Source organism: Elgaria multicarinata, chromosome 9 (genome assembly GCF_023053635.1).
Source record: "Elgaria multicarinata webbii isolate HBS135686 ecotype San Diego chromosome 9, rElgMul1.1.pri, whole genome shotgun sequence".
Taxonomy (NCBI): domain Eukaryota; kingdom Metazoa; phylum Chordata; class Lepidosauria; order Squamata; family Anguidae; genus Elgaria; species Elgaria multicarinata.
The window spans coordinates 13183224-14336656 of NC_086179.1; the positions used below are offsets into that span (position 1 = coordinate 13183224).

Below are 1153433 nucleotides of genomic sequence, written 5' to 3' on the forward strand. Positions count from 1 at the left end.
AAAATGGCTTGCAAAATATGTCTGTGAGGCAAAACTGTGTATAAAACGGCCTTCTGTTTCTGGCACTGGTTGTTGGAACCATGTTTGCCATGCTGGTTCCAGGTTTTTGAAGGTCCTTGGGCAAGGCTCCCTCAATGGGCCCCCTTTCCTGGTGAGTCTGCCTTCTCACCACCATTGTCACCAGCTGTCCTTCTCTTTGCGGCAGGGTCTTGCTATTTACTGTTTTACTCTGTACAGCACCATGTACATTGATGGTGCTATATAAATAAATAAATAATAATAATAATCTTTCTCTTCATGGCTCCCGCTTGCTTGCTTGGTAGGCAGAGAGCCAGTGAGCATATAGACGGTGGCATCTCCTGACTCTCCTTCTCACCATTTCTGTTGCCGGGATCAGAGTGAGAAGGAGGTGAAGAAGAGGAGCAGGTCCAGGGCGCTCTTGTTAGTCATCCCCTGCTGGGATGTGGGCCCTTGGCTGGGCCCAGCCACACCTGCCCTTGATGCTAGCCCTGCATGTTTGAATACCTGTTCCCTTACTTGTATATCCCGGCTCTCCTAGCTTTTCTTTAGATCTCCCTGTGTTTCGCTTCCACTTCTGGTCTTGACCCTGAATGGATCTCTGGAATTCTGTCCTAGCACCACTGCTGCAGGATAATATGGTTATGTATGATGATCAGGAGCACTAACGTGCTGTTGATACCCAGTGTGGCGTTACCCCACAATTTAGTATCTTGTATATGTCTAGTTTAGTATGTCTGGTAAATATGGAATGATAGAACTGAGTGGGTGAGGTTTATGATGTACCGTATTTCTTTGATTCTAAGACGCACTTTCCCCCCTAAATAAATAGCTCTGAAAATGGAGTGCATCTTAGAATTGATGGCATCTTAGAATCGATGGTGTCTTAGAATCGATGGCATCTTAGAATCGATGGCATCTTAGAATCGAAGGCATCTTAGAATCGAAGGCGTCTTAGAATCGATGGCATCTTAGAATCGATGGCATCTTAGAATCGATGGCGTCTTAGGATCGATGGCGTCTTAGAATCGAAGACGTCTTAGGATCGATGGCATCTTAGAATCGAAGGCGTCTTAGAATCGATGGCATCTTAGAATCGATGGCATCTTAGAATCGAAGGCGTCTTAGGATCGATGGCATCTTAGAATCGAAGGCGTCTTAGAATCGATGGCATCTTAGAATCAATGGCGTCTTAGGATCGATGGCGTCTTAGAATCGAAGCAATATGGTAAGAGGAAAAGAGGAAGCTCCTTGAGCCATGCGAGTGAGGAGGAGCTGGTTGGGTAAGCGCCTGGTTTTTTGTTAGTCAAATTTATTCATAAGTCCCATTGATTTCCATGGGACTTACTCGCGTGTCGTCGTCCCCTGGTGCACAGACAAGTAAAGAGCAGGACTGGAGAGTTAAGCGTTTTAGCTCCTTAATTGCGTCTTCTCCTCTCTCTCCCCGCCTGAAAATATTGTTTACTCTTTGTTTCAACGCCCCCCTTCTTCCCGCGCAAACGGCGGTTTCTTCTCTCACAGAGGGAAAAAAGAAAAGGACACAACCATTAGAAAAAAGTGTGGAGGGGGGGAGGTTGGCTGGGCGGTGAGGGAAGTAGTTCTTCGATTCTAAGATGCCCTTTCCCCCCAAATAAACATCTCTAAAAATGGGATGCGTCTTAGAATCGATGGCGTCTTAGAATCAAAGAAATACGGTAATAGGTGTGTGAGGGGGGGGGAAAGGAGTATATAAAGAGAGTGTTGGGAGTTTATGAGGGGTGTGAATTTGAGGAGTAAGTGAGAAAGAGTTGTTTGTTGAAGAGTTTAGATTCTAGGGACTTTGGATTGGTGTGAAAAGAGTGAGGTGATTGGTGTGTAGAGAGTTTATAATAGGCAGGATTGAAAGTATTATACTTTTATTTAAATCTTTTAAATAATAAACTTATTATTATTTTGTTAGCTACCAAATACCACGTGTCAGCTTGGCATTATTTGCCTGCCTTATAGTTATTAAACACCCACACCAGATCATACCCACAGAATATTTAGAGAGAGCCTATATTAAACCTGTTTCCCTCATAGCTAGGGTAAAGGTTTTATTTAATCCTCTCTCGGGTTCAGGGCCGGCGCGAGGACTAGGCAGGTCAGCCGTTTGCCTAGAGCGCCGACCCTGAGGTGGCGTGGGCAGGCTCGTCCTGCGAAGGGGAAGCAGGGCGGAGGCGGCCCACTTGCGGAGGCATCCCCATCCAACTGGGCTGCCTCCTTCCCCAGCTCCGCCACCACCGCCTGAGACTCCCACAGGCCCTGCACTCTGCTCTGCTCTGCGCAGGTATGGGAGGCTACCACCGTACCCCCTCCCCTCCCTCCAGGAGGTGTGGGTGCTACACTCCTCTGGGAGGGCGCAACTCCTGGCCCTGACTCCTGCCTGCAGTGGGAGCTGGGAAGGGGGGATCGGGCGGGCAGGGCCCAGCAGCGCCCCCTTCTCTGCGCCCTCTATGTGGCGCGGTGCAGCGGGAAGGGTGGGGATTTGGGGCATCTAACCCCCCATTGTAGGAAGCATCATCATCAGCCCTTGGGGTCTGGGGGAGGGGGCCAAGGCCTTCCTAGCTTGGCTGCTGGCTGGCGGCGCCTTTTTCTTGCCTCTTGGCAGGACAAGAGAGAGAACGGAGAGAAAGGGAGTTGACAGCGCAGAGCACCTGACGGCTTTCTGCGTCCGTCCCTCGGACCTTTTGTCTGTCTGTGCCCCATACTCCTCCTCTCTGCCTTCTCCATGCCAAAGGCTTGACTGAGCCTTTGGCATGGAATTGCCTCCCACACCGCCGGATTTACAATTTTATCCTGGTTGTGCTTTTTATACTGTATTTTGTATTTGTGCTTTTAACCTGTTGGTTGTTTTATTATGGTTTTAATTTTTGTGAACCGCCCAGAGAGCTTCAGCTTTTGGGTGGTATAAAAATGTAATAAAGAAATAAAGAAATAAATACAATGGAAAGGCGATGGCGGCTTTGAGCTGTTTCATGGGCTGCATGCAGCTCCTGCTTTGGACCAGGAAAACTGCAGCAGCGGCGGCGGCGGCAGCAACAGCTACCGCTGCCCCAGAAAGGAGGGGGGCAAATTTCGCCCTCTTGCCTCCTCCAATATGTCCACGTGCAGGCATGGAAGGGGCTAAGTAAGCGGTGCTTCTGCACCCCTCCAGGGGCCTTTAGTCTCCATGCGAGATGGTGGGTGCCCCCCCCCGTTGGATTTGCAAAGGATAATCAAAAATTGATTACTTATTCTTGCAATTTAAAATAAATTTAGCAGTTTCAAGTTTTGTGCTTTTTATTTTTTCTACAAAACATCTGTTCTTAAAAATCGAAGTTGGCAATTTGGAGGGGGGTGGGCGGTGCAAATAGCTCACCTTGCCTAGGGTGCAAAATAGTCTGGCGTTGGCCCTGCTCAGGTTTTCAAGTGGTGGTGCTTGGCCTGAGAAGGGTTTATGCGACAGGCCTAGTGAAAAGGTCTGTTCCGTCGCACCCAGCTCTGACGCTCCTTTTCGCCGAGTCCTAGGAAAACTATGGACATCTTTAACCTGTGTTTGGAGTCAAAGATGGAATGGATGCGAACAAGCAAACCGAAACTTAATCCAGATAAGGAAAAGGTTGCTTGATGGGTCCGTTGGCCGGCCCAGGAATAGAAACACAGCCTATATTAAACAGGCTGAGAGTGTGTTCTGGCAGCTTTGGATGTTATGCTAGCTGCCCCCAATTCCTGGAAAAGAATGACTTAGCCAAAGTTAATCCATGCCTCAGTCATATCCAGACTGGACTGCTCTATTATGCTGTACACATGGCTGCCTTTGAAAAGTATGAGGAAACCGGAACTAGTGCAAAATATATCTGCCAGGTAATTAACTGGAGCTGGCTGCTTGGAACATATTATACCAATTTTACAGCCAATACATTATCTCTCATCTATGTACATTTACGTACATCACTTGTCTCTTTGTATGGGCCTGGTTTTGAAGCAATAGATACTAGTGTTATGCTGAAAAATTATTCCACATTTTTTCAACAATTCTCATTCGATTTGATAAAAAAATGCTTTTTTTATATAGTGATTTTAATTTTTTTTAAACATTACCAACACAGACATCACATATAATACATACAAACAAAGGTATACATAAAACAACTACACTTACAATAAAAACATGTAAGCCTATGCGGCAGGGTCTTGCTATTTACTGTGTATAATCTGTACAGCACCATGTACATTGATGGTGCTATATAAATAAATAAATAATAATAATAATAATAATAATAATAATAATGTACATTTTTTAGCCCTCTTCATGCCAAAAATGCCAACTAATTTCTTAATTACCATTTATATGTCAATCAAATTCAACTCTTTCTTATTATTTATCTGAATCTCATACATTGGATTCACAGAATTGTACTTAATTTCTCTCTAATCCCTCCTTTCCTCTCTTTCCCCATCTTAATAGTAAAATCCACAAATACATCATTTTTCTCTTTCTCTTTCAGATGTTCTATCAAAGATTTCCATTCCAGCATAAACATAGTTGTTGACCTTTTTCTCATTATCGCTGTAAGTTTTGCCATCTCTGCGAGATCCAACATCTTCAATATCCATTGGTATTGCTTCACTCTTCCAGTTTTGTGCATATAACAATCTTGCTGCCATTGTCATATACAAAAATAAAGTTCCCCCTGCTCTTTTAGTTGTTTGTCCATTAGTCCAAGTAAGAAAGCTTTCAGTTTCATTTCTATGTTTGTCTTTAATATTTTTTGAATTAAGGAATGTATTTGAGTCCAAAATGTCCTAGCTTTTTTACAAGTCCACCAAAGATGATAAAAAGTTCCTTCTTTTTTACATTTCCAACAAGTTCTTGAGGCACCTTTAAACATTTTAGCTAATTTTACAGGTGACATATACCATCTGTACATCATCTTATAAAAATTCTCTTTAACTCTTTCACAAAATGTAAATTTTAAACCCTTTCTCCACACACTTTCCCACACTTCCATTAAAACGTTACGTCCAAAGTTTTGCGCCCATTTTATCATACAGTCTTTTACTTGCTCATCTTCTGCCTCATATCTTAACAACAATTTATACATCTTTGCAATAACATGTTCATCGTTTGTACGTAATGACATTTCAAATTCAGATTTTGTTTGTTCAAACCCGTTTGTTCAAACCCAATTTCAAAAACTGCTTTTGAAAAGAAATTCAGTGGTGAACTGCAGAAATAGATGGAATGATCACAAATCTTGTACACTAACCTGTTCAAAGGATGCTCAGGGATACTTCTCTTGGCTGCCGCAGTGATTCTTACCATCTCATCTGTGGCTGCTTAAATCAATCCCAAGCCTTAGGCTACAATTACGAAATGCTAACTCATAAACTATCTCATATATATGGGCAACTGAAATATTCAAGGAGAAAGAGCAACTCCCCTATGAGGGAAGGTTACAACAGCTGTGATTGTTTAGCTTGGAAAAAAAGCGAGTAAGGGAAGATATGATAGAGGTGTACAAAATTATGTATGGTGTGGAGAATGTGGATAGGGAGACATTTTTCTCCCTCTCTCAAAATACTAGAACCCAATGGGGTCATCCCATGAAGCTGATTAGTGGGAGATTCAGGACAGATAAAAGGAAGGACTTCTTCACATGATGCATAGCTACACTAAGTAGTGATGGCCACCAATTTCAGTGGCTTTAAAAAGGGGTAAGACAAATTCCTGGAGAAGAAGGCTAGCAATGGCTACTAGTCCTGAAGTTTCTATGCTAGCACTAGTAATCAGAGGCAGTAGGTTTATGTATACAAGGTGCTGCAGAACATGGGCAGGATGGTGCTTTGCACTCGTGTCTTGCTTGTGAGTTTCCCATGGGCAGCTGGTTGGTCACTGTGTAGACCAAGGGCGTTGCTAGATGAGGCCTTAGAGTGCTTTGAGACCCGGTTTCCCTTCTGTGCATCCAGATGACGCACAGGGGAATCCGGGCCCAGGCCGCACTGAGGCCTCCTCTAACGAGCCATAAGCGAAGTCGCTTATGGCACACCTTTTTCGCAGCCCCAGCCTCAGGCCAGGGTTGCGGAAGGTCTAGGAAGGTCCGTGGCTTTTTGCGGCTACCATGGACTTGGCACAGCGCTCATACGAGTGCTGTGCCCATCGCGCCAGGGAGGGGTTGATCCCGGGGGGGGAGATGGGGAAGGGAAGGCCGGACCGGCAGGAGAGGGGGATGGCGGAGGCCGACACACGGGAGACGGCGAGGAGATGGTGGAGGGTGATGACGGGGACGGCGATGGAGGGCAGATGGGGGGCTTAAGTAAAAAAAACCCTTACCTTCTCCAGCGGCTTCGGGCCCCGCGTGGCCCCTTTAAAAAAAATGGCTGACGCTGCAGGGCTTCTGTCGTCCCTACGCGTCGGCCGTCTAGGAGGCTGGGTGGCGCGCGTCTGTTGGACTAGATGGATCCTAGACACGATGCAGCATGTCGCTTCTTGTGTTCTTACATTGCGATAAGGTTTCATCTAGCTAGTTAATGTGAAAATACCATTACCAAATTAAGGTATGCTCCATGGCACTCACTCTGAGGGAGGTGCATGGAAATGCCCCTTATTCATTCCCCAATATTCTATGTATCTCGGATAATGCATGTACCAAAAATTCAGGTTTCTAACTTCCATTAAAATGCCCGAACGCTTTCTAGATCCCTGCGTGTGAGTCGAGCTAGACTAAGGCCACAGCTAGACCTAAGGTTTATCCTGGGATCATCCAGGGTTCGCCCCTGCCTGAGCACTGGCTCCCCTGGGTGTCACCTAGATGAACAGGTTTGACCCCTGGACGATCCAGGGATAAACCTGAGGTCTAGCTATGGCCTAAAACATCATTTCTTTGGGTGCTTTTCCTTTGTCCTGTCCATGTGCTTTAATAGTTTCCAAGCAGCTTTGCAGTTTTCCAAAACTCCCGTCTCACAGGCAAGCCAGCCAGAATAGAGCTGCTCAGAGCAGAAAAGGAGCGTTTTTGTCTCCCAAATAGTGTAATTGATTTAGCAGCAGTTTAAAAACAATGTTGAATATTGTCAAAGATGTTCCTCTCTGCTGCTAAATCAAGTTCCTTGAGATGGATTACATGCTGTCCGCATACTATCTTAAAAAAATCTCAAGGGCTGCTTCTTCTTCAGCAATTTATGTTTGCTTTGTTAAAGAATTGCATATCAAGCCTCTCTGGAGTTCGAAGAGAAACAGAGATGAATAACATGCAAACGCCATTGAACAATTCATGACATTGTAGAGTGGAGTCGATGGGCCCTTTATATACATGCTGCCTTATAGGACAATCATAATTTTGTAATAACTCCAATATTTAAATCATATTTATAATAACACTACTAAATGTAACACCCCCCTCATAAAGTTATCGGGGCATTTTACAGGATGCATAAAGCATGGTGGGAAATAGGAAATTCTAACGAAACAAATTCACCTACCACAGGATGCAGGAAGCTACCTAATGAGGCTGATATACCAATCCTAAATTGACAGTTTAACAGTTTTAAGTAGTAACTGTAGTAAGTCAAAGATGCTTAAGGATATCTCTCACTATAAAACCCCTCCTTTTAACTAAATAGTTGGGTGAGTTAGTACTTATTTTCAGTTTATGGATTCAGTGAGAGACTGGGACATTTTGAGATCCATAATTTAGAACACATTCCAGTAAACTATTTAAGGAGGTCAGATGGAGAATAAATTCCCAGCCTTCTTTCCCCTCTTTTGTAGTTTTCATCACTAAAAGGACAAATAATCAGATCATCAAACCAATTAATGTGGAAAGGGCATGCATTTTAATCCAGATTACAACTCGCTCCTAAACATTTACTGTAAGGTTGAGTAAACTAAGCATATTCAACTGGTTATGTGTCAAGCTAAATACAGTCTATGAGCTATATATTGTGGCCTGCCAAAATCATGATACCTGCCTCCTGTTTTTGCAGTCATGGGCAGCAGCAAATGAGAACATTTATATATGGCTGGTACATAGGGCTGTCAACTGACTGGAATAAAATCCAACCTAGCCTGTTCTTTGGACTGCCTCCAGGGATTTGGAGCCCTCATTGAGGTAGTCTCCTGGACTTTCTCCTACCTGGGCATCTGGCCACCACCACCACAAAACATGGTAGCCACCAGAATCAGAATTTCCACTTTGTCAAATCTTTCCACTGCACAATGGCCCATGGCTAGCCTGCTCTAACGCTGTTAACAAGCATCCTGATTAGCAGAAATTTGCAGGTGGTTTTTGTGGTGTGGAGACCAACTGGGACCAGGAAGACCACTTAGCCATGACTTTCTTCCCTGGACAATTTAGTGGTGACACAGAGGCCTGGTTCAGTCAACATGCTAAACCATGCTGCTTAACCACAAAATGGTTAAGGGAATCCCTTAACCATTTTGTGGTTAAGCAGCATGGTTCAGCGTGTCCCTTAACCATTTTGTGGTTAAGCAGCATGGTTTAGCGTGTTGTCTGAACCAGGCTACAGATGCTGCCAAAAGCGGCATCTCCATATTGAGCGTTCACTTCACTCTGTCCCATAACGTATAAGAGCACATACCCATGTTATCATGTTGTGCATATCTCTGACTTGTTCACCTCATTGGCTGCTGCTCGTAGGGGTGGGAAAACACACAACGTATCAGGGTTGGAAAAATATTTCTTTATTTATTACATTTATAAATAAATGTAATAAATCAACTACATGATACAGTGGCCTGGTTCAGAGGACACTCTGGCCTTTCTGGTTAGCTTTTGTGGTTAACGCTAACCACATGCAGGATGCTTGCAGACAACACTTTTAACCCTTTTGTGGTTAAGTTTTCCTAAACCACGTGCTAACCACAAAGTGGTTAGTGGAGCACCTGATTCCTCCAACTGATCCACCCTGTATCCCAGCAGCCCTAGCGCTAAGAGCCCTGGCAGTTACGGACGTCATTTGAGAGTAGGCACCAATGAAACGTATGTATCGCCTCGTTTAGTGAGCGGTTCCTTTGCTTTCTGCATCGCCATGCCTGCTATAACTCTACAGTCATCACAGGGGAGGCAGAAGCCTCCCAGGATGGCTGCACTAGCTGCATCATCAGGCAGTGCCGCCACAGTAATCAGAACCTAAGGGGTGTAATGGTTAGGGTGACCCTATGAAAAGGAGGACAGGGCTCCTGTATCTTTAACAGTTGCATAGAAAAGGGAATTTCAGCAGGTGTCATTTGTATATATGGAGAACCTGATGAACCGCCCAGAGAGCTTCGGCTATTGGGCGGTATAGAAATGTAATAAATAAATAAATAAATAAATAAATAAATAAATTCCCTCTTCATCACAATAGTTAAAGCTGCAGGTGCCCTGCCCTCTTTTAGATCTGGTCACTCTAATATAGCTCCTGCAGCTTTAACTGTTGTGATGAAGAAGGAATTTCACCAGATTCTCCATATATACAAATGACACCTGCTGAAATTCCCTTTTCTATGCAACTGTTAAAGATACAGGAGCCCTGTCCTCCTTTTCATATTGTCACCTTAATCTATATATAACACACACATGGGGATATCAGTAACCAGGAAAGCCATGCCTTTTTTTGGTAGGGTGACCATATGAAAAGGAGGACAGGGCTTCTGTATCTTTAACAGTTGCATAGAAAAGGGAATTTCAGCAGGTGTCATTTGTATATATGGGGAACCTGGGGAAATTTCCTCTTCATCACAACAGTTAAAGCTGCAGGTGCCCTTCCCTCTTTTAAATCTGGTCACTCTAGTATAGCTCCTTCACTTTAACTGTGGTGATGAAGAGGGAATTTCACCAGGTTCTTCATATATACAAATGACACCTGCTGAAATTCCCTTTTCTATGCAACTGTTAAAGATACAGGAGCCCTGTCCTCCTTTTCATATGGTCACCCTAGTAATGGTGCTTCAACGAGGTAGGAGAAATGGATGCTTCATATGGGGAAATTGCAAGTGGGGATTTTAAAAGCTCTGCTGTAAGCATGCTCTGCTAAGAAGAACAAAAATCGCTCCAAAAAACTGAAATGGCAGCCTCAGCAAGCGTATCAATCAGCAGTCCAGAGCAGCCATAGAATCTGCTGGCTAGAGCGTCCCCACTTAGTTAGGCAAATCTGTACTGGAAGCTCTATGCCTTAACCCCTTAAATCCTTAACCACAGCCCCTTAACTACAGACATGTGTCAGACGACACTTTTAGCCATGGTTAGTGCTGCTAACCATGCTGCACAATGTGGTTAGTGAGCCTAACCACAATGTGATTAACGGGACAGATGGTTAGGGAAAACGTGTGTCAGACAACACTGTAAACCATGGTTAAACATTCTGTTAACCATTTTGTGGTTAAGCAGCATGGTTTAGCATGTCGTCTGAATGGGGTCAATGTGTAGGAATACATACCCTGTGTCATATTCCTACACATTATGGGGAACAGAAGGAGAACTCAACAGAAGGAGAACGCTTACACTGCATACTCATACTTCTGGCAGCCTATATCCTTGGGTTCCTGAACTTTAGTTAAAGCCTAGGGGAAGACATCATGAGGTAATTTTCCCCATAGGGCTTTTGGGGGGAATCAGGAAATGCAGATAACCTGGAAGGTTGCAAAGCAATGGAGAGATGTATGAAAGAAAGAAGAAAAACAGTCTGCACTATTGGTCATCTCACATTTTCTCCACTATTTTTTGTGGTGTCCCCCTTCACTTCCTGACTGTTAGAGCAGTACGACAATGGAATCAGTTACCTGGGGAGGTTGTGGGCTCTCCCACACTAGAGGCCTTCAAGAGGCAGCTGGACAACCTTCTGTCAGGGATGCTTTAGGGTGGATTCCTGCATTGAGCAGGGGGTTGGACTCGATGGTCTTGTAGGCCGCTTCCAACTCTGCTATTCTATGATTCTATGATTCTATGATTCACCACCCCCACCCCATGGAGGCTGGTGACTCCGACGTCAATGGGGCCATGAATCCGCTCTGGGTTTCAGTCAGAACCAGTCAGGATGCTTCACACCTTGGATAGCATATTTAGAGTTCTGAATGCTTCCCTCCTTACATACAAGACCATGGAAAGGCACTAGGTGTCAGACATGGTGGATAGAGACGTCTGCGAAATTTGTTTCTGGTCGATTTGATCAGGATTTACCCAGCTTGCACCTAGCAGACTGAACACAGATTTCGACATTATCTGTCGTTGAAGCCTATACCTTGCAATGTGATTTGTGGACCCCAAAAATGTGTTCTGCCAAGCTTCAGTTTTGCTGATTCGCGGATCCCTAAGGGCGCTCAATAATGACCAGGCTGCCCAGACATTTGCTGCTGTTGCCACTTGCCCTTGAAGCACAGAAAACAAAAACCCTGCGGAAAGATGAAAGAAGCTGTGTTATCACCCCAGCTGAGGGTCACCTCCACCTCTGAGAAACTGTTTGAGAAGATCTCCCCCCCCCTTGAGAAATTTGGTGTCATTGTCCCTCAATATTTCTGCCCACAAATAGGGTGGAAATTTTTTGAGAGGCCATTTGCATGGAGCTCTAGTTCTAGCTCCATTAAATAGAGTTAAAAATTATGCTTTGGTTATTAATGCTGAGTTCTACCTCCTATTAAATATGCTTAGAATTAAATTTGGATTTTGCTGGTTCATAGGCTACCAACCCTAAATATTAATTGCAAGGTGTAATATCTTCTACTTTTGTTGGGCTGAGGTCCATGCAAATCTTTAGGGAGATATATATATATATATATATATATATATATATATATATATATATGTTGTTTATTCGTTCAGTCGCTTCTGACTCTTCGTGACTTCATGGACCAGCCCACGCCAGAGCTTTCTGTCGGCTGTCGCCACCCCTAGCTCCCCCAAGGTCAAGTCTGTCACCTCCAGAAATATATATATATATGCTTATTTTAAAGAAAAAGATTTTGCAATGTATTGTCTTTTCGTCTTTCACCAAACGAGGTGATGCTCAGGTTAAGAAAACAGGCTTAAACTGGTGGGAAGGAACCTATTGCTGTACTCTCAGCTATACCTTATTGTCTGGGATTGCAACTGGGGATACATCAATAGCTGCCTGTTGGATAATTAGGCAAACAGATGGGGGACTCAACCAAGTTGGGAGTTAGGGAGCAGGGAAAAGCTGATGGTGGAGAAACAGGAATTATTTTTTGACCAATAAAGATATGCAGATCCAAGCCGGTTCTGGCTATTCCTTTATGGCCATCATTTTTCATCACAGCAAACCAGTTTACTCTTGAGAAATAGCCAAGAGAATGACGACACCTCTGGGTCCCGAGTCCTGCTCGTTTGGAAAAGCGCCCACCGGTGGCCTCTTCATCATGCGTTGGGTTATTAAATAGGGTTGCCAGAGGACCCTTATTTCAAGGGAATGCTGCTTACTTCAGAGTACCCATTTTCCATAGGGTTGCTTTTTATTACAGAACATAACTCAGCTAATAATGATGATCCTATAGATTTGGCTTCATATACCTTGTGCGTGAAAGTGTGCTCCAGAGTGAAAATCCCTGTCTGGTTGGTAGGACCATAACTAAGCATCCTTTCACCTCTTGGGGAAGTCTCTTAACCTTACACTACTTCTTTTGGAATGGGCTCTAGGCGATCTGCCATCTCTCTGTAGTGAGGGCCAAACCTACCCCTGTTCTCTTTGGAAACAGTTCTTTAATAGCTTAATTTCTCAAATGCCCACTGGGCATTCAGTCAAACAATCCAAACTTTGAATTGGGTCCAGAGTGGGGGCCACAGGATCTAGTGCAGCCTTTCCCAACCTGGTTCCCTCCAGATGTTTTGAACCGCAACTCCCAGAATTCCTGACTGTTCGCCATGCTGCCTGGGGATGACGGTGTTACAAATTAAGAGCATAAGAACATAAGAAGTGTCCTGATGCTGGATCAGACCAAGGGTCCATCTAGTCCAGCACTCTGTTCATGCAGTGGCCAACCAGCCATCGGCCAGGGATGAACAAGCAGGACATGGTGCAACAGCACCCTCCCGCCCATGTTCCCTAGCTAGTAGTGCAAACAGGCATACTGCCTTGAACACTGGAGATAGCACACAACCATCAGGGCTAGTAGCCTTTGATAGCCTTTGCCTCCAGGAATTTATCCAACCCCCCCTTTAAAGCCATCCAGATTGGTGGCCATCACCACATCTTGTGGTAGTGAGTTCCATAATTTAACTATGTGCTGTATGAAGAAGTACTTCCTTTTATTTGTCCTGGATCTCCCAACAATACGTTTCATGGGATGACCCTATTGGGTTCTAGTATTTTGAGAGAGGGAGAAAAATGTCTCCCTATCCACATTCTCCACACCAGGCATCATTTTGTACACCTCTATCATGTCTCCCATTAGCCTCCTCTTATCCAAGCTAAACAATTCCAGTTGATGTAGCCTTCCCTCGTAGGGGAGATGCTCCAGCCCCTTCATCATTTTAGTTGCCCTTTTCTGCACTTTTTCCAGCTCTATAATATATCTTTTTTAGGTGTGGTGACCAGAACTGTACACAGTATTCCAAGTGTGGTCGCACCATAGATTTGTATAAGGGCAGTATGATATTGGCCGTTTTATTCTCAATTCCTTTTCTTATAATGCCTAACATGGAGTTTGCCCAGTATCCCCAGCACTTGGTGCATATAGGCTTACTGCCTCGGATACTGGAGGTTTCACCAAGAATGCAGTCAATTTCCCCATCAAGTACTTGCCTCCTTCCCAATGAAATTACTATGCTCTTTGCATGCCAGAGTAAGGTGGCATCATTGGGTGCTTTGCCTCCAATAACCAAGGCTCCCTGTTTTCCTTCCTCTTCACCCAAGATCAAGGGTTGCTAGTTCTCGCTAGTTTTTGTCTGCAGGAAAAGGCTTCAGCCCAGGAAAAGTTCTTAGTACAAATTGTAGCCTCCAGCTCCTCTTTTCCCCTCTCTTTCTTTCTGTGTGCACATGTATGCTTCAGGTCTTGGGAAGGCTCCTTCTCATGGTCTTGAAAACTACTCTTAGGCCTAGAGTGCAGCTTCACCAAGAATCCAGCTAATTTCCCCATCAAGGCACACCTTGGGGAAGGCTGGAGCATCCCCAGTTAGTGTAAGTGTTAACCATTCCACTTGCTCAGCTAATTCTCCCATTGTCAGCTTGTGCATTTGAATCTCTATAAGCCTCAATAAATGTGCCATTGTGGTATTATGCTCTTTGAGCATGTCTGAGTGTGGCTCTCTTTGGGAGAGAATCACTTCCTTAGACATAGAAGCTCTATTTGCCAATGTCTAAAGATCCCTTATAAGCAGGTCTTGTGGGACCATACACAAGTTCATGCATGGGTCTAACAGGAGCACATCATATAACAATGGGAAGCAGCCCAAAACATCTGGAAGGCACCAGGTTGGCAAGGGCTGATCTAGTGTGTGGTGATGAACTCAATATCACATGTAAAGACCCTGGAACATTAAGCTCTATTGCAGGGAAGCTGTAGGCAGCATGTAAGAGTTCCACGTGCTTGAGCAATAGGCTGCTCAAACAGAGGAGGAGGACAGAGACAGTTGATATATGAGGCCAAGAAATTAGAGCTTTCTGGTCAGAGCCCTACTCATGAGAAGGTGCTTTCTTCTGAGGAGCCCTTCCTAGCAAATGCTCATTCCTTCTCACAGGAGCCCTGTTGCATGTTCCTAGGGCCAGAGGGTTGCAGCCTTCTTCCCTGCTTCCCTGTTGCCATCTTCCCTGAGGGCCCAGGTGCCTTCTGCTATGGTGACAGTGACTGTTCTGGATTCTGGGAGCTCTAGCTCTTTCTCTGAGAAAGATTCCTCCAGTGGGGTCATGTCAATTATAACGTGAAAAGATATGGAATGATGAGTTGTGGCAGTCACCTCATAATCACATACAAATCCCAAGGGGAGTGGTTGGAGCCCTATTGCGATGTCCAAGACCTCCTCCCATTTCTCCTGAACCTCCCCATGCTCCCCAGTTTTTGCCAGAGATATCAGGACAGTTGTCACGCCAACCCTCTGTCCTCCCATAATGCAATGCAATACTCAGATGAGCCAGGCCAACATTCATGCAGCAAGGTCCAACACTCCCATAATGGTGAGTGTCCACTGACAAAAGCTACCATCGTCCTTTCCCAAATGGAATAAATAAGCACATATTTCTGGCAAAACCCCAAGGTCACTGCAGCCAATCCGAAAGATCGTTTCACGTTGGGTTATCACAGACAATGAGTGTCAATTATTATGTTCCATCCCGCATGTGCCCATCCTGGGTAAAGTTCTTGTAACTATGGCTGCTGGACCTCTTGTCTGTCAATTCATGTTTGTTGTCAACAGGAGGCTACATTCTGCAGGATTATCTGCAGCACTTCTGTGACAAGAATGTGCTCATGTCAGTGATGAGGAAAAGAATGTGACACAACGGATGTCTCTTTTTCCAGGGTGGCTTATGCCAACATCAGTTTCTCCACCTAAGGGGTGGAATATCTTTTCTGCTTGATGTGGTCTTCACTTCAACAAATTTCAAGAAGGTAGAAATCATATTTTTGGGAGGCTGCTAGCTACAAGGGCAGAGTTTTGAGGAAGCCTGTCTACTTCTTGTCTGCTTTCCAGCTTTTCTGGGGCTCTTGTCATCTCATATTCCTTTTCCTTGGATTTGCCTCTGTTCTTATCACCCTCTGTTGTTGTTGTTGTTGTTGTTGTTGTAGTTGATGATGATAAATTGCTTAATGCTGGGCCTGAATCTTGGTGCTGCTATTGGATTTTGTCAAGTCTGGGCCATGGGCAGAAGTCTGAGGTGAGCCAAGAACTGAAAACTATGAGCTCTGGGGCAATAAGCCAGTAGTTTGTTTGTCTATACCGCCCAGAGAGCTCCGGCTATTGGGCAGTATAGAAATGTAATTACTAAATAAATAAATAAATAAATAAATAAATAAATAAATAGTTGCAATCAAAGTCCAAACCAAAGAACAAATCAGGAAGGAGGAGCAAACCAGAAGTCAGGACTGAAGAATAACAAGAATACAGGAACACACCAGGGCATAGAAAGTTCTTGATGTTTGAGCAAATCTCAGCTGGAACATAAGAGCCCTGCTGGATCAGACCAAGGGTCCATCTAGTCCAGCATTCTGTTCACACAGTGGCCCGCAGGAAACCCACAAGCAGGACATGAGCATAAGAACACCTTCCTGCTTACCATGTCTGAATCTAGAGATAATATATAACCATCATGACTAATGGAGGGGAAATAAATTTGGTCCCCAAAATCTAGTTGGGTTGGGGTTTGAATTTTATGCTTCCAAGTCCCACTGAAACGGCTTCCCACAATCTTGCACAATGAGGTTTGAGCTCTACCGTTTTGTCTGAGGCCTTAGGTAGATGGGGCTTTATCCCAGGGTGATCCCCAGGATCGTCCCTGTGCATCCACATGACGCACAGGGGATCCTGGGATCAGGGAGGGATGATCCCTCCCTTGCTCCGGGATATAGCCCTCCCCTTTGGGCCTGGTTTTTCCATGGTCTTGGGCTGAGCCCGAGTCTGTGGAACATTTGGCTGGGTATCGTGGTTTGTCCCAGCTCCTCGTGGTTCCTCATGAGGAGTCGGGACCCACACATGGGGCACAGAGCTCCTCAGGAGGACTTACCTTTTGCACATGAGCACTCATGTGCTGCTGCCTCTTTAAAAAAAAACCAAAATGGCGGGTGCGACGTCTCACCCTCTGACGTCATTGCACGCTGTGGGTGAACAGAGGGGGAGATTTGTGATAAAAATATTGCAGGATCTTCGCCCCTCCATCCCGCTAGACTGCTAGGTCTAGCTGAGGCCTGAGAAAGCACAGTTCCACAGTAAGCTTAAGTTAAAAGGTGGTATGCATTGTTGATAGCAGAAAAGGAATTTCACACATAGGGATGGATGGACTCACCCAGGCCCACGCTTGGAGGGTGCTCGCGGAGAAGCCACTGTCATCCTTCCCAGTTTGCTGGGCCGCACATGCCCCTGGAGGGTTTGGTGAGCAGTCTGGAGGTGCCCCACAGCCACCCACTCCTCAAAGCGAGCCACCATTTTAACGCAAAATGCCGGCCTCCTAGTTTTTGTATTTTTAATGTACTGCAAAATGGCATTACTAGAAAAGGCAATGGTGGTGAAAATATGTACAAAGAAGAACCCTAAAGGCAAGCACCATAGAAACAAATTCAACACATTGAATTAGTCATTCAAACAATTATTCTACTCCAAGTAATTTTTTACTAAAGTAACCTCTTTACAATACAATGCTACTACCACTTGTATAACATTTCATTACATATCCATGATATTCAACACCTGTGTAGCATTTCCTCATATAACATTTGCATTTAGTATCCAGACCCATCAACATTCAAACACATTTAACACTTGAGGTCATATTAAGCCATTGAGGTCCATTTCTGCAATATTAAAGGCATGGAGGGCCCCTTTGCACCTCTAATGTTGTGGAAATGCCACACAAGTACTAAAAGCACTAAAATGGTTCTTAAAATGCTGAAAAGACCATAGTGTGGGTGCCAGGTGAGACTTTCTGGGAAGAACATTCCACAAAAGAGCTATCCAAGGGCTGTGAATCTGTGCTGGGTTTCAGTCAGTACCTGTCAGAACTCTAAAGGGGCTATCCAAGGTGTTGAACCCCAACCCCCAAATTGGTTCAGGACTCTGGAGAGCTCCTTTAGAGTTCTGACAGGTTCCGACTGAAACCCAGAGCACTGACATCAGAGCCACCAGCCTCCACTGAGCACCACATAAATTTGGGGGGATGGGTGGGGCAGAGGGAACACATACCACTTCTTCTGGGTGAAAACAGTGAAAGGAGAAGACGCCTGTTAATGGCTGGAGGCAGAGGGCGCGATAAGCGCGGCAGATGCCATGTGCCAATTTGAACAGGATCCATATTGAGCCTATAACATTTTAACATTGTGAAGTGGGATATATAATGAGGTGTAAAATTTCGAAAGCACTGGGGTTGATGTGCGGAGCAAAAGCCGGATAGGAGCATCATACTACCAAGGCCTCCTGGCCATTCTGCTCCTCTTATTGCTGCCAGTGTTAAAAACCCGGGTGTCATAAAAGTGGCATCATTTATTTTTGTTTGTTTGCGCCAATTCGGCATAAATAAAGCAATTGGATGGCTATCAGCAGAGCTATTTGATAGAATTCAAAGCAGATAAACAATGAATAGAAAAGCAATTGGGTCATTAGAATTTATATATATATATATATATATATATATATATATATATATATATACACACACACACACACACACATACATACACACACATACAAAAATAATTCTCTCTATTATCCAGTTTTGGTTTAAATGGATCTGGCCTCCTGCCTCCATTTTAGCTGGCAGAAAAGAGGCATTTTATCTGCACCATCTAATGTGCTCTGCATTCAACCAGAATGGCTAGTGAAAAACAAGGCATTGTTGTTACCCAAAGAAGAAGTCAGATCAGGGCAGGAACATTAGGCCAAAACAATCTGAAGGGTGAACTACAAACCAACGAAAACAGAAATAGGAATTTTGAGTGGAGATTCTCCAGGGTTTAAACTCTAGCCATAGTCACATGTTATTTTATACATCTACACAGCGAGAGTTTAGGAATAGTAGCAAAGCATGGATGAATCAGACTATTTCTGGCCTGGGACACCTTTGCTTGCATTCAGCCATAAATCCGTTCTGGCTCATTTCTCCATTCATTTGTAGTCTTATAAAAATCTGCACAAAAAACTGAATTTAAATACAGAGTTTAACCATCTCTCTCTCTCTCAAAATATGCATTTATGAATGTATTTTCTGCGATTTGAGCCAAGAACTTTGTCAGAACATTTAGACTATGTACAACATATTCCATCATCCAATGTACAATGTAGTCCGTGAGGAAATCTACTGCCAGAAGGGAGGTGATGGCTCAAGTGAGATTACAAGGAGCAAGGCTAGGAGCTCATGCTGACCAGAAACAGGGGCATTGGTGAGTACTCTGGACAGAGCTGGTGGTGCTGATCCAGAGAAGACCTGTGGCCAAGTTTGCTGATGACACCAAATTATTTAAAGTTCTTAAAACACAAGGGGATTGTGAAGAGCTCCAAAGGGATCTCTCCAAGCTGGGAGGGTGGACATCCAAATGGCAGATGCGGTTCAATGTAAGCAAGTGTAAGGTGATGCACGTTGGGGGGAAACCCCCCCCAACTTCAAGTATAACCTAACGGGATCTGAGCTGGCGGTGACTGAACAAGAGAAATATCTTGGGATTGTAGTGGACAGCTCAGTGAAAATGGCCACCCAGTGTGCGGCCGCTGTAAAGAAGGCTAACTCCATGTTAGGCATTATAAGAAAAGGAATTGAGAATAAAACGGCCAATATCATACTGCCCTTATACAAATCTATGGTGCGACCACACTTAGAGTACTGTGTACAGTTCTGGTCACCACACCTAAAAAAGATATATTATAGAGCTGGAAAAAGTGCAGAAAAGGGCAACTAAAATGATGAAGGGGCTGGAGCATCTCCCCTACGAGGGAAGGTTACAATAGCTGGGATTGTTTAGCGTGGAGGAAAGGAGGCTAAGGGGAGACATGATAGAGGTGTACAAATTTATGCGTGGTGTGAATAAAGTGGATAGGGAGACATTTTTCTCCCTCTCTCAAAATACTAGAACCCAATAGGGTCATCCCATGAAACTTATTGTTGGGAGATCCACGACAAATAAAAGGAAGGACTTCTTCACACAGCACATAGTTAAATTATGGAACTCACTACCACAAGATGTAGTGATGGTCACCAGTAAGGATGGCTTTAAAGGGGGGGTTGGATAAATTCCTGGAGGCAAAGGATATCAATGGCTACTAGCCCTGATGATTGTGTGCTATTACTCCAGTGTTCTCCCCCTGAGCATTTGAAAACACCCCCCCACCCCTCTCTGTGGGTTTCCTAACTTGCGTTTGTGTTTTTATTTAAATTTGTTTTATGAGAATTTTAACTTTTTCTAAGCCCCCCCCCCCCGGGAAGTTGTTGAAGGGAGGCACGTAAGTCTTTTAAAGAAAAAAGTAAGATAAATAAACATCTAATCCCCCTCTCCCCACAAGCTAACAACATGCAGGGTCATCTTTTCTTGAGTTCAACTATTCATCTTTTCTTTTCTTTTAATGTAATAGAATTCTAGGTACATGGAAAGAACAACAGATGGGAGAGATGTAAGATATCAAAACAAGAACCCATCTCCACTTTGAACGGGAATCAAGGCAGCTCCTTTCCACGACAGGCTTTCTATTCAGGCTACGTGCATTCCATCCGCTGTGTTCTGTGTATATTGCCTTGACATCATTTTGCCTTTATGCACATAGTATGGAAATGCCGTTCACAGCATATAGACTTCCATCGACAGCTTTTTGCCTTTCCTCCAATCACAGCATTATCTCTGCAGACATTCGTCAACATTGTTTTGCTGTTATTTCCTCTTTCTCCCAGATTTCCAGCAATATTGTTTGGCATTTCGTCACATTATTATAGAGCTCAAGGTGAATCTGGGGGAAAAAAAATGGTGGGTGGTTTCTTTTGTGTGTGTAATTTATATATGGTAAAGATGGCTCTAAATTCCCAATACCAGAATGACACATCCTTTACATGACCATTCTGTATTGGAAAATTTTGGACCCAAATGCACATGAGATTCCTAAAGCATGTGTGTAATTTATCATTATTGCTATAGCACAGACTATCAGTATCTAAGGACCAGGCCCCAAATCCAGCTATTTGGGGGTGGATCAATCTATCCATCAACGGGTCCCCCAAAGACCACACCCTCCCCCCCCTATTTCCTCTACCCTGACCACGGATCACATACCTGTATTTGATACACACCAAAGATCTGGGGGACTTTTTTTTCTTATTACACAAATGGTAAAGGTTCACTTCGTTTCTAATTCAAAATAATTCTTATAGAAGGATCACTTTGGGGGCCATTTAAACATTTATTTAAACCGACAATGTCCTACAATGACTTTGTAAATATTAGCACACATCAGAAGTAAGCAACCTAGCATCCTCCAGGTATTTCAAACGACAGCTCCTTAAATTCCTTACTATTGGCTATGCTGGCTGGGGTTGATGGGAATTGTAGTCCAAAACATCTGACGGGTCCGTGTATGAGTGTATATGGTTTCCATTGTGATTGTGACTGGGGAGTCCAGCCCACCCCACCCTGTGTGCTATGATCAAAATAACAGTCCCCATTCTTACAACTTGAATTAATTCATGAAAAAATTTAAACACACACACCTAATTTTTGTGAACCACCCAGAGAGCTTCAGCTATTGGGCAGTATAGAAATGCAATAAATAAATAAATAAATAAATAAATAAATAAATGCTACACACACTTTGAAGTCTTAAGCTGAGGGCTAAAGCAGACATTACTTTAAATCTGTTTCTATTAAATATATCTTAGGGTGACCATATGAAAAGGAGGACAGGACTCCTGTATCTTTAACAGTTGTATTGAAAAGGGAATTTCAGCAGGTGTCATTTGTATATATGGAGAACCTGGTGAAATTTCTTCTTCATCACAACAGTTAAAGTTGCAGGTGCCCTGCCCTCTTTTAAATCTGGTCACTCTAGTATAGCTCCTGCAGCTTTAACTGCTGTGATGAAGAGGGAATTTCACCAGGTTCTCCATATATACAAATGATACCTGCTGAAATTTCCTTTTCTATGCAACTGTTAAAGATACAGGAGCCCTGTCCTCCTTTTCATACGGTCACCCTATATACTGGATGAGGGCTAACAAACTGAGACTCAATCCAGACAAGACGGAGGTACTGTTAGCGGGTGGTTCATTTGTCCGGCGAGGTGATGTTTGCCCTGTCCTGGACGGGGTTGCACTCTCCCTAAAGGATCGGGTCCGTAGTTTGGGGGTGCTCTTCGATCCAGAACTGTCACTTGAGGCACAGGTGAACTCAGTGGCAAAGAGCACCTTTTATCAGCTTAGGCTGATATACCAACTGCGCCCTTATCTGGACAGTGATAGCCTAGCTACAGTTATCCATGCTCTGATAACCTCTCGTTTGGATTACTGCAATGCGTTATACGTGGGGCTGCCTTTGAAAACGGTCCGGAAGCTTCAGCTGGTACAAAACAGGGCAGCCCGTTTACTAACAGGGACTGGCTGGCGAGATCACATTACGCCAGTCCTTTTACAACTTCATTGGCTGCCAGTCCAGGTCCGGGCCCGATTCAAAGTGCTGGTATTGACATTTAAAGCCCTAAACGGTTTGGGGCCAGGTTATTTGAAGGAACACCTCCTCCCATATGTACCTACCCGGACCTTAAGATCATCTACAGGGGCCCTTCTCTGTGAGCCCCTGCCAAAGGAAGTGAGGCAGGTGGCTACTAGGAGGAGGGCTTTCTCCGCTGTGGCACCCCGGTTGTGGAATGAGCTCCCCAGAGAGGTCCGCCTGGCGCCTACACTGTACTCCTTTCGTCGCCAGCTGAAGACCTTTTTATTCACTCAGTATTTTAACACTTAATTTTAACTTAAATTTAATTTATACTGTTTTAACTCTGTATTTTAACCTTATATCAATTTTGCTGCGTGGTTTTATCCTGGTTGTGCTTTTTATATTGTATTTTGTATTTGTATTTTTAACTTGTTGGTTGTTTTATGATGATTTTAATTTTTGTGAACCGCCCAGAGAGCTTCGGCTATTGGGCGGTATAAAAATGTAATAAATAAATAAATAAATAAATAAATATATCTTTCCCCCTCGTTTTTTGTCTAGAGTAAAAAGCTTCCCTAGGCTAGGGTCCTGATCCAGCTCACTCTCCAACCTATTCTAAATTAGACTAAAAATGGGGTGGTGGTGAGGGAATAGCATAGTAATGTCCTGATGGTTATGTGCTAACTCTATGCACCAGTTGCTGGGGAACATGGGTGGGAGGGTGCTTTTGTACCATGTCCTGCTTTGTTGGTCGACAGCTGGATGGCCACTGTGTGAACAGAGTGCTGGACTAGATGGACTCTCGTTCTGATCCAGCATGGCCCTTCTTCTTCTTCTTCTTCTTCTTCTTCTTCTTCTTCTTCTTCTTCTTCTTCTTCTTCTTCTTCTTCTTCCTCCTCTTCCTCTTCCTCCTCCTCCTCCTCCTCCTCCTTTATTTATTTATAGCCCACCTTTTCTCCAATGCTGGGCCTTCTTATGTTCTTGTTTACTAGAACTTTTGGCCCTGGGTGGGTCTAGATCCAGATTCTTCAGTCCAAGTCCAACTTTCTACCCACTATATAGCAGAAAATGTTCATTTCTATATTGCAATGTTCTAAGGCTGGGGTAGGCTACTTTTTTTGTGCCCATAAGCACATCTGGTCATTTGAGGAACTCTTCCGGACACCACCCCAAAATGGATGTACTGCAGCCACCTGCCATCTTCAATTCCTAAGAATGTATTTGATGTGCCTCAGAGACATTCCAGGTAAAAGAAGATGGGAGCAGCTAGAGACCCTCACTTTTCTTTGAAGGGATCCCAGCTCCCATTAAGAAGTGTTGTTATTTAAAGAAATAAAAATGAAAAGTATGAGTACGGTACCTCAGCGGGGGCCATGAAAAGTTTCCAAGGGCACACTGGTGCCCATGGGTGCCATGTTACCTATCCCTTTTCTAGGGACTCAGAAGTGTCATTTGCTCCCAAAACTGACCTTCTGTTAGAATGATCACAATAATAAAATTGGCACCATCTCTTAGTAAGTGTGAGAAATTCATAGAGGATTTTGTAAAGTCACCAGACCATCCTTCCCTGTATTAAAAATGTTAGGAGTAAAACTAGAATGGCCTTTAATGCAAGCTGTGTTTACTAATAAGAGCTAATAAAGTCCCAGAATGTTACTTCCCATTGGACTAATGGGCACTGCATTATACTTTATTAATGATACTATATATTTTTACAGTGTGTGTGTGTGTGTGTGTGTGTGTTGTCTATCGCCGAGTTAGAATATGCAGCATACAAAAATATGAGGATTTGCGACTCTATTAGAGTAGGAAAAGGCTATAAAAGCAGGAATTTAACTGGAAAGAAAAAAATAGCAGGAGGGGTATTTTTAATGAAATGGGTTTCCGGGTGTAATTGAATCATGCTTTAACTACATTTATACTCAGGCTGCAGTTTGAAAGAGATAGCGTCTATTTGCCAAAGCTTTAGAAAATTTAAATAAAGAAATTTTTAATTTTAACAAAACAAGCCGAGCCCCAGAAAGTTTTGCTGGAAGGATTTTTAAAAAACACACAAAGCCATACACCCCAGAGTGCAGGACGCGAAATAATAGGCTCAAGTTACAAGAAGCCAGATTCCGGATAGACATCAGGAAAAACTTCCTGACTGTTAGAGCAGTCCAACAATGGAACCAATGACCTAGGGAGGTTGTGGGCTCTCCCACACTAGAGGCATTCAAGAGACAGCTGGATAACCATCTGTCAGGGGTGCTTTAGGGTGGATTCCTGCATTGAGCAGGGGGCTGGACTCGATGGCCTTATACGCCCCTTCCAACTCTACTATTCTATGATTCTATGACCCCAAATCTATTTACAAGAAGGTATTTAACTTTGACTAGTTGGATCAGAATACGGAGAACGGGCACTCAAACACACATCCACCGAAAGCAAGACAGTACAGACCGATGACATCCATGGTCAGCTACCCATTTATTTATTTATTAGATTTTTATACCGCCCAATAGCCGAAGCTCTCTGGGCGGTTCACAAAAATTAAAACCATAATAAAACAACCAACAGTCTAATGAACATTCTGATGAAGACGTGAATGTGCATCCCGATGTACATTCCGTTGGATGTGTACCGTAGCGTCCAACCATCCAGATGGTACCAACCATCCGTTGGATGGTTGTTCAGGGTTCCTAGTCTAGCAAAACGTGGTATCTGCTCAGAAGCCTGATTCTGCATGCAGTTTTCAAAACCCAAATTCCATCAGATTTTTTTAAGCACGCACAAATTGACACCCCATTCACTCTTCTGTGGGCTTTATTTATTTATTTATTTACATATTTATACTGCCCCAAAGCCAAGTCTCTCTGCAGTTTACAATTAAAACCTTAATATACAAAAATCAAGATTTAAAACTTTAAAACTTTTCAAAATGTTATATAAAACCAGAATAAGTTATAGTCCAGGGAAAGCTTGTCTAAAAAGATATGTTTTCAGGAGATGTTTGAAGAATTACATTTTCCATCTCCTGAACCACGTGGTGGTGGTGGTGCGGAAGAGGGCGGGTGACGCTACAGAGAAGGCCCCGCCATTGAGGTTCTGCCTGATGACATTCTGTTTGTCTTGGGATGATGAGCAGGACCTTCTCAGATGATCGTAAATGCCATCTGGGTGTATATAAGGGGAGGTGGTCTGCTAGGTATCATGGTCCCAAGTTGCCATACGTGTAATCTTCCCCCAAGCCTTTGAAACAAGGCAAGAGCCGCACTACTGCTTTAAAATGGTTTATAACAGTAGTGACAACTCTTGAGGTGCAGGACACGCTCCCCTACACAGTTTTCAAACCATTTTTTTTTCATGACCTGCTTGGTGTAGATCTGGCTAAGGTGGGCTATAGAGCCAAATAGTCAAAAATCAGCACAATTCTATATATGTCTATTTAGAAGTAAGTTGCATTGAGTTTGATGGTGTAATGTGAATAGGAACTAAAGAAATGGTTTTATAGGCAGAATCACTTCTGGGTATGACCAGCAGAGAAAGGAAGAGAAGGAGTTTCTAACTACTTTCAGTTTTGAATAGAGTTGGGTAGCAGCACACTGGTAAGTAAGATTTGTTCCTTCAAATTCAGTCTCTGTGGTTCGTTTTATGATTTTGCAAATACTACTGATGGAACTTACTCCCAGATAAATTCGGGCCACATTTACAAAATATCTGCAAAGGGAAAACTGGACAGGCCTTAATCTACGCCAGCAACTAGCGAGATGTTATATTGGGTGAAACATTCTATGACTGATGAGTGGTGTTTGCATGATCGCCACCCCCCAGGCCTACCTCTTTTGCGGAGGGGAGGCCTACCCATGTCACTCCTCCCCCGGACTGCAAAACACAGAGTGGAGTGAGGTGAGTTATTCCCCCATTGGGGCCACAAAACCCTCAGCGGAAGGCCTCAGGCATCACCTGTCACCAAACAACAGTGCCACAGAATCATTACCGTCCCTGTCCTCTAAGCATGCCCGCCCCTACCAGCCGTGGGAGGACGACAAGCCTATTGTGATTCCAAAGAGGCTGGGGGGCTGGGCTCAGCCACCTAATATTGGCTCAGCCACCCCACCCCCAGCCAGTGGTACCACCTGACTACCGCCAGTGGTGATTGGGAACGTCTCTCCTTCCGCCCTACCCACAACAGCCTCCCCATGGCCACGTGGGCGGGATGCTGGATAAGGGCATATATGGCTCATAGTGATATAGGCCACAGCTAGACCTAAGGTTTATCCTGGGATCATCCAGGGTTCGCTCCTGCCTGAGTACTGGATAACCTGTGTGTCACCTAGATGAACAGGTTTCACCCCTGGATCGTCCAGGGATAATCCTTAGGTCTAGCTATGGCCATAATCTACTTTTTATTCCACCTTCATAATGATTTGACACCAGGTGTAGATCTGGCCATGATGGTTGTCCTGTTTGAGTTTTTCTCTCCCAGAAATATTAGCAGCCTTCCTAGCTGCAGCAGAGGGAGAGGTCCACTCTGTTGTCTTGGCTGGAGCCAATTCACCTCCCAGAAATGCCTTCATCTGTTTATTTATTTATTTATTTCACTTATATACCGCTCCCATAGCCAGGGCTCTCTGGGCGGTTTACAGACATTCTAAAATTAAGATAAAAACGAGTATACAAAATTAAAAATTCTAAAACACAGAACGTACACACATAAAGCATTAAAAACCGTTAAAAAACTAAACATGTGGGTGATTAAGATGTGCCGCCATATGCCTGGGCAAAGAGGAAAGTCTTAACCTGGCGCCGGAAAGATAGCAGCGTTGGTGCCAGGCGAGCCTCGTCAGGGAGATCATTTCATAGATCTGTTCCAATGGGATTGAAAAAACATGAAATTAAAAACAGTATGAACAGGGGAAGAAACAAGTAAACAAACACTGTGCCTCTCACCTTTCTGTCCTGGCGGTGTGATCGGTGGCCATTTATGAATCACCAATAAAAAAAAGAAGAGGACAAATGAGAACAAATGATTTGCATAGCATTTGCATATGGTAATTTATATGTACATATGCAAATTAATACATCCAAGACCAGTGTGATATGGTTAGTAAAATCCACTCCAGACAGCAGTTGGGCTGCCAGGTTTTGCACTAGCTGTTGTTTGTATTGGGTGCAGTTACAAAATTAACTGATTTATCAATATGTGGATAAGTGAAAAAGTCCTACTTGGACCTCCAAAGTCACCAGATAATCCTACCCAGATCCCAACTGGGTGGGGTGGGGTGGGGGATGGATACCAGAAAAGAATCAAGAATCTGTCAGGGATGCTGTAAGGTGGATTCCTGCATTGAGCAGGGGGTTGGACTTGATGGCCTTATAGGCCCCTTCCAACTCTAGTATTCTGTGATTCTATGATTCTAGGCCAAGTCCAGATGGAGCAGGCTTGAATAGCCCTTTAATCACTGCCCCTTTCAACATCAGCATGTTTGCACTGAGTATGTCCCACCACTTCCCATGCTCCACATGGAACTCTTTTCCCGTCCAGAGCCCATTGAGATTAAGCAGCAGAATAGCTTTCCTAACATCACTTGGGGACTTAAAACTTGGGATGTATAAAGGTGGTTCATTGTTTTTGAGAAAAGCCTGCTCTGCGGACATTTTCAACCCAGAGTCTAGCCGTACACAATTGGCACGTTCATTAGGCCACCAGCACATACACAGAGTACAGTTTGAAAGTGAAGGCAATTAATTTTAGTTGTTGATTTAAACTTCTGTTCAGAGATACTTCATTCCCCAATTCTCCCTCCTATAAATAGATTAAGGGTTAGAGGAAAGTCAAGTTCTGCGCATTTGTCCTCCATCGAGATGGATTTCCCATGACTGCTGATCTATCAGCTCCCCGCTTAACACAATTTGCTACTGAAATTAATTTAGTTTTCTCCATCTCATTGGTCCATAGCCAAGATGGAAAAACCTCTGGTTTCCTCTTAAAAAGGCAACAACAAAAACTGTTCATATTTCTTTTGATAAAAACTGTTCAAATTCACATTTTCTGAAAATGAATGTTGAAGAAAGTGCATTTTGGACATGTGGTTGAAACTGCCTGGGCTACAAAAACGCCTTGTGATGGTAAAGGCCTTCGCTGCTGTGGGAAAAGAGTAAAAGTCACACAGGGTGACAGAGGATAACACAGTGGTTGAGAAATAATTACGATTGTAATTAGCAGTAGAAATACAATACATCTCACCAGGGTGAGAAAGACTGTGACCCTGATGTCGAATGACTTCAAGGACTCTGCTCTTCCTTCTTGTACTTCTTTGTCTTTAAACCAGACATAGACTTATGGTGGGCACTTATGAATGAGCTAAAAAAGAGGAAAGGCATCACCAAAAAAGAGGACACACAGGGCAGCATCCAAATGTGTCATTCTGTTAGCGCAAATGACGTTGCGCTAGCAGAAACTAGGTTCTAAACGATGTGCGAGAGAAGAATCGAATTGAAATTACATTTGTGTACTAAAATTACATTTGTGTACGTTTGTGTACTGTGCTTGCGCAATCCATTGCACAACCTGTTTTGAAATCAGTTGCGCATTACGCCTGTGCAATCCGTTGTACAATCGGCTTTGCAACTGGATGTGCATTACACTTGTGCAACCTGTTGAACATTATGCTTGTGCAACCTCCATAATGCATGACCATTTGTGCAATGGAAATATTCAGCAGAGCTCCCCTACTGCTATTTGACTTTGTGGAATGGCAGCATTGGATACTACCCCGATTGGCAAAGTTTTTGCATATGCTGATTTATAGGTATAGATGCAAATTTAGCCATGGTTGTTATAATTTCTACTGGAATACAGTACATCTCATGGCAGTGGGGGAGACTGTGACCAGGCGATGTCTGTGCTTTGCTTAAACTGCTGTCCAGGTGCCGTTGAAGGAAGCCAGTGTGTTGTAGTGGCTAAAGTGTTGGATTGGGAGTTGGGAGAACTGGATTCTAGTCCCCAATCGGCCATGGAAACCCACAGGGTGTCTTTGGGCCAGTCACAGACTCTCAACCCAACCCACCTCACAGGGTTGTTGTTGTGAGGATAAAGTGGAGAGGAGGATTATGTATGCCTCCTTGTGCTCCTTGTAGGGAAAAAGGCGGGATATAAATGCAATAATAAATAAATAAAAATAATAAATAAATGTATTTATTTTATTTATTTATTTTATTAATTACATTTCTATACTGCCCAATAGCCGGAGCTCTCTGGGCGGTTCACAAAAATTAAAAACATTCAAAGTATAAAACAACAGTATAAAACTAATATAAAATACAATATAAAATACAATATAAAATACAAATAAAATAAACTTCAAGGCACCCCGACCTTGTAGTGTCATCCTGGCAACACTCCATGAATTAAGCCAGATTTTCCCAACCTACCACCTTCTTAATATGTTAGACTACTACAACTCCCACCATCCCCAGCCAGCAGGGCTAATAGCCATGATCCATTACATTTCAAGGTTGTTAGGTTGGGGGAGGCTGAATTAGGTCAAGCCCTCTCAGTTGTAGTGCTGTGCTGAATCCTTCCACCTATTTTTGGGAATTTTCCTCTCCCTGTGAAAGAGGCATTGGTTTTTCTGCCTCTTTTACAGGGAGGGGGAGAATTTCAAAAGAATTTCCCCCTTGAGGAAGGAGACAGGGTCTCCACATACCTTTTATAAGTATAGCCACTTGTTGAGGGGGCTTCTTTCTATTATTTTTTTTAAAAAAATCTCTCCTGGCACTTAGAGAAGCACAGCATTTTTTCCTGAATGCCTATTGGTGGTCATGTAACCTTACCCGCTCCAGTAGGCATTCAGGAAGAACTCCTGGGCTTCTGCAAGTGCTGGGGGTATTTTTTTAAAAAAGAAGTAAAATAGAAAGAAGATCCCTTAACAACTGGCTACACTTAAAAAGGTATGTGGCAACCCTGCTCCCTCCCCAAGGAGAAGATTCTCTGAACTCCTCGCCTCTCCCAGCCTCCTTCAGCAGAGTTTTTGTCCCACCCCCATGAAATGCCAAAATGGAAGAATCCGATTTTTCAGCACAGCACTACTCCTGTTTTAAGATGACATTTTCAGTGTTCACATAGTGAAATCATTTTCCTTTTCCTTCTGCTGAAGGACCGGTTTTGTGGTAAGTTGAATGATGGAGAGTTATTAGTCTGCATTTCTTCATCCTCTTAGCTACTGGCAAATGTGGTGGATTCCATGTGGGTTTCCAGGTACTTCCCCCTTTGGCTAACTTCCAGAGATAATTGTGGCAGTAAGACAATAATTCAACCTAATGGGTCTCCATCTAGGCCGAGGGCTACTTAGTTCCACACCTTCAGAAAGCTGCACAACATTAAGCCATGCAGGTTTTTATCCCCATGCGCTGCTTTGACTTCTGCACATTTTTCATCTGTAATTGAAAGTACTACCTTTCTAGGGGAGGACCATAATCAGGGCTGCGCCACAACTACATACAGGGTTCCCCCACAAATACTTTCAACACCGTCAAAAAACTATGGGAAATCATTTCCAATGGGTATTTCATGTGGGGTCTCCAATGTTTTGATTTGGTATGAGGCACTTCCTTGTTTCCAAGTAGTATTTGTTGCATATGTTCCAAGTCAAGCCTCTAGGGGACTTCTGCAGTGAAATATACAGAGATAGCAGAAGCCCCCTAGAGGCTTGACGTGGAACACACAACAGCATTTTCCATGTGAAGATGGTGGTATTAAGGCAAAGATACACTATTGCTGTAATCCCGCTATCCATGTCACAAGGACATGGAAGTGATGGGCTTCCCTTACTGTTTATCTCCAGCATCTGCTGTATAAAGGAAAACTGGCTCTCTATGTAATTATTATCTCCATGTTGCAAATCCAGTTGTATACGCTACGGCTATGATTGAGAGACAGAGATGAACTTGCATAAGGCCTCCTAGTTTGTACATACTAGCTGCCCTGAAATAGTAACCGGGGACTTCCCATTTCCCAGCTCATGCTCTTATCTGCTATTCTGCCAGCTCTCGATGTATTCCACAGCTTGGCATGGTCTAATGGTACAAAAGACCTGGTGACCCCAGGGTTTAAAACCTGTGGGTCTTTCTCTCCAAGGAAACTCACCTGGCACACCCATTACTGCCTTTTGGCTGACAGACAAAGGTCTTTTCATTTTCCTGGTATTTTACAACCTGTGGAGTTTCACCACCTGATCTTATTGCTACTTTTATTCTGTTTATGCCTTGTTGTTTTTGTCCTTGTAGGTGTTATTGGATCTGCACTATACTTATGTTTTTTAAAAAAATATTATAAATTGCTCTGTGAATGATTGGACTGAAGGGCAGTATAGACAATTTAAGCGATAATCCTACAGATTCCTGGGAAAGGGTCCTTCTCTGCTCGTTGGAAGGGGAAGACCACTCTTGGATACCTTCTGATAGTGTGGAACAAAGGTCCACTACTCTTGTTCTTCCGCTGTGAGTGTTCCGACAGCAAAGAAAGTAGAAAAGAAAAGGGGGCATTCTGGGGGTGTGCCAGCATAGATCCAAATTATCCTCCTTCCCAGACACATCCACAGATCAGGGGGACACATATGCCAGAGCTGGAACCAATGGAAGGGAAAATGGAAAAGGTCAAAGCAGCAAGAGCGGGTGCCCTACACACACACACACACACACACACACATGATAGACACACCTTCTGTCTTTCTGATGTGAGCCTGGAAGAACTTTGGGCAGTTCTTCTCCCATGATCACCCTGCCCATTCATGAGGAAAGGAGGACATTAATAACTTCATCCCACGTACTTGTTTCCTTCTAATTATCCGCTACAGTGCTAAGCTGTTGCCGTTGTTGTTGTTGTTGTTAGCTAAATCACACCCCGGGCGGCAGTGCTCCTAAGATCCTTTGCATACCAGGAAATCGGTTTAAGGGGGGAAATGTAAAAAATCATAAAAAATCAATGGATGACCCAATCTGATTCAAATTTGGTATGCTGAAAGCTCTCCTTAATATCCATTACTGTGCTGATTTTGATGTCTTTATCTTTAAAACTTACGCAGATGTAAGCATTTGTTTAATTTTTCTTTAAACATATCAAATCCTACTCCTGCGCCCCCAGTGGCCGCTTGGAAAACAACAAATGATTCGCTCCAAAACTAGTAGCAAAATAGGTCGATTCTTTTGCCTTTATAGCACAATTAAAGCGGGATGCATGGGAATACTTCACAGTCAAAGTAGATTATAAACTGGAAAACTTCAGAGTACTTCAAAATAAAAGCAGATTATAAGCTGGAAAACTTTGGAGCCCTTTGCACGCAATTTGCAGTATAACGCTGGTGTGATAAAGCTCTAAAACACACACATCTGGCTCTAAAGCTTAACTTACCTGGTTTTTATTTCGCTCCACCGGGGCTCTCTCACTCGTCTCTTTCTTGATTAAGATGTAGAAATTATGTAGCACCAATGATATTGGTGTAAACCTGGCAAGATTCTAGGGGTGGGCACACTCACCTGCCCTCGCCTTGGGGGGGGGAATTGCCCCACCGCCCACCCTGCTTGCTGAGGCACATGGAGCTCTTCTAAGGCTCAGCTTGGCCCAGTTTGTGTGGGCAGCCACCCGCCCGTGTACCAAAATCAAGCACTTTCCCCTCTTGCATCAGTGGCATGGTGGAGAAGTGCGCAATTTACAGAGGCTCCCAAAAACGCGCAATTCCCCTGTTGCATCAGTGGGGATGTGTGCGATTTCAGCGGGCGGGCGGCTACCAAGCACTCTCTAGAGCCTCACAAATGCTCAGGTGGGGTGGGGGTCTGGGCTCTTTCCATGAGTGCCTCACTGGATCCAGGGGACAGACGCGGGGTGTGTGTGTTTCCACAGGACTCCCGGACCTAGTCGGCACACTTGCGGCATCCCTATTAGGGAGCAATTTATAGATCAGCTTCTTACGCAGTGCCATGTTACACTACCATCAGCTGTTTATTGTAGCTAGGCAGAGTGGTGGCAACGGATATTTAAAAAGTTCTACCAGGTGGTAATCCTTTAGAACAACAAACGTTTTCCGATGCCAGCTTTTGGGATGGAAACGGAGTTAATTGTTATCATCTCTTCAGTCACGCTTGTATCTGTATGTACATGTTTGTCTCTGCTTTGTTTATCAGAAGCCTTAAATCCCATTCCCCTTGTTTGTAAATATTCCCCACAATGCGTCTGTTTTTATGTATTCATGTGTATCTGCTGTTTTATTTTGGGTAGCGATGTGTTTTATAGCAATATTTTAATAAAAATCTGTGAAACAGGAGGGGAAAGGAAAGCACAAAATAAACAAGCAAACATCCGTTGGGTGGCTCTGAAGGGTGAAAATATATAAGGGGAATTCCTCTTCAGATGATGTGGAAGGCATGAAATGTAAAGAAGGCAAGGGGGGAAATGCATCTCTGTCTTTGAGCCGATCTACATTAAGCAGGATATGACATGTTGAAAAAGGTTTGGAAACTATGGCTGTAGCTAGACCTAAGGTTTATCCCAGGATTGTTCTGGGGTCAAACCTGTTCATCTAAGTGCCAGACAGGGCATCCAGCGCTCAGGCAGGGACGAAACTGGGATGATCCTGGGATAAACCTTAGGTCTAGCTACGGCCTATATGGAGCGTGTCCTGGGCCCCAACAGTTGTCACTACTGTTATAAACCGTTTCAAAGCAGTAATGTAGATCCTGCCCTAGCTTCTTTAGGGAAAATAAGAAGACCCCTAAATCTCATAGAATAATAGAATAGTAGAGTTGGAAGTGGCCTATAAGGCCATCTAGTCCAACCCCCTGCTCAATGCAGGAATCCACCATAAAGCATCCCTGACAGGTAGTTGTCCAGCTGGAGTTTAGACAGGAGTGCTAAACCTCAGGCCCAGGGCCGAATCTGTATGTGTTTTTGTACACATTGCTCTTAATATACACAACTTTTTATAAAAACATTCTCCTAATTTACATATGTATTTACTTTTCCTAATATATGCATTTTTACAAGTGATTTCCCCTAAAATAATGCATTTTGTGTGCACTTTCCCCAATGTACACATGTTTGTGTGCACTTTCCTTTGTTATACACATTTTTGTGCACATTGTTTATGTTGTGAACTGCATCACAAACTTCAGAAAAAATGTGAATATCGCTAACTGTTAGCAAAAGTGGTTGAGTAAGGCTGATTGAATTCAGAAATTGAAAGGCTTGGCAAAATTTATTGAGTCATAAAGAGATGGTCCCCTGGCTTGGCAGTGAGAAATAGGAAAGCAGTAGGAAAAACAGGCCAGGCTTCTGATGGAATGAAACCACCACTACCACAGAACATAATGAACATGCTAGTCTTTCTATACAAAAGAAATCCAGACTAATAGGAAACATACTTGGCTCCATCTTGCTGCTTGGCAAATACACTTAACTGCTTTTTAAACCTTACACATAAATTAACCCTTACCCTGCACCTTTGTTTGATGTTGATCCTTGCCATCACTATTGCAACTCTGGCCTTAGCTAGACCTAAGGTTTATCCTGGGATCATCCCAGGGTCGTCCCTGCCTGCTCCCGGGATCCCCTGTGTGTCATTTACATGAACAGGAATGACCCCGGGACAATCCCGCGATAAACCTTAGGTCTAGCTAAGGCCAGTAACTGTGTTCTGGTTCTAGGAATGGAGAATTAAAATGTGAACTGAACCAATTCTTCACCGTTTCCTACCTGGATAAACCTTGGTCTGATTCAAAGAGGCAACTGTTCTTATTAAACTGAAGCCATCTTACAGCTGTCATCTTAAGACGATGTTAAGTCAAGAGATTGGAGACTCAATACCAAATCTTTTCCCCAAGACATACTTGATAAGCAGCTCTGTGTGCTTCTGTATTCTATCAGTAATTTCTTTCTTCGAAAACAGCTACAGTGATTGGGATTTCTGGGCAGACTGTGTTACACACCCGACCCATGTAAATAAACAATAGGCTGGTGTTTCCCCCTCCATAACTAATATTATCTCAGGGTGGTGGATCAAAGCTGTGATGCAGGGGGAAGCATTAGATCCCCTCTATGGTACAGCTCCAATCAAAATTGCTCCCCCCCATTGGGCCTTTTAGAAGAAAAAAAATGTAACATCGAATTTGACCCTTTGAAACAAGTTACTAAATGCACATGAAGGATTGCTAACTTTTGATGTTGTGATGTACACTGGATAGGGCTAAGGGGCAGAGACACGGCAGAAGGAGCCACGTGGATCAGGGCCATGATTAAATACTCAGGATGAGAGAACAAGGGATGCTTGAGCTTGCTAAAATTTGCAGAACTCCACTTCAAAGCCCAGTTCGCCTTTCCCCAGTTTTCATTTGCGAGCTGTTTTCCTTTTCACTTGAACAGGAAAAATGCACATTTCGAATGGGAAAAGTGAGCGTTTTCCTGCAGCTTTTTCAAAAGCGCACCCTTTCCCCCATTGAATAAAGTGCACCCTTTTCAAACACAATAACAGAGTCATAGAATAGTAGAGTTGGAAGGGGCCTATAAGGCCATCGAGTCCAACCCCCTGCTCAATGTGGGATTAAGAATCACAAGTTCAGGGATGAGATTCTTAAGATTCGCAAACAGAAATGAAATTTTCGTACATCCCTACAAAGCACAGCCTAACAGGTCATGGCTGGAGAAAAGGTAAATTTGGCAGGTCAGTGTCAAAGCTGATCCAAAACACAAGCCAAGAGTCCAAACAAGCCAAGAAAGACTGTTTTTTGGGGGGGCAGTCATACTCTCATTCAGAAAAGGAAGCGCTTATATCCCTTCTTGTTGAGAAGAACCAATGCCCAGCAGGGGTAGGCGGAGGTATTTCCGTACTGGGGCTCATCTTCACTGTACAGAACCTCTTCCAGTCCAAGGGCGAAATTCCATTTCAGAGAAGCTTTCAGGAGCCACATTCCAGTGGTGGGTGGGGCCAAAGGCAAAAAGGGGGTGGGGCACAAACAACCCAAAGCTCAGACTTTTAGCTTAAAGCTCTTACTGCCAGTAACTCAGCCTTAGGAGAGGGATGTTGCCCTGTCAGAATGGGAGGAAAACTGCACAAAAGCTAAGAAACCAAGGAATGATCAGTAGTTTGGAGAAAGGGGCGGGGCCAGGAAAAGGGGCGGGGCCAACTGGGGAACACTGGAGAACTGGTTTTAGCCCCCAGGCCTGAGGTTGTGCAGCCCTGGTTTAGTGTCTGTGTCAGCTCTAGATTCTGGGAGGCCGTTGGGCAAGATGTCATTCAGGGGTTGTCATTCAAGATGTCATTCAGATGTCTCAGAATGGGCCTCCCAGCTCACCAGCTCAGCTTCAATGGGCACCTGTCATGGCCCTACTCACTCCCATGTTCCCCTAACCACGTCCTCCTTCTCCCTGTCTGTTCAGTTGCCCTTTTTAAATATGCCAGGAGCGACAAGAGCAAGGAGAAGGAGCAGGAACCTCCGTTCGCCTCACCCTCTCCTTAGGGCAATGATGTGGACTGAGATCAGAAGGCAGTGGTGGCGTTGGTGAGCTGGGAGTGGTAGCTTATTGAAATTGAAAGGGATTCTTCATGAGAGAGCCGCATCCTCCCAATGTAGAGAATTCCAGTTTTCTACGAGAGAGGGGGGGGGAGCGAGAGAGAAAGGGGGAGCGAGAGAGAACGACTAGTTGGATTGCAGCAGAAAGATCAATGCCACTTTTGAAAATCTGAGATTTGGCTTTCAAAAATGCAAAGGCCTTGATCCTTTTAAATTGCTCTGCAGGGCAATCGTCTCCTTGATCTTGGAGCGCTCCAACCTTAGATGCTCCGAGACAGTCAAGCTCACGTAGGCAGGGCGGAAGTGAGGGAGGAGCTGCACCTTTTGCTCCTTTCCTTCCTCCACAGCTGGATTCTGTCTTCCTTTTACCAATCCCCTCCCATTAAAACCAAGGGCTGGCACAGATGCCAAGGGCCCACACCCCACCGGGGGACCCCTGACAAGTGGCCCCTGTGGTTGCTCCTTCTCTGTTGCAACCTGCTCGCTCACCTGCCTGTAGTTGTGTTCAGACAACTGTGGGGGTGAGGAGAAGTCACAGTAATACAGCAGTAGCCGACATCCTGTTCCTGGGTGTATTTCTTCAGGACCCTGCATAGATATTTGCATGCAGAGAGCAAGTGTGGTGTAGTGGTTAAGGTGTTGGACTGGGAGTTGGGAGATGTTACTCCACTGCTGAAATCTCTTCATTGGCTTCCAATTCACTTCAGAATCCAATATAAACTTCTCCTGTTGACCTACAAAGCTTTTCGCTGTCTAGCTCCTTCCTATCTCTCCTCTCTCATCTCACACTATTGCCCCACTCGTGCTCTTCGCTCCTCTGATGTCATGTTTCTCGCCTGCCCAAGGGTCTCTCCTTCCCTTGCTCGGCTTCGTCCATTTTCTTCTGCTGCCCCTTATGCCTGGAACGCTCTTCCAGAACATTTGAGAACTACAAGTTCAACCGCAGTTTTTAAAGCTCAGCTAAAAACTTTTCTTTTTCCTAAAGCTTTTAAAACTTGATTTTGTTCTGACTTTATACTGTTAGTTTTACCCTACCCAGTGCCTGTTTACCCTACCCTGTGCCTGTTTGCATTCTCTTCCCCTCCTTATTGTTTTATTATGATTTTATTAGAATGTAAGCCTATGCGGCAGGGTCTTGCTATTTACTGATTTACTCTGTACAGCACCATGTACATTGATGGTGCTATATAAATAAAATAATAATAATAATAATAATAATAATAATAATAATAATAATAATCTGAGTTCTAGGCCCCACTTGGCCATGGAAACCCACTGGGTGACTTTGGGCCAGTCACAGACTCTCAGCCCAACCTACTTCACAGGGTTGTTGTTGTAGGGATAAAATGGAGAGGAAGAGGATTATGTATACTACCTTGGGTTCCTTGGAAGAAAAAAGCTGGGATATAAATGTAATAAATAAATATGTATGGACAATATTCAAAAGAAATCCGGTGGGTGAGATTGGCGCATTGGCAGCAGGAAGTGATGATAGAGGAATATTGTTGGGAGTTGAAAAGGCAGAGTTTGGTGGGCAGGCACAGTTGGGGACCTCCCAGCAGAGGGCCCTGACAAGAGCCCCCTGGGGTTGCACCTCCTCTTCACCATTGTATAGGGTGACCATATGGAAAGGAGGACTGGGCTCATAATAATAATAATAATAATAATAATAATAATAATAATAATATCTTTAACAGTTGTATTGAAAAAGGAATTTCAGCAGGTGCCATTTGGATGCATGCAGTACCTGCTGAAATCCCCTCTTCATCAAACAGTTAAACCTGCAGGAGCCCTGCCCTCTTTTGTATCTGGTCACTCTAGTATAGCTCCTGCAACTTTGTTGTGATGAAGAGGGAATTTCACTGGGTGCTGCATGCATACAAATGACACCTGCTGAAATTCCCTTTTCAATACAACTGTTGAAGATACAGGAGTGCTGTCCTCCTTTCCATATGGCCACTCTACCATTACAACCGGCTTGCTCACCTGCCTCTTGTTATGGCTCAGAGAACAGTCCTGGTGACAAGGAGCATCAGTAGATGCCACCACCTGCTTCCTCCCTGGCTCTTTGCCTTCAAGCAATTATGTGGTAGCAATATGAGGAAGAGGAGGGGGAGGCAGAGGAAGAGCAATAGCGGTTGGTGGCAATGAGAGTGGGGGGTTGTCCATTAAGGGGGTCTTGCCCAATTCCGAATGTACTTATGTTTCCATTTTACGACAGAAGACATAGTGGTAGTTGGGGTGGTTTCTGGCCAGGTTTATTTTTAATTCCACTCCCCACTCCCCAATTTGTCTTCCGGTTCATTACTTTCTCCACTGCATTCCTGTGGAGCTAAATGCTTGCCCATACAGGAGCCCTGTCCTCCTTTTCATATGGTCGCCCTAGATTTTGATTGGGATGCTAGTGTGAGGGGTAGGGGAAGTTTTGAGATCTGGATCAGAGGCCCTGCACCTACTCTAGAGTAAAAATGAACACAAGACACCCTCTAGACACAGACGTAAAGCCCTGTCTGATTTGGTCCGCAGTGGTGTTGTCAGGGCCGGTGCCAGACTATTTTGCGCCCTAGGCAAGGTGAGCTACTTTCACACACACACACACACACACACACACACACACACACAATGCCAACTTTGATTTTTAAGAACATATGTTTCCTGGAAAAAATAAGAAGCACAAAACTTGAAACTGCTAAATTTATTTTAAAGTGCAAGAAATACGTCATGCCAATTATAGCGAACAAATTGGAAAGGAACGTTTATGGGTCTAAAATGCATTATTTAATAGGAATATCACCTCCAAATCATCCCCCCCCAACTCACACACACATGCGCACACACACACACTCAGCATCACTCACTCCAAACAAACACACGCATGAACACATGCAATCACTCAAAGACCCCATGCACCCCATTCACCCATACATTCTCTCTCTCTCGCTCTCTCTCTCTCTCTCTTCCGGGCGCATTCTGGAAGTCCAAACGTGGAGCTGCCCCACCCCCACCCCAGCATCTCTGGCTTCTCTTTGGCTGGGCAGGCGCAGGGCACCATCTCGCCCGCCCAGGCCCAGCTGAATCCTCGGGCCGGGCCGGCTCACAGCCAACGCGCGTGAATGCTGCGCTGTGCCCGGCGCCCCTCTTAGCTTGGCGCTCTAGGCGGCCGCCTGAGTGGCCTCTATGGTAGCACCGGCCCTGGGTATCGTATAGATTTGCTCATAGTATTGGGTCATTAGGGTGGTGTTCTCTCTTATACACATCCTCAGTGCAACCGGAATACGAAGAGTTTGGTGCCAACTTCTGTTGCCATGTGTTTGGACAGCAGAGTCGCCACTAAATGCTTTTGGCCTCGCTTGTTTGAACCGGCGCTGATGTGATTTATACCCAACAGAACAAGGTGGACCCTCCCATCTGCTTTCGCGGAGGCATAACATGACAGTGCCGTCTCCGCAAAGTCCTTCTGACTAGTCGAGCTTAATCATGCTTCCCAATAAGGTCCCATTTATACGTTCTTCATTATTAATAAAGCCGAGCAATTTTCGGCTAGCCTGAAAGATGATTTATACTCACATGCTAAGCAAGCCTATCAATTTAATAATATCGGAGCCTTATAACATGCCTTGTAACAGCTTGTCGCACCATCATCTGTTAAGCATTTCCCCTTAATGCATTTCATACTGGGCCTTGTAATAATTTGCTAGAGGATGCAGCTGCGTCTATTAAGCTCTCTCTTTCTCTCTATCCACCCCCAACACACATCCATATGAATAGCACATTTTCTAAAATGGCAGCAGAAATTAAATGATTTCTGGATAGTCGAACTAGAAACAGAGCCTGCTGTCCCTGTCTCACGGCTTGAGGAGAAATACAGCTCTAAGTTAATGGAACTTCTGATAGGTTTCCAGTTTTAGAATGCCTGGAAGAGGCAGGACCAATGTAGCAGGCCCGGCGTCAAGGGTAGTCGTGGTGGGACACCTGCCAAGAGTCCACACTCCAGTGGGGGCCCATTGACAAGCGCCCCCTGGATTTCCTTCTTCTGATGTCTTCCGGCTGGACATCAGGAAAAACTTCCTGACTGTTAGAGCAGTACAAAGCTTTTCACTGTCTAGCTCCTTCCTATCTTTCCTCTCTCATCTCACACTATTGCCCCACTCGTGCTCTTCGCTCCTCTGATGCCATGTTTCTCACCTGCCCAAGGGTCTCTACTTCCCTTGCTCGGCTTCGTCCATTTTCTTCTGCTGCCTCTTATGCCTGGAACGCTCTTCCAGAACATTTGAGAACTACAAGTTCAATTGCAGCTTTTAAAGTTCAACTAAAAACTTTTCTTTTTCCTAAAGCTTTTAAAACTTGATTTTGTTCTGACTTTATACTGCTAGTTTTACCCTACCCTGTGCCTGTTTGGTGCATTCTCTTCCCCTCCTTATTGTTTTATTATGATTTTATTAGAATGTAAGCCTATGCGGCAGGGTCTTGCTATTTACCGTTTTACTCTGTACAGCACCATGTACATTGATGGTGCTATATAAAATAATAATAATAATAATAATAATAATAATAATAATAATAATAATAATACGACAATAGAACCAGTTACCTAGGGAGGTTGTGGGCTCTCCCACACTAGAGGCCTTCAAGAGGCAGCTGGACAACCATCTGTCAGGGATGCTTTAGGGTGGATTCCTGCATTGAGCGAGGGGTTGGACTCGATGGCCTTGTAGGCCCCTTCCAACTCTACTATTCTATGATTCTATGATTCTTTTCAGCATCTCAGCCTGCTTGTTCGCCTGCCTCTTGCTTTGGCCCAGGCAATGGTATTGCCAAGAAGGAGCATCAGTAGATGCCACTGTCTAGTTCTTCTATGGCTCTCTGCCAGTCAATGAAGCACATGGAAGCATTGATGGGAAGGAGGATGAGGAGCAATAGCAGCAGGTGACCAAGATGGTGGGAAGGTAGAGTCACTGAAGGAGGAGGGGCATTTATTTATTTATTTATTTATTTATTACATTTTTATACTGCCCAATAGCTGAAGCTCTCTGGGGTGACTTGCCCAAGGGACCTCAGAAATCTGGAGCCTGCACTGCAATGCAGGATATCTTGATGCCCCCAATCACTGGAACCAAAAATGTGAAGCCTTAAGGTGTCAATCATATCACTACTATTTTGGGCAATACATGGAAGGTGGGAGAGATTTACTTGTTATACCATAAATATACTCCACCAGGAAAAGCCAAATTCTAGCACTTGTAGAAATGGTGCAAATGGGGATTTAAAAATAAATTCCATTATGATAGGGTATTCTGCAATGTTGCATAACTTATTATTGTTTTCTTAGTCATCTGTGGGACTTGGAGATTCACAGGATGATGATGACTCATCCCCACCTTCCGAGACACCTTTTTCAGCCATCCCTAAACTTGTGGGATTTCTGCAGGAATTGCCCACATAGGGCAAGTCAACACCAGGCAATGTTCTGGGGATAGTCCTGGGATCATCCCTGTGCATCCACATGATGCACAGTGGATCCCGGGAGCAGGGAGGGATGATTCCTCCATTTCCCTGGGATAAAGCCTACCCTTTTTTCTCACCTTTTTCTGTGGTCCAGGGATGGTCCCGAGGACCGCGGATGGTATAGCTGGCTATCCTGGCTTCTTCCCTCTTCCCCGCAAGTAGCGTTGGTCATTGGAGGGAAGGAGCCAGGCTCAGGAGAGTCCAGGGCCATCGGGGGTGGGGGGGTGCAGGGGTGGGACTTTTGTCTTTTCAAAAAACATATTTTTGCAGTGGAGCACAGGTGCACTCCAGATCCTGTCTTTTTTTTTTTAAAAAAAAAAGGTGGGTGCGATGTCCTCCTTCCCTCCTGGACATTGTGCGCCACGTGTGAACGCAAGGGGAGGATCGCACGATCAGCATATTGCGAGATCCTCCCCACTCGTCCTGCATCGCCAGGAGGTGTAGACATGCCCATAGTTTCTAGCACATCTTCATAATGTGATTCATGTTTGTTTTGTTTTAAATGCAAGTTGAGATTCTCAGGAGGTTGAAACAATAAAGAATAACATGGCAAATTAAAGACTAACTCATTGTGGCATAAGTTTATTCATGAGATTCGGAATGGGTGAGAAATTCATCTGGTTCACACAGAAATGCGAACTTACTAAATCAACATGTCATGAACCTAAACATGATTTCCATACATTCCTGAAGTTTGTCCTGCAGTTCACAAAACACGTGTTCAAAAAATGCATATTTGTTTCAAAAGGATGTTCAGAAAAGTGAGTAAATTAGGAGAAAGGTGTGCAAAAGGCTCTGTTCATTGAAGAAAATGTGTCCGTTTGGACAAGCGCGTACAAAAAATGTTGATTTTTAAAGAGTGCACAAAAATATGCACATGTTTGCATGGACGGAACCACCCCACCCCACCCCGCCCAAAATCACAATCAGGACACACTCGGCCCTGGGAAAATGAGAGCCTGTGTGGTTTTGAGCTTGACTGAATTGCCCATTCCTATGTCAGATGTATTAAGAGTTATGATGATTTACGCAGATGGTTGAGAGGAGCAGCAGTGGTGTGAGTTCTCAGTCCACCTGAGGCAGGAGAAAATCCACTGCTGTGGCCCACCTTCCCAGAGCCAAGGTGACCACTAAAAGCAGCCAGAATGAGGAGGCCCTTCCTCAGAGGGGGTCTTTCCTCAGCGGGGGTCCTTCCTCAGAGCCAGGCATTGACAGGACTGGTGTCCCAGGAGTTTGCCTGCGCCATCCTCTGTTAGCTCTGGCTAAGCAGTGGCTGCTCTGGAGATGGTTGGTTACTCTGGAAGAAGGGCAACCTGAGAGCCAGTGTGGTGTAGTGGCTAAGGTGTTGGATTGGGAGTTGGGAGATCTGAGTTCTAGTCCCCACTCGGTCTGGGGTCACCAACTGGGTGACTTTGGGCCAGTCACAGACTCTCAGCCCAACCTACCTCACAGGGTTGTGGTTGTGAGGATAAAGTGGAGTGGAGGAGGAGGATTATGTATGCCACCTCGGGTTCCTTGGAGGGAGAAGGTGGGATATAAACGAAACGAATAAATGAAATAAATAAACAAACCTGAGAGATCACCTGCAGCCTAGGTGATCTCCTGGGACACCACTCCAGCCAAGCAAGCCCAAACCCTATCAGAGCCACATATTTGGTTCTGGGGAGCTGTCCAGACAGCCCATCCACCCTCTGTTTCACTCTGAGAGTGTTCTTCAAGCAAGCAGTGGGTGGGATCCTCTGGAGCAGCTGCCCATACTCTGCTGTGCTTTGAAAGCCCTCTCAGAGTGGACAGAGGTCAGGCGGCCACTCCAGAGAGCTCCACCAGCTGCTCTCCTACTGCAGCAGAGAAGCAGGGTTGAAGGTGGGACTCTCCAGGGTGCCCACTCTCTAAGTATGCTGCAGTGGGGAGCCCTCCTGGCTGGTGGGGGGAGTGTGCAATTTGCTCCTCCCCCCAGTCTACCACCTGAGATAGGGGATTTACCCCACCTCATAGGAGGGCTGGCTCTGGGAGTGGAATTGCAAACAGTGAGGTCAGAGGGAAAATAAATACAGAGAGTACAGACAATGACGGTTACCTTTTTAACCGTGACCATTCACAAAACCTTGCAGGGCGATGGGTCAGACATCCTTGCATTGGTGAGCTGATTAACACATATAGTGTTAACAAACCTTTGCCCTTGTTCAACCCACAGAAGACTGAGTCAAACAACTTGATGAATTGTAGTTCAGCTGTTTTATAGTACAATTTGTCTTTGTTTATGAAGGTCCACTTTGACTTCAGTATTCTGGGAGGTTAATGCTCCCCGTCTTTTTTTTTTTTTAATGTTGCTATTTGTGATGTCAGATTCATCTCCATTTATCCTTTTGTGTAGAGACTAGCTTCCTTGTCCTATCTAGAATTAAATAGGACGTAGCTGGCAAACAGTGGTATTTATCATGTTCAAAGATGAGTAGGTGTATGAATCCCTGATGTTGTGCATGGCACGAATAATGTCAAGACGTACTTGCCTTCTACATAGCTGTTAAAGTCTGTCAGAAAAAAGAAGTGGTAATCCTAATTAACCACTAACATGGTTAGATACAGACGAATTTGAAACCACACTTTGGGGAGCTAAATATTCACAGCCCTGGGTCTGGATGAAGAACTTTGCAAAGTTTGATAAATTCTTCTCAAAACAACTGTAACAAAATTCTTACCCATCCTTAACCAAAGGGGACAAGTTGAATTCTGTGTTTCTGCACAATTGGATCTTATTCAGACAACCCTTAAGCCACAAGATGTAGTGATGGCTGCCAATTTGGATAGCTTCAAAAGGGGGTTGGATAAATTCCTGCAGGAGAAGGCTATCAATGGCTACTAGTCCTGATGGCTATGTGCTACCTCCAGTATCTGAGGCAGTAAGCCTGTGTGCACCAGGTTCTGGGGAACATGGGCGGGAGGGTGCTGATTCACTATCTCCTTCTTTGTTGGTCCCTGGCTGACTGCTGGTTGGCCCCTGTGTGAACAGAGTGCTGGACTAGATGAAACCTAGGCCTGATCCAGCAGGGCTCTTCTTATGTTCTTATCAGGGACTGTTCTAGTGTATTTTCGCAGTCATAAGGACTAGAAACCTGATTTATTTTTTAACGCAGGCTGGCTGAACTCAGGTAGAAGAACGGCAGTATACACACGGCTTGCAGGTAGGATGGTACCATGATTACAATAAACCTCTGGACATCTTGCTCATTTTGCCCCATGGATGTAATGAATGCCCCAACTATTCATAACTTGCCCTGGTGAAAAGGTGACAACCTCAGGTCTCGTGTAACATGAAGTTGTCTTCCTTTGCTATTTGCTTTGCTTCCTTTCCCCCTTTATCTTTGCTACAGTCCTCCTGCACCTATGATTTTAAACTCACTAAAAGAAAAAAAAAAAGGAGGGGAAAAGTGGCACCCTGCAATGTTTTTGCAGATTAAATTCTTAATTATAAATTTCCTTGCTTTTGTGAGTTTGCCTCAGATCCTTAACATTTTTAATGTCATTTTTATGTGGATTTCCATGCTATTTTAATTCATTAGTCACGGGCTATCATTTTTCGATGTAATTACTGTAATTTCATCAAGTGACATAATTACAGTAAATACTTGAAGTAATTGCCATTCATATGGAAGAAAAAAGAGAGGGATCTGGAGGTGTAATAATGTCATCTAATAAACTATTTACGATGTGGGAAGATAAATGACGATGACATGTTTAGGGCATGTAATGTGACATAACCGAGTTCCGTTGGCATGCCGAGGGAGGCTGTAAATGACATCAGTGCAACAAGGAATGACATCATATGCCGGAAATTAGGAAAGAAAGTTGGATGGACTGGCAAGTTAACCATTTAAGGCATTTCAAGGACTCTGGGTTTACATACAAAACCGCCCCCATTCAGTGGCCCCTTACCAGAGATTGCGCTCCGGTGTCCATACAGAACTCTTCTGTGCAATGGAGGGGGCACTTGCTGTGTGCATGTGCAAGTAGCGATGTGTGCAACTTAACCCTCCATGGATGTGAATGGGAAACCACGCTCCTGATCAGGGGGATTTGGCAGTCACCCTAGAAAGGCTGACTTCTCATATTAGAAGCAGCTACAGAAGTCTGAAAAATCTGCCAAATGAGTTCAGGGTTTTATGAATCTGACCTGTGGATTCCATAGCAGAACGACTTTTCCCTTGTCGGGCGGATTCCACAGACTTGCAGACCATTTTTCTAACTTTCAGGAATTTTGCGCAAAATTCATTGTAGAAAAAAATGCACGAACTTTTTTTTTTTAAAAAAAGCTTGCCAAACAGCTGCATTTCCCCACAGGATAAAGCATGAAAATGCATATTTCGGGGAAATTCGTACACTTTGGGGGGAATTTGTGCATTTTTGCAAGTGCGAATTTGCACAAATTTTAAAAACAAAAGATTCTGTCAATGGGTGTACAATGGAATGAAAGGATCCTGACAATCCATGAAACCCAGGCAGAACAGATTGTGCACAATCCATACTTCCCTAGAAGCAGCATGCCTTCGACATCTTCCAATGTGAAGAAAGGTGGTTTTCTGTCCATTGCAGGTCTTGATGAACAGAAATGTAACACATTCCACATACTTTCACTCAGTGCTCATAGCAGCTTGAGTATAATTGCCTTGCAGCCTTGCAGGATTGTATGAGCTGATGGCATGAATCAATACGTAGTACCCTTAATTGGTCAAATCAATTGAGCAGAATTTGTTTCAGTTGATTGGGTTTTTCAAGGACCGTCCAGAAGATCAATTTCAAAAGGCATTGCCTCTTGTTGACCTGGACTCTTCTTGACCATGTGGAAATCCATTCAAGTATCTCAGCACCAATTCTGAAAGCTGAGCATTGGTTAAAACTTCATCTAAATGATGAGAGGTTGGCCTTGGTGGAGGGAGTTCAGGGATCAATTTACTTGAACTGAAGCAACCTGAATTCAGGACCAACATGGTTGAATGGACAGGGATTTAAACCCAAGCTTTTAAGAGCAAAGCACTCAAAGCCCTGGGCCTGGATGGACAAACCTGTCAATTTCAGTTTCCCCAACATTTGGACTGAAAAGTTAGCAGTCATGGAAGAGGAGAGGCCCTCCTATGGATCATTAAGTAGTTAAAGAACAAAACAGAGAGTAGGAATAAATGATAAATTCTCCCAATGAAGGGACTGAGCAGTGGGTAACCACAAGAATGTGTATTGGGAACAATGTTTTTCAAACTATTCATAAATGGCCTGGAATTAGGAGTGAGCACTGAAGTGATCCAGATCCAGATCCAGATGATGCACAGGGGATCCTGGGCTCAGGCAAGGATCAACCCTCCCTGGCCCCGGAATGTAGCCTACGCCTTCAAGCCCGCTTTTTCCCACTGTCTCGGGCTGAGCCCAAGACCATGAGCGTGTGGCCCGTTTTCACGATTACTTGCGTGGAGCCGGGAGCTGCACCCATCGGGGCTAAGGTGGGGGGAGTGGGGAAACCCAATTTTTTAAAATAAAAAAACCCCTTACCTTGGCGCACGAGTGTTTGTGCACTTCGTTCCTTTAAACAATTAAAAAATGGCGGGTGCGATGGCTCTCCTCCAGAGGTTGCTGCACCTGATGTGTAAACAAGGGCAGGATCTCACGTTATTCACAACGCGAGATCACCCCTTCTCCATCCTGGAATATGCGGTAGGTCTAGCAAAGGCCTAAGTTTCCTAATGATACCAAATTATTTAGGGTGGTTAAAACAAACCAAAACAACAACAACAACAACAACAACAACAACAACAACAACAACAATGAAGAGCTCCACAAGGATGTGTCCAAACTGGGAGACTGGGCATCAAAATGGCAAATGCAATCTAATATAAGCAAGTGTAAAACAATGCACATTGGAGCAAAAAATCCCAATGATGGCATCTGAGCTGACCAAGAGGTCTTGGAGTTGTGGTGGACAGCCCAATGAAAATGTCAATGTATTGTGCAGCTGCTGTGAAAAAACTTCCAATATCATACTGCCTGTATTCAATTCTATGGAGCAACTGCCCTTGGAATACTGTGTACAGTTCTGGTCACCTCCCCCCAAAAGGACACTGTAGAGTTGGAAAAAGTGCAGAAAAGGACAACTAAAATGATCAAGGGTCTGGAGCAGTTCCTCTACGAGGAAAGGTTAAAACATCTGGGTCTGTTTAGCTGAGAAACTAGGCAAGGAAGGGGAAATATGATAGACGTGTACAAAGTTCTCCGTGGTGTTGTGGAAATGTTTCGCACCTTCTCATAATGTTAGAACCCAATGGGGTCATTCCATGAAGCTGATTGGTGGGACATTCAGGACAGACCAAAGGAAATACTTCTTCACACTGCTTATAGCTAAACTATGGAATTTCCTAGCACAAGATGGAGTGATGGCCACCAATTTGGATGGCATTAAAAGGGGATTGGACAATTTCATGGAGGAGAAGGCTATCAGTGGCTACTAGTACTGATGGCTAGGTGCTCCCTCCAGTATCAGAGCCAGTGTGCACCAGTTGCTGGAGAACATGAGCAGCTGGTTTGCCACTGTGTGAACAGAATGCTGGTCTAGATGGATCTTTGGTCTGATTCACCACAGCTTTTCTTATGTTGATATAAATCTGCCAGTTTTCAATACTCACTCTTTTTTTCCTTCCTTCCTCCTCTCTACTTGGTAGTTAGATTTTTCTTTTATTCAAACAGCAGCAAGCTAGGGTTTGGGGTGGATTTTTGTTTTTTGTTTTCCTGCAAAATAATAGATAATACGAAAAGACTTGCCAGAGTGACAGGCTAAATCAGCCTCCATGAGCTAAACGAATCCATGGGAAACGGCATCCCTTTCCAAAGATGGCGATTGTATTGCTCAGATGGTCAGAAAAGGACCCCATGCCAAAGGAATGACAGAGAGTTACACTAATTCGAAGTGATTAAATCAAGAGAGATGAGGCTATTGCCGGCTAGTTTCAGCGGCCTAAATCTGATTGACAGATCGCACTATTAGGCTGAATGAAGAGATTTTGCGCAGACTTCTCTCCCATCAAGAGTGATTGCTAGGGGTGACTCTGGTGAGATACGACAAAGATGCATGCCAGAGCCTTTAGAATTCAGTGGGGTTTGCCAGCCATCTTGTGCTTGAAGGGTTGTCGAACGGCAGCGGGCAATTAAACATTTTTGACATAAAATTGAAAGGTTTGGAGGAATGGCAAAAATGCTCAGCTTTTCATCTCAATTTGCGATGATGAGAGAGAGAGAGAGAGAGAGAGAGAGAGAGAGAGAGAGAGAGAGAACCAATGTAGCCATTACTAGGGCTCAATCAGTGGCATGGATGTGTCCCAAGCATTTTTGAAAAGGGGGTCAGTTTTCCATGGAAAATGCTTTCCATCTGCCATCCTTGCCAAAGCAGAGATTTCATGATCTCCAAATGTTGAAAAACTACCATAATCATCATCACCCAGAATGCGAAGCAAATTTATGGGTTTAGAACCATGTTCATTAATATATCTATATCTCCAAGAGGAAAAAATATCTTTCTCCATATTTGAATTCAAACAACATATAGGCTCGAGAGTCCACTCATTCTTGAAAAACAAAGGCAGCTGTGTTGGATATCAGGAAAAAAACCCATATAGGTCAATATTGTTATTTGTCCTACTAAAATGTCACAAAACTGTGAGCAAGCTTTTGAGTGCTTGAGATGAAGAGTTTTCGTGACCCTGAAAGTTTGAAAACTATTTTGAGACATTTTGGTTGGCCTAAAAAAGATATCGCCATGATACAAATTTGGGATTCGCTCAACATTAAACATAGGTAAACTTTCATCATGTAGCCATTTTTACTCTTGAGTGATTCCAAAATCTGTATTATGGCAATACTTTTATTAAGATAAACTTGATGCATGGCCTTCTCCGTTCTACCCAGATAGCCTACCCACTCCCCATCTTCTTGATTCATGGCTTCTAGTTAAAGCAGATTACTGATTTCTTGGTCTTATTTTTGATCACCCAAGTGACCGAGTGGGTGTTTTATCCCACTCAAGGCTTGCCCAAGTTCTAATTTGAGAGAGACACAGGGCTGATCTACACCAAGCAGGATATTCCACTATGAAAGCAGTATGAAAGCGGTATATAAAATGCAGGAGCCACACTACTGCTTTATAGCGGTATTGAAGTGCACTGCAGGATCTACACTACTGCTTTATAGTGGTGCTGAAGTGCACTGACAACTGTTGGGGCCCATGACACATCTACACCAAGCAGGATGTAGCACTGTGAAAGTGCTATGAAAGCAATATCTGGTATGTGTCAATGGGCCCCAACAGTCGTCAGTGCACTACAGTACCACTATAAAGCAGTAGTGTGGCTCCAGCATTTTATATACTGCTTTCATACCGCTTTGATAGTGGAATATCCTGCTTGGTGTAGATGGGCATGGTAATAGACTGGATGAGGGCTAACAAACTGAGACTCAATCCAAACAAAGTGGAGGTACTGTTAGCGGGTGGTTCATCTGTCCGGCGAGGTGATGTTTGCCCTGTCCTGGACGGGGTTGCACTCTCCCTAAAGGATCGGGTCCATAGTTTGGGGGTGCTCCTGGATCCAGAACTGTCACTGGAGGCACAGGTGAACTCAGTGGCAAAGAGCACCTTTTATCAGCTTAGGTTGATATACCAGCTATGCCCTTATCTGGACAGAGATAGCCTAGCTACAGTTATCCATGCTCTGATAACCTCTCGTTTGGATTACTGCAATGCGTTATACGTGGGGCTGCCTTTGAAAACGGTCCGGAAGCTTCAGCTGGTACAAAACAGAGCAGCCCGTTTACTAACAGGGACTGGCCACGAGACCACATTACGCCAGTCCTTTTACAACTTCATTGGCTGCCAGTCCAGGTCTGGGCCCGATTCAAAGTGCTGGTATTGACATTTAAAGCCCTAAACAGGCTTTAAATGGGGCTAGGTTATTTGAAGGAACGCCTCCTCCCATATGTACCTGCCCGGACCTTAAGATCATCTACAGGGGCCCTTCTCCATGAGCCCCTGCCAAAGGAAGTGAGGCAGGTGGCTACTAGGAGGAGGGCTTTTTCCGCTGTGGCACCCCAGCTGTGGAATGAGCTCCCCAGAGAGGTCCGCCTGGCACCTACACTGTACTCCTTTCGTTGCCAGCTGAAGACCTTTTTATTCTCTCAGTATTTTAACACTTAATTTTACCTTAAATTTAAATTTTCCTGTTTTAACTCTGTATTTTAATCTTATATAAATTTTGCTGCGTTGTTTTATCCTGGTTGTGCTTTTTATACTGTATTTTGTATTTGTGCTTTTAACCTGTTGTTTGTTTTATTTTGGTTTTTATTTTTATGAACCCCCCAGAGAGCTTCGGCTATTGGGTGGTATAAAAATGTAATAAATAAATAAATAAATAGTTAGCCTTCCCCTTCAAGTACTACAGCATACGGTGGCTACCAATATGTCACCCAAAGAGAGGAAATTCACCAACAAAAAAAGAGAACAAAATAGGACACTGGTTTTCTTTATAGATATAGATGCTAGAGGTGTGCTCCGCTCCGATTAGAATTGGAGAATCAGAAGCGAATTGGCCTGCTCCGCCTTGCCCAGAGGCGGAGTAGAAGCGGACCAGGGACCCGAAGAAGCACGGCGAAGAGAAGCGCCCATACGTGGAGCGCTTCTCTTTTCGCGGCACGATCCGATCGTCATTTTGAAAAAATTCGCCCATAGGATTGCATTGTGGAAAAGAATAGGTGATAACTGTGTTGTTTTTTAAGCTATCTTTCTGAAACTTCTTGTGCTTAGAGAGTCGTGGCTGGGGGTCATTTTGAGCCTACTCTCAGCTCTCTGCGTGCTGCGGTTCGCTTGCTAGAATTTTTTTGAAAAAATCAGGTAAAAACAGCGGGAGAGGTACCTTTTTGAAGGGCTGAGGGGCAGAGTCAACTCCCAGTCATGATCCCAAAGTTGGAAGAGGGGATAGGCAAAATGGGTAACTTGGGATTCTGGGAACTTCTCTTTCTTAGTCTGAACGGACTTTTCCCAGTGTTTTTTTAAAACAGTAGCCCCACCAAATGCACAAACACAACCTGAAATCATATACTAAGCAAATAAATAAGAGATAGGAAATACAGCACTGCTACCCACCCTAACCTTGGGGAACAACTGAATAGATGTGGTGCAAGGGGATGAGGTCCCCTAGGGCATGTGGACGTGCCGTGTGCTGAAGCTAATGCCTGTCATGAGTTGAAGTAACATGTAGCTTCTTGGCATAGAAGCAGCTGAGCTAATGCCTTTCATGAGTTGAAATGAAAGGTGACTTCTTAATCCCCCTCCCCTTGGGCACGTGCAAAGGGATGAGCTCCCCTAGGGCATGTGGACGTGCCCTGTGCACTCTCCTGTCCTTGGAGGGCCATCAGAGCCCTCCAAAGGTAAATCACTGGAGAGAATGCCTATCATGAGTTGAAGTGATCGTTTGCTTCTTAAAGACTGGTACCTAGACAGGACCAGTCAAATTGGCAGATGATTCCCCCTCCCCTTGGGCACGTCCACTCCCCTCTTACTGGTAAAAGACAGATATAGCCTTTTTTAAAAAAATCTTCTTGTTGTTTATTCAGCAACACTGCTGCTTTTAATTCCACCCCTCCTTTGTTTATTTATTTATTTATTTATTCCATTTTATATACATTACTGGCTTTGAAACTATCCTTGGCTCACTTCCTTATGCCCCCAGAAATTTCTGCTGCCTGCCTGCCTTCCCTCCCTCCTCCCCTGCCCGCCTCGCAGGGATAGTTTGTGTGTGTCTTGCTTTGACTCGGGAGAAGTCCTTCCTGTGCTCACTTAGACTTTTGGAAGTTCCAAATCAATTTTTCAAGTGTGGAAGAAGATTTATATTTAGGTTTATCTCTACTCACCAATTCATGTCATGTTGGGATTTCCTTTGAAATGGGCCCATTGAGCTGTCTGCAGCTTTAAATCCCTGAGATACTGGGGTGTCCGATTTTCATAAATTCCCCAAAAATCAGGGGATGATGGGATTGGCTTAAGTCTTGGCATGCATGAGTATCCCTGGATAATCTATCATGGTGGCGAGTTTGAGGTTTCTAACATGAAAATTGACAGAGATATCGAAAGGGGTGTGAATTGGGGTGAGTTAAAAGGTTAGAGCCCTGCCAAAAATCAGGGGATGATGGGATTGGCTTGAGTCTTGCCATGAATGTGGCTCTAGATGGCATCTGTGGGCGTGCCCACTTCAATTTTTTTTATCTGTCAAAATGTCGGAGAACAGCCCATGTCTGAAAATGGGGTGTCCGATTTTCATAAATTCCCCCAAAATCAGGGGATGATAGGACTGGCTTTAGCCTTGGCATGCGTATGTATACGTCCATGAGGTGTCATGGTGCCAAATGTGAGGTTTCTAACTTTAACAGAAAAATAGTTGTATACTTTTTTTGTATTTCAATGCAAGCCTATGGGGGGAAAAGCGGAGCTCCGATCCGGATCCGGAGCTCCGCAGTGGAGTGGAGCAGACTATAGGCAGAGCGGGGCGGAACGAAGTGGCCCGATCCACAAATTGCGGATCTGGAAGAGAAGCGGATCGGGGGGTCCGTGCACACCCCTAATAGATGCAGCTTTAGAAATAATGACTACGATTCAAACAGAAATATGTCTCAGTAGTGTGGAAGAATGAGATCAGGTGACTTTTGTGCCTAGTTGGTCTGTGTGAAGATTTGAGGCCTACAGAGGCAAAGTAAAAAGGTCAGGCCTTAGAGGCCTGGGATTTTTCTTTTGGAAAGGGGTATCCCTGAGAGGAGTGGTTTCATTTCTCAGATTAAGATTCATTTCCCTGGTTAAGTTTCCTTTCTCCAGTTAAGTTTCATTTCTTCAAGACTGAAACAGTACTTTCTGTTTTGGGGAAAGAGGGTATAAAAAGAGAGGAGAAAGCTATCTAGAGAGAAAGTAGGAAAAGAGGAGATCATGAGCAAGAAGCAGCTGGAAAAGCCTAAATGCAGCTAGGGTAAAAGAACATGCATTTTGCAACTTTTATTTACTTTTAATGGCTTTGTATCACTCAGCTCTATTGACTAAATATCTTTACTTGTAATTTTGTTGTTGGAATATTCTAGTAAACTATTGTGTTAAACCTATAGTGTCTGGAGTGTCACTTACCCCATGTCTACAGCCTAAATTCCATGCTACTGGGAAGGAAAAGGTAAAGGAAGGAAGCTGGGACTCTTAAGGAGGCAAAACATCCTGAAGAAGTGGCTCAGGGGGTCCAGGTCACAGAAGGAACCATGACAATCTGCTATCTAGGTGCTGTTGATGGGCAACTTCAGGTTCACTGCTGTATTATTTTTCTATTTAACTCATAGTAATAATTTCTCATTGTGCATCTATACATTTAAATTAGTATATGAACATTTCCTGCAAATATTCTCTGTTTTGGTGAGACGTGTTGTCTTTCTTTCTTTTTATTTTGCAATGCTTAAATTACCACCCTGCTTGAGTAGTACTACCTTGCATTTTTTAAAAATTTAACAAACTTAAAGCATCATCACATGGGGAAAAATCGCATTTCCTAACCGTCATTTCTCCACACTTCCTCATTCTTCCTGGAGGGGAAAGAAGAAGTAAACAAAAACCACATGGTCCATTCAGAGGCTGTTTTTATCACGCCGCTTTTCCTGCACATAGGAGGAGATCACGGCACATTCCATTTTTTTTTTTTAAAAAAAAAGTCAGATTAAAAGGAGTCTATTTTGTAATGGAAAAAATGAGTGGAAGGAGCGGGAGTTATGCGGGAGGTGGATGTTGTCACCTAAAGGATGTGCGCACATCTGTAAGTGGGCAGTAGTGAGCGTGCGATATAACACTTGTCTGATGAACCTCTTAGCAGCAGTGAGCAAAGCCCCTCCTTCGGCAGAATGATAAAAAATGGCTGCCGACAGAACACAACACAACTCACACACACCAGTTTAGGAAGCCTGAAAGTATCATAAACTTCTTCTTTTTCTAATGTTCAGTTTCAATAAGCTTAGGGAGCCTCAGCGAATTGCTGTATTGTGTTTCCATCTTAGCCAAATAAAGCGTTTGAAAAGGAAACTTGAATTCACAGACTGATTGCTCTTGTCAGTCTTATTGACAAACTGACTTGTGATTTGATCAAACTGAATGCAGGAAGCGTACGCATGGCCCCTCCCCCACCCACCCCAAAATAGCAGGTACCTGGAGAAGAATGCAGGAAGTCCATCATTGGCGTCCCTCAACCGTCACTTAAACATCGATATGCCTGGAAGAAAAGAGAAGTTTGACATCTGTTTTGATCCTGCTGTCAAGATTGTCTTTTATTGTCTGCCAGGAAGTTGCCTGTATAATTTGCTCCTCCCTGATATGATAATACAGACTGCCCTCTCGTATTCACTCGAAAGAATGTAGGTTATCTACTCAACCCTCCTCCTACACAGAATGTCTCATTCCAACGGAAGAGTTAACAAAGCCTCAGTGAGAATGCGGAACATTCACACTTCATTTTGACACTGAATCCTTTTCTATCAAACTCTGAAAGCTGATGAAATACAGCTCCCTCGAAGAGTTAGAAACTTCACGTGAAAAAAAAAAGTTCTTTTATTTTCATCTGTGGGAGTTGTGTTTTCTCTCTCTCTCCCTCTCCCTCCCTCTCTCTTAATAAAGACTCCTTTTTACAAGAAGTTGAAAGGAGGGGGGGGGAAACTTTGCCTATATATTTTCTTGATGATTTCATCCTAAACATGTTTTGTTGTTTATTCGTTCAGTCGCTTCTGATTCTTCGTGACTTCATGGACCAGCCCACACCAGAGCTTTCTGTCGGCTGTCACCACCCCTAGCTCCCCCAAGGTCAAGTCTGTCACCTCCAGAATCCTATAATATTCAGTGGGACGTACTCCACGGTAGACATAGGATTTCAGTCCTGTATAGATAGGCAAATGGATGACTGTTGGTATATGTCTTGTTTGTAGCCTCTTTACACAATGGGGCTGTTCACACAACATGCTAACCCACATCCAGTGTTTGATGGTGGTTTTTTTTGTTAAACCATGGGTTGTTTGATGAACCGTGAATTGCCATGTTGTCTGAACCCAAGATATTTTCCGCAGGGTGACTTGTTAAACACCCTGAACAACCAAACAACAAATCATGTATTCTCAAAGTGGCTTGTTTGGGAAAAATAAGCCACACTGTGGGATTAATGAGCCATCCTGCAGAAAATGTCCTGGGTTCAGACAACATGTTAACCCATGGTTCAGCAAACAATCTACAACAACCCACATTCAGCCACTGAGGCCTAATCCACACCAAGCAGGATATTGCACTATGAAAGTGGTATATAAAAGGCAGGAGCCACACCGAGCAGGATATACCAGTATGGAAGCGGTATATGGTATATGTCAATGGGCCCCAACAGTTGTCAGTGCACTTCAGTACCGCTATAAAGCAGTAGTGTGGCTCCTGCCTTTCATATACTGCTTTCATGCCACTTTCATAGTGCAATATCCTGCTTGGTGTAGATTAGGCCTGAGTGTGGGTTAGCATGTTGTGCGAACCCAGTCAATGATACACTAAAGGCTGGTAGATATAGGCCTTAGCTAGACCTAAGGATTATCCCAGGCAAATGGAGGGGTTGTCCCTGCCTGCTCCCGGTATCCCCTGTGAGTCATTTGGATGTACAGGGATGATTCTGGGATGATCCCGGGATATAGGCCTGGTCTAGCCATGGCCACAGACACCCCCGCTCGTGCTCTTCGCTCCTCTGATGCCATGTTTCTCGCCTGCCCAAGGGCCTCTACTTCCCTTGCTCGGCTCCGTCCATTTTCTTCTGCTGCCCCTTACGCCTGGAACGCTCTTCCAGAACATTTGAGAACTACAAGTTCAATCACAGCTTTTAAAGCTCAACTAAAAACTTTTCTTTTTCCTAAAGCTTTTAAAACTTGATGTTGTCCAGACTTTATACTGTTAGTTTTACCCTACCCTGTGCCTGCTTACCCTACCCTGTGCCTGTCTGCATTCTCTTCCCCTCCTTATTGTTTTACTATGATTTTATTAGATTGTAAGCCTATGTGGCAGAGTCTTGCTATTTACTGTTTTACTCTGTACAGCACCATGTACATTGATGGTGCTATATAAATAAATAAATAAATAAATAATAAATAATAATAATAATAATAATAATAATAATAATAATAATAATAATAATCCTATCCCTGCTTTCCAGCTGTAGAGCAGACATGCAGGACCTGTGGCCCTCCAGATGTCGTTGGGCTCCAGGTCCCATGAACCCCAATTAGCTTAGCCAATGCTCAGAGATATTGGGAGTTGTAGTCACAGTTGCCCAGCCCTTTTGTGGAATTACTAACTTGATGTCTGTACAAACTGATAGGTTGGCCATAGTTTAACAAGCCTATGGATGCTTAATCCAGACGAGACAGAGATCCTGTTGATCACCTTCTACCCTTTTTAATTCGAGATGCCAGAGATTGAATTTGGGAGCTTTAAGCAAGCACCCTGCCACTGAGGTATGTTCCATCCTGGTCTTAACTCTTTTGAGTGGAAAGTTATGCTCACATTGGTATTGAATAGAAAGTGTTAAACCTAGAAACATACTGTGATGGCCATATAAGCTGGTGCAAGACAGGCCATCATAGAGAAAACTAATACAGCTGGCAGCACATTGAGAAGCATCTTTATCACTGTGTTAGTGTTGTGGAGTTCAGAGGAAGAGGAGGAGGCTGTCATTGGCTACCAGTCATGACGGCTATCAGATGAGAAGCTTCCAAATACCAGTTAGGGATGGATGAATCTGTCAGATTCAATTTCTCTCAGTTTTTCATGTTTTCCAATCTTAATTTCAGTTCATCCTGAACTGTGATTTTTTTTTAAAAAAAATAGAGTTTGCATAAAATTACATGCAGTTTTGTGTACATTTCTCCTAATAACTGCATTTTGTACACAATTTCCCACAATGCACACATTCTTGCAAGTTATCTTGCTAATATAACACATTCTGAATTTTATTTTCATTAGTAAATGCATTTTTCTGTACACTTTCCCTTAATATCCACCTTTAAAAAAAGAAAAAGAAAAAAAGGGAGAATTCCATTGCAAAATTCAGAGATATGCAAATGTAGGATAACTGAGTTTTGATTGGAAAGTGTAAAACTAGGTAGGTTCTTCTCCATCTCTAACATTGCTGTGGAACAAAACTGAGAGAGGATTCTTGTCTTACCGTGCGTACGGATTGGCCACGGCAGGGGGTTAGATCCAGCAGGGGTTTTCTTATTTATTTATTTATTTATTTATTTATTTATTTATTTATTTATTACATTTTTATACCGCCCAATAGCCGAAGCTCTCTGGGCGGTTCACAAAAATTAAAACCATTAAGAACATAATAAAACATCCAACAATCTAAAAATTCAAATACAAAATACAATATAAAAAGCACAACCAGGATAAAACCACATAGCAGAAATTGATATAGGATTAAAATTCAGAATTAAAACAGCAACGTTTAAATTTAGGTGTATAAAATACTGAGAAAATAAAAAGGTCTTCAGCTGGCGAGGAAAAGAATACAGTGTAGGCGCCAGGCGGACCTCTCTGGGGAGCTCGTTCCACAGCCGGGGTGCCACTGCGGAGAAAGCCATCCTCCTAGTAGCCACCTGCCTCACTTCCTTTGGCAGGGGCTCATGGAGAAAGGCCCCTGTAGATGATCTTAAGGTCCGGCAGGTACATATTATCTTAACAGTTCTTAACAATGCAATCTGATGCATGCCTACTCAGAAAACAGTCCAATGGAGTCCAATGGAGCTGGCTCCCAGGCAAGTGAGTATAAGATTGCTGCTTAAGAGCATTTTGGTATCCATGAAATTTGTGAAGGTCCATTTTTGTTAACAAACAAATCCCAAAGTTCCTCAGACTTGCCTAGTTGGGTTGGAACATTTAAGTTAGAGGGTTTTTTTTTAAGTCCATAATATTAAAAGAGAGAGAGAGTAATATCCAGCAGAGCTACAGTGTGTTGAATCCAAGGATCACTCAGGCTTCATAAATATTACTAAATTTAGTGTGCATGTGTAACCCTTATGGAGTGGACGATTGAGTCCCTTGGCAGGGCTCTCACTCACAGGGAGGGCTAGAGAAGAAACCTCTAAAAGAAAGGGAAAACAGTTTTGCTGAAAGCTGAATATTAGAAGGATTTCTTATACAAGCTATCAGAGTATTAGCCCTGCAATAATATAATTAGTACAAATATCAAACATACCGGTACCAAAAAAAAAAAAAAAAAAAAAAGATTCCCCACCCCCTTAAAATGCTACTGTACACAAATCCTTCTAATATTCAGCTTTCAGCAAAACTGTTTTCCCTTTCTTTTAGAGGATTCTTCTCTAGCCCTCCCTGTGAGTGAGAGCCCTGCCCAAGGGACTCAATCATCCACTCCATAAGGGTTACACATGCACACTAAACTGTTTTGTTACTGCTTGGGGATTGCCCTGTGAAATGGAAGTTGAGAAAGCGCCTACAAAAGGGACTTTAGGCTTTAGGGTGGATTCCTGCATTGAGCAGGGGGTTGGACTCGATGGCCTTGTAGGCCCCTTCCAACTCTGCTATTCTATGATTCTATGACTTCCAGAGTACTTGGTACCTGGAGATGCAGAACCATGAGCTACAAGCAAGAGATCCATGTTGTTGTTGTTGTTGTTGTTTGCACATAGAAGGACAGATTGTGGCATATTTCTGCGATTGAATGTTTACTAAAGACATGTTTTGTTCAAGTTATAAATATTTTTTCTTTGCAAGTTTGTTCTAATTAAACCCCATAGAACCCACACGAGTAGAAGTTATATATGTATCAGTACGTGCGTGTGTGCGGGCATGCATGCATGCAGGTGCTGGGATCTGTGGACAGTGCTCAGGCCCTGGACTGACTTCACCCACCCACTCCTGGACAGGAAGGAATATAAAAAGTCTTCCTGTTGCAGGTGAGACTTGCTCGAGAAAAAAAGTCTTCCTTAGCTCTGGTGTATTCATGCATCCTTGGTTGTTCTTTGGTCCTGACTTCTGGCTTGCTCCTTGATCCTGATACCTGTTGGTTTATTTCTGGGTTGTGATTTACTCTTTGATCCTCAGTACAGGTTTTCCCCATGGCTCCTGGCTCATGGGTGCCCATGGCCTGGTGCTGTCAGTGTGTGTATGTATTTGCCAGCCCAATGCTGGGCCAAGCCATTTTGCTGCCTGAAGACATTTTGCTGTGCAAATGGATTCCGCCCCCACCCTCAATACTAGGGCCAATTCTTTTAAAAGTCTTCTTGAACCATTCAGATACCAGTTTCTGCCTTCATCTCCCTACCTCTCCTGGTGCTGCCTGAGTTTGTTTCATACTACCTCGTAGCAGGGCCAGTGCTGAGGATACCACTTCATTTATCTGATGCATTGGCTCTAGTCTACAAAAGATTATTTTGCTATTATTTATTTATTTAAAAATGCTAACCCACCCTTCATCCTGATGGATTACAGGGTGGTGTACACCATCAATCCATTACTCTCAAAGACACAGGCTGTAGCTAGACCTAAGGTTTATCCCAGGATCATCCCAGGTTCGTCCCTGCCTGAGAGCTGGATGCCCTGTGTAGCACTTAGATGAACAGGTTTGACTCCAGGACAATCCTGGGATAAACCTTAGGTCTAGCTACGGCCACAGACTCTTTTTCTTTTGTTATGTTCCTTCTTATCACTCCTCTCTAAAATGCTTTTCTTTTGAATTTCTCCCTGGCTTTTGGAGTTCCAAATTTCTGATTTTTCTTCTGAAGTGGAATGAACAATTAGGGATTGTCCTATTCTTCCCACCACCCCACCTTTATCTTCTGAATTTTACAGACTGCTATAGATGTACTATGTCGTGTTTCTCAAAACCTCCTGCCTTCCTGGGAGACAATAAGGAGGCCTTCTAAGTAATCTACAAAGCTTTATTCAAGCAATAAACATCTCTTCCCACCTGAAGAGAGTCTAATCTCTAGGAACTTTCTCTTAGGCAAAACTATGCAAACTAAGCGAGACAATTGCCCTTTCAAGAAGAATGGAAAACCCTTCCCCAAAACGAGTGAACTTCAGAGAGACTAGTTCTGAGGCAGCTTCTGACAGGATGCCAGCCAGGCTGACTTTTTCTTGCCTTCTTTTAGCTCCACCCATTTTAGTCTGCAGTGTACTCTAGGATCGGCTAACCTGTCCATGCTCTCTCCTTTGGAAGAATGTTGGCTTCTCACTGACTGTGTATTACTTGCACTTGAGGAGATAAGCTCTGGAGAGGGTTCACTCCCAGCTGGTGAAGAGCCCGTGAGAGCTTTCTCCCCCACTGGTACAGGCTGGCCTGTTTCTGGCGCCGACTCCTCTACTTCAGAGTCTCATTCTGATTGATTACCTGAAACATCTTCTTCCAACCCAGGAGGAGCAGGGTTGAGTTCCTTCAAATCATCTGCATCCTTCCCCCACCCCATGAATACATTACTGAATATGCATTAATAAAACACTGCAAAAAAGCAGCGACTGTCCGTATGGTTGAACTGAGATTGTTTTAATATGGTGTTTTACTGGGCACAGGAATATATGGAGGCATCACTTGACACCACACAGAAAGAAACGTGGTGAAACCATACATAGGATCCACATCAAGATTGCTTTTTTGCAGCATGGTATCAGTGCACCGCACAAAAAGTATCTTGATTCAATCATAAGATCATGTCATTTTTGGCAGTGTTGTTGGTGCATATTTGTATGTCACTAGAACACCACAAACAGAATAATCTTGATTCTACTGCATGTATAATCCTATCAAGATTGCTTTTCTTTTTCTTTTTGCAGTTTCTCTTTTAATCATTAACATAAAAAGTAAAAATGAGGCAAATAAACCAAAGAAACTGAGAGACGCATCAAAGCGTGAATGCACCAGTTCCGCAATACATTTTTCAAATTTGTATTGCTGAACTGGAATTAAAGAGGAACAGGACCCAGCACTAGAGATGAGTAAAGGTGCAACATCATTGAGGCTCTGCAACGTCCACCTCAGAGCTGGGCCAGTTGCATTCCTGTTCCCAAATATGAGTTTTTGTTTGTTTGAACAGAAAAAGTGTGTGGTTGCATGTGCACTGTTTTAATAGCCTCACCCAAATGCAAACTTTTCTCCTAGTCACTAAATCATGAAAATGTGTATTCCCGTTGCTTTTTTTTAATGTGGATTTTTAAAGATGCAAAGTGTTTCATTTTCAGGAAGCCTGGTGTGTTTCGGCCTGTCCTTTGTCCCAAGGCCTTCCTCGGGGGGTTGTTAAAAGGAGGTGTCTGCAGAATTCCTTTTGCATTGCTGCTGTTTTTATCTGGTTGAGCTTGTATATTGTATTTTATATTATGGTTTTATACTGTTGTTTTATACTTTGAATGTTTTTAATTTTTGTGAACTGCCCAGAGAGCTCCGGCTATTGGGCGGTATAGAAATGTAATTCATTAATTAATAAATAAATAAATAGCAAAAATATTGTCTCCTGCGATAATCTATAGTGACTGGTCAGTCGAAGGACAGGCCGAAACACGTCAGGCTTCCTGAAAATGAACCTTTTGCATCCTGAGAATGTGTTTCTCTTCTTTTTGACTTGCTTTTGATGCTTGCTGTCTTCTGGTTTTGGATTTTTAAAGGCCACATTTTTCTAATGAATACATTTTGAAAATGTGATCTCAGGCTTTGCCCCCACCCCACCCAATACACTCATGCTCAGGGGTGCGAATTGGGCACGTTTCAGTGAAAAATCTCAAATCTAAACAAAATGCTTTTACATCTCCGAACAATAAATAAAAAAAAAAAATGGAAGAGGAAGGATGTCTCCATCTTCCCTACAGCTGGTTGTCAGATGTTTGGCACTTGGGATAACTGGATGCCATGTTTTGGCATGAAGAATACAGCCTCTGTGGTGTAGTGGCTAAGGTGTTGACCTGGGAGTCAGGAGAGCCTCGTTCTAGTCCTCACTCGGCCATGGAAACCCACTGGGTGACTTTGGGCCGGTCACAGACTCTCAGCCCAGCCTACCTCACAGGGTTGTTGTGAGGAGAGGAGGAGTATGTACGCTGCCTTGGGTTCCTTGGAGAAAAAAAGGTGGGATATAAATGTAATAAATAAATGAATAAATAAATAAACAAGAATTAACATGAAGAAAAAGAAACACAGTCTGGGTAAAGAACACATTTGCTGTTTTTTATTGGTGCCTTGCAGGGCAAATAATACTGAAAAGGGGCAATGAACAAAAAATAAAAAGAACCAAACTCCACCCACCCTGTCCCTCAAACCAAGATTCTGGCAACTCACATATTCATTTTTTTAAGAGTACATCAACTCCTTTTTTTATTTATTGTGGTGTGAATGATAACATAAAACCAAAACATGAAAATATACAACTTATATTACACTATGTGTTATGAACAAAATATAAATCTATAACTCTATGTTATATTTACATAATTATTTTCTTTTCTTTCTTTTCTTTTTTTTAATTAAATTTCAAGTGAGATGGTAGGTTGTACGCATACTTTGTTTTAAGCTCCAAGCATTTGATTGTCTCTTTCCTGCATTTATTTTTTCTCTTTTCCACTTAAAATTATAATAATAAAAAGTTTGGAGAAATAAGTGCTTCAAAACCCAACGGAGCTATGGAAATACATTCACCCCGATCAACAAGTCCTGCCCATGAGCTGAGACAGGCTTATATTCTCGCTGATCTGCCCTACTGCCACCGCAAAAAGAAGAAAGGAAAAAAGATGTGCGTGTAAATGCTCATGCACCTTCTATGCGCTGCCAAACTGGTGATTGGCGCTGTCAGTTGTGGTTAAGGGTGTGGAGGGAAAGTGCCAGATGTACAGGGCAATCCTGTTCATGTGTCGTCAGAAGAAAGTTCCATTCAGTTCAGTGAGACTTACCCCTAGGTAAGCACGCATAGAATTCAGAGCTGGGCCAAGACATTTTGCTGCCTGAAGCGAAGAACAAAAATGGCGCCCCCTCCAATTCCATGTACAAAAACTTTTCATCAAGACTGAACATCTGTCTTCAGCACCGACAAGAGACAGCACCCTCTGTCACAACTGAAGACAGCTTGCTAGCCTAGGAGGTGTAGAGAAAGCCACATGGCACAGAATTTTCTCCTCCAGCACCTTGCTACAGCCGCTTAGCATTTTCCACCCCAGGCAAGTGGCTCACTTTGCCTAATGGTAGGGCCGGCCCTGACGGTATTGAAGCCTCCACCTGGGGTCCTCCATCCCTGCTACCTGCTCACTGCCTAACAGGTGCTGAGTATTGTCAGTTGACTCCATGAGTGCAGCATTAAACAGCAGCTTACTTTTCTACTCTTGGTTCTCTGGGGTGGGGCATTGATCTCTCATTAAACACATCATACAGCTACCTATCTTTCAATGGAAGGACAAGGGTCATGCACCCATGTCTCCTATCTGTCCTGTGAGCCCAGCAGCAGGCACCGTGCTGCCAATTACCTGGATCAGGGTATTTGAATTTCCCCACACATCCCTTGGACCAGCCATCGGTTACATTAATTGGGTGGGGGACAGAAACCAATCAGTAGGAAAAACGTCAGTTTTGGAAATAAAGTCAAGAGGAAAGTGAACATACATAGAAACGAAGCTGAACATACATGCACATACACACATCTCTGAGGGCAGACTGCCCGAGATGCTCGCCATTTTGCCACACAATGTAGCCATAGACCTGTAGTGGGAATCGGAGAATGCCACCACATGGGTGGAACAGTGCCTATCCATCCTCTCTTCCAGTGGTGTCCTTTAAAATTACCTCCAGCTCAAGAACATGGTGGCTGGCTGCTCCCTTATGTCATGCCAAGGAAACCCAATCACACCCACAAGGAGATGGCAGGTTGAAGTCCCCCTAGCTTGCTTAGAATGATTAAAAGCACCCTAGCTTAACCTCTTGACCTCCAGATGTCTTGGACTACACATCTGGAGGACAATAGGTTGGGCTAGGCTGGCCTAAAGGCCAGTTCCCATCGCATAGCCTGTTTTGTCTAAACCCAAGACATCCTGACTTTCCCAGTGCACACCCAGGATAATGTGAGCTAGCTGACTGTGGGTATAGCTGGCAGAAATTCTCAAGAGTCCCAATCCTTAGGTAGGGTTGGGGGGGGGGGAGGGAAACGCTGACACTATCCAGGCGCTTGCATTTGTCCATACCTGGGATTTGCACCATCATCCAAATCATGCACTACGTTTCTCCGTGCAGGCCTAAGGTTGGGGGTGAAGCCTATATGCTGAGACTACTACCAAGCTAAAATTAAACCTGGTTAAGTTCGGTTGAAATTAAGGAATGTTGATCTCTCCTTTTCCTTCTCTGTTGTGCTGCCATTGCAATGAAAGTAGTCCTTGAGAAAACTACATTTCCCGACAGCAACTGGGGCCTTTTTTCCAGCACGTCACAGAGCGAATGAAGGAGAGATCAGTTCTATGTCTTTTCCTCCGTCCTGCAGCTGAAATGTTATCACTGCTGCCCTGGGAAGGCAAGTCATGTTTACAGGGGAGGCAGGGAGGGGTTATAGGTGTAGGAGCGAAATCTCTTCTTCAGCTCAGATTTTACTCTGAGCCAGAGAACTCAGGAACTTCGTAATGCTCACTTCTTCTTTCAGGGACCTTGTCACGGTCACCTTTTCTTGGAGGCAAGTATTAAGTGCTTCTAAAACACCCAGGCCTGAACCTGGCAAGCTTCAACAATGCCTTTAATTGAAATCAACAGGACAAGTGATTTGGAACTCACTGAAGCGCCATTGATTTCAAAATGAGTTCACATTTAGTTGGAAACAGGACCAAACAGTATGGCAAAATGATGCTACATTCCATACATTGCATGGCAGGCTCTCCTAGTCTGGTGCCCTCTAGATATTTTGGACAACATCTCCCAGCATTCCTGACCATTGGCCAAGTTGGCCAGGGCTGATGGGAATTGAAGTCCAAAATACCTGGAGAGCCATAGGGTGGGGAAGGGAGGGTTTCAAATATGGAGTTAATTGGAGAGGGGGGGTGCCTGTCCTCATGACTGAATTATGGCTTTTCAGTGGGCCTTAGGGTCAAAATGCATGATTATTTTAATACGGGGAAGTGTGATATAGGTTTTTTTTCTTCTCTAGATGGGGGTAAAGGCTTCAGTAAAATCTTGTCCAGTACCCTTGTCTTTCCTATATGACCATGCTATAAAGCTGAAATGAATGCGGGGTTGAATGAGTGTGTGTGTGTGTATTGGGGAGGGGATTTGAAGGCAGATGCTTTCTGCCCCAAATTATATTTTTCTAATCTGATTTCCCCCCACGCCTAAGATTCCCAAGATACGAACCTTATGAAAAATACAGATGTGTAAAATGGTTCAATCTAGAAAGACTAAAGGGAAGTCAATCACACAGCCTTAACTAAGTTAGCACCCGCCAGATGTTTTGGACTGCGACTTCTGGAATTCCTGATCATTAGCCATGTTGGATGGAGCTGATGGGACTCGAACATCCAAAACATCTGGAGAGCACCAGGTTGGGGAAGGCTGCAGTCACAAGACTTAAAAAAAATAGTAATAGCAAAGTCCAGTGGAAGTTAAGCCTTTGAAAGCGCTGTTGATTTCAATAGGGACTAGAAGCACATGTTTAACACTCTCTTAGAGAAATCAATGGTATTTCAAAATGGCTAATCGTCGTTGGATCATTCTGATAACTTAAAAAACACACACACTCAAAAGCAGAATATGGGAGGAAAAGAAAATAACATGTCTGAAATTCAAAAGTCCAGATCTGAGTTCTAAAATATTGCCAAATTTTAAATGTTAGCAAAAATGTTGTTGAACCTCTGCAGTCAATCAAGTGCCCAAAATATTGTGGTTTTTCAGAAAATCAGACTCTGGCTATATGTTGGGGCAGGCAAAGAATTTACCATACAGCTGGAGGGGTGATGGTGGAACTTCCAAACACATTCAACTCAAGCTTCACCTCACCACCTAAAATGATCATGGTCATCAGATCTTGGATGACTCTCAGAAGTGGTGAGATATGGTTTTAAACTCAATGGAACTTCAAAGAGAGCTAACTTTTTTCTGGGTTGGGTCCAAAATTTGGTGGATCAAAACCTGAGTGGTGGTAGGTGAAAGAGACATATGGAGGTGTGTGTATGTGTGTGGGGGGGGAGCGAGCAAGTGTGAGAGAGCAAGAGAGCAAAACCTAATATTAGGGTGACCATATGAAAAGGAGGACAGGGCTCCTGTATCTTTAACAGTTGTATTGAAAAGGGAATTTCAGCAGGTGTCATTTGTATATATGGAGAACCTGGTGAAATTTCCTCTTCATCACAACAGTTAAAGCTGCAGGTGCCCTGCCCTCATTTAAATCTGGTAGCTCTAGTATAGCTCCTGCACTTTAATTGTTGTGATGAAGAGGGAATTTCACCAGGTTCTCCATATATACAAATGACACCTGCTGAAATTCCCTTTTCTATGCAACTGTTAAAGATACAGGAGCCCTGTCCTCCTTTTCATAGGGTCACCCTACTAATATAGTATTGGCCCACTAGGTACTTTAAGCTAGTATTACAACCATTCTGTGTGTTATGAATTGGGAATACATTTGAATCCAGGCTTAGTGAATAGACTCAATCAGAAAGGAGAAACTAAACATTTCACCCTTATTAAACCGTGTCTTTAAATAGATGCTATTGTGTGGTTGCCATTAATTCTAGGGGATAAGTTTTTGCTAAGAGAAGCTTACGTTTGTAATTATTTTCAACTTTAGAAGAAACGTGATGTCAGAGTCTTCTTCAGGGACAATAAGTGTTCATCTCGTTTGGATTATGTTACAAAAAAAGACTTTGAAAATGTGTTGTAAGAAGGTTAAAGACAATTTCTTTTGTTAAAAAAATAAGTAATGGAAGGAGTCTGCTGCCAAAACCCAATCTCTGAAACATTGTCACTGAAGAAAGAATCTCCCCCCCCCCATCCATTCATTAATAAGAGGATTTGGTTACTCAATTAATTAAATAGTGTAATAATAACAGTTAGTATCCCTTTTGGGATTAATACAGCAGAACAGTTAAATACAGATGTTAAAAGCACTTAGCAATCCTATTTTGCCAATACAAAGCATGAACAACTTCGGGGAGGGCTGCTGGTGGAGAGAACATAGTATATAATATTTCACTGAAAGGAGAAACTGTGGGTTTGAAATATTTTCTACGTTTTTACCAGTTGTGATATTTATTCGGCAATAAAATTATACGGCAGCATGGAGTAGAAAAATACCTCACTGCAATGGCCCTGATCAACTAATGTTAACCATAACTAATCCTATGCACACTTACTTGGGAGTAATGCCCAATGAACTTCATGGGTCTTACCTCTGAGTAGACCTGCATGGGGTTGCCCCATTAAAATTAGCAGGAGTTAAGTTAGTCACAACGTACCTCGTTCCACTGGTTCCGATGGGATGTTCAGTGAAACCTTACACATGTTTACTCAGGCCATGGCTAGACCGGGCCTATATCCTGAGATTCTCCCGGGATCATCCCCTGTGCATCCAAATGACACACAGGGGATCCCGGGAGCAGGCAGGGACGACCCCTTCATTTGCCTGGGATAATCCTTAGGTCTAGCCAAGGCCTCAGTTGTAAGTGTTGCTATGCTCCATGGGCTCCTTCCCAGGTAAGCGGCATAGGATTGTGGCCTCAGTCATGATTAACTTCAGGTGAGTTAGGACCACTGGAATAAAAATAGAGTGCCAATAAAACCATCATTTACAAAACTCTCAGCTGAAGAAGAAAAAGTAGATGTGAAAATAATAGGGACAGGAATCCAAAAGCTTACAGAGGAACTTAAATAATCAAGAACAGAGCACAATTTAACCAAAGTGAAGCCATTTTATATTTGGTTGAATTTCATGGAGGAACATCTGACATTGGTTAACTCTCCCCCTGCAGTCAACATGTTCAACATTGGTGAAATCATGCCCAGGATTTCATATACCAGGAATGGTCGACTAGTGGCCCTCCAGAAGTGGCCAATGGTAAAGGATGATGGGAATTCTTGGCCAAAACATCTGGAGGGCCACAAGTTGACCACCCCTGCCATCCACTGATCTCAGAGCCAAGCTATTGGACTTCAACCTTGCCACTTTCAGATTAAATCTCCATACCTGTCCAAGTCTATTACTTTCCTATTTAGATGAGCCAATGTCAAGGGGATTCCACCCACACAAAAGCTGACATGAGATTGAAGGTGGGAATGGTGACATGGATCAATCTCTCCTGTTTATAAATATGGGGCATACTCTGGTATGGGGAAGAGGTGCTTGGCGAAGTGCAAGGGTATCTCTGAAAATAAGGGAATGTTTAACATTTACTTCAGCTCAACTTCTTATGGCTATCATGTTAGACAGTTTGAGTCCAAACCTTAACTAGACTCTTAGGCATACCGTGAAGAGGAGTATTGCAGAAAGACTTTCCTCCCAATTAAAAAAGGATGTTTTTCTCCCATCAGCTCGTTAGGAATGGGGATCAATTCTATTCCAGTTTCTTACAGATGTGGTACTCATCCACACAACACTTTTCAAGAGCTTTGGGCCCTTGAAAAGTGCCCAGAAAAAACTTGCATGCAAGCATACGCACACTGGATTCAAATTAGGACAGTCAACTGCATAACTGAAGTCAAAGCATTTCCCCCCCAGTAGAGTGATCTGTTCTACATTATGGAGTATACTTTTTGAAGCTTGCCTCGATGGAACCACATGCAATGAATTGACACATATCCGTAAGTGCTCGCATCACAGGCACATCCCCAATCACATATTCTCATAAGTAGTGTGTTTATGATTTGCTCCAACCATGCCTGTCCTGGTGGAACTAACCTGGAGCTAAAACAAAGTATTCATGTTGACCAAAGTTACGTCATTAACCCAGACTGTCTTTATAAGATGGTGGAAATCAAGCCAGCATATGTGAGGTTGAACCCACAAAAGTCAGAAATATTTTGTTCACAAAGACAGGGAACAATCTGGTTTAGATTTTTTTTTTCGTTTTAGAAAAAGAGCAAAATGTTCAGTTTTCACATTGTACATTTGTCATAATGATATTTATATTTATATATATATTTATAAAAGTTTGTTTTATTTTTAACCAGAGTGCTTTGAATGGCTCTAGAGTGTCATTAAATAACCCAAACTGAGTGAGGAGAGTGTCTGTTGTTAATTAAAATTGAACTCAATGCTCTCATAATTCACCTCATCACAAGAAATGTCCACACTCGATGGGACATTGAGCCCCAAATAAATCTTTTAAAAGATTTTCTTTAAAAACAAGAGAGAGAGAGAGAGAGAGAGAGAGAGAGGGAGGGAGGGAGGGAGGGAGGATGGTGGAATTACAGCTGTTTTCCTATGTATATATTAAAAAGATTGAAATACCATTTTTAAATACCTTAACAGCTGTCGTCGTTTGTGGTAACTGCCAAATCAAAAATAACAACATAATATAGAAAAGAGAGGGAAATAAATTATGCATAATTTACTATGTGGGAATAGCTGACTATTATTATTCTTAGAATTATAATAAGTACCATTACAACACTAGCATGAAGAGGCAGTTCAACTGAAAAAAAGAATACGCGCACAGTCATCAAATACAGCCAATAACCGATACAAAACAAGACGTCTCTGACATCGAAGATATGATGTACTACTCTGAATATGAACCCAGAGCAAGTCTTTTGAGAGAGAGAGAGAGAGAGAGAGAGAGAGAGAGAGAGAGAGAGAGAGAGGGAGGGAGGGAGGGAGGGAGGGAGGGAGGGAGGGAGAGGGGGAGACAGAAAGGATTGTTGAGAGGTGAAAATCATAAGAGAAAAGGGACTCTAAATAATATCTCACATCTGAGCTGTTGCTCGATTTGCTAGAGGATTGCAAAGTGTGATTTACAGTTGCAGTAGCATTTTGTTTTCGCAATCAACGAAGGGATAATGCTTCAAAGGGTTATTTGGAATGGATAGAGACTGACCAATTCTTAATGATTTGGTTTTTACGCTTTCAAGTTTCCTCTGTCCTACTTCTTCCAATATCCGCTCTTGAACTTTTCAGGAATATGTTCTGCATCATTCCTAATGTCTGAAGTTCCATAGTTGCCACTGTCTTGTCATTTCTGGGCCAGTTCAGCCGTTGTGCTATCCACATCCAATATTAGCCAAGATGGCAGTAATGATTTTTGATAACAATGCCGCCATCTTGGAAACATTTTGATGGGCCTGAATGCACTTGTTGGTAACATTCATTTTTAAGAAGGCTGCACTGTTGTAAGATACAGCTTGTCCCCACCATGGATGGATGTAGGCAAGCACATTATATCTCCTGAATATGGGCCGATATTTTCAAGATTGCAATGTCCCTGAGACTTCCATTTTGCTCTGGCACCACCCATTCCACCAGTCTTTGTACAATGCCTTTCAAAGCAGTCAGTTCACACACATTCAAATGTGAGTCAGCAAGCATTGATTAATGACCTGATGAGCAATCAAGTGATGTACCCGTGTGTATGACTGGCCAATCGACTTAGAGAGATGGAAGGAACCTCTATGGTCAACAAACCCAATCCCACATAATGGGACAGGATCCAATGGCTGAATAATCCCAGACATATTCATGCAAACTGTCCTGGGGGTGGGGGAGGGATTAATGGAGGCATTCCACTTCCTTTGCTTTCTTCTTTTTACTTTTAATACTTTCTTGCTAATTTGGCAATTAGCTAAATCTACAACTTAATCCCAAGAGTGGACACACAAGCTAGAAAAGTTTTAGGGTGGGGGTATTCAGATTGCTTGGCCAGTTCATGGTCCTAACCATTTGAATTTAAGGTGCTGATGCAGAAGTGTAGGTTGATGACACTTCTTTGGAAAAGCAGCCATTATCTATACATGTGTAGCTGCAAAGCATTTTACAGAATGCATAAATAGTTTGATATGAGGTGCGCTGGAGGCAGACATTGGTAGACTTGGAGACACCATCCAAAAAGCTGTCTCCATGTTAAACCCTAGAATTCTGCCTCAAGGTGACCCAGATTCTGCAAGTATCATGACTAATGCACATTTCTTGCTTTTCTCTTTCCCCACATTATTTTTTTAAACTGCCCTCCATCATTCACAGCACAAAATTATGCAAGTTTACTCAGAACTCAATCAATGGGACTTACTCCCTAGTAAGTGTGTTTAGGATCGCAGCCTCACTCTACTTTGTCTGGCCATGGGGTGGTCAAAGCAGCTATGCAGGCCAAGTGAACCCCTGACCTATTGCCCATCAGTAATATTATTCATCAACCTCTCTAAGCTTCTGAGATCCCACTAGGTGTTGCCCACACATATTCACAACTACCTTTGCAAGTGTAAGAGCTCTACTGGGCTTGATTTGTTTTGGGTTTTTTAAAAGCAAATAAATACTTAGATTCCCAAGAAGCTCCGTTTCGATTCTGCACTGTACCATGACCACACTTTACATATGCACAGTGTACATAGCTCACCCTGTGTAGCTATCTGCAGTAGTAAACTGCTGAGAATTAGATAAATAGTGGCACATAGAACATCAGAATAAACCTCTCCCATCTGATTGACCTATGAATCCACATGTTAACATATGTTAACATGCATGCCACTCTGAGAACTGTTGCTGAAGTTCATTTTTTTTAAAAAAAGGTAGGAATATCAAACCAAAACCCAGCAGGAGCAAATTCACTCCAAAAGAGACACGTCAAGCCTCTAGGGTTGCTCTGGAATAGGTTGCAGACTTCAGCCTGGCAGTCTGGATCCCAACCTGCTTATGCCAAAGTTCTTGCATTTAGCCGACATTGATTTGGTTCAACATTCTAGTCTTAAACAACATGGCAGTAAAGCCCATGGATTTCAACAGGCCTTATGGCAGGAAGTCAAAGCTCATACAGGTCTAGTGTACCCATGACAGCAGGGCTCTGTTTCATTCACTTCAACATAGGGGAATGGCCAATGGAATGGGATTGTGTCCACCAAATATTCTCTGATATTGGAATGAATGGGGTGGTGCTAGGCGCTGGAAGCCTTGCATGTACCTTGGAGGCCCTTGGTTGGGATGTACATGTCAAGAGGATTGAGGAATTCACTTAAATACAAATACTTTGACTTATTTGGCTTGTGAGTCAAAAGTAAACTGTCTCAGCTGTTGGAATCTTCCTGCAATACCCAAACAACACCCAAAGGTACTAGAGTAATGTCACATTTTGCAACGCATGGCTAGCATAGGAATCGATATTCAAAGGCCCAGTTTGGACATTAGGACCTGTTTTAGGTAGCATACTTCACACCATGGGTCTGAGGAAATGGGAGCAGCGTCTGCCCCCCAGCATCATGTGAATGACAACTGGTGGAAAATCTCTTGCCTTGCTCAATGTTCGTGATTTCTGCCCACACTCTGCTTTTTGGAAGGAGAAGGATCACACATATTGGATGAATTACTCATACATGGTTTTCACAGCTCCTTTTTCATGGGGTTTGGTGGCCATGCTCAGCCCCCACCACATGGCAGATGTTACTGGGGGGGGGGGGCTGAAAAAACTGAACACATCGTAAAGGCCATCCTCTTTTTATCCCAATGCTTGTATTAGTAAATTAACCTTCCAGAATCCTCAATGCTACACTTTATCTGTAAGTGCTGGAAATCTACTATAGTAATTTGAAGTATTGATGCCATATAGACTCAGTCATTTGGGAATATCATCCAGTAACTTATTTTTCCTCTAACAATTGTCCAACATTTCTCTTGCTAGTACCATAAACACACACAATGCACACACAACCCAAGATCTGTAACAAACAAACAAATCCCTCTTATGTTTCTCTCTCTCTCTTTCTCTCTCTTTCTCTCTCTCTGTTTCACCTGAGAACAGCACCTACAGTTTCCTTTAAAGTTTTTTTTTTTAAAAAAAAAAATTAATTAAAGAAATCTAACCTCACCAGCTGCTGGTAATCAGATTCTTCAAGGGATTGTCTAAGACACAACACTGCCCTAACTTAAGACTGAAGATGATATGAAAGGAATAAAGAAAAGACAACCAACTGGGAAAACATGAAATGGAAGTTGTTCAGCATGTGGGTACAAATTTGGCACTTGCTCAAAGACTACGTCTGGTGTGCAATTGGTGAAAGGAGGCCCTATCTGGAAGGAATGGGGCTGATTGGTTGGGGTGGTGGCAACAGAAATATGGTATGTCCAGTTGCAGCCCATGCGGCAGGGTTTGCTCAGTTCAGGGCCATCGAGGTGGAGCAAAGACCAGGGTGGGAGAAGGACACGCTTCCCAGGTGATTCAGTCAAGTGGCAATTGATGATTGGAAGGACCCATCTAAAAATGGTTCTTGACCAATAAGGAAGGGAGGCCAGATGTAGAGCCCAGTATTTTGGGGGACTTTTTTCAGGGATGAGACTCCATAGCTCAGTGGTAGAGCATATACGTAGATGTTCACAGAATGACCCAAGTTCAATCCTTGGCATCACCCAATCTCAGACCCTTGGCTGAGAGACTGGAGAGCAACTACCTGTCCTGTGGGACAGCATGGTGCTAAGCGGACTACGGGGCAAACCTGGCAGAAGACAGCTTCATAAGTTCACAAAGCGTGGGCTACAAAAATGTGCAACTCTGCAAAAGTTGAATGCAGCCTGCGCAGCGCTAAGGTAAACCACCCCAGGGTTCTGACAGCTCCTCCATATTGATGTTCCTAAGTAGGATGCCCCTGCGATCTCTCCTGTGGCACTGAGCAGCCTCAGCAATGTTTTAGACCAGATCTACACCAAGCAGGATATTGCACTGTGAAAGCGGTATATAAAAGGCAGGAGACACACTACTGCTTTGTAGCGGTATTGAAGTGCACTGCCAACTATTGGGGCCCATTGACACATACCATATACCGCTTTCATAGTGCTATATCCTGCTTGGTGCGGATTAGGCCTTAGAATGCATAATGCCGCATGGGCCAAAACTGGTTGGGTCTCCGCATTCCAGCCAGACACAGAAGCGCCTTGAACTCTAACTCTGGAAAGGAGGAAGGAAAAAAAAGTTGGAAAAGTTGGAAGGGGTAGTATAAAGAATTTTATCATCTCCCCCCCACACCCCAGACAGGTGCATTACCCCCACCCCACCCCTAACCCCCAATCTTATTTTTTTTTCTCTTTAAACTGTAGCACAAAACAACAGAACACATTCACAAGCCACTTGTTGGCACTGTGTACCTGAGTGAGAATTTTCTAGAACATTGTAGAACAAACAGCCATAAAGTTTATTTGAAAAATAATAATAATAATAAAAGGTTGAACGGGTAAGACTTCAGTGCTTGGGTATAGCAGCTGAATTACTGGCATTATGTTACCCATAGCTTATTTTCGTCCATTATTTTATTCTTTTTGTCATCGTGAGTTGTCTTCTTTGTCATGGTTTCTTCCTTTGAGCCTTGTGTCTCTCTTAAAATTTTTGTTTTGCTTTGAAAAAGTTTTGTCGGTTTGCTTTTAAAAAGTTTTCGATGCAGGCTGATGTCTGCTCACCAGCTGACGTCCCAACTAGTTAAGACTAAGAGTTTTAAGTAACAGTCAGTGTATGAGGATAAAGTTTGTGTGCTTGGCCACTGGGTAAAGAACCAGATGGGGCTTTCCACTGAAGTCCTCCAAGGTCAACACCGGGAATGTGGACAACCCCTTATCAGTTGGCTTGTCCTGCAATGTGGTTTTCACTGTCACTGCCGTAGTCCACATCGGGGTCGTCATCCTCTTCCTCGTACTCGTCGTACATTTCGCCATTGATGTCCTCGGGCTGCATTTCCTCCTTGATGTGAGAGGTCTCCTCGCTTTTGATGCCGTAAGTGCTCTGGATAACTGGCATCCCAGGCTCTGGGCTGCTAGACACGCTCGAGTGCTCCGAGGGCAGATGCGGGGAGGGCATTCCTGCCATGGCAATGGCCCCTGGGTAGACTACGCCGGCCGTCGCAATAGGGATCTGTGCTTGCTGTCTGTTTGGCAGTAAAGGGGGAAAAAATACAGCATGAAAAGGAGATAAGCCTCATAGGCGTGCACAACACATTTCATTAGGGTGTGCACCCCGGGATTTTTATTTCAAAGCTGAACATTTATTGAATACTCAGTCATAAAGGACATTATTTATTAAGCACTGTAGACACACTGCGGCCTACTCCGCATTCAGCTTGCCTGGCCGTGGGAGGGCTGTTGCAGGTGGGGCTTTGTGACGACACTGGCTGGAGGAGGGACTTAGGAGGTGGTATTGGCTTTCAGGACCCCTCCTCCTGGCCTCTTTGAAGTGTGGTGCCTGGCAGAGAAGCTTCTGGCAGAGTGATTCCTTTTCACTCCTGCTGCTGGGAGGAATGGCGCACTGTCCATGGGCAGCGGCAGCAGAGCAGCCAGAGGGCAGCTGGAGAACCGTTTCTGCTGTGTCTGGATCCTCCCCTGGTTCCCTACTCAATGCCCCCCCCCTCAATTCAGTGCTTATTGCTTGAGACATTAGGCACACCTCTTGTGCACGCCTATGATAAGCATTTATTTATTTATTTATTTATTATTTAAAGTGCTTTTTTAAAAAAAAATCCCAATCCTTGGCCAAAAATGCTCCTGAAGTGGCTTACACGTAGTTACTGTATTTCTTTGATTGTAAGGCGCCATCGATTGCAAGACGCACACTAATTTCAGTACCACCAACAGAAAAAAAAGCTTTGATTCTAAGAATAATAATCGCACCCGCGATTCTAAGACGCACCCCGTTTTTAGAGATGTTTATATGGAGGGAAAAAAGTGCGTCTTAGAATCGAAGAAATACGGTAGTAAAACAAAACAATCTGTGCCCACTGGCTTACCATCTAAAAAGACATGACACACGAGGAAAAACTTATGGGCAAGAGTGTTTATTGGATTTTGCAACCTCTTAGCAGAAGAACCACGCTGGATCAGACCACGGGTCCATCCAGTCCAGCACTCTTTTCACACCGTGGCCAACCAGCTGTGCACCCAGAATCCACAAAGAGGACATGCGTGCAACGGCACCCTCCCTCCCATGTTCCTCAGCAACTGGTGTACATACTGCCTCTGATAGTGGAGGTAGCATAGAGCCATCAGGATTAGTAGCCAATGACAGCCTTATCCTCCTTGAATTTATCTAATCTCCTTTTAAAGCCACCCAAATTGGTGGCCATCACCACATCTTGTGGTAGTGAATTCCATAGTTTAACTATGAAGAAATCTCCCACCAATCAGCTTCATAGAATGACCCCCGGGTTCTAGTATTATGAGAGAGGAAGAAAAGTGTCTCCTTATCCACTTTCTCCACACCATGTATAATTTTGTACACCTCTATCATGTCTCCCCTTCTTAGCCTTTCTAAACAATCCCAATTGTCATTACCTTCCCTCATTAGGGAAGTTGCCCCTTTCTTTCCCTACCACTGTCCTGACAAAAATTGCCTCTCTAAAGCTACTATTTACAGTTCAAGGGATGCCTCCATTTACAATTATATAGACCTCAGGGAGCAGGACAGGGAAACACATCAGTGCAGGACCTTAGAAGGTTGCTGCCTGTCAGCCAGTGAAGGCTGGAGGCTTGAATTTCAGTGGAGCAGTGAATCCACTCTGGGTTTCAGCCAGACCCAGTTAGAACTCTAAAAGAGATATCCATGTCAGTGGGGTGGTGAATCAGCTCCGGGTTTCAGTCAGAACTATAAAGTATTTGAGACAGTAAGCGTATATACACCAGTTGCTGGGGAACATGGGTGGTAGAGTCCTGTTGCACCTGTGTCCTGCTTGTGGGTCCCTGGTTGACAGCTGGTTGGCCACTGTGGGAACAGAGTGCTGGACTAGATGGATTCTTGGTCTGATCCAGCAGGGCTCTTCTTATGTTCTAAAGGAACTACCCAAGTTTGAAAGCTCCTTTAGAGTTCTGTCTGGTTCTGACTGAAACCCAGAGCAGATTCACCGCCCCACTGACATCAGAGCCACCAACCTCTGGTGCAGTCCCTATAGCCAATACTGGGCTAAACAGCCCACAGGTTTGCTTGAATATATAAGGTAGCTGCACATATACATGTCCATCCAACCTCAGCGATGACATCCATACTGCTCTGGTAATGTCAAAATCAAATCTAAGGCAGCTTCCTCAATCTTACACTCTCTCTAACGTTAATAGATGGGGACGACTCTTGCTATCACTTTCCTAGGCATGCATAAAGTGGGTAGAAGTACCACTCCAAGCATCTGCTTAAAACCCTCCTTTTCAGAAAATGGGAAGCTTGGAAATACAGCCCATGCGAATGTACTAAAGCGCCGAGTTATTTTAGGCCCTCTAAATTCCTTCTCCAAATCTTGGAACTCCGGCTGTGTTTATATCCCCGGGAAGCTCCAGGGTCCCTGCAAACTGAGAGGTTTAGCGCTGATGCTCCTTTTGTTGTCTTGCAGCATGGACTAATTCAATTGCGATAATATTGTGCAGAACATGCTCCACATTGTAATGTCATCAAAGGTGTGTCCATCTGCAAGGAAAAGCCTTGCTACAGGAGACAAGAGGGGGAATCCGTGGAGGGGAGCAGGCTTAATTGAGAGCGAAACCTTGCCATGGTCCTTTACGCTGTGGGTATAATAAGCCCCGGAATGATCCCAAAAGGCTCTGGGGCAGGGTAGGCTCTGAATTCCTTGCCACATTTCCAAATCTCTTGCTAGTCCTTCAAGCATTATAACAAGACAAACAGACCTATCTGGAGACAAGGGACTGATTATCAGTTACCCCTTTCCTCCAGTCCTATCAGAAGAAAACACAGGGCTGATCATCTGTTCAGGAGGAAGGTGCAACAATCTCTGAATCAGGGCCACTTTATCCGTCCATAGGTTGACGACTTTGCCTGTGTATAGATGATTTCTCTCTCTGCAAATGCCTTCCTGCTTTCCACTACTGTTCCACTCATCCTGATTCAACATGGGGAGCTTTGCTGACTGTTGAGGTGTCATAAGAGGGAGCATCACTGCGGGGTGAAAAAGGCCTCTTGGTTTTGCTTTCGTGATTCCTAACTACAGCTGCTGTTCGTCACCTGGCTCTCACTGAGTAGGGCTCAACAGAGTTCCGCAGCAGGTAGGACTTTACATTTGCGAGCCAAATTGTGGGCTTTTCTCCTAATTCAGGCAACTCTTTTGCACTTTTTTTGGGTGTGTGTGTTTCAAGCTGTGCAAATTGCTCTGAAATGGGTGCAAATTGGGACATAATTTGCACCAGTTGCTCAGAAATTGGCAGAAATTGCTCAGAAATTGTCGCAAATTGTGGAACCTGCAAAACATGTGCAAAATGCCTAGAAAATCTGTAAAGTGGCCCAACTCATTGCAGACTAAACTGGGCGCCGCAGTAAGCATTGGAACAAAGTTCAGGGGGCTGGAACCAAGGAAAACCTGCCAAACTCTACCCCCCAGATGGATTTCTTTGACATACCTATCACTGAGGTGGTAAAGCTGTGTTTGGATTGTACCACTTCAGAGTGAAAGTGGGGGCTCACATGATTGAAGCCTTCTCCATATATATATATATATATATATATATATATATATATATATATATACACACACACACACACACACACACACACACACACACACATAAAAAGGGCTTCTGTGTCATGAAAAAGATTAGGCAGGAATCCTTGATGTTAAGTTTTATAAATGGAGGAGGGGATTTTCATATGGAACCCCTAAAGTCTGAAGTGAGACTGCCCAGGTACAGCTTTATCATGTCTGAGAACAACTCTAGTCTGATGTGGAATTGACTAGACCAGCAGCTTTCTGGTCTAGTCTATTTCACTCCAAAAGGAACATCTTTCTTTCTCTTTCTTTCTTTAATTTTTAAAGGGCTCCAGGGATGTACACATGTATGGATTGGTGCAAATAATTTCCACTAGGAATGGGCTGGATGGAAGGTGTGTGTGTGTGTGTGTGTGTGTGTGTGTGTGTGTGTGTGAGTGTGTGTGTGTGTGTGTAAGTATGTATTATATGCATCATGGGCTTTATCAAATAGGGACCCGCAACAGCCACACCAACATGTACTGAGGATTATTACAGCAGGATTGGTGCAAGATTAAGGCCTTCCTATTTGCCCAGGTATTTTAGATGAAATTTCATTTTTTGTAGTTATTGGTTGTTTTTATTACATTTTAATCTATACATTTGTATTGTATTGTATTATTGCATTTATATCCCGCCCTTTTTCCTCCAAGGAACCCAAGGCGGCGTACATAATCCTCCTCCTCTCCATTTTATCCTCACAATGACAACCCTGTGAGGTGGGTTGGGCTGAGAGTCTATGGCCATAGCTAGACCTAAGGTTTATCCCTGGATCATCGAGGGGTCAAACCTGTTCATCTAGGTGACACACAGGGGATCCAGTGCTCAGGCAGGGGTGAACCCTGGATGATCCCAGGATAAACCTTAGGTCTAGCTATGGCCTGTGACTGGCCCAAAGTCACCCAGTGGGTTTCCATGGCCGAGTGGGGACCAGAACCCGGATCTCCCGACTCCCAGTCCGACACTTTAGCCACTATACCACACCGGCTCTCTCACTGGCTCTTTGTGTGAATAGTTTTATGCAGACTTTTGTACACTGCCTTGGAATCCAAGATTAAGAAAAACCTTACTTAAATACACGCTTCAGGGGCCTTGTTTAAGCTTCCCAGAGAGCACTGTATGCTGCAGATAACAGCAGCTCTGTGATACCACCTCTAGGATTTTGAAAAGCTATCTGTAGTCCCATCCTTGCCATGTTTACCCAGAAGCCCCCATTTCCCCCGATTAGGATCATGGCCTTGCACCTTGATCCTTTGCAAAGCAAGGCATGTCAAAGCGCACTGAAATCAATCCCTTCCAATTGCCCCTAACTTAGCGCAGGATCGACATAGCCTTCGTTGCACACCTTGACAAATCTTTTGTCCTTCAGCGACCCCCAAAGCTGCTCCCTTTAGATGTCCCGTGGTTGTCTCACTTGGGGTGCACGTTGCTGTAACCCCATAGACAAAACTACCTCTGTTTCAACACAGACGCCCCCCAACTTAGATAGAACTTGGCGAGCTCAATAGGGAAGTTGAATAACATTTCAAATCTTGCAAGATTAATCCCCCCCCCAAACACTGTCAAGCATCAGTATTGGCGAGATAAGTGGAATTTTGGAGCCTTTGTCCTTGCCTATTCTTTTCTCCAAAAGGTCCTCCCCTCCCTCTCTTTTTAATCTCCCGATGCCAAGGGTTGGCTCTCTTCCCCATGTTTGTTTCAGCGCTTACCAGTGGGATCACTGGACTTGCCAACACCACAGGGTTAAGCGGCTCAGATTTCTGGGCTGAGCCGCTTATTATTACAATGCACACTGTAGCTGTTTAAAAAACTGCCTGGTGACACTTAGCAGTAGCTGGACAGATTCATCTCCGTTCATCGTTACTGACATCCATTAACCAGACTCAAGCAGCCGGCTCTCGTTCCAAAAACGTTGGGCACCGTCCAGCCGCAGTAAAGCACTTTTAAGTCTCCTTGATTTCAACAGGCGAGATGTAAACCTGTACTTAGCTCTCGTACTGAATAAAATAAATAAATGGGACTCCAAAGTGCTTAACTTGGGATGGGTCAGGCATTGATGCAGTTATCAAGGTAGAAAGCCGTAATGCCCTGTAAGCCGGCAGCCATCGCAAAATCCTGTGGCAGCCAATTCCCTACATTCGTGGTGCATTATGCGAGGAAGGACTTTCTCTTTCTTTCCAGTAGGTTCAGGACAGACCAAAGAAAAGTCCTCTTTACAGAAGGCATCATTCGATTTCCAGTGTTCAGGTGAGAGCGCTGCTGCTTATGCAGCCTAAACAGAGCCGGCCTTGTGTGCAAGCGGTGTCGGCAGGCTTGGGGGAACCCCAACGTTTGCAGAAGTGCAAAAAATATTTAGAACACAGGGAAAAAAAACCCCACTCTCTCTCGGTATGTGTGTGCATGTATTTTAAAACAGTCTGAGGAGGACAGAGTAGGCTCAGTGACCATGGAATGCTGAGCATTTGGTTGGCAGGGTGGGGAGCACAAAATCAGGTGGGAAGGGGGCGTGGAATGAAATGGAGCTCCATAGAACAGTGAGCAGGAGCAGTCCACATGCTCTACTTGAAATTATGTAATGGAATTCGTTGCCACCAGATGCGGGGATGACCACTGGCCGCTAGATGACTTTAAAAGGGGACTAGACACATCCATGGAAGACAGTTCTATAAGTCATAGAATCTTAGAATAGCAGAGCTGGAAGAGGCCTTTAAGGCCACTGAGACCAACCTCCTGCTCAATCCACCCAAACAGATGGTTGTCCAGCCGCCTCTTGAAGGCCTCTAGTGCGGGAAAGCCCATGACTTCCCTTTGCCACCATGGCTATCTGGCATCTCTAGGTTCAGAGGCAATACGCCACTGAATTACGGGTTGTTGGTAATCAACAGGAGGGCAGGGCTGTTGTTTCCATGCCTTGCTTTCCATCCCATGGGACTTAATAGGAACCCTTGGGAACCAAGCTTGCCAATAATTAGAAGTGGCAAACGCCGTTTTCTGAGTTTTGCCGTGACGTGCCAAAAGTCAACTTATGGGCATGGTGCTGGATACGCCCAACCCTACCAGATGAATTGGCTGGTGGTCTCAGCTTTCCCCATAGATTCCATGGGGCAAGTAGTTGGGCGGGTAGACCCTAGAGTGGTGGGGGGTGGGGAAGAGATGCAAGAGGCATCCAGGTGGATCTTCTTAACTTGGCCCCTTTAGTTCCGCCCCCTTGCGTCAGGAAAACCCTAGGTTCCTGTCAATGCCTCATAAGGTATTTTGCTTGCGAGGCCAAACTACTCATTGTCCTTCCCACTGAGGTAAACGTAATACGCCGTGACGGGCCCATACCCAACATTGAAATACTGCCTCATCTCTTGACGACGATTGCGCATGATTGCCTTATATTCGCCAATCCGCAGCTTCTTCCCGTCCACTAAACAGGTGCGCTTCGGCCTGGGCTTGTACTTGTAGTCCGGGTACTTCTCCAGGTGCTGCTTGCTGAGGCGGGCCTGCTCCTCGTAGTATGGCTGCTTTTCAAGGTTCGTCATAGCTTTCCAGCGAGAACCTGTCAGGGCAAAAAGGAAAAGGATAACTGTCCATCTCTGAGACCGTTCAAAAGTGGAAACCGTCGTCAAAGGGATTTGGAATATTTGGGAAGGGGCTGTGGGGACATTGGGGGGGGGCAGCTGTAAGCTCATTTGGCAATTGGAGGAATGGTGCTGGGCACCAGCACAAAATGGCTACCATGGAGGTGTGCCAAAAGACAAATAACCTGACTCCCAAAGCTGAGTACAATGCAGATGTGGGGTCAAGGCCCCAACGCACTGAATAATGCCTTTGCTCCCAGCTGGCTCCCTTAGTGCCAAGTGCTTCCCTGACACCCCACTGTCCTGTCACAGCTCTCCCTACCTGCCTGCCACTCTCTTTACCCACCCACCCAGCTTACCAGACAAAAGTGAGAGCTTCGGCTATTGGGCAGTATAGAAATGCAATCAATCAATCAATCACTCAATCAGTGACAAGAGTCCCTTTTGCTTTTTTTCCCTTCTTGGTGGCTGAGCACAACGCAGAGGAGAACATCCTGCAGCTGCCTGCCTTCTTCATTTCCTAAGAGTGGCCATGTGTGGCCCAGAGGCATTCATGGGAAATGAAGCTGGAAGTAAATGGAGGCCCCCACTTTGAGTAAGAAAATGGATTAATTAAAAAACAAAATAGAAAGCGCTGGGGACAAAAAAAGAAAAAGAAAAAGAAAAGGTGTCTGGAGGCACGCAAGTCCCCACGGTCCCCATGCCTACCCCTTGATCTAGCGGTACCCTGATATTTTAATTTTCATCAACATAGGGGAAAAGGTAGATGGTCACCTGCATTGCTCTTATGGTACCTCCAAAGGACACTGGCAGGGCCATAGCTAGGCTTAATCTGCCCCGGGCAGGCTCCTAGTTGCTCAGTTGCTAGAGTCAGCTTGAGTGTTTGCCCAGCATTTACTCTACCTGGAGCGTTTGCCTGGCACATCCTCTCTGCCACATTGAGGTCTTTAAAAGGAGTGATATGGGGATGAGCAGCCCACAGGAGGCTTGTGATCCCCTCTAGGTGTATGATTCTATGATATCAGGGGGAGGCAGCACACTTGTGCAATGTGCTCAGTGCCACAACTGGTGTTAGAGGAACAATATGGGCTGAAGCGCTTACACAATGCCCTGACTGCCGTGTGGATAACTCTGGAGGTGCCAGCAACCACGCCAACCAAGGGATGTGTAGATGGAGCCTCAGAAGGTGTAACTGCATTAGCCCCTGGCTTCTCCCCTCTCTTTCTTTTTGTTGTCTTGTGTCCTCACACACCCCAGTCTAAATTTAGATTGTAAGCTCCTATTTTGTTTAAGTTATCTTGTAAAGGGCCATGTGCACTGATGTTGTTTAAGAATAATAGCTCCTTCTCCCTTGCTTCCCCTTAGGCCTGGAACTTCCTCCCAGAACACCTGCACGATGCCACAATTCTTACTTCCTTCACATCCCTCCTTAAATCTGATCTTTACCATGAAGCATTTCACATAATCTTGTAAACCTCCAAACCCTACAATAACTAAGCACAAATAAATGCAATTGATGGAAATAAATGCATAATCCTCCTCTTTCAGCTCATACCTCCGTTGCTCACCTCTTCCTCTGATGTCTCCTCTTTGAGCAAGGATCTGTCCTCCTCTACTTGGTAAAGGAGAAGAGGGCAGAATGTGGATCTGGATCTACCAGTAAATGTCTGGTTGATCTGCAGTAGATTTCTGATTCCCATTTTTTTTAACAATAACAACAACATGACTTCCTGCTGCTGCCCTGAATTATAGTGCTGAAATGAAGTTTGGAGTAACCAGAAGTATGGAAGAACTTTAATTCTAAGTGTATATCTTTCATACCAGGCTCTGTTTGGTGACTCTTGGGATTCTAGTTTAATAAAAGAAAACAAAACAAAAATGAAGTAGTTTGTGAAAGTTCTGTGTCTGACCATGAAAAGGACCATGCACAGTGATGAAATAATAATAATAATAATAATAATAATAATAATAATAATAATAATAATACCATCTAACTGCCAAAGGAAGTGAGGCAGGTGGCTACTAGGAGGAGGGCTTTCTCCGCTGTGGCACCCCGGTTGTGGAATGAGCTCCCCAGAGAGGTCCGCCTGGCGCCTACACAGTACTCCTTTCGTCGCCAACTGAAGACCTTTTTATTCACTCAGTATTTTAACACTTAATTTTAATTTAAATTTAAATTTTCCTGTTTTAACTCTGTATTTTAATCTTATATCAGTTTTGCTGCGTGGTTTTTATCCTGGTTGTGCTTTTTATACTGTATTTTGTATTTGTGCTTTTAACCTGTTGGTTGTTTTATCACGGTTTTAATTTTTGTGAACCGCCCAGAGAGCTTTGGCTATTGGGCGGTATAAAAATGTAATAAATAAATAAATAAATAAATAAATAAAATTAAAAGAGTAATCCAAGGTCCTTACAATTATTTAAAATTATCTGCATGAAAGTATACACACATTCACACAAACACATGTAAGGATGCATCCAATATTAGTCTAATTTGTCCTATTCATTTCAAAGGTTTACTCTAAGTAGGATTAACATTGGATACAACCCATGCACGCTGTATCAACCGATATGTTGCGTTGGTCTCAAGAAATGAATGTGACACAAGTGATTAAAGTTATGCCTCTTAAGGGAAAAGCCTTTCTTGCTGCGTGAGCAAACAAGACCAAGGCAATGCTTTGCAAATATTTGGGGAAAGAAAAATATTACAACTAGAGGAACACTATTCATTGGTTGTCCAGATTGCTTTGCCGAGAGGAGCAGGGCGGGGGGATTTTTGTTCTTTAAAAATAAATAAAAAAAATACCCAAGATGCTCATAAATCTGGGTTGGGAGATTTGTGGGGAAAGAAAAGAAATGATCCAATGGGATATTACTCAGTCAAGTCTTGTAGGGCTCAGTCTCTTTGGGAAAATTGAGATGTGCCTGGCTGTGAAAACAAACACCGGATGGAAATTATTCCATTCCTCTGTTCCAACTGGAAAGTGTCGCAAAGACATTGTGGCGGCTGATCAAACTATAACTTGGGAGACATTGTGTTGTCCTTCCTACTCACTGCATTTAGCTCATGGTATTACTACTACTATGCCTAGATCATCACACCCCCTGGATGGCTTTTAATATACAAAAAGCTTAAATTTCCTCCCTTTAACAACACATTCCTTGTTCGCCCTCACTCCAAGAAAAATACCCCCAAAAAATCAACTAGCTTTTTTTTTATAGTCTCATTATCATATTATTAACAACCCGTTTTTCCACTTGTCATGCTAGGTGGGTGTAATGTGCCGTTCTCTTCTGAGAGGGTGAAATGCAGATCTGGGAATCCAACAGGAATCCAACGAGTGGAAGGCAGTGTGGCAGAAAGAGTCACATGTACTCCTCTCCAGCAGGTTATGAGGAAATCTAAGGACATAACAAGAAAGCCCAGCCCAGCAATATTACAGGGCAAGAGACGTGGTGGTGGTGGTGTGACAAATTTAGGCCTAATCTACACCAAGCAGGATATTGCACTACGGAAGTGGTATGAAAGCGGTATATAAGAGAGATGAGCCACACTACTGCTTTATCGCAGAGTGGATACAAATCATGGGATTTTTTAAAAAAGAAATCAGATTGTTTTATTTAAATCGGATTTTTTTTATTTAAATCGGATTTTTTTTTAATAAAATGCTTTTTGAGGAAGAATCCATCTAAAGATAGTTTTCTATTTAAGATACATTATAGTCCAAAGGTTATTCATCCTGAAATAAGGATTAGTTTTTAATTATGTAGCATGAGGCTGTATATTCATGCAATGTTTAATTTTTTTGGTAAACCAATTCCATTAATCCATTCACAATGTCATGCTCTTCCAGAGGTTTCTGTAAGATTACTGGGCAATTTTCCTATCTAGAAGATATTATCACAGATGCTTGGTTTTACAGTTCTCAAAACTGTGAATTTGTGTCTACAGAGATCACAATCCCTTTGTTCCTTCGCAAATCTATGTACACAGAATCAACCCCTTAACTCTTAAGTGCTAAGTTTCAAAAAAATTGAATGAATAGAGTGCACTTTGGGAAGGGGAAGTCACATGATTAAATTGAGTCTTTCTGAGTAGTGATTTAAATCAAACCCACCCTGCTTTATGGTGGTATTGAAATGAACTGACAACTGTTGGGGCCCATTGACACATACCATATACCACTTTCATAGAATCACAGAATAGTAGAGTTGGAAGGGGCCTATAAGGTCATCAAGTCCAACCCCCTGCTCAATGCAGGAATCCAACTTAAAGCATCCCTGTCAGAAGGCTGTCCAGCTACACCTTGAAGGCCTCTAGTGTGGGAGAGCCCACCACCTCCCTAGGTAACTGATTCCATTGTCGTACTGCTCTAACAGTCAGGAAGTTTTTCCTGATATCCAGCAGATTAGGCCTAAATCCCTGCATCCAGAGACCCGGAATAATGTGCTCCTCCCTTAATGGATGGCAGTGACCGCCTCTCTAGTCATATGCTTCTTCTGCCATCCACATGCTAGCAATGGCTGACTAGCAGTTGAGCGTGTTCTGGCCACAATTAATCCATCGTGACAAGCAATTCACAAACAGATTTCTGTAATGATTTCTGTGGCACATTCCAATGCACTAAGTTCTTATTCATTCCTATCTCAAGGTAGACCAGCCCAGGAAATAGTGACTTGCCTGTGGCAAAGCAGGGATGGGGAACTGGCCATTTCAGTGTCTCTTCCTCAAAACACACTTCGTCTTTTTTCTATGTAGCTTTTGACTTTATTGATTTATTTATTTACAATATTTATATACTGCTCCCCATTCAAAAGTTCGGAGCAGTGTACAAGATAAAAATAAAGTAAAAACAGAATAAAACACCTTAACACAGATTTTTTTAAAAGAAGCAAAATACAAAGTGAACCATGGCTGGTCATTAAGGAAAGGCTTCCTGGAACAATGATGTTTTCAGGAGGTGCCGAAAGGAATACAAAGTTGGTGCCTCCAGAGGCAATTAATTAATCAATTAGGAGCAAACTAATCATGATGTTAATTGTGTGTACGCAAGTAATGTGCATGGTGTGTGTGTGTGTGTTGTCATGTAGATGGTAGCCATGCAGAAGCTTGAACAGCCTTGGGACTGTAGAGTTCAGGAAATTTCCAATGCTGCTCTGTGCCTTTCAATGAAAGCCTCCATTGGGGCGAATGGGAGGTTTCCTTGCAAGGTAAATCACAGCTTAGCGGAGGTCATTCTTGTCAGGTTCGTGGCAGGGAGAGAAAGAGTTAAATCCATCCCATGCCCGGGGGTGATGGAGCTGCTCAGGCTTTTCCACACTGCTGCTGTCTACATCACATAAAAGTGCATGCGGATTACATCCACACAATGAACATCACAACAAATTGGGCCCTAATACATGTAGACACCGGGCTATATCTACACCAAGCTATATATTCCACTATGAAAGCGGTATATAAAAGGCAGGAGCCACACTACTGCTTTATAGTGGTATTGAAGTGCACTGACAACTGTTGGAGCACACTGACAAATACCATATACCGCTTTCATACCACTTTCATATTGTTATATCCTGCTTGGTGTAGATGTGTCATGGGTCCCACCAGTTGTCAGTGCACTTCAGTACCGCTATAAAGCAGTAGTGTGGCTCCTGCCTTTTATATACCGCTTTCATACCACTTTCATAGTGGAATATCCTGCTTGGTGTAGATCATCCCACCATCTTTCTTCATCATGTAACTCAAGGTAGAGTGCATGGAGTTCCCAGGTGGTCCTCCATTCAGGCACTGACTAGACCCAGACTTGCTTAGCTTTAGTGAAGTGGCTGCATCATGTGACTCCAGGCTGCATCCAGGAATCTCACCTTCTAATCCCCATCCTCCACTGACCCAAAGCCTAACTAAGGCCACAGCTAGACCTAAGGTTTATCCTGGGATCATCCAGGGTTCGCCCCTGCCTGAGCACTGGATCCCCTGTGTGTCAACTAGATGAACAGGTTTGACCCCTGGATGATCCAGGGATAAACCTTAGGTCTAGCTTTGGCCTATGAGTAATTGAAACAAAGGGCTCATCTACACCAAGCAGGATATTCCACTATGAAAGTGGTATGAAAGCAGTATATAAAAGGCAGGAGCTACACAACTGCTTTATTGAAGTGTATTGAAGTGCACTGACAACTGTTGGGCCCATTGACACATGCCATATACCGCTTTCATAGTGCTATATCCTGCTTGGTGTAGATGTGTCATGGGCCCAAACAGTTCAGTGCACTTCAATACTGCTATAAAGCAGTCGTGTGGCTCCTGCCTTTTATATGCTGCTTTCATAACATTTTCATAGTGGAATATCCTGCCTGGTGTAGATGAGCCCAAAGTCTATAAGGACTTGGGATGAGTGAGAAATTGGTTCAGTTCATATTTCAATGTGAATTTACCAGATTTGCACTTCCCAAAAGCTACTCACGAACCGGAATGCAGATAGATGTCAAAATATGTACTTTTCTGCAGGTTGCAATGCAGTTCACACACAAGTGTGTGTGTGTGTGTATGTATGCATGAGTATATTTTTTGGGGGAAACTGCACAAAATGCATTTATATTTGAAACAGTACGTAAGAAAAGTGTGCATATTTAGGGGGAAATGAGCAAAGCCCTCTGCTTTATTTGATGGAAATACCGCTTGCAAAAATGTGCAAATTTGGAAAAGTGTGCACTTAAAATGCATGATTTTTTTTTTAAAAAAAAAAACCCTCAAGCAAAAATATGTACAAATTTTCATGTGGATATATCACACCCAAATGTGTAAACAGGAGAGAACAAATGAAGTCATGGAAAAAGGAGAACCTAAGTGCAATCAAGCTTGAACCTGATAAAGATGTACCACCACGAGGGGATCTACACAGAGTACTGAAGGCGCACGCAAGCGCCTTCAGTGTGACCCGAAAGCGCGTGTGTAGATCCTGCTGGAAGAGGCGGAGGATGAGGCGGAGGAAGAGGCGGAGGAGGAGGCGTCCTTGCCGCTGCCGCCCACCTCCCTGCTGGCCCGGAGGACGGGCTGGGGCTGGGGCTGGCCTGGGCAGGGAAGGATGAGCCTGGTCCGCGGCGGGAGGGGGTCTCGCCCCCCACCCCCGTGGCTGGGACGAGGCCGGCGGGGAGGTGGGTGGCGACGGCGGCAAGGACGCGGCCGGATTCCCCAGCCTCCTCCTCCTCCTCCTCTTCCTCCACCTCCTCCAGCAGGATCTACACACATGCTTTCGGGTCGCACTGAGGGCGCTTGCGTGCGCCTTCAGTACATTGTGCAGATCCCCTCCACATCAGCTCAGGTTCATCCCTTGTTACCTGCGGCTCATACTTTGTTGCAAGTTAGACTGTAGGTTCCTTGGGCCAAGGACCTTTTTATTTATTTTCTTCTAAAGCACCACATATATCAGTGCTATAGAAAATAATACTAAACAATGACAATAATGCTGGTAGTTATGGTGTTATCAGTGTACCACATTTCTCCCACAGGAAGAGAAACTTACTATACACACTCCCCAGGTATCAAAAGCCCCCTGTTTCAAGTTCACCCCCCCTTCCTACAGATGTCTCCGAGTACGGAATACCTCGCTTTTTAAATTAACTTCAATAGATACAAAGAAAATCTCGACGAGTACAAGTGGAAACACTGGAGACTTAAGCACCTTTTAAAGACAACAACATGGTTTCTTCACCCGCTGTTTTTCTATTTCTTTCTTTTTGTTAAAAAGGATTCTGATACACGTGTTTACGTATCAATGAATAGATAGGTGACAAAAGTGTGTGTAGATGACTTTTCTAACAAATCCATGCATTGGTACATATTATTCCTTAAAAAAAAAAAATTCTGACAGTATAATATCACAGTGTCATAACCTAGTATGTTGAAAATGGGAGTGCCGAAAAGGATGTTCATATTGTACTCTCATGCACACACTCACAGAACCTGGTTGAGCAACAACCTCATCTAACCTACACTCAGTGACACTTCAGGCATCCAGAGTCCAATGCCAGGAAGAAAATGAGGTGGGGGAGATTGATGGTGAGTTAGAACAATTGTGGCTTTCTTGCAAAGGGATTTGAATACCTGGTTGATGTGCGATCTTCTACTCACTCTCGTTCCCCAAGTTAATAGAGCTCCATGCCGAGATCAAAAACTGGCCTTTGACAACCCAGAAGGGACCTTTGCAACATTTTCGTCAGGAAAGAGGAGAGCGTCTCACCCCTCTTTATTGCAGAGGAGGAAGAGATCCCTCCCCCCTTGTCCTCTGATGTTTCAAAGAAAAACGATCTCCCTCGCTTGCTTTCAAATCTCACTGTTCTCACAGTGCAAGGAGTTTGAGAGCTGAGCAGGACTGTCATCTCCACGAGAATCTGGAACGGATTTGCACGTTATACTCCACCTACTGTATATTTAATCAGAAAAAGATGCCCTCGATATGCTAGCTGCATTCCCCCCCCTCCCCAACACACACATACCGGCCCAGTCTAACACTAAACCGTAAAAGGTGATTCCTTATGTTAAAAATTTCAGCTGAAATGGCTTATTAAAACCAGATTTGGAGGGTATTATAAAATGCTTAGAAGCCCTTTAAAATGTCAACGCGGATCCCCTAGAGAATGAGTAAAATGTCAGCCCGGCTCAAGCGCCTATTTTAAGCGGAATGAATTAGCAGTGTGCTGTTGGAGTTTGTTATCCCAAAACAATCAGTTAAGATGGGGAAACTTCAAACTTCCTTTGTACTTTCCGTATGAAAAGTAGTGGGATTGAGAGCGGCGGAGTGGTGGGGGGGAGGCGTTCACAGTGATCTGACCAATTTCTGAAGATGATTACTTAAAGGTAAGTTTAATCAGGACCACTCTTAAATCCAGGGACTGGACCAAAGTGTTTGCCTCCCAACTCATATGCCTAATCTCACAGCCGTGACCGGCTTTAAATCCTTTCCACTGGCGTATAGAAGTTTTATCGTCCCTGGAACAAATGTACACTCCTTATCTCACTTTCTTCTGACTAATCTAATCAATTCAGGCGCCCTGTTAAAACCATCCTACCTGCCATCTATAACCAGCAAGCTAGTATGTGGGCCTCCGTGAGTCGGTTCAACGGGAAATCAATAGCATTGGCTAATCTTGCTCCTAAGGGCATCTCTGCAGTGGTCGAATTTCGCAGGTCAGATTGAGCCAATCTGTACACTACGCGGAACGGAATGGGGGAATACTGGATGGCATTACTTCTGATTGTGGGAAGGATGTCCTGTATTTGAATGACTCCTCATGCAGGAAACAAAACAAAACAAATCCTCCCAGAACAACAGTAAACTAAATTCAGGGAGGCTAAGGCTATCAATGGCTGCTGGTCATGATGGTTATATGCGACCTCCAAGATCAGAGATATCTGAATACCACCTGCTGGAGAGCATGAGTGGGAAAATGCTTTGAGTTCATGTCCTGTTTGTCAGTTTTCTTTAGAGGTCTGCTTGGCCACTGTGGGAAACAGTATGGATGGACGAACCTACCTGCGTCCGAACCGTCAGATGCTCACCCCCACCCTCACCGTCCACCCTGCTACCAACTGTCTCTGCAGAGGCCACTAGTGAGGGAGGAAGTAGCAGCCAGGCACCTCTCCACCGGGCCTGGGTCCAGCTCCAGCTGAGAGCCCCCCTCCCTCCTGCTACCAACTGTCTCTGCAGAGGCCACCAGTGAGGGAGGAAGTAGCAGCCAGGCACCTCTCCACCGGGCCTGGGTCCAGCTCCAGCTGAGAGCCCCCTCCCTCCTGCTACCAACTGTCTCTGCAGAGGCCACCAGTGAGGGAGGAAGCAGCAGCTAGGCACCTCTCCATCAGGCCTGGGTCCAGCTCCAGCTGAGAGCCCCCTCCCTCCTGCTACCAACTGTCTCTGCAGAGGCCACCAGTGAGGGAGGAAGCAGCAGCCAGGCACCTCTCCATCGTGCCTGGGTCCAGCTCCAGCTGAGAGCCCCCTCCCTCCTGCTACCAACTGTCTCTGCAGAGGCCACCAGTGAGGGAGGAAGCAGCAGCCAGGCACCTCTCCATCGGGCCTGGGTCCAGCTCCAGCTGATAGCCCCCCTCCCTCCTGCTAACAACTGTCACTGCAGAGGCCACCAGTGAGGGAGGAAGCAGCAGCCAGGCACCTCTCCATCGTGCCTGGGTCCAGCTCCAGCTGAGAGCCCCCTCCCTCCTGCTGCCAACTGTCTCTGCAGAGGCCACCAGTGAGGGAGGAAGCAGCAGCCAGGCACTTCTCCATCATGCCTGGGTCCAGCTCCAGCTGAGAGCCCCTCCCTCCTGCTACCAACTGTCTCTGCAGAGGCCACCAATGAGGGAGGAAGCAGCAGCCAGGCACCTCTCCATCGTGCCTGGGTCCAGCTCCAGCTGAGAGCCCCCTCCCTCCTGCTGCCAACTGTCAACTGTAACTGCTGAACTTTGCAATTAAGATTGTAGTGCCTGAATTTGCTTTCCTTTTCCCCCTCCTCCTCCCTCCCAATCCCCTTTCCTTTTGTGTCATGTCTTTTAGATTGTAAGCCTGTGGGCAGGGACTGTCAAGAAATACTTTTGTAAGCCGCCGTGAGAGCCTTTTTTGGCTGAATGGCAGCATAAAAATGCTTAAATAAATAAATAAATAAATTCATTTGAGGCTTGGCGAGGCCCAATGAGTGCTCGGCAGTCATCTGCCCTCATTTGTGCCCTTATTCTTGCATAAATGGGGCCTTTATGGCTGCCATTTATGTAGGGTGACCATATGGAGAGGAGGACAGGGCTCCTGTATCTTTAACAGTTGCATAGAAAAGGAAATTTCAGCAGATGTCATTTGCATATATGGAGAACCTGACGAAATTCCCTCTTCATCACAACAGTTAAAGCTGCAGGAGCTATGCTAGAGTGACCAGATTTAAAAGAGGGCAGGGCACCTGCAGCTTTAAGTGTTGTGATGAAGAGGAAATTTCACCAGGTTCCCCATATATACAAATGACACCTGATGAAATTTCCTTTTCAATACAACTGTTAAAGATACAGGATCCCTGTCCTCCTTTTCATATGGTCACCCTAATTTATGCAATGGGAAAACCATGCAATTTCCCAGAGCCACGCAATTTCTCAGACCACAATACCTGATGGAACACCTCTCCCAACATGAACCTACCTGTACACTGCACTCTACATCTAAGGTCCCCTTCCGAGTGCCTACTCCGAGGGAAACTCGGAGGATGGCAATAAGGGAGAGGGCCTTTACAGTGGTGGCCCCCCAATTATGGAATGATCTCCCCGACGAGGCTCGCCTGGTGCCAACATTGTTATCTTTTCGGCGCCAGGTTAAGACCTTTGTCTTGTCCCAGGCATTTAACAGCATTTAACGACATGTACGGAGTTTGTTTGTTTTTAACGGATCCCAGAATAGCTGTTTTTATAAACATACTATTGTTTTTATGCTTTTTATGTTTTTAAACTTTGTATGTTTGTTTTTAATGTTCACTGTTTTTAACTTTTGTAAACCACCCAGAGAGCTTCGGCTTTGGGGCAGTATATAAATATGCAATAAAATAAATAAATAAATAAATTCTACACCTGACTATGGGTGGAGGTGAGGGAGTCCGTTGGACTCCCAGACTCAGTTGGATGACTGAGACATCCCTAGGAAACAATAATAATAATAATGACTAGATGGACTAGATAGCCTTTGGTCTGATCCAGTAGGGTTCTTGTATTTTTTTGTAATTTGTAGCAAGGCCTGTGTGGAACTGGATAATCTGACTTATGTGGAACTGGATGACCAGTCAAGATATCACTGCTCAAAAATAGAGGCGCTTTAGGATTTCAATTGTTAGGAATTCAGATGCACACTGATCTAGCTCTCCCGGACTAATGTGCAGACTGGGATTTTTTCATTCATTCATAATCTTATTTCATTTCCATACTGCCCAGTAGCCAAAGCTCTCTGGATGATTTACAAAAATTACAACACAATAAAAAGAGAATGTAAAACCTTTAACATATTTTTTAAAAAAACGAAACAGCTTGAAACAGCTACAAACAATTAACACTATAATACAAAGACCAGATTAAAAAACCTAACATCGAAAAGTTTAACCTGGTGCCAAAAAAGGTGACAATGTTGGTACCAGGTGGACGTCAAGGGGAAGAGCATTCCTTAATTATCCTTAGGATTTTGCACTTCTCCAAGTTTTGCGATCTGCTTCCTGAATATAAATATGTTTAGAAAAACACATAGCGATGCATACTTTGTGAAAATATAAAAATATGTCTTTAAATACAAAATGAGATGACACAGACTTATGAATGAACACATGTGAAACCTACATCCACCAGAAATAACATGATCCATCCATCCCTACACATAACCAACAGTCCTGATAGATATTGACTGCTCCTGTTTTATTTCCTTACCTAGTATTTTGCTGATGTTGGAATTGTGCATATCAGGGAAGGCCTGTAGGATCTTCCTTCGTTCGTCTTTCGCCCACACCATGAAGGCATTCATTGGGCGCTTGATGTGCGGCTCGTTGCTCCCACGCCCTCTGGATTCCCGGTAAATCCGAGATTCTGAGACCCCTGCACTTCCTGTTGGGATAAGAAGGGAGTAAAAGTAAGGAACAAAGCTACTGTCTCAGCAATTGAAACATGACTTTAAGTCAGATGCAGGACAGCTTCTCCTTGCAGCAATCAGAGAAGAATCACGACTAGAGACCCCGCAAACCCCATTTATTCTTACCGTGACCCTAAGCCTTTTAGGACTTCATTAATAGAAATATGCAATCTTGCCTAGTAAAAGTTTCTTCCCTTATCATTTGAATTCAATTGAAAGAACCCTAGCTCTCATTCTGCTAATTAACTTAAGTTCCCTATTTGGGGAAATGTCAATGCCTTTTCTATTTGCAAGCTACCTCGAAGTGTCTACCCTTTCAGACATTGCCACTGAAAGTACACTCAGCAGGAAGCCACAGCCATTCCTGGCTCCCTAGTGAGTATATGTATGCATATGATTTACATGCCATGTGTGCAAACATAAGGTTTTCTTCACCTGTTGTTTACACCTTACATTTTCAAGGGTATCTTTAAAACACCCTGGGTTGGATCCAGATTTTGTTGTGTGCAACTGGGCTGGTGGAAGCAGACTTCCCAGCCTCCTGCTCACTGCAGCAGCTTCTCCAGCCCCCTGAAAATGCTACAGAGAGGATCAGGAGAGCTGTTGAATGAGTTGAGGTGCTGTGCGGGGAGGAGGGAAAGGGGGGAAGCTCTGAAATTTAGGGCTCATCTACACCAAGCAGATATTCCACTATGAAAGTGGTATGAAAGCAGTAAATAAAATGGCTACTAGAAGGAGGGTTTACTACAAGGAGGGCCTTCTCTGCTGTGGCACCCCGGCTGTGGAACGAGCTCCCCAGAGAGGTCCGCCTGGCGCCTACACTGTACTGCTTTCGTCGCCAGCTGAAGACCTTTTTATTCTCTCAGTATTTTAACACTTAATTTTAACTTAAATTTAAATTTTACTGTTCTAACTCTGTATTTTAATCTCATATCAATTTTGCTGTGTGGTTTTATCCTGGTTGTGCTTTTTATACTGTATTTTGTATTTGTGCTTTTAACCTGTTGGTTGTTTTATTATGGTTTTAATTTTTGTGAACCGCCCAGAGAGCTTCGGCTGTGGGGCGGTATAAAAATGTAATAAATAAATAAATAAATAAATGCAGTAGCCACACTACTGCTTTTTGGTGGTATTGCAGTGCACTGACAACTGTTGGGGCCCATTGACACATACCATATACTGCTTTCATACCACTTTCATAGTGTTATGTCCTGCTTGGTGTAGCTGTGTCCTGGGCCCCAACAGTTGTCAGTGCACTTCATTACCACTATAAGGCAGTAGTGTAGATCCTGCACTGCACTTCAATACCACTATAAAGCAGTAGTGTGGCTCCTGCCTTTTATATACCCCATTCATACTGCTTTCATAGTGGAATATCCTGCTTGGTGTAGATGAGGCCTAAGGATGAGGCATCTTCCGTGAGCAGAGCCCTTCTATGACTACAGGGCAGATCCTAGAGATAACCCCCTAAGTAGACATCTAGAAAAAAAATGTAATGTGTACATCAGACCTAACAAGGAAATAAACACTTGACCACCCATCTTTCCATGCACTGACAACTCTGTAATGTAATTTTCATACCGCCCAGAGAGCTTCGGCTATTGGGCAGTATAAAAATCTAATAAATAAATAAATAAATAAATAAAGATAGAAAATAGCATAAAAGCTCCATCCAATCCAATGAAGCTCCTACAGTCCCAGTGTGCTCCTGCCCCATGGCCACTCAGCTCTGCAAGACACCAGTTCTCCATCTGATCTCAGTTATCCCAAATCCATTTCTGTTTGCTCCTTTCTTCTGCTCTTTCCAGAGTGAAAGATGCTTCTTGGCCGGGCCCGGCCTTAGCGGCGGCGTTTACAGCGGTAAGAAAATATACTCGCTTTGACACCGCAGAAGGTATAACTTCACCAGCTTTGTTTAATGGGCGTTGCCTCTCCATGTTGAAGTACCCAAGATGACAGTGCTCATTCTCCACCAGTGGTGGCTGAACAGGCACAGCTGGAAATAAGGCAAGTTTGCTTCACTACTGACCGTCAGAGTCTCCGCTCATGTTGAAATCCATCATAGCGTGGCTAAACTTCCCGTCTTCGTTCTGTTTGACTGCCAATTGTTGAGTCAGGTTCTCCAGTGTCGTTTTGTCCTGGGTGGGGAAAGAAGAGAGGGCACAAAGCAGTCTTTTTATTAACGTGCAATGAAACCGCAGAGTTCATAGGTAATTTGCAAGGTTCCCAAGGGGAAGAGGATTAGCAAATAAGAAAGAAGGCTGTGGATTTGGAAAAGCAAATTAAAGGGGGGGAAATAACACAATCATTTTTGGGGAGCTGTTATGAGAAGGAAGTATTATCACTGAACATTCACCCTTCCCATTTTAAAATACAGCTTATTAGATGATGATGAGTAAACCTCAAAAGCTCGTGAAATTCAGATTGGTTTGACACACAGGAGAGTGCCCAACTAGAATGTCTCTTGAACAGCTCTAATGGTTCTGATAAAATTCATTGTATTGAAGGGGAATTCAGTTTAGTTTCTTACTCATCAACCCACAGGGCCACTGAAGACGTTAATTTGTCTGATGTCTCAATTGGTTACTTGTGTTTGTAAAACCTGTAATACATAACAGTGCAATCTACAGACGATAAAGAGCTTGACAGGCCTATTTCTGTCATTAGTTTTTCCCTATTCTTGGCTAAGATACAAATAAGGCAATTGAGAAAATGGCTAAATGCTAAGGCTGGGCTGAAATTCTTACTCTCTCCATAGGCTGTGGACACAACCCTTTCTTTTCAGTGATTTTTCAAGGCCACCCTGAAAAACGGGTGAGGTTTTCACCACCACTCTCCATTGGTTTGATCATGCCCACTGCTCCTGAGTGCATTCCCCACCCCACCTCCGGTTTACCCACAAGAAGCAAGGATTAAGATGAGAAGCATTATTCTGACTTTAACGTGATTTCATGATGACACAATGACACTGAAGAGATTTGCCTACAGCAGCCTTCCTCAACCTGAGGTGCTCCAGATGTGTTGGACTACAACTCCCAGAATGCCCCAGCAGCTGGCTGGGGCATTCCGGGAGATGCAGTCCAACACATCTGGAGCGCCCCAGGTTGAGGAAGGCTGGCCTACAGGATTGTATTTGAAGCCAAATGAGTGTGGACAATTCCTCCTGATGTTTTATGGGTAAAAGAAAAAAAAATAAAGGAGGAAAATGCTACTAAGTAGAAGCACAATTGGCACCAGGCCCACAAACAGGTAGTGAAAAATGGCAGAAAAGGTGTGTGGTGTGTGTTTGAGATACCTTTTGCCATCTGAGTGTTCCCCTTCATTTCAGTTCCGCACTGGTAAAGACACAGGCTGGGATATAAAGAGTGGCGCAGAGCGGTAAAGCAGCAGTTTCTGCAGCTGAAACTCTCCCCACGGCCTGAGTTCGATCCCAGCGGAAGCTGGTTTCAGGCAGCCGGCTCAGGTCGACTCAGCCTTCCATCCTCCCGAGTTCGGTAAAATGAGTACCCAGCTAACTGGGGGAAAGGTAATAACGGCTGGGGAAGGCAACAGCAAACTACCCTGCTATAAGGCCTGCCAAGAAAATGTCAATGAAAGCTGGCATCCCTCCAACAGTCAGTAACGACTCAGCTCTTGCACGAGAAGTTCTTTTCTTTTTTCCTTGGCCAGCATGGAAAAACCCACTTACTAGAATAAGTTCATTTAGTGGAATATCATACGTGGCTGGTGGTCTGTGTTAGCCTTAGAGAGTCATATGCTGTGTGAGCCTGTCTTAGTCACACTCAAATGTTTCTGTATGCCCACCACATAATCCCCAAGACTGGAATAAGAACATAAGATAATAATAATAATAATAATAATAATAATAATAATAATAATAATAGTAGTAGTAGTAGTAGTAGTATGAGCCCTGTTGGATCAGGCCAAGGGTTCATCTAGTCCAGCATTCTGTTCACACAGTGGCCAGCCAGCTGTCAACAGGAAACCCACAAGTGCAATAACGCCCTCCCACCCATGTTCCCCTGCAACTAGTGTACATAGGTATACTGCATCTGATACTGGAGGAAGCATAAAGCCATCAGGACTAATAGCCATGGATAGCCTTCTCCTCCAGTAATTTGTTCAATCGCCCTTTAAAGCCATCCAAATTGGTGGCCATCACTATGTCTTGTGGTAGCAAATTTCATAGTTTAACCATATACTCTTTGAAGAAGGACTTATTTTTATTTGTCCCGAATCCCTCACCATTCAGCTTCATGGGATGAGTATTATGAGAGAGAGAGAGAGAGAGAGAGAGAGAAAAAGAGAGAGAGAGAGAGAGGTCTCCTTACCCACTTTCTCTGTACCATGCATTATTTGACACCCCTCTATTATGTCTCCCCTTACATTCCTCCCCCCACACCCACACCAACAACTACTCCTTGGCGTACATCAGAGACGGCTCTCAGAGTTCCCTTGAGTTTTGGGAATGGGATGTGTGGTGGTGGTGGGGAGTCTCAGACATCCCATTCTGTGCTCAGAGCTCTGGCAAGTGTCCCCTGCATGTTTACAAACACGGATCTCCTACGGCTCTCTCCTAGGTTTGAAAACGCTCGGCTGCGATGATTAATGTCGTGCATTTGGCTCTGAGAAGTTTGCATCCACTGTGAGGCCTTGAAGAAGGCTTGGCAGGACCTCTTCCTTCCTCCGAGCAAGATACACGTGTTCATCACAGCTGCAAAAGGCTTTCAGACCCGGGAGCGCCGCAGTTCCGCCCACAGGTAACATGGAAAGCGCAAGCGGCCCTCCCGTTTCCAGGAGTTGCACAGTTCAACTTGTCTGCCTCCCTCTGCAGAAGACCGAAGCGATAAGAGAGGGGAGGGAAACAGAGACTCTGTTTCAGTGACAAGGCGACCCCTAACCTCCCACGACTAAAACATGCAGTATAATAAAATAATTCAATTAGTCACCATCAAAAGGAAAGTTGAGATAATTCTCAGAGGCTGTCACTCCAAAACCGAGCGATGTCAAAACAGTCAGCAAAGCTTTTGTTATGTCCCTATGAGCCTTGACTTAAGTGAACCCTCAGTCAATCTTGGCGTGGAGGGAAGGGAGAGGGGTGGCGGGTGGGAGTCGGCGGCGGGGCGGGGGAGGTGAAATGCGAGTCGCAGAAAGCTTTAATTATAACGGAGCAGCCTCCAAGGCCGAGACGGCCCAGCTGTTCCACTTAACCAATCGCTGCCGCGGAAGCAAGGAGCAAAATAACACGGTTAAAGAACCCCGAAGCACACACACCACACGCGCAAGAGGAAAAGCAAGGGACACTTGTCGGAGCAAAACAGGGTATTTGAGTTTCAACGAAAGGACCCAATAATCCATAAATTAAATGACTTAAATCCGAGAGGGGGAAACTATGCAAGGATAAGTTCTACTGGGACGCCATCAGAGGTTAGAGGGGAAGAAACAGGAAAGTTTTGAGAACTAATTAAGAAATGGTATTTTGACTCAGCGATGTGTGTTTCGAGCGGAGGATCGCCGAAGCATTTCTGGGATGCTGTATTAAGTCCAGCACTATGGTTATGGACGTTAGTAAAAAAAGACGGAAGGAGTGACCCCCCCATCAAGCTACTGGAATCCAAAGGGCCATCTGTTATGTAATGCACTGCACGGACATGCGGAGATAACAGGGCCTGAACCTGGGATCTTCGGCATGCAAAGCATGTACTCAGCCACTGAGCCGTAATCCCATGAATAGTAATAATCATAATAGCCATATGGGGCAAGGAACATACAGGCTGTCCACACTAAGGATGTGCAAATCAGCAAAATGCGAGCTTGCTGAAGTTCTTCAAATTCCACCTCAAAATTTTGTTCCGACCAGAGTCTGTGGCTCAGTTCAGACAACACATTTCTCAGTGGTGGTTCTAGAACTCCACTGTGGAGTTTCTACACCACTGTTGAGAAATGTGTTGTCTGACAGGATAACTCCACCCCACAGTGGAGGTTTCTTGGAAAACACTCCACTGTGAATATCCACGCTCTGCAGAGGAGAGTCCCTGCAGAACCGTTGTGTTGCGTGTTGCGTGGCAGGCTCCGTTGAGTTTTCTGTTTTTCTGGCAAGAGCAGCGAAAAGAGGGAGTGCCACTCTAGGAGAGCCGCTGGGATTGCTGTTGTTTCTTGCAGCAATGGCTGCTGGGATACCATTGGGAGGACTGAGGGAGGAGAGAGGTGGAGGGACTGTCAATCAAACGTCGCGATGGATTTTACTCAGCTCCACGGTAGCCCACAGTCACACAACGGTGGACTTAGAACATGTTTTGTGGGGAGTACCTCCTAAAAACGTAACCATTGAGTGGAGTTTTCACACTGCATTGACAAACGTGTTGTCTGAACTGAGCCTGTAACAAATCACAAGCTTTGTTTTTCTTTTCCCATGAAAATCCCTGTGTATGTTCATGTGTAGCTTTCCAAATGGACACACCGACTGTGCATATCTTTGCAACGTGCACATTCTTCTCCTACAGGTTAAAGCATATTTCTGAGCATTTTTCAAAAAATACACGTATTTTTAATGTGCATTTTTCTAGGGCTGTTGTGGGAGTCCACGGTGTGTGTGTGTGTGGAGTCCAACAGACACCCCCCCCGCCCAATCAGCTGGACCCCTGCTACAAGCCACCTCCACTTACCAGACCCATTTGCTAGGTGCTTGCGCAGCCTGTGAGCACACAGCAGCCACCCATCCCTTTAGCGAGCCGTTATTTTAAATACATTTTGCATAAAAATGGTGGCTCAGGGATTTCCAAGAATCTAATGTTAATGTAAATGGATTCCATAAAGGAGACACTTGTGCCACATTATAGGTATAAATGGTCCATTTAAGCCACTGAAATTTCAGTTCTGTGTTGAGAATAGGCCTCCAAATGCCACCCCACCATTATCCTATCACCCCACCCTCCTTATTTGTTAAAGCATAACTCCTTGTATCCATCTTCACTTGCTCTGTCACTGCTATATGAATCCTGTGGGAATTAGAACACAAGACCAGCCATGTAGGATCAGACCAAGGTCCATCTAATCCAGCATTCTCTTCATACAGGGCCAATCAGTTGCCCACAAGAACAGCACCCTCCTGCCCATGTACCCCAGCAACTGGTGTACATAGTAATATTGCCTCGATATTGGAGGTAGCAAATAATCCATCAGGACTAGTAGGCGTTGATAGCATTCTGCTCCATGAATTTGTCAAACCCTCTTTTGAAGCCATCCAAATTGGTGGCCGTCACTACATCTTGTGGTAGCAAATTCCATAGTTTATGCACTGTTGATCTGTAGTATTTAATGTTTCTTTTAGCTGTAGAACACTCTCCAGACAGCATACAAAGAGTAACCTTTATTGAGTAAGTCATGATACATACTAACTGCCCTCCAATACCAGGTAAATGCTTTTATACAAATCATTGTAACACTCCATGTGTCCCCGTCAAGTGAGGGATGGCGCATGGTTTGGGGGAGAGGGCCTGTTTGAGAAAAGGAGACACTTGCCTAACACCACTATTTTGCTGCTCTTATGGCAGACCATTTAATTTCCCCCAGCCTTTTAATCAGTTTTCGCTATAAGCTGTTTTCCCTCTCTGCCACTTGTGCTCTATTTATACTTTTATTGCTGTTGTTAACTGCATTGAATTTTAAGTTGTACTTTTTTTCCTTGTTGATAATCACTCTGAAAACTCTGTTATGGGGTGGCCTTTAAATACTGTCATTCATTCATTCATTCATTCATCGATGGTCCTATCACTATCTATTTCCAGCGCAGTGTTTCCCTTTGGGAGAGGTTTGATAAGTACTCAGCGTTACACGGAACACCTAGCTCAGCTAAGGATTTCAGTGCTCTTTCAACCAAATGCATCAAGAAGCCATGCAATGAATGGCACTGGGGCAAAGTACATTACAAAACCAACACCTAATCTGTTTACCTTAGAAGAAGAAGAAGAAGAAGAAGAAGAAGAAGAAGAAGAAGAAGAAGAAGAAGAAGAAGAAGAAGTGGTGGGTGGCAATATCCTATCAGCTGGATTATGCGCTTTCTGAGATGGTATTTCAATTTATGTTCACGCCATCAATCAGTCAAAGGAAATGGATATTCCTTCCCATCCCTGCCCACTCACAAATTAACTGCAGCATGCGGATAGTGGGACAACCCACCTTCATCTTGCAAAATCCATTTAACGATGCCAAATGGGAAAGCGCAATGGTTTCGGGTTCGCACATCAAAATGCATCCATTAATCATGGCTGGCTTGATGGAACGTAGAAAGTTTTGAAATGTTTTTTACACCTGTTAACTGTTGATGATGTCGCACGGGTCTCACCACTCTGATCATACCCACTGGCAGGGCAGACAGCATGTGTCTGTGGCACATGGGACTGTGAGTTCCGGCACGCATCCAATGTAGAGCCAAATCCATGCATTTTGTACTAACTAGTGCTGTGCCGAAAATTTCTTTCACATTTTTTTGGGACAGTTCTCATTCAATCTGATAAAAAAAAAATTGCTTTGGAACAGAATGTTCAAAGGAGAACATTAACCCCCCCCCCCCAAAACAAGACACCATGGGTAGGGTTTAAGGTTCTTGTGCTTACCTTACTTATGAGATGTTCAAGGAGTGTCTGTGAGTGTCCTTTCTTTCATTGTACAGTCATCTGTTCAGCAGCTGGCAGCCTCCCTGGTTTCCCATACTTCAGTTAAAGCCCACGGAAGGACATCATGGGATAGCTACTGTCCCATGGGACATGTTCTGATCAGGAAGCATGGGCAACCAGCGAGGATGCAGAGTGATGGGAGGGGGAGGGATGTGTAATAGAAAGCAAGCAAGTACACGCTCAGCACTCTAGGTCCCCTCACAATGATAAGGTAAGCTCAAAAACACCACCAAAAGAAGTTCAAAAGTGAGCTGACAAAGAGGCAGAGAAGCAGAAGCCTCTTTCATGGGGAAGAAAACCTTTGGGAAATTGGAGGACAGATTTTGGCACAGCGCTAGCACTAATGTGAATAGCAGTGTGCTGAACTCCAAAGAGCGTCGAGTGGGTGGGTGGGTGGATCTCTAGCCTCATTGAAACACGTCCCTCAACATGCTGCAGAGTTTTCTCAGGCCAAATTCACCTTGAAATGTCACTTTGGGCAACATTTGGTGACAACTCTAGTCCTAGGTCTTAACAACGGTGTTGAGAGTTTTTCCACCAGCCCCAGACTCCCAACAAGATATCCTGTACTGGTGTGGGGCAAATGATACGTACAACAGAGTTTGAGGGACAATCTTCGTTAAGGTATTCTGTGGGCCCTATCCTAGATAAAAGTGGGGAAACACCTCGAGATCCTAGTCCCTGAAGGGAGGAGCTTGCCTAGAGGGAGGTGTCCAGAGCAGGTGAGTTGGCAGTGGCTTCATCCATGGTCCCTTTGCGAGGGGAGAGGTCTGCCTAGGTTTCTCCACCTTCCTTTGCATTCCTTCGGAAACTGAAGAAAAGACAGCCAGCATCTTGATGCTGCGGTATCTCCTTCTGCTTGGGATCATGGGAATTGAACTTCAATTCCCATCACCCTTGGTAGATATTGCCACTGGTTTGGGGCTGATGAGAGTTGTAGTTTAGCATCAAGACATTGAGCGTGTCTCCTTCAGTTTTCAAAGGATTGCAGGGAAATCAGGAGACCCATCTGGGCTGCTATCAATGGAGCCACCACCACCGATTACACCAGGGGTGCATAAACTCAGGCCTGAGAGCAGGTGGGCAAATCTGCCCTTCCTGGGTCCCAATCCAGCGCTCTTGGGTTCCCGAGATGGCCCTGTGTTCTTTTCCTGGCCCAACTCCTTTCTTCTGACCATGGATTGTTTTGTAGCTCCTGACTTCTGTATATTTCCCTTGCCCCATTCTACAAGGTTGATATGCCTCTCTTAAGGCTTAGTTACGGGCAGTGAGAGCTTTAAGATACAATATTATTGGGGTATTTTGGCCTCACGTCTTTGGCTTCTAGCTCCATCCATCAATGGAATGCTGCCCCCAAGACCTTCTCTTAAATGGAATTCAACTCTCAGGCTGAAAGATGTTCAATATTCAATCATGTACACCCCCCACCCCACCCCGGGAACTAGGACAGGCTGGTGGGTGATGAGGGGATTGAGCTCCTTCAGACCATCCAGCTGAGTAGGCCAGTGATAGTTGGATGTTCGACTGGGCCACTCATTCATTTTTGGGTTAAGTAGCCTTCTGTTCATATATTCCTAGGCAGAAGAAGATAGCACTGCAGTACCTTCTCCAATAGCATAAATCAAAGACATATGGCTGAAATCATACCAGGTTTTAAGAAATAATGGAGGGGAATGAATCTCAAAGGAGTCCAGAGTGGTGCCATCAAGGGCCAAAATGAGACATGAAAGTCCGTCCCATTGATATCTAATGTTGTGGAGGGGAATCTATCTGTATTTTTTTTTAGTGCTGGGCCGAATCCTGTCCCGTATTTTCAGGAACTTTCTCTCTCCCTGAGAAAGAGGGACCTTCTTTCTATTTTTCAGTTTTTCAAAACAACAACACCTCCTTCCCTCGGCATTTGGAGGAGCCTAGCAGTTCTTAGTGACCTCTGCCTCTCCAGTAAGCATTCCTGGGCTCCTGAAAATGCCAGAGGTATTTTTTTAAAAAAGAAAAAAGACCCCTCAACAACTGGCTACATTTAAAAAGGTATGTGGAAACCCTGTCCCTCTCCACAAGGAGAAAATTCTCTGAAATTCTCACCTCACCCGGCCACTTTCTCCCAAGTTTTCATCCCCCCTTATCCCCATAAAATGCCAAAAATGGAATGGTTGAAATTTCGGCACAGCACAATTCCCCCCGCCTCCAACAAAATGTGCATCTGGGTGAGGAGAACCGAGGCAATGTTTTAATTATGAGCTACCCAACAAGGAAGGAAAAGGCAGGGCGTGGTGATGGAATGGGCATGACACGGAGAAGAAAAAGAGTAAGCATTACTAGGGAGCTACAGTTACACAATCTGCTGTGAAAAGCTGCTTGGCTCTGCCACAATCTGCCACAATAGGTTAGTAACAGATTGACAAATGACTGGGGCTGGGTTTCAGCCTTGTCCCCCTTCGTTTGAGGAACATGAGGAGTGAGCACACATGTAGGGCCAGCTCCTGGCTTGAAGGAGTCCTAGGCAAAGTGCTCTTGGTGGGCTTTTTCTTCTGTTGGTGGGCCCCAGCACCTGGTGGCATTCAGGAGCACTCCAGGTAGTGCCAGACCACTGGGGCCAGCCACCTCGATTTTAATTTCTCACAGTTCCCCAAAGGGATACTATGTCAGGGAAATTGTGATACTGGAAAAGTAAGTCTAGGGATGTCCGTCGTTGGGAAATCCATTCCCTTTTGGCCTTGCTGAATTTCCATGGTGCCCCTGAAACAGCTTGCTTTCGTGAGCTGAGCTGCCAGATTTTCCTGAACTTTGGGGACTATTTCCAGAGGGTAGGGTGGGGATGAAATTTGTGCAAAGTACAGCTGAGATGTACGTAATTTGTGCAAACTGCAGTCATAATTTGTGCAATTTATGGCTGCAAGAAAGGCAAATGCTATTTTGAGCTGCATTAATAGAACTATAGCTTCCAAATCACGTGAGGTACTGGTTCCTCTCTATTCGGCCCTGGTTAGGCCTCATCTAGAGTATTGCATCCAGTTCTGGGCTCCACAATTCAAGAAGGACACAGACAAGCTGGAGCGTGTTCAGAGGAGGGCAACCAGGATGATCAGGGGTCTGGAGAGCTGAAAGAACTGGGCATGTTTAGCCTGGAGAAGAGAAGATTGAGGGGAGACATGATAGCACTCTTCAAATACTTAAAAGGTTGTCACACAGAGGAGGGCCAGGATCTCTTCTCGATCCTCTCAGAGTGCAGGACACAGAATAACGGGCTCAAGTACAGGAAGTCAGATTCTGGCTGGACATCAGGAAAAACTTCCTGACTGTTAGAGCAGTATGACAATGGAATCAGTTACCTAGGGAGGTTGTGGGCTCTCCCACACTAGAGGCCTTCAAGAGGCAGCTGGACAACCATCTGTCAGGGATGCTTTAGGGTGGATTCCTGCATTGAGCAGGGGGTTGGACTCGATGGCCTTGTAGGCCCCTTCCAACTCTGTTATTCTATGATTCTATGTAACTTTAAAAATATAGAAACCCACTAACTTGTTTGACTCACAGCAGACTGAGGTGGGCCAGTTAGCGGAAAGTCAAATGAAGTTCGGGGTGCTGAGCTGATGAAATCCCACTGAGATCCAACTCAGGGACATATTCCTCTGAGATTCCCAAGGGAGTCTCCACTAGGGATGAGTGAGAATCCCATTTCAGCTCGGTTTCGATAAGAATTTACCAAAATTTGCAAACTTCTCTATCTGGACGGGTGAACAAATGACTTTTTGCGATCACTGGCATTCCCCAAATGCCCCTTTGAAGCTCGCCTCACCTGGTTTCCAATGCTTGATTTGCACTGTTTTTTGTTTGCTTGTTTATTTCATTTGAATGGGGAAAGAGCGCATTTCGAATGGGAAAAATGTACGTTGTTTTTAAAAGAGCACGCTCAAAAGTACACTCCCACCCCACCCCATATAGCAAGGCGTGAAAATGTACATTTTTGGCAAGGTTTGGGAATTTGCAAATGTTTTTGGAAGACACGTGTTCCTGCTCGCATTTGCGTTTGGGATACACTTGCATGATTTCTGAATCTAAATCAATTTTTTGTCCATTCCTAGTTTTCCAAATTTTGGGGCCCGGGGGGCGGGTAATGGTGAGAGAATTGAATTTCAAATCATTTTTAATAATAAGTTACAAAAAGTCTGGAAATCCTTCACATTTGGGAGTGAAAGAACTTTTAAAAAAATGAATGTGGGAGAAAGCAAAAATCACAGATTCACCCATACTAGTCTCCAGGCTATTAGGCTGAACCATATGGAACGTGTCTTCCAAACGATACAGCTGCCATGTGGAGCACTGCCTCACAGAAGTGGTTTTCGGCAGCCTCTGCGTGGAGGCCGTGACGTTAAATTGGCTTTTAGCTTCTTGGATTTCCATAGAATTAACTCGATGTACACACTAGTACTTCAGCCTAACTGTATGACGGATCGAGCTTCAAGTGCAGGGTTCCCCTTGCCACCCCATAATACCCTACAACAGGACTGGGCCAAGCGACAACTAGGCCGACAATGACATTCTTTCTGCTGAGGCATCCTCTTGGCTCGTGTCCTTGGCAAAATCCTAGAGAGCTGTGAACTCAGTTTGGGCTGAGTTTGCCAAAACGCTCTTCTCCAAGTGCATAATTCAAGGTTAAAATTTCATTTCAGCTATCCACCCTCAGGACTGAGCTCCTGATTCTCCCCACCCCACCCCACTGTCCCAAAGACATTTCATTCACATTTGTTTGCTCAGTGAGTAATTTTTTTCTCCACGCTTGCGGGGGATGCAAGCCAGCCCAGAGTGCCAAGAAGTGCTGGCTTAGGCACAGCTCTCTAACCTCATGTTCTGCTCTGCCTTGTGCCAAATGCAGTGAGAGATCAAGCTAAGGAGACTGGGGTGGGGGTGGGTAGTGCGGAAGGATCCAATTGGTCAGGCAAAACCTAACTTCTAAGCTGCACAACTGAAACTACACAACTAACTGTGAAACAGTTGGCATCTCACTGGTAAGGTTGAAAATGGAGGAATTCAGATTGATAACTGGAACAAGGAGGTTTGAACATATAACACCGATTCTGGCCTGCTTGCATTGGCTGCTTATATGCTTCAAGGTGCTGGTTTTAACCTATAAAGCCCTACATGGCTTGGGACCACAATACCTGACGGAACGCCTCTCCCGACATGAAGCTACCCGTACACTGCGCTCAACATCTAAGGTCCTCCTCCGAGTGCCTACTCTGAGGGATGCTCGGAGGATGGCAACAAGGGAGAGGGCCTTTTCAGAGGTGGCCCCACAATTATGAAATGATCTCCCTGACGAGGCTCGCCTGGTGCCAACATAGTTATCTTTTCGTCGCCAAGTCAAGACATTTCTCTTCTCCCAGACATTTAACAGCATTTAACAACGCTAAGGGTTTTTTTTTTAACGTACCCCAGAACTGTTGTTTTTAAATGGATACCACTGTTTTTATACTGTTGTTTTTATACTGTTGTTTTTATGTTTTTGATGGTTTAAAATTTTGTACATTTTTAAATGTTCACTGTTTTTAACTTTTGTGAACTGCCCAGAGAGCTTCAGCTATGGGGCAGTATATAAATGTAATAAATAAATAAATAAATAAATAAATAAATAAATAAATACTATGGCCTGAAACCACTTGGTGAGCTGGTCAGCTTCTCAGGAAAATATTACAGATCCTGTTTCCCCAGTTTTCTGATCAGATGCGGTGGTAGTAGTACAATACTTCTCTTTGGCAGAATGACACAGATTGCCAGCTTAGCAAATGATTCGGAAGATAAGACGAACCAAGATCCATCTAGACCAAGATCCATCTAAACCAAGATACATCTAGTCTAGCATTCTGTCACACAGTGGCCAACTAGCTGCTCATGGGAAACCCACAACTGGTGTACATAGGCATACTTGCCGGTGATAGTGGAAGTAGGGTAGGACATAGCCATCAGGATTAGTCACCATTGATAGTTTTATCCTCCAGGACTGCCACCAGGATTGAAGGGTCCTAAGGCAAAGTGCCCTCCAGTGGGACCTCCTTGGAGGTCCTGGCAGCAATGCCAGGGCTGGCGGATGGCAGGGACAGAAGCAATGTTCTGATGTATGTGCCTGGTTGGGTTGAGGGAGTGGGAGAGCTGCCATTTCCCACATGGCCTTGATGTGGCATCACTCCGGGGCATTGTGGGAATGAATGTGGTGCCTCCCCAAGACCCAGGCAGGTGCTCATCACATCAGGACATTGGAAGACCTTTTTGAAGGGGGAGACAGGAGAAAAAATAATGGGGGGGGGACACAATGAAGGCAAGTAGTCCTCACCAGTGGGTTTCCAGCAGTGCTGACATTCAGCTGAACTGCTGCCCTACAAATGTTTGTCCCCGTTCCCTAAAGTTGAGGTACTTTCCACGTCGGACACCATAACTGAGCCACGGATGGGATCCAATCAACATGTCTAGCATCTCTCATCTCTGGATGTCATATTGATAATGAATGTTACCACGGGAAACATGCCATTAAACAGAAACAGAATCCATTGTTGCAACGGGCTGCGCTGGGCTTAAATATAGTTTACAGAGCTATAAAGCTCGTGCGTGAAATGATAAAATGGAGTGAGAGTTTCAAATGTTGACTCGGTTATTGTTAACTCCCCTTCTGGCTGCCCTGTTTTATTGTCTTCTACCGTACTAATGAACAGGGAAACAGCAACAAAGACGAGCTTTAACCTTCCAATTATATAAACTCCCCGGGACCACCAAAGTAGACGAAAGATTATTTATAATGTAACTAAGATTTATCAGTCAGGGGATTTTATGCTTTTCTTGTTTGTACTAAAGTTAAAAATGAAAAAGACCCAACAATGCCTTCTCCACCCCCTTGAGCTCATCCTTGCTTACCCAAGATCCCTGATGGCTACACAGAAATAACAGAAAGAGGGATGGGAGAATTACCAAGCTTGTTTTCAGGGCCCCTTTGGGGTGGAATTGTAGGGCAGTTTAGTTTTAAAGCGTTATCCAGCCTCGCTCTTGGGCAGAACTGGATGGCATGAAAGCACCGTTGCAAAACCTTAAGCTTAGTTCAAAACCAAGATCCATTCCATGTAGAGTCAAAGACAAATCCTCCTCCCTCTGAATGTCTCCCAAGCACAGCCAACACGGATACATGGAACTTGGGTCTTATTCATGCCTGATTGCAGCTCCTTCCCGCTGTCATTTATACAACGCTATTGCATGCCAAGTGCTTTACAGACTCAAATGAGTTTTGCTTTTACAACAACCCCACGAGGTAGGTTAGCGTCATCCTCATTTTAGAGACGAGAAGGCGCTGCATCTGGGGAGACCACTGTGGTAAGGGCAAAATCTGCCCATGTGCCCCAACGTGGGATAGCCTGCCCTGCTACTTGGAAAAGGCTCTCAAAGGGAGGCAGTAAAATGTCTATGTGCAATGTACCTCCCAGGGTTATTGTAATAATATGCAAATCTTCCCTCGACACACACCTGGCCTTTTATAAATGTCAGGTAATTTATCTATTTATTCTATTATTACATTTATGTCCCGCCTTTTTTCCTCTTGCAAGGGACCGGAGGTGGGTTACATGGTCTCCTCCTCTCTATTTTATCCTCACAACAACCATGGGAGGTTGGTTAGATTGGGAGTCAGTGAGTGGCCCAAAGTCACCCAGTGTGCTTCGTGGCCAAATGGGGACAACGACCAGAACCTGGATCTCCCAAGTCCCAGTCCAACCCTCTAACCACTACACCACACTGGCTCTCACTGGTATGCTAGCTATGACGCTAGAAAAATGTGAGGCCACAAGTTAGCAGCATGTAGTTCCATGTACTTAGGACCCATTGAAATCAATGGGATCCAACGTACATCCCAAGAGGGCCATAGCTCAGTGGTATAGCCCCTGCTTTGCAGGTAGAAGGCCAAAATTTCAATCCCTGGCATCTCCAGGTAGGAATGGAAAAAGTCCTGTCTGGAGAGCTACTGTCAGCCAGTGTCAGCTATACTGGGCTAGGTGGACCAATGGTGTAAGGCAGCTTTCTATGGTGTCATCCCTCCACCCACCACCATTACCTCTTCAAGACTTAAGACGCCTAACATGTGCATCTGATCCTTCTCACTTTCTTCCTACACAGATGGAAAACACAGTGAAGTCCTTGCCATCAAGGGGTTAACATTTCAATGGGAAGGGGTAGCATGCCAGAAGGACGGAGGAAGATGAAAATCGCAGCCCACACAGGATAGGGAGTCGCTGCTTTCATGTAAACAGAAAGTCAGGACACAGGCTGCGTTTTGCTGGTAATTGTTTACTAAACAATAGGGTGACTCAGTTACTTAGCAGTGCTGCACATGTCAAAAGTGGCTCAACAGCCATTCCATCAGCTGCAACCTTCCTGAGAAAACATGAAAGAAGCTGCAAACGCCATGCTGTTCTTATTGTAATATTTCCACTATTCAGAAGGCCTGTAGCTTCTCGGCCAAGCCTGGTATATTAACGGGCACTAGATTTGTGATGTGTGTGAATGGTTGCGTTTTGTTTTTCCCCTAGAGCAGGTTAGACCTAGTTTGAGATGCCACTAGTATCAGAATGTAAGAATAGTTTGCTGGGCGGGACCAAGCCCCATCTATTCCAGCACAGTTGCCATCCAGATGTCACTGGGAGCTTGCCTGCAGGACATGGAGTTGACAGATTTCCCCTGTTGATTGTCCTCAGGTTCTGGTATTTGGAGGTACAAGATCACTTTACGTGGAGGTCTCATTAAGCTGTCAGGTGTATCCTCTGTGAATTTGTCTAATTCTTTCTGCAGAATTAACCAGCGTCCACCATTACAGCTTGTGACCGTGCCAGCTGTCAACAAGAGGTCTACAGCTTGGGTTTGTTCTGTGTTGTTTACTCAACTAGTTCTGGCCTTAAACCATGAAGACCCCAGTTCCAGTAGCAGAGGCAGTAAGCCTATGTGCACGAGTTGTTGGGGAACATGGGTGGGATGGTGCTGTTGCACTCATGTCCTGCCTGTAGGTTCCTGGTTATCAGCTGGTTGGCCTCCATGTGAACAGAATGTTGGACCAGATGGACCCTTGATCTCTTCTGATGTTCTTATGTAAGATTTGGACACCTATGGTTTTCTTCTCCCAGTGCAAAAAATAAATAAATGAATATGTGCTTAAGGGGTCCTCCAAAGTAGCAGGTTTGATAATATTGTGATCAGACAGTAATAGTATTGTGCAAGAGATTGTACCTAAAGCTTACTCTCTCTTCTTCATTACAGAGAAGCTCTTAATTGTGCACATGGTGCACAATTAAGACACTTGCAGATAATACACATGGGATGTGTGACACTGCTTCAGATCTGCACTGCAAAAATTGCACATCTAGTTGTGTGAGCTAGTGTCCCAAATTAGGGATGTATGAGAAATTCATTGCAGTTCATTTTAATTCAGTTTGCATCTTCCAGATTGAACACCAACTCGGACGTAATCTGCAGTCGAAATCCATACATTTCTGAGCTTGCAACGGGACTCACTGACTATACAAAGTGCATTTGACCACATGTGTACATTTGAAAAATGCACATGAAAAAATGCATACTTTTGAAAAATGCACACTAATAATAATAATAATAATAATAATAATAATAATAATAATAATAAATACTTCTTACCCGCCTCCCAATTTTGATTAAACTATGTTTTAATCAATGGGAGAAGAATGTGTGCACTTCAAAGATACATACAACTGATGCATAAATTACACATGGATATTAATGTGACAAGAAAAAATAATAAAGCTTTCACTCTGATATGGACTCGGGTCAGAGACTGCTCTGAGATGGGATTCATAGGAGTTCTGCAAGCTTGCACATGAGTTTGTTGATTCGCCCCAAATACATGATTCTAGCATGCGGGAAGGCAGAAAAAACATTGGAAGTGATGGATATGATCACAGTCCTAGGCCTGGCAGGTTTTTTCCTTACAAGGATGCTAGAAGTCGCTTGTCATTCAACTCCATCCAAATGATGGCAGAAGTGTCAGACTGACAGCTTGAGAAACAGGGGATGCCCACCCCTCCTATCGCTGTAGTTTGTACCAATTTCAATTCTCTTGGCCTGAATGGCATGACAATACGTTGGGGGAAAACAAACCAAACTCTACTTAAAACTGAGCACCGTCTAACACAGTTTGGTCCGAAAGAAGAAAACCATTCAGAAATGGGAAAGGGTACATCATCATAAATGTCTTGCTTGTTGTTTAGCCATAGGCCAGAAAGTCCTGTTACTACACCATGTGGTGGAGTGAACAGCAGATTCTAAGATATTGCTACAAGGTTTATCACTGCCATACGGTGCGGTTGAGGTCCTTGAGCTTTAATCTTTTCCATGCAGCAGAATGTTAAATCATTTAATTTAGTCGTGAAAATGCTGGACAAGAGGGGCTCGCGTTCCATGATTTCTGATACCGTGTGTATGCTCACAACGTCTGGCCTTTATGGCTCTTGTTGTCATACTCACATACTCTTTGCTGCCAGGGCATAAAACGGCATATACAACTCCTTTTGCATTACAATGAAAATACATATCAGAATTTGTGAGCACAAAGCATTGTTCTTGCTCTTACAGCTATTATGGTCAATTCTAACCCACCTCCTCAAAATGATTGGGACAATTGAAAAATCATGTAGTGGGAGGGAGGGGGAAGATCACGGAGTTAACTGCTTTTGCGATCTTCCCCCAGAGTCTGTACGGCCACGCGATGTCCTGGAAAGGAAGAGGTACATCGCGGGCTCCGTGTTTTTTTTTAAAAAGGAGACCCACATGTGAGGTGAAACAGTAAGTAACCCCCCACCAAACTCCGTCCAACATCCCCGCCATCCCAGGGAAGGCGAAATTGCTTCCACCCCCATGGGCACGGAGCCACCCCATGCAGCTCTGTGCCTGAGGACCCATGATTGCATGCCACACTAGCTGCAGTCCTTGGGGTTGTCCCACGACCGCAGAAAAATTGTGAAGTCTCCGGTTCCAATTATCCTGGGGAAAGTCTGTGGTCATCCCTGATTGACCCCGGGATCCCCTGTGCATCATTTGGACGCACAGGGATGACCTAGAGATGACCTCGGGATAAATGAATCATGTAGACGTGTCCCCCCATTAAATGCTGTTTCAAGCCCTTATTTACTTGCCATGTCTGCAGATGTTCAGTGCAGATCCTATTCAGTCCATTTTGTGTGAGGAAGGAGCATAGAGGGTGAACTCCCCTGCCAATATTTTGTCTATTTTCACGGCAAACTACTCATTCTCCTATTCATGTCACCACAAACAGTGTAAGGGATACAAACCTGAATTTTAAAAACTTTGTTCCCCAGTTAGAACCTTCTTTGTGACCCCCCCACAATAGTGCCTCGTACCATGTACGAATGTTACATTGAACAGTTCATGTTCTAGCTGAACTAGAAGAACCTTCCCCAACATATTGCCCTCCAGATGTTCTGGACTACAACCCCTATCATCCCCAGCCAGTATAGTGAAAGCTGGATTATTAGAACTGATAACCAATAACTTTTTCACCAGTGTGCCATTTGTTAGGGACTTATGTGGCATGTGCTTACAGTAGTACTGCAATAATGGAACGTGGGGAGGGAGGGGTGTGTGTTAGGTGGTTAAAAGTGGGAGAGGAGTTGAGCCTGGCTCTGGGAAGAGGGTGCTGTGTTGGTCAGAAGGACAGAGAAAGAACTGGATTTGGAGAGAATGACATGGGATAGAATGGCTTTGCAGAGCAGGAAGATTGGGTGTCCTGAAGCTAAAGAATGAGACAGAGAAAGATACAGATCACCAGCTGACTTTTTGTGCAGGCATTTTGTATTTTATATTCTGTAGTATTATTGACCCCAATAACTCATGTGCAACTATATTGTTTAAACAGAAAAGGGAAGGTCCAAATAGGGTTAGGGTATTTCCCCTGTCACCTTTCACTTTTGGCCATGCCCCCTTTTTTTCTTTAGCCCCACCCACCAGAGCTTCTCCAAATTTGAATATGGACCTAGGTCTGAAAGACGTTCCCTCCCCTGGTATAGGATGTTACATTTTATCTGCTGTGTCTTGCTTCTCAGTGTCTGTTTTCATTTTTAAGTATGTTAAAAAAATGATGTTGAATTTTGTGCACTGCCTTGGGCATTTTATTAAAATGGACAGCTGGGATATACATTTCTTAAACCACCCACCCACCCAACCAACCAATAGTCTTTGTCTTCATCTGTCCTGGCTTACTTTTGCATGTGTTCTCTTGCTCCTTCTATGTATTTGTATTTAAATTGTTGTTAGCTGCCTTGAGTGCTTTGGTGATGGGTTGTTTTAAATAAACAAGCAAACAAACAGATAAATAAATAAATATAGATTTTCAGAAAAACCAACGGGGGAGGGAAATCTCTCCATTTTAAAAGAAAAGAAAAGTTTGCAATGAAGTCATCTATGTTTAAAAAATGAGAGGAGAATATATATATATATATATATATATATATCCAAATTTGTCTGATAATCAATCCCGACCATGTGTGGGCACTCGTTAGCTGCAAGCGGTGGCAGTGTGACAAATATAGCAAAACCAAAAAGCAAGCTACAATGAGAGAGAGAGAGAGAGAGAGAGAGAGAGAGAGAGAGAAAATCTTTCACTGACCATCTGTGAAAACAAGGCATGTGGCCATTAAATGCAGAGGCCATAAATACGCTCAAATGCTAAGAACCAAATGGCAAAAAAAAAAGAGAAGAAGAAGAAGAAAAAGAGAGAGAGAGAGAGAGAGAGGAGGAGGAGGAGGAAAAAGAAGAAGAGGGAGTAAGCTCTAAGCTCAAAACAAATCAAAATGTTTAAAGCTTAGGAAAAAACATGCCCGATCTTGGTACTATATCAACTTGACATCTATTTTCATTAGTATTATTCTTTTTCTGTGAAGGAAAATGCTACGATGCAATGAGAGGTGGGGGAGGAACGAAACTCTCTCTGTACAGTAGCTCTTCAAATAAACTGCCCTTTTGATGTGAACAATCCCGTGAAGGACGCTGATTGGACGTACCGAATGGTTGACGTTTGGTATGATGGATGGGTGATGACATAATACCCACACGCCCTGTTGACGTGTCGTTGCAAGCTGTCTGGTCACTGTTGATAGCATGAATGTGAAGCAGATTGTGCACTTCACCACCACCCTCTACCCCCAATTCAAATCCCAAAGCCTGTTCAGACATTACTTGCTAAGGCAAAATCTCAACCCAGTAAGACCTTTGTGTATGTAGGCCACTGAAGTTGGTTCAAAGCAAAATTGTGTGGTGAGTTTGGGCGTTCCCATTAGAGGGATTCTGAGGGAAACTCAAGGAGTTTCAGTAAGACCAGCAGATTTTCTCAAGGCAGGGTTGAGACAAATTAGGGTGGGGAGGGACCATGGCTCAGTGGTAAAGCACATGCTTTGGAAGGGCGCCATTCCTGCCCTCCAGAAAATCAACATATCTGGGTTTGGATGCCTAGGTGACCCTCTTTGCAAGTGGCAAAAGTGGTGGTGGTGGTGGTAGTGGTGGGAAGGGAATTTTACTGAATATTCTCCAAGATCTGCAAAATACTTTGACAAGTCTTCCAGAAAGAAAATTCTTGGGTCTTGTTGTGCCAGGTGTGAATGCTGGAGATGAAGGACAGACCATGGTGCTGAGAACAAATCTATGCTCTAGCCAACGTACATTTTGCATTCATATTCCAGACAGACTTAAACATAAATAAATGTAATGGCTGCAAGGGAAAACGCCCATAAGATTGCACTATAAGTGAGAGCAATTGACGAAATAATGGTAAGAATGAATTAGCTGCCATCTGTTCCCATGGTACAGCAGAAGGTTCCTGCAAGTACGCCATCCCCTCTTCCCTGGCCATGGATATATGCGCCATACAATAGTTCTATTAGTGGAACAATCAAGCTGGGGCAGAACAGCCCATCGGTTAAGCTGTGGGTACTCTGCGCTAAACCAAATGAAAATTCTGTACAAGCTCAGTTGTATTCTGCAACCTGCATGCATTATGCAAATGAACACATTTTCCTATATTTTATTCTGCTTCTGGCCATCACCAGGAAGAGCATGACCAAGGCCATAGCTAGACCTAAGGTTTGTCCCTGGATCGTCCAGGGATCAAACCTGTTCATCTAGGTGACACACAGGGGATCCAGTGCTCAGGCAGGGGCGAACCCTGGATGATCCCAGGATAAACCTTAGGTCTAGCTGTGGCCATAGTTCCAAAAATAACCCAAGAGAACAGGCCGTGGAGAAAGGAAGCTCTTAATATTGTTTGACTCGCTTTCCAAAGACTTAATCACCTTCCTCGCTCAAGAAGACACCGCTCCGGCATCTTAAAGGGTTAACACAGCTTATTCCCATCCATCAGGCAGCCAGAGAGGCATCAGGGGAGCATGATGGATGCAAAATTATCACAGGGCTGCCACCCCATACACTTCCTGCCATTTGTAACCAGGGCTGGAACTGACATGCTTTTTTTCATTATTAAACATCCACATTAAGTCAACATTGGTCACTGTCATTTCAAGTCTGGCGCACTATTTAAAGGGTAGGTGGGAGTTTGGGGAGGATGAAGTACAATGTGGGGGGGGGGAGGGGGGAGGATTGAGAAGAAAAAGCGATCTGGATCTTGTTCTCTTTAAGCTCCCAGAAATCAAACTTGGCTTCTGCGCTGGTATAAATAGTTGTCGCACAGGGGATCTTTCCTTGTAACACTCCAGCCAACAAGCTGAAGTGCAAATCTTTTTAAAAAAGGGATGCAAGAAATGGAATTGTGATGCAAATGAAAAGAAGGACCAGGGTGAAGAGTGAAGAACCATTTAGGAATGAACAAGCTGAGTGGGGCATTCTGAGGCTGCATTCTATGAAGGTGGACATTCGCTCAACTTGACGCCTCCACCCAAAACACCACCCTGCGATGTAACCTTTAGGATCACTTATTCCATGGCACGATGGAATCTTCCTAAGTTTCCATGCCCCATTCCACCTCATTGGCCGCTGCAGGAGGGGAAATGGAAACATGCAATACAATGTGTTTTTTGTAACAAGTGCTCCTACACATTATGGAAGAGAAAGGGGGATTTGACACAGAGCTTGTTGAAAATAACATTAGTTCTACTGTACCAGCATGGATTTTGTGTGTGCTTGGGTACATGTGAAAGAAAATAGATGACTTGTTCAGATGATATTACCCCTGTAGCTGCATTTTGGAATAACAGGACGAATTAGGACTGCATTTACTGTGGGAGATCCTCTTTGTGTTCTATCTAAGCATTCAACAAGCTCCCAAAATTCAGAATTCTGAAAATCCCAGCTTTGAGGATATTTTTTTTTTTAAAAAAGAAGAAGATAGAGTTGAAAGTATGTGAACAATATTGGTGAAATCTCAGAAGCTGGAGGTGACAGAGGGGGAAATCAGTAGGATTATTAGTCATTGGGAGGTGGAGCTTTATCAGCCTTATCCCAGCGACTAAAAGAAACATAACGAAACATATAAATTATGGCAACAAATGATTATACAGATCACAGAATTCTGTTTACCCCAGTTTGTAATTCCGGTTTTTATGCTTGAAATTCACAGAGAGTATACATAGTCTGGACCGTATGCAGACTCCTTGAATTGCACAGAATTCTATGTAAGCTATCCCAGCTAGATAGAGGGCAAGGTGACATGTTTTTAATGGTGCCCAAGCATTCTTCCCTCTGGGTGTTAATCTGCACTCTTGGAAGCAGGCATATTTTTTTTTGAAAAAAGTTATTTTTGTTTAGATACAGCAAGTATCAAGTTATAATTAACTGGAGGTGACAATTATAAATACAACTGTGTCCCCAGGTTACCAAGAAACCAGAAAAACACAAGCCATGCACATGTTTCTCTCTTTGGCTGAAACTCTTCCAAGAAAAGTAGAGACATTTTGAAAAATATGCTTTATTGCCTCCTCAATTAAAATACGTTTCAATCCAAGCAGCATTCATTACGCATATGTATATAAAATGACAGGATTTCTCTCCCCCCGCACTCCCACCCCCAAAGTAGGGCTGGTGATTATGAGGATCCTGCTCAAGGCGAGCTAGAAAAATCTAATCGGCAGTTCTCTTGTGAAAACGAATTATATTTCTAGTTTCGTCATGTAGTATGGGAGGCATTCCAGAAATGATGTTTTTGACAGAATACCTTAGCCGTATGTTTTTTCTCTAGATAACACAATGCTGCTGAAGGCAGAGTGTTGTTGATTTCAGGTCGTTGCGAGTGTCCAGCTGGGTCCACGAGGGCAGCAGACCCCTTCGGGTCTGGCCCTCACGGACCCAACCGGACCTGCCTGGTGCGAGGGCAGTCCGGCCTCCGAGCGCCCACAAGCGCTCAGGCGTGGGTCCACCCTGGGAAAGAATGCTTTCCATAGCTTCCGGTAAGCGTGCAATTCCCCAGGCATGCTAATGCCAGCTGCCATTAGTGTGCCCGGGTGAATTGCACACTTTCCAGAGTGTCTGGACATCATGCTTTCCTGTCCCCAAATTGATCCAGTTGGGACCTTAAAGGCCCTCTTAAGGTCCCAATGGCACCATTAGCTTGGAGGGGAGGGAATGTGCAATTTCCAGACCCTCCAGAAACCACACATTTCCTCCCTTTCGTGCCAACGGCAGCTGCCATTAGTACAGGGGGAGGAGTGCAGGCACTTGCTGAAGGCTCGTGGGGCTTGTTGGGGGGTGGAGCACACGTGCAGGGGTGGGCACAAACACTCGCAGGGTGAACACGGGAAGCATCCCAAAAATTTATACTGTGAAGAGTTGTGGCACAGGGTGGAATGAACCCATTCTGCTTCAGCCCAAGTCCAGAGTGGATCACGGCCTCCTGAGGGTTTTATCGCAGCTAGACTTTTCTCCGCGTGCTCCAAAGCTTCCCGCGTATCAAAGAGGTGGTAATCATGGTTGACGGCTTTGCAGCAAATAAGAGAAGGCCTGGCAAAGCCCAGGGAAATTGTTTGGTGCAGGCTCAGGTTTCTGAGGTCTCCTTTCTGAGACCTCCGTCAACTAGAGGCCCTATAGCAGATGAGGGGAGGTTTGGACAGGTTGGACACAGTAAGCCTCCTCTCATTTGCATACCATGGGAACAGCACATGGTCAATTGCTGGGTCCATGGCTCCACAACATGAAATGTGGATGTAGTGCAGTGGTGCAGAACTTGACGGTCCCTCCGTATCTTGTTCGCCTCCAAGTCCCAGCAGCCCAAGCCATCATGGGCAATTGGGGATGACGGAAGGTGAAGTCCCCGCACTGCATGCACTTTTCATATATTTCTGGGCCTGTTCTGGAAATTAGTCCATCCCAGATTTCAGTTGAGGTGGATCTCTAACGCAGCCTTATGGGATAAGTGTCCTTCCCGACCAGTTCTACCTCACGGCCCACAGTGTCCTGGTATTGTGCATTCCAGGACCTTGTCCCTCAGCTGTGGAGTTCACTCCCCCTGCCCCTGCAGTGAACTGAGAATTTGGAAGTGTTCAAGAAGGATTTGAAAAGCTTTCTTTCTGAATAAAGGGGGTTGGCTGGTTGTTCCTGAGATTGAGCATGCTGATGGTTCTTGTGACAGCCACGACATATTTTATATGGGTTTTTAAAAGGTTTTATTGTTATATTCTTTTAAATCTTTTAATAATTCTTTTATTAGAATTATCATATTTATTCTATTTTTTTGTAAACGGATGTATTTTATTTATTTATTTATTTTATTTATTTAGAATATTTATATACCGCTCCCCATTGAAAAATTTCGGAGCGGTGTACAAGATAAAATGAAAATAAAAACAGAATAAAACACTTAAAACAAAATTTAAAAGAAGCAAAAACAGTAATCCAAGGCTGCATGTTAAAGAAAGGCTTCTTGGAATAAAGATGTTTTCAGGAGGTGCCGAAAGGAGTACAAGGTTGGCGCCTGCCTGACCTCCAGAGGCAGGGAATTCCACAGGAGGGGCGCCACCACGCTGAAGGCTCTTCCCCTGGTGGATTCCAATCGGAGGATGGATCTAGGTGGAACCACCAGAAGCAGGCCCTCGGATGACCTCAGTGACCGGGCAGGTTGGTAAGGGAGAAGGCGCTCTCTCAGGTATCCTGGTCCCAAGTTGTTTTATCTCATGTAGAACACTTTTTAAGAAATCGCTATTGCCTGTCCCCAGCCAGAGGTGATGGGAGGTGCCAGCAACCTTGGGGGAGGAATCTGACAGTCTGAACTGGGAGATAATGAAATCAGTAGTTTTTAATTATAAGTATGTCAGATGTTCCTGAGAAGTTTTGCTCATCTTGTTAAAATTTCATGTTTGCTTCCCTTGAAATTCATTGGAAATTTCTCCTGAGCAGAACCTTCTAAGTTGAAATTTCACATCAAATCTAACTTTGGCAGGTATTCTAATTTGGGGGTCTTTTGCCCTAGTTCTAAAATCTCAACAGGACACCTGGTGCTGGTGGCATGAAGGTGACACCAGACTGAAGCTGTGCCTAAACGCCCCTTCCATTCAATCTACTCCCATTTGCATTTGAAAATGGGATGATGCAAAAGCTGCCTTGGGTGGTAGCAACAGCACAGCTCTCAGAAGCCACCAGCACCAAGTGGCTGCAACCATTTCCCCAGAATCCCGTCTGATTATCACATCATTACAGAGTATCACACAGAGAACATAGGAAGAACAGAGACCATAGGAACATCTCAAGCTGCCTTATACTGAGTCAAACCATTGGTCCATCTAGCCCAATACGGTTGACACTAACTGGCAGCAGCTCCGACTAATTGGACGCTTTCCTAGCCTTAGCTGGAGATGCTGGGGGTCGAACCTGGGATGTTCTGCCTGCAAAGCAGGTGCTCTTCCACTGAGCTACAGCCCCTCTCCTAAAGACAGAGCTCGGGGCAGGGGGTGGGGGCAAGGAAGGTGACTGCCACTGTTGCTTGGTGCTGCTGCCATCACCATAAAAACAACACAGATCTTGGCCAAGTAAGGTGAAATGGGGCAAGTAGGTCTCTCCCCACATGACTACCTGCAATTCTCTAGCTGAAGGAAGATCTAGGGACCTTTGGGACCTGTTCTACCATTGACCTACAGCCATTATCTTAAGAACATAAGAAGTGCCCTGATGCTGGATCAGGCCGAGGGTCCATCTAGTCCAGCACTCTGTTCATGCAGTGGCCAACCAACCATCGGCCAGGGACCAACAAAGCAGGACATGGTGCAACAGCACCCTCCCACCCATGTTCCCCAGCAACTGGTGCACACAGCCTTACTGCCTCGAATACTGGAGATAGCACACAACCATCAGGGCTAGCAGCCATGGATAGCCTTCTCCTCCAGGAATTGATCCAACCCCCTTTTAAAGGCATCCAAATTGGTGGCCATCACTACAGCCTGTGGTAGTAAGTTCCATAATTTAACTATGCGCTGTGTTCAGAAGTCCTTCTTTTTATTTGTCCTGGGTCTCCCGCCAATCAGCTTCATGGGATGACCCATTGGGTTCTAGTATTTTGAGAGAGGGAGTAAAGTGTCTCCCTATCCACATTCTCCATACCATGCATAATGTTGCACACTCCCATGAACAGATGCAGTCTCCCCGTTTGTGTCTGAAAAGGCCTCCAAACGTGGCCTGAGGTTCTCTTTGGAGAAGCTTTGGCCCATGTTCATACTCGGACAACTGAGCCTAACATACTCGGGCCTGTAGACATCCCACTCACCCTTGCAAAGTTTTGCTGGCCTTCTTAAAAATTCTGCCAGCTTCTCTCAAAATTCCTCTGATGTTTTTGACTGAGTGGCAGACCCCGAAATTCATCTCAGACGTCTGCCGGAGGAGCGGGAGGAGGGGGGGAACTCGGTGACAGCTTCCCTTCTCTCTGAGCACAACCCTGAAAGGGGATCTCCTGACCCTGTTCCCCCTCTGAGATGAAGGAACGGAACGAGCCAGGGAGACCGGGGAGACGGAGCCCTGACAATCGGAACGCGGCAGACGAAAGTGAATGCAGATGAAGGCTGTAGCTCCTGTTACTTAATCAAAAAGGCTGAAGCGGAGTCACCCGGGCCGGCGCAAAGTCATGTGTTAGAACAACAGCTGATCTGTATTAAAGAAGATTAACTCACAGTGCCACGGCGGAGGGCCCTGGATTATTTTATGTACTTCCCCTGCCATACAAGCCGTCAGCACAATTACTGCCCTCCGAAGTGAATGACTGATCTGTAACCACAGCTAAACAGCAGGCTGCTTAGGGGCCTGGCCTGCTTCATGAAGATGAATTTCCATACCATCAAAGTGCTTTTAATGGGCTCCCTGATCCCAGCCACAAGGCCCCGCTTTGCAAGCACAGAGAGGTTGGGATGAAGGCTTCCTGTCCAAAAGGATTTGGTCGGTTGTCACTTGACAATTCCCAGCTAGCACAGGGGAGGGGAGGGAGGGGGTGGGTGGGGGGAGACAGTAGAGGAGAGATAGGTAGACTTGTCTCTGGTTTGGAGGATTAAAAGAGAGAGGGAGAGGGGGGGAGAGAGAGAGAGAGAGGGAGAAGAGTACAGATGCTTTCTGAATGCAACCAACTGCTGTATCCACAGCTGAATTCAATGCGCTTAACAAATAACGGCAATTTAGCTATGCTTGCAAGGAATAGCTTGAGTCACTTTGCATTAGCATCTGGCTGAGTGTTAAAGTCATTTCTACATGGGGAGCAGAGAAAAAGGAATTTCTGCTCCGAGCATCCTTTCAAGAATGCTTAAATATTTGAATATAAATTCCTTTGTGCTTGTGATCACTTCGTCTTATATCTGACACTCCACTTTCTCCCCATGCGGCACGGTTCTCTCCCTCCCCACTTCTGTTCTGGTGCTCTTCAATCTGTAACACCATCAATATCCTCTCCAGCCCCCTCCCCTCCCTGCCCTCCCCCCTCCCCCTCCCCCCCCACAAGCAAAGCTTCCCTTTATTCCTCTAAAACAGATCTTATGTAGTGATAGATACCTATTACGCCAAGCACTTCCCCACTCCACCCCCATCTTTGGCGATCCTCTCTGGGAAAAAATGCCTGAAATTGCAGCAATTTCTCTTGATTTTACAGTTGGGGGTTGTTCACGTCACCTGAGGGTTGGCACATGGGGAGGTCCTTGCTGAGCTTGCTGGGAGTGTAAAAAAAAAGGGGGGGAGCTATAGGAGATGGGGAAGGCTTCCTCTCAGAAAATCAAGAGGGGATTACTTCCTTCCTAAAATGAGCCACAAAAAAAGAAAGAAAGAAAGAAAGAAAGAAAGAAAGAAAGAAAGAAGGGGGGGCATGCTGGATGAGACCAAGTTCCATCTCCATCAGTTATTGCTCAATTTCTATGACAGATACCAGGGAATTTGTTTGGAATCTAAATTTCAAAGCCAGCCCTACACCCAATCCAAGATGTGCATGGGATGGTGGCTGTATATAGAGGGCCATTTATAATTTGCCCAAAAGGAGGACAAAAGAGAACATTAAGATGGGTGAAATGCCATAGGCAAACTCAGATGTATAGATGCAAATCTGTTATTTAAATAGAAATACAGTACATCTCACCATAGAGGAGAAGACCAACTAGGTGACTCGTATGGTTGCTCAGCCTGTTCTCCAGGTGTTAATTGTGGATGAGAAACATCAAGGTGCTGTTCTCCCTCCTTACAGTTCTTTAACTTTAAACGGGACGATGCCAAATAGACCTCTCCGAAATAGAGACCTGTCCTCTGTAAGTAGCAGGGCTGGCAAGCTGGGCAGTCACCTGTGATGCCAAGCTGAGGGCAGCACCACCATCACACCTGCACCAGGCCCTATAGACCTTCTAGGTAGCCCTACAAAGGTGGCCGGGGGTGGGTGCACCAAAGGAACTCCTCACCCAGGATGCTATTTATTAGTGCTGTGCCGAGAGTTGCCACAATTCCCATGTTTGGCATTTCATGTTGCGGGCAGGGGAATGAAAACCTGGACAAAAGAAGCTAAGAGAGGTGAGAATTTCAGAGAATGTTCTCCTTGGGGAGAGGGACATCTTTTAAAATGTAGCTGGTTGTTGAGGGGTCTTCCTTCTTTCTCCCCCCTCCCAACACATATGACTTTGATTGGGAAGACGCAGGTTTAAATCTTGCTCACCCCTAAAACTCTTTGGATAACTCTGTCTCTTTCTTTGTTTGAATCATTTATGTCCTAACTTTCAGTTGAAAATTTTCAAGATGGCTTACAAAACTAAACTAACACTAAAACCTGAACAAATTTATTTTAAGAAAAGCAATACTTAGAGATGGTTATAATACTAATGACAGATGCAGATAAATGCATATTTCCTCTGACTTCACACTCATAATTGATCAAGCTCCATGTAGATATATGTAGGGAAGCAGGAAAGCAATTTAGATTAGTCATCTATTCATTCTGGACAATATTATTTGACTTGTAATATATGTGGGGTGAGCTACTTGCTTTCAGGTTATTCCTAAAGTATCAGATTATTTCTGCCTATTACTCCAAAGAGCTGAGTGTAGCATTCACATTGATGGAATCAGAATCCCCGACTTTGCACAGGATTTGGTATACTGAGACTGTATTTATTTTGAATAATGGTTGACCTGCTTTTTATGGGTTTGTCTTCATACAGCACCACACAAAAATAAGTAAGGCAAGATACAAAGATATAGTAGCTACTTCAGGGAAACATACAGCTTCCTTTGAGAAAGCTGATCTCATCCACCAGCAATATATGACCTCAGTTAAAGGCCGCTGTAAAAAAGAAGGTGTTCTATTCATTTATTTGATTTGTTCCCTGCCTTTCTACCAAGAAATAAAATGGGAATTAGGCGGCTTATATTCATAAATAAAACTTGTTTTAAACAATAACAAAACAATGCATTGAAATTCAATAAAAACACAGCCATAACAGAGTAACAACAGCAACCAACAGCCAAATCCCTCTTTGACCAAAAAAGTATTTGCCTGCTGACAGAAGGACAACAGAGAGGAAGTGAACCTAGCCTCCCTCAGCAGGGAGTTCCAGAGCCTGCGAGCCACCACTGAGAAGGCCTTCCCTTGCATCACCACCAAACATGCCTCTCAAGTCTTGAAAGAAGGGCCTCTTCAGAAGATCTTAAGGACTTGGGCAGGCTTGGGTAAGAAAAATGCCTGAATTGGTAGAGATAGATCCTGTTCATGGGACCATACAGGGGATGCTGAGAGCCAGCACAGTACAGAGTTTATAGGGTGACCAACTGTCAGGAATTCCCTGGATTTGTCCTGGTTTTTGTTCTTTCCATGGTGTCAGGGGGGATTTTCTATAATTTTCAATAATGTCCTGAAATGACACATGTTCCCCTTTAAGGCTGCCATTAGCATGGCAGGACGGAATGACATGCTTTCTTGAGGCACATCCTTCCCCACCCCCTGAGCTCCAATTGAGGTCTTAAAGGGCAAAACGTGTCATTCCTGGACATTATAGAAAAGGCCCCAATTGGAGTGGGTGGTGGCGCAGAATGAAATCCTTCCCCTTCCAATCGGGGAATAACATATTTTCTGCAGGGGAATAACATGCTTTCTGCAGGACCCAGAAAGCTGCTTCTCCCCCCCACACACACACACACTAGGTATCCCCTTTTTTGGTTTCCCAAATATGGTCACCCTAGCTTAGAGTATTAAACTGGGTCTGGGGAGACCAGAATGCAAGTCCCCATTTGGCCATGAAGCTCACTGGATGACTTTGGGCCAGTCACTGGCTCTCAACCTAACCTCACAGAGTTGCTGTGAGGACAAAAGCGAGAGGAGGAGGATAATGTATGATGCCTTCAGTTCCTTGGAGGAAAAGAATGGATAGGAATGCATACATACATACATACTGCATGGCAGGGAGACTGCTATTGGCCTCTGTTGTTGCTTTAGTGCTGAGCTGATGAATATATGGGGATTGGGGGCTGTCCACATCCAATTCCCCCCACCATCTATGCATTCCCTATCCTGTTTGGTCATAGAAACATAGAATAGCAGAGTTGGAAGGGGCCTACAAGGCCATCGAGTCCAACTCCCTGCTCAATGCAGGAATCCACCCTAAAGCATCCCTGACAGGTGGTTGTCCAGCTGCCTCTTGAAGGCCTCTAGTGTGGGAGAGCCCACAACCTCCCTAGGTAACTGGTTCCATTGTTGTACTGCTCTAACAGTCAGGAAGTTCTTCCTGATGTCCAGCTGGAATCTGGCTTCCTGTCACTTGAGCCCATTATTCCGTGTCCTGCACTCTTGGATGATCGAGAAGAGAGCCTGGCCCTCCTCTCTGTGACAACCTTTCAAGTATTAATATGCAAACCTGGAACACTGAGAAAGAATCAACATTGCATGTCTGAACCCCAAAGCCTGAGTTCCTCTCAAAAGTATGTTTATTATGCAGATATATTTTATTGTAAGAGCACTCTCAGGATTCTCCCCCCACCCCATCGCCCACAACCTGGCTGACAGACCTTCATTTCCAATGTTATGAAAGTGGCAGAGAAAGGCAGCAGTAAGTCTATTCACACACTCAGCAAGGGGCAGGAAAAGCCGGTACTGTGAAAATTCACAGGGGAGTCTCAGGGGGGAAAAAGAAAGAAAATGCAAGGAAACTCAATGAAATGACAGACTATTGCTTGTTGCAGAAGACAGTAAAATTATGGCTTTGTCGGGATTTTCCTAATACTTCAGATCTGAGTTCAAATTCTTTCTTGACCATGAAACTCAGAGGCAGTCTAGGTGAGTGAGTGTGTCCTTTAGGTGATGTCTTGTTTCTGATAATCAAGGACTATTTTAAGCCAGGACTCCCTGATCTTGGCTTTCATTTAAGCTGGTGGGTTGCGTTTCCCATTGATATCTTGTTGGCCACCATAAAAAACAGGAATCCTTGATCTCATCCCAGCAACACATTTCATATGTTCTTATGTCAACTCAGCCCCTACAACCTCTGCAAGGAGCAATGCCGGCTGGGGTTAAAAAGGGAGCCAGACATAAGATCACACTTTCTAGCTGACTGTTGTCTTACATTTACAGTCCACCCTTCCTCCAAGGAGCTCCTGGTCATGTCACCCTCATTCTATCCTGACAACAACAACCCCGAGTAGTGGCTAAGTTTGGGCTGAGAAATGTAGACTGGCTGAAGGTCACCCAGTGAGCTTCATGGTACAGTGGGGATCTGAACCCTGGCTGCCCCAATCGTAGCCCAACAGTAACAGCAACAACAGAACTGGCTCTGAAGCTGAAAAGTATCGGAGACTCCAATTGTACAGCCTTCCCCTGATCCTTTGATTACAGTTAAGGAAGAGCTAAGGGCTATGTCTACACACTACCCTTGTATAGCCCAACAAGGCATCTTCACAGAAATTCTAATTTCCATTTTAGTATATCTGCCTGCGAGTAGTCAGACAGCATACGAAAAGCTAGAAAATATGAGAGCGCAGAATCATAAAAAGAGAATTGCTGAATCAGACTAAAGTCCGGCATTCTATCTAGTCAGGCATTCTGTAACCATATGCCTCTGGAGGGGACCAAAAGCAACCGGTATACATAGCCATACTGCAAAAGTACAGAACCTTCTGGGTGTCCCAATCTAGCCCAGTGGGTTTCCCAAGAAGACCGCACACCCCTGGCCCCAGCCCTTATTCCTCAACCACTACTTGTTTGGTGGCCTCCAAGTTTTCGTACAGTTTCCCCCCATTCTGAAAGACTGAAATGCTTCCCCTTGGCTAGCTTACTGGCAGTAAGAGCTTTAAGGTCTAATATGGTAGTATTTTCTTTTGTATGTTGGTCCTACCTCCTTTGCCTTTGGCTCCTCCCCTTTCACTTTCAGCCCCACTCACCATTGGAAAGCGGCTCCCAAGGACTTCTCCAAAATGGAATTCAGACCTTGGGCTGAAAGAGGTTCAACATCCTTGGTGCACTGGCTTTGATACAGGTGGTAATGCATAGCCATAATAGCCATTGAGGAGTCTTCATGCTGCCCACCTACCATTGGATGAGGGTAACATCTATCATGTCCTGAATTGCATACAACTTTAATGGAATCTGGGCAAGGTCTATACCAAGCAGGATAAAACACCTCGAAAGCAGTTTGAAAACGGTACATGGAATGTATCCTGGGCCCCAACAGTTGCCAAAACATTTACAACCCATTATAAAGCAATAGTGTAGATCCTGCCCTGGTGCAGAAGGGATGGGCGTAATACACGTGTATTACATTTTTAAGGTGTCCATCTGTATTGATGACAACATCCGCCTAAAAAGTCAATATGACCCAACTATTTTTTTTTGCAAACATGTGGTTCCTTTTTAAGTATACACTGGATGGTAAACCCAGCTTAGCTACTGCATAATGTGCAAGATGGGAATGCCTTAGAAACTCACCGATTATTACACCTAGATGTATCTAGGGTGACCATATGAAAAGAAGGACAGGGCTCCTGTATCTTTAACAATTGTATTGAAAAGGAAATTTTATCAGGTGTCACTGATGAAATTTCCTTTGATCATGTTTTTAACAATTTATATTATGTTTTAATTCAGTTTTATGTATTTTATCAAAATGGAGAGGCGGGTAAGTAATATTAATTATTATTATTATTATTATTATTATTATTATTATTAAAGAGGGCAGGGCTCTTGCAGCTTTAACTGTTGTGATGAAGAGGGAATTTCACCATACAAATGACACCTGCTGAAATTCCCTCTTCTATACAACTGTTAAAGATACAGCAGCCCTGTCCTCCTTTTTATATGGTCACCCTAACCCCAGTTCAACTAGGGCCTAGACTGTGGAGTATTTATTTATTTATTTATTACATTTATATCCCACCTTTCTTCCATTGTGGAACTCCAGGTGGCTACATGTGGTTCCTAAGTGGTCTCCCCTCCAAGCACTGACCAGACCCAGACCTGCTTAGCTTCAGCAAGGTGGCTGCTTCATGTGCCTTTAGACCACACTCTTGGTGTAATGGCTTACTCTGAAAGAGATGAATAAGGCGCAGTTTCCTCCAAAGTTTCCACACTTCAAAAAGAAAAAGCTGGAACGGAGTTGAAACATCACCACGGCAGCTGAGCTGCCAACAGGGACTCAAACGGAAATCATGGAAACTGACCTTGTCTGTCCTGCAGTTATTCAGACCGAGGTTGTTTGCTACGGCCACCTTCCCATCAAGCACCTGTTGCTCCCGCCGTAGCTGCTCCTTCATCTGCCGGGCCTCCTGGATCGCCTTGGTAACAGCATCATGATCATTTAAGTAACCTGATGACGTGATAGAGGAAAGGATATCTAGGGAAAAGGAGAGGGGAACGGATAGGGGACACAAGTAGGAGCAAGGTTACCAGGGAACATAATGAGCTATTATTATCAAAACACTTAAATGATGCCTTCCTCTAATGGATGTTGGATAACAAGCAAACCCATCAGCTGGTGGTGGCTTGAAAATTATTAGGGGCGGCTCCTCTTGATGAGTGAACTGTTGCATTTTTTATCCATTCTTCAATCAAAGTACTGAAATAAATATTACAGTCTCTGAGTGTTATTGTGAGAATGTTGAAAGTCTATATGAAGAACCACCCCTCATGATCAAACCCCCCCCCCCAACAAATCATTTATCGTTTGGCATACACACACACACACACACACACACACACAGTAAAGATCTGCCAACAGCCATGTTAGGGATTTAATTTCCTTCGTTTGGGCAGTAAGCCACTATTGTTTTTATTTTACATATAAGGCTCCAGGAGACATGGACAAAGGCCACCTTAGGAGTCCACAGGGAACCTTGCAGAGGAGAAGCCGTACATATGCAGTAGCAAAAGCAACCCCGAGACCTGCAACAACTTTAAGACTAACACAGAGATCCCTGTGATATAGGGCAAAATATAAATGTTTTAACAATTAAATAACATTTATTATGCAGTGGATAACATCCACATCATCAGATGCATTAAGTACTAACCGCAGTAGGCAGGTATGTGTGACCTCATGTCCCCAAAGGCAGGTGCACCAACACTGTCAGCACACCCAGTTTGAACTCTTGGAGACGTGAAGGAGTGTTAGGCTATCGGCCAGAGATGTGCCCCTTTAAGGCCTTCCACTTATCAAGGAGAGGGTGGAGTCTGAGAGGATGTTTTGGATGATAAGGCATAAAAGGATTCAGTCTAGTTCCAGAGCATCTCCAAGCAAGTTGTGCACTGGGAGCTTTTCTTGGTGCTGGGATGTTTAGCTTTCTTTTGCCCATGGTCTACATATGCAGCACAGAATAGCCCTCTTTAGACATTACCCTCTGTGCAGCTAGCCTTATGTCTGAAGAGGGGCAATGAGGTGATAGAATCCTGAGGTGGCAGAGTTGACGAAAAGGGCAACTAAAATTATCAAGGGGCTGGAGCATCTCCCCTACAAGGGAAGGCTGCAACAGCTGGGACTGTTTAGCTTGGAAAAAAGGAGGGTAAGGGGAGATATGATAGAGGTGCACAAAATTATGCATGGTGCGGAGAATGTGGATAAGGAGACATTTTTCTCCCTCTCCCATAATACTAGAACCTGGGGTCATCCCATGAAGCTGATTGGTGGGAGATTCAGGACAAATAAAAGGAAGTCCTTCTTCACCCAGTGCAGAGTTAAACTGTGGAATTCACTACCACAAGATGTAGTGATGGCCACCAATTTGGATGGCTTTAAAAGGGGGTGTGGATAAATTCATAGGAGAGACGATTATCAATGGCTACTAGTGCTGATGGCTATGTGCTGTCTCCAGGATCAGAGGCAGTGAGCCTATATACCCCAGTTGCTGGGGAACATGGGGGAGGTGCTGCACTCATGTCATGCTTGTGAGTTTCTTGTGGGTAGCTGATTGGCCAGTGTGTGAACAGAATGCTGTAGTAGATGGACCCTTGGTCTGATCCAGCATGGTTCTAATGATTTATTTTATTTTATTTTATTTATTACATTTATATACCACCCCATAGCCGAAGCTCTCTAGGCAGTTTACAAATCTCTGGGCGGTTTATTTATTTATTTTCAACATTTATATTCCGCCCTATATCATTAAGATCTCAGGGCGGCCCAGGGATTTGTAAACTAATGATATTCTTATGATTCTGTCATTTGAGATTGTGGAAGGGTGGGGTGTGCCACATTTTTAAGGCTCCTCCCCCCCCTTTTTTAAAAAAATCTAGAAGTAAAAAAACACACCAGTATCAGTTCTCTACGGCCATAGCTAGACCTAAGGTTTATCCCTGGATCATCCAGGGGTCAAACCTGTTCATCTAGGTGACACACAGGGGATCCAGTGCTCAGGCAGAGGCGAACCCTGGATGATCCCAGGATAAACCTTAGGTCTAGCTGTGGCCTACGTTATGCTAGTTTCTACTTGAAGAAGGGCTGCTGTTGTTAAACTGGGGAGCGCTCAAAAATAGGGTCCCTCACCTGCAATCTGAAGTGGTACAATCCATTCTACCACCTCAGGACTTTACCACCTCATTTTGTTGCACGGGCAGTTTATGTTCCTCAAAATCATTCCTGGACTACCTAAACCTGAAATAATATATACAGTCTCTTACCCCAAAGAGTTAGGAGACAGCGCACCATATCAAACTAACAGAGCAGCCCTGAGTATGTTTACTCAGATGAAAGTTCCACTGAGTTTTCAAGCAAGTTTGCACGGGATTGTGCTGTAACTAACTGGCAGTAATGTTCAGTAAAAACAAAATGGATTTCTTCGCACAAGAAGTAAATCACTGAACAAATCCACTATGGAAAGTTATGGAAAGAGGCACTTGTAAGAAAACCAACGAAGGAAGATGCATAGAGAGCTGAGCTAACAATGCATACCATAATACCTGAATAGAATTTCCATTTGCAAAGAGAGTATACCAGGTGCTGGGATAGACAACATACGAAGTTGCCTAATACTAAGTCAGACCATCCAGTACGGTCGACACTGACTGGCAGCAATGGCTCTCCAGAGTTTCAGGTGGGATTCATTCCTTGCCCTACCTGGAAAAGCCAGGGATCAAATCTGGGACCTTTTGCATGTGCTCTATGACACTGAGCTATAGCCCTTCCCCAAGGGATGGCCATCACTTTATCCATACTTTCCTTCTGAGCTTCCTAGAGTCATTTGAAGAAAATACAAGTTCAATCGCAGCTTTTAAAGCTCAGCTAAAAACTTTTCTTTTTCCTAAAGCTTTTAAAACTTGATGCTGTTCGGACTTTATACTGTTAGTTTTACCCTACCCTGTGCCTGTTTACCCTACCCTGTGCCTGTTTATCCTACCCTGTGCCTGTTTGCATTCTCTTCCCCTCCTTATTGTTCTACTATGATTTTATTAGATTGTAAGCCTATGCGGCAGGATTTTGCTATTTACTGTTTTTCTCTGTACAGCACCATGTACATTGATGGTGCTATATAAATAAATATTATTATTATTAATATTTATTTATATAGCGCCATCAATTTTCATGGTGCTGTACAGATTAATAATAATAATAATAATAATAATAATAATAATAATAAGTGCTGGAAGCATCATGCTGGGCTACACGGACCTTGTGGTGGACCACATGGACCAGCAAAAGCATTCTTACGTTGTTGGAAATCAAACAGCAAAACCCCCAAAGATAAAACTCAAAGGCAGTAGTGGCAGCAATACTAAAAACCTGGGCCAAAAGAAAAGTGCTAGCTCATTCAATTGGGTGTCAAGCGAGGAGCCTGGGGAAGAAAATTCTACTGCTGAGGTGCCACCACGGAGAAGGTCCTTTCCCTAGTAGTTGCCCACCTAACCTCTGCCTGCGGGAAATGGCCCTTTGCGCCACTTGTCACTCTTACCTATGTGTGCCAGTGGGTAGGAACTAGGTCAACCCTGTACAGCGCCCAAGACTGTGCATTCGTACTATTACTGCACCATATTAGAATAAAATGCTGGACAGTAAATTCTGGAAACATAATTGCATTTGCCTGGGCAGCGAGGGCAGGCTTATTAATTGCATTGTAGACAGGTGTGGGTGGTGGGATGGGGGAGAGAATTAAAATATCAGACGTCCCTTCCTTAAGCCTCTCAAATACCTTAATAAAGCACGTGTGATAATGCTATGCTATGAGATACAAAGGGCGAGGATAAAAATGTCGCCCTGCCACATGCGTGCATGCACACAAACGCACACTCCTCGCTGCACCTCCTGCCATTCAAAAACGCGTACGGAACTACAGTGCAGCCGACGTTACATTGATTCCCAGTTTGCTGACGCTGGGTCAGATGCTCCATTTCTTGGCTGCAGTTCACACACACACACACAGAGCCTAGCCGCAGTAGCAGCTGAAACAATTCCTTTTAAAAACATTACAAACGTTCACTCGTGTTCTTTAACTCTAAATGTTTCGCTCAGATTTCTTTTCCCCCCCCATCCTTTCCATGCTACCCTCCACCTACCCACCACACTGCTCTAAGCCTGCCGTAAAACATACTCATTAAAATCTGCGTTAAGATAGTATTTTGCAGTTTGCAAGGCTGGTAGGAATAGAGATTCCAGATCCTAGGTCTGTTTAGATGTGTGTGTGTGTGTGTGTGTGTGTGTGTGTGTGTGTGTGTGTATTGGGCGGTGGGGTGGGGTGTAATTAATATCGGCCATTTTGCGGCCATTTTGCTCCTTCTCATTTCCCTGGACATTTCCCCCATATCTTTTAAACTAGGGCATCAACAAAACATATTTTTTTTAAAAAAAAAAAAGGAAAGAAAAGAAAAAAGCTCTGAAAATTGTAATATGAAATTGCCCGGAAAAGGGGCTTCTGTTTGTGACATGAGGCTAAATCTAACCAGATCCATTGGTGAATTGTAACAGATGGAGGGGCTGTGAGACAGAAGGCTGGCTCTAATCACACGCAAAATGACCGGCTTGCCTCAACATGTTCCATGGATTCCAGCAAACTTTACACCCTAATCCATTTTTAGAACAAAAAACATCTGGGCTATAAATCCTCTAATCTGCCAAAACACGCTATTAAATCCCATGATTTGTTGAAAAACACTAAGATTAAAGAAAGGAAATATAAAATGGCTAACTGCCGCGTTAGGAAAGTGTTATTAATACTCTTTTCTTTTGTCTCAATTATGAATGTTCTGTTCCTAAAGAGCCTTGTCTAATCATGTCAGATTACACATCCTTGTTGTATTGCTTGCGCCTTCTATCTGATCAGCCGATTGCCAAAGAATGTACAACATTGTCTCCTTGCACTCCGCTTTGAAACATTACAGGAGAGAGAAGCTAGTGTCAGATTAGTTCAGACTAGCACGGCTGGAAGGTTTTGGCTGTTGCTCTTGTGTGTATGGTTGTGCGGTGTGTGTTTTTAAATGCCTTTAAAATCATTTTGAAAGAACTGGAGTTGGCAATTCTTGCTTCTTTTAGAAACTGAAACCTAGGCGTTTGGAAAGTTTCCAATTCGTGTGGGCGGAGGAGCGTCAGTGAGAGCCGTTCTACGCATTACACAGAATAAGGTTGTGGGCAAAGGGGTGGGAACATGCAGTCCTCCGGGGTTTTGTTGGACTGCAATTCCCATCATCCTAGCAAAATATGGAGGGCCGCATGTTCCTTGATCCATTCGGAGTCCATAGCCTGGCCTAAACATTCAGCAACGGGAGGTGTGAGAGCAGAGATCATACTGTACGTGAATGCCCCCTTATCTCTAAAAATAAATAAGAAATCCCTCCCTGAAAATAGAAGACAAGTACAACAGAGAGAAAAGTTTGATCTCTGCCTTTTCCCTGCTGGGCTCATTTTCTACTGGTGTTCATATTCACTCTAAGACATTCATAAATGGGACTGCTCCTGCTGCAGTTTCAGACAGGGATGTCCAGATTTTGTGTAATCTTTGTAAACCACTCAGAGAGCTTCGGCTATGGGGCAGTATATAAATGTAATAAATAAATAAAATAGAATTTAAAAAATCCGTCCTGTGTGTGTTTCAAGAATTGCGTGGTGTCATTCGTTCCAGCTCCGTTCACAGATGGATTCAAATATCCCCTCCCACTGCTATATGGGATAAAATACGTGATTTTTGTTGGTGTGGAACATTTAGTGTATTGTCCTCCATTCCATTCAACTTCTCCACCCCCGGGTATTCTCCAGAATGCTGTATCTTACAGCAGAAACTTGCGGAGGCCTCAGCTAGACCTACCGGTCTAGCGTGATGGAGGGGTGAAGATCTCGTGATACTTTTATCGCAAGATCTCCCCCTCTGTTTACATGCAGCGTGCGATGACCTCAGAGAAGAGGATGCCGCACCCGCCATTTTGTTTTTAAAGAGGAAGCAGCGCATGAGCGCTTGTGCGCAAAAGGTAAGGTTTTTTTATTTTTAAAAAATTTCCCCGCCCCCCCCCCACGATGGGCGCAGAGCTCCTGAGGAACTCTGTGCCCCGTGCGCGGGTCCCAGCTCCTCGCAAGTAACTGCAAGAAGCCGGGACCAACCGTGATGGTGGGCCACACTTTCCACGGTCTCGGGATCATCCCGAGACCATGGAAAAAGCGGGCCTAAAGTATAGGGCCATATCCTGGGGAAATGGAAGAATAATTTCTCCCTGATCCTGAGATCCCCTGTGCATCATGTGAACATCCAGGGACAATCCCGGGGATCGCCCCGGGATAATGCCCTGTCTAGTTTCCTATGAATAAATTTTCATAGGAAAATTTCCTAGAGAGTCATAGTTTCCTATGAATAAATTTTCATAAATTTCAGGAAAGTTTTTTTAAAAAAACAATCCAAAAGTCCACAGACTCTGCGCAGCCGAAGGAGGCCAGTCCATGCTGGATTCTGCCGGTTGGATTCTTAGAAATCCGAACTCATTTTAGCCCATCTCAAATTTCTCTAGCATCAAATGTTATTTCATGGTTCATGATGAGGCATCTCTGCTGTTTTAGAACAGGGGTACATTGATGGTGCTATATAAATAAATAAATAATAATAATAATAATAATAATAATAAGGGGTAAAAAGAAAAACATTGTTTATTTACATTGTTTTTAGCTGTTTGCGCTGTTTTAATTTTTCGAAGTTAAAAATGTTAGACTATTTTTATTATGTGTATTTTTATTAATTGTCGTAAACCGCTCAGAGAACTTTAGTTATGAGACAGTACAGAAATGGAATAAATAATAATAAATTATAGAGCCAGTGTGGTGTAGTGGCTAAGGTGTTGGACTGGGAGTCAGGAGATCCGGGTTCTAGTCCCCACTCCGCCATGGAAACCCACTGGGTTACTTTGGGCCAGTCACAGACTCTCAGTTCAACCTACCTCACAGGGTTGTTGTTGTGAGGATAAAATGGAAAGGAGGAGGATTATATATGCTGCCTTGGGTTCCTTGGAGGAAAAAAAGGCTGGATATAAACACAATCAATCAATCATAAATTATAAATAAAAGTGATGCAGCCTATTCTACACCCTCATTCTACTGCATTTGTCAGTTAGCCTTGAGACGTTCGGAACGAAACCACTCCAGGAGGTAGGGCATCGTATTATAAAATTCCCTCAGTCACGTAAAATGTTCCCTGCATGTCATAAATCAGCATAGCAAGGAGAGGGCTTTACAAATGTTTACTACATGGAGGGTCCCCCCCCCCCCACTAAAACCAAGTGTGGGGAGAACATTCAAAATTACGAATGCTCCTCAGCTAAAGTGATGCATAAAGAAAGCCATAACCACTTATCTCTTCTGGCAGGCCTACCCAGTTGGACGTTAAGATGCCTTCTTAATAATGTGCTGCTTTTAATAATGTATTAGTTTTAAATGTTTTAATTTGTTATCTGCATTTTACGGTGTTTGCCTTTGTCTTGTACCCCGCCTCAATCCAGAGGGAGAGGTGGGTAACAAATAAAATTATTATTATTATTATTATTATTATTATTATTATTATTATTATTAATTATTAATTATTATTCAGGCCAAAATTCAGCTGCCTCAGCATCCATGTTACCTTTGCAATGTGGAAGCCTTGGCAGTACACCCCTTTCCTGTGTTATTGAGGACAGAACAGAACAATGTGGCTCCCCGTTATTGCAGTGTAATTTTTGGGAAGGGCAAAGAAAGAGCTACAGTGTGGTTCTACAGCGTGGTTCCCCCCACCCACCCATGTTTTGGGGCTTCTTGCAGTACTGGGCTGCAGAACTTCTCATATCACTGAAGGTAATATAAAGAGGAGTTGGATAAATCCCTGGAGGAGAAGGCTATCAATGGCTACTAGTCCTGAGGGCTATATGCTACCTATCTGAGGCAGTAAGCCTATATACACCATTTGCTGGGGAACATACATGGTAGGGTACTGTTGCATTCATGCCCTGCTTGGGGTTCCTGGCTGACAGCTGGTTAGCTACTGTGTGAACTAGAGTATGAACTAGATTGCTGGACTAGATGGACCCTAGGTCAGATCCAGCATGGCTCTTATTATGTTATGTTCTTAGAAGAAGGGTCCCTCAGTCTACCTTCTGTATAAGGCGTAGAACGGCTTATAAAACCAGACAATGGAAGAGACATGTTGCATACTATCAACTTTGTATTTAAAGAACATGGTTGCTCAAGTCTTGATCCTTCATTAAAACTCATTGCTGGCGATGCTGGAACCCACCCAAAATCCTGCGCAGCATGAACACTGCAGGATGGGCAGAGAAGAAAGGGGATCTGTTTCATAGAATGATCCCAGATCGAACTTTGAGATCTTGATGGAATACTGGGAAAGGAGAACGAGGCTGCTATGCAAGGTTCAAGCCAGTTTGGTTTCACCTGTTGGACTCTTGAAATTTAAAACACACACACACACACACACACACACACACACACACACACACGTCGCAACTGGGTTCCTTATCAGAACTGAATAACTTGATCAGGAAAATCAGGTGATGCAGCTATTACTGGGCTCTACCATCGGAAGCTGCATTATACTGAGACAGACCACTGGCCCATCTAGCTCAGAATTGTCAGCGCTGACTGGCAGCCGCTCTCCAGGGTTTCAGGCATGATTCTTTTCCTGCCCTACCTGGAGAAGCCGGGGATCGAACCTCCAACCTTCTGCATGCAAAACAGGGGCTCTACCCCTGAGCTACGGCCCCTTGCCTCCTCTATCACATATCTGAATGTTCAGATCACATGTGTCAGAACGTGTGTTTGCAGTAAAAGCACCCACACCTCTCTGCACACAGAAATGCAACCTGTCACAGAAAAGGGTTCTAGCCTAGCTTTCTCCTTGCCACAGCTGAGTTTCTACAGAATAAAATAAAATAATGGAGGGCAATATTCAAATATCTGATCCTATTGGCGCAGTTTAAAATGGTATGACCCAGTGGCTCCCCTGAACATTTGTTCTGGCACTTGCACAGGTATACCAGGCAAACCACACAGTATGTTCCCCGATGAACGCAGACAGGGTGGGATTAATTTTCACGCCTGCAAACACCTTAACACCCACGGTGTCGTTATCACTGAGAAAGCTGCTCACAAGTATCCTGGTGCTGTTGATGGAAGCAGGTCTGGTTCTTATAGTCAGAATTATCCCCTCTTTCAAGAAGAGTTTGCTTAAGAACAAGCCCCCTTGCCCTCTTCCAGATTATTTGGGTGGGTTCCCCTCCCCGCTCGAAGCACTGTTATCTTTGAAGACATTTGGCACCAGGCAGTGAAAGTGGTGCTGGTGGTGAGCAAGCAGCCCTTATGTTTTCCAGGAGCTGCCAAGATACTGGTGTGCAGGAAAAATAATTAATATAGATGCCAGTAGAATGTGATTCCCTCCTCCTCCTCCTCCTCCTTTTTTTTTTTTTTTGCTTAGGTTTGGTGGCAAATCATTGACAGGAAAAGGGAACTGCGTTACACAAAATGTGTTTAGCAATGAGGATTGCCAAGTTGCAGTTTTATAATGGGGAACATAACCGAAAAAGAGGAGAGACAGTGGGTTGCTATTATTTTTAGAGCTGTGTGCAAGGGGCCTCCTGAAATTCTGCACCTTATTCTGATGACCCTACCACCACCTTGTGTTTATAAAATGGAAGGAGGAGGAGGAGGAGGAGGAGAAGGAGGATGAAGAAGAAGGAGGAGGAGGAGGAGGAGAAGGAGGATGAAGAAGGAGGAGGAGGAAGGAGAAGGAGGAGGAGGAGAAGGAGAAGGAGGATGAAGAAGGAGGAGGAGGAGGAGGAGGAGGAGGAAGAGAAGGATGATGAAGAAGAAGGAGGAGGAGAAGGAGGATGAAGAAGAAGGAGGAGGAGGAGAAGGAGAAGGAGGAGGAGGAGGAGGAGGATGAAGGAGAAGGAGGAGGAAGAGAAGGAGAAGGAGAAGGAGGATGAAGAAGGAGGAGGAGGAGGAGAAGGAGGATGAAGAAGAAGGAGGAGGAGGATGAAGAAGAAGGAGGAGGAGGAAAAGGAGAAGGAGGATGATGGAGGAGGAGGAGGAGGAGGAAGAGAAGGATGATGAAGAAGGAGGAGGAGGAGGAGAAGGAGGATGAAGAAGGAGGAGGAGGAGGAGGAGGAGGAGAAGGAGAAGGAGGATGAAGGAGGAGGAGGAGGAGGAAGAGGTGATTGGCTAGGTCGGGTGTCCCTTGGGCTTTTGGGGCACTGGACCCCAACCCCAACTGCTGCCTTGTATTACTTTGCACTCCTATTTTTTATTTGTGTGATTGATTATTGTGTCATTGTTGTTTTACTGTCCTAATCCTATATTAGCTGCCCTGGGAGACTACTGTCTAAAGAGTGGGGTATAGATCTGCTAAATAAAATAAGACACAATAAAATAGTTCCTGGTAGCTGGAATTTATTAAGGAAGTGGCTGTGAATTCAATATCATATATTTTAGCGATGTATATACGTTGCTGACATTGCAGATGGTCAATTCCGGGTGTCAGTGTGCAAGCCTGTAGGTTTCGGTGGGCGGGGAGGGGCTGCCCCCCTAAATTTTTCCTGCCACACATTTTTTAAAAAAACAAACCCACAAATAATTAAAAAAAACACTTTACATTTTTGTCTTTAAACAGCCTGCAAACCAGATGAACTGTTTTGGGCAGCCCCTCCCCCGAGAACATTTTGCTTGGCTCTGGTCCTGCCCATATGTCTGACTTTATAGGTGACAGTCCTAAGAACATAAGAAGTTACATGCTGGATCAGACCAAGGGTCCATCTAGTCCAGGACTCTGTTCACGCAGTGGTCAACCAGCCATCGGCCAGGGACCAACAAAACAGAACATGGTGCAACAGCACCCTCCCACCCATGTTCCCCAGCAACTGGTGCACACAGGCTTACCGCCTCGGATACTGGAGGTAGAACATAACCATCAGGGCTAGTAGCCTTTGATAGCCTTCTCCTCCAGGAATTTATCCAACTCCCTTTTAAAGCCATCCAAATTGGTGGCCATCACTACATTTTGAAAAGCTGTCCAGTCCATGTTTGGCTTAAATAACAACAAGAAGGGTGAGAAATCAGGGCCTTGAAGTTGCCCAACAACAGTAAGCATCTTGACAGCAGGCTGAGCAAGGCACACAGAACACCACCATCATGAGTTGTGTTGCATTTCCCTTTAAATAGATAGTAATCAATGCTAAATTTGCATGTATACATCTAAATTAACCCATGAAAAACAGTGTCCTTTTTGTCGTCTTCTCTTTTGTGTGTGTGATGCTTTCTCTCTCTCCCTTTTTTTTGGGGTGATGGTGGTGAAGGTGTACACCTACATGGTTACCCTGGGTCAATAACAGGTAGCACAGTTAGGTCTTCTACCTTCTACTGACTGCAACTCAACAGGTAATGTACAGCAAATGGTTTCCCCTCCTTATAGGAAAGGGGGGAAATATCTAGGCTGTGTTATGCTAGACAGCACGCACAGCGATACCATTCTGTAACCTCAAAAAGTCCCTTTCTATATCTGTCCCACAAAGATATACGGCCGTGAAGTCTATGTCATTAACAATAACTTAAGTATGTTATCTTTTGGTCCACAGTTTCCCATGGTTTATTAATGGTATAACACATTAATTCTCCTTACAAGAGTGACCTTTACAACTCCAGTCATCCTCACAGCTTTTATCCAATTACATTATCACTCATTACAGGTACAGCCTTTCAAAATCTACATTTCCTTGGACGGGAGGGGGAGAAACGGCAAGCATTCCAAATAGGAAAGATAGCAGAAAATGGGAAAGAAAAGATTTTATCGGGAAAATTAAGAAGAGTGTGCAGCTGTTCTGAGGTTGGTCAAATCTGCTTAGAGTGCTTTAGCCTGTTGTAGAGCAGTAAATCTGGGATGTGTTTGTAGGTTTACTCCATCAGTTCCCTGGCGCCCTTTTGTGTATGCTGGAGTTCCCAATGTCACCTATGCACATGCAACGCTCCATCCCTTTCATGAGTTTTATTTATTTATTTGTTACATTTATATACCGCCCTATAGCCAAAGCTCTCTGGGCGGTTTACAAAAGTTAAAAACAGTAAATATTAAACGTATACAATTTTTTTTTAAAAAAACCCTACAACTCCCATCATCCCCAACAATTGGTCATGCTGGCTGGGGCTGATGGGCCTTGTACTCTAAAGATGCAGAGAAGGGGAGAAGTTGAGAGCTAGCATTATACAGAACCACTTTTTATTAGGGATATTTTATTAGGGATGTTGTGGGACTGCCTCTGAAAAATCCATGGAAACTTCAAGTGGTTCAGAATGCAGCAGCTCAGTTATAATCTCATCTGCAGTGTTCAGATTCTATTACTTTTTAACTGACGACAGTTCGCTTCTGGGCCTTTAAGGCCCTAAACAGTCTAGGACCAGGATGACTTAGGAGCAGCCTGCTTCCGTAGTGAAAAAAAGTAGGGTTGCTCCAATTTAAAGTGCTTCCAATGTTCAAAAAGCACTCTATAAATTAAGGCTGAGGGGAACTGGCAACCCATAATTTGCTACCCACCATTTGTGGGTGGTGAAAACGGAGGAGGCATTTGATCTATTGCAGGGGAGGGGGGAGGCTATATAAAAATCTGGCCATAGAAAACATTTGACTTGAAAATGTGGGGGGGGGGATGAGAAAGGGTGCCCTAAATCTTAGGGCTGATGGGTGTGGGACAGTGAATCTTCCCAAACAACCAAAGAAATTGTACAGAAAAAGTAAAATATTTATATTTGCTGTTGTTCCCCGCCTCGATCAGAATGGAGAGAGGCGGATAAGAAATAAAAATTATTATTATTATTATTATTATTATTATTATTATTATTATTATTATTTAAAAGAATAAAAGGGACCACCGTCAGTGCCAAACATAAAGGGTTAGGGGCTGAAGTGTGTGGAGATGTTGACTGCCCCCTATCAGCCCTCAGTATTGGGGAACTCTTTTTCACTCCCCTGTTTTTTAACCCAGCTATTTTTCATAGAGACCTTTTGGCTCAATCCCCAAGACTCACTCTCTTTTTTAAATGAAAAGGTGAAAATTTAAGGCAGGGGCCTGCATTAATCCCTGAAGGAGCCAGGCCCTCCCAGGTTTCCTTCCCCATCAGCAGGGAAGTACGAGAAATTTGTTTCCATTTGCTTTTGAACAGGATTTACCCACTCCGCACTTTCTGGACTGAACGTGGACTTGGACGCAATCTGTGGTCGAAGCCCTTGCGTTTCCAACCTCGGACTGTGATTTTCAGGCTCCAAAAATGCGTTCGACAGCATGCATACATTTGAACACTGCACATAAAAAAATTGTGCATTTTTGAAAACTATGCAAAACTATGCTTTCATCAATGGGAGAAGAATGCATACATTCCAAAGACGTGCACAATTCTTCCTTAGATTTGTCAAAATACATGTTAAAATACACATAGATTTTCATGTGACAAGAAAACAACAATGACATAAGAACATCAGAAGAGCCCTGCTGGATCAGACCAAGGTCCATCTATTCCAGCATTCTGTTCACACAGTGGCCAACCAGCCATTGACCAGGGACCCATAAACACGACATGGTGCAACAGCACCCTCCCACCCATGCTCTCCAGTATCTGGTGTATATAGGCTTACTACCTCTAAAACTGGAAGTAGCACAAAGCTTGCAGTCTGAAACAGACTCGAGTTGGAATGAGCCTTGAGATCAAATTCGGAAATTCCATCAAGCTCGGGTTTTGCTCGTTCACACATCCCTACTCATCAGGATCTGACAACTGGGCTCCTTTGCCAACAATGAAAGGAAGAAAACTTACCTATTGTGTTGACTCTGGCTGAAGGACTCGCTAACGTTGCCGGCATGGAAGATTTAAGTGAGCTGCTCCCGCTGTTTATTCTCAGCGCCGGCATGTGAGGAGAGGTGGGCGATGTGGGAGACTTGCTGTCAGTTGTCTTGGGTTTTGCCGAGAGGTTCAGTGGCTGGGCCACGTCATCCTAAAACGGGCACAAGAAGACCAAGCAGGTGAGGCCAATGCTGCTGGCGTTATTTCTTTCACATTGTCAGAGACAAAACGGATTCCTTCAGATGTTTCATAGGGGCATTAAAAAAAATGTCAAGCAGTGTTGGGTGCAATGCCACTGTGCTTCTTTTGATGGGGGAGAGAACGCCCTATTAAGATGGTAGTTGTGCTGCTTGGTTTAGTAAGCCTACTCTAACAGCTAAGTGTATTACTCTATCACACTGAAGAACAACTAAAACTCCAAACAGACACTACTGAATTCAGTGGAGGCTGGTGGCTACGATGTCAGTGGGGTGGTGAATCTGCACTAGGTTTCAGTTAGAACTCTAATAATAATAAAAATAATAAAATTTATTTCTTACCCGCCTCTCCATTTTGATGGAGGTGGGGAACGACAGTAAACATAAAATACACAAAACTGAATTAAGGATATAATATGCATTGTTAAAATATCCCACAACATTCTAAAAACATCCTAAAATCCCCCTGGATAGGCCTGCTGGAAGAGAACAGTCTTGATGGCTTTTTTGAATGCTACTAGACTGTCAAGTTGATGAGTCTCCTCCTAAAGAAGCCATCCCCTGTGAGGAGGTCAACTGTATAATGTGTGCCTATACCTATCTACAACAGTAACCCTGATTGATCACCGAAGAAGATACTGAATACACATTAAAACTATGGGATGCCTATATTAGCTGAACTTTAGCCCTACTCAGACACTATCTGAACGGGTTATATTTGCCACATGTGCTGGGACAGGGCTGCACTGCTGAGTAGCTTTGCTCCCAGTGTGGTGTCACGACAGCTCTGCTCATAGGTGATACGCATAAGCCTGCAGTGCAAAAGCCTTCAGCAGAGAGATCTTTGTGCATTTACCTGTACGTATCCAATTCAGAACTACTCCAATCGTACAGGGTTCCGAATTGCATTGAAGCATCCACGTATAGAGCTATAGGTGCGAATGCCTCCCCCACTGCAGGTGCTGCGCTGTATCCACGGATCCCAATGGGTGGAGCTACAATGTGATGCATTTTGGGGGCGGGCCTGCTTGGCACAGCCCTGTCCCAGCTTGCATGGCGAGCATATCTGCTTGAGATAATGCCTAAATAGGGCTTCTCATATTCACTAATCTGTTCTACTGCATATATTGCAAGATCTGGATCTAATTTTCAAAGAAGATATGGCAGAACTATGGGAGTATATAATACCTAAGTCTCACATTGCTTGGGATAGTTGACAATAGTTAAGGCACAAATCTCTTCATTTTCCAAAAGAGGCCATTCATCATATAAGCGTAACATGCTGATCTTTTAGCCTTCATCTCAGAGCTCTGTTTAAAGAGCATTCCTTGAATCTGAGCACTGAAAATACACATTTCTTCAACTTCATTTGCAAAGCTTTGATCTCCCTCTCTTGAGGTGATGATATCATGAATCTGATGCTGCAAAAGGGGATTCTGAACATGGGCTGAGAACATCCCTGAACTGCGCAAGGCTTCGCCACGCATGCACTGAGATCTAGTGAGCACCACAACGTCAGGTGGGGATAGCCTCTGGCCATGCTAGGCCTCACCATCCATGTGCAGATGCCATCCTGTACTCTGTTGGAAAGGTGACACTGAAATACAGAAGTCTTCTGGATACTGCATTGTAGCCCAAAGCATGGGCAGGTTGGAATCACTTTATTCCAAAACTACCCAGAGAACACACCAGTTCAGGGTGAGGTCTTTTTTGTAGGTTTTTTTTTTTTTTAGTCCTTTGTTTTAAAATTCTTTTTTTTCTCCATATCTCCCCTCTGGCTTCTTTTAATTTGTCAATTGGCAGGAGAGGAGAGCAGTTTAAGGGACATGGATTTGTATGGATCTTCAGGATGGGGTGACCTATAGGTCCAAACACATAGCATTCATAAGGAGCACAACAGAGCCCGCTGGCCATGTAAGCACATGGCCACATGGGCAGGCAACATGAGGGGCCATTACATGGAATGCATGGTCGACGTCTGCTTCCCATCCACGCCTGCAATATGGCACAATGATGGTGAGCTGCATGGGGATATAATTATACTGAGCCACCCAGAGCTTCGGCTATTGAGCAGTATAGAAATGGGGTAAATAAATCAATAAAATACAAAATAAGAGGCACACATACATAAGAAGAGCCCTGCTGGGCCAGACCAAGGTTCTATCCAGCCCAGCGTTCTGTTCACACAGTGACCAATCATAGAATAGTAGACTTGGAAGGGGTATATAAGGCCATCGAGTCCAACCCCCTGCTCAAGGCAGGAATCCACCTTCAAGCATCCCTGACAGATGGTTGTCCAGCTGCCTCTTGAAGGCCTCTAGTGTGGGAGAGCCCACCACCTCCCTAAGTCATTGGTTCCATTGCCGTACTGCTCTTACAGTCAGGAAGTTTCTCCTGATGTCCAGCCGGAATTTGGCTTCCTGTAACTTGAGCCCATTATTCCGTGTCCTGCACTGTGGGATGATCGAGAAGAGACCCTGTCCCTCCTCTGTGTGACAACCTTTCAAGTATTTAAAGGGTGCTATCATGTCTCCCCTCAGTCCTCTCTTCTCCAGGCCCAGTTCTTTCAGTATCTCCACATAGGGCTTTGTTTCCAGACTCCTGATCATCCTCGTTGCCCTCCTCTGAACACGTTCCAGCTTGTCTGCATCCTTCTTGAAGTGTGGTGCCCAGAACTGGATACAATGTAATACAAGCAGGACATGGTGCAACAGCACCCTCCCACCCATGTTCCCCAGCAACTGGTGCACGTAAGCTTATTGCATCTGATACTGGAGGAGTAAGGATAGGCGAACTCCCCCGAGTCTTGTTTGTGCCCTGCTCACCAGAGTCTCGACAAGCCACCACATGGTCCGTGAGCACCCAGCGAGACTTCCCAGGACCACACCAGAAGAGATGGATTGGTGGTGAAGTTCATTATTATTATTATTATTATTATTATTATTATTATTATTATTATTTATTTATTTATTTATATAGCACCATCAATGTACATGGTGCTGTACAGAGTAAAACAGTAAATAGCAAGACCCTGCCGCATAGGCTTACAATCTAATAAAATCGTAGTAAAACAATAAGGAGGGGAAGAGAATGCAAACAGGTACAGGGTAGGGTAAGCAGGCACAGGGTAGGGAAAAACTAACAGTAGAAAGTAACAGTTCACCCAAGACTAGTTTGAATATTCAACCATACTGAACTCATGTAACCTGGATTCTCTTCCTAGACCATGCAGTGGTGCCAGTTCATCTAAATCAAGCAAATACCACCAGAAAAGCCTAGCAGGCAACAGACTTTAATCAATGGGAGAAGTATGTGTACAGTTTAAAGACACACAATTGATGTAAAATTCTACCTCTTCCCTCCGAAATTTAGGGCATAAAAACTTAGAGCAGGTAATTGTAGGACATTTCTCTGCCTAAAGATTGCAACCTGAGGCCCTATTCACATGCAAGGAAGGGGTGGTTTGGGGAACTATGGAGAGGGGAGGAATAAGAAAACCACTGTACAGGGGCCTGCCAAATGAGTAGGAACCATGGGGTGCCCCGTGGTTTCGCTGCTCCCTCTGTAGTAACTGCTCATACCTCCACGGCAGGATCTACACTATTCGTTACACCGTTGTTTAAGTGCATTGTTGCGTCCTCCCTTGCTACGTTACAAAATGCAACTTGAGCCCAGTCAATTGAAATACCTTTTCTTCTATCGTTTTACCCGGGCACACTCTTCTTTAGAACGTTCTTCATTATGCTCATACCGGCTCTGAAGTAAACCTCCTTCTTCCGGTGACTCTGAGCTAGACCTGCCGGGATAAGCCGGCAGGGAGGCGGGGCGACGCGTAGGGACGAGGGAAGCCCTGCAGCGTCTTAAAGGGGCCACGTGCACCCCGAAAGATAAGCGGTTTTTAAAAAAAATTAAGCCTCTGTCCCCTCTTTCACCGCCCTCCCTCCCCCTCCCCCTCATCGCGTTGTGCCAGCTCTCCCTCCCCTCGTCTAGAAAAGCCCTCACTTGTCCTAATCAGGAAGCAAAGACCATGGTCACGAGACATGACTTTGAAAGACGGCATTGAATACAACGAAAGGTTGGGGCACATTGTTAGTTTTAAAACGATTTTAACAGAAAGTGGAACGGTTTTAAAAGTCAGAAGAAACGCAACAACAACAGCATCACGTGACTGCTGACGTCATCTCTGCCAACTTGTTACGTTTCATCTAGACAAGTGTAGACGGGCTCCATGTAGTTTACCCACGTATCCTGGCTTCCTCCATGGCGAGAACGGGCTTCCAGCAGCCACTCCATTAAAAAAAGAAGAAGAAGAGAGAAAATGGCCACATAACCATAGAAATAGTTTGCGGTGGCAAGAGCACCACTAGAAGTGGCAGTCACTCTTGCTGTCAGACTCTATGGTCTGTCTTTTTTTTTTTTTAAGAGAATGGAGCAATCTAACCATGGGGATCCCATCAGATGATATGGGAACCACCATGGACTTCTGCTTACCCCACTGCAAAAAGTGGCTAGTGCACATGGGTAGTTGGACTATCATGGGGGGGGGGGACAAAAACGTCCACCACACGCCATGCTAAGCCTCCATGGATCACTTTTGGTGGCTTAGCATGATGTTTGAACAGGTATATTAGTACTGCTGTTGGGTTTAAAAGGAGCTCTGAACTTTCTTTCTTTCTTTCCTTTTCTTAAAGATGATGAGTTGTTTTAATTGGTTTTCACTGTGTATTTTTTTTAAAATCCTCTGTACATAGCCCTGGGCATTTGGGCAAGAGAAAAGGCGATTTATAAATGTTAAATACAAACAAGCCTCATTATGTCTTGCCATCTCATAAAGTATACATGAAGGAGACGTCCCCAGACATTACCATGCCGATGCAAGAGGAACATGCGTCAGCCATTCCTCTTCTCTCCTGTGCTAAATCTTGGTTGCACGAGGCCAGAGGAGTGAGCTTAACCAGCCAATGTAGTTTCGCTCATCTTGGGGTCGGTTCACACCTCGATGCTTACTGCCTGATTTCTCAGGATTTGATGGCTCAGCCTTCGACGGCTGGCAGCGGAATGTGTGAAATGATCCCACTGAACAGGGGACAGCTCGGTTCATTGCTCCATGACTTGCATGTGTGAAAATGTACATCGTGTGTGGCGTTCGGGATCTCAAACCAAGGGCTCTGGTTGAAGGGTGCAGACACCTTACCCTGGTATCACTGGGGGAGTTCTCAGAGAGAAGAACCTTTCAGCCTGATTTCTGCTACGTTGTGACACAACCCATGTAACAGGCAGAGACGGACACTACTGCCTTGTGTTGGCCGCAGCAGACTCTGAGTGCAGAGACTAGCCAAAAAGCAAAGTAATGAAACCAGCAAAGGTTTCAGTCCAATGGGTTCAGGCTAAGGAAGGAATGCTCAAGATAGTAGGCAAAGTTAGGCAGTCAGATACATTACGCAGTCCAGAAGCAGAGTCAAGAAGGAGTTCAAGGGTCACTAGCACAGATGGCCAACCACAAGGCAAGATCAGGAATACAAGGTACTGGAGCTGATAGAACAATGTTGTTTTAGCACTGGCTAGGCAGCCACTGAAGGCTTTTCATGCCAGAGTCTGCTGTGCCCCACCCAGAGCCCAGCCGCAGCACATTAGAGTGCTCTGGTCAGAGCCCTATTCATGAGGAATCACTTTCTCCTTAGGAGTCCTTCTTTGCAAGCAACCACTCCTCTTCATGGGAGCTCTACTGGCTTGTCACTTCAGGCGATTATGCTCCTGGGCCCCCCCTGGGGGGGTTGCTCCCCCCCCTGATGGGAATGGTCTTGCAGCTATCTCCCCTGAAGGCCAAGACTCCTCCTGGTCTGCTGACAGTGTCTAGGGCGACCATATGGAAAGAAGGACATGGCTCCTGTATCTTTAACAGTTATATTGAAAAGGGAATTTCAGCAGGTGTCCTTGGTATGAATGCAACACCTGGTGAAACTCCCTCTTCATCACAACAGTTAAAGCTGCAAGAGCACTGCCCTCTTTTGTATCTGGTCACCCTAGCTAGAGGGCAGGGCTCGTGCAGCTTTAACTGTTGTGATGAAGAGGGAGTTTCACCAGATGCTGCATGCATACCAAGGACACCTGGTGAAATTCCCTTTTCTATGCAACTGTTAAAGATACAGGAGCCCAGTCCTCCTTTTCATAGGGTCAGCCTATATTGGTTGATGCAGCGCCATCATATGATGGGCAGGCATGTACATTCTGTCCTGAAGTACATTCTGTCCTGAAGCTTTATGTGGGGAGAGGTTTGAGTACCTCTATTTCAAATTCTGTCGATAAATGCCATTTTCCCCCAGCCATCGCTCTGTGTAAGATGAAAGACTTCGAGGCCCGCTGGCCTTAAATCATGCCATTAACTTTATTTTTATTTCTTTTGTCAAATGTATAACACACCGACGCTGTCACAGAAAGCCTTCGAGGGGGCTGTGCGCTGGCGTGCCGCAAATGGAAGGCGCAAGTTAAGCAGAGGGACTTCGCATTGTGTTGTATCGTCTGACTGGGAGCCATGCTGAAATGACCTGGCACAAGCACAGCCGCGGCTGTTCTGCTAAAGAGGCTTTCCGTGACCTCTGGGAACACATCCATCACACATTGCAGCCTGTTTAAATGACCTTGATGGTAAGAAATTACAGCCAAAGCCAGACAGATACAAGAAGCCACAGAGGGAGGGTGGTGGTTTTTTTAAAAAAAAGGAAACGAAATAATAATGCACCCCGTCCGCTTAGGAAACAAAGCCCCAGACCTCCTCGCCCCCTCTCTCCATTCCCCCCTTTCCACAGAGATCTTCATTTCATCATAAATGCACAATACGGTGCATTTCCTGGCACATCTGGGGCCGTAGACAATTGCGCCATTGTCCTTTGCTGAACAATACTGCCAGTCACTGGCTTATCTACTGAGTCGCGAGCTTATCCCAAAAACGTCTGACCGGTAAATATATCAATAATGGATGTCCAGTGGCAACTGGCACACGCACAGGAAAGCCTTCTCCATCACTGCCTCCAGAGGCTGGAGTGGTCTCCCCCACATCCAAAAGAAAACTGTACGCATGCACTGGCGTTTTCTCTCTCTCCCCCTTGCTCTTATCCCGTAAGCAGCCCTGAAATTACCAGCCCTGAAACGAAGAAGCGGGGAGGTAGCGGCAGTTGTGAAATATGTTGTGTAAATGAATTATGCTGCTGATATTATCCTCCCTGATGGAATAATTGTATTAAATTAAGCAGGGATGTTCACATGACAGGATGGGGGAATTAGATAATTCTCCTCCACAGCACCGGCAGCTCCCCCCCCCCACGCCCCATCACACCCCACCCCCACTGCTCCACTCTGTTTGCCTCCCCCTCGCCTTTCTCAAGTGCTGATGAAGAATAATGTGTCTCTTTCTCTCAATGAGGAAATTTATGCTTCTGCAGAGACACTACAGATAGGCCAAAAATAAAATTTAAAAAACAGAGGAGGGGAAGCAGAGGCGGAAAGGTGTGCCTACGGGGAAGGTAATGACGAACACCTGTCCTTCAGAATTCACCAGCACACCACTATCCATACATTCAATCATGTCCCTCCTTATTACCCCTTTTTTCCTGAGTAGGGTGACCATATGAAAAGGAGGACAGGGCTCCTGTATCTTTAACAGTTGTGTAGAAAAGGGTGTCATTGGTACGCATGCAGCACCTGGTGAATTTCCCTCTTCATCACAACAGGTAACGCTGCAGGAGTATAGCTAGAGTGACCAGATACAAAAGAGGACAGGGCTCCTGCAGCTTTAACTGTTGTGATGAAGAGGGAATTTCACCAGGTGCTGCATGCGTACCAATGACACCTGTTGAAATCCCCTTTTATCTACAACTGTTAAAGATGCAGGAGCCCTGTCCTCTTTTCCATATGGTCACCCTATTCTTGAGCAAAAAAGCCTCCCCCAATCCTTTAAATCTTTAGGAAAATGGCTCCTCGATAGTTTTGATTGCACTTTTCTGTACTTCTTTTCCCTTGCTCAGCCTCTATGATATCTTGTTTAGCGATGGGGCGAATACTTTAAGTCTAGCCTCACTAGTTACGAACCTTGCTGCTGCAGTGTTTGAAGGGCACACGTGCATTGCCACAGGCATACCTGAAACACACAATCCTTATCCCTCAAATATGGGGCGGGCGGGCGGGGAGAGGAGGGTTTCATGACTAAAAGGGGAAAGGCATTAGAATGTCCACGTGCACATTGCATTCAAACAGTATGGCAGAGATATAGAATATATCTGCATATTTTGAGAGACGGCAATGAAGATTGGTCTAGGGGCCAATGATGCCCCCCTGAAGTTCCCCAGAAGCCACACCCCCTTTCCCATGTCACACAATGGTTCTCACTCTCCACCCACCACGGCTTGAGCACCTATGTTATTCAATGGTTTCCTGGTTTTTCGAGATTTCTTCCCCATTCCAAAAGGTCGACATGCTTCTCTCCTAAGGCTTAGTTACTGGCAGTAAGAGGCTTAAACTGAAACATGCTGGTGTTTTTAGTATTTTGACTCCACTCCTTTTGTCCTGGGCTTGGTGCCCCTTCCTTGGGCACGGCCTGCCATTGGGAAGTGGCCCCTGAAACCTTCTCCAAATTCTGCCCTCGAATTCCTTGCCAAAAGTGGTTCAACGTCCCAGTGTTAGAATGTTGGACTACGGCTAGAAAGACCAAGGTTCAAGTGCCCATGAAGCTCACTGGGTGGCCTTAGGCTAGTCACTATGGCCTTAGTTAGACCAGGCTATATCCCAGGGCAAACCCCGGTATCATCCCTGTGCATCCACATGACGCACAGAGGATCCCGGGATCAGGGAGGGATCATCCCTCCCTTGCCCCGGGATAGAGCCCTATACTTTGGGCCTGCTTTTTCTGCGGTCGCCGGCTCAGCCCGGGATTGCGGAGTGTGTGGCCTGTTTCCATGGGTTTACTTGCACGAAGCTGCGCCCATCAGGGTTAGGGTGGGGGAGCGGGGAAATGAAATGAATTTTTTCAAAAGACTTTCCTTTGCGCACGACTGTTTGTGCGCTCCTATACCTTTAAGAAAATTTTAAAAATGGCGGGTGCGACGCCTCTCTTCCTGAAGGCGTCGCGCCTTACGTGTAAACAAGGGCGAGATCTCGCTTTAATCGCAACGCGAGGTCTCCCCTCCTTTCTCCCGGACTTTCAGGTAGGTCTAGCTAAGGCCTCAGTCTCAGTCTAAACCACCTCGCAGGGTTGTTGTGGGGGTAAAACAGAAGGGTGAGGAATGTGTACAGTGTCTTGAGCTCCTTGGAGAAAATGCAAGAGATAAAAGCAATACGTAATATTCAATTGTTCAAAGGGTACGTTCTGGGGAAAAAACAAGGTCTTAGGCCATTTCTACACCTGCCTTTTTTCCCAGGGATCCTCCCGGGATCATCCCTGTGCAGGCAAATGACACACAGGGGATCCAGGGAGCAGGCAGGGACGACCCCTCCATTTGCCTGGGATAATCCTTAGGTGTAGAAAGGGCCTTAATTGGCCAGTTTTTCTTGCAATATGAATACATCTTAAACATCCTCAGTTGCTACCTGATACCATTTTTCCATCCTTCTGTAGCAGGATATTTCTGTGTCTCGCTTAGCTTTCCTGTCTTGCCTTTCCACAACTTTGCTGTGCATATAGCTGGAGATCTGGGAGCTGCAGTTCCTAAGAGTATTGAGCTGTTTGCAGTTATGCCAGCTCTAGAGATACGGCTTAATCATTCTGCTTCTTCGTAGAGTTCATCCCCTACCCTCACCCCCTTTTATAGTCTGCAGCTGGCTGTCAGACAAACAACAAATGCTACTTTTAATTTTCTGTTTCAGGTCACCTCCCCCTCCCCCTGCTCCCCTCCCTTCTCATCATCTTTTGTTTCCTTACCATGATGCCTTGCTGCTTCAATGAAAATATGGTATCCGGTTACAATGACCTGTTTGCCTGCCCAGAAACCCTCAGCTTTTATGTTCGTCTATTCCATATGCTGTTTTGCTGAGATAGCGAGTCAGCATCTTGTTTTTCCAATATATTTGGCACTGTGGTTTCTCCGTGTTGTATACACAATTTGTCAATAGAGTAAAAGGGTGACGACGGAGAACAGAGCAAAATCTTCCTTGACGGCTATAATTCCAGCGTGTTTGCACAGTGTGGCATCCAGGTAATCTCAAAACCTGGCTCTATGGAGGCCACCTGAACCCCCCACAGGGGTACAAGTGACCCACCAGGAACCATAGACACACCAGCTATTCCTCATTACAGGTAACGGTTCCTTATTTAGAATACTCATTTAGTTAATACTAAATAAGGAACTATTCATTGAAATGGGGAATTGGTGGTAAGTCTAAGGGACCCACCAACCTGATTGCAACCTAGCCGTGTCTCAATAAGCTGGTGTGGTGTAGTGATTAGACTGGGACCTGCCAGATCTGGGTTCTAGTCCCCACTTGGCTATGAAACTCACTGGGTGACTTTGGGCCAGTCACTGACTCTTACTTTAATTCAGGACTAGTAGGATACAGTAGAGAGAGGGAGGATAAAGTACAGAGAAGGAGGACTGTGTGAACTGCTTTGTGTTCCTTGCAAGAGGAAAAAAGAAATGGTGGGATAAAAGTGTAATAACAAATAAATATACCCCACCCCACCCCAATTTTGCTGTCCTCTACAATGGAAGGGTATGAACTAGAAAGTCTCAGACATTTCTGTGGCATTCCTAGCTGTCCCTGGAAACCTCCCTCCTCACTCTGAGGCTGAGCGTAGAATCTACCCATGCAATATAAGGAGGTGAAATGGTCATTTGGACTGTACCATTTCAGACAAAACAAATGAAGTGCTGTACCGCTGCTACTACTCTGCAATGGCACAGTCCAGTCCCATCAGGACTTTGCCACTGCATGTGTACCGCAGACCCAATTCAAGTGTGCTAAGGGGGAACTCCCATAGTCCAAGACACTACCGCATCGACATGCCTTAGAACAAGGTAGAACTGGAATTGTTGCCTTATAGAATCATAGAATAGTAGAGTTGGTAGGGGCCTGTAAGGCCATCGAGTCCAATCCCCTGCTCGATGCCGGAATCCACCCTAAAGAATCCCTGACAGATGGTTGTCCAGCTGCTTCTTGAAGGCCTCTAGTGTGGGAGAGCCCACAACCTCCCTAGGTAACTGGTTCCATTGTTGTACTGCTCTAACAGTCAGGAAGTTTTTCCTGATGTCCAGACGGAATTTGGCTTCCACCATCTTACCAGCATAATTTATGATGAATAAAATTACAATCTCATTCTTCATAGGAGGGTTTCTGACGATGGAGCCCTTGAAGAAGTCACGCCTTCTCTCTCGTGATTTGCTAGGGTGAGTCATGTGGTGTTGTTTACAAGCATCCATAATGGGAGCAGTCAACAAAATGCCAGCAAAAGCATGTAGAATCACCATGGACAACAGGATGATGAAGCCACGGTGTTGGCCAATGAGGCAAAGCACAAGATGGAGCAGGGGGCCATGAAGTACAGCACTGAAACAATGCAAATATGTTTGCAATTGTCCATAATCAGCCACAGCAGGAGCTGCTTTTCAACTCTCTTGAAAAAGAAAAGGAAAGTAATTTTGGCTATGCCCTAGACAAATAAACAGCAGCATTGCTCCTTTTAGAAACTCATCATCACTGACTTTGTGCTGTATTATATGGACTCTCCAGATAACAAGTAGTCCCTAATAATTAGAGCATTGTTCAACTGGGTTTCCCACACCACAGCTGCTTTGCTTCAATGCAAGGCAGCCTCCCCACCCACCCTCCCCAAATCTCCATAAATAGGTTCGGGCTAGCTGCTAAACAGGAAATGGGTGTCTTAGCTACAGATCAGCTGGGATCAACACAGCATCTGCAAATCTCTAGGGGAGGTCAGGAGCCAATGTCTTACTTTGCTTCAAACAATGCACAACATTTCAGGCGAGGTAAGTGGGAGAGACAGACAGACAGACAGACAAACTGAGAAACCACAGCCAAACTAGGGGGACATTCCCCGCTCATCAAAAATAATACTTCTTCTCAACATGCGCCCATGTTGAATGGGCAGCATTCAGAATGAATAATGGTAATTGACAGAGCTCTTTATCAACACTCATTACATTAACTCTCAATGCGACATCATTATTCCTCCACTGCAAATAAAGATGACCCAGGTGCCCAGCTCAGTGTTTTGACTTTCTTCATTGCCACAAAGGAAATAAATTGCAGAGTGAGGCAACATGAGATAATACTGGGAATGAACAGACAGAACAAGACAGGAGCAACTACGGTACATGGAATACAAATACTCAGGGATCATTGGGAACATATTTCTCAGTTTCAATGAAGGGTGGCATAGTTTGCCTCTGCGGGATCTTTTCCTCTACACTACCTGTCTTTAGAAGGCAATGACCAAAGGTTTTGTTTTTTATCATATAGATCTTATTTTATTTATTTATTTATTTATTACATTTATATACCGCCCCATAGCTGAAGCTCTCTGGGTGGTTTACAGAAGTTAAAAACTGTGAACATTAAAAAGTATACAAAATTTTAAACCATCAAAAACCATCAAAAACATAAAAACAAAAGTATAAAAACAACAGTATCCATTTAAAAACAACAGGTCTGGGGTCCATTAAAAACAAACACACTTAGTGTTGTTAAATGCTGTTAAATGCCTGGGAGATGAGAAAAGTTTTGATCTGGAGCCGAAAAGATAATAGTGTTGGTGCCAGGTGAGCCTCATTGGGGAGATAATTTCATAATTGGGGAGGCACCACCGAAAAGGCCCTCTCCTTGTTCCCATCCTCCGAGCTTCCCTCGGAGTAGGCACTCGGAGCAGGACCTTAGATGTTGAGCACAGTGTACGGGTAGGTTCATGTCGGGAGAGGCGTTCCATCAGGTATTGTGGTCCCAAGCCATGTAGGGCTTTATAGGTTAAAACTAGCACCTTGAATTGGGCTCAGAAATGTATAGGCAGCCAATGCAAGCGGGCCAGAATCAGTGTTATATGTTCAAACCTCCTTGTTCCAGTTATCAATCTGGCTGCTGCATTTTGCACAAGCTGCAACTTCCGAACCATCTTCAAAGGCTGCCCCACGTTGAGGGCATTGCAGTAATCTAATTTGGAGGTTACCAGATTAGATTACTACAATGCCCTCTGCAATGCCAACTACATGAAGTTCCTGTTCAGATGACCCACTGTGGTTAAGGATTTTGAGCTAGATGGCTCAGTGTGTTGGGTGAACAAAGATTTAGCATATATATTTATATTTATATATTTATATTGTTTTACATTTCTATACCGCCCAATAGCCGGAGCTCTCTTGTGAACCATTCTTAACTGTGATAACTACATAACCACAGCTTAAATATTCTCACTAACCATTTGCTGCAAAAGGGTTGGTGGCTGAACCAAAGGTTAGCATGCTGTCTGAACAGGCCCACAATCGAGGTTTTATTATGTTCTCTGTTAACCTAGCCCTACTCAGGGACACACTCTTAATATAAAGCAGTAAACTGAACTAATCTGCATGGTGTGTCTCTTTTTCTTCTGACAGCTTCTTTTAAACGTAATGTGGATATTTATTTCATATATATGAAAAATGCACATCCCAAGTTTCCATTAATTAATGTCTAAGGTGGCTTACATGAAATCTATGAACAAGTACGGCAAAAAAATGAAATCATAAAAAAAATAATACCACTCTAATAGAAAAGAGACAAACAGCAGCATCCCACCACATCCACAGGTCTTTAGGGTGATCCTCCCTGATGATGGGACTCAAAAAGCCTTTCAAGTTCTGTGCTGAATGTGTAAAGTTAGATTTGCCACAACATTCAGTCTTACCATAGTGCATCCCTCAAAGAGATCCTTAAGTAAGCTAGTTAGGTTTGGGGTTAGGGATGTTGCACACGCCTGACTGGGTCCTGAGTCCAGTGGCTCTTGGGCGGTATAAAAAAGCAATAAAATAAAATAAAATAATTAATAAAACATGCCCCCAAATTTGTGCAACTTAAGCTGCAATTTGCGCAAATTGCTATTTATGCATAAATTAACCTCCCCCTACAAAAAATGGCAAACTGGCTTGACTCGATGCAGATCGAGTTGGGCCAGCTTGAGGGAAAGCCAGCCAAAGGCTGGGGGGCCTGAGCTGATGAAAGCGCAGTGAGCTTCACCCCCTAGACAGATTCCTCCAAAATCCCTATTATAAATCAATAAAATGTGCTCCATGGAGATCGAATACTCTTGAGTGCGCACATCTGGCCCTTCAATTGTTCACAAAGTTTAATTCTTATCTTCACCATGGCTATAGGCAAACTATGCTCCTTCAGCCTTCAGCCTCAATTCACGCACACACACGCACCTGTGGGTGTGCAATACAGGGGCAATAATGGGAGCCGGTCTTGCTCCCCCACCCCCAAAACACTGAGCCGATGCATGCGATGTGCTCTGAGCAGTATATGAATGGCAAATCTCTTAGGAACATAGGAAACTGCCTTATACCACGTCATACTTAGCAGAGGCTGGTGGCTCTGAATTTGGTGGGGCTGGGATTCCATTCTGGGTTTGAGTGAGAACCAGCCAGAACTCTACAGGAGCAATCCAAGATGCTGAAAAACCCCTATTCCCAAAACAGCTTCAGCACTTTGGATAGTTTCTTTAGAGTTCTGACTGAAACTCAGAATGGATTCACAGCCCCACCCAAAATCAGAGCCACCAGCCTCCACTGTCTGGGCCACTTAGCTTTTGGGCCTTCTTACATTATAATGCCCTGGACATCTTTCAAGCTAAAGGGAGTGTCATTAAAAATTGGCTACTTCCTGATTTAGGAAAGGGCCCAACACACACACACACACACAATGGAGGCTCTGGATGAGGCCGGATGGCAGCCGGGTGCTGGTTGGGCCATTCGGTCGCTCGACCTGCTGGTCCATGCTGGGCCGGTGCCTGACTATTTTGTGCCCTAGGCAAGGCGAGCTACTTGCACACACACACACACACACACATACACACACACACACACCCAAAAAATGCCAACTTCAATTTTTAAGAACAGATGTTTTGTAGAAAAAATAAATGGCACAAAACTTGAAACTGCTAAATTTATTTTAAATTGCAAGAATAAGTAATAATCAATTTTAGATTATCTTTCACAAATACAAAAGAAAATATTTTGGCACTCAAATCATTTTGACCTAAAGGGCGCTCGGTATAATGCATACCTCCGCCATTGGCAACACAACATGAAAACCTTTTACTTCACACACCTTTAAGAATATATACTATTCAAGGTTACTGTTAAGGTTAACAGTATTGTTAGTGTTGAAAACAATAAACTGGTTATGAACTAACAGCGAACTATTATATTTTCCTTTTACTATGTTTTTTTTCTAAAAACAGCTAATTTGTATAAAACTGTGACCCTTAAAGGGCAGTATTGCGCCCCTCTGAGGCCTGCGCCCGAGTTGGCTGCTTAGTAGACCTAATGGTAGTGCCGGCCCTGGGTCCATGAATGCGTGGCAGGCACCTGACTGGGTGCAGGAGGGCAGAAGCGGCGGAACCTGTAGGGCTCCCGGATCTGGTCCGGGGCCCGCTGCATCCCTATTTAACACGAACTTAAGGAAGTGCCAGGGACCAGAGATGGGAAAGTATGTCCTAAAAATACTATGAAGCAGCCCGGGCGGTGGGGGGGAACCAAGCAAGGAACTGAGAAGCACCGCAGCACCGCACATTGCTACATTTTAAATGAACAACAAGAAAACAGAAGCAGTGCTGATCAAAGTCTACCACCTCTTTCCGCTGTGGATGACACCTACACTGGAAGCATCCCACCACCTCAACCCCACTCCTACAGAAAGGAATTAATTTCAAAAAGACGGCAGACCAAAGCGCATCGATATCAAAACAAATGAGCCAGACCCCTCATCCTGCTGCGGTCGTATAAAAGAGAAGTAAAAAGAAGAAGATGCACAAAGCCCTGAATTCCAGAGGTATAGAAATAAAAGAGAGGGAGGGGGGGTCAAAAGAGCTTTAAAGAAATAAAAATTCAAGCAGCTTCGACAACCTACAGAGGACAGAAAGATTCCTTTTCAAAACCCACCTGGACTTCTTCTCGAATTGTGCCTCCACCCCCTATGTTGTCTCTATGAACTTTTGTATCAGTGCCATGGCTTTTTGTGCATCTGGGATGAAACATACAGGTTTTGAATTCCTCACATGCCCCCAACCCACTCAGGTTGAAGCCAATTTACAACCTGATCCTGGGCATCTTTATACCTATTGTGTTCAATGGAATTCACTTCCTAGTAAGTAATTGCAGACTTAGGCCCTTTCTACACCTCCCGGCCTTCTGGGAGGGAAGGGGGAAGGATCTCAAGATATTCTGCTCTTGAGATACTCCCCCTGGATCCATACATGCACGCAGCATCCTGGGAGGAAGGAGGGATGTCGCGGCCACCATTTAAAAAATAAGCCAGTCTTAAAAACTCTTCACTGGCTGCCAATTAGTTTCCGGGTGAAGTATAATGTCTTGGTTATCACATTTAAAGCCCTACATGGTTTGGGTCCAGGCTACCTGTAGATCACCTTCTCCCGTACAATCCGCCCCACACACTCAGGTCCTCTGGGAAGAATCTACTTCAGTCAGCAAAGACTAGGCTGACAACCGTTACCCAGAGGACCTTCTCTTCTGCTGCTCCCGGACTGTGGAATGGCCTGACGGAGGAGACCTGTCAGCTTGACAGTCTTTTAGCTATCAAGACTGATCTCTTCCGGCAGGCCTATCCAGTGGAATTTTAGGATACTTTTAGTATGCTTTTAGGATGTTTTTTTAAACAATGTATACTATGTTTTTAATTAGTATTTTATGTATTTTATGCTTGCTGTTGTTCCCCACCTTGATCCAATCAGAGAGGCAGGTAAGAAATTTATTATTATTATTATTATTATTATTATTATTATTATTATTATTATTATTATTATTAAATAAGGGAGATGAGTGCAATTGCACTCCAAACAAAAATGTGATTTTTTTTAACCCCCCCGACCATGCTCCCCCCAATGGGCACAGAGCTCTGTGCCCTGTGCCTGTTTCCCGCCTCCTCACATTTACTCACAAGGAGGCGGGACAAAGCAGGAGCAGGCACCCAAACATCTCCCATGGTCCCAGGACCGAAGAAAAACTGGGAAATCCCCATTTTCCATGTGTTTCCCTGGGGTCGTCCCCCGGGTCATCCCCGGGGATCCCCTGTGCATCATTTGGACACACAAGGATGACTCCGAGGTGACCCCAGGGGAAAAATGATGCAGAAAGGGCCTTAGTCTCAGTGGATATGTCATATAGCCATTTATATATATATATATATATATATATATATATATATATATATATAAAATGAATTTCCATTCTTTAGTGTGTATGGAGGGGGAAAGCAAATTTGGATGTTAGCTTCAAAAATGTGTTCTCAAACGCACACTTTCCCCTTCAAATAAAAAGAAAAACAGAGTGTAATAATAAAAAAATGAGAGCAAGGTAGAAGAAGGAGGAGGACTGAGCAGAACTTTGAGAACTTTGACAAGCTTGAAACGTATTGATTCTCATAAATACACATAATCTTTCTTTGTCTTTTTAAAGTTATTTATTCCCCAAAGACAGGATTTGTCTCTAAAAGCTATGGCACCATGTGCTTACGGTCCATCTATTCTTTTCAGAAATAAAACAAATGTTGACTCAAGAACATTTCCAAATTCATTGCCATCACTCAACAGGACACCTCCACCTCCCAGAAACTAAGGTGGTGGTGGTGGGAATGCAGTATGTGGAAAGCAGAAGCGAAGAAAAGAGAGAGAAGCCTTTAATTTTCCTCATGGCTTGGCCAAAGGGTCCCCAGTCCAGCCTTGGCCCACTTCAAGTAGGTTCAATTGCGTCAAAACTAGCCCTCAGCTATTTATTTTTGGACGATTTACAGCTGACACCTACGGATTGCCTTTTATTGTAATGATAACCCCCGATGCAAATATGAAGACTGTCATTGTTTTACTGGCAATATCCTAAGAGTAGGAAATGTGTTTAGAAGAAGAAAAGAAAAAGAAAAAAACCCATGCACCACATATCCATAAAGTTGTCTGACTCGTGATATTCAGTCCCACTTAAGGACAATTTGATGCCACATAAAAGAATGTAAGAACGTAAGAAGAGCCATGCTGGATTAGATTAAGGATCCATCTAGTCTGGCATTCCGTTCACACAGTGGCCAACAACCTACTGACCAGGGACCAACAAAGAGGACATGATGCAACAACTTTCACACATGTTCCCCAGCAACTGGTGCACACAGGAGCCCTTTTGTATCTTGTCACTCTGGGCAGGGCTCCTGCAGCTTTAACTGTTGCATACAAATGACACCTGCATACAAATGACACCTGCTAAAATCCCCTTTTCTATGCAACTATTAAAGATACAGGAGCCCTGTCCTCCTTTCCATATGGCCACCCTAACCATGATGAATGCTTCCCTACCCAGAGGTGTGTTTGTTTTACTCTACAAAACAATTAACTCTTGTTTTTCTTCTCTCTTTTTTTGGGAAAAGATATCCATTGCTCTTTGCTGCCTTTTCTCAATCTTTTTTTTAAAAGAAAGACTGATTGAAATTTGTTGAGAAACACAGTTATTCCTCCCCCCAAACTGACAAACACTGTTCCATGTAAATTTGCGACTTTTTATGGACAGAAATTCTTAAAGGCGAAGAATCTATAAACCCTAGCTGACTCTCTCTCTTTCTTTCTAGAGAGAGAGAGAGAGAGAGAGAGAGAGAGAGAAAGAGAGAGAAATAGAAAACCACATGTGAGCGCGTGCACACACACACACACACACACACACACACACACACACACACACACACAGAGCCATGCTGGCTCAGGGATGGTGGGATGGATGAATTCCCCTGAGTCCTGTTTCTCCCTTCTCCATGGACTCCTGCAGGTTGGTCGACCCCCAGGGTGCCTGTGGGATGAGCTACTAGATAGTCTGCAAGTGCCCAGCAAGAGTTCACTGCTTTTTTTTTTTTTTGGTCCACGAGCTGCGATTTGCGCAAATTTGCAGTTTGGAATATTTGTGGAAATCGTGAGTCGTGCAAAATCACAGCCATAAATAGCACCATTTGCATAAAATTGCAGGCATAAAGGACCATTTAAAGCTGCAATTTTGTGCAAATTATGCTGTTTCCTGCTCCAATTCTGTGCCAATTGCAGTTTCTGTAAATATTCCAAAATGCAAATTTGCACAAATCGTGATTTGCGCAGATACTTAGGTTATTCTGTTCCAATTGTCTTACAAGCTTACCCACGAGAGAGTAAGAACAGTAATTGGTAGCTTTCCCTTTTAACTTGATTACTGATCTTTTATTTGTTACGTGCATTCTTTCTTTATGTTGCCTGTATTTTTTAATTTGATTTCAACATAAAACGCTATGCAAACTGTAAGAGAGAGAGAGAGAGAGAGAGAGAGAGGGAGGGAGGGAGGGAGGGAGAAAGATAAGAACATAAGAAGAGCCCTGCTGGATCAGACCAAGGGTCCATCTCGTCCAGCACTCTGTTCACACAGTGGCCAAGCAGCTGTTGGCCAGGGACCCACGAAGCAGGACATGGTGCAACACCACCCTCCCACCCATGTTCCCCAGCAACTGGTGCACACAGGCTTACTGCCTTGAATACTGGAGATACCACACAAGCATCAGGGCTAGTAGACAGGCAGACAGACAAAAAGGAAAGACAAAAGAAAATAAATGGCCACAGATATTCAATTTATCTCTAGAATCGGTGGTGTCTGGTGGAAAGTTGAACAGAAGTCGTCATTTTTTACGTTATTTTACATAACGCACAATGCGTTTATGATGCCGCTTTGCACAATCCATCCCACTTTTGACGTTTTTCTTTCTTTCTTTCTGTGTAAAATAAGGAGCGTGGGGGAGGGGGGGCTTCACAGATACTTTTGGGAGCCTTTTGTGCTAAATTCCCCATGGATATGTCACGTTGAGTCTTATCTGTCACTACCATTCCAGTGGTGTCATGTTTGCACGGAATCATGTGAGGCAACAGGATTGACAGATGCGTGATGCGGCTCGTCGTTTTGAAGCATGTCAGCTGGAAGGCTGTACAAACCCATTTGTTACATATCTGTTCTCTCCTCTCCTCACTTCTAGCCAGAACTGTGCTGCCAAAATCATTCTCCGACCTCATTGCCTGAGCAACTCCCTTCCTCATAGCCCAAAACTGGCTTCTCGACTCGTCTTGCATCCACGACAAACTCCTTGTCCCTCTCGTTTGAGACCTTCTCTGGCCTTGCCTCTTCAATTTTCTGCTCTCGTTACAGCAGGGCCGAGATTCCCATCTAGGATTCCCAATTACATCATCCACAGGCAGTGGAAGCTGATGGCTCCGATTTCGGTGGGGCTGTGAATCCACTCGGGGATTTAGTCAGAACCAGCCAGAACGCTAAGAGAGACATCGAAGATGCTGAACTTCCTTTGGGGATAGGGTGCAGCACTTTGGATAGCTCCTTGAGAGTTCTGGCTGGTTCTGAATGAAACCCAGAAATATGAAAAGTCATTAAAGGTCCTGCAATACCCTAAACATTTTATGCAACATGGTACCTATTTTTGTGGTATGTTGATCATACATCCCAGATCCAAGCCCTTTCAAATCATTACAAGATTTTGCAGATCTACTAAAGAGAAAATAATTTCAGCTTGAAGGTTTTGCAGTTCTGTACTGTATGCATCCTAACGGAATTGGACTGTTTTTGATTGTTTCCTTTAACGTTTTTTTCAGGCCATGTTTTGCCCATGTTCCTTACACTGAACAAAAAAGATATAAAATGATTTTTTTAAAACAAACAAAGCAAAACAGATTTGCTATTTTTTTTAATACTTGCATCCATCTGCATTCATACTTGGAACTGTTAGAGAAAATCCAAAAATTAGGAGCCCACACTTGCAGGCAAAATAGAGGTGGCACAAATTGCTTCACATTTCTTTTGACCCCAGCTTCATTTCCACTCTACAAAGAATTAAAATTGCTGGCAGAGGACAAACAACAACAACACCATCAGTTTTGTTTCAGATTTCATGCTACCCTACAGTTACACTTTTATGATCCAGTTAGGAATTTCTGGCCAGCTGGATGCAGCAACACTATTTGCTATCCTAATGGCTATAAAAAATTGTGAGGGTTTGGCTTGTTGTCCAATATATATGCTATAAAATGATATTCTTCCTCTGCTTGCTTCATGCACAAAATAGATCTTTGATGCCCAATGTCTGTCTGTCTGTCTGTCTCTCTTTCATTCTGATATCCAGAAACCCTGCAGAAATAGAAATGGGATTGGAATAAAGGAATCTTCCTCAACCAGCTGTCCTCCAGATGTGTTGTACTACAACTCCCATCCTCTCCAGACAGAAACACAGCATTGGCTGGAGAGGATGTGAGTTGTAGTCCAACATATCTGGAGGGCAACAGGTTGTGGAAGGCTGGAATAGTTTGCTTTACTCACACATAGGCCATAGCTAGACGGGTTGATGTGCGTCCACATAACGCACAGTGGATCCCGGGAGCAGGGAGGGAAGATCCCTCCCTTTCTCTGGGATATCACCCTATTCTTTCAGCCCACTTTTTCTGCGGTCTCAGGATGATCCCGAGACTGTGGAACATGGGGGCGGGGATCGCAGTTTGTCCCGGCTCCTCGCAGTTACTTGCAAAGAGCCAGGAACCACGCACGGGGCACAGAGCTCCTCAGTGGGTGGGGTGGAGTGAGCGGGGAAAATTGTTAATTTTTAAAAAAACCTCACCTTTTGCACACGAGCGCTTGTGCGCTCGTCTCCTTTAAGAAAAAAATGGCAGGCACAACTTCCTGTTCTTCCAAGGCTGTCGCACGCCACCTGTAAACAGAGGGGGAGATCTCACGATAAAAAATATCGCGAGATACTCACCCTTCCATCGCGCTAGAGCCGTAGGTCTAGTTGAGGCGATACCCACTGAAAATGTCTGCCAGTATTAAAAAAAATCGCTGCCTCCTTTGCCATATTATAGTGGGCAGCACTTGAATGTGGTTTTTTTAACAGAAAAAAAGCAACTACCATTCCTGAAGGAGGCTTGTTGTAAATATAAGGTCACCGTGTGCCATTCCGTGCAACCCTAGTTTTAAACAAGAAGTATTAGGGGATTTTTTTTTTTTTACATTATATATGTGCTGGGTGGCATAATGCAGCACAAGGGGAAAGCAACAAGGAGGCTTAGGATCCACTATGGATCCAGTCAGTCTTTATTGAAATCATATAAGAAATACAGACAGACAGAAAAAAACAAAGTAATTTATAAATAATTTATTCTTTTTAGTCTCTCAATCTTTCTCATACGCAAGATATATCTGCAGTATTTTGAAAGAACCTCTTGCAAAATCCCTGACTATCCTTTATTTGAAAGCAGATCCAAAGGTTTAAATCAGAGCTAGAGAGTGCAACCCTATGTATATGTGGTCATAGACCCCTGACCAGGATGATCAGGGGTCTGGAAACAAAGCCCTATGAAGAGAGACTGAAAGAAGTGGGCATGTTTAGCCTGGAGAAGAGAAGATGGAGGGGAGACATGATAGCACTCTTCAAATACTTAAAAGGTTGTCACACAGAGGAGGGCCAGGATCTCTTCTCGATCCTCCCAGAGTGCAGGACACGGAATAATGGGCTCAAATTAAAGGAAGCCAGATTTCAGCTGGACATCAGGAAAAACCTCCTGACTGTTAGAGCAGTACGACAACGGAATCAGTTACCTAGGGAGGTTGTGGGCTCTCCCACACTAGAGGCCTTCAAGAGGCAGCTGGACAACCATCTGTCAGGGATGCTTTAGGGTGGATTCCTGCATTGAGCAGGGGGTTGGACTCGATGGCCTTGTAGGCCCTTTCCAACTCTGCTATTCTATGATTCTATATCTACAGAGAAATAAATCCCAAGCAAAGCGCTAAAGAATGCACTAAATCATTTGGAGAAACCGAGGCCATAGTTAGACGGGGCTCGTGCTCATGCGCTGTTGCCTCTTTAAAAAAATTTTTTTAAATGGCGGACACGATGCCTCTCCCGCTGAGGTCGTCAAGCACCACGTGTGAACAGAGGGGGATCTCGCAATAAAAACATCGTGAGATCTTTACCCCTCCGTAGCGCAATAACAGGTAGGTCTAGCTAAGGACCAAGTGGCAGGTGGAACATTTTACAAAGTAATAACAGGTAGGTCTAGCTAAGGACCAAGTGGCAGGTGGAACATTTCACAAAGCAATTTTTTCTTAAATCAACTGGACCAATTTCATGGATTTTTATTTTTTTATATCAAATCACTCTGTCCATCCAGCCCTACTCCAGTCCATCAGCCATGACATAGGCATATAAATTTGGCTATGAACCCTGCCTCTCCCTGTAAGGTTCCAGAAGGTTTCAACTGGAGAATCTGGCCGCAGGGGCTAGCTTGTGGATGGACAAAAGATCTTGCCTGAGAATTAAGAGCATAAGCACATAAGAAGAGCAATGCTGGATCAGGCCAAGGGTTCTCACAATGGCCAGCCCACAAGCAGGGTACCTGGGCAACAGGACCCTCACACCCATATTCTCCAGCAACTGGTGTACATAGCCATAGTGCCTCTGATAATGGATGAAGCATATAGTCATCAGGACTAGTAGCCCTTGATAGCCTTCTCCTCCAGGTATTTATCTAACTTCCTTTTTAAGCCATCCACATTGGTGGTCATCACTATGTCCTGTGGAAACAAATTCAACCATGTTCTCTGTGAAGAAGTCCTTCCTTTTATCTGTCCTGAAACTCCCATCAATCAGTGTTATGGGATGACCCCGGGCTCTATTATTATGAGAAAATGAGAAAAAAATGTCTCCACATGATACTTTCTTCACATCATGCATAATTTTGTACACCTCTCTCATGTCTCCCCTTACTCGCCTTTTTTCACAGCTAAACATGCTGCTCCATAATGCTACTCCAATAGTAGCAGGAAAAAGTACTGCAGCTGATAAGAGCAAATAAATCAGATGTCACGGGGAGCCAATTAGGAGCCTACTTCCCTGTATAACAACTGACCCAGGCTTGAGTCCCCAATTTGAGCAACATTTTGCTGAAAGTAGCAACACAAATTCCTGGTGTAGCTACTGACCATGTGCCTGACTTGGACAATGTCATAACTACATAAGAAGAGCCAAGATGGATCAGATCATAGAATCATAGAATAGTAGAGTTGGAAGGGGCCTACAAGGCCATTGAGTCCAACCCCCTGCTCAATGCAGGAATCGACCCTAAATCATCCCTGACAGATGGTTGTCCAGCTGCCTCTTGAATGACTCTAGTGTGGGAGAGCCCACAACCTCCCTAGGTAACAAAGTCCATCTGATCCAGTATTCTGTCCCCACAGTGGCCAAACAGCTGTCTGTAGGAAACCAGCAAGTAGATCAAGAGTACAACAGCACCCTCCCAGTCATGTTCCCCAGCAACTGGTGTACATAGGCTCATTGCCTCTGAAACTGGAGGCAGCATATAGCCATCAGGACTAGTAGCCATTGATTGCCTTGCCCTCCTTGAAACTGTCTAATCACTTTTAAAACTGGTGGCCATCGCTACATCTTGTGGTACCAAATTCCATAGTTTAACTATGTGCTGTGTGAAGACGTACTTCCTTTTATCCATCCTAAATCTCCCACCATTCAATTCCATGGGATGACCACGTTGGGTTCTAGGATTATGAGAAAAGGAGGAAAATGCCTCCCTATCCACTTTCTTATGTCATGTACCTCTAGCCCCTTTGCACTCACATTTACCACCTTTGAACCACACCTGGCCTTGACAACTCCACACTAAACACTCCTACCCCTCCAAAATCTTAAAACGGTGTGCCTGTAAAGCTATCACTTCGGTCTTTTAAAGTACAAGTTCCTCTCTGCAGAACAATAATCCATCATTGCAAATCTTTCTTTCTTGCTCGTTTTCAATATCCAAAGAACAGAACCCATTCTGGGCTGATTCCGTCTCTAGTTAAAAGACCGATATCTCTTTTACCATCCACAGCTGAGTCTGGTGATTAGGGAAGTTGAGATAATGAGAGAATAAAGTCCTGCTTTTTGCTTAAAGATAATTTCAAACCAATGTTTGAGAGGCTATTACACTAAAAAACACACACACACACACCCCAAAAAAAGAGAGAAGACTTTGCGTGTCCAGCTGGTTAGCGTTGTTTACAGCTTGCTTGAATCACAATTTCTTTTCCTCTTCGCGGCTCCCAGGTGCTACTGCTGAGCAAATAGTAACATCGCTACCCAGGAGCAGTTGAAAAGAACAAAAAAAAATTGATTTGGACAATCTGAGCGATGTCGCCATTGATTGGGACAAAGTGTGACTTGGGCAAAAGACTGGGGTCATAATAAGGTTAAAAGGAAAGCAGGCGGGAATTGGTGCCCTTGATACATTTCACACTGAATTGGCCCTTGTTTTTTGCAGAGGCTTCAGACAATGCGCCGTGTTTTGTCAAGGATCAAGAGATATTTAGCTCACATCGCAAGCTGTGCTGAAAATTCAGGGGAGACTAGAAGCCCCTTGAGAGAGAGAACTAGAAAGGGCTTAATCGTGACATGTTACAGGTAGATAAATGCTGCCTACATTTATGCGAAGTTAAAATATAAAGAGGGAAGATTTCGCGCCGTACAGGAGAGCGCAACGGGTACATTTTCTCTTTGCTCTGTGTTACATGGCATGACTCAAAACCTATTGATGTCAATGGGAGGTAACGCACAGAGCTAAAAGTGTACTCCTCCTTCCTAAGAATTCATCTTTCGCCACTGGAGAATGAACAACGGTTGGCACTGTGCGCGCAACGACTTCATTCTCTGCTGGTTATCAGTGTGCTTCCAGGCACAATTCAAGATGACGTTGTTGACTTTTGAAGCCCTTAAATGCCATGGAGGCGGGTGGCTCTGATATCAGTGGGGTGGTGAATCTGCTCTGGGTTTCACTCAGAACCAGTCAGAACTCTAAAGGATCTCTTGAAGGTGTGACATCAGAGCCACAAGCCTCTACTGCTGAAATGGCTAGGGGCCTGTGTGCTTGGAGAAATGCCTTCTCTCATAGGAACCAGCCTGATATTTTGGAAGGCCCTGAACTGGGAAACACCGCTGTCTGAGATTACATGAAGGAAGGGAGGGCCTTTTCAGTGGTGTTGCACAATCTATAGAATACTGTGTCCTCAGACATAAGAACATACAAACATAAGAAGAGCTATGCTGGATCAGACCAAGACTCCAGCTAGTCCAGCACTCTGTTCACAGAGTGGCCAACCAGCTGTTGACCACAAGCAGGACACAGTGCAACAGCACCCTCCCACCCACGTTCCCCAGCAACGGGTGTATATAGGCTTACTGCCTCGGATACTGGAGACAGCACATAGCCATTAGGACTAGTAGCCTCTGATAGCCTTCTCCTCCAGGAATTCATCCAACTTCCTTTTAAAGCCATCCAAATTGGTGGCCATCACCATATCCTGTGGTAGTGAATTTCATAGTTTAACTCTGCACTGTGTGAAGAAGTCCTTCCTTTTATCTGTCCTGGATCTCCCACCAATTAGCTTCATGGGATGATCCTGGGTTCTAGTATTATGGCAGAGGGAGAAAAATGTCTCTAGATCCACATTCCCCACCCCATGCATAATTTTGTACACCTCTATCAGGTCTCTCCTTAGCCACCTTTTTTCCAAGCTAAACAATCCCAGCTGTTATAACCTTCCCTCATAGGGTTTGTATAAGTTCTAAATGTAAATGCCCTCCACCAATGTTGGATGATGATGATGATGATGATGATGATGACGCAGCATTTATATCCCACCTTTTATCCTCAAGGGAACTCAAGGTGGCAGATATATTTCCTCCTTTCCATTTTATCCTCACAACAACAATCCAGTTATGTAGGTTTGGCTGAGAGTCTGTGACTGGCCCAAAGTTACTTAGTAAGCTTCCATTGTAGGGCCTAAAACCCAGATCTCCTGGCTCCCAGTCCAATATTCCGACTACAGCACTACACCACACCCCTACACTTACACACACCTTTATGGCCTGCAACATGTGACCACAACATGGCCCACCGGAGGTCTCCATCCAGCCCGTCAACTCACATCACAGGTGCCAATGGAGGCTTTAAAATGCCTAACGGCACTGTGTGCTTTCTCAGTGTTTGCCCCCAATGCGCTTTCTCATGACCAATTCAGCCCTTGGGCTAAAAAAAGGCTTGCCACCCCCGACTTACAGCATATTCCTAAGCACGTTTACTCAGGAGTATGAACCTACCCATTTACTATGCTCATAATCTAAGGCCCTCATAATCTAAGGCCCTCTTCCAGGAACCTCCTCTGAGGGCCTTCTTGGTGGTGACTCCCCAATTGAAGGCTCGTCTGTTGCTAACAGTGTTATCTTTCCTTCACCTTCCTATACTCTCAGGGATTTGGCAGCATATGATAAGGCTTTTAATTGGGTCATGGGATTTATCATTGTTGTTTAAAATTGCTATATATGTTTGAGTGCACATGTATGTGTGCCCTGTCTGTTTATATTTTGGCATGTAAACCATTTTTATATTGAATTAATTTTTTAAGGTTTTTAATCTTGGTAAATTATCCAGAAAGCTTCAGCTGTTGGGTGGTACAGAAATGTAATGAATGAAATTAAATGAATGAATTAGTCAAGTCCTGCTGAATTCAATTGGATTTATGAGTTGTGAACTTAGGAATGAAGATTCATTTCTTGTCGAGGTGGGGGGGCAGATTATATCATAGAATCACAGAATAGTAGAGTTGGAAGGGGCCTATAAGGCCATTGAGTCCAACCCCCAGCTCAATGCAGGAATCCACCCTAAAGCATCCCTGACAGATGGTTGTCCAGCTGCCTCTTGAAGGCCTCTAGTGTGGGAGAGACCACAACCTCCCTAGGTAACTGATTCCACCTTCGCACTGCTCTAACAGTCAGGAAGTTTTTCCTGATGTCCAGCCGGAATCTGGCTTCCTTTAACTTGAGCCCATTATTCCGTGTCCTGCACTCTGGGATGATTGAGAAGAATCCTGGCTCTCCTTTGTGTGACAACCTTTTAAGTATTTGAAGACAGCTATCATGTCTCCCCTCAATCTTCTCTTCTCCAGGCTAAACATGCCCAGTTGTTTCAGTCTCTCATAGGGCTTTGTTTCCAGACCCCTGATCATCCTGGTTGCCCTCCTCTGAACACGCTCCAGCTTGTCTACATCCTTCTTAAAGTGTGGTGCCCAGAACTGGACGCAATACTCTAGATGAGGCCTAACCAGGGCTGAATAGAGAGGAACCAGTACCTCACGTGATTTGGAAGCTATACTTCTATTAATGCAGCCCAAAATAGCATTTGCCTTTCTTGCAGCCATATCGCAATGTTGGCTCATATTCAGTTTGTGATCTACAACAATTCCAAGATCTTTCTCGTTTGTAGTATTGCTGAGCCAAGTATCCCCCATCTTGTAACTGTGCATTTGGTTTCTATTTCCTAGATGTATTTATTTATATTTATTTATTTATTACATTTTTATACCGCCCAATAGCCGAAGCTCTCTGGGTGGTTCACAAAAATTAAACCACAGTAAAACACCCAACAGTTTAAAACACGATTACGAAATACAGTATAAAAAGCGCAACCAGGATAAAACCACACAGCAAAGTTGATATAAGATTAAAATACAGAGTTAAAACAGTAAAATTTAAATTTAAGTTAAAATTAAGTGTTATAATACTGAGTGAATAAAAAGGTCTTCAGCTGGCGACGAAAGCAGTACAGTGTAGGCGCCAGGCTGACCTCTCTGGGGAGCTCGTTCCACAACCGGGGTGCCACAGCGGAGAAAGCCCTCCTCCTAGTAGCCACCTGCCTCACTTTCTTTGGCAGGGGCTCACAGAGAAGGGCCCCTGTAGATGATCTTAAGGTCCGGGTAGGTACATATGGGAGGAGGCGTTCCTTCAGATAACCTGGCCCCAAACCGTTTAGGGCTTTAAATGTCAATACCAGCACTTTGTATTGGGCCCGGACCTGGACTGGCAGCCAATGAAGTTGTAAAAGGACTGGCGTAATGTGATCTCACCGGCCAGTCCCTGTTAATAACCTTGCTGCCCTGTTTTGCACCAGTTGAAGTTTCCGGACCGTTTTCAAAGGCAGCCCCACGTATAACGCATTGCAGTAATCCAAGCGAGAGGTTATCAGAGCATGGATAACTGTAGCTAACTGTAGAACTTGGCATTTATTCCTATTAAATTTCATTCTGTTGTTTTCAGCCCAGCACTCCAGCCTATCAAGATCACTTTGAAGTTTGTTTCTTATGATAAACTACAGTGGAGAATTGAGTGGCCCCCATGAACACAATGTTTAGAACGTACCTGTTCTATCTGGTGTCCTGAGTGCTGTGATTCAAGGTGAGGGAAAGTTAAGCTGGATGCTACAAAACAAGAACAACCAGCACAAGCACAGCAACAGTGGGAGTTGCCAAGTAGTCCTGCCCAGTCCAGTGTTCAAACAACTGGTGAGGACCACTGATAAACAGTTTGCCAACATGGCGACTGCCAAGGTCTTAAGAGGTTCCAGCAATGCGCTCAGGTCTTACATAGATTTAGAGGCTGATGCTCAGCAGTTTCTCACCGATGATTCTCAGTCCTTTTTAGACCAGCAAGTGTTCCATCTGCTCCTGAGGCTGACTTTGAACAATTCTTGCAGGAAAGCAATGGAGTAGTACTTCTTGAAGGCTTTGGAAGAAAGTTGCCCTTCTTTTTTCCTTCGAGAGCCATTTGCCCACCCCTTGCTACGGCCTCAGGTGAAACTTCCACCATCTCTCGGAAGACTTGGACATTTTTTCTCCACGCTGCGCCAGCGTAAAGAGACTGCAGATGGGGATTCAGTGAAACCACGGCTTCTTGGAGGTCATTTGAGGGGTGAGGGTGAAACCCTAAACTCTTCCCAGATGGAAATTTGGCTAATGGTCGTTTTAGGAAAACTCCATCTCAAAGAAACACAAAGATTTCCAGACAAATTTACGATAAAGCAGAAAAGAGGGCTTTAAAACTCCAGATTGGTCTTTGGTGGAGAACAACTGAAATAAACCAGTGACCTGAAGTGCACTTTAATGCTGTAAAATCCTATATTGCGCACATTACTTTTCACACACATATATTTTCTTCCCTAGTTTGTGGGCAAGGGAATCCCCTTGTGCATCAACGTTCTTAGAGAGGAGGAAAGAAAACTCAGTATGTGAAAATGCTGTGACGGATTTCAAAACTTTATTGAATTAGGTTTTTCACAGCATGACAAGCGACACAATTTACCTGATTCAAAAATCCAGCATCAATTCTTTCACCCTCATGAAATTCCTTACCGCCCTCAGGAGCAGGCTGAGGCTATCATTGGCTACATCCGAACCTATATTTTCCAGTTTAGGGTCCCTGAGGTCTCTGACATATTAATTTTGTGTTTGCAGGGAATTCTTTCGTATGGAGGAGCCACCACCCATAATCTGAAGTGGTACAGCCAACGCTAGAGATGGACAGGCCTGCCCGTTTCGCTTTCTCTCATTTTCTCATTTTTCCCCCCAATTTTAAATTCTGTCTCAAACATTAAACATTTCTCCAGTTTTAAATTTGGCTAATCCAAATCTTTCCAATTTAAAACAACAACACAAAAAAACACATTTGCATGAAAACTGATCAGCTTTTTTCTGCGCGTTTCTCCAAATACAGTTTTTTGTATGCATTTTTGCTTAATATAGATATTTTGCAAGTATGTTTCCCTAATATAATGCATTTTTCAAGGCGATTTCTAGGGATGTGCTCCGCTTCTAATCGGACCGTAGAAGCAGGAGCGGAGCGGGGGGCTTCGCCTGCCCTTAAGGCGGAGGCGAAGAGGATTGGGGGGCCGGCGGAGCGTGGCGAAGAGGATCGAGGTGAAGGCGGATCCTTCGCCTTGATCCGGAGCTCCGCCGGAAAGGTAAGTGGGGTTTACCGGGCCCTGCCGCTGTCCCCTCGCCCTCCTCTCCCTTAACTGCCTCCGTCCGCGGTCCGTCAGCGTCTTCAATTGAGCCCGTGGTTCCAGCAGGAAGTCTGGGCCGCTTGCGGCCCAGACTTCCTGGTGGAACCGCGGGCTCAATTGAAGACCGCGACGGACCGCGGACGGAGGCAGGTAAGGTCCCCCTCTCCCTTGGTCCCTTACCGGGCTCTGCCGCCGTCGCCGCATGGGCGGCGATGGCGGCAGGGCCCGGTAACCCTCCCTATGGGGGGGGAACAGAGCTCCGATCCGGATCCGGAGCTCCGAGCGGAACGGAGTGGGCACAGGCGGAGTGGGGGCGGGGCGGAGCGGCCCGATCCGAAAATGGCGGATCTGAAAGTGAAGCGGAGTGGGGGGTCCGTGCACACCCCTAGCGATTTCCCTAATATGTGCATTTTCGTATGCCTTGTTTTGATTGGAGAACTCCAATGCAAAAATCAGAGAAATGTGAATTCTCCAAGGCGTGAAAGTGCAAATAACTGACTATCAGTTTGCATAGAGATTCGAAAGTGCAAAAAAAAAAAAAGAGGAAGTTTGCATTAAAATATGATCTGAATGAATTTATCCCCCCATCCCTAGAAGACACAGGTTTCCTACCTCAGTGAGAAATTAGGCCTGAAAGGATGAGATCAAGAAGGGTAGATTTTCCTGACCACATCCCTCTTACCTGGGTCCATAGACCCAGTCATGCACAGAACCATTTCTGCAAGCTGATTTTACTGCCCCTCTTTCGTCTCTGCAGCTGTGCCCCCAACGCCCTTCTGCCACAGCTACCATTTTCTTCTGGGCCCTTTAAGAAGGCTTCTTTTAATTACCACGGGAGACCCCAGAAAAGGTTCCTTTTAGATCACTTTGTATAAAAAATACATGTTGCTGTGCTTCAGTTCAAAGCTCAGGATGACACTCACCCAACTCCACAGGCAGATCAGCTGACCTTTCTCCAATTTGCTTCTCTTCCCCCCCCCACATGTACCCCCTTTCTTTCTGCCCCTTCCCATCTCGCTGTGTTGTGGAGGACAGACAAAGTGATATGTCTGTCATACGCCATTACCATTAGAAGAGAATCTTGTTCTTTTATTACAACTGAACTCTGCCGGATTTCTCAGCAGGAATGCTAAGTGAAATCAATGTCTGGGATTTCCAGCATGAGCTTGGAGGTCACAACCACTCTATCATTTCTCAGCATTATCCCTTCCCTTCACCCCCACCTCTTCCCTGTCTGAGCCTCCAACTGGCACACAGCAGATTGAAAACAGCATGATTCAGAGGAACCATGCTGCACAATTTTACAGTCTTTGGAGGGCCCCTTCATTCATATATATATATATATATATATATATATATATATATATCCCCCCCTACTGGACCACTCCCCCCATTTCAATTTGCGGATAAATTCTGTTTGTGTCCTCTGACAGAACTGTAAGCCAAAGGCACAGTGATACCTAAGAAAAGTACCCCCCCCCCCCAAAAAAAAAAGTAGAGAAGGAAAGGAGAATACACAACAGAATTCTGGTAGCTGTCAGTGGAATTTTCCTTCTTTTTAGTTTTGTTTTACAGACAAGTAGGCTTTTGAGCTCTTGCGAATGCTACTAAGTAAATGCTATACCTCCTGGTAGGCATTCTGTTAACGCTGGATTGGACCAAAAAATAAGGGGCTAACAAAACATGGCATTTGTCATGTGGTTAGGCGTGGTCGTGTGGTTAGCCCCGACATGAAAGTTTTTAAATAAATAAATAAATAAATAGCTGTGGGGCAGAGGAGTAAGCTGGATAAGGGTCATGGTGTGTATGGGGGGAGTATTTAACATTTTCCCCCCACCCTGCTCCTGACTGGAATGCCTCTCCCCCCATTGCTAGGTATTCATAATGAAAGAAAAGTTCCCAGATTGTCATCAGGAACACAATGACATTGTTCAGATGACACTCTAAGCCCTGGTGGTTTAGCATTTTGTGCTAAACATTATGACTTAGGGTGTCATGTGAACCACTCCTAACCATGGAGGCTACGTAGCCATGGTTTAAACATGCTCACTAGCTATTTGCTGCAAAGGGGTTAGCAGCCTAAACACGGCTTACTATGTTGTTTGAACAGGCTCAATGGGGTAAAGGTTTAATGCTCCTTCCTGTACACCACTGTGCAGACCTGGCTGCCTCCCCACAATCCTGGAGATATATGTATATAGTTTAAAAAAATGTGTGACAATGTCATGTCTCATTTGACTCTACATTGTGGGATGTGAGGGGAGGGGGTGGAATCCCTTTAAATCAGCTGTTGGACATGCAGGAAACCCCTTGTAAACTACACACTGGGGAAAAGTACTCTCCTGTTATTCATACAAATAATAAAACATCAAGGTGTGTGTGTGATTCTAGATGAAAATAACTGACAGCTTTTGTGCTGCCTCCTGAAATAAATAAGGAACTGTGTAAATTAATTTACAGAGAAATGGTGAAACTACAGTATATACAATTTCACACAGGTGTCTTCCCCCCACACCACCACTGAGATGACCCTGTACAAATGAACAGATGAAAGTTCCTTATACTGAGTTAAAACCGTTATAGTCCAGCACACTGTTTATGCACAGAGCAGAGAAAGCGGACAAGAGATACCTTCTTTACCCTTTCTTGTAACACTAGAAATCAGTGTCGTCCAATTGAAAGTGACTGGAATTACATCCAAGATGAAAGAGAACCCTACTTCACACAACGTGGACTTAATTTAAGGAACTCACTGCCACAAGGCGTGGTGTAGGCCAACACCTTAGGTGGCTTCGACAGGGGATTTGACAAACACATTTGGCCAGGCAAGCGATTTTGGTCCCTGATGGTGAAAATCTCACAAGTGTTTCTGTGCCATGGTGGCAGTAAAACTACAGCCATAATAAATAAAATACACAATACAGCAGGTACTAATGTCTCCCACTGATCTACAGCTATGGTGCATATCACCATTAAAGGGTCTAGTACAGCGATGAGTAACTGATGCTTTGCACTGACCTCATTCCTGCCCCGAGTGCACTCTGTCCATCCCCAACCATCTCCAGCCCAGACCAGGGAATCTACACGTCGTACTGAAGGCACTTGCGTGCGCCTCCAGTGCACCATCAAAACGATGGTGTAGACGGCGAAAGAAGAGACGCAGGAAGAGATGAGGAGGAGGCGGCTGGGGAACTGGCCGCGTCCTTGCTGCCGCTGCCGCCACCTCCCCGCCGGCCTCCTGCTGCCGGGGTAAGAGCCACCCGGGTCGGAGAGCTAAGCTTCCGCTTCCGCCGAGCTCTCTGACCTGGGTGGCTCTTACCCCAGCAGCAGAAGGCCGGCGGGGAGGCGGCAGCGGCGGCAAGGACGCAGCCGGTTCCCCAGCCACCTCCTCCTCCGTCTCTTCTTGCGTCTCTTCTTTCGCCGTCTACACCATTGTTTTGATGGCGCACTGGAGGCGCACGCAAGCGCCTTCAGTACTACGTGTAGATTCCCAGCTGGGAGCATGGGAAGCTCTACTCCTTGAGTGGCTTCCCAGGCTAGAAACATCCTTCCCAGATAGCCCAACACAAAAGGAAAACAAAACAAAACAAAACCATGCGGGAGATTTCTGTGATACACAAGTCTCTCTTGGGTATCCTCTCACCTTGCGCTGACAGGGTAACGGCCAGGAATGGGGATGGGCAGACCCTTCTCAGATAAAGCACACAGCAGTACAGGTATGTCACGGATGGGGTGGGAATGCTAGTTCCTGAGTCATTTGGCTGAAGAGATTCCATCCACCCACTAACTGAAAACGTTCAGCAGCCCTGGTCTGGCAGGCACACAAACAGTCCTGTGAAAACTTTTTAATGTCAATTTTAAACTTGATCTGTTAACACAACCATGTCCGGCTCTTCCTCAGTCACTGATTGTCCTAGGATCATATAGGCGATTGAACGTTCAATGATGCTCTTTATTTGCCTGGCTATTTTTAATCTGGGCCTCTTTGCCGTTAGGCTAAAAAACACTGAGACACTACTGTCAGCTCAAGGAATCCACTGTGACGTGATTAAAGAATGTGGACAGGAGGCTGCAGGACTCTGAATGAAGGGAAGATCGTGTCTTTCATCAAGCCTCTTGTCATGCCTCAACTGAGAGTGTGTCATTCTTCGTCCCCAAGAATAGCTGCATGGAAGCCAGCCTCGGCCCTTGGAATAGAATGAGCGTTTGAGCACAGGTGTGGTGAAAGAGGAGCGGACAATGGGGCATCCTAAAATGAGGGGTGCCGGGATTTGGATCTGTCTGGATATTGTAATTTCACATTTGAGGACTAGCTGTGGTTACCCACTCTGCACATGAAGTGGAGAACTTGCCTTCCTATGCGTATCAACATCCTTTCCTTGCTCTATCAAAGCACAATGAGAATCCCAGAGCCCATGCTCCATCAATGGTCTGTTCTTTCCAAGGGAAAACCACTTAACACACTGAGAACAATGACACTAGAGATCCAACATTACACCACCATTTCACGTTCTGCCTATTTCTATTAGTAGTCAGAAAAATATTGGCATCTCCATCCTTTCGAAATTGAAGACCACAATGGTTCACAAAACTGAAGGAACTGTGCATTTTTTTAGCCTGACAGAGGACCAGAACAGCACTCTTCAAATACCTGTAGGGCTGTCCCATCGAAGACAGCAAAGATTTGTTCTCTGCTCTCCCAGGGGGCAGGGCTAGATCTAATAGGCTTAAGTTACAGGAGGACAGATTTTGGTTGAACATTAAGAGATATATCTTGATGTCAATAGCACTTGAGCGATGGAGCCAATTACCTAGAAAGGTGGTGGGCATTCCCTTGCTGGAGACATTAGAAGGATGGACAGCAATCTGTTCAGGATGCTCTAACTCTGGATTTCTTACATAAAGAAGGTGGTGACACTAGATGACCAACAAGACCATCCAACTCTATGATTTTAGGGGGTCCATATACAATTAGCTGCTAGGCACAACACCAGGTGCTTTCTTGACTTGCAGTAATTGCTGGTACTCTAATAAGCACCATACAGAACACAGAAGTGGCACCAAAAGGTGCTTACAATAATCCTTTATTAGTTTCAGAAGAGCCTGCAGTATACTACAACCATATACACAGCATGCAGAAATCATATTAACAAACGGCATATACGAGAAAACCAGGCAGGCAAATCTTAAAGCAGTACCTTGCTTTTGGGTGGAGGGCTGGTTGTGCTCTTGTCGGTATGGATGCTGGTAGGTGATACAGCTGCACCGATGTTGCTTTGGGGGATGCCGGGTATTTTTCCACCTGGGGATACTTGCATCGCAGCGAGTTGGGCAGCATACAACTGCTGTAATTTTTTAAAAAGAGAGAGACAGAAATTCTGGTAAAGATAAAGAGCCCATTAGGTACAGAAGCAGGACATGTCTACACCATGCCTATATCCTGGGGTAGTCCTTGGATCCTCCCTGTGTGTACCGGGGGTAACCCAGGATGAGCAAGGATATCAGAAGCCACAGAAAACCACAAGTGCACTCCTCTCGTCATTTTTTTTTTTAAAAAAAGGTGGCCACGACATCCTTCTGGGACATTGCACGGCCATCTAGACACCCGGGGAGGATCGTGGAAGCCGGTAAGTCCGCGATCCTCCCCCTACATCCTTGTGGTGTAGACATGCTCGCAGCCTTAGTAGAAGAAGCCCCCGTGGGCCAACATTAGCCCCTCTAAAGATGTACTTCCAGAGAGAGCTGTGCCAATGACGGCAAGTGCTAAGAGGGAGTGGCTGTAGCTCAGATGAGGAAGAGGGCATAGCTCAGTGGTAGAGTACATGTTTTGCATGTAGAAAAATCAGCCCATGCAGGAGAAACACATAGCACCGATACACATGCTAATTCCCAGTTGCTTGGAGCATGTGTAAGTGAAGGTCATGGCGAGGCTGTACAATGGCTGACATATGAACGTACAAACGTGGGGGGATTTAGGAGTGATGTGCATTAGGCCATTATTTCAAGGACAAAGAAGTCAATGAAAGAAAGGCACCTCTGCTGAAGATGCTCCCCACTGTAATGCTAAGTATTACCAGGCCGGATACGATAACAAACAGAGCAAGGACAAACATGCAGCAACACCATGGCCAACGTTGCAATCAGGCATTGTTGTTCTTGGGTGATCTTCTCTTAACATTGACTGTTTACATTAGCAGAGCAATGAAGGTTGGAGGGCACACCAGACTGTGGAATGCTAAACAACGCAAGTGATTTCTGAGTCTGAGTCTGAAAGAGCATTTCAAGGTGATTAGTTGGGAAACATCCACAGATTTCAAAGATGCAAGAAGATATTGTGTGTGCATGTTTCTATGCTTATCGCCCTCTTTGACTAATTCAAGGAGTTTGAGAGTCTTTCAGTCCAAATGCTCTTGGCTCAATTTCCTAAACAGGCTGAAATCCATGTTCCTGGCAGCAAAAGGTCATGAAGACTCACACACTGCAATGGACCCAATCTAAATAGCCAGTATGCCCTGTTTTTTTTTATTGACCCCCCCCCCACAAAGTACTAATAACCAGTAACAAATAGAAGTACACCATAATGTGAGTCCATTTCTTTAAAGACTTTCTGATCTCTCAGGATCTTTGTTCGGTACAAGCAAGGCCAGATCAACACCAAGCAAACTATGACACTTTGAAAATGGTTTGAAAGCTGTATATGGAGGGTGTCCTGAGCCCCAACAGTAATCACTACTGTTATAAACTGTTTTAAAGCAGTAGTGTAGATCCTGTCCAAGATTATCTGATAAAGTTACCAATCATCCTAATAGATCATACCATATATATCCCTCCCAATCCCCTTTCCTTTTGTGTCATGTCTTTTAGATTGTAAGCCTGTGGGCAGGGACTGTCAAGAAATACTTTTGTAAGCCGCCGTGAGAGCCTTTTTTGGCTGAATGGCGGCATAAAAATCCTTAAATAAATAAATAAATAAATAAAATATAGTTCCATGTGTCTTAGGAGGTTGGCGTGCATTCTTCTCAGCATTACTGAAAATAGTAATCCAGAACACTTGAGAACTACAAACTCAATCACAGCTTTTAAAACTCAGCTAAAAACTTTTCTTTTCCCTATAGCTTTTAGATATTGAGTTTGTTCTGACTCTATACTGTTGCTTCACCCTACCTGGTGCCTGTTTACACTTCCCTGTGCCTGTTTGCATTCTCTTTCCCGCCTTATTGTTTACTACAACTATGCAGCAGGGTCTTGCTATTTACTGTGTAATCTGTACAGCACCATGTACATTGATGGTGCTATATAAATAAATAATAATAATAATAATAATAATAATAATAATAATAATAGATACCATATTCCATAAAAATGTCAGTTCTACTTGGCCTCTTTGTACCTGAAGAGGTTTAGTAAATTTCTCCATTAGTGCAAGGTCCTAATTTTTCTGTTTCCACATGATAAGAGAATGCTCATTTGCTGATTTCTAGTTAGCGGCTATGACCATCCTGGCTGCTGCCCAGGAAAACAAAAAACCAACCACAGGAGCGATTTATGTCTTATTTGTGTATTAGAGTCCATATAAGGATTTAGTGGTATGAGTTCTGCAGATAGTATTACATCTTGTTGTGTCATCCCACTGGTGAAAGCAAAGACCTGGACCCAAAACCTTTGCATCAGTTATGCCCAGTTATGATGGTGGGGCCTGAGGAGAGAGGATTATGTTCTAGGGGGTGGCCATTTTTTAAAATGGAATCCCCATAGGAAACATTCATAAGAACATAAGAACATAAGAAGAGCCATGCTGGCTCAGGCCAAGGGGCCGTCTAGTCCAGCACTCTGTTCATACAGTGGCCCACCAGCTGTCAACCAGGGACCAACGAAGTAGGAGATGATGGGCAAGGCTAGACAAGGGGGGTGGAGGGTGACGATCTTGCGATTTTATGATCGCGAGATTGTCGCCCTTGTCTACATGTGGCGTGCGACATCGTGGGTGCCATTTTGGATTTTTTTTTAAAGGAAAAGGAGCACACGAGCGCTCGAATGACAGGTAAGGTTGTTTTTTTAAAAAAAACCCTCACCCCCCCACCCCTGTTCCCGGCTCCTCACGTTTACTTGTGAGGAGCCAGGACTTATCAGCGACAGCAGGCCACACATCCTGAGACTGCAGAAAAACCAGAATTAATCTGTAGGGCGATATCCCCGGCCAAGGGAGGGATCTTTCCTCCCTGCTCCTGGGATGCCCTGTGCGTCATGTGGATCCTGGAATATCGCCCTGTCTAGCCAGGCCTGATGCGACAGCACCCTCCCCCCCATGTTCCCCAGCAACTGCTGTACATTATTATTATTATTATTATTATTATTATTATTATTATTATTATTATTTATATAGCACCATCAATGTACATATGCTTACTGCCTCTGATACTGGAGGTAGAACATAGGCATCAGAACTAGTAGCCATCGATAGCCTTCTCCTCCAGGAATTTATTCAACCCCCTTTTGAAGCCATCCAAATTGGTGGCCATCACTACATCTCATGGTAGCGGATTCCATAGTTTAACTATTCCGTTCATTTCTTTCCATTCCATCGTTATACCTTGCTCTTCCTTTGAAGAGCTCAGAGGAGGTCACATATGATCCCCAACTTGTCTATGGTCCAGACAAATTATATGGTCAGAAATATTTAGCTTCAGAAGTAGAAGCATGATATGCTACCATGTGCCTTCACACCCTGCATGGGATCCAGCCCTAAATCCCCAGGTTGAAAGGCTCAGGATGTTTCATTCCTTAAACAGCAACCCAGATAAAAGTAACTTGGACTAGAATCAAGGGAGATCTACCCTGGCCATACCTTTATACAATATAGGACCATACACAGGAAACTGATTTAAAGTGAGTCAGAGCATTGGTCCACCTGGCCCAGTATTGTTGATACTGTCTGTACTGACTGGCAGCAGTTTTCTGGGATTTCAGGCAGAATTTCCCCAGCTTGAAGGACAGAACCTAGGACCTTCTTCAAGAAAGACTTATTTATTTATTTATTAAACTTATATACCGCCCCATAGCTGAAGCTCTCTGGGTGGTTTACAAAGGTTAAAAACAGTGGACATTGAAAAAAAAAGCATACAAAATTTAAAACCATCAAAAAATTTAAAAACAACAGTATAAAACAGTATCCATTTTAAACAACAACAATTCTGGGGTCCATTAAAAAACAAACAAACTTAGCATATGTTGTGAAATGCTGTTAAATGCTTGGGAGAAGAGAAAGTTCTTAACCTGGCGCCGAAAAGATAACAATGTTGGCGCCAGGCGAGCCTCATCAGGGAGATCATTCCATAATTGGGGGGGGGGGGCACCACTGAAAAGGCCCTCTCCCTTGTTTTCATCCTCCGAGATTCCCTCGGAGTAGGCACTCGGAGAAGGACCTTAGATGTTGAGCACAGAGAACGGGTAGGTTCATGTCGGGAGAGGCGTTCCATCAGGTATTGCGGTCCCAGCCATGTAAGACTTTATAGGTTAAAACCAGAACCTTGAATTGGGCTCAGAAACATATAGGCAGCCAACGCAAGTGGACCAGAATCGGTGTTATATGTTCGAACCTTCTGGTTCCAGTTATCAATCTGGCCACTGCATTTTGCACAAGCTGCAGTTTCCGAACCATCTTCAAAGGCTGCCCCATGTAGAGGGTGTTGTAGTAATCTAATTTGGAAGTTACCAAAGTATGGACAACTGAAGCTAGGTTATCCCTGTCCAGATAGGGGCGTAGCTGGGCCACCAAACGGAGTTGGTAGAAGGCACTCCATGCCACCGAGGCCACCTGGGCCTCAAGTGACAGAGATGGTTCTAGGAGAACCCTCAAGCCATGAACCTGCTCCCTCAGGGGGAGTGCAGCCCCATCCAGAACAGGTTGAACACCCTCCATCTGGCTTTAACAGTCAGGCACAGTCCTCCCTTTAAATAAATTGATGGTGTGTCCACACTTTCAATACAGTGTACAGTTCTGATCACTGATCCTCAAGAAGGATATTTATGCAGAGCTGGAGAAGGTTCAGAAAAGGGCAGCTAAAATGATCAAGGGAATGGAACAACTCCTTTATTAGGAAATATCATGTTCAGAGCTTTCTTGCTTAGAAAAAAAAAAAGAGGTGAGTAAGGTGGAACATAAAAGACATATATAAAATGTGGAGTAGGTGGATAGAAATACAATTTTCTCCCACTCTCATAATACTAGAACCTGGAGTCCCCCAATTATGGAATGATCTCCCCGATGAAGCTCGCCTGGCGCCAACGTTGTTATCTTTTCAGCGCCTGGTCAAGACTTTTCTCTTCTCCCAGGCATTTAACAGCATTTAACAACATATGCTAAGTTTGTTTGTTTGTTTGTTAATGGACCCCAGAACTATTGTTGTTTAAATTGATACTGTTGTTTTATACTGTTGTTTTTATATTTTTAATGGTTTTAAATTTTGTATACTTTTTTAACGTTCACTGTTTTTAACTTTTGTAAACCGCCCAGAGAGCTTCAGCTGTGGGGCGGTATATAAATTAAATAAATAAATAAATAAATATGAATTGGGGTGGTGGGAGAATCAGGACAAACACATATATTTGTGTTTGACACAGTGCATAGTTAAAGTATGTGATTTGCTTCTACAAGGGAGGTTGTGGGCTCTCCCACACTAGAGGCATGATAGCACTCTTCAAATACTTAAAAGGTTGTCACACAGAGGAGGGCCAGGATCTCTTCTCGATCCTCCCAGAGTGCAGGACACGGAATAATGGGCTCAAGTTACAGGAAGCCAGATTCCAGCTGGACATCAGGAAAAACTTCCTGACTGTTACAGCAGTACAACAATGGAATCAGTTGCCTGGTGAGGTTGTGGCCTCTCCCACACTAGAGGCCTTCAAGAGGCAGCTGGACAACCATCTGTCAGGGATGCTTTAGGGTGGATTCCTGCATTGAGCAGGGTATTGGACTCGATGGCCTTGTAGGCCCCTTCCAACTCTACTATTCTATGATTCTATGATAAGTTCTAGTGATAGCCACCAACTTGGATGGCTTTAAAAGAGGATTAGTCAATTTCATGAAGGATACAACCTGTCAATGGCTACCACTTTTAATGGCTATATGTTACCTCCAAATTCAGAGGGAGTATGCTTCTCAATGCCAGTTGCTAGGGAATATGACTAGAAGGGTGCTACTACATTATGAAATAGTCAGACTCTTCATTTTAAAAAAAAAGTTTTCCCCTAGCAGTCACATGAAACAAATGACACAAATTAAATTGGCTCCAAATCCCCTTATTTAGATACTCCAAATTCTATTATGAAAGGTACCCATGACATGGTGAATTACACTCATGTCCTCTTTGGGCACTGTGTGAAGAAGTCCTTCCTTTTATCTGTCTCCCACCAATCAACTTCATGGGATGACCTTGGGTTTTAGGGTTATGAAATACTAGATTTCTTGCCGCAGAGGCTCCTTTTCCTTCCTCGGCACCTCCACATTGCTGACTTCGCACCTACCACCTTTTCTTCTTCCCGACTTCCTACCAAACTGCCTCCACTCTTCCGCCTTCCTTCCACTCTTTTGCCCAAAGTATCTGACTGCCCTTGGCCTGACACTATCTGTTCTGCTTCCCTCCATTCCTCAAAGTATATAGCGAGTGTCCCTGGATGAATTACATATGTGCAATGCTCAATCTCACATGTAGGAGCATGTAAAGTGGTGTCTGAGGGCTGAGTTCAGCTCCCTAGCACCCCACTGCACAAGCATTGCCTACACATCCAACAAAAATGATTCTGCTGAATCCTTACTTCAAATATTTTGGCAGCCAAACCAAATGTCTGGCTTCCATGTACGCACAAATCTGGCAACTGTCCCAGAGGTCACAAAACAGGGCATGCTGTTTCTTTTAAAAACAACAATAATAAATGGTCAGTTGGCAATCAACTCCCACGGCCTAAGGCCACCTTGGATGAAATAGTCCCATGATGTGACATTGCATGGATAGACTTGCCTGGGTTTTATTCCTCTCTTGTTTAGTCAATGACATCCTTCGTACAGACCTGCCATGCCTTGTAACGGAGAATGAAATGTACAATATGCAGGATGGGGCGCAGCATGTTAATATTTTTAGACAAGATTGAACTTTGACATTATTGAATCTGTCTGTTCAAATCTAATCATTTCAGGGCAGGACAACGTCTGGCTCAAGACCAGGGAAAAGGACACTGCAATGACCGCATGCTGTGCATCAAGATGGTTAACTGACAACATTTTAGAGAATGAAAAGTTATGGCACCCTCCAGCAATCAAACAAAGGACCGTGTCTACTCAAAGGTCTATAATTGAGAGCTCCAAAATTTGGATTAATTCTATGCTCTAGGGATGCTGCCAACAGTCTCTATGGCAGAGCAGTGCAATGAAACACAATCTGTATTTTGCCATCTTCCCATAAGTGTACATTCACCATGTCTTGGGTGCCTTTCATAATGGCGAAGGCAGAATTTGGAGTATCTAAATAAGGGGATTTGGAGCCAATTTAATTTGTGTCATTTGTTTCATGCGACTGCTAGGGGGGAAATGTTTTTTTTTTTTTAAAAAATTAAGAGCTTGACTATTTCATAATGTAGTAGGACATTCTGCTAAAATACATTGGAAAATCAACTGCTGAACCAAGCCTTCATGATGTTTTCAGTGGCCATCTCAACTCTTGGAAGACTTGGATCTGGTTTACAAATTAGTTGGGAGAGGTGTGGTTACCATCTTCTCTGTGGCTGCTCCCATTTTGGGGATGCATACCTACTCCCAATACAGTAAGTGTGGATGATGTGGTCACATAAAACCTTTACCTGCCTGTTTGAGTCTATAGGTCATATGACATCAGTATTCACAGGTACGACCTGTGCCTGAACTGTGGTTTATATGTCAATTGATATTCAATATGGTCACAATCACAGGCTGTTTCATCCCTGGGAGAAGGTAAACATGTTGTACACCACGACTCCGCAGAAAATTGATTATAGTTCACTGGTGAGCCACTGCCCAATTTATGGTGGGGGCATCTAGTGTTTGCTGGTCGCTGGGATTCTCTGTCTAGCTTTCTTTGCAGGGCACATTTTATATTCTTAAACTAGAGTTCAGACACAGGATCACTTCACCCTGGTTAGTTATGTCTTAACTGTTAAGCGATACTGAATATTTGCTCTGTTTTGGTTAATTGCACATTAGTTGGACCATCAAATTTCTAGTGAGAAAATATATATATATGCAAAGCTGAAGACAGCCTATCCTTTCCTAGTCACTGAAAGTTTTCTATTCTACTTACAAACTAATGTGCATACGATATGCTTTTTAAAAATATGGAAGCCAGGACCACTGATTTGTAAGAAGACCAACTGACATGAGTGACTCAATATTATTTTCTAGCACTATACTCCATATCATAAGAACATAAGAAGGGCCCCGCTTGATGAGACCACAGCCCTATCTAGTCCAGCGTACTGGTCCCAGAATGACCAACCAGATGGCCATGGAAAGCCCACAAGCAAGGCTTGAAAGCAGTAACACCCACTGTAATAAGACTATTTTTGCCTTAGAGTAGATCTTTTTCCCTAGTTAGACACAACTCTGCTGTCTGTTTAGCTAGGGTGACCATATGGAAAGGAGGATGGGACTCCTGTATCTTTAACAGTTGCATAGAAAAGGGAATTTCAGCAGGTGTCATTTGTATGCCTGAAGCACCTGGTGAAATTCCTGCTTCATCACAACAGTGAAAGCTGCAGGAGCTGTACTAGAGTGACGCCATACAAATGAGGGCAGGGCTGGTGCAGCCTTAACTGTTGTAATGAAGGAGGGAATTTCAGCAGGTGCTGCATGCATACAAATGACACCTGCTGAAATTCCCTTTTCCTATACAACTGTTAAAGATACAAGAGTCCTGTCCTCCTTTTCATATGGTCAACCTAGTTTAGCACTCATTATGTTACACCCCTCATTTGAATTCCTCACTTGTATTTAAAATGGTGTGCCTTATAGCCACCATTAGATGCTGGAGTCTATGCGATGGCAGCCCAGGCTCTTAGTGTCCAGGATTCTTTCGCCTTCTCCATTTTTGCCATTTTACGAGGCCTTCTAAACCATACAATATCACTTTCCCCAGCTGTGGCACATATCCTCAAGTGAGGATTGGCTCAAAGGTTTGCATCTCATTGGCTATCAGCCCTAGATCAGTGTCCAAGACTTGAAGAATTTGGGAGTTTTCCAGATTTTCAGTCCTAAATACTGATTTATCGGGCCAGACTGGCACAATATTAGCAGGAGATGGGACATTGGACAGAATAGTTTTGTGTTAGGTGGGTCTGGAAGTGTTCTGTAGGGAGGTCCTGGGAATGCTTTTTTATTTTCTTGCCGGGTAGAAATGATGATCATAGCTTAGATTTAAAAAGGAATTCCCATCTTGTTCAAAATGAGACTTGTGGCTTCATAACAATTTAGGATGGAATCCTATACATCCCTTTGTGGGAGTAAGTCATCTTGCACACAGTGAGGTCTTGTTATGAGCAGACATGTATAAGACCACACTATTTAATTACTACACTTGTATCTCAACATTCTACCAAGGAATTAATGGTGACAAACACAGAGTTATTCCATCTTATCCTCAGGGCAACCCTTTGAAGTAGGTTAGCCCAAAAAGTAGTGAAGTGTAAAGGGGTTGAATCTAGTCCTTCAAGTGCAATGCCAAACACTACCTACAGCATCTCATGGGCTTCACATGCTTGGGGGAAGAACTCAGGGAATGGAAATAGATTAGTGGAAGATTTTAATACTTTTGGTTTTTTTAAAAAAAATAAAATAAAATAATCAGACGCAACACTTTGCTCACTCCTGAACACTTGATTACTTGAACGATATGGGCTAATCCAATTTATTTATTTAAAACATTTATATCCCACCCTATATCATTAAGATCTCAGAGCAGCATACAGATAAAAGCATACAGTATAAAACAATAAATACGCACAGTTAAAAACAAATTAAACCATGAACCAAGTTAAAACAATATATAATTTAAAAGCAGTAAAAGCAGTTAAAACAGTTAAAACAATGTGCCATCTTAGTGAGTTTAACCATGAAAGGCTTTGTTAAAAAGACATGTTTTTACTTGGTGTCAAAATGAAATCAGTGCTGGCACCAATCGGGCCTCCAAGGGGAGGGCATTCCACAGTCAGGGTGCCACAATAGAGAAAGCCCTCTCCCTTGTCCCATCATAGCGTATATGTTGCGTTGGTGAGATGCAGAGAAGGGCTCCTCCAACAGATCTCAGGTCTCGGGCAGGCATATATAAGGGGAAGCGCTCTCTCAAGTATCGAGGTTCCAAGCCATTTAAGGCTTTAAACATCAATGGGACACTTGGACTTGAGGATTCCCCCTCTCCCCTAGTTCAAGGGCTTCGACTAGGTGCCTTCCACAGGCATCCTCATACACCACATCTATAATTCCAGAACTATTCTTGGAATGTTGATCTTGTGTTCTTAAGTTCTTAAGGAAATGCTGTCAGTCCTGAGCCAACACCTTTAAAGCATCTATAATCCTCATCTGCATATTAAACAGCAAAATTCTGCTAAACTCTCCAAAAGATTGTGAAACAGCTCATAGCTCGATGGCACTGCAGTACATCAGAAGTTCAGCTCTGAGGTTAGACTGCCTTTGAAATCTTTCCCCTGGGGCATTGTTATTATATGTTAACAATGCTCATTACAGCTTGGAGGCCACACTAAAAATGAATTCTCATTCTATTAATAAAGAAAACAAGAATGTGGCATAATAGCTATTTTTAAATTATTTGTGGAAAAATAATATTAGCAATTTTAGCATTAAATAGATGTATGTGTTTCGTGCCACAACCCTATTATTAAAATCACTTTAAGAGCCAATGGGTTTTGGATTTGTAGTGGGGGACAAAGAGGAAAATAAAATCAAGTTAAAATTAAACACAGCAATGGAAACCGAGTTATTTGAGGGACTAAATTTGATCTTGGGTGTAAGAAGGTTGGTTTCCAATGGATGTTCTGTAGGGAGCCCATGGATGAATTAGAGTCGTTGCATTTAAATATCGGAATCTATGAATTGTGCCAACATTCATATTCCACATCATTCATAGACCCATCATTAAAAATGCACACACGAATGGCCCTTGTTCTGATTTGCCGGTATGCATCACCAGACTGCAAAGTTTTGATTTGTTTACAACACTGCAAAGAGATTACATGAAACTGGACTCTCCCTGCGTCAAGTGCATTAATGTAATCTTCTCCCATTTGGTTGATTTTGTACAGAAAGCTACTGGATTAGTTGCACCACCAGAAACACTCATTTCCCAAAAGAAATGAAGACATTCGTCAAAAATAGCATAGAAGTGGGCATGATCCACGAGGGTCCTGTATAGAGTAGACCTTGCAGAACAGAAGCTCTGCACCTGTTTCTCCCCCCCTCCTCCTATAAGTCTAGTTAAGTACAAACCCATGATGTCATGCAACCACACTGTGAGTGTCTCCGTTTCCAGTAACAGTAGGGTGACCATATAAAAAGGAAGACAGGTCTCCTGTATCTTTAACAGTTGTATTGCAAAGGGAAGTTCAGCACGTGTCATTTATATACATGGGGAACCTGGTGAAATTTCCGCTTCACCACACTGCAGGTGCCCTGCCCCCTTTTAAATCTGGTCACTCTAGTATAGCTCCTGCAGTTTTAACTGTGGTGATGAAGACGGAATTTCATCAGGTTCCGCATATATACAAATGACACCTGCTGAAATTCCCTTTCCTATTCAACTGTTAAAGATAAAGGAGCCCTGTCCTCCTTTTCATATGGCCACCCTAAGTAACAGCAGCCCATGAATGGGAGCGAGGGAAGGGAAATGGGCGGTATGATGACGCCAAGCCACGCCCTTTTACTTAAAAGTCTTGCACTTACTTTGCACCGTAGCCCTCCTCTCCCTGCAGCAACCCCCTCAAATGCCCTCCACACTGTATATAGGCTCTAAAAAGCCTCCAGTTGTCACCAATGGATGATATATATATATATATATATATATATATATATATATATATATATATACATACACACACACACACACACACACACACACACACACACACACACACCCCTTCACTTGCAGTGCGGAGAGGGAGAAAAGGAAGCCCCTCATCTATGATCCCCAACGGGGGATAAGGGCAGGGACCAGAGGTTCCCATCGCTACCTTACAGGCAAGAAAGCATGAGAGGCTACTCTTTTCATTCACCACAGGTCTCTTGAAATGTTTCATTCTGCCCAGAGAGCTGGTTCTGATAGTATTTACTTCCATGCTGGGATATCGACAGAACCATCAGTGTTGCAAATATTAAGTTACAATACAAAACTATGCAGATCTCTCAATATACTCCTAAACACACTCCTTCCTTCCTTCCTTCCTTCCTTCCTTCCCAGAATGCTTACATGCTTGCCCCTCTTCCTCCAAGATGTCTACTTAAAGCCCGCCTTTTCAGTGAAGTTATCGTAAACTTCATCCTTGATCAATATAAAGCTTAAGTACATGGACCACCATGTACTCACCATCGTCCCATAAGACCTTTGCCTCTCCCTTGCTTCTATTGTCCACTTGCATTGCTGGAATGCATTGTATATATTTCATCAAAGCATCTCACACAAGAACTTAGGACAGGTTCCTGATCCAAGATTTCAATCAACGTATCGACAGTGGAGGGAACAGGAGAGAATGGAGGAGGCAACATGGCATGTATGACAGCTAATATTTAACTTTAATATTATTTATATACTTGCCACCTTTCTTCCATCATGGATCCCAAGGTGGCCTACAAAGGATTCTCAAGTAGTTGCCTATCCAGACACTGGCTTGACCTAGACCTGCATAGAATCCACCCTGAGATCTTAGTGATATAGCGTGAGGTATAAATATTTTAAATAAAAATAAAAATAAATAAATAGCAGAGTTGGAAGGGGCCTACAAGGCCATCGAGTCCAAGCCCCTGCACAATGCAGGAATCCAACCCAAAGCATCCCTGACAAATGGTTGTCCAGCTGCCTCTTGAATGCCTCTAGTGTGGGAGAGCCCACAACCTCCCTAGGTAACTGGTTCCATTGTCGTACTGGTCTAAAAGTCAGGACGTTTATCCTGATGTCCAGCTGGAATCTGGCTTCCTATAACTTTTGCCCGTTATTCTGTGTCCTGCACTCTGGGAGGATCGAGAAGAGATCCTGGCCCTCCTCTGTGTGACAACTTTTTAAGTATTTGAAGAGTGCTATCATGTCTCCCCTCAATCTTCTCTTCTCCAGGCTAAACATGCCCAGTTCTTTCAGTCTCTCTTCATAGGGCTTTGTTTCCAGACCCCATAGCTTCCCCTGGGACAGTTGCGATTGTTCACTGATTCATGCATTCACTCTATAGCCTACGGAAGCAGTTATCATGATAACTATAGCCAGCCATCCCCAACCCCAACATCTGGAGGACACTGGTTTGGCGAATACGGCTTTATCCCCTTTCAGATATTTTGTTCATGCACGGAAATCAACATTGAGCAGGGAATGGGGCCATGCCGACTACCCCCCCACCCCCCAACATCAACTTCATGCATCATGCTGGATTTGTCCCTGATGTCCACATGAACATTGACATGTGAAGGATAGAAGCCTACACAGATATGGTTCCATGAGCATAGGATTCCATGCATGACCATGCACGATTACAGTCTGTGGGGAAGCTACATGCATAGAACTCTTTACACTCCCTGGTTGCACACTGAGCCAAATGTATGAAGCACGCTGAGCCAAATGTCTGAAAGGGTCTTTTGAGGCGGTTGAGTGTATCAGGGGCTAGCATGGAATGTGGAATCTGAATCTAAAGCCCAGACCATGTGGCTCCAACTCCCTTCGGCACTGACTACAAGATCTTCTTTTGGTGTTGTTCACATGCAGGAACTTATCACTAGGCACTTCCTATCATCAGCATATAAAAATTTCCTTCTGCGATAATAATAATAATGCAGCACTGTGAAGTTAGCAGACCAGATTGCGTCTCCCTTTGCAAATTAAGAATAGCGAACTGGAAGGCTGCCCAAATAAGTCACATATTTGCACATAACAATGTTCACGCCATGTGACAGTAATTGAAATGGAGTGAAAGGACTTGAAAGCCATCCAGAAAGGAAATTTGATAGGGTCATCCGGGTAAACACTGTTGGCTGATACATTCCATATGAATGTGTTGTCCGATGTAAGCAACGTAAATGTTCCAGGCGAATAAAGATATCTACCGTCACCTTATATATAAGCCTTATCTGGTGGCCTGAAGTTGTGATACAGTTGAGCCCAGTTGCATTTTCTAAAGAAACAGCGAAGAAGGGGAAGACACACATAAGCATGTATCATTCATGGAGGTGGGGGTGAAAGTGCAGATCTGAACCGGGAAACAGCTGTTTTGCATAATAATAGGTTACAGGAAGACCCAATGAAATTAAAATGCAGCGGCTTCTGGATCCAGAGAACGGGAATCCTTTCAACAGAGATATTAACAGGTATCAGCTAAACAGCACAGGGTACTCCTAAGTATCCAGCTTGAACTGAATGATGAGGTGGTCTGAAGCACTTCTATTGTTAAGCTGAGCAAGGCCCGGATCAAGGCTGGTTCCGTGTTTAGGGGAGCCCTGGGCAAAGGTCCCACTGGTGCCCCCCAATCTCTGTTGCTGGGCCTTGTCTGGCTTACCTGGCAGCTAGCCTCATTGCCATTTTGATTTTCTACAATGCCTGGAAGCTACGCTACATCAGCGGCATTGTGGGAAGCACCCATGATGCTGTGCGTGGAATAAAAACAGATATCAGCAGTGCATCTTGCCGTGGCGCTTGGGCACCTGCCCAAGAAGTCCAGGTCCTAATGGCAGCCCTAGCCTGGATGGTAACCATATATAAACTGCTCTGAGTCCCTTGGAGGCAGAATAGGGATACAAATGTGATAACCGTTCATACATTTGAAAGTGGCCTGTACTGTTGCCCAAGTTTTATGGCCCATGATTAGAAAAACACACGGCGGATGCATCTATCAATGGCTACTCGTCATGATGACTACATGTACCACCTCCTGGTTCAGAGGCTGTAGGCTGCTGACTACCAATTGCAGAGAAGCAACAGGAGCTTCTCTTGTGGGCTTCCTGGAGGCAACTACCTGGCCACTGTGAGAAACAGGATGCTGGACTAGATGGAGCCCAGAACTGCGTCCAGTTCTGGGCTCCACAATTCAAGAAGGATGCAGACAAGCTGGAGCGTGTTCACAGGAGGGCAACCAGGATGATCAGGGGTCTGGAAACAAAGCCCTATGAAGAGAGACTGAAAGAACTGGGCATGTTTAGCCTGGAGAAGAGAAGATTGAGGGGAGACATGATAGCACTCTTCAAATACTTGAAAGGTTGTCACACAGAGGAGGGCCAGGATCTCTTCCCGATCCTCCCAGAGTGCAGGACACGGAATAACGGGCTCAAGTTAAAGGAAGCCAGATTCCAGCTGGACATCAGGAAAAACTTCCTGACTGTTAGAGCAGTACGACAATGGAATCAGTTGCCTGGTGAGGTTGTGGGCTCTCCCACACTAGAGGCCTTCAAGAGGCAGCTGGACAACCATCTGTCAGTGATGCTTTAGGGTGGATTCCTGCATTGAGCAGGGGGTTGGACTCGATGGCCTTGTAGGCCCCTTCTAACTCTGCTATTCTATGATTCTATGATTCTATGACAACTGGTCTGATCCAGCAGGGCTCGTCTTGTTATGTTCTTAGGTGTTCACAAAGAGAGAGAAAAGGCCTTCTTATGGAGTGCTCAGGTCTCTGCATAATGGTGCAGAATTCCACATTCTTCCCTGACACCCAACAGACCTTGCCTTGTGCATATCTTTACTGGATGCAGGAGCATTTCAAATTGGCAACTCCCATTTTCAACCCAAAGAGGTATAGCCCATCCTTCTGAATTAGGGTGTTAGTGTTACATTCTGCTGCACATACAGATCTGGTAGGCTGAATCCTTCCCGGGAGGGGAGAACAAGATTCAGATGCTTCTAGGTCCCAATGCACAACCAATGGCATCATCAAATAAACCTCAGAGCCTAGAAGCCTCCAAAGCAGGTCCTAATACAGAATTAATCCCAGAAATCTGATAAATGCTTAGATGTTCAGAGGATGTTCATGTGGTTTCCCTTTGTTTATTTTGGATCAGACTGGGGAGAGTTTACTTAACTAAACTCTTTTGTGATGGTGGCTATTAACTGTTCCGATTTTAGGATGGGAAATGGGGCTATGCAGATACTGGCTTCTCTGGGGCCATGTTGTGAGTGTAAACAGGGATGATTAACCAGACTTCCAAATAAATGGTTGTAGAACCAGAAGTTTCTCACACATCCATCTTGGGTTATAAAAACGCAGAAATGAAGACCAAGGCCCTTTCTACACCTAAGGATTATCCCAGGAAAATGGCGGGATCGTCCTTGTCTGCACTCGGGATCCCCTGTGTGTCATTTGCATGCACGGGGACGATCCCTGGAAAAAAGGTAGGTGTAGAAACGGCCAGTGTTTCAGTTGGCCTGCCATTTCTGTCCCACATGCCACTCCACAATAAAATCCTGAAAGGGTGCAAGGCTATGCAAGTTTAGACAGAAAAAAGGCCCACAGCTCCTGCTATGCAGGCTTGGATATCTTGAGAGCAGCAGGCCTTTTTTCTGTCTAAACTTTTATAGGATTGCGCCTTAGAGAAACTTATTGTGCAGCAGAAAGGGGCTGTGATATCTAGCTGCCACGTTCCATTAAGCACTCCACGCTGAGACAAAAGGCAGCAAACAACTCCCCCCCCCCCACACACCCAGAACCATTCCTGGAAATGAGGACAGCCTACGGCCTGACTTTGAGGGAAGACATCCATATTTACTGCAACAACTTAAATGTCCTCCTCTCTCTCCCGATCACACCATCTCCCCTCCAAATTCAGATACTCTTTTAGTGTGTGTGTGTGTGTATGTGTGTGTGTGTCTGCTGTGTGTCCTGTCCATCCGTCCCCCCCTCACCCCGCCACTGCCTTGTGTGTGTCAGTGAGGTCTCCTGGCTAATCCACAAGGCACACTTGTCAACTTGTTTCATCTCTGCCTGAACTGGGAGAGGGTAGCTGCTTTTTTAGTATGCGCTCCTCTGCCGAACGCCGTGTGCCGAGAAATGAGTGTCTGTCATTGTCACCATCACTGTCGCCTGTGCCTTTACCCAGGTCAGTCAACTGACAGTAATGGAGAACTGATAACAGAATGGCAGTTCACAGAGCAAATTAAGCTTTTCAAACCAGCGGAGGAGATGCCGGCCAGTCCTCGGCTGACCAGCGAACAGGTTAATTTTCAACTGTGAAGCGGATGATTACTTTTTCTTTGGCATCAGTCTAAATTGTCCCTAAACTTTAAAAATAAATAAATAAGGTGAGATCCATTTTCTTATCTAGCATTTGCAATTAGCACTAAAGTACCAGTTTGGGGCTATAATAGCCCCCAAATGACAAACCTGGATTTTGTTACAAGAGAAGGATTTTACATTTGATTCCCATCCCAACTCTAGAACACACACCTTTCTCTCCCTGTGAGACAACTGCACACACAATAGGGTCTGATCCCATGCAGAGAAAACTATTGCAAAGAGTTGTGAAAGGAAATTAGTGCACATCTCTTGCCTCTCGATGTATATTGAACGATACAGGCAAGGGACCAGCGTAAGTGATGCTGTGATCCCATGACCCATGTGGGGCATGTTCTCCTGCCTCTCTTCTCACAGAGAGGGCAGCGATCGGGTCACACACTCTTTCCCTGACTAGCAAACCCTACATCTAAATGTGTCACAACATTGAAACGCGTGGTAACTTCACCCTACGCGCTAGCCAGTTTTCCATCCATCAAGTTGCAATTATCGCTTTTTCTGTGAAAAGGCATTGACCTCTCAGATTGGCAAGCGGCATGAAGCGTCTGGATTGGCCAGGCCTGGCATAACTACAAGAAGCCTGGACTTCTGCCCTTACCAGGTTGGTGGAGCAATACTTTTGCTTCACTGCCCTTTGGCTCATGATTAGCTGTGGAAAACTCTCATAAAGACGGACCTCTGTCCTTGCCACCAGCTCCAGCTCAAGTCCCCATCTTCCATTCCAGCAATATCCACATTGATAGCACTCTTCAAATACTCGAAAGGTTGTCACACAGAGGATGGCCAGGATCTCTTCTCGATCATCCCAAAGTGCAGGACACAGAATAACGGGCTCAAATTACAGGAAACCGGATTCCGGCTGGACATCAGGAAAAACTTCCTGACTGTTAGAGCAGTACGACAATGAAATCAGTTACCTAGGGAGGTTGTGGGCTCTCCCACACTAGAGGCATTCAAGAGGCAGCTGGACAACCATCTGTCAGATATACCTTAGGGTGGATTCCTGCATTGAGCAGGGGGTTGGACTCAATGTCCTAATAGGCCCCTTCCAACTCTACTATTCTATGATTCTATGATACCATTAAATAGCAAAGCCAAACTACAAATGCAGTTCTTAAATTGCTAGCCCTAGGACTGGAGAACAGAAGGGAGGCACATTCTGACTTCCGCCATCGGCCAGAAGATCTAGGGCCCCTGGGAGGCTGGACCTCCTTGCTTCCCAGGAATAGCATTAACGCCAGGGGAGATCAACCTGGTCCATCAATCACCCATGGAAGGAGCAGCTGCAGAAAGTTTACTTCCGCCACTCCCTGGCAGAAAGAACATTCCCCTCTTCCAACAGCCCATTGCCCTTGGTCTGTAGGAGCAAAGAACAACCTGCCCCATCCATCACCCTAAGAAACAAGAGCCACCGGCTGCTATTCACTGCAAGAACATCAGCAAGGGATGGTCAGCCCTAGCCCCCAACTGGATATAAATTCCTGTGCATAGCTGTGCATATAAATGCCTGTGCATAGCTTACTATTGTGTTCTGGTTTGGGAGAAATGATCTCCCTTCTCACTCAGCTCCCGTTCCTTCCCACTCCCCCTTCAACTTTTTAGTTTGTAAACCTCATCACAGGGCCTGCCTCTCCTTTTTTATTGATGTGAGCTACTTTGGGAGACAATCACTGTCCGAGAAGCAGGATTTTTAAAAGCAGCAAATGAAGAAATCAATCAATCAATAACTTTATACATAACAATGGATGGTCTTGAGTCACCTCCGTTCATGCATACAGGGTCCTTGCTGAAACATCAGCTACCCACCCTCATTCACTGCGCCATGATTGCTGCACCACTCCCACCGATGAATTGTCTGTTGAGCCCTGCGGGGTTGCCTGCCCCCTTAGTGAGCTGCCATTTTGCATAAAAATGGTGGCTCAGGGTTTTCTGGAAATGGAACGTTGTGTAAGTGGTGGCCGTAAAGGGAAACGTGAGCCACCATTTCTACTCAAAATGGTGTCTGGCTGAGGAGTTGAGCGACTGATGGGCACTTGTGGACTGCACAGCAAACAGGTCCAGGAAGCATGTGGTGGCTAGAGTGGCCAAATGGAAAGGAGGACAGGGCTCCTGTATCTTTAATAGTTGCATAGAAAAGGGAATTTCAGCAGGTGTCATTTGTATGCATTCAGCACTGGGTGAAATTCCCTCTTCATCACAACAGTTAAAGCTGCAGGAGCCCTGCCTTCTTTTGTACCTGGTCACTCTAGTAAAGCTCCTGCAGCTTTAACTGTTGTGGTGAAGAGAGAGTTTCACCAGGTGCTGCATGCATATAAATGACACCTGCTGAAATTCCCTTTTCTATGCAACTGTTAAAGATACAGGAGCCCAGTCCTCCTTTTCATAGGGTCACCCTAGTGGTGGCTCAGTGAACAGTGCTGGGAGGATGAATGGGGGCAGGGGGTGCCCACCAGATTCCCCTCCCCTCTTGGACTCCTGCAACATTTATACATACTATTTAAACATACTAGCTTGAATTTCTATTCATGAAAAAGGACCATCTAAAATCAGCCCAAACTGTGCTGCATTCAAATTTGTCAGGCAAAAAGACTCTGCTATTAACAGATCTAACAGAGACAACCAGAGCATTAAAAAAAAAAAGAAATAGGGAAGGAAATGTTTTGCATTTCCTTAGTTATTACAACTTCACTCCCAAATCATTATAAACTGAAATTACTGTCCATATGTATGAGAGTTTTCAATTGCTAACAATGAGATTAATTAAGAAAGACCCTAATCCACACGTTAAAAATTAATCATCTACAAATTCACACTTAACAGGAGGGGAGAAAGAACAATTTTTAATATGGTAATCTTTTTCATTTCATATCTTTCTTGCATTGAAAGGAGCTGGAAAACTGATTATTTACCATAAATGTGTGTGTGCATGTGCACACCCACACCCACCATATCCAAGCTTCTGATTGATTATATGACTGAGATGCTGGAAGACTAGAGATGGGCAAATGTTGTCCCATCTTCAAGAAGGGGGAAAAGGTACATCAAGGAAAGTACAGACCACAAACCAGCTTGTCAACAATATTGGGCAAAATACAAAAAGATGATTAAGCATCTAGAAAATCATGCAATGATTACTAGGAATCAATATTGGTTTGTCAGGAATACAGTAAGTCATGCCAGACCAAACATATCTCACTTTTTGATAGAGTAGCTAATTTGGTAGATCATGGGAATGCTGTGTACATAGTATATCTTCGTTTCAGCAAAGCATTTGACAAGGTTTCTCATGATATCCTAGTTGACAAAATGGTAAAATGTGGGTTGGACAATACTACAATTAAGTGGATCTACATCTGGTTGAGCATACATACTCAGTGAGTGCTAATTAATGCCTCAGCATCTTCTTGGTGGGAGGTCTCAAGTGGAGCGCCACAGGGCTCCGTCCTAGGCCCTGTGCTTTTCAACATTTTTATAAATTGACTTAGATAAGGATGTAGAGGAGTTCCTTATCAAATCTGCAGATGACACAAAGTTCAAAGGGAAAGCCAGCACCATAGAAGACAGGATCAAGATTCAAAAGGATCTAGACAGGCTGGAACACCGAGCTGAAACTATCAAAATGAGATTCAACAGACCTAAATGTGAAGTCTTGCACTTAGGTAGAAAAAAAAAATCAAAGACGCAAACATTGGAATGGGGGAGACGTGGCTTAGCAGCAGGACCTAGGTGTCTTAGTGGATCACAAGCTGAATATGAGCCAGCAGTGTGCTGCAGGAACTACGAAAGTGAATGAGGTCTTGGGGAGAGTCTAACACAGCCATTTATTGCAGGATTGTATTGCAGTTACCACTAATGGGCATATGCCATTCACCTGCTCCCACGGTGATCTCAGATCCACCTCTCAGTCAGGAATATCCCTGACTGCTTTAGTCACATTTTTTTCTGTCTCTCTCGCTTCCATTTCAAAGAATGTTTGTGGTGTGCTCCCCCCCGTTTGCGAAGTCATTGCTGTTCACAAGTTTCCAGGCTCAGCGAACAGTCAATCAGCTGTAAGGGGCATGAAATAGATATTGGAGGAGTGCGTGAGTGGACCTGTCTGCCATTGCTACATGTTTTGGATGGGTATCGGCATGTTTTACCAATGAGTGTTTTTTTAAAAAATACGAACATATCTCTGCGCAGGAGCGCATATTCAAAAGAGTTCCTATGTCCCCCATGTGTTGCTGCGCATCTGCGTTCATGCACACGCCTCATGAGTCATTAAAAAAATCTCTCTGCCCCACAGCCACAATATCTGCCCAGCACTGCCCACTTCTGCCAATCCACATGCGCAAGCAACGTAATGGAGCACATGTGCTCCTGGCAACAGCACTCCTGAAGTTGTGGTACACATCAGTGCCCCGTGAGCGCCGATTATGGAAGCAGGGAACGTTTGGAAGCATCCCTCTTCCATGCCGAAATGCCTGCCGGTGTAGATTAGCCCTTGGGCTGCATTAACAGAAGCATGGTGACCAGACAACAGGAAGTAATAGGACTGCTCTATTCTGCACTTCTCAGGCGTCATTTGGAGTACTGTGTCCAGTTCTGAGTGTCCCATTTTAAGGACATTGGCAAGTTGGAGTGTGACTAGAGAAGAGGAACCATGATGGCGAGGGGTCTGGAAGCCAAGTCTTATAAGGAACCGTTGAAAGAGCTGGTTATGTTTAGCCCGGAGAAGTGAACTTTAAGAGGAGACATGGCAGTGGACTTCAAATATCTGAAAGGCTGTCATGCAGGAGATTGAACAGACTCGTTCTCTGTTGGGCTGGACTAGAACTAATGGATAGAAATGGCAGGGAAGATTTTGGCTTAACATTAGGAGAAATGTCCCAACAATGAGAGTTGTTCAGCAGTGGAACAGAATGCCTCAGGAGGTGGTGGGTTCTCCTTTACTGGAGGCTGGCTGGCCATCTGTCAGGGATGCTGTAGCTGCACCCTGCATTGCAGAACTTGCATTGAACAGGGGGTTAGACTAGAGGATCTCCGAGGTCCCTTCCAACTCTATGATGTTATGATCTATGAAAAGGGAAGAGGGGAAATTTCCAAAAAATAAAACCTTGAAAATTCGTTTATAGTTACATCAACATGAGCTACTTTCCCATCAGCTCTTTGGGTAAGATAAGAAAGCTACCGAGGAAGGGATGCATTGAAGGGGATGTTAATGAAGAATGCCAAACAAAGGGAACTTGGTGTAATGGAGTAGTTAAGCAGAATGTCCAAATTTGAGTGAAATTTCATGGCAATCATAAATAATATGCATGGCAATAATGACCATCTACCTGTTCTCTAAAGCATTAGGTAAGAATCGTAATAGCAATAATGAAAGAGTCCTGTGGTGGCTTAGCGTCATGTATTGTCATAGCCAAGAGCTCCAACAGATGAGCATTTTATTGCACGCTCATTACTGGGCACTCACGGATTTTCGTGGGTCCCTCTCATGATGCTGTTTGCCTCTGCGTGCCTCCCGCTCCTTCTAGCCTCCTTCACATAACAAAAAAAACACCCCAGTAAGTTCGACTTACTATTAAAGATGGAAGTTGCCGCTACCTCCTGCTGTGTGCAGGAGAAGCAGCGCAATCAAAATGGCTGAATGAATGGGCCAAGTTCATGTTGTTTACTTCCTCTTTCAAAAGTGGAAGTAATGAGGGACAAATGTGCGGGTGGAGAAGCGATGGTAAGCAAATGCGATTTCCCCCGATGTGATGATGCTCCAAGACCTTACATTCACGGCTCCCAAGTGGATTTATGAGCCCCTGAACAAACATAAGATGGGCTCTTAGGTCACATACACAGATACCAATACCCAAACCAACCTGTTTCAGACCTCACTGCAGCTGCCTGGGAAACACAAAGGCACACACAGTACACCTCCTAGCCCAGAAACCAACTGCATGGGACAAGCAATGGCCGTGATCAGAAGACACCTTAAACCATGACTTTAACCACGGTGAGTAAGGCTTTTTTGCTTTATTTACCGTAGTTAAAGCAATGGTTTATGGTGTCTTCTGAACATGGCCAGTGTGGTGTTCTGGCTAGGTTGTTAGAGTTGGTCTTAAAGAGAGCTGGGTTGATTGCAATGTCATTTCACTCAAATTTGGACATTCCTATACATTTTCAAATAAGGCCAAAAGAATGTCAAGAAAACTAGACATGTTTAAGAAGGCATTTTTCCTCCACAAATCCCTTGTTTAGAATCTAGATAGATAGAAGATAGATAGATGCCTTTACTAGCAAACTTAAGTGGTTGAGTGCTGACAGGACTGGAGCCAAAATGGGGGCACTGAGAAACAAGAGGGGGGGTATCAACATGGTGGGAAGAACCAGAGGTTCATAGAAGTATGGAAAAGTCCTTTAATGAAACTGAAGGGGGAGAGCAGCCCAGTGGGACTGAGCCTGCACCGTAGCTACATAAAATTCGGGTCGGGTCATGGTCAGCCTCAGCAGTACTCATTGCCTCCGCAGGAGTGCGTGAGAAGAGCACTGCACTCTGTGTACGCTGGTGCATCACACTGATGAGTGGACTCACCGTCTTTTAACCACGAAGGCACAACTGTTTCAAGTTGAGTGACCCTGAATCTGTGCGCCTTGCTTAAGAGCATAAGATGTTCCCTGTGTTCAGCATTTGTTGAAGGAATCCCAGCAACTTGTAGGCACTGGGTGGCCCTCCAGAAACTTGTGAGTGGTCTACTGGTGAGCTGTAGACCACTTTCTCTCTTCCTTTTCTGCGGGAGTAGGCCATGGCCATCACTCAGGGGTCATGGATGGGCCCAAGTTGAATTAGTGGCCAAATGTTAATTGAGGGCATCCATTTTAAAAAGGTGTGTGTCTTAAAAAGGCATCTGATGAAATGGAGAATAGTTCGCCAAAGCTCATGCCAGAATAAATTTGTTAGTTTATAAGGTGCCACAAGATTCTTTGTTTTTTGATTCGTAAAGCTAACCCTTCAGGGATAGAGTTCTTCTGAGAGTGTAAGGGTTGTCTGTTTTTGTTTGTATTTTGCTTTTTATAGTTTAAAATTGTGCATTTTTTTAATGTTCACTGTTTTTAACTTTTGTAAACTGGCCAGAGAGCTTCCGCTATGGGGCGGTATATAAATGTAAATAATAATAATAATAATAATAATAATAATAATAATAATAATAATAATAATAATGGAAAAGCAGGGGTTGGGCTGTTTGGAGCCTTGAATGAGAGCACTCCTTTTAGGCACGAGGATACATGGCAATACTTCGTTGCAGGTTCCACTCTTTAGAGTGTAATGTTGTGCTTGCCATGTCTAGGATGAAATTGGCTTTCTGCAAGCGGCCACTATTCTTGACACTTCCTCACTATGCGCAACACAGCAGATCATCACCACAACATTTTGCGCTGGTGTCTGAAAAGTCACAGGTGTCTCCTATTGTTTGCAGAAGACCATGTGGGCCGATAACACGATGGGGAGAGGGAGAGGAACGGCCGCTGCTTGCTTTGTTTCCCGTAAGCCTGCTGCACACAGCATTCCCATGCAAGATGTTGAAACAGCTGACTCCCCATCTGACGCTCAGTCTGCTTCAATGCATCTTTATGCACTGTTCTGGACAGCTTCAAAAAATAAAATAAAGATTCTTATTTTTTCCCCAGGTTATCAGTCAATAAATAATTTCATTGGGGGAGGGAGGGGAATGGAGCAGCCAGTGTAATCCACAGCCTAACCTTCTCCTGGCATGCTAGTTTTCCATGTGCAGCACATTTTGTGGTTGTTATGGAGGAGCATAGGGCTGTGGGACACACCCTCTCTCTCACACACACTCCAGGCGCACTTCAGATGGAAAATAGCCCTATATATCATATTCTTCAGCAGTGGAGACTAGTGGTTCTGTGATCAGTGGGGCAGTGAATCCACTCCAGATTTCAGTCACAACCAGTCAGAGCTCTAAAGGACCTATCCAAGGTACTGAATCGAAATCCCAAAACAGTTTTAGCACTTGGGATAGTTCCTTTAGAGTTCTGACTGGTTCTGACTGAAACCCAGAGCAGATTCAGAATCCGACTGACACAGGAGCCAGGAAACTCCACTCTTTTGAACAAAACTCTTTATATCCTAGAATCATAGAATAGTAGAGTTGGAAGGGGCCTACAAGGCCATCAAGTCCAACCCCCTGCTCAATGCAGGAATCCACCCTAAAGCATCCCTGACAGATGGTTGTCCAGCTGCCTCTTGAAGAGCATATATAAACCCATACTAGTATACTAGTATAAAGAGTATATAAAGAATATAAAGAGTATATAAACCCATACTCTTTATATCCATCTCTGGGTGGTGCCCACCCCATTGAAAGTAATGTGGGTGGTATCCAGGGAGAGAGCCTTTTTGGTCATGGCCACCGGCCTGTGGGGTCTTGCCTGGCATTCATTCTTAGCGCCAGACAAACATCTTTTTATTTCCCCAGACTTTCCAACATTGCTAACCTTCAACGTTTTCTTAATTATTTTAAGCTGCTTTGAGTTTTAATTGATTGGAGTTCTATACTGTGTTTTGTACAGAACTAGGCTGCTGTTTTATTATTGTTTTTGATGGAACGCTTATCAAATTTAATTAAGAAGCGAAGGCCCAGTAGAGGCAAAGTTTAGCATTTCTAAGTCACATCGGTTCAAATTGGAGTACTTGTCCCCCGAGAACAGCAAGGGTAGAAGCTGTCTTTGCGAAGACACCCAAGGAAGGAGCCAAAACGGGGAGTCCTGCAGTATCGACTTTAAAATAAGTCTGCAAGGATATTCTCTGCTATCCTTCACTTGCAGGATATCAAAGGCCTTGCAGGTTGCCTTATTCCCTCCCCTGCTGACCAGCCTCCGTCCACACTAGCTTCTCTTCCAAATTCTGATGATTCCGTATTAGCTCAGCTGTCAGTCTTTTCCACTGGGGAAAGATCGATGGGACCCACCAACCCCAACCTCGGTGACCTTTGAATGTGACAAGATTTTTGGTCAGGCCTACTAAATGGAAGCCATGGTGTATAGAGGACTGCCTCGGGGTGAAACTTCCAGTGAATTTATTATCTCCCAATGCCCTTTGGACTGCTTCCCACCATCAAACACCATGGCAGCCCTTGGAACAGGAAGAAATACATTAACTGGAATCTGATCGTTTTAAAAGGTTACAGATGCCCAAATATAATTTAATTTCATACTTGCCCTTTGAGGGTTTGGTGTATATTTTCATTTTATGACTGCAAATGATAAAGCTCTTAAGATTCCAGGCAATAAAAGAGGGAGGAGGTTGGAAGTATTTTAAGGGCTGGAACTATGCTCTCTTCATAATCTATGAATGAAGTGATGAATCAGCTATTGTTTCTCTTGCTTTTTTTTTTTTAATTGAACATTTGTCTGTGTTTGCAATTGCCCATCTTCTGTGACATGTCCACGAGCACTCAAAGGACTACTTTAGGTGTTCCCAATGGCTTGGATGCAGCCAATGGAATTTGGAATTTTTCTAGGGATATCCCTGCTGACTCCTACCATATCACAAACTTCTCTGCTTACCACACTCTTGGATCCAGAACTGTCACTTGAGGCACAGGTGAGCTCAGTGGCAAAGAGCACCTTTTATCAGCTTAGGTTGATATCCCAACTGCGCCCTTATTTGGACAGAGATAGCCTAGCTACAGTTATCCATGCTCTGATAAACCTCTCGTTTGGATTACTGCAATGTGTTATACATGGTGCTGCCTTTGAAAATGATCCAGAAACTTCCACTGGTCTAAATTAGGGCAGTGAGACTATTAACGGGGACTGACCAATGTGATCATATTATGCCAGTCCTTTTACAACTTCATTGGCTGCCAGTCCAGGTCCGGGCCTGATTCAAAGTGTTGATACGAACATTCAAAGCCCTAAATGGCTTGGGGCTAGGTTATTTGAAGGAACGCCTCCTCCCATATGTACCTGCCCGGACCTTAAGATCATCCACAGGGGTCCTTCTCCTTGAGCCCCTGCCAAAGGAAGTGAGGCACGTGACTACTAGGAGGAGGGCTTTCTCCGTTGTGGCAGCCTGGCTGTGGAATGAGCTCCCCAGAGAGGTCTTCCTTACATCCCCAGTTGAAGACCTTTTTATTCTCTCAGTATTTTAACAACTAATTTTAACTTACATTTAAATTTTACATTTTTAATTCTGTATTTTAATATTATATCAACTTCTGCTGCGTGGTTTTTATCCTGGTTGTGATTTTTATACTGTATTTTGTATTTGTGCTTTTAACCTGTTGGTTGTTTTATTATGTTCCTCATGGTTTTAATTTTTGTGAACTGCCCAGAGAGCTTCGGCTATTGGGCGGTATAAAAATGTAATAAATAAATAAATAAATTTTGAAAGTCCCTCATTTTCCAAAGTGGTTTTCCATGTGCTATTATTATTATTATTATTTATATAGCACCATCAATGTACATGGTGCTGTGTGGTGGAGTGTTTAATAAACACAAGCCCCTTGAAGTCACTGAACTAGGTACATGGTTCTTTAATTAAACCACTCTTAAATGGCATCTCTTGAGACATCAAAAGCGGGAACGGAATGGAGTAACTGGAACCCTGAGCAGGAGTATTCCACCCCTCTATTTTTTGTTGCTGGTCCCACTTGTAACATCTAAAAGATTTTAATGCATCATCTGAAACTGTTTTCCCAATTACGAATTGATCACATTAAGGATTCCTGGCTTATCCAACACTGGCTTACAGTTCTGCTCTGCCTGAGAGCAACAAATTAGGATCCCAGGTTTGGACAGCGTGGTAAGCTATCCCTTCCTGGTTTGTTTAACCCACTCACACAACGTGAGGAGTGAAACGAGAGTGAATGGGCTGTGTGCACCAGCACACTGCCCCTCAGATTAAGCCAGGATAAGCCAGGAATCCTGGTTTATCATTATGTGTGGATGTGGCCATTAGAATCCAAGAAATAAACATTCAAACTACAAAATGATAGATTAAACTGAAACAACGAAGGTTGATGATTAACTGATATGCAGCAGCATTAAGAGACATATGATAAAATATATCTGTACATGCAAAGAATCTTCAACAATCTGTAAGTAATTCCAATATCTGTTTCACACTTTGTAAGAAATGTTCTTAAAATATATGCTACATAAATGCTGCCAGTGCAATTTTGCCAGTGATGGAAATGTTAAACAAGCTTTGGAATTCCCCCCTCCCCCATACCTATATATGTACAGTTAAATCACACTTTCTGTGTGGTTTGGTTTAGAGGGTGTTGCTTCATGGGTCTGACCCATGAAAAGTGTTTGCCACAATTAATCTGATAAATCTCCATGGTGCCACAAAACCCATTTTCTCTTTTTGGCAGCCGCAACAGATTAACATGGCATTGAAATATAAGGAACTTGTTCAGGAACATGATACGTCCAGTAACAGAGCATGGAAGCTATTGAATTGATACTAAGCACTTTTAACACCTTGATTTAGATTGAGGGGATTAAGGGCACTCTCCACTTTCTTTCACAAAACCAAAGCAATTTAGATTGCAATTTTATGCTGCCTTACTTGGGAGTAAGTCTCTTTGACCTCAAAGGCCCTGCTCTGCATCCCACCACCAAATGAGATCACATTGATGGGGATACAGGACAGGGCTTCTTCCGTGGTGGCCCTCCATCTGTGCAACTCCCTTCCCAGGGGGATGACATTCGCTCCTTCATTGCATGGATTTTGGCAAGCAGCAACAACATTTTTATTCAGTTTAGCTTTCTGTGACTGTTTATGAGTTGGAAAACTCAGATCTTAAGCGTTTATGTTCTACTGGGTGAAATGTTTTAAATGTTGTAGTGTGATTTGGACTAAAAGGTGGCATACACATATTTTTCATAAATGATCATAAACATAAAATAATAAATAATTTGGAGTAGACATTGACAGAATTGCATTGTTAGGAAATTTAATTATAGCTGGATCATGTCCCATGCTTTCAAGTGATTCCCCAATTTTGTTTCCTAAGAGGCTTTGGGCTCCAAATTCCATCTTTTTAGGCATTCCCAATTTCTTCAGCTGTCCTCTCTAGTGTCAACATAGCAGGAAGGGTGAGAAAAAAATGAAATGAAAAGAAAAGGAGTAAAGATAGGAGAAGACAGATGAGAAAAGGTTATTTTAGCCTCAACTGTGGCTAAAATTAAAACTTGGAAAGTGCTTGCTTTTGAAAGCATAGGGCCAGATGCTCATCTCCCTGAGCAGGTGTGCAAGGGGGAATGAACCCCCCCCCTTTGCCATGGAACACCTGCTTAGAAGCAATGTTAGAGACTCAGTGCTTAAGCTCACGGAGCTGAGGTTCAGAGAAGACTTACAGTGCAATCCGGCATATAGTGTTACTAAGGCTCACCTGAGTGAGGCAAGGCAGGCTGTGTTTACTTCTTTGAGTGTTCCTGTTTGAATGCTTGCTGTGACATCCCTAACCTTGGCTATTAGAGGACTCAGGAAACACTAGGCCAGAAGCTTCAAATGGTGCAAAGAAAAGCCCATGCCATTTTTTCCCTAGGATTCCGGAAGAAGGAAACAGTTGAGCACTACATTCTTCCACGATCCCACACACTTTGGCCTGCCTCTCAAAATAAATCCAGACTTGGAGATTCCCTTAGAGGGAGTGGATGCTATAACTGATTACCAAAGCAGATGTGAAAAAACTATGGCATATATCTGTATCTGTGTATGCAGCACACACTGATAGAAAGACAGAAAGATAGACAGACTCTCCATGGTTTAAGATTTGCAAGATCAAAACCCTGAAGACATTGGATCCAAACTTCATCATGCAAACAGTGGACCTACTGAAGTCATGAATAAGTTAAATCCCATTGATTTCAATGGGACTACTCTAAGCATGACTACATCCGCATCCAACAGAACAGAGGTCCATGGAGGTCATGACTGGTTATCTGACAAGGCCTTCTTCACTACTCAAGATTATGGAGATATTGGTCAAACCACATACAATGCTGCAGCTCAGGCTGGTCCTAAGGACCGAAGTTCAGGGCCCTGCAGCCTAGGACACCTACCCTCCCCACCCAATGACCACCCAAAGAGCAGCAGGTGATGGGTGCAATGGCAATTAGGCCCAGCATGGTTACATAGAATCATAGAATAGCAGAGTTGGAAGGGGCCTACAAGGCCATCGAGTCCAACCCCCTGCTCAATGCAGGAATCCACCCTAAAGCATCCCCGACAGATGGTTGTCCAGCTGCCTCTTGAAGGCCTCTAGTGTGGGAGAGCCCACAACCTCCCTAGGTAACTGATTCCATTGTCGTACTGCTCTAACAGTCAGGAAGTTTTTCCGATGTCCAGCTGGAATCTGGCTTCCTTTAACTTGAGCCCATTATTCCGTGTCCTACACTCTGGGAGGATGGTCAGTTTTGTTATTTATTTATTTATTTATTTATTACATTTATTACATTTTTATACCACCCAATAGCTGAAGCTCTCTGGGCGGTTCACATTTTGACCTTTTCTACAACAAAGTGGTGCCTATCCCCAAGTAAATATTTTTTGGAATCAGGGCAGGAGAAGCAAACTCCATTTTATTCCTGTAGCCATGATGCCACCACAATTTACGTGAGTTTAAAGTGCAAAACGGCACATGCCCAGTGTATTTCCTCTTCTTTTAATCAGGGTTCATTGACAAGTTTGGGTTGTGTGCTTCCCCCCACCCACCGCAAGGTTTCAAGAATATAAAAGCAGTTGTAAAGCATAAAATGACAGTGGAGGGAAGGGGAGAAGGTCAGTGTTACTTGTGTAATCCGCAACTGAAGAAAAACAACTTGGCATTCTAAAAGTTACCTAAAGTAACGTTTCCGCTCATATTTACCTACCTGGCTATTAAGATCCATCATCTGAGGCCTTCCTCCAAGTACCCTCACCAAAGAGGATAAAAGAGAGAGGGACTTTTCAGTGATGGGACCCCATTTGTGGAATGCTGTCCCCAGAGCGGCTCACCTGGCACCCACGGTATGGTCTTTCTGGTCTTTTTATTCCCCCGGGCATTTTAAGAACTGTTTTTAGTGATTTTGGTAATCTAGTCTGCTGCTTGGTTTAATGTGGTTTTATGATGTTGTAGTGGTTTTATTCTTTGCTGTTGGTTTTATCATCTTCAGTGCAGGTTTTTGTTTTTGTTTTAATGTGTACTGTATGCTTTCGATGTATTTATATACCACACAGACATCTTTGGTTATTGGGAGGTTTAAGGTATAGTAAGGAAGCAAAATAAATAAAGGGGAGTCCCATAGCACCATTAAGTCCATGGTCTTAAACAGGGGTGGGCAAAAGACAGCCCACAGGCTGTATGTGGTCCCTCCAGGTGAGTTTTGCATCCCCACCCAGTCACCTGCCTCCACAGTGCCTCCCCCACTAGAATCCTATCGATTCCATTGGGAAGCAAAGTCAGTGCTCCCTATAAATCCTGCTTCCCAGTTCCGCAGAGAAACAGGGTGTGTGGGGAAATAACGCCTTGATTCTCTGTAGAATTGCACTCCTCAGCTCTTTAGCAGGCTAAAGGGGAGCACAATTCTGCTTCGAAACAAGTCTCATGTTCCCCATATGCCCTAGGAACACAGCCACACCGGCACTTCCATTTGTGGCTGCAGCTGCAGCGGGGGGGGGGGGGGAGTCCAGTGGTTTGGGGGGGGGAGTCCAATGTGGTCCTCTAACCCTCCAAAGTTGTCTCCCCAATCTAATCTATGTAGCTGCACCACTGACCCCATAGAACAAACAGCAGTTAGGTAAGTCTCTCTCCCCACAAGCTACATATATAAGCCCAATGTCATCAATACATCAAATAAGCTGCTCTTCTTGATTTTCCTCCATGGTTGAAAGCCTTCCTCCTGCAACGGGACATCCGAAGAATGCCAAAACTGGCACAATCCAGATGGACAGTATCTACTGCCAGTTGCCGCAACTACTGACGATATCAGCCACTTAAGGAATATTCATCTAAAATTAATGTCTTATAAATAATCAAGGAGCGTTCTGTCTGCTTAACCTCAAAGAGAAAAGAAAAGTGCTTTTCTCTCTCTCTCTCTCTCTCTCTCTCTCTCTCTCTCTCTCTCTCTCCTTTCTTACACGATGAAAGAAATTAAAGATGGCCTGACCTCTCCAACGATGCTTGCCAGGCAGTTTACGTGCTCTTGCTTGCACAACTGCTTTTCGCCTTCTCATCTCCCAGAGTTGTTCCAAATGGGTGCTGAGTCAGAGCTGGCATCAGGGCCAGGCCAAGGCTATGGGAGGCATTATTCAAATGCCAACCTGGGACAGAGGCTTCCCTTCCTGGGGTCTCTGCTGTCCACTGCTGGAGCTGGGAACCAGAGCTGGGGTGTGACGTGCAAGAGGCAGACGTTGCTGCTCAGTTGGCCAAGCCAGGGCAGAAGGCCTCATTCCTGGGATGTACATTAGGCCTGGCCAACCTAGTGAGTTCATATTGCTTGCCAACCATAGGGGCTAAAGTTGTATGTTTCTATTTCTTCCTGTGTCTAAAAAGGGCTCTGAGCCTGAGTTTCTACTTCCAGCCCAGGGTTGTCATGTGTCCTGTTCGGTAGAGGACACTTCTCTTTTTGAAGGTCTGTCAGAGAAGATGTCCTCTACTTGAAGGGCTGTCCAGTCCATGTCCAGTTTAAATGACCACAAGAAGGGGAAGCAGGGGCCCTGAAGTTACCCATCAGTGGTTAACACCTGATCAGAAGACTGGGCCAAACATACAAGTCAGCTGGTTAAAGCTGTCTCCACTATGGTGAGCTGTGTTATTATTTAAACTCTAGTAATAATTTGTAAATCTGAACCAATACGTATGCAGCAGCATATGCATTTTTTATGCAGATCTGTGTCCTCTTTTATCCTCTTTTTAGTGTCCCTATTCCAACCCCAGAATTACTTACCTTTCTGATGCTAGGACCAAACCATAATGATGATGATAATAATAATAATAATAATAATAATAATAATAATAATAATAATAATAATAAAAAATTTATTTCTTACCCGCCTCTCCCTTTGGATCGAGGCAGGGAACAACATTAGTACAGAATCAATACATCTTAAAAATTCTTGATTTTACATTGATCTGGATAGGCCTGCCGGAAAAGGCTAGTCTTTAAAGCTGCCTTAAAATCACACACAGAGTTAATTTTACGAAACTCCTCCGGCAGGCCATTCCACAATCTGGGGGCGACAGAAGAAAAGGTCCTCTGGGAAATGATGTAATTGAAGTAAATGACCCAATGCCATCTTTCTGTCCCATTCATAGGAGGCAGAATAGGGGGGGGGGATGATTTTTCAGTGGAGGGGAAACTGAATTTCAAGGATGGGGATGAATGTACCCCCACCCCCACACTCACCCACCTTGTGCTATCTTTGGTGGCATCTGGCTGCCATATCCTAGAATCATAGAATAGCAGAGTTGGAAGGGGCCTACAAGGCCATCGAGTCCAACTCCTCTGCTCAATGCAGGAATCCACCTTAAAGCATCCCTGACAGATGCTTGTCCAGCTGCTTCTTGAATGCCTCTAGTGTGTGCTGTTTTGGAGAATTCTAGGGGGAAGTGGCGACCCCAGCTGCCTTTACACCCCACCCCCACCCCAAAATACCTTGGAATTCAGGACATTTGCAAGGCATGGAGTGTGAATTTTGAAACTTTCAGCTAAGCATTAGCTGGTGTACCAGGTAGAAAGGCTACTTTGAATGACTCCCTGTGGCAGCTTAGGGTCTGAGGACTGCATTGAGGTAGACCTGGGTTCTGGATATCCAACAGATAAAGACTAGTTTAGCTGCAACTGTACTAAATCCTTCTATCTGCCTAACCATTGAGCTTCCTGCTAAAACACTCTGCAGGCTTGTCATTTGACTAGGAAAAAAGAAAAGAAAAGAAACAACGACCAGGCTGGTTTTGTTTTTGTTGAATGGACTTCAACCGCAGATTGCATTTGGGTCCACCCTCTGTTCCGGGAGGTGCAAACTGGGTAAGTTCTGGTTAAAAATGAACCGAAACAAATTTCTCATACATTCCGAGCTCCCCTGGCCCTCCACACAGATTCTTTGAATGCATGGGATGGGATTTGTCTGAACCATGAGTAAGACCATTGGTCTGTCTAGCCCACTATTATCATTCTGGCTGGCAGCAGCTACTCCAGGATTCAGACAGCAACCCTTTCCAGCCCTGATACCTGAATTCTTTTTCAATGGCAGATGCAAGAACTGAACATGAGGATGTCTATCCAAGCACGTGTTCTTCCTTCTTCTCCACCAAGGTGGCCTACTCCAGGATCTACACCCTAGTTCTGTCCAGCCATCAGTTTCTTCAAAATCTGAAGTTAGCAACCAATCCAGCTCCAGCTGTTGGAGGACTCATGGGCAAGAACACCATCAGTGGTCCACCCTTGTCACCAGCTCCTTCCTCTTTCTCATCATTGCTAGCACAGCGGCATCTACTGCTCCTCCTTCTCACCACCATTGTTCTCTGAGCCAGAGCGAGAGGCTGGTGAATAGCAGTTTGCAGTTGTGAAGAGGAGGGGAAAGTCCAGGGGGCTCTTGTCAATGGGCCTCTGCTGGGGTGTGGGCCCTCAGCAGGTGCCCGAGCATGCCTACCCTAGATGGTAGCCCTGTTGGCAATCCTAGCAATTAGACTGCTTGGGAGAGAGATTGTTCAAAACAATAAGGGAAATGGGACAAACATCATCTTGGAAAGAATTAGTCTGCAAGACCAGAAGATGGAAAGGGCTATGCTTGGAGGCTATTTCAGCATGGAACGAGAGTCATCACATTCAAGCTGAAGGCTTGTCAATATGAAAACAGCACAGAAGAACAGCTTTTTGCTTGGGCTGTGCCTATTGTCCAAATGTCAAAGAGCTCCTGGGAAGCCCAGAGGTGGCAATAGCTGTGTAAGCAGCTCCTCACCGGTTCTTCCTAAAGGGGATTTTTGGGGAGGCAGTGGAGCGGGGGTGGGGGTGGGTGGCAGCAAGGGTAAGAAATGACCAGGTCCTAAGATTCCCACCTGCCGGGATTCGGTAAAGACGGTGGAGAAACGGAATGGTCTTGGGGCCTATTTGCATACGTTCTTTAGCATTCCAAATGTCTCTTGATGTAATTGAATTGTTGTTTCTGCCTCTATTAATACATATGCAAATGAGCCAACGCTGCAGCTGTGCTGTATTAATCATATGTGTGTTTCTGTCTGTCTGCCCTGCAGGCTCAGGGTCAGAAAGAGGAGGGGGAAAGAGAGGGAACACAGGCTCTTTAACCTACAAGGAAGCTCACTCATGCAGACAGAGGGCTGCTAGCACACAGCAGGCCAGACCTAAGGCAGGGACGAAGCCACGAGGTTCCTCCTGTTCCCCTTCCAAGTATGTGTACAGACTGTTGGAGTTGACAGAAAGAGCCATTTGTTTAACCACCATTTCCCACTTCTGTTTTAGGCTCAAGTGCGGCGTGTGAAGTCCTTCTTCACCCAGCGCATAGTCAAATTACGGAATCTGCTACCGCAAGATGTAGTGAGGGCCATCAATTTGAATGGATTTAAAAGGCGGTTAGACAAATTCCTGGAGGAGAAGGCTATCAATGGCTTCTAGTCCTGATAGCTACATGCTACCTCCCATAGCAGAGGCAGCATAGAATCATAGAATAGTAGAGTTGGAAGGGGCCTATAAGGCCATCGAGTCCAACCAGCATGCTTACGTACACCAGCTGCTGAGGAACATGGGCAGGAGGGTGTTGTTGCACTTATGTCTCCCTTATGGGTTTCCCAATTACAGCTGGTTGGCCGCTGTGTGAATAGCATGCTGGACTAGATGGACCCTTGGTCTGATCCAGCAGGGCTCTTATGTTCTTAAGTACAGACAGCCAAGTACAAAATATGTGCGGACCCTCGTCAAGTTCAGGGGAAGACATGTGTAAAATTCAGCACATATCATGAGCAGAATTGACAATCAGGAAGAAACAAAAGGAAAACATTGCTGTTTCAGACCAAGGGTCAATATAGTTCAGTATTATGGGTAGCATCCAATGTTGGTCCTATGTAGATTGACCTGTTAAAATGAATGAGACTTAAGTTAGTCATAATTTTCATTTCTACTCTACATAGGGCTAGCACTGGATACTACCCTATGTATCCAATAATGGACAGCCATATGAGTTTTAAAAAGGGATATTGTGGTTGTGGAGGAAAGCCCAATGAAAATGTTGTCCCAATGTGTGGCTGCTGTGGAAAAGGCTGATTCCACCCTGGGGACCATTGAGAGAGGAATTGAAAACAGAACTCCCACCATCATACTGTCCTCATACACATTTATGGTGTGATCACACTCGAAATACTGGGTATAGTTCTGGTCACCACACCTCAAAAAGGAGCTGCAAACGATGCAGAAAGGGGCAACCCAAATGATCAAAGGGCCGGAGCAACTCCCCTAAGAGAAAAGGTTACCATGTTTGGGGCTTTTTATCTTAGGAAAAAAGATGAGTAAGGGGGACAAATGATGGAAGTGTATAAAATGATGCTTGGTATGGAGAAAGTGGATAGGTAGAGGGTTCCCCTCCCTTTCATAAGTCTGGAACCCGGTCGTTTTGTCCACCACTAGGTATAACATTTAAAAGTACCTTACCCCATGTGCCATCCCACTGATGTGCACAGTATGCCCCCCCAGGACCAGTGTTGTTAAGGACGTAGCACTTCACAAACAAGCGTTTTCTCTGTGAATTATTGATCTTCATGTAGTTCTCTACAAAACCTTGGTCAGTTTGCACCACCTTTCAATTGTTTACCTGCATGTCCCTGTTTGCCCCATGGCAGCCCAGCTCCTCCGTTTGATCAGGAACAAAAAGACCTAAAGATGTGTATGCTCCTAGCGTACAAAATCCCCAGGCAACAGTTCCAATATTACTGACATCTATGAATCCTCACATATTACTGCCAAGGTCTTAAAGCTGAGACTATGAGTGAGACTATGAGTGAGTCATGTCACTTCCCCACCCCGACTCTCATTTACTGGATTCAAACATTATGCAGCCTTCCCCCTGAATGGTCAAGTAGCCAGAAGTGCCTTTTACCAGTTTTGACAAGTTTACCACCTGTGACTTGAGAAGCCAGGTGTGTCCTCAGTCTCATCCTTGCCCCTGCCAATTCCAACGTAGTGATCACATTTCTATGTAGGAAAACTGTCTACCATCACATCCATTGAGTGTGCATGTTTTATTTCACCACTGTACTTGTGGTTTTGTCCCCTCCTCCCACCCCGGATATAGAAATGCTTTCCACATAGTACGCAAAGTGGCTGTAAGACACTGTTTTAATTCTCCCCACTCCCTCATATTTCTGTTTTTAAGAAATGTACTAAACCTACTTGTAAAAAGGATGGCCCCGTTCAGACAACACGCTGAACCATGCTGCTTAACCACAAAATGGTTAACGGAATGCATTAAGGTTAATGCATTAACCATTTTGTGGTTAAGCAGCATGGTTTAGCGTGTTGTCTGAACGGGGCTGATTTTTTTAAAAAACTATCAACTATGATTTTTTTGGGTTTTTTTTTTTTAAAAAAAGCCACAATGAAAAGACGTGTGTGGGATGGGGGAGGGGAGAGACATTTGTTACATTTATGTTTGGTCTATCATTCTTTCATGTAATCTATCACTGTCACAAGCTCACAGCAGGTGTTTTCTATCATAAGGACTAGCAACATCCCTTTCTTAGAAGAGAGAGATCCGGTGATTTGATGCCTTTATTTGGCAGCTGACTAGAACTCATGCGTCTGTTGAGAAGGTCTCTCTCTCTCTCTCTCTCTCTCTCTCTCTCTCTCTCTCTCTCTCTCTCTCTCTCTCTCTCTCTGTGTGTGTGTGTGTGTGTGTGTCCGTGTCCATGGCTAGACCAGGCCTATATCCTGGGATTGTCCTGAGATCATCCCTGTGCATCCAAATGACACACAGGGGATCCCGGGAGCAGGCAGGGATGACCCCTCCATTTGCCTGGGATAATCCTTAGGTCTAGCTAAGGCCTGTGTGTGTTTATGTATATACAGATAGACGCTGCTGCTCCCCAACTTGTGTCCAATTGTTTGATTTGTAATCAGGTTCAGTAACTTTGTGATGTGCTGAAGCTCATGGGTTCTTGGGCAAAAGTTGTGAATCCCAAACAGGAAGGAACAGCACTCACAAAAACTCCTACAAGCACTGAAGAGGAAAATGCCACAGATTTTTTTTTTAATTCAGAATGGCTGGGTGTGTACTCTGTTCAGTGAGCTGAGTCAGAAAATGGCCACCATCTCTCTTTTCTCACGAACCTCGTTTGGCTACTTCAAATCAGAGAAAGCTCTTGATAGCTCACAGGTTTCTTTCACTCCTAAAGAACTTTTGTGAATTCACTGTGACAAGTCACATAAAGATGCAGCCAACAGGATCACTCCCATCTCCCCATATATGTTTATGCCCCAATGGTGATGATGATAGTTGTCCAGTGATCACTGATCCACAGAAATCTAGCCAGGAGCACATGACCCTTTCAAACATGTATGAAGTGAACCATTGCACATAACTGCATCCCTCCGTACGAACAAATGGGAATTCCTGGACATTATCAGAGGACAGAGTCTTGTGCTTGCAGCTGCAGTGACAAGAGGTGACAACAGCCAATTTTAAGCATTAATAGTGCTTTATTTAACAACACCTAAAAGTGGAGCATGCCAGGAGAATTCCCCCCCCCCCCCCCCAGCACTAGGTCTAAATCCTCAGCTGCTGTTTATGGGCATTGATCCATTAGCACCAATGGAAGTGTATCTATTCCCTACAGCTGGGGAACTGGCCCTTGATCTCCACCAATCTCTTATAAAATGGGCATTTTGGCTACCCCTTGGGCAGAACAGGTGGTGAGTATCTTGCAGCCAATGCACCTAAATATAGCATCAGCAATAAATGGGGAGTGCAGTGCCCAATCTAGGTTAATATTATACATTTGAGACCAATTTTAGGGCTAGCCAATAGGAAATATTCCTACTATGCTGCCTTATTAGCTCACTGTCATTATCATCTTCAGCATTTGTGATGTCCATCAAGAAATGTGCATATTAATATTAAAGGAATCTAGCGAGCTAATGGCTGATGGATGCCTGCCATGTTTTGGCAATGCTAATCTGAAACACGGCAGTATGAGTATTTAGCTCGTATTTTCAGTTTATTTTGCCCAGATGTTTGTTCTCAGACTGGAAACCCGTTTTTTTGTTTTGTTTTGTTTTTCCCCCACATACAAGTGGGCTGTGTTGGCTGTCTAATGTAGGGATTAAACAGTGTATTAATTATTGGTCCTCCTGCAAATTAAGACATTTGCAGAAAGCAGGTAAAAAGCAGCAGAAAATAAAAAATGGAGAACAAACTGTCAGCTGCAGCTAACGAAGAACCAAGCGTTAACCGATATTTAAAGTTGTGTTCTAGCTAGTGAAGACAAGGCGCAAACCCACAATAAGAGGATGTTTTTAATGCTGCAGGAGATGCTGTGGGATTCATTCATGTGCAAAGGAAGTCATGGAATCCAACTATCGGTGTATGTGAAAGGTGCATTTGCTTGGCCTGGTGCTGACTGCACGTTGTGACATAGCAAGCTGCCATATACTGAGTCATGATGGATCAAATACTGGAGAGCCTCCAGACCATGGCCCAGATCTACCCATCAGGCTTCCTCAACCAGCTTCTTAAGGCCCCTCCCCCTCCCTGAAGCCCCTCCTCTCCTGAGGAATGAGGGTAGGTGGCTCCATCCCATGCTGCTGCCTCAAAGTGAGCACATGGAAGTGATGGTTTCCAAAGGCTTCCATTGGCCCTTGCCTTTCTTGATGGGAAAGGGAAGGGAAGAGGGAAGCCTGCTCCATCACTCCCCATGATCTCCATCCCTGTTCGTCAGGAAACAGCTGAGCAGCAGCAAAGAGGGAATCTCTTTGCCAGTGAGATAAGTTATACGGGATCGGCAAAGCAGGGCGCGCTGTCCCTGCTTTGCTGGATAACCCAAGGGAAATAACACTTCTGAAATGCTACCTTATCAAGACACTGATCATCCCAGAGAGATTTAGGATGTGTCAGCTGGCTGTACAACCAGTGTTAAGGGTGCATCATCCCTGGATCATCCCTGTGCATCCAAATTACGCACAGGGGATCCCGGGATCAGGGAGGGATGATCCCTCTATTTCCTCGGGATAACTGAGACTTCAGTTATCCTGGTTTTACCCACAGTCCCTGGATGATCCCGAGGACCACGGGTGGTGTGGGCACCCATCCCGGCTTCTTCCCTCCTCCCTGCGAGTAGCGGGGGTTAGCAGAGGGAAGGAGCCGGGACGGGTGGGGGGGAGTCAAGGGCCATTGGGGTAGGGTGGGGAGCTGTTGTTGTTATACTTACTGTTGCGCTAGAGCGCAAGTGCACTCCGGCTCCTGTTGTTGTTGTTGTTTTAAAAAAATGGCTGGCGCAATGTCCGTCCTCCCATCCGGGATGTTGTGCTTCTGTTTAGACACACAGGGATGGTCCCAGAGGCAGGTAAGTCCGGTATCACCCCTCTCCCTCCCTCTAGACCTTAGGTGTAGAAAGGGCCTAGGAAATGTGGTAGCAGAGAGTAGAAGTATGTATTCTAACTGTAATTCATACATGTAGGTCATCTGCACTGTTGCTCCACTGCAAGGTGGTTACCAGAAAGGCTAATTTACTGAGGAGGAAGAGTGGGCCTGAGGAGGGTTGCTTCATCCTTTTCACTACAACTCCTCTTCCCCAAGCAGGCGGGAAAATGCAGGTCTGGAAACCTGGCTGAAGCAGAAGCAGTTTGGGGAGGAGAGAAATAGTTGGTAGATTAAGCAACCTTCCCTTCACTGACCAACATCTTCCCCTCCAGGCACTGATTTTCAGCAGAGAAGCAGTAGCTGGAATCAACATACACGATTAGCAGAAAGGCCATGTGGTTCTGCCCACAGTGAATTCTTTCTTCCCTTTCTTGCAACTCCTGAGATGCTTCACATGAGCAGGAACCCACAAGCAAGCATCTTTCTTATCAACTTTGCCCATGGCATGGAAAGTTCTGTGTTGACTTTAGACTCCCAACAGGAGAGGCAGAGTACACCCGCCATACAGCTTGATGAACAACCTGCATTCATGTGTTCTATGGGTCCCTGGTAGGGACAGATGGACCCATCCAATTCCTGTGAAAGCTTTCCAGCCATATCTATGATACTCCTCTCAAAAGGCCCTGGATATTTCACTCAGGCAAGATCTACATTTCCCCCCAAATGTCACTTCCGGCAAAATTCTGTGGCAATTCCACCCAATCTACCATTTCCCTGCTGATGTGAGTTAGGGCAAACAGCACCTAAGAAAAGCCCTGCCAGAGACACAGACCTTCAAGTTCCATAGTCACAAAGAAAGTCGAACAAGGCCCTCCTTTCCTCCACACAAAAGGAAGTTCAAACGTAGATGGTATGAATGCCAACTCCTCTAACGTAGCCAGTTACATTCGGCAGAGAGTATCCACTGCTACAAAAACAGGGAGGCCAGTTTAATGTACCTGCTCATTCAGTCATTAGCCTCTCGGCAGGCAATGCCAAGGAGAGCAACCAATTAGTGCTAACTGTGACAGGTAGGACAGCACAGTGGGGGATTCCCGGAGAGAAGAAGGAGAGGAAGGGCTTCAAAACACATGTCCTCTCAAAGCGGGTTTGGCAGGGGTCTTTCAACACAGACAGCGCGTGTCGGCCTCTGCACAGAAGCGACAATGTTGTCATTTCTCCTTTTCATCCCCTTTCCCGCAAAAACCTGCGTCGCAACTGTTGTCGGTGCACAAAGATTTAGAAAAGATTAAAGAGCAACACCAGGGGGAAAAAATAAAATAAAGTCAGAGTGAAAAGGGGGAAGGTAGAAACAATTCTTTATAGAGTTCCAAGAGACAACTGAGAGGAGAATGTAATTGAAATCTATAAAGTCACGAGCTGACTGGGGACAGGAAATAGATTGTCTGTTTACTCTTTTGCAGCCCAGTGCGGGGAAATGCAACATGGACTGAAAACCCCCACAGTTGAGTGAATGTCTCTTGTACGAAGTCCAAAGGGGGAAAATGTCGTTATCTCCAACACCACTAGTACCACCACCACGTTTCCTTCTCAGTCATACCATAGCGTGGGCATGGCTCATGGCAGGAAGGACCGACTTTTGTTTTCTCAGGGGACGCTCCCTTCACAAGATAGTGATCTAATCCAACGTCACCCAATGTTAACTCCATGGATCAGTCGGGATTTTAACCTGTCGGCCTCTCTGTTCAGTTGCCACAGTATAGCCTCTGCTGCAGGGCCATTGCATATAAAATCCAAAAACAAGAGGTAACATTAAAACTGGAGTGACGCTGGATGTCTCTGTTACATATTTTTCTTATGAAAGTGCCAGGAAACTTTTCACCGTATCTTGATTCAAATTTGGCAGGGCCATGAAGGCCTAGATCAAATCACTTTGGTGGATAGATTTGGCCATTGGGTTGCCAGTTGGCCATCTCTATGCTAAGTCCTGGGCTCCATCTGGGGTCTTCCCAGTTGGAGGAACTGGATTGCTCATGACCCACTTATTTCAATAGGACTTTACTGGGCTTGACTTGATCTGGATTGTTTCTTGAGGCTGCCTCCTACATGACTCTAGGTTCCATTCCTAACCCCTTCTTGAGCTTCCTGGCACAGAAACCAGGATCCTTTTAGTACTTTCCAGTTCAGTCTCTCTAAACCCAACGGTTATCAACTACCCACCCTTTAGGTAACTTTTACTTCATCAATTGTCCATTGAGAAAACTTTGCACACTTGCCACGGAACATCTTCACACTTAGAAGACATGTATGCTGCCCTTTGTTGTTGATTTCAGGGCCATTTACATCATTTTAAGGTGATGAAATACTGCACACATTTGGAAAAATCAAACCGAATAAACAATAGTTAAAACAGCACTCAGGACAGCCATGGATCACAACAGCATATCATAATACACAAGGGGTACTAGCTTAAAAGGCCTGGGAGAATTAAATCAACAACCCTCTTTTCCTCAAACCAAAAATAGAATAACACCTATGTCAGACGTTCTCAGTCAAAGTGGTTAATGGGTGAACAGGTTGTTCCACGTTTCTCCTCTGTGCATGTGCCCCATGACTTGCTGGGCTCTGTCACGTGACCCTCCAGCACCCACTAGACCACCCCCCTAGATCCATCCGGGTACTCATGCACAGCAGTTGTCTCTATTTCATATGTGGGACATTCATGCTGCTCTCTGTAAAATCAATAGTATTGGCAAAAATGCCCGTGTTTCCTCTTTTCCCACTAACCACTACAACCCTTTCCATTTTATCAGAGTTCCTAGTCCCTTGGATGACAAAGCCAAGTCCTGAAAACAGCCATTCCTTCTTCTTCTTTTTAATCACTGACTGCTTTTTTCTCTTTCAGAAAATAATTACAGAAACCAACCCTTTTCCGGTCTCCAAACCTTTGACCATTGCTAGTAATATAAGCCTCATTGGTGCTCCTCTTTTTGCTTCTGTCTGTCTTTTTGGCCTTTGTGTTGGATGTGGCTATTTGTAGCCATTTTATGAGGATTGTAGTTATCCCCAAGAAATCATTCTAGGGGGAGGCCAGGCGTACACAGCATTGCTTTCATGTCCCCAATAACTCCCATACTGCCCATGGCATTTGTATCCCATACAATCAGAGGCTAAACCACAGTGTCGCTTTTCATATAAAGGCACAATAGGGGCGAATATATTAACCTCTGCAAGCTTACACACTGGCCGTGCTTTCTCTGGCACTCAGCTGACTCAACTACAGAAGAGATCCATCTTAATTGTCTCCCGTCCACTCCCCAGCTCATTAAGAGAGTGACTTATTATGGTGTTACTATGTCATGCCCAGCTCACAGCAAGCAATGGGATTCTCACTCTCACTCACATTAAATGGGCTACCCCATCTATTGCACTGAAAGGGCTTCTGTTCCAGGTACTACGATAGTAGGGAAAATCTACCAACCGGCTGCAAGGAGGGCAGGTTCAATTCACATAACCATTTTTTTTAACATGGTGATATTTGCAAGGTTGAATTGGTCTTGTGAAACTTCTGATGTAGTGAAATCATGATTTAGCATACCTGGGTCTGCTCATCTTTTGTTAATTTCTCGAAATGTTTTCCAGGATGAAGAGAACTGTGATTAGGAAATGCATGAGCACCTTTCTTAACTCACTATCCATCTCAGTATCTCTAGAAGGGAATTCACGATCCATCTCAGTATCTCTAGAAGTAGACATGCAGGTTCTCCAATAAAGTTAAGAAAGGTGTGCATACAGAGGACTCAGTTAACCCTGCAGGCTCTTTGCTTGGTGGAATGGAGGGGCTCCCTTCACCAGTGCCTCTGGCTAAATGTATGAACTAAATGAGGTAGCAATATCTATACCATGTATTTCATGCCAAGTATCTGGTAATCAAAGGCACATTATTCTGCCTTTAATATGGAGGCTCCATCCCTGGCTATCATGGGGCATGTCTAGACGTATGGAGGGGAGGGGGAGGATGTTGCGATATGGTGATCATAAGATCCTCCCACTTAGTCCACACACGGCACACGATGTCCCGGGAGGAAGAGGACGTCGCGCCCACCATTCTGTTTTTTGTTTTAATCGAAAAAAAGCACATGAGCGCTCCTGTGCTAAAGGTAGGGTTTTGTTTTTTTTAAAAAAATATCCTGTTCCCCCACCCCATCCCCGGCTCTTTGTGTTTACTTGCAAGGAGCCGGGAAGAAACCAGGACGGACGCCCACACGTCCCGTGGTCTTTGGACGATCCCAAGACCATGGAAAAGGTCGGGATTAAAACCGTCCCGTTTATCTCGGGGAAAGGGAGGGATCATCCCTCCCTGCCCCGGGATCCCCTGTGGGTCATGTGGACGCACAGGGATGATCCCGGGGCGATCCCCGGGAACGAGTCGTGTAAACATTGCCCATGGTCTTCTCTTGGTCCTGGACATGGTTTGAAGGCATATGATGAAGCCACTTTGCTGAAGCTAAGGAAGTTTGGATCTGGTTGTTGCCTGGGCAAGAGACCACCTGGGAATTCCATGTATATCACCTTGAGGTCCATCATGGAAGGCAGGCAGGATATCTAACAAATAAATAAGGAGCACTGCATAGACCTACTGTATCTTTCATAACTTTGACCAGTCTCTCATGAAGCCATGGAAGTCACCTCACTTGGTGGCAGTAGGTTTCATGAGCTAATTATGCCTCATGGGAAGTGGTACATCTTTTTGCCCTGTCCTGCCCATCAGCTTCACTGAATGGCTCTGAGTTCTAGTATTTTGTGAGGGAGTTAATAATTTCTCTCTATTCTCTCCACCCACCAAAACGTTGCAATTGCTCTGAGGCTAAAGTCTTTATTTGGAATCATGGGAGGAAAAGAAGGATTTGTGTGTGTGTGTGTGTGTGTGTGTGTGTTGTTCATAACAACAACAACAACAACAACAACAATATATTTGCCCACTAAGACAGAAGCATCACAATCAATATTGGCTTGGAAACAACCTTTTCAAAATCCTCCCTATTCCAGGTGAAAATAAAGCCACTTTCAGACTTAGATTTGTAAATGAAAAGAGGGGTGCTGCTCCCATCCCCACCCCACAAAGGACAGGGGATGGGTGGGAGAAGAAAGGCTATTGTAGATTTCGTGGGGTTCGAATGGGAGAGAAAACTGTTTTCCATATTTATTTAACCTTTGCCTCTTCTGGCATTGTATCCAGACTTACCTGCAGTTGAAGTGGGCCTAAGCCGGGGGTTGCTGCGGCAGCAGCTGCCATGGTTGTTGGGATCAGCTGAACAGGGTAAGGGTCACCTAAGTAAGAGAATAATAGAGGCGTCAGCACCTTTTATCTACTCTCCACCTGCAAATTAAACTCCTGCATTCACTCTTTCCAAAAGCCTTCTTTTGTGTGCCTTGCTGAGGCCTAATGAAAAGCTCTATTGTGAAGCCTTTTTACTAACACTCTTCACAATTCTGGCTGAGAGAGGAATGTGAATAAAAGGCACAAGCAATTAAGGCGGAAACCTCATCCTTTTTCATGATGTATTTAGGGAAATGGGGAAAGGGGGGGAGTGCACATTGATCAGAGGGCTGAGCTTCAAGGGGGGGGGACCTAACACAACCCACAACTATGAAGGAGAAAGAGAAGAGGGAAAAAAGGGAAAACAGTGCAACCTTGATAAGATCACTGCATTGGATGGGGACAAATGTCCAGGGTTGTCCAGGGTAGGCACTTAACCAAACAGAGCTCACTTTCAGGAAAGCTGGAGACATTTAATGCATAGTTTCCACCATTTCACACATGTAAGTAGGGACACACACTTGTACACTTGTGTCCTATACCCACAAGATGGCTTTTAGGCCAGATCTACACCAAGCACTTTGAAAACGGTTTGAAAACAGTATATAGAAAGTGTCCAGAGCCCCAACAGTTGTCAATACCATTATAAACTGTTATAAAGCAGTAGTGTGGATCCTGACCCAAATTCACATCAAAGATCGGTACCTAAGTCCTCCACACCACCAACTTTTTCTGCCGTATCATGTATTCATTTCATCTACAATAGGCTATCCTGCACTGGTTAGTGAAAAAGTGTGTTAGTAAAACCACCCATGACATTTGCTTTTTTTTAAAAAAAATCTATTTAAGAACGTTTACATTCACAGTGGAAGTTGTACTTCATTACAGCTGCCGCCATGATTAGCTCCTACAGTTGACAGGGCCTTTTTCGGAAGTGGCCCCACGTTCATGGCCAGCAGAGATACATAGGGTTCTAGAGTTCAGCCCATTTAGATGGGTGAACAACACTTCTGTTTTTAAAGAAGGGTTGACCTGACTGTGTGCTGATTTGATATGCATTTTTTTTGTCTGTTGTCTTCTGAAAAAAGTCTGTTAGTACACGGCACATAACAATTTGGTTAACCCCCCCCCCACACACACACATCTTACAAATGTTAAATTTCACAGTGGTTAGGAATATTTGGTTAGGAATACATAGATCAGTCTATTTTGAATCTGAGGAAATTTTTCATTTTTTCATTCATAATTCTGTTCCCTCATGCTTATGCATTAATATGCTCTTTTTTAAAAGAAAGAAAGAAATCCATATGAAAATATGTCTTTTACTCAATACATAAATTAAATTTTAAATCCATTTCTAAATACACATTTTTGAATCACTATTGTATTTCATCTCAAAGTACCTATTTTTAAATGTATGTTATCATACCTAAAGTATACTTTTTAAACACATTGTGGTATATTTTTTTGAGCTGAGAACTACATGGTAAGATTTAGTGAAGTACAATACCTACAACATAATTATGTCCCCATCGAAACATTACTTGAGGGGATTAGCATTAGAATTTGCAAAGAATATCTCCCACAAACATCCTTATACTTGGAAACAGGGCTACCTGGATCAGGTATTAAATTGGTTTCTAGAGTTTACAGTCCGTTTTTGCAATGATGTTGCTGAGTTTTGGAATACGCGAGGGTGGATAAGAAATGGCCCCCTGCTTTTACGATCTAAACCAAACTCCCATTGAATTTCAGCTGAGGTCATACATCTTCACAGGCGTGTTTGATGGGAACATGGGAGAGGGCCTTCTCGGTGGCTGCTCCAGTGCTCTGGAACTCTCTTCCCGGGGAAGCTAGGCTGGCTCCCTCCTTGATGGACTTTCGGAAGCGGGCTAAAACTTGTTTGTTCCAGCAGGCCTTTGGAGAATAATCTGGACCTCCATCTATGTTAATGTCTTATAATTTTGTTGTGTATTTTAAACGTTTATGTTTTTTCTTTTCCCCAATGTATGTTTTAAACTTTGTAAGGCCGCCTTGAGGCCCAGCATTGGGCAAAAGGTGGGATACTACTACTACTACTACTACTACTACTACTAATAATAATAATAATAATAATAGTAATACATAAATTAGCTGCATGCTCAGGTTCATGGCCCTCTTTTCTTACCCCAGACTTTACCTTCCAGCAGAACTGGGAGGTAGGAAAAGTGGAGGACTATTCCTTGGGACTTCATGAGCCCCAAACATTATACCAAGAAGTTCTGTGTGCAAATATCCAAAGGCATTGTAGCTTGCCAAGGCTTCCTAGTCTTTAGAAAGGATTCTGATCTGAAGGACTCTTCTGCCAGACATTCTCAGAAGAAATGTTTCAGTACATTTGCGTGCCTGTATGTGTGGTGGAGCAAACAAGTGGGGTGGAGTACCTCGGATAATATTTGTGGAAGTGGTGGTGGTGAGGTTACATTTTAAGCAGCAAGAGAATAGTGGTTAGAATCTTCTCGTTATAAAACTTTGTTCCCTTTTAAAGAGTTCCTGCAGCTTTCCCCCTCTATTCAGCCAGCCAGTGTGGGATAGTGGGGTAGAGTGTGGGACAGGAAATAGGGAGACCCAGGTTCTAGTCCCCATTTGGTCATGAAGCTCATTGGGTGCTTTGGAGCCAGTCGCTGACTCTCAGCCTAACCGACCTCACTGAGAGCTCCATCAGATGAGCGTTTTATTGCACACTGACTACTGGGAACTCACGGATTTTCACGGGTCCCTCTCACAATGTCGTCTGCCTCCTGCACACCTCCCTCCCCTTCTAGCCTTTTTCGTGTGACAAAAAAAACCACCCCGTAAGTCCGACTTACTTTTAAAGATGGAAGTCGCTGCTATCTCCAGCTGTGCGCAGGAGAAGCAGAGGGATCAAAACGGCCCGCTGAATGGGCCATGTGCACGTTGTTTACTTCCTGTTTCGAAAGAGGAAGTAATGACGGACAAACGTGCGGGCGGAGAAGCGATGGTAAGCAAACAGGATTTTCCCCTGTGTGATGATGCTCTGGGGTGTTTTTTTGTGGTGCAAAGAAGGGGCGGAAGGCAGGTGGTATTGTGAGAGGGACCGGTGAAAATCCATGAGTGCCCAGTAAAATGCTCATCTGATGGAGCATTGAGCTTTTATGTGGATAAAAATGGAGGGGAGAAGGACCGTGTAAGCCACCTTGGGTTTCTTGCAAAAGTTAAAAATGCAGAGGCCACCAGTGAGGGAGGAAGCAGCAGCAGCCAGGCACCTCTCCATCATGCCTGGGTCCAGCTCCTGCTGAGAGCCCCTTCCCTCCTGATACTAACTGTCACTACAGAGGCCACCAGTGAGGGAGGAAGCAGCAGCAGCCAGGCACCTCTCCATCGTGCCTGGGTCCAGCTCCAGCTCAGAGCCCCCTCCCTCTTCCTACCAACTGTCACTGCTGAACTTTGCAACTAAGATTGTAGTGCGTGAATTTGCTTTCCTTTCCCTCCTCCTCCTCCCTCCCGATCCCCTTTCCTTTTGTGTCATGTCCTTTAGATTGTAAGCCTGTGGGCAGGGACTGTCAAGAAATACTTTTGTAAGCTGCCGTGAGAGCCTTTTTTGGCTGAATGGCGGGATAAAAATGCTTAAATAAATAAATAAATAAAATAAACAAAATAAATAAACAAATAAAAAGGCAGAGTATAAATGTCATAATAAATAAATAATAAATCTGGGGCCATCTTGCCCCACAATGCACCAGAAGAAGGACACTATGTCATGACCTAATGTCGTAGGGTGACCAGATACAAAAGAGGGCAGGGCTCCTGCAGCTTTAAATGTTGTGATGAAGAGGGGATTTCACCAGGTGCTGCATGCATACAAATGACACCTGCTGAAATTCCCTTTCCCACACAACTGTTAAAGATACAGGAGCTCCTTTTCATATGGTCACCCTCCATAAGAAGGGCCCAGATGGACTTTTACACAGCCGCACCCCTGCTGTGGGATTCCCTTGCTGTTTGGTTGGGCACCCTCTTCGTTGGCCTTCAGGTGGCTGGTCATTGATCTGCCAAGCTTTCAGTAATGAAAGCTTGCTTTTAGAGAGGTCTTCTATTTTATTGTAATGTTTGCATTTTGATCTGCCCTATTACCATTTTTTGTGATGTTTGCGTTTTTATAGTTTTATGGTAAATTGCCTCAAATACTCATGAACAGAGGAGCGATTCAAAAAAACATGAAATAAATATATACATACATTTCAGAGATCTCTTGGTGGGTGGGGAGACACACATGTTTTCTCTGAAAAAGCTCAGAAAGTAAGAGCTCAGCTTGCCCGTAGGCAAATGGTCCCATGCCCATGATATGCATGTCAAAGGCACAAATCCCTTTGCTTTATTTTAGAAAGTGACTGCTTGTCCTCTCTTGATAACATTGCTATAATTACTGTGCAATATAAAAAGGGGGATTTTCACAACAAATGCTCTTAAAATACACTAGCTCTGCCCCAACCCCACTCTCCTGCCGCACAATTTAACGTTGAATATATACAAGAAAAAGCCTTGGATCTTACTGAATCGTGCTCCCCTTCTTATCGTGAAATGCTGACCCCAGTATCCCCTCCCGTTCTTGCACAGAAAGCAAAGGAACAAATTGTTAACATCTAGGGTTGTAGTTAGCACAGATGTGCTATGCCTTTAGATATTCCTGGCCTCTCTACATGACAAAATGCTTAAAAAGCTTTCCACGCCATTAATAAAGATCATTGGAGCATTTGTGCATGGCCCAATGATGTGCTAACAGAAATTACTGGCCCAGGAAAGGCTTAGGAAACAAGACATACAACGGTACACATTCATTAGAAAGGCGCAAGGCAAGGTCATGGTACATTTGATTAAATGGGAGCAGTGAGTCTCCTTTCTAAGATTCTGTTATGGTTGTTTTCTTGCTAATAGAGGGAAAGTATTTTTTTAAAAAGGCTACATCAGAAGAACATATTGCATTGTTGTTAGTTATCAGGGTAAGTTCACCATGGTCTTGTGCTGAAAGAAGCATGGCATATTCCCCCCCACCCCATTTATTATGCATTTTAATATATATCACAATAATTTAATTCCCTTGTAAACCACTTAGAGTTATATTTGGCTGCCTCAAGTGCCTTTTTTGTGGTCGAAAGGCAGTGTACAGATCAAATCAAATCAGTCTGAGCAGTATATCAATCAATCAATTAAATGAATGAATGAATGAATAAAAAAAGACCATTTTTATTGTACTTTTGTTTTTATATTAGACATTTCAGTTCTCCTACGCTCTGGACTGCTTCACAAATGCATGTTCATCATCTAAGGATAAAAGACAGCATCAAGAGGTGACTTGCAGGTGTGGATGGGCGATGATAGATAGGAGCCCCACAGGTAAAATTGCATATCACCTCTTGTCCAATGCTTTTCAAAGAAGGCCCAAGGGTTATTTTGGTGTGTGTGTGTGTGTGTGTGTGTGTGTGTGTGTGTGTGTGTGTGTGTGTGTGTGATCCATCCAGTGCCAGCTCCAAGATTGGGGGGGGGTGCTCTTTGACAAGACACCTTCAGGAGACTACTACCTAGAGTGGGTCTACCTCCTCCTCACTGCCATCACAGCTGTCCATGAGCCAAATGGAATAAATAAATAAATAAATTGTACTCTCCCTTTGGGCCCAATCCAAAAAGAGGGAGAAGGTAAGGTGAGAAGAAGGGCTTTGTCTTCCTTGCTGTCTCTGCTCACTAGGGATGGGCAGGTGCGGAACTGGCAAGCTTAATCTCACTGAGGTTCTAGCCCTTCCACCGCCAGGCTTGTGATATCCCAATTCCATACGGGGTTGTTCCTTCTCTGCACAAACATTTCCACATGTATTTTTGTGCACATTTTTTCCAGACGTATGCATTTTCATGTGCGCCTATTCCAAATGTGTGCATTCTTTTGTACGTGTGCGCCTGTGCACCAAAGCAGGGGTGTGCAACTTGTGATCCTGCAGACGTTTTGGCCCACAACTACAATCAACCCTAGCCAGCAAAACCAATGGGAAAATATGAATGGGAGTTAAAAAGGCAGAGTTTGGTGGGCTGTTAGAAAGATGCTCTTGACATGATTGTAGAGCCGGGTGCTTCTCCTCTTCACCATTGCAACCTACTGGCTCACCTGCCTCTTGCTATGGTCCAGAGAATGGTAGCAGTAAGGAAGAGGAGCAGTAGATGCCCCTGCCTACTTGCTCTCCAGCTCTCTGCCTGTCAAGCAAGCAAGTGGCAGGAAGGATATGAAAGAGGGTGAGAAGAAACAGTATGTGGTGACAACAGTAGTGAGAACTTAGGCTCAGTGAGGAAGGCGGTCCATTGAAGGAGTCTTGTCCAAGGGCCCCAAAAAACCTGGAGCCACCACTGTCCTGGAGCCTTCATGGACTAGGTCATGAGTTGTCTGTGACTAGAAGCATCTAGAGGTCAATGGAACAACTGCTCTTGTGGACTAGGATCTTGACTATTATCATCTCCTGAGCCCCTCTACAGTTCTTTCTGCACTCTCCCTTTAAAAGAAAGAGCCTGGAACCTGGCCCATGCTATCCACGGCCAATGACCTAAAAAGACTGCCACAAACACTCCACCTTTCCCCAATGTGCAGTACTTTTGGTGATTGTGTGTGTGTGTTTAAGGATAAGATGCTTGAAGAAGTAATCTTTTCTGACAAGCATCCTACAAATGGTAATATCTATATCAAAACAAAGGGTGGGAAAACATGAAAAATGATATATATGTAAAACAAGTGTGCCTGAACCCATCCCTTGCACGTTGCATCATGCAGTGTTTCTGTCCTTGTCTCAGTAACGTTCCTCTTGTGTGTTTCATACCAGGAAAAGGGCTTTTTCTGCTGTGGCACCCAACTGTGGAATGAGCTCCCTAGAGAGGTTCACCTGGCATCTACATTGTCCTCTTTTTGGCGCCAGGTGAAGACCTTTTTATTTCCCCAGCATTTTACCATCCAAGTCTTTTAACTCTGCTGTTTTAAATCTATATTTTAAATCTCTGCGTTGCTGCTCAGATTATATTTTATGCTGTATCTTACAGTTTTCATTTTTGTGAACCACCCAGACAGCTTCAGCTATTGGGCGGTATAAAAATGGAATGAAATGAAATGAATAGTTTCCAGTTTCCCACCTCCAGTTGTGTTTCCTTAAGCTAGGGTGACCCTATGAAAAGGAGGACAGGGCTCCCGTATCTTTAACTGTTGCATAGAAAAGGGAATTTCAGCAGGGGTCATTTGTATATATGGACAACCTGGTGAAATTCCCTCTTCATCACAACAGTTAAAGTGCAGGAGCTATACTAGAGTGACCAGATTTAAAAGAGGGCAGGGCACTTGCAGCTTTAACTGTTGTGATGAAGAGGAAATTTCACCAGGCTCCCCATATATACAAATGAAACCTGCTGAAATTCCCTTTTCAATACAACTGTTAAAGATACAGGAGCCCTGTCCTCCTTTTCATATGGCCACCCTGCTTAAGCTGAGCCTACCCAGACCTGGTATTACAGGACCTTCTGCTTTTATGACTAGCTCCTGAACACGCACTCAAGGCTGACCACGTCCTAGTTAGCTTTGCTACTTTTGTCAACTACATTTTTAAAAAGAAGTCCACATCAATATTTTGTCTTCTCCCCCTCCCCCTCAGGGCTTGGCAATTGTAAACGACCTGGACATCAGCTGACAGCACTTAAATCAGAAATTAGCTAGGAGTGCTTTCAAAGCCAGCCCTATGGACCTTGTGTACAAGAAACACTATAATACAGCTCACATGATACCCCCATTAAACAATGAAACATGTGATGAACTAAAAAACAGAGATACATCAGCAAATCTGCCTGGGGAAGTTTATGGTATTTAAATCCTAAACATTAATTTTATTGTCCTGTATGAGAAACCAATTAACTCGGAGTTTCATAATTTTTTTTATTGGATGTAGGGGATATTGTTCAGAAAACCGTCAAATGGTAAATTCAGCATATTTTAACTTTATTAGCCTTGGCTTCTTCACTCTCGTACCCGTTTGTGCCAAATTTAAAGAGTAATTAGATATTTCATCAATAACTGTGTTTGGGCTTTTTGTAAATTTGATTTTTTTTTTAAAAAAAATGGCTTTTATCTGCAATGAGTTGATACATAAGAAATACACAATGTACCTACTGTCTAGTCAATTTTTTCCTTCCCCCAAATTGGAATTAGCTGAAACATGGATGAAAAAGCATCCTATCCATAAAGCCCAGGCTGATGGTATCTGACTCAGCATATAATGAGCACGGGCAGTAAATGCTTAATTCTTCCATTGAAATCAATGGGTCTTAAAACAGCTTAGTGAAGGCTAGAATGTGGCCAAAATTATTTGTGGCCATTCCTCCCACCCCCCAATAAGGGAGTATCAATTGACAACAGAATGGGCAAATACTCCTCAAAAAAAGGAGGAATTGGGAATTCACTTATATCTTGCCAGTATATCTTTAACAAATCTAGGACATACTCCTGAATTCGCCATCTATACACCAAATTCAGAAAAGTCACAAGGAGTGAGTTTTTAAGTAAAGTTTGGGCCAAAATGTAGAAGAGAGGGTTTGAAATTTATTTATTCATTTATTTATTACAGTTTTATACTGCCCAATAGCTCAAGCTCTAGTTAAGAGAACAATAGGAATAGGGCCTTTTTGGTGGTGGCCCCCAGACTATGGAACAATCTCCCTGACGAGGCTCGCCTGGCGCCAACGCTGCTATCTTTCCGCGCCAGGTTAAAACTTTCTTCTTTCCCCAGGCATATGGCGGCACATCTTAATCACCCACATGTTTAGTTTTTTTAAACGGTTTTTAATGCTTTATGTGTGTATGTTCTGTGTTTTAAAATTTTAAATTTTGTATACTTGTTTTTATCTCAATTTTAGAATTTCTGTAAACCACCCAGAGAACTCTGGCTATGGGGGAGGTATATAAGTGTAATAAATAAATAAATAAAATAAATAAATAGGTCATTACTAGATGATTTCCAGGCCAAGCTCATAATGGAATACTCCAGGGGCAGCATTGTCTGCCCCTGGTAGCCCACTCCTCTTCTGGACTCACTTCTCTTTTCCCAAAACGTAGATCTAATCTACACCAAGCAGGATATTGCACTATGAAAGTGGTATATAAAAGACAGGAGCCATACTACTGTTTTATGGCAGTATTGAAGTGCACTGACAACTGTGGGGCCCATTGACACATACCGCTTTCATACCACTATATCCTGCTTGGTGTGGCTCCTGCCTTTTATATACTGCTTTCATACCACTTTCATAGAGCAATATTCTGCTTGGCGTAGATTAGGACATAGGCATAGATTAGGACATAGATTAGGACAAATAGTGTGGGGTGTGTGTGTGATGGCCCAGGGGCGTTGGTGCAGAGAATGTCCATGAATGCGTAGGCCTCATCTTTAAGGCCCAATCACTTTTGGATTCTTCTGAAGTTCTACAAGCATAAATTAAGCACCCTTCTACACAATGGGAGATTGGGAAATTCAGTGGCAATGTATTCTTAGAAACATGTCCCCTACTTCCAGGAAGCATAAGAATGGGAGTTCTCAGTGCTTCCTGGCTTGATCTGTTAAGTGGAGAGGCATTAGGAAGACCATTTCCCAGTGTCCCCAGTGCTAAAGATCTCTTCTGATCATGCACAGAAAGAACCCAGGACCAACAGGGCTATTTAAACACATGGCCTTCCATAAGAGGCCTATTTGCACACCATTATCCTCACCAGGTAACATTTTAGGAAAGAGAGAGACCAGGAGAGAAGATTGGGAGCACGTTCAGCACAGTTTAGCCTTTCAAAGCTTTCTTTAAAAAAGAAAAGATTTAGGAAGAATCTAGACTTCTCCTTAGAACTATTTCTTAGAAGAACGCTCAGAAAAAAATAAAGCTAATTATAAAGTGATTTGGATGTGGTGTTCACCCAGACTTCTTTTTTGGCTACTGCCCTTCCACAGCAGAGATCCAAGAGCATTCTATTTGAACTAGCTTTTGGTGGCATCTTCTAGGAATTCCAAATAAATAAATCTATCTTTCACCCAAGGACTTGCAGAGCCAATGTAAAGAAAAATAATATTTTAAAATGGCTCTGTCCTTGCATAACCACTGCTATATCAGAAAGCACTTGGGACATCCAACACCCTGAAGGTACAGTGCACCCTTTGGTTTAGAAAACAAAAGACAGTAATCAATCCTGCCGCTGTGCAGGATCTGTTGTGCAAGCTGGGCCCTTTGCTAGTGCAACAGAAAACTAGTGCAACAAGAAAAGTAACCCCAGAAATACTTCTTACTGCATCAGGGCAGGTAAGCAGAGCTTTCTTCTGCTTGTTGCCTGTTGCTTTTTTAACCACTGGGTCCCACCACCCTGCAAGCAGGTTTGGATACAGGCCCAGGTACTTTACGGTTCCCTCCATCACATCCCAATCTCCTTTAGTAACCGAGGACACTTTCAAAACCTGTCTGTGAAATTGTTGATGGGAGACAGCAGTTAAAGGGGGGGGGCAGCTTAGTACAGTAGCCAAGTAAGCCTCATTCAAGAAACGAAGGGCGCAATTCTATGGGGATGGCAATAAGCTTCTGAACCTCAGAGGCTTATGGCCATCCAATGACTCCACTGCTCCTCCCGCTCTGCAGTTCAGCTGTGGCATCGGGGAGGCTGGGGAGGCCAGAGAATTCCTCGTAAGTTCCCTCCACTGCCCATGGGAACACCCACTTTATTTTCCCTGTGAAGTCAGTTTTCTGACTCGGAGAGGCAGCTGGAGTAGTTCATTGAATCATAGAATAGTAGAGTTGGAAGGGGTCTATATGGCCATCAAGTCCAACCCCCTGCTCAATGCAGGAATCCACCTTAAAGCATCCCTGACAGTTGGCTGTCCAGCTGCCTCTTGAAGGCCTCTAGTGTGGGAGAGCCTTCAACCTCCCTAGGTCATTGGTTCCATTGCCGTACTGCTCTAACAGTCAGGAAGTTTTTCCTGATGTCCTGATGGTTATCTCCACACTGGCTGCCAGGGGGGGAGAGAGGGTTGTAGGAGCTCAGACTCCTGGGTCCAAGGTTGTCTAGGGGCCATAGCATTGCTCTCCGCATAACACTTCTGAAACTCAACCCTTAGGTCCAAATAGACCTCCCAGGACTGAATTTGATATGTCTGGAGCTCCACATATGCAGCGAGGCATCTGAGGCTCCCCGTGCCTTTGATGGTTGCCCACCAGAGAGAAATTTAGCAAAGACAGCTTAATTGTTGGATGAAGCAGGACCTCTAGGAACATCTCCCCATCATTCAGCTAATAAAGGCATCCCTCAAGCGTAGGCAAGACCTGGTTCAGTTTTCCTTTTCAGTTCCAAGGCGACAAAAATGTGTGATGTCATGTCAGTCTCATCGATGTGATGTGCCACACAGCTGCCAGGCCGTTAATACACTTGCAGATGAAAAGCAAACACACATACACAGCGTCACACTATGTTAAACATGGGATTAATTGAATCTGCCAGATATGTTTAATGGGATGCATTCCTGACCTTTTCTAGGCCTACAAATATAGCCACAATGATATTCAGCACAGCTTTAAGTTACTCGTTCAGTGACGTGCATCACCGTGTCTCCTGTTTGGGGAAGAAAAACCATGAGAACACTAGATATCCACACTATGGGAAGTGTGGCTTTGGGGTGAGCTACAAGAACTTTGATTTCTCGGTTGAAACCAATGTACAGAAAGGGAGAACTGATCACTGTGGTCAGTTACATATGTATCCATAAAAGGTTGCAACCAGAACAAGCTACTTAAGTGTTTGGGGACAAAGGGACTCAAACTGCACCCTGACAGTGAATGCAGACATTGATTGACCAAGTTAGAACTTTACTATGACGTGCTTATAGCTACTGCATAAGGTGGTTTAACCACTTACTTCCTTCCTAATGTGTTAAAATTCTCCTCTATCCTTGGCAAGGAAATACCTGGGCCCAATCTACACCAAGCAGGATACTGCACTACGAAAGCAGTATATAAAAAGGCAGGAGCCATACTACCGCTTTATAGCGGTATTGAAGTGCACTGACAACTGTTGGGGCCCATTGACACAGACCATATGCTGCTTTCAAAGTGCTATATCCTGCTTGGTGTAGATTAGGCCCTGGTCAACAGCTGGTTGACCACTATTTGAACAGAATGCTGGACTAGATGGGACACTTCTTGTGTTCATATAGTTACATATCCTCCATAGAAGGATATCACTTGGTAAATGACTGTCCCTATTTACACTCTGCAAGCACTGTGGGAGACTAGACTACTGCATGATAAGTCAAAGCTGCACCAAAAATCATCAAACCCTTGTGAAATGTCTTGCACAGACATTTTAGAAACACCAAGAGAGAGAGAGAGGCCTCATCTACACCTTGAGGCCTTCTGGGACCAGGGGGAGGGGAGGATCCTGGGCTTATCTGCTTCCAGGATCGTCCCCTGTGTCTAAATGCCAGCGCCTGATGTGGCATTTGTTTTCCCCGCATTGCGGTCACAATTCGAGGAAAATGAAAGTTTTTTAAAAAGACTCAGTGCCCCAACATGCCAAGAGCCACCCTGCGGATAGTGAAAATGCTGCCCCCACCTCTGATGGGCACAGAGCCCCCCCCGCTCCGTGCCTGTTTGAAGAGCCCCACTACTCATGGGGAGGAGGGAGGATCCGGGAGCGCTTGGCACACCACCCACAGTCCTTGGGGTTGACCTGGGACTGTGGGAAAAACTGGGGAAACCACAGTCCCCGTTATCCCAGGACAACTGAGAGGTCATCCCCGGTTGACCCCGGGATCCCCTATGCATCATTTGGACACACAGGGACAACCTCAAGCTGACCCTGGAATAACTGGCAGGTGTAGATTAGGCCAGAGAGAGAGGCAAAAGCCTAAGCTTTTTCAGTACACCTAGTGTAAATTCACCTATTCGTGTACTTTGCCCTCACTTATCCTCATTCTCGATTGCCGTCACTTGCCTGAATAGTAATGTAGCACAGTGGCTCCATTCCGTTAACAGTGTGATCCCTTATTCTGTGGAATAACCCATGTAACAAATATAGCAAGGAAGAAGAGGCAGCCAGTAAGAAAAACAAGGGCACTGCTGCAGGAGCAAAAGTCATGTAAAGCAATGGCATAAAATGGTATTCACTATGCTCTTTGGGCGGTGGGGGGTGGGGTGGGGAGGGGGTTAAAATCCTGCCTCCTTGAAGTATTTTGGTTTTTACCCCCAAAATCCAAAACGTAAGGATATTTAAAGCAGTTCTCATTTCTATTAAAGGGCCTTTTTCGGGGGTGCCCTCAGGCTATGGAACTCCCTGCCAAAGGATATTCAGTTGGCCCCCTTTCTGCAGTCCTTCCACCAGCAGGCAATACATTTTCATTTGTAGAATCATAGAATATTAGAGTTGGAAGGGGGCCTATAAGGCCATCGAGTCCAACCCCCTGCTCAATGCAGGAATCCTCCTTAAAACATCCCTAACTGATGGCTGTCCAGCTGCCTCTTGAAGGCCTCTGGTGTGGGAGAGCCCACAACCTCCTCAGGTCATGGGTTCCATTGTCGTACTGCTCTAACAATCAGGACGTTTTTCCTGAAGTCCAGCCGGAATCTGGCTTCCTGTAACTTCCAAGCAGGCCTTTGGTATGGAAGTTGGTCTGTTGGGAAAGGTGCTGTTCTTATTCTTTCATTCTTGTGGTTTTATTTTTAAATGAGTTTTTAATGTACTTGTTTTTTATTTTTGTTTTAACATTTTGGTTCTTCTTCTTAGCCTCGTTGAGAGCCATTTTCTTGGTGGAAAGGCAGCCTATAAATAAAATCAATAATTACGATGTCCCCAGGTGATCTCTTTCATTTACCTTTCAGCCCAGAGACATATATGGAATTACCGTAAAACTCTACATACTACATTTATGAAGTTCAGTTTTCTTTAAGAAAAGGGGGAGAAAAATCAACCTTGAAAATTAACACTTCGGAATAGACTTATCACCAGCTTAGCCCTTTTGCTGTGGAAATGAATTCATCCACTCCTTTGGTGAATACTGTGCTAACAAAAAACAATTGACGAATTCATGAGTTGGTCAATGATACACTGATGCGAACATAATAAAGCCAAACAGAAGAACCAAAGACAGAAGCTCCCAGAACAAGGGAGCCTCAGATAGCTAGATAGGAAACTGATGTCAGAAGAGTTAGATAAGCGGAAATGAATGAAACCAGTTTTATGAAATTCATGATGAAGATAAATCTGTTTGCTGAAATGAAGGCAGTTCAGATCTCTTCCTTCTCCTGTTATTTTTTTTTTTAAAAAATAACCCATGTCTTGGTGACAGGATTTCAGAAGAATACACTATATGAAGCTTAAACCAAATTGCCCAAACACACACACACACACACACACACACACACACTCCTTTGAAAGCAAAGCCTTCAAGGATTAATCTGCAGTTTTCAACCTTAGACTGTTATAAAGATACTCATGCTTTGTGTTAGCCCATAAATTGAGAGGCATATGCTACCCTTGATCTATGCACAGAACTCCCGTTGAGATTAATGGGACTTGCATGTTGTTTGGAAGTTGCTTGCAAAAAGGGCAAATTAAACCTCTTCATTAAGTAGGGGAACAGGCTGTTTTAGAAGGAAATCTTATTTCCCCTACAACAGTTTTTTTCTTCTTCAGGGGTGGGAGGGGAAAAGAATCATTTCAAACAACGGCTGCTTTAGTGGCAGGCGTGTGTTTCAAAGTTATCTGATCTACATGTTTGGGTTTTACTCTTATATGGAAGGTGTGTGTATGCATGTGTATATTTATATACATATTACATTTGTATACCGCCCCATAGCCAAAGCTCTCTGGGCGGTTTACATAATATTATGGGTGATTTACATAGTGTGTGTAGTTAGTGGTGGCCAAAATTGTGGACACTTTTTGAAATTTTCATGTTTTGCAACTTCGTATGCTTATAGAAAATGTTCTGTTTCACGAAATTCAAACGTTTATATATCAATTGAAAGACCTGATTCACATAGTACAACCCTGCTTCTTTTCCTGGGTGTCCAATCCACTCTTTTCTTTGATGCCATTGCTCTATTTATGATGTATGCACGCACATTTTTAATTTGAGAAATACTTCAAATATTCACACAATCTCCTATTGCACTTCAGTTACACAAGAAACAGCAAAACTGACTTTCCCCAACTTGAAACATGATGTATCGCAGCTACTGCCATGTGACTGGTCCCCAGAACGAGGACTGTGATTGGCCAGGAGGGTTTGCAATTCCAATCCGCTTCTTCACTCAATTACACCTATTTGTTTTTAGACTAAAGTAAGCATAGCTTTTTTTTGTACTGCAGATATTTGCATTCTTTTTTTGTGTTAAATTCAGCATTAAATTCTCTTTCAATTGATATATAAACATTTGAATTTCGTGAAACAGTACATTTTCTGTAAGCATGCAAAGTTGCAAAGTTGCAAAACATGAAAATTTCAAAAAGTGTCCACAATTTTGGCCACCGCTGTACACACACACACACACTATTGATATACCTGTCCAGATCTACAATAGATTCCAGAGCACTGAAGAGGAAAAAAATTGTAAAAATATTAAAAGATTAAAATTGTTCATTTTAAAACAGAATGTCAATATAAACCATGGCTGGAATGCTTCCTGGAACAGAGCTATTTTCAGGAGGAAGCAGCACAGTTTTGGGTTTGCTTGACCTCCAGGGGCAGGGAGTTCCACAGAAAAGGACCCACCACCCTAAAGTCTCTTCTCCTCGTGGGCTCTAGTTGGGACAGTGGTAGGGTGACCATATTTTGGAAACCAAAAAGGAGGACAACATGGTCGCCCCCAAGGGGGCGTGTCCAGTACCAAGGGGGCGTGCCCACCTGAACATAGCCTTGGTCACATGTCTGATTTTACAGCACACATTTAAGACAAATCTGTTCTACATAACATCTTAATGTTAAAATCACTGAAAAAAACAACAAGTGAGAGATTCAATGTATCTGAAATTAACTTCACTCACTCCTACTTTTGTAGGTTTTGCTGTACTTTGAAGCTTTTGCTGTACTCTGTGTGTTACATTCTCCCCTTCCCTCAAATATCTTTTCTGACTGTATCTTCACTCATTGCAAGCTGCTGTTGTTGTTAACAGGGTTTGCTACTGGCCCCAGATCTGTTTCAAATTTGGTATGGCTCAAGCTCTACCTAAAAGCTATCATGGTGCCAACTTTCAGCTCTTTATCTTTAAAAATGACAGCTTAAAAATAATAATTTTAAAACCTCATTTTTTAAAAAAAATCCTAAAAAATCAATGGATGAACAGATCTGTTTCAAATTTGGTGTGGCTAAAGCTCTACCTAAATCCTATCATGGTACAAGGTTTCATATCTTTATCTTTAAAAATGACGATTTTAAAAATAATAATTTTAAAACCTAAATTTTTTAAAAAATCCTAAAATATTAATGGATGAACGGATCTGTTTCAAATTTGGTGTGGCTAAAGCTCTACCTAAATCCTATCATGGTACAAAGTTTCATCTCTTTAACTTTAAAAATGACGATTTTAAAAAAATAATAATTTTAAAACCTCAATTTTAAAAAAAATTCCTAAAAAATCAATGGATGAACGGATCTGTTTCAAATTTGGTACAACTAAAGCGCTTCCTAAGAGCTACCATTGTGCCAAGTTTCATGTCTTTATCTTAAAAAATGACAGAGTTATAAGCATTTTTGTTAATTCCCATTAGAGCTGCTCTTTGAAAAAAAAATCCGGATTTCCCCTCCCCCACCCGGATTTGCCATCAAAAACCTGGACAAATCTGGGCAAATCCGGTCATATGGTCACCCTAGACAGTGGTCCATGTGGAAGCACCAGGAGCATGCCCTCGGACAACCTCAGACTGGTGAGGGAGAAGGCACTCTCTCAGGCACATATATACAGCCATACATACACATATAGAAGAAATAAAAGAAATTGTATTCACAAAGGCTTCCTTTATGTGTATTCTGGTGGAGGTGAAGCTTTTTCTCATTCTCATACACAACCCTGGCATTTGGCCATCCAGGTGGGGCAACCCACCAGGCCAGGTACGGTAACCTTCTGCCCCTCCTCTTGGGGCATCTGGCATCCCATCTTTCCCCAGGCAGTTATGTTCAGACTCATCACACCACAAGCATGTCTTTAGCCTGAATCACATGCTCCAGGCGAATCACAGCAAGAGGAATCACCATGTAAAAAGAGCCTAGAAAAGAGTGGGCCAAGGGGAGGAGAAGTGTGACGGAGTTCTGCGTTGATATCTCTGACATGGAATATCGTTGCACATGACACTGTCCCCAGAGGGGTTGTGCATCATTGTTCCAAGAAGGGCTACAGCCCCTGGCCCCTGTAAATGGATAGGCCTTTAAACCAACCAACCAAACATGGAATCATTTACTAGAGTCTAGGGCTGCTAATCAGCTTAATTGGTCACCTCTAGATTCACAAGAGTGAATGAGGATTCTTAGGAACATACCACTTCTCTTGTGTACATGGTGCTGCAAACCAGGAAATCCCTGGATCTAATCTCTCTTCTATGATAAACACAGCTCACTGGCCTCAGGCAAGCTGCTCTTTCAGCCCCACCACCCCATCTGCAATCACTCCTTCGCATAACAAACTCAGCTGACAGGTCTGTAGGCAAAATTGACCTACTAGTAAGCAAGAAGCGAGCCCTGAGGTTTGCAGAAGCACAATTTTTGTTCAGGGAAAAAACACACCAACGGGGCAACAACACGCCCCCCCTCTCCACTCCCAACGAAGAAACCAGCCCAATGCAGTCTGAGTATCTCAATGGCCATGGGATACTGAATTTCTGTTACTCTGAGCAGGAACATTCCCTTCTCATGTTTTGTTAGAGGTCCCTCTTGTAGGGATAATATTACTGCTCTCCTTTATAAGGTCATTGCAAAGATTATTGAGTGAAAGTATGTGAAATGTTGTTGTTGATGTTGATAGCGATGTCAGAAAATTCTGGTTGGGGTGGTGGAGCTTGAACTTTTCTCAGCCTGGCCCCCTGGACTCTGTTTTGTCTTCCGCTAGTTGGCCTGACTCGGTCCAGAGGAAGTTGGGCCTGCTGGCAGATTTTCCTCTCTCTCTCTCTCTCTCTCTCTCTCTCTCTCTCTCTCTCTCTCTCTCTCTTTTTAAAAAATGCCAAAATCGACATTTGCACTAATTGTGGCTGAAATTTGTGCAAATGTCTGCTTCCGCAAAAATTAAAAATAAACTATAAAAAGTACCTGGAATTTGGGGGAAATGCACGGCTCAGCCTGCAAATGCAAGCCAAATGTGGCATGCCACAGAAGTCTGGCAGTCCCCCCCAAAATCGTCATTGGTTGGGTTTCCCAGTGATGGACATCCCTAGGTGATAATAATAAGAAGCAAGTCATCGTGTCCCAGAACCTACAGTTGTGTAACTTTCACACCTTACTGTGCTCAGAGAGAAATTGGATCATTTTGCACTGATCTACAGACCGATGTGTGCAGTGATGTATGTGCTTCTCCATCGCTTCTGATGAAGGGAAAACATCCATGTATAGAAAGGAAAATGAACCTTGGATGTCTTTCCTCCATTGGAAAGAATGCAAGAAGCTACTGCAGGAGTGGCAGGTTACATCTGTCAGCCCCATCTCTGACCTCATTTAACGTCTCACTTGTAAACAGACCTACATACACATTTGTTGCAACTTGCATAGGCTCTGAGTGTGACATCTGTACCTTGCAAAAAAGGAGAGTGCAAGGAAATATATGGTTGTATCTGGCTGGATCCCTTGTACAAACAGGACTTTGAATGCACAGAAGTTTGGGGTGAGGGCAATTCCAATGTCCCCCCCCCCCCCCGCACATTCATTTCTACACCTGAGGTGAGATTTGAACCAGAAGCTTCATGGCCACTTGGCTACACCAACTCTTGCCCAGTCCGGTTGGAAAGTGAGTCCTCCACTGACACTCCAGCAGGGGGAAATATCAACTAGACTTACTGCAGCCTGCCTTGTAGCTGAAACCGGGAGGAAGGAGGAATCCTTGCTGAGCTGCTGCTGCTAGAGTTCGCTGGTCTGGAGGGAATACTGGAATCATTAATGGCGGCAGCTGACCTTGAACCTGCTGGACAGGAGAAGGCAAAAATCAAACTAGGTATCATGGTTTCTTCTTAACAGTGTGCTGGTAAAGGAATGTGGAGGGAAAGTGCCTTGGACAAGACTACAGTGCAGTTCTGTGTTACCCTTCCATCCAGAGTCCAGTATATGCATTGTTTGTATACACAGAATTTCTACACACACACACTTATCCATTTCACTGCAAGGGAACACGTATATGTTTTTCTCTGGATGGAGATGCCTCTCTATTGCAATGAATAATGAAGCTAAGGATGTCCATGGCTGCAGAATCTGGGACTTGGTTTGGCTTAATGGAGTTCCGTAGTTTGTACATCTTGCTTTGCCCCTGCGAGCCCAGCTGCAGGCTGTTCCTCAAACTCCACCAACTTTTTTTGGTGAAGGTTTGGAAGGTTCTGCAATTTGTGTGAATGTCTGAGCCATTTGTGCAAATTACTGCCAAATTTGCACAAATTACTGCCAAATTTGTACAAATTAGTGCTGAATTTGTGCAACTTCTGTTGTAATTTGCACAAATGGCTCAGACATTCACACAAAATTCAAGACATGCACACCCCATGCACAAAAATGCCTGGAAAAATCCGCAAACTGGTCCCGTCTCACTGCAGATCAAGACAGGCGCCACAGAGGCAACTGAAATGAAGTCCAGAGGGCGAGCCTAGGAAAACTCACTGAACTCCACCCCTCTAAGGGATTTCTCCAACCTCCCTAGAAAAAGCTCTTGACTAACAATCCTATGAGATCTGGTTCAGAGCTAGAGTTTTCACGTAATTTTACTGTGCACAACCACACGCATCAAGTCAAACACAGCCCACCAGCCAGGTAGGGCGGCCCAACAGGACCTTGGCCTGAAAAGGTTCTAGAGAGGAGCAAGTTCTCCCTGGCTCATGTCAGACTGGCTCAGAAACAAGTCAAGTGGCTTAATCAGGAAATACCTCACTTTATTTCTGCAGCAATCTGAACCTGGAAATAAGCCCCTTCCCTCATGAGCCACCATACTCTCTAGCCCCCTCTGTTGGCAGCAGCAAGCCATGGCAGGGAAAGGAGGCCGATCTCTCTGCCCTGCCCATCTCCTCCAATGCCTGGCAAGTGGCCGTGGGCTGTGCCAGGCCTTCACTGGCCTCTGGAAAGTGCAGTTTCCCGAAGGGCTACTGACATTGCAGCTGGTTACATTGAACATCATTGATCAGGAGAGTTACACATTCCCAAATTAATCAATTAATGACTAGTATTCCCACAGGTGCACATATATACAATAAACATTGACAAGACTAAGATTGTGCAGAACTGTACTTAATCACTTTAGATGCCTAATCAGCATTTTCTCCTTCCTGACCAAATAATAATAATAATAATAATAATAATAATAATAATAATCCCCAATACATTTTTAATGGATCATACGTGTTAAAAACAAACCAGTTTTACACACTCATGTAAATCTTTCTTAATTAGATCAGTTGTGCTTGCAAGATGCACTTTTTCTTGAGGACTAGAATTTGGTTTGCCCCAAACATTTCAGCATCTGGAGCATCAAGAAATTACGGAAGCAGACCAACGAACCAGTGCATTCGATACAATCAGAACCACAATCTTATTTGAGCCATGTATGGAGTGGCTGTACTGAAGGACAATATACAGTAACTCTCCCGTCCTGGACCATAGAATCATAGAATCATAGAATAGTAGAGTTGGAAGGGGCCTATAAGGCCATCGAGTCCAACCCCCTGCTCAATGCAGGAATCCACCCTAAAGCATCCCTGACAGATGGTTGTCCAGCTGCCTCTTGAATGCCTCTTGTGTGGGAGAGCCCACAACCGCCCTAGGTAACTGGTTCCATTGTCGTATGGCTCTAATAATCAGGACCATGCTGCCTAGGTACCCGATTTCCAAGGCCCCCAATTGCCACATGTGCACAACCCACAACTAGAGCACTGACTGACTTATTTATTTATTTATTTATTTATTTCACTTATATACCGCTCCCATAGCCAGGACTCTCTGGGCGGTTTACAGAAATTGTGGACCCTCCTTCCACCGATACCTTCTGGATCCCCCTCTTCTTCAGGCCCTGGGTGCATAGGCCACACTTGAGGAAGGACATGTAGCATCATGTGTAGGATCCTGGGGAGGTGGTCAATGTCCCACAAGCATAGAACAGTGATGACTGGACGTCTACAGAGTATGATATCTGGGAGAGAAACACTGTAACAGACTCCAAGGGAGCTTGTCCATGCGCTGTTCCCCAGGCACAGAGAAGCAGGCTTTCCTTCTCAGCTTCCTAACCATGGTAACCATGGGTCTGACTTTTCAAAGGACAGTCCTCTGTCTGAAGGACTATCATCTAATTGAAGGACTGTTGGAGGATTGTCCTCTATTTGAAGAGCTGACTGGTCTGACTCTGTTTTAATGGTAAAGCACCACATCCACAGAGAGGAGGAAGCTTGCAGTGGATCATCTACAGTTAGCACCTGGAAAGCAGGCTGAGCTAGCCACACATGTCACCTAGGGATGGCATGGGAGTTGGGTCTTGAAACCTGGAGAGAAATCCCTGGACACCAGTCCACGGAACCCAGTGCTTGCCCAACTCGGTGCATTCCATGCCAAGCAAGTGCGCGGATGCCCACTCACTCAGCAAGCTGCCATTTTCAGTAGTAACGGGAGCTCGTTCTTCTCCGTAAACATCCTATTTGTGCAGATGGTGGCCTTAAAGGGGAAATGTACACAACGTAACAGGCATTAACACCGAGTACCCATGGTCTGTCCAGCACTTCATCCTGTGCCACTCACTGGGGTCAGGTACGTGGCGGGGTTCATTGATCAGCGTGCAGGGTGGGCATGGGGTTGTCTGTCCATCTCTAACGCAATCTGGTCACAGTCTTCCTCATTACGGTGAGATGAATTGCATTTTTAAAATATTGTATAATTATATCTGTATGCTGCCCTGAGATCCTAGTTATATAGGGTGGGATACAAATGTTTTAAATAAATAAATATTTTTTTATTCAAATAATGATAAATATTTCTAAATCTGCATCTATACGTATAAATCCGCACATGTAAATTTTATGCGGATCTGTGCCCTCTATTGTCCTTTTTTTAAAAAAACAAACAAAAACAGATTTATTTATTTATTACATTTCTATACCGCCCAATAGCCGGAGCTCTCTGGGCAGTTCACAAAAATGCATAAACGGCCATCTCTTCTCCTAACACTGTTGCCGTCTGCTTTTCCACTTTATATCTTTGCTATTCTTCTAACCCAGTGAACTAACCCTATACTCCCAGTTCCCCATTTACAGTGCAATCCTATGGATTCCTGCTAAGAAGTAGTGAGACTTATTCCTGGGCAAGTGTGTACAGGATTGGCATCTTAATAACCTCAAAAATAGAGAAAAAGATCCCATTTCTCTGCCTCAATGTGATCGTCCATGCTTTTCTTTTACTTTTACTTTTTTAAATGACAAAGAAACTCCATTCTCCTTTTAGAACAAAAATGAACAGCCGAGTGGAATTTTTGCATCGTATTCTTCGGCAGAGAGCCACGGAACTTTAAAAAAAAAAAAAAGGGTTCCAAGGATGAAAGTGACTTTGCCAAGCAAAGAAGCTTCAAAACAGAACTCAAAACACTAATAGAGAGACAGATGGTTCCACTGAAGGTTTTGCTGCCAAAAAAAAAAAAATTATATACAAAAAATATATATAAAAAATCGGAGTGATGTTATTGAAGCTGACTGGAAAGTTCTCTGATGACTGCAAATACTCTTGTCCCATTTCAAGTGTTAACTCTGCCTCCGGGGCTCGTATAAACTAAAGCAACACACACACACACACACACACACACTTTCTAGCAAAGTGTCTGCCAAGCCCACAAGGTAGCAAAAGTCTGCACTTGATTTCAAGTGACTTCTAGATATGCTCGTAAATGCATTGTACTAAAGCGTCTCTATTTGGGAATGGAGCCACCAAGAAAACACGCTTTTTTAAAAAGAAGAAGAAGAAGAAGAAGAAGAAGAAGAAGAAGAAGAAGAAGAAGAAGAAGAAGAAGAAGAAAAAAAAGAAAGCATTGTCACATTTTCTTGTACATGTTTTCTATCTCCTGTACAAATACAAAGAGGATATATAGATATAGATAGATAGATAGATAGATAGATAGATAGATAGATAGATAGATATACACACATACACACACACACACAAATAAACAAATGAACTTTAGGCGTTCTATGACAAAACTCAGCTGAGTAATGGAGGTAAGAAAAGCAGAAAGGCGAGAATGGCTTTGCACGGAGACCAGAATAACTCAGACAAAACAATGTAATTGTTATTCCAAGTTGGAATGTAGGCAAGGGGGAAGCTTTAATACCTGTACTCCGTCTCCTTTCCAAAGTAAATAAGTGCTCAGGTAATTTCATTGTTATCAAAATATTACAGAAGGATGAAATCTGGACAGAATGCACACAATGGCTGTCGTCCCCCCCCCACACAAAAAAATGCTGTATTGATTTTTAACTGCCATGGGGGTGGGGGGCTTCTGGCAAGGTTTGTTTACCAAGACTTGTTGCTAAGTTACAGATGTGACACCCCCTCCACTTCAGCTATGATGACATTTAAAAACAAAACAAACACCTAGAACAAAACAAAAAAGGGTTTTATAAGGAATTATATACTGACCATGATTTCTTTTCTTTGCCCCATCCATGCACCCCTGCAATACCCCTCCTTCCCAGTAACTTGTTGAGCCTGGATTTAAGAGTTTTTAGGGCTGCTAAGAACTTTTAATCAGGACTAGTTGCAGACCTTGCCATATGTTCTGTTTGTGGAACAGATCTGTGTACAAAGATATAAATAGGGTCTGTATTTGAGGATTTTTATGGTCAATATAATTTCTTGGGGCAAAGCTGTAGAAGTTCCCAGAGACACATGCAAGCAGGTACCCTTGTTCAGGGATCGGAGGAGGAGGAGGAGGAGGAGGAGGAGGCAGCGGCTACAGCTCCCCCTAAGGTTGCCTGGGGGCTGACACACACACACACACACACACACACACACACACACACACACACACTCACACTCAGGCACACTGGATGGACGATTGAACAAAACCAAGAACATCTTGTAGCCAAGGGTAATCGATAAAAAGGACGGAAAGGCGCACCTCCAGAACCCAGCAAAAATGATTGCAGCATCATGCTTGCCCTGTCTTAAGAGCAGAGATTATCTATGGAGTGAGGACCAAAGCCAAATGGATGCCCCCCCATCCAATCCCAAAGACAACATATTTTAGTTTAAAACTCTAACTGCAAGTAACTAAGCCTTACAAAAGGCATTTCAACCTTACACAATGAGTGGAGGGTGGTGGACTGGTCAAAAGTCAAGATTGGTGGTTGATGGAAAGGGGGCAGGGCTTGTGGGAGGGCCCCCAGGCCTGAGGTGCTGCTCCCCACCCTGAAACAGTGAGCTCCTAATTGTGCTATCTATATAAATAAAAATGTAAATGTTCGTTCGAAACAGACGTTATATCTCCGAAAGTTCTTCACCGATTGCTTTGAAATTTTGACACAACGTTGCATTCGAATACGCGAGCATTGTTATGTAACTATGTTCTATATGGGGTCAAAAGTTTGTCTTAAAATCGAAGAAATAGGCCTCAAAACCAGTCCTGCTGATCATTGTGACATCACCAACCAGTAGGCCAATCCACTGCCTCTGCCATCTCTCCTATTTGCATGTTCTCTCCTATTTGCTCTTATAGGTCATTGTGACATCGCCAACCAGTAGGCCAATCCACTGCCTCTGCCATCTCTCCTATTTGCATGTTCTCTCCTATTTGCTCTTATAGGTCATTGTGACATCGCCAACCAGTAGGCCAATCCACTGCCTCTGCCTCCTCTCCTATTTGCATGTTCTCTCCTATTTGCTCTTATAGGTCATTGTGACATCGCCAACCAGTAGGCCAATCCTATCCTATTGTGCTATTCTATAATATTCAAGCTTCTGACCTTTCAGTACAGCTGTGATCCCCATTTAATTTTTATTGAATATTAGACCCTCTTGATTTCCCCAACTTAAAAAGACCTCTTCACATAGCACGTAGTTAAACTTTGGAATTCTCTAACACAAGATGTAATGATGGATGGCCACCAATTTGGATGGCTTTAAAAGGGAGTTGGAAAAAGTCCTGGAGGAGAAGGCTATCAAATGGCTACTAGTCCTGATGGTTATATGCTACCTCCAGTATCTGAGGCAGTCAGCCTATATACACCAGTTGCTAGGGAACATGGGTGGGAGGATGCTGTTGCACCTGTGTCTTGCTTATGGGTCCCTGGTTGACAGTTCATTGGCCACTGTGTGAACAGAGTGCTGGACTAGACGGACCCTTGGTCTGATCCAGCAGGGCTCTTCTTAGGTTTTTATGTTCACTTCTGGGGTTTCTACACACAGGTTTAATCCCTGTCCATAACAGTCAAGTCACCAGTGTCAAAGGTGGGTCCTCCTCTAATTGCAACAGCATCCCCAGTGCGACATTTTACTTTTCACCATAAGAGCAAATGGGGACCGTTTACTTATGTCAGGGTTGCAGAATCTCTTTCAGCCCAATGCTGTCCAGCCCTCTCTTTCGGCCCTAGTACCATTTCAGAGAAGCTTTCGCGGGGTGCATTCCAGGAGTGGGAGGGGCCGAAGGCAAAAGGGGACAGGATCAAAATAATAATTAAAAAGTAAATACCAGCATATTTTCATATAAAGCCCTTACCGCTAGTAACTAAGGCTTATGAGAGACATGATCTTTCTGATTTTGGGGGTGGGTGGGAAAGGGTTCCAGTCATTTCCAGATTCATCTGAGTGAGCAGGGAATAGCTCACCCATTTCTAGAATAAAGAAGAGACTGCACTGAACTAAAGTACCCCCAGCCCTGGATGACGTCACATATTATGGGACAGGTTTTGTTTCCTCTCCCTGGACTGTATTTCTCTCCCATGCTTGAGTGTGACAGAATCGTGAACGCTGGCTTACACGTCGGGCCTTGCTAGACCCAGCCGGATAAGCCGGCAGGGAGGCGTGGTGACGGCGCGCTAACTTTAGCGTGCGCCACCCCGCCTCCTAGATGGCCGACGCGCAGGGACTATGGAAGCCCTGCAGCGTCGGCCATTTTTTTTTGTTAAAGGGGCCACGTGCGCCCCGAAGACTCCGGAGAAGGTAAGTGGGTTTTTTTTCTAAAATTATCCGTCCCTCGGCCCCATCCCATCCCTGGTTGTCTGTCCCTCCCCCCATCCCATCCCCGGTTGTCTGTCCCTCCCCCCATCCCATCCCCGGTTGTCTGTCCCTCGGCCCCATCCCATCCCCGGTTGTCTGTCCCTCCCCCCATCCCATCCCCGGTTGTCTGTCCCTCGGCCCCATCCCAGTTGTCCGTCCCTCCCCCCATCCCATCCCTGGTTGTCTGTCCCTCGGCCCCATCCCAGTTGTCCGTCCCTCCCCCCATCCCATCCCCGGTTGTCTGTCCCTCGGCCCCATCCCAGTTGTCCGTCCCTCCCCCCATCCCATCCCTGGTTGTCTGTCCCTCGGCCCCATCCCATCCCCGGTTGTCTGTCCCTCCCCCCATCCCATCCCCGGTTGTCTGTCCCTCGGCCCCATCCCATTCCCGGTTGTCTGTCCTTCCCCCCATCCCATCCCTGGTTGTCTGTCCCTCGGCCCCATCCCCGGTTGTCCGTCCCTCCCCATCCCATCCCAGGTTGTCTGTCCCTCGGCCCCATCCCATCCCCGATGTCCGGCTTCCCCCCCTCTCCTGCTGGTCCGGCCTTCCCCCATCTCCCCTCCCCCGGGATCCCCCCGGCCCGATGGGCACAGCGCTCAGCGCTGTGCCCAGTCTGTGGCTTTCCCCGGCTACTTGTGAGTAAGCGAGTAGCCGCAAAAAGCCACGGACCTTGCTAGACGTTCCGCAGCCCCAGCCTCAGGCTGGGGCTGCGGAAAAGGAGCGCCATAAGCGACTTCGCTTATGGCGCGTTAGGGGAGGCTTCAGCGCGGCCTGGGCCCAGATTCCCCTGTGCGTCATGTGGACACACAGCAGGGAAACTGGGCCTCAAAGTGCGCTAAGGCCTCGTCTAGCAAGGCCCGTCATCTGTTGCTTCTTCTCCAAGATTCCTGGCTCCCTGCCCCTGACCAGGAGAAGAGAGACAGTGCTGCCGTCTTCCTGGTTCCCTCCAGTGCCTGCCATACGTTCGTCACTCTCCCAGGCATGGCCATTTCCTGCTTCCTTCACCTCACTTAGCAGTTGGCTTTTCCCTCATGCTGAGGCCTTCTTTGGGCCCAAGAGAATTGGCTGAGAGTAGCAACCAACTGCGTTACTGGTGCTAAAACAGGGCTGGAGCTCTCTGTTTAACATGGGCAAGGAACTGTGGTTGTTGTTTTTGTTGAGAGACACATTCCCTTCAGCGTGATCTCTTGGGGAACGGCACCAGCCGTTCACCAAGTGCCCCCCCTTCTCTCTCTCTTTCTCTGGCAATAGCTAGATGGGGCAATATCCCGGGGATCACCCCGGGATCGTCCCTGTGCGTCCACATGACGCACAGGCGATCCCAGGAACAGGGAGAGATGATACCTCCCTTTCCCTGGGATATTGACCTACACTTGTAGCCTGCTCGGGCTGATCCCAAGACCGCAGAACATGTGGGCGGGTGACACGGTTTGTCCCGGCTCCTCGCGGTTACTCGTGATGAGCCAGGAATGGCGCACGGGGTGCAGAGCTCCACACAAGCCCTGCGCCCATCAGGTGTGGAGGGGAGAGTGGGGGGGGAAAATTTTTTTAAAGAAAATTTTAAGAAAATAATAAAAAAATATAGTTTAAGAAAATAAAAACAAAATGGCGTATTGTTCCTCCGAGACCATCACACGCAACTCACCGTGATCCCAAGAGACTGTTGGCCTTACCATGGGTTGCTCTCCCCCTCCTTCCCCCTTGACCTTCCTCCACCTGGCTCCGGCAGGTATCCCAGCAGACCTTGCGGCAGAACTCATCTTGTCTGCCCATCTTGCTCCCCTCCTCTCTCCCATCCCATTTCATTCCCACAACAGAATGAAATTTAATAGGGATAAATGCCAAGTTCTACATCAGTTACCTAGGGAGGTTGTGGGCTCTCCCACACTAGGGGCATTCAAGAGGCAGCTGGACAACCATTTGTCAGGGATGCTTTAGGGTGGATTCCTGCATTGAGCAGGGGGTTGGACTAGATGGCCTTGTAGGCCCTTCCAACTCTGCTATTCTATGATTCTATGATTTAGGAAATAGAAACCGAATGCACAGTTACAAGATGGGGGATACTTGGCTCAGCAATACTACAAACGAGAAGGATCTTGGAATTGTTGTAGATCAGAAGCTGAATATGAGCCAACAGTGCGATATGGCTGCAAGAAAGGTAAATGCTATTTTGGGCTACATTAATAGAAGTATAGCTTCCAAATCACGTGAAGTACTGGTTCCTCTCTAGTCGGCCCTGGTTAGGCCTCATCTAGAGTATTGGGTCCAGTTCTAGGCTCCACAATTCAAGAAGGATGCAGACAAGCTGGAATGTGTTCAGAGGAGGGCAACCAGGATGATCAGGGGTCTAGAAACAAAGCCCTATGAAGAGAGACTGAAAGAACCAGGCATGTTTAGCCTGGAGAAGAGAAGATTGACGGGAGACATGATAGCACTCTTTAAACACTTAAAAGGTTGTTTTAAGAGGAGGGCCAGGATCTCTTCTCGATCCTCCCAAAGTGCAGGACACGGAATAATGGGCTCAAGTTAAAGAAAGCCAGATTCCGGCCTGACATCAGGAAAAACTTCCTGCTAGAGCAGTACGGCAATGGAATCAGTTACCTAGGGAGGTTGTGGGCTCTCCCACACTAGAGGCCTTCAAGAGGCAGCTGGACAACCATCCGTCAGGTATGCATTAGGGTAGATTCCTGCATTGAGCAGGGGCTTGGACTCAATGGCCTTATAGGTCCCTTCCAACTCTACTCTTCTATGATTCCCCTGTGCCTTGACCTTTGTGCTAGACTTTGCACTTCTTGAATGTTTAGACATGCTCCTTGGCTCAAAAGAAAGGATGACAATCCATTTCGAGACGCATATTTAGAGAGGACATGTGTTTAGAAACGTGTATTTAAACACAAATGCTCCCACAATGTTTTTTAAATGTGCAGATTAATGGTACTGGGACGGAATTGATTTATGGGCATACAGGCAAAACTGACTTGTACGATCCCTAGCAGCAAAAGCTAAGAGCCCAGAAGAGTTGGCAGGGTCTTCTGGGCAGTGTGTGTGTCTTGGCAGTGGGCCTCCAGCTGGGAATGGACCCACACAGGTGCCTGACCATTCCAGCTCCTGATGCCTCCTTTCTGTAGATGCAAAGGGCCTTATTACTTTAAAAGAAAGATGAACTCTCTTTCACATTGTTTAATGTAGAATCATATAACAGGAATTTGCTCCCCAATCTTGAAACAGCAAAAGAGTAACTGTGCGCTGTCTCTCCTTCAGGGGAGTTGGGGGGAGAGAGAAATCTATGATCTTTTTATTAATAACTGATGTTTCCGCACAGCATATGATGGAACATACAGCTTCCAGATGCTTGTTTAATGCAGCGGCTGATAAGCTGCAGCCCTTTGCGGAACACCGCAGTGGTAAGTGACTCAATGAAACATTTGTCAGTGAAAGGAAAACAGGTGTGAGATTGCTTGATGGTGGGCGCTTTTGCTTTTCAATGAATGTGTCAGATAATTTCTCGAGCTGGAAAGGCAGCCTAATGCTCCGCAAAACATTGTTTCAGTTCTTAAGAGGATGGGAAGGATTTGGCGTTGATGTGATAAATGTATTATTTACATAGGAGAAATAGATTTATATGAAAACTGCTGAAATCAGGAAGCTCTCTCACATCTGTGGAGGGAAATAAAATAGTTTTGTTTTTAAACTGCCTTGTTTATTTATTTATTTATTTATTTACATTTATATACCGCCCCAGAGCCGAAGCTCTCTGGGCCTTTTACTCTGGGTGAATCTTGTTAGATTCACAAATACCCTAATACCCATCAGTTTCAAAGTTTGGCTTAATTTCTTCCTATAGAAGAAAGATTGAGATAAGAACACACAAGATTTGTCATAGAATCATAGAATAGTAGAGTTGGAAGGCACCTACAAGGCCATCGAGTCCAACCCCCTGCTCAATGCAGGAATCCACCCTAAAGCATCCCTAACAGATGGTTGTCCAGCTGCCTCTTGAAGGCCTCTAGTGTGGGAGAGCCCACAACCTCCCTAGGTAACTGGTTCCGTTGTCGTACTGCTCTAACAGTCAGGAAGTTTTTCCTAATGTCCAGCTGGAATCTAGCTTCCTGTAACTTGAGCCCGTTATTCCGTGTCTGGGAGGATCGAGAAGAGATCCTGTCCCTCCTCTGTGTGACAACCTTTCAAGTAATATTTCTACTCGAGGTTAAATTTTCAAAATGAAAGCTAAACATCACAACCCCTCCATAGGAACCAGTTGATCCGATAGGTGGCTGACACTTTGGTGTTCAAGGGTCCCCAACAGGACACCCTTATAAGGAGAAGCATACCTACCAGCAGCACAATCTTATGTATATCTACTCAAAACTCCCACTGAGTTCAATTGATCCCAGGTAAGTGAGTATAGGGTTACAGCCTTATTTATTCATATTAAAATTTATATCCCACCTTTCTAGGCAAAATGCCCACTCAAGATGGCTTACAATATGTTTAGAGAAATGATGTAACAAAACAAAACATAATCTAAAACACAACGAACAACTATAAAAACAGCAGAAACAGAAGAGCCAAAAGCCAACCTGAGGGAAATTAACTGACAGTGCAATCCTATACATGGCTACTCAGAAGGAAACCCCATTACATTACATGGGATTTACTTCCAGGTAGGAGGATGCCTTAACCCAAGTTAGGCCATTGATCCTTCTAGCTAAGAGTGCAATCCTATGCATTTTGAGACAGAAAAATGTCCTACAATTCCCAGCATGGCTGGCTGAAGGGATGCTGGGTATTGTAGAACATTTTTTTTCTGAGTCTACACATTCATCAGACATTTATCTAGGGTGCATCTATATAGACATGCACTGGATTGCACTGTACAAAATGTCTGCTGAATTGAAATCACTCAGTTTTCAAGGGCTGCTTAAATAGCAGGTAATGATGGAGCCAAGTCTCCCTGGGGAGAGCATTCCATAATTGGAGGTTGGGAGGGGGGGCATGACAGAAAAGCTCCTTTCCCTCGTCTCCATCAACCAAACTTGTGTTTGACGGAACAAGAATGGCTTTGAAACTAAGCAAAGTTCTTGAGCAAGTTCCTATGGGATAAGGCAATTCTCCCGGGTCATGCAGAGCTTGAAAGGCTAATTTGTCTTGAACTGGGTCTGCAAATACTGCAATAATAACAATAATAACAACAACAATAATAATAATACCACCACCCCCCTTGGAATTGAATCTAACTTGCTCCTTCATCCACTCACCACACCTGCTCATCCCAGTGATTTAATTGATACAGACAGTTTGCACAACAGAATGATACAAACTTTACCCTGCAAATTATAATTTCATGTTTCTTGCTTTGCACCTTTCATTTAGCTTTTGGTTGATTTTCCACTTAAACAACAAATCTTATTCTTTCCTTACTTCTGGCCAATAACATTATTAGATTGTTTGGAAAGGGTCCTAATATTGTTGTTCTGTTTGGGTTTTTTAAAAAATAAATGTTTTTTTTTGTTTGTTTAAGTTTGTTTTTCTCTTCTTTCAATTTTTTTTTTTGACAAGTAGTTATCTTGTTAAGATAGCAATGTTTGCTTTAATTAATGTGTAGGCGGGCAGGCAAGAACGAGAGGTTATCTAATAGTATTCAGTGGGCAGCAATTCAAAGCTAGCACAGTTTTTGCATGATGTATTGGCAAAAATGCAAAGAAAAGTCTAAGGCAAGTCAGTCACTTTAAGTGATATCTATCCATCTATTGAGAAAAAAGGGGCTTTAGTTTGGAGGCAGAGCAGATTTTTTTTTAATGAAATATAGATACTTGTAGTTCTGTACTTGGGTGAAGAGCCAAAGAGCCACACAACTAGGCTGAAGTTCCCAAGTGAGATTTGGTTTTGGGTGTCTTAAAAAGTAAACCCTCCAACGCGCGCACACACAAGACCCAAATGGCAAACTGCTTTTGAAAGTGATGGAATTTCAAAAACAGTTTATGATATGGGAGCTTGATGCTTCAAAAAAAAAAAAGTCACACCCAACATTACCAACATAGGGGGGAAAAAGAGCTTTCAACATGGAGGCAGACACCTCTGGGAGTGATTGAAAACAGCCCCTTTGCATAGGGTGACTATATGAAAAGGAGGACAGGGCTTCTGTATCTTTAACAGTTGTGTAGAAAGGGAATTTCAGCAGGTGCCATTTTTATGCATGCAGCACCTGGTGAAATTCCCTCGTCATCACAACAGTTAAAGCTGCTCTAGCCATACTAGAGTGACCAGATAGAAAAGAGGGCAGGGCTCCTAAATCTTTAACTGTTGTGATGAAGAGGGAATTTTACCAGGTGCTGCATGCATAAAAATGGCACCTGCTGAAATTCCCTTTTCTACACAACTGTTAAAGATAGAGGAGCCCTGTCCTCCTATTCATATGGTCACCCTATGCAAAAGGGCTGTTTTCAATCACTCCCAGAGGCGTCTGCCTCCATCTTGGAAGCTCATTTTGTTTCTATGTTGGTAATTTCAACCTCTTCAGACCTAGGCTCCACTTTTAATCCTAGAATGCAACATGGGACCCACTGATGCTTTTGTTTGAAATAAGAACAGTAGGGCCCACATGGATCAAATACATATCCAACTAGTCCAGTAGCCTGCTTACCACATTGACCAGCTGGATACCCCTCTGAAGCCCACAAAGATGGCATGAAGACAATAGCCCTTGCCTACTGTTGGCCCTAAGAAATGATATTCAGCGGCATATGGGTTCCGAACACGGACTACATATGTCAAATGTCCTCCTTCCCTCTCTAGACTGGACCAGCCTGTGGTGCCCTCCAAATGTTTTGGGCTACAACTTCCATCATGCATGATGATTGGCCACTATGGCTGGGTTGATGGGAGTTGTTGCCCAAAAAAACTGGAGGGCACCATGTTAGGGAAGGCTCCGCTAGAGTGACCACATGTAAAGATGTCAGGGCTCCTCTCTCATTCATAGCTGTAGGGAAGAAGGAATTTTGTGAGGGTATAAAAAGCTGCACCTCCAGAAATGTTCTCTCCAACACCCTTCTGACAGGTAAAGGAGTTTTGTCCTCCTCTGCATCTAGTGGGCTTCTCTTCTTCTGTCTCTTACCCTCCTTCCCTTTTTAAATTTCCCTGTCTTACTCCTTCTCTTATAAAAGCTCACAATAATGACACAAATTACAAGAGTAGCACCATGGGCTTCCCTCTCCTGTTGAATGCTAAATTGTTGGATTGGGTCCATTGGGTTAATATATTTATTATGTATTAACCTCTTGACACAACAGTTATATCTAACTGCTCCTGTTGTGTGTGTTTTTTGTTGAAATGTTATATTTACTGCTGTTTGTTTGACTCACCCATTAAATAAATGGATAGTGGTGAAGACTCACCCATTAAAGCAGCTCCTATGAATTTTTTTAAAGCTTTGCAGCAGAGTGGAGAAAATTCCCCAATCCACATGTTCTGCAAAGTTCTGCAAAATCTGCAAGTTGAAACGGCAAAGCTGACCCACAGCACCACCCTTTGTGCAGGGTGCATATGGGGTTCAGTGACCGAGTCTCTCCATAATAAACATTTTGAGCCTTTTGTCACTGCTTTACTACCAGGAGAGGGTAGCAAACATGGGAATTCTTTTGTACCAAAGTGCAAAAGTTTGAGTCCGGCATGATCAGATGCATTCAAAAGAACATAAGAAGAGACATGATACATCAGAGCAAGGGTTCATCTAGTCCAACATTCTGTTTACACAGGTCATGGCTAGAAGAGGGGGTGAAAGGGCGACGATCTCACGATTTTACGATCGTGAGATCGTCGTCCTGGTTTACACGGAGTGCGCGACATTGCGGCCAGCTTTTTTTTTTTTAAAGGAGCTGGAGCACACAAGTGCTCATGCGCAGAAGGTCAGTTTTTTAAAAAAATAAAATTTATTTATTTATTTATTACATTTGTATACCGCCCCATAGCCAAAGCTCTCTGGGCGGTTCACAAAAATTAAAACCATAATAAAACAACCAACAGGTTAAAAGCACAAATACAAAATACAGTATAAAAAGCACAACCAGGATAAAACCACGCAGCAAAATTGATATAAGATTAAAATACAGAGTTAGAACAGTAAAATTTAAATTTAAGTTAAAATTAAGTGTTAAAATACTGAGAGAATAAAAAGGTCTTCAGCTGGTGATGAAAATAGTACAGTGTAGGCGCCAGGCGGACCTCTCTGGGGAGCTCATTCCACAACCAGGGTGCCACAGCGGAGAAAGCCCTCCTCCTAGTAGCCATCTATCTCACTTCCTTTGGCAGGGGCTCATGGAGAAGGGCCCCTGTAGATGATCTTAAGGTCCGGGCAGGTACATATGGGAGGAGGCGTTCCTTCACATTTTCCCGTCATCCCCTACCCCACCCCCCAATGGGCACAGAGCTCCTGAGGAGCTCTGTGCCCCATGGCTGGCTTCCAACTCCTCCCAGTTACTCATGAGGAGCTGGGACAAAACACGATGCCTGCCCACATGTTCCGCGGTCCCGAGACCGCAGAAAAAGCAGGCTTAAAGGGTAGGGCGATATCCCCGGGAAAGGGAGGGATCACCCTTCCCTGCTCCCGGTATGCCCTGTGCATCATGTGAATGCACAGGGACGCTCTCGGGGCGATCCCTGGGATGTCGGCCCATCTAGTCTATCTAGCTCATTATTGTCTATTTCAGGCAGGCGCCTTTCCCAGTCTAACCTGACGGGGCTGGGAATTGGACCTGGAACCTTTTGCATGCAAATCATGTGCACTACTGCTGAGCTATGGACTGTCACCAATTCTGACTGATTCGCCCACTCCAAATAACACCTCCCTCCTCCTGATCACAATATGGGAAAGCACCTTTGAAACTCAGGGCAGTGTCAAGGTCATTTTGCATAGAGGGCTGTTACTCGGAGGAAAGGGTTTATTTGTTTTTAAAATCCCGCTGGCTGTGCCTGAGCTTTCTGAATCGTGGCAAATGTCTTCATTTTAGTAATAGCGCGATCTAGTCAAATCAGACATGGCAGAGTATAGGGTTGGCGTGCAGTGACATCAGCTTTCACAGCTTTAGTTGCTACAACAGTTTAATGTCATCCTTTCCTCAAGATGACACATTTTGTAATTATTTTTTATTGAGTATTATTGCTCAATATGATTTTAGAAAAATCCAGGCTTAACTATAATGGACAAACAGAAAGGAAAAGCAAAATCAGCGGTAATCAAATCCAAGGTGGTTTTTAATGGGAATACTATATCCCCAATACTACCAAGCCTCTAATAGCTGTCCAGGGACTTGCATAACAGGTAATCTTTTTTCTTTTTTTCAGCTCTTCAGGCTTGTATCTGATTGCCACCTCGGCTATGGTGAATGAACATTAATAGAGTTCCATTCCACAGTTTTCAGGATTGAAAAGCAAACCAGAGAACCATCTGAGGAGGGTGGCCATCAAAATGTCAATCATTCCTAGTGGCCAGTGACATCTATCTCTACTCACAGTAGGTCATGAGGATCTCAAGCATATATCTTTCAACAATAATAATAATAATAATAATAATAATAATAATAATAATAATAATAATAATTCAATTTATATCTCGTCTATATACATAATACCCTAGGTGGCATCCTTCACATTCAGTCTCCCAGTTTGTTTCCAGGAAGCATCCAAAGTGCTGGTTTTAATCTAGATATGAAGTTCTCTGAGTTCATCCTCAATTATCCTAATCCGGGTGCTCTCTCCTTCAGAGCTAAGGAGGGTGGTGAATGGCAAGAGGGCCTTTTCTGTGGTGGCACCCTGGTGTTGGATTACTATTATATATTACATTTATACCCCACCTTTTTCCTCCAAGGAGCCCAAGTTGGCATACCTAATCCTCGTCCTCCTCTCCATTTTTATCCTCACAACAACTACAACCCTGTGAGGTAGGTTGGGCTGGGAGTCTGTGACTGGCCCAAAGTCACCCAGTGAGCTTCCATGGCCAAATGGGGACTAGAACCTGGATCTCTCAGCTCCCAGTCCAACACTCTAACCACTACACCACACTGGCTCTCTCCAAAGATCTCTCCTGGTACTTACTGTGCCAACTGTTCTCCCATGCCTTTGAATAATAACTGAATTTCTCCCCCCCCCCCTTGCTTGTTTTGCTCTCGTAGAATAGGATTTTTTAGAACTTGGTTTTACTGCTTTTTTCAAAGACTGTTATTATGATGACAGTGATGGTGACGACGTTGGGTCTTTTTTATTTTAAAAAAGTGAAAAGAAGAACAATAATATTTCAAACAAACAAAATGATTCACAATAACCAGGGCATGTGAATGAGTCACCAGCCTTTCTCACTGAGAGCTGTTTTCTACTTTAAACCACCCCACTGGAGATCAGAGGAGAGGAGTTTAGTGGTCAAGCACAGACATTGTATACAGAATGTCCTAGGACCAGTTCCTGGATACGAAATTTAATCCATCCAGGTAGGGCTAGGAAAGAACACTGCCTGAAACTACAGAGAGCTGTTGCTGGTTAGGGGTAGCCAATAGATGGCTACGTGAATAATATGGCCTGGGCCAGATCTATACCAAGCAGGTTATGACACTTTGAAATGTTTTGAAAACTGTATATGGAGTGTGACCTAGGGTGACCATATTTGGGAAACCAAAAAAGAGGACACCTAGTGTGTGTGTGGGGAAGCAGCTTTCTGAGTCCTGCAGAAAGTACGTTATTCCCCCGCCACTTTAAAGAACCCGATTGGAGTGGAGGAGGGGAAAGGATTTCATTCTGCACCACCACCATCCATTCCAATTGGGGCCCTTTCTATAATGTCCACGAATGACCCACTTTCCCCTTTAAGACCTCAATTGGAGCTCAGGGTGGGGGAATGATGTGCCTGAAGAAAGCATGTCATTCCCTCCTGCCATGCTAATGGCAGCCTTAAAGGGGAAGGTGTGTCATTCCAGGACATTATTGAAAATTATAGAAAATCCCCCCTGACACCATGGAAAGAACAAAAACCAGGACAAATCTGGGGAAATCCTGACAGTTGGTCACCCTAGTGTGACCTGGGCCCCAACTATTCTCACTACTGTTATAAACTGTTTTCAAGCAGTGGTGTAGATCCTGCCCCGATACAAGGAAACTTCAACTATTTGAAAATATGGCAGCCAGGCTGGTCACCGGTACACCTAGGGGTGACCACATTACACCAGTTTTAAAATCTCTTCACTGGCTGCCAATTAGTTTCCGGGCGAAGTATAAACTGTTGGTTCTCACCTTTAAAGCCCTATATGGTTTGGGTCCAGGCTACCTGCGGGATCACCTTCTCCCGTACAATCCGCCCCGTACACTCAGGTCCTCTGGGAAAAATCTACTTCAGTCAGTCAAAATTAGGCTGACAAGTATTTACCCAGAGGACCTTCTCTTCTGCTGTTCCCAGACTGTGGAATAGCCTGCCGGAGGAGACTCGTCAACTTAAAAGTCTTTTAGCATTTAAGAAAGCTATTAAGACTGATCTCTTCAGGCAGGCCTATCCAGTGGAATTTTAGGATGCTTTTAGGATGTTTTTAGGATGTTTTAACAATGTCTATTATGTTTTAAATCAGTTTTATGTATTTATATTTACTGTTGTTCCACGCCTCAATCAAAATGGAGAGGCAGGTAAGAATTATTATTATTATTATTATTATTATTATTATTATTATTATTCTATGAAAAAATACTTATAAAGGGGCTGGAGAAAGGTATGAACACTGAGTATCTTAGGAGAAACTTGCCAGTAGGGATAGCAGGTGGCTACTAGGAGGAGGGCTTTCTCCGCTGTGGCACCCCGGTTGTGGAATGAGCTCCCCAGAGAGGTCCGCCTGGCGCCTACACTGTACTCCTTTCGTCGCCAGCTGAAGACCTTTTTATTCACTCAGTATTTTAACACTTAATTTTAACTTAAATTTAAATTTTACTGTTTTAACTCTGTATTTTAATGTTATATCAATTTTGCTGCGTGGTTTTATCCTGGTTGTGCTTTTTATACTGTATTTTGTATTTGTGCTTTTAACCTGTTGGTTGTTTTATTATGGTTTTAATTTTTGTGAACCGCCCAGAGAGCTTCGGCTATTGGGCGGTATAAAAATGTAATAAATAAATAAATAAAATAAATAAATAAATAAAGGAGGGAAATTAGTTTCATTCACACTTTAATCTTAATTTTAGAATTTCTGTAAACTGCCCAGAGAGCCCTGGCTATGGGAGCGGTATATAAGTGTAATAAATAAATAAATAAATAAATAAATATAATATAATATGAACCAACCTAATTCACACTTTTCTAACTAAAACGTGAACCAGAATGCAAATATCCTTCAATTTTCACACTTCTCCAAATTTTGCAAATGCAGCTCTCTGATTTTTTTAAAAAGGAATATACAATGTGTACACCAGGGAAAACTGCACACAAAAGTGCATACACATTTTTGGACACATGAAAATAGGTACGATTGTCTTGTGCAGACTTTTCAGCGGGGGGAAAACACATTCACAAACCGTTGAAGAAGTGACGTGAACAAGAGTGAAGCAAACGTGTTTGTTCATCCCAACTTGCCAGACCTTTGCTGTTTTGTAGCCAAATTACATGTAATTGTAATTTCTATGACATATTTTAGATGCTCAGCAAGTTGTGTGGAATATCGCAGTGGCTCTGAGTATATGAATAGGCGCTCCTACAATTAATATCTTGCTTGTGCAATGAACCTACCTAGGTAAGGCTATGGCCTCAGCTAGACCGATGGATCTAGCATGACGGAGGGGTGAGGGTTTTGCGATATTGTTATCGCGAGATCTCCCCCTCTGTTTACAAGCAGTGTGCGATGGCCTCAGAGGAACAGGATGTTGTGCCTGCCATTTTGTTTTTTATTTTCTTAAAGGAGAAGGAGAAGAGCGCATGAGCGCTCGTGCACAAAACTTTAGGATTTTTTTTTTATTTTAAACAATTTTCTCTGCCGCCACTACCTCACCCCGATGAGTGGGGGTGTGCTGTTTCTGGCTCCTCGCGAGTAACCACGAGGAGCCAGGACAAACTGCGATGCACGCCCACACATTCCATGGTCTCGGGATCAGCCCGAGACCACAGAAAAAATGGGCTACTACTGTAGGGCGATATCCCAAGGAAAGGGAGGGAACATCCCTCCCTGCTCCCGGGATCCCCTGTGCGTCATGTGGATGCACAGGGATGATCCTGGAGTGATTCCCGGGATATCGCTCCATCTAGCTATGGCCTAAGTCTCCTAGCCAGCATGGGCTGAAGGATCCAACATGAGTGGGTAAGGGAATCCATTCTGGGTTTCAGTCAGTACCAGTCAGAATTCTAAAGGAGCTATCCAAGGTTAGTTCCTGGATAGTTCCTTTAGAATTCTGATTGGATCTGACTGAAACCCAGAGTGGATTCCCTTACGCACTGATATTGGAGCCACCAGCCTCCACCATTCTTAGCATGAGTGTCCCCCATCTGCAACATGGGGATAAAAATCCTGACCTTCTCAATGGGGTTGTATGTTGATTTGTGTAATTTATTTCACACCTTTCCACTAAAAATTGTGCTCAAGGCAACTGCCAATAAAATGCAGAGAAAACAACAAAGTTATAATTTAAACATAATGGATTACAGCAAGGTCATGGGTATAATCAGTCTTTGAGTACGAAAAATAATGTTGTATATACACTCAATATCCTCCGACATGGGATTAGAAAAGTACACTGTCTCTGAAAGTTGATCTGGAATAGCTGCCCTGACAGATATACACAGGTGTTTGGACCACATTTTTAAGTAGGCACCAGCTAAGCAATGTTATGATTTTTTAAAATAATAATAATAATAATAATAATAATAATAATAAGAAGAAGAAGAAGAAGAAGAAGAAGAAGAAGAAGAAGAAGAAGAAGAAGAAGAAGAAGCAGAAGCAACTTCTGACGCCATTAAATGCAGGTGCAAATTATAGGTTTTCAGCATCTGGCTACCTCCCCCACCCCCATGAAAAACACATTATTAACCATAAAAATCCTATTTATTCATGACTGCTTTTAATTAGAAGCATAAAATTATAATGGGCCAAGTAGTGTTTGAGATCTGCCCATTATTTGTCCCTTTGTTCTGCGGGCTCTTTTATTCCTTCTCCTCTTCTAGTCGTGGCTGACAATGTCAGCAGAACAAAAGCACAAAGTCAACAATTTTTTTAAAAAAGTTTGTTTCACTGGCCTTTTTCAAGTAGTACTAGCATGCTCATGAAGAAAAGCATCTTTCTAACCCGGGGCATTGTCATATTCTTCTACTTCTTACCACGGGATTGGGGCAATCTCTTCAAACATTTGCAGCTTGCCACCTCCCTTCCTGTAGATTGCTCTGAATTTGGTTCAGTTCAGAACCACGTTTGTGAGTGGGAGTGAATTCCACTTTAGAACTCTCAGACAATATCTGATTGGTATACAGTGGAGGGGAAACCGAGGGGGGCAGGAATCTCTCTCTCTCTCTTTCTCTCTCTTTTCTCTTTTGCCTGTGAACAGTATAGGCAAAATCTGATAAAATGCAACATGATTAAAGTTAAGTCTCTTTTGATATTGATATTTTCTTCCAAAACCTGAAATAGTTCTTGGAATGTACAACCGTTCTCCTTCCCCCGCCCCTCCTTCTACTTCTTCATCATCCAGATTGCCGGTCTTTAAATACACAGCGATTGCACTTCTAGCTCCATTTCTAAGCCGCTATAGGTATTAGAGGATAATTTACATGCAATTTGCATTTTTTTTTTTTTTTTGTGCCTGTGGTTTTGGTAAGTCTTCCAAACCTAATGACTGTTCCTTTTGGCCAGCAACATAAATGCTGTAATCACACAATTATTGTGCTGGGAACAGTTTAATTCAGCATTTTGTTCTCAACCACAGAACAATTACTCAACAATTTTGGTTAACCGTACAAGCTTGCAGCCTGGAGAGGAAGCCACTTATTCACGAGAGCTATTGTCCTACACAAAGGTGCAGTTACCCTTGATTCTTATCTGCTCCAACTTCCTGCGTCAGTCCGCTCTTTAGGGGGACTTCCATGTTCTCCCTGGCTAATGAAAATGAATGACTGCAAGGCTTGCTTTATTAGCTTATTCATCTCTATCCGCAGAGCACTTTTAATTACTCATTTGCTTATCAAGAGAAAGGTTTTCCATGCACGCGTCTGAGAAGCAAGTTAAAATGTCCAAAACCAATTTAACCCTCCAACTTCAGCCTAAGTCAAGGAAATACAAAAAATCAGAGCATCTCAGTTTCCTTCCAAAGGTAAGGAAAAGAGAGAGGGCGTTTCCCAGCTGAGAAAAATTAGAGGTGCTAGTTCACAACACAGATACAGGTCTACATAGGCCCTTTCTACACCTAAGGATTATCCCAGGAAAATGGCGGGATCGTCCCTGCCTGCTCCCAGGATCCCGTGTGTGTCATTTGGACGCACAGGGACGATCCCGGGGGAAAAGGCAGGTGTAGACATGCCCATAGACGTGCAACCCTAGTTCTGCATGAACAACAAAGAGACTTGTGGGACCTTAAAATCTAACACATTTATTGTGGCATCAACTTCCATGGACTATAGTCCACTTATAGAATCATAGAATAGTAGAGTTGGAAGGGGCCTATAAGGCCATCAAGCCCTGCTCAATGCAGGAATCCACTTCATCAGATGGATGATGTGTTATCTTGAGTTACAACTGTATTTATTTTATTTTATTTTTTATTAAAACAATTGTACCCTATTATCATTGGGATCTCAGGGTGGCGTTCCGATGAAAACACTCGTGGTCAGGAGATGATGGTTATAAACAGTGGGATTAGCGGGAATTGAAATTTAAAAAGTAGAGGCCCTGATAATTACCTTAACAGTAGCCATTTGCAAAATGATTGCTGGGGGATAACACAGACACCCTTGCATTGATGAGCTGATTAACACATTTTGTGAGATAATAATCTTTTCTCTCTGTTCAAAAGCCACAGGAAGTAGAGTTGAACCACTTGATGAGTTGTAGTTCAGCTGTTTCTGGTTAAACATCAGATCATCCTGGTTTCCCCCCAAAGGTATGTTCTTAACATGTTTACTCAGAAGTAAGCCCCATTCAATCTCATGGCACTTAATAAGTGCACTTACTATTTATTTATTGAAATATTCATAATCCACTCCCTCTCCCACAATAAATGGGGGAGACATCATACAATGAAAGACACACATACATGCACACAATAAAACCAAGCCAACCAAATAACCTCAGAATTCACCCCGTCACACTCTGCTGTCACCAAAAGCCATCAATACAACAGCTATTTATTAGGCAAACAACCAAAACAGACAAACTGAAGCATACAAAATGGCATCTAAATGACACCGCTGAAGGCACCAGAAGGGTCTCCCAAGTAAAGGAGTTCCAGTTCCACAACAGATTGCAACCTTGAAGTTTCATGCTTGCTAGGAACACTGACACACTAGAACAAACGTGAGTTCATTTCATTACAGTGTATTTCCTTCATAGAAACCTGGGGATATTTCTCAAATTACGCCCCCTCCTTACACTCAAGGTTCTGTAACTTCTGAAAAAGCAGACAGAGAAACGTCTCACAGAGACATTTCCCAACTAGCTTGCAGGAAGTTCATAGAATGCCTCCTTATAGGAAACACTCCTGCCTATTCAGAAGTCACATGGATGTTAAGAACCTGTGTTGGGGAAATTCCTTAATTTACATTAATAACCTACCCATTCTGAAAGGCTTCAGATGGGATAGATAAAGCAATAATAATTTAAACATGCACACACATTATATCATATATGTGCAGTCCTGAGGTCATCATTGGCTGATGGATTGTAGTAAATGCCATAACTAACCAAGAACATATTACATGGGAACTATTAGAATGACATGTGGCTGTGTTATACTTGCATCCATTCCTGTTTTACACTGCCCCTCTATCTGTTCCCTTCCTCTTTTGTGTTCCTCTCCACTTCCCCTCCACAGTTAGGTTTTGTATGTAAGGTATGAAAGGTTTCAGTCCAGTTGGAGCCCAGAAGACATATATCTCCTTGCTTCCATGGTGTTTCGACAGAGAAGAAAACTACTGGCCTAGTCTGTACTGCACTTCAGTGCCAGAGCCAGTGTGGTGTAGTGGCTAAAGTGTTGGACTGGGAGTCGGGAGATCCGGGTTCTAATCCCCACTCGGCCATGGAAACCCACTGGGTGACTTTGGGCCAGTCACAGACTCTCAGCCCAACCTACCTCACAGGGTTGTTGTTGTGAGGATAAAATGGAGAGGAGGAGGATTATGTACGCCACCTTGGGTTCCTTGGAGGGAAAAGGCAGGATATAAATGCAATAAATAAATAAATAAATAACCGTCAATGGCCAGAGAATGGTATTACAGCTACTGGTGCAGCAGTGGTTAGGTAATACATGGGGGCAGAAGGTAACCTCTGTATCATCCCAAGCAAAGGTATTGAGCATCTTTCAGCCTTCAGGTAGAATTCCACTTTGGGGAAGTTCTTGGGGTGGTGGGCAGGGTGGGTCTGCCCACCATTCTAGTGGTGGGTGGGGCCAAAGACAGAAGGAGCAGGACCAAGAAGGCCAACATGTTTCAGCTTAAAGCTCTTACTGCTGCTAACTAATCGTCAGGAGAAGCATTTCAACCTTTCAGGATGGGGAAAAAACTGCACAACAGTCAGGGAATCCAGTGGTTGGGGAAAATGGGTAGGGGAACCCGAAGGGCCAGATTGGGACCCCCTGGTGGGAGAGATTTGGCTCGCAGGTCTGAAGTTCAAAACCCCTGCTCTAAAGCGAAAGACTGTGATGATTTCTTTATTATTTACAATATTTATATACCGCTCCCCATTCGAAATTTCAGAGTGGTGTACAAGATGAAATGAAAATAAAAACAGAATAAAACACCTTAAAATAGATTTTTAAAAGAAGCAAAATGAAAAGTGAACCACGAACCATGGCTGGTCATTAAGGAAAGGCTTCCTGGAACAATGACGTTTTTAGGAGGCACCGAAAGGAATACAAAGTTGGCGCCTGCCTGACCTCCAGAGGCAGGGAATGATTGCAGGTTGTATCTCCTGGTCTACCTCGCTTGAGCTCAACAACCATCTCGACTCTGGGCCATCAGCTCTTTCAGATTGCAAGATCCAAATATATATTTGTGTATTGTACAGGAATGGGGGTACAGGGTAATGCTGCGGATCTTGGCTTCTGAAACAGGAGATCAAGTTGAGCAGTTGTAATCAGTTCCTGCACAGCCTCTTTATAGAGGAACCAGAGTTTGGTTGGCAAATGATCCCACATTCAAACGCTGGCTGGCATCTCCAGTTACAGGATCTCAGTCGAGTTGGGAAAGACCTCTGCTTTAGAACTTGGAGTGTGTCACCAGTCAGAGTAAACCATACAAGGTTTGATGGCCCAATGGTCTGACTTCGCATATGGCAGCTTCCTTCCTTCCTTTATTTATTTATTTTATTACATTTATATACCGCCCCCCCCCCCCCAGCCGAAGCTCTCTGGGCGGTTTACGACAATTAAAAATAGTAAACATTAAAAGTATACAAAATTTTTAAAAAACATAAAAACAGTATAAAAACAACAACAGTATCCATTTAAAACAACAATTCTGGGGTCCATTAAAACAAACTTAACGTTATTAAATGCTGTTAAAATGCCTGGGAGAAGAGAAAGGTCTTGACCTGGCGCCGAAAAGATAACAACGTTGGCGCCAGGCGAGCCTTATCGGGAAGATCATTCCACAGTCGGGGGGGGGCAGCACTGAGAAGGCCCTCTCCCTTGTTGCCATCCTCCGAGCTTCCCTCGGAGTAGGCACTCGGAGGAGGACCTTAGATGTTGAGTGCAGTGTACGGGTAGGTTCATGTCGGGAGAGGCGTTCCATCAGGTATTGTGGTCCCAAGCTGTTAGATCAATGTTCTTTTCACCCAAGGACGAGATCCAAACAGCCCTTAAGCACGACTCCACCATTCCAGCGACAGAGGGTTCAAAAGCGCTTTATTGATTAGTAATCAAGGCCTGGTCTCTTCAAAGGGAGCAATCAGACAAAAAACATAGGGAATATGGTACAGTATTAAAGCTTTCAAGGGGCAGGGCCCAGTAGCAGCATTAACCAATCAGAATGTAACACCTTAAATGTAAATGTTTAAGGGCTGTTTGGATCTCGTCCTTGGGTGAAAAGAACATTGATCTAACAAAGCCATGTAGGGCTTTATAGGTTAAAACCAGCACCTTGAATTGGGCTCGGAAACATATAAGCAGCCAATGCAAGCGGGCCAGAATCGGTGTTATATGCTCAAATCTTCCTGTTCCAGCTATCAATCTGGCCGCCGCATTTTGCACAAGCTGCAGTTTCCGGACCGTCTTCAAAGGCTGCCTCATGTAGAGGGCGTTGCAGTAATCTAATTTGGAAGTTACCAAAGTATGGACAACTGAAGCTAGGTTATCCCTGTCCAGATAGGGGTGTAGCTGGGCCACCAACCGAAGTTGGTAGAAGGCACTCCGTGCCACCGAGGCCACCTGTGCCTCAAGTGACAAAGATGGTTCTAGGAGAACCCCCAAGCTACGAACCTGCTCCTTCAGGGGGAGTGCAACCCCATCCAGAACCGGTTGAACTTCCTTTCTATCTTCCTCTTGCAAGGCAGAGCTCTGCCCTGTTTGTTGATGTCGCCCAGGACACAGCAGGTCCCGTGTCCCCTAAATCACGAAAGCAAGGCAGCGAACATGGCCCAGGAATCCTCTGTGGACCACACCAGAAGACGTAGCAGACCAGTAATGATCCCTGTCACCTGGTCCCGCCTCCACCCTAACCCACAAGAAGGGGGCTGAAAAACCACAGGTAGCCCACAGCCATAAGTGGTCCGCCTCCGCTTTAAGAATTATCACATAAAGGTTCTTTTTTCTTCTTCTTCTCCTTTTCTGAAGATGACTGCATTAAACCACAATGCAGCTGCTTCACAGACATCAGCGCCGTTTCCATTCCCCCCCCTTCTAGAATGCAGGAGAGCAAACTTGCAGCAATGTTACCTAGCCCGCAAGTGGTGCCTGTGTGTGGCCGTAGTTAATGAAAAACAGCTGTGCTAGAGGCACACGATTTTGACTAAAACAATTAAAGGGGTCTTTGGCTGCCGGGCTTGGGGGTGGAGTGAGGAGGAAGCTATATTTACTTAATTGACTAACTTCCTTCCAAGCGGTGCTACTTGTTATGTGTGTAAGAGTTTTGCAGGCGATAGCTTCAGCGTCTATGAAATTACAGCTAGGACAAAGGACTACAATAAGGAGGAGGATTTAAAAATCTCCCACTTTTCCATCTGACAGCTTGATCTTGGAAAGAGAAATATTTACCTAAAAAGTCAGTCAGTTTTCCCAACCGAATGTACAACATCTCTTCTGAAACAAAGAACTGCATTGTGTGTTTTTCGGGCCTCATGTTCCCACGAACAGTAGGAAGTTCCAGGGTCAATCTACTTCTGAGTAGATCATGCAGGTGACAAAATACTTTTTGTAACCAGTTTATTTATTTCGTCATTACATTTATATCCCACCTTTCCTCCCAGGAATACAAGGCAACATACATGGTTCTTCCCCTCGCTTTCCCCTCACAACAACCCTGTAAGGTTGGTTAGGCTGGAAGTTGATTACCAGTGATCTTCCTGGATGAGTGAGGATTTTAGCTCAGGTTTTCTCAGTCCTAGTTCGATACTCTAACCACTACACCATGCTCCACAAGTTGAGCAGATGGAAGCAAACATATACGTAGGTAGCCCTAGTCCTTAAGGAACAACAATTCAGTAACTCAGTCTTCTAGGAGTTGCTTCTGCCAACAAACTTTGCCAGCACTCTCCTCATTCAGAGTGTTTTTCTCTATCCTCTGTACATAACATATTTATTTCTATCCCCATCCGCACAGGTATAGAGTGACACATTTCAATGGCATGGAGCAATCACAGTTATCAAATGCCACTAATCAGGGCCTTTTTGACAGAGAAACAAAGGGACATAGGAAGCTGCTTTAAACCAAGTTAAGAAGTTGGTCCATTTAGCTCAGCATTGTCTAGGGTGACCTCATGGAAAGGAGGACTGGGCTCCTGTATCGTTAACAGTTGTATGGAAAAGGGAATTTCAGCAGGTGTCATTTGTATGCATGTAGCACCTGGTGAAATTCCCTCTACATTAGAACAATTAAAGCTGCAGGAGCCCTGCCCTCTTTTGTATCTGGTCTCACTAGGAAGCTGCTCCTTCAGCTTTAACTGTTGTGATGAAAAGGGAATTTCATCAGGTGCTTCATGCATACAAATGACACCTGCTGTGTACTATGGAGTGGAGGTCACATATAGCCATCAGGATTAATAGCCATTGATAGGCCTCTCCTCCAGGAATTTGTCTAAGCAAGGGTGACCATATGGAAAGGAGGACAGGGTTCCTGTATCTTCAACAGTTGTTCAGAAAAGGGAATTTCAGCAGGTGTCACTTGTATGCATGCAGCACCTGGTGAAATTCCCTTTTCATCACAACAGTTAAAGCTGCAGGAGCTATATTAGAGTGACCAGATACAAAAGAGGGCAGGGCTCCTGCAGCTTTTACTGTTCCGATGAAGAGGGAATTTCACCAGGTGCTGCATGCATGCAAATGACACCTGCTGAAGTTCCCTTCTCTATGCAACTGTTAAAGATACAGGAGCCCTGCCCTCCTTTTCACATGGTCACCCTACGTTAAACCACAGTAGTTAACCACCATGGTTTAAGGTGTCTTCTGAACAGGGCCTTCCTGACAAACCTTTATCATGCCTCCCAATCACCACTAACTAGCTTTTCTCCTCTACTAAAGAGGTCGAAGCACTTTAGTACAGGGGTGAGAAAGCTGTAAGCTTCAGATGTTGTTGGATTCCAACTCCCATCATCCTTGCCCATTGCCCATGGGCGTTGGGTCTAATAAGAGTTGGTCGTCCAACAACCCTCACACCTGCTTTAGCCTCTCCTCATAGGGAAATAAGTCCAACCCCTCAATTGTTTCAGTTTTGCCATCTGGGTTCACCATTGGATGTAACTAGTGGAGGCTCTCATGACTGCATTTTCTCCACCACACAAAGATCCACCACACATAGAAAACTAGATGTCACAAGTTCTAGCTTCCCTCATCCCTCTGACATGTCCATTTTCTATGTGGAGGGAAAGTACGATGTGGAGGAATATCGAGTCAGCTGAGCTCTCGCTTGCAATCTGATGTGAAGTTGCCCTTACTCAGGCCATTTTGGCCACCTTGAGGCCCAGTATTGGGCAAAAGGCAGGATAATAACAATAACAATAATAATAATTTCTACACCAGCATGGTGTAGAGGGAGGGAGGGGGAGGATCTCGCGATATCTGGATCAAGAGTTCCTCCCCTTAGTCCACATGTGGGCGCGACATCCCAGGAGGAAGGAGAGTGTCGCACTTGGCTTTTTTTTAAAGGAGCTGAGCGCATGTCCACTCCAACTAAAACGTAAGTAACCCCCCCCCCCCGATTCCTCCCGGCCCGGATCCTTCCCGGATCCTTCCCTCTACTGCTCCCTGCAACTTGTGGGGAGGAGGGAAGAAGCCGGGATGGGTGGCCACACCTCCTGCAGTCTCAGGATCGTCCCGAGACCGTGGGAAGAATTGGATTTTCCTAGGAAGTACGTATCCCTGGGAAAAGCTGTTCTCGTCCCTCTTTCCTCCCAGGAGTCCCTGTGCGTCATTTGGAAGCAGAGGGACTCGGCCGTGACCAGGCCGCATTTTCGGGCTGGTGTAGAAACAGCCTCAGGTTTACTACTTCACTGAGAACTAGGACATAGTCTCTAACATAACAGGAAGAAACTCTAAAACAGCTGCAGCCACCACACATGATCTGGGATATCTCGAAATGCCTATTGACCATGAAAGGGAGCTTTAGGGAAACGATTTCCTTTGCCTAGTCATCACTAGAGATTTTCTCTCTCTCTCCCCCTCCCCATCCTATCCCTTTGGGAGGGGTAGAACAACAGGATTGCTTTCTTTCTCTGCTTCTTTCCTATTCTCTTTCCAATCAGAGCTTTGCTGATCATCCTTCACATTTTAGCCTCTGCCCTAGAATACTCTCTGGACAATAGTATTGGTTCCATCTGTGCTCTCCATTAAACCCTGGTAATCCTTCTAGGAACAGCTGGACATTGTGGATTCTCTACACACAGAAAAGTCTTTTTGTGGAAACTGTTGGCTACAATTACGCTGAGGCTGCGTATTCCCATTCCATGCCTGCAAAAGTCTTTTGTTAGGGCTAAAATGTACAAAGTTGTATTAATAAATGAACTAAACAATGTATTAAGACTTAAACGAGAAGCAGGGAACCTATTTAAAACAGCCACAGTGGAAATGTTTCACCTTTACATATTCAGGTTTATCTCTTGAACTATAAGAGCTATAACCTAACTTTAAAAAAATATATGTCAAGAATGTAACAGGTTTGGGGGTATACAGAAGGGCCTTAAATATCTCAGGTGCAAGTGCACACACCGTGTGAACAAGCGATTCTATGGGATTGTCTGAGAGGCAGAACAGATGGATATGGAAATTGTTGGAATCTTTCCTGACCATATTAAAAATAGAACCACAAAACACCTTTACTTACCACATATAGATAGAGCCAGGGTCATGATAAGAGTGTTGGCCAAGGCATGGGTTCAAACACCACCACCCCACAATGTGACCTTAGGCCTGTCATTATCTTTCAGTCTAACCTACCTCACAGAGTTTCAGATAGAATAAAATAAGGAGGGGGGGCATATATGGTCAGGAAAGATTCCAACAATTTCCATGTCCATCTGTTCTGCCTCTCAGACAATCCCATAGAATCGCTTGTTCACACTTGCACCTGAGATATTTAAGGCCCTTCTGTATACCCCCAAACCTGTTACATTCTTGACATATATTTTTTTTGGAGGAAGAAAGGTGAAATAATATAAATAACTCTCTCTCTCTCTCTCTCTCTCTCTCTCTCGGCTCATTCATCTTTGGCCATCCTTCTGATAAGGCAGAAAATAATCAAGACGTCTAAATGCTGCTTCAAGCATAACATATATGCCACTTGATGTCCACAGCATCAACTGATGGCTTGCATGTATGAATGAGCATTCACAGCCAGGGCTTTCATGTGACATAGTACACAGTGCACATCAGTAGAATCAGTTCACAAATTCAGCTGCTAGAGATCATGTCATGAATGTACATACATGTATGAACCAGCCCCATTTTAATCCATTTGGCCTCAGTCTGGTACTCAACATACTAAGATCCAATAAATGCACCACAATACCATGTCAGGAAAGCAAAGACCCATGAAGAGGTACTCTTGGTAGGTGACCCTAGATCAATGAAAATCCCCAAGGCAGGAAATGGATAGAACCTTAATCCTAGCAATGCTCAGGATGATTCTAAACATCTAAGACAGACTTTTAAAACATCTTTAACCTATACGTGTTGGTATCAAATTTTGCCTATACTAAAATCTGAGGTAAAAAAGCAAAAAACAAACAAGTATATCGTGAAATCTGAGGTAAGTTAAGAGTGTCCTACTCAGATGGAACATGTGTTTAGATTTCAAGAAAAATATAAGAAAAGGAGAAATCACAAATAAAACTAAAAATAGTTTTGAGCTAAAAAAAACCCCAGTGAGGGTGGTGTGGTAGCATGGCATCTGAAATTGGTGGCCATTTTTTTTTCCAAGGAAGACAAAATTTCTAAAGGGTTGGGAAGGTTTACCATTGGTGGTGGTTTACCATTGGTGGTGGTTTGCCAGTTGGTTAGCAGCAGTTTTTCAAAAATCTTATTTAAATATTAGGGAGAATGAGGTGCCCTCTCAGTGGTTACCAATCAGCAGCTACCATCGTCCCCCTGGAAGGTCCTGGCCACACCATCATTTCAGCTCATTCTGAGCATGTGGGGAATGGCTTCAACAAAACCTGGTGACCACCAGTAGGGCAATTCCGAGGGGGGGAAAAGGCCACCGAGAGAAACCCCTCTTCATTGCTAGTACAGCTGCCGCTTCATCACACTGACATTTGTGAGCCACCTGCCTCATGAATTCTTTCAAAAATCTCCCTTTCCTTAAAAAATGGCCACTCCAAATTTGCTATTCTTGAGGGTGATGAAGTGAATGTCTTTCATCTCTGCTGCAGATGGCACAGACCTAAGATATTGGGCAGTGTCTTATGCTGCTCACCACAAGTTCCATGGGGAGTTAGGCTTCTTAAAGCAACTGGAAATGAGCAGTAATAGTCATTTCTGGAATGGGGTGGGTCAGCAGAGCTTACGGAAAGGTGTTCTGCTGACTTGTCCCAATCCAGAAACAAGTGTTTCTACACATTTCTGGCCTTGGTTTAGGCAGTGCTAACTCTCCATTGGGCTAGCAGTGGGTCCCGGTGTCACAACGGAACGAACAGAAGCGCAGCGGCAGTATTGGATACTTACCCAAGGATAATAGAATATATTAGTGGTGCCATATAGATGATTATGAAAAAAGCTATTATGAAAACAAGACACACCATATTACAGATATTCCCTTGCTTTTGGGTGGGTGGGTGGGGAGGGGAGGTTGGTAACTGAACATACATTCAACTTCTTGAAAACCAAATTGTTCGGATAATAAGATGATCCCATCGTAAAAGTTTTTAATGACTTTAGTTAGGAAAAAAGAAAGAGGAAGGGAGAGAAAAAAAAAAGGTGGAACTTTGGAGCCAGCTGGTTCCATACCGAAAGCCAGGCTGCACAGCTTGAACTTAAAGCTATCTTAACATAATGAATAAGTGCCAATAATTAGCATATGTAGTGTGAACAGGTTTGCTGGCACAAGCAAGTGAAAAACTCCAAGGTAAAGTTATTATTAGGGAGTAATTAGCTCTGTGAAGTAAATGAGGGAAACAATAGCTGCCAGCACTGACAATATGGGAAACATCTGACTATCTGGAAGATAACATTGTAAAGTATTGCTCCCTGAGCTAGAATCTGTTAATAACCATATGTTAGTGTAATTAATGCAGAGTCTTCCTGACCTGTTGTCACATAAGAACAATACTTTCTTGGAAACATTCAAACATGCAGCCCTGCACGGTGAGGAATAATTTGAAACTTTACGTGCAAATACCTGCGTCTTTTCCTCCTGCGTTTTCATAAAGAAGAGTCAAGGGACCAGAAGGGCAATTTAAGATAACAATTATAAGTTATAACATTTGAGCAGGGGCTAATGGCTTTTTTTTTTTAGGCATAATTTTCTACTACTGCTGTCACAGTAATTTATTAATAATATTAATTAATAATTATAGATTTTATTATATGGTTAATGAAGCAATGTATGGATTTTGTTAAATCTGTTCTGATTATGTTTCATGGATTGTCAGACGTCTTTCATTCTATTGCCCATTCATTCATGGAATTAGAGCATTTTTAAACAGAATTTTGTTCTACTTGTGCTAATGCACATTAGTTAATGGCAATCAGTGCAAATCCCACACCCCCAAAAGTGGAAAAGAATGGTCCACAAGTCTGCAGAATTTTTGTTTAGCCTGCAGAAGAGAACATTGAGGGGAGACATGACAGCACTCTTCAAATACTTGAAAGGTTGTCACACAGAGGAGGGCCAGGATCTCTTCTCAATCATCCCAGGTGCAGGACACGGAACAATGGGCTCACGTTACAGGAAGACCGATTCCAGCTGGACATCAGGAAAAAAACTTCCTGACTGTTAGAGCAGTATGACAATGGAATCAGTTACCTAGGGCTCTCCCACACTAGAGGCCTTCAAGAGGCAGCTGGACAGCCATCTGTCAGGGATGCTTTAGGGTGGATTCTTGCATTGAGCAGGGGGTTGGACTCAATGGCCTTGTAGGCCCCTTCCAACTCTGCTATTCTATGATTCTATGTTACTCATAAAAAGTTGGTCTGCTGTTGAATCTGCAGGTTGGATTCAGAGAAATCTAAACTCATTAGAATTTCTTTCAAATTTCTCCAACATTCTTACCTCAATGCAGATTTTTTTTTTAATAATATGCAACTCAGAACAAATGGCATTTTTACAAGTTTCTTTTCACTTTGGAAATGTGATTTCCCCCCCCCCCCACACACACACACACACAAACCCCTACAGTATGGAGTGGAACAATCCCGAATTCAACCACAATATTTTGTACAAAGTGTTGATTTGGGAAGGGTCAGATGCTTTGTTGCTATTACCAAGGGCTTTAGCTTAATGAGAAAATATATGTGTTACAAGTAGATAGCTTTAGGTTTAGTCCCTGCCATCTCCTTGTAGGACTGGGAAAGACAGTGGTTGTGTTCGGACAACACAGTATTAAATGGTGGGTTAATAGTTAACTCAACGGTTGATTATAGACATGATTATAATTAACCATGGTGTAGATTAAGGCCAGCGTTGAGTTGACTATTAGTCAATGGTGTGTTTGATTGACACATCCCCCACCCTTTCTCCCCCCCTCAGTCCTCCCGCTGGTATCCCATCAGCCATTGGGAGTTCTGCCGGCTGGACTAGAGCAGCACCCGCTACTTTGATCACTCCTGCCAGGGACTCTGTAGTCACTGAAAATAACCACCTGTGTATGACAAAATAGTCAATGACATGATAACCAATGGTTCTTCAAATAGTCAACTCTGCACAGCCTTGGTTATTTGCGTTGGTTATTTCAGCCGAATAACCAATCATGGTGTGAAAATGTCCCAACAGATGGGACAATAACCCACCATTGACTATTTTACCCATCGTAGATTATTGTGTCATCTGAACCCAGTCTAACTCTTTGGAGAGCTGCTGTCATTTAGGAGAGACAATACTGAGCTAGGTAGACCTACATGAATGTATCCAGGGAAGCTGGCCAAGCTCACTTGTTTTCAGGTACAGAGTAGAATTGTTTCTATATATTTTTCCAAAAAAAATTAAAAAAAAAATGCCTATTTTAAATCATTCTTATGGCACCAGCTTTAGATCTGATTTTATCATCTTATGTATTCTAATGCTCTCAAGGCATTTTATTCTATATAGTGTAAGCTCCCTCAAGAGCTGGATTCCAAGCCAAAAGATAGGATATAACTTTTATAAATAACTAATAAATAAAGTCTTGATGAGAGAGGTTCTGAGAGGTTAATTGGAAGCAGAACGTACTAAATCTTGAGGCCATGGTTGTCCAGGAAAGGCTTAATGGAAGAGGTAGTTTAAAGGCTAAGCCAAACCTGGCTTGACGGATGGTGAGGGTGAAGTGGTTCTAGGCTAACTAAGTGACAGGGCAAAAGGCATACAGAAAAAAGTCTTATCTAGCCAATTAGTTGATTAATTAGCCAATTAAAATAAATATGGCCAGATCATTCTGAGAAGAGTGTTTAATAAAAAAAAAAAGTTTCACTGGAATATACAACATAACAATGTCATTTATTTATTTATTAAAGATGCATTGCCCGAATTAAGGGGGGGGGGGAGACCTGTTGCTTGCATGGACATTGAGTGCAGTAATGCAACACTTTCCAAAGGTGCTGAATTCATCTAGAATCCAATTTAAAATTGAAATTTTGAACTTGCACTTTATTAATGAACACATTAATTGGATGGAGTACTTAATGTATTAGAGACTCGTTTGATTTCAAATGCTAGAATGGATAAAACCAAAGCCAGTCTTTGTTCTATAGCACAGAGATGGAATGCAAACAAAATTCAGAGAGACGCACAAATGTCATAAAGGTTTAGAGAAGAGTAAAATGGCTTCACCTCCTGCTACTATCATCAAACTGTGGCGTCCTTATGATGGGATTCAGGTGACCAGTTTCCCCAGTGAAAAGTCATTATATCTGCAGCCACTTCATGGTAGGATCCACAAGGAAGTGATTCTTTCCTTATCAAAGTTTCTCATTTGTTGTGGTTCTTTATCATCTACCATACATAAACTGCCCAGAGAGCTTCGGCTATTGAGTGGTATAAAAATGAAACAAATAAATAAATAAATAAATAAATCAACTCAGCATCTCAGATCTTTAGGAGATCAGAACTAAAAAAGATCTGGAGTTCCTGAGGCTTTTGTTGAATTAATATTCTGGCTATGGGGTAGAAGCGTCACTCACAGTCAAATTCAGAGCAATAAAGCAAAAGGCAACAGGTGATCTGGTGGTGTAAACTCTACAAAGGCATACGTTTGTCTGCTTTGGTTTGTATTTTATGCTTTTTATGGTTTTAAATTTTGTATGTTTTTTTTAATGTTCACTGTTCTTTAACTTTTGTAAACCGCCCAGAGAGCTTCGGCTGTGGGGTGGTATATAAATGTAAATAATAATAATAATAATAATAATAATAATAATAATAATAAGAAGAAGAAGAAGAAGAAGAAGAAGAAGAAGAAGAAGAAGAAGTTGAGTAACAAGCTGCAAAGCAGGAGTTTCACTGAGTCCTTGGAAGACATATGACTACTAACCTGAATTTGGCTGTGTGTGGCCCAACTATATCTAACCTATCTTTACCTCATTCCCTCCCTCCCCTTTCCATTTTTTTCTTTTTCTCTCTCAAAATATGGGGGCTGTCTATACACACTGAAAGCCCCAGGGTGAATGCATGGTGGTGCTACATCAATTATACAATGCAGCAGCCACCTCACAGCCCTAGCAGCTTCTGCAGACAACTGCACTAATGTTATAAAGCCCCGAGGAAGAACGCAACCGCGTTTGAAACACGTAGGCACCTGGCACTTTAATAAACCTTTTACTAATAATATTATTGTAGAAGATTACTTGGTACCGCCCTTGCCTTTGGCTATTTTTTACTCCCCTACGGGGTTTTCCTTATTTTTGCACTTGTAGGCATGGCCAGGCAGATGGCTCCCCCTGATTGGTCCTCATCCACCTGGGCAGGGGGCCAGGGGTGGGCCCGGATGCTGGAAACCCTGCACTTTTGCTGCTGCATCAGGATTAGCTGCCTCCATCCAGCAGTGGCAAAGTGCAGGGTTTTGCTTATTGTGTCCGCAACCCACCACCACATAGGCAGACTCATGGCCCTGGTGTTGTTGGCATGATCCATCTTAGATAAGATAATAACCTAGTTAGAGAGATCATGAACCACCAGTCGAAGGCCAATTCTATACACGACTGTGGCACAAAACCCCCATGAAACTATGGCCGTAACTAGACCTAAGGTTTATCCCAGGATCATCCCGGGTTTGTCCCTGCCTGAGCGCTGGATGCCCTGTGTGGCACTTAGATGAACAGGTTTGACCTCAGGACAATCCTGGGATAAACCTTAGGTCTAGCTATGGCCTATCTCTCTCTTGGGCTATCATATCCCAAGCACCACACCAGCAAGGTAGGAAACTTGCCTGCCACATAAGCGTAATCAACACTGTTGCATACGATGAAATATTCAATCTGATTTTAATTTTTTTGAAATAAGAATCAAGAACTCACTTTTTTAAACAAACAAACAAACACTTTAACAGTTTTTTGTTTTTATAAGGCATGTGTGTTTTTAACCGTCAACTTCAAAAGCTGCAATAGGTAAAGGTTTGAGAGACGTCAACCATTTATCTTCTCACTAAACATCCATTTAAGGCTTTGTCAGCTCCAGTGATCCAGAAAGCATTTGAACCTCCTGCTACAATCCTTAGCGCTTGTTTGATCAAAGTCCCCGTGCACAGTAATCACCCCCTCCCTCTTTACTATCACCACTCCTCCCCCTTTATCTTGTTTAATGTTAGGGGAGAAGGGAATGGAATCCACAAGGAGGCTGCCTGCAATTAATCTTCTCATGGAAGAACTTGAAAGTGTGTGTGCAAAGGTACAGATAGATTTAGACAGATATATTTATAGCGATAGAGATGAGATGCATTCTTTTGTATGTGTAAAGACATTTCCCTACCTGACATCTTTACACTTTACAAGAAGAAGGCCTTATTGATAGCTCAGGTGACGGCGTAATATGGAGGAATGTTCAAAGACGCCATTGGCAAAAAGGTGGATGTAGAAAAGTCAAGCACTGGCCAAGCTACGTTTAGAGCAGAAACTAATGACATAAGTAAACACAGAGGAACAGCACAAGTTGTAAATGAGGGGAAGGGAAAGCGGTGGGGGGGCTTGATAAGTGTGAATAACTGGAAGTCAGCTTGCTTCCTGGTTGTTGCTGATATGGTCATGACAATGGGCAATGGCCGTTGTGAAGTTTGGGTACCACATAATATAGGGATCAGGAAACGTGCATGACTAACTATTCTACACAATCCCAAATCAAGGTGTGGGATGCAGACTAGGTCATTTTTTAAAAAATCAACAACTGTCTAGATATAGATCTCTTCTATATTCTAAGAGATCATTGGTCCTCCATCTAGCCCAATAAATAGGGTGAATTGGCAGCAGCGTTCAAGGTCTGGGCAGAGGCCTTACCAAGCCCAGTTGCACGAGATATTTCTTTTAACAGGACATGCCGGAGATTGATTCTAGATGCTTTACATTTAAGGCAGGTGCTCTGCCAACGAGCTACAGCCTCTTTAGATTTCATGGCTCTGGAAAAGTCTTTAGGGGAATATTCAGGACGTACTGACTGTCTGTTTCTATGATTCCCTTCCTATTTTTCTTCACGTAATTAACCTGGGGTGGGTTGCAACTTAAATAAGATATTTCTTTAAAGGAAAATTCTATGGAAATTAGAGCTGTGAACAAATGGCCTCTACAAATGCTCCACCCTCTTTGTGGATGGAGGAATTGGGGGGGGGGACACAATATCACTGAATTTCTTAAGGGGAAGGAGAAATGCTCCAACAATTTCTTACGGGTAGGGCTCACCACCGTATAAAATTAATTGAAGTGTAGGAAGCTGAGGAGGCTACAAGCTGACAGAGAAGCCAGTGTACAATTCACACTTCATCTACTCACCCATTTCATTCATTACCTTAATACCAAGAAAAAGCCAATAATCATCCAAGGCTACTGTTGACAAGATTCCAACCAAGGCCAGACAAAACACTGGAAAGGTCTTCTCTCTCTCTCTCTCTCTCTCTCTCTCTCTCTCTCTCTCTCTTCCTCTCCTTCTCCCTCCTGCCCTCTCTCTTCCTCTCCCTCTCCTAATCATTTTCTTTAATGGCCCCATGATAGAAATGGCTCTGGATATCAAAATATCTGAAAATAAGATGTTGCTGAAGAGAACTCTTGGTGGCCAAAGAGGTGAGATGGTTGCGCATATACATTACCTCCCGGCAGAGTGGGGAGGATCTTGCGATATGCTGATCACGAAATCCTCCCTCTGCATTCACAGGTGGCATGCGACATCCAGGGAGGAAGGAGGATGTCACGGCCACCATTTATTTTAAAGAAAAGGAGTTGGAGCGCACCTGTGCTCCAGTTAAAAAGTTTTTAAAAATCCCCACCACTTCTCCCCTCCCACCCCCAATGTGCCGTGTACCTGGTTCCCGGCTCTGCGCCCTGTGCCTGGTTCCCATTTACTTGTGAGGAGCCAGAACGAAACCGGGACCGCAGGAAAAATCGAGCTAAAAGCCGTCCCGGTTATCCCAGGGAAATAGACGGATCTTCCATCCCTGCCTCCGGGATCCCCTGTGCGTCACGTGGACACACAGGGATGGTCCCGGGACGATCCCAGGGATAAGGCATGGTGTAGACGTGCCCATTGTGTGAGTTCATTTGAGGCCTTAGAAGATGTCTGAGATGGTTGCTGCAATGAAGAACGTGGGGAGAAGGTAGGGCTTGATAGGAAAGATAAGGAGTTCATCTGAGCCTGGCGCCTTTTGTTGTTATCTTAGCTGGAGATTAAGGCACACAAATCACACCACTATCTGATCGCTGCTTTTATTGATGCAGGTCATGAGGGTGCATATGTAGCCCTATATGTCAATCTTCTATGAAGAGGCTGACATGAAAGCATCATTCAAGAGCATCTCTCGGACTCAGCAAGGAAAGCCTTCATGTCAAGATCCTGATAAACCCTCACCTATGTAATTTTTTATACGGCGCAACCTTGCTTTGATCACACAACGGCGAGGACAGGGCTGAACTGTTATCTCATCCCATTTGGTTTAAATTTAAATCTGATTGAGTAATTAAGCATCCGGAGGGGACTGAGAGTCTGTTGAGGGATGCAGTGCCCTATGAATACTACCTTGAGACACAGAGAGGGTTAAAATTAAAGCACTTGGCTGTTTGTATTTTAAAACCAACAAATGCATCTCAAAGCAGCTTAAGATGAAATGGCAGGACTGAATCATTTTGGGTGCCAGTCTCCACGAAACAATATTTTCTAACAATATTTGCTTTGCAGAGGGTGGATGGGGCACTAAATGTGATGTTGATCATGGGGTTGCTACTGAAAACAACAAGCCCCTGTCCAGTTCCCATTTCTCTTAGTAAGAGCAAAACATGACATGATGTCATCACATCATGCATTTCCCCACCCTCTCCCTGTGGCATCCAAAAAGGAGGAACAGGGGTGGAGGAAAAAATGCACAATGCAATCACATTGCATCATGTGTTTCCCTTATGAAGAATCCCTTCTCTCTCTCTCTGTTCTTAAAAACGTCGCAAAATGCAAATGATCTTTTGTGTCAAGAGTTGGGGTGCTTGAGGAATTTGATATTTGAGAATTCTGATCCACACCTCCTGTTTTACTACGGTGATTGGACCTAAACTGTCACACTCTGCAAATGTCCCAACAAAGTTCTAAGCTCAAAATGAGGGTGGGGGGAAAACAAGTGGACTGGATCCAGGCCCTGCGCTTCCATAGAGGCCAGTTAGGCGGCTGCCTAGAGCGCCAAGTTTGGCGCCCCCGGAAGTTGCCCTCCCACTCCCAGAGCCGCTCCATGTTCCCAGAGAACATGGAGCTGTCTGACCGCCCTCCCCAGCTTCCCGGCTTGGCTTCGGCTGGGGGCTCCCAGCCAAATCCAAGCCAGGACGCTGGGGGGAGGGAAGGAACGGCTCCACGTTCTGACTTCCGGTGCATGCTGAAAGTCAGAACGTGCAGCCGTCTGACTGCCCTCCAGCAGCTTCCCGGCTTGGCTTCGGCTGGGGGCACCCAGCCAAAGACAAGCCAGGAAGCTGGGGGGGGGGCGGCGAACGAGCGGAACTGGAGCTGCCCGCCCACCCCACCGCAGTGTCCCGCCAAGCCAGGAGGACTTCAGGCGAGGTACAGGTAACCTGTCTCCGCCTACCTGGGGTGGGGGGGATACGGTGGGGTGTGTGTGAAAGCAGCTCACCTTGCCTAGGGCGCAAAAAAGCCTGGCACCGGCCCTGACTGGATCCACAAGAGTAAGGCAACTTCTTCAAAAGGAACTGCTCTGTTTGTTGAAGCTCCATCCTCCCGATTTGGGGACATCCACCTCCCCACCAACACACCACAGCTCACCCCATTCAGCAGGGAGGCGCCATGGTTTAGAGTCAGAGCCTCTGCATTGTATTCAGAAGGTGCTAGGTTCAATCCCCGACATCTCCAGGTAGGGCTGGGAAAAATCCTGCCTGAAACCCCAGAGCGCCATTGCTGCCAGTCAATGTCAACAATACAGGGCTAGATGGACCAATAGTTTGTGACAAATATTTCCCCCAGAAGCCTTTTCATCTTGCAAGACTCCTGCACCAACTTGCATAATATTTATTTTTGCATTTATAGCCCGCCTGTTTTCCTCCAAGGAACCCAAGGCGGTGTACGTAATCCTCTCTCATCTCACACTATTGCCCCGCTCGTGCTCTTCGCTCCTCTGATGCCATGTTTCTCGCCTGCCCAAGGGCCTCTACTTCCCTTGCTCGGCTCCGTCCATTTTCTTCTGCTGCCCCTTACGCCTGGAACGCTCTTCCAGAACATTTGAGAACTACAAGTTCAATCGCAGCTTTTAAAACTCAGCTAAAAACTTTTCTTTTTTCTAAAGCTTTTAAAACTTGATTTTGTTCTGACTTTTATACTGTTAGTTTTACTCTACCCTGTGCCTGTTTGGTGCATTCTCTTCCCCTTCTTATTGTTTTATTATGATTTTATTAGAATGTAAGCCTATGCGGCAGGGTTTTGCTATTTTATTGTTTTACTCTGTACAGCACCATGTACATTGATGGTGCTATATATATAAATAATAATAATAAGGTAGGCTTGGCTTAGAGTCCGAGACTGACCCAAAGTCACCCAGAGGGTTTCCATGGCCGAGTAGGGATTAGAACCTGGATCACTTGATTCTCAGTCCAACACTTTGGCCAATATAAAACACTGGCTATCTTGCAAATATTTATCCAAAATAAAGAGTCATTTAGTCTTCCTCGTCTTTCTCATAAGCGTTAGCTGTCTTGCTACATTTTTAATAAAGAAATTAATGGATTATTAAGATATATTACTGTATTATGTTTGAATCAGTGTAATTCTAACAGAAGCATTCTAACAGATGCATTTGGGCTGACATGTTGTGACTTTTGACTAAATTTTTCACTGACCTAGGAACGTGATATGGGGAAAAACAAAATTTTCCCAGCTAAACTCAGGAAAGGCCAAAACGTACCTCAGATAAGAAAACCAGGGAAAGGATAACTGGTTACTGGATTCTTGTCCTTATGTCTGCTTATGTGTAATTATAAAGTAAATAAATGGACATAAAATATTGTGAAAAGTAAATTAAAAAAATACTTTTGATTTACAAAAATGAAAGCGCATATTTTTTTTGAAGAGAAGCAGATGTTAGAATGTAAGCCTATGCGGCAGGGTCTTGCTATTTACTGTTTTACTCTGTACAGCACCATGTACATTGATGGTGCTATATAAATAAATAAATAAATAAATAATAATAATAATAATAATAATAATCCTGTTTTGAAGAGAAATGTGGCTCAGAAAAGGGGACAATGTATGAAGTACATATATCACCCCAAATCATAGCTGGGAACTTTGGAAAAAAATAATAAGTTATTGTTAGAGACTTACTAGTTTTGTGGGAAGAAGTGTTTTGTGGGAAACTTGTTTTATGGGAAACATACATATGCAAATTGATAAGGAATCATATAAATATGAGGGGGGGGGAATACAGAGGCTTCAGAACCAAACATTGGTTCTCACCAGGATATGCCATCTGTCCTCATGAAAGACCTGTCTCATTGACTTCTCCCCTCCATTTTGCTTCAGTTCAGAAATATTACTGGCTGAGATATTTTAATCTTTGAAGGCAATGCTAAACTTAGAATGCTTTACATTGTGTTTTGCTTGTAGCCACTTTGTATTTTGTCTTACATCAATGCACTTATATCATACAATGTAAGAAACAGCTTAAGATTTTGAAGGTAAAAGATCAAAAGATATGTCTGAACTCAGAATCATCTATTTAAAATTACTGTGTGTTGATACCAGGAATTTTGTAAACGTGCAGTTCCTTGGAGACACTTTATCCCTGGGATATGGCATGGGATATGTTACCTACTGAATACAAAAACCCCATATCATAAAATCCTTAGACATACTGAAATCCATCACAGGTCAGACTCAGTGTAAGACCACTTCCTATGTTCCTTTGTACCATCTTCAGAGGGCCAGAGGGACTGCCATGGGAAGGGGATGGGTAGAAAATCCACTTCCACCAGGGCAGTTGATCCAGCTTAAATCTCGATCCATCCCTATATATTTAGAAATGTGTATTATGTGAGAAAATAGAATTAAATCACATATGTAAATATAAGTGCTTGCTCCTCTTTAAAGAACACATAGATTAGTGTGGAGGGCAACCAGGATGATCAGGGGTCTGGAAACAAAGCCCTATGAAGAGAGACTGAAAGAACTGGGCATGTTTAGCCTGGAGAAGAGAAGATTGAGGGGAGACATGAGAGCACTCTTCAGATACTTGAAAGGTTGTCACACAGAGGAGAGCCAGGATTTCTTCTCGATCCTCCCAGAGTGCAGGACACAGAATAACGGGCTCAAGTTAAAGGAAGCCAGATTCCAGCTGGACATCAGGAAAAATGTCCTGACTGTTAGAGCAGTCCGACAATGGAATCAGTTACCTAGGGAGGTTGTGGGCTCTCCCACACTAGAGGCCTTCAAGAGGCAGCTGGACAAGCATCTGTCAGGGATGCTTTAGGGTGGACTTCTGCATTGAGCAGGGGGTTGGACTCGATGGCCTTGTAGGTCCCTTCCAACTCTGCTATTTTATGATTCTATGAAACAGCCCGGAAGTAGGAACGGATGGACTCACAAGGTGCTTGCCGAGATGCTGCTGCCACCCTCCCGTACTCGCCACACTGCACAAGCCGCTGGTCAGCTCAGTGAGCACCACACAGCCGTTTGTCCCCTTACCAAAAATGGTGGCTTGGGAGTTTCCAGAAATGTAGTACTGCATAAAGGGGCCGTTTGTGCCTGTAATGTTGGGTACATGGCCCCTTTACGACCATTGTTTACACAACATTACATTTCAGCGAAATCCCAAACTTCCATTCTTTTGCAAAATGGTGTCTCACTAAAGGGATGGGCAGCTGCTGGGTACTCATCGACATGATGTAATAAATCAATAAATAAATAAAGAAAGAAGCTGACGGACCACGGATGGACGCAGGTAAGGGAGAGGAGGGGGAGTTACCGGGCCCTGCCGCTGTCACCGCATGGGCGACAGCGACAGCGGCAGGGCCCGGTAAACCCCACTTACCTTTCCGGCCGAGCTCCGGATCGAGGCGAAGGATCTGCCTTCACCTCGATCCTCTTCGGCACGCTCCGCCGGCCCCCCAATCCTCTTCGCCTCCGCCTTAAGGGCAGGCGAAGCCCCCCGCTCCACTTCTAATTCGCCGGTCCGATTAGAAGCGGAGCACATCCCTAATATAAATCAGTACATAAGAAGAGCCCTGCTGGATCAGACCAAGGATCCATCTAGTCCAGGACTCTGTTCACACAGTGGCCAACCAGCTGTCGACCAGGGACCCACAAGCAGGACATGAATGCAACAGCCCCCTCCCACCCATGTTCCCTGGCAACTGGTGCACGTAGGTTTACTGCCTCAGATACTGGAGAGAGCCCACAACCATCAGGACTAGTAGCCGCTGATAGCCTTCTCCTCCAGGAATTTATCCAACCTCCTTTTAAAGCCATCCAAATTGGTGGCCATCACAACATCTTGTGGTAGCAAATTCCATAATTTAACTATGCACTGTGTGAAGAAGTCCTTCCTTTTATTTCTCTTGAATCTCCCACCAATCAGCTTCTGTACATTTGAGAGCTTGCAATGTGATTCACAATTGCATAAGAACACAAGGAGAGCCCTGCTGGATCAGACCGAGGGTCCATGTAGTCCAGCACTCTGTTCACACAGTGGCCAAGCAGCTGTCAACCAGGGACCCACAACAGCTCCCTCCCACCCATATTCCACAGCAGCTAGTGTATACTTATTTATTTATTTATTTATTTATTTATTTATTTATTTATTTTATTACATTTATATACCGCCCCACAGCCGAAGCTCTCTGGGCGGTTTACAACAATTAAAAATGGTAAACATTAAAAGTATACAAAATTTAAAAACCATCAAAAACATAAAAACAACAGTATAAAAACAACAGTATCCATTTAAAAACAACAATTCTGGGGTCCATTAAAAACAAACTTAACATTGTTAAATGATGTTAAAATGCCTGGGGGAAGAGAAAAGTCTTGACCTGGCGCCGAAAAGATAACAATGTTGGCGCCAGGCGAGCCTCATCGGGGAGATCATGCCACAGTCGGGGGGCCACCACTGAGAAGGCCCTCTCCCTTGTTGCCATCCCCCGAGCTTCCCTCGGAGTAGGCACTCAGAGGAGGACCTTAGATGTTGAGCGCAGTGTACGGGTAGGTTCATGTCGGGAGAGGCATTCCATCAGGTATTGCAGTCCCAAGCCATGGGATAACAACATGTTATTGTTATAACAATATGTTATTGTTGTATACGGGCTTACAGTATACAACAATAACATAAATAAAATAAACACATGCAAAAATTACATTAACTGGAAATATACTGATTTGTGCATTCCTACTGAAGTGCCATTGTCAACCATGTTTGCTTTCCCACAAGGACTAGACACAGTAGCACCTCCAATCTTGAGATTTTGTAGGATTTCCACCTACTGAAATCAAAGATCCACCCTTTGCCAACCACCAAAGCGTCCCTGTCGATCATATATCAGGCAGGTGCAGGGGACGGGGGAGTGGTAGGGTAAATTCATGGACAGAAACTGGTTTCTATTTGTGGATCAGACTTGCTGGATTATGGTAAGAAACTGAATATATGGTAAAATGGTTAAACTCCTGTTTCTCCTCTACAGAGCCCCTCTTGTTTCCTAGAACCATGACATGTATTTTATTTTATTGCCTTTCAACAGCCGATCTTCACATAGGTGTTTAATTAACTCATAGTGGCAGTTTCACTGTTTAGCCTGAAGGAGGGCGAGAAGAAAAGTATCTGAACGCTATTGCACTTGCAGATCGAGAGCGTATGGTATATAAAAAAAGCAAGTTATTAATTGCAACATGGAGAGAATGATCTCACGCAGAGTTATAGGAGTCTAGATTCCCTAAGGAACTCTTTCAAAAGCGGAGATGGGAGGACCATCACAGGGATACAGGAAGCAGGAACAAGTCGTAGGCTATCTTGGAAATACTTTGGATAAATATTTGCAAGACAGTTCATTATGCAGGCTGGTGCAGGAGTCTTGCAAGATGCAAAGGCTTCTGCGGCAACTGTTCGTCACAGACTATTGGTCCATCCAGCCCTGTATTATTGACACTGAGCAGCAGTTGCTGTCCGAAGTTTCACATGGAGTCTTTCCAGACTTGTGTACAGGGGAGGATCCACATTTAAGCTTTTGGACGCCCTGACGGCGCATTTGGGCGTCCCAAAATCGATGGTGTGAATCCTACCTTCAGCGTTGCAAGAAGAGGCGGTGGAGGAGGAGGTGGCGGCGGCCCCGCGCGGGGACGGGATGAAGGGTAAACCGCGCCCGGCGCCTTCGCCGGGCAATCAGCTCCCGCCCACCTACCCGCCGGCATCCTTTTGCTGGCGAAAGAGTCACCCGGGGGCCACCCGGGTCGGAGAGCATCGGGGAAGAAGCTTCTGCCGGCTTCCGCTGAGCTCTATGACCCGGGCGGAAGCCGGCGGAAGCTTCTTCCGCGATGCTCTCCTACCCGGGCCCCGGGTGACTCTTTCGCCGGCAAAAGGATGCCAGCGGGTAGGTGGGCGGGAGCTGATTGCTCGGCGAAGGCGCGGTTTACCCTTCATCCTGTCCCCGCGCGGGGCCGCCTCCTCCTCCTCCTCCTCCGCCGTCTCTTCTTGCAACGCTGAAGGTAGGATTCACACCATCGATTTCGGGATGCCCAAATGCGCCGTCAGGGCGTCCCAAAGCTTAACTGTGGATCCTCCCCCGATGTCAGCAACTGGACCTGGAACTTTCCTCCTGTGAAGCATGTGCTCTGCCTAGGGATGTCCAGTGGGTGCAGGGAGCTCACTGAGCTTTCATCAGCTCGGACCCTGGACTTTGGCTCATTTCCCTGTGAGCTGGTCCAACTCAATCTGCATTGCGCCAGGGCAGTTTGCGGATTTTCAGGGAGGTGGGTAGTTGCGCCAACAGCAATTTGTGCAAATTTCAGCGGCGATTTGTGGGTTTTGCGCAAAACTGCGGCTTCAATTTGTGTAATTTGTGCAAAACGGCAGCTCGCTAAGGGGACGGGTGGCCCTGCGGCGCTTCCTGGGTGCTTGATGGGCTGTCGGCAGTTGGTGCGGCACAGCGTGATGACCGGGCGTGGGCAGCAGGGGTGGTTCAGCAAGTGCTTGGCAAAACTGGTCAGGGGTGAGTCTGTCTCTCCCTAGTGTACTGCAACAGAGAACATGAGGTAGGAAGTGAGGATGGAGGCTGCAGCAGTGCAGCTACTACTAAGAGGCCCAAGTGCTGAAGGGGCCCTAATGCAGCACTCACACCCTCCCTTCTGGAGCCAGGTCTGACACCAATGTTTCCACCATTTCCTTTTGTAGTTATTTGGGTTTTCTTGTTTAAGAGAAGAAGAAGCAGGGAGAGCAGAGAGAAGAAGGAGAGTTATATGGATCGTGCCTTATGTAAACAACAACAACAACACATTACTGGTGGTGGTTGTGTAGGTGAGCAAGTGCTTCTACCTTTGCTGTCTCCTTGTTATCACCCTATTCAATGAAAAATGGAAGAATGAATAAGGGAGGAAGGAAAATGGACATGACCGAGACACATCTGCTTATATTTGTTAAGGACGTGCTGAGCTTACCTAAGCAGAGGATTGAGTTATTTTCTCCCCCACTCCCCCAACGTTCTGTTCTCATGAAAGTAGGTAAGTCACTTTCTAGAACGCAATAGAAAGAGACTCAGTGAATGAGCCTCTCAGTGCTGGAGCAGATCAATCCGGATCAACAATGTGGGCTGGTCCCCCGCTGACATTTAGCAGGGCTTAACACAGCCAGCGCTGAATGAAAGCAGAACAATGGTCAAGGTGAGTCGAGGGCAGGAGATAATGAATCAAACAAGGCACTGCATGAACATGTTTCTCAGAGGAAAGGAAGAAGACATCCATGGCGAACTGAATAAAAAGGAGCAACACCCTCCCCCCGGCGACAACAGCTTTTTACAGAGAAAGAAACTTGTATTTCCAGGGAGTTCGGCAGCTGGATAAAACCCGGTCATAGCTCAGTGATAGAGCACCTCCTTTGCACGCAGAAGGTCCCAAGTTTAATCTCTGACATTTCCAGGCAGAGCTAGGAAAGAAACTGGCTGAAACAATGCAGAGCAGCTGCCAGTCAGTGTTGACAATACAGGGCTAGATGGACCAATGGTCTGACTCAATATAAGGCGGGTTCCTAAAGCATTCAGCATGGGGGTTTCCAGTAACGGATGTCTGAGAAATCCATTTGAAGGGGTTGGAGTTTGACAGGCTTTCCTAGCCTTGCCTCCCTGGATTCCAGTTTGGTTCTTGCTGTGACGGTCGACTAGACCTGCAGGGAGTCGAACCAGTTTGGGAATTTTCTGGGAATCTGGCACATTTTTTAAAAAAAAGATTCTGCAACTTGAGCAAGTTTCTGAGCGATTTGCGCAAACGATGGTCACATTTGCAGAAATCCGGCCATAATTTGAGTGAATTGCTCTGAAATTTGCAGAACGTCCAACACTCAAAGGACAAAAAAAGCTCCCGGAGTTTGGAGAACATCTAGTACCTTGGCTCACAGAAAGAAAGTGGGCTGTACAAACCCTGGGATTCCATCAAGCCAAAAGAGAACTACATTTCCCAGTGGCGGACACCCTGTCTCATTCATGCATAAAGAGGGCCTTTAAGGCTCTGATTAGCATCGAGGAAGTGGGGGGGGAAGGCAAAGCACGCTTTCTGGGGCTTCCAGAAAGTGTACAATTCTCCTGGCACACCAGTAGAATGACTGGGGAATTGTACACTTTCTGGAGGCCATGGAAAGCGTGTTTTGCCTCCCTCCCACATGCCAGTCGGAGCCTTGAAGGCCCTCTTAATGCATTGTTAAGAGGGCCTTTAAGGCCCCAACTGGCTTGGGGTGGGAAGGCAAAACACACTTTCAGGGTTCTCCAGGAAGTGTGCAATTCCTCTGGCCATGCTAATGGCTTGGGGGAATTGCACACTTTCCAGAACAACAACAGACAGACTTGCTGCACAACATCTTTCATTTGGTAGTTCTAGGAGCCCTCCAACTGGAAGCACTCGACACAAGCGTTGTTGGAGAAAATGGAACAGAGGAGGTTAGGAGGAACAAAACCCTCCTCAGATATTTTGTTCTTTGCTCCCCAGCAAAGAATAGAAGCAGAACCACAATAAGAGAACCACGGATGTTTGAGCTTGCTAAAGTTCTCCTAACTTCACTGCAAAGCTCAGTTTGGCTCACTCCCACTTTCATTTGCAAAATGTTATTTTGGGTTCATCCAAATGGGAAAGTGGACATTTCTGTGCACTTCCCCCATTCCTACTGACTAAAGTATAAAATGCACATTTTCTTTTAAATGTGCATTGAAATGTGTACATTTCAAAGTACACATTTTAATATATATATACTTTTTTTCCAAATTCAAGTTTAAAAAAATGCATGTTCAAGTTTGGGTGATTTGCGAACTCATTTGAAATTCTTGTTCTTCCCTAACTAAGGCATGGAGGATGCATAAGTACTTCAGCATGCACTAAAATGTTACATCAGCCTGGACTTGTGGCTCATTTGCCCAAAAGATTGGGTGCCAGGAAGGTAGAACATTTCACAGTGCACTTTTTGGGTTTTATGCAACACCAGCAATACTAGAACTGATACGAATAGTGGCCACACAGAGACACACAAAACCACACATTACTTATGCTCTTGGGTCACATATTGTGTAAGTGTGGTGCATTGTTGAAATGACAAAATGAGACTTTGCGATCCCTTTTTATTTTATGTACAAAAAAATTAGCAGCAACATTTCAGCTAACCTTGGGCCATTTCTACACCTGCCTTTCCCCCCGGGATCATCCCTGTACATCCAAATGACACACAGGGGATCCCGGGAGCAGGCAGGGACGGTCCCTCCATTTTCCTGGGATAATCCTTAGGTGTAGAAAGGGCCTTGGGGTGGGGGGGAAGGCATTGGGGCTTTTAAAAAAAACTCTCAATAGTAGGGTGACCATATGAAAAGGAGGACAGGGCTCCTGTATCTTTAACAGTTGCATAGAAAAGGGAATTTCAGCAGGTGTCATTTGTATATATGGAGAACTTGGTGAAATTCCCTCTTCATCACAACAGTTATAGCTGCAGGAGCCCTGTCCTCCTTTGTATCTAGTCACTCTAGTATAGCTCCTGCAGCTTTAACTGTTGTGATGAAGAGGGAATTTCACCAGGTTCCCCATATATACAAATGACACCTGCTGAAATTTCCTTTTTCTATGCAACTGTTAAAGATACAGGAGCCCTGTCCTCCTTTTCATATGGTCACCCTACTCAATAGCCCTATCCATGTGAACAGTCGGTGTAAATTGTACACATGTGCATGCATGGGAAGGGAAGCCCCACCTGAGACCTATGCACATTTAGACTTCTATGTGTAAAAGAAATCCTATATACAAATGTTTTACTAAACCTGTATAGCAAATCTGCAATAAACAAAGCCACGGTGACAAGGTTACACATGCACACTTCGTATGTACATGTGATTCGAACATGTATTGGCTTGCCACAATGACCCTGCTATCCTGTCTATGGTGTACACAGGTTGGCCGTTGCAATCAGTTCAGCGACCTGGTATGCACATTATATAACGTTAATGTTGAAGACTAAAGGAACAATGCAGGAAGAAGATCCCCAGTGTAAAGGAGTTGATTGAAATTAATGGGAATTTCGCAACAGCAGGGGTCTCTTCCTTCTGCATTACGACCTAAATGAACAATATGGAAATATTTCATCGGAAGAGTTTTCCTTGGATTTTATTGAAGATTTTTATTGAACACAGTGGGATTTACTTCTGATTAAACATACATAAGATTACACTGTAGAAATATTTTAAAGAAGTGTGTTAAAGCACAGGAGTGAAATAAAAATAAAACAGGAAATTGTAAAGAGGTAAATAAAGAATACAAAACATGCAAAATATTTTTCTTACTGGTGTTTTAAGTAACGGCACAATGTGGTTTCTTCCTCTTTTTAAAAATTGTTTTTGCTGGTTGTTTACTTTCTGTTCCTGTCACACAGATTAAGCCAAATTATCTGGTGATGTCATTCCTTGGTCTGCAAATTATTTTAATGCCACGAGTCAGGAAAACAATGTTGAGTGAAATTGCTTTTAAAAGTTAAGGAACGTTCTTTAAATCATGTTTTATACATCTGCAGTCTGCAACAAAATGTTGCAGCGCGGAATGTTCATGTTTGGCCATGCCCTTTTCTAGGTTTTATCTATTTATTTAAAGTATGTTCATGCTGCTCCTCAGCACCCCCAAGGAAGACTCCCAGAGTGGCTTACAATTAGTCAGTAAAAGGCAGTCCTGCAGGCTTACAATCTATAAAGACACTACACCTGAGGAAAAAGGGATGGGGAGGGAAAAGGAAAGAGGGAAATAAATTCTCAGCAGGGCTGGTGGAATGGCACTGTTTCACCTCTTATCTCCTGATGGGGGCAGTCCAACTAGGGCAGGCCTTAGTGTCCTTTCAGCCTGCTCCTGTCTCCCTCACTCTTTCTTCTGCCCTACAGGGCAGCTGATGTCAGTTTGTTAGCCCAAATGGAGTCTAAATGGAGCACGGTCCTGATATACTCTTGGGCCAGACAGGGCGATCCCCGGGATCATCCCTGTGCGTCCACATGACGCACAAAGGATCCCGGGAGCAGGGAGGGATGATCCCTCCCTTGCCCTAGGATCTCGCCCTACCCTTTCAGCCTGCTTTTTCCACGGTCTTGGGCTGATCCCGAGACTGCGGAATGTGTGGGCAGGCGTCGGCGTTTGTCCCGCCTCCTTGCGGTTACTCGCGAGGAGCCTGGACCCATCGGGGGTGGGGGGGGAGCAGGGAAAATTATTTTAAATAAAAAAACCTTACCTTTTGTGCACGAGCGTTCGTGTGCTTTGCTCCTTTAATAAAAAAAAAACCCCAAATGCCGGGTGCAACATCCTCTCGCTCCGAGGTCATCGCATGCCGTGTGTAAACATCCTCACCCCTCCGTTGCGCTAGACCTGGTAGGTCTAGCTGAGGCTTTGATTATGCCATTCCACTCCTCCCCCACCCACCCCAGTATCACCATCACCCATTATTCCATGCCCACTGGGCTGGGGATGGGGAGTTGGCAGGGGTTTGTCACCCCTTAGGTTGAAATTGTATATCTATCTATCTATCTATCTATCTACATCAGTGGTTCCCAAAGTGGGCAGTACCGCCCCCTTGGGGGCAGTGGGATTGCATAGGGGGGGGCGTTAAGAGGCAAGGTGGCAGCAGGGGGCGCTAAGAGGCAAGGGGGCGGCAGGGAGCCCCTCGAGGTGGTCTTTTTCGAGAAGCGCCTCTCCAGAAGGTCTTAAAACCCAGGGACATTTCTATAGGAGAAGGTAGTTTGGTCCCAAGCCATACAGGGGAAGAATCCACACATGTATTAATACCGTTTAAGAAGAGTCCTTTTAACGGTGAATTGAAATGTTTCAAAAGCACCAAAACGCTAATGAAGAGACATACCCTGCTTGGTGTGCCCTGCCATGCCGGCTACAAAACAGAGGCGTTCGCTCTCTTTTCCCTCCCTCCATCGGCAAGCCTGTGGTGGGTAAGGGGCACTGTGCATGAGTTTGTGGAATCAAGGGAGCGGTTACCTGAAAAAGTTTGGGAACCACCGATCTACACATATAACAATTATATATTGACCCTGTTCAGAAGACACACTAATCCACAATGGTTAAGCATTTTGAGCTCAACATTATGGCTTACCGCGTCGTGTGAACGATTGCTTAGCGTGTCGTGTGCACCATTCCTAAGCATGGTGGCTACATAACCACGGTTCACTAACCATTTGTTGCAAAAGGGTTAGCAACCTAACCATGGCTTAGCGTGTTGTCTGAACACACTGAGAGGACACCAAGGCCCACTGCTTCATAGCTGAAGCTCTCTGAGCGGTTTACAAAAGTGAAAATAAGCATTAAAAACACACGATACAAAGTTTAAAACCATTTACATAAAAAAAAAACCTTATAAACAGACAGCACACACACAGACAATGTATTCCTAAAACAGTTTTGAGTAATCAACCAAAGACAGTCCAGGGCCGGATTAAAGACTTATCATATGCTGTCAAATGCCTGGAAGAGGGAAAAAAAGTCTTAACTGGCAGTGAAAAGATAAGAGTGTTGGTGCCAGGTAGGCCTCATCAAGAAGATTATTCCACGAACAATATCTGCTTAAGTGAAAGTAAGCCCCATTGAAATAATTGAGGCTTACATCCAAGTAGACATGTATAAGAGTGTGCTGACAATGGGATATTTGTATTTCTGCAATATTTGGGACTCCCTCAAGCCTGCTAATATCTCTGTTATGTGTGTGGATGGTGTTGGTTTGGTGACAGAAGGAACGACTCTCTGAGACCAGAGTTGGCTATAGGTATATGAATATAATATTAGGGATGTGCATCAGGTATGTCCAAACCCCGAGCTGAATCGGGCCCTTTTGGGACATTTCTGGCTTTGTTCCAAAGGGATCAGAACTGAAGCTGGACTCTGCACAAGACATGGTTCACAATTTGTTTTTGGAAAGGCAGGCAGTGTGTCTCCAGAAACAGCGGCAGTAGCTAGACCTAAGGTTTATCCCAGGATTGTCCTGGGGTCAAACCTGTTCATCTAAGTGCCTGCCACACATGGCATCCAGCGCTCAGGCAGGGACGAACATGGGATGCCAAGTTCTACATCTTGGAAATAGAAACCAAATGCACAGTTACAAGATGGGGGATACTTGGCTCAGCAATACTACAAACGAGAAGGATCTTGGAATTGTTGTAGACTGCAAGCTGAATATGAGCCAACAGTGCGATAGGGCTGCAAGAAAGGCAAATGCTATTTTGGGCTTCATTAATGGAAGTATAGCTTCCAAATCACGTGAGGTACTGGTTCCTCTCTATGCGGCCCTGGTTAGGCCTCATCTAGAGTATTGCGTCCAGTTCTGGGCTCCACAATTCAAGAAGGACGCAGACAAGCTGGAGCGTGTTCAGAGGAGGGCAACCAGGATGATCAGGGGTCTGGAAACAAAGCCCTATGAAGAGAGACTGAAAGAACTGGGCATGTTTAGCCTGGAGAAGAGAAGATGGAGGGGCGACATGATAGCACTCTTCAAATACTTGAAAGGTTGTCACACAGAGGAGGGCCAGGATCTCTTCTCGATCCTCCCACAGTGCAGGACACGGAATAACGGGCTCAAGTTAAAGGAAGCCAGATTCCAGCTGGACATCAGGAAAAACTTCCTAACGGTTAGAGCAGTACGACAATGGAATCAGTTACCTAGGGAGGTTGTGGGCTCTCCCACACTAGAGGCCTTCAAGAGGCAGCTGGACAAGCATCTGTCAGGGATGCTTTAGGGTGAATTCCTGCATTGAGCAGGGGGTTGGACTTGATGGCCTTGTAGGCCCCTTCCAACTCTGCTGTTCTATGATTCTATGATTCTATGATCCTGGGATAAACCTTAGGTCTAGCTACGGCCAGCATCTTTTAATTGCGTTTCCCTAAACATCGATGAAGTAGGGAGGGAGTGTGATGGAATGACTGAATCATAGGGCATATTTACCAAGGGCTCTCCAAGTTCTTTGGAGGAGGGCAAGGATGGGACCATGTGATGGCAGTTCTTCCATCACAAACAGGCAGTGGAGGCTGGTGGCTCTGATGTCAGTGGGGCTGTGGATGCACTCTGGGTTTCAGTCAGAACCAGCCAGAACTCTAAAGGGCCTATCCAAGCTGCTGAGACCCACCTTGAGGCTCCAAACAAGCATGGGCTATTTTAAAATTTAGATTTTAGTTTCCAATCTTCTACAATGCAGTCTGGAAAATAGCTTCCACAACTCCCCTTTGACAACAGCCGAACCTAGAAAGTTAAACTTCAGAAAGCAATTTTCATTATTCCAGCAGCAGGAGATTTGAAGAATAACGGCACATTAGCGTGAGATTTGCATGTGAAATCATCAGAAAACCCTGAGTGTTGGCAGCGAACAGACTGGTGAGATTCCATGCCAACCATGTACAATTTATTGCCACTTCCAGGTTCTTCCTTCCATGAAATGTTAGCATATATGAAATAGGCAGAGGCTGCATATGAAACTAACACAAACGCATTCTTGAGTTTTCATCATCAAAGACTCATCAAGAGTTTCTACATGAAAATAACAATATCTAAGAGAGCAATCCCATGGCCCCTAGGCAGAGTCTGGGGTGAGTTGGCATTCTTGAATCCGAGGTCGGAGATAGCGCGTCGAGCTCGGACCTGGGAGTCTGAGCTCTCCTCACCCTCTTCCTCGCAGCTGGCATGGAGAGAACCATGCCGGTGGTCGCTCCAAGGACGCAAAAGCAAGTCAGAGGGGACATTCCGGTGGGAGGGGGGGCTCACGTCAGATCCCCAGGCCTCCCCAGGCCCAGCCTCCTTCCTTCCCACTCCCTGTCACCTCAGCTAGACAACCAGAAGAGCCCCTCTAGTGAAAATGCAGAGCGGGAGGTGAAGATCACCTCTGCGGTGCTAGAGATGCTGGGCGCTGGGAAATCCAGGCATCTTGGGACGCGACGGATTTCCCAAGAGCCCCCAGCTTGGCTTGCATTCATGAGCTGAGTTATCAAGGGCTACTAGCCCTGATGGTTGTGTGCTACCTCCAGTATCTGAGGCAGTAAGCCTGTGTGCACCAGTTGCCGGAGAACATGGTTGGGAGGGTGCTGTTATACCACGTCCTGCTTTGTTGGTCCCTGGTCAACGGCTGGTTGGCCACTGTGTGAACAGAGTGCTGGACTAGATGGACCTTTGCTCTGATCCAGCAGGGCTCTTCTTATGTCCTTATGAACCACAGGCTCCCACTGGAATTCCTGGACTCTCCTGTTATCGTGTGCAAGTCCCCTTCCTTCTCCTCGGGCACCAGCAGGGAGAAGGGTGACTTGCTCACAATGACAGACAGTGGGCAACGACAAGTGCTGGATTTACCCTTTGCCTCTTGTTGTCGCTGCTGCCTTGACTGTCCCCACTGCTGGAAACTCTTCTTTGAGAGAGAGTTGTGCAGGGCAGCCAGCGGGCCATCGTGGTGGTGGTGGCGATGGTGATGAGAGGCGGCAGGGAAGTCCAGTGCTGGTCATTGTGCGCACTTCTCCCTTGTCCATGCTGGTGCCAGAAGAAGGAGAAGGGAGACTTTCACACAGTGACTGGCAGCAAGTCCAACGCTGGTCCTCCTCCCAAGCCACCACTGCTGCCACCAAGCAACCATTTATTTATTTATTTAATTTATATCCTGCCTTTTTTCCTCCAAAGAAGCCAAGGCGGCAAACATAATCCTCCTCCTCTCCATGTTATCCTCACAACAACAACCCTGTGAGGTAGGTTGGGCTGAGAGTCTGTGGCTCACCAAACGTCACCCAGTGGGTTTCCATGACCAAGTGGGGACTAGAACCCAGATCTCCTGACTCCCAGTCCAACACCTTAGCCACTACACCACACTGGCTCTGCCTCCCTCCGCTGGCGCCTGCCACAGGCCAAGTCTTAGTTGGAAGTTTAGATGATTGAACAGAACCAAGTGACGTGCCACTTGGTTCATCCTACAAGGCCCCACGATGGAGAAGCTATAAAGAACCTTTGGAGGGGAAGGAGGGGAAAGAGGGTGAAAAGGGTTGTCCAGAGTCAAGTATGCAAAACAGGGGAGGCCAACTTGTGGCTCTCTCTGTTCCCTATAGCTTTTAAATATTGAGTTTGTTCTGACTCTATACTGTTTAGCTTCACCCTACCCAGTGCCTGTTTACACTTCCCTGCGCCTGTTTGCATTCTCTTTCCCTCCTTATTGTTTACTACAACTTTATTAGATTGTAAGCCTATGCGGCAGGGTCTTGCTATTTACTGTGTAATCTGTACAGCACCATGTACATTGATGGTGCTATATAAATAAATAAATAATAATAATAATAACAAATGTTTTTGGCCCACAACTCATCCCTCACCATCAACTATGGCGGCTAGGGCTGAATGGGATTTTAGGCCAAAATAAGCTGCCCACCCCCTGGTGGAAAACATGCCGAGCTCACTCTGAAGGCTCAGGGTTGGCTCAAGACATTTTGCTGTGTGAGGCAGGGTGGCAAATGGCACCGCCCCATGCCCAATTCAAGGGATATAGTATCCACGGTAAGTCAAGTTATTTTGGCACCCGAGTGCTAGTGTGGTGTAGTGGTCAGAGTGCTGGACTAGGACTGGGGGAATCTGGCCATGAAGCTCACTGGTTGATTTGCTGCCAGTCCCCAACTCTCATCCGAACCAACTCACGAAGTTGCTGTGAGGATAAAATGGAAGGGAGGGGCACTTTAGGCTCCTTGGAGGAAAAGGTAGGATATAGATAACGAATGATTTGTTGCCCTTTCATGATACCTAAATCATCTTCTTAGAACATGAGGACATCAGAAGAGCCCTGCTGGATCAGGCAAAGCCTCCATCTAGTCCAGCACTCTGCTAACACAGTGGCCAACCAGCCATTGACCAGGGACCCATAAACACGACATGATGCAACAGCACCCTCCCACCCATGTCCCCAGCAACTGGTGCACACAGGCTTACTTCCTCTGATACTGGAGGTAGCACCTAGCCATCAGGACTACTAGCCCTTGATAGCCTTCTCCTCCAGGAATTTATCCAACCCCCTTTTAAAGCCATCCAAATTGGGGGCCATCATTTGGCCTCCTCAGACTACCAAATGTTAGGGCTAGCCCTGTGAATCAACAAGTGCAATGTGCTACTCATTCTGAATAGTATTTTTGTTTTGTTTTTTGTATTCAGCTCTGCAGTTATTTGATAGAATGAGACAATTTATATAATGTTAGAGGCTGTGCTAAGTCAGGCAACTACATGGGCTGAGAAACAGCACAGGGCAATGCATTTGAGTTGACAGCTGAATCATAAGTCCATAATCACGGAGGGTGTGTGTGTGGTAGGGATTGAGTTTCCTACAAATTAATTGACAGTATAGAGGAATAAAAAGATTAAGTTCCTTTAGCCACACTGAGATATGTAAAATGAAGAGACTGTTGCATTGTGGGAAATCTATACAGCTGAAGCTTTCTTCCATAATCTAAGTGAAGACCAATAAGAAGTTCAAGGAAGTGTCCTTCATATAAGCATTTCGCTTGCCTTCTGAAGCTGTAAGAACCTTAGCGATAAGGACCAAACTTCTTCCCTTAATCTGTATTTCTACAGGGAAAAGATGGGGGGGGGCGGATTTGGGCAAATAAGCTCAGTATCTTAAGGTCCACTTTTCACAAGGCCTGGAGAGAATTAGATCTGAGTAGGTTTATCTCAATCAAACGTGGATAAATGCAGGGGTTTTTTTTTTCCAAAAAGAAAACCAGTAAAGTTAAATCCCTTTTTTCCCTGTGAAAAACTCTGATAAGTTTGTACATCTTTGCTGTCTCCATTTTCCAGGTATTATGTCACTGCACATTAGTACATGTCAACACACCGTGACTTTGTCCCCGACTAATGCAAAAGCTCAGAAAACATGGAGCCTGACAGATAATTTCAGAGCATTTTCTTTTCTTGTTTTACTGTTACCAGGCATTTATCCTTCCTTGGTTTTGACATTACCATTAAGAGACAGTCCCAATATGAAGAAAATCGGTCTTTCACAGTCATGAAGCTGATTTTTTTTTTTTTAGGGGAGATGGGCTTTGGGTGTCACTCACGTAGCCTTCCCGCCTAGCCAAACGTATGTATAAGCATCTTATTCTCCACCAGCATCAGCCTCCCTTCCTCACCAAAGATGGCAAATCCCTACTCCACATTAGCTGCCGATAACATGCCTGTGGGAGGTACAGCAAGGGCCATTTCTACACCTGCCTTCTTTCCAGGGATCGTCCCGGGATCATCCCTGTGCATGCAAATGACACCCAGGGGATCCCGGGAGCAGGCAGGGACGACCCCTCCATTTCCCTGGGATAATCCTTAGGTGTAGAAAGGAGCCAAGACAGAAGAGTGGAGGGACATCTGAGGCATAAAGGATGGCAGCATGAAAAACCCATTGGCTTGCTAAATGGCGGAAGCTGAGCTCTCAGTGTTGTCAGGGTGAGATGAAGGACAGGCTGACATATGCAAACCAGCTAGATATGCATGTATGAATTTATTTATTTATATCCTCACAATTGCTCCCCATAAAGGGAATCTCGTGAAGCTACCTGAGCACAGGTACCATGCGCTTCTACTTCCATGATCACAGCTAGGGTGCTCAAACATGTGAGGCCCCCTGCTTGAATGACCATGAACAGAATTAATGTGTGCGCCACTGACCCTTAGCTTTGATTCTGCTCAGAACCCTCCCCTGGCCAATGATCCTGCTTCCTTTGAGGCTACATGGTCCTGGCTGCCTTTGGCAGCCTGATATCAAGAGCACTGCACCTACACCAATGTCTGGAGTGGAGCAAAAAGGTCTTCTTGGCTCAAGACTCTTCAGCGTCAGGTTGATTTTTGCTGTGCTCCAGCTAGTTCCAGAGCGGAAGCATCTTTAGCGCTGCCCTCCATTGCTTTGAATAGGCAAAGTTAATAGGTGCAGAAATGGCTGGTGAAGGTCAGGATGCGGTCCATCACGGAAGATCCTTGCACCAAGAGAGTCTTCAGTGGTAGGTTGATATTTGCCTTGCACCAGCCATTTTCACAGCTATAGCATCTTTAGCTTTGCCTATTCAAATCAAAGGAGACTTGGATTCAGGACGCTGAAATGTTTACCCAAAGTCCCTGAAATTAGGGATGGATGGATTCACTGCCATCCAGTTTCTCCAGGCAGTGACTGCCACAACTCACCCCTCCCCACACCTGGACCCACTCAAAAAGTGGCCGCATAGTCGACAAGTGGGTCTGGTAGCCTCCCGTCCCCATAGTGAGTGGTCAATTTGCATAGAAATGGCAGCTGGGCAGTCTGTAAAAGTAATATTGTACAAATGGCGTCCATAAAGGAGTCATTTATGCAACATTACAGGCGTCAGGCATGTGGGTGCTCAGCAAACAGGTCCATGAATGCCACAGAGGTCCAGGAGGTTGGGCGGGGGAAGGCCCTCGGACTTCACTTGCACCACAGATTCTCATGATATCCCTCCTTGAAAATGTGTATTTCTTTTCTGCTTCCCGCACTCCCGTCTGCTGCTGCTCTGATGCCCTTTTTCTGGCAAGAACCTCTTTCTCCTACCCAGAATGATCCCAGCTAATCAGGGATCACACAGTGACTGGGAGGGCATCACGACATCATGTAGCCACTCAGATTCACCAAGTGCAAAGATCACTGAGGGAAAATGAAGCCAAACGAAAAGGAGAACGATGCTTTCTGAACGGGTCACATGGACGGCCCTAGCTAATCAGTGACCACATAGCGAATTGATGACATCACTGAGGGCAAAGCCCATCCAGGCCAATACGTTTTGCTTACTGTGAATACATTAATCTTACACAGCCTTCTACAGTTATTCTCAAAAATTCACCAAAGGAGAGGCATCTTTTCACACACCATTCTTGCAAAATTAATAATAATAATAATAATAATAATAATAATAATAATAATAATAATGGTTGCCTTTCTGGCTCAGTCCTACAATCAGTGGTGGAGTGGAGCCCGGACTCACAGAGATCCTGCCCCAGGATTTTTTGATTAGGAGGGATGCTAACATCATCTGGGACTTCAATGAAAAGCATGAGCTCTACCACCCGTCTACAAACCTTTGTAAGGTTTTGTTTTTATTTCAAAGATTTTAATTTAGAAATGTTTTTTTTTAAAAAAAACAACCACAAATGAGAAGTAAACCATAAGAATGGTTAAGGGAAGACATGGACTCATGGCCAGAATAAGGTCTGTAGGCAGTGGGCCCTGCTTTTAGATTTTACCTATTAAGGAACAATAGCGAGATGCGGACGAGAGAATGAAAGACTTGAGCCATAAGCCTGAATGAAGGAATCGGAGGCATTTGTGTACACACAAATTCCATGTGCAACTTGGCATCGTTACCACAAAGAAGAGTTTAATCAAAAGTCTCCAAGGAACCACCACAAAGGAAGCCCTTGTGCTGGCCAGCTTTGGTGTAGTGAAAGAAACACCTGCTACGCTCAACAAAAAGAAAGGCTGACAATCGGTTAGAGAAGAAAAACCTGCAAGAAACAATGAAAACCGGGGCAGCCTCACTCTCTCTTCCCCCCCTAAGGTGCAATCCACAACCCACTTCACTTACTCTGGAGTATTTACATTGATCGGAATAGAATTACTTAGGAGTAAATCCTTCCTTGGCTTCTAGCAAATAAACATGAGGGAAAATATAGAAGTTTAATATTTGTGGGGAAACCTTAGCAATATCGTAATGTGTCGGAAATGATACTGAGGTTACAAAACGTCGGCGCTTAGCCACTTGCAAAGGCCAAAGACGTTCTAATATTATCTCACCTTTCGCAATTTGGTGGGATTGCTGTTGTTGTTGTTGTTGTTGTTGTTGTTATTATTATTATTATTATTATTATTATTATTATTATTATTATTTTGGACCTATATTTTTTCACACGTGGTTGTAGGGAGTTTGAAAATGCAACGTGCAGCTATAAGGATTAAAAACATTTTTTAAAAAGTCAAACTTGTAATCTCAAGAGTACCTGGAATAGCTTTAGATACACAAAAGCTGTTCTAGAAATATAACCTGATATTGCACCTCATGGGCTATGTGATGATTAACTATGGTTTAAGGTATTGTACTGCCAAATATGTTGTGACGGAGGTAGCAAATCCCCCCCTCCATGATTTTAGAAAGAAATAAGGCATGAGGGGAGTGTGCACCTTGTTGATAACTAGATCTGTATTTCCGGGAGGCGTCTGGGAGCAGAATTCTATTTCCAGATAACTCTCTCTCTCTGGGCTCATCTACAAAAAGCAGGTATTCCACTATGAAAATGGCATGAAAGCGGTATATAAAAGGCAGGAGCCACACGACTGCTTTGAAGTGTTGGGGGCCATTGACACATGCCATAGACCGCTTTCATAGTGTTATGGCCTGCTTGGTGTAGATGTGTCAATGGGCCCCAACAGTTGTCAGTGCACTTCAGTACCACTATAAAGCAGTAGTGTAGATCCTGCAGTGCACTTCACAATGAAATGTCTTGCTTGGTGTAGATGAGCCCTCTCTCTCTCTTTTTCTCCCCCCCCCTTTTCTTCCAAAATCACCACTTTACTTGGCAATGCAACACATTCAGCAGGGGGCAGTGGGACAAGGCCCCCTGAAAAAAATGGCCAGGGAGGCTGCTTGTGGCCCATGACCTGTGTGTTGTGTCCCATTCCTGGTTCAACCCATCTGGACAACTGTAAGAAAGCTTGCAGATGGGTATGGAATACACATACCAACCCAGATCTTTTCTGATTGTCTGCGTTCACAAAAATCCTATCATTCATTTCCCCACCCAAAACACAGAAGCTCCGATGCTTATAATAGGTGCCTTCATGTGATCCCAGAAGCTCCCTCAATCCCACAGGTGGGCAAGTGAGGACTGTGTCAACTGAGCCAGAACAAGGTTGTCTTGATTGCCTTGAAAAGGATGCATGGAAAGAAACATAATCCTTTTCAAGGCAACAATGAGATCACTCTTTCAAGCAGCCAATGCTTTATTGTTACTATCACTGCAAAGTTTAAAGGATGTCAGACACATCTGCCAAATACACAATAAAACCCAACACGTCTAATAGGAAAAAGAAACCTCTAATCGTCACATTATTTCAATCATCCTCCACGTAGACTTCAGATCGTACCTCCCTAACTGGTAATCCAGTTACATCTCATAAATAGAGCAGCAGTGGGCACAGCCCATCTTTAGAGGGACGATGTGTAAGGGGAAACCCACAATGATGCAGTCAGCAGGGCTGATGACTCAGTAGGTGGTACCACTACATTTCCGGTGAGTCACTCCCCAGAATGTCTCCTAGCATCTTGGTTAGCAATGAGGTTTGAATTTGATGTCAAAACCGATTGCCCAAACCAACAGTTGGAAGTGAAGAAAATAAGGCATTGTATGAAGCAGGGAAGGCCAACTTCTCTATTTTCAATGGCCACTTTATTCTCTAGGCAGTAAACCATGGCCTAGAACTTTATTCTTTAACATGAACTGAATATTATTATTATTATTATTATTATTATTATTATTATTATTTATTTATTTATATAGTGCCATCAATGTACATGGTGCTGTACAGAGTAAAACAATAAAATAGCAAGACCCTGCCGCATAGGCTTACATTCTAATACAATCATAATAAAACAATAGGAAGGGGAAGAGAATGCACCAAATAGGCACAGGGGAGAGTAAAATTAACAGTATAAAAGTCAGAGCAAAATCAAGTTTTAAAAGCTTTAGGAAAAAGAAAAGTTTTTAGCTGAGCTTTAAAAGCTGCGATTGAATTTGTAGTTCTTAAATGTTCTGGAAGAGCGTTCCAGGCGTAAGGGGCAGCGGAAGAAAATAGACAAAGCCGAGCAAGGGAAGTGGAGACCCTTGGGCAGGTGAAAAACAAGGCATTAGAGGAGCGAAGAGCACGAGCGGGGCAATAGTGTGAGATGAGAGAGAAAAGATAGGAAGGAGCTAGACAGTGAAAAGCTTTGTAGGTCAACAGGAGAAGTTTATATTGGATTCTGAAGTGAATTGGAAGCCAATGAAGAGATTTCAGAAGTGGAGTAACATGGTCAGAGCGGCGAGCCAAGAAGATGATCTTTGCAGCGGAGTGCTTAGCACACATGCTGTATAAAAGATGTCAGCATCACTTTGAATGAAGATCTCTCTCTCTCTCTCTCTCTCTCTCTCTCTCTCTCTCTCTCTCTCTCTCTCTCTCTCTTTTTTTTGTCCCAGGGTGGTATGACTACATACATGGTCATATCATAACAATATTGAGTGCGGAGAGTGGTGACAACATCACTAGAGGACAGTCCTGAACCTGAATGCAAGGGAGAACCTGACCAACCCCCAGGCTGAAGAATTTGGGCAGTCCTCTCTTGTGGAATGCATTCTGGGTCACTTCTGTCCCCTATCCAAAACCATGCTTGACCACAATTTTGGGAATAGCTAGTGCCACTCTAGTCTAGAGTGACCATGTAGGACCCATACGGTTGGGCAACTTGTGGTCCTCCAAATGCGTTGGCCTAGGACTCCTACCAGCCCTACTAGCATAGCCAATGGTGAGAATTGTAGGCCAAAACATCTGGAGGACAACAAGTTGCCCACCTTGGGCTTGAGTATTGGACTTAGACTGGGACTCAGCCTCCTTAGGCCAATCTCTCTCAATCTCATCTATCTCACAGGCTTATAATGAAGACAACACAAGGATGGTGAGATGCAAAGTGTCCTGAGCAAATTGGTAGAAGGGTGCCATAATAACAGTTATGTGCAGGTAGCTTCTGTCTTTTCCCATGCAGGGCAGGCCTTAGGGGTGGGTGAGCCGAGGACACTGAAATGAAGGGGAGCACAAAGCTGAGTTGAAGGGGGATGCAAAGCATAGCTGAGGGGACACCAAGCTGAGCCACGGGGGGCACCAAGTAGATCTGAAGAGGGTGACAACCTCACACTTGCACCAGGCCCTGCAAAGGTGACCAGGGACACCAAAGGAACTTTTCACCGGTGCTGCTATTTAATCTAAGCCTGGTCCTGGTCATACAGCAGTTTTGCCTCATATCTACTGAACAGGTGAGCAAACAGCTGTATAGCATGGGAGAACCACAGGCAGGCTGATGGTTCTGCCTGTTCCAGGAGTGCCACAAAGCCTTGCCGTCTATGTCTTCATACACCCATGTCAAAGAATAAACACAGGAAGCTGTATTCTACTAGGCCGCACTATTTGCCCATCCAGCTCAGTGTCATCTACTCTGACCAGCAGCAGCTCCCCAGGGTCTCAGGCAGAGGTCTTTCACATCACCTTCTACTTGATCCTTCGAATTAGAAATGCCACAGATCGAATGGGAGGCCTTCTGCTTGCCAAACATGGGCTCTACCACGAAGCAAACCACCCCATGATCTAGAACAGTGTGGGTTCTCTTTTGGCCCCAATGGCAACATGTGTTCAAGGCTGGAGCCTGCACACTTCCCCCCATTCACCTACAACTCAGCCGTCAGGGATGGGGAGTTTTAAACTGCCCAGAGAGCTTCGGCAATTGCGCGGTATTAAAATGCAATAAATAAATTTTCTAGCCATAGGATCTCTGGGCTGCGAGGAGGATAAAGCCTTCCCAACCCCAGAGATCCCTTCCAAGATGACTACAACAACAACTATCTTGGCAGTGACAGGATCACTGGGGGTATGGAAGAGGTGTTAACCTCCCAGTGATCATGACCAAATCGGTGCTTCCCTTCTATCAGCAGCAGGGAAAGAGGAGTCTTGGCAGTGTCTGGACTGCAAAAGTGTGGGGAGGTTAAAGCCTCTACCCCATCCCCACCCCCAGTGAGACCCTCCAAGATTTAAATTTTCCCACCACTATATGCAGAATAGAAACAGCATTCTCTGCAGGGTAAGGGAGGTGAAAGCTTTTCACCCAGCACTCATCTCTGGGATCACCAAGGAAAGGAACTCTCGTGCAAGCACTGAGTCATTACTGACTCTTGGAGGGATGCCAGCTTTCGCTGACGTTTTCTTGGCAGGCCTTATAGCGGGGTGGTTTGCCATTGCCTTCCCCGGCCGTTATTACCTTTCCCCCAGCTAAGTGGGTACTCATTTTACCGACCTCGGGAGGATGGAAGGCTGAGTCGACCCGAGCCAGCTGCCTGAAACCAGCTTCCGCTGGGATTGAACTCAGGCCGTGGGGAGAGTTTCAGCTGCAGAAACTGCTGCTTTACCGCTCTGCGCCACACGAGGCTCTTGGGATCACCAAGGAGGCGGCTAAAGTCTCTTCCAACCCCAGCGATGCCCTCTGAAAACAATGTTTTCCCCACCACTATTAGCAGCAGAGAAACAGTGATCCCAGCTGCATCAGGATTGCCGGTGTGTGTATATGTGTGTGTGTGTGTGTGGGTGTGTGGGTGTGTGGTGGAGGAGGAGATAAAGCTTCTTTCCCCACCCAGGGCCATGGAAATTGCTGACCTGGTGTTGAAAATAGCTGCACCAAAACAACCATATTTCCCCCCCACCTGATCGGCTGGCGGCAAGAAAAGCAGGGTGGGGCTCCTCCTGGTTTGGCAGGCTGCAAAGAGAGCAGTGGAGGGTAACATGCCTCCCGGGGGCTCACAAGGTGTCCCCCTCAGATCTTGAGTGATGAATTTTCAAAATTATATTCACAGAGGGGGCAGCTGTGACCCGACAAAGGCCCCTCCGACGCTGCAGAAATCCCGGTAATTGCGTCTAAACTCGTGACCGTTGTAATGATGTTCTCCTTTTCGGGAAACGCTGAGATGCCACACGGCGATTTGTCTGTTAAATTGAATCTTTGCCTCCAGATAGCGAGATAGATGGATACAAAGTTTATTTTGAAACGTCTCCGAGTGCCTCGTGAGCCTGACTGATGTGAGATGTTATTTTGAACATGCCAACGCATCTGAATGGCTCAGAGTCCTTTTCTTTTCGGCGCACATTCCTTGATAAGTGGCAAAGCTCCCCACTTATCAGTCACTCAAAGTGACTGCGGCTGTCAGTTGTGTACAAAGCGCAATCAGTTTGGAAGCACAGACACCGGCATTTTTCTTCTCAGCTTGAAGCAAACACGTTTTGACTGCTAGTCATTCAATTTTAAAGCATCGTCAATTAGGGGCGGACGGAGATATAAAGAAAACACATCCTAAACACCTCCACCAGCCAGCAGTAAAAAAATTTATTGTTATCTTGCCTGAATCATCTTCTTTCTCTCTCCCTCTCTCCCTCTCTCGCTCTCTTTCTTTTTTACCTTCCCTCAGCAGAAGCCGCCTTTTTTGGCTGCCAAACAAAAGTGCTCATGACTCCACATTCTCCACATGGATGAGACGGTGATCATATGGTGTACTAATGTTCCCCTTAGTAGGTCAGTTCAATGGACAAGTACACTTTTCTTTTTCCCTTTAGCATCTTTGGCTTCATGCTGTGACTTTCCATATGTACAAGCACATGGTCACACAAAAAAGCATTCTTAAAAAACACCCCTCTCTCTCTCTCTCTCACACACACACACACACATAGTATAACAGAAATATGACAGTGGTCTTCTCATGCTTATTTATCTACAGTCAATCACATCAACTACGTTGCAAACGAAAGGGTAGGTGGGTGAAGTAAATACTGTACTTTTTCATAACATTACAGAGCTGGGAATTAAAAAAAAAAAGGTATCTGGTTTAATCCCTTTGACCCAAAGGTAGAATTACCCTCGCTCTACACATAACAACTAAGCATGTGAACTTTGGGATCAGAAAGAGAAATTTCCCGACCCAATTAGGGAGGCGCGTCCCTGGGAAATCCGTTCCCCCACCCCCCGCAACTCGATGGCGTTCTGTGGCATGTACAACTTGACTTGTGTTTGCAGGCTCAACTGTGGCCTTTTCCCCAAACTCCAGGGACATTTTTTGCAACACTCCCCACCCCCCCCGGACACACAGGTTCTGCATTTTGCCCAATGTCTGAGCAATTTGCGCAAATTGCTCAGAGTTCTGCACGAGTTGCAGAAACTCTGGGGGTGGGGGAATACACAAAGTGGCCTGAGTCCCTGCAGACTGAGTGGGGCTCTGCAACGGGAACAGGAATGACATTTGTGGGAGTGAATGTAGGAACACACAGCGGACTCCAACCCACAAACTGATTTCTCTGACATTCCTACCTCGTAAACACACACACACACACACACACACAAAGGTGGAGGATGAACCCATAAGCTATGAGTGCAGTTGGACTTGTGTCCTACTTGTGGGTTTCTCAGAGGTAGCTGGCTGGCTTTTTCTAGGTTAGACAGGCCTTTGGTCTGATTGAACATGGGTCTTCTTATGTCCTTACTTGTAGCAATACTGGAGATATACAAGCAATGATGGCACTGAAAGGGTGAGATGGGATTTCAGACACCCATTTGCACTCCCCTGGATCTCTAACGCTACCACTTTGAGGAGGAAACTGCAGGTGGTTCAAGTCAGGAAACAAAGGCCGTTTCTACACCAGCCCGAAAATGCGGGCTGGTCACGGCCGAGTCCTTGTGCGTCCAAATGATGCACAGGGACTCCAGGGGCAGGGGGGGATGAGCACGGGTTTTCCCAGGGATAAATAATCCCTGGGAAAATCCAATTCTTCCCGCAGTCTCGGGATCCTAATGATATAGGGTGGGATACAAATGTTTTAAATAAATAAATAAATAAATAATAGAAGTAAGGAGCCAGGCCAGGAAGAATCAGGGGTGGGGGGAGAGCGGGGTCTGAACTGGCTCCCCCCCCACTTACCTTTTGTTGGAGCCTGTGACTTTTTAAAAAAACATGGCCGCCTCCACTCCCACGACGTCCCTCCTCCCATCCCGGACATCGTGCTGGCCATTTGGACACGGGGGACAATCCCAGAAGGAGGTAATTCCGGGATCGCCCCCCTCCCTCCCTCTACACTGGGCTGGTGTAGAAATGGCCAAAGTCTACTGCTTGAGGAAATCAGGTGATTCCAGAGAGCCTATCTTGGCCCACTGCTTCTAAGGAAGCTCCACAGCCTGATGACAAATGCTGATATGGATCGATTACAGAAGAATATTTATTTCTTTTGTTGTTACATCTTTTTGTTGCATACGTGAGCTCAGAGCATGCTGCGTATAGTTCCCAGCTGGTCTCCTACCCAGGCGATACTCTGGATCAGGCCCATTAAGTGTCACCGCTAAACCTGTCAGCATCTGTGGAGGCTGCCAGCTGTGCTGTCAGTGGGGCCGGGAATCTGCACCGGGTTTCAGTCAGAACCACTCAGAACTCTAAAGCACTGTGGAGAGCTCCTTTAGAGTTTTTACTGCTCCTGATTGAAACTCAGAGCGGATTCACCGCCCCACTGACATCGGAGCCACCAGCCTGCACTGACATCTGAGGGGTTTTTGAAAACCCTCACTCCTCAAATGTAAAAGAGGCGAGGGAGTTCCGTCCCGTTGCTTGATTGTGAATCCGCCCCACTGTGCAAAATTCTAACCAAACTTTTGAAAGTTCTGCAGTTTGGACCAGTTCTAAATTAAAATGCAAAACCAGGGAGGAATTTTTACTCCCCCGCTTTTTTTTTTTAATCTGCCCGAAATGCAGGCTGAACTTTGACCCAGTTCTAAATTAATAGTAGATCGGTCTGCTACTTATGGAAAGGAAATGAGCTCCAGAGACTCCCGTGAAAAACAATTGTTTAGCTTGTTAGCCCTGTTGTTTGAGAAAAGGTTGGAAAGTCATGGGAAAGTGTTCCGATGAGGCTCCTTCCTGGGCCTGTCCCTGAGCATCTGGCATGTCGGTGTTTTTAAGTCCCATGGAAGCAGGCGGTTGCTCCTGACACAGGGCAATAAATTGGGACAAATCATCCCTTACAATACTGAAACCCCAGTGGGCAATGCTGGGTAATGGCCGAGTTCACCTCTCATGAATCCATGAGAGGTATATGAATCCATGAGAGGTATAATCCATGCAGTATATGAATGACCCAACTATGGGCTGTTTCTGCTGATGCCTCATTAGTTCTGGAGATACATAAGCTTCTTTCCAGCCTGCTCCAGTAATGTAGGAATCCTCAGCTCATGTGAGAGAAGTCAATGATGTGATGAATTCTACACCATTCTCAGCTCCGCTCCTGGGAGGGGCAACAAGACAGTGAGAAACCTCCCCACATTTTCATTCAGGGGCCAGTAGAGCAAAACTCACTGGTGCTCCACCTTGCCTGACACCCATCTCATTTATGTTTCCAGAATGCTTGGAAAAATGTTACAGGGCTCCTGTATCTTTAACAGTTGTATTGGAAGGGGAATTTCAGCAGGTGTCGTCTGAATGCATGCAGCACCTGGTGAGAATCCCACTTCATCACAACAGTTAAAGCTGCAGGAGCTATACTAGAGTGACCAGATACAAAAGAAAACAGGGCTCCTGCAGCTTTGACTGTTGTGATGAAGAGGGAATTTCACCAGGTGCTGCATGCATACAAACAACACCTGCTGAAATTCCCTTTCCAATACAACTGTTAAAAGTACGGGAGCCCTGTCCTCCTTTCCGTATGGTCACCCCACTGTCCACTTCATCCTAAAATTGGCTGTGAGGTCCATGGATTTCCACTCCATACGGCTAAATCTAGTACCTTCTATTGGAATAATTTCCATAGGAGTAGCCATGTTAGTCATATACATGTTAAAAGTCCTACAATGCCCAGCCAGCTAACAAGGCTGCAGGAGCCTTGCCCTCTTTAGCTAGAGTGACCAGATACAAAAGAGAGCACGGCTCCTGCAGCTTTAACTGTTGTGATAAAAAGGGAATTTCACCAGGTGCTGCATACATACAAAGGACACCTGCTGAAATACCCTTTTCTCAACAACTGTTAAAAATACAGCAGCCCTGTCCTCCTTTCCATATGGTCACCCTATCCTATACATCATTATACAGAATTGTTTTATGGGTACTTTTTTTTTTGCCCTCTCTCCACTGGCAGCCACCATGTTTTTAAACTCAATGAGTCTTACTTCTGAGTAGATTAATTTATTTGTGTAAGATTGATTGACTGATTGATTAATTACTGCCCAACACTGTCCAATAACTGAAGCTCTCTGTATTGTTGTGCTTGGGGAGAGGAGGCATAAATCATACTGGATTAAAAAAAAAAGAATTATGATATTTTTGGTGAAATATATCAATGAAAGCTTCCCCCTCCCTGTGCAATAATTCATCAAGAATTACTGTGACTTTAGCAGGCTTTACAGAAAATTGGCTCTGGTAACTGGAATCTTTTGTCATTGAACAAAATAAGTTGTATCTGTTCCTGGTTCTGGATCATTCAAATGCAAGATGAATTAATACTAAGTCTGCTCTTCTAGAATCACTTCCACACCATTGGTCATCCTTCTAGCTTGGAAGCAGTAATAAAAATGAGCAAGAATAGACAGGTATAGAGAACCAGCAACCTCATCTGGCATCCAAAAAAATAGAGCGACTAATTCTGCACAGGCCTGCACTAAAACTTCACCTGTTTTGATTATTCGGTGTAAAGCAGTTGCTTTCAGGAACAGAAATATTTCCTGAAAATACCCTACACTGGGAGTACGTTCACCTCATTGGTCCTGTCTGCTCCCACAGGGCCTGTTCAGAAGACACTTTAAACCATGGCTTTAACCATATTGAATAAGGCCTTTTGCTTTATTCAACATGGTTAAAGCCAAGGTTTAAGGTGTCTTAGAATCATAGAATAGTAGAGTTGGAAGGGGGCTATAAGGCCATTGAGTCCAACCCCCTGCTCAACGCAGGAATCCACCCAGAAATTGTATTAGCTATATTTGGCTAACCCTAAAATTATTTTCTCTGTATAAAAAATGTGGTACGCTTGAATCAGTGATTCTAAATATGTTCCTCCCCTCCACAAAAAAAGGGGGAAGCAACGTTTATTTTAACAAAACATTATCAGAAAGGTTAAGATGAAAGCAACAGTGTTAATATCTGCTACTTGCTTCAGTTCAAGTACAAATCAGACCTTACAGACTTTGTCTCAGTCCAGAGACTGAGCATGCACTACCTGGAAGAGGAATCATGCAAATCATGCTGATCCACTGTTCAGAAAAGGAAGCAGGGGGCTGAATTAAGACCCCATTGCTATCTGATCTCCACTGAAGTGCTATTGCTGATTGCCTGACTAGGGATATGTATGTACATGCTGTTAGATCACTGCTCTTGGTTCTAATCATCAGTGACATTCCTTTTTGTAGGCATACTTTATTCTAACATGAAAACTTCTACATAAACAGGCCAACTTCCACTCCTGTATAAGGACATATTTGCATGTATGCATTTTCTAGATCCCTCCCTCTACATGAATTCTTGCATTTTCATTTGGTTAAAAGCAAACTCTTTTGCAAGCAGCTGTTCAAGGAAGATGCTAAAACTAAGGGCACATCTACACCAAGCAGGATATAGCATTATGAAAGTGGTATGAAAGCAGTATATGGTATGTGTCATGGGCCCCAACAGTTATCAGTGCAGATTAATACCACTAAAAAGCAGTAGTGGGGCTCCTGCATTTTATATACTGCTTTCATAGTGGAATATCTGCTTTGTGTAGATGAGCCCTAAGTCTCCATCCTTTTTCTACTACATAAAAGGGGGTTAGAATAATAACAGGACATCCCTAACAAACAAACAAACATGGTGGGAATGAATTAATTCTTACCATCTTAGAAGCGCTTAAAAGGCTGGGGCCACACCTGAAAGACTCCCCTCTGGTTTCATGAGGGCTAGGAACACATTTTCTGAAAGCCACCTAGAATTCTCAGGATGCCATCTCTGCAACAGATCTAGATTTCATTGCAGACAATGGGTTGAATCCAGAAAAGGATTTCTGAGCAGACTATGAGCTCCCTTGCAATGCAGGCAGTCAGATGGATACAGTGGTAAATCATCGCTACCTTCAGTCAAATTGATTTCAATAGGTCTACAGTAAGTACAGCAAAGTCTGGATCCAATTTAGTAGAAACAGGCACACACCAATGCATACAGACACAACCACAGATTTCAAATCAATGTCTGCCTATACAAAGGCACATTTGTCTATCTATGAACACCCACAATTCGTAGAAATTGGAGGTGGTAGAAAAGGCATGAGGAAACAGGGAAATAATTAAAATAGTGGATAGATTCACAATCTCTGACCTGGATCTGCTGCTGCAGAAGGTTGATTTTGTGTTGCTGCTGCAGGAGTTGCTGTTGTTGTCTTGCAATCTGTGGGGGGATCAATGTGCAAAGAACATAATTTAACAGGGGTTTAAGCACACAGATTCTCCTCTTAAAATTGGGAAAACAGGGAAGTGAAGGGAGGAGGTGTTCAGGAATCATTGGCCAGGGTGGGTGGGGAGCAAGCAGTGAGAAATCTTCACGGACAGCCTAAGAACAGATGAAGACGTGTAGTGTTGGTGCAAAGACTGGTGGGGGGTGTATGAAAAAGGAGGTAGAAAGGAATGAAGACAGCAGCCCAATCTACACCAAGCAGGATATTGCGCTATGAAAGCGGTATATAAAAGGCAGGAGCTTTAAAGTCAGGACTGCTTTATAGTGGTATTGAAGTGCACTGACAACTGTGGGGGCCCATGGACACATGCCATATACCGCTTTCATACCACTATATCCTGCTTGGTGCAGTTCCTGCCTTTTATATATCGCTTTCATACCGCTTTCATAGTGCAATATCCTACTTGGTGTAGATTAGGCCTATGTGGGCCAAGGTGGGAGAAAGATGGAATTTTACAAATTTATTTGAAATAACTGGCCCAAACTTTGTCTTTAAGCCATTGGTTGTTGTTGTTCATGTTCATCACAACACGGCAACTTTGAAATAATGGATGGCCGAATCTACCCCAAGCAGGATATTGCGCAATGAAAGTGGAATAAAAGCAGTTTATAACAGGCAGGAGCCACACTACTGCTTTATAGCGGTACTGAAGTGCACTGACAACTGTTGGGACCCATAAGACACATACCATACACTGCTTTCATACCGCTATATCCTGCTTGGTGTGGCTCCTGCCTTTTAGATACCGCTTTCATACTGCTTTCACAGTGCAATATCCTGCTTAGTGTAGATTAGGCCTAAGGATGTTGCGCATTTGAACCACTCCACAAATGGGCCAAACTATGCAGTGTTTAAATCTGAAATGGTGGTGGTGGTAGGCCAGGTCACCATGCCTTCTGCTATGCCCTCTTACCTACTGATTTTACAAAGGCGATAGGAGGGGCACAATTTGACTAACAGTGAGGGCGAGAAGGTAGGAGGTTGGGACTTGTCGATTTCCCCCATAATTTGAGCAGCCTAACGATGAGAAACCCTTGAAATCATACATACCGTGCTCCCCCCTGCTCACTAAAACTAATACATGCATCTATACGAGAGTGACCATATGAAAAGGAGGACAGGGCTCCTGTATCTTTAACAGTTGTATAGAAAAAGGAGTTTCAGCAGGTGTCATTTGTATATATGGAAAACCTGGTGAAAACCTCTTCAACACAACAGTTAAAGCTGCAGGAGCTATACTAGAGTGACCAGATTTAAAAGAGGGCAGCTTTAACTGTTGTGATGAAGAGGGAATTTCACCCAGGTTCCCCATATATACAAATGACACCTGCTGAAATTTCCTTTTCAATACAACTGTTAAAGATACAGGAGCCCTGTCCTCCTTTTCATAGGGTCACCCTTGTGATATGTGGATGTAGCAGCTAGTCTCCAGGTCCTCATCGAAGGCCTGGGCAGAGCCTCTGTTTCTTCCAGTTAGTGTTGTGGGCCTTGCTGAGGGAGTTTGGTGTGTCACTGTTCTAGGAAGTTTTAGTAATAAAGGAATCCAGCAAGGAAAAGACTCTGAAGTTATTGCCTAGTAGTCTAAGGGCAAGTGGCAGGCTGAGCAAGTAAGCTCACCCGTATGGTCCCTATGCCTGAGAGATACTACAACCCTAATCTATACGTTTTATTCAGCGCTTTGTACAATGCCCTCCACCCCCCACAAAAAGTTCCAGGATGAGATGCTGAAACATTTCAGGCCTCCTGAAGTACGCTGATGCTAAAGGCGTGCTACTGTCCCACTCCCACACCGAAGAAGAGCAGGACTAGATCAAAAGGCCCGTCTGATCATCACCGCTCACCTGTTCTTGTTGCTGCTTGGCTAGCTCCATTTGCTGGCGCTGCTTCTCCATCTGTGAGGCCGCCAACTTCTTCTGCTCGTCATGAGCGGCTAGCAGCTGCTCCCGCAAACTGGTCAGCTGATTGATCATACCCATAAGCTGCCTCTCTTTCTCGGCTAGGCTCTCTGGAGTCCCTGAGCATCATACGGTGACAAAAGGTAAAGGGAGAAAGGAGAGAGAGAGAGAGAGAGGAAGAGTGAAAAATGAGAAATGGGTACAGTTCCAACTGAACAGTCCCTGTAAACCAGAGCAAAAAAGGAAAAAGGGAAGCATATTGCAGCACAGTGCCCTAAAACAACTTAATTATTTACTTACTTACTTACTCACACAAAGTTTTTTTCCCCTCCCACCTTTGGTATATATCCAAAGGTTCTGATTTTGAGATATATGCACATAGCAACTGGCTCCCCACATGATGCAGAGAATCAGCCGGAATTGGGCCACTCTACAGAATGTTTGGGCTACTTTGAAAGTGCTGAGGGCCTGGTTGGGATCAATGGGGACCCCCGAAGATGGAGCTGGGTCCTTGGGTTGGAGGGCGAGGGTTCAGCAAGACGCTTTCTGGTGTCACCCCACTTGGCGTTATGGAGCAAAGGGACAAAAGGTGGCCCAATCGTACTGGGGCCAAGAGAGAGAAAACAGGGGTTGGCAACTATTGCTGTGTGCTGGAAGACCCAGGGGTTAGCGCTGGGCTTACCTGGGATACTGGGAGCTGGGAACTTGCCCAAAGATGCCAACCCCCAATAACAGTCTTCCTTGAAGTCAAAACCTCCTTTGCTCCTCCATGTTCTTGGACATGCAGAGCTATCTGTAATTTGCACTCTCTGTGGGGATCAGAATACCTGTAGGGAATCTTCCCCTTCCAATCCTATGAGGGCAGGAATATGAGATGGGGGAATATGTACTGAGTTACGCCAGCCCATTGACATGGATCGTGAAGAGGGAAAATCAGTATAAGGTTCATGCACTGTGGTAAGATGCACTAAACAACATGGCTGGAGGATGGGAAACTCATTACAGGGATACCTGGGTGAATAAACCAGCTGCCATTTTGGCACAGCTTGGCAGGAGAACATCTCTCTCCAGTATCAGAGGCAGTATATGCTGGGGAACATGGATGTTGTTGTTTTGCTATTGCACCCATGTGCTTCTTGTGGGTTTCCTGTTCACAGCTGGTGGGCCGCTGTGTGGACAGAATATTGGACTAGATGGACCCTTGGTCTGATCCAGCAGGGCTCTTCTTATGTTCCTAAAACTTGCAGAGGACTAGTGCATCACTAAACCAGCTGTTTGGATCCTGGCAACTGAAGGACTGCCTTCACCCATATGATCTTGCTTGAGCCATCCTATTGGCTTCAGAGGCCCTGCTCTTGGGCCACCTCCATCGGAGGTACAACTGGCAGGTACCAGGGGCTTTTCGATGGTGACTCCACTGTTTTGGCATTCCTTCTCAGAGAGATCCAGCAGGTCACTTTTCCTGCCTGCCTTCCTGCCCACTGTCAAGACATTTTGATTTATTTATTATTTATTTATTTATTTAAAACATTTATATCCCGCCCTATATCATTAAGATCTCAGAGCGGCGTACAGATAAAAGCATACAGTATGAAGCAATAAATATGCACAGTTAAAAACAAATTAAATTTAAATAAATTATTTAGACAGGAATCGAACTTCATCTTTTCTCCCCTTGCCTCTTTGTTTTCTCTTGAGCATCACTTTTTAGCAACTGCAGGACCGTTGTTTTAATTAATGTGCCATTAACCATTTCTGCTTTTGATTCGTTGTATTCTGCTTTGAATATATGTGGACCATGTGGAAAAGCAGTCTATAACGGTATCAAATAAGTAAATACATGAATAAATCTTAAAATGCTCCGCTTTCAGGACAGACCACGTACACGGAACACCACTCCTAAATGAGCAATGTCCTTCTGACAACATCGATCAGGTTCTCCAAATTTAAAAAAGAAAAGAAAAGGAAAAAGAAACTCTGGCAGGAAGCTTATAGCCAACGATCAGTCAGGCATGGGGAAGATCTATGGGTAATAATAGCTCCTTTAATCATCCTTCCTTGCCAAGATGGGAGAGTTCCCTATAATATATTTGTTAAAGCTTTTCTAGGTTGGAATTCAATGCCTCCTCTTACTATCCTGGGAACAAATTCTCTACAGTATCATCATTGCCGCTGTCTATCATCCAAATCATGCAACATTGGGTTTAGACATCCTTTGCTAATTTCTGCCATCTTCTTCGCAGTGACATCTTTTTGATGCTGCTCCCACTGGTCGCTGGCCTTTCAAATGCAACCCAGTCAGCCAGGTATGAAGGCCAAGGTTGGATATGTTTGTATTTGAACAGACACAGGGACCAGGGAGTGTGGGAGGATGAGGAGAAGGAGGAAGCAGCAATAGATTAGTGGGTCGCGCAGCAGGTATGTAGGGAAGCAACCATGTTCAATGGGTGCTAGTTCACATGCATACTCCAGAAATACCTTGAACAAGGTATCTCCAAAGAAATATTTCTACCCTGCCTTTTGGTCAAGTAGGCTCCCAGGGCTGGTGCCAGACATTTTTGCGCCCTAGGCAAGGTGAGCTATTTTCAAACCCCACCCCACCCCAAAAATGCCAACTTTGATTTTTAAGAACATATGTTTCCTAGAAAAAATAAGAAGCACAAAACTTGAAACTGTTAAATTTATTTTAAAGTGCAAGAAATACGTCATGCCAATTATAGCGAACAAACTGGAAAGGAAAGTCTATGGGTCTAAAATGCATTATTTAATAGGAATATCACCTACAAATCATCCCACCCAACTCACACACGCGTGCACACACACACACTCAGCATCACTCACTCCAAACAAACACACGCATGAACACATGCATTCACTCAAAGACTCCATTCACCCATACATTCTCTCTCTCTCTTTCTCTCTCTCTCTCTCTCCCGGGCGCGTTCCGGAAGTCTGAACATGGAGTTGCCCCACCTCAGCATCCCTGGCTTCACTTTGGCTGGGCGGGCGCGGGGTGCCATCTCGCCCGCCCATTCCCAGCTGAATCCTTGGGCCGGGCCGGCTCACAGCCAACGCGTGTTAGTGCTGCGCTGTGCCCAGCGCCCCACTTAGCTTGGTGCTCTAGGCAGCCGCCTGAGTGGCCTCTATGGTAGCACCGGCCCTGTAGGCTCCCCAAGGCAAGCAATGCAACAGCAACAATAAAGCAAACATAACACTAAAACAAGCTCAAATAGGGTGACCCTATGAAAAGGAGGACACAGCTCCTGTATCTTTAACAGTTGCATAGAAAAGGGAATTTCAGCAGGTGTCATTTGCATATATGGAGAATCTGGTGAAATTCCCTCTTCAGCACAACAGTTAAAGCTGCAGGAGCTATACTGGAGTGACCATTTTAAAAGAGGGCAGGGCACCTACAGCTTTAACTGGTGTGATGAAAAGGAAATTTCCCCAGATTCCCCATATATACAAATGACACCTGCTGAAATTCCCTTTTCAATACAACTGTTAAAGATACAGGAGCCCTGTCCTCCTTTTCATATGGTCACCTTAAGCTCAAACCACCAATCTAGAATCAGGAAAAAAATGCATACGGTTCTCAACAGCCAAACAAAAGCAACTGCCCCAAACCCTTTTTCAAAATCATCCCGAAGGGTTGTTAGAAGGAACAGTTCTTTGCTGCTTAATGAAAACTGAGCAGAAAGGAGGCCAAATGGATCTCTCAGGGGAGAGTATTCCAAGGTGCTCCAACTGAGAAAATCCGATGACGTGGGACCACCTGCTGTACTTCTGACAGTGGAAGGACACGGAGCAGAGCATCCAAGATGGATCTGGGAGCACAGGAAGCTCCGTCAGAGAGTAGAAGGTCTTTAAGACATGAAAATCAATGGATTTCAGACTGTATTGCCAAGTGATCACCACTAGACAAATAACCCTCTTTCCTGCCCCAGAAAATCTCCTGATTGAACTAGGGTGATAAATCTAATTTGCGTCCCCCTCCATTTCCTGTAATACCTGTGCTATCTATAAAAGATACAAAATAGTAACATGATGCCATTTTCTTTTTTTTTCTTTTGCCAAAAAAAGAAAAGAAAAAGAAAATGTCGCTGTAAAAATATGGTAATGGAACATGTAGTTCCACCTCTCCCCGGAGATTTGAAAGAAGAAGACAGCATTAGTTGGCAAAACTTTCTTGTCAAAGAAACAGGACTGGTCCAATCTTTGCAAAAGGAGGGCAAGACGTTTGCGGGGAACCTCAAGAGAAATGAGAAAATGATTGCCCACAGCACACTGTGTAAAAGAAGGCAATTGTCTAGGGGACACATGCCAACTGAACATGCAATATATAAAGTTTGCTTGCTAGAATACAGTGGCCTCATTCAGAAGACACCTTAAACCATGGCTTTAACCATGGCGGTTAAGCCAGAAAGCCAAGCTGTGTTCAGAAGACATCTTAAACCATGGCTTTAACCACAGAGAATAAAGAAATAGGCTTTATTCACCATAGTTTAGAGTGACCATATTTGGGAAACCAAAAAAGAGGACACCTAGTGTGTGTGTGTGGGGAAGCAGCTTTCTGAGTCCTGCAGAAAGTACGTCATTCCCCCGCCACCTTAAAGAACCCGATTGGAGTGGAGGAGGGGAAAGGATTTCATTCTGCACCACCACCACCCTCTCCAATTGGGGCCTTTTCTATAATGTCCACGAATGACCCACTTTCCCCTTTAAGACCTCAATTGGAGCTCGGGGTGGGGGAATGATGTGCCTGAAGAAAGCGTCATTCCCTCCTGCCATGCTAATGGCAGCCTTAAAGGGAAGGTGTGTCATTCCAGGACATTATTGAAAATGATAGAAAATCCCCCCTGACACCATGGAAAGAACAAAAACCAGGACAAATCCGGGGAAATCCTGACAGTTGGTCACCCTACCATAGTTAAAGCTGTGGTTTAAGGTGTCTTCTGAACATAGCCCGACTTTCTGGCTTAACCATTGTGGTTAAAGCCATGGTTTGAGGTGTCTTCTGAACAAGGCCCATATGTTTGGACTAGTCCTGTTTTTTTTAACAATAAATCCCTAAGCCTTAGGAGAGTCTTTCACCTTTTCAGAGTGGAGAAAAATGCACAAAAACTAGAAAACCAGAAAACAAGTCAGTGATTGGGGAAAACAGGAGGGGCCAGGGAAGAGGTGTGTGGCCATTTGGAGAAGCCTAGAAGGCCAGATTGGGACCTGGGGCAGGCTGGATTTGGCCACCGGTCTTGAGGTTCCCCACCCCGGTAAGCTGCCCTCCTGCACACAAGGAAGGTGGGATTTATTTATTTATTTATTTATTGCATTTTTATACCACCCAATACCCGAAGCTACCTGTGCAGTTCACAAAAATTAAAACCATTCTAAGTATAAAACAAACAGTCTAAAACACAACCAGGATAAAAACACAACCAGGTTTAATTTCTTAAAAACAAATAAGCCAATGCATCAGACTTGCACATGTCTATATCTCATCCCATGAAAAGATGCTTTGGAGCTATCGCTCATCAGGCATTCCCACAGCATGACAAATGCTACGACCTGGAAATCATGGAATTTTGCACATGGAAGCCACTTCTGTGTCAGAAATTCATCTCGCCTTCTACAAGCTGCCCACATGATGTCTCAATTTGGTGAAGCCCGCTAAAAATGTGCTCAGTTCAATGAAACCATAGTACATAAAACAGCAAAAAACCAAAAAAACGTTTCTGCCAAGCTCCATTTGTGAGAGAGAACAGCAATGTGTGATAAAACATTAAGAGTTAGAGAGGAAACCCCTCTTATTTACAGTTTTCACTTCAAACTCCGTCAGAGAACAAGGCATTTTAGTGCAATAAAGAGGTTGCCACCTGGACATGCAATTTGTCAGAAGTGTCTGGTACAAGTATTCACATCCAAAGAGTTGTTTCACAAAAAGGAATTAGCGGATTCCGCCCGCCCCCCGAAACACACACAAACCAAAAAGAAAGGGAAAAAAGTACAGCTGCAATTCTCCTAAAGGGCAATTCCTCAATTGCAAGATCAGCTTGACAGAAGCATTTTACACTATTGGTTATCATGTAATAAAAAGAGTTTGATTTTATATAAGTGCTTGGGCAAGCAGATAAGTAACACTACATAGAACATCTCTATTTGCAGAGCAAGGAAATGTGAAATTCAAGCCATATGTCAAGATAACAATTGCTGATAGACCCGTGGCAATTCACTTCACAGCTTTGCAGGAGAGGTTCCCCCACCCCCACCCCCAAACAATCAACCAATTCCTTTCTTAGCATGTCATAGTCATGTGCTCTTGGAGAATATGTGTGCGCCACAATATCAGCCCAGAATTGGCATTTCAACGGTGTGATCTGGAATCAGTTTTGACCTTGGGACAATATTTGTAGTTTCTTTAACCTATCTGGAACATTAAGGGGAAAAGACAAGATATTCTGTGGGGGTGAGGGAATGAAATCACAAAATTGGTTTAGTCAGAGCGGACCTAAAAAGAGTAATCATCAGTTCCTCTGATAACAAAACTAGGGTGGTTGTGCACCTATCAATTTGGAAGCGAAAAGAGGCCACCTAAAAATAAGAGTGGTTTCTGCTTACTCAGGGAACTCCCTGGGTATGAAGAGGTATATATATATATATCATAGAATCATAGAATTGTGGAGCTGGAAGGGACCACAAGGACCATCTAGTCCAACCCTCTGCAATGTGCAGGGAAACCAATTAGACCCTCCATGAGAGGTGGCTGTCCAGCCTCTTCTTAAACCCCCCTAGAGGTGGCTAACCCACAACCTCCGTAGGTAGACTGTTGCGGTGAGTGGAGGCAAGAAATAAAGAGACGACTCCAAGTATTGGATTTAAACTGGGCCACATTTTATTAAGTGTACATTTTACTCTGTACAGCACCATGTACATTGATGGTTCTATATAAATAAATTAATAATAATAATAATAATAATAATAATAATAATAATAATAAGTGATCTGCAGGGGGTGGGAGTTCCTATCCTAAGAGGGCATCGTTAATCCGGCCTCTTGACAGGCCTGTTCCTCATTTGGGCGAGCCATTTGCCACCTGTGGGTCGGCGCCTGGGACTTCGCCATCCCACGGGCTTCCCCTTATGGGGTAGGGAGACCTTCCGGTGTCGCTCCAGCACAGGCTGCCTAGGCCCTGCGTGAGAGAGGAGGGTCAGCCTCAGAGGTAACCCTTATCTCTCCTGCCAGGCTGCTAGGCTCAAAACAGGGAGCCTGAGGTGTTGCCCCTCACCTCAACGGTGCCTGCGAATGCTCACTGCCCCATAACCCCTCTCAGGACGCCCTTAACCACCGCTCTAAATCAAATGTGACCGATTTATGAACGTGAACCAATTAACCTATTTAATACTCCCAAGCTGTCCTACAGTACGGAGTAGGCGAAAAACTCTTGGCCAAATTAGGACAAGAGCAAAAAATCCTTCTCGCCCCCCCTAATGGCAACCAGCAAGCTCATACTGTCTACAGGGTGGGAGGGAGGGAGGGAGCCGCGTGACGAAAGAGGCAGTTGGGAGGGGAAACAGCAGTTTTGTTTCCTCTCATCCCCTCCCGGCCACGTGACCCAACCCGGTTGCCAGTCCGTGGCTGGCTCCAGCGTCTCCTCTTGTCCTCACCCACAACAGCGCCCCCCATGCCCAGGCTATGACGGTCATGGCAGGATGGCGTTTCCATAGACTGTTGTACAGGAGGTTTTTCCTTTTATTTATTAAAAATCTAGGTAGCTGTCACTTATACCCATTATTTTAGGTCCTAATTTCTGTGTCCTGAAAGTGCTGTGCTTGTATTTTTTGGGAAAGGACAGTCACTCAGGATAAAGCACCTGGTTTGCATGCAAAAGGTCCCAAATTCAATCCCCGCCACCTCCAGGTGGGGCTGGGAATGATCCGTCCCTGAAACCCTGGAGGGCCACTGCCAGTCAGTTCAGACAATACTGAGCTAAATAGTCAAGCTGTGCCCAAATGGCCTCATAAAATACTCCACACTATTTGTAGGCAGAAAAATTAGAATGACACTTTCACCAAGTTTCTCCAGGGGGAGGAGAAATTCTGAACAGGATCTCACAGCTAGGGCCCACCATTAGTAGGGGTTGTAGCACTCTTTCTTTCTTTCTTTCTTTCTTTCTTTCTTTCTTTCTTTCTTTCTTTCTTTCTTTCTTTCTTGGAAGTTTCTTTTGGGATTTTTGCACCACTGCTGCATTGCACTGGCAAGCTGGCCTCTCTTTTGCAACCTCCACAATGCAGGTGTGTGTGGGGTGGGGGCAGTGTTGTGCCCAGCTCCAGCATAAAGATGGAACGCTGAGCTAAAATATTCCATTTTCTGTCTCATTCTTGGGTGTTTTATAATTAATTTTTGTGCTGTTTTTGAGCTCACGTAATGACTGCAGGAGAGCAAATGGCAGCCATAAAGCAGTCCATTTACGCAAAATTAAGGCCTAAAAGAGGGCTTTACGGAAAAGGCTGAGCCACTATTTTGCAGAAAATGTTAGCTCGGCAGAGCATCGGGGTGTGCTGATTCTTTTGCAGGCACCCACTCTCCTGCTTCCGCTGAGAGTAGCCTCTGCTCTGAGACCCTATGTGTGTGTGTGTGTGGGAGATGCTGGATACCAATGGTAAAATGCATCTTGTCCTGCTTTGTTGGTCCCTGTTCGACAGCTGTGTCGACAGAGTGCTGGACTAGATGGACCCTCGGTCTGATTCAGCAGGGCTCTTCTTATGTTCTTATCATAGAGGTGTTCAAAAGTATGTACTGTATGGAGGGTGTGGACAGGGAGACATTTTTCTCCCTCTCCCATAATACTAGAAACCATGAAGTTGATTGGTGGGAGATTCAGGACAGATAAAAGGAAGCACTTCTTCACCCAGCCCATAGTTAAACTATGGAATTTGGCTACAGTAGTCATCACCAATTTGGGGTTGGATAAATTCCTACTAGCCCTGATGGTTATGTCATACCTCCAGCATTTGAGGCAGTAAGCCTATGTACACCAGTTGCTGGGAAACATGGGTGGGAAGGTGCGGTTGCACCATATCCTGCTTATGGGTCCCTGGTCAACAGCTCATTGGCCGCTGTGTGAACAGAGTGCTGGACTAGATGGACCCTCGGTCTGATCCAGCACGGCTCTTCTGATGTTCTTAAGACTGAGTTGGGCCAACTGGCTGAAGTCGGAACGGAGTCCAGGGTGGGTGCAAGCCAACGAAAGCTCATCAAGTTCCACCCCACAAAAGGATTCCCTACTGCAAACCTCATTTCAAGTTGGGTTCAGCTGGAAATGGGGCTGGGCATTTCAAGTGGGGAAGGGTCTGGCTTCCATCTCCTCCCAGCTTGAAGCCTCACACCATCTCCAGTGGGGCTGGTCCCTGCTCATCGGCCTACAGCCTAAAGAAATAAGGCGTGATATTTGTACTCAGGCTGTAGTAAGGGAGATCAGTGAAAGACTTCTTAATTTCCCTCCATGCTTTCCCCTCCCCATTCCTTTCCCCTTGCATATTATGTCTTTTTTAGATTTCAAGCCTGTGAGCAGAGACGGTCTTGTCTTACTGATTAGATGTAAGCCAGCCCAGGAACCCTTTTGGCCAAGGAGTCAGATAAAAATATATTATACAAATAAATAAATGATTATTATTTGGGGGACATTTTTCAGAGGTATCTGAAAATTCAAGACCATCCCTTTGCTTCCATGCAATTTGAAAAAAAGAGAGAGGGGGGGGAGATAAGTGAAATGCAAATCAAATCCAAGTCTGAAAGACAGAAGAAGGCTCCCAAACTGTATATCACACACACACACACAATCCAGTATGAGTAACTACCAAAATTAGACTACAATTTTAGCAGAAACAAGAAGGAAATACTCGGGCTTAATGTATTTGCAGCAAGCCCTGTGATTGGCAGGTTGTCACAGTACGAAATGCCTGAGTCTGATCATGTTGCCGACAGAAGGAAACTGAGGTTTGCTGCTTTTCTTTCCCTCTTGTCTCAAGGCTGAAGGAGAAGACGGAGACAGCCTTGATGAGCTCAAATATAATGCCTTCGAACATACCCCTCAAGTTACTCTAATTGACAGGGACGTCCCTGGTTTGAACCTAAGCTTTTAAGCTGTCCCTCCATCCCTCATTATCCTTGCAATACCCCCTGATTTTTTCACCACAGGTTCCTTTTCTTCTGCATGTGCCAGCAATGGCTCTTCAGGACTCCACAGAGGGAGAAGCCCCTGGTTCAAATCTTGCGTCTGCCGTGAATGGGCTTGGGTCAGCAGTTCGCAATCTTTTTGTTCCCCTACGGACCACTTGAAACTGGCTGAGGGTCTTGGCAGACCACTTAATAACCTCTTTTGGGTCTATAAATCAAAGCATACAGCATTGCTTCCCCGCCCCCCCCCCTTCAGTGAGTGCCAGCATCATTGTTTAAACTAGTGCCATGTAATGAAAAGCAAGGGCCCTAGACCAGGGCATTGTTAGATTGTATGATAAACTGGCCCTGGTCAAAGCAGCTTTGGATCTCCATCATCAGAAAAAAATAAGTCATGTGTGGGGCCAAGTACAGACACCCTTTACTGTTCTGCAACCTTTCTGCAGGCCGACTGAACGGAGCTCATGAACAACCAGTGATTCTCACAGGCCAGAGTTTAAGAACCTCTGCATTAGATGATTTAATCTTGTAAAACAAGCTATTATTCTCTCAATGGATTCTGATCCCATTGAAAGGACTGCCTTCCCCAGTACTATCTGCAGACTTAAGAATGATTGGGAGGGCTTTGCTTGTAGTGCCCTCGAGGAGTCTGGCCCGTCGGGCTACAACCTATGGCAGGGCCTTTTCAGTGGTGGCAACCCAGCCAAATTAAATCCCCAGGCGGTAGCAATTTGGCTATCCCACATACTGTTATTATTTAGGCAGCAGTTAAAGGTGTATTAATTTGTGCAGGCTTTGAGAGAATTGGCAAACACTCTCTTTTGTACTTTGAGTGACTGATGGTGTTGATGGTTTTATTGTATTTTATTATATATTCGTGATTTTAAAGTCATGATTTTGTTTCTGTTGTGTCCTGTGTTGTACCTAGGTTGCTAGCCAGCCTCACCACCCCTTTGTGAGGAAGGGTAGGATGTAAAGCAAATATGGGGATTATAATACTGCTGTTGAATTAATTTTCAAGGTTGTTCTCCATTATGGTGAGGTGTATTGCATTTCTACTAAACCAATAGCAATTATTTCTAAATCTTCATGTACAACTATAAATTAGCATATGCAAATTTCATGCAAATCTGGGCACTCTTTTTTGGTGCTACATTTCTGCAGTTTTGGCAATGCATAAGTGGCCACCTTACCCATTTTAAAACATACCTGTTTTTCATAAAAGGACCCTACATAATTCAGAGTCACACTATTGATCCATCTCACCCCAGTATTGTGAATTCTGACTTGCTGGGTTCATACAACACACTAACCCACACTCAGTGGTTGCATGTGGGTTGTTGTCATTGAACCATGGGTTGTTGTTGAACCATGTCTTATCAGGTTGTGTGAACACAACATGTTTTCCAGAGAGTGACTTGTTAACCGCCCTGAACATCCCAACAACAAACCATGGGTACTCAAGGTGGCTTGTTTGAAAAAAAACAACAACCCATGCTGCACGGTTAAGAAGCCAGCCTGCTGAAAATCTGCTGTGTTCGGACAACACAAGAACCAATAGTTCAATAATAACCTACGTTTCAACAACAAAAAATGCTCAACCACTGAGCGTGGGTTATTGTGTTGAGTGAACCCAGTCAGTCTTACCTGGAAATGTCAGGGGCTGAACTTGAGACTTTTGGCATGGAAACTCACCAACTCTAACAAACCCCACCAACTGTTTAGAGTTTGGTATCTCCACTGTGGTTTTGGTCCCAGGCAGGCAGTGAAAAGACAAGGTGTGTTGAGTCCCTGATGAAAGGCTGCCACAAATGGCTAGTGGAACACAAGCTCTGTAGACCTGATTACTGTCTATGTATGAGAAAAGGCACTTAATTCAGACTTTCTCTTTACCAATAAGCTTCCATGCCTCCCTGTTCTGAATGGATGGACATTATAGAGATTAGGGTGGCCATTTCTGCATCTCCAAAAAAATGGTCAAAGGAGTTCACAGTTTTCATAAATCTGCATAGGCGAATGTATGTTTACATATATGGATTTAGAAATAATCACTAGAATAGAAATGGAAATACAACACATGACCTCTTCCAAGTAGAGGAGAATCCCCTGGCAGCCCATGAAACAGAGGACTGTCCTCTATAAAGTAGGACACATGGCCATCCTAATAGACATACTGCTTGTTAGTAAAATCTTGGAGGGGGAAAAAAAACCCTGATGCTAAGAATAAAACATGGAAAAAACCCCAATGAAATGCATCTATATTTATATATTCACTGCTCATTCAACCCCCTATTGCTAGATTTCAACAACGTTATTTTGCATTTAGAGTTTGTTATTTTAGGATAAAAATTGTTTTGCTAGAGAAGACAGTTGCTAGGTTTACAGTCCTGTGGGATTAAAAATGTTCTGTTTTCCCCATCTTTCTGAATTAAAAAAATGCCTCACACCCTGATCCTAAGCTTATTTAGGGTTCCCCCACAATGGAATTTGCTGCTAAGTAAAATATGCTTATGGATGTTCAGTTGTGCTAGTTGAGGATGGGAATGCAGTGCACATTGGAAGGCAGAATCCACTGAGGAGAAAGCAGTGCTGGCAGACTTCTGCCGCTGGTTGCACATTTAGCCTCTCTTCTCCCCCCTGTGAACGCAACTTGCGCAAGGCTTTGCACATTCAGCTGCTAAGCTGGAATCCAGCTGGAATAAGACATAAGGAAGGCCTGAGATAATTTTCTGCTTCGCTGAACAACCATCCCCACTTCTGAAACCAAATCTGCAGCATCCGAAAAGCAGGGACAGTTGAGAAATTAGTTTGGTTTGCATTTCAATGTGAACGTACCAAATGAACACTTCCGAATCCTAAACATGAAGCACAACACGCTTCAGTACTGAAATTTGCACTTTGCCAAAGTTTGTAATACACTTCGCAAAAACTAAAAATAAATAAATAGCAAAATGCACGCATCTGAAAAAGCGCGTGCACAATCATGTATATATAGTTTGTTTGTTTTTTAATGCACACAAAATACAAATGTCCATACAGGCTAGTCCAATGCTGAACTGGGATGGAACAACAGATGTAGCAGTGGAGAAATGGGAATCTGAGCAAAACTGAGCTTGGCAAATTCACAGATTCCTACCCAAAAGTGAACCTGTCAACATTCGACACAAGTAGCTGGAAGTCTTAGGGACATGTCAAACTAACCTTCCAGTTGTTCTATTGTGGACTGAGCTACACAGTGTCACAGTAGGTTCTTGCGATCTCTGTAATACTGCCAGGTTTAATAGCTAGGGACTGTCTCCAACCCAAACAGAGCACTATTAAGTCCTATTGCTTTCTGCAAGAAGGTTAAACATATCCTTAATTCTCTCCCCTTGAATTAAAAATATATATATTAGGTCTCCCATTGTCAAGGCGCTTCCAGTGGCTACCACTATAAGGGACTAAACAGCTTAACACACCTGTTTACTTTTAGTAATACTGCATTGCCTGCTACTTCAGTCCCAACTATTTAATTGTTTATGGTTTTGTTTCCCTCCCCCCCCCCATGTATATTTTAAACTTTGTAAGGCTGCCTTGAGGCCCAGCATTGGACAAAAGGCGGGATACAAATAAATATAATAATAATTATAATAATAAACCAGTGATATTGTTCCTGGGCAAAGATCCCAAAGCTAAGCACTTTCAGGTCCCAGTGACTTCAGGGTTAAAGGCAGTGGAGGCTGCTGGTGTCGAGGTCAGTGAATGCACTCTGGGTTTCAGTCAGAACTCTAAAGGAGCTATCCAAGGGGCTTCTCTTGGATAGCTCCTTTAGAACTCTGGCTGAAGTTCTGACTGAAACACGGAGAGGATTCACTGCCCCACTGACATCGGAGCCACCAGCCTCCACTGGTTTATTTATTTATTTACAATGTTTATATACTGCTCCCCATTCAAAATTTTGCAGTGAAATACAAGATGAAATAAAATAAAAACAGAATAAAAACACATTAAAATATATATTTTTTTAAAAAAGCAAAATGCAAAATGAACTGTGGTTGGTCATCGAGAGAAGGCTTCCTGGAACAACAGCGCTGAAAGGAAGTTCCAGGAAGTTGCAACTTCGTGCTCCTTCAGGCATCTCCTGAAGATGCCGTTGTTCTGGGAAGTAGCTGTAAGGAAGGGGTTAAGTGTACAAAGAATTGCTGTTTTTAAGAATCTTTATTCATTGTCTATTGTCTGTTATAGAATTGCAGAAGTACCGCTTATCTCTCCACCTGGCCATGGGCGTGAGGCCATCTCCTGGCTCTGTCAAGGCGAGAGAAGTGGCCTTGGGGCAATTTGCATCTGTGAAGGGAAAAAATGGCCCATCCGGAGGGAGGGGGGAGTAGAATAGCTGAGTGGCCATAAAAGTCTACCAAACGTGGTGCCTGGTGCCTGAGCGGAAGGACACCTGGCTGGGGAAGTATATTCTGTAACAATGTTTTAGTATTGCTGGTATTGGGGTTCAGGGTGTTATTTCTGTATCAATTTTAGTAGCTAATCTGATGTGATGCTTGCCTCTTACCCTTCCAATTTCAATAAAGGATTGGGCCTAACCTTTTCAATTTGAGAGCTGTGTGCTTTATTCCAAGATCTGTGCAAAATCCAGTGGACAGCCGGTTTGGCTGAGTGTGGTTTCCTTTACAGTTGCAACTTTGTGACTGACGTCTCTCTAGCTATATCAGGACAATCTAGAACTACGGATGTCAGAGAAATGTGCAATGGATTCCAATGGATTTGGATTTCCACGAACCTGACCTGTGGATTTTGCAGCAGAGTGGCTTTTTCTGAGCTTTGGCTGTATGGTGTCCTTCTCCAGGAACAATATCAATCAGCTACTCTGAATATACACAGAAAAAACAGTTAAACCTGCTTCTGAGTCACTTCACCGTCGAGTAATGAATTGAATTGTTATTGTCTCTCTTTCAAAGAAACATTGGATAAATACTGTGTACGATTATAAACCTAGACAGATGCAATAACATTGTATTAAAATCATGACGTGAAATATGGTGGGCTCTTTGTTTGTTTTAAGAGGAGTACATTCAGGTCCATTTGCTTACACGCACACACCCGACTTTCTAAAAGACTGTACAAAATCCGAGTGAAATGCATTTATACAAAGCAACTTGAGATATGTTTTAATCTGGTCCCTTGGTAGCGCTTTGCCCAAACAGTTCTCTAATTTTGATATCTATTCCAAAAGCAGCACATTCGACACAGCCAAACAATCAATATATTAAAATAAAATAGTCGCCTCACTGAAGAATCAGGTGTTGTTCATTTTGTTTCGTTTCAGCCCAGAGTGCAGGACACGGAATAATGGGCTCAAGTTACTGAAAGCCAGATTCTGGCTGGACATCAGGAAAAACGTCCTGACTGTTACAGCAGTCCGACAATGGGACTAGTTACTAAGGGAGGTCATGGGCTCTCCCACCCTAGAGGCCTTCAAGAGGCAGCTGGAGAACCATCTGTCAGGGATGCTTTAGGGTGGATTCCTGCATTCAGCAGGGGGTTGGACTCGATGGCCTTGTAGGCCCTTTCCAACTCTACTATTCTATGATTCATTTCTTCTGCCCCATAGCAAAGTTCTCTGGATAGTTCACAATATATATATATATATATATGTTTCCCTGGATGCGGCTTCTTTACTAATCTATTTTTTTTTTAAAGTGTTTTTGTCCTCACTGGCCTCACATATCCTTATGGACAAATTCCTGGAGGGGAAAGCTGTCAATGGCTACTACTCATGATGACTATCTTCTTCCTCCAGGATTGGAGGCAGCATGTCTCTGAAAAGCAGGTGTTGAGGAGCTATAGTGGCAGAGGGTGCTGTTGCCCTTTGCTTGTGGAAAATCAGATCTTGGATTAGATAGGTGTTTGGTTTGATCCAGCAGCGCTCTTGTTATGTTCTCAGCCTTTCTGGCCCACAATCATCTAAACTTTGAGTTCGCCAAAGTTCTCCAAATTCCATCTTGACTCTCATCTTGACTCGAGTCCATATCAGATTGCAACCTTTTATTTTTCTTTTCTTTTCACTGGAAAATCCATGCATATTATAGTGCCGTTTTTTCCAAATGGACATCTTCAAAACGCATGCATCATTCTCTGATTTATTAAAATGTGGGTATGCATTTTTTTAAAACAACAACAACACAAATACACACTTTTTATTATTTGTATTTTTCAAATGGATGTGAGATTTTTTTGTGGTCTGTGAATCACACTAGAAGATTAGAAATATCAGGGTTTGACTATAATTTGTGGCTGTATCTGTGTTTGGTCTGGAAGGTGAGAACTGAGTAAATCCTGATCAAGAACGAACTGAAATGAATTTCTTATACACTCCTACCTACACTGCCATTAGATTCAAGATACTGTATACAGGTACCTGTGATGATATCATCCCATGTTGCCCCAGCCAATCAGATTAAACTGCCATGTGGGCAAATGAGGCTAAAGGCAGGGAAAGCAAAGGAGATGGAAGACAAAGAAGAAGGAGAAGGAGAAGGAGAAGAAGATGACAACAGTGTGGAGGCATTTTTGTTGAGAGCCAGAAATAGCTGGAAATGAGAGGTGTTTTTGTATATTCAGAAATATAAGGACCCAGCAGAGCAAATCATTTTGGCTCAGAAACAATCTGTTTGGTTTGTTTTGCAAGTGTAAACAGACGATTTGTTGGAGGTCTTTCTTGGGAATGGAGATAGTCCTAAAGATAGGGTGCCACCACAAAATGGGCCCTAGATCTAATAGTGTTTGTTCATAATTTAAAGACCAAGTTATTTATTTATTTATTACATTTCTATACTGCCCAATAGCTGAAGCTCTCTGGGAGGTTCACAAAAGTTATGCAAAGCAGGTCCTCTTTGAAGGACTGCAAAGCAGGAGAGAAACTGATGGGGGGGGAGGTGTAGTACCAGGGAAACATCCAGATGTTGGTCTTGCTGGAGGCTCTGCTTTTGCCCCAGGCATCACTGCCTGTTACCCCGAATTCTCCCTCTACCTCTCTGCCTCCTCCTCCATCAGGTCTTCCCCCATCTTCTTTGTTCAGATCCCAAAAAGCAATTGACTCCATCTCCAGATCGATCCTGTAGATTTACCCCAACAATTTCCTTTAGGGTTGAACTGAAATCTTTCCTATTCAGAGGTGGAAAAATTGTGTGGGGGTACGGGTGGGGATTTCATCCATTTTTCGAAGGGCACACAAAAAATTCTCTGAATGTTTCAGACCCTCTGTTAATTATGGCGGCAGCAGCAGTAGCAGCAGTGAAGGTTCCTTTTATTATATAATTCTTAAAAACAAACAAATAAACAAACAAACTTTGGGGGGGAATATCTTTCCACTCCTTTGCTTGACCTGCCTTCCCAATTTCAAAGCCAAACTTTCTATTCAAAGCAAGTTCAGCTCAGCACTAAGTCATCCAACTTCAATCTCAATCTTGCCAGGTCTCCCACCTTCAGCTCTCTGTTTCTCAGCTGCCTACGGGCCAGCATTGACACATCTGCATATAGCTGGAGAGTATCAGCTATATGCAGATGTGTCAATGACATTTTGCCAACCCTACCATTAGGCAGAGGGTGATAGTCATCTCAGGTGGCAGATGTTCAGAGATAGCAGCAATGTGTGGGTGGAGTTGGCCTAGGCATAATTTGAGAGAGGTAGACAGAGCTATGGCCTCGTGGTCTGGGTTGTGATCGCAAAGCTAGCCTGCTGCCTTCAGGTGTGGTGGAGAATGCTGTGCCTTTGCTAGTGTTGAAGAAAAGTTCAGCCCAGTCCGGTTTTGCACATAGAATCATAGAGTCGTAGAATAGTAGAGTTGGAAGGGACCTACAAGGCCATCGAGTCCAACCCCCTGCTCAATGCAGGAATCCACCCTAAAGCATCCCTGACAGAGGGCTGTCCAGCTGCCTCTTGAATGCCTCTAGTGTGGGAGAGCCCACAACCTCCCTAGGTAACTGGTTCCATTGTCGTACTGCTCTAACAGTCAAGAAATTTTTCCTGATGTCCAGCCGGAATTGGGCTTCCTTTAACTTGAGCCTGTTATTCTGTGTCCTGCACTCTAGGAGGATCAAGAAGAGATCCTGGCCCTCCTCTGTGTGACAACCTTTCAAGTATTTGAAGAGTGCTATCATGTCTCCCCCCAATCTTCTCTTCTCCAGGCTAAACATGTCCAGTTCTTTCAGTCTCTCTTCATAGGGCTTTGTTTCCAGACCCCTGATCATCCTGGTTGCCCTCCTCTGAACACGCTCCAGCTTGTCTGCGTCCTTGTTGACGTGTGGTGCCCAGAACTGGATGCAATACTCTAGATGAAGCCTAACCAGGGCCGAATAGAGAGGAACCAGTACCTCACGTGATTTGGAAGCTATACTTCTATTAACACAACCCAAAATCGCATTTGCCTTTTTTGCAGCCATATCGCACTGTTGGCTCATATTCAGCTTGTGATCTACAACAATTCCAAGATCCTTCTCATCTTTAATATTGCTGACCCAAGTATCCCCCATCTTGTAACTGCATTTGGTTTCTATTTCCTACATGTGGAATGGGAGGGGCGCCATCTTGTCCTTCCCCTTAGGCAGCAAAATATCTTGGGCCAAGCCTGGCTCCACCTCGGTTTTCTCCAGTGTTTGCAGAGTCCCATTCTTAAAGAATAGATCTCCTTGAGGAAGTCCCTCCATTCACACCCTTACCCTCCTGACACTCTGGAAACATTCTTAAGGCCCACCGACAGCAGATGTCTGCTATTAGCAATTCCAACTACATTAAAAAGAAGCCAAGAGAGAAGAAACAGCATGGGCTGAAGTAAGCACTGAATGTATCATAAGGAGTGACAAATAATCACATGTATCTCCTCTCCTTTGTCTAAGAATCCCTCTGCCCCTCCTCCTCTCCCCCACTTGAGAAACAAAGCTATCATTAAAAAGAGAGCCCAGTCGTTCTGACGCATCTGGCAAAAACATGCAACAATAAATAAATAAAATTCACAGAGCTACTAAGAGGGCCTGCTGCTTTACAAGATATCCTGGAGACTCTGTGCTGTATTAACTAAAGGTTTAAAACCAATATTTGTCCAGTTGCATAATCGCCTTACTATTCCTTCCTTCTTCTCCTCCAAAGCGAAATGGGCCAATCTCTAGCTTTCTTGTCTCCTGTTTCCTGATTACAAGATCCCAAGTGTCACACAGTGGATTACCCTTCATAACTGGAACGATGCCCCCCCCCTTCCTTGTCTTCCAACTTGTCGAGTGTTACTTAAATGGAATTATCCACACAATCCATATACGGACGCTGCCTATCCCACTTATCTCAAGATTCTGTATGTCACCTCACAGATTATCCTTTTTAATCCATACATTGAATCTACATAACATATGTCTTTAATTCACGGGCGCTGATGAGCTATAGTATCACTGAATGGATTATTTCTCTTAATCCAGTATTGGCAGTTGTAAGAGCGTTCTCTGAAGAGAACCCCCTGCCCCATCTTGGTGACACATGCGTGCGGGGCTTTAGTTTTCAGCAAACAGAGTCCTGTCATATGTCAGACACAGTTTGACATAAGTACCTGTTATTGATGTCCTCTATGCTCCATGACACTGAGCTACGTCTTTCCAATAAACGTCTATTTCAGGCTGACGGGGGATTTAATAAACTAAGATTAGGCCCATGGAGGCCACAATTTCTGCTTTCAGTTGTGTTCCTTAAAATCTTGAGTTACTACAGTGACATTATCCAAGTCAAAACCGATTAGAAGTGAGTGAGACTTATGGCAAATCTTGCCCTAGTGACATGAAGCCTCCCACTTCATTGCTTTCTAGGACTTTGAAGCAAAGGTTCATTTAGGACACGACCTAATGGGTTAGATGCCCAAAGGATAGAGGCCTCCAAGATTGGAGGTCACTGTCCATCTTGTGCCCTGCTGGCAGGGCGAACATGTGCCCTGCGGTGGCACCCCGGTTATGGAATACCCTCCCATTGGAGGCCTGACTGGCACCGATGCCACCTTCATTTCGGTGCCAAGTTAAAATATAGCTTTTTATCAAAGCACTTGAAGGCTAAATTCTCCAAGGTTGCAAACAGTTTTAATTCTTTTAATTGTTCTTTTAAACTTTTCTACTGGTTTTAGTTTGCTAATGATTTAATACATTTTAGCTGTGCAAATTTATTGTTTTATATTGTTCTGATTATATATATATGCCATCCTGAGATCCCAGTGATATAGGGTGGGATACATTTTTAATAAATAAATAAATAAATAAATAAATAAATAAAACATTTGTCCTCTTTTACAGAGGACAGTCCTCCATTTCAAGGGCTATGTTAAGGACTGTCCTCTATTTTGAAGGTGTCCTCTATCTGAAGGGCTGCCCAGTCCAAGTTTGGCTTAAAGGCAAAGAGCCTTCAGAAGGAAGAGGTGGGCCTTGAAGGTGACCATTAAAAGCACCTGGATAGCCAGCTGAGCAAGGCACACCTGGTCACACTCTTCCACACTATGGTGAGATGTACTGTTTATCTCTTTAAATTAGAATAATAATTTCTAAACGTGCATCTATACCTACAAATTAGCATATACAAATAGGTGTTCTCTTTTGTCCTCTTTTTTGATGATTCAGGAGCAATGGAGGCTTTTAATTCAGAGATCCGATGGTAGAACTCCTGCATACACTGTTTATTTAAATGCATTTATTTATTTATTTATTTATTTAAAATGCCCACCCCACTTTTCCTCCACTGGGAGAACTGAAAGCGGCAAACAAGATAGAAACAGAAAATAATCTGGGCCGTAACAAGGTTTGCAAGTGATTTTTTTGGCTTGATGGGAGGGCTTTGGTGGGAGTGAAATTCCTACAAACGGCCACCAGGATCCCACTGACCTCATTCATGCCTTTTCACTGCACCAAATGGCTGTTGTTTTTGTACCATATCCCCTCCCCGGTTTTCTCCTTCCTAGGAACAGTAACATGTGGTGGACTACTCTTTCAAGAAAGAAGACTGGATTGCAAAAAAGAAAAGAAACGTTGCTGAAGCAGCAAGTCATTAAGGGAAGTGAAGAGGCTAATTTTGGAACATGGCTACTTTAATGCCAGCTACTCAGCATGGGAAGATGAGCACAATGCCTATTGTTGATGGGTGTTTGTATCACTGTCACATTCAGGGATAGGGTTGAAACGCGTTGGGTTCACATTGTAATACAAACTGACTTAATTTGTACTTCCTGAGCTAATATGTGAACGAGAATGCAATTATCCTTCAGTTTTCATACTTCTCTGAATTTTGCAGTGCAGTTTGATTATCAAAGAGTGTGCACAAAAATGTACACATTAGGGGAAATGGCATACATTAGGGGAGATGGTGTACATAAAGGCACATATCAGGGGAAATTGCATGCAAAAATGTGTACGTTAGGGTCATTGCCATGCAAAGATGCTCATATTAGGAGAAATGATGATGAAAATGTGCGTGGATGCTCATTCAGACATCCCGTCCGCCAGCCCCGCCCCCAATTGCAATCTGATGCTGAAACAGGATAGAACACACTTGTGTTTCAAGCGATTCAAAAGTTGTAGGAAGTGAAGCAGACAGCTATGTCCATTCCCTAGCCACATGGCCATGTTAGGAATGTTTGTCCCTCTCCCATGCTCCCCAAGGATTGCTAAAAAGGGGGACACTGTTTTCCCAAGGCTGTCAATGTTTGTGAAAATTGCCTTACTCCCCATTTCATCTCAGCTCCCTAAAAGCAATAACATGCAGCCAACAAAATATAAATGGCAGACAACCATGTCCAACAGCCTTTTGAAAGAGATGCTCAAACAATGGCCATGGCTAGACGGGGTGATATCCTGCAGATCGCTCCGGGATCATCCCTGTGCATCCACATGACACACAGGGGATCCTGGGGGCAGGGAGGGATGATCCCTCCCTTTCCTTGGGATATTGACATATCCCATTTTTCCCGTGGTCCCGGGCTTGTCCTGAGACCGCGGGATGTGTGGGCAGTTGTCCCGGTTTGTCCCCGCTCCTTGCGAGTAACTGGGCTGGGGTGGGGAGAGCAGGAGGTTTTTTAAAAAATAAAAATACCTTCTTCGCTGGAGCGCTCCTGTGCTCAGTTCCAATTAAAACAAAAAAAACAAAATGGTGGGCGCGATGTCCTATGTTCTCCTGGGACATCGAGAGCCATGTGTAGACTGAGGGGGAGGATGTCGCGATCATCATATCGCAAGATCATCCCCCTCCAGCCCTCTGGTCTAGCTATGCCCTTGACTCAACCACTGCACCGTGTTGGGGAACGGGGTGTGAGACAGTTCTGCTGCCACTATTTTAGAGTCAGCCCTGAAATATTGTGAATTTGGATGTTAATGGATTTGCATGGATATTGCCTGCTAAAGAAAGATCACTGTTAAACCCATTGCTCACCCCCACAGACACACACTTTCCTACACATTGCTGCTTCTGTTCCACAGGAATATAGAATACTGGCAGTAGTCCACTTGGCAATTGAGGACACAACACAGCAGCATGATAGGTTTGTGTGCCCATTATTACTGGCACAGCCCAAACCTGAAACAGCTTCATTGATTTTCCAAAGCTGGGTAGCAAAACGTGAGACAGTGCTCTCAGGATTGGCCACACGTATGTAGAGGCAGTGACGTGGTAATGCACAAGACACACAAAGTACATTCCGATGCCCTAGTAGCTCTGAAATATCAGGGCTGCACTAACCAAGTTGGAAAAGGTTCGGACGGATTCTCACTTTATCAATCTGAGAAATTCACCACATACGATGTTTACTGTGATTTTTCCTCTCCCCGTTCGACTCTTTCACGCACAAATCCAGAGCAGTTGTTCGTAGAAAGGCCAGATTTTTCATTTGCTTTCGCCGTAGTTCGTATTTCGTTACTTTTTTAAGCAATTAAGATTGCAATCCTTATTGAACATTTCATGCAATCTTTAATGCACAAGAGTTATAGCAGGATTTACTGTTTGGATAAACCTGCATGGGGATTGAGCTGCATGACGTTTAGTGCAGTAGCAACTATAATAATAATAATAATAATAATAATAATAATAACAACAACAACAACAACAACAACAACAACAACAACAACAACTGTAATGCATTTCAGATTTTGGTGTGTGTTGTTGTTTTAAGTAATAAAATATAATTCACTGATAAAGACAAAAAGCCAGGCAACTGGCTTATTAGTATTAGTATATTATTAATTAATAGTATTCTCTAATAGTTCTGCACAAGTGAGAAACCATTCGTACAACATGTTTTTCCCCATTCCAGCCATAGTATCCCCTTGCAAATGTCTTGGTGCCAACCAGTGTACTATGTGCCAGTAGTCTTAGGAGCAGAAACAAATTCAGAATTTATTTTCCAGGAATACTTGGCAGCCTCCACATAACATTTTTTTTCATAGGAATCGCATCAAAGAAACAAGGGAAAAAAACAATTCATTTTGTTGTCGCATTCACAGGTGGACACCAATTTTCCCCCATAACTCGCCTGGGCAAGTTTTTACGTCATCATGTGGATGACGTCATGTGGATGATGTCATCATGTGGATGACGTCATGTGGATTACGTCACCACATGGATGCTAGGAATATGAATGGTAACTGCAGTCCTTGCTGCCACAAGACTGGGAGCAGTTGCCAATGAAAATAGCACAGATAGGGGCGTTAGTCTCCCCCAACCTGCACACCAAAGGTTCTGCTCTGGCATCAAGGCAATGCTTATCAGTGACCCAACCACAGACAAGTCTTCAGATGCACTTGACGTACATATAGTGTCACTATCTGATCCCCCTAATATCGCTGGGTTAAGCCATTTTTGTGAACATATGCTGTTCTTGGGAACTGAAAAATACCCAAAAGAAAATGAGTACAGCCAATTTCTCAGTGAGCACGCAGGGAGTTCAAATGCTTTTACCAGTGGAGAGCATACCACCTGTTATTTTGATGTGTCACATGAACACCTGGAAAGTGCCCTGGACAGATTTCCCCAGAAGTGAACACTGCTGTGGCACCCCGGCTGTGGAATGAGCTCCCTAAGGAGGTTCGCCTGGCACCTACACTACTATATCCTTTCAGACACCAGGTGAAGACTTTTTATTCTCTCAGCATTTTAACAGTCTATACATTTAATTTTAACTTGGCTGTTTTAAATTTGCATTTTAAGTTTGTATTTCTGCACCGCTGCTGATTTTATCCTGGTTGTTCTTTTATATTGTATTGTATATCATGTTTTTATACTGTTCGTTTTATATTTTGAATGGTTTTAATTTTTGTGACCCGCCCAGGGAGCTTCAGCTATTGGGCGGTAGAAAAATGCAATAACTAAATAAATACTCTGAGAAATTCAAGCTCACTTTCAATATATACCTCTATACACACAGTGTTTTCTATGTAACCCTGAAGCTGGGAAAGCATTTTTAAAACACTCTTTAAATCTGCCTTCCTTCCTTCCAAGCCCTTGAGCCACAACTTAGGGGTGAGCAAATATGCAGGGTGAGCAAGAGATCACAGCTGTGACCACCCCACAAGGATGACAGTGGTGTGAAAGCATTCCCAACAGTGGCGGTGCTGGGGCATTCCTTTCTTATTACAATAATTTAGTAATTCAACTATTTCTATATGACCTTTTAGTCAAAGACACTCAAGGTGGTACAGAATATAAAATTTAAAATGTCTCAACCCACGGAATGTAAAAGTTTGAAAAGAGACTGACACAGTTAAGTACAAGGGCAGTAATCAACTCATAAACAGCTATGGAAAGCTAAAGCCAAATAAACATGTACTTCTTTACACAGCGCACAGTTAAGTTGTGGAATTTGCTGCCACAAGATGTAGAGATGGTCATCAATTTGGATGGCTTTAAAAGGGGGTTGGATAAATTCCTGTGGAAGAAGAGTATCAATGGCTTCGAGTCCTGATTGCAATGTGCCACCTCTAGTATCAGAGGCAGTAAGCCTACATTCACCGGCTGCTGGGGAACATGGGCGGGAGTGTGTAGTTGAACCCATGACCTACTTGTGGGTTCCTGGTCTCCAGCTGGCCACTGTGTGAACAGAATGCTGGATTAGATGGACCCTGGGTCTGATCCAGCTTAGCTCCTCTTATGTTTTCACTGCTTGTGGAAATGCAAACAACGAGTGAGACAATGCAATTCCCTCGGGAAAGGACTTCCACAGATGGGATCCCACCACAGAATAGGTCCTGACCCAAGTTCCCACCAATCTAATCTCATTTAGTGGTGGGACATAGAGCCAGGCCTCAAGTGGTGATCGTAAAGTATGGGCAGGCTCTTCTCACAGCAGCAGCATTGCAAACACCAACAGAAAGACTTCTTCTCTCAGTCTAACCTAACCACCACTGATAAGAACTTGAGGGCAAGGGGAGATGTTTTCTCTAGGTATACCTATGATAGAAAGGACTTCTCCCTCCTATCATTAATGAGGGCTGTTTTGATTATATGCCTGTGCATAAGACAAAGGCTTGTTCTCATGGCGGGGCTCTTTGAAAATGTGGGTAAAGGAGAACCAGTGAAAGGTGACAATGAGGAGACTCCCATCCTAAATTTTGGGGTGGGTCGGTGGGGTGTCAATGAGAAGCCCTAGCAGAGGCCTCTCGATCTTGGCTCCTTTTCTTTCTGTCTCGCTCTTGTAACTACTTGGAGGTAGATTAGGGGGCAGGTGGGAGGGTGGGGGAGTGAGCTAGGGTTTTTTTTTTCCCTGTGTGTTTTTTTAATGGTGGGGGGTATGTACACACACCCATCTCTACAAAAGGCTTTTGAACTCTAGCACTGGGCACATTCCAGGGCAAAGAAATAGCAAGGCACAAGGTGTCTGGTGCCTGTTTTTCCAATGCGGCCACTGCCAAGACAAATACATCAAGGAATTAATTAAAACTTAAGAGCTGGAAAACCCTTACTAATAACCTCACATCCAAGGAGAAAAGCAGGGCCTTCTTTCCAACGCAGGTTCGAGCCCGTGCCAGCGCGGCACACACCCTCCGTGTTGTTTCAACAAATACAGCTGCAGCACAGCTCCAGCTCTTGTTCTTTAGCCCTTTGCTCTCGGTGGTGGCATAATTGCCACATGCCAGGGCGCTGGACAGCTGGCCTGGCTCCCTCCCCACTCTTCTCAAAAAGAACACGCAGGCCAAAACCATGTATCCCCCTGAAATGCTATTGCTGGGCTGGGTGGAAGGCAGATTTCTAGTTGTTTTAGAATTCAACTCCCAGAAGCCCCTGCCAGCATGGACAACGGTCAGGAATACTGGGGATTGAAGTACAAAACATCAGGAGATCTACTTTCTGCCCAGTCTTGCTCTGTTGTCCTCCCCTGGTTGGATACTGTCGTTTTTATACTGTTGTTTTTATGTTTCTGATGGTTTTTAAATTTTGTATACTTTTTAATGTTTACTGTTTTAACTTTTGTGAACCGCCCAGAGAGCTTCGGCTATGGGGCGGTATATAAATGTAATAAATAAATATAAATAAATAATTTTCTGCCACCTTCAATGAACAGTAATTCTGACTGCCATGCTAGTCATTTGGGAGGGTCAGTATCAATTCCAGGGTGGGGTTTTTTTGTGGGGGGGCTCTTGGGCAAGACATCTTCAGCAGCAACCCTCAGCTCTCTGCTGTCACCTCTCCCTTTGAGCCCAATCCACATAGTCACACACTGGGAGAGTGGAGGCCGCTGTTCCTTGCTCTTGTCAGTGTTCACTCACTAAGAAGAGACAAATTCCACAGGCTCCATGGGTGGGCAGTGTGTGCTATGCTAGGTAACACATCACCAAAAAAAAAAGAGGGCAAAAGAGGACATAGATTTGCATATGCTAACTGATATATGTAGATGAACATTTAGAAATGCTTGCTGTCATTTAATGGCAAGTATGCTTTAAAGTAGATACCTGCAAATGAGCAGGGGGTTGGACTCGATGGCCTTGTAGGCCCCTTCCAAATCTACTATTCTATGATTCTATGAAATAGAAATACAACACATCTCACCATAGTGGGAAAGACCCTGGTGTTGAGATGCAAACTGTTTATGGGCAACTTCATGGCCCCTGCCATTCCTTCTTACAATTCCTGATCCTGAAACCCGACTGAGTCCTTCAAAAGGAAGACACCTTTCAATATTTATTTATTTATTCATTACATTTTTATACTGCCCAATAGCCGAAGCTCTCTGGGCGGTTCACAAAAATAGAGAGCTGTCCTCTGTAAACTAGGACCCGGGGCCACCTCCACCCCATCACCTGTTGGGCCAATGATACTGATCTCTGACAAAAAATTATTTCTGGATCAAAACATCTGTTTTCTACTTTCACAGATTGCCAGCAGATCTGATTCATAAACAGGAGGAAGAATGTCTTAGGTTTGCAATTTTGCACTTTCGAACCAATAAATGAACTAAAACTCAGTTATCCTCTGAAATTCATGTTTCTCTGAATTTTGCAACTGAATTCACTAATAATAATAATAATAATAATAATAATCTTAAAAATGCATACAAAATGAACTGAATTTATAAACAATTGTCATATAATCAGGAGAAAAGTGCACAAAGCATGCATACAGATTTCTATGCAAACTTTAAAAGAAAATCTCAAAGTTCATGACAAATTGAATTTAACACTGGTGGGGGGAACCCTCAAAGTTTGGGATAAACCAAATTTAAGAATGGAAAAATAAGGAACCAAGAAAAACCAAAATGCACAGTTTCATCTATCCTAACACTCAGCCACCCTGACAGGATTTATAGCTTCCCTTCAATGCATCTGATTTCGGTCTTTTTAATAAGTAACTCAAGTTGTGCAACGATACAGGATTGAAACACAAAACACAAAGGGGGAAATAACATTATGCCTGTCAAGCGCCTCTTCTTTAACATTACAACGCCAGGCAGTGGATCCTCCTTTGAGGCTGAGGTTTTGCCTTCCCGACATCCCCCAGGCAAGTCCAGAAGCCCAAAGAAATTGCTTTCATGTTAGCAGCTCACAGCAGCAACCACTGTCAAGCTTAACCCAGGAAGAGAAACAGCCAGAGAAGAGGAATGGAGAGAAACTATTGCCCTGCAACAAAACGAGATCACAGGGACTCTGAATAGATGCCCATCTCTTCAGCAACTGATACAATCCACTTGCCAATAGCCAGCACCTGCAACATCTCTCTCTCTTTTTTTTTTAAAAAAAATCACCCTCTAACATCTAAGCATGCAAAAGAGCGTGTCATTGGAAAACTGCCTTCCAATTTGCTGGATGAAAGCAATTCTGTGTTTTATTTCTACATGATGAGTGATCACGGCTGGTTCTAGGATTGATGGATCCCTGGGCAAAGTGCCCCCTAGTGGACTCCCTTGTTGATCCGTGGGTCCTGTGAGGTTTATCTGGCAATAGCAGCAGTCCTCTGAGTAACACTGGGCAACTAGATCGAGCCACCACTGAAATTTGCCACAATGCTCCTGATGTGCCCTCAACGGTGGGAAATATCGATGATGGCTAGAGCCATCCATCCATTATCACTTGGAGCACTTGGCCAAATTTCTTTCTTTTTAAAACAGGCACAAGGCAGGCATTAGCAGTGGTCCCACCAAGGTGGGCAAGGGCCCTGGGACCCTGTCAATTGCTCAAGGATGCCAGGTTCTGACACCAACTCTGGCTACCAACAGCCTGTTCTCAGTGCAATTGGCATATTTAGGCAACTGGAGGAGGAAAATGAGCTTGGTGTATCATATATATATATATATATATATATATATATATTCATTCTATCTATCTATAATATCTATAATATAGATATATAATATTGCGGAAAGTCATAAATATGTTTCCAGATTCCAGGGATACCCCCAAAATGGCATAGAACTATATGTGCTTCATTAAAAGATAAGTTTACATGGTACAAAAAATATACATTGGAATGTCTAATTGCTAAATTCCTCACCATCGTATCCATGATCTGATTAACACTTTTGGCTCTGACCTAGAAACCCATGTGTGCTGTGAAGTTACACAAGGAGCTCCCTGAGAGTGGGTTTATCCATTCAGTTCAGTGAAAGGCATACTTTAATACATACATCTCTTTATACACATGGGTCAGACTTGTATATTGGGGAGCCCATAGGGACAGGAAAGCACAATGTTTGTACTGAAATTGTAATGCCCATAAGTTATCAGAGGATTGAGGCAACTCGTATTTTGCCCCGTATGGAATATTTCTGCCCAAGAATCTCAATGTCATATCATAAGGAGAGCTTCACACTGTTATAGTCCAGAAGATACACCTCAGAGCAAAACGTATCAGTTGTCACGTCTGCCCTCACTCTGACTTGGCTTCAGTAAGTACATCATCAGAGTAAAGGCAGAAGGTGGAACTAATGTTTCCTGCCTGGAGATGAAGAAGAATAGTTTTTTAAAAAGAAAAGAAAAGAAAGAAAAACAAAACAAAACGGTACCTAGCAGCAGGAAGTGTGATTAAAAGAGTGACTGCCACATTAAAAAAAAGAAAACTAAAAGCAAAAAAAGGTAAGCGTGGGTGGCGTGGTTTCAGAAAAACTTTCACCGCACCACCAACTCAAACCAAAATTATTCTGTATAGAAGTAACCTTCAAGAGTCAAACTTCATAAACATTAGTATATCACAAGTGGGGCCTGCAACAAAAGGTTGCAGTATGAAGGGCTCCGATTCAGCAGGGGTTTGGAGTCCATGACCTTGTAGGCCTCTTCCAACTCTACTAGTCCATGGTTCTATGATTCTATGATTCAGGGTTCCAGTCACTCAGCTTAACCCTTTTCTCTTCTTTTTCAGAATATACCATTCCATTCTCCCGCCTCTCTCATTTTCTGTTTCCCATATACTCTATGAGCAGAGAGTATGTTCAGTCCTCACATTTTGAATCTCCCCACTTTTGGGGGGATTTCCCCCTACTTCTGCAAATCTTGGGGTTCTCAGAAGCCTTTTGATACCACCCACTTGGGCATAAATGATGCTGTTTGGGCTACATATGGATTACACTCAGAAAAGGAGCTTGCTGTTAGTATATAGGATATCTGTGGAGTTTATGTTATTAAGGTTCTATAGATAATGGCATCAGCGGTGTACAGTCAATGGAACAGAAGCATTCTGAAATAAGTTCTATTTACAAAACAGCTTCTATTTGGGGAAAGATGCTTCGTTGCCATTTTGATAGGCATCACAGTCTCTAGAAGTGGTAAAATATGATGCGTCTCTAAAGAACACCAGGTTCAAGATGCCAGCATTCCTGACTAGAGGGGGAGTGAGTAAATCCAACCATTTCTATACTAACCTCAAATAAAAAGGCATGGACCACTTCACACACGTATGTTTATTGCTCTCTGAGTTTAGCATCAAGCGATGACTCACTTATGTGAATGAGCAACCACAGAAAAACCACAGATAGAACAGTCAGATTTCAGCCAATATCAAGCAAGACTTTCCAGCAGATTCCGTTCACAGGAGACCCAGTTGAGGCTGGATCATTCCCAATACAGACGTATAAGATGAGCATGCAATGGGGCGCAGTAACGGCATTCTGCCTTTGGTCCACCGCAGCACACGCAGGATGGTAAATTGGAGCGTAGGTGGTGTCTTAACTCCTACACAAGTATCTCTTGCTAATGCAGCAGAATCAGTTATCCAAAAACGCTGACACTGTAACAGAGCTACTCATATTTTAGAAGGAGTCAAACTGAAGTATAAAGTGAAGGGCAGGAGGAGAATGAGAAAGAATTGAAGGCACATACCTATGTGGGCAGGTCAATTTCCGTGCCATACTCTATCCTTATCTAATTCTAATTCATACATGCACACACATTGGGAGGCCATCATTTGATAAAACTGAATAATCTGGGGGGAAATGAATGATGTTTCTACCAAGTGGCAAGCCCCATTTGTTTCTTTTCATTGTGGGCTCATCTACACCAAGCAGGATATTCCACTATGAAAGCGGTATATAAAAGGCAGGAGCCACACTACTGCTTTATAGCAGTATTGAAGTGCACTGCAGGATCTACACTACTGGATTATAGAGGTACTGAAGTGCACTGACAAGTGTTGGGGCCCAGGACACATCTACACCAAGCAGGATATAGCACTATGAAAGTGGTATGAAAGTGGTATATGGTACATATCATGGGCCCCAACAGTTGTCAGTGCACTTCAATATTGCTATAAAGTAGTAGTGTAGCTCCTGCCTTTTATTTCCCGCTTTCATAGTGGAATACCCTGCTGGTGTAGATGACCCCAGAGAGCGCGGAGCAAAATGGAGCCAACCATTCTCCATTTTTCTTACCTTGATTTTAATTCTGACGGATGGATTCCTAAGAATCTGTGATAGTTAGTAGATGTTTCATTAATGGGAACTAAAGACAGGAGAGTTACGGATGGGTGAACATGTGATGCTTGAGCTCATTGCAATTCTTTGATTTATTTATTTTTTGGAAGCTCATTTGGACTTGTTACATTCCTGAATATGAGAGTCTTTTTTTTATGAATCCGACCTGCAGATTCTACAGTGGACTGGTTTTTCCCCTTTCAGGAGGATTTCTGTGGACTTGTGGGGCCATTTTTCTAACTTTCGGGAATTTTGCACAAACTTCGTTGTAGAAAAATATGCAAAAGAAAACAAACAAAACAGCCCAAAGTGTGCATTTACCCCCTAAACCAAATTGTGAAAATGTGCATTTGGGGGGAATTTGAACATGTGTGTGTGGGGAGGTGCATTTTCAGATGTGCGCATTTGCAAAGAAAAAATCTGATCCCGTCGGTGGGTGGATGACAGAATGAAAGGCGCCTGATAATCTGCAAACACAGAGACAGTATGGCTTTTACACAATCCGTGCATCCCTACCTGCTGCCAACCCGTGCAGACAATACTGAGCTAAATGGCCTGAATCCATAGAAGGCAGCTTCCTATGTTCCTCGTAAACAAAAGAAAACCATCATGCATCTGTAGTGTTCTCTCGTTCAGAGGAACGTCAAACCTGCAGCTTTGCCCTTGGAGGGTGTCATCAGTCTGGGCAGTAGAGAAAACAGAAGCATCAAGGGGGAGGCAGTCTTACATCCAGTGTGCACAGGGTGTGCAGCCACTCCCACAGGGTCCTATTCTAAGCTCCCATCTCCAGCCAGTCGGTGCTGCTCCTCTGAGCACACTATAACTTTCCCATTCAAATGCAGCCAAGGCCCTTCTGGATCTAGCATTCTGTTTAGGGCTCTTTCCCAGGCACCTAGGCCACAGCTAGACCTAAGGTTTATCCTAGGGTGACCATATTTGGGAAACCAAAAAAGAGGACACCTAGTGTGTGTGTGGGGAAGCAGCTTTCTGAGTCCTGCAGAAAGTATGTTATTCCCCCTCCACCTTAAAGAACCCGATTGGAGTGGAGGAGGGGAAAGGATTTCATTCTGCACCACCACCATCCACTCCAATTGGGGCCTTTTCTATAATGTCCACGAATGACCCACTTTCCCCTTTAAGACCTCAATTGGAGCTCGGGGTAGGGGAATGATGTGCCTCAAGAAAGCATGTCATTCCTTCCTGCCATGCTAATGGCAGCCTTAAAGGGGAAGGTGTGTCATTCCAGGACATTATTGAAAATGATAGAAAATCCCCCCTGACACCATGGAAAGAACAAAAACCAGGACAAATCCGGGGAAATCCTGACAGTTGGTCACCCTAGTTTATCCTGGGATCATCCAGGGTTCGCCCCTGCTTGAGCATTGGATCCCCTGTGTGTCATCTAGATGAACAGGTTTGACTCCTGGACGATCCAGGGATAAACCTTAGGTCTAGCTATGGCCCCACTCTCCTGCTTCTGCTGACAGTAGCCTGCCCTCCAGGACCCTGTTTAGTAATGATCTTCAGGAGTAAGATGCAGGTAGTCTCAGCTGCAACATAAAGGCCCCACCAAGTTTTAGCATGCTCTGAAGAGCATCATTGGTTCCAAAGCCATCATTCCCCTCTCCGGTGAAGAAGTGCAAAATGGAAAGAGCAAAAGATTGCGAGCTATGTTCATGCTAATTGAAATCACATTTATTGTTTTTTTTAATTATTTTTTATTTTTTCCCCACATCTCTTCGATCGATAGAAAATAAGGTTTACCTTTTATTTCTCCAAAGTTCCCTGATCCCATGGCAAGAAGCTTGTCTTTCCAATCTTTTGATAGCAGCTTTTCAATACTGGGGGTTTCTGAATGAAGAAGGGGGGGGAAAGGAGAGAGGGAGAGAAACACACACAGAGAGAAATGTAAGCGAATCAACATGACTGACGGCACAATAGAACTCATTAAAAGTCTATCTGCTAAAAATAAGAGCTACCCCATCATGGACCCCAGTTCATAATGACTTCATCAACAAACTGATAAGAAGGGAGAGTGTGAAAAAAGAATGTGTTTTGTCACCTGCTGTTTCAAAATCATTAGCTTTTTCCTCTTACGGAACAAAGCCATTCCATATGACAATGGGCACATTGAAACCTGGTGCGTATTGTTTTTCAATTTAGAGAACAAGTTTCTGCTCATAATGGATGCTTGTCAATTTCAGGGTGTTAGTCTGCAGTCAGAAATATATATATAATTATGTTGATAAAATGCAGAGTGGGGGAGAAAAAATAAAATAAAATAAAAGGCGAAGAATTAGCTCCTAAATCTGCTACATGTAATTATATCCCTCGGTGTGTTTACAATTACAGGCACTTTACAATGTGTTTAAACATAGTGTGGTGGTGAGCACGCTGGGGCAAGAATTCCCCCCCCCCTTCCAGTAACACAGGCATTGCAAACAAATAATGATAAAAATAATGGGAAAAGTTTGGGATGATAAATGCTTTGCAGAGATTGCAAAATCTTGGGAGAAGTGCGAAGGGAGCTGTACTGCCAGGTATAAGAACAGCAGATGAACTCTGCTATATCAGGTCAAGGGTCGGTCTACTCTTCCAGCATCCTGCTTCTCACAGTGGCCAATCAAATGCTTCCAGGAAGTCCTCAAGGAGGATGTGAGGGAAAGTTGCTTCCCCTCCTGCAGCTCCTTTGCAACCAGAATCCAGAACCATTTGTTCTCTTTGAACCTGGAGATTCCATATAGCCAACATGGTGAATAGACCTATCGTCCATGAATATAGCTAATTTGGGAGTTTCCAACATGGTGGCTGTGGGCACCAATATGCCCATGGCAGGGTGGATTTGATTTAAATCACGATTTAAATCACTACTCAGAAAGACTTGATTTAATCGTAGAATCATAGAATAGCAGAGTTGGAAGGGGCCTACAAGGCCATCGAGTCCAACACCCTGCTCAATGCTGGAATCCACCCTAAAGCATACTTGACAGATGGTTGTCCAGCTGCCTCTTGAAAGCCTCTAGTGTGGGAGAGCCCACAACCTCCCTAGGTAACTGATTCCATTGTCGTACTGCTCTAACAGTCAGGAAGTTTTTCCTGATGTCCAGCTGGAATCTGGCTTCCTTTAACTTGAGTCCATTATTCCGTATCCTGCACTCTGGGAGGATTGAGAAGAGATCCTGGCTCTCCTCTGTGTAACAACCTTTTAAGTATTTGAAGAGTGCTATTATGTCTCCCCTCAATCTTCTCTTCTCCAGGCTAAACATGTTACTCCCCCCACTCAAAAGAAGGTGCACTCTTCCTCGCTATATTTTACACAACTCAGAGTTACCAAAGACTCATTCTTGCTGGTATAATCTTAATATTTACAACCAGATGAAGGTTTCATTTTTAAACTAACAACTTTTCAGATTAGTTTTAATCTTAGCTTCTTGTGCAGATCTATTCCACTCCCAACAATCTATTCATTGAATTTTTTTTGAAACTTAGCACTTAAGAGGTAAGGGGTTGATTCTGTGTACATAGATTTGCAAAGGAACAATGGGATTGTGATCTCTGCAGACACAAATTCACAGTTTTGAGGACTGTAAAACCAAGCATCTGTGATAATATCTTCTAGATAGGAAAATTGCCCAATAATCTTACAGAAACCCCTGGAAGAGCATGACATTGTGAATGGATTAACGGAATTCATTTACTAAAAAATTTAAACATTGCATAAATATACAGCCTCATGTTACATAATTAAAAACTAATCCTTATTTCATGATGAATAACCTTTGGACTATAATGTATCTTAAATAGAAAACTATCTTTAGATAGATTTTTTCTCAGAAAACATTTTATTAAAAAAAATCCAATTTAAATAAAAAAATCCAATTTAAATAATACAAAAATCTGATTTTTTAATTTATTTATTTTTAAATAAAATCATTGATTTTTATCCACCCAGGCCCATGGACACCTCTATTGGTGGTCACCAGACTCTGCGCCCCTCATTTAAGTTTTTTTTTAAAAAAATTATTTATTTATTTATTTATATTTATATACCGCCCCATAGCTGAAGCTCTCTGGGTGGTTTACAAAAGTTAAAAACAATGAATATTAAAAACAAATATACAAAAATTTAAAAGCATAAAACCAGCAATATCCATTTAAAACAGCTATTCTGGAGTCAGTTAAAAAACTCAGCATATGCTGTGAAATGCCTGGGAGAAGAGAAAAGTCTTGACTGAAAAGATAACAATGTTGACACCAGGCGAGCCTCATTGGGGAGATCATTCCATAATTGGGGGGCCACCACTGAAAAGGCCCTCTCCCTTGTTGCCATCCTCCAAGCTTCCCTCAGAGTAGGCACTCGGAGGAGGACCTTAGATGTTGAGCACATTGTACGGGTAAGTTCATGTCAGGAGAGGCGTTCCGTCAGGTATTGTGGTCCCAAGCTGTGTAAGGCTTTATAAGTTGAAACCAGCACCTTGAATTGGGCTCTGAAACGTACAGGCAGCCAATGCAAGTGGGCCAGAATTGGTCTTATATGTTCGATCCTTCTGGTTCCAGTTATCAGTCTGGCCACTGCATTTTGCATAAGCTGCAGCTTCCAGTCTTCAAGGGCATCCCCACATAGAGTACATTGCAGTAATCTAATTTGAAGGTTACCAGAGCATGGATGACTGAAGCCAAGTTATCCCTGTCCAGCATTTGATGGGAAGGCTGACATGCTCCAAAGCAAAGGGTTTCCCTCCAGTGCCATCTTTGCTTGGGTTCAAAAGACTGGTTTTGCATTTTAAGACTCTGGCTCCAGCTCAGCCTCGTACGTACTTTCTTAGGCAAGATACTTCTGGGAAAGGAGTGTTTTGTGACTGGCCACACCTACTATGGCAGCCATTTTGTGAATGAGCAAGTGTGGCAGCCATTTTGTGAGTGCATCCACAACATGCTCTATACGTTCCAAATGTGCCCATCGACCCAAATAGCTTGGTGATCCCTAAGTCTATTTACAAGCCATCTAAGCAAATGTTCATCACCACATCTTGCAGCAGTAAACCCAATAAACTAAGCATACATTTCACAGGTAGAAGAAGAGCCCTGCCGGAGCAGACCAAAGGTCCATCCGGTCCAGGATTCCTGATTCCCACAGCCTCAGGGAAACCTAGAAGCAGTACACGGGGATCCATTATTTGTTTATTTCAGGATTTTCAGGGAAGAGAGAGAGAAAGAGAGGGTGGTTGTGGATGAGTTCAATATTTATAACTCTTACATTCTGACCTTGTTTTTTGTGCAGATTTTTTTAATGCATAAGTAAAATACAAATGCTAATACAACCCAGGGGACATTAAACTCGGTTCCAAACAATGTAATTGTATATTCTTGTCAGCATTTAGAAGGGTGCACAATTACAATAGCTTTCAATCCTGCGATTAGGGCTGCATTCAGTTCGAAAATGGAGTGTACTAAAAGATAAGTGCTCCAGTATGTTCCATCTAAATAACAATAGCCACACTTACTATCTGGATCTAAGACAGAGAACTGCTATTCTCCACTTTTGTGCTTATGTGTATTTGCTCTGGCATTTGTTTACCCCCTACTAGGAACTGAAAGAGAGTACATGTTAACTTTTCAAAGGGACCGTCTGGCCTAGAGACCATACCGTTATTAGCAACTGGTTAATTTCCTCTGCAGAAATAAAAATGCATTACAAGGAGCTTTCATTACCTTGACTGGATGAAGCTTTTGCATGCCCCCTCCCACTCTACTCCAGGCCTGCTAAATGCATTCAGGAGTCAGGGACACAATGAGTCAGTGTAAAAAAATATATATATGCAGGCAACCTGTAGCCCCCAAAGTTCATTTCTGTGCCCACCTCTCCTTTGCCATAGCGGATGGAACAAGGCATCACCTAAGCAGATGAGATAGTTGCTTGAATGCATGAAGCTACTGGGTTGGACCAGGGCCAGGCCCTAGAAATTTAAGCCCAAGAATCCACTGGATTGGTGTCTAGGGATGGATGGACTTACTCGACTCCACGCTGGGAGGAGACCCGAGTCACTGCTGCAGCCCGCCCATGTGAGCCAGGCCACACAAGTCCATGGGGAGCTCAGTGACCTGTCTACTCATGCTCTATCAGTTCTTGCAAGGAGAGCATAAAGAGGGGGGGGGGCATTTCCATAAAGGCCTATTTACATAAAATTGGCTTTTATGGAAAAGCCCCCCCCCCTTTGTGCTCTCCTTGCAAGGAAGGAGCATGAGGTGCTGCACAACCGTGTATGGGGAGCCGAAGGAGTGGGACATTTTGGCCAATGTATTTGTTAACATTTCAAATATTAAATGCTTTTGTAAACCGCCCAAAGAGCTTCGGCTACGGGGCGGTATATAAATATAATAAGTAAATAAATGTTGTCACATACTTTATTCTGATACATTTATATCTTGCCTTTCCTCCAAGGAGCCCAAGGTGGCATACATGGTCCTTCTATTCTTCAATTTAGCCTTACAACAACCCTGTGAGGTAGCATCATGGCAGGGGGCAGGTCTAGAATCTGGGTCTCCCCAATCACAGTCCAACTCTGGACATATCACACCATGCCTATATCCTGGGGTCATCTCCAGGTCGTCCCCGTGCATCCACATGATGCATAGGGGATCCCGGGGGCAACCTGGGATGACCAGGGGCTTTCCCCGGGATATCTGGGACCACGGATTTCCTGATATTTCCATGGTCCTGGGACCATCCCAAGGAGCACGGGTGGCGTGGCCACTGCTCCTGGGTTGTGCTTTCTTCTCCGTGAGCAGCGGGGTTCTGGAAATGGGCACGGAGCTGCACAGGGACAGTCCGTGCCCATCAGGGTGGGAGGGGGGAGCAGTTGCAAGATTGTTGTTTTTTTAAAACAAACAAACAAACTTGCATTCACTGAAGTGCAATTGCATTTTGTCTCCATTCCAGGGGGGAAATATGGCGGCCGCGACGTCTCTCTTCCCTTCTGGATGTCGCACAGCCATCAAGTAAGCAGGTAAGTCCGTGATCCTCCCCCCTTCCTCCCTCTACACCCTCAGGTGTAGACATGCCCACTCTAATGACTGCTAGCTTTCATTAGTTCAGTAGTAGACCCCAAGTTGTACGTGATCTACCCTGGCATTCCCAGCTAAGAAGGATCTCTCAGGTAATGCCTCTGCTTTGGTCCACGGAGAACTGCCATCTGTCAGAGTAGACAAACAGGGCTAGATGAGCCAAATAGTCTGACTCAGGCCATAGCTACACCTAAGGTTTATCCCTGGATCGTCCAGGGGTCAAACCTGTTCATCTAGGTGACACACTGGGGAACCAGTTCTCAGGCAGGGGGGAACCCTGGACGATCCCAGGATAAACCTTAGGTCTAGCTGTGGCCTCAGTCTATGGTAGCTTCATATGAACTAGCTACTTGTGTAGGTGGTTTCGAGGATTACTAAAACTATGGGCAGATATGGTGGGTTTTTTGAGGAAGAGGTCCTAAGTGAAATCATTCCATGCTCCCAAGAACTGGAGTTCACCCAGTGCCTATACATATCCCATTGTGATGCTTAAACTTACAGTGTGACAGACTGTAGAGGTATTTTCAGCAACTTAAAATGCAAGCAACAACTATCTGCATATATATTATGGGAGGTCAGCTGTGATTCCAGTCCTGCATGCTGCTGTTTCTATGATCCAATGAAGTATATGCCCTGTTCTTCAATCCCCTTCATGTTGTAGAAGAAGAAGAAGCTCAAGGCTCCTTCAGTAGCCACTTAATGCTTGTTAGATCCGTGTTGTGACCCCCTACAACCCCCAGATTCTACTCAAATTCCAATTCAGTGCTTTGGGAAATGGCCTGGTTCTGCTTGGACTGGTTTGGAGGCCATCTGACTCAGAGGCCATCTGACACACATCGCTAACACACATGGTTAACTTGGACAAAAATTTCACTGTGTTTGGTGATAGAAGAGTTGTGAAAATCAGGCCCCCCTCGTGCATCACCTACACCATATATCATGCTGTCCAATAACTATACAAACCAGGCCACAGTTATTTTTAGGCTGTTGATTCCCCATCTTTGTTAGCAGGATTGCATTGACTCAATGTTCAACCCTCCACGTCTACACGTAGCCACTATATGAGTATCATTGGAAGAACGATAGCACAATTGGCAACCCAGAGTGAATTCAGATGTCCTATCTATGAGATGAAAACCAATTTAGAGGGAAAGTCTTGCCACTATTGTCAGTGCTTGGAAAAAAGATACCACTGATAAGAACCAATCAGTGATTTACATTTCACAAGACTAGACAGTCACATAAGAATCGCTGCCTGAAAACTATGTCTGTCTGTCTCTCTGTGTATTCCACTTCTGATGGAAATACTTTGGTTTGTGACAACTCTCTGACTCAGTAACTAGGGATGTACAGAATTGGTAAAATCCATTCCGTCCCCATTTCAAGAATTGTCAGGGGCCTTTCATTCCATCATCTGCTCATTGACGGAGTCAGATTTCCCCCCCCTTCAAATTCCCGGATGTGCACAAATTCACATTTCCACACTTTCGCAAGTGCGAAAATGTGCAAATCCCCCTCAAATGTACAGTTTCACGCTTTGGACTGTGGAAGAAATGCACATTTTCAGCAAGTGTTTTTGTATTTCATATATATTTTTGATAACTAAATTTGTGCACAATTACGGAAAGTTAAAAAAAACCCACGCAGACTGCAAGCTAGTGGAATCCGTGCAACTCAGGAAAAGCTGGAATCCACAGGTCAGATTCATAGAAATCTGAACAGATTTGATTCCATTGCAAATTTCTCCAACTTCCAGACCAATAACACCCTTAGACTATGTCAATTTATCTCTAAACAATTATTTATTGATTGATTTCCCATCTTTGCCCTAAATCATCCTTTTCCAATCTGGTACCCTCTGGATTTTGTTGGGTCACAAGTCCCAGTGTCCTGCCGCCAGCATGTCCATTGAGAGGTAAGCTTTGTCTAGGGTGACCATATGGAAAAAGGGATTTCAACAGGTGTCATTTTTATGCATGTAGCACCTGGTGAAATTCCTTCTTCATCACAACAGTTAAAGCTGCAAGAGTCCTGTCTACCGTGACCAGACAGGGTTTCTGAAGCTTTAACTGTTGTGACGAAGAGGGAATTTCACCAGGTGCTGCATGCATACAAATGACACCTGCTGAAATTCCCTTTTCTCTACAACTGTTAAAGTTATAGGAGCCCTGTCTAGCTTTTCATAGGATCACCCTAGTTTTGTCCCAACACAACTGGATGATACCAGGTTGGGGAAGGCTACATGAAATAGTGCTCAAGGTGGCTAACAATAGGAACCTATGAAACAAAATATAAAAGTCATTATTAAAACATCAAACAGATCGATTAAAAACACAGATGAGAAATAAACAGCGCCCAGCAGTTAAGATCTATGTCAGCAAACAAGTCCATTTAAAAGTCAAAAGCATATCTCAATAATAATAATAATTTTAAAAAATGTTTTTAAACATACCAAAGATGGAGCTAGCTTGTCTCTCTTTGCAGAAACTAGGAGCAGCCACCAAGAAGACCCTGTGTTGCATTCCTGACAACCATGGCCTAATCTACACCAAGCAGGATATTGCACTATGAAAGCGGTATATAAAAGGCAGGAGCCACACTACTGCTTTATAGTGGTACTGAAGTGCACTGACAACTGTTGGGTCCCATTGACATATACTATATGCCACTTTCACACTGCGATATCCTGCTTGGTGTGGCTCCTGCCTTTTATACCGCTTTCATAGTGCAATATCCTGCTTGGTATATGTTTCAGATAGCAGCGGGACAGAAAGAGACTTAGGCCATAGCTAGACCTAAGGTTTATCCCTGGATCGTCCAGGGGTCAAACCTGTTCATCTAGGTGACACACAGGGGATCCAGTGCTCAGGCAGGGGCGAACCCTGGATAAACCTTAGGTCTAGCTGTGGCCTTACTTAGGCTTTAGCTAGACCTAAGGATTATCCCAGGCAAATGGAGGGGTCATCCCTGCCTGCTCCCTGGATCCCCTGTGTGTCATTTTGATGCACAGGGATGATCCTGGGATATAGGCCTGGTCTAGCCACGGCCTCTCTGGGAGCAACTGCTTATAGTTTGCAGAATTCTAAAGCTGGTAGTGGCAATGTCTATCTTTGCATATGGCTCTCAACACATAGTTGCACTTACTCATTTACCTAGTTGCTATCTGTTTACAAGCCCCTTTCAGAATCACTTAGGCCTCCTTCCTCCCTCCCCCATGATCTCTGTGACAGGAAACTATACCACAATCCCAAGGAACACATTGTAAATAAGAGGACAATAGTGACAAAAGACAGAGATAAAGGAGATAATCTAGTCATGAATTTATGGCATGGACGGCTGAACTAATTAGTCCCTATTGCAGAACTTTTAGCAACGGCTTCCTAATACTAATCCATTTGGGCTTAAGTGGAGAGTAAATGGTCCTGTATTTTCCTGGGTTAGTTGGGGTGCTTTTAACATTAATTTAGAACGAGATACGTAGAATCTCTGTAGAACTAAGGTCATACACAGGGAAAAAAGACAGCACTATAGCAGACTAAAAGCTCAGTTTGAATTAATGCTCCTTCATACAGCTTCTGCAAAAAACAAAAAACAAAACAAAAAAACTTTCTGCTTTTAGTTTTGCAATCCAAAATTGTGTACCAGTATATATATATATATATATATATATATATATATTGGATTCACATGCATTCAGCAGCTCTGTTATTGTGCATATATTTATCAGCATCTGGTTTGCTGCTTCATGGGAATATGATGAAGAACAGGAGTGCTTAACCTTAGGTTTGCAAGCCAAATCTGACTCACCAGGAGTCGTAATCCTGCCCTCTGAAGTTCCCCAGACGGCCATCCACGTTTCCTCTGACCACCAAATATTTCGTGGTCTCCTGGCTTTTGCTCAGCCTGGCTTTTACTAGCCGTGATGGTTGTGTGATCTCCAGTATTAAGGCAGTAAGCCTGGGTGCACCAGTTGCTGGGGAACATGGGTGGGAGGGTGCCATTGCACCATATCCTGCTTTGTTGGTCCCTGGCCAATGTCTGGTTGGCCACTGTGTGAACAGAATGCTGGACTAGATGGACCCTTCGAATTTTGGTCTGAATCCATTTTAAGGAGTTAATCTCTACCCACTGTGGTGCATTGTAATATTGGCTATGGATGTGGGAGATCCAGCTTTAAATATCTACCTCAAAACATGCTGGATATCCTTGGTTAAACCCCTGATCTGCTTTGGGGCCGTCCTTACATTAGTGCCCTCATTGTAAACACATTTACCAGGACACAAGTGGTTAAACTGGCATGGAGTCCAAAGTTTGCTTAGCACCAGGCATAACTTTAATATAAAATCTGCAACACTTTGTATATTGAAAATTACTACAGAAATTATTAATAATCACGTAAGTGGAGGGCACTGTATTTTGCCATAAATAGGCCTGAATCCACCTGTTAGCTATTTACAAAGTTAAGAAATTACTAACAGATGACAGCTTTCTGCATTAGACATGAAGGAAATAAACTGGAAAAGAACTAGAAGGAGACATAACTCTGCGATAGAGTGCATGCTTCACATGCAAAAGGTCCCTGGTTCGAACGTCAGCATCTCCAGATAGGGCTGTAGAAACCCTGGATCAGAAAACCTGAACAGACACTACTTGTCAGTATATTCATGAGCCTTCCCCAGCCTGGTGCCCTCCAGATGTTGTGGACTACAGCTCCCAGAATTCCTGACTATTGGCCATGCTGGCTGGGTCTGATGGGTGTTGAAGTCCAAAACATCTGGTGGGCACCAGGTTGGAAACGGCTGGTATAGTGACTTTGTCCGATCAATGATATGTGTTAGTTTAAGACAGCTTCCTGTGTTCTTAGGCCACAGCTAGACCTAAGGTTTATCCTGGGATCATCCAGGGTTTGCCCCTGCCTGAGCACTGGATCCCCTGTGTGTCACCTAGATGAACAGGTTTGACCCCTGGACGATCCAGGGATAAACCTTAGGTCTAGCTATGGCCTTAGTTAAGTTGTCATTAATAAATCCCATAGCACCATTAACGTGATCCATATTTTACAGATTTAATTAAAAGGATCAATGCCTTGGTTGACAATTCGGTCATACTTAGAGTAGATCCACTGAACTCAGCTGCATAAGTTCATCATAACTAACTTCACTCCTACTGATTTCAATTAGTCTTCTCGAAGTGCGACTAAATCTGGAGCCAACCCTATGTATTTTTGATTTAAATTATTTATATCTAGCCTTTCTGTCCCCAAAACAATGCAAAAGAGAATACAACTAACAATCTGTTTAAAATCAACAATAAACATTAAAACACCATGAAACAAAAAGATATGTATGGCACAGCGAAAAAGCATCATGAGCCAGCAGAATTCAAAACTGTGGTGAAGTGTACCATCCTATTTGCCCAATCCAAATCCTCTATGAAGCAGCCATGTTTTACTATAGGGATGGGCAGAAGATTGATTTGCAGTCAATTGCAAGTGTTTCTGACTTGCAATATTTTAACAGCAGCAACAAAAAACAAGTGTGTGTGTGTGTGTGTGTGTGTGTGTGTGTGTGTGTGTGTGTGTTGGGAGTTCTATTTAGTTCTGGTACTCAGAACAAATTCCTGGTCTCAGAATTTTTTTTACCTAACTCTGGTTGGTGGATCTTAGGATTCTAGCAAAACAACAACATGGGTCCTGCAAGCCTGAAATCTGCATGATGGAAGGCTGATAATAACGGAACCAGGCAGGCCTCCTTTCAGAGGGCATTACTGAAATGCAATGCAGGACCGGCCTTACCATTAGGCAAGTTGAAACAGCTACCTCAGGCGGCAGATACTGGGAGGAGACAACTGTGTGTCTCATGGCCCTGCCCTATGTTCCCTAAGCTAGCTTGCTTCCTTCAGGTTCACTGGAAGATGCTGTTCCATCACCACTGTTGAAGAAACAGGCCTAATCTACACCAAGCAGGATATTGCAGTATTAAAGCAGCATATAAAAGGCAGGAGCCACACGACTGCTTTATAGCAGTATTGAAGTGCACTCGCAACTGTTGGGACCCATTGACATATGACATATACTGCTTTCATACCACTATATACTGCTTGGTGTGGCTCCTGCATTTTATATACCGCTTTCATAGTGCAATATCCCGCTTGGTGTCGATTAGGCCAACATCTAGTCAGCTTTTGTACATAAAAATGGGGGTGGGTGCCATCTTGTTCTTCACCTCAGGCAGCAAAATGTTTTGGGCCAGCCCTGCTGCAATGCAATGACTGAAAAAGCCCTACCTGTGTGTCAACTCACCATACCTCCAATGGGAGGGTATGGTGATAGACTTGGACAAAAGTTTACCTGTGTTGATCTAAGTTTTCGGTACATATATACAGGTGATGATTCCCCATGCCTTACTAACAAATACACTCAACATTAATATTTCCCTACTGGAGGTGACAGACTTGACCTTGGGGGAGCTAGGGGTGGCAACGGCTGACAGAAAGCTCTGGCGTGGGCTGGTCCATGAAGTCACGAAGAGTCGGAAACAACTGAACGAATAAATAACAAACTGAATACTTCAACTTTTTTTTACTTTTTTTCTTTTTTTAAAAAAAATCCAGACCTGAATAGGTCACATAAACACTGCAATTTTCTTCCCCCTCCCTTTTTGCTGTTCCTTAAAAATAAAATAAAAACCCTTGAGTAGTAAGTAAACAGGCCAGAATACCATGGTATTTGCAGTAGAAGACTGCCAGTCATTAAAAGCTAACAAACCTTTGCAAAGCAGGAATGCAGCAATAGAAATCCCTTGTGAACTAACAATAGGGTAGAGAACCTCCAGGCACCAAAGGCAGAGCATTTCACTTCTGAGTCTATTGTCAGCAAAGTCCGTGACAAAGCTTTCCCCTGCAGCTAGACAAAATATTCACCCTGGTGCGCTCCTAAAGGAACAGAGGACTTCTGTGTAACTTGCAGGGTTAAAGCAACAGTAGCTTGGTTTGGAGTGTCAACGGGGCAGGCCGGGGTTTGTCTTGATAGGTGTAACAGAACATCAACAGCTACAACAACTTCTCTATTGGAACGGCCTGAGCAAATTCAAAATTCCTAGGGTGTGTGTGTGTGTGTGTGTTACAAATGAGTCACAACATTCCTTACTCATTCATTACTCCAACATTGCTATCCGTTCGATGCTAGGTGAAGAATGCCCTTTACTCCCGGGCATACTGATGGCATTTATGCCAGCCATCAAAACAGGCCTAGGAGTTTATTCTCTGCTTATGCGTTATTCATATTTTAAAAGTTTTTAAATGTTTTAATATTGTAGCGTGTTTAGTTATGTTTTTAGTTTTTGTGTATTTCTATCTGTTTTAACTGCACATGTTTTAATTTGTAAAGCCACCTTGAGTCCCAGTATTGGGGAAAAGGCAGGAAATGATAATAACGATAACAACAGCTACAAAAACAACAACAACTCTTTTTTCACTGTCTACATTGTTGTAAAATTTGGATATTTAAATTTTTATGCTGTATTTTCTAGTTTAATTAATTGTTGTGAAACGCCCAGAGAGCTTCAGCTATTGGGCAGAATAGAAATGTTGTTGTTGTTGTTCTGAAGCTGGGCAATACATATTAGGGTGACCATATTTTGGAAACCAAAAAGGAGGACAACATGGTGGGCCCCCAAGGAGGCGTGTCCAGCCCCAAGGGGGCGTGCCCACCCGAACATAGCCTTGGTCACATGTCTGATTTTACAGCACACATTTAAGACAAATCTGTTCTACATAACATCTTAATGTTAAAATCACTGAAATAAAAAACAAGTGAGAGATTCAGTGTATCTGAAATTAACTTCACTCACTCCTACTTCACTCACTCACAACCTACTTTTGTAGGTTTTGCTGTACTTTGAAGCTTTTGCTATGCTTTGTGTGATACAGTCTCCCCTTCCCTCAAATATCTTTTCTGACTGTATTTTCACTCATTGCAAGCTGCTGTTGTTGTTAACAGGGTTTGCTACTGGCCGGCTGGATGGCTGGGTTTTTTTAATTTCAATTTTTTAAAAAAGCTTGTGTATAATTGTCACAAGTTTCTCTACTCTAACATTAGGGTGGGTATTGTGGCAGTTTACCTAAAGACTGGAGATCCCCTTAATGCCAAGGGCTGAAACTGCTCAATATGCAACACCCCAAAGAGGAGGTTTGACAACCTGAGTTTGAAGGATATGGCTCCAGCAGTTTTAAAACACAATGATTTTAAAACTTTGAACTTTTAAAAAAATCCTAAAAAAATAATGGATGAACAGATCTGATTCAAACTTGGAATGGCTAAATCTCTCCTTAAGAGCTATCATGGTGCCAACTTTCACCCCTTTATCTTTTAAAAATGTCATTTTTAAAAAATAATTTTAAAACCTCAAACTTTAAAAAAAATCCTAAAGCTCAATGGATGGACAGATCTGTTTCAAACTTGGCATAGATAAAATCCGTGTTAAGAGCAATCATGGTGCCAAGTTTCATCTCTTTATCTTTACTTTTTTAAAAAAAAAAAATTAAATCCTCAAATTTTAAAAAATTCCTAAAAATCAATGGATGAACAGATCTGATTCAAATTTGGTATGGCTAAAGCTCTACCTAAAAGCTATCATGGTGCCAACTTTCAGCTCTTTATCTTTAAAAATGACGGTTTAAAAAATAATAATTTAAAAACTTAATTTAAAAAAAAATCCTAAAAAATCAATGGATGAACAGATCTGTTTCAAATTTGGTGTGGCTAAAGCTCTACCTAAATCCTATCATGGTGCGAAGTTTCATCTCTTTATCTTTAAAAATGACGATTTTAAAAATAATAATTTTAAAACCTCAATTTTAAAAAAAAATATCCTAAAAAATCAATGAATGAACGGATCTGTTTCAAGTTTGGTATGACTAAAGCCCATCCTAAGAGCTACAATTGTGCCAAGTTTCATGTCTTTATCTTAAAAAAATGATGGAGTTATAAGCATTTTTGTTAATACCCATTAGAGCTGCTCTTTGGAAAAATCCGGATTTCCCCTCCCCCTCCCGGATTTGTCACCAAAACCCGGACAAATCTGGGCAAAACCTGTCATATGATCACCCTATGTTACATATATTAGGACTAACCACAATGCCAGAAAAGAGAGTGCCAGTTTCCTCACCACCACCCACCTTTCGTGCAGACTTTTTGTTGCTTTGTGCAGACTTTTCCCCATTCTATAAGGATGGAATGCCTCTCTGAGGGCTTAGTTAAGTTAAAATATGCTGGCATTTTGGCCCCACCCCTTTGAGACTTTGGCTCCACCCTTTTTTGTCTTTGATGCTGTCGAACACTGGAACGTACCCCGGCACGCCCACCTGCCCAAAGGCCTTCTCCAAAGTAGACTTTTATCCATAGGCTGAAAAAGGTTCTGCAGCCCCGTTAGAAGTGAACACCAAGGCCCTTTACATATCAACATGAAGCAAAGGATAGGACTCTAAACAGAGGAGAGGCAAGGAACAATGAGGCAGGAATGAGAGGAAATGCCGTCACTTCTATTTAGGCTTCAGTTTAGCAGAGGCATGAAGGAGCCACCTCAAGCAGCAAATGCTGGGGGTGGAGGAGTGTGTTGGAAGATGGCGCTGCCTGTGCCATGCAGCCTACCTGATGCTTGGCCTGTTGTCCTCAGGGGTGGTGGAGGACGCTGGCCAATTACTACTCTTGAAGTAAGATTAAACAGGCAGGCCAGTCACCTTCTGCATGCAGAATGGAGGGGGGTACCATCTTCTCCTTTATCTCATCCAGGAACAGAAAACCTTGGCGCTGCTGACCCTGGCTGAGGGTGACAACCAAGAGATTTAAGGCACAGGAATCTGTGCTTTGAGGAGGAGGGATCTGAAGCAAAACAGAAGAATGGCACAAGCAATGAAGGCTAGTGGTTCTGTTGTCAGTGGGGAGGAATCTGCTCCAGGTTTCAGTCAGAACTCTAAAGATGCTCCACACGTTTGGTAGCTCCTTTGGTTCTGACTGAAACCCGGTACAGACTCACCATCCTTCTAACCTCAGAGCCACCAGCCTCCACTGGGCCTACCCCTTGCCCTGGGCCATGTTGCCTCCTGTCAGCATTTTCCACCGAATCTCCCCATTCCTTGGGAGGAAAAAAGAAGGGCATGGGACATTGGGACAAGGGTCGTGCCAAGAAAGAGAAGTCTCACCTTATTTACCTCACAAGATGGAATCTCCAGTTGCTGTTATTCCAAGACATATACCATTTTGTCTAATCAGGGACCTGTTCTCCCTTGGTGTTCATCCCCCTCAGACATCCATTCATCCTTCTCTCTCTCTCTCTCTCTCTTTCTCTCTCCCTTTCTCCCTCCCTCCCTCTCTTTGACAGCTGTCTTCCCATCATCCCAACAGGTGCTATTAGGCCCTGAACAAAGGCTAAGGCTTTTAAGCCACTGACTGTTGACAAGTGAAAAGGAAACAACAAATGGCCCGGCGCTGCTCTTCTCCCCGGGTCACTCAGCCAACGGTAATCGCTATTATTTTTATTTATTAGTTCTGCGGCACTGTCCTCTAACCTGCCTTCGCCCGCCTCCCCCCTCCCTCCATTCCGTGACAGCCAGGAGCATTTTAACTTTTAATAAAAAGGGGAGAGCGCGCACAGCTCCTGAGCAAGCTCTTTCGGTAAAGTGCCTGGCTAATGAATGTTGTCCATTTAGATGTGGATAATTTATGATGTCAGCAAAGTGTGGGAGGGGAGGGGAGGGGAGTTGGAACCAGGACCTAGGCATTAGTGGCACGGCGAGCACTGGGAGAACAAAGTGGGGAAGAGAAAGAGAGTGAAAAGAACGGTAGGAGAGAGAGAGAGAGAGAGATTAGGGCAATTTTGAAAGATAATGCAAGAATTGACAATGAAGGTATTCTATCCGCAGCGGACAAACTTTCTACTGTTCCATATCAGGGTGTTTGCAAAGGAATCCATGAGAAATGTTCTAGCTTAGGGTGCACATGTAAATATCCTTAACTTTGACTGCATCGTGCCCTAAAGATATATACAAATTTTATTCATGGCTATCCTTATTATTATTATTATTATTTATTTATTTATATAGCACCATTAATGTACATGGTGCTGTACAGAGTAAAACAATAAAATAGCAAAACCCTGCCGCATAGGCTTACATTCTAATAAAATCATAATAAAGCAATAAGAAGGGGAAGAGAATGCACCAAACAGGCAGTATAAAAGTCAGAACAATTCAAGTTTTAAAAGCTTTAGGAAAAAGAAAAGTTTTTAGCTGAGCTTTAAAAGCTGCGATTGAACTTGTAGTTCTCAAATGTTCTGGAAGAGCGTTCCAGGCGTAAGGGGCAGCCGAAGAAAATGGACGAAGCCGAGCAAGGGAAGTGGAGACCCTTGGGCAGGTGAGAAACATGGCGTCAGAGGAGCGAAGAGCACGAGTGGGGCAATAGTGTGAGATGAGAGAGGAAAGATAGGAAGGAGCTAGACAGTGAAAAGCTTTGTAGGTCAACAGGAGAAGTTTATATTGGATTCTGAAGTGAATTGGAAGCCAATGAAGAGATTTCAGAAGTGGAGTAACATGGTCAGAGCGGCGAGCCAAAAAGATGATCTTAGCAGCAGAGTGGTGAACGGAAACCAACGGACTGATGTGAGAAGAAGGAAGGCCAGTGAGAAGAAGGTTGCAGTAGTCCAACCGAGAAATAGCCGAACACATATTATCACACATTATTACATAAAAAAATTAAAATGAGCCGAACTCTGTACAGCAATTACTCTCATCAGCACACATCTTCTACAGTAAACACATCCTAATTTCTCATTGTACTCTGTATATCTATGGTATATCTATTGTTTACAATCATCCACCTGAACGTGTTCCTTCCTAATTTTTGCAGCTCTTACTGCAAAATAGGCCAAATTCAGTAGGATCGATATATAAATATAGATAAATAAAGATATATAGATATAGATATCGGAAGCAGAATAAATTTATTGGAAATAATAAAAATCTGTGTGTGTTTAATATGTATAATCTAACCCACAGTTCTGCTAGTTGCCCCCTGCTGATAACTTGGACTGCAATTCCCACAGTTCCCATAAAGGCTGGGAATTATGGGAGCTGCAGTCCAACACTTCTGTAGGGCACCACGCTGGGGAAGGCTGATCTTACCCGCCCTCTTGTTCGGCTTTGGCCATTTTCTCTAGCTGACACCTATGCCTTGAATTCTCTTCCAGAGCATTTGTGGACCACAAGTTCAATTATGGTCTTTAAAGCTGAACTGAAAACTTTCTTCTTTTCCCCCCAAAGCTTTTAGACCTTTAGTTTGATCTTACTGTTTTATAATGTCATTTTTGCTGTCCCCTTTGCCTGTTTGACACATTCCCTTCCCTTTGTTGTGATTTTATCAGAATGTAAGCCTAAGTGGCATGGCGTTGCTGATTTGTTGTTTTACCACGTGCATTGATGGCGCTATATAAATCATCGTCATCATCATCACCATCTAATCTCATCACAGATTCGGGCTTCTTTCAGGACACACACCAGAGAGCACAAGAGAGCTGCTTCTCTATGGTGTTATCCCACATGTCTATCTGATGTGAATGTATCACACTATCATCTGGGTGGGCTCACGTTGCATGGATCTTTACCTCTTCATTAGCCAATGCCCTCCCAGAAGGGAGAAGGAAAGAACCATGCCATGAGCTCCTCCCATGCAGTGTAGCATTATTATCTCTCTTTTCTCACCCCTGGTAATTTTTCTAGATGGACATGGCGGCCTTTGCCAAGTCATGCTGTCTTTTTCTCATTCAGGAATTTCCTGACTATTGAACCTGTTTTAAGTATGACTGCTTTCTGGATGTTGGCGTGCATGCATTTTGGTAGTCCCAGTTTATGAAGGTTTTCTCTATAGATTTTTGATGCAATGCCAATGACTGATGTGACTAATGGAATAATTGTGAGCTTTACCTGTTTCCATACTTCTTTAACTTCCAAAGCCAGTGGTGTACATTTTTCTCTTTCCCTCTTCTTTCTCTAGAGCATTTTTGTCATTATATATTGCTATGTTGATGAGGTGAGTGTGTTTTTCTTTTTTGTCTATAACTGTTATGTCTGGTCAGTTGCAAGGTATTGTCTTGTCCATATGAATTGTTCTGTCCCAGTATATTTTATGATCTGCTACTTTCCATGAGAAAGTAGCTCAGCTGACATGTGGTTTGATGTCTGCATGGCATGTGGGGAGGGGAACTAATGTTTTTCTCATAAAGACAGCAATATAAAAAGCTGCCTTATACAGAGTCAGTGGCCATGGCTAGACCAGGCCTATATCCCGGGATTGTCCCGGGATCATCCCTGTGCATCCAAATGAACCGTCCAGAGAGCTCCGGCTATTGGGCAGTATAGAAATGTAATAAATAAATAAATAAATAACACACAGTGGATCCCGGGAGCAGGCAGGGACGACCCCTCCATTTGCCTGGGATAATCCTTAGGTCTAGCTAAGGCCAGTGTGAAGGGTAGGCTCAGTTGGGTACCTGCGAAGGGGCCACAACCTAGCAAGGGCCCACAGACAAGGCCCCCCTGGAGTTTCTCCCCCTCTTCACCATTGCAACTTACTTGTCTACCTGCCTCTATCTCTGGCCCAGACAACAGTGGTGAGGAGAAGTAGGAGCAGTAGATGCCACTTCCTACATATTCACTGGTTCTCTGCCCTTCAAGAAAGGAAGCGGCAGCAATGATGACTAAGAAGTTGAAGAGCAACAGTAGCTGCTGACAATGGTAGTGAGAAGGTCGACTCAGTGACAGAGGGGATCCATTGAAGGTATCTTCAGCCTTCGAAAACCTGGAGCCAGCACAAAGTCAGCCCACTGGTTGACCTAGCTCCATACTACTGCTCTCCAAAGTTTCATAGAGCTGTTTTGCCCAACCCTATCTGGAGATGAACTTGCTGCCTTCTGAATCTAAAGCCTATACTCTAACACCGAGCTACAACTTCTTCCCCTCAAGGAGGCCAGGGGATCAGGTGACAGACGGTGTCATCGGCTCCTTGCTGAACCCTTGAGAAGCTCGCGGAGCACCACAAATAGGGGCAGTGGCTCATTGAGCACCAAACACATTCAGAACCAGACAAGTTCGTCCATCCCTATTTTTTTAATGCAGATCCATAAAACGATACATTTTGGCACTATAGAACTCATGTTATTGGAGAAGCTATACTCAATTGTGTATTACTGTACTTGTTGGCAGTTAAATGTAATAATAACATTATTGAAACAATACAAAGTGGGTTAGTGGATTGATTATAAAGTTGATTTTATTAGAGGATTTTGGTGGTGGTGGTGGTGTGTGTTTTAAAGCCAAGAACAGAAGGTTAAAATCATAATCAAGGAATACACACCAGGATGAAATGCTTTCTAGCCTTCTTGAAAATATGACAGAATGTTTTGCCGCTGGAAGTGAGAATTAAACCACACGCGCCTGATGCTAAACAACTCCACATCCTGAACTCCTCTTGCATAACATATGTGAAAACAAAATCGCAATCTTTATTGTGCCAGATGCCGGAAGAGATGAACAATTAAAACAACAACACGTCCTCCATAAATCAGACCTAGTGAAGAGCAAGGTAGTTTTCACAGTAAATCAGGATGTGTGTGTGTGTGTTTTAAATGTAGATGGTATTTGCCTGAAATCATAATGTCAAATTAAGTAGAAATTATTAAAGCAAATGTCAGCTTTGAATTTGCTGGAGTGGAAAAAAAAAATCTTGCAAGATTCACTCATGAGCTTCTCCACAAAGTACAGTGTTCCATCTGCTTTGGCAACTTCTTCCATTCATTTGTGCCTGTTGCCGCTCATAGATTATTATAATATATATATATAATTTCCGGTGTAGATAAATACTGAACATATAGTGGCCGTCTTCTTTGAGACAGCATGATAAGTAAGGAAATAACAACAACAACAGGTACAAGCAAGGCAACCCCAAATCCTTTGTGGCAAGTTGTCTCTGAGCAAATGAACAGAAGTAATTAGAAGCATTGCGTATAAATGTAGGATTTATGCTACAAGGAGTGTGAGAGAGAAGGAAAGGGGAGGGTTGATTTACATGTTGCATTTTCATGAAAAGGTTTGTGACTCACTCTCTCTCACACACACACACACACACACACACACACTCTCTCTCTCTCTCTCTCTCACACACACACACACACACACACACACACACACACACACACAATTTCCAGTTGCCAAGACATTTTGCCAGCCCTATTGAAAGCTGTTGGGCTTCGCTCAACATTCCCCTGAAGTTTCGTCTTAAAACGGACGGCAGAATTTGCTTTGCACTCTCTTGGTGAGAAATTTTACCAGCCGCATGCTATTGAAACTATTTTGTCTTCCCCTAGAACTACTCTGAGATATTTGGACTGGGCAGGATTCTTTAAAATCTGCCAAGATTGTTTGGTTTTGGCAAAATGCAAGGGGTTTAATGCCATCGTGTTTGCCGAATTTTTCGGTCAATCTAGTGTGTTTGCCCAATTTTTTCACATCTATGTCTGTCTCAGGAATGGCACTACCTAGATAACATTCACATGACACAACTTGGGTGCAAATGATCCTCATACATCATGGGTGAGCAATACATGGGCCACATGTGACCCTCATTGCTGATTTTGTGGGGGCCCCCCACTGCATTCCCCTCTTGCTGCCACCGCTGCAGCCACCACCACCAAAGTCATGCTGCTGGCAAAAATTGCGCCAAAACTCATGTGGTTTTGCAGGGAAATAAGGTGTGCAGGGAGCATAATTCTACTTGGAAATAACGGGTAAAGTCTATCATAAGTCTTACTTAGAGCAGACCCATTGAAATGAATGAGACTTAAATTAGTCATGCCTTTGGGTAAAACCCAACGTAACTTCTACTTAAAGTAGACCCATTGACATGAATGAGGCTTAAGTACAATTCATTTCAATGAGTCTACTCTAAGTAGAACTTATGTAGGATTTTACGCAAAGTGTGTACTCTCCAGAAATCGCGTTTCCCTTCAAAATCACCAGTTTCGCCTGGCACAGCAGTCAATTCAGCAGTGGTGAGAGTGGGGTGCACTAACCCTAATGCTTGGAAGCTGCCCACCCCATCATACATAGGGATGTCTGGTGCAGGGAAATCCAACTTCAACTTGGGTAGGGTGACCATACAAAAAAGAGGACAAGGCGCCTGTATCTTTAACAGTTGTATAGAAAAAGGAATTTCAGCAGGTGTCATTTGTATACATGCAGCACCTGGTGAAATTCCCTCTTCATCACAACAGTTAAAACAGTTAACTGCTTTAACAGTTAAAGCTTTAGGAGCCCTGCCTACCATGACAGATACAAAAGAGGGCAGGGTTAGGGCTGAGGTTACACTATAGATTTTTATAAAGGGAATATAATCTTGGCAGTTTTATTTTTGATTCCTTTCCAAATTATGCCTTGGAATACATGGAATTTGCCTTTTTCACAGCAGCCATACACTGGGCCAACATTTTCATTGAACTGTCAACCACAACCCCAAGATCTCTTTCTAGTTTCATCAGTGTTACCACTATCTGAGATCACATCAGTGTATACATGAAGTTGTGCATCACTTTACGCTTGCTTACATAGAACTGCTTTTGCCATTTTGATGCCATTCTCCCACTATGGAGAGATTCTTTTGGAGTTCTTTGCAATCACTTTGTTTTAAGAACCTTAAATATTTTAGTGTCATCAGCAAATCTGACCATCTCACTGCTCTTTTCTAATTCCAGATCGTATTATTAGTATTACTATTGTTATTATTATTAGTAGTAGTAGTAGTAGTAGTAGTAGTTAACGTGACCATATTAAAAGGAGGACAAGGCTCCTGTACCTGTAACAGTTGTATTAGAAAGGGATTTTCAGCAGGTGTCATTTGTATGCATGCAGCACCTGGTGAATTCCCTTTTCAATACAACTGTTGAAGATACAGGAGCCCTGTCCCCCTCTTCATATGGGCACCCTAAACTTGGGGCTCAACAGATTTCCCCTGAGCCCTCTGGCTTGGCTTGTGCTAGAAACCTGAGCCATGGACTCCCTTCAGGAACTTGCAGGTGCTGTGAACAAATGGCTTCTTTTTCCTCTCAGGTCCTGAGAAGGAAAATGAGTAATTTGTGCACAGTGACCCTCCCCTGGCTCCTTTTGCTTCTCAGGTCACAGGAAGGGAGAAGTAGACACCCGCATACAGTGTGGCAATGACAGATGTCCATGGCTTGACCTGTGTTGAGTAGGATGACCATATGGAAAGGAGGACAGGGCTCCTGTATCTTCAACAGTTGTATAGAAAAGGGAATTTCAGCAGTTGTCATTTGTATGCATGCAGCACCTGGTGAAATTCCCTTTTCGTCATAAGAGTTAAACCTGCAGGAGCCCTGCCCTCTTTTCTATCTGGTCACTCTCAGTATCTTTCTGGGGGGGAAATGACAGCATCTCATCGGGGCAAGTTCACCTCAAACCTGAAATTAATTTCCTACTCCTCCAAAAACAATGACCAAAATGCTTGTCTACACTCATTTGAATGGGAAGATCTGAACACAGGACTCCTTAGTTTCCAGTTCAATCTCTGAGCCATTGTGCTCCTATTGATGTGGATCTGTATAAAGGAAAGTATATAGCAGAAAGCGCCTCAGAGAGACAAGCAGAGAGTAGGAGGAGAAAAAGCCAAGGAAGTGAAAGGATAAAGAACAGAGCTTATCACTACACTTGAAACCCTGTTTCATGTAAAGTCTTCTCAAAGGTCTATTCAAATATCAACTGCTGCTCATTGATATTCTTGTGAATTATGATCAGCAAAGAATCCAGACTTCACACACAGGACTATCTACAAGAGGTGAGCATAACCTGTGTGGCCCAGAGGTTTCATTCAGCTGCCTCCCGGGGCTTAAGTCCAGCCCCCAAAGGAGCCCAGATACCCCTGCCACTGCTGCCAAATGTCTTCCTCCAGAGATCCTTGTGTAGAGCAGTGTCCTAGCAGTGAGGAAAGAGCAATCAGTATCAGGATCACTGGGATATGTGTGCATGCGTGTGTTTACGTGTGCACGTGTAGCCTCCAATGCAGCAGCATCACGTGATCCCAGGATCCAAAAAGATTGTGGAACCCTGATCTACAAGCCACATGGATGGATGATCCATTTGGACAAGATACTTGAACTTGAACTTAGAGTCAGGGATGTGAAAACCAAGAATATTTGAGCTCACCAAAGCCCTCTGAATGTCCCTTTGCAGCTTGGTTTGGCTTATTCATGTGCCGCGTGTTTTTCGGTTCATTTGAATGGGGGAAAGACCACATTCCTGTAAGTGGTTTTCAAAAGCGTGCACTTCCCCATTGATGAAAGTATGGAAATGTGTGTGTGTGTGTACATTTAAAAAAAGCACATTTCAAACTGCACTTTTAAAAAATCAAACACCAAAACATTTTTCAAATGTGATTGCAAGTTTGAGAATTTGTGAACATTACTACTACTACTATTATTTATTGCATTAATATCCTGTCTTTTTCCCCTCCAAGGAACCTAAGATGGCATATATAACCCCCTCCTCTCCATTTTATCCTTATAACAACAATCCTGTGAGATAGGTTGAGCTGAGAGTCTGTGGCCGTTTCTACACCTGCCTTTTCCCCCCGGGATCATCCCTGTGCATCCAAATGGCATACAGGGGATCCCAGGAGCAGGCAGGAACAATCCCTCCATTTGCCTGGGATAATCCTTAGGTGAAGAAAGGGCCTGTGACTGACCCAAAGTCACCCAGTAGACTTCCATGGCCGAGTGGGGACTAGAACCTGGATCTCCCGACTCCCAGTCCAACACTTTAGCCACTACACCACACTGGCTCTTTGAAACAATGTGGTCCAGTTTGCATTCAAAGTTGTGAATGGGGCAAGTTTAGATCATAACTTTCCCTTGCCCTCTCTTCCCATCCTCTGAATAGCCATAAAGGACGAAACAAAGACACCTGGAAGAGCTTATTTAGCTATAAGGACACATTTTTGGATTGCACTGGAATTGGAGAGCTCAGGAGGGTGAGGAGGGAGAAGTAGTGAAAGGAATTGTGTGTTTGTGTCAGGAATCCACCCCCCCCCATTCTTCACTCCAACCCCAAGGAGCAGCTTGTGCTCTGATAGCACCAGTGGCAGAGATTTTAGAAACCAGCCCAGGTCCCAGGTTCATGACTGGGCCGGAGCCACAGTTCATCAAAGAAGGTGCCCTTGACAGAAACACCTGCACTGGGGCTTCCACAGTCCATAAGAACATAACAAGAGCCATGATGGATCAGACCAAGGGTCTAACTAGTCCAGCACTCTGGTTGTGAAATCAAAGCTGGTTGTGTTTTAAAATTGCATTTTATATTATGCTTTTATATTGTTTGTTTATATTTGGAATGGTTTTTATGGTTTTAACTTTTGTAACCTGCCCGGAGATTGCACAGTATAAAACTTCGATAAATAAGTTGAATGACATCAGGGTTTGGCCATAACCCCAGTGTTATTTGGTTCCCAAATGACATCAGGGAACCAAATCATCCAGCTTCTGCAAGGAACCCAGCTTTGCTGCTCCTCGGCTTTCAACCTGACTATTCTTTAAGATGTACAGATGAGGCCCACCAGGTTGCTCCATCACCTGTACGTGCACATTTGCTGGCAACTAGAAGGTGGGTCTTTTTAACTGTAGCGTCCCACCTGTGTAATTCCGTCCCTCCGTTGCCAACCCTGATGGTGTTAAAATCCGCCTGTTAAAGACGTATTTGTTTAGCCAAGTATTTGTGATTTTAATGGGTAGCATAGTGGGACCTTTTGTTTTTATTGTGTATTTTTATTTCAATTTCATCATTGTATTAAGCAATTTAACACTTCACCATGGGATTTATTAATGAAGAGTGGTATATAAATACTTTTAAATAATGAACAAACAAAAAACCATGATGTACACAGTCCCCCTCCACAATTTTATCCTCAGAAACAATCCTGTTAGGTATGTGAAGTGGATACATAGTGACAGGCTCAAAATTACCCTGTTTGTGTATTTATTCATTCATTTGTTATTAGTCACCCAATAATATGGATTTTCTGAGCAATGCATAATTCAACTATTTAAACCTGTTAAGAGAGAGAGAGAGAGTCCACAAAGTACAATCACAATATATACTATCTATGTCAAATAACAATAGCAAAGCCAAAACCAGGACAGAGAAAATAACCTGATCGCAGATAGGCAAAATGCACCCAAAATACCATAAAAAGCAAAGTCTACTCATTTAGCTTCGTGGTGGAGTGAGGATTTGAACCAGGGTTTCCCACACACACAAGTCCAACAGTGCACCAAACTGTAATGCACTGGATAGAAAGCCGGGGTAATTTTATTCGATTCGTTCACTGCTATGAAACCTCCATATGGATTTGTTTAGGGATCTAAGTAAAAAATATTAAGTAATTAAGAGCAGTGGCAGTGGAGAGAGAGAATGGTTTACCAGCCTTCCTCAACCCGGGGCGCTCCAGATGTGTTGGACTGCATCTCCCAGAATGCCCCAGCCAGCTGGCTGGGGCATTCTGGGAGTTGTAGTCCAACACATCTGGAGCGCCCCGGGTTGAGGAAGGCTGGTTTAAACTTTTATCACAATACAGCTCAGCTATTTTTAAACATTGATCACAATATAGGAATATAAGTTTCCCCCTTCCCCAGGATGAGACACATGGGTAAATGCATCTTCGAAAGACCTGAGAATGCAGTGAGATTACACAGCTCAGCTTAAAAAAAGAAAAGAATACCGAGGAGAAGTGGCGTGTGTGGAGGAGAATTCTTTGACTCATTAGAATCACATTCAGATAGTTCTCAATGGGACTAGTATGGAATTCCTTAAGCCCTGCGAGCCTTGGAGCTCCATTAAATTAATGAGGCATCTTAAACAGCCCTCCCCCACCCCACTCCCTGCCCGCCCGGTCCTCTCTCGAGCCGGACGTCTACAAGTCACTAAATTGGAAAGCTTGACCTAAGGGAGACAACAGTACATAACTCTGGAATACAACATTGCATTGTAATGTAAAGAAATAGATACAGATATATGGACAGGCATACTGGTTGATGGTGCTGTTTTTCCAATTGGTATTTTGCAGCATTAAGGCAGAATTTTTTTACCATGACTGCTTATCCCAATCTCTCGGCAGCTTAAGGTTGCTAGGCTAATAATAATAATAATAATAATAATAATAATAATAATAATAACACTCAAAGGTGTTACAGCCATATAGAACAGTTAAGATGCAATTCTATATTCCAGATCTGCTGCCTGAGGGGCATAAGGCGTCAGCCCAGTTTTCCCATGATATACATGCAGTTTTACCACTAGTGTGATATTTACGCCATTGGAATTTTCCTGGTACTCTGGTGTAAAACTTCCCTGGGATAACTGTAGCAGATCTGTAGATCATGGGTAATGGGAATATAATATTGCTCTGCCCATGTCTTTCACGGAAGAATTTTTAAAGAAGTAAAATAGAAATGAGATGGCAGAATGCACCTTCCCTTAAAGACTTCTAATGAAGTTTCATGCCTTTCCCTCCCCCTGTCTATTGCAAATTCAATATTCTTTCCATGTTTAGTTCATCATTACCAGCCCAGTGCCAAGAGATTCATGTTTATTCTAAAACAACGTGGTCTTCCACCATCTCCAACCCCACTTTCTCCCCCGCCATCATCATCATCATCATCGGCAAGGTGATGGGACAAGACGGAAAGAAAAGAAAAACGTCTGCCGTGACATCACGGTGAAATGTTTCCACTGTGGTTTATGGCAGGAGCTACGCAGATTACTTCAAGAAGTTGCCCTCGTAAATAACCACAAAGCAATCGCTGAATTATCCAGGCTGTAACTCAGGCAAAAAAAGGTGCTCAATCCATTTATATTACATGAACCCAGTGCACCATTCTTAATTGAATTGCAGCCATTCATTTAATCAGCTGCTTGGCTGTATTTTCAGCAGTGGGATGGCAAAAAAGGATTGCTCCTGTCCAGTGTCCAGTCCTTGTAAGCCGAAGTACTGTAGCTCTGTACACACAGGTGTGTCATTAGTCAACTACCAGGAAACAGTCAGATGTGAAAAGCTAATGCAGACTTTTGACTAGATACAAAATCTAGTCAAAGGGCAACTTTCATCTCTGCAATAATGTTCCAGATGTCTGTGAGCATACAAATGTGCCACCTCCTCTAGAATTGCTTAATGGGGATGGCCAGGAGAGTAATTGTCAGAAAGATGGAAGAGATGAAAACCATCTTACCCAACAGCCTGTTACACATGATGCAGTATATCCCAACCTTCTAATAGGGTAGGAGATGTATCTCAACATCCTAAATGTTGAGATACATCTGTATGTATTTTGTGTGCATTTCTCCTACTACATGCATTTTTGTACATACTTTTGCCTAATCTACACCTTTTTGTTCTTTTGCAAATCATTTTCCTAACAGAATGTGTTTTTAACATTTGCATGTATACTTTCCCCTAATTGATGCAGTTTTGGATTGCAAAACCCTCTTGCAAAATTCAGAGAAGTGCAAATTCCAATGGATAAAAGAGTTTCCCATTCACATATTCGCTTGGAAGTGCAAAATTAGATAAGATTGCATTAAAATACAAACCAAACAATTATATCCCCCATTGCTCACTTATAACAGGAAGTCTTCTGCTCAGGGTTCCTGCAGGGCCCATGCAGCTTTAGCTGTTGTGATGAAGAGGGAATTTCACCAGGTGCTGCATGCCTACAAATGACGCCTGCTGAAATTCCCCTTTTCTATGCAACTGTTAAAGATACAGGAGCCCTGTCCACCCTAGGTTAACCCCTCCCTACATATTGCAATCCTGATGAAAATCACCCAGACCACCTGCACATGGTGGCTCTTAACAATGCGAAAACAACCATGGCACGTTAAGTGATGTGTTGAGAGTCACATCTAGTTTGATAGAGTTCATACATGCATGTTCATCTCTCAGTTACAGCAACATCAAGCAGTTACTTGCATGATCAGAAACAGCCACCAAAATGTATCTATCTCCAAATCAGAGACCCGAAAAGAAAGAAATATGCCACCATATGCTAAGCTTCATACTATTCCCTTCACTCAGAACTTTAAGGTATAACCTTCCATTTTCTCTTCAGCTCTATTTAGACCACGTCTCACACTCCGAAGCAAAATTTCTTATTTTATTTCTTTTTATTTAATAAAGTTTTAGAGCACCTTTAAGGAAGTGTTTGCTTGACAAGGAACCTTGGTCAGTTCCCACCCTCTAACAGGTGTACCTGCACAATACACATTATGCAGTTTGTGGCATTCACACTTTACAGGACACACTTGAATATGTAACACCCAACAAACTGCTTGCCATTCCTCCCAAACAATCTATGGGATTGATTGTGTGAACTGGTCTTCAGGCTTATGTATTAGAGTTTTGCATTCTATGGTTTGTATGCTATATTCATCTAAATGAAGTCCCATTCATTTCAATGGACAGCTTCTAAGAATGCTGGATACAACCCTGTGTATGCAAGACTCCTGGGTAAAGCCAGTGTGGACCCAGTGTGGTGTAGTGGCTAAAGTGTTGGACTGGGAGTTGGGAGATCTGGGTTCTAGACCCACTCGGCCATGACAACTCACTGGGTAACTTTGGGCCAGTCACAGACTCTCAGGCCAGCCCACCTCACAGGGTTGTTGTTGTGAGGATAAAATGAGGAGGAGGAGAATTATGTACACCGCCTTGGGTTCCTGGGAGGAAAAAAGGCGGGATATAATAAATAAATAAATAAATAAATAAATAAATAAATAAATAAATATAAAGTGACGTTTGAGTTGAACTTGGAGGTTCTGCCGAAGTGAGTTGCATGCAGCAGTTTTGAGGGAATTGGAAAGAAAATGTTGAAAAGAATAGTAAAAGTGGTCAGGAGTGAGGACGTGCATGTTTCTGGAGTTGTCAAATTTCACCTAAGCACAAGCTTAACTGTGACGATCATCCTGAGGTAAACCATTTCTTTCTGATCTACACAAAGGCACCCAAATTTTATATTACACCATTAACAGCAACAACAACAACAAATAGTTGTTTAAATTAAACAGTATTATTTAAACAGTATTAAATTAACAGAATGTTGTCAAAAGAATCTCAATGGTGGGTCTTCTCTTTAGCAGCACTCACCCTCTGGAAAACCCTCCCTCGTGCGGTTCGGGAGGCAGAAAATGTAACATCCTTCAAATGCCTCCTGAAAACATATCTTTTTAGCCGAGTTTTCCCCGGACTATAACTTATTCTGGTTTTATATGTCATTTTAATTTTTTTAAAGTTTTAAATCTTTACTTTTATACATAATGGTTCCAATTGTAAACTGTCCAGAGAGCCTCAGCCGTTGGGCAGTATAAATATGTAATAAATAAAAAAAAATATGATTTGCATCCCTTAAAACATCACATCGCAATCAAATCTAGGCACTTCTAGAACAGTTCGAAGGAGCTCGAAAAGAATCACAACATTTCTCAGAGGGGACGTCGCCCATCCTTAGCCCCGTGTCTGCAAAAACATAACTTTGGGGTTGGCCCTGGGAGAACCACCTCGGCCGAAAGCATAAATTAGAAGCCATTCATTGCTACTCCTGACAGAATCCATTCACTACGCCGAGGTTCGAGAGAGAGGAAGCCCTAGAACAATAGCCTTAGTCTGGGAGAACAATTTGTGTTTTCAAGAGAGCTCTCGGTCTCTCCCTTGCGGCTTCCACCGTGCGCTGGGACATCATGGCGCTTTTTCTTATCATTCACTGTAACTTTTCATATCACGCCCAGCTCTCCTTTCTCCTTGGACGACTACCGTCTTTCTCAATACCTCCACAGTGTAAGAGAAAAGCTACACTAAGCTTCTCTCTTCCCACCCCTCTCCCCCCACCCTCCTATTTTCTTATATTTGTGTAGCTGTTAGACATTTTGCAAAGGAGGGGAGTACCAGCCAGGCTTTGACAACAAAAGAGCTACTGTCACTCCGCCAGTCCCAGACATGGTGGAAACCAGCCCACAGGAAAAGGCCTGGCTCCAGCGTTAGGCCCCGGCCGAGCACAGTCACCGCATTCACTCAAATTGGCAACAGGTCTCAGTGTTCCTGGCTTTGAGCTGTGAACAAGGGTCGGGATTGAATAACCAATTATACAACCGCTGACTGAGTTTATCCAAGGTTTGCAAACTGCTATAATAGCCCAGTATTCAACTGGCTGTTTTATCCTTTTCCAGATATAGTGTCATATCTCCCCTTGTGCTCCATTTACATGTCATTTTATTACATACATCCATTAAAAAAGGTTAATACAATGTCACAGTGAGTGCCTAAATGATGCTATTCAGCATCCATACCCCTAGCTGGTGCAATTCGTACAGGCACCTCTCTCTCTCTCTTTCTCTCTCTCTCTTTCACACACACACACACACACACACACACACACACCCCGCATGTACATATCTACACACATTCTTTAGCATGGCAATGTGAACTGTGTTCCTAATGAGAAAGTGAGGAGCCATACAAACTCCTGCAGATAAAAAATGGATTCAGGAGAGTCAAAATAAATTAGCAACTCAAATTCATAAACATGTGCAGGTAGCCAGAATTCAAAGGGCAAAGGTTGGAAGCCCCAAAAGCTAAGTCTTACATTCTGAATGCATGCTCAGTGGGAACGGCCAGTAGAATGCAGATTTGGCCATGCCAGTGGAGATCAAGGACTCCCTCCGCAAAAAAAGGCTGGTGGCAACCATTGCAACCCTCAAGGACGATTTTAAGATTATCATAGTTCTGAAAGTGGAAAAATGATGTAACCGAAGGATCAATGAGATTTTTTTCCAAGTTTTGAAATGTTAAATAGCAGGGAATTCCACAGCCAGAGTGCAGGGCACGGAATAATGGGCTCAAGTTACAGGAAGCCAGATTCCTGCTGGACATCAGGGAAAACTTCCTGACTGTTAGAGCAGTACGACAATGGAATCAATGATGTAGGGAGGTCATGGGCTCTCCCACATTAGAGGCCTTCAAGAGGCAGCTGGACAACCATCTGTCAGGGATGCTTTAAGGTGGATTCCTGCATTAAATAGGGGGTTGGACTCAATGGCCTTCTAGGCCCCTTCCAACTCTACTATTCTATGATTCTATGAGTGGCTACTACAAAAAAGCCCCCTTTGCATTGCCATAAAATGTGCCTCTAAAGGTGTCAAGAGACAGGCCTTTCCTGAAGATCTTAAGACCTGGCAGGAACATACGGGAGAAGGAGGTCTTTCAGGTAGCCTGGTCCCAAGCCATATATATATATATATATATATATATATATATATATATATAATTGCATTTTTATATCCCACCTTTTTTCCTCCAAGGAACCCAAGGCGGCATACATAATCTTCTTCCTCCTCCTCTCCATTTTATCCTCACAACAACCCTGTGAGGTAGGTTGGGCTGAGAGTTTGACTGGCTCAGAGTCACCCAGTGGGTTTCCATGGCTGAGTGGGCACTAGAACCCAGATCTCCCGACTCCCCGTCTGACGCTTCAGCCACTACACCACACTGACTTGAATTATTCCTGGAAACAGACCAGTAGCACGTGAAGTTGTTGTTATGTGCTCCCAATAACCGGTCCTGGTCAAAAGTCTGGTTGAGGCATATTGGACCAGCTGAAGTTTCTGAACAGTTTTTGAAGGCAACCCTATATTGAGTGTGTTGCAGTGGTCCAAATGGTAGTCCGGAAACTTGCCCGTTCCTCTCCAGTTCTAGATAGGCAGTAAAAGCAGGTGCCCCACACATGGTGGGCTGGTATACCAGGCTGTTGGGGTGCATTCGGCTTGGTGTGTGTTCCTTACACGGATTCCAGAGGTAGGCAATGTGTGCTCTCCAGGTGGATGTCCACTCCCATAAGCCCTAACCAGCATGGCCAATGGTCAGGTCATGCTCCAAAACATCAGGAGGGTTGCCTACATGAAATCCAACTCATAATTTTGTGACAAATCTCAAGCTGTGCGATCTAGGAAGCATTCACCTCTACTCCCAACCTCATGGAACTATCGGAAGAATGAAGCCTATGTGTTGGTCTACAAAGTCAACGGTGCCCCTCTTCTCCCCAGTGAGCAGAGGCAGTGTTTATACGACAGATATGTAAAGCTTCACATTCCAGAATTACTTCTCATCCCTCCTTAGATCATTAAGCTCCCTCGTTCTTTCTGCACAAACAAAATGTGTGCCGATAAAACTGCATTGCTTTCTTCTGATGTTAAGGGATAGGATTAATGGAGAATCTTAAACATGTGAGGAAGCTGATGTCTCAGTACAATTTAGGCAGTGGGCTAGTACCATTTACCTTCTGTCATGCCCTAACCAAACTTCAAAGTGGAAATGGCAGGAAAATATTGAAGGGAGAAAGTGGAAAGAACATGAGAAATATCTAGACTCTAACTCCGGCACGCTAAGACAACCACACCACAGCGAAAGGAAAAACGGCCTACTGAAACCTCCTACTTCTGTGAACTATTTTTTCAATCTCCTTACTATCTAGAGGTAGAGGTGGGCAGACTTGTCAGATGCGCGCCCAGTCGCCACCGCCATCTGCCGCCCACCCTCACCGCGTGTGCCCAACTGGGTCTAGGGGTGGTGGACATGGGAGAGTCCATTGTATTCAAAGACTCAGTTGGGCACTCATGACATCCCTACCTAGAGCTCCTAAAAAACTTACTCAAAGCCATCTCTTTAGTTGCTTCCCTCATTGTCACCACCATAAGAGGAGGACTCTGCATGGTCCATCTTCATACTGGCAATTAGTAACAGCAAGTAAACATCTCATACTTTAGGGAGACTATATGACCAGATTTGTCCAGATTTGTCTGGGTTTTTGATGACAAATCCAGGAGAAGAAATCCACATTTTTCAAAAGAGCAGCACTAATGGGAATTAACAAAAATGCTTATAACTCTGTCATTTTTTAAGATAAAGACATGAAACTTGGCACAATGGTAGCTCTTAGGAAGGGCTTTAGTCATACCAAACTTGAAACAGATCTGTTCATCCATTGATTTTTTAGGATTTTTCAAATAATTGAGGTTTTAAAATTATTATTTTTTAAATCGTCATTTTTAAAGATAAAGGGATGAAACTTTGCACCATGATAGGATTTAGGTAGAGCTTTAGCCACAACAAATTTGAATCAGATCTGTTCATCCATTGATTTTTTAGGATTTTTTTAAATTGAGGTTTTTAAATTATTATTTTAAACCATCATTTTTAAAGATAAAGAGCTGAAAGTTGGCACCATGATAGCTTTTAGGTAGAGCTTTAGCCATACCAAAGTTGAAACAGATCTGTTCATCCATTGATTTTTAGGAATTTTTTAAAATTTGAGGATTTAATTTTTTTTTTAAAAAAAATATTTTTAAAGATAAAGAGATGAAACTTGGCACCATGATTGCTCTTAACACAGATTTTATCTATGCCAAGTTTGAAACAGATCTGTCCATCCATTGAGCTTTAGGATTTTTTTAAAAAAGTTTGAGGTTTTAAAATTATTTTTTAAAAATGACATTTTTAAAAGATAAAGGACTGAAAGCTGGCACCATGATAGCTCTTAAGGAGAGATTTAGCCATGCCAGGTTTGAATCAGATCTGTTCATCCATTATTTTTTTAGGATTTTTTTAAAAGTTCAAAGTTTTAAAATCATTGTGTTTTAAAACTGCTGGAGCCATATCCTTCAAACTCAGGTTGTCAAACCTCCTCTTTGGGGTTTTGCATATTGAGCAGTTTCAGCCCTTGGCATTAAGGGGATCTCCAGTCTTTAGGTAAACTGCCACAGCACCCACCCTAATGTTAGAGTAGAGAAACTTGTAACAATTATACACAAGCTTTTTTTTAAAAAAAAATGAAATTAAAAAAAAGCCAGCCATCTGGCCGGCCAATAGCAAACCCTGTTAACAACAACAGCAGCTTGCAATGAGTGAAGATACAGTCAGAAAAGATATTTGAGGGAAGGGAAGACTGTATCACACAAAGCATAGCAAAAGCTTCAAAGTACAGCAAAACCTACAAAAGTAGGAGTGAGCGAAGTTAATTTCAGATACATTGAATCTCTCACTTGTTCTTTATTTCAGTGATTTTAACATTAAGATGCTATGTAGAACAGATTTGTCTTAAATGTGTGCTGTAAAATCAGACATGTGACCAAGGCTATGTTCGGATGGGCACGCCCCCTTGGGGCTGGACACGTCCCCTTGTTGTCCTCCTTTTTGGTTTCCAAAATATGGTCACCCTATCATACTTCATTATGCAAAAACAACCAATCAGACTGGGGGGCAAAACATGGTGACACATGATGTTATGCTGTACTGCGTGGTTCCAAACTACAGCTCCCAAGATGCACCTTGGGGCAGGGGGAGAAAGGAAATGAGTTTTACAGTTTATCCTTGTGGATAAGCAGTTCTGCCCAGTCATTCCGTGGACAATTCTGCCACACTCTAGGAGTGCAATTTCACATCGTGTGGAACTGCATGGGAATAAACTTCATCAATAAAAATTGCTTTGGGAGGAGGGGTGCTTAACCCTTTCCCCACCTTCTGCATCTTTGCTAGGAATCTTCCCCACCCCCAGCTCCCCAATGAAGTCCATTTCTGGGACCAATTCCAAGTCCTGATTTTAGCTTGACGTTTCCCCCAGTCCCATATTTACCTGCTCAGATCCTAACATTGTCTTCAGAGGCCTTTCTCAGAGAATCCCTGCCAAATGAGTGGATGGCTACAAGAGAAGGGGCTTTTCGGCGGTGGCATCGCAATTGTGGAATACTACTTCCAGAGAGGCTCAATTAATGCCTACTTTATGGCCTTTTGATGCCAGGTGAAGACCTTTAAAAAATCAGGGCTGTGCAGCCAGCCCCCGATCCGCCTCGGAAGCCGATCGGGAGCCCCTGAAGCAGCTCCAATCTTCCTCGGATCTGGTTCGGAACGGTCCGAATCCCCCATTCGCTTCAGATTCGGGGTTCAGATCCGAGGCAGTGCACAGCCCTAAAAACAACAACAACAAAAACCTAACCTTAGACATTTGGTTCTGCTCTGTTAATGCTTTCCTGCTAAGGGGTTTATTTATTTAGTTTGTATTCTGGTTGGTTTTATTTTGTTTGATTTTTAAAAATTGTTTTTAATATAATTTTTTTCACTTTTATTAATAACAAGGCCAGAGGCTATTGTTAATTAGCCGGATAACCAGATAAACAAACAACAGCCTCTCCCCTTCGTCGGGGTTTCCAAACTCATGAAAACACAGGGTGCACAGTTTTAGAAATAAATAAAAAGGCTGCTTCACTCATAACAGGAGAGATATGTGAGAGGCCTGTTCAGTGACAAACCAGAAGTCTGGAGTTAGCTAGAACGAGATGGGGATATGGAATGGGAACAGTCCCTTCTTTGTGAAGGTGGTGGCTGCCAAGCAGAGAATATGGTTAAGTGAAGGTAGAGATGAACATTTATGTTCACAAAGCATATGAACATGCCCCATTCGCTACCCCAAATGTGAACATGAGAAAGAGGTTCCCGTTCTCTGAAAATGTTCACACATTCCCGTATGTGTAGTCATGCTAAAAAAAAAAAAAGTGCATGCATTTAAAATGCACATTTTAAGTGTGCAGGTTGTTTTTGTTTTTTAAGTGCATATTTTCACACTTTGCTCTAGGGGAGAAAAGGGCATGTTTTTGATTTGTGTGTGTGTGTGTGTTTTCAATGTATTTTCCCCATTTGAAATGCATGTTTTTCCTGTCCAAGCGAAGTGGGGTGGGGGGGGGGAGAGAAAAGAAAAAGTGTGGAAAAGAGAAGAGACAAGCTTCAAATTGATGTTCAGAGAATCTGGTGACCACAAACATTGCATGTTCAGCCATCTTTAGGAGAAGGACCCTTTAGCTTCAAAATTAGGGAAGTAGAAGTCGGGCTTCAAAAATAATAATGCATGAAGGAATTAATAAAATGAATGCCTTCAATCTGGGATACTGGGACAACAGATTATTATTATTATTATTATTATTATTATTATTATTATTATTTTGTATTTGTGCTTTTAACATGTTGGTTGTTTTATTATGGTTTTAATTTTTGTGAACCGCCCAGAGAGCTTCGGCTATTGGGCGGTATAAAAATGTAATAAATAAATAAATAAATAAATAAATAAATAAATATTATTATTATTTCTTACCCGCCCCTCCCTCTGGATCAAGGCAGGGAACAGCATTAAATACAAAAATTCCATAAAATGTATAAAACTGATTAAAAACATATAAAACTGATGCAATATTAAGAATCAGTCATCTTAAAATTAACCTGGGCAGCAGAACTAGGGATGTTGTCAGTGCCCGATTCAGTCTGGGAATCCGCCCTATCAGACTTAGTTGGGCACCCGCCATAGGTTTGTGGACCCAGTTGTGAGACCATGATGAGCGCTTGTCAGCCATCTGGAAATTGCACATTCTCTGTGGCTAGCACTAACCACAAGCCATGCTGTCACACACAATGCTTCAAGCCACGGTTAGAGCCACTGTGGTGTAGTGGCTAAAGTGTCGGACTGGAAGTTGGGAGATCTGAGTTCTAGTCCTGATTCAGCCATGGAAACCCACTGGGTCACTTTGGGCCAATCACAGGCTCTTAGCCCAACCCACCAAACAGGGTTGTTGTTGGGAGGATAAAACAGAGAGGAGGAGGAGGAGGAGGATTATGTATGCCGCCTTGGGTTCTTTGGAGGAAAAAAGGCGGATGATGACGATGATGATTACATTTATATCCCACCCTATATCACAAGGATCTCAGGGAGGCATACCGATAAAACCGTACATGTAGGGCTATGCACCCCCTACCCGAACCGCTTCAGGACCAGATTCCGGATTGGGCCCAAACCACTTCGGGTCGATCCGAACCTCCCCAGATCTGCTCTGGAACCAGATCCAGAGCGAGATCCGGAGGTTCGGGTCGATATTCAGCCCCCCTTTTGCCCCCCTTTCCCCATTTACTTGCCTCTGTGGTGGACAGTGGAGGCAGGTAAGTGGGGAAGGGGGGACAAAACGGGGGCCGAATCAGCCCCCCTCCCCCTTACCTGGCTCCACCGTCTGCTGCCGTATGGACCGTGGCGGCAGCGGGCGGAGGAGCTAGGTAAGTGGGGGGTGGGGGAGGGGGGCTTACTTGGCTCCGCCGCCCGCCGCCGCATGGACTGTGGCAGCGTCAGCACCAGATAAGCCTCCCCCACTTACCTGGCTCTGTCACAGTATGGATGGTGGCTTCAACTGCAGCCCAGGCCTCAGGCCGGAAACAGGCTGTTTCTGGCCTTAGGCCTGGGCTGCAGTTGAAGCTGCCGACCGAACCGTGATGAAGCCAGGTAAGTGGGGGGGAGGGGGCTTATCTGGCGCTGCCACAGTCCATGCGGTGGCGGGCAGCGGAGCCAGGTAAGCCCCCCCCCTTACCTGGCTCTGCCACCATTGCTGCACGGACCGCAGCAATGGCGGACAGGGGAGCCAGGTAATCTCCCCTCCCCACTTACCTTGCTCCAAAGCTTCGGAAAGGTCCAAATCGCTTTGGACCGTTCCAAACCACTTCAAGTCGATCCGGACCTCCCTCGATTCGCTCCAGAACCGGGCTTCAGAGGTCCGGATTGGCCTGCTCCACTTCGGATCCGGGGATCCATAATGGAGCAGAGCACACCCCTATAAAATAAAACAATAAATATACGATTCTAAAACAAATTAAACCATTAATGCGTTAAAACCAGTATGAAATTTTAAAACAGTAAAATTGAATTAAAATAAGACAGTGTGGAGGCTGGTGGATTTAGCACTCAAAGGCGGGATATATATGCAATAATAATAATAATAATAATAATAATAATAATAATAATAATAATAATAATATAACCCTGCTGGGCCTGACTGTGGTTAGTTAGTGAGCCAGGTTTAGCAAAACGCATTGCACAAGACACCTTAAACCCTGCTGCTTAACCAAAAGACTTAACCAGCAGGGTTTAAGATGTCTTCTGAACAGGCCATTTATCTGAGCAGCATTTCTCATTCTGTAGAACATTCCCTCTGATCTAGTCATCTGGAGAGGGGGGAAAAACAGGTCTGGATGTTCCGTGACCACCTGGAATGGATTCTTGCCATGCCGCTTTAGGATTAAAGGGATTGTGAGATTAAAGAAAGAGGTGTCTGAATGGAACAAATCCTTATGATCACTCTATAAATGTACCACTCATCATTATGCTTTTAGCATCGGTGTGGTATTGTTGCCCTCCAGGCAAGACCCTTAGGAAAAGGTAGACATTGGAGAGTATGTATCATAAGGGGCAAAAATGCTTTGGGAAAACACACATACAACGTATTCCTCTCCCACCCTCAAACCTGACAGGTCCAGAAGAGAAGACAAAACAGTAAACAAAGAAATCCTCTAAAAAGCATGTGGCAAATTGAATATATATATATATATATATATATATATATATATATATATATATTTCTCCAATTTTCTTATGATGGGTATCCCTGATATTTATGACGCTCATCATTTGCGTCACTTTGATTGCACAGAGAATCTGATTTGAATGAATGGGCTGGGTTTCCCCTCTCTCTATTCTGTCTTCTCTCATGTTACGTCCTCCAAATGCTTTTGTCTGGTCACTCAGTTTGAAGCAGGATAGGAGGGGTTGAGCTGATTCTACTCACCCTCATTACGGAACTTTCTGTAACTGCTTTATTTTTCAAGGCAAGAGTTAACGGGCTAATGACCAGTACTGCTCTCTCCTTCGGCATCTTTGTTTCTTTACAAAGAAGTGAGATCAAAAAGAAAAAAGCTCTGTGATGGATCTCTCCAATCCAAATCAGCCCCCAATATGTAATAGGGAGATAACAATACTAGACTACCTTAAAGGGTTGCTGCAATTCATTCAGGGAAAAGCGCTAACTGAACTCGAAGCACATTCTCTTTCTAAAAGACCTCAAACAATCTGTCTCAAAAAGTTGCTGCAATCACATTCTGCAACCCAGAAACACGCTCTCTCTCTTCCTCTCCTGATACTTTTTGGTCCATGCTGAGGAAAACCGTTCTAATCTTTCCTGATTCAAGGTGTTAAACTGATGGGCAATCTTGCCGTTACACAAGCAAACACACCATCCACGGCCCGCCACCTTCTGTTCACGGCTACACTGATTTAATAGCCTTATTTATTTATTTCCATCCCTGTTGGCGACCCGATTTCTCACCCCATTGCTTCCGCCATTCCTCAGCTAGATGTTATAAACCTTAAAGGATTTGGGAAGGGTTCGCCCAGTGGTGTCCTGTATGGAGCAAGAACCTCAGAAGGGAAGCCGCCTTACCTCAACAAACCATTATCAGCTCATCTTCTGCCTTTATACTTTTTTGTCTTTTTTTTTTTTTTGCTATTACCTCATGGGATTAACTTTTATCTCTAATCTCTGCTCTGGCCAACTGTCAGGGAGCCTAAAAGCCTCCCAGCTTTTAATCTGTGTGTAATAATACTGCTGTTACTAACAGATAGCTGTGAAACAACATGGAAGGATGGGCAATCCACACAAGACGGAAGAGGGCTGGCACGTCAGGAACAGCTGCACCTGCTCCTTACCTGACAGGAGGAAGGCAGAAGCGGCGGCCAGCTTTTCACATTTCTCTCTCCTATCCCATTCATATATACAAACAGCAAACTCATTTTCCGAGTGTGAATTCTCATGTAGCAATAAATAGCACCAACCATGCGCAAGGAAGGCAGATCTGCAGGTTCAGGGAAACCTCAAACTTTGCAGAAGTACACCCCCCCCCATACAAAATAATCAGAAAGAAAATCCTGAGGGGATAGGAATCTACCCCCCAAAGACTAATGAAGACTACTTCACTTTTAACTCAGTTGCCTTTGAACAGCAGTAGGAAGGGGGCATTAGTATATGCGATATGACTCGAGTTGGCATTATTCAAGCCAGCTTGGCAAGTGACATTTGGCAATCCATGAGTTATATGAGTGTCTGGGTGTACAAGGATCAGGCAGTAGCTGATGGAAAAGCCTTGCTCCCCCAGAGACCCAAGAGAGCCACTGTTAGTCAGGGTGACAGAAGAACCTGTGATTTCTGAGCTCGCCAAATATCTCTGAAATTTCAAGCTTGTTTCACCTCACTCGATCTAGTTTTCGGCTTGTTTGGATGGGGAAAGTATGCATTTTAAACAGAGGTAATGAAAAACAAATCTTCTGCTCACACTTGGGGATTGTGAATGTGATGTTATCAGATGACTTGTGAACATAAACAAAACTCTTATACATCCCTCTAAGGCAAGTAGGCTAGATGGACAAAATAAGTTTGACCTGATCCATCTGGAGGAAAAACTTCCTGACTGTTAGAGCAGTATGGCGATGGAACCAATTCCCTAGGGAAGTCATGGGCTCTCCCACACTAGAGGCTTTCAAGAGGCAGATGGACAGCCCTCTGTCAGGGATGCTTTAAGGTGGATTCCTGCACTGAGCCTCCACTTGAGATCACCTAAAATTATGAGGCAAAACATTGAGAATAAAGGCGTGGCTCATATTTACTAGCCTTCCCTCCAGGATGTCAAATGATCTGAGGACACAATTTGATAGAGCTGAAGTGCATATGGATGGGGTGGGGGAAAGGAAGGCCAGAAGGAAGGAATACATGTATACCCATCAGATCTCATATCTATGGACTAGGGCTACCGATGGAGTTGGATCCAGATGAACCTAGCCATGCTTTAGTTTCAATGAAATCAATATAGGTTATGATATGACTAAAACATGAATCACTTAGTCTAGATCCAAACCATAGAAAATAGATTTCAGAAAATGAAATGAAGGAATAGCAAAATATAGCCATGGCTCATATCAAGGGTGAGGAGTATGGGAGAGTTTCTGCCCACCAAGAAATGCTTACCCCTCTCCCCTCCAGCCATGTCTCCTGGCTGGATTGGTGTGAGAAGTGAGGCAGTGAGGACCCCTCCCTTGGCCTGCCTGGGACTAAGTGTCCTTTGGCTCCTCCTCCTCTTTTAACTTGCCTCTATTAGCTGCCATTTGACTGAGCTTCAGAAGCCGGAAATGCTGTACTATCCAGTTTCAGGGATGCTATTTTTCCTGTGCGCGGCAGAGACGCGGCGATCTTTCCCTCTTGTCTTGCCAGCAGGCCGTGACTCACAACTTCTGCTCAAAGTGATTTATAAATGGAATCTTGGAGCCTAAAGGCACCAAGAATCCTCCTCCAGAATTTATTTCTCTCAGGCACAATTCGTAGGTTACCTCAGCGATGTGGAAACTGCTGCAGTGTCACATCTTCCCACGTTGCTCCATCACATGAAAATAGGGATGTACGTACGAGCAAATCTTGAGTTCAAGGGTCGCCAAATCCTACCGTAAAGTTAATCGCATTCCATGTCTTTAAAGAGTGTGTTCCTTAGTGTGTTTTTTGTGTGAAAATCCATGCCTATTTTTGTCTGTATTTTCCAAAAAGTACACCTCAATTGTGCACATCTTTGAAGTATGTACATTCTTCTCCCATTGATCAAAGTGTGTTTGTGCACATTTCCCAAAAGTATGCATTCTCGTACATTTGTCAAGTATGTACAAGTTGTCAAAAATATCATTGAGGTGGATGGATCTTGAATTATATTGCAAGCTCAGAGATGTACGAATTTTGAGCACAGAATGTATTTCAATCCACGTTCGGCCTGGAAGGTGTGAACTGGGTAAATCCTGATAAAAAATGAGCTGAAGTGAATTTCTCATGCACCCCTACAAGAGAAATGTCCCAAAGGCTGATGCTTGTATAGAAATGAGCCACAGTGTGGTCTCTTTTGTGTGATCCAGGTTTCATCAGTCTTTGTACATTATCATGTATCGGATCGCTAATGGCAAACAGCTTGCGACCAAGGCTATAGCTAGACAGGGTGATATCCCGGGGATCATCCTGGGATCGTCCCTGTGCATCCACATGATGCACAGGGGATCCTGGGAGCAGGGAGGGATGATCCCTCCCTTTCCTTGGGATATCGCCCTACAGTAGTAGGAATGTCCCTGTATGTCCAAATTAGTGCCCATCCCGGCTTCTTCCCTCTTCCCTGTGAGTAGTGGGGGTCAGCAGAGGGAAGGGGCCAGGCCGGGGGGGGGGGAGTCCAGGGAAATTGGAGGCGGAGGAGGGAGCAGGGTTGGGGCTTTTATTTTTAAATTACTTTTGCACTGGAGTGTGACTGGTTGTTGTTGTTGTTTTAAAAAATGCAGGCGTGATGAGTGCAACGGGACGTTGCACTTCCGTTTGGATGCTCTGGGACAATCCTGGAAGCAGGTACGTCTGGGATTGTCCTCCTCCCTCCCTGAAGGTCCTTCAGTGTAGAAAGGGCCCTGGCCCTAGTCCCAGTCCCTCTCTCTGTCTCTGGGCATGTCTACACCATGCCTATATCCCAGGGTCATCCCTGGATCATTCCTGTGCATCCAAATGACACACAGGGGATCCTGGTGGCAACCTGGGATGGCCATGGACTTTCCTTGGGATATTGGGAACCATGGAAAACCCAAGTTTCCATGGTCCTGGGACCATCCCGAGGAGTGTGGGCCTTGTGGCTGGTGATCCTGGGTCATCCCTTACTCCCCATGAGTAGCGGGGCTCTTAAAATGGGCACAGAACGATCAGGGGGCAGTCAGTGCTCATTGGGGGGGAATGGGTCAGGGTTTTTTTTACTCACTGTTGCAGAGGTGTGAAGTTGGGGGAGGATTGTAGAAGCAGGTAACTCCGCGATCCTTCCCCTCCCTCCCTTCCTCCCTATATAAGGTGTATACATGCCATGTGTGTGTGTTTGTGTGTTTTGAGAAAAAAATATATTTAGAAAAATACATATTTAGAAATGCCTATTTTGAGAGGATCTATATATTTAAATACATATATAAATGCAAATGTTTATGCAGAAGGTTTCTTTTTGAAAGAAATTTGTACATCAATACTGCAATGGGATGGAACAGACTTTCAAATGAACACTTGTGAACGTGATATGGTCAAGAAATAGACGGATCTGTCCATCCATAGGAGCACATGCATGCACTGACCTAGCAATGGGGAATTGCCAGTTCATACCAACTGTGCACTGCCTATACATTGCCTATATACTTTTATGTGAATGTGCATGGTCACTTGTGTTTCTGCACGTTCTTCACTGATCTCACATAAACCTCATCATACACACACTTACGTATATGCATACATACATATACACACAGTCACATTATTTGCAGTTATGTATGACAAATTCTTTTCATTTCATTTTTGACCACCATTTACTGACTTTGTGTCTCCTGGAACCAAACATTTCGGAGCAGGCGATGCAAGTCCCAACAACAACGCTAAAAATGTGTACATTTGAAGAAAACAAATGCATACTTTTGAAATATGACTCGAAAGATGCTTTAATCGGTTTCACGGTTGAATTTGGTGGATCTCAACAAGCTTGTGTTTTGCTGATTTCCACATTTGTAAACCGCCCAGAGAGCTTCGGCTATGGGGCGGTATATAAATGCAATAAAATAAATAAATCCCTACGCATTTGTTTTTATACAATGCATATTTTATATACTCACACAAAATTTAGTTCCACTGAAACCCATATGGGTTTTAATCCTGGTTGTCTTTCTTATCAGCATCTGGCTCTTTATCAAGAGTCCTTTACATGGGTATGCTAGTGTAAGATCTCTTTCTGCAAAGGACAATTAACACCTCAAAAAGTTTTGTAAGGAACATTACAATGGAATCATCATTCACCCAGAGCTCTGAAGTATACTTACAATGATTCCATACTACGAAAATCTTTTCCCAGTGCTGAAAATCATAGGTTAATTTAGCTACAGAGACCATAAACTTTCCAAAAACCCAAGGAAGAAAATCATATTTACAAATATGCCAGCTTCAATTTCAAGGTCTACAAGAAGATTGCAGGGTGGGGATATAATAAAACGTGAAATCGCTTTCCCTCTTCCCATTCTTTGAACACATCCAACAAATCAAATCTGAGATCCAAACAGCGCCATGGATAAGATATGTATGAGAATGAAAATAAGAAGATAAAACTACATCCACAGAGGCCCAGATAAAAATCATCTAATGTATTACCACAGTTTGGAGCGATGTTAATAACAATCTTAAAAAGTGTTTAGATTACACATTACCCTCTGTCCCCATCAGGCTCCACCTACATGTCATGGCTGAAGGAGAAAATATATATGAGGCATTACATCTCTGTCATCTGCTGTGCGGGTGGGGGAGTGTGGCTGAAATCCTATACCCACATACCATGGAGTAAGCCTTATTGAACTCAATGGATTTTTTTTCCTGAGTAGACATGTACAGGATCAAACTGTGTTTTGTGCAGTAAGATCCCTGCAGTGGTGATTATATAGCTGGACAGCCATTTGTCAGGTATGCTTTAAGGTAGGTTCCTGCAATGAGCAGGGGGTTGGACTCGATGGTCTTGTAGGCTCCTTCCAACTCTACTATTCTATGATTCTATGATTCTATATCAGTTGAGAAGGACACAACTCACATTTCTATCCTACCCACCCCCAACCACTATTGCATTGATTAAACTGTTTCTACACAAGGGATCAACAAGTATTTATTTATTGCATTTTTATATCGCCCAATAGCCGAAGCTCTATTTTGTTCCTGTTCACAAACAAGGTGAACATGCCCCATTCATAACCCTGAACTCAAGGACAAATGCAATTTCACAATTTCCTGAACTTGTGCCCAAAAATGTGCATTTGTGTGAATCTCTCCAAATCCATATTTTCATGCTTTAGCCTCTTGGGGAAAATGCACATTTCTGGACAGGAAAAATTGTATTTTTTAAAAAAAAATGATTTTCCCAATTGGAGAAAATTGCGCACTATAAAATGTGCATTTTTACCAATTGAAAAAATGCACATTTTTCAAGATCAGGAAAAAACCATCCACACCTACGTTCATGTTTGGAGATGCAAATGAGACAAAATGAACTCCGAGGAAGGATTTGGAGAACCTCCATAAATTTGAATATTACACGTTTGCCCATCCCATTTCTAATTCCTGATACGTTAGAACAAGAAGAAAACTATTGGCCAACTGATTAAAAAATAAACAACCCCCCACCCCAGTTTTGTATGTGAAGTTTATTTCTGGCTACAGAACAATTGTTACTTTCTTGTCTGCACTTGCTGCTCGTCATGCGGGGCTGGGGCTGGGCTGCAGGGCCCTAGACTTTGGCCCCAAATAGGGATGGGTGAATGGCCAGGGAAGCACCAGCCAGGTGTTCTCTCACCCAGCCCTGCTGCTGTCTGCCCCTATGAGCTGGGCTGTGCGAGCCTCTTCTGAACACTCGTGAAGCCTTTGCAAGTGCTCAGCAGCTGCCCGCAGCCGCTACCAAAATTGCTAATTTCCTCCTTCCACACTAATGGTGGCTGCCATTGCTGCAAAAGGGGGAAATGCGCAATTTTTGGAGCCTTTGGAAATTACGCACTTCCCCTTCCATGCCAATGGCAGCCGCCATTAACGCGGAGAGGGGATGTGTGCAATTTCAGCAGCAGCAGGTGGCTGCAGAGTGCTTACTGAGGCCTTGTGAGCACCCAGCAGAGGTCCACGCTTGCTGCTGGGGCACCCGACTTGGGTTAGGGAATGCCGGACCTAGAAGGAGGGTCTGCTGCCCTCATGGACCCAGTCAGTTGCTCAGGACAACCCAAACCCCCAAGGTCCATCCCTAACTACACTACTGGATCTATAGGCTAATTCAGTGCTGGGAAGAAGGCAGATCTGGTTCTACTGGTAAATGACAGGAATTTGCAGTAGATCGGCATGAATTTCTAACACTAACTGATTTCACAATAGCAGTAACAAAATTACTCCCTTTTCCTTCTTTGCCCTATTGGTGCAAGAGCCAGGATGGGGAGTGGAAAAGGCTTGGGAGTAACCAAGACTTGATTTTTTAAATGGTTATTGTTGTTATTATTATTGCCCTAATATCCCACATTTTTTTCCTCTTCATAGGAACCCGAGGTAGCTTAGATTATCCTCTTCTCTCTCGGATATAACTCTCTGTTCAACTCAGTTATCTGAGCCTGAAATCTCATGCTACCCACAAGGATCCATGGCTGGAGTGGGATTCAGGACCTTTCATGCAGGACCCTGGGAAGTTCCTGTGCATATTTGAGGTTCCAGGATGATCAGGGGTCTGGAAACAAAGCCCTATGAAGAGAGACTGAAAGAACTGGGCATATTTAGCCTGGAGAAGAGAAGATTGAGGGGAGACATGATAGCACTCTTCAAATACTTAAAAGGTTGTCACACAAAGGAGGGCCAGGATCTCTTCTCGATCCTCCCAGAGTGCAGGACACGGAATAATGGGCTCAAGTTAAAGGAAGCCAGATTCCGGCTGGACATCAGAAAAAACTTCCTGACTGTTAGAGCAGTATGACAATGGAATCAGTTACCTAGGGAGGTGGTGGGCTCTCCCACGCTAGAGGCCTTCAAGAGGCAGCTGGACAGGGATGCTTTAAGGTGGATTCCTGCATTGAGCGTGGGGTTGGACTTGATGGCCTTGTAGGCCCCTTCCAACTCTGCTATTCTATGATTCCAAGTCACTACAACAATTTCACTTTCCCCATGTCCCCACATCTATGGACAAGAATGAAATATAAAATATAGGACAAAGTTTGGGGGGGGGAGGGAGGGAAGAAAGAGAGTCTGCTTTTTCTAAATAATAAGCATGTCAAGATTTCTCACTTTTCCTATTTATAATATTTTCAGCAAAGATAAAAATACCAGAACATAGTTGTAAGGGTGGTGTTTTTTTTTCCTTTTGTCACCTCTCATGAAAACTTGGTTAATTAGTATCGCATTGAGTGATGGCCTTAGTGTACATGTGACAATATTCGCCCACACAACAGCTCACTGTGCCACATTAGAACTTAATTAGAAATGGGCCTGTGAATGCCAAGTCCTCACACTGATCCAGGCATCTTCAGATTTATTGGATGATGATTTGCTTGGGGGAAGCTGTGTAAGATGGAGGAGGATATTATGAAGGAGAGAGAAGAATTAACAGCCATCGTTCGCAACTGGGTTTCAGAACCCAGATACTTTAAAAACAAACAAAAAAAAACATGATTTCTGGGGTTGGAGCATCACATGGGGAAGCTACTTCAAACTACATCTCCCTGCCATGTGTTGAAATGCTTCCAAGCACTCACTGTGTGACTCACCTCTATCACATTGAGTATCTCCCCATTCCCCTGGTTGATGCTCCCAGTTCCCATTGGGTGAGGACAGGGGAAATGCTCCATATTGAAAGGGTATTCCCCTTAAAGGAAGCCCCCAAATAATTTCAAATTTATTTATTTTTATTTATTTATTTATTACATTTATATACTGCCCCACAGCCGAAGATCTCTGGGCAGTTCACAAAAGTTAAAACAGTAAACATTAAAAAGTATACAAAATTTAAAAACCATACATAAAAACAACAGTATAAAAACAAGAGTATCCATTTAAAAAACAACAGTTCTGGGGTCCATTAAAAAACAAACTTAGTGTTGTTAAATGCTGTTAAATGCCTGGGAGAAGAGAAAAGTCTTGACCTGGCACCTGAAAGATAACAGGAACTCACATCTTGCAGAGGGGAGTCACTATTCGAGCCCAATTCAAGGTGCTGGTCTTAACCTATAAAGCCCTACATGGCTTGGGACCACAATACCTGATGGAACGCCTCTCCCGACATGAACCTACCCGTACACTGCACCCAACATCTAAGGTCCTCCTCCGAGTGCCTACTCCGAGGGAAGCTCGGAGGATGGCAACAAGGGAGAGGGCCTTTTCAGTGGTGGCCCCCCGACTGTGGAATGATCTTCCCAATGAGGCTCGCCTGGCACCAACATTGTTATCTTTTCGGCGCCAGGTCAAGACTTTTCTCTTCTCCCAGGCATTTTAACAGCATTTAACAATGTTAAGTTTGTTTCTAATGGACCCCAGAATTGTTGTTTTTAAATGGATACTGTTGTTTTTATACTGTTTTTATGTTTTTTTTAATTTTTGTTTACTTTTAATGTTTACTATTTTTAATTGTTGTAAACCGCCCAGAGAGCTTCGGCTGTGGGGCGGTATATAAATGTAATAAAATAAATATGGAGAATTCCTATAGATATTATAGGCTGGGTTGAGGTCACTACGACGGGGAGACCCAGGGCCGGTTCTACCATAGAGGCCACTCAGGTGGCCGCCTAGTGCGCCAAGCTAAGAGGGGCGCCGGGCACAGTACAGCACTCACGCGCATTGGCTGTGAGCCAGCCCAGCCTGAGGATTCAGCTGGGCCTGGGCGGGCGAGATGGCGCCCCGCACCCGCCCAGCCAAAGCGAAGCCAGGGATTCGGGGGGGGGGGGGCAGCTCCACGTTCGGGCTTCCAGAACGCGCCCAGAAGAGAGAGAGAGAATGTATGGGTAAATGGGGTCTTTGAGTGAATGCATGTGTTCATGCATGTATTTGTTTGGAGTGAGTGATGCTGAGTGTGTGTGTGTGTGTGTGTGTGTGTGTGTGTGTGAGTTGGGGGGGATGATTTGGAGGTGATATTCCTATTAAATAATGCATTTCAGACCCATAGATGTTCCTTTCCAATTTTTTCGTTATAATGGCATGACGTATTTCTTGCACTTTAAAATAAATTTAGCAGTTTCAAGTTTTGTGCTTCTTATTTTTTCCAAGAAACATATGTTCTTAAAAATCAAAGTTGGCATTTTGTGTGTGTGTGTGTGTGTGTGTGTGTGTGTGTGAGAAAGTAGCTCACCTTGCCTAGGGCGCAAAATAGTCTGGCACCAGCCCTGGGGAGACCCTTTGGAAGCCTGGCCTTCTAAAGGTAGCTTTCACACACAGAGAGCTTTTTTTTTTCTTCCACAGAGGGAGCATTAAAATCTGAGATCCTCCATCTATAGGGATGTATGAAAATTTCATTTTTTTTTTGCTTGCAAAACATGTGAGCATGCCCCGTTTGAAGCACTGAATGTGAGCATGTGGCTGAAAACATTTGTAAATTGTCAAACATATGCATCTTGTTCCTGATTCTCAGTTTGATTTGCACCAATTTCCTAATTTGCGCAAATTTTCTCAGTAGACTGAATCAGCCATGCCATAGTCTAGGGAGGAAAAGGGCACATATTTTAAATAATTGCAGAAGTCTCAGGAGATTGGCACAAATTTCAGGAGATTGGTGCAAATGTTGGAAGATTGGCACAAATCCCCGTTCGATTGTCGCTTGATTTGTGCAACTTTCCCATTGCCCAAACTGAGCAGTGACGGCAAACATGACTGGGAATCCAGCACGAGATGAGACAATGTTCAGAGAAGCCTAGCAATCTCAAACATCGCTAGTGTGTACATCCTTAATCTAAAGTTAGAACACAGGAACAGAGAAGACTAACTCATACCAAGTCACACCATTTCTCCTTCCAGCTCAGTATTGTCTACAGTGACTGGAAGCAACTTTCCCCACCATAAGTGGAGATTCCAAGAATTGAACCTTCTGTATCCAAAGCATGTGCATGTTTAGCCTAGAGAAGAGAAGATTGAGGGGAGACATGATAGCACTTTCAAATACTTAAAGGGTTGTCACACAGAGGAGGGCCAGGATCTCTTCTCGATCCTCCCAGAGTGCAGGACACGGAATAACAGGCACAAGTTACAGGAAGTCAGATTCCAGCTGGACATCAGGAAAAACTTCCTGACTGTTAGAGCAGTACGACAATGGAACCAGTTACCTAGGGAGGTTGTGGGTTCTCCCACACTAGAGGCATTCAAGAGGCAGCTGGACAACCCTCTGTCAGGTATGCTTTAGGGTGGATTCTTGCATTGAGCTGGTGGTTGGACTTGATGGCCTTTTAGGTACCTTCCAACTTTACTATTCTATGATTCTATCATTCTACATCCCACAATATTTGTACTAGATAGGCAAAATAACAAGTATGCCCTAATATTACAAAGTATTGGGGGTGGGGGGAGTTTCAACAATAATTGAAATGACAAGGAATCCTTTGCTGGTTGACCCAATGGCTCAGCTGTTCTCTACATTAAAGAATTAAAGAACTGGATACAGCACAAAGCTTGGAATCTGACTGCGAAGCTTTGGTATTAGATAATCCCATGATTACCAAGTACTGAAAATCTCAACAGGTCAACGTGGAAAGTGTTTCCTGAAATTAGAAACAAAACTGAAACAAACCTACCGCCATATATCAAGTGGCTGGATGGCACGTCCCCCTTTTCTGAAATACAAAATGGTCCCCCTGGAGAAATGGGCCACAATCCAATTAAGTGTGCTTAAGGTTTATAATGTACTTAACTCTGCATTGCATTGTGGCAATGGTGTATAAGATACAGAAAACACTACTTTGGAGTCATGGCAGGACAGCAAGGGTGCGGGGGGGGGGGATGTAATTCAATAGTCTGTAGCTGTCTTGCAAGCAGCCACATGAAAAGGAAACTTGGAAACCCCAAAGTGCTACCTAGCGGAATCCAAAGCTCCACCAGATCCTTTTAACTACTACTCATTTCAGCCAAAATTATTTGAAAGCCACAATTAATCCATGCTGTTTACAAGTTACTCAAATCACACACAGCCATTTTGCCCAAACTGCTTTTGTGTCAGCACTTGCCTGGTTAAGGACTGGCATTCATTTCATAGGTTTATATCTTGCTAGTGGGGAAAAATACCTTTGAAAGGCAAATCCACAAGAATTCTGAGAGCCAATCCTATTGATGACACTAGGATACAATTCTGCAACTATTTACACAGGTTTGGAACCAAGAAAGGCAATGGGCTTCAGCACATATAACTGGTGTGGGAAGATGATCTTCCATATCCTCCAAAATGTCATGGGTTAAAAGAAAGAGATATTTGTAATGCCCCTATTCTCGTACTAAGGGTAATTTTGAGAACACCGCCCACTTCTCTATCACACATTCTTGGAACATTTTCACTGCCTGCTGCATTAGTTTACTCTGTGATAGCCTCATCCTCTTAAAATGTAAGAAGTCCTCTGAATTCAGGGAAAACACATAGCTCAGCCCACAAATGCAAGTTAAAGCTGCAGGAGCCCTGCCCTCTTTTTTATCTGGTCACTCTAGTATAGCTAGTGCAGCTTTAACAGTTGTGATGAAGAGGGAATTTCACCAGGTTCTCCATATATACAAATGACACCTGCTGAAATTCCTTTTTCTATGCAACTATTGAAGATAGAGTAGCCCTGTCCTCCTTTTCACATGGTCATAGAATTATAGAATAATAGAGTTGGAAGGGGCCTACAAGGCCATCGAGTCCAACCCCCTGCTCAATGCAGGAATCAAAAGTCTAGGCACCACTTTTCTACTCAACACAGGCAGATTTCCCATCTTCCCACTACCCTGTCTTCAATACGTATGTAGAAAGCTGCATTACATAGGGTGACCATCTGAAAAGGAGGGCAGGGCTCCTGTATCTTTAACAGTTGGATTGAAAAGGAAATTTCAGCAGGTGTCATTTGTATATATGGGGAACCTGGTGAAATTTCCTCTTCATCACAACAGTTAAAGCTGCAGGTGCCCTGCCCTCTTTTATATCTGGTCACTCTAGTATAGCAAAAAAGCCGAGTAACGAATTCTATAACAGCCCTGAGGAAGAGCGCAGTTGCGTTCGAAACGTGTAGGCACTTTGGCACTGTAAATAAACTTTTGCAAATATTTGTTTTTGAAGATTGCTTGGTTCTACCCTTGCCTTTGGCTTTTTTTACTCCCCCACGGGGTTTTCCTTGCTTTTGCACTTGTCACTCTAGTATAGCTCCTGCACCTTTAACTGTTATGATGAAGAGGGAATTTCGCCAGGTGCTGCATGCATACAAATGACACCTGCTGAAATTCCCCTTTTCTATCCAACTGTTAAAGACACATGCGCCCTGCCCTCCTTTTCATAGCGTCATCCTACATTACACCAAGTCAGATCAACCATCTACCTAGCTCAGTATTGTCTACAGTGATTGGCAGCAGCTTTCTGAGGTTTTCCTAATCCTATTCGGAGAAGCCGGGGATTGAACCGGAGACCTTCTGCATGGAAAGCAGCTGCTCTGCCCCTGAGCTGTGGCACTTCCCCTTGCGCTGAGGTTTTCTAGTTGTCTCCTTCCTCACTCAAATTTTATTTATTTATTAAATTTATTACGACACTTGTATCCCGCCCTATATCACTAGGATCTCAGCTGAATAGAATTTCACCCTATTCATTCATAACATTACATTTGTAGGTCACCCTATTTTAAATCCATCCAAATTGGTGGTCATCACTACATCTTGTGGTAGTGAGTTCCATAATTGAACTATACACAGTGAAGACCCTGGGAGTTTCTCTGAAATGGAATTCAGCCCCCGGACTGAAAATTCTTCGGCACCCCTGCTCCTAATGGTTGTCCCATTTCCACTGAAAGTGTTTTGCAGAGAGAAAGCATTTCCCTATTGCTAGGTTAAGTTTCCTTAAAAAATCAGAAAGCAACAAAGCTATACAAGCAAGGTCCATGGAACTGCTCTCATATACCTTCACAGCAACAATTTGTATAACTATGGTTACTACTGTATGGCTATTGTATCTCCTATGGCATGTCTACACCACAAGGGTATAGGGAGAGGATCATGGACTTACCTCCTTCTGTGATCCTCCCTAGGTGTCTAGATGGCTGTGCAATGTCCCGGAAGGATGTCACGGCCGCCATTTTTTAAAAAACCACAACAACGAGAGGAGCACACTCTCACTCCAGCGCCAAACTGACCCTGCTCCCCACCCCCAAAGTTCATGGACTGCCGCCATGCAGCTCTGTGCCCATTTTGCAGTCCCTGCTACTCACGGGGATGACAGGACAATCCAGGAGCAGTGGCCACATGGCCACGCTCTGCGTGATGGTCCTGCAACTGTGGAAAAGTTGGGTTTTCCATGGTTCCTGATATCCCGGAGTAAGTCCTTGCTAGTCCTGGGTTGCCCCCAGTATTCCTTGTGCATCATGTGGATGCACAGAGGTTATCCAAGGACTACCCCGGGATAAAGGCATGGTGTAGACATGCCCATAGACTCTGGGACCGAAATGGCAATGAATGTCTTTCTCCCTAACAAAGGAAATGAGTTTCATATGAGAGCTAACTTAATCAGACATAACAAGGCATTCTAGTTAGGTTTAAGAGGCCTATAAAGGAAAAAGAGAGAGAAATGAATCAAATTACCAGTTTAAGAGAGGAATTCCATCACTCCCAAATGGTTAAAGCTACAAGACTACAAGCAAATCTATTTAAAAGAAAGTTTCACTGAAATCCACAGGACTTGCTTCAAAGGGGACATATATTAAGGACAGAGATGCTCATTAGCCAACACCAAAGGGAAAGAATGGGATGATGATGATGCATTCTGTAAGGGAAGACTTTGAGACCTTCTGGAGGTCTGGAGACTCTGACCTGAAACAGGCATAATTAACGTGCCAGTCTTAAAGATAAGGATTAGGCGAAGGAAGTGAATTCCTTTCCTCAGCCATTTCACCTGGAATGCTAAGCTACCCCCTCACCCTCACAAGGATCCCAAAGATGATTGCAATCTTAAAATATCCCACCCACTTTTGTGGGGGACAAATTGCCCTGCAGGCATGGAGGTGAATATTCAACTCACCTTGAAGCAAGTCATGAATACTGTAGTTTTTGTTGTGTTTTGAAAGTAAAAATACGAAAAGCAGCAGTAAAATTGGGGGGGGGGGGCAGTTAAAAGCTAGAATCTCTTATTTTGTTTTGATAACACCAGCTCACAGATTGCTGAACTGCCTCTCAGCATGCACTGAGTCAGGCAAGCTTGAGGCACCCCACATTTTTTGTGTGCAAATCCACATTTGCGCAACATCGTGGGTGGGACCATTGATGGAAATCATGATTTGTGCTAAATTGCAGCGGTAAATCATGCAATTTGTGCAAAAATGTAGGTGTAAATGGCCCAAATTTTTGCACAAATTGTTCTATTTACAGCTGCAAATTTGTGCAAATCACGATTTCTGTCAATATTCCCACTTGTGGTTTTACACAAAACCGCAGCTTGTGGATAACAAAAAAAGTGATGACCTCTCACTGAGTGCCCATGGACCATTTGGTGGCTTGCCTTGTACACACACCAGGGTTGGGTAACCAGCGGGAGTCTGGTATACAGAGCCTGAACAGGACATGGAGGAGTTTGCCCATCCCTAAGATAAGTTGTAAAAACTTGGCTCTGAGTCTACTTTGCATTTTGTCCCAGTCTTTATTTTGGCAGGGTTATTTAAAAATAAAGAGAGAGAGAAAGAGAGAGAGAGAGCTAGCTTGGCCTGCTTCACACGTAACGAGAAACCACCATGGGCGAATTTCTGTAGGGTTTTTTCCTTGCCGTGGCCACTGCCATTTTAAATCTTTGAGCCATGTCAGAGGCACCCCATAGCTTGTTGTTATGTGTGAACCCAGTAAGAAGCCACCTGCAAGCCTAAAACAGCCCATGGGTTCTGGGATGGTTGTCAACCACCTCAACAACCAATCTTCCCCAGGTTCACATGTAACAACAAGTAAAATGGGGGTTACCACATGAGAAGCCCTGCAGGGAAGTTCAGCCATGGTGGCTTCTCATTACATGCAAACCAGAGACAGAGAGAGAGGGAGAGAGATTACACCTGCTTCTGTAATAGAAATTTAAAAAACCCCGGGGGCTAAAACTGCATTCTATTTAAGCATGCCTCTCCTCCACTCTCTATCTCATATTAACTAGGGATGTTGGAGAAATTGGTTTAGGGGTACACGTTGATGAATTTTCCTAGGGCCAACCCTCCCCCAACTTCCTTTCAGCAGCCACTGCAGTGAGTCAAGCAGTCTGTGGATTTTCCAGTGTTTTCGAAGGTTCTGAAATATGGGCAGATTTCTGGGGATTTTATTTTGCAAATTAAGGCCAAATTTGTGTAACTTGCACAAATTGCAAATCTCCCCCACCTCAAAAGCAATGCAGAAAGAAGTTCCTAAAATTCAGGGAACAGCCTGCAGCTTGGCACACAGACAAAAAGCATGCCATACATGCCAATGAACTCTGTCTAACACTGGGCTGTTGGAGAGTAGCTGTGAGCTCTGTTAGTCTGCAACCTTCAGGGTCAGTGAAGGATACTGCCTCATTATCAGTGTTGGATGGATCCATCTGCCAGACCAGTTGGGTTTTGTAGATGGAGTGGGAAGAGGTGCCATCTTGTCCTTTGCCTCAGGCAGCAAGAGTTCTAGGGCCACCACTGTGCTGTGGGTTAAGGAGTAATTTGAATATTACCCCTGGCATACCTCCAGCCTCACCCACTGTATGCTCCAGGGGGTGATGATGATTTTAAGCTTATAAACTCACTTAAGAGGGCGGTTACCTCAAACTCAGTGACAACACTGCATCAAACTGGCAATTTCCCCCAAGGGTGTATGTAAGTAGTGATTTGAATATATCTTCTCGCCTAGTTCCAGGTCACTTGATTTTGAGGTTAACTGGCATTTCGAAAAAGAACCCACTTGATAAGGTAGAGGAAGACTGGAGATACTGCAGAACCAGAATGAATATGGTCCCTGCCTTGGAAAACTTATAGTGTTACGGTTGACAGGTGGGAGAGAATACAGGAAGGGAAGGGAAGGGAATAACACAGGGCTCTTCCTGCTAATATCGAAGATTTGTGAGACAGGGTTGTACTGTAGCTAGAGTATAGCTACTGGCTAGAATCCAGGTCAAATCCTCATTCAGCTATGCAGCTCATGGGGTGATCTTGGGCCAGTCACTACCTCACAGGATTGTTGTGAGGAAAAGGTGATAGGGACCAGGTATGTATTCTTCCAAAGAGGACATGTGAGATGTAATAAATACATCTCACATGTCATATTATACAGGGTATAATAAATTTAGAACTTTAAACATTGATTTCAGTAGGACAAAATGAAGGGGAAATAATTAGAAGGCAATATTTCAGGGGCACACAGACACCATTAACCTTTCTTCTATCCTGTCAGCTCTCTTAACTCATTTCATTCACTTTTTAAATAAAATAAAATAAATACAAACACATACAATCATAGACAGTGTAAAACATGACTTCTTTTAGTTTCAAACCTGGACTGAAGATGCTGGGTTTCTTATGCCAAAGGCATAGTAAATAGAAATTCATTTAAAAATATTTAGGAATGGATATTCCCCTTTAAACACACACACACAGAGTTACTGTAGCGCTTACACAGAGATCCACAATGCAGCCTCAGTAAACTTGGCAACCTGTAAAAGTGCCCAGTCGAAAATTACTAACAGCTGGAGATGACAGTTGTTTTAACAGCTGAGCTGACAGGATTAATTTAAATGCACTGAAATCAAAAGTAGATAACACCTGTTTAGTCTTCCAGGGCCATTCGGCAAGGTAGGCCAAAGGGGGTGGAGGGAGAGTAACGGAGCCAGAATATTCTGTACATGTGTGTGCATTTTCGAAGGACAGGAGAACTTCAGGAAGGGGGGAGGATGCCATAGATCCTGAAAATAAGAGGAGCTAGGGAAGAGAGGCTGCAGAATAACAAAGCCACCTACCTCTATCGGCTTTGAACATCTGGTTCTCATTGTGGCCCTCCTTTCCTCATTCCACCTTGTCCAAGGTCTTTGACCCAAACCCAAGAATGGCTAGAGATCAATGGATTTCAAAGCTACGTTTCCTCACGAAAGCATTCGCTTCAATCCTCTTGGGTTAATTAATGTATTCTCTTTGAGCTTTACTGTGTTCAAGGTCTCCACTCCCTCACTTGTCTCTCTCTCTCCCCCCCCCCCCGCCCCCATCCCCAGAGCCAAAAGAAAGTAAAATAAGTAGTGACCCACAATCTGTAGTTTGGGCAAAAAGGTAAAAACCTTGCATATTTCACTCCATCATGAAAAAGAATTCCCCACAGAAGACTTTTATCTCTCAGGACAAATTTCTGTCGATGATGTCGCCACGATCTTTACCACGTTCATTAAAACATGAAGGTAAGTCCAAACTTTATTTGGTGTTTACTTTTAGGAACGGGAAGGTGGGATAGAAAACATTAATAGGAAGAATGGTAATGAAAAAGAAGGTTTTTACTTGCAGCAAGGGTGTACAATGAATTACTTCTCTATTGATTAAGGAGGAAAAAAACCAGTCTTGCTCTTTCAGATTTCAGACAGGGGATGAGATTCATAACAGAGAACAAAGGCCAATCTTAAATATTGAAAAAAAAATGTATTGAATCAAAAAAATCATATTGTGTTTTTTTTTTAAAAAAAAGAGAGTCAAAAGCAGTTTATTTTAAGAGCCTTTGTTATTAACTCATAATGACTGTACCGATCTTATCAACACAGGTCTGGTCACCCTCTTTTTCTATGTTTTAAGCAAAGGGATTGTTCTTTTGGCAGGTATACCTCATGCTAAGCTCACTAAATTGTTCATAACAATAGTCACTCAGTGGGTACTTAGAGAGTTGGCCAGAGATAAAGGTCTTCCTGAGAGATAATCACACATGGTATGAAACACGGTATGTGTGAATGTATGAGACACTACTGCCCACCCCCATATCTTCAGGCTCCCAAAATGATGCTCGTACACTTGAGTTACCTATATGTTTTAAAAGCCCTGTGGTGGCGCTGCGCCAGTTATAAGATGAAGCAGCCACCTCATGGCCACTGCAGGGCTTTCCTGCGAAGCTGAGCACTGGAAAAGTCAGGGACTTATCCTGACTTTTCCTGCTGGAGCAAGGTCACTGGCTTTTCCACCATCTGACCTTGCTCCAGCGTCATGCTGGGTGTGTTCTCTGGCAGAAGGCGACCTCCAATTGGTCACTGGAAGCCGGGGTGAGGGGCAGGGGCTGGATCTGCTGAGCCAAATGGCCAACAGAAAGCCCATGCTTGCCTCGTCCTGTGAAGATTACTCACTGCCATCCCACAGTAGCAATACCGTGGGGTTTGGCAGCAGAGCGTTGCTGTGAAGGAAGGGTCTTGTTCAGCTGGATTGATGTGTTTTGGGAGATACATTGTTCACCTCTCTCTCTCTCTCTCTCTCTCTCTCTCTCTCTCTCTCTCTCTCTCTCACACACACACACACACACGCACACACACACACACACACACACACACACACACCATGGCTGTATTTAGGATGAAAGCAAGAACTACTGCACATTATACATATTTATGGAATGTGCTGCCACATCTCTTTCAACCCCAGGGCCAAAGTCCATTTCAGAAAAGCTTTAGCAGGGAGGCACATTCTTGTGTGTGTGGGGGGGGGGGGGGGGCTAATGGCAGACATGAGTTGGGGTCATCCCTGTTCATGTAAATGACATACAGGGGATCCCGGGAGCAGGCAGGGACGATCCCAGGATAAACCTTAGGTCTAGCTAAGGCCTCTAGGAGATGTCCAAGGTGCTTCACAGCAGAGCTACCAGCCTCCACTGTGATGGTGATATGCAATCTCCAAATTCAGAGGCAGTGTGAGTATAAGTTGGTGGGTAACAACGATGGGAGAAGCCTGTTTTTCAGTAGCGTCCTACTTGTGGGCTTTTGAGAGGCATCTGGTACAAAGCAGGAGACTGGTGTAGGCAGACCTTTGGACTGATCCAGCAGGGCTCTCCCTATGCTTTTATGTCTTCCAGGTCTTGGTGTGTGTGTGTATTTGTGTGTCTTTGGGGGTCTTACTGTGGCAGGAAATGTAGTTTTAGTCTTCCCACCCCAAAAGCCACAAGCCCTTTGCATCTGGTCTCCTGCCTATGACTTTTTCTTTCTTTTGTGGGGTATTGTTGTTGAAGGGTAAATGCTAGATATGTTGGTGGTAGCCGTGGTTCTCTCTCCACCCTAGTAGTTAGCTGCATCTTGATTTCAGAAACATAAAATCTGCATGTTTCTAAAACATTTACATTTATTTCAATTTCTTGTTTTAATAAATTTGGGAAGGGAACCTCCTAGATCTAGAAGACTTGTGGCATATTGGAATTTGAATGCTTATTTTATTTATTTATTTAAAACATTTGTATCCTGCCCTATATCATTAAGTTCTCAGGGCAGAGTACAAGTGACTGCTTTTTATGTTGTAGCATTTATGCCTCAACCCTCTCAATTATGACAGGGATAACTTGGTTTTAGCCATCTGTGCTCTGGTAATCTCCAGGGTAGATTACTGCAATCCACTCTATGTGGGGCTGCCCTTGAAGACTGTTCAGAAGCTGCAGTTTGTACAAAATGTGGCTGCCAGATTAATAACTGGGACCAGAAGGACTGAGCATATAAAACCAATTCTGGCCTGCTTGCAATGGCTGCTGTATGCTTCTGAGCCTGATTCAAGGTGCTGGTTTTAACCTATAAGGCCTTACATGGTTCAGGACTGCTAAACCTGATGGAACAGCTCTTCTGACACGAACCTACCCAGACACTATGATCAACATCTGGGACCTTCCTCTGAGTGCCTCCTCTCAGGAAGGCTGAGAAGGTGGCAGCAAGGGAGAGGGCTTTCTCGGTGGTGGCCTCATGACTATGGAATGAGCTCCCTACTGAGGCTCGCCTGGCACCAACACTGTCATCTTTTCTGCGCCAGATTAAGATTGCTTTCTACACCCAGGCATTTAGTGGCATTTCATGGCATATAACAGGACACTTATTGAACACATCTGTTATTGAAACTGAAATGAAATTGTTTTTAGCTATTTAAGTCTTTGAAATTTTGTATCTGAAAAAAACAATAGGCCATGTTTTATTGTAATGTTGCAGTTTTGTATTTTTTAATGACTTTTTGTGAACTGCCCAGGGAGTGCTGTTGCACTCATGCCCTGCTTGTGGGTCCCTGGCAGACAGCTGGTTGGCAACTGTGTGAACAGAGTACTGGACTAGGTGGACCCTTGGTCTGATCCAGCAGGGCTCTTTGTACGTTCTTGTGGCTATTGGGCGGCACAGAAACTAAATAAATAAATAAATGATTTAAGGGACGGATTTAGGTGGCCTTCAGCTAAGTACTTCTGGTTCCATTCTCCTTGGAGCCTAGGAAGCTGCCTTATACAAGACCAGAATAGTTGTCTCTCTTGCTCACGTGGAGGATGCATTGCTAGATTTTAGAGAGTTGGTGCAGGAGTGCGCAAAAGGCTGCAAAACTGAACTGTCTGGGTCACCCACCCTTGACATCTGGCACATCTACTTTGGAGATCAAAGGTCAAAGGCCAATGCAGGTCACTTCAAGCAAAGCAGAAGGTGAGCAATGCGCCCCATATGCCCCATAAATGCGGTAGTTTGTACTGCCATGGTTAAAGCAGCACATCCAACCATCTTTCCAGAGCTACCTTATACTGAATGAGCCATTTAGTTCATCTAGCCCAGTACATTCTACAACAGCCTTCCCCAACCCTTCCAGAAGTCTATGGGCTCATCTACGCCAAGCGAGATATTCCATTATGAAAGCGGTATATAAAAGGCAGGAGCCACACTACTGTTTTACGGTGGTATTGAAGTGCACTGCAGGATCTACACTACTGCTTTATGGTGGTACTGAAGTGCACTGACAATTGTTGGAGCCCAGGACACATCTACACCAAGCAGGATATAACACTATGAAAGTGGTATGAAAGCAGTCTAGGGTATGTGTCAATGGCGTTATCAGTGCACTACAATACCGCTATAAAGCAGTCGTGTGGCTCCTGCCTCTTATATACCACTTCCATACCACTTTCATAGTGGAATGTCCTACTTGGTGTAGATGAGCCCTAGGACTACATCTCCTAACATCCTTGACCATTGGCCATGCTGGCTGGGTGACCCCTGAGTGACCCCACCTCCTCCCCACTTGCCAGCACTGCCCATTTGCTTTCCTGCTCTCTCTCTAGGTTCAAGCGGCACTACAACCCAGGCAGGGAGGGGAGGGCAAGTGGTGGCTACTTCTGCTTCTCCTTGCTCTTCATACACTTGGGGCACGGCTAGATGGGGCGATATCCTGGGGATTGCCCCAGGATCATCCCTGTGCATCCACATAACACACAGGGGATTCCAGGGGCAGTGAGGGATGATCCTTCTCTTGTCCCGGGATAGCCGGACGGCTTTAATCCCAGCTTTTCCCGCAGTCTCGGGATTGTCTGTGGGACGTGTGGGCAGCCGTCACGGTTTGTTCTTGGCTCCTCGTAAGTAAAAGCAAGGAGCCAGGAACTGGACATGGGGCATGGAGTTCTTCAGGAGCTCCTTGCCCATCAGGGGTGGGGGTGGGGAGCAAGAGGGATTTTGGTTTTTTTGGGGTTTTTTTTTTAAAAAAAACCCTTTTAAAGGAGCGCTCCTGCACTTATCTTCAACTAAAAAAAATATGGCAGCCGCAATGTCCTATGTCTTCCCAGGATGTCGTGCATGAGGATCTCACAATCACCATATTGTGAGATCCTCCCCCTCCACATCCCTGATGTAGACATGCCCTTGGAGAGAGCAGGAGAATGTGTAAGAATAGCCTGAAGGAGGAAGACCAGGGGGCTTGTAAGGGTCAGCAGCCATGGACACCTGGCCTCATCGGATGCCCAATGATGCCATCCCCAATAAAAGACCTGACAAGACCTGAAAGATCTCACCAGCAAACACTTCCTGCAATGTCCGAAGAACCAAGGTGTTCCTTTGACATCTCAGAAGCGGTCATGCCTGTGATCAGGGTACTCCCGGTTCACAGATGATATGGCTTGTTGATATCTCCTGTGAATGAAGAATGTGGCTGAATGTAACATATCAACTGGAGCACATTTATTGCAATTTATTGCAAGTCACAGGGAAAAGTGCACCCCTAATTGTAGCAGTGGGGGCTGTAGCAGCCCCCCAAAGTTGTTACACAACAGTTATTTGGATCCCTGTCTGTGTTAGATGTAAAGATGTCTCAAAGCCCCACTTAACTGGAGAAGCCACTGTTGAAGCTTTATTAATTGTATTTATCTATTATATTTATATCCCACATTTTTTCCTCCTTAAGGAACCCAAGACAGCATATATAATCCTCTTCCTCTCCATTTTTTAACCTCACAACAACAACCCTGTGAGGTAGGTTGGGCTGAGAGTCTGTGACTGGCTCAAAATCACCCAGTGAGTTTCCATGGCTGAGTGGGGACTAGAACCCGGATCTCCCAACTCCCAGTCCAACACTCTAGCCACTACACCACAATGGCTCTTAAGGCTAAACAAACATGGACCAACTCAGTCTTTGGATGTGAGCCCTCCATTCTGAAAATTGCTTTGAGCTTTCTGAAGAAGAAACAGGATATAAGTATAGCTGTAGGTTTGTTTGTTTTTCTTAATTAAAAATTAAAATAAAAGGAAACTGAACTTCTCCAACACTTAGCCATTTGGTGATTCCTGAGACTCACCTAGCAAAATCACCTGTTCTCTGTCCACTGAATCACAACAAGCAATAACTTTAAAAATAAAATAAAAATCATTGACTTTGGTGATAGCTTGTTGACTTATTCCCCCCCCCCCATGCAAACTTTTTGTATGTTCAGAAGGACAGGGGGAGACATAAAAACCTGGTTTGATATAAACAGCAGAGTAGTTGCATCTGAAGTGTGATTAATTTCTGTGTTCTCCTAGCTTCCACGGTCCAAATTAAAAAAAACAAAAATAAAAAACCTCCTTGCCTATAAGGCATGAACAGATGGCTACTGTATGCTAGAAAAGCCATTCCCTATTCTGCACAATAGGTGACTAAGTATTTGCACATGACGGGGCTCACATTTTGCTTAACTAAGGGCAAAATCCAGACCAAGTTGAGCACTTTGAGGTCCCATTTGGTTTAATTGGGAGTGTTAAACGCTTTAGCATAGACAAATCAATGGGATCTCAGCACGTAACTTTGGCTGGATCACATCCTATGGCTACAACTTTTTGCATATCCAGGCTGTTTGGAAACCCATTTATTCCCAAGGAGTTCAAGCACCTTAACTGCATGTTTTAAGCTACCACACAAGGCTGATGAAGATTATTGGCTTCTAGAGAGATTTTCCTTTCACCCTTTTCTTTTTGATTTTACTGCAGGGATGGTATTATTTACTGTGTTTTTTATGCCACTATCAATAGCTGGCCGCAGAGAACAAATATGTAGCGGAATCAATGCCTTGTCATGCGTATCTTCTGACATAAAGGTTTCAGGGTTTTTTTTGTTTTTTCTTACAGATATTAAATGTTGCAGAATGGCCTGAGCTATTGAAGTAGCAATCTGTAACTGTAATCTATTTAATGCAGCTTCTAATTGCAGTTCCAGAAATACAAAGATTGATATTCAATTGGCCTCATTTGCTCTTCCATGTTGCTACTACAGCCGTGATCGAAAGTGGAGCAAGTCCTTTGGCTCAACAGCTTTTCTTTGTAATCTCTCTCCTAGGAATGTTAGGTTCTTGATAGGATAATTCTTTGCATGTTTACTCAGAAGTAAGCCTATTGAAGCCTGATCTGTACATGCAGGTGAATGAATTTGAAGACTGCGGCGATAGAGTGGATTCCCCCCTCCCCTACAGATTGCAAGAAGGGTGCCATTTTTAAAATGCTTCTCTGGTAAAAGAAACAATAACAAAATCCCTGCTGTTAGAAAACTAGTACATCTGGGAACTGCAGAATGATCTAAGTCAAATCCTATATATTTACCGCTCTCCCCAAGATATACAGGGCGGTGGCCCCACGGCCAATCTGAGTTCCCTTACATATTATAAATACAGGTAGGCGTTTGCTAGGGCTCACTATAATGCTCTCCCTTCCAAGTTCACAGAAGGCAGATATCAAGGAATCCCAGTCCCCCAAAGGTTATGCCCATGTGATTCAGGTGAGATAGAGACATCCTCTCATGTGCTTTTACACTGCTTGTTCTACTCAGAGGCCTGGCCAGGGTTAATCCATCCTCTACAGGACTTCCCAGGTAACACTGAAGAATTCTATACCAAGTTTCTCCTTGCCAATAGAAACCCCTCAGTTACTTATAAGGTTGCTAAATTCTGCCACTTGGCTATGAGGACACATCATAACCTATTAACCTCGAAGGACTGTTAAATCTCTGGGAGATGGGAACTAAGGATCTGTACTACTTTGTATGGTTGTTTTTGCTGAATTAATGTTGTGTTGGTCTCGGACCATAATAAAGTGATTGATTGATTGATCTGGGATAAAGGTTCTAACCCAGAATACTCCATTCTGTGCTACTTTTCTATTTGCAGGGAGGTTTCTTTACAGGGCAGCATTCAAAAATGGCATCCTCCAGCAGCAGTCTGAAGTGGAAGACCATTCTTCCCCAGTTCCTTGCCATCATGCAGAAACCATCCAGGCTTGACTTTTTGAAGTACTTATGTCCAGGAAAGTGTGCATAGCAGTGGAGCACCTTCCACTGGTGATCCCTAATCCATTATTATTATTATTATTATTATTATTATTATTATTATTATTATTTTGTAATGGTTTGATTTTAATGATGTATATTTGTATTGCGAACTGATTTGAAGGCCCTTGTGCCAGAAGAGCGGACAATCCATCTAAATATAAGATTTTCAGCAGTTGAGATATCAAGACTGGCCAATGGGATCACATGTCCTGCCTTGCATATCTCTCCATTTCCAGATTGAATACCCCCTTCCTCTTTGACTGCAGCTGAGGGAGTCATCAGCACTGTCCTTAACAGCATCTACCGCAAGGCTTTAAAACCAATATTAAACTATGAATCCCAATGCCACTCAGAGAATTCTTAGCGCCTTTCTCCCACAAATCATCCAGTGTCATTTTTGATGGTTTCCAGAATACAGATTTGGCCCTTGCTTGGATTAGATCCCAGTACTTTCATTTAAATTGGGCTCTGCTCAATTTGGGGTAGGGCTGTGCCATATATTTGTCTACAAAACTGTTCAAGGCAAAAGTGTGGGTTTGGATGCTTGTAAATGCGCGCATGCACACAGACACTCCCCCATCACAAAGACAAATCACAGTGAGGGCAGGATGTCGCAGGCACCTGGCTGTGTTCAAGAGTCCAATGGCCTCTCCTGGGTCCAGCCCCCTCGGACCCAGTCAGGTACCCACAGTAGTTTGTGGACCCACGGGTCAATCACCTGTGTAGCTGGTGAGTGTCCGGCAGCCATTATGCCCCATTCTGTAGCCTCCATTGTGCGTGATGGAGGTTCCAGAAATTACATAATTCCCCCACTGTGTAAATGGCAGCCATAAATAGCGGCCATACAGACCCCATTTATGTTCTGTTTGAGCCTTTACTCTTGTGTAAATGGGGCCTTTATGCCACCATTTATGCAGCGGAGGGAATTACATAATTTCCAGAGGATTCTTTCGGAACTGCCAAAGACGCTTGTGTGGCATGACAGCAGTGGCAAGACAACCATCCCACAAGTCGGACCCATTCCTAGTAAAAATCCACCAAATGAGTCAACTTGGGTTGATTTCACTGTGTGAGAAAACTCCACATGAATGAAATCAAAGAGCTCCTAGAACCTACAACTGCGAGAAACACACGCCACCACCAGTGCCCCCAAAATAATAACTACAATCCTCCAATTCTATATATATTGTGTTATAAAGAGCTGAACGTCATTGAACTGCATTTGAAACCCCCTTTTCTGTGATAACTTATCCTTTCTTTATTTAACTCTTCTTCTTTTTAAGCTGCTCTTTCAAAGTTCTTAGTCAATCGAGCTCACAGCAATAATTGTGGCTCAATTTTGCCTAATGATAGATTCCTCTCCATGGATAAAATAAGAGGCAGTTCATTCCCTGCATTTTTTTTTTAAAAAAAATCTTTACACAACTCAGAGGCTCAAAGAAGATAATTACAAACAATGCCTGGAGAATGGATCAGTTAATGTTAATTTATACAACAAACTAATTACTACCAAATGGTAAGAAAAAATAATAATAAAAAAATCACATGTGGAAGTCGCTCTCTCCCACGCACACAACTAAACTAGCAGCCATCTGTCTCGGCTTTGGAGTGCTCGGTGACAACCAAGGGTGGAATTGGATACTGAAGCTTTCGTCTTCTGACATAAATTCGTATGTACTTAAAAACAGTTTCCATGCAGCCAGTGTGGGCACTAGAGGAATATTTTGGGTGTGCATATGTGTTTTTAAAGCTGCTAACACCTGGTAATGCCGAAAAGTCTCTCTCTGTCTTAAGAGTGTTTCAAGCATCTCTTTGCCATCAATTTTAATTGTCCCCTCTGGCCATTTCAACACAATGTTCTCGAAAAATAAAATAAAGGTTCTTCCCGTTCCTCACCACCTTTTTTTGTGTTTGATTCAGTGCAACTTCATTCATTCTCATCCTCTCCCTCTGGCCTAATCTACACCAAGCTGGATATTGCACTATGAAAGGCGGTATATAGAATCATAGAATAGCAGAGTTGGAAGGGGCCTACAAGGCCATCGAGTCCAACCTCCTGCTCAATGCAGGAATCCACCCTAAAGCATCCCCGACAGAAGCTTGTCCAGCTGCCTCTTGAAGGCCTCTAGTGTGGGAGAGCCCACAACCTCCCTAGGTAACTGATTCCATTGTCGTACTGCTCTAACAGTCAGGAAGTTTTTCCTGATGTCCAGCTGGAATCTGGCTTCCTTTAACTTGAGCCCATTATTCCGTGTCCTGCACTCTGGGAGGATCGAGAAGAGATCCTGGCCCTCCTCTGTGTGACAACCTTTTAAGTATTTGAAGAGTGGTATCATGTCTCCCCTCCATCTTCTCTTCTCCAGGCTAAACATGCCCAGTTCTTTCAGTCTCTCTTCATAGGGCTTTGTTTCCAGACCCCTGATCAGGAGCCACGCCAAGCAGGATATAGTGGGTTCACAGCAGTATATGGCATGTGTCAATGAGCCTCAACCATGTTCAGTGCACTTCAGTACCGCTACCAAGCAGTAGTGTGGCTCCTGCCTTTTATGTACCGCTTTCATACCGCTTTCATAGTGCAATATCCTGCTTGGTGTTGATGAGGCATATCACTCTCTCTCTCTCTCTCTCTCTCTCTCTCTCTCTCTCTCCCTTCCTTCCTTTCTGAAATACTGTGAAAGATTTATAAAAGGTTCCCCTCTCCCAGCCCAATTGGTCCAATTGTATAAATTTGGCTAAATGCTGAATGAGATTCTGGGTTGAGATCCTGGCTTTCTCTTGAAAAGGTGAAGAGCCAAGAGTGACCAGCACTCAGCTCAAAAGAAAAGCTGAACCCCAACACAGAATGTTACCCTATCTCCATAAGTATCCCATATATTACAATTTTTAATAATTATTTATTACATTTCTATACCGCCCAATAGCTGAAGCTCTCTGGGCGGTTCACAAAAATTAAAACTATGAAGAGCATAATAAAACAACCAAAAATCTAAAAACACAAATACAAAATACAATATAAAGAGCACAACCAGGATAAAACCACACAGCAGGAATTGATGTAGGTTAAAATATGGAATTAAAACAGCATTAAAAGTTTAAATTTAAGTTAAATGAGGTGTTAAAATACTGAGAAAATAAAAAGGTCTTCAGCTGGTGATGAAAGGAGTACAGTGTAGGCGCCAGGTGAACCTCTCTGGGGAGCTCGTTCCACAGCTAAGGTGTGGAATGAGCAGAAAAAGCCCTCCTCCTAGTAGCCACCTAGGATGGTGAAATTAGGGATGGTGGGATTTCTGTAATTTTGTGTGTGTGTGTGAAAAAAATATTTGCGCTAATTGAGGCTGTAAGTTGTAGAATTTGTGCAAATTACAGTCATATATTGCATAATTTCCACTCATTATGGCTGCAATTTGTGCAAATTATGCAATTTATCATAGAATTGTGGAGTTGGAAAGGACGGCAAGTATCATCTAGTCTAACCCTCTGCAATGTGTAGGGAAACCATTAGACCATCCATGAGAGGTGGCTCCCCAGCCTCTTCTTAAAAACCACCAGAGATGGAGAACCCGTAACCTCTGTAGGCCATAACTCATGCAAATTATGTAGATTTGCAAAATGTGCAGCCGTAATGTGCACAAATATATATATATATATATATATATATATATATATATACACACACACACACACACACACACACACACACACACACACACATACATATACATATATGAGTAGGAGGTCCCTAGAACTCAGGGAAACTGCACGGCTCAGCTCACAAAAGGAAGCTGAGTTTGGTGCACCCTGAAGGTCCAACAAACCCCCAAAGGCTGAATTTCAGAGTGATGAATATCCTTAAATGCACAAATAGACAGATGTCGCTTGGCTGTAAGGATGAGTTACCTTTTATTAAGGCCATAGTGTCAGGCATTAGGATACCACCATTCCTAACCACACCATGGTTTTTAAAGTTATACCTGGTGAACTCAAGGCAGCATACAAGCCCCTCCCCAACCCCACCAGTTCATTCTCACAACAACTCTGTGAGGTAAGGACTGGCCCAACATTGCCTAGAAAGCTTCATGACTGAGCAGGGATTTGAAGCTGGGTCTTCCCCAGTCCTACTTGGCACATGAGGGAGTTCCTCTCCCTATATCTGCCTGCCTGACACTTGAGATCTGTTGGAGGAGCGGATATACGCTACGTTGGGACATGGGAGAGGACTTGCAATGCTCTCCCCCTGGAGGCCCGACTGGCACCGGCACCGGCTTCATTTCGGTGCCAGGTTAAGACATGCCTTTTTAACAAAGCCTTTGATGGCTAAATCCACCAGCCTGCACACTGTCTTGTATTCCCCTCCCCCCCATTGCATTCTTGAGTAAAGGCCCGTTTTACTCAAGAATAAAGGTACAAATGATCAGTTCATGTCTATACCCTTGCGTAAATGGAACCTTTATGGCTTCCATTTAGGCAGTGCAGGAAATCCACAATTTCCAGAGCCTCCATTGTGTGCAACAATGGAGGCTTTGGACAAGGGCGGACAGCTGCCAAGCACACATTGGGCCTTGTGGGTGCTTGGAGCATGGGACTGTGAATACGCTGCAGGCACCCAACTGGGTCCATGGTGTGTGTGGACATGGGGGAGTTCATCAGACTCAGCTGGGTGCTTGGAACATCCTTATATGTCTTTAACAGCAGCTTGACAAGCAGAGATCAACCAACTGAAGCTTTCCTGTCAGTCATTTCCATGTCTGTAAAAGTAACATCTGCGTCATTCCACTGGGTTCAGGTTGCAATTCAAGACACAGGAGCACTGACAAATTGAGAGAGAGGGGGGGGGCAATCTTACAAATAACTAAGATCTCTCCACTCCCCCAGTTCTTTCCCCTCATTGAAAGGATTTACAGCTTCATTTCGAAAAGACAAAAGCTCCCATACCTAAGTCTTTATTTATAAGTTTTGTTGAAGTAGAGACTTGACTTTTGAAGTGGAAACTGGAAATGGGAACCCTGATATTTTGAATGTTAATTTTTCTCTGATGAGCTTTCAGAAAAAAACAAAGGCAAGAATCTTTCCTCCACTCGACAGACTCAACTGCAATATTCTCCTCTCCCCATGAGCTCTGGACTCCTACGGTCATCAAAGAGATCACAACACAGAGGAAGGAGCAGACAATCAGAATTTAGAGCCATTGTGCAGCTATAAGAGGAGAATTTAGCCTGAAGATCATACATCAACAATCCTTTGTATGTCCTGGGGCTGGACAAAATTCTTTTCTTGAGTCCATGTCATATTTAGAATTATATTTGTTTTTTATCTAATAAGTCTATATAATATTACACTTATACACATACAGAGAGAGAATTATATTGTGTTCCAGGAGCAGAAATGCCCATGTCAGAAGATTATCTCGAGTCAGGAAATCAATGCTTTCCCATACCATAACATGAGCAAATATTTACAGAGATAAAAAGGTTGGATTGCATTTAGTTTGGTATGTATCTGAATCAACAATGTGCAAATGCCAGCCCACTCACTGTTTCCCTCTGTTAAGTGCCACTGGAACTACAACCTCAGCTCTTTCTGTGATTATTTACAGTGGCTCAGAACATCTTCCTGGGCAATCAATGGTTGTCAAGTTCTGGACTGGTCCTCCCCTCCCCGGGATTGGTCACTGGGCTCTTCTAAGCAGGAAGAACCATAGAAAAAGAAGTGCACAGAGAAGAGTGGCTAAAATTCACCCTATCAAGACTATGAGAAAAAACTGAAATGGGAGGAGTTAGGAAGGAAATTACACCTAGAGTTATCCAGCAACTGCCTATGGACAGGATCTTTTCTCGATCATCCCAGAGTGCAGGACACGGAATAACGGGCTCAAGTTACAGGAAGTCAGATTCTGGCTGGACATCAGGAAAAACTTCCTGACTGTTAGAGCAGTACGACAATGGAACCAGTTACTTAGGGAAGTGGTGGGCTGTTCTTCCACCGTAGAGGCCTTCAAGAGGCAGCTGGACAACCATCTGTCAAGTATGCTGTAGGGTGGATTCCTGCATTGAGCAGGGGGTTGGACTCGATGGCCTTGTAGGCCCCTTCCAACTCTACTATTCTATGATTCTATGATTCTAAGAGCATTGCTGGATAGCACCAAAAGCCCATCTAGTCCAGCATTCTTTTCTTAGTAGCCAAACAGATGCCTGTAGAAATCCACAAGCAGGTCATGAGAGCAACAGCCCTCTCCACACGTGGTTCCCCAATAAATGTTGTACAGAATAGTGAATGTGATACTGGAGATAATATATGACCAGTAGTCATTGGCCCTTTCTACACCTAAGCACCTAACTTTTGTGAACCGCCCAGAGAGCTTCAGCTATTGGGCGGTATAAAAATGTAATAAATAAATAAATAAATAAATAAGCATTATCCCAGGAAAATGGAGGGATCGTCCCTGCCTGCTCCTGGGATCCCCTGTGTGTCATTTGGATGCACAAGGATGATCCCTGGGGGAAAAGGCAGGTGTAGAAACGGCCATTGATAGCCTCCATGAGTGTTTCTAACCTTTCAACAACCCTCCATGTTGGTGGCCATCACTACATATTGTGGTATCAAATTCCAAAGCTTAACCATCTACTGCTTGTAGAAATACTTCCTTTTGCCTGTCTTGGATTTCCCACCATTCAACTTCATTGGATGATTCTGGTTTCTAGTATTAGGGGTGAGGGAGAAATACCTCCACCTCACCATTCCACATCATACATAGGTTTATATACCTTTATCATTTGTCTCCGCCCCATACCTGCCTTTCCTTTAAGCCTAAAAGCTCCAAGCATTCTAACAATTCCTCGTAGGGGAGTTGTTCCAGCTGCTTGATCATTTCAACTGGGCATTTGCCAGAATCCCCAAGGGCAGATGGGGACCCAGCACCATCCTGTCATTTCCACTTGTGCAAAAAATCCAAGAGGATCAGATTTAGCCTAAGATATTTCTCAGATTGAATACCCTACTTCTTCCTGGTTCTGTGCCCATAAGGCTCACAAGGTCCTAGAGTCAACAGGAACCCATGATTTCGGTCTAGCAGAAGTCATGAACCCATGACTTATGAACTGCACTTAAAGGCTGAAGAACAGAGCTCACACTGAGGGTGAACTGAAAGTTGTTGTTGTCGTTGTCTGTAATCAGACTGTCTGCTTGTTAGATCTGCACTGTAGACTCATGTCTTGAGCTATAGATTACGTTTTCCATATCCTTTCCAAACTTGGGTATAGTCTAGGTTAGGGTGACCATATGGAAAGGAGGACAGGGCTCCTGTATCTTTAATGGTTGTGTAGAAAAGGGGATTTCAGCAGGTGTCATTTGTAGGCATGCAGCACCTGGTGAAATGCCCTCTTCATCTCAACAGTTAAAGCTGCAGGAGCCCTGTCCTCTTTTGCATCTGGTCACTCTACAAAAGAGGGTGCTGTCTCTTTTACTTATGACCTGAGTTGGTTCACTATATAACTCACCTGGATTTAATCTACTCCTTGTTGTCCAATCAACCATAATCATGAGTAACAGCTGAATTCCATCATCTTGCCAATATCCCATTTTTAAATATTTGAATGGGTATTGTCTTGTTCACCAGTTTTTTCTTCAAGTCTGACTAATGCTAACTAAAATGGAACTTGTATCTGATGTCAAATGCATCTGTATTTTTAGAAACATATTTCTCCACCTCCTTCTGCCCCTAACATGACTCCTGTGCTCTAAGCCTCCCTCTCTGCGTTCACTTCTGCATCTCTGTCTTTCCCTAGACTGCTCAAAAGCTCCCAGGGTCTATGACCTGATGCAAATGGGCTACTTGCATCCCCTCGTTTATGGACTAACTCTTCACCTTTGCATAATCTCTGCCTAAACAAACGTGTTTACATAATCCAGTAATTTACAAAAGCAGATATTGTTCAGTACAATATTACCTTTCATGTATGAAAGGAGGTTAAAAGATTTGATGATCTTCTAAAATTAACCACTGAATAACCCACAGGAAAGTTTCTAAAGCATGAGATAAGAGTCCTATACAAAGCCAGACCATTGCTTCATCTTGCGCAGAATGGTGTGGTCTGACTAGCATGAGTTCTTCAAGGTCACAGGCAGGGGTCAGTATCTGGTACCCAAGATACTGTTTCTTGCAGATGCTGGTTGGAATCCAAGACTTTCTGAACATGGGTTCTACCACCACTGCTACACCTCCCAGAGTCCAGAACAAACAGATCTAGGCTGGCCCTACCATTAGGCAGAGTGAGGCAACCACCTCAGGCGGCAGTTGATGAAGGAGGGAGGAAATAGAGCTGCATGTGTCGCACAGCCTATCCTACACTGTATAAACTAATCTGCTGCCCTCAGGTAGGGTTGTTATGAGCTGGATCCTTGAGGGCAACGTAAACCCCCTGCTGTACATGGCCCTCATAGACCAGTTGGATGCTCTTGGAGCGAGCGCAGACCCATGCCTGAGTACTCACGAGCCCCAGCCCTGGTTGCTGACATTGCGCACTTCCCCGCCCCTGCGCATTAATGGCAGCTGCCATTGGTGTGAAAAGGGGAAGTGTATGATTTCTCAAGGCTCTGGAAATTGCACTTTCCCCCCTTCCATGCTAATGGCGGCCACCATTGGCACATAAAGGGGAAGTGCATAATTCTGGCAGTGGCTGCAGGTGACGGTTGAGCACTTGGGGAGTCCTCACAAGCCACGTGAGCACTTGGCGGAGGCTGGCGGGGCTGGACGGCAACAGAGGTGGGCCGAGCGCCTGTGGAGCACCACTCCAGTGATTCCGCCCATCCTGACCCTCAGGTGTGGTGAGGCTGCCCCATTGCCAATGCCAAAGCAAGGTTCGACCGCTGCTCCAGTTGGCTTCTGTCCGTGGCCTGGAGAACCGTCTCCTCGGGCCGAGAAATGTCTCGGGCCAGCCTTGAACAAGGGCAGTTTCAAAAGCGAAAGATCCTGAAACCTCTTGAAATAACGCCTCTTGAAAAGCGTTCATTTGACGCTGGCTTTCTCCTGGGAGAAAAAGGAGCCCAGCTATGAGCCCCTTCATCATGCATTTGCCCCGAGTTCTCTGCGGAAAGACCTTGCAAGGGGGGAAGGGGAGATGCATGAAGGCTTTTTAATGCATCCCCACATGTATTCGGAGAGATGCGCTTCCCTTTACTATAGCAAGCACCAGTGGAAAGCTCCTCACAGAAGATGGCTCCCCTCTCGTTATGCAAAGAACTCCGATGTGATTGCTTTAAGCAGGGAAACGGCGGGATCGTGCAGCTTCGGAGCGGGGGAGGCAGTATAAAAAGCAGGGTCATTATGCATCTCAAGCACCAAAAATGCCCAGCTTGTGGGGACGACCGGCCCAACCAGCAGCCCTGGAGCCTGTCACTGACATCCCACTTCCTCCCCCTCGCTTGCCCTGTGTAGCCTGAAGCAGATCTCACAGCCAAAAGTCTGCCTCTAATTTTAGTTCCTACTTCTGGCATATGTCACGTCCTAGATCACCGTGAGCCTCGAATTAATTCGCTAAGACTCAGTATTAAAGCTCGAGAACTGGCAGCTTTATTGGAGGCAACTGGCTTGGCAGGAAACCCTACCTGGAATTGTTTGAAGATCTTCGTGGCCCAATCTGGTTTAAAAATAATATACATGGGGAAATTGCTCACTCGAAGTGTGCTTGGGCTTGCTTGGGACAATCAGGCATCCACAGTGCATTCGCTTCCCAGATGTTGCTGCAGCGGTTGCTGTACAATGCTACAGTGGAGGCTGGTGGCTCTGATGTCAGTGGGTTCTGACATCTGGGTTTCAGTCAGAACCAGCCAGAACTCTGAAGGAGCTGTCCGAGGTGCTGCACCCAGAATGAAATCACAACCACCAGCCTCCACTGTAATATAATGTTATCCTATACCAATTGGAAGTTGAATACAAAGATGTCTGAATCTAGCATGGAACAGTGAGAGCTCCAACTGGCCTGGAAGCGTTTATAAGAACCAGGGAGTATTGCCTGAACAAGTCCGATCTGTTGGTCTAGCAAAGCTGCTTTTCCTGCAGAACCTTCCTTTGACCAGAGCTGACTGGGGGTGCACAGGTTGAATCCCTGTTGGACATCCCTCAGGCAGCCAGTTCAAGAGCTGCTGCAGCCTCAATTCCTGACACTATAGCAATCAATCCCACAGTACAACACCCTACTGCTGATCTCCAAGGGAAAACCCATGGGTAAGATCCAGATTGAATCATATCCACTGAAACCAGTGGGGCTACAGTTTCAGGAATTCTGGGAGTTGTAGTCCAAGACATCTGGAGAGCCTCAGGTTGGGGAAGGCTGGCTTAAATTATGTGTGAATGCCTGAATTCACATCATTGTTCAACCATGAAACTCAATGGGCCTGTTCAAACAACACACTAAGCCATGGTTAGGCCACTAACCCTTTTGCAGCAAATGGTTAATGAGCATGTAATAACCATGATTACGTAGCCAACATGGTTAGGATTGTTTCACACGACATACTAAGCCATAATGTTTAGCTCAAATTGCTTAACCACAGTGGCTTAACGTGTCTCCTGAACAGGATCAATGTCTGCTGATGGGTCATTCAAAGGGCTACAGTAAGAGTGAAATGTCATAATTCAATGTACACTGGCCCAAGCTCCCTGGAGGATAGGCAAGGTACAAGGGCAAGAAACAAATTCCTCCCCCTTTCCGCCCTGTCATTTTCACACACCCAATGGCTGAAGGTTTTCTAAAGAGTCGCTAAAACGATTTCTAGTTTCTCAACTATATGAGCAGTGAGGGCGAGGGGAGGGGAAATAGGACTGGTGAATCCAGTCTTCCTGATTGAAACTAGTCCTTCTTGATCTTCTGTGCTAGGTCTTCCCCATTAGGTAGATACTGCAAGTTTTGTCTTGTAATGACAGAACTGTCTCCTCCTTTGAAAGGGACTCGTGGTATTTTCCCCACCTGTTAACAAACACAGCTAAGAATTTGTCTTTGCCAACATCTGCTGTAGGAATGAACTCAGCTTTTTGTTGTTGCTAATGCTTTAATTCTTTTTGTAGGATGAGTGGTTGTGTGGTTTGTGTGTGTGTGTGTGCGTGTGTGTGTGTTTTAAAATCATTATTTCATAACTGTCTATATTTGGAGATGCTGGTAGAATGTAACTCCTCCAACATCTGGTTCCTGTTTCAACAAGGGGAAAAAAAGATATCAGGAGCTTGATTCACAGAATCTCTACGTCACGTCTAGCTAATACTGCAGCTTCATTGCTGGAAGATCATCAATAGACATGTTTAGCTGCACCACCTGCAAAAGAACAACCCAAGAGAGCAGTCTTCCAGAGAACAACCAAAGAACATCCTAAAATTTAGGGTGGGAGGGTAGTTTACACTATGGATGTAAGAGAAATTAGTTTCAGTTCATTTTTGATCAGGATTTACCCAATTCACAACTTCTGAACCAAACTCCGACTCAGACACAATCTGCAGGATGTGTGCATTCGAAAAATGTGCATGAAATAATGCCTACTTTTGAAAAATGGACACAAGTTCTCTTTAATTAATGGGAGAAGGTTGTGACCACTTCCAAGATGCTCAGAATTGATGCATACCTTGGAAAAACGCACACAGGAATGTACACATGAGAAAAGAACTCCTGCCCTCTGACAATCTTATACGGACTTCAGTGGGAACAATCTTTGAGAAGGAATTGGGAATTTTTTGGTGAGCTCACGTTTTGCTGATTCACATATCCCTAGCATCGAGGGTTTAAAAATCTCATTGCAGTGTAGAAGTAGGGATGGACAAATGAGGGACATTTGAGATTCTCCAAGCATTGGCTCACTACTCATCTCACGCCTGATTCTTGGGCCATGGCTAGACCTATCAGGTCTAGCATGACGGAGGGGTATGATCTTGCGATAACCGTAACACGAGATCTCCCCCTCTGTCTACACATGGCGCAAGACATCTCAGGAGGAAGGGGATGTTGCGCCCGCCATTTTGTTTTTTATCAGAGAAGGAGCGCATGAGCGGTCGAGCACAAACAGTACGTTTTTAAAAAATAATAATTAATTTCCCTGTTCCCCCCCTCCACCCCCAATGGGCACAGAGTCATGGAGAAAGGGGGGGGGAAGGGCCTGCCGATATCCCAGGGCAAGGGAGGGATCATCCCTCCCAGCTTCCGGGATGCCCTGTGCATCATGTGAACGCACAGGGATGATCCCGGGGCGATCCCCGGGATATTGGCTGGTCTAGCTATGCCCTTGTACACATTTGTGATCACTGCTCACTCTGAGCAAACAGGAAAATGGCAACAACCAAGCAGTGATCAAATTTGTGCAACTTTTCCCTTAAGAAACTTCCACAATTTAGGAAACTTATGCAATTTGATTACGAACATACATGTGGCCGTTACAAACATTTTCGGAAGACAGGTCTTCACACTTGCATTCTAAGTTGTGAACAGGGCATGCCTGCATGTTTTGCGAGTAAAAGCGAAATTCTACATCCCTATGCAGGAGGGAGGAGGGCATATGCTAGAAAGGAACCTATCAGACCAGGGCATATCAGTCTATGGACTGGATGCTCCTCATCCTTGTCCTAAACCATTCCACAATAACATTGTTTATCTCAATGTGCATTGGATGTGGTTAGTAATGTGGATCTTAAAAGATCCTAGATGAGATCAATTGTCTCCCAAAGCTCCTTAGTCCAATCTGAATCCTTCTTTAACAATATGCATTGGATGGATTCCCAGATGATAGCTTTTGCTATCTCCGGCATGCCTTTCTCTTGATGTCCTTGAGCCATACTTTCGATGCTGCTACCAGGGGGGTTTATTTGTACACTGGGTCAAATAATAAATTTGCAATCTTTCTCACCGAAGAGTGATGTCTATCGTGTAGCACATTGCAATTCAGGAACAGCCTGACAGAAAACCTGATGGACGGCCTTTCGGATGTGGACTCCATCTTCTCCGTCATGATTAGCAATAAGAAAACCATGGGTCACACAAAAGCCTATGATCATCCTACCCAACACTCCTTTGGTGGTAGTTAAAGTCTGTTACTTTGGCTCTATAACGGCATCTAACCTGTCATTTGAGAAGGAACTGAACACTTGCATTGGGAAAACAGCCATCACTTTTGGCAGACATAACAAAGCATAACAAAATGGCAAAGAGTGACATCACCAGCACCAGATGTAAAAAAGAAGAAGAAGAGAAGATTGTAAAGGATGCTCAGGAAAGGTAGCCCAAAATATTAGGCAGTTAGATATGCAGGAGAAACTCAGTAGCCATGCCTACCTAAAAGTATATTAGCTTCACACTAACTCCTTCTGCCTAGAAGAATATCAGCGAAGCAGTTCTATTCCATATGGCTCTACTTAGAATTAAGCTTCACTAAGTTCAATGGGACTTACTGCCAGGGAAGTGGGTATGGATTACAGCCTAAGGGTCACTTATCAAACTAGTGATCTCCAATATTCAGTGACTGTATGGTTTCAGGCAGGATTATTTCCTAGCCCTCCCTGAAGAAGTTGAGAACTGAACTGGAGACCTTCTGCATACTATGCATGTGCTGTACCACTGAGCTATGGCCCCTCCTAGTGAAGTTGGAGGCTCAATCATGCACTCACTCCTCCATCATCATGCACAATGTGTTCATGGCACTTAAAGAATGTTCAGTGTTGCACCTAAATTATCACAGGGCTTATAAACATGCCCACAGAATGATATGGCAGAATTTTCACATGGTAGAATGTCATTTCATAGAATCATAGAATAGAGTTGGAAGGGGCCTACAAGGCCATCGAGTCCAACCCCCTGCTCAATGCAGGAATTCACTTTAAAGCATCCCTGACAGGTGGTTGTTCAGCTGCATCTGTGTGGATGAGCACACTACCTCCCTAGGTCATTGTCGTACTGCTCTAACAGTAAGGAAGTTTTTCCTGATGTCCAGCCAGAATATGGCTTCTGGTAACTTGAGCCCATTAGTCTAAGTCCTGCACTCTGGGACGATCAAGAAGAGATCCTGGCCCTCCTCTGTGTAACAACCTTTCAAGTACTTGAAGAGTGCTATCATGTCTCCCCTCAGTCTTCAAACTGCTTTGATCGCTCCCCTGCATAAAAAGCATCCCTACAAGAAGAAAAGCAGCACATCAGTAGCAAAGTTTCTAGTCCAGCCCTATTCCTGTTGTGCTAGCTTTCTACTTGCAAGGAGTCGTTAGGTAGGGGACTATTCAGAAAGGTGATCTGCCACCTCCAGTCTGAAGTGGCACAATCCATTTTAACATCTATCAGAACTCTACTACCACATTCTCTGCTGAGTGGGTAGAACAAGCCTACCAACAGCCTTGTAGGGTAGGACACGGCTGACATGGGGTATGATCCAATCCTAACTATCAAGATGCTGGGCTACTAGGGATGCACTGGTAACACTGTTATAAGGCCTGAGGGGCTGTGAGAAGACATCCTCAATCTCATGAATTTAGTCCCTAGTGCCAAGGCCAGTCTTCCTAGAGGTCTTATGAAATCAATGCTGGCTCAGGCACAGGATGCAAGATGGATGCATATCTAAGGAAACCCAGACTATAAGAGATCCAGAGTCCACCCAAGACAGAGAGACAAGGACACTTGTCTATGTGATTCGTAAACACACTTTGCATTGCTATTGTCTGGTTGAGCTTTTATATTGTATTTTATGGTTTTATACTGTTGTTTTATACTTTGAATGGTTTTAATTTTTGTGAACCGGTCAGAGAGCTCCGGCTATTGGGCGATATAGAAATAAAATAAATAAATAAATTGGCATCAACAAGTAGGAAGTCAACATCAAATTCTTTGTGATGTTGCAACCATGACAGGAAAACGCTTCTACCGGTCCGGATCAATCATGATCTGGCTTCCAAATCGCGTGAGGTACTGGTTCCTCTCTAGTCGGCCCTGGTTAGGCCTCATCTAGAGTATTGCGTCCAGTTCTGGCCTCCATAATTCAAGAAGGACGCAGACAAGCTGGAGCGTGTTCAGAGGAGGGCAACCAGGATGATCAGGGGTCTAGAAACAAAGCCCTATGAAGAGAGACTGAAAGAACTGGGCATGTTTAGCGTGGAGGAGAGAAAATTGAGGGAGACATGATAGCACTCTTCAAATACTTAAAAGGTTGTCACACAGAGGAGGGCCAGGATCTCTTCTCGATCCTCCCAGAGTGCAGGACGCGGAATAACGGGCTCAAGTTACAGGAAGCCAGATTCCAGCAGGACATCAGGAAAAACTTCCTGACTGTTAGAGCAGTACGACAATGGAATCAGTTACCTTGGGAGGTTGTGAGCTCTCCCACACTAGAGGCATTCAAGAGGCATGCTTTAGGGTGGATTCCTGCATTGAGCAGGGGGTTGGACTTGATGGCCTTATAGGCCCCTTCCAACTCTGCTATTCTATGATTCTATGAACGGAGGAGCCATATTGTTCACCACGCACAAAAAGGGGTTAGGGATGGGGGAGAAATGTGTTCACTTCACATTTTAAGGCAAATGCATCTGATTTAATACTTTAACAACAATACGTGAGCCAAACCTCAGTTATCCTTTGAAATTCGCATTTCTCTGAATTATGCAACGGAGTTCTCGAACCAAAAAAAGGGGCCATAAAGGGGGAATGGGGCACACAAAAATGCATACGTTAGTGCAATTAACGTTCAAAAATGCATTATGTTAGGGAAGTGACTTACAAAGAATGTGTATATTAGGCAAAACTGCATACAAAATGCATGAATTCCAAGAAATGTACATACACACTTTCATGTGAACTTTAAAAAAAATCCAAAAAACCCCACAAACCAACCCTAAGTCCATGACAAACCAAACTTAAGCTAGGGGAAATGAGAAACAACGAGATACCCATAGGGCTGAATTCACCCATCCCTACAAAGGTTACAAATGTGTGACCTCAAACATGACAGCATTTGTCAACAGCTGGGCAGTGTAGTTTTCCTGACACCATGTTATCCCTACCTTAAGATCACCAGTTGTTAATATTACTAACTAGCCCGTAGTTACTTAAGGAGCATTCTCTGAGATGATTTTGCTAAAATCTCGCTTAGGTGGTGTCGAAGAACCCATTCAGTTGTTCTGCTACCAAAATGGTTGCTGTTCCTCCTTCAATCAGCCCCCATGAATTTCAGAGGACCTGTGAATTCTTTCAACAGCAAGAATTGCTGCTATATCATTGCTACTAGCAATTATGCAGGTGATGTACTTTCCAAGGAGGTCAGCAACTGCTAACCATGGGCACGTCTACACCATAGGGTGTAGAGGGAGGTACGGGGAAGGATTACAGACTTACCTGCTTTCATGATCCTCCCTCAGCATCCTGATGGCCACACAACATCTTGGAAGGAAAGAGGACATTGTGGCGGCCATTTTTTTCCAGCAACAGGAGAAGGAGCACAATTGCACTCCTCTTAGAAAAGTGAATTAAAAACAAAACAAAGCCCTGAACCTGCTCCCCACCCCCACCCTCGATAGGCACAGACTGACCCCGTGCAGCTCCGTACCCATTTTAAGAGCCCCGTTACCCACAGGGAAGAAGGGACAACCTGGGAGCAGTAGCCACATGGCCCGCGCCCCTCGGGATGGTCCCGGGACAGCAGAAAAATAAGATTTCCTGTGGTTTTCAATATCCCAGGAAAGTCTCAAGTCATCCCGGGTTGCCCCCAGGATCCCCTGTGCATCATTTGGACACATAGGGACAATCCAGAGATGACTCCGGGATTTAGGGTTGCCCCGGGATATAGCAACAACCCTTGGGATATAGGAGAGATTTCTTTTTCATCAGGATTTACCCAGTTTGCACCTTCCAGACTGGACATGGACTTAAATGCAATTTTCGAACAAAGTCCATACATTTCTGAGTGTGCAATGTGATTCATACTCCCCCAAAGGCATTTGGCAGCATGCATACATTTGAAAAGTGTGCATGAAAAATGTGTAGAAAAACACTTTAATTGACAGGAGAAGATGCGTGCATTTGGGAACATACGGACAAAATACGCATGATTCATTTTGCAGAAAACACACACAAAGCAATGATTGCAATGTGATATGGAGACAAGACGGAACACGCTTGAAGCTGGAGAACTTCAACAAACTGAAGTTTTGCTTGTAAACACATTCCTAATCTCTGGATAAAGAATGTCTGAAGTCTATATGGGTGATATAGGTTTCAGACTTTTTTTGTCCAATCCTGGAGCTACAGCAAGCAAACCAGCATGATAACATCTAAAAGCAGGGAGGTCAAATTTACTTTAGAAAATGACCATTCCCCTCGGCAGAGAGTCAGGGTCGTTTTCCTTGTATTGCAGCCATATGGTAGCGTAAATTGGCCCCCAAGGAAGCAAATCACCAGAAAGCAGATTAGTCTTAAAAGTGGCAGGTACCATATTGCTTCTTTGATAGTGTCAATCTAACTCCGGAGGGAGAGAGTTTATCAAGACCCATTTGGCTAAATCTCTGCACCCACATTTATTTATTTATTTATTTATTTATTTATTGCATTTCTATACCGCCCAATAGCCGAAGCTCCCTGGGTGGTTCACGAAAACTAAAACCGTTCAAAGTATAAAACAAACAGTATAAAAACATGATATAAAAATACACATTAAAACTGATTATAAACATACCATACATGATTAAAACATCTTTAAAACATCCCAATTAGCAATAATCGCGCCTCGGATTAACCTCATTGGCTACGATACTGCCACTGCGAAAAGCCATTCCGCCATCCTACAGCAAAATCCAGCCAGAATTTGTTCCTCAATGCTCATAACGCCAGAATTCTGTGGTCATGCACTGAAACACCCTCAAGGAGGGTTCGAGTCCGGCAAAAGAAATCACTTCCTCACACAATGCACAATCCACTTGCGAAATTTGCAACTAAAATAATGTGGCGACGGCAACTAGCAGAGATTGCTTTAGGAGAGGGTTAGAGGGTAGCGACTACACTGTGGCTGGTGAATTCCAACATATACAGCCTTCCACCTCCCCACCAAATGGGGGGAGAATGTCTCTCCCCTGTCCCTGATGCACAGTTCCTTTCTCTCCCCCAACCTCTATCGTATTTCTTTGCACTTGCCTCCTGCCTGTCCTGGATATGCCCCCTGCATGCCCCCTTTCTCTTGACTACCTTTACACTACTTCTCCCTTGGTGCATGCGTGAGTGTGTGTGTGTGTGTGTGTGTGTGTCTGTCTCTGGCTTCCTCCTCCTTCTCTTCCTCCTTCTTAGGCCAAACTATGCACTCTTTCTGGTGAGGAAGTGATGCCTGTCAATGGCCATAAGTCCTGCTAGCTTAATGGAACTCCCATACTCAGAAGCAGTGTACCTCTGAGTATCAGAGACTGTGGATAAATAACAGGGGAAAGACCTGGCTTGCACGCCCTGCTTGCAGGCTTCCCAGAGGCATCTGGTTGGCCACCACTGGAAGCAGGATGCTGGCAGAGGGAGACCATTGAACACAGCTATCCCTAGGTTCTGAAGAATCGCAAGAGCTGCCATCTCAGCTACTTTGAGATATGTGTTGGCAGAACCCATACTGGCTTTGTTCTCTTCAGAATTAACCATTTCCCCCTGCCCCCCCCCCCCAAACAAGGAATAGGGTTGGGTTTCATTCCCCCTTGCTTGTACAGACAGCGGCGCAACCACTCCTGTTTACACGGCACTGCGCCCAACCTTGCTCCTTGTCACTCAAAGTTCCATTCCTAAGTTAGAAAAGACAGAAGGTGGGGGAAGGCGGCAAGATAGAATTGTTGCACCGATTTAAGAAAAAATGGTTCCGGAAGGAAAGGGGTGGGGAAAAGGTGGGGGGGGTGGGAACGCATGAGATTAGAGGGTAACAAAACTAGAGAGAGGAAGATAAATAGAACCCCAAAGAAAAATCTCTTTTGTTCATGTAAAAGGCTTTCTGCTCTCCAATCCTCCACATGACTAATGCCACACTGTGGTGGATAAAACCTCTCAGGCACATTATACAAACAAAGCATAACTCGGCCACAGCAAACAAAGGCCTGAGTAACAGTGATTGAATTCATCTTAAAACAACTAATCAATTCTTCCCTATTAATGCCCTAAATACCAGCGTAGGAGCACTGTCCCCTTGTAATAAACAGCCATGTGTTCAATTACCGTCTGTTTTCCCCAACTACCGCTCTCTTCAGTAATTACGGCACGCAATGCATTCTACACTGACATTATATTAATGCGCTGGGAGGGGAGACCTTAAATACGAATTAAATCAAGGCTAAACATTTCAGAAAGCCATGCACGGTGTCGCACAAGCGCTAACAGCACATTATTTAGAAGGAGGCACGGAGGATTCCCCCCTTCTTCTTCTTTTTCTTCTTCTTCGTCTTCTCCTCTCTGATCTAGCAGGCACCGCTTTCCTTCTCTGATTAAATAAATCAAACTGGTGAGGGCAGGGAGGAAGGAATTGGGGGGGGGGGGCAGGCCAAAAAGCTGGTATGAAGATAGAATAAAGCAAGACACAACCTCAGCGGCGGTGCAGCAACTGCCCTAGGAGCATCGCACAATTAATCTTCTCCATTAGATCCCTCAATGCTGTTTTATCTGACAAAAGGGACACTTATTTATTTATTTTATTACATTTATATACCGCCCCACAGTCGAAGCTCTCTGGGCGGTTTACAACAATCAAAAATGGTAAACATTAAAAGTATACAAAATTTAAAAACCATCAAAAACATAAAAAAGTATAAAAACAACAGTATCCATTTAAAAAAAAAAACAATTCTGGGGTCCATTAAAAACAAACTTAACATTGTTAAACGCTGTTAAAATGCCTGGGAGAAGAGAAAAGTCTTGACCTGGCACCGAAAAGGTAACAATGTTGGCGCCAGGTGAGCCTCATCGGGGAGATCATTCCACAGTCGGGGGGCAACCACTGAAAAGGCCCTCTCCCTTGTTGCCATCCTCCGAGCTTCCATTGGAGTAGGCACTTGGAGGAGGACCTTAGATGTTGAATGCAGTGTATGGGTAGGTTCACGTCGGGAGAGGCGTTCCATCAGGTATTGTGGTCCCAAGCCATGTAGGGCTTTATAGGTTAAAACCAGCACCTTGAATTGGGCTCAGAAACATTTATTTATCTATTTATTTATTTATTACATTTTTATACTGCCCAATAGCCAAAGCTCCCTTGTATAGGCAGCCAACATATAGGCAGCCAATGCAAGCGGGCCAGAATCGGTGTTATATGCTCAAACTTCCCTGTTCCAGCTATCAATCTGGCCGCTGCATTTTGCACAAGCTGCAGCTTCCGGACCGTCTTCAAAGGCTGCCCCATGTAGAGGGCATTGCAGTAATCTAATTTGGAAGTTACCAGAGCATGGACAACTGAAGCTAGGTTATCCCTGTCCAGATAGGGGCATAGCTGGGCCACCAACCGGAGTTGGTAGAAAGCACTCCGTGCCACCGAGGCCACCTGAGCCTCAAGTGACAAAGATGGTTCTAGGAGAACCCCCAAGCTACAAACCTGCTCCTTCAGGGGGAGTGCAACCCCATCCAGAACCGGTTGAACGCCCCCCATCCGATCAGAGGAACCACCCACCAGCAGCATCTCAGTCTTGTCTGGATTGCGTTTCAGTTTATTAGCCCTCATCCAGTCCATTGTCGCAGCTAAGCACCGGTTCAGCACATCCACAGCCACACCTGATGAAGTTGAAAAGTAGCAGTGGAGCTGCGTGTCCTCAGCGTACTGATGACAGCGCACTCCAAAACTCCGGATGGCCGCACCCAACGGTTTTATGTACATGTTAAGCAGCATGGGGGACAAGACCGACCCCTGCGGAACCCCATACTGGAGAGTCCACGGGGCCGAGCAATGTCCTCCCACTTGTCAATGGCATTTCATAAATATGTGCACATGTCAAATCAGCTCTGATGAATGACAGGGATAACAATGGGAGACGGGAGGAGGGGAGGAGAGGCCTTCCGCGAGAGGCAGGTAGCGACAAAAGGGAAACGGCAAACAGAAAACTTTTGTGGGTTGTTGTTGTTGTTGTTCCAGGACAAAAGCAGAAGGATGGAAGTTCATGAAAAGGTCCCTCTCGCTCTGAGGAACATGCACAGTCTCTTTCTCTCTCTCTCCCCCCCCCCAACCAAATATTGAATAGCACCTAGTAAACAAACCAAACAATAGGTATGATGAAAGCTGTGTTGACTTGCAAAGGTTTCCCCCTGCACACATTCTTCTCCTTCCCCGTTTCACCCCCTTTCCCTCAGTCCCTTTCTTTTCCTTTCATAGGAATCCCTGGTGCAAAGTTTGCGTTGTGATGTTAAAAAATGTCACGCGATACTGACACAGACGTGCTGATTTACAGGCTCTGAACTGGTCACTTGCTAATCCAAAACAGTGACCGGAAGAAGCTACGAAATCCACAGTTAGGGGATACCTTTTTGAGCAAACCAAATTTCACAAAATCGCAAAGAAGCTTCTGAATTCTCTAGAAGCCTTAAATCAAGCTGGATGTTATTGTGGGGGCAGAAAGAGCAAAAATGAATTTGTAGCAAACACTGAGTCAATGTTGTAGCCATTTGACCTGTATTTAGACCCATTTTCAAGGTGGAAATCGCAAACAGATTGAATTTGTCTTTGCTAGTTGCTGCAGGCATCAGGATACACCTGGGATTCTGGGATGAAGAAGCAATGTTGACCCCCGTTTTTGGAAACATAAAACCTGCTTGTTACCCAGATCGGTCTCTATCAGTCATGTCTAACCCTACTGCCCCTATTTTGGGAGAAGATATTTCAGGTAATCAGTCAGAATCAGATTCAGAACTAGAAGATGCAGCGCCAGACACCAGCCAGCCTGTACCAGTGGGGGAGGAAGCTCTCATGGGTGATTCCCCAGCTGGGAGTCAGCCCTCTCCAGAGCTTATCTCCTCAAGGCCAAATCCTACAAACTCAGTGGGAAGTGAGCCTTCTTCCGGAGGAGAGCGTCCTGGCAAGCCAGCTGATGCTGGGGTCCACCAGAAGCTCAAACGTACGGGGCGGAAAGAAGGCGTGAGAAAGTCTGTTCGATTACGCCAGAACCTGCCTCCGCACCAGGCTCTCTGAAGTTATGGGCAATTGAGAAATGGCTTCCTGTTTCTTCTTGAGCAGACAATTGTCTTGCTTATTTTGCATAGTTTTGCCTAGAGGGACGTTTCCAAGAGGTTAGGCTCTATTCTGGTAGAAGAGATGTTTGTTGCATAATAAAAGCTTTGTGGATTACTTGGCAAACCTTGTCATTTGCCTCCCATCAAAAGAAGGAGTTTTCTGAGAACCACGACACTATCCTTAAGTTAAGACAGGTTCCAGATTAGGTGGAGAACAGAAGTAAATTTGAGAGTTTGACTAAGTGACAACAATAACAGAAACAAGTTCATTTAAGCCAAACTGTGTAATATTACTTACATAGAAGTTGGGGAGAATGGAATCCTCAAATGAAGACCTTTTTATTTCCCCAATATATTAACATGTTATCATCTTAATCTTTTACCTTTGCTGTTTTAAATCTGTATTTTAAATCTATATATTAAATCTCTGCATTGCTGCTTAGTTTTATTCTCACTGTACTTTTATATTGTACTTTTTATATTGTGTTTTTTTTATATTGATGGTGCTATATAATTAAATAATAATAATAATAATAATAATAATAATAATAATAATAATATTGTGGTTTAAGTTTTATACTTTAGGGTTTTTATTTTTGTGAACCACTTAGGCCATAGCTAGACCTAAGGTTTATCCCTGGATCGTCCAGGGGTCAAACCTGTTCATCTAGGTGACACACAGGGCATCCAGTGCTCAGGCAGGGGCGAACCCTGGATGATCCCAGGATAAACCTTAGGTCTAGCTGTGGCCCCAGAGATCTTTAGCTATTGGGCGGTATAGAAATGCAATAAATAAATAAATAAATAAATAAATAAATAAATAAATAGTTCCTCTTCAGGAGAGCTTCCAAACAAGGCTCTTTTTTGGCCATTGCAAATGCCTCCTTTATGGAATTCTCTTTTACATGTCCAGACAATGTCACCTTCAATTTGCAGCTCTTTGATGTTTTCCCACCAATTCCCCCCCTTTACATACTATCTTCTCTTCCATGAAAGAAGAAAAATCAGAATAGCTGCCCTCTATCTAGAACCCCCCCAAGTGGTAGAAAATCAGAGGTTTGGTGGTCCCCAATAAAGGTATTGTCCAGCTGTGGATTTCCCTTTTTGCTTATGAACCAAGATGGCTGCCTTTTGCTTTTTATGTCCTCTGGAATGATCCTGAGAACCACCAGAGTGTGGTGGTTAAAGCAGCCTTCCCCAACATGGTGGTCCCAAGATGTGTTGGCCTGCACCTCCCACCATGGGAGATCTGGGAAAGCTTGGGAAAGGCAGGCCTAGAGGGTCAATGTAGTAGGGGTGATCATCGAGGGTCAAAGTCCCACTGAGACATGAAAGTCACTTGGTGACCTTGAGCTTGTCACTGTCTCAGCCTAATCTTCATCATGGGGTTGATGTGGGATTAAAAAGGGGTGAGGGGGAAGAACCATGTATGAAAGACCGCAAGACTCTTACCTCTGACCAATTACCCTCTACAGTCCGGAAACTTCAGCTGATACAAAACAGGGCAACAAGATTGTTAACTGGAAACGGCCAATGAGAACACATTACTCCAGTACTTTTCCAAATTCACTGGCTGCCAGTTGAGGTCTGAGCCCGATTCAAAGTGCTAATATTAACATTTAAGGCCCTAATCAGCTTGGAGCCAGGTTATCTGAAGGAACATCTCCTCCCTTAAGTACCTGTTCAGACCCTAAGATCATCTTCAGGGCTTCTTCTCCGCGAACCCATGCCCAAGGAAGTGAGGCGGGTGACTAGCAGGATGAAGGCCTTCTCTAATGTGGCACCCTGGCTGTTGAATGGACTCCTTACAGAGGTGAGCCTGGCACCTGCATTATACTCGTTTTGATGCCAGGTGAAGACCTTTATATTCTCCCAGTATTTTAACAGTTTACTATCTTAGTCTTTTATCTTTGCTGTTTTAAATCTGTATTTTAAACATGCATTTTGAATCTCTTCATTGCTGCTTGGTTTTATTTCTGGTTGTACTTTTATGCTGTATTCTTATATTGTATGTTTATACTGTGGTTGAAGTTTTAACATTTCAACTGCATTTCCTGATCTTAATTTTTGTGAACTGCCCAGAGAGCTTTGGCTATTGGGTGGTATTGAAATGCAATAAATAAATAAATAAATAAATAAATAAGGGAATTACCTTGCAGGGCTTCTCTTGAATGGTAATAAGCCTTCCCTGACACTGGCTACCATTTTCCTTTCCGCAGTCTACCTTTTTGCCCATGTATGTGGGAGGGTGGCGGGAGCTGGATAGTGGAAAGGCCAAGGTTCAATTCTTTTTTTCCAATTGGGCTCAGCTTGAAATCTACTCGAAATGGGGCCAGATTTCTCAAGTGTGTGGGTGGGTGTGTCACATGTTGAGCTTTTGCCATGGAATTCTTGCACCATCCCTAGGCAGACATTCAGCCCCAAGTCATAGAGTGCCTAACATGCAAACGATAAGAATCCCATGCCTGTGACCATGCCTGTGAAAATCAGCCCTGTGGGGTTCATAAAACAAGCATGCGATGAGCCTAGTCTCAGCATTTGCATGAGTAAAAATCATCTGGCGTAAGAATGTGTGAATCTATCCCTTTTGGTTTCTCTCCATTTCTCAGTTTTTCCAATCTTAAGTTCAGTTCATCCCAAATATTGACTTTTATTTTTAAATTTGCAGGATAATTTGCATTCATTTTTGTGTGCCTTTTTCTAAATATATTCATTTTTGGTGCAATTTGCCCAATATCATCATCATCTTCTTCTTCTTCTTCTTCTTCTTCTTCTTCTTCTTCTTCTTCTTCTTCTTCTTCTTCTTCTTCTTCTTCCAAGTTATTTTCCAAAAATAACACACTTTGGACATTATTTTCACTGATGTGTGCATTTTCATGTGCGCTTTCCCCTAATATACACATTTTTGGTATGCACTTTTTGACTGAGAACTCCGTTGCAAAATTTGGAAACGCGTGAACTTTGAAGGCCAACTGAGTTTGGGTTTGCGTATCGGTTCAACGGTGCAAAATGAGGTACGTTACCATTAAAATGTAAACCAAACGAATTTCTTCCCCATTTCTATTTATGCGTTTTGAGCAGCCCAGTTGGAACAAGCTTGGTGACAGGGCATCTTAATCAGCTTCAAATAAACCAGTCCAAATGCTCCTTGCAGCTCTCAGCCCCCACTTATTGCTCCTCTCATTTCTTTGGCTGCAATTTCCCATCGCTTATTCCCTCCTCAAACAGGGCAGTTAGGAAAGAATCGGGGGAGCTCTCGGCATTCTGGGCACAGGTGGCATGGAAAACTTTCAAGTGAGCCCTCCGCTTGCTGTAGAGCCGTCCGTGCCTCCTCCGTAAGCATCTCCTATTAGGGAGAAAAGAGACCAAGCACCCACTAGAGCTAAGCTAAGCAGGCCTATTTAATTAGGGCAAGCGCTTGATATCCACTTCTTCATGTTGAAAACACACAGCCACACAGGCCTAGGAGGTCTGATTAATTTTAATATGCACGGTCATGACAATTGCCTTGGGTGGAACGTCGAGAAACAAGAGGCCGCGTGTGTGTGTGTTTTGGGTGGTGGTGGGTGAAGGGGGGGAATCTTTCCTGCTTGCTGAAAGATAGGCCTCGGATGAACACGAACCAGATTAGAGGGTTACTATTCACCAAGGGTCTCAACCTTTAAATAGGCAGGACAAAATGCCTGTGAAACAGGTGGCTGGCTCTTCACTCCTGCATAAACGGCATCCCCTAAAAGCTCCAGAGGGGGCAGAAGGAGCTGGCACCATCTGTGGCGTATATTTGGATATTAACATGCTGGGTCAGAGGCGCCTCAGAAGACAACCTGAAAATGAGGCTGACAAAGCTACTGGCTTCTGTGGGAAGGCACGCAATGTGAAGCAAGCCAATGCAGGAAACCTCGCCCCCAGCAGGTTGAGGCTGGGAACTTGGGAAGGTGCTTGGTTGGCATTGGGCATTTGGGAGGAAAGAGCAGAGGGATCTGTCAGATGTTTCTGAAAGAACCTGAGGATCTGAGGGACTAGAAAACAGTATTGCCTCTGAATAGGAGGCTCCATGCAGCATTGCAACAGCCTTAAACTACCCTGCCCTCCAAGACAAACGGTATTATCTAGATTACAGGATACTATAAACCCAAAACTAAGAAGATGAAAGTCCGCCCTAGTCCTACATTCTCTTCTAACAACGGTCAACCTGACACCCATGGCAAGTCCCCAAGCAGGACACAAGCAAAGGGTGAACAGAGTTCTACATACAAAAGGTGACTTCCTGACTGTTAGAGCAGTACGACAATGGAACCAGTTACCTAGGGAGGTTGTGGGCTCTCCCACGCTAGAGGCCTTCAAGAGGCAGCTGGACAACCATCTGTCAGGGATGCTTTAGGGTGGATTCCTGCACTGAGCAGGGGGTTGGACTTGATGGCCTTATAGGCCCCTTCCAACTTTACTATTCTATGATTATGTGATTCTATGACTCCAGAAGGGTTCCCCAACTGCATTTACCTGTGTAGGGGGGGTTGCAGTGATGAGAAGATGGACATCATCCTTAGTTGCACTGAGCCCAATAGCGGATGAGTCAAAATGTCATAATGAGAAGCTTGGGGTCAGCTGGGCCCATCCAGAAGATGTTGGGCTACTATTAGGAACAGGAACCATGTTGAAAAACAGTGGAGGCCCTCTATAGGGCTATATAAGAATAAGGGACAGCTGGGGTAGTTTTTGAGCAATGAACAGTAATAGGTTACCAGTCTTTCAATACACCCCCACTCAATTTATTTTGCCTGTAATTAAATATGGGCACAATCTTATGCATGTTTAGGTAGAAAAAAGTTCTACAACTCCCAGCATTCCCCAGCCACTTTAGCTAAGTGAGGAACTGGGAGTTGTGGCCACGTTTTAACCTGGTGGCCACCTCTTCTTTATCAAAGGCAACAGATAGCAAGAAAAATGTCAACAAACAAAACAACCAAATCACCAGGGGCAATTTTTAATACAAATCTGACAATCTCACAAATGCCCTTGTCAGAGAGGAAAACTTTGCAACCACTTCTGAAAGCCATCAGAGATATGCTGTGGTATCCACCTTTTGGAGGCTGTTCTATAACCCTGAAACCTAGTTCCCACTGTGTTACTATGCTTGTCGTTCAGTAGGCAGTCCGTGCAACAAAAGAAAATCTTAACAGGTAAGAGGGCACATATGGGGAGAGTTGGTCTGGTATTAACATTTAAAGCCCTAAACGGCTTGGGACCAGGCTATCTGAAGGAACGCCTCCTCCCATATGTACCTGCCCGGACCCTAAGGTCATCCTCAGGGGTCCTTCTCCGCGAGCCCCTGCCAAAGGAAGTGAGGCAGGTGGCTACCAGGAGGAGGGCCTTCTCTGCTGCGGCACCCCAGCTGTGAAACGAGCTCCCCAGAGAGGTTTGCTTGGCACCTACATTATATGCCTTTAGACGCCAGGTGAAGACCTTTCTATTTTCCCAGCATTTTAACAGTCTATAAATAAATTTTAACTCTGTGTTTTAAATTTGTAATTTTGCTTTGCTGCTGTTTTTATCTGGTTGAGCTTTTATATTGTATTTTATATTACGGTTTTATACTGTTGTTTTATACTTTGAATGGTTTTAATTTTTGTGAACCGCCCAGAGAGCTCCGGCTATTGGGTGGTATAGAAATGTAATAAATAAATAAATAAATAAATAAATAAATAAATAAAACTACCAAGCCATAAAGGGGACCTTCAGGTATTGAATATGTGTATTAATAACTGGGGTTGTCCAAGTCCTGCTTCTTTATTTTCAAGGAGTTTTCTGATTCCCTTCACTAAGTGTCAGATTTATATGGAAACTCCACAGAGGGGGATTCCACACGTCGTACTGAGGGCGCTTCCATGCGCCCCCAGTGTGCCCCCAAAGCGATCGTGTAGCTTGCCTGGGAAGAGACGAGGAAGAGGCATCCTTGCCGCCGCCACCCACCTACCTCCTCGCCGGCTGGGTCGGAGAGCTCAGCGGAAGAAGGCGGGGTGGACCCCACCTTCTTCCGCCGAGCTCTCCGACCCGGCCGGCAAGGAGGTAGGTGGGCGGCGGCGGTGGCGGTGGCAAGGACGCCTCTTCCTCGTCTCTTCGAACAGGCAAGCTACACGATCGCTTTGGGGGCGCACTGGGGGCGCATGGAAGCACCCTCAGTACGACGTGTGGAATCCCCCAGAGTGTGTCACGGATCTCTGGTTTTAGGAACTACATTGAAATCAAACCCAAACGAATATCATTTCCATTGCTTTCAATGAGGTCCAAATTCAGATACACATTGTAATCCCTGACCTCCTGGCTAGTTTGCAGAGGAATTTGTGCACTGATCATTTCATTTTCCTGGACAGAATGTAAACAGGATAGAATCGAACAGAAGAAGGGTTCAGGACATTTGTCTACAACAGCATAACTAATATATCTACACTAGATATCATTGAATAATGGAATAGTAGAGTTGGAAGGGGCCAACTCCCTGCTCCATGCAGGAATCCACCTTAAAGCATACCTGAGAAATCAAACCTGCGGGACAACTAGATCTCTAATTTACATTGTGATATTATAATAAATAAGGCTGTGAGATTTAATCTGATAGATCAATTAATGTACCTTTTGGAACTATGAAATTTTCCATGGTTAATCAGGAAGAAGACTTTTTCTAAAAATAAATAAATCTATTATTTTTAACAGACGCACTTAGAAAACCTGTGGATAGCCACCACTGTCTCAGAAGAGGCTTGCCTCTTCTAAAATGATGCCTCCCATAACAAATGTGTTCATCATTTTAAAAAAGGGGTGGGGTGGGGGAGAAGCCATGTATATTTTTTGCTTCAGAAGTAATCGATTGGAACCAGACTGCGTTAGTTGAACTTGGGCGCCACTGACATTAATGTGAAAAAAGTTAGTCATGACTTAAGTTTCTTTGATTCCAGTGGGATTTAGGCAATGCTAACTCAGTCTGCCTCTTCCAACCCATTGCTTTTACTTAGATGTAAATTTAATTGATGAATCCATGAATAACCTAAACTCCTGTGATCATCTGGCCAACGTCCCTTTAACTGAGCAACAGCCCTAATAATCAACAGCTGGAAGATAAGAAACCGCTTTCATTCTATCACACAGAGGATAAGAGAGGGAGGAAAACAGCAGCTCTCCAGCAAAAAGCAAAGTTTTACTACAAACTCTCTCACTTGACCCCATTGGTTTCTTCTGCATTTTCAGACGTAGGATCAACATCTCAGATGTCTTTTATCAACCAAAACGCAAAACCGACAAAGCTCCCAACCTTTGAGGATGTAAAGCAAGAGAGATTTGGAAAGGATTCTAAGCAACAGCGAAAGTACGGGGAAGGGGGGGGGAGTGGGTGCGAGAAAACCACCATCAAGCGAAATCAACTTTTTGCTATCAGTATTAAATTATTAGGAGGTGGGGAGGGAGAACTCCTGAAGGTGACAAATGAGCAAACCACTTTGAAGGAGGGAGGGCTGGCAGGGCTTCAAACTCCGCGCCGTCTATTATAACGTTGAAATTCCCGATAACAAAGATTTCCGCCACCGCAGCATTTAAGGGCTTCCTTTCACACAGCCGCGCTTCACTTCCCGCTTCTTCTTTTTCCTTCTCCACCGCCTGCCCACCCCCCCCACCCCCGGCCCTGCTTTTTAATCATCAGTTGCGTGCTTGTGCCTCTCCATATGGCGGCGCTTTTTGAAAAAGGTGCGCCGAGGTGACGTGCCGGCTTGCTCTACAAGGAGAGACAGTAGGCTTTGCTGTTGTTGGTGGTTTTTTTTTTCTGTCCTGGGGATAAGCTGCACAGAGGGACATGTTGCAATGGCACTCTGCAAGCCTCCTTCCCGGCTTGTGGGGGGTGGGGGGGACCAGACTTGAAAGCCCTCGACTGCAAAGTACCCTTGTTTGCCCTTCAGTAGAAAACGCATTACAAAGCCCCTTTAGTGTAGACTTTGTCAAAGCGGACAGTGCGGTACCAAACAAACGAGACTCAAAACCTTAGCCAATTAGAGTATCCTGAGGCTTTTCCGCAGGTTCTGATCACTTTATTTTTCTCCCTCCCCATTTTTCCTTCTTCTCCACCTCATCAGATGTGTTTTTTTAAAGAAAAGAAAAGAAAAGAAAGAAAGAAAGAAAGAAAGAAAGAAAGAAAGAAAGAAGAGAGCCTGCTATTTCAAAGGGTCTTCTCTTGTTGTGTCCATTAATGATCTCCTTTAGAACATTGATGGCTTATGGAAGAGGTAGACCTCTTGATTCCCTAACAAGAGCTGGTGATTAAAAAGTTTGATAGTATTAGGGGATATGTGCAGTCCACGTTTCAACGGAGAGTGTCCCAATCCAATGTGGTGCTTTATTATGTAAGGTTCTCTTCCCTGCCCCACAGCAGATATGAGAACTTCTGCAAATGTTCTGATTTGCAACCCAAACCTAAAGAGAAATACACTATCTGGAGATGAATAAGGCGAAGATGGTGTGTTCGGGACCTTAAACACGACTTTCTCTCTCTCCATAAAATAATTATACACTCACAGCTTGGTATAACAGAGAAGCAGAATGTTTGCCACACTTTTGAGAGCCGTATCATCTTTTGTCTGAATAAAGCCTGTGCTTCGGTAGGGTTCCTTTCTTCATGTTATGCTTGCAAGCAACTTAATAAGCAAGGGAGGGATGGAACAGAATCAAAAGGGGAATTTGAACCTAATATACCAGCTGCCTCTTCAGGAGAGTGCTTGACCCTACAAGGTTGGAATCCATATCTTGGGACCCCAACACAGAGACCCATTTAGGGAATGAGGCCCTAGGTCAGTAGTAGGGTTTGTTTGTTTATTACATCATTACTCGTTTTTATATTGCATAAGGAACACAGGAAGCTGCATTATACTGAGACAGATCATTGGTTCATCTAGCCCAGTATTGTTAACACTGACTGGCAGCAGCGCTTCAGGATTTCAGGAAGGATTCTTTCCTTGTCCTACTTGGAGAAGCCAGGGATTGAACCTGGGACCTTCTGCATGCAAAGCATGTGTTCTATCACACTCAGCTATGGCGTCTCCTTATTACAAGGAGCCTAAGGTGGCTCATATAGTCCTCCTCTCCAATTTATCCTCACAACAATCCAGTGAGGTAGGTTAGGCTGAGAGTCAACGATTGGCCCAGAGTCACCCAGTGAGCTTCATGGCCAAGTGGAGGCTAGAATCCAGACGTCCTGAGTCCCAGTCCAACATTTTAACCACCACAGCCCACTGGCATTGTATGTAAAGATCTCAGGGTCAATTCCTGGTATCTCCAGGTAGGGCTGGGAAAAGCCCCTGTATGACATCCTGGGGAGCCAGCATTGCTGACAACTGGCCATGCTGCCTAGGGCTGATGGGCATTGAAGCCCTAAACATCTGGAGAGCACCAAGTTCGGGGAGGCTGGTGCATACTGAGCTATATAGACCAGTGTTCTGACTTGGGTGTAAGGGACTTTCGCTGCTCCTGTGCTCCCTCAGCCAAGAAGTAATAATAATAATTTAAAAATCCTCTAATTTAGCTCACAGAACAACCTTCTAAGTGGCCGAGAGTTCCATAGAAACATCCTAGTTCATGTCAGCACCCCATCCCTTGATATTCTGCTGTAGAACTGCTGACAGCAACCCTAGGCCACCTCTGGGCCATCGGGCGACACCCACTAGATCAGGGATAGGGACTGTGTGGCCCTCTAGACACTGTTGGACTGCAACTACCATCAGCCCTAGCCAGCATAGCCAATGCTGAGGGATGATGGGATGTGCAGTGCCACAACATCTGGAGGGGCGTGTGCTCCCCATCCCTGCTCTAGCGCATGGGTCAGCATACTGCTTCTAACAAGTGCTACTGCTAAAAGCCCACTGCAGCAACCTCTGATGAAGCTTCTTCTCATCACGTGTTTCGTGCTGGGCTATAAGCAGCTGTTGAATAGGAACCAGGAGTTGGGAGCCAGGAATCAGGGGTCAGAGCTAGGATGGCAAAACTAGAAAATCAAGGCCAGGGCATACGCCACAAAACAGAACAAGCTGAGAGCCAGCGTCAGAAAACACCGTTGTTGCCCAGTCAAAGTCCTGACCTGAACAGGAAGCCACTGTAAGATTTCTTATTGCGGAGAGCCAATCGTCAACCTCGAAAGCCAAATCAGTATCGGAGAACCCATCACTGCCCATGGAGTGGTTCCAGCCTGTAGTGTTGGTGCCTCAACCTATGGGGCAGCCATGCACAGAGCCATGGGATCTTGGTTCTAGTCCTAGCAGCTCCTGGTATTCTGTCTCCTGTTTGGTGAAGAGAAGCAGAGGCAGAAGGATGAGCTGCAATGGCCAAATCAGGTCACACCTGCCAAACTTTGGGTTAAGCCATGGTGCCAAAAATGCAGGTGTGGTTTCTAGGCTTGGGTGTAGACTTGACTTTGTTAATACCTGCTAGGAGTGTTGTGCCACAACGTGCTCACCAAATGGCACAGTGCTGCTCGGCCCTCCTAAACTCAGGCCTGCATAATGGCAAATATGTAAAAGAGCCAGTGGGGTGTAGTGGCTAAAGTGTTGGACTGGGAGCCGGGAGATCCAGGTTCTAGTCCCCACTCGGTCATGGAAGCCAACTGGGTGACTTTGGGCCAGTCACAGACTCTCAGCCCAACCTACTTCACAGGGTTGTGGTTGTGAGGATAAAATGGAGAGGAGGAGGAGGAGGATTACGTACGCCGCCTTGGGTTCCTTGGAGGAAAAAAGGAGGGATATAAATGAAATAAATAAATTGTGAAAAATCAGCACATTTACCAGATACAGATTGACCCAGCAGAGCCCCCCGGTACCCCCAATTTGTACTGTATTGGACTACCTTGCACCACTGAAAGGTATGGCTTAGGTTGCTGATGTACAGAAAGCTGAACCCCAAATAATATAGTGATGGACCAGGGGTGGAAGCATCTGTCAAGTATTAGTATTGGGCAAAAGGCGGGATACAAATAAATATAATAATAATAATGATAATAATAATAATAATAATAATAATAACTTCAATTCTGCTCAGTTTCTCATTTTTGCAACTTTAAGTTCATTCCACCCTATTTCTGAATCATTTTGTGATTCCCTCTCTGAAAAAGACCACAAAAAGTACATATCCTTGTGTGTTGTTTTCAAAATGTGTACACTGCTTCCCAAAATAAAGCGATTTAATGTGTTTTCCAAATACACATTCTTCTCCCATTGATTAATTCATACTTGTGTGCTTTCCTCAAAACCACACATTTTTCATGCACATTTTTCAAATGTACTCATGCTGTCCAACACATTTTTTGGGGGGTCCACAAATCACATTGTGAACTGGGTAAATCTAGATTAAAAAATGAACTGAATCTACTTTCTCACACACCTCTGTGGGAAAACAAGCTATTTTTCAGTTTATTGAAAATCTCTGAAAATCTCTTTGAAGGTCATTTTGGTTTGATTCCATTTCTTTTTTTTACCTTTTTTGGGGAGTGGGGGGAGGGCATTTGAATGAGAAAAGTGTGCATTTTGAATGGGAAAATTGCACATTCTCTCTCTCTCTCTGTGTGTAAGTGTGCACTATCTCCCCACTGACCAAAGTGTAAAATGTGCAATTGTTTTGAAAAATGTGCATTTTAAAGTATGCATTTAAAACAAAACAAAACAAAAAACATTATTCAAACACAGTCACAAATTTGATGATTTGCAAATATTTTGCAAAAAAAAGAAGAAGAAAAATACTCCTGTTTGTGTTTGGGTCTATGAACATGGTTTGTGAACATAAACAAAATTTCTGTACATCTCTAGAATCACAGAGAAAGTTGTTAGCTAGGGTCAAGGCCAGTGACACAAACAAAAACGAACGTCTATATCTATGGACATTAATTAATTCACGATAACATTAATTAATTAAATCACAATAACATCTTGTGAATGCCTCCCTAAAATAGATGTAAGACACCAAATATTAGTATCATACTGTGAAGCCCCTACTACAATGGTAAAAGTCCTTTTTAGTGATAGCTTGAGGAACAGTTACACACACCACACACACCACACACCAGACCAACTCCAAGCAGAGAATAATACTCAGAGAGTTAAAAGCAAACAAACACCTGACTTAATCCTACAGCTAGGAAATATACTAATAACGAGTATATGATTTATTTTACAAAGCTCTAAAAAAGAAATATTTGCAAAAGTTAAACTGGGAATTTAAAGCATTCCCACTGAACAAATTTCACTCTACCGGTAAAAAGATCAGAGGCCACACAGTAAAATCCTCCTCTCCAACTGAACTAATAGTCTAATGAAAAATTAGCAAAGCAAATATCACCAAGTGGCTATTTGAGGCCCTTGCTTCTATGAATGTGTGCCACACTCAATGTTTTCAGCATCCTTCTAGGGCTGGAGAGGATACAGAAGGCCTATTCCATCCTCCAATATCCTAAGAAAACAGTGGGAGAGAAAACAGGCTTGTATCTCATCCCGCTAATGACTTTAGCTGCAAGAGAAATGCCACGGTCAACAGGCACCCCTCAGCGAAAGGGCTGCAGGTCTGTCACAGCCTATAAGATTTCTCCAAACCCACTCCATTATCTTCATTATTGTCCACCAGAAATAGAAGGGGATTGACTCGTCTTCTCCTGAAACCTAAGCCAGAAAGGAGAGGATGTTTCATGTACAATAACGTTGGGCGACTTCGGTAATAGATTTATGCCTTTGGGGGTATGAATGCTAAAGTAGCATTGATGTACAATGCATCAGTGATAAGTCAAACTCCCCAGATTCTATATCCACAAAAATACTTGGCTGAAATGGCTCAGATTTGTACCATCTACTTGCATTAAGTAGAAACCAAACAATGAAAGATAAAGATAAAGTGCAGTGGGGTGGGGGAAGCAGCAATGGATATGGGGGCTTAAATCTCATGAGAAATCACAAAATAGCAAGAAAACAGTCGAGAAGCATGAAGGGGGAATGCAAGAAAACATTTTAAAATGGGCAAAAAATTGAAATGTGACTTTCCAAAGGGAAGATTTTATTCTATCCTCAGGGCTGCCCGGAAAAGGCTAGGGGTGGGAAAAAATTCCACAGGCTCCTGAGCATATCATTGCCCCAGTCCTGGCCCTGCCACGTTACTCCCAGAGCCTCACACATGCATGGGTCCACATGACAAACAGGGGATCCTGGGATAAGGGAGGGATGATCCCTCCTTTGCCCTGGGATCTTGCCCTCCCCTTTAGTCCTGGAACGTGTGGCCAGGCGCCGTGGTTTGTCCTGGCTCCTTGCAATTCGTTGTGAGGAGCTGGGACCCATGCACGAGGCACAGAGCTCCTCAGGAGCACTGCACCTTATGGGGGTGGGGTGGGGTGAGCGGGTAAAGTATTTTTTTAAAAAAACCTTCCTTTTAGCGCACAAGCATTTGTGCGCTGCTGGCCCTTTAACCCCCCCCCCAAAATGGCGGGCGTGGCGCCTCTCCATCTGAGGTTATCGCACGCCATGTGTGAACTGAGGGGGAGATCTTGTGATGAAAAAATCGCGAGATCTTCACCCCTCCATCCCGCTAGACCGCTAGGTCTAGCTAAGGACAAAGAAGCCCCATTCAAGCAATCCTTCAAACTATAGTTTGGAATATCATGAATGCTCTATTTCCCTCTCCCATATCGCACGTGGGGCTTAATCCATTAGTTCCTGTTTTAATTAAGCCACACTTTGCCAATATAGCCAAAAATTATACTTCAATTGATCCCACTAAACCAGGATGGCACATTGGGATCAAACAGCAGCTCACAACCCTGGTTTGAAAAGATCACTCAAGCCATAGTTTGCTGTTTTGGAGGTGATGAATTAAGTAATGAATTCAGTCCCAAATGAGAGAGCAAGAGGAAGGGTGTGAAAACAGTGCATATTCATGATGCTTCAAATCATGGTCTCGAGGGTTGTTTGAATACAGCCATGGATTCCATGTATGTGTAAAACCAAACTGTGTTTTGCCATTATGGGCATAAGGATGTCTAAATTTAGTTCTTGAATTTCAACAAATCCTAGTTTCTTGTTGCATATGAACAAGACAAGCTATGCTGTGTGCACACCGTAGTTTGCCATTAAATCACTATCCTGAATCACAGTTTGATCTGGTTTAAGGGGAAACTGCGGCTGGTTTAAACCATACTTTGCTATGTTGCGATGCAACAGCAAACTAAAGGTTTATCAAGAATCTGGAAGCTTGGAAGTCATGATGCACAACAGGAAGAGGTGATATGTGAGCCAGAGCCTCTTCCTTGCCTTGGCATCAGTCAGCATCCGAGGTGTCAAGGACCGGGGCTCACAGGGATGCAGGGTGGTATCACTTCTTTATTAGCAGGGATGATGGCTTCACCTGCCATCACCCTCTGACTTCATTTTTCCTTCTAAGTTAGCTGGAATCTTCACAGTAGCTGCAAATAAAATTGAATTTTCCCAGCAACAATATTCTGCTCCCTGTTGTAATGCAAACTTGGTCTTGAATGGACAGTCAAGTCCCATTAGCTTTACAAAGGATCTCCTCCTAGTGGAGATGAAAACTCCTGGAACTGGTTCATTGATATGGTTCAACACAGCTGTCTGAATTATTTCGACTCTCTTTGGGGCCTTTCCCAATAACTGGCCCGATTCGTTCTGCAGTGAATTGCAGTTAGCAGATTTTCCTTGTTCTTTAATTTGCACAGATTACGGCCACCATTTGTGCAAATCTCTATTTCTGCAAATTGTAGCACAATAACAACAAAATATCTGCAAAAAAAAATCCACAGAGTTGGGGAGAACCCACAACTCGGCTTCCAAATGCAAGCCAAGTCAGATAGATAGATGTCCGCAGAGCCCAAAACGGGCCGGATTTCCAAGACATAGACATCCCTAGTATGGCGATTGTCAAGAGCATATAATGCCAACCCATAACATTTTTCTCACCATGTGGAAGTGTATGGATTAGTGTTTCTTCTGTATATGTACGTAATGCTGGAACACATCCTCTCAACATACCTCTTTGCTTGGTAAACTACCACGTTCTTAATTGAGTACAACTTTGCGGATATATTCTGAGCTTTGAAATATTGAAAATTATAGTATTTGGTAGTCGAGACACATTGGAAAATATATATATATATCCCAATGTATAAGCAACTAAATATGTGGTTTCTGGCATGGCAAAGAAATTTAAATTTTAATGTACAGGTTCAGGACAGAACGAGATGTGATGCAGATCATAGGGTTGCTACAGAAAATGGCAATCCCAGGTTTTCTTCCCTGCTTTCATAATGTTTAGTTAGGGAAACGTGACAGGGATATTTTGCATTTTGCCTCCCACAACTCCATATTATTGGCTGTTGCTAGAACACACAGGGAAGCATCCAACTTTGTCTATTTCTGGTCTATGTCACTTTCATATATATTCACCCCTAAGGCTGGTCCACCTTTTTTTTTTTTTTGGCAGTAATCTGTGATTACTATTTTTTTTAAAAAAAAATGCACAGAAATATATATATATATATATATATATATATATATATATGAAAAAAATTACGGTTGGGGCATGCTAGGAGTAGCAAAAAAACCCACCTCTCTAAACAAGCATTAGATTGTGCTGTGAATGTACATTCTTTTCAACTGTGCATGCCTAACTACACAATGCTATGTGTGTCTACTCAGAAGTAAGTCCTATTCACTTCAGTGGGACTTTTTTCCCCAAGTGAGTGGATATAAGCTTGCAGCCTACATATTTTATCTCAAAATCCACATTTTAAAGTGTAAACCCTTTCTCCAGGATTTGGTTGAGCCCAGCAGTGGTTAGTGGATGGCCTTAGCTAGACCTAAGGATTATCCCAGGCAAATGTAGGGGTCGTCCCTGCCTGCTCCCGGGATGTAGGCCTGGTCTAGCCATGGCCTATGTCTATTGGAAACCATGTGACCTCACCTCTTGCAATAGTAAGCACTCCTGAGCTCCTGGAAATGTCAAGGGTGTTTTAAAAAAAAAGAAGGAAAGATAGAAACCCTCTCAACAACTGGCTATATTTAAAAAGTTATGCAGAAAACTGGTTCCCTCCCCAAGGAGAAAATTCTCCAAAATTCTCACCTCTCCCAGCCTCTTTCACCTGAGTTTTCATTCCCCACCCCCACCCCATGAAATGCCAGAAATGGAATGGTCTAAATTTCCGGCACAGCAGTACTTTTCATGCTGCTCAATTGCTCCTGCTGCAAGCAGGAGTTGCTAAACAAACCATGGACCTTCCATCTGCAATTTGTTTATTGTTATGTGGGAACCAGGAACTCTGGCTTGTCTCTACAATGACAAGTTCTGGCTTGTCTCTCCATCCTCATGGTTTGTTGTTGTTTACGACTCTGGCTTGTTGGGGGAGAGACAAACCAGAGTTGCTAGTTCTCATGTAATGATAAACAAAACTTAGACGGGAAGGCTATGGCTTGTTTATCTGTTCCTGCTTGCAGTGGGAGCAAACAGGCAGCAGAAACCTAGCTTATCATTATGTGTGAACCAGGCTAATGTCTGTGCATACTCTGTGATGCAGTTTGTACATCATGGTGACCCAGACTTTGTTTAAATGCTCCCCTTCAGTGGGAGCAAGCAAGCCTGCAGACTCTTGGCTGGCCACTCCCACTAAGCTAAACAATTCTCAGTCTCTACATCTAGGAAATAGAAACCAAATGCACAGTTACAAGATGAGGGATACTTGGCTCAGCAATACTACAAACGAAAAGGATCTTGGAATTGTTGTAGATCGCAAGCTGAATATGAGCCAACAGTGCGATATGGCTGCAAGAAAGGCAAATGCTATTTTGGGCTGCATTAATAGAAGTATAGCTTCCAAGTCACTTGAGGTAGTGGTCCCTCTCTATTCAGCCCTCACCTAGAGTATTGCGTCCAGTTCTGGGCTCCACAATTCAAGAAGGACGCAGACAATCTGGTAACCAGGTTGATCAGGAGTTTGGAAACAAAGCCCTATGAAGAGAGACTGAAATAACTGGACATGTTTAGCCTGGAGAAGAGAAGATTGAGGGGAGACATGATAGCACTCTTCAAATACTTAAAAGGTTGTCACACAGAGGAGAGCAAGGATCTCTTCTCAATCCTCCCAGAGTGCAGGACAGAGAATAACGGGCTCAAGTTAGCCAGATTCCAGCTGGACATCAGGAAAAACTTCCTGACTTTTAGAGCAGTACGACAATAAAATCAGTGACCTAGGGAGGTTGTGGGCTCTCCCACACTAGAGGCCTTCAAGAGGCAGCTGGACAACCATCTGTCAGGGATGTTTTAGGGTGGATTCCTGCATTGAGCAGGGGGTTGGACTCGATGGCCTTGTAGGTCCCTTCCAACTCTGCTATTCTACGATTCTATGATTCTATGTCCAAATGCAGAATTGTGGGTTGTTGGGGGGAAAAACAACCCAGACTTGAAACAGAAGAACAAACCATGGGTGACAAGTCTGGGTTGTTCCTCCCTCAGCATGCTCGTTTGCTCCCACTTGTTCATGACTATCCAGGGTTTAAACAATCTATGGGTAGTCATGATGAACAAACTGGGTCTGTTGAACCAGAGTGCTCTCATTTGACGATCTGCCGTTTGGCTACGCAGGAAGGCTATTTGGAGCCAGATCTTTCTGTGATGCCCTTATTTATTTATTTATTTATTTATTCATTACATTTTTATACCGCCCAATAGCCGAAGCTCTCTGGGCGGTTCACAAGCGGTATACAAGCTGGATGGTAATAGGTTGATGCAATTCAGGACTGAATCTTTTCTTTAGCCGCTGGGTTTTTATTTTTTTTTAATTAACATTGAGAAATAGTGTCATTTTTCAGGAACAATTACTTCGCTTTTTGAGGGGAGGGATTTTTTGAGTTCAAGAAAAGGGAAACCTCAGGAGCCATTGCAAAGAAGTTATTTTCAGGGAGTTCCCTCCACCCACCCCACCCCCACCTTTCTAAGACACCATTTTCAAAGTAACAACTGTTTTCTCCTTCCATCACATACAAGGGTGAATTTTTAATTAGCCATTTTCTAAGAGGGGGGAAAATCACTCTGCGAAAAAGGAGCGGAAGGCATTTTATAATGCTAATACGCCCCCTCTTTTTCCATGTTTTAATTGTCTCATTTCCCTCCCCCCTTCTGAGCAGGTGCACCAGTAAGGTCTTCTTTTATAACAGGCCTCACTTTTCCAAGTTCCCAACTTTCATTATTAGTTTTTCTTTTAAATTTGGGGGGAGGATGAAAGTAGGATAAAATCCACATAATTTTCTATTCATTTTTTTTTTTTTGTCTACTCGATGGGGAAAGAGCCGAAGCATGAATATGGCACCCTCATAATGATTTAACTAGAGCTTAATGAAATTTTCATCACAACCTGCTGTTCATTTTAATGGCCTTTGAAAGACAATAGAACAATGGCTGGTGGGAAGAAAAGATTTTCTGCTGCATACATTTGTTTAAAAGCCCCAACGTTCTGTGGTTCCCTCTCTTCTCCCCCCCCCGCCCCGACTACACACCTCTTCCCTCATCTCCTCACAAAGCTGTAGGTCTTTTGTTTGTGCTATACGTTTTCATTTTAGCGGAGCTGAGATAATGCATAAGCTCTGTTACCATTCTTATGTCTAAGTGTAACCTTTGCTTAATGGAGTCTTTGGCGCATACATGGCCTCCCACTCAACACTGTATTTTCACAACCTGCTACCCCTCCACCCCCATCATCTCTTCTAGAGACACAACATGGGCCTCATCTCCAGAAGACCCTTCCGAGTCAAAGCTATGAATTATTATTATTATTTATTTATTTATTTATATAGCACCATCAATGTACATGGTGCTGTACATAGTAAAGGAATAAAACAGCAACACCCTGCCTCATAGGCTTACATTCTAATGAAATCATAATAAAACAATAAGAAAGGGAAGAGAATGCACCAGATAGGCGCAGGGGACAATAAAACTAACTGTGTGAAAGTAAGAACAAAGTCAAGTTCTAAAAGCTGTAGAAAAAAGAAAAGTTTTCAATGGAGCTTTAAAAACAGTAATGGAACTCGTGATCCGCAAATGCTCTGGAAGGGAATTCCAGGCAGGGCCGGTGCCAGACTATTTTGTGGCCCAGGCAAGGCGAGCTACTTGCAACCCCACAAAAAAATTGCCAACTTCGATTCAGCTGTTCAAGAATAGTTTCTGAACTATTATATTTTCCTTTTATTATGCTTTTTTTTTCTTAAAACAGCTAATTTGTATAAAACTGTGACCCTTAAAGGGCAGTACTGCACCCCTCTGGGGTTTGTGCCCTGCCTAGGTGGCCTAATGGTAGCGCCAGCCCTGACTCCAGGCATAAGGGGCAGTGAAAGAAAATGGATGAAGCTGAGCAAGAGAAGTAGAGACCCTTGGGTGGTTAAGAAACATGGCATTCAATGAGCAAAGAGGGTGAGCGGGGCAATAGTGTGAGATGAGAGAAGAAAGATAGGAAGGAGCTAGACTGTGACAAGCTTTGAAAGTCAACAGGAGGAGCTTATATTGGATTCTGAGGTGAATCGGAAGCCAATGAAGAGATTTCAGAAGTGGAGTAACATGATCGGAGTGATGAGCCAAGAAGATGATCTTAGCGGCAGAGTGGTGAACAGAAACCAACGAACTGATGTGAGAAGAAGGAAGTCCAGTCAGAAGAAGGTTACAACAGTCCAGCTGAGAAATAACCAATGCATGAACAAGAGTCTTGGCAGGAGAGCCAGACAAAAACGATCGGATCCTGGTGATATTATATAAGGAAAAAAAATGACAGGACTTAGCTACTGCCTCAATATGAGGAGTAAAGGAGAGTGAGGAGTCAAATAAGTCTTAATGTTGGGGCTAGGGTATATGTGCAAATGCAAACAAGTATGTCCCAATGGTTTACATATGTCTCCTTTATTGGGGAGTGGGGAGAGCAGAGAACAAGGAAGAGAGTGAGGATAAATGGCCAATCAACAAAGCAGTTATTTTCCAGCAGACTCTCATTGTGGACCTCATTCAATGGCAGCAGGCTAATTTACAATCGTATCACACATGAGTGTCGGTACAAGGACAGGAGCACTTTATTTGCAGGTCCCTGTCAACTAGCTGATCCACAAACTTTGGCATGCTTCAAATTTTGCTCTCAAATGGGAAAAGGAGAACATAGGCATTCCGTAACAGAGGCTCGGCTTATTTCTAAAACTGAGGCCGTTGCTAGACGAGGACTTAGCCCGGTGTGAGGCCCGGGCTCCCTGCTGTGCATCCAGATGACGCACAGGGGATCCCGGGGTCAGGCCGGGCTAAGTCCTCCCTTGACCCGGGATAAGCGGATCTGCTTATGGCTCGGCTTTTCCGCAGGCCCGGGCTGAGGCCGGGGCTGCGGAAAGTCTAGCGACTTCCGTGGCTTTTCCCGGCTGCTCGCATACTTGCGAGTAGCCGGGAGAAGCCACGCACTGGGCACAGCATTCCATAGGAGCGCTGTGCCTATTGGGCCGGGTGGGGGAATCACGGGTGGGGGAGATGGGGGCCGGGAGAAAGAGCGGACCAGGCAGGAGAGATGGGGGGGAGAAGAATGGGGATGGGCATGGCGGACGGGGACAGGGCATGGCGAGCGGGGGGAGGATGGGCAAGCGAGTGGACAGGGGGGCATCAGACATTGTGTGGGGGGGAAATCAGGGGCAGCGGGAGTGGGGAATCTTTTTTTTTTTTTAAAAAAAACTACTTACTTTTCCGTTGGTGTGCTCCTGCGCACATGGCCCTTTAAGAGGGGGAAAAAACTGGAGCACGTGACGGGGCTTTCCCTTACCCCGTCACGTGTTTATGTCTAGCTAGGGGCAATGGCACACGCTAGCTGCAGCGCGGCCTCGCCCTGACTCCCCACCGGATTATCTGGTAGGTCTAGCAAGGCCCTGAGTTTACCAAGCAATGGCCAAACAACCTCACTAGCAAGCTGGCCCACAAATGAAAAGCAAAAAGCTCCTGGGCATTTGAGGTGTTTAACAAAGCAGCCACCAGATTTGGCGGAAATGGCGGAAATAGAGCTCTGGCTATTGGGCGGTATAGAAATGTAATAAATAAATAAATGTATTGCCTAGGTTATTTTCTGCCCTCTGCTGGTGTAGTGTAGCATCTAAAAGAACAAACTCTGTGCACCAGCTTTCAGACTCTGGATCAAATTGGATCCACTTGGGCTCATCATACTCATCACCATCATTTACTGGGTACTATCCAATGCTTCCACTGCATCTTTGCTAGTTCTTTGGCACCCGCTGGCCCTAGTGCTCGTGCAACAGGAACTCGCACTTCTGAAAGCAACCCCAGAAAATAGCAGAAATACTTGTTTCTAGAACAAGACAGGTCAGCGGAGCTTACCTGCCCCATTCTGGAAATGAGTCTTTCCATGAATTTTGGTTGCCTTACAAAGAACTAGTTTCTTGTTGTGCTCTTGGTGGGTCCTGCTAGCATGTGGATACTGCCCATTATTATTAATAAAAAAAGACTAGCATGTGTTATAGTATGGCAAATATGAGAAACTTGGTAAATAACAATGATACAGATGGTAAATCATATATAACCTTTAATGGACCATATAAAGATCATGAGGATCTCAGCATTCTTCCACTCAGCATTCTTCCACTAAGCTGGAAACATATTTGGATCCAAGCCATTACATTCTATATCCAACAAGAGGAAAGAAGCAGCTACCGAAAGGAGGAAAATCATAGAATCATAGAATAGAAGAGTTGGAAGGGGCCTATAAGGCCATCGAGTCCAACCCCTGCTCAATGCAGGAATTATTATTATTATTATTTATTTATATAGCACCATCAATGTACATGGTGCTATACAGAGTGAAACAATAAAATAGCAAAACCCTGCCGCATAGGCTTACATTCTAATAACATCATAATAAAACAATAAGAAGGGGAAGAGAATGCACCAAACAGGCACAGGGTAGAGTAAAACCCTGACAGATGGTTGTCCAGCTGCCTCTTGAAGGCCTCTAGTGTGGGAGAGCCCACAACCTCCCTAGGTAACTGATTCCATTGTTGTACTGCTCTAACAGTCAGGAAGTTTTTCCTGATGTCCAGCTGGAATCTGGCTTCCTTTAACTTGAGCCCATTATTCCGTGTCCTGCACTCTTGGAGGATGGAGAAGAGATCCTGGCCCTCCTCTGTGTGACAACCTTTTAAGTATTTGAAGAGTGCTATCATGTCTCCCCTCAATCTTCTCTTCTCCAGGCTAAACATGCCCAGTTCTTTCAGTCTCTCTTCATATGGCTTTGTTTCCAGACCCCTGATCTGGAAACAATGCCTCCTGTAGATCATGGTTTCGAACAGGACTGAAAGCAGGTAATATTTCTATCCCATGTCCCAAATAATTACTTTCACCCTGGCATATTATATCATGGCTGGACATGAAAGCCAGGGCCAAGTTGACCTGGCACTATGAACATTGAATTTGCTGCATACTAACTTGTAGTTAAAAGACATGGCTAGAGGGCAAATCGTGTAAGTAAATATTTTGAACAGGATATTATGAAAACCCATGTTACTCTGATACCTCACTCCAGCTGTGGCACTTTTGATGACACGATGGATCCCACCTTCAAAATCTATATATCCTTGCTCACACCAGAACAGAAATCCAGCTTTTCATAAAACAGTTTGTATGACATGCTCCCAGATATGATGGCAGTCAATGTAGAAGTTTACATGTTCACCTTCCCATCATGTTCATGCAGATAGCTAGGACTCCATCATGATCACTTGACCTCCCCTGTCTCCAGTACTGGCTAAATTGTTATTCCTGATATTTATTCCCCATCCATTTCAACAACTTTAATAGCCCAAGAAGATGTGGGCAGGAAGCAATCTCCACTGCTCCTGTCACCATGGAGATCAGTTTCCTCCTAACAAATTTAGATGGTCCAAACAGTTGACAAATACAGTTGGATTCCAGCCAAACCCTACAAGGAACAAAGCTGGACTGGTTTTAACAATGGTGTGAAAATTCTGAAGTAGTCCAGGTTCTATTTTTGTTTAATTCACAATCCATCATCCATTGTAAATGGAACTACAGTTTCTCTGAACTCGTTTTCTCACAACTGCCATGCACTCAGACATTGGTTCCTCTGAAAACTTTTGGATTATTTTCAATATATCAATGTGTAGAAAATCAAGAATAAGGAAAGGACTACATGAACAATACCAAAACAGCATCTTCCTATTCAAATGCAGAGAGGTCATCAAAATATTGCAAAGCAACCAGCAGCAGGCCACAGGGTATATCAGATTCCCTGACCATTGATTGGCCCATGTTGGCTGGGGCTAGTGAGAGTTGAAGTCCAAAACTTTAGAAGGGCACCTGGTTGGAGAATCCTGTAATAGACTATAGACTTCTTTGCACACGAGTATGAGTTACCAAGAGCCTCAGGCGCAAATGCCCCCTTCTTCTTCTAGCATGGCGTACGAGGATTGTTTACAATTTTTAGATTATTTGTATGTATTTACTTTAAATGGTTTTTAGGGTGCCTTTAAGGGTAGAATGCTTAATCACAGTTTGGAACGACGTCCAGAACAAGACAAATTATGGTTAATCTGAACAATGGTTGGTCTGTTGAAACAAGCCAACTTTAAACCATGGATTATGAAGCTGGTTCATTTCAACAAACAGTAGTTAAGATTAACCACAGTTTAGGATAATCTACATTAATTGTGGTTAATCTAAAATGGAAGGAGAAGCTTCCAACCTTCTCTTAGCCGTGCCAAAGGTGAAAAGGGGAGGGAAAGCACATGAGCTGGAGGGTCACTGCAGCTCATCCTTGTAACATTAAAACATAATTTAGGTCAGCCTCCCCAAAGCCCCCTCCCCAATGTTTGGAATTTCATCTCCCATCAGCACCAGCCAGCAGGGCCAATGGTCAGGAATTCTGGGAGTTGTGGTCCAAAATATCTGGAAGTCATCAGATTGGGTAAGGCTGGTTTAGATTATGTGTAAATACAGACAATGCATGAGGTTGGGGGAAATGAGGCGATTGCTTCAATGCTTACAGCAGCTGAGTTTACCTCAAACTTGAGGCACCTCAGAAATAACGGGAAATGTCCACCTTTCATTATGGCCTTACCTTCTGGTTCATTCTTGATAAGCTCCTCCATTTTTCGCTGTTTTAGAGTGTCCACAACATCCGCTAGGCTGCCTTTACGCCTTTCGGGCGTTCCAAGGGCTGTGTTGGAGAAAGACTCTCCACCTTGACGCCCACCTTCTTCTGCCTTTGAGGGTGAGGTAGATGAGTTGTGTGGGGCAAATGAAGACATCACTTTATTGCCATCAACTTCCTGAAAGGGAAACGAGACCAGATGAAACACCTCTCTTTGAAAAAGAAAGAAAGAAAGAAAGAAAGGCATCATGTGCACGTACGCAAAGAAAAGCAAGATGAATAAATAAAAATGAAAATGAAAAATAGCCATCCTTTGCTCCCAAGAGTCCATTTTTCTTTGTTCCGCTGTCAAAACCTTTATTTAGGGGGTGTGGGTGGAGGGTGAAAGAAGGGGGGGGGGGAGAAAAATAGCTTCAAAAACACAGAGAACAAAGCCTTTTCCGTCAAGGATAAACTAAGATTACAGACCGAAGTGAGAAAAGGTTAGAAACATTACATATATTTTCCTCCAAATGAGAACTGTTAACGTTCACAGGTTTTCCAATAACAATGGTATGGATTACCTTTAATTGTTTGCTCCTTTTCAACTTTTTATGTCCAATCTTGGAGGACTTCCTGTGTGTTTTTTTCTTTTTGCCTAAGAACCATTGATTTCCTGTATCCTCTTTTTTGAAAAAATGTGCTTAATATTAGGATAAGTAGTTGCTCTTGAAACGAAAGAATAACCAGATAGTAAATGCTCCATACCACATTGGTGTCAACCCCCAACTTACATATTAAGTAACTACCTTCTCCCTAAGGATAAGATCATTGTGATGTTTCTAATTTATTCGTTGCCCCACTCTCTGCTTCCATCTCCCTTTTACTTTTCTTTTTTTAAAAGACTCTTTTAAAGACGAGGCTTCCGGCACAAAGGTGGTCCTAATGATGCTTGCAAACGGCGAACCCAATGACACACGGACACACTTTCCTCCTGCAAAGGTGAGATCTAGCTCTCATTAAAGTCACCAAGGATATTCTCACCTATTTTAATGGATTTGACTCTTAATAGCCACATTCTGGTCTGTCCTGATTAGACGAGACTTCTTCACACCATCTGATATTTCAAACATATTCCCCTCCCTCCCTAACCTTTTGGCGTTTTATTTGCTCCCACCCCCCCACGCCCCCTTTGGAAATTCTCTTTTTATGTCTTGATGTTTATGTATCTTGAACTGTCTCTTCTATTGCTGCTCTATAATTGTGTTGACCGTCTTCACATAGATCTGAGCCAGCAAAGTCTTGCCTACACAATACGTTTGCAATATTAGATTGTAAGCCTATGCGGCAGGGTCTTGCGATTTACTGTTTTACTCTGTACAGCACCATGTACATTGATGGTGCTATATAAATAAATAAATAAATATAATAATAATAATAATAATAATAATAATAATAATAATAATAATAATTTTAAGTTGCCACAAGGATCATGGCAACTTTTAAAACTCACACGACAGTGTCCTCTTTTAGGTACAACACTTTCTGGTTGATTTTAAAGGCGGATTTATACATTATGGCCTCCCCTTTCCACACATGGCAGTATCACCACACAACAACCCTGCTGGATTATATCAAACGTCCATCTAATCTAGCATCTGCTTCTGATAATTGCCAGTCAAATTCTTCTAGGTAGGGCACAATCAGAGCAGAAAAGACCCCCCTTCCCTTTTCCAGTTGGTGAAGAGAAAGTGGATAGGGAGACATGTTTTCTCCTACTCTCGTTATATTAGAACCTGGGATCATCCCACCTTCACCCAGCACATAAACTATGGGATTTGCTGCCACAAGGTGAAGTGATGGCCAGCAATTTGGATGGCTTTAAAAGGGGGTTAGACAAGGTTCTGGAGGAGAAGGCTATCAATGGGTACTAGTTCTGATGGTTAAATGATACCTCCAGTATCAGAGGTAGTAAGCCTAAGTGCACCAATTGCTGGGGAACATGGGTGGGAGGGTGCTGTTGCATTCATGTTCTGTTTGTGTGTTTCCTGTGAGCAGCTGGTTGGGCATGGTGTGATCAGAAAGCTGGACTACATAGACCCTTGGTCTGATCCAGCAAGGCTCTTCTTGTATTATTACATCCTGTTGCTTGTCCACAGCATCTGGTATGTAGAGGGGCACCATCTCTGAACATGAGGCTTTTAAATCTGTTGGACACTCACCTGAAGTGACTCCTTACCTATACCTATAAACAGGGATGGGTGAATCTGTCAATCCCAACTTCACTCAATTTCACTTGGGTTCTTATTTTTACCCACTGCTAGATTCATTCTGTTTTACTTTCACATCAGGTAGCTATTTTTTATTTTATTATCTTCCACATGGAATATTTTCAGGTGCATTTTTTCAAAATATATGCATTTTGTTTGCATTTCTCCCCACACATATGTATTTTCATACACTCTTTTTCAAATGCATGTCTTTTTAAAAAAAAACAAAACAAAACAGTTCTTCCTATTGAATCACATTTCCCCAAATATACACACTTTTTGTATGCCGCTACCATCCCTGGTTCGTGAACTGTATGGCCAGCTTCAGAAATGTATGGATTTCAACGGCCAGTTGCATTCCGGTTTGTGTTCAGGTTCAAGAAGTGCTTTTTTTTAAAAAAAAGTTGAAATGTAAATAGAATGAACTTTTTGCCCATTTTCCAATTTATAAGGCTGCATAAAGTGGATTTTTACTTGGAAGTTGGGTTTTTGCTGGGGTAGATCAGCAAGCCTAAACTGTAGACTGACCTAACTGATTCAGAAAGTTATGTCCAAACACAGACTCCCTCCCTGGGGATGAAACAACTATGCAATCCCTTAACCAGCCCAACAGACAAATTTGCAGAATTTCAGCACATGATCATGAGGGTAATTTTAATAAAACTAGGGACATCAAAATGGGAAAATAGACCCTCCAATGAGGCTGCTCAAGATTTTCTGACCCTTAGCCACTACACCAGTGTGGTGTAGTGGCTAAAGTGTTGGACTGGGAATCGGGAGATCCGGGTTCTAGTCCCCAGTTGGTCATGGAAACCCACTGGGCAACTTTGGGCCAGTCACGGACTCTCAGCCCAACCCACCTCAAGGGGCTGTTATTATTGTGAGGATAAAAATGGAGAGAAGAATTTTGCCTTGGGTTCCTTGGAGGAAAAAAGGTGGGATATACTGTAAATGCAACATATATAATTTAGAGGAGCAGCATAAAAAAAAAAAGACCACATCAGTCTTTATATTTGTTTGACTGTAGTCAATTTACGCCATGTCATTTTCCCATTGTGATTATGTAGGAACGTAAATCCCATGAGTTGTAAAGCTTTCTGTTCTTGAAAACAAAAAGCCAATGCATCCCAAAAGCGAGAAATCAGATTGGAGTAAAGAATTCTGCTTTTCCCAGAAGTCCAGAATTTAGAAATTTGTAAAGGAGGAAATCGGTCAAAAACCTAAAGTTCCTGTTGCAGTTATGACTTCAGTGAGTGATCTTTTACAAGTCAGGTCACTGTTCTTAGCCACAGTTCCTAATCTGCAAAATAGCATTTATGACAAACTGGACTGAAAGACTTTTGGAATTGGATATGATTAAGATTTTGATGTGATTTCATTAATTTCCATATATCCTGGTGTACAAGTTTTCAGGTTACAAAGTATCACAGGTGAGCAGAGTACTGCACTATACATCCATAGAATCATAGAATCATAGAATCATAGAACAGCAGAGTTAGAAGGGCCCCATAAGGCCATCAAGTCCAACCCTCTGCTCAGTGCAGGAATCCCTTAAAGCATCCCTGACAGATGGTTGTCCAGCTGCCTTTTGAAGACCTCTAGGGTGGGAGAGCCCACAACCTCCCTAGGCAATGGGTTCCATTGTCATACTGCTCTAACAGTCAGGAAGTTTTTCTTCCTGATGTCCAGCCAGAAATAGGATTATGGTATAGCCCTTTTTGGACCAGAGCACTTCAGCATTCATATAGGGAGAGTCACAGCATCTCCACCATATGAAATAACACCCCCCCCCCAAAAAAAAACCCACACATGGAAAGCTAGCATATCAGAGCCAAAGCACACATCACTTTAAAGGCATAACAAGTAGTGAGGTATGTGGATCAGGACCCTAATGGGATGGGGGCTTTAATCCCTTCTTCCCCCATTGTGGCCCAAATCTGAATCAGTTCACCCCCAGCCACCCCACACACATACCACAATTTCTATTGCTGAAGAGTGATCCGTTTGCTTTTGAGGGCAGACCTTTTTCCCTTCACATGCTAGCTTTCTAAAGGATAGACACTTGACATAAGGAAGCATTCAAATATGCAATCTTACACCTGTAGTCTGAGGTCTGGGAAAAACTGTACCATGTGATATTTCTGAAAATGTCTTTGCAATTTTGCCACACTACCAGTAGATTTGCTGTAAACTTTTTTATATACACATACACATACATACATGTGCTTACATCAAACTAAAGGGGAGCATATTCGCTAGTTTGCACCTTTTAGTCAAGTGCTTGACAGAAAACTGATGCCAAAGCTCAAATGACAGGTATATAGGATGAATACCTGAAAAGCAGGGACCTTTTCTTCCCATTCTCTGAGCACAAATTAGGATTATTTAACACATTAGCTTCTCTTTGACACTACATGCAGCCAACCTTTGGACTCACAGTCAGGGTAGTTAAATATCACAATAAGACAAATGTTCTCAACTCTCAAACTCTGTGCTTGTCATTAGACCAGGGGCTCTGATCCTGGTCTGGGGTCTGCACATGGGAATCAGGGTGGTTTCAGTTAGTCTGGATAAATCATTCAAAGCAACGAACTCACTGAACTATTCTTTCAAAGCTTTCTAAGAGAGACAGATCTCTCTCCAAAGAGACACCAGTCTCAATCCAAGCATGTGTTTCTAGGAAGCGTTTGACAAAGATACAATTAAAAGGCAAAGTACATCAGATTTGGGGTGGGGGAGATAAAGCACCCTGAACTACAGTTGCAATTTGGGCAGGAGCAATTATGATAAAGGTGGGATTGCTTCTTATAATACTTCAGAAATGCGGAAACCTGGTAAATGGCAGTCACTAGCCCCTTGGCAAATGAGCTGGTTCTATCTTGGCTTCCCCACCCTCACCCCGTTTCAGGAATATTCACTCTTTACCAGGAATCCATTCACCTGTTCAAGTTTGATTCAACTTCAGCCTCTGGCTATGTTAATCCTTCTAACAGTTTTATGAGGTTAACAGCTGTCTCCATGAATGGAGACCTGAGGATGTTCTTTTACACTGCGAATCCCTTGCTAATACGTGCTGCTACAACGACAGGCAACGCAAGGAAAAAACTTTCTTTTAACAACAACAACAAGCAAGCAAGCAAGCAAGCAAGAAACCCCCAGATGCTTGTGATCTCATTTGCCACAATACCTGATACTGATTCTCCTTTTCTCACTTCAAAGAGCAGCAGAGAAGTCCCTTGGAACCTGTAGTTGAGGTACTATCACTTCCCTTTCCACCCACCTTCTGCCCCCCACCCCAAGAATAAATAAATTAAACATATATATTGTGTGTTCTGAATACATCCAGAGCTAATCGCAGCAAACGTTGCTATTCTAAGTGCCAAAGAGGTTTCCCACCAGTGACAGAACATCCCTCTTCCAAGGTTTAATGATAAAACAGGCTTCTGCCCTTTCGCGATGAGGTCAATAATCTTCCTTTGTTAATCTTGATGAAGCTTTGCTTAATCTAGCCCCCTTGTCACCTTTGTGATTGACAGGTAAAGTCACGTCACCGGACAATGGACTTTATTCTCATCCTGAACATTCTCTCTCTCTCTCTCTCTCTCTCTCTGTTTTTCTAGGTTAGCTAGCAGTCCCATTTCTTTCCTAAACAGTGAAATCATTTCGTAAGAAATCTTTATTCTAACTGTGCTAAAAAGGTCGGCCATATTTATCTTTGGAAGATAATTGGTTCCTCCATGCTCCAGGAAGTAGAGTTAAAACACAATTTCTCAGGAACACATTGGATATCACTCACAATGAGTTCTGTCGTATTCCCCCCCCCCACATTATTTTATCATATCATACAACTTCATATCATACATTGCGTCACAGCAACAGTCATTCTTCAATCACCATTCAAGAGCCAAAAAGTAAGACAAGAACAGGCAGACAAGAACAATGGATAAAATGTAAAACTCTTTAAAATAAAAAAGGGATGATGGTGATTTTTGCTACCATCATTCTCTGTGGCAGAACGGTGCCCTATTTCTCCTCAAGAAGACTGCTGTGGATAGGCAGCGCTGATGTCACCCTGGCATCATTCAGCTCATGCCTGATGAACTGTATCTTGTTCCCTTTTATGCAGAAAGGTAGGGCTGTGCATGGACCCCCTGATCCACTTCAGAGTCCGATCTGGACCTTCTGAATCAGGCCCGATCTGCCTTGGACTGATCCAGACCTCCGCCGATCCGCCTCAGAGCCGGAGCTGAGATTCGGACCTCCGAATCGCAATGCAGATGCATTTCTCCATAGAGTTCCATTGGGAGAAATAAACATCTATAACTTTTTCATTTTTCAAGATAGCAACATGAAATTATCTGAGCTTATAGATGGGTTTGTGGTCGTCATCTGTGGAAATTTTGAGAACAATCTGTTCACAGGGTTTGAATCGATTTGGAAGGGTACAATCCACTCCGGACCGATCCGGAGACCCCCCAAACTGCCTTGGATCGGTGATTCACAGGTCCAAATTACCCCGATCTGCTTTGGATTCGGGGTTTGGAACCAAGGCGGTACACAGCCCTACAGAAAGGCAGGTAGGAGGTTGGTTCCCACCCAGTGGCAGCTCCAGGTTTTTGAGGGCCTTTGGGCAAGACAGCCTCAGTGGGGCCCATCCCTCAATGAGTCTACCTTCTCTCACCCCCCCACCATTTTCACCAGTTCCAATTGCTCTGCATCCTCTTTTTCATCATTGCTACCACTTGCTTGCTTGACAGGCAAAAAACCAAGTGAGCAAGTAGGCAGTGACACCTACTGCTCCTCCTTCTCACCACCATCGTTGTCTGGGGCAGGGCAAGAGGGAGATGAACAAGCAGGCTGCAATGGTGAGAAGGAGCAAATCCACGGGGTCTTGCTAGTGGGCCCCAACTGGGGTGTGGGCCATCATGAGTTCTGGCAGGTAGCCTGTGGCTCAGCTCACAAACACCAACTGAGCTGGAAGCTCCGGGGAAATCCACTGGGCCCCAAGAGGGCTGGTATTCATTGTGCCAGACATCCCTATTGTGGACTAAGACCAGAAAAGTGAACAATGGCCCCTCCAGCATTGTGGACAACTCTGACCATCTATCCTAAATAGGAATGGCCAAGTTCATCCATTTCAGTTTCTCTCAGTTTCTCATTTTTCTAATCTTAAGTTTTGCCTGTCTTCAACTAGGAGAACAGTTTCAGTTCAGTTTGCATGGACATTCATCTCCGTTTTGTGTGCATTTCTCCTAATACTTGTTTTTTTATGCAATTTGCCCAATATGCATTTTTGATCCTAGCAATTTTCCTAATATAATGCATTTCTGAACGTTATTTTCACTAATACACACATTTAATGTGCATATTACTTTAATATAGACATTGTTTTTACTCGAGAAGTCCATTGCAAAATTTGGAGAATTGCAAATCTGAAAGGATAACTGAATATCAGTTTGCGGAATGGTCTAAAATTAAGTAAATTCACCTTAAAAGGTGAACCAAAAGAATTTCCCCCATCCTTAATCCCAAACTATGGGCTAGTCAGACACCTCTCAGTTCCTGCATCCCAGAGGCTTGAGAGTTTCTCCACAGTCTTCAGCTTTGGGGGTTGGCAGAGAGATTGCATGCTTCCCCTGTTCTCAGGAATGGAACCTACATTTGGATGAATTGTAGAGGGTCTGGTGTGTCAGCCAGCTGCTGAAGGACATTGATCCATGCTATGAGACATCCACATTCAAGATGCAGGTAGGTCAGTGTCCAATATTTGTAAAGAGCAGAGGAAGAGAGTGCGAGAAAGAGGGAGTTTGGGGAAGCCACAACAAGAAGTAGCTTGCTACTGTCACCATAGGAACATAGTGAAAGCTGTCAGAAGAAGACTCATCCAAGCCAAAATAAGCCAAAGCATAAGAAGAAGTATAAGAGAAGATTGTTCCAGAAATCGGTTCTCTGGTACAGGGTTAAAAGAATATATGTTGCCATTTCATCTATGATCCTCAAGATGATGAAGGCAGCCTTTTAAGTCTTTTGGAGTTTCGTTAATTTATATCAACATGGGATTTAACTCACAGTCTAATTCTTGACTATGGGTGATGTCTCAAGTGTTTGTATTTCCATGGCGAAGATTGTAGACTTGAATAGACAGATTGTCTCATAGACATTTCCTTTCCCATTCATGATCACATCACACCTCCCAGCTTATGTCAACCACAGTAATGGTTTATTTAGGAAAAGAAATATTAGTTCACATAACACTTGGCTCTTACTCAAGTTGTGCATGATTTTTGTCTTGTTGAACATAGGCTGGAGACAGATGGGAGTTTTCCAGAGAACTTAGGTGTTATGATGGAGCCATCACTGACTGTGGTGTGTCCACTCATTCCCCCGCCCTGTTCCCTAGTGCCCATTGATCATTTTTGCCAATCAAACTGGTTTTGCAGCATTTCCCAAACCAACAAAACCATGCCCAATGGTGGTTCTTTTATACCACCTTCAATTCTCCAAATTGTCAAGCAACAGAGTTAAGTCCATTGTGTAATGTGGCTACAGTTCTCCTAATTTCCTCAGTCCTCATGTTTGTGTGCCCTGTCGTACAATATACAAAACTTGCAGGAAAACTCTGAAATTCAAACCTGACATCATCCAGCATCATCAAATGTTGTGTCTCCTAGATGCAAACTGGAAGCAACAAGAAAATGAATGAAGGTTGCTAACTTCCTCTCCAAAGACCACCAGCAAACACTTTACAGACCACAAATTATAGACTGAGAGTCATCACTGACTTTAGTAAAAGCTTTCTCCTCCCTTTGCTGTCATCCCCCCACATCACTCTCCCACCAACAGACTGAGCCCTGAATTGTTCGTTGACCTGAGCTAATCCAATGGCCTGTATTTGGGTAATTACAAGCCAGAAAGCTATGAACATAACTGCCCATCTGAGGACAGTAATGAATGGATAAGCAAGTTTGCGGATGCAATTTTGGAGGTCTCCACTGGAGAAAAAAAAAAAACTTAGAATGGGTTTTCCAGCTAAAGATTGTGTTTAATGATCTGTTCTGTTGTTTTTCCAAACTTGAATTGTTTCATCTATTGTTTAGTTAGCTGTCTTTGGGCCACAGCTTAAATCCCATTGTGGATGCACAGAGGTGGATGCACATGGCAAGAGGTGGGTGTATATGGCAAGACGGCCCTCCTACTTGTAGTTGACCACCACATGGTGCCTGCATTGAGCAGAGGTTTGGACTTGAAGGCCTTATAGGCCCCTTCCAACTCTACTATTCTATGATTCTATGACCTCCAATGTTCACAATGTCATTGGAGGTATTTCTTGGGATCCATTTCTGAAAGAGATAAGGATCAGTTCGAAATGAAGGGGGAGTGATTCTTTACCATGCAGAAAGTTTCAGGTTTGATCCCTGGAAACTCTAGGAAGGCGTGGAATGGAAGTCTACCTAAAACCCTGGAGAAGTCGCTGCCAGTCAGTGTCAACAGTACTGGTTAGACAGTAACTTAGTATAAGACATCTCCTTATGATCCAACTAAAAATAAAAAGCGTTATGCATCAGAACTATTGCTTTGACCCATATGCAGATTTAAATTGAAGTGCAGTAAAAACTTTATCCTATTTACTCAGAGCTGTGTCCCACATCTTCCCAATGGAGCTCACTCAGTACTAAGTATGTTTAGGATTGTAGCCTAAAGCTCACAAGACTAACCAATAGTTTTATTTTATTTTTATTTTTTTCAGTCTGGTTGCAGTCCTAATAAAGAGGAATGGAACAGAAAATAAGTGCAGTTCTAGACAAGTTATTATCACTGAGACATTTATTCTATTCTACTGCAAGAGCTAATATATATTGGAAGTGGCCTATAAGGCCATTGAGTCCAACCCCCTACTTAATGCAGGAATCCACCTCAAAGCATCGCTGACAGATGGTTGTCCAGCTGCCTCTTAAAGGCCTCTAGTGTGAGAGAGGCCACCACCTCCTTAGGTAACTGGCTCCACTGTCGTACTGCTCTAACAGTCAGGAAGTTTTTCCTGATGTCCAGCTGGAATCTGGCTTCCTGTAACTTGAGCCCATGATTCTGTGTCCTGCACTCTGGGATGACCAAGATGAGATCCTGGCCCTGGTCTGTATGACAATTTTTCAAGTATTTGAAGAGTGCTATCATGTCTCCCCTCAATCTTCTCTTCTCCAGGCTAAACATGCCCAGTTCTTTCAGTCTCTCCTCATAGGGCTTTGTTTCCAGACCTTTGATCATCCTCATTGCAGTCTACTGAACCCCTTTCAGCTTGTCTACATCCAAATGCACAAAGCAAACACTAAAGCTATAGCAATGTCTATAAGAACATAAGAAGAGTCCTGCTGGATCGGGCCAAGGGTCCATCTAGTTCAGCACTCTGTTCACACAGTGGCTAATCAGCTGTCAAAGCAGGACACGCAGGACAAGGGTGCAACAGCACCCTCCCGCCCATGTCCCCCAGTGACTGCTGTATATAGGCCTCTGATACTGGAAATGCTTTAGGTAAAAGCCAATTACTCCTCCTACTCCACCCGCGATCTCTCTTGTGTGTGTCTCTCCATCACCCAACTTCCCACCCCATCTTACAACCACCTCTTTTTACTGGCAAGGGGGTACAGGGAGCCATTCATTAAACAAGCCTTCCTTTAGTTTTTTTCACCCTATTGGCCATTCAGTCTCACCAGCAGACGGCTTCCTCATGTGATAACATTACATTCCTCTAAAAAAAGAAGAACAGGAAAAAGGGGGTACAAAAATAAGGGCTCTAACCACGCCTTTAGCTTTGGGGAGAGACAGCGCCAGTGGTCTGTTTGGGTCCCTAGGGTTAAGGAAGAGTCTCACCATCCAATGAAAGCAGGGCCCAGTGCTCTAGAGACTAAATAAAACGATGAGAAAACTATTTATCTCCCCTCCACATGCTGAATTTTCCTTGACTTAATTTGATGCCATTACTCTCTTAATGTTCCCTTTCACCACCCGCGTCCAACCTCTTCTCCCTCCTTGGTGTCTGTGCGAGTTGACATCCTTTCAGGCAGTTATCCTGCCACATTTAGCCCTTCTGGATACATATTTAGCTCTCTCAATCTTTCCCCACTAATGAGTTCCTGAAGCCCTTTCATCATTTCCCTTGCTCGCATCTGAAATCCCTCCAATTTGTTGACATCTTTTGAGGTGCCTGGAATTGAACACAATATTTTACATGTAATCTGACCAGAAGCCATGAAGAGTGGGACAATTACCTCCTTGTTACCTCCTTTTCTCCCTTCCATGTCTCAGAGGAAGCTCGGATCTAATTTGCTCTGTCACACCTAAACCTTTTTTTTCCACTATTACTCCTTTTCCAAGTGATTTCCTCCCCTTGATTATCTGGGTTTCGCATTATTTTCTTTCCCTATCTGCATTAAACTGTAATTTTACAAGCACAGCCTCATTTCATAATTCCCACTGATAACATATTTTTAACCTCTCTTCCTATTATTTCTCTCTCTTGACTGGTGATGAATTTGAAATGTAACTAATCTCTTTTGTACTCATTTCTTTAAAAAAAACGAAAGGAAAACACACACACACACACCAGCATTTGCCCATACAATGGCCAGAGTATCTATTCTAAACATTTTTTTTTAAAAAAAAGACCCACTCCTTCTCCATAGAAAATTTTATTCTTACCCCAAAGCATCAGTTGAGAGAAATTGTTGTCATTTAATGAATGTGCAGTCCAGAGCTGAAATCCTATAGAATGCTTCTACCCACTTACAGATGGAAGAAAAAGTCTATTTCTGCTCCGTATCACTTTTGCATATGTTCACTCATAAACCCTTTTCATCGTGTTTCTGCATTAATCTGCACCTCTTTAAATTATTCTTTTTTAAAATAAACATTCACATTTAAAACACTTATGTATTTTAAATGCATTTTTACTCCAAATAAACCCTTTTTTTTAATCTTTTAAATGATTTAATTCTATGGATGGTATAACCGTATTTTTTTTTTAAAAAAAAAACTTTTGTATATTTCTGTTTATATGTTTTCACTATATATGTTTTAATTTTGTAAAGCTGCCTTGAGTCCCAGCTGGGAATAATAATAATAATAATAATAATAATAATAATAATAATAATAATAATAATAATTTAACTGAGAATTGTATCAGAACATCTGGAGAGTGAGAAAGTCAGTGGGCAATTAGGTGGAATGGAGCAACCTGGAAGAGGGCATGGCTGGCTGGCTGGCTGGCAGGGCCCCTGAATAGGAGCCATCCATGTTGCAACATTTTGTTGCAGGCCCACTTGTTTATTATTATAGTAGGCATGACACCAAAATGTTGGAATAAAGCCTTGCAGAAACAACCAAGCCAAATTCAAAAAGGCCTGTACAGGCATCCTTGTCCCAACGAGCGCATGAAAGCACGTTGCTGTGACAGGGATGTATCGTTTGACTAATAGAGCTTGGCTTTAAACAATCTGGTGTTTCTAGACTTCAGATCTATAAAGAGCAAATCTGAGGGTCTGATCCAGCCAGGTATCGCTGTGCCTAACAGCACTGAACTGATACGCATCGAGGGTTCTACAAAAACCCCTCTGAAATCCATTCATTATACTTAGCAACATCAAACAGAGAAAAATAATTAAAAAGCCCCCATTGAGCACCTAGAGACCTTGAGCACAGACAGGGGGTGAACACAAAGGCAGGGTATTTGGTTACAAGAGTCGTACTTCATCTTTTTAATTATTTTTTTTTATGGCAGATTTGGTGGCTTGTCAGGGATTTACACCCCCCCTTCCTATCTTTCATTTTTAATGACTATGCACTGAACATGCATGATGTGTGCCCAGGTAAAGAATCGTATAAGTGGACTTAAAGAATATTAACCGATTGAGAGATGTGTCCAAGTGTGGATGCTCATATAATAATAATAATAATAATAATAATAATAATAATAATAATAATGCCAGAATAAATTAAATTGTCCAGAGGAACAGTGTAAACAATGTGCTAATAACAGTATAACTAGGTTACGTGCAGACAAATTAGTCTCTTTCCAGTGGGATCCTTCATCGGGGTCAGCAGGGCTGGGCTCCTGTTGAGGACCCACAACCTAGCAGGGACACACTGACAAGAGCTCTCCGGACTTCACCTCTTCACCATCACCACTTGCTTGTTCACCTACCTCTCATTCTGGCTCAGGGCATGTCTAGACGTGTCGATATCCCGGAGATCACCCCAGGATCATCCCTGTACATCCACATGACGCACAGGGGATTCCGGGAGCAGGCAGGGATGATTCCTCCCTTTCCCTGGGATATTGGCATACCCTTTAATCCCAGTTTTTCCCATGGTCTCAGGCTTGTCCCAAGACCGCTGGACGTGCAGCCGGCTGACCCGGTTTGTCCCAGCTCCTCGCGAGTAACTTCTGGGATCTTCAATGAAAGGGGTTTTTATGGTGGGAGAAACTGGAACAGTTAGAGACAAAAAAGTTAATTATGGATCTGCACTGGTATTCGCCTCCCCTCTACTCCCTCCATACAACCCAGTGATCCTGCATCAGCCAATATGGAAGACCAAGATAGCAGCCTCCGACATGAAGGAGGCCAAATAGGCGCATGGCCAGCTTTCAGATAACGGTAGGCCTTTTACAGAAAAAGAAGAGGAACTACTTAGAAACATGTGCTCCCGTTTTTAAGGAGTTGCACACTGCACCGCCACATCCTGATCATTCATTAAAAGAGGCAGGCATGGAGGCGGGGGGCATTTTTAATTGTACAGTTTCTGCATGCATGTTCTAGTCTCCCTATGTCTCTGCACAGACTATAGCCAAGTTGAGCTAACCAACTGTTTCACCAACCCATGAGAAGCAGAGCCCAAGACATATGCCTGTCTGCTTGCAATCATCATAGAATCATAGAATCATAGAATAGCAGAGTTAGAAGGGGCCTACAAGGCCATCGAGTCCAACCCCCTGCTCAATGCAGGTATCCACCCTAAAGCATCCCTGACAGATGGTTGTCCAGCTGCCTCTTGAAAGCCTCTAGTGTGGGAGAGCCCACAACCTCCCTAGGTAACTGGTTCCATTGTCATACTGCTCTAACAATCAGGAAGTTTTTCCTGATGTCCAGCTGGAATCTGGCTTCCTTTAACTTGAGCCCGTTATTCCGTGTCCTGCATTCTGGGAGGATCGAGAAGAGATCCTGGCCTTCCTCTGTGTGACAACCTTTTAAGTATTTGAAGAGTGCTATCATGTCTCCCCTAAGTCTTCTCTTCTCCAGGCTAAACATGCCCAGTTCTTTCAGTCTCTCTTCATAGGGCTTTGTTTCCAGACCCCTGATCATCCTGGTTGCCCTCCTCTGAACACGCTCCAGGGGCTCTTCCACACGTCATTCTCGGGGTGCTTCCATCCACCCCCAGTGCATCCCAAGAACGAGCGGGTAACTTGCCTGGTGAAGAGACGAGGAAGACATGTCCTCGCCGCCGCTGCCGCCGCCACCCAGCTTCCTCCGCGCCGGACAGGACGAATAGCTCGGTGGAAGAAGGCCAGGTCTGGCGCGAAGGAAGCTGGGTGGCGCTGGCGCCGGCGAGGACGTGTCTTCCTCGTCTCTTCACCAGGCAAGTTACACGCTCGTTCTCAGGGTGCACTGGGGACGGATGGAAACGCCCCGAGAACGATGTGTGGAAGAGCCCCAGCTTGTCTGCATCCTTCTTGAATTGTGGAGCCCAGACGCAATACTCTAGATGAGGCCTAACCAGGGCCGAATAGAGAGGAACCACTACCTCAAGCGACTTGGAAGCTATACTTCTATTAATGCAGCCCAAAATAGCATTTGCCTTTCTTGCAGCCATATCGCACTGTTGGCTCATATTCAGCTTGCGATCTACAACAATTCCAAGATCCTTCTCGTTTGTAGTATTGCTGAGCCAAGTATCCCCCATCTTGTAATCTTCAGTGGTCACTCAGCTACTTCATCATATAAAAGGCCACCAGGCAGGACACGGTGGCAAGTCTATACACACACACACACACACACACACACACACACACACACCAGTTACTGGCTTCTGTCTCTTTGTCACATAATAGTGTGATACTGAAACAAAGTCCAGGATGGAGCTATGCAAATAGAGAGAAAAGGTAGGAGGAGCTCAGTTATCAGTGGATGTGACAGATCCTCAGCCCACTCAGTATCCTGTCTCTTGTGGGTCTGTTCCTTGATTCCTGCTGCATCTGGCATTTTCTTTTTCTCTCATCTAAAGTGTAGGGAGGTGGGTGAGAGGGGAAGAGGCACAACTTAATTTTCAGAGCCGAGATTTAAGCCTGCAAACAGAGGCAATTAAAGACGTGTATGTGTGAGATCCGTCTTTGACGTGAGCATATTTGGCTTGACCCTATCCATATGGCCCTATAAGGGCAGATTTGCCATAATTGTTCTGACAATATCCACCCGTTAAGTGTTGAGGTCAATTGGTCATGAAGAATGAGCTCCATGCTCCTGACATGAGAGTAAATAAAGAGACGTGACACCCCATTAACCTTCAAAATGACAGTTATTTATCAAAACATAAAATGGATTCCCCTGCAAGGAGGGGGGCGTAAGGATCTTAGAATGGGAAGCAGGTTAAGGGCCGTTAAACAAAGTGTTTCTTCTCAGCAAGCTGGGATCACATTAAGCTTCCTAAAAATTGTCTCAGTTCTAGTACATGTCCTTAAAACAGCCGTTGCCAACCAGGAGTCCACCAGATGTGTTGTACTACAGAGTCCATCATCCACAACCAACATGACACCTAAACAACATTGCCCAAGTGAAGCCCCCCAGAACTATTTACCATGCGGAAACAGGGCTCAAATTAATCCAGAACACATTTAAAGGGATGTTCCGATGCCTGCATTTCTGCTGCTCTTTCCTGCAAAAAAGGAGAGCAATCTCACACACCCTTATGGGCTCCGGCCAGTAACTCTGTGAATAGTATTAGCCTAATAAACTACTATGGATTGTATATGCCCAGACTCAGACCCCCACCCCCCAAAAAACCCGTAGGTCCAAAATGAAAAAGAAGTATACAACATTAGCCCCTGTAACTAGCTCCCCTGTGAAGTATGGGATGCTCTGCATCAATCCTGATTGCCCCAAAGATAAATTGGGATTTTCAAGTATCCATATTGATCACTTGAAAAGGCTTGAGGGGTGTTTCAAGTATCCAGATAGACCCCCTCCTCTACATTCCTCCTACAACAGGGCAAGACCAGGGCAGCCACCTGAACTGCAACCAACATTGCTCTCCAACGCTCAACCAGGTAACCCCTTCTAAGCATAAAGGTGATTCTCAGTGAGCAGTTAATGTAGCCACACGTTTTAGATACGAATCGTCATTCCACCAATAATAAACACCTGTACAGGGATATCAGAGGAATCTATCCAGAGAAGGAAGTTCATCAAGCTGTAGTTAGACTTCAGCTCACTTTTCCACTGCTTTGAGGCAGGCCAGCTTGCAGATTTCTGTTTTTTTAAATTACAGCAGTAATTTGTGATGATGATGATGATGATGATGATGATGATGATAATGATGATGATTTATTACATTTATATACCGCCCCATAGCCGAGCTCTCTGGGCGGTTTACAAAAGTTACACAATTTTTGAGCATAATTTGCACAAACTACAGTACGGTCGAAATGTGTGCCATTTGCCCAAACTATGGCTGAAATTTGCACAAATTGGTTTTTATAAGGGGGGGGGGGAAATGAAAAAAAAGTTTTCAGATTTTGGGAGCAAATCCCTGGCTTGACTTGCAAATGCAAGCAACGTCGTGGGAAGCAAAATAATCCATTGGGACCCCAAAGGGCTGGATTTACGACAGACGTCCCTACACCTGTATGACTAGTAGTTTTTAAGCCAAGAGGTTGGACTGGTGGATGGCCTGCATTGGCAGTAGGGATTTACTGGAATTTGATGCATGTTTGCAAATCATGCGACCGCATCCCATTCTCAATATCAAATGCAAATGTGCGCAGAAGAGTATGTTCTCCCAAAATGTTCACCAATTACTGAACTTGTGTAGTCATTTTTTTTGGAGGGGGGGGGCGTGGAGAATCACATTTTTTTAAAAAAAAAACAAAAAACCATGTATTTTCACACTTTACTGTATGGGGTGCGTGGGTAAAAACTAAAAGTGCACATTTTCCTTGTTTGAAATGTGTACTTTTCCTGTTCCAATGAAATGGGGGTGGGGGCACATTCAAATTAAGGAAATGAGGCAATACAAGCTTCAAATTGGTGTTTTGAGAATCTGGGGAGATCATTTCTTCCCTATTGGCAGTGACAGGTCCAGTGGAGGCTGGTGGCTCCAATGTCAGTGGGGCAGTGAATCCACTCTAGGTTTCAGTCTGAACAAGCCAGAACTATAAAGCAGCTAGCCAAGTTCTGACTGGTTCTGACCGAAACCCAGAGCAGATTCACCACCCCACTGAATTTGGAGTCACCAGCCTCCACTGAGTTGGACTAGATCATTTTCCACCTCTATGATTTTATGAAAAATCAAATCAGGCAGAAAATGGAATTTTACTAACAATTAGGTAGGGGGAGATTTTTTTTTTAATTTGGAGGGAGCAATGCTGATTTATTTATTTATTTATTTATTTATTTATTTGGAAAAGACATTTCATGAGACTCAGATGATACCTTGCTTAATTTCAAGCAAGATAGCTTGAAATTAAGCAGGAGGCAGTTAAAAAAAATACCTTTCCTCCTCTCTCATAGATTCCTTTTTTATATATTTTAAAAGAGAGATTCTTGGCTTATATATATATGGGGGGAAGCCATCTGGAACTCCTCTGCCAAAAGATTGATATTTTAAACATCTCTTTATTTCTTATTTTAAAAAAAAGGTGTGTGTGCGTGCATGCTTGCATAAAAGACAGTTACTAAGTAAATGCAGCGCCTGACTGTTTTAGTAACAAAATATAAGGCCATGACTGGGAATAGCTAAACTATCAGGGCAAACTATCCCACAATTTCTTGTCTATGTGTCTCTATTCTTGTATATCAAGACTTAAATTCACTTCTAAGAATAAGATCTGTTTACTTTAAAATTTATATCCCACCGTATAGCATGGGAATAGATCCACAATGTAGCTTATCGAAAAAGAAAAACAGAAAAACATACATACACACGCATGTGCGCGCGCACACACACACACACACGCACACACACTTTATAAAATGACCTAAACACAAAATTGCACAAAGCAATTCATTAAGACCAATCTTTAGCAGCAACAACTCCAGCATCAGCCAAGAGCTGCAAAATTCTGCCTAACAGGGTTGCCAGCTCTAGAAAACAAAATTCCGGGTAACTGCCAACATATCTTGGCAGGGCCTGGGGGTGGAGACAGTGATCTGGGGGGTAGTGCTGGGCTAAACATTCTCAAAGAGAACTTAAGCTGAATTGTGAAAGAAGGGATGAACCTACTTTCACCCTTTCACATTTGGTGAAACTGGGTTACTGGTGCTCGTATGGGCCTCTCTTCAGTGGGCAACCACTGATTTTAATTCCTAGTAATTTCCTGTTTAATGGCACCCACAAGTAGGGGCTGCTATTTCCTCCTAGAACGCTACTCAGAATGACACCAAATCATAATATGTTGAATCCAACCCTTGCATGACCGGAAGTCATTTAGCTAAAGAGACCTGTGAGGAGGACCTATGACAGGAGAGAGACAGGGGGGAATATCCATGTTTATATGCCTTGATCTCTCTGTAGCATTCAATACCATTGATCTTGCGGTCCTTCTGGAGTGGCTGTCCAAATTGGGACTTGGGGAGGGTGTGTGTGTCACCACTTTGCAGTGGTTCTGCTCCTACCTGGATGGCCATTTCCAGAATGTGGTGCTTGGGGTGTCTTGCAAGGCTCCATGGCACTTCCGGTGTGGAGTTCTGCAGAGTCTGATTCTATTTGCCATGTTGTTTAACATCTAAATGAAACCACTGTGCGGAGTCATCCAGTGTTTTGGGGCGTGTTGTCATCGCTGCGCTGATGACACGCAACTCTGCTTCTCCTCTTCATCTCAGGTAAGGGGGACAGTGGATTGGCTGAATCGGTGTCTGGCCATATTAATGGACTAGGTGAGAACCCATAAAGTGAGGCTCAATCCAGACAAGTCTGAGGCTCTGCTGGTGGGTGATTCCTCTGTTCAGATGGGAGAACTGCAGCCAGTTCTGAATGGGGACATACTACCCCTGAAGGAACAGTGTGCAATTTACTTCCAGCCTAGTAATCCTGTATAAACATGAAAAAACTGATTTGCTTTGTCTTAGAGATAAGGGAGAATTTCCTTTCAGTTTAGCTGTGATAAGAATTTACTAAAATTTGCAAAGTTAAGAAAAAGAACTTTAGATGATAAAAATTGGAATGTGGGAGAGAGAGAGAGAAAGTGACTGTTGCATCTCTCCAGGCCCAGGGCTTTGAGTGCTCAGCTTTTACAAGCCTGGGTTTGCGCCCCTGTGTACTTAACCCTATTTATGGGGTTGAATTAGGGCTGCCCCCTCTTTTTCCTGACAGGATCCTCTCCCGTAACAGCTATAGGGGAGGCAGGTACAGTATGGTCCTTTCCACAGGGGGAATATATCTATTGAATTTGGCTGCTGCAGATGAGTGAGAGGTTTGTTTCAGTTCCTTTTGAATATGTTCAACATCGACAAAGTTCTTCATATTCAGAAAGAACTTTGTCACTGCTTGTGAAAGAGCAGGGTATAACTGTCTCCATTGTGTATTCGAAACTTAAACACTACTCAAGTCAGTCCCGACATCACTAACTGTCGATCTCACACTTCTCATTACAGAACAGTCTGATTTCATGTAAGAAGTAATACTTCTCCATTATAACTAAGTTTCTTTTATTTTTGTTGCAATTATTCATCATCGTCGTCGTCGTCGATGGCAGTTTTTCTAGCTGGACATGACAGGCTTTGCCAAGTCATGCTGTCTTTTACTGATTCAGGAATTTCCTGACTATGGAGCATGTTTTAAGTATGACTGCTTAATGGATGTTGGTGTGGATATATTTTCGTAGGCCCAGTTTCTCAAGGTTTTCTGTATAGTTTTTTGATGTGATGCCATTAATAATGGAATAATTGTGACCTTTTCCTAATGCCATAGTTCTTTAACTTCCATGGCCAATGGGTGTATATTTCTCTCTTTTCCTCTTCCTTGCCTACAACATTTTTGTAGTCGTCGTCATCATCATCATCATCATCATCATCATATTATTATTATTATTGCATTATCTACTGCCTCAGTATTTGTTGTTGTTACTGCGTCATCTCCCACATTTTTTTTCATTTTCCACATGAGAATTGATCTATCATGTTTTTGTGTGCCATAACTCCAGAAAAAAGAGAGTTTATGAATAAATAAAATCTTCATCACAAGAAAAGGAATTAAAGCATTTAAAATAAAGAATAAAGCATTTAGAAGACAGTGAAAGTAGAAAGAGAGACAGAGAGAGCGCCACACGTAATTAGCATATTTTAATTACATATAATTGATTTGGCCACCGACATATTGTACTTGTTCTACCATGCTCCCTATTCCCTCAAAGTGGCTTCACAACAGAGCTACCCATGTGTGAAATGCCAAAGGGATTTCTCAGGGACTATTCTTTCGCCAGGTCAGCCTTCTGATTGGTGGGGTCACATGCAGCGAGAGGAAAACTTCCATCTAGGACAGGACAGGCAATCCATTGCCTGATATTCCTACATGTTTAAGAAGACCAGCGAAGGAGGTTCTTCTCCTTTTCCTACCTCTGAGAGCATGTCAGGTTGGTGGGTACCAGGGAAAGGGACTTTTCTGCATTCCCTAGAATGCATTATCATTATCAACTAAGCAATGCATTACTGCTAAATCCCATCACTACAAGCTTACAGGAGGTCCTGAAAATTCATTTATTTTCCATGGCCTTTTCTTGAGTTGAGTTTTTATTTTTTTAAGTGTTACGTTTATATCTTGCCTTTCCTCCAAAGAGCCCAAGGTGGCATACCTGACCCTCCTCCTCCTCTCCATTTTATCCTCACAACAACCCTGTGAGGTAGGTTAGGCTGAGAGTCAGTAGCTGACCACACAGGCTTTTCAGGACTACAGATGGTTTTGACTGCAATGTGTGTTATTTGGTTTCATTACTTTTGGGGTGGATGATGACGATGATGATGATTGTCACTAGTCCTTATTTATTCTCAAGTTTATTGATAAATTGTTTTTCTCTTGTCAGCCACCTTGAGAGGATTGTATCTGAAAGTGACCTAAATAGATTTTAAATAAAAATAAAAATGCATGTATTGGCTGAGTGTGAGAAAACAAAGGGAGGGACCATTTATCAGTGATGGGAATACATAGATATTTCTGGTCCATGTTAGTTTCACATGTGTTCATTTGTAAGCCCGTTCCATCTGGTTTCTGCACCAATCTGCAATTTACTTACTTTTAAGAACTTATGAAAATCCACGTCATTTGGGGAAGTATTTCCCCCCACAAAATACATATTTTCATAAAATAGACATTTCTGCATGCATTTCTATCCTAAAATGTGCATTTTTGTACACATTTATTCTAAAAGACACATTTTTAATGCATTTTGGCCCACTTCTTGGGCAAAGAACTGTACTTCACAATTTGGATCAGTGGGGAATCAGAAACTGTGTTCCGATCCATAGCTCCGATGTCACTGGGGTGGTGAATCTGTTTCAGGTTTCAGTCAGAACCAGTTGAAACGCTAAAGGAGCTCCCCAAGCTCCCCAGCCTCAGCTGCCAATAAGTGTGAATCACGTCAGTTCTTTTTTAAGAAAAATGCAGGCCAAACAAAATCCTTGGACATCCCTACTCAGTGAATCAGCACATTCTTTGCATGTAGAAAATCCTAGGTTCCAACTCTGGTGTCTCCTGTTAAAAGGATATCAGGTGGTAAAACTGGGAAACAGACTTTTGCCAGGGAGATGTTGGAGAGGAAGTGCTACCCAGAATTGGCAATATTAAAATGAGAAAGGTGATGACCAGGGATAGTGCCCTGTCCCCACCAGTAGCACCCAAACTTGTGACATTCCAATCTGGCTCCATTCCAAACACTGGATCAGGATGTACACCTATAATTACACACACACACACAAATAAATAAAAAGAGAAATCCCCTTGGGGTGGTGGAGTTCGACAGCGTTTCCTAGATTCCACCACCACCGCCCGAATTTTGTTTCGGTTCTGGGCATTTTGTGCTTTAAAAAGAAAAAGTTCTTAAATCTGTGCACATTTCTGAGCAATGTCGCAAAACTACAGCTGAATTTGTGCAAATTATGGCTGGAATTGCGGAAATCCAGCCAAATGTGCCCCAACTGCTCAGAGATTTGTGCAAATTGCAGAACTTTCCAAAAATGTGCAAAATCCTTCCTGGCTACAGCTTGCAGCTTGGCTCACAGACACAAAGCGAGTCATACAAATCATGGAAGTCCGTCAAGTCGAAAAACAACTGGATTTTCCATCAATAGACATCCCTAGCAATTGCCCAAAATATGCAGCAATCAGGGTCAAAGTAGATAAGAAAAAGCAAGGATGATTTGTATTAGGACCATAGTGCTGGCTAAAGAAAGGGGTTAACATTTCACCACACTGGACTGTTTCCCCAGTGCAAGTCATCCCACCCCCACCCCCCAAGGCCATTGCCAGACTATTTTGCGCCCTAGGCAAAATAGTGTGTGAGCTACTTTCACACACACACACACACACACACACAAAATGCCAACTTTGATTTTTAAGAACATATGTTTCCTAGAAAAAATAAGAAGCACAAAACTTGAAACTGCTAAATTTATTTTAAAGTGCAAGAAATACGTCATGCCAATTATAGCGAACAAATTGGAAAGGAACGTCTATGGGTCTAAAATGCATTATTTAATAGGAATATCACCTCCAAATCATCCCCCCCAACTCACACACACACACACACACACACACTCACCATCACTCACTCCAAACAAACATGTGCATGAACACACGCATTCACTCAAAGACCCCATTCACCCATACATTCTCTCTCTCTCTCTCTCTCTCTCTCTCTCTTCTGTGTGCGTTCCAGAAGTCCGAACATGGAGCTGCCCCACCCCCACCCCAGCATCCCTGGCTTCGCTCCAGCTGGGAGGGTGCGGGGCGCCATCTCACCCGCCCAGGCCCAGTTGAATCCTCGGGCCGGGCTGGCTCACAGCCAATGCGCGTGAGTGCTGTGCTGTACCCGGCACCCCTCTTAGCTTGGCGCTCTAGGTGGCTGCCTGAGTGGCCTCTATGGTAGCACCGGCCCTGCCCCCCCATTTTGTTTGCCCTGTTACAGAAAACACAGGCCCTTTCTAAGAGTGTAGAGGGATGTAGGGGAGATGATCCCAGACTTAACCGGCTTCTGGGATCATCACATTGCATCCAAACGGCAGAATGATCCTGAGACCACGGGTTTATTTATCCCTGGGAAAACCCATGCTCGTCTCTTCTGCCCCCAGGAGTCCCTGTGCATCATTTGGATGCATAGGGATTCGGACGTGACCAGCTGGTGTATGCGGCTGGTGTAAAAATGGCCACAGAGAACCCAGCCCAATTGATCAGTATTTAAAATGTCACAGTAAGGAGTACAAAAAGAAAGAATATGAAAGAAAGTGAGAGAAAGAAAGAACTACTGTAGATCCTTGTTTCTTGTTTTCAGATGCACAGGGTACATCGTTTCCATAAACAATGGCCAGGCAAAAGCTTACTATCCTGCCCCAACACACTTATTAATAAAACAAAGCCCAATTAGCACATTATTGTCCACCTCTCTTGTTCATTGGGCTCCCCTTTCTCCTCTGGAATACTACAACAACCCTACCCCCCTCCAAAAAAGCACTCTGTATCTCTGAAGAGGAGGAGGAAAGAAGAAGAGAGAATCAGAGAGAGAGAGAGAGAGAGAGAGAGAGAAAGAAAGAGAGAGAGAGAGAGAGAGAGAGAGTCTTAAATACTATCATTCCTCTAGGCAGCAATTTCCACAGATGAAGAGGTCACCACTGTTTAACAGTGCGCTGCCACGTTAATTTAGTATGACAAGATAAAGCAGTAATCTCTGCTCGAAGAGGCTGTAAACCGCCTGCTATCCAGGGACATGCTCCAGTCGATTTGTACTGTATATCACTTTATACAATTGCCGTGACAAAGCCCCCTGAGTTCTCTCATGTAAATCTCTCCCTCTCTCTCCTTCTCAACTTCCCTGCCAGTCAGACAGCAGCGGATTGGCGTTATTATAAGCTATGCAAACTTAGTGTCTTACGCATGCCAATGGGCCCCCAAATGCTTCCACCCCCACCCCGCCAGAGAAGATGTTTTAGGACTTTGATAATCCATTGATCCTGCTTCCATATCGGCTTGTATTTTTCAATCTGTCATGTTAAGTTGTCAGAAGGGGCGATTATACCGATGTTTCATGTTTCGAGATTTGCGTTCCCGGCAACGATACTTTTCAAAAGCCTTTCTTGCGAGGGTTCTGCCGAAAGATTATCCCTAAGAAAGCTGATGCGAATATTATTACTGGCATAAACCTGGTAATAAAAACCGTAAAGTGTTTTAGGTAAAGACATTTTAGAGATATCCAGGGTTATAAACATAAGAGTTTAAAGCTGGATAGAATTCTGAGTGTTGTGGGTCTTTTTTTAAAAAAAGAACTGTCATCTGTGTAAGCTTTTCAGCATAAAGTAAAAATAAATAAATGTGGAAATGTTTCTGCCCTGTATAAAATAATAAAAATAATGGCAGAATCACAGAATAGGACATGAAAGATCACGGAAAAGAGAAGAAGATGTATCAAGCACCAATACAAAATTATTACATTTTCAGTAAGATCATTACGTATACTAAACATATTTACTCAAGCAAGTCTCACGGAGTTCCACAATTCAAGAAGGACACAGACAAGCTGGAGCGTGTTCAGAGGAGGGCAACCAGGATGATCAGGGGTCTAGAAACAAAGCCCTATGAAGAGAGACTGAAAGAACTGGCCATGTTTAGCCTGGAGAAGAGAAGATTGAGGGGAGACATGATAGCACTCTTCAAATACTTAAAAGGTTGTAACACGGAGGAGGGCCAGGATCTCTTCTCGATCCTCCCAGAGTGCAGGACATGGAATAATGGGCTCAAGTTACAGGAAGCCAAATTCCATCTGGACATCAGGAAAAACTTCCTGACTGTTAGAGCAGTATGACAATGGAACCAGTTACCTAGAAGGTTGTAGGCTCTCCCACACTAGAGGCCTTCAAGAGGCAGCCGGACAGCCATCTGTCAGGGATGCTTTAGGGTAGACTCCTGCACTGAGCAGGGGGGTTGGACTCGATGGCCTTATAGGCCCCTTCCAACTATACTATTCTGTGATTCTATGAGCTGAAGAGGACTCTTAAGGATGCCTCCATAGATTTGCAACCACACCATTTATATTGTGTTCAAACACTTCATAGATATCATATACAGTGGAACTGCTATCATGAAAAGTATAGGGCTGCCACAGAAAATGGCAGCTCCGTGTCAAAGGCTTCCCCTCCATAACGTGTAGTAAAACTGGCCACATACAATTACATTGTGTGTGTTTCTTACTTTTCTCTATATCTTTGGCTGCTGCAGGTGTGTTTTTTGACACTGGACTTCCATTTTCAGCTGCAGTCCTGAAACTTTCTCAAATATATATATTGTGTGAGATTCCTGGTCCAGCTAGCCCAGTATTGCCTATACTGACTGGCAGCATCTTTTCAGGGGCCCACGCAGAGAAAGGTCTTCTGCAGCACCAGCTCTCTGATTCTTTCTTGTTTAAACTGGAGACAAGAAGGATCGAACCCGGGACCTTCTGTATGCAAAGCATGTGCGCTGTCGCTGAGTTAAGCCTCCCTCTCCTTTATTTTATTTTATTAAAAAGGTTTTTATTCCACCCTATATCATTGGATCTCAGGGTGGCATATGGGTAAAATCAATTTATCGTAGAACAATAAATAATTGGCACATCTAAAATGCATCAAACCAATAACAAGCAAATAACAGTAAAAAAAATTAATAATAAAACAAATAAACTATGTGCAACTTTAAGCAAATTTAGCCCTCAAAGGCTTTGATAAAAAGCCACGTTTTAACTTGCCACTAAAACGAAGCCAGCATCTGCACCAGTCGGGGAGGGCATTCCACAGTCGGGGTGCCACAACAGAGAAAGCCCTCTCCCATGTCCCATCATAATGTATGTTTTGTACTGGTGGGATGCAGGGGAGGGCTCCTCCAACAGATCTCAAATCTTGGGCAGGCGTATAAAGGGAGAGGCACTCCCTCAAGTATCAAAGTCCCGCACCATTCAGATGGTTAAATGTCATTGCAAAAACCCTGAATTCCGACCGGGCAGCAAGTAAAATTCCTTTAAGTCTGGTATGATATGGCGTTTACATGTTGCATTTTGCACTCGCTGAAACTTCGGAGGCCTTAGCTAGACCTACCGGTTAGACCGCAACGGAGGAGGGAAGTTCTTGCATTGTGTTTAACGCGAGATCCCTCCTCTGTTTACACACAATGCGCGACGACATCAGAAGGAGAGGCGTCGTGCCCGCCATTTTTTTATTAAAGGGCCAGCAGCGCATGAACGCTCGTGCGCATAAGGTAAGTGGTTTTTTCAATTTAAATTACTTTCCCCGCTCCCCCCACCCTACCCTCGATGGACGCAGTTCCCAGCTCCTCACAAGGAATCGCGTGGAGCCAGGTCAACCTGTGCTACTGGCCACACGTTCCACGGTCTCGGGCTCAGCCCAGGACCGCGGAAAAACCGGGGCCAAAGGGGAGGGCGAGATCCCGGGGCAAGGGAGGGCTCATCCCTCCCTGATCCCAGGATCCCCTGTGTGTCATGTGGATGCACAGAGATGATCCTGGGGATCACCCCAGGATAAAGCCCTGTCTAGCTATGGCCTGAGTCATTTTCAAGGATAGCCCCACATAGAGTGCATTGCACATTGCAGTAGTCTAATTGGGAAGTTACCAGTGCATGAACTACCGTGGCTAGGTTGTCCTGTCTGGGTAAGGCTGTAGCTCTTTAAAATGTGTAATTCCAACTTCAGTACTCCTTATAAAAAACACTGTAAGTATGGTCAGTATTATTATTTCCAGATAGCAGATGAAGGTTGCTGGTAGAGAGATAGTAGGTTGAGAGGAGGCCTAAAACAAAGACTTCACCAATCACTCTCACAACTTCATTTACCAGTAGGAAGCCTACATTAAAAACTTAGATATTACTGGTGAGTCAACTCTCACCATAATAGTTGGTAGGTAAGATATGCTGTAGTGCATTTATTCCAGGTTGAAATTAGGGGATACGTTTGTTTCACTTTTGCCTAATCTAAACTAAGCAGGATATTGCACTATGAAAGTTGTATGAAAGCATTATAAAAGAGGCAGGAGCCACACCACTGCTTTATAGCAGTATTGAAGTGCACTGACAACTATTGGGGCCCATTGTCACATGCCATATACCACGTTCATACCGCTATATTCTGCTTGGTGTGGCTCCTGCCTTTTATATATCGCTTTCATACTGCTTTCATAGTGAAATATCCTGTTTGGTGTAGATTAGGCCTTTGTTTTTGATGAGAATTTACCCAATTCACACCTCTCAGAACCAAACACCTCTCAGAACCAAACACTGCCCCAAACACAACCTGTGGTCAAAGTTGGTGCATTCCCAAGCTCACTTTCTGATTCGCACAACAAAAATGCTCGCAATGTGATTCGTGGACGAAAAAGGGGGGGGAAAAGAAAGGGAAGAAAAAATCATTTGACAGCAAGTACACATTTTTAAAATGTGCATGAAAAAAGGTGCACACATTTGAGGGGCAAACAAAGGCGTGTGAAAATGCACACACATTTTTGTGTAAGGAGGGAACCCCAAAGGGCGCAATCTGATATGGACGTGAGAATGAGCTTCAAGGTGGAAATCAGAGAACCTGATTTGCAGAGCCGTAGTTTAAACTCAACTTGTTCTCCATGCCCTCTCGCATTTGCATCTTTTCCCTACAGCCCATGGCTGGTGATAAAACACGCAAAGCAACATGCCAAAAGGTAAACCATTGAAAAGTCATGCTGGGCCAAGACGTGAAGCAGATATGCCAGCAGACAGCCGGCATGTTTGGATTAAACACTGAGGAGGGAGTAAGCTGGAATTAAAGCAAGAGTACTGATTGTGTGACTTAAGTATGACAGCTTCATTTAGAGCCCACCCTTTGTACCGGATATATATATATATATATATATATATATATATATATATATATATATATATATATTGCGTCCAGCATATATTGGATATGCAGACATACATATATAGATTACACATCTGATGTAGATTTCAGAGTCGCGTGCGAGAAAACCTGCAGTTTGCTTCCAAGTAAATGTTTCTAGCAGCGGTATTGCAGTGAGATACCATTTAGGATGAAAGGAAGGTAGTGATCACTTTGTGGAATTGTGTTTGAGGCACTGGTACTGCTGGAAAGATCCCCTGTGCCCAGCAGTGGGGTACCAGTGCCATGCACACATTCAGAATTAGGGCACAAAACCTTGCGAAACGAGTTCATTCCATATCACAACACACATACACGCTTGCCAAGGTCTTTCATTTCTGTTTTCTTCTCTTTTTCTTTTTATGTTGCTATTTCTTTATTTTTAAAAAAGGAAGGGAGGGAGAAACTGAGATCTTAGCTAGACCTAAGGTTTATCCCGGGATCGTCCCGGGGTCATCTCTGTTCATGTAAGTGACATACAGGGGATCCCGGGAGCAGGCAGGGATGACCCTGGGACGATCCTGGGATAAACCTTAGGTCTAGCTAAGGCCTGAGAGTAAATAAGTCATTAAAACTTCCTATCTCCTACAGAATGAGAAATTGACATTGGGGCAATTTAGGGAGTTATTCAAGGAGAAATTCAGAGAGGCTATAATCATCACTAACCCTCCGCCCGTGCCCCAGCTGAACCTGCAAAGGGGTGAACCTGCAAACGGGCTGAACTTGCAAAGAGGAAGTGTTTGATTTAAAAGCACAGAAGCTGTGAAAAGCTTTCCTTGACCCTACTGGACAAGCTGGTGCTGCAATTGAATGTTATTGCCTCCCTTCCAATAAATAAATAAATGAATGAATCCACAACAATCAGCTCTGGAGAAAGAAAAACACACACAGTGGAACTGGCCATCCAAAGGCCATGAGAATGCTCCAAAATGGTGACAAAGGATGGCAATTCCAGAGTAAAAAGGTCTGTGCGGAAGTAACCCTGGGTGTTGGCTTCAATCCAAGCTCTTCCATTTACCTGGGTTGTAGATCAGGCTGTAAGGGAGGGGAGGGGCTCTTCTTCATCCTTGTCGTGCATAATACATCTTCATTATATTTCAAAAGATACAATTAATTATTAACAGGATTGATGATGTTGAATAATCAAAAGGATATCATGTCGCCGGAGTAATAGAAACAATTATTGGAGGCAAAGCTTTTTAATTGGCCCTTGTTCCAAATTATCGGCAAGCGTTCACGGCGACTTTTGCCTACATCCTATCTGCAGCTTGCAAACAGATAATCCTGTTTCCAGAGCTCTTTCTCCCCTTAGGGCTGGCTTGAGTTGTGTGTGTGTTTGTGTGTGTGTGTGTGTGTGTGTGTGTGTGTGTGTGTGTGTGTGTGTTTTCCACAGCCCAGGGAAGGGAGGCTGAAGCAAGCTCTCCTCCCCCAGATAATGATAGCATTGTTTGGAGATCTGTGGCAAAGTCATCCTCACTTAATTTAGACACAAACTCTAGTCAATTGCTTTATCTTGTGATGTTAGCTTCACAGGGTTCACGGAGGTTGTTAGCCTTACTTAACATGAGGGGATGCCTCATCTGCTCACATGTACGCAGCACTTTATTGGCAACTGGAAAGATGCAGCTCTGAACCACGCGGCTATGTTGATGCACGAGGGAGAAAAGAGAGAGCGAACGATATCTGAAAACTCTTAATTAGCTGCATGAAGCTGCCCTGTGGTTGTTTTCTCTTCCTCTCCCAAAGAGCTCCTTGTTAGCATAGGAAAGGGGGGCAGTCAGTTAAATTGGCCCCAAATGTGATGATGGCCCTCTGTATCCTGGGCATTTGGTTGCAGGATCTGTGCCCAACCAATGCGTCAGGATTTTGAGATCTCACCCTTTTATTCCAGAAGGGAAATAACCCTCGCTATGTGACTCACCGTTATTAATGTCAGTTAAAAAAGGCCACTCAAGAGGAAGATAAGCCCATCAGGGAATTCTCAGTGGAAATTTCCCCTTGGTCAAGGTCCATCACCAGGAAAACTACATCTTTTTCGGCTCGACGGATATCTGCTCCATGTATGACTTGCTTTGTGTCTGTGAGCCAAACTGCAGGCTGTTCCCCCAAATTCTGGGAACATTTATGCACATTTGTGTGTGTGTGTGTGGGGGGGAGCTTCTGCAGTTTGCATGAATTTCTGAGCAATTTGCACAAATGACTGCTCGGTTTGTGCAAAGTAAGGCAAACTTTGCGCAAATTTTGCAAATTCAGTTGTGATTTGCGCAAAGTGCTCAGAAATTTGTGCAGATTGCTGAACCTTTAAAATAATGTGCAGAATTACCAGAAAATCAGCAAACTGGTCCAACTCACTGCAGAACGAATCGGACGCCACAAGGTTCTGCAGTAAGAATCGAAACAAAGTCGGGGCGAGCCTAGGAAAACCCATGGAACTCCACCCCACAAACAGATTTCTCTGACCTCCCTAGGTCAAATTTATGTAGTTTGCTGAAGGAGGCCACAGCTGCACTGCTTTCATGAAGAATTACTGCAAGTTAAGAGTTTGTCCACCCTAGCCCTGCTCAGAATACAACATGTACTGAATCAAAACAGAAATTAGAGATCTTCATTTTGATGGAGAACTTCAAGGTCCAACTATTTCTTCTGATGGTTCTTTATCTTTTAACCAGGCCTTGGATTAAACAGCCCTTCAGATGGAAACTGCCTTTAAAGCATAGAATCATAGAATAGCAGAGTTGGAAGGGGCCTACAAGGCCATCGAGTCCAACCGCCCACTGGCATCCCTTCAAATGGAAGCTTTTCCTCGGAGGTCATGGGCATCCCAGCTGCGGGGTGTTGACCCCGCGGAGAGATAATTCCAGGAGTCTGTCAACTTCATTTTATTTTTACATAGGTCTCTACAGTGTTTACTTGTGAAGATGTAAGGGAACATATATATGTGCTTTCTATACAATGTATCAGTAGGATGTAATACAATTAAATGGCTTTAAAAAAATTAGGCTACCTATGGCCTTTGCTAGACCTACCTTTAAATCTGTGTGGGACGAGGGGTGAGTCCGTAGTATCAAGTATCGCGGGCTGTCGTCCCAGTCTAAACGTCAGACGTGACGGGCTAAAGGAAAGCCCTGTCACATCTGCCATTTTTTTTCTTAAAGGGCACAGGAGTGCACAATCGACCAAAGTAAGTGGTTGTGTTTTTTTTTGTGTGTTTTTTTTAAAAGGTTTCCCCGCTCTCCCCACCCTGCCCCCGATCTCCCCCTCTGGCCGTGATCCCTCACCCTGCCCCAATGGGCATAGCACTCCTGAAGAGCAGTGTGTCCCGTCCACCGCTTTTTCCGGCATCTCGTGAGTAATTGTGGTAGCTGGGGAAAGGGGCGGAACGGTCTACACGCTCACGGTCTCGGGCTCAGCCTGAGGCCGCAGGAAATACCGGGCTACAACTAGAGCCCGTTACCCCAGGGCAAGGGAAGGTTGACCCCTGTCTGAGGCCGGGATCCCCTGTGTGTCATCTGGATGCACAGTGGTGAGCCCAGAGTTCACCCCGGGCTAACCCGTGGTCTAGCAAAGGCCATAGTGCGCTGGCTGTTCTACAATGATTCCCCACCAGGTGTAGGTCCCATCCCCACAACATTTTTGGCTGTGGAGCAGGTATGATGGTTGTGCTGCTGAAAATGGCAGCCCCATGTCAGCCCGCCCCCACCCACCCACCCCACCCACATTTCCTCATAACATTTAGGCATATTCACCCAGGCCAGATCTACACTAAGCAGGGTATAACACTTTGAAAACGTTTTGAAGACTGTATAGGCAGTGTGTCCAGGGCCTCAACAATTGTCATTACTGTTATAAACTGTTTTAAAGCAGTAGTGTAGATCCTGCCCCAGTTATCCCAATTATTCCCTGACCAGGGCAGCCAATGTTGGGGAGCAGGGAGGAGAGAACTCACAATGTGATGAAAGGACATTGGCGAGTGTGCCTGAAGGCTACTCAAAGACGGGGAGAGTGCTTGATAGCACTGCCATTATCAGTGGCAACTTTGGATTGGGCATGATATCTACAGGGACCGATTCCATTTTGGAGAAGCTCTATCATTCCAATGTGGGTGGAGCCAAAGGCAAACCAAAGGCCAAAAGAGCAGGGACAAAATATATTAAAAAACCACAAACGTATTTTAGCTTAAATCTCTTGCTGACAGTAACTGGGGGCCAGACTGCACATTATGCTAATCACATAGCATATAGCTGAGCTTAGTTGTTCTATTTATTCATGTGTAGCTGTGTGGCTCTGATTCAGATTGGGCCCACCACACTCTGTTAGGGGAGGAATAAACTGTTCCCCCCCGTCCCCCCCTCCCAATGTTCCACCCCATGGGAGGAGGGAATGACAAAAGTAATCCATTTTTACTATTTTTAACCACCACCACCCAAGTTGGAATTTTGTAGGGAAAATATTTGAAGCAAAAGTTTAATCTTACCCTCCCAATGTGTGGAGGTCCTGATCTGCGTTACGGCTGCACACACTTACTTGAGAGTAAAAACAGAGATAAGCCTCAGCCACACGCTACATGGTTCATATATTGTATTTTATTTTTTTGCTCTAAGCCTTAGAAGAGGTATTTCAATCTTTTAATATGGTGGTGGGTGGTGGATTGAACATACGTTCATAGAATCATAGAATCACAGAATAGTAGACTTGTCAGGGGCCTATGAGGCCATCGAGTCCAACCCCCTGCTCAATGCAGGAACCCACCTTAAAGCATCCCTGACAGATGGTTGTCCAGCTGCCTCTTGAAGGCCTCTAGCGTGGGAGAGCCCACAACCTCCCTAGGTAACTGGTTCCATTGTCAAACTGCTCTAACAGTCAGGAAGTTTTTCCTGATGTCCAGATGGAATTTGGCTTCCTGTAACGTGAGCCCATTATTCTGTGTCCTGTACTCTGGGATGATCGAGAAGAGATCCTGGCCCTCCTCTGTGTGACAACCTTTTAAGTATTTGAAGAGTGCTATCACGTCTCCCCTCAAATCTTTTTCTCTAGGCTAAACATGCCCAGTTCTTTCAGTCTCTCTTCATAAGGCTTTGTTTCCAGACCCATGGGAAAGAATTAAACATTTGATGGTCAGTGGCAGGGGGTGGGGAATTGGAAAGATGGTGTGGCCATCAGGGGAACCCCACAGGGCTAAGTTGGAACCCCAGAGTGGGGGTGAGCCTGAGATTCTTCACCTTGATCTTTTTACGCCAGTCCTTTTACAACTTCATTGGCTGCCAGTCCAGGTCCGGGCCCAATTCAAAGTGCTGGTATTGACATTCAAAGCCCTGGGTGGCTTGGGGCCAGGTTATTTGAAGGAACGCCTCCTCCCATATGTACCTGCCCGGACATTAAGATCATCTACAGGGGCCCTTCTCCGTGAGCCCCTGCCAAAGCAAGTGAGGCAGGTGGCTCCTAGGAGGAGGGCTTTCTCCACTGTGGCACCCCGGTTTTGGAATGAGCTCCCCAGAGAGGTCCACCTGGCGCCTACACTGTACTCCTTTCATCGCCAGCTGAAGATCTCTTTATTCTCTCAGTATTTTAACACTTAATTTTAACTTAAATTTAAATTTTACTGTTTTAACTCTGTTTTTTAATTTTATATCAATTTTGCTGCATGGTTTTTATCCTGGTTGTGCTTTTTATACTGTATTTTGTATTTGTGCTTTTAACCTGTTGGTTGTTTTATTATGGTTTTAATTTTTGTGAACCACCCAGAGAGCTTCGGCTATTGGGCGGTATAAAAATGTAATAAATAAATAAATAAATACATTGATCTAGTTGGACTACTGGACTCATTGTCTCGAAGACCTGTGGTCACATCCACAATGTGGGCAAGAAGCAACATACACTCACTGTTCTGCATATTCTCACTGACTTTCAAGGGTCAGGAAAAAGAAAGCCCGACCACAAATTAGGTGATTAAACTGCCCCAACGGACGTCAAGGTGCACATTTCCACCTCGTTGGTTTGTACACAGTTTTTCAATTGCCCCAAGTGAACCGGGCGTTTGCTCTTGTTGACACGAGAGGTTCGAACACAAATATTTTCTGCCATGAAGTCATTCAATTGTTCCCCCGCTCCTCCCAGGTGTGCGCCTGTATGGCTGAAAACAATAGAAAAGATATGGTTCCCAGCACATTTATAAAACAAGCTGTTTGCTTTGCAGGTGATTATTTTCTGCTTAACTAATTCCCAATGACTCCCTTTAGAAACCCCGGAGCTGCACACAGAGTTGCTCCTCACAACACGCTGCCAACCGACCCCACCCTTGCTCACCAACACAGTTGTCCTTGTGGGCAAGAACATTTCAGTTACCCATAACATGGCATTGAAAGAACTTGTTGCGGCTAGTCTAAGACATTGCATGGTATTGTTTTGAGATCATCATGATATGTCCCCAACATATCACATCGTGATCTTCTCCAGTAATAGGGTGGAGAAGATCACAAATTCACAAGAGTTCAGTGATTTGGTGACACATTTCCAGGGCCAGACCAAGGTGGTGGACAGCTTTACCCACCTCTAAACGTGGAAGGCACGTTCTCCACTTTAACGAAGGTCAGTGGCTTGAACAGGATGTTGGAACCTTACAAAAGGGAAGATGAAATATACTCCGTAGGGTTGACCTTGAGGCTGCCACCTAATCAAATGGGAACTGTGGGCTTGTGGGAACCAAAGGAATTAGGAGTATGATTGGCTCAGGGATGGGAGGGTCATTCTATTTCTGGTCTGTGTCACTTTGGCATGGATGCCTCCTCATGAAACTGTTCCTTCCTGCACATGAATCCACACCAACATTTGCATTAAAATATGCATTTTTAATGTATTTCCTATCAAAACGTACATTTTAAAAGTCAATCTTGCTCCATCTACAACTCGGATAGTTCGCCCTTCTCAACCCCAACCGTGGCTTACCTCTTCCCTCCGCTACCTTCGCTCTTGTTCCCGGGCAGCTGAACGCCTATGGCGTAAGACCAGGGACCGGGCAGACTTTGTCCATTACAAATTTGTACTCTCCTCTTTCTCTTCTGCCATCTCACTGGCCAAACAGCAGTACTACTCAACGCTGATCCAGTCAAATGCTAGGCATCCTCAGCGGCTCTTTGCGTCCTTCAATTCTCTTCTGAAGCCTAATCCGCCATCTCTTCCCGCCTCTCTGTCTGCTAATAACTTTGCCTCTTTTTTCAATGCTAAAATCCAAACTATCCGCTCTGATCTGGCCAGCTCTGCTCCTCTTCCAGTTCCTGTTCCTCATCTGTCAGCTCCTCCTGCAAATTTCTCTGCGTTTCCTTCGGTCTCTGCGGATGAACTGTCTACAATACTGCGCTCTTCGAAGCCTTCCACTTGTTCTCGTGATCCGATTCCTTCTCGCGTCTTTATTAATCTTATTCCTGCTATCCTCCCTTCCTTGCTACATATTATTAATCTTTCTCTGTCCTCTGGTTCATTTCCTTCTGCTTTTAAACATGCTACAGTCTCTCCCATTCTCAAGAAACCTACTCTTGATAGGCTATCTCTGTCTAACTACCGACCTGTCTCTTTGTTGCCGTTTGTTTCAAAGATCCTGGAGCGTGTGGTCTACTCTCGCTGTCTTGACTTTCTTTCTAGTAACTCTGCTTTGGATCCATTTCAATCTGGATTCCGTCCTCTGCATTCCACCGAAACAGCCCTTACTAAGATCACCAATGATCTCCTTACTGCCAAGTCTAAAGGCCATTATTCCGTTCTTATTCTCCTTGATCTAACTGCAGCCTTTGACACGGTTGATCATGATCTTCTCTTAGATTCCCTTCATGACCTTGGATTTTGTGGCTCTGTCTATAACTGGTTTGCCTCCTATCTAGCGGGTCGCTCTTTCAGCGTGTTGACTAATGGCAGCTCGTCTTCCTCCTTTCCCCTTTCAGTAGGGGTTCCGCAAGGCTCGGTGCTTGGCCCGTTGTTGTTTTCCTTATACATGTTGCCCTTGGGCAAGCTTATTCAATCTCATGGCCTCCAATATCATCTGTACGCCGATGATACACAACTATATCTGTCATCTCCGGAACTTTCTCCTGATGTTCACGATCGTATCTCGGCATGTCTTTCAGATATCTCAGCTTGGCTGCTTCATCGTCGCTTGAAGCTTAACATGGCAAAGACTGAATTGCTTGTTTTTCCTCCTAAACCTTCTCCTCATCTCTCATTCTCTCTTACTGTCAATGATGTTACGCTTACTCCGGTCAAGGAAGCTCGTAGCCTTGGCTTTATCTTCGACTCCTCGCTCTCCTTTATTCCTCATATTGAGGCAGTAGCTAAATCTTGTCGATTTTTCCTGTATAATATTGCCAGGATTCGATCATTTTTGTCTGTCTCTTCTGCCAAGACGCTTGTTCATGCACTGGTTATTTCACGGTTGGACTACTGCAACCTTCTTCTCTCTGGCCTTCCTTCTTCTCACATCAGTCCGTTGGTTTCTGTTCACCACTCTGCCGCAAAGATCATCTTCTTGGCTCGCCGCTCCGACCATGTTACTCTGCTTCTGAAATCTCTTCATTGGCTTCCAATTCACTTCAGAATCCAATATAAACTTCTCCTGTTAACCTTCAAAGCTTTTCACGGTCTAGCTCCTTCCTATCTCTCCTCTCTCATCTCACACTATTGCCCTGCTCGTGCTCTTCGCTCCTCTGATGCCATGTTTCTCGCCTGCCCAAGGGCCTCTACTTCCCTTGCTCGGCTTCGTCCATTTTCGTCTGCTGCCCCTTACGCCTGGAACGCTCTTCCAGAACATTTGAGAACTACAAGTTCAACCGCAGCTTTTAAAGCTCAGCTAAAAACTTTTCTTTTTCCTAAAGCTTTTAAAACTTGATGTTGTGCAGACTTCTACTGTTACTTTCTACTGTTAGTTTTTCCCTACCCTGTGCCTGCTTACCCTTCCCTGTACCTGTTTGCATTCTCTTCCCCTCCTTATTGTTTTACTATGATTTTATTAGGTTGTAAGCCTATGCGGCAGGGTCTTGCTATTTACTGTTTTACTCTGTACAGCACCATGTACATTGATGGTGCTATATAAATAAATAATAATAATAATAATAATAATTTGGATACTTGATTTAACCTACGACGGAGTCAGAACATTTGGGAAGGTCAAAAACCAGTGGATACTAAAGGGCAAACTACACGTCATGTTTAATACATAGCTTGCAGCTACATCTCCAGCTTCCCCCCACCATGAATTACAGGCATAATGTGGGGACAGTCCTTATCAAGACCACAGCACATAAGGAGGGGAGATTTATCCTTCCCCTCCCTAACCATGGATTCGGATGGATCACTGCCTCCCCATAATGTGGCTTGGAACATTTTACAAAGCAGAGTTGTAGCTGCAGTCTACGTATTAAATGCCATGTGCCATTTGTCCCATGTTCTGATCTGCACATTCATCTGGAAGATGAAGATTGGGCAGTTCCTATTGCAATTTTCATAGAGCAAATCCCTCAAGCATCTCTACAGTGGCCCCTGCAATTGGCAGGCTGTATGGATTGCTATTATTATTATTATTATTATTATTATTATTATTATTATTTCAATTTATATTCCGCCTATCTACAAAATACCCTAGGTGGTTATTTTTTACTCGAACTTGGCCTGGTCAATGTTTCAGATTTCACTAGCTTCAGGTTCTAGGGGCCCCTCGGGAAAGATGTTCACAGTGGTTCACTGCCTGAGTGGGTCCACCTCCTCCTCGCTTTTGTCCCCGCCCCTCATTCACTTGCCCTCTCCCTCTTGACACAGTCTGTACAACTGCCCACAGGTCAATGAAGGATGCTGTTCTGCCTCCTCGCTCTGGTCACTGCATGCTTGAAGAGGGCACGTGAACAAGCACTGACAAGCACGCCCCGAAAATGCAGACTTTTCCACCATAGGTTGACACATGAACATGTGCTGTGGTGTGCGTGTGTATATGTGTTTTCAGAACCACGCACTTGCATAAGTGTGCACTTTCAAATGTGAACGCAAGTTCGGGAAATTGAAATAAAATTCCCCACCATCACACTCTGTGGCGTTACACCCCACAAGTCAATTCCAAATGTATGTCTGCAGTTTGTAAGTCTGTGGTTTGTAGAATGTTGGCCTGAGTGGGCGGAGTTAGAATGTCTTGGGAGGGGGGAGGAGTGATATATAAGGGAAGGACTGGGGGGATTGAGAGTTCTTGTTCTTGTTCTTTTCAGAGGTTCTTTTGGAGAGAACCTTTTCAGGGAGACTTATTAGGTACTCTTAGAGTCTGTAGTGCTCTCTGTGTTTATGGTACTTAAATTCTTGGAAATTTGAGAGTCAGTGTAGTGAGTGGTGTCTTTAGAGTGTGGTGTGCACATAGTGGAAGTATATTAATCAATACTGAGAATAAAGAGAGTTCAAGAGTGATTGTGTGAGAAAAAGGAAAGCGCGAATGTGAGAGTGACCGGATTGTATGGAAGGTTTCAAAAAGGTTTTTAAATGTTGTTATTTGAAACAAAGCTTATGAACTTTTAAAAATAAATTTTGATTGTTTGTTTTAAAACTACCACAAAAATCCCACGTGTGTGTTTGGCATTTATCATCTTAAGTTTACACATATAACACCCACTCTGACAATCATTCACCTAAGCCGATATAACTCACAGCGCATTATTATATATATTAAAATCCTTCTCCATTTTAAACCCCTTTCTCCACAAAGTTTGGAGGAAGGTGGGCTTTATCCCTTGCCTCAGGCGTATCAAGCGGTGGTGCTTGGCTTGAGCAGGGAGTAGCCTCGGCCGGGTCTGGTGTTCAGAGCCTGTGTCGCCCCATAAGAAGTGGTGGCAGACATGAGGTCTGGTGTTCAGAGCCTGTGTCGTGGCACACTCCTGTTCGCATTCGAGGTTCTGAATGGGTAATAGTTGCCTGATTTGCAAACAGGAATGAAATTATTTTACATCCCTACAGAAAAGAGCAATAAAAAATGATCAATTTCAGTATATTAAGAAAATCAAGGTCAAAACAAAGCACGTAGCAGTGGCGTCTTCTTTCTCTTATTTTTACTCCAGAGTAAGCGGAGGGAGCCCGGCATGAACTGGGACCCTAGAAGCAGGGGGTAGGAAGTCTTTCACTATGCAAAATCGTGCACTTACCCCTGTTGCATCAACTGCGACCACCATTGGCACAGGAAGGGCTTGATTTCAGTGCACATGTGGGCAACTGCCAAGTCCTCACCGGACCAAGCTGAGCCTCACAGGAGGCTTAAGCGGCCTGGCAGCAGCGAGGCAAATACAGGTGGATTCGCCCACCCCTACCCCTTCACCTTCTGGCTGCTTTTGTGAACAGCTCAAGAATATGACTACTGCATAGTTTTTAGTAGAAGGGAAAGACATGCAGTGATGGAGTATATTCCTTGCATGCAAAACGTTGGACATCTGGCATCTCAAATGAAAAGGACCTCTGGTACAAGGGCCGGGAAAGGCTCTCAGAAAGTCACTGCCAGCTGGAATAGAGACAGTATTGTACAATGGTTAGAGTGTCAGAGTAGGACTGGGGGGGGTGTTCCAGTTTGAAAGCTGCACTTAGCCATAAAGTTCACAGTTTGATCTTGGGTCCTTTCACTTTCTCTCTTAGTCTAACCTACCAGACAGGGTTGTTGAGAGGATTTCAGCGCCACGGGATACGCATGCAAGAAACGGGGGCGAGCCAGCCTCATGCCAAAATGAAATTACAGTACAAGCTCTGAAGGTGTGCAACATTTTTTTTCCCCAGCTCTTGCTCAGTGCCTTGTTTATTCAGGCAGCCCCGGGGGTAATTTTGTAAGACAATGAAAGTGCTTATACTGAAAGGTAGAACTATCAAACCCCCGTTTGCAAGCCTGAAATTATATGTATGGAAACAGCTTTCAAGTGCTACTTTAGCGATGACATTTAGTGCAACAATGTTTGCAACAATGTAATTCCATCATAAGATAAATATCAATTTAGCGTGTGGGGGGGGGGAAGTAGACATTGAAACAAGACAATTGCAAACTTTTAACGCCATTATTCGCTCCATTTTGATGGAACTGGCCTTGTTCATGAACCCGGCCCGCCTCTAACAGAAACAACGGTGTAAAGCCGAAAATGTGAGACTGTGTGTGCGCGCCGAGTGTACGCAGAAGTGCATAATTAAGCCGCGTCCTAACTACGCCTCCTTGCCATGCTGCGCATATGGCATCTAAGCAAAGCTATATCTGAATCTTTGCAAATCTATTCACCGTGCTATTTAAGCAGAGCACATTCCACATCGTTCAAAAGTAATTACACTTTTGTCTAGAGTGTAGGAGACGGCTTTCCCCAAACAATGAAAATTCTCATTATTAGAGCTGGCACAATAACTGCACTGGTGTTCACAACAGTCTGCATTGTCCCATCACAATTAGAGAAGAAGAAGGCGGGGGAGGGGAGGACTATCCTAAACTAGATGCACAAAAGGTACACTGGAAATTTACATTCCTCCCCCACAACTGCTCTGTATTTAAAAAATAAAAAATAAAAATGTGTTGTCCATGCGGAGAGCCAATGCAGCGGAGAGGCTAAAACACTGAGCACAATAACAAGGCCTGACCCTCTCTCAATTTCGACCTTGCCCTGCTATGAACTAACTTCATGGATTAGGGGCGGGTGGATTTATTACCCCTTCTACTTCCAGGGTTGTAGTTACAGATGGACATTTGTTCAGAGGAGGGCAACCAGGATGATCAGGGGTCTGGAAACAAAACCCTATGAAGAGAGACTGAAAGAACTGGGCTTGTTTAGCCTGGAGAAGAGAAGACTGAGGGGAGACATGGTAGCACTCTTCAAGTACTTGAAAGGTTGTCACACAGAGGGGGGCCAGGATCTCTTCTCGATCCTCCCAGAGTGCAGAACATGGAATAATGGGCTCAAGTTACAGGAAACCAGATTCCGGCTGGGCAACAGGAAAAGCTTCCTGACTGTTAGAGCAGTACGACAATGGAACCAGTTACCTAGAGAGTTCATGGGCTCTCCTACACTAGAGCTATTCAAGAGGCAGCTGGACAACCATCTGTTGGGTATGCTTTAGGGCGGATGCCTGCACTGAGCACAGGATTGGACTCGATGGCCTTATAGGCCCCTTCCAACTCTACTATTCTATGATTCTATGATTTCATTTTTTCTCAGTTCCCCAGTCTTATTTATCCACTAGACTTCTATACTGACCAATTGGCAAATGTCCTTGGGGCAGTTTAAAACCATCAAACCAAACCAACAAAAGAGCAAAAACCTCCAAAAATACAACAAGAGAAATATCAAAATAATAAATATTAAACATAAAACAAAACAACAAAAATCTACATTAAGGAGGCAACAGTAAACTTAATAAATCCAAACAACAGTTTAAAGATTCAATGCCTGTTGGGAGAGAGAGTTCTGTATGCCGCCCTGAGATCCTAATGATATAGGGCGGGATACAAATGTTTTAATTAATACATAAATACATCTTAACCTGGCATCTAAATGCATTCAGTAAAACCATCAGGTATATCTCCCTGGGAAGGGTATTCCACAGATGGGGGCCACTACAAAGAAGGCTCTTTGCCTGGTAGCCATCAATCACACCCTTCTGGGTTGTGTCACCGAAAGAAGACGACCTTAGTGATTGGGCAGGAACAAATGGGACAAGACACTTGTTCAGGTAGACTGGTCTTAAGCCAAAGACTGGTCCAGATCTTCAGTTCATTCCACCTTGGTTCTGCAACACTTCACAACTATTTTTTTCTTTTAAAGGCTGCATGAAAATCCAAATGCCACCTTAATTCTTTGCAAGCAGCTTGGCTTTAAATAATGCTCTCTCTTTTTTTGCACATTTATTTCCATTAATAGATGGATCTTTGTGTGCACTTTCCTCTTATATACAGTATATGCAATTTTGAATGCAATTCTCTTTTGGGGAGCTGCACTGCAAATACAGAAGGATAGTTGTGCTCCAGTTCACATCTAGACTTGGAAAGTGCAAATTTGTCATGTTCTTAATCCAGAAGCGAATTGAAAACAAACAAACAAACAAAAAACCTCCTTCATCCCTAATCATCTTCTTCTTCTTCTTCTTCTTCTTCTTCTTCTTCTTCTTCTTCTTCTTCTTCTTCTTATTATTATTATTATTATTATTATTATTATTATTATTATTATTATTAATCTTCCAAGAAGCTCATGGTGGTCACATGGCTCTTGCTTTGACCATTTTATCTTCACAATAATCCTTTAAAGCATTTTGGGGACCAGAGTATCCTAAGGAGTACTTTCCCACATATATTTCTCCCGCATGCACCATTCATCATATGAGGCTTTGCTTCAGATTCCTCCGCTATCTGAGGACTGGTGGGAGGCAACAAGGAGCAGGGTTTTTTTGGTGGTGGCACCCCCTCCCATGGAAAATCCTCCCAGTTGACATTTCTCAAGACCCGGCACTTTTTGATTTTATATATGTCTACTCAGACATAAAGCCCCATTGACCCACTCTCCAGTAAGGGTGCATAAGATTACACCCAGATCACCTTGAGTCCAACATACAGGGAAACATATAAAGCTAAACAAGACAGAACTAAGAGAGGGGGGGGGGGGACTTAAACAGAGAGAGAGACTTGAGATACTTTAAAAACAAAAGCCCACCCCATTCATTTATTCACAGGATTATCAGCATGGTTTGGTTCTTTGGCACTAAGGATGTATGAGAAATTTGTTTCAGTTCGGTTTTGATCAGGATTTGCCCAGGTCTCACCTTCCGGACCGAACAAGGGCTCAGACACAACCTGCTGTCTGTGTATTTCAGAGCTTGCAATGTGATTCACAACAGCATAAGGACATAAAAACATAAGACGTGCCATGGGTCCATCCACCGAGGGTCCATCTAATCCAGCACTTTGTTCACACAGTGGCCAACCAACTGTCAGCCAAGGACCAACAAAGCAGGCCATGGTGCAACAGCACCCTCCTACCCATGTTCCCAAGGAACTGGTGCATATAGGCTTACTACCTCGGATACTGGTGGTAGCACACAACCATCAGGGCTAGTAGCCCTTGATAGCCTTCTCCTCCAGGAATTTATCCAACCCCTTTTAAAATCATCCAACTAGTGGCCATCACTACATCTTGTGGTAGTGAATGCCATAGTTTTTAACTCTGCACTGTGTGAAAAAGTGCTTCCTTTTATTTGTCCTGAATCTCCCACCAATCAGCTTCATGGGAGGACTCCTTTGGCTTCAAGTATTATGGGAGGAGACAAATATCAGCTTAGGTTGATATACCAACTACACCCTTATCTGGACAGACATAGCCTAGCTACAGTTATCCATGCTCTGATAACCTCTCGTTTGGATTACTGCAATGCGTTATACGTGGAGCTGCCTTTGAAAACGGTCGGAAGCTTCAGCTGGTACAAAAGAGGGCAGCCCGTTTACTAACAGGGATTGGCCGGCGAGATCACATTACGCCAGTCCTTTTACAACTTCATTGGCTGCCAGTCCAGGTCCGGGCTCGATTCAAAGTGCTGATATTGACATTCAAAGTCCTAAACAGTTTGAGGCCAGGTTATTTGAAGGAACACCTCCTCCCATATGTACCTGCCCGGACCTTAAGATCATCTACAGGGGCCCTTCTCCATGAGCCCCTGCCAAAGGAAGTGAGGCAGGTGGCTACTAGGAGGAGGGCTTTCTCCGCTGTGGCACCCCGGTTGTGGAATGAGCTCCCCAGAGAGGTCCTACACAGTACTGCTTTCATCGCCAACTGAAGACCTTTTTATTCTCTCAGTATTTTAACACTTAATTTTAACTTAAATTTAAATTTTACTGTTCTAACTCTGTATTTTAATCTTATATCAACTTATATCCTGGTTGTGCTTTTTATACTGTATTTGTGCTTTTAACCTGTTGGTTGTTTTATTACGGTTTTCATTTTTGTGAACCGCCCAGAGAGCTTTGGCTATTGGGCGGTATAAAAATGTAATAAATAAATAAATAAATAGCTCCCCATCCACATTCTACACACAATGCATAATTTTGTACACCTCTATCATGTCTCCTCTTAGCTCCATTTTTCCAAGCTGTTGTAACCTTTCCTCATAGGGGAGATGCTCCAGCCCCTTAATCATTTTAGTTGCCCTTTTCTGTACTTTTTGACCAAAACACAGTATTCTAAGTGTGGTCACACCATAGATTTGTATAAAGGCAGTATGATAGTGGCAGTTTTATTCTCATTTCCTTTTCTAATAATGCCCAGCATCTGTACATTTGAAAACTGTGCATGGAAAAATGCTTACTTTGGGCAGGGGATGGGGAGAGACCTCACAAATATACTTTAATCCAGGGGAGAAAAATGTGTTCGTTTCCAAGATGGGTGCAATTGATGCATATATTTGGGAAAGCACACACAAAAATGCACGTGGATTTTCATGCAGAATCCCTCCTACCAAAGCTCACAATCATGATAATTATTCGAGTTGGAACGAGCTTTGAGATGGAATTTGGAGAACTTCAGTGAGCTCATTTTTTTTTTTACTGATCTCCAAATCCCTAGCTGACACAAGCAAGAAAATGGGGCACAGACATAGTCCAAGACCATAGCTGGACCTAAGGTTTATCCCTGGATCGTCCAGGGGTCAAACCTGTTCATCTAGGTGACACACAGGGGATCCAGTGCTCAGGCAGGGGCGAACCCTGGATGATCCCAGGATAAACCTTAGGTCTAGCTGTGGCCCAAGACACCCTGTTTACAACAGAAGCCTGCAGTTGAGATATATGACTCCCTGGAATGGGATGGCATACAACATCCCCCCAAATAGTTAAGGTAAGTTTATCAATTAGCTAGCAGTTGATGAGCTAGTAAATGGGTAAGCTCAGGATTGGATTGGGAAGAGCGTGGAAGACACCAGCAAGTGCCCCCACAAAAAGTAGTTTGCTCCCCCCCAAAACCCCATCTCTCTCTCCCTCTCCCTCTCCCTCTCTCCCTCCCTCCCTTTCATTCAGAAATCTTAATATTGGAAACAAATCATGCCCCCCATTCAGAAATGCACCTTACCCCCTCTGCCCCCATTCTATTTTTGGTGAGCCACAGCTTGGGGTGGGGTGGGGTGGGGTTTCAATAGCAGCTGGCAATAGGTATCGTTGCTCATAGAACACAAGCTAGTAAAGTAGATATTAGGATATTGCTTACTCTTTCATTCTGTTTCATTCTTTGTATGCCCTTCGTTATAAAATAAATTAAATTCACACAGAGATTCTCTCTCTCTCTCTCTCTCTCTCTCTCTCTCTCTCTCTCACACACACACACACACACACACACACACACACTCAGAGAGAGAGAGGAGAGAGAGACTCGTAGCCGCCTGGCAGGCTATTCTTCTCAAAAGGTACTTCACCCAAGAAAGAAGATTATCAGCTCTCCATATTTGCTCTGAAGTGGCAAACAGCGTGGTTTAACCCTTTGCTTTGTGTGCAGAAAACAGGGGGAAGCCCCATATTGTGAAATGTTCCAATTTTTTTCCCCTTGCCAGAATTGTGCGTGTCCCCCCCCTCCACAACAAAAACTCCTGAAATAAGCCACACAGTTTGATATTTTAAAAAGAAAGTCCCAAAATATTGGGTGCTTCTGCAAAGATAGTGGGGTGCTTCTGCACATACGTTTGGTGCCTTAAGCTGCCCTCCCCAAGCATGGCCAATGCTCAGGTATTATGGCAGTTGTAATCTCAAAAGATCTGGAGGACACCAGGTTGTGCACCTATGGCTCAGTAACACTACTCCCATTAAAATCGGACTTTGCCCACACACACATACACACACACACTGCACACACATAATTCCCCATGGCTTGAATTATTACGGCCCCGTCTCACCTGCCTGCCATGAAGGGCATTTGGATAGTTAGTATGAGAAGTTTTTTTCAGTGCTGCCCCCACACCTCAGGAATCAGCTTCCATCAGGGGTTTGTAGGGAACGTTGAAACAATTCGCCCAGGGTGTGGAGTCCGATGGATTCCCCCATGCCCATCCTTTTGGACCTCACCCACCAATCCACGGGGTGCCTGCGAACCCACTCGTCAAGTGCCCAGCAGATCTTCAAGAGCCTGGCAGCTGCCCAACCTTCTAGTGAGCCATCGTTGTTGCGCAACAGTGGCCTGGTTCGGACAACACGCTAAACCAAGCTGCTTAACCACAAAATGGTTCATGGAATTCATTAAGGTCAATGCATTCCATTAACCATTTTGTGGTTAAGCAGTATGGTTTAGCGTGTTGTCTGAACGGGGCCAGTGGTGGCTTGCTAGGAACAAGGCTGGGCGCCACCGCTTTGTCAGACACTCACCATCCATCCCTACTCCCCTTCCTTGCAGGTCGTCAGGAAGCCTCCAAAGAACCACTTCTTTCCACTGGACTTTCCATAATCTGTTATTGGGTGTTTTTATTATTACCATTGTTCATTATACTATTTTATTGAATACGAATTGCTTTTCTATTCGTCTTATGCATATTTTGTGTTATCTTTTCATCTTGTATGCCAACTGGCAAGGGTTCTCTACCTTTAAAGTTGGCCTAAAAATCATTATAAATAATAATAATAAAAGTTTATTATTTTTAAGAAGTAAACTGTCTAAAGCCACAGGGTCTGGATGCTATTGGCAGGAGACAGGGTTGCCTATTTTTGAAGCAGCTTTGACAACAGTTAGATCTGCAGGAATTAAGTGATGGTGGTGGTTTGTCCGATGCCATGAAAAGCTTCTTCTCTAGCCCAGAGTGTGTCTGTTTGTTTCTGGTCCACTGCATCTCAATAACCACTCTTCTAAGTGAGGTTAGCCGACTCAACACATTCTTTTTATGGCTTTCTCGAAAGGATGGCATCTATTGCTGTCACCTGAGATACAGCAGCTGGTTTGGTGTAGTGCATCGTATATTAGACTGGAACTGGGGAGATCCATATTCTAGTCACTGGGTGACTTTGGGCCAGTCACTGACTCTCAGCCTAAGCTACCCCACAGGGTTGTGGTGAGGATAAAACAGAGAGCAAGAGGACCACGCAAGACTCCTTGGGTTCCTCGGAAGAGGAAAAACAGTGGGATACCAATATAATAAATATCAACAGCTGAGGATTTTGACTACATTCAGCAGTATATAAATGCCACAAATAAATAAATAAATAATACAATAATACAATAAATAAATTGCACCATCTTTCCAAAAAACTGTGGGAAAGGAACACAACACCTCAAGATCTAGATTCATAGGGGAGTAGAGGAGGATAGATGGAAAGGAAAGTGTGGGAACTCTTGGTTGGGCCACCAGCATTGTATTTCTCCAAAGAATCAATTTGTTCATTGCCGTTTTGAAGGTACAAAATGTTGCCTCGTAATTTATTTAATTTATTTATTTGCTGCATTTCTATAATGCCCAATAGTCAAAGCTCTCTGGGCGGTTCACAAAGCCCTTTCCAAGATTCTCTGGGTCTTTAAGAACCCAGCTATGCCCTTCTCAAAATACTCCATCCCATCCTTCTACACCACCCCAGTTTCCTGTTCCCCCAACAGTCAGTCAGCATTCTGCCTCCACTGTCCATGCTGTTTTGGGGTCCCCCCCCCGGCTTAGGTTGGTTCTTCCTCACCCAACCACCTGAAGACGATTTGAGGTTAAGATTCCCCTCCAAGCTTGCTAATACCTGTGTGAAGATGCTGCTGTTTGAGCTACCTTCCCCAATCTGAGAATAAGTTCACAATTCGTATTTATCATATGGTAGGAGAAACGCAAGAATCAGCTGTACCTTTGCACACCTTCAGAAAAACCCCACCTGCAAGTCACGAATATGCCAATTGGGTTCAGATTTGTGTGCCCCCCTCAGTTTATTTTGGATGTGCCTGTGGGTGAGTGCCTCTGAGTGTTAGCAATTCACACATTCTATGCATTTTAGTAGTCATGCCAAGGCGCAAGTGATTTTTGCCACCCTGTGTGTGTGTGTGTAGGTTTCTTTTTAATGTTGATTGACTGATTTGAGGGTTTATTAATCTGATTTTCAACAGAATGGGATGGAACCAGAGTAAATTGGAGGCCTGACAAGGTGGTGTGTTTTGGTCCTTGATGGAACGATTTGCTGTCGGAAGAAGGGGTGCCAGAAGGAAAGCGGCCCATTTAGGTTAAAGTTTTCCCATTATTGTGATGTGTTCCGTACATGTGATGGCAAAACTGCACGCGGTACAAAAGGAGAGGTCTTTAGATGCCGAGCTATTGTGGAGGGAAAGGGAAAGCACAATAGAGCCTGGAGGAGACCTACCATTGTGTTTTGCTGAAAGGTGGGAGTCCTAGGGCCGCAAGGCTCTTGCGTCAGCAGAGAAACTGGCTGAAATTCCTCAGAATGAGGCTTGTTGGGAAAACTCACATGCAAAGGAAGGTGAAAGGGTGGGAGCCTGTCACTCTCCTCTTCTTCCACTTTCTGTCTGCCTGTCACCATGGCTACCTCTCCATCTGCTTCCCCATACGGAGAGGCTGGTCGCTTGGAAGACATCCTACAAGGAACAAAAGAGGAGAAAATAATGAAACCTCCACATAAATCCTTAATGCCGTCATTGTGTGGTTAGGGCCCATTGTAACAGAAATGCCTTTTTTGTGCTGGCGGAGAGCAGGAAACCATCCAAATACCACTGCAAAGCGTACACAATCACGAACAATGGCCAAGCAGGTAGCAACAGAACAGGGACTGTTTGTTGTGAGAATAATACACTAATATAGCCCTCGCTTGTATGCTGGCTCCTTAAACACATTCACAAGGGGTGGGTGGGGGGAATTACCTAAGAGCACAACATAATGAAATGCAATTCCGTTTCATTTTTATATATGGGCTCGGAGGGGAGAGAAAAGTAGTCTTTTTTCTCTCTTTTTTTTTTTTTTTTTTTAAAAAAAACACTTTGGAAGAGCGTACAAAATACAGAACATTTGTCCGGTGTACACAGCGACTGCCTTGTTGCTTCCCCACCCTCTGGGTGGGTGGGAGAATCGGCACTTTTTTTTTTGGTGTGGATGTGAAAGGAAAACATAATACCGTGAAGCTCAAACTTTTGTCCTGCTGAAAGCTGGCAACAGCATCGCTTGCCATTCTATGTGCAGACAAACACACACACTCACACACACACATGAATGCCTATGTGGGTGCCGGGGGAGGATGTCAGTTTTGGCCTGGAGCTCATAAATCAATGTCCATCGGTTGTAGCATCAAGTATAGCATTAAGCAGCATGCGAGGGAGACTGGAGCAGGCAGGCACCATTGGGGCCTGCTTCAGTTGGACCCCCCCCAGGGCTAACTGACATCTTCACCCTGTGGGGAAGAAGATGTGAGGGAGACTGGAGCAGGCAAGCACCATTGGGGCCTGCTTCAGTTGGAAACCCCCCCCCCCCAGGGCTAACTGACATCTTCACCCTGTGGGGAAGAAGATGTGAGGGAGACTGGAGCAGGCAAGCACCATCGGGGCCTGCTTCAGTTGGAAACCCCCCCCCCCACAGGGCTAACATCTTCACCTTGTGGGGAAGAAGGAGCTGTTGGTTTGCCCCTCCATTGGGAGATGAGAGGACGGAGCAGGGCCTTCCCACCAGCCTAAACAGTCTCCTTAATTTCTTTTTATTTTCTCCCTCTTCCCTCCCCATCCACTTTTCCTTGTGTGTCACGTCTTTTTTAAGAATGTAAGCCTGAGGGTAGGGACTGTCTTCTTTATTGATACATTGTAAGCTGCTCCGAGAGCCTTTTGGCTAAGGTGCGGGATAAAAATACTCTAAATAAATAAATAAATAAATATTGCAGCTATCCATATCACCCTATGTCAGCTTAAACATGTCACGTTTCAGTGGAGAGGGGTCACTGTCACCCATTCAGTTGGGACACCTCAACGAGTTGAGCAACCAAGTGATGTGCAAGCCCTTTGACCCAAACCTATCTACGGGCATGTCTACACCAGCCATTTATCCCGGGATCATCGTGGGATCTTCCCTGTGCATGCAAATAACACACAGCGGATCCCGGGAGCAGGCAGGGATGATCCCTCCATTTTCCTGGGATAATCCTTAGGTGTAGAAAGGGCCAATGTCAGCAACGGTAAAATGGTGGTATGAATGGGTTACCAGACTTGTGTCCAAGTGGCTAAACAGGGTGGCTGTGTGGCCAAAATGTGTTTAAAAGAGTTATAGCCCACCTTTGTACTGTTTACCCCCTTGATTACAAACATGAATTGAAACAATATGAAGATCCAATGATAATGAAACAAATTAAACCAACAAGCCACCAAATGAAAGAATGCAGCATACAAATAAATAAATAAAATAAAGTAGCTAAGGGTAAACACATCTTCATTTGTCTTTAAAGATGAAGGTGGGCAGGACAGAATAAGCCAGGTGTCTGAAAGGTAATAGGGACGCCACCAGGTGAATGTGCTTAGAGTAAGAGTTCTACCATTGCAGCATCACCAGAGAGAAGGCCTTGTGCGCATCCGAATCTCAGAGGGTGGGGGGCATTTGAAGAAGAGGCTTTAATGATGTTATTAGCTGATGATCTTAGCTGATTAGTGTACACATTTTCCTACTGTATGCATTTTTATACAATTTTCTCCTTATTTATGCATTTATGGGGACACATTTTCATATGTATAAATTAGGAGCTATGCATATCCAAAAATGCATGCAGAAATGCCTATGAATTTTCCTGCAGAGTTTTTAGCAAAATAAAAATAAAAATTGCAAACTGATGCAGAAATGCAATGGAAGGAACCTTTGCTTCAAAAGCTTTGGAAGTTGTAGAAACTGAAACAGAGAGATTCATCCATCCTGAGTTAAACTCCTTGACAGTTAATATCATAGTAATATCAACTGGCTTCAATGAAGAAAGACTTCAGAGCAAGTGATCCAAGGGCCGTGAAAATAACTATTCCTGATTGTTGTACATTACATTCCAAAGTTTGCTGCATATAAGGTTGCTACAAATAGGTATCAATTATTGGGGAAATAAGAAAAATGAAATAAAATATATCATTCAAAACAACTTTTTTTTCCATTTTAAAAGTGTAATCTTAATAGATTGGTATCTTCCTGAAGCACCCAGGAAGTGGGGGAGCTGGAGGAGATTTGTAGCATGTCCATACAATTTGGCACTATTATTATTATTATTATTATTATTATTATTATTATTATTATTATTTATTTATTTATTTATTACACTTATATACTGCCCCCATAGTCAGGGCTTTCTGGGCGGTTTACAGAAATTCTAAAATTAAGATAAAAATGAGTATACAAAATTTAAAATTCTAAAACACAGAACATATATACATAAAGCATTAAAAACTGTTAAAAAACTAAACATGTGGGTGATTAAGATGTGCCGCCATATGCCTGGGCAAAGAGGAAGTCTTAACCTGGCACCGGAAACATAGCAGTGTTGGTGCCAGGTGAGCCTCGTCAGGAAGATCGTTCCATAGTCTGGGGACCACCACCGAAAAGACTCTGTCCCTCGTTGCCACGCTCCGAGCCTCTCTCGGAGTAGGCACCCGGAGGAACATGTAATAGAACTCAGTTAGGCCCCAAAACAAACAGCGTCTTTGGAGCCTTTGGTAAGAGTTTATTTCGTTCCCAGTTGTTTGATATGGAGCTGTTCTCTCCCAAGCTGAGTTGTTACATGCAGGGGTGGGCAACCAGGGGCCCTCCAGATGTTGTTGGACTGCAATCCCCATCAACCCTCATCCTTTGCTATGCTGGATAGGCCTGATGGGAGTTGCCCACTCCTGATCTACAGCATAATATCCAATGCAACAAAAGCACTAACAGAAATGATGTTTTCCTGGAAAAAACGACTTCTATTATTTATTTATTATTGCATTGCTATCTCGCCTTTTTTCCTCCAAGGAACCCAAGGCAGCATACATACTCCTCCACCTCCACTCCATTTGGATCCTCACAACAACAACCCTGCGAGGTAGGTTGGGCTGAGAGTCTGTGACTGGCCCAAAGTCACCCAGTGGGTTTCCATGGCCGAGTGGGGACTAGAACCCGGATCTCCCGATTCCCAGTCCAACACTTTAGCCACTACACCACACTGGCACACTTCCAGCACAACAGTGAGAATGTTAGCTGGCATGACAAGTTTCCCAAGGGATTCCGTCATGCCAGCTCATGCTATCAGCATTTTCCGGGGAATCCCATGGCACCTGCTAATGCTACTGGCATTGTGTTAGAGGTCTTTTACACTAGTGCAATGTAATTTATCTTAGTTCATTGTGTACTGGCCACTGTCTAAAAATGAGAAAGTGTGTCAAAATGGCAAGCCTTTCCTTTTGGGAGAAAGGGAAGGGAAGAAATTATTATTATTATTATTATTATTATTATTATTATTATTATTATTATTATTATTATTATTATTATTTCCATATAGTGCAGTCTTTCCCAACCTGGTGCCCCCAGATTTGTTTAATATTCAGTTAGTTAGTTAGTTCTATACCTCCCAATACTGAAGCTCTCTGTATGGTTCTAAATATTATAAAAAACACAACACAATACAAGATCATAAACACATAATATAAAATCTCTAACATACTGCATATAAAACAATTTAGGGAGCAATCCTATGGCCCTTGACCAGTGTCTGGAGAGCCATAGAATACTTTGGTATCTATGATCCACAAGGTCAGTTTCAGTTCTCTGACCTTAGAGCCAGGAATCTGAGCTCCCCACTCCCTCACAACCAGTGCAGAGGGAACCGTGTTGGCTGCCACTCCAAGAGGAAAGGTAAAGGGGGCATTCTCATTGGCAGGGAGGTGACTGGGGAGGCTGGCTTACAAGGAAACCTCCAGCCTCCCCAGCCTCCTCCCTGTCCCCTTCTTCGATGTCTCAGCTAGATGGGTGAAAACACTCATCTAGCTGAAATGCAGAGCTGGAGAAGCACGGAGGCAAAGATCTCCATCACCAGGCCTCGTGCTCTGCACTGCATGACCATAGGCCCATAGGAGTGTGCCGTTACACTGCTGAAACATTTACAATAAGATACTGGATCTGATTCATAAAAGCAAGAGACATAAATGCTCCATCATATGCCATCAAATGCCTGGGAGTAGAGAACAGTCTTAACCTGGTGCCAACAAGAGGACAGCGTTGGCGCCAGGTGGACCTCAGTGGGAAGAGCATTCCATAATCAAGGGGGACACCACGGAGAAGGCTCCTTCCCTTGTTGCCACCTTCAGAGCCTCCCATGTGTTTGACTGCAACTCGCAGCATTCCTATGCTGGTTGGGAATGCAGGGTGTTGCTGTCCAATATATCTGGAGGGCTCCAGGATGGGGAAGGATTACATTGTGCAATGAATGTACTTGGTGTTTATGGAATAATCCTGTCTAAATGTAAGGTCCCTGCCCAAAGAGCTTACAGACTGGGTGATAGAGAAGGAGACAAAGACAGAGGAAGAAGAGAATAAAAGGGAGGCATATGAACCAATGCAGTTACAAGAACTTGGGCTGTGTTTGGGATGGGATAAAACTAAGCAGTTAAGCCAAAAGCTTTACAGAGAAAGTGGTTTTTGAGGATGGATTTAAACAGAAATCCTTCCAATGCAGGTGTTCTGGGAGAGAGTTCCAATAATACCAGGCAGAAAGGGAGAATGGGCAAAGGGTATTGTTTTCTCCCACAAATTCCCCTGGCTGTCTGCCTCCTTAGTAACAAACATACCCAATCAGCCGATTAAGTGAAAGTTCATTGTCCAGCAGCTAAATGTGAAATGTGTTAATAAAACTGGACATGGGGGAGAGCAGAATTTCCACTGCATATTAAAGTTTGGGTTTTAAAAAAGCTGATTTCAAAGTCATTATCAACAAATGACCCTTAATGTATGCTTTCTGGTGATATGTCCACTTTTTGAAGTTTCACCTTTTAACTGGTGCTGCCAGGTTTATTCTGTTTCAGTGATAAAGGATTCCCCCAACTTGGTGCACTCTAGATGTGTTGGGCTACAACTTCCAGCATTCCCAAAGGGGATAATGGGAGTTGCAGTCCAACACATCCAGAGGACACCAGGCTGGGGGAAGTTGAAATACATTAATCAGCCTGTGCTTTTGCAGGACCCAATCTTAATTGAGGTGGGAAAATTGTAATTGACGGAATGGAGAGTTAAAGGCACTATTTTAGTCTATATTGGACTCATCTACACCAAGCAGGATATTCCACTATGAAAGTGGTATGAAAGCGGTATATAAAAGGCAGGAGCCACACGACTGCTTTATAGTGGTATTGAGGTGCACTGATAACTGTTGGGGCCCACTGACACATACCACATACCACTTTCATACAGCATTCATTGTGCTACATCCTGCTTGGTGTGGATGTGTCATGGGCCCCAACAGTTGTCAGTGCACTTCAGTACCACTATAAAGCAGTAGTGTAGATCCTGCAGTGCACTTCGATACCGCTATAAAGCAATAGTGTGGCTCCTGCCTTTTATATACCACTTTCATACTGCTTTCATAGTGAAATATCCTGCATGGTGTAGATGAGCCCCTAGTATAATAAGGAATGGGGGGGGTGGAATCTATTAAAATATGCCCTTTCCTCATAACAATGAATGGTAGCTTTTGCTTTTTCAGTTGTAAATTATCTGATATTTGCTTTAATATCTCAAAAAGGCATGTTTTGGTGACATGCAAATTTATTTAAATTTAATTAAATAAATAACCAATCATTTAAAAGGCAGATCAGTTAAACAAGCTGGTAGACAACTTTCCTTTCAGTCATTTCACCAATTCATCTCCACACACCCACGCATAACAAAAATCACATCTTTTGCCTTTTTCATCCCTTCGTTCCAATCTATCACAAGGAATGCAAACATGCAGGAAAACAACAAGCCAGGGCTGGACCAGGAAGGACAAGATAGCGCCCCCTCTCATCCCACCAACCAAAACTGACTGGACTAGTTTAATCTTTCTGGAAATGAGACAGTATCTTCTACCACCCCTGAAGAGAGCAGGCTGGTTTAGGGAGCAAGGAAGGCCATATGGCCCACCATTCTGTCCCACACCACCATGTTGCCACCTCTCAACATCTGCTGCCTGAGGCAACCAACTCGCTCTGCCTAATGGTAGGGCTGGCCCTGCAACGAAATCTTTGTGAAGCCTTCAGACCTATACTGCAGTGTGACTGCCATTGAAGCATAGATATAACAAGGCATCCATGACAATGAAGTATGAATAGTACTGATTCAACACAATAAAGACCTGGTTCTTAAGTAGGGGGATGCATAATTAGAAATGCAACATTTTTAATCAATTATCGAAAAGTCTTCTGTAGTAGCCACAGACATCATAGCCACAGTGTTAGAAAATCTTCTTGGTCAGGAAGTGAGTAGAAACAACAACTACAACAACCCCAAAACAAACAAACAAACAACAACCAGTCATTGTTCAGCATGGATGAGCAGTGTTTAGCTTGTGGAAGGAGAGTGCTGCCAGCACTGTGAAGCATCTTTGTGGACTGTACACTATGGATGCAATCCAGTGTTCCAAAAATCAGTTGCAGCCTGGGATTACACCCTGCTGGTTACACTTTACTGTATCTGGTAATTTACTAGGGCCACAGCTAGACCTAAGGTTTATCCTGGGATCATCCAGGGTTCGCCCCTGCCTGAGCACTGGATCCCCTGTGTGTCACCTAGATGAACAGGTTTGACCCCTGGACGATCCAGGGATAAACCTTAGGTCTAGCTATGGCCTAAGTGGCTATTGAAGGATAGGGTAAAAATACTGATCATACATATATACGTATGTGAAGGTTTGAGGCCTACAAAGGCAAAGTAATAGAGTCAAGGCTTAGATTCCTGGAGTTTTTCTGTCGGGAGAAAGTATCCCTGAGACAAATAGTTTCATTTCTCCAGTTAAGATTCATTTCTTCAAGACTGAAACAGCAGTTTCAGTTTTTGAGGGGAGAGGAAATAAAAGGAGAGAGAGAGCCAAAGACCCAGGAAAGGACAAGAGCATGAGGAAGAAACAGTGCAGAAAACCCTAAATGCAGCTAGGGTAAAGGACTTGCATTTTGCAACTTTTTAAAATGCCTTTGTACAATGCATTTCTATTGACTAAATACACTTTATTGTAACTCGCTCATTTTAATGGCTTTGTAAACTGTTGTGTTAAACCTAAAGTGTCTGATGTGCCAATCACCCATGTCTACAGCCTAAACCCCACATTACTGGGAAGGGGGAGGTAAAAAGGAGGAAGGTGGGATTCTTGAGGAGTGCAAAAGCAAGGAAAACCCCGTGGGGGAGTTAAAAGAAGCAAAAGGCAAAGGTAGAACCAGGCAATCTTCAAAACGGAATATTTACAAAAGTTTATTTACAATGCCAAGGTGCCGCCTACTCGTTTCGAACGCAAACTGCGCTCGAAACGCATAGGCGGCACCTTGGCACTGTAAATAAACTTTTGCAAATATTCCGTTTTGAAGATTGCCTGGTTCTACCTTTGCCTTTGGATTCTTAAGGAGGCAGAATTCTTTAAGGAGTTGCTCAGGGTAAAAAAATTGCTCAGGATATAGAAAAAATCCTGACAACGTACAGAAATGTTTTGAGAATCCAACCTCCCACACTGTAAGTTAGCAAAGAAATAACTGAATTCTTCTAGTAGCATAACATGGATACTTTATTACAAGTTAAAACAAATTCACCCAGAGGTAAATGCCTCCAGAACAGTTACATGAACATGCCCTCCAATTTTAACAAAGTCATATTCATCCTACTCTGTTCCAATCATACCACCAGCCTCACTTGAATCATACCTAAGTATCTTTAAAGCATTTTGCTTTTTGTGTGTGTGCAAATTTTGATATGAACTGACTTGATCCCACTGCCTGGACTAAAATTTGTATCAGAACCCATCCATCAGACATTGTGTTTCTACAAATGTATCAAAATTTATTTAGAGGCAGGGACGCTGAGATAATATGTTTAGGAATGCGAGTTGTGAGCCAAAAGTACTATTTAAATACTTCGTCAAATGTACAAAGAGCTTTGGCTATGGGGCGGTATATAAATGTAATAAATAAATAAATAAATAAATAAATGTGAATGTTTGTGCTGATATTTTAAATTGCATATTAATGCAGAAATAGGGTGGAACGAAAATAGGAATAATGTCAACTGAAAGTGATCCTTGATGGAAGATAGACTGATCTGTTTCACCCACACCCAAAAATTGGGAAGGAGGAAAGGATCAAAGAAAAGCTTGAAACTTCATGATCTGTATATCATTTCACCACAAGTATTTCCCTTTCCTGCCCCTTTTTGTCATGCCCCCTATTAAATGCTTTCTCTTAGAGGTAGGCAAATTTGGAGACATAGTCAACTCTTCATCCTCCTTCTTCTAGGCCAGTCTGATCGCCAAGAAAATTCATCACCATTGACAAAATCCTTTGCCTCATGGCAAAGAGCGCCTTTTGTCAGCTTAGGCTGATATACCAACTGCGCCCTTATCTGGACGGAGATAGCCTAGCTATAGTTATCCATGCTCTGATAACCTCTCATTTACTGCAATGCGTTATACATGGGGCTGCCTTTGAAAACGGTCCGGAAACTTCAGCTGGTACAAAACAGGGCAGCCCATTTACTAACAGGGACTGGCCGGCAAGACCACATCACGCCAGTCCTTTTCCAGCTTCATTGGCTTCCAGTCCAGGTCCGGGCCCGATTCAAAGTGCTGGTATTGACATTTAAAGCCCTAAACGGCTTGGGGCCAGGCTATCTGAAGGAACGCCTCCTCCCATATGTACCTGTCCGGACCCTAAGGTCATTCTCTGGGGTCGTTCTCTGCGAGCCCCTGCCAAAGGAAGTGAGGCAGGTGGCTACCAGGAGGAGGGCCTCTCTGCTGTGGCACCCCAGCTGTGGAATGAGCTCCCTAAGGAGGTTCGCTTGGCACCGACATTACATGCCTTTAGACACCATGGAATCACAGAATAGCAGAGTTGGAAGGGGCCTATAAGGCCATTGAGTCCAACCCCCTGCTCAATGCAGGAATCCACCCTAAAGCATCCCTGACAGATGGTTGTCCAGCTGCCTCTTGAATGCCTCTAGTGTGGGAGACCTTTTTATTCTCCCAGCATTTTAACAGTCTGTAAATAAATTTTAACTTGGTGTTTTAAATTTGTAATTTTGCATTGCTGCTGTTTTTATCTGGTTGAGCTTTTATATTGTATTTTATATTATGGTTTTATACTGTTGTTTTATACTTTGAATGGTTTTAATTTTTGTGAACCGCCCAGAGAGCTCCAGCTATTGGGTGGTATTGAAACGCAATAAATAAATAAATTAAATAAATAAATAAATATCACCTTTTGTCCACTACCTATATCTCCTGATGTCTGCCACTTTGTCATACTGCCTCTCAAAGCAGCCAGAATAACAAAAAACACCCACCCCCTCAAAAGAAATTCAAATATTTGTTTTTAAATTCTGTCTGGATTTTAACACTGAATTTCCAGAAGACAAATCGAAACATGATGATCTTGGTGTACTCGTTCCCCTCTAAATTGCCTCTTCCTATTGTATAGAATACTTAAGTCCCAAAAGGCAAATATAGTACAATTTTATTTATCTTTTTTTTAAAAAAATCTTATTCATGCCAACCTTCCTTAACATGGTGTCTTCCATATGTTTTAGACTACAACTCCCATCATCCCCAGCCAATATGGCCAATGGTAACAAGTATGGGGTTGTAGCCCAAAACAAATTGAGGGCAACTAGTTGTGGAAGGCTACAATAGACTTATTAAGCTATAGTATTCTATAGCTAAGTCTGGTCCAACTTTAGGTCTCTAGTGTGGCCATCTCTTTTGTGTCTGATCACTCTGCAAAAGTGGGCAGGGCTCCTGCAGTGTTGTGATGAGGAGGGAATTTCACCAGGTGCTGCATGCATACAAATGACATCTGATGAAATTCCCTTTTCTATGCAACTGTTAAAGATACAGGCGCCCTGTCCGCCTCTCCATGTGGTCACCCTGTCTTAAAGCATGAGCAAGGCTAGAGACTGGGAGGGAAGAGGAAAAGGCAAGGCAAAGGGTTAGTGGGGAATGTAAGAGCAAGTCTAGAGAAGGAAAGGAAGTAGACTGCCCTCGTATTTTTCCAAGATTTCTCTTAAATTATTTTTTTGAAGGGGACGGAGTGGGGAGAGCTTCATGGGCACCGTTGGAGGTCCCCATGGATGCCATGGCACCCATGGGTGCTGCAGCAGGGGGCTGCTGTAATCAATGGGAGAAGATTGCATATTTTGAGATGCACTCTCTCAAGTACACACCGAAGTACTTCAACGTTTTCACATGAATAGAAAATGTGATATGGACACAAGTTGGCTCGAGCTTCCATGTGGAACTCAGAGACCCTCAACAAGCCCAGCTTTTACTGATTTCTACTTCCCTGGTTAATCATCTGGCTGGCCACATGGCATGTCCGCTGGGTCACCTTTGGCTCGGTAGGCCACACGTTACGCAAGCCTTGATAGAAACGGTTGCAAACGACCAAGAAATGTTCCTCAGAAAGACGGCCTGAAATGAATAGGAACCACTATGCATGCATACAGATCTCATACACCGCAATTGGGGTTTGCAGAGTAGAATGTCCCGGGGGAGCCTGCCCTTTTGTAAATCCTTGCGCCTTTTGAACACCATTCCCTTTGATGACTTCCTGCTGGTTTCGACTTGGTCCATTCACTTTGGGATTATCTGAACTGCGACTTCTCATCTCAAAGCAACTGCACAAAGCACCCCATATTCAGAAGGGTGTTGTCAACTCACACACAGCCAACTTCAATCCCAACTCAACTGCTTATACCATAAAATTATGAAACCCTAATCTTGTTACATTCAGCAAAATGCTCCAGAAATATTTCAAGAGATCCACAAAGGCGCTTGCAAGGGAGAGAAAAAAATTAGCTTATCCGTGTCTTTAAAAGTGACAAACACCGATGTGTCAGGAGAAAAAGATATGGGGCTATAAATCGGAACTTGTTGGGGAATTAATTAAGGGATTCATCAATCATTAGGCAGCTAACACCACATCTATATGTATATACAGCTAAAATCCCATCAACTGACACAACCTTACAGCAATCCACAGGTTCACAACTCCCAAAGTCCCTCTCTTCTGACTATTTATAAATGACTTTGTATAATCTAGCATTAAGACCTGTAATTATAAAACAGCATTAAAAACAGGCCTGCATAGTTATGGATAATTATAGTTGGTACACTTCGGAGCAGAAAAATCCCAACAGAAATAGAAAGCATTTTCATTCAAACACTGGCTTTGCATTTTTGACAGTTCCAAGTCCACAAGATATAACAAAATGGTTTAAACTGTATGGGAGTATGCTTTTCATAACACACACACACACACACAAACACACACACTGTACTAGACCCTTTTTTTCTTCCTCAATTTAAGAGAAAAATTGTTTATGAGGCATAACAAGAGCCAAACAACCAGCTCTGGGCACAGGGTGAAAAATGGTGGTTCCTAAGTTTCCACCAACTGTTCGAAGCACAGTCTTTCTAATGAGTCATTAGCCAGGTCCCATCTATATACATGACCACACACAGCGAGAGAGAGAGAGATTTTCCAATACCTCTAATAATATTAGAACTTGGAGTGACCCAGTGTCACTGTTTTAGAACATCTCCTTGGTATATTGTACTTACGTATATTCTAGGTCGAGGAAACTGTTTATTTAAAATGGTTATGCACTATTTCCGGAAGAAACTCATTACACTCACAGCCCCCCAAAAGAGGGACACGGAGAACGTGGGGCCATAAATTAAAATTTTACATTGGGGATCACAGCAAAACCTAAGAGCCATGTGGGACGCAGTTGAGGATGAAGTGATGTTGACCCTTTCTGCTGGCTGCATATTTAAGGATAAACCAAATCCTGTCCTGGGTGCCAGAAGGATCTTACTGTTTCTGCCCAGCCCACCACTTCCAGCTTGAGTGAGGCCATTCCAACTCATGGGTCAAGGGCAAATGATTGGCACAGGAGGGGTCCCCACTGTGGCCAACTCCTCCCCTAACCCTGGAGCTGGCACTGAATTCAGTACACACACACACTATTGGATCAGTGCAGAGGAAATTAAAACATCTGCACCAATGAGGTGAACAGTTAAAAAAAATCCTACTCAGATTTTGAACAGGTGACCAGTACACCTGTTCACTTAACATGGAAGCAGCACAATTTGGGGAGAGGACTTAGATTGTGCAGGTCCAGTCCATCCAGTCCATGTCAATACTTGAGTCTGCATGTGTTCTCCCTACCCTGGAAGTTATGCAATGCCTCCCACACCTATTCAGGCCAGGGATTCACAGACTCATTTGTGTCTGTGCTCAGTGGATGCTCAAAGAGCCACCACTGCAGCTGCCCTCCCATGTAAGCTGGGATGTGGGAGCCCCTGAAGGTCTCGGGGAGATGTCCCATCGGCCACACTGGCAGCTGGCCATCCTCCACGCGAGCCACCATTTTAACGCCATATATTTGTATATCTACTGTTGTGCACAATGTTGGCCCTAACGGGTCATTTCTGCAAACGTGAGAGCCCTCTAATGTATGTGGTTCAGGATCTTCCACATTAGCTGTTTAATTCTTTACTGACACAAAGTATTAGAGAGAGAAATACCTTGCTGATCTGTTAAAAACAATGGTACTAGTTGGACAGTTTGTCAAAAGATAGGTTTTCTTTTTCTTTTTCTTTTTGACAAGGATTTCAAGCTATTGAGAAGAGTTGCTCCTGACTTACAAGCTCTAGCCAGGCACATGCCAAATTTTATAAGGCAAATGTAAAAAACTGTGTTGGAAAAGCTTGATTGTTTTAAGTATTCCAACTTCATAGTTACAAGCAGAGGGGCCACCAGGTTTGAGCTACTGGGGAAGGGGTGCCTTTCATGTAGGGATGGGTAAATGGGAGATGCTCAAGATCAGAGAATTCTCCGAACATCATTTTGCTACTCGTCTCATGCCCAATTCCTGTTCGTGATCACTGTTCGCTTAACGCGAATGAGAGATTTATGTAAGTTGGGAAGCAATCGATAAAAAAAGATTAAAACAATGAAAAACCAAAAACATTAAAATACAACAATAAGACAATGAAAAAGCACCCAACACACCCAACACGCCTACTTGAATAAATATATCTGTCCAATAGAAGGTTAGCACAGAGGGAGTCAACCTAGCCTACTACTACAACTGGAGAGCAGCCACCGAGAAGACCCTGGATCACATCAACCACCAACATAGCTCTGAAGCTGGTGGTACTTAAAGAAGGCTTGCATGAGAGAAGGCTTGTATGGCATCCAAGTTGGCATGGATATTATCAATTTTATCTGCAAAGTATTATGCAAATTGCTGACGACAGTCTATTGAGGGGTCCACCTCGTCTTCTCATGGGACAGAGTGTCACAGGCTTTTGGCCACCCCCAAAAAAAGCTCTGTTGACTCTGTGCAAACACAATGGTGGTGGTGAAGTACAATGGAGTTTTACATCTAGGATTTAAACTTGTAATGATTGATTTACTGATTATTCTTATTTTGTGGGAATAACTGTCAATTGTTAACTAGGATGTTTTTGTTGTTTTAAAATTGATTCCTGATACCGTTATTTCATTCTGCTTCTTATTTTATGCCAATTTCCCTCTATTTCGTACTGGGATGACCTAATACTATAAACAATAAATCTGCACTTAATTGAGGATTCCTGTTCCTCTGTGCTGGCTTCAGCTGGCATGGAAGGGGCGTCTTTGTGGCCATGGTGGCAGGCAGGAGAGATACTGCAGCATGTTGCATGGATTGGATGCATTTATTTATTTATTTATTTATTTATTTATTTATTTATTATACTTATATACCGCTCCCATAGCCAGGGCTCTCTGGGCGGTTTACAAGGGCTCTCTGGGCGGTTTGCATGGGATGGATTCCTGCATTGAGCAGGGGGTTGGACTCGATGGCATTTTGGGCCCCTTCCAACTCTACTATTCTATGATTGTATGATTCTATGACACGTGTCCAACGTAAGTTGGAAGGAGGTGGGGCCAAGCTGGCTTTATAAGCTTCCCCACACTTGGCACCAAGTTCCTTCACCTCTTTGCGGTCCCCACCATGCCTGCCTCTGTTCAGTGGAGACTCTGCCTTTTGGGACTGAGTAGACATTTTGGGTTAGTCACCAGATTGGCTAGGATGACCGTGGGTGGGTGGGTGGTGCCTACTTTGCACTGAAATTAGTTGGGATTACATGCTTTGGTTTGGTTAATTGGTCACATTTACTGTGGCAGGTAACTGTAGGAAAAGCCAAGTAATGGATAGGTTAGGTGAGTACCCAGAGGCACCTTCAAGGCTTGCCGCTCAGTGCTCTGAAACCCATGAGCAAGATATGGTTCACTTTGGGGGGAGTGTCTCAGCTCACTCACTCAGAGATATGCAGCCTTGGGCAGGAGTGAAACAAGAAGGCCTCCCTTCTCACTGAGAAGGTGAGGTACTGGGGAAGGGGGAACCATGCCCACCCTCCTTGATGCCAGGGTGGGCTTACACAAAACCTAGTTGTGTAGCAAACACTAGTTGCTTGAAGAATTACTTAGATCCCACACTGACACTCCCTTGCAGATGCTGATGTTGAATAAATGTGGCCCCAGTTCAATAGCTGTGTCTCACCTCTTTCTTGCCACCTGTGTCCACAATGAGATTTCAGACAGACCAAAATTATGTACTTCTTCATGCATCCCATAATTAATTTGGGGACTGCATTGCCTCATAATGTGGTGATGGTGACTGGCTCAGATTGACAAACTCACAGAGGACGTAGATCTCATAGATACTGAAAAGAGGTATCACAACCAACTTGAATATAGGAGAAGATTAGAGTGGAGTCATACGACTCCAATGTTGTGGGAAGGAGGCTCACTTGGATGGAAAAGACAGGACTTCTATCTTTAATTCCAGTCACACAGAGTTGGTTCAATGCTGAAAGCATTGCATGTGTTATCTTTGATGGCTCATTCCATACATGCAAGTAATTGCTTGACGTTAAAGAATGGATATATATGTGAACCAGCCCACACAAACATGGAACTGGATAGAAAGTGATAGATCAGTGGTGGTAAAGTAGACTTAGGCCTTAGCTAGACCTAAGGTTTATCCCGGGAGCGTCCTTGCCTGCTCCCGGGATATCTGGTGTGTCATTTAAATGAACAGGGATGACACTGGGACATCAATCCCGGGATAAACCTTAGGTCTAGCTAAGGCCTCAGATCAATTTAAAGGTGATTGTAGCATCCATGACAATTTATGAGATTACCCAGAGATAGTAATAAACTGTGATGCGCAGAAGATCAAGGACTGGACAACCATCTGTCAGGGATGCTTTAGGGTGGATTCCTGCATTGAGCAGGGGGTTGGACTCGATGGCCTTATAGGCCCCTTCCAACTCTGCTATTCTATGATTGAGCCTGAGTGGACATCAGGAACTGGGCTGTGACTCCAACCTCTATATAAAATATAATTATGGAGATGTCTAGAGAAGAAATAGCCATTACTCCCTACCTTCTGGGGTGAACTTTCTCCCCAGTCATTCAGATTATCTGTGATGTGTTTCTTTTATTTAAAGATAAATAAATAAATAAAAAAACCTGACTTGCAAATATATATTTTAAAAAAACTAACTGTGAGACTAAATAAATAAAAAAATTGTCTCAGCTGTCAATCATTCTGGGACATAATAATCTGTTAATTATTAGTTTCTAGGAGCACATCAATCACCCACCTTTTTCATATGCATGCATGTTATAAAAAAAAGGGAGGAAGGAAAAATAACAGGCAAAGGGAAACAATGGAATGGTTAAGACGTTGTGAGTGAGCAAACTCGTAGCCAACAAGCAGCCCAACAGCGGACACCTGAAACATGCCTTCATGCCATTTAGGTTTGAGCAAATGTGTTTAGTGCTCAAGGCCCAGCAAAAGGAAAAGAGAGTGAATTATGTTGCGGATCACTCTGAGTATTGACAGGCATTGCCAAAACACTGCTTAGAAGAAGCTGAAGTGCACGGTCCCACATGTCAGGGAAAGAGGAATATGAATCGATATTAACAGATGCTCCACACGTGCAACGTTTGAAAGCAAAGGGAGATGTGGGTGGATGATCAGTGTCAGGGCCAGGGCAGGGTGATGGGCCATACCTGAACAACTGGCCCTTTCTGGTTGTGAAAGTTTGGTTTGTCTTGGCCAAGAGCACTGTTTGCTAGGATCGCTAATTACCTCCAGACCCAGAGAACCTTAGTTTTAACCCCAAAGGGAGTTCAAATCTTATTGTTAATACTGTAATAAGGGGGAAATCTGCATGTAAAGTAAGATCTCCATTTATGCAATTAAACAATGCTGTGGACAAAAGTGGCCACCAAGTAAACAGTCATTGGATATTTATTGGCCAGGAGAAGAAAATGTCACCCGCTCCCCAAATGGGAGATCATTAAAAGAATGAGTTCTCGAAAGGACAGGAGATTGCCTCTTCAATGCAATCTACAATTCAAAGTCAGACAGTTGTTAGACCTAAAACAAATTTGCTTCTAAAAATGCTACATAAAATTCTCCATTATGTAGTTTGATGCTGCATATTCTTCAGGCACTCCTTATAAATACTTGCCAAATACTCGTCACATATCTGAAAAGTCTATGTGACATCCAATGATATTTAATTTCAATATTTGATATGATGACGGCTCACGTTTGACAGTATTTGATAGGTGACACGCTATGGCATTTAATATTTTACAGGCATTGGTAGCCAATATGCTATGGTATTTGGCATGGTTTGAAGTCACATTATGCAGTAACTACCAGTTCTCTGCCTTGAGCAAGTGAAAGAGGGGGATATACATGTAATCCCCCTCTTTCACTTACAATAATAAATTCCATGTTTGACGGTTGGCACTCTAAACCATGACAGCTGACACAAAACAGCATTAAAACGTTATAGTTTATTTGTAATACTATTATGAATGTGATAACATTTGATAGATGACATGCAATGGCATTTAGTATTTGCTGGCTTATAGCTTATGATAATTCACGTAATGACTGGCCATACTATCAAGAGCAGTCAAAGAAGTCCAAAGCACACAGTATTCATGCTTTGAAGTAAACGTTTGCATTCAAGATGCAAACTGGGATGTTGAATTCAAACTTCTATTTTAACACCTGAGGGGCACATTTGGGAATTCTGGCATATTTTAAATGTTTACCTCATCTCTAGAAGCACTGCGACTATTCACCCCGTAGCTTCACAGTTGAGCCATTGCAACGCAGAAAGAGTTGTACAAGAGCTTCGGTGTGGGCATTGCCCAAAATTGGCCGGCACTCTACTAATTTGGGCAAGCATTTTGACGCTGGGCAACGAACGAGGGACTCTGGGCCATAAAGTATTTCCCGTGTGGCCCATGTGCTGGGAAAGTGACCCCTCCAGTTCCTGCCAGCTACATCAAGACTTACAAAGCAAAAGGGCACACCAGCACCTACAACTGTAGCTGCAGCCCGAGGGAACATTCCAGCATAAGGATGCCATGTCAACCACAATGGGTATCTATCAGCACAAATGTGGAAACAGCAGGACACGACCATTGTTGATGTTCTGAGGAAGCTGAGCCTGATCAGTGACTTCTCTCATGCAAGAGGCCTCTGCTTGACTGGGCTTGAATTAAATCTGCAAGCTCATTTGTTTGTTGAGAAACTCCTCTAATTCAGCCCCTTTCTCATTTTTAACGGACTACTACTACTAATCCCACTGTAGCAACTTCGTGGGACGATTCGGTTCCTTTGCAGGTTATTATGGTTTCCACTAACAAGGCCCCCTTCAACCAATTTTACATCCAGGGTTTGTTTCATATCTATTTATTAATATTTCTCCCTCAGAAAGAAATATTTATCATCACATTTATAACCCACCTTTCCCCTCTGACAAGGAACCCAAGGCAGCGCACACAGTCTTCCTCCACTCCTCTGTCTGGGGCATGCTGGGAGTTGTCGGGCATTGATCTGTCTAAACATGCATAGGATTGCACCCTCAGCGGTTTAAATTCTGGTAACATTCTGGGCATGGCTAGACGATGGGGGGTTGAGGGGAATGATCTCACGATTTAATGATCGCGATATCATTCCCCTCAATCCACATGTGGCAGGAGGAAGAGGACGTCGTGCCCATTATTTTTTAAAGGCACAGGAGCTGGAGGTTAGATTTGTATATATATAAAAGCCCTGACCCCACTCCCCCTCCACCCCTGATGGGCACGGAGCGCTTGCAGAGCTCTGTGCCTGGGTCCCGGGTGCTCACGTTTACTCTCGAGGAGCTGGGACAAAACCGCGATGGCAGGCCACACATCCCACCGTCTCGGGATCATCTCAAGACATGGGAAAAACTGGGATGGAAGGGTAGGGCCATATCCTGGGGAAAGAGAGGAATCATCCCTCCCTGCTCCTGGGATCCCCTGTGTGTCATGTGGATGCACAGGGATAGTCCCGGGGCGATCCCCGGGATATTGCCGCATCTAGACATGCCCTCTGGCCTAGCTTTTAATGGGCAGGATCTACACTACTGCTTTATAATGGTTTATAATGGCATTGACAAGTGTTCAGGCCCAGGACACATTCCATATACCGTTTTCAAACTGTTTTCAAAGTGTTGTATCCTGCTCGGTGTAGATCTGGCCATAATTTAAATCAGGATGTGTACAGTTCACTCACTTGCTCCCAGACAACCTAGCTCTCAGCTAGTAACACCACAGACCATCAGAGATCACAAACTGAGTGCCCAGGTCTTGGCCATCGATCTCCAGATTTCTCACCATGCAAGGGAAACACAAGATCCCAATTGCCCAAAAAATGACTCTTAAATCATTTCATATCACAAATACTTGTTTGGAGACTACATGGGACACCCGTTAGATTGTAAACATGGCTGCCATGTTGTGCATTAGAGGACAGTCCTTTACAGTAAGGGACATCTGGCAACTTATCTACCACTGATGTTACTTTGAAATACAATGGGGTCATAGCAGGCATCAGGCGGAAAGAACAAGGTAGGGGAGGAACCTCCTGTTTTATGTTATTGTTCTGTAGAAATGAAACACATTTTAGATCTCTCCTTTCAAACATCAAAGCCTCGTGTGGCGCAGAGCGGAAAAGCAGCAGTTTCTGCAGCTGAAACTCTCCCCACGGCCTGAGTTCGATCCCAGCAGAAGCTGGTTCTCAGGCAGCCGGCTCAGGTCGACTCAGCCTTCCATCCTCCCGAGGTCGGTAAAATGAGTACCCAGTTAGCTGGGGGAAAGGTAATAACGGCCGGGGAAGGCAACGGCAAACCACCCCGCTATAAGGCCTGCCAAGAAAACGTCAGCGAAAGCTGGCGTCCCTCCAAGAGTCAGTAATGACTCAGTGCCTGCACGAGAGGTTCCTTTCCTTTCCTTTCCTTTTTCAAACATCAAACTCTACTTGCCTTAGTTGAAGGAATATTTAACATTTCAATGCCCAATCATTTTCTAATAATTTTCTAAACATTTATGAACAAATATACTATATTGAACCATTGTGTAAGTTCCTTGTTTAAGGGGGGAACTGGGTGGTGGAGGTTGGGTGGACTTTTGATTGAGCTTGACTTTGGGGGAAAGTAATTAATTCCTAAATGCAACAATTTATTCCGCCACTCCCCGTATTAACAAACACACCCATAAATGTTTATAGCTGTAAGCTGCAGTGGGGCTGACTTGTAGCTCAAGTGCAGCAAAAAAAACTTTTCACCATGGAGAAGTTCGCCCCTCCCTGACTACTTGCACGATGCTCTATGCTTATTGCATGCTGCAACCAACTCCTCAGACAACACAGCAATAATTTCAGCTCCTGTTAACAATCACAGCAATAGTTTCTACCAAACAGAAGCTTTGATTTGGGTGCAATGAGCCGTTGTTTTTTTCCTACCACGGATGCCAGCCAGCTAGAACAGGCAGCTGCCTTAGCTTCCTTTTTTATTTTCAGAATACATCAATATCATCACTTTGGGCCGGATCTACACTACTGAGCAGCCCGCTTACTAACAGAGACTGGCCGGTGAGATCATATCATGCCAGTCCTAATACAACTTCATTGGCTGCCAGTCCAGGTCTGGGCCCGATTCAAAGTGCTGGTATTAACATTCAAAGCCCTAAACGGTTTGGGGCCAGGTTATTTGAAGGAACGCCTCCCCCCATATGTGCCTGCCCGGACCTTAAGATCATCCACAGGGGTCCTTCTCCGTGAGCCGCTGCTGAAGGAAGTGAGGCAGGTGGCTACTAGGAGGAGGGCTTTCTCTGCTGTGGCACCCCAGTTGTGGAACAAGCTCCCCAGAGAGGTTCGCTTGGCGCCTACAGTGTTTTCCTTCTGTCGCCAGCTGAAGACCTTTTTATTTTCTCAGTATTTTAACACTTGATTTAACTTAAATTTAAACTCTGCTGTTTTAATCTCATATATTAACCTATATCACATTTTGCTGTGTGGTTTTATCCTGGCTGTGCTTTTTATACCGTATTTTGTATTTGTGTTTTTAAATTGTTTTTAGGTTCTTCATGGTTTTAAGTTTTGTGAACCACCCAGAGAGCTTCGGCTATTGGGCGGCATAAAAATGTAATAAATAAATAAAATACTGCTTTAAAGCGCTTTATAAGAGTTTTGACAACTGTATATGGAATGTGTCCTGGGCCCCCAAAGTGGATGCAGTTCCACTTTTACCAAATGCTTCCACCCCTTCCACACACATCCCACCAAAGCTACCACAACACAGGGGTGGGCAGATGAGGGGGCAGTCGGGCCAGTTGGCATGGGCCTACGATTTTGAGGGGGTCTACTCTGAGTCCCCCAGGTAGAGGCAAAGGGAGACCCTTTGGTAAAGATTTGTTAATTTATTAACATTGACAAGGCAAAGTTGCTTGATTTTTCTGTGGCTGATGATGAATTTGCCCAAAGAAAAGCATGTAAAGCATTTCTGAACGTGAAGAAGTGACGTCTTATATCCATCTTGTATAAAAGTGCTTGCCATTACCTTTTTTATAAATCATTCTTGTATTTAGAACTGATTAAAAAATACTTAATGGGCAGTTTGAAATGGGGCCTACATTTCCCATCTGTCCCAGGCCTATTACCAGCTTTGCCCGGCCCTGCAACAACACCAACCATGCAACAGGATTTTATATTCTTTTTTTTTAAAAGTGATGCCTTTTTCTTCCCTAAACAGAGGTTCTTTGTAGGCAGAAATAATGATAATTTTAAAAAAAGAAAAGAAAAAAGGAACCATTGCATTTAAATATCCAGAAGCCGTTCTTGAAGTTTGGACCCAACCACAAATAAATCCCTATGTGTAATTTGACAAAATTCAAGTCCAGAATAGATGTTTCAACTATAGCATGTTGGTGTGTGGGGTGTGTGAGTGAGTGGTGTTTGTGTGTGTGTGTGTAGTGTAATCATCAGCACAAACGTATAACAACACACACAAATTCCGTCCTGTCATCTTATGCTGTATTACTCAACACTGTTTCACATTTAGGCACGTTTTAAAGGTGTCGATATGCTTATTTTAGAGAAAGAGAGCAGAGTGACATATTTTAGTGCATATTTTAGTAATGTGTACATCCCTACATATGCCACGGGCACAACATTTGTGTATGCATTTACATGCATCTATTTTGGAGAATTAAATACAAAGAAGGCGAAATATCAACTCCAGAAAACATCAATATTCAAACACAAGAGAGGATACATCATTTGGTCTCAGTATCCTATTATATGGTTGTGCGTATGTGTGGATAATAGATAGTTAGAAAGAGAAATAGGAACCCCATTTAATTGAAGAAAACTTTGGCTGCAATCCTATGCATTGAAAATCCACATTTTCCACCGTAGGTTAAAAGCTGCAAAATGTGAATTTTCAGGATATGTGTGCATTTCTGCAAGTCTGCAAATGTGTGTATGTACATTTTCAGAAAGGTGAACTTTCAAAGTGTAAAAATGTCCCCAGAATTGTATTCCTGCTTGCATTCATGTTTGGGGTTGCAGTCAGAATACGTACGGGTGATTTGCAAACAGGAACGGAATTCTTGTACATCCCTATTTAGAACAACACAAATGGTAACAAATTGTTTTATTTATTTATATTTATTTGTCAATTGCTTTATGATAAAATTCTCTAAGTAATGTAGCAGTATGTTACCATTTAACTACTGCTATGACCCCCCTTCCTTTTTTTGGGGGGTCAGATCTACACCAAGCAGGATATGACACATTGAAAACTGTTTGAAAACTGTATGTGGAACGTGTCCTGGGCCCCAACAGTTGTCACTACTGTTATAAACTGTTTTAAAGCAGTAGCATAGATCCTGCCTGAGACTGCTGGTAATGTAGAATAGTGTACAAAGGGCTGAGCTGTAACCAAGAAAATTCCCTTTACAAATCTTGCCTTATCCATTAACTTACCCGTTGATCTTAGTCAAGCAAGTTTTTCTTTGAGTCTCAGTTCCCCTGACTGACTGCAATTTGGGAATGTAGCATACCTTACGGGGCTTTTGTACAGATTACTGAGATAATATATAAGAAGCACATTAAACAACCAGAAAATGCAATAAGAAGAAGAAGAAGAAGAAGAAGAAGAAGAAGAAGAAGAAGAAGAAGAAGAAGAAGAAGAAGAAGAAGAAGAAGGCATTAGAAGAAGGGAAATAAAAATAGTAGAAAGCCAGTGAATTTCCTTTCCCCCTATCAGTAATCTTGTTGCCTGTTCTTCCTTTTTGTTATTCAAAATAAAGTCCCATGCTTAAAAGGGGGGATATTTTAGAACAGTAAAACAATGCTGCCCCCCCCCCCATGAATGACTACATAGGAGTGACCGAATAGCAAGGAGGAATAACTACAAACAGAAAAGAGTTAGACACTTTGCGAAATGTATCGGTGCAATTCTAAAGACAGGGAAAGTATTTTTTTAAAAAAAAGTTAAATAGTTGGATAAGTTGCTCAAACCTACGTTCACATATGTGCATTCTGGAATGCAAAATATCAACAGTTTTCCTCCACTGGTCCTGCCTGGGGTTAAGATTATTTACACAAAGCTGCATCTGCTTTCTAACAACGGGCATATTACGTGTAAAAGGAGCCAGAGGCCTTCATTTTATCCTATGCAATATTGCTTGGATTCCCACGCTGACTCTTACTTCTGGGCTGTTTCTGAGCCACGAGAAAAGTTAGCATTGGACAACTATTACTGCTGGAATATTACTGCACTGTCGTTACAGGCAGCTTGACACACCACTACTACATTAGGGCCAGCGAGTTAACACTGTCTCATAGCAGATATCAGCCATTTCTACACCTGCCCTTTTCCCTGGAATTGTCCCGGGATCATCCCTGTGCATCCAAATGACACACAGGCCCTTTCTACACCTAAGGATTATCCCAAGAAAATGGAGGGGTCGTCCCTGCCTGCTCCCGGGATCCCCTGTGTGTCATTTGCATGCACAGGGATGATCCTGGGACGATCCTGGGGAAAAATGCAGGTATAGAAATGGCTACAAGGGATCCCGGGAGCAGGCAAGGTTGATCCCTCCATTTTCCTGGGATAATCCTTGGGTGTAGAAGGGGCCCTGATCTCATTTACACCTCCAGGCAACGTGCCCCCCCCCCGAACCACTGATACTTCTCTCGGGTTTTTAAAAATTATTTAGGCACCCACCCACCCCGTGTTAAAAAAAATAAGCTTTAAAAAATCCAAGGCGGCCCATGAAAGGAGAAAGCAAAATAGACAATACAATGATAATTCAAAATGGTACACTATTAGATAGCCAGTTCCAATCAGACTGTCCAATGGTCAGGAGTGCTGGGAACTGTAGTCCAAAACATCTGAATAGCACCAGTCTGGGGAAGACAGCTATGAAACAATACCCATGATATTAAACCATCTAAATAAAGACACGAGAAGAAGAATATATTCAATCATTATTAGCTTGATGGGATAAAAAAGAAGTTCAAAGCCAGCATAAAGATAGGGTGGAAAGAATTCTTGCCAGATTTCCCTACGGGGGGAGTTCAACGATTGTGGCACCGCCATGGAGAGGACCTTGTCCCTAAAACCCATTAATCTGATCTTAAGGAATGGCAGGTCCTTTCACCGCTCCTTCTGCAGCATCACTTTCCCCAAGCTACGACTCAGGATAAGGGAGAAATTCATTCAGTTCACCTTTTATTGTGAACTTACCTAATTTTGCACTTTCAAACCACTGTGCAAACTCAAACTCAGTTGTACTTTGAAATTCACATATATATTTTTCAAAATTTCGCAATGGAGCTCTCCAGTTAAAAGGAATGCATACAAAAATGTGTATATTAGAGGGAACAATGTTCAAATATCCATTATGTTAGGAAAACAGCCTACAAAAATGTATATATTAAGCAAAAATGCAAACAACATGTGCATGTTTCGAGAAACATGCTTGGGATTAATAGAATGTAAGGTTTCTTACAATTCAGACAAACTGAATTGAAGATTGGAAAAATGAGAACCTGAGAGAACCCAAAATGTATTTGATTGATTAATTAATTAATTAATTGCATTTATATCCCACCTTTTTTCCCTCCAAGGAACCCAAGGCGGTGTGCATAATATTCCTCGTCTCCATTTTATCCTCACAACAACAGTCCTGTGAGGTGGGTTGGGCTCCGAGTCTGTGACTGGTCCAAACCCACCCTTTCAGTCTCCATGGCCGAGTGGGGACTAGAACCCGGACCTCCCGACTCCCAGTCCAACACTTTAGCCACTACACCACACTGGCAAACGGCCAGATCCGTCTAACCTTAGAGACAACTCAGCCAACCATTCTCCCATCTCTTCCATTTCTAGTCTGTCTATATTCTGTGGGGCCCATTTATTCTATCTCTTCCTTAATATTCCTTCACTTCCCAGGTCCCCCTTTTTAGCAAGCAATTGGTACAAGGGATGTGGAGTAGGGGATTGGAGGGTTGTAGCGCCTAAAAGAATGAACTACAGACCAGGAAACCCCTGATTTAAATCTCACCTCTTCTATGAACTCGTTACAGAGCTTTGGGTAAGTCATTTTGCTGGAGAGTCCCCCATCTGTAATACGGGGGGCAATAATACTCATCACTGCTGTAGGGTTCTTGTAAGGATTAAAAGATCATTCATGGGAAGGGCTTGGAGCATTCCAAAATGCTATACAAATGCTATTATAATGGTTATCATGGCTCTACGGCACACATGTGCTCTAGTAGTTCCTGAATTAATTTCTAGTTGTTTTCTTGATCTAATGAAGAGTAGATAAGCAGCTTTTGAGCCCTGGTACCTCGTCAATCACAGGTATTACTGGTGTCTTGGGGAAATGGTAACTAAAACCAAATTGGGCTTTCTTTTTCATTTTCATGTCTTCCCAATCACATAATAGGATAATAAAGTATATAGGGTGGACTCCCATTTGGGTATCTCTGCCACCATGAGTCTAGTATCATACAAGCAACAGATAGTATAGGGGAAAGTTTCCATGGTGGGATTTGTATTGCATCTGGATGGACTCCCAGTATTGTCCCTCAGTTGACAGAAGGCTTCCATTAGCAGAATGGGGAGAGGCTGATACCGCCCCCCTGCCCCCCCCCCCCCGCGCCTGCACCTAGCAATGCCAGAGAAATCTGCAAAAGAGCCAAATGAGTTTGGATTTGTGTGAATCCAACCCATGGATTCTGTAGTGGACTGGCTTCCCCCCCCCCCATACGGTGGAGTCCAAAGACTTGCAGACCATTTTTCTAAGCTTTGGGAATTTTGCGCAAATTTTACTGAAGAAAAATACACATTAAAAAAAAAGAGCAAAAAAATGTGCATTTCTCCCATAGGCTAAAGCATGAGAACATGCATTTGGATGAAGGGGAGGGGGGAGATTTCCACATTTGCAAATCTGCACAAATTTGGAAACTGGGGGGGAAAAAGTCTGATTCCGTCGAGGGGCGGATGAAAGCACCTGACAATTTGCACAACACAGACAGAGTTTCCCACACTCTGTATATCCCAACCTACACCACTCTAAAATCTGTTCTGTAGAGTAGGGGAACCCTTTGGGGCAGGGTTTTTTGGGGGGGAGGGGGGCTGCAGGAGGAAGGGATGACATGAAACAGAAGCCTTAGAAAGAAATAAAGGAAAAAGAAGAAACTGCCTTATACTGGTGGTGCAACTACTGGTGCATCTGGTCCTGTACTGTCTATACTGGTTGGCAGTGAATCTCCAGAATTTCTTGCAGGGCTCTTTCTCAGCCCCACCTGGAGATGATAGGAATGGAACCTGGAACCTTGTGCCTGGAAGGGATGTTCTCTCTACCAATGAGCTACAACCCTTCCTCCTAATACACGCAAGCACACACAGACACACATTTTACTCTTAAACTACAAAACCTCATAAATCATGAACATCCACGATGGGAAACCTGAGTTGTGTGTATGGGGGTGTAGGCGTGCCAGTGAGTTAATGAGAGTGAGAAAGCAAAGCAAAGGAAAAGAAAAAAAGGGAAAGAAAGAAGTTTGGACAACTTTATTCTCTAAAGGAAAGGAACTGCAGTTGTTACCAAGTTGTTGGAAGTGACTTCATCAAAAACAAGCAAATTGCCCATCATATAAATCTCACACAAAATGTCCACAGATAGAGATATAAATTTCTAACCTATAAACCATTTTTTCCCCCCAGCTGAGAAACCCTCCTCGCCACTTACCTCAAGCTCTCAGTGAAATTCTCTCCCTCTGGTAAAAACAACAACACAGACCAGTACACATTGTAAGGAAAGCTTGTTGCGTGTAAGTCGTAGGGCGTAAAGGAAGGGGTTAAATGTGTGGGTGGGTGGGTGTGACCACATCTATTTCTCACTCCAGGGAAAGCCCCGCCAGCACTCACTGCAATAGGTACTTTGTCTACCTTCACGTCTGTTGTTCTACAGCAATTCCCATAAAGTTCCACAAAGACCCAGCTGTATAAACCACGGCTGTCAAAGGAGGAATGGATAAACCAGGGAGGGGCGTCTAGCATGTTGACCACTGACTGAGCATAGTAGGATAAAGGAGCCTTGATGGAGAGAAATAATCACCCATTGCTGTTTGTTTATTTTAACTCTTCTACCGCAGCCTGGAAACTCCCCCCTTTTTTTTTCGCTCGCTCGCTTCTCCCAACCCCACTGCTTTAGTGTTCCCCCACTGAGAGACCTTTGTGATCTAAAAAGCAGCTGCACCCCCCCTGTTCCTTAACACTGGCGATTTTATAGAGAGATCCATAACATGTCTTAAAATAACCGCTTGGCACCTTTCAGAGCATCACACTGTCCACCGTTTGAAATCCAAAACATCTCTCTCTCTCTCTCTCTCTCTCTTTTTTAAAAAATAAATCCAGCAGGCAGGAGACAAACAGTGAGTGCCAGTCCAACCAGACCACCAGTGTTTCCCCCACTGACAGAAGACGTCTGCAATGTTGGAGACCTGGCTCCTACATGTGTGTACGTTGTTTCTCTTCTGGTTAAAGAATAGCCGGATTGGCTGCTGAAGTTACAGGGGGGCTCCGTCGAAAGGCAGTGGGCGATGTGGAAGTTGGGTTTGTGGTGTTAGGTCTGCAATGGCCCTCCAGGTCCCAATCCAGCCCTCTACAATTCTTTAGATGGCCATCGCCCCCTCCCCTGGTCCTACCCCCTCTATTTCCCACAATCACTTATCATTCAGTGGTTCCTCATTTTTTGTGCAGTTTTCTCCCCCTCCCACCGCACATTCTGAAATATTGAAACTCCTCTCCTAAGGCAGTAAGATTGTTAAGCTACAATCTGCTGGTTGTGTATGTGTATGTGTGTGTGTGTGTGTGTGTGTGTGTGTGTCACGTTTCCCCTTTGGTCTGCCCCCTTTCTTTTGGCCCTGTCCACTGACTGAACGTGACCCCATTTCTCTTTGCCCGAAATTGCAGTTTGTTGTGGTACAAACATCAAGACAGCAGTGTGTAATGAAGGTAGAGGTCTTATACCAAGTAGCCGTTCTGCGTAAGTCCAGGATCGACAGTCACTTGCCTCAGGCAGTCGACGTCGAGGCAGTGAGTACCGAATGGGGTGTTACAAGGCAATTGAGTTGTAAGCCCTCCAACTCGTAGGGCAGTTTAATAGCATTCACAATCCACACTACAAATGTTTGTGACAATAGTGATTGTCCTCATTTAATGACAACGTAACAGGAAAATGGTATTTTTAGTACAGGCATTGGTAACCTCAAGATTGGATTACTGCAATGCACTCTATGTGGGGTTGCCCTTAAAGCTGCTCCGGAAGCTGGAGATAGTTTAAGGTTCATGTACTTGTGTACAAAGCCCTAAACAACTTGGGACCAGGATACCTGAGAGAGCACCTTCTCCCCTACCAACCTGCCTGGTCACTGAGGTCATCTGAGGGTCTGCTCCTGGTGGTTCCACATAGATCCATCCTCCAATTGGAGTCCACCAGGGGAAGAGCCTTCAGCATGGTGGCCCCCCTCCTGTGGAATTCCCTGCCTCTGGAGGTCAGGCAGGCTCCATCCTTGTACTCCTTTCGGCACCTCCTGAAAACATCTTTATTCCAGGAAGGCTTTCCTTAATATGCAGAATCTCTGTTTTTGCTTCTTTTAAATTTTGTTTTGTTTTATTCTGTTTTTTATTTTCATTTTATCTTGTACACCGCTCTGAAATTTTTCAATGGGGAGCGGTATATACTCTAAATAAATAAATAAATAATTAAATAAATCTATGCATTATTTTATTTATTTATTTATTGCATTTATATCCTGCCTTTTTTTTCCTCCAAGGAACCCAAACCAACATACATAATCCTCCTCCTCTCCGTTTTTATCCTCACAACAACAACCCTGCGAGGTGGGTTGGGCTGAGTATCTGTGACTGGCCCAAAGTCACTCAGGTGAGCTTCCATGACTGAGTGGGGACTAGAACCTGAACCTCCCGACTCCCAGTATAGCAGTCTAACCACTACACTGTACTGGCTCTAGCTCACACAAGTCCATGTGTTGGGAAATGGGTGAATGTTTCAGGTTTGCATACACGCTGCCCCCCCACCCACCCACACACACAGCATGGAGAGTGTCACATGTAACCCAGGGCATACAGATATATACTCAATCCATGTACTCCATCAACTCTTTTTTGGTGATCAATAGATTTCTCATACATGGTGTACGCATGATTGGATGTTTGTCACACATCTACATGCAGTGGAGGTGAACTAGGCCATAGTTTCAGCAGCCTTGATTTTTGCAACTTGTCCAAAGCCCAGTGGCTCAGAAGTCCATTCCTCATGCTGTACTTGTCGCTGATTCAGGGCAAATTCAACTGGCCAATTTGAAGCCTGAGGCTGCAAACTGGCTTCTATGTAGAGAAGGCTTACCTGGCAATAGTGACATATTCCTGCATCAAGGTTAGTTTCGGAGCTATTTGCGTCTGAAAACTTGAGTTGACAAAGAATGTGGAAACCATGCTTTTGACTGGTGAATTATCAGGACTGCCCTGAATTGCAACAGCTTCACAGACTTCAAGACCCAATTCAAAGTGCTGCTTATTTAACTTTGCTGTTTAAAATTTGTGTTTTAAATTTGTATTTCTGCACGGCTGCTGATTTTATCCCAGTTGTGCTTTTATATTGTACTTTATAGCATGTTTTTTATACTGTTTGTTTTATACTTCGAAGGGTTTTAATTTTTGTGAACCGCCCAAGGAGCTTCAGCTATTGGGTGGTATAAAAATGCAATAAATAAATAAATGAATAAATAATTTACACTTGTAATGTTACGTGAATGGCCCCTTTATGGACGCTATTTACACAATAGTGCATTTATGGAGAAAAACACGCAAAATGGCAGCTCACCGAGGCGTCCAGTGGCCACTGGTTGCTTGCCAGTCACCTGCCGACTATGCAGTGGCTCATCCAGGAGTCAAACAGGGGTGGGTGACTGGTAGGGTTTGGCAAGGGATGTGCTTGGTCATTGTTCCCAGTTCAAATCTCAGCACTGCCCTGCTGTATAAGATCAAAGTTCCACCTAGTCCATCACTCTCTCCTCAACAAATGGCCAATTGCCAGATGTTCCTGGCAGCTGACAAGAAACGGATGGTGGAGAATGGAAACCCCTGTGGTTTATTCCTAGGGTGAGATTTTCAGGAGTTTACTGCACCTCTGGATATGTTGGGTTCAGCTTCCTTATCACTGGCAGTAGCTATTCATAGATCTATTCTCCACGTATTTTTCTAATGCAGCTTTCCTCAACCCAGTGCCCTCCAAATGTCTTGGAATTCAATGCCCATCAGCCCCAGGCAGCATGGCCAAGGGTCAGGAAGTCCTGGAGTCGTTGTCCAAAACTTCTGGAAGGTACCAGACAGGGCAAAGCGGGCAGAGGCCACAGCTAGACCTAAGGTTTATCCTGGGATCATCCAGGGTTCGCCCCTGCCTGAGCACTGGATGCCCTGTGTGGCACTTAGATGAACAGGTTTGACCCCAGGACAATCCTGGGATAAACCTTAGGTCTAGCTATGGCCCAAATGATTTTTTAAAAATCATTGTGATGTAGTGACTATCACTTAATCTCATTGGCGTTCTCTGTTCTGGTACCCCAGCTGTAGAACACCCTCCCCTTGGAGGCCCGACTGCTGCCGGTACTGGTTTCATTTTGGTGCCAAGTTAAGACATGGCTTTTTAACAAAGCCTTTGATGGCTAAATTCACTAAGCTGGCACATAGTTTTAATTGTTTTAATTGCTTTTTGCTGCTTTTACATTCTATACTGGTTTTAGATTGATTAATGGTTTCATTTGTTTTTAGCTGTGTATATTTATTATTTTATACTGTTTGTATAATTTTATCTGTACGCTGCCCTGAGATCCTTGTGATATAGGTCTGGATGCAAACGTTTTAATAAATAAATAAAAATTAATTTAAAAATAGAAATTAATTTCCTAGTCTGATTACGCATTGACTGAAGAAATACTTCCTTTTTGTTTCTTCCTGACCAGATTGTCCCTCCACTGGCCCAGAACCCAATTTAGTGCTTCATAACATCCAATCTGTTTTGGAGCATTTGCTGACAGCTAAACTGGGATCTGGACTTCCCTTCATCTACCTTAATTTGGGCTAACAAAATGAAAGTTGCTATGGATGGAAAAGAAGGAGTTGTATCAATGGACTTTTCCTCAATCTTAGATGCACATCAACCTGAAGATTTGATAGGTGGGGCAGGAGTTCGACCAGGGCACATGATTATGTGGTTGTGCATTTTGTTCATCATCACCAGAAGTCCCAGATCCTGAATTTTCAATAGACTCCCGTCATCCTCATTCTACCAAGCTGGAAGAACATAGCTCTTTCCACCACTACTGACATACCCAAGGAGGGAGAGGAATGGCTAGAAATATATCAGGGAATGGATACAGCAGATAATTCGGGGACCAGATCAAGAGCCCACTTGCTCAAGGGAATTATTTCTAGGGCTGTGCTTCACTCCGTTATGGATCCACAGATCCGAAGCGGAGCGAGCCAGTCTGGAACTCCAAAGCCTGTTTCCTGAGCGGATCGGGGGAGGTCCAGATAGGCGCAGAGAGGATTGGACCGTTCCGAAGCGATTCGGACCGTTCCAAAGCTCCAGACCCCCTCCAGGGAGGGGGGCTTACCTGGCACCGCCTCTGCTGCCGTAGTCTGTGCAGCGACGGTGGTGGAACCAGGTAAGGGGGCAGGAGTCCGGGCGGTGGCATCAACTGAGCCCCAGGCCATGGCTTGCTTCTGGCTTGAGGCCTAAGCCTCAGTTGAAGCCGCTGCCCGGACCGCGATAGAGTCAGGTAAGTGGGGGGAGGGGGGCTTACCTGGCTCCATCTTGGTCCAGGCAGCGGCTTCAACTGCGGCCTGAGGCCTGGGCCGCAGTTGAAGCCACCACCTGGACCATGACGGACGATGGAGCCAGGTAAGTGGGGGGGCTTACCTAGCTCCGCCATCCGCCGCCACCACGGTGGAGGTAGTTAAGGGGGAGGGGGCTTATTCGGGGGCCATTTTGTCCCTCCTTCCCCACTTACCTGCCTCCGCCATCCACCAGGGAGGCAAGTAAGTGGGGAAGAGGGGCAAAATTGGGCCCAAATATTGATTCGGACCTCTGGATCTTGATCCGGTTCTGGAGCAGAAAGGGGGAGGTCCAAATCGACCCAAACCAGTTCGGGCCCAATCTGGAAGGTACGAATCAGGATCCAAATGAGTTCAGGGAGGGGGTGCACAGCCCTAACTATTTCTCCGCTTGCTGAAATAAAACAGCTCTCACCCTCTCATCACCAGGCAAGCCTGGGAAAGAGCCCAGTCTGAAACCCTGCCAGTCAATATGGATGATACTGAGCTAGGTGAACCCATGATCTGACTTGGCATAAGGCAGCTTCCTCTGTACCCACCTCTCTGGGTCCCATGCCCAGGATTTCCTATGCCATTCTCCTGCCACTCACACAGGGAACCATGCCCCTGATGTGGGGAGACCAGGTGGTCATGCAGCACTGCAGTCCTGCATTATCAAGGGGAGGGAGCATCTCCCCTGCAAGGGAAGGCTACTACAGCTGGAATGATTTAGCTTCAAAAAATGGCAAGTAAAGGTAGATAGGATAGAGGTGTACAAAATTACGTATGGTGTGGAGAAAGTGGATAGGGAGACACTTTCTCCCTCTCTCATAATACTAGCACCCAGGGACATCCCATGAAGCTGATTAGTGGGAGATCCAGGGCAGATAAAAAGAAGGAGTCCCCCCCACACACACACACAGCACATGGTTAAATTATGGAATTTGCTACCACAACTTGTAGTGATGGCCACCAATTGAATGGCTTTAAATAGGGGGCATACAAATTCCTAGAGGAGACTACCTCAATATCTACTAGTCCTGAAAGCTATATGCTATCCCTAGTATCAGAGGCAGTATGCCTATGTATACCAGTTTATGTGGAATATTGGGGGCAGGGTGCTGTTGAATTCATACCCTGCCTTTGGGTTACCTGTGGGCAGCTGGTTGGCCGCTGTGGCCATAGCTAGACCTAAGGTTTATCCCAGGATCATCCCGGGTTCGTCCCTGCCTGAGCGCTGGATGCCCTGTGTGGCACTTAGATGAACAGGTTTGACCCCAGGGCAATCCTGGGATAAACCTGAGGTCTAGCTATGGCCTATGTGAATAGAATGCTGGACTAGATGGGCCCTTGGTCTTCTCCAGCAGGGCTCTTATCTTATGAGTCCAAGAACCTATAAAAAAAACTGCAGCAATGCCTTCAGAGGGATTGCAAATTTCAGTTCCTTTCCAGCACATATCTAGCACCAAGCTGGGAAGCTCCCCTGCTTGGAAATACATCACAGGTCATGGCTTGTCTGGTGAGCTGCTTTCTTGCCTGCCTGCACAGAGTGGCTGTCACTGGGCTGTCACTGGGCAAAGATCCATCAGTTGGTCACTCCTCCATCCTTGAACGTAACCAACTGAGCCTTGCCATGAAGTCCTCTGCTTGCCAAAGGGGCTAACTTCTCTGAGATTTGGTTGAACCATCTGTCCTTGAGGTCTTGTCACTGGTGGTAACTTGTTCCCCTTCAAAAGTAAATGCTGCTCTTCCAATTATACAAGCTCTGACAATGATCTCCAACAGCGGATTACTGGTGGTATTGCAAAACGTGGGCAGACGTGGAAGAATCAGGATCGGATCGCCTCATAATGCCATCACTTAGCGTTGGCACTATTTTCACTTACTCAGCCGAAATACCTATTCTGTTTTTTTGTTTTTTTTTAACACACATCCAGCACTGTGTTAGGGCTGACGCTCAGGACCAACGCCAGTGTAAGCAACTGTTAATCACATTGTCTTCCATCTGCTTCTGGTGCACGAGGCAGACTGCTGGCATGTGCGGAACACATCAATGTTTAGCACATTGCTGCACGCCAAGAACAGGTGAAAGTCTTCCATTCTTCTTTTTCCATTTTTACTTCCAGCCAATCAACAACATTCCATGGCTATTCAGCTTATTTATTTACTCCTCATAGGCCTGTTTGAATGGGGTTGTCCCTTAAGTTTTGGGTGTTTTTTTTAAGAGGGTTTTTTTGTAGGGAGGGCACTTCTCCAAATTTTGGGGTTCTCTCAAACCTGTTGATAGTGTTGGGGCTCACTGCTTGAGTCTGCTATTAGAAGTAGTGATACTTTGGTTGTGGGGAGAGATGACTTAATCAAGTATGATTCGGAGATTGAATGGATAGGACCCTTGTAGATATGAACCGTTGTTAAGCTCAGAATTCACAGGTTATTTGGGGGCAAATAATAATAATCTCTCAGCCTCAGATTCCTCTATGTAAAATGGTAACAACTGTGACCTCACTCACCATATTTTGTGTGCCTAGGCATGTATATGTATGTGTGTGTAAACAAGCAAACCAAAGACTTTACAATAAGTTGCCACTTAACATCCCTATTTAACTTATTAGTAATAATAGGAAAAGACAGCAATATTTTTTAAAACCACATGTGGCCTAGCAAATATAGGAGCATATATCTGGAGAACATCATAAGGAGGTGTTATATTTTTTTTTTAGACACCCATCTGTCACCATAAACCGAACATACTCATGGCAGGGCAGTTTTCAACATAGATAATTCTCGCTAAGACTCTTTCCCCCCTATTATGTCCAGTAACAATGTTGCTTAATGGCAATAGAGTTGCTTTAGCTGATATAAAATGGACCCCAGAATGACTGTATAGCTCCAGTGTCAATGAAGGGTACCAATGAATGACAGGAAAACAAGTACCTACAATAAGTTATACTGTTAGTTTTACCCTACCCTGTGCCTGTTTGCCTTCTCTTCCCCTCCTTATTGTTTTACTATGATTTTATTAGATTGTAAGCCTATGCGGCAGAGTCTTGCTATTTACTGTTTTACTCTGTACAGCACCATGTACATTGATGGTGCTATATAAATAAATAAATAATAATAATAATAATAATAATAATAATAATAATAATAAGGGCAGGTGGGAGAAAAACATAATAACTTTGGACCTTAATGCCTATCTAGGGGAAGCTGTACAGATTCTACAGTCCTGTGAATGTCTACCATGCAACTGCAACATTTGGTTTGGGGTGCACATCACAAGAATCTCAGCATACTGCTTTCTTTTGGATTAAACTAAGTTTCTAGTCCCTAAGGCCAAAGTTGTATTTCCAAATGGGTAGATATTCCCTGTTGAAATTTGAAGACCCAGAGGGGGGTGGTCAGCAAGTATCTGCTAAATACCATTCTGTGCATAACATCAACCTGACCCATGTTGACCCATGAACTTAACTCATCCTGGCCATCTTCTCTTCTTGCCAGCTGTGGCTCAGCATCCTAAAGCAAGCAAGCAATTTTTTAAAAAAAAATTGCATTCCAAATTTTACCTAAAGGAAAATTCCAAACCAATCCAGGCAAAATCTCACAGGAAGTCAGAAGAGGCTAGCAAAATATCTCGGAGTGAGGTGGGATTTGCTCACGTCTACAATCAGAAAATCCATTCTAATTTTCAAGAAGAGTTCAAGGTCAAAAAGAAGAAGACAAACCCCATGGAGATGGAACTCCTTTCTTGTTACCATTTTCCTGAAAATGGACAGTTGGCGAATCAGAATTGCAGACTCCGTGTGGCCAGAAGACTTGCAGGAGTGCACCAAGAGTGAATCCCCACATGCTCCTATCCCCATCGTAATGGCTGCAGTTAGCTTTGTAACCTGGATGGTGAGCAATCACAGTGCACTTCCTCTTGTCAATTCGGGCAATCATTCAACAAATAGGAGCCAAACTGAGAGATGACATCTCTATCATCATTTGGCTGTCTTCCATAGCAGAATGGCTGTCATCTAAACGGAGCAAAGGAATAAAACCTGAGATAATCTAGCAAAGGCTTTTGACTTGGTTCCGATTGTGCGTCGGTGCTACGAAGCTATTCACACAAACAGTCTACACATGTGACACAGAAACCATCAGTTTATCAAACACTTCATGACGTAGAGAAGGTGGATAGGGATTTCTTTTTCTGCCTTATCTCTTAATAAAAGAACCCACGAAGGGATGAATCTATCAGTTTGTCTTTCTCCTGCATTCAAGTATTTTAAATCTTAAGTTCTCCTCATCTCAAATACGAAGAAATTTGCAAATATTGGCAACTTATTATAAAAAATGACCTGAAATGAAATCCTTATCCATCTGTGCTGGCTAAATTCTATAGGTACATGGAGAGGACCATGATGTACCTGGCTGCCATATAGGCCTTAGCTAGATGGGGCTTTATCCTGGGGTGAACCCCGGGATCATCCCTGTGCGTCCACATGACGCACAGGGGATCTCGGGAACAGGGAGGGATGATCCTTCTCTTGCCCCAGGATAGAGCCTTACACTTTGGGCCTGGTTTGTCCACGGTCCCGAGACCACGGAACGTGTGGCCCGTTGCTGCGGGTTGACCGGCTCCGTGCGATTCCTCACGCAGAGCCGGGAGGAGCGCTGCACCCATCAGAAGTAAGGTAGGGGGAGCGGGGAAATCAAATTATTTTTTAAAAAACCACTTACCTTTCGGTGCTCGATCATTCGTGCGCTCCTGCTGCTTTTTAAAAAAATGATGGGTGCGATGCGTCTCCTCCTGAGGTCGTCGCACCTCATGTGTAAACGGAGGAGAGATCTCGCGTTAAACAAAACACGAGATCTTCCCTTCTCTGTCATGTGATAAAAGGTAGGTCTAGCTAAGGCCATAGCTGTTAACGATGAGGAGTTTGTCAGAAAAAGGAGGTTGTAACCCTAATTGAGCACTAACACGGCTGAATACGAAGAGATTCAAGCCCAGACTTTAAATTTTAAGACCTTAGTCAAGTTAGAGGAATCTTTCAATTTTGGTTTCCCCCCTAATCATTCAAAATAATAATAATGCTCAAGTTCATTCTGTCTGGGCTATGAAGAAATGTGTGTACTTCGGTAAATTCTTGTCAAAAACAAACTGAAACATAATTGTAACCCATCCCTATGCTCATGATCATCCAAAGAAGCTGACTGGCAGGAGATTCAAGTTAAAGTACTTCTTCACCCAACATGTAATTAATCTATGCCACTTGCTGCCACAACTTGCGTTGGTGTGTGCTAGCATCGTTGGTTTTTAAAGGGGATTAGACACATTCCCAGAGGTTAACTCAATCCATGGAGAATATGTCAATCCATGGCTACTAATGATGGCCATGTGGAACCTTCATGATTAGACACAGCAACAGGGAATACCACCTGTTGACGGGCAACAGGAAGAAGAAAAAAACCATGATTGCCTTCATGCCCTGCTTTTAGGCGTTCCTGAGGCATCTAAGCAGCCACTGTAGGAAGCAGAATGATGTCAGCTCCATATCTCTTGGACTACAGCTTCCTATCACCCTCAACCAACATGCCCAATAGTCATAACTGAAAACATCAGGAGGGCACTATGTTGTCTACCCCTTGATTAAATTGACCTATGGTCTCTTTTACCAGGGTTCTCATACTTGTGAAAGATTGTAGCTCATCTTCTATGGAAAGAAAGAGAAAAATGCAGATTTTCCTTGTCTTGCAAGCAGAGCCCTGAGATTGTGTGAGCTGGTGGCTCACACATTATATTAACCCCCATGCAAGAAGACCTCAAGTGATCCACCATGCATTCAGAAAAGAACAGCTTTCAGTTGACAAAATGCTAAACAGACAAATGAACCCAGCCAGTCTTTCCCAATGTAGTGCCTTTCTGATGTTTTCAGCTTCAACTTCCATCAGCCCCAGCCACCACAGCCAATGGTCAGGAATGCTGGGAGTTGTGGTCCAAAACATCTGGAGGGAATCATCTTGGGAATGCTGAACCACCCTTTCTGTGCTTCACTTCCTGTACCCGTTGGACTACAAAGCTCTAGCCCAGGTTTTTGAGAGATGCTTTTTATGTCTCCGCCTTTAATTATATATTGGTGGTACATAAATCTTAACAATGGTTCAAGAAATGGAATTCCTTCAGTTTGTGTTTTAGACAAATAGAAACTGGATTGGCCAAGTGAAATAATAGTTGACAATACAGTTCAAGACTAAACCAGAATAAATGGCTTGTGTAAGTTCCAGTTATCCCACCACTACCATAAATCAGTTTCAATATGGAGAAAATACAATTAAGGAGGGAAGGAAACTGAACTTGCTCAACAATTCATTGGGCTTGTATTATGTGGGCAATGAAGACACATTTGGGCTAGAAAGACAGCATATTAATTTGATAATAAAAATAACGTACAAGTAAAATACTACATCTGATGGTGGGTAGCACATTAGATTCAGGTTTCCTTGCCCGGAAAGGAGGTCTTCATGACCTTATATGAATACTATTTTTCTGGAGTTTTTTTTAGAAAGAAGTTTTATCAAGGCTATGCCTAGATATATATTTTTGGAAACAGCATTTCCTCATTTATGGAAGGAGATTGATCCACTGCATTTGTTGGGTCTCTTCATTGGACAAAGGTCTGCTCGCCAGTTGTGCATCATGTCTCTGACTTAGACCGGACAGCATAACCTCTCTGAGTCTGGAGTTTTAAATTATGCTTTTAAGAGTTGGCAGAGTAAACTGGGGTGAAAGTTATGGAAAGGAGTTTGAAGCAGGGGACACTCTGCCCTCCCCTTTCTGTTACACCTCTGTTTAAATCCCCTCTTTGTTCAACATGCCATGCGGCCTTACCTACCGGCTCGAGAAATGCCCGGGCCAGTGAAATGCGGCATTGAAGAAAGTGACGGAAAGTTGGATTGGAAAACAGTTCTCTGCCAAACCTTTCTTTGGGAAACTAATCTGACAGTGTGAAAGGAGGCTATTATGTACCAAACTTAAACCTACCTCAGTTACCGATGACTCTGGTGGGTTGTTAAAAGCAGTGGCCTCTGGTTCGGCTTAAGACACATTTCACTGAAAATGCTACCTCTTGAGGTACAAATCACTCAATCCTGACGGCATAAGCCCAGCATTGCATATAGCCACATTTTCTTTTCTTTCTTTTCTCTCCCTCATCCCCAACTCTGGTTTCTAGATTCCCCCCCACCCCCAGTGTATCAATACAACCATTTCTGAATGGCAAAAATCCCCCCACTAAATTTATACCATAATCTAAAGTCTTAAATATTTAGGAGGATTCCCTAGTGGAGTGCTTTCAGCATTGCCGTGCAATTCTGGTTGTGTAAATCTATCTGCGAGGCAGACAGAAATATGGAGATTTATAGCTGGGGGTCTCTGCAGACCACTTTAGGATGACAGCTTCAAGATTATAGGAATCCTTTTATTAAAGAGACTCCAGGAAAAAAAATGGAAGGTGTGTGCATGTCTGGAGAGAGTTAAGTGGAAGGGTAGAAAAGCCATTCAATCGGGAAATCACCACAGTCCTCTCTCCTTCCTCACCACACACTTTGGTCTCTGTGCAGAATTATTCTTCCCCAATAGTTTCATGTTATGTACATTATTTCCCTTGATGCATGTATGCATCACCGTCAGACTTTCCCCAAACTTCTTTTCTTTCTTTCTGAAGAGCAAATGCATTGTGCAGACGGGCAAGTGGCAGAAAGAGGCAAATTAGGACCAGTTCCAAAGATCAAGAAAGCACCAAGTTGGGTTTCGTAGTTGACATTTTAAGAGTATACCATCAAAACACCTTTCCTTGCTACCATGGGGTTAAGCATCATCCTTCAATGGTACCAGGCATTGGCTTTCTTTTGTGGCATTCATACCAACCCTCACCATCCCTTCCAGCAAACTTCATCAACAGCATCTGCCACATGGCACACAAAGACAGACTAGATAGCAATTTGATCTGCTCTAGCAAGGCTCTTCCTATACCTGAATTACAGCATCCTACAGCTACTCCAGACTAAAACAACGACAACACCTCAAGGAAAATGTTCACAAGACAGTCCAGAAAGACCACTTTGGAGTTCAACAAACACATTTGTCAAGAAATCTCAAACAAACCAGAATACAAACTCTTGATGAAAGTTGGCTTCTGGATCCAGGCTTGTTTGGAAGCTATTAACATAATTTGCCGTTCGTCCATAATGGAAAACTATGGTTAACAGAAGCTTCTTGGCTTGTTTTTCCATTCATGTGAAGGGAAAAGGAAAATGGCTGCATGTGGGTGCTTGAACCTCGTGCACAACTCAGTTTATTAAGCTGACATTTAATTGTCTGAATGTGGTCATTGACACCCCACCCCCTTTGCTTAGGAAAATTAAAATCTAAGCCAGCTGAAAGTCATTTTTAACACCCACAGAATCCAAAACCATTTCTAAAATAAAGACAACCTTACTAATTTCTAAACTTATTTCTAAAAGAAAATACAACCTTACTAAAGCTTTTATGGGTAAAAAGCTCCCAATGCAACCATTAATTATTAGCTCTTTTTGATGGTAGTTTTCCACAGTGACAACTTCCAAAGGGGCAACCGCATTAGTTGAAGGAAAAATAATCGTCTTGACTAACAAATTTATTGCGTCATAACCTTACGTGGACCAGATGCGTCTGATCGAGAGGGCTATGGCCTACAGAAGCATTCGCCTCAATAAATCTGATAGTCCTTAAGGTGCCGCAAGACATTTTGCTGTTACTGACAGCAGTGCAGGCTTAATTTATTCTGCACCACATCAATTCTTGTTAGTGTTGCAAGCCTGCGTTGTAAATCAGCCAACGGTGGTGATGGGGATTCCGTGCTACAAGTTTACACCTGCCTTTTCAATAGCTGGAGTTGACTTCGCAATTAAGCAAAGTGCCTCTCCTCCTCGTTACTGTATGCACTGCAACTGTCAGTGGGGACTAAATGATGCTGCTCCTATCATTATGCCCAAGCTGAAAAGCACAGTCACTGCTCCATATTCCCATGCATTAAAGAAGGGATCAGGGACACGGAAGCCTTTGAAAAGAATACTCTGCCTAACTTCTGCAATCCAGAGGGACACACCAATACTACACACATATCAAGTGGTATACAACTGTTATGTGGGAAGGGGTCAAAGCTGAGTAGCAGATTAATACTTTATTAATAAGTTGTTCATGAGCAAGGTGCTGTTAAACCAGTAAAGGTCTAGGAGGAGATGGAAGGCATGGTGTCACCCACCTCTTCCTGACTCAGCACTCACGGCTGAGTCTGCTTCCTCATTGTCTGATGATGGACCTTTCCCTTCTCCTGAGTAGACCCTGGGCAAAAGGGTGTTTTTAAGTCCAGGCAGACACTCTAACACTGGGCGCAAACACTCAGATACGTCCCGCGGGCGCAAACACTCAGATACGTCCCGCGGGCGGGTTTGAAAGCAGCTTGGCATCATCAATATCCTTTAATATGCTTCACATAATGAGACATGACAAACAAACACCACTTCCCTTTATGTACTAATAACATTCTTTTATTACAGCAGCCTCCCCCAACCTGATAACCTCCAGATGTTTTGGACTATTCTTCTGGCATTCGTAACCATTAGCCATGCTGGCAAGGGCTGATGGGAGTCGAAGTCCAAAACACACTAGAGGCATTCAAGAGGCAGTTGGACAACCATCTGTCAGGGATGATTTAGGGTGGATTCCTGCATTGGGCAGGGGGTTGGACTCGATGGCCTTGTAGGCCCCTTCCAACTCTGCTATTCTATGATTCTATGATCTGGAGAACACCAGGCTCGGGAAGGCTCTGATTATGCGAGAGGAGGTTTTGTTTTGTTTTATATGGAGAAACATTAAAAATTATGACCTTCCCATCCACAGTCCGAAATGGTGCTTTCCAGAATTTTGCCATCTACATCACCTCATTCTGCTTAATGTGGAGACTAGCTCTTAGTGAGCCGTATTTATAAAATGCTCATTATAATTAATGGACTCACACACTTGCTTTGAGAAGAAACAAATTAAATTAGGAAAGGTGCTTTGTGATTAGAGGAGGTTAAGAAGAACCAGGTGGAATCAGCACCAGGTCTCCTTCTAGACCATCTTAGGACTGTGTGTTCCACCCAGGCTAGGCCAAGACATGTTGCTGCCTGAGGAAGAAGACCATAGAATGCCACCTCATGTACCCCGAAGTCAATGAATTTAGTACCAAAGTCTGGCTAAGACATACCAGCATCTCAGACTAGGGTTGCAACAAGCGTCTGATTGGATCTGGGAACCTGGCGGATCACCCCACGTCCACCTCCACTGGGTCCAGTTGGGCACACCTTTCGTGGACACTCCCCTTAGCGCTCATGAGGCACCAGCAAATGCTCTGCAGCCACCTGCATGCCGGGCCAAGCCGAGCCTCAGAAGACACTCCTGCAGCCTGGCGAGTTGGGCCAGTTGGCAGCAGCGATGGGGTGACGCCCCCTGACCCTGGCACGGGTGAGTTTGTACACCCCTACCTCAGGCAGAAAATCCTACAACCCCCTCTCCTAGGCCGTAAAACAACAATAAACAATTGGTTGCCCTTTTATGAAAGCCAAATTCAGCCACCTCACTCCGCCTCATGAAAGATATGCTCCCCTCTGTAGAGTAACCATGTAGTAACTTCCACATGTTAACTTCTGTTCCTCAGATCATTTGCATGTCTATGGCTGTTTTGCTGGGAAAGCCTATCTGCCAATACTGCCAAAATTGAGGTTCCACAAATTAAAAATGAGACATACGTGTTATAGGGATATTCAAGACAACTTGGATTCTCTGACTAATGTCCCGCCACTCATCCTATGCCCGATTTCCATTTGTATTTGCAAGCACTGCTGTGCGTGAACAGAAAACTTGCACAAATCAACCAGCAATCGAACAGGAGATTTGCAATAATCTCCACAAATTTGTGCAAATTTCTGCAATAGTCTGAAGTGGGGCTGACTGGGGCCATAGCTAGACCTAAGGTTTATCCCTGGATCGTCCAGGGGTCAAACCTGTTCATCTAGGTGACACACAGGGGATCCAGTGCTCAAGCAGGGGCGAACCCTGGATGATCCCAGGATAAACCTTAGGTCTAGCTGTGGCCTCAGTCTACTGAGAAAATTTGCACAAATCGAACGAGGAATTGGGAACGAGACGAATGGGAGCACATATTCGACAATTTGCGACTATATTTGGCAAGCATACAGTTATGTTTACTTTTAAGACTTTGAACTGGACACACTTGCATATTTTGTGAGCCAAAATGAAATTCTCATACATCCCTAAGAAACATTGCCAGGGAAATTGCTTTCACACTAACTGAACCACTGGGATCAACAATGACTTTAGAAGAGGTCCTCAAATAATAATAATAATAATAATAATAATAATAATAATAATAATAATAATAATTTCCTTGTCTTCAAACAAATAAAAGATAAGGAAGATTTTTTAGGTATGTATCCATCTGTTACCTTCCTCCTTTATTAGTAAGAAACTATTCGTACATAATAGCTGTTCTAATCACTAAAGACAGGATAGTTCTTAATCAAAATGAATAACTAAAATAAGTTAACTCACTTATAACCCCAATCTAGCATGCTCGTAGCTCTCTTGACACAGTGAAGTTTCAACATTGTTTTCAATACTTTTTTTTTATTTTATTTTTTATTTTATTTTTTATTTTAAGTATTTTTATGCCGCCATTCAGCCAAAAAAGGCTCTCACGGCGGCTTACAAAAGTATTTCTTGACAGTCCCTGCCCACAGGCTTACAATCTAAAAGACATGACACAAAAGGAAAGGGGATTGGTAGGGAGGAGGAGGAGGGGGAAAAGGAAAGCAAATTCAGGCACTATAATCTTAGTTGGAAAAGTTCAGCAGTTACAGTTGGTAGCAGGAGGGAGGGGGCTCTCAGCTGGAGCTGGACCCAGGCACGGTGGAGAAATGCCTGGTTGCTGCTTCCTCCCTCATGGTGGCCTCTGCAGTGGCAGTTGGTAGCAGGAGGGAGGGGGCTCTCAGCTGGAGCTGGACCCAGGCACGGTGGAGAAATGCCTGGCTGCTGCTTCCTCCCTCATGGTGGCCTCTGCAGTGGCAGTTGGTAGCAGGAGGGAGGGGGCTCTCAGCTGGAGCTGGACCCAGGCACGGTGGAGAAATGCCTGGCTGCTGCTTCCTCCCTCATGGTGGCCTCTGCAGTCCTTTTTTTGTCTTTAAATGTGGGGTGTGCTTTTGTTCAAAGTTCCAGTCAGTCAGCCATGCTCGTTCCCAAGACATTCCAATCCATCTGCACCTATCCACAACACATTTTTTCCCCAGTCCACCTCCATCAGTTAGCATTCTGTGCCCATGGAGTCTGCTTAGTCCTCACTGGGCTGTTTTAGGGGATTCTTCTTCTTCTTCTTCTTCTTCTTCTTCTTCTTCTTCTTCTTCTTCTTCTTCTTCTTCTTCTTCTTCTTCTTCTTCTTCAGAAGTTTTGTACCTTTGAAAACTTTGGACTTCCCCCAACCCTGCTGACATCCTGCTCTTGTGTTTGGACATGACATTTTGAATGTTCACTCAAGGGTAGTATCCAACTGTATCCTACCATAAACTTACTTAATGCTAGCCAAGCTCTGCCGAATATTTCTGTTGCACAAGCAATTTCACACTGTGCTTGCGCAAGCGGTTGTGCAAGTGTATTGACAGCCACTTGCACAACCAGTTGCACAGCTGTGCTTGCACAGATGTAACTTCATTGGATGCTCCCCTTGCACAAAGCTCAGAACCTAGTTTCTGTTAACGCAATGGCAGTAGAACAGCACAGTTGGATACTACCCTTGGAAAATGAGTCCATTATCAGTGTACATGCTAAAGCAAAATTGAAAGAAGTACTGTCATGTTACCATTGCATCCCTATTCATTTCTGCTGCATGAAGAAGGTAATAGCTGACTTGCAGAATCAGGCCAAAGGCCTTGCTTATCAGCATTCTTCCTAAAAGTAGCCAGACAGCGGTGTCTGGAAGCAAACATTCAAGGTGTGGTGGGTATGGCCATCTCTTGCAATTTTTTCAAGCATGTGGAAATTAGGAATATTTAGAGTTCAGGGTCAGCGCATGGTGTGGAAAGTGGGTCAAACATGAAACTAAGGGTTTCCAAGCATCATCATCATCATCATCATCATCATCATTTATTACATTTATATACCGCCCCATAGCCAAAGCTATGGGTCTTCTTTGGTTAAGGGAGGGAAACTTGGACATGGGAACATGTGTGGCTTGCAAGAGCCATTGTATGTATGTTAAAAACTCTTTAAGGGTTAGATAAGCCATGCATGTGTGAAACAATATAGGTAGATAGCAGATCTAGATTATATATAAACTGGTATTAACTTTCAAAGCCCTAAACCTTCCTCCCATATGTACATGCCCAGAACCTAAGATCATCTTCAGGGGTCCTTCTCTGTGAGCCCCTGCCAAAGGAAGTGAGGCAGGTGGCTACAGGGAGGAGGGCCTTCTCTGCTGTGGCACCCCGGCTGCGGAATGAACTCCCTAGAGAGGTTCGCCTGGCACCTCTGTTATATTCTTTTCAGTGCCAGGTGAAGCCCTTTTTATTTTCCCAGTATTTTCACATTTTATCGTTTTAGTATTTTAACTTTGCTGTTTTAAATCTGTATTTTAGATTTGTATTTTATATCTCTGCATTGCTACTTGATTTTATTCTGGTTAAACTTTCATATTGTACTTTCATATTGTGTTTTTATATTGTGGTTTAAGTTTTATACTTTAGGTTGTACTTTTTGGTTTTAATTTTTGTGAAACGCCCAGTAGAGAAATGCAATAAATAAATAAATAAATAAATAAATAAATAAATGTATTATTAATATGGAGCCATAGCAAGAGAAAGTGCAATAAATATGTAACTCCCTTTCCCTTAATCCTGAATTCTTTAGGCTCATTTTGCCCTTATTCACAGGAAGGTAATGGATTAAGCAGAACATTACTTACTGTTACAGCTACTCATAGTAAGAAGGGATTAATTAGGACTTTCCTGCTCTTGCCATTTCTAAAGATGTTAAGTTCATCCAGAAAAAGAAATGTGACTTTACTCAGATCAACAGCTTCAAAACGGCATGGCTTAGAATTCCCCTCCCAAAGAACTGTTTCCTTCAATATCTTTGGCTTTTGTGGGACAAAATCTAACCACATACAGGTACAGATTTCACACTGTGTATTCTTAACTTCTTCCATCCATGGTACAGAATAATGTTAGAGGTATTGTAATATGATACAATCAAGGCCTGAAGCATTTTTCAGTAGCATAATGACAAAATCCTTGGCTTAGACACAGTCTAAAACTGGGGTCTCCAACATGGTACCCATTGGAACTGATGCACTTATAAACACCCTGCCTGCTCCTCCTGATTTTAATTTTATTTCTTAAGATTTTTAAAATTATGTATGAGAATTGTAATGTAGGTTTCCTTCAAATTTTGCACTTTCCAAATTTTGTGATGCAGTCTTCAGCCCAAACAACACACCAACATGCATTTAAAATGGTGTTTCATAGAGATACAATACATTTCTATATGCATATTTTGTGAGGAAAATACATTCAAGAATGAATGCTTAAATGCAAATTGAAATGCATATTTTCCTGTGGATGTGTTTTTAAAGTGGATTAATGTGGAACTGGGACCAAACAGATTTATGAATGAATATGTGTACAAACCTGAAAGAGATGGATCTGAACATCTCTACAGGACAGGCAAGGTTTCCTGAAAGACAACTTTGCACACATTGAAGATCTTCTAATGAAAAACACAAGCTCTCTCTCTCTCTCTCTCTCTCGCTCTCTCTGTGTGTGTGTGTGTGTGTGTTCCAGGTTGCACTCTTACTTTGCACTTACTTTGCACAACAGTCCTGCCAACAGACCTGTCCAGTGCTCTGAAAGATTAATGGATGCCCTGGATTATAGCCAATGTTACCCTAGCATATGTCCCATTCATTTTAATGGGTTGACTCTAAGTCCTGTAAGTCTAATACTGGATACAACCACCTAAAACAAACCTCAGAATCCTCTTCTACTTACAGACAATCAGAGACTCCTCATTGGCCAGTTGATGTGAACTTCAAAAGTATTTTCCCCCACCTTTTTTTTAATTGAAAGTCACTCAATAAGTCACTCTCTATATCAGATTACCCTAAACTGGGGGGCTGTTGTGAGGGAGGAAATGGTGGGGGAGAAACCTTGTATGCTTGTAACCTTGGAGAGAAAAGAAGGGCAGGTGAAAATATTAAATGCCTGGGAGAAGAGAAAAGTCTTGACATGGCACTGAAAAGATAACTATGTTGGCACCACATCAGCCTTGTCAGGGAGATAGTTCCATAATTGGGTGGCCACCACTACAGTTCCATACATCCCTTGTTTGTATTGAAAGAGTCGGGGAAATATATCCTTTCATTACTCTTGAATCTTAAGACCTTAAGAAGACTGAGGGTCCATCTAGTCCAGCGTTCTGTTCACACAGTGACCAACCAGCTGTTGACCAGGAAACCACAAGGACAGGAGTGCAATATCCTCCTCCCACCCATGTTCCCCAGCAACTGGTGTATATAGATTTACTGTCTCTGCTACTGAAGGTAGCACATAGACATCAGGACTTGTAGCCAGTGATAGCCTTCTCCTCCAGGAATATACTCAAACCTCTTTTAAAGATATCCACATTGGTGGCCATCACCACTTGTGGAAGCGAATTCCATAGTTTGACTGTGCACTGTGTGAAGAAGGACTTCCGTTTATCTGTCCTGAATTGCCCACAAAACAGCTTCATGGGATGACCCCAGGTTCAGGTATTTTGAGAGATGTATGCTATGATCTTTGCCTGGCTGCATTTAGGAAAAGCATGACCAAATATCCAGTTTACCTGTAATTAGATATCCACAGATTCTGGAATATATTATATATCTTCAGTTGATTTGTGGCCAACACTCACACATGGTAATCTAAACCACAAGAGACACGGTCTGCATTTTGCAACTGAAGCTGCTCTCCAGGAAAAGAAGAAGAAAAACCGAGTCTCGCAAGATCACACTTCCAGTCCTCCATATGTCTAGTTTGGATAACTTCTGCTTTTTTAAAAATATCACTTTTTAACAACTGCAGGCTTGCCAGTGCTCACAACTTTAACACACACTCCTGTCAATTCTAGGTTGGCCTTGGATGGCACAAGACAACCAAACGCAAACGCCTCTCAACTTTCCAAACTCCTAACTCCCCACAATTATAAATGAAAACTGAGAGGTGTGATCCAACCTTTCCTTAAAATGGTTGGTGGTTGGGAGATGTATCTTGAATGCATTCAGAAGCAAAAAAGAAAGACAGAAAAAGGAGGCTGCAGTATATTATTTTTTAATGTTTCATTTGGTATAGAGATCATTTATTGTAACTCATGATTGCTGGTTCTTTCACCTCTCTCTCTCTCCCCCCCCCTCCTATTTTCCCTGTTCCTTCCACCATTGCTCCAGTGTCAGAAACAGTGAGCATGGAAGATCCGGGCAAGGTCATCTTTTTAAAAGCTCAAGCAAATGCAATGGGAGATAGAAGGAGAGAGGGAGGGGAGAGAAGTCTCTCCTTTGCTTCTTGTCATGGCTATCACCACCACTCCTACCCAGTAAGGGAGTGTTGGCACTTAAGCAGTAGCAAGGACAACATAGAGTTTCCTCTTCTGAGTGCTTGGAGTTTGACAGTTCTGAAGAAGAAGGCTAGATCTAGGGCATAGATAGACCAGCCGATATCCAGGGGATCGCCCCAGGATCTTCTCGATCATCCAAGAGTGCAGGACACAGAATAACGGGCTCAAGATACAGGAAGTCAGATTCCGGCTGGACATCAGGAAAAACTTCCTGACTGTTAGAGCAGTAAGACAATGGAACCAGTTACCTAGGGCGGTTGTGGGCTCTCCCACACTAGAGGCATTCAAGAGGCAGCTGGACAGCCATCTGTCAAGTATGCTGTAGGGTGGATTCTTGCATTGAGCAGGGGGTTGGACTCGATGGCCTTGTAGGCCCCTTCCCCCTTCCTGCACAAGGATGATCATGATTCTATGATCATCCTTGTGCATTCACATGATGCACAAGGGATCCCGGGAGCAGGGAGGGATGATCCCTCCCTTTCCCCGGGATATTGGCATAGCCTTTCCACCCGCTTTTTCCGTGGAACATATGGGAGGGTGTTGTGGGTTGTCCAGGCTCCTCGTGAGTAACCGCGAACAGCCGGGAGCCAGGCACGGGGTACAGAGCTCCTCAGGAGCTCTGTGCTCATTGGGGGTGGGGTGGAGGGAGCAGGAAAATTATTTTTTAAAAAAACTTCACCTTTTGCGCACAAGTGCTCGTGCGTTCATCTCCTTTAAAAACAAAACACAAAATGGTGGGTGCAACATCCTCTTCCTCCTAGGATGTCACGCGCTGTGTGTATACAGAGGGAGAGATCTCACGATAACCATATCGCGAGATCCTCCCTCCTCCATCACGCTAGACCAGTAGGTCTAGCCATGGCCTTACACCAGTGCTTTATAGCGGTACTGAAGTGCACTGATAGCTGTTAAGGCACAATCCATAATCCATATACCACTTTCATCATGTCATATCCTGCTTTTTATTCCATGTTTCTAATGATTTGAAACAAGGCGTTGATCTGGCCGTAGTTTAGCGGTTTGAGAGCTCCCATCCAGTTTGGACTCTGGTCCTCCAAACTTCCTGGGTTCAAATTCTCACACCTCCCCAAATGAAAATCTTCTGATCTGAAGCATGAGCGAATGTCCCCTGTTCCTTTCATTAAAGTTCCATGGGTTGGTTCTTCCTCATCCTATACTCCATTTGCTTTAACGTAGCAATTAGTAAAATTAACACGAGAATTGGCATATTCTCGGTTCCCTCCACCCCTTTTAGGTTGGTGATGCATACAAGCACATACACACATTGATTAAAACTCCACCCAATAAGGAATATCAATGCAGCCATATGATCCTATCAGGATTCTACTTTCACTGTGATTTAATCTGTGTATGTATGGGTTTGTATGTATTGATAACCTGGAAGTAGTAGAGGAGGATTTAACCAATCTGCAATTTTAAGAAATCAAATTCACTTTATTTTTAACCTTTCTTTCACAAAATATGAATTGTTGCACGCATCTGATGCCAAAATAGGCAATTCTGTATGCGTTTTACACTAACAATATACATTTTTCTAGTCATATGAATTTTAATATGCATGTTGTTAAATACTTTCAGCCAAGAACTTTATTGCACAATTCAGAGAAGTATGAAAACCAAAGGATAATTATGTTCCGATCGGCGTGTTCATCCAGGAAGTATGATTCGCGTTGGTTAAAAATGCGGCCTGAACGAAATCTTTTACATGCCTACCATCACCACACTTTTGTGGCACCACACCTATGTCAGAGTGTCCTCTATTCATCTCTCTCTCTCTCTCTCTCTTTCTCTCTTCTTGTTTTTTTCCCCTCTCCCCCTTTTCTTAAAAAATGGTAACTCTCAAAAGCCAACATTTAATGGAATTTAGTCAGCACAATGTAGCGGCCTGTTTCAGGAGATTGATGCATTTAGACATTTCGTGGTGGGTGTGTATATGGCATGAGGGAGAGATGGCTGTTTGTTCCCACTTCATCAATGGTGTTAGGCAGCTAAGACTTAGCAGTGTAAATCAAATCAAATAGCCCAAGGACCTGGCTAGAACCTCAAGTCTTTACTAAAGAGAGAGAGAGGGGACAATTGGCAGGTTGTTTCAATGGTACACTCCCTAACTCCACATTCCCATGTTTCCCTTCATCCTCCCCACATTGACGACACCAGCAGCCTTCTCAAGTTTAACCTGTCATGTGCTTGCTTTGAAATCCCACTCAAGCCACAGTGGCCTGGAGGCCTCTACAAAGAGAGTATAAGACTAATATTACCTATAATGCACGGAGTGCGTGGAGATTACATAGGGGCAAAATGTTGACAATGATTAAATATACCTTCCTCTCAAGTAGTTTACAAGAACTGCATGCTCAAAGCAATTTAGATTGATTGCTTTGTTTGTTTGTTTGTTTTTGGAGATGCAGGTTCCAAATCTTCAGATTTTCTCTCCTCAGACAGAACGGCCGATTCCTATGCATTTATTTTACTAGCAGGCAAAAAAGTTATTTCATGCTCATGAAGAAAATACCATTCATCCTATGGAACATAAAGAATCATTCTGCCAATGATACCAGCTCAGTTGTTAGGGGAAGGCAATGCAAGGTGTTGGATGAATAATCTTGCACTCCTGCACTCAAACTCCCACCCCATCCTATCCCATTTGAATCAACATATACCGTATTTCTTCAATTGTAAGACACCATCGATTGTAAGATGCACACTAATTTCAGTACCTCCAACAGAAAAAAAAACCCTAAGAAACACCCGCGATTCTAAGACGCACCCCGTTTTTAGAGATGTTTATATGGGGGAAAAAGTGTGTCTTAGAATCAAAGAAATAGGGTACTTAATAGAAATATAGCTTCCAAATCACGTGAGGTACTGGTTCCTCTCTATTTGGCCCTGGTTAGGCCTCATCTTGAGTATTGTGTCCAGTTCTGGGCACCACACTTCAAGAAGGATGCAGACAAGCTGGAGCGTGTTCAGAGGAGGGCAACCAGGATGATCAGGGGTCTGGAAACAAAGCCCTATGAAGAGAGACTGAAAGAACTGGGCATGTTTAGCCTGGAGAAGAGAAGATTGAGGGGAGACATGATAGCACTCTTCAAATACTTAAAAGGTTGTCACACAGAGGAGGGCCAGGATCTCTTCTTGATCTTCCCAGAGTGCAGGACACAGGATAACGGACTCAAGTTACAGGAAGTCAGATTCCGGCTGGACATCAGGAAAACTTCCTGACTGTTAGAGCAGTACAACAATGGAACTAGTTACCTAGGAAGGTTGTGGGCTCTCCCACACTAGAGGCATTCAAGAGGCATGCTTTAGGGTGGATTCCTGCATTGAGCAGGGGTTTGGACTCGATGGTCTTATAGCCCCCTTTCCAACTCTACTATTCTATGATTCTATGAACATTTATCTGGCATCAGAATTTTCATAAATCAGGGCTATAAATGTGATGTAATGGCCTCCGGACATTACAAATGAATCCGAAATCAATTTCATTTGATTTTTGTGGGAAGGAAGAAACTCAACAAGTGTCCTGACAGAAAAAAGGTTATATTAGTTCATAGAATCATAGAATAGTAGAGTTGGAAGGTGCCTATAAGGCCATCAAGTCTAACCCCCTGCTCAATGCAGGAATCTACCCTAAAGCATACCTCACAGATGTTTGTCCAGTTAGGGATGTAACCAGGATCTAGGTGGATTCCTGCATTGAGCAGGGGGTTTAGGGTGACCATATGAAAAGGAGGACAGGGCTCCTGCATCTTTAACAGTTGCACCGAAAAGGGAATTTCAGCAGGTGCCATTTGTATATATGGAGAACCTGGTGAAATTTCCTTTTCATCACCACAGTTAAAGCTGCAGGAGCTATACTTGAGTGAGCAGATTTAAAAGAGGGAAGCTTTAACAGTTGTGATGAAGAGGGAATTTCACCAGGTTCCCCATATATACAAATGACACCTCCTGAAATTCCCTTTTCAATACAACTGTTAAAGATACAGGAGCCCTGTCCTCCTTTTCATATGGTCACCCTAAGGGGGTTGGACTCAATGACCTTATAGGCCCCTTCCAACTCTACTATTCTATGATTCTATGGTCAGAAAGGCTTAAATCATCTAGAAAACATAAAACTAAGAAGATGTGGCCCTGTTTAGAGACCAGATGGGAGGTGAATGGGAGCTTGACTTTAGCCACTTAGCTTTCCAATGGAAGAGCGGGATATAAGCTAAACAAACAAACAAACAAACAGGTAAACAAACGAACTGTGGCAGTACCCCAAGACTGATAGCATTTTTCATCCAGTACAGCCTTCAGTTCAACTTCCACTTTTACAAAGAACGTGTCACTAGTTTACATGATCTCTGTTTAATCTACCTTGCCTTCCAAAGTTCAGGTCACCAAGACTACGAGCCAAACACAGCAGGAGTTTTGTGATCGATCTCCTGAGTTCACAAAGCAAAGCAAAACTTTAAAGTAGCCTGGGTGGCTCTGATTTTGATAGAACAACAGCGCTGGGGTCTTTAACTTCCTCTCCCATTTCATGTTCCCTGTCGATATCCTTTCTACGGCTGAAAACTATTAGACTAGTGGGAAGGAAGACAGGTATCTGTATCCTGCCTGTCTTTCTTTCCCCACCTAGCAGAGCTAATAGGAAGGTTTATCCAGCAAGGATCCAACAGTGTCCGGGCACTAGGGCTCTTGATGGTGCAGTACCAGAAACAAATGCTTGCCCAATATCAATAACGCATGCAAGCGTTGCTGATGTTGCACAAGTATTGGTGGTTTCTGCTAGTCCAACAGCAGTAGTGCTAGCGGCCTGGAAGATATAATAGGGGAAAGCACCCTCACTGGTTGTTGTTTTTGTTTATTCGTTCAGTCGCTTCCGACTCTTTGTGACTTCATGGACCAGCCCACGCCAGAGCTTTCTGTCGGCTGTCGCCACCCCCAGCTCCCCCAAGGTCAAGTCTGTCACCTCCAGAATATCCTCCATCCATCTTGCCCTTGGTCGGCACCTCTTCCTTTTGCCTTCCACTTTCCCTAGCATCAGCCTCTTCTCCAGGGTATCCTGTCTTCTCATTATGTGGCCAAAGTACTTCAGTTTTGCCTTTACTACCATTCCCTCAAGTGAGCAGTCTGGCTTTATTTCCTGGAGTATGGACTGGTTTGATCTTCTTGCAGTCCACGGCACTCTCAGAATTTTCCTCCAACACCACAGTTCAAAAGCATCTCTCTTCCTTCGCTCAGCTTTCCTTATGGTCCAGCTCTCGCAGCCATAGGTTACTACGGGGAATACCTTTGCTTTAACTATGCGGACCTTTGTTGTCAGTGTGGTGTCTCTGCTCTGACCCTCACTGGTGCTTCCCCATTAAAAATAAATCCATCCCATCCCAAAACATAAAGCTGCATTAGTGCTTTAAAAAACACTGGGAGATCTTCTCTGACATTACATTGGTATTGGCTCTACATTTAAGTCCACAATATAAATAAAATAAACAGAAAGAAGTCACAGAATGGGCTTAATTTTTTTTTTTTAATGAAACCCCAAAGGTCCAGAATTGCTTCTAGCTCTTGCTAGGGATTGAACCTGCGACCATCTCCATGCAAACCGTGTCCTCTTCTGGTGATGATAGGAAGCTGCCTTCTTCTGAGTCAGACCATTGGTTCATCTAGCCCAGTGGTGTCAACACTGACTAGCAGCGGCTCCCCAATGTTTTAGGCAGGATTTTATTTTTCAGTCCTGCCTGGAGATGCTGGGAATTGAATCTGGTCAAAGGCCAATTAACACTGCCATTTCTGACTCATTTTTGACACAGCGAACCCAATGGAAAATGAGCGAGCCCACGGAAGGAGGTGACAGAGGTTTGACTCGTTTAGCGAAAGCATTGAAACAATCATAAAACTGGTTCATAAAACAATCATAAAACTGGTTCATAAAACCAGAGTGACTTCATTAGGGGAGAAGGAGAGAGAGAGAGAGAAAGAAAATGACAGTATGAACTAGTAATGATTCACAAGTAGGGCTGGTCCTACCATTAGGCAAAGTGAGGCAGCTGCCTCAAATGTCATATGTTTTGGGTATAGAAGTGCTGGGAAAAGGAAAGGAACCTCTCATGCAAACACCTGAGTCATTGCTGACTCCCAGAGGGACGCCTGCTTTCGCTGACGTTTTCTTGGCAGACTTTGTAGCGGGGTGATTTGCCATTGCCTTCCCCAGTCACAGTTACCTTTCCCCCAGCTAGCTGGGTACTCATTTTCCGACCTTGGAAGGATGGAAGGCTGAGTCAACCTGAGCCAGCTGCCTGAGAACCAGCTTCCGCTGGGATCGAACTCAGGCCATGGGGAGAGTTTCGGCTGCAGTAACTGATGCTTACCACTCTGCACCACACGAGAAGTGCTAGTGAGGTATCAAAAGCAGGGAGTGGGTGTACCTGCCTTGCCTACCTAAGCTAGGCTGTTGATAACACTGAAGTAACATTGATAGCACTGAAGTAACAATGATAGTACTGATGTAACTGCCAGCCCAATTGGCTTCTGTACATGGAAGGAGGAGGAATGATATGTTGTCCTTTACCTCAGGCAGCAAAATGTCTCGGGTAGTCTCAGGCACAAGTCATCAGGTTCCCAGTTCATTCAACCTCAATCATTGCCTCCCCATCATTGAACCTTAAACCAGACTGTAGCCTTAGCTAGACCTACCTTTTATCACACGCCGGAGGAGGGAAGATCTCGTGTTGTGTTTAACGCAGGATCCCTCCTCTGTTTACACGTGAGGCGCGACGACCTCAGGGAGACACGCATTGCACCCTCCATTTTTTTTAAAGCAGCAGGAGCGCACGAGCACTTGAGCACCGAAAGGTAAGTGTTTTTTTAAAAATAATTTAATTTCCCCGCTCGCCCCACCCTATTCCTGAGGAGCGCTGCGCCCCGTGCGCGGCTCCTGGCTCCATGCGAGGAATCGTGCGGAGCCGCGGCAACGGGCCACATGTTCCACAGTCTCTTGTGCTGCCCGAGACTACAGAAAAACTGGGCCCAAAGTGTAGGGCTCTATCCCAGGGCAAGGGAGGGATCATCCCTCCCTGATCCCGGGATCCCCTGTGCGTCATGTGGACGCACAGGGACAATCCCGGGGTTTGCCCCAGGATAAAGCCCCATCTAGCTAAGAACTGAGACATGTTCCACATTTTTCATGGCCATCATGTTAGTGATAGCTGCACCACACTTAAACATATAAAAACATGATGGACAGACCCATATTCTCTAACAGGTGATAGGCCACAGTCAGTCTATGGGCCGTATCTGGTCCACAGGTAGGGTGGCCCCTTATGCATTGCCAAAAATGAGAAAATTCATCACACAAAAATGTAGTCAAAAGAGGACACAAATTTATATAAATTTTGCACATGATAATCTGTATGTATAGATGCAAAGATGAAATGATTATAATTTAATTAGAAATACAGTAAATCTCACCATGATGCAGAAGATTGTGACTGGTTGACCTATGTGCCTACTTTTCCAGGTGTGAACCGTTGTTGCGCAACTGGTCTTATGGTTCATTATCTTTAAAGTGGAACTGGACGGGGCAGCCCTTCAGAGAGAGGATATTCCTCTGTCAAAGAGGACACATGGCCACACTCCCACAGGGGCTGCCCAACTGGCACCCAACAAGGAGTCCTCTCCTTATGTGCATCAGCTGCTTGCTCCTGCACATGAGCCAAGACAAGTCAATCCTGAGAGTACCCCTGAAGTGCCCGGTAAGAGGAAGGCTCTGCCAAAACCTTTGTCAAGCTTTTCCCCTGTATCGCAGCTTACATAGGTGTGAATCACAGGATGGAATCACTCTTGCCAACCTTTCTGCCCTCACTCAATCAACCACAGAGTCCCTGTCAAAATGGAGATGCTGAGCAGGGAACTAAGCACATGGTGGGCATGCAGAAGGAGCTTCAGCCAATCAGCTCTTCCTGAAACATGTCCCTGAGAGTTTAGAAACATGGATTATTGGTTCTCATCTACCTCATTACTGCCTGCAGACAGTGGTCCAACCTTTGACCTGTCTGACCTGATGAAGATGGGATGGAGAGATGGAGCTGGGTGTATTTCACATACTGATGGCTCGTTGCCCCAGATCTCTGAATGATCTCCCCAAGTGGGTCCATATAGATATTAAAGAGCAAGGGAGACAACAAAAGAAGCAACCTGGACTAAGATTCTTATTTCTCCTAAACTAGAGCTAATAGGCTAAAGCCATCAAATCAATTCCTTGGGCCCGTTTAGTCAAGCCACAGTGGAACATGATTCCCGCAGAAAAGTCCAAAGGATCCCATTCTTTGGGCTTCTCTAAATGAGCTATTTCCTGCCTTCCCCTCTGGCATGACTACAAGCAAGAGTTCAGGAGCGTTTGCTTCCATCTGAGATTCACCACAGCTTGCCTTGTCATCCAAAGCCAACCATCTGTGGTTTACTTTAACTACAGTTTGTTGAAACAAATCAACTTCAAACAATAGTGTAAGAAGCTGGGTTATTCGCAACAAACCATAGTTAAGCTTAATCACAATTTAAGGGTCAGACGTTCCACTAAATGCCGTTAACCTAATACAAAAGCTTCCCAACTCCTGTGCTGGTGCCAGTGCACCAGTCCAAAGCTCTGCCGAAGCTCAACCTCATAACACTGAAACATAGATGAGTATAATGTGCTAAGCGAGCAGATGAACTTACTAAGTGGAACCCCAGAGCAACAGCAAACACAATTGTCAGAAAAGTCTGAAGCAGCTCGTGGTATTTGTGTCGAATGGATGTCTACCATCAATCTTTTGTTCCCCTCGTTATGATATTAAAGGAGGACAGCTGTCCTGATTTAAAGCTGTATATTTAGCTCAAATGGAAAAGTGTTAAAATCTCAGCGTGTCTTTGGTCCATTAACTTCCATCCTGATTTAACACGCTCCATAGTGCTTGGGCAACAGACATCGCTATACAACTTATTCCTAAGCAAACAGTGTTTTGTTTCCATAAACCATCTGGGGTGGTAAGGGCCACTTGCCTGGAGTAGCTTAATACACTTGGCCATTTTTGAGACAGAGAACTAAGAAACTGTTCTTCATTGCAGGGGGGGAAATGCCCATTTTTGGCGGGGGGGAAGGAGACCGCCATCGAAGGAGGAAGAGGATTTTGGCCCTGGTAGTTGTTTTCATTATTCAGTTGAAGAAAATTCATTGGCTATCCAAGGTTTTATTAACACACACACATATACACACACACATTTCCCCCCTAAAGGTACCAACAAAAGTGATACCATTCATAAACTTGGACAGTGCTCCCTTTCATATACACAGAGCCTCTATGAGGTGCTCAAACCAAGCACTGAGAAAATGGATGGAATCTAGTTTGTATAAATTGTGAAAGTGTGCATGTGCCTTGCAAAACAGGCTCCTTGTATTCAGACAAGGCGCCTAAATTTTAGCCTTCAAACACAGGCATTGAGGCAATCATTTAGCATTTGAAGCTAAATGATGAAGGCATTCACAGCTCCCAGAAAAATATTCCACTAATCTCCCCCAGATGTATAATTAAGGTAGAAAAAGTAAATTGCAAATAGCGAAATGTGCTTCATAAAAGACCCGGTTCGCACATGACACAGCCACAAACCCAGCTTACTTGTACAATTGTGTACTTGTACAATTGTGTGTGTGTGTTTCATTAATTTATATTATAATTCATTTTTCAAACTCTCACAGTTGTGCTCATTCATCTCAACAATAGATATTCCTGTTCTGGTAGTTTCATGTTTTGTCTGCTTTTAAACATACACACAGTACGCATCGTAGAGGATGATCAGGTGAAGAGGGAGAGGGTTCTGTAGCCCTTACCCCTTAGGGCATTTTTCAACTGGGAATTGGAGCTTTTATAAAAAGCAGAAGGAAAGATATCGGTACCCTTATCTTTTCTCTTAAAAGATGCCACAATTGGCTCCGTGGTATTAAAAAAAAGGGGGGTTGTCCAAAAGAATAATCGAACTGATGTAACATGTACTTTTGCACTATTTTATAAGGTGGCACTTAGGGTAACAAAGCTAAATTCCAATTTGGGGAAATATTTCCATCTGTCAGCCAAAGCTTATATGGTCTATGAGCCAAATCCTGGCTCTGTAGCTGGAGTAGCACCACTGGAGGCCAAGGTATTCCTCTTCAATACCACCATACTGCCTTGGCACCCAGCCATCAATCCTCTCCTCATGATAAAAGGATTCATACCGAAGCATTCAGCGAGTTGTAGGTTGGCCTGCTGTCCTACTTTACAGAGGGCAGTTCTCTGTTTTGTACAGCTGGAAGAGAACAAACCTCTCTTTGAAAGTGCCCTCTGTTTGACAGACAGTCCAGTCCAACTCTGGTTTAAAGTCAAAGTACCATAAGAAGGGGCCTTGAAGTTGTCCATCAGCAGCAAACATCTGTACAGCAAACTGAGCAGTTACACAGGTCACCTAATCTGTCTTTTCCACTATGGTGAGATGTCTTGTATTTCTATTTAAATAACAGTTATTTCTAATTTTGCACTGATACGTATTATTTTATTTGTTTGTTTATATAAGCTACTTCTATACTAGTTGACATCCCAAGATTTCCAAGTGGTTTACATAAAAACACATGCAATACAATGTAAAAACAGTATAAAACAATGAATACATTTAAAACACTAAACAAAAGCAGTGAAACAGTACAGTGTCATGATCGATTACAAGCCAAGGAAAGGCTGAGTGAACAACTGCATTTTTAAGAGACATTTGAAGCATGCAAAAGTTTCTGCCTCTTGAACCACATGTAGCAGAGTGTCCCAGAGGATGGGTTCCACCACAGGGAAGGCCTGCTTATGTGCCATTGCCTGACAACACACTGTTGGTCATGGAACAACCAATAAGGCCTCTTCAGAAGATCTCAGGGGTTGATTTTGGTGTATATAGGGGTAGGCAGTTATGAAAATTGGAGTTCTCTTTGGTCCTCTTTCTTGGTGATGTGTTTCCTGTTGTTTGGCAAAGTGTAAAAGGTCACTTTATCAGCAAACCATTTTTTTCCTCTTGGTTCTTGCTAAGCATATTTCACACTCCAGGGGCCTACAGTGCAGTTTCATGGCCAACTCTAACCACTACATTACACTTCTTATATATGGCTCCCTCTTCCACTTCCATATTAGTGATTTTTAATGGAAACAATTTCTCTATAATTAAAGAGATGGGTTTCATCGGCCGGGGGGGGGGGGAGTACATCGGACTGCAAGAAACCACTCTGATCTTGCACATTTTTTTTTATTCTCAATGCGAAAAATGTATTCAATTTTATTTATGAAATTATATGTTGCCTTTTTTACATGGGCAAAGCACTCCAAGTTACTTACAAGCCAAGATAAATGGCAATAATAGCTACAATGAAAATAAGATATCAAACACACACAAAAACTGCTAAAAGAAAAGACTAAGAGCTCAAAGTAATCACAGACCATTATATGCACCCTTGCTGGTGAAGAAAGTGCTAAAACACACACAAGGAAATCTTCACTTGGGCGGGGGGAACAGTAATAGGGGTAGCTTGATGGATTTCTCTGGGCAGGAAATTCCAGGTGAGGATCCTAAAAGAGTTCTCCTCCCCACAATGACTTTTCTTCTTTAAAAAAAGAGGTGGGGCAGGGTGGGGGAGGGTGAATAACAAAAGTTCTCCAGTTCATCTAAGCTCTAGATTCTAGGGGACAGGGGAAAATGTACAGAACCAGAATCCATATTGGTGAAATACCTTTATTAGGCCAGCCAAAAGACCACCCCAAAAATGTGTTTGATCGTTTTGTTTAACTTTTTCAGGCTAAGCATGTCCAACTGGGAGACAGAGATGAAGTCGTTGCTCTTGTTGTATTTTAATGTGCAAGCTTTCAAGATCATCAGAACCCTTCATCAGTCAAGATGTTAAAACCGGTTTGGCAACAAACCAGGAGATAGTTGAATTTAAACAAAAATAAGAAGGGCAGGGCAACAGCGGTAAAAATACATGCCTAATGCCTGTGGTGGGTACTCTGTGTCACCTCTGCCCTCCCTGATCATCTGGCCTCATCAAGGAGAGGAAGAGGAGCAGTTAAAGAACTACACTGGAGCCAGAACGGATGAGTGTGGCCACTGCTATCTGGCTGACTTCACTTCTGCACTGCCTTCCCCCATCCCCGCCAATGTCTTTCCAAAGAACTGTCTGTTGTTATTGGGCATGAACTGGTACTCTGATGATGATGGGGACAGAAGCTGATGCAGGCTAAAACCAAGCTTCTTGGCAGAAAGTCTTGGTGAACACCTCTCACTGGTCACCATGAATGACTGCTGCATGTCGAGTGGCCATTTCCACATTGCAGGGAAAAAGACGAAACGCTCTCCCCTCCTCCCCCCCCCCCGAAAAAAAGAAGAGGACACAGATTTGCATAAAATTTGCTCACGTTCATATATGCACATTTAGAAATAATCATAATTTAAATAGAAAAATAATACATCTCACCATAGTCAGACCAGTTTGTAGACTCCCCCACCACCACCAATTGGCACAAATTACGGCTGGATTTTGTGCAAATCTGCGGGATTTGCATAATTTGCACCCGCAATTTGCGCACATCTCTATTTGCGCATGTTATGGCCTTACACAAAAACACACACAAAGAGTTCCCAGAGTTTGGGGAAAACACGCAGCTCGGGCCCCAAATGCAAACCTAGACAGGCACACAGGAGAACTCCATCAAGCCAAAGAAGAACTAGATTTCCCAGCTTTGACCATCCCCTGGCTGGATGTTCCCCTTATCAGGACTTCAACCAAATGCCCTCTTCCGACACTGTGTTTCAGCATGCACTGCTAGAAATGGAGAAGGGGGGAGATGTAGCAGTTACTAAAACTTACTGTTGAAATCCAACACACACACTCATGAACTGCAGCCTAGAGAAGGAGAAACTTCTATCTTTATCTCACTGACTGTGGATAGTCATTGCCAGTATTGATTGGCAGGGAGCACTACTTCTCCTGAGGTCACTCTAAGGCACAGCTGGGCCATCCCTGGAAGAATTCAGGGCTAGGGTTACTTGTGGGTTTCATTAAGGATCTGCCACCACCTCCCTTCCCGAATTCAAACACTGCGATGTCGTGTTGCACTCAGGGCAGGACTCTGGGGAAGAAGTCCACAGCCCCATTCAGCAGGAGATGAAGTGCAGCTCCTGCTGAACTCCTGCTGAAGTGCAGCAGGCCTGGCACAACACATCTTGAAAGAAGTGAATTAATACCCGCCACCATCAAAACACCCGCCACCCTCTGTGTGACGCAGAGTGGTAAGCGGCAGTTACTGCAGCCGAAACTCTCCCCACGGCCTGAGTTTGATCCCAGCGGAAGCTGGTTCTCAGGCAGCCGGCTCAGGTCGACTCAGCCTTCCATTCTTCCCAGGTCAGTAAAATGAGTACCCAGCTAGCTGGGGGAAAGGTAACTGCGACTGGGGAAGGCAACGGCAAACCACCCCGCTACAAAGTCTGCCAAGAAAAAGTCAGCGAAAGCAGGCGTCCATCTAGGAGTCAGCAATGTCTCAAGTGCTTTGCATGAGAGGTTCCTTTCCTTTCCACCATCAAAATACCCGCCACCCTCTGTGGCTCTGATATCAATGGGGTTGTGAATCCACTCCTGGTTTGACTCAGAACTCTAAAGGAGCTACCTAAGGTCCAAATGTAACATCTCTTTGGTCCCATTAACATATTCTGCAGCAGACTCACATCAGCTAACTCTGAACCCCTTAACTCCCCTACCTCTCCTAGGGGAGGGGGTTGTGTGCACTCTCACCAGCTCTCGTGCTCCTTTCATCCCAAAAGATGAGGCAGCTGCTACTTCCCCCAGCCTATCCTCAGCACATCACCCCCCTTGTTTACCATTGTTCAACCTTCCCATTTATAATAATAGAATTCCATTGCGAGCCTATGCATGTCTACGGAGTTCATGAGTTCAATGGGACTTACTCCCACGTAAATATGTGTAGGATTGCAGCCTTCAGGGCACAGGTGACGCTGGGGTTTGCCCTCCCCTTTCCTCCACGGATCCAGGAGAACTGTTCAGAAACTTGCTGCCTTATTTGGGTCACTCATCTACAAACTCTGAATACATGATACATTTTTTAATTATTATTTTTTAAAAACTTCTGGAATTGGAAATCAGATATTCATGCCATCACTAGCGGAGATGCCCTGAGTATATCACTCCAGGCATTCTGCTTAAGACTAGCTTCTCAGCTCTGCCTTAAGTCCAAATGTATTTGTCACATGCTTGGAGCATTGGCAACAGCAGAGGCTATATTTTCACCTCTATCAAGGCAGCAGGAGGGGGGAAAGGAGTATCAGAAGCTGTAAATATCCCCGAGCCTATCATTATTAATGATATTCCAAAGCCCCCTACTTTACATATTTAAGTAATTTAAGTATTATATTTCATCCTGCCAGAGCGAGACCTTTAGAGATTGTAATTGGACTACTGCTAGAAATCTGTAATTTGCAGTTCCTAGAAACTTAAAATGGAGACTATGGCAAAGGGCAGTCTACAAGATAAAAGATGCAGAACTGGATGCCAGGAGATGGAGGTTCATTCCCAGCTGCAAACTCTGAAGAGTTTATTCCTCAGTTTCCCCATGCGTAATTGGGGTGCTGTTTTTTGTTTTGTTTTTAAGCACCCAGAAAAATAACTCAAGGCCCCAACTAAAAGATTAGTTGATCAGTCATTTTCTAACTTTGTAGTTTCCTTTTTTTAAAAAAAACAAGGAAGGATAAAGAAACTAGTGAACAGTTAAACGTTCAGAAATGTTTCATTTCCTCTGAATTTAACTTCAGAACTCAAGCATATTAACAGCATGCACATTTGGGCTAAATAAAAATAAAATGTCAGAGCCCAAACTCTTTAGACTCACAATAATTATAATCGTTGCCACAATAAATCAAGTCCAAATTATGCACAGAAGAGTCGTAATACACATATAAGAACTCAGCTTTGCCCTCTTTGTTGCGTATGCCACCTCACGCCTACACATGTTTTAATGCTGTTCAAAATTATGTAATATGCTTACAATTACATAATAACAGAAAAGCAGAAAAAGGAAGGCGTAGAAACACCTTGGGCCAAATTGGAGCCATCTCCAGAGCTATATATAAACTCTTTCCATTGTGTGAAGAACAGAACTAAAGAAACAATTATTGTCAGTAAAACTAGCCAGATTCTAACTAAATGTGTGGAGGGTGAAATGGGGGGGAGGAATATTTATTTATCTATATTTATTAAAACATTTATATCCCACCCTATATAACAAGGATTTCAGGGCAGCATACAGATAAAAATCATACATACAGAATAGAATAAATATACAATTCTAAAACAAATTAAACCATTAATACGTTAAAACCACTATGAAATTTTAAAACAGTAAAATCCAATTAAAACAAGACAGTGTGCAGGCTGGTGGATTTAGCCATCATATGCTTTGCTATATGATCCATGTGTGTGTGTACACACATACACATGTGTGTCTTCTATATTCACCACAAAGCTGTGATAATTTTTTTTTTAAAAAAAAACAACATTCGAAAAGTTAAACAGGTGTGAAGTATCCCATATGGCCAGAGAGGCAATCAGCTGGTGGGGGAACAAATAAAATAAATAGCAATCATGTTTAATACAGTATGTTTGCACTCTTTCTCTTATTGATTATCTTTCTATTTCAATGCTTTTCTAAAGTAAAACAATCCACAGACCAATGAACAGTTCAAACCAATGAACAGAAGAAAACCTCACAATGCACAAGCCCTTATGATGCCTAATCAAAGCTCAGAATCTAAGAATAGATGTCAAGCAGTTTACAGCAGTCCACAGAATCAGCTTGAACCTGGTAAAGGATCAGTGGATAGCAAAGCTCTTGTTGATTTCACTGGTGGCCATAAAAGAAATTAAAGTTGCAATGTGCTAGCTGTGGAGTCTACAGTAGTCATACTGAAGCCTGCTGCCGAAATTTAGGTAGCCAAAGAAATACAACTTAACTCCTTTTTGCATTACAAAGCCACCTTAAAATATATATTTTTAAAAATCTATTAAGAGGTTCAGTCGGGTGCACATTTTTTAAAAGCATTATTTTGATCCTTTTCTCCAACAACTTCGAAAGCAGAAACCTGCTATGATGTGGGATATGAAATATATATAATGGCCAACATTGTTGCAAAATAAACTTGCCTACTACATCATTTTTCCATGCTGCATAAAGATGGGGAGAAAAGTGCCTGTGGTTGGAGCAAGAGGATACTTATAATTTTTGACCCCCTACATTCTTCTGCCCCTATTTTAGCCTCATAGACCTGTAGGTGATCTGAAACTGGCAGCCATTTCATTTAACCCCCAGCTGAGATATTCCCACAAATTAACCCTTCCAGAGATTAACCTATATTATTCAAATTATAATGTGACAGAAGCGGACAGCAGAAATGGACAACTTGAGCAAATAGCTCCCTCAGCTATTGTTAAGTTGTTTTGGACTACAACATCCATCAGCCCTGGCCATTGACCATGCTTGACTGGGGCTGACACATCCAAAAAGCATAAGGTTGGTGACGGCTGAGTTAACCCTTACGCTTGAACCTGTCCCTGAAGGTCATCAACTGAACACTACATTGTATTGGTTCAGGGCTGGTTCAGTTGTGAAGACGCTCCACATGTGAGGGCTCAGGCATATGCAAGGCTCTGCCGGGCTTGTAGCATTCACATGGAGGCACCATTTGAGAAACCCAGCATACCCAGCTTCAAGAAAGGACCAACACAATTGCGCAACTGCTCCTCACATTGGTTACATAGACAACTCATAGCTGTAGGAGCTGGTACTCAGAAACAGTGCCTTTGTACAAGGAGGACATGGGAAGCTGAATTATACTGAGTCGGACGATTAGTTCATCTAACCCAGTATTGTTTACACTTGACTGGCAGGAGCTCTCTGGGGTTTCAGACAGGATTTTTTTCCAGCCTTACCTGGAGATGCCAAGGATTTAACCATGGCCCTTTTGCATCCCACATATGTGCTCCACCTCTGAGTTATGCTCCTCTACCAGAGTTGCCAGGCAATGAGATGGGAGGAAAGGAGTCCTCAGATTCCCAAAATGTTCATGTGCACATCTGGAGCTATATAGGGATGCGGGAGACATTTCTTCCGTAAAGGTTTTCTTATGGATTTACTCGATTCACACACGTACACACCAGACTGGAAGGTGGATGCAAACACAACTTCTGAACAGAAATCCATACATTTCCATGCTTGGGATACATGCTGCAGGGAGGGAAAATGAGTTTGACAAAATGTGCATTTTTGAAAAATGTTTCAAATGTTTTGGCCAGCGCTCCTCTCAGCTCTAGACAGCATAGCCAATGGTAATGAGAGTAGTAGGCCAAAATACCAGGAGGGCCACAAATTGCCCACCCCTACAAATCAATGGGTGCATGCATCCAGAAATGTAAATACATTTAAAACTGTGCAAAAAAGTGTGCACATTAGTGCATATGCTACAAAAATGCATACGAGTTTCTGCACTTTTTAAAAAACCACATACACACAGAGAGAGAATAATTGCCAGGTCACACAGAAGTGGGACGGAACAGGCAGCACCTCAAAAAAGCAGACAATCTCAGTGAGACCAAGACTGATAGATACATCCACACGTAGAGCTGAAGCCTAACCCCGCACGCCTTCGGAAAGCACCAGAACTCTTCCCAGCCAGAGCAGATTTTAACTGCAAGATACGTATGTGTGTGTTTGTGTTTAATTAAATGTGCTGTTTTTACTTTAAAAACAGCAACACCATTGTTAACTGTCTTGGGAAGAAGCAGGAGATAGAACATGCCACATGATAGATCCCTATCTGGGGCATTGCTAATCAAAGAAGAGTTTATTTCATCATTCCAGATGTCTCAGTTTAATGAGCCAAGCCACATACAACACGCATAGAGGAAATATAACACACACACACACACACACACACACACACACACAGAGGCAGAGGGTGGCCCACAGATGGGAAGAACTTCTGGAACCCCAAATATGATAATTACTCAGACCTTGAGCATGCCACATAACTCTGAAAGATAAATGCCTTGACACTTTAATGGAAATCCAACCCACTTGATTCTGCAGCTCAAGCTTAGGTGGAAATCCAACATAAGCTCTAATTAGAGTAGACCCATTGAAATGAATTGGAGTTCAGTTTGGCAGGACTAACTTAAATCCCATTCATTTCAATGGGTCTACTCCAAATAGGACTTAAGTGTTATGGCTTTGATCCCTGGCATCTTGAGTTTAAAGGCGTAGGCAGCAAGACAATGTGAAAAAGCCAAGTTTGCCGGACACCCAGGAGAGCTGAAGCCCGTCATTGCAGAACTGTCTTCCCCAATGGAAGCCCCTCCAGACATGTTGGATTACAACTCCCATCGGCCCAAGCTAGCACAGCTAATGGCCAGGGAGAATGGGAGTTGCCATCCAAAACTTCTGAAGAACACCGCATTGTGGAAGACTGGAGTCGATAATGACCTTAATCTGCACTTTTCAAACTATTGCACAGGTTGGAACTTTGCTCACCGACAGATTTTGCACTTCTCTGAATTTTGCGCTGCTGTCCTCGGCGGTTTAAACACATCGAGAAGATGCAGCTTGAAATGTACAACTTGAGAGAAAATATGCATTTAAATGCATGTGGGAATATGTTTTCTGAGATTTTTTATTTTTTGCCAATCCGTGCCGAAACGGAACAGAACGGTGGGTAAAAGCATGCAACAGTGACACAGATAGGAAACAGAAAGGTCCGTGCATCCTAGCTCTGAGCTGGTATAAGACTCCTTTCTGTGTAAAGTATAGAAATCTCCGATCTCTCGGAGGGGAAATCAAAAAGGATTCTTCTGAAACAGTTCATAAAACACACACTTGAAGCATGCATCCCATTTACATTGCTGACCTGAAGCCAGCCACTTTTTAGTCACCCTGCTCCTGATGCCCTACTGACAATTAGCCCCAATTTACCAGTAGCCATATTTTCGCTGCCCTCCGGCAAGACTGAGAGGCCCTTTTCACTGCTTGTGATAGCAGGACGGCATACAATCACACTAACCTTTCCTTATCCCCATTGCTGCTTGCAGCCCCGCCGGGTGCTGAAGCGGTTACATGGAGCAACGAAAAAGCTCACACATCCTGCTTTACCCTTGATAGTTTAACTCTTAGCTGAGGAAACAAATGTTCCGACAATTATATTAGAGATGATGATCCTACAGCCTCGAAAATCCCGCTAAAGCCTAGTTATGTCAAACCGCTTGGACGTCGTCCCATTGGAATCAACAGCTTGAAACTGCCATCAGCTTACAGTACAGTGAGATTATCTGGCATTTTATCTTGCACTATAAAAGGTGCAAAGTGCTTTACAACAAGAGCATAAGAAAAGCCTAGCTGGATCAGACCAAGGGGCGACCCGGTCCAGCATTTCTGTTGCCAACCGTGGCCAGACGGATTTTCTGCAAAGGCCGCAAGCAGACACAAAGACATGAACCCTTTCCTCTTTTCTGTCCCAAGAATCTGAGATTCAGAGGTTCACAGATTCTATTTAGCTATCATAGCAAATAACTCTATATCCTCCAAAAATGTGTCCCTTTGAAAAGCAATTGAGGCCACTTGCTAACATCAGTACCTGGATTCTGGTGGCAGTGAATAATTACACTAGCATCGCCTTGTGAAGTTTGAACGTAGTAAATCTGCAATATGAAATGACTTGATTTGCACCTTGTGGGCTGGCATCCTGATCGCACACAGCTGCCCACTTCTCTAAATGTAGTGATACAATTCCTGACTTCTTAAACACATCAAAGCACACATTTAAATAGATATAGCTTCGGCTATTGGGAGGTATAAAAATGTAATAAATAAATAAATAAATAAATAAATAATATTGTCACCAAAAATACACATTGAAATAAGTATTAGCTATGTATTTAAAGTGGATCATTTAGAAAAAAATTACAGCTCAATATGGACAAAAAACATAATTATGGCTGGAAATATGTGAAATTCACAGGATGACCACAGAAGTAAGACTGAAAAAAAAAAATCTATGGCAGAGGAAAAACTTGAACCCGAAGCCAGAAAGTCTACCTACTATAGTAGAAAGAGATGCATTTAAATGCATATTTTTGATAGAATACTCATTTAGATAAGTATTAAAATAGATATTTAAGAGAAACTCTTATAAGAAAATCACAGATTCATATGGAAATGTAACAGAATTATGGGTGAAACTCACACAGACCAGAAAGAGGTAATTTTGCCCATCATTACCAAGGTGTGTTCTTTACTTGAGACTGAAAAAAAGAGAAATTTTGGCCAAAGACCATAGAATTTATCTATAGCAGAGGTAGGATCTGAACACAACTCCCAATTCTGAAGCAGACAGACTACCTACTATATTAGACTGTTTTTGAAGAACCTGAATTTGAACTGTAAATCAAGCTGTTCTCCATTCAAATGCACAGAGAAGCTTTATCACCCCAAATAGACCAAACACTCTAAGAATTCTGTTAGGCAATAGAAGGCAACTGCCTTCTTGTTCAGGACACTTTGCAAGTGTCCAGAATTAAAAGATTGCTGTTAAAGATAGAATAAAAAGCACATACACACACCAAAAAATTAACTGAACGGCTGTAGTAAAAAATACAGGGCTATATAGCATTTCACAATAACATGAAGAGTTAAATCACCTTAAAATACACACCAACAAAAGAACACCCACAACTCATAGACAGAAAGTATATGGTTGTGTTTATATATTTAAAACCCGGCATACCCCAAAAATTTGAAAATGCAAGACACTGTCAAGAAAAGAGTAAAGAATATATATAAATGTGGTGGTTGGTGGTGGTGGGCAGGGAAGAAGCATGGACGATTCCTATATATCTGTAACAATAACCAAATATTAAAAAAAACAAGCAACTTTACTAACTCATGTTTGAAAGATCTACGAAAATCAATTTGATCCTCCAAATGACCGTTGTGGTGGTGGTCACCACCACAACGGTGTTGGGAGCCAAATGAAGAGTTCACACTATTACAACGCCGTGGATCGATGCTACTGTATTGACAAAAGGACAAGTCCCTGTTCACAAAGTTGCTTTACAACATAGAATCAACGGGCGACATGGAATGATTCAACAATGCTATATACCAGAGGCCATAAGTCCATCTGCACCAGTCCATGCCTCTACGTCCCTAAATTAAATAATAACATTTTCTACTGGGACTCCATACATCTGTGGTGGCACTTCAGAAAGATTAAGGATCTTTTGCGGTATGCTTGTTAACATAATTGAGGAAGCCTTGGGTTCAATCCTTTGATCTCCCTCTTAAATTATGTGAAAGACTGAGTTCCTTAAATAAAACACACCTAGTCCCTTAAATAATTCACCAGGTGAATTATTTAATATAATTGTATCAGCAAAGTCAGAGTTTGCCAGACACAAAACATTTCAATTAAAGAAGAATGGCTTTTGGAGGGGGGAAAAATCTAGGATGAAATAAAGCTGATATTTGTATTTCGGATGCCAGGATGTGAAAGGTTAGTGGACACCTTTAGCAAACTATCTCCCAGAGCAATTAGGACCTTTACTAAACTATTCCTCCCAAGAGAAAACCAAACCAACAAGGTTTCATAATCAGTTTGAATGTAGCTTAAACTGAGTTTATTAAGGTGATTTCTAATTTATTATAACACAGGGAACTAACCAACCAAAGTTAATGACCCAGCAATTTCAGGTGTGTGTGTGTCGGGGGGGGGGGGGGGGGGGAGGGATTAAGTATGTGATTAACTCTCACACTGAAATCAACTGGACTTAAAAGTATTCATTTCAGCTGGAGTGTGTGCCCTTCATATTGGGTATCACAAATGTTTTATAGACTTCTTTGTGACGCTTTAGAGTTGACCTTTGGCATGCAATAATGAATGAAAACGAATTCTGACAACAATTAAAAATATAACGTTCTATGCTTTCATTCATTTCGTGAACCTAGCGATGTGAGGGCTTAACCCTAGAAATGACTTATAATTACCTCGCGTAACTAAATAAATCACGGGATTGAGACTGATGGAATCGCAGGATGGACTTGCTCCACTTTTCCCGGTAGAAGCTGCTGCGATCGCTCTGTCAGCACACCATCACAGTTACACATATCTATCAGACGGGAAGCCAATAATCTCTCTCTCTCTCTCTCTCGAGCAGGTGCAATGCTGATTTCCAAGGTGTAAAATTACTAGCCGTTGCTAATGCAATGTACTTGCACCATTCTTTGGACTTTTGCAATTATTATACCCACCCGCCCCTACAAATTAGCTGACAAGTATGGAAGCCAAAGGACATGGTAGCGAGAAAGGTCAAGCACACTCAAATAACAAACAAAGAGACAAAAAACTGTCAACAAGTTTTGCAACCAAATCCCAATAGATTAAGCTTTGATGCTTCTGGCAGTCGGAGTTTCGTTCATTTCGTTACGTGTTAATCCACTGGCCCCAAAGAAGCACACTTCCATGTAATTGCCCCCATGTTAATGTCATGATTTACCCACCCACCGACTTTATGGACTTTTAAATTTAGCCTGGCCTTTGCAAAAAAAAACCTCAGTATTGAAAATCTTTTTTTTAAATAATTAAAAAAATCAGCCTCTTTCTCTCTCATCTATTCCTCTGTGAACAAATTTATGGTGCAACAAGAATGTGCCGTTTTGGACACAAGCAGCAAGGGCTGCCCAACCTGGCAAAGGTTTGGAACAGAATATTGCTGGGGTGAGACGGTTATTTGCCGGAATGGAAGTTACTGTCTACACTGCTCTCAAATAACCCCCTAGTGGTTGCATTTGATTAAGCATTGCCTGCTCTCCAGTGGAGAAGCAAGTCAGACGAAACAGGGTTTGCAACAGGCAGAGTCAGCAGAGGAAAAGATAAAAATTGGCCTAAAAATGAACTAAACTCTGAACTGATCTTAAGGCTTTGTAAGAAGCCAACGTCTCACTCAAATCACTCAGACGCACCGACATTCAACAGCAATCATTTCCTCTTCTTTTTTAAATATCTAGCAAGAATTCACACAAAAATTTGCAGCTTGTTGTATTATTTGGTACAGCTTGGTCCTCAACCCACTTAATCCAGAGTATTCGAAAAGGAGCTAATTTAGACCATGTTAATTAAAGAGCACAGTTTCAGAGAAAGGGGGTGGGGAGGAGTTTAACCAAGTTCCTCTATATACTAATTGATCCAAGCTGATTTTATTTACCTTTGCAAGAACGTGTTTTTAAACGCATGTCCGTTTATCCTCAATCTGAATATCGGAAATGTAGGCTTGTTCCGAACAGACTTGATCAAATCGATTTTATATACAGATTCAACTTTTTAAAAGGAAACCCTTCGCACGAGTGTCAATGCAGTAGAACTATTGGCAACGTTCTGCTACAATCATAATGTCATCAAAAGGTACAGGACGTCAGCATAACCTGTATTTTGGGGAAGAGGTTCCTTCGGAGCTTTATAATTATGATCGAGGGGGAGCAGGGTGGGACAAGAAAATATCAACTTCATAAAAGGGTGTGGGGCTTTCAATGATTCAAAATAAGTAATGTGAAAATCGCCCAAACTGATATTTTCCCATCAAGGATTTACTTTTTTTCATCTGTTGGTACATGCACATTTCCCAGCTAAATAAATGCAGCCTGATCAAAAGCAAAATATAGATTTCCCAGGGAGCCAAGAGAAACTTATTCAATCCCTATCAAAAAGCACCATGGCTAAAACAACGAGACAGGTTGTCACATTTTTAATAAGGCTCTGACACAGATATGGCTGCTAGTTAAAAGCTCCCCAAGAAGCTGTAAATACCTCATGCATTCATTATGCTTAATGTCTCTGGACAACAGGGCGAAAGAAGGAAACAACCTCTCAGCTTTTCAAGGTAGCAAGCGCACCCGCCGTACTCACCAGCAAACGTTTTAAAGTCGCATGGCTTGATGCGGGGAGAGCACAGGCCCCCTACCTACCCCTCTCCCTGTCACTCTCAAATTAACCCCTTGAGTTCCAGTGACAAGCAAGCCACCCGGAATCTGGTCGTGTTAAATTCCACATTTTGTGCAAGCGCCACAAGGCTACTGCCATGGGATGAATGACTCCTCCTCTCCCTTGCAGAGCCGTTTTTCAGCCCTGCTTTGCAACAGACAAATTTATTGAAGTCTTCCTTCAAATCTGCACAGGCGGCGAAGCTAAAAACAAAACAAAAAACCCCTGCCACACAACTTGTAGCCAACACGTTTCCTAGAGATCCTAAAAACCAAGTGTGCTAAATCACTTCCAAAATAGTGCCAAACAAACACACTGAAAACTCATTAATCCTTCTGCCTAAGCGCAGAGAGACGTCAGCAAGCTGAATTTTGTTTGGCCCAAATTGATGTTTGTAGTGATTCCCCAGGTCATGGATACAAAGCAATGCTCCGGTCTAGAATACAGGAGAGGCGACAGCATGGAGATTAAATCACACCGAGTGTCAGTACCATTTCATATTTGAGCTTTTTAAGAACATACCTACAGTACAGCCAGATGTGATGGACTCCAGATGTGACAGACTACAACTGCCAGTATCCCCAGCCAGTAAGGTCAATGTCTGAGCTGGCTGGGGATGATGGGAGTTATAGTCCAACACATCTGGAGGGCACCAGGTTGAGGCTAGCTCAGCTGCTAGAGTCCATTTCCTTTAGAAGACCATTGAAGCAAACACTCTGACCTGTCTCACTGATGGAAGGGGGTCATTTTTTCCACGTTCACAAGGTAAGCAGGGTGGAATGGGGTGGGGGGGAGAGAACTGAGATTCTCTCTTTCTTTCCTGAGAAACTTTAGGTAGCACAAAATTGCAATATAAGAGAATGATCTTATCATCTAGTGGCTTTTAAAAAGCCCCCCAAATAAATGCAGTAGAAGGCAGAGATTGCAAGAGCAGTACAATTCACAATATAATTGTCACCACCTTCCTTGTCTATTGTTGTTTGAATATTCCCCATATATTTTTTTAGAGAAAGTGAATCAAATATTAACTTTGTTTCACATGAAGCACCTCTTTCTTTCCTCGCTCATCTGTGTGTGTGTGTTGTTGTTGTTGTTTTTACTAAGAGAACAATCCACCCTCTACCTTGATGCCATATGAATTCATGTACACAGCTCTGCCTTCTGATACCTACAGCATCTATTCTGTGGGTCAGCAGAGAGGGGGAAAGTATCAATCTGGTCTAGTTACTACAGATTTAAAAATACCCCCCACACCAGGAACATTGTGAAGCAGCCCATTGATCTATTTTTCATTTATAAGATTTTATGGAGATATTCAAAGATCACATCAGGCTTTTCTGAGATCTTAATTGTTCTTGTAAATTTCACAGCAAAGTTTGTAATGCTGGAGTTACAGGTACCTCCCATCAAATGTGTGCAAAAGACAAAACTTCATTCTGATTTGCTTTCCATACCTGATGAGTATAGGCCATATCTCTGTTTGGGGGGGGGGAGAAAAAAATTAAAAGCACAATCCTATGCAAATTTACTCAGAAGTAAGTCCCACTATATTCAATAACCCTGACTCCATTGTAAGTGTGTTTAGAATTCTAATCTAAATCTTTTTTTCTGTTGTTGTTTTTGTTGTTTTAAAAATGAGCATCCTAGCATGAAATCTGACCATTTTAAGTACCTCACCGAACCATACCATAATAATTCCGGAGAAATGGGAAGCTAGCTACAATCTTTCGGAATCTTTTAATTTCAAAGCCTGGCACCTAAAATTGGAGCTGTCTGGAGCTTCTTTCTATTATTTGATAGAGCCCACCTTGATTTAAAAACAACCAAAAAAGAAATTAATAACTCCTCTAGACATGCTGAACCTGTCCTGAGTTGAAATCAACAAACTGTACATGCTAATTCACAGAGTCTCACAGATGTTAATACTGCTACTGATTCATTCCTGCTTTTCCACCGGATGCTGTGGACAGTTTTCCAGGCTTCTGTATTACCAAAGTTAAAAGCGAGGGGTGGGAGAGGAAATGGGCACAGACAGACACCAAAACAAAAGCAGGCAGGCAGAATCAGTTCCATTTCTATGCAAGCCATTCGCTTCCCCATAAAGTTAAGGTGAAGTTCTGAAAGTTTTAGAATAAATCAAAGTGATAGAAAAAAGCAATGAGACATATCTCTTCCTGCAAATAAAAAAAAAATACATGTAAAGAACTTGGTGACTGAGAACTGAACCACCACTAAAATTCCCTAGAATATAATTCTATGACTCCTTGTAGTCCGCTGCGCACTCTCTATAAAATGGGCCTTCTACACACTAGCAACAGTGCAATTTGGGTCTGACAGGTGGTAGCCCTGTAATTTCAGCAAAATGCACACAAAAAGATTAGGCTTGCGTAGGGGAAAGATTGCAGCAGCATCTACCTATCTATGCAATATGGATTTCCATGTGAATCGTACATGTTCTGGTGTAAATAAAATCCACAACCTGTACAGTTTTCCGTGTGTGTGTGTAACTACAGTCAAACACAGAGAATGTAAACAAATGGTAATGATTAACAGAGATATTGGTTTGTATTACCAACTAAAACCACAGATGGAAAATGGTAAATAAAAAGAATTAGACGACAAGGTTTCTTCTTCTTCTTTTTCATTTAATCATTTCTATCTATATACCTTGATAACCACATGTCTGTAAAAGCCAGTAACATATGGAATGTTTAACCAGACCCTTTTCTTCTTTAAATATACATAATAATCGTAAAATTCAGAACACACACCGCATCAGACAAATATAAAAAGAGGGCAATCTAGCTTATCAGCTCAAAACGTTTGTTTCAAAATGAAAATGAAACCTTGTTCTTTAAAAACTGCACAAGGGGTTCAGTGCTAAGATAGAAAGTGCCGTTTACACTCTTGTCTTCCGCATCTATGCAACTCATAGGAAAAGTTTTAAAACACACACACACACACACACAAGTGCGCTTAATTATCCATTTGTATGTATGCTCTTCGGCATGGTCAAACAGTATACTTTGAAGCCTCTGGATGTTTCTTTGAAAAGAAACTAGCAATTGCCAAGTTAACTTAGGGTGTACAAAGATAAACTGTTAAGTTCTTCCAGGTACGTTCGTATCACAGTATTATGGACGGGGGGAAATGTCAGTGATTTTAAACAAAGGAGAGAAATTAATTGGATCAAATAAAACCTTGGAAGGAGTTCAGAATCTCGAGTACAAGGTGTTTTCTGTCAAGGTAGAGTTACAAAATACAGCAAGAGTTTTGTTTTGGGGTTTAAAAAAACAAACCCCCACTCTTGCTGGTTGCAATTGCCTTACATTAATACAGCTATATAACTATCAAGATACACACACACACTCACACATACATATGTTTATAGAAACACACGTGCCTAGATATTTTGTTGTCTATTCATCTGTGCATTCTTTCACTGTATTCCTGTAACTCTTCTGCCTTCTTAAGATGTTTGATGGATATCCCCCCCCCCCATGCTTTTTACTATCAAATTCAGCATTGTGATCACTGAACAGCTTGACTTAGCATATTTTTTACCAGCTGGTCTATCACCTAGCTTGCATTACATAGTCAGATGCAACCAAATGTTTATGCAGAAGGTAGCTTTCATGAAACTTGGGGAGGGGAAGCTAAGAAACATGCATCTTGGACATTTCAAAGCCTTCTTCTTTCTTTCTTTTTAAAATAAAGACCCACTTACAAAATGCAAAGTTTGACTTCCTCATTGCAGCCATAGAAGGGCTATTTGCAAGTTTAAAAATGCAGAAAAGGGGAAAATATGCAGCTGGTGAGGGGTGGATCCTGGCTCTCAAAAGGAAACTGGGCACAAGTGGTTGAGAGAAGGCTTTAAGCATATTTAGAAAAAGTCAAGATTTATATGAAATAAACAGTCCCTAGAGGAGGGCAGAAGCCCAGACCTTGGTAAGAGATAAACTTTGGCAAGGGTAGGCTGGTGGGGAAGAAGACGATAAACCAAATAAGTCGTAAATCAAAATACCAGTTTTGGACACACGGTCAAAGAAGGCAGCTCTGATAAATTCAGAACGAAGAGTTTCACTTTTTCTTCCTAAGTCTACTTTATCTCCCCTTCTGCTTTATTGTTGTTGCTATTATAATAATAATAATTATTGCTCTTGTTGTTATTATTATTAATATTATTATTATTTTGCCTGCTCAAGGACTGATGTTAACTTGCTCCCAGATTAATTACTCCTGTTAGATCAAGGAAAAACATGGGGGTGTCATGTGCTTCCTAGAAACTTTTTTTTGTGGAAGGAAGGATCACATTGGAAGTTTACAGGCATCGCTTCGCCTGCTCCCTCATTCATTCCAGGAAGCGCTTCCCTTCATAAGGCGAGAAACGCTCGTTTTAAAAGAGGAGAAGGAGAGAGAGGGAGGGGGGGGGAGAAAAATAAATAAATACCCAAGACAAAATCTGTCTAAGGCATTGTTGCTTCTCATTATGTAGCAGCTTAATTCAGAGAAGAAGCCGGGAGAGAGGGGGGGGGGGGAGAGAGAGAGAGAGAGAGAAATGAACGGGGAACAGAAAGAGATTGTGGGGTTTTTTTTGGGGGGGGTGGAAAAGAGAGAGAGAGAGATACAGTCACGTTGATGTTCATTCAAATCTCTAACAAAATCCAAAAGGCATCTCCGTCGAAGTAGGTTACAGGACTTTTGGGTGATCCCTTTCAATCTAGTTTAGGGGATGGGAAAGGAAGAGCGCGGGGGGGGGGGGGCGGTGCGGAGGAAGCAAAATAACAAACAGCAAACACCGATCAGTAGTAATCTGACATTATTGCATGCTGGGAGAGAAAGTGTCTCTTTACTACTACGGCGGTTCTTTTCTAGGTATATAATATACACAGGAATATAGCCGCGCGCAGAAGGGAAAGTTGCACTTTCTAAACCCAGCGTAGCCATGGCAAGATTTAAAAATCATCATCATCATCATAAATCATCCGCGTAAAATTTAAGAACACACGCACACACCCGAGCATGCAGGCATCTACTCCAATCGCCTAGACTCACCTTTCAAACTCCGGAGGTAAATCAGGGTCAGTTAGCATGCTGGAAAAAAGCACAATTTTTCCCTTTGTCACAGTAGCCACCTATGATCGCCTCCAACTGAACCTGTCAAGTGAATCCAAACCTCCTAAACCGATTGATTTTCTCTCTAGCTCCCTCTCTCTCTCTCCCCACTCTCTCTCTCTCTCCCTCCCTCTCTGAGCTAGGACTCCTTGACCAGTCTCTTAAAGGGGCAGCACACTTTAGCTGGAGTAAACCGTGTTTAGCTAGCTCCCCCCATAGCTGCGCCACATGGCTGTGGTCTGCCAAGCAGCGGCAGCCAACCTCGGGGCTCGCGTCCGCCTTGCCTCCACGGTCCCCCGCCTCGTCACACGCCCCCACCCCAAACAAACCCTTGCAAACTCAGCTCCTTTCATCGTCCGCTCTCTCGCCCCCCCCCCCCCCCCGCCGCAAGTCTTCATCGCCATCATCAGCACCACCACAACTGTGAGACGCGCACACCATCTCAAGATCATTCCGAAGGCTCACCCAGGGTGGTGGGAAGCAGTTTTCAGACCCCTGCCCAAATCCCGAAGATATAGCTGATATACAAAACCCAGCCTCACTTCCCCAAATGTGCTCAGGACAAGGAGGGGAGAAACCAGTGGCTGAAACTGTACATTTGTTTCTCAGATATATTACAACACAAATGCAGAATAAACAGAATACACGTGTTACATCTATTTCCCCCTCTCTTAAAAATAAATAAATAAATAAATAAATCCTGGCTGGTTTTCCTGCCTGGGAACAACCTCTCCCCTTTTCCTAACATTTTTCTGGCCAAATGTATAAATTTATTTTGTTTCTTCTAGATCACTGTACAGACACATATCACTCACCCACACATTATTTAAATATGCCAATCTAATTCTGCCAATCAAGGTCACACACACACACCCCGGTTCCAATTTATTTTTAAGGAGGGGAAATACTTGTGGCAAAGACAGTGTTCATGTATGTGTTTGTTTTTCGTGTTTGCATGTATATCAAAAAAGAGTTTGCATGAACTCATACCTGCACAACATAATCATTTCTTTAAAGTTGTATTATTAGTATTAGCATTATTAGCAAATTCTACTAGCCAGAACTCCTGGCTTTCATTAATATGATTTGGGACGGAGGCAAGCAGCACTGGAATGGTGTGTATATATCATATGTAACACGCTTCAATATTTGAAGGTCTGTATGCCTATTAGTGCAGGCAGGGAGAGAATGCACAGGTGTGGGCTTATAGCCATCCTTACAAGATGTTGTTAACTACTGTTATTTAACACACAGGCTGTACACACCCATCACTTCACCCTTTCTTTAGAAGAAGGGGGAGGAGAATGGGGAGAATCAGTGGCCAGGAGGAACTTAAACAAGGGTTGCTAAGTTAAAACTGTATGCACTTAGGAACTCATTCAGAGGAGTTAGAAAGGGGCAGAAAAATGGAACACCTAAGAATAATTTTCCAAAAGGCAACTGAATTCCAATAAACAGCTATGTGTATATGTACTTGCATTTCACATTTTCGCATATGTGTATTATTTCCCCCCCTCCCCACCTTGTCTTCGTTTTTTTTTAAAAAAAGAAGAAAGAAAAAAGACTCTCACTCAGTGCAGGGGGAAGAGAAAAAAAATACCCTACACAACAATCAAGCATTGTTCTGAGGAAAGAAAAGCAACTTTGACAGATTGAAATATACCAGAGGCCCCTTCAAGGAAACCTGTAAACAACTTGTCACTCACTCTGTCGGTTTCACTGTGTTGCCCACAAAGTGCTATGAAGCAGCCTGGCAACACCACCATCATTGCCACAAATGGGGGGTGGGAATAATCCTTAATGCCCCCCCTCCCCAGATCCCTTAAAAAGTTTCCTGAGTTCCAAACTCAGTCAAAATAAAGGGACTTCATGGAACAGGAAGCCAGACAAAGGGGTGTTTTGGGGGGGAATGGGGTGTTGAAATCCTCACTCAGCCAGCCACACCGTCACATGCATGTACAACCTCCATCATTCAGGTTGTAGGGGACTCCTACATTTTCTGCCTTGGCCTCTCTTTCCACCGGCCTGTGGATCTCTTTTCATAAAGCTTAATACAACATGGTAGTTCTGGTTGTTGTTGATATCATTTCCATATTGTCCAATAGCTGAAGCCCTCTGGGTGATTCGCAACAATTCACAAAATAAAATACAGCGCAAAAATTTCAATAGACAAAATTTAAAAACAATTTCAACAGCTAAAACTATATCATTAGAAAACTAGAAATGTTAAGACAGCTGGGATGAATGCCCCATCAAATGCCATTAAATGCCTGAGAGTAGAAGTCTTAACCTGGCACCGAAAAGACGACAATGGGCCTGTTCAGACAACACGGTAAGCCATGGTTAGGCCTTTAATGCTTTTGCAGCAAATAGTTAGTGAGCGCATTTAAACCGTGGTTATGTAGCCACCATGGTTAGAAATGGTTCACACAAAACACTAAGACATAACGTTTAGCTCAAAGTGTATAACCACTGTGGCTGAGCATATCATTTGAACAGGGTCAGTGTTGGTGCCATTTGGGCCTCAGTGGGGAGATCATTCCATAATCGGGGGGGGGACCACAGAAAAAGCCCTCTCCCTTGTTGCCATCTTCTGAGCCTCCCTTGGAGGTGGCACTAGGAAGGTCCCAGATGTTCATCATTGGGAGAGGTGCTCTTCCAGGTATTGCAGTCCTGAGGAATAAAAGGCTTTATAGGTTAAAACCAGCACCTTGAATTGGGTTCATAAAAATGTTGGTTATAACCCATAATGTCTTACACACCGCAGGACCACAATACCTGACAGCCAATGCAAGTGGGCAGAAATGGTGGATGGTAATATGTGCCCAACACATCCTCATGCCTCCATAGCCACTCACAGGGCCTTGCTAGACCTGGTCAAGAAAACCGGTGGAGAGGACAGGAGAACTCGCGTTATGAATAACGCGAGATCTCGCCCTTATTCACATGTGAGCCTTGACGAGCTCTGGAGGAGAGCTGTTGTGGCTGCCATTTTGTTTTATTTTTAAAGCGGCAGCAGCAGCGCAGGAGACAGGAACAGTAAGTGGTGTGTTTTTGTTTTTTTAAAAAAATTCTCCTTACCCCCCATCCGCGATCTCGCCCCCTAGCCCTGTTGTCCTTCCCCTGCCCACAATGTCCAATCCCCCACCCGCCACCCACCCGCGATTCCCACCATGTCCCCAGCGTAGCCCTGATGCCCGCAGCGCGCAGCCCATCCGCCGCATTTCCCGGCTACTCGGGAGTAAATCCAGTATCTGAGAAAAGCAGCAGACCTGGCTACAACTGAGACCACAGGAAAAACTGGGCCTGAAGCGGTGCCGGTTACCCCAGGCCCAGGGAGGGTTCACCCCTGCCTGAGCCCGGGGATACCCTGTACGTCATCTGGATGTACAGGGGTGAGCCCGGGGCTCGCACCGGGCTAAAGCCCCATCTAGTAAGGCCCCCAGCAGTCTATGAAGATAATCAGGTAATGGCTCTTGCTAGGGACCCCCACCCCCACCTGTAGACAATCCACCCAATAGTGTAATGAACATGGGATCTCCTAAGGGCCCAAGGCAATATCAGACTGTATGTTGCCCCACTGCACACAGCTCCCTAAAGTGTTTCACCACATGGGTCACAAACATTCACAACCAGGTTGGACAGAAGGAGAGATCTCCATTATCCAAACCTACTAGGTGGGTTTATTTAGCAACAAAAACAAAACATTGCAGCATAGTTCCCAATGGGAGTTGCAGGACGACATATCTGGACATCCCCAGGTTGGGGAAGGCTGAATGCTATTCCAGAGCTGGAATGGAATTTGCCCTCCAAAATTAAAACAGATGTAAGCCAGTGCCGCTGAGATGTTCAATTGTTTTATTAATTATTTATTGTTTTATTTCTGTTGCGCTCAATAGCCGAAGCTCTCTGCATGTACATGCATCATCACACCCTCTTGATTTTCACTCTCCTCTTTATTCTCACCCAAGAATTTGCTTTCACCTCCCACCTGGACTTTGGTCCATTTTCCACTATGGAGCCCAACTCAATCTGTATTGGGTTGAGCCAGTTCAGAGATTTTTCCCCCCCATTTTTTTAAAAAATCGCACAAGTAGAGATTTGCGCAAATTTCAGTCACAATTTGAACAATTTCTGTTATTTTGTACCCACCCCTTTTGACTGGAATGTAGCCCCCGGGAGCTTTCCTGAGAAAGAATTTGGCCCTTGGGCTGAAAAAGATTCAACACCTCTGCTGTAGAGATAGGAGCATCAGTTCCCTTAGAAACCAAGCATGACCAATGGATGAACTGGCATTTACAGACCCCATGTTTTGTAAAAACCCTATACAGACATCCAGCCAAGTGCATGAAGACATCATCATGGTAGGGCCACAAGGGTCAGCATGGTGACCATGCACTCAATGTCTTCATGTCTGTGCTGGCCCACCACCAACACTTCCTTAGAAGGAGGAGGAGGAGGAGGAGGAGGAGGAGGAGGAGGAGGAGGAGGAGGATGGTATTTAATTGTATCCTGCCTTTTTCCCAATACTGGGACTCAAGGCGGCTTTACAAAATTAAAACGTATACAACAATGAAAATGCAGGGTTCATAATCAAATGGAGGGGTCTAAGTGCATTCAGTTGAACATGCCTCGAAGTTCCCTTTGCTCAACTCAGGAAGGTCTGAAGCTCCCACCCTTCTGTTGACCTGACATGGCCCTGTTTCCTCCTACAAATGTTCATTTTAAGCCCAAAGAGGGGGCTTAACTTGATCATAGGGATGTCGGAAAAATCCATCCGGGGAGAGGTAAAGTTTGCTGCACTTTTAGCAGCTCGCCTACCTGGATTCTGGCTCGCTTACCTGAGTGCTGGCCCAATTTGAACTGTATTGCATTGGGCCAGCTTACAGATTTTGGGTGTTTCTTTTTCATAAATAGCCACTTACCTAAATTGCAGCTGCAATTTACAGAATTTATGCAAATCTCAGTTGTAATTTCTTTAGTTTGCGCAAACTGCATCTGTAATATGCTTAATTCGAATGAACTGCAGGAGCAATTTGTGCAAAATTAAGCATGTTACAGCTGCAACTTCCACGAATTAAGCAAATTAGGGCCACAATTTGCATAAATGATGACTTAAGAAGGGGAAGAAAAAAACTCTGGGGAAGTTCCTGGATCTTGGAGAAAAGCCAAGATCAGTTAACAAATGCAAACTGAGCCAGGAGCAACGGAGGAATCTGGAGGGTCCCAGAAGGTACAGATTTCCCTGCAAAGGCCATCCCTACTTGGTCATAATGGTGTGGCTCACCCACCTGTCCAGCAGGGGGCATATACACATTGGAAAGGTTTCTGCGGTCAAGCCTCTGTCACCTCACACATAAAACAGGAGAACCCTACAGAGAGCCTAGATCTTCCTTCTATCGGTGTTCTCTGGCATCAAAGAGATAGATTGGGGACCCTGCACTAGGGAAAATATCAGCTGGAGTTGCAGGGGAAGGGGGGCATTGAGCAGGCAATTGTTTGGGAAGAAAAGGGTTAAGCAGCACCTTCTGTTCTCCTCTCCTTCAAACTGAAGCCACCTGATAAAAAGAACCCTGGGGTTAGGGGTGGGGAGGATCATGCAGTTCCACCCTTAGAGTAAGCACATGACATAATGGTAACCCTATGACTACTAACAGTCCTATTAAACCATGAATCATCAAAATCAACAGAAATGTTTAAAGTCAGCAGCTTTTAAATTCTCAGCTCTAGGGTGTCAGAGACATCAGCAGCAAAATCAAGTGAGTTTGGGATTCTATGGATCTGTTCCGTGGATTCCGGGTGGGATTCACAGAAATGAATTCATAAAAATGTATTCATAAAAGTGGACCGGCTTTTCCTGAGTTGCAAGGAATCCACAGACTTGTGGATGGTTTGTTTATCGTTCCAGAATTTTACACATATTAAATCATAGAAAAATACATTTTAAATATGGACAAAATTGTCCATTTCCCCTGTAGGCTAAAGTAGGGTGACCATATTTTGGAAACCAAAAAGGAGGACAACATGGTCACCCCCATGGGGGCGTGTTCAGTACCAAGGGGGCGTGCCCACCTGAACATAGACTTGGTCACATGTCTGATTTTGCAGCACACATTTAAGACAAATCTGTTCTACATAACATCTTAATGTTAAAATCACTGAAATAAAGAACAAATGAGAGATTCAATGTATCTGAAATTAACTTCACTCACTCCTACTTTTGTAGGTTTTGCTGTACTTTGAAGCTTTTGCTATACTCTGTGTGTTACATTCTCCCCTTCCCTCAAACATCTTCTGACTGTATCTTCACTCATTGCAAGCTGCTGTTGTTGTTAACAGGGTTTGCTACTGCCCCTAGATCTGTTTCAAATTTGGTACAGCTAAAGCTCTACCTAAAAGCTTTCATGGTGCCAACTTTCAGCTCTTTATCTTTAAAAATGATAGCTTAAAAAATAATAATTTTAAAACCTCATTTTTTAAAAAAATTCCTAAAAAATCAATGGATGAACAGATCTGTTTCAAATTTGGTGTGGCTAAAGCTCTACCTAAATCCTATCATGGTACAAAGTTTCATCTCTTTATCTTTAAAAATGATGATTTTAAAAATAATAATTTTAAAACCTCAATTTAAAAAAAATTCCTAAAAAATCAATGAATGAACAGATCTGTTTCAAATTTGTTGTGGCTAAAGCTCTACCTAATTCCTATCATGGTACAAAGTTTCATCTCATTAACTTTAAAAATGACGATTTTAAAAATAATAATTTTAAAACCTCAATTTTAAAAAAAATCCTAAAAAATCAATGGATGAACAAATCTATTTCAAATTTGGTATGACTAAAGCCCTTCCTAAGAGCTACCATTGTGCCAAGTTTCATGTCTTTATCTTAAAAAATGACGGAGTTATAAGCATTTTTGTTAATTCCCATTAGAGCTGTTCTTGGGGGGGGGGAATCTGGATTTCCCCTCCCCCTCCCGGATTTGCCATCCGGTCATATGGTCACCCTAGCTAAAGTATGAAAATGCAAATTTGGGAGGGGGATTTGTGCATTGGGGGGATTTGCACATTTCCTCAAGTGTGAATTTGCACAAATGCAAATTTGCACAAATTCAAAAATTGGGAAGAAATCCAGTTCCCTCAATCATCGGACAACAGAACACAAGGTACCTGAGAATCGAAGGTGGAACAGATTTTACAATATCAGTAAATCCCTAGCCAGCACCCCAAACCATTTCAAAACACATCTGCTTTCACCACAAACCAAATGCTAGTAGCAAAGGGGCCTGGCAGATGTGACTAAGGAAAGAAGTTCATATGGCTGGGTGCCAACACAGAAAAAGCTTCCATTCTTGTAGCCATCAGCCTATCATCAAATGGACATGGCAGTTGGAACAGGGACAAGGCTGATGTAAGCACATGGTAAAGGGCGGCTGGGTTTAGAAGGGAGAAGACACTCCTTGATGTAATCTGTTCCTAGACTATTTAGGCCTTTAAAGAGAAGAATTAGTATCTTGGAAAAATCTTTGTGCTCTGAAATGGGAAGGTCTGGCTCCTAATCCCAGATCCGTGGTGGCTAGCAGTAGGTACCACCCTATGGACCCTCTCTGGGGAAGTGGTACATGTTTTGCTTTACAGCACAGGTAGGCAACATAGAATCATAGAATAGTAGAGCTGGAAGGGGCCTATAAGGCCGTTGAGTCCAACCCCCTGATCAATGCAGGAATCCACCTCAAAGCATCCCTGGCAGATGGTTGTCCAGCTGCCTCTTGAAGGCCTCTAGTGTGGGAGAGCCCACAACCTCCCTAGGTAACTGGTTCCATTGTTGTACTACTCTAACAGTCAGGAAGTTTTTCCTGATGCCCAGCCGGATTCTGGCTTCCTGTATCAAGTCCATTATTACAACTTGACCTTATGAACAACCCAGAGAGCTCCGGCTATTGGGCGTTATAGAAATGTAATTAATAAATAATAATAATAATAATAATAATAATAATAATAATAATAATAATAATAATAATGAGGTTGTGGACTACAGCTTCCAGAACTGGAATCAAGGGGAGGCATGGTTGGGCACTGCCGGGGGTCCACACCCCAGTAGTGATGGACGGACCTGTCTCTGCAGCCCCTGCTTGCTCCTCCCCAGACCCACTCATGATCCCTAGACCTTACCAGATTTCTAAATCAAATCTTACGCCGGCCATAAAGCAGCCATCCATGCAACATTACAGGCATAAATGTTGGGTAAATGGCTATGTTATGGCTGCCACTTGCATAAGATTTGATTCATGGAAAAACACTACTCACCATTTCTATGCAAAATGCTAACTTGCTGAAGGGAGTGGAGTCTGCTGGGGGCTCATGGTCAGGTCCGTAAGAGCTGGGGGCTCACATGGCTCAGCAAGCAGGAATGGCGGCATGCCAAGCAGGGTTGGGAGACCGAGTGTGGGGGAGCCCACCAGACTCCCAGCACCATGACAGGAACCCTCTTCACCATTATAACCTGCTTGTTCCCCTGCCTCTTGCTATGCCCCACGCGACAGTGGGGACACGCGAGAGGGAGGTGTGGTAGATGCCACTGCCATCATGCTCACTGGCTCTCCGCCTGGCAAGAAAGCAACGATGAGGAAGTGGAGCAATAGCTGCTGGTGACAATGGAAGTGAGAAGGTGAGGCAGGTGGCCCATTGAGGCCTTCCAAAGCCTGGAGCCCAGACTGACAACTTCCATAAGCCCCAGCCGGTATGGCTGATGGTCAGGGATTGTGGGGATTGTAGTCCAAAACCTCAGGAGGGCACTATGTTGCCTACCACTCCTTTTGCACAATCCATAGCTGAACTTTGGGATTAGTGGAGCAGGACTTGGAGCCGAGATTGGGTGGGCCTTCACTGACACCAAGCCCTGTTCTCGAAGTCTCTTCTGCCACACTGGTAAAGCCTTGTAACTTGAAAGCTGTCAGGACATGTTTACAACAAGTTCCTGTTAGGAAAACCCACGAGAGAGCAAAGAAGACGAGTAGCTCCCAAAGGATGACGTTTTGAGATTCCTTAATTCTCTTTTCTGTGTAATACTGAAGCACACACCTTCCACTCCAGAGACAACCTGCCCTACTCTTCACTCTACCTCAAGGTTAAAAGGGGGGGAAAGAGAGTCTTGCATGTAAAAAAAATGTTAACGCTTTTGCTAAGAAATTTAAATGTACATTTTGCCATTTAAAAATTATGCCATTTTTTTCTCCTTTTCAAAATCTTTGGTGGAATAAAGGTCAGAAAAATGTCGGGGTGCTTTTAGCATATGACTCTGGAATGCATCACTGAGGTATTAATTATTTCAGGGGCAAGTGTACAAAAATACATAGACTGGAGGATGATGATGATGATGATGATGATGGTGATGATGATTTTGAAATCGCTAGTGCTTTCTCCTCCTAATATGAAGAACTTAGCAAATTCGGCTAATTTCTTATAAAAAATGAACTGAAATGAAATTCTCACCCATCTGCACCAGCCAAATTCAATAGGTACAATTATTCTCAGCATGGAAAGGACCACAATCCTGCTTTTAAAGGCAGAAAAAAAGGGGGGGTTAACCCCAAATCCAGTATTGTTGGTAAAAATAGAAGCATAGGGTGACCATATGGAAAGGAAGACAGGGCTCCTGTATCTTTAACAGTTGTATAGAAAAGGCAATTTCCTCAGGTGTCATTTGTCTGCATGCAGCGCCTGGTGAAATTTCCTCTTCATCCCAACAGTTAAAGCTGCAGGAGCCCTGCCCACTTGACCAGATACAAAAGAGGGCAAGGCTCCTGCAGTTTTAACTATTGTAATGAAGAGGAAATTTCACCAGGTTCCCCTTATATACCAATGACACCTGCTGAATGACACCTGGGTGAATGAATCTTTCTGTTCTGGTTTCTCCCACACAGTTTCTATTATTATTATTATTATTATTATTATTATTATTATTATTATTATTATTAAACCTCCAGTACTTTTTATCCTGAATATGCAAATTTTGGATATATAAAAATGAAACTGAAATTGAAACAAAAATGAAACTGAAACAAAATTCTCATTCATCCTCACACTTGATTCTTTTATGCCATCAAGCAGGTAATCAATACTGACAACACTGATCACCTGTTAAGAATTAGGGAGCTCCCAGATCAATCCACCATTCCTGCCTCCACTAACGGATGAACAACACTGTCCCCAGTCCTGGTGTGCAGTTTGCACATGGCTCAGAAGCACAGCGCATTGATCCTACGCTGCAGCAATCTCTACCCACCACCACTGAACTGTGCTTGCAGCAGGGTTTCTTACTAGTTCAACTAAAATATGATGGCAGTGATTACGATGCTTTTAAGAAAAGCGAGGGTGTGGTTACTTTGAGAATCAGTCACCCTCATTTGTATTATTTTGGACCGCTAAATATAAACCCTCTAATTCAGCTATGGGGCATACATGAAAATAGGTGCTACCAGAGGTGGTGTTGGGGAGATCCTCATGCAATTGTGCTATCAGGGGATGCACACACTTAGCTCTGTTCGGAAATCCATGCTAGCAGCACAGTGCAGCTGTCCCGGAGGGAAAAGAGAGGGGGGGGTTAATGGGTCTCCCAAATTTCTCACCAAATAACTAATCAGTGAAACTCGCAGATTGTTTGGCTGGGCTATGTATGCACAGCCCCAGTTGCTAGGTGGTGGGTGCACCGTTGAATTGGGGTCAGTGCATGTGCTTCTCTTGGCACTTTTGTTTTCTGACCTGTGTTCTTGGGACCTAAGGACCTCGTGCAAGGGGGGATGCTAAATTGGCTCAGGGTGTTGGGGGCTAAGGCCCCCGCTACCTCCACTGCTAACTTCCGTTGTTTAAAAAGTGGAAAAAACTGAGAACCAGTGTGGTGAAGTGGTTAGAGTTTTTGACTGGGACTTGGAAGGACCCAGGTTCTAGTCCCCACATGGTCATGAAGCTCACTCTGTGACTTCGGGGCAGGCATTGACTCTCGGCCTGACCTACCTCACAGGATTGTTGTGAGGATGAAATGGAGGAGGACCACCTTGGGTTGCCCCAAAACTATGGAATTCACTCCCTCAAGAACTATGAGTGCCCCCCCCCCACTCTCTTGGCCTTTAGAAATGGTGTAAAGAGGCATCTTTCCAGTTTAGCCATTTAAAATGCATACTTTTTACATGTTTTAATATTTTTTACTAGTTTTAATGTTCTTGTTTTTATTGTTGCAAAGTGTTAGAACATTTTATCTCTTTTTATCTTTTATTGTTCACTGTTCCAGAATAGATTTAGATGTAGAATGGGATAGAAATGGTGCAAATAAATGAATGCATTTTTCTACTCCACCTTGATGGCTTTTTGGCAGATAAGGCAGTATATAGATATTGGTAATATATAATAATTAATATTAAAAAGGCAGGATATACAATGGGTGGGGTTTTTGCCACACACTACTAATGTTATTGTGCCCTCTTACATCCTTCATGTAAGCATATTTTGTTATGAACTGAAAAGTACTGCTTGCTGCTAACTATTTCACTCCTCAGTCTGAAGAAGAGGATTCTAACCTATGGAAGTTTATGCCGTTTTGTTTTGTTTTGAAATCCGTTCATCTGAAAAGGTGCTAATAAATTCATACTTTAAATACCATCACCTAAAACTAACATGGCTGTCCAAACATAATACAAAAAATATGATGTGATCACTACTCATTATTGCAAAATTTCCTGGGTATGTAGTAGGCTGAAAGATAGGATATAAATTTAAACTCAAAGTAAGCATAGGAATGAAGACAAGGAAGGAAGGAAGGAAGGAAGGAAGGAAGGGAGGGAGGGAGGGAGGAAGGGGAAAGGTCCTCTTTTGGCTCAGTAACTGGTTAAAGAACAGAAAGCAGACAGTAGGAAAAAATTATATTTTTTCCCAATGGAAATAATAGGGGGGGTACACAGTTCTGTATTGGGATCATTGCTTTTCATCTTGTTTGTAAATGATGTGGCATTAGAGTGAGCAGTGAAGAGGCCAAGTTTGCCGATGACTCCAAATTATTTAGGGTGGTTAAAACAAAAAGAGATTGTGAGGAGCTCCAAGAGGACCTCTCTAAATTGGCAGAATTGGCATCTCAATGCAGTTCAATGTAAGTAATTTCAAGTATAACCTGATGGGATCTGAGCTAGCGGTCATTAGGCGAGAAACATATCATGGGGACGTGGGGAAGAGCTTGATGAAAATATCAACCCAGTGTGTGGCTGTTGCAAAAAAAGGCAAACTCCATGTTAGGCATAATTAGGAAGGGACTTGAGAATAAAACTGCTAATATCATACAGGACAGGACAGGACAGGACAGGACAGGACAGGAAAGGAAAGGAAAGGAAAGGAAAGGAAAGGAAAGGAAAGGAAAGGAACCTCTCATGCAAGCACTGAGTCATTACTGACCCTTGGAGGGACGCCAGCTTTCGCTGACGTTTTCTTGGCAGGCTTTATAGCGGGGTGGTTTGCCGTTGCCTTCCCCGGCCGTTATTACCTTTCCCCCAGCTAACTGGGTACTCATTTTACCGACCTCGGGAGGATGGAAGGCTGAGTCGACCTGAGCCGGCAGCCTGAAACCAGCTTCCGCTGGTATCAAACTCAGGCCGTGGGGAGAGTTTCAGCTGCAGATGATGTGACCAGACTTAGTATATTGTGTACAGTTCTGGTCACCACACCTTAAACAAAAAGAACTAAACAAAAAACTTGTAGAGTAAAAAAAAATGCAGAAAAGGGCAACAAAAAATGATCAAAGGTCTGGAGCATCTCCCCTGTTAATATGTTTTATATTCCCTGTTGTTCCCCACCTTGATCCAAGTGGAGAGGCAGGTAAGAAATAAATTATTATTATTATTATTATTATTATTATTATTATTATTATTATGGTTACAACAGCTGGGATTTTTTAGCTGGAGAAAAGGTGAGTAAGGGGAGACATGTCAGAGTTCTACAAAATTATGCATGGTGTAAAGAATGTGGATAGGGAGACATTTTTCTCCATCTCTCCTTATGCTAGAACCCAGGGTCATAGAATCATAGAATCATAGAATAGCAGAGTTGGAAGGGGCCTACAAGGCCATCGAGTCCAACCCCCTGCTCAATGCAGGAATCCACCCTAAAGCATCCCTGACAGGTGGTTGTCCAGCTGCCTCTTGAATGCCTCTAGTGTGGGAGAGCCCACAACCTCCCTAGGTAGCTGATTCCACTGTCGCACTGCTCTAACAGTCAGGAAGTTTTTCCTGATGTCCAGCCGGAATCTGGCTTCCTTTAACTTGAGCCCGTTATTCCGTGTCCTGCACTCTGGGAGAATCGAGAAGAGATCCTGGCCCTCCTCTGTGTGACAACCTTTTAAGTATTTGAAGAGTGCTATCATGTCTCCCCTCAATCTTCTCTTCTCCAGGCTAAACATGCCCAGTTCTTTCAGTCTCTCTTCATAGGGCTTTGTTTCTAGACCTCTGATCATCCTCGTTGCCCTCTTCTGAACACGCTCCAGCTTGTCTGCGTCCTTCTTGAATTGTGGAGCCCAGAACTGGACGCAATACTCTAGATGAGGCCTAACCAGGGCCGAATAGAGAGGAACCAGTACCTCACGTGATTTGGAAGCTATACTTCTATTAATGCAGCCCAAAATAGCATTTGCCTTTCTTGCAGCCATATCGCACTGTTGGCTCATATTCATGGGTCATCCCATGAAACTCATTAGTGGTAGATTCAGGACATATAAAAGGAAGTATGTCTTCACACAGCGCATAGTTACACTATGGAATTCACAGCCACAAGATGAAGTGACGGCCACCAATTTGGATTCATTTAAAAGAGGACTGGACAAGTTCATGGAGGAGAAGGCTATCAATGGCTACCAGTCCTGATGAGTATATGCTGCCTTCAGTATCAGAGGCAATAGCCCCATGTACACCCATTGCTGGGGCACATTGGGTGGGAGGGTGCTTTAGCACTCATGTCCTGCTTGTGGGATCCTAGTTAACAGCTGGTTGTCGACTTTGTGAATGGAGTGCTGGACTAGATGGATCCTTGGTCTGATCCAGCAGGGCTCTTCTTTTGTTTGTTTATTTATTTATTTCATTTCATTTCTATATCACCCAATAGCCAGAGCTCTCTTGGTGGTTCACAAAAATTAAAAACACCCAAATTATAAAACAGTTTATACTTTTGTTCTAACTATCATTGATAGCTATCAATGGCTATCAGTCCTGAAGAGTATGTATTACCTCCAGTAGCACAGCCAGTATGCCTATGTACAACCATTGCTGGGGAACATGGGTGGGAAGGTGCTGCTGCATTTGCTTGCAGGTTTCCTGTGGGCAGCTGGTTGGCCACTGTGTAAACAGAATGCTAGACTAGATTGACCTTGGTCTGAGACAGTATGGCTCTTCTTATGTCCTGAAGGAAGGAAGGAAAGTTTTACTGAAAGCAAAATTAAGGGAGAATTACAAGGGCCCTACACAAGCAAAACACCACTAAGAATGTGAAGAGAATTTAAAAGACTTTCGATAAAAGCAGGAGCTTTTATCGAATATGTTTAGAGTAATCACTGAATTTACCTAAAGTGATAACTGAGGTAAACTTGAGTTCCAGAGTATAACCTGAGGCCACATGATGGAATTACCATACTGAAGCTAAGGTGGTTTGGTGCTGGTTGGTATCTAGATAGGAAACTACCTTAGAAACTACCTTGAGTTCTGGCTGCCAAAGTGGAATACAAATGTACTAAAAATAAATAAATCCCTAAATAAAGCACTGTGGGGAAGAAGAAGCTGTGAGGGAGACAGGAGCAGGCAAGAGGAACATCAGGGCCTTCCCCAGTTGTACTGCCTCTCCCTGAGGGCTAACTGCTATCAACTGCCCAGTGGGAAGGAAGATCAAAATACTTTAAATAGATACAAAAAGAATAGATATATTGTATCTGATGAGTGCTGCTCAAGCGAAAGTCTGTACATAGTATGAAAGTAAAAGATTTTTTCAGAAGATTAAATGAAAAGAAATTTGAGATGATCAAACAGGTTTAACTTTCCTTTTTTTTACATGGGTTTTACACATCTCTAGAAAAAAAAGTATTTCTAAAAATACTAGTCAAGAGAATGTCTAGGTAAATAGACATATAAAGCACTGAAATAAGTGTGTGGATGGCCTAATCTACACCAAGTAGGATCTTGCACTATGGAAGTGGTATGAAAGTGGTATATAAAAGGAAGAAGCCACACTATGGCTTTATAGCAGTATGGGCCCATTCACACATATTATATACCACTTTCATACCTCTATATCCTGCTTGGTGTGGCTCCTGCCTTTTATATACTGCTTTCATACCACTTTCATAGTGCAAGATCCTGCTTGGTTTAGATTAGGCCTCTCTCTCTCCCTCTCTCTCTCTCTCCCTCTCTCTCTGTGTGTGTGTGTGTGTGTGTGTGTGTGTGTGTGTGTGCATGCTGAGGGTGGTAGGGTCCTATACATAGCTACTGTATGAAGTGTCAACCTGTAATGGAAAATTATCAAAAAGGGACACAAGAAGTTCTGTGAATTGGTCTGTTGGAATAGAGAAGTCTAGAAGTAACATCTGGAACAAAGATTTACCATGTAGAGTGCTCTTGTTCAGGTTTACAGTCAGTCAGCATGCCATGACCTCCTACAGGTAAGGATGGCAGAGGAATCCATCCAGGGGGTGGAGTTTGCTGAGTTTTATGCAGCTCAACACCCCCCACCCACCCCCGCCCGGACTTTGGCTCACATCCCCGTGCCCTGGCCCAACTCGATCTCCATCAAGTTGGGGTAGCTTGCGAATTTTCTGCAGTTATTTTTTTTCTCTCATAAATAGAAAGTTGCGCAAATTGAGGTCACAATTTGCACAAATTCAGCAAATGACAGCTGGAATTTGCACAAATTACAGAAATTGCATCTGCAATTTGTACAACTTTCTATTAAAGAAGAAAACAAAACAAACAAAGCAAGATTTTTTTGGGGGGGGGGGACTTGTGGCTATGCACACAAATGCAAGCCAAGCCGGGTGCGCAGCAGGAATCTGCCAGGCCAAAAATGGGCAAATTTGCAAATGATCAATACCCCTACTACCAGATGCTCCTTTGCATCCACCTTCTCCCCAAGGTTTTCCATTTCCCCCCAATAGATACTCAGCATTTCGTGGCCACGGAGCATGCTCAGTCCTCATTGGGCTGTTTTGGTGATTTGTTTGCCCCCCCCCTTTAGGTCAGAGCCTTGTGTGGCACAGAGTGGTAAGCAGCAGTTACTGCAGCCGAAACTCTCCCCACGGCCTGAGTTCAATCCCAGCGGAAGCTGGTTCTCAGGCAGCCGACTCAGGTCGACTTAGCCTTCCATCCTTCCAAGGTCAATAAAATGAGTACCCAGCTAGCTGGGGGAAAGGTAACTGCAACTGGGGAAGGCAATGGCAAACCACCCCACTACAAAGTCTGCCAACAAAACGTCAGCGAAAACAGGCATCCGTCTAGGAGTCAGCAACGACGCAAGTGAGGTTGAGAGGTTCCTTTCCTTCCTTTCCTCTTAGGTCTCCCTAAATGTATTATTTGTATTTGTGTAAAGCCTTACTGATACCTCCTCCTTGGGTGAGGATGGTGTTATTGTGGCCACATAAAGTGGAACTACACTCCAAGAATGATTTCGCTATTTGTATAGAGCTTTTAAACATGTTTTCTTTTCTACACTGAAGCACAGCTACAGCTTTGTTTTTCAAGGTTTTTTTTACGGCTACCAGTAGGAAAAGTAAGATTGGGGGTAAAACTGAGGCATTTTCTCATGGGGATTTGTTGTGATTAGCAACGGCTCCGATTGGAAGCCTGGAAACAGTTGGCTATGCTATAGTTTGGAAGGTATATTTAGGAACCTATTTTTTTTCCCTGGAAGTGGCATGCTGAGCTGTCATTTTCATTAATAGGAATTTAGTACGTGTGTCAAGTTTGAGATGTTATTTTTTAATAATACAACTGATTTATGCTTTCTGAAATACATAAATACAAGGCGTTTATGTGGCACTGCAGAAACGAAATTGCAAGAAAGCAAAAAATGAGAGAACTGGTAAAAGGAAAGCATCATGTGATGTGTTGACTCTATTTTTTTTAATGGACTCTAATTTTGAAAATTAAATGCCATTCTTAACTATAATTGGCAACTTAAAAGATGCTAGTATTTGCTGTATGTACACTAATTTGGACAGAATAGAAACTGCTCCCTTTTCTTTGGAAACAATTCTGGCACTGTCAAAAAAAAACTATGGCCCGTGCTTGTGCCAATTTTTGCTGCAAAGCTACAAAAATAGTTCATTGAGTGGTCCCTGATTGTTTGGAAACACCCATGTGATTAATCTAGTAAGCATTGCCCTCTGTTGGTTTTTGTCTTCAACGATCTCATCATGTAGCCAAATATGACTGGCTATATGCTGTTGTGACATCATCTAATTCACGCTGTGACCATTGACTGGCTGGGAATTCTTCATGTGACTATTCCAGGGAGAAGCAATAGTAACTAGAAAGCATTTGTAACTAGAGGAACACAGCAGGATTGGTGTGTGTGAGTGTGTTAATACTCTCACAAGCAAAGTGGTTTTCAGAAATACTTTGATCCTCTACCAAACTGTTGTTTTGGCCCTGAAAACTGAAACAGAGTATTAAGTGCTGTCTAATGCATCACAGTATACAACGTATTATGCTATATAACCTCGCCTAAAAGGTCTAAAGTAGCATGATCCAGCCAAAGTTAGCACTTCTAATAAATCCCATCAACTTTCAGTTGAAGAATGAGTTGATACATACTCCACTGAAATGAGCAGGATTTAAATCTGCTTAACTCTGGCTGGATCCCATCCTTAGCAACACAATACTAAGTAGTAGCACTATAACTAGTGCTCATAGGGCTTGTTACATATAGATGGAGAACAATTGCTTTACTGAAATTAGAATCATTGTTTAACTGGCATTTTTGCTCACTCTCCATGAAATCTAAAATGGCAGTAAAATGCTGATCCTATGATAAATGGGACCCAATGTACACAGAGTGAGCACATAATTGTGCATTGTGTGACAGAAAGAGAATGCTTGCTCTGGAAAGATTTGATTCATTGCACCTACATTCATAAAACGCAGTTGCAAAGAGGATAGAAACCAATTGTTCTCCATGGAAGACTGATGGCAGGACACAAGGTAATGGGATCTTATTGCAGGAAGAAAGTGGAAGGTTAAATATCAAGAATTTTCATGAACAATTAGAATAATCAGACAATGGAGGAATATAGAACCAAGAAAGTCTATATTGCTGCTGACAGATTCTTGCCCCCCCAAACAAGTGAAATTAAAGACGATTAGTCCTGCTTCTAGAAAGAGCACAGTGCCACAGTTGATACAGTATTGGACTTGGAGCAAGGTAATGGGTTCAAATACTTGCTTAGCCAGAAAGCAATCTTTGACCTTGTGTTAAGAGGGCCTTTAAGGCCCCCAGTTGGAGCAGTGGGGGTGGGAATCCAGTCTTTCCGGACCCTCCGGAAAGTGTGCAATTTCCCCAGGCATGCTAGTGGCAGCCACCATTAGCATGCCTGGGGGAAATGCACACTTTCTGGAAGCTTCCAAAAATGCACTTTCCCAGGGTGGACTTGCACCCAAGTGCTTGTGGGTGCTCACAAGCACTCAGAGGTGGATCCACCCTTCCTATTGCATCCGTGAGGGCCTGACATGAGAGGGGGGCGCTGCCCTCACAAATCCAACCGGATGGTTGCGACAATCCTAGTAGCCCTATGTAGAAAGTATGCCTGATGCATTGGATTAACATGTGGGAGGGGCACACTGACTAAGGCTGCATCGGATGCACATAGACTAGCTACATCCCCTATCATCGACACAAATGTCTGGGGCAAGGGAACCAGAAATCAGGGACTTTGACCAGTCTGGGTTTCAGATGAGGCGGAAATCTTTGTAGTTATGTACAAGTACATGCAAAAGTTCCCTCCCTGCAGGTATTTGTACTATATGTGCGGGCATAAGGGATGTAAGAAAAATTAGGTTTTGCATGCCCCGTTCAAAGCTCTGCATGTGAGCATAAGCCCATGTCCGCAAAAATATTCACAAATTGACAAACACGTTCTTGCATTTCGTCTCTCTCCCGATTCATTTAAATTTCCTCATTTGAGCAAATTTCCTCAATAGGCTGAATCAGCTCACCACATCCTATGGGGGGGGGGGAAACTGCACAAATTAGGAAATTTGTATCAAGTTGGGGAGATCTGTGCAAATCCTCCCATTTGATCGCTGCTTGATTTGTGCAAGCTTCCTGTCTGTGCAAAGCGAGCAGTGCTTGCAAACGGGAATCGGACTCTAGCAATCCTGAACATTGCACATTCACCCATCCCCAGCTGTGGCCAGTTCGTACATGCAACCTCAGAGGCAGTGCAAGTTGATGCAGCCTCTCTCTCTGGCCGCTCATTGCTCCAATTTATGAGGGACACTTCCAAACAGGGCTTCTGTCTCCGCTTTTATTTTGGGGCTCTTTTTAAGTTACACAGAGTCTCGCTCCTTGTCGGCATGAGAACTGTTAGAACTGGTTTGTTGATATGGATCTTGGTACTATCCGTGGAGAATGCCATGCTGAGTGCCTGCACTCCATCATTTACCACTGAAGTCAGAGGTAGGCAACCTGGTGCCCTCCAGGTGTTTTGGACCACAACTCCCATAATCCCTGACCATTGGTCATGCTGGCTGATGGGAGCTGTAGTCCAAGACTACACATCCCTGGTGTAAGTGGATTGAAGACTGCATGCTTGGTCAGGTTCATTTTTTGTCTTCTATCTTTACAGAGGAAATTACATGGCCAGATGGAAAACCTGAAGGAACTCACTCAGTTTTGACATCTCCTCCTCTTTGTGTTTTGACTTTTTAAAACTATTATTTTTTCCACTCTTTTTTAGTTACACTGAGAATATTTATATCAATGCCTGTATTTTGCCTCAGGGGAGAATTCTTGGAGTATGTGGAATGTAAGAAAAAAAGAGAAAAAAAGAAAGGTGCTTGGAGGGTTGATATTTATGAAGTTGGTCCACAGTTTTCACAAAGTGGTGCTCCTTTGTAAGATGACCTTGCTCACATAACCTGGCAAGGAAAAGTGAATTGACTGCTTGTGAGTAGCTACATGACAGGGTGCCATCTCAGATATTAGTAAGGGAAGATTTAAAGGCCCATTCTGAGCTATATTTAAGATAAAATAAAATAAAAATGTTAAAACCATTTGTTGTGGTTACTTTTTATGTATTGAACAATAATTGTAGCAATGTTATCAATATCAGTTAAACAGCGGGGATAAATAAACCTGTGAATTTCAGTTTCTCTCAGCTTCTCATTTTCCCCCCCAGTCTTATGTCTGATTAGTCCCAAATGTTCAGAATTTTTCCAAACTTAAGTTCAAACTTAAGTTCATCTCAAACTTTGAGTTTTTGGTTTGTGTGTTTTAAATTGCATGAAAATGTGTATTGCCTAATATAATGCATTTTTGACAGATATTTTTACTAATAGACACCTTGGTAAATGCACTTTTCCCTAACATGCACATTGATCCATGAATGTTTAACATCAATTTACCTAATTTTGAAAATGTGAAATTAAGGAAATTCACATTAACCCAATGAATTTCTCCTCCACCCCTATCGATCCATCACCTTTTCTTTTGGAAGCAGAGGGGTCAGTGATTTTGGTCTGCAGAGTTAGTAAATAAGCACATTGAATGTTTTATAGTCATTGGAGGTGTAGAAACAGTCCACTGTCCAGTCTTCTATTCCTTCATTGTATTTATTATTAGTGTCCCAGCATCCTGAGATTCAGTAGATGGCAGCTTTTGAATGGATCTTCTCTGTGGTGGCTCCCTAATTGTAGAAATCCCACCCCAGAGAGGGCCGCCTGCTGCCAACTTAATTTATCTTCTGGCATCAAGTGAAGACCTTTTTATCCTATCAACCCTTTAAAATTTGTAGCTCCCTTCTTGCTTTCATCCCGAATGATATGTTTTAACGCTGTGCTTTAAAATTGCTCTTTTCTGTGCTGCCTTGCTATTTATCTTCTGCTTTAAAAATGTCATTGTTGCTGGGTTTTTTTTATGTTTTTTGGTTGTTTTTAAGTGGTTTTATTGTTATTAGTTGTATTGTTTTACTTTTAATTATGGTTGTCATCCTGGAGGATTTGGATGTAGGGTGATTCATGTTGTGCACACACCCCCTTTGACTCCGAGACCAATTTGGCCCCGATTCAACTTGGGGTATCTCAGTACCACCCCAGCTCACTTCAGATTCGGTACCAACCCTGTGCGACTTACCTGAACCCTCCACGTGTGCCGACAATCTGCCCGTCCTCCATGAAAGCCATTCTAGCCTACCGTAGATCTACTGTTGTAAACTTTTCCAGTTACCAGAGTTTACAACAGTAGACCTATAGAAAGTCAAGAGTGGCTCATAGAGGATGGCATCTCACTGGCATGTGGAGAGACTCCAGATAAGTCCCACAGGTGGGTGGAAGGGAGCAGCAGCTTGCTATTGGCCTGATAGCCAATACTTAAAATAGCCAATACTTCAAATACTTAAAAGGTTGTCACACAGAGGAGGGCCAGGATTTCTTCTCTATCCTCCCAGAGTGCAGGACACAGAATAATGGGCTCAAGTTACAGGAAGTCAGATTCCAGCTGGACATCAGGAAAAACTTCCTGACTGTTAGAGCAGTACGACAATGGAACCAGTTACCTAGGGAGGTTGTGGGCTCTCCCACACTAGAGGCCTTCAAGAGGCAGCTGGACAACCATCTGTCAGGGATGCTTTAGGGTGGATTCCTGGATTGAGCAGGGGGTTGGACTCGATGGCCTTGTAGGCCCCTTCCAACTCTGCTATTCTGTGATTCTATGAATCAGACTGAAGTGCTTTAAGCTGAGGCAGCCCAACCATATTCAGGCCAAGGCAGGCTGAATCGTCCTGCTTTGACTGGGATTCGGGACCGAGGCAAAGCACACCCCTAATAAATATATGGGATGTGCACCAACATAAGAGGGTGCTTCCTGACAGTGGCCCACATCATACAGACTTTGTAGAGTAGGGATCCCACCCCCACCAAGAAATTCCGTTAGACTTATCAAAAGACTTTTTAAAGTTATGTAGTCAAGGAAAGTAATGAGATTCATCTTTTGACAAAATGTTTTCAATATTTACCATCGCACTCTAATAAAATATGATGGTTTTGTGTTAAAAGTGAAAATGAAACATTTTGGATATCTTCATAACTTGGTGGACTTGTGACATTCCTCCACACCATGCAGCAATACACACTTTTGCTACTACGTGAAACTTAATCTCATTATAGTGTCTTCCTTAGCAACTGTTGGTGAAATCCTATCCATGTTTACTCAGAAGGAAGTCCCATTACATTCAATGGAGCTTCCTCTCTAGTAATTGAATTTAGGATTGCATCCTCTGTAATTCACATGGCTGAGAAGCATGTCAGTGGTGGCTGGTGTCTCCAATTTTGGTGGGGCTGTGAATCCATTCTGGGTTTTAGTCAGAAACAGCCAGAGCTCTAAAAGAGCTATCCAAGGTGATGAACCCTATCCCAAAAATGGGTTTAGCACCTTTTTTTAGCTGTTCTAGAGTTCTTGTTGGTTCTGACTAAAACCCAGAATGGATTCATAGCCCCACCAGAATGAGAGTCACCAGCCTCCACTGCCTTTGGGCATTCTCCGCCATGCTATTGTAATCTCATGGAGGGAAAGAATGGGGTGACAGTGGAGGCTGGTGGCTCCGTTGTCAGTGGGGTGGTGAATCTGCTCTGGGTTTCAGTCAGAACTCTAAAGGAGGTCAGAGGTTTAACAGGTTCTGATTGAAACCTGGACTGGTTCTGACCGAAATCAGAGCTACCAGCCTCCATTGCGGCGTGGTGCCCACTACCCGGTCCCCACAGGTTTCTAAATCATCCATAGCTCTTCAGATATTACCAGCGGGAAAGTTGGGCCAGTGGGATTCAAAAGGAGGCAGGTTGGACTTGTCCTTTTGGCCTACTGTCTTCCTTCATGTTTTCATGATCTTATGGCTAGCCATCCTTTTGCGGCTGTACATTATGGGATCATCTGCTAGTTGCACATTTTTTTTCTCTATTTAAAAGTAAATAAATCAGAACCTTTTCCTTTACTTCCCTCAAACTGCTTTGGATGATTTCACCTAAGCAGAAACCACCAAACTGAATTTGGCATTTGGTAGCTGCTCTTCTCTGGCTAGTAAACCAAGTGGGCGGAGGGTACAGAATTTCTAATGTGAACAAGCAACAAGATTAGAATACGCCCCAACCTTCAAAGCAAGCACACATCCAACTATGATTGCTCTCAAACATTTTTTTTTTTTTTTTGGTCTGCAGTAAAGGACTGCAGTCAATCCAAAAGCTGAACACAGTTTTCGTTCCAAATCTTCTCTCCATTTTCCTTCCTCTAAGACAGACGGTGCCTATTTCTGATTCTTTCAAAAGTTCAATTTCTTCCTCATTCTCACTCTTTGTTGATGCGTTTTCCTTTTGTTGTAAGTTCAGGGTTGTGTAAAAGTCATTAGTGACATCATGCCAAAGGAAGGCTGAGTCTCCTGAGCAAGTGAAGGATTTTGATTCACTGGAAACAAGAGTCAATAATTTACCTAATCATGTACAAAATGGCCCCACCCCATCCAAAATGAAACCCCGAAGCACAAGACAACATGCTCAGTGGCACAGCCTTGTCACCTGCCATTCAATTTAAGCCTGTAGCGATGGTCTCCGGACCACCTGGTAGGCCGCTTGGCTAACAGAACTGCTGGAAGCAGGGGGCCCCAGCCTAGAACATGGCACAAATCTTATTGCAAGTACACACAATGAAATTTCTTGGCCTTTAATGTCTTTAAAGCCAATTTGTAGCTCACTGGAGTCACCACTGCAATTTTGCATAGAGGAAAATATGAAGAACAACTAAACAAAACTTCGGAAGATTTCCAAAAGAACGCAAAATTGCTTTGACAAGACTAGGAGAAACTCACCCAGGGATGATCAACTCAACCAGGATGATCAGGGGTCTGGAAACAAAGCCCTATGAAGAGAGACTGAAAGAACTGGGCATGTTTTAGCCTGGAGAAGAGAAGATTGAGGGGAGGTATGATAGTAGTCTTCAAATACTTAAAAGGTTGTCACACAGAGGAGGGCCAGGATCTCTTCTCGATCCTCTCAGAGTGCAGGACACGGAATAACGGGCTCAAGTTAAAGGAAGCCAGATTCCAGCTGGACATCAGGAAAAACTAACTGACTGTTAGAGCAGTGCGACGGTGGAATCAGTTACCTAGGGAGGTTGTGGGCTCTCCCACACTAGAGGCCTTCAAGAGGCAGCTGGACAACCATCTGTCAGGCATGCTTTAAGGTGGATTCCTGCATTGAGCAGGGGGTTGGACTCGATGGCTTTATAGGCCTCTTCCAACTCTACTATTCTATGATTCCACACATCCCATAATGGGTTACCACCAGATATCACCTATTTAGAGGAAAAAAAGACAGGTTCCTCCTTAGGTGAAGCATCTGAGAAGCTTCAAGGGAAGACAATTGCATTTGGGTAAAACAAGCAACATTTCATAGGGGAGATTTCATCTAATCTCACCATTCCTCCAACATGAGGTAGGCAAGATGAGAGCTAGTGACTTGCTGAAGTCATCTAGGGATATTGAGCTGGGGCTGGAGTAGACATGATGAGACCCATAAGGGTGGCCCTGAAAACAGGTCCCACATCTCCTCCCCTCCTCCCTTTAACTTTCTATGGCCTTTTCTACACCATACTGGTGTAAAGGGAGGGGGGAGGATCTCGCAATATTCTGATCATGAGATCCTCCCCTTAGTCCACATGTGGGCTCAACTTCCCAGGAGGAAGGAGGGTGTCACACCCGCCATTAATTTTTTTTAAAAAAAAACCCGAGATGCCCTCTACTGAACCCTGGGACTCAGGATGGGCGGCCACACGTCCTGCAGTCTTGGGACAATCCTGAGACTGCGGGAAGAATCAGGTTTTCCCAGGGATTATTTATCTCTGGGAAAACCCATTCTCACCCCTCCTTCCCCCCGGGAGTCTCTGTGCATCATTTGGACACACAGGGACTCAGCCGTCACGAGCCTGGATTTTCGGGCTGGTGTAGAAATGGCCTATCTCTCTCTCAGGGCCAGTGTGGTGTAGTGGCTAAAGCGTTGGTCTGGGAGTCGGGAGATCCAGGTTCTAGTCCCCACTCGACCATGGAAACCCATTAGATGACCATGGAAACCCATTGGATGATTCTCAGCCCAACCTACCTCACAAGGTTATTGTTGTGAGGATAAAATAGAGAGGAGGAGGATTATGTACACTGCCTTGGGTTCCTTGGAGGAAAAAAGTGGGATATAAATGCTAATAATAATAATAATAATAATAATAATAATAATAATAATAATAAATCTAATTCTATAAAATATGTGATGCCAAGTCACCTGGCAGAGAGCTACTCCAACCATCAGCAGCCAAGGAAGTGATAATAGGGACGGGCAATTTCACCAAACTCTCACTCTGCGAGTGCTCGCCCCACCTCAGCTGCTGCCTATCCCTACGAGGTGGGCTGTGTGAGCCTCTGCTGAGTGCTCGCAAGGCCTCGGCAAGTGCTTGGAAGCTGCTGTCACCCCCTGCTGCAATTGGGCATTTGCCCCCTTCCACGCTAATGGCGACTGCCATTAAGGCACAAGAGGGAATTGCACAATTTCTGGAGCTTCCGGAAATCACACCTTTCCCCCCTCTCCGCCAATGGGGGCCTTAAAGGCCCCATTGACAAAAGGATAACCCTTTACCCTTGTGTTAATAGGGCCTTTAAGCCCCCCCCTCCATTGGCACAGGGGGAACATGTGATTTCCCAAGGCTCTGGAAATCACGCATTTTCCCCTTCCATACTAATGGCAGCAGTGGCTGTGGGTGGCTGCTGTGCACCTGCCCAGTGCTTGCTGAAGCCTCACAAGCATTCAGCAGTGGTCCGCTCTCAATGCTGGGGCATCCAACTGGGTCCATGAGGGCCAGACGCAGGGTGTGTGGGGGTACGACCCTTGTGGACCCGGTAAGACGCTCATGAGAAACCTAATGAGAGAGTAGGGAAAGTCAGAGCTCAGTGACATGATGAAGTACTAGATGTTCTTCGAAGGCAAGGAGTAGATTTGGGGCTGCTCTTCAGTGGCATCCCCGCGTCTCCCTCTGTAGGGGAGTTTACAAGAGCAACCTGTGGAAGGGGGAGGCCACCCAATCTATCCCTAAATTCTGCAAACACTCCGCCCTGCCCCAGGCATGTACATGATGCAAGCAGAACATAAATATGGTTGTATGGATGAGAGCTCTCTGTTCTGCTGACATCCCAGTGGGGGCAAGGTCAGTGGGCGCAGTTGTGGTAGGAGAAGGCTATCAGTGGCTACTAGCCTTGATGGTTGAGTGCTACCTCCAGTACCCGAGGCAGTAAAGCTTATGGGGTTTATGCTGAGCAAAACAAACAAACGAACAGTACCCAGCAGTGAAAATGTTCATCTCTTCCCTTCCCTCTTCCAGTCTTCTGTTCATGATCTCTGCTTCCTGAGGCTGCTTTTTATTTTAAATGAAATCAGGACAGGATTAAACACAGGGCCAGCCCTACCATTAGGCAGAAAGTGAAGTGTCCACCTCAAGCAGGAGACGCTGGGAGCCAATGGTGGCAGCCTCCAAGCCATTCTGGCTGGTCTCCCTCTGTTAGAGGGAGCTGTGTATGGCGCACATCCTCTCCTGGACCCTGTAAAGTAACCTGCTGCCTCAGGTGTGGTGGGGGAAGCTATCCCATCCACAGCGCTGAAGTCAGATTCATCTGCCATTCCAGTTGGTTTATGTACATGGGATGAGGTGGGGACACCATCTTGTTTTTTGCCTCAGGGAGCAAAATGTCTTGCGCTAGCCTGGTGAAATGGAACTTCATGTAACATATAGTTTGGCCTTTGAGCTCTCAGTAGTTCGACGTCTACTGAGGATTCCACTTGGGCTGTTTCTACACCTGCCTCCCCCCCCCCCGGGATCATCCCTGCACATCCAAATGACATGCAGGGGATCCCGGGAGTAGCCCGGGACAATCCTTCCATTTTCATGGGATAATCCTTAGGTGTAGAAAGGTCCCTGGTCTTCAAGTCAAAGCTGAAGTGCACCTTCTGGCCAGATGCAGTGATGGTGCGACAGTGAGGACAGCAATTCTCTCTCCTCACAAACAATCTGGGCGCCATGCCATGGGCCCCAATGCCAGAGTTCCTGGTTCGAAAACCCCAAGCACTTTACAGTAGCAAACCAGCATCGATCAACCCCTGGGTCTGAGAAGGTTAAAAGTAACCTAACTTGAGCAACGATTGACTAAATTTATTCCATATGTACAGCAACGTCTTTTAAGCACGTCAGCTGTGTCTCAAAGCACCAGCCTCTCAAAGACACTACAGAAGAACACAGAAAGCAAATTAGTAAGATACCAAATGAAGGGAATGGCAGGGCAGGGGGAGAGAAAGAGAAGGAAGAGGAGATTAAATTCCACTTGCTGCGCGTAAGTTGTGAACACTCTTCCCTACAAGCGTAGGGCATGTTCCACATGCTCGAGACATCTAATACTTCAAGGTAGGTTTTCTCCACACCACAAGGCAAGGCAAGGCAAGGCATGCGGTTCACTCGGTAACTCTAGATGACAATTTAATGCAGGCCAGGCGAGTTTGCAGTGCCACTAATTCTTGCAACAGCCTAAATGACGCTCTTGTTGCAGGTTGCTAATCTCGGAAGTCTTATTAAAAATGGATGATTGCATGTACTCACAAACCGTCAAGGCTTCTGGTATTGATTTACACCGTGAGCAAGGCCCGCTCCTGATGCCCTCTTGCAAGTTCTTCATCAAGAGGAAAGGGTGAAAACATAAGTGAGGGTAAAGGCGGCCAACTGACCAGCTCCCCTTTCCCTATGTCCCTCCTTTCGGAGCTGCATTTCTATGCTAGGCGTGGAGGAGCACAGGCTTAAATACAAGGCTGTAGTGAGCACGGGAAAACATTGTGTATGCAAACCTTTGGATAGAGACCCTTTATTTCAAATAGGGTTTGGATTAGGGCTGTTGGAGGAATCCAGTTGGGGTGTGTGTGTGGAACTCAATGGCTTTCAGTGGCTCCCCACCTCTGCCCTGCAGACTTCAGTTCATCTTCCACTAGCTGGCTTGACTTACTTCATCCTGCAGCAAGTCAGGCCAGCTAGCGGATTTCTGATTTATTTATTTTTTAAAATGTGCAAATTATGGCTGCAATTTGTGCAAATGATGTGAATTCTGGATGTGGTTTGTGCAAATTATGCAAATCTGCACAAATGGCAGCTGTAATTCATGCAAATAACGGCCAACGCACAAAAATCATACGCAAAATGTGCCTGGAGCTCAAGAAAAACCCACGGCTTGGAACGCAAATGCAAATTGAGTCGGGCATGTGTTGGGACTCTGGTGAGGCCCCAAAGGGTCAGATTTCCCAGCGAGAGACATCCCTGGTTTGGATGAGCGTCGCCGTGCAGATGAGCATTTGCACTCAAGGTTGAGCTGATTGAACTCTTTCAAGTGTAGGACCTCTTTCAGCCCAAGGGCCAAATTCAATCTCAGAGAGGGTCTCTGGGGGCCGCATTCCAGTGGTGGGCAAGGCAGAAGGCAAAAGGGACAGGGCCAAAATAAAAGAACAACAAAATACATCAGTGTGTTTTAGCTTAAACTGCTTCCTCCAGTAACTAAACCTTAGGAGAGGCAACATTTTAGAATGGTGGAAAAGCCAGGAAACAACTAAACAATAAGTGATTGGAGGAAAGGGGGTGAGGCCATGGGCATAGAGCATGTCCATCTGGGGAATCAGGGAGGACCACGGTGTCAGGATCAGGACTGGTCTCCCTGGTGTGTACCCTGAATCTGACTTGGAGCCTAAAGAAGAAGAAGACCAGCCAAGCTAGGAAGCAGGGGAGGAAATTCTCCAAGACTCTCCAGGATTCAAGGAGGAATCTTCCCAGGAGCTTATCAGACAAGAGGCCCAGGCTCAGAGATCATCCTCCCTGTCCCTGGGAACTCAGCCTTTGTCAGAGAGGGAGGGAGCATCGGAATTGATAGATCCCAGAGTCTTCTGCAGGGTCAAGTGTGCAGAATTGTAAGGAGGTAGGTTAGCCACTCACCAGAGGTTACAGCTTGAAGACCCTCCCTGAAGGATGGCTTCCTTATAACCCTGCCGAGCACTGCAGGAAACTGTCCATTTAGTTGATAGCCCTTGCTTGGTTAGGCTACTTAAGCTTGGAGGTTAGCTCCTAGCATTCACGCTATTTTCAGGTGTGGTTTAGTTTTTCCCTACCCTGTGCCTGCTTACCCTTCCCTGTACCTGTTGGCATTCTCTTCCCCTCCTTATTGTTTTACTATGATTTTATTAGATTGTAAGCCTATGCGGCAGGGTCTTGCTATTTACTGTTTTACTCTGTACAGCACCATGTACATTGATGGTGCTATATAAATAAATAATAATAATAATAATAATAATGGTGAGATGTCTGTTTACTGAATAAAGCTTTGTGGATTGCACAGCAGACCTCATTATTGTCTCACATCTCAGAGGGAGGACTTGGAATAGTAACACACAGTGGGACCCAGGAGGGGCAGATTTTGCTGCCAGGCTTCAGATTCTGCACCTTGGCACTAAGGAGATCAGTAGATCCTGGCTTGAGAGTGCAGTTGGCATGGGACCCTTTAGGGCCTTCCAATACCATGCCCTAATGTGAGCATCTTTCCCCCATATTGGTGGACACTTCCCCTCTCCTCCCATATAATTCCACCACAACATGAGGAAGATGAGGATGACAATGATGGTGGCAGCAGTTCTCTGAACTGCTTGCAAAATAATAATAATAATAATAATAATAATAATAATAATAATAATAATAATAATTTATTTCTTACCCGCCTCTCCACTTGGATCGAGGCGGGGAACAACAGTGAATATAAAACACATTAAAAACTGATTAAAAACATGATTAAAACATCCTTAAAACATCCTAAAAACATTCTAAAATTTCTAAAATGCCCTCAAGCACGTCACTCATTATCTCTCTGGAAGTAGATATTCATCTTTTTTAAAAGAAAGAAAAGAAAAGAAAGAGTCATCAAGATAATGATAGATGCCTCAAGTTTGACACTAACCCAACATCATCAAAGGTTACACTTGAATTGTCGTATTTTAGAAATGATGGACAGAGAGGTCCCAAAATAGCATGGCAAAGAGCACAAATATTACATAGAATCTGATACAAAAACATAACAAAACTAAGACCAGGGATCACGCGCTAGACACAAAAACAGCGACCACACACATTATGTTCAAAGAATGACATCAAAATTATCGGTATGTAAGTGATGGCTCTGTTTAATTGGTTGATCAACAATGCATTACTAAATGCATCTCATTGTCAGCGCACACTCGGAGAAAGCACATGTGCAGAGAAAGGGCATGAAGACATTTTTGCTGATTGATGGCAAGAACAGTGGTGGATGTGTGATTGTTTGGATGTTCAATCCTACAAAATGAGGGGAGCACACACTGAAGGCATCGCATGAAATTAAGGCTAACGTACGAGTGAGGCTGACAATGAAATTTCATGATGAATTTGGTAATTCCCTCTCTGGCAAAACAGCCAACCAATTTTGGGCCTCAGCTAGACCTAGTGGTCTAGTGGGACAGAGGGGTGAATATCTTGCGATATTTTTATCGGGAGATCTGCCTCTCTGTTTACACACGGTGCGCGATGACCTCAGAGGGCGAGGATGTTGTGGCCGCCATTTCTTATTTTTTCTTAAAGAGGAAGAGTGCACGAACGCTCATGCACAGAAAGGTAGGGTTTTTTTAATTTAAATTTAATTTCCCCCCTCCCCCACCCCACCCCCCAATGGGCGCAGAGCTCCTGAGAAACTCTGCGCCCCGTGCACGGGTCCCGGTTCCTTGCGAGGAACCGTGAGAAACCGGGACAACCTGTGATGCCCGCCCACACATTCTGCAGTCTTGGGATCATTCCGAGACGGTGGAAAAAGCGGGCCCAAAGGGGAGGGCGAGATCCCGGGGCAAGGGAGGGATCATCCCTCCCTGCTCCCAGGATTCCCTGTGCATCATGTGGATGCACAGGGACAATCCCAGGGATCGCCCTGGGATTTTGCCCAGGCTAGCTAAGGCCTTGAGGAAGGCAAAACAGAGTTTTAAGACAAGTAAGATTTCTTAAGCTTCGGTGCTCACTGGGACACCTAACTATGCTCACATAACACCTCTGTTAAAAGAACTGCTGTGGCTGACTATTAGCTACCAAGCTACATACAAGGTCATGTTATAAAGCCCTAAACAACCTGGAACCAGGATACCTAGCAGACCCCCTTCCCTTATATATACCCAGATGACCTTTAAGATCAGTCGAGGAGGCCTTGCTGGTCATTCCAAAATGAACAGAATGTCGCCATGCAATCCCGTGATGGTGGGTGTTCTCTGTTGCAGCACCCACCCTTTGGAAAACCTTCCCTCATATAATTTGGGAAGCAGAAAATGTGACATCTTTTAAACACCTCCTGAAAGCACACTTGTTCACCCGGGCTATCCCTGGGCTGTAAGTAAATTAATTATGCCACTCCATTTTACAGCTCCTTGATTTGTTTTTACTGTAGTTGGAAGTGTTTTCAATCCTGTGCTTTAATGTGGTGTTTTTTTTTTAAGATTGCATGTTGATATTGTGAACCACTGAAAGATATTACTATATTCAGCAGTATATCATCATCATCATCAGAGGACCTTTTCTTCTGTTCCCCCAGACTGTGGAATAGCCTGCCAGAGGAGATCCGTCAATTTAACTTTCTCTCCAAGAGAGCTAAAAGACTAGCCTCTTCTGGCAGGCCTACCCAGATGAATTCTAAACCAAGAATTTTAAGATGTCTTGATTGCTATTTTGATATTATATTAGTTTTATATGCTATTTTAATTAATTTTATGTATTCGATTTATATTATATTGTTTTACTAACGTTGTTCCCCGCTTCAATCCAAAGGGAGAGGCGGTTAAGAAATAAATAAATACATTATTATTATTATTATTATTATTATTATTATTATCATCATCATCATCATCATCATCATCATCATCATCATCAAGCTTTCTTGTAAAGCAGCAATGGTCAAAACTTATACCTTCACAGAGGCTTTTCCACATCAACTTGTCTTCCAAGGAAACCTACTGAGACACATTCTAGCAGCCACAGTAAGATCACACCAATGACACACCTGGTGTTTGGGACCTATATGTTGCCATACATCAACAGGGAATGGAACACTTCCCTGTGACTGACTCTTAAAATGGAATTTCAGTAGTGGTGGACAAGTTGGGGAAACTTGTCTGTTGTTCCTACACTTTTCATTGAACAACCCCTAAAGTTTCCTGGAACAGGTTCCCAGAGAAGTTGTGTTATGCAGTGGCTATATAAATACAGTAATAAATTAATAAAGGAAAATGAAATTTAAAAGCCACTTTAAACTTCAGTATTCTCATGATATTTTAATCATATACTCCAGAACATCTTTATTTTAATGATATTTTAAGAATTTCACAGGAGAAACACACCTGTGTGCTAATGGCTTTTTATTCATCCCTACTAACTATGAAATCCATGGTGCAGTGCAAATGCAAGCAAAACACATAGGCAAGAAAACACCTACAACTTTTACATCAAAGTAGAAAAAAATGGTAATACTAAATTAACTGTCTTGCAACCAAAACTTCCCCTGATGCAGATTATCTCCTGGCTTTTCAACAGAAATCCACTGTGCAATATTTAAGAAACTACAAGAGTAATTTATGTGGTGTGGTTACAAACATGTAGCACAGGACTGGTTATATTTAATTAATGGCATGTCATTGGAAGTTTCCTCTACAAAGTTTGGATAAAGCTGCATTTAGAATGATAATGCCTCACTGAGTTAATACTGCGAATTTCACTGGTGGTTTGGAGTCCAAAGAACATCCACTGAAATTCCAAGATTAAACGAGTAGTTTTAAGGAAGCCAAATCAAAAACATTTGCATGGGGCCTGCCATCTTGAATTGATCTATATAATAGGACCACTTTTGAGGTCCAAGGTGCTTATGCCCTTTCTTGCAGTCTGGAAAGATATTTCACAGAAGGTTGTTTGAGCTGAGCCCTATTGATGTCCAACATGAGAGGTTCAGAATTTGAAGGTCAATGGAGGAAGTTGGATTAAAAGAACATCGAACTAATAAAGTTAGTGTCAAGGTACTCAGAACATCCTTTTTTTTATCATAACCAGACTTTTCTAGAATTGGATTGCCCTCAGTTTCTAAACAGACATATCAGGCGGACTCTACTAATAATTGAAACACGTGAATTAAAGAGCCTCCCAGATTTGTGAATAAGTCAGAGGCAGGATAAAATTGTCAAGTGTTTTCAGACATAGCAAGAGGATGTGATTTGCCGCGCGGCCAGAGCTCCTACCCCCAAGAGGCAACAATCTGGAATCAGTGAAGAACATGTTTTCTTTTATGACAGCAGCAACCATTTCAATATACATCTTGGAAAATAACCCATTTGTTTTAAGTGCACCAGGCCCAAGCTAAAAGTAGTAGATTTACTCCCTTGATACAGAGTTCTTTCTTTTTTTCTCAAGCAAAACTGCCAGGAAGGTAAATACTGTCAGATCAGACAGGGTTCCAACGGCCAAATGACAGCTTCATCTCCGTATGTCAACACACCAAGTATTTCTCCTAGATACCTCTGAGGGTCAGACTCAAAGCTTCTCCCCCTGCACACTCCCAGCCTCCAGTAGCCAGAGCATACTTGATCGCCCTAAGCAGCTACTCCTGCTTACTAAATTAACACACACACACACACACACACACACACACACACACAGAAGAATTGCTCCTCAGAGAAAATGGGAGAGCGAATAGAAGCAGAATGGAATGAGGACATAAGAAGAGATTGGGAAAACAGGAAAGAAGAGTTCCACCCTCAAAGGTGAACTAAAAATAATTTTAAAGATGGTTAAAGCCAACAGTGACATTTGGAGAGAGTAGCTTCCCTTTCTTTCTACCTCAGACCACATGCATTTACTTCAGGAGCACCTATATCTCTAGTTATTCTGAGGAGGTATTAACAGAACAGCCATAACAAATGTTTAGAGTGCTGCGCTTTAGGCAATTTCATCATATATACATTTATATGATGTAGGTGCTGGTTTTAACCTATAAAGCCCTACATGGCTTGGGACCGCAATACCTGATGGAACGCCTCCCCCAACATGAACCTACCCGTACACTGCGCTCAATATCTAAGGTCCTCCTCTGAGTGCCTACTCCGAGGAAAGCTCAGAAAATGGCAACAAGAGAGAGGGCCTTCTCGGTGGTGGCCCCCCCAACTGTGGAATGATCTCCCCAACGAGGTTCGCCTGGCACCAACATTGTTATCTTTTCAGCGCCAGGTCAAGATGTTTCTCTTCTCCCAGGCATTTTAAAGGCATTTTAACAGCATTTAACAACGTTAAGTTTGTTTTTAATGAACCCCAGAATTGTTGTTTTTAAATGGATACTGTTGTTTTTATACTGTTATTTTGATGTTTCTGATGGTTTTTTAAATTTTGTATACTTCTTAATGTTTACCAGTTTTAACTGTTGTAAACCGCCCAGAGAGCTTTGGCTATGGGGCGGTATATAATATATATATATATATATATATATATATATATATATATATATATATACACACACACACACACACACACACACACACACACACAAGGGCAGGTCTTTGAATCCTGCTCTCCCCCTCCACACATACACACAAACCTGAAATGGAGTTCTTGAAAGGAAAAAAGGAGAGGCATGTTTTAATTATTTACTGCTTTTCTTTAAGCACAACCAAAGCAGTTCAGAACATGAAAACCTTAATATAGATCAGCATAAATACAGTAAAAAGTCCACTGTGTTTAAAACAACCGAATGCGTTCCTAAAGAAAATAGGGTTTTAACAGTCTATGAAATATCCCCAGAGTTATACACACCTGACTTTCTGTGGGCCAGAAATTCCACGGAGTCTATTCCATAGAGTCAGAGTCGAAAGAAAGAAAGAAAGAAAGAAAGAAAGAAAGAAAGAAAGAAAGAAAGAAAGAAAGAAAGAGGAACACTACATTTTAATAAATGGATATTTATGGAAGAAACCAGACAACTACAGAAGCAGACTAGGTAAGTTGCATTAAGTGTGCAGGTTAAAATATTTACCTCAGCTACTTGGGGATGGGTTTTTGGAGGTGCAGCTTGATAAACTTTCTTTGATTCAGCCCCTGGACTTTGGTCCATTTTCCACTGGAGAGCCTTACTTGGTCTGCAGCAAATCGGCCCATTTGTGGATTGCCTCCACACACACACACACACACCCATTTACAGAAATCACGGATGAAATTTGCACATATCTGCTTAGTCTGTACAAATTTCAGACACAATTTGTATGAATTTTAAAAATTTACACAAATTTTGGCTGAAATCTACTTGCACGGATTGTGGCTCAGCACAAAACAAAAACAAACACAAACCAGAATGTTCCCACATTTTTTTGGTCACAGGTTGGCCTAGAAATGCAATTTCTAGGCCAATTCGGTTTGGCCTAGAAATGCAAACCGAATTGGGCATATGGCAGAATTGTCAAGGCAAAAAAGGAATGTATGTGCCAGCAATGGGCATCCCTACTCAGGAATTATAGGTTGTGCCTCTCATATGGCTTTTTCTGACATGGATTCTTAAGAATATATATATATATATATATACACACACACACACACACACACACACACACACACACATACATATACATACAAAAGATGTCCTCCTTTGGAACTTGGGCCTAATCTACACCAAGCAGGATATTGTGCTATGAAAACGGTATGAAAGCAGTATATGGTCTGTGTCAATGGGCCCCAGCAGTTTTCAGTGCACTTCAATACCTCTATAAAGCAGTCGTGTGGCTCCTGCCTTTCATATACTGCTTTCATACCACTTTTATAGTGCAATATTCTGCTTGGTGTAGATTAGGCCCAGGTGATAGTCAGATGGATAGCTTAAGTCTGCAGATATAAAAGTGCAGCTGCCAGGAGCTACTATTGTATCATTACTCCACACAAACAAAGATCTAAGAGGACTTAACAAAAAGATTGAGTGGTCATTCTTATTGTATGCAAGGATGTCAGAGAAATCCGCAACTGAACCAAATGAGTTTGGATTTTAATAAATCCACAGCAGACCAGCTTTTCCCATGTCAGGCAGAGTGTGCAGACTTATAGACTGTTTTCCTAACCTCAGAAATTTTGTGCAAATTTGTCATAAAAATACACAAAAATGTTTTTAAACAATGTGTGCATTTCCCCCATCAGCTAAAGCATGAAATGGCACATTTGAAATTTGAAAAAATTAAACAAAAAATCAGATTCTGGTGATGGGTGATGACACAATGAAAGGTGCCTGACAATCATGGAATGGATTTTGCACAATCCATACATCACTAATTGTAAGTAACCAGCTACTGTAAGGACCAGGTGCATTGTCTTAGGATATTTGCATCTCAGAAGGATATTTCTGAGCTTTTTCTACACAGAGCTGTTAACAGGTTGTTGATATGCTGTATCTGTTTTTGCTTTTGTCACAGAACTGAGCCCGAACACTACACGAGTTGTCTCCTTTCTTGCTTCTCCATTACATAACTGCTAGGTGGCACTGTGGTATAGCAGAATAGTGCAAATGCACAAGAGGAAATCATGCTTTCTTTCACTTTCGTAATTAAATGCCACATTTTCCCTGCTCTAAAAAAAAAAAAAAAACTCACCGAAAGTGCTGCTTTGTCACAGAAGCTAAAATTGAAGGTCACAACATCATCTAAAGAATCTGTAAACAACCCTGAATAGGAAATAATGAGCACAGAATAAATGCTCTGTGTAGAAAAGCCCTAAATCTATATCTGTGGTGCATTTGGTGCTAGTTCTTTAATGTTACTCAGCTGCTAGAAAATATTTCATAGAATCATAAAATCATAGAAAAGCAGAGTTCGAAGGGGCCTACAAGGCCATCAAGTCCAACCCCCTGCTCAATACAGGAATCCACCCTAAAGCATCCCCGACAGATGCTTGTCCAGCTGCCTCTTGAAGGCCTCTAGTGTGGGAGAGCCCACAACCTCACCAGGCAACTGATTCCATTGTCCTACTGCTCTAACAGTCAGGAAGTTTTTCCTGATGTCCAGCTGGAATCTGGCTTCCTTTAACTTGAGCCCATTATTCCGTGTCCTGCACTCTGGGAGGATCGAGAAGAGATCCTGGCCCTCCTCTGAGTGACAACCTTTTAAGTATTTGAAGAGTGCTATTATGCCTCCCCTCAATCTTCTCTTCTCCAGGCTAAACATGCCCAGTTCTTTCAGTCTCTCTTCATAGGGCTTTGTTTCCAGACCCCTGATCATCCTGGTCGCCCTCCTCTGAACACGCTCCAGCTTGTCTGCATCCTTCTTGAATTGTGGAGCCCAGAACTGGACACAGTACTCTAGATGAGGCCTAACCAGGGCCAAATAGAGAGGAACCAGTACCCCACGTGATTTGGAAGCTATACTTCTATTAATGCAGCCCAAAATAGGGCTCTAAAGCTAGAATATTGAGGGGTTATGCAGGGAGTTCTTCAAATCTGTAAGTAAATATTTTTGGTTTTCAGGTATACCTGAAGCCAAACACGCAGAAAGAGATTGCTACGGGCCCCACTGGTGGTCTTCCTCACTGTCCTCAGGTCAGAGGTAATGGCCAGTTCATTCATGTGCAAACTGAAGAGGCAACAGTAATTCAGAATTATGCCTTAATATTTGCTCTTTTGTATCCTTATGGGGCTGTTGCAAATCTTAGCATCTGTAACTATGGGGCCTGAAGATGTGCTGCCACGCTCTTCTTGTCTCTGAAAAGCCTTCTCCACAGGGCGAGAGAGGAAACACTGTCAATCAGTTGTCAATTGCAGTAGATTGTCCCCTGAAGGAAGCACTGTACAAGGCCTGATGCTCTCTCCACGACCATCATTTGCTACGAGAGCTCTGGGCTCTTTTCAAAAAGCTCCAGCTCAGACTCCAGCCTTCTAGGGGTTTGCCTTTTTCGTTAAATCCATAGCCTCCAACCGTCAATCCTTGTTAACTCACCAACCTACCCCAGGAGCACGCATGCTTGGAGAAATGAAAGAAATCATCTTAATACATCCACCTGTAGCTAGAGGTGCTTTCATAAGGTACAATGAGATGGTGGGGGGTACTTGTGTTCATTTTTGGTCAAGAACATACACAAATCCACTGAGTTAAGTCAATAATAATAATAATAAAAAGTGAAAGCCTTCAACAGTATTATAGATACGGAGAAGCTGGAAGGATCAGAAGCCATCCGGGTTTGTTTGTTTGAGATCCAAGGGGACACGCTGTTATTTTATCGCTCTCTGTTTAGGTTCCTAGTTTGATGGACAAAATGTCTGGAACAATTGGACCACAAAGTGATATATATCCCTAAAGAACAAACCATATGCACACACACACACACACACACACACACACACACACACACACATCTGTATACCCTGCAGTATTTCCACAGTAGCGAATTGAGATCTCCTAGTGTGTTTTCCTAACAAAAATCCCAGGCCATTGTAGATGCAACCCTATATAGTATAAATGCATGCATGCACGCGTATGTGTGGGTGGATGCGGTGAGGTGGGGTTGCAAACTGAGTTGGGAAAACATACTTGTGGGAGGTTGCTTTTGTTTTTCCTTATCACAATTAACTTTTATTAATTTAGTAGCTTACAAAATTTAAAATCTCGGTGATGCTGAAGTACTGGAGAGAAAGTAACTACTGTTAGAAAAGAACCCTCCTCCTCCTCCTCCTCCTCCTTTCCATTTTATCCTCACAACAGCAACCCTATGAGGTAGGCTGGGCTGAGAGTCTGTGACGGGTCCAAAGTCACCCCGTGGGTTTCCATGGCCAAGTGGGGACTAGAACCTGGATCTCCCAACTCCCAGCCCAACACTTTAGCCAGCACACCACACTGAAGATGAAGATGATTACTGAAGGGGGATTGCACTCTGTCTGTAATACAACCAACATTACTAGTGGGACATATTCATATTGCAAATCAGGAAGGTACCTAGTTTAGTGAAAATGCTAGTCAGTCATGAACTTTACATTAATCAAATACAGAGAAATCAAATGATTTATAAGCATGCAGGAAACCACTACAATGCTTTACTATGAGCACCAATTCCATTCTGATGAGGCCTCTTTGATGCACCTAACCATTTCAATATCCCGGTATGTGAAATAAGGAATGGGTGGCAACTGGCAAGTATGAAACCCATAATGTTGCATTGGTCTGGTTTTATCACCATTTTTAGATGGTGGTCCACCAACACCTCTACTCAACATCTTTCAGAGAAAGTAAGAAGTGCTTTGATTAATCAGCCCATCTTGTCCAGTAGCACTCTCCATGAGTGGACAGCCCAATGAAACCAAGAAGAATGTGACAGGAGGTCTAAATATGGGAAGTATTTACAAGGTTTGTGGTGAGAGTATGATCAGGAACTGCCAGTGCTGAGACTTAAGCAGCTGCATAGTGAGCCAAGGCAGGCACAATACAGACTGCAATTGTCAAGGCAAAGGTCCCAGCAGGACAAGGTCCGTTTATAGTTCCAGATCAGGAGAAGCCAATGGCATGGCTGGATGGGATGAGTCACCCTGGAGCCTAAGGATACACTGCTGCACAGATCTTCTGACCATGGTGGTTCACTAGATGGAGAGCAGCGCAAAGACCCACAGGTTCTCAGTTCTATCTCTGGTAGGGTGACCATATGAAAAGGAGGACAGGGCTCCTGTATCCTTAACAGTAATGTAGAAGAGGGAATTTCAGCAGATGTCAATTGAAGAGGATGAAATTCCCTCTTCATCACAACAGTTAAAGCTACACTAGCTATAGTAGAGTGACCAGATACAAAAGAGGGCAGGGCTTCTGCAGCTTTAACTGTTGTGATGAAGAGGGAATTTCATCCTCTTCAATTGACACCTGCTGAAACTCCCTTTTCTACATTACTGTTAAAGATACAGGAGCCCTGTCCTCCTTTTCATATGGTCACCCTATCTCTAGTGGCTCCTGACAGGAACACACAGCCACACATGGTTTCATAGAGATGACTCACCCAATTTTGAGATAGACTGGAGCTCTGTGATCATGCTTTGAATTTGTGCCAATTTTAATTACGCCCATTCTAGACAAATTGTGGGTTTTAACCAACGTGAGTCCAAGTTAGAGTAGACCCGCTGAAATGAATGGGATTTAGCTTAGCCTAAAATTGGACACAACTCATTGGATACAAGTTTTTGCCCAAAATATGCTGCCCTGCCCCCCCCCCCTTCATTGACTTTGGCAGAGGCAATGGCATTAAAGAAAGCATATTCAAGATGGTGGCAAGTGGTTAATATAATGCAGTAAAAACCCTAAAGCAGCCGGTCGAGTCAAGCAAAATAAAGTATCTGATGCTTTCATATGCCCATTTCTAATTATATATATATATATATATATATATATATATATATATATATATTACCACAATCAATTTGATCCTCTGTGCTTCTATATTATCATTACCTGAAGGAAAATGGGACAGATCTACCTCTCAGAGCCGATGTTACATGTCCCAACCAGAGCTGACATAACTGTAACTCAAGCCATACCGAAGGGCATGGCATCCGAATTCTCTCGGTATGGTGTGCTGGGGCTTTAACGGCAAAACACTCATGATTAGCAGAAGTTTTGTGGCGCAAGTCCCCACGAAGAAAAATGTCACTTCGCTTTATTTCCTGTTTCCCATCCATGATGTGCGCTGACGGCTTTATCATCAAGAGGAGCGTTATGTCAGCCTGCCCGATGCTTTCTGAAGCTGTCAACAACACTTAGAGTCAAGCCCTCCAAACTTTTAAAAACTTAATCATTTTTATTCTGGATGCATAAAAGTTGAATGCAACAGACCTTCACACAGGGCATTTTATTGACTTGGCTGGCCAAAGGCGTCGTCAGGCTGTTGAAACATTTAGGTAGTACAAAGCACTTTCTCCAGAGAAAGTGTATGTTTTAAAGGCAGAAGGACACCTGAAGTGGCAAAATGTAAGGGCTTTTTTTGGGGGGGGGGGGGGTTCGAGAAAGTGTATGCAATGACCTACAATGGACTGCCAAGATACGCATCATTCAATATGTAAGAGCATTATCTTTGGATAACTTTGCACTGTTGACTATATAGGACAGACCTTAAAGATAAACCACAGGATTCTGATTTAGCCTCTTTTATTTCCTATTTCAGTATATATTTTAAAGCTTGTCAAAACTACGGTCTCTCTGGTGCCTTACTCATTATTTTCGCAAATAATTGGGATTATCATGCAAGGAAATGAGCTAAAAACACACCATGCCAGAGGCACAGGAATTCTGATGCACACACATAGAATTCTGCTCTATGCAAGAGATTTCTCCAATCGTTTCAATGGAGGAAGCGGGACCATGTGTCACAACAGAGCTATGTCATGACTGTTTGTGTCATCCCCTCCCATTAGTTAGGGATGTTCGAGAATTTTGTTTCAGTTCACAAATCTTCAGAATTTGCCCCCATTCAAAACCCCAAATGTGAACAATTTTTGTTGGTACGTTTTTGGAAAAAGCTCACACATACCCAAAATTGTGATTGCATTCAAAAAATGTGTATTTTGGGTGGGTGGGGGGAAAATGTGCATGTTAAAATGCATTTTAAAAATACATATTTTCACAGTTTAGTCAATGGGGGGGAAGTGTACACTTCTGAAAAATGTGTACGGAAGAATGCACTTTCACCATTTGAAATTTGAACTTTCTTATTTATTATTTATTTATTTATTTATTTATTTATTGTATTTATATACCGCTCCCATAGCCAGGGCTCTCTGGGCGGTTTACAGAAATTCTAAAATTAAGATTAAAAGCAGTATACAAAATTTAAAATTCTAAAACACAGAACATACACACATAAAGCATTAAAAACCGTTAAAAAACTAAACATGTGGGTGAGTAAGATGTGCCGCCATATGCCTGGGCAAAGAGGAAAGTCTTAACCTGGCACCGGAAAGATAGCAGCATTGGCGCCAGGCGAGCCTCATCAGGGAGATCATTCCATAGTCTGGGGCCACCACCGAAAAGGCCCTATCCCTCGTTGCCAGACTCCGAGCCTCTCTCGGAGTAGGCACCCGGAGGAGGACCTTAGATGTTGAACGTAGTGACTGGGTATATTCACGTCGGGAGAGGCGTACCATCAGGTATTGTGGTCCCAAGCTGTGTAAGGTTTTATAGGTCAAAACCAGCACCTTGAATTTGGCTCGGAAACATACAGGCAGCCACTGCAAGCGGACCAGAGCAGGTGTTATATGGTCGATCCTTCTGGTTCCCGAAATCAATCTGGCCGCTGCATTTTGCATGAGCTGCAGCTTCTGAACTGTCTTCAAAGGCAGCCCTATGTAGAGTGAATTGCAGTAATCTAACTTGGAGGTTATCAGAGCATGGACAACTGAAGCCAGGTTATCCCTGTCTAGATAGGAGCATAGCTGGGCCACCAACCGGAGTTTGTAGAAGGCACTCCGTGCCACTGAGATCACCTGAGCCTCAAGTGACAATGATGGGTCTAAAAGAACCCCCAAGCTACGAACCTGCTCCTTCAGGGTGAGTGCAATCCCATCCAGAACCGGTAGAACACACCCCATCCTATCAGCAGAATCACCTACTAACAGCATCTCAGTTTTGTCTGGATTGAGTTTCAGTTTACTTTCCTCTTCTGAAAAGAAAAACAGGTTGCAAACGGAAATGAGAGGCGAACCGAACTTTGAACTGGAGTTCAGACAATCTCAGCTAGCTTGAGCATCCCTGGTTCTCCCATCCCTACCATCAGTTGCTGGATGGGGACATTGGAGGAAAGGAAGACTCTGGGCTCATCTCCACCAAGCAGGATATTCCACTATGAAAGCAGTATATGAAAGGCAGGAGCCACACGACTGCTTTATAGCGGTATTGAAGTGCACTGACAACTGTTGGAGCCCATTGACACAGACCATATACTGCTTTCATACCACATTCATAGTGCTATATCCTGCTTGGTGTAGATGTGTCATGGGCCCCAACAGCTCTCGGTGCACTTCAGTACCACTATAAAGCAGTAGTGTAGATCCTGCAATGCATTTCAATACTGCTATAAAGCAGTAGTGTGGCACCTGCCTTTTATATACTGCTTTCATAGTGGAATATCCTGCTTGGTGGAGATGAGCCCTCAGTTAACCTTATGCAAACTACAGCTGGTACCATGACGCTGGATGTTCCTAAGCATCAGAACTACAGTTCCTACAATTCAGTGTGAACAGTGCAAAGTTAGTTATCCCCTGCTCCTCCTAGATTTGGGTTATCCTTACGGATCCTTTCAAGAAGGCATACCTGGCACCTACAGAACACCACATAGATAGGGGTTAGGCCATCTTTCCTTGTTATTCTTTTCAAACTCTGGATGATTGGATTTTCCATGGCAATCTACTGCAATGGGTCAGTTGGTCATCCCCACACAAGACTCATCTGGGGGTGTTTACCGATGCCAATTAGCAAGGCAGTTTTTTTGATAGGAGGCACTTGGGGGTATTTGACTTGTCACAACTTGGAAACTCTACCAGCCACAGCACAAGTACATGCCAAGGCTTATTCAAATATGCACTGGTTTGGTCACTGTCGTACCATAGACACTTTATTTTCTCCACCTCGATCATCATGTCCTCATTGAGTTTCCACTCCCTCAATTTGTCACAAAGCAGAACTCTCTGAGTCCATCATATAGCTATCAATGCCTCCCCCACCCCGCTATTGAGATTGGGGAATCTTACTTGACCCACATGATACTTTCTACTTAGGGATCATCTACACCTGCAGCCCTTTGGGGAATGGAGAGGGACAATCACAGAGTTTCCCACTTCCCTCAGGGGCCAGAGAGTTGTCCCGGAAGTAAAGATGGATGTTAAAGGGGCGCTTTAAAAACAAAAGGAGGAGAAATTTGAACAATTGTGCAGGTACGATCCTGTGTGAAGGTGAGTTCACCTTCAACAACAACAAACGTGGCACTGTAAGATGCCAAGCGCCATCCCAAAGATGGCAAAAATGCTCTCCCCCTCACCCCTGATGCCCACAGACTCCACCCGCACAGCTCTATGACTGTTTCCTGAGCCCCACTACTCATGGGGAAGAGGGAGGACCCTGGGAGGAAGAGTCATGCCACCCACGTAGCTTGGGATGGTCCCAAGATGGCGGGGAAAAAATTAGACAAAAGCAGTCCCAGATATTCCAGGAGAACTGTGTGGCCATCCCTGAGTCACCCTGGGAGCAGCTTTGTGTCATTTGGAAGTGCAGGGACGACCTCGTGACCACCCCGGGTTAAATGGCCGGTGTAGATTAAGCCTTAATGATATAGTTGGGTTTTGAGAAACTCAACATGGAGCTTCTGATTCCAGTGACGAAAGTAGATGATAGATCAAATTTTGAAGGCTAAAATGTCAATCCAAAGCATGTTATTCTCATGGGGGCTTCTTCGCAAGTGAACACATTTAGGAAGACAGCATCAGAAATATGTGTGTTCACACAAGAATATAAAGATCAAAGGGGAATTGGGAAACATGCCTAGAAAAGTGGGGTGGAAGGGTGGGGTGGAAACAATGGACAGAAATGGAGCAGACACGCAAGGAAGAAAATAATAATAATATTGTGCTTTGTAGGTTTAACTAGACTCTTCCGTTTGCCAATCCACTGACATGTGTTTTGGTCTAGTGAGGGATTAGAACACACAGCTGGTGCATATTTGGCACACAGGTGTCTCCCGCTCTGCATTTGCTAGCAAGCTAACAACAGATGGCTTTGTGCATACGTGTATGTGTGCAAGTGAGCACATAAGGGGGAAATCCTTTTGAGTAGTGTTAAAGAAAGGACTCAATATTAACTACTCCCTTTTTCACTCCTGTGCAGTCAGAATAAAATTAAAAGATGCTAAATATTTGCTGTACCAAGTTGTTGTCAGCTGCTGGAATACGCAGAGCATCCAGAATGCTTCATCAAAAGGGCCCTTGTGGCTTCCCCCCCACCCAACCAGAGCATGATTGCACATGGGTAATCCCTACCCTGAGTTCTGATGTGATTATCCAGAACATCCAATCACCATAATCTGCATAGCTACTGTAGAAGAGTCTGTGCTGTGTTTGGGACACACAACAGCTTAAGGGAATGGTGAGTTAAATTGGCTAGGAAGCTATACCTGCATCCAGATCTGGAGGGCATATTTGGTAACCCTTGAGGCCAGGCAAGGTTGTTCACTCAAGCTGGATGCTTGAGCTGGAGCTAGATTTTTTTGAACTTCAGTACTACCTGGACTGCATCAGGTGGAACATACTCCTTTGTTGACCAGAAGGCCGAGCTCTTCTATTTATACCAGGCCTTCCTCATCAATCCAGAGGTAACATGGCAGCAAGGCTGGTCACCGGTACACCTAGGGGTGACCACATTACACCAGTTTAAAAACTCTTCACTGGCTGCCAATTAGTTTCCGGGTGAAATATAAAGTGCTGGTTATCACCTTTAAAGCCCTACATGGTTTGGGTCCAGGCTACCTGCAGGATCGCCTTCTCCCATACGATCCGCCCCGCACACTCAGGTCCTCTGGGAAGAATTTACTCCAGCCAACAAAAACGAGGCTGACTACAATTACCCAGAGGACTTTTTCTTCTGCTGCTCCCAGTTTGTGGAATGGCTTGCCGGGAGAGATTCGTCAACTTAATAGTCTTCCGGAATTTAAGAAAGCCATAAAGACTGATCTCTTCCGGCAGGCCTACCCACTTGAATTTTAAATTTGCCTTTTAATGATGTGCTGCTTTTAGTGGTGTATTGGTTTTAAATGTTTTAATTAGTTGTATGATGTTTGCTTTTGTGTTGTGCTCCACCTCAATCAAGAGGGAGAGGCGGGTAACTATTATTATTATTATTATTATTATTATTATTATTATTATTATTATTATTATTATATTCTACCTTCCACCTGCAGGGGTGAATGTCTCATCATCTCACCTTCTCTTGTGCCCAAAGAGCGCTGTGAGGGCTTTGCACGTGCCAGACTTAGCTGCAGGCCATAAACATGGGAGGGATCGTGGGGTTCATTTCTCATACTGCAATTAAGCGGCAGAATACTGCCTTCACATTTGGAATCTCAGCCTTTGTGAGGAACTTACACTGAACGTAAGGAAGGAAGGAAGGTTGGTCAGCTAATGATGTAAAGGGGTGGCATTGCCAGAATCTAGACTAAACACTAAGCAAACTGCTTAGCCATTTCTGCTTGCAGCATGAATGATCAGGTGGTGCATTTTGCCTTGTTGGTCATACATGATATAATACCAAACAAAAAGTTAAGGGTATATATCCACAATAGAACAATAATGTTTAATGTACAAAAATAAAGGTTAACAATAGCATTTGCGTTAAAAGTGCAACCTCATATTGTACAAGAACAAATATCTAACAGGAAATGTTGTTGTTTATTCGTTCAGTCACTTCCGACTCTTCGTGACTTCATGGACCAGCCCACGCCAGAGCTTTCTGCCGGCCGTTGCCACCCCTAGCTCCCCCAAGGTCAAGTCTGTCACCTCCAGAATATCATCCCTCCATCTTGTCCTTGGTCGGCCCCTCTTCCTTTTGCCTTCCACTTTCCCTAGCATCAGCCTCTTCTCCAGGGTATCCTGTCTTCTCATTATGTGGCCAAAGTACTTCAGTTTTGCCTTTAATACCATTCCTTCAAGTGAGCAGTCTGGCTTTATTTCCTGGAGTATGGACTGGTTTGATCTTCTTGCAGTCCAAGGCACTCTCAGCATTTTCCTCCAACACCACAGTTCAAAAGCATCTATCTTCCTTCGCTCAGCTTTACTTATGGAAATAAGTGAAGTAAAAAGGCCTACTGATTATGACGCAGGCGGTTTGAAGAGGCTGAGGCCCTGCATTATTTTAATGGGAGTGACATCTTCTACCACATAACTGTGGGAATTATAGGGCTTTGCTAGACCTGCCGGGATAAGCCGGCAGGGAGGCGGGGCGACGGCGCGCTGACGTTACCGTGCCGCCTCGGCTTCCAGACATGGGACATGCAGGGACTTCGGGATCCCTGCAGCATCCGCCATTTTTTTTTTTTTTTAGTTTAAAGGGGCCATGTGCGGCCTGAAGACTCCGGACCAGGTAAGTCCGTTTTTTTAAAAAAAAGAAGCCCCCCCTCCCTGTCCCCGGCCTTGCCCTGGCAGCGCCGCTCGCCTGCTTGCTCAGGTGGTGGCGCCCGCTCTCTCTCTCTCTCTCTCTCTCACCTGCCCTCCCCCCTTGCCATCCCCCCTTGCCATCCTTCCCCCTGCCCCTCTCTTCCCCCCCCCCGGCCCGATGGGCACAGCGCTCGTATGAGCGCTGTGCCAGGTCCGTGGCTTTTCGCGGCTACTCGAGTAGCCGCAAAAAGCCACGGACCTTCCTAGATGTTTCGCAGCTCCGGCCTGAGGCCGGGGCTGCGAAAAAGGCGCGCCATAAGCGACTTTGTTTATGGCACGTTAGAGGAGGCCTCACTGCGGCCTGGGCCCGGATTCCCCTGTGCGTCATCTGGACGCACAGCAGGGAAACCGGGTCTCAAGGCGCGCTAAGGCCTCGTCTAGGAACGCCCATAAATTCAGCCCAATTAAGTCTCCAGGGAGCATACAGCAGTCCGCATTGGCCACTGATGAAGACCTTGTGTTGAAACGCGTTTGGCCTTTTTACTTCACGTTGTGCCTGTTAAATATTTGTTCTTGCAAATAAAAATTGCACTTTTAATGCAAATACTATTGTTAACCTTTATTTTATTTTTGTACGTTAAACATTATTGTTCTAAAATATATCTCCTTAACTTTTTGTTTGGTATTATATGGTTGTTTGTTAAGGACTTCACCTTTTCTTGTGTTTGGGTCATACACGATAAACATGAAGTCGATGCCCAAGTGAAAGTTATTACAATCCCGATGAGCATAAATTCATGGGTATTTAGTTTATGGAGTTCAGACCGGATTACTTCAAAGCCACATTTTTAGGATTTGACTGTTGACCTCTTAAGGCAGGAGTGGGCAACTTGTGGCCCTTCAGATATTTTGACCTATACCTCCTATCATCCCTAGCCAGCAAAACCAGTGGTGAGTGATCATGGGAGTTATGACTCTCCAGATGTTTTGGCCTACAAGTTGGCACCCAATGTGATGGCCACCAATTTGGATGGCTTTAAAAAGGGATTAGACAAATTCCTGGAGGAGAAGGCTATCAATGGCTACTAGTCCTGATGGTTATATGCTACCTCCCAGTATCAGAGGCAGTAAGCCTACATTCACCAGATGCTGGGTGACATGGGCGGAAGGGTGTAGTTGCACCCATGTCCTACTTGTGGGTTCCTGGTCTCCAGCTAGCCACTGTGTGAACAGAATGCTGGGCTAGATGGACTCTTGGTCTGATCCAGCAGGGCTCTTCCTGTGTTCTTATGTTCACTGTCTTAAGGTTTATCTGCACCTCTCACTGTCTATGGATATAAGCAACATACAAAAAGTAAGAAAGGAAGAACAGAAAATACACACATCAAAAATAAAAGTAAATAACATATAGCATGTAAACAAACATTAAAAAATAAAGTCATGTTATTAATATTCTGAAGAACCTAAAGTGTGCAACAGACAGCAAAAAGAAAGAAAAGGGGGAGGGCTATGGATTTTGAAAATGAAACTCTGAAACTCAGGATATAAATTTTAAAAAAGACAGAGGAACTTACCATAAAGGAAAGTTAAATTTATATTCAACACGGCTCTCACTTTTATCACAAGATGGAAAAAGCTGGGGCTGGCTGTGTGGTACCCTATGCCTTTTTTTAAAAGGCATAGTGGGGGGGGGGGGTAAGGCTGTCCAGCACCAGTACTCCCCCCCTCCCTACAATCAGGAATCATTTCTGGCTTAACTACAGGCCCCATGATCCAGCACAATGGTGCATGTGCTGTATAACAAAGACATCCATAACCTGCACTTTGCTTGGTATATCTGAGTGATCTTAGGTTCAATTCGAAAGATTCTCTGGGCTACTTGCAACATTAGTTGGCAGCTTCCCCAGAAAAACAACATTGTGTGGAAATGTCCTTTGCCTCACATTTATTGGAGGATTTGTCCATGCCTTTTGCCAACTGTCCGTTTTCATCAGCTATGCACCCAAAACTGTACATGTGCATTTTAAAAATGCAAACTTTTGTTCTTGGTTACACTCAACTATGCTCCGTCACCAAGGCAGCCCTTAAGAACTTACCGTGAAGAAGAAGAAAAACAGAAAGTCAGTGGTTGAGATCCCACAGAAAGCAAACGGTAGTAAAGGCCATTAACCTTGTTCTTCTGATTTGATCAGTGTGCTCTTGGTTGGAAGAGCTCAGATAAGTGAACCTCAGTAATGCCTATATTTTTGTGACTTTACGTCATCATTCATAGCAGTACCAGATAGGAATCCGTTATCCACAATGGCATAACACCTGGAGAAATCACCATGTTTATCGGGAGAATGTGGGATTAGTCAGTTCCTTTGGTGAACTCAGAAGCCCTTACGAGCCTTTTAGCTAGGCTTGGTCAACTTTGATTACTACCTCCACTCTTTTTCTCAGCGGAAAGCTACCTGAATAAGGACGGAGCAACAGTCGGCGTGTGCTCTCAAAAACCCACACTTACTAAATCCACTCTTTTTCTCGGTGGAAACCTACATCAGTAAGGATGGGGTGACGGTCAGTGTGCGCTCTCTACAACCCATACTTTGGAACAGCTCAAAACTTTTGATGCACAAGAGCAAACATGAGTGACACGTTCCCAATGAAAATAAAATCTTATAACCATGAGTGGCCGGGGGGTGGGGGGTGGGTTAAAAACAATCTCTGTGCATCAGCTCCTGACAGAATTCTCTCCCCCTTTGGGATGAAAAGATGTCAAAATGCAGGAAAGGTGTTCTTCTTGCCACTTCCAGGAGGTAAAAGTTGCAGCCACTTTGGGGAAGGGCGGGGGGTGTTACCTGTCCCAGCCCTGAGTCACTGAATGTCCGTGTCAGAAGTTTTAAATGACTCTTTAAATTCACTTTCTCGGGGGCCTTGCTGCTTAATAAAGACTACGGGGTGTTGAGAAGCACAGTATATTATTTCATTAAGTGCTTTTCGGGAGAAGGGGATTTAGAAGTAAAACTGCTGGCTCTGTGTGGCAAGGTCACAACCTTTGACAACTTCGGAGCTTATCTCTTTCATCTTTCCAGTCCCCTGAGACCCCAAACTTGCAGAGGAATCGAAGCCGGTAAGCTAGGGCTAGACAGAATTCGGCATTGTTATGGGGCTATGTTCCCTCTCTCTCTCTCTCTCTCTCCCTCTCTCTCTCTCCTTTTTTCCTCTCTCCCCTAAACAAAACAGATCTGAACTGAGCCAAGGAAACAAAAATGTATTGTTCCTCGCAGATGGAAGCGAGAGTCGCCTAGGTAACCAGATTAATCTCCTTTTTCTCTCCCTTCCTCTCTTGTAGTGCGGTAATCGGTGGGTTCTCTTTTCACAAAAAAGCCAGCCTCAAAGCTGGGGGCTCTAACTAGGTTCCTAATTAGCTGCAATTTACAATGAAGACAACATGATGAGATAATAGAAATTTGCAAAATAATGACATACCTCAGCAAAATATTCCTCCTCCTAAGAACCATTTTTATACAAAAACAATAAAGAGGGCCCTTCTAAAGCAAAGCTGGAAAATGGTGGTGTATTATGTGACACAGAACATTATTGTTCGCCTCTTGTTCTCCCAATCAACAGCTTATTGTTTGGCATCTTAAATAAAAATGACTCAAATACAGGCCACATAATGATCTCCATTGCGCTAATACACTGTATATACAGAGTAGTAAAAAAAAAAAATGTACCCAAGCCAAAACCAGTGGGGCTTATAAAGAAGCAGGGCCCAGAAAGGTTATTTACAATGCAATACAATGAAGGTGTGGGGTGGGGTGGGGGAGTATTATTACAGGGTCTTAATCACACGTATCTTTGTGATTCCTGTCAGGATGCAGCACGGACATCAAAAAAGGGCAGCTGTACAGGAGAGCCGCTAGTTAATGAAATATGATGGATTGCATTTCTTGTCCTGTGGTGGTTAGCTCCAATGAAGCCGCCTTCCAGGTTGTTAGCCAACAGAATTCTCTTGTGTGGCATCAAAGGGTGCCATTCAAGTAAGGAGGAGGGGAAAGACGGAGAAGGTGGCAAGTGAAATGAAGCGGGGGGGGGCGAGAATCAAAGGTAGCCAATACAAAGGGGAAGGGGAGGGTGGCCACTTAGGCATCACCGAAAAAGAGAGGATAAAAGAGGACAGCAATTTGCATAACATTTACATACGATAATGTATATGTATAGAATAGAAACACAAGGTGTCTCACCCTAGTGGGGAAGGCTGACCAGGCAACCTGGATGCCTTACTCAGACGTCTGTCCAGGAGCTGTTGATGGGCATCTTCAAGGCCTGGATTGCCCCTGCCCCCTTCTGATAGTTCTTTATCTTTAGACTGGATTTGGACTGGGCAGCCATTCAAATTGGAGCATTACCCTGTGACAGCCCTTCAAATAGAGGACTGTACTCTGTAATGTAAGACAGCTGGCCACCCTAGCTATGAATCATTGGAAGAAATATTAATGGTCATCTCTACATTATGCCCTCTGTGTGTGTGTGTGTGTGTGTGTGTGTGTGTGTGTGTCTGAGGAGTCAGAGAGAACCCATAAGGGAATAACAGGTCTGGTTTAGATAAACGTTTCTGTATATCACTTGATCCCTGTCCGTTTGTTTATGAGTGGCAGCGGAATGTGTGAATTGACTATCGACAAGCAGGTGATACGGGACTCTGTGATGCTGTATAGGTGATGGCTTTTTCATATCTAGGAATCAACACTTGTCTTTACAGGGATGAACATGCATGCGTCAACCTGTCCATAGTCAAGGGCCAAATCCACATCAGCTAAAATCACTATCAGTGGGTGCATATTTCATCACCAAAACATCTCCATCCAAATGCTACATCTGAGGGTGCTTTTTCTTGATGCTACTAGGACTGAGTAGCAGAAAGGTCCCCCCCAACCCACCCACCCCCCACAGTACTTCCTGTTGTACTTCCTGTTGTGGACACTGTGAACTATTATTGCTGTTTAGGCATGATAAACAACAACAATAAACTTCCGCTCTTTTGCCAGTTCCACTACCCTAGAACCTTTCTCCCTGGCATAGAATCAAAGAATAGCAAAGTTGGAAGGGACCTACAAGGCCATCGAGTCCAACCCCCTGCTCAATGCAGGAATCCACCCTAAAGCATCCCCGACAGATGCTTGTCCAGCTGCCTCTTGAAGGCCTCTAGTGTGGGAGAGCCCACCACCTCCCTAGGTAACTGGTTCCATTGTCGTACTGCTCTAACAGTCAGGAAGGTTTTCCTGATGTCCAGCCAGAATCCGGCTTCCTTTAACTTGAGCCCATTATTCTGTGTCCTGCACTCTGGGAGGATCGAGAAGAGATCCTGACCCTCCTCTGTGTGACAACCTTTTAAGTATTTGAAGAGTGCTATCATGTCTCCCCTCAATCTTCTCTTCTCCAGGCTAAACATGCTCAGTTCTTTCAGGCCTTAGCTAGACCTAAGGTTTATCCCTGGATCGCCCAGGGGTCAAACCTGTTCATCTAGGTGACACACAGGGGATCCAGTGCTCAGGCAGGGGCGAACCCTGGATGATCCCAGGATAAACCTTAGGTCTAGCTGTGGCCTCAGTCTCTCTTCATAGGGCTTTGTTTCCAGACCCCTGATCATCCTAGTTGCCCTCCTCTGAACACGCTCCAGCTTATCTGCGTCCTTCTTGAATTGTGGAGCCCAGAACTGGACGCAATACCCTAGATGAGGCCTAACCAGGGCCGACTAGAGAGGAACCAGTACCTCACGTGATTTGGAAGCTATACTTCTATTAATGCAGCCGAAAATAATGCTAGCTTTCTATCTGCAAGGAGTTTTAGATAGGGTACCATTCAAGAAATTATCCTTCATTTGCAGCTGTAAGTGGTGCTCTCTAAAACAGATGCATCATGTGAGTCCACTTATACCTTGGTTTTAACAATAAGGAATGGACATCACTAATGGACCCTATTTGTGAATCTCCCTATGGCATCCAGATGGTCAGAAATAATTCTAAGCAAGATAGACAATTATTCTGATCTAGCTTGTCAACATGTGTTCTTATGCTCTAGGTGAAAATAAAACTGATTTCCAGGCTCCTGGAAGCACAATGACTGGATGCAGGGAGAAACAACCCTCATTCCTTGACTCAAGAATTCTAAGAAATGCATCCCTAATCCAAACTAATAAAAAGGAATTAATTATATATTATTTACTTATTGCTGTTGGTGAGAATTATAAATACTAATAATACTAATAGTTCAATTTGTACCCCACCCTTCCTTCAAGGAGCTCAGGTCAACATACATGGTTCTGCCCCCACATATATTTTATCCTCATAACAATCCTGTGAGTTAGGCTAGGCTGAGAGACAGTGCTTGTGTGGGGATATTATTATTATTATTATTATTATTATTATTATTATTATTATTATTTATATAGCACCATCAATGTACATGGTGCTGTACAGAGTAAAACAGTAAATAGCAAGACTCTGCCGCATAGGCTTACAATCTAATAAAATCATAGTAAAACAATAAGGAGGGGAAGAGAAGGCAAACAGGCACAGGGAAGGGTAAGCAGGCACAGGGTAGGGTAAAACTAACAGTATAAGGTCTGCACAACATCAAGTTTTAAAAGCTTTAGGAAAAAGAAAAGTTTTTAGTTGAGCTTTAAAAGCTGCGATTGAACTTGAAGTTCTCAAATGTTCTGGAAGAGCGTTCCAGGCGTAAGGGGCAGCCGAAGAAAATGGACGGAGCCGAGCAAGGGAAGTAGAGGCCCTTGGGCAGGCGAGAAACATGGCATCAGAGGAGCGAAGAGCACGAGCGGGGCAATAGTGTGAGATGAGAGAGGAGAGATAGGAAGGAGCTAGACCGTGAAAAGCTTTGAAGGTTAACAGGAGAAGTTTATATTGGATTCTGAAGTGAATTGGAAACCAATGAAGAGATTTCAGAAGCGGAGTAACATGGTCAGAGCGGCGAGCCAAGAAGATGATCTTTGCGGCAGAGTGGTGAACAGAAACCAACGGACTGATGTGAGAAGATTTGAATCTGGATCTCCTTGCTCCAACATTCTAGCCCAGCCTTCAGCAACATGAAGTCTTCCACTTGTGTTGGAATGCAAGTCCCATAACTCCCAGCCAGCATCTAGCTACTATACCACACTTCAGAAGCAACAAAACCAACACTGAAGTCAGCAGGAAAAGAATATTGTCACACACCCCACCCCAGTAACTCCCAAACTGCTGTCTTTTTCCCACATTAGCTGGGCTGCATCGTAAAGGCATATTATCAGAAATTAGGATAAATGGAAGAGTTGTTTATACAGGATTCCATTCTCATGGGATTACATCAGGGGTAGACAACATGGCACCCATGGGCCCCAATCTGCCTCCTGGGCAACTTTCTTGGCACCTACCGTGTCCTTCCCTTCCCATGTGCTTTTTTTTTTTAATTAACGAATTCCTTACTGGCAGCTGGGATTGCTATGAAATAGGTTTCCGTTGGTGCAGAAAACTGGGTTCAAAGGAATTATTTTAGTGTGATGGGGCTTAGTCCCTACTTCTGCCTTGTATTCAATCTTTTGGGCAGGTTACATGTCCTTTGCCACACCTCCCATGGCAGCCATTTTGCGGTGGTGCCCAGGACAGTTTGTCAAATTGCCAAATGTACTCATGCCCCCAAAATGGTCACCTATACTTGACCAACGCTGAGGGACAACAAAGGGAATAGAAGTTTAGGAAAATAGAAATTTGGATATCCAATCATACATAGCCAGAGAATGTTCACCTCAACCTCTAAATTTAAATGTTCTCTTTTCCAGACCTGCCTGATTTCCTTCATTTCTCTGTCAAACATTGATGGGTTGTACTGTCTTCCAGACCATTTTGGAGGGAAGCAGTTGTTAATCACAAAGCCCAGCAAGTTTCACAAAAAGCAATAAATAATTAAACTGTAATTAAAACAATGTTAAAATGCATGTGTTACATTAGAATGAAACAGTAAGGAAAGGTAACAAATCAGAACACCCTTTGGTTGCAATCCTACGCATGTTTGAGAAGAAGAAATTCCCACTGAGTTGCATAGGTCTTACACGTAGGTAAGGGTGTATAGAATTGCAGCCTTACTTTGGAGAAAGCCCTCCTGAAGTCAATGTGACTTACTTCTGAGGAATCATGAAGAGGATTAGTATGTGTAAGTATGTAAAGAATAATGTAGAGCGTTCTCCATGTGTACCTACTCACATGCTTCATACAACAGTGCATGCCATGTTCTGTGTCCCTCCACCAAAGACAGAGAGCCCCAGATAGGGATTCCCAATCACTACATCTCAGTTGTGGAACACCATCCCTAGGGAATTCCATTTGGCTTAATCTCTGCCTGTTTTCCATTGTACGGCCTAAAGCCTGGCCTTTTAGATGGGTTTTTTTTTGGGGGGGGGGGGTTCTGTGACCAATTGTTGGTTGGCAGTGTTACCAGAATGCTTTCAGCTGATATATCCTATATCCTTTCATCTTAATTGTTTTTGAACTTTCCATTCTTGTTTCAGCATATTGGTTCCTAGATGCCTTTAACTAGGTATGTCTGAGTAATTTGTAACAGATACAAATATATTTATATTTCTATGAATCCAACCATCTGATTCTGCAGCAGACCTGCTTTTTTCCAAATCACACGGATGCCACAAAATTGCAGGCCATATTATTATTATTATTATTATTATTATTATTATTATTATTATTATTATCATCATCATCATCTTTTGGGGGGATTTTACACTTACGGAATTTAGACTTACATTAATGCACAGTTGTGCAAGTGGAACGGAATTCTCATACATCCCTAAAATAAATCTGATTTCGCCAATGAGTGAACAACTGAACAAAAGACACCTGACAATCCATGAAACACAGATGGAATGGATTTAACACAATGTGTATATCCCTACCTTGAACATTCGAATTTGACTGAAATTTCAGATAATGAAAGATGCTGCTCCATCTTCTCCTTGCAGTCACTGCTTGTTCACCTGCCCTCTCCAAGCATGCAATCGGTAGCCAGAATGAGGAGGGAGAGCAGGGCCAGGAGGCTATGGAAGTTGGCAGTGAGCCCCCTGCAAGGGTGTGGACTCAGCAGGTACTCAACAATGCCTACCTCTGAAATTGTCCCTGGGTGGATGGATTAGTCTATTTCTGGCCTGTGCTACTTTTGCATATGTTGACTTATTGGTCAGTTCCATCTTGGTAGCATTTTAGCAAATAAGTCCATATATAAATGTTTAATAAAATAATAACAACAGGGTGGTGTTGGGTAATCCCAACACCGAGGAGGGAGTGGGGAGTTTCCTGCAGCCATCCAGGTACTGGAGCCAGCCCCCGCCCTCTTCCTCATGGAAGGTGACCAATCACTGGTCACCTTCCACCAGGGATGGCCCCCAGATTGGCCCCGGAGTGACATCAGATGGTGGAATAACCATTCTGATTGAAAAAGTTGGTGTAAGTTCCCAACTTTTTCAATATGCAGCTTTGTGGGAAAGTCCCATGGTGGCTGCCAAGCTGCACTTGCATCGTATAACTAATGCAGCGTGGATCCGCAGCCCTCATGGGGCTTCCCCCACTTATAGACAGCCCCCTAGTCTTGTTTCCAAAAAGGAAACCAATGCATTGGGAATCCTCCATTGTTCCATTTTTATTTGTAAATTGTATTCAGAGTGCTCTGCACACAGTTTGTCATAGCTTTCAGGTTCCTTCCATTCTAGTACATCTTTCACCCTTCCATATTATGTGCTTACATGCACTTTGATTCAAATGTTACTTCTGCAAAAACAGCGAACTTCATGGATCATAGATATGATTGCATCAATGTTTGTTCTATTTTACCAATTCATAAGTACACTTAAAAAACACTGCAAAAAGCAACATTAATGTAATTTTACATATAACTAGAGTCAGTCTCTTTCCCCCGCCCATGTCCAAGATCACATGTACACATCAGTAGAACACCACATAAAAACAAGCTTGATACAATCATATGTACGATCACACCAGCATTTCTCTCTTGCCATGTTTTATCATGACACATATTTGTGCTGTAATAAAGATCAAGGGCCTTGCTAGACCTACCTTTGAATCCAGCCCTCAGGCGTGGCGAGCCCGTGCTACAATTAGCACGGGCCGTCGCACCTATCCAGATGTCAGACGCGACGGAGAAAGGAAAGCCCCGTTGCGTCTCCCATTTTTAAAAAATCTTAAAAGGGCCACATGCGCAGGAGTGCACCAACAATAAGGTAAGTGTTTTTTTAAAAAAATAAAAATAAAGGGTTCCCTGCTCCCCCCAATGTCTGATGCCCTCCTGCTTGCCAGTCCACCCCCCGTTCACCAGTCCGCCCCCTGCTCACCCGTTTGCTCTCCTTGCCTGCTTGCTCGCCCGCTCGCTAGGTCCAATGCCCCCTCTGCCACCCCCCACCCCCGGCCGCAATCTCCCCACCCTGGCTCCACACTTCCCCCCCCATCTCTCCTGCCGGGTCCGCTCTTTCCCCCCTGGTCCCCATCACTCCCCCCCACGATTTCCCCACCCCTGGCCCGATGGGCACAGCGCTCGGCTTCTCCTGGCTACTCGTGACTAAGCGATCAGCCGGGAAAAGCCGCGGAAACTGCCAGACTTTCCGCAGCCCTGTTCTCAGCCTGGGGCTGCAGAAAAACCGGCCCAAAAGTGGATCTGGTTATCCTGGGCCAAGAGAGGATTTAGCCCAGCCTGACCCCGAGATCCCCTGTGCGTCATCTGCAAGCACAGCAGGGAGCCCGGGCCTCACACTGGGCTAAACCCTCATCTAGGAAGGCCCCAAGATACAAATGAACCGAGGAATTAAAAGTGCAGGCAAAATGTACGTCCAATTCAGAAAATAATTATAGACATTCTCTTAAGCCCTGTCCAGAGGTTTGCCTGAATGCATGAGGGCTCAGACTAGGCCAGATCTACACCAAGTAGAATACAGTACTATGAAAGTGGTATGAAATTGTTATATGGAGGCAGGATCTACACTACTGCTTTACAGTGGTATTGAAGTGCACTGACAACGGTTGGAGCCCATTGACACATACCATATACCACTTTCATACCACTTTCATCGTGTTATATCCTGCTTGGTGTAGATGTGTCAGTGGGCCCCAACAGATATCAGTGCACTTCAATACCACTATAAAGCAGTAGTGTAAATCCTACCCTTGTGTCAAATCATTACGATCCCAACATTGTAGCACTATATACCTCTTGCCCATTTACACCTCGTAGGACACACAATGACATTTGTTGTGCTATTTTGGATCCCGTGGAATAAAAAACAGGAAATAACACTATGATCCTGTTCAGGCAACACATTAAGCCACAGTGTTTAAGCATTTGGAGTTAAGCATTATGGCTTAGTGTGTTGTGTGACCCATCACTTAGCATGACATGTGAACCATTCCTAACCATGATGCCTAGATAATCACAGTTTAACAACACTCACTAACCATTTGATGCAAAAGGGTTAATGGCCTAACCATGGCTTAGCATGTTGTCTGAACAGTCCCTATGTAAGTAGTATATATAATGTGTAACGTGTCCCAACAATTAAGAGTGCACTTCAATACCACTATAAAGCAGTAGTGTAGATCTAGCCTAGGTGGGAGGGTGGGGGCCCACAGCCTATCCCTCCATGTGTACCATCTCCCCACTGCCTCAGTCCCCCAACCTCCTTCTATTCAGCAGGGATGTCAAACAGGGTAGACAGTCCCTCCCTAATCACACAGGGAGTTCTACTCACATTCAAACAGAAGTGAATAGAATGTCCCTTCAGAACTTGCCACCTAACGCAACAAGCTCAGAAACAGAATGACCCGATGCACACAGAGTTATAGGGGGTTACCGAAGGACAGGGGGTGAACTGTTCCAAGCTAGTACAATTTGTACCCATCATTGCAAATTTCCCAAATAAAATATAGAAGGCTTTATCCAATGGGTTGTATGCAATGTTCGTCTAACCTAGGGTTCATTCATTTCAATGGGCAGTGCCCAGCACTGCTGGTTGGCTTATGCTATTGACATACAGCTGGACTAAGCAACTTAGCACTAGACCAATTGCATAAGCGGGTGCAACATGTTTCTCCGGAAAACCCTTTGTGCCAGTTCGAGCCATTGGTGCACAACAAGAGGTTGCATATACTAGAGTTTCATCAAAAGCAGAGATGGACTGGCTTGTTGATACTGTCCAATGGGCCTACTCTGAGTAGGACTAACATTGGATGCAACCCATAGTTGCAGTATAGTGAAGCACTGTTTCTTTTCAACTGAGTTCTCCATAACATCCATTGCTCTTTAAATATAATTCCTTTTCGTGTTCTTGATCACTTTGGAATAAATGTCTGGCTTTGATGTAGCTGTTTGCATAAGGACTCAATAATAATAATAATAACAACAACAACAACAACAACAACAACAACAACAACAACCCGCCTCTCCCTCTGGTTCCATGCAGGGTACAACACAAATGCAAACACCATAAAATACATAAAACTAATTAAAACATTTTAAACTAGTGCATTATTAAAAGCAGCACATTATTAAGAAGGCATCTTAAAATTCAACTAATAATAATAAATTACAAATAAGATGTGTCAGTGGCAGATCTGGGTGTTTTAAAACATTCTGTATTTTATTTGGGGAAATTGCAGTGATGGTTACAAATTGTACTAGTTTTGGAACAGGTCGGTTTGGGGTTTCATGTATTATCTCCTATAATACCTGTGTTTCCTACAAATTGATCTCAGCAACCGCAAGTGAGAGTGCCGTGAAATTAGAAGGATCATACAGTTGTAGAGTTGGAAGTCATCAAAATGATTTTTAGTCCAACTCCCTAGGCTGGGCTACTCATTCTCCCCTTGTCAACTCAAGTCTGTCAATAGCAGAGAGAAAACATGTACCATAGAACATCAGCCACACGAGGCGAGGCTCAAGCAAGAGAGGCATGCTCAAGGCTATGGAGAAGGCAAACAATATTCACAGTTGCTAGACAAACCAATGGGGGGGGGGATGTACTGCCACCAATAGTCATAAACTGAGCATGAGAAAAACTCACCCACATAACTTTCCCTAGTGAAATCCCACTGTTTCACACTTCTAAATGGCCCAGTATCTCATCTCTAGATGTGGCAGCTTCTGATGTCCCAAAGGAGGGACGAGGGAGTGTAAAATTATCCTTGATTCTCAGTGTTCACAACTGAGGTCCTATCCTCACAACATTATATGCATTATATACAGGATACAGGGCCAGATCATCGTCCTATAAAGCTCAGCAGTGCCCATACTGACTCGCCAAGTTTTCACGCAGAGTATTTTCTCAGTTCCATCTTAAACCTGGGATCTTTTGCTTGGAAAGCAGATGCCCTGCTACTGAGCCACGGCCCTTTCTCAGCGCTACTGGTGCGCATGTGCTGCCATGAACAGGATACCTCTTATTTTAACCCTTCACAGCAAACATTACTTTTTTTATATAGTTTATTTTATATAGTTACATTACATTAAATAAAACAACAATGCACCCATCACCAGGACCATCTACACCTTCATCCCTTTCCCCAAAATTGTAATATTTCTTGTACAGGTGTACATCCTTTCCCTCTTAACAAAACAAATTCCAAAAATCGTTTCCATATAATCTCAAATTCATTATAATTACACCTTCCTTTTTCTATTTTAATATTACATGTTAATTTATCATTGATAGCTATATCCCATAATTCTTTACACCATTCCTCAATCTGATATCGCTTTGTATCTTCCATTTCCTAGCTATTATTAATCTTGCTGCTGTTAATAAGTTCGTAATCAAATCCTTAATAGGTTGTATGCAGTTCACCCCATCTTATATTGACAACAGTGCTACGCTTGGGGGCAAACATAACTTTTTAAGACCTTGCCATCACTGGTTCCTGCACATGTCAATGCACGGCTCGTGACCGGCTAGCTACCTGCAGTATTTTCCTTCAGATGCCATGCTCCGAAGCGCTCTTGCGTGCACGCCCAGAAACACCAGCTCTTCATTAATATTTGCCCTTGTACCGTTTGAAATTCAGCAATAAAAGAAGCGACCCAAACGCAAGGAAAGGGGGCGGTGAGTGCCTGTGTCAATCGTACTGCAAACAAAGCCATGTAGCTAAACAAAGTTTAAATGTCCAAGCGTTTGTTTTCTTCCCTCTTACATCCTGTTCTGCCAACACCGCACTTCTGGGATGGAGGAAGCATGGTTTAAATCAGTGACTTGAGGCTGTCAATTTGATAAACCCTTAAGCTATTAGGGCTTAAAATCCACATTGTAACCATTCTAACATTCCCCCCACCCACCCGCTGCCCCACCCCACAGCAGCCCGAGACGAAGACAAACACACGCGTAATAAAGGAAACACTCCCCTAGCCCTGGGATCCGCGATGTTCGTTCAATGCTCTTTTTTTTTTTTTTACTTAAAAGGAAGAAGAAAACAATTAAATGAAACCTTGAAGTAATCTCATACTGCTTATTTAGCCTCTTCATCCCTCAATGTGTGGTTGGTAAGTGCTGCAATCAGAAGGCTACGGCCTGCTATCGTTTGGCCTTAATTAAAAAAGACACAAGCAGTGGAGCTGTGAATTAGAAGAAAGGAGGGGGGGGGAGAGAATGCAACCACGCACTACCCCTGATTAATTCGAGGCTCATGTTGGATTAATAACGCCAAACAAAGAACAAAAGGAAATTGTTATGCGAATTGCAGCCCTCCCAGGCCAGACAAAGGTCAAATCACAGGATTTCAATTTCATCCGGACTCGCTTAATCAACTCCCTTTGGAAGGAAGACCATATGCAGTTCTCAACGCTGCCCATTGTAGCTGCATTGTCACCGGACCTGGGAGACTGAACAGTGATAATCCCAACTATTCCCAATCTTTTGCCTTCTTCCCCCACTCCCGACAACCCTTGCATCCCTCTTTTATCTACAAAAGACAAAACCCACCCTAATTATGGGTTAATGGCCATGGGATAAGACTCGCACACAAGAGAAAGCGGCCTTTGTGGTTGCTGGTCCTTGGAATCATGTGTGTGCCCCCACCGCCCTTCTCCCTCCTCATGCAGCTGCAAGGACTGCCCCTTTTTCTGGCGGGGTGCTTCTTTCTTAGCAGAGGCAAAATACTGTCAAGATGAAGGTATTGTGTGGCTGCCTGTGACTGCCCCGGGGGCATTGCACTGCGAGGAGACAAAGTGGGAAGGACAGGTTGAGGGGAAGAATTGCTGTATTGCCTGACTCCTAATGCAAGGTCCTGATGTTCAACCTGACATTGGTACGGGTTTTTGGGGCTCAGATGCCGTGGAGACTTCTTCTCTATCCTTCCTAGGCTGATAGGGTGTAGATGGGGGGCGGGGGCGGGGGTGTCAACAATTTCCTGAACATTATTTCCTCCACAATAAACTGGTAAAACACAGCAATGGCTAGGGAAATAAAGATGCATTTGCAGGGTCATTCAGATGTTGCAGAAGTGTTTGGCCTCATCATATTTTTCTCCCCCACCTCTAACATGGAATGACCTTTCTCCAAGGGTAGGGTGACCATATGAAAAGGAGGACAGGGCTCCTGTATCTTTAACAGTGGCATAGAAAAGGGAATTTCAGCAGGTGTCATTGATATATATGGAGAACCTGGTGAAATTCCCTCTTCATCACAACAGTTAAAGCTGCAGAAGCTATACTAGAGTGACCAGATTTAAAAGAGGGCAGGGCACCTGCAGCTTTAACTGTAGTGATGAAGAGGAAATTTCACCAGGTTCCCCATATATACAAATGACACCTGCTGAAATTCCCTTTTCAATACAACTGTTAAAGATACAAGAGCCCGGTCCTCCTTTTCATATGGTCACCCTATCCAAGGGTGCATTGAAATGGGTCCAGAAATTATCTGATTGCCTTGCCTGGGGGACATCTCCCATCTAAAATCCAGACTAGCACTGGATTGTTAAGAAATGCTAAGGGCACAGTCCTATGGGATGAACCTGGTTGTTTGTAAGCCTCCAAACTCAGAGACATATGAGTATCCAATGCAGAGTGCGAGGTGATTCACGCCTCCCACTTTACATTTTTAGCTAGATGGGCGATTTCACCTGTCTAGTGGAGGCATCAAGGAGTGGGAGGGAAGGAGGCTCTTGATGGCTGGGAATACCTTGTAGCTCCACTTCCCCAGTCTCCTCCCCTTCCTGCCCCTAGGAATGCCTCCTTTTCCCCATCTCTGCACTTTGTTTTCTGAGAATGGTGAAGTAGCCGCTTCAGTTGTCTCTGCACCAGCTACAATGGGGAGGCAGAGAAGCCGGGGAGTGCTCCCAGTTCAGAGCCCTGACTGTGCCCTAAAACAATGAAAACACCACAACAGTAATCTGCTCTAAAAACACCAAAATAATAATAATAAAAAAATTCAGGAGCTAAATGCTTGTGTAAATAAAAAAAGTAATTTAACTTATATTTGAAAACCGTCACAGTGGGGGCTAATCAAACATATCCTGGAGGAAATTCCATAAATATGAGGGGTTCCCCTGATAATGCCTTGCCTCTATGTTCACTGAGGAGGATGGAGGGCAGATACCTCTGCCCTAGTCAACATTTTCAGGAAAGGAGTCCAAAAAAGCTGAGGTAAATATTGGAAAAGGGACAACATTCTAGACCTTATCAAAAGATTTAAAATTAACAAATGGTTAGGTCCAGATGATATACACCAAAGAGTTCTAAAAAAACACCCTTGAATGTGAAATTCCTGATCTCCTAACAAAAATATCACAGTATCCCTAAGATTGGCCTATATACTTGAGGACTGGAAAGTAGCCCATGTAACACCATTTTTGTAAAAGGGTCCAGGGAGGATCCAGGAAATGGTTAACTCAATGTCTGATCCAGGAAAATTGGGGAAATGCATTATTAACAATAATAATAATACTAAGCATATAGAAGGACAAGTCTTGCTGAAGAAGAATCAACATGGCTTCTGCAAATGTGAGTCCCGTTTCACTAACTTTTTAGTGTTCTTGGAGAATGTCAATATGCAAATGGATAGGGGTGATGAAGCTGTGTACTTAGATTTTCAAAAACAAAACAAAACAAAAAAAAACCTTTGATGATGTCTCTCACGAAAAGCCCCTGAGAAAATGTAGGAGTCATGGGATAAGAAGACAGGTCCATTCATGGAACAGTAACAGATGAAAGAACAGGAAGTGGAGAGTAGGAATAAATGGGCAGCTGGAAGGATATAAACAGTGGGCTCCCTCAAGGATCTGCATCAGGACAGGTGCTTATGAACTTTTTCATAAATGATCTGAAGTTAATGAAGTGACTTAGAGGGAGGGAGGGGGAGGATCATGGACTTACCTGCTTCCATGATCCTCCCACAGTGTCTTGACGGCCACGCAACATCCCGGAAGGGAAGAGGGACATCGTGGCTACTTTCTGCCCACCCCCCAGAATGGAGATGGAGCATCATGTAAGTTTTTTTTAAAAAAAAACCAAAACCTTGCAACTGCTCCCCACCCCCTCAACAATGGGAACGGACATCCCTCACACAGCTCCATGCCCGTTTCCAGAACCCCACTACTCACAGGGAAGAAGGGATGACCCAGGAGCAGCAACCACACCACCTGTGCTCCTCGGGATGGTCCCAGGACCATGGAAATATCAGGAAATCCGCAGTCCCAGATATCCCAGGTTGCCCCCGGGATCCCCTGTGCATCATGTGGATGCACATGGACAACCTGGAGATGACCCCAGGATATAGTCATGGTGTAGACATACCCCAACTTTCCAGATTATACTAATTATTCAGGGTGGTAAAAACAAAAAGGGATTTCAAAGAGATCCAATTGGATCTCTCAAAACTGGGTGACAGGGCATTAAAATGGCAAATGAGATTCATTTTGGCAGTGATTGAACAGGAAAGGAATCTTGAGCTCATGGCGATCAGCTCAAAGAAAATGCCAGCCCAGTGAGTAACAGCTGTGAAAAAGATGAATTCCAGGGAGGGATATATGAAATATTCATTTCAGTTCATTTTTGATCAGCATTTATCCAGTTTGTACCTTCTGGAATCTGTATATTTTGAAGCTTACAAGGTGATTTGCAGACCCCCAAAATTGTGTTTGACAGCATGCATACATTTGAAAAATGCAAAGGGGAAAATGTGTGCTTTTGAACCATGTGCACAAACAGGCTTTAATCAATACAAGAAGAATGCGTTCATTTTAAAGATGTACACAATTGATGCATACATTTGGAAAAATACACACAAAAATCAGCATAGATTTTCATGCTAAAAGTGTGGGGGGGGGACTCACAACTTGATACAGACTTGAGTTAGAACGAACTTCAGTATGGAATTTGGAGAATTCCATACTGGAGGGGCTGGAGCATCTCCCCTATGAGGGAAGGTTACATCAACTGGGATTGTTTAGCTAAGGGGAGACATGATAGAGGTGTACAAAATTATGCATGGTGTGGAGAATGTGGATAGGCAGACATTTTTCTCCCTCTCCCATAATACTAGAACCCAGGGTCATCCCATGCAGCTGATTGGTGGGAGATTCAGGACAAATAAAAGGAAGGACTTCTTCACATAGTGCATAGTTAAATTATGGAACTCACTACCACAAGATGTAGTGATGGCCACCAATCTGGATGGCTTTAAAAGTGGGTTGGATAAATTCCTGGAGGCAAAGGCTCTCAATGGCTACTAGCCCTGATGGTTGTATGCTATCTCCAGTATTTGAAGCAGTAAGCCTGTGTGCACCAGTTGCTGGGGAACATGGGTGGGAGGGTGTTGTTTCACCATGTCCTGCTTGTTTATCTCTGGCTGATGGCTGTGTGAACAGAGTGCTGGACCAGATGGACCCTTGGTGTGATGCAGAATGGCACTTCTTATGTTCTTATGAGAACTTGAGCAAACCTGAGTTTTGCTGATTCACACATCCCTAATTCCAAGTTAGGGATAATTAATGTGAACCACTCCCATGGCACAGAACGAAACACACACACACACAGCAAACCATCTAAGCAGTGAACCTCAAGAAGCATCAGTCAAAGCTTCTATTAGAAATTGAGCAGACCAAGTACATCTTATTTCTCAAAGTTTAGAAGAGCCAGAAATAGGTGGCTTCACACAGGAAGTCCACCATCACTGACAAGAAATCTTGCTCCTCAAGGCCACAGATATAGACAATCCCCAAATCCCCGCTCCAGCCCGATTCCTACCAAACTGGAACAATTGCCAGTGGGAATGAGAAACTGTGATCAAGTGTGGATGATGAGAGAGAATGTGACCTGTGAGCTCTCTTATATGGTCCCATTTGAGCCTCATTGGCCAGCCTGTATAAAGAGAAATATCATTTTAATTAGTTGCATGATCCCCTCTACAGCAGGGGTAGGCAGAAGGTAGATCTCCAGGTTCTTTGGACTTCAATTCCCAGCATTCCTCAACACTGACCATGCTCACAGGGGCTTATGGAAGTTGAAGTGCAAAACATCTGGAGATCTACCTTCTGCCCACTCCTGCTCTTCAGGAACAACACCCTGGAATTGGACACAGTGTGAGCTCCAGGTTTTCGAAAGCCCTTCCCTCAATGGACCCCCTTCCTTAGTGAGCCAACCTTCTCACCACCATGGTCAATAGCTGCTATTGCGCCTCCTTTTTCTCAGGACTTTCTCAGAAAATCAGAGAGGCAAAGAAGCAGGAAGCAGGTAGGCAGTGCTCCTTCTCGTCCACTCCACTGCCTAGGCCAGAGCAAGAGGCAGGTGAAGAAAGAGGTTGCAATAATGAAGAGGAGGAGCAACTCCAGGAGGGTCTTTTTAGTGGGCCGTCGGCAGGTGCTCAGCTATGCCTAACCTTGATGCCAGCCACAATTGGACATCCATGTTTTTAAATGCACATGACTTGAACCCACACTAGAGGCCTTCAAGGGGCAGCTGGACAACCATCTGTCAGGGATGCTTTGAGGTGGATTCATGCATTGAGCAGGGGGTTGGACTTGATGGCCTTGTAGGCCCCTCCAACTCCACTATTCTATGATTCTAACCTTACTCAGAAAGGGGGGAGTGTTGGGGAGCAGCCAACTTTTCACAAATCATATAAGGTAGAAAACATGCTCAGGATTATATCCGGCAGGCACTAGGGACTGAGTGAGAAAAGAGACTGCTTTAGAACCCACTTGAACAATTGTGCAAGTCTTATGTTGAAGTGGATTTGGCTTCCCAAGAAATTCCCAAAGAGTTTGCCAGAGGAAGAGCCCTCAAATTCACTCTGAATTTCACACGCAAGAGTATTTCGTCGGCAACTCTAATCAGAATAAAGCAGCTGCAGCAGGATACAGAACAGCAACCGCAGGGATGTGTTGAGCTGACTTAAAAGTTTGCATTCCCCTCTTCGACTTCTGTGCAACTTCCTGCTGGGGACCTCTCCCTTGGAAAGGTCATCCCAACATGTAGTTGGCATCTGTTGCAAACATCCATCTCACTCTCACTCTCAGTGTCTCTGGAAATATGTTATTTTAGATCAGTCTTTAAACAATGCACTCACAGGGCCAATTCAGAAGTGAAATAGTTCCAAGTCTGGAAACTTATTTGTGCCCATGAAAATATAATATGGGGGCATGTTGTAGTAGAATCTGTACGGATGCTTGGCTCATTCCCTGAGGATATAAACACAACTACCATATTTGAGGTGGGTGGTTGCCAGATGAGTGCAGAAAGATTATAATGTAGTGGATTGGGAGGGACTTCTCGGTGTATTCCCAATCCATGCTACTTTCGCATGTGTTCATTCACAACTGTGTTCCATCCCATTTCTATATTGATCTGCGATTAAAAAAAATATCTGTATGAAAATGCATGCATAAAATCTACTTGTACATTTATTTCCTCTCATAGTATACATTGGTAGATGTATTTTATTTTAAATGTGCATTTTGGTATATTTCGCGAACCAGGCCAAATTCAGAGAAGCGCAAAAGGGATACTGTGTCCCAATGTGCACATCAGTGTGTGAGGTGTAGATCCAGGTCAGAATTCACAAAGAATGAATTCTGGAAGAACTCCTAGGATTACACAGCTATGGGGTGCAAGTATAGAGATGGGCATTATGGAGGTGATGCAGGATATGAGTACAAAAGATGTGTTCGTGGTATTTTTGAATGTACGGCATTTGTTCAAACTGTTCCATCTGTATTTTGCAGATTGTCAGGCATCCTTCATTCTGACACCTGCTCATTGACGGAATCAGATGTTTTTGTATGATAATTTCATTGGCCGGAAATGTTCATTACTGCTAATGCACACATGTGCAAGTGCAAATTTGTGCAAATCTACCCCCACCCCCAAAAGTAGAATATGGTTCACAAATCTGCATGACTCAGAAAAACCTGATCTGCAAATCGGATTCATTGAAATCTGAACTCATCTGAATCCATTCAGATTTCTCCAACAACCATAGTATTTTCCATAGCATGGGATTCCCGCATTGAGCAGGAGGTTGGACTCAATGGCCTTGTAGTTCCCTTCCAGCTCTGCTATTCTATGATTCTATGATTCTAACTTTGCATGCAATGTACAATTAGCAGCATGGATTTATGAACTTTGTTGAGTATTCACCACAATGAAGAGGGCATATGCTCTTCATTGTGTGTCAGCTACACTTGATAATAAAGGAAGGAAAGCAGGAAAGGAAACATTTGATGTGAGCGGTACTAATACTAACTCTGCATTTTAATCTTATATCAATTTTGCTGCATGGTTTTATCCTGGTTGTGCTTTTTATTCTGTATTTTGTATTTATGTTTTTAACCTGTTGGTTGTTTTTTTATGGTTTTAATTTTTGCGAACTGCCCAGAAAGCTTCGGCTATTGGGCGGTATAAAAATGTAACAAATGAAATAAATAAAAATAAATAAAAAAATACAGTATGACCGACACTTCAATGAAATAAAATTAAGTGGGATGACTTCAGGAAATGTAGCAGCTGAGGATCCATCTTTGTCAGTGTGACATGAGTCGAGATCTTTGCATGTGAAATGCCCTTCCAAGGTAAAAATCTGAGAAGTACCCAGATGAAATTTAAACCTAAGAATTTTAAGATGTTCTGATTGTTATTTTAATATTGTATTGGTTTTATATGCTCTTTTAATCAGTTTTATGCATTTGATTTATATTGTATTATTGGTGATGATGATGATGCAGAGAGAGAGAGGGAGGGAGAGGGAGAGAGTATGGCCCAAGGTCATCCAGTGACCTTCATGGCTTATCAGAACTTGAACCCAGTTCCCTTGATTCAAATCTAATACCCTATCCACCAGCCCACTTTTGCTCTCTTCCATGCTGACATTGTATCTTGAATCAGGCCATCGAGATGGTTTCCGCAGGCTTGGTTTTTTTATCCCTGTCTGCTGTGCAGATCAGCAAGGGGCAAATGTGGACACAGCTTTGGTGTGTGTGTGTCGTGCATCCAACTGGTGGGACGAAGGGTGGAAGCTGTGCAGATTAGCTCAAAGGCCAGATCTAGAATTGGACTGAATTCCCAAAATCTGTGTTTTCCTCTTATGTGGAAAGCATGGAAGATCTGGAGAGAAGTGGCAGACAAGGAGTGCTTAACTAGGAAGGCATTTTGGGAGTGGCTGTAGAGGAAATGTCACGGGTGTGGGAAAAGCAAGGCACTGCCCCACAGAGCCCCTCCCCACTACTCTTGCCCTTCAAATGCCCCCTCCCACCTCTGCTTTCCACCCCACAGGGGCAAACATAAGAATGGGAATCCTGTGTTCACTGCTGAACATTTCGCTATGCCCTGATTGAAGCTACTTTTCTGGTACAATACAATAACTAGGGGATGTTAGTCTTTAAACAATGCTGAAGAGTACATTAATAATAATAATAATAATAATAATAATAATAATAATAATAATCTTTCCCCTTTTTCTGGATTACCTTTAGAACTGAAATCAAAGAGCACTAAACGAATGATAATTTGTGCACCTCCTGTGAATGATTGAAGATTGAATCAAATTTTAACTAGATTCTATTTTGTAAATCCCTCAGGATGACATAATTACAATTCAACACATACATTAATTAGCAGTACACATCTATTTCATAGAGTTTAGCAAGTTTAAAACGGCTTTCATTGTCTGCTGAGCGTATGTTCCTTCCCTGCTAAAAAGGAAATAAGCCTGATATTTGAAATCACAAAGATTAAATTGCCTTCATTAGACTGACAAATTTCCTTTAAGTTAATATCTGCTTCGTCTGAAGCCCCAAGGTCAAATCCACGGAAGGATGTTCCCAGTTAAGGAGTCAAGGAACTCTCAAATCAATGGAAAGTATATACCGGCTTGAGAGAAGAAGATTTTCCTCCTACTTTGCCTTCTTTGAATGACAACTAATTTTCACAGTCATTCTAAAGTAGGGGAGTAGAAGAATTTTATGATGGGGAAGGTTGGAAGCAGACTTCCCCAGATTAAAAACCACCTAGACATTGAGAGCTGGGCCCAACAGCCCTTGGGATTGTGTCTCAGGTCATAATGCCCTCCACGAAATGTGTCATCTGTGGGTAAAAACAGCTGGATGGAACAATGTCTGAGATCACCAGGATTTTCTTAACATCTCGTGTTGTGACCGATTTCTATTTGCCTTTGCAATCGCTGCTCACTTGGTGTGAATGGGAAACAGTAAGTCAAGCAGCGATTGGATGGGAGATTTGTGCACATTTCCCCAAATTTGGACAAATCTCCCCCACGTGTGCAAATTTCCTCCATAGGCTAAAGCGGGGCTGATTCAGTCTACTGAGGACTGTTGTGCAAATTAAGAAATTTGTGCAAATCAAACTGGGGATTGGGACCGAGACGAACACAAGCATGTGTCCGACAATTTGTAAATATTTTCAGCAGACACGTCCTCGCGCTCACATCAGAGCTTCAAATAGGGCATGTTTCCATGTCTTGTGAGCAAAAATGAAATGATAATATATCCCGATCTGCCAGTTTCCAACTTTCCCCCTTTCTATCCCTGACTTTCAAAAACTTATGAAGTTCTTTTTGGAGGGTGGGGAAGGTAATAGAAGAGGGAATATCAGCTGAGGCTAAACCCCAAGGCTTCTATTAAGCTGTTCGTTTGGTCAGGAGCTTTGGAAAGTGTCATGTTTTATTCCTCTTCATCCACTGACTGCAAGAACTACAGTTATCAGAGTGAAGCTGAGGGCTGTTTCTCCAAAGCAATTCCTCACTGGGCACTGAAGGTGTCTGAGGATGCTTGGAGTCTGCTTTGCTGACCCTGGGAAGTGTTGTTCTTTATTTCTTTTGATTCATTTACTAGGAGGAATTGTCCAATGGGCAATGGTGTTTTTGAGCATGCTCAGAGGCCTACATTGCTGCAAGTTAGCAAGTAGCTCTTGGGCCTTCTGGTCACTTAAGGATTGCCCAAACAGAGGAAATTCTCCAAAAAAAAAGAGAACAAAAGAAGATGCCAATTTGCATAATATTTTCACATTGCAAATGTATGTGTATAGGTGCAAATCTAGAAAAAAATAACTAATTTTACTAAAAATGCAATACATCTCACTATAGCCTGTGACCGTTGGTTTATTTATTATTATATTTCTATACCACCCCATAGCTGAAGCTCTCTGGGCGTTGACCTATGTCTCGGTCTGCTGTCCCACTGCTACCTGTTGATGGGCAACTTCAAGGCCCCTGATTGCTTTTCCTTCTAAGGGGTCTTCGACTTTAAGTTGGATTTGAACTGCAGACCTCTTCAAATAGGGGACACCTCCAAACAGAGGGCTTCCTCTCCAAACTCTCCAAAAGTAGAGAACTGTACACTGTAAATTAGGACACTTGGTGTCCCTGCACTCCACCTGCAATGTGTATGGCTTTCATCTAAGGTGACCAAATTCCTACCCTCCCATGTAGGCAATAAAATGTGAGGATATGAATCTAGTCTGCATATCTGAGATTGCCAAAAAAATTAATCTGTGACTTTACATTATGATGATGTGGGTGGTTTTTCACCTGTTCCATTCTTATATAATTTGGGTTTTTTTGTATTATTAATAGTAGAGTTGCCATCACATTTCATCGAAGCCAGAATTCAAGGGGAACTGAGCCGTTTCTCCGCAAGCAAAACCTCTGAGGGATTTTGAATGAAGCCATTATATTCTCGCTGACCACCAGAAAAGGGAGGGGGCAGGAGCCCTGGGGTGGTGGGGAGATCCCCAAATCTGCAAGTCATCACTGAATTTTCCCTGAAACAAAATTCAAAACAAACTGGCAGTGTCCTGCTTTGCAGAACACTTCCAAGGCATTCTGAGGTATCTAACAGACTACCAACATTTGTCACTCACAACTAATCAGAAATAATGTTGTCTCTGTATATTTTAATATTGCCTTTTGCCCATATTCATTCAATTTAAAGAAAGGTGGGATTTTGCTTTAAAACCAAATTTTTTAAAAATGTTTAAGGTGGCAAAGTTGTTATTGCTATTATTGTTGTTATTTTCATTTATACCGCATCTTTCCTACAAAGAGCTCATGTTGGCATACATGATCGTCCTCCTCTATATTTTATCTTCACAACAACCCTATGAATTGGGCTAGGCTGAGCGAGGACTAGAAGCTGGATCTCCCAAGTCTCGGTCCAGCACCCTAACCACTACACCACACTGTCTTTCCTCCTCCATCCTTCATTTGGTCAAGGCAGTGGAAACATTTTCCTGCAGACGGCACAGACACCTAATCCATATTTAGTGAGTCGACATGGCGGATCGCCACCTTGAAACAGCCAGCAGGGGCAGCACGTCGCTAGTTTCCGAGCCCCAGATAATTTTGCCCTTGTTCGGCAGAAGAATAGGTCACTGATAGCTATAAAAATATCCTTTCACTGGGACTGGGGTTTTTTGTGTGTTTCCCTAGGAAGGAACAGAAGACAAGGCATTCCATTCAGCCAACGGGGAACTGAGTGCATCAAAAAAGCAGCCAGGGTTTCCCCCTCCATTCCTGCCCTCCCCAACACAATAGCTCAGGAAACAAAAGGCAGATTATTAGGTTTAAGTATGTTAGCCTGTTCTACTCATGCCCCCTCCCTCCCTCCCTCCTGTCCAACACATCTGGCGACCATGTGTGGCAAGCGCTAATGAAGACTTTCCTAAGTGAGCTACAATTAGTTCCGACTGCTGTTTAGCTCTCCCGGGCCGTACGGAGGAAATAAAACAAAACCTTTCCTTTACTGTTACTGAAATCTCCCGGCCCTCGCTCACCCCCCACCCCCAAGCAAGCCCTAGGGATCCTCCCTCATCATCACGCTGCTGAAATTAAAACAGAAAAGTGTAAGCAAATACTTTGAGGTTCTCTTCCGCCTGGTTTTCTCCCCCTCCCCCCATTTTTTTTAAAAAAATATCAGTGTTTTATTCATTTTGATTGAGTGCAACAGGCAGGCAACAGTGTTCCTCCCAACAAAAGGGAATTGTTAAACAGATGTCCATATTCCACTCTCTTCCCCCCCACAACACCCGCCCCTTGCCTGATAATATTAGACACATAGCAGTATTATCTACTCCAGCAGAGTGAGTGAATCTCTCTCTCTCTCTCTCTCTCTCTCTGTGTGTGTTTGTGTGTGTGTATGTGTGTGTGTACGCACATGTTTGTGTGTGTAGCATGGGAAGGGGAGCCATCAAAATTATCAGCATAAACTGTACAGAGAAAGGATACAGACTGTACACAATTATGACTCTCTTGAAGGACCACACATTTTTATTTATCTTTGGCCATTTCTCCCCTCCTCAGATCAAGCTTCTGCTAGAGATGTTTGAAATTTCGACAACAAACACCATTTCTTTTACTACTTCTCTGAACTTTCAACCTGCTCGTTCCCTAAAAGCTCAGGATGGGGGCAAACAATGAGAGCGAAAAACATTTAAGGCACAATCCAGCCAAATAGGAGGTATTTAGTCTCATTTCTCGCAATGGGAGACCTGTCCATGCTCTTAAATCTCTCATATTTAAATCAACTGGATTTAAAAAAAGAAATGTTTGTCGTGTTTCTCAGAAAACTCCTGCTTTCGATGGGAGGCAAATGACAAGGCTTGCTAAGTAATCCACAAATCTTTAATTAAGCAACAAACGTCTCTTCCACCTGAAAGTCTAACCTCTTGGAAATGTCCCCCTAGGCAAAACTATGCAAACTAAGCAAGACAATTGCCAGCTCAAGAAGAACAGGAAGCCACTTCCCAAATGCCCGTAACTTCAGAGAGCCTGGTGCGGAGGCAGATTCTGGTGTAATCGAACCGACTTTCTCACGCCTTCCTTCTGCGCTGTGCATTTGAGCTTCCAGTGGACCATAGCATCAGCTAGCTTGTCGGGACGCTCACCTCCGGAAGAAACCTCACTTCCCACTGAGTGTGTAGGATTTGGCCTTGAGGAGATAAGCTCTGGAGAGGACTCTCAGCTGGGGAATCGCCTGTGAGAGCTTCCTCCCTGACTGGTACAGGCTGGCTGGTGTCTGGTGCTGCGTCTTCTAGTTCTGAATCTGATTCTGATTGATTACCTGAAACATCTTCTCCCAAAACAGGGGCACTGTCTACATGACAGAGTTTAAGGGTGCAATCCTATGGAGTTAGTTGTCAGCCTCTAAAATCAGAGGCTGACAACTATTCAATGCAAGGCAGCCAGAGCACAGCGGTGCACCCCGCTTTTTTGGCTAGATGGGCGATTTTGCCCATCTAGCCAGAGAGCTTGGCAGTGGGGGCAGGGAAGGCTGGGCAGCCTAAAGGAAGTTGCATAAAGTGGCTTCCATGGTTTCCTCCCCTACCTGCCCCCAGGACCGCCCCCTTTTTGCCCTTTCCATGCTCCATTTCTGAGTGTGGAGTCAGGGAAGAACCACACCAGCTATGAGGAGAAGAGGAGGGGAGCACAGTTTCTGGGAACCACGACAGTTTCCAGAACCCCAAAAACTGTACGGCCTCCCAGACAATATCTAGTGGCCACAGGATTGCACCCTAACTCTGATTGGATAGTCCAGCACCCTACATCCCCAGGAAGACTCGTTATGTGGGCAAACTGAGCATCAGGGATGGCTGTTTTCAGGGGAGAAGTGGCTGGATGGGTGCTTAGGCCTTCTGACATCCACTTCTTTTCTCGTCATAAACCTTAGAACTGCAGCTGTGGGGAGAGTAGCACTGGAAGTGGTGGAGTGAGGGAATTGTAGGGGTGACGTACACAGGAGCAGGCAAATGGAACAACTGACATCATGACTCTGTGGGGAACAAGAAGGTGTGAGGACACGGGAGCAGGCAAGTAAATAGGGAATGGGTAAAGCATCCCTCCTACCATCTGCCTCATCTCTTCTGAAAATGGAATCTTGCAGTGGAGAAACAACAGCCCAAATCTGAGACCCTGACTCAAATGTAGAATGTAGCTCCAGTGTGAAAGAACCCTTGATCATTCCCAGCCACTATTATCACAGTGCCATTTATTTATTTATTGGGTTTTATATCTGCCCATCCATGAGGGCAGCTCCCAAAATTTAAACACAGACAAGAAAAGAAAAACTAAGTGAAATCATCATACAGGTTAAGAGTAGTCAAAACTTGGGGCTCATCTACACCAAGCAGGATATTACACTATGAAAGCGGTGTATAAAAGGCAGGAGCCACACTACTGCTTTATAGAGGTATTGAAGTGCACTGACAACTGTTGGGGCCCATTGACACATACCAAAGACCGCTTTCATAGTGTCATATCCTGCTTGGTGTAGATGTGTCCTGGGCCCCAACAGTTGTCAGTGCACTTCAGTACCACTATAAAGCAGTCGTGTAGTTCCTGCAGTGACCTTCAATACTGCTATAAAGCAGTCATGTGGCTCCTGCCTTTTACTGTTTATACCACTTTCATACTGGAATATACTGTTTGGTGTAGATGAGCCCTTGGTTTCTCTCAGTTTTCAATTTTTCTAATCTTACATTCGGTTTATCTTATCTTATCTTATTTATTTATTTATTTATTTATCATATTTATACCCCGCTCCTCAGCCAAAAAAGGCTCTCAGAGCGGCTTACACTTAGCAAAAAAGACAGTCTTATCTTATTGTATGTAATCTGTTTTTATGCTTTTTATGGTTTTAAATTTTGTATATTTGTTTTTAATGTTCCATGTTTTAATCTTTGTAAACCACCCAGAGAGCTTCAGCTTTGGGGTGGTATATAAATGCAATTAATAATAATAATAATAATAATAATAATAATAATAATAATAATAATCTCAAATTTTGAGAATTTCTCCAATCTTCATTTTGGTTCATCCCAAACACTGAATATATATATATATATATATATAGAGAGAGAGAGAGAGAGAGAGAGAGAGAGAGAATGAAAATTCATAAGCATTATTGTACACATTTCTCCCAATACATTCATTTTTGCATGATATATACATTTTTCAATACTTTTGAAAAATATAATGCACTTTTAACGTCGTTTCTCCTAATACACACATTTTTAAGAATTATTTGATTGGAAAATACTATTACAAAATTTGGAGAAGTGCAAATTTCAAAGGATAACTGAATTTCGCTTCACATAGTACTCTGAAATTGGGTGAGTTCACATTAAAATGGAAACGGAACAAATTTCTCTCCCATCCTTAATTCACCATAAATGAATCTTAAAACATTACTTTTAAAAACTCTATAATTAAGTTAATACACCATAAGAGGCAGTGTGGTGTAGCGGTTAGTGTGTTGGACTGGGAGCTGGGAGATCTGGGTTCTGGTCCCCATTTGGCCATGGAAGCTCACTGGGTGACTTTGGGCCATACTCTCAGCCCAGCTTCCCTCACAGGGCTGTTGGGCAGGTCCAAGTCCATTTTTAAACATCCAGATGGAAAAGAGGCTAAAGGTGCAACTCCCCTGAAAATCTCAGCACATATCTTCATGCTCTGTCTTCCATTTCCTTCTGGTATCATCGGGCCTCCTTAGCATAAAAATTCATAATATATTGCCTGGAGTACATATTCTCAGCTCAACTTCAGTTTTCACAGTAAGAGACTTGACATCTTTTCTTCCTTTTATAATTCTTAGTTATACCACAATGTGACTGCTAATAGCACAACCCCCCACTCAAAAGCGTATTTCCCCTAAACAAATACTCTGGGTAATTAGCAACTAAGTGATAATATCTGAATGCATCATGTTTTGCACAAATTATGACTTATTTGTATTAAAAGAAAAAGGCATGACCCCTTCGCCTGGTATGAGAGTACAGCCAACTTGAAGAAAGGATTTGAGTTACAAAACATACCAGAAAAAATGTTGTTGTTGTTGTTGTTGTTGTTGTTGTTATTTAAAAATGACTTACAATTTTTAAATATGTAAGCATATATGTACCTTTCCTAATGATCTCCATGAGATTTGGGATAAAAGGCATTTAATCATCATCATCATCTACAATATATAAGAATATGATAGCGTAAGTATTATTACTCTAGAACTACCTGCCTGGTTTTGCTCATTTGTGTTTTAAACTGAAGCCTGAACAGTGTAGACATGCAGAAGATCCTGAAAATTCAAAGAAGTTCAAAGCTCAAGCTTCAATAGCCAAACGGTACGTTTCCATGCCCTGGCCAGGAGCCAGAGGGAACTACAGTTCCCATGTAGCTCTGCGAAACACAGGTGCGCAGGAAGAAAAATACAAAGGCAGGGACGGAGGGACTGTCTTGGGCCATAGCTAGATGGGGCAAAATCCTGTGGCAATCCCCGGGATCTTCCTTGTGCATCCATGTGACCCATGGGGGATTCTGGGATCAGGGAGGGATGATCCCTTCCTTGCCCTGGGATCTCGCCCTCCCGTTTTTTCTGCGGTCTTGCAGCTAGCACTGAGAAAATCACACTGGCTGCCTCTCTGAGGTCAGAAAAGCAACCTTGAAGGAGGAAGACAGGAGATGTTCCAGCGGGCGTGGAGAGGAGGAGACTGGACAGGCCAAGATATGAGATATCCATAGCCACCCCCAGCCTCCTTCCCTTCCCCACCAAAGCCCCCTCACTAGACAGGTTGAAAAGTAAATCATCAAAGATGGATGATGGGGAGTTGAAGATCAGCTCTGCTGCTTGTCCTGCGTTGCTGGCTTCAGCCTGGCAGGTCATAGGAATCACGGAGGCCTCTGAGTTTGGGGTCTTCCAAACAGTGAGGGCGCAGTCCCTAAGAGTGCAATCCTATGCATGTTTAGACTGAGAGGAAAAAAAGTATCACAACTTGCGGCATTCTCCAGCCAGCTGTGATTCGCTTCACTTTTGGACTATCTTTCCTGCCAATTCATCGGGGAGTAAGTTAGGAATGGGGAGAACTTTGGCTCTCACTTTAATACCAGCCAAATTAATTTGTACCTCTTGAACTAATATGCAAACCAGAATGCAATTATCCTTTGGTTTTCACACTTCCATGAATGTTGCAATGCAGTTCTTTAATCAAAAGATTCATACAGAAATGTGTACGTTAGGGAAGAGTGCTTGCAAAAAAGAAGAAGAAAAAGCACATTGGGAACAAATGCATACAAAAACACCGATGTATTTTCATGTGTACAAAAATGCACATGAAAATGCATTCAAATTATTTATTTATTTTATTCAAAACCTTTCTTGGCTGCCTTTTAGGGCAGGAGCCCCCACAAGGAGGCTTATCGTGAAGACAATACAAAAAAAGCATTCTCAAGCTGATGCAAAAGAAGGATGGAATGTGCTTGTACTTGGGGGGAAGGAGCGTTTTAGAAAGCAGAACATGGATTTGTCCACCCTTAGAGTAAACCAAATTGGCAGTGCAAAACTGGACTGCTTTGCAGCTCAAGTTACTACTGAAGTAAGAGTGTAGCTGCAAATGTACCCACTGAAAGACAAACAAGGGAAACGATTTTCAAAGTAATTATTCTTTACCACATTATGGTTATTATGATATTATTTTGCAAATTGAGTTGCATTCGGCATGAACGTGCCCTTCGCTCAGAAACAAACACACAGACGCACATCCCAGTTTTCTTCCATACACTCACACATTTTTCAGTTCACAGATTTCAAAAGTGAACAAAGTACTAACATTCGAAGGATTTAATTTCATTTCTCCCCCCCTGTCAAATACAAACTTTGCCCAAAGCTAATTTTATTTATGATGAGTATGATCAACTTACTTTCACGAGTCATTGCTGTACAAACCTGAAGGAAGAGCTGGTGCTAATGTGTGAATAATTGTTGACACAATTAAGCACCGGCTCTATGCCTGTTAAACAGCTTCCAGCAGTAAAATTCTCCAGTATTTTAAAGGGATAGTGGTTTCATTTCAAAGTACAGAGACAGAAGGAGAGAGAAAGAAAGAAAGAAAGAAAGAGAGAGAGAGAGAGAGAGAGAGAGAGATCTTTTATTGACATAGTTTTTCTGGAGTTCTGAATGGGCACATATTTGGTACTGCAATCCTGCATTGCTGAGAATTTGGGTCTCACGGTGGATAATGACCATAGATTGAGTCAGACGATTACCGTTTACAGGCTCAGTAAACAGTAAGTTCACCCTCTGACCTTCCTTCATAGAGACTGTCTGGTTCATAACCTGAGAGGGACTTCCGTCTGCTTAATGACCTCTTTGTGAATTGGTGGGATTGCTCTAAATTAGCCTACCTTCCGACCGCCTGCAAAAGGCAAGAATCAGCAACTTAGTTCGGACTGGAACATTAAGCAACATGTGTGTCGGGTGGCGGGAAAGCAGGACTGGAAATAAATCCTCTTAATTCCAATGAGAAGTCAGCAATCAAAAGTTCTAAAAAAGTTACTGGCTGTTTCATTTCTGCTCCGGTCTGTTGGGTTATATTTCAAGAGTGGACACACACCACACTCTTGTCTCATTGGTAACCGAAGGATTTTTCTTTTCCTTTCTTTACAAGCTGAACAGATGTACAATAGCGGCCCAATGCAAACCCCTCCACATTCCATGCTTATCAACGAAGAGGCTCAGCAGACTTGCTAGGTAGCTGAAAATGCACAATGTCCATGGCAGAAGGGCTATTGAAATGCCACGTTTTGTGTGAATATATGCAAGGAGGAAGGGTGAGTTTAAATATGCTCACTAACCATTTGCTACAAAAGGGTTAGTAGCCTAACCATAGCTTAGTCTGTTGTCTGAACAGGCCCAGAGTCATCACAAATTATAAATAAATTGCTAGTTACCTATAATCTCTCTTGTGGCCAGGCTCTTAAACGCCCTAGATTCTGCTTTATTCTAACAGCACACCAGCGAAACAGAACCCATAAGTGGCACCTTGCACCAATACAGCTAATGAAACAGCTCCCAAGAGTCATCATGGCATAGAGCCAGTGTGGTGTAGTGGTTAGAACGTTGAACTAGGGAGAACCAGGTTCTCGGTTGGACTACTGCAACCTTCTTCTCTCTGGCCTTCCTTCGTCTCACATCAGTCCGCTGGTCTCTGTCCACCACTCTGCCGCTAAGATCATCTTCTTGGCCCGCCGCTCTGACCAGGTCACTCCACTTCTGAAATCTCTTCATTGGCTTCCAATTCACTCCAGAATCCAATATAAACTTCTCCTGCTGACCTTCAAAGCTCTTCACGGTCTAGCTCCTGCCTATCTCTCCTCTCTCATCTCACACTATCGCCCCGCTCGTGCTCTCCGCTCCGCTGATGCCATGCTTCTCGCCTGCCCAAGGACCTCCACTTCCCTTATTCGGCTCCGTCCTTTTTCTTCTGCTGCCCCTTATGCCTGGAACGCTCTTACAGATCACTTGAGAACTACAAACTCAATCACTGCTTTTAAAACTCAGCTAAAAACTTTTCTTTTCCCTATAGCCTTCAAATATTGAGTTTGTTCTGACTCTATACTGTTAGCTTCACCCTACCCGGTGCCTGTTTACACTTCCCTGTGCCTGTTTGCATTCTCCTTCCCTCTTTATTGTTTACTACAACTTATTAGATTGTAAGCCTATGCGGCAGGGTCTTGCTATTTACTGTGTAATCTGTACAGCACCATGTACATGTACACCATGTAATAATAATAATAATAACAGTCCCCACACAGCCATTAAGCTCACTGGGTGACTTTGAGCAAGTCACTGACTCTCAGCCCAACCTACCTCACAGAGTTGTTGTGAGGATAAAATGGAGAAGAGGACGATTATTATTATTATTATTATTATTATTATTTATATAGCGCCATCAATGTACATGGTGCTGTACAGAGTAAAACAATAAAATAGCAAGACCCTGCCGCATAGGCTTACATTCTAATAAAATCATAATAAAACAATAAGAAGGGGAAGAGAATGCACCAAACAGGCACAGGGTAGAGTAAAACTAACAGTATAAAAGTCAGAACAAAATCAAGTTTTAAAAGCTTTAGGAAAAAGAAAAGTTTTTAGCTGAGCTTTAAAAGCTGCGATTGAACTTGTAGTTCTCAAATGTTCTGGAAGAGCGTTCCAGGCATAAGGGGCAGCGGAAGAAAATGGACGAAGCCGAGCAAGGGAAGGAGAGACCCTTGGGCAGGTGAGAAACATGGCATCAGAGGAGCGAACAGCATGAGCAGGGCAATAGTGTGAGATGAGAGAGGAAAGATAGGAAGGAGCTAGACAGTGAAAAGCTTTGTAGGTCAACAGGAGAAGTTTATATTGGATTCTGAAGTGAATGGACACCACTTTGGACTCAAATGTATTTGATTACTCATGTAAAATTACAGTATATGTGATAAAATAACTAAATGGTTAAGAGTGTTGGATTAGGGTTGAAGAGACCCAGGTTCAAATCCACACTCATCCTCAATGGATGACCTTGGACCAGTCACTATCCCTCTAGCCTAATGATAGAATCATAGAATAGTAGAGTTGGAAGGGGCCTACAAGGCCATCGAGTCCAACCCCCTGCTCAATGCAGGAATCTACCCTAAAGCATCCCTGACAGATGGCTGTCCAGCTACCTCTTGAAGGCCTCTAGTGTGGGAAAGCCCAAGGCCTCCCTAGGTCATTGGTTCCATTGTCGTACTGCTCTAACAGTCTGGAAATTTTTCCTGATGTCCAGCCGGAATCTGGCTTCCTGTAACTTGAGCCCATTAGTCTGTGTCCTGCACTCTGGGATGACTGAGAAGAGATCCTGGCCCTCCTCTGTGTGACAACCTTTCAAATATTTGAAGAGTGCTATCATGTCTCCACTCAATGTCAATCTAATCCATTTGCGGTGAGGGTTAAAATAGGGATAAAATAGAAAGAGGGGAACCATGATCTAATAGCAGGAAGGACGTGATTAAAATGTTCTTAAGAAATAATGCAACATGCTCATTAACTGAGTGGTGTACCTTCAGTGCACATGCACACACACACAACCGTATCTCTTTAGCATCAGGCAACTGGCACTGCCGACTTTCCCATGCTACTTGCAGCCTTCCAGTGGCCAAGATGCTGCTACACACAAGGCCCCATGCGCTCCACCTATTCATCTACAAATGCCCATTAGAGCAGAGTTGCCGGAATAAGATGCCAATGCTGGAACTATGACCCAAACACCATGATGCCAGCCTGACACCCAGCTTACTGACTCTGTATGGTTTTGTTGACAGCACAAAGGGGCCATTGGATCTGGAAAATCTGTTTTTTGCTCATTGTAATCATTATTATAACTGCCCCCAAAGTAGAAAGAGCATCTTTGATCACAGTCCAAACCCAGGACCGATGGAATCTAAAGTAATTGGCTAAGAGTGTATTGGCTCATTGGAAATATACCATCATTCTGCCAAGGAGAAGGGGAATGCTTATACATTTTGATTACTTTTATTTGATTTATATAAAATGTATACCATCTTTCCAAGAATGCACATGTATTACTCCTGACTAGGGCCAAATGCAGGCCACCTTTGAACTCACCACTGTGGGCACATGGCATCTTGTTATGCCAGTTAAGTACATAAGAAGAGCCCTGCTGGATCAGACCAAGAGTCCATCTAGTCCAGCACTCTGTTCACACAGTGGCCAACCAGCAGTTGGCCAGGGACCAACGAGGCAGGACATGGTGCAACAGCACCCTCCCACTCATGTTCCCCAGCATCTGGTGCACGCAGGCTTACTGCCTCAAATGCTGGAGATAGCACACAACCATCAGAGCTAGTAGCCATTGAGAGCCTTCGCCTCCAGGAATTTATCCAACCCACTTTTGAAGCCATCCAGATTGGTGGCCATCACTACATCTTGTGGTAGTGAGTTCCATAATTTAACTATGTGCTGTGTGAAGAAGTATTTCCTCTTATTTGTCCTGGATCTCCCACCAATCAGCTTCATGAGATGACCCCGGGTTCTAGTATTTTGAGAGAGGGAGAAAAATGTCTCCCTATCCACATTCTCCATACCATGAATAATTTTGTAAACCTCTATCGTGTCTCTCCTTAGCTTCCTTTTTTACAAGCTAAACAAGCCAAACCTTCCCTCACAGAGGAGATGTTCCAGCCCCTTAATCGTTTTAGTTGCCCTTTTCTGCACTTTTTCCAGCTCTATGATATCCTTTTTTAGGTGTGGTGACCAGAACTGTACACAGTATTCTAAGTGTGGTCGCACCGTAGATTTGTATAAAGGCAATATGATTCTAGCCATTTTATTCTCAATTCCCTTTCTAATAGCGCCTAACATGGAGTTTGCCTTCTTTACAGCAGCTGCACACTGGATTGACATTTTCATCGAGCTGTCCACCACAGTCCCAAGATCTCTTTCTTGTTTGGTCACCACCAGCTCAGATCCCATTAGGTTATACTTGGGGTTGGGTTTTTTTGCCCCAACGTGCATCACCTTATACTTGCTTACATTGAACTGCATCTGCCGTTTGGATGCCCACTCTCCCAGCTTGGAGAGATCCCTTTGGAGCTCTTCACAATCCCTTTACATTTTAACAGCCTTAAATAATTTGGTGTCGTCGGCAAACTTTGCCACTTCACTGCTCACTCCTAATTCCAGATCATTTATGAACAGGTTGAAAACAATTGGTCCCAATACCAATCCCTGTGGGACCCCACTATTTACTTCCCTCCATTGGGAGAATTGACCATTTATTCCTACTCTCTGCTTCTGTTCTCTAACCAGTTCCTGATCCATAAGAGGATCTCTTCTCTTATTCCATGACTGCTAAGTTTGTTCAGGAGTCTTTGGTGAGGGACTTTATCAAAAGCCTTTTGGAAGTCCAAGTAAACAATGTGCACTGGATCACACCTGTCTACATGTTTGTTGACACTCTCAAAGAATTCTAGTAGATTATCTCTTATGATCCTGTAGCAAATGCTGACAATACCAGGACAGCAGTAGTAAAGCCAGTGTGAAAGCCAGTGTGATGTAATGGTAAGAATACTGGACCAGGACAGACACTGTGGGTTCTATTCCCCACTTGGCCATGAAGCTCGGTGTCTTTGGGACAGTCATGGGAATGTCCAAGTACAGGGTGGAGTACAGTGGACTCCCCCCTCTCGCTTGGCCTCCTGGGCCCCATTTGCTGAGCCCCCATGTGGTCAGCGAATCCCTGGCAGCTAACCAACCCCTCAGCAAGCTGCCATTTTGCATAAAAATGGTGGATTGGGTTTTCTCAAAATGTAACGTTTCACAAATGGCATCTATAAAGGGGCCATTTATGCAACAACATCACATTTCCAGAAAACCCTGAGTCACCATTTTTATGCAAAATGGCAGCTCACTAAGGGGACGGGTGACCTCTGCAATGTTCACCAGGACAATTTTGTGAACCGCCCAGGGAGCTTTGGCTATTGGGTGGTATAAAAATGCAATAAATCAATAATTAAATAAATAAATTCAGTGGCGAGAGCAGTTCAGTGAGTGCGGGCAGGTGGGGGATGACGATTCAGCAAGCACCCAGCAAGCACAGAGAGAGGTGAGTCCGTCCATCCCAAGCCAGTCAATGTCTCTCAGCCTAACCTACCTCACAAGGTTGTTGTGAGAATAAAATGGAGAGGAGGAAGACCATGTAGGCTGCCTTCGGTCCCTTGGAAGAAATGGAACAAACAATAATACATTCTTCTCACCATTTGGCAGAACCGTATAGAGATTTTCAGACACACCATTGTTTATGGGGCGTCTTAATCAAGCATACCATCCTGTTAAGAAGAATTTAACCACACATTAAATGGGCAATGTTTTAAAAAAGTCACTTCTACCCACTCTGACAATGCTTACTAAGTGCTTTACCTTTGTAAGTGGTGGTTGAGTGTGCCGTCTAAGAGAGAGTGAGAGCGCTAGGCTTTGGTAAGGCCTGGGTTCAAACCTTGCCTCTGCCAGGAACTCCCTTAAGCAAGGCACCCTCTCTGAGCCTCTTCTCCCATCCACAATATGGCGATAATACCATACCTTACAGGCTAATAACATTATATTGTTATTATTTCCTATCTTACAGGGTTATTGTGAAGATTGTAGCTCTACAATGAGGAGCTTTGAACACTCAAAAGTACTCTTACTGAGCAGATTACATAGTTCAACACTTTCTGCCTAAGAGGAGGGGGGGGAAACCTCTTGCATGCATAATGGAATGATAGAAACACATTACAGACTTTCCTTAATCCCATCACCCACAACTTATAAATCTACCAAGTCATATTTTTTGCAAAGCCATCATGGTCACAAAACCACAACATTACCTTTGTGGTTTTTCTTTTTACCCGGGCGGATTGAATGACTAGCGAGGAGTCCCACTCTGCCCAAAGGTGCCTCTCGCCGCTTTGTTCTGATCCGTCACAGGAGACGACAGCAGCGGCATGAGCAGCCCGAGAAATGCGAGCGAGATTGACGGAAATCCCACACAGGCTACGATCTCTCTGCAGACAGCCGGGAGCTGCTTCCCTTGTCAAGCCAAGGCCCTGCTAACCCCAGGGCCTGTCCTTTTCTTCTCTGTAACAAATCACATTTTGCAACACACCCTTGCTACACCATTTGAGCGTATTGACACAATTGGGACTTCAACCCCAATTTTGCTTTGTGTTTTTCGAGCAGGGTTTACATAACTCGAGAACAAGATAAAGCACGCACAATACATTGGGGGCCCTGGCTAGTGAACAGTGAACTCCACGGGCTTTCATATCCAGCGAGCAAAGCTGCCTGTCACCATCTCCAACCTGCTAGCGACTCTAAGGGGACATGGACATCTGCAGACATCTTGCTATAGTGAAGTACAGCCTTACTGTGGGCTGGTTTGAAGCTTTCTAAACCACAGATCTAGGGATGGCGTGGGCATCCGACTGAGTCCATGAGGGCAGCAGACCTCCTGTATCTGGCCCTCAAGGACACAGTCATATGCGCTCTGCATGAGCACGGGCCTTCACCACCCTTTCTCCCTCTGCTTTTATGGCAGCTGCCATTAATTCTGAGGGGGAAAGTACATGATTTCCAGAGCCTTGGGAAATCGTGTGTGTGTCCCCCTGCACCACTGGAGGCCTGAAAGACACTATTAACACCTGAGTAAATCTTCACCCTTGGCCAGTTTTGTTTTTTGGCTAGCTTTCTATGAGAAAATTTACACAAAATTCCCAAAGGTTAGGAAAATGGTCTGGAAGTCCACAAACGCCCCCTGACAGGTAAAAAGCCAGTCTGCTGCGGAATCTGAAAATCGGATTTGTAAAAATCCAGACTCATTCGGTTTCGTTGGGGAGTTCTCCGTTAGGTCCATCCAGCTGAAGGACCACGCACGCTACCTTCCATCAAGACCTGCACCAAATGGATATAGCACCAAGACTTCCAGGGTATTCTCGCAAGTTGCGTGCCAGGCTCAGATCCTCTCGGGGCCCATATCTTCACACATGCAATGGAGTTCTCTTAGCTCAAGTTGTCAGGCTGGCCATTCAGTCTGCTTAAACAGGGAGGCCGAGACATTGCAAAAGAAAATTTGGTGGGGAATCTTGCAGAACAAATGAGTTCCCGTTTTACAATGCGATTACTTAGCAAGGTCTTTATGTCCACTACATTAAAACCAGCATTTCAGTGGTTGTGTCGGCATTGACCTAGCAGCTGATGGAGGTGATTTACAATCCCCAGCTCACTATTTTGGATTGCCAACTGTTTAACAATTGTAGCATTGATCCCTACAGTACGGGTGGCTGCCATTTTTTTTCTTGGGTGACCATATGGAAAGGAGGGCAGGGCTCCTGTAACTTTAACAGTTGTAGAGCAAAGGGGATTTCAGCAGGTGCCTTTTGTGTGTGTGCAGCATCTGGTGAAATCCCCTCCTCATCACAACAGTTAAACCTGCAGGAGCTCTGCCCACTAGACCAGATACAAAAGAGAGCAGGGCTCCTGCAGCTTTAACTGTTGTGATGAGGAGGGGATATCACCAGATGCTGCAGGCACACAAATGACACCTGCTGAAATTCCCTTTTCTCTACAACTGTTAAAGATACAAGAGCCCTGTCCTCCTTTCCATATGGTCACCCTACCCTTGCCTGAGAGCTTTAAGTCTAAGGGGCCCATAGGTTTGCAAAAGAGGTTTCAGAGGGAAATCTTGCAGAGCAAATTAGTTACAGCTTTCGAATGCAATTACTTAAAAGGGTCTTTATATGCACTACATTAAAATCAGCATTTCAATGGTTATGCCAGCCTTGACCTAGCAGTTCAGGGAGTGATTTCTCAATTACTTGGGACATATTTGCATGTGTTTTGGTTTTTTTTTTTAAATGTGGGTCACAAGCTGTCTAGGCTGTGGGAACTGACACTGGTGGTCAGTTTGCTTTTTGCTCCTATCTGGCCTCGCTGAAAGTTGCCTAAATGCCCCTTGCAACAGGGTCAATGAAATATAGGGATGGGGGTCAGATGTGATCTCAGACTTATTATTATTATTATTATTATTATTATTATTATTATTATTTATTTATTTATTTATTTATATAGCACCATCAGTGTACATGGTGCTGTACAGATTACACAGTAAATAGCAAGACCCTGCCGCATAGGCTTACAATCTAATAAAGTTGTAGTAAACAATAAGGAGGGAAAGAGAATGCAAACAGGCACAGGGAAGTGTAAACAGGCACCGGGTAGGGTGAGGCTAACAGTATAGAGTCAGAACAAACTCAATATTTAAAAGCTATAGGGAAAAGAAAAGTTTTTAGCTGAGTTTTAAAAGCTGTGATTGAGTTGGTAGTTCTCAAGTGTTCTGGAAGAGCGTTCCAGGCGTAAGGGGCAGCAGAAGAAAAAGGACGAAGCCGAGTAAGGGAAGTGGAGGTCCTTGGGCAGGCGAGAAGCATGGCATCAGGGGAGCGGAGAGGGGCAATAGTGTGAGATGAGAGAGGAGAGATAGGCAGGAGCTAGACCGTGAAAAGCTTTGAAGGTCAGCAGGAGAAGTTTATATTGGATTCTGGAGTGAATTGGAAGCCAATGAAGAGATTTCAGAAGTGGAGTGACCTGGTCAGAGCGGCGGGCCAAGAAGATGATCTTAGCGGCAGAGTGGTGGACAGAGACCAGCGGACTGATGTGAGACGAGGGAAGGCCAGAGAGAAGAAGGTTGCAGTAGTCCAACCGAGAGATAACCAGTGCGTGAATGAGAGTCTTGGCAAAAGAGACAGACAAAAATGGTCGAATCCTGGCAATATTATACAGGAAGAAACGACAGGATTTAGCTACTGCCTCGATATGAGGAACAAGAGTTTCGCTACTCAATTCTTCCGACAACAGGAATTGCTCCTCATTTTCGAGTGCACGTGCTTCAGGATTGGAGCTCTCCCCTATAATCTACCTGGCTCTTGAGGCTGACTGCCTCTGAATTTTCTCTTTTCTATTGTGGTTCCTTGGCCAGTTTTCAAATCAAACCTGCCTCCTGCTCTGGGTTTACCAGGCTTCCTAAACAACCTCCCGCAAAAGAACTTAACCCAAAGTGTTTTCAGCATCTAAATAAATCATAGCTCGTGCTCATCTTCAACACACACACACACACACACCACATTTTGCTACTTCTTTCTAAAAAGAAGGAAAAAACCAAATTCTAATTAGTTGTTGTTTGTACAGCGCTTTGAAGATGAAATGCACTACTGTGTTTGAGTATTATTATTGTAATGCCTGGGGCGTCATTTCCAATTTGCTTCTCAGAAAACTGAACATGATCCAACAGCAGCTCATGCGGGAGCCAGCGCAGGGAATCCCAATTACTACCTCGACATTGTCAGGAAGTCACTTGGGTAAACCGACGTTGAAAAATAAACAAATACCACTCCTCACCCCAAAATCTGGTTGACAACTCACTTTTAACAGGGGACATATTGAAGACCAGTGGTGCAGCTAGGTAATTGCAGATCCTGGCTGGCTGGGGAAAGCTGGGAGTTGTGGGGTTTTCCCTCCCAGTCTGAACATGCATAGGATTGCACCCTCTATGATAGGAGGCCCCTAAACTCAGAGGCTGCTGATCCAATGGAGGGTGGGAGGCTGATCCAATGGAGGGTGGAAGGGGGGCTACCTTCCCCTTCCCATCCTCCCACCTTACATATTTTGCTAGATGGTTTTTTTTAGCCCATCTAGCAATGGCATTTTGGAGGGGAAGTGAGGGAGGCTGGCAGAGGCTCACGGTAGCTTGTATTTTGGCCTCCCCAGTCTCCTCCCCTCCCCACCCACTGGACCTTTCTCCTCTTTCTGAGGTTGATTTACTGAATTTGGGGGGAAGCCAGTGGGGCTTTTTCCATGCCTGCTCTGAGGAAGCATGGGGGATGGGAGGTTCAGTTCTCTTTTTCCCCCTTCTGAAGTCAGAGCGCTATCTCCAACCTCAGGGTGGGGAAGGGGAATCCTCCGTATCCTATGACCCTTCAGACAATGTCTAGAGGCGAAAGGATTCCTCCCTTAATGTTTTATGCTCACTTTCAACAGCCATGTGTCTTACTTCAGTTGCAAAGCACACAACTACCATTTCTCAACTCACCACCCCACAACTACCATTCCATGTTTTGCAATGGCTTCTACAATCTGTGGGCCGACCCTGGTTAAATTGAAAGGCTCTGTGCATGCGCCGCTTCACATTTTACACTCGTTTTGACCACAGCAGTAGCATGAGAGCAGGAATAAAAGGGACACTGCTTCTGTTGCCCCAATGCTAAACACATTTATTTGGGAATAACCACCATTTTGTTGTAGAAAAGGAACATACATATTTCCAGTAAAAATAATATTAAAATGAGCATCTATATCCATGTACATGCCCATCTAGCTCCCTGTAACATTAAAATGTTTTCAAAAATAAGAAGAAAGGGATGCTAGGGCAAATACTGTCAACCCCCCTGGGCCACAGCATGCCCAGGTGTTCTCTTGCCTCCATGACTTGTCACTCACTGGGTGGTCATCCCCCCACCCCACTCCCAGTGAGCTGCAGGGCCCTGGATCTCAGCCCTGGGGTCCAACCCTCACTGGCTTTGCCAATTGAGTCACTCCCATGAGAAGATACACAAAGGCACAGGAGTCTTTAACCTCCACCTCTTCAACATTGGACATCAGCAGTAGCTTTGGTGGCATCTTTCCCCCATCATGCAGCTTAGACACTTCTTTCAAGGCACAGGTAGAGGGATGTAACCCCCACTGCATCCAAATAAGCAACGTCAAAAGCTTAAATACATCAGCAAAACTAAGAACAAAAAAGGGCGCCATTTTGTAAAAAAAAAATGCCTATGGCTGTTCATTTGTTTTTAATCGAGATGCACACTGAGAAATCATTGCTATAATTTAAATGGACATTTTTAATATGATTCCAATAGAAATACATTGTTTTAGTGTCTGTTTGTAGTGTTTGTATGTTATGTTTTTAATAGGGATGTGCTCCGCTTCTCCTCGAACCGGAGAAGCAGGAGAGGAGCGGGGGGGGGGCTTCGCCTACCCTTAAGGTGGAGGCGAAGCGGATTGTGGGGCCAGCAGAGTGTGGCGAAGAGGATCGAGGTGAAGGCGGATCCTTCGCCTCGATCTGGAGATCCACCAGAAAGGTAAGTGGGGTTTACCGGGCCCTGCCGCTGTCGCTGTCGCCCATGCGGCGGCAGGGCCCGGTAACCCCCCCTCCCTCCTCTCCCTTACCTGCGTCCGTCCGCGGTCCCTCAGCTTCTTCAATTGAGCCCGTGGCTCAACCAGGCCCAGACTTCCTGGTTGACCCACGGGCTCAATTGAAGAAGCCGAGGGACCGCGGATGGACGCAGGTAAGGCCCCCCTCCCCCTTGGTCTCTGCAGGTAAGGGAGAGGAGGGAGGGGGCCTTACCTGGCACCACTCCCCTCCACTGCGGAGCTCCGATTTGGAGCCGGAGCTCCGCGGCGAAGAGGAGCGGACTATGGGTGGAGTGGCGCGGAGCGGGCCGATCCGAAATTTTCAGATCGGCCTACAGGGCAGATCGGGGGGGTCCGTGCACACCCCTAGTTTTTAATGTATTGAAAACCACCCAAAGGAAGTGTTGTATTGTGTAGTTTGGAAGTATAATAAATGAATTAAGATAATATATCTCACCATAGTGGGGAAGAAGGCTGGAACCAGGTGTCCTGTGTGCCTGCTACTCAGTCTGCTCTTTTGGTGCTGTTTAGGAGCAACCAAGACCCCAGCCTGGCGTCCCAGCACAGCGTTCTTTATCTTTAAACCAGACTTGGACCAGAGAGTCCATCAAACAGTAGATTCCTTCAAAGAGAGGATCTGACAGCCCCATCAAATAGAGGACTGGCCTCAGGACACATAGCCACCTTAAGAAGCTCCCTTGAGGAGAGCAGAAGAGGTGAATGGTGGCAGAGGCTCTTACTGCTATTCAGACTCTGGGGGAGAGGTTTACCATGCCCTTTGCTCATGACTTGGCCTGCGTGGAAGAAACTAGCTAACAAAAGGGAGGTTTCCTTTCAATCAGGGGTAGGTGGAAACTCTCTAGATTCTGGATGAGGCCCCTGGGTCTCCAGTTGCCATTCCCTGTCTAAAACATAAAGGTTTCACACTTTTCTGAGGGTGGTCCCTTTTGACTCACTTGTTGTTGTGAGCACTGCCTTAAGCGCATGACTCTATTTTGCTGGAATTTCAGGCAAAAGGGTGAGCATTTCGACAACAACAGCAGCAGCAGCAGCAGCAATGACATTCCTGAATGCTTTGTGAAGCTCAGAAGCTTAGTTCTGCTTAGATCAGTCCCACTAACAGCCAAGGCATGGCTGTGGTTACTTGAAAGCAAGTCCCATTGAGCTCAAGGCAACTTAAGGTGCAATCCTATGCATATTTCAACGGGAAAAGTGCTGCAATTCCCAGCACGGATCGTTTGGGAATGCTAGGAACTGTAGGACTTTTAAAAATTTATTTATTTATTTATTTAATTATTTTTATTTATTTATTATTGCATTTATATGCCACCTTTTTTCCTCCAAGGAACCTAAGATGGAGTACATAATCCTTCTCCACTCCATGTTATCCTTACAACAACAACCCTGTGAGGTAGGTTGGGCTGAGAGTCTGTGACTGGCCCAAAGTCACCCAGTGGGTTTCCATGGCCGAATGGGGACTAGAACCCAGATCTCCCGACTCCCAGTCCAACACTTTAGCCACTACACCACACTGGCTCTCTTTTAAATGTCCAAATATGCATAAGATTGCATCTTTCATAAATGCTCCTAGGACTATTGTCTGAAACCTGTTCTAGGCAATATTTTCCCCATCATTTTTTAAAGGAAACCAGTCTGAACACAACCTTCTTCTTCTTCCTCTTGTTGTTATTGTTATTGTTGTTGTCGTCTAGCTCTACTCTTGTGATTTTAACCCCAACCTTGATTACTAGATGCTGAGCAGGTAAAGTATTGCCTGCCCCCATCTACCCACTTCTCTTCATGAAAACATGATTTTTTTTCTGATCATCACTGATGCAACAAACAAACAAACAAACAAACAAAAACAAAACAAAAACAGGAGCAAAGAAATAAAAGGTGGGGAATCTTAAGGTGACCGTATGGAAAGGAAGACAGGACTCCTGTATCTTTAACAGTTGTATTGAAAAGGGGATTTCAGCACCACCTGGCGAAATTCCCTCTTCATCCCAACAGTTAAAGCTGCAGGAGTCCTGCCTAGTGACCAAATTTAAAAGAGGGCAGGGCTCCTGCAGCTTTAACTGTTGGGATGAAGAGGGAATTTCATCGGGTGCTGCATGCATACAAATGGCACCTGCTGAAATTCCCTTTTCAATATAACCCTTAAAGATAAAGGAGCCCTGTTCTCCTTTTCATATGGTCACCCTGATTAGGGTAGCTCCTTTGCAACTGATAGCTTGGGCATTTTCAGTGTAAAATGGACCATGTGACTTTGGTACGATCCTCCTTCCAATGCAGCCAGAACTGTGTTAGCCCTTCTAGCGGCTATCTCGCACTATGTAGCTATGAGGTTTCAGTTCTTGCATGGTTTTACTTTATTATGTATTCTACATTTTGAAGTTTCCATAATTTGCTTTGAACATTGTGTGTGTGTGTGTGTGTGTGTGTGTGTGTGTGTGTGTGGAGAGGAAGGGTATAAATCTATTACTGAAATAAAGAAAAGACAACAGCAGTGAAAGCATGCAAGTATATAGATTTACAAAGTCAATACAAAATAAGGAAGAAAGATGTATCTTTAAACAATGGAACATTTCTTTTCTTTTCTATTTTTTCTTTTCGTTCCCAGCGAAATTGTGAACTTTTACTAAAACTTGGCAGAGCTACCTGGGAGCCAAATAAAATGGCTTTGTGGTGGGGGGATCACATTTGGCTTGCAGGCTACCAGTTGCCCATCCTTATCAGTGGGCCTTCCTAGACGAGGGTTTAGCCCGGTGCGAGGCCCGGGCTCCCTGCTGTGCGTGCAGACGACGCACAGGAGATCCCAGGATCAGGCCGGGCTAAACCTTCCCTTGACCCGGGATAACCGGATCTGCTTGTGGTGGAAGGTCTAGCTAGTTCTGTGGCTTTTCCTGGCTGCTCGCTTACTTGCGAGTAGCCGAGAGAAGCCGTGCACTGGGCACAGTGCTCCATAGGAGTGCTGTGCCCATAAGGCTGGGGGGGGGGGAGATCACGGACGGGGGGGGTGGAGGGGGAATTGGACATGGCGAGCGGGGGGGTGGACATGGCAAGCAGGGGTGGACAGGTGAGCAGGGGGTGGGCAGGTAATCGGGGGGTGGACATGGCGAGCGGGGGGTGGATGGGGGGCGAGCGGGGCGAGCAAGTGGACAGGGAGCAGCGGGGCAAGCGGGGGGGCATCAGACATTGTGGGGGGGAATCGGGGGCAGGGGGAGCGGGGAACCCTTTTAAAAAAAGACTTACCTTATCGTTGGTGCGCTCCTGCGCACATGGCCCCTTTAAGTTTTTTTTTTAAATGGCAGACGCAACGGGACTTTCCCTTACCCCATCGCGTCTCACGTGTAGAAAGGGGCGATGGCCTGTGTTAGCTGCAGCACGGCCTCGCTCCTTCTCCTCACTGGATTAACAGGTAGGTCTAGCAAGGCCCTTACAGTCCAAAAGGCAATCTTCAACACTGTTGTGGCATTTTAGGATGCTTTTAGTATGTTTTTAGTATTTTTTTAGGAAGTTTTAACAAGGTATACTATATTTTTAATCAATATTTTATGCATTTTATTCTTATTGTTGTTCCCCGCCTCAATCAGGATGGAGAGGCAGGAAAGAAAGAAATTTAAACTGGTACAAAACAGGGCAGCACAGTTACTAACAGGGACTGGCTGACAAGACCACATCAAGCCAGTCCTTTTCCAGCTTCATTGGCTGCCATTCCAGGTCCGGGCCCGATTCAAAGTGCTGGTATTGACATTTAAAGCCCTAAACGGCTTGGGGCCAGGTTATCTGAAGGACGCCTCCTCCCATATGTACCTGCCCGGACCTTAAGATCATCCTCAGGGGCCCTTCTCTGCGAGCTCCTGCCAAAGGAAGTGAGGCAGGTGGCTACCAGGAGCAGGGCCTTCTCTGCTGTGGCACCCCGGCTGTGGAACGAGCTCCCTAAGGAGGTTCGCTTGGCACCTACATTATATTCTTTTAGATGCCAGGTGAAGACCTTTTTTATTGTCTCAGTATTTTAACAGTCTATAAATAAATTTTAACTCTGTGTTTTAAATTTGTATTTTAAATTTGTATTTTTGCATTGCTGCTGTTTTTATCTTCGTTGTGCTTTTATATTGTATTTTATATTATGGTTTTATACTGTTGTTTTGTTTTGAATTGTCTTAATTTTGTAAACCGCCCAGAGAGCTCCGACTATTGGGCGGTATAGAAATACAATAAATACATAAATAAATAAATTATTATTATTATTATTATCCCCGCAAATATACAAGCCCTTCCACTTTACCTTATTTTTTTCAAGACAAGCTTACAAACAGCAATGCTCTTCAATGGGAGGAAAGCCAGAGGGAAAAAAATTACCCGGCACGTGTCGTGCTCTGAGTTTCCAGCCTGGCAACGCTCCTTGTGTTATGAATTTTGGGTTTCTCCTCCTGACTTCTTCCCTGTCACTACAGTAGGTTTGTTTTCATTTTGTGTTTTCAAGCATGGGTTGTGGTCATGTCTATCCCATGTGTCTGTGTGTTTTTTTTAGTGCTGCGGCGCGTTCCCTGCATCTCATCATTGCTTTTGGCTGGTCTCCTAACAGGAAATGCGAGATTTATTTTATCTGGCCTGAACTACATTGTTCTTTCCTGACTACTGGTGTTACTTCACTCTGAATAACATGACTTGGTGCTCACAGCCCGCCTAAGGTCAAACCCTGAGGGTAATAGGCGTATTTAAGAGCGGTAGGTTGCTGAGAGAAGAGAAAGCAACGGGGAACGCAAAGGAAGGAGAGAGGGGGGAAGAGGAGCCTAGATGTGATTAAAGAGCCTTCTCTAGCTGGCAGAAAGTTGCCACTTGCAATAATAGAGACAACCTTCTGGTGCTGGTAAAAACTCTTATCTTTAATAATTTCTTCAATAGGCCTATCGAAGAAATTATTAAAGATCGAGCCTATTGAAGAAATTATTAAAGGTAAGATTTTTTACCAGCACCAGAGGTTGTCTCTATGGCGTAGCTAGACCTACCGGTTAGCCTGCGACAGAGTAGGGAAGATCTCACAATGTGTTTATCTCGAGATCCCTCCTCTGTTTACATGTGACGTGCGACGACCTCAGAAGGAGAGGCATCGTGCCTGCCATTTTTTTAACTTAGAGGGGCAGCAGCGCACGAACGCTCATGCGCAAACGGTAAGTAATTTTTTAAATTTAAATTACTTTGCCCGCTCCCCCCACCCCATGCGCGGCTCCCAGCTCCTCACAAGGAATCACGCAGAGCCGGGTCAACCCACAGCGGCCGGCCACACGTTCTGCGGTCTCAGGCTCAGCCCGGCACCGTGGAAAAACTGGGGCCAAAGTGGAAGGTGAGATCCCGGGGCAAAGGAGAGATAATCCCTCCTTGATCACAGGATCCCCTGTGCATCATGTGGACGCACAGGAACGATCCCAGGGATCACCTCAGGATAAAGCCCCGTTTAGCTATGGCCTAGTTTTGCAGTTGATTCGTGGTGCTTTCCCCCCTCTTTTCTATAACAGAAAGTTGCCATGGCCAAAAAAAATAATATGACTGAGTAGTTTTGACTGCTCAATCATAGACATATTTACTCATAAGTAAGCTCCATTGAGTTCAGTGGGGTTTACTCCAAATTTATGATGCAAGAGAGTGCAGAGTGCTTGTTTTAAAAGAAGAGAGGGGAAATCTCAGAGTCTGGGACCAGCCACTGAGAAGGTCCTTTCTCATGTCCCCACCAAACATGAAATATTCCCACTGCAGCGTTTGCAAGAAATAAAAAAAATGTGTGTGTGTGGTGTGTTTGGGGGTGTGATTTTGGTGAGTTTTAAAGAGGGAATGGAAAATTTTTTTTGGGGGGGGGTCTTATTTATTTGCAAAATGTCTATACTGCTTCATATCTAAAACAGAGTCCAGAGCGGTGAACATAAGAAGTAAAAGAGTAAAATATACGAAAATTAACACACACACACACACACACACACACATCACATAAACATAAAGAGAATGCCAGTAAAAGTGGTGGCAGGTCAGTTGAGAAATGCTTCCTGGAATAGAGTTGTTTTCAGGAAGCAACACAATGTTGGCACCTGCCTGACCTCCAGAAGCAGGGAGTTCCAAAGAAAGGGGGCCACCACACAGAAGGCTCTTCTAATGGTGTACTCCGACCAGGCTACTGGTCCATGTGGAAACAACATCTTGCCATTGATTGCAGAGTGTGTGTGTGTGTGTGTGTGTGTGTGTTTTGTGTTTTTTTTAAACTTTCTGATGGTGGATGCAGGGCAATGGTTTCCATTCTCTTCCCCCCTCAAAAAACAACAACAACCCAATTCTTTGTCATGTCACTGGGAAGCCACCTCCATGGAGCTTTGCCACCACAGGCAATGGGGGAAATAAAGTTAAAAAGAAGGGAATAAAAGCTGTCCCTGAACTAGATATTGAGCCCCTTGCCATGAACTGCTGATTTTCCACAGTGCCTTATTTAAAATATCCTGATCTTTTTAAAAAACAAACAAACAAACCAGTATAAGTTTGAATATATCCAAAAATAGATCTGAAAATCTTGTTTCCCTCTTCCTCTGTGGACTATGGACATCAGAAAAAGCTTCCTCGCTGTTACCTAGGGAGGTGGTGGGCTCTCCCACACTAGAGGCCTTCAAGAGGCAGCTGGACAACCGTCTGTCAGGGATGCTTTAGGGTGGATTCCTGCATTGAGCAGGGGGTTGGACTCGATGGCCTTGTAGGCCCCTTCCAACTCTGCTATTCTATGATTCTATGAAATGGGACCCCGGGCCTTCCTTGAGCATTCGTTCATATGAACCCAGCCACTATCCTTTTGAGATTCAAATGTCCACCCTGCATTTATTTACTCTGCAACTGCCAGCCGTCATTCTCTGAGCATTGGGAAGAAAAACAGCTAGAGAGCAGCATCCTATACGGTCTGTTGTGGTTCATCATGACGGAAGCCGTGCCTGTGGAGTTTGCCCATGTTTTAGTAAGAGCCATCTGGCAACATACAAATCTGCATAGGGCCCTTGTTTGTCTTTCTTTCCTTCTCTCCCCCCGCCCCAATCTCTCTCTTTAAAAGCTCACTGTACAGCCAAAGGGATCACCAGCCTGCTAGGATGTTTGCCAGATGGTAGTCAGGTATGTTTATAGTTTAAGAGTATAATTTTTACACCAGTGCATTTGCATGCTGTTTATCTAGAGACAAGGGGTTCATCTACACCAAGCAGGTAATTCCACTATGAAAGCGGTATATAAAAGGCAGGAGCCACACGACTGCTTTAGAACAGCATTGAACTGCACTGCAGGATCTACACTACTGCTTTACGGCGGTTCTGAAGTGCTCTGACAACAGTTGGGACCCATGACACATCTACACCAAGCAGGATGTAGCACTATGAAAGCGGTATACGGTATGTGTCAACAGGCCTCAACAGTTGTCAGTGCAACTGACATAGTGGAATATCCTGCTTGGTGTAGATGAGCCCAAGGAATGTGGGTTGGAGAACAGGGCATGGGAAGAAGAAATCTCCAGGAGACCACAAGTATTTAAAACAGGATTTTAAACTTCAAGGTAGCTGGTTGACAGATATTGTTTGCCCTGTTTCATGGCAGAGTTACATCCATCACATATTTAAGTGATTCAAGTAAGTGCACCCACAGCTGGCCCAGGTTTGGAGATTGGCCTACTCACGAAACTGGATCCTGGTCCCTGTCAGAACAGGCACTCTGGGACAGGGAGGCAAAGAAATAGCAAGAAGGACTCCAAGATAGGGAGACTTAAGGAATCTGAATGTAGTAGGGTGACCATATGAAAAGGAGGAGAGGGCTCCTGTATCTTTAACAGTTGCATAGAAAAGGGAATTTCAGCAGGTGCCATTTGTATATATGGGGAATCTGGGGCAATTTCCTCTTCATCACAACAGTTAAAGCTGTAGGTGCCCTGCCCTCTTTTAAATCTGGTCACTCTAGTATAGCTCCTGCACTTTAACATTTCTAACAGTGGACAATTGATAAGTATGCCACGGCATGTGAAAAAGATCACCACCACTTCATTTTTATCCCAACCTTTCCTCCAGGGTAGCATATATGATGTTTTCCACAACAACAACAACAACAACAAAGCCCCCCAAAATCATCACAACAACCTTGTGAAGTAGGTTAGCCAGAGAGGAATCACCCATCGAGCTTCACAGTTGAGCAGGGGTTTTTGTACCCAGCTGTCCTCGGTCTAAGGGCTCATCTGCACCAAGCAGGATATTCCACTATGAAATCGGTATATAAAAGGCAGGAGCCACAGTACTGCTTTATAGCGGTAATGAAGTGCATGGACAACTGTTGGGGCTCAAGACATATCTACACCAAGCAGGATATAACACTATGAAAGTGGTATGAAAGCGGTATATGGTATGCGTCATGGGCCCAACAGTTGTCAGTGCACTTCAATACTGCTATAAAGCAGTACTGTGGCTCCTGCCTTTTATATACCGCTTTCATACCACTGTCACAGTGGAATATTGGCTTGGTGTAGATAAGCCCTAAGTTCAATATTTTATCAGTAACACAAAATTTGCTTTCCAGTAGACTAAACATATACTGCTCACTAAAAATCGTGTTAGTGCCATGACATACATTATAATAAACAAACAAAAAAGGCACTTTAAAGATTCTGTTAGTCCGTGGAAATAAACTCTATAGGGAAGGGTTTAGATGGAACCTCTACTGAGCAGGAACTTCTGATGCTAGATTGTGTTATTGATGTATAATCTTTATTGCTTGTTAGCCGAATAGGCCAAGCGCAAACAAATAAAATAGTAGCAGAATAACATATTAACATAATAACATAATAGCATATCCATACACCATCTCACCGTAATCAGAAGAATAATACAAGATAATAATATAAAACTGATAGTAGGCTCAATTGCAGTACCAGTACTGGCCCGCATGTAATCTCAGATTAGTAAAATTTGATCCTATATGGCAAACAAAAGCTTCCGTACCTCCAGCGCCCGCTGTACAAATTTGGCAGTCCTGAACGATATATAATGATCAGAGCCTAACAATAATATCTGAGTTACATTTTTAGGTGACATGTGGTTGAACCCGGGAATCAGGGACTCATGGTATTGCTTCCTCAGCTCAACATACACTGGACGCTCAACTAGAAAGTGTGTCATATCCTCAATTTTGGGGCAGCCAGCTGGACAGTCAGCTTTAGCGTGTGGATGGATCCTGTAACATGCTTTCACCTCCATTAACTGGAGTGAATTTAACCTGCACCGGGTAAATAACCATCTCAACTCATGTGAGGTAACAGAAGTTAAGTATAAAGGAACTTTTCCCGGGGCAGTAATTATACTTTTGTATATCTATTTGAATGGCTCGCTTTGATGACAGCCAATGATGATTGTATTTCACAATCATACAGTCTTCTTGAGATTGTGTTATGAATGCAGCCCTGAGAAAATGCATCCTCTTTAGTTTTTTAGAGCACTCATGTTCCATTATATGTATAGCCTTCGCTCTAAAAAAAAACCCAGCTCCGAAAACCTGTATAGAATTGGCCTTCTAACTTGTATGAACTCTGCCCAATGGCAACCCCAAAATCGGACACGCTCCGTGACGTTATTGCTTCGTTTCTCCCGTCCGGTTCCTTTCCAGTCGTGCTCCGTAGGCTAGAGGTTTTATTACAAAACGGCCGAGGCTACATTCATTTGGAAGAAAACTGCTGTGTCAGTTCTGCAAGCGGGGAAAAAAAATTAAAACCTAACACATGCGCGCGCACACACACACAGAGACGCACATGCACACCACATACAAAAATATAAAAAGGAAGAAAAAAGCCACTTGTAGTTCTGATTGCTGTTGAAGATGAGCATATGATTATGACTGGGGTGGTTGGGGGAATAGGCGAGTGCTGTGAACATATCTCATTTAAATACACGCACAGGGATTTTTGTTCTGTTTCTCCCCCCTTCACTTTAGGTAAGGTAATTATTATGAAAACTGTCAGCTGGGTTATTAATTAAACAGCCACGAAGATGACACACACCGCACAGCTCCCCCCTCCCCAAATACGTCTTGGCATAAGGGCAACCTGGAAATGTTGGCAGGAGCTGAAGAGTGGAAGAGGCTGCAGAACCTTGCCATGCTGAGGCCCTCTTGACACAGAAGGGTTTCCCTTCCCTCTGCCAACGCTTCCTTTGACGCCAGCTCGGCTCCATCCCCACTTCCAACAATGGCTCTCCTCCATCTTGGCAACCGAAGCCGTGCAGAAGAAAATATGAAATTACTCTTGGAAAAATGTGAGTGGAAGGATGAGCACTGAGCCAAGAGAGAAGAATCCAAATGTAAGCTCCCACACTGTTAAATGTCACTCGGAAATATCACGGAGAGAGAGAGAGAAAGAGAGAGAGAGAGAGAGAGAGAGGAGAGAGAGGAAGCTTTGTCCACAATGAGATAAGAGATGACAACCACACTCTTCGATAACGGGAAATACTTCAGAGGTATGTGACGTATTTGTGGCCTCCTAAAATAATAACGTATACCTCACCTTGCTTTGACACTGGGGCCTTAGCTAGACATATCTCATAGTCCGCGACGGAGGAGGGAAGATCCTACGATGTGATTATTGCGCGATCCCTCCTCTGTTTACACGTGAGGCGTGATGATCTCAGGAGGAGAGGCGTCGTGCCCACCATTTTTTTTAAGACACAGGAGCGCATGAACGGTCATGCGCAAAGGTAGGTGCTTTTTAATTTTAATTACTTTTCCCGCTCCCCCCACCCTACCACCGATGGGAGCAGCACTGCATCCCATGCACGGCTCCCGGCTCAAACCGCAGCAACAGGCCACAAGTTCTGCGCTCTTGGGCTTAGCCCAGGACCATGGAAAAAGCGGGCCCAAAGGGGAGGGCGAGATCCCGGGGCAAGGGAGGGATCATCCCTCCCTGATCCCGGGAGCCCCTGTGCATCATGTGGACGCACAGGGACAATCCCGGGGTTTGCCCTGGGATTTCGCCTGGTCTAGCTAAGGCCTTGGATTTCTTTGCTTGCTTTAAGAATAGATACTTAGGTTAATACTAATACTAGGACCTAATCTACACCAAGCAGGATATTGCACTATGAAAGTGGTATGAAAGTGGTATATAAAAGGCAGGAGCCACACTACTGCTTTGTAGTGGTATTGAAGTGCACTGACAACTGTTGGGGCCCATGGATATATACCATAGACCGCTTTCATAGTGCAATATCCTGTTTGGTGTAGATTAGGCCGAAGTCTGTGCATATCAGCAAAAACTGAGTTTGCTGAAGTTCTCAAAATTAGAGGTGTGCCGAGTGGCTTTTCAAAATTCGCCACACTCTTTATGGATAGAGAAATTGAGGGGAGAATTTCTCCAAATTTCTCCAGGGAGAGGAGAAATTCTCCAACAGTATCTCACAGGTAGGCATTACTATTGACAAGGGTTGCAGAACAGTTTCTTTCTTTCTTTTTCCCTAAGAGTTTTTGGGCTTGTTTGTTTTGCACTGCCACTACAAATGGCAACAGCATCAATTGTGTTGGCAATCTGACCCCCCCCTCCCGATTTTGCATTCTCCACAATGCCGCCCTCTACCTAGAATCACTCCAGGGCATTGAGGAGAGGAAAACCAACCCCCCCCCCCCCCAAAAAAAATCTTGAAGAAAATGTGGAGAAAATTATGAAAAGTGACCTTAATTTCTAAGGGGTAAGAAAGAAAGAAAAATCTCAGGAATTTCCTGAAGGTTTTCTTACCCCATGAAAGAAATGCCCTGCCTCATCCTCAGGGTATTTTATAGTTTGTTTTGAATGTGTGTTGGTGGTGTTTTTGATCTTACCTAATCACTGTGAGGTGGCTGAGGGGACTGTCTGTATTTTTCTTTCTATTGCACATCTCACTATTGCTCTACCGTCTCCCAGGCTGCCTGTACTTCCTGATCTGAAAAGACCCTATGGGAGGAATAAAATTATTATGTCTTCCCCTCTGTGGGAAGTGTGAACACGGCTGGGCGGGGGGTGGGGCAGTGGGGCCAGTTGGCATGGGCCTACAATTTTGAGGGGTAGAGGCAAAGGGAGACCCTTTGGTAAAGATTTGTTACAAAGTAGCTTCAGTATCCTAAAACGAATCAAGTCATATTTTTGGTCCGCAATGGTGCAAGAACGTTTGAATGGATTAGCAGTTTTTAACATTAACATTGACAAAGCAAACTTGCTTGATTTTTCTGTTGTTGTTGATGAATTTGTCCAAAGAAAAGCACATAAAGCATTTCTTAATATGAAGCAGTGATGTCTTATATACATCTTGAATAAAAGTGCTTGCCATTACCTTTTTATAAATTGTTCTAGTTCATATGTATTTAGAACTGATTAAAAATACTTAATGAGCAGTTTGAAATGGGGCCTACATTTCCCATCTGGCCTGGGCCTATTACTAGCATTGCCCGGCCCTGAGTGTGGAAAGCCAAGGAGGCTACAGGTTGCCAGAGAGACAACTGTACAATGAAAGAAAGGATACTGATACACACTCCTCAGTCATCTCATGAATAAAGAAAACACAGGAACCTTGAACCAAACCCATGAGAATTTCTCTGAAATCTCTTCTCCTTTGAATTTCATTTCGAAAGCAATTTCTTTTCTATCTAATTGAATGAGAATAATCAAAATGTTCATGGGAGAAATTTTCATTACACCACTGCTCCAAATTCCATCTGGAAATTCGGTCTGATTTGAGTCCACGTTGGAGGGTGAGTTTACTTTTTTTTTTTCCCTTTCCGCACAAAAATCCCTGTGTACTTCAATGTGCATTTTTCCAAATGTGCACATCCATTGTGAGCATCTTTGAAATGTACCCGTTCTTCTCCCATTGATTAAAATTATTATTATTATTATTTATTTATATAGCACCATCAGTGTACATGGTGCTGTACAGAGTAAAACAGTAAATAGCAAGACCCTGCCGCATAGGCTTACATTCTAATAAAATCATAGTAAAACAATAAGGAGGGGAAGAGAATGCAAACAGGTACAGGGTAGGGTAAGCAGGCACAGGGTAGGGAAAGACTAACAGTAGAAAGTAACAGTAGAAGTCTGCACAACATCAAGTTTTAAAAGCATTTATGTGCATTTTTTCTCAAAAGTATGCATTTTTTCATGTGCCTACTTAAAATGTACACATGCCGTCGAACGTCGTTTTTTAAGACTGTGAATTACACTGCAGTCTCACGAATGTACGGACTTTAACTGCAGATTGCGTCCGAGTCTGTGTTGGATCCAGAAGGTGCAAACAGAGGAAATCCTGATTGAAAACAAAATGGGGCAAATCTCTCATACATCCCTAAGTACTACTACTACTACTACTACTACTACTACTACTACAACAACAACAAAACAGCAACAATTTATATTGTGCTTTAATTGTTTTTGCCTTGCCTATTCTCACAGCACGTTTTCCACCTGTTGGATCGATGGATGCTCTGTGGCGTTAACAGCTGCAGGAATCAACAGGTGGTATTTTTCACGGAAGTGGAGATCAAGTGATGAGAAAAAGCTCCAGCTGCTGGATTTTGAGAGGAAAAACATCACCTGCTGGTTTTTGCTGGCTATGAAAGGCCACAAGCCTTCGTCTATGAAAAGGTGGCAGCCGGGAATGGGCAATGGTGCCCCCACTTACCCAGAAAAACAACAACAACTGAAAGAATGGATTTCTGAGTTGGTTCTGAAGGATGCAGCACTATCCATCAAGTCCATCTCATCAGGGCACGTCTGCACTCCAACACATGGACTCTGAGCTGAGGGCAAGTTTATAGACTTCATAGAATAGCAGAGTTGGAAGGGGCCTACAAGGCCATCGAGTCCAACCCCCTGCTCAATGCAGGAATCCACCCTAAAGCATCCCCGACAGATGCTTGTCCAGCTGCCTCTTGAAGGCCTCTAGTGTGGGAGAGCCCACAACCTCCTTAGGGAACTGATTCCATTGTCGTACTGCTCTAACAGTCAGGACGTTATTCCTGATGTCCAGCTGGAATCTGGCTTCCTTTAACTTGAGCCTGTTATTCTGTGTCCTGCACTCTGGGAGGATCGAGAAGAGATCCTGGCCCTCCTCTGTGTGACAACCTTTCAAGTATTTGAAGAGTGCTATCATGTCTCCCCTCAATCTTCTCTTCTCCAGGCTAAACATGCCCAGTTCTTTCAGTCTCTCTTCATAGGGCTTTGTTTCCAGACCCCTGATCATCCTGGTTGCCCTCAGACTAGTGTCTGCCTGAGGTTGAGAGGCCAGGTGGCACTGGTCAAGGAATTGGCAGGGTCAGGCATTTGCTCAGGCTCCCCCTTCAGCAAAGGGCCTACCGAGTCAACGAATGCCACTATTGTTGCATTCTGCTGGTATTATTTTCAAATAAGGACTGTGAGAGTGCCCAATGGGGTCTGGGAGTCCAACCTATCCCCCATGTCTGTCCCTAGACCTGAAATGAATACAGACCCCCATCCAAGTTGTTGCAAGACCCTGGTGAGTGCTCGGCAACCACCCGCCGGCATGCCAAAATTGCACGCTTCCCCTTCCTGCACCAATGGTGGCCACCATTAGCATGGTGGTGGGGAGTGCACTATGACTTGGGGCCAGGTTACCTAAAGGATCATCTCCTGTATAGCCCTGCCCAGGCCCTTAGATCACCTTCAGAGGCCCTTCTCCGGATGCCCCCAGCAAATCAGATGAGGTGGGTAGCTACTAAGCAGAGGGCCTTTTCAGTAGTGGCACACCAACTGTGGAATGCCTTTCCCAGAGAAGTGCGTTTGACGCCTCTGTTCTGCTCTCTCTGGTGTAGCTGAAGACTTTTTCTTCCCCCCGCCCCAACTTTTTTCTCCTTCAGTTTTAAAAATGGTGTTAGTCCACGTCTAGATCATTGCACTGCAGCTGGATTTTGCTCTGTTTTTACTTTAGTTTACTTATTTTAAAACTTAGGGGCTTTTAATATTATGTTTTAGTATAGTATTGTATTTTATGGTTTTAAGATTTGTTTTGTAAACTGCCCAGAGAGCTTCAGCTATAAGACAGCATAGACATGTAATAAATACATCTAATAAACTAAATAAACATTTCAGAGGCAGAGATAATTTGCAATGTGTGTGTTCCATTGCTTCCAGGTAAAGGAGAGGCACTGAAGGAGCTCTGCTCAAGACCCTCCCCACCCCATAGATACAAGCACACACTTTTTTTTTCTGGCCCCAAAGTACAGGGATTAGTTGGATTTTCACCCATTGCCATACCGGAAAAGAAGGTGGCAACTTTAGCCCAATCATTTGGCTATGTGCTATTACATCACAAATACACGCACACACATTTCTGGGAAGTTGAATATCAGAGAAGGGAGCAGAAAATCTGTTTAGTTGTGCAGAACAAAAACAACACAGGATATACAGTATGTGAGGCTTGTTGCAGCAAAGTGCTGTGCGGAGGACTTGGAAGATACCACACAAGATCTAAGGATAGGAAGGATGCAGGCTATGAGTTAGAAAAGATGCACAGACAGAAAGGTAGCTGAGTATCGATTAAAAAATGTGGCTGTTCATACTTGGCAGTTCGCACCTATTGTCATATTTTGTTTCTCTTTTAAGTCCTTGGCCTTAGCTAGGCCTACCTGTTATTGCGCGACGGAGGGGTGAAGATCTCACAATGTTTTTATCGTGAGATCCCCCCTCTGTTTACACGTGGCGTGTGATGGCTTCGGAAGGAGAGGACGTTGCACCCACCATTTTGGTTTTTTTTAAAGAAACAGAAGATGTGCACGAGCACTTGTGCGCAAAAGGTAAGGTTTTTAAAATAAAAATTCCCCGCTTCCCTCACCCACCCGCGAGAGGCGCGGGTCCCAGCTCATTGCGAGGAACCGTGACAAACCATAACGCCTGCATACATGTTCCACAGTCTTGGGCTCAGCCTGAGACTGTGGAAAAAGCAGACCTAAAGTAGAGGGTGAGACCCCGGGTCAAGAGAAGGATCATCCCTCCCTGATCACGGGATCCCCTGTGTATCATGTGGACGCACAGGGACGATCCCAGGGATAGTCCCAGGATTTCACCCTGTCTAGCTAAGGCCATTGTAACCTAGCGATCTACTGAAAGGGTAGGAATGTTTGTGCAGCCTGCTACCAGTTGATTAAACTTAGAATACCTTTTGTTTAAAAAAATGAATCTGCAAAAGTATACTGTAATTTTTGATCGACGAGCAAAGGCCATGATCAATATTTCTTATAAGCACTTCAAGTCATGTTTTCAACATTTTCTGACTTATTCCAAATCCTTCTAGGTTTAAAAAGAAAGAAAGAAAGAAAGAAAGAAAGAAAGAAAGAAAGAAAGAAAGAGAAAATTTCTTAGCTGAGGTCTTTCCAAATTAGGAAAATTTCACAAGTGCAATGGTGTAAGTGATGATAAAGCCCCACCCTTCCCACGTAGGTAGGCTGTATTGTACCGGCAGCCAAACTAATCTCACCCCGTACATTCCAGGGAGGCCTTGGAAAATGTTTGGGGGGGGGACAGTCCTGGGATTTCCATTAGCTGTGTGTGTGTGTGTGTGTGTGTGTGTGTGTCTCCCCCACATGGGCACACCCAAGTCATGGTACAATTCCAAGTCATCAGCAGGGCTGGAGTGGAGAGCATAAAAAAGCTGCAATAAAAAAGCCTCCCCGTCATCCATATTTTCAGGATTGTTTTTGCAAAGGCAGACAAACCATGCAGGGGAACGGAGGGTATTGCCATGTGCTGTCGTTTTAGTTTTTTTTCTCCTTGATCCACGCAGCCCTCGGTGCTCCAGAGTCAATGCGGCCATACAGAAAAAGTGCATTATGCTAACTGTTCCTCTGCAACGCTGCCACAGCGAAAGGTAACACGGAACACAGTACAGCTTTTATCCACCAGGATTCCCCGCAGGCTGCCTCCGTAAAAGGGTTAATGACAGATGTTTCCATTAAATCTGACCTACCTCTTAATTTCGCAGCAGCCTGACAATATCCCTGCCTTTGTACTTATTTGCATGGGCAAATAGAGCTGGTCCGTGACATGTCGGGCACAGAGAACGCACGTTCTCCCAAGATGTCAATTCATTTTAAAACAACGGGCGCAACGGTGATCTGCACTTCTGTATTTTACTTTTTACTTTTATTTTTTAAAAGACCTTTTGAAACTCCTCCTATTCACAGGGAATTCAAAAATTCTGCTACCGTCACCACTTTTAGAGTATCATACACAGTGTACATTGATTCTCATGGCAATGTTGAGAGTTGTGTTGAACCTCTGAAAAGTCTTGTAGTGATTGTGTGTTGGCCCGGGTCTTTTAGCTCTGCTGCTCAGGCTTTAACCAGAGCCAAAGCAGTTTAGTGGCTGGATGGACCCAGGCCTCGGCCTAGCTCACCTAACAGGATTGTTGTAATAATAAAGGGGGGGGGGGATTATGTATGCCACTTTATGCTCCATAGACAAAGGGTAGAAGGAAAATGTTTTAAAAAGAGACAAACAAACAAAACTTCTGCAAGCTAGGGATGGACAAATCTGACAATTTCAATTTCTTGTTTTTCCAGTCTTACATTCAGTTTATCATAAACTAGGGTGACCATATGAAAAGGAGGACAGGGCTCTTGTATCTTTAACAATTGCATAGAAAAGGGAATTTCAGCAGGTGTCATTGGTATATATGGAGAACCTGGTGAAATTCCCTCTTCATCACAACAGTTAAAGCAGCAGGAGCTAGGCTGATAGGGTGTAGATGGGGGGCGGGGGCGGGGGTGTCAACAATTTCCTGAACATTATTTCCTCCACAATAAACTGGTAAAACACAGCAATGGCTAGGGAAATAAAGATGCATTCTCAGGGTCCAGAGAGCTTCGGCTATTGGGTGGTATAAAAATGTAATAAATAATAAATAAATAAATAAATAAATTTTTCTCCCCCACCTCTAACATGGAATGACCTTTCTCCAAGGGTAGGGTGACCATATGAAAAGGAGGACAGGGCTCCTGTATCTTTAACAGTTGCACAGAAAAGGGAATTTCAGCAGGTGTCACTGGTATATATGGAGAACCTGGTGAAATTCCTTCTTTATCACAACAGTTAAAGCTGCAGGAGCTATACTAGAGTGACCAGATTTAAAAGAGGGCAGGACACCTGCAGCTTTAACTGTAGTGATGAAGAGGGAATTTCACCAGGTTCTCCATATATACATACAAATGACAACTGCTGAAATTTCCTTTTCAATACAACTGTTAAAGGTACAGGAGCCCTGTCCTCCTTTTCATACGGTCACCCTATCATAAACATTGAGTTTTCTTTAAAAAAAACCAAAAACAAATCACGTGAATTTTTTTGAGCATTTTGGGGCTCATGTCTCCTAAAAAATGCACAATTTCACCTAGTTTAAGGCATTTAATTGTTATTTTCACTCATGCACACATTTGTGTGTGCACTTACACCTAATATACACATTTTCCTATGCATTTTTTTTTTAAAAAAAAAACCTTCAAGGTTTGGAGAAGTGCAAATTTCTAATGATAAATGAGTTTTGGCTTGCATATTGGTTCAAAAGGGCATTAGCTATGTTCCCATTTAAATGTAAACTAAACAAATTTCTCCCCATCCTTGTTTTTGCATATAGTTTTGAGAGAGTTACAAAAGTTGGTCTATGTCAGTGGTTTGCACCCTTTTGGGGTCCATGGGCACCTGTAAATTTACAAATCTGTCCATGGCACCACCACAAAGCGGACAAAATGGAGATGGAAGCATCAGTCTTCAGGCACCTGCCACCTTCATTTCCTAAGAATGTCTCTGAGCTAGGGTGACCATATGGAAAAGAGGACAGGGCTCCTGTATCTTTAACAGTTGTATTGAAAAGGGAATTTCAGCAGGTGTCATTCGTATATATGGAGAACCTGGTGAAATTTCCTCTGCATCACAACAGTTAAAGTTGCAGGTGCCCTGCCCTCTTTTAAATCTGGTCACTCTAGTATAGCTCCTGCACCTTTAACTGTTGTGATGAAGAGAGAATTACACCAGGTTCTCCATATATACAAATGATACCTGCTGAAATTTCCTTTTCTATGCAACTGTTAAAGATACAGGAGCCCTGTCCTCCTTTTCATATGGTCACCCTATCTGAGCCCCAAGTGGCCCAGATGCATTCAAGGGAAAAGAAGATGAGAGGAGCTAGAAGCCCTCAATTTGCTTTAAAGCAATCCCTAACTGTCGCTGGCCCTGTTCAGACAACATGTTAAACCATGCTGCTTAACCACAAAATGGTTAACGGAATGCATTCCATTAACCATTTTGTGGTTAAGCAGCATGGTTTAGCGTGTTGTCTGAATGGGGCCAATATGAAATTTTCTTATTAAAAAAGAAAGAAAAAGGAGAGGTATGCCATGGCTGCCACATTTTCTACCCCTGGTATATATGCTACATCTGCTATTGGGAAAGCTTTTTAAGTTGTCCCATGTGGCAACTATGGTATGGCGTCGCATTCAACACAGCAATAAAAATGCCTCCAAAAAACCACAGTTACCAATATTCAGGATAGGGTGAAGATTTCACAGTTTGATAAGAACTTATCAAATTTGCACTTCCCAGTTCAACATCCATACCGGAACACAATTTTCCTTCCCTACTTTTTTTTTTCCAGAATTTTGCAAATCCTCCAAACAAAAAAATGTACACAAAAATTATTATTATTATTATTATTATTATTATTATTATTATTATTATTATTTATATAGCACCATCAATGTACATGGTGCTGTACAGAGTAAAACAGTAAATAGCAAGGCCCTGCCGCATAGGCTTACAATCTAATAAAATCATAGTAAAACAATAAGGAGGGGAAGAGAATGCCAACAGGCACAGGGTAGGGTATGCATGTCTTAGGGAAAGGCAGGTACAAAAATCCATATATTGGGGAAAATAACACATAGAAAAGCATAACGTAAGGGAAACTACTTACAAAAACTGCATATTCGCAAAAATGCTTACAAAATAATACATTGGGAGAAATGCAGATGAAAATTCATACAAATTTCATGTCACTTGCTGTAGTCGCCATACCTGCCACACTACGGCCCCAAGGAAAATCTTTCTCACACATACACACTTATTTTTAAACAAACAAATCAGGGAGAAAGATTTGCCATTGTCTCACACACTGGGAGAATGGCAGAGGATACAAAATCACGGCAGGAAACACCACCCACAATCTGAAGTGGTAAAATCCAAAATTCGACCCACTTTGTCCTCTATGATGTGTAGAAGGGTTCTAACAGCATTCCTTTGGGGAGAAGATGTTGCCATTAAACTGACTTAAATAGGATTGCTTTTGTAGTGCAATTCTTGCCTAAAGCAAAAACTAACCTCACCACGATCCCACCTAACTGAATAAAAACAACAAGCACAAACAAAAAGTCAAACTAACTTTTTCCACCCTGGACTACTAGACTTTTGTATGCTATATTACTATTGTATTATAACTCTTGTTATAATTTGTCTTAGAGGAAAGTGGGAGGGGGCACCTCTTAAGTATATGGTTATCTCGATTCAGATAATCTTTGTTGCCTTACTCAAGTGCTGAGAATCCCAGACATGTCACACAGAATCTATAAATAATACCTGCCCAGGTAGCTAAACTACTACAAGGGATCCAGAAGAAGATATGTTGTCTTTTTAAAGGGACTTGTAAACATTAGTGACCCCTAGAGGAACTGACATGAACAGATTCACCATCCACAACAGGTTAAAAAGAGAGAGAGAAAGCTCTGTGTGTGTGTGTACACATGCACACACATGGGATATTACCTGAGAGAAATATTCATAATGAAAAGAAATGTTCGTCCACAAATGAAGAGACTGGGTAAACATGTCTTCTCATAAATAGCCATGCTGCTGAAATTCGTACTTGGCTTGTTGGTTGAAATTCATCCGTGCATAATGTTCACCTTTGTAGCGAGCCTGAATTGATTTATTATGAATTCGCTATTAAGTTTGGGATTGATTGTGAACTTCAGAGCACACGCAGTAAAGGAGTACTAAGATCCCCCCATCTCTAAATTTTCATCTTCCACTTAAATACTGCAAAAATCGTGCTTGAAGCTGTTGCATAGGGTTCGCTTCCATCGTCATTGCTGCTGCAACTCTGTTTTCGAGGAGGAAGAAATTTTGCAGGCCTGTGGCAAGTAAACATCACGTGACATTCTCATGCAGGCAGGCCACATGCAAACAGCCTATTAGAAAGGGTCCACAGAACTCCCAACATGCACCTTGATAACGCTCATGCCGAAGCCTCATTTACGTGGATTGAGATTTTGCATTAAGAGAACTCTTGGCAGAGCTCACATGGATGAAATCGTTACTTCCACAGTAAATAACAAATTCACTCGAGGCCCATCAGTAGTCCTAAACCAGGCCTGGACAACTTAGGTGAACATATCCCTTCTGTTGGTTATGCCAAACCCAAAACAGCTTGGTCAAGCTCCTACATTTGCTACTTGCCTTGCACTTCAAAACTGAAGGGGGGGGTGTCAAAATGCAGATAGTTTGGATAGGAAATACCTCTATCTAAGGATGCTGCAGGCATCTGATTGTGTTAGGGAGTCTGACAGCCTCCCCTGTATCCACCCCTTCTTCATTTTTCTGCTAAAGGCAGCCACACTCTCCTGGTCCTAAAATCTGAAACCTCTACCCACCCCCGACTCAATAATTAATTAATGTTGCATTTGACACTGCTTTTGGCTAAGCGAAACTCCTTCAACACAAATAATATTCAGGGTATTTGCTGATACCATCTTCCTAGCAACTCTAAGTCCATCTGAAGTTAAATAACAATCGCATCATTAGAACAGAAATGTCGATATGACAAAGATAAATGCTTATTTCCTCTACTGATGATGTGTCCACTTCCCATGTTCGGTACTAGGTTAGTTGTAAAGATCTCCTACTCTCCCGCCCCCTCCACCCCCGCCTGCCCCTCCCGCCCCCACAAGTGCCATTACGATTCCATCAAAGTGCAAATTACTGAAGAAAGTATTCCGTTAACATTGCAAGCTGTGACTTGGCATAGAAAGGGACGTCGCTGAGCGGAGATAGCGGCGAGTATCCCGTTGCAGATTAACGTGTGCGCGGAGGGAAAAGCCCCGATTTAGACAGCCCAGCAGGGGCCCGCTCGTCATGTTACATGTTAATTTGGCAAACTGAAACTCCTTGACAATTCCTTGGTGGTTAAGGAGGAGGTAAGCAATCCTGATGCTTTGACAGAACTAACATCTCTCGCACAGGTCTACCCTGACCCCTCCCCCTCTCCTCATGTCACGATTTCATAATGTGAGCCCAGGCTCAGAATTCAAAAATGCTGGAGAGGCCTCATAGGTGCAGTAAAGAGAAACCCAAAAGCTGGGGTCCATTTGATGAGACCCCATGCCTAAACATAAGCCACAACACCAGAACACAGTTGTAGGAAACCTGGCACCCTCCAGCTCTTTTGGACTACATGTCCCATAATACCCAATAATTGCCCAGTGTGTATGGGACTTGTATTCCAAAAGATCTGGAGGGCAACATTTTTCTGCCCACTGCCATAACAGCTGGTTTAGCAGAATTGCCAAGAGTCTTCTCTGTGAATCAAGGCTCCCTACATTTGAATTTTTATGCAGGACAGACAAAAGGGCATATTTCTTCATGCAGCACCTAATTTGATGGCTCTAGCTTAGATGGCTTTAAAAGGGGATTAGACAAATCCATGGTGCATAGGTCTATCAGTGGCCATTAGCCATGATGGCTATAATCCCTGTCTTCAGAAGTCGCATTTATTTATTTATTTATTTATTTATTTATTTATTTTACAGTACTTTGATCCCACTTCACAGTGTGGGAGTGTGGGCTTCATGGAGGCATCTGGATTGTTACTATGGGGAATAGCATGAAGGGCTAGCTAGAATTTGGTCTCCTCCAACCGGGCCCTTCTTACATTAATTTATTGGAAAGGTGGGTCATTCCATTCATCCCACATGTCAACAACAGGGAGGACACCCAACAATTCATTTCTGGACCCCTCCTGGCAAGGGTAGGTAAGCTGGTGCCCTCCAAATGTTTTAGACTACAACTCCCATGAGCCTGAGTCAGCATGGCCAATGGTCAGGGATCATGGGAGTGGTAGCAGCTCTCAAATTTTCATGGCCACATACTACATAATATTCCCATCCCCCCATAATATTGGGGGAAAGTATGTTTTTCCTTGTCCCTCCCAATCCCCTTTCCTTTTGTGTCATGGTTTTTTTTAGATTGTAAGATTGTGGGCAGGGACTGTCTTAAGAAATATTTTTGAGAGCCTACTTGGCTAAAGGATGGGATAAAAGTACTATAATAAATATATAAATAAATAAATTAGTTGACAGCCCTCGCTTGAATCGATAGGACACAGGGTAACTATTCAATGGGGCAAAGAGGAGGCATTGGCTACAAAGCCAGGGGAACCTGCCCAACCAATGACTTCTTCCACTGAGGCCCTTCTCAGAGTGCCACCACTATCAGAAATCAAACAACTGACAGTGAAGGAGGGGGGCTTTTCAGTGATGGCACCCAGCTGTGGAATACACTCCCCAGAGAGGCTCACCTTGTGCCTGTGTCACATACTTTTTGCTAAGGATGTTGTGAGAATCCAGCTAGGGGCTTCAGCTCAGCAGGTTTCTGCCTGCTCACCCCTTCCCAGATCCCAGTCCACAGACCCCATCGCTTGCCTAACTCAGTGTGTGCTGAGTCAGGCAAGTGTGGGGATCACCACTTACCCACAAGCCAAGATTTTGCAGAAAACCCCAGGTAATACAACAGTTTTATGCAAACTTTTTATGGAAATTGCCATTTACACAAAATTACAGACGTAATTGGCCTAATTAGAGCATTTACGCCTGTAATTTTGCATAAGCGGGGCCGGTTAACAGCCATCATTCATGCAAAATGGCAATTTCCATAAAAAGCCTAGCCACCATTTTGTACAAAATGGCAGCCACCAGAGCAGCAGGAAGATGGGCACTGCTAGTCAGGTGCCCATGGACCATCTGCCACCTTGCATCCCTACCCTTTGCTTCTGTTTTTGATCTTGGTTTGATTTTGTGCTGTTTTTATTCATGGTTTCATGGTTTACATTGCATTTTTTTTAATGTTTGCACACCTCCCAGAGAACATGGGTCATGGGTGGTTTAAGAGTGCAATCAATCAGTCAGTCAGTCAGTGATTTCTCATCTCTGGCACAACAATTATGGAACTACTCCCTCCCCAAGGAGGCTCATCAGACACCCACTGTATTACCTTTAAGGCATCAGGAAAATACATTTTAATTCTCTTAGGCATTTTAATGGATTGTATTTTAAATTATGGAAGGTTGCTGTATTTTAAAAGCAGGATAATGGGCTCAAGTTGCAGGAAGCCAGTTTCCAGCTGGACATCAGGAAAAACATCCTGACTGTTAGAGCAGTACAACAATGGAACCAATGATCTAAGGAGGTCATGGGCTCTCCCACACTAGAGGCTTTCAAGAGGCAGCAAGACAACCATCTGTCAGGGATGCTTCAATGTAGATTCCTGCATTGAGCAGGGGGTTGCTCAATGCAGGAATCAATGGCCTTAAAGGCCCCTTCCAACTCTACTTTTCTATATATCTATGACATGAAGTGGTTCATGCCCCCCGACGCTTTAACTGAGAATTTAATTGTGTTGTTCGTTTATTGATTTTTGTGTATATCCTATTGTTGTTTTATTTTGATTTGCATTTCAAACTGCCCTCAGAGAAATATTACGAGGGGGTGGGTGTATACCAAGGCCTTAAAACAACACCCACTGTGCACTGGGAAAGACAATGGGATTCACAGTCTCAGTTCGGTTTTGATTAAAACTTACCAAATTTCTCAAAAGTTCTCCAAATTTACGACAAAGGACTAAACATGAAAGAAGTGAAGAACAAAAAGGTTTGTTTAAAAGAACTGAATGGGGGAGACACTGAAACTGACCATCCGTCCATCCCCATGGACCAGCAGGATGCCTCCCGTTGCTTCCCAAGTGATGGCGCTTTTCATCCTTTGTGTTTGAAAGATGCTTGAGGGAGTGACGTGCAACAGGTGCAAATCTAATGGGGGAAGATGGACCTGTTACCCCCACGTCGGGCGTTCAGCTTTCAAAGGCAGGATGCAAGAATGAGATATGTGAGAACCCCACTTCTTTGTCACTCTGTCAAAACTGACTCCGCAGGTAATGTTGTTTAATTAAAGCAGTGGCTGTCCGGGCTGCACAGTCTTGCTTTCTGTGATAGTTAGCAAAGACAGCACAAGAACATGAGAAGAGCCATGCTGGATCAGACCGAGGGTCCATCTACTCCAACACTCTGTTCACACAGTGGCCAACCAGCCATCGGCCAGAGATGAACAAGCAGGACACAGTGCAACAGCACCCTCTCAACCATGTTCCCCAGCAACTGGTGAGCACAGGCTTATTGCCTCGAATACTGGAGATAGCACACAACCATCAGGGCTAGTAGCCATTGACAGCCTTCACCTCCAACGCCCTTTTAAGGCCATCCAAATTGGTGGCCATCACTACATCTTGTGGTAGTGAGTTCCATAATTTAACTATGCACTGTGTGAAGAAGTCCTTCCTTTTATTTGTCCTGGATCTCCCACTAATCAGCTTCATGGGAAACACCTTCCCCTTCTCTTTCCAAAGAGGCTAAATGGCAGTTCAGGCAATAGGAGCTTATTTATTTATTATTTTATTTATTACATTTATATCCCACCTTTTTTCCTCCAAGGAACCCCAGGTGGCATACATAATCCTCCTCCTCTCCATATTATCAATCAGTATGTTTATTGCTCAATCCACAGATCATTGCAACACATACAAATTTGTCATTTTTTTCTACTATACATGATAAAAATTACATATGGTTAAAAATTACATATGGTTAAAAATTACAGCTATCAAAAATGTAACATGCATTGCTAAAAGGATAGTAAGATAGGAGCACAGCGGACATACAGAAACCTTTAATTGCTTCTCAATGACATTTCATTTATGTCTCTGAATCTTTATAACAACACACTCCAATTGTATCTAAAAACTTTGCTCTACATCTATTAGCTTTCACTGCAAATAGTGCAACTCTCCATATTATCCTCAAAACAACAACCCTGTGAGGTAGGCTGGGCTGAGAGTCTGTGACTGGCCCAAAGTCACCCAGTGGGTTTCCATGGCCGAGTGGGGACTAGAACCCGGATCTCCCGACTCCCAGTCCAACACCTTAGCCACTACAACACACTGGCGTATGGGACAGCTGAGTAGGAGAGACCATGGCAAGTGTTGGCTACATGGTGCCTGTGATGTTATATGTCTGTCGATATAACTGTATTCTTGTTATAGATCTATGGTTTGGTAAGTATCCCTAGGGTTAGAATGGTGGATTTGCAGGTGTGAGCTGACTGGCTGAAGGAGGGGATGAGGCGTGTATGTGTTATATAAACTGGGTGCAGTGCCTGTGTTAAGGGGACAGAGATATATTGTGAGGGGGTTAGATCAGAGACGGGGAATTAATATATGAGGGTTAGATCAGATTTAGGATTGGGAACTGAGAGGGGGAGGTCTGTGGTGAATATGCAAGAATTGATTGAGAGGGCATTTTTTAGTTACTGTATATGAAAGAACATATATTAATAGAGCCATTAAGAGTTACTAGTTTATTATTCAACAACTAGTTTACTGTAATTGATAAAATCATATGCCTCCTGCCTGTGGCTGTGTAAGGGGGAGACAGTGTGGTGTAGTGGCTAGAGTGTTGGACTGGGAGTTAGGAGATTCGGGTTCTAGTCGAACTCAGCCATGGAAACCCACTGGGTGACTTTGGGTCAGTCATAGACTCTCAACTCAACCTACCTCACAGGGTTGTTGTGAGGATAAAATAGAGAGAAGAATAATTATTTACACCACCTTGGGTTTCTAAGAAGGGTATAAAGGCAATAAATAAATAAATAGAACAGTATGAGATTATAAAGTAAAGTCTGTGTGTCCTCACATAGAGAGGACTGAGTAAGGATTGGGCCTGAACCTTAAAGGCCCTGGTAGCAGCAAAACCAGGCTATGTGTGAGAAGGTGGTTCCTGATTGGTGGTGAAGAAGGCCTTAGAGGAAGAGAATTCTCAATGAGATAAGGCAGGAACACCACTGTACCCTCCAGACATTTTAGATGAAAACTCCCATAATCCCTGACCATTGACCATGCTGGCTGGGATTGATAGGATGTGTAGTCCAAAACATCTGGAGGATGCTGGGTTGCTTAGCTCTGTCCTATCGCATAGGATTGGTCCTCCTATAACTCCCCCCACACCTGCTGTGTTGTGGCTTGTTCCCCAGCTGAGGCAAAACCATTCCAAGACACAAAAGTTCCAGAGAAGTTGCAAAATGTCATATTGTTCTCCTTGACTCATGGCATGCTTAGGTTGGTGATTCCAATGCTATTTGAAGTCAAATGGGGGTGAACCAGGGAACATACACTGAGAAGCAGCCCACTGCACAAGGCAAAATAATTGATGAGGATAAATATTTTTATCCCATCTTACTTCCATGATGCAACCCATAGGATTCTCCAGTGGCTCCCACCTAGGCATTGAGAAGAGCCTGGTCTGTTTAGCTCTAGCAAAGTTTCTGCGTCCTGTGCACTCAGACTAGTGTTGTGCCAAAAATTTCTCCCACATTTTTTTGTTTTTTTTTGTTTTGCCATTCTCACTCAATTTGATAGAAAAGGAATTGCTTTCCAAAAGAAATTCAATGGTGAAGAAATTTTGGAGAAATTCTCAAGGGTTGGGTTTGCCTCTCCGGTGCTTACCTTACTTAGGACGTGGCCGAGGGTTGTGTCTGAGTGTCCTGCCTTTCATTGTACAATCATCTCTCTGGCAGCCTGTAGCCTCCTCGGATTCCCATACTTCAATAAAAGCCCACGGAAGGATAGCCTGAGGTAATTCCTCCCATAGGGTCTTTCTAGATCTGGAAGCATAGGCAGCGCAGGGACATAAGCTCAAAACACCACAAAAAATCTTTGTGAAACACCTGGACAATGAGGCAAAACAGTGGAAACCTCTTTCAAGGGGGACGAAAACTTTCAGGAAACTGGAGGCCAGATTTTGGCTCAGTAGAAGCTCCACCTCTTCTTGGGAGCTAGAACACAACACACACACCCCTCTCTCACACCTGCATTTTGGTTGATGTTGTGTTGATGCTGTGTTAGCATTAAAATAATCCATATATTCTTAAAGAAAAAGAAAGAAGCTGTGTGAAAACCCCTGCCAATGCTGGCCCTACCTGTGAGAAATTGATGAGAATTTCTCCTCCCTCTAGAGGAATTTGGTGCAATCCCGACACCCCCTCAAACTCTCTGCCCACAAATAAGGTGGAGAATTTCAAGAGGCCACTTGTGCACAGCTCTAATTCAGACCATGTCCTGGGAACACCAGATTGAGCTAGGAAAACCCTTGAGCTATGTGTGATGTACTCAGGTGGTAGAGCCCATGGGCCTTGCGTGCGGATATGATGAAATCCCCAGAACCTCCACTTCACAAAGGATTTCTGGAAGCCAGGTTCCTTGAGAGCAACTGGCAGCCAGAGCAAGCAGCACTGGACAAGACTGTAGAATACGGAGCCCAGTAGAAGACAGGTTCCTATGTTCATAGACAAGATGAAGCACAGGTGGAACAGAAAAAAAGGGAACAGGATCATAGCCAGAATATTGGTGTTGGAAAGCTGTAGGGATGTGTTAGAATTTCATCCTTGTTTGTTAATCATGAAAACCCTGTCCCATTCGCAAATCATGTGAATGTGTCCCATTCACGATTCCAAAATTGAATGAGAATAGGAATGCAGTTCTCAGGACATTTCTAAACCCACACCCATGTTCAAAAGTGCACAGTTGTGCATTTGTGTAAATCCCCCCTCCCAAATCCACATTTTCATACTTTAGCCTACGGGGGAAATACACATAATCAATCAGGAAAAATGCACATTTAAAAAAAGATGGAAAAGGCGCATTTTTCCTGATTGAAAAAAGCACACATAATAATAATAATGGAGGAAGAATTCAGAGAACTGGGCTCATCCATCCCTAGAAATTGATGGGGAGGCAAGATGTCTATATAGGGCTTCCAACATGTTTTGGATCCTCCAGAACTTCTATCTATCTATCTATCTATCTATCTATCTATCTATCTATCTATTCAAAACAAGGATGGCCAGATATGTCAATTTTGGTTATGTTCAATTTCCCATTTGCCCGACCTTACATTTGTTTCATCCCAATTCTTTAACCATGGACAAATTTTATTTTTAAAATGTCTGCATGAAAATTCATATACATTTTTGTGTGTGCATCTCCTAATATACACATTTTTGCAAGCTACTTTACCTATACGAATGTATTGCTGTGCATTGTTTCCCATTTTGTGCTCCTATCTGTCTGCATTTCACCCAACACATGGAGTCTTGGGCGCACTTTCCCCTGTTGTTCCCATTTGAAAATAATTGAGTGTGGAACTATAGCAGTAAATTTGGGAAAGTGCAAATTTCAGTGCGCAACTCTGTTTTGGTACACTCATTGATTCAGCTGGCATGTGTCAGCTGGTATTGCATAGGATCTCCACTATGGCTTTATAATGGTTGTTAATGGCATTGACAACTGTTGGGGCCATTGACACATTGCATATACCGTTTTCAAAGTGCTTTCAAAGTGTTATATCCTGCTTGGTGTAGATCTAGCCCTAGTTTCTCACCTATCATCCCTAGTTTAAAATGAATGTTAACTGCCCCAAGCCTTCTAGATAGGCTTAGACATTAATACGGACAAACTGATTAGTTGAGATATATTTACTTTCATGCAGCCAGCACATGAAATGAAATTTGTAAAGAGCAATGTTAGGGAAGACCTCTGAATCCTGTGCACAAAACATTTCCTTCATAACTAGCGATCTTAAGCAGCACACCAGCAGTGTCACCCAGGTAAGCCCACAGGGCACACTTGATCTCAAGCAAAACAAATGAATTCAAGATTTCCTGCTGTTCCTGCATCGGAAACAGTGCCATTTATTCCAAAGGAGCAGACATAACGTGCAGTTTGGTAGCACAGACTTCATTTCTCTACAGTGCATTAAAAAAATCCCCACGACTTTGTAAAGAAAAAAAATCCTTTAAAACTATATGCATTAAAGAAAAGCCCCCCCCCCCCAACGCAGACAACTTAACACTTCAGGAAGTCATTGCGACTGAGGTACAACACAGCTTTTGCTGGGATGTGTGTGTAACATTGATAAAAAGTGCTTGATCAGAACATGTCCCCCACCCCCACTATCATCTGCAAAGAGAGCTTAATAAATCTATGACAATGCAGTGTGTTTCCATAGACCAGCTGACAGTACATCTGAAAACTCATCTATACATCATTTAAATCAGTGGGAATTCGTTCTAACCAGAAGAGCTCCAATGTGTGCATTAGAGATCCCAAACAGGGATTAGGGTGGTTGCTTCTTTATTCTTCCATTTGGTAGTTTGGAAAAGGGATGCATGTGCATCCAATTAGGGTGATCATGTGTCCTTCTTTATAAAGGACAGCCCTCTATTTAAAGGCTGCCAGAGGACATGCATCTATTTGAAGGTGGCGTCTTTTTGAAAGGATATCTTGTCCATACCCAATTTAAAGACAAAGAATCCTTGAAAGACAGAAAAGCAGAAGCCTTGAAGTTGCCCATCAACAGGTAGCAACTGGACAGAAGGCTGAACAGGTACCCAGGCCATCTAATTTGGAGGCCATCTGCTTCAACTCGGGTACCAAACCTGAGACACGATTCAGAATTCTGAGGCTTTGTGGTTCCCACTGACTATCATGAGAAATTTAAAAACAACAACAACACCCAGCTATCTCACTATGTTCCTGATGGAACATTCTTCTGAAAATGACAGACAGCAGCATAGATGTGGCTCTAAGTAAGAAAAAGACAACGTTTCAGAAGGGTAGGTACAGCGGTTCACCTCAAATGGTGAGGAGAGTGATTCCCCTAACCCTAACCCCATGGTTTTTTGGGGCAATTTGTATACAAATGGCACACTTCAAAGAGGTGTCTCCAGGGAAGAAACCTCAAAAGTTTCAGAAAGGGGGCTACGGAATTATGAGGACAGAAAAAAACAGTTTAAGGCGATGATGATGATGATGATGATGATGATGATGATGATGATGATGATGCCTAGTGTTGTTGGAAGAATGGCCATCACACAAACGGGAATTTTTGCCCTCCCCTAAAACAGAGTGATTGGAGAGCCTCAGGTAAAATGTGCCTTATGATTAGAAGGTGGACCTGTCAGTCACTCAACCCTTTCTCCCCTTGGCTGTTTCTACACCTGCCTTTTCCCCCAGGATCATCCTTGTGCATCCAAATGACACACAGAGGATTCCGGGAGCAGGCAGGGATGATCCCTCCATTTGCCTGGGATAATACTTAGGTGTAGACAGCCCCCTTCTCTTCATTGTTTAGAGAAACAAAAGCCAAAGATGCTCTTTTGGTAGACACTTCTGTTTTTCGAAAGCCAAATTGCAAACAAAGCCTCACGTAGAGTCCAGCTTCAGGTCCGGTCAAGTGGAGGTAAGCTCAGTTCACTCCAGGAAGCATCAGAAATGGCCCAGAGGAGGCCAATTCAGCTCAGGCTCTAGCCATATTCAAAGCACATCCCTACTGGAAATGTTCTTCATCAATTTACAATGCCGTTTAACACATGAAGCCTGCCAAGTTTTCATGTTGCTTTGTCAGGAAAATCTCCCTTGAGGACAAATAGAAGGAAAGAGGTCATCTCTCATCTCTGGAAGAGTGAGCAACACTTTCTTGGGGACCAAATAGGTCTTAATTTGAATGACCACATTCTTCCTCCTGTCACTGTATCGATGCTTATTTGAAAATCATGACAGCCTTGGTTAGGATATTCTGAAAGTAAAGGAAGGGGATAAAACTCACAGGTATGTAATACAGGGGAGGCATAAGGTAGATCAGGATCGATTGGTAGATCTCTGGATGAATTGCAGTTGATCCGCAAAGGTGTCCAACTCCCAACTGGTCAACAGTAGCCATTTTGGTGTCTATTAGATTGTTCCTTGATCTGTACTAACTGAGTTGTAGATTTGTATTTGTGTATGCAGGTCATACCAATGTATGGCCCATGAAGTTCAGTAGCTAATTGACTGTACTCCTGAGCCATCATTTTGCATCTGGTTCCAGGTATTGCATCTCAAGTTTCCAGTGAACAACAAAACAGTGTGGTGTAGTGGCTAGAGTGTCGGACTGGGAGTCGGGAGATCCGGGTTCTAGTCCCCACTCGGCCATGGAAACCCACTGGGTAACTTTGTGCCAGTCACAAACTCTCAGCCTAATCCACCTCACCTCACAGGGTTGTTGTTGTGAGGTTAAAGTGGAGAGGAGGAGGATTATGTATGCCACCTTGGGTTCCTTGCAGGAAAAAAGGCAGGATATAAATGCAATAATAAATAAATAAAATAAATAAATAAAACAAATCCCGCAAGCTTGAAGTCTGCCCTCCCCTGAACCAGTATGTTAGACAACTTGATGTTAGGAGTGTGTGTGTGTATGTGCGGTTAACATTTCACTCTCCATAACATTTATCATTTCCATTACATTATTGTGCTCAGTCTAGAAGACCATTCATCTGAGCTGTTAAATGGGCATGTTAGCATCCCAAGTTGGATGGCTACGGCAGCTGAATCTTAAAGCAGCTCAGTGGTGATTCAAGCAATGAGCTACTCAGAACAAAGGGCCAACTCTGAGCATTTTAGCAGGGCTGAGCAAACATCTTCAGGACATGGGTTGGAATGGATGAACAGGCAATTTCCCAGCAACTTCTGTATTTGTGTATTACTAAATTTGTGTATAATTCCAGAAAGTTTTAAAAAATGGTTCAGAAGGCTGCACAATCTGCTGAAAAAGCTGGTCAGCTGCAGGATCTGTGGGTCAAATTCCCACAAATCTGAAGTTGTTTGAATCCAATGCTTGTGGTCCTCCATGCTCTGCATAACAGATATCAGTCTGACTATGTCAGTATGGTATGTGAATAAGTGTTGGGTCTATGCACCCATTTTATGGACACATATATTTTTTTAAAAAAACACCACTTCTCATTCAGGAACCATTTGGACTAAGATAGTGGGCCTATTTAGACAACACGGTAAGCCATGATTAGGCTGCTAACCCCTTTGCAGCAAATTGTTAGTGAGTGTGAACTGTGGTTATGTAGACACCATGGTTAGGAATGGTTCACACAGCGCTCATGGCTCACTCAGCACGCTCAGCCATCAAGTTTAACTCAAAATGCATAACCATCATGGCTTAGCATGTTGTCTGAACAGACCCAGTAGAGACAAACCATGACAATTGCCTGTTCATCCGAGCCCTTGCTCGGCTTCGTCCATTTTCCTCTGCTGCCCCTTACGCCTGGAACGCTCTTCCGGAACATCTGAGATCCACAAGTTCAATCGCAGCTTTTAAAGCTCAGCTAAAAACTTTTCTTTTTCCTAAAGCTTTTAAAACTTGATGCTGCCTGGACTTTATACTGTTAGTTTTACCCTACCCTGTGCCTGTTTACTCTACCCAGTGCCTGTTTGCATTCTCTTCCCCTCCTTATTGCTTTACTATGATTTTATTAGAATGTAAGCCTATGCGGCAGGGTCCTGCGATTTTCTGTTTTACTCTGTACAGCACCATGTACATTGATGGTGCTATATAAATAATTAATAATAATAATAATAATAATAATAATAATAATAATACAAGCTGTTCACCAAAAGCCTACAGGTAGCCTTGATCTCCCTGCTATTTGCAAGCTGTTCCAAGTTCAGTGCATCTATTTTTTAAAACACACACACACACACACACACAAAATAATTCTGGCACATACAGAATGCTCTCAGATTCACACTTGGTATTAGCTATCCCCCTAATGATTTCTAATTTTTTTTAAAAAAAAAAATTCAATCAGATAATTATCACAAAATCCAAAAAGGGCTCTGTACACAGTGATAATACCATCTGCTTTCATGCGTGGTTTTGCTTCCGTGCCACATGACAATACAGCACATTGTTTTGGCCTTGTCACGCAATGATCTTCAAATGGCTAGAGCAGAGGGGTGGTTTACTTCTGAGAAAGAGGGCCTAAGTGGTATGGTGGAAGGCTGTCAGCACCCTCTCGTGTTGTGGAGCTGAGAAGAGGGTTGCCTGGTCTCATGGGCCTAACCGAAGTTTCAGGGTTTTAGATTTTTTTTTCCCAGTGGTTTCCGGGGGAAGGGGTTAAATCTCAGGGAACAGAACCAGAAGCAAAGGGGGAAGCTACTTTCCACAGAAGGTCATCCCATCATTCTTCTCCCAATCTCAAGTTTAAGCCACACCCTTTCCAATCATGTTCTTGACGATTTAGTGATCCTTTATGTGGGAGAGTGTGGCCAATAGCTGGGCACAGATGCAGGCATAATTATATTTTGAAAATGCCTAGAAGGAAGGCATTGATATGAATGCTGGCCTGGAGACGAACAGCTGCTTGTGATATCTTTAATAATCATAAATAGTTGGTGGTGGTTGAACCATGGGACAATAGGTGTTGCCCTGGAATTCCTGGCTCTCACCACCTCAGGTTCTAATGTGTAGTAGCCAGGCAACTCTAACCAAGGCCACAGCTAGACCTAAGGTTTATCCTGGGATCATCCAGGTTTCACCCCTGCCTGAGCACAGGATCCTCTGTGTGTCACCTAGATGAACAGGTTTGACCCCTGGACGATCCAAGGATAAACCTTAGGTCTAGCTATGGCCCAAGACTCTGAGGATGACAGACCTGCCCTGTATTTGCCAAAATTTTATTTATTTATTTATTTATTAAATTTTTATACTGCCCAATAGCTGAAGCTCTCTGGCCTGCCTGACATGACCAGCTTCCATATTCAACGGACACAGCTCCATTTTGGCAACCAAGAAAGAGTCAATATGGGATTCAAAATGGAAGGATTACCATTTTACCATTCATGTTATTAGCAACTGTGTGAATGGATTTTTTAAAAACAACAACAACACACACATAAAGTGCAGGGACAGGCCCCATCTCAATTGCAGCCCTGGTAGTTGGTAAGGGGCTTTAACACTCTACCCTTTCCCACACTATTTTCTACTTCTGGATCATACCACCACCTCCTCACACACACCTGGAATTTGGATCAATTAGTGTCAATGGGAGCTTTCTTATTCATACGAATATCTGGCATGGGGCCCAAATCAGATCAGGACCATATCAGAGCTAGGGATGTCACGGGCATCCACCTGAGTCTGTGAAGGCAGTGGATGCCCCCAAGTCCAGCCCTCAGGGACCCAAGCCAAAGTGGCTGGGGGAAATTGTGTGTTTCTCCCCACCCCCAATGGGGGCCTTAAAGGTGCTATTAATGTGTTAATAGGGCCTTTAAGGCCCCCATTAGCATGGGGGGATGTAGGAGAAACATGATTTCCTCAAGGGTAGCAAAATTGTGCACTTTCTGGAGGCTCTGTCCACACAGTGGCAAACCAGCTGACGGATCAGGGACCCACAAGCAGGACATAGTGCAACAGCACCCTCCCACCCATGTTCCCTTGCAACTGGTGTGTATAGCCTTACTTCCTCTGATACTGGAGAGAGCCATCAGGACTAGTAGCCATAGATAGCCTTCTCCTCCAGGAATTTATCCAACCCCCTTTTAAAGCCATCCAAATTGGTGGTCATCCCTACATCTTGTAGTAGCAAATTCCATAGTTTAACTATGAGCCATGTGAAGAAGTATTTCCTTTTATCTTTCCCAAATCTCCCAACATGCTTAGAACTTCCCTGCTGTCCTTCCAGCTCAATCGTGAAAGTTGGGAACATTGGGGGCAGTACACATAGGCAGTGGCCCCACATCTTGTATAATACAAGCTGATCATTGCTTTTCAGAGATAACATTTGCATGGGCTCTTGAGCAGCTGTGAATGCATTTAAGGAAGCTGGTCAGAAGGTGTGTCCTTTACTGGGATGTTCCATTCAAATTACGAATGTATAAGAAATTTGTTTCAGTATGGATTTTTATCAGGATTTGCTCAGTTCACCTCTTTCGGACTGATAGCTTCATCCTACGTACCTGTTTCCCTCGAATTATCCCCTACAGTGCTAAGCTGTTGCCGTTGTTGTTGGTGTTAGCTAAACCACACCCTGGGCAGCAGGGTTCCTAATATCCTTTGCATACCAGGAAATGGGTTTAAAGGGAAAATGTAAAAAATCATTAAAAAATTAATGGATGACCCAATCCGATTCAAATTTGGTATGCTTAAAGGTCTCCTAAATATCTATTACTGTGCCAATTTTGATGTCTTTATCTTTAAAACTTACACAGATGTAAGCATTGGTTTAATTTTTCTTTAAACATATCAAATCCTGCTCCTGTGCCCCCAGTGGCCACTCGGAAAATAACAAATGACTCGCTCAAAAACTAGTACCAAAATAGCTTGGGTCTTTTGCCTTTGATGCACAATTAAAGCAGGATGCATGGGAGTACTTCAAAATAAAAGCAGATTATAAACTGGAAAACTTCGGAGTCCTTTTCACGTAATTCGCAGTGATTGCACAGTATAACGCTGGTGTGATGAAACTATGGACTTAAAAACTGCAGACTTGATTTCCCCAAAACGGGGTTCTTCTAAAGGCATCTCCACTGCCATTTTCAGCCAGTGGGGGGAATATCATGTTTTGGCCGTAGCTAGATCTAAGGTTTATCCCAGGATTGTCCTGGGGTCAAACCTGTTCATCTAAGTGCCACACAGGGCATCCAGCGCTCAGGCAGGGACGAACCCGGGATGATCCTGGGATAAACCTTAGGTCTAGCTACGGCCTTTGACTCTGGGCAATTGTGATCCTCTGACAATGCTTTGGAGATGTAAGCCTTTCAATGTTATTGAAATAATCACAACAGTGGGCGGAGCTACTTTTCTTTTTCTTTTTCTAAACAACCTTAACATGTCCGAAGCAACTGAGGTGCTAGAAACACAGTTCTGGATCTGAACTCTACAGCTCTGCTAATAAAGACCATATTGATTCATGTCAGTGTTTACAACAAATTTTCAGCGGCACCACTGAAAATCCTAATTACAGAATCAACAAAAAATTACTGCACAATAGTTTCCACCGGGAACTCTGAGCCAATTAATTAACCACTTCTCTCCAATAATCTCATCAGCTTCCCCCGAACTCTTTCAGCCTCAGCCCCCATAGATTTAAGGATCATAGAGGTTAGCGCCACGGCATTGCTTCTCCCCATTAGAAAAACAAATGCCATACGTCTGCTAAAAACCTGAATTCATTTGATTTACTTTCTGGGGCTGTTTTTCTTTTTATTAAATATGTTTGACTGCTATTTCTAATTAAATGTCGAATTAATTTTGGCAAACTAACCGCAGATGCAGTTTATGCTCAATTTTATCAGACAGATTTATTTATAAGCTGTCAGCTTCGTGAAAAGACTTCATTTTGGAGCAGTCTTAAATTGCTAACAGTAGCTGTAAATGGGGCTACTGTTCTCTCGGAGACCAAAGAAGTGTGCTATAAACGTCCATTCCATCTGTGAGGAATCATAAAACAATCACATTCCTTTATTCCCCCTCCCCCCTTTCTTAGGCCCTTTATTAAATTAGTTCAACTCAATTAAAAATAACTTCAAAAACATTTCAGGGTCCTTTTGTTTCATGGAATACTTGGAACTCTCTGCACGAAACGTCACCCTTTTAACTAATCCCTTTTGCTAAATGGAACAGAATAGTGGTATTGTGACTTCAGACAGTGCTTTCAAGGGTCTCTACTGTACCGAATTGAGGTCACTCCAAGACAATGCCCAACACCCAATAGCCATTCAAACATTCTTCACAACTCTATCAAGTGTGCCTTTCTTTTCCCCTTCTCGCTTTTCTCTTGTGGCAAAGTCATCGGACAATGGAAAAAAAAGCCTAGAGCGCCATTTATGGGCACCATATTTGCACATGACAAAGACTATTCTTTCTGGTTTGCCAATTCACCATTTTTTTGGGTGGGGGAGAAAGAAGAATGAACCCCTGATAGATTTTCCCACCGCTACAGTGTTTAAAATGCCGCTGGAGCTTCAACAAAGTGCTCTTTGAACATGTACTTCCTGCGATTAGCTACCTAAAAAGCTAGGCGTATAAAAGCATACGGAACATATATATATATGCCATATTACAAGTGACATATGCGTGACTAACCATACAGCTTAAGAATGATATCGAGACAAACAATAAAACGGGGGCTATTGGCCCTCCTCTGGTGTTAACAATGTTATAAAACTTATTGTTTTCCTGAACAATAATGTGTAGAAATCCTTGCCATGATGTGAGCTTTGGCCCTTCTTTGGAGCTGTTAACAGTGTCAGCTACCAACCTAAAGGAAAATCAATTTAGTACACATTTGAGTTAGCTGGTGCTGGCCTTTCAGACGGAGTATTTTGACACCCTCCCCCCTCAGATGGAGAGAAGAGTGGGAAGAGAAGAGTAGGGAGGAGCAGGGTTTTCACAGACCAGGGTGAAGCTTCACCTTGTTTTAATACAATACATATTAGCTAGCCAATAAATGGCCCTAGATATTCATACCTTGCTGCCACCTAAATGGCTGGTGATCAAAGAACTTCCTGGAGCCCATCTTGTGGCCGCCCACCCGGCCCTGTTCCCAGGGGCACCCGGCAAATGGGACATGGCATCCTCCCATCCCACAAGCCACCATTTTGCACAAGAAGGGCAGCTCAGCTATTTACGTAAATCACTATTTGCATAAAATGGCAAGCATAAATTGCCCAATTTGTGCAAAATTACAGGCATAAATGTAATTAGTCTGTTGACGCCTGTCATTTTGCCTAAACAGGGCTAGTTACAGCCACCATTTCACACAAATGCTGATGTACGTGAATAGCTGAGACACCGTTCTTATGCAAAATGGCGGCTCGTGGACAAGTGGGGATCCCCTGCTTGCCCAACTCAACATGCACAGAATCAGGCAAGTGCAGGGATTTGCAGACTGGTGTCCGGGGGACTGATCCTGCAAGGAATCGATAAGCCTTGAGCCCCAACCAGCCACTCATGGCATCCCTGTGAATGGGTCTGTATGTATCAAGTTCATGATATCAGCTTCCCTTCCAGAGCTTCCAGAAGGGGGGAAAGCCCTGCCCTTCTCCATGGCCTATGAGCTATCCCACATGTGGGATCCCCTATGTGTGGAGAAGGGCTGATGCTACGTATAAGGCAGTCTTGGGCATGGTGCCCTCTCCTGCCCCATCTTCAGTGCCGCCCTTGCGCTGTTCCACCAGAGAAATTGAGATGGAGGAAGTGGCTGGAGCTACTTCACCCAGCCCTTCCCTTCTCAGCACCCATGGAATGCCACCCTCCAGCCCACACTGTACCATGTAATCTTTGCAGGCCAAGGGATGTTAGGCAGAGGAAGGGAAAGGAGGTGGCACTCAGCCTGGAGTAGAGAAGAGAAGCACTAGGTGATGTGGCTCCAGCCATTGCCACCACTTTCATTACTCTAGAATACGGATGCTGGAAAAATCCGCCATAGACCCAAATGAGGTCATATTCCTGGGAATCTGGCCTGTAGAGTCTGCAGTGGGCCAGCTCTCCCCTCCGACGCATCCTCCAGATTTTGCATGTTTCCCTCCTCTTTAAACAGGGCAAGGTAAGTGAATTTCAGCAGCTATTATTTATTTATTCATTTATTTTATTACATTTATATACCGCCCCACAGCCGAAGCTCTCTGGGCGGTTTACAAATATTAGTGTATCTTGGGAAAACTGCAGCCCTTGTTAGAGTATTTTGCACAATTTGCGGATGTAAAGTGCTTACTTATGAGTAAGTTGCAGCTGCAGAAGGCTTAAAATATGCTAATTAGGGCACAATTTACATATAACAAAGCACTTTACAGCTGCAAATGGCGTAAAATATGCTAATTATGGCTGTGATTTGCCCAAGATACACTAGTTGCAGTGGAAATGGGCATATCTTGTCCTGTTTAAAGAGAACAAAAAACAAAACAAAAAGCTGCATGAAAGTCGGAGGCTCTAGGGAAATCCAATGAGGCCCAAGAGGGCTGGATTTCCCCTGCTTTGGAGCCCCCTGGACTGGATGTTGGGGGGTTTGTGTAGCCCTCTGCTTGAATGCCTCTTGGCCCCAAGATTCACTAAGCTGGGGCCCAGAGGCATTTTAATAAAGATGGTGATGACAAACACACCCTAATACAAAGGGAGCCAAAATTAAAGTAATCACAACTTTTAATAAAACAGCAGGGATACATACTATGGCTGGCCAGTGTATAACCCAGGTATCTCAGATGGCCTTTCAACCCAAGGTATACTGTTAGTGACTGTGTGGACCATGGAGATTTCTATTTCAGTGGCTGTTGCAATAGCGTTGAGACCCAAACCATTTTGGTGGGGCACTCTGTCCCTTGCACTGCATGGCAATTTATTGTGGAAAGAGGGCAGAGCTTCTTTCAAATCCCCGTTGAGGCTTTTACAAGCATCATGATGAGTTTTATTGCTTGGCCCAGAGAAATGGAGCATGACGGTAAAGTAGTTCTACACCCCGGTCACCCATTCTCAGATTAGAGACATAAGCCTGAATCACAGGCTACACTAGTACCATTCCTTGATAGAAGAGAGAGAGAGAGAGATGTCACATCGTCAGACTTTTCTAGTTATCCATGTACATAATTTCCTTTCTCTTGTGAGTGCGCAAGAACCTTAACTGTGTGGTGGTGTATCTGAATCCATTGCTTTGTCTCATGTTTCAGGCTGTTCCAATAATGAGGGCATCTTTGCGTATGTGTCTACTAAATTTTAGGCCTCTTTGTCATGTGAAAATAGTCTAACCATTTAATGAACAAGTGAGCCAGTCAACCATAGATCTTACAAAAATGACCATCATATACACAATTAATCTAACACCTAGAAAGCTGCATATTCAGGTTTTACTAAAGAGCATGTGTCCATGTCCTTTGGGAACACTTAAATTTGGGATCCAAGTTTTGATAGAAAATGTCCTGAACACGGGAAATGATTAATGAAGCCACTCAAGGATTTTTGGAAACTTTAGCATGAGCTAAGTGTCACGAAAGCCAGTGGGCAGAACCACCCCCTTTCCAAAATGCATTGCTATGGAAGGGATTGTCTCTTCAAATTGTACTGCTACAAGTTCAAGCTAAGAGTCTTTGCTATGGATATTTTACAGAGTATGGATGTGAAATGCATTGTTGATGAGAATTCATTGTATTTCATAGGAATGCTATTCCTAATTATCTTTGTATGCTGACTGTAAGTGATCAGTAATAGATGTGATGTGTGTTGTGAGATAACTATGAGTAATGGAATGTATTCTTGGAAATGAGAGAAAACGTTCTTGTAAATGGAGCATGGTTGCCACAAGTGGGTCAGTCAAGTACTGGAACCATTAAGCTGCTTAGCTTAGTAGGGATGTATTCATCTACATATTACTGGTGTCAGTGGCAAACCTGGTTACGTTGAGAGAAATAGGAATAGTGGTATGACTACCTCTAAAACTTAAGAAGAGGTCATTGTCAACACGAGTGATGAAAGCAAGAGTTAGATCTATTGTGTATTATGGTGCTCCCGTGTTGGCTCAAAATTCATACTTTTCCAAATTTTGCAGTGGAGTTCTCGAATCCAAAAATGTGCTAAAAAATGAAAATATTGGAATAGCATTCAAAAATGCATCATGTTAGGGAAACAGTTTGTGAAAAATGTGTATGTTAGTCAAGATTATATAAAAAACTACATGCATGTGCACAAAAATGCCACTGTGGTGTAGTAGTTAGAGTGTTGCACTAGGAGTCAGGAGATCCAGGTTCTAGTCCCCACTCGGCCATGGAAGCTCACTGGGTGACTTTGGGCCATTAGGAGACTCCCAGGCCAACCTACCTCACAGGATTGTTGTTGTGAGGATAAAATGGAGAGGAGGAGGATTACGTGCGCTGCCTTGGGTTCCTTGCAAGAATAAAGTTGGGCTTTAAATGTAAATGACGATGATGATATGAATCTTCATGTGAAATTTTCTTTTCTTTTTTTATCCAAGTTCAGGATGAACCGAACATAGGTTGGAAATATGCTCAAAGTTTGGGACCAGCTGAATTTAATATTTTGGGGTGGGGAAATGAGAAACTAGGCAAAACCAGAATCAGCAAATTCATCCAATCCTAGACTGTTCCTCTCCCCCACTGCTCAGTAATGGCTCCAAGCATGTTACCCTAGTATTATTCTTCTGCCTGTCCTCACCCAGGAGTTTCTCATGCAAGCAAGATGCTTGAAACTTGCAGGGCTGCTTCAAAGTCAGGGATCCACAAATCTTACATTTGTCCCAGGAGGAAACAACATATGGAAAGATGGTCCAACAACCTCTCTGTTGCCGTTTGGTTGATAGTTTTGCTTATCTTCATCTTTTAGTACCAACTAAGGAATTTCTGGAGAAGTTTTACCTTCCCAAGAATGATGACTCCAGGGTTTCACTTTTGAACAACAACAACAAAATAAATTTATGTGATTCTCCCCTAGAGAAAATTCAAGGAATAGCTCATTTATGAATGCAAATGGGACATAAATATAAAAATGCTCATATGCATTTGCAATATTTTGGGATTTTATGAGAAGCATTTATGTTTTCTGACCCTCTGATCCATTTCCTCCTTTACAGCCACAGTGAGTCCATGTGATATGGAAAGAGAATTAAAGAAAGAGAGAGAGAGAGAGAGAGAGAGAGAGAGAGAGGGAGAAAGGAAAGTGTCATATGCTTGCAGAACAGCTGATATTTTGCTTTAGGCATCACATCTGATAGCAAATCATCAGAAGTTAGGAAACTGACATTTAGAAAGAGAATAAATTACACAATGTTAGGAAATCAAGACTAGAAACCTAAAGAGCTGGCTAGAAATAGAACATTGACTGATATAGGGCATAATCAGATAAGCGTTTTATTGCACGGTTATTGCTGGGCACTCATGGATTTTCATGGGTCTCTCTCATGAGGCGTCTGCATCCCACATGCCTCCTGCCCCCTTCTAGCCTTCTTCACATGACAAAAAAAAAAAAACACCCCAGTAAGTCTGACTTTTTTTTTGAGACAGAAATTGATGCTATCTCCTGCTGCATGCAGGAGAAGCAGCGTGATCAAAACGGCCTGCTGAATGGGCCACGTGCACATTGTTTACTTCCTGTTTTGAAAGAGGAAGTAATGAGGGACAAACGTGTGGGAGGAGAAGCGACGGTAAGGAAATGTGATTTTCCCCCCTCCCCACCATGTGATGACGCTCATATAGTAGTGAAGCAAGTCCAAGAAAATCCAGTTCTTCATTTGATGGCTGCAGCATCAGGTGGTGACTTGCATGTGTGAATATGCCATCACAGACACAACATCATAGATGGAACATTGACACCTGATATCACCTCAAATTCAGCACATGCCAGTCCACACATGCATCTGCTCGAGTCATCAAGTCCTGAGTAAAGAGAAATCAAGTAAAGAGAAATCAAGTGATGTACGTGAATGTGTGAACCATCTTTCACGGTTAAGGTTCTCAGTAAAGAAAATGCTTTTTCAATCCTCACTGCCTTATAGCATTACAAGAATTTGTGGGATATAAAGCTTGATATAAGAGCTCCCTGATAGTGAATCGAGCAATTAATCCATAAAGCCCAGTGCTTCCATCCTGAGCTGGTTCTCCTTCCTGATCCTCTTACCTGTAGATGCTGAATCTGGGCCCTTACACTTGCAATGCTTATGGTCCACCTCTGAGCCATGACCCCTTCCTTACAAGGACAGGGGCAGCAGAAGTGAATGCTCAGGGATGAGTGAAATCTCCCTAAGAAATTTCACAAGCTTTTTTTTTTTTTGCCTTCAAAATGTTTCACATGTTTTGCCTAAGGAGGAACCCCCCAAATTTGCTTTCAGTGTCACTGGAAGAGATGTCCAGTGATAACCTCCTCCCCTCTGCCTCCCCCCTCCCCATTTAGGTGTTTTGCTATTCTTTTCAAAACTCTTTTGGCTTCTCTTGAAATGGCTCTATGCAGTCTGACCCTACCTACAGGGCCACTGTGATTCTGGGCAGACAATAAAGTCCATTCAAGGCAACTCTCTATGTTCATACAGATCAGGCCATTAATCTTTCTAGCCCAGTATTGTCTATCCTGGTTCCCACTGGGTCTCCAAGGTTGCCCAGAGGAGTAGCTCACATCCATTACCTGATATCTTCTACCTCAGGGGTGGGGAACTGGTCACCATCTAGTTGTTGTTAGACCACCAACTCCCATCAGCCCAGCCAGCATGACCAGTGGACAGGCATGATGGGAGTTGCATTTCAAAAGGTTCCCCTTCTAACTGGAGATGCAACAGATTGAAATGAGGGTTCTTTGGGTTGGATCCAGGATCTGCTTTCAGTGAGAGGAAAGGAACTTCTGATTGTGGAAGGTCCTTCTGCTCAATTTTGGAGATCACTCCTCCTCCCCACCCATACCATAGTTCACCCCATTCAGCAGGGTCCCCATATTCTCTGTGTAGCCTTTTCAGAGAGCTGGAGAGGCTGCTGTGGGAAGGAGGGAGCAGGGAAGTCCATCAGCACAATTTATCCAGTATAAATCTGGATTGAACCCCTTGGATGCAAACTATTCACTGGATATGTGAACCCTAAACTCGACCACAGAGCCATGTGTTGTGTATGTTCCATGTCAAGGTCCTAGAATCTTGGCATGGAACATATACAACACCATGAATTCTCAATATAAGGCAACTTCATATGTTCATGCCCGATGGGGCTTTTTAATCTAAATCTGCCGGGTCCAGAGAGCTGTCTTCACCATGCTGAGTTAGTGCCGCTCCAGAGACAAACCCTCCAGTATTGCTGGTGTGGATTGGCAGCAAATAATCCCCACTGGGGGAGCCAGCGTGGGCTTTCCAGCAGCCATTAGGCTCACTGGGTCCACCTTCTCCCTGTCCCCATCCTGTGTCTTCCAGCAATGAATGGGAGGTCACCTTCCACCCAGGAATATCCCCCAGAGCAGCGCCAAAGCAAGAACAGATAACAGAAGAGCCACACTGACCTCGCTCAGGCAGGAAAAGTTGGGATAAGTCCCCAACTTTTCTGCTGTGGCTCTTTGGCACTTTGACCCAGGGTGGCTCCGAATCAAAGACTGTGTCATATAACCAATGCAGTGCAGAATCAGAGCCTGGGGCTTCCAAAGCGTATAGACAGCCCTCAGGTTCAATACAGTATCCACTACTCAAAGGCAAGGAGAGCCGCGTCTGCTGAAATGCCTTCCTTTTCACAAATTGACAAGGCGCATCACATCCAACCTTTCCATCTGGCAACTTTAGTCACCAGTAAATGGAATGGTTTCAAGTTCTCCAAGGACTTTCTTGATGCCTGTTTGACCATTCCGGGTTGTCATATTGTGCTGTCCTTGTCCCTCCTTGCTTGTGAATGAATATGATTCCACCTCATGACCGTGACCACATGAAAGCTTTAGTTGCTCTGAATTTAGACTCTGGTAAATTTGATCATGCTGTTCATATGCAGTTATTCAGTGTATCTGGCCTCTATTCCCATGAAGACCTATCTTCCAAAACTCATAAAATCAGAGTGGACTTGCCTTTTCATTTGGATCTGTCAATTCAGCTGAATTTGAAAACGGTACAAACTTTGCTGGGCCTACCCTCCTGTCAAACAATTCCTTTCCTTAAGCCATCTTTTCTCTGTCTGTCTGGACCATGATGAGATCAGTGTTATGGTATTTGGAGGGGAGGAGCAAGAGATGAAATAAATTCAATTAAAATTTCTGGCACCAAACATTCCCTGCGACTTTAGGTACTACAATCATAAACACATGCTCTGTTGTTTGAGTTTGTCCACTTCCAGCTGCCATTCTTCACACAAATGTTGGCAAGCCGACACACTGCTTGTGAAAGTACCATGAACGCTTCTCTCATCTAGTGCTCCAGAGATCATGTGAATCCATGTGATCCCATACCCGGGACCGTTGCCACCAACTCTCTCCTTTTCCTGTACTCCTCTCCTTCCTTTTCATTATGCAAAGGATCTTAAATGAGGTTTGTTCCAGACTATTAACCTAAGCCGGGTGACTACCAAGATAAGATTTCATCGTCAAAGAGAACAAAGGAATTGCATGGGTGTGGAAATTGCAATGACAAGGTTGTCTGGATAGATTGTGATGTAATGAAATGAAGTATCTGACAAATGCGCCCAGAAAACATAGGTTGGGCGATAAGAGCAAGCCACTTGGTTGAGCGAATGCTAACTGCATTCAGATGATGTTTGAGGGGCTTTGTTTATAGGTTCCATGGGTGAGTTCACACATTCTGTTTAAACGGTATCCATAATGTGATAGGTGATGGCCCGCTTGTGGTGGACTTTCATCCCCATTGATGGGTAACTGCCTGTTACCTTCATGCCCAACTTGTAAGCCCGTGGGCTGGCTATGGTTGTGAAATGGAATATTGAACTAGACAGACCTTTGGTACAACCCACTAGGTCTCTTTGTAAGGTTTAATGATAACAGGCCACGATCCTTGACAACCAACTGTGTGATGAGGGAAGATAGCCATAAGAACATAAGAAGAGCCCGGATGCTGGATCAGACCAAGGGTCCATCTAGTCCAGCACTCTGTTCACAGTGGCCAACCAGCCATCAGCCAGGGATGAACAAGCAGGACATGGTGCACAGGCACCATCTGAACCTTTGAAAAGGTTCACCTTTTGTGAACCGCCCAGAGAGCTTCGGCTATTGGGCGGTATAAAAATGTAATAAATAAATAAATAAATAAAATAAATAAATCTGAATAACGCAATGTATGAATGTTCCCTCAGATGGCTAACGGGCCAGAAGCTAGGATCATCATATCACATCTGTTTTGAAAGAACTTCATTGGCTCTCTGTCACATCTTGGCTCAATTCAAAGTGCTGATGGTTATTTTGTAACGTCCTGCACAGTTTAAGATCCAGCTATGTGCTGGATTGTCATCTTCTGTATCAATCTGCCCATACACTGAGATCGACATCTGAGGTTCTTCTCTGGGTGTGTTCATGCCATGTAAAAGAAGGGATGTATATATCAGCAAATCTCAAGTTCTTCAAATTCCATCCTGAACCTCTTTCTGACTCGAGTCTGTATCAGATTGTGACCTTTTTCTTTTCTCCTTTTCACATGAAAATGCATCCATATTTTTATGTGTATTTTTTCCCAAATGTATTCATCAAATGTGTGCATCTTTAAAATGTACACAGTCTTGTCGCACTGGCTGAAGCATACCTATGAGTATTTTTTGAAAGTACACATGTTTTCATGCATACTGCCGGATGCATTTTTGGGAGGCTACAAATCACATTGCAAACTTGAAAATGCACGAAGTAGGGGTGTGCTTTGCCTCAGTCCCAAACCCCAAATCTGAGGCGAAGTGGGCTGATTTGGCCCACCATGACCCAAATCCGGTTTGGGACTAGACTGGGCTGCCTCATCCTGAAGCAGCCAAATCGCTTTGGGCCAACTGAACCCAATAGCCAGCTACTGCCTCCCACCTAAAATCTCTGCTTGCACCAGCAAGCACCCATCCTCCAGGAGAGCGACTCTGGCCTGCCATAGATCTACAACATTAGATCTACGGCAAGTCAGAGCAGCTCTCCTGGAGGAAAGGCACCTCGCTGGTGAAAGCTGAGGCTTCAGGTAAGTCCTGCGGGCAGGAAGCAGTGAGTGGCAGGGGAGGAGGCAAGTGAGAGGGGAGGGGAGTCACATGGATTCCCAGTCAGCCTTGTGCTGTGGCTTCCCACAGCCGCTCAGGAAACCGCAACAGCCAATCTGCTTCAGATTCGGAATCAAATCTGACCAGGGCGGTTCTGATTATTATTATTATTATTATTATTATTATTATTATTATTATTATTTATTTATTTATTTATATAGCACCATCAATGTACATGATGCACCCCAAGTCAAATTGGGGCCTATTTGGAAGTTCCAAATTGGTCTCCGAGGTGAATCACTGTGTGTGTGTGCGTGCGTGCATGTGCGTGTGTGCGCACAGCCCTGGTATGAACTTTGACTGCAGATTACACCCAAGTCCATGTTTGGCCTGGAAGGTGTGAACTGGATAAATCCTGATAAAAAACCAAAACTGAAATGAATTTCTCATACATCCCTAAAAGAACGGCAGATGGCAACCAGGGAGAGAGACTCATCAGTGGTGAGCTTCAATGAAGCTCATCTGATGTCTACTTGCTATCACTATAGCACCAGGCAGAAGACTTTTTATTTCCCCACACTATTAATAATTGCTGATATTAAGGGTTCACCCCACCCCATTTTTTTTTAAATGGTTATGAGGTCTTGTTTGAATTTTTATTCTGTGCTGTACTGTTGTTTTACTTGTTTTGTAACATCCCGATTAAAAAACCAACCTTTCATAAGCTGCCCTAGGAATGCCAATTGGTCATTGAAAGAAAGAAAGGAAGAACCAGAAGAGGGCAATGAAGGTGACAATGGCCATTCTGACCGGAGATTTGGGAGTTGTATACCAACACATCTAAGGGGGGGGGGCAGGTTGGGAAGATTGTTTGAGCCCTTTGACTATTTTCTGAAAGGATTTTTCAATTCTATGGAATGAGGGAATAGGAGGGTACAACGGGGAGAATGGGAGAGGGACACAAGTGTCCCCAAACCCCAAGACCAAAGGTCTAGGGGCAGCGGATTCCCTATGATTTTCCCATGGAAGAAAGGTAAGGGGAGACATGATAGAGGTGTACAAAATTAGGTGACCATATGAAAAGGAGGACAGGGCTCCTGTATCTTTAACAGTAATGTAGAAAAGGGAATTGCAGCAGGTGTCAATTGAAGTGGGTGAAATTCCCTCTTCATCACAACAGTTAAAGCTACACTAGCTATAGTAGAGTGGCCAGATACAAAAGAGGGCAGGGCTTCTGCAGCTTTAACTGTTGTGATGAAGAGAGAGTTTCACCCACTTCAATTGACACCTGCTGAAATTCCCTTTTCTACATTACAGTTAAAGGTACAGGAGCCCTGTCCTCCTTTTCATATGGTCACCCTAAGTGTGGAGAATGTGGATAGGGAGAGATTGTTCTCCCTCTCTCAAATGACTAGAACCCAATGGGATCATCCCATGAAGCTGATTGCTGGGAGATTCAGGACTAATGATGGGGTGGAAATCTGCCTGGGCCCGCACATGGCCTTCCCCGGCCCCAAGGGATGTGCCTGGTGGATTTTCACCCTTTGCTGGCTGCAGGATAAAGGGAGCACAGTTCCAGGTGGAATTCACTTCCACCCTGATCTGTGTGGGCCCTTTGTCCTTTCCCCTGCTGCATTAATGGCCAATGCCATTAATATAGCCAGGGGGGCGGAGATACAAAATTTCCCCAAGGCTGGGGAAATTGTATTTCTCTCTCCCCCCACCACTGATAGGGGGACACACATGATTTCCCCAAGGCCGCCATTAAGAGTGGACGGGAAAAATACATGATTTCCCCAGCCTTGGGGGAATTGCATCCCCCCTATGCAGATCATGGCCTTAAAGGCCTTCTTTAATTAAGAGGGTGTCATGGGGGGGGGGAAGAGTTGAAGCATGCTTTCCAGAGCCTCCAGAAAGTGTGCAATTCCCCCAGCATGCTAATGGTGTGGGGGATATTGTGCACTTTCCAGAGGCACAGGAAAGTGTGCATTGCTGAGCACTCAGCTGGGCCAGCTCCAGGAACAGGGCCGTTCGAGCAGCGCTTGGCAAACTTATTGGGTGGGTGCCCCACAAGTTCTTCATTCCCTATACAGGAAAGATAAAAGTATGTCTTCACACAGTGCATAGTTCAAACTATGAAATTCACTGCCGCAACATGTAGTCATGGCCACCAATTTGGACAGCTTTAAATGTGGATTTGACAAATTCCTGGAGGAGAAGCCTATCATTGGCTATTAGTTCTGCTAGCTATGTGCTACCTCCAGTAGCAGAGAAAGTAAGCTGATATACACCAGTTGCTGGGGAACGTGGGCATGAGGGTGCTGTTGCATCCATGTCCTGCTTGTGGGTTCCTGGCCAACATCTGGTTGGCCACTGTGTAAACAGAAAGCTGGACTAGATGGACCCTTGGGGGGGATCTACACTACTGCTTTAAAGCGCTTTATAACAGTTTTGACAACTGTTGGGGCCCAGGACACACTGCATATACAGTTTTCAAAACATTTTCAAAGTGCTTTAAAGCGCTTTAAAAGCAGTAGTGTAGATCCCCCCTTGGTCTGATCCAGCTTTGTTCTTGTGTTCTTATGTTCCCAATTATTTTGGAGCCCTTGGAATCCACTCCCACCAACCCAAGAAGCTGTCAATACTGACTAAATCATTATTGCTTTTCATGGGCATGATATGTCAGGGCCAAAGGATGCTGATGCCACTGTGGTCGAAGCTGGGTATGGCTATGTTCTTTACGCCACATTCAGCTACCAAAGAACTGAAAGAGACAGTTTACTGACTAAATGGCATCGCCCTCTGGGTTTAGCCTCACTCCCTCTTCTCATTAAATCCCCAGCACACCATGACATAAAACATCCTGGATCAAATTATTTGCTGGGGGGGGGTGGGGGATCTTAGTGAACAGCCGGGAACACTGCTGCTGGCAGTGGTGCAGGGAAGCCCAGCCCTTTGAGATACGCATCCTCCAAAGAGGCTTAGTCTGGATGAGCTCCGATTAACTCAGTGCATACAGGCCCATCTTGAGCACTGTGTCCCCACCCAGCAGTCCGGTCTCACATTCCTCATTTTAATACAGCACACAGCATTCCTCTGTGAGAGCTTGTTAATGCCATAAATTAAGTCACACACTCTATTGTTTTAACAGATTTAATCCCATTAGAGCTTGACTACATTATTATAATTGTTAGAGATAAAAAAAACAGATAAAAAAACCCCTCTAAATCCTCTGTCCCCTGATTATCTGCAATTTACAAGCTGAACTGGAATTCACTATCTGTTGTCAAAAGGAATATCAAAATGTGCCTGCCGTTAGCAGAACGATGTTTTATCAGGGGTGTCTGTTCCTGTTTTATTTGCCGTTTATCTGGCACTTGAAATTGGACCTGTGAAAACGTTGCGTTTGCAGTATTGAAATGAAAAATGGCCAAAGGCATTCCAAAACTTGAGGTTGTGCCAATCCGGATCAGGTGTCTTCATATCTGCAGTGTTAAACACTTGATGACTGCAGCATCAAGGGGTGACATGCCTGGGTGAATAAGCCACCACAAGTCAAGAACCACACATAGAACTCAGATAGCACATCATAACACCGGGCGGTTCAGTGGAGTCTATTCACACTCTCCACTACAAATTACCAAGCATTCAGTAACCAATAAGGAGAAATCAGCCAATGAAACTGCATGTTTGAGCCAGCCTTTTGCTGATTGGTCCAACTGTGAGCACATAATGGGCGAAGTACAAAAAGACATGTCTAGGAGTGATTAGTGTCATAGACACAACAACCAATACCAAGTCAGGCTGTTAGTCCCTCTATCTTATTACTATGACTTGTGGCAGCAATTCAAGATCTCATTGCTCTGCTATCTGAGATCTTTTTATGTGGAGCTGCCAGAGTAGTACTGGCTCCAGGTTTATCAGGGTCCTTGGGCAAGTCATCATCAATGGAGTCCTTCTGCAGGAACAGCTGGTGGCCACTGTGACTGGTGGGGTGGAAAATGGGACATGGGAGGTGAAGCCAGGGGGTCACAAGAGGCAGGTCTGAGGGGCACAAGAGGTAAACCCAACCATACCTAGCTTGTTATCCAACTTCCTCTCTTACAAACGTCTAAGTACACTCAAGTAATGCATTGCAACTAACTAAATAGGAAAAAAGTGTTTCATTGTGGTTCAATATGGCTGGGTGCCATCAGACTTGATTCTGAACTAGGGGGAAAGGAGGCTGGCCTTCATCATCCCTTACAGCCAATCCAATCCTCCAGTTAGGCACACCACTTTTGGAACAAGGGGTCTTAGCCCAGAGCTTTCAGCTATGGGGAAAAGAGAAATGAGAAAAAGAATGCTGCAATCCCATGTGCACTTGTATGGTGGTAAGTCCCGTTGAACACAGTGACCCTCTTCAGATGACACGCTAAGCCACGGTGGTTAAGCATTTTGAGCTAAACATTATGGCTCAGAGTGTTGTGTGAACCATGACTCAGCATGTCATGTGAACCATACCTAACCATGGTGGCTACATAAGTACAGTGTAAACATGCTCACTAACCATTTGCTCCAAAAGGGTTAACGGCCTAACCATGGCTTAGTGTGTTGTCTGAACAGGCCCAGTGAGATGTACTACTGAGCAACATGCAGAGGTTTGCAAAAAATTCTAGCAGGGGTTGCACATAAGGGAGAATTTGGGTCTGATCCCAATAAGACAGTAAAGCACTCCTTTGCTCTCACATTTGTATAGTGATGGCTACCAATTTAGATGGCTTTAAAAGAGGGTTGGATGAATTGCAGGAGGAGAAGGACTCTTATGTTCTAATGTCCGGTACAGCAGCAACAACCCTCATTGCACAGAGAATCAAGTGGTTAACGTCAGAAGTGCAAAACAGTGAGGGTGAATACACACAGCCACACAAGACGATGATGGTGCTGCTGGTGGTGATATCCCCAGAAGCACACAGAAAAGCAGTCTTTAGGACCCAGGAGGAACCCATTGCAAAAGGGGACATTAGAGATGTAAGGACATCAACAACAACAACACCCTCCAAGGCTGAACCAACCCAAAAAAATCATCCCTAATGCTGGTAATCACTGCAAGTCCTCCAAAACTCCTCAGAAGTAATAGCAAAAAGAAATAGTACAAAAATCCATCTTACAACATTCTGCTCTGAAAAAGGACTGGATTACTTAGAAGTAACTATGGCCAATGAGTTCTGACCATCCAAAATTTGTCTCTTTAAAAGTTGGCCATACATCCACCGTAGGTGTTTATTCTTCTAAGACATATCATTGTGTTTTAATGCACAGACAGAGATACCCTCCATCTCAAACACACAAACAAATACACAAAAATTTAACATCCCCCTCCCAGATAGCTCTCAAAGCAGACAAAATGCCATTAATTTTGCCTGGATGGGAAACGTTTGGGGGAGGATTTAGGGTGGCCACTTATGCATTGACAAAAAAAGAGGATTTAGAAATTGCTATTATTTCAACTTCACAGAAGGCAAGGCAATTAATTTCCCATCAAGATCAACCCTTAAAAAAAACCCTTCAATTAATTTGCACCCCACCCTTTAAATCACCCCATATCATTTTCTCTTTATTTTATTTCATATATTTCTTTGTTAACTTCCAAGGCTATCATTTTCCCAAGGCAGCTTACAATCTAAAACAGTAACATTCAATTAATTTACCCCAATTAATTTGTTAAAATATTGTCGGGCTGTAATCCTAAATAAACTAATTTGGTAGTAAGGCCCAGGAGCATTATGTGTGTGTAAGCATAAGAAGAAGTACCTGCTGCTGAAATTCTTTTCACGTAAGTAAGGTTGCCATCCTATCTTATCCGGGAGTAAGCCTCACTGAATCCATGAGATTTACTTCTGAGTAAACATGTATAGAATTGGTAAGGATGCAAACCTCTTCCAAAGTAACCAAATGTCAGTTTAAACAGTATAAGGGGCAAACTGTGCTTTGGACTTCAACTACTTAAATTCTCCTCTATCTAAAACATATTCCTGCATCCAAAAAAAAAAAAAAATGCCATGGAGAGAAGCTCAGCCTAGGCTTATACCTGACATGCTACATTTCTAAGTGCAGAGAAGCTGTTCCCTTTTATCTGCATAGGCTAGGGTGACCATATGAAAAGGAGGACAGGGCTCCTGTATCTTTAACAGTAATGTAGAAAAGGGAGTTTCAGCAGGATGAAATTCCCTCTTCATCACAACAGTTAAAGCTGCAGAAGCCCTGCCCTCTTTTGTATCTGGTCACTCTACTATAGCTAGTGTAGCTTTAACTGTTGTGATGAAGAGGGAATTTCATCCTCTTCAATTGACACCTGCTGAAATTCCCTCTTCTACATTACTGTTAAGGATACAGGAGCCCTGTCCTTCTTTTCATATGGTCACCCTAGCATAGGCTATGGGGGAATAGCTTGCAGGAGAACAAGATATCTGATTTTGCCCACACTCCAATGACATTCTGTTGCTACTAATGGATGCAGATCTAAAATGTGAACTTTCTAATATTGTTGTCTATATTAGGGTGACCATATGAAAAGGAGGACAGGGCTCCTGTATCATTTTTACACACTGCTCAAGGCTCCTGCAGCTTTAACTGTTGTGATGAAGTGGGAATTTCACCAGGTCCTGCAAATATACAAATGACACCTGCTGAAATCCCCTTTTCAATACAAATGTTAAAGATATAAGATGCTTGTCTGCCTTTTCATATGGTCACCCTACCAAAAAAGGCATGGCTTTCCTGGTTACTGATATCCCCATGTGTGTGTTATATATAGATTAAGGTGACAATATGAAAAGGAGGACAGGGCTCCTGTAACTTTAACAGTTGCATAGAAAAGGGAATTTCAGCAGGTGTCATTTATTATTATTATTATTTATTTATATAGCACCATCAATGTACATGGTACTGTACAGAGTAAAACAGTAAATAGCAAGACCCTGCCGCATAGGCTTACATTTATTTATTACATTTTTATACCACCCAATAGCCGAAGCTCTCTGGGCGGTTTATATGGAGAACCTGGTGAAATTCCATCTTCATCACAACAGTTAAAGGTGCAGGAGCTATACTAGAGACCAGATTTAAAAGAGGGCAGGGCAGAATCTTTAAATCTTTAACTGTTGTGATGAAGAGGAAATTTCACCAGGTTCTCCATATATACAAATGACACCTGCTGAAATTCCCTTTTCTATGCAACTGTTAAAGATACAGGAGCCCTGTCCTCCTTTTCATATTGTCACCTTAATCTATATATAACACACACATGGGGATATCAGTAACCAGGAAAGCCATGCCTTTTTTGGTAGGGTGACCATATGAAAAGGCAGACAAGCATCTTATATCTTTAACATTTGTATTGAAAAGGGGATTTCAGCAGGTGTCATTTGTATATTTGCAGGACCTGGTGAAATTCCCACTTCATCACAACAGTTAAAGCTGCAGGAGCCTTGAGCAGTGTGTAAAAATGGTGGTTCGGGATTTTTCTGAAAATGTATCATGTGAACGGCCCCTTTACGGCTGCTATTTATGAAACATTACATTTCTGGGAAACCCGAGCTGCCATTTTTACACAAAATGTCGGCTTACTGAGGGGTTGAGTGGTGCTCGGTATCACAGTATCACAGTGCCTTTGATACTGACCATTACCCTGGACCAATCTTTAAAGATTTGTTTGCCTGTGCTCTGATCAGGACAAGGCAGTTGGGTGTAGGAGTTATCATTTTGCTGAATTCCCGGGCCAGGAAGCATGCTTCCTTGAGTTGGGGCCTGCCAGGGTGCACTTTCCCGAGAGACACCTAAAACTGTATCTTCCTGAACTGTATCTTTAAAAGGGTTGTGAATTACTCTGCAAGAAGATAATTAGGAAGGAAGCAACAAGTCAATGTTTTCAGTTTCTGAAATGAGAGTTACATATTCAGAGGTGCAAGTATCCTAAATCGTTATCACGGTGCTCTCTGGGATGCATGTGTGTCAGTGCATGTGTTTGCAGGTGGGTGGGAATAAATAAAATGCTGCAACATTGAACAAGAGGTTACACTACTAAGCTAAGTGCACAGAAAGAAAAATAATTTGCAATGGTCTGTGCTTTTGAGCAGGAGCCTGGATCCATGCGCAATAGCAAGGCCTGAACACTTAGATGAGGAACGTTAATAGCAAGCAAAGGAGAAACTTGGATGGGAGAGCAAGGATAAAGCAATAGTAAGCTGTTTGGAATTTAGATGGAACAAGGCTAAGCAACCGCCTGACACCAAATACAATAGAAGCTAGTCAAGGCTTTGAAAAAAGAACAATGCACAGTTCTGCTAGAATATGAACTAAAAACTGAGGTGGGGGGGACAATCCTATCCTAGCGATTTGTATTTGCAGAAAAATATCCGGAGTTACAATACATATTTTCAGCAAGGTCGAAATATCCATTGAATTGATACAAAAGGTTTCACACGTCTTTAAATATTTCTAACTCGAAACCCATTTGGCAGAAGTGTTCTTAGATGATCTTAATTATCAGCAAGACGCGAAGAAAGGCTGTATTGACACAGATCAAATGTCTACCTTTCCATCTCTGACACCGGGCACTGAGATTTTCTGCTTGTGGTTTTGGAAGTACCTGTTTTTCATATGCTGTTTCACAAAGCTAACTTTTTTTTCCTAGTTCATGCTATCAGTATTTATTTATTTATTTATTTATTTTGCTGACTGGGAGGAGGGAATTGAGGAAGTTCTGAAAAGTAGCCTCATCTTGCAAATCACAAAGGGAAGCACTGAAAAGAATTGCCTGCCTCTTTAATCTAAAAACGAGCCAAGATAGAAGGACAAAGCTAAGTCTGCTGAGCAAAGAAAAGAATGGAAAACAATTAGTGCGTTGATGTCAGCTTAAAGGGGGTCACAGCAAGATCAACCTTTTCAGCATCTGTTCTTTAATTTAAAGAAAGAGGGGGAGAAGTACTGTCCACTACTCATCGCTATGGCAACATTTAAATATTCTGCAACCCAGACTACCCTTCAGTACCATTGGAGATGGACGGTGCTGCAAAAAAAGGGAAGGAAACAAATTCAAGAAACAGCTTATCAAACAGTAAAGAAAGTATGAGATAAAGGTGTTCCTCACATTATAAACTGCAACCAGAAGAAAGCAAACCATCTTTTTTAGGGTGACCATATGGAAAGGAGGACAGGGTTCCTATATCTTTAATAGTTGTATAGAAAAGGGGATTTCAGCAGGTGTCATTTGTATGCATGCAGCACCTGGTGAAATTCCCTCTCCATCACAGCAGTTAAAGCTGAAGGAGCCCTGCCCATTTTTGTATCTGGTCACTCTATTATAGCTCCCACAACTTTAACTGTTGCAATGAAGAGGGCATTTCACCAGGTGCTGCATGTATACAAATGACACCTGCTGAAATTCCCTTTTCTATGCAACTGTTAAAAATACAGAAGTCCTGTCCTCATTTCCATATGGCCACCCTACCTTTAGTGTTCCTCACTACAGTGTGGTGCAGTGGTTGGAGTGTTGGACTTAAATTGGATTCAAATCCCTACTCTGCCACAAATGTCATCAGATAACTTTGGGCCAATCACAATGAGTGGAAGCACATCCAATGGAGCATTGGGATGGCTGGATCACTCTAATTCCATTCTGTATCATTTTCACAGATGCTCATTCGTAAGTCTGTCCCAACCCATTTCTACATTAATCTGTGATTTCTTTACTGGAAAAAAAATAATGCACAGATTAAGTCACAATCGTGTCAGATAAACTCTGGGTACTCGTAAGTAGGGGTGTGCACGGACCCCCCGCTCCGCTTCACTTGCAGATCCGCCATTTTCCGGATCGGGCCGCTCCGCCCCGCCCCCGCTCCGCCCACTTCCGCTCCGCTCCGCCCGGAGCTCCGGATCCGGATCCGGAGCTCCGTTTCCCCCCCCCATAGGCTTGCATTGAAAGCTAAAAAATTATACAACTTTTTTTCTGTTCAAGTTAGAAACCTCATGTTTGGCACCATGACACCTCATGGGGATATACACACGCATGCCAAGTTTCAAAGCAATCCCATCATCCCCTGATTTTTGGCGAATTTTTGAAAATCGGGCACCCCACACACAACATCCCTGCGAGGTGGGCAGGGGAGGAGGGAGGGAAGGCAGGCAGGCATGCAGCTGGCATTTCTGGGGGCATAAGGAAGTGAGCCAAGGATAAGCCAGTAATGCATATAAAATGGAATAAATCAATAAATAAACAAAGGAGGGGTGGAATTAAAAGCAGCAGTGTTGCTCAATAAACAACAAGAAGAACTTTTTTTAAAAGGCTATATCTGTCTTTTACCAGCAATAGGGGGACGTGCCCGGGGGAGGGGGAAGTAGCTGCCAGTTCAAGACACTGACAGCCACAGCTCTGAGAAGAAGTAAAACGCTCACTTCGACTCAGAACAGGCATTGCTCCACCACTGAAAAGTGACCATTCACTTCAACTCATGAGAGGCATTGCTCCACCGTTTTACTCTCTTTGGAAGGCTCTATGGCCTTCCAGTGCAGGAGAGAGTGGGGGCACGTCCACGATGAGATGCCCTAGGGGAGCTCATCCCCTTGCACCACATCGATTCAGTTGTTCCCCAAGGTTAGGGTGGGGAGCAGTGCTGTGTTTCTATCTCTTATTCTTGGCTTAGTATATGATTTCAGGTTGTGTTTGTGCATTTGGTGGGGCTACTGTGTTAAAAAACACGGGGAAAAGCCCGTTCAGATGAAGAAAGAGAAGTTTCCCAGAATCCCAAGTTACCTGTTTTGCCTATGCCCTCCTCCAACTTTGGGGTCATCATGACCGGGAGCTGACTCTGCCCCTCAGCCCTTTGAAAAAGGTATTTTTCCCGCCGATTTTTTAAAAACGTCTAGCCAGCGACCCGTATGATGCAGAAAGTTGAGAGTGGTCTCAAAATGACCCCCATCCACGACTCTCTGTGCACAAGAATTTTCAGAACGATAGCTTAAAACCCCCCCAGTTATCCCCGATTCTTTCCCTCAATGCAATCCTATGGGCGAAAAGCCGAAAACGCAGTTTGAGCCGCGCGGTTGACCCGATTTTCACAAAAACATTGCACGTGAACCACAGCACGCAGAAAGTTGAGAGTAGTCTCAAAATGACCCCCATCCACGACTCTCTGTGCACAAGAATTTTCAGAACGATAGCTTAAACCCCCCCCCCCAGTTATCCCCGATTCTTTCCCTCAATGCAATCCTATGGGCGAAAAGCCGAAACGCAGTTTGAGCCGCGCGGTTGACCCGATTTTCACAAAAATATAGCACGCGACACGGACAACGCAGAGAGGTGAGAGTGGTCTCAAAATGACCCCCATCCACGACTCTCTGAGCACAAGAATTTCCAGAGCGATAGCTTCAAAAACAACGTAGTTATGCGCGATTATTTGCCGCAATGCAATCCTATGGCGAAATGTTTTCAAGATGGCGACCGGAGCGCTCCGCCTGAACTCGGAGCTCCGAAAAATGGTCGCTTCTCTTCGCCTTGCTTCTAGGGGGTCCACGGTCCGCTCCTACTCCGCCTCTGGGTAAGGCGGAGCAGGCCAATCCGCTACTGCTTCTACGCTCCTAATCGGAGCGGAGCACATCCCTACTCGTAAGCCTCCAAACTCTGCATTTTAGCTTGATGGTGGGGTGGGTTTTTTTTTGCCCATCTAGAGGAGGTTTTGGTGAAGGGGAAAGAAGGCGGATGGAGTCAGCTGGGGATAGCTCTTATCCCCATGTCTCTGGTTTCCTCCTCTCCCAGTGCCCCAGCACACACCCTTTTACCAGGTTGTGTTTGTGAGCATGTAGCTAGGGTGATCATATGAAAAGGAGGACAGGGCTCTTGTATCTTTAACAGTGCATACAAAAGGGAATTTCAGCAGGTGTCATTTGAATATATGGAGAACCTGGTGAAATTCCCTCTTCATCAACAGTTAAAGCTGCAGGAGCCCTGCCCTCTTTTAAATCTGGTCACTCTAGTATAGCTCCTGCAGCTTTAACTGTGGTGATGAAGAGGGAATTTCACCAGGTTCTCCATATCTATGGTCCCACATAGATCCATCCTCCGTTTGGAGTCCACCAGGGGAAGAGCCTTCAGGAATTCCCTGCCTCTGGAGGTCAGGCAGGCTCCAACCTTGTACTCCTTTTGGCATCTCCTGAAAACATAATTATTCCAGGAAGCCTTTCCTTGATGTACAGCCATGAGTCACTGTATTTGCTTCTTTTAAGATCTGTTTTAAGTGTTTTATTCTGTTTTTATTTTCATTTTATCTTGTACACTGCTCCAAAATTTTCAATGGGGAGTGGTATTTAAATATTGTAAATAATAAATAAATAAATAAATAAATAAATAAATAAATACAAATGACACCTGCTGAAATTCCCTTTTCAATACAATGGTTAAAGATACAGGAGCCCAGTCCTCCTTTCCATAGGGTCACCCTAATGTAGCAGCAGCAGGTATGGTTCTTTCTGTGCAACCTGTAGGGAGGAGGGTGCAAGGAGCACAGTTTTCTTGCTCCAAGGTCAGAGGCCTGTCTTTGGCCTCAGAAGCCAGAAAACCAAGCAGTCCTATGTTCCTCAGATGCTATCTAGGGCTGATAGGATTGATCTCTTAAATACATTGTTAAAATGCATTTTTGCATGCACCTTATCCCAAAATATCATATGGAAAACTACACACTTTTTCATTAAAATAAGGTACATGTTTTGAGACAAGAGCTGTGCTGCAAAATGAGAAGTGTGCAATTTGAAGAAACTGTCTTCTGCTCTACATATGAGTCCAGAAAGTGTGAATTGGGTCAGTTCACTTCAGAACACAGGTCGAAATGCTTGAGCATCCCTAATACAGAGCTACAGCTGTTTTGAGCCCTACCTTATAGAACGCTGACCCCCATATTGCAAAAGTTTTGTTTTTGATTTAGTTCTTTTTCCTCCTCTTTTTTTTTTTTAAAGAGGGAAATTCCAGGGATTAGAATCAGAGCGGTGTCAGGTCAGGATGAAGATGTGTAACAAGGAGACAAGGGATGAAATTAAACCATGGTTTTTTTTATAAATCTCCACTATGCTTTGCTGTCCTTCAATGCCACAACTTCCTTTGATCATCAGAGATCTGGGAGCTGTGCCTGCAGTGATGGCCGGAGATGAATATATATAGTGCATCAATTTCTTTATTGTTTATAGCCAATGGCCATTACAATATATGAACCATTAAAACATTAGTCTAATTAATACAGTTAAACAGTTAAAACAAGACCTCATATATATATATATATATATATATATATATATACACACACACACACACACACACACACACACACACACACACACTGGGGTCCCCTCCCCCCCCCAAAATCATTTCCCACTTGTTCTAATAATAAGCCATGCTATTTATTCCCCGAGTTAATTGCTGCTTTTCCTGCCCCTGTCTTCCTCTGCTTCCTGCTTCCCCTGAAATTACTTTTTTTTTTTTGGCGTTGTCAGCATTATCATCATGGGAATTCTACCCATAGAAAAAGGTAGGTCTTTTGTTGTTTCTTTCTCTTCCTCGACCCCCCCCCTTGTCCCTAGGCAATTATTTATTCATTGTGCACTTTGTGTGTGTGTTTTCCATTTGTACTTGCAACGTGCCCAATATGTGAGTGTGGTTCATTAACAATAATATGTGCTCCCTAGTAGATGGTGACTTAGGTATCCCAGCATGCCCCGTGCTGAGGGCATCCGCAAAGGAGTACAAATTGGAAATATAAATAATTACCACTAAATTACGCCCTTGTAGATGAACCTGTCTGATTGGTGGGTGATGGATGCCACATTATCAGCATTATCCATTTGGCAAAAGTCAAAATTACAGTTTTAAGTTCTCACAAGCAGCAGATAAGGTGGTGAATCTGGCTCAACTGTGCAATTTTAGACTGCAGGAAGGTCTCTCATGGTGGAATACAACTCCATAAAGCAGGGGGGGAGCTCCTTACACATAGAAAACTATTATTTACCACTAAATTACCACTAAATAATTACCACTAAATTACGCCCTTGTAGATGAACCTGTCTGATTGGTGGGAGATGGATGCCACATTATCAGCATTATCCATTTGGCAAAAGTCAAAATTACAGTTTTAAGTTCTCATAAGCAGCAGATAAGGTGGTGAATCTGGCTCAACTGTGCAATTTTAGACTGCAGGAAGGTCTCTCATGGTGGAATACAACTCCACAAAGCAGGAGGGGAGCTCCTTACACATAGAAAACTATTATTCCAGGGAGGAGGCTAGGGCAGAACCTCTCTCTGGCCTAAGCTAGACCTAAGGTTTATCCAGGGATTGTCCCGGGGTCATCCCTGTTCATGTAAATGACACACAGGATATCCCGGGAGCAGGCAGAGATGACCCCGGGATGATCCCGGGATAAATCTTAGTTCTAGCTAAGGCCTCCCTCTCTCTCTTTCTCTTTCTTTCTCTTTCTTTCTTTCTCTCTCTCTCGCTCTGTGCCATCTAGGTTTCTAGGTGAATGGAATTTTAATTTATTTCTTTTTGTATGGAGGAGCATTTGAACATATGAAACCACCACCACCCTTCACAATCTGAAGTGATACAGTGGAGACACCAGTTTAATATCCTGCTACTTGGAGGAACTAGCCCAGGGCTAAATGAACATCTGAATCCAAAACACTTTAGATGCCACATGAAACTCATGACATTGAAGGCTGCTTTCCCTTTGCCCATCTCCAGCATATGGTCATCAGAAGTAGATGAAGAAGGAAGTTCCATCTAGCTGTTGTGATCATGTTACGAAGCCACCAAAAAAGAGTCCCCTCACACACAAACACACACACACAACCTTTCATAATGTATATGGAAATCTACCAGCAATGACAAGAGCATAGTGTCAGTTCAAACAAGCTGAAATGGTGTAAGTTGTCCGAAGAACTGATCTTGCTCAGTTATCCCAGATAATAAAATTGAAAGTTTATATACATCAAACAGTTTATATATGTCCATAACGTAGGGTGACCATATGAAAAGGAGGACAAGGCTCCTGTAACTTTAACAGTTGTATTGAAAAGGAAATGTATGGAGGTGTCATTTGTATATATGGGGAACGTGGTGAAATTCCCTCTTCATCACAACAGTTAAAGCTGCAGGTGCCCTGCCCTCTTTTAAAGCTGATCACTCTAGTATAGCTCCTGCACCTTTAACTGTTGTGATGAAGAGGGAATTTCATCCTCTTCAATTGACACCTGCTGAAATTCCCTTTTCTATGCAACTGTTAAAGATACAGGAGCCCTGTCCTCCTTTTCATATGGTCACCCTACCATAATGGCACTTCACATGCTTTACAGTGCATTTTTGGAGGATCCCTACTTTTGCTGATTGCCCACTGCTACTATTACGTAACTAATGCCCAGCTGCTCACATGCCTGTATCCTAGTGGTCCAACCAATGCCGCTGTGCTCTTCCAGGTAGTTAACCATTACTGTGTTTGGGAACACCAGGGAACACCAGGTTCTATCAGGTTTCACCTATAGCTTGCAGAGTTCCATTGTGACTCTCGATCCTGAAATAGAGCTGTCCACAAATAACCTCTTGAAATTCTCCACCCTATTTATAGGCCAAAAAAATTGGGGAGTCAATTCCACCAAATTTCTTCAGTGAGAGGAGAAATTCTCCAACAATTTATCACAGGTAGACATCACCACTGGCAAGGGTTGTAGCACAGCTTCCTTCTTTCTTTCTTTCTTTCTTTCTTTCTTTCTTTCTTTCTTTCTTTTGTAATAGTTATGGGTTTGGGTTTGAGGGAGGGGGGTTGTAATAGTTACGTTGCAAGTGGCAACAGCAGCAACTGTACTGGTAGCCTGGCAGCCATTTTGCATTCTCCACAATGCCCCATATATACCTAGCACTGTTCCAGGGCATTGGGTGGGGGAGGGGGGGTGAAACCACCAAAAAATAATGAAGACAATTAGGGAAAAGCCTGCAAAGTGACCTCTTATTTCTAGTGGAGTAAGAAAAGAAAAAAATCTCTTCAGAGAACTTCAGGATCTTCCAAACTAGGGTGACCATATGGAAAGGAGGACAGGGCTCCTGTATCTTTAACAGTTGTATTAAAAAGGGAATTTCAACAGGTGCCATTTGTATGCATGCAGCACCTGGTGATATTCCCTCTTCATCACAACAGTTCAAGCTGCAGAAACCCTGCCCTCTTGACCAGATACAAAAGAGGGCAGGGCTCCTGCAGATTTAACTGTTGTGATGAAGAGGGAATTTCACCAGGTGCTGCATGCATACAAATGGCACCTGCTGAAATTCCCTTTTCAATACAACTGTTACAGATACAGGAAACTTGTCTTTTTTAATATGGTCACCTTATATGGTCTGTGATCGGTTGCTTTTTGCTATGCTTCTTTTCTGTGGGTCTGCACTCCTTTTGTTACTAGAGGGCTACAGATAATTTGTGCTTCCATAAGATTAGCACAATTTGTGTTAACCTGAGCAGGCAAGTGCCTCACACCAGAGAACATGTACTTCTCTGACCTCATGGAAGGGGTCCCTTTTCTATGGACTCAGTGACTCAGGTGCCATTTCAGTTTGAGGTCCAAAGGAAAATTGAGATGTACAGGCAAGCACTACTATCATACCCTATTCATATCCATGTTTTAATGATTGACTTTAAATTTGTACCTGACCTCTCCCAGCTTAAATCTCTCTTCGGTCTTTTGCCCATTCATCCCTGCAACCTCTTTCATCTAATCCACCGATTAGTTCACATTTCTCAGCTGCTGGAATTGTAACACTTCCAAGCATCCAAATAAATCTTTTATCTTGCAAGCTGCATATGTCATATTGTGTTTGAGGCTCCCTTGCCCTCAAAGGGGATGCCTGTTGCATCATAGCATTGAATAAACTTCAAGAAACAGGTTTTATTTTATTTTTCTTTACACCCTGAAAAATGATCGCCATTGAAGTCCTGAAAATTCACACGATAAGGGTGATAAAAGAACAACTCTCCCATTAGTAAAGCAAGCTTCTTCTTAAAGACAGTCTAATTCCTGTTGAAATTCAATAGGATTTGTGCCTCTAATTCCATATAATACACTTGAATTTCCCAAACATATGCTGACAAATGTAAAAAGGGAAGACAGATAAACTATAAATGTCTGTGTGACAAAGTATCATAAGAGTTGGAGGGGATCTTGTAGATCAACTCATCTAATTCCCTGCTTGATCAGGAAACCAAAGTGAGAGAATCCCTAGTAGTTGAAAGCCTCCAGTGAGGGGGAGCCCACCATCCAGCTAGGCAATTGGTTCTATTGTCAAACTCAGGACATTTATCCTAATAGTCAGCTGAAATCTATCCTCCCCTCACTTAAGCCTATTTGATCCAGTCCTGCCCTCTAGGTAGCGGAGAAGAATCCCTTGCCCTCTCCTATGTGATGGCCCTTCAGGTATCTGAAGAGTACTACCATACCATGTCCTCTCTCAGGCCTTAGCTAGACCTAAGGTTTGTCCCAGGATTGTCCTGGGGTCATCCCTGTTCATGTAAATGACACACAGGATATCCCGGGAGCAGTTAGGGACGATCACAGGATAAACCTTAGGTCTAGCTAAGGCCTCAGTCATCTCTTCTCCAGGCTAAGCAAACCCAGTTCCTTCAATTTTGCCTCATAGGACCATCTTCATAGCTCCATCTTACCTATCTGAAGGATTGTTTCTTCACATATAAACCTACCCAGACTCTAAAACCATGTTCTGTGGTGCTTCTTTCAGAGCTCCTGCCAAAGGAAGAGAGGTAGGTGGCTACTAAGAAGAGGACCTTTTCTTCTGTGGCACCCTGGTTGTGGAATGAGCTTCCCAGAAAGGCTCTCCTGGAGTCTACATTGTGCTGTTTTCAGACCCAGATGAAGACCTTTTTATCTTCCCAGGCATTTTAATTTCTCAGTTTCTATTTTAAATATGGTACTGTGTTTTAAATCATTGTACACCTGCTAGCTTTTATTTGGTTATTTTTATATTGCAGTTCTAACCTCTTAAACTTGTATATTACATTTTATTGTCTTGTATTTTATAGTTTTAATTGTTATGAACTAGCCAGAGAGCGTTGGCTATTGGTCGGTAGGGTGTCCATATGAAATGGAGTACAGGGTCCCTGTATCTTTAACAGTTGCCTAGAAAAGGGGATTTCAGCAGGTGTAATTTGTATGCATGCAGCACCTGGTGAAATTCCCTCTTCATCACAGCAGTTAAAGCTGAAGGAGCCCTGCCTAGCATGACGTGCAGGGCTTCTAGCTCCTCTCATCTTCTTTTCCCTTGAATGCATCTGGGCCACTTGGGGCTCAGATAGGGTGACCATATGAAAAGGAGGACAGGGCTCCTGTATCTTTAACAGTTGCATAGAAAAGGAAATTTCAGCAGGTATCATTTGTATATATGGAGAACCTGGTGTAATTCTCTCTTCATCACAACATTTAAAGCTGCAAGAGCTATACTAGATGACCAAATTCAAAAGAGGGCAAGACTCCTGCAGCTTTAACTGTTGTGATGAAGAGGGCATTTCACCAGGTGCTGCTGAAATTCCCTTTTCTATGCAACTGTTAATAATACAGGAGTCCTGTCCTTTTCATATGGTCATCCTATAGAAATATAATAAAAAAGGAAATAAGTATTTATTTTATTTATTTATTACATTTTTATACCGCCCAATAGCCGAAGCTCTCTGGGCGGTTCACAAAAATTAAAACCATAATAAAACAACCAACAGGTTAAAAACACAAATACAAAATAAAGTATAAAAAGCACAACCAGGATAAAACCACGCAGCAAAAATTGATATAAGATTAAAACACAGAGTTAGAACAGTAAAATTTAAATTTAAGTTAAAATTAAGTGTTAAAATACTGAGAGAATAAAAAGGTCTTCAGCTGGCGATGAAAGGAGTACAGTGTTGGTGGCAGGCGGACCTCTCCGAGGAGCTCATTCCACAGCCGGGGTGCCACAGCGGAGAAGGCCCTCCTCCTAGTAGCCACCTGCCTCACTTCCTTTGGCAGGGGCTCACAGAGAAGTAAAATAAATGCATAGGGTCACCTTGTGCCCTTTTAAGCTCTGCTTATGAACATTATTCTGTGCGGGAGGGAGGAATGTGAGAATGGGATGTTGGGATTGTCATTCGGACAACTGGTGATGCAATTGTGCAAACTGTCAGATAGCAGGAGCAGAGGAGAGAATTGCCGGATTTCATTGAACTCTGATCATTTCATGTACTAATGATGAAAATGATCCAAAGTTCACATCGTGTTGTGTCAGTTTAAGTGTAAAACCCAGCCTGATATTGACGTGACACTGTGAGCAACGTTTCAAATGGTTACATACAGGTTTGAGGAGGCAACTTTCTCAAAGATACAACTCAGTTGGTAGGCACAAGGCAGAGGATGCTTTGGTAGTGGCCCCACATTTGTGGGATGCTCCATCAATTGGGGGATGCCCCTCCTCTCCCCCACAAGCCTTCATAACAGTGCTAAAGTTCCCTTTGTTTTCCACAGCTTTCTCCTTGAAGAGGGGTTCCCAACCATTTTCCATAAGTGGGCACATTTTGAATTTTGAAAGAGTGCCACGGGTACGCTCACAAAATGGCCACCATGGGGGGTGGCTTGCCCAGTCATAACATGGCTGCCATTGTGAGCACGGCCAGAGACAAAATGTTCGTTTTCCAGAAGGCAAACTAGTGAGACTAAAAGAAATGTAACTTGGCCAAGAACATAACACAAGGCAGTAACACTGAGCTCCACAACAGAAAACCACTCTTTTGAACCCAAATGAAAATGGGCCTGAAGAGCAGTACTTTGCTTTGCAGCATGCCAACCAATAATAATAATAATAATAATAATAATAATAATAATAATAATAATGATGTACGCCGCTTTGGGTTCCTTGCAGGAAAAAAAGCCGGGATATAAATGCAATAAATAAATAAATAAATAAATAAATAAAATAAAATAAAATAAAATAAAATAAAATAAAATAAAAATCAGGAGAGGTAAGGAGCTTGGCAGATAGTAAGAGATGAGTCTGAAGGCCCATTAGGGCCCACTGGCACCATGTTGGAGACCTCATTCCTAGAAGGATTTGACTGTGTTAACGACCGCAAGAATTCAGAAGGTTGAACAGTAAAGCCCCAAATTGTTGAAGCGAATCCAGGAGGAGATAAACGCAAATCACACACAATCCCAGCAGGAAAGGTTGTTCATGAGTCCTTCCTGATACTGGTTCCCCAACGTCTCTTGGAGTTTTTTGTTGGCGAATGGAGGGGGCATACCCCATTTTTAGTCAGCATCAGGCTCACATGGGGTATGTGTTGTCATTTGCATTTGCAACACAGTATTCAAAAGATATCAATGTCACAATTCATGATGGGCTTCAAGCATTCCAAGCAGCAGAAAATCAGAAAAGCACCTCATCCTTACAACTGAATGCATTCTTCACTTTTACTGTTTTGAATGATGGAAGACCAAGAGTAGCGCTGTAGCCCCTTTTGATTTATGAGAGGGCCTTTTTTTTTAATCCAAAGTATTCCATTAGTCTCCAATGGAGACCAGAGGGTAATGGAGACCCCTGGAACAACCATTCTCTGGTGTGCCTATTAAAGAAGGTACCTCTGATTCATTTTATATACTTTGGCAGTGTTGGCTGTCCTTGAAGTTTATTTTCTACTTCCTGACTGTTCTTCATGATCACTCAGGTGCTATGTACAGGGCAGAAGATTATGCTGACTTTGTCAACTCTTGTTAAGTCCTGTCCTGAATAAAACATTTGTAATTATTTTGGGGTGGTGGTGGCTTGGTTTGGTTTTGCAGTGAACTATGGAGAAACAGCAAATAATTGGTCTACATTTTTTGGCTTACTTATCTTTATCAAAATTTATGGTAGTCTTCTAGAATCATAGAATCATAGAATAGTAGAGTTGGAAGGGGCCTATAAGGCCATCGAGTCCAACCCCCCCCCCCGCTCAGTGCAGGAATCCACCCTAAAGCATAGGTGATGGTTGATTGCCTCAGATAGAATGTGTTGGGGTGGGTGGGTTCTTTTAATAATTTTTCTCCTTTTTCCAGTGCCCATTAGGGATGGATAGACTACCCTGTGCTCACCCAAAGTGCCACTGACCAAAACCCCATCACTTACCTGACCCCAGCAAATGGTACCGGGGTGCGTTGTGGGCACTCAGCAGTCGGGGTGCAGCCACCCACTGTCTTGGCAAGCCGCCATTTTCTGCAGAAATGGCAGCTCGTTCTTGTCTGTAAATGTCCCATTTGCACAAATGGCAGCCTTAAAGAGGCGATGAACGCACCCTTGCCAGCGTTCATTACGGGGGAAAGTATCTGGAGGGCCACAAGTTGTCCATGCTTAAATATATGCTCAAGCAGTTCTGAAGGAAATGAAAACCTATTCCATGTATGGCACACAAAAGGGTGTTGCAACAAAGTTTTCCTCCCCAGCAAAGGCAGGGCTATAGCTCTGTGGTACAGCACCTGTGTTGCATGTAAAAGGCCCCAGGTTTAGTTCCTGGCACCTTGGGTGACCATATGGAAAGGAGGACAGGGCTCCCGTATCTTTGAGAGTTGCATAGAAAAGGGGAATTTCAGCAAGTGTCATTTGTATGCATGCAGCACCTGGTGAAATGCCCCCTTCATCACAACAGTGAAAGCTGCAGGAGCCCTGCCCTCTTTTGTATCTGGTCATGCTAGGCAGGGCTCCTGCAGCTTTCACTGTTGTGATGAAGGGGGCATTTCACCAGGTGCTACATGCATACAAATGACACTTGCTGAAATTTCCTTTACTATGCAACTGTTAAAGCTATGGTCACCCTACTGACACCTCCAGGTAGGGCTTGGGAAAGTCTCCAATCTGAAACCCTTCAGAACTGCTTCCAATCAGTAGGAACAACACAGGTAATTTTTTTTAAAATCAGAATTTACCCAGTTTGTACTTCCGGACTGGTCATGGACTCAGACACAAGCTGCTATTGAAATCTATACATTTCCAAGGTTGAGGTGTGATTTTTGGACAAACAAATAAAATGCAACTGACAACATGCATACATGTGGGGTTGTTTTTTTAAAAAAAAAACTGTATGAAAAATGTGTACTTTTGAACAGTACAGACAGATTTGCTTCAATCAACGGAAGAAGAATGCATCCATTTCAAAGATGTGCACAACTGATGCACACATTTAGAAGAAGAAGAGGAGGAGGAGGAGGAGGAGGAGGAGGAGGAGGAGGAGGAGGAGGAGGAAAACACATAGAGATTTTCATGAGAAAAGAAGAGAAAATAAATATTGCAATCTGATACAGGCTTGAGTTTGAATGAGCTCCAAGATGAATGAGCCTTGTAGGCCCTTTCCAACTCTGCTATTCTATGATTCTATGATTCTATGATAAATCCGAAGAATTTTGGTGAACTGCACATCCCTATAATATTCTGATTCAGTATAAAGCACCTTCCTACATTCCAGTTTCTTTTCTTCTTGAACCACAGTGGGATTAGTCCTGATCTCCTATTCCTTTCAGCTATAAAACAGCTAACATTCAATGCTGCCATGTGTTTTTGATCTTTCCCACTGGCTAGACACTCCGGAGAAGAGCAAAAGAGCGGAGATGTCACGTCCATCCAAACATCTACTCCTCGACTCTCTTTCCTTTAGATGCAGGAAAATATTACTGTGTTTCTCCAGCGTACCCCCTAGTCTCATTCTGGGATCTCAACAGATACTTATATACTGCACCATCAACATCTTTTAAGGTAATGCTTCTTCTGATGCCATACTTCCCTTGGAAATTGGACCACTAGGTGGAGACAATTTAATGTGAACACTCCGAAAGGAATAGGGATGAATGAGATATGGCTAATTCCTCCTGGGCACTTTCATAAGCTTATGAAAGTCAGACTGAGCAGCAACCTGCAAGGCACGATCAAAGCACATACATTAATATTCTCTCTCTCTCTCTCTCTCTCTCTCTCTAAGACAGGGATCCAGGTTTTAAGAACGTACAATCAAACACCAATCTACAATTTTCATTAATGAAAATTAATTCCAGTCTGTGTACTCAGAGAGAAAGAGAGGGAGGGAGAGAGAGAGAGGGGGTGAGATGCATTTTAAAAGTTATTACAAACTTGAACATAAGTATCCCTCCTTATTTTATATATAAAAAGAAAAAGATGCAGAAACAGAAGCAGCAGATATTATCCACTAGATTAGTTTTGGCTCAGTTCTAGTTTTCTGCTAGGTATGCGACTTGTAGCTTTGTTTAAAACCATGTTTATCCTGAGCCTCTGGTGTAGAGTGAAGTATAATGAGGGGTAAACAAACCAACCAACCAATGCATCCATGACCAACCTGATGAACAGCCCACCTGCCCACTGCTTTTCTTCTTATGTGTGCACACACTTGGGCGAACCCTCCCCATAAGGAATCCTTTTCCTCACTGGTCTGGACACGTGGACGCCAAGTTTCAAGGAAATCCCATCATCCCCTGATTTTTGGGGAATTTTTGAAAATCCAACACCCATTCACACCCCTTTCCATAGCTCCGTCAATTTGCACGTTAGAAACCTCAAACTCGCCACCATGAAAGCTTATCCAGGGATACATATGCACGCCGAGACTCAAGGCAGTCCCATCATCCCCTGTTTTTTGGCGGGGCTTAAACCTGCAGACATCTCAATGGGGCCATTTCAAAGGAAATCCCAACATGCCATGAATTGGGGAGTAGAGATAAACCTATGAAATCTTCTTCCACACTTGAAAAATGGATTTGGAACTTCCAAAACTCCAAGTGAGCACAGGAAGGACTTCTCCCCTGAGTCAAAGCCAGACACACACAACATCCCTGCAAACGAAGGAGGGGTGGAATTAAAAGCAGAAGTGTTGCTGAATAAACAACAAGAAGAACTTTTTAAAAAAGGTTATATCTGCCTTTTACCAGTAATAGGGGGACGTGCCCGGGGGAGGGGGAAGCAGCTGCCAATTTGAATGGTCCTAGTAGTGACCAGTCTTTTAAGAAGCAACGCTGTCAGTTCAACTCATGAAAGACATTGCTCTACCACTAAGAAGTAAAACGCTCACTTCAACTCATGATAGGCATCGCTCCACCACTAAGAGAAGTAGAACTGTCACTTCAACTCATGATAGGCATTGCTGCACCGGGTTACTCTCTTTGGAAGGCTCTGATGGCCTTCCAAGTACAGGAGAGAGTGGGGGCACGTCCACAATGAGATGCCCTAGGGGAGCTCATCCCCTTGCACCACATCTTTTCAGTTGTTCCCCAAAGTTAGGGTGGGTAGCAGTGCTCTCTTATTATTGGCTTAGTATATGATTTCAGGTTGTGTTTGTTCATTTGGTGGGGCTACTGGGAAAAGTCCGTTCAGATTAAGAAAGAGAAGTTTCCCAGAATCCCAAGTTACCCGTTTTGCCTATCCCCTCCTCCAACTTTGGGATCATGTGATCATGACTGGGAGTTGACTCTGCCCCTCAGCAATCGAAAAGGTAATCTTTTTCCCGCCTTTACCCTACTTTTTAAAAAATTCTAGCGCACGACCCGCACCACACAGAGAGCTGAGAGTAGTCTCAAAATGACCCCCATCCACGACTCTCTGAGCACAATAATTTTCAGAATGATAGCTTAAAAAACAACCCAATTATCCCCAATTCTTTTCTGCAATGCAATCCTATGGGTGAAAACCACCGTTTGACCCGTGCTGTCCCTGTTTGTAATGTTCGTTTACCCGATTTTTTAAAAAATATAGCACGCGACCCGCACGACGCAGAGAGGTGAGAGTAGTCTCAAAATGACCCCCATCCACGACTGTCTAAGCACAAGAATTTTCAGAACGATAGCTTCAAAAACAACCCAGTTATCTATGGGCGAAATGTTTTCAAGATGGCGATCAGAGCACTCCGCGGAAAGAGAAGCGCTCCGAAAATGGTCGCTTCTCTTCACCTTGCTTCTAGGGGTCTGCGATCCGCTTCTACTCCCCCTCTGGGCAAGGCGGAGCAGGCCAATTCGCTCCTGCTTCTGCGCTTCTAATCGGAGCGGAGCACATGCCTACTACAAACTCAATCAGCACTAGTGGAAATAGTGCAAATCTTTCCATTATGCAAGTGTGAGTACCGATTGCACAACCACACAGATGAAACTTTAGTTGGATTCTCCTCCTGTGTATAGTTCAGAACCACCATTTGCACTAACAGAACCACACAGTTGGATACTGCCCTTAGGTTTTGCTCAGCCTGCAATATGGATATTATTATTGTCACGATCTCCCCACGATGCTGTTCTAATTGTAAAGATGGCTGTGATAAATGCTCATAATCCTGCTAGTGTTAAGGCACTTCTCACTGCCATTGACTTCATCAGGAGAGTGAAACACTCAAATATACAAGGGTTAAAAACATACAAAATCAGAGCCAAAGCACATGTTACTTCAAAGAAGTAGCCAGCAGCTGCATCTATCCACTCACCCACCCACCCTTTTTTTTTTTACTCTAGAAGAAGCACAGAGGAGCCTCATCCAGATTGGGAGACTAGCAGGATGTAGGAGGCCTTTCACCCATTCCCCCACTATGATCTGGATCTGAATCCCCTGCCCCCTGTGTCTGTAATTCATTTTTCCAACTGCAGATCCATTAAAGCAAAAGGATCAATATTTGTCCATAGAAGTTGCAGGCATGGGGCCCCTGATCTGGATCAGGACCACTGCCATGGGGAGAGTAAAAGCCCCTCCCATGCTAAGGTCCTGAGCTGTATCCAGCCCCCCGTGCTTACACTTGAGAGGGAGGGCAATCGAGGCTTTAAAGTAATGTTTGCTTTGCCACTAAGAAGAGTTGTGCTGGATCCGAACCAAGGTCCATCTAGTCTAGTTTCTGTTTCCCATAATGGCCAACCCCATGGGTCCTAAACCTACGGTCCTACAGCTAAGGAGGGCTGTGTTTGGTGAGAGTCTGGATGGGAGACCACCTCAGCCTTCCCATAGACCCAGCTTTGAGTTTTGTGATGGAAGAAACCAGGATATCTATTCCATAAATACTTCTAGAAAATATCTCAGTCCTTCCTCACTCTTGCTTCCCCTCCCCACCCCCAAGTAGTAGCTTGCATCACTCCTTCATGATGTGAACCTGGGTGGCCCTGTGCTGATTGCTTTGGAGACAAATCGGGGACCCTTGTGGACATAACAGAAGCTTTGGCCTACTTTGGGGGACCCTGAGGTAGGCTGACATACAGGGCCTTCTAAATCAGTCGAGCAAAGGTGATACATCTACAGCTCTATCTATATCATATATACAATATATATATATATATATATATATATATATATATATATATATATATATATATATATCACACACACACACACACACACACACACACACACACACATACATAGAGAAATGGAAAATAGTTGTTATTCTGCTTGTGTGTCACAGGCAGAGTCAATTTCTGTTTGACTGGTCCTTCACACATGCACGGTCTGTTCCTCTTTAACTCCTCGGGAGGGCAAGTTGAGACAGACTACCCTCAAAATGATGGGAAGGGTTGCTGGCCCAGCCTCCCCCAATTCCTGGAAATGGGGCACTGTGCCTGTTGCCATCTAGGCTAACATAGAATCATAGAATAGTAGAGTTGGAAGGGGCCTACAGGGCCATCGAGTCAAACCCCCTGCTCAATGCAGGAATCCACCCTAAAGCATCACCTTCTCCGAGTAAGCTCACTTGGCTGCCAGCCAGCCAGCCAGCCATACTATGGGGCTCTCACTCACTTGAAGTGTTGATCCTTGTGCTAATGACTACACACACACACACAGCACAACTGGATGACAGTGGCCACAGAGTCCCATGGCATGATCCAGCCAAAATTACTTGTTCTCCATTCACTCTGAATTCAGGTTCAGAGCTAGTCCCTTTGGTTGGGTCATGTCCTGTGGGTGCCAGGCTCCTTGGCCACCTTAGAAAAAGAGGTTCTATGATAAACCATGCAACAATGTCAATGATTTCTCATCTCAATATGTTTAACGTGTAGCACTTATCTATGCATGCTTACCACTGATCTCAATGGGGCTTGATCCCCAAGTCGGAGCAAGATACTAAGAACACAGCATAAGACAGCCTCCCCCAACCTGGTGCTCTCCAAATATGACCCCTCCAATGGGCAGGCCGGTTGGGCATGATGGGAGATGTAGTCCAACAGCTCAGGTTTTTAAGTTTCAGTCTTAAAATATTCATTGGCTTTCTAGGGATGTGCAAATCAGCAAAAGTTGAGCTCATGGAAGTTCTCTGAATTCCATCTCAAAATTTGTTCTGACTTGAGCCCATATCCAATTGTGCCCCCCCCCTTTACACATGGACATCTGTGTGTATTCCCATGCATATTTTTCCAAATGTACTCATCAATTGTGTTCATTTTTGAAAAGTAAACATTTTGAAGTGTATGCATTTTTTAAAAAATGTACACATTTTCCCCTCCCAGGATTAAAGTGTATTCATGCACACTTTTGAAATGTCCTCATTTTGAAATGTACACATTTTAAAAAATTCATGCATGTTGCCAAACTCTTTATTTTAGTTTTGGTTCGTGAATCACATTTCAGGTTCAGAAAGGTCTGGACTTCCACTGCAGATTGAGTCCGTGTGTCGGTCTGGAAGGTGCAACAAACTGAAACGAATTTCTTAGGTATCCCTAATCTATAATGGGAAAGGAGGTAAAGCCATTAATGGCAGAGGGAAGAGCTTAACTTGGGTGGGTGGGTGGGTGGAGGTCAAAAGCAGTCAGCTGTGGAACTCTGCACCAGTGGATGGGGAGCAGTGAGCACAGAGAAGGCCCGGATTGCATTCTTCCATTTCCTTTGAGAAGTAAGACACACCCAGTAGGAGGACAGCAGCAAGATCTGACCCTCTGGAGACTCTTAGGTGGTCCTGACCTCTCCCAACGCATCGCGTTGATGGAAGGTTGGGCACAATGAGGTCTCTACAGGCAGAGAGCAAGCATATGCCTCTACGCATTAAGGCACGGGAGTTTCTGTATATCAAGGAGGTTTTTAAAAATCAGATTAATTTCCACGCAATTAACGAGGCTGTTGAAAGATCTGTTTTACAGCTGCTGCCGCTGCCGGGAGATGATGACAAGAAAGGAAATGAAAAATCAAAGGAGGAAACAATTACAACAATACTCACTGCAACTATTTACTTATTTTAATAAGACTCAGGGAGGGGGGAAAAACACAACGTAATTGAGAGAGTACATTTTATTGCTGATTAAGATAATATTTAATTTAGGTTTTCTCTTAAAGATCAATTAAATCATCAATTAAGGTCTTTTCATTTCCAGCGGGAACAGAAAATTATGTGTGCTGCACTGGCAATCACACTGAATTGGAGGGTGGGGGGGGTGTCTCCAAAAGTAAGTAAGGCCTTCCACCTTCCAGTTTAAACAATTCACTTCATTGAACATTACAAAGACAAGGAGGACTTGTTATAAAATGTTGCAGTGTGGAGAACAGGGTTCCAACCATGCCCTTCTCCAGGTTACTCCATTCCATTTCGTAAGAACATAAGAAGAGCCATGCCGGATCAGACCAAGGTTTCGTCTAGTCCAGCATTCTGTTCACACAGTGGCCAACCCACAAAGCAGAATACAGTGAAACAGCACCTTCCCATCCATGTTCCCCAGCAACTGATGTACATAGGTTTACTGCCTCTCATACTGGAGGTAGCACCTAGCCATCAGGACTAGTAGCCATTGATAGCCTTCTCCTCCAGGAATGTGTCGAACCCCTTTTAAAGCCATCCAAATTGGTGGCCATTACTACATCTCGTGGAAGTGAATTCCATAGTTTAACTACACACTGTGTGAAGGAGTACCTCCCCCATCCCAGTCTCTCTATTTTCTCTCCTCCCAACTGTCAGCCATCATTCCACGGACACGAGTTTCATTATGTGAGAACTGAGTCAGAGTGAACATCATTAACCGGAGTGAACACCACTGATTGGATCTCCATCTCGTCTAGATTGAATTTCAGTTTATTGGCCATATCCAGTCCATTGCTGCACCAGGCACCGACTGAGCAAAACTGTGAAGCAGTGGGCGACTGCGAGTGATCCAGGAGCTAATTTCCAGCTCCTGAACCCCCTTTATACACACAGGATGCACTCTTGTTCCCATTACCAAATCTGACAGTATAGCAATTGCTGCCAAAACAAAGTCCAAAATTAGCCATCTTCTGTGTGTTGCCTCTGTACTTCTGGGTACGGACGCAAGCTGTTCTCAAAAGCTACACAGGCAGCAACAAAGTTATACTTTTGATGGGACACTCACAATTAATTTAGTGGGTTGCGTTTCTGAACTATAGCAGTGTTTTTAGGCAATAAAATGTATTATTTCATATATGGTGTGCGGTCAAAATTGAAACAAAAATCTTTGCTATAAAATATTCTGAGTGGGGGGAAAAAACATAAATAAGCAAAACCAGGTTTCAAAAGTAGAGTTTTATCATCAAAAGATGGTAACGGAAATTGCAAGAGGAGCCAGCGAGGAGCAGCAGCAGAACTTACGCCCAGTTATATGAAACATGTCTCTCTACCTTCTTTGGATCTTTGCCACTCAGCTGTCTATAGAGATGCAGCAAATATATGTGGATTTTGATTTCTGAAGTAGGCCAAGGGCATGCCTACACCTAAGGGTGTAGAGGGAGGAAAGGGGAGGATCATGAACTTATCTGCTTCCGTGATCCTCCTCCACTGTCTAGACGGCCATGCAACATCCCAGAAGGGAAGAGGGACGTCGTGGCCACACACGTTTTTTTTGTGTGTGTTTTTGAGAAGAAGAGCCGGTCACGTGGAAAAAGATAAGTAAGAAAAACAGAACTCAACACCCACACACACACATGCTCAACACATACACCTTGCCATCTCAGGGATGGCAAGATTACTGCCCCCCATCCCCATGGGCACGGAGCCCTCCCCACTACTCGTGGGGAAGAAGGGACAACCTGGGAGTGAAGGCCACACCTCCTGCACTCCTCGGGATGGTCCTGGGACCGGGGAAATATTGGGATATCTGCGGCCCCAGATGACCCAGAGAAAGTCCCTGGTTGTCCCAGGTTGCCCCTGGGATCCCCTGTTCATCATGAGGAAGCACAGGGACAGCCTAGAGGTGACCCTGGGATATCTGGCAGGCGTAGACATGCCCCTAGTATATTTGAGGGCTATAGATAAAGGAAGGGGATTTTCATTCTGAAAGGAGGGGAGAGGAAAGGGGTTCTGGGGTTCTGCAACGGGCTCCCTGCTTGGAATGTGGGCTTTGGTGGGCTCCTGGCCATGCTCACCCTGGCAGGGTGTGCAAATCAGCAGCATTTGAGCTTGCTGGAATTCTCCTAATCCCAGCTCAAAGTTTGTTTCAACAGGTGACCATAGCAATTGGAAGCTTCTTGTTTTTTACTTTTCACATGAAAATCTGTGCGTATTTCCTTACATGTTTCCCCCTCCCCCTTCAAATATACCCAGTGGTTGAAATGTACACATACTGTCGAATGGTTTTTCTATTATTATTATTATTATTATTATTATTATTATTATTATTATTATTATTGCCAGAGAGCTCCAGCTATTGGGCGGTATAGAAATGTAATAAATAAATAAATAAATTATTATTTTGACCCACGAATCATGTTGCAAGCATGGAAATGTATGGGCTTCAACAACAAATTGTATTGAAATCAGTGTTTGGTCTGGAAGGTGTGAACTGGGGGGGAAATCCTTATCAAAGATGAACTGAAATTAATTTCTCAAACATCTCTACCGCTGATGCCAGCTCTGGTAATGAGCATCTAGGGTGAGCAGAGGAAGTAACTCCGGAGCCATGCTTTACAAGTCAAAAATAAAATAAATAAATGCTGCATTCCATGGCTCACACCATTTATTTATTTATTTACTTTCAGGTAACAGCAGAGGATACTTACAGATCACACAATATACAAACCTCAATTAGTATATTGTGTGACATTGGCTAATTGTAATGGCTAACACACACACACACACACTCACGAACTTAGTATATATTCAAGGTCATGATTATGAACTATTAATTAACTTACCCTTAAAATATTGCTATCTATAAATTCATTTAAAACAAAGATGTAGTTCAGGCATTTGTAAATTTTACGATTCAATCCTATGGGGATGGCCGTAAGCTTCTGAATTTGGAGACTTATGTCTATCCAGTGCAGAGTGGGAGGACCATTTTTTCACTCATCTAGGTGAGACATCAGGGAGGGAAGGAGGCTGGGGAGGCTAGAGGATTCCTTGTAAAGTGGCCTGCCTAGTCCTCTCCCCCTCCCCTGGAATGTCACCTTTACCTTGTGACCTCAGACGGGCAGCCAACATGTTTCTGCCCATACTGGGGGTGAGGGCGAGGGAAGCTCAGATTCCTGGGTCCGAGATCAGAGCAATGTCTCTGACCTTGGATCCAAGAATCCAAACGATCTAGGGGCCATAAGATTGCTCTCCCCATGTATGAAGCCAATGTCCAATTATTCATGATGTCATCCCATTTTTTTATTATTATTATTATTGTTCTGTGTCCTTATACAAGATGTCAGCTTTGCCGTTGCTGAAAGATCCCAACTCTTTCCTATCCATTTTTTTATATATGGCATTTGGGGGGGAGGGGTAATTGTCAGTATTTTCTATATTCTTGACTAGCATCTCTTATCATATAACAAGTCAATTCTCTACATTCCATTCCTATCAGATCTTTTGTATATGTTAAAAGTAAAAGTAGTGGATTATTTTTAAGAAGTCCATGCTGCTCTTCTCAAATAATTCAAAGCAACTCAAAAAATTGATTTAAAAAAAACAAAACAAAATTGAGCAAAGACAGAAGGGGGTGGGGAAGAGGCTGTCAAATAAGAATAATGTAATTAGCACAATTGTTGCATAGCCGGAAATATTCTGTACCTAATACACTGGGAGGAGGTACACAGAGCAGATTTGAAATATTGAGCAGTGTTTACACAGGGATGCAAATGAGTCAAGAAGGCATACAAAATGCACATATTAGATGAAATGAGGGTCAAAATATGCATATTTTAGGAAAATTGCTGGCAAAAAAAGGTGCACGCCCCCCCCCCGAACCGCTTCATGGCCCGATCTGCAACTTTTGGATCGGGATGATCCGCTTCGGGCCGATCTGCCCCTCCCCCGCTCCGCGGAGCGAGATCCAGAGGGGCGGATCAACATTTTGCTCCCCCTTCACTTGCTTCTGTGGCAGACGGTGGAGGCAGGTTAGTGGGGAAGGGGGGGGAAAATGGGGACTGAATAAGCCCCCTCCCCCCTGCCCCCTTACCTGGATCCACCACCGTTGCTGCATGGACTGTGGCGGCGGAGACAGGTAAGTGGGGGGGAGGGGGGCCTGGCCCTCAGTTGAAGCCGGTGCTGGACCGCGACGGAGGCAGGTACACCCCCCTCCCCCCTGACCTGTCTCTGGCACCAGTGCCACATGGACTGCAGCAACGGCGCCAGGTGAGCCCCCTCCCCCCTCTTACCTGCCTTCGGAGCTCCAGATGGAGGCGAACCGCTTTGCCTCGATCCGCAGCTCCCCCGACCCAATCCGGTTCCACCTTTGGCGGAGGCGGATTGGGTTGCTCCACTCCGGATTCGCGATCCGAATCAGAGCGAAGCACAGCCCTAGTAAAAAGGCATACAAAAATGCACGTATCTGTGCACAAAAAGTGCACAGAAATTCCTGTGAATGTTCAGGTAAACATTTTTTAAAAAAATCCTCATTCAGTGTTCAAGAAGATAGAAGGAATGAGAAGCTGAGAGAAACTGAAATTGACAGTTTTGCCCATCGTACACATAGTCTGTGCAGTCCCAGAGTTCCACTAGGTGCCACTGTCACCTGCATCAATTATGGTGGCATACCAAAATTCACATGTTAGAGGAAATAATGCTCAAAAACATGCACATTTTAGAAAAAAAACTGTTTGCAACAAAGATGTATGTCATGCCAAAATCCATGTGTTAAAGAGTAATGTGCGAAAACACGCCTATGAACATCCATGAAAACTTTTAAAAGCAAATCCTAAGTGTTCATGAACGGAACTTAAGACTGTAAGAATGGGGAAATGAGAGGAACTGAAATTGGCCGATTCGTCCATCCCTACAATGCACATGTGCTGTGCAAGTCCCAGAGGTTCAATGGGCGCCACTGTCACCTAGGTAACATGCATCAACCGCAGCATCCTTCCTGGAGTTCAGCAGCACCAGCAGGGTTAGCATCTGCCTGCTGGCACCAGGCTTGGAGACATGATAGCACTCTTCAAATACTTAAAAGGCTGTCACACAGAGGAGGGCCAGGATCTCTTCTCGATCCTCCCAGAGTGCAGGACACGGAATAACGGGCTCAAGTTAAAGGAAGCCAGATTCCGGCTGGACATCAGGAAAAACGTCCTGAGTGTTAGAGCAGTACGACAATGGAATCAGTTACCTAGGGAGGTTGTGGGCTCTCCCACACTAGAGGCCTTCAAGAGGCAGCTGGACAGGCATCTGTCAGGGATGCTTTAGGGTGGATTCCTGCATTGAGCAGGGGGTTGGACTCGATGGCCTTGTAGGCCCCTTCCAACTCTGCTATTCTATGATTCTATGAAAAGCAGCAAGGGGAATTGTGGACTTCTAATTCTAGCCCTAATAGCTGCTGACACTGACCTTCCACAGGCCCCAAATCTCTCTCCGCCCCACTGCTACCAACAGAATCCAAGCTGCTCTCACTCATGGCAGGTTGTGATGCTACTCTGGGAGAGGTGGTTATCTCCTGGGTAGTATCCAATATTAGCATTATTATTATTATTGTTATTATTTGCATTTATATCACACTTTTTTCCTTCAGGGAACCCAAGGCAGCATACATCCTCCTCACCCTCTCATTTCACCAAAACAACTCTGTGAGGTAGGTTGGCCTCAGAGTCTGGGACTGGCCCAAAGTCACCCAAGGAGCCCCCATTGCCAAGTGGGGACTAGAATCCAGATCTCCTGACTCCTGGTCCCACGCTGTAGCCACTATGCCACACTGCCTCTCCTGCACTACACTGGCCCTATGCAGTGGAGGCTGGTGGCTCTGATTTTGGTCGTCCTGTGATTCCATTCTGGGTTTTAGTCAGAACCAGGCAGAAGTCTCAAGGAGCTATCCAAGGTGCTGGAGTTTAGATAGCTTCTTTAGAGTTCTGCCTGGTTCTGGCTAAAATCCAGAATGGATTCACGGCCCCACAAAAATTGGAGCCACCAGCCTCCACTTGTCCCATGTAGTGTAGACTGATGGAAATGAACGGACCTTAAGTTAGTTGTGATGAAATCTCATTCATTCCCATCAGTCTACTCTGCACAGGACGAACACTGGATATTACCCTCTGTTTGGTAACTGCGACTGGGGAAGGCAATGGCAAACCACCCCACTACAAAGCCTGCCAAGAAAACGTCAGCGAAAGCAGGCATCCCTCTAGGAGTCAGCAATGTCTCAAGTGCTTTGCACGAGAGGTTGCTTTCCTTTCCTTGGAAATTATAACAGGCACGGCGCTTTTGCTCTACCAGTCCCGTGATTGGGACCAGATCTTTCTGTGGAAACCTTTTGTAAAAAGAAAAAAGAATTAACTTGCTTCCACCTCCTATTTATTTATTTATTTATTTATTTATTTATAAATTAGATGTATAATAAAATAATTGCATCCATGTTTGTACCGTTTTCAGTTTAGGAGACTCAAAGCTTTTCCATCTTCCTCCCTTTCTCTCCCCCTGCCCTGCAATTCAGGGGAGCAGCACCCATGACAAAATCCTGTGCAGCCGCCCTTCTCTTAAAACAGCCTGAAGAATGGAGAACAAACTGGAACTTTCATCTCGTCGCAACCACAGGACATGTTGCTCTAGGGGGAAAAAAAAGGAACCGAGCGCAGGGGAACACGCTCCGCAACGCAGATGCTTTTGTTGGGTCAGGACAATCGTGTGAAGTAATTAGCACTCCGGCGCTGGGCCTTGCTGCTCTGAGGAAACGGATCACTCTCTTCGCCCGGCTCCCTAGGGAGAATCTAAAACCATCAAATAAAATTGGGTTCGGGGGGGGTGGGGGTGGCTGAGGGGGAGAGAAGAAAAAGGAAAGGAAACCTTCCAAACGAAGTATGCGGTTAGAAGGAAGAGCAGGTGGTTGCTCCCCTCTCCCCATCTGTATCTTATACTAACAAAGGACAATTGTTTTATTAATTGCACAATGGCGGAAGGGGGCTCAGAGGAACATTATCTGGTGGACGACCCTCCGGCTAGCCGTTCAAGATTGCTTCCATCTCCCCCCTCCCCTTTGCCCCCGTTACATGGAAGGAGCCAGCCCACGATGGTGTCAAATCAGGGGGAATCAGGAACTGGTTTCCTTCCACCCTCCCTCCCCTTTTAAAGAACAGCATCAATTAAACCCAAGGGAGGCGGGTGCAGTTTACTAGTTAATTAGTCCGGGGATGTGCTCCTTTCATGTGTAATTCAGAACAGGAACACCTGGAGTGAGGCACTTCAAAGCGCAAGGGAGGAGGTGGCGGGCGGGGAGGGGGGGGAGAGGCAAACAATGCAAGATAGGTCACAAAAGAAAGCAGCAGCTCAAGAACAGAAGGGAGAGAAAACTTTTTATATCTGACCTTCACCCTGCAGTAAATAAAGCAAGGCAACCTAGCCCCCTCCTCTGGCCTGAGCGAGAACAAACAGCTTGGACTCACTGGGACGAATAATAATAATAATAAAATAATAATAATAATGAGGATCTAGTGGTGGTAATTAAGTGTTTGATAACTTAATTAAAAAGAAAACAGAAGGCTGCTCTGAGATCCTAGTGATATAGGGCAGGATACAAATGTTTTAATCAAATAAATAAATAAGGGTAGAGCAATGCCATTGGCTTCTAATATGGCGCTCTGCTGGATGAGTCCACGTTGGCGAACTTTAATTTTAAAAAATAGCGACCCAAGCAGTCAGGCTAAGCCTTTGTAAAACCCGACTGTATACCCTAGAACATGTTCCCAGATATTATTGGTCTCCAATTCCCATCTGCTACAATCAGCACAGCCAATGGTATAGCGCTGAGCCAAATTTTCTCAGGAGATTCCCCCCCCCTTCTCAGAAAATGTGCAATATTGTTCTTCTTCTCACCCTCCTAAGAAATAGAAATCCGCTTGGCAGAAATGCCGCAGAATATTCTGCACCATGTGCTTGTATGTGTGCAGTGGCTGCCATTTTGCTAGGTCCCAGGCATCATAGAGGATGAAAAACGGTGGCCAGGCTACCAATTGGTGCTTTATAGGCTCCACCACAATAATTATATGAAGTGCCTATAAATGTGTGGACCGTTGTACCAAACGCCAGTTTCACTTTGGGCTCGTCCCCTGGTGCAGACTCCTTGCAATTGCTCGCATTAAACTTTCATTACAGAGAAGGAGACACTGTCTCAAGATTCTTTGACCACCACCACCCCACTGAATGATCCTAACAATGGGGGAAAGGGGTTCCAATTTCCCCCACAATAGAAAGAAAGAAGCTGTGCTTCTGTAACTGCTTATGTGAGTTCCCCACTCCGACCACCATATGAGAACTTGTTACAGAGTTTCTCCTCCCCCTGGAGAAACATCATCATCATCGACATCATTATTTATTTATTTATTTATTTATTACCCGCCTCTCCCTCTGGATCGAGGCAGGGAACAACACCAAACGCAATATAATATATAAAATTAGTAGGGGTGTGCACGGACCCCCCGCTCCACCCCGCGGGCCGATCCGAAAATTTCGGATCGGCCCTCTCCGCTCTGCGCCGCTCCGCCTATACTCCGCTCCTCTTCGCCGCAGAGCTCCGGTTCCGAATAGGAGCTCCGCAGTGGAGGGGAGTGGCGCCAGGTAAGGCTGGGAGAGGAGGGCGGGGGGTTTACCGGGCCCTGCCGCCATCGCCGCCCATGCGGCAATGGCGGCAGAGCCCGGTAAGGGACCAAGGGAGAGGGGGGCCTTACCTGCCTCCGTCCGTGGTCCGTCGCTGTCTTCAATTGAGCCCGCGGTTCAACCAGGAAGTTGAAGACGCTGACGGACCGCGGACGGAGGCAGGTAAGGGAGAGGAGGGGGGGTTACCGGGCCCTGCCGCTGTCGCCACATGGGCGACAGTGACAGGGCCCGGTAAACCCCACTTACCTTTCCGGCGGAGCTCTGGATTGAGGCGAAGGATCCGCCTTCACCTCAATCCTCTCCGCCACGCTCTGCCGGCCCCCCAATCCTCTTCGCCTCCGCCTTAACGGCAGGCGAAGTCCCCCGCTCCGCTCCTGCTTCTCCGGTCCGATTAGAAGCGGAGCACATCCCTAAAAATTAGTTAAAAGAGCATATAAAACCAACAAAATATTAAAATAACAATCACAGCATCTTAAAAATATTTGGTTTAAAATTCATCTGGGTAGGCCTGCCGGAAGAGACTAGTCTTTATGGCTGCCTTAAACTCAGAGAGAATTAAGTTGACGAATCTCCTCCAGCAGGCCATTCCACAGTCTGGTGGCGGCAGAAGGAAAGGTCCTCTGGGTAACAGTTGCAGCTGACTGGAGTAAACCCTTCCCAGAGGACCTGAGTGTACGGGGCGCATTGTATGGGAGGAGGCAATCCCACAGGTAGCCTGGACCCAAACCATGTAGGGCTTTAAAGGTAATAACCAACACTTTATACTTCACCCAGAAACTAATTGGCACCCAGTGAAGTGATTTCAAAGTTGGTGAAACTGTCTCCCCAACATCTCTCCCAATAAGCAGAGTGGAGAATTTTGAGATGCACAACTCTAGTCAAGGATGAGTTTTGGTCCAACGTCACCTGGAGGGCCATAGGTTGCTGACCTCTGATGTAAAGCTTCAGAGAGATTGCTAGAATGCAACAGTTAGGCAACTTTCCATTTACATGGTGTTCTTTATGTGAGGGAGCATGGGGCTGCCCAACTAGAGGCTCAAATGGTACAGTCCAGAAAAGACTGCATTGTCAAATAAAAAATGCACACCCAGATCATGGAGAGATGAACACAAACGATGGTTCAGCACAGCTATGCATTAAAACCGACATATAGTGTAATGCCACCTTTAAGGGGGAGATGGAAACAGAACTTTAATCAAAATAGCAGTCAATATTTTTCTTCCTTTCTGCTTTCTAAGTTTAATTTTAAGCCTTGGTCATGATCCAGCAAGGAATCCCTATGCATGCAACCTGGGTCAGAGCCCCTGCCAGCTATGGAAGAGGAAAGAGAACCATGCGCTCATTGAACGCCATCTGCTGTCCTGGCAATGGGAGACTGACTCATGTTCAGGCAGGGATCTGGATCGCAGCGCTTTGTCTTTTGGTAAATGGCCATCACAAGGCACTTGTGGAGTTTGCAAGAATCAGACCGTTGTTGTGACTGAGCAATTCAACTGAGCTGCATTGTGCTTATATGAACTTAGCTAGGTATAGTTATGGGTCCAGAACCAACTCATCACACAACTGCCCAAATCCCACAGGTGCTCAGGAAAGATGATCTTCCTGGGAAAATGTCGGACGATTAGCAGGTCTTGCCTCCCCAACTGGTGCCGGTCCCAATTTTGAGTCACACATCAAAGTTGTTAATTAGTTCAGTTCAGTAGACAATTGTTTAACCAAAGGACTCTGAGGCCATTGAGGTGCGATGGGGTCTCAAATTCACGTGAGTATAAGCAGCAATTTGAGAGACCTAACCATGGAGCACCACGGTTGCAGGGAACTATACCCTGTGATCAATGGGGGAAGACCAACCTGGTCCCAACCATCTGCCACAAAAGGAGCAGCTACAGGGAGCTTTGCTTCTCTCCTCCCCCACAACCTCACGAGCAAAAAATAACACTCGCCTCCAACCACCTGTTGGAACTGAAGGAAGCACACTCTGGCTATCATCCACTGGCCAGGGGATTAAGGGTTGCTGGGATGTGTGTTTATATGTGTGGGGTTTGGGGAGGCAGGGATGTATTATTGTCAACTTCCCTGGGAATCTTGTGATCAAAAGGTGGGGTATACATTAGGGATGTGCTCCGCTTCTCTTCGGTTCAGAGAAGCAGGAGCGAGGCGGCCTATTTCGCCTCCGGAAAAGGTGGAGGCGAAGAGAATCAGGGGGGCTGTGGATCGAGGCGAAGAGGATCGCCTCAATCCGGAGCTTCGCCTGCAGGTAAGTGGGGGGGAGGGGGACTCATCTGGCGCTGCCGGCGCCACCATCGATGCGGCAGTGGCGGCGACGGCGCCAGGTAAGGGAGCAGGGAGGAGGGACGCTTACCTGCGTCCATCGTGGGCTTCAATTGAGGCCCCAGTTGAAGGCGGAAGTGGAGGCCGAGGCCTCTTCCAGCTTCAACCGGGGCCTCAATTGAAGCCTGTGACGGATGTAGGTAAGGGGGTGGGGGGGTGGCTTATCTTGCGCCGCCGCCACTGCCACCGTCCATGTAGCGACGGCGGCGAAGCCGGATCTCGCTCCCTGGAGCAGAGCGGGAGACAGGCAGAGCGTCGCGAAGAGGATTGGGCCCGATCCGGATTTTCTGGATCAGGCCACGAAGAGGATTGGGGGTCCGTGCACACCCCTAGTATACATTTTCAAAATAAAAAAAATCGTGCAAATTGCAGCTTTAATTTGCGCATGTTAAGAACACAGGAAATCTGCTAGCTGGCCCAACACACTGCAGGCTGAAAACGAAACAGGGTGCAAGGCCAATGAAGCTCATCAGGTTCCATCCCAACCCCCAACCAGAATTCCTCTGACATCCCTAATATATGAGAAATTCATTTCAGTTCTTTTTTTTTCAAAATCAGGATTTACCCAGTTCGCACCTTCCAAACTGAACGTAGACTCGAACGCAATCTGAGATCAAAGTGTGAAAATGTCCAAGCTTGCAGTGTGATGTACAGATGGAAAGAAATTCATTCAACAACAAGCATAGATTTGGGGTGTGGGGGGGGAAATGTGCATGAAAACACACACCATCCTTTTGAGAAATGAACACAAGCACAATTTAATCAATGGAGAAGAATGTGTATATTTCAAAAATGTGGACAAGTGACGCGTACATTTGGGGAAAAAGTATACATGAAAATACACATGGATTTTCATGTGAAAATAAAATAAGGGTTGTAGTCTGGTATGGCTTCCAGTTGGAACAAGCTTAAAGATGGAATTCTGAGAACTTTAATGGGTTTGAATTTTGCTGATTCACACATTCCTACTTTGTGGTGGGAACTCAGAACAAGAGTGATCCCTTTTTTTCCAGTTAGCAAAGCAGACAGGAGAAAATAGATGAAAACATTTATTATTAAGCTACTTTTATCCTACATATTAGAGCCAACCCCTTACAAGACATCTCACAAAATAAGAAATCAGGATGAATGCATTACAGCAGCGGTCCCCAAACTTTTTGGCCCCAAAGACCGGTTTCGTGGAAGACAATTTTTCCACGGACCAGAGGGGGGGGGGTTGAGGGGATGCCTTCACATAATCAACCCCCTTTAATACCTGGTTTTTGTATTAGGAACAGGAAGTGCAGCTAGACTCTCAATGATAATTGAAAAAAGTGTGTTTTTAAGATGAAAAATATCACAGGAAACATTTTTCATTTTGTTCAAATAAAAGAAAACAAGCAGCCAGGCCGCTGCTTGCTGGTGTTATGCTCGCTGAGATATGGGCAGGACCTACCTCACAGCAGCCCGCCTGGACCTACCCCGGGGTGGAGAAGAGCTGTGGAGAGAGCCACCCCGGGGGGGTGGGACCAGGGGAGGAGGCTGGGCCCATGCCTGCAAGCAGAGGCGGCGGCCAGGGTCATGCCCGCCTGGTCCCCGAGAGGGAGGAGCAGGGCAGTGGCGGCAGCCTCCCCACCCCCACCCCCGCACCCGGAAGTCGCTCCCCCACAGTGGCTTTAAGAGCGCCCCCCACTCCAGCGTCTTGGCTTCGCTTCAGCTGGGTGGGCGCCCAGCCGAAGCGAAGCCTGGACGCTGGAGCGGGTGGGCAGCTTCGGAACGGCGCACCCGGAAGTGGGTGGGTGAAAGCAGCTCACCTGTGTGGCCCAGTTCCTAACAGGCCACGGACTGGTACCAGTCTGTGGCCCGGGGGTTGGGGACCCCTGCATCACAGTACAAACAAATCGTAAAATTTGCTAAGGAATTTGCTATCAGAAGTAGTAGTGATAGGTTTGCTTCAAAAGGGCCTTAGAGAAATTCATGGAGGAAATACTCCTGATAGCTGTATATTACCTCCGGCCTCCAGGGCAGTACGTCTCTGAATACCAGTTGCTTGAATGAGGGGTGCTATTGCACTCACATCTTTTGCTTGTGGGCTTTCTAGGGATGGATGGACTCGGCCACGTCCAGCTCTGTCGGACACTCACCAAGCTGCCGCCCACCCCTGCTTGTGGCACCGCATGATCTTCATGGCTCAGTGAGTGCCCGAAGACTCTGGGAGCCCTTCTATCCTGGTACAGAGCTTCCATAGTTGTGCACAATGGAGGCTCCAGAAATTGCAAATCTCCAAGCTTGTGTAATTGGCAACAGGAAAGGCCCCATTTACGCAAGATTGTGGGGCTTTCTAGCTGCATCTGGCTGGCTTCTGTGCAAAGATGATGTTGGAATAGGGCCTTGGTCTGATCCAGCATGGCTCATAATATGTTCTTATGCAAACCATGTGCTTGGCCCGTAGAAGAACTTACTTCCACCTGACTTGGAACATGGGGAAAGCTCCTCATTTAGAAAAGAACAGGACAATCTAGCTGAGTTCCCTGTTGCAAGAAAGGCAGCAACTCCACATTTACTCCATATTTTTGTTGGAGAGAAGCCACAGCTCAGTGGTAGAGCACCTGCTTTGCATGAAGAAGGTCCCAGGTTCAATCTCCAGCATCTTCAGGTAGGGCAGGAAAAATTCCTGCCTGAAACCTCAGAGAGCTGCTGCTAGTCCGTGTCCACTGGGCAAGATGGACCCATGGTCTGACTCAATATAAAGCTGCTCCCTGTGTTCCTCCACAGGGCAACTTGTGGCCCTGTAGATCTTTTGGCCAGCAACTCCCATCAGCCCTAGCCAGCAGAGACAATGGCAAGGGATGATGGGACTTGTAGGCCAAAACATCTGGAGGGCCACAAGTTGCCCACCCTTGCTGTACGTGTACTGAAGTGAATCAAAGGCTACAGTAAAGAGACATCGTGCTGTTCAATGGTCAGGATCTAGAAGAGGGAGAAAGGCTGATAAACCAGCAAGTCAAAAGGTCAGTGAGGAAAAGGAAGGTATAGGCACTACACTGTGAAGTAGGAAGGTATAGGCACTGCACTTGGCGTCATGTTCAAGGTTGCTGAATCCTCAACCTCAGAGGATCCCAAATAGGGATGGCTCAAGCATCCAACTGGGTCTGTGAGGGCAGCAGACCCCTGGGCCCAGTCCTCACAGATCCAGTCAGATGCACTTATGGTGAGTCCAGACCTGCCCGAGCTCTCGCAAGCCCCCTGCGGGCACTTGTGTGGGGGATCTGTTCTGACTTTCAGCCATTAATGCAGAGGGGGGAAGGTGTGTTTTCTGAAGCCTCTGGAAAGTGAGCATTTCCCCTTCCATTAGCATTTTGTGAACCGCCCAGAGAGCTCCGGCTATTGGGTGGTATAGAAATGTAATAAATAAATAAATAAATAAATAAAATTTCTGGAGCATCTGGAAATCATGCATTTTCCCTCATTGCATTAATGGTGGCCCCCATTAATGCAGCTGGAGGAAAGGGCTGGAAGCCAGGGCAGGTGGCTGCCAAGGGAGTATGACCCTCGTGAGTGCTCAGCAGGGGCTCGTGCAACCTGGTTTGTGGGGTTGGGTGGGGCTGAAGCAGTGGTAGGGCAAACACTCACGGGGTGAACACTCGCTGAGTTCAGACACACTAAATCCAAACCAGCCATCTTCCTACTTAAGGGTCAGTCTTTATCTACTCCTTGTTGGAGCAGCATGCAGTCAACCCTGTCTGGCTTCCTGATGCTTCAGGCAGCAGATGAATCTTACTCCACTGTGAATGGAACATCTTCCTCCATTGGATCTAAAGGCAGCTGGTTAGCTTAGAGGGCTCTGGGCCAGCCATGTGACCCACATGTCTCTCTCCAACACTTCCCTCCCCCTCTCCCCCCAGCATCTGCTGCCTGAAGCATCTGCCTCACTCTGCCTATTGGTAGGGCTGGCAAAACTAGTTCAGGGTCTTAGGGTTCTTCCCTGCCTAGGCAGACACTACAGCCCACCGTTCTGTGGCTTGCCACATGGGGCAGCCACACGCACATCTGAAGGTTCCTAGTTCAAATTCCGGCAGCCCCCAAAGCTTTGCCTGCCACCCCACTTGTACATGTGCCTTTGACGGTTAGTAGCACTGGGTGCAAAAAAAGGTGTCATGTTACTTTCCAAGTTATTAATTTCCAAAAGGACCCAGACAATCTCCTCGCTAGCTTCCGATGGATGGAAATAATCCTCTTCCTTCACGAAGCCCCTGTCTACTGTACATCGCATGGAAGAGATTACCCCCCCATTCCTTTAAAGAACACCCTGATAATACACAAGGCTAAAATGTCAGAAGCTATTAGAAAGTCTCAGCCACACAATATATGTCCATCTCGGCAGCTCTTCCCCCCCCCCTTTCCTCGTCTCTCCCTTCACACCACGCAAGCAACAAGACAACAGGCGTGTGAACTGCTCAGCTGCAACTGCTCCAAGTCGAATAATTACAACTTGTCAGAAAGAATTAATTTTCCCATTTCTCATAAAGATGTGTAAAAATTACCATGTTATTATACACTGACACTCTCTGGAGGCAGACACAAAATTTAATTTTGAATTCTTTCCGCATATTAAATTAAATCCATAAATAAGAGTTTAGGCATTCACTCGGAAGCATATGTTCATTGGGAGCGAAAGCCAACACGAGCCCGGCTGTAATGGCTGTTGTAATGTTTTAATAGCTCGCTTCTTCTAAGCACCAATAAATTTACATGATCATAACAGTCGTAGGCATACGAGCAGCCCATTACTGCCTGGGCAAAGGCAGCAGCGTTAACAGGATGGAAAAATGGAAAAACCAGGGTTGGGTGCCGGGAGGGAGGGGGGAGGGACTCTTAAATAAAATTAGGCAGCCGCACTTGTCAGCTGCTCCATGATTGAATTTTTAATATTGTGGTCAATTGGTCAAAACAAATAATGGGATAAAATATTTTAACGCATTTAGAACCTGCTTCTCTGGTTAGCACACAGTGAAGAAGCCGTACAATGTGTTACATGCAGGAGGTTTTGATGTTGGAGACACAGAGGGAAGAGGGAAGCGAGAAGCTTGGCTTTAGGTTGGCTGGCGTAGAAGAAGAGACACAGGCCTTTGGTGGAAATGTGGCCCAACTTGAAGGCGTTTGGAGGAGGAACACCTACAACAATTGTCGGTATAATGGGGAATTAGGAGGAGGAGCTAGAAGATGAGAGATTAGGGCCAAATTAAAACGCCTTCCCTAATTCACTTCAAGGGGTGCCCATTTTGTTAACTTACAGAAGGGTACAATTCAGCTCCCCAAAAAATGTTTGAAGGGAGGGGATGATTATCAAAGGGCAGCCAGTGGTGCAGCGAAGTCATTTCAGACCCTGGATTTAGTGGTCTTGTGGGGACTCTCATTTGATGGCCATCCTCATTACTTCAGTTAGGAAGAACACACCTAGCCTTTTTCACCACCACGGTCATTCCATGCTTTACAAGTGTTCTACATTCTTGATATATGACAGCAAGTAGACAAACAAATAACAAAAACAACAATCCTGATTGCTATAATTTATATTGTATTTTATAGTATGGTTATATACTGTTGTTTTATACTTTGAATGTTTTTAATTTTTGTGAACCACCCAGAGAGCTCCGGCTATTGGGTGGTATAGAAATGTAATAAATAAATAAATAAATAACCCTGATAATAACAATAATAAAAAAGACATTTCCTGAGCATGCGCGGTTTCACATTTTAAACTCATTTAAATCCTATCGCCATCATGACGACGTGAGTAAAACGGAGAGTTTGCTTCTGCTGCCCTGACGCTAAACACACTTGGAAAGAAGTAACATTTTGCTGTTAATGAGAATAATGTATTTTAAAAGTAAAAAGAATAAAATCTGTTAATGTGCATGTCCAGCCAGCTGCCCTCTGGCTATAAGATAGATAGAAGATAGATAGATAGATAGATAGATAGATAGATAGATAGATAGATAGATAAGATAGATTCTGCAGTAAGTAGAATCAACCCTGGTGGGTCCCAGTGTCCCAGTGCTGACCCTTGTGCTGATTTGCTGCTTCCTAGGGATGGACAGACTTACCACCATCCGGTTTCTCCATTCATGCCTGGAATGTCGCATTAATGGCCCCTTGATGGCTGCCATTGACACAACCTGACCTACCCGGAAACCCCACAGCCACCATTGTTGCACAACAATGGCAGATCACTAGAAGGACAGGCAGCTTGCTGGGTTCTCGCCTATCTGTGGGGTCCTCGCCAAGTGGGTCTGAGAGCACTCTGTGGCTCTGTGAGCAGGTCCAGAAGGCCATGTAATGGGGGGGGGGGGCGTTTCCATTGGGTAGGCCGTCATGACAGCCCTAGCTACAGCCACTTTCCAACCGTCTCTCAGCCAGTGACGCCACCACAGTCGCTATTTTCTGGCAGCACGTGATTTCTTTTTATCTTAATAACCAATAAAAATGTAATCATGGAGACTTTCCTATTTGTTCTATTATTTATTAGATTTATATCCTGTTCTCCATCCAGGAGGACCAGCTGGGTGCATTGTCCTCCCTCCCCCTATTTTATCCTCACAACAATCCTGTGAGATAGGCATGGCTGAGAGTTAGTGACTCACCCAAGGTCACCCAGTGGGTTTCCATGGCTAAGTTGGGATTTGAACCCGGGCCTCCCCAATCCGCCCTTAAGATGTCTTGGATTGCAACTCCCATGGGAGTTGCAGTCCAGCCTATTTGGAGGACACCAAGTTCGGGAAGGCCGCCCTATGCGCACATCAGGCTGGCTAATTTAGGCTGAGATTCTGTGAATGGCAGAAGGCCACTCACTTCACAGGGGAGCGGAGGTGATCCCAAGGACCCATGAAGGCCCAGGCCATCATGGTATCAAATTAACCTCACATAAAGTCAAGACACGCCATCTTGTACATGACAGTCATTGGAACAATCTATCTGGAGAAGGTCCATAGCCGAGGGGGCAGAACCTGTGCTTTGAATGCAGAAGGTTCCAATTTCAATTCGAGACCTCCCTAGACAGGTATGGAAAAGTCCCCATATGAACATAAGACTATCAGAAGAGCCCTACTGGATCAGAGCAAAGGTCCATCTAGTCCAGCACTCTGTTCACACAATGGCCAACCAGCTGTCAACCAGGGACCCACAAGCAGGACACAGTGCAGCAGCACCCTCCACCCATGTATATAGGCTTACTGCCTCTGATACTGGAGGCAGCACATAGCCATCAGTACTAAATCCATTGATAGTCTTCTCCTCCAGGAATTTATACGAAACCCTTGGAGAGCAGCTTCCAGTCAATGTACGCTTGGGCTCCCCAACGTAGCATCATTTTGCAGCTATGTGCCCACAACCCCCTCTCCTGGTGTTTGTGGGGCTCCCTCCTGCCCCTCCTGATTGTTATTTTATTTCTTAAGATTGTTGTTTTAATATTAAGACATTAAAAAACAAAAACAAATGGGAGGCTGGTGTGCTGCAAAGGCAAGGGCTGCCCTCCAGCATCATCATTATTTGGGTTCAAAGGAGTGATTTTGTGTTTTGGCACTTAGGCTCCATCTCTGCCTTGTAATTAGGTTCTTGGGTACATCATTTTCCTTCTAGTTGCCCAGTTATCATGACCCTTGTGCCACCTGCCTTATGAAGGAACAAGCCATCTGCACGACAGCCATTTTGTGAGAGCACTCTTAAGATTCCAAACGTGCCAACTGACCCAAAAAGTTTGGGGACCCCTGGTATGCATAATACTGAGCTAGATAGACCAATAACATCACTTCCGAATAAAGAACAGTATGTCCCAATCGCAACAAAAAAAGAACAGGGAGCCATGTTATGGTAGAGCACAATAGTCCCTTGTACAATAACCTGGCAACATCCAGTCACCATCAGCTTTAGAAACGCTACTCTGTCTTGGAAAAGTGACCGAAGAAGGCCTGGGAGATTAGAACCGCCATTCACCACCGCAGCGCCTGCTTTGTGAACTACGCATTGCTGCTTTCAGTTTGCCCGTCGCTACTTTAGGCATATAATTGCATAATCTCGATATACAACAAAGCTGCGGATGGGAGATATATAGATAGATAGATGATAGATAGATAGATAGATAGATAGATAGATAGATAGATAGATGCTAGGAATGGTTTCTGATGCAATGAATTCACAGGAGTCGGGCTGAAGTTTGCATCCTTTGCCAATGTGTGGCAGTAGCTTTTTAAATATGTCAGTGAGCTGCCGAAGAAAAGCTCAGGAAGGATTCAAAGGAGAGTTGGCCTTGGAGGTGAAAAAGAAATGACACCTTCAGCAGCTTTGGATCCGCTGCAGCGCTTGTTGCGGTGAACCAAAATCTTCTGCTACACAATGTGACAGGAGCTCTTCAAAGGGGGAGGGGCTTTGGCAGGAAACAAAGGACTCATCCTCCACAGGTCCCTAGTGGATATATTTTGACCCCATGGCCAAGGAGGAAGTGGTAGGCCTTAAAAGTGGAAAATATTTATTTTTTTATTTACTTATTGCATTTATATCCCACCTTTTTCCTCTAAGGAACCCAAGGCGGCATATACATAATCCTCCTCCTCTCCATTTTATCCTCACAACAACAACCGTGTGAGGTAGGTTGGGCTGAGAGTCTGTGATTGCCCAAAGTCACCCAGTGGGTTAGCCGAGTGGGGACTAGAACCCAGATCTCCCGACTCCCAGTCCAACACTTTAGTCACTACACCACACTGGCTGAGGCCTAGAATGGTGAGAAGCCTATTATTATTATTATTATTATTATTATTATTATTATTATTATTATTATATAAGCAACTCTTCTTCATAGCTAATCTCTTTTCTTTCTATTTGTGAAGTTAAAAAAGTGCGTATTTGCAGATGCAGAGAAGTGTTTCCATGAACCCATGAAGTCTTTCCCAGGCAGTTAACAACATAGGCTGAGTTTTTTTAACTGACCCCAGAACAGTTGTTTTAAAAGCTGTTTTTATGCTTTTTAAATTTTTGTATATTTGTTTTTAATGTTCACTGTTTTTAACTTTTGTAAACCACCCAGAGAGCTTCGGCTATGGGGCGGTATATAAATGAAATAAATAAATAAATAAACAAATAAATAAAAGAAACCAACACATTCTTGAACAATTGTTGCACTAACCAACCCAGTGCAACTTCAGCTTTTTCAAAAGGGCTCCGTGCATTTCAACCATGCGTGGGAACTCTGTGTGCTAGACCCATTCACAAGGTTCCTCATCCATCTAGAGCTACCTGCATATATTGCATGAACATAACTTAGACCAGTGGTAGACAAGAAACCTCAATCTCAGACACAGGATCAGGCCCTCTCTCCGCTTCTAGCTGGCCGGAGGACAATCCATCATGCTGATCCAAATTAATTTGTCCCCACCATTCTTCACCATTTACTGATCATGTACAATCACCGTTGATGGGTCTGTGCTTCATGACATGAGGTAACACATTTTTAAAAGTCATCTAAATTAATCACTGTCACCAGATCATGTGCCAGCAAATTCTGTACAGTAGGCAAGCACTGTGTCCCGAACCTATCACCAATCAGTTTCATGGGTGACCCCAAGTTCTAGGATAAAGTATCCTCTTTGTCTCTCTCTCTCTCTCCTTCCCAACTTTCTCCAAACCATTCATGATTTTATTAAAAATGATGATTTCTCTAGGGTGGCCATGTGTCCTAATTTATGGAAGACAGTCCTCTTTTCTTTCTATTTGTGAACTGAAAATTGGTTATTTGCAGATACCGAGAAGTGTTTCCATTAAGAAAACAACACATTCTGAACAGTTGTTGCACATCTGGGGGGTGAGTGGAAAAGAGATCAGTAGTGGGGGCCTGCTAGCGCAGAGTTGCAGAACCTCAGGCCCAGGGGCCCAATCCTACCCTTCTCAGTCCGAATCTGGTTCCCTAGTTGGCCTTGCCCCTTCCCATGGCCCCAAACTCCTGTCATATAATCATAGAATAGTAGAGTTGGAAGGGTCCTATAAGGCCATCGAGTCTAACCCCCTGCTCAATGCATGAATCCACCCTAAAGCATACTTGAAAGATGGTTGTCCAGCTGCCTCTTGAATGCCTCTAGTGTGGGAGAGCCCACAACCTCCTTAGGTAACTGGTTCCATTGTCGTACTACTCTAACAGTCAGGAAGTTTTTCCTGATTTCCAGCCGAAATCTGGCTTCCTTTAACTTGAGCTCATTATTCCGTGTCCTGCACTCTGAGAGGATTGAGAAGAGATCCTGGCCCTCCTCCGTGTGACAACCTTTTAAGTATTTGAAGAGTGCTATATGTGTCCTTTCCCTGGACACTGATCATTTGATGGTTTCCCAACTTTCTAAAAGGTTGAAATGCCTCTCCTAAGGATTAGTTCTGGGCTCACTGACATGGACCTCGTGGGCACCAATATGTTCGCAGACAGCTCTCTTGGCATTCGCTGGACTCCTTTCCTGGCCCTTGTGGTTTTAAAATTTTATTTCTTTTTTTAAAAAAATGAACTTTAAAACAAAAACAAAAAACTGGCATGCTGCAAAGCAAAGTGACATCCTCTATTGTCATTTGTATTTGGGTTCAAAAGAGTGGTTTTGCATTGTGGAGCTCAGTCTGCACCTCTTCCTTGAATTACTGGCCAAGTTACTTTTCTTTCAGTCTCACCACCTTCTGGGAAATGATGGTTTTGTGACATGGCAGCCATTTTATATGTCAGCAAGACACCCTACGACAGCCATTTTGTGAGACCACTCACAACATTCACAGATGTGCCCACTGATGCAGAAGGGCTGGGGACCCCTCATCTAAGAGGTGTAGATCACTCCATTTTGTACTGGGATTTACAAAGATCGAATTCCCAAATATCAATGTTCACTTTTCAGTGAGGTGGAAATGTTATTGAAGGGTTCACTTCATAGAAGACATCAAATAGGAAGGATTGTGCTTTTTCTCTCTCTCCTAATCCCTGGAAACAGTAGGAATACAAGAACAGGGTCAAATGACGTCTGGTCAAACATCTCGTCCCACATCCTGTTTCAATAGTAGCAGACCAGGCATTTCTGGGGAAAAGCACATGTAGACACTAGGCCTCCCCCGGCATTGACTGATTGATTGAATCATTAATTTATGCCCCACCCTTCAGTGAGTTTCCAAGATGGCCAACACTTTTGAAAAATAAAGTTCCCTTTTCATTACAAGTGAAATTGTGGACAGAAATTTCATCACATCTTGACTAAAATTTCATAGGAGTTTGAGAAAGGATGTATGAAAATTCCATTGTTGCTCACAAAACATGTGTGTTCTGTTTGCAATTTCACATGCGAGAACGACCGTATTTCTGTCAAAAAAAAAATTGTAAATTGCTGAACATGTCCTCACATTCAATTTATGAAAGTTTCCTAAATTCCTGCAAATTTCCCCTGTAGACTGAATCAGCCCTGCTTTAATCTATAGAGGAAATTTAGGGAATGTGGGTAAATTTAGGACATTTGTGCAAATTTAGGAAATGTGCACAAATCAGATGGGGAAGTTGCACAAATTGCATGTTGGATCACTGCTTGATTGGCACAATGTTCTCATTTGAACAGAATGAGCAGCAATTGCAAATGAGAACTGGGCAGAAGACTAGCAGCAAGACAAGTGTGCTGGCCGGCTTGAACATTGCTCGTTCACCCATCCCTCACCTTGGGGCCGTATAAAATGACTTTGGGAGCCAGATCTGGCCCATAAGTGCCCATTTCTGACTAGAGCAACACCCACTTTCGATGCAATACATTTTCAGGATATCGGAGAGGGAGGGGGATTCCACACGTTGTACTTAGGGTGCTTCCATGCGCCCCCAGTGCACACCCAAAGCGATCATATAGCTTGCCTGGAAGAGTCGAGGAAGAGGTGTCCTTTCCGCCGCCACCGCCGCCACCCACCTACCTCCTCGCCGGCCAGGTCAGAGAGCTCGGCTGAAGAAGGCGGGGTGGAGAGATTCTTCCGCTCTCCACTCCGCCTTCTTCCGCCGAGCTCTCCGACCCGGCCGGCGAGGAGGTAGGTGGGTGGCGGTGGCGGCGGCGGAAAGGACGCCTCTTCCTTGTCTCTTCGAACAGGCAAGATACACGATCGCTTTGGGGGCGCACTGGGGGCGCATGGAAGCGCCCTCAGTACGACGTGTGGAATCCCCCGTAGTCAGTCATGGCTTTGTTTTTGTTTTTTTAGCTGCCCGATCATTTTGTAGCATATATAACACAGAGAGCATGTAGGACACAGAAGTCTTGATGTGACAGCAAACTCCCGAGGCATCTGAACAGTCATTTTAAAAGACAGCTTCTTCTAACAAGCCACTCAAACAACAAAATGAACATAACATGCTCTCCAGCTAGAACAATGCCCTTCAGCTTGAGTTGGAGCTTTCTCATTGAAGACTTCTTAAATTAGAACTGCAAATAACCAGTTAGAAAGTGAGCTTTCTTGGGATTTTAATATCCCTTCCACCCTACCTGCCTTTAGATTAGGCCAACCTTCTGTCAACCCCAGCCACCATGGCCAATGATCAGGAATTCTGGGAGTTGTAGTCTCCAACACCTGGAGGGCACCAGGTTGGGGAAGGCTAATCTATATTCAAGTGGCACAAACAGGTGACTGCATCCAATAAATATGGATCTTCTTAATCAGTTTTCCCAACAGTGGGCAGGCATCTTTGTTGCAACTCCAGGGTCACTTAGGCCTAATCTACACTTGCCATTTATCCCGGGGTGCACTCGAGGTCGTCTGTGCAGGTCCAAATGACACACACCTGATCCCAGGATGAACCAGGGATGACCACTCAGTTCTCCCAGGATATTTTTCCAGTCTTGGGACAATCCCAAGGTCCGTGGGCAGTGTGGCTCTCCCTCCCGGGGTCCTCCCTCTTCCGCATGAGTAGCAAGGCTCAGGAAATGGGCAAGGAGCTATGTGGGGAGAGTCTGTGGGCATAGGGGGTGAGGGGGAGAGCATTTTTGCCATGTCTGTGATGGCTCTCAGCGCCTTCCAGTGCCAAGTTTGTTGTGTTGTTTTTGTTTTTTAAAAATCATACCTTTGTGCAGAATTGCACACATACTGTTGCACAAATGTCTCCTCTTGAAAAAAAAAAAAAAGTGCCCGGAACAGCCTTGCCTTACTTATGGGAAATCTTGCTGCCATGTGGCCCCTTAGAGACGATTCCAGAAGTGCAAAACCCCATGATCATCCCTCCCCACTCCCGGAAGGCCTCCAGGTATAGATCAGGCCTTAGTTAGCATTGCCTGCCACTATTCCAGCCTCCCCTTTCCCAGGTCTGTCTCGTATGGCGCTTTCTTCGCAACAGTGATGCATCTAGATTTCTGCTATTCCACTCAACATTGTGTATGCTGTATCAAAGGAACCTGGTATGTCCTCCCTCGATTTATTTATTTATTTATTTATTTATTGCATTTCTATGCCACCCAATAGCCAAAGATTTAGGGGAGTCAGGGTCCATATTTTCGCAGAACAATGGGGCAATCAATGTCACACATGATCTATGCACTCTGAAGAGGATGGATGCATCCAATGTGGTGGCTTGGTTTTTCAAGACATGCTTCCGTTCCACCTGGGCACAGCCTCCTGGATTCCACGAGTACCTAATTTGGGAAACCCAACGATAAAGTCTGAGAACACAGCATCCCTCTCTTTAAATGCCACTATTATCATTCTCTCCTCTCCAATTGCCTTTCACAAGGCCTTAGACGAGCGATAGGGCTTGTGCGTTTCCCCCCGAAAGGAAAATACAGACCATCTGTGATTCTAACACATCTAATACTCGGTTAAGGATCTCCCTGTCTCCACCCCAACCCACCATATCTCCCGAACCTTCATTTTATTTACAGGATGAGAGAGAGAGAGAGAGAGAGAGAGAGAGAGAGAGAGAGAATGGAAGAAAAAAGAAGAGAGGACCTATTATTAACACAGAGAAGGCAAAAACACTTTGAAACAATTTCAGCTGAGAAACCAATCAAGAGACTTTTTTTTTTTGGTCCTGTGCAATTTCACACAGGCATAAGGAAGGAGTGCTGTAATCATATCTAATTAGAGTTAAAATAATGTTTCCCTTTGAAATCTTTAATTAGCTGTGTTTTATTACATAAACATTTTTGACACAGAGCACAGTATGCGCAAAGGATTTGGGAGACGTTAAGCGGTGTAAAGTTCTCGGGCGCCCAGTGTGTGGGCGAAAACCTGAGAAGGGGTGGCTGTTCTTACCAGATGCCCGGGACTATCAGCCGATCTATGATGCACGCTGCAAAACAGCAGGCCGGCGTTTCAACCTTTGTGGCTTCCACTGAAACCTCCCATGGCGCTTTCAATTTAACAGCATCGCAAGGAGACAAAAGAAGTTCCCTACAATATGCCTCTGAGTTCAGAGACAAATCTCATTTAAACTTGCTCAGCCTCTCATAACATATTAGCTATTGTTGCCAGGCTGCATGTCCTCTGGCAAGACACATTACTGGTTTGGGAGGGGGGGTTGTGTCTCTCCTCACCCCACCCCCTTTTTGTTTTTATTATTCCTCCCCCCCCCTTTTTTATTTTTTGCCCTTCAGTTTGATAAAATAAGAGACCAGATTTACTGGCAAACATACAGCCAGCTTGTCAGAAGCTTGCAGCACAATTTAATTAACCTTATTACAAATATGGTTTTCTTGAAGATTACATCACAATCTGCTTTTCTTTCCCCCACCCCCCACCCCCCAACATTGCCTGCTGCTGATTCAACGTATTCTGAGCTTTGGAGAATATGTTCATTTTTTAAAAGAAAGGTCAAGGTGTTAAAATATCTAAAAGTTTGTGCGTGTGTGTTGGGGGGTGCGTGGGTGGGGTGGGGGGGGAGTTGTCTTGATTTATTCCATGGCTCTTTTCACACGTTTTCAATATATCAGTATTTCTTATCTCCGGTGCCGGCTGTTCTCCTGCTGCAGTCCAACTGCGAACCACAACAGTGGCATCTATATTATGGGTTAGACGAAACAGCTCCCTGAATTTGCCATCCTGTTCTTAGAGGATAAATGGGGTGGGTGGCTATTTATCCCAAAACTGGTTGAACTGGTTCAGGGCCCCGACACACCAGAAATTCTGCCACCATTTGGGGGGTCAACTGCCCCCATGAAACTGGGCTGAACTCCCAAACTGAGCAAAACTAGCCCAGGCCTAGGGATGTACAAAGATTTGGTTTTGTTTCATTTTTGACCAGATTTTGCTCTGTTGTATCTCCAAATGCTGATTATTATTATTATTATTATTATTATTATTATTATTATTATTATTATTATTATGCCTTTTCCCCAAAACTGGGACTCTAGGCAGCTTTACCAACCAAAATATGTACAGTTAAAACAAAGAGATGTACAAAAAGTAAAACAATAATTAAACAAGCTACAATATCAAAATATTTAAAACATTTTAAAACATTTAAATTATGATTGATTGATTGATTTAAAAAAAATCCAGTACCTAAGCAGTGCATTAACAGAGGTCCAGACTACTATCAATGGCTACTAGCCCTGATGGTTGTGTGCTATCTCCAGTATTCGAGGCACAATAAGCCTGTGTGCACCAGTTGCTGGGGAACATGGGTGGGAGGGTGCCGTTGCACCATGTCCTGCTTGTTCGTCCCTGGCTGATGGCTGGTCGGCTGCTGTGTGAACAGAGTGCTGGACTGGATGGACCCTTGGTCTGATCCAGCAGGGCTCTTCTTATGTTCTTACTCCCCAAAGGCCAGCCAGAACAAAAAAGTGTTTGCCTGGCTCTGGAAGCATAACAAGGAGGGAGCCAGTCTAGCTTCCCTGGGAAGGTTGCTCCAGAGCCCCGGGGCAGCCACTGAGAAGGCCCTCTCCCGCGTTCCCACCAGGCGTGCCTGTGATGGTGGTGGGACTGCGAGAAGGGCCTCCCCTGAAGATCTCAGGGCACGGGCAGGCTTGTAAGGGAGAATACGGTCTTTCAGATAACCTGGACCCAAGCCATATACAGCTTTATAGGTCATAACCAGCACTTTGAATTGTGCCCAGAAACACACTGGAAGCCAGTAGAGCTGTTTTAACAGGGGAGTTGTACGCTCCCTGTAACCAGCCCCAGTCAACACTCAGGTGCAGTTGGCAAAGCTTGCATAAAAAGCTTGTGCTCATAATTGAAAATGTATTTATTGGGGGAAAAATGTGCACTTTAAATTGTGCCTTTTGGGGGGGGGGAAATGCAGTCAAAAGTACATATCTGGTTGCATTTTTTAAAAAAGTGATGTGCACCCAAAAGTGCAAATTTCCCATTTGAAGAATAATAGCAAAAGTTCACAGACAGGAATGAGAATGAGGCACACTGAGTTTTGATGTGAAACTGGGAGAGCCTTAATGAGCTCAATTCTCATTGGTTCTCCCATCCCTACCCAGACCTAATCAAAATGATAAATTCTGCCTATTCCTCTCAAAGCAGAATCTGATGTGAATGTGGAGACACCTGCAGGAACTTCTGGCAGCACTGAAAGAATTTTGATGATATTAGCACGTAGTGGTCATCCATGCTAACAGCAATGTTTGCCTACTTAAGGTGACAGCTTCAGAAGTCCTTGCTTAAGCAAAAATTCTGGAAGAACGCTGAGGGAGCCAAAAAGAATTTTGATAAGGTTGGTCAAATTTCTCAGGGCAATTTTGTACTCCTCTGCCCATGAAGCCAGATGCAACATTTTTTGAGCAAGCAGGGGTGAACTGGAATCTTTCCCAAACCTTGCCTTTTCAGTTGTGCTCAGGTTCAGAGCAGTGAACCTTTCAGCACTGGTTAGTCCTCATCTTGAGTACTGCGTCCAGTTCTGGGCACCACACTTCAAGAAGGATGCAGACAAGCTGGAGGAGGTTCAGAGGAGGGCAACAAGGATGATCAGTGGTCTGGAAACAAAGCCCTATGAGGAGAGACTGAAAGAACTGGGCATGTTTTGCCTGGAGAAGAGAAGACTGAGGGGAGACATGGTAGCACTCTTCAAATACTTGAAAGGTTGTCATACAGAGGAGGGTCAGGATCTCTTTTCAAATCATCCCAGGGTGCAGGACACAGACTAATGGGCTCAAGTTAAAGGAAGCCAGTTTCCAGCTGAACATCAGGAAAAACTTCCTGACTGTTAAGAGTGGTACAACAATGGAACCAATGACCTAGGGAGGTTGTGGGCTCTCCCACACTAGAGGCCTTCAAGAGGCAGCTGGACAACCATCTTTCAGGGATGCTTTAAGGTGAATTACTGCATTGAGCAGGGGGTTGGACTCGATGGCCTTATAGGCCCCTTCCAAGTCTATTATTCTATGATTCCTGCTCCTGACGGTCCCTGGAGCTCATGATGACATCAAGCAAGACCTTTCCCTCTGTCAGGGGAGGGCAGGGTTGGTGGTGAATACACATTTTGGCTTCCTACCAAAATATGGACCCTTGTTTGTTTGATGATGATGATGATGATGATGATGATGATTCAAATGTATAAGATGCTAGCCACACTCCCTTGGGTAATAAATAGAGCTCTCTTTCTCTTCCTTTCAAAGCAATTGAAGATGCATACTGTATCTTTCTAAAACGTTATCAGTTTAATGGAATAAAATGGTTGACATATGAGCATTTGTGCTATGACAACTTACTATTTCAGGACAATGGCTCTGATCATTGAACCCTTTTTGGAGAATGTAAAATCCCAGCTGTCTGGGGTATAAAGGATGGCAGAGAAAGGACTTTGTCCAACACTCTGCTGCCCTTCCTGAATAGCCAACCCAGTGCAACTTTGCCTTTTTCAAAAGGGCTCAGTTCATTCAATCGTATGTGGGGACTCTGTGTGCTAGACCCATTCATGCATATGGTTCCTCATCCATCTAGAGCTACATATATATAATGAATGAAAATCTAATGACCTAGATCAGTGGTATATATGAAACCTCAGGCTCAGACACAAGATCAGGCCCTCTCTCCACTTCTAGCTCACCGGAGGAAACACCACCATGCTGATCCAAATTAATTTCTCCCCACCATTTCCACACAGTGATCATGTATGATCACCGTTGTTGGGTCTGTCCTTCATGACATGAGCTAACCCATCCTTAAAAGTCATCTAAACTAGTGGCTGTCACCAGATCATGTGGCAGCAAATTTTGTACAGTAAGCAAGCTCTGGGTCTCGAACCTATCGCCAATCAGTTTCATGGGTGACCCCAAATTCTGGGGTAAAGTCTCTCTCTCTCTCTCCTTCCCAACTCTCTCCAACCATTCATGATTTATTAAAAATCACGATGTCTCTAGGTTGGCCATGTGTCCTACTTTATGGAAGACAGTCCTCTATTTGAAGGACTGTAGTCCTCTTTTTGAAGGTGTCCCCTATTTGATGGGCTACCCAGTCCAAATCTGGTTTAAAAGAACCATCCGAAAGGTTGGTTCGGAAAGGGCCTTGACACTGCCCACTGACAGCAGCAGAGCAGCACATTGAGCAGGCACACCAATTTTCCTCACTATGGTGAGATGTATTGTGTTGTCTTTTAAATTATAGTAATTATTTCTAAATCTTGAGCTATACATATCAATTAGCATGTACAATTGTTATGAATACTAGGGGTGTGCACGGACCCCCCCAATCCGCTTCGTGGCCTGATCCAGAAAATCCAGATCGAGCCCGATCCTCTTCGTGCCACTCCGCCCGTCTCCCGCTCCGCTCCGCGGAGCGAGATCCGGCTTCGCCACTGTCACTATATGGACGGCAGCGGCGCAAGAGAAACCACCCACCCACCCCGCCCCCTTACCTTCTTCTGTCGCGGGATTCAATTGAGGCCCTGGTTGAAGCCGGAAGAGGCCTCGGCCTTCACTTCCGGCTTCAACTGGGGCCTCAATTGAAGCCCGCGATGGAAGAAGGTAAGCGTCCCTCCTCCCTTACCTGGTGCTGACGTCGCCGCCGCATGGATGGCGGCGCCGGCAGCGCCAGATCAGTCCCCTTCCCCCCCCACTTACGTTCAGGCGAAGCTCCAGATTGAGCCGATCCTCTTCGCCTCGATCTGCAGCCCCCCTGACTCTCTTCGCCTCCGCCTTTTCCGGAGGTGAATTAGGCCGCCTCACTCCTGCTTCTCTGAACCGAAGAGAAGCGGAGCACATCCCTAATGAATACCTATGCCCTTTTTGTCCACAGTGTTATTGGTACAGTTCCTCTTCTTGGGTGATGTATGATTGTACCCCTTAGGGTACAATCCTATGCATGCTTAGAAAGAAAAAAAGGTACAACAACTCCTAACATTCCCCAGCCAGCAATGTTTTTTGGTCACTAAACATGTGAGCATGCCCTGTTCAAAGCCCTGAACGTGATCATGATGGTGAGGACATGTTGCCAGACATGTGCTTGCATTTGATTTGTGTAGTTTTCCCATTTGGGTTTTGGGCAAATTTCCTAATGTGTGCAAATCCTCCCGCAGACTGAAATCCCTACTTTAGTCTAATGCCGAAAGTTGCGCAAGTTTCATGTTCAATTGCTGTCTCATTTGCGCAATTTCGCCATTCACAAATGAGAATGGGAATAGGGCATGAGACAAGTGGTGAGATGATGTTTTCATAGAATCATAGAATAGCAGAGTTGGAAGGGGCCTACAAGGCCATCAAGTCCAACCCCCTGCTCAATGCAAGAATCCACCCTAAAGCATGACAATCTTTAGGGATTTGACAATCCTTGCTCTCTCAAACTTCATTCAATCCTGCATCGCTGTACGATTGTGCCGTTAAATTTATTTTTATCCAACTGAAAAGGTAACATGTACCTTTGCTCTTAACTCATAGGGAGTTCTGACCTCTATTTCGGTATGTTTTCCAGCTCTTACAACATGTATTTTGTGATGGGGCACATTGTTCATAAGAACATAAGAAGAGCCATGTTAGATCAGAGCAAGGCTCCATCTAGTTCAGCACTCTGTTCATATAGTGGCTAACCAGCTGTCGACCAGGGACCCACAAGCAGGACATGGGTGCAACAGCACCGTCCCACCCATGTTCCCCAGCAACTGGTGTATATAGGCTTACTGCCTCTGATACTGGATCCAACATGTGTCTGCAAGCACAGATTTATTAATGGCATACCGATGCTTGGATTTTGTTTTGTTTTCAATTGCTTTCCCAGCATTCAATTTGTCTTTTTTCATGACCACAGTGAACATTGTTGTATTCATTGACCAAAAGAACTAATTCCTGAAAAGTCATCATCATTTATGACCAAATTGGCATGTATATGAAGTTAAAGGTGAAAAGGAGAATTGGGGATTTTAAAAAGAACAGTTCTACTGCAGGTCAAGAGTATTATTATTACTATTATTAATTCCTACTTCAGTAAGTGAAAAACAAAAACACACAGCATTTGGATGGCTGGATGGTTTAAAATGGTTTTGGGGTTTTTTTTTGCTGAAACTAATTAATATGGAGGTCATTGTTAAATTGTCACATTTGGAGGCTGTGAAGGCTCTCCGTGGCAACTAAGACAATCAAGTAATGAAATCCTTTCAAAACAGAGCAAAAGGCCTTGATCCACTAGGAATCCATGCACCATTATTTATCTGCATTTGAGGGGAGGGGGAATGAAGAAAATATAGGGCATATCTAGGGCAGCCCACTTATGCATCAGCCAAAAAGAGGAAATGCATCACTAAAAGAAAACGAGGATGGAAATGGACACCGATTTGCATAAAAATGGCAGAATTTATGATAACTGGTATGTATAGATGCCAATTTAAGAACAAGCAATCCGATTGGAATAGACATACAATACATCTCACCCTAGTGGGGTAGGCTGTGACCAGGCAAGATGAGTGCCTGCTTGGCCTGCTACTAACTGATAGTTAGGCTCCTAGCAGATCCAAACTCAGGGAAAATCTCTTTGGAAGAGTGGTTCGGATGCTAAGCAAACCCACTCCCACCGAAGACATGGGGGTGTCTGAGGAATCCCATCACAGGGATGCCTTGCCTGAGGTCCCCAAAAAACCCTTCAACCCCGTTCCAAGCCCCACTTTGATTCCCGATTCTCCTCCGTGGCTCTCTGGAAGTAACTTTTGTTATCTTTTGGCCTGAAGTATTGTTTCCAAATGTACTCTGGTTCTTGTAAGCCTTTTCTTTCCCCCACCCCACCTCAACACCTTCCCCACTATAAATAAACTTAACACCTATTTCAGGTGTTGTGTGTGCTTCCTTCCAAGTACTAAATTCAGAGGCTTGGTCAATTGCTACTGCTTTCTGTTTCAGACCTAGGGCTTGAAATAGAGGGTGCTGGCTTGGGAGTATACCCTGTAAGGTCTGAGAGTCCCTTGGATCAGGTAGATACAAGACGGGGGCAGCCTAGTTTGGTAATTGTTTGTTCCTACTTACACTATGGGAAGCTAGGACAACCCTTTCTCTCTGGAGCACCAGTGGCAAATCTTGTGGGAAGCTCAGAATCATTGTTGGAACACCTGCTGGCATCTAGAAGACACTTTTGCTGAGGGTGTGACTCAAGAAGAAAGACCTACTCAGGAGATGTCCCAGCTGCAGACAGTGAGGAAGCCGACCCAGCTGCAACAGAGGAACTAGAAAGCGGACTGCATGTATGTAAGTTCTTATTCTCCTCTCAGGCCTTTATTCGGTTAACATTATCTAACATTGAACCATTACCTCAGGTTCTTTGCTCACAGACACTGCTGATGGGCAGCTTCCCTTCTTATGCTTGTTTATCAGTTCCATCAGACCAGCCATGGTTGCTTTTTCTTCAGACTAGCCCTAAACTGGACAGCTGTTCAAATAGAGGACTGTCCTCTCATCACCCTTCAGATAGAGGAAGGCTTCCGTAAAGCAGAACACATGTCTGAAGGAACGCCTTCTCCCATATGTACCTGCCCGGACCCTAAGGTCATCCTCAGGGGTCCTTCTCCGTGAGCCCCTGCCAAAGGAAGTAAGGCAGGTGGCTATGAGGAGGAGGGCCTTCTCTGCTGTGGCACCCTGGCTGTGGAATTTTATTTATTTATTTATTTATTTATTTATTTATTACATTTTTATACCGCCCAATAGCCGAAGCTCTCTGGGCGGTTCACAAAAATTAAAACCACAGTAAAACACCCAACAGTTTAAAACACAATTACGAAATACAGTATAAAAAGCGCAACCAGGATAAAACCACACAGCAAAGTTGATATAGGATTAAAATACAGAGTTAAAACAGTAAAATTTAAATTTAAGTTAAAATTAAGTGTTAAAATACTGAGTGAATAAAAAAGGTCTTCAGCTGGCGACGAAAGCAGTACAGTGTAGGCGCCAAGCGGACCTCTCTGGGGAGCTCGTTCCACAACCGGGGTGCCACAGCGGAGAAAGCCCTCCTCCTAGTAGCCACCTGCCTCACTTCCTTTGGCAGGGGCTCACGGAGAAGGCCCCCTGTATTCTTTCAGACACCAGGTGAAGACCTTTTTATTCTCTCAGCATTTTAAAAGTCTATAAATTTAATTTTAACTTTGCTGTTTTAAATTTGTATTTTATATTTGTATTTCTGCACCGCTGCTGATTTTACCCTGGTTGTGCTTTTATATTGCATTTTATATCATGTTTTTGTACTGTGTGTTTATACTTTGAATGGTTTTAATTTTTGTGAACTGCCCAGGGAGCTTCGGCTATTGGCTGGATAAAAATGCAATAAATAAATAAATAATATGCATATCAGTGTATGAGCTTCCCTAGGTTAAGGTGACCACATAGAAATAAGGATAGGAATCCTGTATCTTTAACAGTTGTAAAGAAAAGGGAATTTCCACAGGTGTCATTTGTATGCATGCACCACCTGGTGAAATCCCCTCTTCATCACAACAGTTAAAGCTGCAGGAGTCCTGCCCTCTTGACCAGATACAAAACAGGGCAACTTTAACTGTTGTGATGAAGAAGGAATTTCACCGGGTGCTGCATGCATACAAAGGGCACCTGCTGAAATTCTCTTTTCAATACAATTATTAAAGATTCGGGAGCTCTGTCCTCCTTTTCATATGGTATGGTCACCCTGCCCTAGATGTGTGAACCAGGTGACCCTATAATTGCTGAGAGATAGCAGTTACAATGTGTTTCACTCCCTCCTTTCACAACCCACTGAAAGGTTGCTCTTAAAATCCGGCATTGAAGCCAATGCCTTGAAAAGGCCTACAAAGTTGTGGGTCACCAAGCCGACACACAGAGCATCACCCATGAAGAGCAATTCACCAAGGACTCAAGAAACCCCCACCCCACCCACCCTGTACATCTCCTTTATGCCACGTATTGGAAAAGAAAGGAAATATATCTCAACTAAAAGACTGGTATATTGAAATGTGGGATTTGGCATTTCTAAGCAAAATTATATATTTTTTGGGGGGGAGGGGGTTTAAGCAGGGAAGATTTGGATAAATCAATTTGAACAGGAATGGAAGCCATCTAGGAGATTTTGGAATTATAAGCAAGGTGTGATAAGTGGTAATCCATTTCCTTTATTGTAGTGTCTCACTATTGAAAGGTAATTTATGACTAGATACCTTATTGCTATAAGGTATATGATGGATCTTGCTGTTTCTTTAATGTTTCTAATAGGTTGTAGTGTGTTGAATGTCTGAAGAATAGCAATGTCTTAGTATTCACAATGATCTGTTTTATAAAGTAACCATTCAAAAATTAAATGAATATATATATATATATATATATATATATATATATATATATGAGATTCCCATCTGCTACTTTTGCACTTAACTTAATATGTAAACACTGGGACATAAGAACACAAGAAGAGGGATGGTGGATCAGGCCAAGGGCCCATCTAGTTCAGCTCTCTGTTCACACAGTGGTCAACCAGCTGTCGACCAGGGACCCACAAACAGGAAACCATGTAACAGCGCCCTCTCACCCATGTTCCTCGGCAATTAGAGTATACAGGCTTGCTGCCTCCAATACTGGAGATAGCACATAACCATCAGGGCTAATAGCCATTGATAGCCTTCTCCTCAAGGCATTTATCCAACCCCTTTTAAAGCCATCCAAATTGGTGACCATCACTACATTTTCTGGTAGTGAATTCCATAGTTTAACTATGTGCTGTGCGAAGAAGTACTTATTTTTATCTGCTCAGAAGGGCTGGATTGTTATGCTGTGTATGCCGTAGAATAAACGCCTGGGCCAGATCTACACTACTGCTTTAAAGCGCTTTATAACAGTTATAAAGCGCTGTAACTGCTCTAAAGCGCTATAAAACTGTTATAAAGCGCTTTAAAGCAGTAGTGTAGATCCAGCCCTGGTCAAATGAGGGTCTTGGGAGGGCAGAATGACTCTATATTGGGGCATCCTCCTCATTGACACACTCCTTCCACCGCTGCCCCTTGCCAAATCCTAAAATCCACCACTCCACACTGTGTGGTAGAGCAGTTCCTCTTGGTAAGTGATGCAACCCAGTTGTAATGAAGACTTTCTTGTTGATGTATTACCAAAGCATGTAATAAATTCAACAGAATTCACATACGGGAGAAATTCTACATTTTCTTTCAGAGGCAATGGAGAAGCTCCATGGTCAGCTTACATAGTTTGACTTTGGGCTGAACAAAATGTTGTTACTGCTCAAATATAAAACAGTGTCCAGGTCTCTTATCAGAACCCTCCATGGACAAAACACCTGTTTCTGCTGGCAATGAAAGTGTAATATGAGAGCCAGAAACACAGGCATTTTGTTAGGCAAAGGCTGACACACAAAAACTGCAGGAAATTGAAAACTCTGCATCAAAGATTTATTATTATTATTATTAATCCAAATCTTGGTTTGGGGGGCAGTGGATGTTTAAGTCAAAGCAGAAAGAGCAACAGGACAAGAAATGTTGACTTTCAGATGTGATTGCTGACCATCCCAGATGAATTTTACAAAAATCTGCAAAGATTTACAGATAGATATAGATCATTCTTTCTATTTCCTATGTTCAGGTGAGTTGTGCCATTGCATATGTAGCCAAAACAGCACCATCCATGCACAACAGGAAGGTATTAGGAGGTTTTTGGAAAGCCAAAGTTTTGTAAAAGTACCAAAACAAAATAAAAAATGGGGAAATGGACAAACACCCTAAATCAGGGCTGAACAGGGATGTATGAGGAATTTGTTTCAGTTTGGTTTTGTTCAGGATTTACCTGGTTGGCACCTCCTGGGCTGAACATGGGCTCAAATGCAACCTGTTGTCTTCTGCATTTTCATGATTGCAATGTGATTTGCAGATCTCCCCTTCCCCCGCTTCGCAAATGCGTTCAACAACACTTTGGGAAATGTGCATGAAACAATGTGCAGGTTTTTTTTTGGGGGGGGGGATGTGCACAAATATGCTTTAATCAATGAGAGAAGAATGGACACATTTCAAAGATGTGCACAATTTATGCAAACATTTGGAAATATGCAGAATTTACATGTGGAAAGAAAGGAACAAAGATTGCAATATGATATGGGCATGAAGCAGTATGAGCTTTGAGATGAGCTCGCGTTTTGTTGATGCACACATAACTTTCAGAAGCCATGGGATATTGACTGGCAGTTGCTGGGCCTTGGGGATAAAAAGTGGGTGGGAGTGGAATGGAATAGAGTACCCTGAAAGAGGTACTGGCTGGCTAGAACAATGAACAGGAGCACTCTATGCAGCAACAGTTTTCTTTCAGGTCCTGCTTGTATAGATATATTTCTCCACTTTTGAGATAAATACCAGTGAATGCCAACAATAACAGGTGACTAACATCTTGGATATTCCCTGTGACATTTTTAAAACTGGTCATATAAGATTAATCTATATTTCTTCTGGACTCATAAAATCAATTATATATCATCGGTCAATTCAATACAACCTCAATTTACAATCAACAGACCATTAGTAGTCGATCTCATCAGTGTGAATGGTGATATATAAATGGAGCCCAACAATAATACTTAGTGTTTTTGACAGTACTTTATAGCACTTAAAACACTTCACATCCATTATCTCAATGATTCTTTTTAACTACCCTGTTACATAGACCAGGGGTTATTATACCCACATTGTAGATGAACTTAGTAAAGGCCAGCTGCTGAGTACACGGCAGAGAACTTTCAACTCTTGACTCACTGTACTCACAGGTACAATTTGCAGTGTACCAAACTGAACACAGCCCACCACCCATCTATGGTGGTCCATCAAAGGGCTTGTCTACACCTGCCATTTATCCCAGGGTGGTAACGAGGTTGTACCTGTGCATCCAAATGATGCACAGATGATCCCGAGGTGAACCAGGGATGAGCAATCAGTTCTCCCGGGATAGCTGGGACTGCTTTTGTCCTGTTTTTTTCCACCGTCTCAGGACCATCCTGAGTTCCGTGGATGGGGTGGCTCTCCCCTCCCGGGGTCCTCCCTCTTCCCCACAAGTAGTGGGGTTCAGGAAATGGGCACTGAGCTGTGCGGGGGGGGGGAGTCTCTGGGCATCGGGGGTGAGGGGGAGAACATTTTTGCCATCAGTGCTGAGTTTGTTGTGTGTGTGTTCTTTAACAAAATTTTCTTTCATGCAGGATCGTGCCCGCACAATTGCACAAACGTCTCCTCTTTAAAAAAAATAAAATGTTGCCCTGGAGCGTCCCTCTTTACTTCTGGGATAATTCGCTGGTGTGTGGCCCGAGGGATGATCCCAGAAGTGGAAAACTCCATGATTGTCCCTCCCCACTCCGTGCCCAAGGTCTCAGTAAGTCTATGGCCAGATCTACACCAAGCAGGATATTGCACTATGAAAGCAGTATTTAAGAGGCAGGAGCCACACTACTGCTTTATAGCGGTATTGAAGTGCACTGACAACTGTTGGAGCCCATTGACACGTACCAATACACCACTTTCATGTTGCTGCTGTGTTGCTGCTTCTTTGGAACTGCAGAAAAACAGGGGTACCCTCACATTCCTGTTGCAGACCCCCCCCCCATCAACACTTCATCTCCTTGGGCAGCTCATAGGGCAGGACCCGCAACTGATGTCATTTTAAGAATCCACTAGGTCTGGAAACCACCATTTCAATTTCCCACAATGCCTTGGCATGATGCTATGTCAAGAGTATTGAGGGCAATTAAAATGGCAGCTCTTGCCCAATGCTGATGATCAGAGCACTGGTGATGACACTGCCAGGTGAACCAGAGTGGGGATAAGCAGATGGCACATTGCTAAGAGATTCCCTCATACCTGACGGACTGCATTTGATTTCTTCTTTCAGATTCTTAAACACATTTCCCCAAGACACCGTGGGCATTTACATGAGATATTTTTTGCAAACTGCCTCCCCAGATGAAGAACTGAAATGTGTTGATCTCTGGGAATGAACTTTGACGTCTATTATCTCGGATTTTATTTAACGTTTGAAACAACTTTTTATTTTATTTTTAAATGCGTTGGAAATTGTTTGACAGGGCATATTGCAGAAGTCGCATTTCTATTGAGACAGAAAATGGGGAAGACATCAGAATACACCTTTCACAAACCAATTAGAATCCCCCAGTGGGCAGCTCATGGCATGTTCCAAGATCATCATTCAAACACCTGTTCTTGCTGGCTTGGGCTGAGCATCAGGGATGCAACATGAAAAGGAACTGGTCAGCTCTATTCCTCCCTTGGTTGGTTAATATAAGAAACTGTCATACGAGAGGAGAGAAATCCATGAACAAGGCAGAACAATTGCAAACCCATCTGGGGACTCCTCTTGCCCAAACTAGTCTTCACGTGTGATGGGGAGGGTGTGTGTGGACATTTTTAACTTTGCAGTTGTGTATAGGTAGGGTGACCATATGAAAAGGAGGACAGGGCTCCTGTATCTTTAACAGTTGCACAGAAAAGGGAATTTCAGCAGGTGTCATTTGAATATATGGAGAACCTGGTGAAATTCCCACTTCATCACCACAGTTAAAGCTGCAGGAGCTATACTAGAGTGACCAGATTTAAAAGAGGGCAGGGCACCTGCAACTTTAACTGTTGTAACGAAGAGGAAATTTCACCAGGTTCCCCATATATACAAATGACACCTGCTGAAATTGCCTTTTCAATACTACTGTTAAAGATACAGGAGCCCTGTCCTCCTTTTCATATGGTCACCCTATGTATATGCTTAGTCAGTTCAGCTTTGTCCATGGGAAACATGCCTTCCAAGCCATTGCTTCTCTATCCCGAAATACATTGGGTTGGATACAATGTAAGAGTAAAGCCACTGAAATGAATGAGACTTACATTAGTCATGACTAACCTAAACCCCATTCATTTCAATAGGTCTACTCTAAGTAGGACTTCAGTTGAATTTCACCCATTGCTAGGTGTGAACGAATACCCGCGAGTCGCAACACCTAGCACTGACTGAGTCATTCAGACGGCAAATCTCCATTTTGAGACTGGATCTTTCTCAATGGTAGAACTCATGGTTACAATACCTGGCCCAGATTTGGGACTTTGTTATTTCTTCCCTCATCCCCTGTTTTTTTATGCCACTTAGCCCTGCAGCAGTGAACCTCTGGCCTGGGAGCGGGGAGTCTCCCGAAGACCCCATCCCCTTCTCTGACCCCACCCCTCTTTTCCCCCTGATCACTGGCCATGTGGTTTCTCAGCTTTCTGTGCAGTTTCCCCCCATTCTAAAAGGTTTAAATAATTCTCCTAAGGCTTAGCTAAGGAAGAGCTTTATACCACACTACGCTGATATATGTATATGTATGATATACATATTTTGAAATAAATAAATGCCCCACCCCCTTTTTTTCTTTCAGGCCAGCCATTACTAGAATGCAGCCCCAGAGAGGTTCTCTGAAATTGACTCCAGCCCTTTCTTCATGGTGCTGGGTTGGTGCCGCCTCCCTCCCCAACCCCATACTTTCCCTCTCTTGAGGCGGTGTTGGGTAATCTCGATGCAGAGGAGGGAGTGGGGGCTTTCTAGGTGGCCTTCCGTGTCCCAGAGCTGCGCCTGCCCTCTTCCTGGTGGGAGGCAACCAATCGCTGGTCACCTTCCACCAGTTTCCGCCCCAGACTGGCCGTGGAGTGACGTTACACAGAGGAAGCTCCATACTGACATCACTTCCTTTGAAAAAGTCAGGGTAAATCCCTGCTTTTTCAAAATGCACCATTATGGGAAAGCCCTATGGTGGTGTCAAATATGCCCCTACTGTTCCGGTATTGGGACTAGGTGACACAGGGAGTCCATCAGAAACAGATTCTGATTCAGAAGATGCCGAGCCAGTGGGGGAGGAAGTTCACACCGAAGAGCCTCCAGGTGCAAATGTGCCCCTCTCGGAGTCTGTGTCCTCAAGGCCAGATCCTATGCTCTCAGGAGGCAGGGAGTCAACTTCCGGGGGTGAACATTCCAAAACATTACTGGATGCTAGGAATCGCAGGAAGTTAAAACGTTCAGCGAGATTAGCACCAAAGAGACAGTCAGAGAGGTTGCGTGAGAAGGCAGCAACGCTCCCTGCTCCACCTTGAAGCTTGGGACATTTGAAAAGCCTTTTCTTTCCTTTGAATGGTCAATTGTTTTTGCTTAGTTACATAAAGTTGCCTAGGGGAAATTTTCCCATAGAAGTGCCTAGTTTGTATTACAGAAGTGTTAATTGTTTGCAATAAAGCTTTGTAGATTAGCCCAACAACTTTCCTTAGTTTTGACTCCTTAAGGACACTTGAGCAGCTACAGCCCACGACAGGTAGCTGCGATCCTACGCTTGCATCGTCTAACTGATGGGGCGCAGATCCACAGCCACCACAGGGCTTTCCCCACATGTAGAGAACCCCATAGTCTGGTTAAGAATTCTGCAAAACTCAAAAGGTTGCATATTTTTTTCTGAAAATGTCATTGGTCCTGTGTCATGCTCCTTTGGTTTCCTGTTTCTGGAGTGACCTGTCACACCCGAGGAATGAAATCTCTCACATGTTAGTAGACTGGCCAGAAATCAGCTTCCCTTTGGTCCAATCCCACCCTTCCTGCTTCAGTAATATTTGAATTGAGGAAATAGGGGGATCAGAGGAAAAATATGTGTTTGGGGCATACATCTGCCTCTCTCTGAACTGGCCCATGTAATGTATTCATGAGCCCTGACAGGTCTCTTCAGGCTTTGGCCTGACATGCAGGTTTTGATGGCCCTTCTCAGGGCTGAGATGTTTTGGGGATCCATCTAGGTCAGCATGTTTGAATCTAAGGGCTGACAGCTAGTCTGAAAATGACTACCCTTGAATCTTGCCTCTAGAAGTTTTGCAGCAGCATAACTGCTGATAACAGTATTATTTTAAAACACTGCCTTAAGCAGATTTCACTCATTCTGAAGAAGATGGAAACCCCCATCCCATGAATGTTTTCTCAGAATTCTAGGGTCGACCCCCCCCAGTGGAAAAACTCCTCCCACAAAATGAAGACCCCATACCACACTCAGAATTTATTCCTTGATTTCCCACCCCCACTTATTTTCATGGGACTTCATGATTCTAGCTCCACACCTTTACTGCCGGACCACATCATTAAGTCCTGCCTAGGTATCTTTAAAAAAAAAAAATCTAACAACTAGCAGCCCTAGGATACTACAAGAGCCCAATACATTACTATGCCCCAACCCATGTATCACAAGCTTTTGGATGCCGGAGATCTTTTTCTGTCTAAGCATGCATAGGATTACTCCCTAATAAACTCTTTTTTCATTGTTGTTATACCAGCTTTCCATCAACTCACTCACCCAAAACCTCCACTGAACTTATTTTTCGTCCATTTGGGGGTGTTTTGATCACTGTGTACACCATAAGGATTTGCTTCTCCCCAAATGGGGGAACTGGTCGCTTACTTCTCCAAGGACTGACTAACCCAGATAATGGGAATCACCACCCTCGACCTCCTACGGCTCAAGGAGTATTTTTCAGGTTCCCCCCCACCTTTTTAATGTAAGCAAATGAGCTCTGGAAATATTCACCAGTGTCAGACATGCTGTGAGCATTCCCTTAATGAGACCATAAGGATGCAAGCAGGAAGAGCTATTTCCGCAGGTCTAAGGAGGTAATAGCCAACATTCAAGGTTCTTAATTTCACCTAAGTGTAAGTTGGAGAAATGCGAAAAGCTGTAAGGACGATTCAGATGGAGGCAAAAGAAACTCAGGCCCATCAGCCATTTCAGCAAACAAGACAGCTTTCAAAAGTTGCCCAAACTGAGTGGAATAAGTACTCCCAGAGTGAACGTTTGCCATTCTAGATCCATGTCATTCAGAATCACTTTTCTCTTTAAAATATGTATCACTGTTAAACAAACATCATTATTTATCCCCATCCCCGCTGCAAGGATCCATGCTGAAAGGTTAAGGGGTTTTAAAGAAAACAAGACATCTATGTTGCAACCTTCCCAAACCATTAACCTTCCTAAGTTTGGTGAGGTTGTTCTGGATCCCAGAAGTTGTTCGAACTATCTGTAAACTTTTATTTAGGAAATTGGAATTGCTTCATACTCAACATACTCTTCAACAATTATGGGTGTCATTTGTCCTGTGGTGTTTCATCTCATCCATCCCTTTTTGATTTTGAAAAAAAAAATCAATGGGGGGAGCAATCCTTTTTCCCCTAGAAAGCATCTGGGAGGACATAAGATTGTGCATCTTCTTAGCTCCGAGCTCGTAGGCAGGGCTCCAAGCTGGGAGACAGGAAACTACATTCTCCATGCTCTCCTCCTCCCCCTAAGAGGAGCACAGAGAACCCTGCTGGCTACCTCTCCACGCTTGCAAAATTGAGCATGGAGATGGGGAAAAGGAGGCACTCCTTAAGGGGGAAGGATTGTGGGGATTTGGGTCTATGATGTATCCCCAGTCCATCTCCAGCCTCATTCCCTCTCCCTTCCCGAAGCCCCCGCTAGATGGGCAAAATCACCTGTCTAGCTAAAATGCAGAGCAGGAGGTGTAAGGCTTGTACCACATCAAGAGCATTGAATTGGATTTTTTTCCCTGTTTTGCTATTTTTCCTCCTGTCTACATTCCGAAGAAGAAGAAGAAGAAGAAGAAGAAGAAGAAGAAGAAGAAGAAGAAGAAGAAGAAGAAGAAGAAGAAGAAGAAGAAGAAGAAGAAGAAGAACCACCTAGCACTGCAGGGGTCCATTGGATGCTTTTACTCTGTTGGCTTCATTCTGCTCTAAATTGGCTTTATCATACTACTGGGTTGACTATTTCATTATGCAAACCAGCAGCACTGATTTCTTATTTCTAATGTTCTTTTTAAAAAGACAACCTATTAGGCTGCACTCCTACAGGCCCGTAGTCCCTTTGAACTGGAAATGAAATCTCACAAAAATTATATTATTGGCGAAGTTTGAATATGACATTTTATTGGAATTAGAGTACTTTTAATTGATTCACATCTTTTGATTGTTTTGATTTTGACAAATAGGAAATCTTACCGGCTGCCAATACTGACGGTCATGGTATGTCACCCCAAAACTATTGCTTGTCAGTTTCAAGTACTATAGGATGCTAATACCATTTGCATGTCAATGATCAAATATTGTCTCATACAACAGGTCACTGCATGCACATCAAATAACAAATATAACTGGATTTCAAATACTAGTTTCAAATGTTCAGTAAATATTTGGCTATACAGAGTACTGTATATCTGGGCTTCAGCTATGGTATGAAGTTATATCATGTAGCAACCTTGCTGAAGCTAAGCTCTGGATTTTGTTGGTATCTGGACAGGAGACTATCTGGGAACTTCTATAACTATCTATCTGGATATAGATAAATGAAAGATAGACAGATATGTTGTCTATGCTGGTTCCCACCCACCCACCCAAAAAAAGTTGTCTTATTTTACTATGGTTTATTGTGTGAACCCCACATTGGGATTATTTTATAATGAAAAGCAAATAAGTAAAGTCTTAAATAAATACATAATTGGGGAGAAAAGGTCGTGTATATATAATCAAAATTTACAGCGAATGTTTGTGAAGAGAATTTCTATGAACAACTATTTTCATCTGTATTAATCTCTAGCAATGTTTGTGTATATGTGTGTGTGTGTGTGTTTATTTTAATTTTCATTATGTACTTTCCATTTTCTTCTGCTTTGTTCTCCAAAATGGTCAACCATTTTCACATGTATTGTTCATTGACTGCTCATATTTGTCCCATGTGCATGATGCCTTCCCCCCACCCACCCCAACGCCAAAGAGGTTGATTAGGGCAAGATTTAAAAGCACAATCACAATGAGAACTAATCTTTTTCTCCCTCTCTTTCAGCGTACCTAGCTCTCCTCCTTCACACACACACACACACACACACACACACACACCAGTAGTACCCAGTCAACCAGCCCTGCTCTCACATGCACAAGCTTCAGGCTATAAATCTTATGAAGCCAGACAACTGACATCCTGATAAGTTGAAAGAGGTGTCCACAAACAAGATGTCTTCGAACTATTGCAGCTGACCCTGAACAAATCAGGGACCAATTCCTTTCACAGGCTACACTTCTTCCCTCCAGTCACTTAACTGACTAGATTAATGAAGCCACTCCAAAACAGACTAAGGAACATGACGCCCTCTTTGCTTTTCTCTCAATCTCTCTAGTTACTCCTCCTTTTTATTGGGTTACTCTACTAAACAAGGCTAAAATGTCTTGCCTTTAAACAGACAATTCTCTGTCTCTGTCTCTCTCTCTGTCTCTCTCTCTCTCTGTGTGTGTGTGTAGGTTGATCATATGGAAAGGAGGGCAGAGCTCCTGTATCTAACTGTTGTATAGAAAAGGCAGTTTCAGCAGGTGTCATTTGTATGCATGCAGCACCTGGAGAAATTCCCTCTTCATCACAACAGTTAAAGCTGAAGGGGCTATAGTAGAGTGACCAGATACAAAAGAGGGCAGGGCTCTTGCAGATTTAACTGTTTATACCCAACATTCTGTGTCTCCTGAAGACCACTGAGCATGCTCTGGGCTCATTGGGTTGGGGGGATTGCCTACTGTACTCTATTCTATTCCATTCTATTCTGTTCTAATGTTTTCTACTCCTGCCTACCTTGGGGTTCACTTGAGCCTGCTAATGCCTCCTTCTCATTTCTGTCTGGCCTTATTGTGGCTCCAACTTTGATTGCACTCTACATTCACTCTTAAACAAGAACGATATTTCCAGACATGAGGGGTGAAAAGGCAGCCAATCATCCCAGCCTATATTGTCTGAGTGTGAGCACTCTGGACTGTCACAATGTTACATGACTCTGACATACTTTGGGCTAGATCAGTGGTTCCCAAAGTGGGCGGTACTGCCCCCTTGGGGGGGGATTGCATAGGGGGGGCGTTAAGAGGCAAAGGGATGGCAGGGGGGCACTCGAGGTGGTCTTTCCAGAAGGTCCTAAAACCCAGGGACCGAGCAGGAAAGAGCAGCAAATTCAGCTGCTCTCCCCACACGGCTCCTGCTCAGGAAGGACTTTCTCACTCACGCAGCCGCTCTCTCCTCCTATCTCAAGCCCACAGCGGCCCCACAGGAGGCAGCAGAGCAGGAAACAGTGAATTCAGCTGCTCTGCCCACTCTTCTCCTGCCTAGGAGGGCCCAGGGCTTCTTTCCTGCTGGAGCCACCGCCACTCACTCACTCCATCAGCCAGAGCTGCTCCCTCCTACAAGCTGCTCCAGCAGACCTCTCGCGATAGTTGCTGCACAAGGCAGGAGCAGAAGCCCTGCGGCAGAGAGGAAGGAGCACACGGAGGACAGCGGGCAGCAGAGCAGCTGCCAAGGGTGGGGAGCAGGACTGCTTGTGCTGCTGCAAGGTATCACCAGGCTCCTTTCCCCCCTCAGGAGTTGCAGGTTGGGGCTATCTCCCCTCTGAGCTGCTGCCCTCCTGTCCTAATCAGCCCGGCAGCTATTGTAAGGCTTGGGGGGAGGGGGGGTTGGGGAGAGAGAAAGAGAGATGCTGTGAATCTTTGTGTGTGCTCCCACCCCCCAAAAAATCTGGACTACAAAAGGATTGGGAGAGAAAAGAAAAGGGGGAGGGAGAGAGAATTGTAATTCCCCAGGTCCTTCCTGGCTAAAGAAGATTCAGCAGCACCTTTTCCCAGAATGCTTGCTGAAACAATTCCTATCTGCCCTTGCTTATTTCAGGGTGTCCAACCCCCTTTTTTCAAGTGTTCTTTTGATAAACATGGTATGTGTGTATCTTGTGTCACCATAAAAACAGAGCTGCAGCACAATCCTAAGTATGTCTACTCAGAAGTAAGCCCCACTGAGATCAATATAACTTACTCTGAGGTAAATGTGCATAGGATTCAGCCTGAAAACGAAGAGAGGGTGAAGAAAAGACAGGAGAAAATGAATTGTAGAAATAGAATAGCAAGGTAACTGTGGGATATTTAACCATATTTAAAGACAATAACTACAGTAAAATTAGTGCCCCTCTACTTCAGTCCCAGCCAGGTTTTCCATAAGAAAGCTCTGTACCAGGTGGCAGATAGTTATTTTAAAATTTTAATTAAAATACATTATCCTTTCCTATAACAAAATGGTGCTTACTCCTAAGTAAGTGTGTTCCACTGAAGAAGGAAATCCTATTTGATTCCTGTATTCATGCTAGTGTGACATGATAAGTTAAAGGCACAATTTTATGCATGTTTAGACAGAAAAAAGTTTGTCAACTCCTAAAATCCCCTCTAAATGGGAAGCACCTGCCCCAGGCTTGCTGAGGGAGGGAGGGAAAAGGGAGCAAACACCTCTGTTTACAGCCAGCATGGCAGGGCACACCAATTGGATTTTGAATAAAGTATTCAATTAATTGCTACTGTTTTGAATTTTATTATTATCTTCCTTGGTGGGTCGTTGAAAACCACTATTCTGAATAATGATTTTTATAGTGTAGGGTAGGGGGGCGCTGGGCAGGAGTTTGTGGAACCAAGGGGGCGGTGACCTGAAAAAGTTTGGGAACCACTGGGCTAGATAAACCCTTATGAGGGCTAATCTTTTACAGTGAGAACTTTTTCTGATTTCTTTCCCCTAAGATTGTCTTCACTGCTTCTTCTCTGGGAGTCCCTGCCAAAAGAAGTGAGCCTGGTGGCTACTAAGATGAGGGCCTTTTCTGTTGTGGCACCTCAGTTGTGGAATGGGCTTCACAGAGAGACTCACCTGGCGTCTACATTGTGCTCTTTCCAGCACCAAAAGAAGTCATTCTTATATCCCTAGGCATTTTAGTCTTCCCTTCTATTGTTTTAAATCTGTTAAAGTATTTCAGATCTTTGCACTGCTGTTTTTATTTGGTTAGTTTTATTTTATACCATGGTTTTAAACTTTTATGTGGTATTTTATTGTGTTATATTTTTTGGTTTTGTAATCAACCGCTGAGAGAGCTTTGGCTAAATAAATAAGTATTATGGTGGTGGTGTTTTTTGCCATTTCTCATGAATTCTCCTTTCAAATCAAACCAAATATGCAATTCATGGTGACAACCCAATGGTTGCGTAGCTTTAAGACTGTCAATTCCACAATGCAGTGTGACAGTGAGCAAAATCTAACAGCGTGCCTATGGGCCGGCTGATTCCTTTCCACCCCACTGATTCCCTTCTGCATGCAGTGGGTCCCACCAATTCTGTTGCACAAGGGCAACCCACTGCTTATGCAAGGGAGATTTAGGGCTTCCTAGGCGAAGCTCCCCAAAAAGATGAAACACTCATTTCTGGAAGAAGGCAGGTCAGTGGCACTCCCTTGTGTGAACTCCGCCTACCAGCATTCCATCTCATTTCAGGTTGCTCCAGAAGTACTAAATTGCCATTGTGCAAGCAGTGGAGGCTGCTTGTGCAACAGAATTCACAGGGCGGAAGAGAACTGGTGTGAGTAGAAGCACCCTCTTGGATTTTGCCCAGTGATTTATATCCCTTGATCGCACATCACCGGGTAAAAATGGTAACGATGGATTACCTCTCTTGCAAAGAACCCTGCCCACTTTTACAGAACATCTCGTGGAAGGCTGCCCCATCAGACTCTGATGAACCCCAGCGATTCAGAACTAGAAATTTTATCCCAAGCCTTATTTGGTTATTCAAGAAGAGGGTGAGTGGGTTGGGAAAATGTTGGTGAAATTTTTGACACTGGTAGGGGAGCAGGGTTAGCTCTTGGTACTTAACTTAAAATTATGTGGCAGTTAAGAGGTTGGCTGCCATTAAACTTGTACTTTTAAAAAACCTTATGCACACTCATAAGCATCATGAAGTCCACCTTCGCCACACCCTTCCAGGCAACTGTGCTTCCTAGAATGCCTATAGAAGTATTATTTATTTATTTATTTATTTATTTATTTATATAGCACCATCTATGTACATGGTGCTGTACAGAGTAAAACAGTAAATAGCAAGACCCTGCCGCATAGGCTTACATTCTATTAAAATCATAGTAAAGCGATAAGGAGGGGAAGAGACTGCAAACAGGCACTGGGTAGGGTAAAACTAACAGTATAAAGTCCAAACAGCATCAAGTTTTGAAAGCTTTAGGAAAAAGAAAAGTTTTTAGCTGAGCTTTAAAAGCTGCGATTGAACTTGTGGATCTCAGATGTTCTGGAAGGCGTTCCATGCGTAGAGGGCAGCAGAAGAGAATGGATGAAGCCGAGCAAGGGAAGTAGAGACCCTTGGGCAGGCGAGAAACATGGCGTCAGAGGAGCGAAGAGCACGAGCGGGGCAATAGTGTGAAATGAGAGAGGAGAGATAGGAAGGAGCTAGACCGTGAAAAGCTTTGAAGGTCAACAGGAGAAGCTTATATTGGATTCTGAAGTGAATTGGAAGCCAGTGAAGAGATTTCAGAAGTGGAGTAACATGGTCAGAGCGGCGAGCCAAGAAGATGATCTTAGGGGCAGAGTGGTGGACAGAAACCAACGGACTGATGTGAGAAGAAGGAAGGCCAGAGAGAAGAAGGTTGCAGTAGTCCAACCGAGAAATAACCAGTAAACAACTTCATTCTCCCAAGGGCGTATCACTTAATGTGGCCAGCTGGAAGGCTGCAGAGACACCAGAAGGTCTTTTTGCCACTACAAGCATGTGCAAGGCTTTGAGAAACAAAGAAATGTTAAGGAGGAACATACCCCCTCCCCCGGCCACCCCATAAAGCTAATCTAAGTGCCAACTACCAAAGTCTCCAAACTTGTCCCAGGATGTTTTATCAAAATTAGGGTGACCATATGAAAAGGAGGACAGGGCTCTTGTACCTTTAAAACTTGTACAGAAAAGGGAATTTCAGCAGGTGTCATTTGTATGCATGCAGCACCTGGTGAAATTCCCTCTTCATCACAACAGTTCAAGCTGCAGGAGCCCTGCCCTCTTTTGTATCTGGTCACTCTAGCTTGTAAAAATGTGTATATTGTGCACAGTTGCACATAACAATACCTGTAATAGAATAAATTCAAACAACAATGCATATGAATGTTCATGAGAATTAAAAAAATTATCTCAGAATTTGAGACAAAATGAATTTAAGACTGCAAAAATAAGACACAATGAGTAGCTGAAATTGACAGATTTATCCAGTCCTATTTGAGAATTATCTCTTTCTTTCTCCCACCCCTTTCAAGCCACTGATGTGTCACAAATGACAAGAGCTGCAATCCTATGCAAGCTTACTTGTGAGTAAATCCCACTGAACTCAGTGAGGCTTACTTCTGAGTAGTAAGTGTTGTACAAACAGGAGGGCTTGCAATGCTTGTGTAGTTATTTGCGAAGCTGTTACAACCTGCAACATAAAACAAGATGCAGTATCAATGAAAGTGAAAGAGGCAAGATTATGTGTGCTGAATTAGTCATTGGATGTTAATTCTTGTGAAGTTTTTTTTTAAAAGAAAAATGATGGGGGTGGGTGGGTATGAAAATCCACTCTGAAAAGTGCATCCTTGAATGTTATGGTCAGCTCCATGAACTCCATCCTTGGAGGCTGCTTTGATTTCAAAATATGCCTTTCTGGAAACTTTGAAGCAAACTTTCATTCCCCCTAGTGCTTCCTCTAGCTACGTCTTCAAGGCTGTCTTCACATGGAAGGAGGGGAGCAACAAAATCTGTCATCTTAACATCTTCCATTTCCCCCAGAGAAGGCCCTCTATGGCTAAACCAATTGCTCAGCAGGGCAGTCAACGATGGAACATGGTGGAGTGTGTGTGTGTGTGTGTGTGTGTGTGTGTGTGTGTGTGTGTGTGTATGCTTTAAGTCAGAGTGCTACCCATAGAACTCAAATCACAAAAAAGAGCAACGGTCCTTGTTACAGTTGCGGCTGTCTTTTATAGTTTAAAGAGTGGATGTTGAGCTGCTGAGGGAGCAAAGGATTGCAAGGAGATCTGCCATAAAGCTTCAGGAAAAAAAACCACCCGTACAGTGTGACTTTGGGTGTCAATGAAAGAGCGCCATAAAGCAGCAGTTATTCATTGTACAACTGGGCTTTGTCACAGAGGCAGTCTGTACTCTTCATCATCTAATTGCATGGGATGTGCCTGCCATCAGTTTTCATGTGGCACCCTTTAGACTTCGGCATGGGAATTGCTTTTCCACAGATCCATCCCAAGGCACTGCTGTAATGTCTAACAGACACCCCCCCTCCCAACCTGGCAACCTCCGGATGGGTTGGACTACAGGATCCCTAGCCATGCAGCCTGGGGATGATGGAGTTATAGTCCAATGCACCTGAAGGACACCCTGGTCTAAAAGATCTACTTCATCTACGCAGATGAAGCTTGAAAACAATGGGCTCATCATACATTTTCACTGTTGTATTACTTGGGGGGAATCCGCACGTCGTACCAAGATCACTTCTAAGCGACCCCAGTGCGGTGTGAAAGCGATCGTGTAACTTGCCTTTGGAAGAGCCGACGAAGAGACATCTTTGCCGCTGCCGCCGCCACCCACAGACCTCCTCGCTGACCGGTGAGGAGAGCTCGGCTGAAGAAGGCGGGGTTGAGAGCGGAAGAAGCTCTCCACCCCGCCTTCTTCCCCCGAGCTCTCCGTCCCAGCCGGCGAGGAGGTCTGTGGGTGGTGGCGGCGGTGGCAGCGGGGAGGATGTCTCTTCGTCGGCTCTTCCAAAGGCAAGTTACACGATCGCCTTCACGCCGCACTGGGGTCGCTTAGAAGCGATCTCGGTACGACGTGCGGATTCCCCCTTCTTTTCATTATGAACAGGGCATCCTTCTGAACGTCTGGCTCTGTTTGTGATTTTTAACAACTTGTCTTTTGAGTGAATGCTTTTGGGCCTGGATGATTGGCTTTCATCAGAGGTCTTGAGTCCCTGTTGGTGCATGCTCAAAACGTTACCCCCTTCCTTGGTGTCAAAGTCAAACTGCCCTTCCTTCCTGATGGATGCATTATAGTCCTTACTTCGTGCCCCCATTGCTGGGATATAATGGTGAATTCTCCATCCCTGTCTTCAAATCAACACATCCTGCTGCCCTGCTCCATGATCCCTGTTTCTGCCAGGAACTATTCTGTTACTTAAAGGTCAGGATGGAGAAATGTATGTATCTTGTGAAGGTCGTCTTATGGATGGTTGGTTGGTTTTTGTTTTTAAGCCAAATGAAATTTTCACCCATTGCTACTTCGCAGCATCAAGTTGTATTTCCATGAACTGAGGAAGCTTGGAGTGGGAGAGGCAGTATCAGAGTCAGTAAGACCCGTATCAGAGGCAGTTGCTGGGGAAGATGGGCAAGAGGGTACTGTTGCACTGTGTCCTGCTTGTGCGTCCCTGGTCGACAGCTGCTTGGCCACTGTGTGAACAGAGTGTTGGACTAGATGGACCCTCGGTCTGATCCAGCAGGGCTCTTCTGATGTTCTTATGAGATGTTTGTGAGTCCAAGATGCAATGCACTCTAGCCTGGCTTTTACCTGGCACAAAGGTCAGCCAATGCCACTGGAACAGCTGCTTTCACAACTTCCTGCATTGAGCAGGGGGTTGGACTCAATGGCCTTTAGGCCCCTTCCAACTCTACTATTCTATGATTCTACGATAACACCACCATCAGCCTCCACATTCCAACAGCCAATCAGGGGCCAGGGCATTCATGCAGGTACTTCATGAAGAAACTGCTACCTGCAGTTAAGACAAGAGTCCAGAATTCTGGCAAGAGTCCAGAATTCCCAGCAGGCCCTGACGAATGGCCAAGAGGGAGGCTGGTCCTGAACACCAATGTTGGGTTTAGTATTGGGTACAGTCCTGACAACACACTTTAAATACTGCTTTGTGGGAACTAGCCCCTTCCCTATCCGCTTGGAGGATATTAGAGAAGATAGGATCTTTGTAGAAGATCTCTCAGAGATGATCTGTGAAGGGTCGATGGATAGTTCAGGAAAAATGGTTTGGGAGACAGATTTGAATGTACAAATAGGACAACAGAGCTGGGAGGGACTATGGAAACAAAGAGCGTTGAGAAATATGTCAGTGAGAATAAAAGAGAATTATTTTAAAATTATATGGAGGTGGTACCTAACCCCGGTTAGATTAAATAAGATAAATAATCAGCACTCAGCAAATTGTTGGAGAGGATGTGGGGGGAAAGGAACGTATTTACGTATGTGGTGGGAATGCAAATATGTACAAAAATTGTGGAAGATGGTGTTTTTTGGAGATTGAAGAAATTGTGGGAATGAAGATAGAACGAACACCCAAAGTTGCATTACTGTCACTATTTGAAGATTTAAAATGTAAAAAAGAAATTAAGGAATTGATAACGAATTTGCTGACTGCAGCAAGATTGATTGTAGCTAGGAACTGGAAGATTCAAGGGGATTATTGTATTGAAGAATGGTATAAAGAAGTATGGGATATAGCTATTAATGATAAATTGACTTGTAGTATTAAATGGAGAAGAGGTATAGCTAAAACAAATGATTTTGAAGGAATTTGGAAACAGTTCCTAATATTTGTGTTTTCTAAGGGAAGTGGGAAACCACCAGCAGAAGAAAGTCTGAGATTTTGGAATCAGGAATGAGATCCCAAGGTGGGGGGTGCACTTATATGTTAAGTTTGATTATGTTATATAGATACGATATTAATGTTAATCAACATTTATGTAGTATGTTGTTTTCTTTAATTGTAATGGTGTATGTTTAAGTATTGTAGAAAATAAAAATATTAAAAAAGAGAGAGAGAGATGACCTGTGAAAGGACATTCAAGAGAAGGTACAACAAGTCCAGGAGGAAACCAATGAAAGGAATGCTATGGCGTGGGGACGCCTGCAATTCTCAAGACAAAGTAGCAAGAGTGGCTAAAACACGTACACCAAGTACAGCTTGCTGGGAAGACCATTTTTCAAATGGCCTCAGATTGGGATGGCCTAGTTGAAGCTTTGAACTTATTTAATAACATTAAGCAAGAACACTTAACTATCTAAAAGAAGGATCAGCGGCATAAATCAGACATCATTTCACATATTTCAGGATCAAAGCTGTAAAGCAAAATGATTTGTGAAGACGTTTGAACAGCTCCAATATATCACAGGTCCTTTCGGAGGATACTTAGGCGTATTAGGTGCCCAAATGATGATTTCTTTGGGTGGCTGTAGCCAAAAGAAAGGAAAATGGAAACTTTTTTTCCTTCGTTTCACGAGTTGGTTTCTCCATAATTATGATTTATCTTGAATATTAAAGGAAACAGATGTACAGTCCCATGAATTTGAATTACCAAAATTAAAACCAGGAGAGGAAATGGCCAAACACAAAACATGTCTCTTCACAAGAACTTCCTGCGCCCTCCACTTTCAGGGCGGTTGTGCTAAATGAGAGGCATAGAAAACGTACATAAAGAAGAGGGTATGATATACTGTCAGATTGCCACACTGTGCAGTGTAGAAGTGTAGAAATGAGGCAATATGTGGCATAGAATCCAGCTTCCTTTCACTTTTTTCCCCCAAAGTAAGTTTCTAGCACACATGGAGGCCAACTTTATGGCTTAGAGTATTTGGACCCTGTTTACCAAATAAGATTTGTAGATTAGTGCATTTAAAGTGGGTTCACAATTATTTTGCTCTGAGTGGATTCACAACATATATAGTTATAACTTAGCTGCCAATTAGTTTCCGGTCGAAGTATAAAGTGTTGGCTATTACTTTTAAAGCCCTGCATGGGTTTGGGTCCAGGCTACCTGTGGGATCGTCTTCTCCCATACAATCTGCCCCACACACTCAGGTCCTCTGGGAAGAAGAATCTACTTCAGCCAGACAAAGTTAGGCTGACAGGTATTACCCAGAGGACCTTCTCTTCTGCTGCTCCCAGACTGTGGAATGGCCTGCCGGAGGAGACTGTCAAGTTGACAGTCTATTAGCATTTAAGAAAGCTATCAAGACTGATCTCCTCCGGGCAGGCCTATCCAGTGGAATTTTAGGATGTTTTTAGGATGTTTTAACAATGTATATTATGTTCTTAATTCAGTTTTATGTGTTTTATATTTACCGTTGTTCCTTGCCTTGATCAAAATGGAGAGGCGGATAAGAAATAATAATAATAATGATGATGATGATAATAATAATAATAATAATAATAATAATAATAATAATAAATCAAAACAATCACAGGTCAATTTCAATTACCATGGCACAGTTTTTTTTTGTTTTTAAAATGCAGCACTGCTGCCCATGCAGAATATTGTGCATTGGGTTATACAGAGGGTCTCGTCTTAGAGTTATCCATGTATTGATTGGTGTGTGTGTTTTAAAAAAAACCTACTCCACTCAAAGAGGGGAAATCCTCTCAGTGCATAAGGGTGGCCACTTACAAATGGCCAAAAAAAGAGGAAATATATCAACAAAAAAGAGGACAAGAGAGGACACCTATTTGCATAAAATGTTCAAATGCTAATTTTATGTATAGATGCACATTTAGAAATACACGGCGTTTTGTTGTTGTTGTTGTTGGACTATCCTCTAGAACTCCTTCAAACAGAGGACTGTCATCTGTAAAAGAGGATACATGACCACCCTACAAAGCAATACGTTTACAGCATAGGGACAAAATTCCATTTGTGGTGTATGTAGGCATGCACACTCCAGCGTCTGCTGGAACTGAAGCCTGTGATAGTACCTCAACTTGCAGGCCAAACTACACATGATGTTTGTCATCTAGACTGCCCTTGCTTCATTATTATTATTATTATTATTATTATTATTATTATTAGAAGAAGAAGAAGAAGAAGAAGGAGAAGAAGAATATTTCTTACCTGCCTCTCCATTTGGATCGAGGTGGGGAACAACAGTAAGCATAAAATACATAAAATACTGATTAAAAACATAGTATATATTGTTAAAACATCCACCCGGCTGTGGAATGAGCTCCCTAAGGAGGTTCGCTTGGCACCTACATTATATGCTTTTAGACACCAGGGGAAGACCTTTTTATTCTCCCAGCATTTTAACAGTCTATAAATTTTAACTTGGTGTTTTAAATTTGTAATTTTGCATTGCTGCTGTTTTTATCTTGTTGAGCTTTTATATTGTATTCTACAGTATGGTTTTATACTGTTGTTTTATACTTTGAATGGTCTTAATTTTTGTGAACCGCCCAGAGAGCTCCGGCTATTGGGCGGTATAGAAATGTAATAAATAAATAAATAAATAAATAAATGCATACTAAAAGCATACTAAAATTCCACTGGATAGGCCTGCAATAATAATTTGTTAGTTGTTGTTTTTTTGGAGGGAACCCAAATAGCCAACATGGAGTGTTCCAAACTGGATGGGTCAAAAGGGGCTTTAACCCTTTGCCCCCACCATGGTCCCTATTAAAAGTGGGCCACACTTGTGCCTGCTATTTGCAATGGGAGCAAAGCTCTGACTGGTGCCAATGGGATATTTTCTCTAATTGTGAAGAGCAGGCACCAGGGTGGGAGGCGGAATCCAGTTGGGGCTGCAGAGAAGGCAAAGTGTTAAAGCCCTCTTCCCCATACCATGGCTTGCGCCCCCCCCCTTCAGTGGCTATTTCTTTTAATTGTTTATTTAAAAAATAAACTATGCAAGAGCAAACTATGGCCTGGTTCAGACAACACGGTAAACCAAGCTGCTTAACCACAAAATGGTTAAGGGAATGCATTGCATTCCGTTATCGATTTTGTAGTTAAGCAGCCTGGTTTAGCACGTTGTCTGGACCAGGCCAGGGTCTAGTTTGTCCCTGATATCTCATTTCCAAAATGAACAATCGAGCAACTTAAACACAGCCAATCAGTGATCAACATCCTTTAATTCTACTTCTTTGTCCTTTATGAACAACTCAGGGTTTTAAATGGAGGTGGGGGAACTACAGCCTCATCTCCCCACCACCACCACCTTATACACACCAGGGTCTTTTTTTGATCTGCCCGCAAAGTCTTGTTAGGATGCTGATAATCCCAGCCTTTTTATAATTTCAAGCTTTCATGTTTCCCAAGATCAGTTAAATATTTGATGGCAATTATGCAAATCAATACAATTTATCTGCATAACTGCTCATTTTCTAGGTTTTATACTGAAAGTGGTATGGAATGTTTGCAGAACTTGCACTGAGGGTGGTGTGAGTTGGCAGAGTCTGCAGGATTCAGGGGGAAAAAACCTGTCAGGTACCATGAGGGAGGACTTGCAATTATTCCGCAAGAGTATCCCTATTCCTGGCCAATTCACGTGTTTTTACATATTGTGAGACTAATGTTCTTCAACCCGTCCTCCTTTCCCCCTGCTTCTTTCAGCACTGAACAATTGCTGATTCAACATCTCCCCCCCCCCAATGAATTCTTATTGTTGTCTATATGACTGCATCCAGTCAGGGCCACCATTTACACCATTGGCTGTCAAAAGACATCATCATTAATCCTATCATGATATCATAAAACCAAGATGACATCCTGAATGCAATCAGAACTAATTTCACATAAGGCATGTCTACACCAGGACGGTGGAGGGGGAGGATCTCACAATATGCTGATCGCGAGATCCTCCCCCTCAGTCTATATGTGGTGCGCAACATCCCAGGAGGACGGAGGACATCGCGCCTGCCATTTTATTTTATTTTTTAAATTGAGCAATCGAGCACTCCAGCAAAAAGGTGTTTTTTTAAAAAATATATATATTCCTGTTCCCCACACCCCAACCCATGCCCGGTTCCCGGGTCCTCGCGGTTACTTGCGAGTGGTGGGGACAAAACCAGGACAGCGTCCCACACCTCCCACGGTCTTGGGACGATCTCAAGACTGCAGGATAAACCAGGATTAAAGCCATCCCAGTTATCCCAGGGCAAGGGAGGGATCATCCCTCCCTGCCCCCGGGATCCCCTGTGTGTCATGTGGATGCACAGGGATGATCCCGGGGCAATCCCCGGGATAACAAGTCGGGTAGACATGCCCATAGACAATTCAGAGTGAGGGAAATGCATCCTGCCTTCACTCTGAATGTACTTTGTGATGATGCCACATAACCAATGTGATTTGGCTCAATAGGGATGTCATGAAGCTAATTTACTGTGAGAGCAGGATGTCAGAGCCCTTATGTCATGGGTTCCTGAGTCCAGCAGTCTGGCAGACTCCCCTGCATCTGTCCCCCTCCCCCGGACCCAGCTCACTGAGCCTGCTGTGCATTCACAGGCTCACTCTTCAAGCTCCCCACAGTTCGCCAACTGCCTCAGCAGCCATCCGCCCTCATCCGGAGCCTCCATTGTGCACAACAATAGAGGCTCTGGAAACTGCATATTTCCCATGTTGCATAAATGGCAGCCATTATATCACGAAATGTAAACGCTGCTTGAAATTTTTAAAGTAAAAGATACAAAGACACTGCTGATCTCAGAGTCCTCTATTTTAAAAAAAACCCTCTGTGAATACCAGGAATATTGTAAACGTACAGTTCCTAGGTGACACTTTTGTATCTGGAATAAGACATACAATAGTTAGCTGCTGATCCAAGATCTTCAGGGAGAGCAATCCCACACCACCTTGACAGCATCTGGGGGACATAAGATGGTTTAGTTTTCTGGCTCCGAGGTTGGAAACATGGTTCCAACCTCAGAGCAAGGAAACTGCTCTCCCCGAAGATCCTGCACTGAGCGGGGGGTTGGGCTCGATGGCCTTATAGGCCCCGTCCAACTCTACTATTCTATGATTCTATGATTCTAAGTGCATTCCCTGTTCCCTGCCCACTCATATTCAGCACAGAGAAAACTGCACTAGCTACCTGTCTGCACTCCGAAAAGAGTGCAGAGACAGGAAAATGAGGCATTCCCAGGGGCAGGGAGGGGAGAAGACTGGGGTGGAAGCCATACAACAAATCCTATGGCCACTCCAGCCCTCCCTCCCCCTCACCAAAGCCTCCACTACTTGGGTGAAAATGCCCATCTAGCTTAAATGGAGGGCAGAAGGCGTGACACTCCTACCGATCTGTATAGGATACTCATAAATCACCAAGTTAAGAGGCTTATGAGTACCCAGTGTGGTTCACACAGGCTTGCACCCTAAATACCCAAAACCTATATCATAACATTCCAAGACAAGGACAAATCTGTCACAGTAAGTTTTACTCCAGGAGTCTTTTTGGCTGAGGAGTGGAATAAAAGTACAACAACAACAACAACAGATCAAAAGTTCACTCAGGCCTTAGCTAGACCTAAGTTTTATCCTGGGGTCGTCCCTGCCTGCTCCCGGGATATCCTGTGTGTCATTTACATGAACAGGGATGACGATCCTGGGATAAACCTTAGGTCTAGCTAAGGCCCTAGTCAAGCATCTTCTTTCCACAGGGGCCAAACAGATGCTCCTGGAAAGCTCACAAGCAGGACTCAACTTGCATTCAAAGATAGACTGCTCCTATACATGCAAGTTTCATTTAGCTAATAGGCCCGGATCTAGACCTGTCCTCTACAAATTTATCGAAAGCCATCTACAAAGACCTGACAGCAATTCTGGGTCAAAACCACCCTGCCTAAAAAGAATGTGCAGGTAAGAATATCTTACAAAGCAAATCACTGAAAATGAAGGAGCCTGCTTCAGATGGATGCATTCATTTCCTCCCTCCATGAGCAACTCCACTCAGTGGGACTGTTGAGACCATTAGGGCCTCCATTGAAGAAAGTATCCCTATTCAATACGTTAATGGGCTTCTGTGGCATTAGAGACACATAGAGTTTGAGTGCATTTGGCTCATTATCCTCAATAATGCTTAGCCAAAAGATTTAATGTAAAATCTTTGAGGGGGTAAAAAAAAAAAATCTTTACCAGGAAAAAAAAAGCACTAGAAAGAAAGAAGAAATATGTAAGTTGGGCTGTTTCTGTGGGTCTTAATTGATTTTTAATCTGCTGATGGTAGACTATAAATAAATGCTTAAAGTACACACAAGTGCAAGTCAATAGAAACTTTTATTAGCTTGCTTTCAGGGAATTATAGCAAAGATCGAAGAACTCAGAAGCATTTTCTGGCCTACTGCTGAATAGTTTCTCTTACTTGAATGGTGCTAATAAACAACAACAACAAAACAGAAATCTGATTTGGACAGATCAAGTGGAAACTGCAACAAAATATTGCAGTATGCAATGCTCCTCCCATGGGTTCCAGGCAGCCAATGACGTTCCCTTCCAGGATACTCCATTCCGTTCCCCTTCCCTCTCCATCACTCAAGCCATAACTAGACAGGGCGATATTCTGAGGCAATCCCCGAGAACATCCATGTGCATTCACATGACGCACAGGGGATCCCGGGAGCAGGGAGGGATGACCCCTCCCTTTCCCTGGGATCTCACCCTACCCTTTGAGCCCACTTTTTCCACAGTCTCAGGCTGATCCCGAGACCGCGGAACATGTGGGCAGGCTTCGCGGTTTGTCCTGGCTCCTCGAAGTTACTCAGGGGTGGGGTGGGGGAAGCGGGGAAAATTATTTAAAATTAAAAAAACTCACCTTTTGCGCACAAACACTCATGCGCTCTGCTCCTTTAACAACAATAAAAACAAAATGGCAGGCATGACATCCTCTTCCTCTGAAGTCGTTGTGCGCCATGTGTAAACAGAGGGGGAGATCTCACGATATAAATATCGCGAGATTCTCACCCCTCTGCCGAGCTAGACCAGGTAGGTCTAGCTGAGGCCTCAGTCACCATTCTGCATCCACTGACCATGCTCAGTCCTCAATAGGCTCTTTGGGCTCTGTCCTCCCTTGCTGTACACCTTGGGGATCCCTCAAGACTGCTGCTACCTCTCTCTTGTGTGTGGGTGGCTACATAATCATCTACCCTTCAAGAATGAGTTTGCTCACTCTCACAGTACATGGGATATTATATTTCTGCATCCTGGAAGGTTTAAACAGCAAGGGCCTATAGAGCTCAGCTGGAGAGCACACAGTTTGCATGAATTGAAGAGGACATGCATTCAACCTGTCTGTTTCCCCCCCCCCTTAATATCAGAAGTGCATTGGAAGGATATGTGTGCTTGTACTCTGAATTGGGAGCTTTAACCCCTTTCCCCCAAGTCGCAGTGTATCAAAAACGGCCTCCCCACAAAATTGATATTAATTTCAGCCTGAAAGAGAAGCTTTTATTAGCACTGATGAAAGCTCCCATCCCAGGGCTAAGAGCAGCCTGGGATTTTCATCCAGACTGCTGTGGGGAAAGCTGAAGCCTCCTAGCCACATATTATGACCCCAATCCTGTTCTCCTACCACAGCTGCTCTTTCTAAAACAAAACCAGAGATTAACTACGTATACCCATGCATTTCACGTCATTTCTGTTTTTGCCCTCGTAACTCAGAGCCTGTGTCAAGTGTAGGCAGAGTTGGGACTTGCCAAGGGCCTGCCAAGGACAACAGACCTCAGAAATGGTTTTATCGCAAGATCTGTTTACACGTGGTGTACAATGACCTCAGAGGGAGAGGCTTTGCGCCCAACATTTTTTAATTTTCTTAAAGAGCCAGCAGTGCACGAAAGCTCGTGAACATGCAGTAAGTGTTTTTTTTTTAAAAAAAAAAATTACTTCCCCCGCTCCCCTGACCGCACCTCCGATGAGTGCATTGCTCCTGAGAAGCTCTGTGCCCCATGCGCTGGTCCTGGCTCCTCGTGAGGAATCGCGAGGAGCCGGGACAATCCATGGCGCCTGGCCACATGGCTCGGCTCAGCCTGAGATCATGGAAAAAATGGACCTAAAAGGGAGGGCGAGATCCCGGGGCCAGGAAGGAATCATCTCTCCCTAATCCCGGGAACCCCTGTGTGTCATGTGGAAGCACAGGGACGATCCTGGGGATCACCCCGGGATTTGGCCCCATCTAGCTACGGCCTGTAACTCCATAAATATATCAGCAATGTTGTCGTCTTCGTTTTTACAAAAATGGTTGCAATCCACAGTCTCCGACGTCTGAAGCAAACGGTTGGAATAATTAATCCAAATTTATTAATAGGATACAGGGTCTCACCATTAATTGTTTAATCCTTAGCTACATAATACTGTACCAAATTATTCCCCCCTCCTTTCCCCTCCTCACTACGAACTGAGACAAGTATAATAATTAAAATAAATTTCAGCACTGCCGTTGGGAGGAGTGCCAACATTTTTCAAGAACTTATAATTTTCCTCTCTTTTTCATGCACACACAAAAAATATAGAGTTTTGACATCTTGGCATAAAACAGTGACTAACGGTTACGTTTCCACTGAAGGCAAATCACTGTTTTAATCATGACCTTTCAGCTGCCCTTGATTGGGGTGGGGGAAGGGAGGGGGGTCGAGTGGAAATTGGCCACTTACAGGCACAATCGCTGATTGACGGCCTCATGCGGCTAAACATATTCAGAGTTGCAAATAAGAACCGCCTCCCCACCACCACCCGCACCACCAGCACCAAATGCCAGGAGCTTATCCGTCATCAAAACACGTGCTTGAAGCTAATATGGACTGTAGCAGAGATGGGAAAACATGACCTTTGTGAGAGATGATAAACACCATTCTTTTCAGAGGGTCTGTTCCGGGTCACACTTCTTCTTGTCCCAGATTACACCAAAGGCATTTGTCCCCCCCCCCCAAAAAAAACCTACACTTTATTTATTCTCCAAGTAACGCTCGGTGCTAAACTGTACTAAACTTGCCATTTGTATTCTTCCGCCGCATTGTTGTAACCATGAATCATTCTAATACAAATTAAATTTAAGTAACAGTGTAAACCGTAATGTGTGTTGCAGGATCGTATTAAATTTAATACAATGTGTATTGGCAATATCTCCCACAGGGAAACTAGGTTATTAGTCGCAAAGAGGTTTCTAAGCGGGGTATGTATGTGATATGTAATTGAGTGTTCAGCACCGTCATTGTAAAAAAAAAAAGGGAGGAAGACGTCAAATTTGTATTCATTGGCCTTGTTACAAGAACAATAAAAATTATGTAAAATAAGTTGCATGTCGAGGGCTCCAGGCAAAGTCCTCCTCTATCAGTACACAAACAAGAAGAGCGAGCTGGTGAGCGGATCGTTATTTACTAGCAAAAGGCCCATCATTATGAGAAGTTGTGTGTGTGTGTGTGTGTGTGTGTGTGTGAGAGAGAGAGAGAGAGAGAGAGAGAAGGGGGTTCTGTAGTAAAGAGATGCTGGTGAGTTTTGTCCCTACTACAATCTCATCCCCAAGTAAAGCATTTTTCACAGTAGAATATGCTTAAAGAGGAGTAAATAAGGGGTTGCATTATGAGAAGGGTGGAGGGGGACACCTTTCAGCCTGAGGGGACCATATTCCATTGGTTTGCAGGTGATTTCCCAGGCCATAGCTAGACAGGATCCCCTGTCCCACGACACACAGGGGATCCCAGGATCAGGGAGGGATGATCCCTCCTTTGCCCCGGGATGTCGCCCTCCCCTTTGAGGCAGTTTTTCCACGGTCCTGGGCTGAGCCCGAGACCGCAGAATGTGTGGCCGGGTGTCACGGTTTGTTCCGGTTCCTTGTGGTTACTTGTGAGGAGCCGGGACCAGCACACAGGGTGCAGAGCTCCTCAGGAGCACTGCGCCCATCAGGGGTGGGGTAGGGGGAGCAGGGAAAATATTTGGTTTTTTTTTAAAAGAAAACCTTTACGTTTTGCGCACGAGCGCTCGTGTGCATCTTCTCCTTTAAGAAAAAAATGGTGGGCGTGACGCCTCTCCCTCTGAGGCCATTGCACGCCCTGTGTGAACAGAGGGGAAGATCTCATGATAAAATATCGCAAGATCTTCACCCCTCCATCCCACTCGACCAGTAGGTCTAGCTAAGGCCCCAGTCTTTTCATTGGTGGGTTCCTAGCTTTTATGCAATTTTTCTCATTCTAAGAGGTTGGAATGCCTCTCCTAAGGCTTAGTTACCGGCAGTAAGAGCTTCAAGCTACAATAGGATGGTATATTTTGTATTTCGGCCCCACCTCTTTTCCTTTGGCCACACCCCTTTTTCCTTGTCCACACAACTTTTCTTTGGCCACACCGTTGCCTTCAGCCCTTCCTACTACTGGAATGTGGCCCTTATTGGTGGTTGGGGAAAAGAGGGTGTGGCAAACTGAGGCCTAAATTACACCAAGCAGGATATTGCACTATGAAAGCAGTATATGGCATGTGTCAATGGGCACCCAACAGTTGTCTGTGCACCTCAATACCACTATAAAGCAGTAGTGTAGCTCCTGCCTTTTATATACCGCTTTCATAGTGGAATATCCTGCTCGGTGAAGATTAGGCCTCTGAAACCTAGAGGGATGGATTAGAATCTCAGCAAGTCTAGATTTTCCCTCTGGGCCTGAGGTTCCCCAACCCTGCATTATGGGATGCCACTAGAGTAAAACAGAGCCATCAGGATGTCAACTGATTCAGAAGTGCTTACTGAACAATTTCAGGGCCAAGATAGACATTATTTTAAAACTGTATCTAGCACCTATGTAGTGTGTGTTTGTTGGGTGGTGGTATTTCTTTTCTTTCTCATTTGTACCAGAGTTGGTGCAGGGTAGGGCGGCTATATCACCGGATGCAACCAAGCCATAAGCTGTTGCCTTACCCCCAGCCACAGGGTACAAGTGCGCAGCCTGGCTGGACCGTTGGGAAACTTTGGCAGAGAGAGAGGGGGTGGGGGATTATTTGAATCTGGAAATGTTGGCAGGCTGGCATAAGGCAGAGAGAGGCTGAAGGCAACCCAGATGCACCTGTAGCTTGGTCCTGAGGCTGACTTGCCACGCAGAGTGTTTTAAGAGTGCATCAAAGTTGTGCAAGAGGAGAGGAGGTGGAGGTGGCAGAGGTTTTTAAAGTATTGGGCAAAAGGTGGGAAATAATAATAATAATAATAATAATAATAATAATAATAATGTAAGAGTCACCAGATATGACCAAGCAATAACCTGCAATAAGCAATATCCCAAGCCACAAGTGTGCAGCCTAGCTGGACCATTGGGAGACTTTGGGAGAGAGAGAGAGAGAGAGAGAGAGAGAGAGAGAGATATTGTTTGAGACTGGAGGCTTTGGTTTGTCTGCAATGACTTAGAATGAGAGATAACAGAGGCTGTACAGACAACCCAGAGACATCTATTGTAACTTAGCCCCATGGTGCTGGCATGAAACGCAGGGCATTAGGAAGAGGGTCTCAGAGTTGCATGTTTGTGCAGGAAATAGACAGGAGTTCAAAGTCTGGATGTGCGCAGTGGTGCCAACTCACAAGCCTTGAGAAGCTAATGTATATAAGTGAGAAGTGTGAATGGGCAAAGTAGTGTTCACTGCCACAACACCCACCCTAATGTTAGAGTAGAGAAACTTGTGACAATTATACACAAGCTTTTTTAAAAAATTGAAATTAAAAAAAGCCAGCCATCCAGCTGGCCAATAGCAAACCCTGTTAACAACAACAGCAGCTTGCAATGAGTGAAGATACAGTCAGAAAAGATATTTGAGGGAAGGGGAGAATGTAACACACAGAGTATAGCAAAAGCTTCCAAGTACAGCAAAACCTACAAAAGTAGGAGTGAGTAAAGTTAATTTCAGATACATTGAATCGCTCACTTGTTCTTTATTTCAGTGATTTTAACATTAAGATGTTATGCAGAACAGATTTGTCTTAAATGTGTGCTGTAAAATCAGACATGTGACCAAGTCTATGTTCGGGTGGGCACGCCCCCTTGGTGCTGGACATGCCCCCTTGGGGGGCAACCATGTTGTCCTCCTTTTTGGTTTCCAAAATATGGTCACCCTAGTGCAGGGGATCCAATCCCAATCAGGATCCTAGCCTGATGGGTAGAGAGACATTTAAGATCAAAATTGTACCTGGAAAGACACAGTTGCTAGAAACGGATCTGAAATATTGCCTGATTGGGCCCGCAAGGTGATAAGTGCTTGAATCTGTTGTTTCGTTTCATGTGGAATACCCCATGATCCTGCTCTGATCACTCCACAAGCAGCTATGGGGCAAAGGTGGCACTTCAAAGCTATGGGTGGGAAATGGCCTGGTACATGACAGGCACTTCAGGTCTGTGGGTTTGGGCCACATGCTGATTTCAGTTAAATGAGTCTGTTTCCACCCATGGAAATATCAACTGAACAAGCTGAGGGGGATCCCTGATATTACCCAACAGGCGCTCCAATTACTCTAACTATCTCTCGATGTACCATTGCTACATGCACATCAGATAAAATTAGCCAAGGAATAGCCCCAAATCCAAGCCTATATGTAGGAGATTCTTTATTCCTATGTGTTTTATGCTGTTGCTGTTGATGGGGATTTATATAGAACAATCAATGTATGTTTTGCATTCAGGAGTTACTTCCTAGTCCCCTCTCCAAACCGTTAGGGAAAATTAGCTGCAACAAGAGAGATAACCAAAGATAAAGCTAAGCAATAGGGCTGTGCACGGACCCCCCGATTCGCTCTGGATCCCGATCCACAACTTCCAGATCGGGTCCGCTCCGCCCTGCCCCGAGCCGCCTATGCTTTGATTCGATCCACTGTAGGGTACCGGATCCAAATCAGAGCTCCGCGGCGGCAGCAATGCCAGGTAAGGCCCCCCTCACCACTTACCTGCCTCCGTCGCAGTCCGGCAGCGGCTTCAACTGAGGCCACGGACTGCGACGGAGGCAGGTAAACCCCCTCCCCCCCTGCCCCCTTACCTGGCTCTGCCACCGTCACCACATGGACTGCGGCGGTGCCAGGTAAGCCCCCCTCCCGCCACACTTACCTTTTTTTCAGAGCTCCAGATCAAGGTGAAGGATCCGCTTTGTCTTGATCTGCTTTGTCTCGATCCACAGCTCCCCCGACCCAATCCGTCTCTGCCTTTGTTGGAGGTGAATCAGGCTGCTTCGCTATTGGTTCTAAGAAGCGAAGCGAAGCGGAGCACAGCCCTATTAAGCAGGTGTAACCCTTTGCATTGGACTCTCCACCTTTCCACCCCATTCCACGATGCAGAGCCCTGCTCTATTTAGCCCAGCCTTGTCCACCCTGACAGGCAACATCTTTCAAGTGTCTCAGGCTGTCATGCTCTCATTAGAACACTCCTCCTTGGAGGAAGAGCACTGGAAGACCAGGAACCACCACCAACAGCAATGTTCAGGATCTGCCAGTAGAACAGGAGGAGCCTGAAGTCAGAACATACTGTTTGCTTTACACTGTTTGTTTTATACTTTGAATGGTTTTAGTTTTTGTGAACTGCCCAGGAAGCTTCGGCTATTGGGAAGTATAAAAATGCATTATTTTTTAAAAAATTAATAAATAAAAAATACCCCTAGACCAGGGGTCGGCACGCAGATGCTCCAACACATGTCAGATTCAGCTAACGTGATCAATGGTCAGAGATTATGGGGTTGTAGTCCAACAACATTTGGAGGACCAAAGATTGCCCTAGGACACTAACCCTTTGAGCTGAAGGCTCTAATTTCTGAAAGGTCCAACTGATCTAGTTTTCATGTAGCAATCAAACTGTAGTACAATCTGTATCCAAATTGCTGGGATGAGAGCCGATGTATTAGAGAGGCCCAGTATTGGGCAAAAGGTGGGATACAAATATATATAATATTATAATAATGATGATGATGATGATGATGACGACGACGAACTGAAATTGACCTCAATTTCAGCCCAATGAATTCCCATTTACTCTGAATTTTGAACCGAATTTTCTCAAGTGAGACTGTTCAACTCAGCAGAAATTGTTTGATGTCACTCTTGAAAAGCCTTCTCCAGCCTGCTATCCTCCAGATGTGTTTTACTATGACCCCCATCATTCCCAGCCAGCATGGTCATTAGTGGCCCTTTTACGCCTTTAATGTTGCAAAAATGGACCTTTACGGCCACCATTTTGCACGCCGTTAAAAATACAAAAATTATGGAGCTGCCATCTTGCGTAAAAATAGCGGCTTGCATCAAGGAGAGGGTGGCTATGGAGCGCTCCCCAATTGGGCGGTGCTTGGCAAGCACGTCTGTGAGCTCCCTTTGGCTCAGTGAACGGCATCTGGAGGGCCAAGCGGAGGGAATCCATCGGACTCCGTCCCTGTGTTGGGCGCTCCCCACATTCCTATCTCCTGCCCACCTTTCCCTGCAACTGGTGTACACAGACATACTGCCTTTGAGGATAGCAGGCTGGAGAAGGCCTTTAATACTAGAGATAGCATATAACCAAGTAGGGATGTGCTCCGCTCCGATTAGGAGCGTAGAAGCAGTAGCAGATTGGCCTGCTCCGCCTTACCCAGAGGCGGAGTAGGAGCGGACCGCGGACCCCCTAGAAGCAAGGCGAAGAGAAGCGACCATTTTTCGGAGCTCCGAGTTCAGTCGGAGCGCTCCGGTCGCCATCTTGAAAACATTTCGCCATAGGATTGCATTGCGGCAAATAATCGCGCATAACTACGTTGTTTTTGAAGCTATCGTTCTGGAAATTCTTGTGCACAGAGAGTCGTGGATGGGGGTCATTTTGAGACCACTCTCACCTCTCTGCGTGCTGTGGTTCACGTGCAATATTTTTTTAAAAATCGGGGCAACCGCGGGGCTCAAACTGCGTTTCGGCTTTTCGCCCATAGGATTGCATTGAGGGAAAGAATCGGGGATAACTGGGGGGGGGTTTAAGCTATCGTTCTGAAAATTCTTGTGCACAGAGAGTCGTGGATGGGGGTCATTTTGAGACCACTCTCAACTTTCTGCGTGCTGTGGTTCACGTGCAATATTTTTTTAAAAATCGGGGCAACCGCAGGGCTCAAACGGCGTTTCGGCTTTTCGCCCATAGGATTGCATTGAGGGAAAGAATCGGGGATAACTGGGGGGGGGTTTAAGCTATCGTTCTGAAAATTCTTGTGCACAGAGAGTCGTGGATGGGGGTCATTTTGAGACCACTCTCAACTTTCTGCGTGCTGTGGTTCACGTGCAATATTTTTTTAAAAATCGGGGTTTGGGTTTTTTTTTTTTATTATTATTATTTTTTTGGAAGCGATGACAGGCACATTCAACTCCCAATCCTGATGAGAATTCATCTCCTCAGAAAGCATCCTCCTCCAATCCCAGCGTTGGAGGGGGGACTAAGGCAGACCCACCCTGAGAACTTTCTGTTTTGTGTCTCTTTGTGGGTTGGCGTTCGTGGAGGGAACACTTACTTAGCTAGTGCTCCTGCTTTGGAGATAGATTAATTTAATATAGGTTTAGTTTGGCGCGTGTGTGTGTTTGTTTGCTTCTTTCTGACTTGTAGCTTAGTTTGCCCTGTGTTTTCCCCTTACTTTGATTTAATATAAACTTTATTTTTGAATTTTGGAGTGTGTGGTTGGGTTGGTTGCCCCCCCCCTTCCCTGTATTAAAGCCTGACTGTTCTGCTTTTGTGAAAGCTTTCTTTTGAAAGCATACACACACTTTTTGTCCCATTTCCCTACATTTATATTCTTAAACATATTTTATTATATTCTTTCACATAGTCCATTAGTATATATTCTCATACATATTATATTAGTATTCATATTTTGTTCTTCTTATAGTAGTGGTTGGTTCTTTTTCCCCCTCCCCTCTCTTAAATCCTGATTGTGTTTCCTTCTATCTTCTATATACCAAATATACCAAAAAAATTGGATTCTCTTTTTCTTCTCTGTGTAACTTCGACGGAGTGGGCTGCTTTTGTCAAGTTCAACAGGCAGCCACAGATTGAGCATTTTGGGGAAAGCATACGCACACCATTTCCCTATTCTTAAACATATTATTATTATATTCTTTGACATAGTCTTAGTAGTCTATTAGTATACATTCTCATACATATTAGTAGTAGTATTCATATTTTGTTCTTCTTATAGTAGTGGTTGTCCCATTTCTTGTCCCATTTCCCTACATTTATTAGTAATATTCTAAAACATATTATTATATTCTTGTAGATATTCTTAGTAGTATATTCTCATACATATTAGTAGTAGTATATTTTATTGTTCTTGTCCCATTTCCCTACATTTAAACATATTATATTCTTCTTATACATATTCTTAGTAGTACCTTATACATAGTATTAGTAGTATTAATATTTTGTTAGTCATCATGAAAAGAGAAAGCAGGCGTGCTGAAAGCAGCAAGGCTCAGTCTGCCAGCAGGGCTTCCTCTCCTCCTGTGAAACTCAAACGGGCAACTCCTTGGCTGACTGCTCCAAAACAGAAGCAGGACAAGCAGCAGGCAGAGCCACTCTCTTCTGCAACTTGTGCCCGGCGTTCTCTTTTTGAGGGTGGGAATGGGAAAAGTGCCCGTTTGCAAGAGGCACGTGGCAGCAGTGCCATTAGAGGAGGAGGAGTATCCCCAACTCCTTCATTCTCCTTTCAGCCCACGAGCCCGCTGATGGACCTAGACGAGGTCCTCAGCACAGTGGAGGGGGGGGAGGAGGAGGAGGCGGTGGGCCTCCAGGATGTGGGGGCTGAGGAGGAGCAGCAGCAGGCCGAGGCTCTCTCCCCAGTCTCATCCCACACCCCTGTTTCTGTGGCAACACCAGAGAGCTCAGGCGGGCAATTGGTGGTGTCACCACAGAAACGAAAGACAAGCATCGTGTGGGACCACTTTGAGTTGGGAGCGGATCCCCGCTTTGCTGTCTGTCGCCACTGCAAACTCAGCCTAAGCAGGGGTTCATCGACAGGGCATTATGGAACCAGCAGCATGAAGATGCATCTTCATAGGCAGCACCAGGCGATCTTGCTGGGGAAAGAGGCGGGCAAGGCGACTGGTTCCAGGGGAAAGCCGAAGGCTGCTGCTGGCACTGCCACTCTAAGCTCTCCATCTCCCATCCCCACAAGGGTTAGGCAGGCAACCCTGCAGGACATGGGGTGGGGGAAGTATTGACCCACAAGATGGCGTTTTCCAATGCCCACCCAGGGTGCTACTGTGTTGGGGCATCTGCCGGGACTGACTCCTCCCCAATACTAGATCTATGACATGTCACTCTGCCTGCCCCTCTGCTAGCCTGTCCTCCTCGGTGACCGACTCGCTGGGATGGTTTGCGTTTGCAATGCGTGACTAACTGCAATGCTGGCTTAGAAACCAGCCATCACTTCCTTGTGCCCCCAGAAATGCCCGCAGCCTGCCTGCCTGCCTGCCCGCCTCCCCCGGGGTGCTGCTGTGGTGGGGCATCTGCCAGGACTGACTCCTCGCCTACTCTGCCTGCCTCTCTGCCCGCCTGGTGCCTGGTTTGCTCCCAATCGTCCTCCTCTGTGCCCCTCAAGGCGTAACTGCTGGCTTAGAAAGAAACAACCAGCCATCTTTGCCTCACTTTGCGCCCACTTATGGGTTGGTTTGCTATGCGTTAGTGCTCAAGCCATCCTTGCGGCACTACAATGCATGCTGCCTGCCTGCTTTCCATTGATGGTGCTATATAAATAAATAATAATAATAATAATAATTCTCCCCTTCCCGCCTTGCAGCGATGGTGTATGTGTCTTGCTTTGACTAAGGGGAGAAGTCCTTCCTGCGCTCACTTAGACTTTATCAAATTCAATAATCCCTTTTTCAAATGTGCCAGAAGATTTAGGGTTATCTCGTGGCATGTTGGGATTGCCTTGGAACTGGCCCCATTGAGCTGTCTGCAATTGCAACTTTAAATCCCTGACATACTGGAGTGTTCAAATTTCAAAAGTTCCCCTAACATCAGGGGATGATGGGATTGCCTTGAAACTTGGTGTCCATGGGGACACATGGGTAAGCTGTCATGGGACCAAAGGATAGGTTTCTAACGTGCAAATTGACGTAGTTGTAGAATGGGACTTGATTTGGGGTGAGTTAAAAAGTTTAAGCCGCGCCAAAAATCAGGGGATGATGGGATTTGCTTGCAACTTGGCGTGCATGTGGACACATGGATAAGCTCTCCTGGTGCCGAGTTTGAGGTTTCTAACATGCAAATTGACGGAGCTATCCCAAGGGGTGTGAATGGGGTGCCCGATTTTCATAAATTCCCCAAAAATCAGGGGATGATGGGATTGCCTTGAAACTTGGCGTGCATGTGGACACGTGGATAAGCTATCATGGTGCTGAGTTTGAGGTTTCTAACGTGCAAATTGACGGAGCTATCTAAAGGGGTGTGAATTAGGGTTATGGGAGGTGCGTTAGAGGGTAGAGCCGCGCCAAAAATCAGGGGATGATGGGATTTGCTTGCAACTTGGCGTGCATGTGGACACATGGATAAGCTGCCCTGGTGCCGAGTTTGAGGTTTGTAACATGCAAATTGACGGAGCTATCCCAAGGGGTGTGAATGGGGTGCCCGATTTTCAAAAATTCGCCAAAAATCAGGGGATGATGGGATTGCCTTGAAACTTGGCGTGTGTGTGTATACGCCCATGAGGTGTCATGGTGCCAAACGTGAGGTTTCTAACTTCAACGGAAAAAAAGTTGTTTACTTTTTTAGCTTTCAATGCAAGCCTATGGGGGGGCAAAAACGGAGCTCCGGATCCGATCCGGAGCTCCGGGCGGAGCGGAGCGGAAGTGGGCGGAGCGGGGGCGGGGCGGAGCGACCCGCTCCGAAAAATGGCGGATCTGCAAGTGAAGCGGAGCGGGGGGTCCGTGCACACCCCTATAACCAAGCATGGTTCGGATCCGTGCTCTGCTTGGCTACTTTTTCTTCAAAATAAAAGTGAATGATTTAAGCCGAAATGTTTAAGTAGCATGACTAACATAATGTATAATTATGCCCTTATCACAGCCTCCAGAGCAGAGGGTGCGGAGAGAAATTGGAATCATGGATAGAACATGGATAGAAACCAGAAAGGGAGAAATAAAGCCAAGTATGACTTTGGCTTGGGGTGGGGTTGGTTAAAGAGGAAGAGAACACAATCAAGAGAAATTATTCTTTCATTGGCCTCCCAGTGCATAAACTCACTCTTTAAAGTTCCCCTATGGCTGGACTTTACTACAAAATAAAATTCTTTAATGATATTTTTATTAAAGCTGAAAGGTGTTATGTTCGCACAACATGAAAACTAAAATGATGCTCTTTGGCCAACACTTTCCCCTGGCCTCATAAATCCACGCGAAGGTTTATGAAACAACCGTCATTACATTACCATAAAAAGATCAGAAAACAGAAAGGCCCTCAACAGAATTTAACACCCAAACGATGTTTAAATGTGTATTCAGGTCCTATTTAGCCTTACATTTGACATAAATGAAAATAAAACAGCCATTTTAAGCTCCTCGAAATGACAATATCGCGTTATCTAGATAAGCAACACGAAACCATTATTGAAATTCTGATAGCATTTTTGCTTTACTGGTAGAGGGGAAATTACCTGTAATACATAGTTTAAATAATTACTTTTAAACAAAAGCTTCTGTTCCAGCATTGCTTATTTATCTTCCGAGGCCAGCTCGGCAGGGCTATGTATTTTATTAAAATTGCCTTCAGACTGCTAATGGCAGGGCGTATGTTAGAACAGGAGAAGGGATGGCAGTTTGACTCCGATTCCTCATACTGGGAGCCAGTCCAGACACTTAAGAGCCAGGAGTCCGCTGTGTATTTGACTGGTGTTATCAACACTTTACTTGCTAATAATACTGGTGGCAGCCTTGCCTTCTGATGGGTCAGATTTAAGCAGGAAAGCTTATAATTGTGTTCACAATAGATGCTTTCTTTAAAAGAGAGAGAGAGAGAATGCTGAAATCTCTTCTGTTCTCATTAAACCTTATGACTTGAGAATTATACTGCCAGCTCGGGTTCAGTATGAACGCCCTTTTCCCCTCCCTCCCCTGTGGCCTGGAATGAAATGATGGCACACACAAAGTTAGCAAGGAATAGTGGTGTAATCATAGGATAGGGGTGTACAACCTAGGGACTGCATATACTCCCTGCAAGGCCTTAACTATGGGGCACTCATGACTCAATGCACAATGTCCCCCTGCCCCACCATACACCGATTTTTCCCTACATTAGAGGTTGTTCCATCTCTTTTCCTGCCACTGCTAGGAGTGAGGAAAAAGCTCTCTGTATTCAAATTGCTGGGATGAGGGCCGATGTATTAGAGAGGTTGGAGAAATCTCCTGTGGAATCAAATGAGTTTGGATTTCTATTAATGTGAACCACGGGCCTTAGCTAGACCTAGCGGTCTAGCAGGGTGGTGAGGTGAAGATCCTGTGATATTTTTATCGCGAGATCTCCCCATCAGTACACACGCGGCACGCGACAACCTCAGAGGGAGAGGCATCGCGCCCGCCATTTTCTTTCTTTTTCTTAAGGGGACAGCAGCACACGAACACTCATGTGCAAAAGGTAAGTAATTTTTTTAAAAAATAATTACTTCCCCTGCTCACCCCACCCCACCCCCAAAGGGCGCAGTGCTCCTGAGAAGCGCTGTGCCCCGTGCGCAGGTCTGGGCTCCTCGCAAGGAATCACGAGGAGCCAGGACAAACCACGGCGCCTGGCCACACATTCCGCGGTCTCGGGCTCAGCCCGAGACCTCAGAAAAACTAGGCCTAAAGGGGAGGGTGAGATCCCAGGGCAAGGGAGGGAACATCCCTCCCTGATCCCAGGATCCCCTGTGTGTCATGTGGACACACAGAGACGATCTCGGGGATTGCCCTGGAATAAAGCCCTGTCTAACTATGGCAATGGATTCCGTGGCAGACCGGCTTTTTCCCAAGTTGCATGAATTCCGCAGACTTGTGTAACGGTTTCTTTATTTTCCAGAACTTTATGCAAATTTAATCATAGAAAAATGCTCCATTTTTTTTTAAAAAAAGAAGAAAAATAGCCAAAAATGTGCATTTCTCCATTGGCTAAAGTATGGAAATGCACATTTGGGGGGAATTTATGCATTTCCTTGAACGCGAATTTGTGCAAATTTGGGAGATGGGGGAAAAAATCTGATTCCGTCCGAAAGTGGAAGATGGAATGCAAGGCACTTTGCAATCCATGAAACACAGACGGAATGAGTTTTTCAAAATCTGTATCTCCCTCCCGTGTGTCTGATGCGTGCATGTGGTCCTCTAAGCCAGCATCACCCTTGGGCCCAAAATGGTTGTGCAGGTCTGTCATAAAAGCATCGAGGGGAAACTCTTACTATTTGCAGACCCCAGCCTCAGCCAGCCATTCCCCGATCCTATGATTCCAGTTGGTTGAGGGGAAAGAGCGTGGGTCCCACCCTCTCTGTCACATCACCATCCTCGTCACCCTCTACGCATTGGGAAGGAAATACATTTGCAGTGGGAACCCTTCTCTATTATGGAGGCGCCCCGAGAGATTTAGAACTCTGATCTTCCAGGGTTCTAAATGGTGTGGGGAGGGGCTGTAGCTCAGTGTGATGGAACACCTGCTTTGCATGCAGAAGGTCACAGGTTTGATCCCTGACTCCTCCAGTAAGGGCGAGGAAAAGTATCCTGCCTGGAGAGCCGCTGCTGCCAGTCAGTGTTGACAATACTGGGCTAGATGGACCCAAGGTCTGACTCAGTATAGGGCAAATGCCTACGTTCCTATGTACATAAGTAAAGACAGCTCCATGCAGCAGAAATTCCACCCCCAACATTGTATTTTAACTTTGGTATACTTAATTGCATTTTTGACTTTTGTATACTTCTATTTATATGTTTTAATTGTATATATTTAAATTTCGTAAAGCCGCCTTGTGTCCCAGTATTGGGGAAAGGGCAGGATACAAATAATAACAACAACAACAACAACAATAACAACAACAACTCAATCAATCATCAGTTTATTGTGCTAGCCGAAGGCCATGACAAATACATCCATAGAAAAGCATACAACTATAAAAGTACACAACAGAACAACAACTCATGGAAGATGATAAAGGCATAGACACAACTGAGGGTGGGGCCAAGAGATTCACCTTCATTCCCCCCGAGTAAACATGTGTCAGATTCCGCTCTAGGGCTGCAATCCTAAGGATTAAGGGCGTGATCCTATACCTGTTCAGAGAGGAAGAAGTCCTACGATTCCCAGCATCCTCCAGCCTGCATGCATGAGATTGCGCCTTACGTCTCTTTGGTATACAGTAGAGCTTCCTTCTGAGTAAAGTCTAAAAAACACCCCCTCCTCAAAGTCTGGGCTCTCTTTTTTTAAAAAAAAAAAATCATGCACACCAAGTCCTTTCCTTGCCCACCTCTGCCCCCACCCTCATTTAATCTCTAGCCTGAAAGAGGATTCTGATGAATTCAACAGCTTACTTGCTACTTTATGATATTTCAGTTGATCCTAAAGGTATTAAAACGCTGCTGGTTTTGAATTTTACCAATGTATTTTGTGATTGTTAAGATTTAAAAAAATGCTCTGAAAATGCAGGCTGGCTTGCATTTAGATTTTGCTCATGGCCACATACAAGCCTTTGATGCTTGCTGTGAAGCTTTGCCTCTCTGCCCTCCTCTCTGACATTCTTTGGCCATTTCTACACCAGCCCGGAAATCTGGGTTGGTCACGGCTGTGTCCCTGTGCATCCAAATGATGCACAGGGACTCCCGGGAGGAAGGAGGGATGAGAAAGGGTTTTCCCAGGGATAAATAATCCCTGGGAAAACCCGATTCTTCCCACGTTCTCAGGATTGTCCTGAGACCGTGGGACGTGTGGCCACCTGTCCTGGCTTCTTCCCTTCTCCCTGTGAGTAGCGGGGATCAGTAGAGGGAAGGAACCGGGCCAGGAGGAATCAGGGGTCAGGGAGAATAGGGTCAGGGCTTTTTTTTTTTAGCTTACATTTAGTTGGAGCGCACATGCACTTATCTCCTTTTTAAAAAATGGCGGGCGCAACACCCTCCTTCCTACTGGGATGTTGTACCCGCATGTGGACTAAGAGGAGCATCTCACGATCAGAATATCATAAGATCCTCCCCACTCCCTCCCTCTACACTGGTATGGTGTAGAAAGGACCTTTGTTGCCCTCAGCCCAGATCTAAAATGGATGGAAGCTCTGCAGACTCTCATTAGAGGAGCTGATTTACCTGTGCACTCCTTTGGCTTATTTATTTACATTCATTCATTCATTCATTCATTCATTACATTTCTATACCACCCAATAACAAAAACTCTCTGGACAGGTCACAGAATGATGAGACACAATATATAGAATCCTTAGCAAACAAGAATTCAACACATTAGATCGTAAGAAGAGCCCTGCTGGACCAAACCAAGGGTCCATCTAGTACAGGATTCTGTTTCCCCAGTGGCCATCCAGCGATTGATGAGAAACCCACATGCAGGACATGAGTGCAACAGCATCCTCCTGCCCATATTCCTCAGAAACAGGTGTAAACGAGCTTAAGGCTTCTTTAAACAGTTTTAAAAGAAGCTAAAACGATTAACAATAAAACCACCAGAATCTAATTAAAAGCTAAAACACTTCATCATATGTTGTCAAATGCCGGGGAATAAAGTCTCAACTTGGCACTGAAAAGATGACAATTTTGGTGCTAGGTAGAGCTCACAGAAGGGAGCATTCCACAGCAGGGTGGAGTGGGGGAGTCACCCCTGAGAAGGCCCTCTTTTATGTTGCCATCCCCTGAACGTCTAAGGTTCATACCAGTAGAGGTGTTCAATCAGGTATTTTAGTCCTGAACCATATAAGGCTTTATAGGCCAAGACCAGCACCTCTAATTGGGCTCAGAAACATACAAGCAGTCAGTGCAAACAGGCCAGAATCAGTCTTATATGCTCAGACCTTCTGATCCCTGTTATCAATCTGGTCACTGCATTTTGCACAAGCTGCAGCTGCTGAACCTTTTAAACTTAAGAATTTTAAACCTAAGAATTTTAAGATGCCCTGATTGTTCTTTTAATATGGTTTTATAAGCTCTTTTAAATAGTTGTATGCATTTTATTATATTGATTTTATTAATGTTGTTCCCTGCCTCGATCCAAAGGGAGAGGCAGGTAAGAATTATTATTATTATTATTATTATTATTATTATTATTATTATTATTATTGGTAACCTTGAAGAACACATTGCAGTAATCTAACTTGGAGGTTACCAAAGTATAGACTACTGAGGACAGGTTATCCCTGTCCAGATAGGGGTACAGGTGGACCACCTGACCCTGAAGTGACAATGAGGACTCTAGGAGAACCCCCAAGCTATGAACCTGCTCCTTCAGGGGGAGTGCAACAGCATTCAGCAAAGGATGAACAATCTCCATCTAATTGGAAGGACCACCCACTAACAACATCTCAGTCTTGTCTTGATTGAGTTTCAATTTATCCAGTCCACTGTCATAACCAGTCACCAATCTAGTACATCCACAACCTCACCTGATGAGGATGAAAAGGAGAAACACAGCTGCATGTCATCAGAATACTGATGGCAATGCACTCCAATGCTACAGATGACCCCACTCAATGGTTTCATATAGATGTTAAATAGCACTGGGGATACAACTGAGCCCCATACAAGACAATCCACAGGGCCAAGCCAATATCTCCCAAGCATCACCTTCTGAAGCTGGCCATCCAAGTAAGGGCAAAATCACTGTGATGCAGTACATGCCACTCCCAGCCCAGACATCATCAATGGTATTGAAAGCTACCAGGAGATCAGAAAGAATCAACAAGTTCACACTCCTCCTGTATTTCTCCTGACATAGGTCAGGATGACCAAGGCTGATTTTATCCCAAAAGCCAATCCAAATCCTAAATGAAGAGGATCCAGATAATCTGTCTCATCCAAGTGCATCTGGAGCTGGTCAGCACTCCCCTGCTCAAAGACCTTGCCCAGGAAAGGAACATTTCTCACTAGCCTAAAGTTGCTAAGATCCTCAAAGTCCAAGAAGGATTTCACCAGGAACTGTCTTACTGCCATCTCTTTCAGGTGGCTTCAAGCACTCCTTCTTGCAAGGAGGCATTAATCACCTCCCTGACCAAGCTAGATGTTCCCTCCCTGCTGGATTTAATATGCTATGAGGAACAAGAATCCAATATAGAAATAGTCACACAAACTTGTCTGAGAACTTTGTCAATGACCTTGAGCTGTACCAACTGAAAGTCATCCAAGAAAACTGGAGAAGACTGGACTCTCGATACCTCAGTTCCATTTAGGTTCCAACCATCTCTTAAAATATAACTTACAAAGGAAAACATGTAATGCACAAACTTCATTATGTGGGTTTCAGATGTGGGTGGGGTGGGGGAGAAAGAATGGTCTTTCTAACATTGAGGATGTCCACATTAGGATGGGGAGTGGAAGAAGAAATAGTGGAGGATTCCTCACCCACCATGGCCAAAGAGTAAGCTGATCTCTCAAGTTGACTGGACACACACACACACACACACACATCAGAAGTTATTAAAATATGAAGGATCATCCTCTAAGCTGGCAAAGATTTGCCAGAGGGAAAAAGGACAGTAACAGCCTGACCTTAACTTCAAAGGAAAAAATAGTGTAACGTATATATAAATTTAGCTCTCTAGTCATTTGAATGGAAAGCGAGATTATTACCAATAGGGCTATAATATTCAACTTAAGGAGAAAGTTATTCCAATATTCTTTTAAAATTGGGGAAAGCTGTATGGTAACATTCCATCCTATTCTCTATGCTTCTGATAGGATGGGGTGTATAGGAGATTCTTGTGGCTGAGCAGACGATGGGTATATATATATATATATATATATATATATATATATATATATAGTGGCCACCAAATGCCAAGACTGTAGGGAATGTTTTCCTGCCAGTAGGTTTGGCCAGTTTCTCCACACATCCCTGCACCCTATTTGTAAACAGATATGGGAAAGATATTAAAAATTCCAATTCCTTCCGAAAATGAGTGATTGGAAGTGCACGCACTGGTAACTTCGAGACTTGACTTCTGCAATGCGCTCTACATAGGGCTACCTTTGTACCTAGTCTGGAAACTTCACTTAGTTCAAAATATGGCAGCCAGGTTGGTCACTGGTACATCTTGGGGTGACCACATTACACCAGACTTAAAATCTCTTCACTGGCTGCCAATCAGTTTCCGGGCAAAATATAAAGTCTTGGTTGTCACCTTTAAAGCCCTACATGGTTTGGGTCCAGGCTACCTGTGGGATCGCCTTCTCCCGTACAATCCGCCCCACACACTCAGGTCCTCTGGGAAGAATCTACTTCAGTCAGCCAAAATTAGGTTGACAGGTATTAACCAGAGGACCTTCTCTTCTGCTGCTCCCAGACTGTGGAATGGCCTGCTGGAGGAGAATCATCAACTTGACAGTCTTTTAGAATTTAAAAAAGCAATAAAGACTGATCTCTTCCGGCAGCCCTATCCAGTGGAATTTTAGGATGTTTTAACAATGTTTTTAGGATGTTTTAACAATGTATTTTATGTTTTAATTCAGTTTTATGTATTTTATATTTACTGTTGTTCCCCGCCTCGATCAAATGGAGAGGAGGGTAAGAAATATTATTATTATTATTATTATTATTATTATTATTATTATTATTGTGTTTATTTGATTGAATTGTGAGCAGTCTTAATTTCCCTTTATCTTCTCAAAAGGTCAAACAGAGGTTTTGGTTAAATGTATTTAAATTTTATAATTAACTTGTCAAAAGTGCTGCTATTGCTGCTTTTTCCTGACCTCCCAAAATGAAAGGGAATGTTCTATGGCTTGATATGCCACATGCAAAAAAAAAAAAAAAACCACCACAAACACCAATATGAAGATAATATATCTCCACAAAATATAGAGTGAGAAATGTATGAGTCCATAGGCCTCAGGAAGCTTCTGTGAGCAATGTTCACAAACATAGGAGAACATGTGACCCTGTGTCCACACACATCACCACCAGAAAACTGCATGGTCATACCTATCTCCTCCATGTAACTTGGGATGGACAAATGTATCTGCTTTGGTTTCTAGAACTGCTGCTACTTGGCCTTTTCGAAGCACAAGTTCATTCCATCCTGTTTGCAAATACTTCAGTAAAACAATCCACACGAGAATCCCTTTGCATTTTTGTAGGCTTTGCCCTCCAATGTATATAATTTTGCACACATGGGAGAACTTTATCACAAAATCCGGAGAAGCATGGAAACTGAAGAACAACTGCATTCTAGGTCCATGTCTTAGATCAAGAAGAGAAAATCAGGTTGGTTTGTATTAAAATGTCAACGTACTTGGCTGAGAGCATATGAGCAGGGCTTCCTGAGTTCCTGGCACTTGGACAATACAATAGAAGGAAGGTTTCCCTTCCTTCCCAAATCAAGAAGGAGAAGGAGAATCAAAGGCCTGGGTCAAAGAAGAGGAGGGGGGAAATTGACAGACCAGGGAAATTGACAGACACATGGAAAGGAGGACAGGGCTCCTGTATCTTTAACAGTTGCATAGATAAAGGGAATTTCAGCAGGTGTCATTTGTATATATGGAGAATCTGGTGAAATTCCCTCTTCATCACAACATATGAAGCTGCAAGAGCTATACCAGAGTAAAGAGGGCGGGGCTCCTGCAGCTTTAACGGTTGTGATGAAGAGGGAATTTCACCAGGTGCTGCATGCATACAAATGACACCTGCGGTAATTCCCTTTTCTACACAACTGTTAAAGATACAGGAGCCCTGTCCTCCTTTCCATATGGTCACCCTATGACAGACTGGTTTACCAGCAGAAATAAATGAGGAAAACATGTCTTCTTGCAAAAGAAGAAGGGGGTGGATTAACCATTATGCAAAGTATGGTACAGCATAGGCCCGGCCATATGGTAAACCCTTGGGTAAGGTTTAAAGTAGCTATGGATAAAACTATCATCCGCTCAGCGCCAGCTGGTTCTGATCCTCACAACAGCATCTTGACACAGAGTGTTCAGCTGTGGTAATCCTCTACTTTTGATGCAACAAGCATTGATACAGCTCTACTACAGATTTTTAGTACAGAAGCTAGTGCATTTTTTACAAAAAAAAATCACTGATGCATAGCCAGTGCCCATGAAATTCAAAACAGTACAGCAAGTAGACGTTGTACAGAAACAGCCTCCCTTCCTCTAACAAACAGCACATGTGAGTGCCGTTATCTTGGTGATTACCGAGGCCCTGGATCTTAAAGAGATACCGACAATCTGTTGGATTACAATTCCCAATGGCCATGTTGGCTGAAAATGATGGGAGTTGTGGTCTAACATCTGAAGGGCAAGAGGTTGGGGACAGCTGTTTCAGATTATCTTCTGGTTTAAAACTTGCAGTGGAGAGCCAGGCTAGCATTGGATCAGACGAGATTTTGTTTTAGTAATTTGGTGTTTATGGTGGGATGAAAATCCACTGGGCCCCCGGCAAATGCACCTTGAGGTTTTTTGCCACGTAGTTCCTTTATGAACAATGGCAGGGAGCTGGTCCTGTTGGGCGTGGGGAAAACTGTGCAATTTCTCTAGCCTTGGGGAATAAAGTCCTTCATTTATTTATTTATTTATTTATTTATTTAATTAATTTATATACCGCCCCATAGCCAAAGCTCTCTGGGTGGTTTACAAAAGTTAAAAACAGTGGATATTTTAAAAAAAGTATACAAAACAAGTATACAAAATTTAAAACCATCAAAAAATATAAAAACAACAGTATCCATTTTAAACAACAACAGTTCTGGGGACCATTAAAAAAAACTTAGCATATGTTGTTAAATGCTGTTAAATGCCTGAGAGAAGAGAAAGGTCTTAACCTGGCACTGAAAAGATAACAATGTTGGCGCCAGGCAAGCCTCATTGGGGAGTTCATTCCATAATTGGGGGGCCACCACTGAAAAGGCCCTCTCCCTTGTTGCCATCCTCCGAGCTTCCCTCGGAGTAGGCACTCGGAGGAGGACCTTAGATGTTGAGCCCGGTGTATGCCAATGGCCTCCCTGCCCCACCAAAGTGGGTCTTAAAGGCCCTAAGGCTTTCCAGATGTCGTCCCCCTGCACTCATTGTTAAGGGGCTCTTCCAGGCCCTGATGAGCATGCGGGAAAGCAAGAGAAGGGTTCCTTCTATTCCAATGGAAGCAATTATTAGAGTGGAAGGAAAAAAAACCTCCCAGTCTAATGCCGCCATTCGAGTAGAAGGGAAAAAGCCTTCTCCTCCCCCCTCCCCGCACCCATTGGGGCCCAAAACACTCTGATGGGTTCAGGGGAGATGGAAAAGCACACTTTCTGGGCCTCCAGATTCCCTCGGCAATACCATTACTGTGGTGGGAAGCATCTACACACTCTCTGGAGGCCTGGAAAGCATGCTTTCCTGTGTCTCTCCCTCTCCCTCACCCACTGAGACTGAAAGGACAAGAGCTAAGAAGCCGTTTTAGGCCCCGATGGAGGGAGGGAGAGCACACACCCAAGGCCTCCAGAAAGTGTGCAATTCCCCCAGCATGCTAATGGTGTGCCGTGGGAATTGCACACTTTCCGGAGGCTTCAGACATGCACAATGCTGAGGGCTTGCCAGATTGGGTTGGCCAGAAGAGGGCTGGCCAGACAGAGCAAGGCAATCACAGGAGGTGAGCTCGCAGCAAGCTCGCCATTCACGGCAGAGATGACCTTTTACAGCTTGTATTTCATGCATCTTGAGAGCCATGTTCAGGTATTCTCCTCACATGTAAGATCTACACATGAGGAGAGAGAGTGGGGATGAGCATGCGGTCTTCTCCTCCTCCTTCCTCACCATTCTAGTCTCCATCTACGGATGGTTCTCTTCACAGGAGCCCTTCCTATATCCATGGAAGCTCTCCCTGAGAATTTAGAACCTTGGAAAAATAGAATCCTAAAATCTCAGGCACAACCTCCATGAATAGAAAAAGCTCTCATCTCAGACAGCCGCTATGGGTAGAGAGGGATGAGAATTTCTAAGGAGGGGCAGGGCTAGCAAGCTCATTCTCACCCCCCGCCCCTTCCTCACATGTAAAGCATACACACAATGAGAACGCAATAGCAGTAGAAGGCAGCATTGTGTTATGGACCAGGATTCTGAATCCTGATTCTCAGAAGGTCCTGACCTCTCATCCTCAGAAGAAGTGGCTCCTGAGATAACTCTTCAGGCAGAGGACTCATTTACATAAATGCATTATGAGGCTTCCACCTTCTCAAATCCCAGTTCTCCAGGAAGATCCCAAGCACCAGAAGAGGTTGCATTACCAACCACAGATTCTGAGACTTCTAGCCATGAAGAAACCAGCATGCTACAGCCATCCTTATGTCATTGTAGGCTGCTAAAAGAGATCTGACTGCTTTAAGAAAAAAAGTCTCTATGTAGAGTTGGGGATAACCAACCTAAATGTAGCCAAACCTCTACTTAAGGCTCGCTCACAATCTGCTGCTTGTTGGAGTGACTTATAGACTGACATGCTTCTATGGTGTCCATCCTCAGCACCACTAGGAGCTCTCCATGGTGCTTGCCCATTCCCATTCCTGCCTTCCTGGGAAATGTAACTTGCCCTAATCTCTGGCAAAAACCCAGCCCAGCATGCAACTGTGGAACCCAACAATGTTAAACCCTCACCACGACAAGGGCAGAATAGAATGCATTGTCTGATCACCACTTCTCAAATTTTGTGAATGATGCACAGTGATTGCACACTAAAAGCCCAAGAGATAAATCCTGAGAAACATCCTGTGTTCATCTCAGCATTCGTTTTCTTTTTGAATTCCTGTGAATCTGCATGGGAAATAAGGTAACTTTACTACTAATTTTTGGCAATCCCAAATGTTCTGTCCATGACTCAGTTACATCACTCATATATTTATAACCACAGCAACCATCCTAAAATGGAGGCCACACTGGAGTGCAGGTGGGGGTGGGGCAACAGAAAATGGCATACAGATGAGGGAAAGAAAACAAGAAAGGGGAGGAACTAAAGAGACGATCTCATCTGGGGGAAATCGTCATCCTCTTTAATCATTTCCTTTTTTTCTTTTTTTAAGAAAGAATTCAGTCTTTGTCTTGTTGATGAAAAAGAAACACAAGCTCTTTCTGCCACATGGGTCAAAAACCCCTGGAGAGAAAGCCTTTTTTTATGTCATTAAAAATAAAGCACTGTCTCTGCTTAATACTACAATGGGGAAAAAATTAGAAGCTAAATTGCTGATGTACAGGATTATATGAGATATATATATATTCTCTGCAATTTGCACACACACACACAGAGAGAGAGAGAAAGAGAGAGAGAGTATTGTAGACAGAGTTGAGGGGTAAATCATTTTGAAACTGCTAAAATTTCAATTATCATTGGAAAATACCCTTCATGGACATTCAAAATGTTGTCCAACCCAATTTGAAAAGGTCTGCTGCTAGAGTGGATTGTCAACAGTCTGCCTCTCAATATGCCACCTTTCACAGAAAATAACCAGCCCTCTATATAACAGCCACTGGAAAATCAACAGAAAGTCTTGTTAATCAGCTATATCTACTTTTAGTTTTATCACAGAATTGAGATAGGAGCACTCCACAAAGAGTGGGTTCCCCCCTCCCCCACTTTTCTGCCTCAGAACCTCTAGGTAGCACTGTGGTATTGTGGAATAGCACAAATACACAAACGGTAAAAGCATTTTCTTTTGCTTTCACAAATAATACTGCATTTCCCTACTCTAAAAGAACCTCTCAGAAAGTGCTTTTTTAAAAAAGTGAAACTGGAGGGTCACATCAACATCTAAAGAACCCATAAACAACCGTCAGCAGGGAATGACAAGCACGCAAAAATGCCTCATGTAGAAAAGGTCTAATGCATTTTATGACACATGCTTTCATGGACTGGAATCCTATAGTATAAGCTTTCATGGACCTGAGTGAACTCTAGTCCATGAAAGCATGTGCCATAATACATTCATTCAATGCCACAAGACTCTGCTTTTGCTTCTTTCTTTCTTTTTTCTGCAATAGACTAGGTTTTTCAGGGATGATTTCACTAAATGTACTGAGTGATGTGAACAAGACAGTTCCAGTAGACACATTTCTCCTTAATTTTTTTTTAAAAATACATAATCTTCCAGTCTGTGCAATCATGATTAAATGTAAATAACTGGACCACATACAGGTTTTTTTTGGGGGGGGGCGGGGTCATCAGGCTGCCCTTGGTGAGCCCCGCCCCCAGCATCTACTGCCCTCTCTGCAGCATCCACTCCCACTTCTACCACCAGAGGTGGTACTAGTGCAGCCCCCAGCCTCCCCCTCGTGGACCCCTGAGTGGGCTTACCCAGCAATAGTGGTGGCCTGTTGCAGTGCAACCTAGCAAACCTGCTCATAAATGCTAGATGTAGGGAGTGGAACAGGCTACCAACTGTCTCTGCAGAGGCCACCAGTGAGGGAGGAAGCAGCAGCCAGGCACCTCTCCACCGTGCCTGGGTCCAGCTCCAGCTGAGAGCCCCTTCCCTCCTGCTACCAACTGTCTCTGCAGAGGCCACCATGAGGGAGGAAGCAGCAGCCAGGCACCTCTCCACCGTGCCTGGGTCCAGCTCCAGCTGAGAGCCCCCTCCCTCCTGCTGTCAACTGTCTCTGCAGAGGCCACCAGTGAGGGAGGAAGCAGCAGCCAGGCACCTCTCCACCGTGCCTGGGTCCAGCTCCAGCTGAGAGCCCCCTCCCTCCTGCTACCAACTGTCTCTGCAGAGGCCACCAGTGAGGGAGGAAGCAGCAGCCAGGCACCTCTCCATCGTGCCTGGGTCCAGCTCCAGCTGAGAGCCCCCTCCCTCCTGCTGTCACCTGTAACTGCTGAACTTTGCAACTAAGATTGTAGTGCCTGAATTTGCTTTCCTTTTCCCCCTCCTCCTCCTCCCTCCCGATCCCCTTTCCTTTTGTGTCATGTCTTTTAGATTGTAAGCCTGTGGGCAGGGACTGTCAAGAAATACTTTTGTAAGCCGCTGTGAGAGCCTTTTTTGGCTGAATGGTGGCATAAAAATCTTTAAATAAATAAAAAATAAAATAAAAATAAACATCCACCAGTCTCCCTGATCATGCTCATGGACAGGCTTACCCAACGGCTGCTCTGTAAGCCCCCTCACAAGCAAGTAAGGGGAAAACTGGTGACTGCAGGAGCCCACCACCAGAGGGCCCGAGTGGTGGTGAGCACTGGGGCTGAGGCAGCTAAGGTGTCTACACCAGTTGGCCCTTCAAGGGTGCATGAGCCCCAGAAAATCTCCCAGTATGCCAGATGCTGATGCTGGCTCTGGCAATTAAAGACCAGGGCCTAATCTACACCAAGCAGGATGTTGCACTTTGAAAGCAGTATGAAAGCGATATATAAAAGGCAGGAGCCACACCAAGCAGGATATAGCTGTATGAACGCGGTATATGGCATGTGTCCATAGGCCCCAACAGTTGTCAGTGCACTTCAATACCACTATAAAGCAGTAGTGTGGCTCCTGCCTCTTATATACCGCTTTCATACCACTTTCATAGTGGAATATCCTGCTTGGTGTAGATGAGGCCCAGGTTTGATAGATACGCTTCAAATCAAGGGGACCATGAGTGAAGCAGAACTTTCTGTGTGTATCGGTGTGCTCATAACTATGCAAAAAGACAGGTGCACAGAGATTTGAATAAGGTAGTGTATGTACTTGCCCGTACCTTACGGTCATCCAGCAAAGGGATTTTTTGTTAGTGGCCCCCATTGGTGTGTGGACAACAGGTTCAAAGGGTTCAGTTGTACACCCTAATCCGCCGCCGCCGCCATGTTGCAGTAGCAGGGCTGGTGCTAGCTGTAGGAAAGAGCAACAAATTCAGCTGCTCCCCACCCCGCTCCTCCTCCAGAAGGTCTTTTTCACCGGTGCAGCCACTGCCCACCCAACCACCCAGCTCACTTGCTCTTTCACTCACTCACTCAGCCGCTCCCTGCTCCCAGCTGCTCTGCCTGACCTCTCACAAAAGTTGCTAAACAAGGTGGGAGCAGCAGCCACACTGGGGCCAGGAAACAGCACGTGGTGGAGCCAAGGAGGGGACTGTTTCTGGAAGGAGTAAGATTGCCCAGAGCTGCGGATTGGGGCCCTCCCCCTTCAATGCTGCTGCCCTCCTCTTGTCATCAGCCCTGCAGGTACTGTAATGTTTGGGAGAAAGAGAGTGAGAGAAGCTGTATGTTTACGTGGCTTCTCTCCTCATCGCTGCCCCAACGCCCACCCCAGTCTGGCCTCCAGCAAGAGAAAAGAAAGGGGGAAGGGGGGAGAACTGCAATGCCCCCCCCAGGACCTCCTGGCTAAGGAGGGTTCATTCAGCAGCACCTTTTTCAGAATGCTAGCTAAAACAATTCCTATCTGCCCTTGCTTATTTCAGGGTGTCCAACCCCCTTTTTTCAAGCCGTTCTTTTGGTAAACATGGTAGGTGTGTATCTCGTGTCACTTTAAAACAGAGCTGCAGCACAATCCTATGTACGTCTACTCAGAAGTAAGCCCCACTGAGATCAATCAAACTTACTCTGAGCTAAATGTGCATAGGATGCAGCCTGAAAACGAAGAGAGGATGAAAAAAAGACAGGAGAAAAAGAATTGTAGAAATAGAATAGCAACGTAACTGTGGGATATTTAACCATATTTAAAGACAATAAGTGCAGTAAAATTAGTGCTCCTCTACTTCGGTCCCAATCAAATAATTACAACAGTGCAGTATAGATTATTTGTTAATTAAAAAAATACAGTTTACTTCAGTTTTCATTTATTTCGTTTGTTTGATGAATGAAAAAAGTCCTTTATTACTGTATATTCAATCAATGTTTACTTTAAAAAAAAATCCCTGGCCGAACCACCTAATGAAATGGGCTGTGCACGCCTATGGCCCCCGGTTCTAGAATGCTCTCCTAAGGGAAGGACTCACGTTGTATCTCTTTGGCACCAGACTCAAACTTCCCTGTTCTTCCAGGCTTTTGAACGCATTTAAAGTATTTTTTTTAAGTATTTAAGGTCACAATCCTATGGGTTGCACCATGGGTATTCAAAAGCTCCCGAACTCAGGGACTTACAATTATCCAATGCAGGTGCATTGAAGAACAGAGGGGATCCTCTCCTTCATGCTCCATCCGCCTTGCAGCTTCCACAATCTCCTCCACTCCCTACCCCAGAAATGCTCCATTTTTGCCCTCTCTCCACTCGGTTTCCCAAGCATGGAGAGGCAGCTGCCACAATTCACTCTATGCTGGCTGCAAGGAGGTGGGGGAGGGGCGGGCAGCACAGTTTCCTGGCTCCAAACCCAGAGCACTGTCTCTGAGCTCGGAGCCAGAAAACGGAAAAATCCTAAATCCTACCCCCCCCCCCCGCCAAGACGCTATCTAGGGGACGTAGCATTGCTCCCTAAAGCATTTTAGCATTTATTGATTTAGCCCCTGCAATGTGGTTCTACCTCTTATCCTTGATATTATGTTTTATGCTATATTTGGCATTTTTTTTCCAGTTTTATATTGCTGATCGTTTCTATTGGGATTTTATTTGTGACATTATTATTGTACTTTAAAGTGTAAAACACTTAGAAAATTTTATTTTATGAGGCATTCAATAAAAAAAATCGAATAAGTAAGTTAAAAAAATAATACCACATATGTTATTCCATTGCTTTATGAGGTAATTTTTCTCCCACACAGTAGACGATTGAGTTCCCATTTTACTTAATACGCACACCAAAACCGGTTACTTTGCGCAGATTGCTGTTTTGGTATCAGGTCATCAAAGTACCACCACACACTAAAATTACATCCAGTTAATGCTTTAAGAAGGCACGCATGCATAGACAACAGATGGAAACTTAAACTGAAGTATTGAAATGTAAGTCAATAGAGTTAAACATAAATTTCTGCTCTCTTCAAAAATCCATCGCGGTTTATCCATTTAAAAGAATTTCAGAGAAAATTTGTAGCATGAAGAAAAGTTCCTAGGAACCAGGACAATATTATCTGAACAAAAATTCGCAACCAATATGCCCCAAATCTTTGTGATTTCTCTGTGTGATGAAAGACAGCATTATATTCAAAACAGAATGAAACCATACTTTTAATTTATCCTTGCTCTGTTAATTTTTGTCAATATTTCTGTCACTCAGCCATTTTAAATTGGCTGCATTTTCTTGTCAGTGTAACAGTTTGCATTTTTCCTTGTCTTCCTTGTTAGGCAATGGACAATTTTCCATTAGTTTCCATACAAATATGCAATTCAAAATGGCCGAGTTTCCTCTCCTTTGACAGACAGCATCCTTATTTAGATTTTCCTACTAGGCCAAAGCCTAGTTTGAGTCGGAAGCACATCTCAGAACACAGCAAATCGCTTCATTGTATGAAGGACTTACCTGTTGAGTTTCCCAGCTTAACCGCACTCTCTTTACGACTCCACCACTCCTGTCTTTTATATCCCCCTTTGCTTCTGACACTGAGGGGGGCAAAAACACAGAAGGAAATATTTTAGAGCTGAATGGTCACTTGCCCGTGAAAACAAAACAAATGATCTCTCAAAAACTCTTACACCACTCTCCTACTTTATAGAAGGCAGTCCTCTATATGAAGGCATCCTCTAATTCAACAGCTGCTCAGTTCAAGTCTCATTCTCTCAAAATTTGCATCTATTCACATATATTAGCATATTCAAATGTTATGAAAATCCATATCTTCTTTTTCGGTGATGCACGTTTTTATTTATTGCATTTTTATACCGCCCAATAGCCAAAGCTATTCCCCTTCCTTCTCCCATCTCTCTCTCTCTCTCTCTCTCTCTCTCTCTCTCTCTCTCTCTCTCTCTGACCTCCTTCATTGCTCAGAGCAGTTGTGTTTGGTCTCTTGCTCTTGACAGTGTTATAGAACACAAAATAGACTGAAAGAACTCTGAAACTGTACCTGCATATTATATGCAAAATTGTATTGTGGATAAAGCTATTTTTACCTTTTTAGCCTTGTGTGCATGTGGGACTGGTAAACACTAATCCCTGGTTGATGGCTGGTTGGCCACTGTGTAGGTTGACCATATGAAAAGGAGGACAGGGCTCCTGTATCTTTAACAGTTGCATAGAAAAGGGAATTTCTGCAGGTGTCATTTGTATATATGGAGAACCTGGTGAAATTCCCTCTTCATCACAGCAGTTAAAGCTGCAGGAGCTATACTAGAGTGACCAGATTTAAAAGAGGGCAGGGCACCTGCAGCTTTAACTGTTGTGATGAAGAGGAAATTTCACCAGGTTCTCCATATATACAAATGACACCTGCATAAATTTCCTTTTCAATACAACTGTTAAAGTTACCGGAGCCCTGTCCTCCTTTTCATATGGTCACCCTACCACTGTGTGACCAGAGTGCTGGACTAGATGGACCCTTGGTCTGATCCAGCATGGTACTTCTTATGTTCTTATGTTCAGCCTTTTGTTTGTTTTTCTCTGCTAAATGCCTTTCTAACAGGAGCCAGTAATACTGAATAATCCCCATCATAGACAACGATGGAGCAAGCCAGGGCAGGCCTAAGACTTTTGGCTGCCTGAGGCAGAACAACAAATGGCACCCTCCCGTGTTACCGAAGGCTGGCCAAATAATTTTGTCACCTGAAGCAGAAAATCCCACAAGTGTCTCTCCCTGTCAGTAAAAATACAACTACTATAACCCCCAAAAATACAACTAGCACATTTATTGCCTTTTTATGACACCCCAAATCACGCTACCTCATGGTAGGGACAATCCTGGTGCACTCCCATTGGCTGTCTAATCTGGGCTTTACAACACAGCTCAATTCTTTGCAGCCTAATTACCCAGCACAGCTCACTATGCAGCAGGGAGCAAAGAAGTCCAGTCACGCCTCTTCAGCACATACAATTACCACTAATAGAATAAGTCTGTCTCACTATCACCTCATGAAGCTTTTTTGCTTGTTAGTTTCTTCTTCTTCTTCTGAAACATTGCTTTTAGTTTCATTTTTGCTTTTGTTAATGTCCAAAAGCACCTATTTGGTGTTTATTTCCAAATGGCTCCTAAAAGTTCTGGTTACGAGAAGTTATAGAAATAAACTATATCATTAAAAAGTGTGTAAAATCCTAAAAGGTTAGCTTTTAAGGCTCTAGTTTATAAGCCGGGCCCTGCATTGGGGCTGCCCCATTTCTCAGAAACAGCCTTGAGCGACTTTTGCACAGCTCCAGCTGACACATGATTATATTATCAGAAACCAAGCAGTTTTGTTTTTGTCCCATTTGCTGGGAAGGGTTCACCCTCCCAGAACATGCAAATGTTGACATAAAAATGGCAACTAATCACAATGAGGCTCAGCTTGAGTTTTATGCTTTCCATATTAGTTGTCAAATAACAAGAACATAAAAAGAGCATGTTGGTTCAGAACAAGAGTCCATCTAGGCCAGCATTCTGTTCACACAGTGGCCAACCAGCTTTAGATAGGAAATCCACAAGCCGGACATGGGTGCAACAGCACCCTCCCACCCATGTTCCCTAGCAACTGGGGTACATGGGCAATCTGCCTCTGATACTGGATAGGGTGACCAACTGTCAGGATTTTCCCGAATTTGTCCTGGTTTTTGTTCTTTCCATGGTGTCAGGGGGGATTTTCTATAATTTTCAATAATGTCCTGGAATGACACACCTTCCCCTTTAAGGCTGCCATTAGCATGGCAGGAGGGAATGACATGCTTTCTTGAGGCACATCATTCCCCCACCCCGAGCTCCAATTGAGGTCTTAAAGGGGAAAGTGGGTCATTCATGGACATTATAGAAAAGGCCCCAATTGGAGAGGGTGGTGGTGCAGAATGAAATCCTTTCCCCTCCTCCACTCCAATCGGGTTCTTTAAGGTGGCGGGGGAAGAACGTACTTTCTGCAGGACTCAGAAAGCTGCTTCCCCACACACACACTAGGTGTCCTCTTTTTTGGTTTCCCAAATATGGTCACCCTACTAGTAGGTATTGATAGCCTTCTCCTCCAGGAATTTGTCTAACACTCAAAAGGTTCATTTCTTCCTTGAGGTTACGAATACCTACTGTATTTTCTTTCTTTCTTTCTTTCTTTCTTTCTTTCTTTCTTTCTTTCTTTTTGAGCCAATCAGAGAAAGAAACATTGCAAGCCAATGTATACCGTCTCCAAGCTTTGGACCATACCACTTCAGGCAGCAGGTGGCAAGTTGCATATTTGAATGCTCCCCCATGATTTAAAAATAGGCCAGTTGTCTAGTTTGAGGGGAACCTAGGCCTAATCGATACCAAGCAGGATATTGCGCTATGAAAGCAGTATGAAAGCGGTATAGAAAAGGCAGGAGCCACACCAAGCAGGATATAGCGGTATGAAAGCAGTACGTGGTATGTGTCAATGAGCCCCAACAGTTGACAGTGCACTTCAATACCGCTATAAAACAGTAGTGTGGCTCCTGCCCTTTATATACTGCTTTCATACCACTTCCATAGTGCAATGTCCTGCTTGGTGTAGATCTGGCCCTAGATAAAGTGGCCTCCTTGGTGCCCCCCCTTTAAACTTATCAGGTTTAAAGTATATTTTGATATACTTATCGAAATATTTTTATGAGACCAGCCTACCTGTCTTTCTTCATAACAGGGATAAAAGAATGGGGCTACTTTGCTTTCTATAATGTTTCCATTACATTGTTTTGTTGAATGGATTTTGTCTCACCACTGAGGTATATCTATCCGGAAGGAGGAGGCACATTTGAACCCAGCTTCATCCCAATGTCAGGCTTTGGGTTTTGCTCTGATTCTCCTTCTGTTTCCATCCACATTTGCTCCCAAGTCTCTTCCTCTGACCTCCACCTCCTCTCTCTCCCACTCTCCCTGAATCTTATGTCCCAGGGAGAAGGGTGTGGGAACCCCATGAAACTGGCTCCCCCCACTCCAAGCCCCTTCCATCATGACCTTGAATTTATCTGGCTACAGCAGCAGAGACACAGAGAGCTCATCTACACCAAGCAGGACATTCCACTACGAAAGCAGTATGAAAGTGGTATATAAAAAGCAGGAGCCACACTACTGCTTTATAGCAATACTGAAGTCCACTGACAACTGTTGGGGCCCATGACACATGCCATATACCACTTTCATACTGCTTTCATAGTGCTATATCTTGTTTGGTGTAGATGTGTCCTGGGCCCCAACAGTTGTCAGTGCACTTCGGAACCACTGTGAAGCAGTACTGAAGATCCTGCAGAGCACTTTAATACTGCTATAAAGCAGCAGTGTGGCTCCTGCCTTTTATATACCGCTTTCATAGTGGAATATCCTGCTTGGTGCAGATGAGCCCAGAGTGGATGCAAAGCCTCAGCCACATCCGACCTTCCACACCTGCAGCTTCCATTCCAAGAAGCCTTCAAAATAGCTCTCATTGATGTAATGGGATTATAATCCCGCATATAAAATGTGAGCAATGCAACAAAAATATGCCACAAAGAATGGAACAGCACAGTGAAAACAGAATGACATGATAGCAGGAAGTAAAGAACATTCAGTAGTCCAGGCCAAACAAAAGCATGAGGAAACACCTTGTGGAACACCAACAAAGAAAAACCCACCCAAGCCTCTTTGAACAAGGAGTTCTAGAGCCTGGGTGTGATGACTGAGAAGGCCCTGTCCTGCATAACCACCAACTGCACTTCTGCTGATGGTGAGACGTGAATCTGTATATGATAGATGTATGGAAGAACCCTACACCCCCTTGGTTAGGAGTAAGGAACAACTGATATTTCTGGGATGGAGGCTCCAAAACTATCTTCAGTGGTAGCAAACCTGTTTATTTGAAGTTGGCTATGCCCAATCACAAATAAAATGGCAGGGAACATGGATTTTAGAGCAAATGTATTGTTGCAGCCTCCCCTTCCTATAGCTTCTCCCAACAAATGCTTTCCATCCCACCAAACTCATTCCTGATGCCAGAGTCCAGCTGAGAAGAAAGGTGTGGGCCTGGGTGAGGAAGGTAAGTCCCACCTGCCCCTTTTGTTCTAAAATGTTGACCCTCCTCCCATTACCGTGGTAATGCTGTTAGAGAAAGGGGAGGGGTACAGAAAGAGGCAACAATCAATATTTCCTTCTCTTCCCCCAACCATGACAATTCTGAACCATATTCAAGAAAGTTGAGGCCTTTCATCCAGGGTTCCATGTTGATAAACTGGTTTCAACAATGGGATGAAATGGCTCTCTCGGATGATTCAAGGGGGGCGGGGGTTTGGAGAAGAAGCAAAGGTGAAAGATTAGCGATTTTGAAAAAGCGAACACACTTTTCTGTCCACTCCTGAAATGTGCACACAAATCAGTGGTTGATATTCCAAGTTAGCAATAAACTGCCTTGAACTATTTATGGGAAGGTGAAATGGGCAAGGAGGAGCAATAATAGACAGGCAGGCAAACAGAACGGGTATTTCCTCTGACTGTATTTTCAACGTTGGTAGATTTTTAATCCTCCCCTCTATGAATTTCAAAGATGAGAACAAAACCACCAAATAGTTAAATTCATGGCCCTTTAAGACTACAGACCATGCACTATTCTTTTTTCAAGGATGAACAATTGAGACTTTCTTTACACTTCACTTGTAGGCACATCATGAGTTCTGTGGATGACAGTGTGAAACCAGCAGTTTCTTTACAAAAGTTCCACGCTTTAATAAACAAAGAGGAGATACATCCTCTTTCATTTTCTTAAAGAATGCTTTCCCCCCCCCCCTTCAAATCATTGTCACCATCGCTGTCATGAGTTATCACATTTTTTCCTTGACTTTGTAAAAGGCAATGGTTTTTTAAAAACCACAACAACCCACAAAAACACTTTCGACGTATTAGACTGAGGATGACACACGTTCAAAAACCAAAATAGAAGTAAGACCTAAGTTACAGCAGGGGTCTCCTGTTTCTCACACTACCATTTATTTATTTATTTTCAACCATCTCAGTCACCGCTGCAGCTAACACACAAAGACCAATGATTCACGGCACCATTTTGTTGTGGAATCCTGCCAGCATTTACTAATACTGACTTCCTTATTTGAGTGCTGATCTCGTGTAGACAAAACAACAGCATCCCCACACAAGAGGTGGATATCAGAAGGCTAGAAAGAACCCCAAAGGTTGTGAAGAGAAAACAAGAGTTGGTAATCAGCTATTGGGATGGCTGGGTGGGCAAATAACAGGAAGGAGGGAAATGGAATGGAGTAGCCTGTAAAAGGTTGTGGCTGGCTGAGTGGCTATCTGAACAGGTCTACTTCTCACTGCAACAATTTGATGCAGGTCTCATTGTAACTCCCTCTAATAGTGAACTCAGGTGGTAAGAACCCTCTGATTATAGCCAAAATGGTGACTGAGACATTCTTGAGGGAATACTGAGGGTTTTACAAATTGTAAACCAAACCACACTAAGGGAGGGGGACCCTCCCATGCTCAATGAGGACTGAGCATGCTCAGTAGCCAATGAGTATGCGCAGTATCCATGGAATATAGACTCACAGTAAGAAAAGAAAGATGGGGGGAGTTTGAAGAGGAATGGAACACCTTGCTTGGATGGAATGGCTGTCTGAACCCTGTAGAGGGTTAATCTATGCTAAAAGGCATACAGTTCATGATGGGACCCACGTTTTAGAATTTACTACTAAACAGTGGGTTTAACAGCTGCTGATATCTTAATATGCCTTAACTCTATATGGGCCGTAACTCTACAAGCAGGGCCCCATATTGTTATCCTAAGGGGTTTTCTCCCTGTTGGAAGGTCAGGTGTGCCCCAAACACAATCAGCTACATTCCCCACCATCTCAGGTTCATCATGGTACTTCTCCTCCCTTCCCTAATGAACGGATTCAGGACTCACTTAGGGTAGCCATATGTCCTCTTTTAGAGAGGACAGTCCTCTATTTAAAGGGCTGCCAGAGGACTCTCCAGTATTTGAAGGTGTCCTCTGCTTGAAGGGTTGCCCAATCCAATTCTAGTTTAAAGATGAAGGACCATAAGAGCTGTTTCCCATCTACAGAGAGCACTTGGACAAGACACTGAACAGGGAAACACGCAGGTCACATGGCAACAGTCTTTCACACAGTGGAGAGATTTACTGCATTTTTATTTCAATTATAATTATTTCTGACTTTGCATCTATACCTGTAAATTAGCATATGCAAATCTTAGGCAAATTGGTGTCCTCTTTTGCCTTCCTTTTTAGCGATGCATTTCCTCTTTTTTGATAACTCATAAGTAGCCACACCAACTCAAGGGTTGGACACTCATTTGCATGCGCACAGATATCTGATGGACTTGTTTTAGAGATCTGATGCATTTATTATCCTCCTATCTTATATTTGCCTGCCCTCTAGAGACTGGCATGATTCACAGCCCCAGCTGTAAAGAAGCTCCACTTATGCGTGAGTGTGTGAATGTGATTTGCTTGCCATGAAACAATGCAAAATGACTGGAACGAATCTTCTTGGGCCATCGAATGCCATCCAGTAACCTACGAGTGGGCAACCTCATACCCTCCAGATGTTCCAGAATATGACCGGAAACACACTGCTCATCTGATCTAAAACTGGTATTTGGAGAAATCACAGATGAAATCTAAAACAAACCTCCCTACATGTAAAATCCAGGTATGAACTATGGGTTTTGAATTGAATTTGCGAGGCTGGTTTAGAGAAACCCAATTCATTACCTTCTTAAGATACTGGGCTTTGTTGTTCTGGTTTTTTTGTTTGTTTTAACAAAGCAAGGAGTGTAACTCTGTTACTACTAAGGCCTTAGCTAGACGGGGCTTTATCCTGGGGCGAACCCTGGGATTGTCCCTGTGCATCCACAAGACGCACAGGGGATCCCAGAATCAGGGAGGGATCATCCCTCCTTTGCCCTGGGATCTCGCCCTACACTTTGGCCCCGGTTTTTCTGCGGTCTCGGGCTGAGTCCGAGACCATGGAACGTGTGGCCCGTTGCCGCGAGTTGACCTGGCTCTGTGTGATTCATCGCGCGGAGCTGAGCACTGCACCCATCAGCGGTAGGGTGGGGGAGCGGGAGCTTAAGTTTTTTTTAAAAAAAAAACCACAACACTTACCTTTTGTGCATGAGTGTTTGTGCGCTCCTTCCTCTTTAAGAAAATTTTAAAATGGCGGGTGCAACGCCTCTCCTACTGAGACGGTCGTGCGTCGTGTGTAAACGGAGGAGGGATCTCGCATTAAACACAATGCGAGATCTTCCCTCCTCCATCGCATGATAAAAGATAAGTCTAGCTAAGGCCTTAGAGATGCTGCAAGAGATGTTGGAGGAAAATTCTGAGAGTGCCTTGGACTGCAAGAAGATCAAACCAGTCCATACTCCAGGAAATAAAGCCAGACTGCTCACTTGAGGGAATGGTATTAGAGGCAAAACTGAAGTACTTTGGCCACATAATGAGAAGACAGGATACCCTGGAGAAGAGGCTGATGCTAGGGAAAGTGGAAGGCAAAAAGAAGAGGGGCCGACCAAGGGCAAGATGGATGGATGATATTCTGGAGGTGACAGACTTGACCTTGGGGGAGCTAGGGGTGGCAACGGCCAACAGAAAGCTCTGGCGTGGGCTGGTCCATGAAGTCATGAAGAGTCGGAAGTGACTGAACGAATAAACAACAACAACAACAGTAAGCAGCAGGGTTACATACAGGAAGGATTATATACAGGCCTTGGTTTAGGAGTGGGTAGTTTAACCAGGGCTGCGCTAACTTCCACCACATTCAATTTTCAATGCCAGAACTCTCAATTCCATTTTTTCCCCCACCAAGTATGCCAGTCCTACCTGAATGAAAAAAGAAGAGGGGAGTGAAAAGACATTTAATGAATAATGTTGGCTCCTGTGAAATGCACCCCTATTTCAGAGGTACTAAATGTTTACTACTCAGCTCTGTGACACTCTACGCTGAAGAGTGCAAACACTAGGCAAATCAGAGTCTTCTTTCAACTCTTCTGTTAGTGACGCATTTCCTCTTTTTTGACGATACAGAACTGGCCAATGTAAAGTCAGAACAAAATCAAGTTTTAAAAGCTTTAGGAAAAAGAAAAGTTTTTAGCTGAGCTTTAAAAGCTGTGGTTGAACTTGTAGTTCTCAAATGTTCTGGAAGAGCGTTCCAGGCATAAGGGGCAGCAGAAGAAAATGGACGGAGCCGAGCAAGGGAAGGAGAGACCCTTGGGCAGGCGAGAAACATGGCATTAGAGGAGCGAAGAGCATGAGCGGGGCAATAGTGTGAGATGAGAGAGGAAAGATAGGAAGGAGCTAGACAGTGAAAAGCTTTGTAGGTCAACAGGAGAAGTTTATATTGGATTCTGAAGTGAATTGGAAGCCAATGAAGAGATTTTAGAAGTGGAGTTACATGGTCAGAGCAGCGAGCCAAGAAGATGATCTTAGCAGCAGAGTGGTGAACAGAAACCAACGGACTGATGTGAGAAGAAGGAAGGCCAGTGAGAAGAAGGTTGCAGTAGTCCAACCGAGAAATAACCAATGCATGAACAAGAGTCTTGGCAGAAGAGACAGACACTATCACACATTGGTTAACATTTGATAGGCTATCAATGCCTTGCCAGGGGCTGGATGCCAAACTGTCCCTATGTGCTGTGCGCAGGGGGGACTTTAGGGCTTTGAAGAGTGTAACACAACAGTTCGAAGATCCGGAGGAGAAAGACGCAGCGCTGTGTGCACTCAGAACCTCCTTCAGTTGCTGCTGGCAGCCAACTTATTTTATTATTTGAACTGATTTAAGTTCAAGGGCGACAAAGATGGTGAAAGGCCTGGAGACCATGTCCTATGAGCAAATGTTGAAGGAGTTGAGTATGTTTAGCCTGGAGAGTTCTAGCCATTTCCTTGACTCCATCTAGCTCCACATGCCTCTTTCTACCCCATTCTGATTCATGCTTATCTGCCCCTTCTACGAAAACTAGTGCAAAGCCCATCTTGCCATGGGCGCTAGTAATCCTGGTCTGTTCCTGCATTCTTGCCCCTCAGTTTGCTCACCACAGAGCGGCTCTTAAATAATACAGGTGTGGCTCATGCACAGTGAGTCTCCCCTCCAAAATTTGTATGTGGCACAGACCCAGCCCCATCCCTCATCTCACCCCCCCCCCCCGATTGGCCTCCTTCCCCCCTTCCCCCTTCCCTCTGGCAGCAACAGCCTAACCACATGCCTTTGCCTGGGGCCTGCCTTGACGCAACACTGATGGCTGAGTAGGGCCATCCATCCTCCCACCAGAGGAGGGGCTATGCTGCCTGTTTGGAGTGGAGGAAATTAATTGCTATTAAAGCTTTGAACTTTATCAGACTCACAAATTTTTCTGCATGTCTACACTGCTCAAGCTTCAGTTTAAACAAAAGTGAGCAAAATCGGTCTAGTAGATCTCCAGCAATAACCCCACAGTACCATATTCGTATAAAAGATAACTCCCCCCTTTAGCTAATGCCCCCATCATCTTAAATCTACTCCCTCTATCTTCTTCATATTATTCCCATACACCCAAATTCTCTCATGCGTTCTTTCCCATGTCTTCATTCATTTGTCGTTGTCCTCTCATGCCTATTTTAGTCATTCCACCTCCTTGAGGTGGTCAGGCCTCATCTAGAGTATTGCGTCCAGTTCTGGGCTCCACAATTCAAGAAGGACGCAGACAAGCTGGAGCGTGTTCAGAGGAGGGCAACCAGGATGATCAGGGGTCTGGAAACAAAGCCCTATGAAGAGAGACTGAAAGAACTGGGCATGTTTAGCCTGGAGAAGAGAAGATTGAGGGGAGACATGATAGCACTCTTCGAATACTTAAAAGGTTGTCACACAGAGGAGGGCCAGGATCTCTTCTCGATCCTCCCAGAGTGTAGAACATGGAATAATGGGCTCAAGATAAAGGAAGCCAGATTCCAGCTGGACATCAAGAAAAACTTCCTGACTGTTAGAGCAGTACAACAATGGAATCAATGACCTAGGGAGGTTGTGGGCTCTCCCACACTAGAGGCCTTCAAGAGGCAGCTGGACACGCATCTGTCAGGGATGCTTTAGGGTGGATTCCTGCATTGAGCAGGGGGTTGGACTCGATGGCCTTGTAGGCCCCTTCCAACTCTGCTGTTCTATGATTCTTTGCAACATCAGGTCTTCTTACGACAAAACAAAGTATGCGCACACTGGTACACACATTTCTCTTCCCTATAAAGACCGGCAATTTACATCACAGATTCAAGTGTGTATGGTTCCATCTCAAAAGAAACATCCAGAAAGTTCATAGGGAAGGCCAAAAATAAAATTTAAAAATCCAATAAATCTAGTGAAATTTCTAAGAGTGTTGGTGGACTTCCACTCTGTTTTTTCAATTCCCCCCCCCTTGGAAGACAGGCCCAATCCTCCCTTTATTTAATTCAATGGCATCCCTTTGAATATAAACAGCAGCAACAGGCCCTGGCTTATTTAGCTGGTGTTAATTATAATCAGTGTTTTACTTTCTGCGTCTTTGATTGTTAAGTTAGCAAAGTGCTGTGGAGATCCCTTTGGGGATGTGAGGCACTATAGGAACGCAAGCTATTATTATTAAATAAAAATCACCTGGAGTTTAAATTATACAATAGCCACCTGATTACACTTAGCACTCCAGCTGTAATAAAAAAATAATTGCATGCAATATAAATTAAAGATGTGTTTACTCAAGTTCAACAAAGTTCAGGTGCTTTGGAATAATCACAGAGGTGTCGGGAGAGGCTTTTGATACCTCCATCAGTCAGGCTGTCTCGGTATAAAGGGAGCGAGAGCTGAAGCATGTGAGAGGAGCAGAAGCCAACAAGCCAGTCAGAGAAAGTCCACACCAAGTGAGAAGGAGAAGCCAACTCAAAGGAGAAAAGATGGGGCGCAGGGATCCAGTGCAGATCAAAAGCAGGTTTCACGGGGAAGCCGTTGCTCACATAGCAAAGATCAACTGATGTAGCACTGGGATAAGGTACAAATCAGGAAGATCCTGGCTCAAAATTTACCTAGGGACGTCTGGGAAACCTGTTTCTTGGGGGGGGGGGCTTGACAGAATTCCACAGCATGTGCAACCCACGTCTGTGAGCCAAGCTTGAGGGCTATTCCCTGAATTCTAGGAACATTTTGCTCAATTTGTGTGTGGGTGCGGGCGATGTTCCTTGCAATTTGTGCAACTTTCTCAACTATTTGTACAAATGACAGCCAAATTTGTACAAATTATGCAATTTTGGCCATAATTTGCCTCTGCCATGCATTCACTAGATGGGCTTTGAATCTCTCAGATTCTGTCTCCCCATCTCCAATATGGGGTGGGGGGAGGGTAGTAATACTCAGGCCTTAGCTAGACCTAAGGTTTATCCCAGGATTGTCCCGGGGATGTTCATGTAAATGACACACAGGATATCCGGGAGCAGGCAGGGATGATCCCAGGCTAAACCTTAGGTCTAGCTAAGGCCTGAGTGCCAGCTCCAGGTTTTGCAAGATCTTTGGACAGATGCCCTCAGTGCCCCTCCTCCGTAGTAGGTCTACTTTCTTCCCAGCATTATCACCAGCTCCTCCTCCTCACTGTTGCTATCACCTGCTTGCTTGCCAAACAGAGAGCCAATGAGCAAATAGACAGCAACATCTACTCTTCCTTCCTTCACACCATCACCATTGGCTGGACCGATGTGAGAGGAGGGTGAATAAGTAGGTTGCAATGGTGAAAAGGAAGAGTAGGTCCAGGGGGGCACCTGATAGTGGCCTCTTGCTGGAGTGGGGGCCCTCAGCAGTTGCCTGACTAGGGTGACCCTTGATGCCAGCCCTGGTAATATTGATCTTCCTTACAGGGTTATAAGGATTAATGCATGTGAAGCACTTTGAACTCTTGAAACTGCTCTCTGAATGTTAAGTATTATTATTTATAGATCATCCAGACTAAAAAAAAAAACTAAACAAAAGTGGATCTGCAGGACCCAAAGAAGCAGCAACATAAAAATTTTGAGCCACCAACCAAGGAATGTATAAGGAATTCAACTTTGGAAAAGTGACATGGACTGGAAATACAGAGACAGAGAGATCTATCCAAGTACAGAAAATAAGTACATAATTGGCCTAATCATGCACAATCTATTCCAGAAGCATAGTTCCTGTCATGCTTTAACCCAGGCCAGGTTGACTCTTCAAACAAAAACCCTAACATTACAGAACCTAAAGATCTTGTGGGATCTCCAGACCCTAGTGATGCTCCAGGCACCTCTGGGATTTGTGGGGAAGCTACACTGGGCCGTTAAACAGTGATGGATCCTGAGGAACCCCCGGACAGGTGCACTGAGGACCATTCCTCACCTGTGGCATCAGAGGAGGAGGCCAAGCATTCGCCCAGCCTAAGAATGTGCTGACCCCAGAAGGTGGAGGCACAGCCTACCACTGAGAGCCAAAGCATGTGCCTACTTGGGAGTAAAGGACTCCTTGTGAGTAGAGCACCCCTCACAGGGATGATCTCTTCCAGAAGCCTCTGATATACTGGAGACAGATTTTAGATGAGGGCCTGGAAGCTCCAGTTCATAAGTTCTCATCTGTTCTCCTGCTAGTTGTTGGAACAACACCTTCATCCCAGCTTCCACTACCTTGAAACAACTCCTGATAAGCCCCTGCTGTTGGATTGCTCTATTGCTGGTAATCAACCTTTTGCCTGCCTGTTCACTTCTCCTGCTTTGAATTACCCTTTCACTGGAGTGATGCAAGAATGCTTTGCCCCTTTGCTTGCTGACTCTGCTAAGTGGATTTGCCCCTAGTTTGCCATATGGTTGATCCCCAACCCAGCCATAACAGGACATTTCCTTAGAACCAGTCTTGCTGACAATGACTGTTCTAGTAACCGCCCATCTGCAATCTGACATAGAGAAAACTGTGACCCTAACTCTGTGTTGATTTGTGGTCATTAATGTAAAACAATAATAATGAAAATTGAACTGGGAAATTGTGCAAATTTCAGCAGGTGTAATTCGTATATATGGGGAATCTGGGGAAATTTCCTCTTTATCACAACAGTTAAAGCTGCAGGTGCCCTGCCCTCTTTTAAATCTGGTCACTCTAGTATAGCTCCTGCACCTTTAACTGTTGTGATGAAGACAGAATTTCATCAGGTTCTCCATATATTCAAATGACACCTGCTGAAATTCCCTTTTCTATGCAACTGTTAAAGATACAAGAGCCCTGTCCTCCTTTTCATATGGTCACCCTACCTAATGCTTATCAACCCCTGTTTCACATAACAGCAAATGGCCCACCAATGCTTAGGTGAGTTCTGAAAACCTATCAGAACCACAGACCACACAAGGGCAGTAAAACAGCTTCCTCGAGGTAGAAAAAGAAAGAAAACTATTCATAAATGAACATGTATTTGAGATCAAGAAACCATGGAGATGCTTGAAAAGACTAGCCCTATAGTTAGATACACGTCCCTTTCCAATGTGTCAGTGGAAGTGAACTGGATAGTTTCTGTCAGTCAAGTTATAACCCATTCTGACACCCCTTTTAGCAGAGAGCCGCTCGAAGGCTGAGCCAGGATGTCTTTGACGGTGGACAGGATCCGGGAGGGGGGAAAGGAGGAAGCCAGCGAGGGGCTATGTGAAGAGCAGTATTAGTTCCATATTGTTGTTCCACTCGAAGGACACAGTGTGTCATAACAAATTACCATTAATTTGCACCAGCAGTACAGTTAGATTAAGACCGGCAAGCGATGATGACAAATAGAACTTGCAAGATCGCCTAACGAGAGGGCAAGGCAGCGTTGCCGGAGCCGCTACTCTCAATTAGCGGACAAGGCTTTTAATGCTTCCATGCACAACCAAAGCAATTTTGATTACTCAGAGCTAAGCCTTCATTTAGAAGGATTCAGGAGCCGAAATACAGCTTTCTCCCTGCACTGCTACTTCCCCCCCCCCTCTTTAAAATGTGATTTCTTTACAGAAAACTGATATATGTGTGCGTTTGTAGAGTTGCAAAACACCTGATCCTGGATCCTCTAGCCCACAGGTCTTCAGCTGGTGGGTCATGACCCACAACGGGGACATGACTTACTCTAGAGGAAAGGTGGGTTGTACTAGCAAAGCCCTGAGCATCTTTCAGAAAGAGAAGACAAAAGGATGGTGAAAAAACAAGAGAGGGAAGGAAGAGGAGGAAATAATATGAGAGAGATGGAGAAGACGTAACTACATAATTCTAGGTAGGTAGAGTCAAACTACAAATTAGGGATAAAGATAGTCTTTGTGGGGGGGTAGGTCTACACCTAAGGGTGTAGAAGGAGGGAGGGAGGGAGGGGGAGGATCGCAGACTGACCTGCTTCCACGATCCTCCCCCAGCATCTAGACGGCCGTGTGACATCATGGAAGGGAAGAGGGATGTTGCAGCTGCCTTTCTTTTTTTTTTCCCAGAAGAGGAGCCCAGCACATGGCAAAAAAGATAAGTTTAAAAAAACCATGCCCAACCCCTGTGCCATCCCTGGGATAGCAAAATTGCTGCCCACCCCCCACCCCAGAAGGGCACAGAGCCTCCCCCCACAGCTCCGTGCCCATTTCCAGTGCCGTGCTTACTCGCGAGCAGGCAGGATCGTGCGCCACTCTTCCCGCGGTCCTCGGGATGGTCTCAGGGCCATGGGGAAAATCAGGATAACTGGGCAACCAGTTATCCCATGAAAATGGAGGGGTCATCCCTGGTTGCCCCCAGGAACCCCTGTGCATCATTTGGATGTACTGGGACAATCTAGAAACGATCTAGGGATGACCCCAGGGGAAAAGGCTGATGTAGACATGACCTGGGTCTAGAAAAGTTAAGAGCCATTTCTGTAGTTCAACCTACTGCCCTAAGGCATGAAAAAATCCTGCCTAGATTTATTCATACTGAAAAGCCTGAAGGGTGAAATTCCACGATCTCCTTTGGTGGCTTACTCTGTTCTTTCACTGGGGGCAGTTCTTATGTGTGGGTTGTTCTTACATGCCTACAAATGATGTGGGGCAATTGCTAGGTGAGAGATTCTGGGAGTTGTAGTCAAATACATCCAGAGGGCACCAGGTGTGTGTGTGTGTGTGTGTGTGTGTGTGTATATATATATATATATATATATATATATATATATATGGATTTTGTTTCTTTTTGCAAAACATTTGAATAAGCCCCCGTTTACAACCCAGAATGCAAAAGTGAACATGGACACATTTGGGGGGTTAAAGGAATATCCACATGTTTTCAGACTTGTGAACCTGTTCAAAAAATGAAAAATTTTGGGGTGGGGGGAATTGAATTTTAAAATGTGCATTATTATTATTTTTTAAAAAGGACGCATTTTCATGCTTCAATGAATGGAAGAAGTGCGCATTTTGGGGGCACACCCAATCTAAAATGTGCGTTTTCCCAGTTGGGAAAAGAAAGAAAGAAAAGACACTCACATTCAGGAATGTGAGTGAGGTGAATTCAGCTTCAATGATGAATTCAGACAACTTCAGTGAGCTCAAACATCGCAGGTTTGCCCATCCCTAGAGGGCACAAGGTTGGAGAAGGCTGCTTAAAATGATAGGTTGGGAACTATTGGTCGGCTGTGACATGCTTTTGGATGTTCTCTGAGACCATGGCGAAAATAATGGGAAATGCTTACAGATGTTTGGACAACTGATTTCATTGTTGACCAACTTATTATCCAGAGCAGCCTTGCCAAATGACAGAGCATGCACACATGTAAACAACCAGTTCCCAATCCACTTTAAAAGCCAAATTGTGATAGAAGCATACAAAAGAGTTTTGGCTTGAATGATAAGGAAAGACGGCTTTGAAGTTGCAACTAAATTGCCTTCTCTTTTCCCTCTGCCGTCGCTTGTAAAAACTCTGCAAAATTGGCCAACTGGCTTTCATTGCATAACTCTTTATGTTCAAATAGCTTTCAATTATTTTTATTATAAAGGAGGAAATTTCAAAATATGCTGATATTTAAAAATTGACCATAGGGCAAAAGTGGGAGGGCCATCATAAAAGAAGCAAAAGATGTGTTTCATAACTCTGTTCATGTTGAGCCAGAAATTTAAATAATGTGTATTCTATATAGGTGCTCCAAGCCTGAGATGTCACAGTGATACTACATGTGTCTTGTTTTGTGTTTTCTGACACACCCAAGAAATTAGATTGTTGTAGGATGTTTTGCAATCCCGTGCAAGTGGGGGGAAATGCACACAATCTTCGAATCTGACACAGAATTCTACATTTGAAGAATTTCTGCTTTTATTTTCTTTCTTTTTTTTAATTGATATTTTTAGCCTTTGTGGAAAGCCAATAAAGGTCAATTTATACCAAACGGTGAAGAAATGATGTGCTGGTTCACTCCTGACAAAATAGACGCTGACATTGTAAATGTCTGAAAACCACTGAATTTGGGCCTGTTTTCACTTCTCCCTCCCAGCCACTCTCTCTTCCCACACACATCTTCTAATTAACCTGTACAACCATAAACTCAGGCCTGGTGTCAAGGGTTGGCATTGTTGGGAAATTGCTGAGCCCCACAGAGCACTTGGGGGGCCCATTCCTGGGGGGCCCTATTGCTTATCCTCCTTGCTGCTGTTGCCTTTTCACCTGCCCTTTCTTAATTAGCAATAACCTCTGCACACCTTGGATTAAATCTAACATCAAGCAAGCAGACTTCCACCCATGCAATGAGATGATCCCTTGCTTTGCTCCCAACTGATGACTCTCATGTACCCCCCACATCTGCTACAGAGGGTCTACATAGGGGTGGTAGCTGCAGGTGAAAGGACAAAACCATTCTGCCCATGGTTTCTCTTCTGCTGGTCGACAGATAGGATTTCCCCTGATCCCCACCCACCTCTTTCTCTCTCTCTGGGATGTGCCAATTGTTCCAAGAAGGAGAGGAAAGTGAATGGGCAATGGTGCAGCAGGAAGGACAAGGAGGTGGCCCCATCCAGGTAGGACGCCCCACTGAGAGGGCTCCCCCTCACCTGGAACCAACACTGCATGAAGTCTAGAGACCTACTTATTGGAGGCAGAGTGAACATGGAGATGATCAGGAAGGTTTTGTCAGGACAGGAGTGTGCAGACAATGGAAATGCCCCCGGGAACGGAGTCACATGAAATCTATGGGCTTCACCTCGTTCATCCCTGGATCAGAGCCCTTTACATCGTAATTGCCCTCTTGATTCAGTTGATGACAACAAAACCGGAAAGTTGGATACTGAGGTTTCCATATATTTGCAAGCCGAAACACGCCCGACAATTCACCTACGCATCCTATACAATGCATAGACATGGCCCACAGCAGGCTCTCTCACATCACTAAGAAGGGCAGCGACTCCACCTAACAAATGTAACTTTAACAACAGTAAAACAACCTAATAGCTTAGCATGCCAGGGGGTTAATGTGGCGGACCATTTAACGCTGAGCTAAGTAGCCCCGGTTTGCTTCTCAATGCCAAGTGTCGAACTGAGAATTGCAATTGCAGGAGCGGTTCCTAATTCATTAGTTAAAGGGGGTCATTGCTCATGGGGGGGGGGAGAAGAGGGGGGAAATAGCAGGAAACTCAGAGAAACTCAAAGTCAGAACAAGGTTGTGCTCTTTTGGTGTGCCTTATTTAGCCACAAAGCTCCACAGGTGGGAAAGAGGCAATGTGTTTTCCTCACACTGATGCTGGTGGATCTGCAGCCCAGATAAGATGCCAGGTGGGAAAAGGGAGCATGAAAATCTTTTTTTGAATATGCATTATGCTCGTCGTTTTCTACTTAATGGGTTAGATCCAGCCTTAATCCTACTTAGAGTAGACCCATTGAGATTGGTAGGACTTGAGTTCCTTATGATGAACTTAAATGCCATTGATTTAAATGGGTCTGCTCTAAGTATGACATCTGCATACACTGTTTTTATTTTATAGTGGGTGTGTGTGGGGGGGGCATTTTGAGCCCTGCTAGAAATCCTACCCTAATCAAACTCCTCAAATTTCAGAGCTCGCAACTACACAATGGTGATTATACATCTATACATACATGTTAACTAATCCAAAAAGAAGGACACTGATGTAAATACACACAAATTAAAGCAAGGGAGTTGAGCAGAAAATATATATATTTTAGAGAAAAGTTAAAAGGGTATGGAATCATGAAGGTGAATGGGAAAACCAGAATACTGCTTTTAGAATTTTACCTTTGATAAACAGTATCAAACTGTTGCAATATTAGGTCATATGTCTTAGGGGAACCGCATCTATCACATGATATTTTTTCTCCCCTATTCTCCATGCCATTTCTAACCTGGGCGCTAATGTCACAACATGCTTGTCACTGGTTAGGCTGAGTGCTCGCTAAAAATCAATATGCAACTAAAAACAAATATATCCAAACATCTCGCTGTCTTCTGAGCACATTCTCAACCTCCTTTTCCAGTTGTCACAATGGGAAGCGAGAAACTGGGGTGGAGGGAAGGAGAGAGAGAGAGAAAGAGAGAGAGAAAGAATAGACCCCAAATGGGCTTCAGCAGAATACAACGTTTCAATTAGACCTCAGCGAAGGGGGAAGGCTTTCTTCTCGTACATTAACCTCCGAAACAAGCGATTTCTCTAATTCCTGCCATCACTCAGACTGGCCTTGAATTACCTCCTGATAGGCCTCCCATGCGCTTGCAGATGAGAGAGTGTAATGGGGATCTGTTAATTAACTAGAAGCAAAGTCACACGGTGGGGATCAAACACTGGATGCGTCCTAAAACTCCCACAGAGAAGATGAAATGCAGCGCAAACTTTAAAGACTTCCCGTCATTAGCCAAGACCTTGGCTGCTCCTGGCCCAGACCCCTCCTGTTCCCCGAGAACAATGAGGACAATGATGGCAGAAATGAAATGGTGCAGCAAGGGAACAAAAGAATTAGCTATTTACCCACAGAGAATGAAAGGGAAGCCGGGACAAGGATTGGCACGGAGGAGGGAGGGGAGGAAGACGCTTTGCTCCTCCGATGGCTCCTGTCTACTTTTAATTAATTTATGGCTGCCAGGGACCTGCACATGAAGCCTGCTCGGAAAAGCATTGTGTCGGGAGCACAGCGTTCAAGCCATCTAACATCTACTGTTTACTCCTAGGCAGAATAACAAAGCCACCAGGAGCAGGGGAGGGAAGGAGGTCAGTAGCTGAGGAGGGAGAGATGTTTTCTTTCAGAAAGGAATGGAAGGAAAAGACCCAAAGGTCACCGGGATCTGGCCCTCCTAGGGACCAATTCCTCTTTGGAAAGATGCATCCCTACTCCTTGCCACCCCGCAGCAGGGAAACAGGTCTTCGGAGGTATGGAGCCAGGTTAGGCAAAGCACCCTACATTGGTGCAGCTGTACATTATGATTTCTTTGGCATTCATCAGCTTCCTTTCTCCCATAACAATGAGACCATTTCATGCAGGCCCTGATCCATGTTTTGGACTGAGATGTGCAGCTCACCAAGCAGATGCCTATTCATGGGAGCAACTTATGGTGGCATAGCCCCAGTTCATAGTAATTGTTCGATGAGACCGGAGGGAGAGCACAAGCATGCAAACATTTACACAGGCCCATCAGGCACTGTGGGTCTTGCAGGCCAGGTACAGAATTCCCTTGTTCCTGCCCTCTTGTTCCTGGGGCTACTGATCGGAGGAAGTAACTGCAAGATACCAATATCAGAATCCTCCTCCTTTGAAATCAGGTGATCTGTGAGAGTCAATGTCAGGCAACTTGCCTACTAATAAGTTCCAGGATCTACTGTGCTCCCTCAGCCTGGGTGGTTGTTGCTAAAAGCAGCCACTGGGGTCTCCTTAGGGTGGTCACTTACACATTGCCAAAAAAACCCCAGGAAATGTATCACCAAAAAAGGGGGGACTGGGCAAAAGAGAATGTCTATTTGCATAACAGATAGATGCAAATTTAGAAATAATAACTACAAATTAAATTGAAATACAGGACATCTCACCATAGTGGAAAAGACTTGAGTAGGTGACCTGCTCAGCTGTTCAGTCTGCCATCCGTGTTCTAACCACTGATGATCAACTTAAGGCCCCAGGACTCCCTTTTTATGGTTCTTTATCTTTCAACTGGATTTGGACCAGGTAGCCCTTCAAACTGTGGCCACCTTCAAATTGTGGACTGTCCTCTGTAAAGTAGGACACCTGGCCACCCTAGTTGTCATACAATGGGATCCACAGGAGCCTCTCCAGACAAGAATGACCACACGCATATTATTCTTATCGGGGTCATTTGTTCTAGCACAATCCAATGCCAACAGCAGAAGTTCCAACCCAACTCACTGGAGGTGGGGAGTGGATCTTTGCTGGAGGGGGTCATATCCACACTGTGGGGAATAGCAGCACCCATTTTCTCCATTTTTTTACCATATCAGGGGAGATGAGTGCTCCAGCATTAGAGTGGGGCCAACACATTGGGCCAGATGAAGGCAGGTGGACCCTATTTCAGTGTGAGTGGTCGGGTGAACCTGCCCTGTGTTTCAGTCAGAACCTACCAGAACTCTGAAGGAGCCATCCAAGGTGCTGAACCCACTTTAGGAAGAAGGTTCAGCACTTTGGATAGCTCCTTTAGAGTTTTGACTGAAAACTCAGAGTGGATTCGGGTTATCTAGTGGGTGTAAATGCAGGAACACAGGGCAAGGCTTTGGCTTGAGTTAGGGAATGGCCACCGGCACTGTGGTTTGCCCGGCCAGATAGTCCGCACTCCCTCTTGCCCTGTCTAGCTTTCTCAATTTCGCTTTGTGGGCTTATGAGATAATCAACTTCCTGTGCAGCATCATATAGACACCTCCCTGGAGTATGCCACCCCCAGCGATCTCAGCCCCACACTCCAGTGGCTGGCCTAAAAGTTTCAATTTCACCCCAGCCGGTTGTTGGGGGGGGGCGTTGCCTGGCTCCAAGGAAGGAGCAATGCTATGATGGTGCTGTGATATTCATGCAGGGCTGGGTCAGAGCCAAACCAGCATAAATTAGGCCTCATTCAGATTCCACCCCCTTCTTGCCATTGCCAGCTGCTGCCCCCTGCTGCCTCCCTGAATGAGACTCCTCTTTTCAATGGCGGCAAGATGGAGAAAAGAGCAGTGGCAGGAAGAGCTAGGAGCCAAGGCTCCCTACGGAGCAAGCGAGGAGGACTCACAGCCCCAAAGCTGGCACGGTTGAGGGGTAACTGACAGCAGCATATGGCCGCTAACCAAACCAAAACCCATATCTGCCCTACAGAGCAGCCAAGTACTTTCCTACATTTCTTCCAAAAATAAAAAAATGCAGCAATGTGGGTTAAGTCTCTGTGATCATGAATGGAACATTTATCATAGAATCATAGAATAGCAGAGTTGGAAGGGGCCTACAAGGCCATCGAGTCCAACCCTCTGCTCAATACTCATTGCTTCCTAGCAGAGGATGCTCTCAATGCTGATCTGCACCGGGTAATCCAGATGTTTTCTGGGTCAGCCGGACACAACACCTCCTCGTCCTCTCTCCCACTGGTGGTTCCGGTCTGCGGCCTAGCTGAAGGTCATGATGGTTTTGATAGAGACTCATGAAAGGATGCTTAAAACCCTGATCTTGGATGCAAATCCCATTGATTTCAGCATCAAATTTCATCCCAAACAGGAATGACAATCCTTAATTGTGCATTTGTAATTTATTAGGGCAACCAAACCTGGGAAGCCCATCCAAGCATGGGAAGAGCAGAAGTCTCTTGCAGAAATACATTCCATGATAGGATACTATTGTGTGGATTAGCAGTTTTTACGACCTAGCTACACCCCAGAGCCACAATTATCTGGTTGCATTAAACTGAAATCACCTGCAAAAGATGCTTTCAAAGACTAATCTGCCAGTTAGTTACATGAAAATTAAAGCAACATTCAGGGATAGAAAAAAGAACAAATTCCCAACATACAAATTTCCAACTAGCTTTTCATCTTTGACCCCCCTCTCTCCTCTGAAATAACAAGAGCAACAGCAGCAGCAGCAGCAATAATAGATTATAGAATCATAGAATAGCAGAGTTGGAAGGGGCCTACAAGGCCATCGAGTCCAACCCCTGCTCAATGCAGGAATCCACCCTAAAGCATCCCTGACAGATGGTTGTCCAGCTGCCTCTTGAATGCCTCTAGTGTGGGAGAGCCCACAACCTCCCTAGGTAACTGATTCCATTGTCGCACTGCTCTAACAGTCAGGAAGTTCTTCCTGATGTCCAGCTGGAATCTGGCTTCCTTTAACTTGAACCCGTTATTCCGTGACTTGCACTCTGGAAGGATCGAGAAGAGATCATGGCCTTCCTCTGTGTGACAACCTTTTAAGTATTTGAAGAGTGCTATCATGTCTCCCCTCAATCTTCTCTTCTCCAGGCTAAACAGGCCCAGGTCTTTCAGTCTCGCTTCATAGGGCTTTGTTTCCAAACCCCTGATCATCCTAGTTGCCCTCCTCTGAACACGCTCCAGCTTGTCTGCGTCCTTCTTGAATTGTGGAGCCCAGAACTGGACGCAATACCCTAGATGAGGCCTAACCAGGGTTGAATAGAGAGGAACCAGTACCTCACGTGATTTGGAAGCTATACTTCTATTAATGCAGCCCAAAATAGCATTAGCCTTTCTTGCAGCCATATCGCACTGTTGGCTCATATTCAGCTCATACTCAGCTATATGATTATAGCTAATAAAGGGTACCATGAAAAGTTGGTAATATCAGGAAGTCCATTCTGCACAAATCATCATTAAAAGGTAGAATTTCATAACACATTGCCCCATTCAGAAGACACCTTAAACCATATTTTTAATCATGGCGGTTAAGCCAGAAAGCCGGGCCGTGTTCAAAAGACACCTTAAACCATGGCTTTAACCACGGTGGTTAAGCTAGAAAGCCTTATTCACTGTTGTTAAAGCCATGGTTTAAGGTGTCTTCTGAACACGGCCTGGCTTTCTGGCTTAACCAACATGGTTAAAGCCGTGGTTTAAGGTGTCTTCTGAATGGGGCCATAGCCATTTTTTCATATTGGTTCTTGCCCTGCAGGGAGGCCCCACTCATAAGCAACCAGAGCATTTCAATTGACATTTCCCATGACGGGATCCCAAAAGTGTACTTTTACCATGTGAGAGCCAACTCCACATGGCACAGAGGGCTTTTTCAACAGACTGGACATCTAAAGTGAACCTTCTGTCCAATTCAACATGGCCCCCAACCGTTTGGGAACCATGGACACATTTGGGAAACTGTTGTGGGCACCATCACAAAATGGCTTCCAGAGAGGATGTGGCTAGTCATAGAGGCCTGGTTAGTCAAAGGTGAGCTGAAGAAGAGGGGAGAATCGTGAGGCTAGAGGCTGGGAGGGAGGAGGAAATAAATAAGGCAAAGGGGTAGAGAATAGGGATGTGCTCTGCTTCTAATCGGACCAGCGAATTAGAAGCGGAGCGGGGGGCTTTGCCTGCCCTTAAGGCGGAGGCGAAGAGGATTGGGGGGGGCGGCGGAGCGTGGCGAAGAGATTCGAGGTGAAGGCGAATCCTTCGCTTCGATCCGGAGCTCCGCCAGAAAGATAAGTAGGGTTTACCGGGCCCTGCCGCTGTCGCCCATGCGGCGACAGTGGCAGGGCCCGGTAACCACCACCCCGCCCTCCTCTCCCTTACCTGCCTCCATCCGCGGTCCGTCGGCGTCTTCAATTGAGCCCGCGCGGCCCAGACTTCCTGGTTGAACCGTGGGCTCAATTGAAGACGCCGACGGACCGCGGACAGAGGCAGGTAAGGTCCCCCTCCCCCTTGGTCCCTTACCGGGCTCTGCCGCCGGCGCTGCACGGGCGGCGATGGCGGCAGGGCCTGGTAAACCTCCCGCCCTCCTCTCCCGGCCTTACCTGGCGCCACTCCCCTCCACTACGGAGCTCCGATTCGGAGCCGGAGCTCCACGGCGAAGAGGAGCGGAGTATGGGCGGAGCGGAGCGGCACAGAGTGGAGCGGGCCGACCCGAAATTTTCGGATCAGCCCGCGGGGCGGAGCGGGGGATCCGTGCACACCCCTAGTTGAGAAAGATCAAGGCTAGAGGCTGGGAAGAGGAGAAACGTCAAGGTAAAGAGATGGGGAGAGAAATACTGAAGGTCGAGGCTGGGAGGGAAGGGAAAACAGCACAAGAAATCGGGAAGAGATAGAACAAGGGTGGAAAGTAGCAGGGGAGAAACAGTGAGCTAAAGAGATGGGAATAGGTCCACAGACCTATTCTGCAGTGGCATCTTCTAGACACCTTGACATCAGTCAGAAGTGTCTACAAGCTTCACTCTGTCTGAACAATCACATTTTAATTTGTGGCATGTATAGAAATATTAACCCCACTCCATTAAGGCACACACGCGCGCGCGCACACACACACAAAGAATATGTTTCATTTCACAGGTAATTGTAGCCTTAGGCAAATGTAACTTACAGTCACTGGTGAAGAAGATTTGCTTTGGAGAATTAAAAATCATAAGTTATTTCACTACAAAAACAACACACAAAGAAGCTCAGAAGATTCAAAAGGTGTGCATTTGCCTCTTTTTAAAATAATAATAATAATAATAATAATAATAATAATAATAATAATAACTTGATGACATGAAAGCCCAATGCTTCGTATGTATTTTTTTAAAAAAACTGGAATATGATTTCCTAGGCTTCTGGGCTTCTGCTTTTGTTCCAGAAATACTGAGTTTGAAGCATGGTGGGAAAGAGAGAAAACATAGCATGTAAGTGAACTGAATTCTGTGTCTGTGCAGAAAAAAAATTAAGACAGGGCGGGGGGTGGGGGAGAGATGACCATAACCCGAGGCCGTCGGTTCCAGCCGAGTGGCTGTTTTTATGAAAGCAAAGGTGCACCACACGATCAAATCAGAGCCCTAAACCTTGTTACAAGGCCTTTTACAGCTCCAATATCTGGGTTACATGGAAACACGACGGAGGGCCTCCCTGCACGATGAAGTAAATGTCATTCCAACTGGCATCCTCTCTTCCAGGGAGTAATTTCTCTCTGCTGATAAATCGATACCGCAAAAACAAATGAGAGGAGCACAATGGGCATGTTGGGGATTACATTTTTATTCATTTCAGAGCCCCTGCAGCGGTGTATTTAAAAAGAAAATGAAGACGCACACATACATGCGCACACAGAAGTAGAGAAGGACGCACTTGAGCTTACAAAAGAGAGACGAAAGGAAAGACGAAAGGCTGCGAGATGAAATGGAAACAGATCTCAAAATCCAGCTAACGCTGCATATCTTGTTATATTTTGGAGGGAGTGGAGAGGTTAATCGCTGATATTGATTTAAATTAATCTCCAAATTAAATGTGATATTAAACTTGGAGGGGGGAGGACGTTCCATGAAGTTGGATATGTATCAAACACTTTGAAATTAAAAAAAATAACCTATTGGACATGACTGATAGCAAGTCAGGCACAGTTAAATAATTTCTGGAAATATACTGAATTCCACTGATGTTCCCATTGGATTTAGGCGCACGCCTCTTCCTTGAGAACAGGTCCAAATTAAGAACATGAAGGAGCCAGAAGAACATCAGAAGAACCATGATGGATCAGACGAAGGGTCCATCTAGTCTAGCATTCTGTTCACATAGTGGCCAACCACACGTAGGACATGACTACAATAGCACCCTCCTGCCGAGGTTTGCCAGGAACTGCTACTAATACTGGAGATAATACATAGCCATCGGGACAAGTAGCCATTGATAGCCTTATCCTCTGGAAATTTGTCTTATCCTCTTTTACAGTCACTCAAATGGGCAGCCATCATTATATCATGTGGTAGTGAATTCCATAGTTTAAATAGGCTGGGGTGGGGAAAAACCTGTTGCTTGATTACAACTTGCATCAGTGCCAACAGTGTGATGTGGCTGCAAAAAAAGCAAATGTTATTTTGGGCTGCATTAATAGAAGTATAGCTTCCAAATAGTGTGAGGTACTGGTTCCTCTCCATTCGGCCCTGGTTAGGCTTCATCTTGAGTATTGCGTCCAGTTCTGGGCACCACACTTCAAAAAAGACGCAGACAAGCTGGAGCGTGTTCACAGGAGGGCAACCAGGATGATCAGGGGTCTGGAAACAAAGCCCTATGAGGAGAGACTGAAAGAACTGGGCATGTTTAGCCTGGAGAAGAGAAGACTTAGGGGAGACATGATAGCACTCTTCAAATACTTAAAAGGTTGTCACACAGAGGAGGGCCAGGATCTCTTCTCAATCATCCCAGAGTGCAGAACACGATATAACGGGCTCAAGTTACAGGAAACCAGACTCTGCCTGGACATCAGGAAAAACTTCCTGACTGTTAGAGCAGTACAACAGTGGAACCAGTTACCTAGGGAGGTTGTGGGCTCTCCCACACTAGAGTCATTCAAGAGGCTCTGCCAGGTATGCTTTAGGGTGGATTCCTGCATTGAGCTGGGGGTTGGACTCGATGGCCTTATAGGCCCCTTCCAACTCTACTATTCTATGTTTCTTTGATCTCTGACATTGGCTATGCTGGCTGGGGCTCATGAGAACTGGAGTCCAAACTCATCTGTAAGGCTATAGTCTCCCTGTCCCTGATCTAAGTACAGGGTGCAGAAATACTTCCCTTTATCCTGAATCTCCTACCATTCAGCAACATTAGGTGACCCAGTGGATCTAGTATTAGGGAGAAAACCATCTCCCTATCCAAGAGGAGGAGAAAAGACAAAAACAAAGAAAAATGCATCACTTTCCCCAAGAGCTTTCTAAGAAAGGTCAATATTTCTAAGCAAATTATGAAGTGAGCCAAGGCAAGCTCACTCATTTCTGCAAAAGAAATGCCGAATCAATTGGATATGTGTCTTATGATAGTATCATCTGACTAACATTTGACCAGAACTGCAGTAAGTACATTACTGAAATAAAGATACAGGGCAATAGTAACATGTCCTTTATCCATCAAGACTTTTTGCTTGTAAAAAAAGAAAGAAAAAGAAATTCAATCAGATTTAGGGATATCGGAGAAATCCATTTAGGGAAGGAGTTTGACCATTTTTCCTAGGTTCAACACACCCACCCATTTGGTTCCCAACTCAGTCTACAGCAGGTTGAGTCAGTTTGTGGATTTTCCAGGAATGTTGTGCACAGGTTCTACCATTTGCACAAAATTCTGAATGATTTGCACAACATATGGCCAAAATTGTGCAGCTATGGCCATACTTTGTGCAAATTGCAGAACCTGCAAAAAAAATGCCCAAACATTTCCCAACTGGGCATGTTTAGCCTGGAGGAGAGAAGATAGAGGGGAGACATGATAGCACTCTTCAAATACTTAAAAGGCTGTCACACAGAGGAGGGCCAGGATCTCTTCTCGATCATCCCAGAGTGCAGGACACGGAATAACGGGCTCAAGTTACAGGAAGCCAGATTCCAGTTGGACATCAGGAAAAACTTCCTGACTGCTAGAGCAGTACAACAATGGGACCAGTTACCTAGGGAGGTTGTGGGCTCTCCCACACTTGAGGCATTCAAGAGGCAGCTGGACAACCATCTGTCAGGGATGCTTTAGGGTGGATTCCTGCAATGAGCAGGGGGTTGGACTCGATGGCCTTATAGGCCCCTTCCAACTCTACTATTCTATGATTTTATGATTCTATGCTACAAAGGAAGCATTAGTTTGTGAGTCCTTAATCAATGTGTCCTAGTTGAATCAGGTTGAAGGTGAAGCAATGCAGGGAGACTGGTCTGTAGAATCCAAGAGAAAGAAGCTACAGACAAAGCAGCAGGAAAAGGGATAGGAGCTGGGTTCATGGCCATGCAGAGCCTTCTGGCTTCAGGGTGCAGAAAAGGGCAAGCGAAATTATCAATGGGCTAGAACATGCCCCCTATGAAGAAAGATTGCAATGTCTGGGACAGTTTAGCTTAGCAAAAAAGGGGGTACAGAGAGACATGATTGTGGTGCACAAAATCATGTATGATGCAGAGAAAGTAGATAGGGAGTCATTTTTCTCCCTGTCACATAATACTAGAACTCAAGGTCATCCCATGAAGTTGATTGGTGGGAGAGTCAGGACAGATAAAAGGCAGTATGTCTTCACAAAGAACACAAACTATGGAATTTGCAACCACAAGTTGTAGGAGGTAGAATCACTATTATTGAAACATTAATACAATGCACCTCACCCCAGCGGAGCAGATTGTGACCAGGTGACACTTGCTCCTAGGCTTTAGAAAACTTGCAGGGGGGACACCCCACGAGTTCACTGAGCTCTGCTCGCCCAGCCCAGCTCCATGGAGCCGGGCTGCAGGAGCCTTTGCTGAGCATTCAGGAGGCTTCACAAGCCTCCCATGCCCTCATCAAATCACACTTTCTGGGTCTGCCCGAAAGTGCGCAATTTCCCCAGGGGAATTGCACACTTTCTGGTGGCCCAAAAAGCATGCTTTGCCTGCCTGCCTCCCACCCACCCCACCCATATACCAATCAGGGCCTTAAAGATCCTCTTAACTTTGCATTAAAGGGGCCTTTAAGGCCCAGATTGGCACATGGGGGAAGGCAAAGCATGCTTTCTGGGGCTTCTGGAATGTGCGCAATTCACCCACCTTTGTAGGGGAATTGCACACTTTCCAGAGGCTCCAGAAAGTGTGCTTTCCCGAGAGCTCAGGAACTCATGCAACCACCCGAGTGCTCAGCAAAGGTTCGTGTGGCCCAGCTCCTTAGAGCAGGGTCAGGAGAGAAGGGCTCAGCGAACTCACAGGGTGGGCCCCTGGGCGTTCTCTAAAGCTCAGGTGCAAGGGTCATCTGGTCACAATCTTCTCCACTATGGTGAAGAGAACTGCCCCCTGTAAAGTACGATACATAACCACCTTAGGGTTCATGTTTCTCTCCTGTGATCTCATTTATTTATTTTGGAAGTACTACAGGTAAGTAATCTTACAGATTGACAAGTGGCTACAGAGATTATTGCTAATATGTTAAACTGAATAAATGATTAATATTTATCTAAGTATGCACTTCCTTGTTCCTATACTTAATAAACAACTGAATTTTTTTTTATTAAAAACAAAAAAAATCCCCTTCTTCTTGTTCTTGCAATGTGTGTTCCCATTCTTCAATTGAAGTTATTTGTCTTTCACTGACAGCAGTTGTTACATAAGATTGCACTTTGAAAAACATCTTTATATGCAGGGTTTATCAACACACGTGTTAAAGGTTCTAGAGATATATCCATTCCAGTATTTTGTTAACTACTTTGATAATACTGGACCAATATTCTTAGCCAAAGGGCAGGCCCACTATAGAAGATGCATTCCTATATCTCTTACATTTCCAGAATAGAGGATCATAAGTCTTTGTGGTTTTATGTAGTCTTTGAGATAGTATACTCCATCTGGTCATCACTTTATAGCAATTTTCTATTAGACTGAAACTATGTGAAGAATTAATGCTATACCTCGAGATATTTCTCCAAATGCCAAAGTTTCTCAGATGACCTAATCTATCATGGAGTTTTTCTATTTGTTCTGCTTCGCAATGGTATTTCCAACTGTAGATCTTTGACACCAAGGTTGCAGTTCAACTGCATAACAACTAACCTGGGCGTGAGCTACCTTGAATGAGTTTTTCTTCTGAGTAGACATGTATATGTTTCTTTTCATGAGGAATTTGCTAATATGACATAAATTCATGAAATGGAATGAAGCTTTCTGCCTCCCCTTTTCCTGAAATGCAAAGTCGGCATCTAAACACTACTATTTCCATGCACGTGATGAGTTGGTTAGATTAACCCTTTTATTACTTATAGTAAATTGTGATGATGTCATTTTATCCCACAACCAATCACATCCTAAGAAACAGCCAGGTAAGTGTATACACGCACCCTTTCTCCATTTCATTTTCACATGTGGCTTGGTTTTCTGTTCAGGTGATTAGACTCAACTCTCTCTCTCTCTCTCTCTCTCTCTCTCTCTCTCTCTCTCTCTCTCTCTCTCCTCTTTAATTTTGTTCACTAAGTAAATGTGCACTTTACTGACTACTGCCATTGGACAGAGAGGCCATGTGAAAACAACCAATCTGGAAGGGGGCACATGATGTGCTGACGCAAGATACTATGACATGCTACACATTTCCAAACTACGGCTTAATCTACACCAAGATTAGGCTGCAGAATATTGCACTATGAAAGGGGTATGAAAGGGGTATATAAAAGGTAGGAGTCACACCAAGCAGGGTATAGCGCTATGAAAGTGGTATATGGTACATGTCAATGGGCCCCAACAGTTGTCCATGCACTTCATTACCGCTATAAAGCGATAGTGTGGCTCCTGCCTTTTATATACTGCTTTCATAGTGCAATATCCTGCCTGGTGTAGATGAGGCCTACAGCTCCCAAGTTGCACTTTGATACTGCACACGCCCAAAAGCTTCTTTACACAGCACTGGAGTTTATTTTAAGGGAGAACTTTCATCTCAGCTCACATAGGTGATTTCGTTATTAACTCCCATCACTAATTCTAGTATCTCAGTTTTCAACGCAATCACCTCATATTTACATATCTTTGGCCGTCTTGAAAAAGGGTGTGGTGGTTCAGCATGTTTTGCTACATGCAATCCCTTTGCATATACTGACTCTTAGGACTCATACTTTGTGTGCGGGCAGGTGGGTGGGTGGGTGAGGGGGCAGAAACAAAATGCATATGTGTTGTTTTGAGTGTATGTAAAGTAAAATCTGGCTTGGGCCCTGTCAAATTACTTACTATCAACAGTCTGGAGAGAAGAGGTCCTCATTTAACATAGAGCTGGGCTGAATTGCTATCAGTTTCAACTTTCATGCCAAAATTTGCATATTCAGCAAGGGGTTCTTTTTTCCAGGTATGCAAATCTCACACGAATTGAAACTGTTTCTCTATTTGTCACCCAGATCCTGGAGACAAAGCAGTATTCACAGAGGGTTGTGTAAGAAGTCCCTGAAGGCTGTGCTTTGCAATTTTTAAATCGCCAAAGGCATGGACAGGAAATACCTCAATCAGAACCAACAAAATCTACGCAAAGTTGTGGGGAAGCTTTCAAGATCTTGAAAGGAACAGAGTTGAAGGGGAGGCTGATGATTTTGAAGTCCTTGCCCCCTATCCCCACCCACAACCTGCTTTTGTCTGATGAAGAGATCTGGAGATCTTGAAAGTTTTGGTTCATCCTTGGTTCATCCTAATAAAGGTCTTCTCTGGTTGTGGATTTGGAGTTTTTTTCTTAAGGACTAGCACAGCTGAATTTGTTTGATTGTTTAAGGACCAGGTAACTGAGGAATCTCTGGCTTAGCCCACCGGGCAAGCACAGGGGAACGCCCACGCTAAGAGAAAAAGGGAGCTGTGGGCTCCTTGAGCAAGTCCCAAAGGACAAAGTTTGGGCCAGCCAACCAAAACCATCTGAGCAGAAGCTTAGCCAATTTCTCCTTTCTGAACTCTGCATGAGCCCTTCCCCCAGTTCATGCTCCTGTGACCAGGGCGCATGAAGAGCAGCACCAAAGAAGTCTCCTTGCCCAATCTCAGTGTTCGCTTTGAGACATGCGTGCCTGGTTGACTCAAACAAACACAATATCCATGTATCCCTTCATGTGAAATTAACATATCAATAAATGCATTCCTTTTAGGGGTGGGGGGTGGGCGTTTTTCGTAGATTTCATTAGACCTCAAAACCCTGAAGTGCGGAGTTACCTTTTAGGCCAACTCGCATTTAATTCTCTGCTTGCTATATTGGAGACTAAAGGGGACGTAGGGTGGGGGGAACCCTCCTCTCTCTAATTTCTCTCCCGCTTCCCTCCTCCCCATCTCTTCTTTCATGAGCTGACCAAGGAGATGAAGTCTGGGTACTTTAATTACCATTCCGAACCAACTGCCTGGCCTTTGATATGGAAATACCACTTCAACTCTGGGTCCCTGGCCGCAGCCTCGCCTGTCCCCTTCCCCTTCCAGCCTTCCCCGATGAATGTTAAGCAGTCTTGCGAACACCTGATAGCAAGAGCTAGCGAGAGCGTCGGCACAGAGTAACTTTCTGGGGCTTGTGATGTTGGCTGTCGTCTCCAGGAAGGAAGGAGTTGGGGGCTTCAGGGGTCAGATACGGATCCGTCTGACGTTAGCGACAGACTCATATCTTCTCCATTCACCACACACACACACACACTGCTGTCAGCGTTTCTTGTAGGCCTCAGCTCATGTTAAAAGAGAGAGAGAGAGAGAGGAGGCAAATGGGAGTGGGGGTGGGGGGGAACAGGCAGTTGAAGACTGGATAAGAGCTGTCATGTACGGTTACTCTGTTATTGTCATCTGCCTGCTGCATGACTCCCGGCTCTGCTATAATTATTAATTGCACTTGTCAACTGTCATTAATTCCTCTTTAGCATCCCTGTCTTGGAGTAATTAGACAGAACAGCCTCGACGTACTTATTGTTTGGAGAGGGCCCTGGAAAGAGCCCAGTGGGCTTTGTTGGGAGAGACAACTGTCACTAACACAATAGAGATACCTAGGATTTAGCCCTGTCAAAGAGAAGCAAGGAAGGGATACGCCGGCTGCGTCGTTGCGCTTCTGGATTGGTTCGGTCCTTTGCACAAACGACTGAGTCCTGACTACAGGGGCAAAGACACTTGTGGCCCTACAGATGTTTCAGCCTACAACTCCCATCATGCCTCACTGTTGGCTGTGCTGGCTGATGGGAGTTGCGGCCTTCCAAATGTTTTGGCTGACAGCTGAACCACCACTGTCTGACTGTTTCTTCTCAAAAGAGCAGTGCGAAGAACCCACGCAATGGACAACGGGATTTCGGAAAACCCATTACTGGAATAAGTTCCAGTTGACACCCACAGTGGCATGTGGTGGGAATGAGGTTCTGGAAGCCTGCATGGTAAAATGGACTGTGCCATTCCAAGCTACAGAGGGGAGAATTGAGTGTTCCCCTCCATGAATAGTAAACAGAAGCCTAGACCATTCTCCACTGTTCTAGACATCAACCTTTCTTGCTAAGGTGAGATTTATTTTCCTTTTTCTGTGTTCTTTTATTTGAAAAAGAAAAGAATGGAGGATTCAAGAATTGCACCCACAGCCGCAGTCAAAAGTGATGCAGTCCACTCTTCTACCTCAAAACTCTACCACCTCTACCAACGCTATGAGGTCTAGGCCTCAATCCCTGTCAGGAGTATGCTAGCAGGGCAGCCAATCAATTGAAAGGAAATTTTTCGGACAGAACCAATAATGGAAGGGGGGGGAAGAGAGATGGACAAAAACATTTTGTCTCAAAGAATGGTTGAAACATAGATTCGAGTCTTGTGAAGGACAGCTGGATGAAGGCACTAACTCCACACCCTTCCAGCTTTCTCACTTTCTACTAATGTGGACACCCTGTGTGATTTAGGCCATGGCTAGACCAGGCCTATATTCCGGGATTGTCCCGGGTTCATCCCTGTGTATCCAAATGACACACAGGGGATCCCAGGAGCAGGCAGGGACGACCCCTCCATTTGCCTGGGATAATCCTTAGGTCTAACCCATACACCCAAGGTTCTAAATTTTGTGAGGAGCCTACATAAGTACAGCATGGTTCCCGCTGTTGAGAAGTCATCCTCCAACTCATGTGGGGTGGTGGTGACTGAGGGTGGAACTAGAACACTTCTCTCCTGTCTACCTCAGTGGCTGAAGGATTTTGAATGCCTGAATGGGGCTACTGTTGTGCATATAAGTGCCCTTGAGGAAGATATTTTTAAAACGTGTTGGACCATTATAATTTTACGGTCGTACAGCATTGAGATTCTGTTTTCTCCTTTCTGCTCAGCACTCCCCCATAGCCACGGGATAGAGCTGGTCCTGGGAACGAAACCGAAAGCAAGACTGCATCCCTAGGAGTTCACAGTCATTTTTGCAGGATAATATTACAGAATCCACAGCAGTCAACAAATGTTGCCTGGAGGAAAAGAACTCCAGGTGAGAATTCCAGTTTTCCAGGTGGGTCAGGCAGGGTTTCATGAAGGCATCCCAGGACACAGCCAGAATTTCCAGCTACTATCAGGGACCCCACAGACAACATGTTTTTTAAAAGATGCTAATCAATTCATGGTCTATCAATGTTCCCCTGCCACAGAAACTTGCAACACAACCTCCATGTGTACAGGGGTGGAGTACTATAATTACTGGATGTTGGAAGAAACAAGAGGGGACAGGAATCATCTCCATCAAGACCTGTTCCTAAACCTCTATGTGGCAACTTGCTGGCAGCTTTAAAAGCAGACCATGACCTTGAGCAAAACAATTCTTATGTTTGTTTTATTATGTGAAGATGGTGGTCATGTGTCCTACTTTACAGAGGAGAGCCCTCTATTCAATGGACTGTCAGAAATCACTGATGGCACCCTCTATTTGGAGGGCAGACCAGTCCAAGTCTGGTTTAAAGATAAAGAGCCATATGAGGGACCAGGTAGGGCCCTTGAAATTGCCCATCCACAGTTAACACCTGAGCTGGCACACAGGTCACCTGGTCAAACTAGGGATGTCCTGAGGGCCCGACTGTGTCCAGGAAACCTACGGACTCCCCCACCCCCATGTCTGCAGCCTTGGACCCAGTCAGGCACATTTGGCGCAAGTGCGGACATGCACTTAGGTTCTCACGAGGCTGTTGCAAGTGCTTGGTAGCCACTCGTCCTAACTGCTGAAATTGTGGACTTCCCTCCTGTGTTAATGGTAGCCAGCATTAATGTAAGAGGGAAGTACGTGACTTTGGCAGCCAGGACAGGTAGTTGCCGAGTGCTCACTGGGCCCAGCTGAGCCTCAGAAAGGGCTCTTGCATGGCCCAGTGAACGGAGACGGATGGCGGCAGCAACAGAGCAAGGGTCCGCCAAGGTGGGCGAGGATGAATTTCCTCACCCTTAACTATGGGGAGATGGATACTATTTCTATTTCACTGTGAGTCATTGGCTGCATTCAGACAACACTTTAGTCAATGGTTAGGGGGGCAATCAACTCACAGGGCCTTGCTAGACCTACCTTAGAATCCGTGTGGGAGGAGGGGCCAAGCCGCGCTAGAAGTAGCGCGGCCTGTAGGCCCCGTCCACACATGAGACGCGATGGGGCCGAGGGAAGCCCCGTCGCGTGCGCCATTTCCCCCCTGCCTTAAAGAGGCCACGTGTGCAGGAGCGCACCAACGGCCAAGGTAAGGTGTTTTTTGTAAAAATAAAATAAAAAATAGGGACCTCTGCCCCCCTGCCCCCGATTCCCCCCCACACACGACTTCCCCTCAGCAGGCATCACAGGCTGGACATGGCGACAACAGGAAAAGCCGGCTGGGGACAGTGGCGGCAGCGGTGGCAGCGGGACAGGGCGGCTGGGGACATTGGCGGCGGCAGCAGAGAACACAGCAGGTGGGGACGGGGGGATCGGAGGCAAGGAGAAGTCGTGGGTGGGGAATCGGGGGCAGGGGAAGTCGTGGGGGGAATTGAGGGCAAGGGGCGGGAGCGCTGCAGCCCGTCCGCCGCTTTTCCCGGCTACTCGCGCGTAAGTGCAGTAGCCGGAAAAAGCGGTGGAACGGTCCACTCACCCGCAGTCCCGGCCTCAGCCTGACCTGAGGCCAGGACCGCGGGAAGAACCGCGCTACAAGCGGTTCCTGTTAGCACGGTGCCAGGGCGGCTCGAGTCCTGGCTGAGGCCAGGATCCCCTGTGCATCATCTGGATGCACAGGGATGAGCACAGGCCTCACACCGCGCTAACCCCTGGTCTAGCAACGGCCACAGTTTGTTTGTTTTGCGGGTAGTCCCCACGCGGCATGTTCCTACACAAATGTGGGTGCTTGGGGCTGGCACTGAGAGGGCTAATAGTCAACCCAGCATTTGACTGACACAGCCCCCACCCCTCTCCCTGCCCTCCCTCCTCCCGGTGCTATCCCAGCAGCCTCTGCAAGTTGTGCCAGCTGTAGCAGAGCAGCCAGCATGGTTTTGGCCACTCTTGCCTGGGAACTCTGTAGCCAGGTGAAAAAATTAACTCAACGGGTTGAAAAAAAAAAACATTAGCTCAGTTCAGACAACACAATAACCACTGGTTGTGTGACTAGTCAACTCTGCAGCCAGTTGTGTTTCTCCAGTGTTTGTTTGTTTTACAAAAAAGTCAAACGGGTAGTTTTTGCCCGACAGACAACCCAAATACCAACCGCTGACGGCTCATCTGAGGGTTGACGATTAAAACCACTGGTGGTTATTGCGTTGTCTGAACGCAGCCATTCTTTCTAAATTTACATTTACACAAGGTTATGCACATTTTATGTTGCTCTGTGCCCCCTTTTGTCCTCTTCTTTGGTGGTTATCCCTTCTTTCTTGGCAATGTGTAAGTGGCCACCCTAGATATGAAATATTAGCTGGCTTTTTATACTCATTTCAGCCTTGTCAATAGGTGCGAAACAGAGTGAACACTTAAACATACTTAGCAAGAAGTCATTCAGTGGAATGTCCCTCTCTAGAAACAAGTTCAAGATCAAGATGTTAAGTACTTTTTAAAGAGAATCCTGACATTTTACTGTTATCACTAACAGACTTAACATCGCCATCATCATCATCGCAAGAACAGCAAAGTCCCTTTTCCTGCTCTCTCCAATGAAGGCTACTTAAGTTTAAGTGATGATTAAATGTTCAGCTACATACATTTTTTAAAAAGTTTGGTATGGATGAGTTCTCCCCAAGACAGGTTAAGAAAAGAGTTTTAAAAAAGAAAGAGATCTTTCCCCAGAGGGATTAAAAAGCTAGTTAAATGACCATCATGGAGGTCATTATAGGAAGATGTTAAATATATAATTCAGTCACTCACACTCTAGAGGATTACTTTGATACTTTACTTCTTCTTTTTTTTACTTAAGAGAATCAGAACATTTTTGATTCCACTAAGAAAGAAGATACAGGTTAACTAAGCGGCCACTCTGCAGCCAATCAGAATTTCAGAGGGTTTTCCCCTCCCTCCAAATGTGGGACAAAATTCTTTCTCAAAAACCATTTTAGGTCATTATTCCAAGGAGTTATTAGGTTGGAAAACAGCTTCCAGGCAAATGATGCTATTCACAAACCTTTTACACCAGAAATAATGGTTGGATTATTTCTGCCTCGCAAGTAGTCTGGAGGTCTGATTTTCTTTTTATTTCGGGAGTTCCGACACAAAAGGCAACATTCCTTGCTGTTGAGTAATAATGCAGAACAGTTTAAAGGTGAAAGGGGCCCCAATGGAGAGATGGTGATTAAAGTTACAAAGGTGGAAATGAGAGCACATTGTTTTGAATTGGGAAAAAGAAGATCCCAGTTGTTTTGGGATTTTTCCTTCTTAGTAGCCATTCCCGTCCTTATACTGTTCTTATCTGCTGCCAAAGATGCTTGACTTCCTTAATTCCACTACATGTGTTAATCATACGAAGGGGTCTTGTTGCGATCAGAGCAGCTCTACCAGCACTGCCCCACACAGGCTTCCCCGCCACCATTGCTGATGACCATGTACTGAGCACGGGCATCTGCAAGAGGGAAACTTATGTGGGTACACCTGTAAACATGCAGGCTTTCCTCTACCACGTGTGCATGCTCAATGCATAAACATTGGGGCCAGGGACATGAAAGCCACATAATCTCTGGGGTGGGGTCAGTGCCGCTACCCCATGATGATATCATCATCATCATCATCATCATCATCATCATCATCATCATCTCAATTTCTACCCTGCCTATATACAGAATACCCCAGGTGGCACGACAATCCCTTCATGCAATTAAAGTGCGAAGAGGACTTCAGTATATTCAAAATCCTCTTACAACATCTTAGACCTCTTCTCCCTTTCCCCCCTATGCCACAGACGGAGAAATCTTTCACTGGAGAAATCTTGCAGCCGCCTACCAGAATCTACCAAAAGGTGGTGGACAAAATAAAGGGGGAAGAGACCCATTTGCCCCCACCTTGAGCTGCTCAGAAGGATTTCAATGGGATCGATGAAGAAATCCCAGGTAATTCACAATGAAACAGGTGTTCCCAAATGTGCAGATCGAAACAAGGCTCTCTTCCAAAAGAGAGAGGAGATGAAACTTTACGGAGAAAGAAAACAAAGACGACTGTAACAATGTAGCTAAGCAGTTCAAATCTTCTAATTTATGTAGAATGGATTATTACTTGGACAACTTGACCCCAGGCAAAAGTTCCTCAGCTGAGAAGATTTACAATCTAATTATGCAGCAAGTTCTGCTGTGACAGTTTGGGTCTTCTATTACATTACATTACATTAGCTAAAATAGCTGCTTCCTCACTCGCTTGGCGGTCCTTGCCTTCCCATCTTCTGTATCTTTGTACTGTTCCTTTGCTTTGGGTAAAAAATTTCCGATGCCTTCCTACAAACAGCAGTGGCGGGATTAAACCGCCAGTGCCTTCCACGTCCTGCAATTTGGGTACTCGTTCTCAGCCGTCTGACTTTAAAGGACCGTCAAAGTATTTTTCATAATTTTTCCAATGACCATTTTTTGCTTCCTTCCCCAACCCCAACCCCGCAAAGAAGCTGTCCACAAATAACTCCATGAAAAGCCTGAAGCTAAAATCTGTTTTGTTCCCCATGATTCACCCTTGCAAATGCATTAGCTTGCTATGGGTACAGTGGTGCTGAAATTCTCATTTCTACAAACATTGCACAGCAGCCTTCCAGAGCCTGGTGCCTTCTGGATAGCGTCAGACCACGACTCCTATCATCCCCTGCCAGCATGCCTCAATATTATGGGAATTTCAATCCAACTCATCTGGAGGACACCAAGCTTGAGAAGACTGGGTTAGAGTAATGGACTTACATATGAAACTGTCTTATTTAAGGATGCACAGCTGTACATCCTTAGTTAAGGTTCGACCAGGGAGGAAAGCATTCTACCATGATAAAAGGGTAATTGGGGGGTTGGTCGTTCTCTCATAAAAAAAAAAAAAACATTTCACCAATCTTCCTGAAATTTACATCTGCCAGAGAGAAATGTTGGTTTTACCTAACCTGAGAATTTCAAGAAGATTGGTGAAAAATTGAGGGAAGACAGGCAGTTTAAAGTAGAAAAGAAAAGAATAACTCCTTCGGCAAAAGTGTTTGTTTAAAAAAAGGGAAGTAGGTGGTCCTAAGTTGTTTGTCATCAGTTTTCCACAACCGCACAGTCACCTCTGCATATCCTATGCTCTATCCTGTCCTCATGGTTTATCTGCTTTGGGAGAAAGAAAATTTCACTGGCACTTTTGGCCTCCTTAGGGAGGATGTGGCGTTAAGGCTTGTGAGCCTTAACTCCCAATTTCCCTGCTTTTTTTGTGCTTGGTTGAAAGCTCTAGAGCCTTAACATTGTTTTGTAAACTGTAGGTCTTTTGTTTAATGAATACTGTTTCAGACCATTCAGCTGTCTAACCTGATATTGGCTATTGTGGCTGTGGTGCCTTTCCAGGGTCTCAGGAAGAGTTCTTTCTTCCCCAGCCCTGCAACCCAAGATCCTCAGCAGGGCTGGCTGGCCCTGCAAGTCTGAGCTTAATTTGACAACAGAGGGCATTGCTGAGTTTCTTCAAGTCCCTTACCCTGTGTCTGTGGTAAGAGGAAAAACCCTGTCCCCCAGATAGTTTCAGCACCTTGGGTAGCTTCTTTAGAATTCTGGCTGGTTCTGGTTGAAACTCGGAATGGATTCACAGCCTCACCAAAATCAGAGCCACCAGCTCTACTGCTTTTAGCCTCCATCTTGCCTAGCTGGAAAATGGACTAAGGACCAAAACAAGGTGTGATAGAAGCCATGCATAAAGCACCTGGCAGTTTAAGCATGCCATCCCATAGAAAGGCACTTAACACATGACCTGGCCAATTCACACATGGAATTACAATGCCAGCAGTGTCCCTGTCCAGCCAACTGATCATTGGTGTGCTAACTCTGGAGGCAAATGAGTTGACTTATCTGGAAATGCATTCTTCAATCCCAGGCCTCACATGGAGTGATTACCTTTGAGGGCCGCCATGTTTATTTTGGCCCTAATGATGCAGTGTGCGCGTGTGTGGCTGCTAAATGACAGCATTCACCAACTTCCTTAATTATGTGTCTCTGTGTTATGTATGTGCACTGTGTTTGTGTGCATCTCTCTCTCTCTCTCTCTCTCTCTCTCTCTCTCTCTCTGTGTGATATATGACAATTTAAAAAGATTTGCCACCTGTAAGTAAGTATTATTTCTACACAATAATTGTCAAGGCTGAAGGCTAGCACTCACATATATATTATTGGTTGATATCACCACTCATCCACAGAAATCAAGGTGTCAGCTCTAATTAACAACATTGGGTTCAGACAGTCAATGCATCAAAAACACAAACATGAAGTGGTTCATTCTCAAAGGCTGCTCACCTCTCGTCACACCAAAGGCCTTAAAGCCAAACCAGAAGTCAGTCATTACTCTGTGACCCTTAATTATTCAGAAAGAGTTCAGGAACTCGCAAAAATATTTTATCCTCCCTATAAAGTAGACATTTTGCTGTCTAGATTCGTGACCCCACTGATGGGTAAAAGTGATTTCTTGTTTGATAAACTCACTTAGAAGTGAAGGCTGATTAATTGCAGTTAGGCGTCAAAGGTGACTCCGAGAACTGCTGGAGATAAAAAGAAACCTTTTATACACAATGGTATATTCAAATATATACTGGCGTAAAAGACCACTCTTTTGTGATTGTCAACAAAATGGGGGCACAGTGTCCTTCAGAGCACAAGCCAAACACTGGGGATTATGTAATAGCAAAACTGATCTTCTCTTTTATGCACCGTGCATAAGGGTGCATAAAACCAGAACCAGTGTGATGTAGTGGCTAAAGTGTTGGACTGGGAATCAGGAGATCTGGGTTCTAGTCCCCACTCAGCCATGGAAACCCATTGGGTGACTTTGGGCCAGTCACAGACTCTCAGCCCAGCCTACCTCACAGGGTTGTTGTTGTGAGGATAACATGGAGCGGAGGAGGATTATGCACACTGCCTTGGGTTCCTTGGAGGAAAAAAGGTGGGATCTAAATGTAATAAATAAATAAGGGTCAATGTGCAATGCGCAGCATGAAGTGGTAGAGTCCTGAAGTGGTAGAGTCCTGAGGTGGTAGAATGCAGTCTACCACTCCTGACTGTGTGTGTGTAGGATATAATGTTTAAATTCTCTCCCAAGTAATACAGATGATTGTCTATGTAGGCCTCTGTCTGCATAGGGGAAGTCTACATATCTACACATAAGTGTGAACAGCCCAGAGAGCTTCAGCTATGGGGTGGTATAGAATAATAATAATAATAATAATAATAATAATAAGAAGAAGAAGAAGAAGAAGAAGAAGAAGAAGAAGAAGAAGAAGAAGAAGAAGAAGAAGAAGAAGAAGAAGAAATCATGTATAAGATGTTAGGTTCAGGATTATACCCTGAAATACAGTGCCATCTTCTATGCTGTCAACATTTCAGGACTATATTAAAATGGAAAACACAGTCTATAGTTGTATCTATATTGTTCAAACAAGATCACCTTTTCTATGTTCCCCTTTTGCATTTTTGCATCCTGACACCTCTGTGACGCTCACCCTCCGCAGGACATGCAATGGGTATGCTTGTGTTTGTCCACCGCAACCGTGCTGAGCAGTGGGTGTTCTCACTGTCCAGAATCTTGAAAGCAGAGAAACGGGAATACAGTTGCCAGCGAGGAAATAGCTAAAAAATAAAGCCAAACATTCTGTTAACCATTGACATATATGTATGACACATATCGCATAGTAGGGGGTGCCATCCAATTAAAGACATCTTTGCTGATTAATCATATGAGTTTAATCAATTAATCCATTTCAATTTGCTTTGCAGCAAAAACAATAGTTTGGATGCAAGGGAAAAGAAGGCCTTTTTAGACAGGGTCTTCACGTGATATAGAAGGCATCATCTTACAAAGAAATGTTGTCCTGAGAAAAGGAGGAATGTTCAAGGAAAGGTGGACTTCAGAGCTATGTGCTGGTTATGCAAGTCTTTCCCTAGTGGCTGAAGGCATTATTGCAGGCTTCCACCAAATAGACACATTTTAATTAATTAAAATAAATTAATGTGATTTAAAAACAAAATAACACTGAGAGGTACACTCCTATGGTCCCTTTAATATGCAAGCCAAGTTTCAAATGTCTAGGTTTTATGGTCCTGGCACTCTGGCACTGACGGACATTCAGTCAAAGAAAAATCTTTTATTATTTATTATTATTATTCTTTTATTATTAGCGATAGTTCTTGAACAACCATTTTTTTTAAAAAAAAAGATATATTTTTTTACTGCTGTATTTTCATTGCATGGAATTTATTTAGAACCCCTTTGGTCCTCAGAGAGGAAATCTTGCTGGTCACCGGTACACCTAGGGGTGACCACATTACACCACCTTTAAAATCTCTTTAGCTGCCAATTAGTTTCCGGGCGAAGTATAAAGTGTTGGTTATCACCTTTAAAGCCCTACATGGTTTGGGTCCAGGCTACCTGCGGGATCGCCTTCTCCCGTACAATCCGCCCCCCACATTTGGGTCCTCTGGAAAGAACTTCCTTCAGCCAGCCAAAACTAGGCTGACGGGTACCCTATTTCTTCAATTCTAAGACACACTTTTCCCCCTATATAAACATCTCTAAAAATGGGTTGCATCTTAGAATCGCGGGTGCGCCTTAGGGGTTTTTTTTCTGTTGGTGGTACTGAAATTAGTATGCGTCTTACAATCGATGGCATCTTACAATTGAAGAAATACGGTATTACCCAGAAGACCTTTTCCTCTGCTGCTCCCAGACTGTGGAATGGCCTGCCGGAAGAGACTCATCAACAACAGCCTTTTAGCATTTAAGAAAGCTATAAAGACTGATCTCTTCCTGCAGGCCTATCCAGTGGAATTTTAGGATGCTTTTAGCATGCTTTTAGTATGTTTTAGGAAGTTTTAGGAAGTTTTAACAATGTATATTGTGTTTTGATTAATATTTTATGTATTTTATACTTGTTGTTCCCCACCTCGATCAGGTGGAGAGGTGGGTTAGAAATAATTTATTATTATTATTATTATTATTATTATTATTATTATTATTATTACTTATGGGCACAATCCATGTACTTGCAGGTGCAGTGTCTGCTGTGCATGGAAGGATTGCAATGGGGCTAAATAAAGACTTGTTTTCTTCCCTCTCCTCTCTGTGCATTAAAAGAAAGGAAATGTCCCCTATTCCAAACCAACCTGCCCCCTTAATAGTATACAAGGCAGTTGAGCTCAGAGATGGCTTTGGTCCCACAAAGAGGGAAGGCTAAGCAGGGGTGACAGAGGTACACAAGATGTAGTGATGGTCACCCATTTGTATAGCCCTTAAAATGGGGTTGGATAAGTTCCTGGGGTAGAAGGCTATCAATGGCTACTAGTCCTGATGGCTAAGTGCAACCTCCAGTATCCGAGGCACTAAGACTATATGCACTATTATTTATTTATTTATTTATTCACGTATATAGCACCATCAGTGTACATGGTGCTGTACAGAGTAAAACAATAAAATAGCAAGACCCTGCCGCATAGGCTTACATTCTAATAGAATCATAATAAAACAATAAGAAGGGGAAGAGAATGAACCAAACTGGCACAGGGTAGAGTAAAACTAACAGTATAAAAGTAAGATCAAAATCAAGTTTTAAAAGCTTTCGAAAAAAGAAAAGTTTTTAGCTGAGCTTTAAAAACTGCGATTGAACTTGTAGTTCGCAGATGTTCTGGAAGAGTGTTCCAGGCGTAAGGGGCAGCGGAAGAAAATGGACGAAGCCGAGCAACGGAAGTAGAGACCCTTGGGCAGGTAAGATACATGGCATCAGAGGAGTGAAGAGTAGGGTGTGCACGGACCCCCCAATCCGCTTCGTGGCCCAATCCGGAAAATCCGGATCGGGCCCGATCCTCTTCGCGCCACTCCGCCCGTCTCCCGCTCCGCTCTGCGGAGCGAGATCCGGCTTTGCCGCCATCACTATATAGACGGCAGCGGCGGCGCAAGATAAGCCACCCATCCACCCCACCCCCTTACCTTCCTCCATCGCGGGCTTCAATTGAGGCCCCGGTTGAAGCCGGAAGAGGCCTCGGCCTTCACTTCCGGCTTCAACCGGGGCCTCAATTGAAGCCCGCGATGGAGGAAGGTAAGCGTCCCTGCTCCCTGCTCCCTTACCTGGCGCCGTAAGGAGAGAGGAAAGATAGGAAGGAGCTAGGCAGTGAAAAGCTTTGTAGGTCAACAGGAGAAGTTTATATTGGATTGTGAGGTGAATTGGAAGCCAATGAAGAGATTTCAGAAGTGGAGTAACATGGTCAGAGCGGCGAGCCAAGAAGATGATCTTAGCAGCAGAGTGGTGAACAGAAGCCAACAAACTGATGTGAGAAGAAGGAAGGCCAGTGAGAAGAAGGTTGCAGTAGTCCAACAGAGAAATAACCAATGCATGAACCAGAGTCTTGGCAGAAGAAGTTGCTGGAGAACATGGGTGGTAATACTGTTGCACCTGTGTCCTGGTTGACAGCTGGTTGGCCCCTATATGAACTAAATGGACCTTGTATGATCCAGCATATCTCTTCTTATGTTCTTCTGGTCCGTGTAGAGGTATGATGTGCTTCTTACGCAGCCCTGTATTCCACCCTAAGGCATTTTTCCATGTTCACATTGTGCATCTGCAGGGGATTGACTGTGCCATAAACATTTCATATATTCAAGTAAAAGTAAGACGAATAAATGCGAACTCTGCTCTGGATTGCCAAAATGTTTAGCCATAGGTTTCTCCTCGGTTCAATGTGTGTACGGGGGTGGGGTGGGGGGGGGACTGCAATCTATTTTTCCAACCTGAGTCATTTATCCCCTATTAGATAAAAGTATAATAGACGATAGCAAAAGGGTCAGTGGCCTTCCATTTAATGATATTGCCAGCACCAATCTGCATTTCCTCCCCCCATCAGCATCCCACAACACAGTATAAATGGCTGATCTCTTCACAATAACAGCTGATTTCTATTTATTAAGCTAAAAAGGTCACCATTTTCTACGGCTGGGCCGCCCCGCACTATTGATAATTTTATGCATAAACAAATGGCAAATTTGTGCCACATAAATATGCATTAGCAATTACTTTTTCCTCGGGCAACGCTCACCGCATGCAAATGTGTCCCTCGTAGGGCTTGGTGGCTTTTGTTTTAGCTCTTCAGCAGCCAAACAAAAGAGCAGAATAAACAGTTTTTGGTTGTGGTGGTTGTTTTTCTAAAAATGGTAATCAATAGGAAATGCTAATGCAAAGGTAAATGGCAAGAAACTTCTTTGAAAGGGGGAAAGGAACACACACACACAAAAAAAAGAAAAAGGGAAAAATGAAGGCGAAAATATTGCATAGGCACCCTCCACATATCTGAATTGGAGAAAAAGAAGAAGAAATACCAAAATGGTTAAAGGGCTCTTGAAATGGTAGCAGACAGGCTGGTGTTCGAACAGACATCAGATGGAGAAAGTAGAAAATGCACACAAGCTAAGTAAACACCAAAGAAGACAGATACATACAGGAGAGGGAGATGAAGGAAAGAGCAGGGATATATTCAGAATTTTAAAGGTAATTCATAGTTCTCTCCTGTTTCTTTATTTTGGGAATTTTCACAGATCCATTCAACCTTCTGGGTTTTATTTTTAAACATACCTACGTATAAGGAAGTCAGTCTGGAAAAGTAGTGAACTTTATACAATTTATAGACTCTAGAGCACTTAAAGACGTAAGAAGAGCTTGGCTGGATCAGTCCAAGGGTCTACCTAGTCCAGCACTCTGTTCACCGGGAACCCTCAAGCAGGACACAGGTGCCACAGCACCCTCCCACCCATGATCCCCAGCACCTGGTGTACACAGGCTTACTGTCTCGAATACTGGAGGTAGCATAGAGCCATCAGGACTAGTAGCTATTGCTAGCCTTCTCCTCCAGGAATTTATCCAATCCCATTTCAAGGGCCTTCCAAATGGGTGGCTATCATTATGGCCTCAGCTAGACCTACCGGGTCTAGCGCAGCAGAGGGATGAGGATCTCACAATATTTTTTATCGCGAGATCTCCTCATCTGTTTACACGTGGTGCGTGATGACCTCGGAGGGAGAGGACGTCATGCCCGCCATTCTGTGTGGTTTTTTTTGTTAAAGGAGCAGAGCGCATGAATGCTCGTGTGCAAAAGGTCAGTGTTTTTTTATTATTATTTTAAATAATTTCCCCCCTCCCCCCACCCCACCTCCGATGGGCACAGAGCTCCTGAGGAGCTCTGCGCCCCATGCGTGGGTCCTGGCTCCTTGCGAGTAACTGTGATGAACCGTGACAAACCGCGATGCCCACCCACACATTCTGCGGTCTCAGGATCAGCCTGAGACCATGGAAAAAGCAGGCTCAAAGAGTAGGGCAAGATCCCAGGGAAAAGGAGGGATCATCCCTCCCTGCTCCCAGGATCCCCTATGCATCATGTGGACGCACAGGGATTATCCCGGGGATCGCCCTGGGATATCGCCCCATCAAGCTATGGCCTACATCTTGTAGTAGTGAATTCCAACATCTTCACGTTCCTGGTTGCCAGTTAGACGTTTGCATCTTATCAGGGTTTCCAACTGCAGGAGCTCAGTAAGCACATTTCAGACCTTCAGACTCAACGTGAAAAAGTCTAACTGGCAGCTGGGGGCATTGGGGGTGGGGCTTACAGTAAGGATGTTCATTGCTGGGAAATCTGGTTCCTTTTTTTTTTGTTTTTACCTGACAGAGCTCCATGGCATGAACAATTCAATTTGCATTTGCAAGCCAAACTGCGGGCTTTCCCCAAAACTCTGAGAACTTTCTTTGTGTGCTTTTGTACAAATTTCAGAGCACTTTGTGCAAATGATAGCTGAATGTGTCATAGTTTTGTCATAATTTGTGCAAATTATTCAGAAAAAAATGTGCAAAATGCCTAGAAAACCGGCCAGACTTGTTGCTGACCCAGTCTGGCACTACAGCAAGAACTGGGATAAAATCCAGGGGGCAAAACCTAGGAAAACTAACCAAACTCCACACGCCGCCAAATGGATTTCATCAACATTCCCAGTTTACAGGTGCAACCACATTCCCTCTCCACCTTTGCTCTATACGCTAGCAGACAAAAGCCTGTATAGGGTTTATATAGCAGTCTTATCCCCAGGTAAACCAACCCATGTTATAGTGTTCCAAATTATTACATTTCGAGCACATGATCTTGCAACTATATTTTCTGAACTGCACAGTACATGCATCATTTTGGATCATGGGACTATGCAAATATGTTCTACATGCACAGCCCAATTTTTCACACTCTGTTCTGTTCAGATTCTCTTTATACAACAATCAGATTTTATGAGTCTGCCAAGGCAGAATATATTATAACAGCAAAGAGCAATAGCATAAGTAGACCCCCTGACAGTAAATCAAGTCAAATTAATTCTTTACTTCAGAGAGCTTTGGCTATTGGGCAGTATAAAAATGTAATAAATAAATAAATAAATAAGATTCAAAAAAGTGTCTTGTGACATCTTAAAGTCTATTGCGCCATAAGTTTTGAAGACTTCATTGTTGCTGGCAAAATTCACCCAAGGGTGGGAAATAACACAGATTTACTGGAATTCACCATAGTTTCCACTTTGTTTCAGAGAGTCCTCTATCACCAAGGATTTCACAGAGGGTTCTAACAAGGCATCCAGGTGCTGGAAGAACCTTCTGGATTCCCAAAAGGTAGCCATGTTAGGCTCTTACTGCAAAATAGCCGAAGTGTTCTGTTGCACCTTAACATCTTCAGGCTTATTGCAAGATAAGCTTTTGTAGATTACACCTCATAAATATTTCTGCCACAATAAGTCTTATTTATTAGAAGATAATCTGGCCAGAATCAAGATGTGGTTTGGGAAATTCTACAGAAAGCTACCCCCCAAAATTCAGAAAGCTGGATTTCTCTTCTGGATTTCACTTACCACTGTATTTTAATTGTGCAATTCTGTATCTTTGAGTAGAAGATATTGCTACCCTGAACAAGCTTTGAAGTCTATTCCTTCAGCCTCATGCACTGAAACGTTACCTCTTTTATTTTCTTCTGTTCTGGTTAGATCTACCTTAAATGAAACCTCATATATGCCATTACTAATTAAGACAATATATCCAAGAACTAGGAATGTTAAGTCTCTTAAATCTCTAAGTCCAATATTCTACCCTTTGGATTACACAGGCCCTTTCTACACCTAAGAGTTATCCCAGGAAAATGGAGGGATCATCCCTGCCTGCTCCTGGGATCCCCTGTGTGGCATTTGGGTGCACAGGAACGATTCCGGGATGATACTGGGGGGAAAAGGCAGATGTAGAAATGGCCATAGACTCCCAAAGTATCCATAGATCCTGATAGCAAAACATTCCAAGGGGAAACATTCTCCCCACAGGTTGTAGCTGTCCTGTGACACACACAACTGGGCATAAATGAGAAATTTTCTTCAGTTCATTCTGATCAGGACATACCCAGATCTCACCTTCCAGACTGAACACAGATGCGAACGCAATCTGCATTTAAAGTATGCACATTTCCGACTTTGCATTACGATTCGCAGACCACCACCACCACCACCACCCCCAAAAAATGTGGTCAAAAGTGTGCATACATTTCAAAAAATTGCATGGAAAAGCATGCTTTTGAGAAAAAAATGTGTGCAACTGTGCTTTAGTCAATGGGAGGAGAATGCATAAATTTCAACGATGCGCATCACTGATGTGTACATTTGAAAAAAATAAACATGAAAATATGCATGAAGAAAAAGAAAAAGAAAAACAAAGCTCGCAATCTGAAATGGACTCAACTCAGAACAAGCTTCAAGACTGAATTCAGAGAGCTTTGGCAAGCTCAGGTTTTGCTGTTTCACACATTGTTACACACAAGATAGAAGTAAGTGGGACGAGCCAAAAGTAGTCACAGTTTTTCACATTTTTTAACAGTATGGAAAAACACTAGTTTTCAGTGGAGGGGTGTTGGTACTTCTTACAAAATATTTGCCTATTCATTTACATTTTCCTCATTTACTCTCTTTCTCAAATCCGTTTAAATGCTCTCAGTGATATCATCACAGAGCCTCGGTTGATTGGCTACAGAGCATTTTGACATCATCTTGTTCACTGCTTGATCCCTGATTGGCCATGTAAGACCACAACATGCTTTCATTCACTGTTTGATCCCTGATTGGCTGGCTTCAGCCCCAAGTCTAATTCAGCAAAAACAAAGGCCATGGCTAGACCAGGCCTATATCCCGGGATTGTCCCGGGATCATCCCTGTACATCCAAATGACACACAGGGGATCCCGGGAGCAGGCAAGGACGACCCCTTCATTTGCCTGGGAAAATCCTTAGGTCTAGCTAAGGCCAAATTGGCAGCAATGTTGGGGGGGGGGATAGTGTTACAGCAGCCAGCAAAACAGTGACATAGAATGAGGTAAAATAACTTGCCCAATCAGTGTTTTTCAGGAAATCTTTCTACTCCACCCAAGTAAAAAGAGCTAATACATGCTGTTAGTCCACAGGGCATAAATTTCATTTTTGCTCATTCTACTGCAAAATGCCACACACAATGATGGTGTAGGTTAAAGAAATAAATCATAATTAGAAGCTGAGTTCCCCTCTTAACTGGGAGCTGTGATTTGTGGATGTGCACGGGCTATCAGCAAAGGGAGAAAGGCTGGTGAGGAGCGGTTGCACAACTTCAGCAGCAGCATCTCCTTCTCAGGAGGGGACTGCTGAGCCAATCAGCACTTTCATGGGGTGGGACCAAAGAGGTGGACCCAGCAGAGTGAGATCTCTCCTTTGTTCTGACTCTAATTCAACCTGAGGCTCTTAAAGGCAGACCTCCCATGCAGCTGCGGGATTGCAGTTGTGACTTCCCCACCCACCCACTCCTGGTAGTGAGATGCCTTGCAATGGCAGAAGTAGTTGCCAGTTAATGGGGCTGAGAATTTTTTTTTACCTACATACCAGTTGGCAAAGACTGCAGGTTTTCCCCCACTCCCCATTGCAAGATTAATCCCACTGTAAATAAATTGATTTGGACTATCATTAAATTCTTTGTGGATACTTCATTTTATAACAACTTATGTCAGCATCATAGGCACTGGACATGAACCATTGGTGAAGGATTGGGCTCCCACAGTGATCTCAGGGACGTGGGCCATAGCTAGACAGAGCTTTATCCTGGGGCGATCCCTGGGATCATCCCTGTGCATGCACATGATGCACAGGGGATTCCGGGATCAGGGAGGGATGATCCCTCCCTTGCCCTGGGATCTCACCCTACACTTCTAGCCTGCTTTTTCCATGGTCTTGGGCTGATCCCAAGACCACGGAACGTGTGGGCGGCCATTGTGGTTTGTTCCGTCTCCATGTGGTTACTCATGAGGAGCTGGGACACATGCATGGGGCGCAGAGCTTCTCGGGAGCTCTGTACCCATCGGGGGTGGGGTGAGGGCAGTGGGGAAATATATATATATATATATATATATATATATATATATATATATATACACCTTTTGCGCACAAGCACTAATGCGCTCCTTCCTCTTTTAAAAAAAATGTTGAGCGACGTTCTCTCCCTCTGAAGTCATCGCATGCCACGTGTAAACAGAGGGGGAGATCTCACAATAAAAATATCACAAGATTTTCATCCCTCCGTCACGCTTGACCAGTAGGTCTAGTTGAGGCCATGGCATGAAGACCAGACCAGTATGGGGGTTGTAAGCTGGCCATGTCCGGGGTGGTAGAAAGAGCTTCACATTAGCAGTCCATGCTGTGGTCTGCCCCTAACCCTGCCATCCACAACCAGTGCTCCTGACATGCATGCCGGGAAGGGGAATTGGTCAGCAGGCAAGCAGGCGAATGACAGGATTCACACCCCGGGTTCCCACCCAGCCTATTCAAGACAGTCAATAAAGTCATCATCAATTTATTATCCTAGCTATACCAGTGTATCTAATTTGCTCTCTTCCCTTCACCAAATAGACCCATTTAAATGCTGCCAACACAAATCACACAGCAGCCCAATACGGAATATAAAAAAAAGCTCTATAGTTTGAGGTTAGTAAAACTGGATTACCCAAGTATAATCTGGATAAAGCTGTTGACCACGTCTTGTGAACTACCTAAAGAGCTTCGGCTATTGGGCGGTATTAAAATGTAATAAATAAATAAATAAAATTATGGTGGCATTCATCCGAAACATTCCAGCGGGTTAATGCATCGTTCAGGTTTAATACGGTGTTTTGTTAATATATTTATTTGATCAAAATATACAAAGGTCTCTCAAGGTCAATCAGAACAAAAAATGGGCATTGGACTAATATGCTAAAGAGACTGTGTGTAAATTGTCTGAATGTCACAACTCTCACGGATGTTCCAACAGCTGATCTAACATCATTTAGCATGGTTAGAATCCTTGAAACAGGAGGGCAATTATGAGTTCATGGTCAGCAAAACTAGTACCGTATTGAAACAAAGAAGTGCAAATTGTTTGGATAATGCTTCGTTGGCACCCAACTTTGGAATGAATCACACCAGCAGGAGAAAGTGTTAAAACTAAACCTGAGTCAAAATTTCCCCAGAATTATTATTATTATTATTATTATTATTATTATTATTATTATTATTTTTGAGAACATGTCTGAGATTTTTCTTTTTCTCCCCGGTTTACAGCACTTTCTTCAAACGTCTGCCTACTCCCACAATGTCCTGGACTGATGCTCGATCTGGGACACTGTGGTGAGGCAAAATGGTGTCCAGGCTGCCAACACCATCACTGCCACCAGTAGTAGCCAAAAAACAAAAGAAGAAGAAAAAACATACCCTTGTGGGTGGGTGAGGGAGAAGAAGCGGTGTTACTGGCAGTGCCAATGGTGAACACCATCCATGGCCTCAGCTAGACCAGGGGGGTTTACGGCGACATTTTCACAATTTTATGATCACGAGATAGTCGCCCTGGTCTACATGCTGTGTGTGGCATCGCACCCACCATTTTGGGTTTTGTTGTTGTTGTTGTTAAAGTGGACGGAGCACACGGGCGCTCGTACAAAAAATGGTAAGTTTTTTTTTTCAAAAAAAAACAACAACTTCCCCCGCTTCCCCCACCCCACCCCTGATGGGCACGGAGTTCTTGAGGAGCTCTGTGTCCTGTGTGCCATTCCTGGCTCCTTGTGTTTACTCCTGAGGAGCTGGGACAAACTGTGACACCCGCCCACACATTCTGCATTCTCGGGATCAGCCCAAGACCACGGAAAAAGTGGGCTAGAAGTGTAGGGTGACATCCTGTGGAAAGGGAGGGATCAACCCTCCCTGTTCCTGGGATCCCCTGTGCATCATATGAATGCACAGGGGTGATCCCGGGATTGCCCCATCTAACTATCGCCCAAGATAAACTGTTGGAGAAATCCTCTTCCCCCTGGGGAAATTCAGTGAAATGGTCTGGCCACAAAAATTCCAGGTGCCATTTCCACACACAGAATGTAAAGACACAATCAGGGCCGGCGCTGCCATAGAGGCAGCTCAGGTGGCGGCCTAGAGTGCCAAGGTAAGGGGGGCGCTAAACGGTGCCCCCAGAAGCTGCTCTCCCACAGCAGCTCTGAGAGGGCGGCTTCCGGGCGCGCCATTCCAAAGCCGCCCGCCCGCTCCACCACCCCAGTGTCCTGGCTTCGAAGCTAGGAGCGGCTTCCGGCCAGGTGCTGGCTTCAAATCCAGGACGCTGGGGTGGGGGAGCGAGCAGGTGGCTTCGGAATGGCACACCCGGCTGGAAGCCACTCTGGGAGAGCAGCTTCTGGGTGCGCCTTTCTGAAGCCGGCCAGCCTCCCCCCACCCGCCCCACTGCAGCGTCCTGGCTTCGAAGCCAGGAGCGGCTTCCGGCCGGGCACTGGCTTCAAAGCCAGGACACTGGGGTGGGGGATTGGGTGGGTGGCTTCGGAACAGTGCGCCCTGGGAGAGCGGCTTCCGGGCGCGCCTTCCTGAAGCCGGCTGGCCACCCCCCCCCCACCCCAGCATCCTGGCTTCGCTTCGGCTGGGCAGACGAGATGGCGCCCCACGCCCAGGTACGCAGGGATGGGGGACGCTGGGGGTGGGTGGGGATGGGTTGGGGTGGGTGGGTGAAAGCAGCTCACCTGCCTAGGGCGCAAAATAATCTGGCACCGGCCCTGGACACAATCCCATGCACATTTAGATGGGAAAAAGACCTAGGACTCCCAGCGTTCCCCAGCCAGCATGGTTGGCAGGGGGATGATGGGAGCTGTAAGGCTTTTTTTTTTTTTTTTTTTTGCCATCTGAACATGCATAGGATTGTAACCTGAAGCAAGTTCACAAGCAGACCTCTCCACCAAGCAATCCGGTCTTTCATTGTGTTACTCATACAAGCAGTCAAGATTTTGCCTTCAAGAGAAAAAGGTGTACAGAGGATTTTTTTTTTTTAAATGACATTGAAATCTTGTACAGAAGCAGTTTGGGGGCAAAGCCGAATGTAAATCAGGCGGCAAGGTAGGAACACAATGTGCCGCATTGTTATCTTTTCTCTTAGCCTCTAACTTCAAGGCCATGCCGAATGTGTGGGTAATAGTTCAAAAGAAGCCTGTTTTTAGAAGTTGCTGAACAACCCACCCTACATTTCATTGCAGAATGTCTTAAAATGTCAGCCTGTCTTGGAGTGCCCCCTTTTTCTTTCTCTCTCTTTTAAAACAACCACCCACAAAAAGCCATCTTAAGAGTTAAAACTTCCAGATAAAAGTATCTTATTTCTTCCCTGATTCCAGCCTTCAGAGCGATTATCATTTGAAACAGTAATCCTACAGCAGACTGACAGAGCTGTCACTGATAGAGAGTCTAAATACAGTGTTTAGGTAGTTTTATATGCCACACACAAGGGGAGGGGGGAGGAAAAGCCTCTGACAAATAATTGATAATGCAGATGCTGGCACATTTGCATGATTGACTTCCAAGACAATTGAATCTTTCCCGGTTGGCTTGTGCAACACGATCGCTGTGCCGTGTTGCAAAGAAGTTTAACTCTCAGAGCGGAAACAAATGGCTATGCGTCTCCCCGTTCTGTCAATATTATGAACGTATCGGAATCCCCTCGGTCGTTCTCTGAGAACCTATTTGGGCATCTCTGCTTGATGCAAGTCGACGCAACAATTCTCGTAACAATGGTTTGCGGGGGAGGCAGCTGGAGCATCAACGCTGGTGCCAGCTGAGTCCCTGTGCCAGTTTGAGGCATCAATTGAAGGGTCAGAATGTGTGTCCTCTTTGAAGGTGTTTCTCGTTGTGCCAGGAGATTAAATCATAGCACTACAGGCAGAAAGGAGCAATGTGTTCTCTCACTGAGCACACAGCTAAGCTTGGAAGATGGTAAGAACCACCCATGCAGGATTAGACCAAGGCCCGTCTAGTCCAACACTCTGTCATCAGCAATGGCCAATCAGATGTCCCAGGGAAGTTCAGAAGCATGGCGAAGAATAACGCAGGTTTGCTTGGGATGGTGATCACATGGGAGAAGCAACCACACCACTCACGTAACATAGTAATCCGCTGGTGGGCATGATTAAAGAGGAAGGACTTACTAGGAAACCAGGCCAACTGGTTCTTGTGAGGGTTAGGTCCTTTTAAGAAAATGTATGCTGGAAAGAACAACTAGTAATATGCATAAAGGAGGTGTATGGGTTTAGGAGGAAAGGCTGGTCAGCTTACAAAATGGAGTTTCAGTCTGTAGCTTAAATTTCTTTGTTTGGTTGGTTTATACTCCACCTTTCCACCACCATCCCAATTGCTGCTGAAAGACCATTTGTTTTGTTCTCAGTAGATTGTAACTTTAAAGTAGTAGGCTGTGTCTCAAAGCAAGAGCTCTACCGGCTAGTCTATGACGCCTTGTACCCAGTACTCAGGTACCTCAGAAAACAAGGCAGACTAGATCCAGGACTGCAGTTCCAGCTCATAAGGTGTCATCTGACACACGTACCCCTATTTTTACAGTATCAGCTGTCTCCACAAACCAGTCAGTACATAGCAGGCTCTGTAAAACACTCAAGGCCCAGTTGTTAACCTGAACAACTTGTTGCCAAGAGTGTCCTTGTTCTCTCTGACTATGTTTGTGCCTCTCTGATCCATCCTGGCTTTGACCTTGAGTTCTGTCTCTGGCCCTTTCACCTTGGCTGCTTGTGACCGAGCCAGGTTGTGGCCTGTCCTGGTGTGGAGCCAACCCTGACACAGAAAGTAGTGAAAAGAACAACATAGCTAAGTTTTGAGTACAAGGAGATAGGACATATGCTCCACTTGTCTCTATTGTAGATTGGCCATGTGCCTCCTTTATTGAGGATAGTCCTCTGTTTGTAGAGCTGCCAGAGGACGGTCCTCTATAGGGTGATCATATGAAAAGGAGGACAGGGCTACTGTATCGTTAACAGTTGTATTGAGAAGAGAATTTCAGCAAGTGTCATTTGTATGCAAGCAGCACCTGTTGAAATTCCCTTTTTTATGCAACAGTTAAAGCTTCAGGAGTTATACTAGAGTGACCAGATACAAAAGAGACCAGGTCTTCTTCAGCTTTAGCTGTTGTGATGGAGAGGGAATTTCACCAGGTGCTCCATGCATACAAATGACACCTGCTGAAATTCTCTTCTCAATACAACTGTTAAAGATACAGGAGCCCTGTCCTCCTTTTCATATGGTCACCCTACTATTTGAAGGTGTCCTCTATCTGAAAGTATTTCCTGTCCAATTCCAGTTTAAAAACAGAGCTATAAGAACTGTTGCCTATCAACAGATTGTACCTGGATAGCAGATTAAACAGGCATGTACCCAAGACACCTGGTCAAAGTGTTCTGCCCTATGATAAGATTTATTGTATTTCTATTTCTATTCTAATAATTATTTCTAAATTTGTATAATATATATATATATATATATATATGCATGTGCATTTTATGCAAATTTGCATGCTCTTTTTGGATGAGGTGTTTTCTTTGTTTTACTATAGATAGCTATGGTCCCTGCAAAAATATCATCCCTGTTTTGCCTCTATTTTACCTCTAAACAGCTGTTTCTTGATGCTCAAGTACCACTTCTTCTGTAGTGCAATCTCATCTAGGGATATGCTCCGCTTCTCCTCGGAGCGGAGAATCAGAAGCGAATTGGCCTGATCCGCCTTGCCCAGAGGCAGAGTAGAAGCGAACCAGGGTCCTGGAGAAGCATGGCGAAGAGAAGCGGCCATAGGCGGAGTGCTTCTCTTTTCGCGGAGCAATCCGCCTGCCATTTTGGATAATTTCGCCCATAGGATTGCATTGCGGAAAAGATATGGGGTAACTGTGTTGTTTTTAAAGCTATCTTTCTGAAATTTCTTGTGCTTAGAGAGTTGTGTCTGGGGGTCATTTTGAGCCTACTCTCAGCACTCTGCATGGTGTGGTTCGCTTGCTATAATTTTCTAAAAAAATAGGGTAAAAAAAGTGGGAGAGGTACCTTTTTGAAGTGCTGAGAGGCAGATTCAACTTCCAGTCATGATCACCTGATGAAGCATCCTTCAATCCCAAAGTTGGAGGAGGGGATAGGCAAAACGGGATACCTAGTAACTTGGGATACTGGGAAACCTCTCTTTCTTAGTCTGAACGGACTTTTCCCAGTGTTTTTTAAAACAGTAGCCCCACCAAATGCACAAACACAACCTGAAATCATATACTAAGCAAATAAATAACAGATAGGAAACACAGCACTGCTACCCACCCTAACCTTGGTGAACAACTGAATAGATGTGGTGCAAGGGAATGAGGTCCCCTAGGGCATGTGGACGTGCCCAGTGCACACACACTGTGTCCTGCCCTTGGAGGGTCATCAGAGCCCTCCAAAGAGTAACCAGTGGAGACTAATGCGTTAGAGGTTAAAGCCCCCCCCCCCAAATCAGGGGATGATGGAATTTGCTTGAAACTTGCCAGGAATGTGGATGTGCCTGCTTCCAAGTTTTTATCTGTCAAAATGTTGGAGAAAAGTCCATGTCTGAAAATGGGGTGTCCGATTTTCAAAAATTCCCCAAAAATCAGGGGAGGCTTGGCTTGGCTTGGCTTGAGGCTTGTCATGCGTGTGTATACGTGCATGAGGTGTCATGGTGCCAAATTTGAGGTTTCTAACATTAACAGAAAAAAAGTTGTAGGCTTTTTTAGATTTCAATGTAAGCCTATGGGGGGGAACAGAGCTCCGATCCGGATCCGGAGCGTTTGCAGCCAACCAGAGCGGACTATAGGTAGAGCGGAGCAGAGCGGAGCAGACCCCATCCGGAAGTTGTGGATCTGGAAGAGAAGCGGATTGGGGGGTCTGTGCACACCCCTAATCTCATCCATGTTTACTCAGAAGTAAGTCCCCCTGTGTGCAATAAGGCTTGCTACCAAGTCACTATGCACAGGTTTGTAGCCAGATTCATTTCGTTGTCAAAGACTGGACTCCAGAAAAGAAAAGGAAAAAACCTCCCCAAACTTGGAACTAGTCTGGGCTCAAGCAAAACCTTGCCAACAGGATCCATAAAAAATATGTATGCTTGTATTGCTGAACCCTCATTTCATCAGCAAGGCAGAAGTCCCCCATTGTAAAACAACTCAAAATAGCATCCTGGGGTTAGAACCTAAGAAAATTACTAGTGCTACATTTCTCTCACCTCCTTGTCCCCCTGATGACTTTCGCCTGAGTCCTTAACATTAATATCAAATGTTATGTTCTGAGCTGGGAAACAGGGAAAGCTCTCTCTCTCACACACACACACCCATCCCCGGTGAAAGCTTTTAAATGCCTCATTTCCATCTCCTTAGCTTAGCCAGTACGGGAGTATTTCATAAGGAAATCTGAACACCTCCAAGCAACTGATGATGACAGTGTCCAGGATTGAATTAGCTCACCAGCCTCAATCCAAACTGGCATCAAAGCAAATTCCATTTCTGGAATATGGCCCATAATATATGCATGCAACAGGTCTGACTGAACATCACCTGCTAAACCTAGATACACTTAACACACCCCAGTGCATGTTCTGCTTTGTTCCTTTCTTTTCTTGACTGATCCTTCCATTGTGTGCATTAATAGTGTGCATTTTTTAAAAAAGTACACATTTTTTAAGTATACACACTTTTTGAAGTGTAGGCATTTTTTTGAAATGTACTTACTTTGAAATACATGCATTTTAAATGTACTCATTTTGAAATGTATGCATTTAGAAATGTACCAATTCTTCTCCCATAATTAAAGTATATTTGTAAAAAAAAATGTACGTATTTTAGGGTGACCATATTTGGGAAACCCAAAAAGAGGACACCTAGTGTGTGTGTGGGGAAGCAGCTTTCTGAGTCCTGCAGAAAGTACGTTATTCCCCCGCCACCTTAAAGAACCCGATTGGAGTGGAGGAGGGGAAAGGATTTCATTCTGCACCACCACCATCCACTCCAATGGGGGCCTTTTCTATAATGTCCACGAATGACCCACTTTCCCCTTTAAGACCTCAATTGGAGCTCGGGGTGGGGGAATGATGTGCCTCAAGAAAGCATGTCACTCCCTCCTGCCATGCTAATGGCAGCCTTAAAGGGGAAGGTGTGTCATTCCAGGACATTATTGAAAATTATAGAAAATCCCCCCTGACACCATGGAAAGAACAAAAACCAGGACAAATCCGGGGAAATCCTGACAGTTGGTCACCCTAACGTATTTTGAAATGTATGCATTTTTAACTGTATGCATGCTGTCATAAGTTAGCATATGACATTATGCATGATTGGGTGGGGGGGATTGTCCACAAATCACATTGCAATTTCATAAATGTATAGACTTCAACCACAGTCCAGAAAGTGAGAAATGGGTAAAGCCCTGATTAAAAATGAACTCCAAAATCCCTAACTGCAATATGTAACAGCCTCTTCTTTCCCTCACATTCACAGTAGAAATGCAATTATTCCGTGAGTAGCACAGAGGTGTCATTTAATCATGTGAAATATCCCCACATTATACCCACCAAATAATCCCCATCTTTGCTCTATCAGAAAACAGTGATGCAGTCTTGAAAGTCCTTCCCGAATGTTGCCACCCTGTTCTATTGCCACAAAAGTGGAGATGCAATTTCAGCTGGGTTTCAGGGTAGAGTGGTGAAATTGATTTAATTTTGGGTCGGGAACTTACATTTAGAACACCAGAGAGCAGTGACTTCTTCCCTGTTTTCTTTTTTAACTTCCTTCTTCATTATGAACATATTTTTTTATTTTTTATTTTTATTTATTTATTACATTTATATACTGCCCCCATAGCTAGAGCTCTCTGGGCAGTTTACAGAAATTCTAAAATTGAGGTAAAAACGAATATACAAAATTTAAAATTCTAAAACGCAGAACATACATACATAAAGCATTAAAAACTGTTAAAAAATAAACATGTGGGTGATTAAGATGTGCTGCCATATGCCTGGGCAAAGAGGAAAGTCTTAACCTGGCGCCAGAAAGATAGGCGAGCCTCATCAGGGAGATCGTTCCATAGTCTGGGGGCCACCACCGAAAAGGCCCTGTCCCTTGTTGCCACACTCTGAGCCTCTCGGAGTGTGGCAACTCCGAGAGGCTTGGAGAAGAGACATGCTGGATTAGACCCAGGGTCCATCTAGTCCATCATTCTGTTCACACCGTGGGCAACAAGCTGTTGACCAGGACCCCCCCTCAAACAAGACTCGAAGGCAACAGCACCTACCCACCCATGTTCCCAAGCAACTTGTGTACATAGGCATGCTGCCTCTGATACTGGAGGTAGCGCATAGCCCCCAGGATTAGTAGCCATTGATAGCCTTCTCCCCCCAGGAATGTGTCAAACCCTATTTTAAAGCCATCCAAATTGGTGGCCAGCACTACATGTTGTGGTAGCAAATTCCATAGTTTAACTATGTGTTGGGTGAAGAAGTCCTTCCTTTGATCTATCCCGGTCCCATGGCATCACTCCTCATGCTGTCCAGAGCTATTTCCCCCCACAATGTCTATGCAGAAGAATTCCTGTGTCATGACATAGCGTCCTTCCAGGAGTGTGGATGGGAGAAGTGTACTGCCTCCAATGCCCTTCTAGGGGCAATCATTACCCCCCCCCACCCATGACATGGCTCTTGACAATAGCAGGAGTGCTGCTACCATTTGCTCCAGCTACCAAAACTGCTAACCAGATGGTGGGTGCTCAACCTGTTCTGGATAGGGTTGCACTCCCCCTGAAATAGCAGGTTCATAGCTTGGGGGTCCTCCTAGAACCATCTCTGTCACTTCAGGCCCAGGTGGCCTCGGTGGTACGGAGCGCCTTCTACCAACTCCGTTTGGTGGCCCAGCTTTGTCCCTATCTGGACAGGGATAACCTGGCTTCAGTTGTCTATGCTCTGGTAACCTCTGAATTAGATTTCTTCAATGCACTGTACGTGGAGCAGCCTTTGAAGACAGTTCAGAAGCTGCAGCTTGTGCAAAATGCAGCAGCCAGATTGATAACTGGGACCAGAAGGTTTAAACATATAAGACCGACTTTGGCCTGCTTGCGTTGGCTGCCTGTATGTTTCCGAACCCAATTCAAGGTGCTGGTTTTAACCTATAAAGCCTTGCATGGCTTGGGACCACAATACCTGATGGAACGCCTTTCCTGACATGAACCTACCCGAACACTACGTTCAACATCTAAGGTCCTCCTCTGGGTGCCTACTCCGAGGGAAGCTCTGAGGGTGCCAACAACTCTTCTCTGTGGTGGCCCCCCAAGTGTGGAACAATCTCCCTGACGAGGCCCGCCTGGTGCCGACATTGTCATCTTTTCGTCGCTAGGTCAAGACTTTTCTCTTTTCCCAGGCATTTAGAAATATGTAATGAGCCTGGGTCTGTTTTTTTCGCTCATCGTTTCTAAAGTTGTTACAGTGGTTTTAATTCAAGCCTAAGTCCCGCATCTACTCAAAATTAAATTGATTTTCACCAAACTTATTCATCATTAATTCATTTCATAAATTTATGAGTTGACTTTAGGCCTAGATAGGGGCCCCACAGTTACTTACAAATAGAATTTTAAAACAATTTTAAAACTTATAAACAAACCCTTTAAAACATCATAAACAGTAAAATAAAGAGCAGGAGAAATCTTAAAAACGAAGTGTAGTGCTAATGCATTAAGAAAAACGAAATAAAATCTATGTCAAGCAAAAAAGCAAAGTTTGAAAAGCCTCTTAAGGGCCAGTCTAACTTCCTTATGAAGAGAGTTCCACAGATAGGGTGATGCCACAGAGAAGGCCCTATCCCATGTTCCCACTAATTTGGCCTATTTTGGTGGTGGGACATACAGATGGACCTGTGAAGAAGGTCTTAAACTATGGGCAGGTTAGTATGGGAAAGGGGCATTCAGTTATCCTGGTTGGTGCTCTTTTCGCCCCCCCATTTCCATTCCTCTCCGCAGTCCCATGAAACTATTGGAAATTTACCAATGAAAACTTTGGCCCAGCGCTAGAAAAAAGTCTCATCTAATCCCGGAACAGTCAGACACCTAGGGAAGCTCACAAGCATTATTATATAGTGATAAGAATTTCCATTGATATCCCGGGATGATCCTGGGATAAACCTTAGGTCTAGCTAAGGCTTGAGAGTCTGAGATATACTGCTACAAGACATGGAAGTACCACCACCACCACCCCGGTTAATATACAAAAGAGATCTCTGCTAGATAGAGCTGGAAAAAGAAACATTTAACTGACTGCTTGCTAGAATAGTGTGATATTGTTTTTCTAGTTTGTAACTCGATAAAGACTTGAGTCAAATCAGGATTTAATATCCTCTTTTCATAGCGTTGGCCTATTTGTTCTCATTACAATTAAGCACTGTTTTTTAGCTTAGCCTGCTAAAGCGTCGATGGATCTCCATGGATTACAATTGGATTTACTGAACATCCCAAGCTGTAAATAAGCATCCTGGATTATAAATGAGAGAGCAAGGTAGCAAATATGTTTTATCATTCCCTGCCATGTACACCGTTACGTTATTATGTTCATCTACTTTATTTATGAGACCGCATGAGGCTAAACTACTCCATTAAATGTACAGAGTCATTCCAAAGGTATTAAATCAGGATCAGGATTTTATACTGCTAAAATAAGTGTCTCCATATCAGGAGCACTGGTATGGTGGTAACACTGGCCGGCCTGAGTTGATCACGACTAGCACTGAGCTCAAATGAGATGCTGATTCCATGAAAAGTTTCATACAAATCAAAAAGGCCAAATTTCTTCAGGAACAAAAAGTATTTTCAGGGCATGTAGGGAAGGAAGGGGGGAGGATATTGTGATATGCTGATTGTGAGATCCTCCCTTTTGTCCACATGTGGCGTTCGATGTCCAGGGAGGAAGGAGGATGTCGCGCCTGCCATATTTTCTTTTCTTTTTTTACAGAAGATGAGCACACGTGCGCTCCAACAAAAAGGTCAGTAAAAAACAACAACAACAATTCTGCTCCCCCACATCTCCAATGGGCACAGAGTGCCTGAAGACCTCCGTGCCCCATACTCAGTTCCCGGCTCCTCACATTTACTCATGAGGAGCCAGGATGAAACCAGGACAGCTGCCCACAGCTCCCACGGTCTTGGGACAATCCTGAGACCGTGGAGAAAATCGGGCTAAAAGCCATCCCAGTTATCTTGGGGAAATGGAGGGATCTTCCCTCCCTGCTCCTGGGATCCCCTGTACATCATGTGGACACACAGGGATGATCCCGGGATGATCCCCGGGATAAGGCATGATCTAGACATGCCCTCAGTCGTTGGTGGGCGATCATTGAGACAGGGCTGGAAAACACTTCTTCAATTCTTAGAGTGAACCCTGTGCCCTCATTCTAATGTGTTTCATTTATTATTATTGACATCAACCTAGAGCTAAAACTGATAAGTTATACATGATGTCATTACTTCCATAATATGATCCATAATTGGATGGTGTCACTGAAGAGAAATGAAACATAGGCAGTTGAGGGAAGGGTTAACTGCTTTTTCAGGACAAGGATCCCTCCCTCTCTGGATGAAATCACCTCTTTTGAGCCAAAAACAAAACCTGTTAAACATTTCACAGAGACCTTCAGCTATTGGTTGGTACAGAAATGCAGTAAATAAATAAAGATTGCATTGATGGATCACACTATTGATTCCAGAGCCAGCATGAGCACAATCAATGAATGCATGGTGATACTTTTAGGGGTTCTCCAACAACATGGCATAAGATTCCAAAATCCTTTTGCAATATCACTGATGATGTGAGGGTGGAACACGCAGATCATGAGATGTTGCCTCCGTATCCTCTGTGATGTTGCAAGAGATTGCAGGGGGTCACTAATTGCATAGGGTAACACAATATCATTGGCTGGCCTTGAAAAACGGCCAGTTAAAAACGTTAAAAAGATAATGCTAAAACTGCAAACACTTGAGATTAAAGAAATGCATTGCTACCCAAAGCATAAATATAATACACTAAGTTTCAAATTCTAGTTTTATATCCCCCCCCCAAAAAAAAATTGCCTCCATTCTAATTATAACTTAGCCATGCCAGAATACCATAGCTTCCCCAGCAATGCTGGAAGGCTTACTTAATATTCCAGGCATAAAAACATAGTTACCAATGGATATTTAACTTGGAACCCTGAAGGAGAGAATTAGCTGAACCCTGAAACCTTTTGCTAGAAATTAACAATAAACAAGATATAGGAGTCAACATTCTATGATAGGACATATTTAAAGCCATTATATGTCAAAACACCCAGGATAGCAACTGCTCAGAGGGGAGAGATATAAAAAATGATGATTCCACATATATTCCACAGAGGGGAAAACATGATTACTGATGGATTGGAGGGGAAAATGATTGGAGGGTGCTCTGAGATTTATTGGAAAACTGGGGGGTGGGGGTGGGGAGGGATGAAAGGAAATGAATGAGCTGAACAGCATATAAGCAAAAGCATTATAGACCTAGGTCACTTGACTTGACAAAGAAAATACATATTTGCAAACCCCAAGGTGTCGGCAAAGAATGCCCAATCTGATTTCTCAGGTGTTGGGTATATTTTGTCAAGGTCAGCCAAGGTCCAGGGGAGGTTATACCTCAGTCCCCATAGGGTGGGGGGAAAGGGTATCAGAGGAACCCCCCAAGTGATTAAAATACTCCTGAGGGTGGTTGCAGGTGGGCTAGCCCTATCTCTATGCCAAGAAGCTCCACCCATGCTTCCAAGCTGCTAGTCATAGCTGCTGCTAGCCATATTTTTTGATGATGGCAGGAAGAGGCTCCATGTGCGCACTGAGGTATGCATAGGGTGACCATATGGAAAGGAGGACTGGGCTCCTGTATCTTTAACAGTTGTATAGAAAAGGGAATTTCAGCAGGTGTCCTTTATATGCATGCAGCACCTGGTGAAATTCCCTCTTCATCACAACTGTTAAAGCTGCAGGAGCCCAGCCCTCTTTTTTATCTGGTCGCTCTAGTGAAAGTTGTGCAAAACATCCCAAATCTACACAAATTTGTCTCCATAGACTAAAATGGAGCGATTTAAAAGTTGCCCATTTTGAGAAAGTTACTCATTTTGTGCAAGTTGCACATTTTGAGAAAGTGGTGCGTTTTTCAAGTACACATTTTGTGAACATGAATGCAAGTTTGGGAATTTGCAGATAAGTTTGAAGAAAATGCACTCCCGTTCATGTTTATGTTCGGGATTGCAAACAGGGTATTTTTGAGTGATTTGTGATTTGTTTTCTAAATTTATGTGAGTATTTGTATTCATTTTTGTGTGCATACGTGCACTTTTTCTCTCCAGAAGTTTTCCTAATATATTGCAGTTTTGAATGTTATTTTCACAAATACATGCAATTTTGTGAACACATTTCCCCTAATGCATAGAAATAAAATGATGATGATAATAATAATAATAATAATAATAATAATAATAATAATAATAATAATAATATAGACATTGTTTTTGATTAAAGAACTCCATTGCAATATTCGTAAAAGTGCAATTTTTAAAGGAAAACTGAGTTTCAGATCATGCCTTGTTTCAAAGGTGTGAAATTAGGTACAAACAGAATTAATTTCTCCCCAGTCCCTACTAGGATGCTTGCCAGTCCAAATTCTAGCCTTAACTTATGTGTTTTCTGGTTCAAGACCTAGACTCCCTAATGGAGGGAGGTTCCAAGTCTGTTGCTCCCAATCCCCAGCAGATATTTCGGGCTCATAACTCTCTCAATCCCTGACCATTGACCGTGCTGGCAGGGGCTAATGGGAGCTGTAGTCTAAAACATTTGGAGGAGACCAGGACTACTCCCTACTCTAATGCATTTTTTCTTCCCATTTCAGTCAGGCAATTTCCAAATTAAGGGGAAGAGGGCAGGATTGCACCCAAGCCCTTTCCAATTCATTTGAACTCAGGTGAGACGTTGCAGTTTCACAAAAGGATGTTCACAAAGCAATGACCTCTTTATTGAAGGGGATTGCTCAGACCACCCATGTGCTGAGGTCCATGAACTCTGGATCAACCTGCTAGACACAAGTCATTGAGATTTATTCACTAAAGAATTCTTTCTCTTAGAGATTCCCTTTCTTTCTATCTTTCTTGCCCCATTTTCTTTCTTTCTTTGGAAGCCTTCATCTCAAATTTAACCAGTTTTTCATTGCTGCCTGATTATCAATTTGCACCTCTGTAAAGGAAGGCTGAGGGTTTCCATTGTTTTGTTAATTGTCAATTTGCATCTTTGAAAGGTGTTGTATTTTTTTTCCTCCGTTTACTTGGCAGGTTAGGACTAATTCCACTTGTACATAAATGAACACACACACACACACACACACAGAGTTCCTCTGATAGTTTACTAAAAGTACATTATTTCTAATTTTGGGTTCATTGTTCACTTTTCCTCTTAGGGAAAAAAAATCTGCTCCAACTTGTCAAAGTTACTCTCATTAAAGAGTGCTGCTCTAAATACAATAATTAGGTTCTTTCCAGTAAAAATTTAGATTAACCAGTAACAAAATGATTTACTAAATACAACAACAAAGGAAGGAAATTGTAAGATCAAAATGAAACTTGTGTTTCTGTAGATACGTTTTGGCTGTAACTTTTTCAGTTGGGGTGTAGGTGTATAATATAATAGGACAGCAAGTACACAAAATAGCGTGTATACAATAAACCCCTGCATTCTGGTGCCTTCAAGATGTGTTGGATTGCAAGTCCTATCATACACAGCCGGCATGGCCAATGGCTATACAAAATACTATCGCACAAAAGGAACTCCTTCCCTATGAGATACATATGGCCTTATCACTGCTGCACTTGGTGCTTAACAATCACTAGTTGTGTTTATGTGTATGTGAGTGCAATTTGTACAGTCATGTTTTTATAATATTATGACATGTCTTGTGTGCACCCTGAAAGGTGGGTTCAAAATCATTCAAGTAAATAAATAAATAAGTAAATTAGCTGTATGTTGTACATGTCCCACAGGTCACCACAGAGAACCCTGGCACTGCCCAAAGTGGTCCTGAGCACTCAGAGGTGATGTGTGGTAGAGGGGAAAAAGCATCACTGGACAGGTGATAGACAAGAGACAGGCTCTGGTGATATTGGAAAGTATAAAATCCTTAATAGTTCTTTTTATATCAAAAGCTTAATGTTTCGGATTTTATCAAAATCCTTCTTCAGGAACTGATGCTAGACACAGGCTGCCTTAAAACGAACTGCGTTGCGCCAAAGAGTTCTCGTCATCACGAGAAAGAACTTTTTGGCACAACGTAGTTCGTTCACAGAACTCCGTTGAGAAAGAAAAGCCTCATATTTGTTAATATTCAAGAACAGGTTGTTTTACGGCAGCCTGTGCCTAACATCAGCTCCTGAAGAAGGATTTTGTTAAAATCCAAAACATCGAGCCTTTGACACAAAAAGAACTATTACAGATTTTATACTTTCCAATAGCACCAGAACCTGTCTCTTGTCTATCACCGACTCAGAGATGATGCCTTCAGATCTGCCTCTTTGGCAGTCAAAGAGCTCAGCTTCTGAGGCAGAGTGGGATGCCAAACAATCACCCAAAATGCCCGTGCCTTAAGATTCAGGCTAGGACAGTGGACAGGTGAAGGAGTGCCTGCTTGCTGAAAAGAGTTTCTCCTGAGTAAAGTACTCCTCGTGAGGGGGCATTCCTCATGAGGAAGTCTTCTTATCTAAGCCTCTGATCTGATAAAGCTGAGCCCCTGGGTGGAGCTTTAGACACTCCAGTATGACAGCTGGTGGTGGACGCCTACTAGCTGTTGGAAGAACATCTGACCTCAACCCTTGGCTTGTTTCACTGGCTTTGCCTTGGGATTGAACTGCCATGCTGCTTGATTTTGTATTTTGGACTATGTTTCCATTTGACTGTTTTCTCATGTTTTGACTTCGCCTGTGCCTGAGGCCTCTTTTCTGGAAACCACCTATCTGCTGGTAATGTTGTGCTTTGGCCAGGGCCTATATCCTGACCGAAACTGATTCTGTAATGGACAGATGCTTCTGTGCTTGACTATTTGCCCACCTACTTGTCTTGCCATTGGATTGGCAACCTGACTTGCCCAAACACTGGGGTTGACCCTGACACAGCAGGACAGGTAAGTTTACAATGAGGTCAAGAGTCATCTGTATTCAGATTTTAATCCGTATGTTTATGGCAGAAAAACTTTTGAAAAGGACCCACTACATGAGAAGGATGTGAAAGCAAATCTGTTTCCAGGTCAGAGTCAAAGGCCCTTTCTACATCTAAGGGCCTTTGAGGAGGGAGGGGGGATGATCCTGGACTTACCTGCTTCTGGGATCGTCCCTGGGCATCTAAACGGAAGCATGACAACACAGAAGGGGACATCACACCCATCACGCCCGCCATTTTTTTAAAAAAATACCACCCAGAAGCCAGAGCAAACTTGCGCTCCAGTTATTATTATTATTATTATTATTATTATTATTATTTATATAGCACCATCAATGTACATGGTGCTGTACAGAGTAAAACAGTAAATAGCAAGACCCTGCCGCATAGGCTTACATTCTAATAAAATCATAATAAAACAATAAGGAGGGGAAGAGAATGCAAACAGGCACAGGGTAGGGTAAACAGGCACTGGGTAGGGTAAAACTAACAGTATAAAGTCAGAACAAAATCAAGTTTTAAAAGCTTTAGGAAAAAGAAAAGTTTTTAGCTGAGCTTTAAAAGCTGCGGTTGAACTTGTAGTTCTCAAATGTTCTGGAAGAGTGTTCCAGGCATAAGGGGCAGCAGAAGAAAATGGACGAAGCCGAGCAAGGGAAGTAGAGACCCTTGGGCAGGCGAGAAACATGACATCAGAGGAGCGAAGAGCACGAGCGGGGCAATAGTATGAGATGAGAGAGGAGAGATAGGAAGGAGCTAGACAGTGAAAAGCTTTGTAGGTCAACAGGAGAAGTTTATATTGGATTCTGAAGTGAATTGGAAGCCAATGAAGAGATTTCAGAATTGGAGTAACATGGTCAGAGTGGCGAGCCAAGAAGATGATCTTAGCAGCAGAGTGGTGAACAGAAACCAACGGACTGATGTGAGAAGAAGGAAGGTCAGAGAGAAGAAGGTTGCAGTAGTCCAACCGTGAAATAACCAATACATGAACAAGAGTCTTGGCGGAAGAGACAGACAAAAATGATCGAATCCTGGCAATATTATACAGGAAAAATCGACAAGATTTAGCTACTGCCTCAATATGAGGAATACAAAAAAATCCCTGACCCCACTCCCCCCCACCTTTGATGTCCCTGGACACCCCTGTCTCTGCTCATTCCCTATGCTGACCTCCACTACTCGTGGGGAGGAGGGAAGAAGCCAGGATGGGTGCCCACACCACCTGCAGTCCTTGGGATTGTCCCGGGACTGCGGGTAAATCCAGGATAACTGAGGTCTTGGTTATCCTAGGGAAATGGAGGGATCGTCCCTGGCTGCTCCTAGGATCCCCTGTGCGTCATTTGGATGCACAGGGATGATCCAGGGATGACCGCGGGGACGGGGGGAGGGGGAAGGCAGGTGTGGAAAGGGCCAAAGTGTTGCTTATGACTAGGGTGACCATATGAAAAGGAGGACAGGGCTCCTGTACCTTTAACAGTTGTATTGAAAAGGGAATTTTAGCAGGTATCATTTGTATATATGGAGAACCTGGTGAAATTCCTCCTTCATCACAACAGTTAAAGGTGCAGGAGCTGTACTAGAGTGACCAGATTTAGAAGAGGGCAGGGCACCTGCAGCTTTAACTGTTGTGAGGAAGAGGAAATTTCAGCAGGTTTCCCATATATACAAATGACACCTGCTGAAATTCTCTTTTCAATACAACTGTTAAAGATACAGGAGCCCTGTCCTCCTTTCCATATGGTCACCCTACTTATGACCTTTAAATTCCTGTAATGGTTTGGGACCTGGTTACCTGACAGACCATTTCCCCCTATATGAGCTACCTGAATATTAAGATTAGGGATGCCATGAGTGCCCAACTGGGCCCAGGAATCTAGTGAACCCCCCTGCAGCTGCCCTTCCGACCACGTTAGGTGATCCCAGCACAAGCACAGACCCCCAACCTATGCGCTCACAAGGCCGGGTGAGTGCTCAGCAGGCAGCCACCCATATGCCAAAATTGCATACTTCCCCTTCCTGCATCCATAGCAGCCACCATGGATGCAACACGGGAAGTGCACAATTTTGGGAGCCACCATAAATTGCACACTCCCCTCCCCCACCCATTGACACAAGGGTAAAGGCCTGAATGCTCCAGCCATTGATGCAGGAAGGGAAATTGTGTGATTTTTGGCATGCAGGCAGGCAGCTGCTGAGCACTCGCTGGGCCTCAGAAGATCATCAATAGAGGCCTCCTGTGTGTCCCAAAGTCAAGGCTGCCTGGGATAAGGTAGATAGCCTTTTTGGTGGCAGCACCCAATCTCTGGAACTTCCTCCCCAGAGAGGTCCACACCACCTTCCCTAATAGTGTTCTCCCACAATGTTCAGTTTTCAGAAAGAAGCAGTCTAGAGAGCAGATTAAAATACAAGTGGAATGCTGAATGCCTGTTCAAAGTATCAAAAGAAGCAGGAACCCACTTTATTTTCCCTCCAGAGAATCGTTTTCCTTTTTACAGACTTCCTTCCACAGGCTAGAACTTGTTATGAGGCCCACCAGTTACATTTCTGGAAAAAGAAGTATGCTGTACAGTTCTTATAGTGAATATTTTTGTGTTTGGTGAGGAACTTATGGTTAACAACGGCAGTAGTAAAAATATATTCATCTGCCACATATAATATCTAAAAGGGTCAATCACAATGCAATCTATGTACACGGTACTTTACCAAAAAAGCAGGTTGGAGAGACAAGCATCATAACCTCAATTTCCAGTGTTCAGACTGTGAGTTGTGTTGCTTATGTAGCCAAAACTAGGGCTGTGCATGGACCCCCTGATCCGCCCCGCACCCGATCTGCCCCGCGTCGATCCGCCTATGGTCTGCTCTGCTGCAGAGCTCCGGATCCGAATTGGAGCTCTGCGGCGGCACCAGGTAAGCCCCCCTCCCCCCTTACCTGCGTCCATCGCAGTCCAGCGGCTGCTTCAACTGAGCCCAAGGACTCAAACCGGAAGACCAGGCCGCCATGGCAACAGAGGCAGGTAAGCTTCCCTCCCCTCTGCCCCCTTACCTGGCTCTGCCGCTGTTGCCACACGGACTGAGGCAGCGCCAGGTAAACCTCCACTTACCTTTTTTTCAGAGCTCCGGATCAAGGAGAAGGATCCGCTTGGTCTCGATCCTCTTCACCTCAATCCGCAGCCGCCGCCCCCACATCCTGCTTCATCTCCACCACGCTATTGCTTCTACGCTCCAAAGCGGAGCACAGCCCTAGCCAAAACACCAGTGGCCATGCACAAGATGGAGGTAGGAAAAGGACTGGGGCACCAAATGGTTTGCAGAACTACAGGGAGGGGGGAGAAAAGGTCTTTAGAGGAAAATGTAAGCTGAAGGAAGATGTAGTCAAAGTTGTGAGTGCTCGACTGCGTCTAGGAGTCCAACGGACCCACCCACACGGTGTCCGTCCTCTTGGACCCTTGCACTTTGAGTGCCTTCACGTCCTGACGAGCGCCTGGCAGCTGTCTGCCCTCATTCAGACCCTCCATTGCTGCACACAGTGGATGCTCTGGAAATCTCATATTTCATGCCTTGCATAAATGAAGGTTGTAAAGGCCCCATTTACGCAAGGTGAAAAATGTGAATGCTTCATTCACACCTTTAACCTTGTGTTAATGGTGCCTTCATGGCCGCCATTTATGCAAGGTAGAAGATAACGCTATCTCTGGAGGCTCCGTTGTGCACATTATGAGGGACTTTGTGTGGCAACGCGAGCAGGGGTGGGTGGTGGCAGCTTGTCAAGCATCCGCCCAAACTGGACACGGATGACTCCGCCCATCCCTAGGGAGATGCCCCTGAAACAGTCCAATTAGAGACTGAGCATGCTCAGTGGTCACATAACACTGGTGTGTGTGTGTGGAAAGCAAGTGGGGGAGGAAATAGAATGGAGTCTTGTGGAGAAGGGCATGGCTGGCTGAGTGGCTAGATGGTTCAAAAAGGGATCAGAAACACTCTGCTCTTCAACACTTTCTTGTAGGTCCCACTTATAGACTGTAAAAAAAGTACCTTTTTCTCCTGACCTAAATTAGTCATCTAGATATACGCTAAAGCAGTTTAAGCTGGTATCTTCACAAGCCAACACCTCCTGTAGCCAGGGTACTGGATTACTGCAGAAACTTTTTCTATGTTGTACTTTCATTGCACAAACCCACTTGGGGCTATCTGCACCACATGCGTTATCACTGAGTTGCAAAATCTTCTCCTGTGGCCATGGCAGAGCCATTGATATTTATGGGGCATTTGTTGGTTCACCACTATAGAGCAAACAACCAATTTTGTATTAAAACACCACACTGGGAGAATTTCAGGGATGTTTTTGTTTTGAAACATTAGTAGTAGTAGTAGTAGTAGTGGTAGTATCAGTATCCTGCCTTTTTCCCAATACTGGGCCTATAAAACATATACAATTAAAGTATATACAGAGAAATATGCAAAAGTTAAAAATATAATTACATTATTATTATTATCATTATTATTATTATTCCTGATGGAACGCCTCTCCTGACATGAACCTACCTGTACACTACGCTCAACATCTAAGGTCCTCCTCTGGGTGCCTCCTCCAAGGGAAGCTCGGAGGATGGCAACAAGGGAGAGGGCCTTTTCAGTGGTGGCCCCCCAATTATGGAATTATTTCCCCAATGAGACCCGCCTGGTACCAACATTGCTATCTTTTCGGTGCCAGGTCAAGACTTTTCTCTTCTCCCAGGCATTTAAAAGCATACCTTGTGTTTCTATCTGACCCCCAGAATAGTTGTTTTAAATGGATATTCCCTGTATGTTTTTTCCGGCTTTTAAACTTTGTATATCGGTTTTTAACGTTCAACGTTTTAATCTTTGTAAACTGTCCAAAGAGCTTCAGCTATGGGGCGGTATATAAATGTAATAAATAATTATAATAATAATTAATAATAATATAATTAAATGTGCTTCAATATCAAAACATTTAAACATTTAAAATACAAATAATAATTTCCTAGTGAAGCTTGTGCCCACTTATGAATCACCCCCAAATATAACATGTATCACCCCCAAATAGGACAAAGTATCAATTTGCAAAATAAAATAAAATGCATATGCTAATTTATATGTATGAATGCAAATTCAGAATGTTATTCTCATTTAAATATGAAAACAGCATATTTTATTTCTTTCTTTATTTCTTTATTTGACTTGTACCCCACTTTTCTACCAAAAATATGCAGGAGACTAGTATCAGATGACCTCTGTGCCTGTCTCAGTCTGCTGTCCAGGTGCTGTTGATGGGCAAATTCAAGGCCCAGCTCTTCCTTCAGGATGGTTCTTTTATCTTAGAATCATAGAATAGCAGAGCTGGAAGGGGCCTACAAGGCCATCGAGTCCAACCCCCTGCTCAATGCAGGAATCCACCCTAAAGCATCATCTGTCCAGCTGCCTCTTGAAGGCCTCTATATTGGACTTGGACTGGATAATCTTTCAAATGGAGGAGGCCTTCAAAACAGAGGGAGGCCTCTGAAAGCCCTTCAAGCAGAGGACTGTCCTCTGTATAAGAGGACACACGGCCACACTATCAAGAAGCCAGCTCCAGATATATCTGACCATTCCCAATTAGGATGTTTTTAACAATATGTATTATGTTTTCATTCAGTTTTATGTAATTTATTGTTGTTCCCCACCTCGATCAGAATGGAGAGGTGGGTAAGAAATAAATTATTATTATTATTATTATTATTATTATTATTAATTAATTAATTATCCCAACTTTGGATCCTACCTGCCGAGATTCTCTTTTTTGCAAAGCAGGGTCAGGGAGAAGGAAAACGGACAGATTAATGGATGTAGGATATTCTTACTTCAGATTATTTAGCTAAATATCACATGAAATCAAACAGGAAAGGTGGGGGCAAAGGCCAATAATAGGTAGAAAAAGAATTGTACTTTTTTTAAAAAAATAAATAAATAATAATCTTCCTATTTGGAGCTCATCCAGGGCCGGTGCTACCATAGAGGCCACTCAGGCGGCCACCTAGAGCGCCAAGGTAAGGGGGCGCCAAACACCGCACCTGGAAGCCACTCTCCCACAGCAGCTCTGAGAGGGCGGCTTCCGGGCGTGCCATTCCGAAGCCACTCGCCCGCCCCAGCGTCCTGGCTTTGCTTCAGCTGGGCGCCCACCCAGCCGAAGTGAAGCCACACCCACCCACCCCACACCCCAGCATCCTGGCTTCGCTTCGGCTAGGCGCCCACTCAGCCAAAGTGAAGCCACGCCCACCCCCACCCCACCCCAGCGTCTTGGCTTCGCTTCCCAGCCAAAGCAAAGCCAGGACACTGGGGCGGGCAGCTTTGGAACGGTGTGCCCAGAAGTCACTCTCCCAGAGCAGCTTCTGGCCAGGCGGGCCGTTCCAAAGCCACCCCACCCTCACCCAAACATCCTGACTTCGCTTTGGCTGGGCAGGCGCAATGGCACCCAGCGCCCAGGTACGCTGGGGTGCGGGTGGGTGAAAGCAGCTCACCTGCCTAGGGCGCAAAATAGTCTGGCACCGGCCCTGAGCAAACCTCCTCTGCCTTATAAATCTCCTCCAACTGGGGCTGTCTTAAGGCTGTGTTCAACGGAATGTATACTCCAGCCGTACTTCCAAGGGACTATCGTTGCTAGCTGTCATATTAAAATGGTATTAATGTTTTCAAATCCACTTCCTATTTTTCCTGCTGGAAACCCGGCCAAGCGCACTCTTCAACAGACACTAAAATAATTTGGATAGTTGATATGCGGTCCAAAATTCCCAGTGGAAAATTGCCAGAATTGACATCTGTGAGAAAGTGGGCAATTTTTTATTATCCGCAGAGAGCATATACTCTGTCCGATGTTTTTCTACCTCCACGCGCCTCCTTCTAGAGAAGCCGTTCTGCTGTTCTGTGTGGGCGAACCAGATGCTAGAAATTGCTTAACCCCTTCATCACTCCCAGGATCTGTGCCCGTGCAGATGGTTTCGTTGGCACGTCTATTTACCAGGCGCCTTTCAACAAGTTATTTGTGATAACAGCTCCAGTCACCTCAAATTGACACAACCACCTTGTACGTTCACAACAAAGGATATTTAATATTCTCATTTACTGGGTAGCAATCTAGTTATGCCAAGGCAGCCTCCAGAATTTGAGGACTTTCCTCATCACTTTTGTCCTGATGTCCTATATCATAGAATCATAGAATAGCAGAGTTGGAAGGGGCCTACAAGGCCATCGAGTCCAACCCCCTGCTCAATGCAGGAATCCACCCTAAAGCATCCCTGACAGATGGTTGTCCAGCTGCCTCTTGAATGCCTCTAGTGTGGGAGAGCCCACAACCTCCCTAGGTAGCTGATTCCACTGTCGCACTGCTCTAACAGTCAGGAAGTTTTTCCTGATGTCCAGCCGGAATCTGGCTTCCTTTAACTTGAACCCGTTATTCCGTGTCCTGCACTCTGGGAGAATCGAGAAGAGATCCTGGCCCTCCTCTGTGTGACAACCTTTTAAGTATTTGAAGAGTGCTATCATGTCTCCCCTCAATCTTCTCTTCTCCAGGCTAAACATGCCCAGTTCTTTCAGTCTCTCTTCATAGGGCTTTGTTTCTAGACCTCTGATCATCCTCGTCGCCCTCTTCTGAACACGCTCCAGCTTGTCTGCGTCCTTCTTGAATTGTGGAGCCCAGAACTGGACGCAATACTCTAGATGAGGCCTAACCAGGGCCGAATAGAGAGGAACCAGTACCTCACGTGATTTGGAAGCTATACTTCTATTAATGCAGCCCAAAATAGCATTTGCCTTTCTTGCAGCCATATCGCACTGTTGGCTCATATTCAGCTTGTGATCTACAACAATTCCAAGATCTTTCTCATTTGTAGTATTGCTGAGCCAAGTGTCCCCCATCTTGTAACTGTGCATTTGGTTTCTATTCCCTAAATGTAGAACTTGGCATTTATCCCTATTAAATTTAATTCTGTTGTTTTCAGCCCAGCACTCCAGCCTATCAAGATCACTTTGAAGTTTGTTTCTGTCTTCCAGGGTATTAGCTATCCCACCCAATTTGGTGTCATCTGCAAATTTGATCAGCGTTCCCTGCACCTCCTCGTCCAAATCATTAATAAAAATGTTGAAGAGCACTGGGCCCAGGACTGAGCCCTGCGGCACCCCACTCGTTGCCTCTCCCCAGTTTGAGAAGGTTCCATTGATAAGTACTCTTTGAGTCCGATTCTGTAGCCAACTGTGGATCCACCTAATAGTTGTTCCATCTAGCCCACTTTTAGCTAGTTTGTTAATCAGAATGTCATGTGGTACTTTGTCAAAAGCTTTGCTGAAGTCAAGATATATGACATCCACAGCATTCCCACAGTCCACAAGGGAGGTTATCCTATCAAAAAATGAGATCAAATTAGTCTGACAGGATTTGTTCCTGACAAATCCATGTTGGCTTCTAGTAATCACTGCATTGATTTCAAGGTGTTTACAGATTGACTTCTTTATAATCTGCTCCAGAATTTTCCCAGGGATGGATGTCAGGCTGACTGGTCTGTAGTTCCCAGGTTCCTCCTTTTTGCCCTTTTTGAAGATAGGGACAACGTTATATAAGAAAATCAATGCACGCATGTGCGCGCACACACACGTATGTAATTCTATTCTTAAGCAATGTTCTTTTCTTGGCTTGTTCTGTATAAAAACATTTTGTTTGGGTTTCTTTCCTTTCCTTTTTTAAAGTATATATATAAAGGAGATTGGATCCTATGATTCCCTCCCTCTCACAGAAAAAAGCAGATCCTAAGCAAGGAAGGGTAGTTTAGCATTCTGTTTTGTATTCTGTTTTATTTTGTTCTGTACAGCACCATGAACGTTGATGGCGCTATATTAATTAATTAATAATAATAATAATAATAATAATAATAATAATAATAGCAGGGAAGCTGTCCAGTGAGGGAATCCCAATGGAAGTGGAACACATAATGTAATGTTGCACCAGCAGCATTCAGGCAAAAACTGAGCCATTTGACAGTCAGTCCTGCTGGTGCATCCGTTCCAGGAGCTAGGGATGATGGACCTACCTCCATCCGGTTTCACCGGGCGCCTGGCAAACTATTGCTGCCTTTTATCCCTGTTTGCCAGGCTGTATGAGCCCCTGGAGGGCTTGGCGCATGGTCCAGGAGCACTCTGTGTCCACCTGTTCCTAGATGCAAACTGGCTGCCATGAGAAGGCAATTTCCACAATATTAGAGGTGTAGTGGGCCCCATAAATGTCAGAGACCTGACCTTCCAAAAAAAATGCTGGCTCACAGAGGAATGGCTGGTTGTGGGGCATTCCCAGAGCACTGTGGCTTAATGAGCATGCACATCTGAGTGCCCCATGGCTCAATGAGCATGCACATCTGAGTGCCCCATGGCTCGGCAAGTGGGGTCCAGGCCCAGGGGAGTCTGCTGGACTCCAGGACCCAGTTGGGCACCTGCACCATCCATATTGGGAGCATCAGCAGAGCCCTGATCCAGTGTATGCATTGGTTCTTGTCTCCTCCAAAGTAGGGGTGAGCAATAGGAAGCCCTGTACCACCAAATTTACATTATGTCTTTGGGTCTGGGCTTCCACTTGGGCCCACCATCATCCTCATCAGTGTAGCAGTGATAGATTATCTCAGGCTTTGACATTTGTTCATTCAGTGGGGAATTGTGCCTTCCAGTTCTTCAGCCTCACTTGATTGGGATTCTTCCAGAAAGCAGCCTTGGGCTCAACATATTTTAGATCAGTCTATGCTGGGGCTAGACCAGGGTTGGGCAAATTGTGGCCTGCCAGATGTTTCGGCCTACAACTCCCATCAGCCCTAGACAGCATGCCCTTATGTTGAGGTATTTTTTACCTCAACATTGGTTATTTTGTTGAGGTATTTTTACCTCAGCCTCCTTTTCTCAGATATTAGCGTACAGATGTTTAGGGTTGCTTTCTTTTTCTCAGAGTGGGCTTTATATTTAAAATAACTATTTTTCTTCTTGCAGCTCTGTTCTTTTATTAATGATTTGAGGATATTTTAACACTGTGATATCTCCTTGCCACAGGTTTTAAGAATTAATGCCACTTGGTTTGCTCCGACCTGGAGCAGGTGCAATCCTGCATCCATTAGAAATGAAGGCTTCACACCTGCCCTTGAAGATGATGACTTAGTGCTACTGATGTGTTTTATTCTAGGGAACAACTCCTATTCTAAGATCAACTCAATACAGTCAAAGGCTAGACTCTAACATGCCTAACTTAAGTTCCATTAATTTCAATGGGTCTACTTTAAGTAGAATTTACATTGGACACACACACCCTGGTCCCCCAGCTATGCTAGTTTCATCAGTGCATCACCTGGGATAGCGTTTCCGTCTCTACAAATACTGCTTGGAAAGGACCATTTAATCATATTTGCGAATTAACGGGATGTAGAGGCTGAATTGGGTTTAGACTGAATTCAAATATACACAGTGTGGTATAGTGGCAAAGGTGTTGGACTGGGAGTTAGGAGATTCAGGTTCTAGTCTCCATTCAGCCATGGAAGCCCACTGGGTGACTTTGGGGCAGTCACAGACTCTCAGCCCAACCTTCCTCACTGGGTTGTTGTTGTGAGGCTAATGTGGAGGGGAGGAGGATTATGTATGCTGCCTTGGGTTCCTTGAAAGAAAAAAAGGCAGGATATAAATGTAATAAATAAATAAATAAATAAAATCTGAAGGGACGTCATGCAGAAGATGGAGCAGACTGTTGCTCCAAAGGGAATGAATTGGAACCAATGGGTGGAAATTGCAGGGAAGAGGACTTCAGCTAGACATCAGAAGAAACTTCCTAATGGTGAATGCTATTTGACAGTAGCACAGTCTTCCTTGGGACTCCACTGAAGGTATTTAAGTAGAGGTTGGGCAGCTGTCTCTCAGGGATGTTGTAGTTGCATGGTACACTGCAGATCCTGCATTAAGCAGGGAGTTGAACTAGATGATCTCCAAGCAGGGCCAGCTCTACCATTAGGAAGAGTGAAGCCGTTGCCTCAGGACACAGATGCTGGGAGGAGGAGAGAAATGTGGGCCCCTAAGTTAGCCTGCTGCCTTCAGCTGTGGTGGAAGATGCTGTTCCATCATCAGCATTGAAAACAGATGTATCTGCCAGTCCAGTCCAGTCCTAAAAACACCCCTGACAATTGCAGTGTGATTGAACTTAACAATTCCCTCTGTGTTTACTCCTTCCCAGCTGCACCACTGGGCTCTGATAGACTGAGCAATACAGTTCGAGTGGTGGTAGAGCATCTAGGGATGTCCGTCACCAGGAAAACTGGCACTTTGGGAGCTCAACGGATTTTTGTGCTGCCCCTGACTTGGCTTACATTTGTGGCGCTGAGCTGCCGGTGACTTATGGAAATCCCGAAACTTTTCCCATTTGCATAAATAGCAATTTGAGCAAATTACAATCTGATCTTTGTGCAAATGACACTAATGATTTCTGCAAATTACTATTTACACACACGGAAATGTATCTGCAAACTGGTACAGAATAAGTGGGCCAGCTCATGGGAAAGGGTGAGGTGATGAAAGCTCAATGATCAATAACACCCTGGATTCATCAGCTGCAGATGTAGAGTCTGCCTTCACACCCAGTTTCCTACCCATCAGCTGTTCTGTCCCAGTTTCTGTCACCCGGCCTCACCCACCTATGAAGATTTTGGTTACCAAAGGTTAGCGGCTCTAAATTGAGGGCATAATAGACTCACTGAGGGTGGGGGAACCATTAAGGACCCTCAAACACCTGGAACAGTTACTGGTTCTCCCTCAATCCCTTAAAAATAATCATAGAACAGTAGAGTTGGAAGGGGCCTATAAAGCCATCGAGTCTAAACCCTTGCTGAATGCAGGAATACACCTTAAAGCATCCCTGACAGATGCTGCATCTTGAAGGCCTCTAGTGTGGGAGAGCCCATGAGCTCCCTAGGCCATTGGTTCCATTGTTGTACTGCTTTAACAGTCAGGAAGTTTTTCCTGATGTCCAACCCCCTGCTCAGTGCAAGAATCCATCCTAAAGCATACCTGACAGATGGTTATAAAGCTACCTCTTGAAACCCTCTAGTGTGGGAGAGCCCACAACCTCCTTAGGTAACTGGTTCCATTGTTGTACTGCTCTAACAGTCAGGAAGTTTTTCCTGATGTCCAGCCAAAATCTGGCTTCCTGTAAATTGAGCCCATTATTCCGTGTTCTGCACTCTGGGATGATCGAGACGAGATCCTGGCCCTCCTCTGTGTGACAACCTTTCAGGTACTTGAAGAGTAATCAACACACACACACCCCCAGCCCATTTCTCACTTAAGAACAGGATTGCAGCCTAAGCGTGTGTGGCGTTACACCCCACAAGTCAATTCCCAAAAGGTATGCCTGCAGTTTGTAAGTCTGTGGTTTGTAGAATGTTGGCCTGAGTGGGCGGAGTTAGAATGTCTTGGGAGGGGGGAGGAGTGATATATAAGGGAATGACTGAGGGAATTGGGATAGCTTGTTCTTGTTCTTTTCAGGAAAGCTTTTCAGGGAGACTTGTTAGGTACTCTTAGAGTCTGAAGTGCTCTCTGTATTTATGGTACTTAACTTCTGGGAAATTTGAGAGTCAGTGTAGTGAGTGGTGTCTTTAGAGTGTGGTGTGCATGTAGTGGAAGTATATAATTCGATACTGATAATAAAGAAAGTTCAAGAGTGATTGTGTGAGTGAAAGGAAAGTGCGAATGTGAGGGTGACAGGATTGTATGGATGGTTTCAAAAAGGTTTTTAAATGTTGTTATTAGAAACAAAGCTTATGAACTTTTAAAAATAATTTTTGATTGTTTATTTTAAAAACTACCACGAAAATCCCACGTGTCTGTTTGGCATTTATCATCTTGAGTTTACATCATTCAGCACCCACTCTGACAATAATTCACCTCAACAGATATAACTCACAGCGCATTATTATATATATATTAAATCCTTCTCCATTTTAAACCCCTTTCCCCACATAGTTTGGAGGAAGGTGGGCTTTATCCCTTGCCTCAGGCGTATCAAGTGGTGGTGCTTGGCTTGAGCAGGGAGTGGCCTCGGCCGGGTCTGTTGTTCAGAGCCTGTGTCGCCCCATAAGAAGTGGTGGCAGACGTGAGGTCTGGTGTTCAGAGCCTGTGTCGTGGCAGCGTGCATTAAGATTCAGCACCCACAAATATTTTCTTCCCGCTCCTTCCTTGTTGGATCTTTAAAAAAGAAAGAAAGAAATCCGTACCTTTGATTCCCTCTTCTTCTTCCCCCACCCCCTCATCACTCCCTCTCTCTTGGTGGCCATTAACTACGCTGACAGGTTGTCAGGCTGGAATAAGGAAATAAAACACTTAAACATTGTTTCCTGATGTATGCATTCATCTCTTCTGCCAAATACAGATATTGAGGAGATGCTTCACTCCTGTCAGCTGGCAAAATTATACCCCAAGCTCACGTAGCAACACAACACGTCAGACTTCCACGTTTAGCTGATCGGTCTTCCCAATCCGAACCTCATCAAAGCCCCGCTCACGGGGAAGCCTTGTGGACATGGAGTTCATAAAGCCCATCGTCACGTGGTTTTGGTGATGATTTCATTGGGGCTTGTTCTGTCTTTAAGCAGCAAAAATGCCCTTAAAATGGCATTTGTGTACTTTTTTTCCTACTCAACATTTCATAACACACCGAAAAAGCCAACCCCAAAATAAAACAGGGATAAGAAATAAACAGAACGGAACATGTGTTTGTACAAGTGAGCATCATGTGTCAGTGTTCACACCAACACCATATTTTGAAGGAAGTCCAGGCCTTGAAACAAGGACACTAACAGCACATGGGAACATAAGAACATAAGAAGAGCCCTGCTGGATCAGACCAAGGGTCCATCTAGTCCAGCACTCTGTTCACACAGTGGCCAACCAGCCATTGGCCAGGGATGAACAAGCAGGACATTATTGCAATAGCACCCTCCCACCCATGTTCCCCAGCAACTGGTGCACACAGGCTTATTGCCTCAAATACTGGAGATAGCACACAACCATCAGGGCTAGTAGCCACTGATAGCCTTTGCCTCCAGGAATTTATCCAACTCCCTTTTAAAGCCATCCAGATTGGTGGCCATCACTACATGTTGTGGTAGTGAGTTCCATAATTTAACTATGTGCTGTGTGAAGAAGTCCTTCCTTTTACATGTCCTGCATCTCCCACCAATCAGCTTCATGGGGTGACCCCGGGTTCCAGTATTTTGAGAGAGGGAGAAAAAGGTCTCCCTATCCACATTCTCCATACCATGCATAATTCTGTACACCTCTATCATGTCTCCCCTTAGCCTCCTTTTTTCCAAGTTAAACAATCCCAGTTGATGTAAGCTTCCCTTGTAGGGGAGATGCTCCAGCCCCTTCATCATTTTAGTTGCCCTTTTCTGCAATGAAATGTTGCAATGTAGAGCAGCGGAGGCTGGTGGCTACAATTTCAGCAATAATAATAATAATAATAATAATAATAATAATAATTTTTACCTGCCTCTCCCTTTGGATCACCTGTCCATATCCCATCACAAATAGTTCCTGTTCTGGAATTTACCACCACCATAGTGCTCATGCCTTTCTCCTTAGCTTAGCCCTGCCCTCGCCTTGGCTGAATCCAGGCCCACCACAGCTACATATTACACAAGTTCTGCTTTGCTGTCCATTTGTGAAACTGCTGTGACGCTCATCTCACTATGTCCCCCGTTACTTGGTTTATGCTCCTTCTTGTCAAGCACTAGGGAGCTTCCCATGTGCTCAGGCAACACTGAAAGTGCCCAAGAGGCATCAGGCAACACCAGAAGTCCTTGGAAACACCAAAGCACTTGAGAAGTTTCAGAGGTGCTCAACAATCACCAGAGGTTTGAGTCAGAACCAGCCAGATCTCTGAAGGAGCCATCCAATGTGCTGAACCCGTTTTGGTGGATAGATTGAGCACCTTGGACAGCTTCTTTAGAATTCTGGCTGGTTCTGACTGAAACCCAGAATGGTTTCGCAGACCCACCAAAACTGGAGCCTCCAGCCTCCACTGGTGTGCCGTGCTTTCGCTCAGGGTTGCAGGCACCATGTTCCTTCCCCCTACCCTCCACCCCCTTTGTTTTCTTCTCCAGACCCCTGGGAGGGATCAGGGAGAGATGATCCCTCCCTTGCCCCGGGATTTCACCCTACCCTTTAGGTCCTCTGTTTCCACAGTCATGGGATGATCCCAAGACAGCAGAAAGTGTGGCCCACCATCATGGTTTGTACCGGCTCTTTGCGGTTACTCACAAGGAGCTGGGGTGCAGAGTTCCTCAGGAACTCTGCGCCCATTGGGGGTGGGGTGGGGTGAGCAGGAAAAGTTTTTTAAAAAAACCTTAACTTTTCTGCATGAGCATTTGTGCGTTGCTTCCTCTTTAAGAAAAAGCAAACAAAATGGTGGCGCGACGTCCTCTCCCTCGTGTAAACAGAGTAAACACGTGTAAACAGAGGGGGAGATCTTGCGATAAAAATATTGCGAGATCTTCACCCTTCTGTCGTGCTAGACCAGTAGGTCTAGCTAATGCCGAAGATCAAGATGGTGATGGTGATGATGATGATGATGATGGTGAAGAAAAGATCCTTGAAAGCGAAGAATTACCCTGAACCCACCCAAATTGTACAATCAATTACTACTATTGATTTTTAATGTTCAGTGATTCAATCTTTGTAAACCTCCCAGAGCTCTTTGGCTATGGGGTGGTATATTAATAATAATAATAATAATAATAATAATAATAATAATAATAATAATAATAATAATATGTTTTTATGCACCTCCCATTTCTTTTAACAGAGTTCATGCAGGAGAAGTCCTTCCTGGATTGTGCTCTGAGCAGTTAAAAATGGAGAAAGAGAGCCTTTGGGTGTTTTATTTTGTCTTAAATACTCTCAGGTGATACTTTGCGATGGCAAAGAAAGAAAAAGAAGAAGGCTGTTGTTTAGTAATTCGCAGGCAGAAAGGGTTCAGTGTGGCTTAGAGCACTGGCGAGTATCGCCTAGTGGAGCTCCTGTCCATGGGGACGTGTTGAGACGTGGTCACTGCCTGCTGCCTCCAGTGGGTGCTGCTGTGAACAAACTTACCGGGAAAATGGCAAGGAGGAGAGATGGATGTGCGGATTGTTATAATAAGTTTTCCGGTGTGGAAATTTGCTTTATAGAAGCAATTAAGAAGTCACCACAGTCAGGCTTGAAAGCAATAATTGTCTTTCATCTTGTCACTTGGTCTTTTTTCCCTCCCCCTCACTTAACCGTTCACTATAAACTACAACAGCTCTACATGAAGTTATAATTGTTCTCTGCCCCTTGCTTTGGATGGGCTGGTAACACAGGCTATGCCGATAGGTCCTGCATTCGACCAAGGACAGATTCTTGGGAGAGGCCCCTGTCTGCTATAAAGAGGAAAGAGGACGGTGCACCATACAGCGATATCATAGAATCATAGAATCATAGAATAGCAGAGTTGGAAGGGGCCTACAAGGCCCTCAAGTCCAACCCCTTGCTCAATGCAGGAATCCACCCTTCAATGAAGGAATCCATCCTTCAGGTCTTTCCCCAGGGTTTGGGACTCCCTCCCATCTCGTGATTTATCATAACCATATCCTAAGGATTCGCAAGACTTGTAGGTTCAAATACTGGCATGGTGTAAACATTGCTCCCATGTCTTGCTGTATATAAAATCTCAGGAGTGCGCATTCCCCCCCCCCCGCCACACACACACACACACACACACACACACACATTAACACAAGCTCCTCACCAAATGTGCTGTTGGATTTAGTGTTTATTGGTGCATGTCCCAACACAAGGATAAAAATAGGTGGATCGCTTGCATGGGGTGCAGCAAGAGATGCTAGAGAGATTTGAGTTGGACTAAAATGAGTCCAGGACCTGATCTACGCCAAGCAGGATGTTGCACTATGGAAGTGGTATGAAAGGGTAATATAAAAGGCAGGAGCCATACTGCTGCTTTATAGTGGTATTGAAGTGCACTGACAACTGTTGGGGCCCATTGACACATATCATAGACTGCTTTCATACTGCTATATGAAAGCAGTATTGGTGTGGCTCCTGCCTTTTATATCACCCTTTCATACCACTTTCATAGTGCAATATCCTGCTTGGTGTAGATTAGGTCCAGATCTCGATGAAGCCAACTTGCAGAATCTGCTGCAGTCCAGCCATGTGGACTCTGTGGACTTCCAGATGATGATGATGATGATGATTTCTCAAAATTCATTTGCAGGAAAATATCCAAGTTTCTGCTGAGACATATGTCATGCAGAAAAATATACGTGGGGAAAGGTAAAATGAAATAGGGGACAATGCCCTAAACATCACGTACTGACTTAAATTATATAAATGGTTGCAAGCTTCCTTATGGAATGACTTATGTATTTTTCTGCATAGTGGAAAAACAAATTTGAATCCGTCTGTGAATGGATACCAGAATGCATGATACTGCACAATCCATGAAGCACACACAGGACAGATTTCACAAAATCCAGGCAGGCCTAGGTGGAACATACGCATTTAGGATTATATGCAGGGAGAAGCCTTCCTAAGGGTTCCAAGTACTTCACCTACACTGTATTACAAACAGCCCTTTCAGGTAGGCCAGTATGATTATACCCATCTTACACATGGGAGCCAAAAGGAAGAAACGGTTTGCCAAAGTTTACCCCAAGGATACTGAGGTCAAATCCAGTACTGAAGAAGCTCTCGTGGGGTAAGAGGATCCAAATAAAAAGGGGCTGAACCAAAACTAAAAGTTTTGTACATAAATTTGTACAGATTTCAGAACACCCCTCCCCCAGTGTGCAAAATTCCTTGAAAATCCACAAACTGTTCCAACTGGCTGCAGATACAGTCAGGTACTATAGCAGGAACCAAAACAAAGTCTGAGAGGCCAAGCCTTGTCAAACTCCATCCCCCAAATGGATTTCTCTGACATCCCTAACCCCAGGCCTGAGGTTCAACATCCCTAGTTTACCATGTGAGTATGTGCTGAAGTGAGTCTTGAACCAAGAATTTCACAGCAACTTCTTTCAACCACCACACAGTGGCCATAGCTAGACCTAAGGTTTATCCCTGGATCGTCCAGGGGTCAAACCTGTTCATCTAGGTGACACACAGGGGATCCAGTGCTCAGGCAGGGGCGAACCCTGGATGATCCCAGGATAAACCTTAGGTTTTAGGTCTAGCTGTGGCCTGAGCCTTTTGGAGCTCCTGATGTTGACCACCATTGGGCAAACCAACTTCGTAAGTGCCAGATCTCACCTTGTGAAGTCCTATTCTAACTAAATATACACCACATATATTTGGTGCCTTCAACGCGTCAATTATATAGCCTCCCCAAACTCTTGTTGGATAGGAGAGGCTGAGTCATGGTGATTGATCCTAGTTGCCCAATGAGTTTCATGGCTGGAAGGAGATTTGAACCCCAATTCCCCTGGTCCTAGTCCCAATACTCTGTCCCAGCTTCCCACAAACTGGTGTCCTTGAGATGTGTTAGACTGCAACTCCCTTCTCCATTTTGGCTGGGAATGATGGGAGTTGGACTCCAACACATTTCAAGAACCCCAGATTGGGGAAGGTTGCTCCATTCCCTATATCACATTGGCTCCGGCATCAGTTACCCTGAGATCAGATTATTCTAAAGCAAAGCATATACTGGTGTATATCCTTTTGGTGCACGTTCATCTATCAAGAGGAAGAGGATTTCTTTTTAAAAAGTGAAACATGAAGCTGCTAACCTTTCTCACAATAGCGTATGTTGAACATTTATAGAGCATTTCAATGATGCATTTTGAGGCGTAATGAGAACGAGGAAGAACACTGCACTCTCCTTGCTGTGGATAATTAAGAGGGCAAAGTATTAACTAGATTTGGGGATGGGGTGTGTGTGAGTCTGATCTTTCCAGACATAATGTGCCTGACTTCATCCAGCTTTTACTAATCATTGCATCTTAGTTATTAGATGGTATCACACCTTTCCTGGAATTTGCACCTCTGGATTACCGTCCACTGGCCTATTGCTCACTTGGGACTCAAAATCCATGTATAGAACAGGTATCATTTTGTCTTGTTGGCACTAGCTAGATATTTCACACAGTTATTAGCATTACCAGGTGTCATAAATCCCCCATTTGCATCAGGACCTACTTTGTTCTACAGGGCTGATTCTTTGTTCTTATTTTTCAGGATTCTTCCTATTGCCCATTAATAATTACATGATTAGATTCTTCTTTACCCCTGATCACACAAGCACATGCTGGGGAAACTCCTAATATAGGTTGAGATGTTCTGAAACTACAGTCAAATATTGCCAATGTCACTTGAGAATACTTGATTTATAGACCCTCCTTCCTCTCAACGGAAGCCAACAACTTCAAAGAGAACCTACACATGCTCAAAAAGTTCTCCACTTGGAGCATCCCACATGGAAACAGACAACGTCTGATCTAGTGTGGCCATACTTCTTTAGAGTGATTCATTCAACCATAATAGACTTAAAAAAACATCCCCAGGGCTCACAAAATCAGTGGCAAGGAGCTTCATTTTTCAATATCTTTGCACCACCTCACATGGCTAGAAGAAATAAATGACCAGACTAAAGAATATTTGATTTCTAACACAGCATATTCCTACCTTTCCTAGCTTTCCATCACACCTTCAAGTGTCCAAAACAGCCAGCCAGATATCGAAGAAACGAAGCAAGCTAGAATTCCTCATTTCTACTGAGAAAACTTATAATCTCAATATAATGACTCTGGTTTAATAACCTCTGGATCCTTATTGTATCAACAAGCCCATATTAGGTTAACGTCAAGAGTACCAAGCCTGAAAGAATAACGTGTATTAGGACAATGAAGACTAATAAGAATTTGTGAGTACAAATAAGGATGCATTAATCCTCTGATGATTAAAAGAAGGAATTAACTTTAGCACATATTTCTCAGTTTAATACATATATATGGCCATTATTAGCATATATTTAGCTGCCATAAGAAACAAGGCAGGGTGGGTGGGGGCAGGCTACACTTTAGCCATTTGAGATGAACATTTCAGCCTCAAAGAATGAGATGATAAATCCCCACCATTTGAGAAGTTGCACCCATCTTATTGAGCCTCTGGAAATTACATAACCCCTGCCCCCGCCGCTGTGTTAATGGCAGCCACCATTAACACAGGAAGCCAGAGTGGGCAGTAGCTGAGCACTTTTGAGCCTCACCTGTTCCTATTTGGGAGTCCCCCTCTAACTGGTGGGGTGGACTCACTCTGCTTCAGTTAGGGTCAGCCCTGGGAGGTTCATCCAAGACTTTGTATTTGTGGCTCTGTGTGTGTGTAGATGTTTCCTACAATTTACTATGATGTTCCCTTTATGACCGTTCTAGGCATAAAGTTGACTTCAACCCCCTTCAATAACCTTTAAGCCCAGCAATTCTACACCTCTCTCCAGAATAGATGAAGCTTTTCCATGTTCCAAAACACACCTCAAGACAGTCAAAGCTTCTTCAGTGCCCTTTAAGCCCTCAATCAGTCAATTTTGCTTTCTCTCAGGCCATGGCTAGACCTACCGGGTCTACCGCGATGGAGGGGGTATGATATGGCAATATGGTTATCAAGAGATCTTCCCCTCTGTCTGCACGCAGTGTGTGATGTCCCATGAGGAAGAGGACGTCATGCCCGCTATTTTGTTTGGGTTTTTTGATCAGAGAAGTAGTGCATGAGCGCTCATGCGCAAATGGTAAGTTTTGTGGGGTTTTTTTTAAAAAAAGTAAATTTCCTCATTCCCTCCACCCCACCCCCGATGGGCACAGAGCTCCCCCGAGTGTGGGTCCCGGCTCCTTGTAGTTACTCGCGAGGACACCTGCGACGCCCGACCAAACGTTCCTTGATCTTGGGATCATCCCAAGACCATGGAACAAGCAGGCTAAAGGGGTAGGGTGATATCCCGGGCCAAGGGAGAGATCATCCCTCCCTGTTCCCGGGATCCCCTGTGTGACATGTGAATGCACAGGGATGATCCTGGGGCAATCCCTGGGATATTGCCCCTTCTAGCTATACCCTCTGTTTATCATTATCCCAATCTTAAATTTGGTTCTTCTAGATTCAGGAGTTGGCAACTTGTGGCCATGCAGATGTTTTGGCCCACATGTCCCATCAGTCCTAGCCAGCATGGCCAATAGAGAGGAATCATAAGAATTGTTGGCCAAACCATCTGGAGGACCACACTTTACTCATCCTGATATAGAAGTTCGAGAATTTCTCCAGTCTTACGTTCATCCTGAACTGAACTTAAGACTGATGGAATTACTTTTGCACAAACACTCTTAAGCATTTTTTTGGATCCATTTTTGCCCAATATATATTTTTTCCAATCAGTTTTGCTAATACAATGTATTTGGATTGTTATTTTCCTTAATATACACATTCTTTTTGTGCATTTTTTGGGAAGAGAATTGTGTTCAGTTTACGGTCTGTGTGCACCTGGATTCTAGCAAACGCCCTTGGCTCAAAACCATTCTTTGGGAAAGCAGGAGGCACTAGGAGAAACAGCAGTGAGCTTTGTACAGGAGCATTCTTGAGTGTGCGATCAAACACTCAAAAAGCTCATTGGGACTTTACAAGTGCTCTGCTGGAACACTCATGAAGCTTCGAACCCTTTCAGGATTAACTGGAGGGTGAGCTCACTGTTCCATACTTTCAGTAGGTATAAAACTTGCTCAGGTATTTACAGGCTCATTTATTGATTTATTTTAGGGTACACCCCTATGGATGTATAGGCAAGAAAGAAGTCTTACAACTCTCAGCATCCTGGGGAATGCTGGGAGTTGTAGGACTTTTTTCTGTCTAAACAGGCATAGAATTGCACCCTTAATGTATTTATTACATTTCTAATCCTCTCAATAACTAGGTTCAGTTGAACCCGGACCCTTGTTGTAAGTAGTCCGAGCTTCCTGCGACCAACCTGCTTTTTACTGCTACACATTCATAGCCCCAGGCACCTTGCTACCTCCTTTGTTGCTTACAACCATAGCTCATCACAATACCATTCTCCAACAGCCATTGGGCATTCTTGTTTATTTGCTTAATTACTTAGATTACTCAATTACTTAAAAGTGTGACCTACCCATTCCAAAGGCTTTAGGCGTGTATCAATATATTTGTTTACTATTCCTATGAGGAGCCAGAGTAGGGATGGATGGACTCATCTCTGTCCATTCTCACCGGATGGTTTCTGAGTCACTACTGCCCACCCCTATGAGCCACCGGCCAGGCTGCGTGGCCACCTGTCCCCATAGAGAAGTATCATTTTGTGTAAAAATGGTGGGTTACATTTTTCTGGAAATGTAGTATTGCATAAATAGGGCCATTTACTCGCATGATAGGTGTAAATGGACTATTTACACCTGTAATGATGCAGAAATGTCCCCTTTACAACTGCCATTTATGCAACATTACATTTCTTTTTTATTTTATTTTATTTATTTATTTCAACAGCAACATCTAAACAAGCATCACACATAATACATACACAGACATTGTACATACCCACAAAACTACGTATAACAACTACAATCTTCCCTTACTCGGCTTTGTCCTTTTTCTTCTGCTGCCCCTTACGCCTGGAACGCTCTTCCAGAACACTTGAGAACTACAAACTCAATCACAGCTTTTAAAACTCAGCTAAAAACTTTTCTTTTCCCTATAGCTTTTAAATATTGAGTTTGTTCTGACTCTATACTGTTAGCTTCACCCTACCCGGTGCCTGTTTACTAGGGATGTGCTCCGCTCCGATTAGGAGCGTAGAAGCAGTAGCGGATTGGCCTGCTCCGCCTTACCCAGAGGCGGAGTAGGAGCGGACCGCGGACCCCCTAGAAGCAAGGCGAAGAGAAGCGACCATTTTTCGGAGCTCCGAGTTCAGTCGGAGCGCTCCGGTCGCCATCTTGAAAACATTTCGCCATAGGATTGCATTGCGGCAAATAATCGCGCATAACTACGTTGTTTTTGAAGCTATCGTTCTGGAAATTCTTGTGCACAGAGAGTCGTGGATGGGGGTCATTTTGAGACCACTCTCACCTCTCTGCGTGCTGTGGTTCACGTGCAATATTTTTTTAAAAATCGGGTCAACCGCGGGGCTCAAACTGCGTTTCGGCTTTTCGCCCATAGGATTGCATTGAGGGAAAGAATCGGGGATAACTGGGGGGGGGTTTAAGCTATCGTTCTGAAAATTCTTGTGCACAGAGAGTCGTGGATGGGGGTCATTTTGAAACCACTCTCAACTTTCTGCATCGTACGGGTCGCGGGCTAGAAGTTTTTTAAAAATAGGGTCAACCGCGGGGCTCCGTTTCGGCTTTTCGCCCATAGGATTGCATTGAGGGAAAGAATCGGGGATAACTGGGGGGGGGTTTAAGCTATCGTTCTGAAAATTCTTGTGCACAGAGAGTCGTGGATGGGGGTCATTTTGAGACCACTCTCAACTTTCTGCGTGCTGTGGTTCACGTGCAATATTTTTTTAAAAATCGGGGTTTGGGTTTTTTTTTTTTATTATTATTATTTTTTTGGAAGCGATGACAGGCACATTCAACTCCCAATCCTGATGAGAATTCATCTCCTCAGAAAGCATCCTCCTCCAATCCCAGCGTTGGAGGGGGGACTAAGGCAGACCCACCCTGAGAACTTTCTGTTTTGTGTCTCTTTGTGGGTTGGCGTTCGTGGAGGGAACACTTACTTAGCTAGTGCTCCTGCTTTGGAGATAGATTAATTTAATATAGGTTTAGTTTGGCGCGTGTGTGTGTTTGTTTGCTTCTTTCTGACTTGTAGCTTAGTTTGCCCTGTGTTTTCCCCTTACTTTGATTTAATATAAACTTTATTTTTGAATTTTGGAGTGTGTGGTTGGGTTGGTTGCCCCCCCCCTTCCCTGTATTAAAGCCTGACTGTTCTGCTTTTGTGAAAGCTTTCTTTTGAAAGCATACACACACTTTTTGTCCCATTTCCCTACATTTATATTCTTAAACATATTTTATTATATTCTTTCACATAGTCCATTAGTATATATTCTCATACATATTATATTAGTATTCATATTTTGTTCTTCTTATAGTAGTGGTTGGTTCTTTTTCCCCCTCCCCTCTCTTAAATCCTGATTGTGTTTCCTTCTATCTTCTATATACCAAATATACCAAAAAAATTGGATTCTCTTTTTCTTCTCTGTGTAACTTCGACGGAGTGGGCTGCTTTTGTCAAGTTCAACAGGCAGCCACAGATTGAGCATTTTGGGGAAAGCATACGCACACCATTTCCCTATTCTTAAACATATTATTATTATATTCTTTGACATAGTCTTAGTAGTCTATTAGTATACATTCTCATACATATTAGTAGTAGTATTCATATTTTGTTCTTCTTATAGTAGTGGTTGTCCCATTTCTTGTCCCATTTCCCTACATTTATTAGTAATATTCTAAAACATATTATTATATTCTTGTAGATATTCTTAGTAGTATATTCTCATACATATTAGTAGTAGTATATTTTATTGTTCTTGTCCCATTTCCCTACATTTAAACATATTATATTCTTCTTATACATATTCTTAGTAGTACCTTATACATAGTATTAGTAGTATTAATATTTTGTTAGTCATCATGAAAAGAGAAAGCAGGCGTGCTGAAAGCAGCAAGGCTCAGTCTGCCAGCAGGGCTTCCTCTCCTCCTGTGAAACTCAAACGGGCAACTCCTTGGCTGACTGCTCCAAAACAGAAGCAGGACAAGCAGCAGGCAGAGCCACTCTCTTCTGCAACTTGTGCCCGGCGTTCTCTTTTTGAGGGTGGGAATGGGAAAAGTGCCCGTTTGCAAGAGGCACGTGGCAGCAGTGCCATTAGAGGAGGAGGAGTATCCCCAACTCCTTCATTCTCCTTTCAGCCCACGAGCCCGCTGATGGACCTAGACGAGGTCCTCAGCACAGTGGAGGGGGGGGAGGAGGAGGAGGCGGTGGGCCTCCAGGATGTGGGGGCTGAGGAGGAGCAGCAGCAGGCCGAGGCTCTCTCCCCAGTCTCATCCCACACCCCTGTTTCTGTGGCAACACCAGAGAGCTCAGGCGGGCAATTGGTGGTGTCACCACAGAAACGAAAGACAAGCATCGTGTGGGACCACTTTGAGTTGGGAGCGGATCCCCGCTTTGCTGTCTGTCGCCACTGCAAACTCAGCCTAAGCAGGGGTTCATCGACAGGGCATTATGGAACCAGCAGCATGAAGATGCATCTTCATAGGCAGCACCAGGCGATCTTGCTGGGGAAAGAGGCGGGCAAGGCGACTGGTTCCAGGGGAAAGCCGAAGGCTGCTGCTGGCACTGCCACTCTAAGCTCTCCATCTCCCATCCCCACAAGGGTTAGGCAGGCAACCCTGCAGGACATGGGGTGGGGGAAGTATTGACCCACAAGATGGCGTTTTCCAATGCCCACCCAGGGTGCTACTGTGTTGGGGCATCTGCCGGGACTGACTCCTCCCCAATACTAGATCTATGACATGTCACTCTGCCTGCCCCTCTGCTAGCCTGTCCTCCTCGGTGACCGACTCGCTGGGATGGTTTGCGTTTGCAATGCGTGACTAACTGCAATGCTGGCTTAGAAACCAGCCATCACTTCCTTGTGCCCCCAGAAATGCCCGCAGCCTGCCTGCCTGCCTGCCCGCCTCCCCCGGGGTGCTGCTGTGGTGGGGCATCTGCCAGGACTGACTCCTCGCCTACTCTGCCTGCCTCTCTGCCCGCCTGGTGCCTGGTTTGCTCCCAATCGTCCTCCTCTGTGCCCCTCAAGGCGTAACTGCTGGCTTAGAAAGAAACAACCAGCCATCTTTGCCTCACTTTGCGCCCACTTATGGGTTGGTTTGCTATGCGTTAGTGCTCAAGCCATCCTTGCGGCACTACAATGCATGCTGCCTGCCTGCTTTCCATTGATGGTGCTATATAAATAAATAATAATAATAATAATAATTCTCCCCTTCCCGCCTTGCAGCGATGGTGTATGTGTCTTGCTTTGACTAAGGGGAGAAGTCCTTCCTGCGCTCACTTAGACTTTATCAAATTCAATAATCCCTTTTTCAAATGTGCCAGAAGATTTAGGGTTATCTCGTGGCATGTTGGGATTGCCTTGGAACTGGCCCCATTGAGCTGTCTGCAATTGCAACTTTAAATCCCTGACATACTGGAGTGTTCAAATTTCAAAAGTTCCCCTAACATCAGGGGATGATGGGATTGCCTTGAAACTTGGTGTCCATGGGGACACATGGGTAAGCTGTCATGGGACCAAAGGATAGGTTTCTAACGTGCAAATTGACGTAGTTGTAGAATGGGACTTGATTTGGGGTGAGTTAAAAAGTTTAAGCCGCGCCAAAAATCAGGGGATGATGGGATTTGCTTGCAACTTGGCGTGCATGTGGACACATGGATAAGCTCTCCTGGTGCCGAGTTTGAGGTTTCTAACATGCAAATTGACGGAGCTATCCCAAGGGGTGTGAATGGGGTGCCCGATTTTCATAAATTCCCCAAAAATCAGGGGATGATGGGATTGCCTTGAAACTTGGCGTGCATGTGGACACGTGGATAAGCTATCATGGTGCTGAGTTTGAGGTTTCTAACGTGCAAATTGACGTAGTTGTAGAATGGGACAATTTGGGGTGAGTTAAGCCATGCCAAAAATCAGGGGATGATGGGATTTGCTTGCAACTTGGCGTGCATGTGGACACATGGATAAGCTCTCCTGGTGCCGAGTTTGAGGTTTCTAACATGCAAATTGACGGAGCTATCCCAAGGGGTGTGAATGGGGTGCCCGATTTTCATAAATTCCCCAAAAATCAGGGGATGATGGGATTGCCTTGAAACTTGGCGTGCATGTGGACACGTGGATAAGCTATCATGGTGCTGAGTTTGAGGTTTCTAACGTGCAAATTGACGGAGCTATCTAAAGGGGTGTGAATTAGGGTTATGGGAGGTGCGTTAGAGGGTAGAGCCGCGCCAAAAATCAGGGGATGATGGGATTTGCTTGCAACTTGGCGTGCATGTGGACACATGGATAAGCTGCCCTGGTGCCGAGTTTGAGGTTTGTAACATGCAAATTGACGGAGCTATCCCAAGGGGTGTGAATGGGGTGCCCGATTTTCAAAAATTCGCCAAAAATCAGGGGATGATGGGATTGCCTTGAAACTTGGCGTGTGTGTGTATACGCCCATGAGGTGTCATGGTGCCAAACGTGAGGTTTCTAACTTCAACGGAAAAAAAGTTGTTTACTTTTTTAGCTTTCAATGCAAGCCTATGGGGGGGCAAAAACGGAGCTCCGGATCCGATCCGGAGCTCCGGGCGGAGCGGAGCGGAAGTGGGCGGAGCGGGGGCGGGGCGGAGCGACCCGCTCCGAAAAATGGCGGATCTGCAAGTGAAGCGGAGCGGGGGGTCCGTGCACACCCCTACTGTTTACACTTCCCTGTGCCTGTTTGCATTCTCTTTCCCTCCTTATTGTTTATTACAACTTTATTAGATTGTAAGCCTATGCGGCAGGGTCTTGCTATTTACTGTGTAATCTGTACAGCACCATGTACATTGATGGTGCTATATAAATAAATAAATAAATAAATAATAATAATAATAATAATAATAATAATAATAACTAAAAAACATTGAAGGGTGAGGTTAGGATATATATTTCTTTCATCCTCTCCATGCCTGAAATGCCCCTTATATTCTTAATTACCCTTCCACCTAAATTACAACCTTGAATTCACAGAATTTGTTTTCCCTTCCCCCCTCTTAACCTAAAAACCACAAACAAATCATTTTTCTCTGTCTCATTCAAAGAATCTATCAATGGTTTCCATTCCAACATAAACGTGGCTGTTGACCAAGCTCTGGCTATGGGGGCGGCATATAAGTGTAATAAATAAATAAATAAAATAAAATACATTATCGCTGTAAGTTTTGCCATTTCTGCCAGTTCTAACATCCACTCCTCCGTTGTCGGTATTACTGGGTCTTTCCAGTTCTGTTATGCAACATTACATTTCTGGAATACCCCGAACCTGCCATTTTTAAGCAAAATGGTGGCTCACTAAGTGAGCGGGCAGCTGTTGGGTGCTTGCAGACTGTGCGGTGCTTGGAAAACAGGTCTGGTAAGTTCCAGTGGCTCACTGAGCAGGGTCTTGGAGTCCAAGCAGAGTCTGGGAGTCTGCTCCCTTTTGGGCTCCTGTGACATCCCCAAGCCAGGGTTAAATAGCAATGTCATCAAGGACAACTTCAGAATATAGTTCAAAAGTGTAAGTTTGGGTGCAGGGGGTTACCTTTGAGCTCAGGAGACTGAACACAGAAAATAAATGTGCTCTCATGTTAATGGCTAAGGATTTTTGTTTGTTTGTGGTCAAGCATGGCAGTTAATGGGAAGGATCTGCAGCATCTATTAAGGGTTCATCTACACCAAGCGGGATATTCCACTATGGAAGCGGTATATAAGAGGCAGGAGCCACACTACTGCTTTATAGTGGTATTGAAGTGCACTGACAACTGTTGGGTCCCATTGACACAGACCATATACCGCTTTCACACCACTCTCATAGCGCTATATCCTGCTTGGTGTAGATGTGTCCTGGGCCCCAACAGTTGTCACTGCTCTTCAGTACTACTATAAAGCAGTAGTGTAGCTCCTGCCTTTTATATACCACTTTCATAGTGGAATATCCTGTTTGGTGTAGATGAGCCCTAAGCCGAAGCCTCTGCAGGCTGAGTGAGAAGGCTCCGCAGGCCAGATTAGACTCACGAGCCAAAAGACCCCCCAAAAGGTAGAGAAAAGCCTCATCTACACCAAGCAGGATATTGCACTATGAAAGTGGTATATAAAAGGCAGGAGCCACACCAAGCAGGATATAGCAGTGTGAAAGTGGTATATGGTATGTGTCAATGGGCAGAGGCCAACTGTCTCTGCAGAGGCCACCAGTGAGGGAGGAAGCAGCAGCCAGGCACCTCTCCATCTTGCCTGGGTCCAGCTCCAGCTGAGAGCCCCCTCCCTCCTCCTACCAACGGTCACTGCAGAGGCCACCAGTGAGGGAGGAAGCAGCAGCCAGGCACCTCTCCATTGTGCCTGGGTCCAGCTCCAGCTGAGAGCCCCCTCCCTCCTGCTACCAACTGTCTCTGCAGAGGCCACCAGTGAGGGAGGAAGCAGCAGCCGGGCACCTCTCCACCATGCCTGGGTCCAGCTCCAGCTGAGAGCCCCCTCCCTCCTCCTACCAACTGTCACTGCAGAGGCCACCAGTGAGGGAGGAAGCAGCAGCCAGGCACCTCTCCATCTTGCCTGGGTCCAGCTCCAGCTGAGAGCCCCCTCCCTCCTCCTACCAACGGTCACTGCAGAGGCCACCAGTGAGGGAGGAAGCAGCAGCCAGGCACCTCTCCATTGTGCCTGGGTCCAGCTCCAGCTGAGAGCCCCCTCCCTCCTGCTACCAACTGTCTCTGCAGAGGCCACCAGTGAGGGAGGAAGCAGCAGCCGGGCACCTCTCCACCATGCCTGGGTCCAGCTCCAGCTGAGAGCCCCCTCCCTCCTCCTACCAACTGTCACTGCAGAGGCCACCAGTGAGGGAGGAAGCAGCAGCCAGGCACCTCTCCATTGTGCCTGGGTCCAGCTCCAGCTGAGAGCCCCCTCCCTCCTGCTGCCAATTGTCAACTTTAACTGCTGAACTTTGCAACTAAGGTTGTAGTGCCTGAATTTCCTTTCCTCTCCCCCTCCTCCTCCTCCCTCCCAATCCCCTTTCCTTTTGTGTCGTGTCTTTTAGATTGTAAGCCTGTGGGTAGGGACTGTCAAGAAGTACTTTTGTAAGCCGCCGTGAGAGCCTTTTTTGGCTGAATGGCAGCATAAAAATCCTTAAATAAATAAATAAATAAATGGGCCCCAACATTTGTCAGTGCACTTCAATACCACTATTAAGCAGTAGTATGGCTCCTGCCTTTTATATACCGCTTTCATAGCGCAATATCCTGCTTGGTGTAGATGAGGCCAAAGGCAATCAAAGAGGCCCTGCTGGATCAAATGGCAAGGAGTTCTTGTTCTTGTTGTTAAAAGGACTTTTAAGAACAACAACGCAATTAAAAAATAAATGACCCGCTCAGCTTTCAGGAGCTCAGCAGGCATTAATATCGGAAAGGCTCAAGAGAGAAAGTCCCAGTCAAATCCTCTAGGGGGCTTTCCAGGAAGTTCAAGCTGCTGAAGAGGCTGCAAGGACAGAATGGAATAAAAATGGTAAAATAAAGAGCACATGTAAACTCCTCCGCTACCTCCTTACAGTAAGGAAAGCCCTGAAGCCCTGCGTGCTGAGACATTTCTTCAAAAATTTCAACAGCTCAACAAAAGAGGCAGAAAAATGACTGCGGTGGTGCCCACAGCAGTTCCTTACATTCCCAAATGAACCCATGGTCAAAAAGCATTGTCATCCCCTCTCAAAAACATCTCTGCACATCTCTGTCATGTTCCCTCTTTGTCATCTCCCCCCCCCCCAGCTAAAAAGCACTAAAAGTAAACAGTCCTTATAGTCAGATAATGTATCAGATTTTGTCTTTTTCTATTGCATTTCTGAGTGTTCAATGTCAACTGCTTTATTTATTTATTTATTTATTTATTTATTTATTAAATTTAGATACCACCGCATAGCCGAAGCTCTTTGGGTGGTTTACAAAAGTTAAAAACAGTGAACATTAAAAAGTATACAAAATTTAAAACCATCACAAATATAAAAGCAACAGTACCCATTTAAACAACAACAGTTCTGGGGGCTGTTAAAAAACAAACAAACTTAGCATATGTTGTTAAATGTTGTTAAATGCCTGGAAGAAGAGAAAAGTCTTGACCTGGTGCCGAAAAGATAACAATGTTGGCACCAGGCGAGCCTCATTAGGGAGATCACAATTGGGGGGCCACCACTGAAAAGGCCCTCTCCCTTGTTGCCATCCTCCGAGCTTCCCTCGGAGTAGGCACTTTGGGCTTTCTTAAGAGGGGAAAACAGAAGAGAAATAAATGATGGCGAGAGTTGATTAATAGCTAGTTCTCATGCAAAATGAGGTGAAAATGTCAATACAACCTGGACCTGTCCTGGACGGGGTTGCACTCTCCCTAAAGGATCGGGTCCGTAGTTTGGGGGTGCTCTTCGATCCAGAACTGTCACTTGAGGCACAGGTGAACTCAGTGGCAAAGAGCACCTTTTATCAGCTTAGGCTGATATACCAACTGCGCCCTTATCTGGACAGTGATAGCCTAGCTACAGTTATCCATGCTCTGATAACCTCTCGTTTGGATTACTGCAATGTGTTATACGTGGGGCTGCCTTTGAAAACGGTCCGGAAGCTTCAGCTGGTACAAAACAGGGCAGCCCGTTTACTAACAGGGACTGGCTGGCGAGATCACATTACGCCAGTCCTTTTACAACTTCATTGGCTGCCAGTCCAGGTCCGGGCCCAATTCAAAGTGCTGGTATTGACATTTAAAGCCCTAAACGGTTTGGGGCCAGGTTATTTGAAGGAACACCTCCTCCCATATGTACCTACCCGGACCTTAAGATCATCTGCAGGGGCCCTTCTCCGTGAGCCCCTGCCAAAGGAAGTGAGGCAGGTGGCTACTAGGAGGAGGGCTTTCTCCGCTGTGGCACCCCGGTTGTGGAATGAGCTCCCCAGAGAGGTCCGCCTGGCGCCTACACTGTACTCCTTTCGTCGCCAGCTGAAGACCTTTTTATTCACTCAGTATTTTAACACTTAATTTTAACTTAAATTTAAATTATACTGTTTTAACTCTGTATTTTAACCTTATATCAATTTTGCTGCGTGGTTTTATCCTGGTTGTGCTTTTTATATTGTATTTTGTATTTGTATTTTTAACTTGTTGGTTGTTTTATGATGGTTTTAATTTTTGTGAACCACCCAGAGAGCTTCGGCTATTGGGCGGTATAAAAATGTAATAAATAAATAAATAAATAAAAAATACAACCTGGTGATTGACAGATATTAAGAGCTGCCAAGGGTTCCCTCCCAACCATCCATGGGCACAGGAGTGCATTGTCCAAAATAGAGGTGTTGTTCAACCAAACCAGCTATAGGTCATAAAAACAATGTATATATAGCCAAGTGCCAAATTTCTAACAATAATATTTACATATTACGTTACTCCAAGAACAATCTACACTTAAGAAGTGCTTTGTGGCATATACAAAAGGAATAATCATTCATCTTTAACATTAAACAACGTCAGCGGGCACAATACAACCTTCCTGGATTCTAGCTTAAAGAACTTTTAAGAGCAACAGTGACTCGGATGAAAGCTCCTTTGTGCCCTGAGATGTACCGGGCTATGCAACACGTCATTAAACGATTATAGGTGTCTGCGTCAAGACTCTGTCAAGAAAATAACTGGGGGGAAATGATGTCCTTGAAATGATTTGGATGCTGAGAAAGTCACCAGCCTCCAGGAGGTCGCCATTTTTAAAATTTTGTTTATGATTATCTGCCTTCAATAAATGCTGCCCACAGTGTACTAGGGGGAGTGATGGTTCCCAGCTCTGCATTCTGTTCCGATGCCAAAAATAGGCTGTCAGGTAAAGAGACAATAAACCAGGCCTCCCTGGTTGACACGTTGAACTTAGAGCCACTGGACATAATGGAAACATGGAGAAGAAACATGCAGTAAAGCCCTTGTGAGATGATATCAAATGCAGATGGGGAGGTCAGATATAAACTCTACGGAGGTATAGGGCTAAAGAGGGGACATGATATGCATGGCCATGGCCTGCTCCAAGGGTTTGTGATCCTGTAAGCATGTTCAACTGAATCATAGAATAGAATCATAGAATAGTAGAGTTGGAAGGGGCCTATAAGGCCATTGAGTCCAATCCCCTGCTCAATGCAGGAATCCACCTTAAAGCATACCTGACAGATGGTTGTCCAGCTGCCTCTTGAAGGCCTCTAGTGTGGGAGAGCCCACAACCTCCCTAGGTCATTGGTTCCATTGTTGTACTGCCCTAATGGTCTGGAAGTTTTTCCTGATGTCCAGCCGGAATCTGGCTTCCTGTAACTTGAGGCCATTATTCTATGTCCTGCACTCTGAGATGATCAAGAAGAGGTCCTGGCCCTCCTCTGTGTGACAACCTTTCAAGTATTTGAAGAGTGCTATCATGTCTCCCATCAATCTTCTCTTATCCAGGCTAAACATGCCCAGTTCTTTCAGGGCCTTGCTAGACGAGGCCTTAGCACGCCTTCCAACCCGGTTTCCCTGCTGTGCGTCCAGATGACGCACAGGGGAATCCGGCAGCAGGCCGCAGTGAGGCCTGGTCTAGCGCGCCATAAGCTAAGTCGCTTATGGCGCGCTTTTTCCCCAGCTCTGGCCTCAGGCCGGGGCTGGGGGAAGTGTGGAGACTTCCGCGGCTTTTCGCGGCTCCTCGCTTACTCGCAAGGAGCCGCGAAAAGCCGCGGACCTGGCACAGCGCTCATAGGAGCGCTGTGCCCATCGGCGGGGGGGGGAAGAGAGGAGAGGGAAGGTAAGTGGCTTTTTTATTTTATTTTTTAAAACAGGGGGGGGTGAAGGATGGGAGGGTGGGTGGCACGAGGGGAGGGCAGGTGCGATCGCGCCGCTCGCCGCCTGAGCAAGCAGCCAAGCGGCGCTTGCCCGGGCAATGCCACCCCATCCCGGGCATTGCCCGGGCAAGCGCCACTTGGCTGCTTGCTCGGGGGGCGGTGGCGCGATCGCACCTGCCCTCCCCTCGTGCCACCCACCCTCCCATCCTTCACCCCCCCCCTGTTTTAAAAAATAAAATAAAAAAGCCACTTACCTTCCCGGAGTCTTCGGGCCACCCGCGGCCCCTTTAAACAAATGGCGGACGCCGCAGGGCTTGCGTCCTCCCTGCGGCTCCGCCATCTGGAAGCGTGGGGGAGGCGCGCTAATGTTAGCGCGCCTCGGCCCCGCCTCCCTGCCGGCGTAAGCCAGCAGGTCTAGGAAGGCCCTCAGTCTCTCTTCATAAGGTTTTGTTTCCAAACCCCTGATCATCCTCACTGCCCTCCTTTGAGCACACTCCATATGTGTACAAGATGTGTACAAGCTCCTGTTTAGACCTTTGTGCTTAATGTGTGTAGGTCTCTGAGATAGCTGGGCATGTGGCAACATGTGGGATTTGATCATGCAACCTCATGCATTACCTGTCCCCACTTTGAGTGTGACTGTGTTGCAACTGAATACCTCTAGAGCCGTATAGTTTTTCAATGACTGGCATCTCTAACTTAAATAAAATCACAAATGTCCAAGACTATAATCCTTAAACCCACTTACAGAGGAGTAAACCCATTGAACCCGAGTATAGGATTGTGCTATAAATCAAGGTCAGTTCCAGGAATAGGCAATTGAGTGCCAGGACTGGGGAAAGGAAACAAACTTATAAAATATGCTGATAACTATTCATATTGCTAGCTCTGTCATAGCAGCTGCCTTCTTGGGCAATTTCATCCAGGATCTGGGTGGTACATACATACCATGAAAAAGACAAGGGCAGAATTATGTATCAATTTTTCTCCAAAGCAAGGGTTGGAGGGTTACATTTCCAGTGGAGAAGTGGCAGACTATGGAAGATGTGTGTATGTGTATGTGTGTATGTGTATGTGTGTATGTGTATGTGTGTGTGTGTGTGTGTGTGTGTGTGTGTGTGTATATATATATATATATATATATATATATATATATATATATATATGCATGCTACTATTTAGTGGAATGCAGCTAACCTCTTGCACAACCTATCTTGCTTAATACACACAGCCAAAATTGTTCTGTATGAATGTTGATGTTGAATCTTCTTTGAGTACTGAAATATTTACTTAATATTTGTTATGTTTTTATATTCTATCATAATTCCTGTTAATATTTGATACATGATAGTATGCAATGGTATGTAGTATCAGGCAGAATTTGATCGAAGTGATAAATCATCCTTTTTTTATTTGACAGCGAACAGTGGAGGAGGTTTTATATGACACCTACCAAAACAGTTAAGAGATGTGAAACAAGTCTAAGGTATTTTCAGGAATTGTCAATTTCACATCTAAAGTATGCACTTAATGTGAATTCAATATTTTAATCAACAACTGATTGGCAAAATGGGAAATCAGCGCATTTTCAATATGTACAAATATTCACCTTAGAGAGTCTATTCAATACTACTGCTGACTTTTCACTCCTTACATTGCACCAATGAGTTCCACCGCTAATGAACTAGAGAGTTAGTGCTACTTAAAGTAATCCTAAACACAATTGGAAATGCTCATTTCTGGATCAGGACTGGTCAGTGGAGCTTCCTTCTGTGAGTTCTGCTGACCTGCCCGATTCCAGAAATGAGGATTTCCACTTGTTTCCAGAGCTTTTATGGACTGCTACCCCATCATGCCCTTGGCCAGTTGGATACCGCACATCATCTGGACTGAGTAGATCAAAGCCAGGAAGTAGGGTAAGCTACATTCCCTTCTACAAGATGCTGACTATCAAAGGCTAACAATGGCCCCGTTCAGAAGACACCTTAAACCACAGTTTTAACCATGATGGTTAAGCCAGAAAGCCAGGCCGTGCTCAGAAGACACCTTAAACCATGGTTTTAACCATGGTGAATAAGGTTTTCTGGCTTAACCACCATGGTTAAAGCTGTGGTTTAAGGTGTCTTCTGAATGGGGTCATAGGCTACTAGCCCTGATGGTTGTGTGCTATCTCCAGTATTTGAGGCAGTAAGCCTGTGTGCACCAGTCACTGGGGAACATGGGTGGGACAGTGCTGTTGCACCATGTCCTGCTTGTTGGTCCCTGGCTGACAGCTGGTTGGTCACTGTGTGAACAGAGTGCTGAACTAGATGAACCCTTGGTCTGATCCAGCATGGCACTTCTTACGTTCTTATAAGAGCTAACCCTGCACAGTGCTGTAGATACATATACATTCTAAACTTGAGTGAGAATGCAGCTGACCTCTTGCACAACTTATCTAGCTTAATTTAAATAGGATCTACATGCAATGATGCTTTAAGAAAAATAATAATTGCAAACACAACAGACTGAGCTTCCATTCTGCCCACCCGTCGCTACCCAACCCTGGATTGTCCTTTTAAAGGAAATTGATCAGAGCAGCATTAGCAGTCATTTTGATGTGCCGTCTAGACAGCATTAAGGCTGCTACTAAATATATCCAAACAAATGCTATTAAGGCAGCAAAGCATCAATGTCTGCCAATTGGCATTAGGGAAACCTCTGGTTAAAATGTAACTGATAGCAAACAGCCTGTTCTGCCTTTATTGTCTAGGATTGGCTAAATGCTGAGGATTATTAAACAGATACAGAAAACCTGGGAAGGCCTTGAGTTTTGCGTAAATATTCATCTTGGGTGGATTTAATGGATTACCTGTAATGTTTTACAGGTAATCCGGTAATGTTTTACAGCTGTGGACTATTCCATTGGAATAGATGTGGATGCATGAGTCTTGGGGCCTTATCGACTCTACTTACAGTTCTAGATTAAAGAACTCTAGCACTGTACATTCTATAGTTGGATCCTGAAGGTCACAAATGTATCCTGCCTGGGACATGTTACTGCCCCACACCCCAGAAGAGGCCCACGGACAAGATTCCCCCTATACATGTTCCTCTTCTTCACCAATGCACTCTGTCTCACACTCTGGCCCAGACAATGGTAGTGGTGGTGGTGGTGGAGAAAAGGAGCAGCAGTAGTAGGGTGGCCATATGGAAAGGAGGACAGGGCTCCTGTATCTTTAAGATTTGCGTAGAAAAGGGAATTTCAGCAGGTGCCATTTGTATGCATGCAGCACCGGGTGAAACTCCGCCTTCATCAAAACAGTGAAAGCTGCAGGAGCCCTGATTAGCGAGGCCAGATACAAAAGAGGGCAGGGCACCTGCAGTTTTCACTGTTGTGATGAAGAAGGGATTTCACCAGGTGCTGCATGCATACAAATGACACCTGCTGAAATTCCCTTTTCAATAAAACCATTAAAGATACAGGAGCCCTGCCCTCCTTTTCATGTAGTAAGCCTACAATGTACCGGTTGAAGTGCACAATATTCCATGAAAGCTTATGCCAGAATAAATTTGTTCCTTTTTAAGGTGCCACCAGACTCTTTATTGGCCCTATTCAGACAACACACTAAACCAGGCTGCTTAACCACAAAATGGTTAATATGCATTCCATTAACCATTTTGTGGTTAAGCAGCATGGTTTAGCACGTTGTCCGAACGGGGCCTTTGTTTCTGTAGCAGATAGAGTTCAGCCTTCCATAGTACATTCGGGGCTTCAGACGTGTTCCGTTGTTTGGGAATAGGGATATTGCAAGTATGGCCGTATTTTCTTCTGAAATGTTGGAGGGAATGATATAGTATTTATTTGGGCAAACAGTATGGCTAATGCGTGTGTGTGTGTGGGTGTGGGTGTGTAGGGGGTGAGGGGGACATAGGATCCGCATTATAACATCCACTCTGTAAAAAGCACTCCACACATTTCAAAAAAAGTTATTTGATGGACACACATACACACACACTTCTGCCTCTACAAGGGGAAACCCCAGTCTTGATTTTTTTTATTTTTTAAAAAAAATCAATATTATTTGCATAATGCATCACTCACTCCAGAGAAGTCTCGGATCTGCCATCATCCCTACACCACAACCTAGTGAAGGAGAAGTGTGGTATGATGAAAAGTCAACTCATTGCCCTATTTACATATTTCTCTCTCTCTCTCTTTTCGTCCCCCCCCCTTCCTTTTTGGTAATAGGGTGATGATGAATCTCCTTCCGCTTGACTCCTATTTTGAGCGGTGATATTTTAATCTTCCCTGTTCTTGCTGGAACTGAGGAGATGAATGTGTCGGGTGACAGAGCTCAGAGGAAACAGTATAAATAAAGCAAAGTGGAGCTCCAACATCTCAAATTTTATAGCTCTTTTTTATTGTTATTGTAGCCTAAGCATAAACAGAGTGCAGCTGTGTTATGCTTACCGATCGGCGTGTCCCCCTCTGCTCTAGCTCCCCACTGCTCTTCGAGAAATCATTCTTGCTGGTGTTACCCCCACTTCTACACACACACACACACACACACACACACACACTTGATGACAAGCACTGCTTCCAATACAGAATTAACTGCATAGTCCTCTACATGTCTACTCAGAAGTCCATTGAGTTCAATGGGGCTTACTCCCAGTTAAGTGGGTAGACGAGTGCATGCTCAGAACTGCCAGTTTCCAGCTATGAAAGCTGGTTGAAATCTACCACAAACGTCTCCCCTGCAAACCTCATTGAATTGAACGGGTGTTCATGATGAGCGTTTGCATGTCAAAATTGACCACTGCACCACTGAGCTGGGAAGGCTATGTGGTGCAGCAGGGAAGACTGTGTGGTATAGCAGGTAGAGCGCTTGACTGGGCAGGACCACTAGGGAGGCTTAGCCACAAAGCTAATTGGCTCTGCCGCTTTCTCTCAGTTTCACCCACCTCCCGGGATTGTTGTGGGGAGGTGCCCTGAGCTCTTTGGAGGAATAAACATCGCTGGGCTTGGTTGATCTACCTTATAAGATTGTTGGCGTAACTGAGTTAAAAGTATATCGCTTAAGAAAAACATTTTGAGAGAGCTATGACCGAGCAGCGTTCAATGTTCAAAGCCACCCTACTATGAACTGATCTATATGTTCAGAAGCTGCAAAGTTGCTTTATACTAACTGAGGCCATAGATAGATGGGGCAAACTCCGGGATTGTCCCAGCTCATCCACATGATGCACAGGGGATCCCAGGATCAGAGAGGGATGATCCCTCCTTTGCCCTGGGATACAGCTCTCCCCTTTGGCCCCGGTTTTTTCATGGTCCTGGGCTGAGCTGGAGACCGTGGAATGTTTTTTTTATTATTATTTTAAATCATTTTCCTGCTCCCCCCACCCCACCCCACCCCTGATGGGGACAGAGTTCCTGAGGAGCTCTGCGCCCTATGTGCAGGTCCCAGTTCCTCACGAGTAACTGCGAGGAGCAAGGACAAACCACAACGTTTCCCCACACATTCCACGGTGTCAGGATCATCCTGAGACTGTGGAAAAAGTGGGCTCAAAGGGTAGGGCGAGATCCTGAGGAAAGGGAGGGATCATCCTTCCCTGCTCCCGGGATCCCAGGTGCGTCATGTGGACACAAAGGGACGATCCCAGGGATTGCCCTGGGATATTGTCCCGTCAAGCTATGGCCTGGCAGTAGCTCTCCAGAGTCTCAGAAAAAAGATTTCCTCAGCCTTATCTGATTGAACCTGGGACCTTCTGCGTGCAAAACATGTGCTCTACTATGGAGCTTCGGACCCTCTGTGAAGAATCATGTGGGGCAGCCCGCTGGAGACAGAATCATTGCAGAATGGAGGAAAGGGAAGTGCGTGCCTGAATGCTCTCCTACTTTCCATGTCTTGCTTGTGGAAAGCTAGCACTTTTGGGATATGTGTTCTAGCTCAGCTTCCCCCCTGGCATGCTATTTTTGTACAAGTGGGGCTTTTAGAACTTCACTTCTTAATCATGCTTCTGGTATAGCTCCCTACCTATTTGCTCCTGTCTCGCTCACTACCAGCATCTCTAACTACTTGCCTGGCATGCTCCATGCACACTGCAAAAAACCAGCTGAGCCCAGAACAGAACTAGTTATGATGTGGCTTGGGAAATCCAGGTTCAGGCACTCACACTTCAAAGAAAGAAAGAATGGATATCAGTGTAGTGTAGTGGCTAAAGTATTGGACTGGGGGTCGGGAGATCTGGGTTCTAGTCCCCACTTGGCCATGGAAATCCACAGGGTGACTTTGGGCCAGTCACAGACTCTCAGCCCAACCTACCTCACAGGGTTGTTGTTGTGAGGATAAAATGGAGAGGAGGATTACGTATGGTGCCTTAGGTTCCTTGGAGGAAAAAAGGCAGACTATAAATGCAATAATAACAATAATATCAGCTATTAGGGGTAGTCAGGGGGGCAATTGTACTAGGACCTCATTGCTGGGGGAAGGGGTTAACCCTGACACTCCAATTCACCAGATTTAAGGCCACTTCTCCTCCACCACCACCACCCAATTTGTTCTGTAGGGGAAAACATACTGGTACCCAAATATTTCCCCCAGGATGGTAAACAGCAGCTTCAATGAGACAGTTTCAATGGTGCAGCAGGAAATGGTTACATCTAGGGATGTGCTCCGCTTCTAATCGGACCGGAGAAGCAGTAGCGGAGCGGGGGGCTTCGCCTGCCCTTAAGGCGGAGGCGAAGAGGATTGGGGGGCCGGCGGAGCGTGGCGAAGAGGATCGAGGTGAAGGCGGATCCTTCGCCTCGATCCGGAGCTCCGCCGGAAAGGTAAGTGGGGTTTACCGGGCCCTGCCGCTGTCACTGTCGCCCATGCGGCGACGGCAGCAGGGCCCAGTAACGCCCCCCGCCCTCCTCTCCCTTACCTGCCTCCGTCCACGGTCCGTCAGCGTCTCCAATTGAGCCCGTGGTTCCAGCAGGAAGTCTGGGCCGCACGGCCCAGACTTCCTGGTGGAACCACGGGCTCAATTGGAGACGCTGACGGACTGCGGACGGAGGCAGGTAAGGCCCCCCTCCCCCTTGGTCCCTTACCGGGCTCTGCCGCCGTCGCCGCATGGGCGGCGATGGTGGCAGGGCCCGGTAACCCCCCCTATGGGGGGGGACCGGAGCTCCGATCTGGATCCGGAGCTCCAAGCGGAGCGGAGTGGGCACAGGCGGAGTGGGGGCGGGGCAGAGCGGGCCGATCCAAAAATGGCGGATCTTAAAGTGAAGCGGAGTGGGGGGTCCGTGCACACCCCTAGTTACATCCCTCCTTTCTGATACAATGGTCCCAATCCAATTCTTCTGCATATGCAGAGCACAAATATACACCAGCTGCTTAAAATAATAATGAAGAGATGAAAAAATACACTCACAGATTGCAAGTGCCTCAATTAGTGTAACCCTGAGCATCTGGCTTGTAACTGCTTCTGGATTGAACCTCAATCCGGCTGTGGTCCAAATTCTGCCTGGACTTTCTGCACTGTGCCTAAGGCTCAGCATTACACACTAACTAGGTGCAGGGAGCACTGTACTGTTTTTGTGTGTGCACGGAATCCTTGGTTGTGATGATCAATTCACAAGCTGCATCCTTAAGGAGGCGTGTGACCTCATCCAGACTCACGAAGCTGCTGCCCTGTGATTGACTTGAATTGTGCTCCGTTCGTGCAATCTATAATTTCATAAAGGCGCTTCTGTCAAAACACACCACTGCTCAGAAATGGAAGGGTTTAAGGAAATGCATTGGTAATGTAAATAACCTCTGAAGACTATTACGAGACTGCAGAGGTTATTTACATTACACATGTAAACACCTTCAGCGGGAGGAGAAGTGGATAAACGGAAGGGCGGTTTACCCGTTCCAAAACTGAGATGGGTGAACTGTCCTGTCTCTAAAGGACCACAAACTGTCCCTGATTTTTGTCCATCATTCATTTCCACCTGTACAGTAATCTTTCTATGAGGGTCAAATAATAACTTCCTGTGCTGGATGGGTCCAACGGTCCATCCAGTAGACACCTTGTTTTCAACTGGAGATAGAGATAGCCTAGCTACAGTTATCCATGCTCTGATAACCTCTCGTTTGGATTACTGCAATGTGTTATACGTGGGGCTGCCTTTGAAAATGGTCTGGAAACTTTAGCTGGTACAAAACAGGGCAGCCCGCCTACTAACAGGGACTGGCTGGTGAGATCACATTACGCCAGTCCTTTTACAACTTCATTGGCTGCAAGTCCAGGTCTGGGCCCGATTCAAAGTGCTGATACTAACATTCAAAACCCTAAAAGGCTTGGGGCCAGGTTATTTGAAGGAACACCTCCTTCCATATGTACCTGCCCGGACCTAAAGATCATCCACAGGGGCCGTTCTCCGTGAGCCCCTGCCGAAGGAAGTGAGGCAGGTGGCTACTAGGAGGAGGGCTTTCTCCGCTGTGGCACCCCGGCTGTGGAATGAGCTCCCCAGAGAGGTCCGCCTGGCGCCTGCACTGTACTCCTTTCATCGCCAGCTGAAGACCTTTTTATTCTCTTAGTATTTTAACCACTAATTTTAACTTACATTTAAATTTTACTGTTTTAATTCTGTAATTTAATCTTATATCAACTTCTGCTGTGTGGTTTTATCCTGGTTGTGCTTTTTATACTGTATTTTGTATTTGTGTTTTTAGATTGTTGGTTGTTTTATTACGTTCTTCATGGTTTTAATTTTTGTGAACCGCCCAGAGAGCTTTGGCTATTGGGCGGTATAAAAATGTAATAAATAAATAAATAAATAAATATAAATAAATAAAGCTTAAAGGAGAGAGAGAGAGAGACCTGAGTCACCTCTCCTTCTAATAAATCATTAGCATTAGGCAGAGCAGTTGAAGGAGGGTGAGAGAATCCAAGCAAGTGCTTAACCATGCCAGGTCTCCAACTCAAGGTAGCATTTATTAAAGATTCAAAAATAAAGAGAAAGGGAGAAAGGGACATTCAAAATAACAGAGCAGTAGTGCCTCACTCAGGGGCAGGAAACTGGATTGGTCCCAGGGGGTGGATTACCTCCCGAGACCAATTGGGGGGGTGGGGCAGATGATATCAGAAGATGGGCCTCTCCCCTAAAGCCCTGATGTTATCTTCATCCATTCTCAGTGCGGAGAGAGGCACTGAGTGTTCACTCCATAACTCTCTCTGCATGCAGCTTCACCCACCTCTCACCATCCTGATGGGAGAAGGGGAGGTGAAAGCAAAGGAGGCATACACCTCAATGCATCATCTGAATGCACAGCTGCCTTTACTCCTCCTTCACCTTCCCTGATTGGCTTCTCCTTGAAGCCCTACACCACAGTCACTCCCACCCCCTCTCTCTTCTCAAAGAGGCTGGAGATTTAGGGGAAGGGCCTCACCTGGACCCCACAGGCCAAATGGGCCATTTGGATTTGGCCTACAGACTAGAGGTTCACCATCTCTAGTTTAACAGGTCCTTAACACTTAGAAATCCTCACAACACACACAAGGTGAAGACTCCTTCTGAATGCCTAGGCATGGGTCTCCTTGAAGGAGAAGTTAGTAGTGTCAAGGATAAAAATCTATTTTGGTTGTAAGGCAACTCTGTTTTATTGAGCGCAATACATCTGTATGGAGGGAGTCCTACAGACAAAGAACTTCTCCCCTAGCAGTGTGTAAAGCAGGTATATTTATACACAGTAGCATCTTAAGCAATTAGCAATTGGCAAAATTCTAAAGCAAATCAGAGACAGATCAAAGAAAACTTCTTCATTATACCTTATCAACAGATGGCCCATAACTCTTCCAGCAATGCCAGATTGACTTGGTCAGTCCTTCTTATAAAGCTAGTTTATTTGTCTTATACTATCTCAAAAGGTCTTGAGAGTTAGAAATCCGAATTAAGCATTCCCTTCCAATTAAGCAGTTCCAGGATTACAGCACATTCCGGCACCTACATCATTCCAATCCCATCATGCAGTTCACTTGCAAGAGGCCTACATACAGAGCAGGCATATCAAGGCTTGTGGCCTTGCTTTCTCAGTAGGGCAAGAATGCAAATCAAGACAGGAAAAATGTGGCATCTTGGATAGCTCCAAGCTTTTGGTTAGAACTTTCTCCTAATAGGACAATAGGAGGATGTTGCCTCAGTAAATAGCTAGAGCCAACTGAAGCTTTATGTAGGCTGACAAGACCTGTAGATTTTGAAAGGGCACTCACCTGATTCCACAGCCTGAAATTTTTGCAAGGCTGGGGAGATGAAGATAAACCAACCATTCTTTTCTGAAGTATGGCAAATTGCTAAAAGAATTTCTACATATTAGGGGTGATAGAATCAGTGAGGCTTGAGCTCATCATAGTTCTCGTTGTTGTTGTTATTATTTATTACATTTATATACCGCCCCATAGCTGAAGCTCTCTGGGTGGTTTACAAAGATTAAAAACATTGAACATTTAAAAACTAATATACAAAATTTAAAACCATAAAAAGCATAAAAACAGACTATGGCCTTAGCTAGACCTACCTATAAATCTGGGCTAGAGGAGGGGAGATCCCATGATGAAACTATCACGGGATCTCGCCCTCATTCACATGCAAGGCGCAATGAGCTCTGGAGGACAGCCGTGGTACCCACCATTTTTAAAAAAGTTTTAAAGGGCCAGCAGCGCAGGAGTGCTCCAGGGATGACAGGTAGGTTTTTTTTAAAAAAAAAAAAAATCCCCGCTCCCCCACCCCGATTTCCCCACCCTGGCCATGATCCCCCCCATCCCCCATGATCTCCGATCCCCCCATCCCCCACAATCTCCGATCCCCCCATCCCCAGCGACCTCCAATCCCCCCGATCGCCCCTAGGCCGCGATTCCCCCGATCTCTCCTAGCCTCCATTTCCCACTCCCCCGATATCCTCATGGCCTCCGTTTCCCGCCAACATGTCCCATAGGCCACAATTCCCACCCCCCATGTTCTGTAGGCCATGATTCCTGCCCCCCCCATGTCCTGTAGGCCACAATTCCCCCCATGTCCCGTAGGCTGCGATTTCCGCCCCCATGTCCCATAGGCCGCGATTCCCCCCATGTCCTGTAGGCTGCGATTCCCCCCCCCCATGTCCCTCCCATAGCCCTACATGCCAACTATCCAAGGATCAGTTAAAAAACTCAACATATGCTGTTAAATGCCTGGGAGAAGAGAAAAATCTTGACCTGGTGCTGAAAAATAGCAATGTTGGCACCAGGCAAGCCTCATCAGGGATATTGTATAATAATAATAATAATAATAATAATAATAATAATAATAATAATAATAATAATAATAATAATTTTTACCAGCTTATCCCTTTGGATTGAGGTGGGGAACAACATTAGTACAACAATACAATATAAATCAAATACATAAAATTAATTAAAAGAGCATATAAAACCAATACAATACCAAAAAACAATCAAGACATCTTAAAATTCTTGGTTGAAAATTCATCAGGGTAGGCCTGCCAGAAGAGACTAGTCTTTATAGCTGGGTAGGCCTGCTTGAAGAGGCTAGTCTTTAAGTTCAACCATGAAGCTTGGTACACCACTAGGGACATCTGTCACCAGGAAAACCAGCCTTTTGGGGGCTCACTGGACTTCCATGGCACACCCTACTCGGCTTGCATTTCCCCTGAATTCCAGGGAGTTTTTAACTTTTTTTTTTTTGTACCAGCAAATAGAGATTTGAACAAATTAGGGCCATGCTTTGCACAATTTGTGGAAATGACGCAAATCCAGACATCCAGCTGTCCTGAGCCACTGCAAGCCAAGTTGGGCCAGCTGGCAGAAGACAGAACAAAGTCTAGGTTGCCAAGCTGGTGAAAGCTTATCAGGCTCCACCCTGCAACCAGATTCCTCCAACATTCACGTCCACCACCTTTTTGTTGCTGTTTGTTTGTTTATTTATTTTTTTATTTTTTTATTACATTTCTATTCCACCCAATAGCCGGAGCTCTCTGGGCGGTTCACAAAAATTAAAAACATTCAAAGTATAAAACAACAGTATAAAACCATAATATAAAATACAATATAAAAGCTCAACCAGATAAAAACAGCAGCAATGCAAAATTACAAATTTAAAACACCAAGTTAAAATTTATTTTAAGAAAAGTGCAAATTCAAGCGCACGTTTTAAAAGCATGCACCCAAATCTGTATTTCTCCCGTTGAAAATTCCCCCATGAAAATGAGAGTTTTTATTGAAAATGCTGATTTTTAAAGGGCACATTTTTCTAATGAACCCATTTTGCAAAAGCGATTGCCAGCTCAGGAATATGCAAGCTTCACCTGCAAAATGTGCTTGCATTTGTGTTCAGGGGTGCAAATGGGTCAAGTCCTGACGATTAATGAACTGAAAGGAAATTTGTGTGCATCCAGACTACACATAACTTAGCAGTGTTAAATGGGTTTGTGAATTCAGGTTTCTTAAAACACCATCCCAAATACAAAGCAGGTAAGACTGAAAGAGGTAAAATGTTCCATCCATGACTTGTATCCACGAGTGATACAATACAAATTTATTGAGAACAAATAAAAGAGAAAGTTTTACAATGGTCCTGATGCCTCCAGGGATTCTCCTTATCTGATGATAACTCTTAAGGATCTACCAGCCTTGTTGGAAAATGGCAAAGGTAGATAACACCCAAATGGTATTTGTGCTTTTCAGTCTGTTTTAAGGTTAGTGAAAAATGTTCAGAATCTTTTTTCCAACCACTCAATCATTTTTTTTCTTTCATTTATTTATTTTAAAAGGCATCATAGTGCTTTAAAAAATATACAACGAAGACTGAAATTTTGGTCTACATACACTTATTTCATTTTCTCTCCATTTATTCACATCTTATAGGATTTGGAATTATATTGCAGAGGAGCTTAGAGCACAATTATATGCGTGTTTAGACAGAAAAACTCCCAGCATGCCCCATGTTGGCTGGAGAATCCTGAGAGATGTAAGGCGTTTTCCGTCTAAATGTGCATAAAATGGTGCCCTTATAGACCAATCCAATAACTTCATTTAAAACAGGCAAAAGGACTACCTGAGAGTTTCAGCAAATGTACAGTCAATGCAAACATGCAGACCCTAGCATGGAACAGTCCTCTAGACTTGTAGGAAAGTACCACCTTAGAATGCGCACAGCTTTGCTTTCAAACAACATCAAAAAATCACGTTAAGTATGAAAAGCTTATATATCAGGGGGAAGAGAACTCTGGAAAGGTTAGCTTTCTATATGCGGGGAGAATATTATGCAGGTGGATTCTAACTAGTGGTCTTCTTGTGTATTATGAGCTTTGAAAGGACTGTACCACATAAGCACCCAGACTCCTTAAATGGACTCATACACTTTTCCCCCCACATGTACCTTTTCAAACTCATTACATTTTCACATTCCCCGATGCTTTTGGCAAAGCAAAAATAACTTCTAAATGCTCCAACACATGGTTAGATAGTGCATCTATTTAGACTTCGAGACCACCCAATTACTAAAGTTCTTTGAGTAGAATACGGGTAAATTTCAAGCATAGCATACAAAATCACAATAAAACAATGGTAATGAAATACTGCAACAAAGGGTAAAAACCAATGCAGCACATAATAAAAGTGACAAAGGCCATAGCTAGATAGGGCTTTATCCTGGGGAAATTCCCGGGATCATCCCTGTGTGTCTACATGACACACAGGGGATCCCGGGATCAGGGAGGGATGATCCCTTCCTTGCCCTGGGATCTCACCCTACACTTTAGGCCTGCTTTTTCCACGGTCTCGGGATGATCCCAAGACCGCGGAAAGTGTGGCCCACCATCACAGTTTGTCCCAGCTCCTCGCAGTTACTCGCGAGGAGCTGGGACCTGTGCCCTTTAGTGGTGGGGTGGGGTGGGGTGAGCAGAAAAATTTAAATTAAAAAAAACTTGCCTTTTGCGCATGAGCGCTCGTGCGCTGCTTCCTCTTTAAGAAAAAACAAAACAAAATGGCGGCCACCATGACCTCTCCCTCCGAGGTCGTCGTGCGCCACGTGTAAACAGAGGGGGAGATCTCGTGATAAAAATATCACAAGATCTTCACCCCTCCATTACGCAATACCAGTTTGGTCTAACTAAGGCCAAAGTAAAAGAAGCAACAAAAATGTACAGTAGAAAGATTTAAAATCATTCAAACAGTCTGCAAAATGTTCCTTGACTAGTTACTGCTAGTTACTTATTGAAGACTAGTCAGCTGTCTTCATTCTCAATGGGAACATATTTATGTATTTATTTATATGTTATATTTTCATATCTCCCTTCAATCATATTCCCAGAGAAGAAAGAATTAATATGGATATACAACAAACAAACAATCCCTAAAAGCTACACAAAGATAAAAGCAGCATAAAATTGCCAGCTGGGTTAAAATTACAATTGAAAAGATTGGGAAAATAAAAATGGTATTTGCCTAGCATCAAAAGGACAATAAAGAAGGCACCAGGTAAACCTCTCAGGAGAGTGTTCAACAACTTGGAAACCACCACTGTGAAGACCCCCTTTCTCTCGTCAGGTGACAAGAACACCCGGAGAAGACCCTGTACTGAAGACCTTAAAGGTGTGCATAGGTACATACTGAGACAGGTGGTCATTCAAGTAAGCTAACCTTAATCCTTAGCCATGAAGGCCTTTAGAAGTCAAAACCAGCATTTTGAATTGGTCCTACGCAAAAATGGACTGAGCATCAATGCAGTTGGGATAGCACAGGCGTAATATGATTGTACAACACCCAGAAACAGTTGATAATTGACCAGCCTCATTCTACACTAATCTCAGTTTCTAAACAGTCATCAAAGGAAGCTCCACATAGAGTGAACATATGAAAAGGAGGACAGGGCTCCTGAATCTTTAACAGTTGTATAGAAAAGGAAATTTCAGCAGGTGTCATTTGTATGCATGCAGCACCTGGTGAAATCCCCTCTTCATCACAAATGTTAAAACTCCAGGAGCCCCGCCCTCTTTTGTATCTGGTCAAGAGGGCAGGGCACCTGCAGCTTTAACTGTTGTGATGAAGATGGAATTTCACCAGGTGCTGCATGCATACAAATGACAGTTGCTGAAATTCCCTTTTCAATACAAATGTTAAAGATACAGGAGCCCTGTCCTCCTTTTCATGTGGTCACCCTACACATATAGCATATTACACTAGTCTAACCTAGAGGTTGCTAGAATACAGATAACTCCAGGTAAGGTTTCAGCTGGCATACCAGGCGAAGCTAAATACATGTAACTAGATTTGCTCCTTTGCTCCTCCTTTCCTCCCTCTGTTGCCTTTCTCCCAACCTTCTAAAAAATGACTTGTATGCTTGTGGGGGCAAGGACCTGTTTGTTGCTTATATTGCACTATAAATTACCATGTGCCGTAATGGAGTCCACTCCAATTTCCCAGTGTTATTTCAAGGTGGGTAATTCAGGAAATCACCACCCTGGCTAGTGTTCGTGTGGGCGGGATGTTCTTTAAAGCAAAGCCGTGTCAGTGGAGGAACACTTCTGTATTTGATTTCACAAGAATTGCATGGAATGAAACATTCTTTCATTCAGAGACCACAGTGAGTCAATGAGCTACATCCACGAAGTGGCAAGGGTGGGGGCATTTTCCGACGTAAACCAAAACCATTTGAGTCAGGCCTTAAGCGCATGTTACTTTAAAGACATAGGTTGCAGCTACAACTTTTTTCTGTTTTACTCTAGAGTAAGTGCAGGGCCCTGATCTGGATTGGGACCCTATGGAGGGGAGTCAGGGATCTTTGGACCTCCCCCCTCCACACACAGACTGTGGTCCCAGTCTACACTGGGCCCCTCACACCTACAATTTATATTCCCAAATCATGATCAATTAAAGCAATTCCATATCTGCATGCTTTGGCCCTCAGAGCTAATTTTATCTAGTGATGGGTGAGCTTCCCCAGATTCAGTTTGGAATGGGGTCTCCCAAAATGATGGGATTTAAGCTCAGGTGGGACCCAATTAGCTTGTTGCGAGCTCTCGCTGAGTTCCAGGTCTGGATGCATCCTACTGATACCACATATGATGCCATCAGCAATACACGTTGTGCTCCTAATAGGTGAACTTCCCCAACTTGAATTAGTTATTCCCTCAGAAAGTAATAAATGCATCCATGCAATCCCAAATGAGAGTTCTCTTTTAATTCAAGATCTCTTTCTGTGTATCCAAGTTTTTGCGCATGCACAGTATTGAACTGCCTCTTGGGAATCATCGTTTGTAACCCTGTCACCTGTCATAATGTCATTGCATCACCACATTATGTACCCCTTCCTGATTGGTTGTTTCCATATGGCCTTCCTATATAATGTAGGAATTGGGTTAAGCCAATCAACTCAGCACATGTACAGAAAGGCCATAGTGTAGATGCAGACTGTGCATTCTCAAACACTCTCAATGCATTCTAAAATTAGTAATGAATTTCTCAGACAGCCATCTAAGCTTGCTACAAAGGTGGGCATTGCGAATGCACAATTTTGACCAATGAGCCAACTAATGTACAAAATTCGGTGACATCACAACTCCCAAGTGATGTCACTGGGAACACAAGAACTGGACTCCTCCCTTCTCTACTCCCACTCTCTTAAATTTCCCCCCTTATGCCAAAACTTACCTGTCAGTAGCAATGAAATGGATAAGGGATGAGCAAATCAATCAATTTCTGGTCCCTGTCACATTCATGTGTTCACCCTTAAATTTTGGTCCAATTTCTCCATTAATCTACAATTTAAAACAAAATGCATGAAATGTGCATTTAAAGACATGTTTACATATATATATATATATATATATATATATATACTTAAACATATTTTCTTTCAAAACACATATTTCTCAATGTGTTATTTTCTCTCAAGATACGTGTTTCTAAATGTAGCCATTCTTAAAACAGGCATTTTAAATGTATTTTGATATGTTTATAAAAACATGCGCATAAAATTATGCATGGCATAGAGACAGTGGATAGGGGGAAATCTCTCTTCATCGCTGTTATGTTACTAGGGTCATCCAAGGAAGGGTGGGAAATTCAGGACAGCTATAGAGACATTGCATTGAGCAGGGGGTTGGACTCGATGGCCTTATAGACGCCTTCCGATTCTACTATTCTATGATTCTATAGAGAAGTACTTCACACTGTACATTGTTAAATTGTGGAGTTTTCAATAATAATAATAATAATAATAATAATAATAATAATAATAATAATAATTGTTCCCTGCCTTTCCCTTTGGATCGAGGCGGGGCACAGCACAAATGCAATATCATACAACTAATTAAAACATTTTAAACCAATACATCACTAAAAGCAGCACACCATTAAAAGACAAATTAAAATTCAAGTGGGTAGGCCTGCCGGAAGAGATCAGTCTTTATGGCTTTCTTAAATTCCAGAAGACTATTAAGTTGACGAATCTCTCCTGGCAAGCCATTCCACAAACTGGGAGTGGCAGAAGAGAAGGTCCTCTGGGTAATAGTTGTCGTCCTTGTTTTTGTTGGCTGGAGTAAATTCTTCCCAGAGGACCTTAGTGTGCAGGGCGGATTGTACGGGAGAAGGCGATCCCACAGATAGCCTGGACCCAAACCATGTAGGGCTTTAAAGGTGATAACCAACACTTTATACTTCGCCTGGAAACTAATCGGCAGCCAGTGAAGAGATTTTAAAACTGGTGTAATGTGGTCACCCCTAGGTGTACCGGTGACCAGCCTGGCTGCCATATTTTGAACTAGTTGAAGTTTCCAGACTAGGCACAGTGGTAGCCCAATGTAGAGCGCATTGCATAAGTCGAGCCTCGAAGTTACCAGCGCGTGCACTACTGTCTTTAGGTCTTCTGACTCCAGGAAGGGGAGCAGCTGGCGTATCAGCCGAAGCTGATAGTAGGCACTCCTGGCGGTCGCATCTATCTGGGCTGTCATTTGGAGTGATGGATCCAGAAGCACCCCCAAGCTGTGGACACAGTCTTTCAGGGGGAGTGTAACCCCATCCAGAACTGGTTGACACACCTCCAAACCCAGGTTATGGCCTTTGACAGCAAGCACCTCCGTCTTGTCTGGATTCAGCTTCAGTTTGTTTTTCCTCATCCACAACAAGGTTTCGTGATGGCCACCAATTTGGATGGTTGCAAAAAAGGGACTGGAGAATAATTAATGGAGAATAAGGCCATAGGTGGATGGAGTGATATCCCGGGGATTGTCCTGGGATCCTCCCTGTGTGCCCACATGACACACAGGGGATCATGAAAGGAGGGAGGGATGATCCCTCCCTTTCCCCGGGATATCACCCTACACTTTAGTCATGGTTTTTCCACGGTTTCGGGATGATCCCTAGACTGCAGAAAGTGTGGCCCACCGTCATGGTTTGCCGTGGTTACTCGCGATAGGTATTGCAACAGCAGCCTTGTGGAGGTGCCTAAATCACAATGCCAGAGCATTGTTTAACTGTGATCAAGTAAAAATAATAGACGTGATTTCCCCTTGTATCACAGGTAATAGGAACTCACGTCATTCTCTATGTCTTCCTTTCATACCCCTCTCTTTTTTCTTTCCATTTTTGTATCAGTGGTCTCCCCACCCCCACTCCTTTGGCATTTAATCATCCATAGAAGCTTTTTATTGCTTCCTATACCACATCACAATGAACATAATCCCTTAGTTAAGTGCCAATTAATTATTTTAAAAAAACACTCATTGGGGATTAACAATCATGAAACAGATACTGTTCTATTAGTTGTTAATCCTCAATAAATCTACTTGTAATAGACAGTCGTCATTTCAAGTATGAGAGCACTGGTCTAAATTAATCTAATTTTTATATGTTAGTGAGATGATTCTTATGTGTTAAAAAAAGAAGTTTCTACAGGTTTAATGTTATGGCAGTGATTAGTAACTACGTTATAAAGGCAACTCTTGGAGAAAATCTCAGGGCACTATAGCCAACACCAAGGAATTGCTGCCATTTCAAATGTAGAGATTTCCAACATTCGTATTTAAATCAGTGTTGGAACACATAAGAATTTAAACATGGTCTTTCTGAATCAGACCAAGGGCGCCAAATGATCAAGGGGCCTGAGCAACCTCACTATGAGGAAAGGTTACAACGTTGGGGGCTTTTTAACTTTAAAAAAGGGGGGAATAAAAGGGTTAGGGTTAGAACAAGATGTAGTCGTGAATTAATACAGCACATAGTTAAACTATGGGACTTGCTAACACAAGATGTGGTGATATCCAACCACCTGGGCAGCTCTAAAAGGGGATTAGTCAAATCTGTAAACCGCCCAGAGAGCTTCGGCTATGCTCTCTCTATACTATACGGCTATATAAATTTAATAAATAAATAAATAAATAAATAAATAAATAAATAAATTTCATTGAAGATGACGCTAGCTGGGGAAGACAGCTGCAGCCTTAAAAGGTGGCTGACATATATAATAATAATAATAATAATAATAATAATAATAATAATAATGAAGAAGAAGAAGAGACAAAATGACTTTTACATACTTTTACATTACATGACTTTTAATGTATTATTAAATACATTTTTGTCTATGTATGTTGTTTCCCAAAAGAAAGAAAATTCCAAGAAATAACAGTAAGTTTTGCATGAATTACAAAGCACTGGTTATTAGGGTGACCATATTTGGGAAACCAAAAAAGAGGACACCTAGTGTGTGTGTGGGGAAGCAGCTTTCTGAGTCCTGCAGAAAGTACGTTATTCCCCCGCCACCTTAAAGAACCCAATTGGAGTGGAGGAGGGGAAAGGATTTCATTCTGTACCACCACCATCCACTCCAATTGGGGCCTTTTCTATAATGTCCACGAATGACCCACTTTCCCCTTTAAGACCTCAATTGGAGCTCGGGGTGGGGGAATGATGTGCCTCAAGAAAGCATGTCATTCCCTCCTGCCATGCTAATGGCAGCCTTAAAGAGGAAGGTGTGTCATTCCAGGACATTATTGAAAATTATAGAAAATCCCCCCTGACACCATGGAGAGAACAAAAACCAGGACAAATCCGGGGAAATCCTGACAGTTGGTCACCCTACTGGTTATGTTTGCCACTTCAATCAATTGAATGAACCGATATGTCTTTTACCAATATAGAGCAAACTACTTCAACTTGGACCTCATGTCACTTTGATATTGCTAGATAAGGAGAATGAACTCTGAATTTACTAATGAAAAATAACTTTAAAAGTATAACTAGATACCTGTGTTTAAACTGAGGTTGCAAGAAGCCCCATGATGGACTATATATTGCAGTAAATGGTACCAAATATCACCCATAATTTGACAAGTTAAAAGGTGGCAACCTTACCACTATGTATAAATGTAGATATGCTCATGGTTGCTCACTATGGAACTGGTCTGCTCATGATTGACAATAAGTAGGGATGTGTAAATCAAGGTCAGCTTGTTACAGTTTTCCAAATTCCATAGTGTAGCTTTTTCTGACTTGATTGTGAGGTTTTTTTTAAAAATCACATTAAAATCTCCACATGCTTTCTTGCATAGAAAGTGGGGTCCATCGGGCTCCCAGACCCAGGCCATAACTAGACCAGGCTATATCCCAGGGTGATACCCGGGATCGTCCCTGTGCGTCCACATGACACACAGGGGATCCCGGGATCAGGGAGGGATCTTCCCTCCCTTGCCCTGGGATAAAGCCCTACCCTTTGGTCCTGCTTTTTCCATGAGCCCGAGACCGCGGAATGTGTGGCCCATTTCCGTGGGTTTACCCGGTTCCGCGCGATTACTTGCATGGAGCCGGGAGCCACGCAAGGGGCACAGCACTCCTCAGGAGTGCTGCACCCATTGGGGGAAGGGTGGGGGGAGTGGGGAAATCAATTTTTTTTAAAAAAAAAACTCACTGTGAGTCACTTGAGCACTTGTGTGCTCCTGTCTCTTTAAAAATTAAAAAATGGTGAGCACAACGCCTCTCTTCCTGAGGTCGTCACACCTTATGTGTAAATGGGGGTGAGATCTCACGTTATTCACAATGCAAGTTCTCCCCTCCTCTCCCCCGGACTTTCAGGTAGGTCTAGCTAAGGCCTCTATGGGACGCTTACGACAACCCTACGTGAAAACGTGCAGACTTTGACAACAGATAGCATTAGAGTCCATTTTTGGTCTGGAAGATGCAAACAGGGTAAATCATGATCAAAACTAGGGGTGTGATCCGCTCCGATTAGGAGCGTAGAAGCAGTAGCGGATTGGCCTGCTCCGCCTTACCCAGAGGTGGAGTAGGAGCGGACCGCGGACCCCCTAGAAGCAAGGCGAAGAGAAGCGACCATTTTTTGGAGCTCCTAGTTCAGGCGGAGCGCTCCGGTCGCCATCTTGAAAACATTTCGCCATAGGATTGCATTGCGGCAAATAATCGCGCATAACTAGGTTGTTTTTGAAGCTATCGTTCTAGAAATTCTTGTGCTCAGAGAGTCGTGGATGGGGGTCATTTTGAGACCACTCTCACCTCTCTGCGTTGTCTGGGTCGCGTGCTATATTTTTGTGAAAATCGGGTCAACCGCGCGGCTCAAACGGCATTTTCGGCTTTTCGCCCATAGGATTGCATTGAGGGAAAGAATCGGGGATAACTGGGGGGGGGTTTAAACTATCATTCTGAAAATTCTTGTGCACAGAGAGTCGTGGATGGGGGTCATTTTGAGACTACTCTCAACTTTCTGCATCGTACGGGTCGCACGCTAGAAGTTTTTAAAAAATCGGCGGGAAAAATACCTTTTTCAAAGGGCTGAGGGGTAGAGTCAGCTCCCAGTCATGATGATCCCAAAGTTGGAGGAGGGCATAGGCAAAACAGGTAACTTGGGATTCTGGGAAACTTCTCTTTCTTCATCTGAACGGGCTTTTCCCCGTGTTTTTTAACACAGTAGCCCCACCAAATGCACAAACACAACCTGAAATCATATACTAAGCCAAGAATAAGAGATAGAAACACAGCACTGCTCCCCACCCTAACCTTGGTGAACAACTGAATAGATGTGGTGCAAGGGGATGAGCTCCCCTAGGGCATCTCATCGTGGACGTGCCCCCACTCTCTCCTGCACTGGAAGGCCATTAGAGCCTTCCAAAGAGAGTAAAACGGTGGAGCAATGCCTATCATGAGTTGAAGTGAATGCTCACTTTTCAGTGGTGGAGCAATGCCTGTTATGAGTTGAAGTGAGCGTTTTACTTCTTCTCAGAGCTGTTGGTGGCTGTCTTGAACTGGCAGCTACTTCCCCCTCCCCCGGGCACATCCCCCTATTGCTGGTAAAAGACAGATATAGCCTTTTTAAAAAAATTCTTCTTGCTGTTTATTGAGCAACACTGCTGCTTTTAATTCCACCCCTCCTTTGTTTATTTATTGATTTATTCCATTTTATATGCATTACTGGCTTATCCTTGGCTCACTTCCTTATGCCCCCAGAAATGACAGCTGCATGCCTGCCTGCCTTCCCTCCCTCCTCCCCTGCCCACCTCGCAGGGATGTTGTGTGTGGGGTGCCCGATTTTCAAAAATTCCCCAAAAATCAGGGGATGATGGGATTGCTTTGAAACTTGGCGTGCGTGTGTATATCCCCATGAGGTGTCATGGTGCCAAACATGAGGTTTCTAACTTGAACAGAAAAAAAGTTGTATAATTTTTTAGCTTTCAATGCAAGCCTATGGGGGGGGGAAACGGAGCTCCGGATCCGGATCCGGAGCTCCGAGCGGAGCGGAGCGGAAGTGGGCGGAGCGGGGGCGGAGCGGCCCGATCCGGAAAATGGCGGATCTGCAAGTGAAGCGGAGCGGGGGGTCCGTGCACACCCCTAATCAAAACCCAACTAAAACTGATTTCCCATAGATCCCTAGAGATAAGCATCTTGAATGGGCAGCAGGTTTGAGATGAATCTCACTGAATCCAGACCCTAAATACCTACGCTTGGGTGTGCAACATCATGTCCACTCCTCAGAAAGATTCAGAACTGCGTTAGAGAAATATCTGTATTTTTATTTGGGGAATATGATGAATATGATCACGATCATGATTCATAAGGCCACTTATAATATGCATTTAAGACCAATATGGATAATGAAGTGCATGCAATGCACAACAATGCTTTTGTGGAAACATCATTTGCAGATAACTGTCTCAACCATATATTTATTTATTTTATATCACCCAATAGCTGAAGCTCCCTGGGCGGTTCACAAAAATTAAGACCATGAAGAGCATAATAACAACCAACAATCTAAAAACACAAATACAAAATACAATATAAAAAGCACAACCAGGATAAAACCACACAGCAAAAATTGATATAAGTTAAAATACGGAATTAAAACAAGGTTTAAATTTAAGTTAAATTAGGCGTTAAAATACTGAGAAGATAAAAGGGTCTTCAGCTGGCGAGGGAAAGAGTACAGTGTAGGCGAACCTTTCTGGGGAGCTCGTTCCACAGTCAGGGTGCCACAGCGGAGAAAGCCCTCCTCCTAGTAGCCACCTGCCTCACTTCCTTTGGCAGGGGCTCACAGAGAAGGGCCCCTGTGGATGATCTTAATGTCCGAGCAGGTACATATGGGAGGAGGCGTTCCTTCAAATAGCCAGGCCCCAAGCCTTTTAGGACTTTGAATGTTAGTACCAGCACTTTGAATCAGGCCCGGACCTGGATTGGCAGCCAGTGAAGTTGTAAAAGGACTGGCATGATGCGGTCTCGCCGACCAGTCCCTGTTAGTAAACAGGCTGCCCTGTTTTGTACCAGCGGAAGTTTCTGGACCGTTTTCAAAGGCAGCCCCACGTATAACGCATTGCAGTAATCCAAATGAGAGGTTATCAGAGCATGGATAACTGTAGCTAGGCTATCTCTGTCCAGATAAGGGCGTAGCTGGTATATCAGCCTAAACTGATAAAAGGTGCAATCTCAGGCCGGAATACTACGAGGCAGTAATATTCCCAAGAGTTTGGTGGGGCAGGGGGAGAAAACAGCTGATGGTGTTGCATCAAAATTGGCCTTTGGGAACTTCTCTCATTATGTACAAATGCAAAATCTAGATGAGCCTCAACAAATCCTTTTCTCAACATGGAGTGCATATGTCTCAACATGCTCTCCACACCTTTTAATTTTTTCTCTGCCTTTTCTAAATGGACTCTCATCCTTAAACCAAAGAACAGTGGAAGTTGCCGTTTCTTTCTTTCTTTTATTCCCTGATTGACAGACCGGCTTTCAGAGCACAGTTGGCCCGTCAAGGTGGTGTACAAGGTTTCATGAAAAATACTGTAATAATAATTTTAAAACAATCTCTTAAAATTAATCAACTAAAACAACATTCCACCTCTGTTAATATTGAGCAGTAGCAGTTAATATATTAACAGTAATTACTAGCAGCAGCAGCAATGAATAGAAAGCAGACTGAGATAAAAAGTGATTGAGATTGTATTCAGGGTCTGGTCTTGTATGGTCTTTCTGCCTCATATTTGGAAACCCCCCCCCCATGCACACAGCTCACCCCATTCGGCATGGTCCCCTGCCTCTTTCTATAGAATTGTCCAAATTCCATCTCAAAGCTTGTTCCAACTTGAGTCTGTATAAGAGCGTAAGCTTTGTTTTTTGTTTTTTCCATGTGAAAATCTGTGCATATTTTCATGCATATTTAACAAATGCACACATCAATTGTGGGCATCTTTGAAATGTACACATTCAAGTCCCATTGATTAAAGTGAATTTGTGCACATTTTTCCAAAGTATGCATTTTTTTTTCATGCACATCTTTCAAATATATGCATGTTATCGAACAATGTGCACACTTAAAAATGGATAGCCCTGCGTGTGAGTTTGTGTTTGGTGCTGCACGTGCAAACCGGGTACATCCTGATCAAAACCAAACTGAAACTAATTTCTCATACATGCCTACACATGGCTTGCCCTTGTGATGTGATGTATACTTACCATTGCTGATCAATGGTATATGGAGGAAAGAAAAAGATCATACAATCATAGAGTTGTAAGGGGCCTATAAGGCCCTCGAGTCCAACCCCCTGCTCATTGCAGGAATCCACCTTAAAGCATCCCTGACAGATGGCTGTCCAGCTGCCTCTTGAAGGCCTCTAGTGTGGGAGAGCCCACAACCTCACCAGGCAACTGATTCCATTGTCATACTGCTCTAACAGTCAGGAAGTTTTTCCTGATGTCCAGCTGGAATCTGGCTTCCTTTAACTTGAGCCTGTTATTCCGTGTCCTGCACTCTGGGATGGACTCAACGACCCTATTCAGACACCACACTAAGCCATGGTGGTTAAGCATTTTGAGCTAAAAATTATGGCTTACCATGTCATGTGAACCATGACTTAGCATGTCAGGTGAACCATTCCTAACTATTTGTTTGTTTGTTTATTTATTTATTTATTACATTTTTATACCGCCCAATAGCTGAAGCTTTCTGGGTGGTTCACAAAAATTAAAACCATAGTAAAACAACCAACAGGTTAAAAGCACAAATATGTAACTACATACAGAAAGATATGGCTACATAACTATGGTTTAAACATGCTCACTAACCATTTGGTGCGAAAAGCTTACTAGCCTAACCATGGCTTAGCGTGTCATCTGAACAGGCCCAAAGAGTCTTTTTCCTCCTCCTTGCAGAGCCAAAGTTGTGACCGCAGTGACAAGGAAAGCAACGATGGGGTCATTCAAGGGTTAAGCCAACCAACTCAGCACATACATTGTTTAGGTACAGACTGTGCAGGCTCAGAAACTTGCAATCAATTCCAAACTTAATAGTGAATTCGTATAGCCCAGTCTTGTTAAAAAGGTGACCATTACAAATGGGCGATGTTCAACCAGAGAGCCAATTAGTTACGAAATTAATGACATCACTGGTTATCACTCACCACCAACACACACACACACACACACACACACACACACACATCCCTCCCCACCCCACATCCTCCATCAGTGCTACCTCCTCAGTAGGGAAGTGCTACAGAAAAGGCTATCTCATTGAAACTACCCATTTGCGCAGGGCAGTGGGGGAAATGAATGAGACCCATTTAATGGAAGACTAGGAACAGGGGTGAAGGGGGCTGGAGAAAGAGAATGATCAGTTACAGTTGTTTGAGAATACTCCATAATTGCAGCCACAGATTCTTCTTCTTGTGTCAGCCAAGGTGTGAAACCCGGTCAGACGCACAGCGTTCAGTTAAGTGTTGAAAATGAAAAGGTCCTCGTTTTTTTCCTCCTTTAAATGACAGCAGTTGTTACAGGAAGCAAGGTCAGCAGGGCAAAGTTGCCTCATGTTCGTAAATGCATCAGGGAGGTGCCCTCCGTGGGTCAGCCTTTCATGTGCCTCCGTTAATTCTCCATTGCCTGTTAGCCGTCCTTCACTGTCAGCCTTGCGCCTTAGCTGGGCACGCTCCCGATTCCCTGCTCTAGCCAGACACTCCATGTAAATAGTGTTTATGTTAAGGAAGTCATGTTCGGTGTGACTGGTGCACATCGAAACTGATGTTGTTGTCACTTTAGATTAAGATCCTGGTCTAGCAAAGGAGGCAATTGGAGCAGGCAGCCGAGTGGCCAAATGAAATATTCAGTTCAGTTCATTTAAAGCTGCCCTTGTCTCCCTTGTTCCAAGCTGGCACGCATGGTTAACCCTTGTTGGTGCCTGTCCTTTGCTCCCCCGGCTCCAATAATACCCTCTCGGGATGAATGTTGCAGTCAAACTGCATTGCGTGGAGATGCAAAGCATGCAAACCAACCATAGGCAGAAAAATGGCAATCCAGAGCGTGTCGAGGTTTAAGCCTCTGGATTTTGTCTGCTCAGGAAAGGGCTAGCTCTGATATTAGACACCTTACTTTGGATTGAAGCATCACGGGGTCAGAAAAGGACAAGGTGCAAACATAGGTGGAACGTGGCTATTGAAAGTCCTCAAAAGTAGATCCATTAGAACATACAAAGAGCCCTGCTGGATCAGATCAAGCGTCCATCTGGTCCAGCATTCTGTTCACACAGTGGCCAACCAGCCATTGGCCAGGGACCAACAAGCAGGACATGGTGCAACAGCACCCTCCTGCCCACGTTCCCCAGCAACTGGTGCACACAGGCTTACTGCCTCAAATACTGGAGAGAGCATCCATGGCCTTAGCTAGACCTATCGGACTAGCACGACGGAGGGGTGAAGATCTTGCGATATTTTTATTGTGAGATCTCTCCTCTGTTTACACGTGGCGCACAATGACCTCGGAGGGAGAGGTCATCGCGGCCACCATTTAGGGTTTTTTTCTTAAAGAGGAAGCAGCACATGAGCTCTTGTGCGCAAAAGGTAAAGGGTATTTATTTATTTATTTATTATTTTCCTGCTCCCCCATCCCACCCCCGGGGGTGTGCAGAGCTCCTGTGGAGCTCTGCGCCCCGTGAGTGGGTCCCAGCTCCTCGCGAGTAACTGTGAGGAGCTGGGACAAACCGTGACAGTGGGCCACACATTCTGTGGTCTCGGGATCAGCCTGAGACCATGGGAAAAGTGGGCCTAAAGTGAAGGGCGAGATCCCAGGGGAAGGGAGGGATTGTCCCTCCCTGATCCCAGGATCCCATGTGAGTCATGTGGATGCACAGGAAGCATCCCAGGGATCACCCCGGGATAAAACCCCGTCTAGCTATGGCCCATGTGTCAGATGTGCCTGACCTTTCCCAAGTGACAAAAGGCTGATTCATACAATAATGTTTTGAACTGCATAGAAGCATCCCAATGATCCAATTGGAGTACGGACTATAAAATGTGGTCTGGGCAATACCCCCCAAATTGCTGTTGCTAGAAATTAAAAAATTTAAAAGTGGATTACCAGGACCTTTTCACTTGCAGTAACGTGAAGAGCAGTTGATTTGGGATACTTTTATTTTCATGCCTTAAGGGTATGTGTGAGTATACATACATTTTGGCTTTTCAGTTTAGCCAAAAAGCAAGTAAGGTGAGACATAAACTAAGAGCTTTTGAAAATAATAATTTGCACATGGGATGAGAAAAGTGTGTTTCGTCCATAGCACAAGAACCTGGGATCATGCAGTAGTTTGATTGGTGGGAGACTCAGGATAGTCAAAAGGAAGTACTTCTTCACAGAGTGCATAGATAAGTTATGGAATTCACCGACACAAGATGTGTTGCTGGCAATTGGCGTAGAGGCAAACGGCGCACTACACAAATTGAGTAGCAAATCGAGGGGTGGCTTATTATTTACTCAAGTGTAAGCATGTGCCACCCTGATTTGGATTGGGACCACTACATACTGGGAGGAGTCAATTGAAAACAACAGGATGAAATTTAATAGAGATAAATGCCAAGTTCTACATTTAGGAAATAGAAACCAAACGCACAGTTACAAGATGGGGGATACTTGGCTCAGCAATACTACAAACGAGAAAGATCTTGGAATTGTTGAAGATCGCAAGCTGAATATGAGCCAACAGTGCGATTTGGCTGCAAGAAAGGCAAATGCTATTTTGGGCTGCATTAATAGAAGTATAGCTTCCAAATCATGTGAGGTACTGGTTCCTCTCTATTCGGCCCTGGTTAGGCCTCATCTAGAGTATTGCGTCCAGTTCTGGGCTCCGCAATTCAAGAAGGACGCAGACAAGCTGGAGCGTGTTCAGAGGAGGGCAACCAGGATGATCAGGGGTCTGGAAACAAAGCCCTATGAAGAGAGACTGAAAGAACTGGGCATGTTTAGCCTGAGAAGAGAAGATTGAGGGGAGACATGATAGCACTCTTCAAATACTTAAAAGGTTGTCACACAGAGGAGGGCCAGGATCTCTTCTCAATCCTCCCAGAGTGCAGAACACGGAATAATGGACTCAAGTTAAAGGAAGCCAGATTCCAGCTGGACATCAGGAAAAACTTCCTGACTGTTAGAGCAGTGCGACAATGGAATCAATTACCTAGGGAGGTTGTGGGCTCTCCCACACTAGAGGCCTTCAAGAGGCAGCTGGACAAGCATCTGTCCGGAAAGCTTTAGGGTGGATTCCTGCATTGAGCAAGGGGGTTGGACTCAATGGCCTTGTAAGCCCCTTCCAACTCTGCTATTCTATGATTCTATGAATCTTCCTCTACCCACACAAGCACACACACATGGGTGTGTGTCTGTAAAAAAAGAGGGGAAGTCTTTTAACCCCGCCATGAGGATTTCAAGAGAAAATTATGGACGGGGGACATTTAATCTTTCCCTCCCAGACAGTGCCTGTTGGTCCTGATCCAAATTGGGGCCTCATACACTAGCGGTGGAGTAAATAAAAAGCTAACCTTCAGCTATATATGCTGTGCAATTGACATAGCATATAGTTAGGGTGACCACATGAAAAGGAGGACAGGGCTCCTGTATCTTTAACAGTTGTATCGAAAAGGAAATTTCAGCAGGCGTCATTTGCATATATGGGGAACCTGGTGAAATTCCCTCCATCACCACAGTTAAAGCTGCAGGTGCCCTGCCCTCTTTTAAATCTGGTCACTCTGGTATAGCTCCTGCAGCTTTAACTGTTGTGGTGAAGAGGGAATTTCACCAGATTCTCCATATATACAAATAACACCTGCTGAAATTCCCTTTTCTATGCAACTGTCAAAGGTACAGGAGCCCTATCCTGCTTTTCATATGGTCACCCTAATATAGTTCAGTCCTAAACAAATTGCCAGGACGATTTATTCTAATGGAGACCTTTTTTTTTTAACAACCCCTTCCCATGGGGGGTAGAATTTCGGGAAGACAATGGGTGGGGGGAGCTTGAACCCTCCTCTACTGAAGCACCATAGTCCCAATCCAAATTGGGGCTGTGCACACTTGCAGGAGAGTAGGGTATCAATCATGCATAGTGATTAAGGCCTAATCTACACCAAGCGGGATATTGCACTATGAAAGCGGTATATAAAAGGCAGGAGCCACGCTACTGCTTTATAGTGGTATTGAAGTGCACTGACAACTATTTGGGCCCATTGACACATACCATATACCACTTTCATACCACTTTCATAGTACAATATCCTGCTTGGTGTAGATTAGGCCTAAGAGAACATGGAGGCTGGCCCTCACTCCTACACAGATGCAGCTTAGCCAAAGTCCTCCTCCAGGTTAAATGCATTATCTCGGCCAGTGAAGGCTGATGGCTGTGAATCCATTCTGGGTTTTAGTCAGAAAGACAGAACTCTAAAGGAGTGGGTTCAGTGCCTTGGATCGCTCCTTTAGAGTTCTGGCTGCTTCTGACTGAAACCCAGAGTGAATTCACGGCCCCACCAAAATGTGAGTCACCAGCCTCCACTGCTTTCAGGCATTTCAATCCTCTGTATATTTTTGCTGCTATGTTGTGTTTTCAAACAGTGCAATTTCTGTCTCATGTTTAGATAGTCTTGTTGTGATGCTTTTTGTATTAGCCTCTGCTGCTTTTAATGGATTGCTGCTTTTAATGGATTGTTTCACTCTGATGCTTTTGGTTTGATTTATACGAATTAGAATTGTATTTGTGTTTGTATCGTCTGTTGCCCAAGCTAATAAATCTTCAAAATAAATAGATAAATAAAATAAAATTGCTGCTTGAGGCAGAAAAGCAAAATGGAGGATCACTCCAAATAAGGTGCAAGCTAAGGGTTAATTTGTTAATTTGGAGTTTTTAAAGCAGATATTACGTGCAAATAGCAAGGCTTGCAAAGCTAATTAACAATTCTGAATGCATCAGAAAGCTTTGCGTGCAAACTGGGGTCACAAGGTGTGGATGGGGGGAATGCTGCCTAGCAGTCAGGTGGAGACAAATAGGTTTCCTTTCTTTGCCTGAGGTTCTTTTGTATAAAAAGACTAGCATGTTCAGTATGTTCTGTAGTGGTCATGGTTTCATTCTGTTAGATGCCTGGCCTGATTTGCTCTCTTGTTTTATACTGCTGGCTGCTTAACCAAAGGGACTATTTGTTTGTGACTCACTAAAGTTTTCCAAGCCCTTCACTTTCTGGATTTGGTCAGCTTTATTCAGCTGCTTCTGCTTAAGAGGTTGAAGGTGACTAGTTGGACTGTCAAATAGCTCAGAGCAGCACCAAGCAAGCATTACAGCCACTAGGGCACCAGTCCAGGCAGATAAGAACAGTTGCCCTCTCACAATTGTAATTTTGCAGTTATTTCCTAACCTGCATATGTGTGTCATCAATATACAGAAGGGGAAACTGTGAACAAACTGTAGGCACTGAAAGCCAACGCAAACTGCACATTTGTGGTGAGCAGTAGAATCATAGAATCATAGAATAGTAGAGTTGGAAGGGGCCTATAAGGTCATCAACTCCAACCCCCTGCTCAGTGCAGGAAGCATCCCTGACAGATGGCTTTCCAGCTGCCTCTTCAAAGCCTCTAGGGTGGGGGAGCCCATGACCTACCTAGGCAATTGGTTCCATTGTCATACTGCTCTAACAGTCAGGAAGTTTTTCCTGATGTCCAGCTGGAATCTGGCTTCCTGTAACTTGAGCTGAAAGTTGGAAATTAAAGAGCAGGACAATGGAGGGGGTGGACCATATAATGGAGGGGGTAGACCACAAAGTAGACCATATAATTCGGAAATCCCAAAACAAAGGGGGGAATCAGGTAGAGAGACAGAGACGTACAGATTTCAATCTGTGCCAGTTTCACATTAGTTTGGTCATAAGTTCATTCACATTTTTTTTATTTTTTATTTTACTTTGTAAAGTAGAAATAAAATGAAATAAAAAAATAAAAAGACATAAAAGTTTACATTTAAATTGTACACATTTCCTATATATATATATATATATATATATATATATATATATATTACTCTTCCCTCTAAAATATGCACATTTCCACCTAAAAAGTGCATTTTCCCTGCCTGCCCCATCCTTAAAATACAAATTTTTGTATGCATTTTTTCTTGAGCCAAGAACTACAGCACAAAATCCAAAGAACTGTGCAGCCCACAGGGGAACTGTGTTACAATCCAGATATTAGACCAGGAAGTGCAAATTAGATCAATAAAAATGCTGACCAATTGAAATGACCGACATCCCTAGTTAAGGAGAAGATTGGAAGTGTTCCTGCGTGTTAAGTACTTGACCACATAAGGAAACAGCTAGGAAGGGGGGGGGGAATCATATTTTCTCAGGCCACAGACCCCTACAGAATCAGAAATTGGTTTCTCCTAGCGTTGACTCAAAACCTTCAAAGTCCGTTCAGATCAAAGGAATCCAGCCTAAAATCCCCTGAATTTTGAAGAGGCTCAGATTAGAAGTTCCGGCTTGGACTCTTAATACCTTCCTCTGCTGAATTATTGCCAAAGGAAAACGAAATTCCTTAATGCTAATGGCTGTGCTCCTTCTGGAGACTGAAATAGACCGAACGCAACAAAACAAAAAAGAAATCAAAAGATACCTGGGAGCACATGAAATACTAGTACACCCATTGCTTAGAACAATTCATACTTTTGCAAATAAATTATGCCAGCATCTCTGTCTTTCTGTCTCTCTCTCTCTCTCTCGCTCACCCTCAAAGAGAAACACAATGTAGCTGCTTTGCATTAAAAGGAAGAGGGTGGATAAAAAAGATTTGAAATCTGCTCCAAATCCGGGTTTTCTTGTTATGACCTTTTTAAAATTGTGTGCCAGCCTTCGAGATGTCACACAGGTGGGCATTATCTAAAGACGCTGAGTCGCCACGGAGCATTCCATTGTTATGCATGAGCAAGCAAAGATATGAGGGGGCCGCCTGCCTCTCTCTCGCTAAGCCACTGAGCTCAAACTAAGATTATATCTTCAAAAGCTTCCCTCGACATGTTGCCTGATAGAGTCCAATAATTATACTATACACCATATAAATACACACACGCACACACGCACACACTGAAAGGGGCAGGGGTGAGCAGGGAACACAGGGGGAAAACTCATCATCTCAGCAAGGCACTTCCAAGTATCAGGTTTAGCCTGTGGTAAATGATGTTTAGCATTCATATTGTCTTGTTTCAAGTGCTGAAGACCCACCCCTATACATTCTCTCTGTAATCCTCACAACACCTTTGTGAGGTAGGCCCTGTACATGTATGTTGGAAAAGATTAGGTCAGGAGAAGAGTTTCTGAATACAGGGACACACACACACACACACACACAAACTCTGAAGGGGAAGTCAGGTTTTGAAGGGGAAACACATACACCCCAAATTCCAGCCTTTCTCCATGAGCACCCATCAGATGAACTACATTGGAAGACTATCCTTAGCTAGACCTAAGGATTATCCCAGGCAAATGGAGGGGTCGTCCCTGCCTGCTCCTGGGATCCCCTGTGTGTCATTTGTAGGGTGACCATATTTGGGAAACCAAAAAAGAGGACACCTAGTGTGTGTGGGGGGGGGGGAAGCAGCTTTCTGAGTCCTGCAGAAAGTACGTTATTCCCCTGCCACCTTAAAGAACCCGATTGGAGTGGAGGAGGGGAAAGGATTTCATTCTGCACCACCACCATCCACTCCAATTGGGGCCTTTTCTATAATGTCCACGAATGACCCACTTTCCCCTTTAAGACCTCAATTGGAGCTCAGGGTGGGGGAATGATGTGCCTCAAGAAAGCATGTCATTCCCTCCTGCCATGCTAATGGCAGCCTTAAAGAGGAAGGTGTGTCATTCCAGGACATTATTGAAAATTCTAGAAAATCCCCCCTGACACCATGGAAAGAACAAAAACCAGGACAAATCCGGGGAAATCCTGACAGTTGGTCACCCTAGTCATTTGGATGCAGAGGGATGATCCTGGGACAATCCCGGGATATCGGCCTGGTCTAGCCATGGCCTAAGAGGGGAAGAGGCTTTTCCGTGGTGGCACCCCAATGCTGGAATATGCTTCCTACACCAAATTGCCTGGGGCCTTCCCTGATGTCCTTTCAGTGTTAGTCATGTTAAGTCTTCTTTCTTTTTTAAAATTTATCCAGTCCTTTTTAGTTATTTTATTGCTCAGCTTCAATCATTTTTAATTCTGTCATGGGATTTTATATTGCCCGTTTCATTAAAAAAAAAAAGATATATATAATTTTAAAGAGTGTCTTTAATTGCTAGCCAGCCTGAGAATTTTGTTGAAGCATGGGATATAAATATCCAAAATAAATAAAAAATAAGGAAATGAGCCAATCAACGTGTGTGGCCTTCATGTGGTCACAGAACATTAGCAGCAGTGAGGTGCGCAGTCCCAGGGCTGCAGATGGCCAGAGCTGGTGGTTAGGACGGACAACGCAAGTTTCCTGCCTTGTGCTCCCCATCCGTTCAAGGCCAAAAGTGTAAGTGGAGAAAAGGAGGGAAGAACGGGCTCCAAAGGGCCCACACAGCCTCAAGTGTATCCTTCTGAGCCCAGTTCAACCTCAGAGATGTTTAAGCTCCATGATGGACCGATAGGAATGGATGAATCTGCAGTGGAAGTTCATGGCTCCAATTTCAGTAGGGCTGTAAATCTATTCTAGGTTTTAGTCAGAACCAGCCATTTATCAAAATGGAACTGAAACAAAATTCTCACCTATTTAGGGTAACCATATGAAAAGGAGGGGAGGGCTCCTGTACCTTTAACAGTAGGGTGTCCGTATGGAAAGGACAACAGGGCTCCTGTACCTTTAACAGTAGTACAGAAAAAAAAATCAGCAGGTGTTGTTTGTAGGCATGCAGCACCTGGAGAAATGCCCTCTTCATCACAGCAGTTAAAGCTGCAAGAGCCCTGCCCTCTTGACCAGATACAAAAGAAGACCTGTAATATTGCATACATGGCCCTTTTATGGCTATGCAAATGGGACATTTATGGACAACAATGAACAGCCCCTTCTGAGCGAAATGGTGGCTCACTGAGGGATGCTTGCAAGTGCTGGGGTCCAAGGATTAGTGTCCAGGGGGGCCAGCAGACAATTACTCTCCAGGCTTAGAACCCCAACTGAACTCCTGCTCCATCCCTACGAGTTGGCTGCTACCAGAGTTCCAGGGCCATGGCTACTGGCTTGGTCCTCTTACCTTCTGGCTTCCAAAGCTCCCTGAGTCACCTCACAGAAGGCACTTCGCCTTCCCTTGGATTCACGAAGGATACGTACATCACATCGGGTCAGTGTTGAGAGAAATGTCCTGTGCTGAATTCTTTTTCACATCCTATGTAGTAACTAGCTGCACCCCTGGGGTCGTGTGAAGAAGAGAATGCTTCTGTGTATAGCCAGAGACTTCTGGGTAAATGCCTTTCTGGACATACTCAAGCATTCTTCTCTATTAGTAAACAACGTGGTTTTTTTTAAGGCAGAGACTGAAAACAAAATTCCAAGGTCTTTGGTCTTTGGATAAATTCAGCCCATAAAACAAGATTCACACAGGGTTTACAGAAGTGCTGGTGTGCACATAGGCCAAATGTTGTTGTGGCAAGTGAGGGTTTTGGCGGTGGAAATTATGCAAAATGGGTTGGCTTCAGAAGGTTTTGCTTTGAGTGTTTTATCTGCGTATCTTCCCAATTCAAAGAAAAAATCACCAGCCATGAAACCACATGACACAGGAATGGAAACAGATGCTGACACAATCAAGTGAAGAACTCAAGAAAGTAACCAGAACATTACTGGATCAGACCAACAGCTTAATGAGTCCAGCATCCTGTGGCCAACCAGATGACTGTCAGAAGCCCACCGTCTGCACATCCTTGCTTCAGTGGTAGTGCAATCCCATTTAGAACAAGCTGAACAGCATTTGCCCAAGTAGATGAACCACTAACCAGCTAGGCTGACCCTATGAAAAGGAGGACAGGGCTCCTGTATCTTTAACAGTTGTGTAGCAAAAGGAAGTTCAGCAAGTGCCATTTGTATGCATGCAGCACCGGGTGAAATCCCCTCTTCACCACAACAGTTAAAGCTGCAAGAGCTATGTTAGATTGACCAGATACAAAAGAGTGCAGGGCTTCTGCAGCTTTAACTGTTGGGATGAAGAGAGAATTTCATCAGGTGCTGCATGCATACAAATGACACCTGCTGAAATTCCCTTTTCTATACAATCATTAAAGATAAAGGACCTCAGTCCTCCTTTCCATATGGTCACCCTATAACCAACATTATATCCATCTTATCTGGACTGAATCTCAGTTTATTCACCCTCATCCAGTCCATTACCACGTTGGTTCAAGATACACACAGCTCCACCTCTAGGATGAGCATATGGAAAGGAGGACAGGGCTCCTGTATCTTTAACAGTTGTCTAGCAAAGGGAATTTCAGCAGGTGTCATTTGTATGCATGCAGCACCTGCTGAAATCCCCTCTTCATCACAACAGTTACAGCTGCAGGAGCCCTGCCCTCTTTTGTATCTGGTCACTCTAGTATAGCTCCTGCAGCTTTAACTGTTGTGATGAAGAGGGTGTTTCACCCGGTGCTGCATGCATGCAAATGATACCTGCTGAAATTCCTTTTCTCTATAACTATTAAAGATACAAGAGCTCTGTCCTCCTTTTCATATGGTCACGCTGTCTACCTCAAACCATAATCTCCAGATAATTCTGCATTGTTTGCATAAATACTTCCTTTGGTCCATTATAAATTTCCCACTATTCAGCTTTATTGGATGAACCCAGGTACTCGTATGAGAAACGGAGAAAACGTCTCTCTATTCCCTTTCTCCAATTCATGCATAATTTCATCAACCTTCCCAGTCACTTGCTTTTTTTTCTAAATTAAAAAGGTCCACATGTTGCAACCCTTCCTCATAGGGGTGTTGCTGCAGCCCCTTGATCATTTTGGTTCCTCTTTGCTGCACTTTTTAGAGCTTACTTCTGTAAAGTTATAGCAGGGGTGGGCAACTGGTGGCTCTCCTGATGTTGTTGGACTGAAACTCCCATCAGCCCTAACCAGCACAGTCAATAGTGGGGGGATGATCGGCATTACAATCCAATACCATCTGGATGGGCTCAACTTGCTGACTCCCGAGTTAAAGGAAGGTACTACTATGACTTATGGGAGCTAGGGATGGTGCGAGTGTCCGAATGTGTCCGCGAGGGCAGTGGACCCCCCCCATACACACACACACACATCCAGCCCTCATGGATCCAGTCTGGCATCTCCAGGTGCAAGTACGAACTCACCCCTGAGGTGGGGCCCCCACAAGCTCTTGGGCTTGGGTTTGCCCTGGCTTCCAGGATTGCACCACACCCCCTTACATTAAGAGAGCCTTTAAGGCCCCCATTGGAGCAGGGGGGCATTAAGGCACACTTTCCATTGAGAGTCATGTCTGAACAGGGATTTGAATCTAGGGCCTCAGCTAGACCTACTGGTCTAGCGCAACGGAGGGGTGAAGATATTGCGATATTTTTGTTGCGAGATCTCCCTCTCTGTTTACATGTGGCGTGCAACGACCTCAGAGGGAGAGGACGTCATGCCCACCATTTTGTTTTTGTTTTTCAAGAGAAAGGAACGCCTGGGCACAAAAGTTAAGTGTTTTTTATTTTTTAAATTTTTCCCGCTCCATCCACCCTACCCATGATGGGTGCAATGCTCCTGAGGAGCTCTGCACCCCATGCACGGGTCCCAGCTCCTCACGAGTAACCGCAAGGAGCCAGGACAAACCATGATGCCCACCCACATGTTCTGTGGTCTCAGGATCAGCCCGAGGCCATGGAAAAAGCAGGCCTAAAGTGTAGGGCCATATCCTCACTATCCTAAAGTGTAGGACCATATCCTCCATAGCCTGGAGAAGAGAAGATTGAGGGGAGACATGATAGCACTCTTCAAATACTTAAAAGGTTGTCACACAGAGGAGGGCCAGGATCTCTTCTCGATCCTCCCAGAGTGCAGGACACGGAATAACGGGCTCAAGTTAAAGAAAGCCAGATTCCAGCTGGACATCAGGAAAAACTTCCTGACTGTTAGAGCAGTACGACAATGGAATCAGTTGCCTGGTGAGGTTGTGGCCTCTCCCACACTGGAGGCCTTCAAGAGGCAGCTGGACAAGCATCTGTCAGGGATGCTTTAGGGTGGATTCCTGCATTGAGCAGGGGGTTGGACTCGATGGCCTTGTAGGTCCCTTCCAACTCTGCTATTCTATGATTCTATGATTCTATCCCAGAGCAAGAGATGGATCATCCCTCCCTGATCCCGGGATCCCCTGTGCATCATGTGAATGCACAGGGATGATCCCGGGGATCGCCCCAGGATAAAGCCCCCTCTAGCTATGGCCTCATTCTCCCACTTTTATTCCAACACTCTAACCTCTGCACCACAGGGGCTCTCATACCTATTCACACACTGCTTCTGATAGGAAGAGAGGAATAAAGAAGTCACAGCGAGGGGAAGTCCAGAGTCTTCTCATACAGAACTGTGTGTGCCCAGGATAGGTGTGTATTTACCCATGTATTCTAGGAAGCAGGTAAAGCACACCTGTGTCTTTAAAACACACTCGGCTAAGCAGACCAAAAGTGGGGGATTCTTGCCCCATGGCTGCATTGAAAGCCAGCCATTGTAATTAAACAACAGACTTTCATTTACATAGGCTTAAATCCCTCCAAATCTCTACCTTTGCAGATCTCTTTTCCTTTGAAATATATCCCAGTATTATTATCCTTGAATACACATGAAAACACAGCACTGTGAATCTATAATAAGAGCTTCGCCAGGTTCTGCGGCATGGAATTATACGCGCACGTTTGATTAAATGTCCAAATTACTCCCACTTAAACAGTGTCGGCATATGGACAGAGAGATGAACCTAGTTAAAAATCAGCTTTTAACAGCTGACCCCAGCGGCGCGGCAACCGTACTGCAGTCTCCTCCAGGGAAACATGGGGTTGTAAGCTAACCCAGGTCCCTCAACCTCATGCCAGTGGAGGCCAAGCATGTTAGCATCTTGCAGGGTGCAAGTTCAATTGCTGTTCCGCTACAACCCCATCCGGTGGCCAATTGACAGAAGAGCAATCAACACCACCCTCTACGCAACCCATCTGCCTGGCAGAAGAAGCCTGACCAAATGGCGGAGAGCACCGAAGAGACGCAATTGGCCACAAGCAAAGAGGATGAATATGTAACTGGGAAAGAAAGGGAAGGAGGCATATTGGAGGTTATTTGTAGCACTGTGAGCATTTGGAGTTCTCCATGATGTGCAACTGGACCATCTTTCACACAGTGGCTTCCCTTCCAGTTGGGCTGGATACAGTGTAGCAAGGGGCAGTGTGCAGAAAAATTTGGTGAGCTTTCTGAATGCATGTCACCACAAATTCTTCACTCCGCCATTTTTTTCTTCCTCTTAAGACCTCCACTGTGTCCCCCCTTATTTTATTTTTTTAAAAAAGGGTAAAAAAAGAAAGTTATATATATTTAAATCCCAGCAATACTCATTGGGCTGCATCCAATTTAGTACTAGTGCTAACATAAGGACATCGGAAGAGTCCTGGTGGATCAGACCAAGGATCCATCTAGTCCAGCACTCTGTTCACACCATGGCCTACCAGCTGTCGACCAGGAACCAACAAAGCAGGATGTGCTGCAAAAGCACACTCCCACCCATGTTCCCCAGCAACTGGTGCACACAGGCTTACTGCCTCAAATACTGGAGGTAGCACCCAACCATCAGGGCTAGTAGCCCTTGATAGCCTTGTCCTCCAGGAATTCATCCAACCCCCTTTTAAACCCATCCAAATTGGTGGCTATCACTACATCTTGTGGTAGTGAATTCCATAATTTAACTATGCACTGTGTGAAGAAGTCCTTCCTTTTATTTGTCCTGAATCTCCCACCCATCAGCTTTATGGGAGTACCCCATTGGGTACTAGTATTATGGGAGAAGGAGAGAAATGTATCCCTATCCACATTCTCCACACTGTGCATCATTTTGTACACCTCTATCATGTCTCTTCTCTATCATAAGTCACGTTATGCTAGTGTAAGCAGCCTCTAGCACAAGGGCAATAGTGTTTCTTGTTTGCTCGTACAATGGGTTTCCTGGAAAACCTGCCATGGCAGCAAACACTGAAGTTGCACGATAGGTTGCTTATGCTAAGGCAACATAATTTATGTTAGTGCTACTGCCAAATTGGATACTGCCTATAGGGTTGCATGCAATGTTAATCTAACTTAAGATTCATTTCAATGGGTTTACTCTAAGGAGGACTAACATTGGATTGCATTGTTTCAGAGGCTGTAGCTAGACCTAAGGTTTATCCCTGGATCGTCCAGGGGTCAAACCTGTTCATCTAGGTGACACACAGGGGATCCAGTGCTCAGGCAGGGGCGAACCCTGGATGATCCCAGGATAAACCTTAGGTCTAGCTGTGGCCAGAAACAGCAATTCAAAAGCACATCCTTTGCTGTGGCATATAATGGTCTACCTAAGGGAAATAATTCCTGTTTTTCAGTAAACTACAATCGAATGGATTAATCAATTTTGTCATTTCCACTATTTTCCATAGTTTAGCAATTGGGTCAAATTCCCCCAACACAGCTCTAGGAAGGTATTTCGGCATGAATACATGCAAATGAACTGGAAGGGGCAATGCAACGTGGGTAGAGGACAGCCCTACTTTGGACCAAAATAAATGTGACATTAAATGTGTCACTTAAAATTGTGATTGGGAAAAAAAAACCTACTGAACTACAGAAAATAATAATAATAATAATAATAATAATAATAATAATAATAATAATTTTACCTTTCTAAATTGTTTTTAATAAAGGATCTTCAACCTGAAGCCAAGTGCCAGTGTAGCATTTAAGATAGGTAGCTAAATGGCTGTCTCTAGAACTTCCCTCACCTCCTTTTTAAAGGTAATACCTTAATTTGCATAGTAATAACCCAATTATCGTAAGATTAGGCGACAGGAATCTCATTATTGCTATTCCTACCAAACAGTCGATATTCCATTCAATATCTTTTAATCTTACCTACCTTAAAACATAATTATTCCAAATAAATGCCCATTCATCGTTAATGCAATTTCTTTAATAAGGTTGAAAAAGAAAAAAGAAAAGAAAATCTTCCTGTAATTGTTCGCTCCCCCCCCCCCACTAATATATTAGCGTTTAAACACTTATTTTCCCTTCATTTGGGCTGCTATAGAAATAGTTCAAAAGTGGCCAATTGCGGAGGGGGGGAGCATTTTCCAAGTATTACCCAAGAGAGAACCCAACTTTGACTCTCAACTGCATACCTTAAAATTAACTGTGACACCTCTTGTTCAATACATCCCACTCCTTCCTGATGCATGAGATCTCTTTCATCTCATCCCCAGGTATGAATGAAGAAGAAAACTGACAGTCAGTGGTGCTGGACTTCGAAGCTAAAGGGCAGGGTCCTGCAGCCAAGGAGGCCCCCAAATGACTAACAGGACAGCAGCAGGTGATGAGGGCATCAAGGGCATTTCTGATCACTGCTCGCTCTGCGTGAACAGGAAATTTGTACAAACTGAGCAGCGATCGAACATGAAATTTGCCCAAATTTCCCCAGATGGGCCCAAATTTCCAAATTTGCACAACTTCCCTCCATAGATTAAAGCGGGGCTAATTCAGTCTGCAGGGGAAATTTGCACAAAATCGAACTCGGAATGTTGCACAAATTGAATGCAAGCAATCTCTGGCAATTTGTGAACATTTTCAGCGGACAAGTGTTCACGTTTTCAATTGTGTATTGGGCTTCGAACAGGGCATGCTCGCATTTTTCTTGCGAGCAAAAGTAAAATTTTCTTACATCTCTAAGCTGAAGCAAACTCCATTTATTCCTGTTTTCATGCCGATGCCATGATTTAACTGAGTTTAGAATGCAAAAATTGTGCAAGCTTCCAGTATCTATTTTTAATCAGGGTGGGCAAACTGGTTCGTTATTGTTGTGTTCTAACATATTCATATTGCAGAAGCAGTTTTAAAGGATAGAATAGCAGCTGGAGGGGGGAAAAGAGAATTGTTGGTTGGGTGCATCACAACTGAAAGAATAAAGGCACCCCAACATGTTTATAGGAATGTTTACCTTTGTCCCTGCCTTCTCTTCCACACATTCCCTGAAGTTGTTTGTCTTGTACCCCACCTTCATCCAGTTGTATGCCCAGAGGAGCTCTTTTCTGACATTACTATGCATAACCCTGTGCTTCCCCCTTCTATGCATTCATAACACCCCCTGAAAAGGCACTACAATTATGGCTTGTGTGAACAAGTCCTTAATGTAACTTTAGCAGTAATGGTATTTCAGTAAAAATACTCATCCCTTCCTGGAATATATATATATATATATATATATATATATATATATATATATATATATGCTTTTGCAGTTAAAGAATGGCTTCAGTCATGAAGTGACAACTTCATAAGGGGCAACAGAACATTTAGCAGCTTTTTGACAACAGCGAAAATGCAAGGTTCTGCTTTGAATTGGTGGTTTCTTCAAACACTTCTTTGTGCGTATGACATGATTAAAAAAGAAAGGAGGAGAGAAGGAAAACTGCTTGTGCATTAAAAGGTCTTGGTAAAGCTGAATATTTTATAGCAGAACATTAACTCCAGCTATTCTGAACATCCCAGATATTTCTAAGACATGTTTTAAATATTAAACTACCTTTAGTTTGAACTAGACCCACATGGCTGGAACGTTAAAAGCATGTGTTGTTTGCACACAAAGGCCAGAAGTGTGTGTGGCTAACAGTGAAATCAAGGATGTTTCCAAATATATGAAGTGTCACTGTGTGTGTTGTATAAGTATTAGGAGTGGGATTTTTCTTTTCAAACCAATTGTTTTGGCACCTAAATTCACCAAAACCAGTGAGGGATTGTCAGGGGAAATATATATATACTGAAATATTGAAGGGGGTGTTATTTACTTTCACCTTGACCCTTATGTTTCGAAAGCATTTTCTTGCACATGCATGTGCATGCAAAGAAAGAAAGCTCTTGGTGGCCAGCTGTCAGCCACCATTAATGTCTCTGCAAAAGGAGGAGACACCTACTGGGAAATAATAATGGTGGCCCACCATCTAGTTATTGGCAACCCCAAAGAACCCTCCTCAAGAAATGGGGAGAGTTTTTAAATCTTGGTGGTTAAAGCAAAGACAAGCTTCTCTGAGATGTTCTGGATTATTTGGGGAGGCATAAATATAAAGCAGAAGTATGCTTTAAGGTGGATTCCTGCATTGAGCAGGGGGAAGGCCTCAGTGGCCTTCAACTCTACTATTCTATGATTCTATGATTCTCAAGTTGCTGCCCCATTTCTCCACACTCAAATAGGTCAGAGAATGCTGCCGAACCCTTTACATTTTCTAGATGTACATTTGAAAATGCTAAGCCTTCATGTAGTAAAAATATGTTTCAAAATCGACGTCTGCCCCCCCTTAATGTTTTAGCCTACAACTTCCATGATCCCTCATCATTAACTACAATAGCTAGGGCTGATGGGAGTTGTAGGCCAAAACATCTGGGGTACCACAAGTTGCCCAGCCCTTTTATAAGAGATAAAGAATATTTCGTGTGGATAAAATGCAGGGCCATTAACTTGACAAGAACTTACAATCACTAAAGGACTGGATACAGCCCTCTCTTATTTCATAATTTAATAGTGTTGTATATAGTTACTGAATAACTATGTACTATGGAGGGGAAATGTATGCATAGAGGGAGACAAGATCAAATCACATGCATACATTTTTTTAAAAAAAACATAAGAAGAGCCATGTTGGATCAGACCAAAGGTCCATCTAGTCCAGCATTCTGTTCACACAGTGGCCAACCAGCTGCCTGTCAGAACCCACAAGGAGAACAAGACTGTAACTCTTCCGGTCATGTTCCACTGATGCACATAGGCTTACTGCCTCCAATACTGGAAGTAGCATATAGCCATCTGGACTAGTAGCCACTGATAGCCTTTTCCTCCATGAATTTGTCTAATGCCTTTTTAAAGCCATCCAAATTGGTGGCCATCACTACATCTTGAGATAGCAAAGATGTTGTCCAGCGGTATGCCTCTGAATATCAGTTTTTGAGGAACTCAAGCAGGAGGGTGGTCTTGCTACTCATTTCTTACTGTGGACATTCAGTTGGCCACTGAGTAGGGTGACCAACTGTCAGGATTTCCCCGGATTTGTCCTGGTTTTTGTTCTTGCCATGGTGTCAGGGGGGATTTTCTAGAATTTTCAATAATGTCCTGGAATGACACACCTTCCCCTTTAAGGCTGCCATTAGCGTGGCAGGAAGGAATGACATGCTTTCTTGAGGCACATCATTCCCCCACCCCGAGCTCCAATTGAGGTCTTAAAGGGGAAAGTGGGTCATTCGTGAACATTATAGAAAAGGCCCCAATTGGAGTGGATGGTGGTGGTGCAGAATGAAATCCTTTCCCCTCCTCCACTCCAATCGGGTTCTTTAAGGTGGCAGGGGAATAACGTACTTTCTGCAGGACTCAGAAAGCTGCTTCCCCACACACACACTAGGTGTCCTCTTTTTTGGTTTCCCAAATATGGTCACTGAGGGAACATAATGTTGGACTAGATGGGACTTTAGTCAGATCCAGCATAACTTTTCTTATGTTTTTAATATATCAACAGCAGCAATAACTTTGGGTGAGTGATATTTCTACAGATATAACACTGCAACATAAAGTTGAGTTGTACCACACATTAATTTTAGGTGTGAGTGCTGTTTGAAAAACTCAAAAATCCTACGCACATCCCATAAAAACTCTAACATTTGGCGGCATAGTAAATTTCCGTCTTTCCACCAACCATTCCTATGTGAACAATATACCCTTCCCACCACCTGACTGCATTGATGCATTACAATTCTTGATCTCCTCCCTCATTGTATTAAACAACAGCATAATTTGTCTCCACCCACAGGACATCTTCAGATGACAATCCTTCACATCCTCCTCCTCCAGGTCTGTCTCACTCACACACTGAAGCCCAATTCTTATAGCAACATTAGCATGTTAGCAAAAGCAAGAACACAAAAGAATGTAATGTAGATTATTTGAACAATGTTGTTGTGATTAATGGAGCTAGCTCCTGTACCTGGAACAGAACTTTAGGGAAACACTTTTAAAAAAAGCCATCACCATCAGCAATAACAACATTAACACACAATGTTTATGGCAGTAATTCCCTAACTATGTCCCAGGGCAGGCCACAACACAACTTCTAACATAACTACAAGATGGGGGGGTAGGATTCAAAGGCACTGCCCACCACTTCCTGAGTTCTTCTCTTGTTGACCGTTGACCAATGACTGCCATTTTCTTTCCCCCAAAGTCCCTGTCATTATAGAGCATTGCTATGGGCTTTAAAAAGAAATCATGTCTGGCAGCAGCAGGAGGGTGGCTCCTGAAGTGTGTGTGTATGGGGAGGGGATCCCTCTCCATATGCCCAAAAAGCAGTACCAGAGAGGTACTGGTTCCTCTCTATTCAGCCCTGGTAAGGCCTCATCTTGAGTATTGCGTCCAGTTCTGGGCACCACACTTCAAGAAGGATGCAGGCAAGCTGGAGTGTGTACAGAAGAGGGCAACCAGGATGATCAGGAGTCTGGAAACAAAGCCTTATGAAGAGAGACTGAAAGAACTGGGCATGTTTAGCCTAGAGAAGAGAAGATTGAGGGGAGACATGATAGCACTCTTCAAATAATTGAAAAGTTGTCACACAAAGGAGGGCCAGGATCTCTTCTTGATCATCCCAGAGTGCAGGACATGGAATAATGGGCTCAAGTTACAGGAAGCCAGATTCCAGCTGGACATCAAGAAAAACTTCCTGACTGTTAGAGCAGTACGACAATGGAACCAGTTACCTAGGGAGGTTGTGGGCTCTCCCACACTAGGGGCATTCAAGCGGCAGCTGGACAGCCATCTGTCAGGGATGTTTTAAGGTGGATTCCTGCATCGAGCGGGCGGTTGGACTCGATGGCCTTATAGACTATTCTATGATTCTATGACTCTAACTTGCAATCCTATGTATATTTTGATGGGGAGTGGGAAATTCTTATAACTCTCAGCATTCCCCGGACTGCATGGCTGACTGGGGAATGCTGAGAATTGTTGGACTTTTTTTTCTGTCTAAACATGCATAGGGCTGCACATTCCATCACTTCGGATGTAGAGACCCTGCAGAACTCCAAGCTCTCTGTGGAGCTTCTGGCTCATACAAAAACAGGGTGGGAAGAGCAATGCTGGATCAGACCAAAGGCTCATCTAGTTTAAGTTTAGCATTCTGTCGCCCAGTGGTTAACCAGACGCATTCACCTTCAGCGCAGGAGAACAATAATCCTCTCCCACTGCCCACCCACCCCAGCAACTTGTATTGTGAGGCATACTGTCTCTGACACTGGAGGTAATAAATCACCATCTTGACTAGTAGCCATTGTTTGGCTGATCCTCCATGAATTTGACGAATCCCCTTTTAAAGCTGTCCAAGTTGGTGGCCATCACTACATTTTGCAGTAAACATTGGCCTTAGCTAGACCTAAGGTTTATCCCAGGATTGTCCTGGGGTCATCCCTGTTCATGTAAATGATACACAGGGGTTCCTGGGAGCAGGCAGGGATGACCCCGGGATGATCCCAGGATAAACCTTAGGTCTAGCTAAGGCCATTGATAGCATTATCCTCCATGACTTTGCCCAATCCCTCTTTGAAGCTATCCTAGTCATCGCCACATCGTTCACTGGCAAATTCTATAGTTTAATTATGCACTGTGTGAAGATGTTCTTCTATTTATCTGTCCTGTATTTCCCACCAATCAGCTTCATGGGAGGACCCCAATGGGTTCTTGTATTATAGAAGAAGTATCCACTTGCTCCACACCATGCCAAGTTTTATACATTTCTACCATGTCTCCCCTTAGCCAACTTCTTTCTAAGCTAAATGGACCTAAATGTTTTCTCATAGGGGAGTTGCTCCAGCCTCTTGATCATTTTGGTTGGCCTTCTCTCCACTTGAAGGCGCGTCATAGAAACATAGAATAGCAGAGTTGGAAGGGGCCTACAAGGCCATCGAGTCCAACCCCCTGCTCAATGCAGGAATCCACCCTAAAGCATCCCTGACAGATGGTTGTCCTTGGATGTGATATTGTTACTCTTTCATACTCTCAAAGCAAGCCTTAGGAGCTACAAGGTTTGTGTACCTTCAGTTATAACTCAGGTGGTGGGGGGAGGAGAGACATATTTCTCCTATCAGAAATTTAGGAAATATTTTATTGGGAAAGCGTGTTTGTGTGTTTGTTGGGGTGGGAGTGATGGAATAATAGCCTAATTCATTCCTCTGTTAGGGTAAGTTCTTTTATTGAGTTTTTTTGCCTGCATGTTACAGAAAAGTTCATGGTAAGTTCAGAGGAAAGGAATTTTCCAAGAAACCCCAAACACAAAGCATTCAGAGGAACGATATGGAGGGTTGACAAGATGATGATAAACAATGCAGGAGAGAGAGAGAGAGAGAGAAATAATTAAGTGTGTTGAAACATTGCATCAGCTTGTAGCATGCTGCTAGTTTTTTCATGAGGTAAAAGTATTTTGTAGGGTTTCGGTTTTGCCTCAGGGTCTCACCCAAAGCCACAGAAGAGAATGTTGCATTCAACCATTCTAGAACTTTAAGATGGACCAAAGAAGACAGAGAGAGAGAGTTCAAAAGAAAAAGAAAAGAAATTAGGGAAATATGTCCCTCTGAGATAACGTTTTCTGAACATAATGTAATACATGGAAATCCTTCTTGAAGGGCTTTATAAAGAGGTAGGAAACTTAAAACATTGGGCTTCCAGTAAACCCACAAGTCTCAACAATGTGTGAAACATTGTGGCAGAAGCAGACAATATGCCCAAAGAAGAAGCCAAGAAAGAAGACAGCAGCTAATCTTTATTCCTCCTAATTCAGAAAAAAAAAAGGTTTTAGAATGACTTGTATAAAGAGAGAAAGAGAGAGAAGGCATTATGTACAGGGATTGTGCTTACTCTTCAAGAATAAACTTAGAGCCTTTAAATGTTATTTTATTATTTTGTGTATTATTACATTTATATCCCACTTTTTTCCCCACTAAAGAACCCAACGTGCCTTACATAATTCTCCTCCTCTTCATTTTATCCTTCCGGCAACCCCATGAGGTAGGTTAGGCTAAGACTTAGGCCACAGCTAGACCTAAGGTTTATCCTGGAATCATCCAGGGTTCGCCCCTGCCTGAGCACTGGATCCCCTGTGTGTCATCTAGATGAACAGGTTTGACCCCTGGACAATCCAGGGATAAACCTTAGGTCTAGCTATTAGGGATGTGCTCCGCTTCTCCTCGAACCGGAGAAGCAGGAGCGGAGCAGGGGGCTTCGCCTACCCTTAAGGCGGAGGCAAAGAGGATTGGGGGACCCGCGGAGCGTTGCGGAGAGGATCGAGGTGAAGGCTGATACTTCGCCTCGATCCGGAGCTCCGCCAAAAAGGTAAGTGGGATTTACTTGGCCCTGCAGCAATGGCGGCAGGGCCAGGTAAACCCCCCCTCCCTCCTCTCCCTTACCTGCGTCCATCTGCGGTCCCACGGCTGCTTCAACTGAGCACGAGGCGGACTAGTTTTCCTGTTTGAGTCCTCGGGCTCAGTTGAAGCAGGCGCGGGACCGCGTATGGACCCGGGTAAGGGAGAGGAGGGAGGGGGTTTACCTGGCCCTGCTGCCGCCGCCGCCCATACAACAACAGCGGCAGAGCCAGGTAAGGGACCAAGGGGGAGGGGGGTCTTACCTGAGTCCCTCCACAATCCCGTGGCTGCCTCACTAGAGCCCGCAGCTCAACCAGGAAGTGTAGGCCACCTACAGTTCCTGGTTGAGCCGCGGGCTCTAGTGAAGCTGGGATGGGCCACGATGGACACAGGTAAGGGGGAGGAGGGAGGGGGGCCTTACCTGATGCCACTCTCCGCCACTGCGGAGCTCCGATTCGGAGCCGGAGCTCCGCAGCGGAGCGGAGTGGCCCCCAGGCGGATCGAGGCAGAGCGGGCCTGATCCGCAATTTGCGGATCTGCCGCGAAGAGGATCGGGGGGGCATGCACACCCCTACTAGCTATGGCCTCAGTGACTGGTCCAAAGTCCCCCAGTGAGTTTCATGGCCAAGTGGGGACCAGAACCTGGATCTCCCAAGTCCCAGTCTACATCACAGTGTCATGTGGGTCCTGCAATACAATGTTGGAGTGTATCCTCACTTCTTAAAAGGAGTGCTTCTGTCCTTCAGGATCAGAGAATCATAGAATAGTAGAATTGGATGGGGCCTATAAGGCCATCAAGTCCAACCCCATTCCATTGCATATCCCATCCCATTCCACCTTCACCACCCTGATCTTTTTTCTTTTCTTTTTTCCATCTGACACTCAACGTTCTGTTGCTTCTGAAATTGCTTAGTCATCATTGAGTTTGGTTGGTAGGGGCATTTTTTACATTATTATTACTATTTATATCCCGCCTTTTCCCCAGTACTGGGACTCAAGGTGGTTTACAAGATTAAAACATGTACGATTAAAACATATACATATAAATTACAAAAGTTAAAATAAAATTAAACCTACATTAAATTTTAAAAATGTTAATTTTTTTAAAAAAAAACTGTTACAGATTAAAAGTGTATGTGGGGTGGGGGGAATCCAATACATTAACACAGGTCCAGTAGGATTTTCTAAAAGATTTTTCCCCCTACTTTTGCAACCTTGGATTGCAATTCCTTGAAGTATAGTGATACCCCTGCCCCCAGTTTTGCTCCTCTAAGCCACCAGTTTTGCTCCATTTCTGTCACCACTTACCACTTCAGTTTGCTATTAGGAGGTGGGCTGGTTCCATCAGTACATGCTATAGTAATCATGAAAACAAGGCATACATTCATGGGTCCAAACAATCAGGGATACCTGGTTGAAAGCCATCATTTTTGCTGTGGCTCCCTGGCACATGTCTATTCCATGCTTTAGGTCACAGGAGGGCAAGCCAGGGCCTGTGTCTACATGCAGTCCTCAGCCTCATTCAATACAGGCCTTGGACTTCACTTTGATCAAGCACCACCCAGCTCGGTTCCTTTCGTGCTAGGCTGCCAAATGGAGAATGCCATTTTCCCCACCCAGCACTGAAGGAAAGTGAGCTGGGTGGGGAAAATGAAGGACAGATCACTCTAGGGGCATAGCTAGATGGGGCGATACCCCGGGGATCACCCCAGGATCGTCCCTGTGCATCCACATGACACACAGGGCATCCTGGGAGCAGGGAGGAATGATCCCTCCCTTGGCCTGGGATATTGCCCTACAATTCTGTTTCAATTTTTCCACAGTCTTGGGATGATCCCAATACCACTGAACGTGTGGCGGAGTATTGTGGTTTGTCAAAATGTAACCTCACGGTTATTCATGAGGAGCCAGGAGCCGGGCATGGGGTGGGGGGTGGGGTGGGGCAGGGCAGCAAGGATTTTTTTTTATAAAAAACACCCTCACATTTTGCGCATGAGCGCTCATGCGCGCCGTTTCTTTTTAAAAGAAAAACAAACAAAATGGTGGGCACAATGTCCTATTCCTCCAAGGACATCACACGCCACATGTAGACAGAGGGAGAGATCTCGCAATAACCATATCGCAAGATCCCCCCTCCTCCGTCGTACTAGACCCGGTAGGTCTAGCCATGGCCTAGGTCTGCCCTATCAGTTGTTGACTTCTTTCCCACCCAGCATGGGAGGTGGGGGTAAAGAAAGCTGCACAGAAGGTAAGTATGTGACTGGGAACAGTGCACGATTGGGGGTGGAAGATGTGGAAGAAAGGGGAAGTGTGTGGATAGGAGATGAGAAGGAGAAATGGAGAGGAGGAATTGAGCAGGGGGTTGGACTCGATGGCCTTGTAGGCCCCTTCCAACTCTGCTATTCTATTATTCTATGAAGAGGAGGAGGAGGAGGAGTCCCTTTTTGTGTTTTGTCTGAGTTTTGAAGCACCCAAGGACTATGTAAGCTACATAGATGCCAACTACTTTGGATGAGCTTATGGGTGACACAGAATGGAAAGTGACAGATATTCTCATCCCTTGGATGTTACGTTGCTCAGATAAAAAGGTCCTTCACAGGAGACTGGTGCTACAATTCTCAGAAGTTGCTCTTCGGATCCATCTACTGTTGCCTCTCCTGAAGTTGGTTAGGTCAATGATAATCTGAAAATAACCTCCTTGCGACATCAGCCAGTGTTGGCACATCATTCCTCCCCATGTCACGTGACCTCAGAAACAGGTGGCTGAACTTCTGTTCACCACAGTCCATTTTCTGCTGGGGCAAATTGATCTTTTAGGGGAAAAGGGTCTAGGGGGCAAACTGGATGTCAGACACCATGTCCAAAATGACTTTTCAAAATCTGTTCATAATGAGTTAAATGATATTCTTGGAAGGCACCCTTCAAGCCAGTGTAAGGATAAAAGAAACCAATCGTCCACAACACCAACACCTCTTTTTGATCACACTTAACGGTAATAACAACCAATATGTTATTTTCCCTCATGACACAGGGTTGAAAAGTCGGCAACCTCTAATTTGACAGGCACTGTATTATTGCTCTCTGGGAAAATTAGACAAGATGGAATATTAACGCATCTAAAAATTGACACAAACAGAAAACTAGGACTCTCATTTGGTCTTTGTCCCTCGTACAACGAAAGATGATTATATGCTGTTTGACATTCCATTTCCAGGGCAGCCAAAGAGATACAGAAGTCATACTTCATTTATACTTCAGCTGACACCACTAAAAGACCGCATTAGACTTTGAAGATACCATGCTCCCCAGAAAGAAGAAAGACTAGAATTAACCTTGTCTCCTTGATGCTCTTGTTTGCAGATTTTCTCTTTTCTTAGCAAACACAGAACAAATTTGAGACTGCTTTTTGATCATGATTACCACAATCGCAAAGGCTGCAATTCACTTTACCTCATGGGAGGGCCGGCCCTGCACAAAATGTGTGATGTTTTGCAATAATGTTCCCCAAGTTTCCACCCCCAGAAAGATATCATGCATGATTCCCCGGGAACTGATTAAGCAGATGGATAAAAACGTAAGAAGAGCCATGCCGGATCAGACCAAAGGCCTATCTAGTAGGGCTGTGCTCCGCTTCGCATCGGAGCATAGAAGCAATAGCGAGGCGGCCTGATTCACCTCTGACAAAGGCGGAGATGAAGCGGATCGGGGGGGCTGCGGATCGAGGTGAAGAGGATCGAGACCAAGTGGATCCTTCGCCTCGATCCGGAGCTCCGGAAAAAAGGTAAGTGGGGGCTTACCACAGTCCGTGCGGCGATGGTGGCAGAGCCAGGTAAGGGGGCAGAGGAAGGGGGGCTCATCTGCCTCTGTCGCAGTCTGGTGGCGGCTTCAACTGAGGCTGAGGCTCAAACCAGAAGACCAGGCCGCAACCATGGCCTGCCCTTCCGCTTTGAGCCTCGGCCTCAGGTGAAGCCGCTGCCGGAATGCAATGGACGCAGGTAAGGGGGGAGGAGGGAGGGGGCCTTACCTGGCAATGCCGACGCTGATGCAGTCCGTGCAGTGATGGCAGTGGAGCCAGGTAAGGGGGCAGGGCAGGTTTGGGGGGGGCAGTGAGCGGGGGGGGGGGAGTCCAATGGGCTCCTAGTCAGCTTTGTGCCTGGCTTTCCCAGTGGGTGCCCAGGAACTTGCAACAGCTGACATGTTTCAGGTGTCCAGATCTCACTTCAGATCTGGATCTAAAGTAGTTCAGCCAAAGCCCTAAGCTTTGTAAACTCCAACTCAGATCGGAGTTTACAAATTGGTCTCTGAAGCAAACTGGGGGGGGGGGGTGTCCATGCACAGACTTACTTATGATATTTGAATCATAGTATCATAGAATGTTAGAATAGTAGAGTTGGAAGGGGCCTATAAGGCCATTGACTCCAACCCCCTGCTCAATGCAGGAATCCATCCTAAAGCATACCTGACAGAGGGCTGTCCAGCTGCCTCTTGAAGGCCTCTAGTGTAGGAGAGGCCACGACCTCCCTAGGTAATTGGTTCCATTGTTGTACTGCTCGAACAGTCAGAAAGTTTTTCTTGATGTCCAGCCGGAATCTGGCTTCCTGTAACTTGACCCCGTTATTCCATGTCCTGCACTCTGGGAGGATTGAGAAGAGATCCTGGCCCTCTTCTGTGTGACAACCTTTCAAGTATTTGAAGAGTGCTATCATGTCTCCCCTCAGTCTTCTCTTCTCTAGGCTCAACATGCCCAGTTCTTTCAGTCTCTCCTCATAGGGCTTTGTTTCCAGGTCCCTGATCATCCTCGTTGCCCTCCTCTGAACATGCTCCAGCTTGTCTCCGTCCTTCTTGAAGCGTGGTGCCCAGAGCTGGACGTAGTACTCAAGATGAGGCCTATCCAGTGCCAAATAGAGGGGAACCAGTACCTCATGTGACTTGGAAGCTATACTTCTATTAATGTAGCCCAAAACAGCATTTCCTTTTTTTGCAGCCACATCACACTGTTGGCTCATATTCAGCTTGTGATCTACAACAATTCCAAGATCCTTCTCGTTTGTAGTATTGCTGAGCCAAGTATCCCACATCTTGTAAATGTGCATTTGGTTTCTATTTCCTAGGTGTAAAACTTGGCATTTATCCCTATTAAATTTCATTCTGTTGTTTTCAGCCCAGCACTCCAACCTATCAAGATCACTTTGAAGTTTGTTTCTGTCTTCCAGGGTATGAGCTATCCCATCCAATTTTGTATCATCTGCAAATTTGATAAGTGTTTCCTGCACCTCCTTGTCCAAATCATTATTAAAAATGTTGAAGAGCACTGGGCCCAGGACTGAGCCCTGTGGTACCCCACTCATTACCTCCCCCCACTTTGAGAAGGAACCATTGATAAGCACTCTTTGAGTCCAATGCTGTAGCCAACTGTGAATCCACCTAATAGTTGTTCCACCTAGCCCACTTTTAGCTAGTTTGTTAATCAGAATATCATGGGGCACTTTGTCAAAAGCTTTGCTGAAGTCAAGATATATTATGTCCACAGCATTCCCACAGTTCACAAGGGAGGTTACCCGATCAAAAAATGAGATTAAATGAGATTTGTCTCTTCTAGAGGAAAAATAGCAGGCTTGAATTTTACACTACTGCATACACACTGCATGTAGATCAGTGAGGGAGTGGGAGAAAGCTTGGCAGAGGTTAGAAATTTGATAGCGAGGGTCACATTTCTATTTGTCACCTTAAATGGAACTTTGAAGATATGTACTTTTTTCCCACTGAATAACTTATAAGGATGGAATATCTGTCAAACCGTCCCTACATTTTGGAAGTGTGTGGAGATTATACTTCAAAATCAAGGTCCACCAACTCCCATGAATGCCAGAGCATTTCAAAAAGGTGTGAGGGCTTCCCAGTTGCATAAGAGTACAATGTAATTGTCTACTGAGAATCATGTTAATCACTTTTAAAGTGTCTCAAGCTAATATCAGGTTTCTCAATTGGCAGTTTTCCACACCGCAGTTTCAAACCACTAAAGATATAATTGTTAGCTATTAATAAGATAATGTTTGTAAAGTGACTTGAACATAAAAGCATTTTATGGGCCTACAAGGTATTATTATAACCACATTCAATAATAAAACATGAATTGTTTCTGAGGGCTCTCAGCTTCCCGCACCCAAATGTTTGACATTTGCCTCAGTAAAGTGTGCCTTTTTAAAAAACAAAAAACAAAAAAATGGGAGAGCAATGAAAATGTAAAGAAGAGATAAAAGATGGAGAGATGGAGCGATTCCGGCTTGAGATATTTCATTCCCTTAAGTGTGATATGTTTGGGTTTCCCTCATATTTCTTCTAAGGAGGAACCCCCAAATTTGCTTTGAGTTTCTCCTTAGGCAAAAAAATTATTGCAATCCTCATTACGGCCCTATTCTGTACATCTCAGAGGAGTGGATTCATTCAGTCTTCCAATATCCCTTGGACTTTGCGCCATTCGTATTCCATCAGGAATTGCAGTTTGGGGCATGGGGTACCGGAAACAAATTATGCACTTTCACTCCCACAATAATAATTTTTAAAGTGCAAAAAACAGAGGGAAATAAAACTCCCCACCATTTGTTTTCCAGTGGGGGGAAAGCATAAAATAAGGGCTGTGGTGGTAGTGGTGGTGGTGGTGTGATATTTAATCACAATTCCAATTTTTTAAATATAAAAAAGCTTGAATTAAAATAATTACACCATTACCCAGTTCACAATCATGTGTGTGTGTGTGTGTGTGTGTGTGTGTGTGTGTGTACTTTAAATGAAAAGAGAGAGTCCCCCTTTTAATGTCATGCAAAATTCCAAAAATATACATCGAGAAGAATAAGACATTTGGAGTTCTGCTTTGCTATCTGGACTTATACTACCAATAGAGTGACGCTGTGCACAAGTGGCTCCTCAAAATTCTCCACCCCGTTTGTCATCAGAGAAACTGGAGTGAGGAGACATCAGGCATGGCTAGACGAGAGGGGTGGAGGAATACAAGTGGTGCGCGACATCCCAGAAGGATGGAGGACATCATGCCCACCATTTTGGATTATTATTTTTTTTACTCAAAGTGAGCGCTCAAGCGCGCCTATGGAAAGGCAAGTAATTTTACTCCTGCTCCCCCCACTCCACCCCAATGGGCACGGAGCTCCTGGCTCCTTGCAGCTACTCGCGAGGTGCCGGGATGAAACTGCGACAGCAGGCCACACCTCCCGTGTGGCCTGCTGGCCACATCATCCCGAGACCATGGGGAAAAAACACAATTAAAGGGTAGGGTGATATCCCGGGGAAAGGGAGGGATCATCCCTCCCTGCTCCTGGGATCCCCTGTGCATCATGTGGACGCACAGGGACGTTCCCGGGGCAATCCCGGGATATCGCCCTATGTAACATGCCCATCATTTCACCAGTTGAAGCTGGGGGCTCTGATTTCAGTGGGCTCTGAATTCACTATCACTTTGAGTCTGAACCAGCAGAACTCTAAAGGAGCGGTCCAAGGTGCTGAAACTATTATTATTATTATTATTATTATTATTATTATTTATTTATTTATATAGCACCATCAATGTACATGTATGTACATTGTACATACAATGTACATCAATGTACTATTTGGGGAGCAGTTTCGGCACCTTGGATACCTTCATTCTGGCTGATTCTGACTGAAACCCAGACCTCACTCAAGGCGAGGAGAATTTTTCCAGCACTTTCTGAGGGGCAGGAACCATGAGCAGTAGCAGTGGTATGACTTACCTTCTTCCTAAGGTTTTTTATTGCTTCTCCTTCTGCTCCATGTGGATGCATCAGTAACTATTCTAGCAACCTGGACACCATTTTGTGTCCTCCACAATCACTCAGACCTGCATCATTCTGGGACATTGTATATATGGGGCAGGGCAGGGAGGGGAATGGCAGCTGCCACAAGAATATAATCTTCTATATAAATAAAAATGAAAAAGACCGTTCGTTACTGTCGTATATCTCCGAAAGTTCTTCACCGATTGCTTTGAAATTTTGACACAGCGTTGCGTTCGAATACCCGAGCATTGTTATGTAACTATGTTCTCTATGGGGTCAAAGGTTTGTCTTAAAATCAAAGAAATAGGCCTCCTCAAAACCAGTCCTGCTGATCATTGTGACATCACCAACCAGTAGGCCAATCCGCTGCCTCTGCCTCCTCTCCTATTTGCATGTACTCTCGCAATTGGCTGAGTGAATATAGATGTCACACCTGTGACAGTTACACGTTCTGAAGAAAGGTAACTCCCAGGAGTTTCCAGTAACCTCCTCACCGTAAAAACATGCTTTTATATCTCCGAAAGTTCTTCACCTATTGCTTTGAAATTATGACACAAAGTTGCATTCGAATATGCGAGCGTTGTTATATAACTATGTTCTATATGGGGTCAAAGGTTTGTCTTAAAATCGAAGAAATAGGCCTCCTCAAAACCAGTCCTGCTGATCATTGTGACATCACCAACCAGTAGGCCAATCCGCTGCCTCTGCCTCCTCTCCTATTTGCATGTACTCTCGCAATTGGCTGAGTGAATATAGATGTCACACCTGTGACAGTTACATGTTCTGAAGAAAGGTAACTGCCAGGAGTTTCCGCTAACCTCCTCACCGTAAAAACATCCTTTTTTAAAAACCAAACAATTTGCTTTACTTCATCCAAATAATGCCTCGCAGAAGATCACACTTAGGTCATCGTACTCACAGAGCGGAAGCACTGCGACGAGAAATTGCAAATCAGACTGAGGAAGAATGAGCATCAGCAAACGAGAAAAAAAGAAAAAGAATGCCTCAAATACGTGCCAAGGAACCAGCCAAGCAACGTTCAGCCGGACTTGAGGATGCACGGTTGCGAGCACGGCAATCGCGTTCTACAGCTTCAGATCTGCTTTGTTCTCAACAGAATGAACGCGACAGGCTGAGAGCGGCTGAAAAACGTCAACGAGAAACAGCACATCAGCGTCAAACACGACTCCGTGGTAAACAATCACACGATTACAATCGCCTTGCATTCTGGTACAACCCAGCTGATGATTATAGTTTGAGGCGGCATGTTCTCATCGGCACTGTGACTGAAGTGTGTCCTTATTGCAGGGCTCTTAAATTTAATGGAGAAACAAAAGGAATGTGTTGCGCTGCTGGAAAAATTAAACTGCCTCAACTGGAGGACCACCAGAGCCATTACAAACTTTGCTTGCCGGATATACCGCAGAATCAAAGCATTTCCTATCTAACATCAGGAAATACAACTCATGCTTCCAAATGACGTCATTCGGCGCAGAAATCAGCACAGCTCCATTTATGCCAACTTTCGAAGTCAAAGGACAAATTTATCATAAAGCCGGCTCCTTCCTTCCATTTCAAGATAGTCAACATAAATTCCTACAAATGTATTTCATTGGTGATGGCAATGATGAATTGAATGCACGCTGCGGAATTTATACCGGCATAAAAAGGGCCATCGTTTCAAAACTGCAACAGCTACTTCACAAAAAAAACAATTTAGTACATTTGTTCAAAACAGCAATTGACATGATGCCATCTGATACACACAAGATTGTTATTCATGCTGACAAAACGGCTGCTGGAGAACATGTGCGAAGATTCAATGCTCCAACTATAGACGAAGTGGCAATTGTTATAGTTGGAGATCAATCTTGACAGGACCTTTCAAAGGTGAAGATGTCCTCATTCCTCGCATTCCTATGATTCCAACAGATATGCCATTTCAATTTAAGAGATTGCAATTCCCCATTCGATTGGCGTTTGCAATCACCATCAACAAAGCTCAGGGCCAATCTTTAGAATTGTGCGGTTTAGATCTAGACACAGATTGCTTCTCACATGGACAATTATATGTTGCGTATTCTAGAGTCGGCAAACCAGACAATCTCTATATCTACACAGACAATGGAACAACTAAAAATATTGTATATCCACAAGTATTGTGAAATTAAACATATTAGAAACATCCGCTTTGTCTTTTCTTTCTTTTCAATTTAACCAGACTGAGCCACAGCAACGCGTGGCAGGGTACAGCTAGTGGAGAAATATTTGCGAAGTACCTTCCACGTTCCCAAGGGTGTGAGAGAAAGCAACATATCAGAAATCTTCTCAGAAAAATTTGTTCTAAGTGATTTTGGCTCAGGGATAGAGCACACCCACTGAAGTCAATGGGAGTAAGTTAGGCATGAATGATCTAAATTACATTGATTTCAATGGGTCTGTTCTACAGTATGTATGATCAAGGCTGTGTCCAACCCCATATATACTAATAGCAAACTCAATTCCCCGAGTGTGGATCCATTGGTAGCCAAAGTAGCACCATCCACACACAAGAGGAAAGTATTAACAAGCACAGGGGAACTCCAAGGTTTGCAAAAGTAGAAGAAACCTGTTTTTTTTTGCGGGGAGGGGGAACTTCAATGCTGGGAATCAATACAGCCCAACGAGGACTGAGCATCCTCAGTGGCATAGAAAGCTGAGCAGGGATGGAGAATTTAGGAAGGCAGTGCAATAGAGTACCCTGGAAAGGTCATGGTTGGCCATTTGGAACCCAGAACCAGACCTTCTGCACGCAAATATCTGGGATGATTCCATGCATCCCTACTCCTGCTATCCCTGGGCTTTCATCCTTTCCTGCTTTTCGAGCAGATCGTGGAAGCCGCAGGATTGTCAGGACATATTTGCTGCTGCTGAGTACTACATTGAAGGGTAAACGTTTTGCAAGAGTCCCAAGGTAAAAATTGCCTCCGACGTTACAAAACTACAAATAGCTTCACAAGAGAAAGGACAGGGGGTGTGGGGGGGTGGGGGAGTAAAGTGGACCCATTCCTCTAGCCTAACCTGATTACCGTTCCGCTTAAAGTGATGAAGCTGTCTTTCTCCCTTGCACAAATATATGGAACAATGCATCTTATCTATTTACTGGGGCATCGCATCGTGTCTCCAGGCCTTGCTATCAGCTGGCTTAATTGCAAGACAGTTTTATGGGAAGCCTGGGAGAGGGGAATTCAGTGGGCAAGGCAGGCTCGAAATAGGAATGGAGAAAGTAGCCAGATAGCTTATAAACATACCAGCAAGACAGACTAATCATTTTACTTCCTATTCTCCAGCAGAATTAACGTTACCCTGGCAGCATGTTATCTGGTACATCCATCTAGGGTATTAAACAAGAAAAGCACCAAATGTCTGACTGGGAACCGTATGGTTATCATATGTTTGTGAAGTAGGATCTGCCGATTAAATGCATTCTAAATTTAATTTTCTTTGCCTGCCGTTTGCTTACTCGATAAATCCCTTTGTGAATCAGCAACAACCAGAGTGACTGCAGAGCTGCACAACGCCACTAGAAGTTCAGTCATTCATAAGAGGGCTTTTAATATATTCTGCCAGCAGGTGCAGACTGTAAGAGCATAGATTACTGAGTAATCGTTACGCTATGGCTCGGAGAAGGCCAACTTTCACAAGGTTCATGTTCTGGGGCAAATTCAGTTATCGTACAATAGTAGCAGGCTTGCTACCTCACTTCTTGACATGGTCCCATCCCGTTACCAGCCATCCCACTGTCGGAGGACATGTCCACAGAGGCAATGGACTCAAGGATCTGTGGCGACACTGGGCTCATCTACACCAAGCAGGTTATTCCACTATGAAAGAGGTATGAAAGCGGCATATGAAAGACAGGAGCCACACGACTGCTTTATAGCGGTATTGAAGTGCACTGCAGGATCTTCACTACTGCTTTATAGTGGTACTGAAGTGCACTGACAACTGTTGGGGCCCGTGACCCATCTACACCAAGCAGGATATAACACTATGAAAGTGGTATGAAGGCGGTAGATGGTATGTGTCATGGGCCCCAACAGATGTCAGTGCACTTCAGTAGTGCACTGCTATAAAGCAGTAGTGCATCTCCTGCCTTTTATATACTGCTTTAATACTGCTTTCATAGCGCAATATCCTGCTTGGTATAGATGAGCCCCTTGTTTCTAAAGAAGGGAAAACTTGCCCCACACATGAATTCACTATTTACTCAGAAATTAATGAATTTGTCCATGTGATTTCAGTTGACAGTGCTTCTTTAATATGAAATCTTGTTCTGTGTATATGAGTTTTTGCACATAGAATCATAGAATAGTAGATTTGGAACGGGCCTATAAGGTCATCAAGTCCAACTCCCCACTCAATGCAGGAATCCACCTTAAAACATCCCTGACAGATGGCTGTCCAGCTGCCTCTTGAAGGTCTCTAGTGTGGGAGAGCCCACAACCTCCCTAGATAATTGGTTCCATTACTATACTGCTCTAACAGTCAGGAAGTTTTTCCTGATGTCCAGCCGGAATCTGGCTTCCTGTAACTTGAGCCCATTATTCCGTGACCTGCACTCCGGGATGATTGAGAAGAGATCCTGGCCCTCCTCTGTTTGAAAGTATTTGAAGAGTGCTATCATGTCTGCCCTCAATCTTCTCTCCTCCGGGCTAAACATGCCCAGTTGTTTCAGTCTCTCTTAAAACACGTTCGGAATTGTGTAGCATTGCCTGACATGATGCATTAACTACCACATCATGTGCCCATTTCTTGCTTGGTTGTTTTCATATGCCTGCCAGCTGTCCGAAATAGAGGACTGCCTTCTTTAAGTAGGCCACGTGGCTACCCTAAAAGGGCTGCTGATAAGGAATCCTCCAAGGCCTAATGTGAATAGGATCCAAGGTTTAAATTATCATGAGTTAAATTAAGCCCGAGTCAAATGGAGTTGAAATTAACTTGAATCAATCCCATTTTGAATCAAGACTTGGTGGAGCTTAACCATGACTAAATGCATGGGGCGCATGACGTCAAAGCCACATTATTTCCCCAACACCACTTACATTTTGTCACTTAGGAAAAGAGAGAGAGAGAGAGAGAAAGAAATTGAAATGCTTGCCTTGTGCTAAGCAACCAGGTATGTTATCCTAATATGAACATGTGCACACATCCTCGTTGCGATGCAGTTATCTTGTCTTTTTCACAGATGGAAGCTATTAAATAGGGCACTAAAACACACACCTTATTTAAAAATTAAATAGGGCACAGATTAAGTAGGGCACAAATGAAGCATTTTGTCTGAAAAAAGCACAAAGCATGGTTCCTTCAGCGTATGTGCGAACACATATGTAGCTTCTGCTTGTCAAAGGTCCTTTATTTTAAGCCAGTACCTCATTCCAGAATACCACAGCTCTATAAGCCCAGTAATTTTAACTCCTTTCATGGTCACTCTGTGAGTTTTAAGACAGTGTAAGCATTTGAATCTTGGGCCTAATCTACACCTGGAGGCATTCCAGGAGTGGGGAGAGATAAACACAGGGTTTTGCAGTTCCGGGATCATCCCTCAGGGTCCACAAACAAGTGAGTAAGGAGTAAAGGAGGGCCATTCTGGGGTGCCATTTTTTTTTTTTTTTACAAGTGGAAACATTTGCAGAACAGCACAGGTGCAATTCTGCATGAAGGTTAGTTTCAAAACAAAACCAAAACACCACACAACGAACTCGGCACTGCAAGGTGCCGAGAGCCATCACAAACATAGCGAAAATGCTCTCCCCTTCACCCTTGATTCCCATGGACTATCCCCGCACAGCTCCTTGCCTGTTTCCTGAGCCCTGCTACTCACTGGGAAGAGGGAGGACCCCACGAGGGAGAGCTACACCACACGCGGACCTTGGGATTGTCCCGAGACCGGAGGAAAGAACAGGACAAAAGCAGTCCCAGATACCCCAGGAGAACTGAGTGGTTGTCCCCAGTTCACCCCGGCATTAGCTGTGCATCATTTGGACCTGCAGGGATGACCTTGAGTCCACCCTGGGATAAATGGCAGGTGTAGATTAGGCCTGGGTCTCCCCAGACCCAAACTCATCTTTTTTCAAAGGTAAATAACCCAAAAATGCTTTAGGCTGGGATGGAGAACCTGTATCCATTCAATGTTGTTGTTGTTGGACTCCAGTTCCCATCAGCTTCAGCCAGCTTGGCCAATGGTCTGGGAGGATGGGAGTTGGAGTCCAATTCTAACAACAACCAGGGAGACACAAATGCCACACCCTTGCTTTGGGCCTCTCCTGATACAGAAGGTTCTCTAGCTCCATGGACATTTTGGTCATTCTACAGCTCTCAAGAAAAGGTTAGGAAGAAGAAAAAAGAGATCTGGAGCAGAATTAATCATAATAATGTAATACAACAACAACCTGTGAGCATCCTAGCATCATTACTATCAGCCAGGCTGCAGATGTTACCTTGGTACACTTTATTTTAAAAAGTATTGCTGGGTTAGTTAGCTCCTTACCATGAAGGCCTTTCCCTCCCCCCTGCTCTCTCTCTCTCTCTCTCTCTCTCTCTCTCTCTCTCTCTCTCTCTCTTATATATATTTTTGGTTCTTTCCTTAGCCAATGAACTAGAATCCTGCATCCATTTGATTCCACTTTATATAAAATAGCAAATCTCCAAACAAGTAGAAAACAGCCAGTCCAGAAAAACCGCTCCCACCACAGAGCCTGTGCTAATTACCAGCCTTCGCAAATGTCGGCAGCCAGTCATTATACTCCCTGTGGATAAAGGAGACTTTGATAAAGAGCTGGCTGTCCTTTTTGAAAATAATAATAATAAAAATAAAAGATTAGCTTTTGGATATGAAGAAAAGGCTGGAGCACAAATGTCATTGTTGTTTTGACTTTTGCAGGGTGATAATGGGGCGGGGCGGGTAGGGAGTTAGGCCAGCAGGCACACAAGCAAAGCAGAAACTGCAACAGGAACTATGCAACTATTTATTTATTTATTTATTTATTTATTTATTTATTTACATTTATATACTGCCCCACCGCCGAAGCTCTCTGGGCGGTTCTTGCAAGATATTGCACAACAGAGGCTGTTTCTACACCAGCCTGAAAATCCAGCCTGGTCATGGCGGAGTCCCTGTGCATCCAAATGATGCACAGGGACTCCCGGGGGCAGGGGGGAATGAGCGCACGTTTTCCCAGGGATAAATAATCCCTGGGAAAACCCGATTCCTCCTGCGGTCTCGGGATCATCCCGGGACAGCGGGAGGTGTGGCCGCCTGTCCAGGCTTTTTCCCTCTTCCCCACGAGTAGCGGGATCAGTAAAGGGAAGGAGCCGGGCCGGGAGGAATTGGGGGGGGTGGGGGAGCGGGAGTGGGGGGGTTCCCACGTACTTTTCGTACTTTAGCTCCTGTAACTTTTTTTAAAAAATGGCCATCTCCACTCGCATGACGTCCCTCCTCGCATCCCGGACGTCAGGCTGGCCATTTGGACACGGGGGACGATCCCGGAAGGAGGTAAGTCCGGGATCACCCCCCCTCCCTCCCTCTACATAGAAAGAGCCATCACCATCCTCAGAAGCCTTTATCCCTGAGGTTTTTGGGTGTCATCCATCTTCCCAAATGGAGCCAACCCTACATATGTGTGGCTGCCTTTTTCTCACATCCGACCTTCACTACCCGGTCACTACATCCCAGAGGCTGCCTTGGTGGCACCAGGTTGTCCCTGCCTTTAGGAAAACCGGGCGCTTTCGCTGCTGCAGGTGGCATCGGGTAATCCTGACACAAGAGACAGTGCAATCTTTCTGGTGGCTGTTTGGCTCACTTCCCCGCCACCTGCCCGGCTTTCTGTGACCGAACAGAGGTCGCCTTCCACCTGAGAATGCCCCTGGCTGGACAACAGCATGGGGGGGGAGACAGCGAAAGAGTCATTATGACCTCACTTCAACAGGAAAAGTTGGGGTAAGTCCCTGATGTTGCATTCCTCACTCTCAAAATGTAGACGTGACTTCCCCAAACCGGTAGCAGCAGGCACAGCCATTTCCACTGTTTGTATCTCACTCTGCTGATTGGGCTGGTTTCATGTGGTCTTTCTGGGGCTTACTTTAAAGAGTATTCACGGCAACCCAGCAGGATAGGTTAAGTTGTGATGGAAATGGATACTGGACTAGTTAAAAACTTTTCTTTTTTCTAAAGCTTTTAAATTTGATTTTGATCTGACTTTTATACTGTTCGTTTTACTCTCCCCTGTGCCTGTTTGGTGCATTCTCTTCCCCTTCTTATTGTTTTATTATGATTCTATTAGAAAGTAAGCCTATGCGGCAGGGTTTTGCTATTTTATTGTTTTACTCTGTACAGCACCATGTACACTTATGGTGCTATATAAATAAATAAATAATTAGAGACAAACTCAGGTATTACCACTTCCGTCTGCCTCAACCAGCCTGGACAATGGTCAGGCTGGTGACTGTGGCCATAGCTAGAAGGGGCTTTATCCCGGGATCGTCCCTGTGTGTCCACATGATGTACTTGGGATCCCGGGATCAGGGAGGGATGATCCCTCCCTTTGCCCTGGGATAGAGCCCTACACTTTGGGCCCGCTTTTCCCACGGTCCCAGGCTGAGCCCGAGACCGCGGAATGTGTGGCCGGTTGCCACGGGTTGACCCGGCTCTGTGCGATTCCTTGCGCGGAGCCAGGAGCACTGCGCCCATCAGGGGTAGGGTGGGAGGAGCAGGGAAAGTAAATTAAATTTTAAAAAGGACTTACCTTTTGCACACGAGCGTTCATACGCTGCTGGTTCTTTAATAAAATTCAAAATGGTGGGCACGACGCCTCTCTTTCTGAGGTCGTTGCGCATCGCGTGTAAACCGAGGAGGGATCTCGTGTTAAACACAGCTCGAGATCTTCCCTCCTCCATCACGGGATAGCAGGTAGGTCTAGCTAAGGCTTGTGATGACAGTGGGCAGGGAATCCACTCTTGGTTTCGGTAAGAACCAGTCAAAGTTCTGATTGGAACCCGGAGCGGATTCATCACCCCACTGACATCAGAGCCACCAGCCTCCACTGCTGCCTCTATATACATAGTATAGCCCTTTACCTAATCTATAAACTGTTTTGTGTCCATATTTTATACTTGCAGGAAAGCTATTCAATGATTTATTTTTTAAAGAAAGAAAACAGATAAGGATTCTCTTTCTCTCTCTATCCATAACACTCATCTGTATTGATGTCAGAAATGAAGGGGGGAAGGGGGGGGCAAACCAACAGCTTCCAATTTGCCCTTTCACCTTTGTAACAGGGCTGGGAGTGGAGCTGAAGCTTAATCAATGCAATGGAAGTGACATTTTGCAGTCAAATCAAATTAAATGGAAATGAAAGGAAAATCTGTGGTCCAACCTAAAGGCTGTTCCCTCTTGCCACCGAGGTCATCGCCATGGCAACTAAATGCTACAAATGTGTCTGGTAAATCCTTAACAAATCTGCAGAAAGCATGTCCAATCGAATATGATAGTGTTTTTTTTGGTCACTGTACTTTGCAGCTTTCAGTATATTGGCCTTGCGCGCCTCACACCCAAAAACCAAACCAAAAAAACCTCGCAACAGCGTCTTTATGGAGAAAATTACAAGAGCGAAAATGCAGAAAGGAAGCAGCACAAGGTTGATCTTCCCTCTATTATTATTATTATTATTATTATTATTATTATTATTATTATTATTAATTTATATAGCACCATCAATGTACATGGTGCTGTACAGAGTAAAACAGTAAATAGCAAGACCCTGCCGCATAGGCTTACAATCTAATAAAATCATAGTAAAACAATAAGGAGGGGAAGAGAATGCCAACAGGCACAGGGTAGGGTAAGCAGGCACAGGGTAGGGTAAAACTAACAGTAGAAAGTAACAGTAGAAGTCTGCACAACATCAAGTTTTAAAAGCTTTAGGAAAAAGAAAAGTTTTTAGTTGAGCTTTAAAAGCTGCGGTTGAACTTTAGTTGAGCTTTAAAAACTGCGGTTGAAGATACACAGACGTTTGCAACAGTACAGCCAAGTAGCTGTGGTTGGGTAGCTCAAAGACGGAGCCCATGGTGAAGAGGATTAGGATGTGGAATGATAGATTTTCCGGCCTTGCCTTGACTTCAGGCCTGGCTTTTTCAAACTCTGCTTTCTGATGAGCTGAGTGTGCAGGTAGCTGGGCTGCACACATGTCTGCTATTGTGACACAAGAGCGATAGCTCCATTGTTTCACGCCACTGTTGGCCCATCCAATGGACCAATGAAACAGCCCTCCCTGGTGTTACTTACCACCAACCAGGGCTGGGGTGGGCAGTGGGGCCAGTTGGCATGGGCCTACGATTTTGAGGGGCCCTACTCCGAGTCCCCCTGGTAGAGGCAAAGGGGGACCCTTTGGTAAAGACATGCTTTTTGGGGGGGGTTAGCGGGAATGCTGTAATTCAGTGCTAGATCACATGTTTTCCATGCAGAATACGTTGGGTTCAATCCATGGCATTTATTGAATCAGGATCTATATAGACTGGGCCAGGAAGTAACCTAGCATTGCAACAGTTTCAGGACAGACCAACAACATAATTTGCTAAGAGGCAGTCAGGGGTCCCAACCTGTAATTCCTGTTGAATGAAAAACAAATAAACTAGTAAAAAAAAACTGTAAAAAACAACAACAGCCATTAGCTAAAACATCAGAAGCTTGGAAAATCATTCAAAAGCTTTGGAAAGAAAGAAGGAGGTGATTTATAATCAAAAACAGGTATGGTGAACATTTGGTCATGCAGATATGGCATGGCTGCAACTCCCATTTTTCCTCACCATTGGCTATGCTTGCTAGGGATGATGGTTGTTGAAGTCCAATAACATTTAAAAGATAAATAAATAGGGAGTTTCACATGACACTAGGGGTGCATGAGAATTTCATTTTGGTTTGAGCAACATGCGAGCGTACCCTGTTCAAAGTTAATAAATTCACCCATCCATACATGATGCTCACACACACACCTGTTGAAAAGTTGTGAGAGGGGCACCAGAGGGTCTTATGGGCTAGCACTGACCTTGCTACTGACACACATTGCAGCCCTGCCCACCAATACCCAATGCTTATAGTAAAAACGCTTCATTTAGCCAATGTGCTTCATGCTCACGATGTATACACATATGGCTCCTCCATGTGAGGGATGACCCTCCTCCTCTGTCATGTGAAGAAGCTCTAGGTGCATACATTACTATATATGCATAGAGTCATTTCCCATCCTGCATTGGATGTGTGGATGGCAGGGGCATGGCTGTAGGGTGGGGGTGGGGCTAAGTCATGAGGCCCCATGATCCATCCACACATTTTTTCAATTGGTGCCTTATGGATCTGCCTGGGAACAGTATTCCACAGGTGGGGTGCCACCACTAAAAAGGACCTTTCATGGTTGCCATTTACCAAACTGAATGTGGGAAGCACACAGAAGAGGGTCTTCAAATTAGAACTTTAGTACACTAGGCAGGTCTACTACATGGGAAATGCTGGGCCTTCATGTATATTATTCAGAAGACCTCAATGAAGAAATATGATAATTGGGAAAAGCTCAAACTAAACGGATCAGGAGGAAAAAGCAAGCACCAGGAGGTCAATAAGTGGCGAGAGCAAAAAGTCCATTTTTTCACGTATTGGGGGGCGGGGGCGGTGTTCTGAAGAATCTCTGTACTTCTTATACTACATTCAGCCAATTCATGCAGCAGTGGTAGGGTGACCATATGACTGGATTTGCCTGGATTTGTCTGGGTTTTTGATGCCAAATCCGGGAGGGGGAGGGGAAATCCGGATTTTCCCAAAGGGCAGCTCTAATGGGAATTAACAAAAATGCTTATAACTATGTCACTTTTTTAAGATAAAGACATGAAACTTGGCACAATGGTAGCTCTTATGTAGGGCTTTAGTCATACCAAATTTGAAACAGATCCGTTCATCCACTGATTTTTTAGAATTTTTTTAAAAATTGAGGTTTTAAAATTATTATTTTTAAAATCATTATTTTTAAAGATAAAGAGCTGAAAGTTGGCATCATGATAGCTTTTAGGTAGAGCTTTAGCCATACCAAATTTGAAACAGATCTCTTCATCTATTGATTTTTAGGAATTTCTTAAATTTTGAGGATTTATTTTTTAAAATGTTATTTTTAAAGATAAAGAGATGAAACTTGGCACCATGATTGCTCTTAACAAGGACTTTAGCTATGCCAAGTTTGAAACAGATCTGTCCATCCATTGAGTTTTAGGATTTTTAAAAAAGTTTGAGGTTTTAAAATTATTTTTTAAAAATGACATTTTTAAAGATAAAGAGCTGAAAGTTGGCACCATGATAGCTCTTAAGGAGAGATTTAGCCATGCCAAGTTTGAATCAGATCTGTTCATCCATTGTTTTTTTTAGGATTTTTTTAAGAGTTCAAAGTTTTAAAATTATTGTGTTTTAAAAGTGCTGGAGCCATATCCTTCAAACTCAGGTTGTCAAACCTCCTCTTTGGGGTGTTGCATATTGAGCAGTTTCAGCCCTTGGCATTAAGGGGATCTCCAGTCTTAAGGTAAGGAGTCCTGGGCAAGCAGGGCACCTTTCCTGTTGCAGATTTGGTGTGTAGTCGGGTACCTGGAGCTCAGCAGAGGCAAGGCATCCACAAATCAAAATGTGGGAAAGGAGAGGTCAGTCAAAGCTGCCCACAGGGCAAAACAGAATGGGCCAGAGGCCGTTTCCTCAAATTTCCACATCATGGGCGATGAAGGGTCATCTTTAGAGAAAAACTCTCACGACCAACAGTAGGGTGCCAGTCGAGAGAGAGGCTCTCTTCTTTGCGGATGCCCTGTTGCTGCAAATGTTGGAACCTGGCATATCATTGCTTTGCTTCGCTACCACTTCCCTTCCACTTCACTTTGTACACTTGTGAGCTAGGCTCTGACTGCACTGCTGGGATGCAATGCAGAACATTTGAAATGCATACCAGAGAAAAAATAGATAGATTTGTGGCTTTGGCTGGCTGGCATAACTCTTAAAGACAGAGTTAGACTGAAGCCACAACTCAGAGATGGCTGTAGCTGAGCCCTGAGAGGCTGCTGTACCACACACAGCCTTTTTAAGAGTGTCTCAGAGTCTAGTTGTAGTGTCTCAGAGTCTAGGTGCAGGCAGAGGCGGCTGGCGGTGGAGTTTTTTTAAAAAAACAAGAGTCACCAGATGCAACCAAGCCATAAGCTGTTGCCTTACCCCCAGCCACAGGGTACAAGTGTGCAGCCTGGCTGGACCGTTGGGAGACTTTGGCAGAGAGAGAGGGGGTGGGGGATTATTTGAGGCTGGAAATGTTGACAGGCTGGCATAAGGCAGAGAGAGGCTGAAGGCAACCCAGATGCACCTGTAGCTTGGCCCTGAGGCTGACTTGCCACGCAGAGTGTTTTAAGAGTGCATCAAAGTTGTGCAAAAGGAGAGGAGGTGGAGGCGGCTGGTAGCAGAGGTTTTTAAAGTATTGGGCAAAAGGCGGGAAATAATAATAATAATAATAATAATAATAATAATAATAATAATAATGTAAGAGTCACCAGATATGACCAAGCAATAACCTGCAATAAGCAATATCCCAAGCCACAAGTGTGCAGCCTAGCTGGACCATTGGGAGACTTTGAGGGAGAGGGAGAGAGATTGTTTGAGGCTGGAGGCTTTGGTTTGTCTGCAATGACTTAGAGTGAGAGATAACAGAGGCTGCACAGACAACCCAGAGACATCTATTGTAACTTAGCCCCATGGTGCTGGCATGAAACGCAGGGCATTAGGAAGAGGGTCTCAGAGTCGCATGTTTGTGCAGGAAGTAGACAGGAGTTCAAAGTCTGGATGTGCGCGGTGGTGCCAACACACAAGCCTTGAGAAGCTAATGTATATAAGTGAGAAGTGTGAATGGGCAAAGTAGTGTTCACTGCCACAACACCCACCCTAATGTTAGAGTAGAGAAACTTGTGACAATTATACACAAGCTTTTTTTAAAAAAATTGAAATTAAAAAAAGCCAGCCATCCAGCCGGCCAGTAGCAAACCCTCTTAACAACAACAGCAGCTTGCAATGAGTGAAGATACAGTCAGAAAAGTTATTTGAGGGAAGCGGAGAATGTAACACACAGAGTATAGCAAAAGCTTCCAAGTACAGCAAAACCTACAAAAGTAGGAGTGAGTGAAGTTAATTTCAGATACATTGAATCTCTCACTTGTTCTTTATTTCAGTGATTTTAACATTAAGATGTTATGTAGAACAGATTTGTCTTAAATGTGTGCTGTAAAATCAGACATGTGACCAAGGCTATGTTCAGGTGGGCACGCCCCCTTGGTACTGGGCACGCCCCCTTGGGGGTGACCATGTTGTCCTCCTTTTTGGTGTCCAAAATATGGTCACCCTAAGCAGTGGTGCTTTATCTGTTGAACTTCCGGCTCTCGGGCCTTGGTGAAAAGCTAAACACAGCATCTGCCAAGAAACGAAGGTAGCATTTCTCAAGCTCTCCCAAGCCATTCAGAGAATTGCCCTCTGTAAAAGAGAATCCAGGGTCATCTGATCATGAAGTCCACCCAATTTTGTGTCACCGAACACTCAGGAGATGATTTCATGGTGCCTGAAAATGCTTGCTCCGATCCTACAAAGGCTTCCCACGGTTGGATTCCTTATTAAGTAGACACAACACCTGACATATTCATTATTTATGGCAGGGTGGGGAATACATTATTTATAGGGCAAAATAAATGTTATGCAAAGACTTCCAAATGCTTTAATGAACTATGCCAAAACATGAGACTTCATGAAAGCAATTTGCTCACTGGAGATGTTTGCTGCTTGACTAGTGTTCATTCCTCTCTCGCCAATATAATAAAATGTGTGCCCATTTTTACTATATATAAGCTGGAGAGCTAACGTTGTCTCTGGTCAGGTCCTACATGGGCTCCTGGCTCCTGCACTGACTCTTCCCTTGGCTTTTCAGCAGCTGCTGTAGCTTAGGGTGACCATATGGAAAGGAGGACAGGGCTGCACCTGGCAAAATCCCCTCTTTATCACAATAGTTAAAGCTGCAGGACCTATACTAGAGTGACCAGATACAAAAGAGGGCAAGGATATGCAAATCAGCAAAACTCAAGCTCATCAAATTTCTCCAAATTCTGAAATCTCCATGATATCGAAGCTCATTCCAACTTGAGTCCATATCAGATTGCAAGCTTTGGTCACCCCACCACCACCCTTTTCACATGAAAATTCATCTATATTTCCATGTGTATTTTTTTTTCTAACTGTATGCATCAATTGTGCACATTTTGAAATGTATGCCTTCTTCTCCCACTGATTAAAGAGTGTTTGTGTGCTGTTGAATGCATTTTTTTTTGGGGGGGGGGCATCTGTGAATCACCCTGCAAGCTGAGAAATAAACTAACTTTGACCGCAGATTACATCTGAGTCTGGGTTGAGTCAGGAAATGCAAACTGGGTAAGTGCTGATAAAAAATAATAATTTCTCATACATCCCTAGTTTGACATCAAGAAAATGACTACATGAAACTTTGGATTGGCATCAAAGTTTGACCCTGTTTTCTAATCCTGGCTTGCACAACCCCTAGTTTGTTTGGTATGGGATAAAATGGTCAACCATGGCTTGCTATCAAACCAGGATCAGAAGTTTCTAATCACCATGTGCAAATGATGATGATGGGGATTTGGAAGCGGAAGTGGAGGATGGTTGGGGCTTAAATGTGAATAGGGCCATGATCACCTGCTATTGTCCACAGTTCTATTAAAGGCACAGCTAGCAACCTTACACCTAAATCAAATAGTGTAAAGCGAAATGCTTAGGGGTTTAGTCCAAATTCAGTCCTATTCATCTCAATGGGTCTACTCTAAGTAGGGCTAACAGAGGATACAACCCTTAGCTGTCGATATAACATCCGTACTGATTACTCAAGTCATCAAGAGAGGAGTGGCACAAGGATTTTTTAAAAATAGTGGCAACCAAAGGACAGACAACTTCCTTAGTAAGTTATATCACTTTTAATAAGTAAAAACATGACACTAGTCATTAAGAAACAAGAACCCTAAATAATGCATTCAGAACCTATAGATCTGAAACCAAACATCACAAAGCCCCATAAATCTGTTTGTTCATTAAGTAAGAAAAAATGCGGGGAGGGGGAGCCCAGATTTTGTGTTGCTATCGTGTCAGCCAGCACCAAACCGTACGCAATTTAGTGCAACTACAAAGTGAAGCCTGTAGTGTACAATGGCAAGGTTTTTGATCACGCTAATTAACAGGCATTTTGTTTAAAATAAACAGATACGACTCTAATTGCCTTTTTTACATAAGAAAGGGAAGATCTTAAAAGTGAATGCATGCCCAAAATAAAAAAAATAAAAAAGAGAGAGAGGTGGGGGAGGGATAAGATCAGAGAGATGCCTTTTCAGGCTGATCAGCAAGCTCTGTGTGAAAGGAGAGCAAATAAAGTTGGAGATGCTCTCTGGATTGTCGGAAGACATGGAGAAAAGAAAGGAAAGAACCAGGCTCCATGAAGATGGTCTTGCGGGGTCTGACCAATGGTCCCTCTAGGCCGTGATCGTGCTCAGTGGAGGCTGGTTGGTTGGATTTTGGTGGGGCAGTGAATCCGTTCTGGGTTTTACTCAGGACTCTAAAGGAGTTGTCCAAGGTGCTGAACCTATTTTGGGGGAGGATTCAGCACCTTGGATAGCTGCTTCCGGCTGAAACCCAGAATGGATTCACAGCCCCACCGAAATCCGAGTCACCAGCCTCCACTGATCTTCTTTCTCACAGCGGCCTCTGGTTTGTCCCCAGCAACTGGTCCCCAAGGAACTGAATTTCGATCCTGTGGAGTGCCCATCAGAGAACAACTCTGCCTATAGTGGACGTCACACTCAACACAAAGGCCTTATGGGGTGGGGTGAGCAAGGCACTAAGTATCAGGGGAGGCAGCCTACAGGCATGGTCCTCTTCCCCCTGCAGATGTAAACATGTGGAGGCTAACTTATGAAGAGGGTTACAGTCTGCCTGGATTTTCACCATTGTGGGTAAGAAGTGAGCTCAGACTGCAACAAGATGTTGCAGTACATCCTCACCCCATAACATGACTTGTGCTTGAAAAAGCATTATAGAAAGAGAGATGGATTCCTTCACCACCACTTACTAACAGGACTCTTAACACAAGGCTGCTGCAGGGTGTGTCCTAAGCTAGGTCTTCACTACTGCTTTTTAGTGGTATTGAAGTTCACTGATAGCTCTTGGGGCACAATCCGCATTCCATATACCACTTTCATTGTGTTATTTCCTGCTTTTTAATCCACATTCATAATGATTTGACCCAAGCTGTAGATCTGGCCCTAGTCCAAGGGCATGTCTACACCTAAGCATGTAGCGGGAGGGAGGGGGAGGATCCGTGATCCTCCCCCCAGCATCTTGACAGCAATGTGACGTCTCAGAAGGGAGGAGGGACATCACGGCCACCATTTTTTTTTAATGAAGAGGAGCCAGTTGTGCAATTGCACTCCAGCACCTGTAAGTTTTTTTAAAACAACAACAACAACCCAACCCTTTGAACTACTCCCACACACACACACACCTGATGGGCATTAACACAGCAGGGGAAATTACAAAGGAGGCATAGGTCAGGGCAGAACCGTTCTACCCTGACCTGCACCCCTACTAGTGTTGGGGTGAAAATCCACTGGGTGTGTCCTCCTGGGCCCATGAGGGCCAGAAGCAGGGGCCCAGGTGGATTTGCACCCAACACTGAAGCAAAGTGGTGACTTTCTGTGAAATAGGTTGCTGCTTGCTCTGAAAACTGTGGATTCAAAGGTCTCGGTGGGGCTCAGATCCCTTCTTTGCTTTTTACTCAGACTTTTAGGTCAGTTACTCCTCCATGACTAGCTACACCTCCTATGGCAGCCATGTTGTGGAAGCAACAGGACAGTTCGTCAAATTGCCAAACATACCCACTGGCCCAAAACAGTAGCCTTCCCCTGTAAATCATCCAGAGAGCTATGGCTATTGGGCAATATAGAAATATAATAACTGAATGAGATGAAAGTAGATGCTGTTGATGAATACATGTTAAACATAAAACAGAACAGTCACCACTGTTGAGGTGTTCTTCAACCTTTATAGTGTGTGCAAAATTGTTCCTTCCTTCCTTCTTTCATTCCATTTCTATCATCATCATCATCGAGTAGCCTAAAACTTAGATGTGTACAGGGCCCATAAGAAAACAGTGCCACACAAATAGCTTTACAATCTACTGTGGACAACCACCACAAAATAATTAGGATGTGTCCTTGCTGCTTGGAAGCTGCCAAATTTCTCGGCTTCTGAGATTCCTATGCCCTGCTGGGGTGAAGGAGTAGCACAGGTGATATTTGTCTCCTGTCCTCTGCTCTTTGACTTTTTGTTAGATGGGTTCCCATCTAGAGAGAGGGAGGGAAGAAGACTGGAAGAAGCTCAGGATAAATTGTAACTTGGCCAGGGCTGGCGCCAGACTATATTGCGCCCTAGGCAGGCACGTTCTGAAGCCTCCGCCCTGCCCACCTCAACTCGCTCGCTCCTGCCCCCCTCGCTTGCCCCCTGCCCCCCCCGCACACCCTCACTCACCCCCCTTGCTCACCCGCTCACCACTCCCCCCTCACTCGCCTGCTCACCGCTCCCCCCTCGCTCCCCCCTCGCTCCCCCGCTCCCTCCCACTCCCTGATTTGAAGCCAGGACACTGGGGTTGGGGGGCGGGGCAGAGGCTTCCAAGCGACGACCCCAGAAGTGGCTTCCTGGCATGCCATACTGAAGCCTCTGCCCCGCCCTCTCCATGCCCGCTCCTGGCTTTGAAGCCAGGATGCTGGGGTTGGGAGGCGGGGTGGAGGCTTTGAAGCAGCGCGCCTGGAAGTGGCTTCCTGGTGCACCGTGCTGAAGCCTCCGCCTCCAACCCCAGCATCCTGGGTTTGAAGGAGCCAGAACGCTGGGATTGGGTGGCGGCCAGGGCGGCAGCTTTGGAACAGCGCACCCGGAAGCCGCTCTAGGAGAGCAGCTTCCAGGTGCGCTGTTCGGCACCCTCGTTTGCTTGGCGCTCTAGGCCGCCACCTGAGTTGCCTCTATGGCAGCGCCGGGCCTGATCTTCTTCTTCTTCTTCTTCTTCTTCTTCTTCTTATTATTATTATTATTATTATTATTATTATTATTATTATTATTAATATTAATATTATCATTATTATTTATATAGCACCATCAATGTACATGGTGCTGTACAGAGTAGCAAGACCCTGCCGCATAGGCTTACATTCTAATAAAATCATAATAAAACAATAAGGAGGGGAAGAGAAAGCAAACAGGCACAGGGTAGGGTAAACAGGCACTGGGTAGGGTAAAACTAACAGTATAAAGTCAGAACAAAATTAAGTTTTAAAAGCTTTAGGAAAAAGAAAAGTTTTTAGCTGAGCTTTAAAAGCTGCTGTTGAACTTGTAATTCTCAAATGTTCTGGAAGAGCGTTCCAGGCGTAAGGGGCAGCCGAAGAAAATGGACGAAGCCGAGCAAGGGAAGTAGAGACCCTTGGGCAGGCGAGAAACATGGCATCAGAGGAGCGAAGAGCACGAGCGGGGCGATAGTGTGAGATGAGAGAGGAGAGATAGGAAGGAGCTAGACAGTGAAAAGCTTTGTAGGTCAACAGGAGAAGTTTATATTGGATTCTGAAGTGAATTGGAAGCCAGTGAAGAGATTTCAGAAGTGGAGTTACATGGTCAGAGCGGTGAGCCAAGAAGATGATCTTAGCAGCAGAGTGGTGAACAGAAACCAATGGACTGATGTGAGAAGAAGGAAGGCCAGTGAGAAGAAGGTTGCAGTAGTCCAACCGAGAAATAACCAATGCATGAACAAGAGTCTTGGCAGAAGAGACAGACAAAAATGATCGAATCCTGGCAATATTATACAGGAAAAAACGACAGGATTTAGCTACTGCCTCAATATGAGGAATAAAGGAGAGCGAGGAATCAAATATAAAGCCAAGACTACGAGCTTCCTTGACTGGAGTAAGTGTAACATCATTGACAGTAAGAGAGAATGAGAGATGAGGAGAAGGTTTAGGAGGAAAAACAAGCAATTCAGTCTTTGCCATGTTAAGTTTCATCTTGTCCTCTCTTGTCTCCTCCCCAGCCTGCCCACCAGAACATCCCTTTCCCCACTCTCCAAGGTCAATCCTCCAACCTGGAGAGGCAGTCTTTGTGGTTGATCTCTCTATCTCTCTATCTATCTATCTATTTCATTTCTGAAGCTCTCTCTATGGTTCTCTCCATGCTGACAGCAAGGGGACAAGGAAAGGGTGTCAAATCTCTTCTGAGGTTGGAGAGCTGTCTCTGACTGCCAGGGGAGGAGGAGGAATCCAAGCCATCCTATGGTCCTTAGGATGTTCACTCAGGGAATTTTAAAAAATCCTCGTAATTTAAAAAACTGGATAAAAGGAGACTACCAAAATTAAGTCCATAGCAAATTACAGTGCAATCCTCTATATGTCTACTCAGAGAAATAAGTCCATTGAGATCAATGGGTTTACTTCCAGGTAAATGGATATTGGAATGCAGCCTTGGTTAGAATCCAGTGAAATTCGTGAGTCTTCAGGCATTTTATTTAATAACAATAATTTTAAAAACAAAGAGAAGAGAATTCATTAACTCAATATCCACTGGCAAAGAATTTCATAAATAAGGAGCAATAAGAGAAAAAGCATAAAGGCGCAAAACAGATAGGGGGTTGGGGAAATGTTTTGCTTAACAAGCAACAGAGGACCAACACAGTGATTATACAAGAATCAAAGATGAAAGGTATGCAGGAGCTAGATAGAGAAGGGATATATTTAAAAGGAAATGTCATAATCTTAAACCGAAATGCAAAACAGAGAAGGTAACCGGAGCAAAGCCGTCAAAAGGAGGAAAACATGATCATATTTGTGCATGGAGAAAAATAAAACGGATGGCAGAATGCAAGGCAGAAACAAGAGACTGAAGGTGAAAATAGGGAAGACGGATTCAAAGGGCATTACAAATGAGACAAAACAAGAGAGGATGCCAAAGTGTGGGCAGAACCAGCAGAAGGTGAAGAACTATTCTTACGCCTTAAGGAAAGAACTGTTCTTAGGCCTGCGTGGCGTCCTTTTAATCTTCTGAACTGTTAGGAACATAGGAAGAAGCTTTATACTGGGTTCAACCATTAGTTCATCTAGGGCAGTACTGTCTACACTGACTGGCAGCATCTCACCAGTGTTTCAGATAGGATTTTTTCCTCCAGCCCTACCTGGAGATTCCAGGAATTGAACCAGGGACCTTTTGTATGCAACACATGCTCTGCCTTTGAGCGGCAGCCCTTCCTCTTAACATCTAGAGATGTTGGAGGAATTCATCCAAGGGATGAAGCCCACCAAGCTTTTGGTGGCTCGGCCTTCCGGACTCTGGCTTGCTTGCCTGTGAGCTGGCCTGACTTGACTTAGGCTCAGCCACTTCGCAGACATCCGCTGCCACCATCGCCCTCGCCAAACTCTTTGCACAACTCTCTTGCTTTCGCTCCCTGCTGGCACCCAAGCAGGGAGAAGGGAGACTCGTACACAGTGAGGGGAGAGTCCACAAATTCCATTGGGGAGCCTGCGCTGGACGCCCCTATTAACATCCCCCTTAGTTGGGATGCTAAGAAATGATCTGCAAAACTGATGGATGGTGAAATGGGTAGGGTGATCCAATTTCAATACATTGAAGTCAGAGTTCTTGTAGCTAGCAGTCACTTGGGCGTCAAGGTCTGCAGCCTCCATTTACCTCTGGGTTTTATAATTATTATTATTTATTTATTTATTTATTTATTTATTACCCGCCTCTCCCTCTGGATCGAGGTGGGGAAAAACATTAAATACAAAAATACCATAAAATACATAAGACTAATTAAAAACATATAAAATTGATACACTATTAAAATAATAATCGGGCATCTTAAAATTCATCTGGATAGGCCTGCTGGAAGAGATAAGTCTTTATGATGAATCTCCTCTGGCAGGCCATCCCACAGTCTGGGAGCAGCAGAAGGAAAGGTCCTCTGGGTAACAGTTGTCAGCCTAGTTTTGGCTGGCTGGAGTAAATTCTCCCTAGAGGACCTGAGTATGCGGGATGGATTGTACAGGGGAAGGCGATCCTGCAGGAAACCGGGACCCAAACCATGTAGGGCTTTAAAGGTAATAACCAACACTTTATATATCGCCTGGAAACTAATTGGCAGCCAGTGAAGTGGTTTTAAAGTAAGCGTAATATGGTCACCCCTAGGTGTACCAGTTGTTGCTCTTGAGCTTATTGAATTTGGGATTCAGCTGGTCTAACCACATTTTTTCTGCAAATCCATGAGTTCCTAAGAACGGCATGTTTAGCCTGGAGAAGAGAAGATTGAGGGGAGACATGAGAGCACTCTTCAAATACTTAAAAGGTTGTCACACAGAGGAGGGCCAGGATCTCTTCTCAATCCTTCCAGAGTGCAGGACATGGAATAACGGGCTCAAGTTAAAGGAAGCCAGATTCCAGCTGGGCATCAGGAAAAAATTCCTCACTGTTAGAGCAGTACGACAATGGAATCAGTTACTTAGGGAGGTTGTGGGCTCTCCCACACTAGAGGCATTCAAGAGGCAGCTGGACAACCATCTGTCAGGGATGCTTTAGGGTGGATTCCTGCATTGAGCAGGGGGTTGGACTCGATGGCCTTGTAGGCCCCTTCCAACTCTGTTATTCTATGATTCTATACCTCAGGGGTGGGAAACCTCAGGCTGGGAGCCAAATCTGACCCACGTAAAGAAGCAATCTGCTCCTCTGGCATTCTACAGATAGCCATGCTCCTTCTCCCTTTCCCCCAACCATGGATTGTTTGGTAGCTTCCCAATTTTGGTGCAGATTTCCCCTATTCTGAAAGTTTGAATGGCCTCTCCTACAACTTAGCTACTGGCAATATGCGGATAGTTTTGTATTTTTGGCCTCACCCCTTCAGCCTTCAGCCTTTCCGCCTTTGCCTTCAGCTCCATCCATCACTGGAATGCGGTCCCTGAGACCTTCTCTGAAACTGAATTTGGCCCTCAGGCTGAAAGGTTCCCCACCCATGTTTTATCTCACCCCTATCTCAGCAAAGGTGCAGGAACAGGTAATCAGAATGCTGACTTTGGGTTCTTTGTCACATTGAACGTAAATGGCAGGTCAATCTATCATATTTTCTCAAAACATCAGGTGTCCTTCAGGTCACTTGGACAAACGGCATTGCGTCTCTTTATTGATCTACCATTGTACCACAGTGATACCTTTCGCCTAATTTAAAACCGTGCCTTGAACTGGAAGACGACTGCGTATTCCTGAACCGTATGCTTTCATATTGTGCTGAATAAATGCATCCTGATGGCAAAGGCAGCATAATATAACTTCAAATGCTGGAGTAAAAAATAAATTAGTGCATTGGCTCGCATTGTGAGGAAAAGCCTATTTTCATATCAAAAGTATAGATGAATCGTTATTGAGCCGTGATGACCTATAATATGCAAATCAATAGTACAGACCAGAATACATAAGGAGATGCTTAACTAAACCATCTATCTTATTTGCTCTCATCTATCTGTAATCATTATGAAGGAAGAAATACCTGAGTTAGGAATATGGCTCAGCAGATGCAGAAAGTCAATAGTAACACATTTTACACTTTGCCTTTCCTTCCAGGTAATAAAAGCCATATTTATAAATTGCAGTGCTATACAGATTGCGGACTGATTGTATGGATGTACAGATTATCAGGACGCTTTCATTCTATTGTCTGTTCACTGGTGGAATCTGATTTCCCCCCTAATTTCCTGAATTTGCATGAATTTGCATTTGCACAAATTCGCACTTGCAAAAATGTGCAAATCCCCCTCCCCAAATGTGCATTTTCATGATTTAAGCTACCAGGGAAATGTGCAATTTCAGCCAGCGTTCTTTGATTTTATGCATTTTTCTATGGCTAAATTTGAGTAAAATTTTGGAAAACTGATCTACAAGGCTGTGAAATTCATGTAATTCAGGAAAAGCCAGACTTCTGCAAAATCTATGGGTTGGATTCATAGAAATTCAAAATTGTTTGATTCTCTTGCAGATTTCTCTGAATTCCCTAACTGATTGTAAGATGGAACCAAAAGCAGGTGCCTTTCACAAAAACTTTCAGCAGTCTTGAGAAGCACCCCTGTTGGTATGTCTTTCTTTTTTTCTGAGAAGTTCTATGAAAGAGGACAAGGGTATTCACCCACTGATAGGGTGACCATATGGAAAGGAGGACAGGGCTCCTGTATCTTTAACAGTTGGATAATAAAGCAAATTTCAGCAAGTGTCATTTGTATGCATGCTGCACCTGGTGAAATTCCCTCTTCATCACAACAGTTAAAGATACAGGAGCAGTGCCCCCTTTGTATCTTGTCAAGAGGGCAGGGCTACTGCAGCATTAACTATTGTGACGGAGAGGGAATTTCACCAGGTGCAACATGCATACAAATGACACCTGATGAAATTCGCTTTATTATTCAACTATTAATGTTACAGGAACCCTGTCCTCCTTTTCAGATGGTCACCCTACCCACTGAGTGTGAATTCAATGTTACCTTTATCAGCCTTGCCCTCACTCTCAACTGGCTTTGTGAAGTTCACACATAGCCAGATCTGGTTAGCCATGAAGCACTGTGACGTTATCACAACTCCTATGTGATCCTTGATTGTCTGGGATCACTATAGCCAGGAAGAAACCTTTTCTTTAAGGCACTCAAGCAGCAGCCAATCAGAAAATGAATACCAGCCGGCCAAGTGAGTAATGGGTAAGGGTTCAGACAACATTTTGCCCCTCCCCAAGCACAACTTGCATGCCTGAATACATAATGGGTCAACATTTCATGAAGCCATAGTTGGAAATTGCGTAATTCCCTTTTAGTTAATTCAGAGAAGCCTTCAAGCAAACTTACACAGCTGTCAGAGTTTGTGCCAGCACTGCCTGAATGCACACCTTCTGGAACCCCTGGCCATGGCCCCTACCATGATCCACCTGAGGAAGGGGTCTGTCCACTCCATTCCCCTTAGCAGGCTGAGTTATAGGGCTGCCCCCTCCCCTCTGCCCCACAGGATGGATTCTTTTTCATGGAGGTTAAACTTTGCACACAAAACTCTGAAAATCCAACTACATAGAATCTAGTGATATGGGTTTTCTGGAGGATAGAAAAATGAATTGGATTTTCTTTTTCCTGCAAATATTTCCCATACAAATTAGGTTAATTGCATAGGGTCATTTGAATAGGAAAACATTCAGCTTGCATCAGAAAATGTTCTGATGTCCTGGAGAGAGTGATCTAATTTAACATGTTTATTGTATTTGTATTTAGTAAACAACAGAGCTAAAAAAAAAGATTATTATTATTATTGTTGTTGTTGTTGTTGTTGTTGTTGTTGACCTGAAACATTTGAGGGGGGAATTACAACAAACTTAATGAGATTTAAATCTTATATTCTGTTTAAAATTATTATTATTATTAGTATTATTATTGGAATAACTCGCAGTAATTCAAAGACAATTGCATGCATTTCCCTTATATTCTTTAGATTTAAGTAGAAGAAAAAAACAAAGGTATTGAAAACCAAAGGTATTGAAAACTGTTGACACGCTAATTAATTTTAGCACTCTTAAGACAAGTGCATGATATGCTGACTCATCTCTTTCAGCAGAGTGCAGCACTCTTCCACTGAGGTTGTAGGGGCACCTTCAGTTTTGCTGTCACTATGTATTAGTTTCATTTCATGATGAGACATATATGTATTTCAGTGACATATACGTATACTAGGGATAATCACCTGAAAATAATAATAATTGCAGCTTTGAAACTGCCACAATTTTTGTATTTGCAATTTGGATATATTTGTTTTTACTAATGAACTTATAGAACAGAATGTTTTCCTTGGAAAAATCCCTCCCCACATCACTGGTAGCCTCCTAGAGTTCAAGGGGGGCAGGAAGTACTCTTTCCATACTGAAGAAAAGCCTATAAAAGGTAGCATCTTTTTTTTTAATCTTCATCCATACTGTGGTTGACTTCCAAACAGCAAAGAACTTATGGCGAATGTATGAAAAAGGGGACTGGGCTCCTGTATCTTTAACACTTGAACAGAAAAGGGAATTTCAGCAGGTGTCCTGCTATTATTATTATTATTATTATTATTATTATTATTATTATTATTATTATTATTACATTCAGGGTTGTGACCAGGGCACGCTCACATGCCGTGCAAGCAAACATGTTTTCTAAGCAAAAACGAGCCACAATGAACGTTGAGATGGAATTTGGAGATCCACACATTCCTCCAGGTATGGTGGAGGATGCAGTCCCATCACCAGTGTTGAGGTAAGATACAACTGCTGGTCCAGTGAGTTTCTGTACATGGAAATGGGGGAGGGGAGTAGGGAGCCATTTTTTCATATGCCTCAGGCAGCAAAGTGTCATGGGCCAGCCCTGTATGTCCCAGTGGCTTAGTCACTGGGTGGGATCTAAATTTAATCATGCTTAGAGCAGACCCACTGAAATCAATCGGACGTGAAGTTAGTCACCACTGCCTCGTTCAATCTACTCTATGCATGACTCAACCTGAACCCGACCCATGGTAATTTCCCTAACGGTGGGACAGTGGTTTCAAAACACACTCTCCCGTCCTCCCTTTGGGGCAAGACAACAGGTCAAGTCACCTGGAGGAGGTCACAGGAAGACAGCCGCCAGTCAAAGCAGTAGAAAATACTGATATAGAGGGGCTGATATTTTAAGTCAATAAATGTAAGATACGTTCCTATGTGGAACACAACATCTGTATCCCCTGCTGATGTTTATTTCTCCCTAGAGGTTTAGAAGTAAGGTTGAGGAATGGAAAGTGTCTTTCCATACTGCTTATTGTCATATGAGAAAAGGAATCAGAGGTTACATCTTAGGGAATCTGGAAGGCTATTTTACCTCTGTGCTGTAGTACCCTCCTCCCTGAGGCCAGGACCAGCCCTCTAATGCAAGCGAGTGAAGCCATCTGCTTCAGAAGGCACTACGCAGAGGGGATAGTTGAAGACAAAGGTTAGGGATGGGCATCGTCTTGCTCCTCATCTCCTGATCAATTTCCATTTGCAATTGCTGCTCACTTTACACGGATGGGAAGCGTGAACAAATCGAGCAGCGATCAAACAGCAGATTTGTGCTCATTCCCCCAAATTTGCCCAAATTTCCTCCATAAGCTGAAGCAGGGCTGATTCTGTCTACTGATGGAATTTGCGCAACTCAAACCTGGGAATTGAGAACCAGATGAACATGAGCAGGTGCTCAACAGTTTGCCAATATTTTTGGCTGAACGTGCTCATGCTGACATTCGAATAGGCATGTGCACATGTTTTGGAAACAACACGCAGCTCTTCTTCATCCTTAGCAGAGAGATGGCAACTGAATGGTGCAGCAGTAAGATGGTGATGATGATGATGATGATGATGATGATGATGATGATGAGCATTGACTCTAGCAAAGAAAGGTACCTCAGGCATCTAAATGTTTGGGCCTGAGGCCCTGCAGCCATCTGGACATTCAAAGAGGAAAAGTTTTGCTCCAAACTACCACAGGGAACAAAGTGCTAGCAGAGGCATTCTCTTAGCACTGGGATGTCCCCAGCACATATTAAAAATACCCAATGCTGATTCATTCAAGAGCTATTTTTATGTACCTTTCCCTCCATCATAAGAGATGGCTTTCATGGGTTCTAGGAGTGTGCCAAGCACTGACATCCAAGGAGGATATCATCAACTTCAAAATATATTATCTGGGGGAGGGAAAAGGTTCTACTGCATGGCTGCATAGGATCCTGGGAACTGGTCCCAGAAGGTACATAACCCTTCAAGCCAGCTATAGCACCCTACTGGTCACACAGAATCATAGTATCATAGAATAGTAGAGTTGGAAGGGGCCTATAAGGCCATTGAGTCCAACCCCCTGCTCATTGCAGGAATCTACCTTAAAGCATCCCTGACAGATGGCTGTCCAGCTGCCTCTTGAAGGCCTCTAGTGTGGGAGAGCCCACGACCTCCCTAGGCAATTGGTTCCATCGTTGTACTACTCTAACAGTCAGGAAGTTTTTCCTGATGTCCAGCCTGAATTTCTACAAGGCTGCCCAGTTGCCTCTTGAATGCCTCTAGTGTGGGAGAGCCCACGACCTGACACATTTTAGCAACTGCAGCATGCCCATTTTCCTCATTATTCTCTGCCTTTGGTCAATAAGGGTTGCCTGTATCTTAATGCACAGCTGCCTGCCACATTTTCCCTCTCTGGTTGCCCAAAGAAACCAAATGCCGCTGAAGAGGGTGAGCAGAGGATCAGCAGCAGGACAGTTTGAGGGGGGGGCTCTCCAGCTGGCTGTAGCAGCTGCCGAAGCCCATAGCTGCTACAGCCAGCTGGAGGCTTCTGAACACAGGGGAGCCAGTTTGCAATCTCCCCCGTGAACTGGCCCTGAGAAACCTGAAAGTAAGATGCACTGCAGAGAGCTACACATTAATCCTTATTGACTCAAGGCAGGTATTGACGAGAAGAGCGCATAGAGCAAATGACAGGATGTGCACTTGCAAATAACGAACCGGGTAGGCCGAAGGAAGAATGGATCGTGGGAGGTTTTTCCATCTGACAGAAGGGAGTGAGAAATAGTGAATGGGTGGTTGCCACCCAAAGTGACAATGGTACATAGGAACATAGGAAGGCGCCTTATGCTGAGTCAGACCACTGGTCCGTCTAGCCAAGTATTGTTGATGCTAACTGGCCGCAATGACTTTCCAAGGTTTCAGGCAGGATTCTTTCCTTGCCCTACCTGGAGAAGCCAGGGATTGAACCTGGCCCCTTTTGCATGCCAAACACATGCTCTATCACCCTGACCATCCCCTAGTCCTCAGCACCACCATGGGTGCCATTGTTTCTAGTAGAACTTATCACATGTTAGCATTTTGCATTTCCCCCATTCAGGCCAGCTCCAGGTGTGTGTTTTTTTGGGGGGGCTCAGCCATGTCCCTTTCCCATTGCCCCAACTCCAGCCAATGATAATTTTCTGGTTTTCTGGGCTTTGTGCAGCTTTTTCCCCATTCTCAAAGGTTGAAAAGCCTCTCCTAAGTCTTTGTTGCTGTCTGTAAGAGACTGAAGCTAAAATATGCTGATGTTTTTGGTCCCACCCCTCTGCCTTTGGCCCTGCCCCCTTTTGCCTTCAGCCCCACCCAACCCTGGAATGCGGCCTGTGAAAGCTTCTCCAAAATGGAATGCGGCCCCCAGGCCTAAAAGGTTCTGCACCCCTGTTCAGGAGATAAGCAGCCCTTCCTTCTCCTTTTTAGTTCAGCTGAACATGGGTGGACTTACCCTAGGAGGAGAAGGAAGGCCATGTCAGCAAGTTTTTATACTGTTTTTATGGGTTTTTTTTTAAAAAAAATTGTATACTTTTAATGTTTACTATTTTTAATGTTGTAAACCGCCCAGAGAGCTTCGGCTGTGGGGCGGTATATAAATGTAATAAAATAATAAATAAATAAACAGTGGTGTGCCTTTGGCGAGCATGATAGTGTGACCAGATGAAAAGGAGGACAGGGCTCCTGTATCTTTAACAGTTGCATAGAAAAAGGAATTTCATTTGTATATATGGAGAACCTGGTGAAATTCCCTCTTCATCACAACAGTTAAAGGAGCTATACTAGAGTAGGAGCTATACGACAGTGACCAGATTTAAAAAGGGGCAAGTCACCTGCAGATTTAACTGTTGTGATGAAGAGGGAATTTCACCAGGTTCTCCATATATACAAATGACACCTGCTGAAATTCCCTTTTCAATGCAACTGTTAAAGATACAGGAGCCCTGACCTCCTTTTCATATGGTCACCCTAGCATTGAGCAGCCACTATGGTGATTGCCCACAATTAGGGTGACCCTATGAAGAGGAGGACAGGGCTCATGTATCTTTAACAGTTTTATTGAAAGGGGAATTTCAGCAGGTGTCATTGGTATGCATGCAGCACCTGGTGAAATTCCCTCTTCATCCCAATAGTTAAAGCTGCAGGAACGACAACTAGAGTGACCAGATACAAAATGACACCTGCTGAAATACCCTTTTCTATGCAAATGTTAAAGCTATAGGAGCCCTGTCCTCCTTTTCATGTCACCCTACCTACAATGCTCTGAGGCACTGTAGGTAATTTCCACGGTAGCTGTCTGGTCCTCATCAGAGTTCCAGAAAAGTAGCCCAGGACAGCAGCAGGCTAATGGTAATGATATTGCTTGTTTTCACCAGTCCTACCCCTGTTGGTTGTCAGGGGAGGAAATGCAGAATATCGGAATACCACAATTCAATGTTATTCAGTCAGAGGAGGATGACTGACACACAGGTGGCTCCGTTTAGCTTGAATCTGAATTAAGCAGCTATGGAATAACTTTGTATCACAGGAGTTCACAAATGCACATCCCTTCCGAAAAACCCACTTTCTTCAATCCTAGACCTAATCTACACCTGCTGCCCTTTCGCAACGCAGGAGGAATAATTGCGAGGTTTCCCTCTTCTGTGATTGTCATTCACAGGGCACACGCGGGGGAAGTTTCCCACAAGTAAAGGAGAGCCGTTGCGGGAGGTCACGTGCCCCATGATGGTGCTTCTGAATGTGCATCAGCAGAAGCGGGCAAGGGTGGACAGATGGGTATGAGGCATGGGGTATTATTGTTTTTAATAACTCCTCTGAGATGTGTACCAGCACAGACACACAGAAGTGCAGGGGGGGATAGGCACAGGGTCAAAGATGCGCTCCTGCGCATCGATACGTTTGTGTTAAAAAAAATACACATGGTTGGTGCAAAAACACACCAATAACCAATCAAACAATGTGTCAAAAATGGCAGACACCCACTTCTGCACATGTTCAAAACCGCTGTAAATGCCCCTGACAGCGGGTTGGCTGTTCCCTGAGCCAGGAGCTTGCCCTGAACAGCAACAGCTTCGGGAACGGGGTGGGGGGTGGGTCACAGCAGCAGTGGACTTTGGGATTGTAGCGAGAGAGCCAAAAAAACCCATGACCAACAGCAGTCAGCGAGATTCCTGACTAACTGAGGGGTCAACCCGAGAACACCATGTGAACGTCATGTGGCACGGTAGGGACCATCTTGATATTATTTATTTATTTATTACATTTATATCCCGCCTTTTTTCCTCCAAAGAAGCCAAGGCGGCAGACATAATCCTCCTCCTCTCCATGTTATCCTCACAACAACAACCCTGTGAGGTAGGTTGGGCTGATTGTCTGTGACTGGCCCAAAGTCACCCAGTGGGTTTCCATGGCCGAGTGGGGACTAGAACCCGGAATTCCCGACTCCCAGTCCAACACCTTAGCCACTACACCACACTGGCCAGAATAAATGGCTGGTGCAGACATGGCCCTAGTTTCTAACACGCTTATTTTTAAAAAATAAACCTTCTTCTCTCAACTCACTTTCTGAACAGTGACTGGATGTTTGGCAACCCATCACATTTTCCCTCAAATTCTACTCTTACTGGTTGATCTTCCTCCCCAAGCTTTTCAGTCAAGACATGAGCTTGCCTGTGAGTAAACTTATTCTATTTCACCAATATCTTGCTCATTCTAGCTTCCTGTTTGAGCGTTGGTTCACCACAGCTGCTTCTCAGCCTGCCACCGTAGCAGTAAAGGGCTCCCCTCCCTTTTTTAAGAAAAAAGAAAAGAAAGAAAACCAAACAGTGTGGGGAATCCCCTTCTGTCACTTATATTCCCTTTACTTGTAAAGCAGGGATGACGTGTCTAACCAGGGGAAACGCTGGGCAGCAGGGTGTGTTGTATTTCAAGCCAGCAAAGGAAATGAGTAAGAATTCTCCTCTACTCATTCAGAATAAGAGGACGCCCTTCTATTGCACCTTTGAGGGCTCCTATGCATTTTTAAGGAGCATTTTTACATCCACCCACCCACCCCGCCAAGTCTTGCCATTCATTTCTTCTGGAGTGGCGGCTGATCCTAGGGTTGCCAACTTTATTTTTCTGGAAAGGCTCCTGTGCAGAAAGTCAATATATGCAGCAATGTGGAAAGCTCCACCTGTGGAATATCTGGCTACCATACATATATTCAAAGCACAGGAGCCCACACCACAAAATCTGTTCTGACTTTGGATTGTAAAGTGTCTTTCATCTGGTCATTGATGGAACTGGGTTTAATTTTTACAAGAATTTCATTCTATTTGCACAAACTCACAGTACTGCTGATTTGGATTACCAGCAGTTCTCATTAACTCTAATATGCACTTGCAGTAATCCACACTAGTCATAGAATCATAGAACAGTAGAGTTGGAAGGGGCCTATAAGGCCATCTAGTCCAACCTCCTGTTCAATGCAGGAATCCACCTGAACGCATACCTGACAGATGATTGTCCAGCTGCCTCTTGAATGCCTCTAGTGTGGGAGAGCCTACAACCTCCCTAGGTGACTGGTTCCATTGTTGTACTGCTCTAACAGTCAGGAAGTTCCTGATCAGCCAGAATCTGGCTTCTTGCAAACTGGAGCCCATTATTCCGTATCCTGCACTCTGGGAGGATCCAGAAGAGATCCTGGCCCTACTCTGTGTGACAACCTTTCAAGTATTTGAAGAGTGTTATCATGTCTCCCCTCAATGTTCTCTTCTCCAGGCTAAACATGCCCAGTTGTTTCAGTCTCTCTTCATAGGGCTTTGTTTCCAGACCCCTGATCATCCTCATTGACCTCCCATGAAGATGCTAGTCACACACTCCAAAGTGAAAAACTGACATGCAAGTCCATGGTATCTGCGGGACTCAGAAAAAAGTTGAGCCATTGTGGAATCCACAGCTCGAATTCATAAAAATCTGAACCCATCCAAATCTGTTGCAGATTTCTCGAACGTCTCTCGGCCTGCCAGGGTGGAGGGATGTTGGTAACCTCAGAGGAGTCTAGCATTGTTTGCTTTAGAGGGCATTCCGGTGCCATCTCTCTCAACTATCACAGCCCTTTCGTGGGTGACCAGGATCAGTGGTTGATCCTATTAAAACAAGCAACAGCAGCTTCAAACCCAAATAGCTTAAAATCCAACAACAAGTAGCTGTTCTACTTGCCATTTCCTTCAGACATTTACAGCTTTCATCACTGGACAAGCTGATGTTTGGAATTGATATTAGATGCATTGGTACTACAGGTGATATGGAATGAAGCTGTCAAACCTCCAGCATTTTACAGCTGCAAATAAGGACACTCCTTTATAACAGCAACACCCACCTAGACCCTATTTACATGTCACACTAAACCATGGTTGAGTTGTACGTGTGTGAGTAGGAACAAGCTGCAGGGAGCCTCAAACTCACAGATTGACTCCTCCCCAGTCTTCCTCCCACACAGCTGAGAAAAGTTTACAAAGTTAGGTTAATAGTAACTATAATTAGTTTAAAACAAGCCAACTTCAACCCATGGTTTCTGAAGCAGGTTTGTTTAAACTAACCCTAGTTCATGTTAACTATAGTATTCCTTCTGGAAGACACCTGGAGTAGGGTGACCATATGGAAAGGAGGACAGGGCTCCTGTATCTTTAACAGTTGCATTGAAAAAGAAATTTCAGCAGGTGTCATTTGTATATATGGGGAACCTGGTGAAATTTCTTCTTCATCACAACAGTTAAAGCTGCAGGTGCCCTGCCCTCTTTTAAATCTGGTCAGTCTAGTATAGCCCCTACAGCTTTAACTGTTGTGATGAAGAGGGAATTTCACCAGGTTCCCAATATATACAAATGACACCTGCTGAAATTTCCTTTTTCTATGCAACTGTTAAAGATACAGGAGCCCTGTCCTCCTTTTCATGTGGTCACCCTAACCAAGAGCCATGGTTATCTAAAAACAGTGAATTCTTCCAATCTCTCAGCCCCATGGGAGGAGGAGAGGGGAGGCAGGGGTGCATGAGCCAAAGGCCTGCTGTGCATAATTCCTGCTCATGTGCATTGTGCTAAATCATGATTTAGCATAACATGTGAATGGGGCCAAAGAATGAGCCCTTCCAAATATACAAATACACTGCCAAAGACTCTTCTTCTCCTGCTTCATTTCCTGCATTAAAAAACAAGGAAAATGTTTGTTCTTTCACATAAAACAGGGGTGGGCAACTAGGCATGTTTAGCCTGGAGAAGAGAAGATTGAGGGGAGACATGATGGCACTCTTCCAGTGCTTAAAAGGTTGTCACACAGAGGAGGGCCAGGATCTCTTCTCGATCCTCCCAGAGTGCAAGACATGGAATAATGCGCTCAAGTTATAGGAAGCCAGATTCCAGCTGGACAACAGGAAAAGTTTCTTGACTGTTAGAGCAGTACAACAATAGAACCAGTTACCTAGGGAGGTTGTGGGCTCTCCCACACTAGAGGCATTCAAGAGGCAGCTGGACAACCATCTGTCAGGGATGCTTTAGGGTGGATTCCTGCATTGAGCAGAGGGGTAGACTCGATGGCCTTGTAGGCCCCTTCCAACTCTGTTATTCTATGATTCTATGATTCTAATGTTTTGGCTGTCAATTCTCATCAGCCCTCATCATTGGCTATGTTGGCTGGGGCTGATGGGAGTTGTAGTCTGAAACATCTGGAGGGCTGCATATTGCCCACCCCTGATTTAAAGAATCTATGGGAGGGAAAGGCACTAATTATCCACAAAAAGCAGAAGGAAAAAACATTCTCTAGTGCTTGAAAGAGTTTTATAAAACCACAACTCTTGTAAGAGTCAACAGTTGTCCTAGTGGTAGAGCACATGTTTTGCATGTAGAAGAACCCAGCATCTCCAGGTAATGCTGAGAAAGCTTTGTGTCTGGAGAATTGTTGCTGATCAGTGTAAACAGTATGGAGCTAGATTGACCCATGGCTTCCGAAGCAGTATAAATAGGTTTCCTATAATGTTATCAGTATTTCCAAGTGAACGTCAATAGCTGCAGCAGATGAAATATGAGCCTACAGATCAAGGGTGCCAGACTAATTTGAGGTGGGGGATTGGCCACCACCAGGCCCTCCTGGCATCAGTGGTCATGGCCATGCCCAGTGACATCATTGTCCCATCCGTTTTGCTTCTCTCCGTGCTGAAAGAGATATGGAGTTCTGTGTCTCTCTCAGCTTAGAAAAAGGGCCTCTCTGGCTTTTGTTGCCATGCACCACGTGAAAAGAGTTGGCAAGGGCTGAAGAAGAATGGCCACTCCTGGTGTTGGCTGAGTCCTAAGCTTCGTGCAAGAGGATGCAATCAGTGGATGCTCACCTTCCATATTGGTGGTGATGCCCACAAATAGATTGGGAACATCATCTAGAAATGAAATTTAATCTAATGGATGACCTGAAGATTCTTCTGGGACTTTGCAAGGACTGTATCTTGTCTGAATCTAGAGAACTGGATTGGAATCTTTCCACTGCTTTAAGGATGACATTAAGCAGAATAAGGCAAAATAAGTGTGTTCTTGTGTTTGAGGGAAACAATAAAGTACATACCCAGCTGCCTGACCACTGTATCCTTTGAGACTAAATATGTAATCCTATGCATGGAAAGATCAATGGAAGTCCCAGCATGGTGGGAGTTGTAGAACATTTTTTCTGTCTAACATACGTAAGATTGTACCCTGCACCTCCCATGGTACAGTATATGGCCACCTGCAGTGGCCATATCTGTGGTTTGTTTTATTAATCCAATATTCCTTTTTTCCATTAATCCAATAGAACAGAGCATCCTGCCACCCCAAAAAACATTTAAGGAAAATGGTTCTTATTAGGGATGCGCTCCGCTTCCAATCGGATCGGAGAAGCAGGAGCGGAGCGGGGGGCTTCGCCTGCCCTTAAGGCGGAGGCGAAGAGGATTGGGGGGCCGGCGGAGCATGGCGAAGAGGATTGAGGTGAAGGCGGATCCTTCGCCTCGATCCGGAGCTCCGCCGGAAAGGTAAGTGGGGTTTACCGGGCCCTGCCGCTGTCGCTGTCGCCCATGCGGCGACGGCAGCAGGGCCCGGTAACGCCCCCCGCCCTCCTCTCCCTTACCTGCCTCCGTCCGCGGTCCGTCAGCGTCTCCAATTGAGCCCGTGGTTCCAGCAGGAAGTCTGGGCCGCACTTGCGGCCCAGACTTCCTGGTGGAACCACGGGCTCAATTGAAGACGGCGACGGACCATGGACGGAGGCAGGTAAGGCCCCCCTCCTCCTTACCGGGCTCTGCCGCCGTCGCCGCATGGGCGGCGATGGCGGCAGGGCCCGGTAACCCCCCCTATGGGTACAGGCGGAGTGGGCACAGGCGGAGTGGGGGCGGGGCGGAGCGGGCCGATCCGAAAATGGCGGATCTTAAAGTGAAGCGGAGTGGGGGGTCCGTGCACACCCCTAGTTCTTATCAAAGCAAACCATACATTGTGGTCTGGATTTTCCATAATTTTATTTCTTGAGTGAAGAAACATGGGAGACTTGGGCCTTAGCTAGACCTAAGGTTTATCCTGGGATCGTCCCAGGGTCATCCCTGCCTGCTCCCGGGATCCCCGGTGTGTCATTTACATGAACAGGGATGACCCCGGAATGATCCCAGGATAAAGTTTAGGTCTAGCTAAGGCCTCGGTATGAAATTCAATGATGTGAGTAGAAAAGGTTCTACAATTAATTTTTGTTCCACCACTGTTGTTTTCTACAGAAAATTTGCCTTTTCTAAATATGTATTGTTCCATTTAATTAAGAAGTCACATAATGAATGCAATTCCACTCTTAACGAGATGGTTTCAACATTGGCATTCACTTTATTTATTTATTTGTTTATTTAGCTTGATTGTGACTTCTAAACGACGTTAATGCAACTGTCCTAAAACCAACCAAAGCAGCCAATGGAAGCCGTGCAAGTGGTGCTGCACCAGTGAAAAGGAATGGTGTTTATGCTGCCAGAAGTCCCTCTGATATACCTCTAGAAAGCTCCACAGGTGTGAATGTTCTTCTGCTAGTGTTCTACCAGTGGTGGGGGGCAAAATGAGGCATTCTGGGTGGTCCTCCCCCATTCCCTAACACACCCCAGAACTACACAAGCTCTGGGGATGGTGTGCAGCAATTTCCCTCTAGTTGGAGCCAATGGACTTTTTTTTAAAGTCTTCTGCTCCCACCCCATAGCCACCTTAGACACAGCAAGCCAGCAGAACATAGAAGGTGGTGGTAGCTCCTTGACAGGATCTCACCACCACCACCACAAGCACCACCTTGGGATTGCTTTCCCCATGCACTTTATCGATTTCCCCTTTCCCGTGGGTAAATTTCACATTCAACTGCTTTCAGCTATTAGAGGTGAGGAGGTGGGTGGAAGAAAAAGGAAAACATTTGAGATATTTATACAGCATAAAAAATCAACATGCTTTTTTTTAAAAAAAAGTTTACTACATAGAAGCAGCAAATGCTAAAACAGTTCCCAATCCATCGGAGAAATCAGAAGAAGAAAAATTCAAGAAAATCCACATCATCAGTTTGATGAATTGTCAACCGTCTGCGCAATCGATGGCTACTACTTTTAATGTTTGGTGAGCGACGGAAGGGTTGAGTTGTTCACCTCCCAACCACAATCCCATCATCTGAACCTAAAGCCTGGCATTTTGAATTAGCAGTGCTAATCCTAGGTGATGGCAAGAAAAAAATCAAACAAAAAGTTATCTCCCCGTGTATAAATACAAACGGTGTCTATATTTAAAAGACGGAGACCTCCAGGTTTTGCCATTAGTCATTCTCATGAGAGAGGGTTTGTGGGGAATGGCTTCATGGAAAGGTGGACGGATGACTTCGGATTTGTTTTATGTCAAATCAACCAGACTTCTGAATGATTCCAACACTCAAAATCCCATTCATATGGTGGGTGGGGTGCCTCTTCCCCCTACCCCACTGTTCTGACAATAAAAGGGGTAGCTAATGGAATGAGAAGAAGGTAAGAAGACCACCACTACCTTATAGAATCATACACAAGACTTAAGCCTTCAACCATCTCCGCTACCCCAAGAAATATTTCCTTACTATTAATTCTTAATGTTCAGTCTTAATATGCAGCCTGTTCTATTTAACCTTCTGGTCTGGTTAGAAAAGTCGGATGGAAAACACTTACCAATAAATGCTTGAATAACACTTCCTGGTGTGTGTTTTTCTTGTGCTGAGCAGAGCGGTGCTGTAATGCCTGAACAATTCCCCTACCTCTGCCTCTCCCCACTCCCCGGTTTAGACAGCCTACTTTGAGCAGATGAGAACAAGACGCGTTGTCCCTGAACACAAGGAAATCGGCTGTACGCTCAGTAATTATTCGTGAATATTACTAATCCCCATGGACGACAAAGAATATATATACATGTGGTGTGTGAGTGTACATGTACACACACACACACACCAAATTATGAGAATACATGATCAAAGAGAGGGAAGAAAGAAAGAAAGTTCTAATTACAAATTAAAACGGAAGGCATGATACTAGTGAAGTATATTTATCGTGTTAATGTTCCATTTGTCTTCTGGGCAAGTTACTAAAGGTCATTTGTTCTTCATGGCAAGTGTTGAAAATAGTTTACGTTGAGGGTCTAACTTAAAGGAACAATGTCAGAACCCTTGGGCCCAAAATGACCTTTCAACATCGACGGAGAGCTCTAAATCTCCTACTGAGGGAAGTGGTGATGGTTTCAGAGTGCCCCTCCTCCCCACACCCTGCCTGCCCTCCTCCTCCATTTTGACTCACCCGTTCACTATGAAACACTTTATGACAAGGAAATGGACTGCAGAGTTAATGCACTTAACTCCATACCACTAAATCTTCAACTCTAGCTTCTTTTTGCTACTGCTAGGCGTCAGTGGTAAGGGACCCAAGGGATGTGGCACCTTCCCCAAATCCTGATCCACAGATAACGGTATGGCAACGCATCTCCCACGGGGCCATATTCTGGGACTCTTAAATTATCTGCTTGGCTTCAAAACATGTGCAGCCTGTGATCCTATATAGGTTTACTCAAAAATAAGTCTCTCTGTGTTCTGTGGGGCTTACTCTATGCTGAATAGTTTTAGGATTGCAGTCTTACATGGATATTATTTATTTATTATTTATCTAAAACATTTATATCCTGCCCTATATCATTAAGACCTCAGAGTGGCATACAGATAAAAACATACAGTATGAAACAATAAATATGCACAGTTAAAAACAAATTAAACCATGATCCAAGTTAAAACAATATATAATTTAAAAGCAGTAAAAGCAGTTAAAACAGTTAAAACAATGTGCCAGTGAGTTTAACCATCAAAGGCTTTGTTAAAAAGCCATGTATTTACTTGGCTTACATGCTAAGGGCTATGAAACATATTGACCAATGTACAGCTTAGTTCTAAAAACTGAAAATACAATAAACTGCTTGCCAGGTCAGACACAAGATCCATCTAGTCCAGTGGTTCCCAAAGTGAGCGGTACTGCCTCCTTGGGGGCAGTGGGATTGCATGGGGGGTGCTAAGAGGCAAAGGGGTGGCAGGGGGGCACTCGAGGTGGTCTTTTCCGAGAAGCGCCTCTCCAGAAGGTCTTAAAACCCAGGGACATTTTTATGGGAGAAGGTAGTTTGGTCCCAAGCCATATAGGGGAAGAATCCACACATGTATTAATACCGTTTAAGAAGAGTCTCTTTAACAGTGAATTGAAATGTTTCAAAAGCACCAAAACACTAATGTGGAGTGCAGCCCCTTTAAATGGGAAGCACCCACCCCAGGCTTGCCGAGGGAGGGAGGGAAAAGAGAGCAAACGCCTCTATTTGCAGCCGGCGTGGCGGGGCACACCAAGCAGGGCATGTCTCTTCATTAGTGTTTTGGTGCTTTTGAAACATTTCAATTCACAGTTAAAAGGACTATTCTTAAACGGTATTATTACATGTGTGGATTGAGGAGGGTCTTGTTGGCAGCACAGCTCTGGACAACTCGGGCTGATGGAGTGCCTCTCCTGTAATGACCCTACCCAAATATACTACACTCATAATCTAAGGCCCTCCTCAGAGTGCCTCCTCCTAGCAGAAGTTTGCAAAAAATGGAGATTTTGGGATACTGCTGTGATTGACCTGCTTTTTAAGCACATGCGTTCTCTTGCAGTAGCATTTTGGCCCCGCCCGGCACTCCTTGATGCAGGACTTGCCGCCACCATTAACCCCTCCCTCCCTGACCCCATTGGACTCCCAGGGGGCACTGGGCATGAGTTTGTGGAACCAAGTTTGGGAACCACTGATCTAGTCCACCATCCGGTTTTCCACAGGGCCTAACCAGATGCCTCTGGGAACGCCATAAGCAATTTGTAAGTGCAACAGCACCCTCCCACCCACGCCTCTGATACTGGATTTAAAATATACCCAACAGGGTTAGGGTTAGTAGCCATAGATAAACTTATTCTCCATGAATTTGTCCAATTTCATTTTAAAGCCATCCAAAATGGTGGCCAAAGCCTCATGTGGCGCAGAGCGGTAAATCAGCAGTTTCTGCAGCTGAAACTCTCCCCACAGCCTGAGTTCGATCCCAGCGGAAGCTGGTTTCAGGCAGCCGGCTTGGGTCGACTCAGCCTTCCATCCTCCCGAGGTCGGTAAAATGAGTACCCAGTTAGCTGGGGGAAAGATAATAACGGCCGGGAAAGGCAACGGCAAACCACCCCGCTATAAGGCCTGCCAAGAAAACATCAGCGAAAGCTGGCGTCCCTCCAAGAGTCAGTAATGACTCAGTGCTTGCACGAGAGGTTCCTTTCCTTCCTTTCCTAAAATGGTGGCCATCATTACACCTTGTGGTAGTGAATTCCATAGTTTAGCAGCTACATTTCTTCTTCCTTTCATTTTTACTCTACAGTAGGTGCAGGGAGCCCAGTCTGGATCTTAAATACCCCATCCACCACACTAGGCCCCCATCCAGATTAGAATCCATGCACCTACTCTAGAGTAAAAATGAAAAATATCTAGCATCCATTATGCTAGATATGGATTTAAAGTAATGTCTGTTTTGGCCCTAAGCAAGTGGCTGCCACCTAAGCATATTTGCACAAGAGTAAGCACCACTGAACTCTGGAAATATTTCAGTATCTACGATGGTCCCTGAACTTTCTGACAAGCTGAATGAGCAAAGTTACTCCCAAGATGATTGTTTCATACCAAAGCATAACCTCACTACAAAGGAGAATAATACGTTACCTTTGACACATGTCTGCTGATAAAACCAGGAATTCCCAATTTCCTCCTCTACTCTTCACCATAACATTTAATGAACCAAAATGCATAAAATGATGTCATCACAGTGAAAATATACCTGCTTCTTCCATCACTGGAATCCATTAAATTAGATATATATAATATTTCTACTCTCAGAGGTTTAGTTCTCCCCCTCTGTTAATCCACTAAGGGAGAAGAAGGGTTTTGTTTGAATGCATTTTCTGTGGTATTGCCTGGTGCCGTTTCTGCTTCTGCTGGCTTTGCTTATGGTGGGTCCTGTTGTGCTGATGAGAAGCCTTGGGTTGGATCCAGATTTATGTCAGATCCACTGTGCTGGTGGACGTGGACTTCACCACTCCTTCCTTCCCATGGCAGCCCCTCGAGCCCCTGAAAATGCCATCACAGAGGGTCAGGAGCCTCTGAAAATGCTAACACAGAGGGTCAGGAGCCCCTGAAAATGCCATCACAGAGGGTCAGGAGCCCCTGAAAATGCCATCAGAGAGAGTCAGGAGCCCCTGAAAATGCTATCACAGAGGGTCAGGAGCCCCTGAAAATGCCATCACAGAGGGTCAGGAGCCCCTGAAAATGCCATCAGGAGCCCCTGAAAATACCATCAGAGAGAGTCATGAGCCCCTGATAAATTGGGTAAGCTGGGGGGAAGAGGGGATCCCCAATAATCAGACAAAGGGAACTTCGATGCAGGGAACCCTTTCTTGCATGGAAAGTCCCTTCCTCTCCTCAAAGGCAGATCCTGGATCCAACCACTTGTAGATGGATAGAGAGTTTTATTGTTTTATGTATTTTAAACTGCATTGGAAGGTGGACTGGGATCTCTTGGGAGTGTTGAAGATACGGGGTACTAGTGATATACAGCACAACATTATATATGTGTACTCAGAAATCCCATTCAGTTTAATGGGGTTCATTCTTAGGTAAGTGGGTATAAGGTTGCAGCCTCAATAAGTAGATGCATACAGTAACTCAAATGGGTGGCAACTCATATTCACATGGACTGTGAATCAATTTTGAAGTGTCTGGTGCAGCAGCAGGAACAACAAAAAGGCTACTGAAGCAAACACCTATAAAAGGCAGACGCTGTTCCCTTGCCTCGGTAGGCACCTGTTGTCATTTTCCAACACTTCACTCATTTTATGAGCTGATGTGACACTCAAAGGGTGTCAGCAGAGAAAAATAGCAACCTGACAAGTAAAAGAGATGTGTTGGAGGAATTCTTTAAGGTTCCTAGGCTCCAAACGTTTCCTGATCAGAAAGTACATATTCATTACCTGATTAATTTTCAATTTCAATTCCTCTCAGTTGCTCCGTTTTCCATTCTTCAGTTTGGCTCATCCTAAGCTTTGAGATTTTTTTTATAAAAAGTTGACATGAAAATCTGTACATATTTTTAGTACATTTCTTCTAAGGCGTACATTTTTGTATGCAAGGTACACTTTTTTGCAAGCGATTTTCCTAACATAGTGCATTTCTGAAATTTATTTTCAGTAATGAACACATTTTCGGGTGCATTTACCCCTGAATATATGCATTTTTGTATGCATTCTTTTACTGGATTACTCTACTGCAAAATTTGGAGAAGTGTGAATTTCGAATGGTAACTGTCTGAGAGTTTCAGTTTGCATATTGGTTTGCAAGTGTGAAATTGACACGTGAACTAAACTGATTTCTCCACCAGCCCTAATAGAGGGCCATCTCATTTGATCCTCACTAAGGATCCAGACCAAGCCCATCTTGCAAAATTTCACAGCTGAATGGGAGTTTGAACCTGGTTGTCTCTAGTGATCATTTTATGCAGCACCCCAGGGTTGGCCCACAATATTTTGCTCCTTGAGGCAGAGCAATGAATGGCACCATTAATACTCAAGTCTGGTCAAGTTATCTTAGCACTTGAGATAGAAAATCACACAAGAACTTCCCCCGCAGATGTAAAAAAATACAACAACAATAATACATTAAAAACTAACCACTTGTTGCCTTTCATGACATGTTGCTGCCTGTTGTGCCTGTGTCATTCTGCCTAATGGTAGGGATGGCCCTGCACTACATAGAATCTTAAAATCATAGAATAGTAGAGTTGGAAGGGGCCTATAAGGCCATCGAGTCCAACCCCCTGCTCAGTGCAAGAATCCATCCTAAAGCATACCTGACAGATGGTTGTCCAGCTGCGTCTTGAATGCCTCTAGTGTGGGAGAGCCCACAACCTCCCTAGGTAACTGATTCCATTGTCGTATTGCTCTAACAGTCAGGAAGTTTTTCCTGATATCCAGCTGGAATCTGGCTTCCTGTAACTTGAGCCCATTATTCCGTGTCCTGCACTCTGGGAGGATCGAGAAGAGATCCTGGCCCTCCTCTGTGTGACAACCTTTTAAGTATTTGAAGAGTGCTCTCATGTCTCCCCTCAATCTTCTCTTCTCCAAGCTAAGCATGCCCAGTAAACTCAGCTAAAAACTTTTCTTTTCCCTATAGCCTTCAAATATTGAGTTTGTTCTGACTCTATACTGTTAGCTTCACCCTACCTGGTGCCTGTTTACACTTCCCTGTGCCTGTTTGCATTCTTCTTCCCTCTTTATTGTTTACTACAACTTATTAGATTGTAAGCCTATGCGGCAGGGTCTTGCTATTTACTGTGTTATCTGTACAGCACCATGTACATTGATGGTGCTATATAAATAAATAAATAAATAATAATAATAATAATAATAATAATAATAATAATAATAATAATAATAATAATTCATAGGGCTTTGTTTAAGAACATACCCTCATAACACCTTACTGCTCACGCTATTGGAAGGCACTCCTCCAAAGACATTTGATGGAAAGTAGGGTGATTCCATTCTGCTCTGCCCAAACACTGGAATGGAGTACAGAACCTTGGAGTAGTTTCCAGCAGGTATGCACCAAGAGGTCCACCTTGGAAACAGATGTCACCCAATAACTCCCGTGGGCCTTCACTCATGTTTGAGTCTATCTGTGGCTAATTATATTGTCAATATGTCCTACACAGGGGCAGGGGCATAGCTCAGTGGTAGAAATGATTTAAGGGCATGTCTACACCACAAGAGTGTAGGGGGAGGATCGCGGACTTACTAGCTTCCATGATCCTCCAGATGGCCATGCAACGTCCCAAAAGGTTAGCAGCCTTAAACAACCCTACACAGATGTTGTCAATCAATGTAGAGTAGCACCCACTTTGTACCCCAGATTTTAATCTGTCTACCTCTATGTCAGACTACCTAGCTCTTGTGTCTCTGCTAGAGGTCTACCTGTATGAGGCTTCAGGAAGTACTTTTTCACCCAGCGCATAGTTAAATTATGGAACTCACTACCACAAGATGTAGTGATTGCCACCAATTTGGATGGCTTTAAAAGGGGGTTGGATAAATTCCTGGAGGCAAAAGCTAATTGCTACTAGCCCTGATGATTGTGTGCAATCTCCAGTATTTGAGGCAATAAGCCTGTGTGCACCAGTTGCTGGGGAACATGGGTGGGAGGGTGCTGTTGCACCATATCCTGCTTGTTCATCCCTGGCCGATGGCTGGTTGGCCACTGTGAACAGAGTGCTGGACTAGATGGACCCTTGGTTCATCACCCTGAAGGAGCAGCCTGAAGGAGCACTCACCCTGAAGGAGCAGGTTCGTAGCTTGGGGGTTCTTTTAGACCCATCATTGTCACTTGAAGCTCAGGTGACCTCAGTGGCACGGAGTGCCTTCTACAAACTCCGGTTGGTGGCCCAGCTATGCCGCTATCTAGACAGGGATAACCTGGCTTCAGTTGTCCATGCTCTGGTAACCTCCAAGTTAGATTACTGCAATGCGCTCTACGTAGGGCTGCCTTTGAAGACGGTTCGGAAGCTGCAGCTCGTGCAAAATGCAGCGGCCAGATTGATTTCGGGAACCAGAAGGTTTGACCATATAACACCTGCTCTGGTCCGCTTGCACTGGCTGGCTGTATGTTTCCGAGCCCAATTCAAGGTGCTGTTTTTGACCTATAAAGCCTTACACGGCTTGGGACCACAATACCTGACAGAACGCCTCTCCCGACGTGAATATACCCAGTCACTACGTTCAACATCTAAGGTCCTCCTCCGGGTGCCTACTCCGAGAGAGGCTCGGAGTGTGGCAACAAGGGATAGGGCCTTTTCGGTGGTGGCCCCCAGTCTGTGGAATGATCTCCCTGATGAGGCTCGCCTGGCACCAACGCTGCTATCTTTCCAGCGCCAAGTTAAGACTTTCCTCTTTGCCCAGGCATACGGTGGCACATCCTAATTACCCACATGTTTAGTTTTTAATTGGTTTTTAATGCTTTATGTGTGTATGTTCTGTGTTTTAGAGTTTTAAATTTTGTATACTTGTTTTTACCTCAATTTTAGAATTTCTGTAAACCGCCCAGAGAGCCCTGGCTATGGGAGCGGTATATAAGTCTAATAAATAAATATATAAATTGGTCTGATCCAGCATAGCACTTCTTATGTTCTTATGTTCTTAAGCCCTCACAAGCCAGCTTTCAACAATAAAATCCCTAAGTGATAAAAACACAAACACAATAAAATTGCAATTAAAAACAGTACAAGCCAACAATAAAACCAGCAACAACAATGGCAAGAGCAGCAATAGAAGTAGTCAAATCATGAGAAGGCTGTGACAAAATAATATGTTTTCAAGGCCTTCTTAAAAGCCTACAATGAGAGGGCATTGCAGACCTCTGAGAAGAATTTGTGGGGCCACTGCAGAGATGGCCCTGTCGCGTGTGATTACCCACCTGATTGCTTTTACAGTTGGGCAAGTGAGAAGGGGCTTTCTTTCTGAACTTAAAAGCCTCTCTCTCTCTCTCTCTCTCTCTCTCTCTCTCTCATTAGCGCCTTCTTTCCCCAGTTCACTCTCTCCTCTTCCCTTCCTCTCAAGCTTCCTCCTCCTTCCCCCTGGCCTCCTGCCTTCTTTAGGATCTCTTCCTGGTCATCTGCCTGTCCCACAAAGCCACTCCTATCCCCAAGACTTGAAGGAGAAGCTTTAATCTCAGCCAAAATGACAATTTTCCTTTCAGTTGCGATAGTTGGACTCCACACATTCTGATAGCTTGACTCCTCCCTGAGCAGTTGGAATGTTCATGAACCAGTTCAGCCAATTGGTGTCAGAGCCTTCAGCACCCCACACACAATGCAATACAGGTGACGATGAAATAGACCTCTTTGGCTTTAGTCTTTTCTCATGCTGGCAGAATAACATCAACCCTCACCTTTTCCAGCTCTTCGAAAAGAGAAAAAGAACCACTTTGTTTCAGGCAAACGGATTGGCTCTCTGTGTGTTTCTGCTCTTGGCACTTTGAGGTAAAACACACATAAATACCCAAGAGACAGGCTTTAGAGTTGCGAGTGTGTTGTTGGTTTTATTCTCTTTGCAGTCAGCAACAGAATAAAACCGTTCAACAGAGCAGCTCCAGAAGTCGGAAAGCATTCATGGCCCAGGCTTATAAGGTGTTACGCCAACATGACATTACAACCGATCGTGTTGTCGGAGTGATAAATCAACCCAGGACATAGTGCTGACGCAGCAGTGTGGGTAGATGTTACTGCAATGGCCATCGTTTACCTGAGGTGATAAAGCAGCAGGATGGGGCACCATGACCAGGGTGTGTAACGGGCAGAGTTCAGCCAGGCACAAGAGTAAGAATGGAGAGATCTTGCTTGCACATTGTCCCAAAGGCCTTTCAATGACCACAAATCAATTATTATTTTTATTATTATTTATTACATTTCTATGCCGCCCCATAGCCCAAGCTCTCTGGGTGGTTTACAAAGGTTAAAAACAACGAAGCAACAATAATAACAGGTGCTTCCAAATTTTGGCGTTCTGAACTTATACAGTCTTGTTTCAAAAGTGGAATCAATGCCTTAGGAAGTGTCTGTTGTTCCACTTTGTTTTTAGGTCTCAGTCCTGTACATGGTTTAGCACAAGAGTAGCTTGCCATGGCTTTCACTTCCCCCCCCCCCCGTGTCTTCCCTTCCAACCCCTGCAACATTCCCAATGAGCATGTGTGTATCAATAACACACTGTTTTGTTTTCCTCCTTCTCAGTCTGGGCATTATCATATACAAGATTGCACAGAGATTCCTTTTATGCAGTGGTTCATCTGCATAGGTTGATAACAAAGCAAAGAAGCAGAAGCAGAAGCAGAAGCAGAAGCAGAAGCAGAAGCAGAAGCAGAAGCAGAAGCAGAAGCAGAAGCAGAAGAAGAAGAAGAAGAAGAAGAAGAAGAAGAAGAAGAAGAAGAAGGATCTATTCCAGCAGAACTATCTAGTGAAATTTTAGAATATTTTTAGGATGTACAATCAAATCAAGACTGGGGCAGGATCTACACTACTGCTTTATAACAGTTTATAATGGTATTGACAACTGTTGGGGCCCAGGACATATTCTATATACCATTTTCAAACTGCTTTCAAAGTACTATATCCTGCGTGGTGTAGATCTGGCCAGGTTTTCAGCAGTGCTGTATCAATACTCACCTACACATTGGTAACCTAGAGTGTGGAGAGACGTTGAAAATGAATGGAAAGAACTGGCATCTATGGCAAACTCCAATACTGGGATTTATTTCAGAAATTCCCATTGGTCAACTGGAATTTAAGAGGAGTGGAACTTAGGGCAGTGCAAACAAGAGAAAGTAATGGAATGGGGGAAATGCTGTGGCATTGGCATAGGAGGATAGACCATACCTTAGTTGTAGAATACATGCATTGCGTGCAGAAGGTCCAAGTATAATCCTTGGAATCGCCAGTTCAAAACAGCAGGTAGCAGGTAAATTATTATTATTAATATTTATTTATATAGCACGATCAATGTACATGGTGCTGTACAGAGTAAAACAGTAAATAGCAAGACTCTGCCGCATAGGCTTACATTCTAATAAAACCATGATAAAACAATAAGGAGGGGAAGAGAATGCAAACAGGCACAGGGTAGGGTAAGCAGGCACAGGGTAGGGTAAAACTAACAGTATAAAGTCTGCACAACATCAAGTTTTAAAAGCTTTAGGAAAAAGAAAAGTTTTTAGCTGAGCTTTAAAAGCTGCAATTGAACTTGTAGTTCTCAAATGTTCTGGAAGAGCGTTCCAGGCGTAAGGGGCAGCAGAAGAAAATGGACGGAGCCGAGCAAGGGAAGTAGAGGCCCTTGGGCAGGTGAAAAACATGGCATCAGAGGAGTGAAGAGCACGAGCGGGGCAATAGTGTGAGATGAGAGAGGAGAGATAGGAAGGAGCTAGACCGTGAAAAGCTTTGAAGGTTAACAGGAGAAGTTTATATTGGATTCTGAAGTGAATCGGAAGCCAATGAAGAACTCCATGGAAGCCAATGAAGAACTCCAATGGGAACTCCTTTGTCTGTAGGGGTGTCCCAGGAGGAGGTGGAGTCCAGCGGTCATCCCCCCACTTGGCCTTCTGGAGTCGAGAGTGCAGCAGTCCCCACGGGTCCACCAAGCCACCATTTTGCATAAAATGGTGCCACATCCTTTTTTGTAAATGCCCATTTATGCAAACGGTAGCCATAAAGGGGCTATCGACGCAAAATTACAGGTGTAAACGGTCCATTTATGCCTGTAATTTTTCATGTATGTCCACTTTACAGCTGCTGTTGTGTAAATCAGCATTCACAAAAAAGGACAAGGCTCCATTTTTATGCAAAATGGCGGCTCAGCAAGGGATTGAGCAGCTATGCACTGCTCACTGGGTGCCTACAGACTGCCCAGCAGCTCATGGCATGTGGCGAGCAGGGTTGGTAAGCCAGTGGGGGTCCAGCGAGTGCCACATGACCCAGAGTATTGGTAAATTCACCCATTTGCCTGAAACCCTGGAGAGTCACTGCCTGAGAACAGATGACTTTTCCTAGATGGACAAATAGCCTATCCTGGTACAAGGCAGCTTCCTATGAAGAAAAGTACATAGCCACAACTGAAATAACTGAAATTAAATCAGAAGGAACGTTTGTCAGCACGAAAAGAAAGCCAAGTCCCAAATTGTTCACGGAAACATAAAAGCAAGTTCTCCCCGTGCCTTCTGTAATGGTTTTTCTATTGAGCTTCCTTCTGACCTTTCCCAACGCTGAAGGATATTGCCTTTCAGCAAACTTCATGTCTCTGCTCTTGGCTATTATTCCAGCTCCCATTGTTAACAGTTGTTAGTCACAGTTGTTTTCAACGTCCATTATGGCTCACTGTGCCCAGAAGATAGGTGGGGAAACTTGAGGAAGACTTTATCAAATGCTCGCATTCCCCCAACCCCATCTCGCCCGCAAATCCACACGGGCAAATTGTTCGACATGAACCTCAGTGTGTGACAACGTAAGCCTTATTCAGGCATTCTCAACCTGAATAAGGCAAAAACGTGAAGGGAAAGAGCGGTCCAGCTAGAGACGTCCAGCTTTTGTGAAATCTGTCCCACGGGTGTTTCATGGCTTGTGCAGCGTTGTTCATTTTGCCGTCCATTCACAGACGGATTCCATCCCCCCCCCCACCATTATGTGGGAAAATATGCAAATGATTCCATAAGAAAGTTCACAACAATTTACATAATTTATGTTAGTATGTAACATTTAGTGTGTTGTCCCCCATTCCTTTCGACTTTCCCCCGCATATATTTACCAGCATGGCATATGTTTCAGCAAAACCATGCAGATTTTCCTGCAAATGAATTTGCATGGATTTCAGGAAAGGAAAGGGGGGGGGGAATCCAGAGGTCCATGGACTCCGCACAGCCTGGGAACGCCAGTCTGCAAAAGTTACCATAATTTGGATTCTTAGAAATCTGAACTCATTTTAGTCTATTTCAAATTTTCCCTAAATCTAGCACTCTTTCCCCATTTGTTGCCTTCTGTGGTGTTGCCCGCATTTCTATTCCCTTAGGTATGTCTGGTTGAGTATGTCTAGATAGTATGGAATGTTGGACTGAGTGGGTGTGGCTGGTGATGCTGTGGAAAGGGGGAGGAGTCTATATATGGGGATGCTGAGTGGTCTGAGGTGTTCAGTTGGTGGTTGGGTTTTGGAGGGTAGATGTGTTTAGCTGTTTGTGTTCTTGTGAGGAGTTGTGTGAGGAGTGAGTAGAAATAAGATCATAGGAACTAAAGATTGTTATTATTGGAAATGTTATTACTAGAATTCTTAAGAAAAGGCAGAATTTGAATAGAATTTGAAGGAACTAAGAACTGTAAACAACAATAAACATTTTCTTTATTTTGCTACCATAAAACCACGTGTTAATTTGGCTGTGTCTCCTGCTCTATTGGTTCATAAATAAACACATTACATTAAACCTTCAGCCCGCTATATTCACAGAAAAGCCTTGTCCAACCCTCCTTACCTTTCCCCTCTGCTATAAGGGAAAGGTTATGGTTTTCTTTTTACCCCTTCCTCAGGTATTTAAGTGGTGGTGCTTAGCCTGAGGGAGGTGTGCGCGTCAAAGTCTGGTGTGTGAGGTGGTGGCGTTGCACCTTCCAACTCTTGGGAGGTGACAGTCTGAAGAGAAAAGCCTCCCCTCTATGGAGGTTCTCCGTGTGAGCCAGGATGTGGGTTTTCCAGTGTTTTGGCTCATGCAGAGAACCTCAACAAAGAGTGGAAGTTCTTCAAACTGTCTCTCTCTACAAGTTGAGGGTGATGGTTGCGATGAGGGAGAGAGCTGGAGCACCCCTTCCCCTCACGCATTTGTCTTATTCAGGTTGAAAATACCTGAATAGGGCTGTACATTTAGATCAGCCTTCCTCAACCTGGGCCCTCCAAATGTGTTGGACTACAACTCCCAGAATGCCCCAGCCAGCTCTGCTGGCTGGGGCATTCTGGGAGATGCAGTCCAATACATCTGGAGCTCCCCAGGTTGAGGAAGGCTGATTTAGATGATATTGGCACCATTTCATGATTAGCTTACTACAATACGCTCTGCAGGGGAGGTAGGTCTGCCTTTGAAAAGCATGTGGGAAACATCAGCTGGTGCCAAAATGCAGCAGTTGGAGTAATTGCTGGAGTTTGCTTGGGGGAGCATATTACTCTGGTCTTGTACATCAGCTCAGTGCAATATGTGGCAGGCTGGCAGCTAGGCTGCTAACCAGACTATATTACTCTTCATCCTGAAGGATCTGCAGTGGTCACCAGTTGTTTTCCAGGTGCAATTCAAGCTGTTGGTTTATTTGCGTTTTCAGGTTTTTAAAAATATATAAATATACATACATGGATTCGTATATCTATAGCAGTGAATACTCTGTAAAGTCCTCAATCCATTGCATTGTAAGTAGTGAGTGTTTATCCTTCCAATGTTGTACTATCAGTCTTTTAGCTGTCAAAAGGGCACAGAGAATCCATTTATGCTGACTAATTTCCATGAAGAAGGTAAATAATTTAAAAGAGGATGTACATCAGCAAATATTCAAGACTATTCCAGTACAAGCTTTATCTGTGTAATAACCTCTTCTCCAAAAGAAGCAATTCCTGGGCATTGCCCAAACATGTGTTTAAAAGAAGCATTAGCTGCATTGCTTCTATCCCTTAATCTATCGCCAGCAGTTAACTGAATTAGACAAACCCTCATCTATTGTGATGGGCAATAGACACACACACACACAAAAAAAAAGTTCTTGCTGAATACGATGCAGCCTAAGATCCATAGACATGACAGGTAGAGATGCCAAGAAGTGCCCTGATGCTGGATCAGACCAAGGGTCCATCTAGTCCAGCATTCTGTTTACACAGTGGCCAACCAGCCGTCGGCCAGGGACCCACAAAGCAGGACATGATGTAACAGCACCCTCCCACCCATGTTCCCCAGCAACTGGTGCACATAGGTTTACTGCCTCAAATACCGGAGATAGCACCAGCAATCCACTGATGGAATCATAACAGTGAAGGCTGGTGTCTCCGATCTCAGTGGGGTTGTATATCCATTCTGGGCTTTAATCAGAAACAGCCAGAACTCAAAAAGGGGGGATCCAAGGTGATGAACATATTTTGGGACTAGGGTTGAGTACCTTGGATAGCTCCTTTAGAGTTCTGGCTAGTTCTGAATGAAACCCAGAATAAATTCACAGCCCCACCTAAATTGGAGCCATCAGCCTCCACTGGGTTCTAACCTTTAAAGCTCTAGATGGCTTGGAACCTGGCCTGTCTCACTAGGAACCTGCATGGTTATTAAGATCTACAGAACAGGCCCTTTTGAGGGCACCATTACTCACAGGCCCTGTTCCGGCAACACACCAAACCATGATGGTTAAGCATTTTCAGCGCGACATGATGGCTTAGCATGCCATGTGAACCATGACTTAGTGTGTTGTGTGAACCATTCCTACATAATCACAGATTAAACACACTCACGAACCATTTACTGCAAAAGGGTTAGCGGCCTAACCATGGTTTAGCATGTTGTCTGAACAGGCCCACAGAAGCTTGTTTGTTGGGCACGTGTGAAAGGATTTACTCTTTGTGTTGTCCCAAAACTATAGTATTGAGCCGGATAGTTTTTCTTCTCAGATCCAAACATTCCAGAGGGAATCATAGAATAGCAGAGTTGAAAGGGGCCTACAAGGCCATCGAGTCCAACCCCCTGCTCAATGCAGGAATCCACCCTAAAGCATCCCTGACAGATGGTTGTCCAGCTGCCTCTTGAAGGCCTCTAGTGTGGGAGAGCCCACAACCTCCCTAGGTAACTGATCAGGTCCATGGTTCTGCATGAACTATTGTAAATTAGATCTGGCTTACTGGGGAAGATGTACACGGAAGCAACGCTAGCTTTATCTCTGTCTTGATTAACAGATTAGAGTTGGGGGGAGTAACCATGCAAACTGAGCCTGAGGCAAATCAAACACAGCACCCAGGTTCTATTTCCAGCTATTCCTGTCACTTTACTTCCTAACTGCATTGAAGAGAGGATGAGGTGGGGTTGAGAAGCAGAGATGGGTGGGGACCACTTCGTAAACATTGCAAGGGGGAGCTTCCAGCAAGACAGGTTGCGATATACTCATACACTCCAAGGGAGGAGTTGTGTTTGCCATCATTTGGACCTAGACAGTGGAAGCTACCAGGGCAGTAAATCCACTCTGGGTTGCAGACACAACCAGTGAGAACTTCAAAGGAGCTATCCAGGTGCTGAGCCTCATGCCTAAAATGGATTCAGCACTTTGGAGTTCTTACAGGCTCTGACTGAACCCCAAAGTAGATCTGCCACCCCACTTAAATAGGAGCCACCAGGCTACACTGGATCTAGGTTAAAGAAAATTTCAGTTGAAGAAATGATTAGATTTTGGACTCAAGAATGATCCCGAGGTGGGGGGTGCACTTTTATGTTAAGAATGAAGATGTTGTAGTGTGATAAGGCATATGTAATAGTTTTTGATATTTGTACTCAACAATTATTCAATATGTATGCAGCAGATATTTGATGTATTTTTTTTCTTATTGTGTTTGTTTCAGTTATATTTTGGAAATGTTTATCTATGTTTATATAGTGTTGAAAATGAATAAAAATTATTATAAAAAAAAAAAAACGAAAATTTCAGTTAACATATTCCTTGAATAGGCGAATCACTTTCCTTTCGCTTTGCTGTTGTTGTATATTTTGCATCCAGGGCTGCAAAAATAGACAAAACTATCCAGTTATGGGGCCCTCAGCAAGGTCCCCCTCTGGTAGCCATCCACCCACTGTTCAGGATTTATTTGTTTGTTTGTTTGTTTGTTTGTTTGTTTGTTTATTACATTTTTATACCGCCCAATAGCCGAAGCTCTCTGGGCGGTTCACAAAAATTAAAATCATGAAGAGCATAAAAACAACCAACTATCTAAAAACACAAATACAAAATACAATATAAAAAGCACAACCAGGAGAAAACCACACAGCAAAAATTGATATTTTTAAAATATGGAATTAAAACAGCAAAGTTTAAAATTTAATTTTAATAGATGTTAAAATAGTGAGAAAATAAAAAGTTAGCAACAGCTGTAACAGTACTTCAATGAGCTATGGAACCATTGTAATTACCCATAATGCTCCAGAGCAGAACGGCTTGGGCACTGTGTGCAATGTAAAATGGCATATTTCACCTGCCTTTTGCTGCCACTCAATAAGCCATGCCCATAGAAAATGGACAGGAGGGTGGGTCAAAGGCTGAAAATATATTTGAAATCCTGATGAGGCAGCATCAGATTAATCAACACCATGTATAAGCTTTTCGACAGTGGAGCAGGCTACATGGGAAGTGATGGGCACTCCTTCACTGGAGTTATTTAAGGGGAGGCTAGAGGCCCATCTGTCCCAGATGCTATAGTTGCTTCTTGCATCACAGGTCCTGCATTACAGAGCTTCTCTAAACAAGTGGTTTATTGGCCACTCACAGAAATTTGCAGGTCCATTATATGATGTCATCAGCATCCAGGACGTCTCTTATGCTGGTTTTTTTTTTTTTAATGGAGATAATAATCTCTCCACCACTAGATGGTGCTGTCTCATTAACCACAATGGAAACTTTATGAGAAGGGAAGTTTTTGATTCAAAATCACATGGTCACGTGTAAAGAAGCATATTGTAATAGTGTGAAGACTGCAGGAATGAAAGCCCCAGTAAAGCTGCGGGATTTTATTGCAAAAGGAAGTGGGGCCGACCAAGGGCAAGATGGATGGATGATATTCTGGAGGTGACGGACTTGACCTAGGGGAAGCTAGGGGTGGCGACAGCCAACAGAAAGCTCTGGCGTGGGCTGGTCCATGAAGTCACGAAGAGACGGAAGCGACTGAACGAATAAACAACAAAGAGAAGCTTACAGATCAAGGTCTCTTCCAGCTCTGAGATTCCATAGTTTCAAGTGAGCAATCACCAACTGGTGACTGACGGTCGAGACCTACCCTCTGGAAGCAACCCTTTTTCTGGCCAGTCTCTGGTGCCTGGCAAATTTTAGTCAAAATATAGTGAAACAGTTCCGTTCATAAAGAAACGGGGGGAACAATGTTTTCCAGTAGTAAGAAGGAAATATTCCACATTTTATGATTACTCCTCGATTTTGTAAGCAATACATATATTCCACATAAAGCTATTGCTGAGCTCCACCTGTGTCAAGGGCATTGTGCTAAATGCTGGCCACTTAATCATCCTCTTTTCCATTTATGTGGAGCTTAGAATTCAACTGCAGTTTTGCCTGCATCTTCTTGAAATCCTTGCAACAACCCTGAACGGTATGTCAATATTATCATCCCCATTTTGCTGATGGGAGGTTTGCATGACAGTGTGCCTTGTATAAGGCCAGCTAGTGAGTTCACATTTTAATTACATTTATATCCTACCTTTCTTCCTCCTTAAGGAACTCAAAGTGGCATACATAATCCTCCTCCTCCTCCTGCCCATTTTATCCCCACAACAACAACCTTGTGAGGTAGGTTGGGCTGAGAGTCTGTGACTTGCCCCAAGTCCCCCATTGGGTTTCCATGGCTAAGTGGGGACTAGAACCCAGATCTCCCGACTCACAGTCAAACACTTTAGCCATTACACCACACTGGCTCCCCACTACACCACATTTGCACTGGGCAAGATTTCAACACTGTGTTGTGACTCATTCACTTAGCCACTATGGTCCACCAAAGTGAAGGATCCTGACCATTAATATGTGGGTCAGTTAGTGCACTTTGTGAGTCAGATGTGGAGCCTAAATTATCTTTCCCGGAAGCAGGGCCTTCTCTGTTGCAACCCCAGAACAGAAAGTTTGTCTGGCTCCATCTTTACTTTCTTTCTGAAGGCAAGTCAAAAGGCAGCATGCTCATTTCTTCTGCTAGGGTAACCATATGAAAAGGAAGACAGGGCTCCTGTATCTTTAAGAGTTGCATAGAAAAGGGAATTTCAGCAGGTGTCATTTGTACATATGGAGAATCTGGTGAAATTCCCTCTGCATCACAACAGTTTAAGCTGAGGAGCTATACTAGACTGACCAGATTTAAAAGAGGGCGGGGCACCTGCAGCTTTAACTGTGGCGATGAAGAGGGAATTTCACCAGGTGCTGCATGCACACAAATGGCACCTGCTGAAATTCCCTTTTCAATACAACTGTTAAAGATACAGGAGGCCTGTCCTCCTTTCCATAGGGTCACGCTATTTCTACCTGATACTCCTGGTGTATTTGACCTCCACAGAATCTCAACATCCACCAGATTGAAAACCACCACTGTTCCTGAGAAGAAGGTTGATGGTGCTCTGCTTGCAACATTCCGTTATTTATGAGAGAGAGAGAGAGAGAGAGAGAGAGAGAGAGAGAGAGAGAGAGAGAGAGAGAGAGAGAATGCCACTTTGCTTAGGAATCTAGTTCACTGTTCTATTTATGCTAGCTGCTCATACCTCCAAATAACCGCTATTGCAAGATGCAAAACCACTGTTTCTGGGAAAGAGGTTACTACAGCTCCTCCACTCATGCTAGGAAAAAATGAAATAAACACCCCACGGGACCAAGTGCAGCAGCTCCCCTACACTCGGCGTCGCTCCTATCCTCCACGCTCAGACATCCTGTGGGTAGCTCTGCCAGTTTCAAAACCACTGGTGCAGAGAGCCTGTGTCGCAGCTGCAGCGTACATCAGCGTGAGCACACAAGACGAGAGGAGAGCCACTGGCACACGCTGCAGTGAAGTTCATCATGATTAATTCGTTAAACAGGCTGACTGATCTTACTGAGGGTTGCCAGCTGACATGGCTCAGACAGCAGCCAGACGGTTGCGCGGCTGCAAAGACGGTGGTTTCCACAACCAGGCTCCTCCCTCCTTCCCTTCGCCCATCGTCCTGCCGTTGGATGGATGTGTGGGAATTTGCTATCCCAGAATAGGGACGGTGACTAGGGCTGTGCACGGACACACACTCACACCCGGAACTGCTTCGTGGCCCGATCCAGAACTTTTGAATCGAGCCCAAACTGCTTCGGGTCGATTTGACCCTCCCTCGCTCCACTACGTGGAGCAAGATCCGGAGGGACGGGCGGCAAAGACAGGTAAGTGGGGAAGGGGGGACAAAATGGGGCAGAATAAGCCCCCCTTCCCCCTTCCCCGGCTCCGCCACCATCACTGCACAGACTGCAGTGGCGAAACCAGGTAAGCCTCCTCCCCCCCACTTACCTGCCTCCATCGTGGTCCAGCACAGGCTTCAACTGAGGCCCAGGCTTCAAAGCAGAAGCAAGCCATGGCCTGCTTCTGCTTTGAGGCCTGGGCCACAGTTGAAGCCTGCACCAGACCACGATGGACACAGGTAAGCCCCCCTCCCCCCTGCCCCCTTACCTGGCTCTGCAACTTTCAACGCATGGACTGCAGTGGCGGCGGCGGCGGCAGGTGAGTCCCCCACACACACACTTACCTGCTCAATCCGCAGCTCCCCCAACCCGATTCGGATCCACCTTTGGTGGTGGCGGATCGGGTTGCTCCGCTCCGGATTCACAATCTGATTCGGAGCGGAGCACAGCCCTAATGGTGACCATTCTGGAACCTTTTAGGTGATTGGCATAGCCAGAGCTCCTGCTCCTCGTGAGTTTCATGGCTCACGTGTCTGGATATGGTATGCCTTTGGAGGTCCTCCTGCCTCATCTACTCAGGGTTTTACGGCTCTGTGTGGGGATGACATGGGGTGGTATCCCCACACTCTCGAAGTGTCGTATAAGAAAGGGGTTGGGTTATCCAACTCCTGGCTTAAGAGAGTGGCTCACCCTTAAACCAGGCTAGTAGCCTGAGATTAGTACATATTGATTCCCGCACTTTTCACATGCAGTTCCAGGGAGGGTTGAATCTCCTTTGTTGTTAAATAAAGAGGCCCTAGTTTATCCCAAGCTCTGGTGTCTGTGTCTTTATTCCATACTTCCTTCTAGACTCGCAACAAGACCCCTACATGCTTCAGTCCATGCCTGCGCAACTCACAAGCCACCGAACCCAATGTCGTCCATCCCTAGCCGAGCAGGACTATCCATTAGGGGCTCAGTCAACTTCCTGGTTTTGCCACTTGCCCGGGGACTGCGAAAACAGAACGGTTGTAAAACAGGCCAGGATACATATAGGAATGGGAGTCCAACGTTCATTGAGGTTCTCTGCATTCCTGATACGCAACTCGCGCATCAGGAATGCGTTCTCTGATGCGCAACTCGCTTCGTCCTCACTCCAGAAAGTGAGATTCTTTCTTTTTCTTTGCTCTTTTTCAAACACACACAAAAAATGCACATTTCCCCAACTACATGCCTCAAATGAGCACTTCCCCCCCCCTAGGCTAACACATGAAAATGTGATTATGGGGGGAAATGAACTTGTGCAAGCATGCACTGTCAGACACAAATGCAAGCATGGAAAATGGAGAACGTTTCCTGAGAATTATGCTCCCCCTCGCCTTCGGGGTTGCAAACATGTCATGCTTGCATGATTTGTGAACGGGACTTAAATTCTCATGCATCTGGAGATATGCAGATCAGGGATCTGGTCACTCCATTCCATTTTGAGTTATACTCAACAAACACTTAGGAAACCCGATTAGTGGTCTTTGGTTTCTGGAGGCTACAACACAAAGCTTGTTCAGCAGCGCTAAACACAACACCACAGCACAAAGCTTGATCTTGCAGACAAGTAGCAGGCATTTATTAATTACCAGTTCATAAATCTATTATTAAATTTTATTTTATTTATTTACTTATTACACTTATATCCCACCTTTTCTTCACTTGCAAAGAACTCAAAGCAGCATACATGATGCAATGGGGATTGGCCATGTAATGCTTTAGGGTGGATTCCTGCATTGAGCAGGGGGTTGGACTCGATGGCCTTGTAGGCCCCTTCCAACTCTGCTATTCTATGATTCTATGATTCTATGAATTTGTTTGTTTGCTTGTCTGTTACATTTATATCCCGCCTTTTCCTCCAAAGACTCCAAGCCGGCATGCATTGTCTTCTTCCTCTCTGTTTTATCCTCACAACAACAACCCTGTGAGGTGGGTTGGGCTGAGAGTCTGTGAATAGCCCAAAGTCACCCAGTGAGCTTCGTGGCCGAGTGGGGACTAGAACCAGGGTCTCCTGAGTCCTAGTCCAGCACTCTAACCACTACACCACACTTGCTCTCATTAATAATTAATCTGTTTTTTAATCTTTTCTAATTAATTCATTAATTCATCGCATTTGTATTCTGCCTTCCCTCAATGCCCCAAAGAAGGTCAAGAATACTGATGGCAACTTAGTAACATAGAAGGATAAAATACACTAAAACAGGCCAAAGACAGCAGAAAACACTTAAAAACACATATGAAGGGTTTGAAAAGCTTTTGAAAGTATTCATAGACAGCCAAAAACCTGGTGAGGATATGGATTATTTATAAGTAAACCACCATATTTAAGTGTGTGTGTGTGTGTGTGTGTGTGTGTGTGTGTGTGTGTTTAATTTTCTTTTTAGCTTTCATAATCAGCCCAAGGAATATTTGTTACTGGGCAGATATTCTCTCTCTCTCTCTCTCTCTCTCTCTCTCTCTCTCTTTACATCCATCTGTTTAGCCTGGAGACGAGAAGATTAAAGGGAGACAGGATAGCACTCTTCAAATACTTGAAAGGTTGTCACACAGAGGAGGGCCAGGATCTCTTCTCGATCCTCCCAGAGTGCAGGACACGGAATAATGGGCTCAAATTACAGGAAGCCAGATTCCAGCTGGACATCAGGAAAAACTTCCTGACTGTTAGAGCAGTATGACAATGGAACCAATTGCCTAGGTAGGTCATGGGCTCTCCCACCCTAGAGGCTTTGAAGAGGCAGCTGGAAAGCCATCTGTCAGGGATGCTTCCTGCACTGAGCAGGGGGTTGGAGTTGATGGCCTTATCAGGCCCTTCCAACTCTACTATTGTATGATTCTATGATCTATCTATAGTACTGGCAAGGTAACAGTGCAGCAGAAAGCTATCAGAGATGGAGCAAGACATGAGCACAGAAAAGTCCCTCCCCATGGTCCCCACCAAATGCACATCAGATGATTATCCATTATCAATTGATTATCAATTGATTATTTTATTGCATGGGCTGGCTCGTATGATATCCTCTATCAGAAGACAGGGATGGTTAAGAGACCATGGTGGTGGAAGATCCCACGCTTGTGTTTTATTTTCATGCCTTCAGATCTGATAAAGGGCATGGGACCAAGTTCAGCAACTTTTATTTGCCTACGGCAAGAACCTGCAACAAGTGCAGTGCAATGCAGTATGAATTTATTTAGAGGTGAGCTCTACTGTGTTTAACTGAGTTCTTCCCAAATAGGAATGTGAAAAGTCAGGGGGAAATGGGGGGCAGGAAAAAGTGAGAAAAACACATTTCCAGATGGGGGGGTCCCACGGGGGTGCATGGAAAAGATAGGGAGAGGTGTTGGATTTTTTCAATGGTTCCATGGTTTTCCATGGCATTCACATTTCTACTCCCAAGTATGGGAGTAGAGATGTGCTGCAACATGGGCATGTGCTGCAACCTGGTGGGAATGCAGGAGAGGGCCTTCTAGGTAGCTGCTCCAGTGCTCTAGAACTGTCTTCCTAGGGAAGCTAGACTGGCTCCCTCTTTAATGTGCTTTCGGAAGCAGGCAAAAACTTTTTTGTTCCGTCAGGCCTTTGGCGAATAATCAGGACCTCTGTCTATGCCAAGGACTTTTAAAATCGCCATGTATTTGAAATGTTTAAATGTTTTAATATTGGAATATATTTAATATATTTTTAACTTTTGTATATTTCTATTCATAGGTTTTAAATGTATATGTTTTAAATTTTGTAATGCTGCCTGGAGGCTCAGCATTGGGCAAAAGGCGGGATACAAATGAATGTAATAAATACATAACCTTCTTTTAACCATACTCAATGTATTGAGGAAAATGTCCAAAGAATAAATGTCTTCAATGGATTGGTTAGCCGTCTAGCAAACACTCTCTTTCAACTGTTAGAGAAAGAAACCTTTATCCCATCTCCCGGTCACGATAAGCATTGCATAATACCTGACTTGGGCCAGACTCAACTTGCAAGGGTGGAAAGAGAAACAAGCCACCAGTGCACAAAACCTTGAGAGGACTAAGAGCAGACACTATAGAAACAGAGGGAACAGTAACAAAGAAAAAGCCAATGAGATCAAAGAGATCAATACACAAGGACTGATATGATGGAAACTCAACAAGGTACAAGTGGAAGTTTTGTAAGTGCCAACTTTTCTTGCAACAGACAAACAGCTGTGCGTTCAGAACCACGGGAAACCACATGCTTTGTTCTTTCTGCCTGGATTTGTCTGTGATGTTTTCCTCCTTTTTTGTATTCTTACCAGGGAGGCTGAACTGTTGGCAGGAAGTCAACAGGAGATCACTCTTTCCCCACACCTCTCCTGGTCTCCTCCCCTCCCCACTCCTATCCATAAAAAAAATCTCCAAACAACAATAGTAGAAACAAGATGGTGTGGAAACTCCTAGTTCTGGAAAATCCAGCCTCCAGGTTGCAAATGGATCAGAAGGTCTGAGGCCTAATCTACACCAAGCAGGATATTGCACTATGAAAGTGGCATATAAAAGGCAGGAGCCACACCAACAAGGAAATAATAATAATAATAATAATAATAATAATAATAATAATAATAATAATAATAATAATAATAATAAATTTATTTATTACTTGCCTCTCCTTTTGGATCGAGGTGGGGAACAAATTAGTACAAGAATAGGGTGACCCTATGAAAAGGAGGACAGGGCTCCTGTATCTTTAACAGTTGCATAGAAAAGGGAATTTCAGCAGGTGTCATTTGTATATATGGAGAACCTGGTGAAATTCCCTCTTCATCACCACAGTTAAAGCTGCAGGAGCTATATTAGAGTGATTAGATTTAAAAGAGGGCAGGGCACCTGCAGCTTTAACTGGTGTGATGAAGAGGAAATTTTACCAGGTTCTCCATCTATACAAATGACACCTGCTGAAATTCCCTTTTCAATACAACTGTTAAAGATACAGGAGCCCTGTCCTCCTTTTCATATGGTCACCCTATACAAGAATCAACACATCTTAAAAATTCTTGATTTTGCATTGATGTGGGTAGGCCTGCCGGAAAAGGCTAGTCTTCAAAGCTGTCTTAAAATCACAAAAAGAGTTAAGTTAACGAATCTCCTCTGGCAGGCCGTTCCGCAATCTGGGGGCGACAGAAGAAAAGGTCCTCTGGGAAACTGATGTCAGCCTAGTTTTGGCTGGCTGAAGAAAGTTCTCCCCAAAGGAACTGAGTGTGAAGGGCGGACTGTATGGGAGAAGGCAATCCCGCAGGTAACCTGGACCCAAACCATGTAGGGCTTTAAAGGTAATGACCAACACTTTGTATTTTGCCCGGAAACTAATTGGCAGCCAGTGGAGTGATTTTAATGTTGGGGTAATATGTTCACCTCTAGATGTACTGGTGACACTATGAAAGCGGTATATGGCATGTGTCCATGGGCCCCAACAGTTGTCAGTGCACTTCAATACCCCTATAAAGCAGTCATGCGGCTCCTGCCTTTTATATGCTGCTTTCTTACCACTTCCATAGTGCAATATCTTGCTTGGTGTAGACTAGGCCTGAGTTTAAAACACTGGTTCTGCCCTGCTTTCACTGGGTGCCTGTATGTTTCTGAGCCCAATTCAAGGTGGTGGTTTTGACCAATAAACCCTTACACAGCTCAAGATCACAACACTTGATGGAGAAGCTGTTCCAGTATGAACCTACCCATATGCCTGAATCAACTTCTGAGGCCCTCCTCCTACTGCCTCATCTGATGGAGGATTGGGGGATGGCAACAAGGGAGAGGGCCTTCTCAATGGTGGCCCCACCGAGGGTGTAACCCTCTCCCTACTGAACTTTATCTGACACCAACCTTCTCATCTTTTCAGTGGCAAGTTAAGACTTTCCTCTACTCCCAGGCATGGTGCAACATGAAGCTAGCCTCAAAGCTGCTATTAACCATAGAGGAAACATGAAACGAAACATTGGAGCACAAAATTGTGCTCTTAAGTTCTTCACTGCCCTTCTCTACAAGTAACAACAGGTTTGGGATAGGAGCAGTTTAAGTCACACTTTACAATGGTTATCAATGCACAGTTTGTTTGTTTTTAAAAACACTTGCTTTCCTTCTGGTTCAACATGCATGAATGGTTTATTCATGTGTGCAACTTAATATACAAAGCAGGAACTAACTGAATCCCCTGGCAGAAACTTTATTTTGGACATGCTGCCTGTACCTTTCATTCGGTCCTGGCTTGAAAACGACAGTACTCACACGAATAGCTCATTCAACAGATTGCAGGGGGGAGGGGTGCAAACATGTATCCATTACTAACATGTAAATTGGTCATTTCTAACATCTGTATAAAATAAAAAAGTGTGTAAAAAATAATCTAATTCGAAACACACTAAAGCCCTCAATGACTTAGTGCCAGGTTATCTGAATCTCTTCCCATATGTACCTTCCCAGACTCTAAGATCATCTTCAGGGATCCTTCTCCAGAAGCTTCTGCCAAAGGAAGTGAGACAGGTGGCTACTAGGAAGAGGGCCTTTTCTGCTGTGGCACCGCAGTTGTGGAATTTGCCTCCCTGGGAGGTTCACCTGGCGCCGACACTGTGGTCCTTTCGGTGCCATGTGAACACATTTTTATTCTCGTGGGAATTTTAGCATTTTACCATTCTAATCTTTTAGCTCTACTGTTTTCAATTTGTTACTGCCTTTGATATCTCTGCATTGCTGCTAGGATTTAGTCTGCATTTTTGTACTGTAGTTTTAAGCTTTTATATTGTTTTTTATTCTTAAGTTGTGGTTTTAATTTATGTTGGTGTAGGAAATGTAATAAATAAATGAATTTCTGTATTTGAGGGTGGAGAAGAAAGTCCTGTAACTACATTGCAACATTCCAACCAAAGGCTTATGAAATTGCCATGAAGTAGACCTACATGGTGATGAAAGTCTGTTCATCCATAATAATGCAACAGTATTGGTGCTAAATATTTTAACTTTTTGAGGTTCATCAGGCAAGCGTTTTATTGCATGCTTGCTACTGCCCACTTACAGATGTCCGTATGTCCTTTGGATGATGATATCAGCCTCCCACGTGCCTCCCGCCCCTTCCATTCATTTTTCTGCCACAAAATAAACCCCTTATAATCCATCTTTAAGCAAAAACCACTAAACCGGAATGTGCCGTGATCTCCTGCTGTGTGCAGGAAAAGCAGCACAATTAAAACGGCCCCTGAATGGACCAGGTGGGGACTTTCTTTACTTCCTCTTTCCCCCCAGGGCAGAATGAGGAAGTGATGAAGCACAACCACACGGGTAGAGAAGCAACGGTAAGGAAACGTGATTCCCCCCCCCCATGTGAAAAAATGAATAAATAAATAGTTTGGACGTTTTTTATTCCAACCTTAGTTTTTATGCTTATTGGCTGTGATTTTAAAAACAAAAACAAATAAAAAAGGGAATATGTTTCCCATAAGGAATAAACACCATCTGTGTTTTTTTTTTAATTTTATTTTACAGATAAAAGTGAATTCAAATATTTTGAACAATTTCCCCCAATATGGAAATTATAATTTGACTTCTCTTTTTTTCTTAGTTTTAGAATGAAATCACCTCTTTTGTGGCTTTCAGCTTTTAGTAGCTATAGAGACTCCAACAGAATTCATTATTTATATAGGGGAATACATGTACATGGTCATTTACAGAGTAATACCACCTTCCTCAATCTGGTGCCCTCCAGATGTTTTGGGCTACAATTCCCAGCATTCATGTGGGTTGGGGCTGATGGGAGTTGAAGGCCAAAAGATTGGAGGGCAAAAGTTTGGAGAAAGCTGACCTATAGGATCAAGTAACCAACCAGCTAGGACTGGACTGGTAGTCAAACCAGTACAGGTGTCCAGTATTAAGGCCAGAAAATCTACTGAACAAGCACCACCCATAACTCATCACCTACCACCTGATCCAACATGATCCTCCCTTTGCTTCATTCTTGACTGGCCGTTTACTGCTCTGGAGTCACGTCTGATTGGCTAATTTTCCCCAGGCTCTGTTCCTGGCTCCTCTCCCAATGTTCCAGCAAGCCTTGCTGCAAATTTATCACCATAACCACTTTGGCTAAGTATTTTTTTTTCCATGTAAGAAAATCCGAGCAGATTTGCATTTTCATTAATTCATTAATTCACTGGGAATGATCCAATGGGTATCCATGTGCTACCGCTATTTACGTCGCGCAAGTATACACCAATGCCGGTACAATTTCAGCAGGTTTCCCAGGAAATCTGTTTCACTAACAAGTGTTATTGACATTGTGCAACTTTTGGTTTATGCCAGTACTAGTGCATGGGTGCTGTTGGATCTTTCCCACACATTCCCAGTGGCATGCCCCTAAAACCCCCAAAAATGTTTTTTTTAAAAAAAAGGGAGGTGGCCTCCAAGAGTTGATTAACAAGAATGCTGTTTCAAGCAATGCAGCCTCCCATGTGCATGGTCTAAGTCGGCAGAGACCTAGACATCTTGGATACTCATCTCTTGCATAGCAGCTAAGCAAAATCACATCCATTTTTGATTTCCCTTTGAAACAGAAGGCAAGATTGGGACCACAAGTCTTGCAACTGCTCTATGCATGCCCAATAACATACAGACACCTCTGCCGTATTAGTCAGCCCGTTCATTGGCAAATTGAGCAATCGCTAGCATTTGGTAGCCTGGTCTGGTGCATTGTGGCTGTGCTAACTCTATAAATGAAAGCCACGGATCACATGGTAAGTGCATTTAGATGTGGAGGAGGGTTGGTGGAACACTGGCACCGGCTTTACACATGCCCATGTCACATACACACCGGGAGGGTGAGCATGGGGGAGTCCATCAGACTCCACCCCACCTCCACCCTGCAGATGCTTGCAACATTCCTATTAACTAATCACCCAAACAAGCCACACTTTCCAGATTCAGATGACAGAAGAAGCTGGAGCAGCAGGTACTTTAGCCGGCCTCCTGGTGCCCACAGGTGCTGGGACCCACTGTGGCTAATAAACAACAGTGACCTGCAATGATCATGCAAATGAGGTCACTGCGTACTCAGCAATGCTAGTACTGAATTACAGTCACCACTTCTGCTTTACTGATGGCTCCTTGTCTTTAATAACTATATGGCACTCAAGTATGGTAGGGTCTGTGGTGTTACACTCCACAAGTCAGTTCCCAAATGTATGTCTGAAGTTTGTAAGGCTGTGGTTTTTAGAATGTTGGCCTGAGTGGGTGAAGTTAGAATGTCTGAGGATGGGGGAGGAGTGATATATAAGGGAAGGATTGAGGGGATTGAAGGAGACTTTTTGGGTACTCTTAGAGTCGTTAGTGCTCTCTGTATGTTAGCTCTTGGTGTTTAGAGTACTTGGGTCTGGAGAATGTGAGGTTCAGTGTAGAGAGTGGTGTCTTTTGAGAGTGGGGTGCACATAGTTGATGTATATTAAACAATACTGATAATAAAGAAAGCTCAAGAGTGATTGTGTGAGAGAAAGGAAAGCGCGTATGTGAATGGGTGAAAGGATTGAATGAAAGGTTTCAAAAAGGTTTTTAGATGTTTTATTTTGAAACAAAGCTTGTGAACTTTTAAAATAGATTTTAATTATTTTGTTTTAACTACCACAAAAATCCCATGTGTCTGTTTGGCATATTTCATCTGAAGTTTATACATAGAGCACCCTCTCTGACAATAATTCACCTCAGCACATATAACTCACAGTGTATTATTTTATATATTGAAATCCTTCTCCATTGAACCCCTTTCTCCACATAGTTTGGAGGAAGGCGGTGTTTATCCCTCGCCTCAGGCATATCAAGCGGTGGTGCTTGGCTTGAGCAGGGAGTAGCCGCGGCCAGGCCTGGTGTTCAGAGTTTGTGTCGTGGCAGGGTCCCCTCCACACTACGAATAGCTGTTCCTATTGAATTTGGCTGGTGCAGATGGGTGAGAATTCTGTTTCACTTCAGTTTGATAAGAATTTGCCAAAAAGGATTTGAGATTTGAAAGAACCTGAATAAGTGAGGTGTAACGGGCAGAATCGTCCATCCGTCATCACACAATTCTCTCTGCAAACACCCCTGAAACCTCTCCCACTCTTCACTCAGGTCTGAGAGATTGAAGATGATTGGTTAAGTGCAGTGACTCCTAACCAGGGATGCACAAATCTGTCCATTTTGCTTTCTATCATTTTTGCATGTTATCAAGCAAAAGCTCATTCTGTCCTGATCCAACAGCAGTTTGCAAATTTTTAAAAATAGAAGTCTTCATGAACATTTGGAAGCATTTTTGTACACTATTTCCCCCAATATACCATTTTTAATTATTTTTTGCAAACACGTTCCCCTATGACTTTTATATGAATTTCCCCTAATGTACACATTTTCCTACCCATTTATTTATTTTTAATGAAGAACTGGATCGCAAAATATAGAGAAATGCAAAAGCTGAAGCTCTTCGTATTAGCTCAGTAATAGAGAATCAGGTCGGTTCATATTAAAATGCAAATCAAACAAATTTAACCCCATCTAGCTGATTTTGTTGTGGTGGTTGTTGAAGTATGTAAAATAAGGGCCTGTCTTGTATGGGATGCTAATGATCATTTTCCCACCCCAAAAAGAACCAAAAAAAAATCTCTAGACAAAACAAAATAGGACATTTGAACAAGATTTCCCCCTCCCCTTGCTTTTCTACTTTTCAACCCTGAGTCTTTTAAATAAAGTCTCCTTGGAGAGATCACAAATTATTTACATGCAAGGGCATTGTATGGGATTTTGCAAGGTGTAAATTCTAAAAGTTTTAATGAACGTTACATCATCTGGCGTTTCCACCCGAGCTTTTTCTGCTCAGCCATATGCTTTGCCTTTTACACCTGTGCATTCTTTTCCCCAGCCAATTCTCTCTTTAAAACATTTTACCTTCCTAAAGTGGTACAAGTATTAATATTTGGGGAACAAGACAGCTGCAGCCTAGGCAGTAATTCTCCACAGTTTATTTACTGTATGGATTCCCCAGGCTTTATGAACAAGTGTGAATGAATGCAGTGGGGTTACACTGAGAACAAGGAGGGATTTCTTTCCTTTGGAACTCGTGAAAATTTATGTTTGAATCGCAGAGATGCTGGACTGGTATCATTTCTAAGAAAAGAGAAGGCAGGTACAACACTGCCTGATTGGCTAAGCCAGGGTAGCCAATCAGCACTCCCCTCTATGTTCCTGCAGTCCTCTCTTTGCCTCTGATTCCCTTTCCCCTTATGTCTGCTCGAACCACATTTTGCTCAAACCCACTCCTAACTATGGCTGCCAGTTTATGGTTTTGTGCTAACTATGGTTAGCAAACAGACCAGCACATGTGAAATGAACTGTATGGAAAATAACTATGGTTAGCTCTAATGCTTAAAAGAATGAGATCATGCTTATAGGAGAGTGGAAGAGGGATGCATGCCCACGGATGGTGCTGGTCACCTAACCATGGTTAACTGATTGGTTAGTGTTACATCTAATAAAGCCAAACTAAGCTTAAACTTCAAGATACCCAACCCCCTGTAATACACTTGGAAGATGCTTCACTGTTGAGATCAAAAAAGGGTGACTTCTCAGTTTGTCAGAACTATCCTGTCATCCTACATAGGTTGATTCAAATATAAGTCTCTCTGTGTTCCACACTAAATAGGTTTAAGATTGCAGTCCTACATGCATATTGCATGCTAAGTGCTACAAAACTGATTTATCAATGTAGAGCCAGTGTGGTGTAGTAGTTAGACTGTTGCACTGGGAGTCAGGAGATCTGGATTCTGGTCCCCACTCACCCATGCAAGCTCATTGGGTGACTTTGGGCCAGTCGCAGACTCTCAGCTCAACCTACCTCACAGGGTTGTTGTTGTGAGGATAAAATGGAGAGGAGGATTATGTATGCCGCCTTGGGTATGTTAAGGAGGGAAAATGGTGGGATATAAATGTACCAAAATAAATAAAAGTGAAATAAAAGCAAAGAACAAAAGAAAATCCCAGCCAGATGAGACCCAAGGTCCATCTAGTCAAGCATCCTCTTTTTGGTGGCCTTATAGGCCCCTTCCAACTTTGCTATTCTTTGACTTTATGATTCCCATGGGGGCCTCTGGGAAACCCACAAGGAGAACCTCAATAGCCCACTGCTGGTGTTGCTCCCCAGCAAATGATATTTAGAAAGATGCACTCTCTGATCCTGAACATTATATATAGCCATCATGGCTGACAGCCACTGATATACCTGATACACCCATGGCTCTTCTTATGTCCTTATGTTCAGACAAGAGCCTTACCCAGGAGTCTTTCCCTGGAAATACCAGAGATAGAACTTGGGACCTTCTGCATGCAAATCATGTGCTCTACCACTGAATGATGACATAAATAAATTTATTAAAATATTACTATTATTATTAAGATGATTGTGATGATGATAAGAAAGAGAAGGAAGAAGAGGCATTCAAGAAGCAGCTAGACAAGCATCTGTCAGGGATGCTTTGAGATGGATTCCTGCATTGAGCAGGGGGTTGGACTTGATGGCCTTGTAGGCTCCTTCCATCTCTACTATTCTATAATTTGAGAAGGAGGAGGAAGAGGAGGAGGAGGAGGAGGCAGGCACCCAGATACATGCCAGGATGAAGGCTACTACATGTACAATTGTGTGGATATTAGATCATGTAATCTCCACCAAACAACACTAACAATAATATGGCATTAGTAAAAGAAAGCACTTTTATTGTCATCTGGAAGCACTCTATCTGGGGCTTTCAGACTCTTGACGAAATATACCATCTTTTTACCTGTGCAATTCCTTGCAGATCTCTGTAATTTACAATGTTTATTTTCCAAGTCCTTTACTTCTGTTTAAACAGCTGTTCCTCGGCATACGTCGACTTAAAACCATTAAGGAAGAAAACCCTGGAGCTACCCATTGTGAACGTTAAATAAAACTGCTGTGGGTTTCCTAGGAATAATCGCAAACAGCAGGAAACGAGTTATTTTTATTTTTCCACATCATAAGGCGGATCGCGCAAACAAGACACGTGCCCAATGCACTGTTGCACACTTAAAACCATCACAATTTACATTGCTTAAGAGATGTTGTGGGGGGTGGGCGCAAACAGTAGGAAAACAGGCCAGACTAGAGAGGTAGTCCTGCCCCAGGAAGGCTCTGCAGTCTGGCCTAACACAAACAGAAGAATAAGCAGAGACTGAATGGTATTAACAGCTCCCAGAATATCAAACACAACGCCAAACCTGTGTATCCATGATGAAAGGCGTTCATAAAAACAACGATACAATGCAAGGAAAATGTGCAAAAGTGGGGAACATAAAGGATGTTTGTGGGTGGTCCCAGCAGTTTGCCAGATATTGAACAGTTGGACAATTACAATTACCCAAATACAGTGGCTTTCCAATGGCATTCCAGGGAAGCCTGGCACTCCTCAGGATCTTACCAGGGGTTCCTCAAGGAGAAAATGAGCAATGGAGGCCATGTTTTCCATGAGACAGTTTGCTCACAACTGCTGATCTTCCCTGCAGTGTGGGGGGTATTGTTGAAAGTGGTGGAGGTTGTGGCATTACACCCCACAAGTCAGTTCCCAAATGTATGTCTGCAGTTTGTAAGTCTGTGGTGAATTTAGAATGTTGGCCTGAGTGGGTGGAGTTAGAATGTCTGGGGAGGGGGAGGAGTGATATATAAGGGAAGGACTGAGGGGATTGAGGAGGACTTTTGGGGTACTCTTAGAGTCTTTAGCGCTCTCTGTATGTTAGCTCTTGGGGTTTAGAGTACTTGGGTCTGGAGAATTTTTGGTTCAGTGTAGAGAGTGGTGTCTTTGGAGTGTGGTGTGCACATAGTTGCTGTATATTAAACAATACTGATAATAAAGAAAGCTCAAGAATGATTGTGTGAGAGAAAGGAAAGCGCGTATGTGAATGGGTGAAAGGACTGGATGAAAGGTTTGAAAAAGGTTTTTTAGATGTTTTATTTTGAAACAAAGCTTGTGAACTTTTAAAATAAATTTTAATCATTTTGTTTTAACTACCACAAAAATCCCACGTGTCTGTTTGGCATTCATCATCTGAAGTTTACACATTTAGCAGCCACTCTGACAATAATTCACCTCAGCACATATAACTCACAGCACATTATTTTATTATTGAAATCCTTCTCCCTTGAACCCCTTTCTCCACATAGTTTGGAGGAAGGTGGTTTTTATCCCTTGCCTCAGGCGTATCAAGTGGTGGTGCTTGGCTTGAACAGGGAGTAGCTGTGTTCAGAGCCTGTATCATGGCAGAGTTGGGCACCCATGAAGCAAACCCAATGGCCCACGTTAATTGTATGTGTCCCAGAATCCCCAGTAAAATGCAGAGTTTATGTTGCAGATGGGCAGGGGTTCCTCAGCAGACACACTGACATGGAAAGGGTGCTTTCAAAGTAGAGAGCTTGAAAAACACCATTACCAGAGTATTTTCATACAGAAGTAAGGGGTTAGTAAAAAATGGGAAGTTTTATAAAACAGACTTTTATAAAAAAAAGTGAAGTTTTTTAAAAAAACAGGTGAAAATGAAGAATGGGTAGGTACCGAAAATCATCCCCGGAAGACTACTGAGCCAATTTAATTGCCCTCCCATTTCTGAATCAACTAGATCATCCATGACCCACCCACCCCCAGACAATTTTCTCATCAACCACCAGGGTGCCCCAGCCTTCCCACATTTTTAGAATTAACACATTTTCTTAACCACAGCTGGGATTGCTGTGTAATAGGTTTCTGTTGGTGCTGAAAACTGTGGGTTCAAAGGAGTTGTTTAGCGTGTTGGGTCTCAGACCCCTCTTCTGCCTTGGACTCGGGCCAAATCTACACCAAGCAGGATATTGCACTATGAAAGCGGTATATAAAAGGCAGGAGCCACACCAAGCAGGATATAGTGGTATGAACTTGGTATATGGTATGTGTCAATGGGTCCCAACAGTTGTCAGTGCACTTCCATACAGCTACAAAGTGGTAGTGTGGCTCCTGCCTTTTATATACCCCTTTCATACCACTTTTATAGCACAATATCCTACTTGGTGTAGATTAGGCCTTAGTCTTTTGTGCAGGTTACTTGTCCTTTGCCACACTTCCCACGGTGACCTTGAGGTGGTGCCCAGGACAGTTTCTCAAATGGCCAAATGTGTCCACAGCCCAAAAAGGTTGTCTTTCCATGGTCTAGATGGACCTTGGTCTGATTCAGCATGGATGTTCTTATGCTCTCTTCTAATGACTACTTAAGGCACTAAATGTTTCTCCCTTCTAATTCCTTTTTTCTCCTTCCATTTTCCCTTTTTCTCCTCCCTTAGTGATCAACCAGGCCTTTAAATTTCACAAAGAGACTGAAGGCATAAATGCTACATAAGTAGCATGAAAGAAAATATAACCAACACCAGTTGGGTCTTTATGACAGCAGACAATAGGATGAAGGAACCCCATAGGACTCTTTTAAAGTAAGTGGTTTTGAGAACTCTGTCCAGTACGTTTTTTGCACATATTTCCCACCTGACACAGTGGGGTAGATCTCCACTGACGTTCTGCTAATGAACTCATGCCTAACACCAGCAATCGACTCAAGAGGTGCTAATTGAGCAAAAGAAAGTGTTGGGAAATGGGTGAAAATTTGTCACGAAAAATTTATCAGGATTTCAAAAATTTTCCAAGAAATCACAGACAGACGTATGAAGTCAACAAAGACCCAAGAGGTTTGGCTTTCATTCCGAAGCATCTCTTGAAGAAAAAGGCAACTTGAAACCATGGGAGCCACACCAAGCAGGATATAGCACTATGAAAGCGGTATGAAAGAGGTCTATGGTACGCGTCAGTGGGCCCCAACAGTTGTCAGTGCACTTCCATACTGCTATAAAGCAGTAGTGTGGCTCCTGCCTCTTATATACTGCTTTCATTCTGCTTTCATACTGCTTTCATAGTGCTATATCCTGCTTGTAGATTTGGCCCCTGTCATTTGCTCTTCAGCCAGTGCTGGGGTAACTTCTCTTACATAGATCCAGAATTGCTCTCCATGGTCCTGAATCCACAGTCCCTGAGTCAGCATCTACACTTCTGTCCAGGGTTCTGAACCTGCTCTACTCCAGAACAACTTTAGCCACTGCCTGAGCCTGTGACTCCTTCCTTAAGCCATTGATCAGTAGGAACATTGAAATCCACAATAGAACAGAATGAACACTTCCCATGTACACTCCTCATATCTCCACCCATTCTGGCTTCTCTGCTTGGTCAAGGAATTTGATCATGTTCATTGACTGGGCAGAAGCTGGGCCAGCCCTACCATTAGGCAGAGTGAAGTAGATGCCTCAGACTTCAGATGCTGGGAGGCAGCAGCATGTTTTTGGAGGAGAAAGGTGCTAGAAAGGTTTCAAAGTGCTTACCATTGGCATTAAGCAATGGTAGTTCCTTTCGCTGTCCTTTCTCTCACATCAAAACATTTTTATTTTTTTTCTTTAAAATGAGTAAAACGAAAGAAAGGGGGAAAAGGAGGGCCAGGATCTCTTCTCAATCATCCCAGATCATCCCAGAATGCAGGACACAGAATAACATGTCCGGGATGTTTCCTGGACATCAGGAAAACTTCCTGACTGTTAGAGCAGTACGACAATGGAACTAGTTACCTAGGGAGGTTGTAGGCTCTTCTTCCACACTAGAGGCCTTCAAGAGGCAGTTGGACAACCACCTGTCAGGGATGCTTTAAGGTGGATTCATGCATTGGGGGGGTTGGACTTGATGACCTTATAGGCACCTTCCAACTCTATTCTATGATTCTATGAAATGAAAAAATGCCACTACTCCCCCTCGATAATAACCTCCCCAAAATCTTTTTTTAAAAAACAAACAAACTGATGTTCCACCCTTCCCCCAAGTTTTCAGAACCGAAAACTCAAATGCCCCAAAATGGGGTCAAATCTTTGAAAAATTGAACTTGGAGCATGGACCTACTTACTTTCAAACGCATTAAAAGGGAAAGAAAAGGCAGCCATTTTGCTGCTGAAAGTGGGGGGGGGGGAGGAAGTAACTTTATTTATTTATTTATTACATTTATATACCGCCCCACAGCTGAAGCTCTCTGGGCGGTTTAGCCCTAGGAAACCACATGACCAGCCTCCATCCCACACCCTTACCAAGCATTTCCTTCCTCCCTTCACAAAACTCAAGAGGAGGAAACTGGGAACTACACCACATCCCCTGATGACTGAAGCAAGTGATAGCTGTGGAGAAAGTGGCCCAAACCTCTGGTCCTTCACACACACACACACACAGAGACACACACACACATTCTCTCCACCTATTAGGCCCGAATTCTGTAATGTGTGAAGCAGCTCTCAGATAAAGTGAATCTTTCAAAAAAAGGGGGAAAGAAACTATCCCCACCTGGCAGTTTTCCATATGCAAACCTTCTCCTTTTTTCCATGCTGAGCGTTTTATTATGCATGTGCATTTTATCTCCCCTTCCCCTGCCCCCCACTGAAAGCATAATCTACAATTGCACATTATTGTGTAAAGGCAGTTTCCACCTGCCCGGGATTGCGGCATGCTGGAAATACAGACAGAGGGATAATGCCCCAAACATGCCCAAATGCATTGCGCTTTATAGATCCATAACAGCGCATGCAAATGACTCTGACTAAGCATTCGCAGGAGACAGGGCCCCATGCTGTGAATGTATATTATGAATAATGCATAAAACATGGCTAAATCTTAATGAGTCCATTGACATTCTAAGGGGCCCAATACAGCCTCAGATCCCACAGAAGCTCCATAGACACACACACGCAGACCCTTTTCTATATTGAATGCATGTGTACGCGCACGCAGCTCTCCTTATAAACAAATGCCCATCCTTAAAAATGAATGCACTGGGGTGTTTTCCTGTGCAAGAACTCTATGCATTCCCGTGGAGATTGTGCAGGAGATGTTCCCAGCGGAGTGTGGCCAAAGGAGCTAAATTGCACCTGCAGAGCTAAAAATAGGGTTGGGGGAAGCACAGGATCTAGATAACGTGGCAGAGGTATGAAAGCATGGCTCCCCCACTACAGATAAGAAACTTCTCTAAAACTTTCAGAGGCTTACATGGAGACAGGTTTTGACACTTTTTACAGTTCAGATGTAGGCAGTGGGGGCTGGTGGCTCCAATAGCAGTGGTGAGGGGAATCCCCTCTGGGTTTCAGTCAGAACCAACGGAGACTACTTTTTCTCTCTCGATCATCCCTGAGTGCAGGATACAGAATAATGGGCTCAAGTTACAGGAAGCCAGATTCCGGAAGGACATCAGGAAAAACTTCCTGACTGTTGGAGCAGTACAACAATGGAACCAATGACCTAGAGAGGTGGTGGGCTCTCCCACACTAGAGACCTTCAAGAGGCAGCTGGACAGCCATCTTTCAGGGATGCTTTAAGGTGGATTCCTGCATTGAGCAGGGGGTTGGACTCAATGGCCTAATAGACCCATTCCAAATCTACTATTCTATGATTTTATGATCTATGATACATCCTCCCCATGGGAGTTGTGGAATGTGGGGTAAAAATTAGAGGGGGGGAGTTTCAAACTGCCCCCCTCCTGGAGCACCATGCTCCAATCAAAATCAGGGCTGTGCACACTGATGCTAAAAGAAATCATAGAATCATAGAATAGCAGAGTTGGAAGGGGCCTATAAGGCCATCGAGTCCAACTCTCTGCTCATTGCAGGAATCCACCCTAAAGCATACTTGACAGATGGTTGTCCAGCTGTCTCTTGAATGCCTCTAGTGTGGGAGAGCCCACAACCTCCCTAGGTAACTGGTTCCATTGTCATACTGCTCTAACAGTCAGGAAGTTTTTTCTGATGTCCATCCAGAATCTGGCTTCCTGTAACTTGAGCCCCATTATTCCTTGTCTTGCACTCTGGATCGAGAAGAGATCCTGGCCCTCCTCTTTGTGACAACCTTTTAAGTATTTGAAGAGTGCTATCATGTCTCCCCTCAATCTTCTCTTCTCCAGGCTAAACATGCCCAGTTTAAACTAATCATGAAGAATGTTTAGTTTAGCCCTGAGGTCAGTTAATGCGGGCAGTTGACTAGGAGCACAGGCAAGAGATGATGGGGAACAGGGGGGTTACAGAGTTGACTTTCCCTTCAGCCTATGTGCTGTTCTTACAATGAGCCATTGTCTTATTCCTTGCTCACCAGAAGATGCTCATCCTACTGGCTGTAAAAAACACCCAATACAGGTTCTTGAAAAGAAACCAGGACTGTACAGCGATATTATTATTTTTAGACAGAATCCACATTAGTAGGGTTTGAATATCCAGTGATCCACCCAGAAATATTATGTTTTGCAATGCCTTGCAAGCCACAGGTAAGCACGGCTTTCTCAGCAGCATTCTACTCTTGTAGTGACCAAACCTCAGTGGTAGAGCACCTGCTTTGCATAGAAGAAGGTTTCAATCCCCGGCAGGTAGTGGGTGATGTGGAAAACATCCAGCTGAGACTCTGGATAGCTACTGCCAGTCCAAGCAGACAACATTGCGCTAGATGGACAAATAGCCTGATCTAATATATGGCAGATTTCTCCAACCTTGTGGCTCTCTGGAAAGTTCACGCAAGCCATCTGGCATGTATAACAAACGAAGATGCTTGTTAAGCAAAGCTCCTTGTAACCTCGTCATCCTGCCTGTCCCGACACTGTAAAATGTTTGCCACTGTTAAAACGGCATGGATTCAGTGACCTTCACAAATTACATCCTTTGTAATTTGCTCTGTGCTGGACATGAAAAGTTGGCTTCGAATTCAGTACAAGAGAGCCAAAGGTCAGTCCTACAGATAACATTCCTGGAAAACTATTTGGGCCTGCCCCTTTGCCATCTCCACAATTGTTCCCTGGATTCTGGCCTCTTCTCTTTCCCCCACCTGCTCCCACTTCCCTGCCCCCTTAAGAAAGAATGAAAGAGAGAGAGAGAGAGAGAGAGAGAAAGGCTTCTTGCTAGCACTTTTCCATCTCAGCAGGAAGCGAGAGTGTTTGTGATATCCATTTTGATACAAAACCTAAATTAGGCCTCTGGAAATAGCTAATGCATAAAAATAAAAAAAGGAAGCATTTTGTTTGGCGAGTGCGTCTGTGTGTCACAAAATTATTATTATAGGTTACCGTTAACCCTTGGAAGATGGAAGTCAGTTCTGCAGCTCCCCGCTGGGTTGAGGAAATCACAAGCGCTCCCTCAGCGGATCTTTCGGGAGAGCTCTTTGATAAAGACGACGATTCTGTTGACCTGTGCTGTTCTCAAAAGCTCATTTAAGTGAAATGGAGCCAACCGCATTGCCAGTTAAACAGAGTAGGTGTGGATGCTCAAATGTCCCACCACAGAGTCTACTTAATAGAGGAAAACTATTCCTAGCTGTTGTGTGAACAGGCCCTCAGCCGCACTGAATTTTAACAAAGGCAAACACCCTAAATCAATTGGGGGACTTTTAGTCTTGCATGGACTACTTGTAACAAGAATCCTTTTGGTCCACCAATGCACTTACATTTTTTAAAGCATGAATGCATATTCAGGACCCATAGAAGTTACATCTAAGGAGGTGAGAGAACTCTGCAATGGAATCAAACAAGTTCGGATTTCTATGAATCTAACCCGCAGATTCCAGAATGGACAGTCTTTTCACGAGTCACGTGGATTCCACAGAGTTGCGGGCCTTTTTTTTTACTTTCCAGAGTTGGAGGAAATAAAAAAACAACAGCAGAAAATGCACATTTCTTTCATACGAAAATGCACATTTTTCAGGGGGGTTTGCACATTTTCCATCAGCAAATGTGAGAAATTGCAAAAACTCCAGTTTTGCCAATGAGCAGACGATGGAACAAAAGACACCTGACAATATACAAAATGTAGATGGAATGGATTTTACAAAATCTGTACAGTCCTAGTTACAGCATAAGTAATCTGAGACAAATGCCAAGCTCCACAAACAAACACTGAAATGTACAGGTATAGAATCAGGAATACCTGGCTTGGCAACAGTGCATGTGAAAAGGACCTCAGGAATGCAGCCAATCACAACCTGATTGAGTCAGCAATGTGATGCTACTGCAAAATGGGCTAATGTGATTTTAGGCTGCATTAATAAAACCGTGCTTTCCAAGTCACGGGAAGCAACTGTTCCATTTTGTCCTTCACTGATCAGATCTCATCTAGAGAACTGTATCCAAGTCTGAGTGTGACACTTTGCGTATGATATGGCCATCCTATCATGGATCTTAAGGCACTGGTGTTCACTGGGGGGTACATGGTGGGCCAGCATCTCCCTCTGTCTCAGAAGGTGAGCTCTCTGTTACTCAAGGCAGGGGATTCAAAGGCATCACACCTGAGAGTCCCCGGCCACCTTGGCTAGCGTAAGGGTCTCCTGGCTCTGATGGTTCTGACTCCTCCATCATCTTCTGTCAGAGAAAAGCATCCCCTCCTCCAGGGTCCCAATGTAGATCTGGACTTCATGCCTACAACTTAACTACCTATGATTTCTCTATATATTTTTAAAAATAATAATAATCACACAATGGCATGCATGGTGCCATATTTAATTTGGCTCTATTTATTCATCTTGTCAGGTATTGTTGACTCTGATGGTCAGTGACCAACCAGCATCTAAGGCAGGTTTTTTAGATGTGTCTCGTCTGTGTGTGTCCTTATCTGTTTTTATGTTTTTATGTAAACGGTTTTTGTACTTTGTATAATGGATTTTTAATAGTTTAAATTTTTTCTGAACCACCCAGAGAGCTTCGGCTATTGGGTGGAATATTAATATAATAAATGTTTGAAAAATGAAATATAGTGACAATATATATACTTTTATATACAAAAAATAAAACCATTGTAACAATCAGCAGTAAGAAATCGCAGGACTGGTTCAAAGGTGATATTAGACGTTGCAGAAGAGTGCAAACTAGAGAGGTGACCCTATGAAAAGAAGGACAGGGCTCCTGTATCTTTAACAGTTGTACTGAAAAGGGGAATTTCCACAGGTGTCATTTGTATGCATGCAGCACCTGGTGAAATTCCCTTTTCATCACAACAATTAAAGCTGCAGGAGCCCTGCTCTCTTTTGTATCTTGTCATGCTCGTGATGAAGAGGGGATTTCACCAGGTGCTGCATGCATACAAATAACACCTGCAGAAATTCCCCTTTTCAATACAACTGTAAAAGATACGAGAGCCCTGTCCTCCTTTCCATAGGGTCACCCTAAACTAGACACAACATTATTCTCAGTGCTCTCACTGCCCTGATTGCATCTAGCTTGCCTTTCTGCTACAAGAAACACTTAGGAGTCAAGAGTGGACTTACATCCTCTGAGAACTTGGCTGTGGTGTTCAGGAGAAGACCGGAGTAAAGACACATGTCAACTGGATGTGGACAAGCAAACAAGAAAAGTCCAACCAGGGGCAGCAGCCCAGCATTTAATTCAATAGCCCTGAGTGCTCGCCTAGGCAAAACTACCTCTTTTGCGAACCATGCCAGTAAGACTCAAATCAAAGTCTCTTCACCCCGCCCCCACCGCCACCCCGGCTCCTTTAACATGACAAACTTGTTAACGGCTATAAATAAGCTAGTAATTTGCAAGTTATGAATCACTTCTACTGAAGATTTCTCTGGCGTTATCACAGCTTTCATGCCTCAGCATCACAGACTTTGAGCAATCTTAGTTTCCAGAACTGTCATTCCAGAAGTTGGGGGAGGGGGAGAGAGAGATTCAAGGAGCCAGACAAGCACAGAGGGACCCCATCTATTGCTCTCACTGCTGGATCAGGCAAACTAGCTCACGGCGGTAGCTCCCAACTGGACTTTCTTCCGTCAGCAGAAGAAAGCAGGCTTCACCTTCACGTCTGTTATCTGCCTACGTGGGTCTCGCTTCTCCTAAGCACCTTTCTCTTTCCCTCTCCTTCAAATGCACAGACTTCAAAGGGATATAAACTGTGATCTGAAGTCCAGCGGCAGCTGCAAATCACTCTGTTTCCCTGAGATTTAAATTGAAATAAATCACCATTTAACTCCTCTCTCTCTCCCCTTCAAGTCAATCGTAGCTGTGGTCATGCAAATGTTTGATTATAGAGGATTTGCAGCCTGCCAGGGAATAGAACACGCCCCAGGTTTGCACCTGATGCAGGCCCCACTGTGAGCACACTTGCGATGGCATGGAAAACGGCAGTGCACACGCCGGTAATTTCAAGGCTCGACTTCTGCAATGCACTCTACATAGGGCTACCTTTGCGCCTAGTTTGGAAACTTCAACTAGTTCAAAATATGGCAGCCAGGCTGGTCCCCGGTACACCTGGCCGTGACCATATCACACCAGTTTTAAAATCTCTTTACAGGCTGCCAATTAGTTTCCAGGTGAAGTATAAAGTGTTGGTTATCACCTTTAAAGCTCTACATGGTTTGGGTCCAGGCTACCTGCGGGATTGCCTTCTCCCATACAATCCACCCCGCACACACAGGTCCTCTGGGTAAAATCTACTTCAGCTAGCTAAAACTAGATTAACAACTGTTATCCAGAGGACCTTCTCTTCTGCTGCTCCCAGACTGCGGAATGGCCTTCCAGAGGAGACTCGTCAACTTAACAACCTACTAGCATTCAAAAAAGCTATAAAGATTGATCTCTACCGGCAGGCCTATCCAGTGGACTTTTAAGATGTTTTTAGAATATTTTTAGGATGTTTTTTAGGATGTTTTAACAATGTATATCAGCGGTCCCCAACCTTTTTGGCACCAGGGACCGGTTTCATGGAAGACAATTTTTCCACGGACCGGGGGGAGAGGAGGGTTGAGGGGATGGTTTTGGGAAGCCATGCCCGCCCGCCCCCCACCCTCCAGCATCCTGGCTTCACTTCAGCTGGGCAGGCGAGATGGCGCCCCATGCCCAGGTACACTTGGGTGGGGATGGGTGGGTGAAAGCAGCTCACCTGCGCGGCCCGGTTCCTAACAGGCCACGGACCGGGGACCCCTGATGTATATTATGTTTTCATTCAGTTTTATGTATTTTATTGTTTATTGTTGTTCTCCGCCTCGATCGGAATGGAGAGGCGGGTAAGAAATATATTATTATCATCATCATCATCATCATCATCATCATCATCATCATCATCATCTAGGTGTGGGTGGATGTTAAATTTGACCCTTCCTGATTTTTCATATGACGGACCCAGTTCACAAAGCCTGAACCTAGACATGAGCTGGCCCACCAAAGCTCAAAAAGAACTGTGCACCGAAAATGCATGCATTAAGGAACAGCACGCACAAGTGTACATTTCTTAGGGGAACGTCAGAACGGAAACACATGCTAGAGAAGAACCGCTTGTGAAAAGTGTGCACATTTTTGTGGCCATTTCTTACATTAGAAGAAATGGGCACAAAAATGTGATTCATTTCTGTGCTGGCTTTTTTTCTTTTGTGTGTGTGCAGAAATGGGCCAACGTGAACTTACGGCCAAAGCTCTATTCACCCCTGTACTTTTCTGTAAATGGCCCCTTTATGTAACCATGCCTTCCCGGAACACCCCAAGCCACCAATGTTGCAAAAAATGGTGGCTTGCTAATGAGGCAGGTGGCAGCCGGGTATTTGCTGATAGGGTGGCCATATGGAAAGGAGGACAGGGCTCCTGTATCTTTAGCAGTTGTATAGAAATGGAATTTCAGCAGGTGTCATTTGTATGCATGCAGCGCCTGGTGAAATTCCCTCTTCATCACAACAGTTAAAGCTGCAGGATCCCTGCCCTCTTGACCAGATACAAAAGAGGGCAGGGCTGCTGCAGCTTTAACTCTTATGACGAAGAGGGAATTTCACCAGGTGCTGCATGCATGCAAATGGCACCTGTTGAAATTTGCTTTTAAATACAACTGTTAAAGGTACAGGCGCCCTGTCCTCCTTTTCATAGGGTCACCCTACTCGCTGAACCATGAGGCACTTGTTAACTGGGGTCCAGGAGGGTGAGCATGGGGGAGTCCCCCCATGGATTCTTGCCACATCCCTAGGAAAAACCCTCACAGAACTATATGTAGGGTAGATTGACCCACAGGTGTACACTTTCAAAACCACCTGCAATGTGTGAATCAGCCTGTGTGTTCCCATTAGGGATGTTCAGATAGTACTGGGCAAAAATCTTCCTGGACCCACACGGGCAGCAGGCACCCCTGCATCTGGCCCTCATGGGCCCAGTTAGACACATCCAGTGCCAGGACAGGCCCACGCCCAACTCCTCCTGAGCTTTTAAGAGCAGTCAGGTGCAGTTCCGCCCTGAATGCACCCCCTTTGACGTTTTCCCCCACAGCTTTAATGGCGGCCATTAATGAAGTGGGGGGAGATACACAATTTCCCCAAGGCGGGGGAAAATACATTTCTCACCCCCCAACACACACGCATGCCAATGGGGGCCTTAAAGGCCCTATGAACAGGGCCTTTAAGGCGCCCATCGTTGGGGGTGGGGAAAAAGGTGATTCCCCAAGGCTGGGGAAATCGTGTATTTTTCCCCTCCACTCTAATGGCGACAGCTATTGGGTGGTATAGAAATGCAATAAATAAATGAATAAATATTTGTGCAAGTCCTTACCAAAAGTTAAAAAAAAAAGTGGTTTGCAAGTCCACACAACTGAGGAAAAGCTGGTCCACCGCAGAATTTGCAGGAGGGAATCTACACGTCGCACTGAAGGCGCATGCATGCGCCCCCAGTACGCCCCCAAAATGATGGTGTAGATTCTGCCTACCTGCAGCCCAGAAGAGACGGAGGAGGAGGCAGCTGGGGAATCCGGCCGCGAACTCGCCGCCTCCCCGCCGGCCTCCTGCTGCCGGGGTAAGAGCGACCTGGGTCGGAGAGCTCGGCTTCCGCTTCCACCGAGCTTTCCGACCTGGGTCGCTCTAACCCCGGTAGCAGGAGGCCGGCGGCAGCAAGGACGCAGCTGGATTCCCCAGCCGCCACCTCCTCTGTCTCTTCTGGGCTGCAGGTAGGCAGAATCTACACCATCATTTTGGGGGCATACTGGGGGGCGCATGCATGCACCTTCAGTACGTGTAGATTCCCTCCAGGTGAAATCCAACTCATCTAAATCCAATTCCACCGACATCCCTAGCTGGAATTGTCAAATCCCAGGCTATCTATCCTGACTCCCAAATATCTGCCCAGCCTCTCATTTCCTGTGAAATCAGTGCCAGCCTGAGACATTCTACAGAGCTGAAATGTCCGCTCCCCTCAGCTAGGGCCAACTTTTTTTTTAGAAGTCTTGCAGCTCCGTTCAGACACTCATTCCTGCCTTTATCTGCCTTAACTCTCCCGCAGCCTTCCTCAACCTGGCACAAAACCTGAGCTCACCAAAGCTCCCAGAATTCCCCTTCAAAGCTCGTTCAGTTTTGTGCCTTATCTTTATTATTGTTTTTTCCCCCATGCCTATTTCCCCCCCCCCAAGTGCACACAGCCGTTACGTGCAAATTTGAGATGTATGCATTCTTCTCCCATGGGTTAAATTGGGTCTGCGTACATTTTTGAAAAGTACATATTTTGTCATGTATGCTGTTTTCAAACATACGTGTGCTGTCGAACACATTTTGGGTGAGGGGCACAAATACCATCACAAGCTTTGAAATGTACAGACTTCAACTGCAGATTATGTTTGATTCCAAGTCCAGTCTGGAAGATTCTGACTGAAAAACCCAACTGAAACAAATTTCTCATGCATCCCTGTTGCTGCCGTCCTGATGTTTTGGACTACATTCCAAGCATTCCTAACCATTGCGCATGCTGACTGGGGATGATGGGAGTTGAAGTCCAAAACATCTTGAGGGCCCCCGATTCAGGAAGACTTCCCTTCTGTAACTAAGCCTGTAACTAGGGTGACAATATAAAAAGGAGGACAGGGCTCCTGTATCTTTAACAGTTGCATAGAAAAGAGAATTTCAGCAGGTGTCATTTGTATATATGGGGAACCTGCTGAAATTCCCTCTTCATCACAACAGTTAAAGCTGCAGGAGCTATACTAGAGTGACCAGATTTAAAAGAGGGCAGGGCACCTGCAGCTTTAAATGTTGTGATGAAGAGGGAATTTCACCAGGTTCCCCATATATACAAATGGCACCTACTGAAATACCCTTTTCAATATAATTGTTAAAGATACAGGAGCCCTGTCCTCCTTTTTATATGGTCATCCTACTCTAACCAAACATAAGCACGTGTAATAAAATAATGACATATTGATTTTCTGTTTACCTCCCTCCCCCTACTATTTATTTATTTATTACATTTATATACCGCCCCATAGCCGAAGCTCTCTGGGCAGTTTACAAAAGTTAAAAACAGTGAACATTAAAAAGTATACAAAATTTAAAACTAAAAACATAAAAACAACAGTATAAAAACAACGGTATCGATTTAAAACCAACAGTTCTGGGGTCCGTTAAAAACAAACTTAGCGTGGTTAAATGCTGTTAAATGCCTGGGAGAAGAGAAAAGTCTTGACCTGGCACCGAAAAGATAACTGTTGGAGCCAGGTGAGCTCCAACACTGGGCCTGTCTTCTATTACTTACTCCATTCCAGTTTTTAGATTGCATGCTCTGTGGGGCAGAGACCTGTCTTCTTGTCTTCTGTAAAGCACTGTGCATACTCTTTATGCAAGATGAATAATCAGTCACCACAATTATTTATTCAACCTCCTGGTGCCACCAAAAGCAGATCACCCCACCCTGCTGCAACACAAGGCTGTACTTTGCGAAACATACAAAGCCTTTCATATATTCATCTCACATTACAACACAAATATTGTGCATACTTAAGTGTCATCAAATTACTTTCCAGCGCTGACTGTTTGGCTGTGTTTTTGAAGCTACTGTTTTATACTGCAGAGAGTTGATACATTGTCAGGTTGCTCTTTATTTTTGGCTGTACAGCACAGAAATATATTGACATATATTTCGGCGGCCATAACTCAGGAGTAGAACGTGTGATTCTCTGTGCATAGACACACCCTGTTTTGATTCCTGGCATATCCCCTTAAAAACTTATTTTCGGCAGCACAGCTGAGAACAATCTGTGCCCAAGTTGGTTTGAGATGCATTGCCAATATCAGTAGACACTACTGGGCTGGAAGGATCACAGCTCTGATAACGGGGCTATTTTTAATGAGATTGTACTCAGGTATGATGTTCAACAGGGCCAGTAGAGGCAAAATCAGGCATTTGCCAGTGCCCTGTAACCAGAAGGCGGCTCACTTCCTTGTCATCCCCACTTTGCACAGGCTATCCAAGGAGATCCAACACAGCCGAAGAGCATTCTCAGTTTGCATGTCCCATGTCTTCCCATGGAGGCTGCTCTCAGGATCAGGCCTAGTCTCACTGGTGTGGATCCCAAACCAGACTCGGAGCCTGAAGAAGAAATAGACCAGCCAAGACAGGAAGTGGGTGAGGAAATTCTTCAAGACTCTCCAGGAGAAATCCTTTCAGGAGCTTATCGAACAGGAGGCCCAGGCTCAGAGATCATCTCCCCACTCCCCTCGGGGAACTCAGTCTTTGTCAGAGGGGGAGGGAGCATTGGAATTGATAGATCCCAGGGTGTGCCACAGGGTCAAATGGGCATAGTTGAAGAGGAGGTGGGAGGCAGCCCACTAGCCTAGCTACTCATCAGAAGTTCCAGCTTTAAGTCACTCCCTGAAGTAGGAGTCTGGTAAAAGCCTGTCAGGCACTGTGGGAAAACTGTCCATGTAGCTGATAGTCTGGCTTTGTTAGGCTAAATAAGCTTAGAGGACAGCTCCTAGCACTCACGGGCCCTTCAGGTGTGAAGAGATGTCTATTTACTAAATAAAACTTTGTGGACTGCACAGCAGACCTCTTTATTGTCTCACATCTCAGCGGGAGGGCTTGGGACCACAACAGATGCCTTGGCTAGGCACTCTAAAAATCCCGGAGCCAGCACCAATACCCATGTACAAAATACATTCACCACGAGTCAAATATAAAGGACCTATGTGTATAGATTGTTTGTCGCAGTCCACCTTAAATTTCACAGGAGTGGTGAGTGGAACACGTCAAATCCTGCTTACATGAACTGTAGGGTAAACACACACAGCCCTGACACGCAACATAGATATTCCCATGTACACATTTTTTTTCTTTTCCCTTTTGTCAAAGATCTCGGGGAAGCATACATAAGTTAACACCACTTTCTCCTCACAACAACCCTGCATATTAGGCTGAGAAATAATAATTGGCCCAAGATCGTCCAATGAATTTCATGACTGGGGAAGGATTTGAACCCAGGGCTTCTCAATCCAGCAGACCTGAATGGTTCTCTTTCCATATCCAGGTATAAAATAAACCATAAGTGACAGCCCTTAGTATAAGGCTAGTATAAGGCTTAGTATAAGGCTAGTATAAGGCTTAGTATAAGGCTATTTAGTTCCTTACAAACTACAAACTCTACTGTTACTTTCTACTGTTAGTTTTACCCTACCCTGTGCCTGCTTACCCTACCCTGTACCTGTTTGCTTTCTCTTCCCCTCCTTATTGTTTTACTATGATTTTATTAGATTGTAAGCCTATGCGGCAGAGTCTTGCTATTTACTGTTTTACTCTGTACAGCACCATGTACACTGATGGTGCTATATAAATAATAATAATAATAATAATAATAATAATAATAATAATAATAATAATATTTAAATTGACAAGCGTTGCAATCCTATGCACAATTACTTAGCAGTGAGCCCTACTGAACTCAGTGGAACTTACTCCTGAGTAGACATGCCTGGGGCTCAGGCAGTAAAGAGCCTTCACTGGGCAACAGCTACGAACAGCCTGCAATTCTAAAGGTGCAAACCTACGCAGACTTACCTGGGAGTAAGTCCCATTGAGCTCAACAGGGCTTACTTCTGAGTAGACATGTATAGGCTTGCACTCCTTGCGTACACATTTGGAAGTAGGTCCTATGATGGCACAAGAAAGTTGCCTGAGGCAAAGGACCTGCTCATTATTCCAAGATGAAGAGAATGTCATCACGAAGAACCTTAATGGCGGGGCCTTCTCTGTAGCAGCACCCATCCTCTGCAAAACTCTCCCTCATGTGGTTCGGGAGGTGGGAAATCTAACATACTTCAAATGCCTCCTGAAAACATATCTTTTTAGACAAGCTTTGCCTGGACTATAACTTATTCTGGTTTTATATGACATTTTTAAAGTTTTGAAGTTTTAAAACTTGACGTTTGTATACCATGGTTTTTAATTGTAAACTGTCCAAAGAGCCTCAGCTGCTGGGCAGTATAAATATGTAAAAAATAAATAAAAATAAAATAAAAATAAAATGTTCCTCCGTCCACTCCATTCCACGTAGAGAAGGTGACTGGACTCTAACAAGAGGACACCATTTGCCACCACGCTTGAGGGCAGCAGGCTAGTTTATGGGGTGCAGGGCAGGCTGTCCTCCAAGTGAGAATGGCCAGGGGGCTCAAGCAGAATGGCTCTGGGGTTGTCACAGCTGCCCCCCACCATCCGCTGCCCAAGGCAGCTGCCCCATTCTGCCTAAGGGTAGAGCAGGCCCTGAGTACATCCCATTGAAATCAGTGGGGTGTCCTCCTGAAAGAGCAGGGTTTCGGACTGGCATGAGAGTTTTGAAAACCATATTACACAGCTTGGAGGAAGAAGGATTCCTCTCTGTAAAGATTAACAGTAATTAAAAATAAAACCTTACTTATAGACAAATTCTGCCTTGGTTTTCTCTACCACTCCCTTTTTACAGCCTGTTCTAATACAGATCCCATGAGCTGTTTGAAAAAGATGCTGAGTAGGGAACAGAAGGTCGGGCTCTGTTCAACCCCTTTGTGTCCTCCTTCAGCTGCATGATAGGATCCGCTTCCTTTTCTTCTTATTTATTTATTTATTTATTTATTTGTTGCATTTTTATACCGCCCAATAGCCGAAGCTCTCTGAGCGTTTTTCTCTTTTTCTTTTTTTGCCAGACGTGTGCATTTTCCTTCCCTCTTTTCCTTCTCTGGTAAAAGTATGCCCAGGAAGGCAGGGCTCCCATATTTGTCAGAGTTCATTATCCTGCCTTTTAGGGAAAGGTCCTTACAAAATAAGCATATAAAACAATACAAAATTCAACCGTAAAACGGCCTCGGTTAAAGTTTTTACTTTAAATTTGAGAATTTTGAAAGAAACCTTCAACATCCATCTAAGAGACGTCAAAGAGGGGGCTTGATGAACTCCTTGGGGAAAGGTATTCCATAAGTACCATTCTGGTGGCGCAACTTGAGGCGGCGTATGCGTGTTTGTGTGTGTGCATGTGTGTGTGAAAAGGGAACACGTACCAAAGAATCTTTTTCCTTCGCAAAAATAAAAGCAACTCTGTCCTCTTATGCAACTGAGAACCCTCCTGACTGCCTGTCTGTCTCTGCCTCTTTCGTGTTCTTTAAAAGAAAAGAAACCCAGAGGAAGAGAGCAAATAACAGCGATGCCATTGGCGTGAGACAGTTCATCACACAACCCACTTGTGGGTCCCAACGCCTACAGTTGAAGCCCGGCAGACTAGATGGCCTCGAGGTGCATTTCAGCCTTAGGATTCAGCACACCCCACCCTAGTAAAAGAACATTTAGGGACAAAGTAGTTTCTTGACACCATCCCCATGCCCTGGAATGTATTGTGCCATTCGCAGTCAACCCGTATTCCGTAAAGTGGCAGAGGCAGGGCCATACAACCAAAACCAGAACACCTGCACAGAGAATGTGGATGGTACATACCTGCTGTTTGCTCTTTCCGCTTCGCCTCCAGATTGTCCTCCTTCCTGTCGTCCGTGTCGCATCAAGCACTTGTTCAGAGCCCGATCCATCGGTGCTCCCCTGCCGGTTCCATTCTTTCCATGCCACCGACGGATGCCTCCTTTTATTTATTCTGAAGTTTCCCAATGTAAAACAGGAATGCCACCTTTCTCAAATTACTACCATTCGCCGAAGTAACATTTACGGGAGGCAATATTCTCCAAAGCTATGAAGCATGCATTGCCCTAAATTACATTGCAGCGCCTGCTTGAAGATCGCACATTTTTGAATATGAAAGCTCCCAGGGATCCGTCCACTCGTTTCCATACAGAGAGTGCATTTACTGCTTGAAAACATTTTTTAACCCAGACGCTTTTGTGCCAGCCACACAGACCTCATGCTAATCCGAACCCGGGTAGCTGTTCTTGAGGGAAAGCATGCAAAAAATTGGAGCACAGCGTCAACTATGACCCTTTTCGCTTAACACACAGACTCCTAAATTCCAGAGGGAACGACTGAACTCTGACCTGCTTAAAATTAGCTTTGTTTAGGGCCTTGGGTGGTGACTCAACGGGCCAGATTTCTTTCTTTCTTTTTAGAAGAGAAAGACTTTTTGCTGCTCCCGGAGATTTGGGGCAAAAACGTCCAGTTCAGATGGCAAATATTTGCACCATGAACAGAAATGTAAACATGATTTGGGTGGGAGAGATCACATGAAGGACAGTCAAACTAAGGATGGGAAATTCTGTCAAGCTCAATTTCACTCAAACTCTCACACTTTCACTTTCAAGTTTGTTCTGTCCCATTTATGTGTCGAAGTTTAATTCCCACCCCCACACCCCACACCATCTGTTGGCATGAAAAATTGTGCACATTTCTATATATGTATTTTTACAAGTGCACCTTCAAAAGCAGGCACATTTTTAACTGTTTTTCAAACAAGCAGTGTTTGGTGTATGTGTGTGTTTTTCCTTTCTTTTTTAAAAATATAAAGTATGCCTTTTGTGGTTTTTTTTTTGTTTGTTTGTTTGTTTGTTTTAGTGAACTGCATTGCAAGCTTCGGAAATGTATGGATTTCGTTGGTAAACCACATTCGGATTTTAGGTTCAGGTAGTGCCAATTTCTCGCTCAACCCTAAGGGTGCAATCCTATGTGTATTTAGATAGAAGAAAGTCCTACAACTCCCAGCATCCCCCAACCATCATGTAGGACTTTCTTTCTGTCTAAATTATACCTACATTATATGCTTTTAGACGCCAGGTGAAGACCTTTTTATTCTCCCAGTATTTTAACAGTCTATAAATAAATTTTAACTTGGTGTTTTAAATTTGTAATTTTGCATTGCTGCTGTTTTTATCTGGTTGAGCTTTTATATTGTATTTTGTACTATGGTTTTATACTGTTGTTTTATACTTTGAATGTTTTTAATTTTTGTGAACCGCCCAGACAGCTCCGGCTATTGGGCGGTATAGAAATGTAATAAATAAATAAAAATAAATAAATATAAATATGCATAGGATTGCACCATAGGTCTAGCCTAGCACTCTGCTTCAAACCACATGCTTTTCGGAACTCCTTATTCTTTGTCTCCAGCATCTGATCTTCAGAGATATACTGCCCTGAGACATGGAGATTCCATATATATAATGTCCAGAGCATTTATAGGCCACCCTAAAATTCTTAGAATGGCTCAGGAGAAGAAATAAATCCATTTAAGATTGAATAACAATAAAAAATAATGCAAGCATAAATGCAACACGCACACAGCCCATAATAATAATAATAATAATAATAATAATAATAATAATAATAATAATGAAAAGACTTCACATCACAATGACACCAAAATAGGTACCAGACCTTGCAGAGCTGGGATGCCACCACTGAAAAGGCCCTCTCTCTTCAGGGCACTCAGAGAAGAACTTCAGTGTTGAAGCCATATTCTAAACTGACGTATCTGGACTATTTCCAAAGACAGGCCCTATGTACAACACATTGCAGTAGTCCAAACTGGAGACCAGAATTTGGATAAAGAAAGCAAAACTATCTAGACATTCACCACTGACAGAACTCCTATCCCACCTAATAGTTGTTGACAGACCTATCTTCCATGATTTTTCCCAGTTCTTTCTTTCCATTTCAGATTATACCTGGTGTCAAAATGCTCAAGTTCAAACAAAATGCTCAGTCAAACATTACAGTATGACTAGGTTAGGCAACAAGGTAAGTCAGGCGGAGTGCCCTCCTTTGAATAACAGCACCCACCATCCCCAACCTTTAGTCATGCTGGCTGGGGCTGATAGGGGTCGCACTCCAAAACATCTCAAGGGCAGCAATGTGGGGATGGTGGAGTGTAGTAGGTGCACACACTGGCCCCACCCTCAGGATGCCTACACATGCCAGCTCCACCACCACCCCACTGCCAAACTGGAGAGCTGAAAGAAGGTTCGAATAATATTCAGCTTGAACACACTTGGAAGCCTTACCCACAACCAAGAAGGGTGATTTTAAAAATATTTTTGGTACAGCCTCAACTTCTAGGAACCCTAAGAGGATTGCCCGTCTCAGGTGGCTAGTGGCCATTGTCACAGGCAGGTGATAACGAGTCCCATACATTAATAGGAATACAAGTTAGGGTGACCATATGGAAAGGAGGACAGGGCTCCTGTATCTTTAACAGTTGTATTGAAAAGGGAATTTCAGCAGGTGTCATTTGTTTGCATGCTGCACCTGGTGAAATTCCCTCTTCAGCACAACAGTTAAAGCTGCAGGAGCCCAGTCCTCCTTTCCATATGGTCACCCTGATACAAGTACTTCATTTGGTCCATCTTTTACCCACCAATTCCTGGTATCAGATCAGCATACACATACACACACACACCTTGATGGTCTCCACCAGGGCTAAGGTGGAGATTTCCGGTGTCAAAGAGCTAGGATTAAATATGTTGCAGCCACCATCACATTTTCAGAAAGCAAGGTAAACCGCTCTTTGGGTCTTGCTATTCCCCACCCACCCACACACTCAAGGCTCTCTCCCAAATAAGAGAAGCATAGAATCAAATTATTATGGGCAATGTATGAATGCCATAGCCATTCTGTCAGAAGATACAGAGCCATGGAGATTGGAGAAGGAAGTAAGCCAAGCCATGGCTACAGGTCATGGGGTTCTCCCACTCATCAATATTGAAGAACCTTCCTTGAACCCCCTCTCCCATAATACTAGAACCCAGTGGGGGGTCATCCCATGAAGCTGATTGGTGGGAGATTCAGGACAGAGAAAAGGAAGTCCTTCTTCACACAGCGCATAGTAAAACTATGGAATTCACTACCACAAGACGTAGTGATGGCTACCACTTTGGATGGCTTTAAAAAGAGGTTACATAAATTCCTGGAAGAGAAGGCTACCTATGGCTACTGGCCCTGATGGTTATGTGCTACCTTCAGTATCCAATGCACTAAGCTTATATGCACCAGTTGCTGGGGAACATGGGTGGGAGCGTGCTGTTGCACCATGTCCTGCTTTGTCAGTTCCTTGTCGACAAGTGGTTGGCCACTGTGTGAACAGAGTGCTGGACTAGATGGACCCTTGGTCTGATGCAGCATGGCAGTGATGTTCTGATTTTAATGGTAGCATTACACACCTTGTCATGCAGATACTTACATTTTTCTCATAGAAGTCACTGGCAGAGCAATCTTATGAACATGTACTCAAAAGCAAGTCCCACTATGTTCGAGGAGGATTACTCCTTAGTAAATGCCTTTAGGATTGCAGCCTGAGGCTTCAGTGTGCTTAAATTTGCCCAGGTCATATCCTCCCAGTCCTCCCAGGTAGGGGTGTCAGAGGAATCCATCCAGTGGGGTGGCTCTTGCTGTGCGTTCATCAACTCGGCCTCCAGACTTCAGATCATTTTACCATGAGCTGGCCCATCTCAAACTGCATCAAGTCAGGCCAGTTTATAGATTTTCCTATTTTTTTTTTTAATTCACGTAATCACAAGTGTTGTGAGCGCAATTTGCATAATTTACACAAATCCCAGCCATAATTTGTGCAAATTTAGGTGAACTTGCATAAATGACACAATTCACACCCCATACTTTGTATAAATTATGCAAATTGCAATCAGATTTGCATAAATTACAGCGATCACACCCCGCAATTTGCGCACATTCGTATTTCTGTAAATATTTGAAAACCGGAAAAAGTTCCCAGATTTTGGGGGAAGCCCTGCGGCTCGGCTCGCAAATGCAGGCTGAGTTGGGTGTTCACAAGGAGTCTGTCAATCCCCAAAAGGGCAAGATTCCACTGTGACGGTCATCCCTCCTCCCAGGAAAGCACATAAAGGATTTCAGCCGTCTCAATTTTTGTGAACTGCCCAGAGAGCTTCAGCTATTGGGCGGTATAAAAAATGTAATAAATAAATAAATAAATAAGACCAATCTTCCCCAACCTGGTGTCTTTCTGATGTTTAGGACTACAACTCCCATCAGGCTCAGCCAGCATGGCCAGTGGTCAGGGATCATGGGAGTTATGGTCCACAATGTCTGGAGGGCGCCAAGTTGGGAAAAGGTCCTCCAGTTCCTTCATGTGTGATGAGCAAAAATGGTGAGTCTTCTACCCAGTTCAGCAGAGAGTCATTTTTAAAACTATTAACTAACTTACATTCCATTGTTTTCAATGGGTCTACTCAGAGTCTAGATGCAACCCATTCAAGGCATTTCACAAACTAACACTTGCTTAAATGTATTAGAATACTTGTGTTAAAGGGCTGCTGTTGTTGCTCTCGTCTTTCACATTGACTTATCCTGCCTCTGGAGATCCCCTAGGCCCCTGCAGAAAATTCCTGGCCATGCAGGCTCGATGAAGACACCTCTCAATGGAAGCTGGCCATGGACAATATCTGGCTCCACCATCAGATGGGCAGGCAGAAAGAGATGTCAAGCGAGTCCAGAAGGGATTTAGCGCTGCAATCATCCTCTTGCGAAATTCGGCAGTAAAGGCATGTTTGTACATCTGAGATAAACGGTTCACGATAAGCAGCATTCTTGGAGAGTGAAAAATGCTGTTAGCAGCATAAGAGATAATTCTCAAATGAAGACTGGTTTGAACATACCTAGTGCATTGGGAGTAACTGGCTGCATTAAAAAAACAACCATGTTGATATATACTTTAATCTGATCTAGACATGGGGATCAAAGAACTATTTTACATTATGTTGCTTTTAAAATTTTAAAAGAAGCATAATGTATGATTTGCTATTTAGCAACACTGGAAATGCAGAGTCTGGCAGAGATGGGCGAAATCGCCAGGGTGGCACTCAGCAGGCACGCACCTCGCTGCTGCCGCCGCCCACCCCTGCAAACCGGGCTGGGCAAGCCAGGCTGGGCAAGCCTCACGAGGCTTTGGAAGTGCTCAACAGCTGCCCACAGCCACCGCCAAAATTGTGTCTTTCACCCTTCCACAGTAATGGTGGCCGCCATTGGTGCAATAGGAGGAAATGTGCCATTTCTGGAGCCTTGGGAAATCATGTGTTTCACGCCAATGGCAGCCACTCTTAACATGGAGGGGGGAAAGTGCACAATTTCAGTAGCAGCAGTGGGTGGCAGCCAAGTACTTGCCGAGGCCTTGTGGGTGCTGGACAGTGGTCCACACTCACTGCTGGGGCACCCAACAGGGACCATGATGGCTGGATGCAGAGGGGAGGTCTGCTGCCCCCATGGACCCAGCTGGATACTAGCAACAACACTAGAGTGTGGTATAGCAAGGCCATCCAGATGCCTTGATCTGGATGGCCATCCAGATGCTGCTGGACCACAACTCCCATCAGCCCTAGCCAGCATAGTCAATGGTGCACGCTGATGGGAGTTGCAGTCCAACAAAATTTGGACAGCCCTGCATTCCCCATTTGCGTGATATGTTTCATAAACAGTGAGAAAGTGGCAATATTTATTTATTTATTATTGCATTTATATCCCACCTTTTTTTTCCCTCCAAGGAACCCAAGGTAGTGTACCTAATCCTCCTCCATTTTATCCTCACAACAACAACCCTGTGAGGTAGGCTGGGCTAAGAGTCTGTGACTAACCCAGTCACCCAGTGGGTTTCCATGACCAAGTGGGGACTAGAACCCAGATCTCCTGACTCCCTGTTCAACACCTTAGCCACTACACCACACTGGCAATATGCTATCTCCAGTGTCAGAGGCAGATGCCTCTGAACACCAGCTGCTGGGGAACATGGATGAGAAGGGGCTATTACGCTCATGTCCCATTTGAGGGTTTCCCTGTGGGCAGCTATATGAACAGAGCACTGGACTGGATGGACCCTTGGTCTGATCCAGCAGGGATCTTCTGATGTTCTTAGACAGAAAAAAAAGGGATTATGAGAGTTGGAGGACTTCTTTCTGTCTAACTATGCATAGGATTGCACCTTTAGTTAACAATATCTGCAGTCAGGTAGCCTAAGCTCACACACCAAACTCTTTTGAACAGCGTCTCACAAAACTGTATTGGCTGTGTTGTAGAGACAGATTAATTAAGCCGGCCTCCATCTGCACACTGAGTACACCTGAGCTCCTCATACTAATGGCAGGGAGCCAAGAAAGATGGGGAAATGCATCTGTCATATATATTTTTGGCTCGATATCCACAACAGAATTTAACAATCTACTTGTTATTGTTCCAGGTATAAAAGTCTTTGGATTTATGAGATTCTCAAAACACACAATGATCTTTTTTTTTTTTTACTTCACGTAACTATGTCCACGCGTTTTTCTTTTGTTTGTATGTTTCTGATTTTGTTTTAAATGAGGATGATGTTGCTATTCTAGAGGCTGTATGTCACTATTCTGCAGGACTGTGGAGGGGGATTGTGGGGCATCGTTCTAGGTGTAATATTCAGCTTCTTGAGAACCCAAACTTGTTTTTAAAAAGCAAGTTTTTCTAGACCTTATGGCTGCAAATATTATTTTTATTAGGGATGTGCTCCGCTTCTAATCGGACCGGAGAAGCAGTAGCGGAGCGGGGGGCTTCGCCTGCCCTTAAGGCGGAGGCGAAGAGGATTGGGGGGCCGGCGGAGCATGGCGAAGAGGATCGAGGTGAAGGCGGATCCTTCGCCTCGATCCGGAGCTCCGCCGGAAAGGTAAGTGGGGTTTACCGGGCCCTGCCGCTGTCACTGTCACCCATGCGGCGACAGCAGCAGGGCCCGGTAACGCCCCCCGCCCTCCTCTCCCTTACCTGTCTCCGTCCGCGGTCCGTCAGCGTCTCCAATTGAGCCCGTGGTTCCAGCAGGAAGTCTGGGCCGCACTTGCGGCCCAGACTTCCTGGTGGAACCGCAGGCTCAATTGAAGAAGGCGACGGACCGCGGATGGAGGCAGGTAAGGCCCCCTCCCCCTTGGTCCCTTACCGGGCTCTGCCACCGTCGCCGCATGGGCGGCGATGGCGGCAGGGCCCGGTAACCCCCCCTATGGGGGAGACCGGAGCTCCGAGCGGAGCGGAGTGGGCACAGGCGGAGTGGGGGCGGGGCGGAGCGGGCCGATCCGAAAATGGCGGATCTTAAAGTGAAGCGGAGTGGGGGGTCCGTGCACACCCCTAATTTTTATAATGCTGCTGACATGTTAGAAAGCCGAAGGGTGTCTGGATATCATTTTCAAGAATTAGGGGGTGGGGGTTATATAAGGCTCCTATGCCCGGCATAGTACTAGATTTGTTAACAGATATCTGTAAATTGTTAGATTTGATGTCAACAGGCTTAGAGTGACTTCACAAAACGTTTGTAGAAATAGTCTTATATTGGTCAGTTGCAGTTACACTGGTTCGCACTGTGGTAAAAACAAATCTGTGTGGTTTTTATTCTTTATAAATCGCTCAGAGAGCTCATTCAGATGAGGAAAGGGACATTTTAAATGGGGAAATGAGCATTTTATTATTATTATTATTATTATTATTATTATTATTATATTATTATTATTATTATTATTATTATTATTATTATTATTACTATTATTTTGAAAGTACACACTTTTCCCCTATTGGCTAAAGTGTGAAAATATTTATTTTGGGGGAAGGGTGCACATTTCAAAGTGTACATTTAAAAAATGCATTGTTTGGATGAGAGCAAAAATTCAGGAATTTATGGACATTTTGAAAAAGAAAAGAAAAAAGTTCTCCTGTTTGCATTTGGGAAAGGAGCATGTTTGCATGATTTGCGAACAGAAAGGAAATTCTCATACATGCCCGACAGCTATAACATTTTTCTGTTCATCACAATTGGATAAAATTTGAAGGCATAGTAGTGCCTTATGAGTGGATTAGGAAAGGATTAGGACTGTATTTCATACAATTAGGAGAAGGGATAATAATAATATTGTTGTTGCTGCTGCTGTTATTATTATTTCTTGCTAGAATTGAATGAAACTTGCATGGAGAACTGCCCCTATGACATTTGAAAATGGCATCTGTCATACAGGTGTCTTTACAAGAAACCCGCAACATTTCAGGAGAATGGGGGTGGAGGCTAGGGAGTTATGATGAGTGAAAAACACATTGTACCTTTTTATTTTATGCTCGAAAGTGTGATAGAACAAGGTTAGATGATAGATTTGGAGCATAGAGTGGGAGAGAGAAGGACTTGAACATCCAGTATTTTAAGAGTACCCAGTGCTCCACGACAACCTCTCAAGACCCACAGACTCCACCAAAACTCTTACTATTTCTACTCTTGGGAGAGAGGACTAGCAAAGAGCACTGAGACACTGGATCAATCCTGTGACATATTACAAAGAATCATAGAATAGTAGAGTTGGAAGGGGCCTATAAGACCATCGAGTCCAACCCCCTGCTCAATGCAGGAATCCACCCTAAAGCATCCCTGACAGATGGTTGTCCAGCTGCCTCTTGAAGGCCTCTAGTGTGGGAGGCATTCAAGAGGCATCCCACGCTCAAAGCACAGGGACTGAAGAGTCCTGGTAAAACCATTCACTGTGATTTGAAGCTAGAGTTGCCAGTCACTCACACACACACACAAACAGCTCCTCTTCCCAGCCTGGTGTTTTCCTTTTATAGAGAACTCGGGAAGAAATGTATCATGGTTTGCAGACACACTGGCCTAATCTACACCAAGCAGGATATTTCACTATAAAAGCGGTATGAAAGTGGTATATAAAAGGCAGGAGCCACGCTACTGCTTTATAGCAGTATTGAAGTGCACTGACAACTGTTGGGGCCCATTGACACATGCCATATACCACTTTCACACTGCTATATCCTGCTTGGTGTGGCTCCTGCCTTTTATATACCGCTTTCATAGAGCAATATCCAGCTTGTTAGGCCACTGTCTGAGGCTATGGGGACTATCCAATGCTGCCCATCTGTGAGCAAGACCCACCACCATTTCTGTTCCATGAAGCTCCAGCAATGCCAAATTCATTGTGCAAGTGGCATTCACTGCTTGCGCAGTGGAGATTTAGCACTCCCAGGGACAAGCAGAAACACTCATTTCTGGAATGGAGCCGGGTGGAATCAGCAATAGAATCAGCTGAGCTGGCCATGGATGGCCACCACTGGATACTGTGGTGGTTTCTACACCTGCCTTTTTTCCAGGGACCATCCCTGTGCATGCAAATGACACACAGGGGATCCCGGCAGCATGCAAATGACACACAGGGGATCCTGGGAGCATGCAAATGACACACAAGGGATCCCGGGAGCATGCAAATGACACACAAGGGATCCCGGAAGCAGGCAGGGATGATCCCTCCATTTTCCTGGGATAATCCTTAGGTGTAGAAAGGGCCAGAGTCCTGTGTCCCTCTGAACCCAGATTTCTGACAAATCTTCAGGAATGTTCAAATTCAGGTTCAGTTTGCTCTGGAGGAGTCCCGCTTTGATTCAGACATCTCCTGAATCTGTTTGAATGAGGCCAATTCGGTTCTGGATTTGGCCGAATCCAAAGCAAAGCCCTCCCTATAACCATGTACATTTTCTTCATTCAGAAAATAACGTCGCCGTCTTCCTCTGAACATTCCCACCACAAAGTAATGTGTTATGTTGCCTTTCCATCAATAATTGAAAAGCAACTTCAACAAAAGTAGGCCAACAAGGAAAAGGTGTTAGTTTCAAATTTGAACAAGTATAAATATATACAGTTCTGGGGCTGTGCCAGTTAAAAGGTTGCTCTGTATTTCATTGTCCTGTTCCAGTCGGATCATCAGAGATGTATTTTACAGTGATGGTTTCTTTCACTCTATCTTCTCACCTGTCCAAGAAAGCTGGAATGATGGGTCTTCTTTCTAGAGATGACCCAACCTTTTCCCCAACCAATGTTGCTGAATTTATTGTTATTCCTTTGCCTCCTCTTATTTATTTATTTATTCATTTATTACATTTGTATACCGCCCAATAGCCGACACTCTCAGGGTGGTTCACAACCCTTTATACTCTTTTCACCTAGTGCTGTGCCAAAAACTGACCTGCAATCTCCCAAATATTTTCTTCCCCTGTGGAAAAAGTCTTCTATTTTTCTGCTGCATTCTCAGGAGGAGTTGGGGTTTCCTTTGAATTTCCTTAAGTGGGGTTTTTGAGCTTACCTCAGCATTGTGGGGTGGGGCCAAGGGTGCCTAGATGTCACTGCAAAGTGAAGGGCTGCTTTCCAACACCATCTTCATTTGGGCTCAAAAGCGTGGTTTTATGTTTTGGAGCCCAGATGCCACCTCTGTTCTGGGCTTAGATCCTTGACCAAGTTACCAATTTGCCTTCTGGGAAATGTGGTGGGGGGACCTCTACTCTGCAGCCTCCCAGCATGCCTGTGCTCCCTAATCTGAAAAAAGCCTCATGGCAGGAGTTACCTCGTGCTGCCTCCCCTGAGCTTTAGTTAAAGTGTGGGAAGTCAGGGTGGCTGCAGACCAGCAGAGAGATGCTTGTATAATCAAACATGACCTTACAAATTCATGCCAAACTTAGCTTTAGGCATCTTACAAACAAAAAGTGTGACACTGTCAGCTCCAATTTTAGGAGAGGGCTTGGACAAGATGTCTTCAGCCATGACTAGACCAGGTGATCACCCCGGGATCATCCCTGTGCATCCACAGGGCATCCTGGGAGTAGGGAGGGATGAACCCTTCCTTGGCCCGGGATATTGCCCTACCCTTTTTTCCTGCTTTTTCCATGGTCTTGGGATGATGTCAAGACCACGGAAAGTGTGGCCGGGCATCACAGGTTGTCCCAGCTTCTCGCGAGTAACTGCGAGGAGCTGAGAACCAGGCACGGAGCCCCTCAGGAGCTCTGTGCCTATCGGGGGTCCGGGGGAGGGCGAGGGGTATTCTTTTTAAAAATAAAAACCTTATCTTTCATTCGAGCGCTTGCACACTCCTTGTCCTTTAAAAAAAAAAAATCCAAAATGGCGGGTGCGATGTCATGCACCATGTGTAGATGGGGGCGATGATCTCACGATCATAAAATCGCGAGTTCGTCGCCCTCCAACCCCCTCATCTAGCCATGGCTTTTATCTTCCAAGATGAGTAGGCCCATCTTATTACACCAATCATTGGCCCAACCCACAGCACTGTCATTAAGGAGAGGTCAAGGCAGTGACGGTTGCTGACCCTTCCTCTTGCTTTTGTCCCTGTTCGCATGAACTGAGAGGGCAGGTGCAGAGATAACTGAAGGATCATCTCCTCCCATATATACCTACCCAGACTCTAAGATCAGCTTCATTGGTCCTTTTCTGGGAGTCCATGCCAAAGGAAGTGAGTTGGGTGGCCACCAGGAAGAAGGCCTTTTCTGCTGTGGCACCTTGGTTGTGAAATGAGCTTCCCACAGAGGCTCGCCTGCATTGTGGTCTTTTCGGCACCAAGTTAAAACCTCTTTTCCCTGCCCTTGCAGTAACAGCTACTCTATTATTTATTTATTTTATTAATTACTAGCTGATATGCCCGGCGTTGCTCGGGTCCATGAATAATGTTTATAACATTTATTTGCTATATAATAAATTTCTATGCAACTTATTCATCTTTAGGTTGGTTGTGTGTGTTTTTTAGATTGGTTGAGTTCGTAAATTGTTTTGTTAGAATAAATGGGAAATTATGTTAATGAGAACTGTATTTTAAATTAGAGCTTCATGATAAACCACATTTTTTGTTTTGCCTGAAAAGCCGATACCTCCCATCATGCCTTGGCCAGAGCAAGGATTTGTAGGCATAACCCTTGGTTTTTCATTAAATTCTTTAAAAATATTTAAAATCCAAAATTTCATGTTTTAGATTTTTCTGGTACATTGTACAGCCAGACCTATCAATGTGCCAAATTTCAAGTTTCTACCCAGATTTACATGCGTCCCCTGAGATATATATGTCTGTGAAGTAATCATCTTAAAGTAGCAGGCCAGTGTTAGTCCTGTGAGTTAACCTCTAAACAAATTAAATTTGTTTAGAGGTTAACACCCCTCTCATACCTTCATGACAACCCTGCAAGGTAGGCCTGTCCTGGGCCTGTGAGGTAACTTTAAAACAAATTAAATTAGTTTCTTTTCTCTCCATCTTTCTCACACACCCTAAATGCTTCGCCAGGGCCACCTTGAAGCTGTTGTCATGCTTTTCCTTGTCCTCGCCGAAAATGAAAATTACAACTCCCAGCATGCCTTTTTGCCCAAGGCATGCTGGGAGTTGTAGGCGTAAACCTAGGTTTTTATTAAATTCATAAAAAAATACTTAAACCCCCAAAATTCATGTTTTTAGATTTTTTTCTGATCCATGTACACGAAGTCCTGTCTGGGTGAACAGCATTAAGGCAGTACCATATGCGGAAGTGGGTAAACATTTAGGGACATACGTGACATATGCATACTTTCGCCTTTATAGGTAGAGATTGCATTTATAGCTTGCCTTTTTCCCCCTCTTGCAAGGAATCCAAGGCAGCTTATGTGCCCCCCCCCTCCTCCCCATTTTGTCATCACTCTAATCCTGTGACATAAATTAGGCTGAGAGACAGTGCTTTGCCCCATCACCCAGCAGGGGACTAGAACCCGGGTCTCCCAAGCGCTCGAATGAGTGCTGCCCGTTGGCCTTTCTTCACTGCTTCTGTGCTTTTAAACAGGGGAGGTGGGGAGCTATTTTCGAACTGTGGATAGGTTAGTGTTTTTGCTCAGCATGATACAATAATGTGTGAACAAGTATAAAATCGCACCTTGGAGGAACTGCATATTTATACGTAATCCAACAGTGAGATCTTGGGGGTTGGGAGGGAGGGGTATTGCCTGTAAGTAAAAGGGGAATAAAGTTTCAGAGAAGGGTTTATTGGCTTGTGCTCCCCACTTCTCTTTCCCTCCATGCGTGAGCTAAACATGAACATCATAGAATCACAGAGCAGTGGAGGCTGGTGGCTGAAGAAGAAGAAGCCTTCCAAAGAAGACAGATGGGGAGGAGAGGAGATTTCCTAGCAGGAGGAGGAGGATTAATAGGAGGAGTTTTCCTAAATGAAGAAGAAAGAGCTTTCCTCCCCAATTCCCTTTAGAAACATCAATGGAACCACCACCACCACCACCCCCTGAGAAGGAAGCAGAAAAAACAATGCCTCTTCTTCAGAGAGGGAAGAATTTTGCAGGAGTGGAGTGAGGCCAGACTTCCTCACAGCAGTACATCGGAAGTGGAATTCTTGGGTTCGATCCAGCTAAACTATAGTCAGATTAAAATCAATGGGACAAGTTATTCATGCCAACATCCAGGCACTCAGAGTGAGACAGCTGAGTCTGTTGACAGATGACAGGATAGCAACAACCTCTGGTATAGGATAGAGGCATGTAGGCCCAGAAGCCTGCTTTGCGTCTCCGATGTTAAAGTTGCTGAATCCCTTTCAACTAGAGTGACCATATGAGAAGGAGGACAGGGCAACTGTATCTTAAACAGTTGTGTTGAAAAGGGAATTTCAACAGGTGTCATTTGTATATATGGGGAACCTGGTGGAATTTCCTATTCATCACAACAGTTAAAGCTGCACGAGCCCTGCCCTCTTGACCAGATACAGAAGAGGGCAGGGCTCCTGCAGCTTTAACTGCTGTGATGAAGAGGGAATTTCACCGGGTTCTCCATATATACAAATGACACCTGCTGAAATTCCCTTTTCAATACAACTGTTAAATATACAGGAGCCCTGTCCTCCTTTTCATATGGTCACCCTACCTCAGGACAATGTTGTTCCATGACTAGTGCTGAAATAAGATCTGTCTGCCAGTCTGGTCAGCATTTGTTCATGGAATGTGGGGCACCATTTTGACCATCACTTCAGTCAGCAAAATGTCTTGGGCACCACGCTGCACACGCATACACACATGAATCCACCCATCACGGCTTTTCACAGATTTCAACTTGATCCTTTAAATTCTAAAGTACAACAGGAGAGAATTGGGGTGGGGAATATATATATATATATATATATATATATATATATATATATCCTATTAGCAGATAGTTTGCTGATGGGTCAGTTAGCTGACAATTGTCAGGGCCAGGGGATGTATCAAATCAAACTCTAAAAAGGACTGCTGGTAATGTGTCACATCCCAGTGGGCAGTAGTGCTCTGGGGCACTCAAGTTCGATTTTTCAGCCTCGCCAGTGGTAGGTTTAGGAGCAATAAGTGAGGTGAGTTCTGCATTTGATACACGGAGCCAAAGTGGCATTTTTGCAGTCTTGGGCCTCCTGCACAGATGGAAAAAACAGCGGGGGATTAGTAAGGAAGAAAGTAATTGTCCTTGAGTTCCTGAAAATAGCCAATATTAATGGATTCCATTGTGGATTACCTGTGGGCTTCTATCTACAGTTTGAGGCCGATATAAAAATAGAAGAAGATGGAAAGCGGCAGAAGAGGAAACGCTGTCAGAAATATTCGAGAAGGACCTCTTCAGACTGTCAAATGGCATATGCTGTCTGCGGGCTGAGAAATCTAAGAGCATACGTGCACTTGGGGAAATGATTAAGACAAAGAACATGGGCATTCTTTGGACCAACAGAGGACAGAGAGCTGGCATGATCTGATGGATCAAGTGTTGGGCATGGACCAAAGAGATGGTCCATGCCCAACACTTGGCTGGGGAAGGCTGATCCGTGTCCTTCTTCCACATCTAGGTTTGGGAATCAGGGACAAGATGGTGTCACAAATTATTAGGGGCCAGATTCAGCTCAGTGTCTGAAAGCTGCCGATCCCTGAGCATATTAGGGGGAATAAAACCTGCAATTATCTTTTCAGCTTTTCTCGGCTTTGCAAATAAAAAGGCTCAAACTCCAAACCAGCCTCCATCTATCACAACAGTGAGCATTTTCTTGCTGATACAAATGTAGTGTGTCTCCATATACAAAAATATGGCCCAGAGGGACTTAGAGAACAATGAGAACATCAGGCACCTGGATAAACAGAACTTGCATTTGCACAGAGTTTGGGTGGGTGAGGCAGTTCTCTAAGGGAGGGACAGGTTTTCTGCCTTTCTCCTGGATAAAAAAGAAAAGAAAATTCATTTCGAATTGTTACTATTACCTGTATAGAACCTTCTCTGCAGATAGTGATTTGTGGAGTAACAGAAGCAAAACACAAAAGTCCCTGCCCCAATAAGCTTACAATGTACAACGACTCACATTCAACCAGCACTACAAACTGCACTGTATCGCTTTGTTCTCCCAGTACCTTGAATCTACAAACATGACAATGTATTGTCCGGTATTACAGGCACAAGAGAGGGGGACTTTACACAGGTGTGTCCCCAATTCAATGGATGATAGAAATGAACAGCAAGATGAAAAGAATTTATACGGTTGTGAAGCTAAAGATTAAGAGGAGGAGGAGGAGGAGGAGGAGGAGTCCCTGTTGTAATAGCAAGGGAGTTACTCAGTTCTTACCCAGGCAAAATTTCCCCAGAAATATTAACATGACTGTTTCCTTGAGATCCCTACCTAGAATAAATAAGATTTGGTGCAGTTGTTCACATGCTAGAAAGCGAAATGTTTGGTAATAAGTGTGTGTGTGTGTGTGTGTGTGTGTGTGTGTGTAATATATATACCAACACTTTAGACCATGACAATGTTCAACAACAAAAGAAGCATAGATGAAGCCAGTGTTTTCGGCATAAAGCTGAAATTGCTATTCTCTCTCTCTCTCTCTCTCTCTCTCTCTCTCTCTCTCTCTCACACACACACACACACACACACACACACACACACACAATCCTACTTTGTGACTTTGCAGTGGTAGATCTTAAACTCCAGAGCACTTCAGCAGTGAAGAGTAAAAATTATGTTCACACAGTAGTATCATTATTAGTGCTCCTAACGTTCCATCACGCCCAACATGACAGGACCAGTGTAGAACTGTACAGATATGAGCTGGCTGTAAATGAGTTGTAATTGGAGATACAGTTTGGAGAAGAGATAAGACTTTCCTTAGAACCTGGGATCAAGAAGAAGAGGGGGCAAGTTTAACCCCATGCACACCCACCCACCCCACGTGCACCCCAGTGATGTCTTTGAATCACTTGTTTGCTATCGATATTATCAATATTAAAACAATGAAATAAACTTAACCATATTAAGCTACCTATATTTAGGTTTGGGCAGTTTTTATTTATTGATTCACAGCAGGATCCTATACATGTTTACTCAGAAATAGGTCCCATTGAATTCAATGGCATTTACTCCTAGGTAAATGGATATAGGGTTGTAGCTTTAATGAATATAGGCTACTGCAACCCTGCGGTCCCTGGAAGATGATCTCAGGGACCATAGGATTTTTCAGATCTTCACCTTCAAAGGTGGACAGAAAGAGAACATAGAAAGTAAGACTTCAAGAGCCATGCTTGAGCATGCCTGTGTCCCCAAAATGCCTCTCCAAAGGTGGATGAACTACACCAGCCCTGGAACAGAATTAATTCACTTCCTTCCCATTGGAATCAATAGGAGAGAAAAGCTTAAAAACAAAGTAAATAGCTGGAAACAATAAAATAAAATGCAGGCAAATTGCCCCCATACACACACACCTTCTACCCTGCACATTTGAGCTGACAGGGGGCAGTATCCAATGGTATTCCTAGACAGAGTAGACCCATTGAAGTGAATGGGCCTAGTCTGGGTAGCACTACCAACCTTGGATACTGCCCAGGGTGTTGGAAACAGCAAATCTTCCACCTTCCTATCTCCTGACCCCACCACCACCACCACACACACACACACACACACACACGATTGCCCTGTTAATGTAGGGTGACCATATGGAAAGGAGGACAGGGCTCCTGTATCTTTAACAGTTGCATAGAAAAGGGAATTTCCGCAGGTGTCATTTGTATATACAGAGAATCTGGTGAAATTCCCTCTTCATCACAACAGTTAAAACTGCAGGAGATATACTAGAGTGACCAGATTGAAAAGAGGGCAGGGCACCTGCAGCTTTAACTGTTGTGATGAAGAGGGAATTTCATCAGATGCTGCATCCATGCAAAAGACACCTGCTGAAACTCCTTTTTCTATACAACTTTTAAAGATACAGGAGCCCTGTCCTCTTTTTCATATGGTCACCCTAGTTAATGTGTTTATAGCCTGCTCTTCTGCACTCTGAGAGGCATGCAGCAATAAGACATAAAGGGCCACAATGGCAGTGAAAAATAGTACAAAATAAGAATCTATTTTAAAAACAGCCACAAAATGCAAATGCTAAAGGCCTGCTGCGTTGTTGTTTTGTTAAGTTTTAAATTTCAGTCTAAAAGACAAGCATAAGAAAACTAGCCCAAACTCAGCTGGAATCACAACTTCAGTGCCATCATCAAGAAAACTATGTCTTTTACGCTCACCATCTCATGGCCCGGAATGAAAACACGGTAACCAGGATTTTCCAGGGCTAAGGGCAGATGAATCTATCTGGCTGGCTTTCTCCAACATTTGAATTTTTTTAAATCCCAAGTTTTTTCTCTCCTGAATAAGAAGCACTTTGCAAATGTTGGGAAATTCTTAAGCAAAACGTTCTGAAACCAGCAATCCTACCCAGCCTCACTAGTAGGGTGACCAACTGTCAGGATTTTCCTGGATTTGTCCTGGTTTTTGTTCTTTCCATGGTGTCAGGGGGGATTTTCAATAATTTTCAATAATGTCCTGGAATGACACACCTTCCCCTTTAAGGCTGCCATTAGCATGGCAGGAGGGAATGACATGCTTTCTTGAGGCACATCATTCCCCCACCCCGAGCTCCAATTGAGGTCTTAAAGGGGAAAGTGGGTCATTCGTGGACATTATAGAAAAGGCCCCAATTGGAGTGGATGGTGGTGGTGCAGAATGAAATCCTTTCCCGTCCTCCACTCCAATCGGGTTCTTTAAGGTGGCGGGGGAATAACGTACTTTCTGCAGGACTCAGAAAGCTGCTTCCCCCCACACATACTAGGTGTCCTCTTTTTTGGTTTCCCAAATATGGTCACCCTACTCACTAGCCAAGCGCAAGAAGAACAGCTATTCTCAGCGTGGAGAGGGCCATGATGTACTCATTTGCCATATAACTGTTAAAGATAAGGAGCCTCTGGCGGTGGCAACCCTAATTAAGCACTAACATGATTGAAAACACTTGGATTCAACCCAGTTTTTTAAGAGCGAAACACTCAAGTCCTGGGTCAGGATGGGCAAATCAGTTTTGGTTTTTCCCACATTAGATTTTTTTAAAAAAAATCAAGTTCTTTTGCAATGAATATTGAGATTTTGGTTAATTCTGATCAAAAACCAAACTGAAATTAAATCCTCACCCATCCTTATCTGGGGCAGATCTCAAATCCAACAGGTATGTATCTTGTTCTGCATATAAACCTATATATACACACACACACAGTTGTGTACCCGCACCACCACATTCACCACCACATTTCTGGCTGTACCTCCCCCAAGTGTCCATGTACCTGAAAAGTTCTGCGTTCCACACATTTCCCACATGTCATAGAATAGTAGAGTTGGAAGGGGCCTATAAGGCCATCGAGTCCAATCCCCTGCTCATAATGTCATAATGATGGGCATTTTGTTCATACCATTAAGCAGGGGTGAGGAACTTGTAGTCCTTCAGATGTTTTGGCACGCAGCTCCCATCAGACTTAGCCAGCAGAGGAAACTGTGAGGTGTGATGGGAAGTGTAGGCCAAGACATCTGAAAAGCCACCAGTTGCCCACCCTTGCACTATTATTATTATTATTATTATTATTATTATTATTATTTATTTATATAGCACCATCAATGTACATGGTGCTGTACAGAGTAAAACAGTAAATAGCAAGACCCTGCCGCATAGGCTTACAATCTAATAGGGATGGTGGGCTTACTGCCAGATGGTCACTGCACTTATCTTGTAGACACCTTGTAGATATCTGCCAGCTGAGGAATATGACCATCAGGGCTGGTATCAAGGGTAGACATGGTAGGGCACCTGGTGTGGGCCCACATCCTGGCAGGGCCCCAAGGACAAGAACCCCCTGGAGTTGCTCCTTCTCTGCACCAATCCAACCTCCTTGTTCACCTGCCTCTTGCTCTGGACCAGACAACAGTGGCAGTGAGGAGGAGGAGGAGGAGGAGCAGAAAACGCCAAGTTCTGCTCGCTTCCTGGTTCTCTGCCCACCAGGCAAGCAATTGGCCACCATGATGAGAAACAGGGTGAGGAGCACCATCAGCTAGTGACAATGGTAAGGTAGACGCACCGAAGGAGGGGAGCCATATTGTTTTATTATGGTTTTAATTTTTGTGAACCAACCAGAGAGCTTCGGCTATTGGGCAGTATAAAAATATAATAAAATAAATAAAATTATTATTATTATTATTATTATTATTATTATTATTATTATTTGCATTTATATACCACCCCATAGCCGAAGCTCTCTGGGCAGTTTACAAAGATGAAAACACAGACCATTAAAAACAAATATACAAAATTTAAAACAATGAAAAGCATAAAAACAGATGACATGCAATACCTATTTATTCTGAGTCAATTAAAAACTCAACAAATGTTGTTAAATGCCTGGGAGAAGAGAAAAGTCTTGACCTGGAGCTGAAAAGATAACAATGTTGGTGCCAGGCGAGACTCGTCGGGGACATCGTTCCATAACTGGGGGGCCACCCCTGAAAAGGCCCTCTCCCTTGTTGCCATCCTCCGAGCTTCCCTCAGAGTAGGGGTCTGTTTAGTCTTAAATCTGTTAAGTCTTTAAGATGCCACATCGGCCTGGACATTTGACGGGTCAAAAAGGACTTGTATAGATGACTGGTCAAATATTGCCAAATAGTGGTTAAATATTTGTAAACCATTTGCTTGATGAGAATAATGCAAAAAGACATTTAATATCAAGAGCTTTGAGGCTTACGCTAATTACAAAAGCAAGCAAGTTAACTGCAAATGTGAAACACTGAGCAGAAAGAATTGTAGTAAACGATTATAACTTTTAAAGGTTCCTATAAACATGAACAATTCACCGAACATCTCTCATATCGTAACAACATGGTCAGCCTAGTTTCAAGAGAGAGAGAAATTACATTTAAATGGAAAAATCAAAGTAATAGTGAGCATTGCAAACAAGAGTCAGTTTTTAAATACGTTTGTGCTAAGGAAGCAGTCGGCTAATTCTTCAAGTATCATCAGCATCATGGCTGCATGGAATATTTGCCCACGGTCAATTAATAGACCATCAATTAATGAGTCAATATTTGACTGGTCAGTTGATCACCATGGCAACCCTAATGACACAAGACCAATTGTGTGTGTATACAATACAAACCTTCTGTCATACTCTAGAGTCTAAATTAAAAAATTAAAAAAGACAGGGTGAGCTTATACGGGTTTTATTTATTTATTTTAAATGCATACCCTGTTTACCATTTAAATTGCACAAAGTGTACAACCAATGCAATCAGATTCCAAGAGCCTAAAAAAAACGAATAAAGCAGTTCCAGAGCTTTAAAAACAGAAACAGGGAGGAGGAATTTAGCAAAAACAAAGAAACAAAAATGGCAAAAGAAAAGGGTATTGCTAGGGTGACCATATGAAAAGGAGGACAGGGCTCCTGTATCTTTAACAGTTGCATAGAAAAGGGAATTACAGCAGGTGTCATTTGTATATATGGGGAACCTGGTGAAATTCCCTCTTTATCACAACAGTTAAAGTGCAGGAGTTATACTAGAGTGATCAAATTTAAAAGAGGGCAGGGCTCCTGCAGCTTTAACTGTTGTGACGAAGAGGACATTTCACCAGGTTCTCCATATATACAAATGACACCTGCTAAAATTCCCTTTTCAATACAACTGTTAAAGATACAGGACCCCTGTCCTCTTTTCCATATGGTCACCCTACATGCCTGCTCCTGCACCCCCACCACACAGAGCAAGTCCTCAGATGTTGAACGCACAGGTCGATTCATGTGAGAGAAAGCGATCCTTTAAGTATCCTGGTCCCAAACCATTTAGATAGAGTCAATGCCTCCATTCTCTCTCCCCTTTAGAAAGCACACCGCCCATGGGGACAACATTGCAATAAGAACGAAACCTGTCCTATATACCTCTAGCGCCAGACTGGATCAGATCAAGGGTCCATCGAGTCCGGCATTTTGTTCATACAGTAGCCAACCAATATGAGGAGGAAATGCACTGTAGCCATATAGGGATTTATGCAATACACAAGCCCTCTCTCTGACCGTTTTGGGAGTATGTAACAGTAGAAATTACCATGCACTTTTAGCATACATCCTTTACCAAACCACACAGGGCAAACTGAGAAACCACACAGAGACCAGAAGTGAGTTAACTTGAAACTGTTGTTGACATCTCTTAAATACTATCGGCAGTCCACAAAAGAGGCCAGCAAATTTCCTAGACACGGGTTCTATACTTCACTGTACGCAAGTGAAGCAATTTCCCTTTTTGACCAAAACTGTTAATGAAGCGTGTAACCCCCACGGGTGTGCATCCACCAGCATTGGTGTTCAAATTATGTAGGATTATCAAAACTACAGCCAATTAATGGCTGCTTTTCTTAACAAAGAACAGACCACTTTCTTATAACTCTATCCAAAATACCACGGGCATCTCCCCTGCAACACTAATTAAATAGTTGCACACTCCCTTTGCATAATAATGCACACTTTTTTATTAGTGCATTGTCTACCTTTGCAATTGCAAACTTAACCTCCTCAAAGAAACTCAAGAACAAGAATGATCTTTAGTGATCTTTATCAAGTGAAGAATACCAAGGATGGAAATTTCATGTTTCCACAGGATTTGAACGGGACCTTTGCAAACAGCCAGGAGAAAGAAATAAAGAAACAATGCCCTATGAGGAGAGACTGAAAGAATGTTATCCTTGAGAAGAGAAGACTGAGAGGAGACATGATAGCACTCTTTAAGTACTTGAAAGGTTGTCACACAGAGGAGGGCCAGGATCACTTCTCGATCATCCCAGAGTACAGGACACGGAATAATGGGCTTAAGTTACAGCTGGAGGTCAGGGAAAACTTCCTGACTGTTGGAGCAGTAGGACAATTGAACCAATGACCTAGGGAGGTGGTGGGCTCTCCCACACTAGAGGCCTTCAAGAGGCAGCTGGACAGCCATCTGTCAGGGATACCCTTAAGGTAGATTCCTGCAATGAGAAGGGGGGTGGACTCGATGGCCTTATAGGCCCATTCCAACTCTACTATTCTATGATTCTAAGATGCTTCTCAATTACTTTAGTGAGGGAGGCTTCAGGCAGAAGCTATATTTACATCAGTTAGCGGGGGGGGGACTTGTGAGAGTTTTGTTCTGCAGATATAGGAAGATACTTCTAGAGAGCTTCGGCTATTGGGCGGTATAAAAATGTAATAAATAAATAAATAAATAAAGCACTTACTGTAAGAAAAGCCCAGCCCAGATCCATTTATAGGTCGCTGCATTCCAGCATTCTGTTTCCAAAATTGGAAAGATGCCTTTGGGATGCCCACAAAGGCAGCATAAAGGGGGGGGAGCCCTCTTGGATCTTATGGCCCCACTGTCCAACAATGAAAGGTACACTGCCTTTGAATATGGGGGTTCAATTAAGGTGTCATTGCTGCTGATGACCCAAGCCTCCCTGAGGCTTGAATTTTTCGGGAAGGCTACTTAATGCAGACCTTTTTATTAGTGCATTGTCTACCTGTGTAATCTCAAATTTAAGGCTGAATTAACAGTGGTGTACTTTTATGAGGACCAATTTAAAAAGTCACCCAATAGTAAGAAAACTTCCAAGTTCACAAAGCTTGCAAAAGTTTACAGGCTGCTTTGACTTTAATAACAGTACTCTGTAGTACTACTGTTACTGTTTGGATAGTCATTAGAGACTGTGATAGTCTCTAATGACTATCACAGCTGTCTATGTAAAACTCTTCCTGATTTGGAGAGGGTGGAGGAGATTCTCATTTATTATTAACTTGTTCAAAAAATTAAAAGAAAAGAAAGGTTCTACTCTTAAAGGCAGCCTAAATAACCTTTTTAATTAAATAAATAAAGGTGCAAAACCTACTAGACTATGGGCTCATCTACACCAAGCAGGATATTCCACTATGAAAGCAGAATATAAAAGGCAGGAGCCACACGACTGCTTTATAGCAGTATTGAACTGCACTGCAGGATCTACACTAATGCTTTATAGTGGTACTGAAGTGCACTGACAACTCTTGGGGCCCATGACGCCTCGACACCAAGCAGGATATAACACTATGGCATGTGTCAATGGGCCCCAACAGTTGTCAGTGCACTTCAATACCACTATAAAGCAGTTGTGTGGCTCCTGCCTTTTATATACCACTTTCATACCACTTTCATAGTGGAATATCCTGTTTGGTGTAGATGAGCCCTTAAGCTCACATCAGACATTTTGCCAATAAATTGGCTAAAATTCTCCTATTCCCTTAAAAGACAAAGATCTTCAACGTTAGGTGCCTACAAATCTTCCCTGTGACTGATAGAAGCTTGTTATAAGAAAGCAGGAAAGGGGAAGGGGGGGGGGAATCCTGTGAGCTTATAGGGATGGGGCTCTTTATGAGCAACAAGGAAACACATCACGCTTGTCTTCTGCAGATTCCCACACTCATCTTATCCAAAACTCCCACAGCCTGCTATTGGTCCTGCCCTTGGCCGGCACACGGAGTTGCGCACAAGTCCCAGAGGGGGAATCTGTTCATGTTCTTCTTGACAAACAAGCCGGGTTATTCTGGGATCCCAGTCGTGTGCTAGAATAAAGTCCCTTAAATTTGTGTGTGTGTGTGTGTGTTGTTTTTCTTAAAAGGCAAAGTTCACTCTGGTCAGCCTAATTCGAGGTTTACCTTGCAGAATTTAAATATTTTAAAATAATACTATTAATATTGATGGGGATGATAGATTTGGGATAGCTTTTCTTTTTTCTGGCATTCCCCCCCCCCGCTTCCTTTTATGGGGGAGGAGGAGGAGGAGGAAAGGAGAATAACAGCTGCGAAAAGACTGTCTCCTTTCTCAGCGAGCCAAAGCGAGGAGGAATGAGTTTTTTGCAAACTTGGAACGCAGACCATGCCTAGCGGAAAGTATGTAAACACAATGGCTTTCCAGCGCTGCTCTTCTTTGAACGGTCGCGTCCGAAAGATCAATACTCTGCAAAACTGCAGCCAGACAAAACGTTTCTATTAAAATATATATTTAAAAATAATAATCGCCCCTGTCTTTTCTTCTTAATACCCCGGGGTGAGTAGAGGGCGGGGCGGGGGTGGGGTTGTACAACATGCGAAAATCTTTTTCGATGTAAAGAGATGCTTTTCCCCTCCCTCCCCTCACAGGCGTACACAAACAAAGCCGAGGCAATTAAAATAATTTAATGCTTCCTGTCTGAGGGATCCCGGGAGACGGGAGCCCAGTTCAAGATGCGAGGGAGAGGGAGGGAGAGATTGCCGCCGCCGCCACCACCACCACCACTACAGTCGCTCACCTGTTTAGCATCCACCCCCCTCCCCAAACTCTGCACAGTTGTAACGAGATCAACCAAGATAACAAGCGCAGGAGAAGTCGGCTTTCCTGATTAGATCAAAGAGTCGCCTCGAACCCAGTGCCCCGTTCCCAGCGGAGGACGGCCAAATGCTGTCCGGGAAGCAGGCAGGCAACCGAATTCTCTCCCCCTTTGCTCATTTGCCCCCCCTCCCCCTCCCAGGGTTTGGGAAAAGGTCGGGGAGGCGGGGCAAACGGAACTCCAAAGTTTTTTGGGCTTTCCCCCTCTAAAAGGGGAAGGGGGAGAGAGAAGCGCGTTGCCAAACATCTCATTGGATCGCCACGCTGTGTGTTTGCGTACGCACGCGCCTCCCCAGTAGCGTGACCAAAGGAAGGATACCGGGTGCGCGTTTTGGGGAGGTGAGGGTGGAGATTTCACCGTTTGGTTGCAGCATGGACCCACTGCTCTTCCTCCCCCCACAAATAAAAATTAAAAAATAGAATTCATGGGAAAGCTTTGATTTCGTCTCCTCTCCCCCCCCCACCCCCGCCTTTGCTCTTCTTCCTGCAATGCATTCCCCCACCCCCCAGCCAGGATTCCCTTGTAAACAGAAAAGGAAACGCCGAATAGATCCAAAGTGCCCGCGCTTGCTCGGTCCTGGGGGTGGGGGGTGGAGAGGAAGAAGGGGGAGGGTTGGGAGCTCTCCCAAAGTGGAGATCGAGCCAAGCACGCACGTTTCCAAGCGGATCTCAATCCCCTGCCTCGTCTGTACAAAAGTTATTTTAAAAGGAATGGTTTCGTATTCGCAACACCTACCGGTTTCTTTTTTTTTCCGTCTTGGGCCCCGGGATGTCTTTCTCTCGCTCGGACGCCCAGGTTCCAAAGAGCAGAAGCGGAGAAATACCGGAGGGAGGGACGGGGAGAGAGGGGGGGAGAAAGAAACCGGGTCTCTCTCTCTCTCTCTCTCTCTCTCTCTCTGCCTTGATCTGCTGGCTTCCTTTTTTCTTTTTTTCCTCCCAAGGACGAGGTGAAATCCCTTAGCTGGTCATGAGGCGGCTTTGAGAGACAAACAACCCCACAAGGCGAGTGCAAATGACAAAGCGGGGGTGAGGGGGGGGGTGGAGATCCAAGAAGTGTATGTGCGGGGGGGGGGGGGGAGAGAGAGAGAGAGATCCAAGGAGGGGGCGGGGCACGACCATGCAAGAAGAAGAAGAAGAAATCCACCCGCAGCACCAGGCAGGTTCAACGTGCGTGTGTTTGTGTGTATGCTATAGATCTAGCGATCACGATTCACAGTGACTTCCACTCCAACAACCTCGTTAGAGATGGTGATTTTGGGGGAGGGGGGAGGATTGGAGGAGGGGTGTCTAAGGATGCCGGAGTGGGGAGGTGATTCGTTTCTCGCCGGCACCTCTATTGCTGGTCCTTAAACAAGCTCTGATCTCTCTCCCCACTCTTCTTCTTCCTCCTCTTCCTCTTCCTCTTCCTCCTCGATATCCAGCGTGCTGCGAAGCCGGATTGTAAACATCGAAGCTGGTAATTCACGTGGTGGGGAGCACGAGTGGGGAGGGGGAAGATTGCTGGCGGCCACTTAAAAGAGGCAGGGCAGAGGGCACAGGAAAGGGGCGGTCGGGTGGGGGGGGGTATAGGATTCCCCACCACCACGCTAATCAACCGAGATGGGTGGGGGGGATAGGAACAAAATGGAAAATAACCGTTGATTAGCGTGTCGTCCGAACCCGGCCAGAGAGTGGATGATATTCCTTTTTATTCTCTCCCACCCCCCACCCCACACGCGCACACACACGCACGCTTTCCCTCTCGGGTCAATTATAGTTTTAAAAATTGGGGCCGGTTGACTTGGTGATGATCCGAATTGCTTCCGTGCATCGGACCCCTCAACTTGTTTCATTGCAGGTAAACACTGCTTACTTCCAAGTAAGCGTGCGGGGCATCCCAGCCTAACACCTTGCTGGGATCGTTCCCCCAACCTGGCGCCCTCCGGGTGTCTTGGTTTAGAACTCCCATCATTCCCTGCTGCCGTGGCTAGAAGTAAGGGCATACGCTTCTCCGTGAGTCCTAGTGAATTCGGAGGGGGTTACTTCTGAGTAAACATGGCTAGTGTCCGGCTGTGGGTAGAAGTGCTCTTGTTCACGCTTACTCTTCTCCTTTGCCTCTTCCTTTGCCCCCATCTTCTGTCGTCTCTTTCTCCGCTGAAAGTTAAATTGGAAGCTCCTCGGGGCAGAGACCTGTTTGGCTCGCTTCTGTTCCTCTATATAAGGCTGCAGCGCGATACGCACTTATCTGAGGGCACTAAAAGCTGGTGGCTCCGATTTTGGTGGGGCCATGGATCCATTCTGGGTTTCAGTCACAACCAGCCAGAACGCTAAAGGAGCAATTCCCAAAATAGCTTCAGCACCCTGGATAGCCTCCTTAGGGTTTTGGCTGGTTCTGACTGAAACCCAGTACGGATTCTCAGCCCCACTGAAATCAGAAGCACTAGCCTCCACTACCTAAGGGTCCGTCTTATTGAAGTCAACAGGACTTACTTCTGAGTAGCCATGTGTAGGACTGCACTGTAACGCTCCATATACATTGATGATCTGTAGAAACATATTCTCGGTGTCTGATTTTTCCGCGTGTTTATTTTAAAGCCAACCCCACTCAGTTCAATGTGATTTTCTCCCAAGTGAGAGCAAACATGATACTCTTACACAGAAGTAAATTCCACTGTGTTCAGTGGAACTTACTCCCAAGTAAGTAAGCCTGGGGTTGCAGTCTTCGACTGCAATCCAATACTCCCTTGCCTGAGAGTAAGTCTATTGAACTTAATGCAGCATTCTTCTGAGTAGACGTCTACAGGATTGCATTGTTACTCAGATTACTCTAAAAGGTTTCTGGGGTGTTATTTTACCTCCGCTATTTATTTATTTTTAATCCTTGCAAACAGATTGATGATGTGAGAGAGATCCCACATACAAAAACCACCTACGTTTTATTCTTGCCTTTCTGTTGCTTTAACTTCAATATCCCATGGCTTCTTTAATTTTCTAATATTGTTGTTGCTATTAATTCGCCAGCAACGTATTAGAAAAGTTGCCCTGGGATTCTTTGATCAACTCTTTGCAAAAGCAAAGAATATGAAGAGGATCAGTGCAATGAACTCACACACACGAAGACCATGCAGTGATGCGGTTGCTTTAAAGCTAAACTGGCGGAAAAGAAAGCGGGGGGGGGGGGCGTGAAACATCCGCTTCAGAAGCTGGTCCCAACAAATCGATCCCCGGTAATATTCCTGTCTCTCCCTCTGAAGGGAAGGGCAAGAATCCACACGCTCCGCCTTCTGGCCTCGCCCGGCCCCGCCCCCGAGACTGGAAGAACAAAAAATTACATCATTACCGAAGAGCCTTTTCGGTGATTCACAGAGCAGCAATGAACTGATTAAAGTATGCTGGGCTTGCAATGCAACCCGCTGTTGCCTTGATGCTTTGCCTCAGTTTATTTCTTGGTGTCTTGATTTGCTTTGTTTTCAATTGACTTTCCAAATGATTAAAATAATATACAAAATAATAATAATTAATAATAAATCAGGGGATCAAATATCTGTGGGACTGTCTGTCCACCTACCACCATCTCACCACTCTGGAAGAAAGGCACATTTTCCAGAAGAGGAAAAGAAGGGGGTACTTTGCTTTCTGTAATGGATCTCTGCTCAAATCCAGATGGAGAGATATTTCGTGGTGGCAGATTTGTTTGGATGAGAGGGAGCACAGGGGAGGATGTGTAGAGACAGCGGAATCGACACACATCCCATTTCTGGGTGTCTGAGCAAAGCTTTGATCAGCATCCCATCGCAGAAGCGGCTGGCTTTTGTGCGTCTCCTGCAGCTGTATACCGCTGCCTTCTTATTTCTGTCATGTGTGTCTTTAGGTCGTCATCAGCTGGACTGCCACCATATCTTCAGCCTTTTCCCCGCTCTCTGGCCTGCAAGGAAAGATTTCCCATACTGCACTGGCAGAAATCAATCCGCAGCACCTGACTGATTCGATCCAGGCAAGACGATTTCGAAGCAACTTTATTGACGGGGCAAATTCGTCTTGCTACAATGTTGACTTTTGCGAACTGCCCAGAGAGCTTTTGGCTCTTGGGTGGTATGAAATGTAGAAGTTAAGTTTTGCATCTCAGGGGATGGTGCGCATTGGCTATTTTCTGGGAAGGAAACAGTTCTCTAAGAGCTTTGGGAAAGGGCAGCTCAAGTTACTTTGCTGCCTAAGGGGAAGGATAAGATGGTGTAGGGTGACCCTATGGAAAGGAGGACAGGCCTCCTGTATCTTTAACAGTTATATAGAAAAGGGAATTTCTGCAGGTGTCCTTTGTATGCATGCAGCACCTGGTGAAATTCCCTCTTCATCCCAACAGTTAAATCTGCAAGAGTTATTATGGAGTGACCAGATACAAAAGAAGGCAGGGCGTAAAGGTCTCTGCCCCAAGGGGCTTGCCATCTACATTGGGGAAGAACACCACAAAACATGTCTGTCACTCCTATAAGAACATAAGAAGAGCCCTGCTAGTTCAAACCAAGGGTCCATCTACTCCAGCCCTCAGTTCACACAGTGACCAAACGGCTGTCAACCAGGAACCCACAAGCAGGACATGGGTGCAACAGACAATGGAATTGCCAAAGCTAGAGGCACTACACCTTTGAATATCAGATGATGGAAGTCTGATGAAATTATCTTGTGGCCAGACCTACACTAAGCAGGATATAATTCTTTGAAAATGTTTTGAAGATTGTATAGGCAGTGTGTCCTGGGCCTCAATAGTTGTCACTACTGTTATAAACCATTTTAAAGCAGTAGTGTAGATCCTTCCACAGTGGCCAACCAGCTGTCAACCAAGGACCCACAACAGCACCCTCCCACCTATGTTTCCTAGCACCAAGTGTATACAGGCTTATTGCCTCTGATACTGGAGGTAGCACATAGCCATCAGGATTAGTAGCCATTGATAGCCTTCTCCTCCAAGAATTTATGCAACCCTCTTTTAAAGCCTTCCAAATTGGTGGCCATCACTATGTCTTGTGGTAGAAAATTCCATAGTTGAACTATGCACATCCCAACACGAAGGTCCCAGGGGCAGATTTCCCCTTAATGGTAAACACTCAGCTCTTGTAGGGGAAGGAAAAGAACCATTGGTGTGGACAGTGGGATGGTGACAGCAAGTCCTCTCCTATTTCCACAAAAAGGGATTCCAGTAGGGGGGTGGAGTGGGTCGGGAGGCAGAACCTCAGGTTCCATGAGCTAAATCTGGTCCATCTCCCTTTGGTGGTTCCCTGGCTTTTGTGCAATTTCCCCCCTCCAGGATATAAGGTTGAAATGCCTCTGCCAAGGCTTGGATTACTGGCAAGCAGGGTTGTAACCTAAAGTAAGCTGATATTTTGATCCACCCACTATCGTCTGTGGCCCCGCCCACTACAGGAATGCAGCCTCCAGGAGCTTCTTGAAATGGAATTAAGCTCTCAGGGTGAAATATGTTCTGCTCATCTGTGGCGGGGATGCTGTGCAGAGAACCTAGATATATTGCACCTACACTCCAGAGGCTCCTTGCAACATGCACAACCCTTTCTGTACATGCTCTAGCCATTATCAGTGTTACTGATACCCAGGAAGTGGGAGATGGGGAAGAGAACCATACACCTTTCATAGAATAGTAGAGTTGGAAGGGGCCTGTAAGGCCACCAAGTCCAACCCCCTGCTCAATGCAGGAATCCACCTTAAAGCATCCCTGACAGAGGGCTGTCCAGCTGCCTCTTGAAGGCCTCTAGTGTGGGAGAGCCCACAGCCTCCCTAGGTCACTGGTTCCATTGTCGTACTGCTCTTACAATCAGGAAGTTTTTCCTCATGTCCAGCCGGAATCTGGCTTTCTGTAACTTGAGACCATTATTCTGTGTCCTGCACTCTGGGAGGACCGAGAAGAGATCTTGGTCCTTCTCTGTGTGACAACCTTTGAAGTATTTGAGAGTACTTCAAATACTCTCCCACATTAGAGGCATTCAAGAGGCAGCTGGACAACCATCTGTCAGGGATGCTTTAGGGTGGATTCCTGCATTGAGCAGGGGTTTGGACTCGATGGCCTTGTAGGCCCCTTCCAACTCTGCTATTCTATGATTCTATGATCCTGTCTCCCCTCAGTCTTCTCTTCTCAAGGCTAAACATGCCCAGTTCTTTCAGTCTCTCCTCATAGGGCTTTGTTTCCAGACCCCTGATCATCCTCGCTGCCCTCTTCTGAACCCCTTCCAGCTTGTCTGCATCCTTCTTGAAGTGTGGTGCCCAGAACTGGACACAGTACTCAAAAATGAGGCCTAATCAGTGCGAAATAGTGCAGAACCAGTACTTCGCACAATTTGGAAGCTATACTTCTATTAATGCATAACAAAATAGTGTTTGCTTTTTTTGCAGCCACATCACACTGTTGGCTCGTATTCAGCTTGTCATCTACAACAATTGTTACAGTCCTCCAGAAAAAAAGGACTCATAGTCTTCTCATTTTTAATTGTTTATTTTGTATGTACATGTTAGAATTAGAGAAGAAGACCTTGTTTCAACATCATGCTAAGCCATGGTGGTTAAGGGTTAGTTTGTCATGTGACCCATTCCTAACCATGGAGGCTACACAGTTTAAACATGCTCACTAACCATTTGCTACCTATCTTTGGTTTAGCGTGTTGTCTAAACAGCCCTCAAGTGTTGAGGTGGAGCAAAAGTTCCCAAGCAAGCAGGTGAGACACCATTTCAACTCATTTTCTAAAGAAGGTGCGAAACTACAATTGCATTGGGATTCAAATTGATTGGTAAAAAAAGAAAAGAAAAGAAAGTTGGGTTATTCATCTCTGCAAGGAAAACCTTATCTTTAAAAAATACTTGGTGCTGAGCCAAAACCAATAATTAACAGAACAATCAAACAATCTCCCTGCTTCCTCCTTTAAGGTCATCATCCCAGAAGAATTCATGAGCTCTGTCTTGCAGCCCTGCAGCTCTATTGTGTATGATCTTTCTCTCCCTCTTCCTCTCCCACCCCACACAATTTGTAATGATTCTGTTCTTTAAAAGCAAAAAAAGAGAAAGTTTGGCATCATGGGTGTCCAGAGAAATAATTCCGGGAGTGGGGTGGTGTCAAGGTCTAAAGACCAGTACGACACCGAATAACAATCTACACATCTTAAAAATTCTTGGTTTAATATTCATCTGGGTCGGCCTGCCAGAAAAGGCAAGTCTTTAAAGCTGTCTTAAATTCAGAGAGAGAGTTAAGTTTATGAATCTCCTCCAGCAGGCCATTTAACAGTCTGGGGGCAACATGTTACTCCGCTTCTGAAATCTCTTCATTGGCTTCCAATTCACTTCAGAATCCAATATAAACTTCTCCTGTTAACCTTCAAAGCTTTTCACGGTCTAGCTCCTTCCTATCTCTCCTCTCTCATCTCACACTATTGCCCTGCTCGTGCTCTTCGCTCCTCTGATGCCATGTTTCTCACCTGCCCAAGGGCCTCTACTTCCCTTGCTCGGCTTCGTCCATTTTCGTCTGCTGCCCCTTACGCCTGGAACGCTCTTCCAGAACATTTGAGAACTACAAGTTCAACCACAGCTTTTAAAGCTCAACTAAAAACTTTTCTTTTTCCTAAAGCTTTTAAAACTTGATGTTGTGCAGACTTCTACTGTTACTTTCTACTGTTAGTTTTTCCCTACCCTGTGCCTGCTTACCCTACCCTGTACCTGTTTGCATTCTCTTCCCCTCCTTATTGTTTTACTATGATTTTATTAGATTGTAAGCCTATGCGGCAGGGTCTTGCTATTTACTGTTTTACTCTGTACAGCACCATGTACATTGATGGTGCTATATAAATAAATAATAATAATAATAATAATAATAATAATGACAGAAGAAAAGGTCCTCTGGGTAATACCTGTCAGCCTAGTTTTGGCTGACTGAACTAAGTTCTCCCCAGAGGACCTGAGTGTGCGGGGCGGACTGTACGGGAGAAGGCGATCCCACAGGTAACCTAGACCCAAACCATGTAGGGCTTTAAAGGTAATGACCAACACTTTGTACTTTGTCCAGAAACTGATTGGCAGCCAGTGGAGTGATTCTAATGTTTGGGTAATATGGTCACCCGTAGATGTACTGGTGACCAACCTGGCTGCCATATTTTGAACTAATTGAAGTTTCCGAACTAGGTACAATGGTAGCCCTATGTACAGTGCATTGCAGAAGTCAAGCCTTGAGGTTACCAGCACATGCACTACTGTCTTTAGGTCTTCCAACTCTAGAAAAGGGCATAGCTGGCACAACAGCTGAAGCTGATAGTAGGCATTCCTGGCCATCGCATCTATCCAAGTTGTCATTTGGAGTGCTGGATCCAGGAGCACCCACAAGCTGTGAATGCAGTATTTCACAGGGAATGTAGCCCCATCCAGAATGGGTTGACACACCTCCAAACCCAGGTCAGGGTCCTTCACAGCAAGCATCTCCATCTTGTCTGGATTCAGCTTCAGTTTGTTTAATAGTGGGCTATGCCTGTTCATGATTTACTGTATTATATATTTCAGAACCAACTTTTAACAAATTGCTTTAAGATACTAGAAGGACATAAATCTTTAATCTGTCCATTGAACAACAATAATGTTGGATTTTAATTGTTTTAATTGTTTTTACTGCATTTAAGTTATATATTGGTTTTAACTTGATCAATGGTTTAATTTGTTTTTAGCTGTGTATATTTATTGTTTTATATTGTCCGATTTTATCTGAGATCCTAGTGATATAGGGTGGGATACAAATGTTTTAAATAAATAAATTTCTAATCTATTTTTTTTTTTTTAAAAAAAAACTAAGGTTGAATTTCACACCTCTTACACAAAATCTGCCTTGGCTGTGTTGAATGCCAGACATAAGGTCTGAAACCAGTCAGACTTTTTTTTAATGTTAGTGCTTGTCTGTCCATGACATAAAGGAAAATATAATACAAAGTGGATCATTCTTTAAACAAAACCGGAGTCTTCAATGGTTTTGGCTGAAACAGTCAATAACTTCTTTTATAAATATCTCCTTGGGATAGGTCTTCAACTTTTCTCTGTGGATACTCCACAAACACACACCAGGCAATCAGTCTTCACTCATTGTTGAATGTTGCCATGTCTTCACCCTGCACCAAGTGATAAAGGATTGTTCAATTGTGCATGTTGTAACTTCGAGGAAAAGTGTTGTACAGATGGACATTTTAATAGCATGGAACAGTTTGGTGTGGTCCAATAGTTCAGTAAAGGTCACGTTGCATATATCACACAATGATGGCTGTATTTCTTTGGTATATCTTTTTCTGCACAACTCATACCAAGTAACAGATTCATCCCCAAACTTTTCAAATTTGTAAAGTTCCTGAAAGGAATTGACATGGGCTTGAAAATCTTTTTCTTCAGTGTGGTACATCTGAGATGGATCTGCTTTCAGCAAATAGGTTGGTTTTCATTATGGAAATGAGTCCTCAATGGGGTGCTAACTAAATCCAGGTCGGGAATGTAGATAAAGCACCTGTAGAACTCTTCTGTGAATTAGTAGAGATGATTGGTTTGATTTTTCTGTTGAATGGCTTGTGTAGGTGCCTCAAGTTCTACATCTGCTTCAGCTGCCAGTTTCTTGGACTTCTCAATTATTATACTAAAGGTCTCCTCACTAGATTGAGCTGTAACTTATCGAGTTCTAGTTCCAACTGAGAACAAGTAGATAAGAATGTGTTGCCTATGCTTACTGCAATTTGGTCTTAGATTGAATGAGCCAAAGGGATTCCTCAGGTACAGATGCTTTCCCATCACTTTTCCCCCACAAATCTTACACCTAGAGACAGTTGTTCTGTGCCAGAAATATCTGCTCTTTCATCTGCTAAAACTGAGAATCTCACAGAAGTGGTAACCTTCGCAGCAATATCTTCCCTCAAAATGTGGCCACACAATAAAGTTCTTGTGTCCGTGCAGATGTGTATTTAGCACTGTCTACCTCAGTTTCCAGATGGGTTTTGTTTTTTTCATATTTCATCCCCTGCCTCACTACAAAACTGTACAAGGTCTATTGTGTTACCTATGGGACAGGTCTTTCCATGAAAAGCAAGTGAATCACAATTAGGAATGTACAAATTCTGTGAAATCCATCCCATTTGTGTTTCACAGATTGTCAGGTGTCTTTTCTTCTGTCATCCGCCCACCAGAAGAATTGGATATTGTTTAGTTTCTGAATTTATGCATGTGCAAAATGTGCAAGCTCCCGCAAAAAATCCCCCCCCACACCAATTTGCATTTTCACATTTTAGCCTATAGAGGAAATACACATTTTGGCTGTTTTGTGTGTGTGTGTGTTTCTACAACAAAATTTGTGCAAAATTCCTGAAGGTTAGAAAAACAGTCTGCAGGGATCCACCTAGAGTTGTGAAAGTCTGGAAAATTTCAGAAAAAATGTTTTCCCCCCATTTTTTTCTGAAGCCTTTTTGTGGTTGTTGTCCGTCCATCCCCCCCCCCCCAAAATGGAAAAGTTGAAAAAAAATGAAGGAAAATGGATTACGGGATGTTTTATTTTAACATGATGAATAACATGTTTAAAACATTTTACTTCTCCAAATAATTTCTAACAGGTGTTCCTAACAGCTCAGGAGGTTGTAGCTCCATTTGTTATCAATTTTGTTTTGTTTTTTTTAAAAAAATAAAATAAGTAAATTCAATTTGTAATAATTGTTTGAATACACTGTACTTTTAATATTCCAAGTGTAATATTTCTATGCCAAACCAACATGGACATAATTACATTTTATGTTCCTAAAGAAACAAAGTGTCAATCTGTAAAAAGTGCTAATATTGCATTATTTCATTTTATTATTATTATTTATTGCATTTCCCCCCACCTTTTTTCCTTCAAGGAACCCAAAGCAGTGTACATAATCTTCCTCCATTTTATCCTCAGAACAATAACCCTGTGAGGTAGGCTGGGCTGAGAGTCTGTGACTTGGCCAAAGTATTTTCCCAAAAAACATGCAATTTTTTTTCTGAAAAAACCCAGGTTTTTCCCCCCCATGGCTTCAAAATTTTACATCTCTAGGTCCACCTGAATAGTGGAAAATCTGGTCTGCCCCTGAATGCATTTGTTGTTGTTTATTCGTTCAGTCGCTTCCGACTCTTCGTGACTTCATGGACCAGCCCACGCCAGAGCTTTCTGTCGGCCGTTGCCACCCCTAGTTCCCCCAAGGTCAAGTCTGTCACCTCCAGAATATCATGGGTGAATGCACGGGTCATATTATAAAAATCTGAATTCATTTGGTTCTGTTGCAGTTTCTCTGACATCCCTACCCACAATACACAATGGTTGATATTGCAGCGCACAACTTCTGTTTATTTCCCTTTCTAGCTCTTGCGTATGATTTATTAAGTTGCAGTTCAGTTGCTACCCTTTTCCTGTTCATGACAGACAGTTAGAAGCATCCTCATGTGAGCCGCTGTGGCCTAATCTACACCAAGCAGGATATTGCACTATGAAAGCGGTATCTAAAAGGCAGGAGCCACACCAAGCAGGATATAGCGGTATGAAAGCAGTGTATGATATGTGTCAATGGGCCCCAACAGTTGTCAGTGCACTTCAATACCACTATAAAGCCTTTTAGATATCGCTTTCTTACCACTTCCATAGTGCAATATCCTGCTTCGTGTAGATTAGGCCTATGTGAGTGCGTTCACGTGGGCGACCTCCATTGAAGACTTTGTTCTTGGTACAAACTTTGGTAATGAATGTGCTCTCTACCCCACATACTACTGGATGGGGAAATAAAATGCAATAATGACATACAGCTCCTTTCAGAACATCTGAATATGCTAACCAAGGAGAGTATTTAGAAAGCCATGCATGGCGAAATGCTCTTGGACACATAGAAGACATGCTAAGCCACAGTGGTTAAGCATTTTGAGCTAAACTTCATGGGTTAGTGTGTTGTGTGAACCATTCCTAACCATGGTGTCTACATAACCATGGTTTAAACACACTCAGGCCATAGCTAGACAGGGCAATATCCCGGAGCGATCCCTAGGATCATCCCTCTGTGCCCATATGATGCACAGGAGATCCTGGGAGCAGGGAGGGATGATCCCTCCCTTTCTCCGGGATCTTGCCCTACCCTTTGAGCCTGCTTTTTCCATGGTCTCAGGCTGATCCTGAGACTGCAGAACGTGTGGGTGGGCGTTGCAGTTTGCCCAGCTCCTCACAGTTACTCACGAGGAGCTCTGCATCCATCAGGGGTGAGGGCAGCTGGACAAATTATTTAAAATTTTAAAAACTTATCTTTTGCGCACGAGTATCCGTGAGCTCTGCTACATTAACAACAAAAAATGGCGGACGCAACGTCCTCTCCCTCCAAGGTAATTGCATGCCATGTGTAAACAGAGGGGGAGATCTCGCAATAAAAATATCATGAGATCTTCACCCCTCCGTCGTGCTAGACCCGGTAGGTCTAGCTGAGGCCTCACTAACCATTTGCTGCAAAAGGGTTAGCGGACTAACCATGGCTCAGTGTGTCATCTGAACAGGCCCATACAGTCATGCCTGGAGTCTTAACTTCTGCAGCCTCCCCAGTTTGCCACACTTCAGTTTAAGCCCAGGGGAAGCCATCACAAGGTAACTCCTCCCATGGGACTTGTTTTTAGGTCAGAAACTTCAGGCAGCCGGGGGGGGGGGATGTGCAACAGAAAGTGGGAGGAGCACAGCATCCTTGGCCATCTTGCGACATTGTAATTTCAAAAACACCACCAAAAGAACTGCAAAAGAAATTGTAAAGTGCCCTGAAAATGAGGCAGAAAAACGGAAGCCTCTTTGGCATGAAGTTAAAATAAAAATAGGAAATTGGACGACAGAGGTAAATCATTCAGGCCTGCTTACGTCTGATGTACATTGATGGTGCTATATAAATAAATAATAATAATAATAGTAATGTCCCCACGATGATATTGTCCAGTCACCAGTGTGGAAGAAAGATTCAATGGGTGCCATCTTGTCTTTCACCTCATGCTGCAAAGCATCTTGGGCCAGCCTTATGATATGTATACCTCCTCAGAAGTTCCTTCACTGCTTGTGTTTAGGAGAGCAGTTATCCCCTGCCCTCTTTTTAATCGGGTGTTTGAACTCTCCTAGTATTTGGGGTCCTTTGAATTGTATCACCTGCTGTACTGTTTTATGTCTTTTACTTTATGCCACCTTGATCACTTTAAGGAGGAAGAGTGGGATATAAATTAAATAGATGGCTGGCCACTGTGGGGACAGAATCTTGGATTAGACAGGACTGATCCAGTATGGCTCTCCTTGTGCTCTTATGTGGCGGTGGTCAGTCCTATGGCCCAGGTCAAGGATTTTTCTCTTCCCCTCAGGATGAGACCAGGTTCATCGCTCTCAGCATCCCCAGTGGGAATATTGGTAGCATTTCCACAGGAAGGAAGTCCTTCAGAGGACCTCTGTGCTTTTTCCTTCTCAGAAAGGCCCTCTCAAAGCTGTCTCTCCCCTCTCAAAGCAAGGGGAGAGACAGGAATCCGTGTTCTATGACTGATATGAATTGTTATTATATTAGAGAATGTAATGTTGAGACAAGGGCCGTTTCTACACCTAAGGATTATCCCAGGAAAATGGAGGGATCGTCCCTGCCTGCTCCCTGGATCCTGTGTGTGTCATTTGGATGCACAGGGATGATCCCGGGACAATCCGGGGGGGGGGGGGGGGAAGGCAGGTGTAGAAATGGCCTATGTTGATGCTATTGTTCCACTATGAAAATGCTGTTGAACTATTTTGATCTACAGTTTTCTGTATTTTGCAATGGATTGCTAATTTCATGGTTATTTTCTCACATATTGTAAACACAAAATTGAGGTTGATGCCCGTCTTTCTGTCCCCAGCAATGCTAGCAAAAAAGTTGAAGCGGGGGAGGAGTTTTCCAAACAGGAAAATAGAACCGAAGCAGAAGGGTTGAACACCACTTCCGTGATCCAGTTTGGGGACCTCCTGCAACTGTTTTCAATTAAAAGAGGAGGTCCAACTCGTGAAAGTGACGCATTGAGTCTGTTTTAGTCCTTTTCTATACAAAGCCGGTAGCAAAAAAAAAAGCCACAACAATCTGATTCATCAAATGAGGGCATTGTTTGTCCCTTTCAAAAGAGTCCACTGTTTATCTCCTTGGATGCTCAATTCTCAGACAAAATATCCATAATTATAGAATGGCTTTCAGCTGGGAAGTATTGGAATAAGCCTACAAAAGGGACCTTCTAATTAAAACTCTCTTGTTCCGTGTGTGTGTGTGTGTGTGTGTGTGTGTATGTAGATAGATAAGAATGTGTGTGAGTAGGTAGGTAGATAGGTAAGATATTTAAAATGGTTTATGTATATAGCTATATAAATATTAGAGGTGTGCACTGTCTCAGTCCTGAACCCTGAATCCAAGATGAAGCATGCCGATTCGGCCTGCCTCGGCCCAAATCTGGTTCAGGGCTGGATTGGGCCGCCTCAGCCCGAAGCGCAGCCACAGGACTTACCCAAAGGCTTTTCCAACAGTAGATCTACAACAGGTCAGAGCAGCTCTCCTGGAGGATGGGTAGTTTGCCAGCGCAAGAGGAGGCTTCAGGTAAGTCCCACAGGTGGGGGCAGCAGGTTGCCAGGTTCAGGAGCGGGAGGGGAGGGAAGTCCTATGGACTCCTGGTCGGCCTCAGACCTGACTTTCCAGGATGCCTGGGAAACCGCAACAGTCAATCTGCTTCGGATTCAGAACCAAATCAGATGTGAGCCAGGGAAGTTCTGAGGCACCCCAAGTCAATTTGGGGCAGACTTGGAAGCTCCAAACTGGCCTCCAAGGCAAATTCTAAGGTGACATTTTTAAGCAAGGAATGAGCTTCCCAGAGAGGCTCACCTGGCACCTACATTGTGCTCTTTCCGGCACCAGGTAAAGACATTTTTATTTCCCCAGGCATTTTAGTCTTTTAGCCCTGTTGTTTAAAATCTGTTATTGCATCCCTTGGATGGGAAGCCCATGAAATGATGAAAGTATAAACCAGCCAGAAGTCTAAAGGAGCTATCTAAGGCGCTGAAACCTATCCCCAAAATGGTCCCTTGGAGAACTCCTTTAGACTTCTGGCTGGCTTCAACTAAAACCCAGAAACAAATCGGAGCCCCACCAAACTTGGAGCCTCCAGCCTCCCCTGGTCCACACTACTAAGCCCAGGTGAACTGATGGTCTGACTCACTATAAAGCCATTTTTTTCATAAGGCTCTTGGACTAACCAGCTCTCATTCAAATGAAGTTGGGAGTAGAATTTTCGCATGTACCTATGAGTTATACATGCCTAGGCTCTGTGTGCAAAAGTCATGGTCCTTCATCGTGGGTGCAGAGTTAAGGCAAGGTGCTGGTTACCTTATACCCCAGGGGGATCCAATGTCACTTTCCCTTGCCCTGCGTTCATTGTATGTGAAGTAGGGTGGCCATGTGTCCTCTTTTACAGAGGGCTGTCCTCTATTTTGACGGTGTCCTCTGTTTGAAGGGTTGTCCAGTCCAAGTCTGGTTTAACAATAAAGAACCATCCTGAAGGAAGAGCTAAAGGGCCTTGAAGGTGCATACCAACAGCATCCGGACAACAGATTGAGCAAGGCACATGGGTCACCTGGCCACAGACTTCCACACTATGACTTCCACACTATGTCCCATATTTCTATTTAAATCAGAATACTTATTTCCAAACTTGCATCTATACATTTAAATCAGCACGTGCAAATTGCATGCCAATCAGCGTCACCTTTCGTCCGCTTTTTGGGTGAAGTGTTCCCTCACTGTTCATGATCCATAAGCCCTAACGATTATTGTGTGAAAGGAGCTAATGAATGGTCATTATTCTTGGCAAAAGCAGATGCATAGCTATAACAGCATGTTAATACCTTTTCAAGAACACATTAGTTATTTATATGGCTTTGTGCAGTCTACTGGGAGAGTTTGTTTGCAAATATTTATTCTTGTCTTTAGTGAAGATGTTTTTTTGCTTTGTTTTTATCTTTTGCCGCGATGTTCCAAACCTTTTCGTCAAGCCTTTGTTAGCTGCGTTTGGAAGAACTCCTGCCAGCATGAGAGACAAAACAATAGAGTACTTTACAAAGCGGCATTGAATTATGGGGTTCACATACCGGTACAATGCGACCGTCTCACCCCCCCGTTTGCATGCAAGACACTTTATATTTCAAAAGCAACATTTCTTTCTTTCCCTGCTTAAGCCTGTACAGGCCTTTGTCACTGAGAAAATCGTCAACTGTGCTTATGTCCCTGAATGTCTTATTAGTTTTTTAGTTCAATGACTAAGGGGGTCAAGAAGCCAAAGAAAGCCTGTGGAAGGTGTATTCTACCTAAATCAAAACTAACTCCTGACCATTTATTATGACTATCGAAATGTCCATCGTGTTGGTAGATGAATTGGGTGTGTGTGTGTATAGAAGGGTGAGTAGATCCCACCCCATAGAACACGAGCAGTGGTGGGCAGATTGGGTACTTGGCTGAAACATGGTCACAAAATGCAGCATTTTAAATTTTCCCCATTGTCAAGAGGAAGAGGATGATACTTGAGATTCAGGTTCCAGTTGGGCCAGAGCAAGAACACAGGCCAAAACACGCAGGGGGGGGGGGTGTCAAGTTCTTGACAGTTATCCATGCTCTGATAACCTCTCGTTTGGATTACTGCAATGCGTTATATGTGGGGCTGCCTTTGAAAATGGTCTGGAAGCTTCAGCTGGTACAAAGCAGGGCAGCCTGTTTACTAACAGGGACTGGCCGGCGAGATCACATTACGCCAGTCCTTTTCCAGCTTCATTGGCTGCCAGTCCAGGTCCGGGCCCGATTCAAAGTGCTGGTATTGACATTTAAAGCCCTAAATGGTTTGGGGCCAGGTTATTTGAAGGAACGCCTCCTCCCATATGTACCTGCCTGGACCTTAAGATCATCTACAAGGGCCCTTCTCCGTGAGCACCTGCCAAAGGAAGTGAGGCAGGTGGCTACTAGGAGGAGGGCTTTCTCCGCTGTGGCACCCCGGTTGTGGAATGAGCTCCCCGGAGAGGTCCGCCTGGTGCCTACACTGTACTGCTTTCATCGCCAACTGAAGTCCTTTTTATTCTCTCAGTATTTTAACACTTAATTTTAACTTAAATTTAAATTTTACTGTTCTAACTCTGTATTTTAATCTTATATCAATTTTGCTGCATGGTCTTATCCTGGTTGTGCTTTTTATACTGTATTTTGTAATTGTGCTTTAACATGTTGGTTGTTTTATTATGGTTTTAATTTTTGTGAACTGCCCAGAGAGCTCCGGCTATTGGGCGGTATAAAAATGTAATAAATAAATAAATAAATAAATAAGTTCTGGGTCATCAGTTAAAGAGAGTGAGGAGTTGTGTTCAATTGTGTTCAGACAAGCTGCCCAGACAGAGGAGCAAGCTCTGAGAATAGAGCTTTAAAGGGCCTCATGGACAGGGATTGGCCCTCATTGTCAGCTGACTGAGTACCCAAGCAGGCTGGTACTGCAGTCTAGGTGGTGCTATCAAAACACAGAGACCAGTCTGCAAGACTTTTCTCTGGAGTTGCAGGAGATAAGGCACTGGAACCTGTCCCCTAGAGGAGCTGCTTATAAAATGATAAAGTTACCTGATGGGGGGAAATTGATTTATTATTAATTAATTAATTAATTAATTACATTTCTATACCGCCCAATAGCCGGAGCTCTCTGGGCAGTTCACAAAAATTAAAAACATTCAAAGTATAAAACAACAGTATAAAACCATAATATAAAATACAATATAAAAGCTCAACCAGATAAAAACAGCAGCAATGCAAAATTACAAATTTAAAACACCAAGTTAAAACAAAATTATAGAGTGTTAAAATGCTGGGAGAATAAAAAGGTCTTCATAATGTAGGTGCCCAGAGAACCTCCTTAGGGAGCTCATTCCACAGCCGGGGTGCCACAGCAGCGAAGGCCCTCCTCCTGGTAGCCACCTGCCTCACTTCCTTTGGCAGGGGCTCGCGGAGAAGGACCCCTGAGGATGACCTTAGGGTCTGGGCAGGTACATACGGGAGGAGGCGTTCCTTCAGATAACCTGGAATTGATGATATTCCTATGTATGTAATGTCCCCCACACCATGATTTTTCAAGTACTTGAAAGGTTGTCACACAGAGGATAGCCAGGATCTCCATCATCCCGGAGTGCAGGACATGGAATAATGGGCTCAAGTTACAGGAAGCCAGATTCCGGCTGGGCATCAGGAAAAACGTCCTCGCTGTTAGAGCAGTACGACAATGGAACCAATGACCTAGGGAAGTCGTGGGCTCCCACACTAGAGGCCTTCAAGAGGCAGCTGGACAGCCATCTGTCAGAGATGCTTTGATCAGGGGGTTGGACTCAATGGCCTTATAGACTTTTTCTAACTCTGCTATTCTATGATTCTATGTGGGTGTGTCCTGTTCTGATTGTTAATATTCACAAGTATATAAAAAAAGTTTTAAAAATAATAAAGAAGAGGAAAGACATTACCCCCCCAAAAAAAACAGGGACAAAAGAGGGTAGTGATCTGCATAAAATGTATGTATACTAACAGATATGTATATATGCAAATTTAGAAATATACTATTGTAATTTAAATAAGAATATGGTACATCTCAGCACAGGGTGGAAGAATGTGACCAGGTGACCATTATGCCTACCTGTTCAGTCTGCTGTCTAGGGGTACATCTTGATGAGGGGTTTGTCCCAGAGGTGGATTCGGAGTGGTGGCAGGTCCTCTATATGACACAGCCGCCATCATAAAGCCATCCTGGGGCAACCCCCCCCCAAAAAAAGCTTCATTGGTCGCCATAGGCTGGGAAGGGAAGGGGGTGGACCAGCGAGATGAACGGTCGCTGGACCACCTCTGCGCCTTAGAATCATAGAAAAGCAGAGTTGGAAGGGGCCTATAAGGCCATCGAGTCCAACCCCCTGCTCAATGCAGGAATCCACCCTATAGCATCCCTGACAGATGGTTGTCCAGCTGCCTCTTGAAGGCCTCTAGTGTGGGAGAGCCCACAACCTCCCTAGGGAACTGATTCCATTGTCGTACCACTCTAACAGTCAGGAAGTTTTTCCTGATGTCCAGCTGGAATCTGGCTTCCTTTAACTTGAGCCCGTTATTCCGTGTCCTGCACTCTGGGAGGATCGAGAAGAGATCCTGGCCCTCCTCTGTGTGACAACCTTTCAAGTATTTGAAGAGTGCTATCATGTCTCCCCTCAATCTTCTCTTCTCCAGGCTAAACATGCCCAGTTCTTTCAGTCTCTCTTCATAGGGCTTTGTTTCCAGACCCCTGATCATCCTGGTTGCCCTCCTCTGAACATGCTCCAGCTTGTCTGCGTCCTTCTTGAATTGTGGAGCCCAGAACTGGACACAATACTCTAGGTGAGGCCTTTGCGGACTATCGTTTTAATAAATAAATAAAAGTGGGATGGATGTTCAGAGCCAAAGTGCCCCATTCCTCCCACCCCCAGTTGTTGTTTTTGTTGATCTGTAAATACAAAACTTCGCATTTTCAGAGAGAGAAAGAACCAAACGAGGCTGCCCCCCCAGCACCCATGCAATGTCCCGTTCCTTCCCCACCCCACCCCATTGTTGTTGGGTTTTGTTTTGTTTTTCATTTTTCTGTAAATGCGAAGATTGGGTGCACGGATGGGCATATGGGTCGGCAGCAGCTCCTTTACACAAAACCCGCACTTGCTCTCCTTCCCGTGCAGATAATGGGAAGGAGCACCAGTTCGGGAGTTCGAGGCCTCGTGGCACAGACATGACGCCATCGAGACACAGCCCAAGTGATGCTGATGAGCAGTAGTTCATGTGTGTGTTTTCATTTTTAGACCAGAATTGTACAGGACAGCCCTTCAACCAAAGGATGCCTTCACATGTTGTTTGTTTATTTAGTACATTTCCAATCTGCCCTGCCCTCTTTTGTATCTGGTCACTCTAGGATGACTCCTGCAGCTTTACCAGGTGTGATGAAGAGGGAATTTCACCAGGTGCTGCATGCATACAAATGACATACGTTGAAATTCCCTTTTCTATGCAACTGTTAAAGATACAGGAGCCCTGTCCTCCTTTTCATAGGGTCACCCTAGGCTTAGGCTAGAGGAGGATAGATTTCTGTTGAAATTAAGAGAAACTCCCTGATACTAAGAATATTTTGACAAAGGAAGCAATTCCCTTGAGAGGTGGTGGATTCTCCTGCGCTGGAAGACTTCAGATATAGACTGGGCAGTCAGCTGTTAGGGATAGTTCTAGCTCTTAATTTCCTGCATGAGCAAAGAATTAGCCTACAAGGCCCCCTCTACCTTTATGATTCTGGGAGTCCCTGGAAGTAAGCCTCATTGAACACAATTTGGCTTACTACTGAGTAGACACGTATAGGATTACACTACTAGCTGCCATTTTTGTTGTTGTTGTTTTAAATCTGAATAATTACTTCGTCGTGTTTACTAGAAAATGTTTGATTATGTTTCTAATGGGATGTGGGGGGGGGGTTCTGTCAAATATGATTGGTTGATTTATGTTTAATCCATTGTAAGCGGTCTTGTTTTTCATATGGCTGGAAAGTAGCCTACACGTTTATTGCAGGATAATAAATCATAAACAAATCTCATAGAAAGCAATCAATGGGAACTTCCAAATAAATGGTGAGCATGAAGTTGAAAGCTGCTGGCAGATTTAAGTCCCATTGGTTTCGATGGAGAAATTAAATACATGCTTCTCCTGCCTTCTTTGATTTCAGGGGGACTCAAATGTCCTTAACTTTGGCTGAATCACGCCCTGTCTTTGGTCAATCTCAGTCTTTCACTTCCCTGCCATTTCGTTTGAGTTGGACCCACTCAGCCAAGATATTGTTCACACAGTGCTCATCTCTGGGATGACAGAGAAGTGGTGTGAGTTTTGATTCAGAAGAAAAGGATCATGAAACGGTTACATTTTCACCCGATTGAGCTTCTTCATTCATACTATTAAACGCTGCAGGATTGATTTTGCTGATACATTTTTTCCGGTGCATGAGTTTGCTATATTAAGTTACTATTCAACACATGAAAAAGAAAAATAGGTATTTCTCTCCCTCTCTAAATCACGGTTTCACTGACTTGAGCAAGGAAGTGTTTGCAATCTCCCTCTAGTGGAAAAAGTGTAGAATTGCAACGTTCAGTTCCTGAAGCTAGTAAGACCCATCTCCTCCTGTCTCCATCACCTTTAAGAGGTTGATAAATTAAATAACCTCACTCATCCATCATTTCAAACATGTGGTGTCAAAAGGAGGTGTACCACCACTTCTAATTCTCAGTTCAAGCTTCTGCACCTGATCACGATGGAATGAAGGAAATGCAGCACGGCCCAGGCATCCTTTCGAAACACCCTCAGATCGAGGAATCCCCAGAGATTTCCTTTTAATTAATCACTACTTTAAAATAGAAATAGCACTGGAACCATGGATACCGAGACAACAGTGCTGCTTTAACTTCCAGAGTTGGTGGAGTGAAAAATCAACTCCACTTGTTGGAGTTCCGTTTTACCATATTGGATTTGCTTTAGGGCAGAACTGAAGGGTGGTTTTTGTGTGTATTTCCATCAGTGTAGAGAAGCACACACATCCCCACACCAGTTTTTCAGGGGTTGTTTCAAATGGGAGCAAAAAGCTTTGACTGTTAGGGAAGCTTTGCCCCTCTCTCTGAATGGGCTTTGTTTGCCTTCAGTGCGATATTCGCTAGGAACTACGATTGGTCCAGAATGCATTGACCTGGATGTAAACTCTCTGTGTGTGTGTGTGTGTGTGTGTGTCTATAGGGAACATATGACTCTCTTGTTTTAAACAGCTGCACTAGTTTCCTGTTTGTTTCCAGGGACAATTCAGAGTGCTGGTGGTGATCTTTATGACCCTGATGGTTTTGGATGACGATATCTGAAGAACGCCTTTCTCGCATCTTAGCCTGCCCACCTCTTGAGATCGCCTTCAGAGGCCATCTTGTGTGCCCAAGAATCTTAGAGTACTCTTTGTTGGGACTGGGGAGAGGGTGTATTTGGGGCTATGCCTAGACTTTCAAATTCCTTTCCAAAGGAGGCCCATCTCATTTCATCATGAATAGCATCAGAAAGTATATAAAGATAGAAAAAAGCATGGGTGCCTGGGAAATGCTGGGAGTTGTAGGACTTTTTTCTCTCTAAACATGCATAGGTTTGCACTTTTAGTGGTTTCATTTTAAATTGTAAAGGATATTTTTAATTGTTAAATTTATGGGGAGGTTATCGTTGCTTTTGTTGTTGTTAGCCATCTCGAACTCTGAGGAGGAAAGGCAGGACCTAAACATTTTAAAATAAATAAAAAGCTAAATCCATATGGCTACATAGCTCTGTTATAATAACCTGCTCACTATGTGATCTCCAGTTGGTTCGGATCACTTATGTGGGTAAACCTGAAAGCATTGCCCTCACTCCAGATAGGCTTTGTTTTCCCTCTATGACATCAGCACATCACCAAATGTGATTAGCTATGAGATACTGTGATAACACCCCATTCATTCTACAATTCCAAATCACTGGTAACTTCGAGGCTCGACTTCTGCAATGTGCTCTACATGGGGCTACCTCTGTGCCTAGTCCGGAAACTTCAATTAGTCCAAAATATCGCAGTCACGCTAGTCACTGGTACACCTAGGGGTGACCACATTACACCAGTTTTAAAATCTCTTCACTGGCTGCCGATTAGTTTCCGGGCAAAGTACAAAGTGTTGGTTATTACCTTTAAAGCCCTACATGGTTTGGGTCCAGGCTACCTGTGGGATCGCCTTCTCCCGTACAATCCGCCCTGCACACTCAGGTCCTCTGGGAAGAATCCACTTCAGCTAGCAAAAACTAGATTAACAACTGTTACCCAGAGGACCTTTTCTTCCGCTTCTCCCAGACCGTGGAATGGCCTGCCAGAGGAGATTTGTCAACTTGACAGTCTTTTAGAATTTAAAAAAGCAATAAAGACTGATCTATTTCAGCAGGCCTATCCAGTGAAATTTTAGAATGTTTTCAGGATGTTTTAATCATGTATGGTATGTTTTAATCCATTTTAATGTGTATTTTATATCATGTTTTTATACTGTTTGTTTTATACTTTGAATTGTTTTAGTTTTTGTGAACCGCCCAGGGAGCTTCGCCTATTTGCCAATTGGCTATGATGAATTGCGACAACATTATGGTTCCTATATGATCCCTTCTTAGTAGAGATCACTCTAGGAAGGAGAAAAAAGCCCTAGCCAGAAAAAAAAACCAATGCAGTAGATATGGGTAGAAGTGATGAGAGCATCAGGGGAAAAGTAAACACTCTATCAGTTACGGATATTTCTCATTCACTCACACACTCTGAAAGCAATACTTTAAACTCAGAAATTAAATAGGCAAACATTCAGAACAGACATAATTTTCTGGCCAATTCTCTACTTACATATATATTAAATTTGATAGCTTTGTAAACACTGTTTCCAAAGATTTTAACAACACTCGTGATTTATACCAGATCCTAGTTATTCTGCAGGATTAAATCCAGTCACCTTTCCTCTTATTGATTTCGTAATTTACAGCTCCAAGGCACAATAATCTAGAACAGGGATGTGCAGGATTTAGATCCCCCAGATGTTTGGGACTTCAACTTCCAGAATCATAGATCATAGAATAGTAGAGTTGGAAGGGGCCTATAAGGCCATCAAGTCCAACCCCCTGCCAGCATGACCAGCTCATAATATCTGGAGGTCTACTTTCTGTCCAACGTTGATCTAGATCTACTGTCTCCTGGTTCACACATAGGATCATTGGATAACAACCACATCAAGAAATGATGTTGGCATGTTACTACAGAGGTAAGGAAAGCACATTTGGTGCAGGATATTCCAGGATAGTAGTAGTAGTAGAGTAGTTTAATAACAGCTAGGTCTACGAAGTGTTTCACACATGTGTCCATTACTTGACGATGGCACCATCGAATGATGATGTTCATATGTGAATAGGCCATCACTGATGGAACTTTCATATCTTATTCATTTATTACATATATAGCCCAGTCTTGCTCCATGGAGATCAAGGTAGTTGAATAGCTCTCCTTTCATTTTGCCCCAACAGCCCTGCAAGATAGGTTTGGTTGAGTGATAGTGACTGGTTCAAGGTCACTCAAGGAACTTCATAGCTGCATGTGGATTTGAACCTGGGTCTCCCTAGCACTAGTCCGACATTATAACCACTATACCAAAATGTCTCTCGCTCTCTCATTTTCTCATATATCTTCTCACATTGCCCCAAATGCAATCCTTTTACAGGAGTCAGTTCACACAGCCAGTTATCAAAAGGTCTCAAGAATAGCAAAATCAAGTTCTATATATGCATGTGTGAACTAGGCTTTAACCATCAGTCAAGCTGACTATTATTATTATTATTATTATTATTATTATTATTATTATTATTATTATCATCTTACCCACCTCTCCCTCAGGACTGAGGGAGGGAACAACATAAAATACAAAAATGTTATAAAATACATAAAACTGATTAAAACATCAAACTAATACATTGTTAAAATAACAGCCAGACTTCTTAAAATTCGACTGGGTAGGCTTGCCGGAAGAGATCAGTCTTTATAGCTTTTTTTTGTATTCAGAAAGACCGTTGAGTTGACGAATGTGAGTTTATGCTGTGAGTTTAGGGATAGAAATGCATGAAGCAGACTTATTCTAGAATGTGTCACTTTGGCATGTATTGTCGCATTTCTGCACAAATGTGATTTTGTTTTAAAAACACACACACACACCAATTCCCATTTAAATGTGTACTTTTTAAAAATGTATTTTCTCTTGAAATATGCATTTCTTTTACCTCCATCAACTCACAGAACATGCTGGAAAGATCTGCTAGGATAAAAGTTGAGGGGGGGGGGAATTGTTTTGATATATTTTCCTGTAGCTCTGAATATATACAGTTACAATCAGTCTACTGTGTCACCTGATTAATTTGATTCGATGCTGATCATGTGTATTAAGGATATTCCGTGTTTCATTATTGTGTTATGTTTGATGTGATTGGATGTTACATCTTTTTGTTATAAATGTAAAATTCAATAAACAAAGTGTTTAAATATGCATTTCAAATCATATTTTCTCTTTAAAACATATATGTATTTTAAAACATATTTTGACACATTTAGGGCCCAGTCTTATGCATGTTTGGAGGATGGCTACATTCCCACGTTAGTCTGGGAGGTTTGGATTAGGTCCATTTGTGTCAGTTCAAATTCTTCAGTTATCCCTGTTTGAGGGGAGCTGACGTTACCCACACTATGATTACATTCTCCGCCATTTGCAGCCTCTTTGATTTCACGTTGCCTTTCGAGAGCATTGTTGCAAAACCAGGACTTGTTCTGGAAACAAGTTTTAAAAAATTGCCATGCAAATGAAGTACATTTAAGCCAAGTGTCATGTCCACTGACAACAACATAGAATCATAGAATAGCAGACTTGGAAGGAGCCTACAAGGCCATTGAGTCCAACCCCATGCTCAATGCAGGAATCCACCCTAAAGCATCCCTGACAGATGGTTGTCCAGCTGCCTCTTGAATGCCTCTAGTGTGGGAGACCCCACAACCTCCTTAGGTAACTGATTCCATTGTTGTACTGCTCTAACAGTTAGGAAGTTTTTCCTGATGTCCAGCCGGAATCTGGCTTCCTTTAACTTGAGCCCGTTATTCCGGGTCCTGCACTCTGGGAGGATCGAGAAGAGATCCTGGCCCTCCTCTGTGTGACAACCTTTTAAGTATTTGAAGAGTGCTATCATGTCTCCCCTCGATCTTCTCTTCTCCAGGCTAAACATGCCCAGTTCTTTCAGTCTCTCTTCATGGGGCTTTGTTTCCAGACCCCTGATCATCCTGTTTGCCTTCCTCTGAATACGCTCCAGCTTGTCTGCGTCCTTCTTGAATTGTGGAGCCCAGAACTGGACGCAAGTCCATGTTCTGGACATGCAACTGTCTCAACAGGCAAAGTCCCTTACATGTAAGTGTGTGTGTGTGTGTGTTCAATTGCTAAAAATGTCTTTCTCAAAGACAGTAAAATATGGTGACAACTTGAAGTTTTGAATAAATGGAAGCTTAAAATGGAATGTTGCTTTGGTTCTTGGTACTAGTTATTTCTGGTTCTAGAGGACATTGCAGCACACAATTTATTACACTTTCCTCTATTGTTTTATAAATATATAATTTATAACCCATCCTTTTCCCAATAGTGGGACTCAAGGCAGCTTTACCAATTAAAACATGTACAGTTCAAACACATAAATAGAGATATACAAAAGTTAAAAAATATAATTAAGCATGCTGCAATATGAAAACATTTAAAAACATTTAAAACACAAAATGTAGATGCCTGCCCAGATAAAATTATACAATCAGATGTTCAGAGAGAGAGAGAGAGAGAGAGAGAGAGAGAGAGAGAGAGTTGGGAAGGGATATGGAAACGAGTGTTGAGAAATATGTCTGTGAGGATAAAAGGAAATTATTATAAGATTGTATGGAGGTGGTACCTAACCCCGGTAAGATTAAATAAAATAAATAAGATGAATTCAGCAAGCTGCTGGAGAGGTTGTCAAAAGAAAGGAACGTATTTACATAAGTGGTGGGAATGTGAATTTGTACAAAAATTATGGAAAATGGTGTTTAATGAGATAAAAGAAATTTTAGGAATGGACATCGAAGAGACACCTATAGTGGCATTTTTATCATTATATGGAGAACTGAATTGTAATAAAGAGACAAAAGAATTGATAACAAATTTGTTAACAGCAGCAAGATTAATGATATCTAGGAACTGGAAGGTTCAAGGGGATTATCATATAGAAGATGGGCATAAAGAAATATGGGATGTTGCTATTAACGATAAATTAACATGTAATATAAAAGTTAGAAGAGGAATGATAAAAACGAATGATTTTGAGGGAATATGGAAACAGTTTCTAGAATTTGTTTTAACAAAAGGGAGAGGGAAAACACCTCCAGAGGAAGCAATGAGATTTTGGAAACATGAATAAGATCCCGTGGTTGGGGGGAGCACTTTTATGTTAAGTATGATTATGTTAAGAGAATTAAGTTAGAATATATGTTATCAAATGTTTATTTTATATTATTGTGTATTATGTAGTATTGTTTTATGTTGTATTGATGTATTGTTTGAAGTATTAAATAATATATATATATATATATATATATATATATATATATATATATTTTCATCACTTGTTAGCCCATCTGAGTTGTTATACGGCCTCCTCGATCGCCGCCCCCCTGCCCCCGCGATCTACTTTCTGTAGCTATCACTCAGCGCTTGCCGCTGGCACTGTCTGAGGTGCAGGTGAAAGAGCTTCAGAGTGGGACAATTTGCAACAGCAGGTGACGATTGTAACATCTCTGATCAAAGCATCGTAGACATTGCCTGTCCCAGCCGCCTCTGCAGGTAGCTATCTATATTTATTAGGTCGTTGGGTGTTTGACACTGCGGGAATGTTACAAGAATTACCTGGCTTGTTTATGCATGCTTGCGTTCCAAAAACCGCACATCTTTATACATTTGGTTGCTGAATGCTTAGTGTGGTGTAACTGCTTCTCCAAGTGTTGTGACATCGGGCTGCCTCGCCCCTTCAGAGATGTCTCATTTCCCGTTTGATT

General features: G+C 44.1%; 1 protein-coding gene and 1 pseudogene across 7 annotated transcripts; both read right to left on the reverse strand.

The window, feature by feature from the left end:
• Window positions 1–75634: 75634 nt before the first annotated feature.
• SOX5 (SRY-box transcription factor 5) lies at window positions 75635–682397 on the reverse strand. 7 transcript variants are annotated; one of them, XM_063134784.1, is made up of 15 exons: window positions 682188–682397; window positions 517340–517571; window positions 468390–468600; window positions 357238–357324; window positions 323861–324033; window positions 321884–321952; window positions 247985–248108; window positions 228836–228921; window positions 182714–182860; window positions 146154–146331; window positions 132073–132245; window positions 98277–98385; window positions 96049–96222; window positions 83377–83593; window positions 75635–76461 (listed from the first exon to the last, which is right to left on the reverse strand). In XM_063134784.1, exons 2-15 carry the CDS (start codon window positions 517568–517570, stop codon window positions 76155–76157), a joined length of 2286 nt encoding a protein of 761 aa, XP_062990854.1. In that variant the 5' UTR covers window position 517571; window positions 682188–682397; the 3' UTR covers window positions 75635–76154. The 7 variants fall into 7 exon arrangements, with proteins under 7 accessions (XP_062990854.1, XP_062990856.1, XP_062990855.1 ...); XM_063134786.1 differs by lacking the exon at window positions 682188–682397 and adding an exon at window positions 595920–596077 and having other exon boundaries at window positions 247985–248105; window positions 517445–517571; XM_063134785.1 differs by lacking the exon at window positions 682188–682397 and adding an exon at window positions 595920–596077 and having other exon boundaries at window positions 517445–517571.
• LOC134404361 (U4 spliceosomal RNA) lies at window positions 439697–439828 on the reverse strand (annotated as a pseudogene).
• Window positions 682398–1153433: the final 471036 nt, after the last annotated feature.

Excerpts from the sequence above, each read along its gene's own strand:
- SOX5 (XM_063134782.1), bottom strand. The coding sequence starts at position 595,957 with ATGCTAACTGACCCTGATTTACCTCCGGAGTTTGAAAG. Across the intron at positions 248,109-321,883 it reads TTCTGCAGCAGCAGATCCAG|CAGGTTCAAGGTCAGCTGCC; the intron begins GTCAGAGATTGT and ends TCTCCTGTCCAG. Across the intron at positions 132,246-146,153 it reads AGCCAGAGTCAACACAATAG|ATATCCTTTCCTCTATCACG; the intron begins GTAAGTTTTCTT and ends CCTTTTCCCTAG.